Consider the following 1,153,433-nt stretch of genomic DNA (forward strand, 5'->3'; position numbering starts at 1 on the left):
CCTACTTTTATCAGTTTAAAATTTATCTCTATTATTTACATTAATATTACTCAAACGAAAATATTTTACAAATTGCTTAATTGGCAATAACGAAGATAATAATGAATAATAATATCAAGATAAATGTTTTTAGCAATACAATAACAAAAAAAAACTATTAGTATTCCAACTGAAAACTTTATTAAATTTCAAATGAAGCGCAATCGTAACTTTTTGGAGTGGGGATATAACTTTTACGTGCCATTCTGGCGAAAACTCGCTTGCGTTCCTCCCCACTTCTTTCCATTTTAAAACACTAACCATAAAAAAATTACAGGGAAACAGTTGCCTTATTAACCTGTGTGTAAGTGGTACGTACCTGGTTCGTAATTAATACCTTTTTTTTTTTGGTTATGAGTTTCTGCAATCATCTCTAGCAGCAGGTACATATTTTTGTTTTTGTTTAACTTCCGTTTTTCCCTTGTAAGAGGAATTTTATGATCTATCTAGTTTTCGAAATTTGAGTGTTCAAGGAAATTAAGGAAATAATATTCCTTGGATTTTTGAAAAAAAGTATTCAGGTAGTGGATTTCTGCTTTCTTGAAATTTGAAACCTTTTTCTATGAAACTTCATTTTAAGGCATTTTAAAAAGAGAAAGAAGTGGTTCTGTTTCCCTCTAAAAAGCAAAAGGTGCGCAGATTTATTCTGAGGGCATTTATTTTAGTGATTTGCATAATAATTAGTGAGAAAATAGTTGGAATTTCCAAGGAAAATACGAAAAATTTTCAGTCCTGCTTTTAGTCTGCTCGGAGTCTGACTATAGTACTAATATGAAGAAATTTCAAAGACAGCAGAAAGAATGCCTTGATAACTGCAACTGAATCTCCACGACATACTAAAGTCAACTCCCCTTCATGAGATATCTTCCATAAACCCCATACGCTATAATATCCAAATCCGACCACTGAAATAACTACCTATAATCCTTCGAATTCTTATAGACCACAAGAATTTAACATATCACTCTTAAGATTCTTAACGAGTTGCAAAATTTACTTCTTTTTTTCTCTGCACATAATATCTTTGCCCTATCCCAGTGATTCTCGAACCACTATGCCGCAAAAGTTTTTGAAGTGTGCCGCCCAAATTTTAGGAATGCATACAATAAAAATTATAATATTAAATGTAGAAGACGATATGAGAGTAGCATTATCATTTGTAAGACCAAATATAAACTGTAATTATCAAAAAAACATCAAGCTCAAATTTCTCATTAAAATAAGGAAATAATAACTAATAATATTAGTTAATATTATTAACTTGTAATTAACCTTAATAAACATATATTGTTTTTCTAGTATTTCATATTATTTTATTTTATATTGAAAATAAACAAACTATTTTACACAGTGTATTATGGGATAAGTAAAATACTTTACTTTTAAACTTATTCTATTATTAGAGTACCGCCAAATTTTGAAATTGTTAAAAGTGTGCCGCGACAAAAAAAAAATGAGAGCATCACTGTCCTATCCTAAGCGGCTCTAAACTATGTGAGAAGGTTATAAGTATGGAAGAAGGGTTTAAGTGTAAGTAGAAGGTTATTGTCAAAATAAAATAAATGAATACTTAAAAATGAAACTTTAAATAGTACGGTACACATGTTCGTATATTCATTTTTTTGTTTGTTTGTTTGTTGAACTGAATAAATGTAAAAAATGACTTCGAAGAAAATTTATGTCTTGAAATTAAGGCTTTTTCTGAGGCCTCAAAAGAAAAAAAGTTTGCGGTTAAAAGATGATGCTCTTTCTGTGTACCTTCAACGTAGTTAATGAACTTTGATGGGATAGCCTCTAGTTGGTTACCAATGGATAACCTGTCACATCTGAGTTTTATTTAGTACAGTTGTATTGTGTCCATGCTCTTCTAGCCGAAATACACAGAAGGAAAAGAAGGAAGTTCTTTTGAAATATGATAATGCAAGACCGCACATCTCTTATCAGACCAAGTTAATGTCTTATGCTTTAATACTCATTTAAACTGAAAAGGCCAAAAAAAAGCAAAGACTCGTTTATGACAAACCTGCAAGTGTGAATGTGACATAATAGCTTCATTGCATTCTCCATTCCTTGACAATAATTCAAATTATTGACATTATTGCGATAAGTAAAATGATAAATGATAACACAATATCAGAATATTTGAGTTGAGAAGACAACTCATTCTGATATTGATAATGACATTCCATTATCTTGTACACTTACTGCTATCTTGATTAGATTAGATCGCGACTACCTTCTCTTCAATCTCCTTGGAGGATTAGCGGTATCAGATTGAAGGTGTTAGATTATAAGATTAGGATGAACTGTTTTAGAGGAATCAAATTTGAGAAAATGAGTTTTAGCAAGATCAATGACGAAAGGGATTTTGAAGCCATTATGGCTTGGTGAGGTTAGTTACGAAAAAATGGAGCATTAAGAATCTTCCGAAGTGGTTTTTTTGACCGCAATGGCTGGATCCGTGGAACGTTTAGTCGATCCTCGTAGATCGATACCGCATGACTAAATAGGTTGGAGTAACAGTACGTCTTTTGTTATTTAACTTTAGCTTTTGAGGGTGTATCGATCAGCCTTGCGAGACAGGTTTAGTTTAAAAAAAATAAAAAATAAGGTTGGAAATTTTTATAAACAGTTTTCCTTGTTCAACTCATTATTCTTAGAGTGATAATCTGAATGCAACAAAACGTCCTAAAAATCAACCTAAACATCCCCTTTCCCCCCCAGAAAGGGTACTTCTTTCACTAAAGATACCCAGATAACTACTCTCGACTTTTGAAGAAGACAAATGTACTCCCCAAGCCTGAGTTACTCAGCTTTTGGCTGCTACCTTCAGAACGTGATCCTCAGTGCTTCAGAGGCTCCATTTTCGAACCTCCTGGTTCGCAATGACATGAGCTTGAAAATTTATGGCACAACGTGGGGGTAGCAAGTACTGGAAAGAAGGGAGTAGAGCACCAGTCAGGGATACCTCCTTCGCTACATGCCCTTCTTTACCGCTTCTCCCCAGTATCTTTGCCAGATGTTCTCTTCTCTCAGCAAGATGTAATGATGTGCGATTGAGAATACTACTCTAGAAACAGTTTCCCGGAGTGCACAAAGCAGGTTGTTTTTAGTCCTTCCATAGACTTTAGGTACATTAATGGAGTATCGCTTTTTTTGAAGCTTTTTCTCCCAAGTATTTATTTTTTTAAATGCAGACGACGGACCGACAGACAAACTAATTTATAGCAACCATTTTTTTTTTTGCGTTCAAAAGCTATACTTCCAATTGAAATCAAAAACCTCCACTGATTAAAATGCTTCCCTACCTGTGATAAGAGAATATTAAAACATAACTCTTGATTTTTATATTTTTTTCTCTAATTACTTCCAGGTGTTCTTATAATTTATTATCAAAAAGTAAAGATGGACGCCAATAATATTCAGGTAAGGTTCTTTTTTTTTTTTTTTTTAACCACATTTTACAATTTATATACAAATTATCATTTGATGAAAGAGAAACAGATAATAAATATTTATCTAACCTTGGCATCTCGATTATTTGAGATTCAAATGACATTGTTATTTGATTTAGGTGTGTGATTTGCAAAATTTTGGTTTAATCAGGTGGTGGTGTGCGTGTGTTTAAAAGAATTGTTCGAATGTGAGTGAATATGAATGTACAATAAGTCACAGGAAGCTTATATATATTTTTTAAAACAAGAACCGGCGGAGGACCTGGGTTCGAATCTAGGCAGTGGATTTTCGAATTTCTATTTTTTTTTTGTGAGTGCCTCTTACAGCCTGATTAATTGTTGTCTTTACAGTCACCGGAAGTGAGCATTGCCTTAAGATGGATCCTGGTGACAATAACGATAAAACACAGAATACAGGAAATACAAAATATTGAAAAGTATTCCTGCAGAATGTATTTTTTTATGAGGATCCATAGAGAGTACTTTTAAAGTTGGCCTTTTTTTTTTGAGACATCTCTTAGCTAGCGTTGAGAAAAGATTTTCAGCCACTCAAGGCTTTTGAGCGAGCCATGCTGGGACTTTTCACTTAAACTAAAATTTGTCAATATCTGTGAGTTTTGTACTTGTAGAACATTCTAGCGGTAGACTTCTGAACTAATCAGCTCTCTTTAAATTCTACTCTATTGCTGCTATTATTACCAAAAAACTTAAAGAAAGAATGTAAGAGAAGTCCCAATGGCCGTGGGGCATATTTTACCTAGATCATTGTCTGCTCTTAGGTGGGACATATCTGCCGCTCTATATCCAGTGAGAGTGGGTATCCGAACTAGCATTCTTCGTCTATATAAGGCCACCCATATTGCCATCGATTATTAGCTTAAGACTTTAAAAGATATTGCTGGCAGATTCCTTGCATTACTGGACTTTCCAGAAATGAAAGAGGGTATCTAAAGAGAGCAATACAATCAGACCAGGATATGAATGGTAGTACAACAGTGGATGCCGGGCAACTGTGAGATCTTTGGGACTAGAATACTTCTCCCCCCCCTAAATCAAGACAAAGAAGTGAGTGGATAAAACCTACAAGCCCGGAATGAGAGAATTTCTGTGACTCTCTTGCGTTCGGTTGGTGCCCCTGTTTCTGAATGTCAGCTGACTATAACCGGCTGCAGAAGTACTAGCACCGTATAGAAATTGCGCCCAATTCCTGTTGTCCGTTATCCAGAAGGCATGACAGGTGAGCATTTACCTCTCGGTCTCGAATTGTCAGTGCGAAGTAGTTAGCAATTTTTTGAGCGAAGGCTAAATTTAGATTCGGCTGTTAAGAGAAAACTAGATATTGTTCTTTCATTGTTGAAAGAGCTTCTTTACTGATTTTTCAGTCAACCGGGCGTACAACTTAGTAACTGTTCATAGAAAAGCCTACTTAACCTGACCACTTTCCATTTCACTGTAATGTACGGTTCTCTGTAACTTTCTAGGCAGAGCCTTAGGGTTTCACCTTAAACTTAGGCTGTGCTTTAAAACTTTTTCTCAGGAAATACTTATTTTTGTGCTGACAGCTGTGACGTCGTGCTTCCTTAAGCTTCATGTTATTAGAGTGAACACAAATAATCTTGAATGACAACTTTTTTTTTCTGTGCAAACTCCAAGTATAAAGAAATTAAATTACATTTATTTTAGTCAAGAAAATCCGTAAACCAGATTTTTATTTTATTAAAATTTTATTTATTTTTTACAGCATACAGATGAAGTTAATTACAACATACCACTGAATGATTTCGAAACAAGTGTAGAAAACGTACATAATAGTGAAATTCCACAATTATTAAAGAATGATCAGGAACCGAAGACATACTACCTTGAGCCAGTGAGTATTACGTAATTCGATTACTTTGAAGGCGAGTAGACAGCTAATTTTGATGGATGGTTTTGTAGGATTCATTAAACTGATAAAAGTTTTCATTTAATTACTTTTCATCTATTTTCTTTATCTATGGAAAGTTATTGCAATCGTTTTCAACTTTTCAACCTTCTTTGGTTCAAAAAACTTTTTACAAAGACGACTGTTCAGTAGAGTGTTGTTCATACCTTTTTTTAAAAAACATAAGGTGACTGATTCATTAATCCAATAGGAAGAAAGAATATTGTCCATTTTAATCGTAATTTTGTAATTTGTATTAAGGCCAAGCTTTCCCACCTACGGGCTGGGCCATTTTCATGGTTTTGGGAAATATTTAGATAAACCGAATTAATTGTTCACTGTAATCCATGGCTGTGAACGAAATGGAAAGCATTACTTTATAAATTATTATTATTCATTCACTGTGGAGGGAAACCTTTACGCTGTCCAAAGTCTTTTAGGGTCCATGTTTTTTAGGGATCCGCCCCTTCAAAAAAAAAACACCATCATCGATAGTACCTAGGATGAAAATCCAGTCCCAAATCTGAATCACTGATCAACACTATCATTGAACGGTAAAAAAAAGAAAGCTCCCCTATTGCCGTCAACCTATTGCGACCAATGATCCTAAGCCAGGGATGGCGAATCTTTTTGAGACGTGGGTTAAATTTTGTTCATTTTTTTTTTTTTTTAGTACTAACTCTTGGGTCACTAATGCCCATTTGCACTAGAGTTAAGTTTAAACAATTTTAAACTGAATATTCTTTAATAAAATTCAGTTGGCTCTAGGCTTTAATAAAATTCAGTTGACTTAAAGGGTAAAACGGGACCAAACAAGTGCAATGGAAGTCTCTTTTTAACAAACATAACTGAACAAAACCTTACAAAAGTGTGTTTTATCTGTAGAAAAATCTAAATATGGTTATTTGCTTTGGGTTGTCGATTTTTTTTGACAAACCAAATATGAGTAAAATTATACATTTTATTTTGATATTTTGTAAACACTTTTGCTTTATTTCAAATACTAAAAAAGCATTTGTCGTCATTTGCGTTTTAGAACTGTAATGATCAAACTAAAGGTTATAGATAGCATTTAAATTGCTTTTGTGTCAATGCGTGATTGAAAAAAAATACAGATAGAATATAAATTATCCACACAATTAGAAAATCCAAATCAACCCGCGTAAACAAACAAATGGTTGCCTAGCAATTGTGGGTCAGTGAAAAACCTTGCGCGGGTCATAGGTTCGCCATCACTATCCTAAACCATAACCTCCACAGACCCTAAACCATCCAATCATAAAACGGATGCGAGTTAAACTCGTCCGTCTTATAAACTGTAAATAAAGAAATAAAAGTTCGGGCATGAGCCTTTAAATTTTGAGTGTCCAAATTGGAAATGAAACAAGTGTCTGACAGAGGTCTTTAAAATTCCCGAAAAACTCAATAAAAGGATTAATCATAATCAAATATCCTTAAAAATGATCTCTTACAAAAGCTATTACATTATTCGTAAGTGCAGTTTGCAAATTATGCATTGGACAATAGTTGCATTTTTGTTTGCAGAAAAATAATTCTAAGAACTAATAAAAGTAAATAACTTTACTTTTTCAAAACATAGAATAGATGTGCTCGGCCTTGGAAGCCTAATTAGGATGCTGTAAATCCTGAAACCAAATGAAATTTTAAAAAACTGGTTATTGGTGAAAGGCGCTAGTTTAGATACATATATATAGTTACCCGCTCAATTTTATAATTTAAACGGGAAAATCCCACTATAAGGAAAGAATTGCTTAATTTAAATAAATTTCTTCTTGATTTCAGTGTGGTGGAATATTAGGCAATTTAATGCTAGCATTTTGGAAGTTTATTGGTGATTTACGTGTGAGGCATAAAAACATAATAAATTTATCGTTAAAATCAATAATAATGTTACTTGTGATTGCCTATATTGGTTATGTTATCAAAGTATTCATAGATAAAGGTGAGTTGTAATTGGTACTTTAGTTTTCTTTGGTTTTTAATTAACATTTTAGGTGATTAATTTAAAAATAATAAAAATTGCAAAGATTTCTCAGAAAATTTTAAGATAGTATTCAGAGAAACGTTGATTGTTTGGATGGCACTTGTAGCGTGAAAAGCTCCCATTTATCTTAAGAGTTAATTTTTTATTTTAATAAAAACAAAATTATTTTTCGTCTAGAATAGTTTTAGGCGAATTACCTGTTGCGTTTAAACTACAATTCTAATTTACTCATAGGCTTCAACTAGTTCTTCGTACTTGTTTCAAAGAGAGATGTGTCTGCAGGGTATTTTGTTCCCAATAACCTTGAATATCATTCATTCTTTTAACTCATCTTCATCTTGTAGGTGGGTCACTCTCTTATCAGCCAACTCGTTTCCCAGAAGCTGAAAATTTAAATAACTGTCCTCCGCCATAACACTTAACGATTTAGTAGAGTGTTTAACCTATTTACTCGGAAAGATGTAGCCCAAGTGAGCTTAAATGGAGTCTTAAATTGAAGTAAGCTTGAGTAGGGAAACTCTATTTGTACCGCCAAATTGTAAGTTGTGAAAATACGATAACCATTTTCAGGAAAATTTTCCTTTTGGTTCCCAAAGCATTCTGCCACAATTGTTTATTCTATCCCTGATCAGGTTAAAAATTGAAGGAACAGACCATTACTACTCTTTCTCCAACAGCGATCAACTGAAGTGAAATGAAGAATGTAGTGACATCTCAACTGCTGAGTTGTGTCAATTTGCACGAAATGCCCACCTCCAATAGGTCTAATTTAAAAAAACTATAATGTTGACTTTTCAACAGTTGAATGAATTGACTATTGTTAAACGTTCTTTGCAATATGTGTATGAAAACAAAACTTCATTGATGGCAACGTTATCTCTATGTAAGACCTTGAACTTTTTACTTTGCCACAATATATGAACAAGAATTCACGCCCATTCTCGATTTATTGGTTCCATGCTGGTTTGGAGATGCATTGCTGTTTAAAGGCTTTGATTTAGAATTGTCTTCTTTTTCTTTTATTTAGGACTCTGAAAGTTTTCCACAATTAAAAAATTATGTCAACAATGTACACAATAATCACACGAAAAATTAGTCTGGCGAGGAATAATGGCTTATAATTAAAACGACGTTTAAAGAATAAATAGAACAATTTACTTGGAATTTTCCTATCTGAAAACATTCTAAGTGGCCCACAAAATAGTTTTCGTTATCAATAATAAAAATAGTTTTAAACACTAACCAAAAAAGGTATTGAAATTAATCACTAATTTATTTTTAAACAAGTTGGTATTTTGTAAGGTATTGTGGAATAGGAAGTGATACGGCGGTGTATACAATAGTGTTCTTTATTTACAAACTAGTATTCTTTTGTTTATTTACTAATCATATTTTAATTTTTTGTATTGTTTAATATTTTTCAATATTTCTAATAAAATATATATGTATAACATTCTATCTATTTTCTTTTACTCTGCTAAAAGAAGTTATGGTAATCGTGCAGTTTGTCGATTTTAGGTTTTTATCGGAAATATCCCTTAACCTAAAAAGGCGGTCTTTACAAATTTGTTTGTATTTGTGAGTGTTTAATGTATCCATGGTAACCCAAAAATGGAGAAGTTCGAATTTCAAAATTTAGCCTAGAATAAAGTGACCAATTTTCATTGAGACAAAGCGGGACAAATGGGATGAAATGAGAATTACAATTTAGTTATATATATTTTATAGTATACATTCATATACTTGTACTAAAATGTATTTATTATTAATTATTGGTAACTATGTATAAAAATATTTGTAAAAAATAATAATTGGAACATCATGATTTTTAATCAAATTAAATTTTTTATTTAAAAAAAATTATGATTTTCTTTCAAGGTCGCATTTTTGATCCGTGTGAATACTTTGCAATAGATTCGGATCTTTATTTCACATGAATTGGTCAAATTATATTTTTTTCACTTAATATAGATTTTAAATTTTTAATGTTCAACTGCGTTTTTTCAGTTGTCCATATTTTATTGATACTAGAAAAAACACGTTCTGTTGCTGCATTTGTTCCTGGAAGGGAGAGCGCGAACTCTTCAATTTTCAAAATATTTTGATAAGGAATATTATTCTGTTTAAAATGAAGGCATAACTCGGTCCATTTTTTGTCTGTTTCCACATTTGCAGACAACCAACATTTAATTTTTTCATCTGTAACATATCTTTTTACCAATGACACCTCATCAAAAAGATCATTTTCGCAAATATTATTTTTCGGAAAATTGTTTACTAATATATTCAAAAGATTTTTCCACATATTTCCATAAAATCTCCTTTTTTTATGTCACCCAATTAGACGATCTCAATGTACGAGACGTAACGACAATGATCGAACATCACCGAGTAAATCTAACTCGGTACATTGCCTAATTTAGTTTACTCTGCATGCATTTTATGTGCTTTTTTAATTGTATCTTTTATTTCTTTATATTCACCATAATACTAAATAAGTAATAGGTAATATATTTTTACAGTACATTTAAAATAAGAAATGCAGATATTTTCTAAAAAGCGGGACATTTTTAAAAATTAGGCGGGACGCGGGACAGTCCACCAAAAAGCGGGACTGTCCCGCCAAAATCGGGACGTGTGGTCACTTTAGCCTAGAAGCTAAGAAAAAGGTTCACATGAGACTTTTTCTTTGCATATATTTGTAATCGACTGTTTTTTTTTGCGTTTCATCACCCAAAATCCATTGTGCTAAACTTATTAGACCCTTATTACATAACAATTACTACAAAAAAATTTTAACTTTTTTTTTCAGGCTCACCAGTAGATTGGTGTTATGGTTATGGTATGGCTTTCATAATTCTAATATTAACTTTATGGTGTATAATTTATTATAAAGCAATCAAGATCAGTTGTAAGTTGATGTCACCATATTTTGTTAGAAATTTTGGAAAAACTATAAGAAATATCAAAAGTCGTCTTAAGTAAGTTAATACAATAATTAATTTTTTTTTTAATTAACCTAAAAAGGTCTTTACAAATTGGTATGCATTTGTGAGTGTTTAATGTATCCATGGTAACTAAAAAATGGAGAAGTTCGAATTTCGAATTTGGCTAAGAATCTAAGAAAGAATGCAACTCACATGAGACTTTTTTTTGCATATATTTGTAATCGACTGTTTTTTTTTTTTTGCGTTTTCTTTAACAAATAGTAGTAATCCAAATTGTTATTTAAGAAAGGCTAATTCCAATTTAAGTAAAATAACAATAGATTCATTGATTACATACATTTTCTGTAATTGTGAATGGTAAATAAATATAAAATTAGAAACAATTTTTTATTAAATTCAAAATATTGAAAAATAATTTAATTCTCGCCAATCCTTGTTTGAAGAAGGGATAAATTAAGTTATATGATGTTTATTTTATTTAGGTTAATGCTATTGTTCTTGTCCATTAAATTGAGGAATTCTATTTTACTCGAATTTATTATATTTGTTTTACTAAAATTAAAAATTCAAATAATTTTTTAAAAGGAAAAAAGTTAAATTTCATTAAAGGGCAATCAAATATAATTTCCCTTACGACCGCCTTGTACATATTTCCAAGCGGAGGCGCTGTTTACTAAACATTATGTGCTTCCATAACTTATTTACGTTTCACCGTACCTGATAAGAATTAAATGTCCCTCAAATGTTTGAAATTTTTAAGTTAAAACTTTGGGAATACCTAACAGGAAAACATCGTGTCAATATTCGTTCACATCATGTTATTAATAATTTATTATTGTAAAAACAGAACTTCTTAATTAGGCTATTCCTTTTGCTTTTCAGAACATTCAAGATTACATTAGCTGTAATTTTTATAGTAGCATTTTGTGCGTTCGTTATTTATGACACAAGATCTGATCCTAGAAGACTGATTTCACTTTTTGGCATAGTCTTCTTCATATTAGTTGGATTAATTTTTTCCAAACATCCTAATTATGTAAGTAATTTATGAATTGTTATTTTTCTTTGTCACAGAAAGTCATGTTTTAAAGAAAAGTGAATTGAAAAGAAAATAAATTTCCCCACTAGTGCATTCATTCATAACAGAGTTAGGCAAAAATTTAATCAATTAAAAAACAATTGAATTAAACCGAAATTTAATTTTAATCATGATTAAAATTAAAAAATTTAATCCGCCAAAATTAGTTGAATAAATTAAATTCACTTTTAATTTAATCGCAATTTAATCAATTAAAATTTTTAATAATAACTAAAAATTAAGATTAAAATTAAAATTAAATAATCAGTATTTTAATTGATTGAATTAAATTCCAAATTTAGTTTTAATCACTTTGGACGATTAAATTTTTTAATTTAATCAAAATTTCAGAGATTAAAATTTAAAACCAAACATTGCCAATGGTTAAACCAGATTCGGACCAATGCATCTTTATTCCGCCTAGCTGGTGCCTCTTGTCTATCAATATTATCACTTTTCCCAAACTTGGCATCATCATTCTACCAGTCTGGTGTCTCACCTGTACTATGTTGGTGACTCTAAAGACTTATATAAGACCACCTTACACTCACATTTAACCATGTTTACCACTCACCAGACTTAGATAGGACCACCTTACACTCACATTTCACCATGTTTACCACTCACCAGACTTAGATAGGACCACCTTACACTCACATTTCACCATATTTACCACTCACCAGACTTAGATAGGACCACCTTACACTCACATTTAACTATGTTTACCACTCATTAGACTTAGATAGGACCACCTTACACACATTTCACCATGTTTACCACTCACTAGACTTTATATCTTCTAAAATTATAGATCTGTGCACAAAATAACTATAGTTTTTAATTGAGAAAAACAAAGTGTATAATAGAAAAAAATTCCATACCAATACGTGCTTCACAGTGGGAGATATAGAACGGCCATAATTTTACTGAATTTCATGACCCAAAAAATTTTCAACCCTTTATATCTGCTACATTTATAGATCTGTGCACAAAATAACTATAGTTTTTAATTGAGAAAAACAAAGTGTATAATAGAAAAAAATTCCATATCAATACGTGCTTCACAGTGGGAGATATAGAATGGCCATAATTTTACAGAATTTCATGACCCAAAAAATTTTCAACCCTTTATATCTGCTACATTTATAGATCTGTGCACAAAATAACTATAGTTTTTAATTGAGAAAAACAAAGTGTATAATAGAAAAAAATTCCATATCAATACGTGGTTCACAGTGGGAGATATAAAACGGCCATAATTTTACAGAATTTCATGACCCAAAAAATGTTCAACCCTTTATATCTGCAACATTTATAGATCTGTGCACAAAATAACTATAGTTTTTAATTGAGAAAAACAAAGTGTATAAGAGAAATAAATTCCATATCAATACGTGGTTCACAGTGGGAGATATAAAACGGCCATAATTTTACAGAATTTCATGACCCAAAAAATTTTCAACCCTTCATATCTGCTACATTTATAGATCTGTGCACAAAATAACTATAGTTTTTAATTGAGAAAAACAAAGTGTATAATAGAAAAAAATTCCATACCAATACGTGCTTCACAGTGGGAGATATAGAATGGCCATAATTTTACAGAATTTCATGACCCAAAAAATTTGCAGCCCTTTATATCTGCTACATTTATAGATCTGTGCACAAAATAACTATAGTTTTTAATTGAGAAAAACAAAGTGTATAATAGAAAAAATTCCATATCAATACGTGCTTCACAGTGGGAGATATAGAATGGCCATAATTTTACAGAATTTCATGACCCAAAAAATTTTCAACCCTTTATATCTGCTACATTTATAGATCTGTGCACAAAATAACTATAGTTTTTAATTGAGAAAAACAAAGTGTATAATAGAAAAAATTCCATATCAATACGTGCTTCACAGTGGGAGATATAGAATGGCCATAATTTTACAGAATTTCATGACCCAAAAAATTTTCAACCCTTTATATCTGCTACATTTATAGATCTGTGCACAAAATAACTATAGTTTTTAATTGAGAAAAACAAAGTGTATAATAGAAAAAATTCCAAATCAATACGTGCTTCACAGTGGGAGATATAGAATGGCCATAATTTTACAGAATTTCATGACCCAAAAAATTTTCAACCCTTTATATCTGCTACATTTATAGATCTGTGCACAAAATAACTATAGTTTTTAATTGAGAAAAACAAAGTGTATAATAGAAAAAATTCCATATCAATACGTGCTTCACAGTGGGAGATATAGAATGGCCATAATTTTACAGAATTTCATGACCCAAAAAATTTTCAACCCTTTATATCTGCTACATTTATAGATCTGTGCACAAAATAACTATAGTTTTTAATTGAGAAAAACAAAGTGTATAATAGAAAAAATTCCATATCAATACGTGCTTCACAGTGGGAGATATAGAATGGCCATAATTTTACAGAATTTCATGACCCAAAAAATTTTCAACCCTTTATATCTGCTACATTTATAGATCTGTGCACAAAATAACTATAGTTTATAATTGAGAAAAACAAAGTGTATAATAGAAAAAAATTCCATACCAATACGTGCTTCACAGTGGGAGATATAGAACGGCCATAATTTTACTGAATTTCATGACCCAAAAAATTTTCAACCCTTTATATCTGCTACATTTATAGATCTGTGCAAAAAATAACTATAGTTTTTAATTGAGAAAAACAAAGTGTATAATAGAAACAAATTCCATATCAATACGTGGTTCACAGTGGGAGATATAGAATGGCCATAATTTTACAGAATTTCATGACCCAAAAAATTTTCAACCCTTTATATCTGCTACATTTATAGATCTGTGCACAAAATAACTATAGTTTTTAATTGAGAAAAACAAAGTGTATAATAGAAAAAAATTCCATATCAATACGTGGTTCACAGTGGGAGATATAAAACGACCATAATTTTACAGAATTTCATGACCCAAAAAATGTTCAACCCTTTACATCTGCTACATTTATAGATCTGTGCACAAAATAACTATAGTTTTTAATTGAGAAAAACAAAGTGTATAAGAGAAATAAATTCCATATCAATACGTGGTTCACAGTGGGAGATATAAAAGGGCCATAATTTTACAGAATTTCATGACCCAAAAAATTTTCAACCCTTTATATCTGCTACATTTATAGATCTGTGCACAAAATAACTATAGTTTTTAATTGAGAAAAACAAAGTGTATAATAGAAAAAAATTCCATACCAATACGTGCTTCACAGTGGGAGATATAGAATGGCCATAATTTTACAGAATTTCATGACCCAAAAAATTTGCAGCCCTTTATATCTGCTACATTTATAGATCTGTGCACAAAATAACTATAGTTTTTAATTGAGAAAAACAAAGTGTATAATAGAAAAAATTCCATATCAATACGTGCTTCACAGTGGGAGATATAGAATGGCCATAATTTTACAGAATTTCATGACCCAAAAAATTTTCAACCCTTTATATCTGCTACATTTATAGATCTGTGCACAAAATAACTATAGTTTTTAATTGAGAAAAACAAAGTGTATAATAGAAAAAAATTCCATATCAATACGTGGTTCACAGTGGGAGATATAGAACGGACATAATTTTACAGAATTTCATGACCCAAAAAATTTTCAACCCTTTATATCTGCTACATTTATAGATCTGTGCACAAAATAACTATAGCTTTTAATTGAGAAAAACGAAGTATATAAGAGAAAAGAAATCCATATCAATACGTGCTTCACAGTGGGAGATATAAAACGGCCATAATTTTACAGAATTTCATGACCCAAAAAATTTTCAACCCTTTATATCTGCTACATGTATAGATCTGTGCACAAAATAACTATAGTTTTTAATTGAGAAAAACAAAGTGTATAAAAGAAGAAAATTCCATATCAATACGTGGTTCACAGTGGGAGATATAGAACGGCCATAATTTTACAGAATTTCATGACCCAAAAAATTTTCAACCCTTTATATCTGCTACATTTATAGATCTGTGCACAAAATAACTATAGTTTTTAATTGAGAAAAACAAAGTGTATAATAGAAAAAAATTCCATATCAATACGTGCTTCACAGTGGGAGATATAGAACGGCCATAATTTTACAGAATTTCATGACCCAAAAAATTTTCAACCCTTTATATCTGCTACATTTATAGATCTGTGCACAAAATAACTATAGTTTTTAATTGAGAAAAACAAAGTGTATAATAGAAAAAAATTCCATATCAATACGTGCTTCACAGTGGGAGATATAGAACGGCCATAATTTTACTGAATTTCATGACCCAAAAAATTTTCAACCCTTTATATCTGCTACATTTATAGATCTGTGCACAAAATAACTATAGTTTTTAATTGAGAAAAACAAAGTGTATAAGAGAAATAAATTCCATATCAATACGTGGTTCACAGTGGGAGATATAAAACGGCCATAATTTTACAGAATTTCATGACCCAAAAAAATTTCAACCCCTTATATCTGCTACATTTATAGATCTGTGCACAAAATAACTATAGTTTTTAATTAAGAAAAACAAAGTGTATAAGTGAAAATAATTCCATATCAATACGTGGTTCACAGTGAGAGATATAAAACGGCCATAATTTTACAGAATTTCATGACCCAAAAAATTTTCAACCCTTTATATCTGCTACATTTATAGATCTTTGCACAAAATAACTATAGTTTTTAATTGAGAAAAACAAAGTGTATAATAGAAAAAAAATCCATATCAATACGTGGTTCACAGTAGGAGATATAGAACGTCCATAATTTTACAGAATTTCATGACCCAAAAAATTTTCAACCCTTTATATCTGCTACATTTATAGATCTGTGCACAAAATAACTATAGTTTTTAATTGAGAAAAACAAAGTGTATAAGAGAAATAAATTCCATATCAATACGTGGTTCACAGTGGGAGATATAAAACGGCCATAATTTTACAGAATTTCATGACCCAAAAAATTTTCAACCCTTTATATCTGCTACATTTATAGATCTGTGCACAAAATTACTATAGTTTTTAATTGAGAAAAACAAAGTGTATAATAGAAAAAAATTCCATACCAATACGTGCTTCACAGTGGGAGATATAGAATAGCCATAATTTTACAGAATTTCATGACCAAAAAAATTTTCAACCCTTTATATCTGCTACTTTTATAGATCTGTGCACAAAATAACTATAGTTTTTAATTGAGAAAAACAAAGTGTATAAGAGAAGAAAATTCCATATCAATACGTGGTTCACAGTGGGAGATATAAAACGGCCATAATTTTACAGAATTTCATGACCCAAAAAATTTTCAACCCTTTATATCTGCTACATTTATAGATCTGTGCACAAAATAACTAGAGTTTTTAATTGGGAAAAACAAAGTGTATAATAGAAAAAAAATCCATATCAATACGTGGTTCACAGTAGGAGATATAGAACGTCCATAATTTTACAGAATTTCATGACCCAAAAAATTTTCAACCCTTTATATCTGCTACATTTATAGATCTGTGCACAAAATAACTATAGTTTTTAATTGAGAAAAACAAAGTGTATAAGAGAAATAAATTCCATATCAATACGTTGTTCACAGTGGGAGATATAAAACGGCCATAATTTTACAGAATTTCATGACCCAAAAAATTTTCAACCCTTTATATCTGCTACATTTATAGATCTGTGCACAAAATTACTATAGTTTTTAATTGAGAAAAACAAAGTGTATAATAGAAAAAAATTCCATACCAATACGTGCTTCACAGTGGGAGATATAGAATCGCCATAATTTTACAGTATTTCATGACCCAAAAAATTTTCATCCCTTTATATCTGCTACATTTATAGATCTTTGCACAAAATAACTATAGTTTTTAATTGAGAAAAACAAAGTTTATAATAGAAAAAAATTCCATATCAATACGTGCTTCACAGTGGGAGATATAGAATGGCCATAATTTTACAGAATTTCATGACCCAAAAAATTTTCAACCCTTTATATCTGCTACATTTATAGATCTGTGCACAAAATAACTATAGTTTTTAATTGAGAAAAACAAAGTGTATAAGAGAAATAAATTCCATATCAATACGTGGTTCACAGTGGGAGATATAAAACGGCCATAATTTTACAGAATTTAATGACCCAAAAAATTTTCAACCCTTTATATCTGCTACATTTATAGATCTGTGCACAAAATTACTATAGTTTTTAATTGAGAAAAACAAAGTGTATAATAGAAAAAAATTCCATATCAATACGTGCTTCACAGTGGGAGATATAGAATCGCCATAATTTTACAGAATTTCATGACCCAAAAAATTTTCCACCCTTTATATCTGCTACATTTATAGATCTGTGCACAAAATAACTATAGTTTTTAATTGAGAAAAACAAAGTGTATAAGAGAAATAAATTCCATATCAATACGTGGTTCACAGTGGGAGATATAAAACGGCCATAATTTTACAGAATTTAATGACCCAAAAAATTTTCAACCCTTTATATCTGCTACATTTATAGATCTGTGCACAAAATTACTATAGTTTTTAATTGAGAAAAACAAAGTGTATAATAGAAAAAAATTCCATATCAATACGTGCTTCACAGTGGGAGATATAGAATCGCCATAATTTTACAGAATTTCATGACCCAAAAAATTTTCCACCCTTTATATCTGCTACATTTATAGATCTGTGCACAAAATAACTATAGTTTTTAATTGAGAAAAACAAAGTGTATAAGAGAAATAAATTCCATATCAATACGTGGTTCACAGTGGGAGATATAAAACGGCCATAATTTTACAGAATTTCATGACCCAAAAAATTTTCAACCCTTTATATCTGCTACATTTATAGATCTGTGCACAAAATTACTATAGTTTTTAATTGAGAAAAACAAAGTGTATAATAGAAAAAAATTCCATACCAATACGTGCTTCACAGTGGGAGATATAGAATCGCCATAATTTTACAGAATTTCATGACCCAAAAAATTTTCATCCCTTTATATCTGCTACATTTATAGATCTGTGCACAAAATAACTATAGTTTTTAATTGAGAAAAACAAAGTGTATAAGAGAAAAAAATTCCATATCAATACGTGCTTCACAGTGGGAGATATAGAACGGCCATAATTTTACAGAATTTCATGACCCAAAAAATTTTCAACCCTTTATATCTGCTACATTTATAGATCTGTGCACAAAATAACTATAGTTTTTAATTGAGAAAAACAAAGTGTATAAGAGAAGAAAATTCCATATCAATACGTGGTTCACAGTGGGAGATATAAAACGGTCATAATTTTACAGAATTTCATGACCCAAAAAATTTTCAACACTTTATCTCTGCTGCATTTATAGATCTGTGCACAAAATAACTATAGGTTTTAATTGAGAAAAACAAAGTGTATAAGAGAAAAGAAATCCATATCAATACGTGGTTCACAGTGGGAGATATAGAACGGCCATAATTTTACAGAATTTCATGACCCAAAAAATTTTCAACCCTTTATATCTGCTACATTTATAGATCTGTGCACAAAATAACAATAGTTTTTAATTGAGAAAAACAAAGTGTATAAGAGAAAAAAATTCCATATCAATACGTGGTTCACAGTGGGAGATATAGAACGGCCATAATTTTACAGAATTTCATGACCCAAAAAATTTTCAACCCTTTATATCTGCTACATTTATAGATCTGTGCACAAAATAACAATAGTTTTTAATTGAGAAAAACAAAGTGTATAATAGAAAAAAATTCCATACCAATACGTGCTTCACAGTGGGAGATATAGAATCGCCATAATTTTACAGTATTTCATGACCCAAAAAATTTTCATCCCTTTATATCTGCTACATTTATAGATCTTTGCACAAAATAACTATAGTTTTTAATTGAGAAAAACAAAGTTTATAATAGAAAAAAATTCCATATCAATACGTGCTTCACAGTGGGAGATATAGAATGGCCATAATTTTACAGAATTTCATGACCCAAAAAATTTTCAACCCTTTATATCTGCTACATTTATAGATCTGTGCACAAAATAACTATAGTTTTTAATTGAGAAAAACAAAGTGTATAAGAGAAATAAATTCCATATCAATACGTGGTTCACAGTGGGAGATATAAAACGGCCATAATTTTACAGAATTTAATGACCCAAAAAATTTTCAACCCTTTATATCTGCTACATTTATAGATCTGTGCACAAAATTACTATAGTTTTTAATTGAGAAAAACAAAGTGTATAATAGAAAAAAATTCCATATCAATACGTGCTTCACAGTGGGAGATATAGAATCGCCATAATTTTACAGAATTTCATGACCCAAAAAATTTTCCACCCTTTATATCTGCTACATTTATAGATCTGTGCACAAAATAACTAGTTTTTAATTGAGAAAAACAAAGTGTATAAGAGAAATAAATTCCATATCAATACGTGGTTCACAGTGGGAGATATAAAACGGCCATAATTTTACAGAATTTAATGACCCAAAAAATTTTCAACCCTTTATATCTGCTACATTTATAGATCTGTGCACAAAATTACTATAGTTTTTAATTGAGAAAAACAAAGTGTATAATAGAAAAAAATTCCATATCAATACGTGCTTCACAGTGGGAGATATAGAATCGCCATAATTTTACAGAATTTCATGACCCAAAAAATTTTCCACCCTTTATATCTGCTACATTTATAGATCTGTGCACAAAATAACTATAGTTTTTAATTGAGAAAAACAAAGTGTATAAGAGAAATAAATTCCATATCAATACGTGCTTCACAGTGGGAGATATAGAATCGCCATAATTTTACAGAATTTCATGACCCAAAAAATTTTCCACCCTTTATATCTGCTACATTTATAGATCTGTGCACAAAATAACTATAGTTTTTAATTGAGAAAAACAAAGTGTATAAGAGAAATAAATTCCATATCAATACGTGGTTCACAGTGGGAGATATAAAACGGCCATAATTTTACAGAATTTAATGACCCAAAAAATTTTCAACCCTTTATATCTGCTACATTTATAGATCTGTGCACAAAATTACTATAGTTTTTAATTGAGAAAAACAAAGTGTATAATAGAAAAAAATTCCATATCAATACGTGCTTCACAGTGGGAGATATAGAATCGCCATAATTTTACAGAATTTCATGACCCAAAAAATTTTCCACCCTTTATATCTGCTACATTTATAGATCTGTGCACAAAATAACTATAGTTTTTAATTGAGAAAAACAAAGTGTATAAGAGAAATAAATTCCATATCAATACGTGGTTCACAGTGGGAGATATAAAACGGCCATAATTTTACAGAATTTCATGACCCAAAAAATTTTCAACCCTTTATATCTGCTACATTTATAGATCTGTGCACAAAATTACTATAGTTTTTAATTGAGAAAAACAAAGTGTATAATAGAAAAAAATTCCATACCAATACGTGCTTCACAGTGGGAGATATAGAATCGCCATAATTTTACAGAATTTCATGACCCAAAAAATTTTCATCCCTTTATATCTGCTACATTTATAGATCTGTGCACAAAATAACTATAGTTTTTAATTGAGAAAAACAAAGTGTATAAGAGAAAAAAATTCCATATCAATACGTGCTTCACAGTGGGAGATATAGAACGGCCATAATTTTACAGAATTTCATGACCCAAAAAATTTTCAACCCTTTATATCTGCTACATTTATAGATCTGTGCACAAAATAACTATAGTTTTTAATTGAGAAAAACAAAGTGTATAATAGAAAAAAATTCCATACCAATACGTGCTTCACAGTGGGAGATATAGAATGGCCATAATTTTACAGAATTTCATGACCCAAAAAATTTGCAGCCCTTTATATCTGCTACATTTATAGATCTGTGCACAAAATAACTATAGTTTTTAATTGAGAAAAACAAAGTGTATAATAGAAAAAATTCCATATCAATACGTGCTTCACAGTGGGAGATATAGAATGGCCATAATTTTACAGAATTTCATGACCCAAAAAATTTTCAACCCTTTATATCTGCTACATTTATAGATCTGTGCACAAAATAACTATAGTTTTTAATTGAGAAAAACAAAGTGTATAATAGAAAAAAATTCCATATCAATACGTGGTTCACAGTGGGAGATATAGAACGGACATAATTTTACAGAATTTCATGACCCAAAAAATTTTCAACCCTTTATATCTGCTACATTTATAGATCTGTGCACAAAATAACTATAGCTTTTAATTGAGAAAAACGAAGTATATAAGAGAAAAGAAATCCATATCAATACGTGCTTCACAGTGGGAGATATAAAACGGCCATAATTTTACAGAATTTCATGACCCAAAAAATTTTCAACCCTTTATATCTGCTACATGTATAGATCTGTGCACAAAATAACTATAGTTTTTAATTGAGAAAAACAAAGTGTATAAAAGAAGAAAATTCCATATCAATACGTGGTTCACAGTGGGAGATATAGAACGGCCATAATTTTACAGAATTTCATGACCCAAAAAATTTTCAACCCTTTATATCTGCTACATTTATAGATCTGTGCACAAAATAACTATAGTTTTTAATTGAGAAAAACAAAGTGTATAATAGAAAAAAATTCCATATCAATACGTGCTTCACAGTGGGAGATATAGAACGGCCATAATTTTACAGAATTTCATGACCCAAAAAATTTTCAACCCTTTATATCTGCTACATTTATAGATCTGTGCACAAAATAACTATAGTTTTTAATTGAGAAAAACAAAGTGTATAATAGAAAAAAATTCCATATCAATACGTGCTTCACAGTGGGAGATATAGAACGGCCATAATTTTACTGAATTTCATGACCCAAAAAATTTTCAACCCTTTATATCTGCTACATTTATAGATCTGTGCACAAAATAACTATAGTTTTTAATTGAGAAAAACAAAGTGTATAAGAGAAATAAATTCCATATCAATACGTGGTTCACAGTGGGAGATATAAAACGGCCATAATTTTACAGAATTTCATGACCCAAAAAAATTTCAACCCCTTATATCTGCTACATTTATAGATCTGTGCACAAAATAACTATAGTTTTTAATTAAGAAAAACAAAGTGTATAAGTGAAAATAATTCCATATCAATACGTGGTTCACAGTGAGAGATATAAAACGGCCATAATTTTACAGAATTTCATGACCCAAAAAATTTTCAACCCTTTATATCTGCTACATTTATAGATCTTTGCACAAAATAACTATAGTTTTTAATTGAGAAAAACAAAGTGTATAATAGAAAAAAAATCCATATCAATACGTGGTTCACAGTAGGAGATATAGAACGTCCATAATTTTACAGAATTTCATGACCCAAAAAATTTTCAACCCTTTATATCTGCTACATTTATAGATCTGTGCACAAAATAACTATAGTTTTTAATTGAGAAAAACAAAGTGTATAAGAGAAATAAATTCCATATCAATACGTGGTTCACAGTGGGAGATATAAAACGGCCATAATTTTACAGAATTTCATGACCCAAAAAATTTTCAACCCTTTATATCTGCTACATTTATAGATCTGTGCGCAAAATTACTATAGTTTTTAATTGAGAAAAACAAAGTGTATAATAGAAAAAAATTCCATACCAATACGTGCTTCACAGTGGGAGATATAGAATAGCCATAATTTTACAGAATTTCATGACCAAAAAAATTTTCAACCCTTTATATCTGCTACTTTTATAGATCTGTGCACAAAATAACTATAGTTTTTAATTGAGAAAAACAAAGTGTATAAGAGAAGAAAATTCCATATCAATACGTGGTTCACAGTGGGAGATATAAAACGGCCATAATTTTACAGAATTTCATGACCCAAAAAATTTTCAACCCTTTATATCTGCTACATTTATAGATCTGTGCACAAAATAACTAGAGTTTTTAATTGGGAAAAACAAAGTGTATAATAGAAAAAAAATCCATATCAATACGTGGTTCACAGTAGGAGATATAGAACGTCCATAATTTTACAGAATTTCATGACCCAAAAAATTTTCAACCCTTTATATCTGCTACATTTATAGATCTGTGCACAAAATAACTATAGTTTTTAATTGAGAAAAACAAAGTGTATAAGAGAAATAAATTCCATATCAATACGTGGTTCACAGTGGGAGATATAAAACGGCCATAATTTTACAGAATTTCATGACCCAAAAAATTTTCAACCCTTTATATCTGCTACATTTATAGATCTGTGCACAAAATTACTATAGTTTTTAATTGAGAAAAACAAAGTGTATAATAGAAAAAAATTCCATACCAATACGTGCTTCACAGTGGGAGATATAGAATCGCCATAATTTTACAGTATTTCATGACCCAAAAAATTTTCATCCCTTTATATCTGCTACATTTATAGATCTTTGCACAAAATAACTATAGTTTTTAATTGAGAAAAACAAAGTTTATAATAGAAAAAAATTCCATATCAATACGTGCTTCACAGTGGGAGATATAGAATGGCCATAATTTTACAGAATTTCATGACCCAAAAAATTTTCAACCCTTTATATCTGCTACATTTATAGATCTGTGCACAAAATAACTATAGTTTTTAATTGAGAAAAACAAAGTGTATAAGAGAAATAAATTCCATATCAATACGTGGTTCACAGTGGGAGATATAAAACGGCCATAATTTTACAGAATTTAATGACCCAAAAAATTTTCAACCCTTTATATCTGCTACATTTATAGATCTGTGCACAAAATTACTATAGTTTTTAATTGAGAAAAACAAAGTGTATAATAGAAAAAAATTCCATATCAATACGTGCTTCACAGTGGGAGATATAGAATCGCCATAATTTTACAGAATTTCATGACCCAAAAAATTTTCCACCCTTTATATCTGCTACATTTATAGATCTGTGCACAAAATAACTATAGTTTTTAATTGAGAAAAACAAAGTGTATAAGAGAAATAAATTCCATATCAATACGTGGTTCACAGTGGGAGATATAAAACGGCCATAATTTTACAGAATTTAATGACCCAAAAAATTTTCAACCCTTTATATCTGCTACATTTATAGATCTGTGCACAAAATTACTATAGTTTTTAATTGAGAAAAACAAAGTGTATAATAGAAAAAAATTCCATATCAATACGTGCTTCACAGTGGGAGATATAGAATCGCCATAATTTTACAGAATTTCATGACCCAAAAAATTTTCCACCCTTTATATCTGCTACATTTATAGATCTGTGCACAAAATAACTATAGTTTTTAATTGAGAAAAACAAAGTGTATAAGAGAAATAAATTCCATATCAATACGTGGTTCACAGTGGGAGATATAAAACGGCCATAATTTTACAGAATTTCATGACCCAAAAAATTTTCAACCCTTTATATCTGCTACATTTATAGATCTGTGCACAAAATTACTATAGTTTTTAATTGAGAAAAACAAAGTGTATAATAGAAAAAAATTCCATACCAATACGTGCTTCACAGTGGGAGATATAGAATCGCCATAATTTTACAGAATTTCATGACCCAAAAAATTTTCATCCCTTTATATCTGCTACATTTATAGATCTGTGCACAAAATAACTATAGTTTTTAATTGAGAAAAACAAAGTGTATAAGAGAAAAAAATTCCATATCAATAAGTGCTTCACAGTGGGAGATATAGAACGGCCATAATTTTACAGAATTTCATGACCCAAAAAATTTTCAACCCTTTATATCTGCTACATTTATAGATCTGTGCACAAAATAACTATAGTTTTTAATTGAGAAAAACAAAGTGTATAAGAGAAGAAAATTCCATATCAATACGTGGTTCACAGTGGGAGATATAAAACGGTCATAATTTTACAGAATTTCATGACCCAAAAAATTTTCAACACTTTATCTCTGCTGCATTTATAGATCTGTGCACAAAATAACTATAGGTTTTAATTGAGAAAAACAAAGTGTATAAGAGAAAAGAAATCCATATCAATACGTGGTTCACAGTGGGAGATATAGAACGGCCATAATTTTACAGAATTTCATGACCCAAAAAATTTTCAACCCTTTATATCTGCTACATTTATAGATCTGTGCACAAAATAACAATAGTTTTTAATTGAGAAAAACAAAGTGTATAAGAGAAAAAAATTCCATATCAATACGTGGTTCACAGTGGGAGATATAGAACGGCCATAATTTTACAGAATTTCATGACCCAAAAAATTTTCAACCCTTTATATCTGCTACATTTATAGATCTGTGCACAAAATAACAATAGTTTTTAATTGAGAAAAACAAAGTGTATAATAGAAAAAAATTCCATACCAATACGTGCTTCACAGTGGGAGATATAGAATCGCCATAATTTTACAGTATTTCATGACCCAAAAAATTTTCATCCCTTTATATCTGCTACATTTATAGATCTTTGCACAAAATAACTATAGTTTTTAATTGAGAAAAACAAAGTTTATAATAGAAAAAAATTCCATATCAATACGTGCTTCACAGTGGGAGATATAGAATGGCCATAATTTTACAGAATTTCATGACCCAAAAAATTTTCAACCCTTTATATCTGCTACATTTATAGATCTGTGCACAAAATAACTATAGTTTTTAATTGAGAAAAACAAAGTGTATAAGAGAAATAAATTCCATATCAATACGTGGTTCACAGTGGGAGATATAAAACGGCCATAATTTTACAGAATTTAATGACCCAAAAAATTTTCAACCCTTTATATCTGCTACATTTATAGATCTGTGCACAAAATTACTATAGTTTTTAATTGAGAAAAACAAAGTGTATAATAGAAAAAAATTCCATATCAATACGTGCTTCACAGTGGGAGATATAGAATCGCCATAATTTTACAGAATTTCATGACCCAAAAAATTTTCCACCCTTTATATCTGCTACATTTATAGATCTGTGCACAAAATAACTATAGTTTTTAATTGAGAAAAACAAAGTGTATAAGAGAAATAAATTCCATATCAATACGTGGTTCACAGTGGGAGATATAAAACGGCCATAATTTTACAGAATTTAATGACCCAAAAAATTTTCAACCCTTTATATCTGCTACATTTATAGATCTGTGCACAAAATTACTATAGTTTTTAATTGAGAAAAACAAAGTGTATAATAGAAAAAAATTCCATATCAATACGTGCTTCACAGTGGGAGATATAGAATCGCCATAATTTTACAGAATTTCATGACCCAAAAAATTTTCCACCCTTTATATCTGCTACATTTATAGATCTGTGCACAAAATAACTATAGTTTTTAATTGAGAAAAACAAAGTGTATAAGAGAAATAAATTCCATATCAATACGTGCTTCACAGTGGGAGATATAGAATCGCCATAATTTTACAGAATTTCATGACCCAAAAAATTTTCCACCCTTTATATCTGCTACATTTATAGATCTGTGCACAAAATAACTATAGTTTTTAATTGAGAAAAACAAAGTGTATAAGAGAAATAAATTCCATATCAATACGTGGTTCACAGTGGGAGATATAAAACGGCCATAATTTTACAGAATTTAATGACCCAAAAAATTTTCAACCCTTTATATCTGCTACATTTATAGATCTGTGCACAAAATTACTATAGTTTTTAATTGAGAAAAACAAAGTGTATAATAGAAAAAAATTCCATATCAATACGTGCTTCACAGTGGGAGATATAGAATCGCCATAATTTTACAGAATTTCATGACCCAAAAAATTTTCCACCCTTTATATCTGCTACATTTATAGATCTGTGCACAAAATAACTATAGTTTTTAATTGAGAAAAACAAAGTGTATAAGAGAAATAAATTCCATATCAATACGTGGTTCACAGTGGGAGATATAAAACGGCCATAATTTTACAGAATTTCATGACCCAAAAAATTTTCAACCCTTTATATCTGCTACATTTATAGATCTGTGCACAAAATTACTATAGTTTTTAATTGAGAAAAACAAAGTGTATAATAGAAAAAAATTCCATACCAATACGTGCTTCACAGTGGGAGATATAGAATCGCCATAATTTTACAGAATTTCATGACCCAAAAAATTTTCATCCCTTTATATCTGCTACATTTATAGATCTGTGCACAAAATAACTATAGTTTTTAATTGAGAAAAACAAAGTGTATAAGAGAAAAAAATTCCATATCAATACGTGCTTCACAGTGGGAGATATAGAACGGCCATAATTTTACAGAATTTCATGACCCAAAAAATTTTCAACCCTTTATATCTGCTACATTTATAGATCTGTGCACAAAATAACTATAGTTTTTAATTGAGAAAAACAAAGTGTATAAGAGAAGAAAATTCCATATCAATACGTGGTTCACAGTGGGAGATATAAAACGGTCATAATTTTACAGAATTTCATGACCCAAAAAATTTTCAACACTTTATCTCTGCTGCATTTATAGATCTGTGCACAAAATAACTATAGGTTTTAATTGAGAAAAACAAAGTGTATAAGAGAAAAGAAATCCATATCATTACGTGGTTCACAGTGGGAGATATAGAACGGCCATAATTTTACAGAATTTCATGACCCAAAAAATTTTCAACCCTTTATATCTGCTACATTTATAGATCTGTGCACAAAATAACAATAGTTTTTAATTGAGAAAAACAAAGTGTATAAGAGAAAAAAATTCCATATCAATACGTGGTTCACAGTGGGAGATATAGAACGGCCATAATTTTACAGAATTTCATGACCCAAAAAATTTTCAACCCTTTATATCTGCTACATTTATAGATTTGTGCACAAAATAACAATAGTTTTTAATTGAGAAAAACAATGTGTATAAGAGAAAAAAAATCCATATCAATACGTGGTTCACAGTGGTAGATATAAAACGGTCATAATTTTACAGAATTTCATGACCCAAAAAATTTTCAACCCTTTATATCTGCTACATTTATAGATCTGTGCACAAAATAACTATAGTTTTTAATTGAGAAAAACAAAGTGTATAAGAGAAATAAATTCCATATCAATACGTGGTTCACAGTGGGAGATATAAAACGGCCATAATTTTACAGAATTTCATGACCCAAAAAATTTTCAACCCTTTATATCTGCTACATTTATAGATCTGTGCACAAAATTACTATAGTTTTTAATTGAGAAAAACAAAGTGTATAATAGAAAAAAATTCCATACCAATACGTGCTTCACAGTGGGAGATATAGAATAGCCATAATTTTACAGAATTTCATGACCCAAAAAATTTTCAACCCTTTATATCTGCTACATTTATAGATCTGTGCACAAAATAACTATAGTTTTTAATTGAGAAAAACAAAGTGTATAATAGAAAAAAATTCCATACCAATACGTGCTTCACAGTGGGAGATATAGAATGGCCATAATTTTACAGAATTTCATGACCCAAAAAATTTTCAACCCTTTATATCTGCTACATTTATAGATCTGTGCACAAAATAACTATAGTTTTTAATTGAGAAAAACAAAGTGTATAAGAGAAGAAAATTCCATATCAATACGTGGTTCACAGTGGGAGATATAAAACGGCCATAATTTTACAGAATTTCATGACCCAAAAAATTTTCAACCCTTTATATCTGCTACATTTATAGATCTGTGAACAAAATAACTAGAGTTTTTAATTGGGAAAAACAAAGTGTATAATAGAAAAAAAATCCATATCAATACGTGGTTCACAGTAGGAGATATAGAACGTCCATAATTTTACAGAATTTCATGACCCAAAAAATTTTCAACCCTTTATATCTGCTACATTTATAGATCTGTGCACAAAATAACTATAGTTTTTAATTGAGAAAAACAAAGTGTATAAGAGAAATAAATTCCATATCAATACGTGGTTCACAGTGGGAGATATAAAACGGCCATAATTTTACAGAATTTCATGACCCAAAAAATTTTCAACCCTTTATATCTGCTACATTTATAGATCTGTGCAAAAAATAACTATAGTTTTTAATTGAGAAAAACAAAGTGTATAATAGAAACAAATTCCATATCAATACGTGGTTCACAGTGGGAGATATAGAATGGCCATAATTTTACAGAATTTCATGACCCAAAAAATTTTCAACCCTTTATATCTGCTACATTTATAGATCTGTGCACAAAATAACTATAGTTTTTAATTGAGAAAAACAAAGTGTATAATAGAAAAAAATTCCATACCAATACGTGCTTCACAGTGGGAGATATAGAATGGCCATAATTTTACAGAATTTCATGACCCAAAAAATTTTCAACCCTTTATATCTGCTACATTTATAGATCTGTGCACAAAATAACTATAGTTTTTAATTGAGAAAAACAAAGTGTATAAGAGAAGAAAATTCCATATCAATACGTGGTTCACAGTGGGAGATATAAAACGGCCATAATTTTACAGAATTTCATGACCCAAAAAATTTTCAACCCTTTATATCTGCTACATTTATAGATCTGTGAACAAAATAACTAGAGTTTTTAATTGGGAAAAACAAAGTGTATAATAGAAAAAAAATCCATATCAATACGTGGTTCACAGTGGGAGATATAAAACGGCCATAATTTTACAGAATTTAATGACCCAAAAAATTTTCAACCCTTTATATCTGCTACATTTATAGATCTGTGCACAAAATAACTATAGTTTTTAATTGAGAAAAACAAAGTGTATAATAGAAAAAAATTCCATACCAATACGTGCTTCACAGTGGGAGATATAGAACGGCCATAATTTTACAGAATTTCATGACCCAAAAAATTTTCAACCCTTTATATCTGCTACATTTATAGATCTGTGCACAAAATTACTATAGTTTTTAATTGAGAAAAACAAAGTGTATAATAGAAAAAAATTCCATATCAATACGTGCTTCACAGTGGGAGATATAGAATCGCCATAATTTTACAGAATTTCATGACCCAAAAAATTTTCCACCCTTTATATCTGCTACATTTATAGATCTGTGCACAAAATAACTATAGTTTTTAATTGAGAAAAACAAAGTGTATAAGAGAAATAAATTCCATATCAATACGTGCTTCACAGTGGGAGATATAGAATCGCCATAATTTTACAGAATTTCATGACCCAAAAAATTTTCCACCCTTTATATCTGCTACATTTATAGATCTGTGCACAAAATAACTATAGTTTTTAATTGAGAAAAACAAAGTGTATAAGAGAAATAAATTCCATATCAATACGTGGTTCACAGTGGGAGATATAAAACGGCCATAATTTTACAGAATTTAATGACCCAAAAAATTTTCAACCCTTTATATCTGCTACATTTATAGATCTGTGCACAAAATTACTATAGTTTTTAATTGAGAAAAACAAAGTGTATAATAGAAAAAAATTCCATATCAATACGTGCTTCACAGTGGGAGATATAGAATCGCCATAATTTTACAGAATTTCATGACCCAAAAAATTTTCCACCCTTTATATCTGCTACATTTATAGATCTGTGCACAAAATAACTATAGTTTTTAATTGAGAAAAACAAAGTGTATAAGAGAAATAAATTCCATATCAATACGTGGTTCACAGTGGGGGATATAAAACGGCCATAATTTTACAGAATTTCATGACCCAAAAAATTTTCAACCCTTTATATCTGCTACATTTATAGATCTGTGCACAAAATAACTATAGTTTTTAATTGAGAAAAACAAAGTGTATAAGAGAAGAAAATTCCATACCAATACGTGGTTCACAGTGAGAGATATAAAACGGCCATAATTTTACAGAATTTCATGACCCAAAAAATTTTCAACCCTTTATATCTGCTACATTTATAGATCTGTGCACAAAATAACTAAAGTTTTTAATTGAGAAAAACAAAGTGTATAAGAGAAAAAAAATCCATATCAATACGTGGTTCACAGTGGGAGATATAAAACGGCCATAATTTTACAGAATTTCATGAACCAAAAAATTTTTAATCCTTTATATCTGCTACATTTATAGATCTGTGCACAAAATAACTATAGTTTTTAATTGAGAAAAACAAAGTGTATAAGAGAAAAAAAATCCATATCAATACTTGGTTCACAGTGGGAGATATAGAACGGACATAATTTTACAGAATTTCATGACCCAAAAAATTTTCAACCCTTTATATCTGCTACATTTATAGATCTGTGCACAAAATAACTATAGCTTTTAATTGAGAAAAACGAAGTATATAAGAGAAAAGAAATCCATATCAATACGTGCTTCACAGTGGGAGATATAAAACGGCCATAATTTTACAGAATTTCATGACCCAAAAAATTTTCAACCCTTTATATCTGCTACATGTATAGATCTGTGCACAAAATAACTATAGTTTTTAATTGAGAAAAACAAAGTGTATAAAAGAAGAAAATTCCATATCAATACGTGGTTCACAGTGGGAGATATAGAACGGCCATAATTTTACAGAATTTCATGACCCAAAAAATTTTCAACCCTTTATATCTGCTACATTTATAGATCTGTGCACAAAATAACTATAGTTTTTAATTGAGAAAAACAAAGTGTATAATAGAAAAAAATTCCATATCAATACGTGCTTCACAGTGGGAGATATAGAACGGCCATAATTTTACAGAATTTCATGACCCAAAAAATTTTCAACCCTTTATATCTGCTACATTTATAGATCTGTGCACAAAATAACTATAGTTTTTAATTGAGAAAAACAAAGTGTATAATAGAAAAAAATTCCATATCAATACGTGCTTCACAGTGGGAGATATAGAACGGCCATAATTTTACTGAATTTCATGACCCAAAAAATTTTCAACCCTTTATATCTGCTACATTTATAGATCTGTGCACAAAATAACTATAGTTTTTAATTGAGAAAAACAAAGTGTATAAGAGAAATAAATTCCATATCAATACGTGGTTCACAGTGGGAGATATAAAACGGCCATAATTTTACAGAATTTCATGACCCAAAAAAATTTCAACCCCTTATATCTGCTACATTTATAGATCTGTGCACAAAATAACTATAGTTTTTAATTAAGAAAAACAAAGTGTATAAGTGAAAATAATTCCATATCAATACGTGGTTCACAGTGAGAGATATAAAACGGCCATAATTTTACAGAATTTCATGACCCAAAAAATTTTCAACCCTTTATATCTGCTACATTTATAGATCTTTGCACAAAATAACTATAGTTTTTAATTGAGAAAAACAAAGTGTATAATAGAAAAAAAATCCATATCAATACGTGGTTCACAGTAGGAGATATAGAACGTCCATAATTTTACAGAATTTCATGACCCAAAAAATTTTCAACCCTTTATATCTGCTACATTTATAGATCTGTGCACAAAATAACTATAGTTTTTAATTGAGAAAAACAAAGTGTATAAGAGAAATAAATTCCATATCAATACGTGGTTCACAGTGGGAGATATAAAACGGCCATAATTTTACAGAATTTCATGACCCAAAAAATTTTCAACCCTTTATATCTGCTACATTTATAGATCTGTGCACAAAATTACTATAGTTTTTAATTGAGAAAAACAAAGTGTATAATAGAAAAAAATTCCATACCAATACGTGCTTCACAGTGGGAGATATAGAATAGCCATAATTTTACAGAATTTCATGACCCAAAAAATTTTCAACCCTTTATATCTGCTACATTTATAGATCTGTGCACAAAATAACTATAGTTTTTAATTGAGAAAAACAAAGTGTATAATAGAAAAAAAATCCATATCAATACGTGGTTCACAGTAGGAGACATAGAACGTCCATAATTTTACAGAATTTCATGACCCAAAAAATTTTCAACCCTTTATATCTGCTACATTTATAGATCTGTGCACAAAATAACTATAGTTTTTAATTGAGAAAAACAAAGTGTATAATAGAAAAAAATTCCATATCAATACGTGCTTCACAGTGGGAGATATAGAACGGCCATAATTTTACTGAATTTCATGACCCAAAAAATTTTCAACCCTTTATATCTGCTACATTTATAGATCTGTGCACAAAATAACTATAGTTTTTAATTGAGAAAAACAAAGTGTATAAGTGAAATAAATTCCATATCAATACGTGGTTCACAGTGGGAGATATAAAACGGCCATAATTTTACAGAATTTCATGACCCAAAAAATTTTCAACCCTTTATATCTGCTACATTTATAGATCTGTGCACAAAATAACTATAGTTTTTAATTAAGAAAAACAAAGTGTATAAGTGAAAATAATTCCATATCAATACGTGGTTCACAGTGAGAGATATAAAACGGCCATAATTTTACAGAATTTCATTACCCAAAAAATTTTCAACCCTTTATATCTGCTACATTTATAGATCTTTGCACAAAATAACTATAGTTTTTAATTGAGAAAAACAAAGTGTATAATAGAAAAAAAATCCATATCAATACGTGGTTCACAGTAGGAGATATAGAACGTCCATAATTTTACAGAATTTCATGACCCAAAAAATTTTCAACCCTTTATATCTGCTACATTTATAGATCTGTGCACAAAATAACTATAGTTTTTAATTGAGAAAAACAAAGTGTATAAGAGAAATAAATTCCATATCAATACGTGGTTCACAGTGGGAGATATAAAACGGCCATAATTTTACAGAATTTCATGACCCAAAAAATTTTCAACCCTTTATATCTGCTACATTTATAGATCTGTGCACAAAATTACTATAGTTTTTAATTGAGAAAAACAAAGTGTATAATAGAAAAAAATTCCATACCAATACGTGCTTCACAGTGGGAGATATAGAATAGCCATAATTTTACAGAATTTCATGACCAAAAAAATTTTCAACCCTTTATATCTGCTACATTTATAGATCTGTGCACAAAATAACTATAGTTTTTAATTGAGAAAAACAAAGTGTATAAGAGAAGAAAATTCCATATCAATACGTGGTTCACAGTGGGAGATATAAAACGGCCATAATTTTACAGAATTTCATGACCCAAAAAATTTTCAACCCTTTATATCTGCTACATTTATAGATCTGTGCACAAAATAACAAGAGTTTTTAATTGGGAAAAACAAAGTGTATAATAGAAAAAAAATCCATATCAATACGTGGTTCACAGTAGGAGATATAGAACGTCCATAATTTTACAGAATTTCATGACCCAAAAAATTTTCAACCCTTTATATCTGCTACATTTATAGATCTGTGCACAAAATAACTATAGTTTTTAATTGAGAAAAACAAAGTGTATAAGAGAAATAAATTCCATATCAATACGTGGTTCACAGTGGGAGATATAAAACGGCCATAATTTTACAGAATTTCATGACCCAAAAAATTTTCAACCCTTTATATCTGCTACATTTATAGATCTGTGCACAAAATTACTATAGTTTTTAATTGAGAAAAACAAAGTGTATAATAGAAAAAAATTCCATACCAATACGTGCTTCACAGTGGGAGATATAGAATCGCCATAATTTTACAGTATTTCATGACCCAAAAAATTTTCATCCCTTTATATCTGCTACATTTATAGATCTTTGCACAAAATAACTATAGTTTTTAATTGAGAAAAACAAAGTGTATAAGAGAAATAAATTCCATATCAATACGTGGTTCACAGTGGGAGATATAAAACGGCCATAATTTTACAGAATTTAATGACCCAAAAAATTTTCAACCCTTTATATCTGCTACATTTATAGATCTGTGCACAAAATAACTATAGTTTTTAATTGAGAAAAACAAAGTGTATAATAGAAAAAAATTCCATACCAATACGTGCTTCACAGTGGGAGATATAGAACGGCCATAATTTTACAGAATTTCATGACCCAAAAAATTTTCAACCCTTTATATCTGCTACATTTATAGATCTGTGCACAAAATTACTATAGTTTTTAATTGAGAAAAACAAAGTGTATAATAGAAAAAAATTCCATATCAATACGTGCTTCACAGTGGGAGATATAGAATCGCCATAATTTTACAGAATTTCATGACCCAAAAAATTTTCCACCCTTTATATCTGCTACATTTATAGATCTGTGCACAAAATAACTATAGTTTTTAATTGAGAAAAACAAAGTGTATAAGAGAAATAAATTCCATATCAATACGTGGTTCACAGTGGGAGATATAAAACGGCCATAATTTTACAGAATTTCATGACCCAAAAAATTTTCAACCCTTTATATCTGCTACATTTATAGATCTGTGCACAAAATTACTATAGTTTTTAATTGAGAAAAACAAAGTGTATAATAGAAAAAAATTCCATATCAATACGTGCTTCACAGTGGGAGATATAGAATCGCCATAATTTTACAGAATTTCATGACCCAAAAAATTTTCCACCCTTTATATCTGCTACATTTATAGATCTGTGCACAAAATAACTATAGTTTTTAATTGAGAAAAACAAAGTGTATAAGAGAAATAAATTCCATATCAATACGTGGTTCACAGTGGGAGATATAAAACGGCCATAATTTTACAGAATTTCATGACCCAAAAAATTTTCAACCCTTTATATCTGCTACATTTATAGATCTGTGCACAAAATTACTATAGTTTTTAATTGAGAAAAACAAAGTGTATAATAGAAAAAAATTCCATACCAATACGTGCTTCACAGTGGGAGATATAGAATCGCCATAATTTTACAGAATTTCATGACCCAAAAAATTTTCATCCCTTTATATCTGCTACATTTATAGATCTGTGCACAAAATAACTATAGTTTTTAATTGAGAAAAACAAAGTGTATAAGAGAAAAAAATTCCATATCAATACGTGCTTCACAGTGGGAGATATAGAACGGCCATAATTTTACAGAATTTCATGACCCAAAAAATTTTCAACCCTTTATATCTGCTACATTTATAGATCTGTGCACAAAATAACTATAGTTTTTAATTGAGAAAAACAAAGTGTATAAGAGAAGAAAATTCCATATCAATACGTGGTTCACAGTGGGAGATATAAAACGGTCATAATTTTACAGAATTTCATGACCCAAAAAATTTTCAACACTTTATCTCTGCTGCATTTATAGATCTGTGCACAAAATAACTATAGGTTTTAATTGAGAAAAACAAAGTGTATAAGAGAAAAGAAATCCATATCAATACGTGGTTCACAGTGGGAGATATAGAACGGCCATAATTTTACAGAATTTCATGACCCAAAAAATTTTCAACCCTTTATATCTGCTACATTTATAGATCTGTGCACAAAATAACAATAGTTTTTAATTGAGAAAAACAAAGTGTATAAGAGAAAAAAATTCCATATCAATACGTGGTTCACAGTGGGAGATATAGAACGGCCATAATTTTACAGAATTTCATGACCCAAAAAATTTTCAACCCTTTATATCTGCTACATTTATAGATCTGTGCACAAAATAACAATAGTTTTTAATTGAGAAAAACAATGTGTATAAGAGAAAAAAAATCCATATCAATACGTGGTTCACAGTGGTAGATATAAAACGGTCATAATTTTACAGAATTTCATGACCCAAAAAATTTTCAACCCTTTATATCTGCTACATTTATAGATCTGTGCACAAAATAACTATAGTTTTTAATTGAGAAAAACAAAGTGTATAAGAGAAATAAATTCCATATCAATACGTGGTTCACAGTGGGAGATATAAAACGGCCATAATTTTACAGAATTTCATGACCCAAAAAATTTTCAACCCTTTATATCTGCTACATTTATAGATCTGTGCACAAAATTACTATAGTTTTTAATTGAGAAAAACAAAGTGTATAATAGAAAAAAATTCCATACCAATACGTGCTTCACAGTGGGAGATATAGAATAGCCATAATTTTACAGAATTTCATGACCCAAAAAATTTTCAACCCTTTATATCTGCTACATTTATAGATCTGTGCACAAAATAACTATAGTTTTTAATTGAGAAAAACAAAGTGTATAATAGAAAAAAATTCCATACCAATACGTGCTTCACAGTGGGAGATATAGAATGGCCATAATTTTACAGAATTTCATGACCCAAAAAATTTTCAACCCTTTATATCTGCTACATTTATAGATCTGTGCACAAAATAACTATAGTTTTTAATTGAGAAAAACAAAGTGTATAAGAGAAGAAAATTCCATATCAATACGTGGTTCACAGTGGGAGATATAAAACGGCCATAATTTTACAGAATTTCATGACCCAAAAAATTTTCAACCCTTTATATCTGCTACATTTATAGATCTGTGCACAAAATAACTAGAGTTTTTAATTGGGAAAAACAAAGTGTATAATAGAAAAAAAATCCATATCAATACGTGGTTCACAGTAGGAGATATAGAACGTCCATAAATTTACAGAATTTCATGACCCAAAAAATTTTCAACCCTTTATATCTGCTACATTTATAGATCTGTGCACAAAATAACTATAGTTTTTAATTGAGAAAAACAAAGTGTATAAGAGAAATAAATTCCATATCAATACGTGGTTCACAGTGGGAGATATAAAACGGCCATAATTTTACAGAATTTCATGACCCAAAAAATTTTCAACCCTTTATATCTGCTACATTTATAGATCTGTGCACAAAATAACAATAGTTTTTAATTGAGAAAAACAAAGTGTATAAGAGAAAAAAATTCCATATCAATACGTGGTTCACAGTGGGAGATATAGAACGGCCATAATTTTACAGAATTTCATGACCCAAAAAATTTTCAACCCTTTATATCTGCTACATTTATAGATCTGTGCACAAAATAACAATAGTTTTTAATTGAGAAAAACAATGTGTATAAGAGAAAAAAAATCCATATCAATACGTGGTTCACAGTGGTAGATATAAAACGGTCATAATTTTACAGAATTTCATGACCCAAAAAATTTTCAACCCTTTATATCTGCTACATTTATAGATCTGTGCACAAAATAACTATAGTTTTTAATTGAGAAAAACAAAGTGTATAAGAGAAATAAATTCCATATCAATACGTGGTTCACAGTGGGAGATATAAAACGGCCATAATTTTACAGAATTTCATGACCCAAAAAATTTTCAACCCTTTATATCTGCTACATTTATAGATCTGTGCACAAAATTACTATAGTTTTTAATTGAGAAAAACAAAGTGTATAATAGAAAAAAATTCCATACCAATACGTGCTTCACAGTGGGAGATATAGAATAGCCATAATTTTACAGAATTTCATGACCCAAAAAATTTTCAACCCTTTATATCTGCTACATTTATAGATCTGTGCACAAAATAACTATAGTTTTTAATTGAGAAAAACAAAGTGTATAATAGAAAAAAATTCCATACCAATACGTGCTTCACAGTGGGAGATATAGAATGGCCATAATTTTACAGAATTTCATGACCCAAAAAATTTTCAACCCTTTATATCTGCTACATTTATAGATCTGTGCACAAAATAACTATAGTTTTTAATTGAGAAAAACAAAGTGTATAAGAGAAGAAAATTCCATATCAATACGTGGTTCACAGTGGGAGATATAAAACGGCCATAATTTTACAGAATTTCATGACCCAAAAAATTTTCAACCCTTTATATCTGCTACATTTATAGATCTGTGCACAAAATAACTAGAGTTTTTAATTGGGAAAAACAAAGTGTATAATAGAAAAAAAATCCATATCAATACGTGGTTCACAGTAGGAGATATAGAACGTCCATAATTTTACAGAATTTCATGACCCAAAAAATTTTCAACCCTTTATATCTGCTACATTTATAGATCTGTGCACAAAATAACTATAGTTTTTAATTGAGAAAAACAAAGTGTATAAGAGAAATAAATTCCATATCAATACGTGGTTCACAGTGGGAGATATAAAACGGCCATAATTTTACAGAATTTCATGACCCAAAAAATTTTCAACCCTTTATATCTGCTACATTTATAGATCTGTGCACAAAATTACTATAGTTTTTAATTGAGAAAAACAAAGTGTATAATAGAAAAAAATTCCATACCAATACGTGCTTCACAGTGGGAGATATAGAATCGCCATAATTTTACAGTATTTCATGACCCAAAAAATTTTCATCCCTTTATATCTGCTACATTTATAGATCTTTGCACAAAATAACTATAGTTTTTAATTGAGAAAAACAAAGTTTATAATAGAAAAAAATTCCATATCAATACGTGCTTCACAGTGGGAGATATAGAATGGCCATAATTTTACAGAATTTCATGACCCAAAAAATTTTCAACCCTTTATATCTGCTACATTTATAGATCTGTGCACAAAATAACTATAGTTTTTAATTGAGAAAAACAAAGTGTATAAGAGAAATAAATTCCATATCAATACGTGGTTCACAGTGGGAGATATAAAACGGCCATAATTTTACAGAATTTAATGACCCAAAAAATTTTCAACCCTTTATATCTGCTACATTTATAGATCTGTGCACAAAATTACTATAGTTTTTAATTGAGAAAAACAAAGTGTATAATAGAAAAAAATTCCATACCAATACGTGCTTCACAGTGGGAGATATAGAACGGCCATAATTTTACAGAATTTCATGACTCAAAAAATTTTCAACCCTTTATATCTGCTACATTTATAGATCTGTGCACAAAATTACTATAGTTTTTAATTGAGAAAAACAAAGTGTATAATAGAAAAAAATTCCATATCAATACGTGCTTCACAGTGGGAGATATAGAATCGCCATAATTTTACAGAATTTCATGACCCAAAAAATTTTCCACCCTTTATATCTGCTACATTTATAGATCTGTGCACAAAATAACTATAGTTTTTAATTGAGAAAAACAAAGTGTATAAGAGAAATAAATTCCATATCAATACGTGGTTCACAGTGGGAGATATAAAACGGCCATAATTTTACAGAATTTAATGACCCAAAAAATTTTCAACCCTTTATATCTGCTACATTTATAGATCTGTGCACAAAATTACTATAGTTTTTAATTGAGAAAAACAAAGTGTATAATAGAAAAAAATTCCATATCAATACGTGCTTCACAGTGGGAGATATAGAATCGCCATAATTTTACAGAATTTCATGACCCAAAAAATTTTCCACCCTTCATATCTGCTACATTTATAGATCTGTGCACAAAATAACTATAGTTTTTAATTGAGAAAAACAAAGTGTATAAGAGAAATAAATTCCATATCAATACCTGGTTCACAGTGGGAGATATAAAACGGCCATAATTTTACAGAATTTCATGACCCAAAAAATTTTCAACCCTTTATATCTGCTACATTTATAGATCTGTGCACAAAATTACTATAGTTTTTAATTGAGAAAAACAAAGTGTATAATAGAAAAAAATTCCATACCAATACGTGCTTCACAGTGGGAGATATAGAATCGCCATAATTTTACAGAATTTCATGACCCAAAAAATTTTCATCCCTTTATATCTGCTACATTTATAGATCTGTGCACAAAATAACTATAGTTTTTAATTGAGAAAAACAAAGTGTATAAGAGAAAAAAATTCCATATCAATACGTGCTTCACAGTGGGAGATATAGAACGGCCATAATTTTACAGAATTTCATGACCCAAAAAATTTTCAACCCTTTATATCTGCTACATTTATAGATCTGTGCACAAAATAACTATAGTTTTTAATTGAGAAAAACAAAGTGTATAAGAGAAGAAAATTCCATATCAATACGTGGTTCACAGTGGGAGATATAAAACGGTCATAATTTTACAGAATTTCATGACCCAAAAAATTTTCAACACTTTATCTCTGCTGCATTTATAGATCTGTGCACAAAATAACTATAGGTTTTAATTGAGAAAAACAAAGTGTATAAGAGAAAAGAAATCCATATCAATACGTGGTTCACAGTGGGAGATATAGAACGGCCATAATTTTACAGAATTTCATGACCCAAAAAATTTTCAACCCTTTATATCTGCTACATTTATAGATCTGTGCACAAAATAACAATAGTTTTTAATTGAGAAAAACAAAGTGTATAAGAGAAAAAAATTCCATATCAATACGTGGTTCACAGTGGGAGATATAGAACGGCCATAATTTTACAGAATTTCATGACCCAAAAAATTTTCAACCCTTTATATCTGCTACATTTATAGATCTGTGCACAAAATAACAATAGTTTTTAATTGAGAAAAACAATGTGTATAAGAGAAAAAAAATCCATATCAATACGTGGTTCACAGTGGTAGATATAAAACGGTCATAATTTTACAGAATTTCATGACCCAAAAAATTTTCAACCCTTTATATCTGCTACATTTATAGATCTGTGCACAAAATAACTATAGTTTTTAATTGAGAAAAACAAAGTGTATAAGAGAAAAAAATTCCATATCAATACGTGGTTCACAGTGGGAGATATAGAACGGCCATAATTATACAGTATTTCATGACGCAAAAAATTTTCAACCCTTTATATCTGCTACATTTATAGATCTGTGCACAAAATAACAATAGTTTTTAATTGAGAAAAACAATGTGTATAAGAGAAAAAAAATCCATATCAATACGTGGTTCACAGTGGGAGATATAAAACGGTCATAATTTTACAGAATTTCATGACCCAAAAAATTTTCAACCCTTTATATCTGCTACATTTATAGATCTGTGCACAAAATAACTATAGCTTTTAATTGAGAAAAACGAAGTATATAAGAGAAAAGAAATCCATATCAATACGTGGTTCACAGTGGGAGATATAAAACGGTCATAATTTTACAGAATTTCATGACCCAAAAAATTTTCAACCCTTTATCTCTGCTACATTTATAGATCTGTGCACAAAATAACTATAGCTTTTAATTTAGAAAAACGAAGTATATAAGAGAAAAGAAATCCTTATCAATACGTGGTTCACAGTGGGAGCTATAGAACGGCCATAATTTTACAGAATTTCATGACCCAAAAAATTTTCAACCCTTTATATCATACCTTCATATCTCTTTTGCTATTCATGACAATTCAGTGATTTCTTGATCTAATTGTAGAGAAAAGAAAGCTCTAAAACCGGTATAAGTGGCATTGTTTTAGTGATGACAGTTAATGAGATATGAAACGTTAAATTTTACGGGTTTTCAATCTGCTTCAATTTTCTAACCTTCATATCTCTTTTGCTATTCATAAGAATACAATGATTTCTTTACCTAATTGTAGAGAAAAGAAAGCTCTAAAACTAGTATATGTGGCATGGTTTTAGTGATAGTAGTGAATGAGATATGAAACGTTAAATTTTATGGGTTTTCAATCTGCTTCAAATTTCAAACCATTATATCTCTCTTCCTATTGATCAGAATTCAATAATTTCTTTACCCAATTGTAGACAGAAGTTTCCTCAGTTCAAAGGTGCAGGTTTGAAATCTATGAAACATTTAATGGGATCTCATAAGATTAATGAATATGCTTGCTAAATGTAATTGAATAATTTATTTGCTAGAACGTTTGATTGTATTTCATACAGTTAAAGATTTTCAAAATAAATAATTTAAGATATGTTTTGTATTTTAGATTAGATGGGATACTGTCGTTACTGGAGTCAGTTTGCATTTATTAATTGGCTTTTTGACAATGAAAGTAGAAGCTGGTCGAAATATTTTTCAATGTGTCGGCTTAACTATCGTCAGATTTCTGGAATACGGATATAATGGTGCTGAATTTATATTTGGTGATTTTTTAGTTAATAAGCAACATGTTTTTGCATTTCAAGTAAGTACATATTATTATTATTTTTTTTCGAATTATTTACCTAATTTTTACTCACTTAATTTTGTTATTTCAATTAAGTAAGTTGAAATGAAATAGAAATTACCTAGAGCTTTATGTACTGGCCAATATGTCTATCCCACGACAAACCAAGGGATCTGTTGTGGCTCTATTGAGTTAGAGCTACTTTCCAGATTGATCACAAATGGTTCTAAAGGGAAACTCATAAGAAGATCTTGATGGCTGGAGTTTTTCTTCTCCTAAGCGCCGAATCATCAACAACACGCACCCTTCATACACTGCGAAATATTTTATTAATCTAGTACCTTCCATCTTTCAGTCAACCTCCATAGAGTTCTGTTCTCTATCAGGTTAATGCGTTTGTATGTGTTTATCCAGTTGCCGTAGCTGTTTTAAGCAGACTATGGTCGTCCAGACATGGTTGGCGTGATATACTAAATTAACAGGATTGACTAAAATTTGCACCACTACCATGACTAATTCTGCGGCCGCGCTTTGTTGACTATTGCACTTTGACTATACACGCTATGTTTGTAGCAGCTATGCAGCTATTTTATTAATTACATCTTCATTTATAAATATTTCAATCAATGAACATTTACTTTCAGTCTCTATCAGTTCTGTTCTTCCTTTCGATGGTAATGCAAATCTTATTTCATCTTGGATGGATTCAAGTTTTTTGCTTCAAGTTGGGTGGATTTTTACAACGCCTTCTTGGAACTACAGTCATTGAAAGTGTTAATGCTGTTTCAACAATTTTTTTGGGAATGGTAATTTATATTTTCTTACATATTTTTAGTTTTTTTTACTTTCTCGATTATTTCTTCCATTACATTCGCAATTTTAGAGATTTTGTTGATTTTTAACGAGAAAAATAATGGTAATAATGGCATTTACATTTTTTAAATAATACCTTTTTATCTTTCAATGGAAAGAAACGAGTCGAATTCTTTTCGTTCTCAAGTTATTTTGTTCTGTTAATAAAGGAAAAGTTTTGTTTGAAAAACAAAAATGACACTTTTTGTTTGAATTATTCCAGTTCTACTTGTAGATGCAGATTCATTTTATTCAATTTTTAAATAAGCTATATAATTTTTTTTTTTAAATCAAATCGGTTTAAAAGGCTTCTAAGGTTTACTAAGCTCTCTAGCCTTGAATCATACAGAAAAGTAAAATCGCTTAGAACGGCACTTTTTGATAACCAACTTCAGCATAAAGCAACCATCGATTGAATTCAGTCATGTATCGAAAATGCTTCAAATTCTTGATTGCTTTAGAGACATATTGTCATGATCTGTACTGGCGTTTACTAAGATTAAATCTGAGTCGTTTCATCGTTCCCAAGAATGCGATATCGCCTACTTCACAAACCTATGATTCATTTACATATTTAGTTCGTTTCAAGTTTGAATTGCCGCCAAAGTTCTTGTGATTGAACTAAGAATATTTATATACCCATAATAACATGTAAATAGATGATTTGCATTTCTTTTCCTTCTTTTTCTGTTAAAAATTACAGCCGGCTTTTAGAGAATTATAAATTAAAGTTAACATGAAAATTAAAAGCGTTGTTCAAAGTCCATATGGTTGATCCATACCACCATGAGTAACCTTTTGTTTATAGTGTAACCACTAGACTCCAAAAAAAAAAAGCGCAGTGGTACAGTGTTCGTTAAGTATGTCGTTTATGCTAGAAACATTTATTACTGAAGTGTATTCAAGGCCTGCACTATGGAAAGAAGATGATGTAAATTTCAAGAAAAAAGATGTTCAAAAGAAATTATGGGATGAAGTTGGGATAAAATGTGGTTTACCAAGTGGTAAGTTGAATGTAAATTTTTTTATTTTGGTTGTCGTTTCGATGAATACTTGTGAACGAGTAACTTATATTTAAATAAAGAATATTCAATCTTGCATTAAATAAGTTTTTTAGGTTCTCTTTAAAAGAGATTCACAGTCAGTGATAATTTTCAGATTAATCAGTGTTTTATTCAAATAATTTCGATTTTCAAAGAAAAGAAAAGATAAATTTCAACTTTAAAAACTTTTCCGGATCAGTGTTGCCCTCACTGGTTTTGTTGTTAACAATTCCTTCTCTTTCTAGTGGAGTAAGAGAAAGTAAAAGTAATCAAACTTTCTACTTAAATAGTAAATCATCCTAGGAAACGACTTTGAAGTTTTACCAAAAAAACCTAACATTTATGTAATATTTATGAAATAAATTCCATTAATGTTCTTCACAACTGATTGTTTCAAGTCACGGTTTTTCTTACTTTGTTTCCAATTAGGATAACTGCTTGTTCTTAAAATAGATCGTGGTTTTTTTTTTTTTTTTTTTTTTTTTTTTTTTTTTTTTTTTTTTTTTTTTTTTTTTTTTTTTTTTTTTTTTTTTTTTTTTTTTTATCTGTCGGCTTTGATTATGCACCTGGGAGTGGTCATCTGTAATGGAATCATAACCCAATCTTACCTGGGAATTGCCTTATGTGCCTGGATGGTTACCAGATTTTTTAGAGAATATTCCCAGCCTAGAATCCTTTGTCTTAATTTGGAGGAAGTTTCCACGGAGTATTTATACAAGGTTATCCTCAACTTCTTGCTCCTTCTGGAGAATCTTGGTTACATCCAGTGGGTGTCATCGGAACTAGCTATGTCACATCGCCTCCGCTCAATAGAACTGTTGGTTTTCAGTGCTGCAGAATACCACGTCTATTCTTAAAAAAACTTTTACTTTCTTATTCATCAAATTTATTTACTTTTTTCTTGAATGCCATTATAGAGTAGCTTCATCCTGATCATAGACCGTTGTAGCACCTAGCAGATTGCAAAATTACTTTTTTTAAAAAAAAGAAGTTTACATATTAAATAAGTCATTACATACAGTTTATCGAAATTTACTGATGTTTACGTATTTTATTTTCAGGTGATGTTGCTAAAGCAAAGTGGAAAAGCTTAAAAGATCAATATAGAAAAGAATTGCAAAAAATTTCACATTTTAGTTATTTAAGTGCACCAGGTTATACACCAAAATGGAAATATTTTCATTTATTAGAATTTATGAAAGATTATTTATCACCAGTTACAAGGATGATGCAAGGAAATTTGCAGACAAACGATGAAGAAGATAGTTTACAATCCTTAGTGAGTACAGTACTTGAAGAGCCGGACGATGATGCATTATTATCACAACAAGTGGTAAAAAGAGGTCGCCGTAATGTTATCGGCCAGCATTTAATAAATTTAGAAAAAGAAAAACTTCAATTATTAGAAGAATCCATGGAATTTGATAAAACTATGGAAGAATCAAGAATTGAAAATGCTGATTTGAATTTTTTTAAAAGTCTTTTACCTTATATGGAAGAGTTTTCCACTTTGGAGAAATTAGAATTAAGACAAGATATACAGAGATTGATAATTGATAAGTACAAAAAGAAAATTAAAGAAAATACTTGTGATAATTTAAAGGAAAATCATTCAAAAATTAAATTAAGTGACTTGATATAGTAACTTGAAAGTGCAACTCTGAAGATTTTACTGCTTGAGCAGCTAAGTGTAGATTCAACAAATAAAAAATAGATCTTTAGCTGCATAAGTTATGCTATTGATTTAAATTTCTATTATCTACAATAAGACTATTTACAAATAAGTCATTTCGGAAATTGTACTCCATTTTGTTAATAGTGTTCTAAAATATACTTTATTAATTTTATAGATGAGACGCTGTAACAAGTGTTATACATTTCACACATATCCAGTTTTCTATTTTAAATACGATAAGACAATTTTGATAATTCCATTCTCAAGATCTCGTGATCAAAATTAATTTCATAATTAAATGTATGGATGTGTATTGTGTTGTGATTAATGAATAGCCCTAGTTTTTATCAAATGTATACTATTCTCTTTTATTTACAGTCTGAAGCGCCTCTGTTGTATCGTCCATATGTAAAAGATTTGACACCATCGGAAATACATTGTGTAATGACTGCTGGTTTTGCTACTGTTGCAGGTAAATAAAAAAAAGATACATTATTTTTATACCTTTGTGTTTATTCGTATTTTTAAAATTAACTGTTTGAATGGGTATTTTTTTTTTTTTCGGCCTTTAATGACCAACTTCTGAGGTTATTAGCAACCCTAATCATTTTTGTCTTTTCTCTTGCTGTGCCCCCCCCCCCATCCAAGAGCTGGAAAGACACAGTAACCTTCTGGTTCCACAAACAATACTTTGTCCAGCAAGGAATGGAGTGGCCTTACCATTGTTGTAAGCTTTTCCACCCATTTGAATGGATAATTATTTAACAAGTTAAGACTTTTTAATCGGTTGGTAATTTACTTTGAGTCAGTAAGTTGAAATTGAATTATATCTAATGAAGCTGGCCTTCTCTAGGCTTTTTTTTTTTTGCTGACAGTGATTCTTGCTCTGCGATCTACTGTATGCCAGGTGATACCATTTAACCTTCAGCATCCCTGGTGACAAACCACACACCCAGAGCTACTCCTAGGAAAGTTCCAGGAATTCTACTCTATCCTAACGACTCCTCTAAGATGCCTTCTTTGCCCACCTCTCTCAACCACAAGGTGAAAATGTGCTATGAGATTAAGGATTCCTGGATTGGAATTCCGGCCGTGTTAAGAAGACTTACGCCATCTTAGCTTTTAGGCTGGTGATAAAAAAACAGTTCTCCAGTGAAGCACAAAAAAAATAGGTGTAGTTCGAATTTGGCGCTCCTTCCGAAGCCTTAGTAACCATTTTTTGACAATAACATAGTTTCGTTTTTAATTTTTTTTCCACTTTACCAAAGAGATGCAAAATTCCCAGCAGTTTCCGCAATGTCCTCCCTCCCGCCAACCAAACAGTGAATAAAATGAAACAGTTATTGTAACAATAACAATAATAAAAATATATATTAAAATTTTTTAGGCACATTATTAGCTGCATACACAAATTTAGGTGTAGATCCAAAAAATGTAGTCACAGCTTCGGCTTTGGCTGCACCATCATCTTTGATGTTTGCCAAACTTTTCTATCCAGAAAATCAAGTATCAAAAACATCATCAGATAGTATAGCAATATACAAGAGGTAATTTTTTTTTTTTTTTTGTAACTTCCCGTTTCATTATTTCCTCTTATTGCTTACCAGAAGTACTGCCAGTTACTGAACTGATTTTTCATGTTCTTTTTCAATACTTTTTTTTACCCAAAACGAATCCTACGATTTTTTATAAACTTTTTGGGCCCATTCCACTCATGTAGATCTATTATCTTTTATTTGATTTTTGTTTTGTTAGTTCTTTCTAAAATATTATTTATGTATAATGTACGTGTTCATTTCATGAATAATATTAATTGAAATTCAATTTGGAATTAAAATACCAAATTTAAAAAAAAAAATATCGGTTGAGAGGAATGAAAATCGGTTTTACTGAATAAATTTTAAGAATTTATTCTTATAAAATAGTTTTAAGGGAAATTTATTTAACTAAATTTTAATAAGAGAAAGAATTGTGTTTGGGTCATATTTTCTTTTATTAAAAAATGCCAAAATAATACTACATTTTTTTATTTAAAATTCAGTTCTGATATAAGCGTCATGGACGCTGCTTGTAAAGGTGCATTTGCTGCCATTGAACTTATAAATGCTATAATTGCATGCGTGGCTGCCTCAGTTTCAATGGTATACTTTGTGAATGGCATCTCTTTATGGCTGGGCTCTTTAGCTGGTGTTGAAGGTTTAACTATTGAGGTAACTATTTTTTTTTAAGATTTCATCCTATTTTAAAACTTTTTAAGTAATCCATAAGTAAAAAAAAAACTAATGCCAAAATTAATTTTTTATTGTTTAAAATCTGTTTTAGTATTTATTGGGTAAAATATTCATACCTTTAGCTTGGGTAATGGGCGTCAGATTGGAACAATGTCAAGATGTCGCCTCATTGATTGGTTTAAAGACGTTCGCCAATGAATTTGTAGCTTATGAAAAGCTTGGAAAACTGAAGGCTGCCGGAAAATTATCGGTAATAATAATAATAATGTGGTAACATAAGAATTTTTTTAAAAACATTTTTATTTGGTTCTATTTTGTTGATTCCTTATTGATTTAGAAGAGCTAGTTATTCTTGTAATAGTCATACGAAAGAAAGAGTTAAGTTGAAAGAGATTGGTATGAATATAAGAGGTAGTGGAGTATTTGGCCGTCCTCTTAGAGGCCCCCAAGTGCATTCAGCTTTGAGGCGTTCCACATTATTACTGTGTGGCTTAACCATCACACGTTGACTGGACATGCGAATTTAGCGTATCATTTTTTCAAATGCGACCTTATCCAGTCTCGCCAATTTGCGCTGGTTGTGGTGAGTCCAATAGAGACTGTGCGGCACTTCGTTGAGGTGTGTCCAGTTTATTCTAAAACTAGGATTCCTCGTCTTCGGTAGGGTAAATGTTTCCCTACCGGAGATTGTGGCATCGGGTAATCTTTACCAGAACTTTCTAGGTTTATTCAGGGGACTGAGCGATTGAGTCGCCATGCTCCCTAGTGTCCTGTTACTATACTTCATTAGTTTATTATATTAGCATCTGGCAATTTTTAGCCGGATTTGTTTTTTAAACCCCGGTATCTCATGAGATGAGGGGTGGGCGGGGAACAATGGGACATTTGGGATTGCCTGCGTTCCTTCCCCTTTTTGGTGGAACCGCCCTTTTACGATAATACAATCTAATCTAATCTAACCGCCGTCACACCACACTCGATTTGGTGATGATTCAACCATATGCCCCAAAAAATGACAAAAACGATATACCTCCAAACCGAAGTAGTAAAATATTCAAATCGTTGGTTAAGAATAGTTAAAATTGATAAGAATTTAAGATCCTCACTGTAATCTGTAGGCAGGCGTGGCAAACAGAAGTTACATTGGACGCAAATCTTCAAAACAACGATGCCCAACTTTAATTTACATAGTGTATACCAGACTTTTATTTTTTTGTAAAGTTTTTGAAAATTATTCCTTCGATTAGTTTTATTTCTATCAGTGTTCCAGAAACTTCATTTTAGGACTTTCCAAGAAAAGTTGGGTGTGATTACCCTTTTTCTATTTAAACTATTCTTTACTGTATTGTCTGGATCCATCATGTTTATAATATCGAAGAATAAATGATTTCTGAAGTTCTATTCTTTTTTTACTTTTTGTTAGTAAATTTTTTTTTTAGAAAATTCATTGTTTATGAGGAGTTTTCCTTTTATGAAGTTTAAAGAAGTCAGTTCACGGATTGTACCCTTATCCCCAATTATTTAAAGATTATTGAGATTTCAATTTGTTACTAAATTCAATGTATGAAGTTCATTTGACCGGACGTTTAAAAATATGTTGAACAATTTTTAGCTGTTTACGCCGAAGAACAAAAGCTTCCATGTAATGTTCCTGTTTAAAGAGGATTTCTGAAAGGATTCGTTTCCCTCAAAAGTTGCTCTTATTACACAGTGAACTGCAATTAAGCTTACTCATTCACATTTAATGAAAATTTAAAGTTGACCAAAAACTTTGTGTTTTGTATTAATAGAGAAAGCGCTGCTAATAATTGTATTGTGGTTATTGGAGATTATTTAATGGTTATTATAAGAAATTCATTGTAAAGTAAGCTTCCGTCCGCGACAACTAATTGGGTAATTAGACGTAAAGGTCGCTTAAATTATTTTTAGTTTCACCAAAATTTAATTTTTCAAAAGCAGAAAATTCATTTTAATATGTATAAAAAAAAAAGTCATTATTTTTTAAAGGTACGTTCCGAAGCAATTGCCACTTTTGCCCTGTGCGGTTTTGCTAATCCAGGTGCTTTGGCTACTCTAATCGCTTTGTTATCCAGCATATGCCCATTACAGAGATCCATTGCGACCAAAGTAGCTTTTCGAGCCCTCGCAGCCGGTAGTATTACTAGTTTTACATCAGCTTGCATAGCAGGTAAGTAAATGAAAAAACAGTGCAATTAATGTACACTTCAAAGAATATGACAAGAAAGCTTTTGTTCCAAATCTTTTTTATTATTAATTTGTTTACTGATCATAAATTTTAATAATTTACTTTTTACTTTTTTATAGGTGTACTGACCCCAGAAAATGGGTTTGGTTCTTAATTTAATTAAAAAAAAATATTTTAAAATTTGACGACGCATACTTCAGAATGCTGAAGAATTTTAAAACTAGATTTCGTGTGCATATTTAAAAAAAGAAATTAATTTCAATGTTTATGTATAGATTGATGTAAAATATTGATATTCAAATTTTTTAATGTGATGAAATGTCGTAGAAGTTATTGATTGTAATTTTTTGTAAATAATTCCTGTATATATAATAGGATTATTCCCTTTTTTTTTTGTTACAATAAATGTTTATACAGGCTCGTGTGAATTTATTATCGTTATTTGAAAAAAACAATAGAAATGCCTTCTCAGATACAGAAAGATATGTTCCAAATTCGCATATCAAGTTCAGCGATCTTTTTTTGAAGTCTTAGTTTTTTTTTTAATCTTTCACTGAATCTAGGCTGTATAAATATAAATATAACTGAATTAGTCTGTGTAACTTTTAAACAAAACATCTTATCTAATACGATCAAAAACTAATATGTGCTGCAGAGATTTCAAATTCACACAATAATTCAAGTCAAAGCTTTTCAAAATTGGATAAATTGGACTTCCTAAGTCCCTTCCCTTCATGGTTATAATATAACGAAGTGTTTATTGTAAATGCTGTAGAAAAAAATGTACTAATTCTAGAAAATTAGGAGGTTTTTTTTCTCAAGTTTTCTGCTCTCTGAGAATTTTCAAAACTTAAAAGCTGCCACAGAAGGAAAAGTGTTTAGGTTTTTGACTTAGCATGCCCATTTATGAATGATTTCACAATAAAATCTATACCCGGTAATCACCTAGGTTGTTTAAGGAAATGCCCATTGATGTGGACAACCAACAATTAGAAATAACCACTTCGTAGAGCCAGAATTCCTTATCCAATGCCACAGGGAATCTGATTCACTAGGGAGACCCAGATAAAACAACGAAATAATCCCTAGAGCCTATCCCTTAATGTAAAAGAAAAAGAAATTTCCTTTTATAACAAAGTAAAATAATCTTTCTAACCCCGAAAAACTAGAAGGGATCCAGCCAACAGATTACTTTTTTTTAAATTTTGTCATCGTCTTTAAACCATCCAACCAGCGAAATTTACTTACCTGTAAATTTTAAATGAAAGGATCCTTAGGTTATATGTATAGCGAGATCTAAATTCTAAATACTTACTTTTTAGTACGTCGTTTTTAGTACGTTGCTGGTTATACCGTGTTTAAGAACATTGTATTTATTAGCAAATTCAACCATGGAATAAAGAACCTTAAGGTTGCCCAGAGAAGATGTAATATTCTTGATGTTGAACAAATGTAACAATTTATAGTAATTTATGATAGTTTTTAACAAGAACTAAATAGGAAACATAAAATTACAAAAAAACATTTATTGGAATTTTTATTTATATTCAAATCCATTCAAAGCACAATTGCTAATAATTGCCATAATTATTTTACAAACGATAATCGTGCAATAATATTGCTAATTAAAAAATTTAATCACAAAAGATTTACTTATCTTAAATTTAATTTTTGATTTGGCCTTTAAAATTACAACCATTAAGTGTTTTTAGAGACAGTAATCAAAATCCATTCAATTAATTTGCTACTTTTTGTTTTATTGTCGTTAAATTATGAACACTTCGGAAATATATCTATTTACCAATATAATAAAATTTAAAAAAAAATCTATACTTGAAATAATGTATCATAAAATTTAAAATTAATATAAATATATCACAAAATTTCATTGGAATTAATTTAATTAATTATTAACGGAAATAATTGTAAAATTTACTTTACTGCAAATATGGAAATTAATTGCTGCTACTCACTCGATTTGTTAATTTTTTTTAAAAAAAAATGCATCTGGAAATTTCATTTGTGGTACAGAAATTAAAAAAAAAGAAAAAAGAAACTTAAGGCAACGTCTATTGGAGGTGCTTATGGTGGGCAGAACTTTGGATCAATGGTAATTTCCACTGGGTTGTCTTTGATGGAGAAGTTCAATAGACCAAGATTTGTAGATGATGATGGATGGATGGATGAACTAGGGGGGGGGGGGGTGTGACGCTGAATCTTTTCCCACAGGTTAAATGAGGATTAATTTGAAATGAAAGAAGGCTGAAAACCCAGAGTAAGATCTTCTAGTGAAATGGGATTATCGACTTCTTATTCTTCAAAAAAAAAAAAAAAAGAAAAAAAAAGGGGGTCTACTCAACAATAGTTCTTGCCTGATGCGATGCGGCAGAAACAATGCTTTAACAGATTTCTCCTACTCTGCTGCTTCCAGACTAGCATTTTGAGCATGGTTAGAGGGCCAGAGATAAATGGCGTACGAAACACGTATGATGGGTATGTTGCGAGAGAGTCGCTTAATAGCCTAGTCTGAAAAACATGCGAGATTATAGAAACCGGATAGACAAATAAATAGAAGGAAATGGAAGCAAGAAAGTATTCCTTTATATCATTAGTGGATATACGAATCGAAGATCTATCTAATACTTAGAAGTATTGAAATAAACATTGTAATGTTCCAGCAATGTTATGTGGATAAGCTGTTCTTTTTTTTCTGAATTTTTAATTCTTAATTTGAAGAAATTGCGAAAGAAAACAGGATCTGAAACCTTTTCCGTAAAAGTGTCATTATAAAAGCTTGTATATGTTTTGTCAAAACATGCAATATGATAAAATTTACTTCCAATTTTTCACGATCCTTTCAACTTTTTATTTACGGACCCATGCACAAAGAGGTCACAACTTACCAGCCTTAACGTCCAGCAATGGGAAATGATAGCCTGTGGGCAACCCGATCTAAGGTCGCTTTTGGATAGCGTCTAGATCTTGTACTTCCATTACAGACGTCTAGGAGGGTCATCGATACAATGTTTCAAGTGAGAATTCGCAATCACAAAGCTGAACTTAAAGAAAGTGGGCTGCAAGTAATCATGCCCAATCTGAAGAAACCTTTTTTGTATCAATTCGAGATGGAAGGGAGGCCTTGCTTTCAGCTTTTTCCTGAGCTCTGCAGAGTGTATTTTTAATACTTCTTTTTTTTTTTTTTTTTTGCTCCAGAGCTTAAGACACAGCCCCCTTTTTAAAACTTTCCAGATCCTAGGACTTTTATGGAAATAGGCTTCGGAAGGATTCTAAAAAAATAATCATCTTAGGCATGGAACCTTAAATTTTGGTCGCGTCCCACTGCATATCTTATAAGATATAGGAAAATATGAATATTTATAGATCATCGAATGTTATAATTTTAGTTCGGTGAAGACTGGTCATAAAGAAATTAATTTTTTTTCTCCCTCTTTCTATTTTTAATGTCTTTTTAACAGCTTGATATTAATTCAGGACATTATTAGGACATAATATGTCGGGGTAGAAATTTAAAGATTTTGAAGGCATATTTAAATTTCCATTACATTCTAAAGAAAATATTAAAATTATAAGCTGATTTAATTTTATTTTAAAAAAAATTTAGGGACCTAATTTAGAAGACATTTTGATAAAATTTACCCTATAGAACTTACATATAAAAAAAAAAGCACAGCCTTTGCAATAAGTGTAGTCGGTGCATCGAATAATGTATAAGGGCAAAGTAATTTATATGTAATAATTTTAGGTACTCTTCATTGCTTGTATAATAACGTCTGTTCGACCTTTGACTTTTTTTAAACAGAAAATTTTGAGTTTCACGTAAGCTTCAGTTATGATTTCCATTCATACGTGTTGGGATGGAAGGATAATCTCCCATTCCAAAGTTAATGAAGTTGAAATGATATCCAGCACTGGACGTTCCCTCGTTTTTTTCCCATAGACCTACTAAAGGTTGTCAAAAAGGCGACTTTTAGTTGCAAAGAGGAAGCAGCACCCTCCCCTTTTTTTAATCAAAAGCGTTACATTCGACTGTAGTTCCTTATTCACAATTAGCCAATCGCTAATCAGACTTAGTAAACCATACATTTAAATTCTTTTTTGTTGGGTACAGGTCTTGAAATACCATTTTTAAACTCTTGCCAAATTTCGGCACAGATGAAAGCGCCTGCTTCAAGAGTCTGTGTTTGGATACGCACGAATTCTTATACGTATATGGAGCTTCACTCAGAAGCTTTTGATTTAACAACGTCAAAACTGATGGCCTTCATCAGTTTTTGTCTGTCACTTCTGTCCTTCTGGGCTGCTCTCCAGTTATCAAAAAGCCCCTGTCATCACTCCACCTTCATTTTCAGATTTTCCAACGTTTGCGTCTTTCTTAAAGCTAGTTCCGTCTCTCTCTCTCTCTCTCTCTAGCCCCGTTTAGGGATACTTCAACAGGATTCAACACCTTAATATAAAAATGCTGATTCCTGAAATGAAGAAATTATTGGCAATTTGTTTTGTAATTATTTAGCCAGATGCAATTCAATCTAAAGCATGCAGTACTGCTTTTTTGGAATTCTGTCAACGCAAGAGTGAACATTTACTTTTATATTCATAAAAATTTTGTTTAACATTTTATTAATAATGTAATTTTGAGATTTACAACTGATTCAATTTTGAAATTTGTTTTGTTCGCTCTAGGAAAGGAATTGTAATTCCCAATATTTACCCTATTCTATTAGAATGTAAACTCCACGAGAAAACAAAAAAGCGGAGGGACTTTGAGATAAATACAACCTTGACAACGGGAATCGCGAGCTCTGACAAAAGATGCAGCTTATGTTCTGGAGAGATAACACAATTGGAACTGTGCTTTTTTCCTAACGTTTTTTGGTGACAGTTCAGTTTCAGCTTTATATCATACTCAATAAAAGGATTAAATTCTTAATTCTTGAGACTAAATTGGTCTCAGTCGAATTTCGAGTAAGATTTAAACTTTAATCATAATTCTATGATTATTAAATAATTTACAGCTTTGTTTACAATACAGTTTATAGGCTAAAAATAAATCCTTAGATTTGGTGTTAAAAAAAAAAAAAAAATCTAAAAAGCGGAATTCTGACGTTAAGTAGAAATGGCGTAAATGCAGTAAATCAGGGGCGCACACCAAGATTTTTTGTGCGGGAGGCTGAGAAGGTAAATGCATTAATTACCTGTTCAATTTAAAGCTATTCTTACATTTAGGGTACACTTACACAATCATTCTCCTAAAATAATGTTGTTTCTGAGAATGAGTTACAAACAAAATAATTAAGGAAGCATGATCTCCTAAAGCTACAAAAATTAAATTAATAATTAAGTAATTACTAGCCGTCTCTGAGAAATTCTCCAAGATTGAAGAAGGGGAAGAAAACTGGTGTGTTTCCAATCAGTCAAGTTATCCGAGGAATAATATTTAATGCTATCAAGTCCTACGCAGTTAATTCACAGAGTATGAGACTTCTTAGTGGGGACAGTCTTGGTTCAATAATGGTTCAAATTGTCTCGGGTACCAGGACATTCAGATCAAAGGATGCTTGAAGGTTGCCTGATTGGCCCGGGTGGGTTCCCATCGATTCCTCAAAAGACCTAAGCAATTTACAGGTAGTAGCAATGAGGATAAACAAAAAGAAGAAGCCAGATCAGTCACAGGAGAGAAAGATCTTAAATAGCCACTTGTGTTACTTTACTAAGGCATTACATAACCCCAACGGTGCCGAAAGGCTATTAGAATGACGTCAGGTTTCTGAGTAATAATAACCATCACGTGACCACGGATAGTCTGTTTAGATTTGGCAGAAAGAAGCAGAAACTACTCTAGACTTCATACTGATATCATCGTGAAGAGGATTTATGTCTGAGATTACAGCAATTTAGAGAAGAAAAACTTACGATATGTATACAAGCTTGGTGGGTCCCTCTCCAAATCTTTTTTTTTTTTTTTTCTTTCTTTAGAAGGAAGGCACTCTGTATTTAAATTACTCCCTAAGACAAAAATAATACTATAACAAAAACAAAAAGTACCCTTAAAAAACATGAATGAAATTTTCTATTAAGCTGATGATTATAAATAAACTGTGGTGGTAATTCATCAACCGGGAATATTAATAATAATAAGTAATAAAAAAAAAAAACTAATTCTCGCAATGAGCTGGGTTGCTGGTAATACCTTTACAGAATATACAATCTTCTTCGTAACTTCCCATATCGTTCGCACTCTGCTCAAGCTAGTTCCAATAAATTGTGTGCTTTCAAAGTATTATAAGTTCTAGCATGGACTCGGTTAGCAGCTTCTACAACTTCTGGCAGATATTGTAACATACAATCTTGTGTATCACCGAGTACCTGAAATCGAAAAATATCTATATAATCCTACATTAATTAATGATTAAATAAATTAGTTAATTATATTTACTTCACCTCGTCCCACGGTAATGGGATAGAACAGATTTACGATTTCGAATACAATTAGCTATGTCACAACTTTTCTATAGAGATCAAAATTTTGCAAAAAGTTGCATTTTTTTTCTAATGATGTCCGCTTTAAAGTTTATGTAATAATGAATACGAGTTTATCCATGCAAAAACTTCTTTTTTTCTCATCATAATGATGCTTTATGGAGAGTGAAAAAGTTTAGTAAAGCATTTTCTTGCTTTGCTGATATTTCTCTTCAAAGCGGAATTACAGTGGCCGCTAAATCAGCCTTGGAAATTATTTTAAACATTTTTAGTTAAGGTTATCCCTAAGTGTAGAAATTTCTACTTGTAAACACTAGATGTTTAATCAAGAGCGGGTAGATACAACTTCAAGCTCCGTGACCTTGCCGTAAGCTGAGCGGCGTCCATTGTCCAACGAAGCCCAAAATTATTGAACATGTCTTGTATGAATTCATACCCACTTTCTCAATAATGAATAAAACTATTATAGAGTTATACTTTCTAGGCTTCAATTTTGATTTTCTTCAGAAATTTTACATAATAAACTTACGTAATTAAGTAGATTTTGTTTTGAAGGCATAGTAATCATGGCCAATCTAGCTCCAGCCCTTACATACCAAACATGATGATGTGCCAATGTTTCTTCATAGGACTGCTTACCAACTGAGGCGGTACCTTCGTTTGGATTCAATTTTGAAATACGTTGTAAGAATGTTTTCAAAAAATCTATACAGAAAATGAATTATTTATATAGAAAAACTATAATACATTAAACAAAGTGCATCTCCAATTTCTGATTCGATCACTTGACAGAAAAAAAATAGTGCAAAACTAATCCATTACTCACCTAAGCCACGATTAAGTAACAACAAAGTTCTGCAACCAGAAATATAATTAATATTTTTTAAAACACCTTGGTCCTTTTCATGTTTTATCATATTTTTCATGGTTACAAAATTTCCACATTCATCTTCTTTTCTAAATTGCTCTAAAATGCCAGTTTTACTTTCTATTTCTGAGGCTACAAAGCCAAAAACACTTCCCATTAAATGGCAAAACCTAGAATGGCAGCAACATTATTGTTTTCTCAACAACAAAGATAACATTTATATTTTAATGTAAAATATATGATTTTAGGTCGCACTTGAATTGGCTTATAGCCACCTCCCTTTAGAACTACTCGCTACCAAGTCGTAAGAAATATGCTCTCAAGGCTAGTTTACGATCGCTTGGAAATCCTGATGAGAAATGATAGCCGAAATAGACTTTTTCGCTTCTGGGTACCCGGAAATTCGGGATATACCCACGACCATGAGACAGCGCGGTTCTACGGAGCTTTTATAAGAAAGATCCACCTAAGGCAGCTGGAACATATGGGTCAAAGGATTGCTGAGAGATATTTAAAAAAAAAAAAAAAATGCCTGAGGAAGTCTTGAAGGAGCGGAAGAAATACCCTGGTTTGTGGAGCAGGTCATGATAGTATAAAGTATGGAGAATAACTAACGGTTTCTAAATTCTCCTGTGCTAAACATAATGAAAGCTAGCCTAAAATCTGAAATTAACCCTTGGATATTCCCTTATGCTGACCATCTATTTTGCTTGGAATTTTAGAAAGCTTAGCCACTTGAAGGGACCGTGCTATGTGCACAAACATCAGTTGTGAAAACTGCATCTATGCAAAAATTACGAATTTATATCTGAGCTTTGAAATTTTGCGTTTGGAAAAACCAATGAAGTAAAAAAAACAGCATAACATTCCATGGGACTAATGTTACCATTTTTTAATGTCTGTCCCCTCAAAATTTTTATGCTACCACTAATTCCGATTGGTATGTTACAAATTTCATAAACAAAACTTACTTTTTCAATTCTTTATAGGAGTCCAAATAATGTCCAAGATGGATATCATCTCCATCTAATAAACAAGAATTCAAACTATTCGACAGAAATCTTAAATTACAATATTTAGAATCACTATGTTCGTTATCTAGATTATTTACTTCCATCTTTTGATCACAGTTATAAGTTTGCTGTCTGCTTTGCGCTAGGCATTAAACGAACAAGTTAAAATAAAACAGTTTTCTTTATCTAGTCTTTGAAGAGATACCGAGTAACCTTGAATTCAAGATGAACACATGCATTATTTATTTTTCCTTAAATGCAAATATATAATAAGTTACAGTTGACGTGGTAGGTTCGCTTAACTTCAACTTCCAACTGAAACAGGTTATTGCACTTTTACCTCTACAAATCTCTATTAAAACTATGTCTAAGTCATAAACGTTAAAAACGTCCAAATTGGTGAAAATTATTTATTCTTATTCTATATTAATTATTTATTTGAATTGACTTCTTTTAAAAGAATTTAAATTCAGTTTTTACCTTTACTTAATCAAGTAGGCTTGGACTGCATTCACTTGGACACCATCCATTTAAAATAAAAGTTTCTAATCCTTCATGCATGTAACTTGGTGTATTTTAAAAATGTATTAGCAATTATAAATTTTTTAATTTCAAAGATTTATATCGTGCTCTTGATTGTGGATGATAATTTAAATAGTACGAGCCTTTCCACTTCCATTTAAATAAGAGTATTAGAAGGTAAACTTTTAATCATATATCGTAATTTGTTTTGTTTTTTCTTTTACAATTAAAACATATGTTCAGAAAAAAAAAGAATGAAGGCAAATATAATAAATATGTTCTCTTTTAAAACATCTGTAGAATTAGTTAAATAAATCAGCCAAAATTAATTATTTTTTAAATAAATAATCTGTGTCGCCTGTGAATCAATGTGAAGAAAATAATATTAAGATTTGCTTCATAAAGTGACTCACTAATAATAGAAATATTCTAATAGATTTTTGTGTACATATGTACATAATGATTATTTCTTGTTCGTTGATGAAGTAGTAGAACATCTTTCTCAGCTTCTCTCTTACCTTACCCTGAAATCTTATCTTAAGCGGCCCAAGTTGTCAATAAGGAAAGTACCCACAAAAGTTATACAAAAAGTATAACTTTTTGGGCTTGCACCACCAGTGTAGGGCATAATTATGCCAAGAAATTAAAAGACATTTTTTATGCCAAGGTTGTACTTATAAGCGAAGTTTTTAGGTAATATGAGTACTCCATAATATGAGATAGATAGATAGAAAGAATTCAACGCTTCTCTTCTTTTTTCTATAGTCGGGAAGTTGCTGTTTACGCCTTTCTAGCTTAATTATCCAATTAGGATGTATTAATAATTTTATCCGTCCTAGAATGTTTCAGATTTCAAACGCCCTCTCCCAAAATGTGCAAAACTTAAATCAGGAATGGTAGAGAAGTTGGACATCTACAAATGATGTTTTCACCACGTTGTTTGAGGTGCTTCTAACGATGAGGAAATTTTGCCTTGATAAAGACTATAAAATTATGAAATGGTAAAAATTAATATATTTAATAATGTTTGCAATCAATTAATAAGTATCATTAAAATGGTAATATTTTAGTGTGCTACAAGCCCCCTATACAAAAAATTCAATATCGATATAAGTTTCATCGATTCGTTGAAGAATAACCATACCAGGTTGTCTAAGTAACCTACCGCTACTGATATAAGGTATTAGGTTGATTTGTGGCAAATAGATTTGAAAGTGAATAGTTCTTGGTGTCGATTTGTAGTGAATATTTTTATATATTTTTAGCAGTGACTATGGCAGACAATAATGGAAACTGTGATAATGACGACTCTGAAGATACATGCATTGGACCAATGCCTTCTTTACCACCACCACATAAAAAAAGAAAAGTTTTAGTCCATGAAAAACTGTTTTTAGACAATCTCCCATCAGCAGAGTGTTATGAGAAAAGTTTTATGCACAGAGATGTTATTAATCATGTTTTATTTACAAAAACTGAATTCATTATTACAGCTAGCGTTGATGGGCACATCAAATTTTGGAAAAAAATGGAAAGGGGTATTGAATTTGTTAAACATTTTAAAACTCATCTGGCGCCAGTGATTAGTATAGCTGCAAACTATAATGGTTCATTGTTAGCATCCGCTGGTTTGGATTCTGCAGTAAAGATTTTTGATGTAGTCAACTTTGATATGATCAACATAATCAATTTGGAATATACACCAGCAGTTATTGAATGGGTGCATAAAGGTAACGATTTATTTGCTTATTTAGCGGTGGCCGATTTAAATTCAACCAAAATTTCAATATACGATGGTCGAGGTTCTGCTGAACCACATCATGTGTTACAGAAAATCCATCCACAACCTGTGAAAATTATTAGTTATAATGTTGATTTTGATATTACAGTTTCTGTAGATTTAGCGGGAATTGTAGAATATTGGACTGGTTCAAAGTATAATTTTACATTTCCAAAAACTGTGAAATTTGAGTCAAAATTGGATACAGATTTGTACGAATTTGCTAAGAATAAAACATATCCAACTGGTTTGACATTTTCACCAAATGGCAAGAAATTTGCTACAATTTCACCAGATAGAAAGGTTAGAGTTTTCCATTTTCTTACAGGAAAATTAAGTACAGTGATTGATGAGACATTATTAACTTTGAGTAAACTACAACAGGAACAACAATTAGTATCTAATATGGAGTTTGGTAGAAGAATGGCTTTAGAAAGAGAGCTGGAAAAAGCGGATGGCCTGTTAAACTGTAATATTCTGTTTGATGAGAGTGGACATTTACTAATTTACAGCACGATGTTGGGAATTAAAGTGATAAATCTGGTCACAAGTCGTTGTAATCGTATTATTGGTAAAACGGAAAATTTTCGACCACTTCAGTTAGCTTTATTCCAAGGTAAAGTCAAACTTTCCAACGCGGGAACAACCCTAGAAAGAGAAGGTTCAAACAATCCCACCTTGGAATCTGTAACTTCAGATCCTACATTAATCTGTACTGGTTTTAAGAAGAACAGATTCTATTTGTTCACTTCTATAGAGCCCAATAGTATTGAAGGTGATTCAGATAGAGATGTATTCAATGAAAGGCCAACCAAAGAAGATGTACTATCAGCTACAGAACCATCAGGTTCAAATCAAAATTACGAGCAAGCTATTATTCATTCCTCACTTGGTGATATACACATAAAATTGTTTACCGAATGCGTTAGAACTGTAGAAAATTTCTGTGTTCATAGTAAAAATGGTTATTATAATGGACATATATTTCATCGTGTTATCAAAGGATTTATGATACAAACTGGTGATCCAACGGGTAATGGTACTGGCGGTGAAAGTATTTGGGGTGGTGAATTTGAAGATGAATTTAAACCTAACTTAAAACATGATCGTCCTTATACGGTAAGCATGGCCAATGCTGGCCCCAATACTAATGGTAGCCAGTTCTTTATCACGTTGGGCCCTACACCTTGGCTTGACAATAAGCATACAGTTTTTGGACGCGTATTCAAAGGTATGGAAGTCGTACACAACATAAGTACTGTAAAAACTAATCCTAAAACTGATAAACCATATGACGACATCACCATTATCAATATAACTATTAAATAAGGAAACCATTAAACTGTATTGGTTAAAATACATGAAACCTTGTAAATATATTTGTAAAGAACTTAAACAATAAAAAAATGTAATTTTATGTTATTTATGAAAGTTGTGATACTTTTTTTTTAAAAACAAAATCTCTACAGAACTCAATTTTTCGCACATTCCCATCTGAAAGAATATTTTTAGTTTGGACCTTAGGAATCAACTGGTGTTTCATCAGTATTTTATTATTATTTTTCTAGAGTTGTTGATCTTATCTCAGTGACAGATTGAGGAATAAATTTTACCAATGTGGTATCAATATTCTCTTTTAGATGATAAATGAAACAATTACATTTAAGCGTTCTCCTTGACACTTGACATACTATGAACTATTTCTGGCTTGAAACTATTACTTGAAATCATTTTTGGTAATATTCTAAACCCAATTGATCATCTAGCTTTCTAGAGCTTCAGATTCTACAACCAATTAAGTTTTCTAAGACATAACATCTTTGATTTTTTTTATACGACGCGTCGTAGCTCGCATGTTTATTTTATCCCAGTCCGGTTTCAGATTTATTCATCGATTAATTAAAGAATATAGATTAATCAGTTTAGCGTAGAGAATTCGACTTAATTTTCCGTAAGCAAGTGTAGTATTTTTGGAGTTCGGAGCTCCTGACCGAATCCAACGCCGAATGACTAGGCCCGCAATATTATTAGAAACACCAATATATATTGTATAAAAAATACACACAGTGTGACTAAGATGGGCTGGTTTTTATATCCAAAATAATGGTTTCCAAACGTAGAATGTTGGCATAGATAATACCTCACTGAATTGTCGTTGATCAGGAACTATTAATCAAAATTAATAATCTATTTTTACTAAATATATTTATTTAATAATAATATAAATATATTAAAATTACATTATATATATAATCAGTCTTTTCATTAAGGTACATAAAAATCTAAAAAAAAGTTTTTATTATAATTAATCTTTTCTTTTAATTTTTTTCTCATGAAAAAGCCTAATTCTGTATGATCTGATTACTTTCTTACTTTAAACTCACAAAAATAAATTATTTGAAATTATTATAACATCTAAATAAAAAACAACATTATTCTAGTAACTTTAAAATGTACATATTTGTTAATTATCCTCAAATATAAACCCTTCATCTAACTTGAATTCCCCCGCTTGAAAATGGAGCAGTACAAAAATTCCTCCTTCCTTTTTTTTTCTAAGTAGATTTTTAGGAATTTCAATTTAAAGTTTGTTATTTTCTAGTAATCTCCATCTTTGTTAAAAAATGTTATCAAAGCATAAACTTATCATTTTGAACTTATTAAAACGCAACTAATGATTTCTTATTATGGAGAAGAAATTAGGCAATTTTTTTCTCATCTAGCCTAGATATTCTACTTCTAGATTTTCGATTTGTTCGTGTAATTTTATTGACATCCATTATAAATACAGCTAGACACGCTACCAATACTATACATCCTATTAGGAATAGCATGCCAGATGGTGGGTTAACCTGTAACAATGTTACCATCCCGTAGATCATTTGGATGATCAATAGCGCTACAGCGCTGTATACAGATATTGCCAACAATACTCCGTGAAACTGTGAACAGAAAAGAAAAGAATGTGGTAAGGAAATTAAAATCTTTATGGGAATTAATGATCGCTAAAAGTATTATCTCTCATTTACTAAGTCTAAAGTGGTTTGTATCACAATTCCTCTGTACTACTATTGATTCAGAACTCTGTGGCTAACCCAAACTAACAATTATTACTAAAATAGTTGAAGGTCTTTATAGTTAAATGATGTGTGGCTGCCTGCTCCGCTTTGAGTACCCTCAAGTAGTTCGTCCCCACAAAATAACACACACATATTGCAACTCTAAGGCAGAGTTCTGCAAAAGATGTGCCGTAATTTTTTTTTATAATCGATAATTTATTTATTTTTTAATAATTTCCAGTATACGAAAGTAGCAGAATTCTCTATCATCCCATGTGACCTTTCGATAATGATCGATCTTTATAGGTCTTAGGCTGTAACTTAGCGAAAGAGGCCAAGTACAAAGTATTAGCTCTTCGTCTAAATTCACTAAGATATTGCTTCCATTCGGGCGTTCCTAGGTCTACTGAGGATCCACTGCATACTGAAAGTACATGCATACAAAAACCAACCGGTGGGAAATTGTTTGGGCAGAAAAAAAAAAAAATGAATCAGTATCATTGGTTGGAATAGGTTTTCTTTAAGGCTGGATTTTTCCTTAACAGTTGTTTTCGGCTTGTTTTTAACTGTTTTGATTTTGAAGTGGATTAAGTATTGTGGCTGGACTAATGTTTTTGATTCCCTTTATAGTTGGCTATCTTTCTTTGAGTGGCTTTAGGAGCCCTTAATAGGCTTTCAAACTGTATTAAATTTATAGTAACGTAAGACATGGTAACTTCCTACGGACGAATAATAAAAACTAGAATATCTTTTTTTTTTTCTTAAAATTAAAAACAAAAAAAAAATAATGGTACCTGTCTTGATAAAAGTTTTAAATATGAGGATAATTTAATTTTCGATGTAGATAACCATTCAGCAATTTCGGCTGAACTTTGTCGGCAAAAGTAGGTTGGAAATTGTCGTAAACGATCAAAAGAGGTGGTCCTCATTAGTAGATATTTGTTGTTGAGGTGATTAGTCTTTGGATCTTCTACTGTCTTTGCTGTAATACAATAAAAGAAAACAATTAAAGGATAGTTTTTGTCTCTCTCAAAATTAAACTTAGTTTGAGGAAGCAATGATTCCTTTCTTTAATTTTGGACAATTTTTGGGTTTTTGCTGGATTGTCCAGAGCCTGATTTCCATAAAGCTTAAAGAAGATTATATTCTGAATAAGCAAACTTTTTCTTTTGTGCACTAAGATCAATTGGTCTATGGATAGGATTTGAATGCTGTCCCCTTCAGTACCAGTATTTCCCTAATGAGTTTATAGGATCTGTAAAGCTTTTGGAGAGGATGGGGGCACTTCGGTGTATTAATGCTTCCTGAAGAAAACATATCGGAAGCTTGGTTAGTCTCTTAGTCCCCCCCCCAAAAAAAAAACTGGGTTCATCACAAAAGAAGGTTTGTAGATCAGGATGGCAGCCATTTCTCATTACTTGTGATAGATGCTAGCAAGCAAAGGAAATCCGAAAAAGGTCAACTTTTTAAATATTATTTTTAATTTAAACGCATCAACATCCTGAGCTGGAAGCCTTTTTTTTTTTTCAATCTCCGGCAGGATTTTAAAGAACACCTTGCATCTCTAAGGTGGTCTGAGATGCTCATGTTGTACATCTTATTGTAAACTCTGTTTTTGTTGTGTGTAGAAAAGGCTGGACATACAAAAAAATTATATAATTTTGGCAATGATTTGTGCCTTTTTCAGCGGCTTCATTATGGTAAGGAGGATGTACTATGTATAGAGGTTATTTACACACAATATATACTAAGCTTAGTTTGATTAATAAAGGAGCCCTTAAGTAAGGTATGCATCCGGGGTGGGAACATTTAACGTTTAGCAATATCTAAATCAAGATTTTTCAAGATTTAGTAACTGAGTTCAAGATTTAAAAGAGGAAAAAAGAAAAGATCTACACAGAGCAATACGTACTACATTAATATCAAAGGCATATCAATATCTAGAGGTTTTTCAGTGCAATTTCAGTCTCACGAGTAGTAGTCTCCCGTGAAATTGCACCCTGCTCACAATTAGCGTACTTCCATCTAGGAAAAGAAAAAAGAAATCTAAGGACATCATTGCCTTGTCTATCGCTGAGTCTACGGTTTTCCTTGCAGCCTTATGTAACAAGTGGAAAAGTTTTGAGTATAGCTGTGTGTGGCCCCCGAGAGAGTAGAGGTTATTAATTCTTTTTATTTGACCCAGGAAATCTACCTCATATCTTATTTTTATTTTTTTATTTTAAGGAAAGATAATTGAAGATTAAGAGCATTTACAGCCTCCTGAATGTGTTCTTTTATCAAATAGTTATCTATTATCTATCTAGGGTCCGGCAGCTTTAACAGCTCCTGCCGGCAAGCCGGGAACTAACCTGGAGGAATCTCCCTACTTTTTGCTCTACCAATAACATCCTTTTTTTTTTAAAAAAAAAAAAAAAAAAATACTGTTATTCGTAATATTAAAAATGTTTTTACTAATAGACAAAACATCCAATACCTTTTAAAACAGAAGTAGATTCTAATGGCCTAAGCCTGTCTTCCACAACAACAGTCTCCACAATGGTCGAAGTCATTTCCTTTCTGGAACATTTCATTAAAATATTAGGATCGGTATAGTTAATTCTAAACAGCCAGTAAAAAGAAAATTGATGACTCAAAAATATTGGAGTGGAAAAATAAAAAATGGCTGGTCATTAAAAAAAATAAATAAATAAATATGATCTGCACTTGGAAAATTATTAATAAAGTTCTGTTTATCTTTAAAAATTCAATTTATTTACACTAATTACTTACAGTTATTAATTAAATTAATCCAAATAAAGTTTAAATTTTTTTTCAGCGTTATTTTAAAATCAAAGCGATCTCACACTTTTATAGCACATCATACACAAAGTTTATTTTTTAAGTTTTAAACTTTTTGAGTTCTAAAATTTAAGAAATTTCCCTTCACAAAATTAAAAAAACAATAATAACGATCTAAACAGCTATAAGTTTAGAATTATACTGAATGTAAATGCTCTTCAATTCTATTTATCTATGTAGGGTCCATGGTGATAACAAGACTTTCATAGAGTAGTGGGGACTAAGTGAAAGACTAATAATTCTAGAACATATATTACTAACAGAGATATTAAGAATTATGATAAAGACAATTTTAGAAGATAGTAATATTTTATTTAAATATTTCTCTCACAATTTCTCACTGAATCACACTAATATCACTTATCTTCTTTTTTTTTTGCATCTTCATGCATTTTGAGTGTGTTTAGGGAATGGGCGCGTGTGACTGTATGTTATTTTTCTAATCAAATTATTCTCCCAAAAGTGAGGTCAGATTTAAATTTAAAAAAAAAAAAAATTATTTGTTTTAATCTTGACATTCAATAGTCATTGTATTTTTGTAAGATACTGGGTGTGTACTGAATTTTATTGGGTTTCTTTTTGTTTGCATAACTCTTTCTAGAATAGGCAATAAAGAGGAAGTATTGAGATCGTGATTTGAAATTTTCTTTATCGAGTTTTTGTCAGAAATATCCGGTCAAAAGAAGTTCTTTTATTTTTATTTTCAACTTGAGCTGAATCTCACAAACACACACAGAGGATTCATTTGTATAAATATATGCGTTTTTGTCAGCATGTCTTTGGAAAAAGAAATATTGCTGGATGTTCAAAATTTGGATATCTGGTTAAGGTGACGATTTTTCGAGATTTTATTAAAAAAAAAAACAGCTCCTACAACAATACAGCTGTATGTATAAAATGTGAATCAAAAGTCTTCTTCTTCTTCTTAATCATTCCTCGTTTACCTTTCAGTGTCGAGGTGCCTTCACAAAAACTTTCCAACTATCCCCCTTATCCTCAGTCAAATCCTCTACTTCTTCTCCAATCCAAGTTCCTCTTTCTGGAAATCCTCTCTCACTATCCCATCCCCATGTTGTGCGCGGTCTGCCCCTGCGCCTCTTTGATCCTAGCATCTTAGCCTCATAATAACAAGAGTCTTGCTATAAGTAAGGTGACCATTCGTACTGTTTTTGGCAGGACAGTACTGTTTTTTAAGACGCTGTCCTTTGTTTTTTTTAAGCATAAATGTCCTGTTTTTTATTTATTTGTACTGTTTTTCAATGAAATTTAAATTATACTCAAATTTAATTTTTGAATGCAAAAATATAGTATAAATGTATAATAATTAAGTTCGCAAATAATCGTTTAGAAAAAAATGTTCTGTGTACATTAACTTTGGACGAACCTTTAGCGTAAAACACAACCTGTTTTACCGATAGGGTAGACTAGTCGACTAGTGCTAAGCGTCATGTAAAAACTAATAACTAAACTAACCTATACTATGACCATTGTTTTGTAATAACCGATCTCGTGTTAATAAACGTATTAATATTTTTTATAGGTTTTTTTTTTTTGCTCCTTGTCCTGTTTTTTGATACAAAAATAATGGTCACCATAGAGCTATACGGCTTGTGTCTATCCTCATCATGTGCCCACAAACCATCTTAGCCTGGTGTTCTTTTAGCAGCTCTTCCACCGGCCTGACATCGAGATTAGACCTTAAAGTAGAATTTCTTATTCTATCTCTCCTCGTCTTTCCCTCTTTTTTTTTTTTCGGAGGAAACGCAAAGTATTGGAATCAAAAGTATTGGATTCAATTTCAATTAAATTGCAAAAAAAAATCATCACTTGCTCGAATCATATTCTTCAAAGTTGGAATTTTTACTTACATATCTAATTCTTATTAATGTTAAAAAAGATGATGCTTCCATACAGTACACTGAACTGGTACCTCAAAGGGAAACCAGTTCCGTTCCTTATCCCAAAAATTGTCCATTTTTCTGGGAATATATTTCATATAAAAAATATGCAATTAGTTTTATCAGGTTCTTTTTCCCGATAAGTCCATCAAAGTACTACGATGGTACGAATACAACATGTTTCAAAATTCTGTACAATTGCAGTACCTTCCTTTACGAGCAAAAAATAAAAATAAAATCTTTCTGATTGACTGTAATATATTTTTTTTTCTCAAGTCATCAAATTAGTTACCAGCCCAGACATAAAATATCTCGTACAGGAAAAAAATGTATGTAATTATTTTGCAATGATAAAAAGTCACCTTCGGTCAGTTGTTTTTAATTATTGTGAACAATTAACAAACTTGATGGTGACCCTTGTTGCAAAATTATATATATATTTTTTTTTCTTTTATAAATTACAGAAGTAGAGTTGGATTTGATAACCTTTGCGGTTGTTTGCCAAAACATTAATTGTATATCTACTCTTCAATATGTAAATCATCTCGGTACAGATAATTCTTACTGTAATAAATTATCTTTATTTATTTATTTATTTTGTTTCTAGAATAAATTAGCGATAATATAGAATGTGAACTATTTGCTAATCATTATGTTTAAAAAAGATTCAATTGATAATTTGCTACTACTTGTTGCTAGCTGAATATTGGAACTTCGAAACAAAAAAAAACCTATTCCATAAACCGTTGCCAAAATGGACGCTGCAGTTTAAACGAGTTGAATCACTAAAATAGATGTGGGCTTAAGCCCAATGTCTAGGGCCTCAACCCAAAATTCAGGTTTGAAAGCTCTTTTCAGGTAACTTTGAGACTGAGTACTGACTGGGATACAGCAGACTGAGCCATTCACAGAACAAAGAAATCCATCTGGTGGTTCCAAGATGGCTTGCGGCCTTCGGGGGCGAGATCTTTGAGGTGAATCTTCTTTGGCAGTTATTCCACAGTTTTCCAAGCTGAAATTCATGCCATTAAGACTTGCAATGAGGAAATCCTTAGAAAGGTCCTTTATAGGCAGGAAGATTCTCATTTTCTCCGATAGCAAGGTGCGTTTGAAGTGCTCGCAACTTGTAAAGTTATCTCATTCCTTGTTTGGGAGTCAGGGAGTATCTGAGGTATATTTTCAAGCATGACAGGTTGCTGATCAGCTGACCCCAGAAATAGAGCAACTACACCGTTAATTGGTGAAGAATCTGCCCTTGGAATTACCAAACGCACCTTGCGTGTTAGCTCTAATAGAAATGAATTTAGAGAGAGCAAGACAAATCCTGGAAGGCTGTTCAAGAAATAGAACATGGGATAAGACACAGGATTGAACAGTGCAAAAATAAGACTAAGAAAGACCCTGATGTTGGAACTAGATTATTCTGGTGCCTTAGAGGTAGGTTCAGAAAACACTCCACCGGTTAGGGTTACTTAACCCGGATCCTGTGAAACTTATGCCTTTGCGAGGTATGAGATATATTTTTACACTACTACCAGATTTAATTACAACAAAATCTAACCTAATTCTAACAAGAAAAAACTGAAGAGTAAAATCCTGGACACAGAAGAATGGGAAGGGATATAGCTACTCTAGATTACCTAGGGGGAGGTAAAATAAGCCTCTCTGGCTGCGGAGCCATGGCAACAGAACCCATCTCTTGTCCCAATCACCATAATATTAAGTTCTAAGAGAACCTACCACCAACTCTGGATGTTTGATCTATTTAGCCAGATTAATAATTTTTGTCTAACGTAGAATTTCAATTTCTGCTTCAGGATCTTCTTAAAAAAGCAGCATTCCTGGTTTTTTCTATTTGGCTGGCGCATAACCAGGTGTAACACTGGTATATAAAATTTTCTCTACGCTTGTAGCAAACGTTACGTATGCTTAGCCTTAGCATTTGAAAGATTTTCTCTAGGAAAATTGTTTTTATGAGGCAGTCTTGGAAGAAGAAGGGTTGAGGGCTTCGCTTTAAAGACACAATTCAGTGTGATATCCCTTACAATCTGAATAATGTTAGCTATAAGTGTACACACTCCGAACAAGTTATAACCTGGAGAATAGAAGTAGTGGAAATACGTGCGGAGTATTTAGAACAAATTTTTCATTTCGTAAATCACTCTTAACGATATTTTATAAAACTTTTGAAATGCTTCTTCCTTAATAATAAATCAAATTTTCCCATTTTCCATTCACAGTAGATAAAATCTCGTTAATTAGTTCTTAATAAAATTGGCCGTCTATATTCTAAGATTTAGATGTTAATGTCCATGAACTTTGGCCAGTCTAATTTGTTAAGGACGAATACAATTGCCAATATGGCATAATGTCAACACTTATCTACCCACTGATTGCCTTATTAATGACAATTCAAGTTATTTTTTTAATAACATTATAAGGAAGTTTTTTTTTTTATAAGACCAATTTTAAAATTAATTTAAGACTTCCAGTTAATTTGCCAGAATAGCGGAAGACGTCTTTTCAGGAAAAACTACCAAAATTCCACTTTAATGATCTCTGCAACTTCTATTTTTGTTTTTACACATTTTAACATCAATGACAACATGGTGTGTCTTCTGTTCTGATTGTGTTTAGGTTTACTGAACCAAAATTCGGCCACCAAAAACGATGAACAATATTTCTATGGTAATAACTAGGGAACGGATTCGTATGTATTTACTTATTTTTTTCTAGGCAATTTACAGACGTTTTTCAACTAGAAGTATTCATACTGACACTTTTTAAGCCGTTTGAGTCTACTTTTATTTCACATATTTCCACATATTTGGATGTTATCGCATATTTATACATATTTGATTAAAATAAATAAATATTTCTACATATTTAATCAAAATATGTACATATTTTTTCATATTTTTCATTTTGGGCATATTTTCATAATTGGGAGGTGGTTGACAGGAACTGTGAACCACAGACTGTAGGGCTGTGAATCACAGTGGGTACAATGGTTATTGTAATTTACACAGAATGCTGCTAAACAGTGACGGGCACTTGTTAGTTCTTTGAAGTTGTCTGATGTTGTCTGTTCTTTCAGCTCTTGCATTCATTTCTGACAATTGCGTATTTCTTGCACAAGCCATTACCCAACTTGAGTCCCAAAATGTTCAACTGACAGAAAACGTGTCCAACGTTAAAAAAGTCATCGAAAAGGTGGAAGGAATACCTGGGAGTAAGGGAGATCTGATCAGATCAAAACTGGTAGAAGTACTGAGCAAGAACAAAGGGTGGGAGACCATCTGCCAGATTTCTGATATTATCAGTGGAACAGAAGTCACCTCAGAACATCGTGTACCCTTTACAACCAACGAGATAACTTCTTTCAGCAAGGCACCTATAACATCTGTAGATGTTGAACGATCTTTTAGTCGTTACAAGTCCATCTTACGCCCAGATCGTCGTCACTTTACGTTCCAACATTTGAAATTTCATGTGGTTGCAAACAATTTCGAAGAGTGAAGTTTTCAAAATTGAAAATTGAACACATCTTTTTATAAATAGTAAAAATGTTCTTTGTTGTATAAATCATTATAACTTGTAAAAACAAATTATTTTGTTCCTAATAAATTATTATAAATTGTAAAAATGTTCTTTTCTTGTATAAATAATTATAACTTGCCCCCCCCCAAAAAAATTCCATTTTCATAAAAAAAAAATGTCCATTTTACTTAAATATTCCAGAAAATATTTTAAGAAAATCACATATTTTCCACATAATTGACGAAAATAAATGCATATTTTAATTAAATATTTGGCATTTTTAAATACATAAAAATCCGTTCCTTAGTAATAACACACTTTTCCACTGAAGTTAACAACAACGCTCACTGAGCATATCGACTAAATGGAAATCGATTATCTTTTAGTTTTTAATTTTCGGCCATACATCAAATTCCTATGGCTGTTATACAGGTTATAAGGAAAGTAAATTCTATTGAAAACATGACACTTTAGAGACAAGCTTAAACATTCTTTCTTCCATAGAAATATGCTTTTTATGGAATTTTTCTAAAAGAATGTTGTAGGTGATCTATGAATAATCAACATTTAAATAAAAATTATTAGCGGCCATTTTGGATGAAACCTCAAAATATTAGAAAAAATCTTTTTAGTGTGGGGGGGGTCTCCATTTTGATGGTAATCAGTTCCGGCCTAAATTTTATTAATTTTACCTCTAGTGTTAGTTAAGCTAAAATCAAATTTTAAGTTCTACTTGTTTCTTTTATACTTAAGCCGACTTAAGACTTAACAAATACAATTTAAAATCAAAAATCTGCAAAATTTGAATAGTTTCTCCAACTCTTGGACAAGAGATAATGAAACAGTGCCTATATACATACTATAACAACAAAGTTTTTATTGTCATATTGTTTCTTTTTATTTAACCAATTATTTAAAACAATTGAGGTCAAAACGATATACAATATGGCTGAACAATCGTAATGTATTTATTTTTTAGCAAAGCTTGCTCTTTTTATGCCATTTTTAACCATGTACTGTAAAAATAAATGAAAACGAGAAATTAATCTATAAACTAGAAAAACAGATACTACTAGTAGATTACTTCGCAGTTTATAACTAGCCTAGATTTATTTGACTAACAATAATAGTAGCAAATTAAAAATTTCCCTAATGATATTATTAAAATGAAAATTATCATTTATCAGCTTGTGTAGTAATCGATAATAGTTGATTTTATAATGGTATTTATCGAAAGTTTAGCATCTCTGAAAAACCATGATACACATATTGAAAATAGAATCTGTAAAGGATAAGATAAGTAATAATAAATAAACGGACCAGTTCAATGGGCAGAAGTGAAAGTGAAAATTAAAGACTAGAAGAAATATTCTGTAGTAGAAGCAACGTAGGAGACGTAGAAGATGAAAATAAATTAGTCAAGGAAATGTATAACACTGATGGTTGTAGATTTAATTCATGCAAATCTCACGAATTATCCGAGTCAGAATCCAGTTTTAGCAAAACATTGAGCAAATAATGCCTTTGTTTCCCCGTGCTTGCACAATTTTATCTGGAAAAATTCCATTAAAAGGTCTTCTGAAGACGGAGGGAGGATCTTTCTCTTAAGTGACATGTCTTCTGGTCCATGGATTTTATCGCCTACAAAATGTGAATAAGGAATAAGTATTTTATTAGTCGATTGATTTTTTAGAGAAAAGATTGTTGTTTTTTTTCAAGCTTGTACATGCCGCAAAAAAAGGGCAATTTCCGAACTACAGTACAACCTTGATTAACCTCCGGGTTGACCTCCACCCCGGAAAACTGAAATCCGGGTTAAACCGAATACACAGTATTACATAGTACATTTGTACCTATGTACAATGTACGGGTGCATAGGTAGACTCATCAGTAAGATGCCTATGTGAAAATATTGTATGTAAATTAAAAAGCCGTTTTTGTCCCAGAGATCAACTCCTATCTTAGACGGCAATACTCTTTTTTATTTAATGACCCTTCAAGAAAATCAGGTATAAAAGTGTTGCTGCCTCGCCTACAATTATGTTACATCGGAAGACAAAAAATTTTCCTGACAGCCACCGAAAATTAACTTTTGTTTCGGCGCCGATCCAGGCGTTCTTATGATGACTCAACATGATCCCGGTTAATCGAGGGCCGGTTAACCGAGGTTGTACTGTACATACTATTACAAGAAGAAAGAGACAAAATTTAACTAGATTGTCCAAGTGGAATTATAAAAATCCTACCTAACTATTCAACGAGAGAAAGTAAGTACGAGTTTGGAAAAACCTGGTCATTGATTACCTTTTGGTAATGGTCAGCTGTCCTTATTAATTTTCTCTTTAGCCGTAAATATTATTCATAAATACCTAACTGTACCAAAAATTGACAGTACATTTCTATAAAATGAAAGTATACAGAAATGGAATGTTTTGCCACAAAAAATTTTTTTTTATAAAAGGTCAGGGCATTAACCTTGGGACAGTAGTATAGCTTCCAGGGAAGTGATTGTCAGTCCTGCTAAACATTCAACTTTTTCTTCTTTTTTTTTGGTTCCCCTTTTAGGAAGAGGAAGCATTGATGGATCCAGAATTACCGTTTTTTTTGGTGAGGCGAATTAATTAGGATAGCGGATCGCTGTGCGGAAAAACATAAACGGTCAATATTATTCCCAATAAAATTGGCATTGAGAATAATCTTAAAGTGAAAGCATTGGGATGAAATTAACAGCACTGTTGATACAATATTGCCGAATGGAACCTGATGCAATATTGGCAATAAGTTGGATCTTGTAGGATATAACAGGAATAAAGTTGATCCCAATTAAGGCGCAATAAAGGGAGAGAATAAAGCTGCTTATTTTCTCTTGCACCAAGGAAGAGATATTATGCATTTTTTATTTCCATTTTGAGGTCTCCATAGTCGGAAGAAGAGATTCTTAGTAATTATTTTGGGTGTAAGTACGGAAGAATGCTCCAAACATTGTAGGGAAATCCTTTTTCTTTAATGTGGATCCTACCATGGGTAGCTGGCAGGAAACCAGGATCCAGCGATTTCCTTTGAACATGGTACCCACTTTGGTACGCCTGAAGGTTTTTATTTTTAGATCTTTGTTATTAAGAAGTAAATATGTTCCTTATAAGATAGAATCTTGAAAGAAAATTGTAAGAGAAAGACGTGGTATGCGGCTGCATCCTACATTTTGTTTAAATTACAATTGAGAAATGAATAATTATCGTTGAATAATTGATTTATTAAACTGTGTGTTATTTGTGCTCACGAATACTTCTTTAAGACGAATTCAAGATGCTAATTTTTTCTTAACTCCGTGATTAAAATTTCAGCAGTAATCAACTCTAAATTTGTCTTTTTCTACTTTAACGTGCATACATGTGTGATTACTCAGAAAAAAAGGTCATAATAAAGATAAATCCAAAGAATAATTTGGAATAGACAGAAAATAAAGTACCTAATTTAATTATGAAGATGTAATATATGTATATTTTATCATTATTATAACAAAATATTATTATGAATGAACTGACCAGCATAAGGGTCTGTTACATCTGATAAATTCTAAAAAATATTAATGAACATTAATGCAGTAAAATTACTTAAATAATATCAATGAAGTATTAATGAAATGATGGGTACTTGCTGATTTGTGTACATTTTGGCGTTTAATCAACCCTTATACCCTTAAACTTTTTAAACTGTAAGTTTTTGTTAAGGAGATTTTATAACAATTTGTGTGTACGTTGATAGAGAGTGTCAGTCTTTAGAGTGCGCAGTTTTCACAACTTACTGACTTAGCTCACAGTAAGTTCAAATTTGAAATTGATTTTTAGCGACCACTTTTGTAAAAATCAACCAAACGTTAATAACACTTTTTTTTAAATCGATTTTACAGTTAATTCTAGGTTGCTTAAAACACTGCACATCAATCATTTAAAATTAAAGGGATCTCTAAAACGGATATATTCGATTAAAGCTAAATTTTACCGAAAATCAAAGCATCACAATTCCGGTAAACAGTATTTTGACTGAAAAACTTTAATAAATGTTGTTCACATGTACGCACACATTTAAGCATTTTTTGAAATTATTTTGAACTCACAATAAGTGCAACTAAGTTATTCCTAGTCTAAAAGCCACAAAATATTGCTGGATATTTTATTAAAAATAGTTTCCAGGTGACCTGCAAGAAAGTTGGAGTAGAAAACAGTAAGTGAAGTAAGTCTTTTGGATGCTTACCTGATTCTATTCAGGAAGGCAGTATTCTAAGATGGTTCAGCAATGCAGGTAAGTCGACTTGCTGAAGTTGTAAACACAACTGATCACTTTTCTAGTTCCGCTTGTATATAGCCCTAGGTATGCACTTACCCTGGCATAATTCTAACAAGTTACCCCCACTTACAATACATTTGACCATCACTTCAAAATAAAAACAATAGCTGACGTAGTAAATGGCTAATGTTGTGTTCTCAGACAAACAGGGTATTTTGTTTTGGCGGGGGGGAAATTATTACTTTCTTTTAATTTCCCTGTTGGTAACACTGATCGCTTCTAATTTCCCATAAAAACACCAGATATTTTTGTGGATATTCTTGAGTTCGGAGAAAATAAATTATGGTGTGATACAAATTTGTCCACTTTTGTACCAACTTTGAAATTTTACTAAGTTTTGGTTGACTTCAGTACATTATTAAACATTCAGTGAGGAATTTAAAGAAATTTGGTAACTAGTTTGGAAGTCAATTTACTTTAAAAGAAAATTATACAAACTTGTTTCCTACTTAAATGAATTACAGAATTGCATCAGATTAAAGTTTTAACATTTAGCTATACCAATAAAAAACAAAATAGAAGCCCTTCAATAATTTTTTTTTTTGTTTTTTTACAAAAAGAACGCAGTACTCTCTTACCAACAATAAATTAGCATTAGTGATTGCATCTGCGGACGATGATATTGTGATAATTCATGGTTACTGCTATGGTAATGATCTTCATCCAACCAAGAGAATATTATCGAAGCTTTGCGATTGCACTTAATCCTACAGGATTCACAAGACAGAGACTCAACATCAACTGTTGTATGTATTAATGATTGCTATTAACGGGAAGGTAATGTTCATAATTAAGAAAATGTAATGAACATAGTTTTGGACAATTCTCATTAGTAAATAAATTAGTGGTACAACATTTTGCTATCATTGTAGTTCGTCTGGATGCACATAACAAACTAACAGAATTGGCATCTCTTTTAATGGCCAACGTTTAGAAATATGCACCTGGGTGCCTAAGGAATGTTAAAACAATTTTTGGTACTTTTCCGTTAGCCGGGCGCAAGCGAATAACAGAATTGGGTAAAACTGTTTTCTTTACAATTTGTTTATAGTTGAACTTGTTTTGCTTACTATTAATTAATATTTGTTTATAGTTGAACGTTTTCGACTTTTTTCCGTTGACTTGGCTCGCGTTTGGTTCACAATTGGCGACATTTGCGCCCGGCTAACGGAAAAGTACCCAATTTTTCTATAACTATCATTTCTGAACACTAAATAGTGTCATTTTAGGGCCAACTTTAGCATCGCTTTTGTAGTAAAACATTGTAATTTTGACGCAGATTATAAAACTGGCTAAAACTCCAAGGGTTTTGAAGAAAATGGCATGATCACAAGTTACCATTTTAATATGAATGTAGATTTCATTTCGGTGAGGTTACCTCTAAATTAACTTTGTTTAATGCATGCACATAGCTTTGTAAATATAATCTAATTTATTTATCTTCAAAATTTGTTAAAAATACAGTTCTAGGTTGAAATAGAGGTACAGGCTTCTTTCGCAATTGTCATTTCACAGTACAGCTTTACAATCATTGGGAGGGCTGAAGCAAGTCTAAAAGTGGAAAACCCTTGTAAATTGTTGACTGAAGGATATCATCTGGCAGTTCACACATGACTTTTGGGAGGAAGGAGTACGTGTATGCTCGCATCCATCCAGAATTCCCTTAAAGATGTAACCAAAACTGACTTCTGAGATCTGAAACGTAATTGTTGTGCTCACCCTAGTGGGCTGATCTTCACACGTCATCAAAGTTGGCATATGTTCTTTAATCTATTTAAAAATGATCTATGTTAAAATAATATTAGTGGCGTGATAAAAAATTGTAACGTGGAGAGGGGGCAGTATTAAATTAAGTTCTCTGTGTGTATTCTTAACAGGTGATTAAAGTAAACAAATTGATTTCATTGCGTGGGCGGGCTCTCCATGCATTCATTTCATGGGCACAACCATTCCCAATAATCGAGAAGGTAATTCTTTCACAGAAGGTTATCAAAAATATTGACAACAATTGCGTACATTCATATACACAAGTTTTAATGCTCCTAATGTTCTGATACTGGTAGTGCACATGCTGCACTAAGGACAGATCACGTGACTCACCATACATCCACATCGTGACCGTGATACTGCTGCTGCTAGACACAACAAGAATCCTCTCTACATGTCTGCTGCATTCACATTTAGATTATGTAAATAATCATTTTATTGCACTACTACTGTAGTAAGCAAAATGACTTGTTTTGCTGTTCTCTGAATACGGAACCGTGGTTTTAACAAATAAATCTGTATGTTGGTATATGTATTTATTTGGGGAATCCTACCAGGATCTTGAGCCTTTTTACAACTTTACTGTCGTAAAGCTCGCGGTGCTTCGTTGAGTCCCGGAAAAAAGAAATTAGATTAACTCAAAAACAAAAAAAAAGTAGCGTTAGGGACAGAATTCAAATTTTACTTAGAGACAATAGTCACTTCCGGTACGGGTCTTTTTCCATAAGCTTTGTTCTTTTTTATGTTACTCAATTTTTTAGGCGCATTATTTTGAAGTGCAGTAATTATAATATCTTATCTTTTCCTTAAGTACTCCGCTGAAGTACATGAAAAGATACGATTTGTTTTTGGCTAAGAGATAGGTAAAGATTAAATTTACGTGGAATTGATCACTAGTACAGAATAACGCCGGAAGTATGTGCTTGCACCGATCAGCGTGCACCTAATTATTGCTAACCACTCCTAATTCTATGAATACTGAAGGTGGCGATTTTTCGTGGCACGTCTCAATATTGCCGGCCGCCTTCTTATCTGAGTACATTTGATGACTCGGCACTCTTCATTGTTGCTGAACCCGCTCTCTCGCTAAATGCTGATCAAATCGGCTCACTTAATATTAAAAATCATGGAAGACAGATAATAATTATTATTATTGGTCAGCTCTTTTCTATGGGTTTTGTTATTTTAGGCATTCATTGAAATAGGCCAATTCTGGCCTACTGTACCTCCTATTGCTCCTGTATAACAATCAAATAAGAATCATATGTGCCAACTTATATTATTAAATTGGGAAACTGCCTCTAGGATTTTGTGTAAACTTCCGGCATACGGTTACATTCGTACAGATTTCCAGCTTTTTTTACTTTAATCAGCGTTTTAGAAAAATTTGTTTGTAGGGCAGTTTTTTGGGTAATATTATTTTTTAATTTAAAGCTGGTCGACATCTAAGATCATTGGAGCCCAAAGCTTCATTTAGTTCTTCTAGCCAGTGTTATCTGTTCTCTCGTTACAGATAACACTACCCACTATTCATCTTTTTTTTTTTCTTTTACTTTATAAAGATGCTAAGAATGTAAAATTAATGTATCACTTTACAGACATTTATGTACATAATTATCTATTTGTCAATTGATTTTCAAGTGTTTACGTCTGAGCTGGAGTTGTCTATTAGAGCTCTAATTTAATATTTAGTAAACAATTCTCTCAAAGTAGATGAGAAAGTTACACGTATGTAACTACTTACTGCCTAGGACAGTGATTCTCGACCACAGCACGCAAAAGAGCCGCGAAAGTTTTTGAAGTGTGCCGCCAAATTTTAGAAAAGGCAGACAATAAAAATGATATATATTAAGTGTAGAAGACGATATGAGAGTAGCATTATCATTTATAAGACCAAATATAAACTGTAATTATCAAAAAAACATCAAGCTCAAATTTCTCATTAAAAGTATTCTTATTATTAACTTGTAATTAATCCCTTAATCAGAACATATCCTGTTGTTTTTGTAGTACATATTATTTTATTTTATATTGAAAATAGACATACAACCATTTTACACAGTGTATTATGGGATAAGTAAAATACTTTTAAACTTATTGTTAGTGTGCCGCCGCCAAATTTTGAAATTGTTAAAATTGTGTGCCGCGACCAGAAAACAGGTTGAGAATCATTGGTCTAGGACAGTGTTTTGGCTCACCGTACCACTTGGTAGTACATCATGCTTCAGTGGTGTACCACTTCGTAAAAATGATTGTATTTCGTGAAATTTGTTATTCCTGAGTGTGTTACTTTATTATTATTATCATCATCTTTATTTGTATAGAGATACAATGTATCTGTTACAAAGGAGTTCAAGTTCATCTTCACTTTGTTAAGTGTAAGATCTTAGTTTTAAAAATTTTTTTAATTAATTAAAAATTGCGTAATTTTTTTCTGTTCAAGATTATTGTACTAAAAATAAATCTATTAAATTTTCCTTATGTATTATCGATAATGATGTAGCTTTTACTAAATTTTCTTTATAGAAGGGGTTTGAAATCCAATTATCATTTGTATTTTCGGGTTTTGGAAAGACAATTTTAATCCTGTTGAATGTGCTATTATATTTTCTCTTATATCTTGAGACAGACTAACCTTGTCTGAACATATTAACAACTTTACTGTATAATATTATTAATTAAAATAATTTTTACGTTTTAGAAGAAAAAACCTTACTGATATTTTTATGCTTTATTTTTTTTTTTTAAATTTTTTATGTCCGCCATTATTGATAATTTTTCGCGCACCACCAACCAGCAACTCGCGTACCACAGGTTGGAAAACGTTGCTCTAGGACAGTGGTGAGCAAACTTTTTTAATGGGGGGGCCACAAAGTTTAAGAAATTCTAGAGGAGGGCCAGAATTATAGAAAAAATGCATTTTGTGTTAAAGCTTTTAATCATAATATTATAAAAACATTACAGCATTACACACTTGTGTAACTACGCGGCTAGTTTAGCTTCACCTATAGGTTATGCATCTATTATTCTACTAAATAGAATCTACTTTATGCTTCTCGACCGTCAAAACGTAATTATAGCGGGCCATATACTATCCATGTCGATGGATCCTCGGCAGGCCGGATTAAATACTTTCGCGGGCCGGAGTTGGCCCGCGGGCCGTACTTTGCCCATCACTGCTCTAGGACGTATACAGGGTGACCAAAGTTATATGCTCCATCCACTTTTTTTTTTAACGGCGGGAAATTTCGAAAAAATAAAAAACACGTACTTTAATCATTTTTAGTCTAGTTTATTTTCAGTAATTGACCCATTTTTTTAAACCCCCTGTATCTCGAGATACAGCATTCAACTTTTGTTTTTCAAATGGAACGTTATATTTTTTGTTGCATATTTTTGTAGTATTTGAGCTCCTAAAAACAACAAAAAAATTTTTTTTGAAATCGGTTAGGTTTTTCAAAAGTTATGGTAATTAAAAATATGAAAAACAAATTTCAGTTTACTGTCAAAATTACGTTATTTTTTTTAATGAATCTGTTCAAACTGGGCACAACCAACGGATAAGCAAGCCAAAACTCTGGACTCCCACGCTTTGCATGTAGCAGCACTTATGGTAGCGAAGTCAAGATCTAGGCAGGCTAGAGTAATTCGACGTTTCAGATCATCGACTGAAGCCACGGGATTAAGGATACTTTACACTTTATTTTTTTAGGTATCCCCACCAAACATAGTCCATTTGGGTCAAGTCCGGAGATCGAGGTGGCCATTGGATGGGACAATGAGTCCTTACGCACTTTTAATGGAAATTTCTGCCCAGCTAACCTCGAACCACTCTCGCCGGGCAACCATCTTGTTGAAAATACATATCTATCCGACGTTGTAGATGAACATCTTCAAGCGGAACTGGCAAAATGTCTCTTAAAAAAAAGTTGGATATCTTTCACCAGTTAAGTTCTCTCTAGAAGTATGGGCCGATTAGTTGATTTCATATAACTCCACACCAAACGTTTGTAGGAAAAACAACCTGAATGTCGAATAACTGTAGCCTGCCTAGATCTTGACTTCGCCACGATAAGTGCTGCTACAAGCAAAGCGTGGGAGTCCAGAGTTTTGGCTTGCCTATCCGTTGGTTGTGCTCAGTTTGAATAGATTCTTTAAAAAAAAATAACGTAATTTTGACAGTAAACTGAAATTTGTTTTTCATATTTTAAATACCCATAACTTTTGAAAAACCTAACCGATTTCAAAAAAAAAAATTTTTGTTGTTTTTAGGAGATCAAATACTATAAAAATATGCAACAAAAAATATAACGTTCCATTTGAAAAACAAAAATTGGATGCTGTATCTCGAGATACAAGGGTTTAAAAAAATGGGTCCATCACTGAAAATAAACTAGACTAGAAATGATTAAATACGTGTTTTTTATTTTTTCGAAATTTCCCGCCGTTAAAAAAAAAGTGGGTGGAGCATATAACTTTGGTCACCCTGTATATTACAGGAGATACAAGTTGCAAGTTATCTCATCTTAATTCTTTAACGAACTCCAACATTTTATAACCTAATTAATATTAAGCATTCTACAGTCTAGGATTGCATAAAATTCGGCCCAAATGTAGAACTCATCTACAAAAATAAATATGAGCATAATATCAGTAATTACTGTGCTATAGTATACGTCTAGGTGATTTTAGTAATAGGGCTATTGATAAGCTAACTAATTATCAACAATTATCATTATATAAGGTGAAAATAGAGCTATAAGTAGTTTTTCTGGAAAGTGTTTGTTCATTATAAAGAAAAATAGAAGCGTTAATGACGTGGTAAACAGTGACCACTATTTAATCGTTTGGTACTTTGTACTACAAACGAGGACAAAACAAAAATTCAGACCCGTCTATATTTAGACATTTTTTTTTCTTAAATGGAGTACTCTTCCATTGACCATACAAAAATATTAATGTCAACTATTTAAAAGCGTTGACAAGGGGTTGGCCTGGATGGTGGGGTCTTGTTGAAAAATACGAGATGAGGCTGCTTGTCCCGTGTGCGTACGTGACAATTGTAGCGTGGATTCCAATTGGGCCTCGAGATTGGTTTGTTTGTGAACGATGAACTGTCTGTGATGACGTCTGACTTCTTCTGTCTAAGGCGGCCCTTCATAATTGTGACGTACACAGACTGGTACCCTTGCCCTTAATTCTTATCTCTCGACTATCCCCCCCACCACCAGTTTGATAGCGTCGCCGCGTCTTGCTACCTACCATTACAGGATGTAAACACATTGTTATTTAATCTGTTATTAAATATTTATTACCCACATCGTGCGCGCAAAATCCTGCACTTCTCGGCCTTTTAAGTAATTTACAAGCTCTTTAAATCAATTAAACAAAATAATATTTGAAGTCTGCACGGAAAAAAAGGGTCAAGTCCAATTTTGACGAAAATGAGTTTTTGGCATCATTATGTAGTTCAGGGGTGAGCAACCTTTTTAATCAATGGGCCAATTTAAATTTAAATTTTTTTTTGCGGGCCGCACATAGATTAACTCTTACTAATAATTTACGAAACGTCCGTATTGCATGTTTGAACAAGTCACCGACAAGTGTGTATCTCGTCACAAAAAAATCGCGCAGACGCGGCGCGTTCGTATTGCATGTTTAAAAACGTCGTCGACAAGTAACTCGCCATAAAAAAATATTTCGGTTTAGTATGTACTACCATTTTATTATAATTAATTTTATAACAATATATTGATGGGAGAAAGTCGATAAAATAAATTCAATTTTAGAAATGCTTGGCGGGCCGCGTGTTGCTCATCCCTGATGTAGTTCATCACACAAACTTTCAGATGGATCAACTTAGTTTTGAATGTAATGGTTTTAGTCTCGAGAGTTATAGCCATGGTATTTACGAAGAAAAACGAGTGAAGTCCCATCCAAAACACGGGACAGAAAGAGTGGAAGACCTGCAGGTGTGGATTTTCTAAGCTGTATTAATTTTTTTTGTCTGATTTTATGACCGTTATTTATGAAAGGTATATACGAGTATTATAATTTACATAAGTTCATTCAAAATACAAACAGAAAATTTGTAAACAATATTATTATTTTCTGAAACTCAATTAGTCATGAACACCTCAATCATGATAGACGGACTAGACTTACAGATGAATAGAAATTTTGTCGTGGGAGTTGCAGGGAGTTTATATAGTGAAATATGATCTCTATATTCTTATTTCCACAATCTGATTCGAAGGGTTATACTAAGAAAGTGGAAACTAGACATACATACAAATAGACACTGAGGCCCCTCCATTTTTAAGAATATTTGTTTGATACTTTTAAGGAATACTAAAGAATGGTCATTCAGTGCACTGTATAAATTACAAAAGCATATTTAGTGAAACTGCAAACGTTTCAAACTTTAATGTTGCTCTACTGAAAAAAAAAATCTAAAAAATGGACGTAACCCTTTCTTCCCTAGTCTAGTGTAGTCTTCAAATATATAATTTGGAATGATAGTGGAATGGCAGTCGAGGGGAAAAGGCTTCCATGTATTGCTACTCCCCGAAAGCTCAATCCCCAAGGATCAGTTTACACGGGGATTCATGTTTCATCATAAAATGCCGATCTTCACAGATCTGTAGTGGCGCTCCTTCTGGCGTTCAAAGAAATTACTCAATTTCAGACAATGGAAGAGCACCTACTCGACTTTTGCAATACTTTAGAGCTCTTCTTACTCTTGAGAACTGTACATTACAAAGATTACAAACTTTAGAGGAAAGAATACCCACCCCTCTCTCACATTCTCTTTCTCTCTAAGAAGGTGCCCTCAATTGAACTTTCTTAGCAAAATATTTCCAGTAAAAACTTGTGGACAAATCTTAAGCGGCAAATACAATGTGTAAAAAGTTTGAATAAAAATCTTGGGAGTAATTTTCTATAAAAGCTCTAAAAAGAGGCAAAAACCTATTTGTAATACATCCGGTAGTGGTTCTCCTTAGTTTCAGCTTCCTGCATTTCTTTTTATAGTTTTTCAGATTCTTTTAACCGCATTTTCCGGGTGAAAACTTCATCGCAATACCCCCTTTTCCAATAATAATAATAATAAAAGGAAACTACAAACTCTCAAGAAAGAAAACTCAAGGACAATGAATGGTGAGACTTTGTAAGATGGTAATGAAAATCACAAAGATACAAACAGGGAAACCTTCAAAATGAGAGAAACTGATGGTAAATTTTGATACATAAATATTTTTAGAATATATTGTGCAGATACTGGGTATGTTTGGGAAATATTTTTACCTTCGGACAGGAAATAACCTTGTCGAAGCAGCGTGGGACCAAGGAGTTCTTCCTAATCACTATTTCTTCTTCTACTTATGTTTCAAGTACACGAGGAATGAAATATTGTTTACTAGGTAGAGAATCTATTTATTATAATATAATGCAGTAATTATTGATGAGAGCATTTTTATGTATAGATCTTATCTGCGAAGTTTGTCTGTAGTTTTTTTTTCCGGAAGTTAAGCGAAAACAAAGTCTGGTATACTCCCAACACTATCTTTAAACGCAATATACCTACATATGTATGTTAGAAAAGTTTCTTGAAAACATAATCGATAAAAATCACTTTACCGCTCATCGATTTTCTGCAAATATCGAGTATTAATTGCATGTAGAACCTCTAACCTATATCCTGAAATGGTTTTGAGAAATATTTTCATTTAACTTGTTTTATTTATTCCAAATGTTTTCCAGAGTAAATTCGATTAAGGGCAATTCTGGACAAGGGCTTTCCTTTAAAGGGTGATTCCGATGTAATGTACTTTCACAAAGTGGTAGGGCTATATCGCTTTTACGAAAATTAAGGGTAACAATTAACAACAAGTTCGCAGAAGACACGATTTCCTAGCCGACAGAAGCAAGGACCGCAAAACATATGAAGTGTTGTGGTATTGAGTTCGATTCCTAGTCTGTACGCCTTGGACTTTATCGTGTGATTGTTGTCAAGGAAACAGTTCGAGTTTCTATAATTGTGTCTAGACGGTGGCTAAGGGTATGTATTATTATTATTATTTTAATTTAGTTATTTATTACGTCAGAAGATCATCACTTTCTCAGGAATCCCGGATTTTATAGGGGAAATGTGAAAGCTCGGAAGTCTTGCTTGCTGTAAGAAGATTATCATGTAAGAATAGTGATGGTGAATTTGAATATTTGCAGACAAATTTCAAGTTTCCGGAAGACTAGGTGAGTTTTCCCTTCAGCTTTTCCATGACTAGAAGGAAAAAGCAGAACAAATTTGAAGCTGCTTGCTGAATGAATTCAATCAAACACTTCTTGAAAAAAAAAAGAAAAGAAAAAAAAAGTAGAAAAGTAGTTGGAGAATTAAACAAAGAACCCCAAACATTGGTAGAACGCAAAACGGTCTTCATGCTATTAACTGATTTTATAGCGATAAAATGAAAGTAAAAAATGCGTTAAGCAATTTTATTTCTTTTAATTATGTTTTTTATTTAAAAACTGTTTGCGAGGTTACTTCTGATAAGGACAAGTTGATAAATAACAACCTGGGTTATCAGTATTTTCTGACTGATAACCTTTCTAGTGGGGATGATAGCGAAAGACGATCCCATTCTGCGCGGAACACACCCTTTGTAAATCTAGGCAGTTCAGGTTAAGGCGCCATGCTAGCCGAACGGTTAAACGCCGGGCCTGCAAAGCTAAGATGAACTAGTATGTTACTGGGTTCGATTCCCGATCAAAGCCTTAGATTTTATTAAATGGTTAATATAAGAAATTTGTTGTAATTTGGACGTTCTGTCCATGATCTACCAAGTTAAATAAAACATTTGATCTTGGTCTAACAACAGCCTCAGAAAATCAAGAATGCGAGAATTGAGGTGAGAGATCTGTTCCTCTCAGACTTGCTCCCATTCCTGGGATATTGACGGCGATCTGATTAAAGTTCATTCTTGTTACTATTCTGTTAACTTCAGCAGAAATACCTGTTAGTTTGCATCATTTTGTAAAAAAGTACAGGACTGAAGATCTTGAAAAGCCTTCACTTTTATCCTATTCCTAATTCATTCCTAATATTTCCTAGGATCGCTTTACTGCAGCAAGGTGGACGTTTCTACTGAACTGATGACAAACTCAGAATCTCAATCCAAGACGGGCCGCAGAGTTTCCACTTTTACCAACTATCAACCTCTTCTTTTCAACTTCCTAACGTCTATTTTATATTCTCATAAGCTGCAATAGAAGCTACCTTAATTGGGTTAAGCCTAGAACTAGGAAGGAATGGTTAGCAATGAGTCTGTCCTGATAATTACTTCATACGGGATGGAGCCAGAATCGGAAGTAAGGTCCATATTGAGACTGGGAGAGCTCTGGTGATTGGACATCTATCTCCCACGCTGAGCTCTACGCTATTCTCTGTAGTATTTCGGATGAGCGGGCACTAAAGGGATATTAGTACCTGCTCGTAAAGCCCTAAATTCTTGGTTGTTTTCATCGAGATTGATGTTGGTATGTTGTTTCCAGGAGGCTGAAAGAAATATATCTTCTACCAAGAGATCTACAGAGTAGAGACGCACTTCCACATTTAACTTGGGAGTTTTGGTAAGCGATTTCATAGTGATAGAAATTATGCAGTAAGTACACTTAAGTGCAAAACTTAACTTCCGCTTTCCAAGAACCCTACATAAATTGTTTCCTAGTAAAATGCTTCAAACAATTTTATTAGATCTACTAGATGGAATACACAATGCGTGCAACGTTGGAAAAGTAATTACTTCAAACGAGTTTCGCAAAAATGGCCAAAAATAAGAACTGGAAAAAAAGATGAATTTAAGGGGCATTTCCGGTCGTTTGATTTTGACCAAACCTCACTTCAATGTATCCCCACATATGTAATCGTAATTTTTAAATTTGGGCTACATGCGATTTTTTCAGTAATATAAATTATTCTGACACAGACAGGCGTACTAATCTTTTTGTAAAAATAAACTTTTCAAATTCAAGGGACCTCTTACCGTGTATTTCCGGTAAAAAATTGCATATACTTCCTCACGATAGACCCCTTGAAGAAAGATGAACGCTTATCGTAAAAATATGATTTTGAACGTACGCACGATTTTCTGGACCAGTAATTACTCCGTTGATGGAGAGTATTGTATGGTAACAAGAGAGAGGGAGCACTGTCCGGAAGCTGGCAGTGCCTTGTGAAAAGCACCGGATGCTACATTTATTTCTGGGGACTTTACAAGGGTCCGGGTACCCTATCTTACCGGAAGGAACTTCTCTTGAACTTTGAAAGAGTGCAAGGTTTAAATTTTCCACTTCCAAGTGATTATTTATCCAGAGATTAGTAAACCCTAATTAATCTTTTGTGATATTAGACCCGGGGTTATTCCAATCAAGTTGATTGGAAAGATTTCTTGACGAGGTCACCTTCTTTAAAAGTCCTGAGAGATTATTTCCATATATTACGAAATTATGGCAATTAAGACAATGTTATCCATAAGTGAATTTATAATTTTTAATAAAAATGATATTTTTAATTTAATTTGATAAAATATAGGGAAAGTTTAAGATATAACTTTTTTTTTTTATTACATACTAATTATTCAAAAATGAGTTTTAGTTATCCAATTAAATAATAAAATACATTGGGAGGTTATCATTCAGCATCCAACTCTGAGATCATTAATTCTGACTGATTAGAATTATCAGTTAGAATTAGTAATGATTTGTATCAAAGTACAGAATGCCTAATTTTACTTTCTCTGACATCTCGTGTGTATAGTTTTGGAATCAGGTAGCTTTGTGATTTCGAGCTTTGCTATTCGTTCACATGAGTCTACATTTGGTGCTGAACATCTGCACTATCACAAGGCTAACTAATAGTTTTCCGAAATGAAAATAAACTGAAACAGCATTAATAGTTACCAGTTAATTGAAAAAGAAAAGAAAAGAAAAATCTAGAAACGAGAGTGTTTGCCACAAAAGGAAGTGGACTGTGGACACGTTCGGTCCTTGAACTCCACGGGTACTGCTTAGTAACCAACTGGGAGAACTGGAAACCATTCGTAGTTATCAAAGTACCGAGAGTGTATAATGAAAGAACTAAAACTCGTAGAGAAATTTATGGATATCCACAAATCTGGTCGGAACATTCTTCGACTTTTTTTCTGATTCAAATTCTCAAATCTAATTCTAATTATATATCTAAAACTTAGTTCTAAATTTTACGAGATGTGATTAGCTGCTATCTGGTATTTAGAGTAATTGGTTAAATTAAAAAAAACAACTGAAAAATCGCTTCAGTAAAGACGTAGTTCCGGTTGCAGCATTTCTTCCAAAACGTCACCACCTGAAGCGATAAAACGGAGTACGAAGCTGGAATTATAAGCGATATACCCTGTTTCGTATATTACATTAAATGTTCAGAGGATCTTTTATAACAGGTGTTTCCGGGGAAAAAAGCAATTCCGGAAATCTGATACGATCGTAATTACTTTTTTCCACACCAGAAATAAGAAAATGCAAACACTCAACTAATAAAAGGAAAAAAAATAATCGCCATTGTTAAACTAAAGAGTAACTAAACAGAGATAGGACAGATGACAAACTAACCTTTACTTTTAAAGTTGTAAAAACAAATTTCACTTGCAAAGCTGATACAAAAAAAAAAAAAATTAAAACTGAAATGGGAAATATTCTTTCTTCCCTTTGTATTAAAGAATCAATCACCAAAAGATGAACAATCTTGAGTTTAGCTGCACTTCTTTATTGAAAACAAATCTTCTCCGATGACCTCCAAGAGAGAGAGCCAAAAAAAAACTGTTTTGACTAAAGTCTACATGAATGATTAGATCAAAGATTGTAAGCAACAATAATAATTCATTCTACTGACTCAATATTTTTTCTTTAAATTTATTTATTTATTTGTAACAATAATGTTTGATTATAAATTTGATTAGTTATCACAAATATATTGTTTTTAACTTCTATTGTCTGTCTGCTGTTTTATTCTACTACTGTTTGTGTGAAAATATTACCTAATAATTGTTTGCTAATAATGTTGAGTTTGTGTGTAAATCTGCATTCTATTTTAGGATGTTTCACTTTTTGCTGGACAGTATTTAATGAACATTTGTTTCTGAAAAACAAACAAAACTATATTTATTTTCTATGTAAATTTATTTTAAGTTGTGTGATCATGACTAAAAAGTTCGATCTGTTTGCAGCTCCTGAATTGTGCACCTTAGATCTTCATACAAACAAGTCTGCTAGTAATGTATATACAAAAATGGATTCACTTTTAAGCAAAATAAGCACGTGTTTAGGGGCCATCAAAATGGAAATTTCCTAAAACTGAATTTACAATGGAGGTATAGCTGAAATGTAGGATCCGTAAGTGGGGGGCCCCCCATCAAAAGAAAAAAATAAATAAATTTTGGGATAAACGCCAAAATCCTAGAGTACTCTAAGTGAGTATATTAAAGGGATTCGATTCAACATTCTTAAATTCAATTAAATAGTTAAACTGCCCTACAAAAAATATTTGTTTAAAAGTGCATATCTGTAACGGTTCAGAATATATGACGGTCTGAGAATTATTTGAACGTTGGCACTTCTGCAGGATTCTTCCACTTCTAACTAGATGTTACCTTGCTTTACATAAACTTTGAAACTCTTAAGAAGAAGTATTTCAATTTGGACGTATACGTGTTGATTTGATTCAGACAGAAAACCATATGATAGTGACTTTCCAATGGGCTTCCAATACTGGCTTTCGTTAATTTTTTTAACATCAGAGGTCACAAAATCTGAACTAAGTGTTTAGTTTCTTCGTTGACATTTATTTAAAGGCCCACATAAACAACTCTGTGGCAGAATAAATGCCTTATAAGTGTAGAAGCAGGTAAATTACTTAAGGTAAGTTAAAGAAAATCTGATCAATTCTTTATTAAAAATAAAAAAAAAAATAGGAGAAAACTATTCAGTCACAAATGAAGTGGAAATACAACATATGAGAAAATAATAAGCATGATTTTGTCTAATTTCTATAAATTAAATTTTATGTTTCAAGAAAATCGTTGAAACTATATTTGTGAAAATCTCAAAAATGTGAAAAATCAATTTGATAAATTATTCTATTTTTTGATCACTAAGTCGTGTGAGAGATCCTGGTGAGATCAATATAAAGTTTCAGCTTTTCTATAATTTTTCCTTTTTTTAAAAATATTTGAAACATACTCACTTACGAACCAACAATTTTCGAGAAATCCCATTTTTCTGACTCAGAAGACCTAAAAGCAGAAAATTGCTTGTTTCTATTGCAAACTCAATTTCCTAGACTTTGGCATGATCGCAAAACTTTCCTTAAACGGTAGTAGGGGAAAGGTAAAAATTGATTTGGAATTTAACCTTAAGTTATTTATAAACAATAAGTAATATTTATATAAACAATGTATTGTAAAGGGAGAGCATTTAATTTGTAAATAATAATTGAATAATTAGTAGGAAAAAATGCAATTGTTAAGTTAAACTGCTGACGGCACGGCTGGTAGCGGCCGAGAGCAATGTACCGCGTGAGAGAGAGAGAGAGAATAGCGAGCGCGTGGTGTATAGTGTATAGACACCGGCAGAGTTAGTTAGAGTGTGTGAGAGGAAACAAGTGTTATGCGTTTGATGGGATTGTTTTGCTGTGAGTATTGAACATAAATTTTTACGCATTGCTTCCGGCCGAGGCTAACTGTTGCCGTAGTGAGGGAGGAGTACATTTGCTAGAGTGTAAATTAACAAAAGATAACCGATAGTATTAATAATAATAATAATAATAATAACAGTAATAATAATGGAATGTTTGAGAATAAGGGCCCAACCTTGTTGATTTAATTTGTAATTTGCCTATTTAATCTTACTTTATGTTATCTTATAGTTTCTTCAGTTTCGTTTATATTTCTATTGTTAATTATGTTTTTGGAAGTATTAGTTTGGTTTTGTATTAATGAGCTCAACTCTTTGTATGCGATTTTCTAATTGGTGTATTGGGACCAACAATAAATCAGTGTATTCATAGCCTGACGAGTTATTTGTACCCCCTGCTGAGCGAGCGAAATTCCCCTTGCCCTGATCGCCCTTAACGGCCCTCGGTCACAATTCTGGTGTCAGAAGTGGGATCTCTATGCCACTAACGGACCCTACCATGGAGGCTCTGAGGAGGGAGGTGGAGGAATTACGCCGAGCCAATCGTGAGTTACAGACCCTAGATGAGGAACGTTTACGCATGGAGGGGGAGTTAACCACGTTGAGGACAATGGTAGGCACGGATGGCCCTTCCTTAGCGAGCGAGCGTGAATCGACTGGTCATTCCGGGCGGAGGGAGATGGGCTTACAAGCCTTGATCAAGCCATGGTCGGGGGAAACCGGGGCGCCCCCAGCGAAGGACTTCCTGAACGAGATAGAGATGGTGGCGGAGAGTGGTGCCTGGACAGACCACGATAAGAGGCTGATCTGTAAGCTAAAGACGACAGGCGCAGCTGCTGTGTTTGTGTCGAGCCACCCTATATTTTCCGCTGCGGTGTCCTCCTTTGAGGACTACAAGAGAGCCATCCTGGAAAGATTCCAGGACCACCGTACCCCTGAGCAAAACTTACTCGCGCTCAACTCAGTGTCCCAGCGTCGTGGGGAGGGTGTCCGAGAGTTTGCGGATCGCTGTAGGCAATTGGGGGAGTTTGCTACTTCTCACTCGGGGAGCGGGGAGCAGAATCAGTGGGAGCGCAATTTCATGGAGCGAGTGGTCCTCGCTGCGTTCATCCAGGGCCTCGCGGGTGAGCCGGGACGCCAGTTACGCTTTCATCCCCCCACAGGCTTGGCGGAAGCTGTGAAGCGAGCGCATCTGGTTGAAGAGGCGGAAAGCGGGCCCGGCATTGCTAGATTCACCCTGGAGAGGGGGATATATGCCATAGCAAGAAACGCGGATAGTAGCTATGGGCGCCAGGGGAGATGTTTCAACTGTACACAAGAGGGGCATTTTGCGCGGGAGTGCCCCCGCCCCTACCAGTCGCCCCCTCGTGAGTGGAAAAGCTCGAGTATTAGGGATAGGGTGAGAGAACCACGGGCGAGGGGCGTGAAATGTTATACCTGCGGGGAATTGGGGCACATCTGTAGGATGTGCCCGAAGAGAGCTACACCTGGATCCGTGAGACCAGACTATGCTGTTAGGGAATCCAACTATTTGGAGGCTGCCCCAAAATCCCTCCTCCTGCAGTCAGCCCCACCTGCGGGAGGGATGCCACCACGGGGCCAAGATACAGGATTATAAACGTTGCCACTCCCAGCTCCAGATTCATCAGGATCCCGGTGAAGCTCTCAGGAGAGACCAGGACCTTGCTCGTGGATACGGGGGCGGGTGTTTCCATCTTGCGGCAACCAGTACCGGGGGTTCCGTTGTTAGAGAGTGGGGTGGTAGCGCGGGGTGTGACGGGTAGCCCCGTTGGAATCAAGGGAGTACAGCGGTTAGACTTGATGTGGCGGGGTCAAACCATCGCCCAGGAGTTTTTAATAGCGGAGATAGATGTTGAGGGAGATGGCATTCTGGGGATCGATGGTATGGCTGCTTTGAAGATGAGATTGGATATGCGGACGCTTGAATTCGAAGGAGATGAGGGGAAAGGGGCCTTGGATGGTCGGGAGAATGTGTTACTTGTAGGGAAGGCTGAACCTCAATCCAGATTTGAGAGAAACGAGTTCCCAGAGGTCGAGGCAGAGAGAGATGAGTCGGGAGACATATACCTAGTTGCGGCGGAGAAGATAACTATCCCGCCCCGTTGCGAAGTGTTGGTGCGTGGTAGGGCCTCTGGCTGGCGCTCAGGCGCCACCGTGCTGGTAGAACCCTACCCAACAGAGACCAATCGGGATTGGTGCGTAGGCAGAGGGATAAGCCAAGTAGTTGATGGCGCCGTGTGGGTGCGGATGGTAAATGTATCGCAAACGGAAGTGATGGTAGGGAAATCTGAGAGGCTAGGGTGGGTGACGGAAATAGAAACTCAGGGAAGCGAGTGGGTCGGCGTTTGCCAAGAGAGTGGCGGGGTTCCCAGAGCCCGTGAAGGATTGGGAAAGCTCCTTGGGGACAAGCTAGGCCATTTACGGGGGGAGGAACGAGACCTCTTGGCTACTGTTCTATCCCAGTACGAGGATGTTTTTCAGGACCCGGACACATCCTCGCTAGGGTGTACTTCCCAAATCAAACACACCATTAATACGGGAAATGCGACCCCTATTGCGAAGCGCCCTTACCGGGTGCCATACCACCAACGTGAAACTATGAAGGAGCTGGTTGACGACATGCTGACGAAAGGCGTAATTGAACCGTCTGACAGTCCATGGTCGGCACCAGTGGTGTTGGTACGGAAAAAGACCTCCGATGGATCGGTGAAGTACCGGTTTTGTACCGATTTCCGGGCGTTGAACGCTGTAACGAAGGTTCCGGTTTATCCGCTACCAAATATCAATGAGACGCTAGAAAGTCTGGGAAGGAGCCGCTATTTCAGCACCTTGGATCTGGCCTCGGGCTATCACCAGATCGAAATAGCTACGGAGGACCAGGCAAAAACCGGATTTTCCACACCCGAGGGGCATTATCAGTACCGTCGGATGGCTTTCGGCCTGGCGGGGGCTCCTGCTACGTTCCAGTTACTGATGGACCGGCTATTAGCGGACCTTAAAGGAGTAACATGCTTTGTATATCTGGATGATGTGATCATCCATAGCGCGACGATCGAAGAACATGCCGAGAGACTAAGTGGGGTGTTGAGCAAACTGAGAGAAGCGCACCTAGTGGTTAACCTCGCCAAGTGCCAATTCGCTACGGAAAGGGTTTGCTACTTAGGGCACGTTGTGAGTCGGAGGGGAGTTCAAGTGGATCCTGAGAAAGTAACTGCTGTGAAGGACTTTCCCCCTCCTGGCAATGTTAGAGAGCTACGCTCGTTTCTAGGGCTAGTAGGTTACTACCGGAGGTATATCTCAGGGTTTGCGGAAAAAGCCCGACCCCTAACTTATCTGACACGCCTAGACCAGCGGTTCCAGTGGGGAGAGGCAGAGGAACAAGCCTTTCAGGGCCTAAAGGATGAGCTATGCAGCGATTCGGTGTTAGCATATCCAGATTTCTCACTACCCTTCATTTTAGCTACTGACGCTTCAGGAGTTGCCCTCGGGGCGGTACTGTCTCAGCTACAAGACGGGGCGGAACGGCCCATTGCTTATGCAAGTCGCCAACTGAATAAGGCAGAACAAAATTATAGTACGACCGAACGGGAAATGCTAGCGGTCGTCTGGGCCACGAAACACTTTAGGTGTTATTTATACGGCCGGCCCTTCAACCTGATCACGGACCATGCAGCGCTGCGGTGGCTTCTCACAGTGAAAGACCCATCATCGCGTCTAACTCGATGGCAGCTCCGCCTAGCGGAATTTCAGTATGAAGTGTTTCATAAGCCTGGGCGTAAAAACTCCAACGCCGATGCGCTGAGTCGACGGGTGGCCACGATAAACGGGGAAGCGGATTCGGGGAGAGGGACGATCCGGGCGCTGCAATTAGCCGACGCGGACTGTGTGCACTTTAAGAACACCAACACAGCTCAATGCGTCATGGATCTGGACGGACTATTATATAGATTTGCGGGGGGAAACGAGCCGTACCAACTGATGGTACCAGAGCCAATGCGGGAGACCATTTTGCAGAAGTGCCATGACTCCCCTTTCGCGGGACACCCCGGACTAGAGAGGACCCTGGCTCTGTTGAGGCAAGGTTATTATTGGCCGACTATGTCTCAAGACGCTAAGAGGCATATAGAGAAGTGCCGGAGTTGCCTGGAACGGAAGACGCCCCAGCAGTTACGAGTACCACTGCAGGTACCATACGCGGCCGGGCGCCCCTTTGAGCAGGTGTCCATGGACATAGTGGGACCCCTACCACGAACAAGGGAGGGTAACATGTACCTCCTTACGATGATCGACCATTTAACGCGCTACGCCGAAGCAGTACCGCTAAAAAGCCAAACAGCCCAAGAGACGGCCCAAAAATTTGTGAACCACTTGGTAGTCCGACATGGAGCTCCTAGTCGGCTACTAACTGATCAGGGAAGAAATTTCACCTCGGCCTTGGTAAGGGACGCCTGCGATACGCTTGGAATAAAGAAGTTGTTCACGACCGCTTACCATCCCCAGAGTAACGGAAGAGTGGAGAGGTTCCACCGCACGTTGGTAGATGCGTTATCGCATTTTGTGCGCCGCGATGGGGAAGACTGGGACAGATGGGTGCCCTACGTATTGATGGCATATAATAGTACGCCACATTCTGCGACGGGATTCACCCCGAATTATCTCCTTTACGGCCGAGAGCTACCGCGCCCTAGCGCACTCGACCCTAGGCCTCGTCAAGAGGTAGATCAAGAAACGAGTTATGCAGAGGCATTACGTGGGAGGTTAAGGGAAGCACACCGGATAGCCGCTGAGACGACCGAGCGGGCCTTCGAGGCACAAGCGGCTCAGTATAATAAAAAGGCGCGGGTACGGAGCTTGGTGGAAGGGCAATGGGTTTACCTACACAACCCCGCTGGACGCCGAGGAGAAGCGCAGAAGTTCCGCAGGCCGTGGGAGGGGCCTTTCCGCGTACAGCGGAGTATCACAGATGTGACATTTGAGATTGCGATGGGCGACGGAAGCACTCGGATGGTGCATATAAATCGCTTGAAACCGGTGATGGTGGAGGGAATCCCCCAAGAAACCACGGAGGAAGATGTCCCTACCCCCTTAAGCCAGAACCTAGGCGCGGAGGACACGCACGACTTGTTCTACGAAGGGTTGTCACTCGAAGGGGCGCCGGGGATCGTGGGAGAAGTTGCAGGGGACGGCGAAAGGAACGCCGAGTCTGGACAAACTGCAGAATCCATCGAAGAGGAGCAGATTGAAATTAACACCTCAGGAGGTGACGATCTTTATGCAGGGGTCAACTTGAGGCCGCGGGGTTACCAGCGGGCTGATGACAGAACGGAGACGACAGAACTAGCCACTGAGCTGAACGTGGGAGAGCTCTCCCCGTCGGCGTACTCACCCCCAGATGACACGATACGAGACCCTACATACACCCCAGTCGGTACACCTAGGCTACCCTGCACTCACTCGTCCTACGCGTTGCGTTCCCAAAGGAGCCGAGAGGACTGATGAAGTAATCCGGTTTAGGAAACTATTGGGCGGTGGTCGGATGAATTTGGTTGAGCAGCGGAGCTGAGTCCCCGAACGAGGGACGAGTGCTGCTGACCCGGGACCAATGACAAAATTAGCCCAACTAGCCTTTACAACCACGATGAGAGGCACCCGCACAGCCATTAGGGAATTAAGGGTAACCACCTCTAACCTCATGCACCTCCTCTTCCTCACTTCCTTCGGAATCTTGAGATCAATACCTTGGAGGCGAAGGTGGAATTGCGGTCGCTCGAGGGTGCCCTCAGCACCCTAGCCAGGAGAAAGTTAGCAGGCTATTGGCCCCAAGTGAACTGTGTAGGATAGTGTATAAAGACAGTCAGATATTATCCGAGAGACTATGGTTCGTGTCGGGAACCGCTGCCGGCGGATATGTACCATTACTACGACATCGCTGAGATAGACGCTGCCTCCACACATGACGACATTCACATCTTGGTGGACATACCCTCGGTGACCAAAGGAAGATATATTTTGACAGCTACCGGGTGGACCAATACCCGTGAAGGATCCGATAACTGGACTATACCTGCTGCTACAACCTAAGGCCGACTTCACACTGGTGGGAGTAGACTGAGAGAGCTTCGTGTTTCTGAAAACGGAGGACCTCAGGCACTGTTGGGGAAGGAGTCCACTAATCTGCCCAGCACGATTTCCGGTCTTCTCCCTCCATAGACCGTCTCGCCATACACTACTGTTCAAGGAACTATAAGAGAAGGCGAACCCCTTGTGAGCGTGGCGGATGCTGGTAACGAGATTCAAGCTTACGTAGAGCTGGAGGGAGGAGTCGAACGAGTGGTTATGCAGTTTGCTCGAGCCAGTCAAGCTGAATTGCACCGCCGTGGCATGAGGGCACCCACCGACACAGAGAGACCCTGGAGACAACCAACCAGCGAATGCAGGGGCACCATTTGTTCCCTATCGTCCGCCGAGCGTGAAGACGCGAAGCTCCGGAGAGCCCGGTGGAGAGTTGGGAAGTGACAAGCGAGTGGTGGGTCCTCCGCAAGGCGGTAGAACCCACTTTAACGGGGGGGTAAGTGTAAAGGGAGAGCATTTAATTTGTAAATAATAATTGAATAATTAGTAGGAAAAAATGCAATTGTTAAGTTAAACTGCTGACGGCACGGCTGGTAGCGGCCGAGAGCAATGTACCGCGTGAGAGAGAGAGAGAGAATAGCGAGCGCGTGGTGTATAGTGTATAGACACCGGCAGAGTTAGTTAGAGTGTGTGAGAGGAAACAAGTGTTATGCGTTTGATGGGATTGTTTTGCTGTGAGTATTGAACATAAATTTTTACGCATTGCTTCCGGCCGAGGCTAACTGTTGCCGTAGTGAGGGAGGAGTACATTTGCTAGAGTGTAAATTAACAAAAGATAACCGATAGTATTAATAATAATAATAATAATAATAACAGTAATAATAATGGAATGTTTGAGAATAAGGGCCCAACCTTGTTGATTTAATTTGTAATTTGCCTATTTAATCTTACTTTATGTTATCTTATAGTTTCTTCAGTTTCGTTTATATTTCTATTGTTAATTATGTTTTTGGAAGTATTAGTTTGGTTTTGTATTAATGAGCTCAACTCTTTGTATGCGATTTTCTAATTGGTGTATTGGGACCAACAATAAATCAGTGTATTCATAGCCTGACGAGTTATTTGTACCCCCTGCTGAGCGAGCGAAATTCCCCTTGCCCTGATCGCCCTTAACGGCCTCGGATTTTATTTTTAGAAAATAAGAAGTGATAAATGTTGCCTAAAAAAGACATATGCAGGTCAGACAAAGGTTTCTAAACTATTCGCCATAACAAACACGCTAGATAGGGTAACCAAAAAAATAATCATAAACATAAAATATATTTACAATTGTTTTTTGGAAAATCTACAAGGCTGATTGGTTTAAGAAGTGTATATTCTCGACGAAAATTCAAGAAATATTAAAATCAAAATAACATAAACTGAAAAGAATTAAGATTATTTCACTGTATGACTAACAGCTAATAAGCTTTTTTCTCTTTTAATTAATGATTCAGCTACCAAAAAACGATGAACAATACTCTACATAAATAAACTGATCAAAAAAGTTTAGTTCTGAACAGAATCATCATGAGTGGAAAGCAGATTCTCTCAATCGACCTATGTCCATCCGAGTTCGGTCAGTAATAAGGAAAACAAACATTCGTGCTATTACGAATGAAAAACGAAAGAAACTTTACGTACCCTCAATCCGTAGAATAATTTCTTAAACATTGTATCTAATCACAAATTTAGCACATGATTATTACCGGGGTACACTAAAAACTATCTCTTGTATAGACTAGGGGGTGGGTGTTTTAGCTGACCTTATCAAACATCGTATAAGAGTCACTGTAATGATAGTTGGCCCTTGTTACGCTAACACTATTCGAACAGATAGATAAATATATCTAGGACGGAATGGTCAACTATGTACTTGTAAAAAAAACATACGCCAATCTTGATCCAAGTAATTTTGTATGTTCATGCCAATAGAAAATTCTACTGGGTTGTATAATTGCGTAATAACCTTCCCACATGACATTAACCTTTTAAATGGTACGCATAATGATGGCAAAGCTATTGTAACGCTGAACACTCAAGTAGTTAGGTTATTCTAGCTTATTTGATTGACTAAATATAAGATCATTGTTCCCCGGGAACCTTTAGGAATAGCGTCAGCATTCTTTTAGGCTAAACCGACTTTGGAAACTTACTCTGATCAATCCACAGAATCTGGGAGTGTATGCAACAGTTTTGGGCGAGAAGACAACAAAGAGACTGCCAGTTGTTTACTGAAGATGGCGTAGCAAAGTCTCACCTGCATTTGGCCCATCTCCTGCACAGTGTAGAATGTGGAATTCACTTGTAATCATCCATATTGTTGAATATAGGCTTTTACTGAGTTTCATTTTTATTTATCTTTCTAGATAATAATTAAGTTGGCTCGACCATTAAAAAAAAAAAAAGCATAAGCAATAATTTACAAAGAACAAATTAATAATGATTAAATAATTATTCGTAAAAGTTCAAAAGTCGGGGTTATCTGAATAATAAATTGGTTATTTCCTGCAAAATTGATAAGATATGTAATATTAAGTTTTCAAAGTGATCTTTGTAAAATTATCTACAGAAAAGTAGGTTAGGATCTTTAAATTAAATTATTTAGATTATTAATTCAATTATGTAATTATTATTTAAGCAAAATGAGAGATAAGGACCATAGCGGATCTAAGAGAAAAATCTTAGAGCTCGTTGCTTAACAATTCTGTTTTATTACATTTCTTTACTTTTGAAAGTTATACTTTAATTGAATAGAGTTTTAATTCAAATTCAGTCACTCTAAATTGTATTTATTTTTATACTTATATTTATTCAAACATTCAGAACTTCTTATCTTTTCAATTTTGAGTAGTTTATCACATTGTATTTCAAACTTATTGCTAAGGTTTAGAAAATTCTTAGATTCTCTGCGGAATTGAAAGATGGTGCAGTGCAAGAAGATGAAGATTTTTTTCTAAAATATGGACAAGAATTTTCAGCTAAACATTTCTGTTTATCAAGTCAAAAGGCAACCAAATACGAAGATGTACATATGTATATCGATCGTGCTTATCGGAGTACACTCTCATTGGTATGTTTCCTATCTAGAAAATTGCATTATTGAATGAAGGTGGTCGGTCACTGGACCAATAGCGCTGTAGTGGTAGATGATAATGTGAATTACCAGAGAATTCGCGTGGTTGAGACGGCTGGAGAGAAATATTCTGTATCGAATGGTTACCAGTTGGAAAAAACTAAAGGATATTGATTGGTAAGGTTGGAAACTTAAACAGGAGTGTCTTAGATTCGATGGAGATTTTGGATCGGGACGTCTGTATGCGACGGGAATTGGAAGGCTCGGTTAATCCCCTTATTCAGCTCCGTAAGTCCAGAGAAGTGTAGCCAAGAGTCTAAGTAAGAATTACTTTAATTTGATTTCTTTTTTTATCACTAATTCATGACTGAAAATATATTTTAAAAGAAATAGTCATGTATTCAGATTGTTGCGCATTCTGTCGATTTTGAAAGTAAACCATTCACCTCACTCGTATATTTTGCTCTCTGTCGGTAGGTTGCCTAATTAAAATAAAAAATGTACAAATTTCCACTTGCAATATTTTAGGATAAAATAATAATGATCACAAAATAATTTAAACCATTGTATATTTTGTGTGTAATAAATATACAATTATTTTAAAGGAAAACAGCAAATTCCATAATTTGTTTAGCTTAATTAATTTTCAAAATTAAATTCAATTCAGTTTCAGCCAGAAAAATGCTCTTTTGTTAAAAATTACAAATATTTTACCCATGATTAAAATTTTTTAATTCATTCTGTAACTTCCAATGGTTGGTTCTCATGTATGTAAAATGTTAATTTTCACAATGTTCATTTATTGGGGTTTCTTTGGTTAATGTGAATTGATTAACCTATTCTTCGATTTCAGCATCATTTTCTGTATTTATTTACTTTGTACTGGCAGCTTTTACATTCAGTGATGAAAGTGATGCTTAGCTTTTTAAATTTAATTATCAGACTAGAAAGAAGACTAAAATAAAGTTAAAGCTTGCTAAAATAATTAAACTTAATAATATATAAACTTAACTTTATAGCAATTCATGAACTTATACCATTGTACCATAATACCATTGTATTAATACTTTGTATGGAAATTTTGAATATAAAAACAATTTTACCTAAAACAAAAGTATTTTGATCTTAAATTTATCTAAATGTATTTTAATTGGTGGAAACGGTTTTCTTTTCATAGTCACTGTGTGGAAATGCTGGAATTGCTGGAGTATGCTTTCCACAGAATTGGACTTATAGGGTGGTAATGAGTGGTTACTTTCTAGAATTGGGAATATTTTGAAATTGAAATTGAAATTTATTTATTGCTTTTAAAATACAATTTTACAGCAAGAGTTCAGTTATTATACAGTAATAAAAAATAAAAATAAAAATAAAATAAACGAATAAGAATTAATAATATGCGTTTCTTTTCCTTTTTTTTTGATAAAACAAAGTTATTTATCCATCATAAATATACATAAATACATTTATTTAAACTAAATTTTCCTTCTTTTTTTTCGTAGTTTAACTTAAGAACAGAAATATTTCATAACATTGTTGATATTATAGATAAATAGATTACATATTAGATAGACAACAGTTCGAAGTGCGGACAGAAATCACTTTTAAAGAAAAAAATAAATTCCAACTTATTACCCACATAAACACATAAAACTAGAATTGGACTTATAGGGTGGTAATGAGTGGTTACTTTCTAGAATTGGGAATATGAAATAAGGTTTTGTTTTTTTTCTTCGTTCTTCGGAGAAAGCTTTGGTGAAGCTACTGCTGGAACTTTGTGATTTTTCCTAGCAGAATGGTTGGGAGAGAAAAAAGTAATGTCTAGTTTTGCAGGCGAGTTTAATGTCCTACCATTGAACAGGTGTTATGGATGGAGGCGACTAGCAAACATACTTTACTATACATAAATATCAAATATTAATTCATTAAATAAAATCCAAGGCCTAAACCGAAAATCGAACCCACGACACCACAATACATCTTAGCTTTGCGGAACTGCCTCTAATCGCTCGGGTACCGTATATACAATATATAAGCTACCGTCACTCTTCACGCTGTTGTTGAGTTATGATTCTTAGAACCTATTACAGGATTGTTATGCAGGTTAAACGTTTCTAAATGTAAATTGCTTTTTTAATCAATCGCACCGATTCCCTCCGACTTGACACATTTATTTTTTTTGGAGAGAGAGACAATTTTTGATCGATCTTGAATGAGTCCTTTGCTGTACTGATTCGGATTTAGCTTCCTTCCAGCTCGTGATATTCCAGATTTATTGAGCCCTCTCTTCATGATTACATGGAATATATTCAGCATTTTGTACATTTTTTCTAATCTGTGGTATCAACAAAGAATCCGGAATGTTCTTGTTATTTCTGGTGAATAGCGACACTAATAATCCTACAATTATGCTGACAATTAAGCCTAGGATAACTAGTTGACTGAATGATATTCTATATAGATATGGCACCTCATCGGCAAATATTGCTGGAGTACTGTAGTCCAATGAACCGTAGGTTGTGACTCTGTAACAATCAATAAAGATTATGTGATTAGTTATAATTGTCATTGTTGGGTGTTACGCTTTTTCGTGCAGTTTTTGACGATCAACCTTTACACAATTGTCCTACCGGACAGTTTTAATTATTTGCATAATGTATTTATTTAAAAAAATTAATATTATCAGAAAAGAGGATGGATAAAATACTGGATAACAAAGTCGACAGTACAATGTACGGTCCATGTGCAAGTGCAATTCTTTGAAGAGTAAAAGAGAAGGGTGATATATCTCTATGCAAATTACTGGCAGTAAGGGAATCGATATGTATGATGATTCTTCTAACCTATAATATAAACTCTATGTTTATCTCTTACATAATTCAAGTTTGTCGCCTCGCTTTAGTTTTAACTATTAGCCAAACGTCCATGCTCGTAACATTTTTTTCTACAATTCTAAAACTATTTTACTCACCCTAAAGTTTGCGATAAATTATTAGGACATCCTTCAATGCTGACTATTTTAGGCAGATATTTTATCTGACCAGTTGCCGTAGCATTTTGGTTCCCTATGCCAATCCAAACGGTTGTAATCACTCCGACAATTGCACCAGCTAAAGTTGCCTAAAAGATTTGGAATTTTTTAAAATGTTTATTATTTTCATTTTTTCTTTGCATATTAAATGATAATTGTACCTTTGAGTTAGACTTTCTCCAAAATAATCCAAATGCAAACACGAATACAGTAAATCCGGAAGTAAGACTTGTAAATGTAGTAAATAACTGTTAACATAATTTTTATTTAAAAAAAAATAAAATAAGGAAAAATTTAATGCTTAACATGGAGCAAGCAATATTTATTTTATAAAAACAAATGTAATATCAAATAGAGAAAAGACTAGCTAGTCTCACTGAAAAGACTAGTAAGTGCACTGAATTCTTTTCCAAAGAGCTTCTTACAGTTCACCGTCTGGCGAACTGTAGTTGATAGTATCATGTGTAATGAGATTATACTGTCCGAAGATTGGCAGTGTACCGAAAAAAGGCCCGCGAGCCAATAAAATCAGCTGTTCACGCATCTTGAATTAAAAATAAACTAACTGTCTTACTTGAAATCCTCCGGTAGATTTTTTCAATGTAAACATTCCAGCAGTAATTATTAATCCAGAGATGATTACTATGGCCTTAATACAAAGATTACTATGGTTGTTGGTCCATTTGATAGGTATCAACGGTTTAGCAAGATCTCCGTACACAACGCCAGCCAATGTGTTCAGTGATGTTGATAAAGAACTGTGAGTGTATTTAATATTAAAATTACTTTAATATGGCGCTAGTGATCATAGCAGTCAATGTGCATAAAAATAAAAATATTAAAATAACTTTAATAAATAGTTATTGAATTGAATACCTGAGTGCAGCTGACAGAATCCCTGCTAAAAATATTCCCGTCAATCCAGGGATTTGATTCTTAAGTTTCATTACGTGATAGGGCACTAATTGATCTGTATGTTCTATGCTCTAGAAATTGATCAAAATACGTTATGATATTTTTCCAGTTTTAACAATAATTAATTGTTTTGTAAATCAATATTCGGTTTATTCATTTTAATTTGTTGACACTTGGTGGCTTGACTCAACTAGATGGTAAACACTTTAGATTAAAAGGGTAAACACGATTACCCACGAACTTGAATGGTAGCTTTTCTTAAATTACCCAAGCAGTTTTTCTAAAACTGTTTCTGCTCAAATTCCAGGTGCTCTTTATGAATTGTCAATTAATAAAAGACTGAGAAATGAATTAAGTTATCGTGCAGTAAAGATTTGCCATAAAGCAGTTCTGGAACTTGACTTTTAAGAATTTTAGAGACAAACAACATGTACAAAACAACAAGACAAACCAATGATCTGAATCAATAAGAAATTACTGAATATTAAACCAGAAATACTTACCTTACTTAGAATTGGATCACAATCATGATAGGATGCATAAATAACTATGCCGAATATTACTGCCCCTGATTTTAATACCGCAATAACAATACCACTGGCTAGTGCCGCTCTAAAATGTTAAATTTATTGAAATTTTAATCGAAATTAATCACAGCTTTCAAGCAGAAATAACAACTTGTAAAACAACTGTAATGTTGAAAATGTAGTTAGGATCCACATTGATGGTTTATTATTTATTATTTAATAATAATAATATTTAAATTTTAGGACAAAATTAATTTAAACAAAAAATCTACAGTGAACAGCAGTTCATTGTGAGAGAAAGAATTTGAGATTCTTTTTTTTTTAGCTAATCCTAATTTTATTAAAATTTTTCTTAATAATAAGGAGAATAAAAATTAATTTACCTTCTAGCTGAGTTATATTTTGAAAGCGCCAGATGTCGTTGTATAATTGCAGGATTTGCACAAACTTTGAATACAGAAAAAAATGTTGTATATAGTAAAAGAGACATGATAGAATATCTTGAAAATGGACTTGGATCGAAACTGAAATGAAATGAAATCTTTATTGCTTATAGAGATTACAGATCTCGTAGCATTGGGTTGTCCTTACTAATTTATAGATACAAAATTTATTATACATAGTTTTATTACAACATTAATTAATTAGAATATATTAGTAAAATTAAGTAAAGAAAAAGTATTGAGTTACATTTAACTAAGTAAAGAGAGAAATAATCTTGATCATAAGTAAGAATAAAATTAGAATAAGATATAGAAGGATAAATCATAACTAAAGACAATCAACTGAATGGTTCATTGCAGTGACGAAATTAGTCTACTTAAAATAAAACAGCAATAGGAATTTTGGCTAAAATGAGTTCTTTTTGTTTATTTTTTATTTATTTAAATTATTATTGTGGCTACATTTTACAATTTAGAAATGGTATAATAAGTTAAGGTGAGCAAAAAAGTTTCATTGAAGAGCTATTTTGCTAAATTTGAGACTGTTAGTGAAAAATGGAAAAATATTATTTACTTTCTCATTATCTTGATCAACTATAGTCAACAGATCGGTAATTTGATTACTATTATCACTAACAGGGTGGTAAAAGAAATACTTAGTGATGTATTTGTTTCTATAATGATTGAGTACTGGACATGTTAGGAGTAGAAGATGTAAAATGTCATCTATTGAATCATCATTACAAAGCGGACAGAGTTAAGACAGAATTTGACACGAGTAATTTTGATAATTTTTAAACGGTTTGTGTACTTTCCAGAGTGACGTAATTGGGAAATAATTCTCAATTTATTTATTCGCTTTTAAATAGCCTTCACAATCACCTAGCAAGTTCTATAGGTAGTGTTAAAAAAGCTAGAGAAAAGTTTACTTGGATCGAATTTTTGGGAAAAATAAATTTAATAAATAATATTTTTCAAGGATATTTACAAGAAGAATAAAATCACTTACTTGAATGCATCAAATCTACCTCCCTTATGGGCAATATCAATCACTGTACTTACACCGCCAACATTGTAAATAGTAACTGTTGTTATGGTAAATATACAAATGTACATGAACACTGCTTGTATAGTATCGGACCAGATGACACCGCGTAATCCGCCCTAAAGTAATGACAATTAGAAATGTTAGATCAAGAGTAAAAAAATTAGAAGCCTCAAGTGGCGGCGAATCGTGCTTAGAAAAGCACTGTTGCCATTCCAATTAAAGATTATTGCAATTGTAATGTTATATACATCGTAATAGTATTCTAAACACTAAAAATGGATTTCATGTAAGTGCTCATCTTTATTTAAGAAACATTCGGATAAAAAAAAAACAGAAAAAAATATGAATTTTGAATTGTGGCGCGACAGCACTCCGTGTCTAGTTGCAGAACTAGGTTTACAAAACAAATGTAAAATAACCAATTCTTTTCAAAACTTATTTATTTTTCATTAAAGTAGCCAAGCTTACAACCCCAAAATTCCAGCTGCAACCAACGATATAGGCGTCAGTGGGCTTTGGAGATTCGGTAAACACAAAAAATTCTGTTTGATTTCGTAATGAAGTAACATGAAATTCAGCCAAATTACTTTCCTATATGACGAAAAAAGGATACAAGCGAAGTCTATTTGGATTAATAATTGGATTATTACTTACTATTACTGAATGAAGTAAGTATTTTTTCTGTGAACTTTCACTAGTCTATTTCGTATTCCAAATTAGAATTTGATAATTTCTTAAGAATATAATAAAGATATTCATTCATTTATTCTCAAATATCAGGTTAAAACAGAATTAATTCTGGTTGGTGTTGGCTTATTTTGGACATCAGAGTAGGTTAGAAACAATATTTCCTTAGGGTTTTGGTTTACTTTCAAAGTTAATGAATTTGTTGAAGATGTGGTTAGTTCAGAAGTGCTGGATCTTGGATTTTATCCTTCGTAGCACGCATTTTTATAAATCTCTGACCGGTATCTGACTCATCCATCATTAGAGTTCTCACATTATCATCATCTACCACTGATGATGAATTAAAGTCAGAATCCAGTCAAGTATACAATAAAACTTGCCCTCTATGTCGGATAATGTGTAAGATTGGGTAGCGAATTTAATTATGCCGGGTTTTTATGACTTTAGGATATCATTTCTGTTGGAAAACTTCGACTCAGACTTGATACTTCAAGCTTCATTTCAATATTAAAAAAAAAAAAAACACATTTTTAAACACCAACCGTCACTGCCAAAAGCAAAAGTCAAAACTTTATAAATACTTACCAGAGCTGTATAAAGTGCACTGAGTATACACAAACTACTGCTAAGTACGTAAAATGGTATTGGAATTGCTAAAATAAATATTCATTAGTGATTACTACAGAAAATTAAATTGAAATAATGATAAGTTTTTTAAATTTAAAAACGTCAAATAATAATCATTATAATGAATTAAACTACTTTTATTTATTTACTTTTTTAATATAAATTTTTGTTTGTTCCAAGGATTCCGTTAGTTATTGTTCAAAACAAACCGATTTGCAACCGAAATTGAACTAAATTACCCCGTTTTTCAAACCATAATTAAATCATCTTTCCACCAATTTATATCGTGTTTTTTAACTAATTAAAATAGTCTCTCTACCAATTTATATTGATTTTGTAACCAATTAAATAGTCTTTCCACAGATTTATAATTACATTGAAGTATTTACCTTTGATTATTGCAACACAGCATGAGTGCATAATAACTAGTGAATACAATATCTGTAATAAAGAATATAGTTTCTTTTTAATAAACTAATTATAATTTATAGGAATAATCAATTATTAATTGATTTTTGTATAATCAATTATTAATTAAATAATTAATAATAATTATTAAAAAGAAAAGAGAAAAACCTGTGAAATAGTGAAAACTGCCGAAGACAAAAATCGGGTGGTTTTATCGAAACGTTGTTCCAAATACTGAAAAAATTAATTTTTAGTAATGTTGTTGTTCTTTATTGAAATATTGAAGTTATTATTATGGTCAGAGAAATGTTGGAGGTTGATTTACTCAGACTTAGACTATAATAAGCACAAATTGATACTTGTAAACGATATAGGATATGAGGAGAATTTCGAATCCTCTAGAAGTGAAACGTTTTCCTCTTAAAAAAAAGAAAAAAAGAATTGAGGTCATATCACGACTCATAATAATTCCATCGGAAGTAATGCTTATAAGGTTGTGCAGTAATCCTTGTTTGGTCGTTGTTTCTCCTGTCGATCAGGTGCAAAGTTGTTGAACGTTCTAATATCACAAGAAATTCTCTTGGAGTAACACATTGTCCTGCAGTATTCTTCCAGTAAAAAGTAAACTTTCTCATAAGACCATTCTTTTAATGAGCCTACAGGATTGCCCCTCTGGGGTTCGGGATAAGTAGGACTTACTCTGATATACACGTGAAAGAGGCACGCCTTCAATGTTGAATTCGTTTGGCAATTACAAAATATAAACAATTTTTTAAGGTTAATTCTATTAACGCTTAGTTTTATGCATCACACAATGTAATTGCTTACTTACCTCAAAAAGTGATGTGAATTTCATAAAATAGAATACTGGTAAAAAGAAATAGTACAATAGTAAATAACCAAGAAAATCTCCAACACTTGTAAACAGTAATTGAGCTCCATAATAGTAGGATTCTGACGGTATTAAAACTATCATAACACTTGATAGAGTACTGCAAATCAAAAATAGATTAATCTATTTTAATAAGTAAGTAATTATAGTTCAACTATAAGATCTAGGTCAAATATAAAGAAAATCATTGCAGTTGTAGTCGAGAAAAACGAATACATATAGATAGATAAAGTTTTGCTGGAATTTCCATATTTTCTGTTCCTAACATTGTACTTTATGGCCAAGCATGTGTTATACACATTAGGTCGACTGGTTTTGGATGTAAAGATTTAGAAAAAAAAGGGAAAATATCAAATCTTTCTTAGTTTTGCTAAAATTTCCATAATTGTACTTTAATGCTACTCCTTGCGCACTATCTTAAGATCGGTTGATTTTATGCAAAAATTGCATAGAATCAAATTTGTAGAGAATTTTATGCTCTAATATTTTTTTAATAACTATAAATGTAATTTAAAGCATAGGAAACAAATTATTTACGAAAACCAGATTTTCGTGACCTTTGATCACTGATTTCCAGTGACATGTGCACGATATTCTATGAGACTGTTGAGTCAACCTATAAGATGCTAAAACAAAGATTTGTACAAGTTTATAGCTTATTATCTTCCATTTCGAGATTTACCCCTCTTTTTTTTACCTAATTTGAGTCGACAATGTTGGATAGCATGAAAATAATTTGAACTGATTTTGTACGCTGTTTTTTTTTTAAAATGATACTTCCCGTGTAACGTCAAAATCGTTAAAAAAGAGCTACACAACCACAGTACTTTCTCTCATTTAGATAAGACAAAATGAAAGTACAAATGTGTATCTTACCTGGCCATATTAGACAGAACCACTGGTATTATTGGCACATTGCCACTGCCAAACAGATATTCCTCTATAGTGTTCGATCTGTTACTTTTTATACCCTTGTAAAGTCCGATACCAGTTGACAATATTAACATGAGTACAAGTATGGTGTAGTCAACCCAATCAACAGTTAATATTTCGGTCATTTCTGACACTAAAAGTGAAAAAAAAAAACAAAAAATTAGAACTAACATTTTTTATAAAACTAAATGTTAGTTATTTTTTTAAAAAATGAAAAAAAAAATCATTTATCCGCGTTAAATAATAATTTACTCTTCCTTTTTGTTTCCGGTTATGTTATACTGTAAGTTTTCCTAAAGAACATTGAATACCAATAATTAATTCATTTTTTTCCTCTTTATTCAGAATTATACTAAATGTAAATCGTGATGGGGGGGGTCCATGTTAGATTTCTTAGATTATGAATTTTCTTCTTTTGTTGGGATAGCTCCCTTAAAACGGGAGTTGCAGATGGAACCATGCAGTTGTCATTAGTTTGTTTAAAGTAAAAGTTTCATTTCTATGAGGTAGATCTTTGTAGGTTTATACATGAAGTACAGATTAATTAAAACTAAGTTCAAGTTAAGAAATTGAAGTGAGAAATATTTAAGTTTTACCTTTTATTCTTTTGTCATTTAAATGAAGTAGAGTCGTTACATAACTTATTGGTTGCGTGACCGCGTTATAGCGATATTAAAAGTAAATGGTTCAGGAAAAAAAAATGTATTGATTGAAGAAATGATAATGGAGCTGGCTGGATCAACTTAATAAATTATTGTAAAGAGACTTACGAACTTAGAGGGAAGTTGTTAAATGTATAATACAATTATTAGTTTAATAAAATATAGTGATTAAGTCAGTATACGATTGTTTGAGAGTTTAGTTTAGATTTATTTTGGATAACCTCTTTAATAGATTGATTTGTTAATTACAAAGGAATAAGTTACTTATTTATATTATATTATTTTAGGTAAAAATTAAGATATTTTTAATATGGCCTCCAGGACCTAGGTATTATTAATATTATCACTTTGTATCATTATTATTATTTACGTTTGCTTAAAGTACAGTAAGTGAATAAATTTGAAGATTAAATTTAATTTATATGTAAGTGGCAATGGTCCCGACCTTGGCGACGCTTGCAAGCAGTTGTATCTTCTGGTTTTTGTTGTTAGATATTGAGAAAATATGTTTTAGTTTATATTAAGATTTTGTATGAAAATGGCGATTACTTTATATGGTAGATCTTTGTTGGTTTATACATGAAGTACAGATTAATTAAAGCTAAGTTCAAGTTAAGAAATTGAAGTGAGAAATATTTAAGTTTTACCTTTTATTCTTTTCTTCGTTCCACTAGCCCAGCTGGGTACTTACTGTTGCAAGAATTTTTAGAGACATTAATTTTACTGTCGTTATTATTTTAACACTTAAAACTTAATAACCATTATAATATATTACGATGTTACTTGGCTATTGTGTAACAGTCTAACTAAACTGCTGCACTTAAAAAGTTTGAACAAACATTAGATTGCGCAAAAAATGGTGTACCTGTCATTTACTTAAAAACACACACAAACCATATAAAACACACAATTAATGGCAGATAATTTTATCAACAAACTATTAAAAGTTTCTAACTATTTTTAAACATGTAAATATTGAATAAATTTAGACATAAAAATAGTTTATATCTAACTAGTGCTTATAAAAAACTGTTTACCGTCTTAATGGGTCGCAAAACATTTTTACCATAAGGAAATATGCTCACAAAAACAAAGATAATAATAAATTAAATAAAATAACAAAAAAATTAACTAAAAAAGATGAACACATTCACACACTCTGTCTTGACCAATTATTGTTTATGTGTAGCTGTGATTATGAGTTCGGCCCTCTGCGTGGTTGGTGAAGACGAAACTTTAGCTCTGCGTTCGTGAAAGAAACGTAGAGGTTGCATAAACAAAATAAATAGGATGAAAAAAACAAATTCCACTTACATTCATGATATATTTTTATTATGCCGAGCTTTCTAATCGAGGGACTAATTTGCAATCTTCTGGGCTAATTTACAATGTACTATTTTACATCATTAACTAAACAATTTAGACATAAAAATAGTTTATCCCTAACTAGTGTTCATAAAAACTATTATGGGTTGGTGGATCTTCTCTCTTGTCAGTTCATGAACTGAGTGTGATGGACACTTAATCTTAATTCTTAATCGCACTTACAAATTTTTAAAAAGTCTTATAAATAAAAGTATAAAATTAATAATTAAAACAAGTCTTAAAAAGTCTTCTGCTGTACTGATTCAGATTTAGCTTTCTTCCAGCTCGTGATATTCCACATTTATTGAGCCCTCTCTTCATGATTACATGGAATATATTCAGCATTTTGAACATTTCTTCTAATCTGTGGTATCAACAAAGAATCCGGAATGTTCTTGTCATTTCGGGTGAATAGCGACACTAATAATCCTACAATTATGCTGACAATTAAGCCTAGGATAACTAGTTGACTGAATGATATTCTATATAGATATGGCACATCATCGGCAAATATAACTGGAGTCCAGTAGTCCAATGAACCGTAGGTTGTGACACTGTAACAATAAATATTATGGTGATTAGTTATAATTGTCAAAGTTGGGTGTTTTTCAACGTTACGCTTTTTCGTGCAGTTTTTGACGATCAACCTTTATGCAACCATCCTACCGGACAGTTTTAATTAGGGGAGAGGGGGGCACATTTGAACAGAATTTACATTTTGTGTTACAGAGTGCACAGAATCGTATTATTGAAACTTTTTATTTTGTTTTCTACAACTTTCAAGTCTTCTTAACAGATCTATATCAATAAACAGTTGGTACATATCTATATTTATTCATTTTAAAAATATTGTGTCAAATGTTAATATCTGCCCCACTGGTGGAGGCTATCTTTGAACACAATATAAAATAGAAAGAAATGATATTACTTTACACTGAATCTATCTTCTATCAGTTATTTCTCTCACTACTACATTACTTTCTCTTTTAAACCACTGAAATCTAGTTCAAAAATCAAGAATGATTCAGTTCGGGATGTTGTCGGGATGTGCCCGAAATGATGGGTTTAGGAAGTTTGATCAAAATATTCAGTTTGTTGCGCTTCTTAATGTAGTAGGTTCGGACCACTTTCCCCTTCTCTGCGATTAAACAGAAAAAAAGTCACAAACTTGCAGGTCGATAGGGCACATTTTAACTGTGATGTTGAAATGTGCCTCCCTCTCCTTCCATAAAAGTAAATATAATATCCAACACTTTTTTTTGCAAGCAAATAGGCTTTTGTAAATACTAGATTTAAAAATACGAATTCGAAAATGTTAATATGGGGACTAACAATACTAACACACCTTGTCCACTACAATCTTCACAATACACTTCCCAAAGCTGCAACAAAAATTTTTACTTCCACCTTACAAAATATAACATTCCTCAATTCTGGACTTTACAAACAATGAAAACGGAAGGGAAACTCTGTCAATTGTACATACAACAGGTCTACCACAAAAATATGGAGAAAATTACCAATAATAAATGTTTTAAATATTTGGCGAGAAATTAAAACTGTTCATAGGTGCCCCCTCTCTCTTATTTGCCTATTTATTTTAAAAATAAGCATATATTCTCAGAAGAGAGGATGGTGAATAAGGAAAACTGGATTCGTCTTGTTAGAAAACAATGACAAGAGAACAATGTAAGGTGCATGTGCAAGTGCAATGCTTTAAAGAGTAACAGAGAAGGATGATATATCTCTATGCAAATTACTGGCAGTAAGGGAATCAATATGTACGACGATTTTTTTAACCTATAATATAAACTCTATGTTTATCTCTTACATATGTTAAGTTTGTCGCCTCGCTTTAGTTTTAACGACTAGCTAAACCTCAAGATATAACGCCATGATTGTAACATTTTTTTTTACAATTCTAAAACTATTTTACTCACCCTAAAGTTTGCGATAAATTATTAGGACATCCTTCAATGCTGACTATTTTAGGCAGATATTCTATCTGACCAGTTTCTGTAGCAATTTGGTTCCCTATGCCAATCCAAACGGTTGTAATCACTCCGACAATTGCACCAGCTAAAGTTGCCTAAAAAAATTTGGATTTTTTTTTTAATTGCTTATTATTTTCATCTTTTCTTTTCATATTAAATAATAATTATACCTTTGAGTTAGACTTTCTCCAGAATAATCCAAATGCAAACACGAATACAATAAATCCGGAAGTAAGGCTTGTAAATGTAGTAAATAACTGTTAACATAATATTTTATTAATGCTTAATATGGAGCAAACAATATTTATTGTATTAAAACAAATACAATATTAAATAGAGAATGGACTAGCTGGTCTCACTAAGTGCTTCTAACAGCCCACCGTCCGTTGATTGAAAGTATCATGTGTAATGAGATTATACTGTCCGAAGGTTGAATAACTCACTTACTTGAAATCCTCCGGTAGATTTGTCCAAAATGAACATTCCAGCGGTAATTATTAATCCAGAGATGACTACTATTGCCTTAATACAAAGATTGTTCTGATTGTTGGTCCATTTGATAGGTATGAACGGTTTAGCAAGATCTCCGAACACAATGCCAGCCAATGTGTTGAGTGATGTCGATAAAGAGCTGTGAGTGTATTTAATATTAAAATAACTTTAATATGGCGCTAGTGATCATAGCAGTCAATATGCAAAAATAACGAGTAAATATTGAAATAACTTTAAAACTAGTTACTGAATAGAATACCTGAGTGCAGCTGACAGAATCCCTGCTAAAAATATTCCCGTCAATCCAGGGATTTGGTTCTTAAGTTTCATTACGTGATAGGACACTAATTGATCTATATGTTCAATGCTCTAGAAATTGATCAATATACGTTATGATATTTTGCCAAAAGTTTTACCAGTGGGTTAATAGTGTTTTTCATCAATATTCAGTTAATTATTTAGTTTTAATTTTTGACACTTGGTGGCTTGACACCTGAAGTGCAAAGTAATTAATTGAATAGATAGAACAATAAGAGTGAGGTAAGCTTGCTGTATAAAGGCGGTGCTAAAGCAACATTCATTTCTGTTGTATTGACCAAATATGCATCATTGTTGAGGCATAAGGAATTAGAAACAACTACACCCTAAGAAGAGAAATGTAATGGGCGTAAGGGCGTAATAAAGACAAGAATTTTGCGACATCATAAGGGATAATAAATTAAATAAAAAGCTGTAAATAAGAACTTTAAACTTAATTAATAAGCAGAGATTTGAGTGGCGGCTTTGGAAGCTGCCCATTAAGCGCCAAGGTTCAGAGCACACAACAAATGTTTTGGTAAAATGAAATAGCTTGTATTAATTTTTACCTATTTTTCAGATAATAAAATGCTGCCTTAACTAGAGTCAAATTCATCTTAATTTCTACACTTTTGTTACTTAGAATGGGATAAACAGAAATAACAAATTTAGAAATAACAAATACAATATTAACTAGGGAAAGGACTAGCCCCCCAGTGTCCTGGACTCACACTAGGAGATGCCGGGTTCTGATCTAGCTGCCAGACCTTAGATTTTCTGTTTCTAGGAGCTACTTACTCGTACAGCTCACTCTCCGGTGATCGAAGTGTTATCTACTTCTACGAATATTCATGAGCAACAACGAAAGACGCATTCTTTCTCTGCACACGGAAATCCAGCTGACTTAACAAGATGCTAAACATTTTAGATTAAAAGAGAAAACACGATTATCCACGATCTTGAATGGTAGCTTTTCATAAATTACCCAAGCAGTTTTTCTAAAATTATTTCTCCTCAATTCCAGGAGCTCAATTTCAAGATTTTACAATTAATTAATAATAATAAACAAAGACTGAGAAATGAATTCAGTTATCGTGCAGTGAAGATTTGCCATAAAGCAGTTCTGGAAATTGACTTTTAAGAATTTAAGAGACAAACAACATTTACAAAACAACAAGTCAAACCAATGATCTGAATCACTGGAAAAATTACTGAATATTAAACCAGAAATACTTACCTTACTTAAAATTGGATCACAATCATGATAGGATGCATAAATAACTATGCCGAATATTACTGCTCCTGTCTTTATTACTGCAATAACAATACCACTGACCAGTGCCACTCTAAAATGGTAGATTTGTTGACATTTTAATCGAAAATAATCTATCTTATATAACGCTATCTTTCAAGCAAAAATAACAACTTGTAAAACTAATAACAACTTCTATAATGTTGAAAATGTGGTCAGGACCAAATTGATGCTAGATAACATCTTTGATTTTTATCCGTTGTTGATTGCATTTTTTAACTGGACCCCTGACCGGTTTCGAAGTTTCATTCACCATCAGAAGAAGATGATAATAATGAGTTCACTGATAATAGATAAACGTCTGAAACCGTTCAGAGATTCAATAAACATGCGTTCTACTACGAATAAAATCTATCTTTTATAATATTTAATTTTTAGAATAAAATTAAACTAATCAAAAAAATCTACAGTGAACACACATTAAACGATTTATAGTGACAGAAAGAATTTGGGTCAGTATTTTTTTAACTAATCCAAATTTTCTTAATAATAAGAGAATTACAATTTGTTTACCTTCTAGCTGTTTGATATTTTGAAAGCGCCAGATGACGTTGTATAATTCCAGGGTTTGCACAAACTTTGAATATAGAAAAAAACGTTGTATATAGTAAGAGAGACATGATTGAATATCTAGAAAATGGACTTGGATCGAAACTGTAAAATTGTAAATTTTTTTTTTTAGTGAAAAATAAATTTAATAAATAACATTTTTCAAGCTTATTTACAAAAAAAAAATGAAATCACTTACTTGAATACGTCAAATCTACCACCCTTATTGGCAATATCAATCACTGTACTTACGCCGCCAACATTGTAAATAGTAACTATTGTTATGGTAAATATACAAATGTACATGAACACTGCTTGTATAGTGTCAGACCAGACGACACCGCGTAATCCGCCCTAAAGTAATGACAATTAGAAATGTTAGATCAAGAGTAAAAAAATTAGAAGCCTCAAGTGGCGGCGAATCGTGCTTAGAAAAGCACTGTTGCCATTCCAATTAAAGATTATTGCAATTGTAATGTTATATACATCATAATAGTATTCTAAACACTTAAAATGGATTTCATGTAAGTGCTCATCTTTGTTTAAGAAACATTCGGATAAAAAAAAAAAAAACTTAAAAAAAAATATGAATTTTGAATTGTGGCGCGACAGCACTCCGTGTCTAGTTGCAGAACTAGGTTTACAAAACAAATGTAAAATAACCAATTCTTTTCCAAACTTATTTATTTTTCATTAAAGTTGCCAAGCTTACAACCCCAAAATTCCAGCTGCAACCAACGATATAGGCGTCAGTGGGCTTTGGAGATTCGGTAAACACAAAAAATTCTGTTTGATTTCGTAATGAATTACAGCCAAATTAATTTCCTATTTGACGAAAAAGAGATACAAGCAGGGCCGGATTTAGATGAAAAGAGGCCCTAGGCTACCCCACATTTCACCTCCTATTTTTAAGTTTGTAAATGACATGAGAAATAATAAAAAAAATCACTACTGTGATATATATCAATATGTTAAATGTTAAGATATAATATGTTATGTTTTTAAAATAGAGTAATTTTAATTTTGTAAAAAATTTGAATGTAGGCCCCTCTTGATCTTGAGGCCCTAGGCTGAAGCCTAGTTAGCCTATAGGAAACTCCGGCCCGGCCTGAAACTATTCATAATAGACAAAATGCAATTTATGTCGGATATAGAGAAAACGTTTCTCTATCATTCGGTAAAGAATTCATTGAAATCGGATTGATATAAAAAAGAGAGATATAAAGGTTTGAAATTTGAACCCATTTGAAAACCTCTAAAATTTACCCTTCAATATCTCTGTAACTATTCTTACTAAAAAAAATGCAATTTACGATGCTAATAGAGAAAACATATCTCTGTTATTCGGCAAAGAAATCATTAAAATTAGACAAATACAAAGAGAGATATGAAAGTAAGAAATTTGACAAAACCAAAATTTAACTCTAAATATCTCTTTCACTACGCGACTATTTACGAAATTTTATACAATAATAGACAAAAGCTGCCTTCATATACAAGTGAAATATAAACAAAATCCATCGAGCAGTGTTTGAGATATTTGAAGTTAAAGATTTCACTGTTTCAAACGAAACGAAAATTTAACTCTAAATATCTCGTTTCGTTCTCGACAGATTTTTACGAAATTTTATACAATAATAGACAAAAGCTGCCTTCATGTACAAGTGAAATATAAACAAAATCCATCGAGCAGTGTTTGAGATATTTAAAAGTTAAAGATTTCACTGTTTCAAACGAAACGAAAATTTAACTCTAAATATCTCGTTTCGTTCTCGACAGATTTTTACGAAATTTCATACAATTATAGACAAAAGTTGCCTCCATATACAAGTGAAATATAAACAAAATCCATCGAGCAGTGTTTGAGATATTTGAAGTTAAAGATTTCACTGTTTCAAACGAAACGAAAATTTAACTCTAAATATCTCGTTTCCTTTTTGACAGATTTTTACGAAATTTCATACAATTATAGACAAAAGTTGTCTCCATATACAAGTGAAATATAAACAAAATCCATCGAGTAGTTTTTGAGATATTTGAAGTTTAAGATTTCACTGTTTTAAAAGAAACGAAAATTTAACTCTAAATATCTCGTTTCCTTCTCGACAGATTTTTACGAAATTTTATACATTTATAGACAAAAGTTGTCTTCATATACAGGTGAAATATAATCAAAGTCCATCAAGGAGTTTTTGAGATAATTGAAGTTAAAGATTTCACTGTTTCAAACGAAATGAAAATTTAACTCTAAATATCTCGTTAACTACTCGACAGATTTTTACGAAATTTCATACAATTATAGACAAAAGTTGTCTCCATATACAAGTGAAATATAAACAAAATCCATCGAGTAGTTTTTGAGATATTTGAAGTTTAAGATTTCACTGTTTTAAAAGAAACGAAAATTTAACTCTAAATATCTCGTTTCCTTCTCGACAGATTTTTACGAAATTTTATACATTTATAGACAAAAGTTGTCTTCATATACAGGTGAAATATAATCAAAGTCCATCAAGGAGTTTTTGAGATAATTGAAGTTAAAGATTTCACTGTTTCAAACGAAATGAAAATTTAACTCTAAATATCTCGTTAACTACTCGACAGATTTTTACGAAATTTCATACAATTATAGACAAAAGTTGTCTCCATATACAAGTGAAATATAAACAAAATCCATCGAGTAGTTTTTGAGATATTTGAAGTTTAAGATTTCACTGTTTTAAAAGAAACGAAAATTTAACTCTAAATATCTCGTTTCCTTTTTGACAGATTTTTACGAAATTTTATACATTTATAGACAAAAGTTGTCTTCATATACAGGTGAAATATAATCAAAGTCCATCAAGGAGTTTTTGAGATAATTGAAGTTAAAGATTTCACTGTTTCAAACGAAATGAAAATTTAACTCTAAATATCTCGTTAACTACTCGACAGATTTTTACGAAATTTCATACAATTATAGACAAAAGTTGTCTCCATATACAAGTGAAATATAAACAAAATCCATCGAGTAGTTTTTGAGATATTTGAAGTTTAAGATTTCACTGTTTTAAAAGAAACGAAAATTTAACTCTAAATATCTCGTTTCCTTTTTGACAGATTTTTACGAAATTTCATACAATTATAGACAAAAGTTGTCTCCATATACAAGTGAAATATAAACAAAATCCATCGAGTAGTTTTTGAGATATTTGAAGTTAAAGATTTCACTGTTTCAAAAGAAACGAAAATTTAACTCTAAATATCTCGTTTCCTTTTTGACAGATTTTTATGGGCTGAAGTCACAATTTTAAACACCAGCTGCCACTACTAAAAGCAAAAGTCAAAAGTTTATAAATACTTACCAGAGCTGTATAAAGTGCACTGAGTATACACAAAGTACTGCTAAGTGCGTAAAATGATATTGGAATTGCTAAAATAAATATTTACTATTAATTAATACAGAAAATTAAATTGATATTAGAAATAGTTTTTTTAATTTATAAACGTCAAATAGTAATCATATTAATCAAATAAACGAGTTTTAATTATTTATTTTTAATTTTAATTTTTGTTTCAAGAATAGTCTTTCTTCCAATTTATATCTTTTTATATGTATTTAGCAACCAATTAAATAGTTTATCCAACAATTTATATATCTTGTTTTGCAACTAATGTAATAGTCTGACCTCCAATTTATATCTAATTTAGCAACCAATTAAATAGTCTTTCTACCAATTTCTATCGCGTTTTGCAACTAATCAATAATCTTTCTAACAATTTGTATAGTATTTCTGTTTGTAACAAAACAAAATAAGTCTATTTTTTGAACAAATCAGTTTTTCAAACAAAATGAAATCTTTTACAATGGAATTGAACGTTTTTCTTTTTTCTTTTAATCAATTGCATAACTTTTTAATAAAATTAAGTAGATTTTCATTTAATTAAACTAGATAAAACCGATTTTCCACCGATTTAGATAACTTTACTTAAACAGTTTCTTAACTAATTAGTATTTTATTTAAATTGTTCTTTTATCTACTAAGCGAAGTCTTAATTACTAACTAACAAATGTTATAAATAATGAGTCTTATTAACTGTACAATTGTTGAAGACCCTACTAAATAAAAGAAACCTAACATAGAAGAGACATTAAATGCAATAAAAACTGTCACCAAGAAATTTGTATAGAAATATTAACTTGTCAAGAAATTCCGTAATAATTATTTACTGCAAATAATTAACAGTTACATTGAAGTATTTACCTTGGATTATTGCAACACAGGACGAGTGCATAACAACTATTGCATACAATATCTGTAATAAAGAATATAGTTTCTTTTTTAATAAATTAATTTTAAATTATGGTAATTTCTTAATTATTAATTAAATAATTATTAAATAAGATTTTAGAAAAAACCTGTGTAATGATGAAAACAGCAGAGGTCAAAAATCGGGTGGTTTTATCGAAACGTTGTTCCAAATACTGAAAAAAATTAAGTTTTAGTAATGTTGTTGTTCTTTATTGAAATATTGAAGTTACATTATTCTAGCCAGAGGCTGAGCAATGTTGGAGGTTGATTTACTCAGACTTACGACTATAATAAGCACAAATTGATATTTGTAAACTGAGTCAGAATTTTGAACCCTTTAAAAGTGAAAAGTAGAAGAATTTCTCATTAAAAAAAACAAAGAAAATACTTCCGTCCACAACGATTTTAGTTTTGGTAGTATAATCCCTTGGATTGACTAATCAGTTTGATGTAGAGAATTTTATTTCAAACTACACACTAAACTAACCGACTCTAATTTTGTAATTTTTTTACTTACCTCAAAAAGTGATGTGAATTTCATAAAATAGAATACTGGTAAAAAGAAGTAGTACAATAGTAAATAACCAAGAAACTCTCCAATACTTGTAAACACTAATTGAGCTCCATAATAGTAGGATTCTGATGGAATTAAAACTATCAAAATGCTTGATAGAGTACTGGAAATCAAAAAGTAGATTAATCTATATTAATAAGTAAGTTCCTAAACTATAAGATCTAAAATCAAATTTAAAGAAGATCATTGCAGTTATAGTCGAGAAAAACGAATACATACGAGGGTCGTTTGAAAAGTCCGTGCAAAGTTAGAGATAGCACCACTGGCGCGTATCGAGGTTATGTTTAGTTAGTAGCATCTCTTGGAAGAACGCACGCCAAGTTTCAGCCAGATCGGTCTATTTCTCTGTGTTTGGCAATCGTTTGAATCGAGGAAGTCGAGTGATTTTCAAAAAATGGACGAAAAAGAATTTCGTGTGTTGATTAAACACTATTTTATGAAAGGCAAAACGCCTCAGGAGACTAAAGAGAAGCTTGATAAACATTATGGTGACTCTGCACCTTCGATTAGAACAGTTTATAAGTGGTTTCAAAATTTTCGGAGTGGCCATATGGGCACAAGTGACGCTGAACGTTCTGGACGCCCTGTTGAGGTTACTACTCCAGAAATCATTGATAAAATCCATGATATGGTGATGGATGACAGAAGAGTGAAGGTGCGTGAGATTGCTAGTGCTGTGGGAATCTCGAATGAACGGGTACATAATATTTTGCATCAACATTTGGACATGACAAAGCTATCCGCAAGATGGGTGCCGCGATTGCTCACGCTTGACCAAAAACGAAATCGTGTGAAGTGTTGCAAGGACGGTTTGCAGCTGTTCCAGAAGAATCCGCAGGACTTTAAGCGTCGTTTCGTTACTGTGGATGAAACATGGATACATCACTACACTCCTGAGACCAAAGAACAATCTAAACAATGGGTTACCAAGGGGGAATCTGCGCCAAAAAAGGCGAAGACCGTTCCTTCGGCCGGAAAGATTATGGCGACTGTCTTTTGGGATTCGCAAGGAATAATCCTCATCGACTACCTGGAAAAGGTTGATTGTGATTGCAGAAACGAATGGCTATTTTTCAGACTTGGACAAATCCTATTATTCGGAAGGGATCAACAAACTAGAGCAGCGTTGGACGAAGTGTATAAGCCTAAAAGGAGACTATGTTGAAAAATAAAAAAGGTTTACCCCAAAAAATTAAGTAGTTTTTATTTTTGCACTGACTTTTCAAACGACCCTCGTATATACATCCATACCGATTCGTGAAAAACTTAAAGTTATATTCGGGCAAGTGGGATTTTCAGTGGCTGGAATCTTAATTAAGGAAAGGATAATAATTGTACAAGTATTAAGTTTGAGCTGTCTATCCTGAGATGGGAAAGAATCTTCCCCTATGCACGTCCTGTATGTATAGGCTAATTTAGTCACGTTTGCCTGATACGTGGGTGGGACATTAATACGTTAGAGCAGGGATGGCGAACCTTTTTGAGACGTGGGTGAAATTTTGTTCATTTTTTTTTTTTAGTACTAGCTCTTGGGTCACTAATGCCCATTTGCACAAGAGTTAAACAGTTTAAAAATTTTAAACTGAATATTTTCAAAACTAAACATCTTTAAAATTCAGTTGGCTTAACTGGGGTAAAACGGGACGAAACAAGTGCTATGGAAGTCTCTTTTTACAAACATAACTAAAAAAATCTTACAATAGTGTGTTTAATCTGAAGAAACATCTAAATATGGTTATTTTCTTTGGGTTATCGATTTTTTTAACAAACAAAATATGTGTAAAATTATACATTTTATTTGATATTTTGTAAACACTTTTGCTTTATTTCAAATACTACAAAAGCATTTGTCGTCATTTGCGCTTTAGAACTGTAATGATCAAACTAAAGGTTATACGTAGATAGCACTTAAATTGCTTTTGTGTCAATGCGTGATTGAAAAAAATACAGCTGGAACATAAATTATCCACAACAATTAGAAAATCTAAATCAACCCGCGTAAACAAACAAATGGTTGCCTAGCAATTATGGGTCAGTGAAAAAGCTTGCGCGGGTCAGTGTCTGACCCGCGGGACATTGGTTCGCCATCACTGTGTTAGAGGATGGCCTTATGACGTCGTGACGAGGCAATCCGGTTTCAGAATGTCAGGTTTCTTGTTGATATCCACGAAAAAAGACCGCAACAGAATATTAACTTATTTAAACTTACATTTTCGGTGATCTAGTTTGTGTTATGTTGGTATAATAATGACTATCTTAATGTTCTAACTGATTTTGTACGCTGCTTATTTTTTTTTTTTTTTTTTTTTAAGTGATACTCCCCGTGTAAAGTCAAAATCTTTTAAAAAAAGGCTACACAACCACAATACTTCTTCTTACTTAGATAAGACAAAATGAAAGTACAAATGTGTATCTTACCTGGCCATATTCGACATAACCACTGGTATTATTGGCACGTTGCCACTGCCAAACAGATATTCCTCTATAGTGTTCGATCTGTTACTTTTTATACCCTTGTAAAGTCCGATACCAGTTGACAATATTAACATGAACACAAGTATGGTGTAGTCGACCCAATCAATAGTTAATAATTCAGTCATTTTTGACACTAAATGTGAAAAATAATTTAGTCAGAACTAAAATTTTATCAGAATTAAATGTTAGTTATTTAAAAAAAAAAAAAATCTGCGTTAAATAATAATTTACTCTTCCTTTTTGTTTCCGGGTATATTAGAGCTTAATAACGGAGTGCGAGTTGGACTGTGGTACACTGCACATCGTGTGTTTAATGTCTGTAATTTTTTTTTAAAAAAAAGTGTGGTTTTAAGTGTTGGTTTAAATTAAAAAATTTGCAGAAACCGAGTTTTAAGTGCCTTTGATTGTTTTGCGAATTTTCAACAATTTTCATCGAGCCATTTTTGTTTAATTAATTAAAATAACTTTATATAAAGGTGGAATAGGAATACAAGTACAGGTATTTTCAAGTGACGTAAATTACTAATCAGAAAGTGGGGCGAAGGGGAAGATTATTGTGCAGTTTGGAGGTAATTCAGTTTCAAAGGAAAGAGAAGAGACAGGGGCCCCTCTCACAGTCATTACTATTCGTCACTAAGTTCAAAGACTGATCTGCTTGGTATTATTTACTGATTATTGAACTATTCTGCGTTATATAGATCAAGGTCACTTCTTTTTCTCCAGTCAATAATAAAAATAATTTTAAGTACTACGTTCACTCTTTATTAAAACAGTGAAAGAATTTGTCAACAAAAAGTCTACGACCAGCCCAGTGTCCACCGAATGATCGTTTTTCAATTTTGAGATTGAAATTTTGATTTTAGGTCTTTATACTCAGTAGTAATAAGTTTTCAACTTCTGGTTCTGAAGGATTGGGTGATTCTGGACGTACTTGTGAAAAAATGCCAGACTATGGGGAAGTGGGCATGAGTAGCCCTCGGTTAATTTCAGTGATGGAGGAGGTGCTGTCTAATTTGTTAGACGCGAAATTGGCTCCTCTTGCTACCAAAGAAGATTTTGTATCGCTTAAAAATGAAATAAGTTTGCTTAAAGATGAAAATGCCGCCCTAAAGGTAGAAATAGAAGCTTTGAAATCAGTTCACGATAAGGCTGAGTCTAAGTTAGAGGACTTGGAGATTGCGGCCCGTCGAAATAACTTAATATTTAAAGGAATTAATTATTCCCCTCAAGTGGACCTGAAATTGGCGGTCAACGAATTTTGTCATGACATTTTGAAGGTTGAAGTTTCATGTGAGCATTTTAATGTCCTTCCTCTTGGTCACTTGAGCAATGCTAATACGCCTTTGTTGGTGTCGTTCACTCGCCCTCAAGACAAATTTAAAATTCTTAATTCAACGAAGATATTGCGAGGCACGGGCTTTATTATTCACCAAGATCTTCCTGAGGTCACCAGAAAGAAACGGAGTAAACTTATCTTAATTCAAAGAGAAATTCTGAGACTCAACTGTCATCTTAATGTAAAACTTCGTTCAAGCTATTTGTTGGTGGAAAATTTGAAATTCAGTTGGTGTAATCGTATGGGTTTGCGTTGCTCTGATGAAGATGGTAGGAGGATTTCTTCAAGCTTGTTGAATCCTTTGAGTTGGATGCAGCTAGGAATGTTATTGTTTTGGGAGATTTTAATGTACGGATTGGTGACTCTCAGCTTCTCTCAGAGGATTTATTTCCTAATAATCCTCAATGTTCACTCTCCAGAATTTCTAAAGATGAGGTAATTAATAAAAATGGCATTAAATTTATTGATTTTTGTAACGATAATGACTTTGTAATACTGAACGGCCGCCTTCCAGGTGATTGTCGTGGTGAATTCACCTTTGTGGGTCCCATGGGTTGTTCGGTAAACGACCTTTGTTGTGTGCCCTTTGATTTTTTACCTTTTATTGAGCATTTCGCTATTCTCAATGAAACTTTCTCAGATCATTTTCCGCTTTCCCTTACTATTAAACTCCACGTTGAATCAAATACTACCTCATTACCTCTAATTCCTCAACTGGTTTGGAAAGATTGTAATAAAGATGTGTACTGTAATAATCTGGATTCGGCCCTTGGTTCATTAAATCATATTCCTTTTAATCAAGTTTATGCAGATACACTTACTGATTGTATTAGACAGGCTTGCCCCTCCCCACCTCCTGTTCACTCTATAATTAAGTCTTTTCAAAAAAAACCCTGGTTTAATTACCGTTGTCTGGTAGCAAGGAAAAAGTCATTCAGATGCCTTAATCTATTTCGGAAAACTGATTCTTTGATTGCAAAAGTAGCTTATATGAAAGCCAAAAAAGAGTATGTTACAGTCTGTGACACACAGAAAAAAGAATATTTTTCGTCATTTTTAGAACTTTTTAAAGCTGCAACGGACTCCAAACAGTTTTGGAATTTAGTAAACCGCTTTCGTAGAAAAAGCTACGTGCTCGGAGGTGATATATCCATCGATCAACTAGTAGGCCATTTTAAATCTCTTCTCAACCCTCCAGTTCTTTCACTTTCTCTCTACGCAGAACCTTTAATTTTTTCTCCTACCTTGGACTGCCCTTTCTCGTTTGATGAGCTTTCTTTATCTATATCTAATCTTAAGCGCAATAGAGCTCCCGGACCTGATCGCATTCCCTATGAATTCTACATGTTTGCTTCTTCTGCGTTTATGGAGAGACTTTTAGCTTTCTTTAATTATATTTTAGATCAAGGAGATGTTCCTCCGTCGTTCGGTAGATCAATTATTTTCCCGCTTTATAAGCATGGCGATGTCAATGATGTTGTTAATTATAGGGGAATTTCCTGTTTGAACTCCATGGCTAAAATATTCACCTCCCTCTTGCTCCGCCGTTTGGAACAATTTGTGGTACAAAATGATCTTTTAACTGAATTCCAAGCGGGTTTTAGAAGGGGATATTCCGCAATTGATAATATTTTTGTCTTAACAAACTTAATTAACCTTAAGCTTTTAGAAAAAGGGTCTAAGGTCTACTGCTTCTTTGTTGATCTAAAGGCGGCATTTGATACGGTAGAACATACTTCTTTATTTCTTAAATTATTTAATTTGGGCGTTTCTTCAAGGTTCGTGGGCATTTTGAAGAAGTTATACTCCTTTGCTGCCTGTTCCGTCCGCGACGCATCTTCGATTTCGGAATTCTTTGGGGTGGGTTCTGGGGTGAGACAGGGTTGTTTGCTGAGCCCAATTTTATTTTCCCTGTTTGTTGATGATCTTCCGTCGCTTTTGGAGGGAGGTGTGTTGGTCGGAAATAAGAAGATAAACATCTTGCTTTACGCGGATGATCTTGTTTTGTTAACTGACAATCCACATACCCTTCAAAGAAATATAAGAATTCTAGAAGCATATTGTGATCAATGGAATTTGACGGTTAATCTATCGAAGTCAAAAGTTATGGTTTTCCGGAAAGGCGGGAGATTTGCCTCTGCGGAAAAATGGTATTTTAAAGGTCAGAAAATTGATATTGTAAACAGATATAAATACCTCTGTGTTATTCTTACGCCCCGCCTAGCCTTTGGGTCTCACCTTGAGGGAAAAGTCTCTTGAGGCAAAACAGGGTTTAAATAGAATTTGGAACAACTTTATTATAAGTGGAAATGTACCATTGCAGGCTAAGTTCCAGGCTTTCAGAGCTGTCTCTCGAGCTATTGTGTGTTATGGCGCTCAGGTCTGGGGGTTTCGTGCGTTTGAGGTACTGGAAAAGTTTCAAAGATATTTTATAAAGAAATTATTTGCTTTACCGTCCGCTACCCCAAACTACCTTCTGTCCATAGAGTTTTGTTTGGAACCGCTGGAAGTATATACATTCAATCTCCATGTAAAGTATTGCCTTAAGGTATTATCTCTTCCTGCACACAGACTTCCTAGAATAGTTGCTCTTAAAATAATTGAAAAGAAAACCTATTGGTACAAGCATTGGCTTACTCTCTTCCAATCAAATAACCTCAGTTTTGAAGGCTCTTTGGATTCCTTGCATGGTTGGCGTGCCCAGCTGGATTTGTTGTCCAGAAGTATTAAGGAGTCTCATCTGGAGGAATGTGTGAACCGTGCGGTTCAATCGGAGCGTTTTGTTCTGTACAGATACTTAATCGCAGAATACAGACATTGCACCACGGCAGAGTTTTCTGAAAGTTTAACATTCCTGGAATTGCGCTGGTTTCTTAAGCTGAGGGGAGAACTTCTCTACTTAAATTATAGGCCTTGGATAGGCAGAGACCCTGATTTGGAAAAGTGTTCTCTGTGTAACTGTGGTACGCGAGAGGAGGTGTATCACTTTCTTGGAGAGTGTCCTTTGTTAAGAGAATTTCGCCTTGTTTATTTCCGTAAGAGTACACTCTCCAGAGAGGATATTATTTCTTCTTTAACTGGCCAATCAGATCCTCGTCCAATTATCCGTTACGCTCGCCATGCTTGGAAGGCAAGGTACTCCTGGATTTCCGATATGTAATTCTGTTCATTTTGTTTTTTCCCACTCTTTATTTTGCGTTTGATTGAATTTGATTTAATATAAAATTGTTCTTTATATCTCAGTGGAATGCAAAGAAATTATTAATTTAGTTCATTTTATTTTAATTTTATATTAATTTACTTTATTTTATTTAAATTTTATATTAATTTACTTTATTTTATTTAAATTTTATATTAATTTACTTTATTTTATTTAAATTTTATATTAATTTACTTTATTTTATTTAAATTTTATATTAATTTACTTTATTTATGTTATAGAATATTTCGTATTTTTTAATTTATATGTAAGCAGTGCACTCAAGCAGACGGCTTTGCCATTGCTTTATTTATTTTTTAAATCTACTTTGCCTATGTATATATATGATTTCTCAATAAAATAATAATAATAATAATAGAGCTTAATAACTGTTATATTAGAGCTTAATACTGTTATATTACAGCTTAATACCGTTATTGTTGTGACTCAATGCTTTTGTTATTAACACAAAATTATTGTGATAGCGATATGAAGGTGATAAATTTAAAGTCACACAATGCATGTCATCATGACATTTATGATGACATGCGCTAAGATTAAGTGAAAGTCATATAAATTTTCCTTAAGAATGTTTTGTTGCGTTTTCACCTGAAACTTCCGTTTTCAGATTCCCTGTGGTCGGAAAAATTCTTTTTTTTGGAAAATGGCCAATGTCTCTGTGCTTGAATATAAACTAAAGCGACTAAAATAAGAGCAAACTTAAAACTTGATATTTCGATTGCGCCCCACCCAGCAGACTGCAGATTAACATCCCTTAAGCGGAAGTACCCCTTCAATTTTCAACTCTTTTATGATTTACCAGAAAATGACTCCACGGATTTTAATTAAACTATGCCTACTTTTAACTGAAACATTTTACCAGGAAGATTGGAATTAGGGTACCTATAATAGATAGATAGATAGAGTGAGAGAGATAATCAGAGCTGGACGACCGAACCAATATAGGGTAATTATTACTCTTAGAACAAATGGAGATATAATTCTAGGGGCGGGTGTTGGTCTAGTGGTTAAGAGTGTGGCTTTGTGTCTTGGAGGTCGCCAATTCGAATCCCGCCCATGACTACTTTTTATTTGTTACAAAAAATTGTTTATAATAAAGTATGAGCTTCCGCCCCCCGTCCACGACACCTAATTGGTAGTTGGCAATTGTTTAGGTTGCCAATTTATTTATACGCCTTCGGCCTTCCTATATCTGGAAACTCATTTAATGCCCTTGTGGTTATGCGTAAAATAAGAACCACAAATATGTATCTTTAACGATGTATTTCTCGTAACTTCGTACATACAATCTATTTTTACTTCTTAACAGCTCCTGGTGTTTTATGAAAACTTACATGTGTCTTATTGACAAAAAAACATGTGTATAATATTTAAATGAATAAAAATAGAAATAAATCAACTAAAACACATTTTCGCCTCGGAGGAGCCCGAGGCCGTCTCGTGCCAACAGTGGGTCGCCACACCCTTATACACACTTATACCCTTAGATTACATCATAATTATATCTGTAGAGTTTTCCAGGTACCAGACGACCGGCTTACTAAAAAACTGGCAATAAATATTATTGAAAATAACCTATCGTGGTTCAATGAAAATAATAACACGATTAATAATTTAAATATGGGCAAGATGCTATCTATGGAGAATATGCATGAGTGGGGAATTGTATTTTTTTGGAAATACGCAAAAATTTAAGAAAAAAGTTTAAGGAAAAACTTGTTTTGGATCTAAATAATTTAGAGTTCTATGATCATTGTGGAGCCTGCAATTTGATTTGGGTACTAAGAGCTATTTAAATAGTAGCCTCCCCTTTAGAAAGTGTAAGGCAGCTTTTAAATTAAATACAAATAATTTATGCTCCTTTTGTCGTTTAAATGAAATAGAGTCGTTACATCACTTCTTGGTTGCGTGTCCGCGTTGTAGCGATACTAAAAGAAAAATGGTTCAAGAAAAAAAAAATGTATTGATTGAAGAAATGATAGATCTTCTTAAAGGAGCTGGCTGGATCAGCTTGATAAATTATTGTAAAGTGACTTACGAACTTAGAGGGAAGTTGTTAAATGTATAATACAATTATTAGTTTAATAAAATATAGTGATTAAGTCAGTATACGATTATGTTTGAGAGTTTAGTTTAGATTTATTTTGGATGTCCTGTTTTAATAGATTGATTTGTTAATTACAAAGGAATAAGTGACTTATTTATGTTATGATTTTTGGTGAATATCGAGGTGCGGTCTTGAATAAAAACAACTTTTTTGCTTTATACCAACGTTTCGGTAATTTTTACTTTCTTCTTCAGGGTCTGTACAAAAGGAATATTACACTGATATAGATAAAATGAAAACCAATTGTGTCTGTCCTAAAGTTGATGGATTTTTGTTGTTTTTTAATGTGTATCATTTCTAATATGTTCCGTTTGTTGCTGTTGGTGTTGGTTGCAAGTAAGGAAGTGTTGTCAAAGTCAAATTCGTGTTGAAAGTAGATGGTGTTTAGTTAGAGCAGATAAGGTATCATTAGGGTTTTTTTAGTTTTGCAATCGTGTTGGTGTTGGTAACTAAAAACCTTAATTGTTTAGTTTAAATTTAATCTTCAAAAATCATCTATCAACAACGGTCGAAAAAAACCAAAACCATTATTTATATTATATTATTTTAGGTAAAAATTAAGATATTTTTAATATGGCCTCCAGGACCTAGGTATTATTAATATTATCATATTAATCAGTATTATTATTTACTTTTGCTTAAAGTACAGTAAGTGAATAAATTTGAAGATTAAATTTAATTTATAATTAAAACTGTCCGGTAGGACAGTTGTATAAGGGTTGACCATCAAAAACTGCACGAAAAAGCGTAACGTTGAAAAACACCCAACTTTGACAATTTTTTTCTCTTTTCCTATAAAAGATAAAATTCCCAAATTTTCTTTATAATATAGGGCAAATCCTCCTTTATAACTGCAATTTTTTTGCAACCACCCAGATCTAATAGGTTTCGAGAAAAAAGTTGCCGAAAATGAGCAAAAACGGCTTTTTCAAAAAATGTTCTTGGTCTTGTTCTTCTTCTTCTTCTTCTTCTTGTTCTTGTTACCTTTTTTGTAAACAACGTAGCGCCTAAACGCGTGAACCGATTTTCATGAATGAGGTGTCATTCGATTCGGAATTTTATGTAGATGTGCCTTTTGGGGGTCTCGGCCCTGTACATTGAATGGGAGAGGAGTTAGCCCCCTTTATGTAAGGCCCCCTCCAAAATTATTATTACTAATTACTCTGTAAATCTTGGCCCGATTTTGATAAAATTTGGTAGGATGATAGGGTTAGGGCTCCCCTACCTAACAATAAAGCGACGATCTGCTCTTACACTTGTTAAGGGGAAGTATAGCAATCGTTTCAAATTATCGACACGTGAACCGATTTTCATGAATGAAGTGTCATTCGAATCGAAATTTTGTACAGATTTGTACTTTAAAAGTCTCGACGCTATGCCTCATAAGGAGGGGAGTTCGCCCCACCCAAATAAGGCCCTTTCTAAAACTATTATTACCAATATTTCTACAAAGCTTAGTCCGATTTTGATAAAATTTAGCACGAAGAAGTGATTAAAGCTCCTCTATGTGGCTGTGAAGTGCCATCATGCTCTTACACCTACTAAGAGGAAGTACTGCAATCGTTAAAATTATCAATGAGTGAACCGATTTACATCAATGAATTGTCGTTCGATTCAAAATCTTTGCCTTTTAGGGAGAAGTACTGTAATCGCAGTTTATTTTTCTTGCTCCTCTTAAAAGGAAGTACTGAAATCGCAGTTTAATTTTGCTATTTACGTACAAATACCTTCCTATTAAAACTGTCCGGTAGGACAGTTGTATAAGGGTTGACCATCAAAAACTGCACGAAAAAGTGTAACGTTGAAAAACACCCAACTTTGACAATTTTTTTCTATTTTTCTATAAAAGATAAAATTCCCAAATTTTCTTTATAATATAGGGCAAATCCTCCTTTATAACTGTAATTTTTTTGCAACCACCCAGATCTAATAGGTTTCGAGAAAAAAGTTGCCGAAAATGAGCAAAAACGGCTTTTTCAAAAAATGTTCTTGTTCTTGTTCTTCTTCTTCTTCTTCTTCTTCTTCTTGTTGTTCTTGTTGTTACCTTTTTTGTAAACAACGTAGCGCCTAAACGCGTGAACCGATTTTCATGAATGAGGTGTCATTCGATTCGGAATTTTATGTAGATGTGCCTTTTGGGGGTCTCGACGCTGTACATTAAACAAGAGAGGAGTTAGCCCCCTTAATGTAAGGCCCCCTCGAAAATTATTATTACTAATTACTCTGTAAATCTTGGCCCGATTTTGATAAAATTTGGTAGGATGATAGGGTTAGGGCTCCCCTACGTAACATTAAAGCGGCGATCAGCTCTTCCACTTGTTGAGGGGAAGTATAGCGATCGTTGCAAATTATCGACACGTGAACCGATTTTCATGAATGAAGTGTCATTCGAATCGAAATTTTGTACAGATTTGCACTTTAAAAGTCTCGACGCCGTGCCTCATAAGGAGGGGAGTTTGCCCCACCCAAATAAGGCCCTTTCTAAAACTATTATTACCAATATTTCTATAACGCTAAATCCGATTTTGATAAAATTCAGCTCGAATAAGTGGTTAAAGCTCCTCTACGTTGCTGATGCTCTTGCACCTACTAAGAGGAAGTACTGCAATCGTTTAAATTATCAATGAGTGAACCAATTTAAATCAATGAATTGTCGTTCGATTAAAAAATCTTTGCCTCTTTGCCTTTTAGGGAGAAGTACTGCAATCGTAGTTTATTTTTCTTACTCCTCTTAAAAGGAAGTACTGAAATCGCAGTTTAATTTTGCTATTTACGTATAAATACCTTCCTATGTTATTCAAAACGCTTTTTCAAAAAAATTGTTATTGAGGATGGTTTGGGGGAACGCAACTATAATCATTCTTTAAAAAGATCTCTCCAGTGGTAGTTACGGTTCCGACTTAACACCTTATCAGATTATAATGATAGAATTGCTTATTCCAAATTTTAAAAAAATCTGTAAAGAAGATATGTAACTTTGTAAAATAGACAAAAAGGAAAATCTATCCAAAAGGTACAAAAATCTCCTTAACAAAAACTTACAGTTTCAAATGTTAAGTATAAGGGTTGATTAAACACCAAAAGGTACACAAATCAGCGAGTACCCAACATTTCATTAATACTTCATTAATAGTCAAGTAATTCTACTGCATTAATTTTCATTAATAAGTTATTTTTTAGAATTTATTAGATGTCACAGACCCTTATGCTGGCCACTTCATTTATAATATTTTTTGTTATAATTATGATAAATCACATATATATGTACATGCATGTTAAAGTAGAACAAGACAAAGTTAGAGTAGGCTACTGTCTTGAATTCGTCTTACCGAAATATTCGTGAGCACAAATAACACACAGTTAATAACAAGTAGATTATTCAACAACAATTATTCATTTCTCAATTGTAATTTAATTTAGTCCCCCTAATTTTACTTATAGTAAAATGCTGGAATAATTAGCTGTCCTAAAAATATGCATATCTACATATATATGAACAAGCATGTTAAAGTAGAAAAATACAAAGTTAGAGTAGGCTACTGTCTTGAATTCGTCTTACCGATATTACATATATACAACATTGTGGGAAGAACACCTAGATTGAGAATGTAATTGAAGAAAACTATATTATTTGCGATAAAGCCAGATAATTATTACCTATTATTATAAACGTTTGACTACTACATAAAATAACAATTACTTTAATCGAAGAATGAACTTAAACCGACGATTTTTATTTAAAAATAAAAATAAATAAATGAAATAAAATCATTAATGTAAGTTTTTTATAAAAAAAAGTTTTGAATTTTTTAGCCTCATATTTTTTTTTTTATTTTTTGTAACGTTTTTCTTTTTAACCTGTAATTAATAGTTTGATTATTATAAATAACTAGATATTACAGTCAATCTACAGGGCTACTTGAACATATTATATTTTGTAGACGAAAATGGCCAGCATAAGGGTCTGTGACATCTAATAAATTCTAAAAAATAACTTATTAATGAAAATTAATGCAGTAGAATTACTTGACTATTAATGAAGTATTAATGAAATGTTGGGTACACGCTGATTTGTGTACCTTTTGGTGTTTAATCAACCCTTATACTTAACATTTGAAACTGTAAGTTTTTGTTAAGGATTTTATTCAAAACGCTTTCTCAAAAAAATGGTTATTGAGGATGGTTTGGGGACCGCAACTATAATCATTCTTTAAAAAGATCTCTCCAGTGGTAGTTAACACCTTATCAGGTTATAATGATAGAATAGCTTATTCCAAATTTTAAAAAATCTGTAAAGCAGACGTAACTTTGCAAATAGACAAAAAGGAAAATCTATCCAAAAGGTACAAAAATCTCCTTAACAAAAACTTACAGTTTTAAAAGTTAAGTATAATGGTTGATTAAACGCCAAAAGGTACACAAATCAGCAGTTCCCAACATTTCATTAATACTTCATTGATATAATTTAAGTAATTTTACTGCATTAACTTTTCCTTCACATTTTTTAGAATTTATTAGATGTCACAGACCCTTATGCTGGCCAGTTCATTCATAATATTTTCTTATTATAATTATGATAAAATGAGTGATGAATTATTCTGAGTAGTCACATATACATGCATGTTAAAGTAGATAAAAACAAAGTTAGAGTCGGCCACTTTTTAAATTTCAATCACGGAGGATTCAAAACAATATTTCAGTCTTAAATTCGTCTTACCGAAATATTCGTGAGCACAAATAACATACATTTAATAACAAGTAGATTATTCAACAATATTTACTCATTTCTCAATTGTAATTTAATTTAGTCCCCCTAATTTTACTTATGGTAAAATACTGGAATAATTAGCTGTCCTAAAAATATGCATATCTTTATTTTCTTTATTTTATATTACATATATATAACATTGTGGGAAGAACACCTAGATTGAGAATGTAATTGAAGAAAACTATATTATTTGCGATAAAGCCAGATAATTATTACCTATTATTACAAACGTTTGACTACAACATAAAATAACAATTACTTTAATCGAAGAATGAACTTAAACCAATGATTTTTATTTAAAAATAAAAATAAATGCATAAAATCATTGATGTAAAAAAAGTTTATGAATTTTTTAGCCTCTTATTTTTTTTATATTTTTTATAACGTTTTCTTTTTCACCTGTGATTAATAGTTTGATTATTATAGATAAATAGATATTACAGTCAATCTAAGTTAAATGGTGTGCTACTTGAGTAAATATTTTGTAGACGAAAATGGCCAGCATAAGGGTCTGTGACATCTAATAAATTCTAAAAAATGTGAAGGAAAAGTTAATGCAGTAAAATTACTTAAATTATATCAATGAAGTATTAATGAAATGTTGGGAACTGCTGATTTGTGTACCTTTTGGCGTTTAATCAACCCTTATACTTAACTTTTAAAACTGTAAGTTTTTGTTAAGGATTATATGTAAGTGGCAATGGTCCCGACCTTGGCGACGCTTGCAAGCAGTTGTATCTTCTGGTTTTGTTGTTCGATATTAAGAAAATATGTTTTAGTTTATATTGTATATTGTATGAAGACGAAATAAATTCAAATAATTGGTAGTTGGCCGTTAGGCCCCGCCTGGAAAAATAAAATGGCGATTACTTTATATGGTAGATCTTTGTAGGTTTATCCATGAAGTACAGATTAATTTAAGCTAAGTTCAAGTTAAGAAATTGAAGTGAGAAATATTTAAGTTTTACCTTTTATTCTTTTTCTTCGTTCCACTAGCCCAGTTGGGTACTTACTGTTGCATCAATTTTTAGAGACATTAATTTTACTGTCGTTATTATTTTAACACTAAAACTTAATAACCATTACAATACATTACGATGTTACTTGGCTATTGTGTAACAGTCTAAGTAAACAATTATCTAACTAAACTTCACTCTAATTGTGAACTAACATTAGAGTGCTAAAAAAAAGGGTATACCCTAATGCCTTTTGTATTAAAAATAAAACACCAAAACACACAAACAATATAAAACACTCAATTAATGTCAGATAGTTTTATCAACAGTCATATTTTTAATTTTTTTTAAACATATATATATATGTATTCAATAAATTTAGACATAAAAATAGTTTATATCTAACTAGTGTTCATAAAATACTTTAACTTTTTTCCTCCTTATGGGCCGCAACAATTTTTACCATAAGGAAATATGCTCACAAAAACAAAGATAATAATAAATTAAATAAAATAACAAAAAAATTAACTAAAAAAGATAAAAACATTCACACATTGTCTTGACCAATTATTGTTTATGTGTAGGTAATTATGAGTTCGGCCCTCTGCGCAGTTGGTGAAGACGATACTTTAGATCTGCGTTCGAGAAAGAATAAATGCCAGTTTCAGTCATGATACATTTTTATAATTGCCGAGCTTTCGACCTAGGGACTAGGGTCATCTTCAGGGCTAATTTACATCATTAGAGGGTTAGTGTGTCTTCTGTCTTGTCTATTCATTTTTGTTAAGTGAGGTAGAAGACACACTAACCCTCTAATGATGTAAATTAGCCCTGAAGATGACCCTAGTCCCTAGGTCGAAAGCTCGGCAATAATAAAAATGTATCATGACAGAAACTGGCATTTATTTTTTGATCCTATTGAAACTATGAATCAGTCAACAAAGATAATGAACAGCAAAGAAATAAAGTTGTTATGGAAAATAAAAAATGGTACAGTGAAAATGCTGTGCGATGGATCTTCTGGTAATAGCCGGAAATGTAAAACGGCCTAAAGCCACAGGTCCTCCACCTCTTCGTCGTACTTTGAATCTTCTAAAGGAAATCTGCTGTGTACTGATTAGATTGAATAGGGCTTGCGTTGTAGAGAAAATGGTGTATAAGAATCTAGACCCTGGATTTGAGGTGGATGAGACCAGCTAACTCGATAAGTGACTGGTCTGGATAAAGATTTCCTATCTCTCATTAGCAAAACGAACTTTTTTTACAAGGATTCGTTGGGGTGGGGGTGGGGGAGGAAATTATGCCCATATTTTATTTTTTTATTTTTCCTAAAACTGTTCGCCATCATTTGTTCGAGAACAATTTATGGATTTTATTTATTCCTTAATAGCCCAGTCAAATTAGGTAAAAAAAGGGATAAATCTCTGGATGGAAGATAATAAGCTATGAACTTGTATAAATCTTGGTTTTAGCATCTTATAAGTTGGCTCTAAAGTCTCATAGAATCTCGTGTTCAGTGGTCAAAGGTTACGAAACACCTATTTTTTGTGTGTAAATATCTTGGTTTCCTGTGCTCTAAATGATATTTAAAGTTATTACAAAAGTTGTAGAGCATCAAATTCCCTACTTTTATTCTATGAAATTTTTTAAACAATCAACCGTTCTTGAGATAGAGCACGAATAGTGGGAAGCGCTGTGTCTATAGTAAGTAATTCAGTACATAGTACGTTTTATAAAATTACAAAATATTATAATTCTCCAGAAACCTTAATTACTAACTTATTAATAGATAATAATAAGTAATATTTATAAATCTGTACCTCGGAGGGAAAAGGCACCATGTCACAAAAAGTAAATTTTACAGGGGAGCCAAATAAAGATATTTTTCCAAATTCATTTTTTGTTCCACTTTTCCGGTTATACTCTTTCCTGTACTTCTCACCGTAATTATTACATTAGGTATGGCCACTTTAACTCCCATATTTTAAAATATTTTATTTTGATCTCCATTGTGAAAAAAATTTATGCCCATGTAGTGCCTTTTACCCTTAAGTAATGAAGTATCATAGCGCTTTTTAAATATACATAAATCGCTTAATAGTAAATATAGGACATAGTGCTTTACACCTGTAGAAAGAGCAACAAAAAATTTGTAAAATGATGCCAAAATCTGAAAATCGAAAAAAATGGACATGGTGCCTTTTCTCTCCGAGGTACAGAAATATTATTCATAAATAAAATATTCGTTAAAATAATATTTAGTAAAATTATATTAAAAACTAGCTGTACCCGGGGCCACGCTTAGTTGTGGCTCAGTGTGGTTAAATGGAACTATTCTGAACGACGTAAGAGCTAAGGCAGTCATTTTTGGATCGAACGGCTGCCAGAATCAATCTAATTAGGATTATATGAAAAACTGCATAGAACTAAATTTGTAGAGAATTTTATGCTCTACAACTTTTGTAATAACTTTAAAGATCATTTAGAGCACTGGAAACAAGATATTTACAAAAAAATAAAAAATAAAAAGATTTTCGTGACCTTTGACCACTAATTTCTGGTGACACGTACACGAGATTCTATGAGACTTTTAAGACAACCTATAAAAATGCCAAAACAAAGATTTATACAAAGTTTACAGCTTATTATCTTCCATTCTATGGTAAATCCTAATTTGACTTAGGTTGTATTAGTAATAATTAATTTCTTTCAGTGTTTTCAGTGCATAATTATGTTAGTATGGTCTAATCTAATTAGTAAAAAGATATAAACCTAAGAGGAAAATAGAACTTTAGCTGACGAACTTCAACTTTAAAAAGAAAATCAATTTAAGAAAATATGTCTGTTAAATTTTAATAATTTTCTAGTTTTTCATTCTCCCCCCTCCTGCAAAAAATAGAAAGAAAGGAAATAGAAGCACATAATATTAATAGCTTTTTCAAATCTGTAATAAAATTAAATACATTACATAATTTAAAAAAATTAATATTTACAAGCTTTTAGTTTTCATATTTATGAATATATGTTTTGTTTTTGGTTTTTTATTCTCTTTTTCACTTGTATTCTTTTTTTGTTTAAATTTTTAATAAAATGTTTGCATACATATATTATTTTAATACATATTTTTTAAAAGTCTTTATCTTTATGTTATGGACATTTTTTATGTACCTACTTTCATAAAGATTTTATTTTGATTTCTTTATTTTTTTAAATCATTTTATTTTTTTCCTTTAATTTCCATTTTGAAATTTTCTGTACAAACATAAAATTATATTTACAATCACCCTGCTTTTGGAATAATGTCATTTTTTTTTTGTAAAATTATAAAATATAATACAAGAAGCAATTATTGAAAAAGTGTAAATAGGAAAATAGAAGAAAAAGAAATAGCGATTATAAAATTAAACCAAGAAATATTAAAATATGATTGAATATTGAGCTGTAAAGCCTCAAAGAGCAGCAACAATATAGGTGCTTACCCCGTCATCAAGATCAGGAATATAATGAATGTGAGTTATTGATAGTTACAATAGAGATACCCGGGCACCAGGATCTTTCTGGCAATTTTTAAGACCGATTATAAGGGCAAAAAAAAAGAGGTATAATTTCATTAGCCATCTTTTATAGGCCCACCGCTAGACTTATTGAGCCACCTTATTCGTAGCCCTTCGTAAAATAATCGTATCAGCTGATAAGGGGGGGGGGGAAATCTATAAATCCCCGGTAAACAAGGAATTTAGTTCTAATCTGAGTTGAACTATTCCTCTACAAAGTGATGAATTAGTTTTCATTAGATTCACCACACAAACAGTACAAATTTTGATGATTTTAAGATAAGGGCCTTAAGACAGTAAAAAACGGCCTACTCAAACATCTGGACTAACTGACAGACGCGTAACCTGCTAAAATTAAGCAAGGTTATCCTGCCAGGCTAAGAAACCTCACTGGCCTGACTTCTGGTCAGCTTGAGACTTTCACAGCGCTTATGTTAATTAATAAGTAGTGTGTGATTGGATTACTTGTAAGTTTTTCATGATGTTCAGCCTAAGCTAGCGGAATTTGGTAAGAGTTTGATTATAATCTGAAGGAGGTAAGTACAATTTGTTTTTTTTTTGTTTCAAATCAGATTTTAAATATTTCTTGATTTATATTATATAATCTTAAATTTTTTTAAAAAAACTTTTCATTTTCCATTTTCGAAACTTAAACAAAAAAAAAGCCAATTAAATCTAAAAATAAAAAAAAAGTAAAATTTTTAGTTTACAATACTCATTATATTTTATAGTAAAATTACTTTAGTTTTGCAAACTATAAAATCTTTTTGTAACTGTGTCTCCATCGAATTTTATCAATGTTATGAAAATAGTTTATAGACAATGCCCAAGTCTTTTTACACATATACATATATTTCTTCTGTTTTTTTTAAGACACCTTTTATTTTATTATAATTTTAATTTTTATTTCATTTTAATGCTGAAGCACCATTCACAATCTAATAATTAGTTATGAAAAAAAGAATAAAAATGAAGACAGAATTGTGAATTAATTGAAAATGTATATTGAAAACAGCAATATTGGCTATTTATTAATTTTAATTCAACGCTTATATTACAAGTGAAGTTTTGTTTTTTATGATTGAATTTCAATGATTTATTTCTATTAAATTTATTTTTTTCACTTTATTTAATTTCATTCAATTTTCAAAATGCTCAATGTGTTTCTATGAGTTTTTCTTTTCTTGTACAAAATGATTAAAAATGAAATTAATACTTGCATTTTAATTTAAATTTTTAATCGTTTTATTTTCCATCAATTAAAATTTGTTCGCATTAATGCAGCAGGTTATGGTTTATTTAATTTATGGTATTTATTATTTTGAACAAATATAATTTTTGAACCTGATAATTTAACACAAATTTTAGAAACGTATTGCAATATTTGTTTTCAATATTACAATTTTTTGGGCATCCAAGGTTGTTGTATGATCTTGGAGTAGTGGAAAACTTTTGTCAGAGATAAATTTTCCTATGTAATTTTCTTTTAGTTTCACATTTCTGTTTTCTGGTCAATTCCCAATTGAATTCTAAATAACACCACTTAAAATCGCCCGTACAACTAGCAAATATTTCCACATTTTCCTATTTTTGTTTGTTTTTGAAGTGAAATTATTTTACTGGGCACCACTTACTGAGCCGGAAAAGCTTGGCTACAATTAGCGATCAGATAATACAGAAAATACATTTTATATGAACGTTCTTCCACATTCTGGAAGTCGTCTATAGGAAATAGTGGATTAAACGCTTTTTCAGGAAATTTTGTCATTCTGGTTGGAATTTTTGTTTAACCACACTCACTAACGATATGGGAGGGCATTTGAGGGTATAGTCCTAGAGAATTAAAATCTCTAACTGCTGGCTCCTATCGCCTCCCATCCTCTAGAACTTGTCGAATAAATCTGGGTAAGTTTTCTATCACCTGGTGGTGGTTGAATGGTCTCACCATGTACCGTATGAAGCACAATAGATCTTTGGTTGCAGGGCAGAATTCCTCTAGATTGAAAAAAAAAAAGGGGAAACGTACTTCCCTGTTATCAGAGGTGTTGGGGTAGGGATTTTTTTTTAACCTTTGATAGCGAAATCAGGTTAAAGTTGGCCAATGGAAAAGGAGAATTTTTGTTCTATAGATAGCCAGGTCAAGTAGGACTTCTGGAAGATGTCAAGGCGGAATTATAGTTGCCTTTTCCTTCCATTCCATACGGATCCAGACAAATCGAACACACTGTTGTGCCCCAGTTTGGACTTTCTTTTTGTTGGGAGAGAAACAACCTAAGTTTCCGTTGAAGATAACCCATCACCTTCAAGAAAACGCTAACAAAGTTCTCTCGATGCTCCACAGCCAAGGGTTTAATGTTACAATCATTTATCTCTTTCCTTCTGCGAGAGTTCCGTTCATTTCCATTTTTACAAATTTCTGTATACTTAAAACAGCATTTCGATGCTGAGTACCATCTATCTGCAAAAAAGGCGATTGTAATCGTAGGCAAGATCAGTCTCGTATCCTCTTGTTTTTTTTTTTTTTGAAAATGTTCGTTCGGTCAGCTGATTTTTGCATCAGAAGTGGGTTAATAAGTTTGAAAAAGAGAATTTGACTGTAACTGTTTCCAACTCATACTTGGCTATGTTTTTTCCTTGGTTTTTTACAAGACACTGCTTCTTATTAGATTCCCTCACATGTGCTATATAACTTCTTCATCGGCGAAAATACGAATTGAACTTCAGCAAAATGCTGTTCTAATTATACATCCAATTACGTTGCCCACCGTATTATTGTTCCCATTTCATGTAGCACCAGCTGGAAACTGCATGCTGATGTCGGATCTTTTACGCAAAGATTGGGTTAGTTATTTGTTTACTTCGACCCTCTGCTCTTTTATGCAAACTCCTAATTGTTCTTCAATCATCTTAGCATCAGCCAAAACTGTCACTAATAGCTTCAATTTGAATAGAAATCACGAACAGATCACATCTTCTACATCTTTAATGATGGAAAACTGGGTCATAGCAAGTATCTTTCTGTTCTGCAGACTAATAGCTAACTCTTCAGCAGTGTTTAGGTGCTTTAGTTTTTCATGTTCTAAAATTGAAACTTTCTAAAATACATGATTCCCAATAAAAGAGAATAGGAAAAAAAAGTTTTAAGTATTCTCTTTAAATCGAATGTTTATATCGATTGTTTCTTTTGAAATTATTTTTTAAAAATATGGACCATGAAGTTTAGGTTTTAAAGAAATTTTTTAGCTCTGCTACTGGTTTCCAACTCTGGACGCTTTCCAGTAATAATAATAATCATTGAACATGAAAATTGAAGAAGAAACATATATAAATATTGTATTCTATTTCATTTGCAAAATATTTTGGTTTATTCTTTCCTCAAAATTATTTTAAGCAGAAAAAAACACATAGTTTTATTTTAAAATTTGTAATTATTAAATAGGAAACCGTTTTGCTTTTATTCAAATTAATAAATATTACTAAAGACATTATTCGTTGATTAATTTTAATTTCATAAATTTATTTATTTATTTTTTCCCTTTTAATGAGCAAATAATCATGAATGTTGTTTTTGTTTTTAATAAAATTACATACATTACAATTAATTTTCTTTTTTTATGATGAACATTGATCTTTTTATGGAAATAATTTTTCCCATTGGAAAAAGTGGGGGAATAGACATTTTTTAAGTGCATAAAGTACTTATTTCATTTTAAATTATTATTGAAAATTATTTCTTTATTTAAAAATTGGGCAAGTGAAAAAATTAATTTTATTGCGTAAATTAATTTATCTCAATAATAATGAGCTATTAATAATTAATTACATATATATATTTATTTATTTTTTTTCCATAAAATTTATCAAAACACCAAGCATATTTTAAAGAATCTAGTGCGCTCTAAATGATTTTGTTTTTTCTGTTTAATTTTTTTTCCTTCGTATTTCCAATTTTTGAATTTGTTTTTTCTTTTATTATTTTCTACTTAGAAAAAGTATAGTAAAATAAAATAACTATACAAACAAAAAAAAGAAAAAAGATATCTATCTTAACTAGGGAATCCAAAGTGGGAAAAATCGAAACTTTAATAAGAATGAAATCTTCAATTTAAAAAGAAAACAAATAAATGCTAGGAGATCTGGTTTCATAACACTGGGAACGACGAATGATGCTGGTGGGAATGGCCCCACGGATTTTCATCATCCACCTACTTTTACAAACTGGCCATCCAGGAAGCTGGGTTACTAGTGAAATTGGAAACTGGCTTTTATAAGATTTGATTGACTGAAGCTAAAAAAAAAAATGTTCTTAGAAGTCTTTTTGACGTTTTTGGCCAAATTTTATATGTCCCCAAAGGCAGTAAACGACATAAGGAGGTGCATATAAAAACACCTTGTTCAGTAGATACTCTCGCTACCCGCTTTTTCCCGGGACCCTATTCCTAATCCTGTTAATGTCACAAGGGCTTTTCCTCAACCAAATGCTCTTCAGTTGATTACAGGCTGGAAAAATCTTTTCTCCCCGTCTTCAGCAACTGAAATCCTATACTCCTTGTGCAGAAATTAAGTTATCTTGGATTGTACATGGGATAGATGGTTAAAAATGCATCCACATATCAGAATTGAAAAGTAATCGGCGCTACGTTTTGGCGAGACTCTTAAAAAAAAAACAAACTTTTACATGTTCTTATTACAGTATAGCCAAGGGAACTTTGGTCTCAAGTAATTGGTTCGTATTCGGTTTCTTTCGTAAATTAATGGCCCAACGCCTAAGCTTTGATTTACATCAAATTTATTAATTTTTCTTTTAATGTGATGTACTTTAACTCCTAAAATTGACCACATTCGGCAGACTTTTCAACGTTTTTTTTGACGTACAATACTTCTTTAAAAACTGAAATGGAAGGAGTATGAGGGTGTTCTTAATTGTGGGTTAAGGATTGAAAGAACCCTATGAAAGGTAGCATTCTCGAAATGGAGCTCGTACTTTTTAATTAGCACTTCAGGTTACAAATATCTCATCGTTATTACCGTTTTGATTTTGAAGTTAAATTCCTTTTTTTGTTTTTTACGTCCACGAATTTTACGTCATTACCGTAAACGGCAGGAAGTATTTTGTCAGCTGCCTGTTTTCAAGTTTTTTCATTTAAACTGTTGGCCGATTTAGTGAGTGTAAACGCAAAAGAAAAACGGTGGATTTTATTTAATTTACTACTGATTGATGGAAACATTGTCCGTGAATAAGCTTTCTTTTCACAAGCGATACGAGTTCAATGCGACGACAAAATTAAGTTATACTGTGCGCGCCGTTTTACATAGATAAACTCCTATTTGTACCAAGTGAGTTTTTAGAACTAAGGGCGAATGAATCTTCATTGCTACCTGATTTCTCTCAGGAAATGTAAAATTCCTTACATAAAGTAGGAGACATTCTTATCTTTTAAGCACTGATGGATGAATCAATGGCCTGAAACTGTTCAGCTGTTTTGAAAAACGAAAAAAAGAAAAGAAAATACAAACAGGGCACAAAAAAAGGAAGAAGTATTTCCCAGCTGGACCCAATTCATCAATTAACATCCACCATGACTCGTTTGATATCCCAAAATAATTATGAAACAGAATCTTCCTCCGCCCCTTTTTATTGGGGGGGGGGGGCAAACAAAAAGAAGGCTTCAGGTATTTTATTAAAACAAATTTTTAAATAAATTTTGAACTAGCCTATTTTTTTTTATAATAAAAAGAAAAATAAATAAATAATATAAACAACATTAGAATTACGTAAATTGCCATGTTCATTATTTTCTTGTTTTTACTTTTTTATTTTCAAAAATTTTAATTTAATCACGACAAGCTAAAAACTAGAAATTTTTCTTTTGTTCTGCCATTTTTCTTAATATCTAGACAATTAAAAATTCACAAAATATGCTCTGTCATTATTTTTCAATTACAAATTGTCGCATTAATTATTTTTTTTACCTTTTTATTTTTATTTAAATTTAATTTAGCTTATAGTACATTGTAAAGGTTTTTTTAATTTTATCGTAATACAAAAAATAATAATACAATTTTTTGTTTTTTTCATTTGTATTTGCCAAAAAAGTGCACAATGAGATTTCTTTTTTTTTTTTTTGTATTTTGCTTTTTTTATTAAAATCTAAAAAATTTACAAATAGCAAATAGCTTCACATAATTTTTATTATATTTATATACACTGCCGCTCAAAAGTTTAAGACCACCTGATTACTAAAACCCTAATTACACTTACGGTAGGCATACGTACAATGGCGGTGCTTCAAAAGACGTGTATAAGATTGTAACAGGCGACGAATCATGGATATATGCTGTATGAGCCGGAAACTAGACAGCTGTCGACTCTGTATGGGTGTTTCAAAATGAACCAAAACCAACAAAAGTTTTTTCGCGCTCGAAGCACTTCGAAACAAATGGTCGCCTGTTTTTTTTTGTTTTTTTTTTCCCCGGAAAAACTGGTCATGTGGCGCAACAGTGCCTTTAGAGCAGCAGTTCTCAACCTGTCAGTCGCGACCCCGACCAATGAGAAGAGCGAGAACCACCACTTTAGAGGGAACGTAGTAAGGTCAATTCTGTATGGTACACAACCATTTGTTTGCTTTGATGAAATAAGTAAAAACAAACAAGCCGTCGTCGGATCATTCTTCATCAAGACAATGCCAGCTGTCACACACATCTCGTCTAACAATTAACTATTTGAGCACTCAAAAAAAAAAAAAAAAAAAAAAATCGAATTAATGGGCCGGTACAGTCCTGATTTGGCACCAAATGACTTCTATTTATTTCCGAACGTCAAGAATAAATTACGTGCACAACGATTTTTTTCTGTCGGCAGCAGAAGAAGCCCGTTGATGCATTCAAAAACCATAGGTTTTGGAGGTGTCTCAAGCGGATTGGGGGGGGGGGGGAAATGCTTTGAAAAGTGGTTCGAACGCATGATTATGAGTATATCCTCATAAAGGAGAATATTTTGAAAAACAATAAAGTCATTTTCAATGACAAATTACTGTTTTTTTTTTTTATTATTAGGCTCAAAATATAAATAGTGCCCCTCGTATATTGAACTGTGTACTTCTGTTAACATATATTAAAGCTTCATTGTTGAAAAACAATGTTAGTTTGTGTTATTTATTCCAAAATATATCGAATATTCTCAAAAAATTGAGGTGGTCCTAAACTTTTGACCGGCAGTGTATATCTCGAGCAGTTCTTTTTTTTTTTTTTTTCAATTTTTTTTATTACAATTAATTAATTCCAAGTTTTAATTTATTCTTATCAAAGCATATTGTAATAATTTGTAATATATAAAAAAAGTTCTTTTATTTTTAAGTTTTACATTTTATAAATACAAATAATTGATTTTTTAAAAAAAAAAAAAAAAAATAATAAAATAACTAAAACAATAAAAATCCTATGGTTTTCTTTTTTCAATTCACAAAGTGCATGCACTCAGTTGCATATTCATTAATTGTGTTTCCAATGACATTTTACCACACAAAAAATGCATCACAAGACCTTTTTTTTTTTTTCCACTTCTTTATAGGAAACCTGTTTCTTTCCAAAAGATTTATCAAGAATATATTCTACAGATAAAATTCTAAGAAAATAAAGTAATATATTTTTGTTTAAAAAAAAAAAAGCTTGGCAATATTTTTAGCTAGCAAAAAAAAAAAAAAAGAAGACGTAAATCTACATAATCTTTCAATTTTATAAACTTTTATACTCTGGGTATATTTATTAAAAAAAATCAAATAATTAAAAACTATTTGTGGAAAATAATATTTTAATAAATTATAAGTCTTGAAATTTCATTTCTCGTGTAAGCAAAACATTATGGGACTCATATTAACTTCATACACTTACATGTGTGTGTATATATTATATATATTACTATTTAATACATGATAAATTTTTTTTTCTTACACATTTTATATTGTAAAATATTATTCTCTTCTTTAGCTTTTATATATATATAAAAAAAAGAAAGAAATTTTTAAAGAAAAGATTAAACTATTTAAGAAAAATGAAGAAAACGTATTAAAAAAACGATATAAATAGGCACTGCATTTGATTTTTACCTAGTTTTTTTTTGTTTTTTAATTATTATTAATAAATTAAATTTCTTTTCAATTTCATATATCTTTATTTTATTTTACAAATCTCTTTTCTTAATATTATCATTATTTTCATTTTTTTTTTTTCATTGTAAAACATATACGCGCGAGCAAAAATTAAATTAATTTTAATTATTATTTATTAATTTTTTTCAATTATTTTACTTATAAATCAAATTGATGTCATTTTTAGTGTCCTATATTATAAATTTTTTTTTGTATTGAAAAAATTTATCACAAAAATTAAAAAATATACATATCAGAGTTTACTTTTCTTTTTATACACATGTGAATTTTTTTTCTCCCCATTTTATTATTTTTATTTCTTTAATTTTTTCTAAAATTTTTTTTTTGTATACAATATAAATTTTGTGTTTGCTTTGTTTTTTGCTATCAGTTTTATGTACATTAAAAAAAATATGATAAAAATGAAAAAAAAAAATTGATATGCATAAAATAAAATAATCAGTAATTTAAAAACAGAAATGGGTTTTATTTAAAAAAAAATTAAATGAAATAAAAAAAAATAATTTTAACTTTTCAATAAAAAAAATACAACAAAAACAGGAAAAAAAAAATTACAATATTAACCTAATTTTAGGATGATAAAAAGGTAACATATAAAGGAACTAATACAATGAGATCATAATGGTTTGGTTGTTGTATGTTCTAACTATACTTGCGAGGATTTTGCGTCACCTTGTTGATGGAGATCTGTTATACTCGATCTTGAGGATATTAACGCTGATTCCTGGTGAAAAAAAAAAAAGAGGAAAAATTGATTAGAATTTCCAATCACTTACTAAAACTTTCCGTTTTGGGGTGCGGGAATTTCCCTCCCCTTTTTTTTTTCGGGAATCCCTTACCCGACGTGACATCGAACCTTGAAATATCATTTGAACTCTTTTCTCTCTTTTTTTTTTGCACATATTCAAACTTACCATTTCCTGAAGGGAATCCAGCCGTGCTATAGGAGCTTGAGGTGTTGGCAGATCTACATCATCAGTACTGGTAACACACCTGGTGGTTGTCAACAGTTGTCTTCGCCTTCCAAGTTCTGAGGCACCTCCTCGCCAACCATCACTACTGCTTCCATCGCTGCCATAATTATACAATAAGAATTATTTAAATACATATTTGCTTCTAAATAGCAATTTATTATAAATTTACGGTGCGTACCTCCTATCGTGCGCGTACGTAGGTGACAGTATAGTTTCTTCGTTACTCCTTTGATGAACTATTGGAGGCTGGAAATAAGATACAAAATTTTAGGTTTAATTAATTAGTTGACATTATATCAAATTTCTTCCTGTAAATTTTTTTCAGGAAAACAATAGGGCGGGATGGCGTACTGATTTAGATCAGTGATTAGATTAGATTCCATGAGGGTTGGCCAGCTAAATCTATGCAAAATCTAGGAAGCTGAATTGACTGAAACTGTTGAATCCTGTTTCTAGCGTCAAAGAACAAGGAAGAAGATGTTTCAATGTTGCAATAAATCAAATCATTTTTGCTGATCGTGGTCGTTAAAAAAGCAGATCTTTCGTAACTCTACAAAAGTCTTTAAAAACCCTCTTCTACTAAAACACGAATCTAATATCTGAGATTTACTTACATGAGATAAATCTACAGGTTGAGATTGACTTCTCCTTGGTACGATTACCCCTGGCTGTTGTCGTAATGGTGACGGATAAGGCAATCGTGATGCCTCCTGTCCCCTACAAGAGAGAATATGCACACATTTTATATAGATATCTATTTAGGTTTAGCGTTTAATTGTTGTTTTTTTCTATAAACGGGAGGAATGAGGAGTTATTTCTAGTCAGAATAGAGGGAATCCTCAATCTTATGCTTCTTCGGTTTTTAGAGGTGGTCAAACGGAGGAATCCTCAGGATTTCTATATGAATCTGTTGGGAACCGGGCGTCCATCGACGGCAGGGGAGTGGTTATTCCTGACTGCCGGGCCCTCCGAGAGATCAATTATATCCGCAAAAAAAAGAAACTTGATAAACGTCTTGGACTGAGTAAAAAATCTAAACAAGTTATTACCATCTTGTAGGACGTTTGAAGACGCTACGCATGGAACCTGATGGGTTCATGCAGATTCTGTGGGTTACAGATACAGACAATGTTGGGGGAGAGTATATAAATGATTTCTCAGGTATCTTAATTTGGAGAGAATGAGAAGTCTACATCTGGCACTGCAGGGGGCACCACTGAACTATATTGGGTTTTACATTACTCGTCCCATAAATATAGTTTTTTAAATAGCTAATTTACTTACCTAGGTTGAGCTTGCAATGCTGCATCATTCTGAGGTACACTAGAACTCCTTCGAACTGGAGACGGTCTTGAACGACTATCTACCCAGGACTGTTGCTGTAAATTGTCAAAAAAAGAAAAAAGTTTAAACATAGTTTATGAACTTGAAGAAACAATCTTTATACCAAAACGTAAGAGAATATATTTACCTCTCTATCAACAGAATCAATATTCTTCCCACCCGAAGCTTGATGTCTTAATATGGAAAGGATATGCCTGACATCTCCTGCTACTGATTGTTCTAGAGCCTCTAACTGTCTGTAATTACAAAAAAAATAATTTGATATCTTTACATTATCACATAAATATGAGAATTTCTGTCATCAGGTTAATGTTACTGTTGCTAGAATATGGCTGTTTCCAAAATTTTTCCGTCAGAATGTGCACACAGCTTTCAAGAAATTTTGAATGAAAAGTAATCTGCAGTGTGTGTGTCAATGAGGGCTTCATTCATTCATCTCATCCTAAGTAGTTAATTATTTCAATACAGCAAGGGCATGCCATCAATTAAAAAATATTTGTATTCTTTCTACTACAACTTCATGGTTAACAATAAATCCTAGAAACATGTTAGGATATGCTTCAAATGAGGTGATGATATCTGTTCTCTTGGGTATATCATCCCAGGCTTGTTGAAGATAAGTAAATAATACTTTTGATTGTTGAGGAAAACATCGTAGCCAAGACAAAATTTCTTTAAAAGTTCTTTTTATAGAAAGATTATGACAAACTTTTGCAAGGCTGAGATCAGAACATTCTCTACCTGCAAGATGGTAACCAGCATGATTATTCTGCAAGGGAAAGATAATACCAATCCCTATGTTTATCCCACACCATAATATCCAGCCCATATGACCTCAAATCAGCTTCAATCATATAGTCTCAATCTTCGTCCACATATATCGGCACAGACTAAAACAGAACTCGACCCTTAAGATTATGAAGTTTTATTGGTTGACCCCACTGATGTATTTCTTCATCCTCTTGGCTGACTTATTTCGACCTGACCGGGTCAGAAGAAGACCGAACGACGTTACACCTCTCTCTGTACTACGAGTATTTTAAACAGATTAAAACTTTTTACCAGATAAAATTCAATAAACAAATACTATCTACAGAACTCCAGAAGTTACTAATCTTCCACACTGTACTTCTTCAGCTTAAACTACTGCTATCTGATGTACAATGACCTTACTGGCGAACTGAACACTAAACTAAAAAGAGTTCTAAAATTCATGAATACATTTTATTTTCCATCTGTAGAAAAAAAAATTCTCATTTTAAGTCTTTTCACAAGTTGAATTGTTGTGAAAATAGAAGAAAATATTTGTTACGACATAATGCACTTCTCACTTCATGTCAGCTTTTCGACTCTCTTACAAACCTATTGTTACGAAACGGATAACTAATCTACACTTGCAATTAACTATTTCATAGATTAGACTTTACCAGATTGGCCACTTATTTTTTTTGTTTTTGTTTTATTTTACTTTATATTTAATTTTTTTTTGGAGGGGCATCGACTTCTAGGTTATTAAGGAGCATTTTTATTGAACTCCATCTAAATATTTTACCTGCTAATCCTATCTATCCTAAAATGTATATCACTATCACCACGAGCCTTGGACGTACAGCCACAATGCGAACATTTCTGTTCACCGTGGCTTGGGTATGCTATCACAGATGGCCCTGCAATAAAAAAAATATTATCTGTTATTTATTTCTTAAAACAATGAATATTATAATAATCTAAGGATAAATTAGTAGTTAACACTGACAGAGTGTTTAGTCTTGTAATTCGTTCTGTCAGTAGTTTTGGTTGTTTAATAGATGTCAGTTTGTTTTCTGTCCGAGTCGATCCAGTATATCTGGTTCTAGTAATCAATGCGCTGTCTTGGTCTATAAAGTACGTTCCGTAGGTACCAAACGGCTCTTAAAGCGGTATGATCACACTTAATTATGAAACTCATGCAATGTAGCATTAGTAGCTGCGCATAAATTATCAGCATTGATATGTACAAGAAATTATTGCAGTTTCAGTAGCGTAATTAAGGGATAGAGCTGTCTGAGAGTATAGTCTTTTTCACTTTTAATGTGTGTCGCCCACAATAGTCTTTTATCTCCTTCTACGCTACGATAATTTAAGTTTTCGTCAGTTTTTTGCTCCCCACCGGGAGTTAGTTGTTCATTTTTGAAGCAAGCATGGATTCAGTTTACTTAGAGAAATCATTTCAGCCTGTATCTTCTGTATGTTTTTATCTAGATTCAGCTAGTAGAACCCCTAGTATTTTGTTTTAATTGTGAGAATGCCATGAGTGTAGATTTATCCCCAATTCCTTTTTTTTCTCCCTCCTATTCACGATTTCACCCAGACTGAACGTTCCTAGTTGGCTATTTCAGAGTACACATTGTGCTTCTTAGTTCTTATTCTCAATTCTATGTAGTTTTTATTTTCATAATTCAATTAAATAAATACTCACCCTGTTGATGGGGTTTTAACATGGTGTTGGAATGTAGGGGACTGACAGATCCCGGAGTAGTATAATGGGAAGTGCTGCTTAAATGGCACTCCTCATTGGTCTGTTCGGGGGGCAGACCCTCTGAAACTTAAAAATAAATAAATAAAAATTGATAAATGTTGATTTTCTCTAACTACTGTTATAAATTTTCTAACAAAGAGACAGTTGCTTTTCAGTCACCAGAGGAAAAGGATTCGAAATTTTGGTTTTTAAAAATAGAGTTTTCTTTCATTCCCAGATTTGTAAACAATAAATTTTTTTTTCTCAAAATCGGTCAGGGAAAATAATTACTTTTTCAGATTTTCCTATACTCTCTCAAGAGGAAAAATTAAGAAAAATTTTATCAACCGAATGTGCCATAATAAACTCATTCCTCCCCCAGTTTATTTCGAAAACTTTTTCTCGAAAACGGTTACATCAATTTTCTTTAAACCAAAATTTATCAAGTTCTCAGGTGTGTTCTACCTTTATAGCTGGGATTTTCCTCTTTTTCCGTACCTAGTTCAACTTATTCTTGCTTTACTTGGGAAAGAGGATAAAGTTTTCGTGAAAATAGTCTATTTTGGGTTTTCACCTGTTTTTTGAGAAGATACATACACACACAAAAGGAAACTGCACAAGCTCAATTGATTGTGTCATGCATTTTTTTTTTTTTTTTTGAGGGGGCCATCTTTTTTTTTATAAAAATGCTAATCATCTCATCTGAAGCAAACATGTCCAGCTTTTCAGATATTACTACAGCATTTTTCACTTAGGTGACCCCAGTACCAAAGCATACAAACAGAAGACAATAGAACTGTTTTAGTCGCTCAAAATTAGTTGAAGAAAATTGAAGACTTATTATCACTTATAATAAACGCACTAAGTGAAAGTCGTCTTGAATGTTTTATATCTGATTTTAAAACTTAAAAGTAATTTTAAAAAAACTTACTGGGTGCTTGATGATCTAAAAGCGGCTGTGTTTCCCTAGAGGAATCCGAGGTCGCCGCCGAGGAACCTCTTAAATCCTGGCGCCGAACGTTTTGCGAACTCCCTGAATGTTTCATCCTACCCTCAGTCCGGACGCCAGCTAATTAGAAAGAATAACATTTGTAAACAATAACGGTAATAATAAAATGTATAATAAATAAAAATAAAATTAATGTATGCATAGATTCGGTCAATATAATTAAAAGAAATTCACAATTAACCACAAATGAAAGCAATTTAAACAAATAAGCCACATTAAAGCAATACACGAGAATGAAACTGTTATAAAATTTAATTAGTAGATACAAAAGTTGCAACATTTATTTTAATTAAAGGTAAAAAAAATAGGTTAGGTTGGTAATTAGCAAATATACTGCTCATTTAACTACATTTTGCAAAAGTAATTTTTTTTTTAAATGGACAATGGACTATTTTACGATGTAATGGTTTCCAAAAGGTTAAAAACTCAAGGGTTTACTCTCTTGATAAAACTTCCAAAAGATCTCGGCACATCACACTGCGTGCGCTTCGCGTTCAGGACTGTCACTAGTTTTAATAAAATCTTTGAAGGTAACTAAGGAGTTATGGTTACATCCAAGCGACATTACTTTTGCATTAAGGCAAAAGATAAGAAATGCAACATAAATTACAGCCTGGACAGAATAATTACCAAAATGGTAAGCACAAATTTTAATTACTTTAATGGTTTATAGTGATTGTAACAAACATTATATTTCGCATAAAGATATATATTACGTGCTAACATATAAAGCAATAAATTATATAAATATGGGTATTTAATTAAACAATAACAATATAAAATGAACAACCAATCCCAAGTTAGTAAAATAAATTAAATTTGTTACCTTTATAAAATATCTTCTGTCTATTCATTTTAACTAACTACCTGTTATAGTAGGGCTTCTTCTTTAATTGTGTTTTAATGTTCTCAATTAAAAATGAGTATTTTTTGGGGGCGTGTTTTAGGCCATTTCAAAAGTGAACAAATATTTGGAAAAGTTCCCTTTTTCGTATTTTTAGAAAAGCATTTTAAGAGTTGCCCCTCTCAGATAAAACCTTTTAACAGATCCGGTGATCTATCTGTTGCGACGAAAGCAACATTCGCGGCCAGCGAATTCATAGCAAATCTGATTTCTAAATCTATCTCCAGATCATAAGCTCAAAACCAAAGATAGTATCATCCAGGGTGTACTAAAAACTTTCTCTGAACGTTTCCATTTCTCTATGATGTTCCCAAAATATCATCAACTTTTCTTATTTTTTCCTTTCTCTCTCTGTTTCTCTCGTTAAACGTTTCGTATTGACTAAATTTTCTTAACCATAGAAATTTTTCTCCACCATCAATTTATGTATGTCTGGGTTCGTGGCGATTTGAAATTGTTGATACGAAATTTTTCTACTCATTCCTGCATTTCTGAAGATTCTTCGAAAGTTTGATGAACCTTTTGTATTATTTTTATGTTCTCATTGAATAAATATTATTTATTTAAAAAATAAAAAAATAATAATTTAAACTAACCATGCCACTCTAAATCTAGAAGATCTAAAAGAATTCAGAACTTTCTAATACTCTAATTCTATAAAAAAAAAACTAAAATTTTCCTTCTTCTTGTTATTTATCTAAAACCTAAAAAAAAAAATTAGGTAATGCTAAACTATATTCTCATGCGGTGCATTTTTTCTTATTTCTCTTTCTCTTACCCTAACACTAACGGATAACTTCGCGATTTCTATGGACTTTGAATTATATTGTCATGTTTAATAGTAATGAATTTTGTGCATCAATATTCTTTTTCAAATGATATGATGGAAAAAGTCAGGAGATTCCAGAGGTCATAATGGAGAAAGAAGTTGAAGATGATTACCGTTAAGGCCGAGTAAATGGCTGAGGGATCCTCGGACAAAGAAAGATCTGAAGAAAGAATTTAGAAGAATATTGTGGATCGTGCATTTAACTCTTTATGGCAGTGATTCTCAACCTGTTTTCTGGTCGCGGCGGCACACTTTTAACAATTTCAACATTTGGCGGTACACTAACAATAAGATAAGTTTAAAAGTATTTCACTTATCCCCATAATACACTGTGTAAAATAGTTTATGTTTATTTTCAATATAAAATAAAATAATATTGTACTGCAAAAAACAACAGTAAATGTTTATTAAGGGATTAATTACAAGTTAATAATGAGAATACTTTTAATGAGAAATTTGAGCTTGATCTTTTTTGATAATTACAGTTTATATTTGGTCTTATAGATGATAATGCTGCACTTGTTTAACGTGTATAACTTTATTACTAACGCAATGAGATTTCGTAGTACTTTGTTACAAGAGTAATGTCCAAACTGTGCCCAATAGAACTATTGTGTAACGTTATTTCGGTCAGTAATGCGAAGGATAATTTACGATTTTGTACCGCCTAGATTCCTATTTACTAACAGTTTATGTACTATTGAGTGTCAATTTCTTTTTTCTTTTTAAGTTCACCTGCAGTTGTATTACGTTTAAAGTTCTGTATAAGTTTGTTTATTTCAATTATGTTTAATTCTTAATTCTAATAGTACAATAAAAGGTTAACTCCTTCTGTAACATGCAACTTTTTATAAGTACAGAAATAAATAAAAAATAAATGATAATGCTACTCTCACATCGTCTTCTATATTTAATATATAATTTTTACTGTATGCATTTCTAGAAATTGGGCGGCACAGTGGTTGAGAATCACTGCTTTCTGGATTATCTCCACTTTGCTATGTAAGATCGTTGCTCTATCTTCGGAATGATTAGAGTTTCTTTACGCCCTTGTAAGTTTTGCAAAAAAGTTTAGAAAATTAAGCTGAAAAACGTTGAAATGGATCTGTGAGGTAAACAAAATAAGATAAAATGAAGCATGAGCTTAAAGTTATGTTACGGTAAGGAAGGAAGCATAATAAGGAATGGTAAGGGGGGGGGCACCTTTAGGCAGGATGGACCAGAAATGCAATAAATTGCACATTTAACATTAATTTTTTTTTTAAGGCTAAGTCAAAGGCCTCCTAAGGTAGAGTCCGGTATGCCTTAGAGAAATGAGACAATTTCAGATTTAACTTCTTTTTTATCGTTCAACTATCTGACTGATTTTTATAACCGTCAAGGGAGGAGAAGTTTATCCTGTTTGGGGGTACTTAGAAGTATCTTGGGTTTGAGGGACTCAAAGAGTTCGATGACCTTGTAAAAGTCGGGGGGAGTGGGGTAAGAGAAAGTTACTACTTGTAAAATAAAAAACAAAATCACTGATCCTAATTTGTGCCTAGTTAAACTACCAGGTGATTATTTTTTGTGTCCATTTTGGTGATTAAAACAGAATTAAAGGGATAACTTAAAAGGTTGGCTAAGAGTGGCTAAAATATAGTGTCGTCAAGAAGAAGAAGAAGAAGAAAATGAAAGAAAAGTAGAGCACATACCGGTGGTGAATTCTTCCTTGAGAGGCTGTTTACTGTTGAGGCCATGCAGGCGCAGATCTGTCAGGCTACGCTTCAGGTGACCGAACATGCCTACACCACACACATACACACGCCATCACACGCACACTAATCTCTCCTCTAGTAACAACTACTCATAAGAAAGAGTAACATGCTTCTCTTCTTAAGAATTTCAAAGGACTTTAGTCTTTTGAAATTTAAAATAAACAAATAAATAAATATAATGCCATTTTTCTTTTTTTGTTCTTCTGTATTTAAGGCAACCAATTTTTTGTTTTTAGCGACTATCGTCTTTGTAGAACACTTTCAAAGTCTGCCAAACTACATCGCCACCAAGGTTCTAATTCTTATCGTACTTATATGCTAATTGCCTGTTCTTAGATTTTTAATAAAACAAAGTCAAGCTTTATGTTAAAAATATTTGGCCGCTTATGAGCCCTATTTAAACAAAAAAAAGTTCAATTCATTGATAATGAGCTCAACGTTTCTGTGTACAAATCTAAGAAAAACATCAGGTACAAACTGTAGTTTAAGAACAGAACGGTTGTCATTTGAAAATGTGAGTATTTACAATTTCCTCCATAGCCCACTTCTTCAGGAAACTTGGCGTCCCTGCGAGTATCCCAACCTAACGACATATTACAGAGGGCCCCCCCCAATGCATTTCTAACAACGTTACACATAGGGCATTAAGAGATAGTTTTGTTTGTACATCATCTTCACTCCAGCTTTGCATTACACAGTATAAACCTGGATTAACCGGGCTGAGCTCCGGCTATATCCACCCCGGAAAACTGAAATCCCGGTTAAACCGAATACACAGTAATACACAGTAATACACAGTAATACACAGTAATACACAGTAATACACAGTAATACATGACTGTATCGATGTGGATTTTCTCTTCGATAGATAAACGAATACGTTTACGTTTAGCACCAGTTTTCTTAACGGATTCCATTGCGTAAGTGAAATACAAATTCGACCGAAAGGGCAAACGAAACATGTTTTCTGTAGGACGAACTGATTAACACTGAAGACTAGCTTGAGATTAGGCTGCTCTCTGGAAAGATTAAAATAATGCCGGTAATTATTCATAAAAATATTACACACGAACCGTGAAGTTGAAAATCAACCATTTACGACACCTTAAATCCCATGATCTTTTGTAAGACCGTGGTAAATCCCAAGAAATTCATTACTAATTGCACCATATTTTGGGTTTTTACATACATACATACATGACCCTTCAAGAAAATCAGGTATAAAAGAGTTGCTGCCACGCCTACAATTATGTTACATCGGAAGACAAAAAATTTTCCTGTCGCCATCGAAAATTAACTTTTGTTTCGGCGCCGATCCAGGTGTTCTTATGATGATTCAACATGATCCCGGTTAAACGAGGGCCAGTTAATCAGAGGTTGTACTGTATTACGTAGAAGTCTCTAGGATCCTGAACGAATTAGCGCTTAGCTTCTCAAGACATTTGACCGAAAAAGATTTGAACCGAAACAAAAAATGAATAAAACGATCTTTGTTTATAAGATCTTTCAAAAATAATATGTATCTATCTCCTTAAGGGATACCTAGTCACTACATATGTAGTAGAACCTAGACACCCATGGTTCGGGGCTGAGTAAATATTAAATTATGTCAAAAAACAGACTGTCTTGTCTGCAGGGCATACTTACATAAAATCAATGTCCATAGCAACTTCAAACTGTAGTATGTGCATGCAATACTGAAGAAGTTTTCAGACACATCACAATGGTATGCCGAAAATTCAATTACCAAAAAAAAATAGTAAAGATGTTTAGTTCAAAATACTTGGAGAGCTCTTTTACGTTATGAAGGATATATTTTCTAATAACCCTTGTGTGTTGATCGGGGGCTGGTCAGAACCTGACCGCCGAGCAGTATGGTTGTGGGATGTCTGCAAGTATATGAAAGATGAACGAATGAGTTAGGTTCAAGGGTTCCAGGTAAGAGGTTGGAATATCGAGTGCATCATCCCATATTTTGTAACATATTTACTTTATATCCTTCTGTAAATATCTTTTGGGTTTATTTTTCAGGTTAAAGTACCCAGGAATGTATGGTGAATGGTGAACGATGTGCGGCGAATGTTCGTGTGCTAGTCTGGTTGGTCGCGTTAGGTTTTCGTATTTATTTGTAGGAGTCCGCTAGGTTAGATTCGTGAATAAAAGAACAAGTGGCAAAAAAACAACAACAATGTAGCAGATATTAGCAAAAATTCAGATAAGATTAAAATCCTTGGTGAAGAATAGTTAGAAGACCTTCGATGTTCGATGGTGATACCAAATCTTCAGGATGAGAGTTTTGTTTAAGTTAAAAATCGAAGCTTTTCCGAAATCATTAAAAATATCATCACTGAAAACTTAATATAATCCAAGTATTCTACAATAAAAACAAAAAAATCTTTCAAATTCAAATAAAATTGAAACCAAAAATAGAAATTATATCCATTTTAGCCAGAGAAATATTCCAAGATTCAAAAAAATAAATCTCTTAAAGATGCATTAAAAAGAAAAAGAAATAAAGATAAGTGAATTTTTTTAAGCAACTCAGTAGACAATGCCAACAGACTCCTGGGTCACAGTCTGTGTTCCCACCCACATGCCAAGTCTGCACAAAGCTACTGAGCAGTTTACTCACCAAATACTTCTCCATCTAAAATTGAATTTATTTTAAATACCAAAATAAATTCAGGAACTATTTTTTTTTGGCTTTCAATTTTTTTTTTTTTTTTTTTTTTTTTTACATTTGAATGAAAAATCTACAATACTCTACTTCGTTATTTATTTATCTGCGACAATTTTTTTTTTTTGAGTTGTTATTAAAACATTTTGTTAGCATTTGATTTCATTCAAATGTTATTTGATTGGAAACGTTTTAAAGGTTATTGCATCATCCTTAGATTGCAGAACTTAACAAAGACGCTTTATTTTTTTTTGAAGTGATTTCTATTTGTTACTTTCGATTAATCGAAAAGAGTTAAGAGAAAGATCAGACGACAGACAGGTATGTGCAAGGGGTAGCCAGGAAATACAATCTGCAGAAGAGGACAGTCTGTAGGATTTGCTTGGCTGACCTTGTCCTTTTGGTGGTTCTGAATAGGACGAGATAAAAGTGATTGTTGAAACCCTAGCAACAAGATGGGTCTACCTTTTGAACTAATTGCATGAAACCATCCATGGCCTTGGATAGCTCGAATAGAATGTACCCAAATTCTAGACTTGAGACATGTTAATAAGGCTGGTAAAGTGCTTATTGATTTTTCACGAGTTATTAAATGTATTAATGAAAATATAACTTAATTCTGGGACTTAGGCTCCTTAAGAATGAAAAAAAAAAAAAAAAAAAAACAAGAGCTAAAATAATAGTCTTCAGAGGACCTCAACAGGATTATTCCCAGTAAACACGTGCAATCTAAAATATATATTTAACGTTTCCTTCTAAATCACGTCAGTAAGTGTTTTATTTCTGATTTTTCATAAATAAAGCAATGGATTATTCATTATAGTTACTGTTCTGCGATCTAAGGATGAGCTCTAGGATCGTGAAGAATTGAAAGATCAAGATAACATCTACAACACATTCAAAAAATTTATGGAAAGATTAAGAGGAGGGAAAAAATAAAGTATTATTTCAAAAGTAATAGAAGAAATTAAAGTTATAAAATACATAGATTACAGATTTATTGGGAACAACTGGGAATTTAGATAGAAATAATTGAATGTGGGGGGAGCCACACAAATATAAAAAGAACGTGCACTGTTAAGGCGAGAAATATGTTATATATACGTGTATAAAGGGGAGGACTTTTAGTCCTGTTGGATGTGAGAGGGACTAGGCCATTCTAACAAAAATAAATACATGCATAATGTAACTGCATTTTCGCATCATTTTCTCAATTATTATTTTAAAGTTAACTGCAAGTGATGCACTTTCTTTTTTATTTCATTTGGAAAATGCGTTTATACTTTTTCTTCTGCGATCAATTATGTTTTCCCTTTAGTAGTAAGTTAGCTAAGTTCAGAATATGTTTTATGAAGGTTATAAATGATGGTAAAATGAATTACAAGCATTATAATTTAATCGTACAGTTCTGAACGGCTGGAAAATTCGCTTTCAGCGTTCTCTGTTCAAAATAACTGTACTAATTCTTGCTTTATTTTCAATCAAATTTCAGTGGCTTATTTTTAAACCATCAATAATCTTTTCTTTTATAGAAAAGATTACTTTTCTTCTACTTAGTTAAGTCCAGTTTATTGTTTTCTGGATGTTTTAAAGTTTAAATAGTTTAATTAATTTTTTTGGTATCAGGTTTTGGGACCAGTAAGTTGCTTTGATTTTAAATTCATGATTCCTTTTTTTCAATGTTATTAGAAATATGAAGAATAAATGAAATTTAGGGACTAAATGATCAAAATTTTGATAATTTAGACAAATTTATCCTAAATTTTAAAAATGGAGATGCTTTCCAGTTACAGAGGTCTAGGTGAAGATGACTCTTAAGCTTAGCTTGAGTAAATGACAATATTAAACTTGAAGGAAAAGTAAGTACACGTAAATTTGCTTCCTAATTATCATTAAAATCACATCATTGCAGGAAAACCTTTAATTCCCAGTGAGCTGCTTGCTCAATATTTAGGGAAATTGTTGCAAACTTGTTCTTGTTTCCTATTTTTCTATATATCTTTCTATTCTTCGTATTATCGAATTTCGTACTTTTCCTAGATCAATTAGGGAGGTCTATCGGGCTGTAATGAAGTTTACTTCGAATCCTGCCCACTTATTTCGGGATTGTACAGCTGTTGTGCAAATCCAAAACGTTTTAAATAAGTATCCCTCCAAAAAATAAAAAAATAAATGAAATCAAAACTACAGTAAAACAAAAAATAAACGCATTTTTCAAATTTCCAAAATGATATTTATTTAAAATTAAAATATAAATAGAATCTCACCTTAATTTTTGCAGGTAGAATTTAAAAGTTCTTGTTATTTGAATTAAATGGAATTAAAATGGACAAAAAATTTGTAGGGTAAGGGTTTTTTTTTCTATTTTTAGAGGGGGTGCTAATTTAAAAAAAGTAATTAATAATAATAATAAACATTTTAAGTAGTGGCATATTAATTTTAGACTAAAATGGGGGTAATTTATTAAATGTGTTCATTTTACTTTTATTTTTACAATGTGCTAATAAAAAAGATAAATGGGAAATGTTTAAAATTCCTTTAAATAAGTAGTAAATATTAAGTGCACCTCATGCTCTAAGATTTCTTTGATTTCTTTAAATAAAAACCTAATTATATAAACTATAAATAATTTATTTAAATAAATCGATTAATTATTGAAAAAAAAAAATATTTATTTTACTTCAATTTGTGATAATTACAGAATAATTTGTTTACCAGTAATTGAATTGATCGTATGCGATCGATGATTGGTTTCATTGAATTGTAGATTTAATGGGGTTACATCTTGGCCAGCTTTATCCGTACTAAATTCTAAGATACCATGACCCATACATCGATCACTGGAAATAGGAAAAAAAAGAAGAAAAAATTATTAGCAAGTAAAAGAATCGATTTTAACACCATCATAGAATGCATATTAATTGTAGCCCTGATCGTTTCAGACTTACAGATCCATAAACAGAGATTGACTTAATCAATTTGGTGCAGAGATTTTGACTTCACTTATGTTACCATCTGGCAAAATAAACTTTTAACTGAGAAATACGTCTTGCACTACACCAAATTGATTTATCTACCGTGCCATAAACTCTCACAAAGTCTTCTCCACCCCCGCATATGAGATAGACCCCGCTAATGGGGGTCTAATAGAACGGCCCTTAAGGCTTACGCCTTTGTGACCCCCTTTGGATCTATTATGGGGGTCACTAATGTCCCTTTTTCTTGCCAACTTACCAACCAGTTCCTCACACAACAAATTCTCTCTACTCTCAATTCATTCTCCCCAAAGAGCTTACATGAAAATCATATTTTTTAGAAATCTTTAAACACAAAATTTGGAAGGCAAACAAAAAAAATCAACTTTTTCTGGCGAACTTACTGATCCCCGTTCTCTTCAAACGATGTACCTCGTTCCACGCTAGTTCTTAACGAAGGCCTATAATAATTCCTCCTAAAATCCATATCAAAATTTCCCCCACCGCCCACTTCTCCTGTGCCAAGATCTTGTGAATTAGTTCTGGAAGCCACTTTCCTAGTTTGTCGACTAGCCCACGGATCTACTCCGCCTTGTTCCTCCTAGGAAACGAAATTGATTTTTTTTTAGTTTATGGGGGATTTCATGGATGAATTTATTTATTAAACTGTTCCAAACTTAAATATTTTTGTTTTACTTACATCACGTAGATAAAAAGTAATTTCCAGATTATTTGTAAACGAAGAATAAAATTCTGGATATAATTCTAAAACGTCCAATAAATCGTCTCGATGTATTTTGTGCAGATCACAATAGGTTAAAGCTCTTACATTGCATTTAGATTTACCAATAGTTGTATGCGCGCACGGATTTTCACCAAATATATCATCTTTACCTGAAAATTAATGAAAAAAATAATAAATGATAATGTTTATTAATTTCTGAGAACAAATTTGGTTTAGCTTTTGAAATCTCTGAACAGTAAAACAAAACTGTGCAAGATGTTTTCCACAATGGAATTAAGTCTTTGTTTTCCCCAAATAAATCCGAAATTTATCCCTAAATTTGATTCTTCTACATTCGTGACAAGACAGTGCAATTTAGTGTCCATTTTAAAGACAGATAACTGTTGGGGGAATAAAAAGTCACAGATGCACGTCTAGTTAGGGTTGCCAACTGCCTTTTTTTTTTTTTTTTTTTTTTAAAGACAGTCCTTTTTCAACACCTGGTTGTCCTTGTCCTTTCTTAAATTAGGAAAGTACGCTTTTTGTCCTTTTTTTGCAGATATTGTTCACACAAATCAAATTTCTTTTATTGTATTTTTTATTTAAGTTCTGACTTCCGAGACATCTGGTGTACAGATTTGTAACTATTCGTATTTTTTGACAGAATTGAATTCAGTTAATTTGGACTTAGGTTAGAATTTAACATAAAAAACAGAAAAAAGTGAAAAATTTAGGGCAGGATCAGATCAGTATTTAATATAAACTGACTAATTTATTAAAAAAGGTATGTATTACGATTTCAATAATCGCATTTCTACAAATTGCTTGCACGTTGCACCTAAACATCAAATTTAGTAATTTATAGGATATATTTTTATTTTATATCTGTTTTGCATATGTATACAGATTGTTAAATCATTTAGATTATTTCTGTTAAAATTCATGCTTTATGGAAAACAAGTTCAAAGAACCAATTAACTTAAACTGGTGGTTAGCTGTAGGTAGTTGATTAGATGGCGTTTTTAAACCAAAGGTACATAATACAATACTGATATTTTTAACAGAAGTTACTTAATTACAGCTTTTTTAACGCAAATATTAAATTTGTCTTAATAGATTATTATTTTCATTATTTGATAAATAAAAACCTAAAAATACTTACTCAAAATAGCCATAACTATATCATCCCTGAGAATTTCTATGGATCCTCTTGAAATGAAGTATAACGAAGTGAGCACATCACCCTTATGCACTAGTGTATCACCAGGAGGCGCATGGGTCGTCTTAAACTTCAATGACAAGGCTCTGAAATGTATTATATATTTTATTAAGGTATTTATTTTTAAATTTTATTGTAAAGCATTGTAATTATCATTTTATTTTTGTCTTGTTCTTTAGTATAAATCAAATTTTGGGAAGAGAGAATGTGTTCATTGTTGCGTCTCCGCTTTGCCAGTGATTCGTTGGTAATTTTTTTTTTTGTTTTCCAGAATCTGGAATGGGTGAAAATTGCTACGACTAATACAGTCTTTCTATTCTATAATCCAAATCACAAGCCGAATAACGTTTTAAAGAGTGGCCTGTATACATATGCGAGAGGAGCTGTCATTTTATGATAGATCCTCCCCTCTATATGTGGCATAAGCTACAGGCTCCTCCAAGAGAAGCTGAAGAAAGAGGAAGAAATCAGGATCAGAATGACCTCCCAGAAATGGGAGCCTTTGTTGAGGTAAAAAGAGCAAAAATAATAATGTGTCTTGAAACGTGATAGCTCCTACAGATTCTGGGTGAAATTTTGGAAGATTCCAATACACCACCTGAAGGACTGTTGGGTGATCTGTTGTTTAAAGAGGATTTGCATTCCAGGACAACAGCAATTCATTCGCAAGGATTCATCTATGTCAAACGATAATACAAGGATACCTGACACAGTTAGGGATGGCTGCTCACTGGCATGACTTATCTCCAGCAGGGTTACAAGGCATTTCTACGATTTCCTGACGGTAGCTTTACACGATCAAAGATAAAGTGATGAGTAATTACTTAAACCACTCAATTTAAAAAAAAAACTACTTAAAATACCGTGAAAAACAAACAATAGACAAACTTTTTCATTTTCTGTGACAATTCAGAGAAATCGGACTGTCATACTTTTGGAAGAATTTGTGCTAATGTGTTAGTTTTGTTTTTTTGTTTTTTTTTGGCGAGCAAATCTAACCTGAGACATCCTGGCGAGGCGCCATCAAAAGCTGTGCAACTTGTCAATAAGTTTCTGTTGAGATGTAGACAGATATCCGCTTGCAGGCACTCTGGAAATCCTTTTAAGACGCTGTTCATATCTATTCCATTAGTGTATGTCCATGCATGCTATACACATACACACACACTCACATTACACAACAATATTTTCATTAAACTAGTTTTTCTTTTACTTTTTCTTTAAAAAAACAAAAAAAAATAAATAAATAAAAATAAATATATCCAGTTTTTCCTACAAAACTACGCTTTTCTTCTAGACATTATTAATTACTTTTCTTTTTTTAAAGAAAATTAGCAAGCAAGAAATTATTCATTTTATTAGAATACAAAAGTATATTGAATTCAAATTATCTATTTAAAGTAAATATAAGTTTCACAATTTTGAAGGGAATATTTATTTTCTTGCTCTGATCCCACGTTAAGTTTTTTATATTTTTATTTTTTGCTGTTTCCTGTTTCCTACAAATTAGCAGGAAGCCTATTCCGTAGAGTCCCAGAAGTTCCTTGTGGTATCTTTTACTTGGAGAAACTCTTTTAATCTTGTGAGGTTACTTTGATTTAGAAGTCCGGTATTTAGAGAGTCATGGGCAAATGAATGAATTTCCCATTTTAAGAGTGTCGACCTTTAAACCATATAAGAGCCTTTGAGGCAATAATGTGCACCAGGTTATCAGGAGGCCTATGGTTTACTCTATGGCTATCCAGCCTCACTGGCAAAAGTAAATTTAGGCGAACTTTTCCTGCCATCTATTCTAACGACTAGCTGTACGTACATTCTTTGATGAATGCAGTTATCACGCATTTTAAAATGCACAAAAGGTTACAGGTTTCCGTGAAAACCATCCCAGGAGCTCTCTTTGGGCAAGTGATTAATTTCTAATATTACCAGATTTTATTTTTATTATGTTATCCTTGGTCTTTGTCTAAGGATCCCAGGATGCTGTTAAGGGTCCTGTCTATTTCAGTAAGAGATTACATTCCATTACATCTAGAAGCATGAAAATGTTCCAACTTTTCAGAAAGCCTGGGTACACACTTGAACAGACTTAATTGAATAAACCCTCTAGGTGGGTATGCCGTGGGTTTTCTAACTTGGAACAGAGTATTAGCAAACGCAATCTAGTTTTGCGGCAGATTTTTTTTTTTTTTAGATTTGCTCAAAATTTAGCCCTGATTCAGGATTCAGGATTCAGGGTGAAAATGATTCTGTCCTGGATTCTATAGGATTACTGGTTCTGGCAGATTGTAGATAATGAATTCCCTCTGTCGTTCCAGGGGTTTGAAAACAAAATTAGGAACCGTCAGTAACATTTGGAACTTGCACCCTCATCAATATGGACGGACTTGCTCAAGTTTTTTAAAGGTAAGAGGTTAGAGTCCTCTTTTGCATTACTTAATTAATTAAGTATACATTTTTTGTGGTATTACTTAATTGCAAAAATAAGTATAACTACTCACAAGACTTTCTCATTCCAGGTACTCGATGTTTTAACTTATAGATCATTTTAAACCCTAAATTTAAAATATAATTAATTTCCCCTCCCTAAAAATGCCTAAAATATCCCTGGATTTTTTTTTTAGAACATTCCAAACTATCGTTTAGTTTTTTAAATATTATTTTGGGAGAGCAAAAGGCATGTAAGATTACCACTTATTTTTTTTCTGTTATAAGCCATTCTAATATATTTCTAAAAACTGTTAATTCACAGTCAAAATATTGTCTAAAACTAGAAATAGATAATTTCAATTAAACTTTATATCGAACTGAACTAACATCAAAAGTACATAAATACTTTAATTACACATAAATACTTTTACATTCCCCAATTTATTTATTTAACGGGAATTTAAGGAATAAATAGTATTTATTTTTTTTTAATAACAAGGATTGTTAATTGAAAATTGGGTACAGTGGAAGTTTTATATTTTTATCCAGAAAAGGTTTGATACGTTTTGGGGGATAAAAAGGTTTTCTTGGTGATGATTTGGAGTTTCTTAGAGTTGCAGCATCCAATGAAAAAAACTTCTATAGGGGATTTTTTGGAGTGAATACGAGCCAATGAGTCCAACACATCCCAGTTATGCTGGGCTAAGATTCTTTTTTTTTTTTTTTACAGCCAAGAAAGAGTTAAGGGTGTGCCTTCTTTCGTAGACCCACTTCCCAGAGAAGAAACGGAAGCAGCTATAGAGCTGTTTTAGGAGGATAACTTCCTTCTGAAAATAAAAGGATCAGCCTAACTTATGTTGCCTCTAATGTTAATAAGCATTTTTGAAAGTGGCAGGTGTTGGTATAGTAGTTATGAATCTAGGATTTCTAAAGCAGCGGATATCCGGTGTAGCAAATAATATAATTAAAAAAAATAAAAAAAAATGAGGAATTCGTTAAATAACCAGCATATAAACATGAAGATGTCAGGATTTCTTGAGGAAAAGATGGGCAAAAATAAGACTGAAATTTGTAAATATTTCTCTACCCCCCCCAAGAGAGATCTAATTTCTCCACACAAACCTGATTTATTCAATCTCTAAAGATGGACGAAAGTCTCGAAGAGCAGGGGGCCAGCTGTATGGGGAAGAGATCAGTGATATCCAATCGTGAGTTTAAAAAACTGAAAATATTATAGGAGTTCAGAGCAAATAAATGTGTCCATTTTAATTAGGCGTTAAAACTCCTGATAAAGAAAGGCCTATCAATCCTCTTTAATGGGTTTAGAACCCTTCTTAAAGGCGGAAAAACCCTTTGAAAGTCTTTGCAGAATTGCAGTGCAGGACCCAATACTTGTCTTAGTCACTCTACAGGCTTAAAGAGGAGCTGAAAAAGGTGAGAATGTTGACACCTAAAGCCTGGCTATTTCCCAGATATTCTAGGACGAGGTATTCTATCTAAAAGCTTCTTAGCTTCTTACGATTCCCCAGGGCATTTGAACCAGTGGTGGAAATTTTCTAAAAGATTATACTCTGATCATTTAAGAGCGTTTAAAAGATTTTGGAAAACTTCCACTGGAGCCCCCCCCCCGCAACGTCCTGAATATATTCGTAGGTAAATATGTGTAAATATCTAGCCTCTAAAACAATCACCACCTACAATTTTACTTACCTTTACTAACAATCTAAATAATTATTTACATTAAAACAATTACGTAAAATAATCAATATTAAAAAATGAACTGGTAAAAATCGTTTTGTAAAACGAAGAGCAAAATATTTAATAAAAATATTTAGAACAAGTAAACTACTTCCTACAACCATAAATAATCAATTATTTATTTATTTATTATTTATTTATTTATTTTATTTTTTTAATTTGACAATTACAGATTTTGTCTACTTACTTGAAAATATTCTTCCAGTCGTTGCCTTAATGGATTTGGAATCTGATGAAAGCGTATAAATTCTCTAACTCTTAACATCTGGGTATGATACCTGGCCGTACCAGAATACAGTCTTTGAATGATGGCCGAAACGTTACCGAATATACTTGCATACATCAGAGCTGGAAAATGGAAAATGAATTAGCAATTTGTTTTTTTGGTAAATAGAGCAGGTAAGGAGTATCATCCTTTATTATTCAGGGAAGAATAATATGGTTTACGGTTTTGGGAAGTCCAGATTTTCCGAAATTAAGAAGTTGTAGAAGGTCTGAAAAGTTTTATTTGTGATAATTGTTGATTTTTTGTTTTTTTAATCGATTATTTATTGATTCTACATTTGGAGATGGGTTTCATTGTAACTGAAAGCTCAAATTTTGGTTAGATCTTGACAAGGGAACTTCGCCGGAAACTCTATACAATATTATCTGCATAGAGATGAAAACATCGATTACTTCATTGCCCAACGGCACACGTTTAGACAGGCCTGAGTAAGTAAGATGATATTGCAAAAATAACTGACTGCTGAATGAGAACATCCCATCTACAATACAACAGCATACATTAATAATCAACAATCAAGTAAAAAAAAAAATATATATATACACTTACATCCAACCAACATAACGCATATTGTGAATATTTTTTCAGCATCCGTATTTGGTGCTACATTTCCAAAGCCGACAGAAGTTAATGAGCTGAACGTGAAGTATAATGCTGTCACATATCTTGACTAAAAAAATAAAGCATCATATTAAAAAGTATTAATTAATGTTCCGTAAATTTGTGTTTTCGGTTTTTGGAAAAATACTCCATGAAAGACAATTTTAATCCCGTTAAATGCGCTATTATATTTTCTCGTATATCTTGAGGCAGACTAACGAGACTGTAGATACAGTCGACTCTCGATAAATCGAAATCCAAGGGACTACAAGAAAAATTCGAATTATCGAGACTTCGAATTATCAAGAAGGGGGAAAAAAAATCGAATTATTAAGAGTTTTTATTATGTATATATGTATGTAGATACGTACATTAAAAATACGTATGAGCTTACCTAAGTTTTAGACATATATAGCCTGAAGTAAAAAAGTAAAAATAATGAAAACGACAAAAAAGAACAAAAAATTACATATGTATTACCATTTCAATAAATAATAATATACATATGTACCTAATTAAAAAAAATGAAGAACAGTTATTTGTTTCAATGTGGCTTGACTTAGTCAAGTGACTTAGAATTGTAAAAAGCGTTGATGGTGGAATATTGAAAGTTTTGGCGATATCTTCTTTTTTTCGAACCACTTTCCACGGCCGCGATACTGTTTTCTTTGTGGGACACAGTAAGGGAGACGTAAGGAGGGAAACATTACGCAGGAAATGAACAATAAGCGGAAAATGAGAAGTAAACATTACTAGGGAAAATTCGAATTATAAAGAGGGGAAGGTGGCCTCGTTCGAATTATAGAGCCTTCTCTCCCCCTGTTGTTAAGAAAAGGATTTCGAGTTATCGAGCGCATCTAAATACACTGCATTTTTTCGATTTACCGAAGTTAGCAGCTGTAGAGTTCGAATTATCGAAAAATTCGAATTATCGAGAGTCGACTGTATTAACAATTTTACTGTATAATAATTAATTAAAATAATTTTTATGAATCATAGGAAAAAATGTATCTGATATTTTTATAATTTATATTTTTTATGCCCGCCATTATTGATTACTTTTCGCGTACCAACCAACCAGCAACTCGCGTACCACAGGTTGGGTAACGTTGGACTAGACCAGGGGCCGGCAACCCGCGGCTCTTTTATCCAAATTGTGTGGCTCTTCAGCCTGCCCCAAAATAAATTGTATATTTCAATTTTATTGAAATAAATGAAAATTTCATTTATTACAGTAAAGATATTTTCTCAAAAAGAATTTTAAATGTGATAGATTTGAAATTTAATTATTATATTAAAATACAGTACGTAATTAGACTGCCGCCATTTTCATTCAAATACAGATTTAGTTATTATTTATTCGTTTATTTACTTTGCAATATGTGAAAATAATTATATAAAATTATCAAAGTTGGGTGTTTTTCGTGCACTTTTTGACGATCAACCCTTTTACTACTGTCCTAGCGGACAGTTTTAAAACATTTAAATGTTATTGAATATCATAAAATAATAAATTGTTAATACAAATGATCTACAGAGTTTCTTACATTATCATCCTTGCGGCTCTTGGTAAGATTTATTTAAATTATTTAAGGAAAAATGGCTCTCTCTTAAAATAGGTTGCCGACCCCTGGGCTCTAACCAATAGACCCAAATTTGGAACGTCCCCTACCTCCGGACTACATAAAAATACAGGAATAAACATGCAAAATTAATAAGCACCTTGATAGATGGTCCTCCAGTATCGTTCACATAAAACTGATGCGTATCATTGGCTAATATATCTAACCAACCCACTTTGCTAGTCAGATGGGGTCTTTCTGCATTACCAATGGCATACCTGTAAATAAAAACGATATACACACATAAATTACCCTTAAAAAAACAACAAAAAACTGAATTTAACCAATCAGATTACCTACCATATACAAGCCAACCAATGAGCAATAAGGGCAAAAGTAGCCATCAATAAGAGTAGAACAGCAGCACCATACTCTGAGTATCTGTCAATTTTTCTAGCAACACGAACCAGTCTTAATAACCTTGCTGTTTTTAACAGTCCTATCAGTGTGGTAGTCTGAAAAAAACAGTTTCAAAGGAAAACAAAATTTAAAGAAAAAGAAAATAATATATTTTCTTAAAAATTATTTCAAAACACTTTATTGATAAGCGGATTACTGCAAATAAAATGAAGTTTCAAGAAATAAATATCGTTCATATCTAAATTTATTTACACTATTTAAATTTATTAAATAAATAATATCGAGTATCACCAATCTTATTTTAATAAAATAAAATTCCAATCATTGCTGCATCGCAACTAATAATTTTATTATTCTACTGATTGTATGCTAACCAAAATCAAATAAACTAAATTCAAAGAAAAAAAATCTAAAGCAAATAAACATTAAAAAAAAGAAAAGTTATTTACAAATAAAAGATTTCATTCTAAAAAATCATTTTTCAATGATTACAAATCAATCAAATTTTGTATTTCTTCTTTTTCTTATCTACAAGTAAAATTGGGAAGTATTGATTTTGTGGCAAATCATGTTAGATTCGCGATTATATTTATTGTCGATTGTTCACCGGTTATTACGAGGTGTGCAGCTACAGAAGAACTATGCATGTGCCAAATCCTAAAGACCTAACAGCTGTGCAGCGTAAAGCCTTCTCTTTCGAAACAGCAGCGTCTCACGTGTTTGTAGAGAAATCTGTCTGACCGAAAACCGTCGTTTTGTGTAAGAGGTGTTAAGTTTTAGTTTTGCCGAAAACATCGATACTACATACGTAGTAGAGCAACGAATTGTCTGTCGGTGAAATTTCACATCAAAACTTGGTTAAAACCGCTACTGAAACTTCATCTTTTATTAAAAAGAAGTTTATGGCGATGAATGTTGTATATCACGTGCGCAAGTTTTCTGAGTGGTTCAAGCGTTTCCAAGATGGCCGCCGAGAAGATGTCGGAGATGATGGCCGCCCGGGTAACGTCCTTCCACGTCCATAAAACGGATGAAAATATCGATTATAATTAATGAACATTACTACCGGTGAGGTGCTTGCTTAACTCCGTGTTAAGAGTAAGGAAAAAAAACTGGCATTGTCTGTCAAGGCGACGTTTCTAGCCAAGTACAACATCCTAGCCTTATTCGCCTTGACCTGGCCCCCCATGTGACTTTAGATCTATTCCCTAAAGTCAAATCTGCATTAAAAAGGAACACGATTTCAGTCCGCTGTGAAGCTGTGAAAGAAAAAGCGGCACGCGTCATGCAGGAGGAGCTTATAGAAAAAGACTTCCAGCAATGTTTCGAACAATGGTAAATTCGCATGGAGCGTTGCAGGGATAGGGGAGGGGTGTATATTGAAGGTGATAATAACTAAATAGGTATACATTTTGAAATAAAATGTTTTACAGCAATAGTCTCGTTATTTAATAGCCACACCTCGCACATGTTTTAAATCATACTATATAAAAAGAAAGACATACCTGGACTGGCTGTATATGAATGAACAGGTATGTTTTACTGTTACAATAACAATATATTTCTAGAATAAAAAAGTTGAATTAAGATTTCAACTTATTATCGATTTCGAAACTAAATTTTAGGCAGAAATTTCATTAGCTTTGCTCACAGGATTTTGCTTAAACTTTGAAAAACTATTTGTCCAGCTGACTATCCAGCTTTTAATTGAATAATTTTTTTTTTAATTCAGGAAAGTTGAGTTATACTGCGAATTTACAGGAAACAACTGTATCAAGCTTACTGTGTCCCTCACTGGAAAACAAACCCTACTGTTTTCCTGCTAGTTAGTTGGGATACCTAGTTTTAGAAAAATTAATTAACCGTGAGTGTACAAAAAAGAAAAAAAAAGAAAAATATTTATATTTTATAAAATTTCGCCCTTTGTATTCGTAAAACAAGTAAAAGGTAACATAAAGGATTAAGGCGACATAAAAAAAATAAATTATATTTTGCCTTCTAAACCATAAAAGGTAGCAGCCCTTTTGTCTCGCATAAGGGTTATTAAGTTTAATTTTCATACATTATTATTTTTTTTCCTAATGTGCAAAATATTAATTTAAATAATAATTTAAAAAAACAAACATCAAAAATACAAAAAGAAATAAAACAAAATAAAAATAAAACCAAGAAATAATACAATGGAATGAAAAAAATTAATGCCTAACAAATGAAAACTCGAAACTCATGATTACGTCATGATTTACGTCACGATTATTATTAATTATTTTATTTAATTTATTTATTTTTAAATAATTTAAGGCACGCCTACATATGGATGTTCATACGTGCTCAAAGCCCCGTTTTATCCGCAGTGCACTGGATGACCCACCCACCCGGACAATGTTCTTTCCTTTACAAGACGAACACTGTCCATTGCAAGAACAGTGAAGCTTTAAGAAAGTATTCTAGAGGAGAGAAAAACTAAGGGGTCACAGCCCAGGGCCGGATTTAGATGAAAAAAGGCCCCTAGGCCAGTGATGGCGAACCTATGACCCGCGCAAGCTTTTTCACTGACCCACACAATTGCTAGGCAACCACTTGTTTGTTTCAGCGGGTTGATTTAGATTTTCTAATTGTGTGCGATAATTTATATTCTATCTGTATTTTTTTTTTTCAATCACGCATTGACGCGAAAAGCAATTTAAATTGCTATCTATAACTTTTGGTTTGATCATTACAGTTCTAAAAAAGGCAAATGACGACAAATGCTTTTGTAGTATTTGAAATAGAGCAAAAAAGTGTTTACAAAATATAAAATGTTTAATATTTTCTTTGTTAAAAAAAATCGACAACCCGAAGCCAAATAACCATATTTAGATTTTTCTTCAGATAAAACACACTTTTGTTCAGGTTTTGTACAGTTATTTCTGTAAAAAAGAGACTTCCATAGCACTTGTTTCGTCCCGTTTTACCCCGTTAAGCCAACTGAATTTTAAAGATGTTTAGTTTTGAAAATATTCAGTTTAAAATTGTTTAAACTTAACTCTTGTGAAAATGGGGGCATTAGTGACCCAAGAGCTAGTACTAAAAAAAAAAAAAATGAACAAAATTTGACCCACGTCTCAAAAAAGGTTCGCCATCCCTGCCCTAGGCTATTCCACTTATGAGGCCCTTTCGCCTCCCATTTTTAAGTTTGTAAATTACTTGAGAGATAGAAAATTACATCACTACTGTGATGTATATCAATATGTTATGTTTTTTAGAATAGTGTAATTTTAATTTTGCTAACAATTTGAATGTAGGGGGCCCCCCCGATCTTGATCTTGAGGCCCTAGGCTGAAGCCTAGGAAAAATCCGGCCCTGGGGTCACAGCAGCTGGATTTGAATCTTGGTGATCTACGTGTTGGGGGATCCAGTACATATAGGGTTAACCAAATGCAGCTAAAATCTCTGCCCTTACTTTGAACACTGACGTTGCGAACTTGGACTATAACAGTTCATCTTTATGGTTACAAAATATTGGCTTTCAGTTCACCAAAAAAATATCCTGGCCAAATACAGCTGTAGAATGGCTAAACCGTCAGGTTGTGCTTAGAAATAAACCTAAATTCATATTGCCTCTTTTGAAAGCACTTGTTTTTTTGGCTGATAGCAGTCTCTGGTATTGTGATATCTAACGTCTTGCTTCTATCAATAGATTATACTACAAGTCCCTAAAACATGTGTTTACGAGGGTCGTTTGAAAAGTCCGTGCAAAGTCAGAGAGATAGCACTACTGGCGCGTATCGAGGTTATGTTTAGTTAGTAGCATCTCTTGGAAGAACACACACCAAGTTTCAGCCAGATCGGTCTATTTCTTTGTGTTTGGCATTCGTTTGAATCGAGGAAGTCGAGTGATTTTCAAAAAATGGACGAAAAAGAATTTCGTGTGTTGATTAAACACTATTTTATGAAAGGCAAAACGCCTCAGGAGACTAAAGAGAAGCTTGATAAACATTATGGTGACTCTGCACCTTCGATTAGAACAGTTTATAAGTGGTTTCAAAATTTTCGAAGTGGCCATATGGGCACAAGTGACGCTGAACGTTCTGGACGCCCTGATGAGGTTACTACTCCAGAAATCATTGATAAAATCCATGATATGGTGATGGATGACAGAAGAGTGAAGGTGCGTGAGATTGCTAGTGCTGTGGGCATCTCGAATGAACGGGTACATAATATTTTGCATCAACATTTGGACATGACAAAGCTATCCGCAAGATGGGTGCCGCGATTGCTCACGCTAGACCAAAAACGAAATCGTGTGAAGTGTTGCAAGGACGGTTTGCAGCTGTTCCAGAAGAATCCGCAGGACTTTAAGCGTCGTTTCGTCACTGTGGATGAAACATGGATACATCACTACACTCCTGAGACCAAAGAAAAATCTAAACAATGGGTTACCAAGGGGGAATCTGCGCCAAAAAAGGCGAAGACCGTTCCTTTGGCCTGAAAGATTATGGCGACTGTCTTTTGGGATTCGCAAGGAATAATCCTCATCGACTATCTGGAAAAGGGTAAAACTATTACAGGTGCATATTATTCATCGTTATTGGACCGTTTGAAAACCGAACTGCAAGTAAAACGCCCACGATTGGCCCACAAAAAAGTCATTTTCCATCACGACAACGCACCAGCTCACACCTCAGCAGTTGTGGTCGCAAAATTAATGGAAATAGGGTTCCAACTCGTTTCACATCCCCCCCTATTCTCCAGACTTGGCTTCCTCGGTCTACTATTTGTTCCTCAATATGAAGAAATCGCTGGCGGGAAAAAGATTTTATTCAAACGAGGAGGTGATTGCAGAAACGAATGGCTAGTTTTCAGACTTGGACAAATCCTATTATTCGGAAGGGATCAACAAACTAGAGCAGCGTTGGACGAAGTGTATAAGCCTAAAAGGAGACTATGTTGAAAAATAAAAAAGGTTTACCCCAAAAAATTAAGTAGTTTTTATTTTTGCACGGACTTTTCAAACGACCCTCGTACAAGTAACAAAACTTTCAAGTCCAAACATGAACGAATCACCAAATAATAATTTAAGGTGATACATAATTTGTCGATTTTGGGGGGGGTGCCCATTTTTAATCTTAGTATAATTTACTCTTTCTTTAAATTGATATTTTTTTTTTTTTTAATAAAAAAAAAGGGAATTTAGAGAAAGAAATTTCACGATATTTTATGTTACAGAGATATTTTAATTACAATTTAAGTAAATTTCGATGGTTAACAAAAAAATACAACAGAATATCTTAGTAGTGACGACCTTTAATCAAAATTGGTCCATACACAGGCTGACTCAATTTCAGTTAAAGAAAGATCCAATCAGTAAAAACAATTAAAAATTAAAGTTCGATTTCTAAATCTATATAAGTTCTTGCAATTCACAATTTTTATTTTTTTAATTTAAAAGAAAAAATAATTAAAATTTAAATTAAAAAGTATTGGTAATACTCTTAGTTGAAAAACAATAACATTTATTCATAGTTGAAGTAAGGATTAATTAATTTTTGTTAAACATTATTTTTAATAAAAATGGAATGAATAAACATTCCATATTCTGGATTTCATAATATTAATATAGAATGTACTTCACCAAATTCATTATCCTAGAATTTATGATTAAAACTATATAAAAAGAAATATATATTCCTAATTTTTGTATAAATAATAAATAGAAAATAATTATAAAAATAGATTCTAGAAAAATGTGTTTTCTTAATTTGTGATCAAACCACTTTTCATTATTGGCTGATAGGTTTTTTTTTGAAAAATAAAGTAATAAGTTAATTTTTTTTTCAAATAGAAAATTAAAAAAAAAAAAAAAAACAGATGGATGTGAAAGGGTGTGTTTTTATAATCATTGTGGTTGGTGGTGAAAGGTGGTGGATTTATTTTTAGTGGCTGAAATAATAAATTAAATAAAAAAAATAATAAATGATAAAGTAAAAAACAAAAAATTAATAAAGAAGAAGAAACAAAACAAAATCCAAGTCTAAAATTTTTTAGATTGCATCGTGCATGCATCAAAAACTTTTGTTTTTCGAATAATTTTTAAAAAAAAAAAAAATTCATTGAATTAAGTGATAATAAGAAAAATTTATTCACAAAGTGCACAAACTATTGCAGCAATAAAGCAGCACTAATTGTCAAGTCAAAACCATAATTACAATAATTATTGACAATACAAAAAAAAAAAAAAAAAATGTAATAAAAATAAGCAGCACAGCCTCAATCAATCAATCAATCTTATAAGGCAAATAAAATCTAATATTTGAATATTTATATGTCATGCTAATCACATAATTTTTTTTTTTTTTTTTTTTTAAGCAGCTGGAATCGAACCCATGACTTTCGCGTTGGAAACCAGATTCGCTAACCACTCAGCTAATCCGTTAAACTTCAGGACGACAATATTTTTGGTACTGTAATTATTGACGTATTTTATTCATTTAATTTTTTATTATTTGTAACCAAAGAAAGTAATTATAAAAACCAGATAACAGTATAGTATAGATAACAGTTCAGACATAAAAAAGGAGAAGAATTTAATACAATTTTTTATATTTAAGTGAATTATTAGGCATTGAATTTCATTTATATGTCTAAATTACAATTCAAGTACCATTAATGTCTTGCCGAATTTTGGTTATGGAGAAAAAAAAAATATTCACAAAATTTAAATAATTTCAGCTAGAAAAAGTTAAGGGAGTTCATTATTATTATTATTTTTTTTTTTTATGATTTAAGGCGCGTCAACATCTAAGGTTATTGGCGCCCGGAGCTTTTTCCAGTGCACTGCCGGCCTCCGGACAGTGTTCTCTCGTTACAGACAACACTGTCCATCACTGGGACAGTGGAGCTGTAAGAAGCTCCTAGGTAGAGAAAATCTAAGGGTCAGCAGCTGTATTCGAACCCGGGACCCGAGTTCATTATTATTATTATTATTATATATTTTTGTCTGTCGGTAGGGGGGGGAAAGGTTAATTGTGAACAAACAATGAATAAAAAATACATGAAACCTAAACATTTATTCCATTATTTTTATTGTTACAATTTATTGTGGGTTTATCTTTTTCTCTTTTTATCCCCAAGTTAACTCTGATCTATCCAATTGGATTGTTTAGTCGGAGGCGAAAAAATAAATTTTCTTTCACTTTATATGAAAATTATTTAATTACAATTTTTCCTTTTCAAAGTGTTACTAGTTTTTCCAATGCTTTTTTTAGTTTATTTTTATTTATTTATTGCTATTTTCCCTTTTGTTGATATTCGCCAACCATTTTAACAATTTATGTACAAAAGATAATTAATTCAATGTATTTTTCTTCTATGTATTTTTAGTCGGACTATACATTTTGTTTTTAAACATATGTTGAAAATATAATACAATGTCTAGTTTTCAGGTTGGTTGATCAATAAAAGATATTTATTTTTATTGATTTTTTTTTTTTAAAACATATTCTTTGTGGGTTCGGCAAAGAAGTGGTAATAAAAACATTTATTTTACTGGTGTTAGGAACTGGTGGTTAGAAATGATAAAAATATATCTTATAAGAGGTTGTAGTGCAGGATCTAATCTCCAGTAAAAACGGTTGCCAGATCTCTGCCAGATGTATACTGCTCTAAGAGTTACAACCATTCCAATGAATATTTCAGAAACTTTTTTTTACGACATATCCAGCCAAAGACTGGAATGTTCTAAAAAAAAACCTAACTGGGCGCATCTATCCTGTAATCATGGATAGGAACAAGAAGATTTTAACAGCATCTCCTTTAATTTGGTCCCTTGTTTTTTTTACAGGAGCCTTCAGTGGTGATGCTGGAAGTGGGGTGAAATAGGAGATCTCAGTTTCCAGTTTTGGATAAAGGTGTCCATCTTAGTAGACTCGATAAGGTGTATTTGTTCTGTACAGCACTAATGGATCTGTGGTTCATGTTTGGGTTTTGCTCTGTTACTCTAAATGGTATAGACTAAATCCACCTGTCTCCCCCAAATAACTATATGGGAGGCTTCGCCACTGATATCCGGTAAGAACTATGGAGAGATCTTGCAGTAGGTTTTTTTTTTTTTTTTTTTAATCTACGCCACCCGTAAGTCACGGCAGTTCTGCCATCCGACGTCGGGCTTCCCAGTACACTGTAGATATCGTCCGATAAGATAAGACTTCTTATGTCCTCGATAGAAGGACACACGTCAAGGTGTTCAGAGGATATGTCTTCTCTTCCACACAGAGTGCAGGTCGGATCCACCGCCAACCTAATGCGATATAAGTGGGCCTGCAAATAATCATGACCCGTGATCCGTCTGAAGCAGGCCACGCCGTCACTTCTTGTCAGATTAGGTGGAACTCGTCCACCTGGTTCAACCAATACTTGCCACCGTTTTCCATCCGCTTTTGCTTTTTGTCTGCACTTCACTTCTGATCGAAGACAGGCAGCAGTTATCCTTTTAAAAGCGTGCATTTGCGCACCTCTTTTTTTTGCCAATTCATCGGCTTTCTCGTTTCCAAGCTGGCCACAGTGTCCTGGGATCCATTGGAGCGCTATAGTCTTATTGCTTTTATTGGCAGCCTCAATCGCTGCTCAGCATTTCGCTATGACTGTTGACTCTGCATAGCTCGCTCCAGCTATAGCTAGAATCGCCGCACGCGAGTCAACAAAGACCACAATACGGCTCCAACGACCCCACTTCACTTTATCAAGTATTCCGGCAAGCTCGCCATCATAATTAGTGGATACTTTCCCCCACAGGTGCTGATATTTGAAAGAAGTGAAGCAGCCAGTCGACAAAAGCCAGGCTTTCTTGTGGGGGGTATCCAAGCCCAACAATACGTTTAACACTTATTAACCTAAATATTAACATCTGGCAACCTTTAGCCGAATTTGTTGTTCTGGAAGCCCCGGTATCTCTCCGGAGATGAGGGGTAGGCGGGGGAACAATGGGAACCATTTTGGATTCGCCTGCGTTCCTTCCCCTTTTTGGTGGAACCGCCCTTCTAATACAATCTAATCTAAATATCCCATACAAAAGGATTGAAGGCAAATTCTAGCCCATTGCAAAAGGGCTCATCCACAATATTTGTAAAAAGATGCAAGGGGATTCTTGTCGCATGTAGCATGTGGCCATTTATGGTCTAAGTGAAACGTCAAAGGGTCTAGAACAGAATGAGGCACCTTTAAAGACAGTTAGAGGCAACGGTTAAGCATCGTTACACAACAAACATTAGTAAAGTACAGAATTTAAGTAATAGCCCCTTTTTTCCCCCTCAGGCGGGGGGCTTAACCCCCCCAAAATACGATGAGAGCGGAAGCACTTAAGCTATTTACAGTACATATTGAGGACTACTTAATTTTGGAAAAAAATATTTTTTTAGATCTTTTAAACTGTACAAAATGAATCCTCCTTGAATTTAGAAACTAATTTCTCTAAAATAAAAATTCATTTTTTATTTTTTAGGAATTTTAAACCAAATATAATTAAATAATCAGTTTAGACAGAATTTTAAACATTTTATCATATTTTTAAATGTACATAAATAAAAAAATAATAAATCTAGTGCCAAGCTTTAGCGTGTTTAATTATAATAAATAATTACAAATAAAATAATGAATAAAGCCATTAAAATTATATATATATATATTTATATAAATTGTAATAATCTCTTTTAAAGGAAAATAAATTTAAAAATAAGAAAAATTTGATTCCTCACAAAACTTCAAGAACCAACTGACCTCGTCGGTGTCCAAGCCCAACTGAAAATATTTCAAAAACAGTTTTTTGACTAATAGGTGTCTTTTTTTGGGGGGGTCTTTTTATTGTGTGTGTGTGTGTGTTGGGGGGGGGAGAATTTTAGGGTTTATTTTTGGTTTTAGAATTTGTTTTATTTAATTTTTTGGGGTTTTCTTTTCTTTTTTTTAAATGAAGTTCTTTTTAATTATTATCAGTACTAGAGCTTGATAATTAGAATGAATGAAACCTTAAATTTTGTCTTTGAAATGATTAGTTTTGGATAAACTGTGTTTTTTTTTTTACTGAATATGGAGCTTATCAATCACTGATAAGCATTAACTGAAACTTTTAAGATTAGAGAGTGAATTTTTTTTATAAATCTTAATGGCGTAGAAAAAAGCATCGGAAATGATACGATAGATTTGGGCACCTTCAGAGGATGGAAAACGATTAGTATGTGAAAAAATGAGAATTTTAAAAGAGAACTAGACGAGGTGTGATCTCAACAGGAACTCCTAGATCAGATGCTAGAAGGACGGTAGGAAGGATGATTTATGATTGAGATAAAAAGATGTTGACTGCAGCCACCACAGATTTTAGGAAGACAAAAGGTTAGTTCCATCTGTTTGATTAAATTCAGTGAAGAAGAAGACTTGAAAGAGCTAGTTCTGAAGAAGACTTGAAAGATCAAGTTCTGAAGAAGAAGACTTGAAAGACCTAGTTTTGAAGAAGAAGACTTGAATGACCTAGTTTTGAAGAAGACTTGGAAAACCTAGTTCTGAAGGAGACTAGAAAGACCTAGTTCTGAAGAAGACTAGAAAGACCTAGTTCTGAAGAAGAAGACTTGAATGACCTAGTTCTGAAGAATACTTGGAAGACCTAGTTCTGAAGAAGACTAGAAAGACCTAGTTCTGAAGAAGACTATAAAGACCTAGTTCTGAAGAAAACTTGAGTGACCTAGTTCTGAAAAAGACTTGGAAGACCTAGTTCTGAAGAAGACTAGAAAGACCTAGTTCTGAAGAAAACTTGAGTGACCTAGTTCTGAAAAAGACTTGGAAGACCTAGTTCTGAAGAAGACTAGAAAGACCTAGTTCTGAAGAAGACTATAAAGACCTAGTTCTGAAGAAGACTTGAGTGACCTAGTTCTGGAAAAGGCTTGGAAGACCTAGTTCTGAAGAAGACTAGAAAGACCTAGTTCTGAAGAAGACTATAAAGACCTAGTTCTGAAGAAGACTTGAATGACCTAGTTCTGAAGAAGAAGACTTGAATGACCTAGTTCTGAAGAAGACTATAAAGACCTAGTTCTGAAGAAGAAGAATGACCTAGTTCTGAAGAAGACTTGGAAGACCTAGTTCTGAAGAAGACTAGAAAGACCTAGTTCTGAAGAAGACTAAAGACCTAGTTCTGAAGAAGACTTGAATGACCTAGTTCTGAAGAAGAAGACTTGAAAGACCTATTTCTGAAGAAGAAGACTTGAATGACCTAGATCTGAAGATAGTTCAGCGATTTTGGTGTCTCTGCTGGTTATTCCAGCCTAACCAACAAATATCACTCCAATACCTTTACAATATCTTTAGATCCTGTAGAGTTAGACTGACGTGTGGAATTATTTGGATTTAACAAACCCACAGGAACTCCTCTTATTATCATCATTACTCATTCACATACACAGGAGCACTTTCAGCAAGCCTTCACTGGATATTAACCATTCTATTTTTAACTTACAATCTTATCAGTTTTGCAGTTCATCCAGGAGACATACTTATTGTTTAAACACTTCCACAGCCTCTTCAAAGGATATTAACCATTCTCTTCTCGAACTACAATCTACCAGTTTTGGAGTTCACCCAAAACAGCTGAACAAGAGACAGACAACGAGACCCAAAAAAGTCTTCATACATTCAAACAATTCCAGAAGATGTGGGTGGCACTAGAGCTGGAGAAAAAATTTAGATGTAAATCTTTATATTAAAACAGTTTATCCAATCTAGATTTTTTAAGGTCATTTGAATCACCAAAATTTTTATTATATTTATAGCGTAATAAATTTAAAATTTATATTTAATTACTAAATTGAAATTAATATTGTTTCATTCAATTCCAATATCTGCAATGGTACTAACATTGATTCATTAATTCTTTGTTCATTTTCTACGAATTCAGAATCTTTATCTACATAAAATACATCTAATTTGCTGAAGTTTTAACTTCATCAGGAAATTAGAAACTTAAGATAAATATATATATTCAAAAATTTAAATATTCTTAAAAAAAAGAAAAAGAAAAAAAAAGATTCTTAAAAAATTAAAACAGGAAATAATATGTAGAAAACATCAACAATTAAAAAAAAGACAATCGAACAGACAAACAATCAGAGTACACTGAAGCATCAACCATCTTAAGTTCTTCATGATTATTTAGTTATTCATAAAATATGTAGTGGGTAAATTGTGATTATTAATCAAAGAAATAGTTTTACCTTAATTCACCTATTTACCTTTTTTTTGATGGTTCTCTCCAAAATTGTGTTTAAATTTTTGTTGGAAGAGGATTTTCAGCATAGATAGTACATATGCTGAGGTTGTTCCTAGAAATACGTGAACATGGGTTTGTAAGTAAATCTTGTCGATTGTTCGGAGGAGGCCAAGTCTGTGCTTTCGTAAGGCGTTGACTCACACGTAAAACCACTGTGGAATCTACGTCCAAATAAATAATATAATACTTCTTGTATGTTGGTTCCGTTTATATTATATAACCTTAAAGAGTAGTCGGGTCACCTTTTGTAATGGAGATTGGCTTGGAAAATGGAGAGTCGATTGAAGTCGAAAATCCAAAATGCATGCTGATTTTTGTTTTTTCAATATCCACGGAATCGTCCACAAAAAAAGTTTCTACCTCAAGGTCAAACGGTCAATCAAGGTCACACTTTTGAAAAGACTTCTAAAAAAGGAGGGTCATTCGTGTGTGTGTGTGAGACCAAACATCAAGAACAAGTGTGCAGTTGCATCACCGATAATGCTCCTTATCACACACATTCAATTTCAATAAACCAGAGTTTTTTGGCCAGTAAAAACATTCCTGTGGCTCCTCACCGCCTCCTTATTCGCCTGACTTGAGTCCTTGTGACACTTTTTTCTCTTCCCGAAGTTGAAAAATCACCTCAAAGGAACTCATTTTGGGACAGTCCCAAAAACATTCAATCGGCTGTAACCGAGACCAGCTGAAGGCTATTTCAGTATCGGAGTTCGAGCACTGCTATGAGGAGTGGAAGGAAACGTCTCCAGCGCTGTGTGGCTTCAGAAGGAAGTTATTTTGAAGGTGACAATATAGAATTGTAATTCTTTTTGAATAAAAAAAATTAAAAAAATGTCTCATTACTTAATTTACAGACCTCGTAACCTTGGGCGGTAAGTTCTTCCGCCCAAATAGGACAGTCTTTTCTCTTAGCTCGTGTAAGATAACCACTAATTGCCGTATTTTTCTCTCTGACTTCTCAGGCGATGATGTAAATCATCAGTGAATAATTTATATTGATGAAATGCATGGAATTATGCCAAAATGGTTAAATAATGTAATTTATTCTGAACTAAAGAAAATATTTAACTTACCCACTACATAATATAAAACAAAACGTACATATATATATTTTACAGATTACATTCTGTAATAAAACATATCTGTATTGTAATATATATGTATATATTTATTTATGTATTTATAGACAATATATATAAAGAATTATGTATAAATAGATTTTAATAAAATAAAAAAATACACTACAACAACAATGAGGAAGGAGAACATACTTTGAGGAACGCAATAATATATTGGGAAATTAATTTTTCTTCATGGCGGGAAAACTCCAATAAAATCAGGAAGTATGCATTTCTAGAACAATTAATAAATAATAATCAAAACGGAAATAAAAAATTAATGAAATTGAAAAAAAAAAATCAACATCAAAAAAAGGATCAATCATTTTTTGTTTCTCTTTTTTGCTTTAGTTTTGGTTTTTTGGAAAGTTGGGAGGAGACGGGGGTGGGGGTGGGGGAGGAACAGACTTGCTGGAACATGCAAGAGTGTGTTGAGAAAGTAGGTGTGCGCATGTGTTGAAAGGTGGTGGGGAGTTAGCTCGTGAAATGGTTATTAAAGTCTTTGGAAAACATGTAAGTATGGAGCTTATTTCAGCATTATTGACGGCCGTAGTAAGCATTCTATTAGCGAAGGCCCAAGAGCTGTGGGGGGGGGGTTACGGTAGATCCAAGGACGTGCCGCCTGCTGGCCTACTATCTTACTTTTCGGCAAAAGATCAAACAGTTTCCTGAAGAACAAATCTTCCTTAAGAATTGGAAGCATTATCCTCAGGGTAGGGGGAGCCGGTTGGTCTAGTGGTCAAGAGTGTGGCTTTATAAGTGGGAGGTCCCCTTAACCCAGGGTAAGGGAAGGATAGATCTATCTTAATACTCCGTTTTAGATCATCATCAAAAAAAAAAAACCTGCTTCTATAAGCATGACAATATCCTGGTAGGCAACACGAAACTTTTGTCGTGCGTTGCCATGACGTTAAAAAAAAAAAAAATTCCAGGTGATGGTGAATATTCGGGATCTTCACCGCTAGAGTTAATTAGTGGCTGTTTCCAGCTTCAGCTGAGATTCACCCAAAAAATCACCAAAATAAGCTATCACCTGAACAATCATTCAGTTCTACCTCCTCCAAATGGAGTTTCCGTGTGGTGTCCGGATTAGAACAGCACCACGGTATCCCCCTCCCAGCGACAGAAAAGAATACCTACTGCATCTAGAATGGCATAGTAAGTACCAGCTGGTGCCAGGAGGATGTGGTAAAGCACCACCACAGTTCGTGTAAACATATTGACATAGGGTAACACTGTACCAATTCTTCTTCTTCCAAACTAATCCTCCCTACAAGCTGGTCGATATCATGTTCATAAACAATGTCGAACAGATTCGCCTGATACACCTATAAAGCTTTAAACCCATAATTGATCTTGAACTATCTTGAGATCATCTCTTAAATGGAGCAGTACCATTCCTTATACTTTCAGCCCAGGAAAAATTATCAGTGACACCCTTGAATAGTCTTGAACAAAGAGGCCATCTTTATTTCTAGTTCCTTCCAAGTGCCCATTATTAGTTAGGATTAGCCATGGCTTGCCGCTTTCCAATCCGACAATACGTGGTAATGCTGAATATACTTATGGCCCAGTCAAATTAGGATTTAAGCACTGAATGGAAGATGATAAGCTACAAAACTTTGTACAAATCTTTGTCTTGGCATTTTTATAGGTTGGCACAAAAGTGTCCTAGAATCTCGCGACACCGGAAATCAATGATCAATAGTCAAGAAAATCTTTTTCTTTTTTGTAAATATCTTGTTGCTGATCTTAGTTTTACTGGAATTTCCTCAATTTCTGTTTTGAACTTTGTACTTTAATGCTACTCTTTGCGCTCTATCTTAAGATCGGTTGATTTTATGCAAAAATTGCATAGAACCAAATTTGTAGAGAATTTTATGCTCTACATCTTTTAAGATAACTTTAAATATCATTTAGAGCACAGGAAACAAGATATTTTTTTTAAAAAAAAAAATTAGTGACCTTTGACCCACTAATTCACGTACACGAGTTTGTATGAGACTTTTGATCGAACTTATAAAATGCCAAAACCAAGATTTATACAAAGTTTTTAGCTTATAATCTTCCATTCCGAGCTTAAATCCTAATTCGACTGGGTTATTTCGACTTTCTTATTAAAACCATTTCAATTAGCCTTGTGTAAAGCAATTTTAATTTGTGTTTTTACATCATAAATACGAGTAATTTAAAATTCTGCAATCATATTTATAATGGATATATTATACATTTTTTTATTCACCACAACTAATAAATTTAATTGTATTATAACAATTATTTATTCAATCATGCGTGCAAAGTGTGAGAGTAGAAAGCGAACAAAGAAAAAAGTTGAACAAAAACAAAATAAAATTGAACAATATTAATAATTTAAACCACAATTGCTTCCTCTGTCTACGACATCATTCATATGAATAAAGATAATATTTAAAAAAGAAAAAAATATTAAGAACATAAATTGAAACATTGAATGAGTCAAACAATTAATAAAATTATGATCAATTTTGTCCCAGACGAAAAAAAATTAATTTAAAAAAATTAATCAAAAATTAACAAAATGAAAATTAAACAATAAATAAATAAAAACATTCATAATGACCAGCAATGAAATAAAAATTTTAACATGAAAACGGAAAAATAAATTATAACAAAAGGAAAAGAAAAAAAAACACAGGACAAGGACTTATCCTCTTTTTAAAATCAATTTTAAGGATTTAAAGCTATATTTTGACTAATCCATTTTTGGGATTTAAAGCTATATTTTGTCAAATCCATTTTTAGGATTTAAAGCTATATTTTGTCTAATCCATTTTTAGGATTTAAAGGTATATTTTGTCTAATCTATTTTCAGGATTTAAAGCTATATTTTGTCAAATCCATTTTAAGAATTTAAAGCTATATTTTGACTAATCCATTTTAAGAATTTAAAGCTATATTTTGACTAATCCATTTTTAGGATTTAAAGCTATATTTTGACTAATCCATTTTTAGGATTTAAAGATATATTTTGTTTAATCCATTTTAAGGATTTAAAGCTATATTTTGACTAATTCATTTTTAGGATTTAAAGCTATATTTTGACTCATCCATTTTAAGGATTTAAAGCTATATTTTGACTCATCCATTTTTAGGATTTAAAGCAATATTTTGACTAACACATTTTTAGGATTTTAAGCTATATTTTGTCTAATCCATTTTAAGAATTTAAAGCTATATTTTGACTAATCCATTTTTGGGATTTAAAGCTATATTTTGTCAAATCCATTTTTAGGATTTAAAGCTATTTTTTGTCTAATTCATTTTAAGGATTTAAAGCAATATTTTGTTTAATCCATTTTTAGGATTTAAAGCTATATTTTTGTCTAATGTTCCCCCCCCCTTTATTAAAGGATAATACATTTTAAAACTAGATTATGAATGTAAACTTTCCTCTGTTTTCAACAATTTTAGGGAGGGGCTACAGAATATTTTATGATTTAGTAAATGCTAGTTCGATTCTTCACTGTCCGTCCGTCTAAAAAATACGATTCTCTAGAGAGACGTCAAAAAAAAAAAAAGGAAGAAGTCTTAAAATAGTGATGAAGAGAGAAAAGAATTAAAAAAAATAAAAAAAAATGTCAATTTCAATTTCTGAATGGAGAAGATCCGATATGAATAATGCAAAATATTAAGCAAAATAGAAATGAATGCAAATAAAAAGAATAGGTGTAAAAGAGAGAATGATTTGTGAGTGGTTGGAGGGGGTAAATGTGGCCTAAATGGTGCCCCTCTTAAAGGTCATGCCCCTCACCAAAGAATGGAAGAAGATCAACTTTAGTAAAGATGCTTATTTGGAATGGGCAGCATCAATAATACATCATCTATTATTATTTTTACCCAAAGGATTCTAGATTGGCGAGGAATCGGTCCAAATAAAAAACTCGTCTTTTTGCCACCGTTTCGACAAATATACTTGGTCTTCTTCAGGGCGTGGACTATGCGGGTTGGATGAGTTACAGATTACAGGGTTTTGAAACGTTGGCAAAACGACGAGTTGTTTTTTATTTGACCGATTCCTCACCAATTTTTGAATCCTTAATTGAATAATTTACGGCCACGAAACCTATACAGGGTGAACCAGTAAGTATTGTCCATAGGCCTACTGAGTGTAGTACATCTAAAGTGGAGTTCAATGACGTATTTGGCCAACTTCATATTTTCAACTGTTCTTGAGTGACGTCACTTTAATTTTTTCCCCCTAAAATCATTACTTTTTTTTCCAATAAAAAATGTTTATTACTCAGAAAGTTTTGGTCCAAATTCGATTCTGATAACACGGTTACAGAAAGACAGATAAATTTTCTAAAAATTGACACCATTTCGAAGTTATAAGTTATTCTCCCAAACAGCCTCAATCTTTCTCCTGGATACTGGAAAAATAAAAGTAATCGAAATTTTTAAGAAAACTCATTTGGCTCTTACGTGATCATTATTAGACCTAGGTGCCAGGCACTTTTTAGTAAAAGTTTCCTCGCTTTCAAATATTGAACTCCACTTCAAAGTAACATACTTACACACAGTAGGCGTATGGACATTACTTACTGGTTCATCCTGTATATTAATATTATTTTTACCTTCCTCCAAATGATTCCTCAAAACATATTAAGAGAGAGAGAGATTCTCAGCAGTTCAGCATCCCTTTTAGTTCTGTTTTAGCCCCTGGACCCCCACCCCAAACAAATGTTCGGACTATCTTTGACCCTGATGATCTAAATGGCTGCTGGTTGTTGGTGGATTTTGAATTCCCCCTCTAAATGAGGGAGGGGGTCTCCAAAGTAGATTTGATGTTGAATCTTTATGCAAAGGAAATTCAAGAAAAAGAGTGGAAAGGGAAAGAAGAAAAGGAAAAGCTATGAGGGTACATAAATGACGCTTAAATAGCCGGAAAACTTGGGAGTTTTGATTACGTTGATGGAAAGACGATTATCTCCTTTTTGTTCTTACCTTCAAATGATTCGCCTAAAACTGTTTTAATGGAGTTGGCAACAAGGGAATAGATGCTTGCTACAATTTTTATTTGGATCCATTTAAAGACATGTAAATATATTTTTAAAAAAACAATCCATACAATAATTATACAACAAATAATAAAATCCATACCTCATCTGTATCAGAGCCAAAGAGTAGTAGATCGAATGGAATGGCCGCAACTAAATCTATGAGGAACCAGCCTCGAAGATAATGGACAGCAATTTTGCCCGGATGTGAGACGACTTCATCATTTTGATTGACGTAAGTTGTACGGAAGTTTATCAGGATGTCAACGATGAAGGTAACATCAACTGTGTGGAGGTGTTTTTTTATTATTTTCATTAACATAGAACAGAACAGACAAGAGTTCATTATTAAAAGTGGGCGTTCCCACAAAGAAAGAGACAGAAAATAAAATCTTGTAAACTAACCAATAAGATCGACAATAACCAGCGGATCGTCGCCATATTTCTTAGTTTTTCGATTAGTATAATCAGGTTCATTGAGTAAAAATGCGGCCACGTAAGGTGTAAATATGGCCGTGTACATGACCAACAACAGTATGATCCAATCCCAGACGGCTTTGAACGGGCTATAATGTAATACCGTCCATTTGTGTATCCTAGGTGATTGTAATTTATATTCTGGTAATACATCCGCTCCCAAGGAGAGAACCTGTAACAAAATTAAAGAAAATAATTAAAATGAATTTTTTTGGAAATGATGTTTAGGATAAAATCAATGATATTAGTTGATTTGAGAGGGACATGGTCCATGGAAACGATATTACTCGGGTTTTGTCTTAGAAGCAGCAACTACTGCATGGGATTTTCATTTAGGAATGCCACCCAACATGATTACCGCAGGGAACGCATTACCGTATACTGGATTCCAATGCTTAGATCCTGGGTTCGATACCAGCTGCTAGCCCATAGATTTTTTTTTTCCTCTTTCCAGCAGCAGCTTCTTATAGCTCTCTGTCCGGTAATGGACAGTGTTCTATCGTTAAAGATATCACAGTCAATAGATCCATAAATGCAAATTTATATTTGCTTCGTTCAGCAAAACGTTTAAAGGGCTGGGGCCCTCTGTAGAGTGAGGGGTTTACAAAATTTTTTCTCATGGTCTCCATTTTATAATCAAGGTTCAGGTAAATCCCATATAAGCGGGAGATTTTTGTTTAAAATCACTCTACTCAGGTAAAATAACCACGCTATGGTTGCTGGGTATAACTGTCTAACTTATGCTGCAGTTTATGGTTTTTGTCATGTATATTCGTTGGACGCCAAGGCTGACTGCAGAATTAATCCGTCATGGCCCACGTGGGGCTATAAGGATAATTGTAGGCCTATTAACTGGGCCACTGCAGGCTTAGAAAACACATGCATCGCTTGGGCACCTGGCAGATGACACAGCCTCTGTAGGTTCTGTCAGGAAGAGGAGGAGGAAACGGCACTGCACGTGTTGTGTCAGTGTGAGGGGCTTGTCTGGCTAAGGATGTTACTTCTCGGGGAAGAAAAACCAAGGCCTGTGAGCTTTACCCAAGAGTCGCGCTCTCCAGAATTAAGAGTCTGATTAAACGGACGGGTCTGGAGGGCGAGCTCTAGAGAAGGGAAGCCACAATAGATCCAAAGGGGTCGCAGTGGCGTAGGCCTTGAGAACTGCCCTTAATTTAATCTATTCTATATTCGTTGGACTTTATATAGAGCAATGATAACATTAAATATTTTAATGAATTTGGAATTTATTTTAGAAAAACGGGTGGAATTCCTCCTGAAGGATAGAATGAATGGTATGGTTAGATGGTGGCCTCAAATTCCCTGGCTTCCTGTTCCTTAGGGTAGCTAAGAGCAAGGTTTTCCCAAGAAGAAGGAGATAAGAAAAGCTGCCCAAAGACAAAAGTTTAATTACTTCAGTGTGAGAGCTAATGGTGCCCGAATAAGGATCAAATTTGGAGTATCCTGGAATTGTTCCTGCTAGGGAGTTGCTGAGACTTAGGGATGAGAAATGAAATTCCCAACTTTCAGCTAGATAGATAGATAAATGTTCTGTATTTAGTGTTTAAATATACACATTTCAGGGGTTCTATGCTATAATTTTCCAATACAATGAAATAAAAATCAATATAAACTGCGTGCAATACGTAAACTTAATTAAACTAATTTATATATATGTACAAGTATATTAAACTGAAATATTAACTAAAATTTAATAACAGAAAATAATACCTATTCGTTAAGGCAAAATGATCTTATCTTTAATGCTTCTATTGTAAACAAATATATTCTATTTAGATGGTCCTTATTTTCAATACATAGAAATTTATTAAGAGCATTTCCGTTGACAAACTCTGATAGATGGTGGCGCCTAATTGGTTGATAAATGGGGCATTCTATTAGAAGGTGTTCTAGAGTTTCGTACTTATTCAAATTGCATATTGTGCAGACCGATTGGGTATCTATAGAGTGGTAGCCTCCACTTTTAAACCAGACTTTTATACTTTTATCGCTTGCTACTCGTAGCTGGCTCACAACCCTAATTTTATCGATCGTACAATTGAATTTAACGTACTCCTCTATCATACCTAGCCCACTAATATGCCTGTAAACCGAACTATAGCTTGAGTTAATCGCTCTTTGAATATCCATAGACCTCACATGATTTGTCCACTTCTCTATAAGATCCGGAATATTTTTCTTAATTATGTCGACTTCTGTTTCAAAAATAACATTTGGCTCTCCGATAACAGTTAGCCATCGCCGCAACTGACTGAACCAATTCCTGTCTGCTCCTCCTGTACCTACTGTTTCTAACTGTTTGAGTTTGTTAAAACACAATTTTGGCAACCTACTCTCTTCCATTGCCAGAACCCTAGTCCAATAGGACAACATTTTCTTAAAAACGGTGACGCTTAACGGTACCCTTCCAGTTTCTAACCGAACTATATAATCGGGGGTACATTTGGGCCAACAAAGGAGCTGTTTGAAAAACCTCACTTGCCCTCTTTCTACCGTGTGTAAATTCTGTGAAGCCCAAAATTCGGAACTGTATAGCAATGTGGAGGAGACAATCGCGTCAAATAATTTCAGCCTGGCTTCCCAACTATTACACTTGGATTTGCATAATATACTTATAACTTTGCCTATTTGAGGAACGGATTTGTCTAAGAAGTACTGGGCTGCTGTTTTGAATTTTGAGTTTGAAGAGAATGGTACTCCGAGGTATACATATTGCTTATCAATTTTTAGTGCCTCACCTTGCCAAAAAACGGTTTTTTATATTTCTTAAACGGTTCCCAACTTTCAGCTACAAAAGAATATGGTTAGGAAAAACTAAACGCATATTTGATCCGGCAATTCATCTCTCTGTCTCTCCAACGGAAGACAGCGCAACACAAACCCCACGGGACCCATTTAGAGAAGGGTCTCCTGTAATGTGAATGGTAAAAAAAAAAAAATTAAAAATTAATCATTCTAATATCGCCGATTCCAGGGGAATCCTAGATCGTTCTAATTCTAAGGAAGTTCTCTTAACGCAGATCATCATTCCGGAACATTCTTGAAGCGTTTCTTTATTTCCGGTTTTTTTTTTTTCAGAATAAATTTGTTATAAGAAAATCCAAGAATTTCGTTCTCACTTGGTACTCATTTCCTGTTTAAATTCAATTAAACAAGATCGCTACAATTCTTGATGAATTACCAGAAAATAGGAAGGAAATGGGATCGACCTATTATAACATAAATACGAGGTGTGTTCAAAAAGTAACGGGAATTTTCGTTTTTTGAAAAAAAAATATTTATTCATCTACATTAATATTGTCGCCTTCAAAGTAGTCCCCTTCGCATACAATACACTTGTGCCAGCGCTTTTTCCAATCCTCGAAATACTTCTGAAACTCGATCTTTGTGATAGCTTTCAGCTCTTTCAGCGATTCGCTTTTAATGTCATCTATGCTTGTAAAACGACGGCCTTTTAATGTTCTCTTTATGTTTGGAAATAGAAAAAAGTCACATGGAGCCATGTCTGGCGAATATGGAGGCTGGGGCATCGTTAAAGTTTTGTTTTTGGCCAAAAATTCACGAACAAGCAATGAAGTGTGAGCAGGTGCATTATCGTGGTGCAAAATCCATGAATTGTTTTGCCACAAATCCGGGCGTTTTTTTTCGGATTGCTTCACGCAAACGGCGTTGAACTTGTAGGTAGTACTCCTTATTGATTGTTTGACCTTGTGGCAAGAATTCATGATGCACTATGCCATTAAAATCGAAGAACACAGTGAGCATAACCTTCACATTCGACCGCACTTGTCGAGCCTTTTTCGGTCTTGGCGATCCAGAATGCCTCCACTGGGAGGATTGAGCCTTAGTTTCGACATCATATACGTTAACCCATGTTTCGTCACCTGTTATAACACGTTTCAGTAGATCCGCATCGTTGTCGACTTCATTGAGTGACTCTTGAGCAACTTCCATTCTCCGCTGTTTTTGTTCGAAATTCAACAATTTTGGAACAAATTTTGCTGCCACACGTTTCATACCCAAAACATCCGAAAAAATTTCATGGCATGAGCCAATTGATATGGCAACATCATCAGCGACTTCTCTGATTGTGATTCGGCGATCGTTCATAATCATTTCTTTCACTTTTTTCACGTTTTCATCGGTTGTTGATGTGCTTGGACGTCCAGGTCGTTCGTCATCTTCAACGTTTTCGCGGCCATCTTGGAAACGCTTATACCACTCGTAAATCCTTGTTTTACTCATAGCAGACTCACCCCATATGCCTTTATTAACATTTCACACAAAATTTAATACAAATTCTTTGATTCATTTTTTTTAACAAACAAAAATCGCCAAGCTCGAAAAACACGTCTAACCTTAACGGCTGCCACTTAAGAAGTAAACAATGAATATTACTGAAAATTTTATCGTACTTCAGGGGCATGTGTACCAACATAATAAAAAAAAAAATTTTACAATCAGACTCTCCAAACCCGCGAAATTTAAAAATTCCCGTTACTTTTTGAACACACCTCGTATACTTGTTTTCTAGTTGACTTATCTAACACATATGCTAATGAAATGTTATTTACTAAAAGCCTGAATTGTGATTGACAGCATTTTCTCTACGTTAATCAAAAATAAACAAAATCTTAAGGTTTTCTGAGCGTACAGCTGTGTGTTCTTTACGCAAATATAGAATCTATCAAATAAGTTAAGTTGCTTAGTTATTTATGTCTGTCTATACGTCAAGGAAGGAGGTTTTTTTGGATAAACATTCAGACATTAAAGTGGGAGATTTAAGAAAAAAAATGATACGCTGGAAGTGTTCACTTATCTAGAAAGGTTTTTAAAGATTCAGGAAGATTCTAAAGCTGTTTATTTTCAATGTGATGGGCATTAATCAAGTTAGAGAAGCTAAAAACAAACTTTCCCATTGAACTTCCGCTTTTCATGCCCAACTCTTCTGAGATCGTGTTAGTAAATCAACTCTTTGAATATCAGACACTCGAAACCCGATTTCCGGTTATAATTTTGCAGCATCTCTTCATTAAAAAAAAAAAAATTAAGACGATAAGAGAGCTTTGAAGAAAAGCGATTGGCTGTCTTTTTTTGGAGGACCTTTTAAAAAGAGCGAGCACAAAAAGAGGAAGTCATTAAGAGATTATTTTTTTTTTACTTCCGATAAGACAAGTTTTTCAAAATTAGAATTACAAGAAACTTATCTCATTTTTACCAAGACCACGTAGTTGGTAATATAACACACGGAATCTTAAGAAGGAAATCTACATTATCCATTTCCTCCAATTGAACTTTCCTGGACTAAGTTTAAAGGAAATCCTTTGCAGTCATTGCTGAGAAAAAGGAAATACCAATCAATAGACTGGTACTTCCGTTTTAAAGATTTTATCCTTTACTTCCTGTCGTATACTGCAATTTCCTGCGATTATTTTTTTTAAAGCAAGAGTGTTTATTCACTGCACACATAATTGGGTTCAGGTAACCTAAAACTTAAACTTCCTTCCGGTGAAGGAAAGTAAAAAAATCAGTTCGAGTCATTCTAAGTAAATTTTGTATTTACTCTGCGAGATTCAGATTACTCAGTAAATGCTACAGCCTCTTCAATATGGAAGACCAATTTTTTGGTTCGATGAATAAAAATATGGCATCCCTTCCACGTCAAAAATACATCTGACGATGTCCTACGATATCCAATAGAAACTTTCTCGGCTTGATAGCAAGTGAGAGCTTTATATCTCGATCTTATAACCCAACTCCCTTGAAACCTCCCTTTCTTAATAGCGAATCAATTTGGTCTCCTGTGCTTGGCTTCAAAATTTCTTCAATGGCAACTTCCGGTAGACAAGTGATTTTATTTTTTAAATCGTTGAATTCTATCCCCAATGCAAAGAGACACCAACTTCCCCAGTCCCGCGTAATCCGCATTATCCTCAAATTTGCGGATTTTTTGAACTATCTGGAAGCAAATGAATGTCCATACTTTTGAAGGATTGTTTTTAGTTGAATATTAATGGTATTACGGAGGGGGAGATTAGATCAGTGGTTAGGCAATGGACTTCTAAAGGAGAGATCTCAGCAGATTGAATTCAACTGCTTCCCCCTTAGAAAAGTTCTCTTTCTAGGGAGCTTCTTAAAAGCACCATTACCCAGTGATTCGGAGTCTGGTAACGAGAGAACACTTCCCAGTGGCTGGCAGTTGATGACGAGTCTTAATTAATAATAATAAAGTGACTTCTTATTCTCTCTGCGATATATTTGAATGTTTAATAGAATAGATTAAATTAGGGCGGCCTCAAGGCCTACGCCACCGCGACTCCTTTGGATCTATTGTGGCTCCCCTCACTTTAGAGCTCACTCTCCAGACCTGTCCTTTTGAGACAGACTCTTGATGCTGGAGAGCGACTCTTGGGTAAAGCTCCTCAGGCCTTGATTTTTCACTCCCCGAGAAGTAATATCCTTAGCCCATACAAGCCCCTCACACTAACACAACACGTGCAGTGCCGTAATTGAATGTTTAATCTCTTTTGATTTTATCCGTCTTAGCACGCAATTTAATTGTATCTTTGTCTGATTTTGGGCTTCCATTCATCATCAGGGGGTTTAGAGACTTTGACTTCAGTTGTTTCTATATTAGTTTTAGCAACCACCATGAGACTTTGCAGGTAAACTTTTGAACCAAATCAATGAAGTCAAATTCTTCACCACCAAACTGATGAATGAATTCACCCACTCATGATGGATGAAAGTCCAAAAAAACCGGACAGGTATAAACATGCATAATATTGCGAATAAAATCAAAATTATCCAGCACAATGTGGGTGGATCTTCTAGCCAAATTTTCAGTGTTTATTCCTTGTTTAGAATAGTTGCACAACACAGTTCCCTTAAGAGATAGAACCATGTGGTCAAGGTGTGCCAACTTTAGAATAAATATAAAAGGTTCCTACTATCTATAGAAATAGGTTGGCTGCACTTACAATTCCAGTTTTTATTTTAGATCAATTCGCACACTGATCCATATATACAAACCAATCTCTATAGTTTAAACTCTGCTACTGAGATAAAGTTTTGCGATTCAGTCACGTTTCTGAAACTTAAGTTTTTTATTTTTATCTCATTTAAGTACATTTTGAGGCTTCCATAATTTCACCAAAAAAATGATTTATGGAATTGAACTGAAAACAAAAATATCATAGAAATCATTAAATTTGTTAGCGACAGAGAACTTGAGGAGATTTCCTTTTTAATTAAGTCCTTCGTATTCCCTAATTTTGTTTTCCTCAGAGACAAAGTAGGTTTTAAAGGGGAAGAGTTGTTAATCAGAGAGTAAGCTGCGATGATCTGGCACAGTAGGCTGGCTGAGGAGGAGGAGGAGAAGGAGAAGGAGGGTTGCAAAGCAAATCTTTCCTTACAGAGATAGTCCTTATTGAAATGTAGGTGGCCATAATCCTGTTGGAGAGTATTCCTTTTTTGAATCCAGGACAAAAAGAAAAAAAGGTCCAAGAAAAGATGAAACAGGATAAAAAGACAGAATGAAAGAACATGATAACGTCTGCGTCTTTCTTAAAGTCTTCCTTAATATATATTATTTATATTTTTTTGAAATTAATTTATTTATTATATTTTAAGCTTCTCTCTGACAGTGCTCTCTCGTTACTCTTCCCGTGAATTCTAAGGAGGATGCCCAAAGAAAAATTTAAGCTAGTTTCAAATCCGGCTAGTCTACGGTGGAAATCCCAGTGCGCTAATCACTGGACCTAATACCTTCCTTAAAACGTGGTAATTCAATTCTTCATTGAACATTTATTCGCTACAAATTAGTTAAACTGTACATCTTACTGAAACAACACATTAGAGCAGGGGTCCCCAGACTACGGCCACCTGAGGACATTTATCCGGGCCCCCCTGCTGCACTTCTGGAAGGGGCATCTCTTTCATTGGTGGGTCAGTGAGAGGAGCACTATATGTGCGGCGGTCGCTCCATGTATAGTACAACTTCCGATGACGCGCGGGATGCACGCGTCACGGCTCCGTAAACAGTGTAAAATAACAGCGAGAAGTAGGAAGAAAGACACTACTATAACTAAACCGGACATTGGACCATCTCATTAGCCAAAAGCAGGCCCATAATTCCCACAGAAGTACTGGGCAGTTTGTTGATTTAAATTTACTTGTTCTTTATTTGAAATATTCTATTTGTTCCCGTTTTTTACTTTAAAATAGTTTGTTTTATAGTCCGGCCCTCCAACGGTCTGAGGGACAGTGAACTCTGGCCCCCTGTGTAAAAAGTTTGGGGACCCCTGTATTAGAGTTGTGAGTTCTGGACTGCCCTAATGCTGCTTTCTCTGGTCCTGTAGGACCAGGGCTGGATTTAGATGAAAAGAGGCCCTAGGCCATTCCACTTATGAGGCCCTTTCACCTCCAATTTTTAAGTTTGTAAATTACCTGAGAGATAATAAAATACATCACTACTGTTATATATATCAATATGTTAAATGTTAATATATAATACGTTATGTTTTTAGAATAGTGTAATTTTAAATTTGCTAACAATTTGAATGTAGGCCCCCCTCTTGATCTTGAGGCCCTAGGCTGAAGCCTAGTTAGCCCATAGGAAAATCCGGCCCTGGGTAGGGCAGTTGTAAAAAAAGGGCTGATCGTCAAAAAAAGTGCTGGAAAAAGTGTAACTGACGATTTTTTTTTGTCTCTTTTTTCTATAAAAGATAAAAATTCCCAAATTTCCTTTAAAATACAGTGGTACCTCGGTTCTCGACCACAATTCATTCCGGAAGTACAGTCGAGAACCAATTTGGCCGAGAACCGAAACAATTTATCCCATAAGAAATAAAGTTAAACTATTATTTCGTTTCTAAGCCCCAGAAATATGCCGTTTTACTGGCCTAATTTTTATGTTTTATGTAAAAGAAGGTATCTAAACAAGAAATAAGATCTAAAAGTGTTAATATAAAACACAACTCGGCTAATCTCGGATGTTAGAGTTCCTCCAAATGTTTGTTCGGATTTCAGGACAATACTTTCTCGAATTTCTTGGTCGAATATCGATTTGTTCAAAAGTCAAGTGGTTCGAAAACCGAGGTACCACTGTATAGGGTAAATCCCCCTTTATAACTGTATTTTTTTAGCAACAACCCAGATCCAATAGGTTATAAAGTTGGTAGCTATGGTAATATCGTACATCCATCCCATTCCAGTATCTTTAGACCATTTCTTGGGACCATTGTAGTATCTTACTAAATGTAAAATGCTGAACAATACGTAATACATACAAACCCACCTGCTCACGCACTGAAAGCAACTTATTTTGGAACAGGAAACTCCTAAAACGGATGTACGAATGAATAGTTGAGAGTACGTGAAAACACAAAAAAGAAAACAAGTCACTTACCATAACCACATTTGTCACCCATACTGATTTCTCATTTAATCCTTTCTTAATAACAGCAGGCATTTCCGGCTTCCTTAACGCGTAATATTTATTTCCGTATAATTTTAATTAATTGGAACTCTTGAATTTTCTTGATTTACCTTGTCTGTTCCGGTCTTACATGTGTAATTTAAAACATTTTCTTTGTATTTGTATTTATCTTTAAAGCGAAAGCTTCTCTAAGTGAAATCGGAGTCGTTTCGTCATTAAACAAATCTAATTAAAAAGACATTTGAATAGCTTTTTATAAACACGTGTTTTACTCGGGAATATTATCTCTGTTTCCTCTCATCAAAAAGAGGGAAGCTATTTCCTTTTATTAGTTTAAAATTGATCCTATTATTTTAGATTTTCTTCCAGTTTAAGGAAAAAAAATTATCCAGCATTATTAATTACGTCAAATATTAAGAAAAATGATCACGTGATATTTTCTTTGATTTAAAAATCCATTTCCGGTTTAATGAACGTCAAATAAAATATGATTATAAAGTCCATTTTTTTAACCCTAATAATACAACACAACTAATACACTGAAAATTAGTTTCAAGACAAGCTTCTTAAAAACAACCGAAGTCCATACGTTTAAGCATCGCGCGCGTCTCAACTACTAACGGCCACTTCACTTCCTCCGATGTGTTTGGGGGATTTTAGATTAGAGTGGGGGGAGCAAACTTTTATGCATTTATTTACAATTATCTTTAACTCTGATTGGCTGTTTCACTTTCTATTAATTCGGCTTAGTATTGGGCTAAAGTATTTGTAAACAAGATTTACCATTTTTAAGTTTAACCAGAAGTATATAAATACAATATATATTTGGGTTCCCTGAATACGTGAAGGTGAATATTAAAAATTGGTCTGTGTTGATGTATGTGTAAAAAAAGCCATAAAAAAAATAATAAATCAAGAATTTTGGCCCATAAGGAATTGTCGGACAAACGAGGAATAATCGTCATAAATCACAAAAATTTTACGATAGCCGAGTCCCATAGATAGATAGATAGATTCTAATAGGGCGGCCTCAAGGGCTACGCCACTGCGACCCCTTTGGATCTATTGTGGCTCCCCTCACTCTAAAGCTCGCCCCCCTCCAGATCTGTACTTTTAAGACAGAATCTTGATGCTGGAGAGCGGCTCTTGGGTAAAGCTCACTGGACTTGGTTTTTCACTCCCCGAGAAGTAACATCCTCGCCGAGTCCTATAAGTCATCATATTTAAAAATTTTTTTTTTTTGAAAATTCTCAGGAAATTCAATGTCCAGAGGGTAGAAGGGTATTAAATACCCTTTATTTTGCTCCCAAGAACCTGTTCTTGGAAAATGTGTGTGTTACGCGAAAATGTGTGTAACTGCTTGCGTTTTTTTTTTTTGCGAACCGACAGACAAACTTGTTTTTTTCCCCCCCTCAATCTCTTTATAACAGTACTTACTTTACAAACTTAAATGTCCAAAAAAAAAGTTGGCCACTTTAGAAATTCACTCACTGAGTGTCCTGATTCAGTGAGTAAAAATCACGGAGGCCCTGAATTTTGTCCATACAAATCTTTCTCACTGTACATTTAAATAGCATGCTAGATATTGATAGCATATTGTACGGTTGGCTGGTAGGTCGGTCTGCCAGCGAGCTCTCAGTGGAATACCCCTACCCCTACTGCAGTATCACGAATATGCTATTTTTAGTGACACTAACTAGTTGGTATCCAGCCGGCTCTGGAATATTCCACAATCCAGCGCAATAGTTATTGTGCTGGAATAAGTTGCTCGTTACATTTCGTCCATATTTTTTTTTTTTGCCTAATTAGAAGAAACCACTTTTCTAGATTTCCGTTTGTGTATTTTCCAGGTTACATCCGGTCTGAGTATCGCTGAGCACGTAAAATAAGTTTTCTTTTTTTGAGCTAATTTTTCTCTGAGTGTCTGTGAGAAGCTAAAAAACGAAAACTAACAAGAAACTACAAATTTTGCAACAAAAAGATATTTAGGGTAGGGATTAGCTATGCGGTTAGCGTACTGGACTCCAACGCGGAGGTTCCTGGGTTCGAATCCAGCTGCTGACCCTTAGATTTTCTCTTCCTAGGAGCTTCTTACAGCACACTGTTACTGGTGATGTCACAGTGTTGTCTGTAACGAGAGAATACTGTCCGAAGGCAGGGCAGTGCACTGAAAAAAGCTCCGGGCGCCAATAACCTTAGGATGTTGACGCGTCTTAAATCATAAAAAAAAGAAAAATAAAAGATATTAATCAACGCAGACTAACAGGAAATAGAATGAATATGATTTTTCTTTAAATCCTGGTGCACCAGCTGCAAAAGTTTATTACTTTTATTAAAACACGTTTTCCTTTGGAAAATTCGTTGTAGGGCACTTCCGGGAGGACATGCTTCTAAGGTACTATTTTTGCGCAATGTACGGCAGTCCATTAAGATTTATAGTATTTGTTGCTAAAATATTTAGTTCTCTGAGGAGAAATCTCAGAAACGGAAATGCCATTAACCAGAATGTTTTTTTTCTCTCGTCAGTTTGAGGTTCTCTAGAAAATAACTCCTGTGACTTCCGCTAATCTTTTTGGTTATTAAGAGGCTCTACAGCTTTATCATAATTTTATCTAGAAAATTTAGCATTAGGATAGCCCTACTAGATTCATTTCTATAATGATGTATAAGGTTTTACCAAAAAACTGTACTGTGCGAATGTTGGGAAGAATTTAATTAAAATATATTTTTTTTAAGCAAGTGATTAGCGTACTGGGATTTCCGGGTTCAAAAATTCAGCTATCTGTTCTAAGATGTACTGTTTCTAGAAGCCCCTTTTTCAGCTAGCCTAGCACACTGTAGTCCAGAGGTCGCCAAAGTGGTCTATTCAGTTCATTACAGTTTAATTCAGTTCATTACAGTTTAATTCAGTTCATTGCAGTTTAATTCAGTTCATTGCATAAATTACTTTATTATTAATTATTGGCTATAAAAGGTTATATATTTTGCTAGCAAAGGAGTCGTCTTGAATAATACGATGTAAATAATCATAATAATATGAATTAAAAGAATAATACAAAACCATTATGAGCATCGTCAAGTATTCATCGTTTTTATTAACTGATTCCTTAATCCGGAAGGAAGAAAGAACATTTAGGATTGAAATAGCGACGAGGATTGGATCAAATCCTCTGTGGGTGAGATCTGCAGAAAGGATGCTTCAATGCTTACAAATTGTGGAAGCTTACTGCTCGCGAAGTAACTGAACTTAAAGCGGATGCTTCCGGTGCATTCCCCCCTCCACGTGGATTATGCTTCTATCATAACTAACCCATATGGCATGAAGAATGTCAGCTAATGTGAGGTAACTGCCAGTTATGGTCCTAGTGATTCCATTCAAAGACCCGCATATTTAATGGAATAAATTCCAGGTAATAGCTTTGTACCGCTTCTTATTTGTTACCTTTTTGAGGGGGATTTACATAAAATGGTGATAACTACTTTACTATAAGGCAGAGATCGCCAAAGTGGTCTACACAGACCCCCAAGGGTCTATTTAACAAAAGTAGGGGGTCGATCTGAGCCAGGGGGTCGAAGGAAAAACAATTTCGAACCCAATATAGCGGAACCTTGCAAAGAAACACCATTGCACACCCATCTCCATTAATTAAGAAGCAATACTGTAGTTACTTTTACTTATTATTTAATATAATATTAAGGTATTGAAATTTCAACAGTAAACGCTCCTTTCTACGTCACCAATCAAATCATTCACACAGACTTGAACATTCCTTTTGTGCAACACAAGTGGCTGAAAACACGATACAGAAAATTCCATCTTAACATTCAAACACATCACAATCCCTCACTGGTGCCAACATCTATCTTCAAGAACATTTCCAGACGTCTTTAAAGACAGTGGCCTCGCGATCTCCTCTCTGATGAAGAGAGTCACTAGAATTTAGAATGTTATTGGAGTGATACCGCTGGGTAACTTCTCCACTCTGATATGTGTGATATGTTGCTTATTGTTACCATTGTTGCTTATAACCCAATGCGTTGATTGTAACTAAATAAATGATTAAAAAAATCAACATTAACATGTTTTTCATAAAACTATTGGTTACACAATGTAAAATTACTTTAAAATAAATGATTAAAATCATAAAATAAATTGTACAAAACACGGTACCTAAATAGATAGTTTTATTTTTAATTAACTGAAAATTACTTTTATGGGTGGTCGATGGAGATTTCGAAAAATTATATAGGGGGTACCCATGATCAAAAAAAAGTTTGGCGACCCCCTGCGTAGCCCAAGACAAAAAAATGATGTCACTAAGGAGAGAACACTGTTGTATCCATGAGCTTAGATATTGTCATGTGCTTTAAATTAAAACAAATAGTGTTTCAGTAAGTTGAACTTTTGAACTTAAAAGTTTTAAGTAAGAATATTTTTTTGTTAAATTTATATACCAGATATTTTGTTCTAGTTTTGCTCATGCAATGGTACTTATTATCTGCATTGATTTGTTTGATCAATGATTGTGGAATATAATAAATATGCATGCGCATGTTTACATTTTTCTTCATGTCCATTGTTTGGTCCAGCGTTTTGTTGCTGTTACTGCTGTTATCGATTTATCTGTTCTCTATTGAAAGATTTAATAACTTCACTGACAGCTGTTGGCACACTGATTTGTAACAGAAAAAATAAAAAGTTTTCTGTGGTGTTTATTGTTTTTAAAATTATCAAATGGTGCTTCTATTGATCTGTTATTGGACCAACTGTTAACAGAAAGGCTCCGAGTAGAGATAGAATACGTATATACTGGCGCTCTCCTAAAGTTCAATATGGTATTGAACGAAAACCTATCTATTGTCTACAGTATTTACACAATATGGACTATAATTTTTTTGTATTCCCCCTCCTCCATTTAAGATTATAAGAGGAATAATAGGCATGCCTCCTGTATAATTATCCAGGGATCACCTATGAGACTAAATTTCCAAATTTTTGATGAAAAATCGGGATTACAAACACAATTTCAATCTGTAAAAAATCTTCTTTTCTAAGCCATTGTTAACCAGGGAAATACGATTTAGGGTATTTCTGAGAAGGAACTAGGGTTTCCATCCCTCTCAAGTGATGAGATTTAAATAATTGATTAAAGAGTTGCATAGTTTCGAGAATTCGAAACTTGAGAATAGCAATACGAGGTGTGGCTATTAAATAACGAGACTATTGCTATAAAATATTTTATTTTAAATTTATACATATTTAGTTATTATCACCTTCAATATACACCACTCCCCTATCCCTACAACGCTCCACAGCGAATTTACCATTGTTCAGAAACAGTGCTGGAAGTCTTTTTCTGTCAGCTCCTGCATGGCCGCGTGCCGCTTTTTCTTTCACAGCTTCACAGCAGACTGAAATCGTGTTCCTTTTAAAATGCAGATTTGACTTTGCGGAACAGATCTAATGTCACATGGGGCCAGGTCAGGCGAATAAGGCTAGGATGGCCTAAAACTGGGATATTGTACTTGGCTAGAAATGTCATCTTGTGACAGACAATGCAGTGTGAGCCGGCGTGTTGTCTTGATGGAGAACCCCGTGGGCTTGTTCTTCCACAAAAATCGGATCGTTTTTTTCCTTACTCTTAACACGGAGTTGAGCAAGCACCTCACCGGTAGTAATGTTGAATAATTATAATCGATATTTTCATCCGTTTTGAATTTTGGAAGTGCGACCCGGGCGATCATCATCTCCGACGTCTTCTCTCGGCCATCTTGGAAACGCTTGAACCACTCAGAAAACTTGCGCACGTGATTAACATTCTTTTAATAAAAGATGAAGTTTCAGTAGCGGTTTTACCCAAGTTTTGATGTGAAATTTCACGACAATTCGTTGCTCTACTACATGTGTAGTATCAAAATTTTCGGCAAAACGAAACTAACACCTCTTACCTCAAATGACGGTTCCGGTCAGACAGATTTCTCTACAAAAACACGTGAGGCGCTGCAATCGAAAGTGAAGGCTTTACGCTGCACAGCTGTCTGTCGGTCGTTAGGATTTGGCACATACGTACATAGTTTTTCTGTAGCAGCATCAGTCTCGTTATTTAATAGCCACACCTCCTATTAACAAATTTTTGGGAAAGCCGTAAACACCGTTTTGTTTGGGTATAAAACAAAAATTACAACCCAGAAAAATGTCAATATGGTTGTCTTAGCTTGTTGTAGCAGTGTCTTTTTGCTCATAATCACAGGGCATCTGAAAAACAAGAATTTTTGATGGAAAAGAATAAAAAACCTCAAGTTCAAATCGTAAAACACCCTCTTCAACGAGAATTACATAGAATTCTTTTATGAACAGACAAACTCTGAGATGGACAGTTAATTAGGTAAAAAATAAAAAGAAGTTAAAATGTTAGCTTCATTCCCTGAGGTCCATTTAGCGGTAGAAGCGTGCAAAGTGGATGTACAGGAGCATGAACGTAATTCTCCCGACTGTCGCTTACTTTATAATTCACGAGTTGGCCTTAATGCTCTTCCCGCACTCTAGAAGTGGAACTAGGAAACAGGCTCGATACCATGGGCGCCTGATCGATAGCTCTTCTCCTCTTTTATTTCCGGTTGTGGGGTTCCCCTATGGTGTGTGAGGTAAGGTGTATTTATTCAGTCTCTAGTTTAAACATAGTTCTGAACTTTAGCCCCTCCATTTGCTTCAGCTGCTGAATTTTCTTTTGTTAAAAGCAGTTTCTTTGTTTGTGTATGAGGTTTCGTTGTGCCGAAAACATGATACTACGCATGTAGTAGAGCTACGAATTGTCGTGAGATTTCACATCAACACTTGGTAAAACCGCTACTGAAACTTCATCTTTTATTAAAAGAAGTTTATGGCGATGTATGTTAATCACGTGCGCGCGTTTTTGAATGGTTCAAGCGTTTACAAGATGGCCGAGAAGACGTCGGAGATGATGACCGCCCGAGTCCAAAACATGATGAAAATATCGATTATAATTGATCAACATTACTACCCGTGAGGTGCTTGCTCAACTCCGTGTTAAGAATAAGAAAAAAAAAAAAAACGACCCGAGATTTGTGGAAGAACAAGTCACGGAGTTGTCCATCAAGACAACCGGTGCCGGTTCACACTGCATTGTCTGTCCAAGACGACGTTTCTAGCCAAGTACAACATCCCAGTTTTAGGCTAGAAATAGATTTTTTTTGGGGGGGGAGGTGGAAATCCTCTGCTGATCCGATTGGCTATTTAATTAGGATAAACCCTCTCTCCCCACCTTTAGGAGTTTTACGAACATATTTTTTGCTAAATCCTCTTTAAATTCAGGGTAAGTTAGGATTGGATTAATTTAAGACCTGAGGGTCGCAAGTGAAAAGAAAGTTAACCAAAACTTCTTAGGCTGGAAACATAGTGGAGCGGCGGGCAAAGCGGCGATGATAGCGAAGAGCAAAGCGGCGAAATCAAACACAGGTAAACATATGGGACCGCGCATAGTGGAAAGCAAAGCGAAGATAGAGCAACGCTATCTCTAGAGAGTAGAGCAAAGCGTTATGACATGTTTGATTTCTTCGCTCTCATCGCGCTCAATTTGTAAAGGTTATTTTTCAAAGGTTATGGATATTGATACATTTATTGGTTTAGTTTGTTTAAAGAAACCTCTGTGGGGCCATAGTATTTGCGAAGCTACAATAGTTTTTAATAATTAATAGTTTAAATTAATTAACAATTAGTAGTTAATGAAGAATTCAGGTAATTTTTGCTACATTTAATTTGGTTCTCAATCCCTTAATGCTAACTTTCATCTAAATACTAGGCAAAATTAAATTACATTTTCACGTCCTACTACTTCTGATCAGGACGAATTCTCCAATCCTTCTTCTGTAGCGTCGTACTACTCCAGTTTTTCAGATGAACAACATTAATTTACGACAAATCATGGAGTAGTGATTTAATAAAATTATTGTGTTTTTTTAATTGACTAATTTCTTTTTATCTGCATATATTTCTATTTTATTTTTATTTATTTTGATTTTCTTATCTTAAAGTAACTGCTAGGATTAATGGGGTTACACAGATTTGTATTTAGTTATTAACCTACATAGTTAATTTTTCTATATTGTGCCTAACTCATGTTATGAGCTGTATTACTCAAAAACAATAAAATTTGATTTTGATTAATGGGGTTACACTGGGCTAGTATGTAATCAAATGTTGATAAGACATTCGAAAATACGAATGAAACTTGCCAGGATGTTCCCGAAGTTGTTGGTACAAGTGATGAAATTTACCAAGTTCATTTCTAGACTTATTTATGTCATGAACACTGCAGCTCCTACTACTAAGCTGCTGCAAATACCAAAGTTTCAACGAAGAATTTTCATATAAAAATAGTTCCTTCATCTTGTTTTGTCAAAAGGAGAACGCGACTAAACTCGTCACTATGTGCATGCGAATCTTTGCTCGCTGCTCGTCACTCTCTTTGATTTGAAGCAGCTATCATCGCCGCTTTGCTCGCCGCTCCACTATGTTTCCAGCCTTAGGGTACGTTTACAACGGAGCTGTGAGCATAGATGATAGCGGAGATGATAGCAGTGATGCATCAGCGCTTATAGAATAACCTAGTACATTCTTATGTGAGCGTGCACAACGAAGCTTCGACTAGTGACTCATACTCGCTGGTATAAACGAGCATAGATGATAGAATTGAATTTTTCATTTTTCTGCTAGCTGAACTCCAGTATCGGAGCTTCAAAATGGAGGTAGAAAAATTAATTAGTGCTGTCTTTACTCATTATTTTTGGTTATTATTTTATTATTTACTTTTAAACAATATTTTGTTTTTTAAATCGTGCTTACATTTATTTTTATGTGTATTTATTTGTTTTTCCTCAATATAACCTTACCTCAGAGTTATCACTAGTTTTTCTTCTATAGTTATAGGATTTCCATGACAATTTTTCCTACGTTTTCTTAATTTTGACCTTATTTTTTCTAAAATTTAGTCAAATGTGGTTGGACCCATCCTCACATATTCAAAAAAACGATCCGGATAATTTCTAAGTTCCTTATATAAATAGTGAAATTCGCCCAAAGTACTTCGTTTTTCTATTTATGGTATGTACATGATATTTTCTACATCTTTTTTTTTTTTAAATATACCATTTGGTTGCTGGTGAACATAAAAACTCTTCTTCACTACTCGACATGTTGCATGTATCACAGCTCCGTTGTGCACACTAATCAGCGATTATATTTAACTCTATCAGTTATCATCTCTGCAATCATCTATACTCACAGCTCCGTTGTAAACGTACCCTTAGGCTGGAAACTTGAGTGGAGCGGCGAGCAAAGCGGCGATGATAGCGAAGAGCAAAGCGGCGAAAACAAACACTCTCTATAGATAGCGTTGCTCTATCTTCGCTTTGCTCGCCACTATGCGCGGTCCCATATGTTAACTTGTGATTGTTTTCGCCGCTTTGCTCTTCGATAATCATCGCCGCTTCGCTCGCCGCTCCACTATGTTTCCAGCCTCCACCATCAACGTACACTCGTCCTGGCAACTTACCCTATAAATCCAATAAGAAACAATGGTCAACAACTTCTTCGCCACCATGATTTTTATTGCATGTTGTTAACGTTGAAGGACAAACAAGCAGAGTTGGTGTAGATTGGTAGCCTCTGGAAGTAATTCAGTTATAAAGTTGACCCCTTTTTCCGGTATAGAAGATACTAGAGGAAGAGATTGTTGCATAAAACAACTACAAATCTTCATACTGTAGAGGTGAGCAACAAAGACGCCTAACTTAGGCGCACATACAATAAATAGATTTTTCTAGCGGCTTGAATCTACTTCTAGGAATGGGGGGGCCGTGTTCCAGTGAAGAACTAGGGAATAGAGTGCGCTAGTGATGGTGGTTATGGCAGCACCCAGGAGTGTAGAGAGTGTGTGTAGAGCTTGCTTATCGACTGTTGGATAAGGTTGTTCAGTGTTTCACAGTGGCTGTGATTGCCTCCCGCCAGTAAAATGTCTGTGTGTGTGTCCATGTTTGGGTTAAAGTTATAATTCTGGTGGATGGGCACCCATCGTTGTGGGCGCCATAGTACATACTGATGTCGCCTTGCGTGTCGATAAACTCGAACAAACAACTCTTGTGTGTGTCCACAAAACGTTGGCCATTTTTTTTCTGTTCTTTTTGTTCTTTCTGTTTTATTGCTCTATTTCTAGCGTCACAAATTTTATCTTCTGTTTTATCGCCATACAATAAGAGTTGAGTATTTGTTTGGTGGAACAAAACTATAAAAAAAGGACACCAAAGTTTGGGTTCAATAGATAATTAAACCAAATTAGTTTTTAAGAAGATCCAAGAAGCCAAAAAGCGGGATCGATTGTTCTGTGCTCCTTCAGACTGCCCAGGAATGTTTGGCTGGCATTGGATTTTATTTTCAGCTATTTCCGACTAATTCCTCGAACTATGCAAGGAATGCCCTCTTTGCGATAATTTTCCCCATCGAATGGAAGAAATTTTTTTTAAAAAAAGGCTGGGAAAAATACTAATTCTGTGGATAAATTTGGATCGAAAGAAAGGACTTCTTAGGACTAGGGTAAAATATTATCTGAAACTGCAATGCCCTGGTTAGTAATAATCAATTAGGGGATCTCATCCCCCCCCCCCAAAGAAGTACAGTGGATAATGGGGTGGTACAGGACTAAACTGAGGACAGCTTGAAACACTGGTAACATGTGTTATATGCGAGTATCGAAGGGGTCTTATAAGAGGGTGCAAACAACATGGGAATCTAATGTTTAAGCCTGCAGGGATGGTTACAAACTGTTTGGATTTAGCTAACCTTCTGGGTTCTTTAAAAATGTTTATTGCTGTACTTTAAGCATAAGCATCTTTGTGGCATTCCAGTGGCTTTGTTCGGCTTCATTGGACTGGCACTATTCCCCATTTACTTTCAACATCTCCTCATCCCTGCTCCAGATAAAATACAGCTCCGGCTTAACTTCACTATTATCAATGAAATGTTGAAGTGAAGTTAAATCTTTTTTTTTTCTTTCTTAGGATGACCAGAGATAGAAATGGAATCAATGGATTTAAGTGCTTTTAAGAAGACTATAAGCTGTCTACTTTATAGTTGGAAGCGTTGGAACACACTATAGAATACAAGGATGTTCTGGAATAGGATGGCGGATGGAAGGGATGCTAGAAACGATTGAGAGAGTGTGAATAAGTGACAGCTTACTCAGTGAAGGATTATGAAGCTGGTTAGAGGCATGGAAGCCACACAGGCTTGCGCACTTCATGCAGCTTGTAACCCCCCATGCAGCATATAACCCCAGACTAGTAGCCAATCTCTCCTCCCACGGCTGCTTTCCTACAATGGGTGAAAATTAGCAACATGTTTTCCTTATAAGTTTTCTAGCCGTGAGGGATGAGCAATCTTTAATATGTTGGAATTTAGAATATTTTTGAGCTAGTTATGCATTCTGAAATTACCATATCTAAGATTATATCTCGTAAGGTTATTTTCATTTATTTACAGAACTCAGTTCAAGATATTTATGCTTATCAAATTTTAATACGTTTTAAATTGTACTACATCTACTTTCCCAAGTTTTGGGTACGTATGTTTTAGTTTCCTTCTGGTGACGTCAACGGAAGTGAGTTTTTGTTGAAATTAACTTATATCACGTTTATTTCTAAAACTATTCCAACTAATACAGTGGTCCCCAACCTTCTTTATGACCAGGGACCATTTTAATATTTTTGTTGTTTAGCATAGACCACAAGGTTCAATATCACAATAAACTAGTTTTAGATTTTGAAAATAAACTTCAATTACAATTGTGATTATGTTTTCAGTTGTTATATTAATGTGCTTTTTGAGCTAGCATTTTCTTAACAAGATGGGGTAATCCTGGGATTGATGTGATTGCTGAAAGCGTCACGCACCATCATCATTTGCTGCTTTTAGTCGACTCCTGGGAACTTGTTTTTAGGCGCTCTAAGCTCGCTCGACGTCCCTCTTACCGCGCCGCATGTCAAATAAATACATTATAATTTTAAAAATGTTCGAGTGTTTCGCGGACCACAGGTTGGGGAAACCACTGAACTAATTTTTTTGCTTCTACTATCCTGAAAACCAATGTGGACTTACTGACTAGAGCTGTAAGGTTCAATCAAGCCTACAAACTTAGGGAATGAACTGGACATTTCCGTCAAAACACCTCCAACAGATAGCTGACGCTCCTTTCTCACTCTTCATGAAGACCTTCACAACATTCCATTCGACCAACTCTGGTCGCCAAGATGAAATATCTAAAGTTCCTCTCTCTGATCTCTCTCTGCTTGCTCTAATCCTTTTTCTAGAATCTCTCCCCTCTACTGTGTCATTACTGACAATCCCCCCCAACGCCTGCTGAATCATCAATGACCTCTCAGAGACTTCCTTGAGGTCACAAAGATCATCATCATTACATCGATTTTCTGACGAGAGTGCTACCGCTGGGTAGTTTCTCTCATCCTCCTGCTCTTCACGCACCAACATATATCTCATCCACCTTCTAATTTACTTAATGTATGTTATATATTTATACAGATTGTAAATAACTAAATAAATAAATAAAACAAAAAAAACTGTAACAATATTATGGAAACTAACACTAAAACTGTGAATAAAGATAAATCACGGAAACTGACACATACAGATCGATTTGTAAAATCACTTTTTTTAGGGTGGACTCAGGGGGCTCAATAACGACACTTCCGGTCAAAATTCGAAATCTAATATTTGACAAGATCGTAACACTTCCTGTGATGTAAGAAATAGTAACAAATCAAATAATATAACATCAATAAATCACAATGCATTGTGGCATATCATAAATCTGGACCCCATCTTGAAGTTATTTTAGAATTACAGTTAAATTGGATTTAATTGGCCATGCATTGACACGTGTTATTTTAATGCCCCACATTAGAGGGCTTAAAATAAAAGTAATTGGCTGGCTACAAAAGCAAGTATAAAAGAAAATTCTAAGTTTGTTTGAATTTACTGAGATATATTTATGTCTTTTGATTGCGAAATGAATTCAAAGAGATGCATCGCATAATTTGCATTTATGGTGAATGGCGCCCCTGTTAATATTAACGACAGTTTGGTATAGCTATCCAATAATGTGACTATTATCAGATATCAAAAGTTGTGGAGTAAAGTTGAACTTTTTATAACACGTGAGATAAAGTAGAAAAGCCATTAATGTTTCTCTCTCATGCTTTTTTTTTTTACGATTTCAAAATAAAGCATAATTGATGCTTCTGTGCTTAATCTTTTTACTAGAATATGGTAAAAGATGATGGAGATCTAAAACTGTTCAGTCGTAAAAAAAAAGCCTTCCATTGGCGGCCCTTTTTTAAGTTTTCCCGCCATGCTGTTTCCCGCCACTTCTGGTTCCCGCCAAATGCCTGTAGCCTCGCATCTGTGTTCTCATTTCTGTTCTTTCCAGGCTACCTCGTTCATCGGCAAGAAGAAGGAGCAACCTTCTTCCAGGAGTATCCTTTTACATATTCATCTCTTCAACATCAGTTTTCTTTCCATCTTCAAGCCGCAGGGTTATCTCGGTGTCTTTTGTTTGCCCTCTTTATGACCCCTGGCCCTTCCCGGCCTTGACCCCACTTGGTGTCCAACCTTGTCGAGGTGGTCGGGGCTTACGCACTAAGAGCACTAGAGACTAACCCTCTCTAAAACTCTCGCGTTTTCCGCTTCTGGGTGTAGGCGCTCTAGATCCACTTTGCTTTACAGCAACTTTCTACTTGCTGCAAATTTTAAGCTCATTCCCACAGAAAACTAAACACAAGATCAACACTTCGAGCAATACTTTAAAAAATTCAATTCAATGAAGTGAATTAAATTGCAATGAAATGAATTAAACTGCAATGAACTGAATTAAACTGCAATGAACTGATTTGAACTGCAATGAACTGAATTAAACTGCAATGAACTGAATTATACTGCAATGAACTGAATTAAATTGCAATGAAATGAATTAAACTGCAACGAACTGAATTAAACTGCAATGAACTGATTTGAACTGCAATGAACTGAATTAAACTGCAATGAACTGAATTAAACTGCAATGAACTGAATTATACTGCAATGAACTGAATTAAATTGCAATGAAATGAATTAAACTGCAATGAACTGAATTAAACTGCAATGAACTGAACTATACTGCAATGAACTGAATTAAGAAGGCAAGTGACAAGAGATCGTCATTGCACAATCACCTGATTGTAACCACAACAATGCACTATAACCACACCCACCCTGCACTCCTTCGTGTCACTGCAGAGCCACTGGGTGGTGGAGAGGGAACCAAAAACAAGATAAAACAGCAAAGGGTGATAAGCGCGTTTCCAATTGGTTGGCAGCAATACTGGCAACGGGTAGATGCTTATCACTGCAGCAGCTGGCTTGAGTTTGGGGACACCATGTTCCTCCAAGTGTGAATGCCTAAAAATAGATCTCCATCATCTTTTACCACATTCTAGTAAAGTGTAAGCATAGAAGCATCAATTATGCTTTATTTTGAAATCGTAAAAAATCGTGAGAGAGAAACATTAATGGCTCTTCTACTTTATCTCACGTGTTATAAAAAGTTCAACTTTACTCCGCAACTTTTTGTTCTGATAATGGTCACATTATTGGATAGCTACACCAAAAAAAAAAAGAAAAAAGTTTTATCTTTTGGAAGCCAAGATTAATGGGGGGGACTCATCCAAAGAGTCCCTCATTCCAGGATTTCCACTAGGACCCAAGTCTTTAAACTTTAGGGACAAGCTTTCAAGTAAGTATCCATCTTTATCCCAAGGTGAAAGGTTTCCAAATAACTGATAAGAGTTCGTGAGAATGGCAGGTGTCAATTTTTTCATTTTTTAATTTTATTTAATTTTTTTTAAGACATGTTGAAACATGAAAAATGAATGAACATGAAAACCTCTTTAGATACATGGTTCTGACAGCTTTCGAGATAAAATTATCTCTTTTGTAAGTCCTTTTTTTTTTATTTGTGTGTGTGATCTGTAGGTCCCAATTATTGATTTTTAAAGATTTATCGCGATTACCCTAATACGGGCAGCAAGCTAATTTGGGTGACGTCATAACACACGAACCAATCAGTTATTCTGATCCGGATAGTTGGGTAAACGTGGCAAAAAAAGGAAGTAATTTCGGAAAACACCCAATCTTGACCATTTTTCCCCAAATTTTCTTTGAAATAGAGGGCATAACATCAAGTGTACGAGTATATTAGTTGCAACAACGTAGATTAAATAGATTTTAAGAAAAATGTTACCAAAAAAAAATTGACTAAAACGGAGTTCACAGTTCTTGTTGTTTTTTTTGTCGTTTTATTCTTGTCGTTATTGAAATTAAAGTTAAATGAATTAAACTGCAATGAAGTGAATTAAACTGCAATGAAGTGAATTAAACTGCAATGAACTGAATTAAACTACAATGAAGTGAATTAAACTGCAATGAAATGAATTAAACTGCAATGAACTGAATTAAACTGCAATGAACTGAACTATACTGCAATGAACTGAATTAAACTGCAGTGAACTAAATTAAACCGAATTTTGGAACGTTCTAAACCTTTATCAAACAAAATTAAGTTTGTAGCTAATTATTTCTAAAAAATAATTACTTTATTTATATTTTCTTAAAATCAATAATTGACGAGAGATGCTGATTCTCAATACAAGAAAAGAAAAAGAACTGACTGAGTACATCTCACAATCATAAAGTTCATTCAATGAATGAATTAATAGAAATATATAAGTTATAATTAATAAAGTTTTGAAATTACCAGCAGTTCATTGAAAAATACAGATGAGTTTTAATTATTTAAAGCTAATAAGATACAAAAGTTATTGAAAAGCTTTCATAACTTATTGACAATACTAAAAGAATAGTCTGTGACGTATAAATAGTCTATTTATATTCGACAATAAACTTATACAAAGTAACTTGTGAAAGAAAGTTAAGATATTAAAGTAGAAAATGGAAAATGAAATAAATGGCTCAATAAAAAGTAGATTAGATTTCGTAGAAATGAATTTTTCTAATATTTTCCGCCTAGGGGCAATTTTCCACCCAAGTTCTAGGTCAATTGGAAAGAAACAATGTCAACTGATACAGTTCAGAATAATTTTCATTTAAATTAAAATATTTATTTATTTAGCAATCGTAATAGTTTTGGTGTCTTGCAAATTTCAAACTGCTGTATCTGCTGTTCTATTATAGTAAATCTAGCGGAAATGTATACAATTATAGAACTCATTTAGCTCTACAATCGTGTGCAATCCCAACGTTTTAGCAGTATTTGTAAAGAAGATATAAGGTGTAGAAGTTTCGGTGTCTTCTATATGGTTCAAATTTCAAATTGCTGTATCTGCTGTTCTATTAAGGTAAATCTAGCGGAAATGTATACAATTATAGAACTCATTTAGCTCTACAATCGTGTGCAATCCCAACGTTTTAGCAGTATTTGTAAAGCAGATATAAGGTGTAAAAGTTTCGGTGTCTTCTATTTGGTTCAAATTTCAAATTGCTGTATCTGCTGTTCTATTAAGGTAAATCTAGCGGAAATGTATACAATTATAGAACTCATTTAGCTCTACAATCGTGTGCAATCCCAACGTTATAGCAGTATTTTTAAAGAAGATATAAGGTGTAGAAGTTTCGGTGTCTTCTATTTGGTTCAAATTTCAAATTGCTGTATCTGCTGTTCTATTAAGGTAAATCTAGCGGAAATGTATACAATTATAGAACTCATTTAGCTCTACAATCGTGTGCAATCCCAACGTTTTAGCAGTATTTGTAAAGCAGATATAAGGTGTAAAAGTTTCGGTGTCTTCTATTTGGTTCAAATTTCAAACTGCTGTATCTGCTGTTCTATCAAGGTAAATCTAGCAGAAATGTAAACAATTATAGAACTCATTTAGCTCCCCAATCATGTACAATCCCAACGTTTTAGCAGTATTTGTAAAGGAGATATAAGGTGTAGAAGTTTCGGTGTCTTCTATTTGGTTCAAATTTCAAACTGCTGTAGCTGCTGTTCTATCAAGGTAAATCTAGCGGAAATGTATACAATTATAGAACTCATTTAGCTCTACAATCGTGTGCAATCCCAACGTTTTAGCAGTATTTTTAAAGAAGATATAAGGTGTAGAAGTTTCGGTGTCTTCTATTTGGTTCAAATTTCAAACTGCCGTATCTGCTGTTCTATTATAGTAAATCTAGCGGAAGTGTATACAATTATAGAACTCATTTAGCTCTACAATCGTGTGCAATCCCAACGTTTTAGCAGTATTTTTAAAGAAGATATAAGGTGTAGAAGTTTCGGTGTCTTCTATTTGGTTCAAATTTCAAACTGCTGTATCTGCTGTTCTATTATAGTAAATCTAGCGGAAGTGTATACAATTATAGGACTCATTTAGCTCTACAATTGTGTGCAATCCCAACGTTTTAGCAGTATTTTTAAAGAAGATATAAGGTGTAGAAGTTTCGGTGTCTTCTATTTGGTTCAAATTTCAAATTGCTGTATCTGCTGTTCTATTAAGGTAAATCTAGCGGAAATGTATACAATTATAGAACTCATTTAGCTCTACAATCGTGTGCAATCCCAACGTTTTAGCAGTATTTGTAAAGGAGATATAAGGTGTAGAAGTTTCGGTGTCTTCTATTTGGTTCAAATTTCAAACTGCTGTATCTGCTGTTCTATCAAGGTAAATCTAGCAGAAATATAAACAATTATAGAACTCATTTAGCTCCCCAATCATGTACAATCCCAACGTTTTAGCAGTATTTTTAAAAAAGATATAAGGTGTAGAAGTTTCGGTGTCTTCTATTTGGTTCAAATTTCAAACTGCTGTATCTGCTGTTCTATCAAGGTAAATCTAGCGGAAATGTATACAATTATAGAACTCATTTAGCTCCCCAATCATGTACAATCCCAACGTTTTAGCAGTATTTGTAAAGGGGATATAAAGTGTAGAAGTTTCGGTGTCTTCTATTTGGTTCAAATTTCAAACTGCTGTATCTGCTGTTCTATCAAGGTAAATCTAGCGGAAATGTATACAATTATAGAACTCATATAGCTCTACAATCGTGTACAATCCCAACGTTTTAGCAGTATTTGTAAAGGAGATATAAGGTGTAGAAGTTTCGGTGTCTTCTATTTGGTTCAAATTTCAAACTGCTGTATCTGCTGTTCTATCAAGGTAAATCTAGCGGAAATGTATACAATTATAGAACTCATTTAGCTCTACAATCGTCTGCAATCCCAACGTTTTAGCAGTATTTGTAAAGGAGATATAAGGTGTAGAAATTTCGGTGTCTTCTATTTGGTTCAAATTTCAAACTGCTGTATCTGCTGTTCTATCAAGGTAAATCTAGCGGAAATGTAAACAATTATAGAACTCATTTAGCTCTACAATCGTGTACAATCCCAACGTTTTAGCAGTATTTGTAAAGGAGATATAAGGTGTAGAAGTTTCGGTGTCTTCTATTTGGTTCAAATTTCAAACTGCTGTATCTGCTGTTCTATCAAAATAAATCTAGCGGAAATGTAAACAATTATAGAACTCATTTAGCTCTACAATCGTGTACAATCCCAACGTTTTAGCAGTATTTGTAAAGGAGATATAAGGTGTAGAAGTTTCGGTGTCTTCTATTTGGTTCAAATTTCAAACTGCTGTATCTGCTGTTCTATCAAAATAAATCTAGCGGAAATGTAAACAATTATAGAACTCATTTAGCTCTACAATCGTGTGCAATCCCAACGTTTTAGCAGTATTTGTAAAGGACATATAAGGTGTAGAAGTTTCGGTGTCTTCTATTTCGTTGAAATTTCAAACTGCTGTATCTGCTGTTCTATCAAGGTAAATCTAGCGGAAATGTATACAATTATAGAACTCATTTAGCTCTACAATCGTGTACAATCCCAACGTTTTAGCAGTATTTGTAAAGGAGATATAAGGTGTAGAAGTTTCGGTGTCTTCTATTTGGTTCAAATTTCAAACTGCTGTATCTGCTGTTCTATCAAGGTAATTCTAGCAGAAATGTAAACAATTATAGAACTCATTTAGCTCTACAATCGTGTACAATCCCAACGTTTTAGCAGTATTTGTAAAGGAGATATAAGGTGTAGAAGTTTCGGTGTCTTCTGTTTGGTTCAAATTTCAAACTGCTATATCTGCTGTTCTATAAAGGTAAATCTAGCGGAAATGTAAACAATTATGGAACTCATTTTGCTCTACAATCGTGTACAATCCCAACGTTTTAGCAGTATTTTTAAAGAAGATATAAGGTGTAGAATTTTCGGTGTCTTCTATTTGGTTCAAATTTAAAACTGCTGTATCTGCTGTTCTATCAAGGTAAATCTAGCGGAAATGTATACAATTATAGAACTCATTTAGCTCTACAATCGTGTACAATCCCAACGTTTTAGCAGTATTTGTAAAGGAGATATAAGGTGTAGAAGTTTCGGTGTCTTCTATTTGGTTCAAATTTCAAACTGCTGTATCTGCTGTTCTATCAAGGTAAATCTAGCGGAAATGTAAACAATTATAGAACTCATTTAGCTCTACAATCGTGTACAATCCCAACGTTTTAGCAGTATTTTTAAAGAAGATATAAGGTGTAGAAGTTTCGGTGTCTTCTATTTGGTTCAAATTTCAAACTGCTGTATCTGCTGTTCTATCAAGGTAAATCTAGCGGAAATGTATACAATTATAGAACTCATTTAGCTCTACAATCATGTACAATCCCAACGTTTTAGCAGTATTTTTAAAGAAGATATAAGGTGTTGAAGTTTCGGTATCTTGTATTTTGTTCAAATTTGAAACTGCTGTATCTGCTGTTCTATCAAGGTAAATCTAGCGGAAATGTATACAATTATAGAACTCATTTAGCTCTACAATCATGTACAATCCCAACGTTTTAGCAGTATTTTTAAAGAAGATATAAGGTGCTGAAGTTTCGGTATCTTGTATTTTGTTCAAATTTCAAACTGCTGTATCTGCTGTTCTATCAAGGTAAATCTAGCGGAAATGTATACAATTATAGAACTCATTTAGCTCTACAATCGTGTACAATCCCAACGTTTTAGCAGTATTTGTAAAGGAGATATAAGGTGTAGAAGTTTCGGTGTCTTCTATTTGGTTCAAATTTCAAATTGCTGCATCTGCTGTTCTATCAAGGTAAATCTAGCGCAAATGTAAACAATTATAGAACTCATTTAGCTCCACAATCGTGTGCAATCCCAACGTTTTAGCAGTATTTGTAAAGGAGATATAAGGTGTAGAAGTTTCGGTGTCTTCTATTTCGTTCAAATTTCAAACTGCTGTATCTGCTGTTCTATCAAGGTAAATCTAGAGGAAATGTAAGGAATTATAGAACTCATTTAGCTCTACAATCGTGTACAATCCCAACGTTTTAGCAGTATTTGTAAAGGAGATATAAGGTGTAGAAGTTTCGGTGTCTTCTATTTGGTTCAAATTTCAAACTGCTGTATCTGCTGTTCTATCAAGGTAAATCTAGCGGAAATGTAAACAATTATAGAACTCATTTAGCTCTACAATCGTGTACAATCCCAACGTTTTAGCAGTATTTGTAAAGGAGATATAAGGTGTAGAAGTTTCGGTGTCTTCTGTTTGGTTCAAATTTCAAACTGCTATATCTGCTGTTCTATCAAGGTAAATCTAGCGGAAATGTAAACAATTATGGAACTCATTTTGCTCTACAATCGTGTACAATCCCAACGTTTTAGCAGTATTTTTAAAGAAGATATAAGGTGTAGAATTTTCGGTGTCTTCTATTTGGTTCAAATTTCAAACTGCTGTATCTGCTGTTCTATCAAGGTAAATCTAGCGGAAATGTATACAATTATAGAACTCATTTAGCTCTACAATCGTGTACAATCCCAACGTTTTAGCAGTATTTGTAAAGGAGATATAAGGTGTAGAAGTTTCGGTGTCTTCTATTTGGTTCAAATTTCAAACTGCTGTATCTGCTGTTTTATCAAGGTAAATCTAGCGGAAATGTAAACAATTATAGAACTCATTTAGCTCTACAATCGTGTACAATCCCAACGTTTTAGCAGTATTTTTAAAGAAGATATAAGGTGTAGAAGTTTCGGTGTCTTCTATTTGGTTCAAATTTCAAACTGCTGTATCTGCTGTTCTATCAAGGTAAATCTAGCGGAAATGTAAACAATTATAGAACTCATTTAGCTCTACAATCGTGTACAATCCCAACGTTTTAGCAGTATTTTTAAAGAAGATATAAGGTGTAGAAGTTTCGATGTCTTCTATTTGGTTCAAATTTCAAACTGCTGTATCTGCTGTTCTATCAAGGTAAATGTAGCGGAAATGTATACAATTATAGAACTCATTTAGCTCTACAATCATGTACAATCCCAACGTTTTAGCAGTATTTTTAAAGAAGATATAAGGTGTTGAAGTTTCGGTATCTTGTATTTTGTTCAAATTTCAAACTGCTGTATCTGCTGTTCTATCAAGGTAAATTTAGCGGAAATGTATACAATTATAGAACTCATTTAGCTCTACAATCGTGTACAATCCCAACGTTTTAGCAGTATTTGTAAAGGAGATATAAGGTGTAGAAGTTACGGTGTCTTCTATTTGGTTCAAATTTCAAATTGCTGCATCTGCTGTTCTATCAAGGTAAATCTAGCGGAAATGTATACAATTATAGAACTCATTTAGCTCTACAATCGTGTACAATCCCAACGTTTTAGCAGTATTTGTAAAGGAGATATAAGGTGTAGAAGTTTCGGTGTCTTCTATTTGGTTCAAATTTCAAACTGCTGTATCTGCTGTTCTATCAAGGTAAATCTAGCGGAAATGTAAACAATTATAGAACTCATTTAGCTCTACAATCGTGTACAATCCCAACGTTTTAGCACTATTTGTAAAGGAGATATAAGGTGTAGAAGTTTCGGTGTCTTCTATTTGGTTCAAATTTCAAATTGCTGTATCTGCTGTTCTATCAAGGTAAATCTAGCGGAAATGTAAACAATTATAGAACTCATTTAGCTCTACAATCGTGTACAATCCCAACGTTCTAGCAGTATTTGTAAAGGAGATATAAGGTGTAGAAGTTTCGGTGTCTTCTATTTGGTTCAAATTTCAAACTGCTGTATCTGCTGTTCTATCAAGGTAAATCTAGCGGAAATGTATACAATTATAAAACTCATTTAGCTCTACAATCATGTACAATCCCAACGTTTTAGCAGTATTTTTAAAGAAGATATAAGGGGTTGAAGTTTCGGTATCTTGTAATTTGTTCAAATTTCAAACTGCTGTATCTGCTGTTCTATCAAGGTAAATCTAGCGGAAATGTATACAATTATAGAACTCATTTAGCTCTACAATCGTGTACAATCCCAACGTTTTAGCAGTATTTGTAAAGGAGATATAAGGTGTAGAAGTTTCGGTGTCTTCTATTTGGTTCAAATTTCAAACTGCTGTATCTGCTGTTCTATCAAGGTAAATCTAGCGGAAATGTAAACAATTATAGAACTCATTTAGCTCTACAATCGTGTACAATCCCATCGTTTTAGCAGTATTTTTAAAGAAGATATAAGGTGTAGAAGTTTCGGTGTCTTCTATTTGGTTCAAATTTCAAACTGCTGTATCTGCTGTTCTATCAAGGTAAATCTAGAGGAAATGTAAACAATTATAGAACTCATTTAGCTCTACAATCGTGTACAATCCCAACGTTTTAGCAGTATTTGTAAAGGAGATATAAGGTGTAGAAGTTTCGGTATCTTCTATTTGGTTCAAATTTCAAATTGCTGTATCTGCTGTTCTATCAAGGTAAATCTAGCGGAAATGTATACAATTATAGAACTCATTTAGCTCTACAATCGTGTGCAATCCCAACGTTTTAGCAGTATTTGTAAAGGAGATATAAGGTGTAGAAGTTTCGGTGTCTTCTATTTGGTTCAAATTTCAAACTGCTGTATCTGCTGTTCTATCAAGGTAAATCTAGCAGAAATATAAACAATTATAGAACTCATTTAGCTCCCCAATCATGTACAATCCCAACGTTTTAGCAGTATTTTTAAAAAAGATATAAGGTGTAGAAGTTTCGGTGTCTTCTATTTGGTTCAAATTTCAAACTGCTGTATCTGCTGTTCTATCAAGGTAAATCTAGCGGAAATGTATACAATTATAGAACTCATTTAGCTCCCCAATCATGTACAATCCCAACGTTTTAGCAGTATTTGTAAAGGGGATATAAAGTGTAGAAGTTTCGGTGTCTTCTATTTGGTTCAAATTTCAAACTGCTGTATCTGCTGTTCTATCAAGGTAAATCTAGCGGAAATGTATACAATTATAGAACTCATATAGCTCTACAATCGTGTACAATCCCAACGTTTTAGCAGTATTTGTAAAGGAGATATAAGGTGTAGAAGTTTCGGTGTCTTCTATTTGGTTCAAATTTCAAACTGCTGTATCTGCTGTTCTATCAAGGTAAATCTAGCGGAAATGTATACAATTATAGAACTCATTTAGCTCTACAATCGTCTGCAATCCCAACGTTTTAGCAGTATTTGTAAAGGAGATATAAGGTGTAGAAATTTCGGTGTCTTCTATTTGGTTCAAATTTCAAACTGCTGTATCTGCTGTTCTATCAAGGTAAATCTAGCGGAAATGTAAACAATTATAGAACTCATTTAGCTCTACAATCGTGTACAATCCCAACGTTTTAGCAGTATTTGTAAAGGAGATATAAGGTGTAGAAGTTTCGGTGTCTTCTATTTGGTTCAAATTTCAAACTGCTGTATCTGCTGTTCTATCAAAATAAATCTAGCGGAAATGTAAACAATTATAGAACTCATTTAGCTCTACAATCGTGTACAATCCCAACGTTTTAGCAGTATTTGTAAAGGAGATATAAGGTGTAGAAGTTTCGGTGTCTTCTATTTGGTTCAAATTTCAAACTGCTGTATCTGCTGTTCTATCAAAATAAATCTAGCGGAAATGTAAACAATTATAGAACTCATTTAGCTCTACAATCGTGTGCAATCCCAACGTTTTAGCAGTATTTGTAAAGGACATATAAGGTGTAGAAGTTTCGGTGTCTTCTATTTCGTTGAAATTTCAAACTGCTGTATCTGCTGTTCTATCAAGGTAAATCTAGCGGAAATGTATACAATTATAGAACTCATTTAGCTCTACAATCGTGTACAATCCCAACGTTTTAGCAGTATTTGTAAAGGAGATATAAGGTGTAGAAGTTTCGGTGTCTTCTATTTGGTTCAAATTTCAAACTGCTGTATCTGCTGTTCTATCAAGGTAATTCTAGCAGAAATGTAAACAATTATAGAACTCATTTAGCTCTACAATCGTGTACAATCCCAACGTTTTAGCAGTATTTGTAAAGGAGATATAAGGTGTAGAAGTTTCGGTGTCTTCTGTTTGGTTCAAATTTCAAACTGCTATATCTGCTGTTCTATAAAGGTAAATCTAGCGGAAATGTAAACAATTATGGAACTCATTTTGCTCTACAATCGTGTACAATCCCAACGTTTTAGCAGTATTTTTAAAGAAGATATAAGGTGTAGAATTTTCGGTGTCTTCTATTTGGTTCAAATTTAAAACTGCTGTATCTGCTGTTCTATCAAGGTAAATCTAGCGGAAATGTATACAATTATAGAACTCATTTAGCTCTACAATCGTGTACAATCCCAACGTTTTAGCAGTATTTGTAAAGGAGATATAAGGTGTAGAAGTTTCGGTGTCTTCTATTTGGTTCAAATTTCAAACTGCTGTATCTGCTGTTCTATCAAGGTAAATCTAGCGGAAATGTAAACAATTATAGAACTCATTTAGCTCTACAATCGTGTACAATCCCAACGTTTTAGCAGTATTTTTAAAGAAGATATAAGGTGTAGAAGTTTCGGTGTCTTCTATTTGGTTCAAATTTCAAACTGCTGTATCTGCTGTTCTATCAAGGTAAATCTAGCGGAAATGTATACAATTATAGAACTCATTTAGCTCTACAATCATGTACAATCCCAACGTTTTAGCAGTATTTTTAAAGAAGATATAAGGTGTTGAAGTTTCGGTATCTTGTATTTTGTTCAAATTTGAAACTGCTGTATCTGCTGTTCTATCAAGGTAAATCTAGCGGAAATGTATACAATTATAGAACTCATTTAGCTCTACAATCATGTACAATCCCAACGTTTTAGCAGTATTTTTAAAGAAGATATAAGGTGCTGAAGTTTCGGTATCTTGTATTTTGTTCAAATTTCAAACTGCTGTATCTGCTGTTCTATCAAGGTAAATCTAGCGGAAATGTATACAATTATAGAACTCATTTAGCTCTACAATCGTGTACAATCCCAACGTTTTAGCAGTATTTGTAAAGGAGATATAAGGTGTAGAAGTTTCGGTGTCTTCTATTTGGTTCAAATTTCAAATTGCTGCATCTGCTGTTCTATCAAGGTAAATCTAGCGCAAATGTAAACAATTATAGAACTCATTTAGCTCCACAATCGTGTGCAATCCCAACGTTTTAGCAGTATTTGTAAAGGAGATATAAGGTGTAGAAGTTTCGGTGTCTTCTATTTCGTTCAAATTTCAAACTGCTGTATCTGCTGTTCTATCAAGGTAAATCTAGAGGAAATGTAAGGAATTATAGAACTCATTTAGCTCTACAATCATGTACAATCCCAACGTTTTAGCAGTATTTTTAAAGAAGATATAAGGTGTTGAAGTTTCGGTATCTTGTATTTTGTTCAAATTTGAAACTGCTGTATCTGCTGTTCTATCAAGGTAAATCTAGCGGAAATGTATACAATTATAGAACTCATTTAGCTCTACAATCATGTACAATCCCAACGTTTTAGCAGTATTTTTAAAGAAGATATAAGGTGCTGAAGTTTCGGTATCTTGTATTTTGTTCAAATTTCAAACTGCTGTATCTGCTGTTCTATCAAGGTAAATCTAGCGGAAATGTATACAATTATAGAACTCATTTAGCTCTACAATCGTGTACAATCCCAACGTTTTAGCAGTATTTGTAAAGGAGATATAAGGTGTAGAAGTTTCGGTGTCTTCTATTTGGTTCAAATTTCAAATTGCTGCATCTGCTGTTCTATCAAGGTAAATCTAGCGCAAATGTAAACAATTATAGAACTCATTTAGCTCCACAATCGTGTGCAATCCCAACGTTTTAGCAGTATTTGTAAAGGAGATATAAGGTGTAGAAGTTTCGGTGTCTTCTATTTCGTTCAAATTTCAAACTGCTGTATCTGCTGTTCTATCAAGGTAAATCTAGAGGAAATGTAAGGAATTATAGAACTCATTTAGCTCTACAATCGTGTACAATCCCAACGTTTTAGCAGTATTTGTAAAGGAGATATAAGGTGTAGAAGTTTCGGTGTCTTCTATTTGGTTCAAATTTCAAACTGCTGTATCTGCTGTTCTATCAAGGTAAATCTAGCGGAAATGTAAACAATTATAGAACTCATTTAGCTCTACAATCGTGTACAATCCCAACGTTTTAGCAGTATTTGTAAAGGAGATATAAGGTGTAGAAGTTTCGGTGTCTTCTGTTTGGTTCAAATTTCAAACTGCTATATCTGCTGTTCTATCAAGGTAAATCTAGCGGAAATGTAAACAATTATGGAACTCATTTTGCTCTACAATCGTGTACAATCCCAACGTTTTAGCAGTATTTTTAAAGAAGATATAAGGTGTAGAATTTTCGGTGTCTTCTATTTGGTTCAAATTTCAAACTGCTGTATCTGCTGTTCTATCAAGGTAAATCTAGCGGAAATGTATACAATTATAGAACTCATTTAGCTCTACAATCGTGTACAATCCCAACGTTTTAGCAGTATTTGTAAAGGAGATATAAGGTGTAGAAGTTTCGGTGTCTTCTATTTGGTTCAAATTTCAAACTGCTGTATCTGCTGTTTTATCAAGGTAAATCTAGCGGAAATGTAAACAATTATAGAACTCATTTAGCTCTACAATCGTGTACAATCCCAACGTTTTAGCAGTATTTTTAAAGAAGATATAAGGTGTAGAAGTTTCGGTGTCTTCTATTTGGTTCAAATTTCAAACTGCTGTATCTGCTGTTCTATCAAGGTAAATCTAGCGGAAATGTAAACAATTATAGAACTCATTTAGCTCTACAATCGTGTACAATCCCAACGTTTTAGCAGTATTTTTAAAGAAGATATAAGGTGTAGAAGTTTCGATGTCTTCTATTTGGTTCAAATTTCAAACTGCTGTATCTGCTGTTCTATCAAGGTAAATGTAGCGGAAATGTATACAATTATAGAACTCATTTAGCTCTACAATCATGTACAATCCCAACGTTTTAGCAGTATTTTTAAAGAAGATATAAGGTGTTGAAGTTTCGGTATCTTGTATTTTGTTCAAATTTCAAACTGCTGTATCTGCTGTTCTATCAAGGTAAATTTAGCGGAAATGTATACAATTATAGAACTCATTTAGCTCTACAATCGTGTACAATCCCAACGTTTTAGCAGTATTTGTAAAGGAGATATAAGGTGTAGAAGTTACGGTGTCTTCTATTTGGTTCAAATTTCAAATTGCTGCATCTGCTGTTCTATCAAGGTAAATCTAGCGGAAATGTATACAATTATAGAACTCATTTAGCTCTACAATCGTGTACAATCCCAACGTTTTAGCAGTATTTGTAAAGGAGATATAAGGTGTAGAAGTTTCGGTGTCTTCTGTTTGGTTCAAATTTCAAACTGCTATATCTGCTGTTCTATCAAGGTAAATCTAGCGGAAATGTAAACAATTATGGAACTCATTTTGCTCTACAATCGTGTACAATCCCAACGTTTTAGCAGTATTTTTAAAGAAGATATAAGGTGTAGAATTTTCGGTGTCTTCTATTTGGTTCAAATTTCAAACTGCTGTATCTGCTGTTCTATCAAGGTAAATCTAGCGGAAATGTATACAATTATAGAACTCATTTAGCTCTACAATCGTGTACAATCCCAACGTTTTAGCAGTATTTGTAAAGGAGATATAAGGTGTAGAAGTTTCGGTGTCTTCTATTTGGTTCAAATTTCAAACTGCTGTATCTGCTGTTTTATCAAGGTAAATCTAGCGGAAATGTAAACAATTATAGAACTCATTTAGCTCTACAATCGTGTACAATCCCAACGTTTTAGCAGTATTTTTAAAGAAGATATAAGGTGTAGAAGTTTCGGTGTCTTCTATTTGGTTCAAATTTCAAACTGCTGTATCTGCTGTTCTATCAAGGTAAATCTAGCGGAAATGTAAACAATTATAGAACTCATTTAGCTCTACAATCGTGTACAATCCCAACGTTTTAGCAGTATTTTTAAAGAAGATATAAGGTGTAGAAGTTTCGATGTCTTCTATTTGGTTCAAATTTCAAACTGCTGTATCTGCTGTTCTATCAAGGTAAATGTAGCGGAAATGTATACAATTATAGAACTCATTTAGCTCTACAATCATGTACAATCCCAACGTTTTAGCAGTATTTTTAAAGAAGATATAAGGTGTTGAAGTTTCGGTATCTTGTATTTTGTTCAAATTTCAAACTGCTGTATCTGCTGTTCTATCAAGGTAAATTTAGCGGAAATGTATACAATTATAGAACTCATTTAGCTCTACAATCGTGTACAATCCCAACGTTTTAGCAGTATTTGTAAAGGAGATATAAGGTGTAGAAGTTACGGTGTCTTCTATTTGGTTCAAATTTCAAATTGCTGCATCTGCTGTTCTATCAAGGTAAATCTAGCGGAAATGTATACAATTATAGAACTCATTTAGCTCTACAATCGTGTACAATCCCAACGTTTTAGCAGTATTTGTAAAGGAGATATAAGGTGTAGAAGTTTCGGTGTCTTCTATTTGGTTCAAATTTCAAACTGCTGTATCTGCTGTTCTATCAAGGTAAATCTAGCGGAAATGTAAACAATTATAGAACTCATTTAGCTCTACAATCGTGTACAATCCCAACGTTTTAGCACTATTTGTAAAGGAGATATAAGGTGTAGAAGTTTCGGTGTCTTCTATTTGGTTCAAATTTCAAATTGCTGTATCTGCTGTTCTATCAAGGTAAATCTAGCGGAAATGTAAACAATTATAGAACTCATTTAGCTCTACAATCGTGTACAATCCCAACGTTCTAGCAGTATTTGTAAAGGAGATATAAGGTGTAGAAGTTTCGGTGTCTTCTATTTGGTTCAAATTTCAAACTGCTGTATCTGCTGTTCTATCAAGGTAAATCTAGCGGAAATGTATACAATTATAAAACTCATTTAGCTCTACAATCATGTACAATCCCAACGTTTTAGCAGTATTTTTAAAGAAGATATAAGGGGTTGAAGTTTCGGTATCTTGTAATTTGTTCAAATTTCAAACTGCTGTATCTGCTGTTCTATCAAGGTAAATCTAGCGGAAATGTATACAATTATAGAACTCATTTAGCTCTACAATCGTGTACAATCCCAACGTTTTAGCAGTATTTGTAAAGGAGATATAAGGTGTAGAAGTTTCGGTGTCTTCTATTTGGTTCAAATTTCAAACTGCTGTATCTGCTGTTCTATCAAGGTAAATCTAGCGGAAATGTAAACAATTATAGAACTCATTTAGCTCTACAATCGTGTACAATCCCATCGTTTTAGCAGTATTTTTAAAGAAGATATAAGGTGTAGAAGTTTCGGTGTCTTCTATTTGGTTCAAATTTCAAACTGCTGTATCTGCTGTTCTATCAAGGTAAATCTAGAGGAAATGTAAACAATTATAGAACTCATTTAGCTCTACAATCGTGTACAATCCCAACGTTTTAGCAGTATTTGTAAAGGAGATATAAGGTGTAGAAGTTTCGGTATCTTCTATTTGGTTCAAATTTCAAATTGCTGTATCTGCTGTTCTATCAAGGTAAATCTAGCGGAAATGTATACAATTATAGAACTCATTTAGCTCTACAATCGTGTGCAATCCCAACGTTTTAGCAGTATTTGTAAAGGAGATATAAGGTGTAGAAGTTTCGGTGTCTTCTATTTGGTTCAAATTTCAAACTGCTGTATCTGCTGTTCTATCAAGGTAAATCTAGCAGAAATATAAACAATTATAGAACTCATTTAGCTCCCCAATCATGTACAATCCCAACGTTTTAGCAGTATTTTTAAAAAAGATATAAGGTGTAGAAGTTTCGGTGTCTTCTATTTGGTTCAAATTTCAAACTGCTGTATCTGCTGTTCTATCAAGGTAAATCTAGCGGAAATGTATACAATTATAGAACTCATTTAGCTCCCCAATCATGTACAATCCCAACGTTTTAGCAGTATTTGTAAAGGGGATATAAAGTGTAGAAGTTTCGGTGTCTTCTATTTGGTTCAAATTTCAAACTGCTGTATCTGCTGTTCTATCAAGGTAAATCTAGCGGAAATGTATACAATTATAGAACTCATATAGCTCTACAATCGTGTACAATCCCAACGTTTTAGCAGTATTTGTAAAGGAGATATAAGGTGTAGAAGTTTCGGTGTCTTCTATTTGGTTCAAATTTCAAACTGCTGTATCTGCTGTTCTATCAAGGTAAATCTAGCGGAAATGTATACAATTATAGAACTCATTTAGCTCTACAATCGTCTGCAATCCCAACGTTTTAGCAGTATTTGTAAAGGAGATATAAGGTGTAGAAATTTCGGTGTCTTCTATTTGGTTCAAATTTCAAACTGCTGTATCTGCTGTTCTATCAAGGTAAATCTAGCGGAAATGTAAACAATTATAGAACTCATTTAGCTCTACAATCGTGTACAATCCCAACGTTTTAGCAGTATTTGTAAAGGAGATATAAGGTGTAGAAGTTTCGGTGTCTTCTATTTGGTTCAAATTTCAAACTGCTGTATCTGCTGTTCTATCAAAATAAATCTAGCGGAAATGTAAACAATTATAGAACTCATTTAGCTCTACAATCGTGTACAATCCCAACGTTTTAGCAGTATTTGTAAAGGAGATATAAGGTGTAGAAGTTTCGGTGTCTTCTATTTGGTTCAAATTTCAAACTGCTGTATCTGCTGTTCTATCAAAATAAATCTAGCGGAAATGTAAACAATTATAGAACTCATTTAGCTCTACAATCGTGTGCAATCCCAACGTTTTAGCAGTATTTGTAAAGGACATATAAGGTGTAGAAGTTTCGGTGTCTTCTATTTCGTTGAAATTTCAAACTGCTGTATCTGCTGTTCTATCAAGGTAAATCTAGCGGAAATGTATACAATTATAGAACTCATTTAGCTCTACAATCGTGTACAATCCCAACGTTTTAGCAGTATTTGTAAAGGAGATATAAGGTGTAGAAGTTTCGGTGTCTTCTATTTGGTTCAAATTTCAAACTGCTGTATCTGCTGTTCTATCAAGGTAATTCTAGCAGAAATGTAAACAATTATAGAACTCATTTAGCTCTACAATCGTGTACAATCCCAACGTTTTAGCAGTATTTGTAAAGGAGATATAAGGTGTAGAAGTTTCGGTGTCTTCTGTTTGGTTCAAATTTCAAACTGCTATATCTGCTGTTCTATAAAGGTAAATCTAGCGGAAATGTAAACAATTATGGAACTCATTTTGCTCTACAATCGTGTACAATCCCAACGTTTTAGCAGTATTTTTAAAGAAGATATAAGGTGTAGAATTTTCGGTGTCTTCTATTTGGTTCAAATTTAAAACTGCTGTATCTGCTGTTCTATCAAGGTAAATCTAGCGGAAATGTATACAATTGTAGAACTCATTTAGCTCTACAATCGTGTACAATCCCAACGTTTTAGCAGTATTTGTAAAGGAGATATAAGGTGTAGAAGTTTCGGTGTCTTCTATTTGGTTCAAATTTCAAACTGCTGTATCTGCTGTTCTATCAAGGTAAATCTAGCGGAAATGTAAACAATTATAGAACTCATTTAGCTCTACAATCGTGTACAATCCCAACGTTTTAGCAGTATTTTTAAAGAAGATATAAGGTGTAGAAGTTTCGGTGTCTTCTATTTGGTTCAAATTTCAAACTGCTGTATCTGCTGTTCTATCAAGGTAAATCTAGCGGAAATGTATACAATTATAGAACTCATTTAGCTCTACAATCATGTACAATCCCAACGTTTTAGCAGTATTTTTAAAGAAGATATAAGGTGTTGAAGTTTCGGTATCTTGTATTTTGTTCAAATTTGAAACTGCTGTATCTGCTGTTCTATCAAGGTAAATCTAGCGGAAATGTATACAATTATAGAACTCATTTAGCTCTACAATCATGTACAATCCCAACGTTTTAGCAGTATTTTTAAAGAAGATATAAGGTGCTGAAGTTTCGGTATCTTGTATTTTGTTCAAATTTCAAACTGCTGTATCTGCTGTTCTATCAAGGTAAATCTAGCGGAAATGTATACAATTATAGAACTCATTTAGCTCTACAATCGTGTACAATCCCAACGTTTTAGCAGTATTTGTAAAGGAGATATAAGGTGTAGAAGTTTCGGTGTCTTCTATTTGGTTCAAATTTCAAATTGCTGCATCTGCTGTTCTATCAAGGTAAATCTAGCGCAAATGTAAACAATTATAGAACTCATTTAGCTCCACAATCGTGTGCAATCCCAACGTTTTAGCAGTATTTGTAAAGGAGATATAAGGTGTAGAAGTTTCGGTGTCTTCTATTTCGTTCAAATTTCAAACTGCTGTATCTGCTGTTCTATCAAGGTAAATCTAGAGGAAATGTAAGGAATTATAGAACTCATTTAGCTCTACAATCGTGTACAATCCCAACGTTTTAGCAGTATTTGTAAAGGAGATATAAGGTGTAGAAGTTTCGGTGTCTTCTATTTGGTTCAAATTTCAAACTGCTGTATCTGCTGTTCTATCAAGGTAAATCTAGCGGAAATGTAAACAATTATAGAACTCATTTAGCTCTACAATCGTGTACAATCCCAACGTTTTAGCAGTATTTGTAAAGGAGATATAAGGTGTAGAAGTTTCGGTGTCTTCTGTTTGGTTCAAATTTCAAACTGCTATATCTGCTGTTCTATCAAGGTAAATCTAGCGGAAATGTAAACAATTATGGAACTCATTTTGCTCTACAATCGTGTACAATCCCAACGTTTTAGCAGTATTTTTAAAGAAGATATAAGGTGTAGAATTTTCGGTGTCTTCTATTTGGTTCAAATTTCAAACTGCTGTATCTGCTGTTCTATCAAGGTAAATCTAGCGGAAATGTATACAATTATAGAACTCATTTAGCTCTACAATCGTGTACAATCCCAACGTTTTAGCAGTATTTGTAAAGGAGATATAAGGTGTAGAAGTTTCGGTGTCTTCTATTTGGTTCAAATTTCAAACTGCTGTATCTGCTGTTTTATCAAGGTAAATCTAGCGGAAATGTAAACAATTATAGAACTCATTTAGCTCTACAATCGTGTACAATCCCAACGTTTTAGCAGTATTTTTAAAGAAGATATAAGGTGTAGAAGTTTCGGTGTCTTCTATTTGGTTCAAATTTCAAACTGCTGTATCTGCTGTTCTATCAAGGTAAATCTAGCGGAAATGTAAACAATTATAGAACTCATTTAGCTCTACAATCGTGTACAATCCCAACGTTTTAGCAGTATTTTTAAAGAAGATATAAGGTGTAGAAGTTTCGATGTCTTCTATTTGGTTCAAATTTCAAACTGCTGTATCTGCTGTTCTATCAAGGTAAATGTAGCGGAAATGTATACAATTATAGAACTCATTTAGCTCTACAATCATGTACAATCCCAACGTTTTAGCAGTATTTTTAAAGAAGATATAAGGTGTTGAAGTTTCGGTATCTTGTATTTTGTTCAAATTTCAAACTGCTGTATCTGCTGTTCTATCAAGGTAAATTTAGCGGAAATGTATACAATTATAGAACTCATTTAGCTCTACAATCGTGTACAATCCCAACGTTTTAGCAGTATTTGTAAAGGAGATATAAGGTGTAGAAGTTACGGTGTCTTCTATTTGGTTCAAATTTCAAATTGCTGCATCTGCTGTTCTATCAAGGTAAATCTAGCGGAAATGTATACAATTATAGAACTCATTTAGCTCTACAATCGTGTACAATCCCAACGTTTTAGCAGTATTTGTAAAGGAGATATAAGGTGTAGAAGTTTCGGTGTCTTCTATTTGGTTCAAATTTCAAACTGCTGTATCTGCTGTTCTATCAAGGTAAATCTAGCGGAAATGTAAACAATTATAGAACTCATTTAGCTCTACAATCGTGTACAATCCCAACGTTTTAGCACTATTTGTAAAGGAGATATAAGGTGTAGAAGTTTCGGTGTCTTCTATTTGGTTCAAATTTCAAATTGCTGTATCTGCTGTTCTATCAAGGTAAATCTAGCGGAAATGTAAACAATTATAGAACTCATTTAGCTCTACAATCGTGTACAATCCCAACGTTCTAGCAGTATTTGTAAAGGAGATATAAGGTGTAGAAGTTTCGGTGTCTTCTATTTGGTTCAAATTTCAAACTGCTGTATCTGCTGTTCTATCAAGGTAAATCTAGCGGAAATGTATACAATTATAAAACTCATTTAGCTCTACAATCATGTACAATCCCAACGTTTTAGCAGTATTTTTAAAGAAGATATAAGGGGTTGAAGTTTCGGTATCTTGTAATTTGTTCAAATTTCAAACTGCTGTATCTGCTGTTCTATCAAGGTAAATCTAGCGGAAATGTATACAATTATAGAACTCATTTAGCTCTACAATCGTGTACAATCCCAACGTTTTAGCAGTATTTGTAAAGGAGATATAAGGTGTAGAAGTTTCGGTGTCTTCTATTTGGTTCAAATTTCAAACTGCTGTATCTGCTGTTCTATCAAGGTAAATCTAGCGGAAATGTAAACAATTATAGAACTCATTTAGCTCTACAATCGTGTACAATCCCATCGTTTTAGCAGTATTTTTAAAGAAGATATAAGGTGTAGAAGTTTCGGTGTCTTCTATTTGGTTCAAATTTCAAACTGCTGTATCTGCTGTTCTATCAAGGTAAATCTAGAGGAAATGTAAACAATTATAGAACTCATTTAGCTCTACAATCGTGTACAATCCCAACGTTTTAGCAGTATTTGTAAAGGAGATATAAGGTGTAGAAGTTTCGGTATCTTCTATTTGGTTCAAATTTCAAATTGCTGTATCTGCTGTTCTATCAAGGTAAATCTAGCGGAAATGTATACAATTATAGAACTCATTTAGCTCTACAATCGTGTACAATCCCAACGTTTTAGCAGTATTTTTAAAGAAGGTATAAGGTGTAGAAGTTTCGGTGTCTTCTATTTGGTTCAAATTTCAAATTGCTGTATCTGCTGTTCTATCAAGGTAAATCTAGCGGAAATGTATACAATTATAGAACTCATTTAGCTCTACAATCGTGTACAATCCCAACGTTTTAGCAGTATTTTTAAAGAAGGTATAAGGTGTAGAAGTTTCGGTGTCTTCTATTTGGTTCAAATTTCAAACTGCTGTATCTGCTGTTCTATCAAGGTAAATCTAGCGGAAATGTAAACAATTATAGAACTCATTTAGCTCTACAATCGTGTACAATCCCATCGTTTTAGCAGTATTTGTATAGGAGATATAAGGTGTAGAAGTTTCGGTGTCTTCTACTTGGTTCAAATTTCAAACTGCTGTATCTGCTGTTCTATCAAGGTAAATCTAGCGGAAATGTATACAATTATAGAACTCATTTAGCTCTACAATCATGCACAATCCCAACGTTTTAGCAGTATTTTTAAAGAAGATATAAGGTGTTGAAGTTTCGGTATCTTGTATTTTGTTCAAATTTCAAACTGCTGTATCTTCTGTTCTATTAAGGTAAATCTAGCGGAAATGTATACAAATATAGAATGTATTTTAATTAATAATCTCTATGACAGTTCAGACATTAAGTACACTATGTCTTTCCATTTACTTCTGTGTCAAAGATTCTGAATTGACAAGGCCGTCCATGAAATGAGCTTGCAGTACAGGGTTGGCTGCGATCCAACTGATCTATTTATTGGATAAATGGGCCCTAATTTACATAGTACCATTTAATTGAACTCGTATTTATTTAGGATGTAAATAAGATCTGTTCTCGTATTGCTATTTTTTATGAGCTGATTTGAAATGGTTCAATCTTCTTTTATTTCTTTCTGCGTAGGAGAGAAGGTTACATATTGGAAGGTTATTTCAAAGTCGTCTGTTTTTAAATTTTCACTCTCTTCGTCTAAATGAACTCGTCTGATTTGTCTAGTACATTTTACCTTTTTTTACAGTCAATTGAACGAGCCAGCTGTTCCAGATGGTTTTCATCCGCCTTTTTTAAAGTGGCTGTATGTGTGTACGCGCGTGCGCGGAGCTCACGATAATACGGCCTCACTCAGGAAGTGCTCGAGGCTATGTGCCCCTCTCGTCGCCCCAAACAGATCACGTAATAACCTTTCAATATCCTCTCCATAAAAAAAAGAAGTCATCTTTACAATTTTTTCCAATAACTATTATCATCAAATCATCTTCCTTCAAGAATTTATCACATCATTTTCTTTACGATTAGCTATATAAATGCAAATTATTTTAAATATAAAGTTGAATTTTAATAAAATTATATAGAATATTAATTTTCCCATTTTATTGCGTTAAAAAAGAGGAAGGTTGCAATTCAGGGGAACGGGTCTCATGAAGTCTATTTTACACTTCACTGGCCTGGGGCGGAAATCACTAAAAAAGCCAATTTAGCGATAAAATTCCATATAATTTTAAATAAGAATTAATCTAAAATATTAGAATCATCTTCAGGGCGCCCCATTAGCTGAGCGGTTATAGGCTAGACCAGCAAAGCTAAGATGTATTGTTGGTTAGTGGGTTCGATTTCTAATCTAAACCTTGGATTTTATTTAATGGTTTTAATCTTGTAAGGCGCCCCATTAGCTGAGCGGTTTGGGCTAGACCCGTAAAGCTAAGATGTATTGTTGGTTAGTGGATTCGATTCCCCAGTGGGGAATACCTTGGATTTTATTTAAAGGTTAATAAAAGAAATTTACAGTAAAGTATGTTTGCTAGTCGTCTTCGTCCACGGCACCTAATTTGGTTGTAGGACGTTAAGCCCCGCCTGAAAAAATAGGCGATTACTACTTACTTTTTACTTTACTATAGAATTATCTTTTTAAATGGATTTATATCACTGCTGAAAATGAGGCTTTTCAAGCTCACAGTGTTAATTGATTTCCTTTGACCGTTTTGGTTAATCAGTTTGGTTTAAAAAAAAAGGCGGCTTCAACAAAAATGTCCCTGGCTCACATTACATTCGCTGATCGTGTGACAGAGTGTGGTTCGCTCGATAAACCACTTTTTATGTCAGCTGTACCCATCCATATGCTTGCCTAAATTCTCTCACCAAATCAGCTGGTCTAATGTCTAATTTGAAGGAGAGTACGTGTACATCTAAAAACTGATTATTTCCGTTCCCGTCCAATTTGATGTTTTTTTGAACTTTTTACAATTTCCCCGGGGGCCAAAATAGGTCAGCCGTAAATCATAGCTCTTTTAATTATCTCTCTCTTTGTGATAGAAAATATTCCAGTTGAATGGTTGAAACAAATTTGATTCCCAGTTTTTATCGAATGGTAAACGTTTTTGAGAAGTCTCTCCTCTGTATAAGGATTACGTATTTTCACAATCTGGTCTGTATGTACATACTCGTACGTGGTTAGCATTGCTCAAATATTTCTTTAAATAAATAAATAAAAAGAGTATAAATAGCAGAAATTTTAATTTATATAATATTGGCTAAGCTTTTGGACAAGATAAGCGAACCGGAAATGCCACTTTTAAACGGATTTCCTCCAAAATGGTTCCTTCGATTCTCTTTAACCTTACGGTGCTTCAATATTTCGATCTGTAACCTTTGGAAAATTTTCCAATTAGTAGTAGACGTGGTTAAACTTTCGCCTTAAGTGACATGTGAATTGTAGAAGAAGAGAAGTGTTTAATTTTAATTGCTTAATCAAGCAGCCACTTCAAAAAAACCATAGAACTGTAAGGTGGTATGGATGGAGCTTTAAAACCTATAATGGTACCATCAAGAGCTTCCTCCACCAGACTGGCCAGTACGTGCGACTTCCGCAACCCAGCTGGAAATGAGGGCGAGCAGAGAACAGGCTGCCAGTTACCATGGCGACAGTTCCTACGGCGCCGACAGTGGGGGGGGGAGTCGATATAGCTTTAAAGCTCGTCGCTGCTCGCTCGCTCACTGGGCGCGGTCTGCGATCAGTGTACTCTTCTTCCACATGCAGCACGTTCGCTTCGCCATGCATTAAGACAAGCGCTTCTTGCTAACTACATGTATATTGTATGTCCCATAGCCAGCTAGCCGACTTAAGTAGCCGACTAAACGTCTTTACATTACAGATGTATACAGTATATAACTGTAATGGATTCACAGAAATTATGCATAAAATACTGCATGAATCATGCATGAGTTATGGAACTAATCTCGTTAGATTCTCTTTGTTTTTTTTCCCATCTAATTCAATGTTAACTAAATTAAAATTTAATACTGGTATGCACTGAATGTTAGGCCACACTAGTTCCGTCTTGAAATCAACAATCAAAAAGTTTCTCAGGTTTCCGGTTATTGTGGATAGAACAAATTTTTTCAGGTTTGAAAGGACTTATAAGAAATTAGGTACACGTACAAGAAACGGAATCCCTCGGACTTCTTCCTCATCTTTAAGCAAATTGTAGTTTATGTTAAGACTATGCAAACGTGGTACTTAATTTATTGCTCTGACATGACTTTGAAGCTCTGCTTCAGTCTGCTTCAAATAAAAAGCTTATAAAATATTGGTATGCATAGAAGGTCTTTGAAAATGGTGGCCACTCTTGTCGCGTAGGCTTTATTGGTGCGTCTCTTGTATATTAACCAACTGGTAGGCTAAGTCTTTTTAAATCGGTCTTATTTCAACACAATGATAAATGATATAAGTTGCTAACAGCATCATTAACGCTAGAAAATAATATAGTCTAAAATCGCTAAAGTAATGAGCCAATCATTATTCTAGATTTAGTAAGGGAAGTTGAAATCCATAGAACCGACCTAAATTTCAATCGCTATTGGTGCGCTATTTTCGGCCACTTGTTATTCTTTAAAAAAAGGAAGTATCAAATTATTGAAATCGTGTTTTCATTGGACAAATCCGTTTTGAGCCCCCCCCCCCGAATCCGAAAACTGGTCTGTACCTCTCTCTCTCTGCTTTCCGCACACGCTGTCACTGTATCTGTCCGTAGATTGTGCGTACAGCGTAGCTCCAAAAACGGGGGAGAAAAACTCACCGGAAATTCCGATTTTAGTATCTACTTGCAAGAACACTTGCAAAAAAATAAAATTTTTGGAGAAAAATCAGGCAACCGGAAATGAATCACTTGACTGAATCGAGTTTTTGTTTTTTGTTTTTTTTTTCCCCTTTGTGATTTCCATTAAAGTGAGTATTCTTATGACGCACTTACGAGGGTCGTTTGAAAAGTCCGTGCAAAAATAAAAACTACTTAATTTTTTGGGGTAAACCTTTTTTATTTTTCAACATAGTCTCCTTTTAGGCTTATACACTTCGTCCAACGCTGCTCTAGTTTGTTGATCCCTTCCGAATAATAGGATTTGTCCAAGTCTGAAAAATAGCCATTCGTTTCTGCAATCACCTCCTCGTTTGAATAAAATCTTTTTCCCGCCAGCCATTTCTTCATATTGGGGAACAAATAGTAGTCCGAGGGAGCCAAGTCTGGAGAATGAATAGGGGGAATGTGAAACGAGTTGGAACCCTATTTCCATTAATTTTGCGACCACAACTGCTGAGGTGTGAGCTGGTGCGTTGTCGTGATGGAAAAGGACTTTTTTTGTGGGCCAATCGTGGGCGTTTTTCTTGCAGCTCGGTTTCCAAACGGTCCAATAACGATGAATAATATGCACCTGTAATAGTTTTACCCTTTTCCAGATAGTCGATGAGGATTATTCATTGCGAATCCTAAAAGACAGTCGCCATAATCTTTCCGGCCGAAGGAACGGTCTTTGCCTTTTTTGGCGCAGATTCCCCCTTGGTAACCTAATGTTTAGATTGTTCTTTGGTCTCAGGAGTGTAGTGATGTATCCATGTTTCATCCACAGTGACGAAATGACGTTTAAAGTCCTGCGGATTCTTCTGGAACAGCTGCAAACCGTCCTTGCAACACTTCACACGATTTCGTTTTTGGTCAAGCGTGAGCAATCGCGGCACCCATCTTGCGGATAGCTTTGTCATGTCCAAATGTTGATGCAAAATATTATGTACCCGTTCATTCGAGATGCCCACAGCACTAGCAATCTCACGCACCTTCACTCTTCTGTCATCCATCACCATATCATGGATTTTATCAATGATTTCTGGAGTAGTAACCTCAACAGGGCGTCCAGAACGTTCAGCGTCACTTGTGCCCATATGGCCACTCCGAAAATTTTGAAACCACTTATAAACTGTTCTAATCGAAGGTGCAGAGTCACCATAATGTTTATCAAGCTTCTCTTTAGTCTCCTGAGGCGTTTTGCCCTTCATAAAGTAGTGTTTAATCAACACACGAAATTCTTTTTCGTCCATTTTTTTTGAAAAATCACTCGTCTTCCTCGATTCAAACGAATGCCAAACACAAAGAAATAGACCGATCTGGCTGAAACTTGGTGTGTGTTCTTCCAAGAGATGCTACTAACTAAACATAACCTCGATACGCGCCAGTGGTGCTATCTCTCTGACTTTGCACGGACTTTTCAAACGACCCTCGTACACAGTCAGCAAAGTGTGGTGCGTGCCGGAAACATGTGGAAGTCGTAATCTCAAAACACCAAACTGATTCTATCTATCTCTGATGATGGATGAAAATTCGAAACTGAACACGATACAGGGGGGGGGGACTGCCTCTGATTTAGTAGAGTAACAGAAAGTAAAAATAATAGTACAAAAGTTCTTCCGTTTTCCCAACCGATCGATACTTCTATCGATATGACCTCGAATTATTATAAATGTTTATTGCATTCACTTCATTGAATATGCACATAAAATAAAATGAAAATGCAATAAACAACTTTGGAAAATTCTCTGTTCCTTATTTCTGTAGAAGGTAAACTTTTCAACGACATATAAAACTAAAAGTTGTGACAGACGGTGGGTGGTAGTATCATGTAGCGGTCGTTATTATTATTTTTTATTTGGAATAATATTTTATGTATCCACCTGACTGCATTTGCATTTTTATTACCCTATCTAAAGTGTCTGTCAGTCGGTATATCTGGATAATCCACTAGTACAAAGATGTCTCCTCCCCTATCTTGATACAATTTTACGTACATTTTCTTGGTGGTATTGCGTGCTTGCACAAATTCATTTTCCTACCTTAGTTTTCCAGAAGTCTGGAAAAGTGGTTTTTCCAGAAAATGATCTGTGCAAACACTTTCAGCAGGAAGCTGTAATCTTATATCAATTTTGGGACACTCTTATGGGGGTTCCGATAGAAAACTAAGAGGGGCTATCTTTTAGGAAAGCTAAAAGAGAAAAAAAATCCCTTCAGCGAAGTAGTGCTCCTAGTAGAAGGACTTACAGGTCGCTAAGTTCAGTTCAGAGGCTCCCCTCCCCAGGTGGGGACTGATCTATGCATAGATCTACGCACAGTTCCTAACATGTTGACTCAGCATACATCACAATCTTCTTGTTTAGTCTCCAAACTGATTTTTCCAATGAAAAACAAGGAAATCGCAAAATGTGATATAATACTTACTCTCTATCCAAAGGAAGTGCAAAATATTAACATTATTCAACACTTAAATTAAGGATTCAAAATTGGCAAGGAATCGGTCCAAATAAAAAGAACAACTCGTCTTTTTGGTATTTGGTTCTTATGGTATTTAGTTCATAAGGGTTTTTGGTTTTTCCGGCTTTTTTTGTATTAAAAGAAATTTTCCCAATATCTATTTTACTCTTTTGTCAAAATTGCACATTGTAATTAGTCTATTGTATCTGTCTCATTGTTCATTACCAAAATTCCCGTTTAAGTCCCGTCATATCCTGTATATATGGCTTGGTGCAAGAAGTGCCAATGTCAAAAAAAGGATTACGAGTGTACGTCTTCTTTGGTTTACCTGGAGGGGGGGAATATTGATGCTAAATCTTGACATTGGCACCAGTAAGTTTTAGTAACTCAGTTACTATTTTGAAATTGACTTCGGCACTGCTTGTAAGAAAAATTCTGATGGTTAATATATCAAAACAGATTTTTTTTACTCATTTTTACCAAAATCTGACATTGGCACTTCTTGCACCAAGCCACAGAATATACCTGTTCTCCAGTTCTGGCTCTTAGTTTTTCTGTAACTCAATCAACCCGCATAGCCACGTAAGTTTCAATAATTATAAAGAATTTATTGTATTTTATTTATAATACTAATTTTTTTACTGATTTTTTTATATTACTGATTCTCTAAATTGTTTGTATTTGTAATATACAGGCCCCTGAAGAAGACAATATATTTGTCGAAACGTGGCCATAAAGACGAGTAGTTTTTTATTTGGACCGATTCCTCGCCAATTTTGAATCCTTAATTTAATATTTTTGCGATCATGAAACCAATATACTCGTATATTCATTTTATTCAAAACTAAAATTTACTATTATTATGGATATATTATTTAATAATCTATTTTTGATTGAAATTTGTAACTGCAACGATTGATGCAACAAGCAAATATGATGCAATATAATGTCGAAAATAAAGATAGGAGAAGGCACCCAGTGGCGACACTCTATTAACGCGAACAGATGCACTATACTGCTCTTATGAGGAGAGTAGATCGCGCGGGGCCATCTTCTCTTCCAATCTCCTTGGAGGATTACCTGGTAATGTGGAAGAAGATAGGTGAGTTCAATTAAAGGATTAGGATGAGCTGCTCTAAAGGAATGAAATTTTAAGAGATGAGTTTTAGTAAGGTCGTTGATGAAAGGGTGATTTTGAGATCATTATGAATGGTGAGGTTACAAATATAGAACATATACTAGAAGATTTCCTAGTATTTTAGGCTGTGAAATCTGGATGCGTAGAGAGTTGGAACGTTTAGTCGATTCCCCCATACTTCGATACCGTATGACCAAATAATCTATTTAAATTTGTTTCCCATTATTTATAAAAATTTTATATTTATTTATTATATTAATTTATTTATAGAATTGATATTGGTTTTATCAGTTTTTAGTTATCATAGTAATGCCGGTATACTGTAACTAATAGTTTAAGTTGTAATTAGTTAGAACAGTTAGAATATAAACAAGTTATAATATAATAAGACCCTCTCACATGTATATTTATACTATTTTTATAGAATTTGATTACGGTTAGTATGTTTGATATATTACTTATCTCTGGAAGAGGGAATTTCCAATGGCATTTTTATATTACATAATAAATTCCTTACAAATACATAAATAAATTTTTCCTTATAAAATAAATATTATTATTTATCCAGAAGGAAGATAGAAGAATAATGCCAATTTCCGTCATTATTTTTTCTACTACTCGTATTACGTCGAGCTTCCGGACCTCGGGACTAGGTCATCTTCTGGGCTGAGGAACATATATTACAAAAAACAATGAACAATATTATTATTAATATTGTTAATGGAAATGGGAGCTATTTTACTTGTCCACTCCTAACAAGGGATTCAAATTTATTATAGGGTCATTACTGTTTATTAAGCGACTACGAGCTGGGAGATTAGCCCACATCTATGGAGCTAAGTATACATATATTACGCTTATCCCTTCTCAATCCCCATTTATTTATGGGAGACCATGTTGTCCACGCGTAATTATCTACATTTAATTACTAATCATCTAATTTGCACCCAATAATTATCGTTTTTTTTTTTAATATAAATTTGATATTTCGATCGTTAATAAGTGACGTAATATCCGGACTTGTTCTAATGCTTATTTTGTTATATGAGTTATTTTGCTCTTACAAATGTGCACTTAAAATCAGGCACAAAGGAGGACTTTCAAATTGAAACTTTCTTGTTAAAATCAGTTTAAAGCAACTGCAATACTTAATGTTATCAGCGAAGAAGAAAGATGAACACCTGACTTGGGGCGATGCATTCACTCCCTATTCTAAAATGTAAGTAAATGCCTATTTTTTCAGGCAGGCTTTACGTCTAACTACCAATTAGGTGTCGTGAACGGAGACGACTAACAAACATACTTTACTAGTAAATTTCTTTTATTAACCATTAAATAAAATCCAAGGCCAAGATCAGGGAATCGAACCCACTAACCAACAATACATCTTAGCATTGCGGGTCTAGCCTATAACCGCCCAGCTAATGGGGCGCCTTACAATATTAAAACCATTAAATAAAATCCAAGGTTTAGACTAGAAATCGAATCCACTAACCAACAATACATCTTAGCTTTGCGGGTCTAGCCTATAACCGCTCGGCTAATGGGGCGCCTTACAAGATTAAAACCATTAAATAAAATCTAAAGGTCTACACCAGGGGAATCGAATCCACTAACCAACAATACATCTTAGCTTTACGGGTCTAGCCTATAACCGCTCGGCTAATGGGGCGCCTTACAAGATTAAAACCATTAAATAAAATCTAAAGGTCGACACCAGGGGAATCGAATCCACTAACCAACAATACATCTTAGCTTTACGGGTCTAGCCTATAACCACTCGGCTAATGGGGCGCCTTACAAGATTAAAACCATTAAATAAAATCCAAGGTTTAGACTAGAAATCGAACCCACTAACCAACAATACATCTTAGCTTTGCGGGTCTAGCCTATAACCGCTCGGCTAATGGGGCGCCTTACAAGATTAAAACCATTAAATAAAATCTAAAGGTCTACACCAGGGGAATCGAATCCACTAACCAACAATACATCTTAGCTTTGCGGGTCTAGCCTATAACCGCTCAGCTAATGGGGCGCCTTACAATATTAAAACCATTAAATAAAATCCAAGGTTTAGACTAGAAATCGAATCCACTAACCAACAATACATCTTAGCTTTGCGGGTCTAGCCTATAACCGCTCGGCTTCCGTGGCGCCTTAATCTAAAATTTACACCTGAACCTACCTTTGATTATTAAGCATTAATTACAGGTACAACATGAAGGAGTAACCATCCAAATCATGACCTTTCCTCATTAATTTGACAATTATCAATTTAAGGAGATCTCAATACAACTGGCAGTTCAACTATGTCTTGGATTGTGTGGGCTAGTTTTGCTGCAAGATGAGAGGATTTCTGTAAATAAGACTGGATCATCGATCTAGGGAATATTCCCCAGGTTTGTAAGGAGCGTTAAATTGGATATATACCAGGGTACTTGTGTGATTTTTTTCAGGCCATTTCAGACTGTACAAGAGACTGGATCCTTTTGGAATTGCAGCGCTCTGGCTTAGCACCAAACACCAGAAAGATCTCATATCAGTATTCTGTTAAGTATCGACAGTTTGAATTGTCCATTCCAGAAGTCTTTAGAGAAGTTTTGGTTTCGATTGTTAGTTTCTCGTCTGGTTTTTTTGTAGCCTAAAATAGGGATTCCAGGTCAGTCTTTTGTCCCAGCAGATTCCTAACGGCATAAGCATGGCAAGGGACTTAACACGCGAAGTAAGTTGAGCGTAACATTGGTGCTTTTCCACCGTCGAAAACGTTATCCTAACTTATAAAAAAGAATAATAATAAAAATTTTATCACTCTCATATAAAAGGAAGCGATAAACATGAAAATAAACGATAAGAAGAATAATTGAAGCAATAATTAATATTCGGAAATTAATGGTGAAACCATTAAAACGGAAATAAAACCAGAGTGATGTTTCAAAACAAAAGAATTACTCTAAATGATTTATCGCTTTCATTAATTTCAATTTTAGTTAACGTTAGCGATTAAGGAAGGCCAAATCGGGGGGAAAAATAAATAATTGTGATAAAAAAGTGTTAACATAAGTTGGTGTTGTAAATTTAGTGTAATACTTTTTTATACATTAATACATTGTACGTGTGTACGTGTGTATAAATCCTCACACATTCATTAGCAGCAGCTTACATAAAAAAGTATCGATTACCCAATTACTTGTTACTTGTTTTTTACCTATTTTTACCTATTTTTTATTGCATTTTTTGAACTAATTGGAATTTTTTTTGGTTTCAAATAGGGGGGGCCATTAAAAATAATCTGCCAAAAATTGATTTAAAAATGTTTTTAATTTGCATTTTAAAAAACTAATTCATCATAAGGGTAATTCTTATTTAAAAAAAAAAAATTATTTAAGGCTCGTCTACGTCTAAGGTTATTAGCGCCCGGAGCTTTTTCCAGTGCACTGCCGGCCTCCGGACTGTGTTCTCTCGTTTCAGACAACACTGTCCATCACCGGACTGTAAGTGAGATGTAAGAAGCTCCTAGGAAGAGAAAATCTAAGGGTCAGCAGCTGGATTCGAAACCGGGACCTCCGCGTGGGAATCTAATTCGCTAACCGCATAGCTAATCCCTTCCCAAGGTAATTCTTAAGGAAACTTAAGGAGGGGAAGTAGCCCTTCATCTTAGGAACGTCTCTGGAGTTATACCGCCCCCGGTCAAACAACACAAACTTCCATCAACAGTCAAACGATCTGCGTGGCAATGTAAGCGAGTACAACTATTTGTGGTTAAGCGAATACACTGGCAAACAACTCCAGCTCATTACCATGTACACAGTGACAACACACTCCAGCCACAATCAATAGACACTTTAGGGGAGTCAGGAATAGGGTGCTTTTAGATAGCAATGGGTTTGGCCCTAGACTCGTTCACTATTAGAATCTAATCTAAGAAACCCAATTTCCACTTCTTTGGGAAAATAATTATGTAATATGTAGACGCCACGGCTGTCGAGCGGTTATAGGCTAGACCCGCAAAGCTAAGATGTATTGTTAGTTAATAGATTCGATTTCTAGTCTAAACCTCGGATTGTATTAAATGGTTTTAATCTTGTAAGGCGCCCCATTAGCTGAGCGGTTATAGGCTAGACCTACAAAGCTAAGATGTATTGTTGGTTTAGTAGGTTCGATTTCTAGTCTAAACCTTGGATTTTATTTAATGGTTTTAATCTTGTAAGGCGCCCCATTAGCCGAGCGGTTTAGAGGCTAGACCCGCAAAGCTAAGATGTATTGTTGGATTAGTAGGTTCGATTTCTAGTCTAAACCTTGGATTTTATTTAATGGTTTTAATCTTGTAAGGCGCTCCATTAGCCGAGCGGTTTAGAGGCTAGACCCGCAAAGCTAAGATGTATTGTATTGTTGGTTTAGTGGATTCGATTTCTAGTCTAAACCTTGGATTTTATTTAATGGTTAATAAAAGAAATTTACAGTAAAGTATGTCTGCTAGTCGCCTCCGTCCACAGCACCTAATTGGTAGTTGGACGTAAAAGTCCGCCTGAAAAAATGGGCAATAAATAATATGTTTGCAACTGGAAAAATTGAAAATATTGGATTTCCTGTTCAAACAGGTTAATGTCCTGGAAATGGACTGGAAGGGTTCTAAATTCATTTGCAGCTGGAAAATAGTGCGTGAAAAACTATTTTTGAGAAAGCGGCTATTTTACGCTGCAAGTTTCAAAATGCTATTTCCATTAAAATAGCCCTAAATAGGGATAGGGCTGTAAAACAATTTCTTACAATCTGCCACTAGTAGACGGTACCCAATATATCGTAAGAAAAATTATGGACTTTTGAGTGAATAAAGTTTGGAGAATTGCTACTTTAGACCTCAATAATAAGATGTCCTTTACTGACTTTAATGGACTTATTACAAGTAATTACTCAAATTCAATATATGTACTTTGGATTTGTGTAACTCAATTAAATATACATTGTGTTGTGAGATACATATGTACAATGGTTAGAGAAATAGGATCTATTACAAGGCAGCTACTGAAGATCGATGGAAACCCAAGATTAGCACCGTATTATGGGGCTAGGATCAACACGACCAACAACAGAGGCAGGGTTATTAACTGTACCATTTAGAACTATGATTCTACAGCTTCCATACATACTTAATGTAGTATCTACATTTTTTAACATAGGATACAAGTACATGAGGATTTGATGGATCAAAATTCTTCTGAATTTTGCAGACATTTGATTTTTCTTTTTAATTTTCTTTATCAAGATTTTTGTATACTGTGTTTTTCAACAGTTGGCATAAATGCTTGGTTTAGAAAGAGACTCTCTATTCCCCTTAGAAGATCTCTACTACGAACGATCCATACAGCGGATCGCGACCGGATGTGACAAGTAAAGGAGGGTTTTCTTGGTCTTGTAGAAGAAAGCAATTTCACAAGAGAAGCGAACTCCACTTACTTGTGGCATGAAATGTCTTTTTAGAATATCGAATCAATGAGTAATTCTCCATGGTAATTCTCGAACTAGGTTAATAAATCCCTGTCAGAGATTAATTACATAGTTAGTTGAATGGGTGCTGATTTTAATTAAGGCAGAATGCTTCTTCTCTGTCTCACACACACAGATACCTACGGAGAGAGAGGGCAACAATGAACATGTCTGAGAGAACAATGCTGAGCAATGAAGTGTTTTCACACTCCCCGTATCATGTTGATATCGCACTGTAATTATGTGCAGCATTAAAATGATCTACTTGTCTGATGGAGATCAAATAATGCTCATCACTCTGATCTCTGCAGAACTGTAGAAATACCTACACGTGTGTGTGCTTGGTAGTGGTGAAGTTCCACTATGGACCAACTTCCGGTAGATTTGCAACGGAATTAGAATCGGATGTAAAGTCAGAGGTAGAGCTTCTCTTCTTAACAGCGGTTAGGTTTTTACCTACGGAAACGGAGTGGTCGCTTACAGAGTTGGCTTGCTACGGGATTTTTACATTTCCAAGAGGCAAAAGACTTTATTATTATTTTTTTAATGATTTAAGGCGCGTCAACATCTCAGATTATTGGCGCCCGGAGCTTTTTTTCAGTGCACTGCCGGCCTCCGGACAGTGTTCTCTCGTTTCAGACTACACTGTCCATCACCGGACAGTGAGCTGTAAGAAGCTCCTAGGAAGAGAAAATCTAAGGGTCAGCAGCTGGATTCGAACCCGGGACCTCCGCGTGGGAGTCCAGTATGCTAACCTCATAGCTAATCCCTTCCCTACTATTTTTTTTTTTTTTTTTTTTTTTTTTTTTTTTTTTTTTTTTTTTTTTTGGCGCATCAACATCTGAGGTTATTAGCGCCCGGAGCTTTTTCCAGTGCACTGCCGGCCTCCGGACAGTGTTCTCTCGTTACAGACAACACTGTCCATCACCGGACAGTGAGCTGTAAGAAGCTCCTAGGAAGAGAAAATCTAAGGGTCAGCTGCTGGATTCGAACCCGGGACCTCCGCGTGGGAGTCCAGTATGCTAACCTCATAGCTAATCCCTTCCCTACTATTATTATTATTATTACTATTATTATTATTAGGGAAGGGATTTTCTGAGTGGGCCGGAAGAAAGCATGGCGAGGTCGACTTCTACCTCACCCAGTTTCTTACAGGTCACGGGTGTTTCACCTCGTACCTGTGTAGGATGGGGAAAGTTAGAGACCCGTCATGTATCTTCGGAGACTCTGACCACGATGACGCCCATCACAGATTTTTTTTGTGTGATAGATGGGTGCCGGAGATGGAGAGGTTGGAGCAAGAGATCGGGTGAATCGCGCCCGAGAACATAGTTGGGATTATGCTCTCTCACAGGGACTGCTGGGACCGGGTGGCTCCCTTTGTCGAGGTAATATTAAAAAGAAAGAAGCAGGAGTTGAACTTCCGTCTTTAATTTAATTAATTAATTTAATTAATCGATTTTCGACAGTTGTAGAGGTGGAACCTTCAAAACAATTAATTAACCTGCAACAGTTACTGAAAACAGTAGGCGAAAACAGTAAGAAAAACCATTGGAGCCCAATTGAAAAACTCGCGCGATTATATTGCACTTCCGGTTAATGAAGTTCCATTCAAAAACTTAGAAACAGGAGCGATAAAACGGAAAAACAAGTTTGTACTTTTTTTTTTGAATTCTTTCTTTTAAGACGTAATTCTGTTAAAGACTCATAAATGTATTTCCGGGAAAATAATATTTATTAAAATTTTACTCGATTGCCATATAACGCGAATAAAAGAATTTATATATAAAAAAAATCGATAAATTTTGCGATGTTTACGATTTCATTATTATTATTATTGGATACAAACACATGGCGGAAGTTCACTTAAGAAGTTAATGATCTGTCAACAGTTAAGCGAAGTTGTACAAATTTTCAAAAGTGTTTCTTTACTTCATTAACTTACTACTGATTACCAGAAACTACAAATACAGAACAAATTATCCTTTTGCCAGACATAGTACCTTGGCTAAGTGTAGCACCTGGATCTTTTAGTTATTACGTAGTAGTGCCGGCAATAATTCTCTTAACTCCTGGTAACACACAGTATAGACTAATTAATACAGAATTCAAGACACATATGTAATGCTGGTGTAGTATAACTGTCTAAAATGGGAGGCGTCTAATATTGATGGATCAATTGCATGTAATGTATCATGTTAACTGATGTACGATAAATTTATCATTATTTCTACATTCAATTTGCGTTTACAATATTTTTGTTTTTTTAAATCTAGGAATTTTTACTAAAACGCACTTTGGGGGACTTGAATTTCTAGGATGTTGCACAAGTTTGCGCATTTTCCTCATACAAAAAAAAAAAAAAAAATGGAAGGGTTTTTCTCAGTAGTTAGCAGGCTGGGTTTCGAATCCAACAGCTGACCATTAAATTTTCCCTTCCTTGGCAGCTTTTTAGCAGCTTGATGATCGGTGATGTGTTCCCGGAAGCTGACAGTGCTCTGCAAAAAAAAACTCCGTAGGTGCCAAAGACTTTTAACACTCCCACGACTTGTTTTTTTTTTTTTTTTTCTTTTATGATTTAAGGCGCGTCAACATCTAAGGTTATTGGCGCCCGGAGGTTTTTTCAGTGCACTGCCGGCCACCGGACAGTGTTCTCTCGTTACAGACAACACTATCCATCACCGGACCAGTGAGCTGTAAGAAGCTCCTAGGAAGAGAAAATCTAAGGGTCAGCAGCTGGATTGAAACCCGGGACGCTAACTGCATAGCTAATCCCTTCCCTAGGACTTGTTCTTATTGCTAGAAAACTGGGTATTTCAGCATCATATTCATGTCTCAGTAAATCCAGAAAAATGACCTAGAAGTTAGGGAAAAAAACCCCATTAGCCCTATCATTTCATGAGAAAATTTTGTGGAAATCAAAGTATAGTGATAGAATTGTACTAAGTTGTAAGAAAAATTTTTATCGGAGCCATTTTTGGGAAAATCGTTGTAGTAAAGACTGAATTGCCGACTTTCGGCCGAAGCTAGTACTATCATACATCTCACCAATATCAGAACGGAAGTCTAAGTTTGCACTTTCTGCCGTTTCTAGATTTGAGATATACTACGTCAGAATTATGACATGATATCTAAACATACTTCAATACATATACATAGAAAATATTGTATATACTTTTTTCTGATATCTTACTTTTGGACTCATGCGACAGGTCTTTTTTTGGGATTCAAAGAACTCAAGACATCTACTTCCGGTGAATTTTTAATAAAACACGTGACGCGAATGCAATCGTTTTTCCTACGAAAGGGAAATTGATAGATTATTTTTAATCACTTTTTTTAAATACATTTCTGGAAATATAAACCATTTTATATATATTTTGTAACATTTCTGTGAGGCAGGCGAACCTACTTAATTTGATTTCTCAGGAAATTTCGCGTGTGGAAGTCTTATGCTATATTAGAAGGAGTTTCCAAAAAGGGCACTTTTTTTCGCCATACCTCGACTGTGAACTAGATTTCTGAGACAGGAAGAGACCTCGAATATGATCGGAAACTACTTAAAGCGCAGTGATACCCTTTTATTTAAACAATCCGGCACAGCTTCGGACACCATTTTTTCTTTTCCTCTCGCGTTATAAGATTAGAATTTTCCAAAGCTAAGTACAAACATGTTGACAAGGATAGGCGACAGAAAGAAGGAAAATTTTGTAAGAAGAAAACGTGCGCAGGAAGAGAAAAAAGTCTTAAGATCTGTAGTGTCAACACCAGTAGAAAGTGTTGTTTACCAGGGCAACATGTAACTGGAGCTAGCAGTGTTGTTCAGTGGAAGTGGGTGGAAGCGCAACTATCATTAGAAACATCGTAAAAAAAATGTGCGAAGTAACAGGATGAGGTTGTCAAGACCAACTTTGAATTATAGGGGCTAACGTCAAAAAAGATACAACAAGTAAAATTCTTTTGGGAACATAACAGGCGAGCAGAATATCTGAGTATACTCACACACACACAGCTGGAGTGGTGTGTAAAGTTGTGAGTTTGTGAAGGTACTGTGGCTGGCTGGTTGGCAAGACAACCAGGAACAAGCAGCACCACACAGCGTCCGCCCTACCAGGAATTGTAGATGAATGAAGCTGGGCGCAAGAAGACGCGCATGCGGATTGTATCGATTTTGAGTACAGGACGACCAAAAGCTCCTACCCATTTAAACGGGCAGTACAGTTATCCTTTAGCTGGTTAGTAAGACGCTGTCACCGCTCCTCAACTGGAGATTGAATCACTCTTCCGTTTTTACTCACGAGTTCAAAGTTTTCACACGATACATTAATATTGTAGGCTATCTTTCGTACTATTATAGTACCTACTGCTATAGCAGCAACCTTACCGTTGCACTACACTCTTTCAGGAACAGGGTGCCCTATTCGCCTACAGGTAGTCCATCCTAAATTGCCCACATGGTTTACAGGATTCAGTACATAAACAGTATGGAAGAATTCCAATCCAAGCAACTGAGCTGATTTATTTTCAACTACTAAAACTATTAATTCTGGTTAGGATATTCTTAAACTATCCAAATTCCCGCCCAACTCCAAAGTAATGCCAGACAAGTCTGCTTTTCCTGTACTTCAAAGAACTTTGACGGAGTGGCGCTCAGGATCATTAAGGAAAACTATCCATCTTCTCGACTACAGGAAAATACAACACCAAACACTTCAGACGTCAGACTGAAAATTAATGAGAAAAACTAATGAGCTGAAGATTAAATTTTCTTCCTCAAACTGTTTACATCTCAGGAACTCGCAGTTTCCGTCCTCATGGACCATTCTCTCTTACTATAAACCAAGTATGAGGAAGTATTGCCAAACGTGTCCAATTTTCAATGTAGAGTTTCCTTTACAGGAAATTTTCCTTTTTGAGGAAAATAATAAGCTATAAACTTTGTATAAATCTTTGTGATTTGGCGTTTTATTAGTTGGCTCTAAAGTCTCATAGAATCTCGTGAACACGTCAAAGGGCACGAAAATGGGTTATTTGTAAATATCTTGTTTCCTGTGCTGTAATTGACATTTAAAGTTATAACAAAAGTTGTAGAGCATAAAATTCTCTACAAATTTGGTTCTATGCAATTTTTGCATACAATCAACCGTTCTTGATATAGAGCACGAAGAGTGGGAGGCGCTTAGCCGTATCTATAGTAACGTTAGGTCAACTGTGTAATTCAGTACAGAGTACGTTTTATTAAGTTACAACTATATTATAATTATTAAGATAACTCTGTTACTAACTAATTAATATACATATCTATCCCAATCAAGATGCATGCTTCTTTCTCATATAAGCAAAGTACAAAGCAAAGTCTTCATTAGTTTTACAGAAATGCCCTTGATTTCTATTTTGATTCGTATTTTTATGCCAAGAGAGTATAATCTATACATTACATAGGTCGGCTGGTTTTGGATTTAGTAAACAATAATGAGGTGGCGTCACGGTAGCCGAGCGGTTATAGGTTATAGACCCGCAATGCTAAGATGTATTGTTGGTTAGTGGGTTCGATTCCCCAGTCTAAACCTTGGATTATATTTAATGGTTTTAATCTTGTAAGGCGCCCCATTAGCTGAGCGGTTGTAGGCTAGACCCGCAATGCTAAGAAGTATTGTTGGTTAGTGGGTTCGATTCCCCAGTCAAAACCTTGGATTTTATTTAATGGTTTTAATCTTGTAAGGCGCTCCATTAGCCGAGCGGTTATAGGCTAGACCCGCAATGCTAAGATGTATTGTTGGTTAGTGGGTTCGATTTCTAGTCTAAACCTTGGATTTTATTTAATAGTTTTAATCTTGTAAGACGCTCCATTAGCTGAGCGTATAGGCTAGACCCGCAAAGCTAAGATGTATTGTTGGTTTAGTGGATTCGATTCCTAGTCTATACCTTGGATTTTATTTAATGGTTTTAATCTTGTAAGGCGCTCCATTAGCTGAGCGTATAGGCTAGACCCGCAAAGCTAAGATGTATTGTTGGTTTAGTGGATTCGATTCCTAGTCTATACCTTGGATTTTATTTAATGGTTAATAAAAGAAATTTACAGTAAAGAGTTTGCTAGTCTCCTCCGTCCACGACACCTAATTTGGTGGTTGGACGAAAAGCCCCGCCTGAAAAAATAGGCAATTACTTTACTTTTCTCTACCTATATTAAGAGCGGAAGTTTCCCTTTCGTGCAAAATTGTCAATTTGGGGCTTCCACCGGAAGTAACCGTTTTATGAGACCCTCTAAAATCACAATAAGCTTTGGTCCAAAAACCAAATCAAGTACGTGCATTGTTTGCAATCATATTGACCGCCTGCTCTTCTTCATCTCCAACAGAGTTATGTATAGGAGAAATAGGAAATAGCACGTGGCTGAAGAAATTTTCCATCGCGTGCACAAAGAAAATTCCAATATGAGCTTGGATTTCACAGCTCAATATCTACAACGAAGCGATGATAATGATTGAAAATTAGTGCTTAGGAATTATCACGATTACAAAGTTCTCTATAAATCGGGAATGCCAAAAGCAGAATCTATCTGCTACTACTTCATTCGATGTAGAATTGCGTCGTGAAACAAATTGCAACAGAGTTGTATGTGCCCTAAGGCATTTACGATCAAATAATGTAAAGTACCAACAACGAGGTTGGAGAAATCTTCTCCTTAGATGCGCCAAAAGAAATGGTTCCCAATTAGATTGATTCTGGCAGCAATTCGATACCAAAATAACATAGCCTTAGCTCTTGCGTAGTACGGAATAGTTCCGTTTAACCAGACTGAGCCACAGCAACGCGTGTCTCAGTGGAAGGTAATTTTACTGGATAGATTTTCTTGTAAAGTAAAGTAATGCATATTTTTTCAGGCAGGCTTTACGTCCAACTACCAAATTAGGTGTCGTGGACGGAGGCGACTAGCAAACATACTTTACTGCAAATTTCTTTTATTAACCATTAAATAAAATCCAAGGTCTAGACCAGGGCATCGAACCCACTAACTAACAATACATCTTAGCATTGCGGGTCTAGCCTATAACCGAACAGCTCATGGGGCGCCTTACAAGATTAAAACCATTAAAAAAAAATCCAAGGTTTAGATTAGAAATTGAATCTACTAAACCAACAATACATCTTAGCATTGCGGGTCTGGTCTAGCCTATAACCGAACAGCTCATGGGGCGCCTTACAAGATTAAAACCATTAAAAAAAAATCCAAGGCCTAGACCGAAGGCCTAGGGAATCGAACCCACTAACCAACAACACATCTTAGCATTGCGGGCCTAGCCTATAACCGCTCGGCTAAAGGGGAATTTTTTTGAAGTTTTCAGTGGTTATTTGTGAACTTCAAGAAAAATTTAGTGGGTTTTACTTTAAAATACAAACTGGTGCCTTATTCTTTAAAATTCAGTGAAATACTCAAAACTTCCAATATATTACCTTTACTCGGCTTACTTTATCTAACTTACAACTCTTTTTTTGCAATTTTATTAGGGCTGTAGGATAGCGTGATGAATCATAATTGTATCACAAGGGTTTTTAAAGGTTACATGTTCGCCCTAACTAGAAGAAATGACCATACAATAATACAGACAATAGGAAGGTAGAATGAAAAAGCTATAATCGATAGAGATCGATACTGATGACTAACGCTATGTGCACCAGTACTGTAGTGAGCCCAGCTCGCTCGTTCTCTCCCATAATAATGGGGTGAATTATTGATGGGGACTCAGCTACTGATAGCGAGATGAGTAACTAATTATTCATTATTTTCCTTTAAATTGGTTTTCTTCGTACGAACACACACATACTCACCAAAATACCATAAACCAATTTTCTTGTTTAAAGCCATAAAATTTATTTAATAATGTTCACTTCCGCTTTACATTTGCTTCTTTTTTTTCCAACCTTGCAAAGAAACACCGTTGCACACCCATCTCATTAGTTAAGAAGTAATACTTTGCTTAATATAGTTACTTTACTTTTTTTGTAATTACTTATTATTTAATAAATATTAAATTTTTTCACTTTATTAGCCACATTTACAACTGCAACAAATGTTGCATCAAGTAAATTTGATGAAACTGCTTTTAAGTTCTCATGAATGTCAAGTAAGAGCAACCACCCATTGATGGAACTCTTTCTCAGTGGATATTACACTCACATCAGTAGGGACCCCTAGGCCATTTCCGCTTAAAGCGACGAGGAGGATTGTCTGGAAGGTGAGGAGAGGAGAATTTTTTGTACCAGCGGATTTGGATGGAGGCTGTGAAAGTTGCGGTAGCGAGACTTTATTAGATCGGTGACAAAAGGGATGTGAAGGCCAGTGTGAATGGTAAAGTATGTAGTAAGGAGCATTCAGGATTTTCCTTAGGATTTTAGAATGTAGTCTAAATTTCAACATTAAGATACTTTTTCTAGTTACACAATGTAAAATAACTTTAATAAATGTTTAAAATCATAAAATAAATGTACAAAAACACAGTACCTAATACGAGGGTCGTTTGAAAAGTCCGTGCAAAGTCAGAGAGATAGCACTACTGGCGCGTATCGAGGTTACGTTTAGTTAGTAGCATCTCTTGGAAGAACACACACCAAGTTTCAGCCGGATCGGTCTATTTCTTTGTGTTTGGCATTCGTTTGAATCGAAGAAGTCGAGTGATTTTCAAAAAATGGATGAAAAAGAATTTCGTGTGTTGATTAAACACTACTTTATGAAAGGCAAAACGCCTCAAGAGACTAAAGAGAAGCTTGATAAACATTATGGTGACTCTGCACCCTCGATTAGAACAGTTTATAAGTGGTTTCAAAATTTTCGGAGTGGCCATATGGGCTCAAGTGACGCTGAACGTTCTGGACGCCCTATTGAGGTTACTACTCCAGAAATCATTGATAAAATTCCATGATATGGTGATGGATGACAGAAGAGTGAAGGTGCGTGAGATTGCTAGTGCTGTGGGCATCTCGAATAAACGGGTACATAATATTTTGCATCAACATTTGGACATGACAAAGCTATCCGCAAGATGGGTGCCGCGATTGCTCACGCTTGTCCAAAAACGAAATCGTGTGAAGTGTTGCAAGGACGGTTTGCAGCTGTTCCAGAAGAATCCGCAGGACTTTAAGCGTCGTTTCGTCACTGTGGATGAAACATGGATACATCACTACACTCCTGAGACCAAAGAACAATCTAAACAGTGGGATACCAAGGGGGAATCTGCGCCAAAAAAGGCGAAGACCGTTCCTTCGGCCGGAAAGATTATGGCGACTGTCTTTTGGGATTCGATAACTTTATTTTAATTAACTGAAAATTACTTTAATGAGGGATCGATGATGGAGATTTCTGAAAAATTATATAGGGGAGGTCCTTGATCAAAAAAGTTAGGCGGCCCCTGCTCTAAATCCTAAATTCACAAGCTTCAATGTTCTTTAATTTCATAATATGACCAAATTCTTATTAATCAATAAATTTTTTCATTTAAATCATGATTGCTAAAAGTCCCTTTTAATAGAAATTCATAATAACATCGCCCTTTGTACTTTTTAATTAAATTCTGTAACAAATATTTTGGGAGAGTTTCATCCTACAAAATGTCCGTGCCCTTTTAAGTTCACAAAAAAAATTACAAAACATTGCCACCTTGATATTCTTTAATATTTTATTTACAATTAAAGGAGAACTTAGTAATACAATGTTGTCTGTCCTCCCCACAGAGAGAGAGAATACACGATTGTCCTGAATAGAAAATGATCGATAAATCATTGACCGGAAATGTTACCTCTAATAGCCCCGAATGATCGTGTCACAGAGATGATCAGAATTAAAAAGATATGACGAAAAAAATAAATATAATTTTAGGAGTCTGACTGTGTCACAAAAAAAAAAGATATCAAGATGATCGACTTCCTCAAGATGCTAACTTTTACTAAAAGAAAACTTTATATCGCAAGCGTTTCCACCACCGGAAGTGCCCTTAAACGAATTTTCCTGAGAAATTGTTTTATTTAAATGAATATGATTGGCACGTGCATATTGTTTTATTTAAATGTTTAAAGAAAATTGTTAGAGAGTTTTTCGTGGTAAAATGTGAAAATCAGACCATCATTTGAAGTGCTACTTCCGGTAAAGGGATTTCGATGGATACAGCAGCTTCCGGGTCTCCTTGATAGGATTCATTCAGCAAGTTTCCGTTTCCTGCTAGTTTCAGATATTTTGAGACGTACAGAGATCATTTTCGGAGAACCAATTTTTACGGCTTCAGAAGACCTCCAAAGGGGACCGGAAATGAGGGAAATTCGATTTTATAACTGCAATTTCCATCCAGAGCGTATTAAAAAGAAAAAACCTGCGATGAATTCAGCTGAAAATAGAAATATCTTAAGAGTACTTAAGTATGCTGTGACATAGAAATTTCTCCAAACTCAATAACCATTCTAACATCTCAGACTTTTAATCTTTCAAGAATACAGAAGAACGGTGGAATACTACATTTTAGTGATTTGAATAGATTATTAGAAAATGGAAAGTTCGTGTACCCAAAGCAAACCGGAAATCCGTGGAGTTGAACTGGGGAAATGTGGGCTGAATGATTGAATCTGCTCTCTTCTGTTGGTTATCAAAAATTTAAGAGTAGTCTTTCCCCCCTTTTATCTTGAAAAGAAAACCGTGTTCAGAGGTGGAATAATATACACGTGAGATACTTTCGAGAGATGCTGTTACGCCTGTCAACTGTCATCTGCACTGGTTCTCCCGGTCCCCACTGTAAACCCGGAACCTTCTCAACGTTGGTGAAGGAAAAAAAACACAGAACATCAACTTCTTAAATATTGATTCCAGCACAAGCATCAGTAAAAGTCAATAAAACAAAGGCATTGTTGTTCTTGCAGCGATTGATTCTCCGATCAAGCCCTTTTAAGGATACCTTCCTGTTCCAGATTCTAACTTATCCCTAAACATATTTCTTACTGTTGGTAAATCCATAAATTAGGTTAAAATGGTAATCTGCTGCGAAGCTTTGCTCCTCAACCACTCCAACACCAACTCCTAATAATCAATCAATTACTAAAAAGAAAAGCTGTAGATCAACGTATATAACTCACTAAGAAAATCCCAAATTTAGCCGCGAATTTTCAATAGAATTTCCAAAAAAGTGAAAATTCCAATTAAGGAATTTTCTTCAAAAGCGTTTTTCCAAAAAAACTTAGTTGCGCATAAGCAGTATGACCGTCCGTACATTACTACTGTTTTGGAACATTAGGAGAGAAGCCTACTCTCCTTTCACACCATTCTTGAAAACGGATTGCCGTGGAAAATGATTAAAATCATTTTTTACGTCACAGGAAGTGGAAGATTATTAGGAAAGGTCTCATCACTTCCTACAGAGGAAAATGACCATATTTCCTGTACAAACCCCTTCATGAAGAAAAGCTTCCATTCTTGTAAATCTTTGGGCGTGGCTAGGCTATGAAAATGTTTTTAAATCTTTGTACCTTGATCTACAGTAATCGCTTCCGGCTTCCAAGGTCAATTACCGTACTGAACGACGTCCACAAGTCTAATTACTATCCATTGTAATTTATATCCTAAATCTGGCTGAATCAACGTGATACGTGTACTTTATTTATTTTATTTTTTTTCCTTCCACATCAATAGATTCTGCTAATGAGAAGTTTTCCAGATAAGATGTGCACGGTATCCACCACCGGAAGTAGTGAAACTGCACCGATCTGTAGTTGTCAGTTCCGACTTTCAGCAATTAGTGACTGTCAAGTTCCGCAGTCATTTTCATTATTTTACTCAGGCAGTTTTTTATTTTAAGATTAACGCAAAATAAAAATTAATTTGATGAGCAGATCTGAGTAAAGTTTGAGTTTGAGTTTGAAAAGTTTATTTACAATTTATAAAAAGTTATACAAAAGGAGGTTTCAGGCTGCTGTGCCTATATACTCTCCACAACCATGATTTTTACTTTGATAAATAGTCCAGACTTAATATAAGGCAAAAAACCCTTACAACTCAGTAAAGTAAATACAACCCCACCTGAAAAAACTCCTCTCCTAAAATAAAACTGGATTTTAAAGCCATTAATCCTAGACTATTCTGGCTTTGGATTAAAAAGAAATAATAACTGCTCCTCATCTAGCATCCAGGACTTCATTTTGGGTAGTAAAGTTGAGGGTAAACTCTTATCAATAATTTTTTTCCCCGTAGAGGAGGAGAGGATTAGCCACTTCTTCAAAAGTCTTGGCATCCCTGCGGGCACCTCAGCCTAACAAGAACAACACACAATTATTCTGGCCTAATAAAAGTGTACAGACACCATTTTACAACTAGCGACTACACTACTCAAAGCTGACGGGAGGGACTTGCAGCTGCCCCGATATATCCGATCTATGATGATTATTGATTTATAGGGAGCGCCCAACAGGAGCTTACTCAGGGCTCCTCTCTATGGCGTTATAAAAGGGTTGAGGGAGAGGATTGTCTATGTCAGCGTTTCCAACCTTTTTGTGGCTCACCGTACCACTTGGTAGTACACCATGCTAATTTGTACCACTTAGTAAAAATGATTGTATTTCGTGAAATGTGTTATTCCCGAGTGTGTTACTTTATTATTATTATCATCTTTATTTTGTACAGAGATACCAATGTATCTGTTACAAAGGAGTTCAAGTTCATGTTCACTTTATAAACCTTGCAAAGTGTAAGATCTTAGTTTTAATACTTTTTTTTAAACAATTAAAAATTGCGTACATATTTTTCTCTTCAAAATTATTAATTAACTTACAAAGTTCTTCTTTAGGATTATTATATTTGTGCGCCCAAATCTTCTAAATTAATTCCTTTTAAGCATTCCAACTACCTGTAAGTACCAATTAAATTTAATGTTGCTTGGATAGAGCTTACTCATTACAATCCAGTCTCTTTAAGCAGATCTTTGCATAGTTATCATTTAAGTTCTGTCACATGATAATTCTATTAAATTTTCTTTATCTTTTATTGATAATGATGTAGTTTTTCCTAAATTTTCTTTATAGAAGGGGTTTGAAATCCAATTTTCATTTGCGATTTCGGGTTTTGGGGGAAAATACTCCATGAAAGGCAAATTTAATCCTGTTAAATGTGCTATTATATTTTCTCGTATATCTTGAGACAGACTAACCTTATTATTGTGCATATTAACAACTTTACTGTATAATATTATTATTATAAAAGGATATTTTTATGCTTTGATTTTTTAAAATAAAATTTATGTCCGCCATTATTGATTATTTGTCCCGTACCACCAACCAGCTGGTTTAAATCACTGACGGCTACCATCTAAAGTTTAACAGGTTAACATGCTCTTGGGATTCCCGACATGACCCGAAACGTCAGGGGAACAAAAAGAAATTCAAAATATTTTCCAGAGATATTATTAATTAATGGTCCAGTAATTTTTTAAAATAGAAAAATATGCCAACAAAATTAAATACCTATTCTTTGCTCCAATACGAGACTAGTATTTAATTGACAATTTTTTTTTTCTCTGCCAATTACATTCCTTGCGTAGGAGATATTGGATTGGTCATTACTGGGGACACTGCGTGCTTGCGGGGGGTTTCCCCCCTTATGGAACAACGTTTGGCCCCTGACAGAACCTCCCCGTCCATTTGAACAATTCGCCTGGTTGGGGGGGGTTGTAGAGCTAATTATCTGCACTAGTCCTTCCTTTTAACGAACTACAGCAAACCTTAACTTCACTACCCAAAAGGAAGCCCTGGATGATAGATAGGGAGCAGTTATTATTCCTTTTTAATCCAAAGCCAGAATAGTCTAGGATTAAAGAACTCTAAAAGCTCCAGTTCCAAAGATTGCTAAGGTTGTGGATGAATTGGCGTTATACGAGTATTCCTTGCTTCCAAGGATATCGTTAGCATTTCAACGCATTTGACTAGGTTTAAATTTCTACGCTGGCAATATTTAGGAGCCTTTTGTTTTGTTATAAAAGCTAGTCTAAATAGTTTCGAAACCTTTCAAAATCAATAGATAAGATTTCAATGACGCCTAGGCTTAATCCGAGGAAATAATCCAGCTTCATTTTTCGACTCGAGGTTTCAAAACGGCTGAATCTTTATGAGCTAGGGTAGTTGGCCATTAGTCCTTCAATTTGAATGTTCAGGATATCCGGTCACTGAATCTGAGGACTAGGCAGAAATCTTACACGGTTGTACCTGCTGTAAATGTGCATCAGTTTGCATCATTAAAGCATCTTACAACATTCCGAGCTCCATTTAGTAATCTTGTAAGACTTTATTAGCTTCTGTATAAATCTTTTCGATTGGGCGCAAGAGTTATGTTGGCACCATCTCATATCCCTGGATCCTAGCAGCCCAATAGCAAAGAGGATATCACATCCCTAGATCCTAGCGGGCCAATAACAGAGAGGATATCACATCCCTGGATACTAGAAGCCAATAGCAGAGAGGATATCACATCCCTGGATCCTAGCAGGCCAATAGCACAGAGGATATCACATCCCTGGATACTAGAAGCCAATAGCAGAGAGGATATCACATCCCTGGATCCTAAACAGGCCAATAGCACAGAGGATATCACATCCCTGGATCCTAGCAGGCCAATAGCACAGAGGATATCACATCCCTGGATCCTAAACAGGCCAATAGCAGAGAGGATATCACATCCCTGGATACTAGAAGCCAATAGCACAGAGGATATCACATCCCTGGATCCTATTCAGGCCAATAGCAGAGAGGATATCACATCCCTGGATCCTAAACAGGCCAATAGCAGAGAGGATATCACATCCCTGGATACTAGCGGGCCAATAACAGAGAGGATATCACATCCCTGGATCCTAGCAGGCCAATAGCAGAGAGGATATCACATCCCTGGATCCTAGCAGGCCAATAGCAGAGAGGATATCACATCCCTGGATCCTAGCTGTCCAACAGCAGAGAGGATATCACATCCCTGGATCCTATACAGGCCAATAGCAGAGAGGATATCACATCCCTGGATACTAGCAGCCCCAACAGTAGAGAGGATATCCCATCTATATTCTGCGATCCATTCAAAGAGCCGTTCGAATTGAACGAACAGCAATCATCCAAGTGAATATAATGATAATTTAGAGAAAATGATAAAATACATTCGAAAATTAAAAAAAATCTATTTGACAGCTGAAAGGAAATACGATAAAATTATTGAGTGACGTACTGAAATGGTTGGATGCATTTTAAAAGGAAAACTGAGAACATTATGTACACAGCAAAGTGTGATCTGTTTTTCCAATTTTTTTTTTACTTTATCAATTTACCTTCTGGAGGTTTCTTTTTAGAATATCAACTGAGGCAGAAAACTTAAATAATTTTTTGTACAACCTGTCTTGACAGGAAATATGATTCATCCCTGGTGAGGGTTCCGGTATAATGGGGAAGTAGGAGCATACAGCCTCTCCTCAACAATCGCTGAGGGGAGAAAAAAATAACGATTAGAAGATGCTGAGGGTATGAGAGCAGACGATAGAATAGATCAGTTGAGAGAATCTAATTTTATCAAACAATAGGGCAATTAGGATAACAAAGCTTTTCTATAATGATGACGTGATCGTTCGGGAACGGTCCACGTGAGTCTCAGTCGTCTCTGCACGTGACAGTAGCTTTGCTAAAGCGCGAAAATAAACTTGTTCATTTTTTGTACATTCTCGAGTAATTTAATTGCCTCTTTTTATTCAAATATTTTATTCAAAAAAAAAAAATTGTTAACTTAAAAATTGTTGCTTAACTTTATCTTACAGCTCACTTAAGTTAGAGTAAGCAGAAAGAGAAAGATAAGTTTCTGTTCTATTCCTGGGCTTTGTAAAACATGGTATTTCCAAAGTACAGTAAAGACAAATGGTAAATTTGTAAAATCTAAGAAATCAACAATTATCTCTTATTTCTACTTACACTTCTTTGTAAATCTGATTTCTGTCATCTTCGTACTCACCTGGAACAGACACGTAAAGAGTAAATTAGCATGATCAATAAGAAAATAATATTATTAATGATAATGATAATATTGCCAATCAGGCGCCCCAATAGCTGAGCGGTTATAAGCTAGACCCGCAATGCTAAGATGTATTGTTGGTTTAGTGGATTCGATTCCCAGTCTAAACCTTGGATTTTATTTAATTGTTTTAATCTTGTAAGGCGCTCCATTAGCTGAGCGGTTATAGACTAGACCCGCAATGCTAAGATGTATTGTTGGTTAGTGGATTCGATTCCCAGTCTAAACCTTGGATTTTATTTAATTGTTTTAATCTTGTAAGGCGCCCCATTAGCTGAGCGGTTATAGGCTAGACCCGCAATGCTAAGATGTATTGTTGGTTTAGTGGGTTCGATTCCCAGTCTAAACCTTGGATTTTATTTAATTGTTTTAATCTTGTAAGGCGCCCCATTAGCCGAGCGGTTATAGACTAGACCCGCAAAGCTAAGATGTATTGTTGGTTAGTGGGTTCGATTCCTAGTCTAAACCTTGGATTTTATTTAATGGTTTTAATCTTGTAAGGCGCCCCAATAGCTGAGCGGTTATAGGCTAGACCCGCAAAGCTAAGATGTATTGTTGGTTTAGTGGATTCGATTCCCAGTCTAAACCTTGGATTTTATTTAATTGTTTTAATCTTGTAAGGCGCTCCATTAGCTGAGCGGTTATAGGCTAGACCCGCAAAGCTAAGATGTATTGCTGGTTAGTGTATACGATTTCTAGTCTAAACCTTGGATTTTATTTAATGGTTTTAATCTTGTAAGGCGCCCCATTAGCCGGGCGGTTAGAGGCTAGACCCGCAAAGTTAAGGTGTATTGTTGGTTTAGTGGGTTCGATTTCTAGTCTAAACCTTGGATTTTATTTAATGGTTAATAAAATAATTTTACAGTAAAGTATGTTTGCTAGTCCCCTCCGTACATGACACCTAATTTGGTAGTTGGACGTAAAACCCGCCCGAAAAAATATGCGATTACCTTTACTTTTCTTATAGATAACTCTGTTTAAGCCTACTACTAGAGAGCCAATATCTGGTGGAGATTGGCCTAAGTTAGGAACCATATGAATTTATATTAGCTTTTAGTGACCGTAAAAAGATTATATTAAGGATTCAAATTGGCGAGGAATCGGTCCAAAAAAAATCAACAACTCCGTCTTTTTGCCAACAGTTTCGATAAATATATTGCCTTCTTCAGCCATAGTTAATAGCAAAAAACAAGTATTTTCTATCGAGTAAAATTTTCGATTTAAAGATTTTTTTTGCACCGGAAATACCCGGTTTGAGGTCGTCCTCTGAGTTCGAGTTTTTAAATTATCTCTTTAAGTACTTTAGGTGTGAACAAAATAACTTGAAAACTACTTCATTCTAAAGTAAGTACCATTTGTATGATGTACCATGATGTACGTTTTTTTGTGTACTACATATTGTAAATTCGTGGCTAAAATTGCAAATGTTCGATAAGAATTCCATAACCGGAAGTACCCCACTTCGCTTATTTAGATTTTCTTAAAGATAGTTCCGACGATTTTTCTTTAAAGTTTTCATCCTCATTGCGCTAGTGTTGGTCCTACAACTTCAAGGTGTTTTTCCAAAACCTTTCGCTTAAATAGATTCTTGGAAGGGTATGATCTCCCCTCCAAAGCACCAGTTTTAGTCTAATTATTAAGAAGAGGGGGTTAAACGTCTTGATTATTTATTCATTTCTTACCGGAAACCTGCACTAAGTTATTTAGTAGTACTTATAGAAGACAATCAGTAACGGGTGAATGAAATATTAGTTACAAATATTACTCTTATTTGCCAACAGTTATGGCAGTAGCCCACCGAACTGGACAGTGAAGAGGTAATCAATAACAACACGAGACCCTGGGTGACAGGTTTGGGTGGGGAGGGGCCAAATTCAGGAACAGGTTTTTCTGCAAACGGAAATAATTACAAGTAATCAATGGTTATCTGAATATAAACTGATCACTTCAATCACTTTACAGCATCACGCCACAATACATACACGTGCACAAATTTTCCGCACTTCTGAGAGTCTGGGATCACAGTAATTACCAAACCTGATAATTGAGTTGATTATTTGACTTGATCACTGGGAATTCTCTACTGCACATCTTGATGATCAAGTTAGCGCTGTATTGGTTGGTGGAGATTGTTCCTTTCTATAGGTGTGGTTCTAATTCAGCAGTTGTATTCACATACTCATCCTGATTGGTCCTTGTCACTAACGAAAAGTTTCCCACAGCTGATTTGCAGCTTTCATTGGGCCTAGTTTTTATTTTCCAAGTTTAAACTTAATGTAAAGTTTAAGCTTTCTGCGTTTTTTTTTTTTTAGCTCTTGAGGTATTTATGTTTACAGACACATACAAGCACAGGCAATTTCCTATTAACCACTTTGGAGCGGGGGAAATTCAGAGACTTCAAAACTTATACTTGCAAAAATAAAGAAAACTTATTTGGGTGGACTATAACGAAATGTTGATCAAAGAGTAGGGGGAGAAAGCCAGGAAGCAACTCCTAATTGCACAGGTTGCAGGAAGGACGATGTGAGATGAATTGGATTAAACCAGTTAAGCAAGAGCAGAACCACTTCCTTTTCTAACCTTATTCAAAATCTTCCCAGCAAAACAGAGAATTCCTAATTTCATTTCAGGCCACCTTAACTTCCCCGCATTCCAGGATTGTCGCTTCAGGACTCTATTAGTTATTATTGTGTCTATTTTATATCAAACAATTGCCGCGAGCAAAATCAAGATAAGATAAACAACACTTTGTACACAGGAAACCATTCTACGAGGTGTGGCTATTAAATAACGAGACTATTGCTGTAAAAAACATTTTATTTTAAATTCATACATATTTAGTTATTATCACCTTCAATATACACCCCTCCCCTATCCTTAAAACGCTCCATGCGAATTTACCATTGTTCGAAACAGTGCTGGCAAGTCTTTTTCTTCTGTGAGCTCCTGCATGACGCGTGCCGCTTTTTCTTTCACAGCCTCACAGCGGACTGCTGAAATCGTGTTCCTTTTTAAAGCAGATTTGACTTTGGGGGAACAGATAAAAGTCACATGGTGTCAGGTCAGGACGAATAAGGCTAGGATGGCCTAAAACCGGGATGTTGTACTTGGCTAGAAACGTCGTCTTCACAGACAGATGCAGTGTGAGCCGGCGCCGGTTGTCTTGATGGAGAACCCCGTGACTTGTTCTTCCATAAATCTCGGGTCGTTTTTTTTACTTACACTTTTACGGAGTTGAGCAAGCACCTCAAGGTAGTAATGTTGATTTGATTATAATCGATATTTTCAGCCGTTTTGGACGGACCCGGGCGGTCATCATCTCCGACATCTTCTCAGCCATCTTGGAAACGCTTGAACCACTCGAAAAACTCGCGCATCTGATTAACATTCATCGCCATAAAGTTCTTTTAATAAAAGATGCAGTTTCAGCAGCGGTTTCACCAAGTTTCGATGTGAAATTTCACGACAATTCGTTGCTCTACTTCATGTGTAGATATCATGTTTTCGGCAAAAAACGAAACGTAACACCTCTTACACAAACAACGGTTCCGGTCAGACAGATATCTCTACAAACACGTGAGACGCTGCAATCTAAAGAGAGAAGGCTTTACGCTGCACAGCTGTCGGTCGTTAGGATGTGGCGCATGCATAGTTTCTTCTGTAGCAGCATCAATCTCGTTATTTACTAGCCTCGCCTCCGTATAAAGGAAACCATGTTTTTTTTTGGCCAATGAATGAACTAAATAAGAAATGTTCCACCCAATGAATAATTCACTTCCAAGACATTCTGAATGAGTCTGTCAGTCTAATTCCTAATCTTCTTCAACCAATCACATTCATTCCAAACGATTCAATCGTTCATTCACGCACCCCCTCACTTTCTGTAATGTTAACATTTATATTATTGGATTTCCGTCAAAATGAAAAAGGACAACTTCCACATAAAAGGGCAAATTAGGCTAGAATATCCTAAAATTGGAGTAATTTTGTAGCCCTTGTACTAAACAAAGTTCGAACTACTTGGATGATAAACTTGCACGCATCATTGAATAGCACCGCAATTTACTGAATATTTAAGCGAGAAGATTACACTTTTTCTCTTCAACTTCCTGTAATGATGAAAAGGTACTCTGTAATTGGTTTTTCATTATTTTTCTTTACGAGGAAATGGTATTTCAGGTTCCTAAAAAAACCAATTAAAAGTAAAACTCATCATCCGCCTAGTTTGGACCCAATCACAGTTATATCAACTTCCAGGCGATTATTCTCTAATATTTTATCCACACTAAAACACGTACACAGATCGTTTCCTAAAACCACTTTATTTTTCAGGAATCAGGGATCATCAATAAGGTTATCACTTCTGGTGAGCGCTGAATTTTTGAGATCATCGCTTATTGAGAGAAATAATTTTCAGTTTCTCACGAGAGTAATTATAAACTATGAATTTTTACTAAAAGTTTGTGCTGATATTAATTACTGTTCATTATTTTTTGGTGACTGAATCATAGTTTCAATAGGATGAAAACAAATAACTCCCTGTTTCAGTCATTATAAACTTTATTATGCCGCGAGCTTTCCGACCTAGGGACTACATAGGTCATCTTCAGGGCTGTGGAACATGTTTACAGTGTGTTAACAATTATATCACCAATTAATTATATTACAATGAATATGTATAATGTAACGAAAATTTACAAAAATATTTACCTAATTTACAATATACTGTTTTACATCATTAGAGAGGTTGGTGTGCCTTCTGTCTTGTCTCTGCTCAAGGACTCTGTTCATGGTCCATGAACACACAAGACAAAAGACACACCACCAACCCTCTAATGATGTAAAATAGTACATTGTACATTAGCCCTGAAGATGACCTAGATCCCTAGGTCGAAAGCTCGGCATAATAAAAATATATCATGACTGAAACTGGCAGTTATTTTTTCATCCTATTGTTGATATTAATAACTATGCTGATTCACCATGAAAGGGCTCGAGTAACTGTCTCATGTTCTAGTCTCCCACTCCGCCAGAATACCCCCACCTCTTCATAAAAGCAACGTTAGCTACTAAAAGTTTCGAAACAGTGCGCGTTCAGTTACAGTAAGTAATCATACTCAATAGAGCAGTGTAATTAATAAACCGTACCTCACAAAGATGCCACGTGACCTCTTGAGTTAATCGAGCGAAGGGGGGATTCAGGTCGTTAAGCTAGGATAAACAGAAAACAAACTAAAACGTAAACTTGTTGCTAGTTCGCTCCCTCTAGGCTGGATAGTTAGAGTTCGTTCACTCCCGGTAGATTACTACTGTGGTAGTCAATATTATATTATTTGCTTAGATTTATTTATTTTATTTTTGTAATTAAAACATTTATGGGAGCCAACAATTAAAAGAATTAAAAGCAATATGTAACACAGAAAACTGTAGTTTACGACACAAGGATTTTGTTGTAGCCTAGCTGAGACCGAAGCTATCCCTAAAAGAACCTTGGATTTTATTTAATGGTTTTAATCTTGTAAGGCGCTCCATTAACTGAGAGGTTATAGACTAGACCCGCAATGCTAAGATGTATTGTTGGTTTAGTGGGTTCGATTCCTAGTCTAAACCTTGGATTTTATTTAATGGTTTTAATCTTGTAAGGCGCTCCATTAGCTGAGCGGTTGTAGGTTAGACCCTCAAAGCTAAGATGTATTGTTGGTTAGTGGATTCGATTCCTGGTCTAAACCTTGGATTTTATTTAATGGTTTTAATCTTGTAAGGCGCTCCATTAGCTGAGCGGTTGTAGGCTAGACCCTCAAAGCTAAGATGCATTGTTGGTTAGTGGATTCGATTCCTGGTCTAAACCTTGGATTTTATTTAATGGTTTTTTGTAAGGCGCTCCAGTAACTGAGCGGTTATAGACTAGACCCGCAATGCTAAGATGTATTGTTGGTTTAGTGGGTTCGATTCCTAGTCTAAACCTTGGATTTTATTTAATGGTTTTTTGTAAGGCGCTCCAGTAACTGAGCGGTTATAGACTAGACCCGCAATGCTAAGATGTATTGTTGGTTTAGTGGGTTCGATTCCTAGTCTAAACCTTGGATTTTATTTAATGGTTTTAATCTTGTAAGGCGCTCCATTAACTGAGAGGTTATAGGCTAGACCCGCAAAGCTAAGATGTATTGTTGGCTTAGTGTTTTCGATTCCTAGTCTAAACCTTGGATTTTATTTAATGGTTTTAATCTTGTAAGGCGCCCCATTAGTTGAGCGGTTATAGGCTAGACCCGCAAAGCTAAGATGTATTGTTGGCTTAGTGGTTTCGATTCCTAGTCTAAACCTTGGATTTTATTTAATGGTTTTAATCTTGTAAGGCGCCCCATTAGCCGAGCGGTTATAGGCTAGACCCGCAAAGATAAGATGTATTGTTGGTTTAGTGGATTCGATTCCTAGTCTAAACCTTGGATTTTATTTAATACAAAGAATTTTACAGTAAAGTGTGTTTGCTAGTCGCCTCCGTCCACGGCATCTAATTGGTAGTTGGACGTTAAGCCCACCTGACAAAAATAGGCTTTTTAATAATAATAACGTTATGAAAGAGTCATAATGAGTCCGTTCTGTAACCAGGTTCTTTAAGATTGCACAGATCAAGAGTGTGGGGGCCATAATTCACAATTACATAATTCCGGTAACGTAAGCAAATTATTTCTAAAATGGCGCCGAACGTTTTTATTTTATTCTTTCCACAATCATTTCATTAACCTCTTTGTTTCGTTCTATTTTTATTTTTTTAATTAAAAAATAAGTTTACAATTGTTGCCATGGAAATTTCGTTCTTTGTTAATTAAAAAAATTAATACATTTTTTGTTTTAAGTTCTCTTTCGCTAGAAATTAATTTTGTCTCAATGAGCATTTCTGATTGAGAAGCTGGTGGGGGTGTAGTTACAAATTAGATAATAATTGAATGAGGCGGAACTTACTTCTGCACCAATTAGGTGACGTGGACGGGAGCGGAAGCATATACTTTGCTATTACTTCCGCCAACACGGTTAAGTGTTGCTTAATAGTATATTTTATAGAGCCGTCGAAGTGGCCACCCTCTACTACCAAAAAAAAAAACAGGAAGTCAAAACCTCCAGAGACGCTTCACCGGAAATCAGTGGTTAAAGGTCATATATTGTACACATTAGGGTCGGCTGGTTTTAGATGTAGAGATTCAGAAAAAAAGAAGGAAAAATACAAAATGCAAAAGTTGATTACAAATCTGCAGGGGGAGTCTTCCCCTCGGCCCTGCCCGGTTAAAGTCATTGATTGTGGTAAGCTCCTTTAGGTAGAGACCAAAATCTTCTATTTCCTTTTTGACAAATCTGCATACATTCATAATAGCCAAGATGTATAAGCTGTTTAGCGAACAGCGACTTAACTTAATCTCCAGCAGCATCTCTTTTTTTTTTTTTGAAAGAGATGAGAAAATGAAGACGCGTACAGTACATGAAGGAAAATAAATTTATAAAATCAGACAAGTAGACGAAATCTTCAAAAAGAAAATTGAAACGCTACTGTTGACGTAGAAACAATGACGTCATACAAGGCTGCCCTAAAGCTAAAAAATAAAGATGAACAGAATAGCAAATTCTTGAAAATTTAAAGAATAATAAAGGTATTTATAATATATTTAGAAATAAAAGATACTTTATATACTAAGTGCATGCCATTTATATTAGCAATGCTAGTATTCATCAAATTGGACCAAATATACTCCTTAACATCCTGCACATTACAGTTACCTTTTCTGGACTTAAGGATTACTTCAACGTCTAGCTATTCTAGTGACATATTCTGTTAAGTAGGAGATGACATCCACAGAAAGTATTAGGACGTCAGACCGGATATAAGTGAATAGTAATGAAGGATTCTCTGGAATATTTCCAGCGGGGGCTTAGTGTAGCTCTACCTAAATAGTGACGTCACTTCCTCTTTCTGTACAATATTTTGTTGTCCTACTCTTTGCAATGTCTTGCTTAAGCCAATCTGATGGGTATGAACAAATTTTAAATTAGTTTTTATCATCAGTATTACCATTTTGTTGTCCTACTCTTTGCAATGTCTTGCTTAAGCCAATCTGATGGGTATGAACAAATTTTAAATTAGTTTTTATCATCAGTATTACGATTTTGTTGTCCTACTCTTTGCAATGTCTTGCTTAAGCCAATCTGATGGGTATGAACAAATTTTAAATTAGTTTTATCATCAATATTACCATTTTGTTGTCCTACTCTTTGCAATGTCTTGCTTAAGCCAATCTGATGGGTATGAACAAATTTTAAATTAGTTTTTATCATCAGTATTACCATTTTGTTGTCCTACTCTTTGCAATGTCTTGCTTAAGCCAATCTGATGGGTATGAACAAATTTTAAATTAGTTTTTATCATCAGTATTACCATTTTGTTGTCCTACTCTTTGCAATGTCTTGCTTAAGCCAATCTGATGGGTATGAACAAATTTTAAATTAGTTTTTATCATCAGTATTACCATTTTGTTGTCCTACTCTTTGCAATGTCTTGCTTAAGCCAATCTGATGGGTATGAACAAATTTTAAATTAGTTTTTATCATCAGTATTACCATTTTGTTGTCCTACTCTTTGCAATGTCTTGCTTAAGCCAATCTGATGGGTATGGACAAATTTTAAATTAGTTTTTATCATCAATATTACCATTTTGTTGTCCTACTCTTTGCAATGTCTTGCTTAAGCCAATCTGATGGGTATGAACAAATTTTAAATTAGTTTTTATCATCAGTATTACCATTTTGTTGTCCTACTCTTTGCAATGTCTTGCTTAAGCCAATCTGATGGGTATGAACAAATTTTAAATTAGTTTTTATCATCAGTATTACCATTTTGTTGTCCTACTCTTTGCAATGTCTTGCTTAAGCCAATCTGATGGGTATGGACAAATTTTAAATTAGTTTTTATCATCAATATTACCATTTTGTTGTCCTACTCTTTGCAATGTCTTGCTTAAGCCAATCTGATGGGTATGAACAAATTTTAAATTAGTTTTTATCATCAATATTACCATTTTGTTGTCCTACTCTTTGCAATGTCTTGCTTAAGCCAATCTGATGGGTATGAACAAATTTTAAATTAGTTTTTATCATCAGTATTACCATTTTGTTGTCCTATTCTTTGCAATGTCTTGCTTAAGCCAATCTGATGGGTATGAACAAATTTTAAATTAGTTTTTATCATCAATATTACCATTTTGTTGTCCTACTCTTTGCAATGTCTTGCTTAAGCCAATCTGATGGGTATGAACAAATTTTAAATTAGTTTTTATCATCAGTATTACCATTTTGTTGTCCTACTCTTTGCAATGTCTTGCTTAAGCCAATCTGATGGGTATGAACAAATTTTAAATTAGTTTTTATCATCAATATTACCATTTTGTTGTCCTACTCTTTGCAATGTCTTGCTTAAGCCAATCTGATGGGTATGGACAAATTTTAAATTAGTTTTTATCATCAGTATTACCATTTTGTTGTCCTACTCTTTGCAATGTCTTGCTTAAGCCAATCTGATGGGTATGAACAAATTTTAAATTAGTTTTTATCATCAATATTACCATTTTGTTGTCCTACTCTTTGCAATGTCTTGCTTAAGCCAATCTGATGGGTATGAACAAATTTTAAATTAGTTCTTATCATCAGTATTACCATTTTGTTGTCCTACTCTTTGCAATGTCTTGCTTAAGCCAATCTGATGGGTATGAACAAATTTTAAATTAGTTTTTATCATCAGTATTACCATTTTGTTGTCTTCATCTTCAAGAATAACGTTTTGTGTGCCATGTTTATGTTACTCATATAAATTATTAACTTAGTGGTTTAAAATTAGTTCTTTCTCCTACATCTGATTTGTTCTGCAGATGACCGAATAAAAAAACACAATGCCTTCGCTAGAGTCATTATCCAATTCACTCTGGGGTTCTACCAGAAAAAAAAAGTTCTAGAAAGATCGATGATCTCCTGCAGTTAGGGATATGTACCACTTTCCCTTCCAACACTTGTAGGCTCTCTGGAAATTTCCAGGAAGAGAACGAAGCTGACTGACTGGGATTGGACACTGCCTGAGTCTACAATTCAACCATTCCTACAATCCAACCCCGAAACAAACAATTCCTGCTTCTTTTTAGGCAGACTAACCCAAATTTTGCAGGTTTTTTCCTCTTTTTATCCTGCATCCTGTATCCTTCAAAGCTTCCCTATACCATTCTTATGAAGGTTATAATGTATTGCACATTTGCACTTCATGTCTGTATTTATTGTACATATTTATAATAAAGATTTATTATCGATCTATCTAACTAACCCAAAAATAAAGATTCTAGCTTCTTTGGAAAGGTTTTGGACAGAGAGGGAAATCGCTAGTCCGGGATAACGATCACCCTGGTGTACCGCTAACCCTTGCCCTTAACCCTTAGCAGGGGAACGAAAACATTTAGGGAAAAATCACTAGCTAGACAATACTTGAACAAAATGATACTCAACCTCGAATGCAGTAGAAATAAAATCGTAATTTGTAATTTGTAGTCGAATTTGACCTAAAAAGAAGGAGGAAGAGGAAGTAAAAGATGGCCGAAGTAGCGATCCACAGAAGTAATTACTTTAGACCGTAGTGACTCAGAATAGAACCTGGTTCACTGGAAAAACCTTATCACTGAATTTAGTGGAAAAGAGAGTGGAGCGGAAGGTTATTAAGGAGACCGGATGTCTCACCTAGCGACCAGTTTTACTGTCCAGGATGTGATAATGTCCCAAGGTGTGTTTTTTAGAAAAAAGGACATAAATATATTCCCTGGAATAGGGTGAGTTCCCACAATGCTTTCCAGACAATGGAAACATCTAAACAAGTGTTTCCTGTTATTAAAGACGCTGAAATAGGGAAATAAAATTAATTTTAAAAATCTGATATGAAATACTCATGTTCATTTCCTTCCCTTTAATGAGGTTGTAAGAAGGAAGTGTGACGTCACAGCTTCTCCAGAACACGACTGTAATCAATAATCCCTTACAAAATAGTTTCAAACCGAAGTGAAAGGCCAAACTGTGATTACAGGTCGAAGTTCAGCGGAAAAAGCCGTTCTGTTTAGATATCGTACTTCCCGGTTAACTGACATTCTTGCTAACACTAACTTCCGTTGTCTTTTCATTCGAAGAGTGTGGGGGATAGATAGTACGCTATACGGAAATGGCACTTTAATTTAACTTCAAACTAAGTAAGAAACCGACATAGGGTGGATACAAGACGACCATTTTGTGAAAATATATTTTAGGAAAATTGTTTTATAAACCCACACACAAAGAAAATGACTAAGAAAAAGAAAAACCTGTGGCTGCGTCATGGACCCGGCCGTGCGTTGTACGTGAATACGTTCACGTAACGGGTTATATTTTTTATATAAAATATTTTTATTTATGTATTTAGGATGAAATCAAATTTGTCATTATTAAAATAATTATCGACGTTGATGAAATTAAACTCATTGAGCCGCGATTTAGAACCCAACAGTGGTGCGATACAGTCCGTTGTCGATGTGGAAGTGATTTCATCATCCACTTGCATAATTTCAACCGCCCCAGCAGCTGCAGATGTACTGGACACCGTCGTTCCATCCGCTCGGCCGCATTCATTCTTTTACGTGTTTTATTATTACCATTCGATTGTTCTTGAGCAGCCCTTTCCAAACCGTATGCGATCTCTGTATTTGGTTTTGGCTTTTCGACGCGTATAGGCCGACATTATATATTTTTGATAATATTTTTGTTTATTCTAACACCTTATTATATTCACTGTCACTATTTTACACCAATGGTTTATATACAATCGATAGATTGTGACGACAGCTGACGATTAAAACTTAAACGAACATCGTAGCTTCTCCGAGTCAACAATTATAATAATTGCAAATCTCGATACGCAGCAAAATGATCTCAAAATGGCGGCGCTTCCCCCTCCACCGCGCGCGATGCGTCACCATCCACGCTTACCGTAATGAATTCTTTGATCCTTCAGCTATCCAGTGGTCTAATTTAATTTTAGATGTAGACGATAGATTCGAAACTATAATGCCAAACTGTATCCCCCGATTTTGTTATCATTAGGTTTTTTGGATTGCCTCCATATGATAGCAAATTTAAAGACGTGTTCACGTCAAAAATTGTAACATTTTTTGGGAAAATGTCAGCACGAATACAACCAAGAGTCGTTCAAAGAGTTGGTAATATTTCATGTCCAAATTTTCTTTTTTTTAAATTCGGAGCAATATTATTACGTAGTTGGTAATATCGTACAATTCAGTGAAATGGCTTTGGCTTTAGAACAAAGTCAACGACGTTACTTTCCTCTTTAATTTGGATCAAGTAAAGAATTAATTTGTAGGCCCTGTAATTTGAGGCTCATAATTAATATACATAATGTAGGCTGTGGTTAATTACCATAAAAAGGATTAGAATAATAAACTCCCATATTTAATGAAGGAGTTGTAATAAATTTCGGAGGGAAGCCCATTAAATGGAATTTATAACGCGACATAATTTACACCGGAAGTTGGTTTCTGTTTTAATGGTAATTAAGGTGACTATTTTATGTTCATTAAGTGGATACGTCCCAGCACAAATAGGCAGGAGGTTCTTTGTTAAGGGTAACAATAAATAATATTGGAAAAGTGATTGCGCAGTCACTGCAGGTCATAAGGTGAAAAGTTCTCGACCTTGCACAAAGATTGGAAATGGAAATCATTATTTTGTTTAATTTTTTTTTCACGTAATTGCAGTAATTTATGTCAAATAGATTTGTCGATTTTTTTGTTAGGCTTTGACATATCGTTCTTCGCTAACCGGAAATTCATTCTAAAGCTTTTCCTTTACAGTTTTAAGAGTGAAGAAAATGGGTAGAATGAATTAAAATTTGTTCATAAAAATCTCCAGAGGATATTCTACCGTGAAGTATAGTATTAAACTGCAACCGGAGAAGAAAAATAACAAGGAGATGCGCATTGTTTCGAAGGATATTGGGCAATTAAGATCAATGAAACAGGTGACACCACGGTTACTGGTAAATTCTAAACCAGAATTAAATATTACTTTGTACAACATTGAGTCCCGTATTTGTAAAAAATTGTGTCACAAAAATTATAATAGTAAGTAAAGTTTAGGGCGTTTTTTGGGCCTTTATATAAATAAAATACAACTCATTTTTCTGCACCGATATCCATTCGATAAAAGTCGATTACAACTACACGTTAGCAACAAAAAAGCAATTAAAACTACGAATAAAGCGAAGTCCATAAATAAAATAAATAATGATAGAAGTTTTGGGAGGGGATAGAAGTTAAAAAGGATTTTATGGATAAGCAAAACTCAGGGCGATTGCTGGAGCAAAACATTCCTGAGAAAAGGATGGGCCAATAATATTCAATTAAATAAATGTTGAGAAAAAATGCAACGAACACATAACAATATAAATCCTTCAAATTTCAAACCTTTATATCTCTCTTCCTGTTGATCAGAATTCAATGATTTCTTTAACCAATTGTAGAGAACAGTTAGCTTTATAACTGATATAAGTGGCATTGTTTTAGTGATAATAGTTAATGAGACATGAAAGCTTAATTATGGTGGTTTTCAATTTGCTTCAAATTTCAAACCTTTATATCCCTCTGTCTGTTGATCAGAATTCAATGATTTCTTTATCAAATTGTAGACCAAAGTTAGCTCTATAACTGGTATAAGTGGCATTGTTTTAGTGATAATAATTAATGAGATATGGAAGGTTAAACTTTGGTGGTTTTCGATTTCCTTCAAACTTCAAACCTTTATATCTCTCTTTCTATTGATCAGAATTCAATTATTTCTTTATCAAATTGTAAAGAGACGTTAGCTCTATAAGTGATATAAGTGGCATTGTTTTAGTGATAACAGATAATGAGATATAGAAGGTTAAATTTTGGTGGTTTTCAATTTGCATCAAATTTCAAACCATTATATCTCTCTTTCTGTTGATCAGAATTCAATGATTTCTTTACCCAATTGTAGAGAATAGTTAGCTTTATAACTGGTATAAGTGGCATTGTTTTAGTGATAATAGTTACCGAGATATGAAAGGTTAATTTTTAGTGGTTTTCAATTTACTTCAAATTGCAAACCTTTATATCTCTCTTTCTATTGATCAGAATTCAATGATTTCTTTATCAAATTGTAGACAAAAGATAGCTCTATAAATGGTATTAGTGGCATTGTTTTAGTGATAACAGTCAATGAGATATGAAAGGTTAATTTTTAGTGGTTTTCAATTTACTTCAAATTGCAAACCTTTATATCTCTCTTTCTATTGATCAGAATTCAATGATTTCTTTACCCAATTGTAGAGAAAAGATAGCTCTAAAACTGGTATTAGTAACATTGTTTTAGTGATAACAGGTAATGAGATATGGAAGGTTAAATTTTGGTGGTTTTCAATTTGCATCAAATTTTAAACCATTATATCTCTCTTTCTATTGATCAGAATTCAATGATTTCTTTATTAAATTGTAGACAAAAGTTAGCTCTATAAATGATATAAGTGGCATTGTTTTAGTGATAACAGGTAATGAGATATGGAAGGTTAAATTTTGGTAGTTTTCCATTTGCTTGAAATTTCAATCGTTTATATCTCTCTTTCTGTTTATCAGAATTCAATGATTTCTTTATCAAATTCTAGACAAAAGATAGCTCTATAAATGGTATTAGTGGCATTGTTTTAGTGATCACAGATAATGAGATATAGAAGGTTAAATTTTGGTGGTTTTCAATTTGCATCAAATTTCAAACCATTATATCTCTCTTTCTGTTGATCAGAATTCAATGATTTCTTTGCCCAATTGTAGAGAATAGTTAGCTTTATAACTGATATAAGTGGCATTGTTTTAGTGATAATAGTTACCGAGATATGGAAAGTTAATTTTGGTGATTTTCAATTTGCTTCAAATTTCTAACCGTTATATCTCTCTTTCTATTGATCAGAATTCAATGATTTCTTTATCAAATTGTAGAGAAAAGATAGCTCTATAAATGGTATTAGTTGCATTGTTTTAGTGATAACAGTCAATGAGATATGAAAGGTTAATTTTTAGTGGTTTTCAATTTACTTCAAATTGCAAACCTTTATATCTCTCTTTCTATTGATCAGAATTCAATGATTTCTTTACCCAATTGTAGAGAAAAGATAGCTCTAAAACTGGAATTAGTAACATTGTTTTAGTGATAACAGGTAATGAGATATGGAAGGTTAAATTTTGGTGGTTTTCAATTTGCATCAAATTTTAAACCATTATATCTCTCTTTCTGTTGATCAGAATTCAATGATTTCTTTAACCAATTGTAGAGAATAGTTAGCTTTATAACTGATATAAGTGGCATTGTTTTAGTGATAATAGTTAATGAGACATGAAAGCTTAATTATGGTGGTTTTCAATTTGCTTCAAATTTCAAACCTTTATATCCCTCTGTCTGATGATCAGAATTCAATGATTTCTTTATCAAATTGTAGACCAAAGTTAGCTCTATAACTGGTATAAGTGGCATTGTTTTAGTGATAATAATTAATGAGATATGGAAGGTTAAACTTTGGTGGTTTTCAATTTCCTTCAAACTTCAAACCTTTATATCTCTCTTTCTATTGATCAGAATTCAATTATTTCTTTATCAAATTGTAAAGAGACGTTAGCTCTATAAGTGATATAAGTGGCATTGTTTTAGTGATAACAGATAATGAAATATAGAAGGTTAAATTTTGGTGGTTTTCAATTTGCATCAAATTTCAAACCATTATATCTCTCTTTCTGTTGATCAGAATTCAATGATTTCTTTACCCAATTGTAGAGAATAGTTAGCTTTATAACTGGTATAAGTGGCATTGTTTTAGTGATAATAGTTACCGAGATATGAAAGGTTAATTTTTAGTGGTTTTCAATTTACTTCAAATTGCAAACCTTTATATCTCTCTTTCTATTGATCAGAATTCAATGATTTCTTTATCAAATTGTAGACAAAAGATAGCTCTATAAATGGTATTAGTGGCATTGTTTTAGTGATAACAGTCAATGAGATATGAAAGGTTAATTTTTAGTGGTTTTCAATTTACTTCAAATTGCAAACCTTTATATCTCTCTTTCTATTGATCAGAATTCAATGATTTCTTTACCCAATTGTAGAGAAAAGATAGCTCTAAAACTGGTATTAGTAACATTGTTTTAGTGATAACAGGTAATGAGATATGGAAGGTTAAATTTTGGTGGTTTTCAATTTGCATCAAATTTTAAACCATTATATCTCTCTTTCTATTGATCAGAATTCAATGATTTCTTTATTAAATTGTAGACAAAAGTTAGCTCTATAAATGATATAAGTGGCATTGTTTTAGTGATAACAGGTAATGAGATATGGAAGGTTAAATTTTGGTAGTTTTCCATTTGCTTGAAATTTCAATCGTTTATATCTCTCTTTCTGTTTATCAGAATTCAATGATTTCTTTATCAAATTCTAGACAAAAGATAGCTCTATAAATGGTATTAGTGGCATTGTTTTAGTGATCACAGATAATGAGATATAGAAGGTTAAATTTTGGTGGTTTTCAATTTGCATCAAATTTCAAACCATTATATCTCTCTTTCTGTTGATCAGAATTCAATGATTTCTTTGCCCAATTGTAGAGAATAGTTAGCTTTATAACTGATATAAGTGGCATTGTTTTAGTGATAATAGTTACCGAGATATGGAAAGTTAATTTTGGTGATTTTCAATTTGCTTCAAATTTCTAACCGTTATATCTCTCTTTCTATTGATCAGAATTCAATGATTTCTTTATCAAATTGTAGAGAAAAGATAGCTCTATAAATGGTATTAGTTGCATTGTTTTAGTGATAACAGTCAATGAGATATGAAAGGTTAATTTTTAGTGGTTTTCAATTTACTTCAAATTGCAAACCTTTATATCTCTCTTTCTATTGATCAGAATTCAATGATTTCTTTACCCAATTGTAGAGAAAAGATAGCTCTAAAACTGGAATTAGTAACATTGTTTTAGTGATAACAGGTAATGAGATATGGAAGGTTAAATTTTGGTGGTTTTCAATTTGCATCAAATTTTAAACCATTATATCTCTCTTTCTGTTGATCAGAATTCAATGATTTCTTTAACCAATTGTAGAGAATAGTTAGCTTTATAACTGATATAAGTGGCATTGTTTTAGTGATAATAGTTAATGAGACATGAAAGCTTAATTATGGTGGTTTTCAATTTGCTTCAAATTTCAAACCTTTATATCCCTCTGTCTGTTGATCAGAATTCAATGATTTCTTTATCAAATTGTAGACCAAAGTTAGCTCTATAACTGGTATAAGTGGCATTGTTTTAGTGATAATAATTAATGAGATATGGAAGGTTAAACTTTGGTGGTTTTCAATTTCCTTCAAACTTCAAACCTTTATATCTCTCTTTCTATTGATCAGAATTCAATTATTTCTTTATCAAATTGTAAAGAGACGTTAGCTCTATAAGTGATATAAGTGGCATTGTTTTAGTGATAACAGATAATGAGATATAGAAGGTTAAATTTTGGTGGTTTTCAATTTGCATCAAATTTCAAACCATTATATCTCTCTTTCTGTTGATCAGAATTCAATGATTTCTTTACCCAATTGTAGAGAATAGTTAGCTTTATAACTGGTATAAGTGGCATTGTTTTAGTGATAATAGTTACCGAGATATGAAAGGTTAATTTTTAGTGGTTTTCAATTTACTTCAAATTGCAAACCTTTATATCTCTCTTTCTATTGATCAGAATTCAATGATTTCTTTATCAAATTGTAGACAAAAGATAGCTCTATAAATGGTATTAGTGGCATTGTTTTAGTGATAACAGTCAATGAGATATGAAAGGTTAATTTTTAGTGGTTTTCAATTTACTTCAAATTGCAAACCTTTATATCTCTCTTTCTATTGATCAGAATTCAATGATTTCTTTACCCAATTGTAGAGAAAAGATAGCTCTAAAACTGGTATTAGTAACATTGTTTTAGTGATAAGAGTCAAGGAGATATGAAAGGTTAAATTTAAGTAGTTTTCCATTTCGTTCAAATTTCAAACCTTTATATCTCTCTTTCTATTGATCAGAATTCAATGATTTCTTTATTAAATTGTAGACAAAAGTTAGCTCTATAAATGATATAAGTGGCATTGTTTTAGTGATAACAGGTAATGAGATATGGAAGGTTAAATTTTGGTAGTTTTCCATTTGCTTGAAATTTCAATCGTTTATATCTCTCTTTCTGTTTATCAGAATTCAATGATTTCTTTATCAAATTGTAGACAAAAGATAGCTCTATAAATGGTATTAGTGGCATTGTTTTAGTGATCACAGATAATGAGATATAGAAGGTTAAATTTTGGTGGTTTTCAATTTGCATCAAATTTCAAACCATTATATCTCTCTTTCTGTTGATCAGAATTCAATGATTTCTTTGCCCAATTGTAGAGAATAGTTAGCTTTATAATTGATATAAGTGGCATTGTTTTAGTGATAATAGTTACCGAGATATGGAAAGTTAATTTTGGTGGTTTTCAATTTGCTTCAAATTTCTAACCGTTATATCTCTCTTTCTATTGATCAGAATTCAATGATTTCTTTATCAAATTGTAAAGAGACGTTAGCTCTATAAGTGATATAAGTGGCATTGTTTTAGTGATAACAGATAATGAGATATAGAAGGTTAAATTTTGGTGGTTTTCAATTTGCATCAAATTTCAAACCATTATATCTCTCTTTCTGTTGATCAGAATTCAATGATTTCTTTACCCAATTGTAGAGAATAGTTAGCTTTATAACTGGTATAAGTGGCATTGTTTTAGTGATAATAGTTACCGAGATATGAAAGGTTAATTTTTAGTGGTTTTCAATTTACTTCAAATTGCAAACCTTTATATCTCTCTTTCTATTGATCAGAATTCAATGATTTCTTTATCAAATTGTAGACAAAAGATAGCTCTATAAATGGTATTAGTGGCATTGTTTTAGTGATAACAGTCAATGAGATATGAAAGGTTAATTTTTAGTGGTTTTCAATTTACTTCAAATTGCAAACCTTTATATCTCTCTTTCTATTGATCAGAATTCAATGATTTCTTTACCCAATTGTAGAGAAAAGATAGCTCTAAAACTGGTATTAGTAACATTGTTTTAGTGATAAGAGTCAAGGAGATATGAAAGGTTAAATTTAAGTAGTTTTCCATTTCGTTCAAATTTCAAACCTTTATATCTCTCTTTCTATTGATCAGAATTCAATGATTTCTTTATTAAATTGTAGACAAAAGTTAGCTCTATAAATGATATAAGTGGCATTGTTTTAGTGATAACAGGTAATGAGATATGGAAGGTTAAATTTTGGTAGTTTTCCATTTGCTTGAAATTTCAATCGTTTATATCTCTCTTTCTGTTTATCAGAATTCAATGATTTCTTTATCAAATTGTAGACAAAAGATAGCTCTATAAATGGTATTAGTGGCATTGTTTTAGTGATCACAGATAATGAGATATAGAAGGTTAAATTTTGGTGGTTTTCAATTTGCATCAAATTTCAAACCATTATATCTCTCTTTCTGTTGATCAGAATTCAATGATTTCTTTGCCCAATTGTAGAGAATAGTTAGCTTTATAATTGATATAAGTGGCATTGTTTTAGTGATAATAGTTACCGAGATATGGAAAGTTAATTTTGGTGGTTTTCAATTTGCTTCAAATTTCTAACCGTTATATCTCTCTTTCTATTGATCAGAATTCAATGATTTCTTTATCAAATTGTAGACAAAAGATAGCTCTATAAATGGTATTAGTAGCATTGTTTTAGTGATAACAGTCAATGAGATATGAAAGGTTAATTTTTAGTGGTTTTCAATTTACTTCAAATTGCAAACCTTTATATCTCTCTTTCTATTGATCAGAATTCAATGATTTCTTTACCCAATTGTAGAGAAAAGATAGCTCTAAAACTGGTATTAGTAACATTGTTTTAGTGATAAGAGTCAAGGAGATATGAAAGGTTAAATTTAAGTGGTTTTCCATTTCCTTCAAATTTCAAACCTTTATACCTCTCTTTCTATTGAACAGAATTCAATGATTCCTTTATTAAATTGTAGACATAAGTTAGCTCTATAACTGATATAAGTGGCATTGTTTTAGTGATAACAGTCAATGAGATATGGAAAGTTAATTTTGGTGGTTTTCAATTTGCTTCAAATTTCTAACCGTTATATCTCTCTTTCTATTGATCAGAATTCAATGATTTCTTTATCAAATTGTAGACAAAAGATAGCTCTATAAATGGTATTAGTTGCATTGTTTTAGTGATAACAGTCAATGAGATATGAAAGGTTAATTTTTAGTGGTTTTCAATTTACTTCAAATTGCAAACCATTATATCTCTCTTTCTATTGATCAGAATTCAATGATTTCTTTACCCAATTGTAGAGAAAAGATAGCTCTAAAACTGGTATTAGTAACATTGTTTTAGTGATAAGAGTCAAGGAGATATGAAAGGTTAAATTTAAGTGGTTTTCCATTTCCTTCAAATTTCAAACCTTTATACCTCTCTTTCTATTGAACAGAATTCAATGATTCCTTTATTAAATTGTAGACATAAGTTAGCTCTATAACTGATATAAGTGGCATTGTTTTAGTAATAACAGGTAATGAGATATGGAAGGTTAAATTTTGGTGGTTTTCAATTTGCATCAAATTTCAAACCATTATATCTCTCTTTCTGTTGATCAGATATCAATGATTTTTTTACCCAATTGTAGAGAATAGTTAGCATTATAACTGATATAAGTGGCATTGTTTTAGTGATAATAGTTACCGAGATATGGAAGGTTAATTTTGGTGGTTTTCAATTTGCTTCAAATTTCTAACCGTTATATCTCTCTTTCTGTTGATCTGAATTCAATGATTTCTTTATTAAATTGTAGAGAATAGCTAGCTTTATAACTGATATAAGTGGCATTGTTTTAGTGATAACAGGTAATGAGATATGGAAGGTTAAATTTTGGTAGTTTTCCATTTGCCTGAAATTTCAATCGTTTATATCTCACTTTCTGTTTATCAGAATTCAATGATTTCTTTACCCAATTGTAGAGAATAGTTAGCTCTATAGCTGGCATAAGTGGCATTGTTTTAGCGATAATAATTAATGAGATATGGCAGGTTAAACTTTGGTGGTTTTCAATTTCCTTCAAAATTCAAACCATTATATCTCTCTTTCTGTTGATCAGAATTTAATGATTTATTTATTAAATTGTAGACAAAAGTTAGCTCTATAAATGATATAAGTGGCATTGTTTTAGTGATAACAGGTAATGAGATATGGAAGGTTAAATTTTGGTAGTTTTCCATTTGCTTGAAATTTCAATCGTTTATATCTCTCTTTCTGTTTATCAGAATTCAATGATTTCTTTATCAAATTGTAGACAAAAGATAGCTCTATAAATGGTATTAGTGGCATTGTTTTAGTGATCACAGATAATGAGATATAGAAGGTTAAATTTTGGTGGTTTTCAATTTGCATCAAATTTCAAACCATTATATCTCTCTTTCTGTTGATCAGAATTCAATGATTTCTTTGCCCAATTGTAGAGAATAGTTAGCTTTATAACTGATATAAGTGGCATTGTTTTAGTGATAATAGTTACCGAGATATGGAAAGTTAATTTTGGTGGTTTTCAATTTGCTTCAAATTTCTAACCGTTATATCTCTCTTTCTATTGATCAGAATTCAATGATTTCTTTATCAAATTGTAGACAAAAGATAGCTTTATAAATGGTATTAGTAGCATTGTTTTAGTGATAACAGTCAATGAGATATGAAAGGTTAATTTTTAGTGGTTTTCAATTTACTTCAAATTGCAAACCTTTATATCTCTCTTTCTATTGATCAGAATTCAATGATTTCTTTACCCAATTGTAGAGAAAAGATAGCTCTAAAACTGGTATTAGTAACATTGTTTTTGTGATAAGAGTCAAGGAGATATGAAAGGTTAAATTTAAGTGGTTTTCCATTTCCTTCAAATTTCAAACCTTTATACCTCTCTTTCTATTGAACAGAATTCAATGATTCCTTTATTAAATTGTAGACATAAGTTAGCTCTATAACTGATATAAGTGGCATTGTTTTAGTGATAACAGTCAATGAGATATGGAAAGTTAATTTTGGTGGTTTTCAATTTGCTTCAAATTTCTAACCGTTATATCTCTCTTTCTATTGATCAGAATTCAATGATTTCTTTATCAAATTGTAGACAAAAGATAGCTCTATAAATGGTATTAGTTGCATTGTTTTAGTGATAACAGTCAATGAGATATGAAAGGTTAATTTTTAGTGGTTTTCAATTTATTTCAAATTGCAAACCATTATATCTCTCTTTCTATTGATCAGAATTCAATGATTTCTTTACCCAATTGTAGAGAAAAGATAGCTCTAAAACTGGTATTAGTAACATTGTTTTAGTGATAAGAGTCAAGGAGATATGAAAGGTTAAATTTAAGTGGTTTTCCATTTCCTTCAAATTTCAAACCTTTATACCTCTCTTTCTATTGAACAGAATTCAATGATTCCTTTATTAAATTGTAGACATAAGTTAGCTCTATAACTGATATAAGTGGCATTGTTTTAGTGATAATAGTTATTGAGATATGGAAGGTTAAATTTTGGTGGTTTTCAATTTGCTTCAAATTTCTAACCGTTATATCTCTCTTTCTATTGATCAGAATTCAATGATTTCTTTATCAAATTGTAGACAAAAGATAGCTCTATAAATGGTATTAGTTGCATTGTTTTAGTGATAACAGTCAATGAGATATGAAAGGTTAATTTTTAGTGGTTTTCAATTTACTACAAATTGCAAACCATTATATCTCTCTTTCTATTGATCAGAATTCAATGATTTTTTTTCCCAATTGTAGAGAATAGTTAGCATTATAACTGATATAAGTGGCATTGTTTTAGTGATAATAGTTACCGAGATATGGAAGGTTAATTTTGGTGGTTTTCAATTTGCTTCAAATTTCTAACCGTTATATCTCTCTTTCTGTTTATCAGAATTCAATGATTTCTTTACCCAATTGTAGAGAATAGTTAGCTCTATAACTGGCATAAGTGGCATTGTTTTAGCGATAATAATTAATGAGATATGGCAGGTTAAACTTTGGTGGTTTTCAATTTCCTTCAAAATTCAAACCTTTATATCTCTCTTTCTATTGATCAGAATTCAATGATTTCTTTATTAAATTGTAGACAAAAGTTAGCTCTATAACTGATATAAGTGGCATTGTTTTAGTGATAACAGGTAAAGAGATATGGAAGGTTAAATTCTGGTGGTTTTCAATTTGCATCAAATTTCAAACCATTATATCTCTCTTTCTGTTGATCAGAATTCAATGATTTCTTTACCCAATTGTAGAGAATAGTTAGCTTTATAACTGATATAAGTGGCATTGTTTTAGTGATAATAGTAACCGAGATATGGAAGGTTAATTTTGGTGGTTTTCAATTTGCTTCAAATTTCTAACCGTTATATCTCTCTTTCTGTTGATCTGAATTCAATGATTTCTTTACCCAATTGTAGAGAATAGTTAGCTTTATAACTGATATAAGTGGCATTGTTTTAGTGATAACAGGTAATGAGATATGGAAGGTTAAATTTTGGTGATTTTCAATTTGCTTCAAATTTCTAACCGTTATATCTCTCTTTCTGTTGATCAGAATTTAATGATTTCTTTACCCAATTGTAGAGAATAGTTAGCTTTATAACTGATATAAGTAGCATTGTTTTAGTGATAATAGTTACCGAGATATGGAAGGTTAATTTTGGTGGTTTTCAATTTGCTTCAAATTTCAAACCTTTATATCTCTCTTTCTATTGATCAGAATTCAATGATTTCTTTATTAAATTGTAGACAAAAGTTAGCTCTATAACTGATGTAAGTGGCATTGTTTTAGTGATAACAGGTAATGAGATATGGAAGGTTAAATTTAAGTGGTTTTCCATTTCCTTCAAATTTCAAACCTTTATACCTCTCTTTCTATTGAACAGAATTCAATGATTCCTTTATTAAATTGTAGACATAAGTTAGCTCTATAACTGATATAAGTGGCATTGTTTTAGTGATAACAGTCAATGAGATATGGAAAGTTAATTTTGGTGGTTTTCAATTTGCTTCAAATTTCTAACCGTTATATCTCTCTTTCTATTGATCAGAATTCAATGATTTCTTTATCAAATTGTAGACAAAAGATAGCTCTATAAATGGTATTAGTTGCATTGTTTTAGTGATAACAGTCAATGAGATATGAAAGGTTAATTTTTAGTGGTTTTCAATTTACTTCAAATTGCAAACCATTATATCTCTCTTTCTATTGATCAGAATTCAATGATTTCTTTACCCAATTGTAGAGAAAAGATAGCTCTAAAACTGGTATTAGTAACATTGTTTTAGTGATAAGAGTCAAGGAGATATGAAAGGTTAAATTTAAGTGGTTTTCCATTTCCTTCAAATTTCAAACCTTTATACCTCTCTTTCTATTGAACAGAATTCAATGATTCCTTTATTAAATTGTAGACATAAGTTAGCTCTATAACTGATATAAGTGGCATTGTTTTAGTAATAACAGGTAATGAGATATGGAAGGTTAAATTTTGGTGGTTTTCAATTTGCATCAAATTTCAAACCATTATATCTCTCTTTCTGTTGATCAGAATTCAATGATTTTTTTACCCAATTGTAGAGAATAGTTAGCATTATAACTGATATAAGTGGCATTGTTTTAGTGATAATAGTTACCGAGATATGGAAGGTTAATTTTGGTGGTTTTCAATTTGCTTCAAATTTCTAACCGTTATATCTCTCTTTCTGTTGATCTGAATTCAATGATTTCTTTATTAAATTGTAGAGAATAGCTAGCTTTATAACTGATATAAGTGGCATTGTTTTAGTGATAACAGGTAATGAGATATGGAAGGTTAAATTTTGGTGGTTTTCAATTTCCATCAAATTTCAAACCATTATATCTCTCTTTCTGTTGATCAGAATTCAATGATTTCTTTACCCAATTGTAGAGAATAGTTAGCTCTATAACTGATATAAGTGGCATTGTTTTAGTGATAACAGGTAATGAGATATGGAAGGTTAAATTTTGGTAGTTTTCCATTTGCCTGAAATTTCAATCGTTTATATCTCACTTTCTGTTTATCAGAATTCAATGATTTCTTTACCCAATTGTAGAGAATAGTTAGCATTATAACTGATAAAAGTGGCATTGTTTTAGTGATAATAGTTACCGAGATATGGAAGGTTAATTTTGGTGGTTTTCAATTTGCTTCAAATTTCTAACCGTTATATCTCTCTTTCTGTTGATCTGAATTCAATGATTTCTTTATTAAATTGTAGAGAATAGCTAGCTTTATAACTGATATAAGTGGCATTGTTTTAGTGATAACAGGTAATGAGATATGGAAGGTTAAATTTTGGTGGTTTTCAATTTCCATCAAATTTCAAACCATTATATCTCTCTTTCTGTTGATCAGAATTCAATGATTTCTTTACCCAATTGTAGAGAATAGTTAGCTTTATAACTGATATAAGTGGCATTGTTTTAGTGATAACAGGTAATGAGATATGGAAGGTTAAATTTTGGTATTTTTCCATTTGCCTGAAATTTCAATCGTTTATATCTCACTTTCTGTTTATCAGAATTCAATGATTTCTTTACCCAATTGTAGAGAATAGTTAGCTCTATAACTGGCATAAGTGGCATTGTTTTAGCGATAATAATTAATGAGATATGGCAGGTTAAACTTTGGTGGTTTTCAATTTCCTTCAAAATTCAAACCTTTATATCTCTCTTTCTATTGATCAGAATTCAATGATTTCTTTATTAAATTGTAGACAAAAGTTAGCTCTATAACTGATATAAGTGGCATTGTTTTAGTGATAACAGGTAAAGAGATATGGAAGGTTAAATTCTGGTGGTTTTCAATTTGCATCAAATTTCAAACCATTATATCTCTCTTTCTGTTGATCAGAATTCAATGATTTCTTTACCCAATTGTAGAGAATAGTTAGCTTTATAACTGATATAAGTGGCATTGTTTTAGTGATAATAGTAACCGAGATATGGAAGGTTAATTTTGGTGGTTTTCAATTTGCTTCAAATTTCTAACCGTTATATCTCTCTTTCTGCTGATCTGAATTCAATGATTTCTTTACCCAATTGTAGAGAATAGTTAGCTTTATAACTGATATAAGTGGCATTGTTTTAGTGATAACAGGTAATGAGATATGGAAGGTTAAATTTTGGTGATTTTCAATTTGCATCAAATTTCAAACCATTATATCTCTCTTTCTGTTGATCAGAATTTAATGATTTCTTTACCCAATTGTAGAGAATAGTTAGCTTTATAACTGATATAAGTAGCATTGTTTTAGTGATAATAGTTACCGAGATATGGAAGGTTAATTTTGGTGGTTTTCAATTTGCTTCAAATTTCTAACCTTTATATCTCTCTTTCTATTGATCAGAATTCAATGATTTCTTTATTAAATTGTAGACAAAAGTTAGCTCTATAACTGATGTAAGTGGCATTGTTTTAGTGATAACAGGTAATGAGATATGGAAGGTTAAATTCTGGTGGTTTTCAATTTGCATCAAATTTCAAACCATTATATCTCTCTTTCTGTTGATCAGAATTTAATGATTTCTTTACCCAATTGTAGAGAATAGTTAGCTTTATAACTGATATAAGTGGCATTGTTTTAGTGATAATAGTAACCGAGATATGGAACGTTAATTTTGGTGGTTTTCAATTTGCTTCAAACTTCTAACCGTTATATCTCTCTTTCTGTTGATCTGAATTCAATGATTTCTTTACCCAATTGTAGAGAATAGTTAGCTTTATAACTGATATAAGTGGCATTGTTTTAGTGATAACAGGTAATGAGATATGGAAGGTTAAATTTTGGTGATTTTCAATTTGCATCAAATTTCAAACCATTATATCTCTCTTTCTGTTGATCAGAATTTAATGATTTCTTTACCCAATTGTAGAGAATAGTTAGCTTTATAACTGATATAAGTGGCATTGTTTTAGTGATAATAGTTACCGAGATATGGAAGGTTAATTTTGGTGGTTTTCAATTTGCTTCAAATTTTTAACCTTTATATCTCTCTGTCTGTTGATCAGAATTCAGTGATTTCTTTATCAAATTGTAGACCCAAGATAGCTCTATAACTAGCCTAATAAGCATTGTTTTAGTGATAATAATTAATGAGATATGGAAGGTTAAATTTTGGTGGTTTTCAATTTGCTTCAAATTGCAAATTTTTATATCTCTCTTCATATTCATTAGAATTCAATGATTTCTTTACCCTATTGTAGAGAATAGTTAGCTCTATAACTGGTATAAGTGACATTGTTTTAGTGATAATAGTTATTGAGATATAGAAGGTTAAATTTTGGTGCATTTTAAAATCGTTCAAATTTCAAACCTTTATGTCTCTCTTCGTATTCATTAGAATTCAATGATTTTTTTACCCAATTGTAGAGAATAGTTAGCTCTATAACTGGTATAAGTGACATTGTTTTAGTGATAATAGTTATTGAGATATGGAAGGTTAAATTTTGGTGGTTTTCAATTTGCATTAAATTTCAAACCATTATATCTTTCTTTCTGTTGATCAGAATTCAATGATTTCTTTACCCAATTGTAGAGAATAGTAGCTCTATAACTGGCATAAGTGGCATTGTTTTAGCGATAATAATTAATGAGATATGGAAGGTTAAACTTTGGTGGTTTTCAATTTCCTTCAAACTACAAACCTTTATATCTCTCTTTCTATTGATCAGAATTCAATGATTTCTTTATTAAATTGTAGACAAAAGTTAGCTCTATAACTGATATAAGTGGCATTGTTTTAGTGATAACAGGTAATGAGATATGGAAGGTTAAATTTTGGTGGTTTTCAATTTGCATCAAATTTCAAACTATTATATCTCTCTTTCTGTTGATCAGAATTCAATGATTTCTTTACCCAATTGTAGAGAATAGTTAGCTTTATAACTGATATAAGTGGCATTGTTTTAGCGATAATAATTAATGAGATATGGAAGGTTAAACTTTGGTGGTTTTCAATTTCCTTCAAACTACAAACCTTTATATCTCTCTTTCTATTGATCAGAATTCAATGATTTCTTTATTAAATTGTAGACAAAAGTTAGCTCTATAACTGATATAAGTGGCATTGTTTTAGTGATAACAGGTAATGAGATATGGAAGGTTAAATTTTGGTGGTTTTCAATTTGCATCAAATTTCAAACTATTATATCTCTCTTTCTGTTGATCAGAATTCAATGATTTCTTTACCCAATTGTAGAGAATAGTTAGCTTTATAACTGATATAAGTGGCATTGTTTTAGTGATAATAGTTACCGAGATATGGAAGGTTAATTTTGGTGGTTTTCAATTTGCTTCAAATTTCAAACCATTATATCTCTCTTTCTGTTGATCAGAATTTAATGATTTCTTTACCCAATTGTAGAGAATAGTTAGCTTTATAACTGATATAAGTGGCATTGTTTTAGTGATAATAGTAACCGAGATATGGAAGGTTAATTTTGGTGGTTTTCAATTTGCTTCAAATTTCTAACCGTTATATCTCTCTTTCTGTTGATCTGAATTCAATGATTTCTTTACCCAATTGTAGAGAATAGTTAGCTTTATAACTGATATAAGTGGCATTGTTTTAGTGATAACAGGTAATGAGATATGGAAGGTTAAATTTTGGTGATTTTCAATTTGCATCAAATTTCAAACCATTATATCTCTCTTTCTGTTGATCAGAATTTAATGATTTCTTTACCCAATTGTAGAGAATAGTTAGCTTTATAACTGATATAAGTAGCATTGTTTTAGTGATAATAGTTACCGAGATATGGAAGGTTAATTTTGGTGGTTTTCAATTTGCTTCAAATTTCTAACCTTTATATCTCTCTTTCTATTGATCAGAATTCAATGATTTCTTTATTAAATTGTAGACAAAAGTTAGCTCTATAACTGATGTAAGTGGCATTGTTTTAGTGATAACAGGTAATGAGATATGGAAGGTTAAATTCTGGTGGTTTTCAATTTGCATCAAATTTCAAACCATTATATCTCTCTTTCTGTTGATCAGAATTCAATGATTTCTTTACACAATTGTAGAGAATAGTTAGCTATATAACTGATATAAGGGGTATTGTTTTAGTGATAACAGGTAATGAGATATGGAAGGTTAAATTTTGGTGGTTTTCAATTTGCTTCAAATTTCTAACCTTTATATCTCTCTTTCTATTGATCAGAATTCAATGATTTCTTTATTAAATTGTAGACAAAAGTTAGCTCTATAACTGATGTAAGTGGCATTGTTTTAGTGATAACAGGTAATGAGATATGGAAGGTTAAATTCTGGTGGTTTTCAATTTGCATCAAATTTCTAACCGTTATATCTCTCTTTCTGTTGATCTGAATTCAATGATTTCTTTACCCAATTGTAGAGAATAGTTAGCTTTATAACTGATATAAGTGGCATTGTTTTAGTGATAACAGGTAATGAGATATGGAAGGTTAAATTTTGTGATTTTCAATTTGCATCAAATTTCAAACCATTATATCTCTCTTTCTGTTGATCAGAATTTAATGATTTCTTTACCCAATTGTAGAGAATAGTTAGCTTTATAACTGATATAAGTAGCATTGTTTTAGTGATAATAGTTACCGAGATATGGAAGGTTAATTTTGGTGGTTTTCAATTTGCTTCAAATTTCTAACCTTTATATCTCTCTTTCTATTGATCAGAATTCAATGATTTCTTTATTAAATTGTAGACAAAAGTTAGCTCTATAACTGATGTAAGTGGCATTGTTTTAGTGATAACAGGTAATGAGATATGGAAGGTTAAATTCTGGTGGTTTTCAATTTGCTTCAAATTTCTAACCGTTATATCTCTCTTTCTGTTGATCAGAATTCAATGATTTCTTTACACAATTGTAGAGAATAGTTAGCTATATAACTGATATAAGGGGTATTGTTTTAGTGATAACAGGTAATGAGATATGGAAGGTTAAATTTTGGTGGTTTTCAATTTGCATCAAATTTCAAACCATTATATCTCTCTTTCTGTTGATCAGAATTCAATGATTTCATTACCCAATTGTAGAGAATAGTTAGCTTTATAACTGATATAAGTGGCATTGTTTTAGTAATAATAGCTATTGAGATATAGAAGGTTAAATTTTGGTGGGTTTTAAAATCGTTCAAATTTCAAACCTTTATGTCTCTCTTCGTATTCATTAGAATTCAATGATTTTTTTGCCCAATTGTGGAGCATAGTTAGCTCTATAACTGGCATAAGTGGCATTGTTTTTGCGATAATAGTTAATGAGATATGGAAGGTTAAATTTTGGTGGTTTTCAATTTGCTTCAAATTTCAAACCTTTATATCTCTCGTTCTGTCAATCAGAATTCAATGATTTCTTAATAAAAATTGTAGACAAAAGTTAGCTCTATAACTGGTATAAGTGGCATTGTTTTAGTGATAATAGTTAATGAGATATGGAAGGTTAAATTTTCGTAGTTTTCCATTTGCTTCAAATTTCAATCGTTTATATCTCTCTTTCTGTTTATCAGAATTCAATGATTTCTTTAACCAATTATAGAGAATAGTTAGCTCTATAACTGATATAAGTGGCATTGTTTTAGTGATAATAGTTAATGAGATATGGAAGGTTAAATTTTTGTGGTTTTCAATTTGCTTCAAATTTCAAACCTTTATATCTCTCTTCGTATTCATTAGAATTCAATGATTTCTTTATCAAATTGTAAAGAAACGTTAGCTGTATAACTGGTATTAGTCGCATTGCTTTAGTGATGATAGGTAATGAGATACGAAAGGTTAAATTTTGGGGGTTTTCAATTTGCTTCAAATTTCAAACGTTTATATCTCTCGTTCTGTCAATCAGAATTCAATGATTTCTTTATCAAATTGTAGACAAAGGTTATATATATAACTGATATAAGTGGCATTGTTTTAGTAATAATAGTTATTGAGATATAGAAGGTTAAATTTTGGTGGATTTTAAAATCGTTCAAATTTCAAACCTTTATGTCTCTCTTCGTATTCATTAGAATTCAATGATTTTTTTGCCCAATTGTGGAGCATAGTTAGCTCTATAACTGGTATAAGTGGCATTGTTTTAGTGATAATAGTTAATGAGATATGGAAGGTTAAATTTTGGTAGTTTTCCATTAGCTTCAAATTTCAATCGTTTATATCTCTCTTCGTATTCATTAGAATTCAATGATTTCTTTACCTAATTGTAGAGAATAGTTAGCTCTATAACTGGTATAAGTGGCATTGTTTTAGTGATAATAGTTAATGAGATATGGAAGGTTAAATTTTGGTAGTTTTCCATTAGCTTCAAATTTCAATCGTTTATATCTCTCTTCGTATTCATTAGAATTCAATGATTTCTTTACCTAATTGTAGAGAATAGTTAGCTCTATAACTGGTATAAGTGGCATTGTTTTAGTGATAATAGTTAATGAGATATGGAAGGTTAAATTTTGGTGATTTTCAATTTGCTTCAAATTTCAAACCTTTATATCTCTTTTTCTGTTGATCTGAATTCAATGATTTCTTTATCAAATTGTGAAGAGAAGTTAGCGGTATAACTGGTATTAGTGGTATTGTTTTAGTGATGATAGGTAATGAGATACGGAAGGTTAAATTTTGGGGGTTTTCAATTTGCTTCAAATTTCAAACGTTTATATCTCTCGTTCTGTCAATCAGAATTCAATGATTTCTTAATAAAAATTGTAGACAAAAGTTAGCTCTATAACTGATATGAGTGGCATTGTTTTAGTGATAATAGTTATTGAGATATAGGAGGTACAATGTTGGTGGATTTTAAAATCGTTCAAATTTCAAACCTTTATGTCTCTCTTCGTATTCATTAGAATTCAATGATTTTTTTATCCAATTGTAGAGAATAGTTAGCTCTATAACTGGTATAGGTGGCATTGTTTTAGTGAAAATAGTTAATGAGATATGGAAGGTTATATTTTGGTAGTTTTCAATTTGCTTCAAATTTCAAACATTCATATCTCTCTTACTGTCGATCAGCATTCAATGATTTCTTTATCAAATTGTAGACAATAGTTAGCAGTATAACTGGTATAAGTGGTATTGTTTTAGTGATAATAGTTAATGAGATATGGAAGGTTAAATTTTCGTAGTTTTCCATTTGCTTCAAATTTCAATCGTTTATATCTCTCTTTCTGTTTATCAGAATTCAATGATTTCTTTAACCAATTATAGAGAATAGTTAGCTCTATAACTGATATAAGTGGCATTGTTTTAGTGATAATAGTTAATGAGATATGGAAGGTTAAATTTTGGTGGTTTTCAATTTGCTTCAAATTTCAAACCTTTATATCTCTCTTCGTATTCATTAGAATTCAATGAATTCTTTACCCAATTGTAGAGAATAGTTAGATCTATAACTGGCATAAGTGGCATTGTTTTAGTGATAATAGTTAATGCGATATGGAAGGTTAAATTTTGGTGGTTTTCAATTTGCTTGAAATTTCAAACCTTTATATCTCTCTTTCTGTTGATAAGAATTCAATGATTTCTTTATCAAATTGTAAAGAGACGTTAGCTGTATAACTGGTATTAGTGGCATTGTTTTAGTGATGATAGGTAATGAGATATGGAAGGTTAAATTTTGGTGGTTTTCAATTTGCTTCAAATTTCAAACCTTTATATCTCTCTTTCTGTTGATAAGAATTCAATGATTTCTTTATCAAATTGTAAAGGGACGTTAGCTGTATAACTGGTATTAGTGGCATTGTTTTAGTGATGATAGGTAATGAGATATAGAAGGTTAAATTTTGGGGGTTTTCAATTTGCTTCAAATTTCAAACATTCATATCTCTCTTACTGTCGATCAGCATTCAATGATTTCTTTATCAAATTGTAGACAATAGTTAGCTCTATAACTGATATAAGTGACATTGTTTTAGTGATAATAGTTATTGAGATATAGAAGGTTAAATTTTGGTGGATTTTAAAATCGTTCAAATTTCAAACCTTTGTCTCTCTTCGTATTCATTAGAATTCAATGATTTCTTTACCCAATTGTAGAGAATAGTTAGCTCTATAACTGGTATAAGTGGCATTGTTTTAGTGAGAATAGTTATTGAGATATAGAAGGTTAAATTTTGGTGGATTTTAAAATCGTTCAAATTTCAAACCTTTATGTCTCTCTTCGTATTCATTAGAATTCAATGATTTCTTTATCAAATTGTAAAGTGAAGTTAGCTGTATAACTGGTATAAGTGGCATTGTTTTAGTTATGATTGGTAATGAGATACGGAAGGTTAAATTTTGGGGGTTTTCAATTTGATTCAAATTTCAATCCTTGATATCTCTCTTCAAAATGTTCCGATTTTAAAGAATTCTTTACTGAATTAGTTATTTGGAGCGTTAGGATTGCTGAAATTCAGAATCTTTTTTTTTTTTGCACAAAGCCATTACGTGCTAAGAGCATGCAACAGCACGGTTAAGAACCTCAATTGCTGGCAAATAGAGCGTGCCCTACACTAAGTGCTTTGTAGCAAGAAAATCCTCGTTTTATTCTTCTAAATTCAACGAAAAGCTGTGCTGGAACGGGAGTGGTGGAAATCGCACGTACTTCAGTCAATACTAAAAATCCGTACTCTATAATACGTACCTTGCTTGCTGTAGTCGAAACTAGTATGCTAGAACCGTAAAGGCTTTTTGGCGGTTTCTGGCAAAATCCATTGCAACCTGGAATACCTAGAATTGGTTCCAATAAATGGCTATGATTGTTTGCAGTATTGTAGACGTATGTAATCGTCTATGCACTGCGCAATTGTTTGTATGTGTGATGTTGTGCGAGTCTAACCTAAAATTGTGCACATCAAATTCCTGACTCAGGTTGGTCATTCTTGCCAGGTATGTTGGACTGGAAATCAAGCAACTAAGGGATCCCTTAAAGAATATGGTAGTTCCCGCTTACTCCCTGCTACTCTTTTTATAACTTAAGGATAATTTCTTCCTGGTTTCCCTAGTTTGTCCTTGTGACTTTGGTTAACCACAGGAGTGTTCCATCTCCAATTTAAGCTTAGCCTTACTGCGAATTGCCTGCAGGAACAGATATCTACTTAGTGCCTCCACTGGGCAACTAGGAGCACGCTATTGAAGCATGAGTGTTTGTCGTGCAACCAGGATTGGATAAAAAAACTCAATTTTATGGACCTCTTCAACTTTATGGCGGTTAGAGGGAGCCACTTACAGATTAACTGGATTTTCATGGGACTTCTGGAACTAGAAGGTTTATTAACCCTGACTGTCCCTTTAGTGGAATTATGCAGAGTAAAAAAAAAGTAAAGTTATCGCAAACTAGCAAATTTACTTTACTATTTCTCATTTAACCATTAAATAAAATCCAAGGTTTAGACTAGAAATTGAATCCACTAAACCAACAATACATCTTAGCTTTGAGGGCCTAGCCTATAACCACTCAGCTATTAGGGCACCTTACAAGATTAAAACCATTAAATAAAATCCAAGGTTTAGACTAGAAATTGAATCCACTAAACCAACAATACATCTTAGCTTTGAGGGTCTAGCCTGTAACCGCTCGGCTAATGGAGTGCCTTACAAGATTAAAACCATTAAATAAAATCCAAGGTTTAGACTAGAAATTGAATCCACTAAACCAACAATACATCTTAGCTTTGAGGGTCTAGCCTGTAACCGCTCGGCTAATGGAGCGCCTTACAAGATTAAAAACCATTAAATAAAATCCAAGGTTTAGACTAGAAATCGAATCCACTAAACCAACAATTCATCTTAGCTTTGCGGGTCTAGCCTATAACCGCTCAGCTAATGGGGCGCCTTACAAGTTATAAACCATTAAATAAAATGCAAGGTTTAGACTAGAAATTGAATCCACTAAACCAACAATACATCTTAGCTTTGAGGGTCTAGCCTGTAACCGCTCGGCTAATGGAGCGCCTTACAAGATTAAAAACTATTAAATAAAATCCAAGGTTTAGACTAGAAAAATCTAATCCACTAAACCAACAATTCATCTTAGCTTTGTGGGTCTAGCCTATAACCGCTCAGCTAATGGGGCGCCTTTCAATATTAAAACCATTAAATAAAATCCAAGGTTTAGACTAGAAATCTAATCCACTAACCAACAATACATCTTAGCTTTGCGGGTCTAGCCGATAACCGCTCGGCTACGGTGGCGCCTCGTTCCAACCCTTTAATATGTACACTATGCTAGGGACATTATCGTTGATTTTATGCGTCTTAGTTTCCGTCTTTCTGTCTTTATATTCTTCCGGGTAACCTCCCTTATTCTGAATTGTTTCTGGGTATCGTAATTTGGAGGTAATAATGTAGGGCTGGTAGGCTATACTTCCCATTTTAGAATTCGTTGGCTACTGCATTTATGAAAACAATTTATTCGTTACTCACCTAAGATCTATTTTTTTTTGTTTTTCAGAAAAGAAAACAGAGAAATAACCATTCTTATGGAAAAAGCTGTCATCGCCAGTATTATTGGATTTAATAATTGTTTTGATATTTTCAATGACCAGAAATGAGGAGAAAAATATAAATAAGGAAAATCGAAATTTATTTTTATCAATGAAAAGCGTAGACATAAAAAAACTAAATTTCTACCCATTTTCCAACAGAGTGAGAGCTTTGCCTGACTGCAGTTTTCATTGATTTTCTCTCAATAATTTCCCACTAGTAGATATGAGATAAATTTTTTTACACCTTCACGGGGAATTTCCCGAAATATTTTTTAAATCCTCTTTTTTTTTTTTTGATGGTTCTAAAGAAAAATCGAAGACTTGCACGAATTTCTTTTACCGCTTTTTTGCGTAATGAAATTTTGAATATGTAACTTTGAAAATGTGAGCGGAAAAATTAAATTTCCATCAATAAAATTTATTCTAGTTTTTCTTTCAATTTTAAAATCTACAAAAATATGTTTTAAGTCATGTTCTATTCAACAGCAGCAACTTCCTGTATAATGTCATTTTCACGATAAAAAAAAAATAACGGAAGTATAAAATAAATCTAATGCGTGAGTGTTTTTGTGAACCCTTTTGAAGAAATTAAGACCCCCTTTTTCCTTGATTAATTTGTAAAGGGCGCCACTATTCATCCCTTTAGTATTCAATTAATTAGCACAGACGTCACTTTTATATTTAGTTCATCATGGCCGGAAGTTCGGTCATTTAGTGAAGCCGTAGGCACGTTTCTGTGTTTCGTCTAAACCTTGCTTTGTCTTATATGATGAAAATACAGAGCGGCTTTTTTAATGATTTTTAGAAAAAGATAAAAAAAGTTATTAAAAAATTAATTAATTAGGGCAGCCTCCTTAAGTTCTACTTCCGGGAGAAATTCCGATTCGTGGTTACTCCTACACAGGAAATGTTCAGAGCTACGGGAGTTTCCACCAGCCCGAAGGAAGCGCCTAGCATGATCCGCACCGTCAACTTCGCTGGATCAATATAGAACTCTTGAAAGAAACTCCTCATCATTGGTATTGGTCCCCCTTTTCTTGCTTTCAATATCAAGACGGTATACGGAAAACTTCCCACAAATTTTGCTCCTTAAAAAGTTTTCCTTTTTAGAACAGAAAATTTTCTTGGTTGACTTTTTTTTTTTGTGTTTGTACTCCACTTCAACTTTTTTTATAAACTGTCCGCAATCATGGGGATTGGTGTGATTATTATTATTTTTTTTTTTTATTTATTTAAGGCGCGTCAACATCTAAGGTTATTGGCGCCCGGAGCTTTTTTCAGTGCACTGCCGGCCTCCGGACAGTGTTCTCTCGTTACAGACAACACTGTCCATCACCGGACAGTGAGCTGTAAGAAGCTCCTAGCAAGAGAAAATCTTAGGGTCAGCAGCTGGATTCGAACCCGGGACCTCCGCGTGGGAATCCAGTACGCTAACCTCATAGCTAATCCCTTTTCTTATTATTATTATTATTTTTTTTTTTTTTGGCGCATCAACAGCTGAGGTCATTAGCGCCCGGAGCTTTTTCCAGTGCACTGCCGGCCTCCGGACAGTGTTCTCTCGTTACAGACAACACTGTCCATCACCGGACAGTGAGCTGTAAGAAGCTCCTAGGAAGAGAAAATCTAAGGGTCAGCTGCTGGATTCGAACCCGGGACCTCCGTGTGGGAGTCCAGTATGCTAACCACATAGCTAATCCCTTCCCTTCTTATTATTATTATTATTATTAGAGGTGGGTGTACCACACTAAGGCTGAGTCCTGGACCGATAATCTAGCCGACAGAAATCCCTAACTGGCACAATGCAATCCCCAACAAGCTATAGTTACATTATTTACTAAAATCCTTCAAAGACAAGGTCCTATCTCTCTCTGTATTACCAACCATTTCCAAATCCCCTGAATCTGTATTTGTACAAAGCGAGATCATCCCATTAGAAGATTAAGGATTAAGGATTAAAACTGATCTCCCTACGTTAAAGGTGATAATATCTTGAGCGAATCTTTTGGGAAATTATTATTTTAATGTGGGCTTTACACATGTGATGGTGGCGACACAAGAAACACAAATGCCCAAGAAAACAGAGTCTAGAGTTCCAGATTTGATGGCCGAGGGGGTCCTACATCTTCCGATTGCTGGACAAGATGTGGGTCCGAGCAGTACTTGTGTCTTTGTCTTCGTGTGTTATATTATAGTTCATCACATTATAGAACCAGCTGATTATTACAACCATGTTTAAGATATAAAGGTTACTTCGTTAACTTCAGATGTACTGTAAAGAGTAGCGTAGAATTAGAATAGAATTAGAAAAGGGACGGGACCTTATGCCCCATGGCACCACAGCCACAAGAGACTTATTGTGCCTTCCTCTTTTTTTGGATTTAGTAGACGAAAACTCCCCTACCAAAAAGGTTGAGGGCTTTCCATACAAGTTCTTTTTGCGCTACTATCTCCTTTGGTCTCAAAGAGCTAAAGGTTTCATAGCGCAATCGAATAGCAAGTGAGAGGCCGTTTCCTCCTCTTCCTGACACAATCTGCACCACGAGCTAATAAGCCCCACCTTCTACTGACGCTTCCTGAACCTACCATGCCCTGTGAATAGAACTGTGATCACAGAAACCTTTAGGACTTGAGAAATAAGGAATAAAATATCGTGGGCAGGACCTGTGCCCCATGGCATCGCAGCCACAAGAGACTTATTGTGCCTCCTCCCGTTTTTTGGATCTAGTAGACGAAACCTCCCACTACTAAAGAGGTTGAGGACTTTCCGCTTCTAGCTCTTTTTGTGCTACTATTTATTTTGGTCTCAAAGATCCAAAGGTTTCATAGCGCAACCGAACAACAAGTGTGAGGCTGTTTGATCCTCCTCTTCTGACCACAATCTGCACAACGGTTCCAAGCTAATAAGCCCCCACCTTATACTGATGAAGAATAGCATAAATAACTTTTAATATTTGTAAGACGGTTTTCAAAACAGATTTTATTATTCTGTAAAGAATATAACTTTATAAATAAATTAATACAAAACATTAATACATGCATACAATAAATAATTAAAGCAATAAAATATCTGTAAATAATAATTAAATTACTAGTTATATTTCACCGTCGTTAAACACTATAACGTAAACACTCTAAAATGACGCTAAACCTTCCTAGACTATAACCTAACATTCAGGCTGTGTGGCGTTGTCGGCAGCCCCCTCTGTTAGCACTTTTACATATTATTCACAAGTGAGGATGGAAACCCTAAACGGCCCGAAAACCCTTCAAGGTTCTCCCCCCAAAGAAAACCCCACAGCAAGAGACCTAGAATAGAAATCGTGTTTCATCCAGAACCAGAAAACGATTCCCATTATATCGAAGATAATAAAACGATCTTCCAAAGCTATCGTTTTTTTTGAAGAGTAACCTTTTTTTTTCTCCTCCTCCTCCACGTCTTACAGCACGTCCGCTGAGCATGTCTGAACTTGTTCGCTCTTAAATTACTGGTGAAATGCATATTTTTATAAGAGTATAAAAATGGCATTTATATCAGCCGCATACATAGTAACTTTTCATATTCAATCACTTCTTATATGGAAATTTTATGTAACCCTATCCCTGTTTACCATCCAGAAACAGTGGCTAACAATGAACTCCCTTTTGTCTCTCCCTAACTCCAGCCAGACGGCCATAAAAGAAAAACCCTCCCATCCTTACAACTTTCATTGCTATCCCAAACCCGCTTCTAAAGCGAACAACACTTTTTATGTCCTGGAGAATATGTCGCTTTTGGAAGAGAGAGAGAGAGAGAGAGAGAGAGAGAGAGAGAGAGATTTACTGGAGAATTCCAATTACTAGTATCACTTATTCAAAACAATGTGGGGAGCTTTTGCTCCTTATTAACTGGGTTTTACTCAGCCAGTAACACTGGGATAACTGGAATTGAAATTGGCTTATTTTAACACAGGACATTTCAATTATTTCTCTTTCTGTTTTTTTCCCGCCCATTCTGTTCATTACAGTGTCAACATTCTTCTTAAATCTAACCGGAAGTAATGAGAAAACTGTTGTTGTGAACACTCATATGACTTTTTCTTACAAACATTTTCTCATTTCAAATTTTTTTAATTTTTTTTCCCCCCAAACTTACCTAATTATTGAACAAAAGAACTAGTAGGGAAAGTCTTCCAACCTCTTTAGGAGGGTAGGGTTCGCCTACTAGAACCAAGAAGGGGCTGGCACAATAAGTCCTGTGTGCTGCGGTGCCGTGGGGCCGTAGGTCCCGTCCCATCTATTACGAGTATCTATCTATCTATCTATTGAACATAATTTCTCTTGCTAAAAGATTAAATAGTTCTTTAAATATTAAAAAGGCGTTTCTTAGTTTAAAAAGAAAAAAAACCTGCTATTTCCAACGTAATCGAAGTAATCTCATAATCGGAAGTCGCACAGAAAACAAGCAAGATAGAATTCATGGAATCAACAAGTGGACTAAGGAGCTCGAAACAATAAGACTCACGACGAAATCAAGAGACCAAATTAAAAAAAAATACATATACGTACATAGCATTTACATGAGTTACCGGAAATAGGCAACAAATCATTTGGTAGCTCGTAAAACCGCCGCAGCACAAAAAAACACTCAAAGCAAGACTTCCGTCACGCGCTGAAGACGAAATCTTTGCACCAAACTCTGATGATGGAAGAAATTCCAACACCGGTCCGGGGTTACAATAGAAATATGCTCACTACGACGGATCAAAATCAAAGATATTTTCTTCTGGGACTAAATTCATTGTGTTCACGTCATGGTTACTACGAAATGATATTGTCTCTCATACGAGTATATCTCAAGAGGTTTAGTTGTATACATCATTAATGATGTGATATAAACTGATTAATTAGGTTTAACCTTGAAACTATCAATATTGAATCAAGTTAGCCATGGCAAATCTGCTCGTCGTAGAATCAGTTCATTTACATACATGGAATGTTGATGACTATGGTGGTGTCTTCCTCAGTGTACTTCCGGGACTAAACCGGGCAATTTGCTGCAATGGCAATGAAATGAATTTCGTCCTATTCTAGTTATTGCTTTAGAACAGCGTTTCCCAACCTTTTTGTGGCTCACCGTACCACTTGGTAGTACATCGTGCTAAATTCTACCACTTCGTGAAAATGATTGTATTTCGGGAAATTTGTTATTCCGAGTGCGTTATTTTATTATTATTATTATCATCTTTATTTGTATAGAGATACAATGTATCTGTTACAAAGGAGTTCAAGTTCATGTTCACTTTATAAACTTTGTAAAGTGTAAGATCTTAGTTTTAAAACTTTTTTTAAATAATTAAACGTTGCGTACATATTTTTCTCTTCCAAATTATTAATTAATTTACAAAATTCTTCTTTAGGATTATTATATTTGTGCCCAAATCTTCTAAATTAATTTCTTTTAAGCATTCAACTACCTCTGTAAGTACCAATTAAATTTAATGTTGCTTGGATAGAGCTTACTCATTACAATCCAGTCTCCTCTTTAAGCAGATCTTTACATAGTTATCATTTAAGTTCTGTCACATGATAATTCTATTAAATTTTCCTTATCTTTTATCGATAATGATGTAGCTTTTCCTAAATTTTCTTTATAGAAGGTGGTTTGAAATCCAATTATCATTTGTGTTTTCGGGTTTTGGGAAAATACTCCATGAAAGACAATTTTAATCCTGTTAAATGTGCTATTGTATTTTCTCGTATATTTTGAGACAGACTAATCTTTATTACTGTACATATTAACAACTTTACTGTATTTAAACTGCCGCGGTAGGACACAGTTGTATAAGGGTTGATCGTCAAAAAACTGCACGAAAATAGTGTAACGTTGAAAAACACCCAACTTTGACAATTTTTTCCCCTTTTTCTATAAAAGATAAAATTCCCAAATTTTCTTTAAAATATAGGGCAAATCCTCCAAGATTTTTGCAACTATATAGATTAAATAGATTTCTAGAAAAAAGTTGCTGAAAAAAAGCAAAAACGGGTTTTTCAAAAATTGGTCTTGTTCTTGTTCTTCTTGTTGGTGTTACCTTTTTTTTAGTAAACTGCGAAGCGCCTATAATATTATTATAGCGCCTATAATTTTTATGAATTATAGGAGAAAACGTTTCTGTGATATTTTTATGATTTAATTTTTTATGTCCGCCATTATTGATTATTTTTCGTGTACCATCCAACCAGCAACTCGCGTACCACCAGGTTGGGAAACGCTGCTTTAGAATACTGCCAGGAACAAAAGAATTACTTTTCAATTTATAGTAACTTCCTTTTTTTTTCTTTTTTTTTTAAAAAAATAATAATAATAATTTTTTCGTCACTTTATCTAAAAGCGGAAATCACCTGCTTCACCATGAGTAGACGAACATTAAAAGACAGTTCTGATCCAAGAAGCTGATTGGTGGCCAAGATGGAAATTAGTTTCTACACTCTTTACATACTTTATAATGCAGGAAATGTCTAAAGAGTATTCTGTGTTGGACCAATAAGATTTCACCGGAAGTTTAGGCCTATCCTGTTTCGATTTTCTTTTCTAGAGTTTCCCAGGCAGTGGCCAAAAGAATTTTCCTTTTAGATTAGGGCACCATTGTATTACGGGGCTAGTGATTTTGAGAAGAACATTTTTCAACAGTGAGTATCGATTTTAGTGACACTCTAGAGGAGATATGACGTCACTTTAAAAAATATCACTTTTTCACAAACTTGTATATAAAAACATTAAAGTTAACGTTTTAAAGTAAAGATTCCGAGTTTTTTTAAAAAAAATAATGAAGGTTAATAGCGGCCCAATCCAGATTATTTTGTATTACAGTTTTAGAAAGCCTTAGTAATTGTAAAATTAAATGAAGCTATTCTTCCCAGAATAATTGAATATAATCTTTAATTAACTTTTCTTCATTGACCTAAAAGAAAGAGTCTTCGACTAAAAAACAATTGTCCTTAGCCAGAGTTAATAAACTGGACCAATTTATCTTAATCAGTGTCACCTTTTCTGACAAAAAACAAATTAAGTAAAATTATTTTTTATAAATTACAATTTTCATTCATAATTAACTATATATTCAGTTGAAATTCAATGAATGGAAATTGTATTTAACTATATATGACCTAATTAGCAAAGTATATAATTATTTTAGATGTTTTATGTATTTAATGAATAAGCTTTTGACTAACTTTGACTTTAAAAAAAACTGTGTTACTTTTAATTGCAGACCATTTATTAATGCTTTATATAAATATTTATTTCGTATTTACTAAAAACTTTTCAAAATAGACTGTTTTTTCATTGATATAGTCAATGTAAGTAAGTCTAATTCTATTTGTTGATTGATAAGCCAATTATAATCAAGTTTTGATAGGTCTAAAGATTGGTTGATACTGTGGAGTTCAGTTTCCGCTAGCGGATATGGCAAAAATAAAGCGTCTGTCAGAGCAATAAGAAAACTGGGTCAAACTATCGTCAGTCTGCCGGAATTGGACCCCGCAAAGCTGTAAAGAATGTTTCAATATTTTTGGCTGAAGGAACTTCCATTGGCTGAAGTTGTCATGAGGAACAAAACTTGGATTGGTCCAAAAAAAAAGAAATATATCTAAACACCAATCGTTCAAGAACGCATGTAGTGCCCAAAGTGGAAGTCGTAATTCTTTACAACAAACCTTGAAGATCAACCTCTGTGAAGCTGAAAACCAATAGAGCATAAAATCAACGATATTGCCCCTAGCACAGTGCACGTATTAATGGGCTGGAACGAGGCGCCACGGTAGCCGAGCGGTTAGAGGCTAGACCCGCAAAGCTAAGATGTATTGTTGGTTAGTGGATTCGATTTTCAGTTTAAACCTTGGATTTTATTTAATGGTTTTAATCTTGTAAGGCGCTCCATTAGCTGAGCGGTTATAGGCTAGACCCGCAATGCTAAGATGTATTGTTGGTTAGTTGGTTCGATTTCTAGTCTAAACCTTGGATTTTATTTAATGGTTTTAATCTTGTAAGGCGTCCCCATTAGCTGAGCGGTTATAGGCTAGACCCGCAAAGCTAAGATGTATTGTTGGTTAGTGGAATCGATTTCTAGTCTAAACCTTGGATTTTATTTAATGGTTTTAATCTTGTAAGGCGCCCCTTTAGCTGAGCGGTATAGACTAGACCCGCAATGCTAAGATATATTGTTGGTTTAGTGGGTTCGATTCGCCGGTCTAGGCCTTGGATTTTATTCAATAAAAGAGATTTACAGTAAAGAATGTTTGCTAGTCGCCTCCGTACACGACACCTAATTGGTAGTTGGACGTTAAGCCTGCCTAAAAAAAATAGGCGATTACTTTCACTTTACTTACTTACTTTAAAGGGCTGGTACTCCTGGCGAGGGAAGAGGCCAAGAAACTGAAGAAAGAGCCCTTTTACAGGCCTAGAAATCTTCCAAAGAAGAAGAAACTGCCCTTCGAAGATCTTAAGAGGTGGCTTCTCCTGACACTGAGAGAGAGAGAGAGGTGACTCAGACAACCTCCCTTTATTTCTGGTTCTGTCCATTACATTCCCAAAAAAATTGGAGCCGTTCAACATGGAGGAAAAATAAGATTAGGATGATAATTGCCATTGTTGTACAGAGCTCAGCCTCCTTGGCAAACATCTATTAAGTATGGAGATCTCCTAGAAAAATCCCATTCTGTGCGAATTAAGACCTTGATGGCCTATCCATCCTATTTGCTTTGGACCCCTGTATTTTCTTTGCGGAAGAGATTTAAGAACATCACTGACTTTAGTTCTTTAGTTTTGTAGATGTACCAGCTGGAAAAAAAGGGGGTACGCTTCTAATTTTTCAATCACAAGAGGACTAAAAAATTGGAAAAAAAATCCCAGCTTACCTCTTTAGTTGTAGAAGTTTTCTGACTCCAAGAAGCTGACCTAGCCAGCTGACTTGGCGACACTTCTGAAGCTTGAGGCGATGTGACATTCTTTACAATACCACCATTCACATTAGACGGTTTTCTAGCCAATCTTACGCTGGACCATTTTACCGTTCTCGATGAATCACCATCTTTGACGGCCACTAAAGAACAACGATGACTTTGACTGGTACGTAGTTCAGAATATTTTTTACGACTAATACTACGTTTACGTGTTGCTTCGTCAACGCTTTCATCACCACTATCGGCTCTTATAATTGGTACATCCATTTCAATGGTGGCTGCACGACCAGTTGATGTAGTTGGTCTTGAGTTTGTTGTTGTTGTTGTTGCTGAAGATGTATGTCTAAGTGGACTAGGAAAAACGGCTACCAAACTGTCACCATCTCCAGTCCTGGAGCGGCACAGTCCAGGCGTGTAGAAAAACAGGACGGGTTTTTGGACGGGACTTTTTTGGGGGAAAAATTCTTTTGATTTTCTTTGTTTTTACTTAGGTTAACGTAGTTATCTTTTTATTAATTCATTTTCAGTTTCATTGTTATCTTTTTTCTGAGCTTCTTGTTTTTAAAAACAAAATACAAAAAAATGTTTCAATCAAACTAGACCGAAAAAATATGCAAAAATAAATAAATAAATAAAATAAAGCAAAAAAAATAAATAAAATGCCCTCTCACTTCAAAACAATGAAACGCAAATCAAATTACAATTTCCGTTAACATAAACACATTCTAAGAACTAATCATTTTTAAATTTAAAATTTAACGTTAACACGTTTTAGTCACATTGTGCTTCCTTTTTTTCTGCACCGTATTCTTGGAAAAAATATTTTAAAAATGGCGAAAAATAATGAAAATAATAAAAAAAATACAAAATTATGTTTTTAACATTTTTAAGAATTTTTTCATTGATAAAAAATTAATTGGGGGGCTCCCGTGCGATGGGGAAACACGCGAAAATTTAGTTTTACAAGACTGGGGGGCTGTTGAGCGAATTGTTTTTTTTTTGGGCTTTCATGGATGGAAGAGGCTGAAGCTGAAAGGAAGTTAGAAAAAAACGAGAGAGCGCGCACGTTGCCGTTTTGCTGCTTAGTTTTCAGGCCGCTGCGCCCAGGCCAACTGTCGTTTTCCGTTGTACGCTCTTGGTGAGGTGGCCAAGACATCCCTTGATACCACCCTCGAGGTTCAGCGCATGCGCCATTCTCTGTGTTGAATCCTTCACACCTACACATTTATTATACATATTACGATATGTATAGTAACCGGCCGGTAAAAATGGGTGGTGTAGATACCTGTCGCTAAGACAACTAGACCATACTGGTCATACTGGATGAACACAAAAAACTTGTTCATTCCCGAACAAGTTTGTGAGGTATATGCGGGGACCTCTCCCCACAAATGATACCAAACCCAACTTCAAATAACTATATCCTAATAATCCCAAACATTCTGACCTTATTTATGGCAAACACATCCTTTAAACTTTAAACTTTACCTACCTAGAATAGTACGAATTGAATAAATCTTTATTACACTAAATATGTACAAACAAAAATAAATATTCGAAATACCTATGTACCAAACATTGTAATCTTCATAACAATAGAATTGGGGAAAGCTTAAGATGTGAAGGAGATACAGAATGCAGCGGAAAAAGGAAGAAAAACCTGCAGCTAGGTGTAGAAAGTTAGAGAAGGATGTGTTATGTCTTTTGCTTCTATAGCGAATAGAAGGATCTGTAGGAGGTTATGTCGCGGCAGAGTGGATTGGGATTGCAGTCTAGGATGGAAAGGTGTTTCAGATTTTGGATATAGGAGTTTACAGGGGGATAATGGATGCAGTCTCCGTGGAGTCTGACGAACTTTGTTCTTGTGTTGTCCTGGAGTTTCTAGATGTTGCCACTAACTACAAGTCCAGGCTCCAGCCTGGAGCAAGCTTAGAGTACCATCAGCCTAATGACCCCTTTATAAACAAGAGGTTTGTTGGGTCACAGTCATTTTGGAGAAACGACTTTAACCTAACTAAGGAGAAATTATGGGGATTGCGCAATTTTCTATATATTGAATTTGCAACGTACTTTTTGAGGGGGCCCAGAAAAAAAAGAAGTTTATGGTAGGTTTAAACAGAGTTATCTATAAGAAAAGTAAAGTAGTGCCTGTTTTTTCAGGCGGGCTTTATGGCCGACTTACCACATTAGGTGTCCTGGACGGAGGCGACTAGCAAACATACTTTACTGTAAACTTTTTTTATTAACCATTAAATAAAATCCAAGGTCTAGACTAGAAATCGAATCCACTAAACCAACTATACATCTTAGCTTTGCTGGTCTAGCCTATAACCGCTCAGCTGATGGGGCGCCTTACAAGATTAAAACCATTAAATAAAATCCAAGGTTTAGACTAGAAATAAAATCCACTAACCAACAATACATCTTAGCTTTGCGGGTCTAGCCTATAACTCTCGGCTAATGGGGCGCCTTAAAAGATTAAAACCATTAAATAAAATCCAAGGTTTAGACTAGAAATCGAATCCACTAACCAACAATACATCTTAGCTTTGCGGGTCTAGCCTATAACCGCTCAGTTAATGGGGCGCCTTACAAGATGAAAAACCATTAAATAAAATCCAAGGTTTAGACTAGAAATCGAACCCACTAACCAACAATACATCTTAGCTTTGCGGGTCTAGCCTATAACCGCTCGGCTAATAGGGCGCCTTACAATATTAAAACCATTAAATAAAATCAAGGTTTAGACTAGAAATCGAATCCACTAACCAACATAATCTTAGCTTTGCGGGTCTAATAGATAATGTATGTGCAAGGTAAACCTCTTCAAATCAGGATACCTTAGGATCCTAAGGTCACTGAGGAGGGAAAACTGGTCCTTACAAATTAAGACGGTATGTATTCTGTTCACGTGTATAGTCAGCGTAATTAAAAAAAAGTTAGATTATTTATAATAAATGAATAGTGATAAAGCATGAACTTACTTAACTTAATACAATAAAATGGTAGTGGAAAACATTGAGAATAAATAGAGCAATTAATAAAGAAAGTATTTACATATATACACTTTTATATAAATACTATTATTTATACTTAATAATTAATAATAATAATAATAATAAAGGGAGTTAATGACATTAAATTAAAACAAAATGTGGAATTTACAGGGTGTCCCAAGCTATATGGATAACGACTTTTTCTTGGAAACTAAGATAGCTAGAAAAAAACTAAAAAATACGTGTTCCCTTAGTTTTTTGTTAGAAATCCAAATTTAATTTGTAAATTTTTTTCGGTGCTTCCAGAAGCGAGATACAGGCACCAACTTCATTTTTTCAAATGGGAAGGTGCGGTTTTTATTTAAGAAATAGATTCCTCTATTTTTTTTATAGAAAAATTTACTTGAACGGTTTTTTTCTGTGAGCGATATTTTAGAAGTTATGAATGAAAACATGATTCTTATAAGAAATGTCAAAATGATAATATTATAACGGTTTTTGGATTGAATAAGAAGAAAAGTACTATTTTATTATAAATTTTACTCCTCATTAATATTACAGATCATGCTCGAAATGGCCTCCACCATTAGAGATGCATAGACATGCACTTTCCTGCCAATTGTCCCTTACTGCCAATTATGAATAATCACTTAGTTTTTCAGGTATCCCCAAAGGAAATAGTCCATAGGTGGTCACTGAATTCCCCCCCCGTGTCAATATAACATGCCCATCAAATTGCCTACCGAGATATCTCTTTATATGCCTGATGGTGTTATATCGACACGGGGGGGAATTCAGTGACCACCTCGTTCACCGGATATGACACCTATGGACTATTTCCTTTGGAGATACCTGAAAAACAAGGTGATTATTCATAACTTTTTTCTTTCTTTCCTAGATTTCTAAATCTAGGTGCATCAGAATCAAGCCGGGTTGGCATCTGTAGATGAACAAAAGCAGAGAATAATAGATACGTGTAAGTCGGTTAAAGCCGAATCTATTTCTTTGGCAGTAAGGGACAATTGGCAGGAACCATAACTGTTATTTGAAACATCTTTCTTTTCCGACAAATCTTTTTAGAAGCATTTCTGGAGAGTTGGGTACTTAGAATATGGATATACCGGAAGTAGCAATGAGTTCCTATTTTTTTGGGTAAAATTTTTGGGTAAAGTTTTGGAAATTCATCAGGTTTCTTTCACTTGAAAAACCAGAGTAGAAGAAAAAGTAGGCCTTAAATGTCTTAAGGATACGACCAACTCCCTAGCCAAGACCATGTTTATCTGGAAGAAGAGTTATAGCTCCCAGTTGGCTGGAACTCCCTACTTACCATTATCAAGTTCTAGAGTTCCAAACATCTACTCCCCCCAGCATCATACTCTGGAGCAAACATAAATCTTAACCTCATTCTCCCCTTTTTAGCTAATTCCTGTTTTTCCCATATTTTTTGTTTGTTTTTTTAATTTAATTAATTTTTGAACTTTTTCCCAAAGATTGGACGCTCATACTTTAAATATGAAATCCAATAGTTCCACTTTTAATTTTACAAGAAAGTAGCTACTCTTAGTAGATTTAGAACCTCAGTTATAAGTAAATAACTTCAATTAGGGTTCGTAATGTACGTATTTCCATGAAATTTAGGCAATGTCTACCTCCACCTTTGTGGATGATCTTAGTTACTAGAAAACCCATGAAGGGTAAAAACAAATTACCCTAATACGGAGGTGTGGCTATTAAATTACGAGGACTGATGCTGCTACAGAAGAACTATGCATGCGCCAAATCCTAACGACCGACAGCTTGCAGCGTAAAGCCCCCTCTTTCGATTGCAACGTCTCATGTGTTTTTGTAGAGAAATCTGTCTGACCGGAACCGTCGTTTGTGTAAGAGGTGTTAGTTTCGTTTTGCCGAAAACATGATACTACACATGTAGTAGAGCAACGAATTGTCGGTGAAATTTCACATCAAAACTTGATAAAACCGCTACTGAAACTTATCTTTTATTAAAAGAACTTTATGGATGAATGTTTATCACGTGCGCAAATTTTTGAGTGGTTCAAGCGTTTCCAAGATGGCCGCGAGAAGACGTCGAAGGATGACCCCGCCCGGGTCGTCCTTCCACGTCCAAAACGGATGAAAATATCGATTATAATTAATCAACATTACTACCGTGAGGTGCTTGCTCAACTCCGTGTTAAGAGTAAGGAAAAACCGATTTGTGGAAGAACCAGTCATGGGTTCTCCATCAAGACAACGCGCCGGCTCACACTGCATTGTCTGACAAGACGTTTCTAGCCAAGTACAACATCCCAGTTTTAGGCCATCCTAGCCTTATTCACCTCACCTGGCCCCATGTGACTTTTTTCTGTTCCTCAAAGTCAAATCTGCATTAAAAGGAATACGATTTCAGTCCGCTGTGAAGCTGTGAAAGAAAAAGCGGCACGCGTCTTACAGGAGCTCACAGAAGAAAAAGACTTCCAGCACTGTTTCTCGAACAATGGTAAATTCGCTGTGGAGCGTTGTAGGGATAGGGGAAGGGTGTATATTGAAGGTGATAATAACTAAATATGTATAAATTTAAAATAAAATGTTTTACAGCAATAGTCTCGTTATTTAATAGCCATACCTCGTACTATGTTCGTTGATGTCAGAAATGACCAAAAGGTTTTGAAGGTCTATGGAATTCAAAATCATTATTTGTGTGTTGTAATAAATTATATATTATTATTTCATATTTTGTTACAATATTGGAGTATTTTTCATAATATTTCTATAAATCATTTCTGGTTCTGGAAAATGGTGTACCGGATTTCCTTTATTGATATCATACAGCGCAAATATTGAAAGAAAGACGGAAGTGTAACAACAAACAAAGGTCAAGTAGAGTGAGAGAGCAGTGTACTGGCCGCAAGGCAAGTTGGTCTATGGTAGTCGTGAGGAAATAACCAGGTCATCATCAGGGCTCTTAAGATAAAAAAAGGAAGGCAATGCCTTTGTGCAGAGAGGGAGCGACCATATCTTCAGCTGGGAAATTCAGGACATGAAATTAATTTCCTCTTCTTTTAGCCTTCTTGAACAAACTGTTTCCTTATTTGCAGGGGCCGTGTTTTTTTTTCTTTGTTCTTCCGGCGGAAAGAGCAACATCGATGGTGTGTCATGCTTAGTTTATTTGATATAGCATTTTATAGAGCAATATTTCATTGTTTTACCTTTAAATATTTACTCAGAACAATGTAAAACAGAATAACGTAAGAGATAGTGCCTTTTTGATAATGTACTCGTATCTCGGGTAGCCTTTATGAGCAGATTGTATGCACGGCAGCCCAGTACGCCTTTGAGATTCTGACAGTGCGGATTCAGCCCTTCAAGGCTCTTCAAGAGTAAAAGAAGCTGGGCAAATCTCTCTCTCTCTCAATTCTCCTTTAAGCCTATTCACAACGAGTTGTTTCGAGACTGAATCCGAGCCACAGCATTCATCTAAGCAAGAGACCACCCTTTTCCCCCAAATGCTGCTCTTCCACAGTTTGGTACAACCAATGTCAGATAGTCGAGAACTGAAAAATCATCAGCTCTTCTCTCCTGAAATCCATGCGCTTTGCAAAGATGTTGGTGGAATGCTGCAAATGATTTCCCTATTTCCAATATACGAGGGTCGTTTGAAAAGTCCGTGCAAAGTCAGAGAGATAGCACCACTGGCGCGTATCGAGGTTATGTTTAGTTAGTAGCATCTCTTGGAAGAACACACACCAAGTTTCAGCCAGATCGGTCTATTTCTTTGTGTTTGGCATTCGTTTGAATCGAGGAAGTCGAGTGATTTTCAAAAAATGGACGAAAAAGAATTTCGTGTGTTGATTAAACACTACTTTATGAAAGGCAAAACGCCTCAGGAGACTAAAGAGAAGCTTGATAAACATTATGGTGACTCTGCACCTTCAATTAGAACAGTTTATAAGTGGTTTCAAAATTTTCGGAGTGGCCATATGGGCACAAGTGACGCTGAACGTTCTGGACGCCCTGTTGAGGTTACTACTCCAGAAATCATTGATAAACTCCATGATATGGTGATGGTTGACAGAAGAGTGAAGGTGCGTGAGATTGCTAGTGCTGTGGGCATCTCGAATGAACGGGTACATAATATTTTGCATCAACATTTGGACATGACAAAGCTATCCGCAAGATGGGTGCCGCGATTGCTCACGCTTGACCAAAAACGAAATCGTGTGAAGTGTTGCAAAGACGGTTTGCAGCTGTTCCAGAAGAATCCGCAGGACTTTAAGCGTCGTTTCGTCACTGTGGATGAAACATGGATACATCACTACACTCCTGAGACCAAAGAACAATCTAAACAATGGGTTACCAAGGGGGAATCTGCGCCAAAAAAGGCGAAGACCGTTCCTTCGGCCGGAAAGATTATGGCGACTGTCTTTTGGGATTCGCAAGGAATAATCCTCATCGACTATCTGGAAAAGGGTAAAACTATTACAGGTGCATATTATTCATCGTTATTGGACCATTTGAAAACCGAGCTGCAAGAAAAACGCCTACGATTGGCCCACAAAAAAGTCCTTTTCCATCACGACAACGCACCAGCTCACACCTCAGCAGTTGTGGTCGCAAAATTAATGGAAATAGGGTTCCAACTCGTTTCACATCCCCCCCTATTCTCCAGACTTGGCTCCCTCGGACTACTATTTGTTCCCCAATATGAAGAAATGGCTGGCGGGAAAAAGATTTTATTCAAACGAGGAGGTGATTGCAGAAACGAATGGCTATTTTCCAGACTTGGACAAATCCTAATATTCGGAAGGGATCAACAAACTAGAGCAGCGTTGGACGAAGTGTATAAGCCTAAAAGGGGACTATGTTGAAAAAGAAATAAGGTTTACCCCCCAAAATTAAGTAGTTTTTATTTTTGCACGGACTTTTCAAACGACCCTCGTATACTAGGTGTGGCTATTAAATAACGAGATTATTGCTGTAAAACATTTTATTTTAAATTTAAGCATATTTAGTTATTACCACCTTCAATATACACCCCTCCCCTATCCCTACAACGCTCCATGCGAATTTACCATTGTTCGAGAAACAGTGCTGGAAGTCTTTTTCTTCTGTGAGCTCCTGTAAGACGCGTGCCGCTTTTTCTTTCACAGCTTCACAGCGGACTGAAATCGTATTCCTTTTAATGCAGATTTGACTTTGAGGAACAGATAAAAGTCACATGGGGCCAGGTCAGGTGAATAAGGCTAGGATGGCCTAAAACTGGGATGTTGTACTTGGCTAGAAACGTCGTCTTGACAGACAATGTAGTGTGAGCCGGCGCGTTGTCTTGATGGAGAACCCCGTGACTTGTTCTTCCACAAATCTCGAGTCGTTTTCCCTTACTCTTAACACGGAGTTGAGCAAGCACCTCACGGTAGTAATGTTGATTAATTATAATCGATATTTTCATCCGTTTTGGATGTGGAACATTCATCGCCATAAACTTCTTTTAATAAAAGATAAGTTTCAGTAGCGGTTTTACCAAGTTTGTTGCTCTACTACGTTGTGTAGTACCATGTTTTCGGCAAAACGAAACTAACACCTCTTACACAAACGATGGTTCCGGTCAGACAGATTTCTCTACAAAAACACGTGAGACGCTGCAATCGAAAGAGAAGGCTTTACGCTGCACAGCTGTCGGTCGTTAGGATTTGGCGCTAGCATAGTTTTTCTGTAGCAGCATCAGTCTCGTTATTTAATAGCCACACCTCGAATCTCAATTTTGTCTAAGCATGCGATCGCAACTCCTCCTAAGTTGTTTTCTGATGGAGAGAAATACTTTAAGCGCTCCCCTTAACCCATTCATTTTCTACTCATTCCAGAAGATTTGGGCTAAGGCATAAAAAAGGAGCGCCAAATAAGGTCAAGCATGCCCTTCTAGACAAGATCTTTATCACTTTCTAGTTCCAAGGACCTCCTTAACAATAAAGGTGAAGGGCCAAGAAATTTCTTCTCTGAATAATTAATTTCTTAAGCACAAAAACTCAAACTTAAACTAGAATTAGTCAATGTGTGCGAGCATTACCGCAATTAAGTTTTTCTGTCGGTACTTTAAAACAGTACAATCTTTAGATGCGTTTTCACTCTACAAAGATATGTAGCGTTTTTTTAAGGATTTTTTTTTGGCTTCATACTTCCTTTCTTGAGGACTCAACTTTAAAAAAAAAAAGCATCGCAGCTTTTGTGAACCAACTCAAAAAATAGAACATTTTATTGAATCTAAGTAGAGTTTGATATCACATATTGCTTCTAGTTAACTTACTTCCGTTGCCATGCATTTTTCTTTCATAATTACTGGTAATTTAAATTTCCAACAATTGTGAAAGCAATTGGCTCAATCTTTGAGAACAACCTCCAAATATAAAATAATTTATTAATTATATTTATCACCTTACATTTGAATTAATATCTTCATTTGTAGTAGTAAAAAAAAGTAAGTAGTAAAAAAAAGTAAGTAGTAATTGCCTATTTTTTCAGGCGGGGCTTAACGTCCAACTACTAAATTAGGTATCGTGGACGGAGGCGACTAGCAAACTTACTTTACTGTAAATTTCTTTTATTAACCATTAAATAAAATCCAAGGCCTAGAGACCGGGAATCGAACCCACTAAACCAACAATACATCTCGGCATTGCGGGTCTAGCCTATAACCGCTCAGCTAATAGAGCGCCTTATAATATTAAAACCATTAAATAAAATCCAAGATTTAGACTAGAAATCGACTCCACTAACCAACAATATATCTTAGCATTGCGGGTCCTGCCTATAACCGCTCAGCTAATGGGGCGCCTTATAAGATTAAAACCATTAAATAAAATCCAAGATTTAGACTAGAAATCGACTCCACTAACCAACAATATATCTTAGCATTGCGGGTCCTGCCTATAACCGCTCAGCTAATGGGGCGCCTTATAAGATTAAAACCATTAAATAATAAATAAATTAAAACCTAACGAAAACTGTTCTTCTACAGGGGGGGAGTTATAAAAACCCCTAGAATTCTTAAAAAGAAGAAAATGTAGTTAAGTTGGCAGTACTGGGATAATATAACATTGACTTTATCTGTCGAAGCACTGTATGTTTTGTGGTAACCCTGACCGGTTACGGATTATGAATCCAGCATCCGAGGTAAGATCAATCACTTAGGTATATAGATTTCAAGTATGATTTACGGTAACGCGAAAGTGAAGTCGAAATCTCTGCAGAAAACTGATTAATATACCTCTGATTATGGATGAATAGATGACACCATTCAGCGATACAGTAAACATGCGCGCTACGACACGGATAAAATAAATTAAAATAATACATAGTTCATGGCCACATGTGTGGTGGTAGAACGTCGCATTATATCTGCCTACTGGTAACAACACGTCAAAGGCCCTAATTTGGTAGCTATCAACAATAATTCTTAGATAATTAAGAGCGTTGTTAACTAAATACCTAGAACTGAATACCTAGAATAAAGCTGGCGTGCCTTATAATTCACAAAGCGCATAAATCTCAGCTAATATCCTTATACTCCTAGACTTCTCCAAAGCCTTTGATACCGTTGACCATCATATCCTGCTATCTAAACTACAATCCCTCTCTTTTTCCAATAGCACCCTCCGTTGGTTCCAATCCTTCCTGTCTAATCGTTCCCAATTCGTTGTCACTCCCGATAGTAATCCTTCTTCACTTCTTTCTTTGTCACGCGGTGTACCTCAAGGTTCTTCCCTATCTCCCACCCTCTTCTCAATTTACATCAATGACCTTCCTCTTTCCATCTCTCATTCCCAGTATCACCTCTATGCTGATGATTTTCAGATTTACATATCCTTTTCCCCGTCGGATTTGTTTGAAGCTGTATTTAAACTTCAAGAAGACCTCAATAACATCTCAGCATGGGCCACGAACAATAAGCTTACCCTGAATGTAGAAAAGACCAAAGCTATAGTTATTGGCTCCAACCCACTCCTTAAATCATTGGCTCCTCTTCCTAATCTTTTCCTTTACAATACCCCAATAAAATATTGTTCCTCTGTGAAAAACCTTGGTATCACTTTCGATCAAAACCTATCCTGGAAAAACCATGTTTCCCAAATCTCTCGTCATTCCATCCATATCCTTAAGCAGTTTAATAGTTCCCGTCACCTTTTTCCAATTAAGACCCGGCAACTCCTAGTTTCCTCTCTTATATTCCCCCATTTCGACTATGGTTGTTTAGTGTATGGCGGTCTATCTGGTGATATTGAAGCTAAGCTTAAGCGCCTCATGAACTGCTTCATAAGATTTATTTTCAGCATTTCCAGAGACTCTCGCATTTCGCACTGCTACGATGAGTTGAAGTGGCTTTTTCCTGTCTATCGCCGCCAATATTTTTTGGCTTCTTTCCTTTTTCAAGTCATCCAGTCTCAAAGGCCTTCCTATATTTTTCAACTCCTTAAGTTTAAATCCTCCATCCATTCCCGTAACACTAGATCTCGCTCATCTGATCTTTATATTCCCTCTCACCGTACCTCATCCTTTGACAAGTCCTTCCTCATACGTGCTACCTCTCTATGGAACTCCTTGCCTTCATCTGTCCGCCATGCTCCTACCCTATCCATCTTTAAATCCCGTCTATTCAGTTATCTCCTTTCTATTCAGCTTCCTCCGAAATTCTAATTGTTTTAATTTATTTCCTTAATTTCTGCTGTTTTATTATTTTATTTTTACTTTCATTTTCACTTATTATATTTTCACTTTTGTAAATATTTATTTATTTATTTAATTTCTCTATAATCACAGGCCAAACTATTAAGGCCTCTATTTGTACCTGTATTTATTCTTAGGGGACAATTGTCCCAGAATAATAAATTTCTTTTCTATTTCTATTTCTAATGATGAGATCAGCTGGGAGATGGAATTACACTAATGAGCTACATAGAATATACTGACGTATCCCTAATATTATGTGGGAAGACATTTCATGATCTGATTAAAAAAAAAGCCCCTTTTCTGGAGAAAATAATTAATTAAAACATCTTTACTGTGAAGGGTTCATTAAAACTAATAACATGATTATGTGGAGGATGGTTATGAGAAAAGATTTCCATGAACTTTTTTTTTGATGCAATAAGAATAAATGGGGGCGCGGTAGAAATCCAGATTGGTGAAGTAGGTTAGTGTGGGACGGGGCGTAGAGAAGCGGAAGGTTAAGGACTGGGAAGTTGTCTGGAAGTAGAGAGAGACACACGGTGCCAATGATGAAACTCGATAAAGGAGTTGCTATCGATTCAGGACGGGGATTTCCGGCCTGGCAAGTTTATTTCATCGGCACTTTAATGTGGTTTGCATTTGTCGAGAGTTTTTTTTTTTTACATAAAAGTTGCCTTACACAAAGTGGTTGCCTTCTAATAATACCACTCAGGAGGCTAAGATTCAACATCCTTTGATTAGCAATCTAATTAAAATGGAAATTGGCTCGCAACTACGATTCAATCACCATTGTATTCTGCAATCTGTGAAGCTTAGTCTTTTTTTGGGGGGGTTAATTTATTGATCAAAGAGAGGATCTATTCCTTTGGGTCAAATTTTCAATCACAGTATTCACAGGTTTCCTTTAAGGTAGAAAAATCTGTTGAGAGAAATTCACTCGCATTTCTTCTTAAATCAATACTTACAACCTTCAATCGAAAAGCGAGCCCTAAAGAATCAGTACTCTACATACAATGTCACAGTTCTACCCGGGCCTGACTTTGCTTTAAGGGCTGCCCTTGGAAGGAGCCTTAATACCTAGCCAACGATTAGTACTCAAGATCACCAACGAGGACTAACATTGAAAAGACTTGATAGGTCGAAGATCAGGTCATTGGCCAACAAACTACACTCCGTTGGGGAAAGTGGGTAAGTGGCCATATAAATAAACAAGGGTAGTCTGATGTGTGCAACTATTTGGGTCTAGCAAACCCCCCCACAGGCTAACTCTAGCTCATCACCATACACACTCATACTCGACACAGTAAACAGTATACAGATGCCAATTTTTCTCTTTTATAGAAAAAAGAGAAACACAAAAAATTGTGAAATAGCTTTTTCAACGTTAAGCTTTGAACGCGCACTTTTGTGACGATCAACCTACCCGAACAGTTTTAAAATTTGACACATAATTGATCTTTTAGATTGCAGATAACCTAACATTAAATCAAGATATCGGTTATTAAAAGAAGTAGGAAATCTATGAATATATTCAAAATTTATACGTAAAAAAAAGTAAAGTAATGCCTGTTATGACAGGCGGACTAGCAAACATACTTTGCTGTAAATTTCTTTTATTAACCATTAAATAAAATCCAAGGTTTAGACCAGGGAATCGAATCCACTAACCAACAATACATCTTAGCTTTGCGGGTCTAGCCTATAACCGCTCAGCTAATGGGGTGCCTTACAAGATTAAAACCATTAAATAAAATCCAATTTCTAGACTATAAATCGAATCCACTAAACCAACAATACATCTTAGCTTTGCGGGTCTAGGCTATAACCGCTCAGCTAATGGGGCGCCTTACAAGATTAAAACCATTAAATAAAATACAATATCTAGACTATAAATCGAATCCACTAAACCAACAATACATCTTAGCTTTGCGGGTCTAGGCTATAACCGCTCAGCTAATGGGGTGCCTTACAAGATTAAAACCATTAAATAAAATCCAATATCTAGACTATAAATCGAATCCACTAAACCAACAATACATCTTAGCTTTGCGGGTCTAGGCTATAACCGCTCAGCTAATGGGGCGCCTTACAAGATTAAAACCATTAAATAAAATACAATATCTAGACTATAAATCGAATCCACTAAACCAACAATACATCTTAGCTTTGCGGGTCTAGCCTCCTAACCGCTCAGCTAATGGGGCGCCTTACAAGAGTAAAACCATTAAATAAAATCCAAGGTTTAGACTAGAAATCGAATCCACTAAACAAACAATACATCTTAGCATTGCGGGTCTAGCCTATAACCGCTCGGCTAATGGAGCGCCTTACCAGATTAAAACCATTAAATAAAATCCAAGGTTTATACTAGAAATCGAATCCACTAAACCAACAATACATCTTAGCTTTGCGGGTCTAGCCTATAACCGCTCAGCTAATGGAGTGCCTAACAAGATTAAAACCATTAAATAAAATCCAACGCCTAAGACCGGGAATTGAACCCACTAACCAACAATACATCTTAGCATTGCGGGTCTAGCCTATAACCGCTCAGCTAATGGAGCGCCTTACAAGATTAAAACCATTAAATAAAATCGAAGACTTAGGCTGGGGGAATCGAAATTAAGTTCGATTGATCGTAGACAGATTTCAGTCCTTTTTTCAAAATCTAGTTCAATCCAGCTCATAACAGAGGTCACAGAGTCACGTTACAATATAATCACAATGGAGTCATTGCTACAATGTTCGCCCTAATTTATTATGCAAAATGGTAGCTTTTAGTAAGTAGAATATTCCAGTAAGGGTTTTGTACCGCAAATAACCATCTGGCCAAGAAGAGTCGCGGGGTAACCCTTAAATACCCCAGTTTGCCTGAAGTTGGTAGACCCAGAGAGGTCATCTACTATTTTATAAAATCAAAACTGAGTTCCATTAGTCCACGAAAGCAAATCTTCCTGGTACAATTTTTCAATTTAAGTCCAATGCTTCGCCAATCTCCTCCATCATCCCCTCGCTGAACATTTCTATCATAAAAATTGTTCCTTGATAGCGGCCAAAACCAAAATGCGTGAACACAAGTAAAATTCATTGACAATTAATTCATTTCAAAAATTCAATAAAATTTCATAAAACTATTTCTTTTACTGATTGATAATTTGAATTTTCATTCATATTTTATACTAAAAATTGAATGGGGTCAAAGAAATGCTGAAGATAAAAATAGAAGAAATTTTATTTTATTAAAAATAAGTTTGATCGATGAAATTATATAAAATTGATTCGTTGAAAATTATTTCAAATACAGTATGTTGAAATCAATCCATTTATTAGACTTTGTATTGAATTATTTTCATCTTTTCTCTTCCAAGTCAAGTAGTACTTAATTAATTTTCATTAATATTATAGACGCACAATATTAATAAAAAGTTTAGTCAATAACACTTTGGTAAGTAGGAAAATTGATAATATTCTGAACGGAAAAATGAAAAATATATATTTTAAAAAAAAAAAGAAAAAAGTTGGTTCTTTAGAAAGTTTCTTAATATGGCTTTCCCACCATTTGCAAATTGGAAAAACACTCATAAAAGAGTTATATCAAAGTGTTTGATGAAGAATACTACTAATACAATGTACTTTCAATAACAATAAGAACATTGTCTCGCAAACTTTTCTTATTAAGTTCAATCAATTATTAAAAATTTAAAAATAAGATTTCTGGATTATATTGTATTACTTAAGAATCTAATTTATACGAATAAGTACTGCTCTTAAGTAACTGCATTTTTTTTCTCAACAACTTGGCTCAAAGACTTCAATATAGTTCCCCCTAAAGGGATGAGATGTTTGGTGTTCATAGTTATTGTTCATCATTTTTGGTGACAGAATCATCGATCCAAAAAAAAAAAACACGTGAGCGCCTTGAGTTACCCTACGATACAAACTGAAAGGTAAATCTCCAGTCAACAGGTGAACAGTACTCACCTCTGAGAAAGAAGAAGGTTTTTAGTTTTATGAATTAAAAAATTCTTCAATTCTTCAATCAAATCAAAATTAGGCACATAATAATTGAAATAGAACATAATCTGCAATCATTCATAACCGTAGTTGATGGTTTACCGTAATATAAATGTTCAAAATAATTTATTTTTCTTTTTGCATAATTTCATTCTTTATTGAATACCTATGGGGGGAAAAATAGTGAAAAAATTCTAAACTACATTTTTCATACGAATATAAGGCCTAAAAAGTCATAATGGTGGATCGTAGAAGTAGTAGGTGGGCGTGTAATCGTGTGTGCTTGACCCCCACCTACCTACAGTTCTATTGGCCAGTATACACGCCCACTGTACACTTGTTCGATCCGCCATTAGAACTTCTAACGCTATTTTACTCTATTAAAACAATAGTTTAGATTTTTTTTACTATTTTTTCCTACGTAGGTATTTCATAAAGAATCAATTTATGCAATAAAAAGTTTAATTTAAAAAAATTATTTTATTTTGAACTTAACTGTTCTATTTCGATCAAATACTTCAATCAAACCAAAATTAGGCACATAATAATTGAAATAGAACATAATCTGCAATCTTTCATAAACCGTAGTTGATGGTGTGACGTAAAATAAATCTTCAAAATAATTTATTTTTCTTTTTGCATAATTTCATTCTTTATTAAATACCTATGGGGGGAAAAATAGTGAAAAAATTCTAAACTACATTTTTCATACGAATATAAGGCCTAAAAAGTCATAATGGTGGATCGTAGAATTGGTAGGTGGGCGTGTAATTGTGTGTGCTTGACCCCCACCTACCTACAGTTCTATTGGCCAGTATACACGCCCACTGTACACTTGTTCGATCCGCCATTAGAACTTTTAACGCTATTTTAATCAATTAAAACAATAGTTTAGATTTTTTTTACTATTTTTTCCTCCGTAGGTATTTCATAAAGAATCAATTTATGCAATAAAAAGTTTAATTTAAAAAAATTATTTTATTTTGAACTTATCTGTTCTATTTCGATCAAATACTTCAATCAAACCAAAATTAGGCACATAATAATTGAAATAGAACATAATCTGCAATCTTTCATAAACCGTAGTTGATGGTGTGACGTAAAATAAATCTTCAAAATAATTTATTTTTCTTTTTGCATAATTTCATTCTTTATTGAATACCTATGGGGGGAAAAATAGTGAAAAAATTCTAAACTACATTTTTCATACGAATATAAGGCCTAAAAAGTCATAATGGTGGAACGTAGAATTGGTAGGTGGGCGTGTAATTGTGTGTGCTTGACCCCCACCTACCTACAGCTCTATTGGCCAGTATACACGCCCACTGTACACTTGTTCGATCCGCCATTAGAACTTCTAACGCTATTTTAATCTATTAAAACAATAGTTTAGATTTTTTTTACTATTTTTCCCTCCGTAGGTATTTCATAAAGAATCAACTTATGCAATAAAAATATGTACTTCAAAAATTAATGTAATTCTTAACTTATCTGTTTTATTCCGATCAAATACTTCAATCAAACCAAAATTAGGCACATAATAATTGAAATAGAACATAATCTGCAATCTTTCATAAACCGTAGTTGATGGTGTGACGTAAAATAAATCTTCAAAATAATTTATTTTTCTTTTTGCATAATTTCATTCTTTATTAAATACCTATGGGGGGAAAAATAGTGAAAAAATTCTAAACTACATTTTTCATACGAATATAAGGCCTAAAAAGTCATAATGGTGGATCGTAGAATTGGTAGGTGGGCGTGTAATTGTGTGTGCTTGACCCCCACCTACCTACAGTTCTATTGGCCAGTATACACGCCCACTGTACACTTGTTCGATCCGCCATTAGAACTTTTAACGCTATTTTAATCAATTAAAACAATAGTTTAGATTTTTTTTACTATTTTTTCCTCCGTAGGTATTTCATAAAGAATCAATTTATGCAATAAAAAGTTTAATTTAAAAAAATTATTTTATTTTGAACTTAACTGTTCTATTTCGATCAAATACTTCAATCAAATCAAAATTAGGCCCATAATAATTGAAATAGAACATAATCTGCAATCTTTCATAAACCGTAGTTGATGGTGTGACGTAAAATAAATCTTCAAAATAATTTATTTTTCTTTTTGCATAATTTCATTCTTTATTGAATACCTATGGGGGGAAAAATAGTGAAAAAATTCTAAACTACATTTTTCATACGAATATAAGGCCTAAAAAGTCATAATGGTGGAACGTAGAATTGGTAGGTGGGCGTGTAATTGTGTGTGCTTGACCCCCACCTACCTACAGTTCTATTGGCCAGTATACACGCCCACTGTACACTTGTTCGATCCGCCATTAGAACTTTTAACGCTATTTTAATCAATTAAAACAATAGTTTAGATTTTTTTTACTATTTTTTCCTCCGTAGGTATTTCATAAAGAATCAATTTATGCAATAAAAAGTTTAATTTAAAACAATTATTTTATTTTGAACTTATCTGTTCTATTTCGATCAAATACTTCAATCAAACCAAAATTAGGCACATAATAATTGAAATAGAACATAATCTGCAATCTTTCATAAACCGTAGTTGATGGTGTGACGTAAAATAAATCTTCAAAATAATTTATTTTTCTTTTTGCATAATTTCATTCTTTATTGAATACCTATGGGGGGAAAAATAGTGAAAAAATTCTAAACTACATTTTTCATACGAATATAAGGCCTAAAAAGTCATAATGGTGGAACGTAGAATTGGTAGGTGGGCGTGTAATTGTGTGTGCTTGACCCCCACCTACCTACAGTTCTATTGGCCAGTATACACGCCCACTGTACACTTGTTCGATCCGCCATTAGAACTTTTAACGCTATTTTAATCAATTAAAACAATAGTTTAGATTTTTTTTACTATTTTTTCCTCCGTAGGTATTTCATAAAGAATCAATTTATGCAATAAAAAGTTTAATTTAAAAAAATTATTTTATTTTGAACTTATCTGTTCTATTTCGATCAAATACTTCAATCAAACCAAAATTAGGCACATAATAATTGAAATAGAACATAATCTGCAATCTTTCATAAACCGTAGTTGATGGTGTGACGTAAAATAAATCTTCAAAATAATTTATTTTTCTTTTTGCATAATTTCATTCTTTATTGAATACCTATGGGGGGAAAAATAGTGAAAAAATTCTAAACTACATTTTTCATACGAATATAAGGCCTAAAAAGTCATAATGGTGGAACGTAGAATTGGTAGGTGGGCGTGTAATTGTGTGTGCTTGACCCCCACCTACCTACAGTTCTATTGGCCAGTATACACGCCCACTGTACACTTGTTCGATCCGCCATTAGAACTTTTAACGCTATTTTAATCAATTAAAACAATAGTTTAGATTTTTTTTACTATTTTTTCCTCCGTAGGTATTTCATAAAGAATCAATTTATGCAATAAAAAGTTTAATTTAAAAAAATTATTTTATTTTGAACTTATCTGTTCTATTTCGATCAAATACTTCAATCAAACCAAAATTAGGCACATAATAATTGAAATAGAACATAATCTGCAATCTTTCATAAACCGTAGTTGATGGTGTGACGTAAAATAAATCTTCAAAATAATTTATTTTTCTTTTTGCATAATTTCATTCTTTATTGAATACCTATGGGGGGAAAAATAGTGAAAAAATTCTAAACTACATTTTTCATACGAATATAAGGCCTAAAAAGTCATAATGGTGGATCGTAGAATTGGTAGGTGGGCGTGTAATTGTGTGTGCTTGACCCCCACCTACCTACAGTTCTATTGGCCAGTATACACGCCCACTGTACACTTGTTCGATCCGCCATTAGAACTTTTAACGCTATTTTAATCAATTAAAACAATAGTTTAGATTTTTTTTACTATTTTTTCCTCCGTAGGTATTTCATAAAGAATCAATTTATGCAATAAAAAGTTTAATTTAAAAAAATAATTTTATTTTGAACTTAACTGTTCTATTTCGATCAAATACTTCAATCAAATCAAAATTAGGCACATAATAATTGAAATAGAACATAATCTGCAATCTTTTATAAACCGTAGTTGATGGTGAAACGTAAAATAAATCTTCAAAATAATTTATTTTTCTTTTTGCATAATTTCATTCTTTATTGAATACCTATGGGGGGAAAAATAGTGAAAAAACTCTAAACTACATTTTTCATACGAATATAAGGCCTAAAAAGTCATAATGGCGGATCGTAGAATTGGTAGGTGGGCGAGTAATTGTGTGTGCTTGACCCCCACCTACCTACAGTTCTATTGGCCAGTATACACGCCCACTGTACACTTGTTCGATCCGCCATTAGAACGTTTAACGCTATTTTAATCAATTAAAACAATAGTTTAGATTTTTTTTACTATTTTTTCCTCCGTAGGTATTTCATAAAGAATCAATTTATGCAATAAAAAGTTTAATTTAAAAAATAATTTTATTTTGAACTTAACTGTTCTATTTCGATCAAATTCTTCAATCAAATCAAAATTAGGCACATAATAATTGAAATAAAACATAATCTGCAATCTTTCATAAACCGTAGTTGATGGTGAACCGTAATATAAATCTTCAAAATAATTTATTTTTGTTTTTGCATAATTTCATTCTTAATTGAATACCTATGGGGGAAAAAATAGTGAAAAAGTTCTAAACTACATTTTTCATACGAATATAAGGCCCAAAAAGTCATAATGGTGGATCGTAGAATTGGTAGGTGGGCGTGTAATTGTGTGTGCTTGACCCCCACCTACCTACAGTTCTATTGGCCAGTATACACGCCCACTGTACACTTGTACGATCCGCCATTAAGATTTTTAAAGCTATTTATTTCTAATTAAACAATAGTTTAGATTTTTTTTACTATTTTTTCCTCCGTAGGTATTTCATAAAGAATCAACTTATGCAATAAAAATATGTTCTTCAAAAAATAATGTAATTCTTAACATAACCGTTCTATTCCGAACAAATTCTTCAATCAAATCAAAATTAGGCGCGTAATAGTTGAAATAAAACATATTCAGCAATCATTCATAAACCGTAGTTGATGGTGTGACATAAAATAATTGTGCACTATTCTTTCTTCCTTCCGCATAAATGGTTCTTCTTTAGTATATTATAAAGTTGGCAAAGTTCATAAGATAAACTAAACTAGAATTATGTCGCGCTAAGCTAGAATAAAATAATATAAAAACGTTATTTCCAAACTAACTAGGGAAAATTAAGTAATTACGTAACCAAAATAAAAGAAACTTACGTAAAATATTTATAAAAGGAAATGAAGTACCGGAACTAATGAACTTGGGTACGAAATTCATTTTCGCATTTCCGGCCCCCTCCCGTATATTCAGCACTTCCACGAAGTTTTCTGGGATTTGAATCGGGATTAAAAAATGTACCATACATTGCCACCTGATATGTCTACAGAATCAGCTGTTTGTTATCAGCTTATAGCCCAATACCTTATTGTGCATCCTGTTCTTCGTAGAATCGTGGTGGGTGGGGGTGGGGGTGGCAGTTTTGTTCTGTTCAACACATGGATCAAGAGTAGTAGGTCAAAGTTTAAATTTTGCCGTCCATTTCTTCACTGTTGGGATCAGAATCCTTATTCACTAATTTTGGGTGAATTTCTGCTGGCGATATATCCTCAAATATGGGGATTTTTTCGTGCCGGAATCCCAGTTTATCCATTTACATGTAACACATCCTTAAAAAAAGTACTTTTAAAGAAAACTACGTAAATTAAGTACAATTATTGACGTACCATTATCTTGACTATCAATTACGTACATTAAATTTCCATCAGAACGCGATCTTTGTGATCTCCGGCCGAATACTGTTCATTTGACTTATAGTACTACATTATTTATCAGATTAATAATGTAGCCGAAGAAATCCGACTTAACTGCGAGCCTGCTAAACAATTGCTAACAAAAGTTCACCTGTTCAACAAAGTACAATACCATTATTGTAAAGCGGATTGGTAGACTGGCAGTATAGAAGTGCCAAGTGCCTTGACATTTATAGTTTAGGTCAAAAGGTCACGCAGAAAGGATACCCCACTGGTTAACAGGTTTGCCATTATATCCAGGTGCTAGGTTGGGAGATGGGGATGAACTGGGTGAGGAACTGGGATGAAGTGGATGGTTTTGAATTGGTAAAGTGTTTTCAAGATTTGAATATGATGTTAATCAGAGGGATAGCATTCGATGTTGACTTGATCAGAGTAATCAGGGGTCTTAATTCCGTCGAAATCGGAAGTTGAACTTTCGCAGCTAAAAAAACGAAGCTTGCATTCGTTTCAGATTTTCAAAGATTAAACTTGAAAAGCTTTGTACGATACGAAGTAAGACTGACTCTAACTCGGCTTTTTTTTTTTTAAGTAAGTTTTTCTCCAAAATGTTTCCAGCGATTATCTTGACATCCGGTAGTCTAATTGTACACAGGAGCATCCAGAATTTTCACTGGGAACATTTTCCCAAGGAAATTTATTTTTGGGCACTTTTGGGAAATGGTGCAGCCAGGTGCTTTCAACTGCAATTCACCCTACATTGCACTTCATTGTAATCTAGCGCAAGAGTTTAATATTATTAGGAGTAAATCTGTGGCTTGGTGCAAGAAGTGCCAATGTCAAAAAAAGGATTACCAGTGTACCTCCTCTTTGGTTTACCTGGAGGGGGGGGGGAATATTGATGCTAAATTTTGACATTGGCACTAGTAAGTTTTAGTATAACTCAGTTACTACTTTGAAATCAACTTCGGCACTCCTTGCAAGAAAAATTCTGATGGTTAATATATCAAAACAGATTTTTTACTCACTTTTACCAAAATCTGACATTGGCACTTCTTGCACCAAGCCGCAGAAATATTTCAAATAAAACTCCAAATTTTCAAAGGTTTCTTAAGGCAAGCAAATATGATATTTTGGAGCCTTATTTTTGGACAACCAGGCTGCCTCACACCTTATGACAAGGGTCCCCAAAAATACGGCCCGCTGTCCACATGCGGCCCCTTGAGGCCACTTATCCGGCCCCGCCACACTTACCCGGAAGGGTACCTCTTTCATTGGTGATATGTGGCGGCATCGCTCACGTACAATACTACTTCCGGTGACTTTGGTACGCACGCGTCACGGCTCCGGAAGAAGTGTGAAATAACAGCAGAAGTAGGAAAAGAAAGACAAAGCACTATAACTAAACCGGACATTGACCATCTCTTTAGCCAAAAGCAGGTCCATAATTCCTACAGAAATACTGGGCAGTTTGGTTATTTAAATTTACTTGTTCTTCATTTTAAATATTCTATTTGTTCCCGTTTTGTTATTTTACTTTAAAATAAGATATGTTCAGTGTTCATAGTTTTTTTTTTTTTTATAGTCCGGCCCTCCAACAGACAGTGAACAGGCCCCCTGTTTAAAACGTTTGGGGACCCCTGCCTTATGAAGTCCTATGAAATTTACTCAAGGCTATAGTGGGGAACTGCTCGGAGATCCTCACGCAAACTGGTAGCCCAAAATAATGGCTTTGAGCGCTGTGATTCACGTAATGAGGATAAATGAAGCAGCGATCGCTTAGAACATCTGGGTCTTGAGTGAGCCCCTGAATCAAGCCCGTAAATAATGAACGAATCAAGAGACAATTGTAACTTCAAAAAAACAGAAGTGGTGTAACAGAAACAGGAAGCTAGAAGCTGGCACGAATTTGTTTACCATTCCTACCAACCTAAATTTATTCCAACAAAAACCATGCGATCTTTCTCACAGCAGCCCTGAGGGAACACATGCATTGCGCCTGCACTTGACAGCGGATGGTACAGACTTGGGTTTTCATAAAGGATCAAAGGAAACAGAGGGTGTCAGTACGAACGGCTTTCATAAAGGCTCTTTATAGAAGATCAAATGTCTTTTCTTAATTAAGCGGAAGTGGTGGGGAGGTCTAACTTGTGGGTGTTATAATTGACCCTTTTGGTTGCGCTTTCTGGGACAATACTAATGAAATACCTCGCTTCAAAGTTCCTTTACTCTTATCATGAAAGGAAATCGCTTTAATTTCGATGTTTTGAAAAATCGATTTTTTTTTATATTTCATTTCCGCAAGTAGACGCCCCGTTGACTGGCCTTAAAAATGCAATAATTAAAAAACTATTGTTTTCATATTAAATACCTGTTAACTAAATTTCTATTAAAATAATAAATCATTGAAAATTACAGCAATGTAACGTCTAACAAGAATGTAGAGAATGTGGAATGCAGTGTCGCACTCTACACGTTGCAATGGTGAACAGGCCATGAAGTCTGCCGGGAAAAATCGATCTGTGAACAGCAAAGAGAGAGTATGGGCTTGTATGTATATGGTACGAGAGCGCTGGGGTGCTAACAATTGGCACTGTATGGTACTTGGTACGTGTGACGTTCCTTTAGTAATACTTCCTCTCTGAACAGCATCTGACGTACTGGTTGTGAGGTAAGAAATAAACCGTTTTTTTTTTTTGGTCCGAATAAATGTTCAACACATTAGTCGATTAAAATCGACAGTAAATGCGATTTTTTTGTTGTTTAAATCCCCACTCCTGTTTACAAAGTTTTTATGTTTTACCTCCTACCATCAACAAAAACAATCGATCCTGTCCAACAACCGCCCAGTCAACCCTATCTAACGGCAGTGGCCTTAACTAACCAACTAGGACGATACTAGCTAGTCTGGTGCTGCACTCTATGCGGCCTACAAATCATCTAGAGCGAAGATGATTTTCATATTTACCGCCTTCACCGTGCCATGCTGTACCAACTACCAGCTTGGTTGTGTACGCACTGATAGTGCACGCAATGCGTAGGACATACTCACAATCAATAATAAACAAAAAAGAAAAATAAATGGCGTAGAACTATTCTAAAACGTAGTATCTAATTTAACTTTTTTTCCCTTTGCATAGAAATAAGTTTGTAAATATTTTAAAGCAAATTTTATCAAAAATTTCTATTGGTTATTCTTTTAAATCATGTTTATTCTGACGGAAGTGCAAGCATACATCACGAAAACTAATATTCAGAAGCTCCTTCTACAATGAACTTTGGGATTAGAGGGAGCAAAAGATGTGCATAAATGGTAAAGGCAGTTTTTCTGGTCCAGATTGCTGAGATCAGTGCGATACACCGCGATTTTCAACATTTATAAATAATTCTATTTATTTTTTTTGAGGCGTGAATATCGTCTTAAATCTGTATTGTCTGTACTACGTTTGTTCGTTAAATCATGTTGTATGTAGGGGTTATTAGTCTTAAGGAAATCGATCATCATTTCTATTTGGCTGGAGTTATCGAGTTTAAAGCTGCTCGAATCAAGTTCTAAGTAAGTCGAAAGTAAGACAGTCAATAAGAATGTATTTAATTGGTAAGTGTAACGATTGGACAGTTGGTGGCGGTTCACTTGTCCTTGGATCAGTCTACTGATTTGTTCTCTTTGGAGGCGGCAGAGTCTCACTTCTCAACGCTTAGGTCGGAAAGAGGAGCTTGATCTATTGAAATCGCTCTTAATTACCCCTTAACTTATTGTCACAGTGATGGCTAGCAGTATCTGGTGGCAATGTTGCCCATCCTCTAGGGGGTGTATTCAGCCAATGGGTTATCCAGGTTGGCCATTCCTGATCGCTTCCCTTTCCCCAACCTGATCCTACCCCTCCCCCACTCACAGGGTTGCCTACAAATTTTCCTGGTTTACTACACTTCAGTGCTTCAGGCAATGAACAGAAAAAAAAACTGTGGATAACTTGCTATCATTTACTGAACTCAAGAACTGAGCTTCAGTTTCAAGTCCAATTGTAACTGCCAGAATGCCCAACGATTGTGATTATGCCTTGAAGGAGAGGAGATCCGCGATATAAATTAAATCCTGAAGCCTACAGCTGCCTGTAGTACATTTTCTAATTGTGCACGATTAGGGAGTGTCTTCCATAATTTCTGGAAATATATACATAAGTGGCATGAACACTTCACTCGCTGGTTGTTCGTATTGCAATCTGCCCTTAAATGGGAGTAGCGTCCTGATGGTGCAGGCCTTACGCATCAACCAAGACGGTGTCTTTCTTGTACTTTTGATCCCTACACTTGCTGGAATAACCCTGCATATGGAATAGGATTCAGAGGAAAAGAATGTCAGAGATGACATCGCATGCTGACTCCAAATCTCCTTCGCTATTATCTAAGAAAAGATGTGTTCCTCAAAAATTCGGATCTCGAAGAACATTCCCCTAAACGGAAGTACAAATATTTATGGTTGATTTTTTTTTCACTTTATGGAGTTTTTCATCAAAAATTCCAAGATCTTCTCTAACCTTCGTGAAAATATTTGTAAACAGATAGAGCTATAGCTTTTACTCCAATGATTTTTCTAAGGAAAATTTGTTAAGGGAGAAGAAGTAGGCTACCCTCTTAAATGCCATTTTCCTGCAATGAACAGGTTTCGGAAAATTGCGGGATGTTAAATATTCAGTAAGAGAAACTCTTGTAAGTGAACACAACCGAATTTTCTCTTTCTTGAAGAAAAATTATTTTTTAAAAAAGAAAAAAAAGAAAATGAATAACTTTGATGTAATAAAATTTAATTTTATAGCTCCAGACGTTATCACAAAAGAAAAGCAAGTTAAATCCAGTGGAAGTAGAAAGGGTTTTTGTGATAGAGCGCAAAATTTAGCCCTTAAATACTGTAAAAGGACAGTTTTCCTTCACAAAGGGATAAGCTCCTAGATACTTTAACAAAATTTACGACTTACGAACACGAAAGTGATTGAATGTGCGCGTTAGAAAGAGAGAGTGAGATGGAGTCAAGGGACAGTTAAGCCCTTTGTTCTCCCATGTCCTGTGAGAAGAAGAGACTTGAAGGAAAACTTGCAAAGAGATAGATTTTCAATTTTGTAGATCCTGAAGGATGGCAGTTTCCTGTTCCTTCCTCAGGGAAATTCACATTTTTATTTTCAATTTTCTTGTTCACGGGTGTGTGTGTGTGTTTTTTGCGCTTTGAGTGATATCACGAGTGATGATGTATTATTTGTTGTGATTCTGTTTAGGCATCACCCTTAAATCCCAATGGTGCCAACTAACACTCTGGAAAAGGACACCACCGGAAGTAAGCCTTTTTTCCGCTTTCAACATATCTTTTCTTGTTCACTTTTAGTGAAGAAATACTGTTGCTGTTGAACTCGATGACACACACAAAGCTTCTTCTATCGGACGGAACAGATCGGAACGAAGTAAGGTAAAGGCTTTAAAGAGGATGAGTCAGGGGAGTTCGAACCCATGAGGTGCCGTATGAGGTCATGCGTTGTCTTGACAAAAGGAAGCAAGCCTTTCCTCGGCCACCCTAGGCATTTCCTCGTCAGAGCGGGACTTGTTGATATTTGTTCTCTCCATCATGTCTGAGCAGTATAATGACAATGAGAAAATCAGACCAATTATACTCCAAAGAAGGTCTGAAAAAGCATGTGAAGCTAAAACCGAGTGTTGGAGGAGAATCTATCCTGCACAGAACCCTCCCAGATTCTGAGATGATTGGTACAGAGCTCTAGATCAGCGGTTCCCAATCTTTTTTCATTAGTGTACCCCTTTACCTGATTGTTTCCTCAGTGTGTACCCCTAACGTATATATTATACGTAAAATAAATAATCGTATTCTTGATTTTACGTATTGTAACTTTAAATTAACAGCAAAACAATCTGAATATAATGTGTCTTGTAAAGAACATATACATATGATGTTCCTATTAAAAAAATCATCTATGAATAGGTAAACATTTCAAACCAATAACTATTGCAGGGATCATAAATTGAAACAGCAAAGCGTTAATAAAGGAGAAGTAAATTATATGCGGGCCATGTGTAATATTAGTCCAAAACTAAAGCGACATTTTTTCGAATTTTTACATTTCCCGCCATAATAACTTTTTTTTTGCGTACCCCAGGTTGGGAACCGCTGCTCTAGAGTATCCAAGCTGTAGTAATTATTGGAGATAGTGAATCCATGAAAGTCGTACTGCATTATCCTGGTGTTCACAACGGATATTACGTCATAACACTTATTTCAGGTGAAAATTCACTATAGAAAATCTGTCACTGACGCAACACTTCCTCTTAATCGTTATAAAGTCAGAACTACTCATAATTCAGCTGCCAAAGTGAAATCAATTAGCTATTATTACTTTCCACTTAAACGGGAAGTGAAGTTGGAATTCTAAAATACTCCACGACGAGTTCAATAAACCTTTTAGTATTATGCCAGCGAAGAAAGAAATGGGAAAACGGATATCCGACTAAGTGACTAATGGAATATAAACTAAGTAACCTGAAACCGTGGACAATACGATTAGCTTTCGCTGAAAATCTAATTTAAACGTTACCTCACCTTCCCACTTTTAGTCATAATCACAATTTATTTGGCGAATTATAGGTGAACTCAGAAATTTATGGAATTACGTGTTACTGGGATACCCACAGGGGACGCCAAGATCTCTGAAGAAGGGGGAAAAAAACAAACCAAAAACAAATTATTACAGATATTTCTAAGAAAAGCGGAACTATTTTCAAGAAAATCTCTTTAAAAAAGTGAAAACTCCATTCAGTAAAGATTGTTTAGTTCCGGTTTTAGGATTCTGATCGCTAAGTTATAGCCGGAACTCTTGTTGATACCCAATCGAACTATGGGATTCAATTTTCTGCGCAGATTATTTCATTTTGTACCACTTTTTCGTACTCAAAGTAGACATTTCCACTGCAAACTAGTCGTCGAAAATTTCGACCCAATCGCAATACCAACTCTTCTATTTAAAAAAAATAATGATGTTCAACGGATGGAAAGATTGAATCTCTGAAATTCGAGAAGGTTTTATTCATAACTTAATTAAAAACTATAAGAATAGTTTATAAATCTGAATGATCTAGACGTCCTAAATGAGGAATACGTGAACTAAAATTAATAGGAAATTAAACCCCTCCCTCTTGCCCGAGATAATTTTCCGCCAGATTTAATTTCCTTGGAGAATTTTCCTCCTATGAATTGGAAAGTTATATCAATATGATTATCTCTGTGTAGACGGCCACCATGTCTAGAAACATTTTTGAAACTCCAGGGAACTCAAAAAAAATTTTCCCTGATCAAAATTTTTCATTTTTCTTTTTTCTTTTTTTAATTAACATGATCTCTAAATATTTCCAATTACGTCACTAGTGAGGAAAAAGAAAAGATAAATTAATATTTAAAATTTATCAACAACCATAAATTCTGATAAGTTCAAATGAATACGTCACAAAACTATGGATAACCTTTAAAATCTAAGGAACCTTCCTCCCCTCTCTCTCTATCAGTACAATGCTAGTGATAATGTCAAGTGAAGAGAACCGGAACTTGTGGAGGGGGGTGAAGAGGAGTTCACTGGGGTCACATCATTCTTATGGGTGACCTCTATATGGTCTGTGGGACTTCTCAGGACGAATTCGGGGCCCGTTGTGTTCAATGTTAGATATGAGGAACTTCAAGGAGAGCGTGACTTACAAGATATTTCAAGAAAAAGACAATAATAATAATTACCTTCCTTGGAACCACCCATACTAGACTTAAAAGAACAGAACTAAACAGACGCTATCGACTACTTAAAACGATAGACGATACTTTTAGAGGATAGATCTAAACTCTCTCTAGACAACAAAAGACTGATTTATACTCCTATTTTGAAACCCTATCTGGGCGTATGGAATAGAGTTGTGGGGTTCAACCAAACGCTCCAATCTCCAAAGCATTCAATCTTTTCAATCTAAAATACTTCGAACTATTGTAAAACGCTCCATTTTATGTCTCCAACCTGGACTATACACACTGACCTTAACATTCCTTTTGCCACACAAGTCGCCCAAAACACGATACAGAAAACTCCACTTCAAATCCTGCAAATCCTCGTAGCTCAAAATCTCTGCTTCTAGTACTCTTCCTGATAAACCCAACAAGACTTCTTAAGAGACAGTCTGGCCTCGTGATCTCCTCTCAAGTGAAGAGAGTGGGACTAATAGTAGACTAATAAGAGTTTTGAGTTCCGAAGTTGAAATAATAATCTTATAACTTCCGTCTCATTCTTTTATCTTTCTACGCGATGAAGAAAGTAATTGGTTGTTGTTAACAGGTTTACAGCCTGCATTAGAATCACAGTGATTATTGCAGCTTGCAGCTTGGCAAGTTCAATGTGCAACCATCGATCGCGGCCAACCCCCTAACGTAGTAGCCAGCCATTCCTTAACGGGCCACAAGCGTTTGTTTATTACAATTTCAATTTGGAAGTTAGAAGCCATGTATTTAGCTTCGCTAAATACTTTCATTATCTTTCAAATTTAATTTAATGAGATAAATGAAAAATTACATGACGATGTATACTCAAAATTATCCGTGAACCATCAACCAAAACAAATGTAACGAATTCAACGTTTAACATACGAATTGTGAGACGCCATGATAGCCGAGCGGGTTAAGGCGCTAATCCCAAAGCTAAAAGTTTATGTGGTGGTAACAGTGGTGGGTTCGATTCCCGGGGTCTCAGGTTTTTAGATTTTTATTTAATATTTATAATATGAGAAATTCGGGTAAAATATGCTGTGTTTATTTGCCTACATTGGACAAACAGCTGACTTTAAATAAAAGGCGTTACTTTATTACTTCTTTTTCATTAAATAGAGGTGTCACCTCAAGATACAGGGCATTCACCTTTACTTGTTTAATTGCTACTTAAACCTGTCTGACATTCTGTCTACCTGTCTGACAACTATAGCCACCTGTAATTGCAATTAGTTAACATTCCTGATTCTGTAGTCCTTTTTACAAAGGCTACGTTTATTCATTAGAAGCTCGTGGGTGCCTTCAAGATAAATTAAAGCTGTTCCTAAATTAACTTGGTCTAATGGGCAGAAAGATTGATTAATTTAACTGGACCTTAACTACACCTTTTAAGGTATGAAAGGTACTGCAGTTCAGGTACTTAGCTGATTGCATGGGGAGAGAGAGGCAATCAATTATGATTATGGAAACCATGGCTTGAAAACTGGAACAAATAAAGTATCACTTTTCTTAGTCAAATGAACAACTTTTTGGGAAATTAGCCAAATTTAAAAAAAAGAAAAAAAACTTCCTAAGACAAGTTTTATTTTGGAAGAAGTAAGACGGTCCGGAAAGAGTATCCCGTAGTACCAATAATTAACGAAAGGTAGCACTGCTAGATCACCCAAATTCCACGTAGGCCACCACCAATTCTGGCAAAACTTCAAACATCACTGTAGCTATAAACTTATATAAATCTTTGTTTTGGCACTTTTATTAGTTGGCTCAAATGTCTCAGAGAATCTCGTGTACGCGTCACCGGACATCATTGCTCAAAGGTTACGAAAATCAGTTATTTGTAAATATGTATCTTGTTTCCTTGGCCCTAAATGATATTTAAAGTTGTTACAAAAGTTGTAGAGCATAAAATTCTCTACAAATTTGGTTCTATGCAATTTTTGCATACAATCAACCGTTCTTGAGATAGAGCGCGTATTTAATGGTTTTAATCTTGTAAGGCGCCCCATTAGCTGGGTGGTTTTAGGGTAGACCAGCAAAGCTAAGATGTATTGTTGGTTAGTGGATTCGATTTCTAGTCTAAACCTTGGATTTTATTTAGTGTTTTTATTCTTGTAAGGCGCCCCATTAACTGGGTGGTTTTAGGCTAGACCAGCAAAGCTAAGATGTATTGTTGGTTAGTGGGTTAGATTTCTAGTCTAAACCTTGGATTTTATTTAATGGTTTTAATCTTGTAAGGCGCCCCATTAGCTGGGTGGTTTTAGGCTAGACCAGCAAAGCTAAGATGTATTGTTGGTTAGTGGGTTAGATTTCTAGTCTAAACCTTGGATTTTATTTAATGGTTTTAATCTTGTAAGGCGCCCCATTAGCTGGGTGGTTTTAGGCTAGACCAGCAAAGCTAAGATGTATTGTTGGTTAGTGGATTCGATTTCTAGTCTAAACCTTGGATTTTATTTAATGGTTTTAATCTTGTAAGGCGCCCCATTAGCTGAACGGTTATTGGCTAGACCTGCAAAGGTAAGATGTATTGTTGGTTAGTGGGTTCGATTCCCTGATCTAGGCCTTGGATTTTATTTAATTGTTTATTAAAAGGAATTTATAGTTAAGTATGTTTGCTAGTCGCTTCTGTTCACTCCTAATTTGGTGGTTAGACATAAAGCCCGACTGGAAAAAAGTAGGCCCTTACCTATTTTGATTATATACAATTTTCTGATTGGGGTTTTCATACATTTTATGGGCAACCGCCCAAAAAAAAAACGTGAAGAGATAAGTTTTTAGTAGGTAATCTCAATGCGGGTCCTGTTCCAAAAAGCTTATCATACCATCCCCTAGGATTATTTATTAGGTGAATCCTCCCCTTCTTCCATACGTTCCAGGCTCTTTGTAACATGAATGCTGACAAAGAAATACTTCTTAGTACACTTCTGCTACCAAGATTTCATACAAAGGATCTGGTTTTAAAACTGATCGTTTCTAGTTTTTGGTGAGAAATCTTACGACGGTTAAATGTCTACACTTAAGATGATGTGAAAATTTCATAGAAATATTTTGAATCGTTGCAAAAAAAATCTATTCAGCTTTATATTGATTTCAAATAATTTATGGTGATTGAGGCCTCCTTTAAAAAAAAAAAGCGCATGCAAAGAGTATCCAAGACCGTGGAAGTAGACTAGAAAGATGGAATAAGGAGCACCGTATGAAATTGAGAAAGAAATGAAAATAAAAGTAAAGCTAAAGCCAGTAAATATTCCCTGGGAATAGATCCTGGACTTAGTGCTCTTTCAAATGTAGCTCTAGCAGAGAGATGGAGTGCGAGAGAGAGGGTGCGAGGAGGAGTTTGGAAAGCAAGGCAAGCGAATACGTCACTCGGCTAAGGTTTTCCTCACAAACACACAGCCCCAGAGCATTTTCCCTTTTTGCAGGAAAAGAGGAACCCATCCTTGCCTTCCTTACCACCGTCCCTTCAGTGGTAGGAGGGGTGATTTATTAAGGCCGGGTTCTCATTGGAAGTCTAAATTTTCCATTCAACCCTCGGAGCTATTACCATTCTCATTAAGCACACAATAAGTTTTAGCACTTGATTAAAACTTATTGTTGTCCCCAGAGTTCGAAAAAACAAAGTCTAATATTCAAATCAATTTGTTTGATTCCAAGAAATAAAAAAAGCATAGCAACAAAAAAAATCCACTCCTCATGAAAAACAGTCTGCAGCTGATTTGCATTTTTTTTCACCATAATATTGCATGCTTATACTTAGAAATGAAGTTAATGCCTTTTGCATTTTAATGTTGTACGCGTCGTCCAGTTGGCCAAAGAGATCAAATCTAGGACTTTGAACTTTGTTTTAAAGCACGCAACTTATTTTTTTTTTTTCTCGCGTCAATTATTATTAGTTTCAGTGCAAAAGTGAAAGGTACGTGAAATTTTCAAAATATTGGTAAAAGTGTGGCCTATGATTGGTGGAATAAGATTTGTAGATGATGTGGATTTTGAATGATTTACAGCCATGTGAAAAATCTTAACGCCTCCTCTCTAAAGATCAACCAATCTCAGTGCCAAAAATTTTAAAACCAGTCAAATTAATTGAACGAAGGCATCACGATAGCCGAGCGGTTATAGGCTAGACCCGCAAAGCTAAGATGTATTGTTGGTTTAGTGGATTCAATTTCCTGGTCTAGAGACCTTGGATTTTATTTAATGGTTTTAATCTTGTAAGGCACTCCATTAGCTGAGCGGTTATAGGCTAGACCCGCAAAGCTAAGATGTATTGTTGGTTTAGTGGATTCAATTCCCTGGTCTAGAGACCTTGGATTTTATTTAATGGTTTTAATCTTGTAAGGCACTCCATTAGCTGAGTGGTTATAGGCTAGACCCGCAAAGCTAAGATGTATTGTTGGTTTAGTGGATTCAATTCCCTGGTCTAGAGACCTTGGATTTTATTTAATGGTTTTAATCTTGTAAGCCGTCACGATAGCCGAGCGGTTATAGGCTAGACCCGCAAAGCTAAGATGTATTGTTGATTTAGTGGATTCGATTTCTAGTCTAAACATTGGATTTTATTTAATGGTTAATAAAAGAAATTTACAGTAAAGTATGTTTGCAAGTCGCCTCCGTCCACGACACCTAATTGGTAGTTGGACGTTTAAGCCCCGCCTGAAAAAATGGGCAATTACTTAATTGAATAAAACTTAATTGCAAATTAATAAAAAGAAATTAAAGTTTATTGAATCATTAATAAATTTGAATAATTAATTCCACGTTTAATGAATGAGCAGACAACCGGAAATGATAATTAGACTTTGTAATCAAGGTGGTGGGTGGGGGGTGGTGGTAGATAACTAATCAAAGAGTTGGGCAGAATAAGAAGAGGTGAGTAGTTGTGTTGAGTAGAACAACTTTGATAACAAAGTTATTGGAGCGTTAAAGTGTCACTTTTATGAAAACTGTTAATATATTTCCGGGATGCCTCCCCTTAATCCTGGGCATGACCCCTTCCTGTCCCCAGGGGGGAGGGGGTATGCAATTTATGGCCCCGTCAAGGAGGAAAATGAAATAAAGAATAAAAAAAAAAATTGATAATGAAATGATTTCCCTTCGGAAAATTTTAAAACGCTTTTCTTGGATATTAACAAAAAAAGAAAAAGGAGAAGGGGTAAGGAAAACTTGGTAGGTGTTCCTCTCCAATAAGATGAAGATTTTAATCTAATTTCACTTAAATTATAAAACATTTTTAGTGAAGAGAAAAAAAAGTGAAAAATTATGCTAAACATGTTGAAAAAAAAAAATTAATGGAGCACTTAGCTGTAAGCCAATAAAAATGAGAGCCATTGTGATTGGATTAAAAAAAAAACGAGTTAAAATGGCCGACTTTTCTTCTTTTTGTTTGTTTGTTAAAAGATTATGGAAGCCTGATAAATGATTCTTAACTAATTGTGTTTAACTTTTGTACAACCAAATAACGGTGAATCTATAACTGACTAATTGTGTCTAATTTTTTATTTATTTAAGACGAATCAACATCTGACGTCATAGGTGTCCAGAGCTATTTCCAGTGCACTACCAGCCTCCTCGAAGTGTTCTCTCGTTAGGGACAACACTGTCCCATCTTCTGGGCCAGTGAAACTCCTGTGGGGAAGTGAAACTCTAGTCTCACTTGACAGGATGATGAATCTATGGTCAGCAATGGGGTGTCCATAATTACAAGCATGGCTTACTGTTATGGGACAGGTTGTTCTTTTAATACGAACAGACTGGTGTTGTGCAAGAGAATACAAATCAACCCTGTTGAAGAGCTGTTGAAGAAATCTTGAACGACAAAGTAACGTTCTTCTTGTCGACAAAGCAGTAAAAAGCGAAGGAGTGGTTATCTAGATTGTTGATTAACTGATAAAAACTTTACCACCAGCGACCAGCCAAAACAAGTCTTTGAAGTCAGACTCTGAAAGCATCGTTCCAAGAGCCAAACTTTACATCATGTTTTAGAGTAACATACATGATGCAATTAATTGGTAGGAGTGTGTTCTTCTAATAGATTTCGTAACTTTCAACATGATCAAAAAGATCTTTTCTCTCGCCTACGTTATTAAATTATAACACTGACAGTACTTGACGTCGTCATGATACATACGCTCTGACCTATTTCTAGTCATTTCCGCTTCTACATCATGCACTGCACGCGGGCTTATCAATTTCTAAACCAATAAAATTTATAGCTTTTTCAATGACAGATACAAATTGAATGCTATAAGATGAGAGATTAGGGGAAACCCAGAGATTGCCGCCAATCTGCACGAAACCAATTGGATTGTATAGCCTTCATTCTGTAGAGTACGACATGTTGTGACCTGTTCACTTAAAGGAAATTTTAAACAGAATACTGTGAGAGTGATTTATTGATTTAGATGATTTTAAGAATCCTGTATTGAGTTGTTAATCTTTTGCTGTAGTTGGGAATCAATCATAAAATGAAAAATAGTCAGTCACTTAGTTTCTTATCGATTAAGAGTTGATTGCGATAAGTGATTTTAGATTATGGAGTAACGTCATCAGAAATGGAATAAATCACTTCTTCAGATATTTTGGGATCCCCCGACTGTGCACCCTTATAAAATCCAACAAAATTTGTAAACGTGATGTGGCCCACGTGAATCTTGCCTGTAACACCAATTGGCCCATTTAAATTGAGTTTCAACACTCCTGAGCTACAGTAAAGACTCGTGATTGCAACTCGAGCTATTGTTTGTCCTTAATTAAGTTTCATTTCAATTTAAGTTAGCATCATCCCAATAGAAGATTAGTGTGAGACGAAAATATAAGTGGCAAACTCTGAATCTCTGCATCAAACTAATCAATCTAACTCTAATAATGCATGCAAGTTCGAAACCGGTCAGGAATACAATAAACATCGTGCTTAAGATCGATAAAATCGAAAGATATTATCAAGCACATGTGGAGCTAGACCAATTATTAACACGTACATAATACACTAGATATCAGCACATTACTGGCTCCTTTATTAATGGAAATGCCTGTTGCGTTTTTCATTAATTATTATTTATTTATTTTCACAAAAAAAGCGCCATTATTATCCAATAAATCTGATCGGGAAACTGTAAATATTGAAACTTAATTAAAATGAAGTCTGATGACGTATTTCAATCAGCAAGCTTTCGTTCGTATTATTTCCCTCCAATTAATATTCTAATTAAATTTTACATTTATTTTATGAATGAATATTTGGTCCCAGTTATTGTACATTTATTTATTTAGCAATACAAAAGTTGATTGCTATACATTATGGAGAAATATTATTTGGCTCCAGTTATGCCAACATTTCCTGACAATATACTCGTATATTGGGATACGCCCAGCTGGAGAATTTTTGAAAATTTATAGCCGAATCGGTTGCCAAAATTTTTTTGTTGACATTTCACTATTTAGACTATATAAGATTTGTATATGAATTTTACTTTTCTTATTCCTTAAAACGTGTAACTAAAACGGAAGTGCAGAGAACTGAAACAGAGTTTTGAATTATTAAAAAAAAAAAAAATACGACATGAGTTACTTAACTTTAAAAATATTTTTATACTTTTTGTTTTTGACTAAGCTAAACCTCTGCTTAAGTTCAAGTTTAAGTTGTACTTTTAGGAAATAACTGCTGAATAAAGTAAAGTAAAGTAAAGTAATCGCCTATTTTTCCAGGCGGGGCTTTACGTCCAACAACCAAATTAGGTGACGTGGACGGAGGCGACTAGCAAACATACTTTACTGTAAATTTTTTTTATTAACCATTAAATAAAATACAAGGTTTAGACTAGAAATCGAACCAACTAACCAACAATACATCTTAGCATTGCGGGTCTAGCCTATAACCGCTCGGCTAATGGAGCGCCTTACAAGATTAAAACCATTAAATAAAATCCAAAGTTTAGACTAGAAATCGAATCCACTAACCAACAATACATCTTAGTTTTGCGGGTCTAGCCTATAACCGCTCGGCTAAAGGAGCACCCTCAACTGCTGAATATTGTTCGTCCAAAAGGAAGAAAGATTATTGCCAATTTCAGTCATAAGTTTTTATTATTTTTTGCCAAGCTTTCGATCTGGGGACTAGGCACATATTCAGGGCTAATGCTTGTCGGGAGTTACAATATTTTTTACATTTTCAATATTAAAGATTGATGTGCGTCTTCTGCCTTGGCTGTTTTAGGTGTTTAAAAATAAATAAATATTATAATTTTATATGAGTTGAAAGTAAATAATTTTTATAAGCTGTGTTATTTTATTTTATTATTTTTTTATCATCAGATTAATGTACATCGTAATCTGGGCTCTACAGCCCTGAAGATGGTCGAAAGCTTGGCAAAAAATATGATCAAAATTAGCAATATTCTTTCTTCCTTTTTAAAATTATAATATAGTAGGCCTCACATAAATGGGGCTAACTCCTTTCCCATTCAATATACAGCATCGTGACCCCCAAAAGACACATCTACATGAAATTCCGAATCGAATGATACCTCATTCATGAAAATCGGTTCACGCGTTTTGGCGCTACGTTGATTACAAAAAAGATAACAAGAAGAAGAACAAGAACATTTTCTGAAAAATGGCGTTTTTGCTCATTTTCAGCGAAGTATTTGTCAAAATAAAAATTAGTTATAAAGGAGGATTTGTTCTATATTTTAAAGAAAATTTGGGAATTTTACCTTTTATAGAAAAAGAGAAAAAAAATTGTCAAAGTTGGGTGTTTTTCAACGTTACAGCTTTTTCGTGCAGTTTTTGATGATCATCCCTTATACGAGTCCTACCGGACAATTTTAATTTTATTAACCACTAATACAGAGTCCAGCAGAGAGTGATTTCATTAAATTAGGTTGGGTATAAAACAATGCCCTAGTCAACAGGTGTTGGTAACGGATGCTGACCATTTTGGTGTAAGATTTCTTTAATGGAGATCATCTAAGGTTTACTTAAGACGGATAAACGCTATTATGAGAGACTCTTTCACAATCCATTAGCCCAGAAATTCAATGTTGATGTCATCTTTATAAGGCAAAACTCTCTGCCAGATCCTGATGTCCCTAGTGGCTGTTTCTTGTGACAAGGCACACTATAATGACAACGTTAAGACAGATTCAAGAAGAAGAAGAACAAGAAACAAAACATACTTGATATTCACTCACCTGGCTAACATTGTTGTTAGACTTTTCATGGGTAAACTGTGATCCTGGTGTATTACCACTTCCGGTACCCGGCCCGGCGGCGGCAGCTGCTGCAGGAAGTCCACCGTTGTTGGGCTGGTGGTTGTAAAGCGGAGGTGGAGAATCTTCTGGCGAAAGTTTGAGCGGAGTTGGGGGCTGGTCATCATCTCTGGGAGCGGGCCCGCCCGCATCGCCGACAAGTTCGCCACCCCCGAGGCCCCCCACTGACGAGGACAGAGGAGCCGTCCTCGAACGGCTATCTATCGTGTATAGTATTTCCCAATCAAAGTTAGCAAGCTTTTTTTTGTTTTTATTTTAATTATTTTAAAGGTAACTTTTTATTTAATAATCTTATAATTATACTGTCAGTAAATATTCCTACTCTATCAAAGTTATATTGGTGGCTCTAAAGCAGGGGTCCCCAAACTACGGCCTCCTGAGGCCATTTATCCGGCCCCCGCCGCACTTCCACAGAAGAGGCACCTTTTTCATTGGTGGTCAGTGAGAGAAGCACACCAGCATCCTGTGCTCGTGGAGTACTGTGGAGTACAGTACCACTTCCGGTGACGCGGGACGCACACGTCACGGCTCCAGAAACAGTGTGAAATAACAGCAGAAGTAGGAAGAAAGACAAAGCACTACTATAACTAAACCGGACATTGATCATCTCATTAGCCAAAAGCAGGTCCATAATTCCCACAGAAATACTGGGCAGTTTGTTGATTTAAATTTACTTGTTCTTTATTTGAAATATTACATTTGTTCCCGTTTTGTTAATTTACTTTAAAATAAGATAAGTGCAGTGTTCATAGTTTTTTTTTTACAGTCCGGCCCTCCAACGGTCTGAGGGGGACGGTAAACTGGCTCCCTGTGTAAAAAGTTTGGGGGACCCCTGCTCTAAAGAAATTCTTTGCAAAGTATTAAGAACTCAAATGTTTGAGGTACATTTGTGAGTTCAAATTATCGAGAATAGTAGTAAGGGAAGATTGAGTAAATGTTCACAGCTGATTATGTATTATATATTAAAGAAGAGTGTATTATATTCTCCCTTATTGAGGAGCCGGTATGAGGAACCAAGAACCTACCTAAACTTCCCCCCCCCCAAATAAGGCTAAGGAAATTCTGAAAATTTTAAAAATAGAAATTTTACATACCTAAACTAGATGCGTAAAGTAGAAACATTATCCTCCTAGAGTCCTACAGGAATAGGGTGTAAATGATGGAATTAATTTAAAATGGGAAGTTATTTAAGATTTAAGAAGTTGGGAAAAACTTATTAAATGCGACCTCCATTTAAGCAACCCTGTTTTGGGAAAACTTAAATGGAAAAACTAAACTACACGATCACTGGGTAATTTCAAAGAAAATGATCTTGGTGTAGTAGTCTTGGGTACGCAGTACTGTGGGTAAGGGAGGTGGGTATCATAGACGCATAGTCAGGCATCATCATAGTCGTCATGTTCACTACTAGAATTCTAGGCAGGGAGTAAGGGGAAAGGGGGGGAAAAAAAAGAAAAAAACAAGAGGTCCTGGTTAATAAGAAATGTGCACGTTACTACATGCGCGTGTTTTGTGTGAACGACTACGTTGACTCCACTGTACGCAGGGTGGCTAAAAAGAGAAGTAAAAAGGCGGCATAACCGTTCTCTATCCGCCAATAGCGCTTTTTAGCCAGACTGACTGGCGCCAGAAACTCCAGCATAACTGCACAACAACACTCCAGCCAGCCAGCCAAGACCCTGGGCTGCTGACTTTCTCTTAAAATTCTCCCTTTTGTTCGTCAAACACTTCCAGCGGCTCAACTTTCTGAACAATCCATTTATTTTTTCCTTTCTCTCCAAATAAAAGAAAGCATTAGGATCGTGTTTAATTTCTGGTATTGAGTTTAAACCGGAAGAACACTTTTAGAGTTCCCTAAGGAAACACGAAAAAAGACTGGAAGCGCTAACTGTATTTTACCAGCATTAAGAGTCTGATTAAAAGGACAGGTCTGGAGGGGGAGCTTTAGAGTGAGGGGAGCCATAATAAATCCAAAGGGATCGCAGTGGCGTACGCCTTGAGGGCCGCCCTATTTTAATTGTTAAGAAAATATTCTAAATACGCATTTTTAACTTATCTTAGAGTAAGTCCTGAAGGTTACTCTGGTCACAGGCCTATTCACCAGGGCATTAGGTTCAGGAAGCATCAGTACAAGGCGGGGCTTATTAGCTGGTGGTCAGCAAGAGGAGTAAACGGCCTCTCACTAGCGGCCTCATTGCGCTATGAAGCCTTTGGCTCTTTTAAGACCGAAGGAGATAGTAGCGCAAAAAGAACTAGTAGGGGAAAGTCCCCAACCTTTTTAGTAGTGGGAGGTTTCGTCTACTAGATCCAAAAAAGGGGAAGGTACATACAATAAGCTTCTTTTGGCTGCGATGCCATGGAGCACAGGTCCTGTCCCCGCTATTATATTCCTCATTCCTTAAGTCCTGAAGGTTTCTCAGATTACAGGCCTATTCACAGGGCATGGTAGGTTCAGGAAGCTGTTCTGTACAAGGTGGGGGCTTATTAGCTTGGAACCGTTGTGCGGATTGTGGTCAGGAAGAGGAGGATGAAACGGCCTCTCACTTGTTTCTCGACTGCGCTATGAAACCTTTTGGCTCTTTTAAGACCAAAGGAGATTGTAGCGCAAAAAGAACTAGTAGGGGAAAGTCCTCAACCTCTTTAGTAGGGAAGGTTTCGTCTTCAGATCCAAAAAAAAAGGGGAAGGCACAATAAGTCTCTTGTGGCTGCGATGCCATGGGGCACAGGTCCTGCCCCCGCTATTTTATTCCTGATTCCTTAAAGCCCTGAAGGTTGGGGGCAGATTAATTTTCACCTTAGATAATTTCCAGGAAAATAATTATTTGGGAATTCAGGGAAACTCAAAACGAATACTTCCGGTTTAATTCGGATTTTTGATCTTATTATGGAACCTCCTTATTAAAAAAAAAAATCAATATATCTCCAAATTTTCTTAATTTCCCATTTTGAGGAAGTATAAGAGAATGTACTATACAAAAAATAAATGACAGTATAATTATAATGAATTTATTTTACATAAAAGAAACCTTTAAATGAAAGCTAAAAAAATTTTCTCGGAAAATTGGTAGACAATATCTTTGATTTTATCCGTCGTAGCCACGCATGATGACTTCCGGTTTCGGGAATTCATCCATCATCAGAGCTATAGATTAAACAGTTTGCTAAAAAGATTTCGACTTCACTTTATATTTCTCGAAATCACCAACCTGATTAATATACTTCCGGAACAGGTTAGGAATAAAGAAATTCGACGGATAAAATCAAAGAAAATTTCTTTGTCCTCCCCCCTCCCCCCCAAAAAAAAAGAAAAAGAAAATGAAATTGCTCTACCTTGATTGGTTGTATAGTTGGACAGTTGAAAACTCTGAGCGGGAATGTTTATACTGGACATTTACGTCATATCATCACACATGGTGACGTATTGTTCCCATCACTAACACTTGTTGATCTATCTTATGAAATTCTTTTGTATTGGTAATTATCTTATTCTATTGGTTATTTTGTTATCACAAAAAGAAAAAGGAAAAACTAAACCCAACACACACTGAGACACTGACGTTAACAAAACTTTTCTCTAATTCCTTTATTATCTTTGAAATTTTTTTTATCTGAACCAGATTTCCACAGCAACCATTTCACAGTTCATTCCAGTTCTCTTCTATTTGCACAAATAACCTTCAAAAGATGAATATACAATCTAACAAATATGGTTAAAAAAAAGAAGATGATGCATTAACTGAGGAGGCTATAAATCTTGAAGTTTTAATAACAACGAGACGTAAAACTGCAGTGTTGTCATTAATTCATATTCTTTGTAGGTGTCTTTTTAATGTTCATCGTTTTTCGGACACCTTTTACCCTGTTGCCCATAAATCAGTTCCTGAAGAAGGGCACCAGATGTGCCTGAAACGTCGAACATTACAGACAAATTTATTGTTTGTTAATTTCAATAACAATAGTAAAAACACGCAACCAATCAGTCCAAGTCTATATTCTGTTAAATAATTTCAATATGTACATCTTGCACATCCAAGAACTGCGTAAATTGCATGAGATATTCGACGAGAAAGAGTCAGGGAAAGATAAAATTAAGAGAGTAAGTAGTTCCAATAATTATACATAACTGGCTCAATCAATACTAATTTTACTATTATTATTATTTTAATGATTTAAGGCGCGTCAACATCCTAAGGTTATTGGCGCCCGGAGATTTTTTCCAGTGCACTGCCGGCCTCCGGACAGTGTGCTCTCGATACAGACAACACTGTGTCCATCACCGGACAGTGAGCTGTAAGAAACTCATAGGAAGAGAAAATCTAAGGGTCAGCAGCTGGATTCGAACCCGGGGACCTCCGTGTGGGAGTCCAGTACGCTAACCGTATAGCTAATCCCTTCCCTTATTACTATTATTTAACTTAGGATTCAAGATTGGCGAGGAATCGGTCAAATAAAAAACCAACTCGTCTTTTTTCCGACGTTTCGACAAATATATCGACCGATTCCTCGCCAATCTTGAATCCTAAGTTGAACAATTTACAGTCACGAAACTTATATATTCATTACTATTATTATTATTACTATTATTAATAATATTATTTCTATTATTATTATTAATAATTACTGTTCATTACTTTTGGTGATTGAATCATAGTTTCAATAGGATGAAAAATTAATGCCAGTTTCAGTCATTATAAACTTTATTCTGCCGAGCTTTCGACCTAGAGGACTAGATCATCTTCAGGGCTAATTTACAATATATTATACCATGAACAGAGAAGACAGAAGGCACACCAACCAATGATGTAAAACATTGTAAACTTTGTAAATTGAAGATGATCTAGTCCAGTGGTGGGCAAACTTTTTTAATGGGGGGGGGGGCCCACAAAGTTTAAGAAATTCTAGAGGAGGGCCAGAATTATAGAAAAAATGCATTTTGTGTTAAAACTTTTAATCATAATATTATAAAAACATTACAGCATTACACACTTGTGTAACTACGCGGCTAGTTTAGCTTCACCTATAGGTTATGCATCTATTATTCTACTAAGTAGAATCTACTTTATACTTCTCGACCGTCAAAACGTAATTATAGCGGGCCATATACTATCCATGTCGATGGACCGGATTAAATACTTTCGCGGGCCGGAGTTGGCCCGCGGGCCGTACTTTTCCCATCACTGATCTAGTCCATAGGTCGAAAGCTCGGCATAATAAAGTTTATAATGACTGAAACTGGCATTAATTTATTTTCATCCTATTATTAATAATATTATTATTTTAATGATTTAAGACGTGTTAACATCTAAGGTCATATTGAGCTTTGTTTTTCAATGCACTACCGGTATCTTTATAGACAACACTGTCCATCGCATACATCCAGCGGTTTAGTTCTGTTCTTTTTAAGTCTAGTGTGAGTCTTCTAAGAAAGTTTTGTGTCCTAAGTAAAGCCCAAAGTAGCGGACGTCGTTCACTACTGGTAGAGGTTATTAGTTTATAGAAGACCGGAAACGTGGCATTTCAAGACTTCCGCTCCACCTTCATTAATCTCAATAGCCCCATTACTCGAACCTCTCTGTTCTAATTTGGAGAGATGCGATTGCTTAATTATAGAAGTTGTTTTTACTTAAAACTATTGGTTACAATTTTATTCGATTCAAGATGAAAATTGTGAATAAAATTTAATATTATAATGGACCCTACATTTAGTAATTTAAAATAAACATTTACGCTCATATTTCTGTAAAATCCTAGGGGAATCAAAACTGATACTGTGCAGGATTTCAGTTACTAGACAACACTACGCTCTACTACTCTGGTATTACGTAGTATAATGATGTTCCCGCGGAACCAACAGCAGGAAATGGTCTAATACCCGGCAAATCCGCTTTAACAGCAGTAAATTATCTTATAACAGGAAAATTTAATAACGAGTTTTATGCGCTTCCGTCTGATTAAATAAAATCTCTCGTTTCATAGAAAGATTGTGCAGAAGTTTCGCCCGAAATCTAAAACACCGGAAAAGAGATTCTGGTTATTTAATTTAATCTTCCTGCCAAAAAAAAAAACTTTTTTGGGGGAGGTTTTCCAAGGATAGCATCCTGTACTTTCATATATTGAGCACATCTCTAAAGTACCTCTTCAGTACACAGGAACGTAATGTATGTTTTAGCTACATAAGCTTTTTTTTTAATTAGTATTAGGCGCGTCAAAATATCGAGATCATTGGCGCCCGGGACTTTCTTCAGAGCAATGTCGGCCTTAGGATAGTGTTTTCTCGTTAAAGACAACACTGTAACCTGTAAGAAGTTCCCTAGGAAGAGAAAAACGAAGGACCCACAGTAGCTGGTTTCGAACCCGTGATCTCCAGCGTTGAAATCCACCGCTCGCTAACCACTCAGCTAATCCCTTCCCTTAGATAAGAATACATAGTAAAGGCCACTTTGGAATTTTTCATGTTTGAAGAAAATCCATTTTCCAAGATCCTCTCGAAACAGGTCCATTTCCTTTGCGTTGGAAATTCTTTTAAGGAAAAAAAGTCGAAAAGTGTCACATTTAGGAAAATCTATAGTTCAGACCCACAATAATACTGAGATACTGTGAAAACTGAGACAATATTCGGTACTAAGCGAAGATTAGTATTGCACAGGAAGTGGGAGCTCAAGGTACAAGCTGATCTTCACTGTCGGACAGTCTCTCTTCTTCAGCAACTCTAAACTCCAGCAAGTTCTCGCTCTAAAAGTTGGGCGGTAGGCCTCCCCTTCAGAATAAGTTTCTACGGCTAATCATAGATTCGCCGCCCGTTTATACTAGGACATCTAAATGAGAAGCGCAGTGTGGATAAACTTGAGAGCCACGACTGAAAAATAGGCCCAACTACCGAATTAGGTGTCGAGGACGGGAGGCGACTAGCAAACATACTTTACTATAAAGTTCTCATATTAACCATTAAATAAAATCTAAGTCCTAGACTAGTACCGCAATACATCTTAGCATTGCGGGTCTAGCCTATAACCGCTCAGCTAATGGAGCGCCTTACAAGATTAAAAACCATTAAATAAAATCCAAGGTTTAGACTAGAAATCGAATCCACTAACCAACAATACATCTTAGCATTGCGGGTCTAGCCTATAACCGCTCAGCTAATGGAGCGCCTTACAAGATTAAAAACCATTAAATAAAATCCAAGGTTTAGACTAGAAATCGAATCCACTAACCAACAATACATCTTAGCATTGCGGGTCTAGCCTATAACCGCTCAGCTAATGGAGCGCCTTACAAGATTAAAAACCATTAAATAAAATTCAAGGTTTAGACTAGAAATCGAATCCACTAACCAACAATACATCTTAGCATTGCGGGTCTAGCCTATAACCGCTCAGCTAATGGAGCGCCTTACAAGATTAAAAACCATTAAATAAAATTCAAGGTTTAGACTAGAAATCGAATCCACTAACCAACAATACATCTTAGCATTGCGGGTCTAGCCTATAACCGCTCAGCTAATGGAGCGCCTTACAAGATTAAAAACCATTAAATAAAATCCAAGGTTTAGACTAGAAATCGAATCCACTAACCAACAATACATCTTAGCATTGCGGGTCTAGCCTATAACCGCTCAGCTAATGGAGCGCCTTACAAGATTAAAAACCATTAAATAAAATTCAAGGTTTAGACTAGAAATCGAATCCACTAACCAACAATACATCTTAGCATTGCGGGTCTAGCCTATAACCGCTCAGCTAATGGAGCGCCTTACAAGATTAAAAACCATGAAATAAAATTCAAGGCCTATAGACTGGGAATCGAACCCAGTACGACAATACACATTAACTTCGCAGGTCTCGCCTCCAACCGCTCGGCTACCGTGGCGCCTAACTGGTAATTATAAAAATGTATTGAAGAAAATTTACAAACTACAGCCTTTAAAAGTAATAGAATCTTGCCTTGGGCGTATTTCTCACAAGACTAATTTTTCTCGTCTCTAAAAATACGCCTCCTTTGGACATTAGTTTTTCAAATTCTGAGAATAAAAATTTCAAAAAAAAAATCTAATTAAAATGAAATAACTTTGTTATTATGTTGTTTGTAATGGTTAACAAAAAAGTTTTGGAAAATGAAAGTGAAAAATTAATTACTGTTTTTCATTTTCCGTTCTAAGAAAGGCGAAGCGGAAAAAAAGAGAGAAGAATTCTCCAGTAAGACACTAATTACTGTAGCTGTATTTCCCGTTGGAAAGGACACGGCCTGCAAAGCGAGGAGCCTGCTCGCTGGTAGCAGAACAGCTTCAGGGGCTTCTTAGGAATGAAGTACAAGATAAATCTCCTAATAGTCAAGCCGTTTTTACTGGAATGTCCTCCTTTAAGCAGCTTCTGAGAGACTTATTGGAGATTAGTACTCTAAACAAAATACGCTGAATGTCAATTTGGTTTACTTCTGATCATTATTTTTCAATTTTGTGCAGACTCACAAATTAATGGAATGATACGTCATTATTCACAAATTCTAATTCATATTTCTACTGCGCTTGGCCTAAGAATTGAATCAATTTCTTTTGATTGAAAATGTTTAAGATTTCATCTAAAAATAATTAAGATTAAGCCTCTTTGTGATTACAATATCCTGGCTCATTGTCACACTGCTTAGGCTTCATTTAATGAAAAAAGAAATAAATTTCTGTTCATTATTTTTGGTGACAGTCCATGAACAGACAAGACAGAAGACACACCAACCCTCTAATGATGTAAAACCAGTACATTGTAAATTAGCCCTGAAGATGTGACCTAGTCCCTAGGTCGAAAGCTCGCGGCATAATAAAGTTTATAATGACTGAAACTGGCATTTATTCTTTCATCCAAAGGAAATTTCTATAATTTTGTTAGTTACTTATTATCAGTGCTACTCCAATATACGTAGTTATTTGTAAATTTATTTTCTGCCCACACAAGAAAACCTCAATCTAGTATTTCCGGTCAAAGTTTGGCCACGAATCCTCAGTAACTTCCGCCACAACCAGCAGAAAGGAATAAAACTCCCAGAAATGTATACTAACAAAACGAGCTACGCCTTTGAACATGAAGTCAACAACAAGACATTGAAATGTGCAGAACAGTTTTTCCCCAATTTCCTTAGCTGACTTCAAAAAAAACTCATTTTCATTTCCCCTCAAACCTCCACCACCACTCCTCACGTTTCCCTCCAAAAAAAGTCAAATAAGTCGTACTTCATTGTTGAAGATGTCTCTGAAAAATAAACTTCTTTTTTTCACCAAAAAAAAGGGATGTTATATTTCTTTTCTCCTACGCCCCTCTCTCTCACTTTGTCGTCATTGTGGGAACTTAATAAAACATACAGGGATACCAAATTAAAGGAAAATCCAGCTTGCGGACGCCATTCATTCGGTCATTTTCATTGGGTAAATTACAAATAAACAGATCAAGATTTTCAAGATTTTTTTGTTTTATGCACTAAGTTTTTTTTTCACTGTCTTGAACTCTAATTGCAGGAAACTGGATCTTGGAAAACTGTTTTCTCAAGGAGCACGATCCTAAGAGAAAATACGATCAAGATGATGTTTTATTTTGAGATTTCCCGACATATATCCGTTTTGAGAGCTCCTGAATACGAAGAAAAGGAAGTGTGTGTGTGTATGTCCATCGTCAACTCAAAAGCGAAAAAAAAAGATCACGTAATAAGTTTAACTTTGATAACCGCAGAGTAACCGGAAATTGCATTTAACTGACAGGGGATCTCTCGTAGTTATGCTTTACGATTTGTTTTAATGTTAGTGTACGCTAGAGTTCCGCGCATCTGTGTAGATCTAGATCAGCGCTTCCCAACCTTTTTTGGCTCGCTTAGACCACTTGGTAGAACATCATGCTAAACTGTACCACACCATAAAAATGATTGTATTTCATGGAAATTGTTATTCCCGAGTTTGTTATTTTATTATTATTACCTTTATTAAAACTGTCCGGTAGGACAGTTGTATAAGGGTTGATCGTCAAAAACTGCACGAAAAAGCGTAACGTTGAAAAACACCCAACTTTGACAATTTTTTTCTCTTTTTCTACAAAAGATAAAATTCCCAAATTTTCTTTAAAATATGGGGCAAACCCTCCTTTATAGCTGTAATTTTTTTGCAACAACCCACATCTAATAGGTATCGAGAAAAAAGTTGCCAAAAATGAGCAAAAACGGCATTTTCAGAAAATGTTCTTGTTCTTGTTCTTCTTGTTGTTGTTCTTCTTGTTGTTCTTCTTGTTGTTACCTTTTTTGTAAACAACGTAGCGCCTAAACGCGTGAACCGATTTTCATGAATGAGGTGTCATTCGATTCGGAATTTTATGTAGATGTGCAATTTGGGGGTCTCGACGCTGTACATCGAATGGGAGAGGAGTTAGCCCCCTTAATGTAAGGCCCCCTCCAAAATTATTATTACTAATTACTCTGTAAATCTTGGCCCGATTTTGATAAAATTTGGTAGGATGATAGGGTTAGAGCTGCCCTACGTAACATTAAAGCGGCGATCAGCTCTTACACTTGTTAAGGGGAAGTATAGCAATCGTTTCAAATTATCGACACGTGAACCGATTTTCATGAATGAACTGTCATTCGAATTGAAATTTTGTACAGATTTACACTTTAAAAGTCTCGACGCAGTGTCTCATAAGGAGGGGAGTTCGCCCCACCCAAATAAGGCCCTTTCTAAAACTATTATTACCAATATTTCTATAACGCTTAGCCCGATTTTGATAAAATTCAGCTCGAATAAGTGGTTAAAGCTCCTCTACGTTGCTGTGAAGTGCTATCATGCTCTTGCATCTACTAAGAGGAAGTACTGCAATCGTTTAAATTATCAATGAGTGAACCGATTTAAATCAATGAATTGTCGATTAAAAAATCTTTGCCTCTTTGCCTTTTAGGGAGAAGTACTGCAATCGCAATTTATTTTTCTTACTCCTCTTAAAAGGAAGTACTGAAATCGCAGTTTAATTTTGCTATTTACGTACAAATACCTTCCTATATTATTCAAAACGCTTTTTCAAAAAAATTGTTATTGAGGATGGTTTGGGGCACCGCAACTATAATCAATCTTTAAAAAGATCTCTCCAGTGGTAGTTACGGTTCCGACTTAACACCTTATCAGGTTATAATGATAGAATTGCTTATTCCAAATTTTAAAAAAATCTGTAAAGCAGATATGTGACATTTCAAATAGACAAAAAGGAAAATCTATCCAAAAGGTACAAAAATCTCCTTAACAAAAACTTACAGTTTAAAATGTTAAGTATAAGGGTTGATTAAACGCCAAAAGGTACACAAACCAGCGAGTACCCAACATTTCATTAATATTTAAGTAATTCTACTGCATTAATTTTCATTAATAAGTTATTTTTTAGAATTTATTAGATGTCACAGACCCTTATGCTGGCCATTTTCGTCTACAAAATATATGTTCAAGTAGCACTGTAGATTGACTGTAATATCTAACTAGAAATAAATATTTATTTATAAATAACTAATAAATAACTATTTATAATAATCAAACTACTAATTACAGGTTTAAAAGAAAAACGTTATAAAAAATATAAAAAAAAATATGAGGCTAAAAAATTCAAAACCTTTTTTAGAAAATGCTTACACCAACATACATCAATGATTTTGTTTATTTTATTTATTTATTTTTATTTTTAAATAAAAATCGTCGGTTTAAGTTCATTCTTCGATTAAAGTAATTGTTATTTTATGAAGTAGTCAAACGTTTATAATAATAGGTAATAATTATCTGGCTTTATCGCAAATAATATAGTTTTCTTCAATTACATACTCAATATAGGTATTCATCCCACAATGTTGTAATATGTGTAATATAAAGTAAATAAGATATGCATATTTTTAGGACAGCTAATTATTCCAGTATTTTACTATAAGTAAAATTAGGGGGACTAAATTAAATTACAATTGAGAAATCAATAATTGTTGTTGAATAATCTACTTGTTATAACTATGTTATTTGTGCTCTCGAATATTTCGGTAAAACGAATTCAAGACAGTAGCCTACTCTAACTTTGTCTTTTTCTACTTTAACATGCATGTACGTATATGTGATTTATCATAATTATAACAAAAAAATATTATGAATGAAGTGGCCAGCATAAGGGTCTGTGACATCTAATAAATTCTAAAAAATAACTTATTAATGAAAATTAATGCAGTAGAATTACTTAAATATTAATGAAATGTTGGGTACTCGCTGATTTGTGTACCTTTTGGCGTTTAATCAACCCTTATACTTAAAATTTTAAACTGTAAGTTTTTGTTAAGGATTTCTACAGAGATACAATGTGTCTGTTACCAAAGGAGTTCCAAGTTCATGTTCACTTTATAAACTTTGTAAAGTCTAAGATCTTAGTGTTTTAAACTTTTTTTTAAATAATTATAATTTTGAACAATTTTTTCTCTCCAAAATTATTAATTAATTTACAAAGTTCTTCTTTAGGAGTATTATATTTGTTTATATGGAGTGGGATTCTAAAACTTTCATAGACTGGACCAGGGTGATAAACAATCAATGTTTCCGGCTCATTCTTATTACACATTAAACAATGTGATCTTTCGGTTTGATTGTACAAAATTACATTATTGATTAAGGGCCACCAAATCTTATTTCAGAAACAATTCTTATAAACTTGAAAAGAAAGGAATTTATCTTAAATAATGTTGGCCAACATTTTGTAATAAATTATGAAAATTCCAAAATATATTAAACATTTTGTGTTTTTGGGAAAATTTTTTGTATGTCCGCCAATATTGATTATTTTTCGCGTACCACCAACCAGCAACTCGCGTACCACCAGTGGTTGGGAAACGCTGATCTATATATTTTATTTGAAACATTTTCTTAGGAAAATTCGACTTAGGGCATTTCCGGAAGAGCCAGTGATGGTCACCACTTTTTAAAGTCCACCTTTTGAACTCAACGGAAATTAATTAAAATTTAATTACGTAAACTGAACGGAAATAGAACGTAGTGTCCACGCCAGATTTTGTTGTTTCTCTCTCTCTCTCTTTTAGGGTAGACCTTAAAAAGAAATAAAGCGGAATTGGGGCTAGAACAGGAACAATACACGTTAAATATTCAAGGGGTTCAAACAGCAAATGGTGTCGTCTCCTTTTACCACACTGCTGCAAAACACTTTGGCCAACCAGCCATACTTTCGGCCACAGTCGAATATTTTCGTACCTAGTTCGGCTACAGTGGCTGCATCAACTTGGCTATTTCCAGGTAATTCCTATTTCAAACACACCAGCCCCGCCGCCGTCTCCAACGTTTTGCCGCCTCTCAACACGTTCACTGTATCTAGTTTTTTCCCCTCACACCCAACTGGGATGTACACGTGTCCGGGAGTGGCAATAGCTCCCAGCTGGGTGGGTGGGGATTCTAGCCTTACTTCTCCATTCACCTTTGTATCTCCCCAGTGCTGGCTAGGCTAAGTCTGTTATTGCAATTTTTTTAAAAAAAGTAGATAAACTAATAGCAACCATCAGGCAGTTATCGGGTCGTTAGGATAATTGTTCCCCTTCTTCCTTTATTTTTACATTCTCTCCGGAAATTGGGTATTCCCAGGGAAATGTGAGGTATGTAAAAAGCCGTCTTAGTGTTGAGAGAAATGGTTCCCATTATTCGCTAAGTTTGCGTGTAACCAGTCACTAAATACAACTTAGATCCCAGCAACTCTCCGAGAGAAAATCGGCTACAATGTTTTTTTTTTTTTCCAGAGAAGCACCAAAAAACTGGAGAATCCCTTCTGGAATCAAAAACATTCAACAATTTTAACACGTTCTCAATTCTTACTGGTCCTTGGTTTGGAAGCTGTTCAGTATAACATCCAGGTTTAAAGGATATATCTAATCAATTTTAGTAGACCACGGTAAGGGAAGGCAAGGCTAGAGTCCCGTTTTTCCTAAAATTAATTTTTATTATCAAGTATTAAATTTTATTAGGCACCCCATTAGCCGAGCGGTTACAGGCTAGACCCGCAAAGCTAAGATGTATTGTTGGTTAGTGCATTCGATTCCCCAGTCTAAACCTTGGATTTTATTTAATGGTTTTTAATCTTGTAAGGCACCCCATTAGCCGAGCGGTTATAGGCTAGACCCGCAAAGCTAAGATGTATTGTTGGTTAGTGCATTCGATTCCCCAGTCTAAACCTTGGATTTTATTTAATGGTTTTTAATCTTGTAAAGCACCCCATTAGCCGAGCGGTTATAGGCTAGACCCGCAAAGCTAAGATGTATTGTTGGATAGTGGATTCGATTTCTAGCCTAGACCTTGGATTTTATTTAATGGTTTTAATCTTGTAAGGCACCCCATTAGCCGAGCGGTTGAAGGCTAGACCCACAATGCTATGATGTATTGTTGGTTTAGTGGGTGCGATTCCCCAGTCTAAACCTTGGATTTTATTTAATGGTTTTAATCTTGTAAGGCGCCCCGTTAGCCGAGCGGTTATAGGCTAGACCCGCAAAGCTAAGATGTATTGTTGGTTAGTGGATTCGATTTCTGTTCTTAACCTTGGATTTTATTTAATGGTTAGTAAATTGAATTTTATAGTAAAGTATGTTTCCTAGTCGTCTACGTCTACGACACCTAATTTGGTAGTTGGATGTAAAGCCTGCCTGATTTTAATTCTTTACTGTATTATATTTTATTGAAATTTCATTTAAATTGAAGGAGCTGGTGGCAAATTTTTAGGATCTAGAATATTTTACTTTAAATTAATTAAAACTCTCTCCTTTTCTCCTTCTCTCCCTCACTCTCTGTGTGTGTGAGAGAGAGAGGGTTTGAGTTGGAGGGGTGAGGCAGGGAGAGGGAAAAGAACTCTGCAAGAGCGATAAAAAAAAAGTTAAACCTCCAAAGTGGCTAATAAATTATGTTGTTTTATGGTGGATGTAGCCTCCCAGAGTGGTTGGTTGGTTACAGATGGATGACGGGAAAATGTGAATTTGAGCGGAAAAAAAGAGAGAGAGAGGTGATTGGTTGCAGCGGCCTTGAAAGCTTCGCCTTTTTTTTTTATTTTTGTAGGCTACTCGACAGCAACAACTCATGTGGAAACCCTACCAGATTCGACTCAACAGCCACGAGTTTTAGTTCTGGAGGTCAAATAGGCCCACATACTGGCGCACATATCTATAACTGCATGTGCTGCTGCTGCTGCTGCTCTCTGTTAGCGACACTAACACACCAGTACAGGAAGCTAAACCAATTAAGAATTGTTCCTGCAGGTTAGTTAACTATATATAACTTCCTGTCTAATCTGCTAGCCACAGTCCAATATGGCGAGCAAAGCTTTTTTTTAAATATCGTGTGCTTGTCAAGAGTAAAATTAATTTAAGCTCTTTTTTTAATTTTATGCTTTTTTCTGTTCCTAAAAAAAAGAAGTGGAAGTATTAATGTTCACTGATAAAGTATTTCCTCAACAAAGAGAGCAGAACTTGATCTCAATTGGGGAATGGCTCCTGGGAGCAGCAGAAACTGAATGAGAACTTCCCCTGTCCGGGATTAAGACAATCTTACTCAGGATGACACAGTAGTAGAGTGTTGGACTAAGGAATCATCCAACTTTCAAGTCCTGTAAGCACTTCTTTCATCAAACGGGCGTTTTGTATCATTGACTCATCAAAGTGGTTTTCAGAAGTGAACAGAACGTCTCAAAGAAGATAACAGGAAGTTCAAACGGATATTCTCTTATCTGAGCCCACAAATCTAGCTAAGAAATATATGTAGCCGGAAATACTTAGCCAAACTAAGATTTAGTAAACATTCAACGTTTTAAGAAACTGTTCAGGTTAGAACCTTAAGGTTTACGATAAAAGAATGACCTGTAGCGGTTAAAACCAGATTACCCCCTCATCTTTTTCAAACATCCACGAAATAGCGCTGCGATAAAGTTATTTACAATTTATGTTCTATTTCCAAATACTCTAGTGGATATTGCGAGCATACGAGTATAGTGTACACATCTCCTACAGGATGTTAAAACTGTCTCCAGGCAAGATATAGGTGAATATTTAAACATTAGAGGGTTAATATCACTGAGAAGGGGAGATAAGCAGCTAGGAATAATCGACGAAGTAGAACCTGAGTTAAGTCATAGTGCTGCTATCTACCGGGAGCATGCTGCAAAATGCTATTACGTCCCTAAAGAGAGTACACGTGCTGTTGCATGAATTAACCATGAGCATGATCTTTGCGGTAGAAGATGTAATTTTAATGTTTCCTTTATGACCTAACAGACAAAATAATTGCAATTCATATAAATAATCAACCTAGAAATAATCAAAATAGCAAACCAATGTTTCCTACTTATAGTAAAATCTGATATCCAGCCAGACAATCAGTAAAATTACTCAACTGCATCGCTCACAATCAAAATAATCGTGAACAAACAATAAGCTTATTGAACAAAATCAATCAATTACATCGCTCACAATCGAAATAATCGTGAACAAAACAATAAGCTTATGGACAAAATCAATCAACTGCATCGCTCACAATCGTGAAGAAACAATAAGCTTATGAACAAAATTAATCAACTACGAACCAAACAATAAGCTTATGGACCAAATCAATCAACTACATCGCTCGCAATAGAAATAATCGTGAACAAAACAATAAGGTTATGAACAAAATCTATCAACTGCATCACTCACAATCGAAACAATTGTGAACAAACAATAAGGTTATGGACCAAATCAATCCAACTACATCGCTCGCAATAGAAATAATCGTGAACAAAACAATAAGGTTATGAACAAAATCTATCAACTGCATCACTCACAATCGAAACAATTGTGAACAAACAATAAGCTTATGGACCAAATCAATCAACTACGAACCAAACATAAGCTTATGGACGAAATCAATCAACTGGAAGTACTTTACTGAATTGATATTTCTGTCTAATTGTTTGGTCTTTATTTGATAATTTCCAGAATGGATTCTTTAATCTTCTTGTGACTGTTTGCTCTTATCGTTTATCAGATTCTTTATCCTGAACTATTTTATCCAGAAAAACCTGATTAAAGGCACTTCTTAGGGGCAGAGGGGTGGTTGGGTTCCCCCTTAAGTTCAGAGTTGTCTGTCTATATAACACAAATAAGAATTAAATAAGGTAACCAAAATGTTAAATTCAAGGAAAATCAGCTGTCCGGAAGTCCCAGTGCTTCTTCATAAAAAGAAGAGATTATTCTAGTTTTTAGCGGTTTTGTTGAAGATAGCACCATTCTATGTAAACACGAGTAATGATAAATCTACAATTTTTGGTATAAATGCCACGTTTAAGAAAATTTATCTGTGTAAGAGAGAGTATTACTGTATTCACGCTAGTTTTTTATTTTATTACAAAAAGAATTATGAGTTTTATTTTAGGTATAACACAGCGCGATTGTTGTAGGTGTTCCTTTAGTTACTCCATTGTTAATTCTTTCTTTTATTTTTACTGGACTGAATTTATTTCCATCCTCCTTGCGGAGCAGAAGAACGTTACATTCCCTCCAGGCGATAAAGGGTGAGAGAATAAAGGGAATGCAGAATAGCTGGTGGAATAGTAAGGGCCCCGAGCAATACCTAAAAGGCCCTAATACTAAGGAGGTTTAATACCTACACATTATAAGGGTCCAACAAAAGACCTGGGTGTATTGTTTACTCAAGCACTGTACTCGTACTTCTACGGAAACCATTCTACATTTAGCATCACAAAATAGCAATAAAACAGCAATAAAGATATATATAATTAAGCTGCTGTGATTTTCAAACCTTACGCTGGCTTATTTTGTAGAAAATTATTCCCTTTGATTTAGGGGGTACTTTGGTGCTGTATCTTTGACCTGGAAAGTATCATATGTGGGTCAATTTTTTTTTTTTTTTTTTGGACAACAGTTTTTCCAGAAACACAAGCTTTAAGCTCACTGGAAAACTTTCCATGAGTACAGTATTTATTTAATTGTGAGCAGAGACTAAACTGGAAGGAACGATAAGCGGCAAGAAGTTTCATGTGTAAAACCTTTAATGAAACAATAAAAAACCATGAGTTGGTAAAAGGTGATGAAGCAAGAAGTTTCATGTGTAAAACCTTTAATGAAACAATAAAACCATGACTTGGTAAAAGGTGATGAAGCAAGAAGTTTCATGTGTAAAACCTTTAATGAAACAATAAAAAACCATGAGTTAGTAAAAGGTGATGAAGCAAGAAGTTTCATGTGTAAAACCTTTAATGAAACAATAAAACCATGACTTGGTAAAAGGTGATGAAGCAAGAAGTTTCATGTGTAAAACCTTTAATGAAACAATAAAAAACCATGAGTTAGTAAAAAGGTGATGAAGCAAGAAGTTTCATGTGTAAAACCTTTAATGAAACAATAAAACCATGACTTGGTAAAAGGTGATGAAGCAAGAAGTTTCATGTGTAAAACCTTTAATGAAACAATAAAACCATGACTTGGTAAAAGGTGATGAAGCAAGAAGTTTCATGTGTAAAACCTTTAATGAAACAATAAAAAACCATGAGTTAGTAAAAGGTGATGAAGCAAGAAGTTTCATGTGTAAAACCTTTAATGAAACAATAAAACCATGACTTGGTAAAAGGTGATGAAGCAAGAAGTTTCATGTGTAAAACCTTTAATGAAACAATAAAAAACCATGAGTTAGTAAAAGGTGATGAAGCAAGAAGTTTCATGTGTAAAACCTTTAATGAAACAATAAAAAACCATGAGTTAGTAAAAGGTGATGAAGCAAGAAGTTTCATGTGTAAAACCTTTAATGAAACAATAAAAAACCATGAGTTAGTAAAAGGTGATGAAGCAAGAAGTTTCATGTGTAAAACCTTTAATGAAACAATAAAAAACCATGAGTTAGTAAAAAGTGATATTTTATCTGCAATAGAACACATACGTGTATCCCTTTCCGGTTTCGATGCATCATCAGAGGTAGATAAATGAGCTTGGCGTAGTGATTTTGGACTTCACTTCCGTTAGCGCCTTGCACTATACATGCTGTCTAACTAATTGTTATTTTAGATGATTTCAAAGTAGTTTTATTATAACTGAAGTATTGAGGGAAGTGAATCAGCTGATGTAGCGCGAAACGGAAATATAAGTGAAGTCCAAAATCTCTACACTAAATCGATAATCTCTACACTGTTGATAATCCGGAACCGGTCAGCGATGTAATAAGCATGTGTGCTAAGCCAGATGAAATCAAAGATTGGTAAGTAATAATAAAAAAATAATAATGCTTTGTTAGTGAAGCTTACAGACCAGGACGAGGGAGTAAGCTCACCAAAAAAAAGGGAAGGCTGGTTGAGAGATGAGGAAAGCATACGAAGATTTTCTGGAAGCAGAAAAAAGCCAGAGAAAGCAGCAGAGGAAAACCAGGAGAGGTTTGGAAATGAAGGGTAGTATGGAACAAGCCAGTATACTTGTGGGGTACTTTACGCGAGTATACAGTTGCGGCGTCACACATGAGCCACACTTTCTCACCCTCCGTGTGGGTGAATGATGTGGGTCGTTGGCTCCCACATGTCAGGTGAAATGAGTTTTTTTTTTGCAGTACCATGGTTACGCTGCTGTATGCAGCATTAGTAGCGGTTATCCAGGAAAATTAAGAACTATTTATTAACCGCTTCCGCTGACCATTCGCTTTCGCTCTGCTCTGTCTACTTGCACGATACACAGTAATAAGAAGCTGTTGTCACGTGATTATAATCATTTTTTTACTACCACTTCCCTCACCATTACAAGGGGAGATTATTGTAACCGTGCGGATATTAGATTATGCGCTTACCGGAAATATCCGGTCTGAGGTCCCTTGAGTCCAAAAAGGAGATTTTTACAAATTGATGTGAGGGTAAGCATATATATATATACACAAAGTAAAGTAAAGCCTATTTTTTCAGGCAGGTTTTACGTCCAACTACCAATTAGGTGTCGTGGACGGAGGCGACTAGCAAACATACTTTACTGTAAATTTCTTTTATTAACCATTAAATAAAATCCAAGGTTTAGACTAGGGAATCGAATCCACTAACCAACAATACATCTTAGCTTTGCGGGTCTAGCTTATAACCGCTCAGCTACCGTGGCGCCTTATATATACGACATATGTATAATAGAACAAAGAACAAAGTTACATGAGTGTAGATGGAATTGTTATTTCCTTTTACCTAAAACTAAAGCCGACTAAATTTTCCTACATTTTCCATCAATATATTAGTTTAGTTCGCCATCTTTAGTATTTCCTGTAATTCGTTTAAAATCTTATTAATTGTTAAAGTATACTTTAAGTGATTCAGAAAGTTTTATTGAATTCAGCCCCATCAGTCACGCAAAGCTGGCGGGATATTAATAAACTAGAGAGAAAAGCCCACCAATAGAATTCTTTCCACTTTTCACAATCACGTTAGTTACTAAGTTTAGAATGTTTAGAATGCAGGAGGATAGGTCTCAGAGTAGGTAACGAAGACACAATTAGATTCTCTACCAACCTAGAACTGAGTGGGAAACGATAAGCTAGACTTCTTGTATCTCTTCGTGTTCCGCAAAGTAGGATACTTCTCAGGAAGTGAAAAGTTGGTTACTATTGGCCAAGGCTACTACCCAAGGTCTAAGCAAGCATTTTAAGGGCAAACTATTAACAAGAGGCACTGAATTTTTGTTCCATCTTAGACATTTTGGACCATCTTGAAGGCTGTTTTTTTTTTCCAAAAGAAATCTGCTACGTAAAATGCACCAAGAGCAAGAATATGCAACGTCAAAGAAAAATAAAAAATGAAGAAACCCTCCATTGCATCTTGGATTAAGATGAGCAGACTGAGATTGGCCGACCTTGGATGGATGGACACTCAAAGATACCTCTTCAGTCTTCTATGAGAGACAGCAAAAAAATTGAAGACAGAACGGAGTAGGGGCAAGAATAGGCAAATGGAGTGCCAACAGAATCGCAACTTGGCGACGCAGCAAATGAAGACAGCTGACAGAAATATCTAAAAGGTTGCCAAAACTTCCGCATCACTGAGATGTAGCGCTAGGATGTAGAAGAAGCAGGAGGAGGAGGAGAAAGGGAATTTTTTACGTCATACTTAGAGGAACAATCTAAATCTTACTTATTCAAGTACAGAAGTTAAGTTACAGTTTGCAAGTTTGCAGCTCATGGCAAGCACACTTTGCTGGAACTGGTACAAGAAAAGACAAGAGACAGACTAGTCCTGAGTAGCCTTTGTGGAAGTTCTACTAAGTTACCTGGACATCATCCTGTAAAAATGTTCCAAAAAGAAAGTTTAAGATCCACGTAATAACAATTAAGCTCACCTTGTTTAAAGAAAATCAAAGAAGCCGTTTTTGCGAGAAAATCTTAAAAAACGATAAAAAGTTGTACTTCCGCTTGATCAATTTTGACCATAACCTTATTGTGGCTTCCTCTGCTGAATCCTAAGTTAAATACCAAATTTGAACTTATTGAGATTCTCGGTTTCTGAGATATGGTGGATACAAACTGACAGATGGACAGACCAATTTCTAAAAATCACTTTTCTCTTACTGCTCAAGAGAAAGTGACCAAGTTTAATGCGCAATTAAAAAGAGAAAAGAGAAATCTAAATGAAGTTTAGATAAGAAAATAAAATAAACATTGGAGAAATGAAGTTTGCGAAGAAGATGAAGAGAACTTAAAACAGAATAGAATAGATTCCTTATTGCCAAGGAATTGTGGAGAAAGAGTTCTTCAATTCTCTCTCTCACAATATCTCTTCCCCGAAGACTTCCAATAAACGTTATCGTTGGCAGGAAGCGTAGTTGGGAGAGGTTTTTTTTTTATTTGTTTAGAATCCCTTCAGGAAAAGAACTAGAGCAAGGAACGTAAGGTTTGAACAGCTGGAAAGAAATAGAGTTCAGAATATTTGAACCGTAACTATTATTGAACAGTAACCTTGAACACGAAATAGAAATGCAAGACAAGTCAGCTTAAATCTATTTGCTGGGCTAAAAGTACATTCAGCCCCGTATATGCTTGTACATAGTTTCGAGAATCGATTCAAACCTTTCGAGAACAAACTCTAAATAGATAAATAGTAACAACCCTAGAACAAGGTAATGCATTTTAATGAACTCCTATTATCCACATATTTAAAGCTCATAAAACACATTAATCGTTCTTTTAAAGTGCATTACATGCACTGCATACTGCATGACTAATCTCCATCCATTAGGACAAACTGCTACTAGAACAATATGCAACTTTTATAGTTCATATCTACTTGGGACAATTTTATAATAATTACTACAAATATTATGGCAAGGTTAATGTTTCAGTTTTCTGGTCTTTTACTGGGTATTACAGGAATTATTTTGCTGATAAGGCACCTGAAGGAGTTGGTCACAAAATGACTCTTCAATAACAGGGATAACTCCCTTGATTCCGATCAGTACTGTAGATGGAAGGTGAAGCAGTGGATCCTAAATGACTCTTCAATCATAACTGGGATAACTCCCTTGATTCCGATCAGTACTGTAGATTGAAGGTGAAGCAGTGGATCCTAAATGACTCTTCAATCATAACACGGATAACTCCCTTGTTTCCAATCAGTACTGTAGGCTGAAGATGGAGCTGTGAATCCTAAATGACTCTTCAATCATAACACGGATAACTCCCTTGTTTCCAATCAGTACTGTAGGCTGAAGATGGAGCTGTGAATCCTAAATGACTTTTCAATCATAAGAACGATAACCCCCTGTTTCCGATCAGTACTGTAGACTGAAGGTGGACCAGTGGATTCTAATAATAAACCGGAAGTGGTGGAGGCGCTCAAGCCAAGGAGGCGTTATCTATGATGAGCATAATGAAACTAACGAGCCATGAGGATTTAGCGCCTAATATTGAACCGGATTTCCTATCTACGGGAATGCTCTTTCAGAGATTGTTCCTGCCAGTAAGTTGAACGAACCCTTTCAATTTAATAAAAGCCTTCTGGGATGCTCTGGTCCGTTATGTCTCTGTCATAAAAGATGCGGTGGTGTTTTACGATCATCATCGGCTGGAAGATTCTTCCTGACGCTCCCAGAACGAGAACGGGAATCAAGAAGACATTCATTGCCTACGTTTCCTTCATGAGCACCTTATTGTGCAATCTAATGTAACAGTAAAGGTAAAAAAAAATATCTCGACTTAATACTGAAAACTGCATTTAGTACAAAAAAAGTGCATTAAATTTTCTATATTTACACATTTCTGCGCTTTACAATGGTCTCTCCAAAGATTAATGGACTCCATCTTTCAAGTAAGATTCTGGAATGAATGGGAAATAGCCAATAGAATGATTTGGGACTAGGAGCAATTCATCTGGGTGCAAAATATTGGGAATCCTGTAGCTTTCCCGTAGTTGTACATTCTCGAATTGATTCAGAAATGTTGCCTAGGTCTTCGTCAACTATGGCTTTACACTTTTAGATTATCAGTAAAAATAATAAATCTTGGAGGGGTGTCCCCCCCCCTGAAATTGATGTAAAATAAAATCAACCTTTTTTTTTTATGCAGAGTATCCGTCTTTCACCCCCATTACTTTGATGGATGTTAGTTTTGGGGATGCTGTAATGGGCCACATATCTCGTCCACAGTAATCAGTCGACTTTTTCCCCCTCATAACAGTCCAAAACATTGCTGAGCACTCAAAGTGTGTGTGTGTGTGGGGGGGGGGGTTTGAATTTATGTTCACCCTTACAGAAAAAACAAAAATATTTGCAGAGAGAATTTAAATCTGTTCTCCAACACTACCAGTTGATCGCGACAATAAGGTTTTCGTCAAATCAGGCAACCGGAAGTGAATAATTTTACTGGTTTTTCGAAAAAAAAAAGAACTCGAAGAATTGTCTTTAAACTTAGCACTTTAATTCTTCTACATTCGTAGATCTATGCATTCTATTTGTATTTGAATCCAGCAAAAAACTCGATTCAGAGCACTTCCGGAAGAGGGGGCCCCTTTACCACTTCCCTTTAAAGCGCTATTACTGCTTATTGCCACCGACTTGCCACAGCTGTGCAATTCTATCACAAACAACTCCCTACATTTTAATTCAACTTTGTGATAAAAGATTGCGAACACATAAATCTACAACTTTTTTTTCCCCTCATCTCCTCACCGGAAATTCGTTTAAAGGAACTTCTAAAGTGATAAGAATTCAATACGACTTAGAAACTAAGTTCAAGATTAAGTTCTAGTAGTTACAGATTGTGCTCACCGTCAGATATTTTGGACATGACATTATTAAGAGTATGACTGAAGATATATTTTAAGCCCAAACTATTTTGACCTGTATGGTATGTAAGTACTACGTCACTAATATAACTATGTAGTTTGCAACGTCATCAGAGATTTATATATATATATTTTTTTTTTAAAGATGGCGTCCAGCGACAGAAGTGATGGCGGCCACCAAGGAAATCATAACCTCAGTGCCAAATAAACATCTCCCCCCTCTACTCTTGCTCCATGATGATGATGATGGTGATTCATAATTAAATTGCAACTAAACTTGGATGGATATATATTTATACTAACAGTATAAATAAACAAACATGGGTTCTCGTTAATAAAATATTCCAATTGGTTTTTAAGTGAAGTCATCTGATTGGCTAACATCAATCTGTAGACCATTTTAAAATCAATTAACGAGCCCTATTAGTGGGGTATTTGAAGTTTTTAAAACTATCTTGGACCGATAAATCCATATATTGCTGAAATATGGATATACAGCTCTCTCTCTCTCTCTCCTAATCCCATTAGAATCTTTAAATAGATTCAATCCATTGATTGAAGTTAATAGAAAATTAATGAAATGTGAAAATTTCATACGCTTCCTCTTAATGCAATTTCCATTTCCGTTTTCATGAAATTAAAATTGTTAATTGAAACTTGAAAATTGAACATCGTAAATATAGATTGGGATAGATGGTGTTATTACAACTTCTTGGTTAAAGTTGACGATGCTCCTCAAGAAAAATCTATTGGACTTCCCAATTTTTAGTCACTTCCGGTTACAGGTACCCAGATTCTCTTGTCGTAGTACTGGGCGACACTCGCTTCCTTCCTATTCTGCTCCTAGAGAGATCTGTTACCATTAAAAAAGGTTTAGGGCCCCTTAAGATGAGATTTGGGAACCTTTTTTTTTGCTTTGTGCGAGCTAATATTCTGCCATTTCCTGGCACCTAGTATAACTATTTCCTGTTTACCCCTAGCTTAGGCGCGGACAGAAGCTGTCCAAAATAATTTTCCACCTAATTCAGGAAAAAATTTCAGCACTTTAATGGGCAGCCTGGTTATCGGAAATCGTTTATGATACTTCCTGTCCAGTTTGTGTACTAGATGAGTCTTTCCATCACGTGATCTTCCGCAAGATGTTAGGAAATTTAACTAACTTCCCTGAACTTAGTTTGACTTTAGTTGTAAGTTTTGCCCAACAAAGTTCTTTTTTAAAGTTCCAATGATACCCAAAAAGTTCATTTAGTTGTAATATAAAAAACTAAAAGCACCAATAATTTTTTAAAATAATTTATTATTATTTTTTAGGAATAATTTTAAAAAATACTTTACGGAAGTAAGAAAAGCTCAGTGACACAACCAGGATGACGGGGATGAGAGAAACCAGCCCGCGCTGGAACTCTCTAGGAACTCTCTCCAAGGTGTAGGAGGCAATGAGGTCACGTGGCCAGCGCCGTTTTAAGCGATTGTCAGGATGGGACGATGTGGATAGCAGATTGAGCCAGAGGATTTAGGAGATCACAGAGAGTTTGCTGTGGAAATTTCAGGAATCCGGGTGTGGATTAATTCATTTACATAGGAAATATTGAGATCATGATGGAGGGTGCGGTTGGAGACACATAGAATGGTGCGTTAACAATTCGGCGGAGGACTTTAGACTGGAAAGATTGGATAGGTTGGATGTTGGATGGTTTGGCGGAGCCTCACAATTCTGCTCTACATGTCCATATTGGTCGTAATAGTGAGTTTGTAAAGTGTAAGTTTGTTTTGTACGTTCATGGAGGATTTCGGCCCAAGAAGTCTCCTTAGTAGTACGTAACGTCTGCGTCAGTTCTTGTCTTTTAAGAGTCTTATGTGAGGGTTCCCAGACTAGACGGCTGTCTAGGTAGAGTCCTAGATAACGAACCTGTGTGGAAGTTAGGTGTCGTGAGTTACAGATGCCTTTCCCAGGAGATAAACACCTGCGGAGATAAGCTACCGCAAATAATATATATACTCCAGCAATCAAGAGCGGAGAGACACACCTATTACGTACTTCGTTCAATAGACATTATACTGTTTGTTTTTGCCAAAGTGTTGTAATCTTTCTCAGTGTCTGTATTCCCTTCTAATAAAGTTTTTTGCTTTTAAAAACTTTACTTCTTCATCCATTTATATAACTGTGGACGGAGGCGGTAGCTCATACTTTACTTTAAACAATTTTTTCTAACAGATAAAAAATTGTAGTCGTACGCGGGGTTCGAATTGGGGATCGCCCACTTACAAAGCCACGCTCCTGACCACTAGTCCAACACTTACCCCTTTATACTTTACTTGACGATAAAGTGGGAAATAAGTTACAATATTTTTTTATTTTTTCCAGATTTCATTAGTACTCTATACAGGCTCCCTGTATTAACATCAAAATCCCATATTTTTCCTGAATACTTATTCCGAACAGCTGGACTAAAAATCTCCAAAAATAAAAACCCATTCCCCAGCTGGAGAGAATATAAATCATAAAAACAATTCTTACAAGACTGGTATTTTATAAAGATGCTAAGAAGAAACAATTCATTACAATTTATATTCAAATGAAGTAAGGTACTTGAAAAATCACCCACTCTAAAATCGAGTTAGCCAATCACTGTTGCCGCACCCTGTACTGTAAGTAATCTAATCCTGTAACAGACAAATTTCTAACACTTAATTCTGGATTAAATTACTTACAATAACCAGGTGACTTTCTTTAAAATTAATTTGACCGGGTTACTAGAGCATGGAAACTGTGCAGACGTTCATCAAGTTGATCACCTGACCAGCTTCCCAATTTATATTCTCCGGTGCTTTAAAAAAAAAAAATCTTTTGCAAAAGGAAATTCCTGCTATTTTGAATCTTCTGCGATACAGTTAACACCGGGACATACTTAGAGCACTTTAAGGCAAGATTTGAGTTGCTTAGTCTCATTAGCCTTAAAGTGACGACTTCGGAGTTGTGAATAGTGATGTCCCGAACAGTTATTAAGAATTACTTTTAGTTACTTAAAAGAAACTAAAAGTATTGAATTTATGTAAAAATCTTTTTTCGAATAATTATACCCACGAATAGAAAAACATGGAACATGTGATGAAGACAACATAGGAGGGACGCAGAGTGGAGGTAAGAAAACAGAATCAATTTCTGCACGAAAGATGTCGTGCCTGATTGCGCCAGTCCTTTATCTAAACTGGGTAAGATAAACGCTCTCTGAGTTATTAGGGAATACTGACTATTCATTCTTTTTTTTGAATTTATTAACTATTTTTCTGGTATGATTGCCTAAGAAATTTTTTCAAAGTTATGAATAATTAAAGAAGCTGTATTTAAAAAAAAAAAATATTAAGAAAAATATACAGTTTTTGAAAGATTTCTATTTATTAAACAAGCTGACTATCTGGCGAACCAAATGTAATCACTTTACTGCCTAATTTGTAGACACTGTTCACTCGTTTCCCTTTCCTTTAAATCCTTTCTCTCTCCCTGGATCCCCCTATCTGTAAGCCCTATCCCAGCGTTTCCCAACCTTTTTTTGGCTCACCGTACCACTTGGTAGTATTCTAAATTGTACCACTTCGTAAAAATGATTGTATTTCGTGAAATTTGTTATTCCCGAGTGTGTTACTTTATTATTATTATCATCTTTATTTTGTACAGAGATACCAATGTATCTGCTACAAAGGAGTTCAAGTTCACTTTATAAACTTTATCAAGTGTAAGATCTTAGTTTCAAAACTTTTTTAAAATAATGCAAAATTGCGTACATATTTTCTCTTCAAAATTATTAATTAATTTACAAAGTTCTATTTTAGGATTATTATATTTGTGCCCAAATCTTATAAATTAAGATCTTTTAAGCATTCCAACTCACCTGTAAGTACCAATTAAATTTAATGTTGCTTGGATAGAGCTTACTCATCAGTCTCTTTAAGCAGATTTTATCTTTTATTGGATAATGATGTAGTTTTTCCTAAATTTTTCTTTGTAGAAGGGGTTTGAAATCCAATTATTATTTGGTGTTTTCGGGTTTTGGAAAATACTCCATGAAAGACAATTTTAATCCTGTTAAATGTGCTATTTTATTTTCTTGTATATCTTGAGACAAACTAACCTTATTACTGTACAAATTAACAACTTTACTGTATAATATTATTAATTAAAATAATTTTTATGAATTATGGAAAACAACGTTTCCATGATATTTTTATGATTTAATTTTTTATGTCCGCCATTATTGATTATTTTTCGCGTACCACCAACCAGCAACTGGCCTACCACCGGTTGGGAAACGCTGCTCTATCCTATTATAAACTACATAGGAAATCCATCCTTCCCTATTATTAGATGCCATCACTACTATTTCACAGCACACAAGTTTAGATTTACATAAAACATAAAGAGTGGCTAAGTGTGGGTAAAACACGCTGGTTAATATGTATATATATATATATATACATGTTTATGGAGAATGTATTTGTGTCACTTTGTGAGTGAAAGCATTGTATAAATATATACAGTCTAACAGAGGATTGATTTGTTGTTAGAGTATACACACTTTCAGTGGCATGTGATCACATTAGGCATACAGTGATCCTCTAATGGAATGACAAAGAGACAGGTTAAACACGCTCACCGTTCCAGCTGAATGTCAGTACTACCAACATAACAGTAAGGGAAACAAAATCCCTGAAGGCAGGCTTACAGGTAAACAATACTGTGGTGATTCACCAATAGAAACATCCAAACTACTATCAAACATTATACTTGCCTTTAAACAAAGCCTATAGCTTGAGCCTCATTGTCTATTTATATATATATGTATGCTGTGCACCGGTGTCGCATTTTCATTCACCATCAGAGGTTAAATTGAATCACAGTTTGGTGATGATGGAGATTGACTCGAAATGTAACTTGCAAATCACATATACAATATACCTTCACCCTACTTCCCTAAATCATTTAGCCTTACGAGAATTTAGGGCAAATTCATACCCATTATTCTGGGTAAAATTCCTACCTCCCCCCCAAGTTGCGACAAAAGATTGAAAACAAAGTACCTGTCATAAAAAAATGTGTGACGTAATCGATATGACGTGGAAAAAAAGAGAGAAAATAACATATACTGACCCAGTTAACCAGTCAACAGATAAAATTATTATTGTTTTACTTGGGATTCGTCCAGATATTTTAGAGTGATAAAATAGACTCATCAGAAATACATAAACTTTGCTCCAGCTAGAGATATATATAATAATATATATATATATATATATATATACATGTTTATGGAGAATGTATTTGTGTCACTTTGTGAGTGAAAGCATTGTATAAATATATACAGTCTAACAGAGGATTGATTTGTTGTTAGAGTATACACACTTTCAGTGGCATGTGATCACATTAGGCATACAGTGATTCTCTAATGGAATGACAAAGAGACAGGTTAAACACGCTCACCGTTCCAGCTGAATGTCAGTACTACCAACATAACAGTAAGGGAAACAAAATCCCTGAAGGCAGGCTTACAGGTAAACAATACTGTGGTGATTCACCAATAGAAACATCCAAACTACTATCAAACATTATACTTGCCTTTAAACAAAGCCTATAGCTTGAGCCTCATTGTCTATTTATATATATATGTATGCTGTGCACCGGTGTCGCATTTTCATTCACCATCAGAGGTTAAATTGAATCACAGTTTGGTGATGATGGAGATTGACTCGAAATGTAACTTGCAAATCACATATACAATATACCTTCACCCTACTTCCCTAAATCATTTAGCCTTACGAGAATTTAGGGCAAATTCATACCCATTATTCTGGGTAAAATTCCTACCTCCCCCCCAAGTTGCGACAAAAGATTGAAAACAAAGTACCTGTCATAAAAAAATGTGTGACGTAATCGATATGACGTGGAAAAAAAGAGAGAAAATAACATATACTGACCCAGTTAACCAGTCAACAGATAAAATTATTATTGTTTTACTTGGGATTCGTCCAGATATTTTAGAGTGATAAAATAGACTCATCAGAAATACATAAACTTTGCTCCAGCTAGAGATATATATAATAAATTTGTGTATGTAATGTTTCGTAGAGAGAATATCTACTATTTACACAATAACACCATTCAAGAAGAACAATGTTATTCGCGGAATTTGTAGTTAAGTCAAATATTCTGAATATCTCCTTATTAACTCCCTAATTAAACATGTTCTTCATTAAACGGATTAAAACAATAAATATGTGCGTGGCATTTATTGTTGTCAGAATAACCGCATATTTGTTACGATTTAACACGCAATCAGCCATTCATAAAAAAAGATATTCATTTTTGTCAATAAACAATAAATACTTATCTTTTACCAGAAATTCAAAGGTAAATACATAAATCATTTCCTCTAACAAAAAACATTTTCAATCCCCAAGTTTTCCATAAAGCTATAAACGGAAAATAAGTAATCGATAGCAAAGAAAAGTATCTAAAAATATCGGCCAGAAAATCGATTTCTTTGAAAAAATAATAATGCATTACGAAATCTCTAAAACCTTATTTTAAATCGGAATTTAACTAATTTATTTAATCCGCACAAATAATAATTTTAAATAATTTAAACCCAACTTTTCCACCAAAAATGATATCCAATAATTTCAACCGTAATCGATAAATCCAGAATTTGCCTCTTTCGCATAACAGTACGTACGCGAATTGGAAATCAAGATATTAAGACTCGATTCTATTGCATCTAATTGAGCGAAAGAACATAGAATTCCGTGCAGTAGAAATCGAGATATTAGTACTTAAAGTTTAGGGGAAACGAAAACCTACTAAACTTTAACTCTCTATATTTCGTATTCTATTGCATCTACAAACACCTGATTACTCTCAATTCTAGAGATAGTTAAAGACTATAATTGAGCAAAATTACATAGAATTCCGTGCAGTAGAAATCGAGATATTAGTACTTAAAGTTTAGGAGAAACGAAAACCTACTAAACTTTAACTCTCTATATTTCGTATTCTATTGCATCTACAAACACCTCAATACTCTCAATTCTAGAGATAGTTAAAGACTATAATTGAGCAAAATTACATAGAATTCCGTGTAGTAGAAATCGAGATATTAGTACTTAAAGTTTAAGGGAAACGAAAACCTACTAAACATTAACTCTCTATATTTCGTATTCTATTGCATCTACAAACACCTGATTACTCTCAATTCTAGAGATAGATAAAGATTATAATTGAGCAAAAGTACCCAGAATTCCGTGCAGTAGAAATCGAGATATTGACCCTTAAAGTTTAGGAGAAACGAAAACCTACTAAACTTTAACTCTCTATATTTCGTATTCTATTGCATCTACAAACACCTCAATTCTCTCAATTCTAGAGATAGATAAAGACTATAATTGAGCAAAATTACATAGAATTCCGTGTAGTAGAAATCGAGATATTAGTACTTAAAGTTTAGGGGAAACGAAAACCTACTAAACTTTAACTCTCTATATTTCGTATTCTATTGCATCTACAAACACCTGATTACTCTCAATTCTAGAGATAGTTAAAGACTATAATTGAGCAAAATTACATAGAATTCCGTGCAGTAGAAATCGAGATATTAGTACTTAAAGTTTAGGAGAAACGAAAACCTACTAAACTTTAACTCTCTATATTTCGTATTCTATTGCATCTACAAACACCTCAATACTCTCAATTCTAGAGATAGTTAAAGACTATAATTGAGCAAAATTACATAGAATTCCGTGTAGTAGAAATCGAGATATTAGTACTTAAAGTTTAAGGGAAACGAAAACCTACTAAACATTAACTCTCTATATTTCGTATTCTATTGCATCTACAAACACCTGATTACTCTCAATTCTAGAGATAGATAAAGATTATAATTGAGCAAAAGTACCCAGAATTCCGTGCAGTAGAAATCGAGATATTGACCCTTAAAGTTTAGGAGAAACGAAAACCTACTAAACTTTAACTCTCTATATTTCGTATTCTATTGCATCTACAAACACCTCAATACTCTCAATTCTAGAGATAGTTAAAGACTATAATTGAGCAAAATTACATAGAATTCCGTGTAGTAGAAATCGAGATATTAGTACTTAAAGTTTAAGGGAAACGAAAACCTACTAAACATTAACTCTCTATATTTCGTATTCTATTGCATCTACAAACACCTGATTACTCTCAATTCTAGAGATAGATAAAGATTATAATTGAGCAAAAGTACCCAGAATTCCGTGCAGTAGAAATCGAGATATTGACCCTTAAAGTTTAGGAGAAACGAAAACCTACTAAACTTTAACTCTCTATATTTCGTATTCTATTGCATCTACAAACACCTCAATTCTCTCAATTCTAGAGATAGATAAAGACTATAATTGAGCAAAATTACATAGAATTCTGTGCAGTAGAAATCGAGATATTGAGACATAAATTTTAGGAGAAACGAAAATCTACTAAACTTTAACTACCAATATCTCGTATTCTATTGCATCTACAAACACCTCAATTCTCTCAATTCAATAGATCGATAAAGATTATAATTGAGCAAAAGTACCCAGAATTCCGTGCAGTAGAAATCGAGATATTGACCCTTAAAGTTTAGGAGAAACGAAAACCTACTAAACTTTAACTCTCTATATTTCGTATTCTATTGCATCTACCAACACCTCAATTCTCTCAATTCTAGAGATAGATAAAGACTATAATTGAGCAAAATTACATAGAATTCTGTGCAGTAGAAATCGAGATATTGAGACATAAATTTTAGGAGAAACGAAAATCTACTAAACTTTAACTACCAATATCTCGTATTCTATTGCATCTACAAACACCTCAATTCTCTCAATTCAATAGATCGATAAAGATTATAATTGAGCAAAATTACATAGAATTCCGTGCTGTAGAAATCGAGATATTAGTACTTAAAGTTTAAGGGAAACGAAAACCTACTAAACTTTAAGTCTTTATATTTCGTATTCTATTGCATCTACAAACACCTGATTACTCTCAATTCTAGAGATACATTAAGACTATAATTGAACAAAAGTACATAGAATTCCGTGCAGTAGAAATCGAAATATTAGTACTTAAAGTTTAGGGGAAACGAAAACTTACTAAACTTTAACTCCCTATATTTCGTATTCTATTGCATCTACAAACACCTGATTACTCTCAATTCTAATGATAGATTAAGACTATAATTGAGCAAAAGTACACAGAATTCCGTGCAGCAGAAATCGAGATATTAGTACTTAAAGTTTAGGGGAAACGAAAACCTACTAAACTTTAACTCTCTATATTTCGTATTCTATTGCATCTACAAACACCTGATTACTCTCAATTCTAGAGATAGTTAAAGACTATAATTGAGGAAAATTACATAGAATTCCGTGTAGTAGAAATCGAGATATTAGTACTTAAAGTTTAAGGGAAACGAAAACCTACTAAACATTAACTCCCTATATTTCGTATTCTATTGCATCTACAAACACCTGATTACTCTCAGTTCTAGAGATAGATAAAGATTATAATTGAGCAAAAGTACCCAGAATTCCGTGCAGTAGAAATCGAGATATTGACCCTTAAAGTTTAGGAGAAACGAAAACCTACTAAACTTTAACTCTCTATATTTCGTATTCTATTGCATCTACAAACACCTCAATTCTCTCAATTCTAGAGATAGATAAAGACTATAATTGAGCAAAATTACATAGAATTCTGTGCAGTAGAAATCGAGATATTGAGACATAAATTTTAGGAGAAACGAAAATCTACTAAACTTTAACTACCAATATCTCGTATTCTATTGCATCTACAAACACCTCAATTCTCTCAATTCAATAGATCGATAAAGATTATAATTGAGCAAAATTACATAGAATTCCGTGCAGTAGAAATCGAGATATTAGTACTTAAAGTTTAAGGGAAACGAAAACCTACTAAACTTTAAGTCTTTATATTTCGTATTCTATTGCATCTACAAACACCTGATTACTCTCAATTCTAGAGATAGATTAAGACTATAATTGAACAAAAGTACATAGAATTCCGTGCAGTAGAAATCGAGATATTAGTACTTAAAGTTTAGGGGAAACGAAAACTTACTAAACTTTAACTCCCTATATTTCATATTCTATTGCATCTACAAACACCTGATTACTCTCAATTCTAATGATAGATTAAGACTATAATTGAGCAAAAGTACACAGAATTCCGTGCAGTAGAAATCGAGATATTAGTACTTAAAGTTTAGGGGAAACGAAAACCTACTAAACTTTAACTCTCTATATTTCGTATTCTATTGCATCTACAAACACCTGATTACTCTCAATTCTAGAGATAGTTAAAGACTATAATTGAGCAAAATTACATAGAATTCCGTGCAGTAGAAATCGAGATATTAGTACTTAAAGTTTAGGGGAAACGAAAACCTACTAAACTTTAACTCTCTATATTTCGTATTCTATTGCATCTACAAACACCTGATGACTCTCAATTCTAGAGATAGTTAAAGACTATAATTGAGCAAAATTACATAGAATTCCGTGCAGTAGAAATCGAGATATTAGTACTTAAAGTTTAAGGGAAACGAAAACCTACTAAACTTTAACTCTCTATATTTCGTATTCTATTGCATCTACGAACACCTGATTACTCTCAATTCTAGAGATAGATAAAGATTATAATTGAGCAAAAGTACCCAGAATTCCGTGCAGTAGAAATCGAGATATTGACCCTCAAAGTTTAGGAGAAACGAAAACCTACTAAACTTTAACTCTCTATATTTCGTATTCTATTGCATCTACAAACACCTCAATTCTCTCAATTCTAGAGATAGATAAAGACTATAATTGAGCAAAATTACATAGAATTCTGTGCAGTAGAAATCGAGATATTGAGACATAAATTTTAGGAGAAACGAAAATCTACTAAACTTTAACTACCGATATCTCGTATTCTATTGCATCTACAAACACCTCAATTCTCTCAATTCAATAGATCGATAAAGATTATAATTGAGCAAAATTACATAGAATTCCGTGCAGTAGAAATCGAGATATTAGTACTTAAAGTTTAAGGGAAACGAAAACCTACTAAACTTTAAGTCTTTATATTTCGTATTCTATTGCATCTACAAACACCTGATTACTCTCAATTCTAGAGATAGATTAAGACTATAATTGAACAAAAGTACATAGAATTCCGTGCAGTAGAAATCGAGATATTAGTACTTAAAGTTTAGGGGAAACGAAAACTTACTAAACTTTAACTCCCTATATTTCATATTCTATTGCATCTACAAACACCTGATTACTCTCAATTCTAATGATAGATTAAGACTATAATTGAGCAAAAGTACACAGAATTCCGTGCAGTAGAAATCGAGATATTAGTACTTAAAGTTTAGGGGAAACGAAAACCTACTAAACTTTAACTCTCTATATTTCGTATTCTATTGCATCTACAAACACCTGATTACTCTCAATTCTAGAGATAGTTAAAGACTATAATTGAGCAAAATTACATAGAATTCCGTGCAGTAGAAATCGAGATATTAGTACTTAAAGTTTAGGGGAAACGAAAACCTACTAAACTTTAACTCTCTATATTTCGTATTCTATTGCATCTACAAACACCTGATGACTCTCAATTCTAGAGATAGTTAAAGACTATAATTGAGCAAAATTACATAGAATTCCGTGCAGTAGAAATCGAGATATTAGTACTTAAAGTTTAAGGGAAACGAAAACCTACTAAACTTTAACTCTCTATATTTCGTATTCTATTGCATCTACGAACACCTGATTACTCTCAATTCTAGAGATAGATAAAGATTATAATTGAGCAAAAGTACCCAGAATTCCGTGCAGTAGAAATCGAGATATTGACCCTCAAAGTTTAGGAGAAACGAAAACCTACTAAACTTTAACTCTCTATATTTCGTATTCTATTGCATCTACAAACACCTCAATTCTCTCAATTCTAGAGATAGATAAAGACTATAATTGAGCAAAATTACATAGAATTCTGTGCAGTAGAAATCGAGATATTGAGACATAAATTTTAGGAGAAACGAAAATCTACTAAACTTTAACTACCGATATCTCGTATTCTATTGCATCTACAAACACCTCAATTCTCTCAATTCAATAGATCGATAAAGATTATAATTGAGCAAAATTACATAGAATTCCGTGCAGTAGAAATCGAGATATTAGTACTTAAAGTTTAAGGGAAACGAAAACCTACTAAACTTTAAGTCTTTATATTTCGTATTCTATTGCATCTACAAACACCTGATTACTCTCAATTCTAGAGATAGATTAAGACTATAATTGAACAAAAGTACATAGAATTCCGTGCAGTAGAAATCGAGATATTACTACTTAAAGTTTAGGGGAAACGAAAACTTACTAAACTTTAACTCTCTATATTTCGTATTCTATTGCATCTACAAACACCTGATTACTCTCAATTCTAATGATAGATTAAGACTATAATTGAGCAAAAGTACACAGAATTTCGTGCAGTAGAAATCGAGATATTAGTACTTAAAGTTTAGGGGAAACGAAAACCTACTAAACTTTAACTCTCTATATTTCGTATTCTATTACATCTACGAACACCTGATTACTCTCAATTCTAGAGATAGATAAAGATTATAATTGAGCAAAATTACATAGAATTCAGTGCAGTAGAAATCGAGATATTAGTACTTAAAGTATAGGGGAAACGAAAACCTACTAGAATTTAACTCTCTATATTTCGTATTCTATTGCATCTACAAACACCTGATTACTCTCAATTCTAGAGATAGATTAAGACTATAATTGAACAAAAGTACACATAATTCCGTGCAGTAGAAATCGAGATATTAGTACTTAAAGTTTAGGGGAAACGAAAACCTACTAAACTTTAACTCTCTATATTTCGTATTCTATTGCATCTAATAACACCTGATTACTCTCAATTCTAGAGATAGTTAAAGACTATAATTGAGCAATATTACATAGAATTCCGTGCAGTAGAAATCGAGATATTAGTACTTAAAGTTTAAGGGAAACGAAAACCTACTAAACTTTAACTCTCTATATTTCGTATTCTATTGCATCTACGAACACCTGATTACTCTCAATTCTAGAGATAGATATAGATTATAATTGAGCAAAAGTACACAGAATTCCGTGCAGTAGAAATCGAGATATTGACCCTTAAAGTTTAGGAGAAACGAAAACCTACTAAACTTTAACTCTCTATATTTCGTATTCTATTGCATCTACAAACACCTGATTACTCTCAATTCTAGTGATTGATTAAGACTATAATTGAGCAAAAGTACACAGAATTCCGTGCAGTAGAAATCGAGATATTAGTACTTAAAGTTTAGGGGAAACGAAAACCTACTAAACTTTAACTCTCCATATTTCGTATTCTATTGCATCTACAAACACCTCAATACTCTCAATTCTAGAGATAGTTAAAGACTATAATTGAGCAAAAGTACATAAAATTCAGGGCAGAAGAAATCGAGATATTGAGACTTTAAGTTTAGGGGAAACGAAAACCTACTAAACTTTAACTCTCTATATTTCGTATTCTATTGCATCTACAAACACCTGATTACTCTCAATTCTAGAGATAGATAAAGATTATAATTGAGCAAAAGTACCCAGAATTCCGTGCAGTAGAAATCGAGATATTGACCCTTAAAGTTTAGGAGAAACGAAAACCTACTAAACTTTAACTCTCTATATTTCGTATTCTATTTCATCTACAAATACCTCAATTCTCTCAATTCTAGAGATAGATAAAGACTATAATTGAGCAAAATTACATAGAATTCTGTGCAGTAGAAATCGAGATATTGAGACATAAATTTTAGGAGAAACGAAAATCTACTAAACTTTAACTACCAATATCTCGTATTCTATTGCATCTACAAACACCTCAATTCTCTCAATTCAATAGATCGATAAAGATTATAATTGAGCAAAATTACATAGAATTCCGTGCAGTAGAAATCGAGATATTGAGACTTAAAGTTTAGGGGAAACGAAAACCTACTAAACTTTAACTCCCTATATTTCGTATTCTATTGCATCTACAAACACCTGATTACTCTCAATTCTAGAGATAGATAAAGATTATAATTGAGCAAAAGTACCCAGAATTCCGTGCAGTAGAAATCGAGATATTGACCCTTAAAGTTTAGGAGAAACGAAAACCTACTTAACTTTAACTCTCTATATTTCGTATTCTATTGCATCTAAAAACACCTGATTCCTCTCAATTCTTCAGATAGATAAAGATTATAATTGAGCAAAATTAGATAGAATTCCGTGCAGTAGAAATCGAGATATTAGTACTTAAAGTTTAAGGGAAACGAAAACCTACTAAACTTTAACTCTCTATATTTCGTATTCTATTGCATCTAAAAACAACTGATTACTCTCAATTCTAGAGATAGATTAAGACTATAATTGAGCAAAAGTACACAGAATTCCGTGCAGTAGTAATCGAGATATTATTACTTAATGTTTAGGGGAAACGAAAACCTACTAAAGTTTAACTCTCTATATTTCGTATTAAAGACTTTAATTGTATATTAAAGACTTTAATTGAGCATAAGTACATAAAAATTAGAATCTCATTAATGCATCTATTTCATCTATAACAATCACACAATTTAGAAAGATCCTCCAATTATTTGATCCCCTTTTCAGGAAGGAAATAGAAGGGAGGCAGAGCTCGTAGTCTACCGAAATTACGTCAGCATTTAATCGTCTTATTGCCTAACCATCAGTGTACTAAAAAATATTAAGAGGATAGAATAATAATCGGATTTTATTGTAATGAAGTTGTAAATAGTCAGGTAGCAATGCAAATAGAGATACTGCATTGGAAGGGTTAGCTCTTACCTTTCATTAAATTAAGATAGAGGACGACACATGAGAATTTTCGCAGGTGTAAATTTTATTATGACGAAGTAGCTGAGCTCTGCACTTTGTACTACAGCTACTTTGTTCTCCCTTTTTGTTCTATACTTTTACTAACTTGTTCCTTCTATCCACATTTTCCTTTTTCTATCATTGAAATTGAAGTAGATTTTTTCCTGAAGCTCCTGTTTTTAAATTTTACATGTAAAGTCATTAACAAGGTTGTCCAATATTCATAGGGACATGCTAAAGCCTTTTTTTTCCTACGGCTTAACAAACCAAGCTCATGGTTCGTTGTTGAGAAGACGTCTTCTCTGTCAGATTCTGGTCATTCTGGCGCATAGCTTGGCAAATCTCGAGTGGTTTCAAGTCATTTTTGTCTAGTGGATCTAATTCTTCAATTAAGTTCTTCGCTCAAATGAGTGGCAAACTGAGAAGGTGGAGGTTTTCAAAACTGTTTTATCCAGGTGCCAGTCCCAGCATCTCTGTTTCCTGATGCCTGTTGTGTAAGATGATTTCTGGAAATGATCGAGTTGTGGCTATGCTGCACTACTAGTGATCTATTAATTTGTGTGTAGATCTATTTAGTCGAAAATTCGGGTTCATTATATTTTCTTGTGGGTTTAGATAAAGGTTTCTCCCTTCCCCTTGAGGAAAATCCTCATTTTCTTCCAATTCCATTAGTGAGCTTGAATGTGAGCAATGAAAATCATCACGCAATGATGGTGTTAATAAGTAGTGTGGCTCTCAATAATCGAAGCTCGGCTGTATCTTAGTGATGATAAATCGATTTATGCGGTTTCTGTTGGTGGTCGGCTTGGGCAGGTAAACGCCACCACCCCAAACTTAATTTCCGAAAGTTCACACCAATGGGTGTTGTTGCAAGGTGTGGTGAGGTGGTCGCCGCTTACCTCCTCCTTTCAAACCCATTCTCCCGGACTCTACTAGTACCCCTGGTCAGGGGGATACCTGAAAGAGAAGTTTTAGCTCCTCCACTGTAACCCAAGGATAGTGGTGTGAAAATGGAGTGGTTCCGCCTCCGCCGCCTCCCACCGAGGTAGGCTCCTTTGTTCCCAACCTAGTACCCTATAAAGGGAGAACACTCCCCATGAGCATAAGCTAGAGAGGATAATTAGTGTCTTCCTTAGAGCCCTTATTTCCTCCAGTAATGGTGTATTTCTTGGCAATTATTAAACCTCTTAACAGTAACTTTACTTCTAGCATGCTTACTGCTTTCACTTTTCTCCCGGAAATACACGTTTAACATCCTCTATTTCCGTTAAAAGTTTTTTTTTGACAAATTGGTCCGTCTATTAATGGACCTGTTTGTTAATATTACTTAAAAACCAACAAATTTTAAGAGTTTTTGAAATTTTACATCTTCTTCTGCAGCATAAAAATAAGCTTTTCCACAAAGTCCGCTTAGAGGAAGTGTCACTTAGCAGGAAGCATTATTTCAGTTTTTTGAAACTTTTTCCCCAACTTTTGCTCTGAGACTTTGCTTTTTAAGCTTAATAGAACATTGGCCTGCTTGTCTATAACTATCAATGGAAATTACTGATCAATTTCCACATTCTGTCCATGAACAGACAAGCCAGAAGACACACCAATCCTCTAATGATGTAAAACAGTATATATTGTAAATTAGCCCTGAAGATGATCTAGTCCCTAGGGTCGAAAGGTCGGCATAATAAAGTTTAGATAATGACTGAAACTGGCATTAACTTTTTCATCTTATAAATGAAAACATTTTCCATTTAAGGCAGTTCTAGGAGAGTGCTGGGAACAAGTTTTCCCTTTAAAGTTCCATTTTAGTTTAATACACGTCTGCCTAATACTATTAGGAAATCTTTATGAACATGAAATTCCCGACTTTAAGAAACTGGAACCAGCGGAAGTGCTGCCACCTTTCTGAATAATGTTTGTTGAGTTTTTTAGCCATTTTTCCAGTCACAATTGGTGATAGGAAATTTCTTTTCGCATATAAAAGCTTGACCGTAAATAAATGTAGTTTTTGCTTTTGACCTTTGATTTTATTTAATGGTTTTAATCTTGGAAGGCGCCCCATTAGCAGAGCGGTCATAGGCTAGACCCGCAATGCTAAGATGTATTGTTGGTTTAGTGGATTCGATTTCTAGTCTAAACCTTGGATTTTATTTAATGGTTTTAATCTTGTAAGGCGCTCCATTAGCCGAGCGGTTAGAGGCTAGACCCGCAAAGCTAAGATATAATGTTGGTTAGTGGATTCGATTCCCCAGTCTAAACCTTGGATTTTATTTAATGGTTTTAATCTTGTAAGGCGCCCCATTAGCTGAGCGGTTATAGGCTAGACCCGCAATGCTAAGATGTATTGTTGGTGGTTAGTGGATTCGATTCCCCAGTCTAAACCTTGGATTTTATTTAATGGTTTTAATCTTGTAAGGCGCCCCATTAGCTGAGCGGTTATAGGCTAGACCCGCAAAGCTAAGATGTATTGTCGGTTAGTGGGTTCGATTTCTAGTCTAAACCTTGGATTTTATTTAATGGTTTTAATCTTGTAAGGCGCCCCATTGGCTGAGCGGTTATAGGCTAGACCCGCAAAGCTAAGATGTATTGTCGGTTAGTGGATTCGATTTCTAGTCTAAACCATGGATTTTATTTAATGGTTTTAATCTTGTAAGGCGCTCCATTAGCTGAGCGGTTATAGGCTAAACCCGCAAAGTTAAGGTGTATTGTTGGTTTAGTGGGTTCGATTTCTAGTCTAAACCTTGGATTTTATTTTATGGTTAATAAAAGAAATTTACAGTAAAGTATGTTTGCTAGTCGCCTCCGTCCACGACACATAATTGGTAGTTGGACGTAAAGCCCCGCCTGAAAAAAATAGGCGATTACTTTACTTTACTTGTGAATGAATTTTATTTCCATAAACCTGTAGCTCATTGCAGCCATTAGCGAATAATTTTCTGCATAATTTTATATTTACAACCAGAGAACTCTCATTTTATTTATCTTGTTCCCTGAAAAGAGATTAATGATCCCGCTGGAGGAACTGGTTTACCACACTCTGCTTTCATGGAATTTTTCTCCAACTTCTCTTTTAGAATTACAAAAAGGAAAAAGGGCCAAGAGGAAAAGTCAGATAATTATGATGGTATAAAGTTTTCCTCAGTTAGTAACTAAAAGCATTGCATATTCAAAACAACCTGCCTACTTGAAAACCAAACACACAGTACTCGACCTAATTACACCTGACTGATTCTAAAGAGGCTTAGTTAGAATTGAAAAGTGCTGACATTATAAATAACTTGCGGTTCATCAATATAGAATTATTTCTAATTAGTTTTTTGGTTATTTATTTGTGAGAAAAAGTATCGTAATTGAGTCAGAATCTTTTCTCGAACTTTGAGGAATCACTTCGTACTTCGAGACTTGCCAATAAGAAGAACCTCTTTCTTTGTCGCCTCGTTTATTGAATGTTTCGAAGTGGCTACCACCGCGTACGTAAAGGTTACACACCCTTCTCAATTTGTGGTGGTGCAGGGTTCATACAGGGCCGGAAATGGCCGCTGCAAGAATTGGAGGAGCCGATTTGTGGGGTGGGGGAGACTTTTGAGCGGCCATCAAACACAAAGCTCTGGTGCTTGGACTTGAACTCGTACTGAATTCGGCTTTAACTTAAAGAGTCCACCCTTTTTTATAAACAATAGGCTCAAGGGAAATTAGCGGTTAGATTGCTTCAAAGCAGGGAAAATGGTATTTATTTGATTAGATTTTCTTTTATTTTGTGTGTGTGCGTGTGTGTATATATATATATTCTTGAAGGAAAACTCTCTTTTCTCCAAGAAAGAATCTTGTCTAAAAGTTTAGTAAAGGAAATATATCATAAGAGAGAGAAACGTAGCTAAACTTTATTAGAAGTAAAAATAAAAAAGATGAACACTCTTTCCGCTGTTGGTGTAAAACTCGGACGGTCTGCTAGTTCCGCACATTACGTCACTCGTACAGCTCCGTGTAACCACAACTACCCATCCAATGTTATCCACGAAATTCCCTGTCTCCGCGTTCGTGGCCACACTGACTGGGTTTTACTTTCTTTTTGTAACAGGCTAACAGAGAATGTTTTTTTTTCTTTTTTTATACTTGACATTAAGCACAAAATTTATATCCCCACTTTTTTGTGTTCCCTCAAGAATAATTTAAGGATTATACTATCTGTTTAATGGGTTTCTTTTTAATTACTTTCTGTCTTAATTCAGATAAGCACCTTTCTTTCTTTTTTTATAACTATTTTTATCTCGAAACGATATTTTAAAGCAGTGGTCTTCGTAAGCATATTTAAGTTACGTACTCAAAAATATTATACTGGTGAAATAAATTCTATTAAAACGCAATAGAAAACGCTTCGAAACAGTTATCCACTAAAATAAACTCACTTCTTTGATTTCCTCTTTGATAGCAAAGAATTCTTGATAATATTGATTGAAAGAAATGAGTCATGAATCTGATGGTAACAGAAAAGGGATTCTTTCAAATATTTGATCCCAATGCTGTTAATATCTAGAATATTTGCGCTGGCACTAAAGAAGATTTACGTCTCCTAAGCCGGAAGCTGATTGGCCATGACTTAACTACTGCCAGTTACGAACTGTTTTTACGCCAATAGATTCACTTTTCATCAAATTTCCATGGATTTTCAAGTCGCTGACTGCAAGTTTGTTTACGCCAAGCTAGTTAAAAGCTGGGAAAAAATCAGCTATATGATTAGTTAAGTCTAACTAGCAATTAGGTATCGTGCTTTACCATTTCTCATATTTTTTTTTTTTTTTTTTTTTTTTGGCGCATCGACGACTATGGTCATTAGCGCTCCTAGAGCTGTGTTCTTTTCTCGGACTAGGATGGCACATGTCTCTCCACCCGATTAGCGTCCAACCAATGTCTCATCCAGTGAGGCATGGCGGAGCCCCGGGTAATCCGACCTAGGTCCACACTTCCCTTCTTAAGTTATCGGCCCAGCCGACAAGAGGGAGTGCGGGTACCCAGTAGTGTCATCCTCTTCTTACCCAACCCAATCGTCTCATCTCAGTTTTATTCACCACCTAAAGGCTATTTGCATCTATTATTCTTTCCCAAACTATTCTAGCTATCATTTTTGAACTTTAGGGTGTAGTACTCCATTTCTCATATTGACTACCAAATAAAATCCAAAGAATAGACAAGGAATCGAACCCACTAACCAACAATACATCTTAGCATTGCGGGCCTTGCCTATAACCGCTCAGCTAATGGGGCGCCTTACAAGATTAAAACCATTAAATAAAATCCAAGGTTTAGACTAGAAATCGAATCCACTAACCAACAATACATCTTAGCTTTGCGGGTCTAGCCTCTAACCGCTCGACTAATGGACTCTAACGCCTTACAAGATTAAAACCATCAAATAAAATCGAAGGTTTAGACTAGAAATCGAATACACTAATCAACAATACATCTTAGCTTTGCAGGTCTAGCCTATAACCGTTCCCTGATTAAAACCATTAAATAAACTACAAGGTTTAGACTAGAAATCGAATCCACTAACCAGCAATACATCTTAGCTTGACGGGCCTCTAACCACACGGTTATCGTGGAGCCTATGATAATAAGCAAGATAGAATTATAATATTGATTATAAAGAGGTTGGTCGAGAAGACTGAGCTCACTGGCGGAAAGGGGGAGACCAGAAAGACACAGCGCTCCCTGGGGAGCAATACTGGTGAATGTTTTACAACAATCTAACTTTACCAAACTTTAATACAAACTTCTCAACTTATTTTACACACCTGCACTTCCTGCTTAGAATCACCTGATTACATGGCAACTTTGACACCAAGTTACTCAGCTTTTCCAGTCCGGAAAACTCCAGGTTGACGTCTTGCTTTTTAATCGATTAGAATCATTCTGGTTAAATTCACTCGCATGACTTTTACTTACCAAAAAAAATAGTAGTCTAGTGATTTGAGTTTTTTGCGAGACATAACTCGAAAAACTGAAAGTTTAAACTAGTTATTTGATTTAAGAGCCACCCTCGGGGCCCTAAAATAGGCTTTTGGACCAAAATACCCTACCGAAAGACCAGGGTTTTTTTAATGGTATTTTATTACTTCTCGAAAATGACTTCTATAACTTGTCTTTAACTTTGGTTAGCTAATTGAAATAGAGCATCGTCCAAGCGCTACTTTAATTGACTCAATGGACCAACTATTTGCTGTACATTTAAAGACATTATTTACTGCTCAACTTGACAACGCGACACATCAGAAAGCGCAGGCAGTCCATCTGAAAAGACTATCTATATATATGTTCAGACTATCTGAACTCTAACACCAACTTTCATCCCTTACCATGCAGCAAATTCCATAAAAACAATATCCCGTAAAAAAAATTTCCGGGCTTTGATCTTATTGTGATAATTACCATCTCAAATCTTTGTTCAGCAACTCGTGTTCATGTCCCTTCAACTCGTCCCGTCATCTGCAAAAGATTCTCGTCAACCTACGATCTGTTAACATCCTTCCGTTTGCAATATTTATCCTCATTTCCGGCTTACTGGCCTCGTTACGAAATTAACTCACTTCTTTGATTGCCCTTTGATAGGACGATTAAATAACGCGAAGCGTCATCAATCAGAATGAGTAGAAAAGTCGCAAGTTTAACAACAACTGACGTAATAGCTCTCTAGTTCAGACAACAACGATACCATTAACAACGAACTACTCACGCCCCCTCTGAAAAGCACTAAATGAAAACCACGCCGTAGAAAGTGTTACAAACCTCCATTCGATAAGCATTTGTAAACGATCGCTCTTCCGACCAGACAATGGTAGATAACGAACGAAAATAGTACCAACGATGACTGTTAGCGGAACTATACGAACCCACAGCAGGGGTGACAACATTCAACAACACTAGTGAAGTCATTCTAAAGTTGTCACAACTGATCTGAAAGTTGACCCAATAATGACGCAATTCCTCTTCTGGAAATCACTGATTTAAAAGTTGGGAAAAAAAAAGAATTCGCAATTTCCTAGAAAATTTATGGAAAAATATTTTTCACAGTATTTATGTCGCTTGATGTGACTTCCACGAGGGTAAGACCCCCCCCCCCCCACTTGTGGGATGTGAAAACAAAGTCGCAGAGCCACACGACATGACATATGGGATCCCATGTGGGGACACCTATATACCACAATCTTCGTAAATCTTCTTCAAGAAAAATTCCTTCTTTTTACTAACATTTAGATCCTTCTTGTCTAGAAAAGGAGAGCTGAAAGGTAGGATTTGTAATGTCCACCTAGAAATACAAAATATAACACGCAGTTTTACCCGGATTGTGGTTTAACAAAAACTGGTGTAAAAAAAACCAGATTATTTCTGCTAATTGTTCATTTGTAAGACTTAAATTCATAAATGATTTATAAACTAAGAAAAGTGCCTATTTTTTCAGGCGGGGCTTTACGTCCAACTACCAAATTAGGTGCCATGGGCGGAGGCGACTAGCAAACATACTTTACTGTAAAATTATTTTATTAACCATTAAATAAAATCCAAGGCCTCTAGACCGGGGAATCGAACCCACTAAACCAACAATACATCTTAGCATTGCGGGTCTAGCCTAACCGCCCAGCTAATAAGGCGCCTTACAAGATTAAAACCATTAAATAAAATTCAAGCTTTAGAACTGAGGAATCGAACCCACTAACCAACAATACATCTTAGCTTTGCGGGTCTAGCCTATAACCGCTCAGCTAATGGAGCCAGATTATATCAGTTAAGTTCAACATAACTTGAATCACAGAAAACGTCACCACCAGAAAGAAAAAAAAAATAAAATAAAATTTTGAATGACTGGGTTAAGAAAATGTCGTCTCGCGTTTTTTTTAGGGAGCAAAATTAGCTGAGTTCATAATCCAAGGATTAATCCGAGCTCCATTCAAAAAGTATAAACATGTTAAAAATAAACTTGGCAAATAAACCGCTGTGGAATTTTTATCCAATCGTACTTCGCTAACTAGGCTGGCGCACTACGCGGCCAGCGCGATGAATAAAGTCACACGAGGATAAATGAAATTAAACTAAATATATAATGGCAAAAAAAGATAGTAAACAATCCTCCATTGTTGGCGTTCTCTTAGTGGAGGAAAAAAGAGTAGAAACGAATAGAATGATGTCATCAAGAGTAAACAGCTGATTAGTGACGTAAATGACGGTGTTTACTATGATTTTTTTTTTTTCATTTTCACTATTTCGTTATCGGTTCATCATTATTACGTTTTAAAGTAAAAAACACCCGGTATGACGACTCACAGGACTTTCTCTCACTACCACTCTCGAAGTTCGAACTCATTAATAGTCCCCGAACTCGGAATATATGATCCCCCCCAAATTAATTCTTATCACTTTGTAAGAAGGAATCTGCCTACCCCTTCCCTTAATCGAATATCTGGGGGGGGGAAATGTTTCCAATTAAAAATTGTAGATTTATCTGTTCGTAATTACTGTACAAAGTTTAAATTAAATCTTGGGAGTCGTTTTCTGAAAGAAATAAATCTTTAAAAACGATAAATTGTATTCGATAAATGTACACTACCGGTTCAGAAAATTTTGTAGTAATTAGGTTCCTTATTTGATTCTTATTAATATTGACAGTACAATGAAAAGCTTCGAAACTCTCTCTCACTTATTAAGTTGGATATACCGAAAATTATTGTGAATGATAGCATTGCAATACCTTATGTGAAGTCTGCTAGATGTTTAGGAGTGACCATTTCAAATACACTGTCCTGGAATAATCATGTCAGTAATATTTCAAACAGTATTTACAAGTCACTCTGTACCAGCTAAGACTCCACAAAGACTTGCTACCTGTACCGCTCCGTAGACAGCTGGTCAGTACACTGATATTCCCTTATTTAGATTATTGCTGCCTAGTGTATGCTGATTTGACTGTGGCACTCAACTTAAGGCTAAAACGATCACTAAACTCATGTGTCCGTTTTATATTAAATGTGCGAAAAGATGAACAAATAACAGCACATTACCATGAGTTGGGGTGGCTTAATGTTGAAAGTTCCGCAGGAAATATTTTAAGAGCAATTTTCTGTACCGGTTGTTTAGGACGCAGACTGCACGATATCTGTTTGACACATGTTTACTGCTAAGGGTGTACTGGACTTACGGACTACAAGGACTGTTCACACCAGACTATACATACCAACTTACAGGACTGCTACCTATCAGAATTCTTTTTTCGTCACTTCCTGGTAGACTGTGGAACGACCTACCAACGGACCAACTAGGAAAACAATTTCTAATTTCAGATTTTTATTTTATGACTACTTATTACAGGAATCTAGTAGGAAATAGTTATTTATTTATTTTTTTTTTAATTTTATTTCATTTATGTTGTTGTTTTCTAGTTGTGAAGGTATTTATTGTAAATAATTTTTTTCTGCAACCATGTAGGAATGTTCTCATTACTCAATTAAAATCAGCTGTGTAATGCCAGACTTTACCTCACTAGTGGGGAAAAATTCCCATTAGTGTCACTTTCCTCACTATTGAGTGGAAAAACTTTATTGTGCTTCCTTGATATAAGAAGTTTTGTTATTAAATATTTTCTGTAAAACTTTAATAAGCTTATTTAACGTAACTAAATAATTAAAAAACGAATATTAAAAAAATAAAATAATAATTGAAAGGAATATAGAAATAAAAATAATATTTTAATAAATAATTAGATATTTTTAATTATAACAGTTAAAAAGGTTATAGTGTTACCTTATAGAAATTTAAAATGGATTCTAGTGATTCCTGTTTAGTTTTTTTTTTTTAGTTAATAACCCTAATGGTTGCAGAAAAAATATAATATTTAACTCGAGTGTAAAGTATTTTCCTCACATTCGGCAATTTGCACTTGCTCTCGCCTCGCTTCGCTCGCTCGTGCGTGCAAACCCTGCCTCGCGTGAGGAAAAGTACTACTTTCCGCACTTGTTAAATAAATAACTATTTGTGAACAGCTGTATAGATTTTATTTTATATTTTATTATTTTAACCGAGAGTTTTTTTGTGTTTATTATGTAAATTTTATTTATTTTTGTAGCCCTTAAGGGACATTAGTCCTAGGTCCCAGGGCATAATAAACGTATCTTTTCTTCTTTCTTTCTTCTTCTCTCCAAGAAAAGTCCTTTTAATCAAATTTTTGGAGGAAAATGGTTTCAAAGAAATGATACAGATCTAGAAACATGCAACTAGGACACACAAAGCTAGAAGAAACTCACTGCAGCTGATTTCAAGAAAATACTAAAAAGCAGAAAAAAAAAACTGATTCAGTCTCGTCTTTGGTACATCCTGTGGACCAATTTAGACAAAACCAGGTTATGGCAACCTCTATTAGCCCCCCCCCTGTAAGGTGAATATCTGAATTTGAAATTTCTATCAATTTTTATTCATTTTTGAGATGCGTTGGAGTCACTGACGTACACGACAGATCCTACAGGCCAATCAATTGTAAAAATACCACTTCTTTTTTTTCGGACTCATGGGTATTGAAAAAATAGATATTTCTGGCGGAAAGTCAAATTTAAAAACCCAGTCTAGATTATAAAAGTACCTTCTTTTACTTTGTCGAGAGTAAAAGAAACTAACAAGATGGATCTGCCAATAACAAGCTCCGCTTCCTTAGAACTAAAGTGAAGGTAGGTAACCTTCTGCATCTGTCCGCCAATAATGAAAGGAAGTAAGTCCTGGCCAAGATCAAGAAAAAAGACCCACACAATTGCCAGGAGAAAGAGAAAGAGAGAGAAAATAATTGGGAAAAGAGAAACTTACAGTGGGAACAAGAAGAAGAAGGTTAAAAGGTAATGCAAGGAGCCTCTGTGCGGCCAACATGGAAATACTGCCCACTTTTGCCCAAGGAAGAATCACTTGGGGGTGGGGCGGAAGGAAAGAAGAATTGAAAAGGTGCAGATGGAAAAACTTGCTTTCCTTGTACAGTGAAAACTGCACTTTCAGGAAAAACCCAGAATCTCTCTCCAATGGTGAAAAAAACTTTGGTTGCAGATTTCCACCGATGCCAAAATCAGCTCAAAAACAGGACCTTTTTCTTACTTCAATTGATGTCATTAAATTTTCTCGAAACTGAAAGATAATAAAGTGATACCCTCTAAGAAAATGTAACGTCACAGCTCACCCCAGAATGCGATTGAAATTATTACTTCCTGATAAGTGGTTTCAAAACTAAATTAAAACTAAAACTAACATTATTTCAAGGGATTTCAAATGAAATAGTGCGGCAATAAACTCGGAAAAAAGCGGATCTACAGAGAACACTTAATCCGTTTTGATGGATTTTTTCAAAAATCTTGAAACTATTAATATTTATAAATGCGCCGCCATGGTCGAGCGGTTATAGGCTAGACCCGCAATGCTAAGATGTATTGTTGGTTAGTGGGTTCGATTTCTAGTCTAAACCTTGGATTTTATTTAATGGTTTTAATCTTGTAAGGCGCTCCATTAGCCGAGCGGTTATAGGCTAGACCCGCAAAGCTAAGATGTATTGTTGGTCTAGTGGGTTCGATTTCTAGTCTAAACCTTGGATTTTATTTAATGGTTAATATGAGAAATTTACGAGTACAGTAAAGTACGTTTGCCAGTCGCCTCCATAGTTGGACGTTAAGCCCGCCTGAAAAAATAGGCAAATACTTTACTTTATTTATAAATAAAATTGTAGGAGTTGTAACCGTTACAATATACTGAAATGACACTTCAGGATGCTGAAGCAAACAAAAGGACTCTGCTGAAATAAAGATTCCTGGAAGAACGTTTCAAATTAAAAACAATTCACCTACACATACGTAATGGTGGCAACAAATTTCCACAAATTTTCCGGAAACCACCGGAACTTTAATATAAAAAAAAATCGCTTAAAAAATAAATGAAAAATCTATGGACTAAAGTAGTTAGCCGATTTTCTTCATTTTTTTGTTAATGATTTAAATATAATGAAAAACAAATTAATATGAAGCAGAAGCGTACATTAATATTTAAGGCAAAAGAGCCTATATGTGTTACCCATAGATCTACTTAATAAAGTGGAAAATCTATTCTGTAAAGAGACTACTTCTGGTTGGGTAACTTTTTCGAAAAACTGGTTTTGCTGCCCCCCCCCCCATGAACACACCACCGATTAGTTGGTAAAAACCTATTTTTTTGAGGGATCTTATAAGCGGACATTAACTCTGAAAAATCATAATTGAGAATCTTCCCGATTAAAGAAGTTTCTCTTCCCAGTTTAGTAAGAGAAAGTACGGCTTTCTCAAGAGAAATATAAAGTATAAAAACAACTACAACGAAGCCATTAATAGTTTAATGTACGATTATTACTACCTACCCAAATAAAAATATTAGTTTGGGCCGCTTTAAAAATTTAAAATTTGGCCTTTCAATGATCCCTCTGTTTATATGTAAATTATAAATAGTATTTATCTAGGCGTATATATATGTATGTAACATTCAGACAAATGGAGTGCTAGCCACTTTATTTTCTGTCGCCTCTCTGAGAGTGATCTTTCAAAACTATTTTGACAAACAAATGTTACATTAATAGAGACGAGTTAGCCATCTGTGAATTTTTTGGCAACTTTATGTTGAACATTAGCTGAAATAGTGGTGGAGGGGATTATAGCTGAGTGGTTAGCTTCTGGATTAGAACGTGGAGGTCCCCTTGCGTTTGAATCCAGCTGTGGCTGACCCCTTCAGATTTTCTGCTTCTAGAAAGGGTTTTATACAGCCCATTTTTCGGGACAGTATTGTCTTTAAGGAGATAATGGCTTTTCAGGGAAATAATCAACCAACCAGGCGCCACGATAGCCGATCTGTTAGAAGCGAGACCTGCAAAGCTAATATGCATTGTGATACTGGGTTCCCGGTCTCTAGGCCTTGGATTTTATTTAATGGCTAATATGAGAAATTTACAGTAAAGTATGTTTGCTAGTCGCCTCCGTCCATGACACCTAATTGGTAGTTGGACTTTCACCCCGCCTGAAAAAATAGGCAATTACTTTACTTTTTTTTTAATCAACCAACCGGAAATGACCCTTTACTGAGTCACATTTCTCCACGATTTTCTTTAAACTAGGCACAACTAATTGCGTATAAATTGTTCTAAAATTTTTCATATACCCGGAAAACTTGGGAAATATTGGGCGTGGGGAATGCTGGGAGAATTGGCTATCTTCTAAAGTGGAATTCCAGAACAATGTACGGATTTATCACTTATTAAATATTTATAAGGATTATTAATATGTATCCCCAAAATCCCAAAATTTTTTTTATAGAAAATTTGCTGACTTAAAAAATGTCATTTCTCCAAAAAGATTTTTCCAGATTTCCTCCTCCCCCTCAGTCAAAAAATGGTACCTTTAATGTGAACACTTATAATATTGATGTCAAACTATTTTGTAGTACGAATTATTGAATTTCAATATTTTTTTTGGCGTTTATTTTTGCTACAATCAGCGCGTTAGCGCTATAAGTAACAGTGATAACAGAGTAACTAATGATAAGGTAACGAGTGGAGAAGTTACCAAGTGGTAATACTCCTAAATATTTGATGATTAGTCACTCTCTTCACCGGAGAGGAGATCACGAGGCCCACTGTCTTTTAAGACGTCTTGTTCGGGTTATCAGGAAGAGTTCTAGAAGCAGAGATTTTGAGCTAGAGAATTTATATGAGATCATATCTACACAGGATCAACAAAAGGTCCTCTCCTCTTTGCGTAGATTGCAATGAGGAGGAGGATTTCAAACATATAATGATATGTCCAAGTTATGTGGTAGAAAGGAAACGAATGTTTGACGTCATATACAGGTATTTAGACGCACCATTTCGCTACGAAGACATAATATTCTACACCCACATCTTTGTGCTTAAATCTATAGCAGAGCTAACAATGAAATATCAATGTATTTAAAAGTTATAGAATGAAGAAGAAAACGATTGGAGAAGGATTACGTGATTTTAATTTCGGTTAAGCTATAAGGATGGCAGGAGCACAGAGTGCTGCTCCATCCATTAGCAGTAGTTTATGTAAATAGTTGTATATAGTAGAGGGATGAATGAGTGAAGTGAATGTATTTATAAGTAAGAATGGAGAGTGAGTGATATTCTAGTGATAAGCACCTAGACGATGATGCTGGCTGTATGGCGAAAGCCAATGCCAAAAAAAGAAAGAAAACGAAAAAAAAAAATTTATATGAGATTGCAGGCTGAAATGGAGTTTTCTGTATCTTTGTTTTTTAGCAACTTCTGTGATAAAAGGAATGTTAAGGTCACAGTGTGTATAGTCCAGGTGGGGAGACATAAAATGGAGCGTTTACTTATAGTTCGAAGTATTTTAGATTGAAGAGATTAAATCCTTTGGAGATTGGAGCGTTAATAAAATTTAATTATATTTAATTGCCATAATAGTTATTTACTTAACAAGTGTGGAAAATACTTTACATTCGAGTTAAATATTATATTTTTTCTGCAACCATTGTGGTTATTAACTAAAAAAAAAAAACTAAACAGGAATCACTAGAATCCATTTTAAATTTCTATAAGGTAACACTATAACCTTTTTAACTGTTATAATTAAAAATATCTAATTATTTATTAAAGTATTATTTTTATTTCTATATTCCTTTCAATTTTTATTTTATTTTTTAATATTCGTTTTTTAATTATTTAGTTACGTTAAATAAGCTTATTAAAGTTTTACAGAAAATATTTATGTTAATAACAAAACTTCTTATATCAAGGAAGCACAATAAAGTTTTTTCACTCACTAGTGAGGAAAGTGACACTAATGGGAATTTTTCCCCACTAGTGAGGTAAAGTTGGGCATTACACAGCTGATTTTAATTGAATAATGAGAACATTATGCTATGGTTGCAGAAAAAAGTCTTGGGAATATTCATACAAGATAATTTAATAGATAACTTATTCTCTACGGCTCTGAAGATGTCCCATGATCGAAATCTTGACCAAAAACAATTAATAAAAATAAATTACGATTTAATTTGGCAATAATCTTTCTTCTTTTGGTATTTATGAATCGTCACCAAAAAGCAAGATATTAAAAGATAATAATAATTATTTTATTATTGCTACAAAATTAACAGAATAATGCGAGAATAAATAATATTAAAAGCAGAATAAAAAAAATAAATAAGCAAACAAACAGATAGACACAAGATGCTAAGAAGTTCCAAACCTGAGCATAATATTTAGCGTTTCTATTTCTATCCACGGAGCAGTTCGTTTCCATCTAAATATGTCACCGGCTGCTGCTTTTTGCGTGAATAAACATCAACGATAAATCAAATAAATGTATCTAAATAAATAAAATGAATAAATTAAACTCGTACACAGCAAAACTGAGGAAGTGAGAGAAAAACACTCGAAGCAAATTGAACCACCAACGAGTAAAAATACAGAGAAATTTTTGTTTTGTTTCAAATTTCTACAAATATTTGAGTTAAATAAATAAAAATTATTGGGCAAACCAGCGCCATCTTTTTGCACTGAACGGTTTTTTTAAAAAGAATATTCTGTCGATCTGAGATTGGGGGATATACCAGTAAGAATTGCGAATGAACGTGAACTGTAGTGGAGGAGAGAGACTACAACCATTCTGCCTTTTTTAAATATACCTGTAATGAAACACCTGTGTTAGTTAAAAAAATTGTTTTTTTGTCTCTCTCTATCTTTAAAAGAGACGTATAACTGCCATGTTGTATAAAAAAAAACAGACACACAACTCGATATACATGAAGCGTTCCAAGATTCTTGGTACGCAAGTGTGCGAGCGAATGTGTATATATATAGCTAAAACTACACTGTACTTGTGTTTTAAATATTGTAAAATATATCGATCTATTTCTAACCTGCTTATCGATTTGACCGATACCCCAATGTTAAAATATTTATACACAATACATAAATATATATTGTGTATTTTAGTTTTAATATTTAATGAACGTGTGTATAATAACAACGTACAGGATGGTTGATTTACAAGTTTTACCCCACCGGAAATAACATTTTTCAGGTTCCTCATTTAAATGAAATTATTATTTTTCTACAACCATGTAGGAATGTTCTCATTACTCAATTAAAATCAGCTGTGTAGTGCCCAACTTTACCTCACTAGTGGGGAAAAATTCCCATTAGTGTCACTTTCCTCACTAGTGAGTGGAAAAACTTTATTGTGCTTCCTTGATATAAGAAGTTTTGTTATTAAATATTTTCTGTAAAACTTTAATACGCTTATTTAACGTAACTAAATAATTAAAAAACGAATATTAAAAAATAAAATAAAAATTGAAAGGAATATAGAAATAAAAATAATATTTTAATAAATAATTAGATATTTTTAATTATAACAGTTAAAAAGGTTATAGTGTTACCTTATAGAAATTTAAAATGGATTCTAGTGATTCCTGTTTATTTTTTTTTTTTTTAGTTAATAACCCTAATGGTTGCAGAAAAAATATAATATTTAACTCGAGTGTAAAGTATTTTCCTCACACTCGGCAATTTGCACTTGCACTCGCCTCGCTTCACTCGCTCGTGCGTGCAAACCCTGCCTCGTGTGAGGAAAAGTACTACTTTCCACACTTGTTAAATAAATAACTATTATTATTGAGGAAAATGATTTCTTCCTCCTTTCTTGGGCAGGACAGCCCCAAGGGAAGATCCTAGTAGCCAGAATTTGCCAATGAAGGTTTCGGAGAAGTATAAAGGTTTTGCCGAGCAAGAACTTTCGGGCAAGATCTTCAGATACAGATACCCCCATTGGCAACGCTCTCGCAGAAGTTGGTGGAGACAAGATTCTGTATCATAAGATTTGAGCATAGAAAAGGAACTTTGAAATTTTTTAGATATTTAGTTTGAGGAGCTTCAGTAAAATATGGAATTTAGAGATTATTACGAAGAGTACAATTTAAGTCATAGGATGAAGCATCTGTAATTTGACGAAGTAAACAATAACAATTTAAAGTATCTCATCAACTTAAAATGAGTAAGGCATAAAAATTAAACTTAATAAGACAGGAAACAACTTAATACTCAGTCCAAACATACTTAATTGTTGAAGTTGTAATAATTAACAGCAGTTAAGGTTAACTAAGGGTGCTTATATATCTACTATATGTATAATATAGTATAAGTATACATATATATAAAATGTTTACAAAAATTTAAAAAAAAAATTAAGTAGTAAAATTTTGAGAAAATGTTTCAGAAAACCAAAACCTACTTTGAGTAAAATTATCTTCCGGTATGACGTATTTTAAAGAACCCCTGATTTACATACGTAAAATATTAAATTTACTCTTTCTGTAGAACTTCCGTTTTGTAGCCCTCCAACAAAGTTAGGAACATCCAAACAAACAGCTTTGTTAAAAAAACAAACAAAAAAAAACTTGTTTATAAAAGTAAAGTAATTGCCTATTTTTTCAGGCGGGGCTTTACGTCCAACTACCAAATTAGGTGTCGTGGACGGAGGCGACTAGCTATCGTACTTTAATGTAAATTTCTTTTATTAACCATTAAATAAAATACAAGGTTTAGACTAGAAATCGAACTCAGTACCACAACACACATTAGCTTTGCAGGTCTCGTAAAAACTTTTCAATATTTTAGGTTCTTCAAAATATACCTACTTCCGGTGGAAACGCAAAAAAAAAATATTGATTTAAAAAAAACATCTGAACGATCGCACACTTCCTGTAACGAGTACAAGAACGATAAAATATAATTAAAAGAAATTAGATTTAACACTTTTATTGCTAATAATTATACTAGTTATAAGTACAATTAAAATCGATAAAAATATTATTTAAGCAAAAATAAAATTCAAACTCATTTCAAATTTTCGTTTACAAAATTCGATTTCTAGTCTAAATCTTGGATTTTATTTAATGGTTTTAATCTTGTAAGGCGCCCCATTAGCCGAGCGGTTATAGGCTAGACCCGCAATGCTAAGATGTATTGTTGGTTTAGTGGATTCGATTCCCAGTCTAAACCTTGGATTTTATTTAATGGTTTTAATCTTGTAAGGCGCTCCATTAGCTGAGCGGTTATAGACTAGACCCGCAATGCTAAGATGTATTGTTGGTTTAGTGGGTTCGATTCTCAGTCTAAACCTTGGATTTTATTTAATAGTTTTAATCTTGTAAGGCGCTCCAATAACTGAGCGGTTATAGGCTATACCCGCAAAGCTAAGATGTATTGTTGGTTAGTGGATTCGATTTCTAATCTAAACCTTGGATTTTATTTAATGGTTTTAATCTTGTAAGGCGCTCCATTAGCTGAGCGGTTATAGGCTAGACCCGCAAAGCTAAGATGTATTGTTGGTTAGTGGATTCGATTTCTAGTCTAAACCTTGGATTTTATTTAATGGTTTTAATCTTGTAAGGCGCTCCAATAACTGAGCGGTTATAGGCTATACCCGCAAAGCTAAGATGTATTGTTGGTTAGTGGATTCGATTTCTAATCTAAACCTTGGATTTTATTTAATGGTTTTTATCTTGTAAGGCGCTCCATTAGCTGAGCGGTTATAGGCTAGACCCGCAAAGCTAAGATGTATTGTTGGTTAGTGGGTTCGATTTCTAGTCTAAACCTTGGATTTTATTTAATGGTTTTAATATTGTAAGGCGCCCTGTTAGCTGGGCGGTTATAGGCTAGACCCGCAAAGCTAAGATGTATTGTTGGTTTAGTGGGTTCGTTTTCTAGTCTAAACCTTGGATTTTATTTAATGGTTTTAATCTTGTAAGGCGCCCTGTTAGCTGGGCGGTTATAGGCTAGACCCGCAAAGCTAAGATGTATTGTTGGTTTAGTGGATTCGATTCCCAGTCTAAACCTTGGATTTTATTTAATGGTTTTAATCTTGTAAGGCGCTCCATTAGCTGAGCGGTTACAGGCTAGACCCGCAAAGCTAAGATGTATTGTTGGTTAGTGGGTTCGATTTCTAGTCTAAACCTTGGATTTTATTTAATGGTTTTAATATTGTAAGGCGCCCTGTTAGCTGGGCGGTTATAGGCTAGACCCGCAAAGCTAAGATGTATTGTTGGTTTAGTGGGTTCGTTTTCTAGTCTAAACCTTGGATTTTATTTAATGGTTTTAATCTTGTAAGGCGCCCTGTTAGCTGGGCGGTTATAGGCTAGACCCGCAAAGCTAAGATGTATTGTTGGTTTAGTGGATTCGATTCCCAGTCTAAACCTTGGATTTTATTTAATGGTTTTAATATTGTTAGGCGCCCTGTTAGCTGGGCGGTTATAGGCTAGATCCGCAAAGCTAAGATGTATTGTTGGTTTAGTGGATTCGATTCCCAATCTAAACCTTGGATTTTATTTAATGGTTTTAATCTTGTAAGGCGCCCTGTTAGCTGGGCGGTTATAGGCTAGACCCGCAAAGCTAAGATGTATTGTTGGTTTAGTGGATTCGTTTTCTAGTCTAAACCTTGGATTTTATTTAATGGTTAATAAAAGAAATTTACAGTAAAGTATGTAGTTTGCAAGTCGCCTCCGTCCACGACACCTAATCGGTAGTTGGACGTAAAGCTCGCATGAAAAAATAGGCGATTACTTTACTTTTCTTTACTTTTACTAATAATAATAACAGATTTGCATTTCATGAAAGAAGTAGTAGAGATCTTAATGTTACTGTGAACACTTTCTTTCTTCGCCAATTACGTCATTTAGATTATATTTGGTACTTAAAATCTCCAGTAGAAAGTAGTTCTCTTTGAAGGCGTAATTTCCGAAATTAAAAAAAAAAAAATTGCTAAAAGCTTCAAACAACTACCAATTGAAGTAGGCACTTCCGGTTAGCCAGTTTTACGTCTAATTTGGAATTTGGAATTTTTGTTACACATTTGTTGGGTCCATAAATTCACTTAAATGACACTTTCAAAAAAAGAAAAAGAAAAAACCTAATCACCCTCAAGGCCCGGAAGTACCATCACTTGAATTTTTCCGGGAAAAACGCTTCAAATGAATAATTGTCGAACTGACTTATGCACAATGAGAGAATACCAAGTTTTAGATAGCCTTCTCATCAAAGAGAATCTCAAAAGGAAAACTACCCTAGAGAAGAAGACACGAACAGAAATGCACACATACACGAACAAATTTGTGATAGAAATCACTTTTCTGTGGCGGTGAGGGGAGAGCTGAAAACAGAGATTTGCAATGAAAACCTAGAAATAGCAAATATATCGATGCAATCGAAATCGAATAAAGTAAGAGAAAGTTCTAATCATAAATATTGAATTCAAATAAATTAATACAAATAGGATGAAAAAATGAATGCCTTTTTTCAGTCGTGATACATTTATTATGCCGCGAGCTTTCGACCTAGGGACCTAGGTCATCTAGAAATGATATATATATCTAAGACAGAAAACAGTTTAAATTTCAAAACAGGCACGAACAATTTAAACAACAAATACGCAAACTTACTACCAAATACTTGACAATTGGCAACACTGACTTCCACACAACCTAACACATACCACTCACAGACCGATCACACTCAGTCTCCATGAACAGACAAGACAGAAGACACACCAACCCTCTAATGATGTAAAAATATGACTTTGTAAACTAGGTAAATAATTTTTGTAAATTTTCGTTACATTATACATATTCATTTTAATAGAATCATTGTTAACCATCTGTAAACATGTTCCACAGCCCTGAAGATGGACCTAGTCCCTTGGTTGAAAGCTCGCGGCATAATAAATGTATCACGACTGAAAAAAGGCAATTAATTTTTCATCCTATTGAAACTATGATTCAGTCACCAAAAAATAATGAACAGCTATTAATACAAATAATTTATTAAAACATTATATTAATCACGTGATCACTGTGGCTACACGTGATCCTGCACGCTTCAAGATTACGTTAAATACCTCATTTAGCACTTTATTTTTTATTTTTGTATTATAGCCTCCTCATAATTTATTTTTTCGTAAAAAATTAACCATTATTTTGTTAATATACAAAAATTGATAAATTTAAAGAACGCTATTGGATTACCATTTCCAATATAAAGAGATTTTTTAAATATACATATATATTTGTTACAGGATATGATTACTCTTTTTTTTAAACTCACAATTTTGTTGTTTTATCACTCAGTGCTTAGGGAAATTTTTTTTCCCCTAAAACATACAAAACATACAAACAAAAACACTGCACGTATTTCCGGCTTATTTTTTTTTTCCTGACAGCACGCGACTTGTGGTCTACGAACAACTGAACTGATAGTATTTAGTAAGGTAGAGTTCCGCGTGAGGGCAGACCAGGCGCCACCGTTGTAGAGGGTGGTCGTTCTACTAGGAGGGGGGAGATTGCAAGAGTAAGAGGGGGTTGGGAATGACAAACTCAGAGGGATGTGTGCATAGAGGGTGCGGTATGGCCGTGAAGGGGGGAAGATTCTTGCCCTCTCCTTTGGGATACTGCTCTCAGCAGAGTATCCCCTCGGCTGGTTTTTGGGCCATTCTTCTGGGATAGGGTTTGGCGTTCCCTACCTACCCCAGTCAAGCCAGTGTGAATGATCCTCTTTCTCAGTTACCTCTCTCTCTCTGCCGCCTCATTCTCAAGGTTTATACACAACACTCTCAATGGAATTACAAGAACGATAAAGCTGGATAAGAGGAATTGAGCTCCTCCTTCTGGTTGTGAGATATGTTTATGGTATCTCAAGTGGCGCCTTCTCATCCCCCCCCCCGCTAAGCCAATGAAACATTTTCCCTTCGTACAATAATATTTTACCCAATTTTTTTTTGCCTCTCTCTCATTCCATCTCTGTCTTATCTCGGAGATATAATTCCTCCATTACAATAAACAAATACAACACACAAATCCATGGCATCGAACAAATGCACCAATTCCAGAGTTAAAAATAGGAAATCCCTTAAGTATTTCTACCCACTTTGTTCCCGTAATCGCTATCACTGCTACTTTGTACAAATATTGTGCTAAATAAATTCCGGCACACTTTTTTTCCTGTTATTAATATAAATACATTATTTAAAAAGTATTTTCCGAACAAATAAATACAGTAATGGTGGGGGTAGAATTGAGATAGGGGTTTGAATAATGAAAAGGATAAATATGTAAATAAATAAATTGCGATTAAGTTACTCGTAGTTGTTGAACAGAATTCAAAGCTAACTATACTTGGAACAACACATTAGACACAATCGTGTTATACTAAACCAGCAACACAGAGCAATGTTTCATTGTGCATAACTTGAGCGCCTCACAGACCTGAATAGACTCTCTTAAACACACCACCTTTGTTCCTCACAGCATCCGTATCTTTTCTAATTCTTCTTCTTCACACCACTTTTGTTCCTCACAGCATCCATATCTTTTTCTAATTCTCCTTCTTCTTTCTTACCATTTCATGCTATGAAGGGTCCTAGCCTCCTCAAGTTTCCAATTGAGCTTTCGAGACGTATTTAGGTTTTGCTCGGTAGAATTGTCGGCAAACCTCAGATACAATGGGAGCACCTCATATTTTAAAGGATTTTACCTCCATTTGCCGCAGCTATCACCGCGGGAGGATAGCCCTTTGTTGTGTACTATACGTTTAGGTGAATGCAGTGTAAGTGTAATGTTATGTAATGCAGTGTAAGTGTAATGCTATCGTTTAGTGTAAGTGCAATGTATAGTACTCTGCTAGGAACCCGTGGGATTGCAACACGCAGGAAGCTGTGCATCCCTGCGGGATTTACTGCGGGATTAGAAATAGTAGTATTAGTATTATTACTGTTATTATTACTATTATTATTATTTGTATTTTAGGTGCGTCAACATCTGTGGTGGCACTCGGAGCTTTTTCCAATGCAATGCCTGCCGCCGGACAGTGTTCTCTCGTTACATACCACACTTAAGAAGGTTCTAAAGAAAAGAACATCTAAGGACCAATAGCTTAATTCGAAATCGATATCTACGCATGGGAATCCAGTTCGCTAACTACTGAGCTAATCATAATTATTTAAATTAGTTTTCTTTTTTTTTTAGAGTGGGGGTTTTCTTAAAGATTTACTTAAATGATCTGAAATTATGAATAACTTGATGACGTAATTACCAGAACACAAAGAGAAAACACACAACAGCCTATGGAGTAAGTCAGTGATTGAATTGATGAGGTCGTTAATATTTAATCAAGTGATAATGAAGGTTCACTCTATATATACAGGAAGCACATTACACTGGGATTCATTGGGACGAACATGTGGGTACAACTGTTTCCCGAACCTGATAAGAGGATAAATGGGGTAAATTATCGGCAATGTGAATTAAATATGAAGGTCTGATTACAGGGGTGGGGGTGCAGAGAGAGAGGGAGAACAGCTCGCTATCTATCTCTCTGCCAAATAGATTTCAAATTCATGACCTGATCAGTCTCAGATGCTTAACAGGTCTTAACCTTTGACTTTCTGTGCTAGATTATTGGGTGTAAAACCGATCTGAGGAGTAGCTGACTTCAGAAGGCTGTAAGGGATGCTGGTAGTGAATTTCGACCTGTAGTTCTCAACTTTAAAACTGCATTTATTCGCTCAAGTAGTGGACTTTCTTTCCCCCACGAAGAATTCCTGGAATTCTGGAAAACCTAAGCTAAGCTGAAGAACAGCTGACGAGACTACGCTCGCCCTGTTTCTCGTGATATTCTTCCCTCACTTAACTTATTAATAGGAAACAGCACATCAACGCGAGTCTGTCTACGTCACAGCTTCTTCCGTCTTCCAACAGCTGCACGTGTAGATCCAAGTTAGTTCATATTAATCCTCCGATTTCGGCACTGTTCCAATTAATCTGGGGTAGCAGACTCCTAACGACCATCACTAACTTTGGACGGATTTACGTTAGCGATAAATCGTCCATTGAGAAGAATTTTAATGGCGACATGAAATAACATGTCTATACAATACGAGGTGTGGCTATTAAATAACGAGACTATTGCTGTAAAACATTTTATTTTAAATTTATACATATTTAGTTATTATCACCTTCAATATACACCCCTACCCTATCTCTAAAACGCTCCATGCGAATTTACCATTGTTCGAAACCGTGCTGGAAGTCTTTTTCTTCTGTGAGCTCCTGCATGACGCATGCCGCTTTTTCTTTCACAGCTTCAACTGGGACTGAAATCGTGTTCCTTTTTAATGTAGATTTGACTTTAGGGAACAGACAAAAGTCATATGGGGCCAGGTCAGGCGAATAAGGCTAGGATGGCCTAAAACTGGGATGTTGTACTTGGCTAGAAACGTCGTCTTGACAGAAAATGCAGTGTGAGCCGGCGCCGGTTGTCTTGATGGAGAACCCCGTGACTTGTTCTTCCACAAATCGGGTCGTTTTTTCCTAACTCTTTCACGGAGTTGAGCAAGCACCTCACGGTAGTAATGTTCATTAATTATAACAGATATTTTCATCCGTTTTTGGACGTGGAAGGACGACCCGGGCGGTCGTCATCTCCGACGTCTTCTCTCGGCCATCTTGGAAACGCTTGAACCACTCAGAAAACTTGCGCACGTGAATAACATTCATCGCCATAAACTTCTTTTAATAAAAGATGAAGTTTCAGTAGCGGTTTTACCAAGTTTTGATGTGAAATTTCACGACAATTCGTTGCTCTATTACATGTGTAGGTATCATGTTTTCGGCAAAACGAAACTAACACCTCTTACACAAACGACGGTCCCGGTCAGACAGATTTCTGTACAAACACGTGAGACGCTGCTATCGAAAGAGAAGGCTGCTTTAGGGTCTTTAAGATTTGGCGCATGCGTAGTTCTTCTGTAGCAGCATCAGTCTCGTTATTTAATAGCCACACCTCGTACCTCACGACTACTTCTAACTTAAAAGAAATTTTCATTACGTGAACTGCGACAAAGAGGAAGTCTTTTAATTTACACCAGATTTGCCGTAACCCATGAAGTGGTGAAAGTAAATCAAGATTCTGTCGGGTTAATACATACGCGCTCGTACACACGTTTAAACACACACACTGCGAGACAGAAATTAGGCTACGTCAATATCTACTACAACTCCACACAGAGTTCCTGATTAGATTTCCCAACATAGAGGCGGCCGGTTTTTCGCTGATTAATGCTAAAACTGTCGTGACTAAAAGATAACTCATGGGTAGAAACGCTGGCTGGGTGTGGGTTGGCTTGGTTTGGCGTGATAGACGTAACCTTCAGGAGGTCAGCGCGACCTGACACTGTATCCTACTCTTCCCCTTCGGCATGTCCATCTCCTACGCTAAAAGTGAGTGGGAAGGTCTTCTTTACTGATAGCCACTCCTCTCGATAAACCCAGACGCCAGACATTCTAGCCTTGGTCTTCCAACATTTCTTGCTCCATTGCTAACAATGTTTCAAATATCCTCAGATTCAAGACTGACCACTCAGATTAATAATTCCAATTGGGATATTCATCAAGATTTGGACAACATTTAGCCAGTTTCTATTTTTAGTAGTTGATCTTGTGCATGATTAAATATTTTCCCTATCACTTAACCGCGGTATACACGTCAAACCAAAACTCTATTACGGTGCGTTCGACGTGTATACTCGTGAAAAATATGAAATTGCCATTAACTATAAAAACTCTAAATTTTAATAAAATACAATAAGAATACTATTTGGTGGGATGTTTCCTTTATCTAACCAATAGAACTGCGGTGGGAGTCAGCCAAATGACCAAGTGGTTGGTACATGTTTGGTCTCCGCATTAGAGATTGGGGAATTGTGCACACAAATAGAAGCTCTCAACCCTTGTGCAATGTCCTTTTTTACCTTTTAGATACAGATTCAGATCTCATTTTGCACAGAATTCAAAGCTCTTTTCTTCCTCGTAAAAGCTCTTGCGTCTCTAGTTAACTAGAGCAATGCATACGTGAAGCGGTGTAAGATTTTGAATGATCACAGAATGCTCTGTAATCTCAAGCCCCAGAAAATGCAGAAAAAGTGCTAGCAGTGATTTATTATGACGTTGTACAACTTTTGGTTGTTTTGCCCTGCGTTCGACGTGTATGTACGACGTCATTGTCTGATTTTAATTCCCCACACTGTGGCGGTTTGTTTTAACTGAATTCCACGCTTAACTGGTTAATAATTAGTAGGAACTGTTGCGTTCGAACGGAAGTTACACGGGAAATATTCTTCTCGTAAAGTATTCCGGAACATAAAAAGTGATTTTTTATTTAAGAAATGTTCAAGAGGTTTTTGAACACTTTAGATCAAAAAACGTCATATTACAGGAAGCTACAATCGTTTTAGTACCCACATAAGACCAGACAGGAACTCAGCAAAGAAAGTTCTTCAACCGGAAATAATTTTTTTAAACATCATTTGAGATTTTTCCAAAAACTACGAGCATGACTTACTTCTATCTTGGTTTCTAAATTTTATTCTAATCTTTTTAAGGAAAATGCGACCAAGAACAGTTTTTAGAGGCAGCGGTAATTTTAGTAACGTTACGTAAACTGCTGTTACTTACCAATTTTTAGCACGGCACCTTCCGGTTATAATGGGTGACATAGTTATCCGGTTGTGCTAAGCGTAGTAGATGCCAATCCACAGTACTGTACCGCATTCTCAGTAGTATTAAAAGAATTTAAACGGTTAAAAGTTCTGAGTTTGAATAAAATCGATCTACCGAAAGTTTGAAAACATAGACGATATATCGAGTCTACTGGGTGCTCTACCCTTCCACCAGTATTATTTTAGAAATTATTTTTGAGGCCAATTTGATTTTCGGGAATGGTTCCCCAAAGTCATGCTTCCCTAATTTTTTTTTTTTTTGTATATTACACTTAATACTACGACAAACTAACATTCAGTAAAGAGTCGGTCATCTGTATCAGATTTTTTTTAAAACCTATAACCTGTGCTGCATTCTTCAGGCAAATGTAAGAACTAAATCCAAATGAGACACATCAAAATCAGGAGCTCTACTTAAAACCAAACACAACTTGGGCGTTTGGCCAGTCACTGCTGCTTTCTGATGGCCAAACTGAGAACTAACATGGTTGGCATGGTGACCGATAAACAGTAAACAAAAGAGAGAAAGAATACAGGACACTGTGTGGTGGGCAAGGCACCGGACCGTGTGACAAACACTACAATGCAGCTAAGAGGGGGTGCGAGTGAGAGGGCCGATATAAGTGCTTTACCAATTCTGCAATTGTTTCATCGATTACCCAGTTATATTCTATTGCTTCATTTAACATTATTTCATTCACTATAAACGTAAAATGGTATATTTTTATTCTAATTTAAAATTGCTGTGAAATTTCGTTGTAATTAATTATTTTCATTAAATTCTCTTAAAGCAACCAACAAGGGGAAGTACGTAATCAAGTCTAATTTTCTATTTACATTTTTAATAGCCCCCCGAGTAAAAAAAAAAATTATAATAATTTAACCAAATAGACGCTAAGCGAGTAAAACATATCTGAAAACTCACCAGACACTCAAAATCAATATTACTCTAAGCTACTGAGAGAACACACGACCAACCATAAACCAAAAGAAGAAAACCATCAGAAAACCACCCGGTTTAAAAACCATTTTTCGCGCAAAAAACAAAATCTTTTATTGCATACACAAAGAGCAATGAATATAATTCCCTAGAATTTTGTATAACATTATCTTCAAAACTAAGGCACCCTTTTGAGCGATGTAAACACTTAAAGAGAGAGAAGCAGGGATTATAAATCTATGATATATGGTAATATTATGATAATTACGAAAAGAGATAATGACCCTACAGGGATGATAGAAGTGTCGAAACTTTAACATTCATTTTCTTCAAAACTAATGCATACTTCTGGAGTGATAATCAATAAAATTGCATAGATTGGGTATACTCGATAATCGTGTAAAATTTGGTGACGATATGATAATTACGAAACAGAGATATTGAGCCCTAAATTTACAAGATATGAGATATACAGAGTTTGAAGATTTTTTTTTATCTATGGTAAGTAAATACATCGTTTCAAGTGATATTTAGTGCATACTTACGTGATACAATTGTCTATACAGGGTGATCCATTTAAAACGCACCAAATCGCTAATAACTTTTTAGGAAAGCGGAATTTCGAAAAAACCCACGAAGTAAACTATATGTTTTTTTGGGTCTACTTTTCAAATTTTTCATCCCCGACGCTGTATCTTTATTTTTGGCGGAGTTACGGCTAAAAACCTGATTCGGGTTTCATAAGGACCACTGGTTTTGACAATGATTATGAAAACTACATAAAAAAACTGTGATAAATGATGTTAATCCCGTTTCGATATCCCTAATATTGGTCGAGATATTTAAGAACAAAGTTACAATTTTATCTATTCGTGAACGGTTCTCAATATTAATTTTCCACCAGAAATACACGTTTTGGGAGGTCCTCTGACTGCGAAAAATATTATTTGAGACTCAAAGAACAAAAATAATAAGAATTGAAGATTTTAAAACATGTAGTGTAATATAATGGTTATGGGTGGGACATAATAAATTTGTATTATCATTAAATGAAAGCTACCATAACATCATGATAATGTATCCTGTATGCAAGACTTCTTGTCCTATGATTACGGTGCCAGGGAGGGGCGGATGTTGGTCTAGTGGTCAAGAGCGTGGTCTTGTAAGTGGGAGACCCCCAGTTCGAATCCCGTGTATAACTACACTTTATTAAAAAAAAGTATTATGATTCTTTAAGTAATAAGAATGACTGCATACGCAGGATTCGAACTGGGGATCTCCCACTTACAAAGCCACGCTCTTGACCACTAGACCAACACCCTGGAAAGATATTCTTACCGTAATCATAGGTCAAGAAGTCTTGCATACTGGGTGCTTTAAAATGTTATTACTCAGAAAGTTTTAGTCCCAATTCGATTCTGATGACACGGTTAGAAAGACAGATAAATTTTCTAAAAATTGATACCATTTCGAAGCATAAGTTATTCTACAAACAGCCTCAATCTTCCTCCGGATGTTGAAAAAATAAAATCCATCCACTTTAGATGGACTACACACAGTAGGCCTATGGACAATACTTACTGCTTCACCCTGTATATTATTGATAATCTTCAAATTGATTTTAAGTTCACAGAACTTTTCTGGTGAGAACTTAATTTTTTTGGAGGGGGGAAAAAAAAGCTTATTGCTTTTTGATAAAAGTTCCGAGTTTTGCCGTTTTCACGTAAGCACACTTTGCTCTCACGTTGCTAACACGTACTGACCTACTCACGTGATAACCCTTGCCCCCAATAGGCCGATTGACCTAATTTACTACTTGTCACTCTAAACTTATATAAAATTATAATATCTCCCCAGTATCTTTTATACTAAATTAGATTTTAAATTTACATATCACTGAACTTTACACTCTAGTTTAGAAGTTGGGTTTTGCTACTTTAATATTCTTTTTAATGTACTTAGTTCTAGGTGGTTTATGAGAATAATCTGCTCATAATTATACATGCTTACAATTATATATATTTATTAATTAGTATATATTTTAATGTTAATTTGCTAAAAGCTTTTATTAAAGTGAATGAGCTTGTCAGACAATTGGAACAGTTCCGTTCTAAAAGTTTTGCTTTATGTAACTAACTTAGAGCTTGCCTTCAATATCTAATCTTGAATCGATTGTAACAAAACTTGGGTGAGCAATTTAAATTTATCTCTAATTCAAGTTAAATTTTATTAATGAATATCTGATAAGTATATTGTAATCGATAGGTACGTTTTTCTTTTTGCGGTGATATAGTAGATTGTATTAAAAGGGCGGTTCCACCAAAAAGGGAAAGGAACGCAGGCGAATCCAAAATGGTTCCCATTGTTGCCCGCCCACCCATCATCTCATAAGAGATACCGGGGCTTCAAAACAACAAATCCGGCTAAAAATTGCCAGATGCTAATAAAATAAACTAATGAAGTATAGTAACAGGACACTAGGGAGCATGGCTACTTGAATCGCCCAGTGCATTGAATAAACCTAGAAAGTTCTGGTGAAGATTACTAGATGCTACAATATCCGGTAGGGAGACATTTGGCCTTCCGAAGACAAGGAATCCTAGTTTTAGAATAAACGGGGACACACCACTACAAAGTGCCGCACAGTCTCATTGGGGACTCACCACAGCCAGCGCAGATTGGCGAGACTGGATAAGGCCGCATTTGAAAAGATGATACGCTAAATTCGCACCTCCACTCAACAACACCTGAACCAACTGGCCGAGATCCGGGACCTGCTAAAACCAACTATAGCCGTTTTTGACAGGCCATGCTTTGATATAGTAGATTCAGTATTAAAGTTACATTGGAAGCATCAACAATATAACTAATATAAGAGTATCTATTGTATTAGTTATTGTTGAAGTTATAACAAAGACTTTTTATTCATCGGTCAATCAATTTATTAAAGTGAACTTGAGCAATATTAAAGTCAAGGGTTACTTTAGTTTACAGGAAATTTAATGAGGTCAACTGCGGTCAGAGAAAGTCAAACCGGATATACTGTTTTGTTGCGATTATTCTAAACTTTGAAATCAAATTCTAAATTTAAGCTTCAATAAACTAAGTTTCAATCAAATCATTTTTTTGTATTATTATTATTACACGATTAATTTATTTTATTCCCAATGAAAATAATATGAAAAATAAATATAATATTTATTCAAATTCAAATTATAAACCACTAAGCTGTCATTCAAACATACTCGTACATTATTTTGAATAAATTGTAGCCAAATGGGCTACAATTATTTAATGGAAGTCAATGAAGAACAAATTAAATTACTGATTAATGAGCAGATAAGAAATTTCTGCAAAATTATCAAAGTCACTGATGAGGATACACATCTTTTGAAGAAAAGCCTTGTTATTAATATAAAAAAAAAAATGTTGTTTTCTTTATTTTATAGGTTGATATTAAGAGTGGTTTATGATCGTCTTAAGAATGAGGCTGAGTCCATCCTCAGTTTCTCCATATTAGTAAACTAAGTATAAAGAGATTTTATTAATTTTATTACAATAATAAATATATCCTTATAGATATTGAGGATGAATTCTGCATGACCTAAATCGCCTTAATGAATAAACACTTTTATCCTGATAATGGCTCCCCACATAGTTTCATAAAAACTACGAGCTCCAAGCACAAAAAGAGCTCAAAAAATTAGACCCTCCCTAAGCAGTTTTATCCTGATAATGGCTTCCCACATAGTTTCATAAAAACTAGGAGCTCCAAGCACAAAGAGAGCTCAAAAAAAAACCTTCCCTAAGCAGTTTTATCCTGATAATGGCTCCCCACATAGTTTCATAAAAACTAGGAGCTCCAAGCACAAAAAGAGCTCAAAAAATTAGACCCTCCCTAAGCAGTTTTATCCTGATAATGGCTTACCACATAGTTTCATAAAAACTAGGAGCTCCAAGCATAAAAAAAGTAGTCCCCCCCTACCTAAAGCGCCGCCATTACAGTAAACCTCCTTCAGGTGACTGTCCCAAGAAATCATCATCAAATCGCAGCCAATTCTAATATCCATTCAACTCGGTAAGAATAACCACTCTTATTGGGTAAGTGAACCGGAAGTTTCATTCAAAATTTCCGTGGGAATAATAACCTTATCAGGATCTAGAGTGCAGTTGTACACTGCATCGGCTGGGGGTTTAAGTGAATTTGAGAGATGCTGTCTCTAATTGGGATGATGTTGATGTTGGGATGTACAGTATGACGTCATACGGTAACCCCTATTTACCTGGGTAACATCCCTAAGGAGAATACATTATATTATTACAGCCCTATGTAAACGGAACACAATCTAAACTGTAATAAATTACGGCAGTGCCATAGTTTAATTCACACAGTAAACACAGTGGAGTGAACATTTACACAATTTTCTCGTGTCTAAATTTAAATAAAAACATTTTCTTGAAACATGGAACTTTTATGGAAAAACAACAACCAAATAAAATTCATTTAGCTAAGCGTCATTTCCGTTTTTTTTTTTTTTTCAGATTTGAAATCTTATTTACTTCCGAAGTTATATTATTATTATTATTAAATAATATTTGTCCTTCTCTTTGTAGCCATCTTTGTTGAATACAAAAAAAAATATAAGCATATTTCAATTTTTGTGTACATAAGTCGCGCAACATCTGAAGGTTACTGGCGCCCAGAGATGTTTTTTCAGTACACTGCCAGCCTCCGGACAGTGTTCTCTAGTTACAGACACACGGAATAGTGAGCCGAAAGAAACTTCTAATAAGAAGAAAAATCTAAGAGCCAGCAGCCTGGATTCGATCCTGTGATCTTCGTATTGGAAAGCAGTATTCGCTAACCACTCAGCTAATCCGTCCTCTCAATAAAAGTATATTAAAATTCTGATAACAACGCTTTTGGAAGTCTATTTGTAAGATTAAACTCAACGATATTAGTAATCAAAAGGTTTTTGGAAATTGCTAATAAAAAAAATGTTAATTTTAATTATTAATGACACTTTTTCATTGTAAATTAATGAGATAAATAAAAACAGGCAATTTTTTCAAGTTAATTAAGTAATATAAAAGTATCTAACGTTTGTAATCAGTACAGCTTCATGAATTATCTCTTTTTTAAAACTCTAAATTTATTATCAAAATTCCATAAACTAGAATAGCAAATGGTGTGCCGCCATTTTGTAATAAATTCCTTATCGTGTGTTTTTGTAAGTCTAGAGTTACAATAAAGAAATTATGTTATCGATAAAATAAATCATAATGGCCAACCGATTTATTCAGAAAATACAAACTGATAAGCGTAATAAATATTAAGTTGTAAGAAAACAATAGAAATATCGATAAATAAATAATGAAAAGAAAAATTATTAGAAAAATTTTAAACTTACCTGAGCAACTTTTTCACCCATATTTGGGGTATGCAGGGCGCCTTGGAAGAATTTGGCCGAGCCATTGTCTTGTATAGAATACTGGAATCAAATAATGCAGTCTTTTTTTAAAAAAAATATCGAGCTGAATTGCAAACTGATATCGAAAACTGATCTTATGATTCTGACCTTGTGCTTTAAACTGTCCGAAGCGAGATTGGACAGCGAGGCCGTTGGATCCCAAAGGGCTGAAGTACGATACCTTTGTAAATCCGATTCCGAACTTGTTATAGGAAAACATTTCGACACGTGATTCCGAGTTGCTGTAACAAAAATTTGTTTGTTTTCTTTTTAATGTAATATAAAGAAAAATTAACTAATTTAGAAGGAAATTGGAAAAGTTTGATTGAAAATAAATAAAATTAAACGTCAGCTTTACGTCCACAAAAGTTGCGGAAATGTGGCTTTGAACTCCATCTAGCTTGGGTTAGGCGAGAAAAAGCTTCACCTGCAGAACTGCACCATCAGGAGCGTCTTAAGAGCTTTAGACAATTTGATGAAACATTCTGGCGTACAGGTCTGACAATTTCTCCAGGCAATGCAGATTTTGTTAATCTGGCTGAAGGCCTACGCCACCGCGACCCCTATGGATCTATTGTGGCTTCCCGACTTTAGAGCTCACCCTCCAGACCCGTCCGCTTAATCAGACTCTTGATGTTGGAGAGCGACTCTTGGGTAAAGCTCACAGGCCTTGGTTTTTCCTCCCCAAGAAGTAACATCCTTAGCCAGACAAGCCCCTCACACTGACACAACACTTACAGTGCCGGTTCCTCCTCTTCCTGACAGAACCTACAAAGGCTATCTATCATCTGCCCTATGCGATGCATGTGTTTTCTGAGCCTGCAGTGGCCAGTTAATAGGCCTACAATTATCCTTATAGTCCTATGCGGTCCTTGACGGGTTAATTCTGCTGCGGTCAGCCTCGGCGAATAGCCTCTGATGAACTCTTTCGCCTGGCTCTCTGCCCAGTGGTGGCAAGTCACCACTCCTGAGACCTACTCTGCACCCATAAGTTAAGCTTTAAGCTTTGGCCTTAAAAGCTTTAACAAGAGGAGTCTCACTTTGGGCGCTGGAGTCCAAGACTAAATAATTTTATACTTGGGACAGGGCTAATCTTAAGAGCCAAAATTTTGTTTATAAGAAATGAATCTTGCTTTAACTTAGCTGCTTTCTTTAAAGATTCTGCATCTTTAAATGGATCTCGCACTGGGAGGGAAAAAAAATATCAAATTACAAAGAAAATGAAATAATTTCATTTTTCCTTAATAGCAATTCAAAATAATCCCAAGGAACAAAAAGACTATCTCATACTTTACTCCTCTAATACCTCCCCATCCCTAGGATTTCAATTAAGCCTCTTATACTGGAAGGAGCGGAGCTTGCAGTTGGACACACAGCGCTGGCACAATCTGGACCACAATGCTGTTTTAACAGCGGCGCCATTTATTTGATTAAATTCTTCCTAATTAAACTAATAATAGAACCCTTTTGGAAATACGATCTCCGAGGGGGGTGTAAATTAATTCAACCACACACACACACATTCTCATCCATATGATGAGAGAGGGGAGAGAGAGAAATAAGAAGACAGGTGTAATCTGGTCTAGACAGGTTCATACATGAAATTAACAAATATTGTATGTCAGACAAAAACTAATTGATTTGAATAAACTCATTTCATTGGTTTGCAATAGGCTGATGCATAATTTCCTGCCTTTCAATTCCAAGAATATTTTTCTTGGACAGAACAGTATCGACACACTACTGCATACACATCGGTTCAATAAGTCCCTGGAATGAATATTGTGCTAAGAGAATCAAGTGGCGAATCTCTCGGCCAAATGTGGAACCACATCAGCTTCCTCTAATAACTTTTTATTTTTGTTTCCTGTACTCGTGATCTACGTCACTGATTGGCATATGTGACACAATCAAGTTTTGTTTTAATAGTTGACCATCCTGAAGAGGAAATTAATTCATTGGGAATTCTCAACACTGTAACACTGGGGCCTTTCTACGGTGACGGGGGGATTCCTCAAAGCAGCTGCACGCGAGAGTTTGTCGTGACACTGTTCTTGTGCGCCAGTTTTTGGTCAACAGAGAAGGCTAGAGTCCTTGAACATAGCCCGCTATATTAGCCCGATTTAACACCACACGAACACTTCATGCACTTCCCCTAACTCAAATGTGGCCTCAAAGGGGAAGCGTTTTGAGGAAGTGGCATTGATTGAAGCGAAAAAGAATGTTAGCGGCTCAGATATTGCTGATCTCCATGGAAAGAAAAGTAAAGTAAAACTGGTAAAATTTTAGACGGGGCTTAACGTCCAACTACCAATTAGGTGTCGTGGACGGAGGCGACTAGCAAACGTACTTTACTATAAATTTCTTTTATTACCCTTTAAATAAAATACAAGGTTTTGACTAGAAATCGAACCCACTAAACCAACAATACATCTTAGCATTGCAGATCTAGCCTATAACCGCTCAGCTAATGGGGCGCCTTACAAGATTAAAACCATTAAATAAAATCCAAGGTTTTGACTAGAAATCGAACCCACTAAACCAACAATACATCTTAGCATTGCAGATCTAGCCTATAACCGCTCAGCTAATGGGGCGCCTTACAAGATTAAAACCATTAAATAAAATCCAAGGTTTAGACTGGGGAATCGAACCCACTAAACCAACAATACATCTTAGCATTTCAGGTCTAGCCTATAACCGCTCAGCTAATGGGGCGCCTTACAAGATTAAAACCATTAAATAAAATCCAATGGTTTAGACTAGAAATCGAACCCACTAACCAACAATAAATCTTAGCTTTGGCGGTCTCTAGCCTATAACCGCTCGGCTAGCGTGGCGCCGTCAAAAACTTCATGACAACTAGGCGATTTCTTAGTGAATTAAGAATGAGCCGAGTCCATAAATGTCCAAACAATCAACTAGTAGTTGTAACTAACATCTTTAAAGTTTGCTGGAGAACAATAATGTGTACTGGATTTCTCCAGAAGAGGGATTTTGATAGCCGTGGATTTTCTCAATTGTTGACGCAAAGCTGAGTGGACATCTCTTTATGATCTTTTTTTTTGTTTAATGAATCAATTTTTCTTATTAAAAAAAAAAGAACACTAATTTATTTGTTATCAATAATTAACTACCAATAAAACCTTTAAATGAAACTAAAAACTGAAAAAATATTAGTAACTAATCAAAAAATAGGTACAAATTATATTATCATAGAATTTATTAAAAAAATAACATTACTTCTCGATTAATCTACCACTGAACAACAAAATATTTTTTTTAAAAAGTGGGAGAAAACAAAGAAAAACAAATCTAATTAATAATTTAATATACTTCACACTTTCCAAAATAAGGAATGTAAACAGAGAGACAGTGACAGATGATTGGCGGAACTATGAAATCAATCTGTCATCTATTGACAGTTACCTACACCGTCCACTTCCGCCGTTCTTATAAGAGTTGATTAAAAAAGAGAAAAGAGAAAATATCTAGACTGAATTAAAATAAAAATAAAAAAATTATAAAAGTTCAATTTTAATCAGCTGTGTACCAATTGCCATTAACAGCATCAACATTTTGTCGTTTCTGCGTACAGTCTCTTCATCAATTAGCAAGCGTCTGTAGTATTAAAAAAATTTAGCTGCATATTCTAATTGATCGACCATTAATAGCTCATACTTGTATCATGAAGAAGTACTGAGATCTTGACCAAGTTTTGAAACTGTTTGTCACCCCCCCCCCAACGGACAAAAATTGTCTTTGTTTTGAGCTAGTTTCGGAAAAAAAATTAATCGAAAAGAAAAATTTGTGGGAAAAAAAATAATAATCCGAGTATTCTCGCTTTTGATATTTAAAAAAACAAAAATCCGAGCAATGGCAGTGGGCCGTCAATTAAACTTCCGGTAGTAATTTTACAGCTTGAAAGACTAGAGAGTGACTATTTGAATTAAGCAGATTTCTTTCACATCTAGAGCGAAAAATATGGGCATAATACACAATACCATTTGGCATGTTTCAGCCTGTCTGTTCATGTCCATTCTTGCACACAATTAGTTGAACAGCACGTAATTATACCCAAGCTTTACAGTTGTAAAGCTAATTTGGCTTCCTCAATGATTCAGAACATTATCGCTAGCTCAATTTCTGGGCTAGTTTTACCAAATAATTATTATACACGGAGGAGTGGACGAAATTTCGGGAGCTGGATTCAACAGCTCAAATGCAACAAAAAATATTCTATTCATTTTGACCTGATTCTCAATAGTGTCCAAGATATTTGCATTCTTAACTATTCCGTCGATATTTGCGTTTTTTCGCCCATAAAAACGGCCGTAACTTTTCTATCCTTTAGCCTACAACAAATCTGCTTATTCCAAACTAAAGAGCATTAAATTTCCTACAAATTTGCTCAATATAGAGCCTAAAAACCTTTCTTATAAACCAAGAAATTTTTTAACTTGAATGTCTAAAAAATTTGTTCTCGACGATTTTGGTTAAACTTTTTATCTGTATTTTTTTTTCGATGAATAATGAATCAAGGAGTCACCCAATTGCAGGAAAAGTTGTGCATTTATTGAGCATCAAGACCATATGAATTTCTTTGCTTTTTAATAAAACCCTACCCCCAACAGAGGGTTGTAAATGCAGAAAACTGGGATGTTGCGTAACCGACTTTTCACTATCAAATTATTAATTTACTCGTACATATTAAGAATTATTTTTTAATAAAACGGAAATAGTGCTTGTAGGTCAGTTTGAGCACATTTTATAGTTGTGCTTATAGAGTTTGAGCACATTTTATAGCAGAGCTTGCAGGTGAGTTTGAGCACATTTTATATTAGAGCTTGTAGGTCAGTTTGAGCATAATTTCAGCCTCCAGACTCCAACATCAGAAAATCTTTCAGTCTTGATGATTTCTTTCTCTCTTTTTCTTTTTATCAACCCTTATCAACGTCGATATTATAATCAACTAATCACTATAATAATCGCTACAAACTATTCTCGTGAAAAATTACGTTTCTTTTCAGACACTATTATAGGTACGAGTTTATTTTCTTTACGTGCACTAAGTCTTTACTTAATTTGTTTAACGACTTATACTTAAAAATAATTAGCAAAATCATTATCTTTTGTAGATTTAAATATTTTTCTCTATAAAATTATTCTTATAAGTAACAATATACTTATAAGTTATACTCAAGTATAACTAGAACAAAAATAAAGTATAACCATGCATCTGATAATCAAATCTTTGTGATGATAAAAATATTTTTAAAACTAAATAGTTTCATTGTTAATATTTATTTTATGTAAATTAATTGTTGCTGTAAAAGTGCCATGTTTCATTAAAATGCAATAAAACAGTAGTAAGGTAGGTGATTTATTTATATACAAGTGTAATAAACAGTAACAAGTGCCGTGAGTTCCTTTTTTGCTGCAACCGTCTGGTAATGTGGCAATTATTAGACGTAAAGTTATTTTAGAGCTATACTTTAGTCACTACTGACTGAAGGTAAAAGAGCTACAGTCACTACTTTATGTTATTCAATTTTAGGCAGGTGGACTATACTCTTTTTCCCTTTTATCTGGCGCCCTTCGAGACTATATTTAGATTAGGTGAGGTGGGTGACTTGAAGAAGGGTGTGAATCCTTCCTGAGCAAGCGCATTGTACACAAAGAAACTGCACAACTTCGGTCCGGAAACCAAACTTTCCTACGGGAACAAAATGCAGCTCATGTTTTGCCCCTGTATAGAAGAGTCTCGCTGTTCGCGGGGGAAACTGCAATGAGATCACTGCACCGTCCTTATCACTGCACTTCCACTCAGTCTTACAGTGTAGCATTGTGCAAAAATTTGTGAGATTTTTTTTTCGATAAATCATTTGAATCAGGTCCATTGGGTCAGAAAACTTCTAAGCAATATCAGCCAGGTTAATAATGGAAAAATGTCTAAGGATGTTACTCTTCGGCGGAGGAAAAAAACCAAGGCCAAAGGAGCTTTACCTTGGGAGTAAAGTAAAGTAATCGCCTATTTTTTCAGGCGGGGCTTATCGTCCAACTACCAATTAGGTGTCGTGGACGGAGACGAATAGCAAACATACTTTACTGTAAATTTCTCATATTAACCATTAAATAAAATCCAAGGTTTAGACTAGAAATCGAATCCACTAAACCAACAATACATCTTAGCATTGCGGGTCTAGCCTATAACCGCTCGGCTAATGGAGCGCCTTACAAGATTAAAACCATTAAATAAAATCTAAGGTTTGACTAGAAATCGAATCCACTAACCAACAATACATCTCAACTTTGCGGGTCTAGGCCTATAACCGCTTACCATTTAACCATTAAATAAAATCCAAGGCCTAAAGACCGGGAATCGAACCCGGTACCACACAATACATATTAGCTTTGCAGGTCGGTCTCGCCTCTTAACCCGCTCGGCTACCGTGGCGCCTACCCTGGGGAGTCGCTCTCTAGAATTAAGAGTCTGATTAAAAGGACGGATCTGGAAGGTGAGCTCCAGAAGTTGGGGATCCAAAGGGGTCACAGTGGCGTAGACCTATTAGAATCAGAATCTGAATCTAACAATGGATTTAGTAGTGTGTAGTTCCAAGCACCATAGGACTAGAAGTTGCTAAAAGAGGACCATCTCTCTCCCTCTCTCACGTGCAGCTACTTGTACAACCTTCAAGGCCCTAACCCTTGCATCTCCCAAAAAGCCACTAACTCTTACGCTAAGGGCAACAAATTCAAAAAGGCTTTTTCTCCAGTCTCATCAAAGCAGACTTCTGGTTCGCGTACTTTGCAGTACTTTTTTTAAAAACTGAATTTACGATAATTAGAAATTGTCAGTATTGGTACCATTTAGTTTAGAAACCAATTCATTGCAGTTGCAGGAAAAAAAAAAAAAGTTAACAAGTGAGTAAAATTTTTATTACTTTTCTACACTCGACATCCTTGATGACGTTACTTTATACTTCTCCACGACCCCTGAGCGCTCGTTTAGTAATTTAAAAAAAAAAAAAAAAATCGAGTGTAAAAAAGTACACAATATCACTCACTTTACAAATAAATAACCATTTTTAATTACGTGTAAGTTACAAAGCAAGTGTACTCATCGGTAGCCCCTAGAATCAGCTGGTGAAATTATTGTGATTCTTTTGGAAAGATTACGTATATATATATATATATATATATATTATTTTGGTGAGCGAAGTGTAAAGTGTTCTTTTTTTAAATTCTTACACAGGGTTTTTCCACAAGTGCAAAAAAGAAGCGGTTAGTATTATTTTTGTATGCAGTCTGCTGTTCTAATTATGTACAAAATAAATAATTTGTCAACAATATATTTTTTATATCAAATTTAATTACAAAATAAAATTAAAATAGAAAGCTCTGAGGATTATTAAGAAAGCAAGCTGATTTCTTTTTTGTTATAAAATTTAAATAAAATTTAAATATTTATTTATTTTTTATATTATCAGTCCTCTTCTGTCTATATTCTTGAAAACAAATGGTAAAAAAATAGTAAATTGTTAATAATATTATAGACCAGAGGTCGCCAAAGTGGCCTATATAGATAGACCAGGGGTCTATTTAACAAAAGTAGGGGGGTCGATCTGATCCAGAAGGTCGAAGGAGAAAAAACAATTTCGAACCCAATATAGCGGAACCTTGCAAAGAAACACCAGACACATACCCATCTCATTAATTAAGAAGCAATACTGTAGTTACTTTACTTATTTATAATTACTTATTATTTAATAAAATATTAAGGTATTTAAATTTCAACATTTAAGATATTTTTCATGAAAACTATTTGTTACACAATGTAAAAATTACTTTGTATAAATTACTAACCAACAATACATCTTAGCTTTGCGGGTTTAGCCTATAACCGCTCGGCTAATGGGGAGCCTTACAATATTAAGACCATTAAATAAAATCCAAGGTTTAGACTGGGAAATCGAATCCAACAACCAACAATACATCTTAGCTTTGCGGGTTTAGCCTACAACCGCTCGGCTAATGGGGCGCCTTACAAGATTAAAACCATTAAATAAAATCAAAGGTTTAGACTGGGAAATCGAATCGACTAACCAACTATACATCTTAGCTTTGCGGGTCTAGCCTATAACCGCTCAGCTAATGGGGCGCCTTACAAGATTAAAACCATTAAATAAAATCCAAGGCCTAGACCAGGAAATAGAACCCACTAACCACCAATACATCTTAGCATTGCGGGTCTAGCTTATAACCGCCCGGCTAATGGGGTGCCTTACTTAAAATATTAAAACCATTAAATAAAATCCAAGGTTCAGACCAGGGAATTGAATCCACTAAACCAACAATACATCTTAGCTTTGCGGGTCTAGCCTCTTAACCGCTCAGCTTCCGTGGCGCCTTAATTAAGAAGACTTTTAATAAGTCTTGAAATTTAAAGGGGCATTTTCTTCTCTAGGTTTTCTCCAGTTTCTAGAGGGAAAGAGAGAGATGAAAATAGTCCAGAAAAAACCAAGAAACAAATCAGCAAGAAGAACAAATAGCCATGTTTATATTTAGGGGCACTATAACCTAAATTTGCTACCACTAACACAAACCAAACTATTACAAATCACTACCTACCTACTGGTTATACTGAATGAATGAAAGAAAATTTAAAAAAAAAAAAAAAACCTACTATGTTAGCCAACGAGTAAACAACCCAAACTAAACGGCCACCAATGAAGCCACTCATCTGGCAAAACAATCAAACAGGAACCACTCGCCCGATCCCGGCCAATCGCACAGGAAGTTACAACAGTTTTTTTTTTTGTAAATTTAAACAAACAAATTATCACGTACTTTATTTTACTTTTCTTTTATAGACAGTTAATGGTTAATGTTAAATAAAGATCTTGTACAAACATCTTTAATTCTCGTTTTCTACAAGCTTAAACGTGTTCGACTTTTTTCTTTTTTTTTTTTTAATTCTTTTTAAGAGAAATGACAATTATAGGTAAGGATTAGAATCCTTAAAAAAGCACGTGACATCCGATCCTTCACCCAATCATAAATCGTTATCAAATAGGGTCAACACTTGTCTGGTAATTGTATTAAATCTGGATTGTAACCAGGCTTATGTTGCTAATCCTTCTTGAACTGCCACTTAATACATTTGAACCGCATAATTTAAAAGAAAAAATCATATGGGCTGGCCCGTATCTTTTGAGACTCTTTTCCAATTACTTTTGAAGACGTAATTCCTGAGCTTTTCCCAAAAATCCAAATTAGCTTACTGCTATTCGACGAAAAAACAAAAGTCCTGTCCTAGAATCTGAACTGAACACCTAATTATTCCGTAAACTGAACAAATAATTTTTACGTAAAATGTAACACATCTCATGAAGTGGTAAATTACAATGTTAATATTACTGGGGATTATGCAAGGTAAGATTATTTAGTATTAAAGGATTATCTATTATATTATTCTGTATTATAGGGCAGGGATTAGGAGATTCTGATGAATATGTAAATGTTTTGTAATTTGGTAACAGGCATATATATATGTATATGTAGAATAACATATGTGGTTTATACTTGTACATAAGGCGAAATTCAGAATTACGTATCTAAATTTTACTCACTTCTGTGGAAGTCCATTAAAAATGAAAACTTAGAAAGATTTTAAGGAAATTAGCTAATTGGGCTTTTCCTTCAGTTTTCCAATTAAATTTAATTAATTCAAAAATTTAAATAGTTATGACTTTTTAAAAAACAATAAACTTAATAAAAAAATATTGGCAACTTTATTTTTAATGAGATGACATAACCTCTAAATTTTATTCTGAGAAAATTGCCGTCAAAAAAGGCGTTTCCCTTGTTAGTAACTTAAATAATACTCGTTAGAAAATTCTTTGAAATGTTTTCATCAAAAGAAAAGAAAAAAGAAAACTGCTTAAAGTTGTACTTAATTTAACTGTAAACACGATTACAGTTACTGCATGTTTTGTAATCGGCCAGGGCAGCTATAAACAAAATAATCTGCCTTTTAAGGTTAATGCTTCGTTCAAAGATGAAGAACTTAACATCATTTCAATACGTTCGTGTATCCTGCTTGGCTAGCTATTTCAGAATACTCATAAAAGAAGTCCAAATCGGACCAATAATCAGAATGTCAAAATTTTTCTGACATCACTGATGATGGACGAAAGTTAAATATGGATTATAATCAAATCAACATTACTACCGTGTGGTGCTTGCTCAACTCTGTGTTAAGAGTAAAGGAAAAAAAACGACCCGAGATTTGTGGAAGAACAAGTCACGGGGTTCTCCATCAAGACAACGCGCAGGCTCACACTGCATTGTATGTTACAAGACGACGTTTCTAGCCAAGTACAACATCCCAGTTTTAAAAAGCTTTAAACCCACTTAGCCTCCCGCTTCTCCCAAAGCTCACAGCTAAAACTTATCTTTTATTAAAAGAAGTTTATGGCGATGAATATTAATCACGTGCGCGAGTATTTGAGTGGTTCAAGCGTTTCCAAGATGGCCGAGAAGATGTCGGAGATGATGACCTCCCAGGACGACCTTTCACATCCAAAAACGGATGAAAATATCGATTATAATCAAATCAACATTACTACCGTGAGGTGCTTGCTCAACTCCGTAAAAGAGTAAGTAAAAGCTCACAGCTAAAAAGCTCACAGAAGCACACTTATTTAGCCAAACTTCTAGCGCATATGCAAATAATAATTTGCCTAATCTAGTTCATCAATTAATGGGTTATTTATTTTTAGTTGATACTCCAATAATTTCGGTTAAGCTCTGTAGTAATATTAACCATAATTCAGGCACCTTAACTTAGAATCTCATCCCGATTTATTAGAAAAAACCTTTCTTCCAGAACATTTTTCGGTAACATTTCTGGACATCTTTAAAAGAAAAAGACTGGTGTTCCGTTATCGTTGTTACCTTCTAAAGATCCAATAAAGCCCTATCCCGTGTGTGACCATGAAATAGCCAGTGAGCGCCCTATTCCTAAAAAAATAATAAACTTAACTAATCAAGATGGAGAGATTTGATTGGAAGTGTCTATAAAGCCGGAGACTATGGCTACCTAAGAGCTCTATTGCGCTTCGCTTCAAATGGTAGTGTTTGTAAAGTAGTATGGGAGTGATGGGAAACAGTGTGTGTGTGTGTGTGTGTGATGTGAGCTCGAGTTTGCCTGTGTGAGTCCCACTAAACCCAAATAGTATGAACCACCTCTGCAGCCCCTCCTAATATGTCTCTTTAGCTGGAATTTTGTGGTGACAATGTTGTTTCAACACATCTGAGATCACACTGGCGTCCAGAGCTTTTCTTTTTTTTTTTCCAGTGCACTCTGGGACAGTATCCTGTTGTTCCAGACAATACCTGTCCAACAGCAGGACAGCGAGCTGTTAAGTAAGAAGAGAAAAATCTAAAGGCCAGTTGCTGAACCCGAGATCTGCGCGTTGTACGAGATGAAGGCTATTAAATAACGAGACTCGTTGCTGCTACAGAAGAACTATGCACGCGCCAAATCCTAACTACCTAACAGCTGTGCAGCGTAAAGCCTTCTCTTTCGATTGCAGCGTCTCACGTGTTTGTAGAAAAATGTGTGTCTGACCGGAACCGTCGTTTGTTGTTAAGAGGTGTTAGTTTCGTTTTGCCGAAAACATGATACTACACATGTAGTAGAGCAACGAATTGTCGGTGAAATTTCACATGAAACTGGGTAAAACCGCTACTGAAACTTATCTTTTATTAAAAAGAAGTTTATGGCGAACAAGTGCGCAAGTTTTCTGAGTGGTTCAAGCGTTTCCAAGATGGCCGAGAAGATGTCGGAGATGATGACCGCCCGGGTACGCCCTTCCACGTCCAAAACGGATGAAAATATCGATTATAATTAATCAACATTACTACCGTGAGGTGCTTGCTCAACTCCGTGAAAGAGTATGGGGGAAAAAAACGACCCGGGATTTGTGGAAGAACAAGCCATGGGTTCTCTCCATGAAGAACAACCGGCGCCGGCTCACACAGCACTGTCTGTCACAAGACGACGTTTCTAGCCAAGAACCACACATCCCAGTTTTAGGCCATTCGCCTGACCTGGCCACCCCCATGTGACTTTTATCTGTTCCCCCCAAAGTCGAATCTGCATTTTAAAAGGAACACGATTTCACTGCGCTGTGAAGCTGTGAAAGAAAAAGCTGCACGTGCCATGCAGGAGCTCACAGAAGAAAAAGACTTCCAGCACTGTTTCGGAACAATGGTAAATTCGCTGTGGAGCGTTGTAGGGTTAGGGGAGGGGTGTATATAAAAGGTGATAATAACTAAATATGTATAAATTTAAAATAAAATGTTTTATAGCAATAGTCTCGTCATTTAATAGCCACACCTCGTAATCCAGCTAATACCTTCCGTTGAATGTAAGCGTTGTTCCGCGTTGGTTAGTCTGGGTTACCCGCAGCGATGCCAAGATCCCTGAAGAAGTGGCTAGTCCTACGGGGGAACCGACAAACCGAACTTTAATAGTACATCATTACTCAATATTTTTTTTTCTAAGATCAAAACAATTATAACAATTAGTTAAATGAACAGAATGGACTGATTATTTTTAAATTTAAATTAATAAATTCTAAAAAATAAAAATAAAATAAATTAATTAATAAAGCAGAGACGCCATAAGCAAAAAATTAAAACTTAAAAGAATCTCGTAGTTTAAAAAAGTCAAGTCTCATTGGTTTTCTTTAGAGAAAAAGAAGATTAATCAATTTAAGACTTCAATTTTCCTAATCTGTTATCGTTTGAAAAAGCAAAATGAAGTTTAAATTTAAATTAATCTTGATCTATTCTTTTTAGTTTTTTACCTTCGGAAAAATTATCTAGAGTGTGAGGTCTGGGTCTTGTTGGAATGCCTTCGGGCGGTTTCGAACTGGGAACTGAACACATCAGACACAACATAAAAGCTTTCTCAACATTCCGCACTTATCTTTAGCTTGATTATTTTCTTTGTGGTTTTTCTTATTTTGATTTAAGTTATATTGAATTATTGATCTTTTTTTTAAAAATCAATCTCATCATTCAAACTATTCATCAAGGATCTTTACTACTTCCTAAAAGTTAAAGGGAAGAGATACATAGAGGATGACTACTCTCTTCAGCGACTGCCTCCAGAACCTTCTCTAGTTATTATTTTGGCCACAAGATAGCACAAGATCCCGATGTTACTTCCCTCGGGGGGAGGAAAAAAACCAAGGACTGAGTCTGATTAAAAGGACGGGTCTGGAGGGCGAGCTTTAGAGTGTGAGGAGCCACAAAAGATCCAAAGAGGTTGCAGTGGCGTAGGCCTTGGGGGGCCGCCCTAGTTTAATCTAATCTAATCTAACGCAAGATCCTAACTCAATGTAATCACCCAAAACTATCAATGAACTTTAAGCGACCTCTTAATATCTGGTGGGGGGGGGGGCCGGCCAGTGCCCAAACATCCTAAGACCAACAATCCGCTATGTGATGTGAAGGTTGGGGTCCGAAAAAAATGATATCCAGTCTCCAGAAGAAATTTGGTCTTCCTTGCCGATTGGTTTGCAGCTACACCAGTCACAAACAAATAGCACGCCCTAGTTATTACCGCAACAGAACTCTTTTGAATGCCTTTTTACCCCCAGATTTAGGGCAAGTAGCCTATAATGTCTGGATTAACTCTTGGACTGTTCGACAGCCTCTTCAATTCTACCCCCCCCCCCAATCATCACTTCCTGACGATCCTGTATTTTTTGAGATTACCAGAGCAGCTTTCGTGAGGTAAACCCCTTTCTTGCAATTTTTTTTTAAGGCGGGGCTTAACGCCCAACTACCAATTAGAGGTCGTGGACGGAGGCGACTAAGAAACATACTTTACTGTAAATTTCTTATATTAATCATTAAATAAAATCCAAGACCTAGACTAGAAATCGAATCCACTAACCAACAATACATCTTAGCATTGCGGGTCTAGCCTATAACCGCTCAGCTAATGGAGCGCCTTACAAGATTAAAACCATTAAATAAAATCCAAGGTTTGACTAGAAATCGAACCCACTAACCAACAATACATCTTAGCATTGCGGGTCTAGCCTATAACCGCTCAGCTAATGGAGCGCCTTACAAGATTAAAACCATTAAATAAAATCCAAGGTTTGACTAGAAATCGAACCCACTAACCAACAATACATCTTAGCATTGCGGGTCTAGCCTATAACTGCTCAGCTAATGGAGCGCCTTACAAGATTAAAACCATTAAATAAAATCCAAGGTTTGACTAGAAATCGAACCCACTAACCAACAATACATCTTAGCATTGCAGGTCTAGCCTATAAACGCTCGGCTACCGTGGCGCCTAAATAACTTCAACTAAACTCCCACATTTCCTTACTAGTTCTTTCTCCAGCCTTGTCCTATATGCATGCCTTCAAAAACATGGTGAGGAACTATTGGCAATGTACCAAACCCTTATATCCACACAAGCCCTTCGTGCTGAAGTAACATTTCTTTTACATCACCCTTGAAGACTTATCTTAATTGACCCCGATCATCAGCTCGGCCCTTGTTAGTATGAAATCATGTGGTAAATTTAGGCGAATTTTCAATTAAGAAAATGCAATAGATAGAAAATATTGATTCACATAGAAAAATACTCCTTGATGAACAGTTTGAATATTGAAATTACCATAATAATACACAAAAAACATAAAAACACATATAGCAACATTTATGTAAACATAAAAGTTGGTAAACATGCAACACACATTAATTATATAGTAATTAACCATAATTAAACACAATTACCCATCAACACTCAAAAACATAAATAATACATATGTGCGTACATATATTTTATTTTTTCGACTTCGTTTTAATGTAACATTCCCAAGAACATTATGGTTATGTTATTAACTTACATTTATGCATAATATATAATATATTATATAGTTGATCGTAAATTTATTTACTTTTGAATTAGTAAAATGAAAAACTTTAAAAAAAAACTATATTCCATTTATTGTTTTAAGTTTTTTTTAATAGGACTATTTTGTTTAGTAATCTTCCTCAACAAATCAATTTGATTGTTGACGAAGTACGTAATGACACTCGTTTTAGTAGACGAACAGATTTTCAATTTTTGAAATATAGCCGGAAAAATCCATTTTGAGGTCCGCTTGATCTGGAAAAAAAAACGTTTTCCCAACTCAGTTACTCAAATCTTTTGAGTATCTATCCGTCTGTATAATAAATAATTTATCCCAACAGGTCCTCTATCTGAATGTAATAAATAATGATAAAGGTTAGGCATCGTGATTGGCGGAGGACCCCCCCAGTGTAGTTCGCCATTCCAATTTGGTAAAGATCCAAAAACAGCAATTGATCTCCGCCAATAGGCAGAAGAGACCGTGTTTTATACTTTGCCATAATACCCTCTGCCCACAAGTAAGATAGTGGCCCATGTGGTGAGTGGGTGGATGAACTCTGGCTGAAGATTCTATCCATTTTATCCATTATGTTAATTAGAAGAACCATTATATTGAAAGCAGTTTGAAGATTTATTGCTGGGAACAATTGGCGCAATAGTGGGACCTACCAGCGTCTTACTAAATTGCATCCGTAGTACGGAGAGAATTACGTAACATCATTGTAAAATTGAGGAAATAAGTTACACACTAGTTATACTACCTTTATGAAAAAGAAGTTTAAAGGAAACCGCTAAAATTCGTGGAAAACATCGCGGAATACTGCTCGGCTAATTCGCACTTCCGGTAATGTCGTTAACTTTAAAACTCGCAATTTTTAGTAACTCATTTAATGGCAGTCCCAATTTAGTGCCCTTTATTGAATTTCCATGGGTCTGAAAGACAAACTGCAGAGATTTTCCAGGGCCTAATGGACAAAGTTCAAAGAAAATAGGATGAGCCGTTTACTAGGAAAACTGAAAAGCGGAAGGCGGAAAACGTTCTGTATTTTTCGTTTTTGTTGTTGTTTTTTTTCTTTTTTTTAATTTTATGCGCATCAACATCTATGGTTATTGACGCTCGGAGCATTTTTCAGTGCACTGCCGAGGGCTCCGGACAATGTCCTCTCGTTAACAATGACCATCATCGGACCAGTAAATTGTAAACAAGCCCCTGGAGCCTTATAAATAGGGGGATAGAGCTATTGCTCCTGTTGGCTTCCGGGAACAGAATCCGCCCCTTTCCCCAAATCCTGCTTGTCAAAAGAGTAAAAATTCCATGTTGGCAAAAATTTAAAAAAAAAAAAAAATTCGACGAGCTGAGTTGTTACAGGAAGTCGTGAGAGTTGTTGATCTCGCCATTTATCAAAATGACGTAGTTTTTTCATTGCGTAAACAATTACGTAAATTATTCAGTTTTTTTTGAATTGATCCAAAAATCAAGCCGTGAACTTCAAATTTAATTCAAAATTTGTTTAAGAAATGGACCACCATCAAAGTTAAGGGAAACAAGAAATTAGCGTTGAACACGAAAGCGGAAGTATTTTGAATAAAATGTTTTTATTTAGACAATATTTCTGTATTAACTTTTTTTGTTTGAAGTAGAGAGATAAAGAGATGGATAACTTACGGACGGAGCAAGTGGCGCTACGAGCGGGCGGCCTGGTCGGTTCCGGCGATCTGGACACGGCGCTCCTTCTAGTCGTGGAGATGCCGTCCAACGAACTGGCGTGGGGCACTGCATCTGCCGCCGCCGGAGGTGGTTCGCCTCCCCACAGCGGGCCGGATACCTTTAATCATCAAATGTAACCTAGGGTAATTAAAAAAAAAAAAATTCTCTCCTTACAAGTTAATAATGATAATAAAAAAAAGTATTTAGGGTGCCAATAACCAAAAAAGTCATCATCGGACTATGAGCTGCCGAGAGGTTACTGGGAAGATAAAGCTGTAGACTTAGATCCGCCGAGATTGTCGGATAAGGAATAACTAATTCTAATTTCGTAATTTTCTCGGACAGCCAGGCGGCTCTGCGAGCTATTGCTTCATACCAGGTCAATTCTCAAGGCTAGTATGGGACTTTCTGGGTGCCCTGAAGGAAATTAGTCACCATAATAAGGTCTTTCTGGTTTGGGTACCTGGTCATCCAGGACACAAGGGAATTTATAGGCTCGGGAAGGCTCTGCGGGACACTTCGTTGGCCCGGAGCCCTGTTTTGGGGTTTCCAAGTGTCTTAAAACTGCGGCCATTAAACTATGGATGCAGACTAGTTCTCAGGAGTGGTGGCTTGAGACCATAGGGCAGTGACAGGCGAAGGAGTTCATAACGGGCTATTCGGCCAAGGCTGACTGCAGAATTAATCCGTCAAGACCGAGTGGGGCTATAAGGATAATTGTAGGCCACTGCAGGCCCCAGAAAACACATGCATCGCATGGGCCTGGCAGATGGCTAGCCTCTGTAGGTTCTGCCAGTAAGAAGAGGAAACTGCACTGCACGTGTTGTGTCAGTGTGAGGGGCTTGTCTGGGCTAAGGATGTTACTTCCTCAGGGGAGGAAAAACCAAGGCCTATGATGAGCTTTACCCAGGAGTCGCTCTCCAGAATTTAGAGTCTGATTAAACGGACAGATCTGGAGGGTGAGCTTTAGAGTAAGGGGGGGCCACAAAAGATCCAAAGGGGTCGCATTGGCGTAGGCCTTAAGGGCCGCCCTATTAGAATCTAATCTAAATCCAACCTAAATCCGGATAACTTAAGAACATAAATCCGAAAGCTTGCAGGACTCCCCAAATTCATTTTTTTTTTGTTTACATAGAGAGCTTTTGAAAAGAAACATTGCAAACAGGAAGTGCCCTTGGCTTTTGCGCTTCAGAATTCCAAGTAAATGGTTCTATCGAGATTTTTGGTCCCAGTTATGGACTCTCATATTGAACTATTCCTTTTGGAGCGGAAGTTGAGCAGTCTCTTTTATCTGAAGGGCCATTTGAGCACATTGGGACTGTTGCATACAACAAAAAGGTGAATTAAATGAGTTGCTAGGGAAAGGATTAGCGTATTGTTGGATTCCCACGCGGAGGTCCCGGGTTCAAATCCAGCTGCTGATCCTTAGATATTCTCTTCCTATGAGCTTCTTAAAGCTCACTGGTCCGGTGATGGTCAATGTAATCTGCAACGAGAGAACACTGTCCGGACGCAGGGCAGTGCACTGAAAAAAGCTCCGGGCGCCAATAACCTTAGATGTTGACGCGCCTTAAATAAAAAAAAAAAAAAGTTTCTAAAATTTCGAGTAATTTTTGTACCACTACCGGAAATACCTTTAAACACTGATTAAATTTGTTCACACTTCCGCAAATGCGTCTCACGATTTTTATTAAAACTTCGTACACTATTTAAAAGTTTCTATTTGAATAAAATATTTCGACGTTTCATCAAACGGTAAGAAGAAGGTGTCCTCTATTTAGTTAGGAATTCAGGGATTAAAAGCAAGAGCACCACCCCGTTGGTTGTTCCAGCATCTCTTGTATGTTAACAGCCTCCAATTAATTAATTCTGTTTTTATTTTATTTCTCACCGGAATTAGATTTCTCACAAGAAATGCAATAAGCGGAAATAGTATCCCACACAGAGGATATGGCGAATAACCCCCTAAACTCTAAGAAAATATCCCTTGAAAAGAGGAAGGCGGAAACGAGTTTTCGATTTTCAAGTATCCAACCTGCTTTAAGAAAGTGGTTAATTTAGTTAAAAAAAAAAAAAAAACAGCCCTAAGGGTTAGTTAAAGTTAACCAACTCCCCCCATCCGCTATTATGATGCAAAACAGTAGAAAAAAGGGACGGAAGCTAGCGAATAAAATGGCTAGTATAGGGCCAATCGAAAAGTTTCTGCAGCCCTAAGAGTGAGGCTATTGGAGGCGAGTGGCTATACTAACTTCTTATACCCTTTGAATTAAATAAGATTGTGAAGGGTTAGGGGATGTTGAAGGCAGTACTTCCTGTGGTAAGGTTTTTATATTACAAATAATGCTTATTAAATAATTAACTTCCATCCGGTAACATCTTTTGGTTTGGTTTCTTACAAAGTTAGATTAATATTCTTTAATTAAGTTATCTAAAGCGTAAAATTATATTTCATTTCGGTGCCAGCTGTTCTAATTGGTTAGATGCCGCATGAGTATGTGTGTAGCGAGGTAGGAGCGAGTATACACATCTATTCACATAGTTTCCGGTAATAGGGTATATAAAGAGCAGAGAACCCTCACTTCTAGTTGGGTTCCCCGTAGTTATAATCCCTTTGTATGTGATGTCACTAAAAAGGCAGGTTTCTGGGGGTCAATGCTGAAATAATGTGTAGCTTTCAATTTAGGCACGCATAAATAGATATAAAAAGGTCTTAGGTCGGTGGAAGGTAGCTGAAAAAAGTTTTCTAAGGGAGCTAAGATCCTACTGGTGAGAGAATACGAAAGATAAGGGAATCAGAAGATGGCGTTCCAAGATTGAAGTCTGAGACGATGTAATAAACTTATTGAGGTCCAGTTATGGCAATAGAAATTGAGCTCTTCAATTATTAGGCCAGAAAAGATCGTTATTTTAAATTCTAAACTAAAGTAAACATGCAGTAAGTTAGATATTGGTAAAATTCTTTAAAGTTTTTATGCGTATATTTCATTAAATAACCATGTTTAAAGACAACAAGCAGGCTTTACGACGTCCAACTACCAAATTAGATGTCGTGGACGGAGGCGACTAGCAAACATACTTTACTGAAAAAATTTCTCACATTAAAACCATTAAAGAAAATCCAAGGTTTAGACTATGGAATCGAATCCACTAACCAACAATACATCTTAGCAATGCGGGTCTAGCCTATAACGCTCATCTAATGGGGCGCCTTACAAGATTAAAACCATTAAATAAAGTCCAAGGTTTAGTCTAGGAATCGAAGCCACTAAACCAACAATACATCACAACTTTGCGGGTCTAGCCTATAACGCTCATCTAATGGGGCGCCTTACAAGATTAAAACCATTAAATAAAATCCAAGGTTTAGACTAGGAATCGAATCCACTAACCAACAATACATCTTAGCTTTGCGGGTCAAGCCTATAACCGCTCAGCTAATGGGGCGCCTTACAAGATTAAAACCATTAAATAAAATCCAAGGTTTAGACTAGGAATCGAATCCACTAACCAACAATACATCTTAGCTTTGCGGGTCTAGGCTATAACCGCTCAGCTAATGGGGCGCCTTACAAGATTAAAACCATTAAATAAAATCCAAGGTTTAGACTAGAAATCGTGGTCTAGCTATCGTGGAGCCTTAATTTCATTATTTTTTAATGTTACAGGTATTTTATATTACTGCATTACAATATTTTATAATATTACAACCGTTGCCGGCTTAACTTACTGCCAAACTTGACGAAAAGAACAGGCTTTTTTTTTTACACAATGTTATTATTTATTACAAATCGAAAACTCAAAACCCTTGCGGCCTCTAGGGTGTTTGATATCATTTTGTTGCCAAAGATAGGTGATGACGTAATAAATAAAAAAAGAAGAGATTTGACTGGATTCTCCAGCGGTAGTACCATAATATGGATAATTTTTAAAAAAATAATAACCATATAAATGACACTCACCTGTTCTGGGGAAGCGATTGGGGCTGTCTGGGATGAGGCACTTATTCGGTGTGCAGCTGCTAAACCCGTCTCGCTCAGTCTATCAGTTTCATATGTCGTTGTCTGATCGGTACTCAGTCTTCTGCAAAGAAAATATTCACTCGTTATGGTAACTATTCGGTCGTTCAATGATTAAGACTGAACACTAAATGCCGGGCCTCTAAATGCTATTGAGTAGAAATACCACATTTAAACATTCTTGGATTTTCCAATTTTTTAGATACTCCAGCCTACACACACAAACTTTGAAAACCAATTTACGGACACACAGAATCTTAATCATTCCGGTAAAAAAAAAGAAGTCAAAAATCTACACCTTAACCATAACTTGCCTTAACACATTTTATCTCCTTTAAAAACCACGCTAAAAAGTTGGGATTGTGCACGAATGTAGAGTTAAACGAGTACTATAACTGTATCCATTTCCGCTAAATTTACCTAAAGAAAAGAGGAGATACAGCACTTTGAAATTTGAACAAAAAGCAACACACCAAAATTTTATCACCTTATATCTCATTTAAAAGCAACGCTAAAACGTTGGGATTGTGCACGATTGCAGAGATAAACGAGTACTATAACTGTATGCCTTTCCGCTAAATTTACCTTAAGAAAACAGGAGATACAGCACATTGAAATCTGAACCAATTGCAACACACCAAAACTTTATCACCTTATATCTCCTTTAAAAACAACGCTAAAAAGTTGGGATTGTGCACGAATGTAGAGATAAACGAGTACTATAATTGTATCCATTTCCGCTAAATTTACCTTAAGAAAACAGGAGATACAGCACTTTGTAATTTGAACAAAAAGCAATACAACAAAATTTTATCACCTTATATCTCCTTTAAAAGTAACGCTAAACCGTTGGGATTGTGCACGATTGCAGAGATAAACGAGTACTATAATTGTATGCCTTTCCGCTAAATTTACCTTAAGAAAACAGGAGATACAGCACTTTGAAATTTGAACCAAATGCAACACACCAAAATTTTATCACCTTATATCTCCTTTAAAAACAACGCTAAAAAGTTGGGATTGTGCACGAATGTAGAGATAAACGAGTACTATAATTGTATCCATTTCCGCTAAATTTACCTTAAGAAAACAGGAGATACAGCACTTTGTAATTTGAACAAAAAGCAATACAACAAAATTTTATCACCTTATATCTCCTTTAAAAGTAACGCTAAACCGTTGGGATTGTGCACGATTGCAGAGATAAACGAGTACTATAACTGTATGCCTTTCCGCTAAATTTACCTTAAGAAAACAGGAGATACAGCACTTTGAAATTTGAACAAAAAGCAACACACCAAAATTTTATCACCTTATATCTCATTTAAAAACAACGCTAAAAAGTTGGGATTGTGCACGAATGTAGAGATAAACGAGAACTATAATTGTATCCATTTCCGCTAAATTTACCTTAAGAAAACAGGAGATACAGCATTTTGAAATTTGAAAAAAAAGCAATACAACAAAATTTTATCACCTTATATCTCCTTTAAAAGTAACGCTAAAACGTTGGGATTGTGCACGATTGCAGAGATAAACGAGTACTATAACTGTATGCCATTCCGCTAAATTTACCTTAAGAAAACAGGAGATACAGCACTTTGAAATTTGAACAAAAAGCAACACACCAAAATTTTATCACCTTATATCTCATTTAAAAACAACGCTAAAAAGTTGGGATTTTGCACGAATGTAGAGATAAACGAGAACTATAATTGTATCCATTTCCGCTAAATTTACCTTAAGAAAAGAGGAGATACAGCATTTTGAAATTTGAAAAAAAAGCAATACACCATAATTTTATCACCTTATATCTCCTTTAAAAGTAACGCTAAAACGTTGGGATTGTGCACGATTGCCGAGATAAACGAGTACTATAACTGTATGCCATTCCGCTAAATTTACCTTAAGAAAACAGGAGATACAGCACTTTGAAATTTGAACAAAAAGCAACACACCAAAATTTTATCACCTTATATCTCATTTAAAAACAACGCTAAAAAGTTGGGATTGTGCACGAATGTAGAGATAAACGAGAACTATAATTGTATCCATTTCCGCTAAATTTACCTTAAGAAAAGAGGAGATACAGCATTTTGAAATTTGAAAAAAAAGCAATACACCATAATTTTATCACCTTATATCTCCTTTAAAAACAACGATAAAAAGTTGGGATTGTGCACGATTGCAGAGATAAACGAGTACTATAACTGTATGCCTTTCCGCTAAATTTACCTTAAGAAAACAGGAGATACAGCACATTGAAATCTGAACCAATTGCAACACACCAAAACTTTATCACCTTATATCTCCTTTAAAAACAACGCTAAAAAGTTGGGATTGTGCACGAATGTAGAGATAAACGAAAACTATAATTGTATCCATTTCCGCTAAATTTACCTTAAGAAAACAGGAGATACAGCACTTTGAAATTTGAACAAAAAGCAACACACCAAAATTTTATCACCTTATATCTCATTTAAAAACAACGCTAAAAAGTTGGGATTGTGCACGAATGTAGAGATAAACGAGTACTATAATTGTATCCATTTCCGCTAAATTTACCTTAAGAAAACAGGAGATACAGCACTTTGAAATTTGAACAAAAAGCAACACACCAAAATTTTATCACCTTATATCTCATTTAAAAACAACGCTAAAAAGTTGGGATTGTGCACGATTGCAGAGAAAAAAGAGTATTTTAATTGTGCGCTTTTTTGCTAGATTTACCTTAAGAAAACAGGAGATACAGCACTTTGAAATTTGAACAAAAAGCAACACACCAAAACTTTATCACCTTATATCTCCTTTAAAAACAACGCTAAAAAGTTGGGATTGTGCACGAATATAGAGATAAACGAGTACTAACTATAATTGTATCCATTTCCGCTAAATTTACCTTAAGAAAACAGGAGATACAGCACTTTGAAATCTGAACCAATTGCAACACACCAAAACTTTATCACCTTATATCTCATTTAAAAACAACGCTAAAAAGTTGGGATTGTGCACGAATGTAGAGATAAACGAGTACTATAATTGTATCCATTTCCGCTAAATTTACCTTAAGAAAACAGGAGATACAGCACTTTGTAATTTGAACAAAAAGCAATACAACAAAATATTATCACCTTATATCTCCTTTAAAACTAACGCTAAACCGTTGGGATTGTGCACGATTGCAGAGATAAACGAGTACTATAACTGTATGCCTTTCCGCTAAATTTACCTTAAGAAAACAGGAGATACAGCACTTTGAAATTTGAACAAAAAGCAACACACCAAAATTTTATCACCTTATATCTCATTTAAAAACAACGCTAAAAAGTTGGGATTGAGCACGAATGTAGAGATAAACGAGAACTATAATTGTATCCATTTCCGCTAAATTTACCTTAAGAAAACAGGAGATACAGCATTTTGAAATTTGAAAAAAAAAGCAATACACCATAATTTTATCACCTTATATCTCCTTTAAAAACAACGATAAAAAGTTGGGATTGTGCACGAATGTAGAGATAAACGAGAACTATAATTGTATCCATTTCCGCTAAATTTACCTTAAGAAAACAGGAGATACAGCATTTTGAAATTTGAAAAAAAAAGCAATACACCATAATTTTATCACCTTATATCTCCTTTAAAAACAACGATAAAAAGTTGGGATTGTGCACGATTGCAGAGATAAACGAGTACTATAACTGTATGCCTTTCCGCTAAATTTACCTTAAGAAAACAGGAGATACAGCACATTGAAATCTGAACCAATTGCAACACACCAAAACTTTATCACCTTATATCTCCTTTAAAAACAACGCTAAAAAGTTGGGATTGTGCACGAATGTAGAGATAAACGAAAACTATAATTGTATCCATTTCCGCTAAATTTACCTTAAGAAAACAGGAGATACAGCACTTTGAAATTTGAACAAAAAGCAACACACCAAAATTTTATCACCTTATATCTCATTTAAAAACAACGCTAAAAAGTTGGGATTGTGCACGAATGTAGAGATAAACGAGTACTATAATTGTATCCATTTCCGCTAAATTTACCTTAAGAAAACAGGAGATACAGCACTTTGAAATTTGAACAAAAAGCAACACACCAAAATTTTATCACCTTATATCTCATTTAAAAACAACGCTAAAAAGTTGGGATTGTGCACGATTGCAGAGAAAAAAGAGTATTTTAATTGTGCGCTTTTTTGCTAGATTTACCTTAAGAAAACAGGAGATACAGCACTTTGAAATTTGAACAAAAAGCAACACACCAAAACTTTATCACCTTATATCTCCTTTAAAAACAACGCTAAAAAGTTGGGATTGTGCACGAATATAGAGATAAACGAGTACTAACTATAATTGTATCCATTTCCGCTAAATTTACCTTAAGAAAACAGGAGATACAGCACTTTGAAATCTGAACCAATTGCAACACACCAAAACTTTATCACCTTATATCTCATTTAAAAACAACGCTAAAAAGTTGGGATTGTGCACGAATGTAGAGATAAACGAGTACTATAATTGTATCCATTTCCGCTAAATTTACCTTAAGAAAACAGGAGATACAGCACTTTGAAATCTGAACCAAATGCAACACACCAAAACTTTATCACCTTATATCTCATTTAAAAACAACGCTAAAAAGTTGGGATTGTGCACGAATGTAGAGATAAACGAGTACTATAATTGTATCCATTTCCGCTAAATTTACCTTAAGAAAACAGGAGATACAGCACTTTGAAATCTGAACCAAATGCAACACACCAAAACTTTATCACCTTATATCTCATTTAAAAACAACGCTAAAAAGTTGGGATTGTGCACGAATGTAGAGATAAACGAGTACTATAATTGTATCCATTTCCGCTAAATTTACCTTAAGAAAACAGGAGATACAGCACTTTGAAATCTGAACCAAATGCAACACACCAAAACTTTATCACCTTATATCTCATTTAAAAACAACGCTAAAAAGTTGGGATTGTGCACGAATATAGAGATAAACGAGTACTAACTATAATTGTATCCATTTCCGCTAAATTTACCTTAAGAAAACAGGAGATACAGCACTTTGAAATCTGAACCAATTGCAACACACCAAAACTTTATCACCTTATATCTCATTTAAAAACAACGCTAAAAAGTTGGGATTGTGCACGAATGTAGAGATAAACGAGTACTATAATTGTATCCATTTCCGCTAAATTTACCTTAAGAAAACAGGAGATACAGCACTTTGTAATTTGAACAAAAAGCAATACAACAAAATATTATCACCTTATATCTCCTTTAAAACTAACGCTAAACCGTTGGGATTGTGCACGATTGCAGAGATAAACGAGTACTATAACTGTATGCCTTTCCGCTAAATTTACCTTAAGAAAACAGGAGATACAGCACTTTGAAATTTGAACAAAAAGCAACACACCAAAATTTTATCACCTTATATCTCATTTAAAAACAACGCTAAAAAGTTGGGATTGAGCACGAATGTAGAGATAAACGAGAACTATAATTGTATCCATTTCCGCTAAATTTACCTTAAGAAAACAGGAGATACAGCATTTTGAAATTTGAAAAAAAAAGCAATACACCATAATTTTATCACCTTATATCTCCTTTAAAAACAACGATAAAAAGTTGGGATTGTGCACGAATGTAGAGATAAACGAGAACTATAATTGTATCCATTTCCGCTAAATTTACCTTAAGAAAACAGGAGATACAGCATTTTGAAATTTGAAAAAAAAGCAATACAACAAAATTTTATCACCTTATATCTCCTTTAAAAGTAACGCTAAAACGTTGGGATTGTGCACGATTGCAGAGATAAACGAGTACTATAACTGTATGCCATTCCGCTAAATTTACCTTAAGAAAACAGGAGATACAGCACTTTGAAATTTGAACAAAAAGCAACACACCAAAATTTTATCACCTTATATCTCATTTAAAAACAACGCTAAAAAGTTGGGATTTTGCACGAATGTAGAGATAAACGAGAACTATAATTGTATCCATTTCCGCTAAATTTACCTTAAGAAAAGAGGAGATACAGCATTTTGAAATTTGAAAAAAAAGCAATACACCATAATTTTATCACCTTATATCTCCTTTAAAAACAACGATAAAAAGTTGGGATTGTGCACGAATGTAGAGATAAACGAGAACTATAATTGTATCCATTTCCGCTAAATTTACCTTAAGAAAACAGGAGATACAGCATTTTGAAATTTGAAAAAAAAGCAATACAACAAAATTTTATCACCTTATATCTCCTTTAAAAGTAACGCTAAAACGTTGGGATTGTGCACGATTGCCGAGATAAACGAGTACTATAACTGTATGCCATTCCGCTAAATTTACCTTAAGAAAACAGGAGATACAGCACTTTGAAATTTGAACAAAAAGCAACACACCAAAATTTTATCACCTTATATCTCATTTAAAAAAAACGCTAAAACGTTGGGATTGTGCACGATTGCAGAGATAAACGAGTACTATAACTGTATGCCTTTCCGCTAAATTTACCTTAAGAAAAGAGGAGATACAGCACTTTGAAATTTAAACCAAATGCAACACACCAAAATTTTATCACCTTATATCTCATTTAAAAACAACGCTAAAAAGTTGGGATTGTGCACGAATGTAGAGATAAACGAGTACTATAATTGTATCCATTTCCGCTAAATTTACCTTAAGAAAACAGGAGATACAGCACTTTGAAATTTGAACAAAAAGCAACACACCAAAATTTTATCACCTTATATCTCATTTAAAAAAAACGCTAAAACGTTGGGATTGTGCACGATTGCAGAGATAAACGAGTACTATAACTGTATGCCTTTCCGCTAAATTTACCTTAAGAAAACAGGAGATACAGCACTTTGAAATTTGAACAAAAAGCAACACACCAAAATTTTATCACCTTATATCTCATTTAAAAACAACGCTAAAAAGTTGGGATTGTGCACGAATGTAGAGATAAACGAGTACTATAATTGTATCCATTTCCGCTAAATTTACCTTAAGAAAACAGGAGATACAGCACTTTGAAATTTGAACAAAAAGCAACACACCAAAATTTTATCACCTTATATCTCATTTAAAAAAAACGCTAAAACGTTGGGATTGTGCACGATTGCAGAGATAAACGAGTACTATAACTGTATGCCTTTCCGCTAAATTTACCTTAAGAAAAGAGGAGATACAGCACTTTGAAATTTGAACCAAATGCAACACACCAAAATTTTATCACCTTATATCTCATTTAAAAACAACGCTAAAAAGTTGGGATTGTGCACGAATGTAGAGATAAACGAGAACTATAATTGTATCCATTTCCGCTAAATTTACCTTAAGAAAAGAGGAGATACAGCACTTTGAAATTTGAACAAAAAGCAACACACCAAAATTTTATCACCTTATATCTCATTTAAAAACAACGCTAAAAAGTTGGGATTGTGCACGATTGCAGAGAAAAAAGAGTATTTTAATTGTGCGCTTTTTTGCTAGATTTACCTTAAGAAAACAGGAGATACAGCACTTTGAAATTTGAACAAAAAGCAACACACCAAAATTTTATCACCTTATATCTCATTTAAAAAAAACGCTAAAACGTTGGGATTGTGCACGATTGCAGAGATAAACGAGAACTATAATTGTATCCATTTCCGCTAAATTTACCTTAAGAAAAGAGGAGATACAGCACTTTGAAATTTGAACAAAAAGCAACACACCAAAATTTTATCACCTTATATCTCATTTAAAAACAACGCTAAAAAGTTGGGATTGTGCACGAATGTAGAGATAAACGAGTACTATAATTGTATCCATTTCCGCTAGATTTACCTTAAGAAAACAGGAGATACAGCACTTTGAAATTTGAACAAAAAGCAACACACCAAAATTTTATCACCTTATATCTCATTTAAAAAAAACGCTAAAACGTTGGGATTGTGCACGATTGCAGAGATAAACGAGTACTATAACTGTATGCCTTTCCGCTAAATTTACCTTAAGAAAAGAGGAGATACAGCACTTTGAAATTTGAACCAAATGCAACACACCAAAATTTTATCACCTTATATCTCATTTAAAAACAACGCTAAAAAGTTGGGATTGTGCACGAATGTAGAGATAAACGAGAACTATAATTGTATCCATTTCCGCTAAATTTACCTTAAGAAAAGAGGAGATACAGCACTTTGAAATTTGAACAAAAAGCAACACACCAAAATTTTATCACCTTATATCTCATTTAAAAACAACGCTAAAAAGTTGGGATTGTGCACGAATGTAGAGATAAACGAGTACTATAATTGTATCCATTTCCGCTAAATTTACCTTAAGAAAAGAGGAGATACAGCACTTTGAAATCTGAACCAAATGCAACAAACCAAAACTTTATCACCTTATATCTCCTTTAAAAACAACGCTAAAAAGTTGGGATTGTGCACGAATATAGAGATAAACGAGTACTAACTATAATTGTATCCATTTCCGCTAAATTTACCTTAAGAAAACAGGAGATACAGCACTTTGAAATCTGAACCAATTGCAACACACCAAAACTTTATCACCTTATATCTCCTTTAAAAACAACGCTAAAAAGTTGGGATTGTGCACGAATGTAGAGATAAACGAGTACTATAATTGTATCCATTTCCGCTAAATTTACCTTAAGAAAACAGGAGATACAGCACTTTGTAATTTGAACAAAAAGCAATACATCAAAATTTTATCACCTTATATCTCCTTTAAAACTAACGCTAAACCGTTGGGATTGTGCACGATTGCAGAGATAAACGAGTACTATAACTGTATGCCTTTCCGCTAAATTTACCTTAAGAAAACAGGAGATACAGCACTTTGAAATTTGAACAAAAAGCAACACACCAAAATTTTATCACCTTATATCTCATTTAAAAACAACGCTAAAAAGTTGGGATTGAGCACGAATGTAGAGATAAACGAGAACTATAATTGTATCCATTTCCGCTAAATTTACCTTAAGAAAACAGGAGATACAGCATTTTGAAATTTGAAAAAAAAAGCAATACACCATAATTTTATCACCTTATATCTCCTTTAAAAACAACGATAAAAAGTTGGGATTGTGCACGAATGTAGAGATAAACGAGAACTATAATTGTATCCATTTCCGCTAAATTTACCTTAAGAAAACAGGAGATACAGCATTTTGAAATTTGAAAAAAAAGCAATACAACAAAATTTTATCACCTTATATCTCCTTTAAAAGTAACGCTAAAACGTTGGGATTGTGCACGATTGCAGAGATAAACGAGTACTATAACTGTATGCCATTCCGCTAAATTTACCTTAAGAAAACAGGAGATACAGCACTTTGAAATTTGAACAAAAAGCAACACACCAAAATTTTATCACCTTATATCTCATTTAAAAACAACGCTAAAAAGTTGGGATTGTGCACGAATGTAGAGATAAACGAGTACTATAATTGTATCCATTTCCGCTAAATTTACCTTAAGAAAACAGGAGATACAGCACTTTGAAATTTGAACAAAAAGCAACACACCAAAATTTTATCACCTTATATCTCATTTAAAAACAACGCTAAAAAGTTGGGATTGTGCACGAATGTAGAGATAAACGAGTACTATAATTGTATCCATTTCCGCTAAATTTACCTTAAGAAAAGAGGAGATACAGCACTTTGAAATTTGAACCAAATGCAACACACCAAAATTTTATCACCTTATATCTCATTTAAAAACAACGCTAAAAAGTTGGGATTGTGCACGATTGCAGAGAAAAAAGAGTATTTTAATTGTGCGCTTTTTTGCTAGATTTACCTTAAGAAAACAGGAGATACAGCACTTTGAAATTTGAACAAAAAGCAACACACCAAAATTTTATCACCTTATATCTCATTTAAAAACAACGCTAAAAAGTTGGGATTGTGCACGAATGTAGAGATAAACGAGTACTATAATTGTATCCATTTCCGCTAAATTTACCTTAAGAAAACAGGAGATACAGCACTTTGAAATTTGAACAAAAAGCAACACACCAAAATTTTATCACCTTATATCTCATTTAAAAACAACGCTAAAAAGTTGGGATTGTGCACGAATGTAGAGATAAACGAGTACTATAATTGTATCCATTTCCGCTAAATTTACCTTAAGAAAAGAGGAGATACAGCACTTTGAAATTTGAACCAAATGCAACACACCAAAATTTTATCACCTTATATCTCATTTAAAAACAACGCTAAAAAGTTGGGATTGTGCACGATTGCAGAGAAAAAAGAGTATTTTAATTGTGCGCTTTTTTGCTAGATTTACCTTAAGAAAACAGGAGATACAGCACTTTGAAATTTGAACAAAAAGCAACACACCAAAATTTTATCACCTTATATCTCATTTAAAAACAACGCTAAAAAGTTGGGATTGTGCACGAATGTAGAGATAAACGAGTACTATAATTGTATCCATTTCCGCTAAATTTACCTTAAGAAAACAGGAGATACAGCACTTTGAAATTTGAACAAAAAGCAACACACCAAAATTTTATCACCTTATATCTCATTTAAAAACAACGCTAAAAAGTTGGGATTGTGCACGAATGTAGAGATAAACGAGTACTATAATTGTATCCATTTCCGCTAAATTTACCTTAAGAAAAGAGGAGATACAGCACTTTGAAATTTGAACCAAATGCAACACACCAAAATTTTATCACCTTATATCTCATTTAAAAACAACGCTAAAAAGTTGGGATTGTGCACGAATGTAGAGATAAACGAGTACTATAATTGTATCCATTTCCGCTAAATTTACCTTAAGAAAAGAGGAGATACAGCACTTTGAAATTTGAACAAAAAGCAACACACCAAAATTTTATCACCTTATATCTCATTTAAAAACAACGCTAAAAAGTTGGGATTGTGCACGAATGTAGAGATAAACGAGTACTATAATTGTATCCATTTCCGCTAAATTTACCTTAAGAAAACAGGAGATACAGCACTTTGAAATTTGAACAAAAAGCAACACACCAAAATTTTATCACCTTATATCTCATTTAAAAACAACGCTAAAAAGTTGGGATTGTGCACGAATGTAGAGATAAACGAGTACTATAATTGTATCCATTTCCGCTAAATTTACCTTAAGAAAAGAGGAGATACAGCACTTTGAAATCTGAACCAAATGCAACACACCAAAACTTTATCACCTTATATCTCCTTTAAAAACAACGCTAAAAAGTTGGGATTGTGCACGAATATAGAGATAAACGAGTACTAACTATAATTGTATCCATTTCCGCTAAATTTACCTTAAGAAAACAGGAGATACAGCACTTTGAAATTTGAACAAAAAGCAATACAACAAAATTTTATCACCTTATATCTCCTTTAAAAGTAACGCTAAAACGTTGGGATTGTGCACGATTGCAGAGATAAACGAGTACTATAACTGTATGCCATTCCGCTAAATTTACCTTAAGAAAACAGGAGATACAGCACTTTGAAATTTGAACTAAATGCAACACACCAAAAATTTATCACCTTATATCTCCTTTAAAAACAACGCTAAAAAGTTGGGATTGTGCACGAATGTAGAGATAATCGAGTACTATAACTGTATGCCTTTCCCCTAAATTTAACTTAAGAAAAGAGGAGATACAGCACTTTGAAATCTGAACCAAATGCAACACACCAAAACTTTATCACCTTATATCTCCTTTAAAAACAACGCTAAAAAGTTGGGATTGTGCACGAATGTAGAGATAAACGAGTACTATAATTGTATCCATTTCCGCTAAATTTACCTTAAGAAAACAGGAGATACAGCATTTTGAAATTTGAAGAAAAAGCAATACACCATAATTTTATCACCTTATATCTCCTTTAAAAGTAACGCTAAAACGTTGGGATTGTGCACGATTGCAGAGATAAACGAGTACTATAACTGTATGCCATTCCGCTAAATTTACCTTAAGAAAACAGGAGATACAGCACTTTGAAATTTGAACTAAATGCAACACACCAAAAATTTATCACCTTATATCTCCTTTAAAAACAACGCTAAAAAGTTGGGATTGTGCACGAATGTAGAGATAATCGAGTACTATAACTGTATGCCTTTCCCCTAAATTTAACTTAAGAAAAGAGGAGATACAGCACTTTGAAATCTGAACCAAATGCAACACACCAAAACTTTATCACCTTATATCTCCTTTAAAAACAACGCTAAAAAGTTGGGATTGTGCACGAATGTAGAGATAAACGAGTACTATAATTGTATCCATTTCCGCTAAATTTACCTTAAGAAAACAGGAGATACAGCACTTTGAAATTTGAACAAAAAGCAATACAACAAAATTTTATCACCTTATATCTCCTTTAAAAGTAACGCTAAAACGATGGGATTGTGCACGATTGCAGAGATAAACGAGTACTATAAATGTATGCTTTTCCGCTAAATTTACCTTAAGAAAACAGGAGATACAGCACTTTGAAATTTGAACCAAATGCAAAACACCCTAACTTTATCACCTTATATCTCCTTTATAAACAACGCTAAAACGTTGGGATTGTGCACGCTTGTAGAGATAAACGAGTACTATAATTGTATCCATTTCCGCTAAATTTACCTTAAGAAAACAGGAGATACAGCATTTTGAAATTTGAAGAAAAAGCAATACACCATAATTTTATCACCTTATATCTCCTTTAAAAACAACGATAAAAAGTTGGGATTGTGCACGCTTGTAGAGATAAACGAGTACTATAATTGTATCCATTTCCGCTAAATTTACCTTAAGAAAACAGGAGATACAGCATTTTGAAATTTGAAGAAAAAGCAATACACCATAATTTTATCACCTTATATCTCCTTTAAAAGTAACGCTAAAACGTTGGGATTGTGCACGATTGCAGAGATAAACGAGTACTATAACTGTATGCCATTCCGCTAAATTTACCTTAAGAAAACAGGAGATACAGCACTTTGAAATTTGAACTAAATGCAACACACCAAAAATTTATCACCTTATATCTCCTTTAAAAACAACGCTAAAAAGTTGGGATTGTGCACGAATGTAGAGATAATCGAGTACTATAACTGTATGCCTTTCCCCTAAATTTAACTTAAGAAAAGAGGAGATACAGCACTTTGAAATCTGAACCAAATGCAACACACCAAAACTTTATCACCTTATATCTCCTTTAAAAACAACGCTAAAAAGTTGGGATTGTGCACGAATGTAGAGATAAACGAGTACTATAATTGTATCCATTTCCGCTAAATTTACCTTAAGAAAACAGGAGATACAGCACTTTGAAATTTGAACAAAAAGCAATACAACAAAATTTTATCACCTTATATCTCCTTTAAAAGTAACGCTAAAACGATGGGATTGTGCACGATTGCAGAGATAAACGAGTACTATAAATGTATGCTTTTCCGCTAAATTTACCTTAAGAAAACAGGAGATACAGCACTTTGAAATTTGAACCAAATGCAAAACACCCTAACTTTATCACCTTATATCTCCTTTATAAACAACGCTAAAACGTTGGGATTGTGCACGCTTGTAGAGATAAACGAGTACTATAATTGTATCCATTTCCGCTAAATTTACCTTAAGAAAACAGGAGATACAGCATTTTGAAATTTGAAGAAAAAGCAATACACCATAATTTTATCACCTTATATCTCCTTTAAAAACAACGATAAAAAGTTGGGATTGTGCACGCTTGTAGAGATAAACGAGTACTATAATTGTATCCATTTCCGCTAAATTTACCTTAAGAAAACAGGAGATACAGCATTTTGAAATTTGAAGAAAAAGCAATACACCATAATTTTATCACCTTATATCTCCTTTAAAAGTAACGCTAAAACGTTGGGATTGTGCACGATTGCAGAGATAAACGAGTACTATAACTGTATGCCATTCCGCTAAATTTACCTTAAGAAAACAGGAGATACAGCACTTTGAAATTTGAACTAAATGCAACACACCAAAAATTTATCACCTTATATCTCCTTTAAAAACAACGCTAAAAAGTTGGGATTGTGCACGAATGTAGAGATAATCGAGTACTATAACTGTATGCCTTTCCCCTAAATTTAACTTAAGAAAAGAGGAGATACAGCACTTTGAAATCTGAACCAAATGCAACACACCAAAACTTTATCACCTTATATCTCCTTTAAAAACAACGCTAAAAAGTTGGGATTGTGCACGAATGTAGAGATAAACGAGTACTATAATTGTATCCATTTCCGCTAAATTTACCTTAAGAAAACAGGAGATACAGCACTTTGAAATTTGAACAAAAAGCAATACAACAAAATTTTATCACCTTATATCTCCTTTAAAAGTAACGCTAAAACGATGGGATTGTGCACGATTGCAGAGATAAACGAGTACTATAAATGTATGCTTTTCCGCTAAATTTACCTTAAGAAAACAGGAGATACAGCACTTTGAAATTTGAACCAAATGCAAAACACCCTAACTTTATCACCTTATATCTCCTTTATAAACAACGCTAAAACGTTGGGATTGTGCACGCTTGTAGAGATAAACGAGTACTATAATTGTATCCATTTCCGCTAAATTTACCTTAAGAAAACAGGAGATACAGCATTTTGAAATTTGAAGAAAAAGCAATACACCATAATTTTATCACCTTATATCTCCTTTAAAAACAACGATAAAAAGTTGGGATTGTGCACGATGTAGAGATAATCGAGTACTATAATTGTATGCTTTTCCGCTAAATTTAACTTAAGAAAAGAGGAGATACAGCACTTTGAAATTTGAACAAAAAGCAATACAACAAAATTTTATCACCTTATATCTCCTTTAAAAGTAACGCTAAAACGTTGGGATTGTGCACGATTGCAGAGATAAACGAGTACTATAATTGTGTGCTTTTCCGCTAGATTTATCTTAAGAAAACAGGAGATACAGCACTTTGAAATTTGAACCAAATGCAATACACCAAAACTTTATCACGTTATATGTCCTTATTACTTTGTAATTCAATCTGTTTGTTTTGGAGATAATAAAGAAATTTGGGAAATTTATTGAATTTCGCGGGGCATAAATTTTTTCAAGGCGTTTCTCATGCGGATTTTGGAGCCGCGGGTTGTGCACTCCTGCTCCTATGTAATAGCATCCATATTTGTTCCCTAGTAGCCGTACATAAACTATGATTTATCTGCAATTTAGCCTAATCGAGAGGTTCTGCGTTACAGTTCTCTCGTTTATAATGTCTTACTATTTTAGTTATCTACGCGATGATTCTAATGTATTGCCTAATATAATAATGGCTATTGCTATAATGGGTATACTTCATTTGTCGTACTCAAAAGCGTATTAGGTTTATGTGTGTTCAAATGTAAAACTGATATGGGTCGATTATCCTTAAATTCTTGCCTAAATTTTAAGGCAATGTTTAGCTTTATGTACATGTTTTAGCTAATGTTCAGAATAAGCTTAGTTTGTGCGTGCTTTGCTTATGTATAGCAACGTGACATTAATTGGAGAGGTTTTCGATGGTGATGGTTCCACGATTTGGATTTTGAAAAAGAAAATTACGATTTGGAGTCTTTAAAGAACAGTTGAAATAAAAATTTTGTGGATATTGAGACCAGTTTATTTTCATTAAAATTGTCCGTTTTCTAGTGAACGCTAAGAGATGTTTGAACAGAGGGTTGCACCTTGACCTTGTCACCCTTTTAAGGGCAGGTTAACGGTTATGTCAGCTTTTAAAAATAACCTTCATTTAACCCGAGTGCAGAATTACTCTTTTTTTTTGTTTTTACGTATTTGTGGTTTTCCTCGTCTTTTAACCGGATTTCCTAATTTGATTTTATTTAAATTAAAGTTGCATTCCTTTGTTTTCGGCCGGTTTTCCTGTAAGGCATTTATCATTTCCTTTTCCGCCCACATATAGAACCACATATTTTTATTTCATTATTATTATAGTTTTACTGATATCAACAGAAAAAATCTGGAAGCCATAATGGGGATGTTACTGCGGCCAGATTCGCCGCATATATTCCTCAGTAGAAATAAGATAGTTTGTCACGTGATAAAAGAAAAAAAATGGAACTAATTTGCATATAAATGGAAGTGAAGATCAAACTGTCAGTTGTATGAACGCGAATTTAATTTCTAACTTCACCAAACTTTTACGGTTATCGCTTTTGAACATAGGGTTGACAATTATGTGTGATTTGGTGATACAAATTGTGACTTGTTTGTTCGTCGATGAGGTGAAAAATCTGGTCAGGCACTCTACATACAACCACATAGGATGGCCGCCCCATTTCGGGCTAGCTGTGAGTCTGCATATGGGCATGCTTGGTCCCCGTCCCCCACACAGTGGCCCAATTTCAACTATCGATGATGGTAGATGCTGTAAATGTGATTAGGTTGGCTCAACTGGATTAAAACTGTCCGGTAGGACAGTTGTATAAGGGTTGACCATCAAAAACTGCACGAAAAAGCGTAACGTTGAAAAACACCCAACTTTGACAATTTTTTTCTCTTTTTCTATAAAAGATAAAATTCCCAAATTTTCTTTAAATCTTACTCCAAACCCTCCTTTATAACTGTAATTTTTTTGAACCACCCAGATCTAATAGGTTTCGAGAAAAAAGTTGCCGAAAATGAGCAAAAACGGCTTTTTCAAAAAATGTTCTTGTTCTTGTTCTTCTTGTTGTTGTTGTTGTTGTTCTTGTTGTTACCTTTTTTGTAAACAACGTAGCGCCTAAACGCGTGAACCGATTTTCATGAATGAGATGTCATTCGATTCAATATTTTATGTAGATGTGCCTTTTGGGGGTCCCGACGCTGTACATCGAATGGGAGAGGAGTTAGCCTCCTTTATGTAAGGCCCCCTCCAAAATTATTATTACTAATTACTCTGTAAATCTTGGCCCGATTTTGATAAAATTTGGTAGGATGATAGGGTTAGGGCTCCCCTACGTAACATTAAAGCGGCGATCAGCTCTTACACTTGTTAAGGGGAAGTATAGCAATCGTTTTAAATTATCGACACGTGAACCGATTTTTATGAATGAAGTGTCATTCGAATCGAAATTTTATACAGATTTGCACTTCAAAAGTCTCGGCACCGTGCCTCATAAGGAGGGGAGTTTGCCCCACCCAAATAAGGCCCTTTCTAAAACTATTATTACCAATATTTCTATAACGCTTAGTCCGATTTTGATAAAATTCAGCTCGAATAAGTGGTTGAAGCTCCTCTACGTTGCTGATTCTCTTGCTCCTACTAAGAGGAATTACTGCAATCGTTTAAATTATCAATGAGTGAACCGATTTAAATCAATGAATTGTTCGATTAAAAAATCTTTGCCTCTTTGCCTTTTAGGGAGAAGTACTGCAATCGTAGTTTATTTTTCTTACTCCTCTTAAAAGGAAGTACTGAAATCGCAGTTTAATTTTGCTATTTACGTACAAATACCTTCCTATGTTATTCAAAACGCTTTCTCAAAAAAAATTGTTATTGAGGATGGTTTGGGAGCCGCAACTACAATCATTTTTTAAAAAGATCTCTCCAGTAGTAGTTAACACCTTATCAGGTTATAATGATAGAATTGCTCATTCCAAATTTAAAAAAATCTGTAAAGCGGATATGTAACTTTGTAAAATAGACAAAAAGGAAAATCTATCCAAAAGGTACAAAAATCTCTTTAACAAAAACTTACAGTTTAAAATGTTAAGTATAAGGGTTGATTAAACGCCAAAAGGTACACAAATCAGCAAGCACCCAACATTTCATTAATTCTTCATTAATATTTAAGTAATTTTACTGCATTAATATTCATTAATATTTTTTAGAATTTATTAGATGTCACAGACCCTTATGCTGGCCACTTCATTTATAATATTTTTTGTTATAATTATGATAAATCACACATATGCACATGCATGTTAAAGTAGAAAAAGACAAAGTTAGAGTAGGCTACTGTCTTGAATTCGTCTTACCGAAATATTCGTGAGCATAAATATCACACAGTTATATCAAGTAGATTATTCATTTCTCAATTGTAATTTAATTTAGTCCCCCTAATTTTACTTATAGTAAAATACTGGAATTATTAGCTGTCCTAAAAATATGCATATCTTATTTACTTTATATTACATATTACATTTTTTTTTAAAAAAAAAAAGTTTTGAATTTTTTAGCCTCATAATTTTTTTTTATTTTTTATAACGTTTTTCTTTTTAACCTGTATTTAATAGTTTGATTATTATAAATAACTAGATATTACAGTCAATCTACAGTGCTACTTGAACAAATATTTTGTAGACGAAAATGGCCAGCATGAGGGTCTGTGATATCTAATAAATTCTAAAAAATATTAATGAATATTAATGCAGTAAAATTACTTAAATATTAATGAAGAATTAATGAAATGTTGGGTGCTTGCTGATTTGTGTACCTTTTGGCGTTTAATCAACCCTTATACTTAACATTTTAAACTGTAAGTTTTTGTTAAAGAGTTTTATCTTTGATTTTATCTGTCGCAGTGCGCATGTTTATTGTATATCCCTGACTGGTTTCAGACTTACATCCATTATCAGATGTAGATTAATTAGTTTGTTGTAAAGGCTTCGAATTTACTTATGGTTTTCGACACTTCCTTGAATCAGCACACTCTAATCATCACTAATCAATCGTTACCTGAATCACAGCGGGGAACAAAACCAAGAGTAATATTGCTCTTCTTCCCACCATATTCGAGCTGGACAAGTCTCCTTGACTAAATATTCAGGTAAGCTCCAAAGGCATACCTAGGGATGATCGACACTTTCTCTTTTGATTCTGTGCCCTAAATGACTTGAATTCACCAACTTCACTAATCTTTTCATCCACTTCCTTAGGGTAGGATCACGATATAAAAGACAGTGGAAGAGCAAATAAAAATAAATTTCACTAATAATAAAATGAAAGACTGACCGTTGCTGCGAGGGGCTAGGCGTGAGCGGTGACTGGTCGGCTGTGGTCGACGGAGGCGGACTGAGGTATCCTGTACCACTGCCTGAAGAAGACGTCCTGGCCTGCCTCCTCAGTGGTCCCATCCTCAATGACTGTCTGAACGACTGTCGCGCACGGTCAACTAAAAAACAATCCAACAACAATAACAACAGATGAATCAAAGAATCAACTAAAAGGTGAATACCAATTAAATAGTTATTTGATTAAGAGAAAATTGAAAATCAATCCACAAAAGTTTTCCACAGAGCTTGCCTACAGACTTCAACTAAATTTTCCCAGATGTGTAAAGTCATCAGCATGACTGGTCATTAATAAGCCTTTTTGATGAATGTATGTGGATGCCATGATTGTAAAGAGCTACACTTAGCTATTCATTAGATGTCTTTGATACTTTGATCAAGGACACCATGTTCATTAAGAGCTCTACATCAGGACACTCGCTGGATAATGTAGATGACATTATCAGAATTCAGGTGTCTTTTCGATGATTGTATGTGGATGCCATGATTGCAAAGAGCTACACTCAGCTAGTCATTAGATGTCTTTAATACCTTGATCAAGAATACCTGAACGACTGTCGCGCACGGTCAACTAAAAACAATCCAACAACAATAACAACAGATCAATCAATGAATCAACTAAAACTGAATTCCAATTAAGAGAAAATTGAAAATTAATCCACAAAACTTTTCCACAGAGCTTGCCTACAGACTTCAACTAAATTTTCCGAGATGTGTAAAGTCTTCAGCATGACTGGTCCATCAGTTGTCTTTTTGAAAATTGTATGTGGCCATATTGTGAAGAGCTCAGCTATTCATTAGATGTCTTTGATACTTTGATCAAGGACACCATCTCCATTAAGAGCTCTACATCAGGACACTCGCTGGATAATGTAGACGACATTATCAGAATTCAGGTGTCTTCTTGATGATTGTATGTGGATGCCATGATTGTAAAGAGCTACACTCTGCTAGTCATTAGATGTCTTTGATACCTTGATCGAGGATACCATGTCCATTAAGAGCTCTACATCAGGACACTAGCTGGATAATGTAAGATGACATTATCAGAATTTTGAGAGGATCTAAACCTAATCTTAAAACAAACTGCCATTGGTAGGCTGAAGCCCGAAAAATTCTGAAATGTTCCGACATTTTGGACACTTTTTCAGAAATTGGTTGGTGAAGTTACGATATAACCGACCTAGATAGATGATTATTTTTGTATAGTGATTACAAGCAGACAAATCTACCCTTTTACTGGAAAAATTCTTCCCAGAAATACGAATAAGGAAACTTCAGTGAAAGGAGGGTGGGTAGATTTTTTTTCTAAAGTGATGAGAATGTGTCCTGAAGAAGGAGCCCTAAAGTGTCCGAAATGTCGAGCAGTTAAGACTTTTTTTTTAATCACAGTGAGGAGTTTCAGTGTAGTAGAAAGGGCCAAACATTTAATTTAATTTGATCTTCAGTGTAATCTTTAAATAATTTGACGGCCAACCAATTACTTAAAACCAATTACCAGCCAAATTTCTTTTAACCAATTAATATTGCTCAAATTTAACAAACCAAAACTACGTATCTCTAAAAAAGATAAAATCAGGAAAAAAATAGGTGTCAGATAGAAAAAAAAAGATGCAGAATCTGAGTGGGGGGGGCAGCAATAATATTGTAAACAGGAAATCAATAAAGTGCATAATATTTCTAACATTTACTGAGCCTATGGTTTGGTGCGGTCACATCCAGGGGGCTCTGCGGTGACGTCAGATCCTCAAAATTGATGATGTAAAGGCATATGTCGTCGACCTCACTTTTCACCGGCGCTATCACCTCCGAACATAGAAATTTTGTACCTGTAACAGTAACAAATAGTCACGGATTAGATTGATTGATTATTTATTTGAAATAATATTGTGTGATATAGTCGCCCACGGTAGCCGAGCGGTTATAGACAAAGCAAAGCTAAGATGTATTGTTGGTTTAGTGGGTTCGCTTCCTAGTCCAAACCTTGGATTTTATTTAATGGCTTTAATCTTGTAAGGCGCCCCATTAGCTGAGCGGTTATAGGCTAGACCCTCAAAGCTAAGAGGTATTGCTGGTTAGTGGGTTCGCTTCCTAGTCCAAACCTTGGATTTTATTTAATGGCTTTAATCTTGTAAGGCGCCCCATTAGCTGAGCGGTTATAGGCTAGGCCAGCAAAGCTAAGATGTATTGCTGGTTAGTGGTCTCGATTTCTAGTCTAAACCTTGGATTTTATTTAATGGCTTTAATCTTGTAAGGCGCTCCATTAGCTGGGCGGTTATAGGCTAGACCCGCAAAACTAAGATGTATTGCTGGTTAGTGGGTTCGCTTCATAGTCCAAACCTTGGATTTTATTTAATGGCTTTAATCTTGTAAGGCGCCCCATTAGCTGAGCGGTTATAGGCTAGGCCAGCAAAGCTAAGATGTATTGTTGGTTAGTGGTCTCGATTTCTAGTCTAAACCTTGGATTTTATTTAATGGCTTTAATCTTGTAAGGCGCCCCATTAGCTGAGCGGTTATAGGCTAGGCCAGCAAAGCTAAGATGTATTGTTGGTTAGTGGATTCGATTCCCCTGGTCTAGGTCTTGGATTTTATTTAATGGTAAATAAAAGAAATTTACAGTAAAGTAAGTTTGCTAGTCGCCTTCGTCTAATTTGGTAGTTGGACGTAAAGCTCGCCTGAAAAAATACTTTAATTTAAAAATGACTTTACTTTTTATTGTGTGATATAGGTTTGATGAAGGAGTTTAACTTTGGACTTTGGCATATGTGGAAGAGGTCTGCAATCAGCAAGAATTGGAGGCGTATCCCCTGGTCTGCATTTTGTCCAATAAGCTTAGATCTGGGCGCAGAGAATTTGGAACACAATTTTTGTTAACCCTGACAGTGTCGTCCCTAGAGTTAGGAAATTAAATAGACAGAAAAAGTGGCTGCGGAAGGGTTTAAAGGGTTAAAACCCAGGTAGGGCTCAGAACATCGGGAGCTGCCCCAAGCATCAGAGTATGTAAGTATGCCAGACCACCCCTCGGGACACTCAATCGCATTCAGAGCACTGCATTCATTGCACTGAGGATTCATTTTTACACTCTCTTCACGACCTTACTCTACTCCGTCATTCAGTTCAGCCAATTCTATTAAACTCGTTCCTGAGTTTGGAGTTTATTGGAATTTTATAATTCTGTGAGACTAATCAACTCTAACCGAAGAGTTCAAGATACCCAACTCTCAAAGGCAATCTAGGATCTTCAACAATCTGAATTAGAGCAAAATCACAAGATATTTTGATCACCAATCGACTTCAACCAATTTATGCATTATCACGTCACATTTACAGTAATCGTAAATCGTAATCATGAATTATTAAAATTTATGAAAATAGTTGGAAGGTTACTTCAACATAAAACCTTTGAACTGTTTTATTACTTCCTGTAAAAACATATTCTGTCGTAGTTTGGTATCTCATACATTTTGACGTAGAAGATGCCCCTATAGATGAGGCAAAAGCGAAGAAGTTTTAGAATGTTTATAACACAATATTAAATTCCTTGCAGGCTTGTAAAATTTTGAAAACATTCAGATCACGTTAGTTTAAAACATTTTATAGCACCATAAAATATCACACACATTATAAGAACATAAAGTATAATTATGCTATTTAATTTGCATATTTAAGAAATATATGATAATGCTCAAACTAAGAAACTATACTAAGGAGAAAACTTTTTAATTAGATTTTAAATTCAACCTTATTTGTGGATAGTTAATAATTTAAATTCTACTTAATTAATTCTTTAAAAAAAAAAAAAAAAATACGGAGGGTTTGTTACGTGTACAGAGATGAGTCAAGGTTATACTCTGTTATAATTACAGGTTATAGTAATGCCGACCATAGTTTCTAGATTGAGTTTTGGTTATGTACGAGGGTCGTTTGAAAAGACCGTGCAAAAATAAAAACTACTTAATTTTTTGGGGAAACCTTTTTTATTTTTCAACATAGTCTCCTTTTAGGCTTATACACTTCGTCCAACGCTGCTCTAGTTTGTTGATCCCTTCCGAATAATAGGATTTGTCCAAGTCTGAAAAATAGCCATTCGTTTCTGCAATCACCTCCTCGTTTGAATAAAATCTTTTTCCCGCCAGCCATTTCTTCATATTGGGGAACAAATAGTAGTCCGAGGGAGCCAAGTCTGGAGAATAGGGGGGGATGTGAAACGAGTTGGAACCCTATTTCCATTAATTTTGCGACCACAACTGCTGAGGTGTGAGCTGGTGCGTTGTCGTGATGGAAAAGGACTTTTTTGTGGGCCAATCGTGGGCGTTTTTCTTGCAGCTCGGTTTTCAAACGGTCCAATAACGATGAATAATATGCACCTGTAATAGTTTTACCCTTTTCCAGATAGACGAATCCCAAAAGACAGTCGCCATAATCTTTCCGGCCGAAGGAACGGTCTTCGCCTTTTTTGGCGCAGATTCCCCCTTGGTAACCCATTGTTTAGATTGTTCTTTGGTCTCAGGAGTGTAGTGATGTATCCATGTTACATCCACAGTGACGAAACGACGCTTAAAGTCCTGCGGATTCTTCTAGAACAGCTGCAAACCGTCCTTGCAACACTTCACACGATTTCGTTTTTGGTCAAGCGTGAGCAATCGCGGCACTCATCTTGCGGATAGCTTTGTCATGTCCAAATGTTGATGCAAAATATTATGTACCCGTTCATTCGAGATGCCCACAGCACTAGCAATCTCACGCACCTTCACTCTTCTGTCATCCATCACCATATCATGGATTTTATCAATGATTTCTGGAGTAGTAACCTCGAACAGGGCGTCCAGAACGTTCAGCGTCACTTGTGCCCATATGGCCACTCCGAAAATTTTGAAACCACTTATAAACTGTTCTAATCGAAGGTGCAGTGTCACCATAATGTTTATCAAGCTTCTCTTTAGTCTCCTGAGGCGTTTTGCCTTTCATAAAGTAGTGTTTAATCAACACACGAAATTCTTTTTCGTCCATTTTTTTTAAAATCACTCGACTTCCTCGATTCAAACGAATGCCAAACACAAAGAAATAGACCGATCTGGCTGAAACTTGGTGTGTGTTCTTCCAAGAGATGCTACTAACTAAACAACCTCGATACGCGCCAGTAGTGCTATCTCTCTGACTTTGCACGGACTTTTCAAACGACCCTCGTAGTTACATATTTTGGATTTATTACATTATTTGAGTCAGCTCTGTAATTAATTGAGTTTAAAATCTTTTCGCCAGTGGCCCCGCGACTTCCTTGTAGGCTGAAGACCTAAATTATTACTCTTCTCTCTCCTCCTCACATTCTCCTCTCTCCTATAGAGAGTGCTACCGCTGGGTAGTTTCTCTCCTCCTGCTATCCTCCCGCACCAGTTCATCGCTCTCTCCATATTTACTTATTGTATACAATGTATAAAGATTGTAAATTACAAAATAAATTAAAAAAAAAAAATTATTTGATTTTTGTATCATCTCAGACAGACATTCTTTCCATTTAATCTCAGGGTGTAAAACGTAAGTTGATTTTCGTCACTGTCTGCCCAAGAAGGAACTGGAAAATGAGTCCTTCTGGAGATATTTTCTTTGCCCAAGATATCCTATGAACCAATTAAGGATACTTAGCCTGGCCTGGAAGTGTACGACAAACTGGTAGTAAAAAGTAAAGTAATCGCCTATTTCTTCAGGCGGGGCTCAACTAGCGATTTTAGATTTCGTTGACGGGGGCGATACTTTACTATCAACATTTTCTTTTTTCTCAAAACAAATGAAAAGTACCTACTCAAAATATTTTGGGAACTGGGAATCTTCCACGTTTTACCGGCCCCAGATAGACTTGCATGTCACCAGCTCAGAATCTCCAAGGGCTGTAGACGGCTGGTGGTATTCCCCCCCCCCCACGAACAGCTTTCGAATCTTCGCCAATGAAACAGAAATAAGCATAGTTCTGGGTGGCTAACGATAAAGCCAGAGGCCGTGTATACGAGTATATCGCTCGAATTAAAACGCATCCTCTAGTCTACGAACTCCCTTTAACTCCCTTTAAACCCTTTTTCGGGGGCGATGAAACCCTTTCATTGTCACTAAGGATGAAATCTGGACCTATGTTATAGAAGGATACTTCTTCCTACTCTTCGTTGTTACTAATAACAATGAAGAGCTCTAGAGCTGTACATTGTGATGCTGGACACTCCAGGTATTCCGCTTATGTACTTCTTCTTTCAGGACTCTCTGGAAAATTTTCCCAATAAGAGAAATCGATTTATAAGAAGTTTCAAGAAAAATTTTTAGAACTACATTGCGGAAAATCGTGCGGGAAAAAAGGAAGCTTTCCGCGAGAAGTAAAGCACACTATGTGATGCTCTCCAAGTTCCGGAAAACCAAAAAAAAAAAAAAACCATTGCGGAATATTGACTAGAGATCCGGAATTAATCAATCTTGCAGACAAGCCTCATCACTAGTAAGTCCTAGCGGTAGCCGCCAGACGATCTGCACTCAATGATGAAGTTAGTGTCACTTAGTGACAAGGAAGATAAGTAAAAGGGGGCTTCACGTAGCCTCCATCAAGTCTCCTCCCCCATCCACTTCACTAAAATCATCCTGCCTCTCCCGCCATGCCCCTCACCCAAACATGAGCTCCACTCGTATACGTTATACGAGTACTGCCAACATTACTACTTCAATGCTCTCTTAATAGCTTTATACCACAAGCATTAGCTTATCCGTAAAGCATAAATTTACAGTTTGGCAACACTGAGCCACTGGAGTGGGAATGTGTTCGTGAGGGGGGGGTGGAAGGGGCGGAAGACTACCTCTGGAAAGCCATTATCTCCACAGGCCATTTCCCTTCTGCATGATGTAGCCAACCAACTTTTCTTCTAGTAATCTACTTTTTCAAACAACACTACCCCCACTCAACCCCTTCCGTATCAGTGTGTAGTAATATGGTGAAACGGGTTTTTAACCAAGTTGTGCTTACGATAAGCAATGATTAATCATTTACTAAGTAACCCCCAAGAAGACATCTTACTTTAATCAATTAAACCAAAACTTTTAACCACGTAGAAAGAAGTAAATGATGTATGTACTGGAAGCGTTGCTAATAACCAAACATATGATTGGTCCTGTTGATGAAGGGGGGGGGGTGGAAAACTCCTGAATTTAATTTTCCTGCAATCGCCCAATAATAGAAAGAAAGAAAGAAAATAAATTTATTTTCCTGGGGCTATTGTTCCCTAAGAATAAAAACATGTTTTGCCTATATTTTAGATATCTATTTACGAAAAATAAGCAAGTATTTACAAAAATAAGAATTAAAATTAAGTAAATAAATGAAATTCAATTATTATTCCGGAGGAAGCTGGATAGAAAGGAGATAATTGAACAGAAGGGATTCAAAGATGGAAAGGGTAGGAGCATGCCGGACAGATGATGGTAAGGAGTTCTAAAAAGAATTAGGAAGGATTTGTCAAAGGATGAAGTACGGCATGCGGGAATACAGAGATCAGGAAGAACGAGATCTAGTAGTATAATAGCCCCTGTTATTTATAATAAATCTTTCTATCACTTTATTTAAGTTTGTGTTTTTTTTCTTTTTTACATTTTCACATTTATTATAAATTTATTATGAAACTCAGATTAATAAATACAGTATCCTGTGATTTATCCCTACCTCAGGATGCTGCAGGGACTCGCCTGGCCCCTGCTGATTAGAGGGGTACCCCAAATCTAGTTTTTTACCGACCGAGATTATTTTTTGAGGAAAGAATAATTATTGCTGTTGTACTCGAAGAAGATTTTATTTTGAAAATTTGGTATTAAGTTGGCACACTGCTGGATAATATCGTTGATTTTATCCTGTTTTTTAGCACGCATGTTTTGTCGTATCCTTGACTAGTGTCGGACTTTGGATACATCATCAGAGGTAGATAATTCGGTTCAGTGTAGATTCCAACATAGTAGATGAAATAATAGTCCCCCTCCTTATAAAATACGAGTACAACCCCAACTTTGCTAATACACAAGCACTAGACCAGTGATTCTCAACCACTGTGCCGGCGGCACTTTTGTGTGCTGCGAAAGTTTTTGAAGTTTGCCGCTAAATTTTAGAAAAGGCATACAATAAAAATGATATATATTAAGTGTAGAAGACGATATGAGAGTAGCATTATCATTTATACGACCAAATATTTATGAAATTATCAAAAAACCTCAAGCTCAAATTTCTCATTAAAAGTATTCTTATTGCTGTTCATTATTTTTGGTGACTGAATCATAGTTTCAATAGGATGAAAAATTAATACCAGTTTCAGTCATGATACAATTATTCTGCCGAGCTTTCGACCTAGGACTAGGTCATCTTCAGGGCTGGTTTAGAAAGTAATACTGTTCAGTCGAACTCATCTTTTCGCGGCGCCCCCATCCTTTTAAATTTTCGCGCCATGCTTTTCCCGCGTTTTGGTTCCCGCCAAACTTCTGTAGCCTCGCATCTTGTAACCTTCATAGTGTTTTCACTTCTCTTCTTTCAGGCTACAGTGCATCTCGTCATCGGCAAGAAGAAGGAGCAACAACCGCCTTCCTGTATCCTTTACATCACACTTCTCTTCAGCATCAGTTCTTCTCAATCTACATCTGCAGGGTTATCTCGGTGTCTTTTATTTGCCCTCTTTATGGCCCTGGCCTTTCAGGCCTTGACCCCACTTGGTGTCCAACCTTGTCGAGGTGGTGGGGCTTACGTACTAAGGGCACTAGAGATTAACCCTCTCTAAAACTATCGCGTTTTCCGCTTCTGGGTGTAGGCGTCTTCGCGCGCCTACAAATACTTTTACATTACAAGGTTGGTGTGTCTTCTGTCTTGTCTGTTCATGGACTTATTCTTATTATTAACTTGTAAGTAATCCCTTAATAAACATATACTGTTGTTTTTTTGTAGTACATATTATTTTATTTTAAATTGAAAATAAAATATAAACTATTTTACACAGTGTATTATGGATAAGTAAAATACTTTTCTTTTTGATAGTGTACCGCCCCAAATTTTGAAATTGTTAAAAGTGTGCCGCCGCGACCAAAAAAAAAACAGGTTGAGAATCACTGCACAAGACGTACAGAACTCTTAAACTATTACTAGATTTCATTAACTTTATTTTACTGTTCATTAACATCTTAAATAACACACAAAACACATGTCCCACCTTTCACATACAGTCAACAAGTGGGGGTGACGGAAATGTAAAGTTATAGTCGAAATCTCTGATGACAGAAAAACTGATTATAATACCTGATGATGGAACAATGTCTGAATATGATGGGCTGTAATGTTAATGATATCCCTGATTAACACCCTAAACACTGATTCTTCACTAACACTAAATTCGAACTGTGTAAACAAAATGCAGTAAGATGCAGTCGTAAGAAATCACAGAATTTCAGTCTAATAAAAACAATAAATAGTGATAGAAATAGACAGCGCTTAATATAGAATTAAATTGTTACAAGATGTGTGTGTCTTTCAGCGAAGGAAGAGAGACCCAAAGACAAATGAAGGGAAAAAAGACCAAAATGGTGGCAGAAGAACTAGATATTAAAATGTAAACATCCAAGGGCTAAATGGGAAAAGTTGGTATACCATGTTCACTTCTTTAGACACAGAAAGAGGAAATGAATTAAAGGGTAGATAAACATCCCTTGTTAAGTTTCCTGTCCAGAGAGGATCCTCCCCACCAGATGCTGCTACCTGGTTGGAGTTGAATTTGATTATGGCTGGCTGCAGATGCGAGGAACAGGAGCAGGAGAAGAGCACATTGCCGCCAAAAGAACAGGATACAGAAGGTACACTCCAGGAGGCGGCTATCCTCCTGGACACGCCGCATAACAATCGAATAGGCCAACTGTTGCTTCCATTCCAGACCTGCCGGGATAGCCAAACTTCACATGCGCACCTAATCCGGTGTGTATATTTTGTGCTGCTGTTTAATTCAGCGACCACTGCTGGTTATTTATGGCTATAATAATTGACCTCGGCAACCATTTTTTTTGTTTTTATTCTAGATATGTTGGTAGCACTGTTAATACTAAATTAATTACTTCCCATAAACCAAAATATAGAATCTACTGTGTGGACACTCTCACGACCATAGCAGTCAACGTAATTAACTTTTCCTGAAAATTAGGATTTTTATTGATAAAATGGACACAGCTCCGCCAGAATCCCACTAAGATCGACGAAGTCTCTGAGCCAAAAGAAAGACCAAACTGAAGTGACAGGTAAGGGGCTAACTCACGTAAGGCCAAATGAAACTACGAGTAGTTACAGATCCATGAATGAGCAATTAATATGCCAAGCTTAAAGAAAAACCAGTTTTTTTTTTCGAGAAAATCGTGAAAAAGTGGAAAATCTAATCAGTGTAGAGGGGTACTTCCGGTTTACTGATTGTAACCAAAACCTTATTGTAACCTTCTTGTTGAAAAGTAACAGAAATATCAAATATGACATCCTCATATTATATAGGGTGCGTTCCACTATTAAATAGACCGCGGTCATACTGATCGTGGCGAAAACGTCACTAATGACGTCATTATTCACGCGAAGCTCACAACGCCCACCCACCTTAAGGTGCTGGGTCGAAATGGGCGTTCAGAAATTTGGCGCCATTTTAAAAAAGCAAAGATGGCGACCGAAAAACTTATATCAGGTAAATGAAAGTATTTTATCTCATGTAAATAATTGAATGTGTTTCTTGAAAGTCTAAAAAAAAATAATAAAATGAAAAATTACTTATCCCTTTACATACTAAATCACTGAATAACGACCAATTACACTTTGATAGTTAATAATACGTGGCCTAAGTTTTCGCTTTTCACCATTGAGATTTTGTAAAATTGCATTCCACTTTTCATCGGAACTAGATGAAGAACTTTCTAAAGCATTATTACGTTGCATTAATAAATATCCAACTGTTGCCACAAAAGACATTTTTATTTTATAAATACTCCCCTAAAATGTAACATAAAAAATTGAATTATATATATATATATATTTTTAATATAAGTCAACTTTACCAATAATTAATAAAGTTTATAATTATAACTGTTTGTAAACGGGGTTAAAATTAAAAAAAAACCTCTTCAAGCTTCTGACTTATTTTCGAGGTCGCCATTTTTCAATGTTTACATGAACGGTTAAAACACCCCATAGTCCACATTCCGTTTTCGGATTGTAACGTTCGCAAGCAAGTGGTACGGGCAAAACCGCGCGGTCGTGAGCGTGATCGTTGTTCAACGCTTAGTGGAACGCACCCATAGATAATCCAATCATGCATGATCTTCGTAACAAATGAAATACTTCCGGATCTATATAAAATACGAAAGGGGATTTCATTAAATAAAAAACAAGGTCAAAGTAAGCTGCTAAACGGAAGGAAGAAGCGGGAGAAGGAGAAGGAGGAAGAATTCTGGCAAAATACCAACTGTTTTTAACCTCTAATGACTTTTAAAGAAAGATAAGAATAAACCCCCCCCAAAAAAAAATCTGTGAAAAATTAATAGAATTTAGGAGCTAAAATCGGAAGTAAAAATGTTAATTCCTGGATTTCATTTCCTTTCCTGGGAGGGGGGGGGGAATGCGAGCTCGCGTTGAAATTACAACGTCAAAGCAAAGCATTTTTTTTGAAATAAATTTAACACTCTTCTCACCTATGCTGACGATACTGCCATCTTATCTACTAACAAAGATCCAATAATAGCTCATAGAAACCTTCAGTCTCACCTCACCTCCTTAGAAAAATGGGGCTATCAAACTGAACAAAACAAAATCTCAAAACATTACTTTCACTCTTCGACGCATCAATCTTCCTCCTGTCTTTTACAATTTATAATTCCTTTACCAGTAGTCAACCAGTAGTCCGCTAGCTTGGGCTTTACCCTTTGACAGAAGACTTACATGGAATCCTCATACTCGACTTAAGAAGCAACAGAACTCAACAGACGCTTCCAACAACTTGAAAGACTACTCGACAACAGATCAAAACTCACTCTGGACAACAAAAGACTTACATACGTATAAAGGTTTGAAATTTGGAAGCAGTTAAAAACCACTAAACTTTAACCTTCCATATTTCATTAACTATTATCACTAAAACATTGCTATTAATGTCAGTTATAAAGCTATCTATTCTCTACAATTTAGTAAAGAAATCATTGAATTCTAATGAATACGAAGAGAGATACTCGTAAGTATATTAAAGCCAGTCTGGGGCTTATGGCATCGAACTGTGGGAGGTTCAACCAAACGCTCAAATCTGCATAGGATCCAGAATCCTTGCAATCTAAAATTCTTCTGCTCTATAGTAAACGCCACCTTTTTACGTCACCCAATCAAACCATTCACACAGACTTTCGTGCAACACAAGTGGCTGAAAACACGATACAGAAAATTCCATCTTAACATTCAATCACATCACAATCCCTCACTGGTACCAACATCTATCTTCCAGAATATTTCCAGGTAACACTTCCAGGACAGTCTTAAAAGACAGTGTGGCCTCGCTATCTCCTCTCTGATGAAGAGAGTCCGTAGAATGTAGAATGTTTTGTGGAGTGTTACCTCTGGGTAACTTCTCCACTCAGATATGTGTGTGAATGTTGCTTATTGTTATCATTGTTGCTTATTGTTATCATTGTTGCTTATTGTTATCATTGTTGCTTATTGTTTCATTGTTGCTTATTGTTATCATTGTTGCTTATTGTTATCATTGTTGCTTATTGTTATCATTGTTGCTTATTGTTATCATTGTTGCTTATTGTTATCATTGTTGCTTATTGTTATCATTGTTGCTTATTGTTATCATTGTTGCTTATTGTTATCATTGTTGCTTATTGTTATCATTGTTGCTTATTGTTATCATTGTTGCTTATTGTTATCATTGTTGCTTATTGTTATCATTGTTGCTTATTGTTATCATTGTTGCTTATTGTTATCATTGTTGCTTATTGTTATCATTGTTGCTTATTGTTATCATTGTTGCTTATTGTTATCATTGTTGCTTATTGTTATCATTGTTGCTTATTGTTATCATTGTTGCTTATTGTTATCATTGTTGCTTATTGTTATCATTGTTGCTTATTGTTATCATTGTTGCTTATAACGCAAAACGCGTCGATTGTAACTAAATAAATGATTAAATAATAATAATAAATAAATAAATTGAACAAATCAAAAGTTAAAAAACCTCGTTGAACTGATTAACTTGATATTTCATGCAAAATTTATGAGTAATTGCACGTGCTATTAATTTATTACAAACAAAAAGGGAAAGATACACGATTCAAATCATTTGACTAACTCAACAACAACAATTCTCATATCGTGCAAGCCAAAGGTTGGTAGACTTGGCGGTTTAAACCTTTAAGCGATTTATAATACTTGTGCACGCCACTGATTCAGGCATCAGCTGATTTGACCTGAATTTCTTGTATAGCAGAATTTTTGGTGTGGAGGTTATAATCAAACAGGTTAGCTTACTTTTTTTCACTTTATTTACCATATTTACAACTACAACAAATGTTTGCATCAAGTGTACCCAACCAGTCTGCAGGAATGAATCATATTATCGCAGATATTGGTAGAAATTATTGCCATTTTTAAGGAGAAGGGAGTCTGCATTAATTTTTTGTGGGTAAGAGGTCATTGTGGTATAAAAGAGAATGAAATTGTTAATAAACTTGCAAAGGAAGCCCACCAATAGTGGGGAAATGGCTAATTATAAATTACCACACACCGATATCAAGGGTATAATTGCAAAAGCAGCACTACAAAAATGGCAGACAGATTACAGTAATGGTAATAAAGGGAGATTCTATAAAACTATGTGTAGATCAGTTACCTAGACAATCAAGGTTTAAGGGAACTGTCACTAATAAATGGGTTGTTACGACAACCGACAACAGGCTGAGATCTTATCTTTACAGGATCAACAAAATGTCCTCTCCTCTTTGCGTAGATTGCAATGAGGAGGAGGATTTCAAACATACAATAATGATATGTCCACGTTATGTGGTAGAAAGGAAACGAATGTTTGACGTCATATACAGGTTTTCAGACGCACCATTTCGCTACGAAGACATAATATTCTCCACCCACATCTATGTGCTTAAATCTATAGCAGAGCTAGCAAAGAAATATGAATGTATTTAAAAGTTATAGCCGAATTAGAATGAATGGAAGAAAATGATTAGTGAAGGATTACGGTGATTTTAATTTCGGTTAAGCTATAAGGATGGCAGGAATATAGAGTACTGATCCATCCATTAGTTGTAAGGTTTATGTAAATAGTTGTATATAGTAGAGGGATGAATGAGTGAAGCGAATGTATTTATAAGTAAGAATGGAGAGTGAGTGATATTCTAGTGATAAGCACCTAGACGATGATGGCTGTATGGCGGAAGCCAATGCCAAAAAAAAGGCAAAAAACAAAAAGTAAATTTGATGAAACTGGTTTTAAGTTCTCATGAATGTCATGTAAGAGCAACCACCCATTGATGGAACTCTTTCTCAGTGGATATTACACTCACATCAGTAGGTCCCTAGGCCACTTCCGCTTCAAGCGACGAGGAGGATTGTCTGGAAGGTGAGGAGAGGAGAGTTGTTGTACAAGAGGCTTAGGATGGAGAGCTAGGAGGCTGTGAAAGTTGCAGTAGCGAGACTTTATTAGATCAATAACAAAAGGGATGTGAAGGTCCAGTGTGGTATGGTAAGGTTAGAGATGTAGTTTGGAGCATTCAGGATTTTCCGTAGGATTTTAGACTGTAGTGTCTGCAGGCGTTTTGGAGTTAGAGGGTTTGGTTGAGCCCCACACTTCTGCTCCGTATGTCCGTATGGGTCTTAACAGTGTCTTGTAAATTGTCAGTTTGTGATTCAAGTTAAGTTTGGATCTTTGTCTTACTTAAGAGTTTTCTTCTTTTTTTGAACAGAAAAATTATTTTAATTTGTACAAGATTCCTTTAAGTGTCAGTTGAGGAGATTATACTGGGGTAACCGATCACCGGTTTCAAATTCCGAGATCGCCAATAACATCAGCTGTTGGGACGAGTGTTGGCGTAGTGATCAGCGTGGATTTGTAAGTGGGAGATCGTTGGTTCGAATTCTGGGTTTAGCTATTTTTTTTTTTTTGTTAGAAAAAAATTGTTAACAGTAAAGTAACCAGACTTAATTTGGGTTAAAGCTAAGCTATTATCCTCCTCAATAACAGTTTGTATTGTTAGGCAGAGGCAGGAACGGCAGAACGGGAAGGTCCCTTAAGTTCTTAAGGGAGAGGTGTCCAATATTCCTTCAGCAAAAGTGTTTTTAAAAAAAATGATGTTTTATTGAATAATATAAACCCTCCTTTTTTGTTGTATTCAATTTAGTCATGACGGAATACATTAAACTGAAAATAAAGCGATAGTAAATAAATTAAAAGAGAAATCCTGCCAAAGAAATGCATAAATGTATTTTTAAGCAGATTAGGAAAAGCTGCAAAGAAGATATTTTCTTTGAGATAATTAAATAATTGCTGGCAGGAGAGTGAAAATGGAAAACTTGCTTTTTCACTGCTCTACCCCACTCTATCTATCCCCACTGTATTATATAGTTCATCATCCTTCATCCTGAGGCCAGCAGCATCACTGAGCATCACTGACCACCTCCTCCCACACACTATATACTATATACTCTATCTAGGGCTGGCACACTAATAAATTTCTCATCTCTTCAACAGGTGTGTGTATATATATATATAACTTTACCTGCAGAGTTCAAATTCTTACGGTCCAAGGCCAGTTCGCTGTTACGGTCCAAGGCCAGTTCGCTGTTACGGACCAAGGCCAGTTCGCTGTTACGGTCCAAGGCCTGTTCGCTGTTACGGAACAAGGCCAGTTCGCTGTTACGGTCCAAGGCCTGTTCGCTGTTACGGACCAAGGCCAGTTCGCTGTTACGGTCCAAGGCCTGTTCGCTGTTACGGACCAAGGCCAGTTCGCTGTTACGGTCCAAGGCCTGTTCGCTGTTACGGACCAAGGCCAGTTCGCTGTTACGGTCCAAGGCCTGTTCGCTGTTACGGACCAAGGCCAGTTCGCTGCTAATTTGCTCTTTTTTTTTTAAAATTTATACGTAATTTATTATTATTATTATTATTTATTTATTGCTTTTAAATTTTGTACAATTCATAGCAAGGGTTGGTCTCGGTTACACATTATTATATATCTATATACAACACACAATTAAATAACTATGAGAGAGAGTATACAAATCAAAAGAAAGAAAAAGTAAACAAATCTGCGTTTAAAAAACAAACAAATACGAAATATCAAGCCACAAGTATAGCTCTTAGCCTTAATGCATTATAAACATAAAAATATATACTTTTTAATTTACTCAAGTTATCAACAAAAAGGAGATCTTCCACTTGGTCTTGAAAATTTACATTCGATCGCACATAACTTCTTAAATAAGTGTCCCTAAAGAAAGATAATACAGTACACTCTAACAAAAAATGTGCAAATTCATCTTTAGAACATTTACATAAAGAACAAACATTGTCAGGATTGAAGCTATGCACAGTTCCCTTTAGATAAATTCTAGGTTTGATTTTGCTCATTAGGCGGATTTGTGACAAAGTCCGAATAAATTTAGGATCACATCTGAAGTAGATGTATGGTTCAGGCAAACCAAGAAGGCTTATGCTTCTAAAATAGTTATTAAAGGAAGCATGAGTCACAGAAAGTACATCCTTACTCAACAAATTATTATTAAAACTTTCTGTCAAGGAGTTTTTCCTCTTTCTAAATTCCTCCGAACTTTGCGCTAGCCACACATCGTCGCCACCTATAGAAAATAAGAGTCTTCTAAATTCCATTACCCAGTTATAAGGCAATTGAATAGTATCTGACTGTTCAAACAAACCATTATAGCAGACTCTTGGTAGACTATCATGAGGTAGATTTAAGATTTTTGACCAGAATCCCAACATTCGTTTAAAAATTAGAGCTTTAATATGCAGCCGATTACTTTCCAAACGGACAAAAGCGTCAGGCGTATTGCGAGAAAGATGCAGTAACGATTTTAGGAATTTTAAATGCACTCTTTCCAGAAGGTCGAAATAATTAGGGCTCCAAATTTCCGAAGCATAGAGTAAAACACTCGAAACCATACTGTCAAAGATGTACATCTTATCCCTCCAAGAGTTGCACCCGGATCTGGCTATGAGACTCAACACGGAAGCCATAGCGACAGAACTTTTTTTTACAAAGTGCTTGGCCGCTAAGATAAACTTGGCGGAGGCGGAAAAAGGGACCCCCAAGTACGAAACGCTGTTTACTAAACTTAGCTTACTTCCTTCATATAAAAAATCCCTTACTTTCTTCGTTCTACCTCCTTTGTGACAGTGTAGCACTACCGTTTTTTGTGGGTTCACTTTAATTTGATTAATTTCACAGTAATCCGACAGCAATTTCAATTTATTTTGTGCATCATACCAAGAATAAGAGGTTATTGCCACGTCATCTGCATACATTAAGATCGTGACATCCTTACCACCCTTAAGGTGAATACCCTCCACACCTCTTTCCCTAAAAAAACCTACAAAATCACTCAGGTAAAAATTAAAAAGCAGCGGACTGAGCTTTTCCCCCTGCAGAACCCCCTGCGACACTTCTATTTCATTAGAAAGACGGTAGTCTTCCTCTATTAGCAACGTGGCTTTATCATAAATCTGTTTAATTACCCGGATAAATTTCGGGCTAACCCCTATATTAAATAACTTTTCCCATAAATGATTATGCGGTATAGAGTCAAAAGCTCGTCTAAAGTCAACAAAAATTACAAAAATATTTCTTTTTGTAAGACGTAACTGATAATTAATTGCTGACGATAAAGTAAAAATAGCATCCGTGCAACTTTTATTTTTCCTGAAGCCGAACTGTTCTTCGGGAATGATATTGTTACATTCCGACCAATTAGTTAGTCTCACACTAAGCATTTGTGTGAACAATTTAGTGACAATGCTAAGCAAGGCAATACCCCGGTAATTATGATGATCCATTGGGTCACCTTTCTTGTAAAGCATTTTCATTTTCACTTTGGACCAGGAACGTGGGATAGATTCTTCATGCCAGATCTTATTGAATAGGTTCAACAGATAATGGAGCCAAGAGTCTGGTAATAATTTCATACTCTCGTTTAGAATACAATCTAAACCAGGGGCTTTTCCATTTTTGCTAATCCTAATAGCATTTATGATTTCCTCTAAAGTAAAACTGGTATCTAAAATAGGATCATGCACCCCAAAAAAAGAAATATCTGTTAATATACGTTGCGGGTAGACTGTCCTAAAAAATATCTCCCAATTTTCCACATCAATATTGCTATGATGAAAATACGATTTTTGAAATAACCGGATAACACCCCAGAACTCTTTTGTGTCTCTGGCTTCCCCAAGTTTTTCTTTAATAAAATTATAATAAGCCTTCTTTGTTTGCCTAATGAGTAAAGTATGCTCCTTTTTGGCATTGACAAAACTAGTTAAGCAGTCTTGAGTCTTACATTTTCTATACTGCCTATATAAACGGTTTAATTTATTCTTAGATAATTTACATTCTTTAGAGTACCAACTATTAGAAAAATGCACATTGAAATTCCCCCTGCCATGACTATACCAGGTTGTAATAATCCCCGCTCCAGATAATGCTAGAGAAATCGTATTCAAAAAATTATCATATAAATCCTCCACATCTTCACTACAATAATAAATATTTTGAGAACATTCAAGTTCTGCTCTATATTTTATCCATTTCTGCGTGTCATTTCTGGAAATAACTGTTCGTTTACAAACATGATTATTAATAAGAGGACATTTTAATGATAAATAGCAAAGCGCGTGGTCTGATGAGCCAAATAATGGGGAAACCACAAAATCATCACAGGAGTACAGAGTTACTTGATTAATCCAGACCAAATCTATCACACTGCATCCATTAGGGCTGAGAAAGGTGTGCTGAGCAGGATAATCGCATTTCGATCTGCCATTAACTACAAACAGACCATAAGATTGCATAACACTTACAAGCAATTGGCCTCTTTTGTCTAGCTTCTTATCCAAAGAGATTCTCTCATGTTTGAAAGGAGTACCAAGGAACTGATTAACATCTAAGCAATTAAGTTCAGCGATTCTGGCGTTAAAATCACCTCCCACCACTAAATGATAGGAACTGTAATTAGAAATAATGACATCCATCTGGTCTTGAAATAAATCAATCATTGTCTGGTCGGTTATGCTTGGGTTCCAGTAATTAGCCCATAGAATTAAAGGGGTTGGCTGAATATCAATCAACAATGCAATCCAAAAATGGCAGATGTGTAAAACAGAGACTTTACCCACTAACTTATTGCTGCAAAAAACCAACATTCCCCCACTATTTCTCCCTCTCAAACCACTCCTTACAGCTAAACTATAAAAATAGAAATAATTCGATAAAAAAGAGGGTGTATTAAATTTTTCTTTACAAATCCATGTCTCTGATAAACAAATAATATCATTAAGTAGAAGATCATTAATATCTTTCGTTTCCATATGAAATAACGTATTGAACCCTCTAACATTCCAAAAACAAATTCTATTTAAATCAAAGTCAAAAGAAAATTCACTGTTTACCTTATAATTAACAATATTTACGTTATTCTCCTCTGAGACAGTTGTCAGCTTCTCCGCATCCTCTATTTCGGCGCCTCTATCGCGGTAGACTTTTTCCTCAAAAAAGGTTTCAGCGATCCCGCATCTAGGTTCTTAGCAGACTTAATTTTCCTTTTCTTAGAAGTAATGGAAGTAGATGACCTGATGGAGGTATCCGTTTCATCACCAACAGACTCAGCTTCGTAAAAATCAGCCTCATTTTTAATTAGACCCAAGAGATCACCAGAAGATTGAATATAAACGGGTGTAGCGTTTTCCGCTTTTCTAACCATCACTTTTCCATTCCTAGTCCAAGTCCGAAACAGTTTTCCTTCCTTTACAAAGTTTCTTGATTGCTTTAATAACCCATAATTAATGGGTGATAAGTATTCATTAATAAAAATTGGCGAACGAACAACACCCATAAATTCAGTATTTAGTTTACTTTTATTTATTTTTGCTTTAATAAGAAAATTAGTTTTTTCTGAGTGTTTCATAAATTTAATGAATACAGATGGAGGGAGATTATTTTTGGTAATACGACGGCGGTAAATACTATCAATTAAATCGGCATTAAATGTAAAGTCAATTTCATTCGCTAACGCCGTAATAAGTAGAAGTAAATCTTCATTTTCCCTCACAGGAATATTATCTACCTTAATTACATTTTGAAAAGGAAAACTAGAAAACTCAGCAAAAGCACGATTTAATTCTTCAATTTTAGAATTTAAATTTTTATTTTCAGTTAGTAAATACTCAATGCTTTTATTCGTATTTTTAATTCTTTTATCCAAATTCACAGATAATTTATTAATTTCATTTTTAATATCGATTATAGCAGACGAAGTACCTTGATTGTCCACTTTTAGTGTAGATAGATCTTTTTGAATAGTATTTAGATCGTTATTAATTGTTTCAAGCTTGGAGAGAATGACAGTGAGCGCATCCCCTCCACTAGCAAGACTACAGCTAGCCGTATTACTCATAGTCACTGCCAAGTTTGGACTTTAACACTTAGCACAAAGTAAATATGCAATGGCACTACAAAATAATCAACTAATCACAAGTTTTTGCATAAATTATTGTTTCAAACAGCAGAAAGCAAAAAATAAAAGTTATACCACTGTATTTAGCGGAATTTTCTGAAACAGTTGATATAAAAATCACTATACAAAACTAATAATAAACCGACCAAAATTAATAAAACACGAGACAAATACAGAGACGTCCGTACACTATCACGGCTCGAGGCCAACCTATACGTAATTTACGGCGGAATTTCTAGTAAAAACTCGTGTATCTCATGCGAGGTCCATGAAAGAAGATTACATTGCAGACATTTAGGAGATGTTACAGGAGTCTCCGCTATTTATCCAGCAGGTGCCAACAATCTATAGTACCAACTACTTCACGTGCTTACTGTGTCAGTAATGCTGCCTCCACAGTAAGGAAAACCACATTATTGCCAAACCATTTCCGTACTAAAGACTCGACAGCCCTCCTATAATGGTGTCCTAGCTGGCGGGCGGACGTCAGGGTGTACATAACCTGATTCTGACATTTCAACCCCGTGTATTTCCAGTTCCAGATTTCAGAGACTGCACGCAGATCAGGCGGATTGCTCATCCCGATTTTTGAGCACGAAAAAGGCTCAGAAAGCTACCCCAATTTCCCTTTTAAAAATTCAACACTTAAAAAAATCAATTTTTCAATTTGAAAAATCAACACAATCGTAAAATATTGCCTCTAAGTTGGAGAGCAAAAGATGGTACTAGTATATACTATCGATATTTATCACATCGATCATCGGAATTTAATTGAATTATGGACAAATTATAAAGAGATTTAAATTAAAATACTGAAGAATTTTCAAACAATAAACGAAAAAGAAAAGTTAATCTTTAAATTTTCCAACTCCCAAAGCTTCTGTGTTTTTCTATCCTCGTCTTTGTCTGAAATTAAGAAAGAGTGGGTGTATGCAAGAATATATATATTTTTTAAATTCATTTTCCTTTCGGAGCCCCCTTTTTTCACGTCATATTTCTTGTTCTTTCTTCTTAATTGTTAAAAGCAACCATTTTTCCAAGCCTTTGGTTTGTTTCCTACGTCTGACGTAATTCGCTACTAACACTCACAGCGGGAAAAGCGAGAAAGAAGAGGAAATGGCATTGGAAAAAAAAGAAAAGTTTTTGTATTTTAATTAACTTCAAGAGGAAGTTATAATCCATCAAAATATTACTTCCCGTTAGTAGACAGCTGTTTTGTAATTAATCTTAACACGAGGATTCATTTAAATTAAATAATAATAGAGATGAATAATCCGTAGGAAAAATTGGGGTTAAATTTTTCGTTTTTCTACAAATTAAAAGAGCTTTTCCTTCCTGTTCCGTTCGTTTCGTTGAAATGCCACACACATACACACACTGCTGGAATACCGCGAAACTCGTATCGTAATAAAACTGCTCGTCCTGGAACGATTTATTGACAAAAGCTGGAAATTCATCTAAAATTAACGAAGTTTAAGATTTGGAAGGAAGTAGAGCAAAAGGCGGCTGAATTCAAACCGGGATTATCCTTCCCTAGAACAGGAAGTACGGACCGGAAATCGATGTGGAAATTTCTTATCTCAATCGGCTTTTCTCTCTCTCTCCCTCGTCGATTTCTTTTTTTGTTTTATTAGTCACTTATAAAAGTAAAGTAAAGTAATCGCCAATTTTTTCAGGCGGGGCTTAACGTCCAACTACCATTTACTAGGTGCCGTGGACGGAGGCAACTAGCAAACATACTTTACTGTGAATTTCTAAGGTTTATACAGGGGAATCGAACCCACTAACCAACAATACATCCTAGCTTTGCGGGTCTAGCCTGTAACCGCTCGGCTAACGGGGCGTCTTACAAGATTAAAACCATTAAATAAAATTCAAGGTCTAAGACCGGGAATCGAATCTACTAAACCAACAATACATCTTAGCTTAGCGGACCTAGCCTATTAACCGCTCAGCTACCGTGGCGCCTAGTCACTTATAACATTTTCTTTATATTTCATAATCCATTTTTACGATAGAAACGTAAGACATCATTAAAAACATATTAGCCTAATTACACGCCCTTTCTTCTAATTAGCCCAACACGGGGCCCCTATAAAAAAAATTAATAAATAAAAATAATATAAAACAATAGAGGCTACTCTCCTGTAAAAAAATTCTTTCCTAAATTTTACTCAATTTATTTTAGATTGAAAAGGGGAAAATCAGGCAGGCTCGAAACCAGCAAAATAAAGTACGAAAATAATGGAAAACATAATTGAAAATAATTAAGGAACAGAACTGATATGTTAGGTAAATACAAGTTATTTGCCTGGTTTTAAGTTCTGCTTTAGACCCAGGATGTTATTTACTCATTTGAACTGGTTTTTTTTCAGACTTCTATCCATCATCAGGGGAGTTTGTTGCAGAGATTTCAAGTTCATTTCGAATTTGCGATCGACTTCACAATTTGAGACACTAATCTTAATTCTTTTTTCTCGAATCTTTTTTTTTTTTCGTTTTTCTGTCGAATTCACACTTGCACAAACACTTTGAGAATATTTTATTTATATAAAACCATATCGTAAAAGACTTGGGGGCGGAAAACAAAAAAGAAAGTTGTTAAGAAATAGAATAGACGATAAAATCGGACCTCACAATCGATTATACTATATTCAATAAAAGAAAGTCGATTTTCAGCGACTGATTGAGTAAGAATAAAGAAGAATGATTAGGTTTAAGACCCGGGGGGGTGTATCATTGTCTACTCTATAGTGTGGGGGGGCAGACAAGTCGGGAGCCGGGAACCCCGCCTCCCCTACTTCGCAGGCTTCCCTCTATCGATCTAGTTGATTGGTAGGGGACATACGGTCCGCTAGAGACTCTAAAATAATTGGCCTCCATAGTCAGAATTCATCTAATGAGAAATGTATGTAAGTGTGTCTGTACGTAACGCATAGATTAGAGGAGGAATTGGTACCCATTGCAGTTAAACCTCGACGCGACCTACATTTACGACTTAGCCACTATCTAATTCTGAGTTTAGCACATCCCAACCTTACCCACGGGAAACCCCAATTAATATAATAAATTATTTTTTTTTTTTAAATTTGTTATGAACCCTCACAAGACTATTTTATGACCGCAATTAGCGTAATTACATTTTCCTAGACCTAACATGTACTTAAAAAAGATTGACCCAGATAACTGCAAAGTAGAAAGAGTTTCATTGAAGGAATCTTGAATTTGCAGTTCCCTAAAGTTCACTAACATCGATAATTGTGGTACTGGGTTCGATTCCCGGTCTTGGCCTTGGATTTTATTTAATGGTTAAATGAGAAATAGTAAAGTATGTCTGCTAGTTGGCTCCATCCACGACACCTAGTAAATGGTAGTTGGACGTTAAGCCACGCCTAAAAAAAATAGGCGATTACTTTACTTACATCGACAATACCAGAAAAAACAGTTCCAAACCAAAGTCTGCACTTAAATTCATGTAAAATTGAACATTAATAAAATTTGTCTAAATCAGTGTTTCTCAACTTTTTTGTTGCGGCGGCACAATTTTAACAATTTCAAAATTTGGCGGTACACTAACAATAAGATAAGTTTAAAAGTATTTTACTTATCCCATAATACACTGTGTAAAATAGTTTATGTTTATTTTCAATATAAAATAAAATAATATTTACTACAAAAACAACAGGATATGTGTTTATTAAGGGATTAATTACAAGTTAATAATAAGAATACTTTTAATGAGAAATTTGAGCTTGATCTTTTTTGATAATTACAGTTTATTTTTGGTGGTATAAATGATAATGCTACTCTCATATCGTCTTCTACACTTAATATATAATTGTTATTCAACAGCTGAGGTTATTAGCGCCCGGAGCTTTTTCCAGTGCACTGCCGGCCTTCGGACAGTGTTCTCTCGTTACAGACAACACTGTCCATCACCGGACAGTGAGCTGTAAGAAGCTCCTAGGAAGAGAAAATCTAAGGGTCAGCTGGTCAGCTGCTGGATTCGAACCCGGGACCTCCGCGTGGGAGTCCAGTATGCCAACCTCATAGCTAATCCCTACCCTATTATAATTGTTATTGTATGCATTTCTAAAATTTGGCGGCACACTTCAAAACTTTCGCGGCACAGTGGTTGAGAATCACTTGTCTAACCAAGGGGTCGGCAACCCGCATGCGGCTCTTTTATCCAAATTTTGTGGCTCTTCAGCCTGCCCCGAAATAAATTGTATATTTCAATTTTATTGAAATAAATGAAAATTTCATTTATTAAAGTAAAGATATTTTCTCAAAAAGAATTTTAAATGTGATAGGTTTGAAATTGAACAGAATTATATTAAAATACAGTACGTAATATATAGGACTGCCGCCATTTTCATTCAAATACAGGTTTAGTTATTATTTATTTGTTTATTTACTTTGCAATATGTGAAAATAAATATATAAAATTGTCAAAGTTGGGTGTTTTTCAACGTTACGCTTTTTCGTGCACTTTTTGACGATCAACCCTTTTACCACTGTTTTAAAACATTTAAATGTTATTGAATATCATAAAATAATAATTTGTTAATACAAATGATCTACAGAGGTGTTTTACTCTACCATCCTTGCGGCTCTTGGTAAGATTTATTAAAATTATTTAAGGAGAAATGGCTCTCTACTTGAAATAGGTTGCCGACCCCAATCTTAATCCCCAATAAACAATCTTCTGGCCTTCTTTTTGTAGTTATATGTTCCTAAACTCTACAGAGTAAGAAACCTTTCACGCAACAAGAATAACTCTGCATCTCATCAGAGCCACTGAACAGGGCACACACCATTCGCCGAATCATTGAAAAGAGAATTTTTTTTTTTTTCCAAACTACCACAATTCAAACAGGGAAGAAAATATATTAAATTAATTTTGTTTTTCATTCAGATTTTCATTAAAATTTTCTTTACAAGTACTCTCCTGAAAAATGGGGGGGGGCGGGAAATTGTTGAAATGTGTGACCTTTTTAATTATTTTAAATTTCGACCTAGATATATTTAATTTTGTATTCTTTCTGAAAAGACCTTTAAAAAAGAAAAGAAAATCGATTCAACTCCGGGAAAACGAATCTATAAACTTTTAATAATATATAGAGCACGAAGTATAACATATTCTGTAGGTTAGTTTTTTTTTTTTTTTTATAATCGATGAAAATATCGACAAAAACATATATCGTCAACAATTCTGATAGAATTTTGATCTTGAAAGACTAACCTGTGGTAAGCGGACAAGGTCGAATAATGATATCTTTGGGGGGGGGGAATCATTTTTGAGTTTTTTCGACTTTTGGGACCAATATGATTCTAATATTACTATTGGCTGTGGATATGGCTGATTAGAAAGATGTTTACCCCCCTCAAATCCCCCAGAGTGGCACTAAAAAAAATGTATTCTGCATCATATTGCTATTTTCCGGCGAGAAAAGGCCCCCCCCAAAAAAAATCAAACTTCCGGTCTGGCTGTTTCTTTTAAGCCACCCAGGAAGTTCTCGCAAAAACCACTTATCATTGTCTTTTTTTCTAAAAAATCACTTTTCCAGGACCTTGGGTTTTTCCAAACGTTTAATGTCAGTGAAAATAATGACATTGAATGGTTTTTCCGGATTGTTATACTTCCTCTGTACAGGATAAAGACAAAATTAAGATACAAAATAATGATCAACGAATGGTAATTCAGAATTCAGCTTTTCTACGAAAGAAAGTGGATAAGATGGAAAACTGAGAAAAAGGAAATTCAATAAAAAAACTACAGTGAGTTTCCCGATAAATATGAAGTGAAATAGGAACAAAAGAGCCAGTGAGAGAGAGGGAAGGGGCCGCCTGATTTATCGCCAAAGTATTGCTGCAGCCAATGGCGGCGCCGTTAGAGCTGCTAAGGATGGAATAATTCATTGGCCGACTAGGGGTATAATCCTTTACTAAGAATATTGCCAAATCAACATTCCCAGAAATACGTCATAGATAAATTCAGTGACGTTGAGCCCCCTACCTCCGCCACTTTTCGTAAAAACGTTGTTTTAAAAATTCAGAAAAGTTAACAACCATTCTGAGTTGTTTCTCTTAGCCAGTCGTCCGCCCCAGGGCAAAAACTTATATCCCAAGGGAGCTGTCAAGAGGGCTCTCCGCACATTTTAACCTTCGGCACGGGTCGCCAATAGCTTGAAGTGGAAGTCTAAAGCAGAAGCCAAAAACAGATGTACCAACCAACCATCTCTGAAGGCCCTAAATATAAGTAAAGTAAAGTAATCGCCCATTTTTTCAGGCGGGGCTTAACGTCCAACTACCAATTAGGGTGTCGTGGACGGAGGCGACTAGCAAACATACTCTACTGTAAATTTCTTGTATTAACCATTAAATAAAATCCAAGGTTTAGACTAGAAATTGAACCCACTAACCAACAATACATCTTAGCATTGCGGGTCTAGCCTATAACCGCTCAGCTAATAGAGCGCCTTACAAGATTAAAACCATTAAATAAAATCCAAGGCCTAAGACCGGGAATCAAACCCAGTACCACAATGCATATTAGCTTTGCAGGTCGGCCCTAAATATATTTGAAGACTACATGGGGATAAAAAGGGGGTTAAGTCCAATTTTGACGAAAATGAGTTCATTATGGCATCGTTATTAAGTAGTTCATCACACAAACTTTCACATGGATCAACTTAATTTTGAATGTAATGTTTGAGTTATAGCCATAGTATTTACAGAGAAAAACTGATGAAGTCCCATCCAAAATACGGGACAGAAAGAGTGGAAGTCCGTAGGAGTGGATTTCCAAGCTGTATTTATTTTTTTGTCTGGTTTTATGAAAGGTATATATTATAATTTAATACTGTTCATTATTTTTGGTGACTGAATCATAGTTTCAATAGGATGAAAAATTAATACCAGTTTCAGTCATGACATACTTTATTATGCCGCGAGCTTTCGACCTAGGGACTAGATCATCTTCAGGGCTAATTTACAAAGTTTACAATGTTTACTTCATTGGTTGATGTGTCTTCTGTCTTGTCTGTTCATGGACACACCAACTAATGATGTACGAGTAAAACATTGTAGCTGGACTATTTCTAGTCGTATTTACAGATTCAATCAAAGAAAGAAACCAGTGCTCCTCTCTGCTGAAGACAAACCCACTAATTATTCATCTTAACCAAAACTTCGCAACATTAATAGCACCATGAAAAGAACAACTTTTTAACCACTTTAAGAGTCATGGGCTGAGAAAGGCTAACCGCTAAGAAGCAGTAAATCTTTTACACGAACAGGTATAAAAGTTCTTTAAATTATAATCAATTCCAAAGGTAGGCACCGTAGGAGGAATCCCCCAAAGATCAGTTTGGCCATCTAGCTTTTGATTGCCTCACACTCAGGATTCTCTTTTCTCACTTGTTGGATAATTTACGCACAACCATAACCTGCACTCAGTAACCTCCCCTTCTTCTAGATACTTTTAACAACTGTTTCAGTTTACCCTGAACTTTTTCTCACTCTACTACTGCGGAAGAAGTCAATGATTTTGATTGTATAATTCGCTGAGATGCTACAATAAGATTTATGTCAAAAAGGTTCAACCGGAAATACGACTTTACCTAATCGATTTTCGATCGAAGCGGTTTTTTTTCGATTATAAATCTACAAAACTTTAAGTTGACACAATTCCCAGAATTTCTGTTCGGGGCACTTCTACGTTTGCTTCTAAGAGCGAGCTGAATCGATTCTCTGTAGAGTGTCGTATTTGTTTAATGTACGGTCCTATTTCTTGCACTGTTAAGGACGGTTATTTGTGTTATTAAAAATTCCAAAATCGGAAGTACGCACTTTGTTGAGTGTTTCACGAAAATGACTCCTAGGAATTCCGGCAAACTTATTAGATTCTCTATTTTGCAAAATCGGAAGTATGTTTCCACTTTATGGATTGTTAACTTTGTTGTGTGTTTCTCGAAAATGATTCCTAGGATTTCCTGTAAACTACGTAGATTCCCTGTATTCCGCAACCGGAAATACGTCTCTTCACTCCATGGATTGTTCACTTTGTTGCGTTTCTTCTCGATAATGACTCCTAGGATTTCCTGCAAACTTCGTAAATTCCCTGTATTCCACAACCGGAAGTACGTCTCTTCACTCCATGGATTGTTCACTTTGTTGCATTTCTTCTCGATAATGACTCCTAGGATTTCCTGCAATCTTCGTAGATTCCCTACATTACGCAACCGGAAGTACGTCTTCACTCCATGGATTGTTCCCTTTGTTGCGTGTTTCTCGAAAATGATTCCTGTACACTTTATTCTATTTGGTAACAAAGACATAAATATTCATTAATTGGGATGGAAAATTGTTACGATAGATTCTTGAGGGGTAAAGAAAATCTTGTAAATAGATCTATTAAACGCCTTTTTCTACTCATTTAGTCATAATATATATTTATTTCGAGGCGGGTGCTGGTCAAGTGGTCAAGAGCGTGGCCTTGTAAGTGGGCGGTCCCCAGTTCGAATCCCCGCGTATGACTACTTTTTATTTGTTAGAAAAAAATTGTTTATAGTAAAGTATAAGCTTACGCCCACGTTCAAGGCACCTAGTAGATGAACGTTAAGCCCCGCCTGAAAAAAATAGGCTATTACTTTACTTTGTACTTTTAAATTTATTCCTGAAATGGATATAGTAAATGGGTTCTGATTTCTTAGTGAAACTATTCCAGAATAATGGCCCGACATAAGACTGGCAGAACGAATACATAGAAAGGATGGCGCCTTGCTGTCGGAGTGAGAGCGGAAGGCGGTTTATCGCGTGTCAAACTTCCGCCGACCGCACTGCGAATAATTATCAAACCATTTCCGCCGGTAGCTAAATGAACTTAGCTTTACACTATACAGCCTTAGTTTTTTTCTGAAGTTTATAATATAATATAATCACATAATTTTATATCTGATTATGTAGCTGATAAGAATATTATTTATCTGTTTTTAATTATAAAAATTAATATTTAATTTTTTTAATTGTAATTTGTTAGCACATGTACGGCCAGTCGCGCAGAACGTTAACAACAAAAAATTACTCCAGTACCTAAACATTTTGCCCTCTTAATAATTTTCCACTTTGAACTCAGGGATATTTAAGGATCGTCCCAGCACTATTCCCGCAAAGCAGTCCCTTTATGCAAGCACAGGAATTCTTTTACTCGAAGAGGAAGTCTGTATTGACCAACTGTAGGCAAGCATCCGGGTTTGGATATAATGCCTGCATCCTTAGTACGCTACTACATACCTAAAGCATGACGTGAGGCCTGAGGACTTGCCATCTACTAATTTCTTGGACCTTCGCCTGAATGGCAGAGAAGCAGTAACCGAGATGCAACCCTGCAACGGTAAAGGAATAGAATAGAATCTGGAGAACCAGTGGCTGATTGCATTCTCTAGAGCAGGGGTGGGCAACCTTTTTCTGTAAAGGGCCACATGAGGTTATTGGTTTATTATCGAGGGCCGCAAAAGGTTATTGGTTTATTACCGAGGGCCGCAAAAGGTTATTGGTTTATTATCGAGGGCCGCAAAAGGTTATTGGTTTATTACCGAGGGCCGCAGTATATACATTTCTTTTTTTTAATGAATTAATTTATATTTATTTTGGGTTCTTTTTTATTAATTGTTTTTATTTATTCATAATACAAATTATTAATTAATTAAAATGAAATTTATTAACAAATCAACAAAAAAACGGCATTAGTGACTTCTATGAAATTGCTTCATATCTTCCTTCATAATTTTTTCTATTAATCATCTGTCAAAGTCATGTGATACTAATTGTAACGCTGAGGCTGTAATTATACTAGCGAAAATTACCAAAATTTAATAACATCAAATTCGACCAATTTTATTTTTTAAATTTTTATTATTTGCTGTTTTGTGTCGGGGGGCCGCTCGCTGCCCACTCCTGCTCTAGAGGATGGGCGAAGGTGTCGCCATATACCTAGGCCGTCAGGACCACCACAGTCAGTAGCTAAGACACCAATCTTTGTTGTGGTTAACTCGCACAACAATGTATAACATATTACAGATGTCCATAAGTAGAAGATAAACATGCTGACTTCCTCCGTCGTAGCCCAGACAGGACTTCATTCATCATCTGAAATAGATTAATCTGATTGGTGTAGAGAATTCGACTTCAATTCTGTTTTCATCTCGCCCTTTCAAGTTGAAAGTCGAATCCTCTACACTAAACTGATAAATCAATCTCTGATGGAGGGGATGAAAGCTCCAAAAGCTCGCCAGCCTTGAACACATCCAGCCACATGTTCTTTGCGTAACCAGGTCACTCCCATTATTTATGTAACACTGGCCCAGTAGAGAGCAAGAGGAACTTAAACTTGCTCTCCTATTGTGTCTGTGAGTATCTGAATGAGAGACGCCCTCTACTTACAAATCTCTAGCCCATATTCCCTACAGACTGCTTCAAACCTGGCCTCTACAAATAGATCTAGTAAAACTGGAGTCCCAGGAGGTAGAAAGGTAGTATTAAAGGTTTTATAACACACTCCCTGTACTTCGGGAGTAAACTACAACCAAGGTTTCTGCCATAGTGAATACAGAATACAAACATCATTTATCTTTTACACGAAGACAAGTTTTTTGCACTAATACGATATATCTGTGATACCTAGTCAGAGACATCTTGGATGTTGGACAAGTTTTATTGCTAATTGCTTGCTTCTGTCACACTTAAACAAAGGCATTTTAAAAAAGATAATAGTTGTCGTTGGTTTTTTTCTTTAACGTGAGTAAAATACAACTTTTTACTCTCGAGATCGTATTCATGCGCAGTCCTCATTTCTAATAATAAACGGAAAATTCTGCACCCACCCAACTCTCAAAAAATTGTCAGATTTTCTTTAAACTAGGAATTTTTCCAACCATATTTAATTTTTTCGCAACATGCACAGTTTGCTAAACAATTCATTATTCAGAAATGACATTCTGCAGTAGGAGGAAAACCAGTAGAGCCACCGCTTTTCTGCCCCCCCCCAACACACACAGAACTGCCCTAAATTGAATTTTCCTAGTAAAGCGATTCCAAGAAAAGGAATGAACAAAGAAAATTTACCATTCCATTTTCCAAAGAAAATATTAGATAAACACTCAGAGAAGGGATTAGTTCAGCGGTCAGCGAAGTGGAGATCCCAGGATCGGATCCAGCTGCTGGCTATTTGATTTTCTAATTTTTATTTGCCTGTAGCGAGAGAACACAGTCCTAAGTTGGGTAGGAAAAACGTGAACAACTCACACGACTTTTTCTTACTATTATTTTCAAAGTACCAGATTTTCTTGTAACTTTCCCTTCCTCTCCTTAGAATTAGCCTTAATTTCCGGGAAATCCCCCCCCTCTCGCAAAAGTATGTGTTTTAATCAGTACGGGAAAGTGGCGAAAGTAGAACACCCAGCGTCCTTAAACTAGGAATAAGTCAGACATCGCCCCAACTATCTGACGACATTACAAAACGTCATCTTCAGCTAGAGTCGTGAAAATCTACGTGATCTTCATTTGTTTAGTGGTTGTTGTTCTCTATCCGGATGCCGCAAGGAGTGTTTTCTCGGAAGGTCTATTTACTAATGTGCGCTACTTTCCGGTTGGCCCAATCTTCACCGAAACCTTGTTTTGGCATGCTTACTGTTGGGCTCAAATATTAAAATTTGATTTTTTTTTCTGCAATGTCTCGGTGGATAGATACGAGGGTCGTTTGAAAAGTCCGTGCAAAAATAAAAACTACTTAATTTTTTTGGGGTAAACCTTTTTTATTTTTCAACATAGTCTCCTTTTAGGCTTATACACTTCGTCCAACGCTGCTCTAGTTTGTTGATCCCTTCCGAATAATAGGATTTGTCCAAGTCTGAAAAATAGTCATTCGTTTCTGCAATCACCTCCTCGTTTGAATAAAATCTTTTTCCCACCAGCCATTTCTTCATATTGGGGAACAAATAGTAGTCCGAGGGAGCCAAGTCTGGAGAATAGGGGGGGGATGTGAAACGAGTTGGAACCCTATTTCCATTAAATTTGCGACCACAACTGCTGAGGTGTAAGCTGGTGCGTTGTCGTGATGGAAAAGGACTTTTTTGTGGGCCAATCGTGGGCGTTTTTCTTGCAGCTCGGTTTTCAAACGGTCCAATAACAATGATTAATATGCACCTGTAATAGTTTTACCCTTTTCCAGATAGTCGATGAGGATTATTCCTTGCGAATCCCAAAAGACAGTCGCCATAATCTTTCCGGCCGAAGGAACGGTCTTCGCCTTTTTTTGGCGCAGATTCCCCCTTGGTAACCCATTGTTTAGATTGTTCTTTGGTCTCAGGATGTATCCATGTTTCATCCACAGTGACGAAACGACGCTTAAAGTCCTGTGGATTCTTCTGGAACAGCTGCAAACCGTCCTTGCAACACTTCACACGATTTCGTTTTTGGTCAAGCGTGAGCAATCGCGGCACCCATCTTGCGGATAGCTTTGTCATGTCCAAATGTTGATGCAAAATATTATGTTCACCCGTTCATTCGAGATGCCCACAGCACTAGCAATCTCACGCACCTTCACTCTTCTGTCATCCATCACCATATCATGGATTTTATCAATGATTTCTGGAGTAGTAACCTCAACAGGGCGTCCAGAACGTTCAGCGTCACTTGTGCCCATATGGCCACTCCGAAAATTTTGAAACCACTCATAAACTGTTCTAATCGAAGGTGCAGAGTCACCATAATGTTTATCAAGTTTCTCTTTAGTCTCCTCAGACGTTTTGCCTTTCATAAAGTAGTGTTTAATCAACACACGAAATTCTTTTTCGTCCATTTTTTGAAAATTACTCGACTTCCTCGATTCAAACGAATGCCAAACACAAAGAAATAGACCGATCTGGCTGAAACTTGGTGTGTGTTCTTCCAAGAGATGCTACTAACTAAACATAACCTCGATACGCGCCAGTGGTGCTATCTCTCTGACTTTGCACGGACTTTTCAAACGACCCTCGTAGTTATACACAAGGACACATTGACAAACACACAGAAAAGCCATCTACGAACCGTAGATACAAAGCGTCCATGTCAGTGAGTGTTGATCAAATCATCAGAAACCACAGCTGATGATCACAAAGAAGATAAAACCACGCAAGCTACACATACTACATGACGTAACAGAGCTAGCACAGCTTCTTCTTAATGTGTTCCTTCCGCTTCCCATTTGCATCTTGGCTACAGGTTTACTTTAGCCGCAGCGGCTCCAAATAAAGATTAAGCGCTGCAATGAAACCAAATCGCGAAGATTCCTTAACCTAGAATGACGTCTATCTTCCGGCTCTACGTCTTCCTTGTGTTTTTTATCTTGCACAATCAGCTGCAACAATTCGTACTTTTCCTCCTCTCTCCTAGAGTGTCCAAAGTACTGCACCTTTCTTTCCTTTATTGTACTTAATACATCTGCTTTCTTCTGCATACTTCTTCATCTGTCACTTTATCAAATAAAAAGATCCAAGAAACAAGTGATAAATTCTGATCCTTTGACCTTATTGGCCAAAATAATAATAAGGAGAAATCAGTTAAACTTCTCCCACGAAATCTTGGAAGAAGGGTACTTAATGACCAGAAAAACGGTACTTCACCCAAAATAATGGACAGAATACTTCGGCCCTGGCCACTTCAGCTTAAGCAGCTAGGTCAATACGCACACGGGCGTAGGACATCACACCACACAGTCTATATTGATTCGTGTGCATGAACAACACTGAACAAAGTGCCGAATTATGTAGCTGCATGTTCTACCATATTCTCATGCATCATATTGTGCATGCTTAAACCACTGAACGCATTAACATATTATTATTATTATTTTTTAAAGTTATACAACGTTTTCCTAATATTATTCAGGAAAACCGTACAATAGATCGATTAACCCGAGTAATATTTCTAATTTTTAGCAGTATACCCTTAACTCCGTTATACTGGTATAAAAAATCCCATAATTTTATACGTCCATCTTTAAATTCTGTTTATTCACCGGCACTCCTCAACCACAATACCAAGGAAACGGAAACACCTTTAGCCTCACTACCATTTTCCTTAAAAGGACAACTCCAAACCAATAAGATTTAGTGGAGTTGCTCCCCACATGTTTTCGAAATACACCCATAATTCACGAACTGACGAACGAAAAATGTATTTCCGGTTTATCTCTCTCTCTCTCTCTCTCTCTGTCTGTTTATGTCAACGATATTGATGTGAGTTCTATTTCAAAAATAACAATAGATCAGGCTTCTATTCCTTATGTAGATTCTGCTAAATGTTTGGGTGTCACTATTACTAGTACTCTATCATGGAATAATCATGTTGGTGACATATCTAACAAAATTTCTAAAACTTTGTGCCAGCTTAAATACAATAGGAATATTCTGCCTATTTCGCTAAGAAAACAGCTGATTACTACACTTATATTTCCGCATTTAGATTACTGTTCGCTAGTGTACAATGATTTAACAGCTGAATTGAACATAAAATTACAAAGGTCAATAAATTCCTGTGTTCGTTTTATTCTAAATGTAAGAAGAGATGAGCATATCACTCCTCATTTTATTTTTCTTAATTGGTTGAATGTCAAGTATAGAAGGAAGTATTTATTGGGAAGGTTTCTGTTTATGCTTCTAAAAAATAAACGTCCTGAATATTTATTTAATCGGTTTATTAGGAAGGCCCAATTAGATTTAAAAAATACCAGAACTGCTAATTTCAAATTTTATATTTCTCCATATCGAACAGTTACCTATAAAAATTCATTTCTTGTGCAATCTTCTCTTTTCTGGAATTCTTTACCTCTTACATTAATTCATAAAAGTACAATAGCTTCATTTAAAAATGCATTGTATGATTTCTTAATGCGGTCCTTCATAGTAGACGCTTCTCATTAGAGAATTTATTATTTAGTTTTATATCTATAAATTAAGTGCATTTCAATGTAATTTTTGTTATAATAATTTTACTTTTATATTATAGAGAACTTATTGTAATTAATTTTGTAATTTAAATTTTGTTTGTTGTCCTTAAGGGATATTGTCCCAGGACAAAATAAAAGTTTCTTTCTTTCTTTCTTTCTTTCTCTCTCTCTCTCTCTCTCTCTCTCTCTCTCGTTTATTTGTGCTCCAATCAGCGCATTGGCCCTGTGAGTAACAATAATAATCAGCTGTGAACGAGTGGAGAAGTTACCCATTGGGTAACATGTCTACACTGAACAATATGTCTAATCTCTTCACTAGAGAGGAAATCACGAGGCCGCTATTGTATCTAAAGTATATTATAAAGGAGGATTTGCCCTATATTATAAAGAAAATTTGGGCATTTCATCTTTTATAGAACAAGAGAAAAATTGTCAAAGTTGGGTGTTTTTCAACGTTACAGCTTTTTCGTGCAGTTTTTGACGATCAACCCTTATACAACTGTCCTACCGGGGCAGTTTTAATTACGTTGAAATTAATCCTTCCTGATTGAAGAAGTGGAATGAAGAAAAGTTGGATCTTGTACGGATGTTGTTTATAATCTGAGGCAAGTTGAGGGACAGTTATTTGAATCTTGCTTTCTTGATCTCTTCAAAAGTTTATTGCGAAGTTTATTACGTCGAAATTAAATTCTCCCAGACTGAAGAAGTAGACTTGAGAAAAGTTGGATCTTGTACGGATGTTGTTTGTAATCTGAGGCAAGTTGAGGAACAGTTATTTGAATCTTTTGCTTTCTTGATCTCTTCAAAAGTTTATTGCGAAGTTTATTACGTCGAAATTAATCATTCCTGACTGAAGAAGTAGACTTGAGAAAAGTTGGATCTTGTACGGATGTTGTTTATAATTTGAGGCAAGTTGAGGAACAGTTATTTGAATCTTTTCCTTTCTTGATCTCTTCAAAAGTTTATTGTGAAGTTTATTACGTCGAAATCAATTCTCCCAGACTGAAGAAGTAGACTTGAGAAAAGTTGGATCTTGTACAATGGGGGGGGGGGGGTTATGACCTGGGGCAAGTTGAGGAACAGTTATTTGAATCTTTTGCTTTCTTGATCTCTTCAAAAATTGGTAAGGAAGATTATCGCTACAAAATAAATGTTCTCTTAGGGAGAAAGTAGCCTTCAATGGATCTTTCTTGATCGGATGATGTTAATTTGTTGAGCCACGGTGCGGATAATCTTTTGTTAGCTGTCTTTTAAGACGACCTTGTTGGATTATCAAGGAAGAGTTCTAGAGAAGTAGAGATTTTGAGCTAGAGGATTAGCTTGTGATTTGCAAGTTGATGGGGAGTTTCCTGTATCGTGTTTTAGCCACTTGGGTGACGCAGTTACCCAGTGGTAACACTCCAAAACAGTGAACAATTTGTCTACTCTCTTCACATAGGAAGAGATCACGAGGCCACTGTCTTTTTAAGACTATCTTGTTGGATTGTCAAGGAAGAGTTCTAGAGAAGTAGAGATTTTAAGCTAGAGGATTAGCTTGTGGTTAGCAAGTTGAAGGGAGTTTCCTGTATCGAGTTTTTTGGTGACTTGGAGGTGGTAAAAGGAATCAATTCAAGAACTGCGTTAAGATCTACAAAATAGTCCGGTGAGAGTATTAATTTATCTATTACTTTGAAAGGAATAAACGTCATGCTGACCCTTAGATTTTCTCTTCCTAGGAGCTTCTTACAGCTCACTGCCCTGTGATGGACAGTGTTGTCTGTAACGAGAGAACATTGTTCGCAGGCCAGCAGTGCACTGAAAATAGCTCTGGGCGACAATAACCTTAGATGTTGACACGCCTTAAATCATTAAAAATAATAATAATAATAATAATCGTCACATTATTAAAGCGGTTATAAAATAATTGAAAACAGGAAGGTTAAAAATTGATAACATGCTTGAAACCTCAAGGAGATTCAAAAAAAAGGGAGAGCATTTATGGAGGCACGTGTAGTGTAGCAAGCTACAACCCTGTTTGAGGTGAAAGGTTACTCACAGTGACGTCATTACAAGAGAAGAATAGGAGAGAAAGGGTGTTAGCGGCCTGATGACGTCATTCAGCCAGTGTGTTGGGAGAGCATTCTGGTACACATCGGCAGTAGGATCGATACCCAGTACCAGACGCTTTAGACCCTGCTGCTGCCGCCGCGGTGCTCATGTTTTTGCTAGTCTATGTATGTATTTTGGTGGGGGGGGGGGGGGTATTCTCTTTCTGATGGGTCGTCGTCTATCGTCGTTCCACAGGAAATCGTACCTTTTCACGTAGTCTTAGAATGTGCAGGTCTTGACCTCATCGAACTTTCGCTAAATATTGCACTAAACTGCAAGCGGACACATTAACACCCAAAACCTTGCTCACTCTTCGTAGCATACAACCTTCTACGCATACAACAATAAACCAGAAATGCAATATACAGGGTGAACCAGTAAGTATTGTCCATAGGCCTACAGTGTGTAGTACATCTAAAGTGGAGTTCAATGACGTATTGGACAACTTCATATTTTCCACTGTTCTTGAGTGACGTCACTTTAAATTTTTTTTTCTAAAATCATTACTTTTTTCCAATAAAAATTGTTATTACTCAGAAAGTTTTAGTCCGAATTCGATTCTGATGACACGGTTAGAAAGACGGATAAATTTTCTAAAAATTGATACCATTTCGAAGCATAAGTTATTCTCCAAACAGCCTCAATATTCCTCCTGGATACTGGAAAAATAAAAGTAATCGAAATTTTTAAGAAAACTCATTAGGCCCTTACGTGATTATTATCAGACCTAGGTGCTGGCACTTTTTATAAAAGTTTCCTTGCCTAATGTGGGCTTTCTAACGGTATATCATTTTCCAGGATTCCTTTTATCTTCGTATGAGAAATTACATTTGTTTTACAAGAAAACGTGTTCACGAGCACGCAAACAGTGTTAGTTATCAAGTTGTTTAATTCATTGAAAACTCTTTAAGATGGACCAGTAGTCAATTTTTAAAGTAGATTGTCTTAAAATAAGGAAGTCAAAGGTTACAAATTGCACTTTAAAAAAAAAAAAAAGGTTAAGGTTAGTCAGATTGTTTTCTTTTTCAACAGGTAGTTGTGTGTGAAATTGTAATTTGGAGTAAGTACATATGAATTTTTGTTTATAAAACTTGTTTAAAATATTTCCTAACATTTTCTCAAATATTTCAGAGAGATCGGATTTTTTTTTTTTTTTAAGTGCAATTTGTAACCTTTGACTTCCTTATTTTAAGACAATCTACTTTAAAAATTGACTACTGGTCCCCATCTAAAAGAGTTTTCAATGAATTAAACAACTTGATAAACTAACACTCTTGAGTGCTCGTGAACACGTTTTCTTGCGAAACAAACGTAATTTCTCATACGAAGATAAAAAGAATCCTGGAAAATGATATACCGCGTTAGAAAGCCCATTAAACAAGGAAACTTTTACTAAAAAATGCCAGCACCTAGGTCTGATAATGATCACATATAAGGGCCTAATGAGTTTTCTTAAAAATTTCGATTACTTTTATTTTTCCAGTATCCAGGAGGAATATTGAGGCTGTTTGGAGAATAATTTACGCTTCGAAATGGTATCAATTTTTAGAAAATTTATCTGTCTTTCTAACCGTGTCATCAGAATCGAATTCGGACTAAAACTTTCTGAGTAATAACATTTTTATTGGAAAAAAGTAATGATTTTAGAAAAAAAAAATTAAAGTGACGTCACTCAAGAACAGTGGAAAATATGAAGTTGGCCAATACGTCATTGAACTCCACTTTAGATGTACTACACACAGTAGGCCTATGGACATACTTACTGGTTCTCCCTGTATAGCCGTGGGCCAAGTTCCGCATAAACATTATACTAATGTCTCTAACTAATATTCTCAAATCTCTAAAACTAAATTTATTCCTACAGCGAACTTACAAGTTAACAGCATCACCCAACACTGTGGATCTAACCACGCAGCTCATCCTGGAAACTGCACTAAAACGAATTTTGCAAAAGAAAAGTGGAAATTCCGAAGTAATAAATCAAGTTAGGAATGTATAAACGAAGTTTTTTTACCCTAGGAGAGAATTTCGGCGAAAGTGAGCCCACTCTGACGATGCCAGAATGTATACTAATGAATGAAATATTATATGTTAACAGGTTTCTCATGTCAAAATGTTTATTCAGTGTTAACGCCAATGTGTTAACCAAAGTCAGTGTTTGTTGAATAATGTTGTGAGAGCCCCGATGTAGACACTGGTGTGTTGCTGGCACTACTGTGTTACAACAACAGCGCCAGTACACTGTGGACATGTTGTAACTCTACAAGTCTCTGACCATTTTACACAATTTACATTATCTTCTAGTTTGTTTTAGTTTAGATTTATTGTCAGAATGGGGGGGGGGTCCGTCCAATGGCGGCTATTTCCGCAACTATTAATGGAGAAAGATTACAACCGGAAGTCGAAATTTTTGAGTAAATGCAAGTACGTAATTGGGACAACTATTCTAAAACTGGTCATTAGCTGGAAACAGTCAATTTATGTACTTATAAACTTAAGGACAAGACATGCTTACATGTAACAGACTCATACTGCACCGTTATTATTTACGGAGTTTCAGAAGCTAGAAGAGACTTTACCATTAATCCCCGACTTGTTGATGTAGATAGTGGAAGGCACGAATGTATTCCACTCTCCCTCTCGTCGACTAGATCGATCGTCGCAAGCACGAAAATTCCGCGTGCCGGAGCGACTCGAGAGGCCCAAAAGAACAGAGGAGCACAAAATGAGTAGAGGTGCTAATGATCTCGGCAGTCGTGATAGAATGAATGCAAGAAAATGATTACAGAAGGATTACGTGATTTTAATTTCGGTTAAGCTATAAGGATGGCAGGAATATAGAGTACAGATCCATCCATTAGCTGTAGTTTATGTAAATAGTTGTATTAATGCGTGAAGCGAATGTATAAAATTTATAAGTAAGAATGGAGAGTGAGTGATATTCTAGTGATAAGCACCTAGACGATGCTGGCTGTATGGCGGAAGTCAATGCCAAGAAAAAAGCAAAAAAAAAATCCAATGCGTCAAAAGAAAAAAAAATCTCTGACTGCCTGGGATGTGAGAGAATCAGAAGATTCAAAGTCTCTGAACAGATCATTGTTTACAAGAACTAGGGCGTTACCCCTAAATTGGGTTACAACCAGGAATCAGTTCAGTATTCCTTAGGTTAGATGTTATCCATCAGCATTCAACTAGCAACATGTTTATTCAATAATGATTTTTGGGAAATATTGATCAATTATCAACAGTTATGATGATGTAGCTAAAAACATTAAACTCCACAAATTTTTACAATACCCTGAAAGAAGGTAATAATATATTTACCGAAACGTTGATATGAAGAAACAAAATTTGTGTTTGAATTTATTGATTGACCGCAGGGCGCCAGCAGGTAGCCGAGCGGTTATAGGCTAGACCCGCAATGCTAAGATGTATTGTTGGTTAGTGCATTCGATTTCTAGTCTAAACCTTAGATTTTATTTAATGGTTCGAATATTGTAAGGCGCCCCTTTAGCTGAGCGGTTATAGGCTAGACCCGCAAAGCTAAGATGTATTGTTGGTTAGTGGGTTCGATTTCTAGACTAAACCTTAGATTTTATTTAATGGTTTGAATATTGTAAGGCGCCCCTTTAGCTGAGCGGTTATAGGCTAGACCCGCAAAGCTAAGATGTATTGTTGGTTAGTGGATTCGATTTCTAGTCAAAACCTTAGATTTTATTTAATGGTTTGAATATTGTAAGGCGCCCCTTTAGCTGAGCGGTTATAGGCTAGACCCGCAATGCTAAGATGTATTGTTGGTTAGTGGGTTCGATTCCCCAGTCTAGACCTTGGATTTTATTTAATGGTTAATAAAAGAAATTTACAGTGAAGTATGTTTGCTAGTCGCCTCCGTCCACGACATCTAATTTGGTAGTTGGACGTAAAGCCCCGCCTGAAAAAATAGGCGATTACTTTACTTTCCTTTAACTTTCTATTGATTGACCGCATCTCAATATTCCCCAAAAACCATCACTTAACAATGGTCGAAAACCAAAACTATCATTACTCAATAATGCTCGGAAATACTGGTATTTAAGCTAGTTCTATCAGTTTAATGAATGAGTTGGAAAATAGAAATGAATAAATAAAATGATTCCAGTTTATGGGACAACAGAATGAATGCTTTAATTCAGGATTGAGTGAACGGGAGCGATCCTTATTGGAGGGGAAAACTAAGAATGAAACCATGTCAGGAGAAGAATAATGAGTTGAGAAGGAATGCTATCCATCACTCCAGTTAGAGGAATTTGGTGGCTGACAGGATGAATGGATCTAGCATAATACCGGACAGTACTAGTTGAAGTCGAGCAGATTAAGACCGGATATTGCACAAGACCGCCCAGTTGAATGACAAAGCCCTTAAGTTTGGGGAAGAGTTATGTTTCTGTATTATAAATATCATACACAGGATAAGTTTTAAACAATATTATATTAGACTAAGCTTAGTGTTGGGGGATCACGTTAAGCTACTGGAAGTGAGCTTTAAGGGCCTGTCAAACTCCACAATCTACAATCTTAGGGGCCTCCACCAGCATTGGGGCTGCTGTGAAGCTAATATGACGTAACACGGCGCCTTATTATTTACGCAGCATACTATCATCGTCTTTGGTATTAACCGAGAGAGCATCACACCACCTCTAGTACTCGCCAAAACTAGGTTATTTATGCATACAATGGTTAATGGTTAGCCTGCTCGTATAACGCAGTAACGTAATTATATACTGTTCCGAGTTACAGGGATGGTCGTTATTATCGGCCTAGTTTTACAGGAAATGCATTGCCAGCTAATAAAACATGCAACACTGTTCGAAACTTCTTCACTATGTTCCAGAATGTTGGCAGACATGTCATTCTCACTTCCCTCGCTATCATTGGCCAGATCATTTGATAATACAGGAATTCCCATTGCATTATTATTATATTCTAAATATAATACTAGATTTTCTTCGCAAAGTTTATTATGTACGCCAATTATTTTGTTGGAAAACTTTTTCTGATCATAATCCCGGATTTTTTCGCTTTGTTTTTAAATTCTGGAATTATCATAATCATCCTAGATAATGTAATAATTACTATTTACGACATAAACTTGACTATGCAGCGATCTCATAGTTCAGAGAACATTGGATTCCCACGCGATCATCCTTTAGGGTCCAAATTCAGCTGCTGGCCCTTTGATTTTCTCTCACTAGAAGAGCTTCTTACAGCTCACGGTGTCCAGTGGTGGACAGTATGGTCTTTAACGAGAGAACACTGTCCGGAGACCGGCAGTACACTAAGCTCCGGGCTCGCAATGACCTCAGATGTTGATGCGCCTTAAATTAAAAATAAATAAATAAATAGAAATAATAAAGTGACCTCAATGATTCGCATCTCTTACGTAGTCAGCAAGAGCAGACTTGTCGCTACCATTATTGACGTCAAGACGTCAGCTGTGAACAACCCCAAGTTGAGCTTTTGTAATAAATGAAAGACACAAAGTTCGCACCAACTTTGTTTTTAATCCAGAAAAAGTTAAAAAAAGTAAAGTAATCGCCTATTATTATTTCTGGCAGGCTTTACGTCCAACTAACAATAAGGTGCCGTGGACGGAGGCGACTAGCAAACATACTTTACTATAAATTCCTTTTACTAACCTTTAAATAAAATCCAAGGCCTAAAGACCGGGAATCGAACCCACTAACCAACAACACATCTTAGCATTACGGGTCTAGCCTATAACCGCTCGGCTAATGGGGCGCCTTACAAGATTAAAACCATTAAATAAAATCCAAAGTTTAGACTAGAAATCGAACCCACTAACCAACAATACATCTTAGCTTTGCGGGTCTAGCCTATTACCGCTCGGCTAATGGGGCGCCTTACAAGATTAAAACCATTAAATAAAATCCAAAGTTTAGACTAGAAATCTAATACACTAACCAACAACACACCTTAGCTTTGCGGGTCTAGCCTATTACCGCTCGGCTACCGTGGCGCCTTGTTTTTAATCCAGAATACGTCAACACTAGAGCGGTGACATCATCTCTAATAAACTAAATAAAAATAAGCCGTTACGCTTATAATAAAATTAAATAAAAATATTTAGTTTTAAATTAAAACCAAGAATTTAAATATAGCCGTTCTAATATTAGAGTCAAACTATATCTATTCTAATTTCTTTCTAGTTTAATGGAAATTATTACCACTTTTTTTGACTTCTTTCCCATTACTATGAGTGTAAGTGACATAAAAATTGTCGAGCTAAAAATATAGATGTACAGAATAAAGTGAAACAGATAATATATTCGACTAGTTCTCCTTATTTTTTTTTCAAATAGTTTGTTTATTAAAGAGAATTGAAAGTAAAAATAGTTCCTGATATGTTTTATAAATAGATCCAACCTTAGAGACGCCACTTCCTGAATGAGCATATGTGTGAGTGCGTTTCAATATAAAGGACATAGGTCAGCACTAACTTGGGTAAACTGATCGTACAAAATGGAGGAATGCTTTTTAGTTTCCTGTTATAAATATCAGAAGGAAGGAGAGGGGGAAGGAAAGAAAACAATGTTTCCGGTATGAAAGAGGAGAATGGTGTTCGTGATTATGAGAAAGAATTCGGTTATCCCTTAAATCATTTCAGGATGCGTTCATTATCAGGGATAGAGGAATCCCAATTAGTTTATACAGTGGACAGATTCTACACCAATTAGAATCAAGAATTTATAAAAAAAAAACTTGAAAGCGACAAAACACAGCTTGGGGACTTCATGCTACAATGAACTCCAGTAATTCTAGCATGGCGATCAAAGGGAACAATAAAACCACATCTGTGATGACATCCGATCCTCAGACAAAGATCCTACTTTAATTAGTAAACGGACAGAAACCGGTAACTTGAACCAATTACAGCCGACCACAAAATTAAAACCCAATTAGAGGGCAGCGGGTTTTCATTACATCTACGTGACCGTGACCACGACTAAGTAATATATGAAAGCATCTGATGAAGATACATGTCCATTTCAAAATGTTGTGTAACTACAGAGGGGTAAAATCTTAATAGTAAGTAAAGTAAAGCCAATTCTTCAGGATACTTGGCGTCCCTGCGGGTATCCCAGCCTAACAACATGAACATGAGCAACATATACTGTAACACCCCAATACATTTACTTAGTACACTTAAGGCACAGTCATCTGTACAAAGTGAAGGACTTATTAGCTTGGAACCATTGTATGCAGATTGGGTCAGGATGAGAAGGAAACAGCCTCTCACTGGCTGTTCGATTGCGTTACAATCGAGTGATTGCGCTATGAAACCTTTGGATCTTTTGAGTCCAAAGGAGATAGTAGCGCAAAAAGAACTAGTATAGGGAAAGTCCTCAACCTCTTTTAGTAGGGGAGGTTTCGTCTACTAGATCTAAAGGGAATGGCACAATAAGCCTCTTCTAGCTGCGGTGCCGTGGGGCATAGGTCCCACCCCGATAATCTAATCTAATCTTATTACGTCAATAGTTTAACAGGAAGAACTTCTATTATATTTCTTCCAAAATGGCTTTTAAGAAAAGAATTTAGAATAAAGTAAATATTTTTTAGAAATAATTTAAAACATTCTGAAAGTGATTCTTTGATTCCCAATTTTAAAGACATCCTGTGATTTTATTTTATTTTAATGATTTAAGGCGCATCAAAATCTAAGGTTATTGGTGTCTGGAGATTATTTTCAGTGCACTGTCCATAACCGGGACCATGAGCTGTAAGAAGCTCCCTAAGAAGACAAAAACTAAGTGGTCAGCAACTGGATTCAAACCCCCAGGACCTACGCGTGGGAATCCAATATGCTAACTGCTAATCCCTTCTCACAATCCTGTTAATTCTTCAATTTTTTAGGAAGCGGCGATAAGATGGCGCTTAACTGTGGTTTCTTCCGCTCTGCAGGTAAAAAAAAGATCTGATGTACCCTAACGGTAACGGGTGAGAGACCACGCCCACAGTACCCTCTCCAGCTTCTTTAAAGCGATTGTTGAAAGAAAAAGCGGAAGCCAGATAATTAGAGGTAATCATTTCACCTTTACCTTTACACCCAAAATGGCCTCCAAGATGTTCCTGAACAAAGCACAAATTTAAAGATCTAAAAAAATAATCTGAAATCTTGCACAATTTGATTAGCTATTCATATTATAATTATATCTTAGAAGAACAATCGCTTTGTTACACAATAAACAAAAAAATGACATCATAAATTATAAATACGAGAACCGATACGTAGACATTGATTGCGTCATATATCACACATGTAAGTGTTTCATGTACGTGAACTAGGCCGGAACTAAAGCTCTAAGTGGAACTATTGAAGTTTTAGTTCGGTTTGTAAAGTAAACCTAATATTAAAACAAGAAATACACGCATATTAAAGTCTGTTTGTCTGTAAATATTTCTTTAATTGTTTGCAAACTGTTTACTTCATGTTTAAAAATTGCTACCGACATTTACTACAGTATTACAAACTTGCTAATAACTTTACACTTGCCACAGGCAAAAAGTTATTTTTAAAAGTGTAACTTTGGCCTAGGAAGTTAGAATCTTAGCTTCCATTTTTAGCCTGTTTTAAAAGCCTTTATTCCCTTCACTGGGATCTGGAGCAGCTGCTTTAGGCAATTCCTCAGTGTTTCGAGATATTTTAGACACACACACACACACACAGAAAGACCGTTTTTATAAAAAAAATCTCCATTTTCTGACTCAGGGGACCACCTCAAAACGTTATATTTCTGGTGAACAGACAAGATTGTAACTTCCACGAATCGTAATACTTTCCTTGAAAAATCAAACAATTTTGAGATGGCACCACTGTTTTGGAAATAAAACTGGAGAACCGGTTCCTGTAGTCTGGGATATCTAAAATTTAGGCTGATGTTGGTTGAACCATTAAATAAAATCCAAGGTCTAGACTGGGGAATCGAACCCACTAAACTAACAATGCATCTTAGCATTGCGGGTCTAGCCTATAACCGCTCAGCTAATGGGGCGCCTTACAATATTAAAACAATTAAATAAAATCAAAGGTTTAGACTAGAAATCGAACCCACTAACCAACAATACATCTTAGCTTTGCGGGTCTAGCCTATAACCGCTCGGCTAATGGGGCGCCTTACAATATTAAAACAATTAAATAAAATCAAAGGTTTAGACTATAAATCGAACCCACTAACCAACAATACATCTTAGCTTTGCGGGTCTAGCCTATAACCGCTCAGCTAATGGGGCGTCTTACAAGATTAAAACCATTAAATAAAATCCAAGGTTTAGACTAGAAATCGAATCCACTAAACCAACAATACATCTTAGCTTTACAGGTCTCGCCTCTAACCGTGACGCCTGATAAACAAAGTATATAAAGCATAATGGGGCATTTATAGAGTCTATATATGCAGCTAGTTCAGCCGCAGACTTCAAAAGAGAATAATTCACCCCCCCTCTTACAGTTTGGCAGGCGTCCAAAGATCATTCCCCCTCCACGCAAAAAAAAAACACTTCCAACTTTTTGGACATGCTCAGTATAAGTCAGCGGGGGGGGGGATATCCAGAACGAGACGTATTGCAGGGGCAGGGGGGTGATGAGGATACAGGTGCAGGAGGAAATGGCACCGTCCAAGAATAGCACAATCATACTAGCACGTTATAATCATGACGTCATAGTTGAGCGTACGCACCCAGCCACAGAGAACGCACCACCGCAGGAGTCCAAGAGTTTGTAACCTGTTTGAACTCGCCTGATGTCATTTCCTCTCATTCTAACCAGCAGCTAGCCCCCTCTCCTACTCTGCAGTACCCCTCACCACACCCCACCTTGCAGGAGAAATGAAACAAAAAACTAAACAGTTCAAAGCTATTTTATTATCCAAGCAACTTCTTTTTCTGGCATCGCATCTCGCGGCTACACTATTTCAAGGACGTCTGTGTCTTTTGTCTGACAGTTGCCAGATTCTGTTGAGTAACCATTTACATTTTTTTTATATAGTGTATACAATTCCAAAGAGAATAATAGTTTTGATTGCAGTAATGATGTAACACTGCTTTCTTACGTTTTGCTACAATAAAATAACAGAAATCGTGTTTATGATCACCCACACGATTCTCCCACTCATCGTTTATCTTTCTTTGAAACTCTGACTTTGTACTAAAGAAGTCAGTTGGATACAATGTGGTCTATCCAGTGAATTGTTTCTGTTGAAGGAAACGAGACATCGCAGCTACCCAAAAGAATCATTTCTAGAACCTTAATCCTCGTTCATAATTTCAACCCAAAGCGAAAAAGACCTAATCCAAAATAAGGTTTAAATTCAACTGAAACCCTTTGGCGACTCTCCAGACAACTATAGAACAATCGAAATGATCACTGCGCACTTCAGATGAACACGGATATCCTTCCAGAACACATAACTACATACTCGTATTTAAACAGGAAAGATTAATTTCTCCCGATCATAAAATTGCCGCTTAAATCTATTTTCCTGGGAAATTTTTCAGGAAGTTATTGCGGCACGTCATTAAAGGAAAACCTTAGTAGCGATAAGCTGGAAAATCGATTCAAACATAAGTGGTGTTTCCGTTTTGCGGTCCTGCATCCCATGGTGGCACTGCAGCAATGTGTATTCACCTTATATATCCTGTGAAAAGTCAAAACAGGAGCGGTTAGATGAAAAGCAATACTTCCTCTTATAATGGGAAAGAGTAACTAAAACAAAACTATTTCTTTTGTGGGCTTCCATAGCAAAAGGGACGAAGCTAGGTAACTTTTTTGCAAGAGTTACCGTGCCGAACTTTAGCTCAGCCACTTCCGGAAGTTCGTGAGATATAAAGGAGACTTCTGTACATATTAGTATTACAATTTTCAGAAACAAATAGAACGGAAATCTTAACTCCAGGAATGACAATAATCTTAAGTCTTTTACGTTAAGCTCTCGAACTAAATTGAGCTCTTACAACACGTGCGTGTACTTGATGACAAGATATTGAACATCCTGAAGCATATGAAAGTTGTTTCGAACCAACAACAGCTGGAGTAATTAGGTACCTGATTACTGAGTGGCATTAACCAACCCGATGGAAAACATTCACCTCCTACAGTTTTAGGCGAACTTTTCAGATAATCTTTTCTCTTTCCTCTTAGGGTATGGAGAAACTTTTCAGCAACCCAATGAAGTACTGAAGAAGACACCACTAGTCTTCCTCAAGACTTGGCACTCCCAATCAATTACCCAGCATCAAAATTTTAGTTCAGTTTAGTCAGAAAAAAAAGACAAAAAAAAAGACAAAGCACAATTTTCTTAACTGATCTAATTCATGAGTTTAAGAATAGATTAACCTGAATCTTGGATCGATCTCAACTGGCCTAGATTTGACACTCCCCAGCTTGTGGCCAACCAACACAACTAGGTCTATAACCTGTAGAAAGGGAAAGTGGAATTATTTTCCTGACCTTCTATCAGAAGTACAAAGAGGAGGAAGTACTGCGTGATCATTGATCTTAAGAGGAAGTGACAATAATACATATATCTTGCCGGAAGTCGCCGAGTTTGAAAGAAATGCTAGTTAATTCCGATTTTTTTTTTTGCTGAGTGCGCTAGTTTTGCCTGTGGTTTTGAGCAAAATATCTGCTTTTCGCTCGTTTTGCTTTCCGGTATTCCGCTAGAGTGCCAATAGTGGGATCGCGCTCAAAATCGGTTTTCCGGAAGTACCTCTTCACTCCCAATGGATTGTTCACTTTCCCGGAAATGGAATCATTTTCAATTTATATCATTTTGTTTTTCCAAAGAAAAATTGAGGCAGTACTCGGAGAGGTTTCCTGTCAGGTCACATTTCAGTATAATGTACGCTTTTACAAACAGAATCAGCTCTGGTAAGAATGAAATATTACTTCAAATGTTTAGGCATTTTTTTGTTTTTTTTTAGCCATTCTTTCGAGATTATTTGTGATACAAAAATAAAAAGATCTAGTTGAGATCATATTGCAGCAGCCTGATGAGAGGTACACAGCAAACCGAAGTGTTTTATTACAATACAGAGGACACAGATCCATTGATGAGGGCACTGAAGGTGGGACTGAAACGTACGTTTAGGTTGAAGTAAAGAATAAGTTACCAAATAAAAAGTGTGACACTCCAGAGTAGGAGGGCATGGGCTACATCCAACCATAGCGCCGCAGTCTTAGATTAGATTAGACTAGGGCGGCCTCAAGGCCTACGCCACTGCGACCCCTTAGGATCTATTGTGGCTCCCCTAACTTCAAAGCTCACCCGCCAGACCTGTCCTTTTAATCAGACTCTTAATGAGAGAAGCTCTTGGGTAAAGCTCTCAGGCCTGGGTTAACATCCTTAGCCAGACTCAGCCCCTCATACTGACACAACCGTTTCCTCCTCCTCTTCCTGACAGAACCTACAAGAGGCTATCATCTGCCAGGCCCATGCGATGCATGTGTTTTCTGGGGCCTGCAGTGGCCCAGTTAATAGGCCTACAATCATCTTTATAGCCACACGCGGGCCTTGACGGATTAATTCTGAAGTCAGCCTCGGCGAATAGCCTCTGATGAACTCCTTCGCCTGTCTCTACCCAGTGGTGGCAAGCCACCACTCCTGAGACCTACACTGCATCCATAAGTTAATGGACGCAGTCTTAACACACTTCGGAACCCCAAAACACGGCTCCGGGCCAACGAAGTGTCCCGCAGAGCCTTCCCCTGGCCAATAAATCTGCCGCTTCGTTTCCCCTTATGTCCTGAATGACCAGGTACCCAGACCAGAAAGACCTTATTCTGGTCACTAATTTCCTTCAGGGCACCCAGACAGTCCCAAACCAGTTTTGAGTTAACCTGATAGGAACTAATTGCCCGTAGAACAGCCTGACTATCCGAGAAAATTACGACCTTAGAATTCATAATTCCTCGCCGCAGTCTTGCTGTTGTAAGGATAAAAAAAACCAGAGCAAGAAGTCTGATGTCACAGAATGGATGCAAAGCTCGAAACCACATCTCAAACTCCGACATCAAGTACCCAAATCGATGCAATCATCCCAAATTACTATGCCACACAGTATAATTCTTTATCCTTTTATCATTTATGTTTAGTTATAATAAGGTTTCAAAACCTTCGATTTTATGAAAAATAAATCGCCGAAAGCACCCTAACTTTGCAACGATCTCAATGTCTTCATTCTCAAGAAAAAAAGAAGAAGACGTAATTACGTGATCTGAGAGTTATTGTGTTCAAAATTAGATAGTTATAATTTGGCTCTAGAGAGAGAGAGAGAAGAGAGACAGAGAGAGGAACTGCCTGGTAACGCGATTGAATAATTTAATTCTGCCTCTCTTTCATGAATGTTAAAAAAAGGAAAGAAAGAGAACAAAATAAAAATAAGAAATGCGAATATCAGAAAGAGAGAATCCGACCTAAATCTGTCCATTATCTATTGTGAGAAAGAAATAGACTTTGACGAGAATAAGAAATAATGACGTCATCAAGCCGGCCCAGAACTGGCAAGCTCCAAAATAATACTATTCAGGGCGACCTGCCCGAGATGCTAGCGCCGGTACCAGTACGGCATACAGCGGAAACAATCTCTTTCTTTAATCATCTATTCAAAAAGCCTGGTGCGTAAAAAAATAAAGAACTTTACGCACCATTTAACCAAAAATAATAATATAAATTGAAACCACCTGTTCATCATCAATTCATGAAATGATCAGCTGTTTTGGCATGCTCGCCATTTTGGCAAAAAGAATTTATGGGCTGTATATCAGTTTTGAGTTTGAGTTTGACAAAGTTTATTTGCAATTTAAAACAGTTAAACGTAAATATATACAGATATATACAAAAGGAGGTTTCAGGCTGCAGTGCCTGTATACTCTCAACAACCTTAATATTTAGATTGATAAATGGTCCAAACTTAATATAAGGCAAAAAACCTTACTATATACAGTTAATTAAAGCAAGATATACTTTAGCCTTTTGTGCTAATATTTTTTTTATCTAAGAGAACTTAAGTTATAGTCTACAATACTCTTTGCATGGGGCGCCACGGTTAGTATGTATTGTGGTACTGGGTTCAATTCCCGGTCTAGGCCTTGGATTTTATTTAATGGTTTTAATCTTGTAAGGCGCCCCGTTGGCTGAGCGGTTATAGGGTAAACCCGCAATGCTAAAATGTATTGTTGGTTTAGTGGGTTCGATTTCCAGTCTAAACCTTGGATTTTATTTAATGGTTAATAAAAGAAATTTACAGTAATGTTTGCTAGTCGCCTCCGTCCACGACACATAATTGGTAGTTGGACGTAAAGCCCCGCCTGAAAAAAATAGGCGATTACTTTACTTTACTTTACTTTTACTCTTTACATGAGGGTAAGGACTATGTACACAGGAAGTTACAAAGTTTTCCGTGGCGCTGTAGATAAATGTAGACACGCTGGCAACATCAAGTGCTACATGTATGTAGTCCATGGGTGTCCATCGGGGATATACATTTGTTTTGAACTCTTTGTAACTTCCCGTAATTGGTGCAACAAGTATTGGGACCACACAGAGGCTGTATATAAGAGTACTGGACGGATATAAAGATAATATATTAGTTTTTTTTATTAAGAAAATCTATGCTAGAGTTGCGGTTCAAGAGAGGAAATAGACTGAGTTTATGTGTTTGGTGCAAGTTAATTTGGAGTCCAACACCAACCCGAGGTATTTAACTTCCTTATTCCACGGAAGGGAGTCGCCGTTAATTTGAACAAAACTATTCACTACCGGCCTACGGCGTGTAAACAATACAACTTATGGGCTGAATATCAAACTTTCTTGACTAGTAACGGTGCAAGAAGTATTAAAAACAGGGACTGTTCCAATCTTGTTTGGCACTGATTCATTAATCCCAAAGGAAGGAAAGATTAATACTCATTTTAGGTCATGAACAGGGGTGAAACCATGCTAGCCAAAGACTCTTGGACCAATAAGATTTAAAAAAAAAACTGCAAGGAGAGCCCCCAAGATTGGGGGGTATCATAACAAAAAATCTGGTGTGGGAACACGCCCACGGACATTCTCTCAGGGTACCCAAATTTTGGGATTTTTTTACAAAATATTGGGACTCACTGAAATGGTGCATTAGAGGGGAAGAATAACCATCCCCTCTCCCAAGAATCCCTAGTTCTGGACCTATTTCCCAAAAAGAGAAAGTCCTAGTCCTAGGGATGGCGAACCTTTTTGAGACGTGGGTCAAATTTTGTTCATTTTTTTTTTTTTTTTTTAGCACTAGCTCTTGGGTCACTAATGTCCATTTGCACAAGAGTTAAGTTTAAACAATTTTAAACTGAATATTTTCAAAACTAAACATCTTTAAAATTCAGTTGGCTTAACGGGAGTAAAACGGGACCGAAACAAGGTGCTATGGAAGTCACTTTTTTACAAAAATTACTGAACAAAATCCTTACAAAAGTGTGTTTTATCTGAAGAAAAATCTAAATATGGTTATTTGCTTTGGGTTGTCGATTTTTTTAACAAACAGAATATGTGTAAAATTATACATTTTATTTGATATTTTGTAAACACTTTTGCTTCATTTCAAATACTACAAAAGCATTTGCCGTCATTTTCGTTTTAGAACTGTAATGATCAAACTAAAGGTTATAGATAGCATTTAGATTGCTCCTTTGTCAATGCGTGATTGACAAAAAATACAGATAGAATATAAATTATCCACACAATTAGAAAATCTAAATCAACCCGCGTAAACAAACAAATGGTTGTCTAGCAATTGTGGGTCAGTGAAAAAGCTTGCGCGAGTCATAGGTTCGCCATAATTGTTCTAGACCAGTGGTTCTTAATCGGTGTTCCGCGAAATTTCAATTTTAAATGTATTGAAATTTAGAAACTTAAGAAAGATACGAAAACAAAAAATTGTTCCTTTTTTTTTAATTTGAATTTAATTTTAAGTTCTTGCTAAATACCGAATTTCAAATTATTTAATGTTAGTATTCCGCGAGAAAAATATATACATATAATTGTGTCCCGCGTAAATGAAAAGGTTAAGAACCATTAATATAAAAGGTTGAAAATTTTTTGGGTCATGAAATTCTGTAAAATTATGGCCGTTCTACATCTACCACTGTAAACCACGTATTCGTATAGAATTTTGTTCTCTTGTACTCTTTGTTTTTCTCAATTATAAACTATAGTTATTTTGTGCACAGATCTAAAAAGGTAGAAGATATATTGGGTTGAAAATTTTTTGGGTCATGAAATTCTGTAAAATTATGGCCGTTCTATATCTCCCACTGTGAACCACGTATTCGTATAGAATTTTGTTCTCTTGTACACTTTGTTTTTCTCAATTATAAACTATAGTTTTTTTGTGCACAGATCTGAAAAGGTAGAAGATATAAAGGGTTGAAAATTTTTTGGGTCATGAAATTCTGTAAAATTATGGCCGTTCTATATCTACCACTGTGAACCACTTATTGGTATGAAATTTTGTTCTCTTGTACATTTTGTTTTTCTCAATTATAAACTATAATTATTTTGTGCACAGATCTAAAAAGGTAGAAGATATAAAGGGTTGAAAATTTTTTGGGTCATGAAATTCTGTAAAATTATGGCTGTTCTATATCTCCCACTGTGAACCACGTATTCGTATAGAATTTTGTTCCCTTGTACACTTTGTTTTTCTCAATTATAAACTATAGTTATTTTGTGCACAGATCTAAAAAGGTAGAAGATATAAAGGGTTGAAAATTTTTTGGGTCATGAAATTCTGTAAAATTATGGCCGTTCTATATCTCCCACTGTAAACCACGTATTGGTATGGAATTTTGTTCTCTTGTACACTTTGTTTTTCTCAATTATAAACTATAGTTATTTTGTGCACAGCTCTGAAAAGGTAGAAGATATAAAGGGTTGAAAATTTTTTGGGTCATGAAATTCTGTAAAATTATGGCCGTTCTACATCTCCCACTTCAAACCACGTATTCGTATAGAATTTTGTTCTCTTGTACACTTTGTTTTTCTCAATTATAAACTATAGTTATTTTGTGCACAGATCTAAAAAGGTAGAAGATATAAAGGGTTGAAAATTTTTTGGGTCATGAAATTCTGTAAAATTATGGCCGTTCTACATCTCCCACTGTAAACCACGTATTGGTATAGAATTTTGTTCTCTTGTACACTTTGTTTTTCTGAATTATAAACTATAGTTATTTTGTGCACAGATCTCAAAAGGTAGAAGATATAAAGGGTTGAAAATTTTATGGGTCATGAAATTCTGTAAAATTATGGCCGTTCTACATCTCCCACTGTAAACCACGTATTGGTATAGAATTTTGTTCTCTTGTACACTTTGTTTTTCCCAATTATAAACTATAGTTATTTTGTGCACAGATCTAAAAAGGTAGAAGATATAAAGGGTTGAAAATTTTTTGGGTCATGAAATTCTGTAAAATTATGGCCGTTCTATATCTCCCACTGCAAACCACGTATTCGTATAGAATTTTGTTCTCTTGTACACTTTGTTTTTCTCAATTATAAACTATAGTTATTTTGTGCACAGATCTCAAAAGGTAGAAGATATAAAGGATTGAAAATTTTTTGGGTCATGAAATTCTGTAAAATTATGGCCGTTCTACATCCCCCACTGTAAACCACGTATTGGTATAGAATTTTGTGCTCTTCTACACTTTGTTTTCCTCAATTATAAACTATAGTTATTTTGTGCACAGATCTCAAAAGGTAGAAGATATAAAGGGTTGAAAATTTTTTGGGTCATGAAATTCTGTAAAATTATGGCCGTTCTATATCTCCCACTGCAAACCACGTATTCGTATAGAATTTTGTTCTCTTGTACACTTTGTTTTTCTCAATTATAAACTATAGTTATTTTGTGCACAGATCTATAAATGTAGAAGATATAAAGGGTTGAAAATTTTTTGGATCATGAAATTCTGTAAAATTATGGCCGTATTATATCTCCCACTGTAAACCACGTATTGGTATGGAATTTTGTTCTCTTGTACACTTTGTTTTTCTCAATTATAAACTATAGTTATTTTATGCACAGATCTCAAAAGGTAGAAGATATAAAGGGTTGAAAATTTTTTGGGTCATGAAATTCTGTAAAATTATGGCCGTTCTATATCTCCCACTGTGAACCACGTATTGGTATGGAATTTTGTTCACTTGTACACTTTGTTTTTCTCAATTATAAACTATAGTTATTTTGTGCACAGATCTAAAAAGGTAGAAGATATAAAGGGTTGAAAATTTTTTGGGTCATGAAATTCTGTAAAATTATGGCCGTTCTACATCTCCCACTGTAAACCACGTATTGGTATAGAATTTTGTTCTCTTGTACACATTGTTTTTCTCAATTATAAACTATAGTTATTTTGTGCACAGAACTGAAAAAGTAGAAGATATAAAGGGTTGAAAATTTTTTGGGTCATGAAATTCTGTAAAATTATGGCCGTTCTACATCTCCCACTGTAAACCACGTATTGGTATGGAATTTTGTTCTCTTGTAAACTTTGTTTTTTTCAATTATAAACTATAGTTATTTTGTGCACAGATCTAAAAACGTAGAAGAAATAAAGGGTTGATAATTTTTTGGGTCATCAAATTCTGTAAAATTTCGGCCGTTCTACATCTCCCACTGTAAACCACGTATTGGCATAGAATTTTGTTCTCTTGTACATTTTGTTTTTCTCAATTATAAACTATAGTTATTTTGTGCACAGATCTAAAAAGGTAGAAGATATAAAGGGTTGAAAATTTTTTGGGTCATGAAATTCTGTAAAATTATGGCCGTTCGATATCTCCCACTGTAAACCACGTATTGGTATGGAATTTTGTTCTCTTGTACACTTTGTTTTTCTCAATTATAAACTATAGTTATTTTGTGCACAGATCTGAAAAGGTAGAAGATATAAAGGGTTGAAAATTTTTTGGGTCATGAAATTCTGTAAAATTATGGCCGTTCTATATCTACCACTGTGAACCACTTATTGGTATGAAATTTTGTTCTCTTGTACATTTTGTTTTTCTCAATTATAAACTATAGTTATTTTGTGCACAGATCTAAAAAGGTAGAAGATATAAAGGGTTGAAAATTTTTTGGGTCATGAAATTCTGTAAAATTATGGCTGTTCTATATCTCCCACTGTGAACCACGTATTCGTATAGAATTTTGTTCCCTTGTACACTTTGTTTTTCTCAATTATAAACTATAGTTATTTTGTGCACAGATCTAAAAAGGTAGAAGATATAAAGGGTTGAAAATTTTTTGGGTCATGAAATTCTGTAAAATTATGGCCGTTCTATATCTCCCACTGTAAACCACGTATTGGTATGGAATTTTGTTCTCTTGTACACTTTGTTTTTCTCAATTATAAACTATAGTTATTTTGTGCACAGCTCTGAAAAGGTAGAAGATATAAAGGGTTGAAAATTTTTTGGGTCATGAAATTCTGTAAAATTATGGCCGTTCTACATCTCCCACTTCAAACCACGTATTCGTATAGAATTTTGTTCTCTTGTACACTTTGTTTTTCTCAATTATAAACTATAGTTATTTTGTGCACAGATCTAAAAAGGTAGAAGATATAAAGGGTTGAAAATTTTTTGGGTCATGAAATTCTGTAAAATTATGGCCGTTCTACATCTCCCACTGTAAACCACGTATTGGTATAGAATTTTGTTCTCTTGTACACTTTGTTTTTCTGAATTATAAACTATAGTTATTTTGTGCACAGATCTCAAAAGGTAGAAGATATAAAGGGTTGAAAATTTTATGGGTCATGAAATTCTGTAAAATTATGGCCGTTCTACATCTCCCACTGTAAACCACGTATTGGTATAGAATTTTGTTCTCTTGTACACTTTGTTTTTCTCAATTATAAACTATAGTTATTTTGTGCACAGATCTAAAAAGGTAGAAGATATAAAGGGTTGAAAATTTTTTGGGTCATGAAATTCTGTAAAATTATGGCCGTTCTATATCTCCCACTGCAAACCACGTATTCGTATAGAATTTTGTTCTCTTGTACACTCCGTTTTTCTCAATTATAAACTATAGTTATTTTGTGCACAGATCTCAAAAGGTAGAAGATATAAAGGATTGAAAATTTTTTGGGTCATGAAATTCTGTAAAATTATGGCCGTTCTACATCCCCCACTGTAAACCACGTATTGGTATAGAATTTTGTGCTCTTCTACACTTTGTTTTTCTCAATTATAAACTATAGTTATTTTTTGCACAGATCTCAAAAGGTAGAAGATATAAAGGGTTGAAAATTTTTTGGGTCATGAAATTCTGTAAAATTATGGCCGTTCTATATCTCCCACTGCAAACCACGTATTCGTATAGAATTTTGTTCTCTTGTACACTTTGTTTTTCTCAATTATAAACTATAGTTATTTTGTGCACAGATCTATAAATGTAGAAGATATAAAGGGTTGAAAATTTTTTGGATCATGAAATTCTGTAAAATTATGGCCGTTCTATATCTCCCACTGTAAACCACGTATTGGTATGGAATTTTGTTCTCTTGTACACTTTGTTTTTCTCAATTATAAACTATAGTTATTTTATGCACAGATCTCAAAAGGTAGAAGATATAAAGGGTTGAAAATTTTTTGGGTCATGAAATTCTGTAAAATTATGGCCGTTCTATATCTCCCACTGTGAACCACGTATTGGTATGGAATTTTGTTCACTTGTACACTTTGTTTTTCTCAATTATAAACTATAGTTATTTTGTGCACAGATCTAAAAAGGTAGAAGATATAAAGGGTTGAAAATTTTTTGGGTCATGAAATTCTGTAAAATTATGGCCGTTCTACATCTCCCACTGTAAACCACGTATTGGTATAGAATTTTGTTCTCTTGTACACTTTGTTTTTCTCAATTATAAACTATAGTTATTTTGTGCACAGATCTGAAAAGGTAGAAGATATAAAGGGTTGAAAATTTTTTGGGTCATGAAATTCTGTAAAATTATGGCCGTTCTATATCTACCACTGTGAACCACTTATTGGTATGAAATTTTGTTCTCTTGTACATTTTGTTTTTCTCAATTATAAACTATAGTTATTTTGTGCACAGATCTAAAAAGGTAGAAGATATAAAGGGTTGAAAATTTTTTGGGTCATGAAATTCTGTAAAATTATGGCTGTTCTATATCTCCCACTGTGAACCACGTATTCGTATAGAATTTTGTTCCCTTGTACACTTTGTTTTTCTCAATTATAAACTATAGTTATTTTGTGCACAGATCTAAAAAGGTAGAAGATATAAAGGGTTGAAAATTTTTTGGGTCATGAAATTCTGTAAAATTATGGCCGTTCTATATCTCCCACTGTAAACCACGTATTGGTATGGAATTTTGTTCTCTTGTACACTTTGTTTTTCTCAATTATAAACTATAGTTATTTTGTGCACAGCTCTGAAAAGGTAGAAGATATAAAGGGTTGAAAATTTTTTGGGTCATGAAATTCTGTAAAATTATGGCCGTTCTACATCTCCCACTTCAAACCACGTATTCGTATAGAATTTTGTTCTCTTGTACACTTTGTTTTTCTCAATTATAAACTATAGTTATTTTGTGCACAGATCTAAAAAGGTAGAAGATATAAAGGGTTGAAAATTTTTTGGGTCATGAAATTCTGTAAAATTATGGCCGTTCTACACCTCCCACTGTAAACCACGTATTGGTATAGAATTTTGTTCTCTTGTACACTTTGTTTTTCTGAATTATAAACTATAGTTATTTTGTGCACAGATCTCAAAAGGTAGAAGATATAAAGGGTTGAAAATTTTATGGGTCATGAAATTCTGTAAAATTATGGCCGTTCTACATCTCCCACTGTAAACCACGTATTGGTATAGAATTTTGTTCTCTTGTACACTTTGTTTTTCTCAATTATAAACTATAGTTATTTTGTGCACAGATCTAAAAAGGTAGAAGATATAAAGGGTTGAAAATTTTTTGGGTCATGAAATTCTGTAAAATTATGGCCGTTCTATATCTCCCACTGCAAACCACGTATTCGTATAGAATTTTGTTCTCTTGTACACTCCGTTTTTCTCAATTATAAACTATAGTTATTTTGTGCACAGATCTCAAAAGGTAGAAGATATAAAGGATTGAAAATTTTTTGGGTCATGAAATTCTGTAAAATTATGGCCGTTCTACATCCCCCACTGTAAACCACGTATTGGTATAGAATTTTGTGCTCTTCTACACTTTGTTTTTCTCAATTATAAACTATAGTTATTTTTTGCACAGATCTCAAAAGGTAGAAGATATAAAGGGTTGAAAATTTTTTGGGTCATGAAATTCTGTAAAATTATGGCCGTTCTATATCTCCCACTGCAAACCACGTATTCGTATAGAATTTTGTTCTCTTGTACACTTTGTTTTTCTCAATTATAAACTATAGTTATTTTGTGCACAGATCTATAAATGTAGAAGATATAAAGGGTTGAAAATTTTTTGGATCATGAAATTCTGTAAAATTATGGCCGTTCTATATCTCCCACTGTAAACCACGTATTGGTATGGAATTTTGTTCTCTTGTACACTTTGTTTTTCTCAATTATAAACTATAGTTATTTTATGCACAGATCTCAAAAGGTAGAAGATATAAAGGGTTGAAAATTTTTTGGGTCATGAAATTCTGTAAAATTATGGCCGTTCTATATCTCCCACTGTGAACCACGTATTGGTATGGAATTTTGTTCACTTGTACACTTTGTTTTTCTCAATTATAAACTATAGTTATTTTGTGCACAGATCTAAAAAGGTAGAAGATATAAAGGGTTGAAAATTTTTTGGGTCATGAAATTCTGTAAAATTATGGCCGTTCTACATCTCCCACTGTAAACCACGTATTGGTATAGAATTTTGTTCTCTTGTACACATTGTTTTTCTCAATTATAAACTATAGTTATTTTGTGCACAGATCTAAAAAGGTAGAAGATATAAAGGGTTGAAAATTTTTTGGGTCATGAAATTCTGTAAAATTATGGCCGTTCGATATCTCCCACTGTAAACCACGTATTGGTATGGAATTTTGTTCTCTTGTACACTTTGTTTTTCTCAATTATAAACTATAGTTATTTTGTGCACAGATCTGAAAAGGTAGAAGATATAAAGGGTTGAAAATTTTTTGGGTCATGAAATTCTGTAAAATTATGGCCGTTCTATATCTACCACTGTGAACCACTTATTGGTATGAAATTTTGTTCTCTTGTACATTTTGTTTTTCTCAATTATAAACTATAGTTATTTTGTGCACAGATCTAAAAAGGTAGAAGATATAAAGGGTTGAAAATTTTTTGGGTCATGAAATTCTGTAAAATTATGGCTGTTCTATATCTCCCACTGTGAACCACGTATTCGTATAGAATTTTGTTCCCTTGTACACTTTGTTTTTCTCAATTATAAACTATAGTTATTTTGTGCACAGATCTAAAAAGGTAGAAGATATAAAGGGTTGAAAATTTTTTGGGTCATGAAATTCTGTAAAATTATGGCCGTTCTATATCTCCCACTGTAAACCACGTATTGGTATGGAATTTTGTTCTCTTGTACACTTTGTTTTTCTCAATTATAAACTATAGTTATTTTGTGCACAGCTCTGAAAAGGTAGAAGATATAAAGGGTTGAAAATTTTTTGGGTCATGAAATTCTGTAAAATTATGGCCGTTCTACATCTCCCACTTCAAACCACGTATTCGTATAGAATTTTGTTCTCTTGTACACTTTGTTTTTCTCAATTATAAACTATAGTTATTTTGTGCACAGATCTAAAAAGGTAGAAGATATAAAGGGTTGAAAATTTTTTGGGTCATGAAATTCTGTAAAATTATGGCCGTTCTACATCTCCCACTGTAAACCACGTATTGGTATAGAATTTTGTTCTCTTGTACACTTTGTTTTTCTGAATTATAAACTATAGTTATTTTGTGCACAGATCTCAAAAGGTAGAAGATATAAAGGGTTGAAAATTTTATGGGTCATGAAATTCTGTAAAATTATGGCCGTTCTACATCTCCCACTGTAAACCACGTATTGGTATAGAATTTTGTTCTCTTGTACACTTTGTTTTTCTCAATTATAAACTATAGTTATTTTGTGCACAGATCTAAAAAGGTAGAAGATATAAAGGGTTGAAAATTTTTTGGGTCATGAAATTCTGTAAAATTATGGCCGTTCTATATCTCCCACTGCAAACCACGTATTCGTATAGAATTTTGTTCTCTTGTACACTTTGTTTTTCTCAATTATAAACTATAGTTATTTTGTGCACAGATCTCAAAAGGTAGAAGATATAAAGGATTGAAAATTTTTTGGGTCATGAAATTCTGTAAAATTATGGCCGTTCTACATCCCCCACTGTAAACCACGTATTGGTATAGAATTTTGTGCTCTTCTACACTTTGTTTTTCTCAATTATAAACTATAGTTATTTTGTGCACAGATCTCAAAAGGTAGAAGATATAAAGGGTTGAAAATTTTTTGGGTCATGAAATTCTGTAAAATTATGGCCGTTCTATATCTCCCACTGTAAACCACGTATTGGTATGGAATTTTGTTCTCTTGTACACTTTGTTTTTCTCAATTATAAACTATAGTTATTTTGTGCACAGATCTCAAAAGGTAGAAGATATAAAGGGTTGAAAATTTTTTGGGTCATGAAATTCTGTAAAATTATGGCCGTTCTATATCTCCCACTGTGAACCACGTATTGGTATGGAATTTTGTTCACTTGTACACTTTGTTTTTCTCAATTATAAACTATAGTTATTTTGTGCACAGATCTAAAAAGGTAGAAGATATAAAGGGTTGAAAATTTTTTGGGTCATGAAATTCTGTAAAATTATGGCCGTTCTACATCTCCCACTGTAAACCACGTATTGGTATAGAATTTTGTTCTCTTGTACACATTGTTTTTCTCAATTATAAACTATAGTTATTTTGTGCACAGAACTGAAAAAGTAGAAGATATAAAGGGTTGAAAATTTTTTGGGTCATGAAATTCTGTAAAATTATGGCCGTTCTACATCTCCCACTGTAAACCACGTATTGGTATGGAATTTTGTTCTCTTGTAAACTTTGTTTTTTTCAATTATAAACTATAGTTATTTTGTGCACAGATCTAAAAACGTAGAAGAAATAAAGGGTTGATAATTTTTTGGGTCATCAAATTCTGTAAAATTATGGCCGTTCTACATCTCCCACTGTAAACCACGTATTGGTATGGAATTTTGTTCTCTTGTACACTTTGTTTTTCTCAATTATAAACTATAGTTATTTTGTGCACAGATCTGAAAAGGTAGAAGATATAAAGGGTTGAAAATTTTTTGGGTCATGAAATTCTGTAAAATTATGGCCGTTCTATATCTACCACTGTGAACCACTTATTGGTATGAAATTTTGTTCTCTTGTACATTTTGTTTTTCTCAATTATAAACTATAGTTATTTTGTGCACAGATCTAAAAAGGTAGAAGATATAAAGGGTTGAAAATTTTTTGGGTCATGAATTTCTGTAAAATTATGGCTGTACTATATCTCCCACTGTGAACCACGTATTCGTATAGAATTTTGTTCCCTTGTACACTTTGTTTTTCTCAATTATAAACTATAGTTATTTTGTGCACAGATCTAAAAAGGTAGAAGATATAAAGGGTTGAAAATTTTTTGGGTCATGAAATTCTGTAAAATTATGGCCGTTCTATATCTCCCACTGTAAACCACGTATTGGTATGGAATTTTGTTCTCTTGTACACTTTGTTTTTCTCAATTATAAACTATAGTTATTTTGTGCACAGCTCTGAAAAGGTAGAAGATATAAAGGGTTGAAAATTTTTTGGGTCATGAAATTCTGTAAAATTATGGCCGTTCTACATCTCCCACTTCAAACCACGTATTCGTATAGAATTTTGTTCTCTTGTACACTTTGTTTTTCTCAATTATAAACTATAGTTATTTTGTGCACAGATCTAAAAAGGTAGAAGATATAAAGGGTTGAAAATTTTTTGGGTCATGAAATTCTGTAAAATTATGGCCGTTCTACATCTCCCACTGTAAACCACGTATTGGTATAGAATTTTGTTCTCTTGTACACTTTGTTTTTCTGAATTATAAACTATAGTTATTTTGTGCACAGATCTCAAAAGGTAGAAGATATAAAGGGTTGAAAATTTTATGGGTCATGAAATTCTGTAAAATTATGGCCGTTCTACATCTCCCACTGTAAACCACGTATTGGTATAGAATTTTGTTCTCTTGTACACTTTGTTTTTCTCAATTATAAACTATAGTTATTTTGTGCACAGATCTAAAAAGGTAGAAGATATAAAGGGTTGAAAATTTTTTGGGTCATGAAATTCTGTAAAATTATGGCCGTTCTATATCTCCCACTGCAAACCACGTATTCGTATAGAATTTTGTTCTCTTGTACACTTTGTTTTTCTCAATTATAAACTATAGTTATTTTGTGCACAGATCTCAAAAGGTAGAAGATATAAAGGGTTGAAAATTTTTTGGGTCATGAAATTCTGTAAAATTATGGCCGTTCTATATCTCCCACTGCAAACCACGTATTCGTATAGAATTTTGTTCTCTTGTACACTTTGTTTTTCTCAATTATAAACTATAGTTATTTTGTGCACAGATCTATAAATGTAGAAGATATAAAGGGTTGAAAATTTTTTGGATCATGAAATTCTGTAAATTTATGGCCGTTCTATATCTCCCACTGTAAACCACGTATTGGTATGGAATTTTGTTCTCTTGTACACTTTGTTTTTCTCAATTATAAACTATAGTTATTTTGTGCACAGATCTCAAAAGGTAGAAGATATAAAGGGTTGAAAATTTTTTGGGTCATGAAATTCTGTAAAATTATGGCCGTTCTATATCTCCCACTGTGAACCACGTATTGGTATGGAATTTTGTTCACTTGTACACTTTGTTTTTCTCAATTATAAACTATAGTTATTTTGTGCACAGATCTAAAAAGGTAGAAGATATAAAGGGTTGAAAATTTTTTGGGTCATGAAATTCTGTAAAATTATGGCCGTTCTACATCTCCCACTGTAAACCACGTATTGGTATAGAATTTTGTTCTCTTGTACACATTGTTTTTCTCAATTATAAACTATAGTTATTTTGTGCACAGAACTGAAAAAGTAGAAGATATAAAGGGTTGAAAATTTTTTGGGTCATGAAATTCTGTAAAATTATGGCCGTTCTACATCTCCCACTGTAAACCACGTATTGGTATGGAATTTTGTTCTCTTGTAAACTTTGTTTTTTTCAATTATAAACTATAGTTATTTTGTGCACAGATCTAAAAACGTAGAAGAAATAAAGGGTTGATAATTTTTTGGGTCATGAAATTCTGTAAAATTATGGCCGTTCTACATCTCCCACTGTAAACCACGTATTGGTATAGAATTTTGTTCTCTTGTACATTTTGTTTTTCTCAATTATAAACTATAGTTATTTTGTGCACAGATCTAAAAAGGTAGAAGATATAAAGGGTTGAAAATTTTTTGGGTCATGAAATTCTGTAAAATTATGGCCGTTCTACATCTCCCACTGTAAACCACGTATTGGTATGGAATTTTGTTCTCTTGTACACTTTGTTTTTCTCAATTATAAACTATAGTTATTTTGTGCACAGATCTGAAAAAGGAGAAGATATAAAGGGTTGAAAATTTTTTGGGTCATGAAATTCTGTAAAATTATGGCCGTTCTACATCTCCCACTGTAAACCACGTATTGGTATAGAATTTTGTTCTCTTGTACACTTCGTTTTTCTCAATTATAAACTATAGTTATTTTGTGCACTGATCTAAAAAGGTAGAAGATATAAAGGGTTGAAAATTTTTTGGGTCATGAAATTCTGTAAAATTATGGCCGTTCTACATCTCCCACTGTAAACCACGTATTGGTATAGAATTTTGTTCTCTTGTACATTTTGTTTTTCTCAATTATAAACTATAGATATTTTGTGCACAGATCTAAAAAGGTAGAAGATATAAAGGGTTGAAAATTTTTTGGGTCATGAAATTCTGTAAAATCATGGCCGTTCTACATCTCCCACTGTAAACCACGTATTGGTATGGAATTTTGTTCTCTTGTACACTTCGTTTTTCTCAATTATAAACTATAGTTATTTTGTGCACTGATCTAAAAAGGTAGAAGATATAAAGGGTTGAAAATTTTTTGGGTCATGAAATTCTGTAAAATTATGGCCGTTCTACATCTCCCACTGTAAACCACGTATTGGTATGGAATTTTGTTCTCTTGTACACTTTGTTTTTCTCAATTATAAACTATAGTTATTTTGTGCACAGATCTCAAATGGTAGAAGATATAAAGGGTTGAAAATTTTTTGGGTCATGAAATTCTGTAAAATTATGGCCGTTCTACATCTCCCACTGTAAACCACGTATTGGTATAGAATTTTGTTCTCTTGTACACTTTGTTTTTCTCAATTATAAACTATAGTTATTTTTTGCACAGATCTAAAAAGGTAGAAGATATAAAGGGTTGAAAATTTTTTGGGTCATGAAATTCTGTAAAATTATGGCCGTTCTATATCTCCCACTGTGAACCACGTATTGGTATGGAATTTTGTTCACTTGTACACTTTGTTTTTCTCAATTATAAACTATAGTTATTTTGCGCACAGATCTCAAAAGGTAGAAGATATAAAGGGTTGAAAATTTTTTGGGTCATGAAATTCTGTAAAATTATGGCCGTTCTACATCTCCCACTGTAAACCACGTATTGGTATAGAATTTTGTTCTCTGGTACACTTTGTTTTTCTCAATTATAAACTATAGTTATTTTGTGCACAGATCTGAAAAAGGAGAAGATATAAAGGGTTGAAAATTTTTTGGGTCATGAAATGCTGTAAAATTATGGCCGTTCTACATCTCCACTGTAAACCTCGTATTGGTATAGAATTTTGTTCTCTTGTACATTTTGTTTTTCTTAATTATAAACTATAGTTATTTTGTGCACAGATCTAAAAAGGTAGAAGATATAAAGGGTTGAAAATTTTTTGGGTCATGAAATTCTGTAAAATTATGGCCGTTCTACATCTCCCACTGTAAACCACGTATTGGTATGGAATTTTGTTCTCTCGTACACTTTGTTTTTCTCAATTATAAACTATAGTTATTTTGTGCACAGATCTGAAAAAGGAGAAGATATAAAGGGTTGCAAATTTTTTGGGTCATGAAATTCTGTAAAATTATGGCCGTTCTACATCTCCCACTGTAAACCACGTATTGGTATAGAATTTTGTTCTCTTGTACACTTTGTTTTTCTCAATTATAAACTATAGTTATTTTATGCACAGATCTGAAATAGGAGAAGATATAAAGGGTTGAAAATTTTTTGGGTCATGAAATTCTGTAAAATTATGGCCGTTCTACATCTCCCACTGTAAACCACGTATTGGTATAGAATTTTGTTCTCTTGTACACTTCGTTTTTCTCAATTATAAACTATAGTTATTTTGTGCACAGATCTGAAAAAGGAGAAGATATAAAGGGTTGAAAATTTTTTGGGTCATGAAATTCTGTAAAATTATGGCCGTTCTACATCTCCCACTGTAAACCACGTATTGGTATAGAATTTTGTTCTCTTGTACACTTTGTTTTTCTCAATTATAAACTATAGTTATTTTATGCACAGATCTGAAATAGGACAAGATATAAAGGGTTGAAAATTTTTTGGGTCATGAAATTCTGTAAAATTATGGCCGTTCTACATCTCCCACTGTAAACCACGTATTGGTATAGAATTTTGTTCTCTTGTACACTTCGTTTTTCTCAATTATAAACTATAGTTATTTTGTGCACAGATCTAGAAAGGTAGAAGATATAAAGTGTTGAAAATTTTTTGGGTCATGAAATTCTGTAAAATTATGGCCGTTCTACATCTCCCACTGTAAACCACGTATTGGTATGGAATTTTGTTCTCTTGTACACTTTGTTTTTCTCAATTATAAACTATAGTTATTTTGTGCACAGATCTAAAAAGGTAGAAGATATAAAGGGTTGAAAATTTTTTGGGTCATGAAATTCTGTAAAATTATGGCCGTTCTACATCTCCCACTGTAAACCACGTATTGGTATGGAATTTTGTTCTCTTGTACACTTAGTTTTTCTCAATTATAAACTATAGTTATTTTGTGCACAGATCTAAAAAGGTAGAAGATATAAAGGGTTGAATATTTTTTGGGTCATGAAATTCTGTAAAATTATGGCCGTTCTACATCTCCCACTGTAAACCACGTATTGGTATAGAATTTTGTTCTCTCGTACACTTTGTTTTTCTCAATTATAAACTATAGTTATTTTGTGCACAGAACTGAAAAAGTAGAAGATATAAAGGGTTGAAAATTTTTTGGGTCATGAAATTCTGTAAAATTATGGCCGTTCTACATCTCCCACTGTAAACCACGTATTGGTATAGAATTTTGTTCTCCTTACACTTTGTTTTTCTCAATGATAAACTATAGTTATTTTGTGCACAAATCTATAAATGTAGAAGATATAAAGGGTTGAAAACTTTTTGGGTCATGAAATTCTGTAAAATTATGGCCGTTCTACATCTCCCACTGTAAACCACGTATTGGTATAGAATTTTGTTCTCTTGTACACTTTGTTTTTCTCAATTATAAACTATAGTTATTTTGTGCACAGAACTGAAAAAGTAGAAGATATAATTGAAGTTTATAATTGAGAAAAACGAAGTGTACAAGAGAACAAAATTCTATACCAATACGTGGTTTACAGTGGGAGATGTAGAACGGCCATAATTTTACAGAATTTCATGACCCAAAAAGTTTTCAACCCTTTATATCTTCTACATTTATAGATTTGTGCACAAAATAACTATAGTTTATAATTGAGAAAAACAAAGTGTAAGGAGAACAAAATTTCATACGAATAAGTGGTTCACAGTGGGAGATATAAAACGGCCGAAATTTTACAGAATTTGATAACGGGTTGAAAATTTTTTGGGTCATGAAATTCTGTAAAATTATGGCCGTTCTACATCTCCCACTGTAAACCACGTATTGGTATAGAATTTTGTTCTCTTGTACACTTTGTTTTTCTCAATTATAAACTATAGTTATTTTGTGCACAGATCTATAAATGTAGAAGATATAAAGGGTTGAAAATTTTTTGGGTCATGAAATTCTGTAAAATTATGGCCGTTCTACATCTCCCACTGTAAACCACGTATTGGTATAGAATTTTGTTCTCTTGTACACTTTGTTTTTCTCAATTATAAACTATAGTTATTTTGTGCACAGATCTAAAAAGGTAGAAGATATAAAGGGTTGAAACTTTTTTGGGTCATGAAATTCTGTAAAATTATGGCCGATCTACATCTCCCACTGTAAACCACGTATTGGTATAGAATTTTGTTCTCTTGTACACTTTGTTTTTCTCAATTATAAACTATAGTTATTTTGTGCACAGATCTGAAAAGGTAGAAGATATAAAGGGTTGAAAATTTTTTGGGTCATGAAATTCTGTAAAATCATGGCCGTTCTACATCTCCCACTGTAAACCACGTATTGGTATGGAATTTTGTTCTCTTGTACACTTTGTTTTTTTCAATTATAAACTATAGTTATTTTGTGCACAGATCTAAAAACGTAGAAGAAATAAAGGGTTGATAATTTTTTGGGTCATCAAATTCTGTAAAATTTCGGCCGTTTTATATCTCCCACTGTGAACCACTTATTCGTATGAAATTTTGTTCTCCTTACACTTTGTTTTTCTCAATTATAAACTATAGTTATTTTGTGCACAGATCTATAAATGTAGAAGATATAAAGGGTTGAAAATTTTTTGGGTCATGAAATTCTGTAAAATTATGGCCGTTCTACATCTCCCACTGTAAACCACGTATTGGTATAGAATTTTGTTCTCTTGTACACTTTGTTTTTCTCAATTATAAACTATAGTTATTTTGTGCACAGAACTGAAAAAGTAGAAGATATAAAGGGTTGAAAATTTTTTGGGTCATGAAATTCTGTAAAATTATGGCCGTTCTACATCTCCCACTGTAAACCACGTATTGGTATAGAATTTTGTTCTCTTGTACACTTTGTTTTTCTCAATCATAAACTATAGTTATTTTGTGCACAGATCTGAAAAGGTAGAAGATATAAAGGGTTGAAAATTTTTTGGGTCATGAAATTCTGTAAAATCATGGCCGTTCTACATCTCCCACTGTAAACCACGTATTGGTATGGAATTTTGTTCTCTTGTACACTTTGTTTTTTTCAATTATAAACTATAGTTATTTTGTGTATAGATCTAAAAACGTAGAAGAAATAAAGGGTTGATAATTTTTTGGGTCATCAAATTCTGTAAAATTTCGGCCGTTTTATATCTCCTACTGTGAACCACTTATTCGTATGAAATTTTGTTCTCCTTACACTTTGTTTTTCTCAATTATAAACTATAGTTATTTTGTGCACAGATCTATAAATGTAGAAGATATAAAGGGTTGATAATTTTTTGGGTCATCAAATTCTGTAAAATTTCGGCCGTTTTATATCTCCCACTGTGAACCACTTATTCGTATGAAATTTTGTTCTCTTGTACATTTTGTTTTTCTCAATTATAAGCTATAGTTATTTTCTGCACAGATCTATAATTTTTGATGATATAAAGCAGTGGTTCTTTACCGGTGTTCCGCGAATATGGTCCAAGTGTTCCGCGAAATTTCAATTTTAAATGTATTGAAATTTAGAAACTTAGGAAAGATACGAAAACAAAAAATTGTTCCTTTTTTTTTAATTTGAATTTAATTTTAATTTCTTGCTAAATACCGAATTTCAAATTATTTAATGTTAATAGTGTTCCGCGTGAAAAATATATTCATATACGTAATTGTGTTCCCCGTCTATGAAAAGGTTAAGAACCACTGTTCTAGACCAACATCAGGACAAAAAAAACAATGCATTCCACAAACTGAAGGCGCTTTGGGTACGAGAAAAATGTGTTCTTTGAAGTAGCATTTTTCGAACAGCCAACCTTCCACTAGGATTTGGCATAGCTACTGTTGTTTTTGGCTCCTACTTTGTCCTCAAGTCTAAAGAGGTGTTTTTGCAGCCATTGATGGGATTTCGCAGAACTTCCCAGAACTGGACATCCAGGATAGAATCTATCCATTGGGGGGACAAAAACAGCAAGACAATGTGCTCCAATCATAGAAAAACAAATACATTTCCCAACTAGAAAAGTTTTAGCCTTTCATTGGCCAGGCAGACAATTTTTTCACCTTCACCTTGACCAACATATAAACATAGCGAACATATGTTAATATTCCTTTATATTTTAAGCACATGCGCAGTACGTACTGGCGAAAATGTTAGCAAACTACTCGCTATATTTATAGTTGAGTCGGCGCAATGAGTTTCTACTCATTTTTCTCGCTTCCATATTTGTCATATTTTGTTTACGAATCTGAACTTAACCCTCACAAGACTTCCTCCAGCTATAATTCTTACAGATTCCAAGCTTCTAAGTTTTGGTTCCCCACAAATAAACAGACAATGTGAGGGGGGAACTCTAGAAAAATCTCTTGCAGGAAAAAAAAAATGGTGAAAGATCTAACAGTACAGCATCCTAGATCTTTCCTCATTGATCACAGATTCCTTGCAACATCAGAGATCCTTTAGTACTGTCAATCCGTTTTAATGGGAAAACTCTTCAAACCAAAGGCAGCTTGGTAAGCAAATAGATAAATAATAGATGTAGCCTTAATGAATCATCCCAAAAATACTGTACGTAAAGTCGTATTTCCGGTTACCAAATTGTTCCTTTAAATTTGGAAATCTAGTTATGTTTTTAGTGTTCATTAAAATTTAAAGAAATCAAATAATAGATTGTACTGAGGCGCTTACTGTAGAGTAAAAAAAGGGTAAAGTAATTGCCTATTTTTTCAGGCCGGCTTTACGTCCAACTACCAATTAGGTGTCGTGGACGGAGGCGACTAGCAAACATATTTTACTGTAAATTTCTTTTTATTAACCATTAAATAAAATCCAAGGTTTAGACCAGGAATCGAATCCACTAACCAACAATACATCTTAGCTTTGCGGGTCTAGCCTATAACCGCTCAGCTAATGGGGCGCCTTACAAGATTAAAACCATTAAATAAAATCCAAGGTTTAGACTAGAAATCGAATCCACTAACCAAAAATACATCTTAGCTTTGCGGGTCTAGCCTACACCGCTCGGTTACCGTGGGTAGGAGTAGTAATTGCAACTAGTAATTTGGATGAGAATTGAGAGCAATTTAAGCTCGTATTTTACAGCCTAATTATATCGCCCAAGTGCATACCAGGAAAATCAACAAGTATGCTCCAGTTGCCATTCGGCGATGATCTTTCAAGATAACGACCAAGATTTTACGCAATTTTTCCGCTTTCTAGAGCTCAGGGTAGTATATTTATTAACAAATTTAGTCAGGAGTGACTAAAATTTTGTCTCTACATAGTTTCTACTAAATTTTGTGGAACTTAATTTTTAGGTAGCTAATGATTGGATTATTTCTGATATCTAATTTCTACGTATTTTTCATTGCCGCAAAAGTGAAATCACGTGGCGAGGCAGAATCTAGCGGCAATACGCACCAGATGTTTCTTCTTCGTTTCTCTTTCTCTTTCTTTTTTAAAAAAGATTTATAACATTTTGTCACGAACATATCATTAATAAAGTAGACCAAACGGAGTGTTGGGAGTGAATGGAGGGTAATCTACGGTCTATTGGAGGGGGGAGAGAAAAGCGCGGGTGATGGTGGCGCCAAATTGGTGGAGTAATCCCACCACTTGGTGAGGAGGCAGCGTGTGTGTGGGTGCCACTGTCCGATAAGAATGTCCTAGTCGGGGGGGTAAAATTTTTTATAGTTCTCCAGGAAAAGAAGTTGGCAAAACTGTTTTCACATTATTTTGAGGGGGCGGCTTTTCCTCCTCTTCTCACTTGTTTTTTTACTTTGCACCGCGCCCCCCACAATGAAAAAGAGGAAGTCATGCATTTGTGGGGAAATTTAAGAAATTTAGTTTATTGAACGGAAATACTTTGTTTTATCTTCTCTGTTATTAACTAGGTAAGGAAACTATTCGTGATGGTTTCAAATCTTCTTTGAGAATTGGAGCCGAATTCCCAGATAAAAGGACCAGTATTGTTAAAATTATTTTCTCAAAAAGTTAATATTGATTGGGGTAAGGATCCGCTCAAAAATTCCTTTATTACAGTGAAGTTATTCTAAAGCGAACAAACCTTTAGTAAGAATTCCATGTTAAAAGTAAAAAAAAAAACTAATCAAAAAGTAAGCAGAGGAGTAGGTATTGATTACGTAGGAAGTGGCTAAAAGAGCCGAAAACCAACACGGTCTAAAAGATCAATTGTGGCGCCCTAATGTTACAGTGTTATTCATTTATTTATTTTTAATGATTTAAAGCGAGTCAACATCTCAGGTTATTGGCGCCCGGAGCTTTCTTCAGTGCACTGCCGGCCTCCGGACTGTGTTCTCTCGTTACAGACAACACTGTCCATCACCAGCGACAGTGAGCTGTAAGAAGCTTCTAGGATGAGAAAATCTAAGAGGGCAGTAGCTGGATTCGAACCCGGGACTTCCGCGTGGGAATCCAGTACGCTAACCGCATAGCTAATCTCTCTTCCCTTTGTTAAGTGTTATTATGTGGAGTTTTGTAAACTGTTTGTGTGTGATGTAGAGCTAGAGTTTTTGAACCCTGTGGCTTCGCTAAAAACCCAAAATGGTTGAACACATATGAACTACCACTGCAGGGTCATTAGTCTGTATTATGAGAGTGTTTAAAGGTGTCAGAGTAAGTGTTGGTTAGACAGGGGTACCAAAACAGGGACGCCAAAATCCCTGAAGAAGTGGCTAGCCCACTTCTCCCTAAACAGACAGGAGTAAAATTCTATAAAACAGGAAGAAGATAAATTCCCCAATTTAAGAGTCTTCAACAGAAAAAGAAGGGGTTAGATGGCCACCCAGCCTTTGTGAGGATAAACAATTACTTGCGGCCCATCCTACACGATGACCCCATTGAAACAAATCCCTGCCTAATCCCTGACAATCCCAAAGTAAATAAGTGAAATAATTAATATCCACCCATTTAAATAAGATTAAATAAATATTAAACCCGGGAAGATTGTATAAACAATACAGGTGTGTAACAGGGCTGGACTTACAAGACTCCCTCTTTAAACAGATCTCATTAAGCAACTGTTTGCTTTACTACTTCCACCAACTTGGTCTCTTATCTGAACACTCGACATGGCCGCCCTGTCTTCCTATCCAGAATAAATACTCTTGGACAAGAATTAACGGAATGTTAAACAAAGCTGTTTATTCTAAATGCAACGACTAAATCTGATAAGCATACTCTCACGACTTCCTTCTACTAAAAATTGTCGCTAAAGAATTCCTCTAAACCAGGATTTCCTTCACAAAACTAATCTTGGATTAACCTTTCTTTTTCCCGCAAGACACTCTACGATATCCATTCAGCTAGGGCCTAAAAAGTAGCAAATAAATCTCGGCCTTAAAGGCGTCGATTATTACGGAAGTGGGCTTATAAGTCTTATTTTGTTACCTTTCAGAAGAACCAAAAAGTTATTCATTTCGGAAGTTAATACAGGTGCAGAAACCACGATTGGCATGTTGGAGGCAAGCCTAATACCCCCCATCCCCTGGGAACCCTTCAAAAATAAATTTCCAGTAGATAAAGTTCCTAGCAAAATTGATACCTTTTATTACAAAACTTTGCCAAAGTAATTAATAACAGTTTAATTGGTAAACTTTCAAAGACAACCCCTCCCTCCCACCGGCTGGTTTAGTTGTTTTGCCAAAAGAGAACAATCAACATCTCAAGAACAGGTGAGGACCTTGGGTATAGTCTACGCACACCAAGTAGGAGCTAGTGGGTAGGTAATGCTTTAATGGCGTGTGCTGTAATCTTCGCTAGGAATGATCCTGCGTACTGTCTTCACACCGATCTACGTGAACACAGTGTATCGGAAAAGGGGCTGAGAAACGAATCTGGAAGTAGTTGCCAAAGCTGCCGTCCGTTTAGGAAAAACTAGCAGGAGCTATTTTCAAGGAAATCTCCTACAATTATTTTTCCGGATTCAGAAGACCAGTTTGTTGTTTTCCATGGAATCGCAATACTTTCTGTAATCGTCAAGAGAAAGTAAAAATCGTCCATCTCTTACGTCATTCACAATTAGCACAGTCCATCTCTTACGTCATTCACAATTAGCACAAAGTACGTATTTAAAGATTCCGGACTTTAAAACTTAAAAAAAAAATATTTTTATAAACAATACGTTTTTAAATTAGGTGTTTAAGCCAATAATGACTTGTAATTTTTATAGTTTATTTACAAAGTGTTCCCTGTTGTTTTCTTACGATTTACAACACAAGTTGTTGTGTTCTAAGTGTAGACTTGGATTTTTGCCAAAACTCTTACAAACAAGTTTTTAAAGTATTATTGTTAAAACAGAGCAGTTAATTGTTGTAGATTGTTGTGCGTGGGAGGGAGAGAGATAAAAAATAATAATAAAACAATTTAATTATTAAAAAAAAAATAAAAATAAAAATGTTGGAGACAGTCAGCGCCACCTGTCGCTAAGTTTATTAATAGTGGACCGTATTTCATCATACTGCTGCATAGACACATTGTTTCTATTGTGACCAAGATGGTTTTTTTTTTTGTTTCTAATATTGTCTGCCAAATAGCGGGTTAAAATGGTTTTTATTTAATGGATTCATTTATTTTACTGATATATTTTTACTGTCTCAAGTAGAGGAAGAAGGTATTGCATCGATTAATATCGATTTTCACCGGAAATACTATTTTTGATAGGCGGGTTTTGATGAAGTGGTTATGAACTTTTTATTTGTTCAAAAAATGATTGTTAGTTGTAAAGAATGTGTTTCCGCCTCTGTCCAAGATGCGTAATAGGTCATTCGACGTTAAGGTAAGCCTGAAAAAAAAGGGGCATTACTTTACTCACTCTTCTCATATCAATCGCCATTTTGGAGTTTAGTAATACACCGGAAATTGTTCCTACAAATGGTGTTTGTGAGCACTGTACTCACAACCGGGTATGGCCCCAGTGCTTAGATATAACATTACTGACTCCCCATCATTACATCTGCTTTACAAAGTAAGTAAAGTCAAAATCTCTGCAAACAAAACTTGAAACTAAACTACCTCTGTATATGGATGAAAATCCGAAAAAAACTGATGACGGTTCAGAAAAACAGATATTATCCCAGTACTGCGAATCCAATCACATTTTAACATAATCAAAACGATACCCCCAAAAGGCCCATCTACATAAAATTCCGAATCGAATGATACCTCATTCATGAAAATCGGTTCACGCGTTTAGGCGCTACGTTGTTTACAAAAAAAGGTAACAACAACAACAACAACATTTTCTGAAAATGCCGTTTTTGCCCATTTTCAGCATCTTTTTTCTCAAAATCTATCAGATCTATGTTGCAAAAAAATTACAGTTATAAAGGAGGATTTGCCCTATATTATAAAGGAAATATGGGAATTTTATCTTTTATGTAAGCATTTTTTTAAAAAAGTTTTTGAATTTTTTAGCCTCATAATTATAGATAAATAGATATTAAAGTCAATCTACAGTGCTACTTGAACAAATATTTTATAGATGAAAATGGGTCTGTGACATCTAATAAATTCTAAAAAATGTGAAGGAAAAGTTAATGCAGCAAAATTACTTAAATTATATGAACTAAGCATGAATGAAATGTGGGTACTAGCTGATTTGTGTACCTTTTGGCGTTTAATCAACCCTTATACTTAACATTTTAAACTGTAAGTTTTTGTTAAGGAGTCTTTTATAGAAAAAGAGAAAAAAATTGTCAAAGTTGGGTGTTTTTTAACGTTACGCTTTTACGTGCAGTTTTTGACGATCAACCCTTATATAACTGTCCTACCAGAAACAGTATTAATTACTGCCCACTAAAGCTAAATTTTCAACAGCTTAAATATAGCTTAAGTTTGCCCAAATTTCATGGAGAAAGTTCCAATTAAAATGGTGGAAGAGGCCAAAGGTCAAATCAAATATGGACGAATTAAGTTTATCGATCAAATGGACGAATAGCCCACCTAGGAAATTGCCAACTAAGGAGGATTTTGGAAAGTCCCAAGAAACAAGATGTCCGGCCATTTATTGTACCGGAAGAGGTTAGATGGAAAATTAACTAAAACTCGAACACCTGATTAGCTCGGCGAGTTAACTGTTAATTAACCCCCTCCTCCCTAAAAAGGGCAAACTGTATTTCATGGATATACAAAAAAATAAACTTGGTATTACACCTGATCTAAATCGTAGTAGCTCTCCGGTTTGTTGTGGCACACATATCCAGGGTGTCCCATTTAAACGGGGCCACTCTTGAAATAACCCTTAAACGACGGGAGATAGCAAAAACAAAAAGGGACATAAAGTTAGTTGAAGTATTTTCTCTCTAGTTTGTGATGGTGTTAGAATAGAATAGATTAAATTAGGGCGGCCTCAAGGCCTACGCCACTGCGACCTCCTTGGATCTATTGTGGCTCCCCGAATTTAGAGCTCGTCCTCCAGACCCGTCCGTTTAATCAGACTCTTAATTCTGTGGAGAGTGGCTCCTGTGTAAAGCTCTCGGACCTTGGTTTTTCCTCCCCAAGAAGTAACATCCTTAGCCCCTCACACTGACACAACACAGAACAGAGTGCTGTTTCCTCCTCCTCCTCCTGACAAAACCTACAAAGGCTATGTCATCTGCCAGGTGCCCATGCGATGCATGTGTTTTCTGAGCCTGCAGTGGCCCAGTTAATAGGCCTACAATTATCCTTATAGCCCCACTGCCTTGACGGATTAATTTCGCAGTCAGCCTCGGCGAATAGCCTCTAATGAACTCCTTCGCCTGTCTCTGCCCAGTGTGGGCCACCACTCCTGAGTCCTACTCAGCACCCACAAGTTAATGGCCGCAGACTTGACACATTTCGAAACCCCAAAACAGGGCTCCAGGCCAACCAAGTGTCCCGCAGAGCCTTACCGGGCCAATAAATCTGCCGCTTCGTTTCCCTTATATCCTGAATGACCAGGCACCCACACCAGAAAGACCTTATTCTGGTCACTAATTTCCTTCAGGGCACCCAGCCAGTCCCAAACCAGCCTTGAGTTGACCTGGTAGGAAAATCCGAGAAAATTACGACCTTAGAATGAATAATTCCTCGCCCTTTAATTTCGGTAGCGCAGAACCTAATTGCAGCTGGCTCAGTCTGAAAACAGTTTTCCTAGGCTAACCGCAAACCCACATTTCGGTTTCGCCCCGTACACTCCCGCTCCCACACCCTCCTCCGCCTTGGTGTTAGTGTTTTTTGATTTTATTGCTGTATTACCCCCTGAATCGGGGGCTAGAAAGTGGCGATTTCCTTTTTACCCCCACTTTTTACTTCTGTATTTAAAATTATTTTAAAAAATGAAGAAAAATGCTGTTAATTTCCCTTCAGTTTTTCAAACCACAAGAAATGGTGAACACAAGAAACAGTGTTTCGGAACTACAGGAGAAGGAGTCTTTAATGGGCAGTTACATTTTTTTTTTTAGAGAAAGGCATTGGAGTAGAATTGAAAATGTGGATTGGTCCAGAATGCTGGGCAATATCCTGTGATTGTATCCGCTGTAACACCCATGTTCGTTGTATTGAGGATTTTTTTTCAGGTTGCGAGGTTCACCATTATTGATTTGGGAAACATCTAACTTTAGAAAGATGCTGAACTGATATACCATCTTCTGACCAACGTCGGCCCCTTATACGACGCAAATACCCCAAAGATTCTTCCACAGAACAAAAGATAACCATTAAACAATAGATTTCCGTCTTACTATGAAATCCACAGATTATCTTCTATTGTGGCCACAAATGAGTAGAACAATCACATCAATGAACTTACAAATAGTTTGTGCGTCAGTGTTTAGCTTGCCAGTAACTCACAATTAAAGTGTAGCCCTGCTTCAACTCACAGCCAAAGGGGGCGGGACTCCCTAACTGTCACAGGAAGTGGGTGATGGCTCCCCCTCCCGCCATCCCAAACTATTACAATTGGTAACGCTACTGAGAACCGCCATTCTAGCCGCAACCACTTCCTCTTCTTACTACGCAACAACTTACGTCAGTTCCTGGAAAACAGATTGCCATTACAAATCCTTTCACAATTTGAGGGCGACAGAAATTGTAGCCGTGTCAGGTTTACCAACATGTAAAACCAACATTGTAGGGAATCACTTTTACAAGCTATTAAGGAAAGGTTATTTACTGCTGCAAGTTAAGATTACATAACCTTGAAATCATTTTCTTTGTTTTCTCTAACGTAGAGTTGCTTTCAATTTTTTTTTGTATTAAGTTCTAAACAGGAAATGCTAAGTGTTTGAAGTGTGAGTAAGAAAGAAGTGTTCTTTAATTGTGTGTGGGTGTGACAGGAGGAGAGGGAGTGAGGGAGAATTCTTGGTCAAAACATCAGGAAGTCCAACTATTCCGTTAGAAGACTCCTGCGGGTTCAGACAGAATTCCTTCAAATTGGATTTTCAGCAACACCTTATCGGTATACAAGAAATACGACCGAACATTTTACTAAAATGGCACCTTTAGAAGGCACTAACGAACCTACGGACAGTACAGACATTTCAGTCGAAACTACTGCCGACAGATAGCTGACGCACCGTTTCAATGTGACTAACCTCTTCACAACGACCTCAACATCCCATACGTACAACCAACTCGCCAAGACTAAATATCACAAGTTCCATACTGTTCTCTCTCAAATTGCTCTAATCCTCTCGTATTGTCTCTCGCCTCCTCTGACATTCCTAATAAACCCCCTTGCCGAATTGAATCGCCAGTGGCCCCGCGACTTCCTTGCAGCCTGAAGACTTAAACATCATTATTCTACTATAGAGAGTGCTACCACTATTTTAATAGTTCCCGTCACCTTTTTCCAATTACCTGGCAACTCCTAGTTTCCTCTCTTATTTTTCCCACATCTCGATTATGGTTGTTTAGTGTATGGCCCGGTCTTTCTGGTGAAATTGAAGCTAAGCTCAAGCGCCTCCATGAACTGCTTCATAAGATTTATTTTCAGCATTCCACAGAGACTCCCGCATTTCGCACTGCTACGATGAGTTGAAATGGTTTTTTTCCTGTATATCGCCGCCAATATCTTTTGGCTTCATTCCTTTTTCAAATCATCCAGTCTCAAAGGCCTTCCTATATTTTTCAACTCCTTAAGTTTAAATCCTCCATCCATTCCCGTAATACTAGATCTCGCTCATCTGATCTCTGTATTCCCTCTCACCGTACCTCATCCTTTGACAAGTACTTCCTAATATGTGCTACCTCTCTCTGGAACTCCTTGCCATCATCTGTCCGCCATGAGCCTGCCCTATCTATCTTTAAATCCCGTCTATTCAGTTATCTCCTTTCTATTCAGCTTCCTCCGAAATTCTAATTGTTTTAATTTATTTCCTTAATTTCTGCTGTTATTTTTATTTTCACTTTTTGTAAATACTTATTTATTTATTTATTTTCTGTTTAATCACAGGCCAAACTGTTAAGGTTGTTCCCGGTATTTATTCTTAGGGGCCAATTGTCCCAGAATAATAAATTTCTTTTCTATTCTATTCTACCACTGGGTAGTTCTCTCCTCCTGCTCTTCCAGCATCAGTTCATCATATTTATCATATTTACTCATTTTATACACTTATACAGATTGTAAATTACTAAATAAATAAATTTAAAAAAAAAAAATAATATAAAGCAAACTTGATCGATTTTTTTGGATAAATTTAAAGCCAAATTTATATGTTTATACGTGTAGAGCGAGACCGACACATAATTTCCTACACCAAACTGATTAATCAACCTCTGATGATCGATGAAAGTCCGAAATCGATTAAAATCGATTAAGTCGAAATCGAGTGATTAAAAAAAACATCCAAGCTGTACCGGATAAAATCAGCGATTGTGTCTTATCATTTAATAATCGTTAAAAAAAAAAGAAAAGAAAAACCAAAAACTAGACCATTCGTTAAGCCCAATTACTAATCTGCTAAGTAATTTTATAAGTTATCACACCGTCAAGGCTTTCGATATCTCGATTAAAAAAATAAGTGGCTCTCATAGAATGTTACTCTCCCCGTCAGTATATGTTTACAAATCTATTTATAAATTCTGTAGAAATGTGTGCTAGGAAAAATATTTGGCAAGCACGACGAGCTTTCAAAAGTAAGGTTGGCGTGGTTGAGGAGACGAAGGGAAATGTAAGCAAAAGTTATTATCGAAAGTTTGAATCGATTAATCAGAAAAAATTAATTAAATTCTCTAGTCGTAAATTTAGAATATTGATATGGCACCAGCTGTTTAATTAAGTGAATACTATGAAACCACTAAATACTACGTAATTTCAAATATGCTAAACAAATAGCAGCTTTTTTGTATTGTACAGCCAGTTCAACTCTATACCGGAAAGACTAGGATGGACCAAATTTCAGCCTTAAAACAAATACTTCCGGTAAAAAGTACAAAATGGAAGCTTAGCGAGAATACAATGCCTCCGCTAGGGTTTTATTTTAGGTTTTTTATCGTCAATGGCCGGAGAGATTCTACTCAGGAGACCAATTTCTTGATTATACAATCAAGGGGTACATTTGAACAGGGGGGGCACCTTTGAACAGTTTTAATTTCCGCCCAAATATTTTTAAAACATTTATGATTGGTAATTGGTAATTACGGTTGGTAGACCTGTTGTGTATAATTGACACGAGTTTCCCTTCCGTTTTCATTGTTTGGTAAAGTCCAGAATTGAGAAATGCTATATTTTGTAAGGTGGAAGTAAAAATTTTTGTTGCAGCTTTGGGAAGTGTATTGTGAAGATTGTAGTGGACAAGGTGTGAAGTACGAGGGTCGTTTGAAAAGTCCGTGCAAAAATAAAAACTACTTAATTTTTTGGGGTAAACCTTTTTTATTTTTCAACATAGTCTCCTTTTAGGCTTATACACTTCGTCCAACGCTGCTCTAGTTTGTTGATCCCTTCCGAATAATAGGATTTGTCCCAGCTCTGAAAAATAGCCATTCGTTTCTGCAATCACCTCCTCGTTTGAATAAAATCTTTTTCCCGCCAGCCATTTCTTCATATTGGGGAACAAATAGTAGTCCGAGGGAGCCAAGTCTGGAGAATAGGGGGGGGGATGTGAAACGAGTTGGAACCCTATTTCCATTAATTTTGCGACCACAACTGCTGAGGTGTGAGCTGGTGCGTTGTCGTGATGGAAAAGGACTTTTTTGTGGGCCAATCGTGGGCGTTTTTCTTGCAGCTCGGTTTTCAAACGGTCCAATAACGATGAATAATATGTATCTGTAATAGTTTTACGTACCCTTTTCCAGATAGTCGATGAGGATTATTCCTTGCGAATCCTAAAAGACAGTCGCCATAATCTTTCCGGCCGAAGGAACGGTCTTCGCCTTTTTTGGCGCAGATTTCCCCTTGGTAACCTATTGTTTAGATTGTTCTTTGGTCTCAGGAGTGTAGTGATGTATCCATGTTTCATCCACAGTGACGAAACGACGCTTAAAGTCCTGCGGATTCTTCTGGAACAGCTGCAAACCGTCCTTGCAACACTTCACACGATTTCGTTTTTGGTCAAGCGTGAGCAATCGCGGCACCCATCTTGCGGATAGCTTTGTCATGTCCAAATGTTCATGCAAAATATTATGTACCCGTTCATTCGAGATGCCCACAGCACTAGCAATCTCACGCACCTTCACTCTTCTGTCATCCATCACCATATCATGGATTTTATCAATGATTTCTGGAGTAGTAACCTCGAACGGGGCGTCCAGAACGTTCAGCGTCACTTGTGCCCATATGGCCACTCTGAAAATTTTGAAACCACTTATAAACTGTTCTAATCGAAGGTGCAGAGTCACCATAATGTTTATCAAGCTTCTCTTTAGTCTCCTGAGGCGTTTTGCCTTTCATAAAGTAGTGTTTAATCAACATACGAAATTCTTTTTCGTCCATTTTTTGAAAAATCACTCGACTTCCTCGATTCAAACGAATGCCAAACACAAAGAAATAGACCGATCTGGCTGAAACTTGGTGTGTGTTCTTCCAAGAGATGCTACTAACTAAACATAACCTCGATACGCGCCAGTGGTGCTATCTCTCTGACTTTGCACGGACTTTTCAAACGACCCTCGTATTGTTAGTCCCCATATTAACATTTTGGAATTCGTATTTTTAAATCTAGTATTTACAAAAGTCTATTTGCTTGCACAAAAGTGTTGGATATTATATTTTCTTTTATGGAAGGAGAGGGGGCACACATTTCAATATCACCATTAAAATGTGCCGCCCCACCGACCTGCAAGTTTTGGGACTTTTTTTTTGTTTAATCGCAGAGAAGGGGAAAGTGGTCCGAACTTACTACATTAAGAAGCACAACAAACCCGAATATTTTGTTCAAACTTTCCAAACCCATCATCACTTCGGGTACAACATCCCCGAACTGAGTCATTCTTGTTTTTTGAACTAGATTTCAGTGGTTTAAAAGAGAAAGTAATTGTAGTAGTCGAGAGAAATAACTGATAGAAGATAGATTCAGAGTAAAGTAATATCATTTCTTTCTATTTTATATTGTGTTCAAATCTACCCCCACCAGTGGGGCAGATATTAACATTTGACACAATATTCTTAAAATGAAAAAATATAGATGTGTACGTAAAGTACCAACTGTTTTTTGATACAGATCTGTTAAGAAGACTTGAAAGTTGTAAGAAGACAGAATAAAAAGGTTCAATAATACAGATTCTGTGCACGCTCTGTAACAGAAAATGTAAATTCTGTTCAAAAGTGTCCCCGTTCTCCCCAATCTGATATGTGTCCGGGTTATCATTGGTATCCATCATCAAGAACTACTTTAAAAGTAGGGATATGTGTTTCTTGTACTCTAGGAACTGATTCTTGAACGGCTACTGCCCATAGAAACCTGCTCATTATCTTTGTTGTTTCAGGTCTGATGAGCCACTAATTTAAATACCACTGACTATAACCCGGGCTACAGCAGCTGCAGCAACAGTAATAAACAATCTGAAATGACAGGAATAAGTAGCAGAGAAGTAGGGAACAGTTTCCAATACTCCCAAGTATATAATGACGACTGGAAAAGCCAGTGGGGAGGAAAAACTTTACCAATTGAAAAAGAAAATATTACTAAAGGTAAGTTTTTCCACCATCTGACAGTTTATAGTTTGTGTGGTCTTGGAAAACTCCACCGGGGTATTTTCCAGCCGATCAATATTATACTCCAGATACAGACAAATATACTGGAATACATACACACACGCACGCATGCGCTCCAAGTAGCTTGGTGGAAATTTAAAATTTATTTCAGTTTTCATTGGCTTTTCTACTTTTAGTTTATTGGATACCACTTTTCTTTTGCTTTATTAGGCTCCTTATAGTGTTTTTTTAAAAAATAAAATGTCCTAGTTTTGTTATCCATGGAATAGTTTTTGTAGGAGATGGGGGTACAAGATATTATTTAGGAGGATGCCCAAGGGGTGGGGCGAGGAATGTTCAGGAAAGGGGCAGAACTATCGGCCCAGACATCATCACTATTATGGATAGTTTTACAGCGTTCAATAACTTTTGAGACACTTTTTACTACTTCCAGCAATAAACAAGGTCAATTTTTAGATAGTCTGAATTAAATTTGTGAGATCCATTTAGACCGGATACTAGCCATTTATTTATTATGAAAAAGGAAGATTGCTTTTCAAAATTACATTGAGCCCAAACGAGTTTACGAGACACATTTCCGGTGAGTGCATTATTTTTCAAAACAATGGCCATACGCAGTTTCTTAATCTCGTAAGAGAACGGAAACAAAATAATTGCTCTAAACTTTACATTGCGAAGTTTTGAGTCGGATTACGAAGAAAATTGGATTTCCTCAGCAAAAATAATGAATTGGAAAAATTAAAGTTGAGAAAATCACAGGAAACTTTTTAAAAAAATCGCAGCATCTAAGTCAAATTGCGATTTTTTTGGGGGGCGTCTACAGTATAATGTACAGATCATGCGCGAGGAACACCTGAAGTAATAAGCAATAAGACAAAATGAAAAAGATAGTTGCATTGTTTTGAGATGCGTTATTGAGTTGTTTTATGGACCAGGGATGCTGATCTCTACGAGTGTAATAAACTAAACCTAGCTCCACTATAACTCTCCTCTCTAAACATTGCCTGCTACCTAAATCTTTATTTCTATACAAACTCTTTATCTCTCTTAATATATATTTTTTTGTATCCTCCTCTCCATTATTTACAACCGGTCTCAAAACGGAAACTTGGGTCACCTCAATATTTTCCCCTTTAAAAAAAAAAATTGGGTGTGAATGGACGTTCACGACTTCCTTTTAATGTTGAACTTTATTGTATCCTTCCTTTTTAACAAAAAAAAATTTCTGATCTCAAAGTTGAAAGTTTCTTAGCTCAAATTTGATGTACTTATAAGCTCCATCATCGTTTCATGTACTCAAGAAAGAGCAACCTACATTTGAAAACTCCTATTATCGTTTCATGTACTCAAGACAGGGTAACTTAAATTTAAAAACTCCAATTATCGTTTCATGTACTCAAGACAAGGACAACTTAAATTTAAAAACTCCCACATGTACTCAAGACAAGGACAACTTAAATTAAAAAACTCCCATTATCGTTTCATGTACTCAAGACAAGGACAACTTAAATTTAAAAACTCCCATTATCGTTTCATGTACTCAAGACAAGGCAACTTAAATTTGAAATATTGTTTGTTAGATTTATGCCTATTTTCTAGAGCTCAATAAATAGCTTATTTATTTATTTATTGTTATAAATGTTAAATTGAAGACAAAGTGATAATATTATAACATACAACAAAAGCTGGCCAGATAAAAGCGCTGTTAGGATGCCAAACTAACAGACGTAATCGGCTAATCTGCCCTGATAAGATAGCCAATAAATTTTCACCTCTGACCTATACCGCTGGATATTATTGGATCTAATTTATACTCAGGTGTAAAACGGTTAATGCTAATCCGGTTAATGTGTTTAAGGTATTTACTTTTTGATTTTTCCTAAAATACACTTGCCCTGTAAAGTTCGATTATCGCCCGTACAAGATGTTCGATATGTTGTTGTGCCTTTATATTCTTTTCATCGTATGTGAATTTTTAAATTGGTTTAATCGATACATCAGGATAATTTTCTTAGTGAAAAACAAAAACAAATTAGCATCTTTAATTGATTAAATTATTATAAACAAGTTTCTCCTTTGATGTCGCCAGTTAACAAGGTTATGGCTCTAACTAAATTTTTAAGAATACAATAAATGAATTTGATAGACAGAAGAATGTAAAAAAAAACTTACCATCTTTCCTATAGTAAAGTATTTCGAAGTGCTTCTCAACACCGGCTGCTAACGCTTCCTTGACCACAGTGACGGCCTGCTGAGATGTTAGCGGGCCGTGCAGGAAATCACAGACGGCAGGCCTTTGCATAACTTCCGCCCGGCTGAATCCGGTCAACCGGCAGAACCCGTCAGAACAATAAATAATATGACAGGAATTCTGTTGGGCGTTCGCCACCACAAAGCTTCGATCTGGAATTCAAAAAGAAAAACAAAACAATAAATTAGTTTATTTATTTATTTTTTTAAATGTTATTTTTATTTAAGGATGATCAACAATTAAAGTCATTGGCAGGCGCCACGGTAGGCACCGAGCGGTTATAGGCTAGACCCGCAATGCTGAGGTGTATTGCTGGTTTAGTGGATTCGATTTCCTGGTCTAAACCTTTGGATTTTATTTAATGGTTTTAATCTTGTAAGGCGTCCCGTTAGCTGAGCGGTTATAGGCTAGACCCGCAATGCTAAGATGTATTGTTGGTTAGTGGATTCGATTTCTAGTCTAAGCCTTGGATTTTATTTAATGGTTAATAAAAGAACTTTACAGTAAAGTATGTTTGCTAGTCGCCACAGTCCACGTCATCTAATTGGTAGTTGGGCTTAAAGCCCGCCTGAAAAAATAGAAAATTTACTTTACTTTACTAAAGTCATTGGCACCCGAAGCATTTTTTTAATGTACTGCCGGACTCTCTAGCTGTAGACCATTACCGGACAATAAGAAGAACCAGGAAAATGCTAACTAAAAGCGTCCTTCAAACTTTTGTTTAAAGAACTATCGATTGCACACCACTATCGATTACCCACTTCTATCGAAACTAATCTTTCCAACTTGCCAGAGCTTAAAAGTTAAGAAAAGATATAAAAGTTGACGACAATCTTGTATGTGACTAGTGCAATGAAAAGGAAATGTGAGCGTGCACGGCCTGGAGAATCGAGCAGAGAAAGAGAGGGAGAGAGAGGGGGCTCTCTAAAATGGAGTGAACCAAAAGGAGAAAACTTGTTTCAAGTTGTTTTCCACAACTTTCTCGACTAGAGTATGTGACTTAGTTCAGAAAGAAAACTACTGCAACAGCGATGGAAATGTAACCGAACAAGGTATAGTTTTGTCTTTAGGAGGGCCTAAGAACAATAGCAACCTGTGGAGAACTGTTGGGCGCGGTTATGCAGCACGGATTTGTGGGTCCAGCCTCGGGGCATCTATCTCCTGTTTGATTGCGTAGAAATCGGAAAGGTTGCGTTATGATGGCTTTTTGGTACTTGCCGAACAGAGGAGATTCTACTTACTTTTTTTTCTTTTTAAAATTGGGTATCCTTCGACAATTTGCCTCTAGTCTCTCCATATCATCCTGCCAATCCCATCCCCACCTTTTAAACCTCTTTCGTCCTCCATCTCTTCCTCCTAACAACTTGCTGGCCATCCCCTCCTTCGTCTATCTACAGAGATCTACACTCTCTTAGGCCACTTCTCTCGTAGGACACTCTTTCAAGCCCTTCTTCCCACAAGCCGCTGCTACAGGTGAAAGTAAAGAAGGAAACTGGCCAAGTTCTACACCCGAATCATGCCCAAGTTATCTAAACTATTCCCACTTTCTGCCAACATCCTTTCTTACTTCTGTTTTCTCTCATAATTTCCTTTTTTTCCCCTAAATCCTCTCTTGTTCTCCTCCTCTCTCCTCTCTCCATTTTCATACGATTTTAACTTTCGACATTAATTATTTTTGGAGGTTGCCCAGTATTCCGAACCATCCTGTAGAATGTCTTCTGCTACTGAATGGAAAATCCTTCCGCTTCCCCATGGAGTTACTCTGGTATTCCGTAATAAGAGATGGAACATCCTGACTGCGTTCGTTCCATGTGCGCATCCTTCTTCGTCGTTTAAAAATCGAGATCAGGTAATAACAAGTTTTTTTTAGCTTCATTCTCATTAACTTCAAGGGCCTCTTACGCCGATTTTTAAGAAGTTGAAGTTGATTAGAGCAGATAATGCCCCCAAAAAAATCGTTGGACCCTGCAAAGAAAGAGAGGTTATCTCCAAGGGCTATAGGGCTGAATGCCATACCTGGCGGAAACTTGCTCTTTAGCGGAAAAGAGTGACCACTTCCTTCCTGCAGACGTGCAGTTAAAATGAAGTCTCCACCGGAAATGTTCGAAACAAAAGCAATAAATGACGATTTCCATGAATACTGTTCAGGAGTCCAGTTTGGGAAAACTACGTTATCTAAAGAGAAAATTGGTTCTATCAGAAAAAACTATTCGCCGTAATTCCATTGTGGAAAATTGTAATGGATTTTTCTTTTTAATTAATATTTTCCACGAACACACAATCCAAGCTCACAGGAAACTGGTGCTTTCCAATAAACGTTGACGTTAATTACCCAGATATTTATAGAGTGCGCCATAGTAGTTGATTCTAGAGATTCTTCCTCACCCCTCAAATATAGATACGCAATATAGTGCCGTGCCAACTAGCGAAATATTTATTAGATAGTTTGGCTATCATAAAAATAGGAAATCTTCCGAGATATTGTTTAGTTTTCATTTCAACCAATAGTAAACATTAAAAATAGCATGTAATTATCCAATAATCTGCCGTGAATTCACCACTCTACCCCTCCCCTTACTGTACAATTCTCAAGGAATATTTTAGAAGAAAATTTTGAGAGGCATTTCCCCCCCCCCCAAAAAAAAAAATCTTAAAAAATTGGAAAAACCATTTTCCAAAATGGTGCTCAAGATTAAGACATTTAACTGACCCCACCGTTTTATAATTTAAAATACACAGAACCGTACATGTTACTATAAAGGTAGGTTTGGAGGAAGAATACTTGTACCCTCATTCAAGAATTCCTTTAATCAAAATGGAATGGAAATCTCTGGGAGCCATGTTTTTGGGAAAAATCTCTGAGAAGAAGAGGGAATAATGCTTTCAGTTTCCCGGAAGAGAAACTTTCGGTTGTGGATTTTCCATTAATCCTGGGATTCAATCAACATGTTTAATCCTGCTTTATAATTTGGTGTATTGAGGGCGATCTAAGGACCAGAGTGTGCCAAGATGGAGTCTGGAGGTGCCGAAAAAAACGCGGAGTTAAGAGATTGGTACCGTGGAAGAGGATTTAGTATCCGTCGTCAAGCAGGGAAGGTTGCGTTAAGTGAGAGAGCACCACGAAAAGCGGTGGAGGGGTCACCCAGGAGGCAGTAGACTGAGGGGGAGACCTAGGCTGCGTTGGATGCGCGATGTGGAAGAGGATCTCCGGGAACTAAATCTAAGACAGTGGAGAAGAAAAGCTCTAGATAGAGATGCTTTGGGAATCAGGTACTGGCGGAGACCAAGGTCCTAAATGGGCCGTAGTGTATTTTAACAGTTGAGTTGAGTTCGAGTTATAATTTGCAGGACATTATACTATCAAATCCTACACTACACTCCAATCAGGGAAAAAGCCTTACAAACCATCCCCTCCCGCAGAAATACCCTGATATAGTTGTCCCGGAAAAATCTTTCAAAATTAAAGTTCTTGACCATCATGAGTACAATGCGTTAAGAAAAAAGAAAATCGAGGAGCCACTTCCGAGAAAATCTAAAAAACCGAAAATACGCGATACTTGTGATGGCTAACAGGACATTGCAGGAAGTAATCTAAATATAAAGTTTCAGGTTCCTGCAATTTTTTTGTAGTTGAAATCATTTCTTTTTTTATCACACAAAAATAACCTTCAAAAAACCCACTTTTTCGAACTCAGGGGACGTCAAAAAAAAAAAAAAAAAAATGCTGTGGAAACTCTAAATCGTAAATTTGTCACGATCTCTGTACTACCATTAACAAGAGAAAGAGAAAGAAAACACGTAACTTTAACAATAATAACCACGTTAACAATCAAAAAAGTTTAGTTAAATATAATTAGGCTTACAAAGCCGGTGGGGTACTAGTATTTAGGTAGCACATCCGCGACATTGGATGACATTTAAGATTAATTAATGCGGCAATTAATGCTTTAAAAGGGCGAGCTACTTTCAGCGGGGAAAAGTTTTCTATTTTTAAAACATTAATAGTGTTAAAAAACAGAATAAACTGTTACAGAATATTTATTCCTCAAAAAAATAATTTGGTAGTTGGATGTAAAGCCCGCCTGGAAAAATAGGCAATTACTATACTAGAGACTGGAAGTGACTAAACTTAATACATACAGTATCATCGATACTGTACACAATCGATCTCAAAACTACCTCCAGTAAACAAAATCTTAAAATTGCTCCATTCACACCTTTACCGCGCACAAAACACGACTCGGCTTCACTAAAGACGATTAGTGCTGAAGATTGTCTCAGTAAGACAGTATGTTAGCACTACTGGAGCCCACTTCCTCATGGAATGATGACAACGAGACTTCGCTGTTTATACATCCTATGTCCACAAGTCAGTTTTGTTCCATCCTCCATAACAGAAGCTGTAAGGCGAAACAAACTTTTGTAAACTCTTTAGTCAGAGAGGCTAGGGGTGTCCACGAGTTGATGATATGCACTTCCAGCAGAGCAAAAAGATGCTGGATGTCTTCTTCAAACCAGTATCTATACAATTGAAGCAAATAAGAACATTTTTTTATTTGACTATAAGACGCACGATTTCTCGGAAGCGGACATTTGTAATTTACATTATATGTATACCAAGCAGCGAGTCGATAACTGGGATTTGATATTCTCTCCAAAAACTTACGTAATCGATTGAGAATCCTGTATCAAACATATGACTTCATCACAGCTAAGTTAGGCAGCGCCCTGATATAATAGGTAATTATAAATGATAGTGGTGATTACCTTTGTCCGAACAATGAATGTTTACAAGACCAGATCTGCATCTACACTGTAAACGGACGGGCTAATTTAAATGCACCTACACACCCAGAGCTTCTGAGATAGAAAGCTTCAACAAGAAAGACACTAATTAGTATGTAAATCAATACCTTAATTTAATGCAACAATTGGAATAGAAGATTTGGCTGAAGCTAGAAAGAGATTCTAAATCCGTTTCTTTTTTAAGTTTACTTAATATTGTAAAAGTAATCTTTAATTTATCCCGATATATCCCTTTGTATTCCCTCACACTCCCACAAGTAAACTAAGATTGCTAGCCCAAGTACGTGTAGCTAATAAAAACGTTCTGGCATTTACCTGGATAGAAATAAATTTCAGTTCGACTCTAGCCACTCCTGTAAGCTGTGTACTTTAAATGAACCTGACGATTTAGCTCATAGCATTTTAATTTGTCCAACTTTTAACATCATTAAAAAAAATATATATATTTATACAAATATATTACAAACGTACGATGGAGCAATGAATGTATTTACTGAGTTTTTTAGAGCCAGGACATATAGAATAAGCTGAATGATTTCTTTTTCCTATTTTTTTTGTGAATCTTCTTAAAGTAAGGATATTGTTTATTTAATAGTAATTGTTTAGGCGCCCCATTAGCTGAGCGGTTATAGGCTAGACCCGCAATGCTAAGATGTATTGTTGGTTAGTGGGTTCGATTTCTAGCCTAAACCTTGGATTTTATTTAATGGTTTTAATATTGTAAGGCGCCACGATAGCCGTGCAGTTATAGGCTAGACCCGCAATGCTAAGATGTATTGTTGGTTTAGTGGATTCGATTTCTAGCCTAAACCTTGGATTTTATTTAATGGTTAGTATAAGATCTTTACAGTAAAGTATGTTTGTTAGTCGCCTCCGTTCACGGCTCCTAATTTGGTAGATGGACTTAAAGCCTGCCTGAAAAAATAGGCATTTTTTTTTACTTTTATGCTAATTTGAATTTTCCAAGTTTTCTATTTATTTTCTTGGTAATTAACCATTATTTGTGTAGATATTTTTATTATTATTATGAAGCCCTCACTTATTAACATGTTTTAGTTGTAGGTAGTATTTTTAGTTAGTTATTTTGTACATACATTTAGTTATATTTTCTTGTATATAAAAATAAAAAATATCTTTTTTATCAATCAATTAGTCTAAGTTACATCCATTAGAATTTCCTTAGATTGGAATAACGTAAAGTGAGTTAAGATGAAGTTGATTAAGCACCCACATGAAGCTTTTTATGGGTAATACTTGGAAGTTCACAAACTTAAATGTAATAGAATTTAAGCAGAATGTAATGCACAGAAAAATGAGCTTAGAGCGAATGAATATCTGTTGGCCCAGTTTTAGTTCATATCTGGAAGGTTAGTGTTCCATCCACTAGGGTTATAAACGTCGCTGAGTATGGGTTGTTTATTGTCGATCTTCTTCTTGGTGGCTACTACTCGGGTGAGACCAGAGTAGTAATAGTGAGCAGTATTGAGGCCATCTGGGTTTGGGCGGGTGGAGAGAGAGAATGTGGTACTTAAGATGCTAAAGCTCGTTGAGAACTCACACCCTATTATGGTGTTCCCCTTAGCTTACACTTTAGTCTCCACTGTAACCCAATCGGAATGCATACACTCTAACTGAGAGACACACCCTCTTCGGGTGGGGGTGGGGTTTATGCTCCAATTTGCTGCTCTAGTCTTCGCCCTCAACCTTCCTATCAAGCGGGACTGGATCTAGCAAAAAGGACGCTAGGCTAGGAAAAACCTAATTCCATTTAGACTAGTGAAGAAAGGAGTCGTGCATCCCTTTGGCAGTAACCATCCTCTTGGACCGCCATCTTCTGCCCCCCACCAAATCTTCCCCTACACATTCATATCCGGTCTTGTTCAAACATCAAACTATCATGGTGATTAAAGTTTCACGTAATCCAGGAAATTTGGTTTTAGTCCATGCGAAAAAAGCAAACATTTAAAGCACACGATCTTAAATAATTTTGTCTTTTGGGAAATGTGGTTAGGAGCACTACTGAATAATAACCATGAGTTCATCGTAGAACTTCATGTTTTTCATAATTCTGACCGATTAAACTACACTACTACTCTTGATGACCGAGTACAGTACGTCAGCAACATATGTAGTTCAACTCGAATTCTGAACACAAAGCTGATGAATCAGCTTTTGATAATGAATGAAAATCCAAAATAAGAGTCAAAAATAGAAAAAACATGGCAAAAATCAGGAAAATCTTGGATTTCTTTTACACGCATAATTTAAGTGAAAAACTATCACTTCAATCTAAAAGATTTTACCGTAGGGATTTCCACGTTACTTTAGTTTTTCTAGTAAATTAAAGTATTTGCCTACTTTTTCAGGCGGGCTTTACGTCCAACTATCGAATAAGATATCGTGGACGGAGGCGACTAACAAACATACTTTACTGTAAATTTCTTTTATTAACCATTAAATAAAATACAAGGTTTGGACTAGAAATCAAATCAACTAACCAACAATACATCTTAGCTTTGCGGGTCTAGCCTATAGCCTCTCAGCTAATGGAGGCGCCTTACAAGATTAAAACCATTAAATAAAATCCAAGGCCTAGTCCGGAGAAATCGAATCCACTAACCAACAATACATCTTAGCATTGCGGGTCTAGCCTATAACCGCTCAGCTAATGGAGCGCCTTACAAGATTAAAACCAATAAATAAAATCCAAGGTTTAGACTAGAAATCGAACCCACTAACCAACAATACATCTTAGCTTTGTGGGTCTAGCCTATAACCGCCCAACTATTGGGGCGCCTTACAAGATTAAAACCAATAAATAAAATCCAAGGTTTGGACTAGGAATCTAATCCACTAACCAACAATACATCTTATAGGTCTAGCCTATAACCGCTCGGCTACCGTGGCGCCCTGGTAAATAACTATTATGATTTGCCTCAAACTTAGTAACCACATTGTACTTATGTAGCCCCATAGCCCCTTGATTTGTTATCTCTTTTCCAAGACTAAAGCTTCTTTTCTAAGGAAATTCCATTTTCTTGAAAAAAAAAAATGAATGAAATTTTAATTCCACATGAAATCTAGTTGAGTCTTTCACAATTAGTAACTTTCTTAATGAAGTTAATGAAAAGTTTTCAAAAAATATTTAACCAAAATCAAAATTTTAGAAATACATAATCAGTATGAGCAGACGACAGTGCGCCGAGAACAAAGGAAGTCTTCACCATCAATTTGAGAAGTGATGCGATAATAATTAGCAGAATATAGCTAATTTTCCGCTTCCGCGACACTGGACCGACATTGTGGTTGTCTGGCTGGCATTATACTAATATTTTCCGGCCATTAAGCAGCCGCCATCATTCGGCTCTCATGTTGCGTAACACTGCAAGAAGAAGTAGCCGATGAATTCGTGTCCAAATTGTGGTTTGTACTTTTGTTCTCTTAACGACCTTTTTTTTTTTTTGCTTCCGTTATAATATTTTGAATTCTGTTTCGAAATTAAAATATTTTCATTTTTATGAATATTTTGACTTCTCTTAATTCTCTCTACACTAAACTGTTTAATCTTCCCTCTGATGATGGATGTAATTTCGGTACCTGTCAGGGGTTCAGTTGGCATAAGTGCTAATCAAAGATTAGCATCATTTTTAAAGAAAATTCTGGAGCCGTTTTCGAGGAAAATTCCAAATCGTAATGAAAAGTTACTTGAGTAAAGCTGAACTTTCGACTAGTCAAATTCAAAACAAAGGCTTATTGTCGTCTATTCTTCATATCGGACTTAATCGAATATTATCGACTTTCAACTTTCCACATTATTCCGTTGTTGAGTGTGCTAACCATTTTGCTTCCTGTACTCACATCCACACACACGCACCGAACTGAGAGCAATCACCTACAAACAGACATTTCCGGGGAAAAACCAAAAATAGAAAATTTGCACGATCGCAGTAACTTATCTTGCACAGGAAGAGAATTTTAAAGAAAGTAAAGGGTCCTTTAAGAAAAACCAAGGAGGCTTTTTTTTTGTAAGGTTACTTTTCAGTGCGTCGAGTTGATAAGAATAATTAAACTTAATTCTTACTTTGGGAGTTAGTGGACTAGTTTTTTGTTTATTTCATTAAGAAAAATAGTTTTATTTTCATTTATAGTAAACTCTGGCATACAGCTGTAGCCATGCCATTCTTATTTTTTTAAAAAGATGTAGGTAGTTACTTTTTTAAGTAAAGTACTGTTATTATTGTATTATTATTATTATTATTATTATTTTTACTAGTATTATTATAGGCGCCACGATAGCCGAGCGTATTTACACCAAAAGTTTCGTAATTTTAAATTAGATAAATTTATTTTTAATTAAAAAGATGCCAGCCATAAATAAAATATTAAGCTAAAAGTAACTTAAATGACGGCTAATAAACCGCGTAAAAAACTTAGGTAAGATATTTATTAAATTAGCAATGTTTTGACCTTGGACAAGATCACATCTGTTAGTTTAGTAATTTATCTAAAATATATAGATATAACGGGTGGGGCGCCAGTAGTGATTATGGTGAAGGTGGACCAGTAAGGAGGGCCGCCGGCCAATAAGCTGGCAGCAGGACAGGTGGTTGAGGACAAGATATAAAATCAACAGAGTTCATCTTTCCTTAGTGTCAATCGATATATATATATCGATAGCAACCCCACAAACCACTAATCGCTATGTTGGTAACATTGGAAGGGCACAGGATCCACACCCCCACTTCCTATTCCCGCCGCTTGGCCAATACCCAATATCCTTTCAATTTACAGCAGACAATGCCACTTTAATCAGGTTTTTTCCCCTCCCCGCGCGATCCTTTTTTTTTTTTTTAAATAGCTCTAGTTCTAGGCTGAAAGCAGGGAAAGGACCAACAAGGGCAAGGAAATCCTGTGCAAGAAAGAGACTAGGCACTCCTGCTGTCTCTCTGGAGAGCTATTTTTAGGTAATTGGTTATTATCACTACAGAGGATTAAATAAAATTGCTAAAAGTTTGTAACCGGAAGGAAATTCCTCTAAGAGACGTAAAACTTAAACTGGATAGATTTTTCACTTTTTGAGAATTTTTGAGATTTGAATTTACGCTACGATTATCCCTTTATTTCAATATACATGCGATATCAATACGTCACTGACAGTGAAAACATGAACACTTCCGCTAACGGGGCAATGAGAGAGAGAAACAGAAATTGGTAATGACTGCAAAAGAAAAAAGGAAGAAGAAGTAGAAGAAAATGATCAACAACAAGAACATTAGAATAAACACGTAATCTATAAGCACCAGAAATATTACAAAATGGCGGCGCAAGTAGAAGTAATGAAGGAGTCTGGCGCATGGGGAAAGGCATAAAAAGTAGCACAGATAGTGGAAGTTAGCTTTGGTCACATTGTGTAAATAGTTTACTATAAATAAAATCATACAAAAGAAGCAAACAAAATGTTAATATATATTTGAATAAATAAATATATTTAAAGTAAACAGATGAATCTTGGAACTAGCTGATGCAACGTCATCTCTAGATAGAACAGGTGTGTGGGACTTACTTATATATATATGTATATCGCCAAGTTTTTATAGTAAAGTACCTCTTCTAGGGTGGTGATGGGGGGTGGGGTTACCCTAAGCCACCGATACATCAAGTAAACACCAAACCCGACAGAAGTAAATAAGGACTCCGTATTTCAGGATATATTTTGTACGATCAAATATGTCCCCGAGGCAGCCATTTTGTTTTGTACATACAAGCGTAACGAGTACTTTTTCAATAACAGATACCACATTCTCATTAGACTTATATTTTTCATGAAACAGGCTACTCTTTAGAGATATTTATTGCCATTAAGTCTTCTGATGATGCCCACAAATACAAGAAGATTATTATTCTACTATCTTCTCTTCAACCTCCTAAATGATAACAATGGGATCTAAAACTCCTCCCAGTTTATGCAGCTACGTATCACTTCCTACCCTGAACGTCCTATCATTATTCACTAACGTACCACTAGACCAGCGGTTCCCAACCTTTTTATGACCAGGGACCAATTTAATAATTTGTTGTTAGCAGCAGGGACCAAAAGGTTCAATATCACAGTAAACTACTTTTAAGATTTTAAAAATAAACTACATCGTAACATTGTGATTATGTTTTCAGTTATATTAATGTGCTTTTTGAGCTTGCATTTTCTAAACAAGATGGGGTAGTAATCCTGGGATTGATGAGATCGCTCAAAGCGACACGCACCATCATCATTTGCTGCTTTTAGTCGACTCCTGGGAACTTGTTTTTAGGCGCTCTACGCTCGATCGACGACGTCCCCATTCACCGCGTCGTCGCCGCACACGTAGTCGCATGTCAAATAAATATTATTATTATTTTAAAAAGCTTAAGTATTTCGCGGACCATATTTTAGTTCTTGCGGACCTCTGGTGGTCCGCGGACCACTGGTTTGGGTACCACTGCACTAGACTAAACAAAAGAGATCGATTAAAAGACAACTTCTTTTTTTTTTGACCACCCACTTCCGGATGCTATTCTCCATTCCCTAAATTCAGTTACTTTTCATTGAAACAGTAGTTTCCAGTCAAACTGGGTGGACTTAGAAATGGGCAATGAATTATCGTCAATGATTGCAAAACGTAATGACCAGAGGAGGTTGGTGGGGACGTTGCCCTTTATAGTATTATTTCAGTCCTGCGTTTTATACATAAGGGTCTTATATAGAGAGGGTTTAAATTGGTAGCTTAAATTTAAAAGCTTATCCGGAAATCCGGAAGTACTAGTTTTCATTATTCTATTTTCTTTCAACTTCATGTACACTCTCATGACGTCTACAACGTTTATTCGAAGCATTTAATCAGGGAAAAATTTAGTTAAGGGCTCTTGAGGGTGAGGTAGTTTTCTCTTTTCTTTTCTTTATGCGGATAAAAAATTATTACACAAGAGGAATTTCCGCCCAAAAAACAATTAATCTTTTGTCACGGCACCTCGCATTCTCTTTTTAAAGTTTAAAGAGTACGGAGAATAAACAGGTCACTTCCAGATGGTTTATTCGGTAGAGAGGTCGCCCCCAGGAGTGAATCGCTTCCTCTCTCACAGGATGTGACAAGGGTTATGAAATATGAAACAAAAGGAATTACTCAGAAGTTTGAAAACAAAACAAAATACGACAAAATTTATTGATAAAAGAGGAAGAATGAGTCAGCGAGAGAAAAGCCAAATGTACAATGGCGCAGGGGAGCAGCACGCAAAATAAATATAACTATCAGTAAATCATGCAATGGCGTGTTAAACGCCACATTTACTCCCCTTTTTTGGCGCAGTTCTTTCGAGGAAATAGTGTCGCTCTTTCACTCGCCACTTAAACTCACTGGCTTTGGTTAAGTGAGAAAAATATTTCTTGGGTAAATACTACTTATAACAGGTTCCATTATATCCGTCTGAGGCCAAGCTTTTGTTTTCTCTGTTTCTGTCCAGTTTCAGGTTTTGATACTTCCGTTCTATTTTATACACTATACTAAATAATAGTAGGCCTTAGGGCCATTGCAGTCGAACAAATCTAATGCATCTAAGGGCCTTATAACAATTGTAGGCCATTGTAGGTTTGGTCAAGGAAAAGGAGGGGAAACGTGCGAGGTTGTTCACAGGAATGCTATACGGCCTGGAGTTCTGGGCTCTTTGAGGACCTAACTGTTGGACTTAGTTTTTGAAAAGTGGCCCAGAACCGTACAACCATATTAAATGATTTGGACTTAGTTTATGAAAAGTGAACCCGAACGTACAACTTCCTACTACTCATGCAAAAGTGACCCAGAACGTACAACTTCCTACTACTCATGCCTTCACATATTTTTCTAGGAGCTTTCACCAAGTGTCTTAATTCCTAATCTAATGGTGATGATGTTTCAACCATAAGGTGCCAAATAGAGCTTGTAAAACATGATTTTATATTATATAGGATGGTTTTTTGTATTCATTAAATTCCAAGTTCACGTATAAAATCCCCAAAATGCCGTAAGTATCAACTTACTCAATGGATTTTGTATTTTTATCATATTCCCCCCCCCCCCAAAAAAAAACAATTTTTTCGAGACAAATTTGTTGGTGTGCATTTAGAGTTGGAATAAATGTTTCCTAAAAGTGAACAACTCAGGGATAGCAAGGGAAATCTATCAGAGAATTATCTCTAAATTATATTTTTTTTTTAGACATATTTTTAATTACGAAATCATGGTAAAACACAACAGGAAATAATGGCTTTCTTCGCTTTTTTGGTGTTGTTTGTTTCTATGCATATATTGCATTTCATGTTCAGAGCCTGTCATTGGTGAAGTGTTCGAGAGAGATAGTAGATAGCTTTAACGTTAGTTTCAAAAGCGTACACATCAACGTTGTTGTTAATAGAACACAATGGTAATTCAATTGCCGATGGCTACGTCATACACTAGATATTTTTAAAATTTAACCACTTAAAAGCTAAAAGTAAATAACTTCGAATGTGTATATATTTATATACAGGGTGTTCATTTTAAGACGGCTCAAATGCATTTCATGGTTAAACGGTTGATCTGAGCAAAAAATGGTAGAGGAAAAATTTTTTACCCGTCACCTCTAGTTTCAGAATATGTGACTTGATTCTTAGATCCCTGCCCGCATACGCGGCTGACGCTCGACCAAAAGTGAGTGTTCGCAGTTGACCCCCATTTTCATATACACAGTTACAAAGAGTATACAAAGTTATGAAAAAAAAACCGGAAACCGCAATTCGATATCTTCAAAATTAAAGGTGCTAGGCCATTTCAAAATCTGGTATTTATTAATCATATTTCAATTTGTTAACTTGTTATCAAAAAGAAAGAAGAGCACGCGATAGGTCAATTTTATGTATTTTTTCATCTCCTTTCTACTAAAAATATTGCCAAGGCATGAGCCGTCTTAAAATGAACACCCTGTATATACTAGATTAATCCAACATGGTCTGTGCATGATAGGCAAATAGCATCCATCAGCAGCAGAGGAAAAGCATTATTGCTAAATTTTCCAAAAATCCATTTACGGCCTTTACAGGTAATAAAGGGAGAGTGAGAGAGAGAGAGAGATAAGCTTCCGTGTATAAAGTTCCGTTTTTAGCGAAATTTACGGTTGCTCGAGGATATCCGCTCGAGGCTGGTTTGAAAATATGGTTAGGTCCGCTGTAATGGATAAAATAAGATTGTACACGTATTTATTGTACTTTAATTAGGTTTCGGACTTTCAGCCATCATCAGAGGTAGATTTCAAACCTCTGATGATGGCTGAAAATCCGAAACAAGGGCAGTGATACAATAAACATACGTACTATGATGAATACAATCAATGATGCTGCATTACTCTGTTTGTACGCTAGATAACTAATTATAAAAAAGAACTAAAATTAATAACTAAGCAAACACTGCGGTATCAGAGTACAAAACTGCGATTGAACATTTTGCAATTACTAGCGACTGAAAATTTGAACATTTCTTCGCTAAATTTAGCATAATAATGCTAAATATAATTTCTGAATACTCTTACTTTATTTAACGATTAAAGAAAAACACTATTAATCTATATTCATTCATTTATTATCCACTCAAAATAGAGCTAACGGGAGTTCAATGAGAAGAAGTCAATAAGAGTTTCAACAGCCAACAAGGACTGGTCCTTGGAATCTAATCAGCAGTTATCTCTCCTGTCTTGACTTCCAACTCAAGATTGGTTTCTTTGCTAAAGACCTAGCCAGTCTTGCGTTCGATTTTAATTGAAATTTAAAAGTCTTGTTGCAAACTGGGCATACCGCACTACCTGAGCACAAAGAAACTGTCGCAAGATTATTATCTTCAATCGGTACTGGTGTTGATGTGGTAACATTATTGTTGACAATTTTTGATCTTCTGTTAGTCTTTTTGCGAAATTTTCTTGTTGTTGTCTTAATTTGTTCACCACAACTTGGAGTTGATGCATGACATTCAGTTACAGAATTATCAACCGTTGCTGTTGTTAGAAAATTAAATAGTCTTTTATTAATTTTATATTTATTTTTTTTATTATTTTCAAATAGATTTTTTATTGATTTATCTATGCTAATCAAATCACGTGTATTTCTTTTTAAATTATTATGATTATCTTCTGTAAAATTCAACCAATGGAAATTCCACCTTCGATTACTTAGTACACATTCATCTTCAAAAGTGAAAACTGATTTTGCAGTTACTTCACGATCTTTTCTATAATCACCTGATTTGACATGATTTTTTTTATTTTTATAGATCGTACCTGGTTTGGTAGTTTGTTGGTCAATTTTGTTGTGATCTATTCTATATGTTCTTGCTGGACTTGCTGTTGTCGTTGTCGTTGAATTATGCGCCAAATTTTCTAGTGTAGATTTAGTGAATACTTCGTATAGTTTATCATAAACATGTGTTGTTGTTGTTGTTGTTATAGCAGGGGAGACATTTGGTAGGAAGATATATTGAACACCGTTTTCATTGATTCGATGTCGAGCTATTTGCTTATCGTCAATCTTATTGTGGTTATCAATATCGTTGTTATGATTAAAGTCTCCAGTGGTCTTTATGCCCATATTTTGTAATATTAACAATAATGAGTTTAACATACTTTTCAACAATAAATTTTCTTGTTTATCTTTTTTCTCAGCTTTAAATAAATATTGCCATTGATCTAAAGTATTGTCAAAATTATCTTTAATATTTGAAGAACTATAAGTATTTTTTAAAGCACCCACAATTGAAATTAGTACATTATTTTCATTTTCATAATTTTCATTATTACGATTACCTGGCTGAAGACTGGAAAAGAGTTTTCTCAAATCATCTGCTGAATCCAGAACTTGATTATCTAAATTATTAGATGATTCTAAATTTTCACCAAACGCGCTTAGTGAATTCAATTTTTTCCGTTTAACAGTTTCATTGTCGTTATTCAATTTTTCTTTTGGTGCATAATTTATGTAAATATTATTCATATCTACGTACATGTATGTATGATTCTCATTTCTATCATTTAGAAAATTCCATTGCATAGGAATTTTCACTTGTTTATTACGCATTTTATCAAATCCTTTTTTCCTATTTTTTGGGGTGAAAAATAATTTTTTCTTTTTATTTTTCCTCTCCACTTTTAGACGATTATTAATCATGTCTTCTAAAATCGGTTCTTTAACTGTTTTCCTTTCTGGAATAATCAGTGTCAATTGTTTTGAATATTCCATAGGAAATAATATCTGTGGTTGTTGAGTGGTCTGTTTTGGTTTAGATTTTCCCCAATTAAAGCTTATAGCATAGACATGATATTCATGGCTGGAAAATAAATTAATACATTTTTTTTTTTTAGAAAAAGAATAAGAAGAAGAAAAATAAAAACATCGATTTTTCGGAGAATGAGGAAGTATTGAAAAATGTTTAGTTTCGATCTCAATGAATCAGGGAACAATAAAGAAACTTATCTACTTTTACAGAATTCATTTATTCCCTAGTGTTCTTAAAATTAATGTTTCCTGCCAAAAAAAAAAATTGAGCTAATGTCGAAAGTCCAGACATGACCAGGGCCAGACAGAAACGCCTAGATTGTTTCTGTAAGTTTCTGGTGAACTCTAGAACGTTCCATTACTGTATAAAAAAAAAAAAGCAAGTGAGCGCTCCCAGTTGAACAGTTTATTTTTTCAGAGTTAGTTAGCCAGCCAGTTGGGCAGTTGGTCAGTTAGTGAGCTTTGTTAGTGCGCAGTCGAGTCTAGTGCAATCCAGTGCAGTGCGGACCAGTAGTTTCAGTCGCTGAACAGTTTTTGTTGTGTAGTAATTTATGTAGTAAGTGTGTAACAGTAAACTGTAATGACTGTAGGGAATAGTAAATGTAATGTTCTTTGGTCTCAGGAGTGTAGTAATGTATCCATGTTTCATCCACAGTGACGAAATGACGCTTTAAAGTCCTGCGGATTCTTCTGGAACAGCTGCAAACCGTCCTTGCAACACTTCACACGATTTCGTTTTTGGTCAAGCGTGAGCAATCGCGGCACCCATCTTGCGGATAGCTTTGTCATGTCCAAATGTTCATGCAAAATATTATGTACCCGTTCATTCGAGATGCCCACAGCACTAGCAATCTCAAGCACCTTCACTCTTCTGTCATCCATCACCATATCATGGATTTTATCAATGATTTCTGGAGTAGTAACCTCAACAGGGCGTCCAGAACGTTTAGCGTCACTTGTGCCCATATGGCCACTCCGAAAATTTTGAAACCACTTATAAACTGTTCTAATCGAAGGTGCAGAGTCACCATAATGTTTATCAAGCTTCTCTTTAGTCTCTTTGAGGCGTTTTGCCTTTCATAAAGTAGTGTTTAATCATCACACGAAATTCTTTTTCGTCCATTTTTTGAAAAATCACTCGACTTCCTCGATTCAAACGAATGCCAAACACAAAGAAATAGACCGATCTGGCTGAAACTTGGTATGTGTTCTTCCAAGAGATGCTACTAACTAAACATAACCTCGATACGCGCCAGTAGTGCTATCTCTCTGACTTTGCACGGACTTTTCAAACGACCCTCGTAGTAAATGTAGTGAATAGTAATAGTTGCTAGTACGTAAATGTTTGTAAGTAACGTTACTGTGTGCTAATAAATAAGGTTTGTTATACGTTTAGCGAGTTTTATTCTTTACGAACCCACTTTTATTAATAACTAGCAGCAGTCACTAGTTGTAGTTGCAGTTTTTCAAATAGAAAAGGAAAAATCTTTACAATAAGTTTTATAATAAATTTGAATGCAAAAAAAAAATCTAATCATGCATATTATTTGATTTAGGGCCACAGCATCCCAAAGCCGTTTATGGAAACCTACAGTACACAGCCTGCTCGAGAATACAGAGTATGCCTTTGAATAAGGGCAGCAACCACTACAGACCAAAATTTTTAAAAAAAAACAATCTTAAAACCACCCTTTGTCTTTTCCTAGAAAATTTCATCCCAAAATTGAGACAGCTAAATAAATAACTTTTCTTGATTACAAAGTAAATAAGAAAAATAAAATACCTACATTAATAAACAGTTTGTAAGCAATAACAAAAATGCAGCTTGCATAACTTCAGGTACATCTTTTTGTGTGTGGGGGGGGGCTGTATCACAATCTCAGCAATCAAAAATTACCCAATGATTTCCACTGTTTCATTACTATTTAAGTTACAATAACTAACTATTCAATTAATTGATTTTAATTACTGATTAAAAACTTGTATCGTAAAAATGCTAAGATGCATTTCTTGCTAATTTTATTTAAATCATATATTACCATAGTAAAGGATTGAAATGTCTATCATATTTTTTTAAATTTTTTTTTTAAAGAAAATGCATTTAGGAGGCAATGGGTTTCCCTTAAAGCGATCAATTATTCCTTTAATCCTCTATGGATTTGTTTTTATCCTTATTTCACTATCCGTGTGCAGGAAGTCTGACAAACAGCTATATACAGCTAAAGCCACCACCTTCTTAAAGACTTTATTAACCTCTTGCGCTATAATTAACCGTCAAAAATGTGTGCCCATCCCACTGGATAAAAAAAAGAAGCAAAATATGCTTTCAATATAGCATTGGACTACTTCGTAACAGTGTAACATTTTTGTCCCATAACTTCACAAGCGTTGATTTCTCTATATCGTAAATTCTCGAGAAATGCCATACTCTATTATTATTTGGTTCATTTTTTCCACACCCAAACAATTCCATCTTCTTCGTCTGAAATTCTAGATTTTTTTTTACCGGTAATGAACAAACAATGACGCTGGATTCACTATCCAGTCTCCTCCATCCTCGCTTATCATTGCTCGCTCTCTTTTTGAGAGTGGTCGAATAAGGATAATACAGTCGAGCCTCCCACAAAAGGACACTCTCACTAGCGACCACCTCCATTTACGGACCAGTTTTTGGATTTCCCCGTTTTACCCCTATAACACTTTCTGTATAAAAGAAACCTCCGTCTAACTCCTCACTCTACATAGCGACCGCGGACATTGATTTTGGGGAACGGATTAAATGTTTCACCTCCCACCAACGACCACCTTATTATCATAAAAGTTCGTTTGACGCGGTGAACAAAATAATTATCCCCTCTTAAGTTTTTCTTTTTTTTCTGGTTTTTCCTAAAGTTTCCCTATATAAGCTCCATACATCTTGTACAGCTTTTAATCATTTTTCAATATAACTTTGAGGACGAACAATATTATTTTTTCCCGCTATGTCTCTCAAACGAAAGTGGTTAACTCTAGAAGAGAAAATAAATGTGTTGGAAGATTTTGTAAAAACCGAATCGAGCCATCGTCAACTTGGTCCGAAAGGTTTGTTCTATTTTTCTAATAGTAGATGATAGTATGATGATAATTTTACCATAAATTACTATTGTTACGAATAAATGTGATGATTATTATAAAAATTGTTATAAAAATTATTAATTAAGTCAATAATATGCAGTTTTTTGATAAATTTTTATGGATAATTAAGAAAAACTTGACGCATATCATATGGCTGCAATAATTATGCAATTATGTACGTTTTTAAATCTATTAACAATTATAATAGAAATATTGGCAATAATAGTTTTAGAAAGGGCCTTACATGGGTGGGGCAAACTCCCCTCCTTATGAGGAGAGTTTTGCAGAAAGTGCAAATCTGTACAAAATTTCGATTCGAATGACACTTCATTCATGAAAATCGATTCACGTGTCGATAATTTGAAACGATTGCTATACTTCCCCTTAAAACAATTTTTAAATAGATGTTTGGAAAAAAAAAAACCCATATCTTTTCATCAAGAAACTTGCCTACCTCCTTCTAACGACCACCTCCAAATAGTGGCCATTTTGCTTTCCCCCACCAGTGTCCGTTATTGAGAGGTTCGACTGTACTTACTAAAAATAACAATGAAACTATTATTTGTACTGACCAGGTTTTAATTTATTATACCGTTATAAATCTAATATATACGACTAAATAAAAAAAGGCAGTTCTCGTGTAATTGCACTAATTTCACATTTGAATAAGAGGTGTTTAGTTAAGAGTTAAGTACAGTATTACCAACCCGAAAAATAGAAAAATGTAGCAAGTAGTACACAGTATCTCAGAAAATTTAGTAGACTTGGGAAGCACGTTATTTTCAGTATAGGAGAAAATTATCAAAGACGTATACATTGCTCGCCAAAATAGCGCAAAAGGTTAAGGCGCATCAACAGCTTTTTCCACTGCAATGCCGAACAGACCACACTGTGTCAATCACCGGTCAATGAGCTGTAAGAAGCTCCTAAGAAAAGAGAATCTAAGGGGCCAGCAGCTGGATTCGAACCCGGGACCTCCGCGTGGTAATCCAGTATATGCTAACATCCCTTTCTGGGTTAGACTTCCTCAACATCTAATTCGTTAGCTGGTCATTAAAAACCCCTACGGAAAATAGAAAAACAATAAGTTACAATTATTTCTAGATCCACAAAAGCTATGGTCAAAAACACAAATCAACTGTCACCCAAGCCCACCACCAAGTTGACGTAGAATATAATATTCGACGACACCCTCTGTCATATCTGAACAGTGATTTGATTGGTGTAGTACGGTGGAAATAACTGTGACTCTACACATCATGGTCGATATACGTTATGGGTTGAATTGACATCCGTTTTTTTACCTCTCTACTCATACTTTTTCGCAGTGATTTGTAGAAGTGTGATTCGTTTAAATAAAGGTTCGTTTATGTGGTGTGTTTATTCTTGCCTCTGTTTTAAGTACGATATAACATCGTATGATATAACAACCATGCAGAATGGATAAAGGTCAGCGTCTGGGCGCAAGTAAGGATGGAGATGGTTTACTTCGACAGGAGTTGAAGAAAGAAAACGATCTTAAGAAGTCTGCTGAGACCAAACTCCCTTTGAGATACGTAGGTGAAGATCTATTTGGGCAATTACAACCGGATGAGAACTGTAGCCTTGCTGACAGGTTCCCTCACGATGTATTGGTCAGCTCCAGAGGGAAACCCAAAGAAGCTGGGAATGCAGTAGGCACCTGCAGATTCAGTGAGAAGATGGAGCCGCCCCGTTAGCTGAGCGGTTATATAGGCTAGACCCGCAAAGCTAAGATGTATTGTTGGTTTAGTGGGTTCGATTTCTAGACTAAATCTTGGATTTTATTTAATGGTTTTGATCTTGTAAGGCGCCCCATTAGCTGTGCGGTTATAGGCTAGACCCGCGATGCTAAGATGTATTGTTGGTTAGTGGATTCGATTTCTAGTCTAAACCTTGGATTTTATTTAATGGTTTTAATCTTGTAAGGCGCCCGATTAGCTGTGCGGTTATAGGCTAGACCCGCAAAGCTAAGATGTATTGTTGGTTTAGTGGGTTCGATTTCTAGACTAAATCTTGGATTTTATTTAATGGTTTTGATCTTGTAAGGCGCCCCATTAGCTGTGCGGTTATAGGCTAGACCCGCGATGCTAAGATGTATTGTTGGTTTAGTGGATTCGATTCCCAGTCTAAACCTTGGATTTTATTTAATGGTTTTAATATTGTAAGGCGCTCCATTAGCTGAGCGGTTAGGCAAGACCCGCAATGCTAAGATGTATTGTTGGTTTAGTAGGTTCGATCCCCCCTGTCTAGGCCTTGGATTTTATTTAATGGTTAATATGAAAAATTTTACAGTAAAGTATGTTTGCTATTCCCCTCCGTCCAAGAAACCTAATTGGTAGTTTGGACGTAAAGCCCGCCTGAAAAAATATGCAATTATTTTTCTTTACTTACTTTACAGTGGGGAGATGGGAACAGATCTCAATAAACTAACTGCGACGCTATTATCCAAGAAAGATACAGTCACCAGGGGGAACTACCGGGGACTAGAAAGAAGTCTTGGGGTTTCTTAGAAATCTGGCCCTGGAAGAAATGCTAAAAGAGACTTGCCTGACAAGAATAAAGGGCCGTCCAATGGATCTGCAAGGTTATAGCACATCGTCATAAACCGGAAATAGATAGATATATAACCCACATCCGGCAAGCACACTCACATGACTTTCTCTTACAAAAGCTTCTCGTAATTCACAAAATTTGCTTCATTAGAAGTGAATTTGAACATTAGAAATTATGCTTATTAAATCAATATCTCAAATTCGATTGTTTCTAGAACAGTGTCTCAAATTTACGATATTTTTCTAATCATTATAAAAATTTTAAAATAAAATCATAGGAACCATTTTGTAGAAAATAGCAGAAAACTAAGAATCGCCGGAAGCTGAGAAACTTTACTACAGGAACTGGCAGCAATGTAGCCACCGGAAGTTATCCCCTTTACTAAGCGGATTATTCACTTTTCTGAGATTCTCAAAACAAAAAAAATCGATCCGCCGAGTACACTACATTGAACTCCCATTTATTTCATAACATTTCGCCAAGACGATTCGATTTAATGACGAGAGACACCTCTGGAGATATTAGTAGGTAGGTTTTCCTCTAAAGTACTATTTCAGTACAAAGTACAGTCCTGAGTTCTGTATGTAGTTAAAGGAGTGTTGCTGAAATTTAATGATCGAAGGCCATTCTAATGAATACCTAATTCTTTCTCTTAAAGATTTCCTTTTTTTCCCCCCACTCTGAACATTCTTTTCCACAACGTAAATTTTCCAGGAACAAATGATTGAGGGCACTTCCTTTTTCCTTTCTTTCATGCAGACAAAAATTATTACTCCCCGTGGGATTTACGCCAAAACAGTTACTTCTTCAACACGGCTCCTTGAATTCTGTTTAAAATTGGGAGCAAGGATGGGAGAAAAGATATACTGTTTTTTTATCCCGGAATGAACACACGTCCCTTGCAGACTGTTTACTGAGGCCCAGCTGGTATCACCCAAAACTGGTATTTCAAAAAATCCATGTAACTCCCTAAACTATTGTTACAAACTTCTAAGAATGTTTATTATAATTTGATTTACGTAGTGCGATATTAATTTTAATCGAACATCGCTAAATAATAATATCGAATATTTAATAATTATGAAAATTCAAAATAATGCTTATCTCTAGGGTTGGTGAAAATGTTCCCTTTTATGGCGAGAAAGGGCTCAATTAATGAACTGTTCGGCAAGGGCCTTTACTGTGTGTAACGCTGCACTATAATAATTCAGTGGCAGACCTACAGGCAAATATTTAATTATATTCTCGTCATCACTCTTCCGCTTCTATTGTACTTCCTTCTCCTGTTCTAAGATTTTATTACTACTAGTAATAACTTTAATTAAAATAGAAGGATTTACTTAATTTTATTGCTGCATTAATGAAAGAGTAATTATTTCTTTAATTTTAGAAGGGGGGCCGAAAAAAAAAGTTCAATGATGTAATTTAAATGAATGAGGTGGGATTATTAGGACGGAAGTCTTCATTGCATACATTGACGTCATGCTCATGTATAGGTTAGGTTAATTTTGAAGTTCAAGTTCAAGGTCGCGTAAACATACCACTTCCTTTTCTGCGTACTCGGAGGATATCAATACGCTGTCGTATTAGGCGTAAGAGGACTGAGTTTCTTACTAATTCTAGTAGCTCACAACAATTACTTCTTAGTAACTCTGGGAAGAGGTCACCGAGGGTCCGTATCCCTAGAACTAGCGACATTCTTTTCCACAAAACCACAGCACCACCCCCAACGAACTGGGCTCTGCTACAAGAAGGGGCGGCAGTATCGGGACAAAAACCATCCGCTACACTTGCCGACAAATTCATCAATAAATATCACAGCCACCATAATAAATCAGCGAAAGATTCGGCCAGTATTTGTGGGTTTTTTGAATATATAATTAATCGAATCTCCACAGGAAGTTAACGTATTCAAAATTTCATTAATCAACTGCTTTGCTGTTTACCTGTTTTTTAAAACTGTATATTTCCATTGCGTCGATTTTTATCCATCGTAGTATGCATCTCTGACCGGTTTCGAACTTCACTCATTATCCGGTTTCATCCATTATCAGAGGTTGTCTAATGAGTTTGGTGTAGAAAATTCTTAACTTCAATTACGTTACCGCCTCGCACAACACTTGTTTACTGAGTGAGACAGGTTACATGGTGGTTATCTGTGTTATTTTAAATCTTAAAGAATCGTTTGACATTTTTTTTTAGGAATAGAGGAACAAAAATTAATGAACCCTAGTATTAGTTTTAGGGTTCTGTAGGTTTAGTGGAATTGTAAGGTTTTTGGAATTAGTGAAGTTGCGAGTTGTATTTCGGGGCAGTTGTATTCAAGCAGAAAACTCGAAGATATGTATACCTAGTTCCTTTATACTGGGAAATAATTATTGTTAAATAAGATATTGATAAATGTGATCCTAATCACATAGTAAAAATGCTTAAATATATAAAATCTTACATAGTACAGATCACGGGCGCCACGGTAGTTGTGCGGTTATAGCCTGGACCCGCAAAGCTAAGATGTATTGTTGGTTTAGTGGGTTCGATCCCCCTGGTCTAGGCATTGGATTTTATTTAATGGTTTTAATATTGTAAGGCGCCCCGTTAGCTGAGCGGTTATAGGCTAGACCCGCAAAGCTAAGATGTATTGTTGGTTTAGTGGGTTCGATTCCCGGTCTCTAGGCCTTGGATTTTATTTAATGGTTAATAAAAGAACTTTACAGTAAAGTATGTTTGCTAGTCGCCTCCGTCCACGACACCTAATTGGTAGTTGGACGTTAAGCCCCGCCTGAAAAAATAGGCGATTACTTTACTTTTACTTTACTTAGTACAGATCACGCACTTTTGTGTTTATTATACTGTAGTGTTTTGATTGAGTTTTGTTACTAAGCTGTGTTTGTGTTATGGAATGACTTTAAAGAGTGTCTCAGAGTTATAGGTTAATTTGGTCATTCATAATGTTTTGGCGAATTGGCTTTCTGTTTGTACATTTGTACTCTTTCTAAGATGTCCATACGTGTTCTCTCCTTCCTGTATGTAATAGCGCCATTGTGTTTTTGATAATGTCCGGTTGGTGTCTATCTTTTGATGAGGTGGTTTGCGTAGTGTCTGTTCTGTAACTTCATACTTCTTGTATCGAACGCTATAAGCGTGTACTCAAAACCATTAGTACAATAGCCAAAAACCACGTTTTTTTTTATACTTAAACAACATGGACCACTTTTTAAAGTTCAGGATATTTCCGGTGTAATGGCCGAATCGAAAATCTGCACGATTACAATACTTCCGCTTAGTAATGAAGAGAGAAAGTAAAAAGTAATAACTACGTGAATGGAGTCAAAGATTCGGCCAGCTGACTCATAAATAAATATTGATCAGAGAGCGAGTGGCTGATTGTGGCGTGCAGTGCAGACAGTCTGACGGGGAATGTGGAGTCGGCTATCCCCCCTCCCAGAGTGTGGCGTGGGCGTGAAGAACACCCCATAATTGTTTACAATGCTGCTGGTGTTTATTTCTCTTCTCCATCCATCAGCTGAACACCACATTTCCAATACTCGCGCTTTTTTTTTCTCTTGCCCAATGAATGGCCGCCTTCAAGGTCACTTAGTCTTTTTTTTTTCTTGGATATCCTTTGTAGAGGAGCCTTATTGTTTGGCTGACAAACGTTCAGTAAGGTTTATTTTTTATTTTTCCTTAGTTGGGTAATTTCTATCAAAATTTGGCAAAAGTACCTAGAGGCAACCGCCATTATTTCTCATGGAAGGTTTTCTTTAAGCTCAAATTTTCTTCTCTTCAATTAGGATTTCCCCCTCCAGAAAAAAATGAATTACGTAAGAAACTGAACGATAAAAAATCCTCCTTAAAATTTTTTTTTCATAAATTTGCACAATTACAATATTTCCACAAACTACCTCAAAGTAAAAAACGGTGATAAATAGTTTCCTATTTTAAATAAACAATTACTATTATAATAATAAATCACAATATCATGATGAGTGCGGTTAGTTTGAGTCCAAAACCTCTCCTCTATTTCTTTATTACCTTGACATTATTCCCTGGCAAAGGTTCAACTAAATAATAACCAACCTAGAGAATATTTGGAAATGCATAGATGTGTTTTGGATGACTTTGTAAAGATTAAAGTAAAGTAATCGCCTATTTTTTCAGGCAGGCTTTACGTCCAACGACCAATTAGGTGTCGTGGACGGAGGCGACTAGCAAACATACTTTACTGTAAATTTCTTTTATTAACTATTAAATAAAATCCAAGGTCTACACCAGGGGAATCGAACCCACTAACCAACAATGCATCTTAGCATTGCTGGTCTAGCCTATAACCGCCTAACATACTTTACTGTAAATTTCTCAAATTAACCATTAAATAAAATCCAAGGTTTAGACTAAAAATCGAATCCACTAACCAACAATACATCGTAGCACTGAGGGTCTAGCCGCCCATAACCGCTCTGCTAATAGAGCGCCTTACAAGATTAAAACCATTTAATAAAATCCAAGGTTTAGACTAAAAATCGAATCCACTAACCAACAATACATCTTAGCATTGCGGGTCTAGCCTATAACCGCTCGGCTACCGTAGCGCCTTACAAGATTAAAACCATTTAATAAAATCCAAGGTTTAGACTAAAAATCGAATCCACTAACCAACAATAAATCTTAGCTTTGCGGGTCTAGCCTATAACCGCTCAGCTAATGGGGCGCCTTACAAGATTAAATAAAATCCAAGGTTTAGACTAAAAATCGAATCCACTAACCAACAATACATCTTAGCTTTGCGGGTCTAGCCTATAACCGCTCAGCTAATGGGGCGCCTTACAAGATTAAAACCATTAAATAAAATCTAAGGTTTAGACTCGGGAATCGAACCCACTAAACCAAAAATACATCTTAGCTTAACAGGTCTCGCCTCTAACTGCTCGGCTACCGTGGCGCCTTTGTAAAGATTGTTTCAAATTTAGGGGGAGATGTCACGAGTTGCCCCCTCAAATAAAAATTTTGATAATAAAGCGCTTTAAGAATAATTTTAAACGAACAACCTACGTATTAAGTGAGTAGAAATTGTACTGAATTTTTTAAAAAACTAAAAATGTCAAACAAGCGTAACCGGTAGCACATATAAGAATCCCTACATATTACCTATCAAAACAACCCTAAAGTAAATGCTGAGTAACCAAGGGATACCAAGTATATTCAGAACAATACGTTTAATAAAAAAAAGTAAATGACATCTAAACAGCTGTTTTTATTAATTTTACAGGCCTGCCAACTCACTTCTGCAAATACATAAACGAGACCCTTTTTCTTTTTTTTTCTTATTTTTTACGACACATAAAACCTACTAGAAGAGGATTTTCATATCTTCCTGAGAATATTTAATGATACACAGGCCGGACCTACTTTATGTGAAATCGGAACTATTGAAAAGCTACCATAAAAGAAAAATTATATTTTCTTCTTTATTTTCTACTTTAACATTGCAACATTATACGAGACTCCAGAATCACATTGAACGAAGTAAAAAACTATGTAAGATATTGAGTAAAAGGATATTAAATTCAAAATACACCATATGAAACAAAAAACAATAATAAATTCATTAACTTTAGCAAACCACAACAGTTAATGAATGAATAAGAGAATAAACAATAACAAAAAAACTGCGGGAAAACATCGACACCCACTTTAAATATTCTATTTTTTCAAAGGGCTCTAATAAAAGGAAACAATAAAAACCGACACGTAAAAAAGTCCAATCTAACCAACTGGAATTTGAATTTTAAATCAACAAACACACACACAAACAGAGTGAACACAAGCACAACTTTCACTGTTTCTACAATTCTCGAGGTATTAACTACGAATATAGGAGCCAAACATTATTACGTGGTGAGATATTCCGTTTTCAAATTCAGTGTTCTGTAAAGTGTCAAAATTTTCAACTCCTTATATCTCCATTCTTATTTCAGCTACGGACTTGATATTTCTATCTGTTTTAGACATAGTTGTTGCCCACATTTGTGTAAAATATTATTGAATACTGTACGCTTCAAATTGAGATATTCCGTTTTCAAATTTCGGTGTTTTGTAAAGTGTCAAAATTTCAACTCCTTATATCTCCATTCTTATTTCAGCTACGGACTTGATATTTCTATCTGTTTTAGACATAGTTGTTGCCCACATTTGTGTAAAATATTATTGAATTCTGTACGCTACAAATTGAGATATTCCGTTTTCAAATTTCGGGTGTTTTGTAAAGTGTAAAAATTTCAACTCCTTATATCTGCTTTTGTATTTCAACTACGGACTTGATATTTCTATCAGTTTTAGAGACAGTTGTTGTCTACATTTGTCTAAAATATTATTGAATACTGTACGCTACAAATTGAGATATTCCGTTTTCAAATTTAGGGTGTTTTGTAAAGTGTCAAAATTTCAACTCCTTATATCTCCATTCTTATTTCAGCTACGGACTTGATATTTTTATCAGTTTTAGAGACAGTTGTTGTCTACATTTGTGTAAAATATTATTGAATACTGTACGCTACAAATTGAGATATTCCGTTTTCAAATTTCGGTGTTTTGTAAAGTGTCAAAATTTCAACTCCTTATATCTCTTTTTGTATTTCAACTACGGACTTGATATTTTTATCAGTTTTAGAGACAGTTGTTGTTTACATTTGTGTAAAATATTATTGAATACTGTACGCTTCAAATTGAGATATTCCGTTTTCAAATTTCGGTGTTTTGTAAAGTGTCAAAATTTCAACTCCTTATATCTCCATTCTTATTTCAGCTACGGACTTGATGTTTTTATCAGTTTTAGAGACAGTTGTTGTCTACATTTGTCTAAAATATTATTGAATTCTGTACGCTACAAATTGAGATATTCCGTTTTCAAATTTAGGGTGTTTTGTAAAGTGTCAAAATTTCAACTCCTTATATCTCCATTCTTATTTCAGCTACGGACTTGATATTTTTATCAGTTTTAGAGACAGTTGTTGTCTACATTTGTGTAAAATATTATTGAATACTGTACGCTACAAATTGAGATATTCCGTTTTCAAATTTCGGTGTTTTGTAAAGTGTCAAAATTTCAACTCCTTATATCTCTTTTTGTATTTCAACTACGGACTTGATATTTTTATCAGTTTTAGAGACAGTTGTTGTTTACATTTGTGTAAAATATTATTGAATACTGTACGCTTCAAATTGAGATATTCCGTTTTCAAATTTCGGTGTTTTGTAAAGTGTCAAAATTTCAACTCCTTATATCTCCATTCTTATTTCAGCTACGGACTTGATATTTCTATCTGTTTTAGACATAGTTGTTGCCCACATTTGTGTAAAATATTATTGAATTCTGTACGCTACAAATTGAGATATTCCGTTTTCAAATTTCGGTGTTTTGTAAAGTGTAAAAATTTCAACTCCTTATATCTCTTTTTGTATTTCAGCTACGGACTTGATATTTTTATCAGTTTTAGAGACAGTTGTTGTCTACATTTGTCTAAAATATTATTGAATTCTGTACGCTATAAATTGAGATATTCCGTTTTCAAATTTCGGGTGTTTTGTAAAGTGTCAAAATTTCAACTCCTTATATCTCTTTTTGTATTTCAGCTACGGACTTGATATTTTTATCAGTTTTTGACATAGTTGTTTTCTACATATGTGTAAAATATTATTGAATTCTTTACGCTACAAATTGAGATATTCCGTTTTCAAATTTCGGTGTTTTGTAAAGTGTCAAAATTTCAACTCCTTATATCTCTTTTTGTATTTCAACTACGGACTTGATATTTTTATCAGTTTTAGAGACAGTTGTTGTTTACATTTGTGTAAAATATTATTGAATACTGTACGCTACAAATTGAGATATTCCGTTTTCAAATTTCGGTGTTTTGTAAAGTGTCAAAATTTCAACTCCTTATATCTCTTTTTGTATTTCAGCTACGGACTTGATATTTTTATCAGTTTTAGACATAGTTGTTGTCTACATTTGTGTAAAATATTATTGAATTCTGTACGCTACAAATTGAGATATTCCGTTTTCAAATTTCGGTGTTTTGTAAAGTGTAAAAATTTCAACTCCTTATATCTCTTTTTGTATTTCAGCTACGGACTTGATATTTTTATCAGTTTTAGACATAGTTGTTGTCTACATTTGTGTAAAATATTATTGAATTCTGTACGCTATAAATTGAGATATTCCGTTTTCAAATTTCGGGTGTTTTGTAAAGTGTCAAAATTTCAACTCCTTATATCTCTTTTTGTATTTCAGCTACGGACTTGATATTTTTATCAGTTTTAGACATAGTTGTTTTCTACATATGTGTAAAATATTATTGAATTCTTTACGCTACAAATTGAGATATTCCGTTTTCAAATTTCGGTGTTTTGTAAAGTGTCAAAATTTCAACTCCTTATATCTCTTTTTGTATTTCAGCTACGGACTTGATATTTTTATCAGTTTTAGACATAGTTGTTGTCTACATTTGTGTAAAACATTATTGAATTCTTTGCGCCACCAAGTGAAATACTTTCAATTATTGGAGTTCTGTTGTGGGCGAAACCTTAAAACACATTCTTTTTTTAAGTACAATTTGTTCGGATTTATGATGTTCAGCCGGATGGTATTTCTTTTTTTACCAATTAAGAGTAATTAAGAAGCTTTTTGGAACAGACATGGTGTATTTTTACTACTAATTACGTATTGCTTTTTTTAGATTTCTTGACCAGGAATTCTTACTATAAGTGACGTTGAATTCAATATAATTACGTAATAATTAGTACGAGTTTAGATCGGAGTAGTTTCAACATTAAGAAAAAGTAAACAAAATTGCGAAAAAGTTTGGTGTGATAATAAAAATAAATATCACAGCCTTCATAATCACCATTTTTATTTATCTACAGATATTTTTGTCGAACAGCTGTCCTAACATCTTCCAAAAATAGCTGAGAAAGAGTAATCGTTGACGATGTTTGTCAAATAGTGGTGATTCAGTATCTAAGTCTAGTTATACCTTAGGTTTAAGTTATTCCAGTTAGATACTATTTAAATTTTGTCTAGAAGGAAATCTTTTACTGTTTTTTGCCGGAAGTATCTGTTTTGAAGTCTTTCGAGTCTGAATTTGAGTCTAATATGGAAACTTATAAGTGGCTACGATTCTCTAAATTCTAACTTTCAACTTCTCCTTTAGATGAAGTATCCTAGACCAAATTAGACCAAAAAGTCTTAAACGTCTAATATTAGAGGAATTCTTTGCAGGAAAAAAGAAAAGGTAACCCTGAAAAGTGGAAAGGTTCTGTAAAGTGATATTTCCTGTTATTATTAATTACGAAAAACTGAAATGGTTTTCTTAAAGAGAAAATAATGAAAACTCATCACATTAAACCCAGAAGTTTTTTCTTTCTTGGAAAAATCTTTACAAAAATGAAAATTACCCCGATCTACAACAACACAACTAGGCACACAAAATTGCAAAAGGAAATCGCCAAAAAACCATTTTCGTAAAAAAAAAAAATCTTACAAAAAAAGTGTAAAATCAATTTAAAATTTAGGTAGTAGTTCCGGTTGACCTATTCTAACCCCAAAATCCTATTGCGTCATCTTCCGGTAGTGCTTAAGTGAACTATTTCCTTTCAACGTTTTTTTTTTTTTTCATTTTTTACGGTTTAAAACAGGAAGATGTACACGCACACACACGTACTCACGATGACCTCAAAAAAAAAATCGATATTTACGTTGAAACCTCAAAAATCGATTAGCAACATGATTACAATAATTTCTATTATTACCACAGCCACCTTTATTCCATTTACCAAACCCGGAAAAACTCGTTCTAATTCACCGTGAAAATTCTCCTCCCACTCTACCTCCTCCACTAAAGTTTTTCTATTTGAAAATTTAATTAATTCTACTCTCTCTCTCTCTCTCTCCTTTGTAATTAATATTCTCATTCCGGTTGGTTAATTAAAAAAAACAAAAAAATCATTTGCATCTATAATAATCTTGGTTAAGGTCGGCTTAACCATTGGTTGTGTTTTCCGGTAACATAGGTATTTTTACTCTTTTTCATTAAAATTAAACCTTAGTTTTCTAACTTCATACTCATGAGTAACAGCTGGTACCGGAAGTAAGATGATTTTCAAAATTCCATTCGTGTTTACCTGCTGCAAATGGGATAAGGTGATCATTTTCCCCCAAAAATGGGAAAATTCATAAAAGAAAATGCTCTTAATAATTAACCAGAATAATAATGCAGTGTATATTGGAAGGAGATAGAAGAGTTTAGGTAAACATTCATCTGGTCCAATTATACACGTGTGTGCTTAGTTTATATTGGATCCTGACCAAATCTAAACTAAAAAGGGTTTGGATTTATTTTTTCTTTGATATTACCGTTACTGATGCTGTAATTAATCTGTTTTAAGTAGATAATAAAGAGATATATATATTAGGAAAGTAATTAAACACAACAAAGAGATCTACATTTTAGCAGAATTTGAAAATTAAAATTACTGTGTAGCGTCGCTTGTTTAAAGCGTTTTGGACAGCGTCCGGTTCAACGGTTGATTGTAAGTTTTCCCTTAATGGAAATGCTGGAAAATGCAAGGGAATATAAAGCGCCCAAGCAATATTAGTATAGTGTGAACAGTAATCATCGGACGGGATTTTAAAATAACAAATAAATTATGATAAAAAGCAATCAACGCGTATGGCTTCCGGTTTGAATTTATTAATGAAATTAAGTCTAACTTTGTCTTAAGTTTAAAAAAAGAAGAAATATATTTAGACATTTTTTGCTCTTCAAGTATTCTTAGAGATGATTATAAAAGAAAATTTGGCCAGATGTTTAGCAAAAATAGGGAAATAGAGGAAAATCGTATAAAAGATGAAATCAGAGGGAAATGAACAGGAAACCTAGCGTGAAACAGGATCATTTTCACAGAAAATTATTAATAAAGTTGTTTTATATTATTAATTTATTTATCTCTCTAAGGCTACTAAGAAAAGATATAGTCATCGTGCGGATTTTCTAGACTGAGTTTGCACCGGAAATAACCCGGTTTCCCAAATAGTGGAAAAACTTTCTTTCTTTGTACGTAAAAAAAAAAGCAAAATCATCAGCAGAAACTTCAAATTAGATATTTTGGATAGAAATCAACCAGAGAAAGCCGACAATAAGGTATTTGTTCGTAATCGGTCGAACAGGAAGTGGGCCTCTTTCTTAAAATCAATCCTCAGTTCTTTCAGATTATTACGTATTATTTTTTTCTTTTTTCAGAAACTAGCGCATTTTCCGCATAAAATTTAAGATTTATAACTTACGTAAGAAAATGTAATTAAGGCCTTTTCTGGGAGGGTAGAGAGTGGAAGTCAGCCATTACTGTTAATTATACAGTCTTGCCAACTGTACAATGTTAATTAAAACAAAAAATCAAATTGAGCGACTGAAATTCCGAACTTACAAGAAAAACAATCAGTCACTCCGGAAGTGGGCCACTTTTCCACCACAATATTCTTGATGGTGATTACAAACATTTAAATGGAAAAGCTTTTATTGGGGGGGGGGGGAAATTCTAATAAAGGCGCCATATTTCCAAACCCTTTACCCTTCTTGTCTCATTCCAATTCAGGCTCAAGCCAGCCCCCAGATACTCTGCAGGCAGCCAACCAAGTCACATATTGTTAAACAGATGAACCCAAGCCACTGCACTAAACTCGAAACAATTCAATCTTTGCTAGGAAGAAGGAGTGGGAAGTAAATATCCAAGTCAAACAGTGTTGTAAACAAGACAAAACAAAAATAGCAAAGTTCTGTAAGGGAAGTCATCGTAAACAGGAGGTGCTCCGTATACTGTATACATATGGCGGTGTACGATGTGGCCTAGAAGGGCATAATACGTACAAACTGATGTCAACAAAGAGGATGGAGATCATTCATAATCCAAGAAGACCATCCTAGCCCAGGATGGTCTTCTTAGATTGGAGATTTCAACACTTGCCGCCCAACAAATAACACGCACCTATGTTTTTTGGGGGGTAAACAATAACAGACTGAGGTACAGTATTGTTATTTGTCTTTCTGACGTCGGATTTAGCAAGCAATATGGGTGGTTGGCAATAAGTTGGGAGTTGTTGTTTGTTAGTACAGATTTTAGGTGTAAAAACAGGACAAAACAAGTTGGTACTATTTCGCAGGCATTCCCTGTCTGGATTAGATTTTGAGCCTAAGCTAACTTCCCAGGTCCTTGCAGACCTGAAAAGAGGCTGATTCTTCTGATCTCCTGGTATTCTAGACGTAGAAACCGCATTTTTCTGCAAAGTACCAGAAATTTATTTTAAACCGGAAGTATTCGTTTTCTCCAAAATGACTCCAATGAGTTTTTTGTTTTAAAGTGAATAACCATTATCACCATATTTGTCTACCACATTTATTTGAAGCATTTATCCAGTAAAAGTAAAGTAAAGTAATTGCCTATTTTTTCAGGTGGGCTTTACGTTATTAATTAGGTGTCGTGGACGGGAGTGACCAGCAAACAAACTTTACTATAAATTTCTCATATTAAACATTAAATGAATTCCAAGGTCTAGACTAGAAATCGAACCCACTAAACCAACAATACATCTTAGCATTGCGGGTTTAGCCTATAACCGCTCAGCTAATGGAGCGCCTTACAAGATTAAAACCATTAAATAAAATCCAAGGTTTAGACTAGAAATCGAATCCACTAACCAACAATACATCTTAGCATTGCGGGTCTAGCTTATAACCGCTCAGCTACGGTGGCGCCTTTTTCTAACAAATAAAAAAGTAGTCAAACGCGGGATTCGAACTGAGGATCTCCCCCACTTACAAAGCCACGCTCTTGACCACTACAACCAACACCCACCCCCAAATTTACCCAGTAAAATTCTATTAAGGAAACTTCCTGGAAAAAGGGACGAATGAAGGCTATTCTCTATTAACTACCAAAAATTTAGTATAAAGTAAGTCCTGCATAATAAGGTGGGTTAATTAACTTGCCAAAGCTTTTCCCGGTTTGGGGAGAGGGAAATTACGCAACCGGAAATACCACTTCTTGAATGAATTTTCCAGGTTTTTTTTTTTGGGTGGGAGATTTTCTAAGAACTGGTCCCTAATGATTTTCACTTAATTACGTCATACAGATTACCTTTTCACTTCATCTATAACTTTTCTTCCATTAATTCAAGGAAATTCTTTTTTTCTGAAAATTCTGGACGATAATTGGGGATTTGTTTTCATCTACGTAAAGAGCCATTTCAAGTGAGATTTTCTTAACCTGTTCACTTTAGCAAAAATTAGAGTAATATAATTAGATCCGACTGGATGGCAAATCAAACTGCCATTTTCAGAAATTTAAAGCAAATTCAAACTATTTAATGCCATATATTGCAGGAAACGAACTTGGTGACGTAACAAGTTTATCGGAAGTTGGAGAGGTATACCTTTTTTCCTTTTATTTAGTTATTTTTCTTTTTTCTTTTTTTTTAGGGGAAAATTCCAGCCATTTTGTCACACAATACCAGGAGAAAAGTTGGCAACCTAATGAAAAGTTCACTGAGATGGCTTTCCCAGATCTAGTGTCTTTTGTCCCGTTTTCCTTCCTTTTTTTACCCCAACTATCTGCCTTGCAGAGTGACAATTCAACTGGACCATATTTCAGCCACTCTCTCTTTTTTTTACTCTTTTTCGCCAAAAGAATTTTCTTTTTCCTCTATTTCCACATTCAAACTTTCTCACACTTGCTTGATTCTCTACATGAGTGAACAATTTCCCCCCTCCCTTTTCCACTGAGAAATCACATTTCTATCTTGACTCACACGACTTTCTGTTACTGCACATTCTTCTACTTCTTAACTTCAGCTAAGTTTGCTCCAATCAACTTCTACTTAATTTTTGAAGCATCTACATATAGTAGTGCTACATACGAGGGTTAAGCATAAATTTCAAACTAACAAACAAATTAGTGTGCTTACAGGTTGCCGAGACATCCCTGGACTTTTTTTTGCCTTTTTTTTTGCATTGGCCTTCGCCATACAGCCAGCATCGTCTAGGATCAGGGATCGGCAACTCGCGGCTCTTTTATCCAAATTTTGTGGCTCTTCAGCCTGTCCGAAATAAATTGTATATTTCAATTTTATTGAAACAAATGAAAATTTCATTTATTAAAGTAAAGATATTTTCTCAAAAAGAATTTTAAATGTGATTGGTTAGAAACTGGATAGAATTATATTAAAATACAGTACGTAATTATATAGTACTGCCGCCATTTTCATTCAAACACAGGTTTAGTTATTATTTATTTGTTTATTTACTTTGTAATATGTGAAAATAAATATATAAAACATTTAAATGTTACTGAATATCATAAAATAATAATTTGTGAATCCATATGTTCTACAGAGTTTGTTTACAATATTATCCTTGCGGCTCTTGGTAAGAATTATTAAAATTATTTAAGGAGAAATGGCTCTCTACTTAAAATAGGTTGCCGACCCCTGGTCTAGGTGCTTATCACTAGAATATCACTCACTCTCCATTCTTACTTATAAATACATTCGCTTCACACATTCATCCCTCTACTATATACAACTATTTACATAAACTAATGGATGGATCAGTACTCCTATATTCCTGCCATCCTTATAGCTTAACCTAAACTAAAATCACGAAATCCTTCTCTTATCATTTTCTTGCATTCATTCTAATCGGCTATAACTTTTAAATACATTCACATTTCTTTGCCACCTCTGCTACAGATTTAAGCACAAAGATGTTGCTGTCTTCGTAGCGGAATGGAGCATCTAAATAAGTCGTCAAACATTCATTTCCTTTCTACTACATAACGTGGACATATCCATTATTATATGTTTTAAATCCTCCTCCTCATCGCAATCTACGCAAAGAGGAGTGGACCTCTCCCTGGACTTTCCGATTTTGGTTATTCCCCCCCCCCCCACTCGATTATTACAAATCTTTGCAGGATTAAAGCATGACCCCTTCCTCCTTCCAAATTCATCCACCAATTACATTTTCAGGCGAATAAATACCAACCATCATGCTCATAAAATACATTCATTACTATTATAAGGGCGTCTGAACACCTTAGCCCTTTAGCGCCCTTGAGCTTTTTTGGTCCTTGGACTTCTTGCAAAACGCTCTGCCAGCCACCGCACAGTGTTCTCTTGTTACACTGTCCACAGTAAAATGTTACTACCATCGGTTACCAATGATTTCAACAACTAAAAACAGCAACATTCGCTAACCACCTTAATCAGAGACGACATCTTACCACCAAATTCACGCACCCACATCTATTCCTTTAAAATATTCATTTGCTCAGTCACTTATGGTACGTACATCTTAAGGCCTCTTTTGGCTGCGGTCACCATGGAGCACAGGTCCCGCCCTGTCCCTTCCTTAATCCTTAATCCTTAATGATACATCTTTGCGCAACCTATCAGTGAACTGGATTCAAATTTTCACACCTTACTTCCTTCCTTATCGAATCTTTAAGCAAAGCCGCCGGATATTCAGACAATTTAAGTAAACAAAAAGAAAGATTAATTATGTGCTTAACAAACGACCAATCAAACAAAGTCAATTTACCAAATTAGTGAATTTAGGTTACAGTATCTCCTAAATTGTTTACAACTTTTTTTTTTTGTTGATTTAATTATAAACATACTGCGTTGATGAAAGCGGTACTCCAGTTAATTAGATAGTATTGATTAACGTAGCGCTGGATGCTGTGCATCATAATGAACGTCCAGAAATAACCGCTAGCAATATTTGGGTACGGTTATAGTATTATTTAGGTTGAATATAATATAAAACAATACAAATTTACACACCTTATCGCCTTAATTCTCAAATTTCGTATTTTTTTTTACTAAAAATTTTGAATAGCATTAAGTTTGAGGTTGATTCTATGGAGGGTCATTGAATAGGCAAGCAGGGAAACCAATTCTGTGAAGGTGATGCTTAATGCTGCAGGGAATTTGAAACTTTTATAGGTGTTAGTTGGCAACCTTGCGAAGAGTGTCACGTCAGCTGTTTGATTAATATTTACGCAAACATAACCTTTAAAGTCTTAGTTAAGATGGCGTATCTGCTGGAAGGGAAGTACTTTCTTTAGATGGACATCGTTCTCTGGTTCCGATTTTTTACTTTCGGGAAGTGTACAACCATCACGAAATATTCTCTAGGATAGAACAAACAATAAGCGGGCAGTAGTTTTTACGCGTGGGTGTGTTAGGAGTATGATTTTTGTCTTTTTGGAAGAGTGACGCACTATCAACAGTCTATAGTACTGAGTGTAAGATTAAGAACAAAGACAAACCGGCGCTGATAAGGAAATATCCGAGATGTCAGAGAAAAGAGGGGTGCTTCTTCTTGAAGACATCGCTTAATCTCAAACGACACAACTCTGACCCAGGGAACTATTGGCAAAATGGGGATCGGAAGAGCTCCAAACTCATCCACTTTCAAAACTTCAAAGCCCTGAACTTGCTCTTCGGATGTTTATCTATTTCGTTCGATGAAAAAAAAAAGCTTTGCGTGGCATCCAGTTCAACGACAAAGAAGAGGTGCAGAAAAAAAAGTACAGAACTGGTTTCGAGATCAAGGTGAAAACTTCTTCTCGGTGAAGGGATAAGAAGATGAGGCAAGTTTATTCTTTTTTAGTTATTCAATGGACTAATGATGATAGCTTTAAGGATGATGAGACGATGAATTATTGATGAATAATGTCTTCTTCTCTTTTTAAGAAACGTCATTTATCCCCCGTTAACGCAAGCTATAAGACCATATGGTCCCACTAAAATGAAGAGAAAATAAAACCCTAACCTGGTATCCCACTAATTCTTAATAGAAATAAAAATGGGAACAACAATTTAGATGCTTGATGGAGGCCAAATCTTAAGGCCACAGATTAGGCTATTTGGGCTACAGAGAAACGCCACAAAAGCAAGATCAGACAAGGTCATCTATCCGAAGATTGGGCCAATAATGGAGAAGAGTCCACGCCAATATGGTTAAAGGCCTAAGCCAGGGGCCCCCCAAACTTTTTACACAGGGAGCCAGTTCACTGTCCCTCAGAACGTAGGAGGGTCGGACTATAAAAAAAAACTGTGAACTAATCCCTATGCGCACTGCACATACCTTATTTTAAAGTAAAAGAACAAAATGGGAACAAATAGAATATTTCAAATAAAGAACATGTTAATTTAAATCAACAAATTGCCCAGTAACTCCGTTATGCGAAAAGTTTAAGGAGGAAGAAAATTTTAAAGATGTCGTCATGGAATGTCCACTCTATAAGAAAGAAAGAGATGAGCTGTTCATCTCGCTGTACAAAAATTTGATTGCGCCATTTAGATACGAAGACATCATCTTTTCCAGTGATGTCTATGCCCTGAAACCTGTTGAAGATTTGATTAACAAATATACTTGTGGATAGGAAGTTACATAGTTAAGATCAAATATCCTGGGAAGGCTTGAAGATGCTGAAAAGCCAATGCCAGAAAAAAAAAAAACTCAATGGGAACGATGGGCCTACTTTTGACTAGTGAGATAGTCAATATCCGGTTTAGCTAGTGCTTTGCCTTTCTTTCTACTTCTGCTGTTATTTCTCACTACTTCCGGAGCCGTGACGCGTGCGTACCAAATTCACCGGAAGTAGTACTGTACGTGAGCGGCGCCGCCAAATACCACCAATGAGAAAGAGGTACCCTTCCGGGTAACTGTGGCAGGGGCAGGATAAGTGGTCTCATGTGGTCCGCGGGCCGTAGTCTGGGGACCCTCTGACCTCTAAGCTATCTAAAACTCGACTCTGAAAGGCATAAGAGCTAAGGACAAGGAAGAAGAAGAAGAAGAAGAAATAGGAAATAAACATACAGTCACTTGAATTTTGGAATCCATTTTCGGGAAATATCTCTAACGAATACCACCATCAGAGAAGTGGGTATTTCCGGTCGAGAGATTTTCCTCCGTTAATATGGTTGGTATACCACCAAGGTGGTTTCCAACTTCCTATTGTTGTTGCAAACATTTTTTTGGAAAAACCACTTTTTCATATCCGGCAAAACACTAAGCAGTTATTTCCGGTTAAAAATTCATTCTTGAAAGTATGAAATGATCTACTTCCTTTAGACACTAGACGTTAGAAAAGGAAATGAAAATAAGAATTTTTAGTGTGATTTATTTCTCTCACAAACTGAGTTCGAGTACACAGCAGTCTATTTATTTTTTTCCCCCATCAGAAGGCAGAAGAATAAACGTATAGATTTGTTAAAGAATATATTGTTATCAATTAGGCTAAAAGGCCACCACCGGAATCACTAACATTTATTGTGAACTCAATATAGATTCTCACTAAGTTGGTCACGCGAAACTCAGAAAAACTAAATGAAAATTCCCACTCATTCTTGGAATAATATAGTAAAGCTTTTCTCTTTTCTTATCAATTCCGGTCCGGAAAATGGTGCAAATTAAATCGATAGATTTTTTTCTAAGAATAGACAACAAATAGAACTGTCAATCCAGTGTTGGGGCAATACCAAGATTTAGATTGAGGCTGTTGGGGAAACCTGCATTGTCAACCTAGTAAAGAGTGGAGACGTTGCGTACAGGCTGTTGAGAATGCTGACGGACATAAAATGCTCAATAAGTAAATAAGTAAATACGTAATTATACTGACTGTAAATTAGGTCTTTTATTAATCAATTTAAGGGTCGTCAATCAGCATTACCATTGGCACTTGGAGGTTTTTTTTTAAGGGCACTTCCGGCCTACGGACACACTGCTCACTATCTAGAACAGTGATGGCGAACCTTTTGAGCTCAAAATTTTGGAAAACCCTATCTAACCTCTGGTGCCGCAGTCAATATAGAAATACTTCATAATTTGTTGATATTTGCAATCACAGTAAAAACAATAAAGATTTATTAAATGGCCCACTTTATGGTGGTAATTGATCTGAGGAAAGATTGCCAAGATCCTTATTCTCAATTATTAGCGTAATTTCTTCAAAGTACTCGCTAAATTATTTAAAATTATATAATAATTTTTTGTCGATGCGTTTCACCTAAAATGAGATCGCGTGTCATAGGTTCGCCAACACTGATCTAGAAGCTTCACTTACTTACTTATGGCGCTACCACTCCCGGTGAGTCCTGGCCTCCCTAATGAGCATCCTGCTCCATCTTGTGCGGCTGCTTTCCAGTTGGAAATTCCTAAAACGTTTTGCGTCAGCAGCCACTCAGCCTCGGCCTTTCCCCAGCCTTTCTAGTTCGGTGAACAGTCTCTTCAAACATTGGGATCTCAGATTCCTCCATTCTATAGCTAGGTGGCTAGCCCAGCTCAGCCTTCCTGTCTTGATAACTTTTACGAATATCCGCTTCGCGGCGTACAGATCGTACAGCTCCCTATTCTTTCGTATTCTCCAGACTTCTCCTCTCTTTTACTGGGGCCAAAAAATTTATCCGAAGGATCTTCCTCTTGAAAATGAGCAAATCCTTCTCATCTGTCTTGGGTCCAAGTCTGGGAAGCATATACAGAGTGTTCATTTTAAGACGGATCAAATGCCTTTTTCATGCTTAGACGGTTGATATGAGCAAAAAAATTGGTAGAGGAAAAATTTGTTGGCCGTCACCTCTAGTTTCAGAATATGTGACTTGATTTTAGATTCCTGCGCGTCCAAAAGTGAGGGTTCGCAGTTGACCCCCATTTTCATATACACAGCTTTTAAAGAGTATACAAAGTTATGAAAGAAACCGGAAACCGCATTAAAGGTGCTAGGCCATTTTAAAATCTGATATTTATTAATAATATTTCAATTTTTCAACTTATTTCTAACCTGCGTATCTAAAAAAAATCAAGTCCCATATTCTGAAACTAGAGGTGACGGCCAACAAAATGTTTCCTCTACCATTTTTTTGCTCATATCAACCGCTTAAGCATGAAATGCATTTGAGCCGTCTTAAAATGAACGCTCTGTTTAAGTACTGGCCGGATAAGGGTTTTGTACGGAGTGTATTTGGATTGCCTAGAAAGGAGAGCCTTCTTTTCGTGTACTTCATCAATCCAAAATAAATTCTTGAAGCTTCAAGGAAGAAAAAAAAAATCAAAGATCCGGTAGCTGGATTCGAACCGGGGAACTCCGCGTGGGAAAACCAACACGCTAACCACTTAATCCCCACCAGTTCTTTATATTTACCCACAACAGCAAATAATTCATCTAAAAGCGCGACAAAGGAGATATTCGATTCGTAGCAACTCGCGGTAGTCGATTGTGACACCAAGTCGAATACTATTTTATGAGTCGATTTTATTTATACAGGCACACGCTTGATTAAAGTTTCCTTTTCCGGTTTCAGACCTTCATCCATCATCAGAGGCTGTTTAATCAGTTTGGTGTAGAGGTTTCGAATTCACTACACTCGCTGCATGTTGCTGTGTGTAAGAGAGAAACATAAGTGAATTCGAAACCACTACACCAAACGGATTAAACTACTTCCGTTGATAGACGAAAGCCAGAAACTGGTCAGAGATACGATAAAAAAGCGCGCTGCAATGTGTAATCCTCCATACTTCCGCTTTAGAGCGGCAAAAAAAAAAGTTAATAATGTCACAGCTGATGTTAAAACTTTATATTTTTGATGACAGAATGGAAAATAAGAAAATTATTACCACAGCCTCCTCTTTGTTTAATACAAAAAAAAAAAAAAATTAAAAGTTTTGACCTAAATATTTTGAACCGGAAACCCCAGCCAAAAATGCTTTATTATACAAGAGAAATGAGAATCGTAAGAAGAAGAAGAAGAAGAGGAAGAGGAAGTAACAAAAGGGTCACTATAGTGAATAAAAGAAGGAAATTTTAAAAACATTCTTCTGTCGCCGGAGAAAGACAGAGAAAGAGAGCATCATTGTAGCGAAATAAGTGAAGACATCTGTACAGCTGGGTTGTGTTTTCAGCTGTGGTCCAGAGAGTGTAGTAGAGGTGGAGGCTGAATATAGTCGTCGTCACTGAGGCGCTGGTGAGTCTGGCCAGAGTGACCGAGGCAAATGACCTCGCGCACTAACCTACATTTCCCATTATCAAAACTTTACGTCAATAAACTTTATTGTCACTTTATTTAAGTACTTCTAAAAGTTTAATTTCTGGAAAATCCCAGTGGCTTTTCCGGGCTCATCAATGGAAACAGAGGGGAAAAAACGTTAAAATCTTGTAGCAATCAAGAGATTGTGTCAGACACGATCATTTCTTCATTTCTATCTTCGTACACATTGCGATCTTGTCCAACTTCCGGAATTAAAAACAATTATTTTTACTAGAAGTGAGAGAACGTATAATACATTCCGTCAGCCAGCACTAAGCGGAAATGTGAAATCAACAGAAAGCAATTGAAGAAATGGATCGATCTTGTTGAACTGACGAGCATTATCCTAGCGACTCGTTCAAGATTAATTTCTTTGATTAGAAGTTTATAGCTTGTGGTTATCAAATGGAATTAGATCTTCTAAGAAAACTGGAGGAATATAAAATGACTATTCAAAGACCAACCGACAACTTTTTACAAAAAAAAAAGAGCATAATTTTGTCGTTTACACTACCATAGGTGATTGAGTACTGTCCCTGTATTAATGTTGGAAATAAAGAGACATATCCTCTGGATAATTTGGGCATAAGATGCGAGTTGTCAGCTAGTTCTTCCTTCAAGGATTTTATCCAGCATGAGTTGGAGTAACAAATACACTTCCTCTGGGAAAGGAGAAGGGTGTTTAAAAGGCGAGGAATCGGTCAAATAAAAAACAAACTCATCTTCTTGCCAACGTTTCGACAAATATATTGTCTTCTTCAGGGCCTGGATAATTATTGCTGTGTTTTTTTAAATTTACTTCTAATCATTTGGTTCTTATGTTATTTAGTTCATAAGGGTTTTTGGTTTTTCCGGCTTTTTGTATTAAAAGAAATTTTCCCAATATCTATTTTATTGTCAAAATTGAACATTGTAATTAGTCTATTGAATCTGTCCCATTGTCATTACCAAAATTCCCGTGTAAGTCCCGCTATACCGATTCCTCGCCAATCTTCCATCCTAAGTTTAAAAATTTACGGTCACGAAACCTATATATTCGGTGTTTAAAAGGATTTATACCCACATTTTGTCAGCTCCCTTTCTTCCTGGAGCTTTCCTAGATGGTTAAAATGGGATACATCCTCTTGGAAGGCATTTTGTGAGGGGGGGAAGGATGTGTCTAGGAAGAAGTGTTTTCCGATTTTCAGCTCATCCTTAACAAATAAGGTCGACCCTGGGCAGGTAATAGGCATGGCTGAGGACAGTATCTGTCCTAGATACAGTTTCCAGGCTCCATTTCAGATCGAGGACTGAATGGAGGATGAACTGGACTGTGAACAGTGCCCGCAGGGAGTCACGTGCTTCACGGATGGCCTGTGGGACCGGCGCTGGAGTTTATGAGTGTTAAACCTAAGATGCTCATTGAGAGAGCTCTTGGGAGATAAGCCACCGTTTTTTCAGGTCTTTGCCATTAAAACTTGTGCTGAGGAAAATCTGCGAATGGATCTTTGGAATAGGGAGATTTGCATTTTTTTTTTTTGTTTCGGACAGACAAGCTGCACTGAAGGCCCTTCACCATCTCTTTCCTGGTTTGGGAATGTAGAAAGGCCCAGAAACAACTGGCTCGGCATAATAAAGTTCGGCTGGAATGGGCAAGAGTATTATGTTCTTACTGTGTAAACAAAGAACTGAAGAGACTCTGGGCCAGGGGTTGAAATCAGATTACTCTCTGATTACAGGCCTATTCACTGGGTATGGTAGGTTCAGGAAGCAGTTCTATACAAGGTGGGGCTTTATTAGCTTGGAATCGTTGTGCAGATTGTGTCAGGAAGAAGAGGATGAAACGGCCTCTCAGCTGCTGTTCGAGCGGTTGCGCTATGAAACCTTTGGATCTTTTAAGACCAAAGGAGATAGTAGCGCAAAAAGAACCAGTATAGGGAAAGTCCTCAACCTCTTTTAGTAGAGGAGGTTTCGACTACTAGATCCAAAAAAAAAAAAAGGGAAGGCCCAATAAGTCTCTTGTGGCTGCAGTGACGTGGAGCACAGGTCCTGCCCTCGCTATTTTATTCTCTATTCCTCAAGTCCTAAAGGTTTCTGTGATCACAGTCCTATCCACAGGGCATGGTAGGTTCAGGAAGTATCAGTATAAGGTGGGGGCTTATTTGTGCAAATTGTGTCAGGAAGAGGAGCACGAAACGGCCTTTCATTTGTTGTTCGGTTGCGCTATGAAACCTTAGGGAACTTTGAGACCAAAGGAGATAGTAAAGCAAAAAGAACTAGTATAGTGGGAAAGTCCTGAACCTCTTTAGTAGGGGAAGGTTTCGTCTACTAGATACAAAAAAAGGGGAAGGCACAATAAGCCACTTGTGGCTGCATTTCCGTAGGGTGTAGGTACCGTCCCGCTTTTAAGGGAAATTAAGGGTACCATCTTTAAACAGTGTGAGGAGCACACTGGACACCAGGATGTGTTTATCCCCTGATCACTGTTACTCCCTCTCATCCAGCAATTCCCCGGTTGAAATGGTTCAATTTAATTTGAGGTTTGTTGAAACTGGCTCTGGATAGGGGAACGTGAGTTGCAACAGGAAGAGGTCTTTGTTGATGAAAGGTCGAACGAAACCGGTCAGGAATAATAAAAATAGATAAATAACATGTGTATTACGACGAAATACAGTCAGCGATAGAAATATATATATATATTTTTACTAAATCGTGGAAGTCACCCAAAAGCGGCATGTTGCAGAAAAGCAGAGAGGGGGAGGAGAGAAAAGAAACGAAAGAGAACTAAATAAATGGACCAACTTATGACATTGTTCTACAACAGTTGGTCCTTTTGTTCTTGTTTAAGATTTTAACAAGAAAAGCTACAGCAGCAGCATCAGGAGCAGGAGGATGAGGGGACAAAAAAGAAAAGAAAAAGGAGGATGCTGAAGACTGCAGAAGACGGGCCGGCTGGCCACACTCTCGTCGCAGCATCTCCTCTTCTCTGGAGCAAACATAATGAATGAAAACTTTCCTACAAGATTTACCGACGCCCCTCTATCAAGCCCCGCTCTAACCCGGTGTTCTAGTTTGCTAGAAGAAAGTTGTTTGCTTTTCTTTTGGTACTTCCTTTTTTTTTATCCTTCCTCCCTTCCTTCCGGCCGCCCTCGTCATCTAAGAGGAAGTTCTTTTTTTAGTTTCATTTTGTTTTCCTTTTTCCCTTCAAACTAAAGATTTATACATTTTTATAAAGAGAATAATAAGGTAAGCCTTAAAAATATTAATCTAATATAGAAATAAAAATTTGAAGTGACCACTCACACGACTTTACAGTTAAGTACAGTTAACGTACTTGTGAAACGTTTTGCGGAGTTTTCTTTTTCTTCTGTATTACTTGAATATCGTCGGCCTCTATTATATCATCATAAAACAACTTTCTTGAGTTGACAATAACATAATTATAACGCAGTTTAATGTTCACAGCTGCGATAGCAGCTGTCAGACAAATTTTGATAAGCATAAAATGTACCCCCTGGGATGCAAAAATGTTTCTATATAATAATATTGTAAAAAATACTCTGTTATATGGGAGTGAAATTTGGTCACTTAGGTATTTTGATCATATAGAGAAAACACAAGTAAAATTTCTTAAACAACTTTTAGGTGTTCCTTTAACTACTCCAGGGTATATGGTGCGTAGAGAATGTAATGTACTAAAACTTGGTAGTAGCGTATTTAAAAGAGCCATTGATTGGTGGTACAGTTTATTGTTAATGCCCAGTTACAGAGTAGAAAAACGATGTTATCGGGGACTATTGGTTATAGATTCTTCTTGTAATAATGATGTTAATTATAATTGGGTCAGTCAATTTAAGAAAATCATGTATGATTCAGGATTCGAGCAGGTGTGGCTGGAACAATGCCCTCAAAAACTTAAAGAGTCCCGGAAAGAGCTAATAGAAAAATTTAATAAAAAAATTTGGCAGGATGATTGGGATAGAATACAATCTTCGACCTATAACACGCTATTTCAAAGCATTATCTGTGACTTAAACGCTACCAGCAATTATTTACTGTTGAATGATGTACCTTTTACAAAGTTAACAATAATTAGCCAACTGAGAATGTGTAACGAAAAAAGAATAAATATATATTATAAAAGTAATAGATATATATGGGGTACTGAAGACATATGCACAATGTGTAACACCATGGAGGAGGAGAGTTTAGAGCACTACCTGTGCCACTGTCCACTCTATACAGCTCTGAGAAATAAGTACATTCACAAATACATAGGTGACGTAGTAAAAGAGTCCAGACTTGAACAACTAATTGCAATTAAATGTAGACAGCAAATTGACGATATATTTTATTACTGTACGGGTGCGCTTAAACTAAGAGCGTTTGTCATTAACCAATAGGAAAGGAAAAGAAATAAAACAGAAAAAACAAATGAATTATATGAAATAAAATAAATAAATAAATAAATAAAATAATAAGTTTGTACATATTACAATATAATCAAAGTTAGCAATATGTAGTAATAAATATATAAAATGAAATTAGGAAATATATAAAAATAGTGAAAAGTTCGGTTCTGTTCGCTCGGTTTGTGCAAACACATTTATTATGTTTATTTTTGTTTACATAGTCTATTTTTGTTTGTATGTAAGTTTTGTTGATTTCATAGTTCGAAGTATTATGTATTGATTTAGTTAGCTTATTTTGTAGGCTAGTGCACGCATAATTGTGGCTCATTTTTGTATGTAATTTGTCAGCTGTATATTAATTTAGGAGTAACCATTTATTGTAAATCTGTGCAACTCCCACTGTGTACCTTATGGTTATAACAGTTGTAAAATATAAATATAAAAATATAAATATATACAGTTAACGTACTTAAATTTTCTTGCATCTTAGTTCGTACTTACTGCTTCATCATTCTCTCAAAAAAGATAAGACAATAAAATGGCGATCCTTAAAAACAATAAAGTGAAAAACTTTCATAAACTACGTGTTTTTCCCAATTGGAAAAATGTTTACTGTATTTCGTCGTAGTGCACATGTCATTGAGATGAACACATCCTGGTGTCCAATGGGCTCCTCACATTGTTTAAAGATGGCACCCTTAATTTCCTTAAGAAAAACCTATGTGAGCAGAATAGAAAAAGCGGGACGCACCGTAGCCTAGAGAGGGGGATCTAGTAGATGAAACCTCCCCCTACTGAGAAGGTTGAGGACTTTCCCTATACTAGTTCTTTTTGCGCTACTATCTCCTTCGGTCTCAAAGAGCCTAAGGTTTCACAGCAACGCAATCGAACAACAACTGAGAGGCCGTTTCGCTGCTGTTTTCATATCGCCACTAGGCTGGCCCATTCTTTGGAGGATTTTAATTGGGTTTGGGATTTATTTCCCACAAATCCCACATTCACACACGGACCAATCAGTAAAAACTATTTTTTTGGACTCATCGTAGTTGTATAAGGGTTCATCATCAAAAAGGTGCATACGAAAAAGTGCAACGTTGAAAAACACTCAACTTTGACATCTTAAAAACAGATATTTCCAATGAAAGATAAAAAATATGAAATCTGCACGATATTACAGCGCATTCTCCTTTCTACAGTGAGAGAAAAAGGAAGTGAAAAATTCATGTTGTTGACCACGATGAGTGCACGAAGACATTTTTCTAAGAAAACGTGAAAAATTGTGGAAAACCTTTCCAGTAACATGGTACCCCTGGAAGGGATGGATATTGATCGCTAAGTTACTGTCGGGTCACCTGCAGGAATCCATTTCCAACAAGTCGCGTACTGAACCTTTTTTGGGTACTGTTATAAAAAAAGGAAAGTAAAAGTAAAGTAATCGCCTATTTTTTCAGGCGGGGCTTAACCTCCAACTACCAAATTAAGTGTAGTGCACGGAGGCGACTAGCAAACATACTTTACTATAAATTTCTTTTATTAACCATTAAATAAAATCCAAGGTTTAGACACTGGGAATCGAATCCAATAACCAACAATACATCATAGCTTTGCGGGTCTAGCCTATAACCGCTCGGCTAATGGAGCGCCTTACAAGATTAAAACCATTAAATGAAATCCAAGGTTTAGACACTGGGAATCGAATCCAATAACCAACAATACATCTTAGCTTTGCGGGTCTAGCCTATAACCGCTCGGCTAATGGAGCGCCTTACAAGATTAAAACCATTAAATAAAATCCAAGGTTTAGACTGGGGAATCGTATCCACTAACCAACAATACATATTAGCATTGCGGGTCTAGCCTATAACCGCTCAACTAATGGGGCGCCTTAAAAGATTAAAACCATTAAATAAAATCTAAAGGTCTACACCAGGGGAATCGAATCCACTAACCAACAATACATATTAGCATTGCGGATCTAGCCTAACATACTTTACTATAAATTTCTTTTATTAACCATTAAATAAAATCGAAGGCCTAAAGACCGGGAATCGAACCCAGTACCATAATTCATATTAGCTTTGCAGGTCTGGGTACTGTTATAATGAGCACGTCAATCAGATGGCGGCTAAATTATCCATCAGAGAAGATGTTCAAATGAAATATTTTAAATGAAGTTCACAGGGAGTGAACAAAAGATTTGGCCCAAACTAAACAGTGCAAGCAGACGCCCCTCTACTTGGGAGCACCCCCATTTCCAAACTGCCACCAGCATCAGTTAGTAGCGGGGGGGGGGAGATGAAATCGGTTGATTGTAAAAACTCCTTTCTGGACATGTGCGACTCTTACTAGGAGCAGCCGGGGGAGAAAGAACTGACTGTAGATCGTCCCAGTTTTTCCCAGTTAGAGGACTGGGGGCGTCAGCTAGCTCTTTGCAAGAGCAATAGAAGAAGGACCAGGGGCACTCCCTCCAACACATAGAAGAGCCCTTTTACTAGCTCTACTAGTCCTACGAGACTAGTAGAGCTATGAATTTTTCAAATGGCAATTCTCTCGGTCACACACTTCTGTTCAACTAAAAGAGGAAACTCCCTCATACTACCTTTGGACGGTTAGAACCATCCGCTTCGGGGAGGGATGAGGTTACTATCTATCCTAGTTTAACTCCTAAAAGGAGAGTGCGTATGTGTGGGTGGGTGTGTACTGCAGAAGATGACGAAGAAGACCAGAGGTCGGCGCAAGTATGTAGACATACTCTCCAAGCCCCCTCCGTCTCGGGCACTCTCAGCATCCTAGCCACTCGATCTGACTCTCCCTCTATAGCAGGCCCACGCTGACTCCCTGCTCTTCTCACATGAGCGCCTCTCTTTGAAGCCTCCTTTGTGAAAGCTCCTTGTCCCCTAGCCTTTTCCTTGGCTTCTCTTTATAGAGGCCTGTTGAATTACAGATGCATTCATTTGGAAATGAGCAAGACTTCTCTCCCGGCTTACCTTCCCGCCAAATGCGACGACAACACTTGGCGCCGATTTCACTCGATTTGTCTGCATTCTTGGCTGTCCCAGCAAGAAGAAGCATTGCGAGTTCCTTCAGATATTCTATTCTGAGTTTCAACCGTAAGTACACGATTTGAATAATCAAGAATGAAAAATAGTGATTTTCTGATTTTTATTTCCGTTTTACTGAACAGATGTTCTTTTACAGATCACGTATAACGCCAAAAAAACATTATTTTTTCTGTATAACTTCGATATTTTTTTTTTTTAACTATTTACAAAATCTGACGTAAGAGGAAGTCCTGATTGTTTTTCACAAAAATTTTTCATTAAGGCCAAAACCACGGAGGAAAAGCAGCTGGATCCCTAAAATTCCTTAGGGAGCCTTCAGGAAAAGTATAAAATATGCAGCAAATACCGGAAAAGATTGTTTCATCTATTATTAAGTTTTATGTTTGCTAAAGTGTGCTTTCTGGAAAATTAGACGAATAGAAAATTAAGAAAGAAAACTAGTTTTTTTTAAAGAAAACTGGATAGATAATTAGCCCTGAGACGGAAATAACGGTTTTTACAAATTTGTGTGTCTGTAAGTGGGTATACGAGGGTCGTTTGAAAAGTCCGTGCAAAGTCAGAGAGATAGCACTACTGGCGCGTATCGAGGTTATGTTTAGTTAGTAGCATCTCTTGGAAGAACACACACCAAGTTTCAGCCAGATCGGCCTATTTCTTTGTGTTTGGCATTCGTTTGAATCGAGGAAGTCGAGTGATTTTCAAAAAATGGACGAAAAAGAATTTCGTGTGTTGATTAAACACTACTTTATGAAAGGCAAAACGCCTCAGGAGACTAAAGAGAAGCTTGATAAACATTATGGTGACTCTGCATCTTCGATTTCATAAGTGCATAAGTGGTTTCAAAATTTTCGGAGTGGCCATATGGGCACAAGTGACGCTGATCGTTCTGGACGCCCTGTTGAGGTTACTACTCCAGAAATCATTGATAAAATCCATGATATGGTGATGGATGACAGAAGAGTGAAGGTGCGTGAGATTGCTAGTGCTGTGGGCATCTCGAATGAACGGGTACATAATATTTTGCATCAACATTTGGACTTGACAAAGCTATCCGCAAGATGGGGGTGCCGCGATTGCTCACGCTTGACCAAAAACGAAATCGTGTGAAGTGTTGCAAGGACGGTTTGCAGCTGTTCCAGAAGAATCCGCAGGACTTTAAGCGTCGTTTCGTCACTGTGGATGAATCATGGATACATCACTACACTCCTGAGACCAAAGAACAATCTAAACAATGTGTTACCAAGGGGGAATCTGCGCCAAAAAAGGCGAAGACCGTTCCTTCGGCCGGAAAGATTATGGCGACTGTCTTTTGGGATTCGCAAGGAATAATCCTCATCGACTATCTGGAAAAGGGTAAAACTATTACAGGTGCATATTATTCATCGTTATTGGACCGTTTGAAAACCGAGCTGCAAGAAAAACGCCCACGATTGGCCCACAAAAAAGTCCTTTTCCGTCATGACAACGCACCAGCTCACACCTCAGCAGTTGTGGTCGCAAAATTAATGGAAATAGGGTTCCAACTCGTTTCACATCCCCCCTATTCTCCAGACTTGGCTCCCTCGGACTACTATTTGTTCCCCAATATGAAGAAATGGCTGGTGGAAAAAAGATTTTATTCAAACAAGGAGGTGATTGCAGAAACGAATGGCTATTTTTCAGACTTGGACAAATCCTATTATTCGGAAGGGATCAACAAACTAGAGCAGCGTTGGACGAAGTGTATAAGCCTAAAAAGAGACTATGTTGAAAAATAAAAAAGGTTTACCCCAAATAATTAAGTAGTTTTTATTTTTGCACGGACTTTTCAAACGACCCTCGTATATACCTACCATATCACTCGAAAAGGAAAATCGCAGAAAGTAGAAACCAGATATTTCGGGTACAAGCCAATAGCGGAAGCACTTTAATCTAAATTGATCAACCGGAAGTACGCTTTTACTGAACTAATTTTTCAGTTTTTCCCGAGTTTTTTTTTTTTTTTTTTTAAACAACTCAAATACGAAAGTACTGTGGTTAGTAGACAAGATAATCGAAATATTTCAATCGATATTTTAGTTTGATTTGTTAAAAATAGATGAGAGGAGGAAAGGCTATTGGAAGGTGGCGATAACACGGTCAGCAGTTAGATAACGGGTGCAGCCGAGATAAAATTTCTATTCACACACACAAAGTGAAATGTTTGTCTGAATGTTCGTTCACAATTCCATTTGGAACGATGGCTCGAACTGCGAAAACTGCACATTAACGAAAAAAGGTAATGATTGCAGTAAAAGTTGTAAATTTATCTATTTGTAATCACAAATCAAAGTTGAAGATAAACTCTTAGCGGTCGTGAATCTTAATTTTTTTTTTTTTTTTATTGTATATATTTATTTATTTACAACCTGAATACATATAACATACATCCAGTTCATCATTTTGTTAGGCACAGATTGTAGGCTGAATCCGAGGATCCAGCGCCACAATCGGGAAGGCATGCTGAGAGAGGGCCCAGCCAATGCTAGAACTCTCTAGAGGTTGGAAGGAAGTTTAGGAAATAGGTAAAAGGTCACGGGGCCAACGTCGTTTCAGGCGTCGTGGAGGAAATCTTAAAATAAGGAAAATTCAGGCTTTACGCCCAACTACCAATTAGGTGTCGTGGACGGAGGCGATTAACAAACATACTTTACTGTAAATTTCTTTTATCAACCATTAAATAAAATCCAAGGTTTAGACTAGGAATCGAATCCACTAACCAACAATACATCTTAGCATTGCGGGTCTAGCCTATAACCGTTCGGCTAATGGAGCGCCTTACAAGATTAAAACCATTAAATAAAATCCAAGGTTTAGACTAGAAATCGAATCCACTAACCAGCAATACATCTTAGTATTGCGGGTCTAGTCTATAACCGCCCAGTTAATGGGGCGCCTTACAAGATTAAAACCATTAAATAAAATCCATGGCCCTAGACCAAGGGAATCGAACCTACTAACCAACAATGCATCTTAGCTTTGCGGGTCTAGCCTATAACCGCTCGACTACCGTGGCGTAAGTGATGTCAGTGTAAGTGTGGTTCGTGATGCTAGGTTTGGATACCCGCTGGGACGCCAAGATCTCTAAGGAAGTGGCTAATCCATTTCCTCCCTACGGGGGAAATATATTTATAACAGGCTTTTTTTTTTCTGGATAGATTCTAGGAGAAGTAAACCTCTAAGCTGCGAATTTAATAATATGTACCATCTGGATCTACAAGATCTATGATACTAAATCACATTAAAATTATTGAAGGAATAACCCAGTTTATTTATAACTCGATTTGTTTTCCTCAGTTTTCAACATCCTAAAGAAATCAACACCTTTTAATCATTAATTTAAAAGAAAAAGAAAAGTAGATTTGTTATTCTACACCAAGACGTTTACATGATGCATTTAATTTTAGAATACACATTACGAAGAACCAGCCATTCAAAGAACTAAAGCCCCAAACAGCTGATCTAATTAGAATAAACCCATCTGTTAGAAAAGTGATTGAGGTCAGTTACCTTTTTTTTGTGGCCGTGTTAGTGGGGGGCAGCTAAGCCAATAAGTTTTATAATTAAGCATTGTAAAAGTGTGAAGGATGTACAATATCGTTTGGCCATCTATCCTACACGATACTGAGGATAACATATGCTTTGAAAGGTTGCCAATCTCGTACTACCAACACAACAACACTCTGGCAAACAAGATGCTGTCCTAAGTATTTAGTGGAAACAGCCTAAATCTATTTAACAGATTTTCTGTTATCTCTATTGGCAGACTGGGCGTTTGGTTAATCTCACATTATTATGTATGAATTATAAAAAAATTAACATTGTTATTATTGTAAACGTTATATAAAGCAACTTGTTCAAGATGTTTTACAGCGATGATTAACTGTTCGAGTTATATAACAGAATTTGTTAACTTCTGGAGCGGACTGATATAGATAATTATTTTTCCCAATTTCTGGAAATCGTAACAAAATGTACCATTCACGTTTTCACCAGAAATGGTCGCTTTGTGACTTCCTGAGCTCAAAAGTTAGTGTGACTGGAGCGTGGGGTCACTCAAAAACTAATACATTGCAGGAACTTGAAATGTGATACGGATATGGAGCTTATGGTTCAATGCCAAACAGAAAATGCCATTTTTTATAGGATCTTTTTTATTTTTAGTCTCTTGAGATTATCTAGCTAATGAAAGACTACCGGGACCTCTGGACAATGTACTCTCATTGCAGACAACATGTGCAATCACTAGAAAATGTTCTTCTTCAATTGCAGACAACACTATTAAACACTGGACAATGTTCTCTCATTGCAGGCAACACTACCAGTCACTGGACAATGTTCTCTCATTGCAGACAATACTATCAAACACTGGACAATGTTCTCTCATTGCAGACAACACTATTAAACACTGGACAATGTTCTCTCATCGCAGACAACACTTCCAGTCACTGGACAATGTTCTCTCATCGCGGAAACACTATCAAACACTGGATAATGTTCTCTCATTGCAGACAACATGAGCAATCACTAGTCAATGTTCTTCTTCCATTGCAGACAACACTATCAAACACTCGACAATGTTCTCTCATTGCAGGCAACACTACCAGTCACTGGACAATGTTCTCTCATTGCAGACAATACTATCAAACACTGGACAATGTTCTCTCATTGCAGACAACACTATTAAACACTGGACAATGTTCTCTCATCGCAGACAACACTTCCAGTCACTGGACAATGTTCTCTCATCGCGGAAACACTATCAAACACTGGATAATGTTCTCTCATTGCAGACAACATGAGCAATCACTAGTCAATGTTCTTCTTCCATTGCAGACAACAACTACCAATCTCACTGGACAATAAGAAGCTGGGAAAAAAGAAACCCTAAGAACCGGCCAGCCTGGATTCGAACCCCAGGAATCTCCATCGCCATTTTTGAATCCACTGTTTACAAAAATTTCGCGCATACTTTACTTTGTGGTCCCCAGGGATCTCTTCTTGGAGAAAGGATAGTTACAGTTCCTCTAAAGGGCGATTTCTGAATATTCTGCCAGCTGAAGTATCTTCTGAAGAGATCATTTAGGGATTTTCTTTAAGACTAAGAAAATACTACTTGCATATACAGTCCTGTGAAAAAGTATAAACTCACTAGATAAAACTGAAATATTTTTAAATCTGTACAACAATTCTATAATTTAAACTGTATTTCATATTAATACTATGTCAGAAAGCACTCAAAGGTCCATTATTCCAGTTGCTAATCTAACAATAAGAAAACCGTATCATGTAAACATATCTTATGCACGCTGAAGCTGTGAATAAATATAAACTCAAGGTTTTGATCAAGGATTATTTTTAACTTAATTTTATATTTTTGAAAGAATATCAATTCAGTTCACCTTTTTAAATAAAAGAGTAAATATTCGTGTTGATTTTCTTAATTTAAAATATGCCGGGCGGGATTCAATTATGTGAAACTGAGCAACAAAGAATAATCGACTTAAAAAGAGTCGGCATGACACAAAGGCAAATCGCTAGTGATCTAAACCGCTCTCAAGGTGTGATTAAAAACTTTTTAAAGTTAGGCCAAGAAAATTATGGAAAAAATAAAAGAGCTGGAAGGCCTCCAAGATTTTCCAGTTATGTGAAACGCGCCGTTTTAAGAGAAATTTCAAAAACTGGTGCTTCTTCTGCTCCAATTGTGAAGCGATTCAACCTAGGGTGCGATGCCAGCTTAATACGGAAGTGGATAGCTTAAACCAGGTATTTAAAATATCGTAAAATTACAAGAAAACTGCAGCTCAAAAAACATCATTTACAACGGCGCTTGCACTTTGCTGAAAAACACATCCAGGAAAGCGAAATTTGGTACAGGGTGATTTTCAATGACGAAAAAATGTTTAATCTTGATGGCCACGACGGTTTCAACTATTACTGGCACGACATAAGGAAGGAGAAAAAAAAATTCTCTCGAAGGTCACATTGGGGTGGTGGAGTGATGGTTTGGGCTGCTTTCAATGAAAAGGGCAAGTCTCAAATTGTATTCATCACTAGCAAAATGAATGCAGTAAGTTATAAAAAAGTGTTGGAAGAATTGCTTTTGCCTTTTATTACATTACTAGAAGGAGAAGAGATAATTTTCCATCAAGAAAATGCACCGATTCACAAAGCAAGGTCCACAAAACAGTGGTTTGAGGATTTCGGGCCCAATGTTTTGGATTGGCCAGCTATTAGTCCAGATCTTAACCCTACTGAAAATTTGTGAGGGCTCATGGCAAGGGAGATCTATGACTTTCAGAAGCCAGAGATCCAAAATGTCAAAGAACTCAAAGAAAGGCTCACAAAAGCTTGGGAAAACATCCCAGAGGACATTTTGATAAAGTTAGTAATAAGTGTTCCCAGAAGGCTGTTGGAGGTAATTAAAAAACGTGGGGAAAGATCTAATTATTAAAAGGTATTCTCACTTAAAACATTTTGAGTTTATAATTTTTCACATCTGTTTTTACTATTTTGTTACATTTTCTAGCTAATCCAGGATATGTATTCTGACTAACAATAAAATTGTCACAAATCATGCAAACTATATTTCAAGGTATTATATTTTGTTAAATACATTCAGAATAGAAGCTTAAAAACAGTTTGAGAAGATTTCTTCATCTTGAGTTTATACTTTTTCACAGGACTGTATGTAGATGTTTAAGCTGTGTTACTAGTATAATGAGCGAAGTGAGCCTGTAATGCTTGGCCCGTTCCGCCATGTCCTTATTACGTTGCCAATGTCAGAGAAAGACGAGTTTTCTAAGACCAACACCCATCAGACTAGATTTCCAACATTAAAGCTAGAAATATAGAAGATCATCAAGCAACGAATTATGCAAAACCCTCTGCGCCAGAACTAGCCAATTACGCCGGTAAAAGAAAAAAAAAAAAAGACCATAATTCACTGTTACTTCCGTTTAAAATGCGCATTATTTCAACTTGAGCGATGGCAATCCGTCTCTATAAAAGGTATTTATCGTTATTTACGACCTGAATAAACTTACTGGCTTACTTTATAGAAATTTATTATAACCTAAATCTTTTTCCCGCTCATTTCAAAACTTATAAAACAAACTTCATTAGCTTAAACTTCCAACCTTTCATTTAACTCCACTTAGTTTGAAACTTTACATTTCAGAGCTTTCTCTGAAAAAGAGGAAAACATTTTAGGGTATAGCCTTTTCACTTTTCAATAAATTCTAGTTTTCAAATTCATACTTCAGTATGGAAACCAAATTGAAATATGTTTTAGAATAATATGGTGATAATATTAAATAATACCTTTTTCTACAAATATTTAATGTTCAATTTATTTTATTAATTAATTAATTTATTTATTTCTATGTAATACAAAGTAGCATGTTACAGAAAGAGTTAGCCTTTTACTGTATTATAAGAATTAAGATACACAAATAATTGAAATAAACAAACACTGTAATTAAACATAACACATAAAACTGCGAATGAATTTAAAACGAAAAAGGAAAATGTCACTCAATAATAAGTATACTGTTCTTTTCTTTTGCTCATATTCGAAAGGAAACAAAATAAGAGGTAGTTCAGGGAGGAAACAACATCAACATATAATAATAAACAGGAAACCTGCAAAGCTAATATGTATTATTGGTTAGTGGCTTCGATTTCTAGTCTAAACCTTGGATTTTATTTAATGGTTTTAATCTTGTAAGGCGCCCCATTAGTTGAGCGGTATAGGCTAGACCCGCAAAGCTAAGATGTATTGTTGGTTAGTGAATTCGATTCCCAGTCTAGGCCTTGGATTTTATTTAATGGTTTTAATCTTGTAAGGCGCCCCATTAACTGAACGGTATAGGCTAGACCCGCAATGCTAAGATGTATTGTTGGTTAGTGGATTCGATTCCCAGTCTAAACCTTGGATTTTATTTAATGGTGTTAATGTTGTAAGGGAACGGCTATAGGCTAGACCCGCAAAGCTAATATGTATTGTTGGTTAGTGGGTTTGATTTCTAGTCTAAACCTTGGATTTTATTTAATGGTTTTAATATTGTAAGGGAACAATAGGCTAGACCCTCAAAGCTAAGATGTATTGTTGGTTAGTAGATTCGATTTCTAGTCTAAACCTTGGATTTTATTTAATGGTTTTAATCTTGTAAGGCGCCCGATTAGCTGAGCGGTATAGGCTAGACCCGCAAAGCTAAGATGTGTTGTTGGTTAGTAGATTCGATTTCTAGTCTAGGCCTTGGATTTTATTTAATGGTTTTTATAAAAGAAATTTACAGTAACGTATGTATGCTAGACGCTTCCGTCCTCGATACCTAATTGGTAAAACGTTGGCAACAAAACGTAGTTGTTGTTTTTATTTGGACCGATTTCTCGCCAATTTTGAATCCTTACTTTACCAATTTCTTTGAGTGAGATGAACGAGTAAAAGGATGTATCAAAAATCATACGATACAATGCTGGTCGTACGCAAAAATTTGGCCAATATCATAAGATCAATATCATCCGCTTCAGAAACATCAGTTTCTTAAAGAAAAAAAAACCGCATCGAAAGCCAAAGAATTTTGGACTGCGGATCAATGAAGATTAGGACAACGCAGAATCTCGAGTAAGCTGTAGAGAATCGAAGACATGAATGAGGATAATCAAAATTCTTAAAAGGATAACCTAAGAGCCAAACGGTGATAACCGGAGTAACACTGCGGCCGGAAATTAATATGTAGCTCCGTTGTGGATAAAGCTCTGAAATCACCAAATGAACAATAAATGTCTCCCGACCAATAGCATTCCAACAAAAAGAATTAATTCCTCCAATTGAACAATTTTATCCAAAAAGCTTACTCCCTAGATAAACTCTTTTTCACACAGCTTCCGTCACTTCCGTTGACGCATTCTTTAAAATGGCTTTTCCGTTTTATTTGACTTTAATTAATGAAACGAATGACCACCTCCATTCTAACAGCAGTTTCCTTTAAAAGTTTTCCTTTAAAGAAAGTTTTTAAATTAGGTTTTCCAGACAAATGAAAATCCTGTTTTCCCCAACACTAACGTTACTTCCATTAACTATATACTTAATTCTCCAGGTACTAACTCATAAATTAAATTTAGCTTCAGAATTTAGATAACTAGTTTACCTCTAAAATGGTAAACAGCGAGGTTGGGATTCCCTCTCAACCGGAACTGTCCCAAAAATGGAATTTAGATAAAACTTTAGATCTATGTTTAAACAAAAATGGTGGGAGCTAGTTCAGAGGAAATCTAAAAAAAATAAAAGGGAAAACCGCTTTCTTCCGGTGGTATTTCAACATTTACAACTCAGGATTTCAGCATCTGATCCCATTATTTGTAAGGATGAAAATGTGGTTAGGTTCGCAGCGGTTGGATAATGGATAACCGTCTTGTAACGTAAGTTAAGTCAACATCTCTACACCAAACTGGTTATCCTACCATTAAATAAAATCCAAGGTTTATGCCAGGAATCGAATCCACTAACCAACAATACATCTTAGCTTTGCGGGTCTAGCCTATAACCGCTCAGCTAACGGGGCGCCTTACAAGATTAAATCCATTAAATAATATCCAAAATTTAGACTGGGCAATCGAATCCACTAACCAACAATACATCTTAGCTTTGCGGGTCTAGCCTATAACCGTTCAGCTAACGGGGCGCCTTACAAGATTAAATCCATTAAATAATATCCAAGGTTTAGACTGGGCAATCGAATCCACTAAACCAACAATACATCTTAGCTTTGCGGGTCTAGCCTATAACAGCTTGGCTACCATCAAAGTGAGTTGATGGCACCAAAACCAAAATTTCAAATTTAAGGCCTCCACACTCTATATTAATAACACACTCTAAAAGAGACACACCAATTTGCTGAAATCACTGTTTCACGTTCAGCAGCCCCCCCCTCCAATACACCGAATCCAAAAATTTGCCCGACCGGAACAAGAAATGTGAAAATAAAAAGGAATCCAATTAAAGATTCGAAACAGTTTAATACGTACTTAACAAGAATTTGGCATAGAATAAAAGATAATAAACGCAACAGGCAAAATTACACTGAATTAAAATTCAGAGTATATATATTTTAGTTTATTTATTTATTAAACGGAAACCGCGCGTCTGTCTGTGTCTGTTTGTGGAGCATACATTAATGAATTCTATTTCCGTACAGAGAGCACTCACATACACGTTACAACACTTCAGCTGTAAGCTCTGAAAAACTGGTTAGCACAGATTTTTTTTGTATTGAACAGCTGACAAATAACATATGGCTTTCGTTTGTTATAACCTTTTATTTTTTTTTTTTTTTTGTTTTTAAACTTATAATTTAAATTTCTATATTTAAAAACCATTCGGACGGCAAATTTGGATCATTTAACGTTGGAAGTAACTGAGTATTGGCAACATTTACAATTACACTACTTTCAAAATCTTTCGGCACGGATGTTTGTAGACCTTCAAAAAAAGTGGCTTGATATCAGTTATGTGAAGGTTACACTATGTATTGGTTACAATCAGCTGACTATAACTGCGGTAGTACCCACTGCCTTCTTGATTGATTATGTGGTTATAGGCGACTACCCAAACGGTCAGCCTGCTGCACAAACTCATTATGTGCGTACCCATGCCTTTTATCACTTCATCTCAATCAAAATTCCACCACAGTGATGCTGTTCGAATAACTAGTGAACTCAGATGAATTGATTTCTTTATTACAAAATTAATTATCCCCCCCCGTCCAACAAATGTAGTAGTACAGATAAATGCTTCAACCAACACAGTAGACACAATGGCTTGTTTTGCCTTAGGGTTCTAACAATTAAACCTAGGATCAGTTCCACAAGCCAAGCTTTCAAAGTACCTATAAGCTTTTTGCATGTTCATTTTACATTCTGGTGACCCCAAAAATTGTATTTCAAATATTTGAAACAACGGCAGAACCTCCTCGAACTAGGGTCGAATAAGTGACACCAAAAGTTAATCAATAAAAACCAATTCAGTTTTTATTAATGCCCCCTCCATAGAATATTATATTCTAGCGGAAATCAATACATTTTCTTGGTAAACAGAATGTTTGTAAAACTGAAATCCAATATTGAACATAAATATAACGCCCTAGGGTCTTATATTAGGTTAATTCTAAATCTTTATGACACCAGTGTACCTTTCTTCCTATTTCTGAGGGAATGGAATTACTGATTCATGGAATTCCTCCACCTTCTTGGAACTTGCCAGGTGTGCTCCAGTAATCGGAAGGTATCTTCCTAGTATAATGCTCGACAATATTTTACAAAAGATGGGACAGCAAAAATATCCCGGGGATATCTCGTATTACAGCGGCGTAACCTGGTAATGTACATAAATCTTAATAAAACTACAATTGTTACTCTCACAGCATTGCCAGACGGATTTGCTCACAAGAAAACTGTTCCACTTACCGGAAACAAGAGAGAAATAGCGTTAATATGCATACTTCCGTTTTGAAAAAATGGTGTGGAATTACTGTGAGGAATCAAAACTGTAGTGGACACTCTCATGACTTCCTTTTCCGACTCTGTTGGGTTTCTTCTAACTTGGAAATCCTACCAAGTGTTAGTTGATTACTCCTTGAGGAGAAAGTAATTCAGTGCACTCTCTCAGAGACTCTAAATGCGGGACGGTTGCCCAAGTAAGTACTAAAAAATAATTTACTTATTCTTTGGTCAAGTAACTCACACATCAACCAGCACGTTGACTAGCATAGGCTCGTATTTAGCCTTGATTGGATTCAACAAGAGTTGGGGCCAGAAAGCCTATGCCATAGAATCCACAGCAATGTTGGCTCAAGGAAGTGTGCCTATAAGTGTGGTGATGTGCTAGAGTTTGCTCTTGGGAGTGCTGAGGGACTCAGAGTAAGGATTTAAGCTGGTAAATGAAGCAGCTCCATGGGATTCTTACCCCAGAGATCTAGGATTTGAATTCAGCTGTTTATTCTTATCTTTTTACAGTGTCTTAAGATGGATAGCCTTGATAAAGAGAAAACACTGTCAAGGAGGCAGGCAATGTGCTGCAAAATGGCCGGAAGTGTCTGCAAAAACCCACACATGACTTCCTCTTCAGCAAAGAAATTGTCTTGAAACTATTTTCTGCGGAAAAAAATCAGTGTTACCAATGGCGCGTTGGGCCATTGATCGGAAAGCACGGTGTGTGGCTGACAGCACTGTGTCCCTACAAAAAAGCAACAAGTCAGTGTGGGGGTTATGGGCATTGATAGCTAAAACATAGTCAATGTCTCGTACTTTTATAGATTGTAGACTGCAGTAGAAAAGAGAGTTGTTGTAAAAAAAAATCGATGTTACTAGGCAAACGATGTTTTCCCTAATGAAGTATCAATTTTTTTGAAAACATCGATTAGGTGTCGTGGACGGAGGCAACTAGCAAACATACTTTACAGTAAATTTCTCATATTAACCATTAAATAAAATACAAGGTTTAGACTGGGGAATCGAACCCAATAAACCAGCAATACATCATAGCTTTGCGGGTCTAGCCTATAACCGCACGGCTACCGTGGCGCCTTACAATATTAAAACCATTAAATAAAATCTAAAGTTTAGACTTGAATTCGAACCCACTAACCAGCAATACATCTTAGCATTGCGGGTTTAGCCTATAACCGCACAGCTAATGGGGCGCCTTACAATATTAAAACCATTAAATAAAATCCAAGGTTTAGACTAGAAATCTAACCCACTAACCAACAATATATCTTAGCTTTGCGGGTGTAGTCTATAACCGCTGGGCTACCGTGGCGCCTAGTTCTGAGGACTTAATAAATATCCTTCCCGTAAATAATACTTATTTAAGTCCTATTTTTTAAAGCCGAGTTCAAACACCACATTTGAACTACTAACAATTTCCAGTTTAGTGTTAACACCGAACCAACACTCACACACACAAAAAAAAGGATGAAAGTGAGAGAGAAAACGGATACTACCAGTGAACAACAGGTAATCCAAAATCACGATTCCAAAAAAATATATCTGCTAACGAGAAACAAGAGAAGGTGATAAAGTAGAAGCAATGTGAAGAAATAAATTAAAATAGGTAAAATAAAATTCATAAAATGGACTGGATCTTGCCCCTCCACAGTTACAGGTGTTGCTTTAGTGTAATACTGCAGTAATTCTGCTACGTTACAGTGTGACGGGGAGACATGCAACCAGCTTGGCTCAATTCGGCTAGCCGAGTAGCTTTGGGATAAAAAAAATTATTTCTTATTCATTTTTTTGCATTATTTTCTTTTAAAATGTGCATGCAAAGAAAAAAAAAATTTTAATAAAGCATAATAGATAATAGAAGAAAAATAGATAACTTATTATTTAAAGTACCTATTCGACGATGTTTAAAATGAATGAATCCCATTTTAGATAGGAACTGCAAAATCCTTGGAGGCGACACTGTGGCTGCTTACATCAGAACGGGTTTTCGGGATGAGAAATTGGACGTTCCTTGAGGAGAGTTAGAGAAAGAGCACACTATTGTTCCTCAGGCGGAAATTATTGATAAAAGAGGAATTACGCGAGGAAAATATTTATTTAAATTAAAGGGGAAATAAAAGAAGGGGCAGTTTTTTTGCAGAAGTGTGGAGCTGTTAACAGGAGAAGAAAGGTGACGAAACTCTCAGCGTAGCAGGTGGTGGATAAAACGCTACGAAGAAGGAGGGGAAAGAGACAGAGAAGGGAGGGAGCAATTAGAATGGAAGGTTATACTGCAAAATGTTTGCAAAAAGGGATTGGATCAGTGTATAAGCTAGCGCCCTCTTTCGTGTTATTCACCAATACACCGGGAGGGAGGATAAAACAAAAAGTAGGGGAATTGCGGGGGGGTTTCCTTTTAAAAAATTTTTTGGAAATACTTGAAGGTGGGGGGCAATTTCCCCTATATTAGGAGGGGTGGGTGAGAGTAAATACAAACTAGTGTCATACAACTAACAGAGATAGAGAGAGAAACCTTGGCCCTGCACACAGTACTAGACAGAACGCGCTGGCGCAACGCTGTTCGTGTTCTTAGCCGGTCATGGTTGCCAAGCGACCGCGTACTATATACTAATAAACAGTGTAGCAAACAAAAAAAAGAAAAATTTCCCTCAGCAACAACAAAAAAAAAAAAAAAAAAAATGTATACCCTCACACACACACACTCACACTAAACAGCTTGCTGTGTGTAAAATGTGTTAGTCTACACGTTTCTGTGTGTGTGTGTGTGAGAGAGAGTGCAGTGGTTAGAGTAGGGGGAGCGAGGGATGGAGGAGATTGCCGCAGCTAAAGTTAGCTTGGGTCATGGCCTACCAAATATTCAATCCACGAATTTGTTTTTTGGTAAAAGAGGCTCTTTTTTGCAAATATGCAGTTCATTGATCATCTACATATTCATATCAGCAGATTAAAATAATTGACTATTTTTTCTGGCAGGCTTTACGAACAACTACCAAATTAGGGTGTCGTGGACGGAGGCGACTAGCAAACATACTTTATTGTAAATTTCTCATATTAACCATTAAATAAAATCTAAGGTTTAGACTAGAAATCGAATCCACTAAACCAACAATACATCTTAGCTTTGCGGGTCTAGCCTATAACCGCTCAGCTAATGGGGCGCCTTACAAGATTAACACCATTAAATAAAATCCAAGGTTTAGACTAGGAATCGAACCCACTAAACCAACAATACATCTTAGTATTGCGGGTTTAGCCTATAACCGCTCGGCTACCGTGGCGAAATCTGCAGATTAATTCCCTTTTACTACTATTTATTTGCTAAATTCCAACCAACATTCTTCAATTAGCATCCAAAGATTGCAGAAAATTGTAGAAGCCATCTTTGTGTGGGGGGGGGGGAAACGTGGTACTTGCAGTGACTGATTTTGGACTTTTCGCAGTTTAGTGTTTCGCCATGAAGAGATCGAGTCATTTTAGAATGGGGTCGTTTAGGCTGTTGAGATTTATGTGAAAAATCATGGGTAATTGCAACATCGTAAATTTAAAACTTTGGAACCAAGTTCAATATACTCAATTACATCTCATTCGATTCGCCTCAATGGATGTATAATCTATCGCCGGTGAAAAGGTCAAATTTGAAATAATTAACACGATTTATACTTCCTCTTTGTACAGGTAAGAGGTTTTCTGCAAGCGGATATTCTCAATTCACGATTTCAATAAGATTTAACCTACAACAACCAGCAGTGAGACGATGCGTCTGACAAATAGTTGCAACAGTTAAATGGAGCACTAAGATCTATAATGGTGGGTTTATTTGTGCACATGAGGGCTTTATAGACGATGACGTAAATAAGGGCAACGGGTGTACTTACCCCCGCTTTCAACAATGCCTTAAGTGGGTTCACTAAACCCCAGCTTGTTTGGAAACACTCTTCTACAACCCACTGGGGTAGTCCTGAGTGTTCATAGAGAGTTGGAGAGCAGCATTTTCAAGAACCTGTTCAGCACGTCTCTGCTTTCTGAAGAATCTTCTCTTCTCTTAGATCATTGGCAGAAAAATAAAGCACCAACAGACATGTTTACATCTACTAGGGATGTACCCACTCTAGTAGAATTGAGGAAAGAGGTAATAGGGCATATTTATCCTTCGCGCCTCGCCTGGGATTACCCTAGAGGTAACCAGAAAGTTGCTAGATTTAGGGATACTGCCAACATCTTAAAAAACATTTATGGGCTGGTTTTGTGGAAAAGCGAACGAATTGCGCCAAGGCGTGGTTACCCCAAACTAGCACTCCCCTCTTTTCTTAGAACATCCCCAGTAAATGGAGCTGCCCTTAATTTTGGGAGCCTCCTCAAAACATATGAGGAACATGTGGAGCTGGATGGTTGTTCTATCACCCCGGGTGTGCTGCTGGATGAGAGGTCTCATCTGGCCTCACCAGGAGTGGTGCATTAGACCTTTTTGTCCGCAGTGCAGATCAAATAATACCTAATCAAATATCAAATTCAGAACGTTCTTCGATTTCCCGTTTTTAAGTTAAACATACGAGTATATAGTCAAATTAGAAGAACCAAGTTTTCGAATTAACAGGACCTAGTATTTCCAGTAAATCTTCCAGTTGCCTAACTACAAGATTACAGTACTTCCTTTTATGAGGTGGTAAGCGGAAGTAGGACAAGTTAGTAACTTAATAAAGCGTTTTCTTGGACAACTATCATTCATCAGACATTAGCCAGCAGTCCCACCCAAGCACTACGGCAAGATTAGATCGATACAATCAATTCGACTAAAACAAAGTTGAATTCTTTGACAAGAGCTGCCGTCTCGTGGCACTTTCTCAAACTAACCAATATAACATCAACACGGGCTACATTCTGTTTGAAATTGCAAGTGTAATTGATACATATAGAATGTAACGTTTTTATCCTTGAAATAAATACAGGTGGCAGTGAAGAAATGTGTACATTATTGTCCATCACTGGCAAAACTACATAAAAAAATATAAATATGTCCCAGTCCCAGAAAACTGGCACTGCAACTAATTCACTGTTGACCCAGAACTCCCATAAATATCCTACTTTTGGAACCATTTCGAAATAGGAAGTTTTTTTTTTTTTAATGATTTAAGGCGCATCAACATCTAAGGTTATTGGCGCCCAGAGCTTTTTTCAGTGCACTGCCGGCCTCCGGACAGTGTTCTCTCGTTACAGACAACTGTCTATCACCGGACAGTGAGCTGTAAGAAGCTCCTAGGAAGAGAAAATCTAAGGGTCAGCAGCTGGATTCGAACCCGGGACCTCCGCGTGGGAGTCCAGTATGCTAACCTCATAGCTAATCCCTTCCCTAATAGGAAGTTCCTGTAGGGATAGGGACAGTTTTCTTTCGTTTTTTTACTTTTTATGGGGAAATTCTATTAAGGGGCTGGACTATTCTCTGAAGTCTCCAATCAGCAGCTTGTATGGACCCGAATCTTTATTAAAATAGGAAGTACGAGATTGTAGCACAGTAAGTATAGTGTGAGACGGAAGCATAGTTGAAGCAAAATTCTCTACATCAACCTCTGACGATGGATGAAGTTCAGAAGCACGCTACGCCGGATAATACCAGCGATATCACCCAACACAACAACAACTGACCTGCCTACAATCGGGAATAAAAGTTTATTTAATTAATAACCGTCGTGCGAGTGTGCCTGTACTTTTATTTTCTAATATTATTAACAAAAAAAAAACATTATCCATCAAACAGGAAGTGGATAGCGTGCAGGAAATAAAGACGCCCATTCCGCGCAACCAACCAGCAGCAAGCTCAGTGAGCCGCTCTAAAAAAAACATCGATTCAGTTAAATTTAAAGCTCGATTAAAGCCCGCCCAGCTGTCAGCTTTTGAGGTCAAATGGTTATTCAAAAATAATTCGTTTAACTTCTACCAAAAAGTTCATCTGTTTTATTCTATATTAGCTGTTCTGGATAGCGATGGCTACTGTAATCGTGCAGGTTTTTGATTTAGTCTACTCACCGGAAGTATTCACTATCGAGTTCGATCGCTTGCTTTGGTCTGTGTGTGTATTACTAACTGTTACTCAAAAAAAAAAAATATTGTGCATTATTGCAATTTAATATTTCGATTTTTTTACTTTCCAGGCGTTTAATGTTTTGCTCAAATCGGATAATCGATAGTTCATTTTAATGATCGACTTTTCAGTTTGGGGGGGGGGGGGTAATTGGGTTAAAGGCACTTCTAAGCAAGGGAGGCTACGCTGCCGGAAATAAGACCAAAGTGTGGCATTGAAAAAGCCAAATAAGCTGTCCGAGTGTAGTCCGGTAAGTTATTAGATCCGAGAGGAATTATAAATAAGTCTGAGTGGTATTTCAGTAAATTGGTCCAGAACCCCCAAACTTTCAGTTTCGAAACTGTGACCAGGAAAAATGTATGCGAATTCTTAAAAAAACTAGAGACTGACGGAATAACTTCCTGCAACATGGTCACATTACCACTAAAAGTGCCTCCGAAAACCAGTCGGTGGCGTGTTTTAGCAAAGCCACTGACCTGAATCGTTGGGGTTGGTTAGCCACCTCTCAGGAAGTGGTGCTACGACTGGCCACCACATACTGGAGGCACTTCTACATGCTTACCAACTGCCACCGGACAAGTTATTTATTTATTTTTTTAATTTATTCGACTTCACATAAGATTGACCACCGTCGAATGGCATTGTTATTAATTGACTAAAAATTATAATAAAATTTGAATTTTAAATTAATAATCCCACCAGCCGACCATGTGCGGTACCTTGGAATGTACCTAGATAAGAGACTTACCTGGAACCCCCATACGAGACTTAAACGTACCGAACTAAACAAACGATACAAACTTCTAGCCAGACTACTCGACAAACGCTCAAAACTCTCACTACAGAACAAACGACGACTCTATACAGCTCTTCTCACCACCAATATGGGACTTACGGACTCGCAACTTTACGGAACAGCTAAAAAAATCCAACATCAATAGACTTCAAACTCTCAAATCTAAAATACTCCGCCGCGTAGTAGACGCTCCATTCTATGTTAGCAACCACACAATTCATACAGATCTCCAAATTCCACTCATCTCCGAACTTGCCAAAATCCGATATAAACATTTTCCACAGAAAACTCTCACTTCATCCCAACCCTCTAGCTGCAAACTTATCTACAACTACGCTACCCTCCAATCCTCGAAGACGGCTGAGGCGCCGTTGGCCCCGTGTCCAACTGGGTGTACTAATGGCGGCCATCACTGGAGGACCGTCATTCACGTTATTTATTCACGTCGGCCACGTTATTTATTTATACACTTATCGCATTTACCTATTGTACCACCCTGTAGGTACAGGTGTAAATCTCATTAAAAGGATAAATAAATAATAAAAAAAAATTAATAATACCCCACACTAGACTTACGAGGGTCGTTTGAAAAGTCCGTGCAAAAATAAAAACTACTTAATTTTTTGGGGTAAACATTTTTTATTTTTCAACATAGTCTCCTTTTAGGCTTATACACTTCGTCCAACGCTGCTCTAGTTTGTTGATCCCTTCCGAATAATAGGATTTGTCCAAGTCTGAAAAATAGCCATTCGTTTCTGCAATCACCTCCTCGTTTGAATAAAATCTTTTTCCCGCCAGCCATTTCTTCATATTGGGGAACAAACAGTAGTCCGAGGGAGCCAAGTCTGGAGAATAGGGGGGATGTGAAACGAGTTGGAACCCTATTTCCATTAATTTTGCGACCACAACTGCTGAGGTGTGAGCTGGTGTGTTGTCGTGATGGAAAAGGACTTTTTTGCGGGCCAATCGCGGGCGTTTTTCTTGCAGCTCGGTTTTCAAACGGTCCAATAACGATGAATAATATGCACCTGTAATAGTTTTACCCTTTTCCAGATAGTCGATGAGGATTATTCCTTGCGAATCCCAAAAGACATTCGCCATAATCTTTCCGGCCGAAGGAACGGTCTTCGCCTTTTTTGGCGCAGATTCCCCCTTGGTAACCCATTGTTTAGATTGTTCTTTGGTCTCAAAAGTGTAGTGATGTATCCATGTTTCATCCACAGTGACGAAACGACGCTTAAAGTCCTGCGGATTCTTCTGGAACAGCTGCAAACCGTCCTTGCAACACTTTACACGATTTCGTTTTTGGTCAAGCGTGAGCAATCGCGGCACCCCCATCTTGCGGATAGCTTTGTCATGTCCAAATGTTGATGCAAAATATTATGTACCCGTTCATTCGAGATGCCCACAGCACTAGCAATCTCACGCACCTTCACTTTTCTGTCATCCATCACCATATCATGGATTTTATCAATGATTTCTGGAGTAGTAACCTCAACAGGGCGTCCAGAACGTTCAGCGTCACTTGTGCCCTTATGGCCACTCCGAAAATTTTGAAACCACTTATAAACTGTTCTAATCGAAGGTACAGAGTCACCATAATGTTTATCAAGCTTCTCTTTAGTCTCCTCAGGCGTTTTGCCTTTCATAAAGTAGTGTTTAATCAACACACGAAATTCTTTTTCGTCCAATTTTTGAAAATCACTCGACTTCCTCGGTTCAAACGAATGCCAAACACAAAGAAATAGACCGATCTGGCTGAAACTTGGTGTGTGTTCTTCCAAGAGATGCTACTAACTAAACATAACCTCGATACGCGCCAGTGGTGCTATCTCTCTGACTTTGCACGGACTTTTCAAACGACCCTCGTAAAAGAACAGAACTAAACAGAAGCTGCCGACTAGGTAAAAGACTCGATAGATCTAAACTGTCTCTAGACAACAATTTACTACTATTATACAATACTTTTATTTTGAAACCCATCTGGGCGTATGGAATAGAGCTGTGGGGTTCAACTAAACGCTCCAATCTCCAAAGGATTCAATCTCTTTAATCTGAAATACTTCGAACTATTGTACACACTCCATTTTATGTCTCCAACCTGGACTGTACAAACTGTGACCTTAACATTCCTTTTGTCACCCAAGTTGCTGAAAACAGGGAAATTCCTCCACTTCAGCCTTCAATCTCATATAAATCCTCTAGCTCAACAACTTTCTACAAGAACTCTTTCCTGATAACCCGCACAAGACGTCTTAAGAGACAGTGGTGGCCTCGTGATCTCCTATCTAGTGAAGAGAGTGACTAATAGCCTAATGTTTTGGAGTGTTACCTAGTCGTTTGCTCCATTTATTACTCTGTTATCATTGTTACTTATAGCGCTGACGCGCTGATTGCAGCACAAGTAAACATAAAAAAAAAAATAATTCTTACTGTAAATTATTTGTTCTTAAATATTATCTTTTTCATTACTTCACCTTCCAGGAATGAAGTGTAACACAAAGCTCACGGAAATCCGGTTTGGGAAGTCTCCAGAAATTCGAAAATTACTATTTATTTTTATGCATGACCACGCCCACAAAATATTACATTACCAACTTTAACGAAATGTTCAAGTTGAGGCTTCCCGCGGTTTCTAGGGAAGAGTGTTTGCCCTCTCTCAGGCCCTCTCTGTCTTACATACTCACAGAGGAGGGAGGGAAAAAAAGGGATTCCGAGGATCAAAGATGGCTGTTGTACTTATATTACCTGTAAAAACTGTATTCTCGAATTTGCAAACTCGTTAATGTCTTTATATCCACCACCAAAATCTAAATAAGAAGTACAGTCTGGAAGAGATATTGTCGCCTGGTCAAAAATAAAGTTGAGGCAACGATTGATTATTTTAAAGCCAAGAAAGGATATTTGCAGTAGTCGTAGCTGGGATAGATTCTGCACACAGTTGGAGGCGGCAACTTTCTCCCCAAAGGGTAGAAACACCATAGGGAGGCGGTTAATTGCTACTCACTAGCGTGTCTGTAGGTCTGTAGCAAGTTGCCTCTACCGCCTCCGCAGGGAGCTGGCCCAGTACGTGAGCTGACTATGTGATGTCAGGTATTTACCTTAACCGCCCCTCCCCACACACACACATACACACACACCTTGCCCCAAACAGCCATCCAAAATAAGGATTACCCAGGTATATGTTCTGCACATCCATTGCAGGAAGTATACGTAACACTGCCAGAGTCATTTGGTCTAAAACAGCTGGGATTATGGATTTACTATTGTCCAAAGACATGGTGTAGAATATTTTTTAGCAGATTATACTAATGTCGTGAATACTACAGGAAACATGGAATACCTTGGGGAATGCTCCCCCCTAGAGCAGCGTTTCCCAACCTGTGGTACGCGAAAAATAATCAGTAATGGCGGACATGAAAAAATTTAAAAACAATTATATCATAAAAGTATCACAGAAACGTTTTTTTCTTATAATTCTTTAAAAAAAAAAATTAATTAATAATATTATACAGTAAAAGGGAAGGGATTAGCTATGAGGTTAGCATCCTGGACTCCCACGCGGAGGTCCCGGGTTCGAATCCAGCAGCTGACCCTTAGATTTTCTCTTCCTAGGAGCTTCTTACAGCTCACCGTCCGGTGATGTACAGTGTTGTCTGTAACGAGAGAACACTGTCCGGAGGCCGGCAGTGCACTGAAAAAAGCTCCGGGCGCCAATAACCTAAGATGTTGACGCGCCCTAAATCATAAAAAAAAATTATACAGTAAAGTTGTTGTACAGTAATAAGGTTGGTCTGTCTCAAGATATACGAGAAAATATACAATAGCACATTTAACAGGATTAAAATTGTCTTTCATGGTGTATTTTCCAAAACCCAAAAACACTAATGATAATTTGATTTCAAAAACCCCTTCTATAAAGAAAATTTAGGAAAAGCTACATCATTATCGATAATAGATAAAAAAAATTTAATAGAATCATCATGTGACAGAGCTTAAATGAATACTATGTAAAGATCTGCTTAAAGAGACTGATTGTAATGGAGTAAGCTCTATCCAAGCAACATTAAATTTAATTGGTACTTTGAATGCTTAATAGTTATTTATTTAACAAGTGTGGAAAGTAGTACTTTTCCTCACGCGAGGCAGGGTTTGCACGCACGAGCGAGCGAAGCAAGGCGAGTGCAAGTGCAAATTGCCGAGTGTGAGGAAAATACTTTACACTAGAGTTAAATATTATATTTTTTCTGCAACCATTTATTAACTAATAAAATTAAAAATTTCATTTTTACAGTCTACAAAAAGTAATTTATTTATTATAAACATTTATTGTTATATTACAATTATTTACATTACTTACGTATTTACATTACTTATTACATTTTCTGCTGTTTCTTTTATTGATGGAGGAGTGTTTTCTAAACAGGCATCACTAGAATCCATTTTAAATTTCTATAAGGTAACACTATAACCTTTTTAACTGTTATAATTAAAAATATCTAATTATTTATTAAAGTATTATTTTTATGTCTATATTCCTTTCAATTTTTATTTTATTTTTTTAATATTCGTTTTTTAATTATTTAGTTACGTTAAATAAGCTTATTAAAGTTTTACAGAAAATATTTATGTTAATAACAAAACTTCTTATATCAAGGAAGCACAATAAAGTTTTTCCACTCACTTGTGCGGAAAGTGACACTAATGGAAATTTCCCCCCACTAGTGTGGGAAGTTGGGCATTACACAGCTGATTTTAATTGAGTAATGAGAATTTCCCTATATGGTTGCAGAAAAAAGAAATTAATTTAGAAGATTTGGGCACAAATATAATAATCCTAAAGTAGAACTTTGTAAATTAATTAATAATTTTAAAGAGAAAAATATGTACGCAAGTTTTAATTATTTAAAAAAAGTTTTAAAACTAAGATCTTACACTTTACAAAGTTTATAAAGTGAACTTGAACTCCTTTGAAAACAGATACATAAAATAACACATTCGGAATAACAAATTTCACGAAATACCATCATTTTTAAGAAATGGTAGAATTTAGCATGATACCACTACCAAGAGGTACGGTGAGCCACAAAAAAAGGTTGGGAAACGCTGCCCTAGAGTAAAAGCAGTCATGCTTATTTTCGATTTTTAAAATATTTACCGATAATTTTGTTCATATTTTTGTTACCGATAGTTATTCACGGAAAAAAAGTGTTGTGAGCTTGAAGATTCGCTAACTTCATAGAACATTTTCCGCTGAAATTCGAAATCGCAAATCTGACCCGATCGTAACATTTTCCTTTATAAGAGAAAGTAACCTTCAGAGGGAGGAAAAGAAAACTTGAGGAAAATGGAAGAAAAGAAGAGCCAGACGAAGAATAACCAGTCATTTAGAAAGTTCCCCTAAACAGGAAGTCGTGGTGAGGGCGACAGAGTAGTTCCGGCTAAAATAGTGTGCAGGAAACAAGTTGCGACAAAGTTCTGGAACTCCCCAGTTTGTGGCCGGACGCTAGTTTAGAAAAAAAACTCCCCCTTTTAACGCAGGATTGCGGAGAATTCGGTGTCATGTTGGCCACCCACTATTCCGCCACTTCCGCTACTAGAGATATCTCAACCGTTTCATTATAATCTCATTCTCCGTCTGTCCAAGTTCTGGAAGTATTACCGCGTCATTTCTATTTCGCATTATGTGCGTGGCCCTCAGCCAACCCAACCATCTGATCCACTGCGGTTGATCTTTTCCAACTAATTCCGCAATTTTTCTTCCTCTTTCCTATATTTTTACTCTTTCTTGTCACTGGCGCAAGATGAAAAGTGCTAGGTCGTGTAATCAATGAAATTCTGTTTCCGTCATGTAGGAACATTTATCGCTTTAACGTACGCCGATAATATCTTGATCTGTGTGAAACAATTTCCTTTACACCACCTTTTTCCCATCCCTCATCATCACTAAGAAAAGCGTATTGCGTTTAAATCAAGATGTCACCGGAAATACCCGCTGTTATAAGATAGCCTGAGTCCGAAGTGAGCAAACTTCAAATTGCTTATTGCTACGATTTTCCGGTTTTTGAGTTACGCTAAACAAATACGCCACTTTTTTTTAAGGTAAAATAAAGGATTTCCGGTGTATATTAAAAAACAAATCAGCACGAACGCTGACTAGCGGTAAAAAAAAAATGAAATAAAGATTATTTTATTTCTGTGATTAAATCGGGTAAAGAATACTGATAGAAAAAGTTAGATAAGTACCATGAGTGGAATACATAATAAAGTTGGGACTTCCTTTCCCTTTTTTTTTGTTTTTTTGTACTTCGCGAGAAAATGTGTGAATTTCCACTAACTTTTCCCCAGAATATTAGAAAGAAAATTCTATATAGGCGCCTCCCCCGCCACAAAAGTTAAATAAACTGATAGGAGAAGGAACACAATGAGGTGGGATTACTCTAGAGAGTTTTTCCAGGAAAATGGAGAATGATGCTGTGTCTGTTGTCCTGGATAAGAGACGTTAGAGGATCATTGAAGAAGACCACAACACCTTCTTCGGCGTCCCGGTCATAGCAGCCATAAAAATAACTATCTTCATAGAGCGTTATTTCCTTCCAGGGAATTCACTTCGTTACCTCTCATCCTTCCGCCTTCTTCCTTAATCTTGTTAGCGTTTACCGGTAATTGCGAATGGAGAACACTTTTTGGTTGTTAGTTAATTAAGTTAAGGTACTTTTGTTGATGGATATTGGCCAACTAATGGCCCAATTGTCCAAAAACTACTTCTTCGTAATCCAAAAAAAGGTGTACTTGAATGAAAACTTGAAATCTGCCCAATTACAAATCTTACAACTACATCATGTTGCTAAACTACAGCCCAAAAGGAGGAGTTTAACAGACAAGGAACTTCTTCAGGTGAGAAAAACGAATTTCCCTTTCAGAGAGTTCATTAATACGTCACTGAGAAGCGTTCAGAAAACTAAAAACTTCTCTATCGAAGTTTCAGTCAAATTATTATTTTAAATTATTTAAGGCGCGTCAACATCTAGAGGTTATTAGCGCCCCGGAGCTTTTTCTAGTGCACTGCCGGCCTCCGGACAGTGTTCTCTTGTTACAGACAACACTGTACATCACCGGACCGTGAGCTGCAAGAAGGTCCTAGGAAGAGAAAATCTAAGGGTCAGCTGCTGGATTCGAACCCGGGACCTCCGCGTGGGAGTCCAGTATGCTAACCTCATAGCTAATCCCTTCCCTTTATTTTTTTTTTTTTGGCGCATCAACAGTTGAGGTCATTAGCGCCCGGAGCTTTTTCCAGTGCACTGCCGGCCTCCGGACAGTGTTCTCTCGTTACAGACAACACTGTCCATCACCGGACAGTGAGCTGTAAGAAGCTCCTAGGAAGAGAAAATCTAAGGGTCAGCTGCTGGATTCGAACCCGGGACCTCCGCGTGGGAGTCCAGTATGCTAACCTCATAGCTAATCCCTTCCCTCCTTCCCTTTATTATTATTATTATTATTATTATTATTAGTTCAACAAACAAAAAGTAAACACCAATAGTAAGCAAGCACTGTCTTGTTCTTCAACTAACTTTTTTGTTCATGTGATGGGGCGCATAAACTATTATTATTTTTTGTGTCCTAAATAAATTCTACATTTTTAGCCTTTGCAACACTAAACATGTTGACAGTTTGATAAACACGTTCTAACCTGCACAAAACAGAAAAAAAAAGGCGCCACCAAAATAAATAGAACATTAAAGCTGTTTCAGAGGTTGAACTTTATGGGCGCCCTGTATTATAAAGGACTCTACTAACTATAAATCTAGAATCCATCAATTAAATAGGTACTTATAACGGAAATATATTGACTGTTACTGTTATATGTTAATTTCAGATTGCGCTACAGGCTCGAATTTCTTGGAGGGATTTACTTTATGATCTCTCAGCTGGTTGACATCCCTTAAATTTGAAAAGAAAAAAGTGAATAAAACTACAAAATAAACATTAACAAAGATCATTGATGAACTTAGTTGCGCAGCGAATGACCTTTGTGGCTAGCATAATGGCTGTTGGCCCAATTATCAATGGAAACACCAACGACGGCTATAAGGCTAGGGGGAGGTTTTTTGTTAACCTTATGCGAAGCTGAAAATGTTATTTAATCTGCACTAAATTTATACAGTACGCACTGTCTAGAATAACTTTTCCATCATTTCCTGTTTTTATCCAATAATTATTCATTAAGAAGAAAAAGGGAAACATTGGTTTGTTTGTTTTTCATCAAGTGATGGCGCATAAACCTTTTGTGTCCTAAATAAATTCTATATTTTTAGCCTTTTGCAAAACTGAACATGTCGACAGATTGTTAAACACGTTCTAACCTGCACAAAACGGAAAAACAAAAAAAAAGAAGCGCTATCAATACCAGCATTGGCTGGTATTAAATTGGAACTTGGGTCTAGTGCAGTGATGGCGAACCTTTTGAGCTCGTTGTGTCTCAAAATTTTCGAAAAATTGAAACATAATTTTTGTGGCGTGTCATCACACATCTCAAAAGTAAAGACTAAAAAAAATTAGAAATATTTATAATTATTTGTTTAATGCCATTTAAAATGCAAAAACCAAAATTGTGAAACCAATAATTTACATTTAGAGACTTACATTAATATTATTATTAATAACCAACTCTGAAAGATAAATATTGAATTATGAAATTTTTTATCTTTGAAGATGCGTGTCACCAAAAATGTGAAGTGCTGACACGCGTGTCATAGGTTCGCCATCACTGGTCTAGTGGTTATGAAGCATGGTTTTGGGGTAAGTAGGAGATCACCAGTTCGAATCCTGCTTTTTATTAGTTAGTATGTACTTCCGGTCTCATCTACGATACCTAACTGGTATTTAAACGATACTCTCGAACCTGGAACTAGTGCTGCACGAGAAACGAGACCGAGAAGAGACTTGAGCAACCGAGACCGAGACCGAGATCGAGACATGATATATATCTCGTCGAGAAATCTCGGTCTCGTCTCGGTTTTTCAAATATTAATTTTTAGCTACAAAATTATAAAATTGTGTTCTTTATTAATAAATAATCATTACGGGTATTGAATTAATTATTAAAAGATACGATTTTATTATATATGCTCAATATTACTACATCTATTTGACTTCGAATTACATAAGTAAAGTAAGCAAAGTAAAGTAATCGCCTATTTTTTCAGGCGGGGCTTTACGTCCAACTACCAATTAGGTGTCGCGGACGGAGGCGACTAGCAAACATACTTTACTGTAAATTTCTCATATTAACCATTAAATAAAATCCAAGGCCTAAGACCGGGAATCGAACCCAGTACCACAATACACATTAGCTTCGCAGGTCTCGCACCGCTCGGCTACCGTGGCGGCCCCCTTCGAATTACATAATTTTTACATAAATTCACTAAATTTCACTATTCATATCATTCATTCATTCAATTTCATAAATTTCACTATTAATAAGCTAATACTTTGAACTTTGATATTATTTGAATTATATTTTAGAATTTTGGAATTAGTGAATTTGAAAAAAAAGACTATCTATGCACCTAAAAAATATTGCCACAAATTTTCGTTTTTAAGATACACTTTGCCCAAGCATTGATACATAAAAGAGCTTTTACTGAGTCAGAAGTTAGAGAAGATCTTCTATTGGTCATTATCATCTTTCCGATGGCACTGAAGTTGCACAGATACTAAAAATATCTTTTGCCATTCTAGACAAATTTTTGAAGGAATTCTCAAGTGTTTTCCACCATTCTAAAATGTCAACGTCTACTGGTGCTTGGTCTAATTTGGTGTAATTAATTATTTCTGTCTTCCATGCTTCGGTGATATTTGCTGATTTTTGAGCAAATGGTGCAAAAATATTGATGCAGTCGTCGTCGTCGTCAAAAGGTGAATCATCAGATTCTTTATCTTCACCAACAGCCATAACTAATGGAGCGGGAAGTTTGTTGGGAGGTGTATTTTTTATTTCACAAATCGACTTGTTATAGGAGGCAGATATGTTATTTGGGTCTTTCATTTGGCGCGTTTTCAACACCTATTTGAAATTATATAAAGATATATAACAGTAATAGTAACATATGATGCATTGAAGTGTAAGTAGTTGTCTTCTTTTACACACATTTTCATTACCAATATATAAATTAAAATAATTATTAGAAAATAATAGAATTTTTTGAATAGATTATTAATAGCAAACCGCTTTTAATACTTAAACAAAAATTCAAAAAACCGAGACTGAGACCGAGATATCTCGACTGAGACCGAGACTTGAGCGACCGAGACCGAGACCGAGATCGAGACTGCATAAAGTCTCGCCTCGTCTCGGTCTCGTGCAGCACTACCTGGAACTTATAACAGACCTTGTTTATTTTTAGAATTTTTGAGATGTAGCAGGAAACACCCCATTGTACTTATAACGTGTAATGAAATCAAGGCGGACCTTTCGAGACCTTAAAATGGGATAATTCCGATCTAGAAAGTCCGGATGTAGAAAGTTTCTCGATCTAGAAAGTCTGCACCATTGCAATACCTTTTACTTACTTACCGTACAAACAGCCACTTTTTTTATATTTTCACCAAAACGATTGGTAATGCTTTAATGTTAGCATGGATTGCATGCTAGAATGCTAAAAGAGAAACTAGAACTGAGAGTATGAATTTTTTAATGGGTTCTCCTTTTGATGAGGCATTCCACTATCATGTTGCCAATGTATTCCACGAACTCTTTTCAAGAAGATCGATAACAGATAAAGAAAGAAAAAGAGTAGGGGAACTTCAGAGGCCCGGTATAAAGCTAAAGAAATATTTAAAAAAATAAATATGAGGGCAACAGTGCCAATAAATCATCACAGAAATATTTATCGATAATAATCGATTATAATTTTGTTGTCATATTCTCGATTCAGAAATTTCAATATTAGGTGTTTTTTTTTTAATTAATTATTTTGTAGAATTTACGCTTTAGTGATTGTTTATTTTACTGACTTTTAGTACTTCTTCCTTGTGATTGCGAAAAATTTGATTATCCACCGGATATGACTTCGTTTCCGATATCTCCTGGATACGGATAGATTTAGATCCTCTAACTGCTGTGGAGTTACGTCCCCGTTCAATCGGACACTATGTTTAGACACGGTCCTTGTGATTGCGAAAAATTTGATTATGCACCGGATATGACTTCGTTTCCGATATCTCCTGGATACGGTAGATTTAGATCTTCTAACTGCTGTGGAGTTACGTCCCCGTTCAATCGGACACTATGTTTAGACACGGTCCTTGTGATTGCGAAAAATTTGATTATGCACCCGAAATGACTTCGTTTCCGATATCTCCTGGATACGGATAGATATAATTGGTTGGCAAATAAGTTCGTTCGGTTTTTGAGGTTGGAATAAATAACAATTTTTTTTGAAACTTTTTGGATTAAAAGAGCCCAAATAATTTTTTATCGCATTGCAGGGCTTAGTAATCCAAAAAGTTTCATTAAATGAATTTGAATTGGAAAATTTCAGTTTTTCCAGTGTATAAATATTGTATTTTGCAGTAAATTTTCTCATTTTTGAAAAGTCCCATTCCCTTCCACAAAAAAAAACGATGATTTATTTGTTAAGTAAGCTTTGAAATGCGAGAAACACCTTGTTTTTGCCTTAGTTTGCTCAAAAATGTCTTTTTTATTGATTTTGAATGTCGAAATTTCATTTTTATCATTTATAAAATACTTCAATCTGTCGGAAATTCCCTCAGCTTCAAAATGCATGCATTGGTTTTGCAAAAAAAACTGTATTGTTTTTCCATTTATTAGGCTTAACAATGCAAAAAAAAAGCCGTTTTTTGACCTGAAAAATAAAAAAAATAAAAAAATCCACAACGTAAACCGATTTGGTTTTGCAGTGGATTTTGGTTAGTTTTGATCCAAATCATAAGGAGAAAGACAAATTTTCCATGTTGGTGAACTTATCAATTAAAATCGTTCTAGGCGAACCCGTGATACTCGTATACAGGGTGTCCCAAGCTATATGGATAACGACTTTTTCTCGGAAACTAAGATAGCTAGAAAAAAACTAAAAAATACGTGTTCCCTTGGTTTTTTGTTAGGAATCCAAATTTACTTTGTAAATTTTTTTCGCTGGTTCCAGAAGCGAGATACAGGCACCAACTTCATTTTTTCAAATGGGAAGGTGCGGTTTTTATTTCAGAAATAGATTCCTCTATTTTTTTAAAGAAAAATTTACTGGAACGGTTTTTTTCTGTGAGCGATATTTTAGAAGTTATGAATGAAAACATGATTCTTATAAGAAATGTCAAAATGATAATATTATAACGGTTTTTTGATTGAATAAGAAGAAAAGAAACACGCCCATCAAATTGCCTACCGAGATATCTCTTTATATGCCTGGTGGTGTTATATCGACTCGGGCGGCGATTCAGTGGCCACCTCGTTCTCCGGATTTGTCAACTACGGACTATTTCCTTTGGGGATACCTGAAAAACAAGGAGATTATTCATAACTTTTTTCTTTCTTTCCTTATTTCTGCTTACCTAAAAGCATTTCTAAATCTAGGTGTATCAGAATCAAGCCGGGTTGGCATCTGTAGATGAACAAAAGCAGAGAATAGATACGTGTAAGTCGGTTAAAGCCGAATCTATTTCTTTGGCAAAAAGGGGCGATTGGTAGGAAAGTGCATGTCTAGGTATCTCTAATGGTGGAGGCCATTTCGAGCATGATCTGCAATATTAATGAGGAGTAAAATTTATGATAAAATAGTACTTTTCTTCTTATTCAATCAAAAAACTGTTATAATATTATCATTTTGAAATTTCTTATAAGAATCATGTTTTCATTCATAACTTCTAAAATATCGCTCACAGAAAAAAACCGTTCGAGTAAATTTTTCTTTAAAAAAAATAGAGCAATCTATTTCTTAAATAAAAACCGCACCTTCCCATTTGAAAAAATGAAGTTGGTGCCTGTATCTCGCTTCTGGAAGCACCGAAAAAAATTTACAAATTAAATTTGGATTTCTAACAAAAAACTAAGGGAACACGTATTTTTTAGTTTTTTTCTAGCTATCTTAGTTTCCGAGAAAAAGTCGTTATCCATATAGCTTGGGACACCCTGTATATTGACCATTCTTATTGATAACTTCTTGCCATCTTTCCACCAACTTCATTATACCACGTTCGTAGAACGTGTCTGTAGCTTATCGTCGATAAAACCAATCAAGATGTTTTTCGACAGTCTTCTCGTTATCGAAAGTTTTTCCATTCATGCAGTTCTGCAACTATCAGAATGAATGATAATCAGAAGGTGCCAGGCTCGGTGAATACGGAGGATGAGGCAAAACTTTCTAGCAGTGTATTCCGATTGGTGACTGCAGTAGAGTTACGTTCCCTGTTCAATCGGACACGATGTTACGGATACGCATTGCACCATAAGATCATCTATCGTGGACCTAAACGTATCTTATCTTGCCTAAATTGTGGGTTGTGCGCCCCAGCCCTAAAACGCCACATTTTTCCCCACTAATCTCCGCGTTTAGACGGGTCTGGGAGGGTGGTACTGTATGTTATATGGAAGAAGAGACATGGGTAAACGGGAAAGCCAAATGGAGTCACGAGGAGCCAATCACGCAACACACACACTTTAGGACACGATCTTCCTGCAGGATTGTAAATTTGTAAAAAAGGACACACCCTGTCCTGCGCTCAATACATGCATCGTATTGGCCGCATTTAGTCTGAAAAGTTATTTGCACTTCCCTCATCTTCGCCTAATTAATATGCTTTACATTGAGACCGCTGTGGACCTGTTGGAGGTATTTACTTTGAAACTCCATTTTAAATATATTTTAAGAGTCTTAGATCTCCCCCAGTGCCGCTTACCGAGAATCTTAGCGTTGGAGATTATCAATAAAAAGATTTTCTGGTTTCGACATTGGATAGACTTGGCTCAGAAGTATTCCTGCGATTTTGTGGCCTCTGTAGAAAATATACCTGCGTGGAAGGATCAATTAGCCTCCCTGTTGATTAAGATGAAAGCAGCTCATCGTCGGGGGTTTCTGGACCGCGTCTCTCTTTCGTCCCGCTTCCTTTTATACAGAGAACTTGACCACTCATTTAGCCTTTGTCACTTGAATGAGGATAATTCCTTGGGTCTAACTCTAACTGAACTCCGCTGGATCTTTAAGTTAAGATGTGAGCTTGTCTACCTGAATCATACGCCATGGCTGCCTAGGGAGATTGAACTTTGTTCTCTGTGTAATTCAAGGTGCATTGAGGACGTGGTTCACTTTCTTGGTGACTGCTCAATTCTTTCTGAGATCCGGAGACTCTATCTCGGACGTTCAGTACTTACGAGAGAACAATTGATTTCTTTCCTAAATGGAACGCGAAATTGTCAACCTCTTGTTAAATATGCTCGCCATGCCTGGTCTTATCGGTATCAGCTGGTTCAGGAGTTTAATTATTAATTTATAATTCTGTTATATATTGGTTATTTTGTTTTATTTTTATTTCTAGGTCAGTCATATTTTTTGTTTATTATTACTATTATTATTTTTTGGTTTATTTGTTTTTCCTTTCTCTTTGTATTATAGTAACATCGACTCCGGCTGACGGATTTTTCAAGCCGTACAATATTTTCATTTTGTAATTTGTAAATATTTCATATGTAAAATAAATATTATTATTATTATTATTATTAGTCTGAAAAGTTGAACAGCTTAACAGGCTTGCTGTTTTCTTGGAGGCTATAGGCCCTTAAGGGACCTGGTCAAACCCCGGATGGTGTAATGCTTTCAGTCTCTCCTTAAACCCTAATAACAACGATTTTCTGGGGAATATCGAGGTGCGGTCATCATCAATAAATACAACTTTTTTGCTTTAGGTATACCAACGTTTCAGTAATTTTAACTAACTTCTTCAGGGTATTATAATAAAGTTTGTAAAGTTTAACGAATCATCATAACAGTTATGTTGATATAGCTCTACATTAAACTTCGCTAACTTTTTTATAATACCCTGAAGAAGGTAGTTAAAATTACCGAAACGTTGGTATAAAGCAAAAAAGTTGTATTTATTGATGATGACCGCACCACGATATTCCCTAAAAATCATCTATCAAAAACGGTCGAAAAAAAAAACGAAAACCTAATAACAATATTGAAAAACTTTTTTGAAAAAAAATTAAGAGGTTATAAAACCCATCGTAAAGAATATCGCTTAGCCGGAAATACGTCATTTCAGGCAATAATTTTCCATACAAAGTCCAGCATTTAAACCAAAAAACTAAACTTAATGTTGAAATTTTTTAAAGTTTATTTTTGATCGATAAAAAAATAAAGCTTAGATTAGATCTATCGCTCGCTGAAGTCAGAGATCAAAGATCTCTCCCAAGATTTAAGAGCGACATAATGATCGATATATTTTCACCCTGGACAACAACAACATAAAAAGTTGCAACACTAGGCCAGCGACAAACAAACAGTTTGGATTGGTTTTTATCTATAAAATATCAGAACAGCTGGGCAATCTATTCATTTTGTTGTCAACTAACATAGTCTGCTTCCTTTTTGTGCGTCTTTGGCGACAATAAGCACCTCTGAGTGCCAAGTACCAGTAACAATAAGCTCTGCTAATAAATATCAGTTTATATCCGCTTTAAGGAGGCTAAATAAAAAAAACAAGCAATTCTTTTGTAGTCTAAGGGTGACGTCATTTAATTACCAACAGGAAATGCCAAACCTTTCTGGTGACTTTCAATAAAATTGGGTGATTCCATTTTTTTTAAAACTTTTTCTAAGGTATTTCAATCGAACACTATTATGCATTTTCACCGTCCTAGGAGATCTAGTGTTTTCTTTCCACTAGATACTCGGACTGTCAGTATGTAGCCACCTTAATTCTGAAAACGAAAAATTGCAAAAAAGTTCGCAAAATTTTGAGAATTCACAGCTAGGTGCCAACAGGAAATGACGCAATAAGGTTTTGATCAAAATCGGGCCCACCCGGAAATACCATCTTATTGAATCAAATTTTACAATTAGACAGGATTTCCTCTAGAAAACTCAGCACTGTTAATAATAGTACTGTGCCTTGCCACCTAGTGTAGGACTGTTAGAAGCTCCTAGAAAGAGAAAAAAATCTAAGAGCCGGGGCAGCTGGATTCGAACCCATGATCTCCTCGTGAGAATACAATACGCTAACTGCATAGCTAATCGCTTCCCTAAGAGCGTACGTATTATAATAGTTGGTAAGTCTATTTTATTTTTGCAACAAATTTTATGTTTGTGTCACTTCCGTTCAGGCGATTTTTATCCCATATTAAAAAAAAACAAAAAAAAAACGAAAAAATTGGCCAAAACAGGAAGTGTCACTTTTTCGGAAAAAAAAATTCTCCAGCAATTTTAAGATTTCGTCAAAAATGACGTACCATAATTTCATTGAAGCACCGTATAGGGGGGGGGATTACAAACATAAAGTTTGTTGCAAAAACAAATAGACTTACGAACAATTATAATACGCTCTTAGGGAAGGGATTAGCTATGCAGTTAGCGTAATGGATTCTCCAAGATCATGGGTTCGAACCCAGCTGCTGAACATTGGATTTTTTTTTCTCTTTCTTGGAGCTTCTTACAGCACACTATCCAGTGATTGATAGTGTTGTCTGTAACGAGAAAACACCGGAGGCCACCAGAGCACTGAAAAAAAGCTCTGGGCGCTAATAACCTCAGATGTTGACGCGCCTTAAATCTTCTTTTTTTAATTATTATTATTTATTTGGTTGAGACCGCGGTCTATACAAAGAGGTTTGTACATAAAAAGAAGTACAAAATAAATAAAGCACTTAATAGCAAATAATTAAGAAATTATAATGAGTCTAGTAATTTGAACTGGAAAAAGATTCTTAACGGAAATATAATATATTCTAGGTTCTAAATATAACTAAACAAAAATTATTATTTTTTCTTTTATATACGAGGGTCGTTTGAAAAGTCCGTGCAAAGTCAGAGAGATAGCACTACTGGCGCGTATCGAGGTTATGTTTAGTTAGTAGCATCTCTTGGAAGAACACCCACCAAGTTTCAGCCAGATCGGTCTATTTCTTTGTGTTTGGCATTCGTTTGAACCGAGGAAGTCGAGTGATTTTCAAAAAATGGACGAAAAAGAATTTCGTGTGTTGATTAAGCACTACTTTATGAAAGGCAAAACGCCTCAGGAGACTAAAGAGAAGCTTGATAAACATTATGGTGACTCTGCACCTTCGATTAGAACAGTTTATAAGTGGTTTCACAATTTTCGGAGTGGCTATATGGGCACAAGTGACGCTGAACGTTCTGGACGCCCTGTTGAGGTTACTACTCCAGAAATCACTGATAAAATCCATGATATAGTGATGGATGACAGAAGAGTGAAGGTGCGTGAGATTGCTAGTGCTGTGGGCATCTCGAATGAACGGGTATATAATATTTTGCATCAACATTTGGACATGACAAAGCTAACCGCAAGATGGGTGCCGCGATTGCTCACGCTTGACCAAAAACGAAATCGTGTGAAGTGTTGCAAGGACGGTTTGCAGCTGTTCCAGAAGAATCCGCAGGACTTTAAGCGTCGTTTCGTCACTGTGGATGAAACCTGGATACATCACTACACTCCTGAGACCAAAGAACAATCTAAACAATGGGTTACCAAGGGGGAATCTGCGCCAAAAAAGGCGAAGACCGTTCCTTTGGCCGGAAAGATTATGGCGACTGTCTTTTGGGATTCGCAAGGAATAATCCTCATCGACTATCTGGAAAAGGGTAAAACTATTACAGGTGCATATTATTCATCGTTATTGGACCGTTTGAAAACCGAGCTGCAAGAAAAACGCCCACGATTGGCCCACAAAAAAGTCCTTTTCCATCACGACAACGCACCAGCTCACACCTCAGCAGTTGTGGTCGCAAAATTAATGGAAATAGGGTTCCAACTCGTTTCACATCCCCCCCTATTCTCCAGACTTGGCTCCCTCGGACTACTATTTGTTCCCCAATATGAAGAAATGGCTGGCGGGAAAAAGATTTTATTCAAACGAGGAGGTGATTGCAGAAACGAATGGCTATTTTTCAGACTTGGACAAATCCTATTATTCGGAAGGGATCAACAAACTAGAGCAGCGTTGGACGAAGTGTATAAGCCTAAAAGGAGACTATGTTGAAAAATAAAAAAGGTTTACCCCAAAAAATTAAGTAGTTTTTATTTTTGCACGGACTTTTCAAACGACCCTCGTATATTGTTAGTTTTAACTAAAATTGCGAAATTAACTGCCGATGGTGACTACTGTAAAACGCATGACGAACATACGTGCATACACAAAGATGAGGGGAAAAATCCCCCCTTCTAAAGACACCATTTTGGAGTCTGGTGAAAACACCAATCCAAGAGAATCTGCACTAACATCTCCTTCTTACGATGACAAACGAGTACCACAAAGATATTCTCCATCTCCATAAACCTCTAAATCTATTACTATAATGTTTAAATAGATAACTCACCAATATCTCCCTGATGTGATTGTATATTGTTTGAAATATATTGTAACTTACAATAAAATGAAATTGATAAAAGATTAAACTTCTTATCGTTTCCGTTGCAAAGAAGGATGAGACTAAAAGGTAGTTAAGGATGTTGGGGGGAGGTTTCATCGACCCTAACCTTCCTTCCCGCTGTCAGAGCTTCCGGTTAACCTCGATTGTTATATCGATAGATGCCCCCATCTTAAATACTTCTTATAGATTACTAGTTTTGTACTTTTTTTTTATATTTCCACTATCTGTGCATCTAATGGAAAACAGATTTATATCTAAAATAAAAGAAAATAAAAAGTAGTTTCCGTTTATAAGAAATGATTTTTCCATAAAGACTTTCAAACATTTCCTACCAGATTCTAGCACATCCATGACCTATAAAGGGACATGTGTACTTTGTGGTATAAAAATATAATACAGAAAATAATGTCGAAACTTCGGAAAGAAATACCGAAAACCAATCATCTACCAACAACCAGTTATTACTGATAACCATAGAAACAGCATGGACCCCAAAATGAAGAAAAAGCAAATCAAAGATTGCTGGCTGCAGACGGGAAGGGACTCTCCTCTGACCTGAATCCGGGATTCTGATAAAAATGATGATACTATAGGAGAACAGCAGTAATTTTGCTGCAGAAACAAAAAAAAAGTATCCAAAACTTAGGGTAAATGGATTTAAGTAGATGATTATCAAACAAGCTCAAGACATTTTGGATATAAGAGCTTCCGGGGGGAAAACAAACAAGACTTCCGAGGCGGAAGAACTATTTATCAAACAAGCTCAAGACATTTTGGATATAAGAGCTTCCGGGGGGGAAAAAAACAAGACTTCCGAGGCGGAACAACTATTTACGCAACACCATTGCTTTCAGAAAGGAAATTAGAAAGCCTACATTTCCGGAGCACCTGTTATTTTCCAAAATTGGTTATAAATTGGCTTGGAGTCTTCACTAGCCGAAAAGGAAATCTTAAGAGAATATCCATAAGGGCTCGAAGACGTGATATCTGCCCTTTTAGAAAGTCCATTATCTTCCCAAGATATGTCACCATGTATGGAGCTAGATTCACTGTGTACCTAGTTAGGAGACTATGTTCAAACTATGATTAATAAAATCATGTTTCACACTTATCAATGGTACTTTTAAAACAAAGTACCAACTGGGAAAAACCCATTCCCTCCCCCCCAATAAAAAGCTCTTGAAATTTCATTTTCCGGGGAAAATGTTACAAATAAAAACTATATTTATGCAATTAATTTTCCAAGTTGAACCAGAAAAAAATGGTCCATCCGGTAGAGTTTTCAGCGTACAATTCTTGCTGAAGATATTTCCTTCGCAGGTACACTTCAAAGGACTATAAAACCTTACATTTCCGGTAAATAGAAACTTTGATACGATTACAATTCAGCTCCTTACTTGGATAATATTATTATTAACTTCCGTTATTTCTGACAACTTAATCTAATTCAGTCTGTTAGTTTAAGGAAACCCCCTGCACACAAGCTGCAGAAGAAGAAGAAGAAAAACTTGTCATGACAATGATGGATGGGCGGAGTTTCTGATATTATCGAGTCGGCTGTGGCACTTCCGGCCATGGATCTATGACCATCAAGGGAGACTTGCTGTATTGAAAGAAGATTAGCAGAAGTAACCACAAGCTGTTAACCGTCCATCACTTCCTGTTCACAACAAAGCGCCCTCAACCGCAAGTTAATGTTGGCCATACTGATGTGGTTGGTGATCGTTTAAAGGGATGGGGGAGAAAGAAAAGCCAGGGGTGCCAAATATAACTGAAAGTGAGGGGAAATTTCCCCATATATATTCGTAACTATTGGCTCTTAAACTTAACCACTGTCAACACTGTCTCTAATACGTAACAGATGGACGGATTACGTTACTAAAAGGATATCGGGAAAGATTCGTAACACACAATAAATCGATATAAATAAAGATAAATGGGGCTTGGAGAGAAGAAATAAATTTGTTGGAAAAATAAATAATAAAAAAGGAAAAATACTGAAAACTTAAACAGGAAATCCGGTGACTCTATCGACTTTCAATTCTCAAGGTTTACCCAATTTTTTCTAATTTTGAGGTTTAAAGCAATTAAATTTTTTACTATACACTATCCAGATAGTAGAACAGCACATTACAACCATAATGGTACGTTAGAGGTACATTAGATCCTCCTCAGTACACTAATTCAAACGTGCCAATTAAATAAGGATTCAAAATTGGCAAGGAATCGGTCCTGAAATAAAAAACAAACAACTCCGTCTTTTTGCCAACGTTTCGATAGATATACTTGTCTTCTTCAGGGCGAGGCAAACCCGCATAGGTTGAGTTACAGAAAAACGAGTTGTTGTTTTTTATTTCTGGACCGATTTCTCGCCAATTTGAATCCTTTAGATAATATTTTACGGTCACTGAAACCAATATATATTCATGTTTCTATTAAATTTCAGCTTCCCACGGGATCTATCCCAGATACTTCACTCAGGCCGCGTAACCGTGGAGGCTATCTCGGGTTCCATCTATTTCTTCTCTCTCCTCGGGCTGGACCTTGCCCTCCTCTAAAAGCCACCATGTCCTCTAGCATGTCCTTACTTCCCAGATTTTTAATATCTTCTTCTACACCATTCACAGCCACCTAATCCTCGGTCTTCCTCTTTTTCTCGCCTGCCCCCCACTCTGGGTGCCCATTCATTATTTTCCTGGGAAATCTGGAATCTTCCATCCTCACTAAATGCCCTAGCCATCTCAGTATTCCCTTCTTAATCCATTCTCTATTTCCTAAGAGTATTTATTTATTTAGGGAATGGGTATTTATCCATTATCTCGGCTATGGGACCCAGTCCTCCCGACAAGACACCGTTTTCATCATACCAGGGATAAATTTAAAAGGATGGAATGAGGGGTTATGAAGGAGGCTAAGAAAAGGGGAAACCTTAAGCCCACAGTCCGGGACACTCAGGGTCTCAGTCTTTTAGTCCCCTCTTACGACAAGCAGAGGATGCTGTGGATGTATTCTTAGACCCCAACCCCGCAGAGATGCAAAATATATAAATAAATTTTAACTTTGTTAAACCAAGTAAGGGAAAGTAAAATAGAAAGTTGTGAGGTAACAGTAGAGGCAGCCTTATATGACCAACTTTCAGAACAAACGATCTAAATTCTGATGAAATCCCTTCACAGGAAGATAACTCCACCCACCCCCCGTCCAACTAACGGAAGGAGAAGTTCTTTTTTTCAATTAAATGACGTAAAGAATGTTATAACAAACTTCGTGAAGAAAAAAAAACACTTGTTTTGACGTAAATTTTGATAATCTAACTTTAATACGCACTGAGAGGTTTCTGTGGGTTATAAGTTAGGTTACTATGTTCTAATCTGTCTATTCGGAGTTTTGACCGGAAATAGTTGTTTTAAGGGCTCCAAGAATGGTCCGGAAAGAAGTGGTGCTCTTGATGATTATTTCTCTGTGCGTAAACAAAATATCTTTAAGAAATGGAGGGGGGGAAATCGTATGGGGGCTGAAACTTTATAGATCGATTGAAAGACTATCGAAAGTACCTTTGCGATCACATTTCCCCCCCCCCCGGAAGTTCCGTTTTATGGATTTTTCACTTTTTTCTTTTTTTTTAAAGATTTTCTCGCTAATGTCTCCAATTCTGGGTGCCGGACAAGGAAATGGGGGTGGTTGACGCCCTGCGTAGTCATGTTTGTTTTTACAACTCCAGTCAGCGTTAACTTTTAAAAAATAAAGCAGCAAGCATTATACACATGTACTTCTGATCGAGAAAATAAACTTACTCTTAATTTTTAACTACCTCTCCCCACCAATTACGATTTTTTTTTTGTTTTTCCCCCCTACTCAAGTAACTTGGGGAAGTTACAAACCGGAAACTTTATCTCTACAAGTCACGGCCATTTAGAGTCCATTTTGTAGTGAGCCTATGCCATTAATAACTCGTTTTTTCCAGAAAAAGTTATTTTTTGAATGGTTTCTGGTTCTGGAAAATTTTTTTCCACGAAGACATAATATTCTCCAGCAACATCTATGTGCTTAAATCTTTAGCAGAGCTAGGAATGAAATATGAAGTGTATTTAAAAGTTATAGCCGATTAGAATGAATGGAAGAAAATGATTAGAGAAGGATTACGTGATTTTAATTTCGGTATATAGTAGAGGGATGAATGTGTGAAGCGAATGTATTTATAAGTAAGAATGGAGAGTGAGTGATATTCTAGAGATGAGCACCTAGACGATGCTGGCTGTTTACCGGAAGTCAATGCCCCAAAAAAAAGGCAAAAAAAACAACAAAAAACAAATTTTTTTTAAAAGCGATTTAGGCAAAGTTGATCACCCCACTATCAGAATGCACGGTACATAAGGCTGACCCTATAAAGCACATGGAGCAGCAAAGACCCATCTAAGTTATTTGGGGAAACTAACCTAAATGTATTCAAGTATTTACTTGTGAATACTAGAGAGAGAAAAAAAAAAATGCTACCAACATAAAGTTGATCAACAAGTACGATAGTTAATGGAACAATCGATATATCGATAGCATTCCAGTGTCGTTTGGAAAAAAATAAAATGTTTTCTTCACGTTTGGAGCCTCACCAATTACACAGAACGGATACGTTCTCTCATTTCCTGTCCATGTTTCAGCAACATGACGACAGGCTGCGTTCATCTACGATCACAGAAGTCACATTTATTTCACTACTTTATCACTATGGGGGGGTTTTCCCGCTTCTAAAAGTCAATATTTCCACACACTGAGTATCCACAGATTTTTCTTTCTTGCCTCTTTTCTACGAAACATTTCTTCAGACTTGGATCCTTTACTACCTTATGAGCTATCCTTTACTACCTTATGAGCTATCCTTTACTACCCTATGAGCTATCCTTTACTACCTTATGAGCTATCCTTTACTACCCTATGAGCTATCCTTTACTACCTTATGAGCTATCCTTTACTACCCTATGAGCTATCCTTTACTACCTTATGAGCTATCCTTTACTACCCTATGAGCTATCCTTTACTACCCTATGAGCTATCCTTTACAACCTTATGAGCTATCCTTTACTACCCTATGAGCTATCCTTTACTACCTTATGAGCTATCCTTTACTGCCCTATGAGCTATCCTTTACTACCCTATGAGCTATCCTTTACTACCTTATGAGCTATCCTTTACTACCCAATGAGCTATCCTTTACTACCTTATGAGCTATCCTTTACTACCCTATGAGCTATCCTTTACTGCCCTATGAGCTATCCTTTACTACCCTATGAGCTATCCTTTACTACCTTATGAGCTATCCTTTACTACCCTATGAGCTATCCTTTACTACCTTATGAGCTATCCTTTACTGCCCTATGAGCTATCCTTTACTACCCTATGAGCTATCCTTTACTACCTTATGAGCTATCCTTTACTACCCTATGAGCTATCCTTTACTACCCTATGAGCTATCCTTTACAACCTTATGAGCTATCCTTTACTACCCTATGAGCTATCCTTTACTACCCTATGAGCTATCCTTTACTGCCCTATGAGCTATCCTTTACTACCCTATGAGCTATCCTTTACTACCCTATGAGCTATCCTTTACTACCTTATGAGCTATCCTTTACTACCTTATGAGCTATCCTTTACTACCCTATGAGCTATCCTTTACTACCTTATGAGCTATCCTTTACTACCCTATGAGCTATCCTTTACTGCCCTATGAGCTATCCTTTACTACCCTATGAGCTATCCTTTACTACCTTATGAGCTATCCTTTACTACTTTATGAGCTATCCTTTACTACTGGCTAACCCACTTCTTCTCCTCAAACTTTTCTAGTGTACTAGGCTGAGTTAGGGAGGGTGCTGTAGTATCCGGGTGGTCAGTGGCAGGGCCTCAGAATACCTCTCATCCAAAAAACAAAAAAATGTGTGGAAAATCCTGCTTCTCCAACCACGACTCCAGCTGGGCAAGAGAGGGAAATGACGGCCGCTTTGGTGTGTTCAATTTCCGCACCTAGGACTTCACGTCAACAACTTGGGAACAACTCTTTAGGAAATCTTGGTCTATCTGCGGCTAAACAACTTTGCGCACTCCGGATATCTTGAACGTACATTACCCGGTTAGTAATTCCATTTTGATAATTTTGACACGATCTAAATACTCTTAGTAAGAACAAGAGGAAATGAGAAAATAGAGAAAATGCAGATAAAATTACGAAAATAATCCGGTAGCCAAATAATAAATAGAAATATATTTTATATTTAAAATAAATTCCCTAAATCTTTGAAGATTTTTTTTTTTTTTTTTTTTTTTTTACAAAAGAGGCGATGTAGTAATATTTTAGAAGAAGATTATGCAGAGAAGTGTAGGGCGGCTGAATGCTGGACCACATCTGTACAGCTGGCTGCGTAAAATAAACCCAGACCAACTCTCTCGCTTCTTTTGTCCGCCGCGGAAAATGAAAACTCTTTAACTACTCAACAAACAAAAGACTTTCCCGGCTCTATCCTATTTTATTTCAGTTTTTCTTTTTTTCTTTCTATCTAAGTTGCTTTTCTATTTTGCAACCTCGGATGGCCTTTTTTTTAGACGCATTTTATTTATTTATTTATTACGCTCACAATGACTTCGTTTGCTCATAAAGAATTTATTATATATACATATACTTTCTAGAACGCCTGAATTCCTGATGTGAAAGATTCACTTAACTTTCTATTACTGCAGTTCGCAAGGTTTATAACGTCAGACGGGCGGACATCTTCTATATCCTCTAAATTCAAGGAAACATATCATCAAGTTATTCTTACTAATGACGTCACACAGTTTTTATTTAAAAAAAAAACTACTTTAATACACCAAGGTGACATTTTAGAGGAGGAAGGGTCCCCTAAAGTGGTCAAGCGTTTGGGGATAGATGAGGGGGAAAAAGAATCAGTAATTAAAAATTCAATGGCCGCTGACAAGAGCAGCTTCATTGGTGTTTACATCATAATTTATATAGAAATACTGGAAGAAAGATTCTTGCCAATTTCTGCAATAATGTTTTGCTTTCTTTAATTAATTTTGCCAAGATTTCAACTTAGCTACTAGTTCATCTTCAAGGTTTATATGTACGTAATGTATCAGGGACTATTTAGTAGATGGAATAGCATAATACTACCACCTTTTTTAAAGAAAATTCTAGAAAGCAAAATTTGTTGGAAAGTCGATGATACCTTGGGTTATGTTAAACTCGATAGGTATGCACTAGGGAAAAAATTGTTAGGCTTAAAAACTGAAGATGGACAAAAATCTCTTCTTGATTCCTTTGACCGTTACAGAATTGCCTGCTGGTGTTGTTTTGAAGACGAGATAAGAGCTATTTTTGAAGAATTTAAATTAACATTAGGTAGTAAACCAGTAGAGAGTTTGGTTAAGGGATGTGATAAAGGGGCTTTATATATTAGGGTGTTTCAAAAAATGATGACTTTTAAAGTTTAAAGAGCGCCGGACGGAAAATCAAAGTTCATTTAAAAACCAAAAGTTTCGTTCGAAATAGAGCGAAATCGATTAATTTTTAGAGGTCGATACCATTGATCAAAAAAATTTTTTTTTGCTTTTTTTTTTATATAAAAGATCTTAATTATATGTTTTTGTATCTTTTCAAATTATTAGCAGAACATGTAATTGCGCAAAGTTTATTTAAATATAATTTGCTATAAAGACAATGCAGTTGGAATCATTTTGATGGCCAATTTCTTTTTCGAAGTTATGAATAATTAAAGAAGCTCTATTTTGTTTAAAAAAAATATTAAGAAAAATATACATTTTTGAAAAATTTCTATTAATAACCGTTAAAATCATTTCATTTTTTAAGTGTTTCATGCAGAATTGAAAAAAATAATAATTTTTATTACTGAAACGTCTAAATTAGGGAATATAATGCATTTATTGTTATAATTTGAAATTAATTTAATATCAATCAATCAATTTCAAATTAAAGGGCTACATTAAATTAAAGTTTGAAAATAAATGAATTATAATTACAAGTGTCATTTATTTGTCATTAACTATGTAATTTGTGCTCACTTAAGACGAATTTAAGTGTAAAATTTCCTTTTAACACTGTAATTAAAATTAAAGCAAAAAAGACCAACTCTAACTTCCCTTTTTCTTTTTAATATACAAGTGAATGTGATGATTATTCAGAATAAAGATAAATCAAAAGAATAATTTGGAACAGGGTTAAAACGTAGTGCCCTTTTAATACTAATACTAACTTATTCATACTCGTACTTTTTATTCTAACAGAAATATAAACCAAATCACTGTTTTCACTGTTTCAAACTGAACCAAACATTAACACAAAATATCTCGTATTCTGCTCGATAGATTTTTACTAAATTTTACACAATTATAAACAATAGTAGCTTCCATATACTGGTAAAATATAATCAAAATCTATCGAGTAGTTTACGAGATATTTGAAATTAAAGTTTTCAATGTTTCAAACCAAACCAAAGTTTAACTCTAAATATCTCGTATTCTGCTCGATAGATTTTTACTAAATTTTACACAATTATAGACAATAGTAGCCTCCATATACAGGTAAAATATAATCAAAATCTATCAAGTAGTTTACGAGATTTTTGAAGTTAAAGTTTTCACTGTTTCAAACAAAACCAAAGTTTTACTCTAAATATCTCGTATTCTGCTCAATAGATTTTTACTAAATTTTACACAATTATAGACAATAGTAGCCTCCATATACAGGTAAAATATAATCCAAATCTATCGAGTAGTTTACGAGATATTTGAAGTTAAAATTTTCACTGTTTCAAACTGAACCAAACTTTAACACAAAATATCTCGTATTCTGCTCGATAGATTTTTATTAAATTTTACACAATTATAGACAATAGTAGCCTCCATATACAGGTAAAATATAATCCAAATCTTTGGAGTAGTTTACGAGATATTTGAAGTTAAAATTTTCATTGTTTCAAACTGAACCAAACTTTAACACAAAATATCTCGTATCCTGCTCGATAGATTTTTACTAAATTTTAAACAATTACAGACAATAGTAGCTTCCATATACAGGAAAAATATAATCAAAATCTATCGAGTAGTTTACGAGATATTTGAAGTTAAAGTTTTCACTGTTTCAAACAAAACCAAAGTTTTACTCTAAATATCTCGTATTCTGCTCAATAGATTTTTACTAAATTTTACACAATTATAGACAATAGTAGCCTCCATATACAGGTAAAATATAATCCAAATCTATCGAGTAGTTTACGAGATATTTGAAGTTAAAATTTTCACTGTTTCAAACTGAACCAAACTTTAACACAAAATATCTCGTATTCTGCTCGATAGATTTTTATTAATTTTTACACAATTATAGACAATAGTAGCCTCCATATACAGGTAAAATATAATCCAAATCTTTGGAGTAGTTTACGAGATATTTGAAGTTAAAATTTTCATTGTTTCAAACTGAACCAAACTTTAACACAAAATATCTCGTATCCTGCTCGATAGATTTTTACTAAATTTTAAACAATCATAGACAACAGTAGCTTCCATATACTGGTAAAATATGATCCAAATCTATCGAGTAGTTTACGAGATATTTGAAGTTAAAGTTTTAACTGTTTCAAACAAAACCAAAGTTTAACACCAAATATCTCGTATTCTGCTCGATAGCTTTTTACTAAATTTTACACAATTATAGACAATAGTAGCCTCCATATACAGGTAAAATATAATCAAAATCTATCGAGTAGTTTACGAGATATTTGAAGTTAAAATTTTCACTGTTTCAAACTGAACCAAACTTTAACACAAAATATCTCGTATTCTGCTCGATAGATTTTTACTAAATTTTACACAATTATAGACAATAGTAGTCTCCATATACAGGTAAAATATAATCCAAATCTATCGAGTAGTTTACGAGATATTTGAAGTTAAAATTTTCACTGTTTCAAACTGAACCAAACTTTAACACAAAATATCTCGTATTCTGCTCGATAGATTTTTACTAAATTTTACACAATTATAGACAATAGTAGCCTTCATATACAGGTAAAATATAATCCAAATCTATGGAGTAGTTTACGAGATATTTGAAGTTAAAATTTTCACTGTTTCAAACTGAACCAAACTTTAACACAAAATATCTCGTATTCTGCTCGATAGATTTTTACTAAATTTTAAACAATTACAGACAATAGTAGCTTCCATATACAGGTAAAATATAATCAAAATCTATCGAGTAGTTTACGAGATATTTGAAGTTAAAGTTTTCACTGATTCAAACAAAACCAAAGTTTAACTCTAAATATCTCGTATTCTGCTAGATAGATTTTTACAAAATTTTACACAATCATAGACAACAGTAGCTTCCATATACTGGTAAAATATAATCCAAATCTATCGAGTAGTTTACGAGATATTTGATGTTTAAGTTTTCACTGTTTCAAACAGAACCAAAGTTTTACTCTAAATATCTCGTATTCTGCTCAATAGATTTTTACTAAATTTTACACAATTATAGACAATAGTAGCCTCCATATACAGGTAAAATATAATCCAAATCTATCGAGTAGTTTACGAGATATTTGAAGGTTAAATTTTCACTGTTTCAAACAGAACCAAACTTTAACACAAAATATCTCGTATTCTGCTCGATAGATTTTTATTAATTTTTACACAATTATAGACAATAGTAGCCTCCATATACAGGTAAAATATAATCCAAATCTTTGGAGTAGTTTACGAGATATTTGAAGTTAAAGTTTTCACTGTTTCAAACAAAACCAAAGTTTAACACCAAATATCTCGTATTCTGCTCGATAGCTTTTTACTAAATTTTACACAATTATAGACAATAGTAGCCTCCATATACAGGTAAAATATAATCAAAATCTATCGAGTAGTTTACGAGATATTTGAAGTTAAAGTTTTCACTGTTTCAAACAAAACCAAAGTTTTACTCTAAATATCTCGTATTCTGCTCAATAGATTTTTAATAAATTTTACACAATTATAGACAATAGTAGCCTCCATATACAGGTAAAATATAATCAAAATCTATCGAGTAGTTTACGAGATATTTGAAGTTAAAATTTTCACTGTTTCAAACTGAACCAAACTTTAACACAAAATATCTCGTATTCTGCTCGATAGATTTTTACTAAATTTTACACAATTATAGACAATAGTAGTCTCCATATACAGGTAAAATATAATCCAAATCTATCGAGTAGTTTACGAGATATTTGAAGTTAAAATTTTCACTGTTTCAAACTGAACCAAACTTTAACACAAAATATCTCGTATTCTGCTCGATAGATTTTTACTAAATTTTACACAATTATAGACAATAGTAGCCTTCATATACAGGTAAAATATAATCCAAATCTATGGAGTAGTTTACGAGATATTTGAAGTTAAAATTTTCACTGTTTCAAACTGAACCAAACTTTAACACAAAATATCTCGTATTCTGCTCGATAGATTTTTACTAAATTTTAAACAATTACAGACAATAGTAGCTTCCATATACAGGTAAAATATTATAAAAATCTATCGAGTAGTTTACGAGATATTTGAAGTTAAAGTTTTCACTGATTCAAACAAAACCAAAGTTTAACTCTAAATATCTCGTATTCTGCTAGATAGATTTTTACAAAATTTTACACAATCATAGACAACAGTAGCTTCCATATACTGGTAAAATATAATCCAAATCTATCGAGTAGTTTACGAGATATTTGATGTTTAAGTTTTCACTGTTTCAAACAGAACCAAACTTTAACTCTAAATATCTCGTATTCTGCTCGATAGATTTTTACTAAATTTTACACAATAATAGACAACAGTAGCTTCCATAAACAGGTAAAGTATAATCAAAATCTATCGAGCAGTTTACGAGATATTTGAAGTTAAAGTCTTCACTGTTTCAGACAAAACCAAAGTTTAACTCTAAATATCTCGTTTTCTGCTCGATAGATTTTTACTAAATTTTACACAATTATAGACAACAGTAGCTTCCACATACTGGTAAAACATAATCAAAATCTATCGAGTAGTTTACGAGATATTTGAAGTTAAAGTTTTCACTGTTTCAAACAAAACCAAAGTTTAACTCTAAATATCTCGTATTCTGCTCGATAGATTTTTACAAAATTTTACACAATCATAGACAACAGTAGCTTCCATATACTGGTAAAATATAATCCAAATCTATCGAGTGGTTTGCGACATATTTGATGTTTAAGTTTTCACTGTTTCAAACAGAACCAAATTTTAACTCTAAATATCTCGTATTCTGCTCGATAGATTTTTACTAAATATTCCACAATTATAGACAACAGTAGCTTCCATATACTGGTAAAATATAATCCAAATCTATGGAGTAGTTTACGAGATATTTGAAGTTAAAGTTTTCACTGTTCCAAACAAAACCAAATTTTAACTCTAAATATGTCGTATTCTGCTAGATAGATTTTTACTAAATTTTACACAATTATAGACAATAGTAGCCTCCATATACAGGTAAAATATAATCCAAATCTATCGAGTAGTTTACGAGATATTTGAAGTTAAAATTTTCACTGTTTCAAACTGAACCAAACTATAACACAAAATATCTCGTATCCTGCTCGATAGATTTTTACTAAATTTTAAACAATTACAGACAATAGTAGCTTCCATATACAGGTAAAATATAATCAAAATCTATCGAGTAGTTTACGAGATATTTGAAGTTAAAGTTTTCACTGTTTCAATCAAAACCAAAGTTTAACTCTAAATATCTCGTATTCTGCTCGATAGCTTTTTACTAAATTTTACACAATTATAGACAATAGTAGCCTCCATATACAGGTAAAATATAATCAAAATCTATCGAGTAGTTTACGAGATATTTGAAGTTAAAGTTTTCACTGTTTCAAACAAAACCAAAGTTTTACTCTAAATATCTCGTATTCTGCTCAATAGATTTTTACTAAATTTTACACAATTATAGACAATAGTAGCCTCCATATACAGGTAAAATATAATCAAAATCTATCGAGTAGTTTACGAGATATTTGAAGTTAAAATTTTCACTGTTTCAAACTGAACCAAACTTTAACACAAAATATGTCGTATTCTGCTCGATAGATTTTTACTAAATTTTACACAATTATAGACAATAGTAGCCTCCATATACAGGTAAAATATAATCCAAATCTATCGAGTAGTTTACGAGATATTTGAAGTTAAAATTTTCACTGTTTCAAACTGAACCAAACTTTAACACAAAATATCTCGTATTCCGCTCGATAGATTTTTACTAAATTTTACACAATTATAGACAATAGTAGCCTCCATATACAGGTAAAATATAATCCAAATCTATGAAGTAGTTTACGAGATATTTGAAGTTAAAATTTTCACTGTTTCAAACTGAACCAAACTTTAACACAAAATATCTCGTATTCTGCTCGATAGATTTTTACTAAATTTTAAACAATTACAGACAATAGTAGCTTCCATATACAGGTAAAATATAATCAAAATCTATCGAGTAGTTTACGAGATATTTGAAGTTAAAATTTTCACTGTTTCAAACAAAACCAAAGTTTAACTCTAAATATCTCGTATTCTGCTCGATAGATTTTTACAAAATTTTACACAATCATAGACAACAGTAGCTTCCATATACTGGTAAAATATAAACAAAATCTATCGAGTAGATTACGAGATATTTGAAGTTAACGTTTTCACTGTTTCAAACAGAACCAAAGTTTAACTCTAAATATCTCGTATTCTGCTCGATATATTTTTACAAAATTTTACACAATCATAGACAATAGTAGCCTCCATATACAGGTAAAATATAATCAAAATCTATCGAGTAGTTTACGAGATATTTGAAGTTAAAGTTTTCACTGTTTCAAACAAAACAAAAGTTTAACTCTAAATATCTCGTATTCTGCTCGATAGATTTTTACAAAATTTTACACAATAATAGACAACTGTAGCTTCCATATACTGGTTAAGTATAATCAAAATCTATCGAGTAGTTTACGAGATATTTGAAGTTAAAGTTTTCACTGTTTCAAACAAAACCAAAGTTTAACTCTAAATATCTCGTATTCTGCTCGATAGATTTTTACTAAATATTCCACAATTATAGACAACAGTAGCTTCCATATACTAGTAAAATATAATCCAAATCTATGGAGTAGTTTACGAGATATTTGAAGTTAAAGTTTTCACTGTTTCAAACAAAACCAAATTTTAACTCTAAATATGTCGTATTCTGCTAGATAGATTTTTACTAAATTTTACACAATTATAGACAATAGTAGCCTCCATATACAGGTAAAATATAATCCAAGTCTATCGAGTAGTTTACGAGATATTTGAAGTTAAAATTTTCACTGTTTCAAACTGAACCAAACTATAACACAAAATATCTCGTATTCTGCTCGATAGATTTTTACTAAATTTTAAACAATTACAGACAATAGTAGGTTCCATATACAGGTAAAATATAATCAAAATCTATCGAGTAGTTTACGAGATATTTGAATTTAAAGTTTTCACTGTTTCAAACAAAACCAAAGTTTAACTCTAAATATCTTGTATTCTGCTCGATAGATTTTTACTAAATATTACACAATTATAGACAACAGTAGCTTCTATATACTGGTAAAATATAATCCAAATCTATGGAGTAGTTTACGAGATATTTGAAGTTAAAGTTTTCACTGTTTCAAACAAAACCAAATTTTAACTCTAAATATCTCGTATTCTGCTAGATAGATTTTTACTAAATTTTACACAATTATAGACAATAGTAGCCTTCATATTCAGGTAAAATATAATCAAAATCTATCGAGTAGTTTACGAGATATTTGAAGTTAAAGTTTTCACTGTTTCAAACAAAACCAAAGTTTAACTCTAAATATCTCGTATTCTGCTCGATAGATTTTTACTAAATTTTACACAATTATAGACAATAGTAGCCTCCATATACAGGTAAAATATAATCCAAATCCATCGAGTAGTTTACGAGATATTTGAAGTTAAAATTTTCACTGTTTCCAACTGAACCAAAATTTAACTCTAAATATGTCGTATTCTGCTAGATAGATTTTTACTAAATTTTACACAATTATGGACAATAGTAGCCTCCATATACAGGTAAAATATAATCCAAGTCTATCGAGTAGTTTACGAGATATTTGAAGTTAAAATTTTCACTGTTTCAAACTGAACCAAACTATAACACAAAATATCTCGTATTCTGCTCAATAGATTTTTACTAAATTTTAAACAATTACAGACAATAGTAGGTTCCATATACAGGTAAAATATAATCAAAATCTATGGAGTAGTTTACGAGATATTTGAATTTAAAGTTTTCACTGTTTCAGACAAAACCAAAGTTTAACTCTAAGTATCTTGTATTCTGCTCGATAGATTTTTACTAAATATTACACAATTATAGACAACAGTAGCTTCTATATACTGGTAAAATATAATCCAAATTTATGGAGTAGTTTACGAGATATTTGAAGTTAAAGTTTTCACTGTTTCAAACAAAACCAAATTTTAACTCTAAATATCTCGTATTCTGCTAGATAGATTTTTACTAAATTTTACACAATTATAGACAATAGTAGCCTCCATATTCAGGTAAAATATAATCAAAATCTATCAAGTAGTTTACGAGATATTTGAAGTTAAAGTTTTCACTGTTTCAAACAAAACCAAAGTTTAACTCTAAATATCTCGTATTCTGCTCAATAGATTTTTACTAAATTTTACACAATTATAGACAATAGTAGCCTCCATATACAGGTAAAATATAATCCAAATCCATCGAGTAGTTTACGAGATATTTGAAGTTAAAATTTTCACTGTTTCCAACTGAACCAAAATTAACATAAAATATCTCGTATTCTGCTCGATAGATTTTTACTAAATTTTACACAATTATGGACAATAGTAGCTTCCATATAGAGGCAAAATATAATCAAAATCTATCGAGTAGTTTACGAGATATTTGAAGTTAAAGTTTTCACTGTTTCAAACAAAACCAAAGTTTAACTCTAAATATCTCGTATTCTGCTCGATAGATTTTTACAAAATTTTACACAATCAAAGACAACAGTAGCTTTCATATACTGGTAAAATATAAACAAAATCTATCGAGTAGATTACGAGATATTTGAAGTTAACGTTTTTACTGTTTCAAACAAAACCAAAGTAGTTTACGAGATATTTGAAGTTAAAATTTTCACTGTTTCAAACTGAACCAAACTTTAACACAAAATATCTCGTATTCTGCTCGATAGATTTTTACTAAATTTGACACAATTATAGACAATAGTAGCCTCCATATACAGGTAAAATATTATCCAAATCTATCGAGTAGTTTACGAGATATTTGAAGTTAAAGTTTTCACTGTTTCAAACTGAACCAAACTTTAACACAAAATATCTCGTATTCTGCTCGATAGATTTTTACTAAATTTTAAATAATTACAGACAATAGTAGCTTCCATATACAGGTAAAATATAATCAAAATCTATCGAGTAGTTTACGAGATATTTGAAGTTAAAATTTTCAATGTTTCAAACAAAACCAAAGTTTAACTCTAAATATCTCGTATTCTGCTCGATAGATTTTTACAAAATTTTACACAATCATAGACAACAGTAGCTTCCATATACTGGTAAAATATAAACAAAATCTATCGAGTAGATTACGAGATATTTGAAGTTAACGTTTTCACTGTTTCAAACAGAACCAAAGTTTAACTCTAAATATCTCGTATTCTGCTCGATATATTTTTACAAAATTTTACACAATCATAGACAATAGTAGCCTCCATATACAGGTAAAATATAATCAAAATCTATCGAGTAGTTTACGAGATATTTGAAGTTAAAGTTTTCACTGTTTCAAACAAAACAAAAGTTTAACTCTAAATATCTCGTATTCTGCTCGATAGATTTTTACAAAATTTTACACAATAATAGACAACTGTAGCTTCCATATACTGGTTAAGTATAATCAAAATCTATCGAGTAGTTTACGAGATATTTGAAGTTAAAGTTTTCACTGTTTCAAACAAAACCAAAGTTTAACTCTAAATATCTCGTATTCTGCTCGATAGATTTTTACTAAATTTTACACAATTATAGACAATAGTAGCCTCCATATACAGGTAAAATATAATCCAAATCCATCGAGTAGTTTACGAGATATTTGAAGTTAAAATTTTCACTGTTTCCAACTGAACCAAAATTTAACTCTAAATATGTCGTATTCTGCTAGATAGATTTTTACTAAATTTTACACAATTATGGACAATAGTAGCCTCCATATACAGGTAAAATATAATCCAAGTCTATCGAGTAGTTTACGAGATATTTGAAGTTAAAATTTTCACTGTTTCAAACTGAACCAAACTATAACACAAAATATCTCGTATTCTGCTCGATAGATTTTTACTAAATTTTAAACAATTACAGACAATAGTAGGTTCCATATACAGGTAAAATATAATCAAAATCTATCGAGTAGTTTACGAGATATTTGAATTTAAAGTTTTCACTGTTTCAAACAAAACCAAAGTTTAACTCTAAATATCTTGTATTCTGCTCGATAGATTTTTACTAAATATTACACAATTATAGACAACAGTAGCTTCTATATACTGGTAAAATATAATCCAAATTTATGGAGTAGTTTACGAGATATTTGAAGTTAAAGTTTTCACTGTTTCAAACAAAACCAAATTTTAACTCTAAATATCTCGTATTCTGCTAGATAGATTTTTACTAAATTTTACACAATTATAGACAATAGTAGCCTCCATATTCAGGTAAAATATAATCAAAATCTATCGAGTAGTTTACGAGATATTTGAAGTTAAAGTTTTCACTGTTTCAAACAAAACCAAAGTTTAACTCTAAATATCTCGTATTCTGCTCAATAGATTTTTACTAAATTTTACACAATTATAGACAATAGTAGCCTCCATATACAGGTAAAATATAATCCAAATCCATCGAGTAGTTTACGAGATATTTGAAGTTAAAATTTTCACTGTTTCCAACTGAACCAAAATTAACATAAAATATCTCGTATTCTGCTCGATAGATTTTTACTAAATTTTACACAATTATGGACAATAGTAGCTTCCATATAGAGGCAAAATATAATCAAAATCTATCGAGTAGTTTACGAGATATTTGAAGTTAAAGTTTTCACTGTTTCAAACAAAACCAAAGTTTAACTCTAAATATCTCGTATTCTGCTCGATAGATTTTTACAAAATTTTACACAATCAAAGACAACAGTAGCTTTCATATACTGGTAAAATATAAACAAAATCTATCGAGTAGATTACGAGATATTTGAAGTTAACGTTTTTACTGTTTCAAACAAAACCAAAGTAGTTTACGAGATATTTGAAGTTAAAATTTTCACTGTTTCAAACTGAACCAAACTTTAACACAAAATATCTCGTATTCTGCTCGATAGATTTTTACTAAATTTGACACAATTATAGACAATAGTAGCCTCCATATACAGGTAAAATATTATCCAAATCTATCGAGTAGTTTACGAGATATTTGAAGTTAAAGTTTTCACTGTTTCAAACTGAACCAAACTTTAACACAAAATATCTCGTATTCTGCTGGATGGATTTTTACTAAATTTTACACAATTATAGACAATAGTAGCTTCCATATACAGGTAAAATATTATCCAAATGTATCGAGTAGTTTACGAGATATTTGAAGTTAAAGTTTTCACTGTTTCAAACTGAACCAAACTTTAACACAAAATATCTCGTATTCTGCTGGATAGATTTTTATTAAATTTTACACAATTATAGACAATAGTAGCTTCCATATACAGGTAAAATATAATCCAGATCTATCGAGAAGTTTACGAGATATTTGATGTTTAAGTTTTCACTGTTTCAAACAGAACCAAACTTTATGTTTTATTTGTAAAATTTAGTAAAAATCTATCACGCAGAATATGAGATATTTACCCTATGAGCTATCCTTTGCTACCCTATGAAGCTATCTTTTACTACCCTATGAGCTATCCTTTGCTATCCTATGAGCTATCCTTAACTACCCTATGAGCTATCCTTTACTACCCTATATGCTATGCTTTGCTACCCTGTGAGCAATCCTTTGCTACCCTATGAGCTATTCTTTGCTACCCTATGAAGCTATCTTTTACTACCCTATGAGCTATCCTTTGCTATCCTATGAGCTATCCTTAACTACCCTATGAGCTATCCTTTACTACCCTATATGCTATGCTTTGCTACCCTGTGAGCAATCCTTTGCTACCCTATGAGCTATTCTTTGCTACCCTATGAGCTATCATTTGCTACCCTATGAGCTATCCTTTACTACCCTATGAACTATCCTTTACTACCCTATGAACTATCCTTTGCTACCCTATGAGCTATCCTTTACTACCCTATGAGATTGAGAAGAATGAGAGGTGGTAACTGGCAGGATAGAGAATTCGTGGAATTTAGCACTGACCTGAAGGGCAATCCAAAAACTGGGAAATCACCGAATAAGAGAGCAAGATATATATAAACCCTAAAGATGACCTAATCCCTAGATTAAAAGCTTGGCAAAAATAAAATAAATGATGAATGAAATTGGCGAAATACTTTGTTCCTTTTTGGAGGAAAGGAATCATCCACCAAAGAAGACGAACAGGAGCTAGAAATATATTTATGAATGGAAGGTTTGCCAGAAAGTCCTGGAAGTCCTAGAATCCAGAGAAAGTACAAAAAAAAAACCAGTCTTTAAAAGCGACTAAGATATCTGCCCGGGAAGAAGATTAATCTCAATGAAAGACGGGATGCTGACAGAGGGCTTCTCTATCTCATGAAGGATTGCTTCTTCATCATTAAAAATAGATTGTAAAGATTTATTGAATTCCCAAAGAAAAAACTTGCCGTGAATTAGTAGCTAATTTTAGGTTAATAGTTACTTCCTTTGGGAACATTAACTTATCCAGGTGGTGGGGGGGAAAGGCAGAAAAAAAAAGAAAAAATGTAATTTTTCCTACAGATTTTTTTCCATTTGATAATGAGCTAAATGGGAGGGGTCCAATTTATCACGATCCTCCAATCGCTGCCCTGCCCTTCTCAGTTTATTCAATTTCTTCAATTCATTAATCATTCACCCACCAATCATTAGGCGGAATTCTAGTGGGATCACTCACGGCTTCCGGTTTCCTCAGTTCGCGTGATTAAATTTACATTTCTTTTGTAAAGATAGTTGAGTTTAGAAACATTCATGTTCATTATAGTAAATTATAAATGGTACACAACAGTTAATGTCGTCGTCAGTTCTCCACCTAAAGCCAATCAAAATCAACATTGTTACCTAAGTAAAGAGAATAGCCTCGTTGACGTAAACGCCAAGTCCAGAAGAAACCCATTTTGAGACTGTCTAGAAAACTACACAAAACTTGAGAACGCTGTACAGAGTCACACATACCCGGTTAAATTATATTTTTCCATTTCAGAATTATGGTAATATTATTCACTCAGTCAAAACCACTATTTTGGACTTACACCCATCATTAGGGGTTGAATAATCAGTTCTATATAGTGTATATTTGAGTATATTTCTATATGTTTCTGTCTCACACAATTATCAATATCTTATTTAACAATAATTATTTCTCAGTATAAAGGAACTAGGTATATCTCCAAGTCTTCTGCTTGAATTCAAGTGCCTCCGAAATACAATTCTAGTTTTACTAATTCTAAAACCTTACACATTGCACCAAACCTACAGAACCCTAAAACTAATATTAGGGTTCATTAATTTTTGTTCTTTTATTCCTAGAAAAACATGTTTAACGATTCATTAAGCTTTAAAATAACACAGATAACCACCATGTAACCTCCCTCACTCAGTAAACAAGTGTAGTGCGAGACGGAGACGTAGTTGAAGTTAAGTATTCTCTAAAATCAATTGATTAATCAAAACGCTGATGATGGTTGAAGAGACTGAAACCGGAAAAGGATACAATGAACATGGCTACGTCAAATAAAATCTAAGATATTATCCTTTACATCGGATCTAACTACATTTTCAACATTACTGTACATGTGTTAGAATCGTACATTATATTAAAACTGCACTTTAGAGTTGAAATTTTCTTCACTAAGAACCATGCTTAAACCAAGTCTTCTGCAAAATGTTGTAGCCGAGCGGTTATAGGCGAGACCCGCAATGCTAAGATGTATTGTTGGTTAGTGGATTCGATTCTCCAATCTAAACCTTGGATTTTATTTAATGGTTTTAATCTTTTAAGGCGCTACATTAGCTGAGCGGTTATAGGCTAGAACCGCAAAGCTAAGATGTATTGTTGGTTAGTGGATTCGATTCTCCAATCTAAACCTTGGATTTTATTTAATGGTTTTAATCTTTTAAGGCGCCCCATTAGCTGAGCGGTTATAGGCTAGATCCGCAATGCTAAGATGTATTGTTGGTTTAGTGGATTCGATTTCTAGTCTAAACCTTGGATTTTATTTAATGATTAATATGAGAAATTAATAGTAAAGAGTGTTTGCTAGTCGCCTCCGTCCTCGCGACACCTAATTCGGGCAGTTGGACGTAAAGCCTGTGGGTAAAAAAAAGGTAGGTTATGGCGAGATGTTAGGGGTTAACGTTCGAAAAACTACAAAGTATTGTGTTACTGTGATTTTGTATGGGTTATCCCCACCCCTAACTACACATTACGGTATGGTACGTGTTAATAAATCAGTTGTTAACACTCTCAGTCTAGCGAAATACGTCACAAGCCATTACATGGCGCCGTCGGCAAGACCCACTCAAGATCGTCTTCATTAACGGATGGCATCGTCAGCCACCTCTAAAAAGCCTTTTTTTACCACCACCCCCCCCCCCCCACTGCCACCGCCACTAAAATCTATAATGGCTCAACAAAGTATTACCCAGATGTTAGTATCTCCGGCGGAAGAGAGCAATTCATTGTGTGTATGAAAAGTTAAGTGTTTCGCGAAAGAGTTGCTATTTTAAATCTAGTCTAGCCTTAGTTATACACAGTCCAATCAGTTGGCAGTAAATAAGGAAGGCAAAAAATGTACGGGAACAAAAAGCTTGCTAGATCTGCAATGATGTTTAATGCGTCAGCATTGAAAGACCACCAACTGGCGACATGCGATCTTCTTTTGATCTGCTGATGTCTAGAAGACTAAACTTATCTGTGCATTCAGGTTAATTAAAAACCTAGAGTAATATCACCTATCAGTGACACAATTTAAAATATAGGAAAACACTTAAAACAAGGTATTACGACAAAGGCGACCACAACTGTAGAATAAACAAACAGTGATGGTACGAAGATGCCAGGAATATAAACAAAAAAAAAATCAAAGCATGAAACTCCAAGAACAATCAAGAATAAAGAATGTTGCTATAGAAACATGAAGACTCTTCTAAGAGACACTGCGCATTTTATAAGAAGACAGCAATTCTTAGTGGCTAACAAGCGAAGAAAGTGAAGAGAGGATAAAATAGGGGAAGACCACAGGACATTAGATGAAACACAGCGACACTCAGTGACCCTGGAGAGCCTGGCCATCCATTCTCACAGGAGAGACGATAATTGCACAGGGGTAGTGTAGAGTAGCAGTCGTTCCAAAAAGAAGTGTTACTTTTCAGATCATTGCAACTCAAAACAGGTGTATATCCATAATTTTGAAGCCTCACTCGACTTTTCCTTACAAGGATTCTCAAAGTTGTAACTTACAGGTTTCCTTTATACTTCGAACATTAAAGGAAATCTGCTCACCCTACCTGACAAAGCAACCAATCGGGTTTAAAGAAAGATGGATCCACTTAAAGTTGTACATCAATGTGATTATGATCACAATAAACAAAAAATAAAAATGGACAAATCATAAGAGCCGTTTGTGAGTTCAATCTCAAAATATGGAAAAATTCTATTGGGTAAAGTGAAACTTCCGCTTCACTGAATTTCCACTAGAAACCTGATTGTGACTTCTTCTCTTGGGTGCCTAATATCAAATTGGAACTCGGCAAATTTTTTTTTCCAGCTCAATTTGTAGAAAAGCACTTTTTTCTGCCTCAGAGGATCTCAAATCGGAGATATTTCCGGTAAAAAAAAAAGGGGAGAAAATCCACACAATCACAATACCATCTCTTACTATAGTAGAGTAACAGGAAGTAGTGATAAAGAAAGGGTTAACCCCTCCACCCGGATATACTCTACGTAATAAGAGTACACCGAATTTCGTCGAAGCCGTGGGGCTAAAAAGGATAATTGTAGGCCTATTAAACTGGCCACTGCAGGCCCCCAGAAAACACATCGCATCGCATGGGCACCTGGCAGATGACACAGCCTTTGTAGGTTCTGTCAGGAGGAGGATACGGCACTCTGTTCTGTGTTGTGTCAGTGTGAGGGGCTAAGGATGTTACTCCCTCAGGGGGGAGAGCTTTACCCAGAATTAAGATTCTGATTAAACGGACGGGTCTGGGGTGGGTGGGGGGGGTGGGGGGTGGCAAGCTCCAGAAGTTGGAGGGAGCCACAATAGATCTCCCAAAGGGGTCGCAGTGGCGTAGGCCTTAAAAGGCCACCCTATTAGAATCTTATCTTACACAGAAAATTTGCAATAATTTTACTAATAATTTCGCACCACCTGTCCATGGACATGTCCAAGCTTTAAGAGAAATCGCCACAGAATCAGCTGGCGATTCCATCTCCCACAGGCCCACCCACTTCCTATCAAAAGTCCCACAAAAAACGTGGTACTACCGGTACGTGAGATTAAAGAAGAACACACGCACACACACACAGAGAGAGAGAGAGAGAGAGAGAGTGAGAGAACTTCCCTTGAACAATATAATGAAAGAAAGCAAATAAATATAATTGGTATTTTGATTAAAAGTGCATTCTTGCATTAACACTGTAATGCAGGTAAATTGATTTACCACACAAACGCAAAAAAAAAAAAAAATGCATCAATATACACAATATAACAATCTTTCCTGTTTTTTGGTTTACTTACTATGCGTGTCGAACTTCCTGATAATAGTCTCGATGATGGTGGTGCGAGGTGCCACGTGACCTCTGCGGACCGGCATTGTTGATCCAAAAAAGAAATTTAAAAACTAAAAAATGAAACCAAAAAAACTAAGCTAACTAGCTTAACACTTATTTTAATCATTAAACTAAAAGAAAAACAAACTTGGGAACTTTTGCAAAAGACCAACACTTTTCTTTCTTTTTTCCAAGAAAGGGCTTAACTATAATTTTTCTTCCAGCACTGCCACTTCTTTTTTTTAAAAACAATAATAATAATAAAAAAAATAAAAACACTGTCTTTTAAAACAAAAAACAAATGGAACTCCAAAAAAAAAAAATTGTTTATAAAAAATAACTTAAACACAATAAAAATATTTATCCAAAAAAATCAATAAAAAAAAAACTAAAAGCAGAACAATAAAAAAAAAAAAAAACACTTTCAATCTTCTGAATATTGATTTCTCCTTTTTAAAAAATTCGTTACGCTTCCCTTTGTTTTATGGTCGATTTGGATTTTTGCCAAAAAAAAATTTTTTGTTTTTTGTTTTTTTCAGTCGAAAAAAATCTTCTTTCTTCCATTAAAACAATAAAAAAAAAACAAAAATATTTTAAAAACCAAAATGGTGGACCCACACTTTCTTGATAAACTTTTTATGATTTTTTTTTTTTTTTTTTTTGAACTTCCTCTTTTTGTGGATGTTGGTTTATTTGTTCGGCACTCGCGGTTATTATTTGTTTTCTTACATTTTGTTTGTTTCAACCATAAGTTTTTTTTTTGTTTTAAATATATTTATATATTAATTATATTATATTTATATACATATATTTTTAAAGTATATAATAATTAATGTATTGAAAAAAGTGTGATGCTTAAAAAGTTTTTCCCCAGTGAATCGATATTAATTAAGGAATCATAAAAATTCTGAGTTCAATTTTTTTTTAAATTTAGTGCAAGAAATATAGGCAGATAAGTATTTATTTTTTTTTTAAATCTTTATTTGTGAGATTGTAAAATAAATTATTAATAATTTTAATTTTATTTTATTTTTGACTAACAAAATACACGATTGTTGGAGGCACACGCTTTTTTGAGGCACTCTCTGGTTATTGCATTACTTAATATATAATGAATATATTATATATATATATATATATATATATATATATTTACAAATCATCTACGCCAAAAAAAAAAGAAAAAGAAAGAAAAATGAAGAAAAACTTGGAAATTTAAAAAAATAAATAAATAATATTTAAAAATAAATATAAAAAATCCTATTTGGTCCTATAATTTTGTGTGAGCACATAATTTAAAGAAATCAAAAAAAAAAAAAGAACCCAAATTTTTTAAAAAATGGAACCAAAAAAAGTTGGATCACATAATTTTAGTTCAAAAATACTTTTTCTCAGTATTTTTTTTTTTTTTTTTTGAGGCAGGCCCGGAAAACGCGTAGTTTTTCCCCCCCAAAAAATAACGATTAATATACGTCCAATAGTTTAAAGAAAAACAAAAAACAAAAAATTAATAATATAATAATATTTTGTAATTAATAATAATAATAATAATAAAAAATTCTTTATTTTGGTGTGTCAGTGTGTGTATGTATGTGTGTGGGGGTCGCTCGAGGCTCCCGCTGGTCGCGACGCCGTCGACCGAGGTACTGAAGACCCCAAGCTGTGAGCGTATCCCCACTTCTGCGCCACAAAATATCCCTTCCACAACAGGCGCGTTCAAAACTACCACCACAATATTGTTGTGTATGCTACCCCCCCCCCCTTCCAGCTTGCGTCCCCACCCCCCCTCTATGTAGTTCCCATTGCTCTGGGTTTCCCCCCGCCCCTTTAACTAACCTATTCTTGCAGCTCTTTTTTTTTTTTAAAGTTTTGGAATTGGACTAGTTTACTTTTAGTTCACTCAATTGCTCACGTTGAGCGCACAACCGCTGGGGGTTCAAAAAAAACAAAAAAACTTTAAGGTGGATTGCGATCGTGATATTTTAGATTTTGATTTTTTTGAGTAATTAATTAATTAATCAAGATTTTTGCAAATTATTGATTAATACTTAAGAATATTGCACAGGATGTTCAAATCCCTCAAATCCTAAGTCCATTTCCTTTTGAGGTATCACTCAAGCGAAGACGCCCACGAAAGTTTTCACCTCACCCCTACTTCTTGCTCACCCCCTATAGGGGCGTTACAGACGAAATCTGGACTTACTGGCAAAGAACGATCATCATCTGATCTGTAATCTTCCAACATATCGATGGAATTCAATACAATAATTTCTTGGATTCATTGGGACGGATCTGGTTCCTCAAGGCAGTGGCAGTCTGACAAGTTTATTGTATAAAACCCCCCAAAATCATAGGTCTATATGGACCCCCAGGGGTCGATCTGAGCCAGGGGGTTCGAAGGAAAAACAATTTCGAACCCAATGTAGCGGAACCTTGCAAAGAAACACCCAGGCACACACCCATCTCATTAATTAAGAAGCAATACTGTCGTTACTTTACTTATTATTTAATAAATATTAAGGTATTTAAATTTCAACATCAAGATATTTTTCATAAAACTATTTGTTACACAATATAAAATTACTTTAATAAATGTTTAAAATCATAAAATAAATGTACAAAAACACAGTACCTAATAGTTTTATTTTTAATTAACTGAGAATTACTTTTATGATGGGGGTCGATGGAGATTTCGAAAAATTATATAGGGGGGTCCATGATCAAAAAAGTTTGGCGACTCCTGGCCTAAATGGTCTAACAGGTGATTTCCTTCCTTTTATAACTCTTACATAAATCTGTTTAGCTCATCCTGAAAATCCATATCCCAGGAACGGAGAAAAAAAGAGGTAGTAGAAGACTGAAACGGGAGGTGAGCGATTTTTTCAAGCGGGGGCTTAACGTCCAACTACCGAATTAGGTGTCGTGGACGGAAGCGACTAGCAAACATACTTTACTGTAAATTTCTTTTATTAACCATTAAATAAAATCCAAGGCCTACAGACCGGGAATCAAACCCAGTACCACAATACATATTAGCTTCGCAGGTCTCGCCTCTAACCGCTCGGCTACCGTGGCGCCTGACGATTTGTTTGTTAGTTAGAACCTTGCGAGTAAATGGAAGTCGATTGAGGTTCAAAACAATTTCTTTGTTTTTGTTTTTAAAGCCAAGGCTCCAAAAAATTTAAATCAAAACAGACATTTAGCGATATCGCCAAGAAACAAGCTTTCTGTAGCGCGATCTCACGACGCTTTGAGCGGAAATCCATTACACTTGGCTTGACTTACAAAAATATTCCAAATAAACTTAAACTACCTAAACTTGTAACACATTTAGTGTTACTAAAATTCAGTTATCTTGGGAAATTCTCGAACTAGAGAAGTCACCCAATAAGGCAACAAAAAAAATCGATCTGAAGCCAGATCATCATCGATTACGCTAGAAGTTCCCCCATTGTTTACATAAGATTACACGAGAGTATGCAATGATGCACAAGACAAAACACCGTTACGACTGGGAGCCTATTAATATACTGTCTCCTTTATAAATTGATTTTTACACCCCCTCTCCCCTTCGCCCACGATTATAAATAGTGCTGACCTCTACTGGGAGCGGACAGTAATGGTGTCAAAGAATAATTCCACATGTCAATAGGCCATTAAGCCTAATAAAAACATAATTTACTTTTCCTATATTCTGACAAAACTTTAATACCTACTCCATAATAGCGGGTTATTTTATATAGTTATTTACAATTCTTCGTGACTATTAAATAATTATTATTATTAATAAAAAAATTATTAAACAAATACTTAATTAAAAAATAACATTTTCATTTCTATAAAATTTGGAAGTACATTTAAAGAAATTAAGACAAATGACAAAAAAGAATATCACAACAAAATGAGAAGTCGTAAATAAACAAACTGCCGACACTTTAGTTCCGGTTTTAACCGAAATTTCTTGTAAATTTACGCAATTTTTAATTTTGGTTAACTTTTCTTTCAAAAATGTTACAATTTAGTTTTAAAAAAACATTACTAACTGCATGAACGAGGTGTGGCTATTAAATAACCAGACTGATGCTGTAAAACATTTTATTTTAAATATTTAAACATATTTAGTTATTACCACCTTCAATATACACCCCTCCCCTATCCCTACAACGCTCCATGCGAATTTACCATTGTTCGAAACAGTGCTGGAAGTCTTTTTCTTCTGTCAGCTCCTGTACTCGTATGACGCGTGCCGCTTTTTTTTCCACAATTTCAACGTTCTGAAATCGTGTTCCTTTTAAAATGCAGATTTGACTTTGGGGAACAGATCTAAAGTCACATGGGGCCAGTTCAAGGCAAATAAGGCTAGGGATGGCCTAAAACTGGGATTTTGTACTAGGCTAGAAACGTCGTCTTGTGACAGACAATGCAGTGTGAGCCGGCGCGTTTTCTTGATGGAGAACCTCGGTGACTTGTTCTTCCACAAATCTCGGGTCGCTTTTTTTCCCTTAATCTTTCACGGAGTTGAGCAAGCACCTAACGGTAGTATAATGTTGATTAATTATAATTGATATTTTCATCCGTTTTGGACGTGTGGAAGGGCGACCAGGACGGTCATCATCTCCGACGTCTTCTCGGCCATCTTGGAAACGCTTGATCCACTCAAAAACTTGCGCTCGTGATAAACATTCATCGCCATAAACTTCTTTTAATAAAAGATAAGTTTCAGGAGCGGTTTTACCCAAGTTTTGATGTGAAATTTCACGACAATTCGTTGCTCTACTACATGTGTAGTATCATGTTTTCGGCAAAACGATAGATTTCTCTACAAACACGTGAGACGCTGCAATCGAAAGAGAAGGCTTTACGCTGCACAGCTGTCGGTCATTAGGATTTGGCGCATGCATAGTTCTACTGTAGCAGCATCAGTCTCGTTATTTAATAGCCACACCTCGTATGTAGTTCTATAACTTTCATTTGCAACAATTTACTCCCCGGAAAATGCTAAGGTAACTTTTAGGAAAAAGCGTTGGTGATTTTTCCCTGTTCAATACCATTTTAGGGTTTCCAATAAAAAAAATGAGGTTGTAAGACACCCTAAGTACAACGTACGGACAAAGTTTTAACGGAAATCGTCGCGAGCTGTTTTCGAGAAAAGCTATAGGAAAAGTGGAAAATCTCTTCTATAAAGGGATACTTCCGGTTGAGCGGAATCTGACCCCTGAGTTTCAGGCGGATCCCTTGGTGAGACGAGAACTGAAATGTAAAGTTTCATCTTTCTGCAATATTTTTCCTTTCAAAACTTAAAACGGGTATTTCCCAGGGGAAAACCAGAAAAAGAAAATTCGATATGATCATATTTTCCTGTCCTATTAAGTACAAAGAACAGGTTAAACTTTGGACTCTTTAAAACGGGTAGGTCTTTATCTACTAAGCGATTGCAGGGTACGCCTTTTTTTGGCCCGCAAGAGCAGGTCACTCAATAACAATAGAATCACTTTAAAGCATGCCGCCACAGAGAAACCCCCTCCCATTGGATCAAGAGAGACAGAACAGCATTTTGTAAATGACAGTTGAAAGAAGTTGTTGACCAACTACCAACAACTTACGGCAGGAGCACAACTACGTCATTAAACTTTGTCTTCTCATCACTTATTTAGAAAAAGTATTGATTAGCTCATCAATGTCGTATTACCCAACCCCTCTTTTTTATAAATCCAAATGTGCGCAACCGAATTAATTCTTTACTAAAATTAAGGTCACAGCTGTTTTTCCCCCTATTTTTCGATTTAAATATTCCATTTATTAAAAATATGGGGTAAATTGTTACTGACAAAGAGGCGATAAAGAGGATTATTAACTCTTTTTAATTTAGGGTATAAGTTATAAAACTTAAATGACGTAACACACAACATAATGATCGACCCAGAAAAGTAACCATAATAACAAAAAAAAAATCGACCTAACCTCGTAATATTTAGGTCGACCTCACGAACTGCACTAAATCTGGTTAAGTTTATAGCAGGTAATAAGCCATTTTTATCAGCCAAATGATATCTTTGTTTTTTTTTATACAAACTTATGTTACAAAGATTTTTTAAACCTACTTCCTGACTTTTTATCATTTATTACCAGTATTACTCGGAAACGTAACAAAATTTCCGGTTAGAGTTCTACAGACTGTCAGCTAAATCCATCTTTAATATCCACAAAATGGAGCTTTCTAGAAACAACTTTCTCTAACTACTATTCTTTAAAGTTACAACTCGCTAGTTTGCTCCAAATAATGGAACTTGAAACATAGCTTAAACTTTATGAAGTTTGTAAAACATTACAAGGAACTGAAATGTTACAGGGAATCTACGTAGTTTACATAGGAAATCGTAGGAATCATTTTTCGAGAAACACGCAACAAAGTCTTAGAACAATCCATGGAGTGAAGAGACGTACTTCCGGTTGCGTAATACAGGGAATCTACGAAGATTGCAGGAAATCCTAGGAGTCATTTTGCGAGAAACACTAAACAAAGTGAAAGTACATAAGTAGCGAAATAAGCATATCAGGTTTTTGCTGCAGAACTGGCATAATGAGTGGCTAACAAAATTTTAATAGGTAAGCAACAATTACGCATCAATCTAATAAATAATGATTGGCTAAGTATGAAGGCCTTATTATTTATAAAACGCACGAAATATTCTCCATGAACTTAAACCAAAGTTCAAAAGTTTCATTACAAATTATATAATGAATTTAACTGAATTTCTTATTTATATTTACTTTTTTTTTTTTTTTTTTTTTTTTTTTTTAAATTTATTTAGCCATTTACAATCTGTATAATACACTATACAATAAGTAAATAAGGAGATAGAAGTATAGAGGCGTGAAAGGCAGGAGGAAAGAAACTGCCCAGCGGCAGCACTTTCTGCAGGATATTTATTTTAGGCCTTCAGACTGCGAGGAAGTCGCGGGGATTTATATTTACTAAAATTTAAAATCATAAAATGAAGATTTATTATACTTATTAGAAATTACTGTATGAAGGCCTGAAAAAAGATCCAATAAGCCACCAGTTATCTCTCAATCAGTTACTACCTTGAACCCCAAAAAGATAAAATTGTAAAATAATTTGGCATACTCTAAGAAAAACGATCAACAATCACGTACCATCAACAAGACGAATTAAAATCTCTTCTATTCCCAATCATCAATCGAAAGTACCAATCACAATAAAAACCAAATGAAACTAGTCATGTATGAAGCTATTTACAGACCTCCTTGCTTACAAATGAAAACTATTACAAGAATTACAAAAAGAGAAAAGAAATCTCAAGAATTGCAGTGAAAGCACCATGTTTCAGCCATGCTAAATAAGGATCTAGGGATGTCAACAATTCGGCATCACATTAGCACACAATTTAAAATTTACCATGCCAAACTATTCCACGTTGATAGAACAATAAAATAATGACAATATTTAAAAAACTTCTATTAAAAAACCTTGAATAAACTAAAATATTTTGGGCTTAAAATTAATTTTTATTTGCACTTTACATTTTCATATTTTAACTGTAAAATTGTGGTTATAAGTTACCTTAGTTATAGTAAAAAGGGGATACTATTTTTAGAAACTCAACTTCCAAAATAATTTTGGTTTCTTACTTCAAACTACAATGCAGAACATCTTGCAATATGTCTGGTAAATAAAAAATAATTAGTGGTTCTAATTATAAGTAAAATTTACCAATAATTAATGGTTATTTACTACCATAACGCTATTCGTATCTCAATAGTCGCTCGACTCTACTACGAGGGTCGTTTGAAAAGTCCGTGCAAAGTCAGAGAGATAGCACTACTGGCGCGTATCGAGGTTATGTTTAGTTAGTTGCATCTCTTGGTAGAACGCACACCAAGTTTCAGCCAGATCGGTCTATTTCTTAGTGTTTGGCATTCGTTTGAATCGAGGAAGTCGAGTGATTTTCAAAAAATGGACGAAAAGAATTTCGTGTGTTGATTAAACACTACTTTATGAAAGGCAAAACGCCTCAGGAGACTAAAGAGAAGCTAGATAAACATGATGGTGACTCTGCACCTTTGATTAGAACAGTTTATGAGTGGTTTCAAAATTTTCGGAGTGGCCATATGGGCACAAGTGACGCTGAACGTTCTGGACGCCCTGTTGAGGTTACTACTCCAGAAATCATTGATAAAATCCATGATATGGTGATGGATGACAGAAGAGTGAAGGTGCGTGAGATTGCTAGTGCTGTGGGCTTCTCGAATGAACGGGTACATAATATTTTGCATCAACATTTGGACATGACAAAGCTATCCGCAAGATGGGTGCCGCGATTGCTCACGCTTGACCTAAAACGAAATCGTGTGAAGTGTTGCAAGGACGGTTTGCAGCTGTTCCAGAAGAATCCGCAGGACTTTAAGCGTCGTTTCGTCACTGTGGATGAAACATGAATACATCACTACACTCCTGAGACCAAAGAACAATCTAAACAATGGGTTACCAAGGGGGAATCTGCGCCAAAAAAGGCGAAGACCGTTCCTTCGGCCGGAAAGATTATGGCGACTGTCTTTTGGGATTCGCAAGGAATAATCCTCATCCACTATCTGGAAAACTATTATATTATTCATATTATTCATCGTTATTGGACCGTTTGAAAACCGAGCTGCAAGAAAAACGCCCACGATTGGCCCACAAAAAAGTCCTTTTCCATCACGACAACGCACCAGCTCACACCTCAGCAGTTGTGGTCGCAAAATTAATGGAAATAGGATTCCAACTTGTTTCACATTCCCCCCTATTCTCCAGACTTGGCTCCCTCGGACTACTATTTGTTCCCCAATATGAAGAAATGGCTGGCGGGAAAAAGATTTTATTCAAACGAGGAGGTGATTACAGAAACGAATGGCTATTTTTCAGACTTGGACAAATCCTATTATTCGGAAGGGATCAACAAACTAGAGCAGCGTTGGACGAAGTGTATAAGTCTAAAAGGAGACTATGTTGAAAAATAAAAAAGGTTTACCCAAAAAAATTAAGTAGTTTTTATTTTTGCACGGACTTTTCAAACGACCCTCGTATTAACCACCGTATTACATCAAATAATGAAAACTCATCTTTCTTTTATTTAAAAAGAAAGGAAATCTAAAACCCTTAATAGTATTTATACTTTTAAATTTAAATATTTAAAAAGCTGAATGACAACGGACTGAATTCAAATTTCTCTTCGCAAACTTGATAGTTTATTCAATCTCTGCAGATGATTAAAAAATCCAAATTGGTTTAGAATTACAAAAACCTAGGCAACACTAATGGATAAATTGAATGGACGAATTACTTCGAATTATAACTGATTCATTTCGTTCTAAATAAGGAACAAAATTGATTACAAAATTTTCGCTCCCAAAAGTTTTAAAGTTTGTCTGAAAAGGTACCAAATTCCTGATTTTGTAATACATTAAAAGCAAATGGGTAAAATTGTAAAATTTTAAGCTGGTAAAAATTCAAAAATTACAATAGTAATTTCAAACACTGGTGTTTGTTAGGTCGTTTGAAAACAATCGTGTTTACTACAAAAGAATCAGAAAAAGTTAGGCACTTATAATTTCAAATCACGATCATGCTAAGCCAAAACATAGCGCACCTAGCGGTAACTCAGCAAAGATGTAACGTTATCAAAGAGAACAAAGATTCAATTTAAAAAAATAAGTGAATATAAATCGCACTAATTATGAAATTATTAATCAACAGTAGTATTTGATAGCTACAATAGAATGCATTGGAAATTCAGTTAACTGTTAATTCAAATGGATTCAAGCAATGCAATCATAACTCATTCAGTTCATTTAAAACAAATACTGATTCGATTTATAAAAAAAAAACTGGGAAACTCAGTATCATTTATTAAAGTAATTAAAAATATACACAAAGTCTTACCTTGTTTAAAATTGTAATTCTCCTCTTAATGATGATTGCCTTAACTTGAGCCCAGGTCATCCGTTAATCACTTACTTTTACACAAATTTAATACAAATCACAACTTAACATAAGATAACGGTGATATTCACGAGTTCCGAATTACTTACACTAAATAATTTAAACACTATCTCCACTTATAATATAGTGACAAATCTTAAAATTATGTGAAATTAAAATAGCGATAACGTTCTAATGCAAACACGGATGCCGCGATAACCGCTAACTGACTATAAACAGCTGATCATTATAAGGCTATAATTTATTATTTTCTTTGGACCTTGCTCTGAGCAAATAAGTTTATGGAAGAAAAAAAAAATGCAATACACATTTAGTTTTGCTAATAGTTTTTATTTCCTGTTTTTCATAATAGATTGGCATCTTCAATCCAGCATTGTTCTTAATATTAACTTTCGAATGCAGAAACAGCTTTCACGGCAGCATTGCCGCGAAATTAAGTGGAAAGATTCATGTATTCCCGATGGTTTTTACTGTTCAGTAAAATGATGGGTATCAATTAAAGCCCTTTTTTTAAAAAATAAAAAATAAAAGGCTGAAAAATTCAACGCAAATCACCAATAATTCTTAACTTTTTAACTGTAACTTTTTGTGAAGGAGATATTATGTGAATGTCAGGAGGTGACAGTAAATGTTGTTCATGTTGTTAGGCTGGGATATCAGCAGGAACGCCAAGATCCCTGAAGAAGTGGACTTCTAAATACGGTATTGTGCAGACTGTAAGTTTTATTGTTAGTCTAATTTGTGAAATGGATAAATTTAAGAAGTTTAGATAATTTAAATTTTCTCTTACGGCTATGTCAGTGTCTATTGCTAATGGGCGCAATATATTTCTAGAAATACTCACAAGAAATAATCTTAAGGGAGAGATGAAGTTAGACTCACCTTTGTAGTAATTGTTTCATATTTTTGTACGATTCTGACATCTGTAAATTAACTCATATTTATAGGTATCAAATGTACTTCTGAAGTTCTTAGTTGGAATAATAACCCAAGTTCTCTGGCTTTCATGTTCGCAAGATTACGTAGCATCTCCATCTACAATATCTCGTTTGAATGTTTTCCTTGACTTCCTAATTCTTCGTGGTGATTAAATTTTAAAGACAGTTCAAGCTTACCTTACTTCCAAACCGCATGATACTCATCTCGACTTTGCACACAATTACAGCTTTTAACAATGAAATACTGCAGCTAATTTAATGCAATCTCCCCAATACTGCACCCATTTGGGGAAAAGCAAAGTATAGTAAGGTTTAACTACAGACATACTACAGTCAAGACTCTTGAGTATTGAAGCTTTTACAGATGACGCTCGGTTAATTAGAAGGTTACAGGCAGCTTGAGTTTGATTTGATTTCAATAGTGGTGCGTTGATCTTGTTTTTGGGTTTAAGACTAAAGTAAAATTATTGGAAACAGGCTGCAATTAAGGCTATAAAGCGTAGGAGGTATTACTTCACTGTAGTGAAAAAAACTCTAAGTTCAGTGGGTTGGTCTTCCACTTCAGTATGGTATGAATACAATGGTATTGTGTACTAACTAAAAAGAGTTTCAATTCTTTGTAAAAATTCTGAGTTTGCCCCCAAAAAAACCTCTCTACCGGAAGGAAGTAACACTTTACTGAATGGTTTACTTACTTCTTTTAGATTTCCTTAAAAATAGCTTTAACTATTCTATTTAAATTTTCTCTTCTCGCAGATTGTTCTAGGTCGATTGTCGAAATTGAGGGTCTCTAAGGCAGTGATGGCGAACCTATGACCCGCGGGTCAGACACTGACCCGCGGAAGCTTTTTCACTGACCCACAATTGCTAGGCAACTAGGTTTGTTTACGCGGGTTGATTTAGATTTTCTAATTGTATGGATAATTTACAATAGGCAAAAAAAGTATTTGCACACCCTGTTATTTCAAGGTTTCATATAAAAAAAAATCGCTTTTTTTCCCAAATTACGTTTATTTAACTTCTTAAATCAAGCACTATAAGATGATAAATAAAAATATGCAAAAGAGTCAAATAAATTAAGTATAAAGAACATAATGTTATTTTATACTGCAAAAAAAGTATTTGTACAGCTGTAATTTGGGATCTCTTGACATGTAAATAAAACAAATGCCCTAACAAAAGAGGATTAACGTCACCTTTGGTACTGTCTATACTCCCTTTACTAGATTCATTAGTTTTAATTGTGTTTTCAACTAGTGCATTGAGATGGCTCCAAAATCTAGAAAAATTCCTGTGAGTGTGAAACAGGAAGTGCTTATATTACATCGTGCTGGAAACAGTAATAGAGAAATCGGAAATAAAGTAAATTTATCGTTTTTAACAGTGAGGTATATCATTAAAAGAGGAACAACAGAAAATAAACAGCGAACAGGTCGACCAAGAGCCTTAAATGAACGGGAGAGGAGGAAGGTCGTCAAAGACACGCTGAGGAAACCAACTCACAGCGCTCAAAAACTTGCGCATGACCTGGCGTCTTGTTCAGGAAAGACGGTTACACCTCAAACAATAAGAAACGTCCTTCACAATAAAGGCATACGAGGCAGGCGACCCTTAAAAAAGCCATATATTAGTGAGGTTAATAGGAAAAAACGTCTTGAGTTCGCCAAAGAATTTGTTAAAAAACCTGTTGAATTTCGGGAAAAAATTATTTTTTTCTGATGGAAGCAAGATTGAGGTTTTTAAACCACAAAATATAATAACAATCTGGAGAAGAAATAAAACTGGTTTGAATACAAAAAATATATTAAAAACTGTTAAGCATGGAGGAGGATATATCTTGGTTTGGGGCTGTATGGCTTACTCTGGGGTGGGTAATTTAGAAGTTATTGAGGGCATAATAACAGCTCGGTCTTATTTGGAGGTGTTGCGAGGCAACTTGAAGGCAAGTGCTGTAAAATTATGTTTGGAGAACGATTTTCATTTCCAGCAGGATAACCATCCAGAACATACGGCCAACATTACAAAAGAATGGCTCCTTTATAATGCCCCAAGAAGATTACTGAACCCACCTCAATCACCAGACCTGAACCCAATTGAAAATCTGTGGCATATTTTGGACAGGAAAGTCCGCCAGACCTCTATTACAAGTAAGGAGCACTTAAGACAAGTGTCAGTTAATTCCTGGAACAATTTATCAGATGAGGTGACAAGAAATTTAGTTGAATCAATGCCAAGGCGTTACAAGCCGTAATTGAAGCTAAAGGGATGCACACTAAATATTAAGGACAATGTTATGATTGGTTATGGGTCAACCAAATTATTTTTTGAAATGTTTAACTAGGTGTGCAAATACTTTTTTTGCAGTATAAAATAACATTATGTTCTTTATACTTAATTTATTTGACTCTTTTGCATATTTATATTTATCATCTCATAGGGCTTGATTTAAGAAGTTAAATAAATGTAATTTGAGAAAAAAAGCGATTTTTTTTTATATGAAACCTTAAAATAACAGGGTGTGCAAATACTTTTTTTGCCTATTGTATATTCTATCTGTATTTTTTTCAATCACGCATTGACATAAAAGCAATTTAAATGCTATCTATAACCTTTAGTTTGATCATTACAGTTCTAAAACGCAAATGACGACAAATGCTTTTGTAGTATTTGAAATAAAGCAAAAGTATTTACAAAATAAAATGTATAATTTTATTCATATTTTGTTTGTTAAGAAAATCGATAACCCAAAGCAAATAACCATATTTAAGATTTTTCTTCAGATAAAACACACTTTTGTAAGGTTTTGTTCAGTTACGTTTGTCCCGTTTTACCCAGTTAAGCCAACTGAATTTTAAAGATGTTTAGTTTTGAAAATATTCAGTTTAAAATTTTTAAACTTAACTCTTGTGTAAATTAGTGACCCAAGAGCTAGTACTAAACAAAAAAAATGGAACAAAATTTGACCCGTGTCAAAAAGGTTCGGCCATCCCTGGCCTAAGGTAACATTTCAGCATGTTTGACTCTTGCGTGTATTTAAGAACGGATAAATGCCTCAATTAACTTTCATTTCGTACAGAATTACAAAACCGGCCACATTGGATTTTTCACTTTCCTAAGTATTATTTGGAGAAAATTCGATTTTCGACACTTTTTAGTGTACATTTTTTTCCAGTTCCTTGATATCAACTCCAGATTGCGCCATGAGAGAGTCATGTGAGTGTCCAATTTTGTTTCTAAAGCGTCTTAGGCTGGAAACATAGTGGAGCGGCGAGCAAAGCGGCGATGATAGCGAAGAGCAAAGCGGCAAAAACAAAAACTAGAAATAGATAGAGTTGCTCTATCTTCGCTTTGCTCGCCACTATGCGCGGTCCCATATGGTAACTTGTGTTTGATTTCGCCGCTTCGCTCTTCGCTATCAGCGCCGCTTTGCTCGCCGCTCCACTATGTTTCCATAGTTCCTTAGGCTGGAAACATAGTGGAGCGGCGAGCAAAGCGGCGATGATAGCTGCTTCAAATCAAAGAGAGTGACGAGCAGCGAGCAAAGATTCGCATGCACATAGTGACGAGTTTAGTCGCGTTCTCCTTTTGACAAAACAAGATGGAGGAACTATTTTTATATGAAAATTCTTCGTTGAAACTTTGGTATTTGCAGCAGCTTAGTAGTAGGAGCTGCAGTGTTCATGACATAAATAAGTCTAGAAATGAACTTGGTAAATTTCATCACTTGTACCAACAACTTCGGGAACATCCTGGCAAGTTTCATTCGTATTTTCGAATGTCTTATCAACATTTGATTACATACTAGCCCAGTGTAACCCCATTAATCAAAATCAAATTTTATTGTTTTTGAGTAATACAGCTCATAACATGAGTTAGGCTCAATATAGAAAAATTAACTATGTAGGTTATTTACTAAATACAAATCTGTGTAACCCCATTAATCCTAGCAGTTACTTTAAGATAATAAAATCAAAATAAATAAAAATAAAATAGAAATATATGCAGATAAAAAGAAATTAGTCAATTAAAAAAACACAATAATTTTATTAAATCACTACTCCATGATTTGTCGTAAATTAATGTTGTTCATCTGAAAAACTGGAGTAGTAGGACGCTACAGAAGAAGGATTGGAGAATTCGTCCTGATCAGAAGTAGTAGGACGTGAAAATGTAATTTAATTTTGCCTAGTATTTAGATGAAAGTTAGCATTAAGGGATTGAGAACCAAATTAAATGTAGCAAAAATTACCTGAATTCTCCATTAACAACTAATTGTTAATTAATTTAAACTATTAATTATTAAAAACTATTGTAGCTTCACAAATACTATGGCCCCACAGAGGTTTCTTTAAACAAACTAAACCAATAATGTAACAATATCCATAACCTTTACAAATTGAGCGCGATGAGAGCGAAGAAATCAAACATGTCATAACGCTTCGCTCTACTCTCTAGAGATAGCGTTGCTCTATCTTCGCTTTGCTCGCCACTATGCGCGGTCCCATATGTTTACCTGTGTTTGATTTCGCCGCTTTGCTCTTCGCTATCATCGCCGCTTTGCTCGCCGCTCCACTATGTTTCCAGCCTTATGCTTCTTGATTCTTATGTACACCACTTAATGGATGTAATAATCCATAACAGAGATATGGAAGGTATATTGGGGATATGGTTTTTTGGTTGGGGCTTATTCTGGAATCAGTTCCAAGGGTCAAAAGGAGAATCAAAACGCTCTTTGAACAGATCTACTCAAGAAATAAAAAAAAAGAATCCAAAAATTTATTTAAAAAATAAAAAGAAAAATCGAGTATATTTGAACTTAAATAAGAAAAGAGAAGATTACACATACAAAATTAAAAGACGATCTACAATCTAAACTAACATCTTTTTTTCTTTTCTTTTTTCTTTTTAACAATTTAAAAAAATATATGAAACAGCGCTACAAATTGCATAATACTTATTTTGTTTCAAAAGTCATAGGAATTTATTTACTTATATATATGTATATAACTATATTATATACTTTTAAATAAAGAAGAAATCTTCATCGGCAACAATCCAGATTTATGTGCAAATTAAGGTAACAATAAGTTAAGGCCTTCCTTTAAGTTTTAATTACGGATTATCTTATCCAATAGATAAATCTTTCAAAATTGTAATTTTCATAAAAAATATCTTCACTTTCATTAATTAATAATAATCATAAAAAAATAACAAGATTTATCGGGAGAAAAATTTTAAAATGAGAATATACACATATGCAATGGTGAGCAACATTGGCGATAGTTAATTCAGTCTTAAGAAAGGATGACTGAATAAAACTAAATTACTTACTGCGGTTTGCTTTGAATATATTCCTGCAGTAACTTTATCTATTAAGCTGAACTTTTAAAAATATGTAATTGTTGAAATATTCAATCCGGGGAGGAGAAAGTTAGGTTTTACTGTTTAGGATTTTTTTTTAAAATACATCGGTAAAGAGATTAGAAGATACGATGGTAGAAATGGCCAAAAGGGTGAGCTCCTAAACTATATTACAGAAATGGCTAACAGAAGAAAATACTGTTTTGCAAAGAATTTTTGTAGGGCGAAATTTCCTTGACAAAGAGCTAGGATTGCGGAGAGGACAAACGTCAAAACAGAATTTAAAAAAAAAAAATGAAAGAAGGGTGTTCTTCTTCCTGGAAGCTGGCAAGGCACACATTAATCCTCTTTTTTTTTATCTACAGTGCGCCTGAGGGAATACAAAAATCAACCTACGGTTTAATCGTACAAAAATATGAACTAAAACAGCTATATTTCATAGCATACGCTCGACCCCAGTGGCCCTGGACAGGTCGTATCCTCTTCCACAGGATAAAGTGATCGATTTTTTGGGGAATGCGAGTATTTTTTTTTTACCTCCAGGATATTTTGTAAAGTTAGAATTTATTTGAAACTTGACCTAATTTCACCTTCATTAAACTGCTTATGGATTTCCTGTCCTTCTCAGAGTGGAAATCAGGGAGGACTGAGCGTTATAATGGACAGCAAATGATCGCCCTACAGTAATGAGCACTGAGAAAGCTTTGTCGTAGTTCTGAATGCAGTAAAACACCATCATTAAGCTGCATAAGGATTTCCTGCCCTTCCCAGAGTGGAAATCAGGAGGACTGAGCGTTATAAAGGACAAGTGATCGCCCTACAGCAGTGATGGCGAACCTATGACACGCGCACTCATTTTGGGTGACACGCATTGTATATATATTATTGTATACCTTATTATATTACATATAATTAAGTAGATAAATTAAGTACAACAAAAAAAAATATATAGTTAACAGATTTAGTTTTTATAAAATCATTAAGTAATTAAAAACTGTATAATTTAATTGTACAGGGACAAAAAAATTATTATATAATTTTAAATAATTTAGCGAGTACTTTGAAGAAATTACGGTAATAATTGAGAATAAGGATCTTGGCAATCTTTCCTCAGATCAATTACCACCATAAATTGGGCCATTTAATAAATCTTTTTTTGTTTTTACTATGATTGTAAATATCAAAAAATTATGAAGTATTTCTATATTGACTGCGGCACCAGAGGTTAGATAGGGTTTTCCAAAATTTTGTCACGCCGGAGCTTAACAAAAAAGGTTCGCCATCACTGTTCTTACAGTAATAATGAACACTGAGAAAGCTTTGTAGAAGTTGTATAAATACAGTTGAAGGGAAAACGCCCAAAATATTATCTGATATATATATATATATACTCACAATTACACGAATCACCCACTGCATTTTATTACATATAATTAAGTAGATAAATTAAGTACAACAAAAAAAGAAAAAAGTTAACAGATTTAGTTTTTATAAAATCATTAAGTAATTAAAAAACTGTATAATTTAATTTGAACAGTATACTTTGTAAAATTTCACAAACCTTTTTTTGTTTAATAACATTTTAATAATAGGAATCATATAAAATAAATAAATAAAAGTACATAGTTTTTATAAATACTTGTAAAAAAAGGAAAAAAAAAATTGAGTAATATCTTACATAAAAATTATTGAAATAGATTTTAGAAAAAGAGTTTCAGTAAAAACAAGGAATGGACCACAATTACAATGAAAAACTATTTCATTTACAGAAGGAAAAAACCATCAATCAAGAAAATCACTTAATTTCCTTTAAGTACACTAAATTCCCTTTTATATAAGTACTTTTCTAAAAATTTTAGGTATCTCATTTTCATTCATATTGACAAAAGTACTTGCTTCCCTAATAATTAATTTATTTATTAATTTTAATAAAAGAAGGCAACTCCATTAATGTGATTAATCAATGGATTCTGTGATGTATCTATGATTATAAAAAAGAAGAAGAAAGTATATTTAAAAAAAAAAGTATTTAAAGCTCTCATTTCTCCATATTCTCTAAATTTTTCTTACTATCATCATTTCTTTTCTTTTATTTTTAAATTAATCCAGCATCTCTAGCCATTAAATAGAACAATGAGGTTGCATCACTTAATAGAGTGTTTGGTGAGTCGAATTCCACAATTTCTCCCTTGTCCAGGACGAGTACCCTGGAAAAAAAAAAATTGTACAAGAATATGCATGTAATTGAAAACTACTTAGAAAAAAAAAAGTAGTTTGAACATTTAATGGAGAAAATAGAATCAATTTTCCTGGAAAACTGGCAAGGCACATTAATACTCTTTTTATCTACAGTGCGCCTGAGGGAATACAAAAATCAATCTATGGTTTAATCGTACAAAAATATGAACTAAAACAGCTATGTAATGTGTGGTGCTTCCGTTTTTTTTTGGGGGGGGGGGATTCTTTAAAGGTTTCTAAATCAAAAAATTTGAACTTGGAACGATTTTCAGATACAGGATGAATTTGTTAAGGATAAGAGAGAGACTGTGAACATTGTGCACGAAACACAGTCGAACATAACTCTCTCACTGGATGTTGCTAATGTTACAAACAAGATTCTGAATTGAGATATTCATTGGACTGAGACAGATGGAATAGGTTAAGATTCTGGGGGAAGATTGGCCACAGGTTTTTTTTGGGGGGCGTGGCTTCTTATTCTGAAAAGCCCTAAGCCATACAGGCTCTTCGAACTCATAGTATTCGAAAAGAAGAATCCTCTTCATGGCAAGACGGTTTCCATTTGTTTTTCGCACTTTGTTTGAAAGAAAAATTGGTATGCATCAGTCCATTAAGATGTGCATCCTTGACATGCAAAGTATGAACTGACATGAAAGAAAATAGTTGCGATTCATTTGTTGAGGAAAATTGAGGAAAAATAACCTCAGCTCGCCTGGGTTTTACAAGGTTTTCCAAGTCATTCTTCTGTTCCGCGCATACAAACACTTTCAACTAACCGGAAGTCTCAGAATTTACCTGTCAGAATCCATAATCGTATTTATACGATGAGCAATAGTAAGTACAGTACAATCTGCGAATTCTGTTCTAATTGTCGACTGAATAAGATCGTCTGTCTCTAGATCAACGGCTGCTGTGGCTTCGTCCAACACCAGAATCTTGGTCTTCCGTAACAAAGCTCTGGCCAGACATACCAATTGACGCTGCCCTACGCTCAGATTGTCTCCGCCTTCGCTTACCTGTACACAAAAATGGGTGAGTAGATTAAAGATTCATAAAAATAGGATTCCCAGTAGCATTTGATTCCTTGAAGACTGGGGGTAGGATAACATGTTAGACCATGTTAAAACACAAATCCAGTCTACTTAAAAACACAAACCTGATGTTGAAGTCCTGCTGGCAATGTTTTGACGTATGCCTTTAGATGGGCCAACTCCAACGAACGCCATATCTGATCATCAGAGTATTTCTCAAATGGATCCAAATTGATACGCAAGGTTCCAGAGAATAATACAGGGTCCTAAAAAAAAAAAAAAACAAGCAACAGTATTTTTAATAATCATAAACTAAATCTGGTGGAAATGCTCCCATGACTAGTCTGTTTTAGTTTTAAACTTAAAATTGTGGCTTAAAATTTGGAAAAAGCTTCCGTAAAAGTCAGTTTTCATGAAAATAATTTCAATCTTTAAATTTTGGCAAGACTGAAGTGGTTCCTTTCCCGGAACCTCACTAAATTAATTTTTACCCGAAAATTTTCAACTGAAGTAGTTTTGGAGTTCTTTTGGTGAAGGAGATCTCTTTATATGTGCAATGAGTTTAAGAAGTCTGATTAAAAGTCGATTATATGGGCAATTTTCGAGGCAACTGAAAAATCGAATCAGTAAAGTCGTATTTTCCGATCACATAATTTGAATCTCTAAGTACCAAACCGAATTACCTCTATCAAAGCAAGATAGAGTGGTTAAATATATAGGACCCAATTACTATACAAACAACTACCTGAGGTATAATAGTTATTCTTGATCTGAGCGCATGCAGTCCCAAAGTGGAAATGTCTGTACCATCAATGTAAATACTTCCGCCAGCAGCTTCCACGATTCTGAACAGTCCCAGTGTTAGCGACGATTTACCAGCACCGGTTCTACCAACGATACCAACCTGAAATGAGGGCAGATAGATATGAATATAGGATGCACTTTATTTCAATAATAAAATAAATAATTAAAAAAAAAAAAATTCAAAACAATTAAATATAATGAAATAACAATTAAATATAATGAAATAACAATTAAATAAAAAACCCTGGTAAGCTCTTAGTTTAAGAGTGTGTAATGTAAACAGTGCAGGGGGAAAAAGATTTTAGCTTTTTTTTTTGTCTTTTCATTAAATTTTTAAAATAAGTTCACTTCCAAAGATATCATTTGATGATAACAATAATAATAATACCAGTAATTATAATAATAAAATCTCCTTAACAAAAACTTACAGCTTAAAATGTTATGTATAAGGGTTGATTAAACTACCTTTTTGCGTTTTACGAAAATCTGTCTAGTAGAAAACGAGATATTTAAAGTTAAATTTTGGTTTCGTTTGAAAAAGAGAAATCATTAACTCTAAATATCTCGTTTCCTACTGGACAGATTTTGACGAAATCTTATACAATTATAGACAAAAGTAGTCTCCATATTCAGATGAAATATAAACAAAATCTATCGAGTAGTTTTCGAGAGATTTGAAGTTAAAGATTTCACTGTTTTTAAACGAAACCAAAATTTACCTCTAAATATCTCGTTTCCTACTCGACAGATTTTGACGAAATCTTATACAATTATAGACAAAAGTAGTCTCCATATTCAGATGAAATATAAACAAAATCTATCGAGTAGTTTTCGAGAGATTTGAAGTTAAAGATTTCACTGTTTTTAAACGAAACCAAAATTTACCTCTAAATATCTCGTTTCCTACTCGACAGATTTTGACGAAATCTTATACAATTATAGACAAAAGTAGTCTCCATTTTCAGATGAAATATAAACAAAATCTATCGAGTAGTTTTCCAGATATTTGAAGTTAAAGATTTTACTGTTTCAAACGAAACCAAAGTGTAACTCTAAATATCTCGTTTCCTACTGGACAGATTTTCGTAAAACGCAAAAAGGTAGTTTAATCAACCCTTATACTTAACATTTTAAGCTGTAAGTTTTTGTTAAAGAGATTTTTGTACCTTAAGGGATTTTAGCTTTTATAGAAAAAAAGAAAAAAATTGTCAAAGTTGAGTGTTTTTCAACGTTACACTTTTTCGGACACTTTTTGACGATCAACCCTTATACGCATACGCAACTGTCCTACCGGGCAGTTATAATATCAAAATTTATATTTTCTTCTCTTACTTTATTAATAAAAAAAAATTAAATAACTGCTTCTTCTAAAAACATTCGACATTTATACTTTGTTTATATGAACCTCTTTGTCACACATAAGCTACCTGATTCATTTTTTTCCCCTATGATATTACTGTTAATTGAATATAATGTTATCCTAGTAATAATATCAGGGATAATGTATTATTATTAATAATAATGATAACCTACCTTTTCTCCACCATCTATTTCGAAGGTTATTCCCTTCAGAACTAGTTCCAGACCTTCTCGATATCTAATCTGTAACTTTTTGAATTCAACGTTTCCTTTCTCTGGCCAACTCTCGTTAACAACGTTTGGAGTGATTTCCCAAGCGGCTTCCTGTAAGCAATTAAGAGCACGGTAGATGCCACAGAAAAAGTTATTTATATTAAGAGAATATCAGAAGGTTTGCAAAGAGACTTTGTAATGGCGCTTTGAGGTTAGTGGTTAAGATTCCTTCTGTAGTAAACTGGAAGGAAGGATGGGGTAACTGCTATTCTTTGTTTGCCCAAATGTTTTCTTGTCTGTGGTTTGGGATAGGCTAGATTTTTAAGGGTCTAGTTTGGGGGATACCATCTGCCAAATTTGGGCCAATTTAAAGGGAGCCCGATAGATGGTGATTGGACATGATGTACGCAATCTTCTAGCTGCATCAAAAAAAAAAAAAGAAAAAGAAAGTATATCAGCTGTTGAGCAGAAGAAGTAGTTACACAGAAACAGCTTACTTTAAGTTATAAATAAATATAATATAAAATTATAGCTAAAACAGATGGAAAAATCATACCTGCGGAGTTTCCCCATATTCCTTGATCCTCTCCACAGCCACAATATTGGTTTCCACTTCTGCGGTCATTCTAACCAACCAGTTCAACGTTTGGGTAATCTGCAAATGAATAAAATTATAAATATAATAAACTTAAGGAGAACTTATTTTGCCCGATGATTGACCCTGGCAACCAGAGAACACTACTCCGGAGGCTGGCAGAGCGTTTAGATGGATGCGTATACTCCAAGAAGGATACTAATATGTTATATCTGTGGCTTGGTGCAAGAAGTGCCAATGTCAAAAAAAGGATTACGAGGGTACGTCCTCTTTGGTTTACCTGGAGGGGGAGGAAATATTGACGCTAAATTTTGATATTGGCACTAGTAAGTTTTAGTAACTCAGTTACTACTTTGAAATTGACTTCGGCACTCCTTGCAAGAAAAATTCTGATGGTTAATATATCAAAACAGATTTTTTTTACTCACTTTTACCAAAATCTGACATTGGCACTTCTTGCACCAAGCCGCAGAAAAATATATAACGATGAAAGACATCAAAACTATTACATTATCAATCATACCTGTAGAGCATAACTGACGGACAGACCAACTAGACCTGCATTCATCCTATTCCTGCCGATTACTGAGAATAGAGCTGAGAAGAATATAATCAAATTGCCGACCATCTCTAAACGTACAGCTAGCCATCTGGAAACAAAAAAAAAGTATCCCATTTTTTATATGGCCTGTAATAATAAATATTTGGAGAAAACTTATTCTATTCAAAACAGCCACGGTTTAAAAAAAAATTAACAATAAAGAATAAAAAAACTAACCTGTTGGCAATGATGCTCGGGTAGGTACACACCTGGTTGTAATCTACTTTCTGTTCTGATTCTTTCACAAACCTGGACTGCACATTGTAGGCACGAATGGTCATTGATCCTAAAAGATAAAATTATTTATCTAAATATAGTATAAACACTTAAATTCATTGTTTTTTCTAGAAAATATAATTGTAAATCAATTCTTGGAGAAGGATTGGGGGTAGGCTCCCCTAATAAGTTACAGTTCAATGTAATGTGCAGTTTTACAAACTATAACGTTGGTGAGTGTTAATATGGGTCAAATAAGGGGAGTTTGGGGGAATATTACTGAGTTCGAACCTTGAGAATAGCACTAACAGAAAGTCATGTGGGTTTTACACCTTTTTTTTTTTGCTTTTTGCTCCCCCCTCCAAATGTTAAATAAAATCACCTGTAACACTCTCTCCAAAATGTGAATAAATTGGCGACCTGGTTACAGACTCCAAACGCTTCAGCTGTCTAGATGTGGCTACGTAGTACCTCTGTACAACAATTTAAAAAAAGCAAATAAAACGATCCAGCTGGTCTTGAGGCTTTTTTTCATTGCATTTGTATTTCAAAATATAAGCTTAGAAAATTAATTATATACAGTAATAAATAAATTAGGTATATACCTGTATAAAATAGTAGACAACACCAATGGGAATGATGACGGCAATAAATATCGGAGTGGTATAACTTATCACCACCAGAGTTGCAACGACCTGTTAAATTACAAAGAAAGAAAACAAATCAAAAGCGTCTTATTTGAATCTTAAAAGTAAAATTATTAGAAATTGATTTGATTTCCAAAATTAATGAATTTTAAAGTATTCACAGGGTGTAGATCCTGTGAAAGAAGATCCAGTAGTTAGCTGAGAGCCTAGTAAAGCGCAACCCTAATAAGAGAGCTTTTGGTAAAACTATAGTAATCCCACGGGAACATACTTGACGATCTACTGCCTTCTTGTTTTCTTCCCGGAATGTTGCGATAACCTCCTGTAAAATTACCACTTTCAGGGAATAAATCAAAATCACCTCCATAGTTCTTCCACCCAAGTTGTTACCCCGGAGATGCTTCATGTAAACAACTCTTTCTATTATTGGCACTATAAAAGTTCTAATCTTCTTCTACAAAAAAAAAGTTTGATGAGAAATGTGACAATTGTAATAGTGCAACTCTCTATAACTTCATCCTAAATTTTATGCAAAGATTTCGTGAAGTTGTTTCATGATGGCGGCTACGAAGCTGGTTAATTTCTGAATATATAACTATCACATGCTGTATGGTGTTCTTCAATATTGAAAATGCGAGTGCTGTACTGTGTACTGGAGAGGCGAGTTGAGGAAATATTTCGTGGTGGTCGAGGTATTGCAATGATGATGGGTTGAGTCCCCCACGATCTATTGCGTGGAAAGAGGATGGTTGGTTTGCCTTCGGGAATAGTTGCGCCACCTTCTAAGTCTCCACAAGAAAATGTACTGGTGAGGGCTGCTTGTGTTAGGTCTTTTTTTTTTTTTGCTGGTGGCTAAAAATCGTAACAGTCGCATAAAGCCGTTCCTCAAAGCTAATTGGGTTTGATATATGCGTCATTTCTCTGTGATACAGAAGTTCACCACATCTTCATGGTTAAAGAATTTTGGAAGGTATCCATCACGTAACCTCAAAAAGCTTTCAAAGCTTCGAACCTCCACTGCCGGTTCTTGCAGGAAACTTGGAAGACAAACGTTTACAATGATTTTCATCCATAGCTACAGACGCACAAAATTTTATACATTTTTTTTTTTTTTTTTAAATCGATTATGTAGTTCAATAATATATTTTACGTCCATTAAAGGAATACAAAAAAAGTTTATACAATAAAATATCTTTGTCAAATAAGAATATATAGGGGCTTCGTGACCGTAAATTATTAAACTAAGGATTCAAGATTGGCAAGGAATCGGTCCACAAATGGAAAACAACAACTCGTCTTTTTTGGCCAACGTTTCGACAGATATACTTGTCTTCTTCAGGGGCGTGGCTATGCGGGTTGCAGTTGAGTTACATAAACTGTTTCTGCAAAAAGACGGAGTTGTTGTTGTTTTTATTTCTGGACCGATTCCTCGCCAATCTTGAATCCTTAGTTTGTCAAATAACTCGTATGCTGGCCTAAATATATTCCTTGAAACATAACTCCGTAACACTAAATGAAATGAAACTGTAAACTTCTTCGTTGCAGAAGACAAAAAGATGATGCAAATATTTTCCTTTTTTTTTCATCCTTATTTTTGCATTTAGAGAAACCGATTGCGCAGGTAAATTCAAGGACGATAGGTAAATTCCGATAACCGACAACGTTACCTGGAAGAAATACAAAATTGAGAGTTTATTTTTATTTTTGATTCTTCAGATATTCTTTCTTATTCTCCCCCTTCCAAAAAAAAAAAAAAAGATTTATTTTTGGCTGCAAAAGGAGTATTTCAGGGAACATCAAGAATTCATTCAACAGCTGGATCATCACGCACTAACAAGATGACATCAGGCCTAGTTTTGCTTTGATAGCAAATGTTTAACAGCACGTCAAATCTGTGGCAATCCATGTCCATTAACAATGAAAATGCGGATTATTTCAACAGAATGCAAACATAACGAAAATTAAAATAATCCGCAATATTTCACCTGAGAAATAATAAAAGGTTTAGAAAATAAAATTTAGCAGTCGCTTAAAAGCTTATTAAAAAACTAAAAATAATAAATTCATATTTACCAATTTTAAGAAATAAATCACAAAAAAATAAATAAAAATAAATAGTTATAATCAAGAAAACAATAAATAAAGATCTTTCTTAATTACCGTTTCTTTTTATTCATTTGTGTTTCTTAGGAATTTATTAATTTAGGTTTTGTTTGTTTTTTTAATTGACGTACATCGAAAATATAATAGAAAATATCTGAGAAGCCCTTTGGCAACACATTGTCCAGTACATCGGTATCCTTGGAGAAACGGGCCAGGATGCGCCCTAAGGGTGTTGTATCGGTGAAGGATAAGGGAGCTCTCAGGATTCCCGCCAGCAACATGTTGTGGAATTTGAAAGCGGCTGACAGACTAGCTATCAATGGCACAGCATCCGATATGTAGACAAATATACCTGGCATTAAGGTGAGAGAAATTGGGAATCAACTAAATTACTTTTTTTAAAATAAATAAATAAGATTAATAAAATCAAAATTGGCAGAAAAAATGATTAAATTAAATATCTGTCTTCTGAAATCCATTAATATTAACAATTAACTTGAAAATTGAATTTATAGTTAAGATATTTGCAACTATTCCTGATAACAGGGTGAGTCAAAAAAAGTCTTCCAAGTTTAAATTTATTTTATAATATGATTGCGGAAGTGTTAGTAAAAGGGAAACCGAAGCAATCAGGGAAGTAATGAAGTAATAGGGGAATATTTACTGAATGATCTGCGCTGCTCAACGCGGGTAACAAAGATCCTAAAGAGTAGTGACTCCAGCATGAATTGAAAGTCACAATTAGAGATCTTCGGATACACTAACCTGTAGGAGTCTGGCAATCCCACACGAATTGACACCAGCGCTAAACAGCGGCCTAAATTTGAAAATAAAACTGGGTTGAGCGTTTCATCCATGGAATTGTTCCGTTTGGGGATAATTTATACAGCAGTGAAGCAATCAAAGAGAAAACTCAGTTTCCCCAATTTAAATACAAACAAATCAATAACATGAAATTGGATTAGAGAGCCGAAAAAAAAACAACTATCAATACTCTTTGGATAAAATTACGCATGAACATCCGGAGTCTCACCGTCAAGGCCGTGGGGCTATAAGGATAATTGTAGGCCTATTAACCAGGCCACTGCAGGCTCAGAAAACCGTATGGGCCTAGCAGATGGCACAGTCTTTGTAGGTTCTGTCAGGGAGAGGAGGAGGAAACGGCACTCTGCACGTGTTGTGGTCAGTGTGAGGGGCTTGTCTGGGCTAAGGATGTTACTTCCTCGGGGGGAAGGAAAAACCAAGGCCTGATGAGCTTTACACAAGAGTCACTCTCCGGAATTAAGTCTGATCTAAAGAACGGGTCTGGAGGGGGAGCTTCAGAAGTTGGGAAGCCACAATAGAGGTCGCAGTGGCGGAGGCCTTGAGGCCGCACCTAGTCTAATCTAACCTAATCTATTCCGGAGTCTTAAGAGGGTGCAAGGTTCAAGGGCAGATTCCGATTGTTGGGCAACGCCTAGACACGTCATACCAGCGTCAGTACGCATGTAATCGCCGGTTAGCAGCTTAGTTACTACAGAGATGAACTATTCTAGCGGATTCAGTTCAATGGAAGTAACTAAGAAGTCTGATTTCAGATTCAAGACTTGGTTACTTATTGAACATCGACTCTATTCCCGACGGTCATCTTTTTTCCACCCGTTATGAATTACTGCAAAAAAAATTGTCCATTACTGTAAAAATCATTGATTCCCACCTCAGCGTAACTTGTGTGCACAGCTTCGGCAGCAGCTGACTTTTGGAAAAATGAATCTAGATTGTCAACTAACCCATCAAGAACTCATTTGCTTCCAAGCCACCACGATGCCACAATTTAGGGGAAGCCACGGGTGTAGTACAGAAATGTCTAAACTGTAATCGAAAAAAAGAAATGGAATCGAACTACTCGTTGAGAAATGGGTTACTGCATCATAACTAGGAGACTACATCTACGATTATTTCCAATAACTTAATTAATTTAATTTTATGTTTTAGGAAAACTCTTTCTTTGACTCACCCTATCTCTGTGAAAAGTCATAATTTTCTCTCAGCGCTGGAAAAAACTAAAGTATCTACAATCCAGCTAAATAAAACAAAAATCCGTAACTGGAAGAAAATTTTGGCACAAACGAAAAAAAGATCCCAAAAGCAAAGGAAAATCTGATAGAGAAATATTTAACAAGAGCAAGTGAAACTTTATAAATGGAGTTCAATTGATTACCGTGTTTAAGAAGGTATTCTCTACAGATTAAAGAAAGCCATTTTTTCTTTTTACGTGACTCTAACATTTTAACTGATAGAAAAATAAGAGATTGCATTGTGGCTGGAATTTATGTTTCTTGAGAGCAAGGAAGGACTTGGAAATGATCAGGCACATTAGTTGGGTCTTAGGATAAGTCGTGGCTAACACTTGCCATACCTGAGAGAACCTGAAGCGACAACTTCCTGAAATGAGGTTGTTACAAGTATGCCAATCATATCCTATACTGGGTTGCCTGAAACTGGCACCGGAGACAAGTGGATGGGTGAATGATGGAGCTGCCAAGAGTCAGAAATCCTTCTTTTGCCAAGAAATCAGTATTGATTGAAGTCTAGAGCGTTAAAATTGAGTTTGACGCGATATATCACAAAAGACAAGAGGAAATAGTTCGTCTTAAAAGATAACAGCATAACTGTTCACCTAGAGCCTAAATGACTCTTAAGAATATTCACAGTGTCAGCTTACTCCCTGATCATCTATGTCTATGGCAGTAGAAAGATCATCATTGTTTCAGACAGCTGTAAATCTAAGGTAGAAAGTTCCTCAGGTTGGAAGATTGGCCAAGTTGGAACTATTCACAAAGAATACCTTAAAGAGTGACTTTTCTTAAGAAGACTTCGACACACAAATTCAAAATTTAAAATCCCAAAATTTAAAATGAAACCTGAAAGAGTACTTCAGAGAAGTCATTCGAAGCAACAAAAGTTACATCTTAACAGAAAGCAGAACCAAGCTAGACACATAGATGTTCTCCCAAATTTACAAAAAACACAAATGCCAGCACAGTTGGCCAGTTGCCGCTCAAATTCACCATACTAAGTAACATAAGAGAGATCTCAAAGATGTCAGTTTCCAGTACAGGAAACATATCTTTGTTAAAATATGGCGGAATTCCCTTATGTTTGCTAAGATTATATTCACAAGAGAACTTGTATTTAGCATACTGTTCATAGGTAACTCCCTCCGCAGACCAAAACACCATAAATACTCAATAACTAGGTAAATTCAATCAACTTGAACACTTCTTTGGGTTTCCTTGTAGACGTTTGGTTTAAAAGCAGAGTAAGTATTTTGTTGTGAATACACGCTCCATTATGGAGAGTAGACAGGAGAATGGAGATATTTGTTTGTTTTTATTATTTTTATTGGTAAATACTGTTTTTATTACTACTATGAAAACAGTCCTCAGTCTATGAAGACGAGTCCGACTTAAGAACCTGCTGCATTTTGAAAAGATCGACCACATTTTGGATTTCTAAAGAACAGAAAAGAGAAACAGAAACTATGTAAGCCGTAGTTTGAAAGGATATCCGTGATGGGAACTCCATAAAGAGTTTTCTCAACGAAACTACTGAATGTCTTATTGAGAAAGAGCGAAGCAATGAGAGTCCTCTCCAACTTGGATGAATCGTGGATTCTGAAAGGTAGGCCATGGAAAGTATTCCACAAGGTCAATCACGATACATGGTTTCGGAAGATTTGGCATTATCCAAACGCCAATGAAAGTATCTAAAGTTTATCCGTTGGATAATAGCGTGGGATGCCAAACGCACCACAATGTTTATGCCTTGGATTATATAGCTACGACTAATTTGAGACTGGATGTTCTTGAATGGAGAAGATTAAGATGTAGGAAGTCAAAAGGCCTCCGATAAACAGCAGTATAATTATGCTAACGATTTTACTTCACCAAAGCAAATCAGGGAAGCACCAGCTCAGGGTTTCGAAGTAAAAGTCACTTCAGATTCTGGAGACTCCATGGCTTAATGATGAGGAAATATTCTCCTTCCTAGAATTCCCAAGTATTTCTCAGGGGATTGACCAGATGCGGTGCTTACGCAGCTATCCCCACAACTTGGACCTCCTTTTGGTAGCAGTGCAGTGAACATCCCCAAAAAATAGCATTCTTGTTATTATAAGTTAAAACTAACGTCTACATTAACTGTATTTTAATTATGTTAACGCTTGCGCACTAGTGTCCACTTCATACATTAGGTTTAAGAAAAATGAAAAAGTGTATTGAGAAATTTAAAAAAGAAAAAAAAAAAGCATACGTCAAATCCACAGTAAACAGCATCGGAGATGACCATTGGCAGAGTAGAGTCCAAAGTGTCAACACCCTTAGCAAACCTGGATAGTATACGACCAGAAGGGGTAACATCGGTGAATGTGAGCGGTGCACGCAAAATGCCACGAAGAAGCGAATTATGTAGCGAGCATGCTGCTAGCCAGCAGCCCAAACGAGGCGCTAGGTCAGAGAAGAAGATGGCAATACCTGGCCACAGCAAGGAAAACAATGGCGATTACAAGTTACAATAAGAGATTAGCCAAGAAAAAGAGAAAAGATTAATTTCTTGAGAGGTAGGCACATGTATATTATTTCCACGCGATAACATCGGTGATTCCAGACCGCTTTGACCCTCAATAGTCGAACACTACCAACGGCTGAGGTCGTTAGGAGTTGGGAGTAGGTCCCACATCACTAGCACATCCTTCAACAGAAATACGCACCAAATGAGAAGATCTTATAAGTCCCATCCAAACCACGCCACCATCTATTCCGGGCGGCTTTAAGTATCCGCAGAGTTTTTGTTACCCAACATCTCTGCCCACGTGTGGGGATTTCTACATAGATTTATGTTTTTCCAGCAAATGTTTTAAAAGAGAAAATCAGAAGCCGAAAGATGCAGACTACTTTCTTTTTCCACAATTCTGAAGGTATTCTATAAACTTCAAATTATCTTTCTCCTGATGGTTGACTAATTTGAGAAATTTATGTATACATATAAGTTGCTTTTTCAGTTCAAAGCTTCCTGCAATTAAAGTCCAAAACGAAACATTTTTGTTTATGTTCATCCTCTCAGTCTATAAAACAGAGATTTACAAACTTAATTTATACAAGAGGCAGCTTATTTTTTGTTAGGTTACGAACTCAAAATCATGCGCTAGCTGCTCCTTAGGTGGACACTGTAAAGTTCCGAGAACGGAAAATCACGGTCTTAAAACTACTTCAATTGAATCCTTGCGCTTTCCTTCAAATTCGCGAGTTTCATCAATAGATTTAATCCTCACTAATATTAGATAGGTGGTAAAACAGTGCAATAATTTCGCGTCTTTTGATAGCATATAAAACAACATAATTTTAACTTTGTACTGATTTCCATTTGAGATATACAAACACGACTCTTTTCCGGATTGCTTAGAAGACCTCAAAACCTGAATGAATTTCCTCTGAAAACCCACTATTGAAAATTAGCAATATTACGAGAAAGTAAAAACACTTCAATTTGCTTTCTGCATTTTTAAACTGATTTTCCTATTTTTTTCCTCGCAACTACTCAGGCAGTATAAACTTTTTATTTAGAAATATAAAATATAAAAGGTATTTATACAAAGACGTACTTATAGTAATGCGCTAAGTGAAGTGGAACCAACCTCCAACAGATGAAAAGTATTCAAAACAAATGCAAAATTACCAATCAAATCCTTCATCAAATATTAACAACTCACAGAACGATCTGTTTTATACACGAAATAAGTAATCAGAACATTTTATGCCAAGCTATCCCTGCAGTAATTTGCACAAAATGAAAAAATAGCTTTTGAAATCAATCAAGTACTATCACTGAGACAATAAAAGGGAAAAAATGTAAACATGCTTAAGTAAAAAACCGAATCCATTAAAAAAATAAATAAAAACATATCTGGTACCTACCTCTCACTGAAATGAATTGAGATTAATCGAAAAAAAATAGTTATTTTTTACATATTAGTTAATTATTACTAACATTTTAAAAACTTATTCTTGGATTAGGTTAACCGAAAACAAGAAATAGAACTAATTAAATGTAATTTTAGATTTATCCAGGCATAAATCCGACAGAGGTTTAATGTGACAGGTTACTGGATAAGCTGCCGTGTTATCTTTTTTGAATTCATCAGATCAGTATCGATAAGCTCTAATCGACAAGTGTTGGATTTTTTTCTGCGACTTTTTTTGTTTTGTTTTATTTACAATCGATTAGTAATCTGCCAATATTTTTGACTAAGTAATCATAATTATGTTACCCTTATTATGTTTTCTCTTTTTGCCTAAAAGATCAGGTATTAAAAAGTAAAAAAAAAAAATGATTAAATTATAAAGCGTCTAAAAGCCACTATCATCAAAGGTTCTAAAGAATAATAAATTATCAAACGATATGTGCTATTGAATGTTTCGAATTGTAGCCTAAAGTGCAATTCTTTCCGTCAAGTGATCATCCGATTCATAATCTAAGAATAAGAATAAAATCGCCTAGTAATGCCACTAAAGTAGTTGTTTTAAATCAAGCCAAGCACGATGCAATTCAAACGGATCTTACCACAAGCTGTAATCAAAAATATGCGAAACTAACTGTGCTTCAAACGATGCAATTTCAATTCTTCTGCGGTTCGTAAAAAAAAAAAAAAGCTATTGCGGCATAATGATACTTCATTTACAAATGCGACTAAGACTTAAAAATGTATTAGATAAAAACCAGCGCTACGTAGTAAAGAAGCTAGCATCAGTATGAAAAAAAAAAACTACACCAGCATTTTAGCAGTAAAATTTAAGGTAAGGAATTATTATTTCAGTAAAAGACATGGAATTTAAGAAAAGTGAAGGAGAGTAACCGCAAATACTGATCTGATGAAGAACTGCTAATTAATGATTTTTATTTAATCGTAAAGTACCAATATTTTCAAGTACTTCTCTCATTAATATTATTATCAAAATAACTGGCCTTTTAAATTGGTCAAAGTGAAAATATTTAAAGTGTTAAAGATTATGCTAATTATTTTTCCTTTTAAATCCAAGTAGCTATCAACTAACTAATAAGCAGGTTACAGTGTACGTATTTACAGTGGAGCGGTTTAAATATTTGATTGCTTATTTATAATAAATTTCAATAGTGCTGTACAGAAAGTAAAACTAACTTTCGTTTTTTTTTTAAAGAAACTAAATGCTTTGCAGCTTACAGTGTTTATAAGCTTTTTAAAATAATGCTTGTATCTAGCGGAAGAAAGAAAAGCGAATGTTTTAAGTAAGTTCATAAGCACCATTTTAGACCAATTTATATACAAACTTATTATACAATAGTTATTAAAATGATTAATACAAAGAAAAGTCTTAGAAACTAAATTTAGTTTTATTTCCGTGCAATAAAAATTATATGTAAAAAAAAAAAAAGATACGTCGTTTTAGCAATAAAATTGGTAGAATAATCAGAATACAATTGGAGAAGTAAGTCATCATTTGAAGACATGGACACCGGGAGCCCACCTAGTCTGGTTCATTTTCTCGCGTTAGAGAGGGAGGCAGTTCTAAGAAATGTCATAATCGGTAGGAACAACAACCCAAGGAAGGCAGCTAGTTCCGCGCTGCGCGGCCTGAGCCCTTCTGAATTCACTCCTAATGAGGTTTCTCTTCCTTTATTATTTATTTAGGATGTAACAAACTAAGTGAACGTAACCATTGGATGGAAGGATTTTTGTATTTTATTTTAATGCTTCCTTTAAAGAAAGAAGTTTCTGTTTAAAAACAAAAAAATTCTATGCCATTATAATGGAAGTGACGTCCTTCCTTTACGAACAACTCATCAATAAAAAAAAAAAGTCTGATAACTGATGAGTTAAAAAAAAAAATGTCCGCCTTAATGATCATGTTTGAACCGGTCTAAAATTAAGCACCTATCAAAAGCTTACTGTGATTTTGGAGCTCCAATGTTTGCTCTGATTATACTACAACTGCTTGGCCAAACTCACTTTTGCCAAATTCATGTAAATAGTGAAAAGTAAGTATGGAGGCGACTGACCATTAAATAAAATCAAAGGCCCTGGACCGGGAATCGAACTCATTACCACAATACATCTTTTTAGCTTTGCGGGCCCCACTAAACGCTCGGGTAACGTGCGTCTAAATTTGATAGCTGAACGTAAAAGCCCGCATGAAAGATGACCGTTATACTGAAAATATGATCCTGAAATTGTCTTACAAATTTACCCAAACACAAATCAAAAGTGATTAAAAATAGCATGATGGTCAGTTTTTAAAAAATTCGTGCTTTTTTTTATATATATATTTGTACTTAAGTTTGTCTAAACACATCTTGGAATTGATACAGAAAAACAAAAATTAAAATAATTTTACAACATGATATCTGTAACAATTTTAAATAAAATGAAAGTCTCAGGGTTCAATAAGTAAGCTCAACGAGGAAAATGGGGGAACTTGCAAGTCGAACAACCAAGGAAATACACCATGAAACTGTTTATTAGCCAAAAATCGCAGGATCTTCATCCTTACACTAGAACTAGCGAAGAGATCCGAACAGATCTGTAATCTTGCAGTGAATAAAGATTTCCCCACCAAAAGTACTACCATAGTTTGAAAAAATTGTGTTCAATTTTTATATCAATAGAAACAAAAAGATCATAATACATAATCATAAATTTCATATTATTACTAAAATTTGTAGCTGAAAATAAGGAAGTTCTGGAATTTTAAAATATTATACTTTTTGCATAATATCAAATAAATAATTTTTCATTCATACCTTATCAGTTTTTCTAAGTGATTTTTTAGCGCTAAGTTTTTAAAACGCTTTTGTGTGCCCTTAACTTAACTTTAGATTTTTTCCCTCCCATGTCAGAAACTGGTTCTAATTAAATTTAAATCTGAATACTTTTTTTTTTTTTGTAACTGTATACCACTCTTGTTTGGAAATCAAAGAAATCTATATAAAATTGATATTTCAGATTCTGACGATGAGAGACAAATCTGAAACTGTTTTAGATTTTTAGACACGTTTAGACACGTCCGAATGTAAAAAAAAAGAGGAATAACTTCTAGCAGAAAACTAGTATAAACGATATGGAAGGGTAAAAAGATGTGAAAGGCAATCTCTGATGGATATTGATATGAAGCAGCCCCCTAATTTGAGAAGTAGCCCTTATTTTCAAGGCTAAGGTCGAATAGTCTAAGAAGGGGTTACTGTGAAGTCTAAAGCAATCCAAAATGGAAGGCGATGGAAAATACACACGAGGCTGTTCAGGCTTTCTCTGGAAGAGAGGAGCACAAGATGGATTATAGTGCAGTGATCCTTAAAAACAGGTAGCGGATAAGATTTTTTAAATCAAGGATTCAGGTAACAAAGTGTCTTGACCACGCGCACTAGTGAACGAAACAAAGGTGTTCCGTAAGTTTTAGGAATTAGATCAGAAGTCCAAGGCAGGTGAAAAAGTTTCATTAATCGTTCGAGTTCATTCCAGAATTAGTCCAAAATTCTCAATTGGCGGAGTTAAAGCGTAGTGTAGGATATCCTCACGAGAGTGCGCAAAACAATGTTTAATAAATTTATTTCATTACTTCTGTAATAAACAATATTTTGTCTAAACCAACATAACCTTATAAAATAACAGCATAGCTAAGGAAACCTCTCTCTCATAAACACGCTCACAAACCCACCAACACAAGTACACACACTTATCTATTAACAAATAATATTTACAGGTGCACACCTACCCCAAAAAAGCACATGGCCCAACCGCGTAGCGTTATTGGTAGAACACTATCCAATATGTCCACATCCTTAGCGAAACGGTTGAGCACTCTGCCTAACGGTGTGACGTCAAAGAAGGCGATCGGCACTCGCAAGATCGTATGTAAGAGTACGTTGTGCAGTAAGAATGCAGCTTTCAATGCACCCACGTATGTCGTAAGCGCGGCGAACAATATGAACACCACTGCGGTGCAACAAGGACAATAGTAAGTAAAAATAAAAAAAAGAAAAGAAGAAATAAAAGACCCCTCTCATAACCACACATAAAAGCAAGCACCCCCAAAATGTATGCATTATAAATAAACATATATATATATATATATATATATATATATATATATATGTATTCTTTGTTCAATGTATGTACAAAATGTAGGTACAGCAATTCAAATAACTTGCCCAATTTTTGAACGCGTTCAATTTATCATTATGTGACCAAATTCTGCTGCTTCATTGGTACAACAAAAAGTGTATTTTGAGCTATTTGGATTTTCATTTTTGTGGACTAGCAATAGCAAACAAATTACAATTCTACACTTTGCATCTTATCGAAGAATTCGTTGCATCCTTCAAGGCGTTATTGTGTGAATTTAGTCAGTTACTGTTGCACATTCTTCTTAATATCTACCACTTCATTGCATACAACTGCCCACTGCAGTACCACTGAAGGGTAAGCTACGGCCACCTCAAAGCCTAGCAGATATTAAAGACTATGCGAGGTACTGAAGAAGGTGGGCCCGGTTTTTTTCCACACTTCTCTGCGAAAAGCTAGCTCCAAATACAGCTTTGCCGACAACTCTATGCTCTACAACAAAAGGGTAGAGAAGTTTGCCATAGCCTGGTGGCTCTGTGCGGTTCATGGAGCCTCAGGAGTGGGAGATGGATTTACTGGCTAATCAGAGTCTTTCAGGAAGAGCTACTTGCAAAATAGCTTTGTGCTGCTGCGATCAGTAATAATTCAAAAGTTGTCATTAGCAAGCACTTGTGTCTCACAAAGAAAACTTGGGTGGAAAAACTGAAAAAGAAGTCCAACGACCTACATGGAAATCTATTACCAATTTCCATAAAAAATTAACAGGCCTTATAAGCATCAAGTATATACCGAGAAAATTGCCAAAACTTTTAAGAAACCCTTCCTTTTACACCAATTTTGCTCAAATTTCAAAAATCATTAAATACATTTTAATGCTAAGAATGGTTCAAAACAAAATTTTTCTAAGAAATAGGTCGCCCTCACGTTCATAAGAAATTTCAAATATGATGAAAATAAGATATATGATACTCCAATGAAGAGAAATTTTGGTCGCACAATAAAACTTCAAGAAGTTCAAGAGTTGCTGCAAGTTATCTTGAATTACCTATTCTACTTAAATAAAAGCAAACATTAAAATTATGGAATCGTCTTTCGTCATTATTATTATTATAAATTTTGTTCACTTTACTCCATGTTAGCAAAGAGAGAGACGTTCAAAGGGAAGGAAGACATAAATGATTGGAAGTGAGTATCGTTTCAACAATGGACGAACTTGAGTCAACGGCGCAGGAAGTTGGCACCGTCATAACTCTATTTCTCAGAAAACAATTTCGAGTAACTGCTAAAACATTTTAACATATGTTTTTAGGTTGTGAAATGGAAAAAAAGAGGTTATTCAGATGAGACTACTTGTTTTATTATTATTTTAACTAAAGTCAGTCTAAGGCTGGAAACATAGTGGAGCGGCGGGCAAAGCGGCGATGATAGCTGCTTCAGATCAAAGAGAGCGACGAGCAGCGAGCAAAGATTCGCATGCACATAGTGACGAGCTTAGTCGCGTTCTCCTTTTGACAAAACAAGATGGAGGAACTATTTTTATATGAAAATTCTTCGTTGAAACTTTGGTATTTGCAGCAGCTTAGTAGTAGGAGCTGCAGTGTACATGACATAAATAAGTCTAGAAATGAACTTGGTGAATTTCATCACTTGTACCAACAACTTCGGGAGCATCCTGGCAAGTTTCATGCGTATTTTCGAATGTCTATTTCAACATTTGATTACATACTAGCCCAGTGTAACACCATTAATCAAAATCAAATTTTATTTTTTTTGAGTAATACAGCTCATAACATGAGTTAGGCACAATATAGAAAAATTAACTATTTAGGTTATTTACTAAATACAAATCTGTGTAACCCCATTAATCCTAGCAGTTACTTTAAGATAAGAAAATCAAAATAAATAGAAATATATACAGATAAAAAGAAATTAGTCAATTAAAAAAACACAATAATTTTATTAAATCACTACACCATGATTTGTCGTAAATTAATGTTGTTCATCTGAAAAACTGGAGTAGTACGACGCTACAGAAGAAGGATTGGAGAATTCGTCCTGATCAGAAGTAGTAGGAAGTGAAAATGTAATTTAATTTTGCCTAGTATTTAGATGAAAGTTAGCATTAAGGGATTGAGAACCAAATTAAATGTAGCAAAAATTACCTGAATTCTCCATTAACTACTAATTGTTAATTAATTTAAACTATTAATTATTAAAAACTATTGTAGCTTCACAAATACTATGGCCCCACAGAGGTTTCTTTAAACAAACTAAACCAATAATGTATCAATATCCATAACCTTTACAAATTGAGCGCGATGAGAGCGAAGAAATCAAACATGTCATAACGCTTCGCTCTACTCTCTAGAGATAGCGTTGCTCTATCTTCGCTTTGCTCTCCACTATGCGCGGTCCCATATGTTTACTTGTGTTTGATTTCGCCGCTTTGCTCTTCGCTATCATCGCCGCTTTGCCCGCCGCTCCACTATGTTTCCAGCCTAACTCGACTTTTCCTATTCAATCTTTTCTTATTTCCCTTTTACAAGACATTTGTGTCATATTAAGCCGAAAAGATCGTTCAGGCTAAGTAAAAAATCAAAATCACAATTAAACGGATTGTTTTTCCAGCGCTTCAACGAAGAAGACAATTCTCTTTATCCAACAAAAAAAATGTAATGGCCTCGAAATAATGTATTTTTAGGATGTGTACTCTCTACGCGGACAGTGCCCCTGAGTTCGAAACAAATCTGAGATCGGATGGACAAAAAAATCTAATAATTAAAGGAACGTTTATTGAGTAACACATAGAAAAGTTTATGGCGCTTATAACCAAAATGTTGGTTCTGTGTACGTAAGACCGAATCATTTACTACAGGGATGTGTATCAGGGAAAAAGAAGAATCGCCAACTGCAAGAGTAATCATGAAGAACAGAATGGAAAAGCTATTTTTGCTTGAAGACTCTTCAAGAGATTAAAAGAATTGAAATTTCATAAAAAATTGACTGAAAAAAAAAACAAAAAAAAAACTGAAAATTACAATTATAAACTACTTCTAATTAACCTATACTAACAGGTGACATGGTGAACAAAATTCATGCACCATGATGCATGCAGTGCTTAGTTAAGAGTGTTAGTAAAAATGCATAAATAAATTGAAAAAATGGATATGATCTTACAAAATTTTCACAAACATCCCTCTTCAGCAAAAAAAAATATATTCAATTGAAAATTAGAACTCGTTAAACACTAGTAAAAAAAGACGATTCCAAAAAATAAAAATAAATAGTGAAAAGTAAAACAATAAACAAGCAATAAAAACAAAGTAAATAACAATGACAAAGTAAACAGGACATGTAAAAATAAAAGAGAGAGAAAAGTTAAAACACATTTTACAAAGTTTAAACTTCCTTTTCTCATTTATAAAAACCTCATTAAAGCGAAATTGTTAATATAAATTCAACGTTGATTTAGATCTCTAAAAGTGAAACCACAAATGAAACATAAATACAATAATTCTGAAAACAGTAAAACCACTCTGGCAGTTTTTACACTAAAAACTAAATAAATAATTCAAATAAATTAATAAACAAGTAAAAAAAAAGCAACAAGTAAAAATTAACAAATTTTTAGGTTAGACTGTACAAAATATTATGCAATATCATGTAAATGTAATGAATGCTTGTGTCAATTATGTAGAAATTTTTTTCAATGAAATCGTAAAAGTCCAAAGAAACTTTTATGAATGATTTGTGAAAAAAAGGAAAGCTTTTGAAAATTGATGAATGAAGATTAACCTAAAAAAAAATCATACTTCGAGCGTAAAATGTTTTTGATCCTCCAAAAAAAATGTTGACAAGTAAAAATAAATATATTTTCTAACATGCAAAAAAACAAAAATCGCAACATTAAATGGTTGTATGTAAAATAATCAGATGCAAACAAAGACATGCAAGAATATTATTATGATTTTTCCAAAAATTTTTTTACTCATTCATTAGAGACTGAGCTAAATATTAATAATAATTTATTTATTTATCAATGAATCCACCAAAACTTTCTGATATAAAGAAGGACATGCTTTTTTACGTTAAAGATAAGAAACTTCACAGGAAACAGGGGACCGAGAAGCATCTTCTGTCTCTCCTATTCTATTTTAGAATTTAAGAACAATGATGAATAATGATATATATATATATACAGGATGATCCATTTAAAACGCACCAATCGCTAATAACTTTTTAGGAAAGCGGAATTTCGAAAAAACCCACGAAGTAAAATATATATGTTTTTTTTTGGTCTAGTTTTCAAATTTTCCACCCCCGATACTGTACGAGGGTCGTTTGAAAAGTCCGTGCAAAGTCAGAGAGATAGCATCACTGGCGAGTATCGAGGTTATGTTTAGTTAGTAGCATCTCTTGGAAGAACGCACACCAAGTTTCAGCCAGATCGGTCTATTTCTTTGTGTTTGGCATTCGTTTGAATCGAGGAAGTCGAGTGATTTTCAAAAAAATGGACGAAAAAGAATTTCGTGTGTTGATTAAACACTACTTTATGAGAGGCAAAACGCCTCAGGAGACTAAAGAGAAGCTTGATAAACATTATGGTGACTCTGCACCTTCGATTAGAACAGTTTATAAGTGGTTTCAAAATTTTTGGAGTGGCCATATGGGCACTAGTGAAGCTGAACGTTCTGGACGCCCTGTTCGAGGTTACTACTCCAGAAATCATTGATAAAATCCATGATATGGTGATGGATGACAGAAGGGTGAAGGTGCGTGAGATTGCTAGTGCTGTGGGCATCTCGAATGAACGGGTACATAATATTTTGCATCAACATTTGGACATGACAAAGCTATCCGCAAGATGGGTGCCGCGATTGCTCACGCTTGACCAAAAACGAAATCGTGTGAAGTGTTGCAAGGACGGTTTGCAGCTGTTCCAGAAGAATCCGCAGGACTTTAAGCGTCGTTTCGTCACTGTGGATGAAACATGGATACATCACTACACTCCTGAGACCAAAGAACAATCTAAACAATGGGTTACCAAGGGGGGAATCTGCGCCAAAAAAGGCGAAGACCGTTCCTTCGGCCGGAAAGATTATGGCGACTGTCTTTTGGGATTCGCAAGGAATAATCCTCATCGACTATCTGGAAAAGGGTAAAACTATTACAGGTGCATATTATTCATCGTTATTGGACCGTTTGAAAACCGAGCTGCAAGAAAAACGCCCACGATTGGCCCACAAAAAAGTCCTTTTCCATCACGACAACGCACCAGCTCACACCTCAGCAGTTGTGGTCGCAAAATTAATGGAAATAGGGTTCCAACTCGTTTCACATCCCCCCCTATTCTCCAGACTTGGCTCCCTCGGACTACTATTTGTTCCCCAATATGAAGAAATGGCTGGCGGGAAAAAGATTTTATTCAAACGAGGAGGTGATTGCAGAAACGAATGGCTATTTTTCAGACTTGGACAAATCCTATTATTCGGAAGGGATCAACAAACTAGAGCAGCGTTGGACGAAGTGTATAAGCCTAAAAGGAGACTATGTTGAAAAATAAAAAAGGTTTACCCAAAAAAATTAAGTAGTTTTTATTTTTGCACGGACTTTTCAAACGACCCTCGTATCTTCATTTTTGGCGGAGTTACGGCTATAAAACCCGATTAGGGTTTCGTAAGGACCACTGGTTTTGACTATGATTATGAAAACTACATAAAAAAAACTGTGAAAAATGACGTTAACCCCGTTTAAATATGCCTAATATTTCTTGAGATATTTTAAGATCAAAGTTACAATTTTATCTATTCGTTAACGGTTTTCGATATTAATTTTCCACCAGAAATACAAGTTTTGGGAGGTCCTCTGACTGCAAAAAAAGGTTATTTTGTGAAGCAATAAACAAAAATAATAATAATTGAAGATTTTAAAAAATGTAGGGTAATGTAATGGTTGTGGGTGAATCAGGATAGACTTGTTTTATCATCAAATAAAAGCAATCATCACATCATTTTAATGTATCCGGAATGCAAAACTTCTTGACCTATGATTACTGTAAGAATATCTTGCCAGTGATGGGCGGGTGTTGGTCTAGTGGTCAAGAGCGTGGCTTTATAAGTGGAAGATCCTCAGGACGAACCCCGCGTATGACTACATTTTACTTAAAAAAGTATTATGATGTACTAACTATTATGAATGATTGCTCCCGCGGGATTCGAATTGGGGATCTCCCACTTACAAAGCCACGTTCTTGACCGCTAGACCAACACCCGCCCATCCCTGGCAAGATATTCTTACCGTAATCATAGGCCAAGAAGTCTTGCATACTGGGTGCATTAAAATGATGTGATGATTGCTTTTATTTGATGATAAAACAAGTCTATCCTGATTCACCCACAACCATTACATTACCCTACATTTTTTAAAATCTTCAATTATTATTATTTTTGTTTATTGCGTCACAAATAACATTTTTCGCAGTCAGAGGACCTCCCAAAACTTGTATTTCTGGTGGAAAATTAATATCGAAAACCGTTAACGAATAGATAAAATTGTAACTTTGATCTTAAATATCTCAAGAAATATTAGGCATATTTAAACGGGGTTAACGTCATTTTTCACAGTTTTTTTTATGTAGTTTTCATAATCATAGTCAAAACCAGTGGTCCTTACGAAACTTCAATCAGGTTTTTACCCGTAACTCGGCCAAAAATGAAGATACAGCATCGGTGGTGGAAAATTTGAAAACTTGACCAAAACAAAACATATAGTTTACTTCGTGGTTTTTTTTGAAATTCCGCTTTCCTAAAAAGTTATTAGCGATTGGTGCGTTTTAAATGGATCACCCTGTATATATGAGAAAACTCCAAATTTAGGAAAGAACAGTGCAGAAAATTTCTTAAATTCTAACCAATTTGTATGTACAGCTAATCCATCTTCACAGATTGATTTGTAAGGTTATTGGAATACGTAAGAGCCATTGTGAAATAAAATAAACTATATCTCCTCCAAAGGCACAGCCATTTCTCTCTTAACCTCGCTAGAGTCTTGGTTCCAAGAAGGGGAAGAGTGGGAAATGTAACTCACAGCTTATAAGAGGCGTTGAAACAAAAAAAAAAAAAAAAAAGATGAAGAAAATGTCTCGGGAAGATAAAGATATACTGATCAATGAATGCAGGAAGAAACTGCTGGTAAGTTCATCATGAAGGGAAAAAGTGTCATGAAGCTCCACAACTGAAACACGTTAAGGGTGACTGCCATCAAAGATAACATAAGGAAAAGAGAGGTCTAAGCAAATTTAGCAGACGTACAGCTGTGTTCTAATATTTTGAATTTACAAAACATTATTTTTTTCAATATATTTCTGAGAAACTTTTCTTTTTTTTCTCAGAGAGGAAAATGCCTCAAGTAAAAAATTATTGATTTAGATTGCCTAGAATGGGTTTAAATTAAATCACTGAGGTCATTTACAGCTGGTTGATCGATTTTGTTGTTATCTCCAGGTGGCTTCAAATCACAGACATGTTGTACTAACAGTATTTTTCCCTACTTAAGATGGACTTCACAATAAGTTATGTTCTAGGGGAAATTCAAAATAAAAAAAATCTGCGAGGCTGACATAACTTCCTCTTCCGGCCAGTATGAGTAAACAAAATACAAATACTTTAAGAATCACAATAATCTTTTAAAATAAAAATAAATAAAATAAATAAGTTTTTTGGTTTTTCTAAAGCAACAAATCAAAACATTACCATGAACAGGCAAACAACTAATGAACGAAGTAAAGAAAGCAGCACATTGTCCATAACGTCTACATCTTTGGAGAATCTGTTGACAATCCGGCCAATAGGAGTGGTGTCGAAGAACTGCAAGGGTGCATGCAGTGTATGATGTAGAAGATAGTTGTGCAGTGCCAAAGCGGCCTTGATACAACCAATCGAGAGTGTCAGCGTTCCGAGGAATGTTGTAAGTACTATTGGAAGAATCAACAAAAGATTTATTTTGATGATGTTTGTTTTTTATGCATTTTTAAAATTCTCTCAGCCTTCCAAAGAAGTAAAACAATGAAAAATATTAAGATTATTTATTAAAACCAAAAAGATCTGATCTGAAATGGCGATCTTTCTCTTACTGCAACTTCTCCCACATTCGTAAGAAACAAAGTTTCTTGGAAATTGAATTCTTACTGTGCTTAGTATCATAAAATAAACAGGAAGTAAATTAAAGCGTAAACAGCATCTCTATTGTTCCGGTTTCGAACTTTCATTTAGTACTTGTACTAGAAAGGGTGATTAATGAGATTTGTGTAGAGATTTTGACTTTACTTAGGTTACTGTCTCGCACTACACTTGCTGACTAGTTGCAGCACGACACGGAAATAAACGAGATCTGTTCAAAAAGTATCGCGAATTTTGTGTTTTTTCAAAAATTATTCATGAATTTATTTATTCATGAATATCTATTTTGTCCCCTTCAAAGTAATCCCTTATACACTTGTGCCAACGTTTTTTTCCAATCCTCGAAGCACTTCAAAAAATCATTTTTTGTGATCTTGTTCAGCTCCTCCTTCGAAGCCGTCTTTATCTCCTCACTCGTCCTTTCATGGGCCTCTTCAGTTTCGGGAACAAGAAAAAGTCATAGGGGGGCCAGATCTGGGGAATACGGTGGCTGCGGCATCATTAGTGTGTTGTTTTTTGGCCAAAAATAGAGCGTCGAAATTGAGCAATTTCGGTACGAATTTCGCGGCGCCCCGTCTCATGCCCATTGGTAAAAAATCGTATGGCACGGGCCAATCGATATGTTTAGGTCCTCAGCAACTTCTCTCAACGATGATTCGACGATTGGCCAATTCTATTTTCTTCACTTCATCAATGTTTTCTTCTGTTGTTGACGTGCTCAGAGCGTCCGGCACGCTCTTCGTCGTTCACATCTTCTCGGCCCTCTGGAGAACATTTTGTACCACCGATAAACGTTGCTTCGGTCCCAAGGTAGCTTCACCATATATGTCACAGTCAACATTCGGAATGCGTCCGCGCCCTTAATTTTGTTTTTCCACACAAAAGATTCTTAGATCCATTTTTTGGAATAGGCAAAAATCGAAGACGCATAACACGCGCAAGCAAAGCAGTTGTCAAAAATAAACTGAACATTCAAAATGACCGAACTTGTCGGCCACATAAGTGAGAGACATGAGTACCAACTTAACGCCACAAAAAAAAAAATCGAAAATCGAATACACGTAATCCGCGGAAATTCAAAATCGTGATACTTCTTTAAACAGACTTCGTAAATGAAGTCCAAAACCACTAAGCCACACTGATTCCTCTACCTCTGACGATGGATGAAAAATCAGAAGCCGGTCCAGGCGTGCTTCGACCAATAAAAGCAAAGATATTATCCAGCACGGCGAATCTAACCACAAGTTTCAATAGCATTTGATAGTTTGATCAAGGAGCTTATTTATAAATACCCAAAAAAAAACCTTGATAAATTTGAACACTCAACATGACTTTTCTTTTCATTCTCAAGATTCTATAACTGATGATTTTCCCTCAAACTTGGAATTATTACCTTATTTTTGTTCTATATCCTCTATAAATAAGTTTAAATTACAAATCGGTAGCTTTAAACTAATATTTTTCTTCATTATTTTTGATTTGCGATCTTCAGAGACGTTTTTCTGAAGCCCACTTTCTTTCCGATCTACCCGGAAAGGAAACCAACTCTCAAAAACTCGTATTTTCAGTAAAAATTCCATTTCTAAAACTAAACTTTTTAGCAGTAAGAGAAAGTTAAAAAAAAAAAAAATGATATTGAACTCTAAGTGAAATGATTCGAAATGATCATGTAGTTATGTATTCTGAATATTGTTAAACCCTTTTATTTGTAATATTCATTTAAAGTGTTCTATTAATAACACAGAAAACACCTATTTTTAAACTCCTAACCAATTAGAATTGATAATTTTTCAGTTCTACATTAAAACTGCATTTTTGTTTCCAAATATCCTTTCATTTACACAAACAAATAGTAAGACATCTCCAGAATTACAACGTAGATTTTTAACAAACAATAAATACGTAGCCAAACATTACAGTAACATCAATGAACATATAGAACACAACAAGACAATTTCATCCCTAAAAACACCACCCTAAAAATCCCTAAATTGTAAAATAAAATAATAATTCCAGGAAAAAAAAAATAGGATTTATCTGATATTCAAGTAGAGTGACTAAGGAATAAGACTGAATTTACAAAAAAATGAGCTACTTCTACATAAGGCTAGTTTTTTAATTGGTAATGTTTTTCCGTCGCAGTCTCGGAAAATGCTACAAACAAACAAGAAACTCATGAACTTTGGGAAAATCGAATTTCATCAATTCTCGCATTTCGGCTACAAAATTCATTGATTAACATTTAGAAAAAAAAAGGTAAGAAGATTTACATTACACGAGACCGAACGGGCTCACTAATTTATTGCAAAATTATGGTTGAAACAAATAAATCTTTAAAAAACGGTTTTATTACTCAAGAAGATCTTAAAACTGCACAATTTCTGTAAAAACTTGGAAAAAATCGACACGATTGTTGTACTTCTCCTTAAAAATAGTATACGCTTAAAAAATTAATTCTAGAAAGCATCCCATAACGTAAAAGGGACCAAAAACTCATTTTGAAAACCACTTGCTTCGATGGAATGGCTAATTATTGAATATTCATTATTTATTTATTTATTTTTTATAAATAAATGTCACGGTTAAACTTCATTATTTTTATTAAATCTTCTATTATTTATCAAACTCTGGAAGACCTCGTCGACTTTTAACGATCCCAATAAATGGTGTAAAGTAAAATTAATCTATGTTGTTGGCTAAGAAGTAACAATATGTTTAGAAGATAAGAAAATGAACGCGAATGCAGCACATGTACTAATGATTTTGGCAAAGTGAGCGACCTTTTATTAGTAAAAAATAAATAGCAAAATATTATAAAACTACATTAAATTTTTAATTAAAAATTTTATTCTAAAGGAGTTTTTACTTTATTAAAATAAAATGTAAAAGACTTTTTAAAAAAAAAAAAAACTAAAAAGGTTATCATTACACAATATTCATTTTAACAATTCATTCAACACTAACTCTTTGACTAATATTAAACCAATAACACATAAAATTCAACAAAAATTGAACTAAGATACGAAAATATTGAACAATACACTTGGGTGCAAAAAAGAAAAGAAAAGGAGATCGTTTTGTTTTCTTTGAAATATTGGTCTAATACACTTCTCTCAAGTACTATGAACTAGGACTCTTGGAAGTTGTCGAATTGATTTCTTTCTAGAAAACTGTTCACATTAGTTTATATGATTTCTTTGTTATTGACTAAAGACTGTTATTTCTTTGTTTTCTTTGAGTTCAAGTATTCTGGAAACACAAGAATTGTGCCCAAGCGGGGAATTACGAGGGTCGTTTGAAAAGTCCGTGCAAAGTTAGAGAGATAGCACCACTGGCGCGTATCGAGGTTATGTTTAGTTAGTAGCATCTCTTGGAAGAACATACACCAAGTTTCAGCCAGATCGGTCTGTTTCTTTGTGTTTGGCATTCGTTTGAATCGAGGAAGTCGAGTGATTTTCAAAAAATGGAGGAAAAAGAATTTCGTGTGTTGATTAAACACTACTTTATGAAAGGCAAAACGCCTGAGGAGACTAAAGAGAAGCTTGATAAACATTATGGTGACTCTGCACCTTCGATTAGAACAGTTTATAAGTGGTTTCAAAATTTTCGGAGTGGCCATATGGGCACAAGTGACGCTGAACGTTCTGGACGCCCTGTTGAGGTAGTACTACTCCAGAAATCATTGATAAAATCCATGATATGGTGATGGATGACAGAAGAGTGAAGGTGCCTGAGATTGCTAGTGCTGTGGGCATCTCGAATCAACGGGTACATAATATTTTGCATCAACATTTGGACATGACAAAGCTATCCGCAAGATGGGTGCCGCGATTGCTCACGCTTGACCAAAAACGAAATCGTGTGAAGTGTTGCAAGGACGGTTTGCAGCTGTTCCAGAAGAATCCGCAGGACTTTAAGCGTCGTTTCGTCACTGTGGATGAAACATGGATACATCACTACACTCCTGAGACCAAAGAACAATCTAAACAATGGGTTACCAAGGGGGAATCTGCGCCAAAAAAGGCGAAGACCGAAGAAAAAGTTTATGGCGACTGTCTTTTGGGATTCGCAAGGAATAATCCTCATCGACTATCTGGAAAAGGGTAAAACTATTACAGGTGCATATTATTCATCGTTATTGGACCGTTTGAAAACCGAGCTGCAAGAAAAACGCCCGCGATTGGCCCGCAAAAAAGTCCTTTTCCATCACGACAACACACCAGCTCACACCTCAGCAGTTGTGGTCGCAAAATTAATGGAAATAGGGTTCCAACTCGTTTCACATCCCCCCTATTCTCCAGACTACTGTTTGTTCCCCAATATGAAGAAATGGCTGGCGGGAAAAAGATTTTATTCAAACGAGGAGGTGATTGCAGAAACGAATGGCTATTTTTCAGACTTGGACAAATCCTATTATTCGGAAGGGATCAACAAACTAGAGCAGCGTTGGACGAAGTGTATAAGCCTAAAAGGAGACTATGTTGAAAAATAAAAAAGGTTTACCCCAAAAAATTAAGTAGTTTTTATTTTTGCACGGACTTTTCAAACGACCCTCGTATTTATGGAAAGAAGATATAAGTTATCCTGTATATTGGACAGAGGAGAAAAACAGAAGGAAAACAGTGGCATTTCCTAGAATAAATCTCGACAGAAGATATAATAAGAATACAGTGATTGGGGGAAGATGATGGTGACTCATCTAAGGACATGACATCTTTGTATCTCCCATTGATGTTGTGGTATTTAAAGAGTGGTGATGCCCCCGTGTTGTATGTGAAGTTCAGGGTCAGTTAAAGATCTGTCTGAGCTTAAAGCTGCTCCTGTTTACTCAGGAGTATGTATGGGTTTACATTAATTTAATAATGGGCTCGTAAGCTTCCGTAAATACTGAACCAAGATACGATCTTAAACCTCATTTTTTATTCTATCTATATTTGTACAGTGTTCTTGCATCACTTAACAATTATTAAAGCAAAACGTGTACTGAAATAGTATAAAAGTACAATAAATCGATAACTAATGCTTTCACATCAATAATACCCACTACTTGGGCATCGTCTTCTCAGAAGGTTTTAAACCAAATCGATAACTAATGCTTTCACATCAATAATACCCACTACTTGGGCATCGTCTTCTCAGAAGGTTTTTAAACCCAATCGATAACTAATGCTTTCACATCAATAATACCCACTACTTGGGCATCGTCTTCTCAGAAGGTTTTTAAACCCAATCGATAACTAATGCCTTCACATCAATAATACCCACTACTTGGGCATCGTCTTCTCAGAAGGTTTTTAAACCCAATCGATAACTAATGCCTTCACATCAATAATACCCACTACTTGGGCATCGTCTTCTCAGAAGGTTTTTAAACCAAATCGATAACTAATGCCTTCACATCAATAATACCCTCTACTTGGGCATCGTCTTCTCAGAAGGTTTTTAAACCCAATCGATAACTAATGCCTTCACATCAATAATACCCCACTACTTGGGCATCATCTTTTCAGAAGGTTTTAAACCCAATATAACAAACTCAAAATGAGTTAAAGAGATGAAGGCCAAATAACGTATCAGATGTCTAATTTAGCGAATTCTTTAAAGGAAACTTTCCTTAATCCGGGAAAAAAAAATATCAAAACAGTTACTAGCCCCCGGAAGCGCTTTTAACAAAGTTATTAAACCAACAACAACTCACAATAATTAAGTTGATCCCAATTTATTTATTTATTTATTTATTTTGTACCTGATTGACGTAGAACTTATTATTATTATTTTTTTAAATAATTTACATGAAAATAAAGCACATTACAAAAAACAATTCAACACAAGTTTTTTGCTGACAGACAAAAATAATTCAACAATGAACATCAATTTTTTTGGCGAAACGTTCAAGGCTTGCGGAACAGAAAAACATTCCTCTACCAAGCTACACGAAATAAAACCCAATCAAATGAAACTTTCATTACAGATATCAACAAACAAACAAACAGAACAAAACACCTTAACAATGCGTGAAAATAATTACGAAAAAGCTTCAAATAAATCAACAAAGACTGAAAATTAAAACACTACGCCATAAAATAAAGCAAATAAATTAACTAAAATGAGCTAATTCAAGAAACATTAACAAAGCATTAATTTTTCCTTGTGCTATGAAGGATTTTGAAACCATGCAATTAAAAAAAAAAACCGTCTCATGTTAACTAAAAATTAAAAAACTACCAATTGAAAAGAAACCAGTTGATTTAAATAACAAAAACAGAAAAAAAAAATCGAAATTAAAAAAAATAATCTAAATATCTTAAAATATAAGAAATTAAAAGAATATCAAACTATAAATTTTGGAGGCTGAAATGTTAAAAATTAATTAAAACCATGAGGCAATTAATTAGAAATTATAGTTCAATTAATTTAATTGACTACATTTATGTACTTTACTTGAAATTTTGTTAATTCAATATTAGCTAGAAGCAATTAAAGTAATGAGGTTAGCTATGAAGAGGATGTTCATTCCAAAATAGATCGCTGTGATCTAAATGTTTCATACATCCTGTCTTTATAAACAACCTCGTGGTCTTACAATCAAAGCGCTTATAATTTGACTGAATTCTTACCAATATAAATATATTGGTCTATATTATACATAAATATACATAATTTTGTTCAATTAAAAATATGTACAAAAGTAAATGCGGAAATAGCTCTTTTTAAGAGTGGGGCGAAACACTCATATAACTTCCCTTTTATTTCAATTACTAGGATTTCAACTCATAAACTCAAGATTTATGTATAAACGGTTGTATACCAGAAAAAAATTTAGATGACCACAGATTAAGGTTACAAATTCCAGGCTGGTTAATGATTGGGACCAGATATAGTGATCCCTTGGAAAAAGAAAAATAAAATCACTTCCTTTTCAAAGGTGGGAAATGAAGGAGACCGATACCCTCCAAGACAAAAGAGGATGCTGCAAACTCTGAAATGTGGTCAGAACCCAATTGGAACAAAATAGACAAACATATATAATGATATGTCCACGTTATGTAGTAGAAAGGAAACGAATGTTTGACATAATATTCTCCACCAACATCTATAGCAGAGCTAGCAATGAAATATGAATGTATTTAAAAGTTATAGCCGAATTAGAATGAATAGAAGAAAATGATTAGAGAAGGAGTACGTGATTTTAATTTCGGTTAAGCTATAAGGATGGCAGGAATATAGAGTACTGCTCCATCCATTAGTTGTAAGTTTGTAGGTAAATAGTTGTATATAGTAGAGGGATGAATGAGTGAAGCGAATGTATTTATAAGTAAGAATGGAGAGTGAGTGATATTCTAGTGATAAGCTCCTAGACGATGCTGGCTTTATGGCGAAAGCCATTGCCAAAAAAAAAAGCCCCCCCCCCCAAAAAAAACAAAATAGACAACAATTCTATGCATAAACAGCTCAATAAGGAGCCAAACTTTGGTGAAAAACTCATAGAAATAAAGACAGATTTAGATTTTTCTTTTCTTGGTAATTGTAACAAGGAAGGATCATAAGTAATTTTGGTCAGAGTAAGGAAAAGATTTGATATTCTTGAAAGAGTTCCTCAAGGAGCATTATCTAGAGAAAGTAGGGGAGCTGCAAGAAGAACCAAAAACCTACCTCGAATCTTCCCAATTTTTAGATTCTCCCAATTTAGCTCCCCCCCTGGGGGAGCCTGCCTGGCCGTATTTATTGCTCTGTATTTCAAATTCAATCAAAACTTAAACCAAACATTTTTCCAAAGAAAAAATATTGATCAAACGACAATAATTATTCAATTACATTTTGTTACTATTAATAAAGTTGGGCCAGAATTAATAAAGCCTTACGAAAACAAAATTATAGGTTTTTTCCCCCTCGATGTCATTGTTAATAATTCGATTAAAATACGAATAAAAGATAAAGGGCTAGCAAGGGAAGTTAGTTTGTCCAACTAACAATGTTCACCGAACCCATTTATAAGCTATGGGTTCATAACCATTCGCACGCATACACACACACCAATAACACTTAAGCTAATATCCGCATTTACTTTTGCTAAAAATCATAGCAATGAAGCATAATCAATATAACTAAATACAATAATTTGGAGCCTGACTCACTCTGTCCAAGACCCAACGCTCCATATACTTCCAAGTATAGGTCACGCTTACTCGTGTCCTGGTCCTGAGTACCATTCACCATAGTTGAATTGTCGCTGGACCATACGGACAGCCAGAGATTTGATCCGATCGCAAAACCTTGGAAGATCACATTCAAAACAATAGTGGCCACCGTTAAAAATGTTCCTATACTGCGTAGATAGTGTGCATAGACTTCCCATTTAACCTATGAAAATGGAGACAGAAAACAAGGTTTTTCATTGGACTGGAATTTTAGAACATATTTAAGTCATTTAAGAAAGTAAAGGTGGTAAAACCTGTAGCATTAATAGAAATAGCACATTAAAATGAAACCTAAATATTCTTCTCGTCTGTAGACCCTCCTATTCAAATAATTTTTCAGGAATAACTGTATTTACGTGAATATTCACGCAGATTATGCAGTTCAGCTGGATTGGGAAATTGGCGCCTTACCATCTTTTTCAAAATTGGAATTTCATCAGCTGACTAATTTTTCAAAAAGTAGTATGTTCAAACTTATTACTAAAATGGTACTTCAGAGGTAAAGTGTTAGCACCCCTCCCACATGAATACCCTTAATCCAAATAAGCGTTGGAGATCTACGTGTGGGAAATAATTTTAAAGAAAATCTTTGAAGCCATTATTAAGAAAATCTCATGAAAATGGTTTTGAACACTAACTTTTTACTTTGGAATTTTCAAAAAAAGAAATCATTTTGGTACTCAAAACAAGTGTGTACCTAGTGAATGTTCATGGTTCGCAATATTTTCTCTTACTTTTCTACGAGAGATAATGAGAAATTAAAACCGCTACATAGTACTTGGGAGTTTGAAGATTCTTTTCAAAAATGAGTAAAAAAATTGTTCCACAACACACAGATTTGACTAATGCAAACATTTCGTTCCAGCAAGACAACACTCGGTTTCTTTGATGGCATTACATTAAATGTCTCAATACTTCCAAGACTTTACAACTCTAGCCTTATTATTTGATTTAGATTATATTTATTTAATTTATTCCCCTAAATTTGTACCAAATCTCCAGAAAATTAAACTTACCCCACCAATTTCAGCTCTTTCTTCTTCTATCAGCTTCTCAATCCCACCAGATGGTTTGAATTCATCAGGTCCATGACTACTACTTCCAGATGATCTGCGCCTAAATGGACAGAAATATTAAATAAAAAAATTCTTATTCTTTATAACAACTGGTCATTTTTTAGAAAACTGTTTAAAAGTTTAGGTCGACTTTTTTCTTTCATTTTTTTCCTGTATTTTGGATGGCTGTTAACTTCCAATGGTAATTTTAGTTCTTCAAAACATGATTTATTTATTTTTATTTTATTTAGTGGGCTGAACATAATACCCTCGTCATTACTTTGAGTAGAAGAAAGCAATTGAACCTTCTAACCTGGTTAACGATGACATTGAGCTTGCATCACTGTTCACCGATTTCTGACGGCTCATTTGGTGTTGAAGTTCTGGATTAGTATCAATCAACTGCTTCTTCAGTTGGTCATCCAAATCTGTTGAAATATAAATAGCGATTACCTCATCGTAAAGTCCATTTAAAAGAAATTACATATAAATATGGAAATAAGAATTTCTTGAAGGTTTTTTTTTTTTCAGTTTTCTGCAATTAACTTGGTGGGGACTATTCTACAGATACAGACGGCCATAACCTTATTTAGTGTGTTGACTTTAGGCTTATCTCTAATGTGTCATTTCAGCGAATTATACCCTTATTTTGTTAGAATTTGGAGTTTTGAAGTAATTCTCTACCAGCGGTATTGTGTTTTGTTTTCATAAATCATCACTATTTAAAGAGAAGTACCTTTCGTTCTTGTACGAAACTGTTTTACTAAACTATAATTTAAATAGTTGTAAAGTTAAAAACTGGAGCTTTACTTGGACTTCATTCTTTCCTAAAGAACCATTTCTTGTAGATTCATTGTAGAAGATTGAGAAGGTTATGGCTTTTGTAGCTTCATATTGGAGCCAATTAGCCCAATTTTGAGAAAAATTTACAAGTTAGATTATTGGTAATTACAGTAAAAATGGAATTGCATAACTTTACCATCAAGTTCAGCATTGTCGACCTCTTGCAGATGAGTGGTTAGAAATTCAGAGAAAGCTCCTTTTTTATCCAGTAATTCTTTGTACGTGCCCATTTCAGAGATTTCTCCATCTTTTAACACTACTATTAAATCTACTTCTGGAAGATACGTGATGCTGTGAGTTACAAGTATTCGTGTCTGTTGAATAAAAGAAGAAGGAAAAAAATTAAGTTAATGTATGTTATGGAGTTAAAGTATAATTAAGGTGATGGTTGAATTAAAATTCAGTATTAACTGATGGTGAAAATGTTCCAGAAAAGGAAAAAAATCCCCCATTTGCAATTCTGGAAACCATTCAATCACTACACAACTCAATGATTGTAGGGGAAGACTTCATTTAACAAGGCTAAAGAGTCGCTCAGAACTGCAGAGAAAAGCAGTAGGCTATACAAAAGGCAAGAAGTGCAATTGCATTGGTTGAATTAATCACCCAAAACAAGAACAAGTTCAAGATATTAAATCATTCGTCAAGGCCGAAAGCTAAAAGGGTGTACAACGATATAAACCCTTTTAGAAATGAGAATTTGTCCACTGCAAGCAATAATTCCAAAGAAAACATGGTTTTGGTGGTACAATGCTTCAAAATGAGAATTTGTCCACTGCAAGCAATAATTCCAAAGAAAACATGGTTTTGGTGGTACAATGCTTCAAAATGAGAATTTGTCCACTGCAAGCAATAATTCCAAAGAAAACATGGTTTTGGTGGTACAATGCTTCAAAATGAGAATTTGTCCACTGCAAGCAATAATTCCAAAGAAAACATGGTTTTGGTGGTACAATGCTTCAAAATGAGAATTTGTCCACTGCAAGCAATAATTCCAAAGAAAACATGGTTTTGGTGGTACAATGCTTCAAAATGAGAATTTTTACAGTAAAATATTATTTGATCATAATTATTCTCCATATCATCTGGCCAGCATTGGCATCGTTCCAAAATACTAACTGTATTTGTGAAAGAAACTCAATAGTAGTGCAAACCATATTAAACTGCAAAAAGATTAGAAGGAAGCTGCAATGAAGGTAGACATCAAAGTAGAATGCCCCCTCTCTACCTTCCCAATCTACGCACTCTTCTTGCTCAAGATTATACTCAAGCTCTACTTGAAGTTATGCAGCTAGATATAAAAAGCCACCATAGATCAGAAACTTGGACTCATGACTATGATGAGATAAGCTAAGGTAGAACTGCTGGAAAAGAGGTTTTCTGCGATCCATTTATGGCTCAAGATTTACATGCGGAAAGAGACCTAAAAGGCGGCAAAGGTGGGCGGTTCGGTGACACAATAAGAGGCGGATTAATTGACGCTAGACGACAGGAAAAAGAAAGCCACGGAGGACAGAGATGGCTGGGAGCCATCTTCTAGTAGAGAATAAGGTCCTTTTTAGACTAAAGGACAAAGAGGAAGAAGTTAGAGCAACCGGATTAACAAATGAGATTGTCAAAACTGCAATGTTATTGCGATTACAGTAATCGATATGCCTAAGAAGAAGCCTCAAAAAGATATATATATATATGCATGAATTTATACGTAAATTTTTTTACCTTTCTTCTCAAAATCCCCTTTGGTCCGATGACGTTTTCAAATATATGCTTTCCAACATGGCTGTCCACTGCTGAAAGCGGATCATCCAGGAAGTAAACATCAGAATTGTAATACACAGCACGGGCCAAACTAACTCTCTGTTTTTGACCACCGCTTAAATTTATACCCTAATTAAAATGAATTATTATGAATAAATGATTTCAGTAAAAACAATTTTTAGTATCAGAGTAGAGTTAAAGAGAATTTAAACCAACCTTTTCCCCAATCTCCGTCTGATCACCACCAGGTAACATATCTAAGTCTGGTTTCAAGGCACAGGATTCCACAACTTTCTGATATTGCTTATTATCTAAAGGTTTACCGAACAATATGTTATCCTGAAGGGTGCAATTCTGTATCCAAGCTACCTGAGGAACATACGCTACAGTACCCCTGGTGTTAACTCGTCCAGATAACTATAAAACAGAAGAAAACAAAACATACGATGTAAAACGATTAGACGACTTTATCTACTCACAGAAACTTCTTCGAATTTAAAATTAACAGTAAAAAAACCTTCTCTCTGTTTACATGCATACATACATTCAGAAAAATACTACTTTTTTCGTTCGAAGAAGACCACAAAAAAATGTTTATTTAAAAGCAAAACGCATACCTTGTCCATTTCTCCAAGAAAAGCGGCCAATAATGATGACTTGCCAGCTCCTACCGCTCCCACAACACCAACCAAAGAACCGGGCTTAATTCTTAAAGAGATATTTCTAAGTACGGGAACATCATCTTCAAAAGCCCATTTGAATGTACAATTTTCCATAACTAATGAATCAGCTGAAAACAATGCATATTGAGGAAGATTATAGTAGTTTTTTTTTAATTTGCATTCAAAATTCACCTAAATATTTATTAGATTCCAAAATTCCAACATTAAATTCAAATGATTGAAATCAATTAAATTTAATGAACTCGTTATCAATGATTTGATTCGATCGGAATACTTCCTCTAAAAGGTAGAAAATTAAATTGATTTATACTATGCTGAAAATCACCTTCATTTTCTTCGTGAGAAACTGTACTTGGATCCAACTCGTCGCTGTTCATGAACTTGTTGATACGCTTTACGGATACGCTAGTCTAAAACGTAAATTAACATTTAAAACCACTGTCATTAAAAAAAAATACCAAAAATTATTTGAAAACAAACATAATAATAAAATTATATACATGTTTAGATTTAAAGAGATGTTAAGAAATATTATAGACATTTTAATCAGAAATAGATGGAGGTAAAAAGAATAGATCGTGACATGCTTTATAGCTGTGCAAATTAAGCAGAAGGCAAATTTTAGGCATTCGATCAGCGAAATCAATATGAGAAAAGATTGCGATACACTTTAAACACTATGTAGGGAAAAACTTAACAGCAAACTTTCTAAATAGGTTGGTCTGATTGGCAATAAGTGTCCGGCAGGACAGTTCTATAAAGGTTTGACTCATTAATTCATTCAAAATTTGGGTTTTTCAAAATGAAAATGCTTAAGGAAACGCAATTTTTTTTTTTTTTCATTAATCAACAATAAGTCATAACTAAAGGGACAACCAACTTAAAAACTAAAGGTTATCTAGAGCTGAGTTATAGAAAATGTATACGTATTCTATCTATAAACTTGCTACGATATATACACACACCAGTTCAAATAATTTTAGTAGCATTTAACACTCGATCAAGGTTTTACCTTTCGTAAGCCAGTAAAGATGGAGAAAGATATTAATTTTTTTTTAATTTCCTAGAAGACTCACTAATGGTTTTCAAATAAAAGATTTGTTAAATATACTGGGAAGTTAAACAATTTTTAACTATAAATTTTAGAATGTTATGTTGCTTTTTTTATGTACAATAGCTAATCCATCGTTAGGAGTAACAAAAAATTCTGGAAGTTAATTATAAACGCCGTATACACTACGTATTTTTAGATAGAGGGTACAAAATAAAGAAAAAGCTGAGACTGTTTTTATTTTGTATTATTATTTAAATCTTCCTCAATTTTATGGTTTTGTATTATTTAAATAAAAGTGAACAACCCTTTGTCAATAATTTTTACAAAACCATTAGAGGTTAAACTACTATAATATTAGATCTAAAACAAGTTTAATTTCCGTTTAAAACTTCATTTTAAGTTGTGAATTAATATCTAAAAGATTTCGTTTATGTAAGAAAAATAAAACTGAAACAAGATATTGCTACAGATTATTTACTCACTTGAATAGCACTTGTGATCATCATAGGTAGCATAGAGAGTGGAAATCTAAGTAAATTGAAAAGGGACAAAGAAACAAACGCTGTCTTGGCATCCAATACATGGTCTTCGCTTGATAATACATACACGGCGAATGTAACTAAAGAAACCTGCAACAAATAACCTTCCACCATGTAAAACCTATGTATGTACTTGAAAGCAATGTATTATAATTATTGTCAGGTTGAGTGCATTAACTGATATTATTTATTGTCTAAGTAATATAAGTGAAAACCTATATTTAATGAGCTTACACTGAAAATTATTGTTTGACCCTTATTTTGGGAATTAGCCCAAGAATTACTATTTCTATTAAAATAACATTAGCAAATCTAACTTCACAATTATTGTGGGTTTTCGCAGAGTGACTTACAGAAATCTATTTTTCATTCAGTCACAGCTTAAAATTCATGTCCGGCTTTGTCCTCAGTTGGGGAAAGAACCCGCAGAGACTATGTTTGATATAACGTGTTTAAGGAAGTTTTCTTCAGAGTATCTGGGAAATATCAATAGAGGGATAGATGAAGTGCATGATTGGAGTAGTTATTTTCTAACAGCAGCCGCTCCTACAGCTCTACCTAGAACTTACCAAAACAAGTAAGTTACTTCAATCACCTGGGAATGCGGTGGTCCCCACCTTTGGAGGGCATAATAGTTCTATTTGGTTGCAGTGCGTTGCCGTTAAAAAAAAATTATAAGTTTTCCATTTCGGATGGTTAGGCTCTCTCCAACGCTTTGGAAAAAATTAAATTCAATCTTCAAAACAGAAGGTGAATTTTCATTAATGTCAATAACCCTATAAATATAAATTAATCTTCAGATGAAGACAAGGTCTTGGGCAAAGAATTTAGATTTCGACAACCATTGCTTTACAAGGTTACACCAACTGTGAAGAACTATGTTCAATAACTTAGGAAATTACTTTGTGAAATCTGGCAAAATAATTTTAGCTCGGAAATAGCGGTGATGCTCATCATCATCCAACGGCGCTACAGATGCTAAAATTTGTCATTTTCAATTTTACTGGCATTTAACGTATTATTAAACTGTAATGAATTGCCTATAAATCTGTTTCAAATTGACCATCTGCCGCAACAATAGATTGTTTGATAAAAGAATGACGAAGAATGAACACGGATTTCATGCTTGGGGGAAAAAAAAGCTGCTCGAAAAAATAGCACTCAAACCACCAAATTCCTTTAGAAAATAATAATAATAATACTAGTAATTCGTGCATAAGTGAACCAAAGCTTCATGATGATAATAATGTTAGAATAGTAAGATGGATCTTCAAATTCTTCGCACTAAGTAAAACAAAATGCTAAGCCAAAGTGCCCTCCTCCACGGCAGTGATAGAAAAATAGATGTATTTGGCTTCGGGGATGTACACTATCTCACCTCTATTACACCTACGATCATAATTGGTAAAAGGGAGAGCGGCATCCTCATGATGTTGAACAATGCTAGAGCGACGAATGCTGTTTTCACATCTAAGATATTATTCTCGTCTGATAGTAAGTACGTGGTGAATGTCACTACTGAAACCTTAACAATTCAGCAAATATATGAATTACACATGTCATCCATAGTTCAATCCAACAGATCAAATACACTTACGATTTGAATACTTTTCATTTCTTTCAAAATCTCGTCTTTTACCTTCAATAATACAAAAGAAACCAACGGGTTGAAATATTTAATTTTTTTTTTTTGATAAACATGAAATAATAACAAAACCAAGAAAGATTTTAATTATGTTCCGGAACTTTCAAATATGAACATAACATATAAATAACAATTATAAAAGGCTAAAAAATAATTAATCATCACTGTTGATCTCCTTTTCATTAGTAATCTCATTGGTGAAAATAATAATAATATGACAAAGTAACTTACCAAAAACGGAGCACAAGTCCAAATAAAAGAGGTCATAGCGTTAAAATAAGCTGATTGTTTTAAAACTTTAACCTCTTTTTCACGAATTCGAAGCACCTGCTGTTCAAAACTTGGCTCCCATGCGTACAGTTTCAAAACCTGAAACAATATTATAAATGAGGAGCTGAACAATATTATAAATATATATATATATCCTTGCTGCTGGTCCTTAGATTTTTCTCTTCCTAGGAGCTTACTGTCTAGTGATTGACCGTAATCTGTAACGCGAGTACATGAGGCCGACAGTGCAATGAAAATATAAAGAAAAGATGTAAAATTTGGAAGGTAAACACGACTATATTTCCTTTCTTTTACCGGCTGAAAGAGGAAACATTTTGATTTGGAACGTTTACAGGAAATATTCGTATTGAATCGGGAAAAATGTCTTACTACGATCTTTTCGTATCGATGTATCGATGATGCTTTTCTATGGTACCAAGCATGTTAGTTTTTCTATTTGTGTTTCGGTATATCATCTATCATCGATGCTTTATTCTTCAGTTTCGTGATGAAAAATTTGACTAATTGAGAAGTTACATGGTGTTGAATATATATTTAGTTCCTCAGTGTTGGATATCTTTGATTCTGTTTGTTGTATGATGAATGTTTATTGTATTCCTCATCAGAGATCGATGTATCAGTTTAGTGTGGAGACTTCCGAGTTCAGTTACGTCACCGTCTCTCACAAATTTGTTTTTTCCCGATTTTTTTTTTGTTTCTCACAAATTCCACGTTTAATGAAAACTTACTAAGTCAAGTGCAAAAAAAGAGAAAATCTTGGTTATTTATGGAAAATATATTTTGAATAATTTACCTTAATTCCTGAGAGGATTTCATTCATCATTTTGACACGCTCATCCTTGTTCTTCATTTGTTTAATCTGAAGTTTCTTGACCTGATTAGCGATGAAGCCATTAACAGGAATCAGGATAACCATTACAGCAAGTCCTGCCAAAACTGAAGGACCTGGAAGAGAACAAAAAAAAAAAAAATTTACCAAACTCTCACATAACTTCCCGCACAGTCATTATGAGTTATAGTAGTCAAAAATGGCATAGTTCATTTTAAGGATTCCTTACAATACAAACATGTTTTTTTGCCTATCGTAAGGGTAAGAAATACAAAAGAAATGATTGAATTAGTTATAATAATAAAAATAAATACCTAATGTTTGCCATAAAAAGTACAAAGCTAACGCGATCTGTAATGGGGCTGACCAGATCATATTTATATAAGTGGTGAGATCCATAAATCTCTGGGCATCTACTGACATCAAATTTACTATTTCACCAACTGTTGATTCCTTACGAGCTGCATTAGACAGTTTTAAAGCCTAAAATTAAAGCAAATCAGCATTGAAATGATTTCTGAGGCAAATTTTTGTTAAAAACAAAAAAATTATGAATATTAAAGATTCGTTTACCTTTCTATAAATAGCTGACACTAGTACTGTTCTAATACGAAGACCTATTAACATCATTTTGTTAAAATATTGAGCTAAAGTTAACGTCTGAATAGTCGCAACAAGTAGAAGAAGCGTAGCGTACAAATAGCCTCGCCAGTGTGGCTCATCACCGGATACGAATTCGATTAATAGCCTGGGGAAGAACATAACATTTGTAAGTGTTTTTGAAATTAAATATGATTCAAGTGAGAAAAAGTCTGATGTGAATACTCAAGGCAATCTCAAAAATTCTCTTCTAACTTTAGAAATTCACAATTTATTTTTACTCCCCCCCCGCAACACATACACACGTCAGAGAGAGAGAGAGAGAGAGAGAAAGAAAAAGACTTTAGTAAAAAATACTTCTGCGATCTCAAGTGACCTCTAAAACTTAACGTCCTACTACCAAAACTCTCCTCCACTAATTTTTCCTTCCAAAAGACTTGCGAAGTATTCGTCAATTAGGTTTTTTTCTTTTTCAAGGAAATCAATAAAAACAGAGTGCCTCTTGTTAGTGGAACCACACATCGCAGAAACAAGTCGGCGCACTGAATCACTTGGATTCTTCTTAAAATAATTCAAAGGTTGCTATAATATTCTTTTTTGCATTTTTTTGTTGCTCCAAATATAAAAACGCGGAACCCTGCTTGCCATAAATTTCAAATTTAATTCTTGATAAAATTTACCGTCTGATTCTTCTAATATGACTACAGTTTGATATCCCAAGCAATCTCTGTTACAAGTCGAAGAATAATTTCGCTTTGTCTTAGTATCTCTCTCCCATTCTGTCAGTATTAACAGGAATATTTTTCGAAAACCGTGAATGGTCTTACGAAAAATTTATCGTAACCTTACATACGTCTGACTAGAAAAAACAAAGTACTGCCTCCTGTGAAATCGAAAAGATGCCCTTATTCAATTTTTCAACTGTTTTCAAAATTTAATAGCGATGACTTTAGAATTACTGAAGAGAATCGTAATACTACTTTCGCTTTTATCATTTAATTTCGACCAATAAAAAGATCTGAAAGATTCAGCCCATGGATAAAACGTTTATCTTCCGTTCAACTTCAAACATAATAATCATTTAAAAATACTTACTTTAAAAGTTGCGGCGATATAAAAGCTAATAAATCATTAATAAGTTTAAGAATAGCTCCAAATAGAAAAGTAGGTCCAAATGAAAAACAAATTGCCGGCAATATTGACGATGTTTTCTGCTTTACATTTCCGGCCTTGTCCGTACCAGCAAAATCAATACTACCAGTACTTTTGTACATCACAGGTTTGGCAACACCATTCCTAAAAATTTTTAAAAAAAATGCATACCATGTTTAATCATCTCTAAAGTACGCAGTAACTTTTTTAAAAAAAAGACTCAATCATAAAAGCATGGCCATTCAGAGAAAATGTGAGTCCCAGGGAGAGAGGGCGCAGATTTGTTGAGGCCCTTCAAAATTTGCTAAGTTTTTAAGATTCAATTTTAATTTCTATTAATGAATTAAAAAGTCAGCTAACAATTTCTTGACACTTGATAAAAATGACCTAAGCATGTATCTAGTAAAAGAATTCAGTTTTTTTTTATAAAAAAAAAAAAAAAAAAAAAGTTACTTACATAGCCAACGTAGTAGCATTATTTTTTCTTACTGTCTTATTCCAGTAATGATCAAATATTGGAATAATCTCGGAGGCCATATCTTCATAATTCATATGCCAGAGATCTGAATTGACTAAAGGTTTTCTATAGCCAAGGAATGCCATACTATCAAACCACGAAAACGTGATGCGAGAAGGAAACGAAGCTCCACCCTCCGGACAAGGATTCTAAATGTTAAAAAACTAAATAATTTATTTTTCTTTGCATACATTATTCTATATATTACACAGTATTAAATATGACTTACATCTACACGAGGATATTTGGTATCCTGAGGCTCCAAATCTGCTAAGAAGTTTAACAATAGTACAAATATACCCAGTATAAAATAGATAACATAGGTGTAAGTATAAAGGTCAGCTTTTTCCTGAAAAGATCCCAATAAACAATTAGATTAAATTTAGAAAAGAAGAGCTTTTTGATTGATGATATCCTCTATAAGAAAATATTGTAATAAATCAATCGACATAGCAATTACTTACTATCAGAACAATGTCAACAAGGTATTTTTTTTTCTTTTTTATAACGTACGTTATATTGGTTAATATAGTATGTTGTTTGTTTGTTTTTTGTGAAATTTACATTAGTTTTGTTTTGCCAGTTAGCCACTGCATTTTAACGATACGAATTTTAAACTAACGACATAGAAGCAACTATAAGTTGTTCTAGCAAACCTTAGTTGCTTTAGTTAAACATTGGTGTTTAACTTTAATGTAAACTTTAAAGCAAAAGCAAAGATACTTAGAGCTTCATTGCAATAAAAGATTTATTCTGACGAAAAAAAAATAGTCTGCTACACAGAATCCTCTTTACTAAAAATGTATGTACCACTTGTCCATTGCAGATTATCTAAAAATTATTGGTCATTGATTCATTTTTTTTTTTTAAAGAAGTAGATTTTCGAAAATTCGCTGTTGCAGCTAGTTCTTACGATCTGCTTGATGTTTCCAAGCAAGTACCACGAAGTACTCTCGGAAAATTAACCATTATACGTGGAGCTAATGAATGACTTTGAGACTATGAAAAAAAAATTAAAACCCAAATTCAACCAGCTCTACAAGAGAACTGTTTTTGTGGTTTCTATCTTCGTAATTAGCTTTATGGCTGTAAATGATTGTACTAGAGAAGAAAATACAGTCGAATCGATATTCTTTAGATGAGAACTCAATTGATACGTAATGTAAAATCTGTTTATATTTCAGCACAAGGATCCCATTACCTTTAGTCTAATTGATATGAGCTCAAAGTATTCTTATTTGTAGGTGATTTATTGTATAATTTAAGCAAATGATCGAACAGCAGCAACGGGAGTAGTGCAACCATATCATGATGAGCCTTTTTAGGCTATTCCTCCCCGAAATCATGAACGCTGAATAATTAAGGACTTAGGGATTTAAAAAAAAGCGAGGAGGCAGCAAAAAAAGAAACTAATGAACTACTACAAAATATTCCCCTAGCTAGAGAATTGTCACTTGAGCTTGGAGACGTGTAATCTCTCAATAAAATACGAACAGTATTCTGAATTCCCAATTCAGCCCCGTTAACCTCAAGAGAAAAAAAATAATGGTAGAGCTAATTTTTGAGTGACTTCTAGCAAGATAAAAATTTCTCTTTTATTATTCAGATTTACATGTAGTGAAATTAAATTAATTATTTTCTGTAGGTTCTCACCACCTTCGGCTGTACCGGCACTACTTGGAAGCATTATGTTAGGCTACGAGGGGGAAAAAAATTGTCGAAGGGCCAAATCTGATGTTTGATACAAAACTATCGTTATAAAATAAAAGCATTTTCGTTTATATTGTTTAGAAGTATTGTTATTCGATTTTGAAAAACTAATAGTTAATCTTTACTAAAATGCATTGTTGAAAGTTTAGAACAAACTTATCTCATTTTTACAGCAAATAAATATAAGATATTTACCTGAGATAAATGTAGTCTGATGACTGTGGTGAATTGAGCTATTCCCATTATAACTAGTAAGAACCAGAAAAGAAAGACAAGGCCCGAAGACCTTATTCCTTTCCTTCTGTGACAGATTACCAGGCCTATGTATGTTGCCTAGGCAAAGAACAGAATAATGCTGAAATTTATGAAGATGATAATTAGAGAAATTGATTTATAGCTAAATGATTATTGCTTACAATTGCTGCTATTCTGATTAAAGGTGTAAAAATGTCCACAACTCTTGTCTCTCCAAATATTACTAACGAATAAACTAAGTCTATACAACATATTAACACCATTAAAAGTGATATCACCTGCAACAAATGACACCATTTTTAGCCATTAATGCACTCTTTTAACAGGATGAAGTTAATTAACCTAGTGCCTTTTGTGCGATATGTGGTAACAGTTCCTGCCTTCAGCAACCTTGTTAGCCTTATTATTGAGAAAAATACTGCGACATTACTTTTAAATCAAATAAAATACCGAACAAATAAACATTAAATCATTTCAACATGATAAATGTAATCAATTCTCTGGAAATAACTGTGCCTCTTGAGCTGGCTTATTTCTCTTTCTAGTCTCTTTAAATATTCACACAAAAAAAAACTCAACAAATTACAAATTTGGGCCCAATAATGGTTTCATGTATCTCGATAGCGTTAAAAGACGAAAACAAAAAATTAATAAAATCAACTCAAATAACGCAAGTTGTATTTTTTTTTTTTTTTTTTGCTCCTTAGGCTGATTAAAACTGTACCAAAAATTATGAGGATTAGTGAAAATAATAATTTAAAACAAATTACTACTTACCAATTTCAGTATATTTCTCCAATTCCATGGTATATTTTTGTTTTTACTTTTGTAAATATAATAAATATCAAATGGTAAGAAAACCCACAGGAATAAGCAAGGTATCCAAACGAGGACGGTTTTTTCAAAGCAAGGTGTCAACAATGGAAAATCGGTATTCCAAGTTAGATCAGTATCCTGAAAAATATACAATTATGTTTTTACTTACTCAATGATTTCTGAAAAGTCAAAGTTCTAAAAAAAAAGAAAAAAATCACACTTTTTGACAACCATGTCATAATTTTTAGTACTTTTATTTAGATGGCTGAAAATCCAATCGAGAAAAATAGAATCATCTTCATTTTATTACAGAATCACCTCCATAATTTGAAGATACAAATACTATAACCACATCCCTTAACCTAATTTCAATAAATGTGAAAAATATACATAATTGTTTAACACATTCACTTATTTACGAGCACTCCGAAAATTAGTGCACTTAAACACTATGAATAAATTATATTAAACAAATATATTTAATTACCCAAAAAGGTGAATCACAAAAGCGATCCAGAGAAGGATTTTCCATGACCCCTCGCTAGGGCTTCTTAGTTAGACTAAAAACACTGTGGCAGGTTATCGAGCCTTATATCCTTGAACGAATCTCTGCAATTTATAACAATTAAAATTTGAATTATTTTTTGTTGTTCATAGAGAGAAAATGTTATACTATGTATCAAACAACGCAAACAAAGTGATTAATTATTTGAGAATGACTTTTAACTTTTTTTTAATCCAGTAATATGATGACGGCACTTGAGAATGAACGAGTTTATTTCAAATTGATTTAAAAATGTTACGCTAAATTGTGTAGACATTTACAAAATATCAATGAATTTGAATTATAAGAAATTCGACTATAAAGAATTCAATTTTAACTTTAAAAAAGGTAATCGAATGTAATTTGAAATAAAATTAATACTTTAGTTATTTCTATGAACTTACTAGTTGATTGTTTTTAATAATAATAGTTATTAGAAATATATTTTAATAAACTAGATAATGCTTTTCCACCTTCAACTATCTGGAATTTATGTAAAATATCAGTACTAAAACTCAATCAATGTTAAAGAAAAGAAAAGGATGTTCGAAATCCATGCGAATAATGGGAGTGCCCCTCCCTAAAAATGCGTAAATCTTTTAGCCTTTAGTTAAGGAAATAATTTTTCCGTTAATTGGAGTAGACTACCTACTTCTTTTGGGATCTTTATCTTGAAGTGCCTAACAACGCGAATAACATGGACACAACATATCAACGCTCACACTACAATTGGCAGAAAAAGGTATTCAGTGTCTATGTTCGCCACAGATAAGCTTGACCTAACTCTTTGTTAAAAGGAATTCGGTATGATAAAGACAAATTGGTTTCAAGTGAAAGGAGTAGACTAGGGATAAAACAGTTCTTGGTGATACTTTGTTTTCTCTTTCAAAGAGAAATTCAGAAAGCGGTTTGGAAGAAGGGTGTTCAGAATAATCCGGATTGTTTTTTTTTTAGGGGCATTATCCGGAAATAGGCTAACTTTTGTTCTTCAGGAAATGTGCATCGTTCCGAAGAATCTGTCCAACTAACCAAGGACATTCCTTGCTGTACATTTTATTCAATATCAGATTGTAAGCTACAATCGGTGTTCTTATGTCTTAAATTAATGAAAGGGACCCCGATTTAATGGCGATTTTCTCCAAATTGACTGATTTTTGTCAATACCCTGAGTGCGATCGATACATCTGGACTTAACTAAATCTTTTCAGTAGAAACATTAATTCATCTTCCAGGTCAAGTGATTCTCTTCCAACTATTATGATGAATATTATTCTTAACTCCTTTTGTATTCGTTAATATTATATATCAGTCCATTAGATTATACAATACATTTTACTTGAAATGTTACTTTGGAGAAAAGCATCATCCTTGAATCTCTCTCCCTGAATTGTCATTAAATTAATTTTGTTGGAGGAATGTTACAAGCGGAAGTTGTAGAGTTGTAAGAGAGTTAAAGATAGACATAACAAAAAAAAAAATTGTAATGAGACAAGTTTTCGTAGAATGAAGAGAATTAACTTTAAAATAATTGATAGTAACCAATTATTGGAGAAATAACTTGAAACAAAATCGCTTTTATCTATAAAAATACCCAAATGCACATTGAGTAAAAGGAATTGACAAAACAAATTCTGCAAGTATTAATAATTACAGTAATCAGTTATGTAATGCTGACCCACTTACACTGTTTTGTTAGTCATTTTTTTAAAATACGAGTACTCTTGTTCTATCTTTGCTCGATTTCTTTCACTTCATTACAGATTATTTAAAAATTAATGCTACGACCGTTTCGCTACCGAAATCGGTTTATTTCTGATGAAAACAAACTAACAAATCTTCACGATTACAGTATTTGTTGAAACCCACTCTGTCTATTTTACCATCCTCCATTGTATAAACAAAATTACAGACTGGCAGCTAGGTGTTCAGATTATTTTTGTTCTTACGCAGATAGTTACTGGTCTAGGAAGCGAATAGTAATACTGTGTCAGGGTTCAAGTTGCCGAACTTGGATAGCTTATATTTTAAGGTGTCAGACTAGGGGGCACCAGATTAAAAAATAAATAAATAAGATGAAAACTGAACGATACTTTATACAATATGTTTATTGCCAAATGTTTGGAGATAATGACAATAAAATGATAAATGTAAATAATGAAATAGAAGTTCATTTTAGCCATCTGTTACAATTTTTTAAAAATATGACTTTATTTATTTTTAATTTAATTTAAGGTGCGTCCAACATCTGTGGCCATTTAGTGCCCATTTGTAATTGCACAGCCGGGATCCAGACAGTGTATTCTCGTTACAGAAAATATGGTGGTCCATCATCGGAAAGTATTTTTATTGGAGTATTTCCAATAGTTTTTATTATATTTTATGTAGAAAAGATTTCTAAGATCTGGGCGAAAAACGAAGAAATCCTACAGTTAATTGGTAATCTGTTTTTAAATTCTTGGAGTGGTAGTTTGTTCAAAATTGGTGGCCAGCATAACTCAAAGACGGAAAATCTTAGAAACTTCAAATTTTTGATTATTTAGTTTAGGTTTCCCAATCAAACTCGACACTAAGCTTTCCCGACAAAATCAGTCAAATAAAGTGAATCTATATTTTCCAGTTAAAAGAAAGTTTTCTCGACACTAATTCCAGCGATTTTCATTCAACTTGGAAGACTAATTGTGGATTGGTAGCTCCACGACTTTGTTTGGGACATTTTCTCATGGAAATTCCATTAAAGCCTCTTTTTGATGACAAGTCTTTGGAGTAAAATGTCATTAAATGTAATCACCGGCCTCATCACCTGAGTTAATAAGAATGAAATATATAAACGAAGTTCTGAATATGTATTTTTAATCGGCTTAACGGAAATGTCTTTTTTTAAAGCGATTTTTTTCGTGCGACATAGTTACCGAGAAAAATTACGCAAGTTGCGGCCAAGAGAGAGACCACTCAATACTTCCCTCTCTCTCTTTCACAACTAGAGGTTCTTCACAGACTCATTAGTAGTGATTGTAATTATCGTTTGGTGCAATTCTAAGCACATTTAATTTCCTCCCAGCTTCATTTAGAGATGAAACCATAGGAGCAAACTGAAATAGCGTGGGTGGGATTAAGTCATCGCTTTCCCACAATTCTATAAAATCTAATTTTAATAGAAAATCTCTTAGAAATGTTTAAGATAAAAGTGGAAATTTAAAGTTTTTAAAACAAAATATGTATCGAAGATTCAGACGATACTGAACGAACACTTTTAACCACATTCTCCGGTGGGTCTTAAAACTGCAAATGAGCTGGCTTCTGTACAGGTAAACCATCCACAGTAAAGAGACTCCCGAAACGATCCCATATCACTCTCCAAAACAATTAATTTTCATGAAAAGAATTACAACCCAAAAATGGTACTTTCTTCTGATTTCAGATCACGGTTTTTGATTTCTCTTAATTGAATTTCACATTTCTGCTCAAGCAGTTTTCTTTAAAAATCGACATTTTTAGGAAAAATATTTTATTCTTCCCACAAACAATAACATACATACATTGTAAAGAGCGTACAATTCAGGAAAATTACACAAGAAACACGCTGACTTCCGCCTCAACACAGTACTACCCCCAAAATGAACTTTCACGGCCAGGTAAAAGGTTACATCTTTCCATTAAATTCAAAGAAAATACCTGAAATTGTTTTCGTGTTAATCGTGGAAAACAATAATTGGAGAATACTCCGGCTTCGCTGGTTCAAGTTCAGAATGTATGGCCAGAAGCTACTCTAAAATAGCTCTTTAGAGGGAGGCGTAACCAAACCACAGCTTTTCAAGAAGTTTTCTGTATTTTCCTTACAAAAATAATTTATAATAAATTCATTATAACTACCGGTAATTAACCTAAATATTTACTGTAACTATAAAACAATTACTGCACAATCGTTTCATTAAAGTAAAAAATTTTTCGGTTAATTATGACCTAAATTTTACTGTCATGTTAACTGACAACATTAACAGAAATATCAAATTTAAACTAATTACAATTTAAAATAGACCGATGGTTTAACTCATCGTAGAATTTCTAAAAACACTTTCCTGGCTAATATATAAAAAGGAAATTCTCTTCGACTACATTACTTCCACTTAGAAAAGGTAAGGGAAGGTTACAAATTCTGGCGTGAACACTCACATGACTTTCTTTTGCCACCCTCCCCACATTTACAATTAAATTTAAATTTTCTTAAATTTCAAAATTTGTCCTGAAACGACAGCTAACTTCTAATGTTAAACATGTTCTCTATAAAATCAAATACTAAATGAGATGTCTCAGAAATGTCTCCCACGTCTAAATACTTGGGTATACTCTGAAAAGAAATAGTTCCAAAGTAGATAAACGATCATAAAATAAAAATTGTCGAGAACTCAAAACAGCTTCTTTATCAGTAATTTAGTAAAACGGCACATTAAACTGAAGCTTAACTTTAACTTTCCCTGAAAAAATCCTGCTTAGATAAAAGCTCCCGGATAAAGGAATAAACTTACGATGTAATGCATCTGCAAGGTTTAAAGTATACGAAATTTGAAGTATTTAGGGGTTAAAATCGATGCGTTTACGGTGCGACACTTTGGTTGATCGATTATAACCAAAAATCTTGTTATTGGGGTCCCCCCAACGACTCCTAAACGAACAATAAAATGTTAACAACAATTTTACACATACCTACAGAATAACACATAATAGAAAATAATTTTTTAAAAAAAATCTTTTGCCTGTTTAAGTAAACCACAAAATCGAAATTCATATTTCCGATATTTAATTTCAAAATCATGAATTGGCTTGATTGCATGCTTTATCTAATGAACACTTGGACAAGACAAAAAAAAAAAGAGTATGAAATTAGCTTGAGATAAGTTGAAATACCTGATTAGTAGACACATTTATAGAGTCTGCACACTGCACTACAGATTGTTCACAACTAATTAATACTTATTGCTGTGTGTTGGTTCATACTTCTGCTTTGCCCATAGCTAAGATAACGAATACAGTGGCGAAGGTAATATAACAAATCGCAATTACACATTATCTCAAGTTGTTTTTGTTGCTTTTATGTTTTATATTGTCCAAACTGTCCCCGTCTACTTTAACCCAGTCTACCCCACTCTATTTTATTTTATTCTTATCAGACAAAAACTTTTACTCATTATAAATAAAAATGACAGTGCAAAATGAAAATACGAATGATGATCGATGGGTACATACGAAAAATCAGAACATCACATGAGTGGAGAAAAAATTTATTTATGTTAATTATTTAAAATAAAAAATAAAATTGACTTGAACACTCACAAGACTTCCTCATTTTAAAGGTTGTAATTATAAATTGTCTTCAAACTTCGAACTTTAAAACTTATCTGATTCTTCTTACAAACATTAAAACTGTCCGGTAGGACAGTTGTATAAGGGTTGATCGTCAAAAACTGCACGAAAAAGCGTAACGCTGAAAAACACCCAACTTTGACAATTTTTTTCTCTTTTTCTATAAAAGATAAAATTCCCAAATTTTCTTTAAAATGTAGGGCAAATACTCCTTTACAACTGTAATTTTTTTGCAACAACATAGATATAATAGATTTCGAGAAAAAAGTTGCTGAAAATGAGCAAAAACGGCATTTTCAAAAATGGTTGTTGTTCTTGTTGTTGTTGTTGTTGTTACCTTTTTTGTAAACTGCGTAGCGCCTAAACGCGTGAACCGATTTTCATGAATGAAGTGTCATTCGATTCGGAATTTTATGTAGATGTGCCTTTTGGGGGTCTCGACGCTGTACATGGAATGGGAGAGGAGTTAGCCCTCTTTATGTAAGGCCCCCTTTCAAAATTATTATTTCTAATTTCTCTGTAAATCTTGGCCCGATTTTGATAAAATTTGGTAGGATCATAGGGTTATGGCTTCCCTACGTAACATTAAAACGACATTCTGCTCTTACACTTGTTAAGAGGAAGTATAGCAATCGTTTCAAATTATCGAGACGTGAACCGATTTTCATGAATGAAGTGTCATTCGAATCGAAATTTTGTTCAGACTTGTACTTTAAAAGTCACGACGCTATGCCTCATAAGGAGGGGAGTTTGCCCCACCCAAATAATTTTATTTATTTATTTATTTCATACTGCTTTTGGGGCTTATCCCCTTAGCATGGAGTTTGACATTGATACATAAATACAATAAATCGATACAATGATACATAAATGGTAGATATAAATACGCAAAAAAATAAATTTAAATTCGTAAAAACAAAATTATATGAACATCCCAAGAGCTTTTCTTTTCCTTTCTGTCTTAAATCAGACCTTAACTTTCAATAGCTTTCTTAGCTTTTTAAGAAGTTACCACTCATTAAGTAAAAAGCTTCTTATTTGTAAAGATAATTTAACGTAATCACATATAGCATTGATTTGATTTACAGAGTTAATGGAAAATAGGTTTACATAGTTTTCTGGTTCAGGTAAAGCTGTTGCAATATAGTTATTTAATTTATGTGTTCGGAATGACTGAAAGACCTGGCAGGAGAAAAGGAAGTGGAGCAAGGTGTCTGAAACGTTATTTTTACATAGAGTACATATATTGGAGCTATCAAAGACATAAGTACAAGAGTTGAAATAGATTTTTGTTTTATTGAGGTTAGCTAATCTAAGCTGGGATAATAAGCGAATTTTTTTAATGGAAATAAGCCAAGATAGATGCAGTTCATTGCTGCCCAGACTACTTATGTGACGGTACAAAATATTATACTTACACCGGTCAATTACATAGGCGATATCTCTACTTAAACAGTCATTCCAAAGTTGTTTTTCTAAATTTTTAATTTGAGATTTAAGAATAACGGGATCTCCCTGCATGAAATCTAAAGCCCCTATGGAACTTAAAATTGATTTAAACTGGGTGACCCAGTTGTATTGAATTTTATTAAACGGAAGAGTTTCCCTAGCGAGAAGAGCGTCAAAGCAGATACGAGGCAATCGTGTTGGGGGCATCCCAAGTATATTTACTGCAAGGGTAACCATACTTTTAAATATTCTAACTTTTAAAGGGACAAGTCCATATTCCAGACGCACAATACTATTTGGCGTAAATTTACTGACATTATAAATTTGTTTAATAAATTTCAGCTGTACTTTCTCAATTTCATCAAAGTAGTTAAATGCCCACAATTCTCCGGCATATAACAAAGTAGACCTAATTAAAGCGTGCAATAATTTATCTCTAACTTTTGTGTCTGGGATACGGGATTTTATCAAAAGTTTGTGTACACGGGTTATTGCCAAGTTACCTTTTGCGGTGAAATACTTACAAGCTTGAAAAAACTTACCCGTTGCACTTAATGGCAATCCCAAGTAATTCACTGAATTTACTATCTCTATCGGTTCACCAGCGAGAAACACTCCCCGAAACTTCTTCGGGCGGGTACTTTTAGAGAAATAGACAATTTTAGTTTTAGAAGAATTAACATAAAGGGAATTTTCATTACAATATTTTTCTAGAATTGAGAGTTTTTCAATTACATCTGGTAAGGCACTCGCGAATAACACGATATCGTCCGCATAAGACAGAAGGAGCAAGCGATTATTTTTATTAATTGGGAAAAAAGAGGCATCATGAGATCCACCCAAATAATAGACAAAAAGAAAAATCTATCCAAAAGGTACAAAAATCTCCTTAACAAAAACTTACAGTTTAAAATGTTAAGTATAAGGGTTGATTAAACGCCAAAAGATACACAAATCAGCAAGTATCCATCATTTCCTTTATACTTCATTGATATTATTTAAGTAATTTTGCTGCATTAACTTTTCCTTCACATTTTTAGAATTTATTAGATGTCACAGACCCTTATGCTGGCCATTTTCATCTACAAAATATTTGTTCAAGACTGTAGACCGACTCTAACTTTGTTTTTTTCTACTTTAACATGCATGTATATGTGACTACTCAGAATAATTCATCACTCATTTTATCATAATTATAATAAAAAAATATTATGAATGAACTGGCCAGCATAAGGGTCTGTGACATCTAATAAATTCTAAAAATGTGAAGGAAAAGTTAATGCAGCAAAATTACTTAAATAATATCAATGAAGTATAAATGAAATGATGGATACTTGCTGATTTGTGTATCTTTTAGCGTTTAATCAACCCTTATACTTAACATTTTAAACTGTAAGTTTTTGTTAAGGAGATTATAATATAAATTATACTGAAATGGTCATTTAAATGGAAGTCTATAGCCTCTCTAGTCCTCCAAAACTGTCCTAAAACCTGAATTTCTTGGTGGGGGAGGGCCAGAAATTCAAAGAAAAGTGCGTGTAGTACATTAGAAGTTGAGTGGAAAACTTAGGTATGAAAAAATTGACAAGAAAATGCCAAATACTTGGAAAATCCACTCGGAAACTTGGTCATTCCAGTTAAATAATATTGATCGCTAGATACAGTAAGCCAGTAGAAGCTAATCGATTATCCAGGTAAAGATCGATTATCCTCTCGTTTTTGAGATACCTTTACACATCATATTCTAAAAATCCAATTTTAGGAGCAGAAAATTAGTAATAAGATGTTCTACCAACAGCAGAGTTTACTGGTAAGTGTAACATTTAGAAAAAAACCACATTAAAACGGCTTCCAAGTTAATACTTGTGTTGATGGTGTTACTGAACACTTATTAAGTGGCACATTTTGAGAGTTACTAAATGTTGCAATACATTGAGAAACTCGGAGAATGCTTGGGAAAAGCTTTCAAAGTGACGGACAGTTGATGGAAATTCTGAGAAAATGAAAAATGTCTCTAATGGAAATTTATGGGAAACAAAATGATAATTCTTTCTACTTCTTTTTTTTTTATGAATGAATAACCCTTTTTTTTTTTCAACAGCTACACATGCGTTGATTGTCAAAAATTTTATGACAATTGTCCAACTATAGAACAATCTGGTCTTCTATCTCTAATTTTGATTAGATAAAATAGATAACAATACAAGGCTTTATTTACTTCATTTTTTATTATTTTGCTCGTGAGTAAACACTTGTTATTCCTCCCAGTTGCCTTGTTTAAAGCTTAACGTTTGTCAATAAAAATGTATTGATATGAATTTTATAAATCATAATAATGAAATATAATTGAAGAAGTTTACCAAGCGGTCTGGAACATATGTTTTTTTAAAAAAACATTTCTAATATTACATTTTTAAAGTGTTTACAGACCAAAGATTATTTCCTAATGTTTTGTGTTAAGCGCCAATGAACAGAATCAATGATAAATTGAAGCTGTACAAAGAATGTTTATTTGGTTTTACTTTTACGAAGAGACAACAGCATAGACTGATGTCTAGAAATGGCTGTAAAACACTTGATACTAGACGATTCTGGCACTAACCTGCTATCTATCTATCTATCCAGTTGTGACACTCAATCTCGGAGAAATCTCTTATTCTCTTGTACTCAATATACACCACCATCATCAAGCAATCCCACCAAAACTAAAGTTAGCTTGGCTTACTTAGACTAATGGACCAACACAAACCGATTACAACCAATATGTCAATATTACAAGCCTTATATGTCCCATTAAGAAATAAAGTATTAAAAAATCAATTAGATTTCTAAATATTTTAAATAAATTGTTTCATATCGAAGTTCTTTCTGTTGAGAGATTCGCTGTTTTCTATACGAACAGCTGATAAGTATCTTATTTTATTTTGTTTATTACTGTACCACAGTTAACATTTTATTCCTTGTTTATATATATGTTTATAATTGTTTCATTCAAATTATGTTTTATGTATTCAAATATTTTTGTTTTCATTGTAACTGGATATTGCCCGTTAATATAAATAAATAAATAATTTGTCATTGGAAATGAGTTAAGTACGTACAACCTTGTAATTCTAGAAGCTATACTTTTTGCTGACCAAAATGGTGATAAATCGAGTACAACGCTAACAGAAGTTTTCTACAGAGGTCTTAGGACAACCCCTATTCGTCTTTTCACAAAAGAAAAAAAAGACCATTCTCAAGAGTTCTAATAAACAAACGACAACTTTGGTCGCTGCTGGGAAGACTTTTCTACAGCAGAATCATGACTAAGTAGACACTCCGATAATTGTTTAGATACAGCAGGGAGAACCAATTGATAATGAAAGGAAACATAAATCACTGGAACTCGTTACTTTTTTCACTGAAGCGTAGCAGTTATAGTACTACTAACTGTAACTTTGGAAAGTAAATAAAATTATAGTCTACACTGGAATACTGTGCAAGAAGCTAAGTAGCATGTTATCTGATTAGATATTGATACGAGGGTCGTTTGAAAAGTCCGTGCAAAGTCAGAGAGATAGCACTACTAGCGCGTATCGAGGTTATGTTTAGTTAGTAGCATCTCTTGGAAGAACACACACCAAGTTTCAGCCAGATCGGTCTATTTCTTTGTGTTTGGCATTCGTTTGAATCGAGGAAGTCGAGTGATTTTCAAAAAATGGACGAAAAAGAATTTCGTGTGTTGATTAAACACTACTTTATGAAAGGCAAAACGCCTCTGGAGACTAAAGAGAAGCTTGATAAACATTATGGTGACTCTGCACCTTCGATTAGAACAGTTTATAAGTGGTTTCAAAATTTTCGGAGTGGCCATATGGGCACAAGTGACGCTGAACGTTCTAGACGCCCTGTTGAGGTTACTACTCCAGAAATCATTGATAAAATCCATGATATGGTGATGGATGACAGAAGAGTGAAGGTGCGTGAGATTGCTAGTGCTGTGGGCATCTCGAATGAACGGGTACATAATATTTTGCATCAACATTTGGACATGACAAAGCTATCCGCAAGATGGGTGCCGCGATTGCTCACGCTTGACAAAAAACGAAATCGTGTGAAGTGTTGCAAGGACGGTTTGCAGCTGTTCCAGAAGAATCCGCAGGACTTTAAGCGTCGTTTCGTCACTGTGGATGAAACACGGATACATCACTACACTCGTGAGTCCAAAGAACAATCTAAACAATGGGTTACCAAGGGGGAATCTGCGCCAAAAAAGGCGAAGACCGTTCCTTCGGCCGGAATGATTATGGCGACTGTCTTTTGGGATTCGCAAGGAATAACCCTCATCGACTATCTGGAAAAGGGTAAAACTATTACAGGTGCATATTATTCATCGTTATTGGACCGTTTGAAAACCGAGCTGCAAGAAAAACGCCCACGATTGGCCCACAAAAGTCCTTTTCCATCACGACAACACACCAGCTCACACCTCAGCAGTTGTGGTCGCAAAATTAATGGAAATAGGGTTCCAACTCGTTTCACATCCCCCCTATTCTCCAGACTTGGCTCCCTCGGACTACTATTTGTTCCCCAATATGAAGAAATGGCTGGCGGGAAAAAGATTTTATTCAAACGAGGAGGTGATTGCAGAAACGAATGGCTATTTTTCAGACTTGGACAAATCCTATTATGCGGAAGGGATCAACAAACTAGAGCAGCGTTGGACGAAGTGTATAAGCCTAAATGGAGACTATGTTGAAAAATAAAAAAGGTTTACCCCAAAAAATTAAGTAGTTTTTATTTTTGCACGGACTTTTCAAACGACCCACGTATACAGCAGTCTACTTCACGCTGTTCCATTGACCAAAAGCGGTCTGACAGTGAAGAGAAGTGCATCTAAGGTTACTAGTGAAGGTTATAATTTTGTGCGTGTGTGGATCTTCCCTGCATTGCGATCAAAATAGATTTAGTGTTCCCTTAACTGGTGCCTGATGCTACATCCTGGGATGTGAAACCTATCATCCAGCATCTCAAGGGAAGCTGGCAGAATGGGATGATAACCACCCCTAAACTTGGATGTAGGACAAGTCCTTGTATCGTCTCAATTTTTCCTGTGAATACGTAATTCCCCCTTTCACTATTTAAAAAAAAAAGAATCTTCTAGCAAGAAAAAGAATAATTCTCTAGCTTACACCTCTGAAAAGGCACAATCGATGACCTGATTGGTCCACAGTAACTGATTTCCAGGATATAGTAACAATATAAGAGAATCGATGGCATAAATCGAGATAGCGAATTCCTTCAAAAAAATAAATGAATGTTCATTTTCATATTTGAGAGTTAATTTGTTAAAAAAAAAATAACATAAAATATTTATTTCCCTTTACCAAATGATTTAGTAAGTTATTGTTACTGAATCACGACTCTTATCGATTTCCTTCCTCAGATTGAATCAAATTTTAACAAACAACAGAATGATAATTCTTTTTGTTATCAAATTCAGGAAAACTGAATGAGCTGCCAATTCCTTTTTTTTTTGTTCCTGTTATTCCCACCACTCACAGCCTAATCTTGGACAGAATAAATGGTCATTCTGATTAATTTAAGATGGTCAAAAGAAAGAGGAATACATTGGAATGAGGAAGCTACTTTCTGCGAGACTAAATGAAGATCTTTACAGAAAGTAAAATTGGGAAATTCCCAGAAGTAAACGTCAGCAGATTTTTTTTTGTTAAAAGAAAGGGAATTCTAGGAACAAATATTTAAACTTTTGTTCGATATAAAGCTACTAATACAGAACTAAGGGGAGCGCCCTTATCATGCCAGTCTTGACAAAATTAATTTGCTCGTCAGTACTACTACAGCGGACGAACAATGTGATATTTTCGATAGAGTTCCCGAATGAATGAATAGAAATAAAAAGTTACAAGATATTTAAAAAAAAAAAAAAAAAACAGTTGAAGGCTTATAAAATAGTTTTAAAAAACTACTTTTATAATATTTCAAGTGAAATATTAAAATAGAAAAAGTTTCATACTAAAAAAAAATACACTTGGTTGTCCTTGCGATAGCGTGTCTATTAACTGCTCTGCAAAATTATCGCTTAACCTTTAAATAGTAATAATAAAATAACTCAAGCTACATGAAACTTAACTCACATTGCTGAACGATTCACAGATACCTGACAAACTAAACCAACTTATCTGTACTGAACAATCACACTATTCACCACCATAACCTAATAATGCCTATGTCCATGACATAACCCAAATCCCCTTAACACCAAATTTCATTCCAAACTGACCCAAAACTATAACCTGCACTTAGGCAACCTGTCCTAGACTATATTTACTACGAATTCTTCCCGGTTGATCTACTGATCATCTGATCTACTGAGAGAAATGAGCATCCTTCATCGGTATCCTGTGCTAGATGACTCATAATGGATAGGCGGACATGGCGGTGCCTAGTGTAGAAAAACATGCTTTTTTCAAGAGCTAAGAGAGTTACGACAATATCATCTGGCTAAGTAGCGATGATTACCACCTCTGATTGGTCTGATCTCCAAAAACTACGGTGAAAGCGATAGAAGAGGTTGGTTGGTCTCACGAGTCCAGGCAGCTGCATTCTTGGGGGACTCCTTAATATCCTGATTTAATGTATTTGAAATTGTCAAAAAACTTCTACGCCTCATAGGTGATTGTGCGTTTGCTCCTCACCAAGTGTGATTTTAAACAAAGATGGTATTATGGATTCTCTTCAAAAGTTTATTTTTCTCGAAAAGCGGTTATGTCCTTTTCATTGTTGGTGGCATGGCAGTACTAAGTTGCCATTACAAATTCATTAAACCCTAGTGACAACTTTATTTAAACTGGTCTTACGCTTGCAAGAGCGGTCTTAAGTTCAGTTGCAATGTTAGCACTCAGCTTTACGGGTTGCCCGGTATTAGACTGTCAGTTCAGTGCAGCGTAAACAGCATAGTGTTGAAAGGATCCTAGCCAATTCGCCTTAAGAATTAAGAACATGATTTCTTAATATTCGCTTCATAATTCGTTTTGCTGTTCATACCTTCAGCCTGCTGATGAATAGAAAAAAAGAAAGAGGCTGGGGGACAAGGAACTTAAAAGGGAAAGCGTAAGGAAATAGGAGAGAAATGTGGAAAATAAAGAGGAAAGGTTAGGGAGACCCTTAGACTCTGGCAGTGAGGGTCTCTTACGTCAGGCAGAGATACCGTGGGTCTTTTCTCGCCCGAGCCCTCAACGGGTATGAAAATTATTTTATATTTTCTAGATTAGAGGAGTACTAGTAAGTTTGGACAGCAGTTTGTAAACAATCATCTGAAGAAACGTAAGGCAGCAATAGATGAACAACTCTTCAATTGTTGAAAGGCAACAAAAAAATAATCTTCAAGGTGAGCAACAGTCTAAAAATGGACGAAAACTATGAGAAAGATGATGTATGAAGGATCCTGATTAAAAATAAATAAAATAAAAAAAAAAAATTATTTTAAAGCACTTTAAACGCTTATTGCAAAATAGTTTCATAGTATTAATGATCATCTTCTATGCAAATTGCATTTGATGAGGCAAACAATGCCTTCCACAGACCGCAAAATATTGATAGTGTTAGTTAGCCAGAAAGTTTGTAAATACTTTAATGCTTTTTGATAGTGATATTTCCATACTTGTGCAACATTTCAACTATTGCAAATGATAATGTAACATTGAGAAGAGGGATGACAATTAAGCGAGTCTCTATTTACGCATACAAATTTTATCAGTAAGTTACGTAACCTTGCATCAGTGTCCAAATACAAAGGGTTGCTGCAAAAGGCTTTAAAGTAATCACTTCGCAGAAATGGTCCACTTGTGGGCCGCTATTAATATCTCGATTAGTCACTTCTCAAGATGATTATAAACAAAAATCTCTATAAAAAAAAAACTTCCACTCGAATTACCCTTTTACTCTTAAAGTTCACTTTTCACTTGGCAGCTTTACTAAATATTAAAAAGCTTCAATGTAATAAAAGTTATTTATCTTCACGGCAGGATTACCTAGTACAAGGAAAGCGTCTTATCCAGCAACCTCATGATGAAATAATTTTTGCTTTTTTTAAAAAAAAGGAGATCTATCTTTTAACTGCTGTAAGGGCATCAAACAAAAAAGTCGTTCGATAATTTTTCCAGGAGCAGAAAAGGCAACCCTTCTTAAAGTCCTGATTGGCCTTGTGCAACTTGAGCTGCACCGAAGAGATGCTGGGAAAACTTTTTAAGACCTCGCCAAAACGCAAAGGTTTCTTATAAAAAAAAAGGATGACATCATAAGTCTCTTTCTGCTGCCATGGGTGCAGAGGATCCTCCTTAAAAGTTTAGTCTTATCTAAAAGCAATAAAATTGCACAGAATTGACCATAAAGTCATAATATTAAAAGGAATCTCTCTCTCTCTCTCTCTCACACAGAAAAAGATTTATGACATATCGCCCATTAATAAGACCATTTGATCAGGATGTCAAGGATATACAAATAGAATTGGACAAGTGTATCTCAATGCCAAAACATGTTAACTTTATATATTGCGGCATAAAAACTATATGTATTTAATGAAGATAGTTCTAGTTTATGTTAGATGAATTATGTATGATTTAAGGCGCGTCAACATCTAAGGTTATTGGCGCCCGGAGCTTTTTCAGTGCACTGCCGGCCTCCGGACAGTGTTCTCTCGTTACAGACAACACTGTCCATCACCGGACAGTGAGCTGTAAGAAGCTCCTAGGAAGAGAAAATCTAAGGGTCAGCTGCTGGATTCGAACCCGGGACCTCCGCGTGGGAGTCCAGTATGCTAATCCCTTCCCTTTTAGATGAATTAGTACTTCATATTTATGTAAATATACACTGTTTTTTTTTAATTTGTCAATTGTTATTTTTGAGGTAATGTACGAGTACAGTGCAATACTGATTTAATATATTTTTAAAAAAATCGCTATTTTTGTATCGTTATTATAAATCAAATCCAAGAAATGGCACCTTTGATCAGTTACTTACTTAATCTTTACTAATATTTAATAAAGTGATAAGCCCATAAATTAAACTGAAATGGGAGCTTAGAGAAAAGCCCATCTTGCCTAGAAGTACTTTAAAGCAGAGATATAAAACTCGCATTGGCTGTGATTTTTCATTTTTGTGTAACTTTGGATAGACACTCAACACACATACAGAGAGAGAAAAAGAGACCAAACTATGTAGATTTAACAAGAGATTTGAACATCCGACAAGCATTATCGTTGATAACACCATTATTATCATTATTGTTGTAGTCCAAGGTTGAACGTCTCAGTTTCTCAGACTTGTACTTGGATATATTCTCATTTCAAGTAGAAATCTTAAAGAGGTTGTTTTGAAATCTTACAAGTTCTATTTTTCATCCAAGGGTTCAAAAAAAAAGAAAAAAAAAAAAGATCAAGATGATTCTGAGAAGATTTCAATCGAACTTCTTTTGTGATTTTTTCGGGCGTTACATTTTGCAGTTTTTTTTTGGACGACGCTCAACTACCGCCACCAAGGTGATCTATTGAATGCTATAGATGAGAAAGATAATGAATAAATATCAGTACCTCGGAGGTATAATACACTAAGTCAATTTTTTTCAAAATTTCTTTTTTTACTGTTTCTAATACAAAATTATTATTTTTTTTATTACACAACCATCTGTTAACGAGCATTACTTATTATCGACCAGAGATTTAAGTAAAATAACTGCCGTAGGCTTATAAGTAAGAGAAAAACCGCGATAAAACTCTTTCATCTGCTCTCCTGTAAAAAATTAAAAAAATTTGACATAATTTTGTATACCTCCGTGGTACTGATTTAAAAACAGGGCCTATCACTAACGTGCCACAATATATATTACAAACTGAAACCGGTTCTAGAACCATAGAGTTTAAGAAGACGCTAAGTTGCTCCTAGAAACACAATCGTATAATACCTCCATCTTAATCATTCTTAATCATTACTGATTAAGCAAAAAACAGTCAAATGTATTTTATTATTCTAAATGCATTGCACTTACCCATGATTAAAATGTTTTTTTTTCTGTTCAATTGATGTCGATTAACTCTGTGGGTAAAACAATGAAGAGACGATAGTCTGTAGTAGTTAAAAAACAATTCCTTCTATAAGACACACACACAATCACGAAGGTTGTAGCTAACAAAATGTAAGAATGTAAATATACTAGCGATATTATAAAACACGAAATAGAGAATACTGTTGGGTCTTTATTTTTCAGTGAAGCGCCCTACCACTCACCGATTCTGTGTATACTATTTGGTTATTATTTATTTTTGTTTTCTGTTTTTCTGTTTTATTCTGTTTCCTTACAGACAAACACAAACTCCTCCTCATCAACAAACTTGCATTATGTAACCTGCAGCAATCATCATCATAACCTGTAATCACCTTTTTTCCCGCTAGTGACCTTCACCTTTTTTTTTCTATTTTATTTTATCTCATTCTAATTTAACAAATGTGCTAATATTTTACACACAAAACTATTTCAGGCCCTTTATAAAAACATTCATTATGCACAGTTTATCCTTAAATATAATATTAATTTCGAGGGTCGTTTGAAAAGTCCGTGCAAAAATAAAAACTACTTAATTTTTTGGGGTAAACCTTTTTTATTTTTCAACATAGTCTCCTTTTAGGCTTATACACTTCGTCCAACGCTGCTCTAGTTTGTTGATCCCTTCCGAATAATAGGATTTGTCCAAGTCTGAAAAATAGCCATTCGTTTCTGCAATCACCCGCCTCGTTTGAATAAAACCTTTTTCCCGCCAGCCATTTCTTCATATTGGGGAACAAATAGTAGTCCGAGGGAGCCAAGTCTGGAGAATAGGGGGGATGTGAAACGAGTTGGAACCCTATTTCCATTAATTTTGCGACCACAACTGCTGAGGTGTGAGCTGGTGTGTTGTCGTGATGGAAAAGGACTTTTTTGTGGGCCAATCGTAGGCGTTTTTCTTGCAGCTCGGTTTTCAAACCGTCCAATAACGATGAATAATATGCACCTGTAATAGTTTTACCCTATTCCACATAGTCGATGAGGATTATTCCTTGCGATTCCCAAAAGACAGTCGCCATAATCTTTCCAGCCGAAGGAACGGTCTTCGCCTTTTTTGGCGCAGAGTCCCCCTTGGTAACTTATTGTTTAGATTGTTCTTTGGTCTCTGGAGAGTAGTGATGTATCCATGTTTCATCCACAGTGACGAAACGACGCTTATAGTCCTGCGGATTCTTCTGGAACAGCTGCAAACCGTCCTTGCAACACTTCACACGATTTCGTTTTTGGTCAAGCGTGGAGCAATCGCGGCACCCATCTTGCGGATAGCTTTGTCATGTCCAAATGTTGATGCAAAATATTATGTACCCGTTCATTCGAGATGCCCACAGCACTAACAATCTCACGCACCTTCACTCTTCTGTCATCCATCACCATCTCATGGATTTTATCAATGATTTCTGGAGTAGTAACCTCAACAGGGCGTCCAGAACGTTCAGCGTCACTTGTGCCCATATGGCCACTCCGAAAATTTTGAAACCACTTATAAACTGTTCTAATCGAAGGTGCAGAGTCACCATAATGTTTATCAAGCTTCTCTTTAGTCTCCTGAGGCGTTTTGCCTTTCATAAAGTAGTGTTTAATCAACACACGAAATTCTTTTTCGTCCATTTTTTGAAAATCAATCGACTTCTTCGATTCAAACGAATGCCAAACACAAAGAAATAGACCGATCTGGCTGAAACTTGGTGTGTGTTCTTCCAAGAGATGCTACTAACTAACCTCGATACGCGCCAGTGGTACTATCTCTCTGACTTTGCACGGACTTTTCAAACGACCCTCGTAAAACGATAAAAAACAAAGAAAACATGGGGTAAGTTCCATTTTTATAGTGAAGAATTCAGAAAAAATAAACGCTTGTCATTGCAGCCAACCGAATGCTGCTGATTCGGATTTACTACACTTAAAAAGTAGAATTTGTCAGATAGTTCGAAAAAAAAAAAACAGAAGTAATTATTGCCTATAAAAACCAAAATACCATGCCAGTGAAAATGATTTTGCCTATCAAAAATAAATACTTTTGAAATAAATTTAGGAGAAAATTTTTGATATCATTATCGAAATCATTGGGGGGGGGGGGGGAGAAAAATTCAGAAACTTGAAAAAAATCGATTTAGTAATGTGGTACTTCCGATGGCGGTATTCTGATCGTTTAGTTGGCGGTCAGGTCCTGTAGTGAGGTCTAGCTTCCGGAGCTTTTTCTTGTAAAATATTCCCTTTTTTTTTAGTGATAAGGAGATTTCAAAACAGATGTTTGCGATCTACCCTCTTTTTTTTCACTTTATTAGCAACATTTACAACTGCAACAAATATTGCATCAAGTAAATTTGATGAAAGTGGTTAAGTTCTCATGAATGTGATGTAAGAGCAACCACCCATTGATGGAACTCTTTCTCAGTGGATATTACACTCACATCAGTAGGGTCACCCCTAGGCCACTTCCGCTTCAAGCGACGAGGAGAATTGTCTGGAAGGTGAGGAGTGGAGAGTTGTTGCACAAGTGGATTAGGATGGAGGCTGTAAAAGTTGTGGTAGCGAGACTTTATTAGGCCGGTGACAAAAGGGATGTGAAGGTCCAGTGTGTATGATAAGGTTAGAAAATGGTAGTATGGCAATGGTAGCATTAAGGATTTTTCTTATGATTTTAGACTGTAGTGTCGGCAGGCGTTTGGAGTTAACAAGGGTTTGGTTCAGCCCCACACTTCTGCTCCGTTATGTCCATATGGGTCTTAAAACAGTGTCTTGTAAATAGTCAGTTTGTGATTTAAGTCGAGTTTGGATCTGCGGTCAAGTAGAAGTAAGTAGCTTGTAGCGTCTGTTCACGTCTTGTCGTTTCAGTCGAGTATCTGAGTTCCACGTTGAGTCTCTTGTCAATGTACAGTCCTGGAGGAATCGTTACACCGTTCAGTTGAACTGGTCGATCTATACTCGAAATCGAAAATTGTTTACTTAAGCAATACTTTCTGTACCTAGTTAATGCACTTAAAAAACTAGCTTCGTAAGTTCGTGGCGTGTTTCATTTGTTTCAATAAAAATGCACTGCATTTTGTTGTTTTCGTTAAAATAAATGCTTTTTACTTAATAAAATTATTAGATATATATATATTTGATTTTATTTTGATATAATGATTATTAAAGAAAAAGATAATTCTATCAATAAACACTCAAGTCAAACATTACCCATTGTTATCTATAAATTAATTTTATTTCTTAAAACAATAATAATAAAAAGATAAATCAGCTCGGCTTGTTATGGTAAAATTGTCTAGATAAACTAATTATTTAATAAAAAAATAAAATAAAATAAGACAATGCATTTATTTTTAAGTTATGCAAGCAACTTAGTTTATTAAGTTCAACTCAGACTAGTCCAGTAAGTGCTGCTACCATACAACAGGTTTATGAACTTATTCGCTCAGTTTTATTCACTATTTTTCATTTTCACTGTCAAAATTTACCTTCAATTATTTATCTTTAACTTACCTTTAAAGAGTGTATTGTGATTGAATTAAAATTTTTCCAGATTCATCTGGATAAGAGCTTCTATTCAGACGTTCCGATTTGAATCGCTGAATAGAGTAGTTATACATTTTTAACCGTTCAATTCTTTTACAGAATGTTATGAATATTTTCTTCCACCGGTAAAACAATTAATAATAATAATAATAATAATAATAATTTTTTTTTATTGAGGGGTAAAATGCATTATGCATCGTCGTGGAGAAATTCCTACGGTATGTGGGACACTGAACCACTAAAAAACCCACCTCCCCTAGAGGCAGAGAAACCCACCCTGGAACCACTTACGCATTACTTCAGGGTGGTGCCTCACAATAGCTTATACGAGCTCCTGCCGGCCTTTATACGATCCTCTATTACGACAGGAGCAGACGGAAGTCCAGCTCCTGTTTCTTTCTTTTTAATATCACCTTGGCAAAGGTAGCCACCCGGTCCCGGCAGTCTCTGTGAGAGAACATTATCTCTACTACATTTTCGGGCGTGATTCTCCCCGATCTCTTGCTCCGAGCTCTCCCTCTCTCCAGCACCCATCTATCGCACAGAAAGAATGTGTGATGGGCGTCATCGAGGTCAGAGTCTCCGAAGATGCATCACGGGTCTCCCAACTTTCCCCATCCTATTCTAAGTACGAGGTGAAACATCCGTGCCCTGTAAGAAACTGGGTGAGGTAGTAGTCGACCTCTTGCCTTGCTCTCTTCCGGCCCACACAGAAGGGTTGCCAATGAGCAGCCGTGCAGCCCGATCTGCCTCGGGTGTCCGTCCGCCGCCTCTCATACCAGGACCGAATTGAGTGATCCCTGGCCACCACTTTCGCCTCTGGATCTTCCAAGGACTTCCCTTAAAACGTAAGCCATCTTACGTTCCTGGGGCCATCAAATCGATGCGGATCACTCCCAGCCACCCACCACCAGTGCCGCAGGCTCCGAGACCGTTCGATAGGAAGAGGCGATCCTTAACGCTTCTCTTCTTTGAATCGAAGCCATCTGCTTTCGGTAATTTTCCTTTTTAAGAGCGTCAGCCCAAACTTCACACCCATAAAGAAGTATGACGTTCGTTACCGACATCAGAAGTCGCCGTTTACTAGACGTCACCGATGTCACCTTCGCAGCTTTCTCCGAAGAATGCCTGATCTGCTCCCAAAACGAGAGTTTAGTGTCCAGGCGAACCCCCAGATACTTGACCGCGTTACTAGCGACGATCCTAGTTCTTTCTTGGTAGGATATAATAATAATAATAATAATAATAATAATAATAATAATAATAATAATAATAATAATAAGGGAAGGGATTAGCTATGAGGTTAGCATACTGGACTCCCACGCGGAGGTCCCGGGTTCGAATCCAGCAGCTGACCCTTAGATTTTCTCTTCCTAGGAGCTTCTGTCCGGTGATGGACAGTGTTGTCTGTAACGAGAGAACACTGTCCGGAGGCCGGCAGTGCACTGGAAAAAGCTCCGGGCGCTAATGACCTCAGCTGTTGATGCGCCAAAAAAAAAAAAAAAAAAAAAAAAAAATGTTTGGTTGGGTCGGCAAGATCTATGGTACAAAAAATAATTTTGTTTACTCTTGTATTATGAAGACTCGAAATATTTTGACGTGCCTTTTGTATTTTTATATAAATAAAATAAAAGGCAATAAATAAATAAATAAAAAATAAATAAAATAAATACGCACACACATAGACAGACCACAAACGAATATTTCTGGTATAAAGAGTTAGCTTGATATTTATATCGCCGTTTTTCACTAATTGGAAGGTTTTCTTTACTAATACAATTTATCATACACTCATAACAATTATTCCAAATATATTTCTTGTCTGTGTAACTGTAAATTAATAGTATTCATGGTCACTGGTCCAGTATTTAATTAATTTTTTAATCTTATTTTTTGTATTTTTAATATTACATAAAAATTCAGTACATTATTTACAATTTCGTTTTAAATTTTTATAATAATTAAACAATATGAAATCATTTTCTGGAATTTTATACATAATTTTTTTTTCCAGTCAACATTCAATAATTACACAATAAGAACAAGAGAACAATTTCTTAAAATTAAAAATGTATAACTATATCTTGTTTTCAACATACCTTTTTTTTTAAAAATTAATTTTTATGTATATTTTAAAATCCATATTTCAACTTGATTTAAATTTTTTTGGTTTTAATGAAAATATTTTTCAACAGCAATAAAATTTATTAAATAATAGTTTAATATTTAATAAAATGAAAGCATTTTGTTTTTAAAATTTCAATTTAATCAGAGTGGTGCTCTGAGCTTTTTTTTTTTTAGTGCACTACCGGCTTTCGGACAGTGTTCTCTCGTTAATGACAACACTGTCCTTCTCGGGTTCAGTGAGAAGGGTTGCTGGGAAACGTCTTTAAAAAGCATCATAATAATTAATCAAAGCAATGGAGGGTGGGCCTTCAAGAACATGTAGGAGTACCATGTATTGCCAAGACTATCCACTGGACAGTGAGCTGAAAGGAGCTGCTAGGAAAAGAAAATCTAAGGGTACGTTTACAACGGAGCTGTGAGTATAGATGATAGCAGAGATGATAACTGATAGAGTAAAATATAATCGCTGATTAGTGTGCACAACAGAGCTGTGATACATGCAACATGTCCGAGAAGTGAAGAAGAGTTTTTATGTTCAGCAGCAACGAAATGGTATATTTTAAAGAAAAAACGCTTTAGAAAATATCATGTACATCCCATAAATAAAAAACGAAGTACTTTGGGCGAATTTCACCATTTATATAAGGAACTTAGAAATTATCCGGATCGTTTTTTTTTGAATATGTGAGGATGGGTCCACCCACATTCGACTATATTTTAGAAAAAATAAGGTCAAAATTAAGAAAACTTTGGAAAAATTGTCATGGAAATCCTATAACCATAGAAGAAAAACTAGTGATTACTCTTAGGTAAGTAATGATTTTATTGAAAAACAAACAAATAAATACACATGAAAATAAATGTAAGCACGATTTAAAAAACAAAATATTGTTTAAAAGTAAATAATAAAATAATAACCAAAAATAATGAGTAAAGACAGCACTAAATAATTTTTCGACGTCCATTTTGAAGCTCCGATACTGGAGTTCAGCTAGCAGAAAAATGAAAAATTCAATTCTATCATCTAAGCTCGTTTATAGCAGCGAGTATGAGTCACTAGTCGAAGCTTCGTTGTGCACGCTCACATAAGAATGTACTAGGTTATTCTATAAGCGCTGATGCATCACTGCTATCATCTCCGCTATCATCATCTATGCTCACAGCTCCGTTGTGAACGTACCCTAAGGCTGGAAACATAGGTGGAGTGGCGAGCAAAGCGGCGAAAACAAACACTGTATAGATTAGAGTTGCTCTATCTTCGCTTTGCTCGCCACTATGCGCTGTCCCATATGCTAACTTGTGTTTGTTTTTGCCGCTTTGCTCTTGCCGCTCCACTATGTTTCCAGCCTAAGGGGCCAGCGGCTGAATTCGAACAACCCGGGGATCTCTGCGTGGTGATCCCAGTATTCGCTCAACACTCAGCCAATCCCTTCCCTAACAGAGCATATTGTTAGTTACATATTTGTACTGTTTTTGGGGCAATAACGCCGTAGTAAATCTCCCAATTTTTTGCTTCCCCTAGAAAGGAAAAGGGTTACACGGATAGATCTGCAGGTACTTTTTTTTGGGGGGGGGGGGTGAGTGAAGAAAATCAGAGGGTGGGAGGAAGGACCTCTAATAAAGTAAGAAACCAGTGATTGTCTGGAACTGATGAACACACATTTTGTGACTCGACACTGCACTGTAAACAGAACAATTAAACTTGATAATTTCCAGTTCAGAAATTATGAAAGCCTAAGCCTTTGGACCCTCAATACATTCAAGGAGCAATAAAAAAAAAAAAAAAACTGAGAAAAACAAAGTGCATAAATGCAGTTTTGCTGATTAGGTTAAGTCCCCAAAAACATCTAAATTACAGTTAAAAAAATGCTTGTACGGAAGGATATTTGTAATTTTAACTTTTAAAAATACTGAAAAAAAAAACTAGCATAATTTATGCGCACCATTTAATTTTATTGCATAAAAGATTGTTTGATAATAACTGCTGCAGGGCCAAAAAATGCTTCTCTCTATTTAAACTTCAGCTTCTAAATTTACATCACAATAAAAAGAAGGTGTTTGAAATGTCAAAGTTCTGTCAACGAATTGTCTCAACACAGTGTCTGCCAGAGTATTTAGCAAAATTAAGTTTACTTTCTGAATTAAAGTTTCTTAAATATGATTATAATTGTTCTACTACTTGGGAATTTCATTTATGACTTAATAACTTAATTTACTTAAATAACAATTTGAAATGAATTCATTTATAAGTTAATCTAATGATCAATAATAATATTAAATTTTAGAACATTTTGTCTCTTTTATATTAAATTAACATGATTTTGAAACATTCACTTTCCATTGCTTTCTATATCTGATTTAGTACAAAAAAATAATTTATCGGAAGCATTGTCAGTTCCAAGAATATCTTTGCGACCTCGTATACGGACTAAGATTTTTTTTGAATATACAGCGAAAATCATTTTGGAAATTGTAGACAGGAAATCTATGTACGAAATTGGCCTAAATTTGAGGATGATCATTAGGGGACTTTGAACCTCGCAGCAGTATGTTAGGATACTCTAACAAATCCATTTCTCGAAGAACAAGAATCAAGGATGAATTTCAAAGCCAAAAGCTGCAAAGCTGCCCTTGAAAAAACCCATTCTTTAAAAATTCCATACAGTGATGGGGCTTCTTTTTTTTTTTTTTTTGATAGGAAGGCGCCAAAAACTTGACTTTTACTTTTGGTTTCATTTTCAATTTCCAAACCAATGGAACAAGATACAGACTCTGATTTCACCAATTTAAATAGATCCAGTCAAATGAGCGCACAATTCGAAAAGCTCAATCATCACGTGAGACTAAATTTCACATCCCCGCCACTCTATCTATTCTATTTTTGCCTATTTTTCCAGGCGGGGCTTTACGTCCATCTACCAAATTAGGTGTCGTGAACGGAGGCGACTAGCAAACATATTTTACTGTACATTTCTTGTATTAACAATTAAATAAAATCCAAGGTCTAGACAAGAAATCGAATCCACTAAACCAACAATACATCTTAGCTTTGCGGGTCTAGCCTATAACCGCTCGGCTAATGGAGCGCCTTACAAGATTAAAACTATTAAATAAAATCCAAGGTTTAGACTGTGGAAACGAATCCACTAACCAACAATACATCTTAGCATTGCGGGTCTAGCCTATAACCGCTCAGCTAATGGAGCGCCTTACAAGATTAAAACCATTAAATAAAATCCAAGGTTTAGACTAGAAATCGAATCCACTAACCAACAATACATCTTAGCATTGCGGGTCTAGCCTATATCCGCTCGGCTAATGGGGCGCCTACATTCCCCGCGACCCAATGAGTCCCAAATATTCAATAAAAGGCCCTCCCTAAATGCCATTGTTAGCCTTTGACCCCACGGATTCCTTTAGCCCAGGATCCATCAAACTCTCTTTAATCTCTTCAAGTTCTAGGTCCTTCCCAAGGATCCTAGAACTCCTTCCTTTCCTTGAGCTGACTTCTTGATAAACTTTTCAGCAGTATTCTTTTTTCAAGGTAGTCTCGCCACAACATTCATTATACTGAGTACGATTCTTTAAAAAAAGAAAAGAAATTTCTTGCATTTTGGACATACCTGCTTGGCAAAGACAAAAATCCAGCACAGTTTGACTTTTACTTTACTACACTTTTGCATCTCCAGGATAATGGGAGACCTTTTTTTTTTGAACCCGAGGTATTCTGGAACTGTTTACAATTTTTTTGGACCTCCAATGCTCGACTAGTTTAGATCCAAATTTTTTAAAGCTAATTTCTCATTGCTCCAAATTTTGGATGCTTCTTTTTCTTCTTTTTTTTTTCAACCATTTTTCTTTTGTTCTGAAATATATTTTGAAGATGATTGGTAGAAGGAAAGATAACCTTTTTGAAAAAAACCTTTGATGACTAAGAAACAGATCAATTTTTTTTAATAGTGTCTTATATAAATTTATTGAAAAAATGCTAAATGCGAAATATTCAGAATTTAGATTCTAGATTCATAAAACAATACAACAACTGGAATCGACACATTTCATTGTGACAATCCCATAATTTATTAAGAATTAATTTTTTGTTTTGAACTTTAGCCTAATTAAAGATAGTTCAGATTAAAGCATTTAACTTGAATTTTTACACAGTACAATGGACTGGGTACACTGTCGTCCAGTCATTAAATAATCCCTCATCAACTTCAAGGAACAACCCCCCCCAACTTACATTAAAAATTCAATAGAATTATTTATTTACAGTGAGATCTCCCCACGAGAATTGATTCGACGATTGAACACAGAATAAATCGATTTTATTTATTTTTAAATTGTGCAGATTTTTATTTGGGCGGAGGATCAGATTTGTTATATTTTTACTTATATTTAAAATTTTCCTTTTTACAGTAAAAAAATTGTAGAATCAGATTTTCTTTTTCTTTGAAGTTAAGAATAAGATGGCTAGCGAGTTCTTAAAGCTAAAAGAAGTATACTTAATAATCCGATTAAGTAGCTGGGGATACTCGGATGGTTGGAGATGGAAGAACTGGCATCTCTTGTCCGGAAGAAATGCTCTTCACTGTAAATGGAGAGTCCGGCTGGATTTCTGGTCGCCACTCTGTAGATATATTCCGTGTTTTCTGTTAAATTTATTATTACAAACGGTTGGCCATCTCCTGGGAATAAAATAGAAATTTTAGAAAATTGGCTATGTTCATTTGTACGATCATTTGGGGAAAAATAAAGAAAAAGTAAATCCATAATAACATGCGAGGGAGAAACTTATCCCGAACTTCTCTTACTGTCCGCACCTGCCAGAAGTTTCCAGTTCTGGGAGCCGACAAGGCCCTTTAACACGAACAGGAACCTAGAGTATATTTACCGCACAATCAAGGGCGAGAAAAGACTAAGTAGAAAAGTAAGGAACTGCAATCAGGACAGTAAGAGAAAATCGGCCAAGTTTCCCAACCACATTTTGGCTCCTCCTTTAGCTATGGGAGGAGGAAGAAGGCTCTAAAAAAAAGTTTGATCACTTACTGACGAACACATCCTGGTAGTCGCCATTGTTTATCGACATCGATGGTATATTCTTGACAAACTGTATCCTATAGCCCACCAATTGCTCTTTAGGAGGTCCAAAGATTTTCAATTGCGCCGATTGTACGCCAACAGCGTGCAAATGTATACGCGTGGGCGGACGAGGTCTCGAGCCTTCTCGCAATGTTATCACCTGCACATGAAAAAAAAAAAACAATAAGTCGCATCTTTTATTGTGCACAATTATAATTGTCTGGATCGTTAATCCAAGAGAAGAAGAATTCTCTCCATGTTATTAGAACTTATTGTGACTGATTATAAGATTTGTTTAAAGCAAATTTCTTCCATCCTAATCCATCTTCGAAGATATCTAGTGAGAGATAACAAACTGTAAGGTTGCTGAGCTAGGTAAAGTTAGGCTAGACAGCAATCCGCATGTTGCGGCTAACTATGTCATCCCAGAGTTATGGACTTAACTTATGGGATCCAAGACTTTTGTATTCTTTTTCGTAGGCAAAAAAAATTATTTATACTTAGGGTGAAACTGAGCTTTAGTAACTCACCTTAGTCGCACTTCCTAAACCATTTCTGGCCACGCAGGTGTACTCTCCCAGAACACTGTCGTTTATCATCTTCACCTGCAATGAGAGTTTGCAATTACTGAACAAAACCATCACATCAACCCCACCCTATTCCCATAAACAGAAACAGCAGAGGGAAAAAACATAAATTAGCCCCCGGTTAGTACCCCAATAAAATGATAGAGGGCGTTTGCTAGAAAATCTCAAAAATACTGAAAAATTATTCCAAAAAAAAAAAAATAACGTCTCTGATTGGCTCATTTTCTTTAAATTTCAAAATTTATTTCTTCCAAATTCGATTCTTAGATTAGATTAGATTAAATTAGGGCGGCCTCAAGGCCCTACGCCACCGCGACCCCTATAGATCTATTGCGGCTCCCCAGCTTTAGAGCTCACCCTCCAGACCCATCCGCTTAATCAGACACTTAATTCTGGAGAAAGGCTCCTGGGTTCAAGCTCTCAGGCCTTGGTTTTTCCTACCCGAGAAGTAACATCCTTAGCCACACGAGCCCCTCACACTGACACAACACGTGCAGTGCCGTTTCCTTCTCCTCTTCCTGACAGAACCTACAAAGGCTATCATCCGCCAGGTCGAATGCAATGCATGTATTTTCTGAACCTGCAGTGGCCCAGTTAATAGGCCTACAATTATCCTTATAGCCCCACGCGGGCCTTGACGGATTAACGGATTCTGCGGTCAGCCTCTGATGAACTCCTTCGCCTGTCTCAGCCTAATGGTGGCCAAGTCCACCACTCCTGAGCCCTACTCTGCACTCATAAGTCAATGGCCGCAGACTTAACACATTTCGAAACCCCCCAAAGCAGGGCTCCGGGCCTACGAAGTGTCCCGCAGAGCCTTTCCGGGCCAATAAATCTGCCAATTCGATTCTTACATGTGACAATATGGCAAAATATAGAAAAATGGGCACTTTGGAAGGAAAAACCCAACTAGTCCGGTCTTCTTAATCGAATTTGCAGTGTCTTCTGTCTCCATGAAGACACACCAACCCTCTGATATGATGTAAAATTAGCCCTGATGATTGACCTAATCCCTTGGTCGAAAGCTTGGCATAATAAAAATATATCATGACTGAAACTGGCAGTTATTTTTCCATCCTATTGTTATAGATCTATATATTCAATTAGTTTAGAGATAATCATAGAGGCCATTTTTAGAAATATTAAAAGTTGGAAAACATTTCAATAAAGGAGTATCCGGTTGACCAATTTTGACCAAAACCTTATTGTGGCATCCTCTGTTGGCAGCTAAGCGAAATAATCCAATTCGGACTTCCTGCGAATATTTCGTTTCCCTTTTAAGAGGATACCAACACAAACATACATACACAAAAAAGTTATTTCCGATGGAATCACAAAATAGAATGAACTACACAACGTATCTTCTGTTACTAATACAGACAGGAATAATTTTTGCAACTACTTATTACCTGTAACACGGACTTTTCTTCGTAAGTGACCACACTGGTGGTAACCGGGTCCAACGACTGGTTGAAACGAGACCAACTGTACTCTGGAAAAGGTTTGCCAAGCGCCAGGCATGTGATGTTGGCAACGCCACCTTTATAACCATAACTTATGTCTCCTTCAGATCGGTTACTCTCTGGCCATTTTGGTTTACCTAGAATTAAGTGAAAAATAACTTAATTTTTATTGGTTATTGTTTTAGAAAGTGCTTCAGTGGTTCATGATGAGACCAGATGGAGCCTGTATTTGTTAAGTTACACTATATTTTTTTGTATTAACGAATTACTCTGTACTGTACGACCTTAAATTTGACCTATTGTGCCCTCTACTGATGGAGATCCTGCCAACGCTTCCAGGTGATGAAACAACTGGCCGAGATTACTCTTAAAGAAGTTCTGTATGAGAAGGGATAACTACTTCCTGGAGCCGATTCACTAAGTTCCCCTGGAAACTGTAGGACTGTAGAAAGGGGAGTTGGAAACCAACTGGTACTCTCTTAGGGATATTCCAGGAAAAGAGAATCTGTTGGACATGATCAACACAAGACAGTAGTGGCATGTGTAGACAAACATGATTGGTTGCAGTTATTGTAAATTTGCACAATAAGTTAATACCAAAATTATGCATTTAAATGCATCTCATTTTTCTTCGAAACTTCTAGGGCGGAAATTCGAAATATTAATTTATATTACGTAATAATTTGAAGAAAAAAACAAAAATTAGATGTACTTACGCAGGACGAACAGTCGAATATTTTGCGACTTAAAATTGCTAGTCTTGGAAGTCACTTGGTAAGCTGTACACGTATAAATGCCTTCGTCTTCTTGGGTAATGTTTTCTATGTACAACCCACCAGGTTGAGTCATATATCGATTGCCTACGGAAAAAAATAAATAATTTTTTTTTTTTTAAGAAAAGATTTGAGGATCAATCCTCTAGCGCAGTCTGTGGAACTTTTCTGTAACTTCGCTTCCCCTGCTGCCTTTGCATTTCCTAGTAAATTCACTAAAGATGTCTATCAGTACGCACACTCATTAGACCCTTGTTCAATCCGCCATTGGGATTTTTATTGCCAATTATTTATAATAAAACAAAAGTTTAGAATTTTTTTACTATTTTTCCCTCCGTAGATATTTCATAAAGAATCACCTTATGCAATAAAAATATGTACTTCAAAAAATAATGTAATTCTCAACTTATCTGTTCTATTCCGATCAAATACTTCAATCAAATCAAAATTAGGCACATAATAATTGAAATAAAACATAATCTGCAATCATTCATAAACCGTAGTTGATGGTTTACCGTAATATAAATCTTCACAATAATTTATTTTTCTTTTTGCATAATTTCATTCTTTATTGAATACCTATGGAGGGAAAAATAGTGGAAAAATTCTAGAGTACATTTTTTGACTAGAAAAATAGCTTAAAAAGTCTTAATGGTGGACGATAGAAGTGGTATGTGGGCGTGTAACTGAGCTTGCTCTATCCCCACCTACCTACGGTTCTATTGGCCAGTACACACTCCCACTGTAAACTTGTTCGATCCGCCATTAAGATTTTTAATTCAATTTTACTCTATTAAAACAAAAGTTTAGAATTTTTTTACTATTTTTTCCTCCGTAGGTATTTCAAAAAGAATCAACTTATGCAATAAAAATAAGTACTTCAAAAATTAATGTAACTCCTAACTTATCTGTTCTATTCCGATCAAATTCTTCAATCAAATCAAAATTAGGCGCATAATAATTGAAATAAAACATAATCTGCAATCATTCATAAACCGTAGTTGATGGTGAAACGTAAAATAAATCTTCAAAATAATTTATTTTTCTTTTTGCATAATTTCATCCTTTATTGAATACCTATGGAGGGAAAAATAGTGGAAAAATTCTAGAGTACATTTTTTGACTAGAAAAATAGCTTAAAAAGTCTTAATGGTGGACGATAGAAGTGTTAAGTGGGCGTGTAACTGAGCTTGCTCTATCCCCACCTACCTACGGTTCTATTGGCCAGTACACACTCCCACTGTAAACTTGTTCGATCCGCCATTAAGATTTTTAATGCAATTTTACACTATTAAAACAAAAGTTTAGAATTTTTTTACTATTTTTCCCTCCGTAGGTTTTTCAAAAAGAATCAACTTATGCAATAAAATAAGTACTTCAAAAATTAATGTAACTCCTAACTTATCTGTTCTATTCCGATCAAATTCTTCAATCAAATCTAAATTAGGCACATAATAATTGAAATAAAACATAATCTGCAATCATTCATAAACCGTAGTTGATGGTTTACCGTAATATAAATCTTCACAATAATTTATTTTTCTTTTTGCATAATTTCATTCTTTATTGAATACCTATGGAGGGAAAAATAGTGGAAAAATCCTAGAATACATTTTATGACTAGAAAAATAGCTTAAAATGTCTTAATGGTGGACGATAGAAGTGGTATGTGGGCGTGTAACTGAGCTTGCTCTATCCCCACCTACCTACGGTTCTATTGGCCAGTACACACTCCCACTGTAAACTTGTTCGATCCGCCATTAAGATTTTTAATGCAATTTTACTCTATTAAAACAAAAGTTTAGAATTTTTTTACTATTTTTTCCTCCGTAGGTATTTCATAAAGAATCACCTTATGCAATAAAAATATGTACTTCAAAAATTAATGTAATTCTTAACTTATCTGTTCTTTTCCGATCAAATTCTTCAATCAAATCAAAATTAGGCACATAATAATTAAAATAAAACATAATCTGCAATCATTCATAAACCGTAGTTGATGGTTTACCGTAATATAAATCTTCACAATAATTTATTTTTCTTTTTGCATAATTTCATTCTTTATTGAATACCTATGGAGGGAAAAAGAGTGGAAAAATTCTAGAGTACATTTTTTGACTAGAAAAATAGCTTAAAAAGTCTTAATGGTGGACGATAGAAGTGGTATGTGGGCGTGTAACTGAGCTTGCTCTATCCCCACCTACCTACGGTTCTATTGGCCAGTACACACTCCCACTGTAAACTTGTTCGATCCGCCATTAAGATTTTTAATGCAATTTTACTCTATTAAAACAAAAGTTTAGAATTTTTTTACTATTTTTCCCTCCGTAGGTATTTCAAAAAGAATCAACTTATGCAATAAAAATAAGTACTTCAAAAATTAATGTAACTCCTAACTTATCTGTTCTATTCCGATCAAATTCTTCAATCAAATCAAAATTAGGCACATAATAATTGAAATAAAACATAATCTGCAATTATTCATAAACCGTAGTTGATGGTTTACCGTAATATAAATCTTCACAATAATTTATTTTTCTTTTTGCATAATTTCATTCTTTATTGAATACCTATGGAGGGAAAAATAGTGGAAAAATTCTAGAGTACATTTTTTGACTAGAAAAAAAGCTTAAAAATTCTTAATGGTGGACGATAGAAGTGGTATGTGGGCGTGTAACTGAGCTTGCTCTATCCCCACCTACCTACGGTTCTATTGGCCAGTACACACTCCCACTGTAAACTTGTTCGATCCGCCATTAAGATTTTTAATGCAATTTTACTCTATTAAAACAAAAGTTTAGAATTTTTTTACTATTTTTCCCTCCGTAGGTATTTCAAAAAGAATCAACTTATGCAATAAAAGTAAGTACTTCAAAAATTAATGTAATTCTTAACTTATCTGTTCTATTCCGATCAAATTCTTCAATCAAATCAAAATTAGGCACATAATAATTGAAATAAAACATAATCTGCAATCATTCATAAACCGTAGTTGATGGTTTATTGTAATATAAATCTTCAAAATAATTTATTTTTCTTTTTGCATAATTTCATTCTTTATTGAATACCTATGGAGGGAAAAATAGTGGAAAAATTCTAGAGTACATTTTTTGACTAGAAAAATAGCTTAAAAAGTCTTAATGGTGGACGATAGAAGTGGTATGTGGGCGTGTAACTGAGCTTGCTCTATCCCCACCTACCTACGGTTCTATTGGCCAGTACACACTCCCACTGTAAACTTGTTCGATCCGCCATTAGAACTTTTAATGCAATTTTACTCTATTAAAACAAAAGTTTAGAATTTTTTTACTATTTTTTCCTCCGTAGGTATTTCATAAAGAATCACCTTATGCAATAAAAATAAGTACTTCAAAAATTAATGTAATTCTTAACTTATCTGTTCTATTCCGATCAAATTCTTCAATCAAATCAAAATTAGGCGCATAATAATTGAAATAAAACATAATCTGCAAACATTCATAAACCGTAGTTGATGGTGAAACGTAAAATAAATCTTCAAAATAATTTATTTTTCTTTTTGCATAATTTCATTCTTTATTGAATACCTATGGAGGGAAAAATAGTGGAAAAATTCTAGAGTACATTTTTTGACTAGAAAAATAGCTTAAAAAGTCTTAATGGTGGACGATAGAAGTGTTAAGTGGGCGTGTAACTGAGCTTGCTCTATCCCCACCTACCTACGGTTCTATTGGCCAGTACACACTCCCACTGTAAACTTGTTCGATCCGCCATTAAGATTTTTAATGCAATTTTACTCTATTAAAACAAAAGTTTAGAATTTTTTTACTATTTTTCCCTCTGTAGGTATTTCATAAAGAATCAACTTATGCAATAAAAATAAGTACTTCAAAAATTAATGTAATTCTTAACTTATCTGTTCTATTCCGATCAAATTCTTCAATCAAATCAAAATTAGGCACATAATAATTGAAATAAAACATAATCTGCAATCATTCATAAACCGTAGTTGATGGTTTACCGTAATATAAATCTTCACAATAATTTATTTTTCTTTTTTCATAATTTCATTCTTTATTGAATACCTATGGAGGGAAAAATAGTGGAAAAATTCTAGAGTACATTTTTTGACTAGAAAAATAGCTTAAAAAGTCTTAATGGTGGACGATAGAAGTGGTATGTGGGCGTGTAACTGAGCTTGCTCTATCCCCACCTACCTACGGTTCTATTGGCCAGTACACACTCCCACTGTAAACTTGTTCGATCCGCCATTAAGATTTTTAATGCAATTTTACTCTATTAAAACAAAAGTTTAGAATTTTTTTACTATTTTTCCCTCTGTAGGTATTTCATAAAGAATCAACTTATGCAATAAAAATAAGTACTTCAAAAATTAATGTAATTCTTAACTTATCTGTTCTATTCCGATCAAATTCTTCAATCAAATCAAAATTAGGCACATAATAATTGAAATAAAACATAATCTGCAATCATTCATAAACCGTAGTTGATGGTTTACCGTAATATAAATCTTCACAATAATTTATTTTTCTTTTTGCATAATTTCATTCTTTATTGAATACCTATGGAGGGAAAAATAGTGGAAAAATTCTAGAGTACATTTTTTGACTAGAAAAATAGCTTAAAAAGTGTTAATGGTGGACGATAGAAGTGGTATGTGGGCGTGTAACTGAACTTGCTCTATCCCCACCTACCTACGGTTCTATTGGCCAGTAGACACTCCCACTGTACACTTGTTCGATCCGCCATTAAGATTTTTAATGCAATTTTACTCTATTAAAACAAAAGTTTAGAATTTTTTTACTATTTTTCCCTCCGTAGGTATTTCATAAAGAATCAACTTATGCAATAAAAGTAAGTACTTCAAAAATTAATGTAATTCTTAACTTATCTGTTCTATTCCGATCAAATTCTTCAATCAAATCAAAATTAGGCACATAATAATTGAAATAAAACATAATCTGCAATCATTCATAAACCGTAGTTGATGGTTTACCGTAATATAAATCTTCACAATAATTTATTTTTCTTTTTGCATAATTTCATTCTTTATTGAATACCTATGGAGGGAAAAATAGTGAAAAAATTCTAGAGTACATTTTTTGACTAGAAAAATAGCTTAAAAAGTGTTAATGGTGGACGATAGAAGTGGTATGTGGGCGTGTAACTGAACTTGCTCTATCCCCACCTACCTACGGTTCTATTGGCCAGTAGACACTCCCACTGTACACTTGTTCGATCCGCCATTAAGATTTTTAATGCAATTTTACTCTATTAAAACAAAAGTTTAGAATTTTTTTACTATTTTTCCCTCCGTAGGTATTTCAAAAAGAATCAACTTATGCAATAAAAATAAATACTTCAAAAATTAATGTAATTCTCAACTTATCTGTTCTATTCCGATCAAATTCTTCAATCAAATCAAAATTAGGCACATAATAATTGAAATAAAACATAATCTGCAATCATTCATAAACCGTAGTTGATGGTTTACCGTAATATAAATCTTCACAATAATTTATTTTTCTTTTTGCATAATTTCATTCTTTATTGAATACCTATGGAGGGAAAAATAGTGAAAAAATTCTAGAGTACATTTTTTGACTAGAAAAATAGCTTAAAAAGTCTTAATGGTGGACGATAGAAGTGGTATGTGGGCGTGTAACTGAGCTTGCTCTATCCCCACCTACCTACGGTTCTATTGGCCAGTACACACTCCCACTGTAAACTTGTTCGATCCGCCATTAGAACTTTTAATGCAATTTTACTCTATTAAAACAAAAGTTTAGAATTTTTTTACTATTTTTTCCTCCGTAGGTATTTCATAAAGAATCACCTTATGCAATAAAAATAAGTACTTCAAAAATTAATGTAATTCTTAACTTATCTGTTCTATTCCGATCAAATTCTTCAATCAAATCAAAATTAGGCGCATAATAATTGAAATAAAACATAATCTGCAAACATTCATAAACCGTAGTTGATGGTGAAACGTAAAATAAATCTTCAAAATAATTTATTTTTCTTTTTGCATAATTTCATTCTTTATTGAATACCTATGGAGGGAAAAATAGTGGAAAAATTCTAGAGTACATTTTTTGACTAGAAAAATAGCTTAAAAAGTCTTAATGGTGGACGATAGAAGTGTTAAGTGGGCGTGTAACTGAGCTTGCTCTATCCCCACCTACCTACGGTTCTATTGGCCAGTACACACTCCCACTGTAAACTTGTTCGATCCGCCATTAAGATTTTTAATGCAATTTTACTCTATTAAAACAAAAGTTTAGAATTTTTTTACTATTTTTCCCTCTGTAGGTATTTCATAAAGAATCAACTTATGCAATAAAAATAAGTACTTCAAAAATTAATGTAATTCTTAACTTATCTGTTCTATTCCGATCAAATTCTTCAATCAAATCAAAATTAGGCACATAATAATTGAAATAAAACATAATCTGCAATCATTCATAAACCGTAGTTGATGGTTTACCGTAATATAAATCTTCACAATAATTTATTTTTCTTTTTGCATAATTTCATTCTTTATTGAATACCTATGGAGGGAAAAATAGTGGAAAAATTCTAGAGTACATTTTTTGACTAGAAAAATAGCTTAAAAAGTCTTAATGGTGGACGATAGAAGTGGTATGTGGGCGTGTAACTGAGCTTGCTCTATCCCCACCTACCTACGGTTCTATTGGCCAGTACACACTCCCACTGTAAACTTGTTCGATCCGCCATTAAGATTTTTAATGCAATTTTACTCTATTAAAACAAAAGTTTAGAATTTTTTTACTATTTTTCCCTCTGTAGGTATTTCATAAAGAATCAACTTATGCAATAAAAATAAGTACTTCAAAAATTAATGTAATTCTTAACTTATCTGTTCTATTCCGATCAAATTCTTCAATCAAATCAAAATTAGGCACATAATAATTGAAATAAAACATAATCTGCAATCATTCATAAACCGTAGTTGATGGTTTACCGTAATATAAATCTTCACAATAATTTATTTTTCTTTTTGCATAATTTCATTCTTTATTGAATACCTATGGAGGGAAAAATAGTGGAAAAATTCTAGAGTACATTTTTTGACTAGAAAAATAGCTTAAAAAGTGTTAATGGTGGACGATAGAAGTGGTATGTGGGCGTGTAACTGAACTTGCTCTATCCCCACCTACCTACGGTTCTATTGGCCAGTAGACACTCCCACTGTACACTTGTTCGATCCGCCATTAAGATTTTTAATGCAATTTTACTCTATTAAAACAAAAGTTTAGAATTTTTTTACTATTTTTCCCTCCGTAGGTATTTCATAAAGAATCAACTTATGCAATAAAAGTAAGTACTTCAAAAATTAATGTAATTCTTAACTTATCTGTTCTATTCCGATCAAATTCTTCAATCAAATCAAAATTAGGCACATAATAATTGAAATAAAACATAATCTGCAATCATTCATAAACCGTAGTTGATGGTTTACCGTAATATAAATCTTCACAATAATTTATTTTTCTTTTTGCATAATTTCATTCTTTATTGAATACCTATGGAGGGAAAAATAGTGAAAAAATTCTAGAGTACATTTTTTGACTAGAAAAATAGCTTAAAAAGTGTTAATGGTGGACGATAGAAGTGGTATGTGGGCGTGTAACTGAACTTGCTCTATCCCCACCTACCTACGGTTCTATTGGCCAGTAGACACTCCCACTGTACACTTGTTCGATCCGCCATTAAGATTTTTAATGCAATTTTACTCTATTAAAACAAAAGTTTAGAATTTTTTTACTATTTTTCCCTCCGTAGGTATTTCAAAAAGAATCAACTTATGCAATAAAAATAAATACTTCAAAAATTAATGTAATTCTCAACTTATCTGTTCTATTCCGATCAAATTCTTCAATCAAATCAAAATTAGGCACATAATAATTGAAATAAAACATAATCTGCAATCATTCATAAACCGTAGTTGATGGTTTACCGTAATATAAATCTTCACAATAATTTATTTTTCTTTTTGCATAATTTCATTCTTTATTGAATACCTATGGAGGGAAAAATAGTGAAAAAATTCTAGAGTACATTTTTTGACTAGAAAAATAGCTTAAAAAGTCTTAATGGTGGACGATAGAAGTGGTATGTGGGCGTGTAACTGAACTTGCTCTATCCCCACCTACCTACGGTTCTATTGGCCAGTAGACACTCCCACTGTACACTTGTTCGATCCGCCATTAAGATTTTTAATGCAATTTTACTCTATTAAAACAAAAGTTTAGAATTTTTTTACTATTTTTCCCTCCGTAGGTATTTCAAAAAGAATCAACTTATGCAATAAAAATAAATACTTCAAAAATTAATGTAATTCTCAACTTATCTGTTCTATTCCGATCAAATTCTTCAATCAAATCAAAATTAGGCACATAATAATTGAAATAAAACATAATCTGCAATCATTCATAAACCGTAGTTGATGGTTTACCGTAATATAAATCTTCACAATAATTTATTTTTCTTTTTGCATAATTTCATTCTTTATTGAATACCTATGGAGGGAAAAATAGTGGAAAAATTCTAGAGTATATTTTTTGACTAGAAAAATAGCTTAAAAAGTGTTAATGGTGGACGATAGAAGTGGTATGTGGGCGTGTAACTGAGCTTGCTCTATCCCCACCTACCTACGGTTCTATTGGCCAGTACACACTCCCACTGTAAACTTGTTCGATCCGCCATTAGAACTTTTAATGCAATTTTACTCTATTAAAACAAAAGTTTAGAATTTTTTTACTATTTTTCCCTCCGTAGGTATTTCATAAAGAATCAACTTATGCAATAAAAATATGTACTTCAAAAATTAATGTAATTCTTAACTTATCTGTTCTATTCCGATCAAATTCTTCAATCAAATCAAAATTAGGCACATAATAATTGAAATAAAACATAATCTGCAATCATTCATAAACCGTAGTTGATGGATTACCGTAATATAAATCTTCACAATAATTTATTTTTCTTTTTGCATAATTTCATTCTTTATTGAATACCTATGGAGGGAAAAATTGTGGAAAAATTCTAGAGTACATTTTTTGACTAGAAAAATAGCTTAAAAAGTCTTAATGGTGGACGATAGAAGTGATAAGTGGGCGTGTAACTGAGCTTGCTCTATCCCTACCTACCTACGGTTCTATTGGCCAGTACACACTCCCACTGTAAACTTGTTCGATCCGCCATTAAGATTTTTAATGCAATTTTACTCTATTAAAACAAAAGTTTAGAATTTTTTTTACTATTTTTCCCTCCGTAGGTATTTCAAAAAGAATCAACTTATGCAATAAAAATAAGTACTTCAAAAATTAATGTAATTCTTAACTTATCTGTTCTATTCCGATCAAATTCTTCAATCAAATCAAAATTAGGCACATAATAATTGAAATAAAACATAATCTGCAATCATTCATAAACCGTAGTTGATGGATTACCGTAATATAAATCTTCACAATAATTTATTTTTCTTTTTGCATAATTTCATTCTTTATTGAATACCTATGGAGGGAAAAATTGTGGAAAAATTCTAGAGTACATTTTTTGACTAGAAAAATAGCTTAAAAAGTCTTAATGGTGGACGATAGAAGTGATAAGTGGGCGTGTAACTGAGCTTGCTCTATCCCTACCTACCTACGGTTCTATTGGCCAGTACACACTCCCACTGTAAACTTGTTCGATCCGCCATTAAGATTTTTAATGCAATTTTACTCTATTAAAACAAAAGTTTAGAATTTTTTTTACTATTTTTCCCTCCGTAGGTATTTCAAAAAGAATCAACTTATGCAATAAAAATAAGTACTTCAAAAATTAATGTAATTCTTAACTTATCTGTTCTATTCCGATCAAATTCTTCAATCAAATCAAAATTAGGCACATAATAATTGAAATAAAACATAATCTGCAATCATTCATAAACCGTAGTTGATGGTTTACCGTAATATAAATCTTCACAATAATTTTTTTTTTTTTTTTGCATAATTTCATTCTTTATTGAATACCTATGGAGGGAAAAATAGTGGAAAAATTCTAGAGTACATTTTTTGACTAGAAAAATAGCTTATAATGTCTTAATGGTGGACGATAGAAGTGGTATGTGGGCGTGTAACTGAGCTTGCTCTATCCCCACCTACCTACGGTTCTATTGGCCAGTACACACTCCCACTGTAAACTTGTTCGATCCGCCATTAGAACTTTTAATGCAATTTTACTCTATTAAAACAAAAGTTTAGAATTTTTTTACTATTTTTCCCTCCGTAGGAATTTCATAAAGAATCAACTTATGCAATAAAAATATGTACTTCAAAAATTAATGTAATTCTTAACTTATCTGTTCTATTCCGATCAAATTCTTCAATCAAATCAAAATTAGGCACATAATAATTGAAATAAAACATAATCTGCAATCATTCATAAACCGTAGTTGATGGATTACCGTAATATAAATCTTCACAATAATTTATTTTTCTTTTTGCATAATTTCATTCTTTATTGAATACCTATGGAGGGAAAAATAGTGGAAAAATTCTAGAGTACATTTTTTGACTAGAAAAATAGCTTAAAAAGTCTTAATGGTGGACGATAGAAGTGATAAGTGGGCGTGTAACTGAGCTTGCTCTAACCCCACCTACCTACGGTTCTATTGGCCAGTACACACTCCCACTGTAAACTTGTTCGATCCGCCATTAAGATTTTTAATGCAATTTTACTCTATTAAAACAAAAGTTTAGAATTTTTTTTACTATTTTTCCCTCCGTAGGTATTTCAAAAAGAATCAACTTATGCAATAAAAATAAGTACTTCAAAAATTAATGTAATTCTTAACTTATCTGTTCTATTCCGATCAAATTCTTCAATCAAATCAAAATTAGGCACATAATAATTGAAATAAAACATAATCTGCAATCATTCATAAACCGTAGTTGGTGGTTTACCGTAATATAAATCTTCACAATAATTTATTTTTCTTTTTCCATAATTTCATTCTTTATTGAATACCTATGGAGGGAAAAATAGTGGAAAAATTCTAGAGTACATTTTTTGACTAGAAAAATAGCTTAAAAAGTCTTAATGGTGGACGATAGAAGTGGTATGTGGGCGTGTAACTGAGCTTGCTCTATCCCCACCTACCTACGGTTCTATTGGCCAGTACACACTCCCACTGTAAACTTGTTCGATCCGCCCTTAGAACTTTTAATGCAATTTTACTCTATTAAAACAAAAGTTTAGAATTTTTTTACTATTTTTTCCTCCGTAGGTATTTCATAAAGAATCACCTTATGCAATAAAAATATGTACTTCAAAAATTAATGTAATTCTTAACTTATCTGTTCTATTCCGATCAAATTCTTCAATCAAATCAAAATTAGGCGCATAATAATTGAAATAAAACATAATCTGCAAACATTCATAAACCGTAGTTGATGGTGAAACGTAAAATAAATCTTCAAAATAATTTATTTTTCTTTTTGCATAATTTCATTCTTTATTGAATACCTATGGAGGGAAAAATAGTGGAAAAATTCTAGAGTACATTTTTTGACTAGAAAAATAGCTTAAAAAGTCTTAATGGTGGACGATAGAAGTGGTATGTGGGTGTGTAACTGAACTTGCTCTATCCCGACCTACCTACGGTTCTATTGGCCAGTAGACACTCCCACTGTACACTTGTTCGATCCGCCATTAAGATTTTTAATGCAATTTTACTCTATTAAAACAAAAGTTTAGAATTTTTTTACTATTTTTCCCTCCGTAGGTATTTCAAAAAGAATCAACTTATGCAATAAAAATAAATACTTCAAAAATTAATGTAATTCTCAACTTATCTGTTCTATTCCGATCAAATTCTTCAATCAAATCAAAATTAGGCACATAATAATTGAAATAAAACATAATCTGCAATCATTCATAAACCGTAGTTGATGGTTTACCGTAATATAAATCTTCACAATAATTTATTTTTCTTTTTGCATAATTTCATTCTTTATTGAATACCTATGGAGGGAAAAATAGTGGAAAAATTCTAGAGTATATTTTTTGACTAGAAAAATAGCTTAAAAAGTGTTAATGGTGGACGATAGAAGTGGTATGTGGGCGTGTAACTGAGCTTGCTCTATCCCCACCTACCTACGGTTCTATTGGCCAGTACACACTCCCACTGTAAACTTGTTCGATCCGCCATTAGAACTTTTAATGCAATTTTACTCTATTAAAACAAAAATTTAGAATTTTGTTACTATTTCTCCCTCCGTAGGTATTTTATAAAGAAACAACTTATGCAATAAAAATAAGTACTTCAAAAATTAATGTAATTCTTAACTTATCTGTTCTATTCCGATCAAATTCTTCAATCAAATCAAAATTAGGCACATAATAATTGAAATAAAACATAATCTGCAATCATTCAGAAACCGTAGTTGATGGTGAAACGTAAAATATATCTTCAAAATAATTTATTTTTCTTTTTGCATAATTTCATTCTTTATTGAATACCTATGGAGGGAAAAATTGTGGAAAAATTCTAGAGTACATTTTTTGACTAGAAATATAGCTTAAAAAGTCTTAATGGTGGACGATAGAAGTGTTAAGTGGGCGTGTAACTGAGCTTGCTCTATCCCGACCTACCTACGGTTCTATTGGCCAGTACACACTCCCACTGTACACTTGTTCGATCCGCCATTAAGATTTTTAATGCAATTTTACTCTATTAAAACAAAAGTTTAGAATTTTTTTACTATTTTTCCCTCCGTAGGTATTTCAAAAAGAATCAACTTATGCAATAAAAATAAATACTTCAAAAATTAATGTAATTCTTAACTTATCTGTTCTATTCCGATCAAATTCTTCAATCAAATCAAAATTAGGCACATAATAATTGAAATAAAACATAATCTGCAATCATTCATAAACCGTAGTTGATGGTTTACCGTAATATAAATCTTCACAATAATTTATTTTTTTTTTTTGCATAATTTCATTCTTTATTGAATACCTATGGAGGGAAAAATAGTGGAAAAATTCTAGAGTACATTTTTTGACTAGAAAAATAGCTTATAATGTCTTAATGGTGGACGATAGAAGTGGTATGTGGGCGTGTAACTGAGCTTGGTCTATCCCCACCTACCTACGGTTCTATTGGCCAGTACACACTCCCACTGTAAACTTGTTCGATCCGCCATTAGAACTTTTAATGCAATTTTACTCTATTAAAACAAAAGTTTAGAATTTTTTTACTATTTTTTCCTCCGTAGGTATTTCATAAAGAATCACCTTATGCAATAAAAATATGTACTTCAAAAATTAATGTAATTCTTAACTTATCTGTTCTATTCCGATCAAATTCTTCAATCAAATCAAAATTAGGCGCATAATAATTGAAATAAAACATAATCTGCAAACATTCATAAACCGTAGTTGATGGTGAAACGTAAAATAAATCTTCAAAATAATTTATTTTTCTTTTTGCATAATTTCATTCTTTATTGAATACCTATGGAGGGAAAAATAGTGGAAAAATTCTAGAGTACATTTTTTGACTAGAAAAATAGCTTAAAAAGTCTTAATGGTCGACGATAGAAGTGTTAAGTGGGCGTGTAACTGAGCTTGCTCTATCCCCACCTACCTACGGTTCTATTGGCCAGTACACACTCCCACTGCAAACTTGTTCGATCCGCCATTAAGATTTTTAATGCAATTTTACTCTATTAAAACAAAAGTTTAGAATTTTTTTACTATTTTTCCCTCTTTAGGTATTTCATAAAGAATCAACTTATGCAATAAAAATAAGTACTTCAAAAATTAATGTAATTCTTAACTTATCTGTTCTATTCCGATCAAATTCTTCAATCAAATCAAAATTAGGCACATAATAATTGAAATAAAACATAATCTGCAATCTTTTATAAACCGTAGTTGATGGTTTACCGTAATATAAATCTTCACAATAATTTATTTTTCTTTTTGCATAATTTCATTCTTTATTGAATACCTATGGAGGGAAAAATAGTGGAAAAATTCTAGAGTATATTTTTTGACTAGAAAAATAGCTTAAAAAGTCTTAATGGTGGACGATAGAAGTGGTATGTGGGCGTGTAACTGAGCTTGCTCTATCCCCACCTACCCACGGTTCTATTGGCCAGTACACACTCCCACTGTAAACTTGTTCGATCCGCCATTAGAACTTTTAATGCAATTTTACTCTATTAAAACAAAAATTTAGAATTTTGTTACTATTTTTCCCTCCGTAGGTATTTTATAAAGAATCAACTTATGCAATAAAAATAAGTACTTCAAAAATTAATGTAATTCTTAACTTATCTGTTCTATTCCGATCAAATTCTTCAATCAAATCAAAATTAGGCACATAATAATTGAAATAAAACATAATCTGCAATCATTCAGAAACCGTAGTTGATGGTGAAACGTAAAATATATCTTCAAAATAATTTATTTTTCTTTTTGCATAATTTCATTCTTTATTGAATACCTATGGAGGGAAAAATTGTGGAAAAATTCTAGAGTACATTTTTTGACTAGAAATATAGCTTAAAAAGTCTTAATGGTGGACGATAGAAGTGTTAAGTGGGCGTGTAACTGAGCTTGCTCTATCCCGACCTACCTACGGTTCTATTGGCCAGTACACACTCCCACTGTACACTTGTTCGATCCGCCATTAAGATTTTTAATGCAATTTTACTCTATTAAAACAAAAGTTTAGAATTTTTTTACTATTTTTCCCTCCGTAGGTATTTCAAAAAGAATCAACTTATGCAATAAAAATAAATACTTCAAAAATTAATGTAATTCTTAACTTATCTGTTCTATTCCGATCAAATTCTTCAATCAAATCAAAATTAGGCACATAATAATTGAAATAAAACATAATCTGCAATCATTCATAAACCGTAGTTGATGGTTTACCGTAATATAAATCTTCACAATAATTTTTTTTTTTTTTTTTGCATAATTTCATTCTTTATTGAATACCTATGGAGGGAAAAATAGTGGAAAAATTCTAGAGTACATTTTTTGACTAGAAAAATAGCTTAAAAAGTCTTAATGGTGGACGATAGAATTGGTATGTGGGCGTGTAATTGAGTGTGGTCTACCCACACAGAAAAATAAAAAAATAAAAAAATGTTACAACGATTCAAGGAAACAAATTTGCTAATAAACTTACTTATAACTTTTTAGGCTTAAGCCTAACAAAATTTCGATTAGTATATTTTTACGCTAACAAGATAAGTACCAAAAAAAATTACCACCTTTTGGATGTTTATTATTAATCTGCCAGACTATGGCCGGTGTTGGGTCGCCTGAGACCTCGCAGCGGACCTTCTGATTAGTGTTCTCTGTCACATACTGTTCCGAAAATGAGCCCTCGAATGATATTGGTTCTGAAATCAAAAAGTTAAGTTGTGGTTTACGCTTGTTATGTTATTGGAATATATTTCAAAATAAGACAGTCCATTTCAGTTGAAATTAAACGTTTTGTGCATTTTTTTTTGGTTTATGTAAAATGTGCTAAAATTTCTAATTTATCAATAACTTTCACTTGAAGTAAGTAACTCGTTTCATCTAACTCAAGTGATAAAGTACCAAGTAAAAATAAATAAAAAAAAACTTATCTCTAGTTTAAGTTTTGACTTAAGCACATGATAAAGTAACGTCAGTGAGAAGAGGAACAAAAGTACTCACTTATTAAAGTTCCTTAACTTGAGCTGCATGCAAATCTTAAAAGATATATCCTTTGATACGGTAAAATATTCACGTAACTATAAAAAGGAAGAAGTGGAGACTCCTCCCAGGGGAAGTTGGTTAATATAGTGGAAATTACTAAACTTGGGAGTTTACTATAAGGTGGAAAATGGAATTAGCAGAAGGAACAAGATGTTGAGGAGATACGACATTAATTCCAGTGTACAGCCAGCCAGCTGGAGAGAACGTGTATGCTTTTATTCCATACTGAGAAAGCTGGAAAGCGTTAGGTAAGGAATTAAGCATGCTCTCGCAATTTATACTTCACTTCTTACTTCTTCTGGTCCATTTCTTGATTCTCCTTTTCCCTTTTAATACATTTTGACTGAAAAGCCTTTACACAAGAATTCTTTAATCTACTTGGAAACAATTTCGACCCTAACAAAAATATCTTCTTGAAATAACCATCTTACTTACAATTATAGAAACACTATCAACCCACTATCTTTTTTTAAATTAATTTATCAAAAGATAAATTTGAATTAGAGGAACTTTGTGCCAGAAAAAGTATATTTTAGAAGAAGAAACAACTTTATTATGTATTACTTCAAACACTATAATGTTACCAGCTGATTATCAGGTTGGCCAATACAAAAAAGTAAAATATAAAATAACAACTGCAAACTGAAGTCACAATTAATATTCCTCAGGTTAATTCTAATTAAACTAGAAATATTACAACGGAATTCAGGCTCTGCTGACATTCTGTTTATAGGAGACTCCACTTCAGGACAATTGGAACATCAAGAAGTTAACTGTGAAAGATTAGAGTAAAGGTTTGATGCTAAAATAGATTACTTTTTGCTAATTCACTGGGTGAAAAATAAATGCTTTTTTTTGGGGGGGGGACCTTTTTACCCCCCACAGTCGGTAAAATCCCAAAACTAAAAGAAATTAGGCCCAATAATGTTCAATAACATCACAAAGTCACGCCCCCCTCCAAAAATACGAGGTGTGCCTTTTTAAATAACGAGACTGATGCTGCTACAGAAAAACTATGCATGCGCCAAATTCTAACGACCAACAGCTGTGCAGCGTAAAGCCTTCTCTTTCGATTGCAGCGTCTCACGTGTTTTTGTAAAGAAATCTGTCTGACCGGAACCGTCGGTTGTTGTGTAAGACGTGTTAGTTTCGTTTTGCCAAAAACATGAATACTACACATGTAGTAGAGCAACGAATTGTCGGTGAAATTTCACATCAAAACTTGATAAAACCGCTACTGAAACTTATCTTTTATTAAATAAAAGAAGTTTATGGGCGATGAATGTTAATCACGTGCGCAAGTTTTTGAGTGGTTCAAGCGTTTCCAAGATAGCCGAGAAGACGTCGAAGATGATGACCGCCCGGGTCGCCCTTCCACGTCCATGAAACGGATGAAAATACCGTGAGGTGCTTGCTCAACTCCGTGAAAGAGTAAGGAAAAAAACGACCCGAGATTTGTGGAAGAACAACAAGTCACGGGGTTCTCCATCAAGACAACCGGAGCCGGCTCACACTGCATTGTCTGTCAAGAAGACGTTTCTAGCCAAGTACAACATCCCAGTTTTAGGCCATCCTAGCCTTATTCACCTGACCTGGCGGCCCCATGTGACTTTTATCTGTTCCCCAAAGTCAAATCTGCATTAAAAGGAACATGATTTCACGGTCCGTTGAAGCTATGAAAGAAAAAGCGGCACGCGATCATGCAGGAGCTCACAGAAAAAGACTTCCAGCACTGTTTCGTACAATGGAGCGTTGTATGGATAGGGGAGGGGTGTATATTGAAGGTGATTGTAACTAAATATGTATAAATTTAAAATAAAATGTTTTACAATAGTCTCGTTATTTAATAGCCACACCTCGTATTCCATTACCGAGTTTAGCGCTACAAGTAGCAAGATAGAGCAATTCAAGGTACGACAGCGATACAAAGTATGAGTACTTAGTAATTCTTCAGCTTTATATTAGACATCTTATGGTAATTTTTAAGAATGTTGGTAGTTTTGTACAGTGATATGAACTTTTGAATGGTGAAAGGGAGGAGTTTAATAATTTGCTGAAAGAGAATGACGTGCGACGGTGTCGCTGCTAGTATTTTTGTTTTGCAACAATTTGCATCGTTCGGGTTGACTTTTGTCGAAGCTTGCAGTTGCTTTTTCTTTTAATTAAATACACACCTAAATATATGTATATATTTGTAGTTAGTTAAATTTAGGATCGCGTGTTCTAATTTACTCTTCTATCGTTGTTATTATCCTTAACTATTGCGTGACGTCAACTACCACTAAGCACAAACTACTGAACTCTGTGGTTGTTTTATTGTCTTTTGGAGTGTGCTGATCACTATTAGTTAGAGTTTAAGTTAGTTTTATTAGCTAACAAATGAGTTGGCGGATAGGAACTGTTCTACCATCACTAAGGTAGAAGTTATAATGATTAGTGTAATGTTCTTTTGATAAGAATTGCAGCGATGTTTTTTTTTACCTCACTGTTCTATTTATGTAGCCACTTTATTAATGATATCCTGCTCATTTAGTAACAATTCTTACTTTAAAGAAACTTGATCACTTGTAATTATTTTGAAGCTGCAAGAGTTGTTTCTTTTTACTTCACCTACTGGAATTAGAGAAGACCTTAAAGCTGGACAACGAAGTTGTTTACAAGTAGATCCAATTCCTGAGAGTCTGGGAGCAAGGCTGGAGTAGTGGAACAACTGGTTGGTGGAACAAGTTCAAGTCTGTTTTTGCTCGATGTTGTTACACAAGAAGAGAGCATTTACCGCAGAAGGATAAGCAGAAACACCAAAAAGTCCCGTTCTAAGTCCCGTACCAAGTTCGTATCTTAACATAATAAATTAGATAGATATGTAAATACTTAGTAAGAAATACTTACTCCTTACTATTAATTGAAAGGTAACTCTAACGACACCTCCATTAATGATCGAAGTACAGGTGTAGTTTCCTCGATCGGCTCTAATGATACTTTCAAATATTAACGACAGACTGTTACTGCTTCCGTCTTTTCTGTCTTCTACATGTTTCCTGCAATCAAAAGAAAACAACAGAAGTTTAGAATAAAACTATTATTGGAGTAATTTATCTAAAAAATAATATGAACAACCAAAAAAACACATCAACAGTCCTTTGAGGTTAACCAAATAATGAACCAAGATTTACAATTGTATCACATATGTAAATTGATTATTGACACTCTGTTTGTATAAAACTTAGGCCTTAATGACAAATAAATAATAATAATAATAATCCAAGATTTACAATTGTATCACATATGTAAATTGATTATTGACACTCTGTTTGTATAAAACTTAGGCCTTAATGACAAATAAATAATAATAATAATAATAATATTTTTTTAAAATAGGGGTGAAATGCAACTTACGCACATTGTGCACGACTCCCTCGCGGCCTACCGACTAAAACACCCCCCCCCCTACTACCAGGCCTAGTCTGGATTCGCTGTGATGTCAGCATTACATCAGGCTAGGCCTCAATCCTGCCCCTACTCAGGGGACCCTACTCAAATGGTGTTCCATGTTTAAAAGACGTTTATGGTGATTAATGTTTATCACGGGCGCGTGAGTGGTTCAAGCGTTTCCAAGATGGCCAAGAAGACGTCGGAGATGATGACCGCCCGGGTCGCCCTTCCACGTCCGTGAAACGGATGGAAATATCGATTATAATTAATCAACATTACTACCGTGAGGTGCTTGCTCAACTCCGTGAAAGAGTAAGGAAAAAACGACCCGAGATTTTTTGGAGGAACAAGTCACGGAGGTTCTCCATCAAGACAACGAGAGAAGAGTACTTCTCTTGCAAAACCAGCCTCTAGCGTCCAATTAGCCCTGCAAGAGAGCATCGCGTCCACCAACCTCTCAGGAGTCAACCTCCCGATTATCAACTCCAAATTTCTTCTGTCGCGACCCCCCCACCATTCACACACAAAAAAGGTGTGGTAGGCGTCATCTGTCACTCCTGGACAATATAAGCAATCTTCTTGAGCTTCCGTACCCATACTCTTGAGGTATGCTCTGGAAATGCCATGCCCACTCTAGAGTTGGGTAAGGTAGAAGTCTACTTCTCCGAAAGACCGCCTTATCCAGATACTTATATCTTTGATAATAATAATAATAATAATAATAATAATAGTAGTAGTAAGTATAGGGAAGGGATTAGCTATGAGGTTAGCATACTGGACTCCCACGCGGAGGTCCCGAGTTCGAATCCAGCAGCTGACCCTTAGATTTTCTCTTCCTAGGAGCTTCTTACAGCTCACTGTCCGGTGATGGACAGTGTTGTCTGTAACGAGAGAACACTGTCCGGAGGCCGGCAGTGCACTGGAAAAAGCTCCGGGCGCTAATGACCTCAGCTGTTGATGCGCCAAAAAAAAAAAAAAAGTAGTAGTAAGTAAATTTAAGCACTAAAGATATTCTTAGTCCTTGGTTGAAAGCTCAGCATATTGAATAATAACTGTATCTGGAGATGAGGGTGAAACGTGTATGATATGAAAGACAAGAGAACACTGTCCGGAGGCCGGCAGAGCACTAAAAACAAAACAAAATTAACGAGTGCTATTTACTTTTGATGTGCTTTATGTACAATAATATATACTACATATATAAAGGATCCAAAAGTCCTTATACATCTAGGGACAAAGTCGTACGTCAGTGTTTAGGAACAGTGGATAAACCGCAATCTCTTGGAAATTGATCAGGTGAATCACATTCTGGGATTATTCCTTCCTCTCAGGGACCGGAGGAGATGCTGCAACAACATGGGATGAAAGATCTTTGAGATTGCAGTTGCAACCCCCCCCCCCAAAAAAAAACCTATAGCCTAATCCGGATTCACTTCTTCTAAAGATGACTTTACTTAAAAATAATGTGCATCATTAAAGAAGACCAATGCTCTTTTTTTAAAAGATTGTATTCCTTAAGGATGTGTTTAATTATAAAGGGCAAAAGAGATCTTTTGTGAGAAGGGAGAATGAAGTTCCTTTCATAAAGCGAACTGGCTGTAGGGACAAAGGGAAAGCGCCTACACTAGACTTGAGGCAAAGGATTTACAAACTCCACTGGTAACAAGTAATGCTTAATTTTCCAAACTGAAAGTGAGACATTGTGTGTGTGTGTGAGAGAGAGAGAGAGAGAGAGAGCATACAAGAAGCTGGTTGTTGCAGGCGCGCGGAGGGTCCAAGTGACGGGCGAGACTTCTCAGATGTGCCTCAAGCAAATGGCTAAAGTACTCCAAACCTCCCCCCCCCTTATAAGGGCTAAGAGTTGTCCGCCGGGTTCTCATCTAGTTAATAATTTAGCAAGGAAGGACAATACAAGATGATGAACTCCCTAACGAGCCTTGTGGGAGGTTTTTGGATGGCTGGGCGAGGTAGGAAGGAAAGCCGAGTAAAAGGACCGCCAGTCGGCCATTGTACCCTCTAATGATGTCTGAAACTTCAAACGGAAAATCTCCAGGATTACTTAAATAGCCAAAACGGTTTTGTCTATTTAAATTTCTTTGTGTGAACTTTTTATTTCGCTTACGCTACTGACAAAAATAATTGCGATTGCGTCAAATTTTGCTATATCGGAAATTGGCACACCCAACCTAACTTCCTATAAAACTGGCCAGAAAGTGGAAAATATAAAAGAAAATAGAAAACCCAAAATTGATCTAAAATGGAAAAGCTCACGCCCAATTGATTTAATCATTTCTGTGAAGTTCACAAGCTGTAGATTACTGCAAGGGGGAGTATCCGGAGAATGGCGGTAATTAAAGAAAGGGTGAATAAAGATCAAGGTAAATTGAAAGCCGACATACATTAAACGGAAGTACATAAAGAAAACGAATTATGAATGATTACAGTTGCCTTTGATGTTGAAACCAATTTATTTCTTTTGATATACATTTTTTTTTTTCTTCTTCCACTTTTTTTAAAGTAAACGGAACTCATAAAAAGGGGAAAAAGTAATTCCACTGCTTTCATTTCAAGATTTGTAGACAGGAAATAAATACGTAATTAGAATAAATAAGTCTCTGCTCTTTCGAGATAGTAAAACTTCCAAGTTTCCATTAGCCACTATTTACTAAGCAAGATGAGTTGAATATATTTACTTCCTCTTACAAGACTTCGTACAAAGGAAGTACAGCACATTGCTTTGAGTTAAAGAATGGAAATATAATGGAAAAATCTATCGAGTAGTTTTAGACATATTGGAAGTTTAAGTTTTCGCTGTTTCAAACTGAACCAAACTTTAACTCAGAAAATCTCGTTTTCTGCTCGATAGATTTTTACTACATTTTACACATATATAGACAATAGTTGTTTCTATGTAAAGGTAAAATATAAACAAAATCTATCGAGTAGTTTTCGAGTTATTTGAAGGTAAATATTTCACCGTTTCAAACTGAACCAAACTTTTACTCAAAAAATATCGTTTTCTACCCGATAGAGTTTTACTAAATTTTACACAATTATAGACAATAGTTGTCTCCATATACAGATAAAATATAAACAAAATCTATCGAGTAGTTTTAGAGATATTTGACGTTTATGTTTTCGCTGTGTCAAACTGATCCAAATTTTAACTCGAAAAATCTCGATTTCTGCTCGATAGATCTTTACTAAATTTTACACATATATAGACAATAGTTGTCTCTATATAGAGGTAAACTGTAAACAAAATCTATCGAGTAGTTTTTCCAGATATTTGAAGTTTAAGTATTCGCTGTTTTAAACTAAACTAAACTTTAACTCGAAAAATCTCGTTTTCTGCTCGATAGATTTTTACTAAATTTTACACATATATAGACAATAGTTGTCTCTATATAGAGGTAAAATGTAAACAAAATCTATCGAGTAGTTTTAGACATATTGGAAGTTAAAGATTTCACTGTTTTTAAACGAAACCAAAATTTACCTCTACATATCTCGTTTCCTACTCGACAGATTTTGACGAAATCTTATACAATTATAGACAAAAGTAGTCTCCATATTCAGATGAAATATAAACAAAATCTATCGAGTAGTTTTTCCAGATATTTGAAGTTAAAGATTGTTTCAAACGAAACCAAAATTTAACTCTATATATCTCGTTTTCTACTCGCCAGATTTTCGTAAAACGCCAAAGGGTAGTTTAATTTACCCTTATACTTAATAATTTTAAACTGTAAGTTTTTTTTATAAGGAGATATTGTATAAAATGGTATTGAATATAAGCGGGGATTTGGTAGAATATTCTAATTACTGCAGTATATGATTAACTTATAATAATTACATGGTCTGTGACGTCATTGAATTACTAAATCATAATTAGTGATTATTATTACGTTATTGTTCCTGCACAATAGGGGATTTTTTTTTTGTGGTTAAACAATCTATTTCCGCTTTCGTAAAACTGCTCGCTAAAGTGATACTTCCGGTTGAGAGATTTCCATCCCCCTAGAAAAAGGGGGGGTTGAAGTACAAGTTGGCAATACTGTGGGTAAACATATACCCAATTGTAACATCAACCAATCGCAATGAAGGAAAACAACAACCAACAAATAAAGGCAACCACAACACTAGAGAAAACCATTCACAATTCATAACCAACAAAAAGTATCAACAAGTGTTTTTACCATAACACACTAATAAAAAGAAAAACTTGGTCTGTACACTGTAAACATCGGCCAGCTGTTATCTGTATGCATTCACAGAGCGGAAGTTACCCTTTCAATATAGTTTCGGCTGGTAAAAATATTTTTATCAATATCGCAGGTTTTTCTCAAATTTTTTTGTTATTTCCATTAAGCGCCGAAAATAGGATGGCCCCCCCCAAAAAAAATAAATAGAAAAAGGTTTTGGTGAAAATTCGGCAACCGAATGTGCGATATTTACTGAGAAGTTTTTCATTTATTATTTATTTATTTTTAATGATTTAAGGCGCATCAACATCTAAGGTTATTGGCGCCCGGAGCTTTTTTCAGTGCACTGCCCTGCCTCCGGACAGTGTTCTCTCGTTACAGACAACACTGTCCATCACCTGACAGTGTAGCTTCTAGGAAGAGAAAATCTAAGGGTTAGCAGCTGGAATTGAATCCAATACGCTAAGCGCATAGCTAATCCCTTCTCTTTTCCATTTATTTAAATTTCCCTTTATCCCAAAATGGATCCTATGATTTCCTGTAGCCTAGGGCGTCAGATTTTTTATTTGAAACATTTTTTTCCAGGAAAATGCAATTAAGGATACTTCTAAAGAGGGGGTGTGTTACGCTCCAGGCTCTTCTCTAAAGTGCCTAGTACTGCTTATTGTACTGACTTACCACCTACATAATAATAATAATAATAATAATATGGGTTAGGGAAGGGATTAGCTATGCTGTTGCGTACAGGACTCCCACGCGGAGGTCCCGGGTTCGAATCCAGCTGCTGACTCTTAGATTTTCTCTTCCTAGGAGCTTCTTACAGCTCACTGTCCGGTGACGGTACAGTGTTGTCTGTAACGAGAGAACACTGTCCGGAGGCCGGCAGTGCACTGAAAAAAGCTCCGGGCGCCAATAACCTTAGATGTTGACGCGCCTTAAATCATTAAAAAAAAATTATAATAATAATATGCGTTACATATGGAACTAAATTTTGCAAATTTAAAGAAACCCGGCCTCCTGAGCGGAAGTGCCCCCCCCCTACTTTACTTACAGAGAGAGATTTGTTCATCTTTGGTTTGAGGATCTCAGGTGGCTCGATTATGGAGATGCAGGCGAGGGCACCACTTTGCAGAAAGCTTGAGAACATTGAAAAAAGAGGAACGAGGTACCACGCATAACTCGAATTGGGGGATGTCTCGCGCTCTCTTTAATAAGTTCACATTAAGGGGAGCTTGTTTCCGGCGGAAGGGGTTCCGGGAGAGCAGTGACGCCACACTTCCTTAAACAGCGGCCTCACTTTAGCCAAGTGTTCTTGTGTTTAGCATACTTTATTGACAGTAAAAATTCTTAAAGATTTAAGAAAATGTTGATTACCAGCCAGATGTAGCCGCGTACATAACTGTAGCAAAATGCCTGAGATAGTTCTGCAGTCCAATCCGAGAGAATGTTGTCGGCTACTTAATTAAAAATAATTAATTTTCAACAAAGGATTATTTCCTGGAATGCGCGGCCAAAAGAGGAGCCAGCCAGAATGTGGAGAAAAGGAGGGTGCTAGCACCTCCCCTGCAAGTTCTAATTAAATATCACCCTCAGGAGGACAAACCAATCCTGGGCCAATGGTGACAACGTCAGCTATATAGTATATATATTCTATCTAACTTCCGCCACCACCCTTTACAAATCTAGTTAATTAAAGATAAAGGTATCCAGCCGACAGGAAACAGAGCGACAAAGAAAAGCTGGCGGGGTTGGGTGACAACGGTTCGTTGCTAGCAGGAAGTCAGGAGAAGATGTGTGTGTGTGTGTGTATCAGACTCCCAGTACACTGGACCGAGACCAAGTGCTATTTGAATGGGTTTCTCAAGTAGACAATAACTACGACGGCGATGGTGACCAAAGGTATTTCAGACGGCTGTCTATCTCGCTTATCTGATTCAACAACTTCATAGTCTGTAATGATTTCTTGGTGGTGAAGTGGCCGTTGGGAAAGTGGGGGCGGAGAGGGGAGAGAGAGAGAAATAGGTCAAAACGGATGATCTAAATTAAGATTTTACCATGTCAAATGAAACGCATCTAACTCGTAGATGTTTCCACCAAAGTAGAATCGAAGGAGTGGACACAGAATTAATCAATTTATAAGTATAACCCTGATTGGTAGAAGCTGATGACCTAGTGGGAGGCCTAGAATGCCCTTTTTGATGAAAAAAAAGAAGATAAAATATGCTGGGCACTCTCACATGGCTTCCTCAAGAACCTCTCATACAATTTTCTTCTCTAAAACATGGAATTTTTAAACCTATATAATTTTTACTAACTTTATCTAGCACAATACCCGGAAATGACACTTCTAGGAGACCTATTTCCCCCCCTATTCGTCCTCAGAGTGCCTCTCCAAAAAAAGTTGTGCCACTTCAAATTATTCAAATAAAAGTTATTTATCTACATGGTGTATCTACATAGTTTTAAAGACGATCCTAAATTTTTCGGTAAAATGACTTCATGGACAAACGCCTAACCTGGAATCCGCAAACTAGATTTAAACAGACGATTCAAACCTCTCTAGACTTCTTTGACAAACGTTCTAAACTTTCACCCCTTCCCCCCAAATTGCTCTGTTCATTGCCAAAATTGGGTTTGCTAAATTTTCCAAATGATGGTACTTAGTAGGTTTTTAATTTAAGTTTGGAGCTACGAGGTGTGGCTATTAAATAACGAGACTGATGCTGCTACAGAAGAACTATGCATGCGCCAAATTCTAACGACCGACAGCTGTGCAGCAGCGTAAAGCCTTCTCTTTCGATTGCAGCGTCTCACACGTGTTTGTAGAGAAATCTGTCTGACCGGAACCGTCGTTCGGGTAAGAGGTGTTAGTTTCGTTTTGCCGAAAGCATGATTCTACGCATGTAGTAGAGCAACGAATTGTCGTGAAATTTCACATGAAACTGGGTAAAACCGCTACTGAAACTTATCTTTTATTAAAAGAAGTTTATGGTAATGAATGTTGTATCACGTGCGCGCGTTTCTGAGTGGTTCAAGCGTTTCCAAGATGGCCGAAAAGACGTCGGAGATGATGACCGCCCGGGTCGCCCTTCCACGTCCATGAAACGGATGAAAATATCGATTATAATTAATCAACATTACTACCTTGAGGTGCTTGCTCAACTCCGTGAAAGAGTAAGGAAAAAAACGACCCGAGATTTTTTGGAGGAACAAGTCACGGAGGTTCTCCATCAAGACAACCGGCGCCGGCTCACACTGCATTGTCTGTCAAGACGACGTTTCTAGGCCAAGTACAACATCCCAGTTTTAGGCCATCCTAGCCTTATTCGCCTGACCTGGCGCCCCATGTGACTTTTACCTGTTCCCCAAAGTCAAATCTGCATTAATAGGAACACGATTTCACGGTACGTTGAAGCTGTGAAAGAAAAAGCGGCACGCGATCATGCAGGAGCTCACAGAAAAAGACTTCCAGCACTGTTTCGTACAATGGAGCGTTGTAGTGATAGTGGAGGGGTGTATATTGAAGGTGATAATAAATAAATATGTATAAATTTAAAATAAAATGTTTTACAGCAATAGTCTCGTTATTTAACAGCCACAACTCGTATACTGTCGATCTTCCACTGGTTTTTAGGGGAAAAAATGAAAATTCTACTGCATTCTTAGTTTTCTCACACTATACCTTGTGATGAAAACTAGTTTTTCCTTTTCGTGTTCACCTCAAAATATGTATTTCCAATGAAAATTGGATACGATCGCAGTACTACCTCTCTCTACAAGGATGAGAAAGAAAAACAAACCAAATTATCTGGAAAAGATACAGTTTTCTTTTTCTTTTTTAATTTAAATTTTTGTTAGAGTATCCGGAAAACCAGTTTTCTAGCATGAGGTTTATAAATTTAATTTTCTGCTCTTCTGAGTTTTCCAAATGAAAGCTGTCACGCTAAGGAAAAGCCATCAATCACTAGGCAAAATCAAGGCGATTTTATTGATGATAAAACTGGTTAATATCATTTAAATGATTGATTCTTTTAACTTTCTATTTCTCTCTCACTTTAAAATTAAAACAAAAACCTGCTATTACAGACACTCACACGACTTTTTGTAGTAATTAAAGTAATTACAATTTTTTTGGGGAAACTTGGAATTCGTAGTAAAAAAAAGAAGCTTTTTGTGATTTCATGATTATGGTCACTTAAATAAAACTGATATTGTTGAAGGAAGTGTGACGTCATTGCTCCTTTAAACCCCCACCCCAAGACTAAATTCCAAATGAGGAAGTTTCAACTCGAAGTGTAAGCTAGGATACTTCCGTTAGTAGCGACGATATGTACAGATTTACAGGAAATAGTTTTGCCAACTTTTAGAAAATTATTACAAAAAAGAGATGAAAAATTTATTAATATAAAATTTGTAAGAGCTTAAATTTTCACTACTTAAGTCTTAGAACAATAGTACTTCCGGTAAACTATCTTTTTCTTTTTTTTAACTCGGCATTTTTTTTACCATCACATACTCGTAACCCTTTCGCGCCTAACAGGACACATACGTCCCAAGCAAATTCCAAAAAATTCTTTTGGGACAGAAACGCTGGCACTACCGTACATAATGCAATTCCCGCATTTTTGAAGTGTTGTAGAAGCTCTACTGACCGAACGTAAATAGTTTAGTTTTGGAAAAATACCGCCTATTTTCGATGAAATTTTAATTCATTCATAAATCTAAGGCCAGATAAATTACTCACGAAGCGGAATACCGGAAAACGGAAGAACAATCGCTCAGCAGCACCTAAGTCGTACGTATATCTAATTTTAACTTCCTGCTTTTTTGTTTGTTTGTGTGTGTATGTTCTATACATATACAAAATAACGAATAATTTCTAAAAAAAAAAAAACACTTTTTCAAACTCCAGGACCCTACCCTCAACAGCCACTGAGAGAACTTCAAATCCAAAATCAGCACGATCTCAAAACCTTTCCTTTACAGGAAGTAAAAGATAGCGATGAGCATAGTTTACTGTGAGGCCTCTGTGTTTTTTTTGGCGGAAATAAAAAAAAAAAATGTAAATAAAGTCGCAGTCACATTTCCGGTTTTAGAATTTGGTCCGTAAATGCCTGAAGCAGAACTTTTATAATCTATTAAACGGAATACCAACAAAAATGAAACTTTTAAATTACCTTCCTCTGGTTTCCCTGATTGGTTTACCATTAGGTCCCGTCCAGGTACTGTTCACAGCATCCTCTCCTTTGCACGTAACTACGTATGTATCACCTTCATATCGTTCAGTCTCGTTCATACTTGGAATTAACTCTAGCCTTCCGCCCAGTACTGCACCTGTAACAAACATATGGAGTTTTAGCGCTTAGTTTATACTGTAAAGATAGTTAAGAAATTTATTTGTAAGATGAAACAGATGCGGCCGTAGAGTGAGCTGAAACTGGCCCTAAAACTGAAAGGGTAGAAGAAAACCAATCCCCCACCCTGCCCAGCAACTTTATGGGACGCTTCAGAGAGTGGCTTGTTGATATCCAAGCTGAGGATACTTGGTTGTAATTTGGATGAACGACCCTTAATCCTCTTTAAAAAAAATATGTTAGCATTGGTTCGTCTAGTTAGGATTACACAGGAGAGGAGGATTGGCCTCAAAGGGCAAAAAAAAAAAAAAATAGTTAAGATAAGGGAACCATCCCAAAAAACCCTCTATGTAACCCTAGCCAAATCAGGAAGGCTATCCCCTTCACGAAAGGCTGCATAGATGTAGCAAGCAAACTCATTACTTCCTTAAGTCTACTACTTAAATCTCTAGCAATCAAACAATCGAAATCACCTCCTCCTCCACGGAAGACTGCATAGATGTAGCAAGCAAACTAAAACACTTTACGTCATTAAATCAACTATTTAAATCTCTAGCAATCAAACAATCGAAATCACCTTCTCCTCCATGGAAGACTGCATAGATGTACCAAGCAAACTAAAACACTTTACGTCATTAAATCAACTATTTAAATCTCTAACAATCAAACAGTCGAAATCACCTTCTCCTCCATGGAAGACTGCATAGATGTACCAAGCAAACTAAAACACTTTACGTCATTAAATCAACTATTTAAATCTCTAACAATCAAACAGTCGAAATCACCTCCTCCTCCATGGAAGACTGCATAGATGTAGAAAGTAAACTAAAACACTTTACGTCATTAAATCAACTATTTAAATCTCTAGCAATCAAACAATCAAAATCACCTCCTCCACGGAAGACTGCATACATAGATGTAGAAAGCAAACTAAAACACTTTACGTCATTAAATCAACTATTTAAATCTCTAGCAATCAAACAATCGAAATCACCACTAAGACCTTCTTCTTCTTCCAGTTTATAATTGGAAATGTCTTAAACAGAAAGGGAGGGGGTTTGAAGACAATTTGGTGAGTTCAAACCTGGAGAATAGCAGTAAGAGGAAGTCGTGTGAGTGTGCTCACCAGAATCGTAAGAAACGATTAAAACATCGATTTAAAAAAAAATTGATAGTAGTATTGACATTTATACGATAGTTTATCTTTATAAAGAAAAAAATGTCAATAATTTATTGAAGGAAAGTGTTCAACACCCAATTTCCTAGTTTAGGACAAGGGACCACCCAGAAGGATGAAAAGAGATAGGTATAAAGTGAGAGAGAGTCTGAGAAAATAAACTAAACTAAACGTATTTCCAAACTAGAAAAGTTATTGTTGGAGAACTAAAAGGGCGGGGTTCCCTCTTGGTCATCGTCCAATAGAAAATATAGCTCTCTCTCTTCAGACTGGCTTCCTGGGGATTTATGAGTTATAAGGGGGAAACTGTTCCAACACATTTCCACCATTATGGTGGTGGCCTTTTTCCTCAGCTTTCCAACCGCTCCTCCAATATAAGTACATATTGAGTTTTATTAAACCCAAAAATAACTCACCTCAATTCAAGCACAATTCTAATAAAATTTCATGAATTAATTAAAATTAAACATCTAAACAAAACTCTTTCAGCAATTGCTGGGCAATTCTAATTCAATTTCATTATTTAATTAAAATTAAACACCTAAACAAAACTCTTTCAGCAATCGCTGGGCAATGCTAATCCAATTTCAATAATTAATTAAAATTAAGCACCAAAACAAAACTCTTTCAGCAATCGCTGGGCAATGCTAATCCAATTTCATTAATTAATTAAAATTAAAGACCTAAACAAAACTCTTTCAGCAATCGCTGGGCAATTAATGCACAATTCTTATTCAATTTCATTAATTCAAATTAAACACCTAAACAAAACTCTTTCAGCAATAGCTGGGCAATTCTAATTCAATTTCATTTCATAAATTAAAATTAAACACCTAAACAAAACTCTTTCAGCAATGGCTGGGCAATTCTAATCCAATTTCATTAATTAATTAAAACGAAACACCTAAACAAAACTGTTACAACAATTGCTGCACAATTCTAATTCAATTTAATTATTTAATTAAAATTAAACGCCTAAACAAAACTCTTTCAGCAATAGCTGGGCAATTCTAATTCAATTTCATTTCATAAATTAAAATTAAACACCTAAACAAAACTCTTTCAGCAATGGCTGGGCAATTCTAATCCAATTTCATTAATTAATTAAAACGAAACACCTAAACAAAACTGTTACAACAATTGCTGCACAATTCTAATTCAATTTAATTATTTAATTAAAATTAAACACCTAAACAAAACTCTTTCAGCAATAGCTGGGCAATTCTAATTCAATTTCATTTCATAAATTAAAATTAAACACCTAAACAAAACTCTTTCAGCAATGGCTGGGCAATTCTAATCCAATTTCATTAATTAATTAAAACGAAACACCTAAACAAAACTGTTACAACAATTGCTGCACAATTCTAATTCAAGTTAATTATTTAATTAAAATTAAACGCCTAAACAAAACTCTTTCAGCAATCGCTGGGCAATTACTTCTCAATTCTAATTCAATTTCATTAACAAAACTCTCCTAAACAAAACTCTTTCAGCAATCGCTGGGTAATTCTCATTACAATTTCATTAATTAATTAAAATTAAAGAACTAAACAAAACTCTTTCAGCAATTGCTGGACAATTACTGCACAATTCTAAATAAATTTCATTAATTAATTAAAATTAAACACCTAAACAAAACTCTTGAAACAATTTTAAGCTCTTTAGCAAACTAATGCTATGTATTGCATCAAAAGCGCCGCGCTCCATCCGGAATGAACAAACACCACATCCACTATAGAAAAACGGAAGGATCTAAAAGCAGCACGTTGGAAAAATAAGAGTAAAAAAGAAACAACCGACAAGGGAAATGAATATAACACGCCAAATGTAAATGAATAAACAAACAGTACAGTTAGTGAGAAAAATTGGGGAAACTACATAGAAAAGCGGCGTGAACAAACAGAATGACGTGATTAATACACTGACCTTGGTAGAGTAGAGAAAATAGCGTGTAGTAAGAAGAAGGTTATCTTAATGCTTTGCCAATCTCTCACACTAGGGGCGCTGTAGGAAATATTTCATTGTGCGCGCGCCCCCTCCACTATAAAATAGCAAATGTTTTTTATTTTTCTTTCCATTTTGAACAGCGCTCTCTTTGGCGGCTCGCTATGGTTCTTGTTCATATAAAAGAACAACAATAAATCATAAATGTAAAATTTAATAATGATAATAATAAAAAAAAAATAACACTGATATTTTCACGCAATAATCTTTCAAACAAAATTTAGCAATCTACATCACCAACATTACAAAAATCGTATATACATTTTTTTGTTAGTAAAAATCTAAAAAAATCGATAATCCCTACGATCTAAAACCCTCCCTTCCCGCTAGATGAAACAGAAAGTATCTGGAAAAACAATTTTATATAAATATTCGCATATTTATTTATAAAGAATAAAGAAAAGCAAATAAATGAGATTTATGAATGTGGGGGGGTGGGAAAGTGTATTCATTCTCTGGCGATGGAAAATCCATTATTCATTGAAGTTAGGGTTAAAGTATAGTAAATAAAATAAAGGAAAATCTCTTCTCGAACTTTGTGCTGGGAATTTTTTTTATTTATTTATTTATTTATTATTTATTTTATTGGAATAACTTTATTCTCAAAAACACTTTTTAAAGTTTATTGTATGCTTTTTTATTTTTATTGAGGAACTTTTGTAAATAATACAGTTATTCTCACTCACTATTGAATTTATCAAAAGTTATTCTTAACTTTTTAAAAACAAAATGTACGCATTGTGTAGGTGCGCGAATACGTCTACACCCAGATGTGGGGGGCCTCGTAAATACGAGCGGTAGGTGCCCAAGGGCCGCTGCAAGAAATAGTAAAGTAATTGCCTATTTTGTCAGGCGGCGCTTTACGTCCAACTACCGAATTAGGTGTCGTGGACGAAGGCGACTAGCAAACATACTTTACTATAAATTTCTTTTATTAACCATCAAATAAAATCCAAGGTTTAGACTAGAAATCGAACCCACTAACCAACAATACATCTTAGCTTTGCGGGTCTAGCCTATAACCACCCAGCTAATGGGGCGCCTTACAAGATTAAAACCATTAAATAAAATCCAAGGTTTAGACTAGAAATCGAACCCACTAACCAACAATACATCTTAGCTTTGCGGGTCTAGCCTATAACCGCTCAGCTAATGGGGTGCCTTACAATATTAAAACCATTAAATAAAATCCAAGGTTTAGACTAGAAATCGAACCCACTAACCAACAATACATCTTAGCTTTGCGGGTCTAGCCTATAACCGCTCAGCTAATGGGGTGCCTTACAATATTAAAACCATTTAATAAAATCCAAACAATACTTTACTGTACATTTCTTTTATTAACAATTAAATAAAATCCAAGGCCTAAGACCGAGAATCGAACCCAGTACCACAATTACAGGTCTCGGCAAGAAATAGAATATTAACAAGGAAAATGAAAGAATGAATGAGTGTAGAGACGAAAAAGGGGAAGGTACTTACCCTTTGGTGCAAAGAGCGATGTGCGTGGGGTGTGTTGACAAGACGCGGGAAACGAAGTTGTGGAGCGGAAGCACTTGTGTGTGTGTGTAGTTGAACTCCGAGAAAGGTAGGAAATATTTGGGCTTAGGCCCAAAGTGGTGGATCAGAATTAGGTAAGCGGGGTAAGCGGAAGAGTGAAGGGAAATAGTGCGATAAGTGCACTAGATGCGGATGAAGGAAAGATAATAGTGCAAATAGATGCACTAGAAGCGGATGAATATGCGTGAAGCAGTAATTTGGAGATGCGTTTAGATGCGGATGATGCAAACTGCTAACTGTCAGCGGAAGTGCTGAGTAGCAAGCTTAGATGCGTTAAGAAGAACACCAAAAGCAGACAGCAGAAACTGTATGATGTAATGCCCCACAGAGAACTTCTAGGTGTCAGCAGAATTGATGCGTAGCAGGCTGAGATGCGGAAAGACTGCTAAAGCGTGATTAGCAGAGATGCTTCTGGTGCAATGCCTAGCAGCGAACTGTACTGACAGGAAGAGTGACCTCATGGTCCAAAAGGAAGTAGTGGGGCAAAGGGTTCTAGAATATGGACACACAAACAACGGTGAAAGTCCAAACAAACGGAAGAGCGAAGTAGTAACTTAGTTATAAGCGATAAGAAATAGAAAAAGGAGATTAAAGCGGATGCGGGCGAAGGGCTGTCCCGCGCGAAGCGGAAACTAGCCAAACTAGCCGAGGGTCCCCGGCTACGACCGGAATACACTGTTTAAACTCCTCCAAATACAACAAAATAAACACAAATGTTCTAATCTCTGACCAATAATGACATCCTTCACGCCGAAATCATGAGCTTGAGTAGTGAATGGACACAGTTATTCTTCAGGGGGCGCCCCTTGACATAGTTATTCTACCACGTCGCTCACCCCCACCCTTCTTCTGAGTGAAATCACCTTACCACAGTCCCAACTGCTGAAGACTGAACTTCCGGTTCTATTGAACTCGCGACAGATAACCACACAACCAACATGGCATGCTGCAAAGAATAAAATGTTTAACTGCTCCAGCAGCGGCGCAGAATTTCCAGGATTTCCCAATTTTCTCAAAACAGCGCTCTTAAGTTTCACACCTCCCATTAACTGCGTCACGTTAACTTGGCACACATGTGTGCCAACTTCCGGATAAACTGGCCGGCGAAAATAAACAAAAGTTAAGAAAGAGTTTTTTATTTTTCTACCATCATCATAATATAAAGAAGTTTTGTTAAGTCCTAGATATAGGTAGACAAAGTATAGGTGTGCTTCATATAGTCTTTATATACACGTGTTACCCCCCACAAGTAATACATGGAATACATTAAATGTAATATTATGTATGAAGAAGTTTTCTGTATGGATGATAGGAAACCACATTATGTTAAACTAGCTAGCAGAGATTGTTTTAGAAAATTTATAAATTCTCAAAGAAAACTAAATGATAATACAACTTGAGTTAGAAAATTGAAAATTCTTGCTTATTTCCCATTTTCATATTAACTGAAGGTGAATTAGTAAATAATTTTCTTTTTCTTTTTTAGATTATTTACTGATTTTAAACTTTTGGTAAAATTTTGTTTAAAAAAAACAAACCAAATAACAAAAAGAAAAAACAAAATTTTGGTTGCACTTATTTGCTCACAACATTGACATGACAATAGGCTCTTGGTAGGAATCAATCAAACCGAAGTATGCTTTACTAATATATGTTTTGAAACCAGTTAGTTGTAGAGTTTCAAACTTCATTGTCAGCCAACTAAACGTTCCGTTAAGGATGTTAAAAACACTCCATAAAGGTGGGCAATAGGCGCCACGATAGCCGAGCGGTTGTAGGCTAGACCCGCAAAGCTAAGATGTATTGTTGGTTAGTGGATTCGATTCTACAGTCTAAACCTTGGATTTTATTTAATGGTTTTAATCTTGTAAGGCGCCCCATTAGCTGTGCGGTTATAGGCTAGACCCGCAATACTAAGATGTATTGTTGGTTTAGTGGATTCGATTTCTAGTCTAAGCCTTGGATTTTATTTAATGGTTTTATTCTTGTAAGCCGCCCCCATTAGCTGAGCGGTTACGAGCTAGACCCGCAATACTAAGATGTATTATTGTTGGTTAGTGGATTCGATTTCTAGTCTAAACCTTGGATTTTATTTAATGGTTTTAATCTTGTAAGGCGCTCCATTAGCTGAGCTGTTATAGGCTTGCCGCTGCTTACTTGATTCACTAATACAATTTTTTCTATTGCTCTTATTTAAGCATTGCTTCTATCTAAAGTACCATTTCACACTATTGTACGATAATAAATCTATTGTTGAAAGTTGAAATTAAAAATTTTTAAAGCAAAAAAGCTGGGAAATGTGAATATTTTAATGGGTTTGTTTTTAAATTCAAAGACCGTTCCTTGATATTAAAACTTTTCCACTTTTTCTAATTATTTTTCGCTAGTTATTGAAGAGCTTTTCTCAAAATTCTTTTCTGGTTGTGTTGTAAGTGAAAGTCTTTTAGGTACAAAATTTATCCACAACACGGAAGTTCCAAATAAACGGAAATTCCTTTAAATATTCGCCTGGAAAGTTAATTAAAAGAGACGTATAAATGTGGGAGGGGGTTAGAAGGCTGACGGCATCTGATTGGTTGGTCATGAATGGAGATTTTGTAATTGGACACCAACGAACGTCACTACAGATCAATTACCTTGCCTGTAATTGGTTGTTTATTGGCTTCCCACTGGATTGCCAAAAAGCCAATTTCGGATTAGCAAATAAATACAGATCCCTAATTCTGTGTTTGTTTGTTTTTTTGGTAATTACACTTAAATATTTACCCAACACTTGTAGATATGGGCTAAACAGTCAGGCTGGCCTTTCACTGTAGGCAATGAAAAATAGGGAGAATCGAAAGGGACAAATATTTTGTATGTGTGGAGGGGGGTGAATGTTGGTAATACTGGCAAAAGCACTCTGGTCATCGTGGAAAGGTCGCTTTACAAAACTTTACTGAGCTCTTGTGAAGGGCTTTTTACTCCCTAACAAGGGCTCCTGTTCGGCATGTTTTCCTAGGCCTCCTGTGCTTTCCAAACTTTCTACCACGTCGCTCCTTCTTCTTCACAATAAATGACACACGCACCCTTCATTATTTAACAATTTTATTTTACATAAACGCCATTATTAACATATATATTATAATAATTTTATGAATCAATATTCTATTTTATATTTTTTTTCCCGCTACTTTGGGTTTTACTTAGACCGAAGACTTTCTTGGAACTCCCCACACTAGACTTAGAAAGATAGATCAAAACTCTCTCTGGACAACAAAAGACTGACTTACGTATACTACTATTTTGAAACCCATCTGGGCGTATGGAATAGAGCTGTGGGGTTCAACCAAACGCTCCAATCTCCAAAGGATTCAATCTCTTCAACCTAAAATAGTTCGAACTCTTGTAAACGCTCCATTTTATGTCTCCAACCTGGGCTATACACACTGACCTTAACATTCCTTTTATCGCACACGATACAGAAAACTCCACTTCAGCCTGCAATCTCATATAAATCCTCTAGCTCCAGAATCTTTCTTCAAGAACTCTTCCTGATAACCCGGACAAGACATCTTAAAAGACAGTGCGGCCTCGTGATCTCTTCTCAAGTGAAGAGAGTGACTAACCATATGTTTTGGAGTGTTACCACTGGGTAACTTCTCCATTCGTTACCTTATCATTTATTACTCTATTGTATCATTGTTTCTTATAGCGCTAACGCGCTGATTAAAAAATGTGTTTGGTTCGATTCCAGTCTAGGCTCTGAATTTTATTTAATGGTTTTAATCTTGTAAGGCGCCCCATTAGCCGATCGGTTATAGGCTAGACCCGCAAAGCTACGATGTATTGTTGGTTAGTGGATTCGATTCCCTAGTCTAAACCTTGGATTTTATTTAATGGTTTTAATATTGTAAGGCGCCCCATTAGCTGAGCGGTTATAGGCTAGACCCACAAAGCTAAGATGTATTGCTGGTTTAGTGGATTCGATTTCTAGTCTAAACCTTGGATTTTATTTAATGGTTTTAATCAAAGCTAAGATGTATTGTTTTGTTTGTTAAGATGTAAAGTTCCATTTCAATGTAATGTACGGTTTTACAAAATTGTAAACTGTAATGTTGGTGAGCAATTAATATGGATCAAATATTCTGGATTTTTAAGGAAATGGACGAGTTAGAGCTTTTGGAGCAAGGCAGTAACAGGAAGTGTTGTGTGAGTGAACATACCAGCTTCATTTATCTGTCTTATTAAAACTGTTTCCGGTAGGACAGTTGTATAAGGGTTGATCGTCCAAAAAGTGCAAGAAAAAGCATAACGTTGAAAAAACACCCAACTTTGACAATTTTTTTTCTCTTTTTCTATAAAAGATAGAATTCCCAAATTTTCTTTAAAATAAAGGGCAAATCGTCCTTTTGTAACTGTAATTTTTTTTGCAACAACCCAGAACTATTAGATTTCGAGAGAATCTATTATGTTTTAAACAAAGTTTTTTCTCCGCAAATCCTTGATTTTATGACCTTCAAGGATTCCGACTTTATTGTTAGAAAAGTCCAGTCTAATAAAAAATCAACGCTCACAAAATATTATAGGAGGAGGGGGGAGAGAAATTTTAATGGCCGTCACCTAAATTCCCGCTCAAATGAAAAAGAAGAAAGAAAAATAAAATTACAGTCAGTAAAGAGAAAGTAATTATTCTCAGCAAGAACGAGGAGCTTTAATTTTCTCTCTCCCTCTCCTCTCTCTTCTCTCTCTTGGAGTGAAGAGAAAATCTAATATGGCTGTCAATCTCGATTATTTCCTTCTTCAATCACCTGCTAATACAATTCCCCTTGATTAAGCACGATCGATTCCTTTTTCTTTCGATCTAAACTCCATTGATATAAACAATTTATGTACAGGAATTGTATTCAATTACTTCCCCCCCTCTTTCTCCTACCATGTTACGAGTATAAATAAATATTTAATCCTAAATTCAGCCATCTTGGGAAAAAAGTGTTAAATTACAACTTTTCGCCGGAAATATCTGTTTTGAAATTTAATAATAATAATAATAGTGTTTTGTTGAATCAAAAAGAACATATTTACAATACGAACAGATTACAAACACTTAGGCATGGACTCCAGAGTCCGTCCGGCTGTTTGAAATTTTTTGGTTTACAAATTGGTCTGTCCGTGTTGGGTCTTATTGTGGGTCTTTTGTGGGTCAGCAAACTCAAAAGTGGGTGAAAAAAATATCACAGTTTAGTCCAAATTTAATACGTACGTAATATAGAAGCCACCAGACAATAAGCTATTGGATAGAACCAACCAAACCGGAAATGCCTATTTACTGGAATAGATTCAGCAGTTTTTCGTGATTTTCCCCCGCCAAAATAAACAAATTGACGATTTTTTTAAAAAACTTGGAATTATTATGGAGCTTACGTAATTCTGGCACTTTTATTGGAAACAAAAGTTCGAATAAAAGGGACATTTCCGGGCTAGAGGGTGCCATTTTACTGAATGTTTGACCGGAAATGCTATTCCACTTAATAATGTTTCGAAGTTTTCGGCGATTAATTTTTTTTTTCCTCGAAATACTCCTGTTAAGTGCACCGTACTTAATATTGAAGTGCAACACTTTTTAGAGCTAACTGTAAGTAAAATTTAAGTCCATGAATTGCTGTAAGAGTAAGTCGCGTGAGTTCAAACCAGACTTTTATTTATTTATTTTGTAAATTTTAAATTTATTATCTTACACCAGTAAAAGGAAGTATTGGATCTTGGTAAAGTCTTAAAAATGGCGTATTCAACCGGAAATATTTTAAGAAAGTGGTTTCTACAGTTCAGCCTATTTGTGAATGGTGGCATGATTTAAACATGGCGTTTAATCACGCAATTTTAGTGAGTTAACACGTCAAGAAAATATGTTATATATATTTTTTAATTTATTTATTTAGTTTCACCAGCGCTAGATACACTATATTAGTAACAATGATAATAACTGACACCACTACAAACTCCACTAACTGAGGGGAGAAGTTCCCTCAGTGATAACACTCCCTAAGTCGTCTCCGTGGATTAGCTACTCTCTCTTCAGAAGAGAGAAAATCGCGAGGTCGTTTTAATCGTCTGGGAGGATGATCTGGATGGTGATGAGATGATTAATGGCAGCGGACAAGAAGATTGGAATGAAACAGTGCAAGTTCTGACGAAAGTTTCTATAGCTGGTTCTAGCTACCTGGACCTACATACGGAATTTCCAAGTCTGCGGTGGATAGTTAGATTTTAAACGTAAAATGGAGCCGTTTAACGATAGTGCGGAGAATTTTAAGACTGAAGCGATTGAATTCGTTGAAGATTGGAGCGTTTCGTTGAACCCTACAGTTCAATACCTTAAGTTCAGGCGGGTAAGAAAATAATTAGAAGAAAAAAAAAAAATGGCCTTCAATTCGCCTGGTGAAGGTTCTGCTACTTCATGAAGAAGCTCCAGTAGATAAATCACCACCACGTTTTTTTTACGATTACCATTGTTCGTTCTAGGAGAATCCTATCTTAGAGGTTATCGCCGTTCTTTCCCTTTAAATATAAGCGAGCATATTAACGCTATGTTCGTTTTAACCTTCTGTAACCGAAGTGTTGATAAAACCCACTTTCGGGTTTTCTAAAAGACATTGATGAAAGAGGTGGGATAAATGGTGACACAAGCTGACGGATGACTTGATTGGTTTCCCTTTTTTTTTTTATCAATTTCACAGAACGGCGATGTTAACTCTGGATTGACATCGTTTCTATCGATTTTTATAAATAATAATTATCGCGGGGGGGAAAAATTGATGTTTTTATCTAGAACAAAAGCTGTTGGAAAGCTTTGCGCCACAGTGACAGCTGATAAATTTCTTCTTTTCTTTGACATGTTGGAAAATTTTAACATAAAAGGAGATGAAAAGAAAAATTTGAATGAAGGGAAATTGTAAAAATAAAAGAGTGAGCGGTGATGATTAGAGTAGGAGTGGATGAAAAGAAAAATATTTCCCAAGTTTTCTGGCAAATCTTCTTTTAAAGGAAGATTTTCCCCCCTCCTCGCACTTTTCTTTAAATCTAACCAGGGAGGAAAACACCAAATCCAAGTGGGAAATTCGTGGGAGGGGGAACAGGACATCCGGGATCCTCATTTTGTGTAAGTTTTGGAATGTGAGCTTTATTTTCTTTGCTTAAGGTCCTTAAGGTGACTGGGAAAGAATAAGGTATTGTGCCTCCACGGGTCTACTGGAAGAAGTTTTCCCCAGTCTGTCTGTCTCACCTTCTTATTTCCTTCTAAACTTTGTTTGTCAGTTTGTGTGTGCGTGTGTGTGTGTGTGTGTGTGTGTGTGTGTGCCGGAAGCATTGTTAAAGAGTTGTTGGTGAGTAAATGGTGAGTATGGTCTTCCATCTTGGCGGGGGGGGGCAGGACCATAAGAGAGGTGTTCCCAAGTGTGTTTGTTTGTGTGAACTCACCAAGGAGGGCTCTGTTTTTATCGAATACCTCGAAACTATAGCGCAGCATCCCTGGTCTCCACGGATCACCACATACTTTTTCTTAATTCCATTTTTCAACCTGTGGGAGTGGAAGATCTAACAAACTCTGGTGAATGAAACGCGCCAGTTTTTCCAACTCAATTCCCATTTTTACCAGTGAGATGATGAAAAAATCAAATGTCCCCATACTGGATTGCTTTGAAATCAGGTGAAAGAAAAAACATGCACCCTACGATATTTAATCCAAAAAGCTGTCCCACCCATCCTTAAGGAAATGTCCTTAATCAAGCATTCCCTAAAAAAATGAGGTTAGCGCTTTGATTTTATCTTTTATGAAATAGACTTTTAAAGGTTTGAAATTTTCCGGAAACAGCATCGATTATTTTAAGTTTTATTTTTTTAAATAGATAACTAAATGAATAGCTTGAGGGGAGAATTCACCCCATTGGTGAAACTCCCAAAGAAGAACATTTCACTATCGTTCACTTACTTCATTTAGAAGATCGCGTGGCCACCTGCGATTCAGCCGTCTTGGAGTATTTCCCGGTAGAGTAGTAAGTTGGGATACTAGAGGATTGGGATGTGAGGAAATTGAAGTATGGAATTTAATGTAACTGGGATCTTACAGCTTCTGAAACATTAGGGGAACAAGGAAATCTCGGTGCAGGGTAGAGTTGGAGACAAAGTAAGGGGAGCAATAGCGATTAAAAATTCGAGTGTTTTTGACTGGAACGATTGAATTTCTGTAGATATTGGGATGCTTTGGCTGCAAAGTTCCATTCCCGTAAGTCCAGGCAGGTTTCAGTATCATGGTGTAGATAAGTCGTTTAGATCGCTTAGTGTTGCTGTAGTGAGAGTTTAGATCGTTTGTCGAGAAGTCTAGAGAGAAGTTTGAATCGTCTGTTTCTGTTCTTTCCCCGTTTAAGTCTAGTATGTGGAATTCCAGGTTAGGCGTTTGTCCATGTAGAGTCCTAGGTACTTAACACCAATCTGTTGTGGGAAGAGGAGTGAGGTTTAGGTAAACGGGTGGAAGGATAGTTCGCCTTCGGGAGAATGTAATGTTATTACATTTGTTTTCATTAATTTTTTTTTAAAATTTATTTTGTAATTTACAATTTATATACAATAAGTAAATAGGAGGTGAATGAGATGAACTGGTGCGGGAAGAGCAGGAGGAGAGAACTCTATAGGAGAGAGGAGAATGTGAAGAGGAGAATACGAGGATAGTGTGAGGAGGAGAATATGAGTAAGAGAGAGGAGAGATAGCAGAATAATGGTGTTTAGTTCTTCAGACTGTAAGGAAGTCGCGGGGCCACTGGGCGATTCAGTCGGCGAGTAGGATTGTTAGGGATGTCAGAGGAGGCGAGAGACAGTGCAAGGGGATTAGAGCTAGTCGAGAGAGCAGTATAGTACTGGCGATTCAGTCGGCGAGGAGTATTAAGGATGTCAGAGGAAGCGAGAGACAGTACAAGTGGATTAGAGCTAGTCGAGAGAGTAGTATGGAATTTTTGGTATTTAGTCTTGGCGAGTTGGTCTATGAAGGGAATGTTGAGGTCGTTGTGAAGAGTGAGGTTAGTCACCGTAGAAAGGAGCGTCAGCTATCTGACGGAGGAGTTTTGACTGAAATGTCCTGTACTGTCCGTATGTTTGTAGATTTGGCTGAACCCCACAGTTCATTAATTTTAATTTTAATTCTCCATTTCTTTAGCCAAGGCTCAAGAGAGTCTATATGGGATTGAAGGGAGCGATAGGCCAAGGAGCGGAGTCTTTATGAGGAGAGAGGATTGCCGTATCATCGGCATAAGTAATAAGGAAGGTGGTGAGGATTGGTAGGAATATCAGCAGTGTATTTGGTATAGAGTACAGGCCCAAGGACACTTCCCTGGGGAACACCTGCACGAACTGGGGTAACAAGGAGAGTAGGAATTTCCACAGACGACCCAAAAAAAAAAGCGTCCAGAAAGATAAGATTGAAGGATGAGAAAATATGTAGTTGACAGGATGCCCGTTGAGTTTAGCAAGCAATCCCCAGCACCGGAAGCGATCGAAAGCCTGAGCAACGTCGAGAAAGTTTAAATGATAAATTAAAATGTCAACTTGACACATGAGCTACTTCGAACGTTTCTAAATGGCTGAAATTAAGAGCGGAAGTAAGAATGAAACGTTGGGTACCAGCTGATTTGTGTACCTTTAGACGTTTAATCAAACCCTTATACTTAACTTTTTTAAAATGTAAGTTCTTGTTAAGGAGATATATACATGTGTGTGCGTGCACGGAGGGTAAGCATGACCTCAGTAAGCGTTGTAACAACCCAAGTTCCTAAAGGAATACTGCAGTTCCTGCTACCTACAGTAAGCAGAATTTGCAGAATTTACATTTACCTAATGTTGACGCAATTTGCACTGTTTACTATATAAGCATGCTTGCTGAGTATGCAGTAGGGAGTAAAAAAAAAAGGGGAAGACGCTCTGACTGGGATAGGGAGGGCTGGAGGGAGGGTGGCACTCAGGGAAATTCCCGGGTGGGAAAAGCGGCGGGAGAAAGACGGCAACAAATAGGGAAAAACCACTCACACACACACACACACACACACACACACTTAAACATGTAGAAAACTCGTTTTCCCTAAGGTTTGGTTGAAATCAGAAGCATGTTTACACTCAGCAGGAATGCTCTGTTCAGAAATAAACATTTCTTTGGCCAGGAAGAAAAATTATTGCATGCTCTACGACGGAAATAGAGTTTTCCAATATTTCTCTCTTTTTTTCTGAGCTGTTTAGATCATAATTTTTCCTTTTTCATATCTAGTAAATTTATATGTAAAATATAATTTAATTTCTTTGTGGGAATTTGATTCTGAAGAACTGGGACAAATGTTCCATATAAAGAATTTATCGGGTTGAAAGTGCAGTTTAGCTGGGAAAAATTGATATTTTTTTGGAGTCGCAGAGAAAATTAACAGAGGGATTTCTATCAGCTGGAGGAAGTGTTGGTCCATGAAGCACATTGGAGGCGGGAGTTTGAAGTTGGTTACGAAACGTGGTTTTGTAACTGTGAGATCAGAAGTTCGAATCCTGCGTTTAGTTATTTTTTCTTTGATTCTTTGTAGGAAAACAAAGAAACAAATTATTAATAACGCTTCCGCCCCCAATCCACAACACCTGATTCGGTAGTTAAGCCCCGCCTCAACCAAATACGCAATCACCTTGCTTTCTTTGAACTACAACCGTAAAATGTTCGAGCTAGAGTGATCTAGAACATTCAGACGAGAGGTTAAAAGTAGCACCTAGGGGAGATCTAGTCTCGATAAAGCTGATAATGAAGTGATAGAATTTTAGAGTATTCGTTCAGTTAAATTTTAAATGCGTTTTCAAATTTCTGGTGTTGGATAAATAAGTTTTATTTTAAAACTGTCCAGTCGAATTGATCTGTAATGGTTGATCGATAAAAACTGCACGAACAAGCAACGTTCAAAGACATTCAACTATGTTAATTTTTTCTCTTTTTTCCCCCGTCAAAAGATAAATTTCAATTTTCTTTAACATTCAGGACATAACCTCGAATATTTATTTATTTTTTTGCAACTGATCGAATAGATTTTCGAGAAAAAGTAGTAAAAAAGGGATAAAAAACAGCATTTTCAGATATAGTTCTTGTTCATTAAAAAATAAGTTAAAATAAGAAAACCTATTTTTTTAGGGTGGGTCTTAAATATCTCTGCCAAATTATATAGGTCGAGAACGGAGGCGACTAACAAACATACTTTACTATAAAGTTCTGACATTACCACATTAAATAAAATCCAAGGTTTATACTGGGGAATCGAATCCACTAACCAACAATACATCTTAGCATTGCGGGTCTAGCCTATAACCGCTCAGCTAACGGAGCGCCTTACAAGATTAAAACCATTAAATAAAATCCAAGATTTAGACTAGAAATCGAACTCACTAACCAACAATACATCTTAGCTTTGCGGGTTTAGCCTATAACCGCTCAGCTAATGGAGCGCCTTACAAAGTTAAAACCTCTAAATAAAATCCAAGGTTTAAACTGAGAAATCGAACCCACTAAACCAACAATACATCTTAGCTTTGCGGGTCTAGCCTATAACCGCTTTGCTAAGGGGCGCCTTACAAGATTAAAACCTCTAAATAAAATCCAAGGTTTAGACTAGAAATCGAATCCACTAACAAACAATACATCTTAGCTTTGCTGGTCTAGCCTATAACCGCTCAGCTAATGGAGCGCCTTACAAGATTAAAACCATTAAATAAAATCCAAGGTTTAGACTAGAAATCGAATCCACTAACCAACAATACATCTTAGCTTTGCGGGTTTAGCCTATAACCGCTCGGCTAATGGGGCGCCTTACAAAGTTAAAACCTCTAAATAAAATCCAAGGTTTAAACTGAGAAATCGAACCCACTAAACCAACAATACATCTTAGCTTTGCGGGTCTAGCCTATAACCGCTTTGCTAAGGGGCGCCTTACAAGATTAAAACCTCTAAATAAAATCCAAGGTTTAGACTAGAAATCGAATCCACTAACAAACAATACATCTTAGCTTTGCTGGTCTAGCCTATAACCGCTCAGCTAATGGAGCGCCTTACAAGATTAAAACCATTAAATAAAATCCAAGGTTTAGACTAGAAATCGAATCCACTAACCAACAATACATCTTAGCTTTGCGGGTTTAGCCTATAACCGCTCGGCTAATGGGGCGCCTTACAAAGTTAAAACCTCTAAATAAAATCCAAGGTTTAAACTGAGAAATCGAACCCACTAAACCAACAATACATCTTAGCTTTGCGGGTCTAGCCTATAACCGCTTTGCTAAGGGGCGCCTTACAAGATTAAAACCTCTAAATAAAATCCAAGGTTTAGACTAGAAATCGAATCCACTAACAAACAATACATCTTAGCTTTGCTGGTCTAGCCTATAACCGCTCAGCTAATGGAGCGCCTTACAAGATTAAAACCATTAAATAAAATCCAAGGTTTAGACTAGAAATCGAATCCACTAACCAACAATACATCTTAGCTTTGCGGGTTTAGCCTATAACCGCTCGGCTAATGGGGCGCCTTACAAAGTTAAAACCTCTAAATAAAATCCAAGGTTTAAACTGAGAAATCGAACCCACTAAACCAACAATACATCTTAGCTTTGCGGGTCTAGCCTATAACCGCTTTGCTAAGGGGCGCCTTACAAGATTAAAACCTCTAAATAAAATCCAAGGTTTAGACTAGAAATCGAATCCACTAACAAACAATACATCTTAGCTTTGCTGGTCTAGCCTATAACCACTCAGCTAATGGGGCGCCTTACAAGATTAAAACCATTTAATAAAGTCCAAAGCCAATAGACTGGGGAATCGAACCAAACACATTTTTTACCTACCGGTTACAGTATGTTTGGCAATTCGAAGTAGTAAGAAAGAAAGCAGAGAATTGTTGAAAGAAGAAGTCATGAGAGTGTTCGGTGCCGACTATTTCCTTTATTTGATGAGAGCCGGATCACGCGTGGGAATTTATCAAGCAGTATATTGGCCAAAAATAGATCCAAGAAGGTTAATTTATTCTTCTTTTTTTTAAAGGAACGAATGTGATTGTGTACGTATGTTAGGCACGTATGTTTGGATGTGTAGCGCAGCTTCCGTTTGGTTGTAGAAGATGTATCGGCGAGTAAGCATGATGAAATATCTAGCCTTAGACATTTGTTACCCCACCTCGACTGGGAGCATGGTAAATCGAATACTATCTAAACTCTAACTCACCCACCCATTTGCACCCACCTATCCTCCTGTATTAAACCATTCTGCTCTCAATTTCCCTGCTTTATACCATTCCGATAAAAAAAAAGAAGAAGGATTCTCGGAAAAGAAGGAGTACTTCAGTTCCGGAACCTACTCGATCCAACAGCTTGGCTAGTTGTGCCGCTTGCTCTTCTTTTTCTACCATCTCGCCTGTGCCCCTTCGGAAACTCGCCAAGAACCAGTTTCATTCCTTCACAGTGCTTCTTGGAGGTGAGGGTTATGGAAAACAGAATGTCTCTTCGTCCCGACGACCTATGACACTCCCATCCACTTCATCCCAGTTACATTCTCACCATTTTCACCAAATAAAATATTGCCACAAATTTTTCCACCTTCTTGCTTTTCCTTTTTTGTGTTTTTTTCACATCTTTGATTAACTCCCGTTCTTTATTTTCTCTAACAAGTGGGTGTGATGATTGTAGGGCCACCATGTTAAGTTTCTAAAGGCTTTCCAGGCAAAACGGACTTCTGGGTAATCTACAACTACGTAATCCGTGTAAATAAGACTAAGTTTATAAGAGACAATATCCACCTATTGCACTAATATGAACACCCTAGACCAGGGGTCAGCAACCCGCGGCTCGCGAGCCGCATGCGGCTCTTTTATCCAAATTGTGCGGCTCTTCAGCCTCTCCAAAATAAATTGTATATTCAATTTTATTGAAACAAATGAAAATTTCATTTATTAAAGTAAAGATATTTTTTTCAAAAAGAATTTTAAATTGAGATTTGGTTTGAAATTGAATAGAATTATATTAAAATACAGTACGTAATATTTAGGACTGCCGCCATTTTCATTCAAATACAGGTTTATTTATTATTTATTTGTTTATTTACTTTGCAATATGTGAAAATAAATATATAAAACATTTAAATGTTATTGAATATCATAAAATAATAAATTGTGAGTACAAATGATCTACAGAATTTTGTACATTATCATCCTTGCTGCTCAAAGGTAAGATTTATTAAAATTATTTAAGGAAAAATGGATCTCTAACTTAAAATAGATTGCCGACCCCTGCCTAGACAATAATAAAGCAAAACTACCCAATCACCCTTTAATTGTTCTAGAAGGAATTGTTTCAGCTTTTTCTAGAACATTTCAAATAAAACTGATAGATCTGCGAGGATTCAATTTAATGTAGCGCCTCCCTAAAAAAAAAAGCTCACCACTAGCAACCTACTGGCAGACCAAGAAAAGGAAGGCCCAGTGTGTAGTTGGCTCGCGCAGTTAACAGAAATCATGATAGCGCGAGATCAATGCGAAAGCGACGTTCAGAATAGGGGAGGATGGATGCTTGGCGCATGGAATCCTGGTTAGGGAAATACCTTGGAAGAAGAAGAAGAAGAAGAAGAAGAAATTGGTAGTAACAGGATCGGGTTGACTAGACTGGCGAAAGGAATATCAAGGTTCCCGATTGGAAGCATCAACTATTGCTCACAGGATTTTGGATTGAAGAGATTGCATTCTCTGGAGGTTGGAACGGATTGGTTGAACCCCAATGATCGATTCAGTAAGTCCAGGTAGGTTTTATAATGGAAGTGATATAAGTTGTTGTTTGTTAAGAGACTGGATTTGTGATCCAAGTCTTTTTAATAGTTGGTGACGTCTGGTGAGTTCAGTTCTTTTTGTTTAGTCTCGGGTTCCAATCCAATAGTTTGGGATTTGTTTTCGTTAAAACTGAATTCTGCATCTACTTTTGAATTATAAAGATCGATTAATGAACAATATATGTACAGCCCTATTTATTTAGTTAAACTCAAAGAAGCACACATTGTGTTCTCCCTATATAAACTCATAACAATAGAAATTCTGCAAGAATACATCGATAATACTTCTTATTAAAGATACAAGAGATAGTAAATTCTAAACATACTTGGTTTCATGTAATGTTTTATAAACGTATGTTGTGGTATTTATTTAGATATGAATGTGGTATAATACGTACATGTAGTGTATATATTGTGTGAGAGTATTTGGGTTTTGTGGTGGGGTTGATGTATGTTGTAAATTAGTGGAGGTAATGAGGATATTCTAGAGGAGAATATTCGCTTAATCTGTCAGTGTAAATCTTGTTTCAAGTAAGAGGTTAGAAGATATACAAGTGATGACGTAATGTCATAAAGTAGCAGGAATAGGGCGGTTCTGGTACAGGGTGAGGTTGATATCTCTTCTCTCACTCTCTCTATCTGAGTAAAGCTCTAGCTGACATTAATTTGTCTCACAACTTGCTTTTAATAACGCACCCACACACACACACACACAAATACCACAGAAGAGTGACTCTTCACTTGGGAGACTAACACACTGAAGTACTAGCTTAGAACTGTCACTTGTATAAGTATATACGTACGAACATTTGTACAAAGCACAAGCTACGCCTGAAAATTCATATAATAAGTGTCTCTACTGAAAGTTTCATCGCTAGTAATGAAATATTCAAATGGGAAAATGTTTCTTGGGCAAGTGAGAGAGGGAATGTGGGTGTAGTGCATTGTGAGGGGCTGCTGTCATCATTATGAGGATCTTATCCTGGTGCATCCTCAAATTTTTGTAGGAAATTTGATTATTTTAAGGGGTGCTACTCAGTAAAACCTTAAAAGGCACCCTGGTCCCCCAAACCTCCTCAAGTCAACCTTGCCTTGTACGCTGATGACGTAGCCTTATACACGTCATCTTGGAGAATGGACACCATCACCACCAGACTTACTCTTGCAGCAATAGACAGACTCACAAAATTCTACAACAAATGTAAAATTAAAATTAACCTTGACAAGACAAACGCTATACTCTTCACCAAACGCAGACCCACTCTTAACCGACAAATCAGACATAATAACACACTCATTCCGTGGTGATACCCACGTGAAGTACTTAGGGCTAACTTTAGGACAACAAACTGACTTTCACTACACCACGTATAGGAGACAAAGTAAACTCAGGCAAACTGGACTACAACGACTATTATTTCCTCTACTCCAAAAAAGACTGTGAACCCTGTAACACCACTGATAGTAGTGTTGACCAGCAAGGAACCAGATCACAATCACAATAGCCAGGTTAACAATAACGAGGCATTTAGTTTGAACAATCATATTGACCAAAACAAAAAAAGGAAAATAATACAAAAGAAATACAAAACAGAAGGATCCTTCACCTAATGGTCTTATGATAAACAATAACTCAAAATACTTCTTAAAACATACAAAACAATATTAACTAATTGTCTTCCCATTCGGGTTACGAATTAACTCAAGCTTGTTAGTCACTCCCGACAGCTCCTGCTAGGTTAGTGGGGGAACTTTATACCACAAGAGTACCTGGGGGCGGTGCGGTACGACCACCTACTTCCGCCGATGGGTCTCCGGGTTCGTAGTTCGGTTGCTCGGTTGCTCAGGCTTCTGTACCGTTTTTCGTTAGAACCACAGAGGCGGGTCGGGCAGTAAAAAGTAGGTCGCTCGGTCTAAGTTCTTTATCTCACTTGTCACCAGGCGCTCTGTCTCCAATACTGGTCCGTTCGGCTCCCCTCTCTCTCACTGCCTCTTTGTTAATTTATTTTCTGTCCGGTGGCCGCAGCACCTTACAGCCCTTCGAGCTCGTAGTTTCCCCCGCTATTACTTGACGCAACGTCACAACCCAACAAACTACTCCTTTACAAAGGTGGTCATTAGGCCGATGTTGCTCAACGCCTGCTCCGACTAGAGCCTGGACTTGTAGTAGCAACATCAAGAAACTCCAGGACAACGCAAAACAAATTTCTTAGACTCGCAACAGGCTCTCTCCACGACGCACTAGAATTGACTCACTCCACGGAGACTGCATCCATCATCCCCCGTACACTCCTATATCCAAAATCATCTGCTCAAACTCCTTTCCACCCTAGACAGTCCATCCCAATCCATTATGCCGCGACATAGCCTCCTATAGATCCTTCTACCACATACAGACACAGAAGACTAAAACATATCCTACTCTAACTCTCCACAGTAGCTGCAGGTTTTTCCTCTCCTTTTTTCCCTGCATTCCAATCCTCCTCACCTAACTTTTCTCTTACTTCACTTAATTGAGAAGGTTGAAATGTTTTTATACATTTATACTTCTATATTTATTTTATGAATTGTATATATTTATTATAATAAATATTTATATTCTATATTATTCTATTATAAACATAAAAGAGTCAATGGGTTTCATTTAAATTGGAATTAGCGATATTGTGTTGAAAGAAAAAGAAGAAAAGTTAAAGAAAAATGAAGAAAATCTTATTGATAGGCGCGAACGGTGATGATGAAGGAGGAAAACCTCAAGAAAAAGAAAAAAAAATATGGGAAGTAGTGGGCCATAAATCAAAGACCCTCTCTCACTGGCAATAATGAAGACTCGATGCTCGATCATTTGTACTGGAGAGTATCTGGCCGGCTAGATCTAAGTGGGTCATGTGCGGTAGCCGCCTCCTCCTCCTCCATAGCCGTCATTCCGCCGGTTTCCATCTATCATCTAACCTAGAGGCGGCGACCTCTATCTCGGCCACAAAGTTACCTGAGCCATAACATGGTCTTCTCTGGGTTAATAACATTGCCTCCTACTTTTTTTCTTTACACCGGCCAAAGTGTCATCATATTTTTCTACTGGAGATCACCCATATTTCTTTGCATGCTTTAGGGCTTCCAACTTCATTTCCTACTTAATGAGAGCTCATTGAGATAAAAATGATGGTGGTTAGCTCGAAGCTTTAGGGAATATGACCATGGATTTTTACAGGCTCAGCTCAAAAGTATGTAGGGGCCCCACCCGCAAGAGTCACTTAATAAAAATCATAATAAAAAATAATAAAATTTACATATGATTAAATATGGAGATTGTTAAACACTTTATTGTATAGAATCAGTCGAGTGCTGAGTGCGTTACGAGACCAGATGTAAATGAGAAAAATAAAAAATAGTGATCTGTGGAAAAAATAGAGACGACCACAAAAAAATATAATAAGTGTTATTTATGTATTATTATTAAATAAAACATAGACTAGAGACTTTTCCCCAAAAAGTATATATATCGTATGTTGATGACAATTAATATTAGCAATTCAATTCCAGTTACTGTGCTGGGTAGTTCGATGCCTTTGGAGGCCACCACCTGCTTTATAGCCAATACTACAGCAAAGGTATACGATGTGTGGCTATTAAATAACGAGAATATTGCTGTAAAACATTTAATTTTAAATTTATACATAATTAGTTATTATCACCTGCAATATACACCCACCCCTCCCCTAACCCTACAACGCTCCATGCGAAATCTACCATTGTACGAAACAGTGCTGGAAGTCTTTTTCTGTCAGCTCCTGCATGACGCGTACCACTTTTTGTTTGACAGCTTCAACGGACTGAAATCGTGTTCCTTTTAACGCAGATTTGACTTTCAGGAACAGATAAAAGTCAGGTTTGGGGGCCACAGGACAGGTGAATATGGCGGATGGCCTAAAATTGGGACATTGTACTTGGCTAGAAACGTTGTCTTTACAGACAATGCAGTGTCTTGATGGAGAGAACCCCGTGACTTGTTCTTCCACAAATCTCGGGTCGTTTTTTTTTTCCTTACTCTTAACACGGAGTTGAGCAAGCACCTCACCGGTAGTAATGTTGATTAATTATAATCGATATTTTCATCGGTTTTGGACGCGGGAAGGGCGACTTTGGGCGGTCATCATCTCCGACGTCTTCAAGGCCATCTTGGAAACGGTCGAACCACGTGATACAACATTCATCGCCATAAACTTCTTTTAATAGAAGATAAGTTTCAGTAGCGGTTTTACCCAAGTTTTGAAGTGAAATTTCACCGACAATTCGTTACTCTACTACATGTGTAGTATCGATGTTTTCGGCAAAACGAAACTAACACCTCTTACACAAACACGTCCGGTTCCGGTCAGACAAATTTCTCTACAAACACGTGAGACGCTGCAATCGAAAGAGAGAAGGCTTTACGCTGCTGCACAGCTGACCGTCGTTATGATTTGGTGCATGCATAGTTCTTCTGTAGCAGCATCAGTCTCGTTATTTAATAGCCACACCTCGTATTACCCAACTTCGAACATTAATTAAACAGGAAGTGACATACTATTAATATTAGCATTAATTGCCAATTTTATAATTTAAATTTCCATTACGTTTTTTGATCTCAATATCCTTTTCGTTAAAAGATCTTGCGAAAACTCGTTTTCCCAAAATTTCATTCCCCTACAGCAGCTCATCCTAATCCTTTAATCGAACAACTATCTTCTTCTTCAATAACCAGGTGATCCACCAAGAAAATTGAAGAGAAGATGGCCTCGCGATCTATTGTCAAGGAAGGGATTTTCTCGAAAACTGCATTTAAGTTCCTTAACTTCGTATGCACATTTCAGGTGGAGCTTTATCTATTATTGCAAAACTTAAGCTTACAACGTAGACACGGGGGGAGGAAGAGAGGGCAAAAACATTTTATTTTAATTTTCTCTTATGGAATAGAGCTGTGGGGTTCAACCCAAACGCTCCAATCTCCAAAGGATTCAATCACTTCAATCTAAAATACTTCGAACTATTGTAAACGCTCCATTTTATGTCTCCAACCTGACTGTACACACTAACCTCAACATTCACAGAAGTTGCTGAAAACACGATACAGAAAACTCCACTACAACCAGCAATCTCATATATAGTAGATCCTCTAGCTCAAAATCTCTGCTTCTAGAACTCTTCCCTACAAACCGACACGACGTCTTAGGAGACAGTGGCCTCGTGATCTCCTCTCCAGTGAAGAGAGTGACTAACCATATAATGTTTTGGAGTATTACCACTGGGTAACCTCTCCACTCGTTACCTTATCATTTGTTACTCTGTTATCATTGTAACTTTGTAACTTATAGCGCTAACGCGCTGATTGTAGCATAAATAAACGCAAAAAAAAAAAAAATTATATTGTATATTTGAATAAAATTCAAGGCCTAAACCGGAAATTGAATCCAGAACCACAATATATTTAAATATAGCATTTCGACCGAAATTAACTCGTAAATCTGTTGTGCTCCGTAAATCTATCGTTATAACGTAGGGAACGGATTCGTATGTATTTACATATTTTTTTCTAGGCAATTTACAGACGTTTTTCAACTAGAAGTATTCATACTGACACTTTTTAAGCCGTTTGAGTCTACTTTTATTTCACAAATTTCCACATATTTGGATGTTATCGCATATTTATACATATTTGATTAAAATAAATAAATATTTCTACATATTTAATCAAAATATGTACATATTTTTTCATATTTTTCATTTTGGGCATATTTTCATAATTGGGAGGTGGTTGACAGGAAATGTGAACCACAGACTGCAGGGCTGTGAATCACAGTGCGTACAATGGTTATTGTAATTTACACAGAATGCTGCTAAACAGTGACGGGCACTTGTTAGTTCTTTGAAGTTGTCTGAAGTTGTCTGTTCTTTCAGCTCGTTCGTTGAAGTGTCCAATTCATTTCGTTCGGTCACTTAGTGTATTCTTTTTTTTGGGTGAAATGCCACGAACATCGGCCTCAAACAAACAACTGGTTGCTAAATATCTTCGCGAGTTTCTAGCAGAACTTTTTCGAAGTGATGGAGACATTTTGTACTGCACAGCTTGTGACAAGCGCGTTTCTTGCTCTCAACGTTTCCAAGTCACCCAACATATTGCCACCGGATCGCACATAGAGAATAAAAACAGAAAGAAAGAGAGGACGTCCTATCAAGCCTTCCTTACATCTCGCATCATCAAATAAGTCTACTCTGAGTACAAATCTGTGTCGGGCTTTGGTTAGAGCAGATATCCCTTTCCACAAACTTATTTATAATTGTAAAAATGTTCTTTTCTTGTATAAATAATTATAACTTACCCCCCCCCAAAAAAAATCCATTTTCATAAAAAAAAAGTCCATTTGACTTAAATATTCCAGAAAATATTTTAAGAAAATCACATATTTTCCACATAATTGACGAAAATAAATGCATATTTTAATTAAATATTTGGCATTTTTAAATACATAAAAATCCGTTCCTTAGTTATAAGCATCACACACAATAGCAGGAAGCTTTTCAAAGAAGACGCCTGAAGAATAAACAATTTCCGCCTACATTGTAAGTCCAGTTTGGAAACAAATTTTTCAGACTTCTTTTCTTTTTTTTTTGGTAAACATGTAATTTAAATTGTACTTCCGAAATATTTTAGTTTGGTCAAACCAAACCGGAACAAGACCCAGACTGGAGTACACACACACACACACACACACTACCACAAGACGTGATGATTGTTCTAAAAAAAAAAAAAAAAACCTACTAAAAGATAACGGTTATGGTCGTGGCCTTATTCCACGTTACAGTCCCTAATCGTGTCAAAATTTACATTTTTTTTGTAATTAACACGTAAAACTATCTTCTAAGTTATTTAAAAAAAAAAAAAAATTTAAGACGCTCTGTTTTTTTTAAATAATTAAATATCAGAAAAACCCTCGGGCTCATCCAACCTGATAATCCTGTCCAAACCATTTATTGGTCAGAGTTGAGAATTGAAATAGTCCATAAATATTAAACAACAATGTACCCCCTATTGTAATACAATCAGAAACAAATGGTTCTTGTTTTCCTGTAATATGTAATTTAGGGATATTGGGATAGAATGAAAATAATATGAAGAACACAGTTATCCAGCCAAATGCAGGCTATAGAACAATTTGTAAATGTCAGATACAGCATCCCAGAGTGTGAAATGTTGTAAATAAATTTACAATATATGGAATTTGAATTTTTTTTTTCAAGAATCGTCCTTTTTCAAGAATCATCCTCTTTCAAGAATCATCCTTTTTCAAGAATCATCCTTTTTCAAGAATCATCCTTTTTCAAGAATCATCCTTTTTCAAGAATCATCCTTTTTCAAGAATCATCCTTTAAAATTGATTAATATTTGACAAAATTTAATTTAGTGTTAATTTTAGTAGAAAACGTAGAATTGATCAAAATTTCCTTGAGCCTGTGAATTAAAGGGGACCAAGCCAGTAAGGAGGCTAGGGGCGCTCCTTCAGGATACTGTGCTTTTCGGGGGAGGGGTGGAAACTAGATATTTAACGTGATCAATATTTCAATCCATTAGCGGAAGTAAGGAAAAAAACAGGAAGCGAGAGACTACTTAAACGAAGAGGAATTCTAGTGAGTTTTCCCAACCTGAATTTTCAAAACAAATTGAGCATTTCCGGTAAAAATTAAACATTTCCAAAATTTGGCGCACATACACGCTCACTACTTTCAATAGTAAGAGAAAGTTTTTTTTTATTTAAGGTGCGTCAACAGCTGAGGTTATTGGCGCCCGGAGCTTTTTTCAGTGCACTGCCGGCCTCCGGACAGACAACACTGTCCATCACCGGACAGTGAGCTGTAAGAAGCTCCTAGGAAGAGAACATCTAAGGGTCAGCAGCTGGATTCGAACCCGGGACCTCCGCGTGGGAGTCCAGTATGTTAACCTCATAGCTAATCCCTTCCCTGAGAAAGTTATTAATAAAAAAAAAGCAGAGAAAAGAGAAAAAACAGTCGACTTCAGGATTACCTTTCCTAATGGGATTTATTAGAGTTTTTACCCATGAGTGAAAGAGCAGTGCTCATGGTTAGTGCACAGTTAGGAAGGGCTTAAATTAAAGTGAAGAAGAAGAAGTCCTGGAAAAAGGGTCTTACCTTCTCTGCTGGCATCCTAGAGACCCAATTCAAGTGGGGGTATACTTCCAAGAAGTGGAAATATGAAGGCAACACTCTCCCCACTCTAGTTGCTTCCAATTTACCCCCACCCCCACAATGAAGTCAGCACAGGAGTATTGGATATCCGGCACCTTTATGCAAGAAAGAAGCTCAACCACTTCCAGCCCATCCGTCCCGATTTGTGCACCACAAATTCCCTAAGGACTCTTTACCCTGTCCTTTATAAACCCCTCCAAACTGAATGAGATGACTTTTTTTTTTTTCTACCCAATTCACTTCTTGTGCACTTCTTTCTCCATCTTTCCCGATCATCCTACCAAATGGAAATAATCTTCTAACCGCTAGGTAAAGTAGTCATCTAAAACCAATCTGGGAGCTATCTCAAGAAAGATATCTTTTACATATGGAGAGACTTAGGCGAGAATACGAAAGGGAATAACTCAATCTGATTGGTGCTAATATCCTTTTTCTAAACCAACCATGTTGGTTGTAATATTAACCTCACTTGTTAATTCAGGTCCGTATATCTTATACAGACGGGTTAATTAAATAATATATTTTAGAAAAAAATAATAATTTCTAATACATTTTAGTTCCTTTAAATCTAGGCGCCCCATTAGCCGAGCAGTTATAGGCTAGACCCGTAAAGCTAAGATGTATTGTTGGTTAGTGGATTCGATTTCTAGTCTAAACCTTGGACTTTATTTAATGGTTTTAATTTTGTAAGGCGCCCCATTAGCTGAGCGGTATAGGCTAGACCCGCAATGCTAAGATGTATTGTTGGTTAGTGGGTTCAATTCCTATTCCAGACCTTGGATTTTATAAAAGAAATTTACAGTAAAGTATGTTTGCTAGTCGCCTCCATCCACGTCACCTAATTGGTGGTAGTTGGACGTTAAGCCCCGCCTAAAAAAAAATAGGCGATTACTTTACTTCACTTTATATACTTTAAATCTGGAGGAGTTATCCCTAGAACATCTAGGGAGCACTGTGAGGGAGGGGGCTGCCGTGGTGAAGGAGAGCCGTGGGTGAGGAGACCGGTTTTTGTAATATCTGCATTCTGAGCTTTCATTTCAACAGAAATGATCTTGCTGGGATGAAAATTGGGATATTTGATGCTGGAATCCAGCATCAAAACAACCAAAATAAATCTAATATTTGACGCGTTTAAGTGACTTCCTCGAAGTACTTACTAGGAAAAGTTACCAGGTGCAAAACTGAAAATTTATTTCCGTTTCTTCGGACCCAATGAGCTCCTATAAACGGCCAGTAATAAATGGACTGAGAGATCTACTGGGAAATAATGAAGTTCACCAAATTAGAGCCGGAAATCTGTTAGCAAAAGAAAAAAAAAAGTAGAGATAGATGGGAAATTCAAAGGAAAACATGACTTTAAGCGAGAAGTGAGGAAAAACTAGCACTCTGAATTGTGGGGAATTCACAGTGAGTGGGTTTTAAGTCGATTTTCCTTGAGCGCTAAGAAAATTAATTGCTACTGGTTTTGGTTGGAGAGAGAATGAGAGGATGAGTTTAAACTGTGAGCAGGATCGCCTGAGGGAGGGTCCCAGCAATGGTACCACCGACCACCGCCCCATACTCTCCTAGCTTTCTTCATATAGCCCCAAGTGATACCCCACTTTGAAATACACAGTTACTCTCCGATAGGGTAACAACAAGAAGGGAGACAGAGTGGGCAGCACGAAGGCAGCAGGTTTGAGGTTTTTCCCAACTGCAGCTTTCCCTGCCTCGAGGGAGGTTGACCCATGTTTCCCAAAGTTTTCCACCATCTCTAGGCTATACGGCCTTGTTTTTTGGGGTTGACGCTACAAACCCCAATTCTCATGCTCTCTGGCCTGCTTGGAAAACCCGTCCATTCTTTCATCATTCCCCCCCCCCCATCATTTAAAATAGCCCTAGCCCATGGAACATTGGGTTCGCAGAGTAAGTGAGTTGGGTTACGAGTAGTGGAAAGATGTAAAAAGGAAAAACTTTGCATTTTTCTTTCTTTTTTTGGTGTATATATATATATATACACATTTTCTTGCTATAATTTTATTTTCCCAAGTGGGATGGGTGCACTTAGTATCAACAAAGCCCTTCTCTGGTATATTACTTGCCTCATCCCTTCGTCGTCCATCTTTATTTACAGATTTTTTGTTTTCTTTCTCATGCTCGAGGCGCAAGCCTGTTTAGGGCAAAGTCTTGGTTGGGCAAACTTCAAACAGTTTCCCAAAACATCCACATCATCACCAGAACAACTCTATTTCTAAACTCTTTAGCTTCTCCAACTTACTTCCAGCATCACTCGCCACAAAATTAATAATCTTCGGGGAGTTTAACCGTTCTTTATAACCTGGTTTTCCTTGAATTGAAAAAAAGTAGAATCTGGTGTGAAAACATTCAAGAATTTCCCTTTCCGCTCAGTATATTTATAACGAAAAGGAAGGAAGTTGGAAGACGTAAACGTAAACACTAAGTAACTTCACTGGAAGAAGCATGAATTCCAAACTTAGCCAGAAGGTGCTATGCAATCACAGTTCTATGACAGAATTTCAAATTAAAGTGCTAGTTAAGTGCTAGAATCCGGTAGATTTATATTTCTCGCACCCGCACTTCTGGCTGCTCATTAAAGGGGTTATTTCAACTTTAGGATTCGAGAAAAGTACTATTTTTGGAAATGACGGACATTTTCTTATCCTTAAAGATTTTTTATTTTCAGGAGTAGATCTTCCGGTTTAAATTTTTCTTACTTCCTCTGAACTTACGTAAGTAAAGAAACTTGAAGGTTACATGTATTAAAGTCACTCACTGAGACGTTCACAAATAACATAATAAGTTTGCTTTTTTTCGAAACATTGGGGCCTAAAGGAAGCCTAGGCTTGAAATGCTTGAAGATCGCTTCTGCCTATTTTTTTTTTCCTAAATTTAAGGTGCATTAACATCTGTGATTATTTTTTTTATTTAGTTATTTATACAGGGTGATCCATTTAAAACGCACCAATCGCTAATAACTTTTTAGGAAAGCGGAATTTCGAAAAAACCCACGAAGTAAACTATATGTTTTGTTTTGGTTTAGTTTTCAAATTTTCCACCACCGATGCTGTATCTTCATTTTTGGCGGAGTTACGGCCAAAAACCCGATTGGGGTTTCATGAGGACCACTGGTTTTGACAATGATTATGAAAACTACATGAAAAACTGTGAAAAATGACGTTAACCCCGTTTCGATATCCCTAATATTTGTTGAGATATTTAAGATCAAAGTTACTATTTTATCTATTCGAGAACGGTTTTCAGTATTAATTTTCCACCAGAAATACACGTTTTGGGAGGTCCTCTGGCTGTGAAAAATGTTATTTGTGACGCAATAAACAAAAATAATAATAATTGAACATTTTAAAGAATGTAGAGAATGTAATGGTTGTGAGTGAATCAGGATAGACTTGTTTTATCATCAAATAAAAACAATCATCACATCATTTTAATGTACCCCGTACGCAAACTTCTTGACCTATGATTACGGTAAGAATATCTTGCCAGGGTCTAGTGATCAAGAGCGTGGCTTTGTAAGTGGGAGATCCCCAGTTCGAATCCCACGTATGACTATACTTTATTATAAAAAGTATTATGATTCTTTAAGTAATAAGAATGACTGCATACGCGGGATTCGAACTGGGGATCTTACACTTTCAAAGCCACGCTCTTGACCACTAGACCAACACCCAGGCAAGATATTCTTACCGTAATCATAGGTCAAGGAGTCTTGCATACTGGGTGCATTAAAATGATGTGATGATTGCTTTTATTTGATGATAATACAAATTTATTCTGACTCACCCATAACCATTAAATTACACTACACTTTTTAAAATCTTCAATTCTTATTATTTTTGTTCTTTGCGTCACAAATAACATTTTTCGCAGCCAGAGGACCTCCCAAAACGTGTATTTCTGGTGGAAAATTAATATTGAAAACCGTTCTCGAATAGATAAAATTGTAACTTTGATCTTAATTATCTCAACTAATATTAGGGATATCAAAACGGGGTTAACGTCATTTTTCACAGCTTTTTATATAGTTTTCATAATCATTGTCAAAACCAGTGGTCCTTATGAAGCCCCAATCGGGTTTTTGGCCGTAACTCCGCAAAAAGTGAAGGTTCTGCATCGGGGTGAAAAAATTGAAAACTAAACCAAAAAAAACATATAGTTTACTTCGTGGGTTTTTTCGAAATTCTGCTTTTCTAAAAAGTTATTAGCGATTGGTGCGTTTTAAATGGATCACCCTGTATACATCGCCAAATTTTCATTAAAATGTATAGCCTTGGTCATCGGCCGTCAGGCGAATTACCAAATTTAATACAAAAACAATAGAATAATAATGAATGACAATAAGGTTGAATAAAAATAAACAAATAAAATTACAATTTTGACATTACACAAACAGAAACAGTAAATAAAAATATTAATACAATTATAAAATAATCTCTTTAATAATGCTCGAGCGACGGTGATACGCATCCCGAACATAGGCAGCAAGAGCCGACCAATCCCTACCATTCATTACCTCCAAACAGTCAGAGGTAAGAAGCTGCATACTGCCAAAATACCCGAAAAAGACGCAAGTCATTATACTTGGGGCACACAGTCATGAAGTGATGCAAGGTCCTCAATACATTCCATACCACATAAGGGACAGTCTGGGGATCCCTCTAAGTTCCAGAATTTGTAGGTTAAGTGAGGCATTTCATGATCAATTTTTTGAATACTTCACGCAGTGTTCTCTCGTTACAGAAAAACACTGAACTAGTTTGAGGAATATCTGCTTAAGACCAATAACAAATTTTTATTGCAAAAACCCCGTTACTACAACAATTTAAAAAAAAAAACTTTCAAGAAAAAATGAAAATTCAAAGGATGAACAAAAACCTCATTTTCGTCAGGAGACTTCCCCTGCGTCCGAGATAGAGACGAAGAAGAGTATAAAGGAGGAGGAAGAAGAAGAGCCCTTAATGGAGGAAAGTATACACTGAGTGTAAGGGAAAGAATTTACCTCTATCGAGTTAAAGGCTTGAATGAAAATGTAATTTAAGGGCTTTCCTATAAATCGCAGAGAATTTATAAGGGCTAACCTGTGTGTTGGGCGGGGCATGGCCCTTGTACTAATGGTCCGCACATGAAAGGCTATTTATTCTGGAAATTGTTCCTTGTCATATTATCCTTTAGTTCTATTAAATAAATTATTCTTCCCAAGGGTTTTCTTTTAAAAATGGTTATTCTGGAAAATATTTATTTAATAGGGACAATTTTTATTCCGATTTACTTCAAATCATTTACTTTTGAATTCCTTACTTCCGGCTAAGTAGGAAGCATTGTGATCGTGCTTTATATCGAAAGGAAATTTAAACGTTTGGATGATTTTATTGGAGATTCACACTTAGGTGCATTGCAGAGGGTGTTTTTAACAAGAGGAAGAAAATTTATAGTAAAAGGACATTACGGGATATAATGAGCTGTAATATCCAGACCAAAATAAAATTGAAAAAAAAAAGTAAAGATTAAGCGAGAAAGATGATGGGAGGTTAACCCTTTAGCGCTGTTGTCAAAGGGCAAAAGATGGTACTATTTGTTTTATATTTTTAATTCCACTACTCTAAGGGACAAAGTTATAAATCTTATTAAATAATTTATGATGATACCTAATTAGGTTTAGACTGGGAATTCGAATCCACTAACCAACAATACATCTTAGCTTTGCGGGTCTAGCCTATAACCGTTCGGCTAATGGGGCGCCTTACAAGATTAAAACCATTAAATAAAATCCAAGGTTTAGACTAGAAATCGAATCCACTAACCAACAATACATCTTAGCTTTGCGGGTCTAGCCTATAACCGCTCAGCTAATGGAGCGCCTTACAAGATTAAAACCATTAAATAAAATCCAAGGTTTAGACTAGAAATCGAATCCACTAACCAACAATACATCTTAGCTTTGCGGGTCTAGCCTATAACCGCTCAGCTAATGGAGCGCCTTACAAGATTAAAACCATTAAATAAAATCCAAGGTTTAGACTAGAAATCGAATCCACTAACCAACAATACATCTTAGCTTTGCGGGTCTAGTCTATAACCGTTCGGCTAATGGGGTGCCTTACAAGATTAAAACCATTAAATAAAATCCAAGGTTAGAACTAGAAATCGAATCCACTAACCAACAATACATCTTAGCTTTGCGGGTCTAGTCTATAACCGCTCGGCTATAGAGCGACTTCTATTTACCGGAGATTCTACAACGTTAAGTACAAATATTTGTGGGTGTTGAACTAAAAGGACAATAGAACATTCTGGTCCTCTTTACCTGCAACCCTACCAACATAATATACCCCCACTATCTCTCGCAAATAAACGTTTTCAAATTTATTAATAATTTAAATTTCCTTATAAAAATAAAATGTGTAAGTGACCGCACCAGATTATAACTATTCAGGCGGCAAAACAGATTTTCCCGGTGAAAACTGAAAATCTAAACATGCACCAATCGAATACTTTCTCTCATGAGGGGGAAAAAGGAAAGAAAAACTTGTTAACCAATGGAGATTATCCCAAGTATTAGAATCTAAAGAACAGAGAATCCAAATCAATAAAGTGCGAGAATGGAGTAAAGGAACAACAACCTGACAAAAAGAATAACGATTTTCACCAGAGAATTTTCATGAATTTAAAAAACAAAAACAAAAAAAAAGACTGAGGTTAGATTTTGTTGGCAGTGGTTTAAGTAGCTTAAAATTTATTTGTTTCCTCCGTAACTAGATTTATTTATATACAAAAATCTAGCATTTCTAGGCTAAATCTGGATTATTGGAGAAGTGGTGTTAGCCTGGAATAAAATAAACTAATTTCTGTACAGCAGAAGTGGGGGAACATTCGCTTAGTATGTTGTAGGAGTTTTCAGCGCCTGGAAAACCCCAGTTTGGCAGGAAGTAGGGCGGAATGTACTACACCCTTCCTAGTGTACGCGGCTATTTTAATGGAAAATTATTACCACAAGCAAAAAGACCTCGCTTTTCCCGTCGCTTTTCCTCCATGGAAACATTTTATACATGGTGGGGAGGAATAATGAAAAAAATCTTCATTCGTATTCTAAATCCTGGAAATGTGTTCGCTCGCTGCTGAACACGTGATTCTGTATTCTCTCTTTGAGAAGTTCACCTTATTATTTTCTCTTATCTTACCTTCTAAGGTATTGATTAATGTCGCGTTTGTGTGTCCGCACACTTGGAATTGCCGCTGTAGAACGATAACCAACATCACGATCACTGTACAACAACTTTCTTGCCCTCCCACCCACTGTGGGCAATGTATGACTATAATTCCGACAAAAAAAAAAAAAAATGGCAGAAGACGAGATGGGGCCGGGCACTTAGAAAAATTGCCTTTCATACAAATAGGACTGGACGTAATATGTATCCTGATCTCTGCCGGCAATAATAATAACTGGTTATTTGAAAAATCTAGGTGAATTTCTCTGGAAATGAGCAGAAATGTCCTCAATATTACAATTTTTCCAAGACCTAGACCGGGAATCGAATCCACTAAACCAACAATACATCTTAGCTTTGCGGGTCTAGCCTATAACCGCTCAGCTAATGGAGCGCCTTACAAGATTAAAACCATTAAATAAAATCCAAGGTTTAGACTGGAAATCGAATCCACTAACCAACAATACATCTTAGCTTTGCGGGTCTAGCCTATAACCGCTCAGCTAATGGAGCGCCTTACAAGATTAAAACCATTAAATAAAATCCAAGGTTTAGACTAGAAATCGAATCCACTAACCAACAATACATCTTAGCTTTGCGGGTCTAGCCTATAACCGCTCAGCTAATAAGGCGCCTTACAAGATTGAAACTATTAAATAAAATCCAAGGGTTAGAACAGAGGAATCGAATCCACTAAACCAACAATACATCTTAGCTTTGCGGGTCTAGCCTATAACCGCTCATCTAATGGAGCGCCTTACAATATTAAAACCATTAAATAAAATCCAAGGTTTAGACTGGAAATCGAATCCACTAACCAACAATACATCTTAGCTTTGCGGGTCTAGCCTATAACCGCTCAGCTAATGGAGCGCCTTACAAGATTAAAACCATTAAATAAAATCCAAGGTTTAGACTAGAAATCGAATCCACTAACCAACAATACATCTTAGCTTTGCGGGTCTAGCCTATAACCGCTCAGCTAATGGAGCGCCTTACAAGATTAAAACCATTAAATAAAATCCAAGGTTTAGACTAGAAATCGAATCCACTAACCAACAATACATCTTAGCTTTGCGGGTCTAGCCTATAACCGCTCAGCTAATGGAGCGCCTTACAAGATTAAAACCATTAAATAAAATCCAAGGTTTAGACTAGAAATCGAATCCGCTAACCAACAATACATCTTAGCTTTGCGGGTTAAGCAAACTGAAATTGACTTTAAATTTGCCAAAAAAACTGCATGCGTACCTTGTATATGCTTCAAATTTTCCTCACATACCTGCAACAAACAGAAATACAAATGTTATTAACAAATCTCTTTATAAATAATATCTACTTTCTAAATATAAAACTGTTCTACTGGACAGTTTTACCGTGAACATGGATTAGGGGAGTTAGGCGAATCTTTGCCGTACAAGGAGCTGCACGGACTTTTTGAAGGTCTATTCCAGCTTTTGGATGCCGTATGCCTTTTTCCAAAGCTCTTAGTAACCTGCAGCTCTGCACCTAAATTGCACTTTGAACTACCATGAAGTGGTTCTACTCATAGGCAGTCAGTCCGATGGTTCTCATCGTCAATACGTAGAGCGGGCTAATACATTTCAGATCTATCTCCAGCTCGTAAGTATTCCACAATCATGCCTTCACAAGCTCCACCAAAAGTTTTGCTCTTCTATTATCATCGCAATTTAAAAAAAAAAAAATGCTTATATTTTTAACTTCTCTCATTTACCCACTGCGACAGACAATAAATGCACGACAGCGAATTTAAAAAAAAAATGTAATTCTTTATTAATTTTCCAGTCTGTCTGCCAGAAAGTTTACTTTGACCAATTTATGAATTACACAGCCAGTTACTGTCCATAAAAGTTAGGCTTGCTTTTAAAAGTAATTAACTACGAGCTACTGAATGGGGACAAGCACGATTCCCTTTTAAAAGCTAAATTAAATATTTTTTTTATAATTCAATATTACGAATTGTTCTTCATTATACTAAATGTAGTAACTCTTAATTTTTATTATATTTAACATAAACGTAATTAATTAAATAAATGAAAATGCTTTGGTCTCATTTATTAGTAATAAAAAACGGAATAAATGCTTTTTGTTTGGTGTGAAAAATTTGAGAGCCACTGATTTCGACTAAAACTTTAACATGGTGTCCTCCAATAAATTGATCGAATATACATTTCAACTTACTACGTGTTTTGGTTTAAGATACACACCTAATTACACCCCACACTAACACACTGGGTAGAAAATCAACTTCCCTGGTCGAACACACAGACAAATTTATGGAAAAAAAAACTAAACTTTTTCAAGACTCACAAAGAAAAATCGACTTAAACGACTATGGGACAAACAAACATTTCTTTACCAACGACTAATAAAAATAGCACGTCATTACAGAGAAACGTCAATCCGCCAAAACTTGACATCAATTGGCAAACATGTCAAATAGCTTGATGGCCAGCACGTCAATACACTCATCACTGGTGATTGGCGGCCATTCACTTTACAAATCATAACCAAAAAATGTTAATTGTTTGGGGATTGATTGTTGTTTAGTTCGTTCAAAAGTTCGCATCACTACAAAAATGACAAGGTGTTTACTCGTATTTATGGACTGTTATTAGTTATATTCACACAACATAAAGCTGTTAAACATCACCACCTATTGATGACATTTACTTAAAAACATTTCAAAATACTTACAGTTAACTGGTCGGCCGCACACCGCTCAAGCGATTCCTTAAAAAGTTGGAATATTACCTTACTTCCATTAAAAATAATGGTAAAATGTTGTAATTGTGACCGATTGTAGAGCTAAATGAGTACTATAATTGTTTGCTTTTTCGCTAGATTTACCTCAATAGAACAGGAGATACAGCACATTGAAATTTGAACCAAATACAAGACACCGAAATTTCAACACCTTATATCTCCTTTAAAAATATAGCTAAAACGTTGTAATTGTGCACGATTGTAGAGCTAAATGAGTACTATAATTGTTTGCTTTTTCGCTAGATTTACCTTGATAGAACAGCAGATACAGCACTTTGAAATTTGAACCAAATACAAGACACCGAAATTGCAACACCTTATATCTCCTTTAAAAATATAGCTATACAAGACACCGAAATTTCGCCACCTTATATCTGCTTTAAAAATATAGCTAAAACGTTGTAATTGTGCACGATTGTAGAGCTAAATGAGTACTATAATTGTTTGCTTTTTCGCTAGATTTACCTTGATAGAACAGCAGATACAGCACTTTGAAATTTGAACCAAATACAAGACACCGAAATTGCAACACCTTATATCTCCTTTAAAAATATAGCTATACAAGACACCGAAATTTCAACACCTTATATCTCCTTTAAAAATATAGCTAAAACGTTGTAATTGTGCACGATTGTAGAGCTAAATGAGTACTATAATTGTTTGCTTTTTCGCTAGATTTACCTCAATAGAACAGGGGATACAGCACTTTGAAATTTGAACCAAATACAAGACACCGAAATTGCAACACCTTATATCTCCTTTAAAAATATAGCTATACAAGACACCGAAATTTCAACACCTTATATCTCCTTTAAAAATATAGCTAAAACGTTGTAATTGTGCACGATTGTAGAGCTAAATGAGTACTATAATTGTTTGCTTTTTCGCTAGATTTACCTTGATAGAACAGCAGATACAGCACTTTGAAATTTGAACCAAATACAAGACACCGAAATTGCAACACCTTATATCTCCTTTAAAAATATAGCTATACAAGACACCGAAATTTCAACACCTTATATCTCCTTTAAAAATATAGCTAAAACGTTGTAATTGTGCACGATTGTAGAGCTAAATGAGTACTATAATTGTTTGCTTTTTCGCTAGATTTACCTTGATAGAACAGCAGATACAGCACTTTGAAATTTGAACCAAATACAAGACACCGAAATTGCAACACCTTATATCTCCTTTAAAAATATAGCTATACAAGACACCGAAATTTCAACACCTTATATCTCCTTTAAAAATATAGCTAAAACGTTGTAATTGTGCACGATTGTAGAGCTAAATGAGTACTATAATTGTTTGCTTTTTCGCTAGATTTACCTCAATAGAACAGGGGATACAGCACTTTGAAATTTGAACCAAATACAAGACACCGAAATTGCAACACCTTATATCTCCTTTAAAAATATAGCTATACAAGACACCGAAATTTCGCCACCTTATATCTGCTTTAAAAATATAGTTAAAACGTTGTAATTGTGGGCGACTGTAAAGCTAAATGTGTACTATAATTGTATGCTTTTTCGCTAGATTTACCTCAATAGAACAGGAGATACAGCACATTGAATTTTGAACCAAATAGAAGACACCGAAATTTCTACACCTTATATCTCCTTTGAAAATACTGCTAAAACGTTGTATTTGTGCGCGATTGTAGAGGTAAATGAGAACTATAATTGTATGCTTTTTCGCTAGATTTACCTCAATAGAACAGGAGATACAGCACATTGAAATTTGAACCAAATAGAAGACACCGTAATTTCACCACCTTATATCTCCTTTAAAAATATAGCTAAAACGTTGTAATTGTGCACGATTGTAGAGCTAAATGTGTACTATAATTGTATGCTTTTTCGCTAGATTTACCTCAATAGAACAGGAGATACAGCACTTTGAAATCTGAACCAAATAGAAGACACCGAAATTTCAACACTTTATATCTCCTTTGAAAATACTGGTAAAAAGTTGGGATTGTCCACGATTTATACAGATAAATCTTAACCTTAACAGGACAGAAAAAGTAGTTTCCATTTTCCTAGGATTTGATATTTTATTGATTGAAAGTTAGTCGTATTTTTATTTAGTGTTGGAGTATGTATACTCGTATGCTTTAGAAAATTACAATTTATTATCACTAATTACACTTACAATAGGGATGCCAACGCTTTTGAGTTTAGAATTGTAATTATTGTTGTAAAGCATGTATTATTCAAGGGATATTATACGTAATATTATTATAATTGTTCAAAATAGATTATCACAATCCTATTTATTATTCCCCTTTAAATATTATAATGACATTATAGAGAACATTGTCGTTTGTATGTCTCACAAGAGTTTCTTTTACTACAATTACATGGTTAAAATAAATATATAAAACCTTTAAATGTAATTGAATATCATGAAATAATATTTTTTTTTTTTATGATTTAAGGCGCGTCAACATCTAAGGTTATTGGCGCCCGGTGCTTTTTCCAGTGCACTGCCGGCCTCCGGACAGTGTTCTCTCGTTACAGACAACACTGTCCATCACCGGACAGTGAGCTGTAAGAAGCTCCTAGGAAGAGAAAATCTAAGGGTCAGCTGCTGGATTCGAACCCGGGACTTCCGCGTGGGAGTCCAGTATGCTCACCTCATAGCTAATCCCTTCCCTCATAAAATAATAATTTGTGAATACAAATTATCTACAGATTTTTTTTACACACTATCATCCTTGCGGCTCTTGGTAAGATCGATTAAAAATTATTTAAGGAGAAATGGCTCTCGACTGAAAATAGGTTGCCTACCCCTAAGTTAGAGCCATTCCTCTCTTTTTCTATAAAACTCTATTAAAAGCGGAAATATCTAATCAATAATGGGGGCACTTCTGGTAGACTGATTTTATGGCACTAAAACTTATAGTTAGATCCCATTATTGGGAGATATTTGGCATTCTGCATCCGGAGGAGATCATATCAGAAAATAGTTGGGTGTAGGATCCTGGGCTTTACTACTTCTTACTAGAAGCGAAGGATTTACTCTCCTAGATTATCTAGAGGAAGATACAATAAGCCTCTTGGCTGTTTTGGGGAAGAAGACCCGCTTATTGTCTAACTAGTAAGCAGGATCCTGGACCTACTAGATTACAAGTACTTCCGGTGATACCTCAAAATAGAAATTCTACATCCGCTTTCACCAATAAAGGAAATAAATACGCTTAAATCATTACATCTCCCTTAAGAGAGGGAAGAAGGTCTCTGGGGCGGTGGTGGCGGTGGTAATTCCGTCGGTCAGTGTGTTTGTAATTCAGAGTATAAACTCTCCCCCCCTAATTTGTATAACAGCCTAGTCTGAAATTATTCCACATAAATCGGATTGTACTTAAGCTATTATCAGTGCCACAGCCTAGCGTTGCTATCTGCTATACAGCTCCTAAAATTGCCATATTAATAACTCAACTTAGAGCTCAGGTGGTTTCCCTTTTTCGGGCCCACTAAATCTGGACAAAGCAAAATCGATATAAATTATGATGATCACAAATTTCGCAGAAAAAAAAAAACTGTGGCTGCGTCATGGACCCGGCCGTGTGTTGTACGTGAATACGTTTACGTAACGGGTTATATTTTTTATATAAAATATTTTTAGGATGAAATCAAATTTGTCATTATTTATCGACGTTGATGAAATTAAACTCATTGAGCCGCGATTTAGAACCAAACAGCAGTGCGATACAGTCCGTTGTCGATGTAGAAGCGATTTCATCAGCCCACTTGCATAATTTCATCGCCCCAGCTGCAGATGTACTGGACACCGTCGTTGATCCGCTGGGCCGCATTCATTCTTTTACGTTCTTAGGCACAGCTTGACTCGGTCATATGGTGTTTTATTATTATTACCATTCGATTGTTCTTGAGAAGCTCTTTCCAACCGTATATGATCTCTGTATTTGGTTTTGGCTTTTCGACGCGAATAGACCGACATTATATATTTTTTTATTCTAACACCTTATTATATTCACTGTCACTATTTTACACTAATGTTTTATATACAATCGATAGATTGTGACGACATCTGACGATTAGAACTTAAACGGACATCATAGCTTCTTCGAGTCAAAAGTTATACTAATTGCAAATCTCGATACGCAGCAAAATGATCTCAAAATGGCGGCGCTTCCTCCTCCACCGCACGCGATACGTCACAGAATGAATTCCTTGATCCTTTAGCTATCCAGTGGTCTAATTTAATTTTGGATGTAGACGATAGATTCGAAACAATAATGCCAAACTGTATCCCCCGATTTTGTTATCATTAGGTTTTTTGGATTGCCTCCATATGATAGCAAATTTAAAGGCGTATTCACGTCAAAACGACAAAAATGTGAATAGTGAAATGGTATTTCCGGGCAGTCAATTATTTTCAAATTTAGAGTTTTTGTTTACGTATTTCATCACCAAGGTGATGTACAAAGTTGAAAGCTAGTTAGGTTGGCAGTACTGGATAGTATCTTTCGATTTTAACCGTCGTAGCACGCACATTTCCGGTTTCGGACTTTCATCCATCATCAGAGGCAGATTAAATCGGTTTGATGCAGAGATTTCGTCATCACTTATATTTCCATCCTTATACACTAACAGAAACATAGTTGAAGTCTAATTCTCCACGCCAAACTTATTAATCTACACTCTGATGATGGTTAAATGTTCGATAATGTGCAGAAATACAATAAACCTGCGTTCTATGACTTATAAAATCAACAAAGCACAAAGACAACATTGATTGGGTGGCACACCCGACGAAAACACCCAACCACCTGATTCTAATTTTCGGTCAAATGATGGATCACAGCCTAGTATTTCCGGTTCTAAACCTGATATAAAAGAATTTGTCACAAGACTTCCTCCTTCTTCGTAGTTTTGGTTGAGAGAAATAAAAATTGAGAAACAAAAAACTACAAAAACCAAAATTGTTTTGTGGAATTGGTTTTCCAGAATCGGAGATTAGCGATTGTTTACAATAAGGGAAGTTAAGGGAATGATGCGTCAGGCTATTCCTTAGTTAGAGGAGAGGGAATAAGTTCCAATTAATTCCATTCAACAACCTTACACTGCATATACAGCAACACGCTCCTGACAACTTGTTTCCAAACACATACAGCTTGTAAGCACGTGTTTACCACACGTGAAGACGGAGGATGAAACAATGTCATGTGAATAAACACGTTGGTGGCCTGCAATAAATGGAAACCACCTAACTTTTTGCAAACTTTGTGGGTCATTAATTTAAATTACGGTTAAATATGCGGTAGATACACAGATGTGAGTAACCGTAGATGACGCTTTTTACTGGAAAGCGCCATTTCCTTCCGCTTCCCTGAGAAGCTCACTTAGATAAAGCGGCCTGGGGAAAGTATTACTAATACTAATCGTAATAGGCTATCATAGACCGTAGTGTGCTTAACAAGTTAACTGTTTATGACGAAGATATTCGTCATGAACAAAAAAGTGTAAAATTTTGTGTTATGACGAAATATATTCGTCATGCGTTTTCAGTAGTGACCATCGGCAGGCAGTTAATTTTGCAATTTTAATTAAAACTAACAATATATTCGTAAACTGCAAGAAGTTTGGAATATTTTGAGGCCTTCTCGAAATAAAAAGAACTAATAGATACGATATAATATGGACTAGTCTTCGTAAATGTATCCTTGTCTTTTATTAGTCATCACTGAATCACAATAACGAATTCATATATTGTGATAGGCTAGACTATGCAGTAAGTGGCGCGCCTGGTAATAAAAAACGGGATGAGGATCCTTTTATTCCCCATTTACCTGTGTATACAAGAAGCGGAGCTTTTGGCTCATGTGCGGTGTTCAAGATTTAGCGATCATCCAAAATGCTGAGTCTTGGGCTACTAACCTGCCAAGATATTTCCCTGCATAATTGTTTGTATTTTATCATCTGGTCAGAGGGATTCATTTGAGCAAAATACCAGGTCTGTAATGTTACGACCTGCTCGGGATAATTGCAGCAACCCAATTTCACATATCAAACATACTCTGGGTTTTGACGAATATGACTTGTCATCGCTTAATTTTTACTTTCGCATGTAGGGGCGCACATTTTCCAACATGGTCGAACTGGTTAAGGACGTTTTTAAGGAAATTTCAGAAAAATCGCTGAAAACCTTTTTTTACTCTAGATTAGAAATAACGTGACAATACCACTTGAAATGGCACTTAGAAGACAGTACTCACATCTTCTCCTGAAACTTGCGCACTTTTGAACTTTGCTGGAAATGTATTTGATTAAGAGACAAGTCACAGACGTACTTACAAACACCAAGTTTGGGGAAACTCGTTAAAGCAGTTTTTAAGATGTACTCAAAAAAAAAAAAAAATGAAGTGATAGCCTCCCCATTTTAGTTGAAGAATACAGGTATTGGACAGGATCTATTCTAAGACTAAAAGGATGTCCTTTTTTAGAAATGTATTCCCTAAAAGTGGGGATATAAGGATAAAGAAAGAAAACAAAGAAGAGTAATGCTGCAGAGACTACAACAACCTTCCGATAATTATCGATTTATAAATTCGATATGAATAGGTACGATAAAAGAAAACCAGCATCATGCGACGCAAAAGGAAGTCGATTGGGTGTGTTTAGTTTTAAATCTATGAGAGGCACACGTGGTACTTCCATTCTTTCATACACGTGTATCCACAAGCATATTAAATGCGGTTATTAAATGTACGCCCTAAGGAAAGTCTACTTGGAAGGAAACATGTACAGGCCATGTACGGGACGAACAAAGACTGGGGATTTGTGTGGTGGCCCAATACTTTGGGTACGCGATGGTTTTTTTTTTCTTTTTTTGAGGTGGATTGTCTGCAGGTGGTATTATTGGGGATTGGCTGTGGTACCCATCAGTTTCTGTCTTGAGTCTCTCTCTCACTATAACCAAGGTAACTCTCTCTCCTATTTACTGTGGGAGAAAAGCCAAGAGAGAGAGGAAGAGAGCCATATAGAAAGCATGAGAGGAGACACTTTAGCGCTATAAAAAGAAAAAGCGAAGGAAAGAAGCGAAGCTATAAAAACGGGACACCGGGCGAGCTTTTGCCTAGCTAATAGAAGGATCAAAACATAACCAGGCGCTTGCTACTATATTTATATTGTAAAGTACCGCACACGTGTAAGTACACAGCACACGTGTGTCCTGTAAGCTAAGCATTTAAGTCCTCCCACATTTTTCAGCCCCTCAACAACCAACATGAGAAGGGGGTCATAGTAGTTCTTGGATCATTCGCTTTCCATGGTACTCACTTTATATGCAAGTACCATTAGTAGAACTAGATATCGCTGATATCGGATTAGCTTTTATCTCTTTGCAGCACCAATATCCTGTCGTACCCATAAATATGACGAGCAGATCAGTTAAGGAGATACAATACTTTTAACAGAAAATTGACTTGTTTCGTCACATGTGCGTAACTACACACAACTTCAGAAAAAAAAAATATCTTAATGTTCTCACCTCGGTAGCCGAGCGGTTAAAGGCGTGGCCCTCAAAGCTGAAGTACGAGTAACAAAGGTTTGGATTCCCGGTCTAGGCAGCTTGGATTTTTAAGGCGCCACGGTAGCCGAGCGATTATAGGCTAGACCCGCAATGCTAAGATGTATTGTTGGTTTAGTGGGTTCAATTCCTAGTCCAAACCTTGGATTTTATTTAATGGTTTTAATCTTGTAAGGCGCCCCATTAGTTGAGAGGTTATAGGCTAGACCCGCAAAGCTAAGATGTATTGTTGGTTAGTGCGTTCGATTTCTAGTCTAAACCTTGGATTTTATTTAATGGTTTTAATCTTGTAAGGCGCCCCATTAGTTGAGAGGTTATAGGCTAGACTCGCAAAGCTAAGATGTATTGTTGGTTAGTGGGTTCAATTCCTAGTCCAAACCTTGGATTTTATTTAATGGTTTTAATATTGTAAGGCGCCAAATTAGCTGAGCGGTTATAGGCTAGACCTGCAATGCTAAGATGTATTGTTGGTTTAGTGGGTTCGATTTCTAGTCTAAACCTTGGATTTTATTTAATGGTTTTAATGTTGTAAGGCGCCCCATTAGCTGAGCGGTTAGAGGCTAAACCCGCAATGCTAAGATGTATTGTTGGTTAGTGGATTCAATTCCTATTCCAGACCTTGGATTTTATAAAAGAAATTTACAGTAAAGTATGTTTGCTAGTCGCCTCCATCCACGTCACCTAATTGGTACTAGTTGGACGTTAAGCCCCGCCTAAAAAAAAAAATAGGCGATTACTTTACTTTACACACAACTTCATACAGTTTCGATGAAAATTGTGACCATGTTAAAATGTTTTGAAAATGAGTTTTCATTTATTTGGAAAAAAAGAAAAGTCGGCGAAAAGTATATCCAGTATTCATCAAGTCCGCTAATGTGTTTGTGGACATTTGAACTCGAAAACAGAAATTCAAAAAAACACTCCTGAAATTCGAAATATCTCCTATACCACCATAGTGGTACCACTGTACCACCATAGAATTGAATACTATAAGATTTCAGTCAAAATCAGCTAAACCGGAAGAACCACGTCACAGCATCGAGTTTTTCCAGTTATTTAAGATTTTTCTGGTTATAAAAAAAATAATAATAATCCAAAAAAAAACAAGGGGGAAAAAAACCGCCATTTGCTGTAATAAAAATTAATATTAATAAAATTAAGACGATGTGGATGCAGCAATAAATTTCACTTAGTGAATAATTTGTGCCAGTTTTAGCGGGAATCTTGCAGATGCAGTGGAGGGGGGTTTATGGCATCATTTCAGTAATATACAGCAGCTGAACTGTGCAGCAGCAGTTTACAGCGCCACAGTTATGTTTAACAATGAATAAGATATTTTGCCGAGTGTTTTCCGGAGCCGGAAATGGTGTGAGAATAACGGCGGGGAAAGAGCTGTTATATGTATACACCAGCACTATATTGCTCTATATATTTTAAGAGTGGGGGGGTACGAGAAGTTTCCAGCAGAATTAGGGGGGGACAGGCAGAAAAATGGGGCTACGCCCAGAGAAAATCTAGGGGTTTTTCTTTATTTTTCTTTCTTGTTTTTTCGTGTTCAAGCTTTCCCTTTAGTCGTGTTCAGAATTGTTTCAGTATATACAATATATGTCACACACTAGGTGGTAAATCTGTACATTGGTCTTATTGTTATCGAAACTTACACTCACCAGCCCCTGGGAATGACGATTAGAGGAAAATGTACAGTGATTTCCCTCTCATATAAATCGAATTATGGAGCTAAACCAGTGATTCCCAAAGAGTGCGCCGCGGCTCCCCGGAGCGCCGCGGTGCTGTCATAAGGGCGCCGCGAAATATTCAATTAAACAATTCGGCAATTTTCTTGGAATTTCCAATTCTCGAATTTTTGCGCCAACAATCGTGTATTCTGACAAAATTCCAAGAATTTAGCTTTGTCTTGCGATAATACTTAAAATAAGTTAAAATTTGGTAGCATGGAACTTTCTGATTTTTTGGATATCAGTAAAAATGGAATATCCACTGGTTAGTGGTAAGGCTCTACGAATATTAATTCCATTTGCAACATCCTATTGGCGCGAAGCTGGGTTTTCGGCGGTCGCGGTAATAAAAAATAAATATCGCTCGAAAATTAAAGTTGAACAAGAAATGAGGGTCGCCATATCTATTCCGAGATTAGAGAAGCTGTGTAGTGAACAACAAGCCCATCCATCCCATTGATAATTTTAATAATGTTAATCATCAATGGACGTTCAATAAATTGTCTGTGAATTTAAAATTCGCGTTTAATTTATTGTTCCAACTAGCCTAACCACAGGGTGGTGGTCCTGCCTCGATATGGATATTACCGGAACAGTTGGAATTAGATATTTTATATTATCCCAAGGTTCTGTTTTTAATTTTTCGCTGTTAAATCGCTTTTGAAAAGGAAACGTTTTCCAATTTTTCAAGAAAGTCAAAAATTTAGAAAAAAATCTCATGTATCTAAAGGGCGCCGCGGAAAATATCCGATTATTTAGGGAACCGCAAACCGAAAAAGATTGGGAACCTCTGAGCTATATCATTATATTTTAGCAAATTTCGCAACTCAACATCGTGCTGATGCCTCGATACGCATATCCATCATCAACAAAACAAAATTAAAACAGCCGAGCTTTATAAGGGGGGGGGGGTTGATCGTTATAAACTGCACCGAAAAAAGCCTAATGTTCAGTATGTATATACGTACATATTATGACGTCCTCAATTCATATATCTGGAAGGCATAAATTTATCGTTGGAACAGATTAGTTATTACGACTTAACAAAAACAAAAAAACCAACAAATAAAAGCATCACACAAAGATATGAAAACAATTATTTGCCAAGTATCGATGTATCGATATATTCTTAGGGCCTTTTGTTTCAGAATTTATTGCCGACCGTTATAGAGGCTACCCGCCCCAATTATCGTTTAGAATGGCGATACATTCAATGGCCAACACAATAAGCCTTCATACGACACTCAATATTTCTATTCTTAGTGTTTCTTTTTATATCCAAACTTATTTATTATTTAGTTGTAAATCTTTTACACAAATTTCTTCACCATAGAATAATAAAAATTTATGATTATTGATTTTTTTTTTACTTCATTTTTTATTCCTGGTTAAGTAAAATGTTGTGATCATTTCAAAAATTTTAAAATTGAGCTGCGACCGGCAGTTTTAGCAAATGTTCTGTACGTATCCTTGGCATGTGCTTTGACCAGAATATCACCAACAAAAACAAGAAATTACTAATAACTGAAACTTGAAGTTACGTTACTTAGGAAGGTATCCCTAGGTTGTGTACAATTTGTGGTCTTAGAGTAGTGAGTGTGTGTATTGTGTTTGCATGTTGTACAGTGCTGTGGGTCGCTGCATGCAACAGACACTCCTTGCGGGAAGTGTATAGAATATACAAAATGTAAAATTCCTAATTAAATAAAAAACGTACCCGCATAGCTAAGATGTATTGCTGGTTAGTGGATTCGATTTCTAGTCTAAACCTTGCATTTTATTTAATGGTTTTAATCTTGTAAGGCGCTTCATTAGCCGAGCGGTTATAGGCTAGACCCGCAAAGCTAAGATGTATTGTTGGTTAGTGGGTTCGATTTCTAGTCTAAACCTTGCATTTTATTTAATGGTCTTAATCTTGTAAGGCGTCCCATTAGCCGAACGGTTATAGTCTAGACCCGCAAAGCTAAGATGTATTGTTGGTTAGTGGGTTCGATTTCTAGTCTAAACCTTGGATTTTATTTAATGGTCTTAATCTTGTAAGGCGTCCCATTAGCCGAACGGTTATAGGCTAGACCCGCAAAGCTAAGATGTATTGTTGGTTAGTGGGTTCGATTTCTAGTCTAAACCTTGCATTTTATTTAATGGTCTTAATCTTGTAAGGCGTCCCATTAGCCGAACGGTTATAGTCTAGACCCGCAAAGCTAAGATGTGTTGCGGTACTAGGCTATATTCCAAATGGATTAATATGAGAAATATACGTTAAAATATGTTTGCTAGTCGCCTCCGTCCAAGACACCTAATTTGGTAGTTGGACTTGAAGACTGGCTGAAAAAATAGGCATTACTTTACTAATTTTTTTTTTTTAATAAAATGGTGATTACTTCCCAAATAAAAAATTCCCTCCACCCAAATTGTAAGATTTAGACGTTCTATCTAGAATTGAGAGGGTTCGCTCGGTATATCCAGTCAAGGCGTTTGTGCAAAAACTCACGTTCTGCAAAGTTACATAAAAAATTAAAAAATAAAAAACTACCCCGACAAACTAACAAGTTTTTAAATATGTTTACGTAAAAATAAAGTTAGTTAAACAGAAAAACTGACAACAGACCACGGCTCACTCAATTCTGTTTTGCTGTTGAGTTAGTGTGTGTTGTTGAAAACTGTCTCTTCCCTCAGCGACAGCCTAGAGGGAGTGAAAGAAAAACGAACATATAGAAATAAAAATTGAGTATGACAAGTGCAGACTATTCGTACGAGGTTTTAGGCTGGAAGAATCAGCGGGGGCGGCCGGAGGGGGTGTTCAAAAGTTTGCTAGACAACAGCACGCTCTGTTGGTGAGGGGTGACATGAAAGTTGTTGAAAACTTTTACAGCAAACTGTTGTCACAATCAACTCGAAACAGGAAATAAACCCGCTCAAAGTAGGCTGCTAAATTTAGAAAACTCAAGATAAACCTTGATAAAAACAGTTTTCCCTCACAGTTAATTCTAGAAATGAAAAATATTATACCAGAGTCATAGTTTCAAAAAAAAAATTGAGTTTTCATAGTTTCAAGGTCATCTGAATACGATATTTATGCTTTTAGCACATGCTCTGCAGTAAGAAGTGCAAATGAAGTTCAATCGAACCAGTTCCTTCCTTTGGTTGACTAATTCCAACCATTAGAGGAAGGGAACTTATCCTGAATATGAAGATGGTTAGGTAAAAAAAATTCAAATTGATTTTGTGAATACAGACAGAAAGGCTGAGCGGTTATAGGCTAGACCAGCAATGCTAGGATGTATTGTTGGTTTAGTAGGTTCTATTTCTAGTCTAAACTTTGAATTTTATTTAATGGTTTTAATCTTGTAAGGCGCTCCATTAGATGAGCGGTTATAGGCTAGACCCGCAAATGTAAGATGTATTGCTGGTTTAGTGGATTCGATTCCTAGTCTAAACCTTGGATTTTATTTAATGGTTTTAATCTTGTAAGGCGCTCCATTAGATGAGCGGTTATAGGCTAGACCCGCAAAGCTAAGATGTATTGCTGGTTTAGTGGATTCGATTCCTAGTCTAAACCTTGGATTTTATTTAATGGTTTTAATCTTGTAAGGCGCTCCATTAGATGAGCGGTTATAGGCTAGACCCGCAAAGCTAAGATGTATTGCTGGTTTAGTCGATTCGATTCCTAGTCTAAACCTTGGATTTTATTTAATGGTTTTAATCTTGTAAGGCGCTCCATTAGATGAGCGGTTATAGGCTAGACCCGCAAAGCTAAGATGTATTGCTGGTTTAGTGGATTCGATTCCTAGTCTAAACCTTGGATTTTATTTAATGGTTTTAATCTTGTAAGGCGCTCCATTAGATGAGCGGTTATAGGCTAGACCCGCAAAGCTAAGATGTATTGCTGGTTTAGTGGATTCGATTTCTAGTCTAAACCTTGGATTTTATTTAATGGTTTTAATCTTGTAAGGCGCTCCATTAGATGAGCGGTTATAGGCTAGACCAGCAATGCTAGGATGTATTGTTGGTTTAGTAGGTTCTATTTCTAGTCTAAACTTTGAATTTTATTTAATGGTTTTAATCTTGTAAGGCGCTCCATTAGATGAGCGGTTATAGGCTAGACCCGCAAAGCTAAGATGTATTGCTGGTTTAGTGGATTCGATTCCTAGTCAAAACCTTGGATTTTATTTAATGGTTTTAATCTTGTAAGGCGCTCCATTAGATGAGCGGTTATAGGCTAGACCCGCAAAGCTAAGATGTATTGCTGGTTTAGTGGATTCGATTCCTAGTCTAAACCTTGGATTTTATTTAATGGTTTTAATCTTGTAAGGCGCTCCATTAGATGAGCGGTTATAGGCTAGACCCGCAAAGCTAAGATGTATTGCTGGTTTAGTGGATTCGATTCCTAGTCTAAACCTTGGATTTTATTTAATGGTTTTAATCTTGTAAGGCGCTCCATTAGATGAGCGGTTATAGGCTAGACCCGCAAAGCTAAGATGTATTGCTGGTTTAGTGGATTCGATTTCTAGTCTAAACCTTGGATTTTATTTAATGGTTTTAATCTTGTAAGGCGCTCCATTAGATGAGCGGTTATAGGCTAGACCCGCAAAGCTAAGATGTATTGCTGGTTAAGTGGATTCGATTTCTAGTCTAAACCTTGGATTTTATTTAATGGTTTTAATCTTGTAAGGCGCTCCATTAGATGAGCGGTTATAGGCTAGACCCGCAAAGCTAAGATGTATTGCTAGTTTAGTGGATTCGATTTCTAGTCTAAACCTTGGATTTTATTTAATGGTTTTAATCTTGTAAGGCGCTCCATTAGATGAGCGGTTATAGGCTAGACCCGCAAAGCTAAGATGTATTGCTGGTTTAGTGGATTCGATTCCTAGTCTAAACCTTGGATTTTATTTAATGGTTTTAATCTTGTAAGGCGCTCCATTAGATGAGCGGTTATAGGCTAGACCCGCAAAGCTAAGATGTATTGCTGGTTTAGTGGATTCGATTCCTAGTCTAAACCTTGGATTTTATTTAATGGTTTTAATCTTGTAAGGCGCTCCATTAGATGAGCGGTTATAGGCTAGACCCGCAAAGCTAAGATGTATTGCTGGTTTAGTGGATTCGATTTCTAGTCTAAACCTTGGATTTTATTTAATGGTTTTAATCTTGTAAGGCGCTCCATTAGATGAGCGGTTATAGGCTAGACCCGCAAAGCTAAGATGTATTGCTGGTTTAGTGGATTCGATTTCTAGTCTAAACCTTGGATTTTATTTAATGGTTTTAATCTTGTAAGGCGCTCCATTAGATGAGCGGTTATAGGCTAGACCCGCAAAGCTAAGATGTATTGCTAGTTTAGTGGATTCGATTTCTAGTCTAAACCTTGGATTTTATTTAATGGTTTTAATCTTGTAAGGCGCTCCATTAGATGAGCGGTTATAGGCTAGACCCGCAAAGCTAAGATGTATTGCTAGTTTAGTGGATTCGATTTCTAGTCTAAACCTTGGATTTTATTTAATGGTTTTAATCTTGTAAGGCGCTCCATTAGATGAGCGGTTATAGGCTAGACCCGCAAAGCTAAGATGTATTGCTGGTTTAGTGGATTCGATTTCTAGTCTAAACCTTGGATTTTATTTAATGGTTTTAATCTTGTAAGGCGCTCCATTAGATGAGCGGTTATAGGCTAGACCCGCAAAGCTAAGATGTATTGCTAGTTTAGTGGATTCGATTCCTAGTCTAAACCTTGGATTTTATTTAATGGTTTTAATCTTGTAAGGCGCTCCATTAGCCGAGCGGTTATAGGCTAGACCCGCAAAGCTTAGATGTATTGCTGGTTTAGTGGATTCGATTCCTAGTCTAAACCTTGGATTTTATTTAATGGTTTTAATCTTGTAAGGCGCTCCATTAGATGAGCGGTTATAGGCTAGACCCGCAAAGCTAAGATGTATTGCTGGTTTAGTGGATTCGATTTCTAGTCTAAACCTTGGATTTTATTTAATGGTTTTAATCTTGTAAGGCGCTCCATTAGATGAGCGGTTATAGGCTAGACCCGCAAAGCTAAGATGTATTGCTGGTTTAGTGGATTCGATTTCTAGTCTAAACCTTGGATTTTATTTAATGGTTTTAATCTTGTAAGGCGCTCCATTAGATGAGCGGTTATAGGCTGGACCCGCAAAGCTAAGATTTATTGTTGGTTAGTGGATTCGATTTCTAGTCTAAACCTTGGATTTTATTTAATGGTTTTAATGTTGTAAGGCGCTCCATTAGATGAGCGGTTATAGGCTAGACCCGCAAAGCTAAGATGTATTGTAGGTTTAGTGGATTCGATTTCTAGTCTAAACCTTGGATTTTATTTAATGGTTTTAATCTTGTAAGGCGCCCCATTAGCTGAGCGGTTATAGGCTAGACCCGCAAAGCTAAGATGTATTGTAGGTTTAGTGGATTCGATTTCTAGTCTAAACCTTGGATTTTATTTAATGGTTTTAATCTTGTAAGGCGCTCCATTAGATGAGCGGTTATAGGCTAGACCCGCAAAGCTAAGATGTATTGCTAGTTTAGTGGATTCGATTCCTAGTCTAAACCTTGGATTTTATTTAATGGTTTTAATCTTGTAAGGCGCTCCATTAGCCGAGCGGTTATAGGCTAGACCCGCAAAGCTTAGATGTATTGCTGGTTTAGTGGATTCGATTCCTAGTCTAAACCTTGGATTTTATTTAATGGTTTTAATCTTGTAAGGCGCTCCATTAGATGAGCGGTTATAGGCTAGACCCGCAAAGCTAAGATGTATTGCTGGTTTAGTGGATTCGATTTCTAGTCTAAACCTTGGATTTTATTTAATGGTTTTAATCTTGTAAGGCGCTCCATTAGATGAGCGGTTATAGGCTAGACCCGCAAAGCTAAGATGTATTGCTGGTTTAGTGGATTCGATTTCTAGTCTAAACCTTGGATTTTATTTAATGGTTTTAATCTTGTAAGGCGCTCCATTAGATGAGCGGTTATAGGCTGGACCCGCAAAGCTAAGATTTATTGTTGGTTAGTGGATTCGATTTCTAGTCTAAACCTTGGATTTTATTTAATGGTTTTAATGTTGTAAGGCGCTCCATTAGATGAGCGGTTATAGGCTAGACCCGCAAAGCTAAGATGTATTGTAGGTTTAGTGGATTCGATTTCTAGTCTAAACCTTGGATTTTATTTAATGGTTTTAATCTTGTAAGGCGCCCCATTAGCTGAGCGGTTATAGGCTAGACCCGCAAAGCTAAGATGTATTGTAGGTTTAGTGGATTCGATTTCTAGTCTAAACCTTGGATTTTATTTAATGGTTTTAATCTTGTAAGGCGCTCCATTAGATGAGCGGTTATAGGCTAGACCCGCAAAGCTAAGATTTATTGTTGGTTAGTGGATTCGATTTCTAGTCTAAACCTTGGATTTTATTTAATGGTTTTAATGTTGTAAGGCGCTCCATTAGATGAGCGGTTATAGGCTAGACCCGCAAAGCTAAGATGTATTGTAGGTTTAGTGGATTCGATTTCTAGTCTAAACCTTGGATTTTATTTAATGGTTTTAATCTTGTAAGGCGCCCCATTAGCTGAGCGGTTATAGGCTAGACCCGCAAAGCTAAGATGTATTGTAGGTTTAGTGGATTCGATTTCTAGTCTAAACCTTGGATTTTATTTAATGGTTTTAATCTTGTAAGGCGCCCCATTAGCTGAGCGGTTATAGGCTAGACCCGCAAAGCTAAGATGTATTGTAGGTTTAGTGGATTCGATTTCTAGTCTAAACCTTGGATTTTATTTAATGGTTTTAATCTTGTAAGGCGCCCCATTAGCTGAGCGGTTATAGGCTAGACCCGCAAAGCTAAGATGTATTGTAGGTTTAGTGGATTCGATTTCTAGTCTAAACCTTGGATTTTATTTAATGGTTTTAATCTTGTAAGGCGCCCCATTAGCTGAGCGGTTATAGGCTAGACCCGCAAAGCTAAGATGTATTGTTGGTTAGTGGATTCGATTCCCGGTGTCTAGGTCTTAAAAATAAAAATAATTACTCATACGACTTTTTCTTACAATTCTCACAGTTCTAACTTTTACAAATGTCAAACTGTTCATTACTCTAAAACGACGACATCTTACTGGAAAACCAACAGCGCTCCTTATCCGAGAAATGCTCTGAAATGAATTTCTATGGAGAAAAAATTATCCAAAAAAAGGTTCGAGATCAGTGAATGAGAAACTGAGCACGTAATCTGGAGATGATTTCATTTCCAAACTCCTTTCTCATTGATCGCCCTTTTGTTCCAGCTACCAATACAGGTGACACGGGGGCGGCGGAAGTTCAAGTAAACTTGTACAGTAAACATGCTTAGATCCATGAAAATCGTTGGGGTCATTTTTAAGAAAATCCCATAAAAGGGAAGAAGAAAAAAAACATTCGGTGAAGTGGAACTTCCGGTCGAGTGATATTGATCGCTAAGTTACACTGGGGTCCTCTGGTGGCATTAAATCGAACTACACACCAACTTCATGACAATCCATTTCCTGAAAATTACTTTTTACCTCAAAAAAGAGACTTCCGGTAACAAAAAACCATATTTTTTGCCACGATGGCAAGATCTTTTCGCTCCGACCTAGTATGGGAATGGTGTAGCTAAGTTAGGCTTAATAATAGGCTTCATGTCCTATTTAAAAATAACTTTGCAAAGGAAAATTGCCTTTTATCTCCTTCCAGCCAATGAAAAGCACAGATTCAAGTTTCTAATTAAGCTCAAATTCATTAAGTATATTTTATAAATACAACTTCGCTCATATTCAATCTTCCTAAATTCATATAAATGCAGGTAATCTAATTAAGTAATTACATTTCCTTTAATTTTCTAGGTAATGAAGGAAAATTAACCAGTATTTTCCGGTTGTATAATTTTCCTCTTCAACAAGGCCAATTGTACACTAATTTTAATTAATTTTCTTTTATCTATTTTTAATAAAATGGCTGAATTTATTTTCTTAAAAAAAAAAAAAAAATTAATGTACCCATTTTTGAAGGAAATAAGCCAGGTTGCCAATACTGGAAAATAAGTGATTTCGGCCAATCTTAGCAAGCCTGTTTGGTTTACTTCCTCTTACTAGAGGAAGAGGAAGCGGTGCGATCGTGATTGTTTATTCAGTTTTCACCGTTATGAGGTCATCTGAATATAAAAAAAAATAGGTTTTTTACAAATTGGCCTGAATTAGTGGGTCTATCTGTCTGTAGAGGGCGTGAACCAGAATTTCAAATTTGATGGCGATTTGCACCTGAAGTGCTACTTCACAGAAATGTTTTCGATTTTCCCAAAATTTAATTTAACTTAATGTAATTATTTTGTACCTAGTGGCGGATGAGTAGAGCTCAAAAACAGAAATTATATTTTTTAAATATGTTTAATTCAAATGAAAATTTAGGCTGGATTACCAATCTCCATTTAACCCACTTTGATGCTGGATTAAACGTTCGCTTTCACTTTTAACAAATATGTTGAAAGTTAACATTTATTTATTATTCACACTTCTAACTAGAGCTTATACAAAGAAATGTTGCGGTTACAGGCTAGACCCGCAAAGCTAAGATTTATTGTTGGTTAGTGGATTCGATTTCTAGTCTAAACCTTGGATTTTATTTAATGGTTTTAATCTTGTAAGGGGCTCCATTAGATGAGCGGTTATAGGCTAGACCCGCAAAGCTAAGATGTATTGTAGGTTTAGTGGATTCGATTTCTAGTCTAAACCTTGGATTTTATTTAATGGTTTTAATCTTGTAAGGCGCCCCATTAGCTGAGCGGTTATAGGCTAGACCCGCAAAGCTAAGATGTATTGTAGGTTTAGTGGATTCGATTTCTAGTCTAAACCTTGGATTTTATTTAATGGTTTTAATCTTGTAAGGCGCCCCATTAGCTGAGCGGTTATAGGCTAGACCCGCAAAGCTAAGATGTATTGTAGGTTTAGTGGATTCGATTTCTAGTCCAAACCTTGGATTTTATTTAATGGTTTTAATCTTGTAAGGCGCCCCATTAGCTGAGCGGTTATAGGCTAGACCCGCAAAGCTAAGATGTATTGTAGGTTTAGTGGATTCGATTTCTAGTCTAAACCTTGGATTTTATTTAATGGTTTTAATCTTGTAAGGCGCCCCATTAGCTGAGCGGTTATAGGCTAGACCCGCAAAGCTAAGATGTATTGTTGGTTAGTGGATTCGATTTCTAGTCTAAACCTTGGATTTTATTTAATGGTTTTAATCTTGTAAGGCACCCCATTAGCCGAGTGGTTATAGGCTAGACCCGCAAAGCTAAGATGTATTGTTGGTTTAGTGGATTCGATTTCTAGTCTAAACCTTGGATTTTATTTAATGGTTAATATGAGAAATTTATAGTAAAAAATGCTTGTTAGTCACCTCCGTCTGTCTTTTATAGAGTAAAACAAGAGCCAGAGAATTTCAGCGAGAAAAATTTTAAAGTTAAATTGATTGATTAGCTAGATTCCTAAATTGAAAACTGATTCGCCAATAATTTTATGCTTTGATATAACCTACAGATGTGAAATATCCTTATTTATTAAGAAGGGATATTTGGCTTTTTCCTTTGTACTACTGCACATGAATTTATTCTTCTCTAAACATAATGTAACATTTGCCCCCAGGTCTGTCCTCTATTTGCAGAACATAAATTTCCCTTGCCATGAAAATTCGTGCGAGAAATTCGTATCCGGGTTTAGTTTTCTGTAATTTGATCTTTAATTTTTATGAACAATATTCATTAATAGAATGAGTAATTGCTGACTAAGTCGGCCAAGCTGCAGAGCGACTCCCTGCTGGCCATTAGAGCAGTTTCCATGGGAACTACAGTGAACAACACTAGCCCACTCTCAGCTGGGACCAGCTGTGGGGGGGAGAGAGTGCGTTCGGCCGTATTCGATTTCTTACTTCATTATTTTCGTCATTTTGGGTTTTTTTTTTATTATCATCATGGATTTCAATTTAAAAGATCAATTAATACAGTAAAATAGACATTTCTATTTCAATAAAATTAAACTCACAATTTCAGCAAGATATTAATTTCCAATTACAGTGATAATAGGATCCGTAAAAAACGCTTATTTTCTGCAGTAAGAGGGGGGGGTCTTCTCTGGAGGGAAGAATGACCCCAAAATATGCAAAGCTTAAAGCTGTTCAAAGTAAATTCCTTCAAAAACTTGGAAAATCAGCTCTCATTAAACTTTGGATCTCAAATTTTGGTCAAAATCAAGTCCAGATATCAAACTTTTACTATTTTTCTGCTTTTGAGTCACAGTAAACCGAACTTATCGATCCAGAGGCTAACATATAGCCAATTTATAAGAACCACTTTTTCTTCCACAAAGAACCTAACAACCAAAAATGTGCACGATTACGGTAGTTCTCCTCTTAAGAGGTTAAGGAGCGTAAAAAGAAAAAAACAACAATACAAAATGGGTTAGAATTTAGATCGTTCAGACTGCTGCCAAGAGCTCCCCTTCCCACCAGAAGTTCAAAGCAGAATTCTGTGGGTTTTCTTGTTCTCTATTTTATTTCACAGAACCATTGAGGTTTTTCTTTTATCTTCTTCTACTTCTGGTTCTTCTTCTATTTCAAGAGAATAAGTTGGTTAGGATCGTGTTACCACTGGATTTATACGATCCAAGGTATCATGTAGGTACGTCTAGTAACAATTCACCAACATTACACAAAACACACAGCTTCAATATTTTCCCCTCCGCCCCCGCCAAACCCCCCCCCCCCCCACCACCAATGTGACTATAACACTTAAATACTGGCTACCACAAGCGTACAGAACATATCTCCTGTTTTTACACGTTACATGTTGGTGAATTGATGCTTTTAAAAGGATCGTAAATGTTAAGGGTGTATACTTTTATAGCAGAAGCTGCATCGAAATCCCTCCCCCCCCCCCACACACACACACACAAAAGAGAAAAGGCCTTTTCATTAGAAAATATAGTAACACTCTTGGAAGGGAATATTGTGCTAGCTCACACCTTTTACTTCTACTTCACAAACTTACTTTATGATTTCACCGCATAACGTTACTACAAAACCAAAAAAACGTAACAAGCTTAGATGGTTATCGTTTCTTTTACGATATATCTTACACATAAACATGTCTTATACGTATATAAAATTATTATTTATGTTATATATATACATATATACTATACACCAACTCCTGCAATAGTTAATAAATAAATAAAAACAGTTTTAATGGCTTCTTTTTATTATTTTTCAACATTTATTCCCATAAAAACTATATAATAAAAGACTGTCAAGTTGGATAATGTTTGTAAAAAATGATAATAATAATTATGTCGTCGAAGGAGAATGGCTGAGATGTGGGGGAGCTCTTTCCAGTAAACTGAAGATTCACTAATATCCATTCAAGACAAAGAACTACATGAAGCAAACGATTAAAGGACTTAAATGGCAAAGATGAAATTTACTCTCGTTACTAGTGGTGTAAGCATCTCTGCAGCTATGTTCTGCGCAAAAATTGGTTAAAAGCTCCAAATGGAGCTTAAAATTAACCAGAAAGGGAAGAATCCATCAGGAAAAAAGTTTTCCGGCCGGAAAGAAAAATGTTAATAATTTTGCTTGAGATTGCAACCTACGTCATTCATAACAGCTGAAAAGGAAAATCCAAATTAAACTGCAAACTAAAGTTCAGCATTCGTGTCTGCAAGAGATAAATCACGTCGCCTGGAGGGAGGTAATGATTTTTTTTTCTTTTATTTTTTTCTTTATCTGTTACATTTATTAGAATTCTTTTTTATTCTTATTTTTTTAAAGGTCAGCCCTAAGTATACTTGTCTATTGATTAAATAAGTAAAGTACCGTTTTATGATGAAGCATGCCATAATGTTGATACGAGGTGTGGATATGAGACTATAGTTGTAAAACATTTTATTTTAAATTTAAACATATTTAGTTACTATCACCTTCAATATACACCCCTCCCCTATAACGCTCCATGCGGATTTACCATTGTTCAGAAACAGTGCTGGAAGTCTTTTTCTGTCAGCTCCTGCATGGCCGCATGCCGCTTTTTTTCCCACAGCTTCACAGCGGACTGAAATCATGTTCCTTTTAATGCAGATTTGACTTTGGGGAACAGATCTAAAGTCACATGGGGCCAGGTCAGGCGAATAAGGCTAGGATGGCCTAAAACTGGGATATTGTACTTGGCTAGAAACGTCTTCTTGACAGACAATGCAGTGTGAGCCGGGCTCGTTGTCTTGATGGAGAACCCCGTGACTTGTTCTTCCACAAATCTCAGGTCGTTTTTTTTTTCCTTACTCTTAACACGGAGTTGAGCAAGCACCTCACCGGTAGTAAAGTTTGATTAATTATAATAGATATTTTCATCCTTTTTGGACGTGGAAGGGCAACGCCTGGGCGGACGTCATCTCCGACGTCTTCTCGGCCATCTTGGAAACGCTTGAACAACTCAAAAACTTGCGCACTTGTTCGCCATAAACTTCTTTTTAATAAAAGATAAGTTTCAGTAGCGGTTTTACCAAGTATCAAGTGAAATTTCACCGACAATTCGTTGCTCTACTACATGTGTAGTATGGATGTTTTCGGCAAAACGAAACTAACACCTCTAACTAACAAACGACGGTTCCGGTCAGACGGATTTCTGTACAAGTACTTGAGACGCTACAATCAAAAGAGAAGGCTTTACGCTGCACAGCTGTCGGTCGTCAGGATTTGGCACATGCATAGTTCTACTGTAGCAGCATCAGTCTCGTTATTTACTAGCCACACCTCGTATCTCCAAACTTAAATTAAAAAACCTCCTAAGTACCATCATTTAGAAAATTTAGCAAACCCAATTTTCACAATGAACAGAGCAATTTGGGGCCAATATTATGTTGTAAATTTTCTTTATTTTTAAAGAGTTTTTACTTGAATTTCCTGGTAATGAACAATTTCTCAGCCTTGCCTTTTATTCTAAGCTTAAAGGTTCCGGTTTCCACTTTGTTCTCGTGACTGCTATGTTGTCAAAGGAGGTTCTATTGTATACTCATTAAATGCTTGGCTAATTTGAAAGAGCAGAGTACACAGGAAAATTAATTTTGAGATGGAACCATATTAGAGGGTAGGCAGAGGGACATTTAATTAAATTTCAAAATTATTACCTTCTAAGAATGTCTTTACGTGGAAACATTATACCAAAATTTGGAAACTTAAAACCGAACAATGTTTGATTGTAATACTTCTGATTGACTAAAGACAAAATTGACTCGACTGAAAATTGCCAATCAAAAAGTTTGGAAATGTGACGTTTAATTAGCCCAATGTCAATGGGCTTACATCTTTAAGCTTCAAGACTAAGCTTACCCAAAATAATGTTCAGATGGAGGAGGGATTAACTATGTCCGAATCCAGCTGCTGACCCTTAGATTTTCTCTTCCAAGGAGCTTCTTACAGCTCACTGTCCGGGTGATGGACAGTGTTGTCTGTAACGAGAGAACACTGTCCGGAGGCCGGCAGTGCACTGAAAAAAGTTTTTTTTTTGCCTTTTTTTTGCCATTGGCTTTCGCCATACAGCCAGCATCGTCAAGGTGCTTATCACTAGAATATCACTCACTCTCCATTCTTACTTATAAATACATTCGCTTCACACATTCATCCCTCTAATACAGTGCTTCCCAAACCTATGCACACAACTGTGCCAAGGCTACGGTAGAAGTGTGCCGTGGCAAAAAATTATAAAGGGGTTGCATTAAAATTAATTATAAGTTAAAATAGTATAACCTCATATTCCTATAATGAAATAAAACCCAAAATGATGCGGACATACCATTAGTTTCTACACAAAACAAACCTCACTTCATCAGTTCTGATTGGTGGTGGTGGCGTCCCATAACAGTATCAACAGTGATGGGCAGAACGAGTCTGGAGTCGTTGGAATTGAATCAGTTCCAGGGTTGGAATCGTTCACTGATTCCAGTCTCTGTACTTACCCACAATGCATTAGTACAAAATGTCACGCAATTTATTAAAATATACACATTAAAAGTTAGCTTTCCCAGTTAATAGCAAAACTATATTTCTTTAACACACATTAAGTACTATCCCTAATTTCCAATTGCTCTGATAAATATAAAATTAACAACAAATATTAACCCAAAACTAGCAGTAAAGCAATGTAGTTTTGTCATTATCTAGCTTGACCACTAGAAGACTGGAGTTAACTTGCTTCAAGAGGATTCAAGATGGAGAATTAGTAAAATATGTCATAGCTTTCTTCGTTCTTTTTTATTGACTATTTAGTTTTTGGTAACTTTAATCTCATTTAGAGGTGCTTTTAATCACTTTCTTTGTAGTTACGGATGAATTACAGGCACTTCTTGATGGCATCAATAATGGGCATTAAAATAAAGAATTTCTTCGTCATAAGATTCATTGCTATTATATAAGATGTAGTTAATCGTTTTGACATAGAACGGTGAATGATTGGGTTTGTTATTAATGTTACAGCCTGCCACGAAAACTTGTATTTTTGTGGGATTTTAATAGTGTTGTTATTGTACAGCACTAGTTGAGCCATAATACGTCATTTTAAAATGAAATGAGAGCATTTCAGTTCCGGTATGCCGTTTACTGTTTGGTATCTGACTAATGAGCCTTGGACCTGAAAAAGGTTGGGAAGCACTGCTCTCTCGTATACAACTATTTACCTGCAAACTTACAACTAATGGATGGATCAGTACTCCTATATTCCGGCCATCCTTATAGCTTAACCTTCTCTAATCATTTTCTTCCATTCATTCTAATCGGCTATAACTTTTATAATACATTCCTATTTCATTGCTAGCTCTGCTACAGATTTAAGATGTTGCTGGAGAATATTATGTCTTAATAGCTCCAGATGTTGACACGCATTAAATCAAAAGTTATGAACACCAAAAAAATTGACGAAGTAAGTTCAACAATTACAAGAAAGGCTGCGCTTTTAGCAACTTCCTGCTTTTTTTACGCAGTAAATTTATGTCCCATACTAAAAAAAAAAAACGTATTTCCTGTGACGTCGTTGCATTGTACAATTTTTGTACAAAAATTTCAACGGGCATCACTAACAATGTAGCGCTTAGTTATCTTGTCTGCGCCCCCCTCCAACGCCTGTCTAGTAAGGTAATTGCTCTTTATTGTCCGTCTAATAAATACATTGAAAAATTCTCGATTGATTCTTTCCCAATTTCATCGACAGAACATAAAAACTAGATGAAAAATTAATTGGTAAAAAATAAAAAACTAGAAATCAACAAGTTAATTAAATCGTCCATTGAACGATTCAATAATCAAATCCCTTTAATATTGATTAAAAGAAATATGATTGCATATTTTGCGATTGAAATGAGTTAGATCAATTGGAATCAATTATTTGACCTCCAATAAACTGTAATTAGTACTGTATTCGTGGGCCGTTATACAGTTTCAATGTAAAAGGCATTTGTTCTGTTGATTCTGTAGAGTGGAGGGGATAGGGGAGATGAATGAGAAAAAAATTTCTTTTTTTAACATTTTCCTCAGCTGGAACAATATGAACACAAATCAATAGAACAATAATTCCATCAACAGAGAATAGATGACGTAGAATAGAAAATTGGTTGGAAAATCTAGCATGTGGGCGTTACAAAAACATCTAAAACATGAAACAAAAAAAAACCAGAAGATCATTCAAACTTTCTGCTTTTCTCACATGAGAAAGGAGAGTTATTGTTATCGTGCTGAATTTAACAGGAAATACACCTTCTACGGTCTCTGGCAGCGCAATAAAAACAGGAGTTTTTACTAATAAGTGTGTGTTGGGATCCAGGCTTTTCCACAGGATCACATGTCTGGAATCGAGTTTTCCAATTCCAGGATTTTTATCAGAAAACAATATACTAACGATTTTCTTCAAAATTGGAAAAAAAAAGATCTTAAAAGTAGTTCTAAAAGTTTTCCGTTTAAGACACTTTCCTAGAAAAACTATACTTAAAGGTAAATTTTGGGAGGAAAAAAGGAAGATTTGATCCCTTGTGTGATTTCGAATTATTTAAAAAGAATACCAAATTTGAAGACTAACGGTAGACCAGAAGGGACCCTTTTCTTATTTATTTTGAAGCCCTACACCTGTTAAAACTCAAGGAAATTCCCTAGTAAAACAAAAAAATCATTAAGCAGTACTCTATCCTGATGAAATCCTCTGATACACTACTGGAGACTGCATATCAACCCGAAACTTCATCAACCATAAACTCAACTGAAACTGTTATATCCAATCAATTAACAAAAACACATCGCTATAAAACAACTCCTGGGCACTGATGTACTGCTCTACAAGACACGCCCCTTAGACCTCTTTTTAACATAACAGAGGAGGCGCCTAGTCTGGAGTGCAGTGACGATAAGACTATAGACTCTTCAAAGTAGAGTACTTACGTATTGCACTAGAACGCCCCCCATGGTTTACTCAGAGAACCCAGAAATACTCAAGAGAACTGGACATTACATGGATACGGTAGCCGAGCAGTTATAGGCTAGACCAGTAAAGCTAAAATGTATTGTTGGTTGGTGGATTCGATTCCTAGTCCAAACCTTGGATTTTATGTAATGGTTTTAATCTTGTAAGGCACTCCATTAGCTGAGCGGTTATAAGCTAGACCCGCAAAGCTAAGATGTATTGTTGGTTAGTGGATTCGATTTCTAGTCTAAACCTTGGATTTTATGTAATGGTTTTAATCTTGTAAGGCGCTCCATTAGCTGAGCGGTTATAGGCTAGACCCGCAAAGCTAAAATGAATTGTTGGTTAGTGGATTCGATTCCTAGTCCAAACCTTGGATTTTATGTAATGGTTTTAATCTTGTAAGTTAAAAACCAACTAGTTAAAAATACAATTCCGGTTGATCGCTTTAAACCGGATATCTATTACCAAGACAAATTTGAACGTTCTGAGAATTTCCGGATTTTTTAATTAATGCCACAAACTGACAGATACACAAGTTTCCAGTGAATGTACAAAAACAAGTTAAAATACAATTACTTCGTGAAAACAGTAAAAGATTACTTAATCTAAATAGTTAAGTAAAGCAAAGGAAAACAGTTGGTAAAATCCGAGAGAAAAACGGGAATTAGTAGGAAAAGGAGAAATGCATGTGTAAGACAGAGAGAGAGAGAGAGAGAGAGAGAGAGAGAGAGAGAGAGAGAGAGAGAGAGAGAGAGAGAGAGAATGTGGGAAAGGCGGGTTTGCAAGAATGCAAGACAAAGAAAAAGGATTGCTTTAAGTCTTAACTGGAATGTTAGTGGTGCGGAACACGTAAATAATGCTGGAGTTGCTTGGCTACGGCATCCGGTTTCACAAATACAATGCTCTTAAATCGGCACTCACTAGACGCACTAAACTTTCTCCCACAACTGTTGGCGATTTATAAGATTTCCTTCGCCAAGATAATGCGATAACAGGATTAATGAAATGAAGAATAGATTCTATAGAACTCAGGGAATGTTATTTTATTGGATGGTAAAAAATCGCCAAGGCAGATCAAAGCGATCTTGTACTCGTCGTTACAATCTCACAATCGAGGCTCCCTAATGGTACGATAAATGTTTCAAAACTCTTACACCAGCTGAAACTGCCAAAGCCTACTTTTGGGCAAATATATATTGGGATGAGATATGAATTCAATTGTTGAAGAAACTTTTGTTTTCAGTCTAGTATGGACGAAAAGATGAAAAACCGCACAGATGGTATTTAGTTGATCCAAATTTGGAAGTTGGGAGTGTACTTAGAATAGATCCCCCACCAAGTTTGATCTAGGATGATCCCTGGAATCATAGAGCGTATTCTTCATCTATATGTAGCATATCCGGTTTTCCGAACTTGCCAATCACTTTTGCGAACGCCTCTCTATTCTCCGCTACTGTACTAATGACAGCCATTAGACTCAGAGATAACCTGACGAATTTACAACTGAGAATCGTTAATAGAAAGTAATTGCTTATTTTTTCAGGCCGGCTTTAGGCCCAAAGACTCAATTAGGTGCCGTGGATGCAGGCGACTATAAAGTTCTCGTGTTAAGCATTAAATAAAATCCAAGGCCTACACCCGGAAATCGAACCCACTAAACCAACAATACATCTTAGCATTGCAGGTCTAGCCTATAACCGCTCAGCTAACGGGGCGCCTTACAAGATTAAAACCATTAAATAAAATCCAAGGTTTAGACTAGAAATCGAATCCACTAACCAACAATACATCTTAGCTTTGCGGGTCTAGCCTATAACCGCTCATCTAATGGAGCGCCTTACAAGATTAAAACCATTAAATAAAATCCAAGGTTTAGACTAGGAATCGAATCCACTAACCAACAATACATCTTAGCTTTGCGGGTCTAGCCTATAACCGCTAAGCTAACGGGACGCCTTACAATATTAAAACCATTAAGTAAAATCCAAAGGTTTAGACTAGGAATCGAATCCACTAACCAACAATACATCTTAGCTTTGCGGGTCTAGCCTATAACCGCTCGGCTAACGGGACGCCTTACAATATTAAAACCATTAAATAAAATCCAAAGGTTTAGACTAGGAATCGAATCCACTAACCAACAATACATCTTAGCTTTGCGGGTCTAGCCTATAACCGCTCGGCTATCGTGGCGCCTCAATGTTTCAGTATTTACCATCAATTTTTTTTTTCTTTTTAAATTTGTTTACAAGAAACAAACAAACAAAACAAGAAATTTGTTTGTTTTATGAACTATTTAACCACAACAAATTAAATCAAACAGAAGAAATTAATAATAAACAAATTTTACACTAATAAAACCATCAAATTTTCCACCCATAATACGGAAATTTTAAATTCAAATTTTGATATCATTATTTTAGGTTGACTAAATAGTAAGTACACCAAGTGTATAAGTGTATGTGTGTGTATTGTAATTAAAACGAACAGTTTGTGAAGTGTAGTTATGCAAATAGCGGTTGGTGTGGTGGGGGTTGGCAGAGAGAGAGCGAGAGGGAGGGAGTCTTTACTCTGAATTCACGCGAACTTTATTAAAATATTATGCCAGAATTACCATTTACTTTGCTTGAGTTGATCAAATATGTAAATATTATTCACTTAGTATAAACAAATATATCAGGTAACCAGGTTTCCAGAGTTGTTCCCAGTTACCTTGATGAGATAGTGTTTAAATTTTATCTTTAGTCCCGTATATACTTAATTGGGCAATTGTTATGCAACATTTTTTTGACATATCTATTATATCAATTACCTATTATATCGATTACCTGTTATATCGATTACCTATTATATCGATTATCTATTATATTGATAACTAATCGATTACGATCATCTATTATAATTTTTTTTTCTCTCCAATGGTAATTAAATAGACAAAATATTATCTATCTGTAAGATTAAGCAGAAAATTTGGGTGAAAATTGCAAGTGAGGGGGCACCAGAAAGGGTTCAACAATAATTGGTTTTGGTCCTCCAGCTGTTATAGCATTTAGTTTGCCCCCAAATTTTTCTGCAAAGCCGCCATTTCCCCATCCCCCCCCAAAAACCACGTGTTTTCTTTGTTGGAAAAATCTCCTTATTCCTCCGCCCCGCCACTTATAACTATAATTTTATGTAAATGATTTTATCCTAAGAGAATTTTTTTTTGTGGGGGGGTAATTCTGGGAAAGCGGAAATGGACGGCTAGCATTTTACGTGTGTTTTTCCAGTGTAATTAACGAGTTTACAAGACTGTTTATTGTTAGTATTAAATTATGGTTTTTTTTATCTGAATTGAGGTACGTATTTTTGAAGAATATGTTTTAAGTTTAAGCCCTAAAAATTATACTTATTAGTTTAAGTGAAAGTCGAGTGAACAATTAAACGGTAGTTTTTTAACATAATTAAAATAAAGGGCCCCCCTCACAATATGCTTACCTGAATTTTTTTTTTATTTCCCTTGAGAGATAGGTTTTTTTTTTTTCTTTTTAAAGGGCGGTGATGCAGCCTCGAGAGGGCACGCTGTTGAGCTACATAAATCTCATCCTACTCCAAAAGGACTAAGGGCACTTTCCATTGTGTACGGGCGCGAGTGAATATTTTCCTTTAGAGGTGGGTTGGGGGGGATAAAGGAAGATCGAGTTTTCTCAAGCTAAAAACCATTTTTCTTTCACCCACCTCCTATTACTCATTGTTGTACCTAAACTCTGCGGCTATTAATAATTTACCAAAGTTTAATTTTAACTCTCGAGCCAAGCAAAATAAAGACGCGGCTCCCCCCCCCCAATGACGGAGGGGTGGGGGTCTGACCGTCTGAGCTTGTAAAATAGAGTTCTTGGATTGCACTTGGCTCTACGAAGAAAGAATAAAAGATCTGGACCAATACCTTCACCATTTTTTAACGAACATATAAATGTACATTAAATAACAAGAGCCCTTGATTAGTAAACCAGGCCTAAACCTCTCTCTGTCGAAGGAAATTCAACGTATCGATTTCTTGATTTCTGAATTGGGTTTTATTTAGTGCTGATGTAAACAATTACAGGTTAAGTAAGATTTGGAATTACTGATCACTATTTTTGGTGACTGATTCATAGTTTCAATAGGACAAAATAACTGCCAGTTTCATTCATGATATATTTTTATTACGCCGAGCTTTCGACCTTAGGGACTAGGTCATCTTCAGGGCTAATTTACAAAGTAATATTTTACTACATTACAGGATTGGTGTATCTTCTGTCTTGTCTCTGCTCATGGACTGCCCTTTAATGGTGTAAAATATTAACTTGGTACAATAATCTACAATACAATACAATAAATATATACATAAAATAAATACAGAAGTGTAAATGTACTTTACATTTCAACCTTCTTATCTAGTGAAGTAAGAGAAAAGTTAGATGAGGAGGAATGGAATGCAGGGAAAAAAGGAGAGGAAAAACCTGCAGATATTAACATTGTAAATTAGCCCTGAAGATGGCCCTAGTCCCTAAGTCGAAAGCTCGGCATAATAAGAATATATCATGACTGAAACTGGCAGTTATTTTCAGTTAGGATGCTATTTAGATTTGGAACTTAGGTTTTTCTTTACTAAGAACGGAATTTTCTTTCTTTGCTTGTATTTAGACAGAAATTTAAAGTCAACGTCGGAATCTCCGGTTGGTGTAAATAGATTGAAGGAAGACGAAAGTGATTCCGTTGCAAGGGTAAAAGCTAGAGGCATTGGAGAATATATAGATTCAGGGAGGAGAATTACTTTAAAGACCTGTGAAAAATTCTGTTTTTGTTTTTAAGGTGGCTCTACTTACCACTTACATCTTGGTAGGCTCTGAAATATAACAGGAGTGAGAATCTCTTTATCGTACTTAGTGGGACTTGAAGTGTGTACCTGCGGTGAATTATATTTTAGGATAGCCAAATTGAGACATTATGATTTCTTTAGCACCTCGTAAATATTGATTATTTCTTGGACTATGCTGATGAACCCAACGGAAAAGAAAGATTGGACAACGGTTGTCCATTAGAGAAAGAAGAATTGGGAATAGACTACTTCTGCTTATCGAATCTTAAGTGGGTTCGAGTCTCCTTAGCTCCGCTACAAGAGATTTTACCTGTGTAAAGCTCAAGAGACTAGAATTAGTATTTCTCACTGCTACTCATATCCAATTCTCTATCCTGGAAAGCTACTTTCTCCCAGAAAAAGAGAGAGTGGGGAGGAAAAACAGTTACTACTGGAGGATTGTGCACTCCCTGGAAAATAAGTTGTTCCGTCTCCAAGTCTCTCCCAGCCACCAGCAACCGACGAAAAAGAGGAATTAAGTTGAAATGAGTTAATTTGGCTACTCCACTTTAGCACTGTGGAAGAACTTAATTTCAGTTAAGTTTAGGCCGACCCAACTTGCGATGGTTTCAGCGGGAAAAAAGGGTGAAATAAAGAGGAGGAAACGGAAGCGCCTCCGCCGAGAAGAAGGAATCTTACACTCCCCCTTTTTAATTATTTAATTATTTCTAATTTCCTCCAGTTTTATAAAAGTTACTTCCGGTCTCGTATACTCTACCCACTTACTCTTTATAGTACAGTTTTAATTTGCACTAAATTAAAATAGGAATATAAAAAAAAAAATACCAATGAAAAACTTTTACAGTTGATGATATCCAGAAGGCAGGAAATTGTAGTTAACTTTTCACGCTACAGAAAACTCAAAGTGTCCTTCCAGGCAAAAAAATCATTTTGGAAAATTTAGCACGATCACAACACTTTTCCTGTACTAAGGAAAAACAGGTTCCAGGCGCAAACATTGCCACGAGTTTTCTTTACCACAATTCTTACGTGAGAGAATTGTCACAAAAATTTGCACAGTACTTCCGGTCCACCCAAATTTTTCTCGAATCAATTTTGAATTTTACTTTATAATGAATTTTCATTATTATCTCACAATGCGAGGATGAAAATTACACAAATCGCATTTTAAAGTGAAACCGGAACCCATCGTGGCCATTCTGGAATTCTATCATTTCCACCCATCTTATCCAAGTGTAAACCAATTACGGAAGTATATAATTACGAAAATTCTGTTCAAATTCAAATTCCACACACATCAACCACTTACAGGACTGGCTTTTCAAATGTAGAATCAAAACCAACGTTACGAAATCAAAATTTATAGCATTTACTCTCAGACGGAAAATCCTACCTCCCATCATCTTGAACCAAACTCCTACACCAACTGTATTACAAAGTACGCTAACTTGGACTGCACCTGGACAAGAGGTTGGACATGGAATCCCCATACTAGGTCTGAAAAGACAAGAAACTAACCAACGCTACAAAACTTCTCGCCAGACTACTTGACAAACGTTCGAAACTTAACGTACATGACAAAAGACACTTATATCTACTGTTACTGCGACCCAATTGGTCATACGGCATCGAAGTATGGGGGATCGACTAAGCGTTCCAACTCACTAAGCCTCCAGACATTACAGTCAAAAATACTTCAGAAAACTTCTTAACTCTCCGTTCTATGTATCTAACCTCACTATCCATAATGACCTCAAAATCCCTTTCATTACAGGTTCTTGCTAACACTCATTTTCTTAAAATTTCAATCCACTCTACAGCAGTTCATCCCTAACCCTCTCATAGAACACCTATCTTCCTCCACATTACCAGGTAATCCTCTAAGGAGATTGAAGAGAAGATGGCCTCGTGATCTTCTCTTATCGTGAGAGCAAAGCACGTTACTGGAATGGCACCACTGGGTGCCTTCTCCAATCATGATTTCCAGTTATTTCTTTTCTCTTTCACCATATTTGCTTGTTGCAACAACTGTTGCAGTGGTAAATTACAATAAAAGATTTAAAAAAAAAAAAAAACTTGAAATTTACTAAAAGAAATTGTTTTAATTAAAGGAAGAAATCTGGCGGATGTATTGAATGATTCAAGAGCGCTATGTATCTTAAGAAAGAGACACTTTTGCAGACAATACCAAGAGAGTAAAGATAAGAGTGCTTGATAAACGAACAGAGAGAAACAATTGTTGATGTTATATTAAGGATTCAGGAAATAATGGATATAGTGCGATATATTCTCAAGAGGCGTGCAAAAACAGAATTGAAAAGGTAGTGGATGGTTGGGGGTAGGGGGCGTTTGGGATGGGAGAAGCTTTCCCATCGAGAGACCGGAAGTTGATGGCGAAGGAGCTCCTTCAGAGACAGGTGTGTAAGAGAGGTAGTAGAAGTAGTAGAAAGTATATATATTTTGTATTTTGCTAGAGTCACCCCACCCGTTTCCTTAGTCTTTATCTCAGGCTCTCCTCTCCTTTTAGCGACTCTCATGTTACTCCAGACAGGCACACACATGTATTCCTGTTTCTCTTTAACTCCCTCCACCCACGGACGGCTGTTCCCTTATGTTATGGGAACAACTCGTGCGTTACTGTAACGAGTAACAAAGAAAGGCTCAGAAGAAAAGAGACAGCTAGAGGCAAGCGAGATAGAATGAGGCTCCTCCACCCCCACCCCCCTAAAAAAAAAACGTCTAGTTTTGGTCCAGAAGAAAATGGGGTCCATGAAGAAGTCCTACAGCTCCATGCTTACCTCACAAGCTTAACAAGGGCTGTCCTAGCAGATCATGTACACGAAGTCCCTTTAACCAAAACTATTGTTACGCTCGCTAGCAGCTCTTTCCGGTGGCAACCAATGGAACTTACGCACACACACACACACATACTACCACCACTGGAATACTGGAAGACCATGCCCTGCTCACTCCAGTTCCAAGCTCCAGGACAACAACACTCTCATCTTCTCTGTTTCGAAAATCTTGACCGCAACCAATCCTCCTAACTAAACTGAAAATTCAGATAAATTGAAGGAAATATTAAATACGAGTATAACTGTAGCAAGGTTCGCTTCCAGGAATAGGGAGAAATCTATTGAACGGGCCACAAAAACCACTTATCACAGTCTGTACCGTCATTTGAATTATAATATTAATTACCTGAATTCAACTTTAAAAACTAAAGGATATTAGAATTGTAATGAAGCTGTAGGGGCGATCTACTAAATTTGAATTGTAAGCTATATATGGTAAATAAAGAATATCGTTGCTCTCTGTGTAATTTAAACCAGAATGAAGATACGTTCCATTTCATAGCAAGCTGCCCGGTGTTGAATGAATTTAGGAAATCCGCCTTCAATAAGACTAGTTAATAAGACTCAAGAAGAATTTATTCAAATTTTAAATGGAATAGATTGGCAAAAATTGTGTCTATTTGTAAAAATGGCGGGCAAATATAGACAATTTTTAGTAAGCCATTTTATTAAGATATTTCCGTTTTGTTTTTCCTTATCTGTTTTTTTTTAATTGGTTTTTCCTTATCTTTAGAGAGTATAAGTTTGTTTTTTATTAATAACAGTGGTGCATTTATTCATTTTATATTTTATTTTTTCCCAATTTATTAATTTATTTGTTAATTAATGCCAGATACAGACTCACTTACATAAAATAGAATCCTGGGCCAAGAAGTGGTGGATTAAAATGAACCCACAGAAATGCCAGCATGCCACGTTTACTCTCCGGCGGGGCGCCTGTCCACCTGTCCTCTTCAACACAGCAATCCTCTTCCTTGTACAGATCTGGTGCGCCGACCTTGGGCTCTACATAGACAAACGACTCACGTGGAACCCATATACTAGACTTAAAAGACGAGCAATGACAAAACGTGCTAAACTGCTCTACAGACTACTTGGGACGACGCTCCAAATTACCCATTGAACTCAAACGATTAATGTACAGTACTATCCTCAAACCTATGTGGACTTACAGGACTAGAGCTGTGGGGTTTAGCCAAACCTACAAACATACGGACTGTACAGGATATTTCAGTCAGAACTCCTTCGACAAATAGCTGGACGCTCCTTTCTACGGTGACTAATCTCACTCCTCACAACGACCTCAACATCCCTTTCACAGGATCAACTCTCCAAGACTAAATACCAATTAAATTCCAAACTGCTCTCTCTACTTGCTCAAATCCTCTTGTACAGTCTCTCGCCTCCTCTGACATCCCTAATACTCCTCGCCGACTGAATCGCCAGTGGCCCCGAGACTTCCTTACAGTCTGAAGAACTAAATCTCTCCTCTCTCCTCCTCGTATCTCCTCCTCACATTCTCCTCTCTCCTATAGAAAGTGCTACCGCTGGGTAGTTTCTCTCCTCCTGCTCTTACTGCTCCAGTTCATCTCATCTTTTTTTTACATCCTATTTACTTTTATATACTTATACAGATTGTAAATTACAAAATAAATAAAAAAAAAAAAAATAATGCCAGAAATGTAATTTTATTTGTTAATAACAGCTCCTGACAGACGGATAAGTCCATGTCAGTAAAATGCTTAATTTATGTATTGCAATTTTTATAGTGTTTTTAAAAATAAAGCAATCTATCTATCTATCTATCTATCTATCTATCTATCTATCTATCTATCTATCTATCTATCTATCTATCTATCTATCTATCTATCTATCCATCTATCTATCTATCTATCTATCTATCTATCTATCTATCTATCTATCTATCTATCTATCTACCAACTGAAAATTCTATGTACCATCATTTTAAGAGTTCTAAGAAAAATTTAATCGTAGAAAATGTGGTTTTAGGGAAAAAAAAATCTTTTCTATTCTTCGCCGCAGCATCATCACGGTTTTAGACTTTAGACACATCATCAGAAATAGATATAAATCAGTTTGATTGTAGAAGATTTCAACTTTTATATTTTCATCTCAATGTGATTAATCTAGATCTCTGATGATGGGTGAATATCGGAAATCTTTCAGGGACATAATACCATATGCGGGGAAGTCAGGAAAATTTAATTACGTTAAAGGAAAATCCTCTGGGAAGCATGCACACAGACTCATCTGTGCGTATTCAGCAGACAAAAAAGGATATTTATGTTAGCGATTCCATATTATATAATAAAAGAAAAACTCAAGGGAAAGTATAAAAAAAAAAAAAATGGAGCTTTTCATGAAAAATCCCTGCAGAGTAGGGATATTAATAATAATACGTAATAATGGTGATGGGCAAAACAAAATGTAGTACCTCATAGTAAACACTAAGTGAGACAAAATGATTTTAACGTATACATTCTCGTTTTGGTTAGGGAAAAAAGGGGTTAGAGGATGTTCTCACGTACACTAGGGAGAAGAACAACGGGGGGGCAGGGAGAGTTAGTTGCCGCCTCCAAGTTGGAGGCGGCACAAAAGTAGATATAAAACGTCCGGAGTACGTCCTGTATAATTTTATTAAAGTTGTATGTGCTAGAGGAATGGGCGGGAACGTGACAAACCAGCTGGAGTAGAGGGTAAAGAATAATGAAGTTGACGATACCTGTTGACTTGGCCAGAAGCCCAACCCATTGGACTGTGCACGTGTGTGGCGTTACAGGCATAGAAAGAGACAGGTGGCGTACGGACACACAATGAACCCACCAGGGAACATGGAATAAAGATATATATATATATCTCTCTGCATTCCCAACGAGAACAAATAATGTTGTTCCATAGGAATAGCCAGGAGTAAAACAAAAAAAACAAACAATGGGTTTGAAGATCACAGGAGAAAGGTATAAAAGAGGAACAGCAGAAAGCTTGATGGGTTTCATGTAGGGTAGGAGCTCACGAGTGAAAATTAGAGCAGACCAAGTTTAATGAGGTCATTTCTCTTCTATTTCCCTCCACCTCCACTTCCCAGAGTGTACTGCAGAGTTAGAGCAAATAAATGAATGAGATAAAAATTCAGTACCTAGGTAATTTTAACAAAAGCAAACTCATGGGTTTATTTTTTTCTTTTTGTAACTAGTGAGCTTAGAGCTTAGAGCCAATGCAACATGAACTCAGTGGACACGCATTAGTTACAACCAAAACCCACCACACCATCAGAGGTGACACCCCACATGTTATCCGCCATAAATTCAAGGTTAATTTATTGGGGTTACTTCACCAAAAAAAAAGAAGAATAAATTATAACCTGCCTTTTCCCCCCATTAAACCCCCCCAAAAAAGAGAAAGGTAGCCCCAATTCAACTAGAACTAGGTCATGCTTAATAACCCAGAAACAGAACTGATTCCCTGCTACCAGGGGGGTTCAAAAAAAAAATCACTCACATGACTTCCTGCTGGTGCTATTCTCATCAAGGTTCTAAACCCATTAATATTCTTTGAACTTGGAATATTTGATACCTTTAATAATGACCATGACCAATTGATAGTGGCGTTGTCCAGAAAATAATACAGGAGGCGCCACGGTAGCTGAGCGGTTATAGGCTAGACCCGCAAAGCTAAGATGTATTGTTGGTTAGTGGATTCGATTACCCAGGTCTAGGCCTTGGATTTTATTTAATGTTTAATATGAGAAATTTACAGTAAAGTATGTTTGTTAGTCGCCTCCGTCCACGACACCTAATTGGTAGTTGGACGTTAAGCCCCGCCTGAAAAAATAGGCAATTACTATACTTTTCAAATGCAGGATTTTTTCCTTTTTAAACATGGTGGGGCTTCATTTTGTCGTGAAGCTTCTTGAATCCTGGCCGAAACCATCATTGCCGAATCGTAAAGGTACACCAAATTGACGTAATGCATCAAGAAATTGGCAATAATGAAGCCATCTTTAGTCAATCAAAAGGGGGCCCATTCTGTTGCATGACAATAGGTGCCACGGTAGCCGAGCGGTTATAGTATAAATCCGCAAAGCTAAGATGTATTGCTGGTTAGTGGATTCGATTTCTAGTCTAAACCTTGGATTTTATTAAATGGTTTTAATATTGTAAGGCGCTCCATTAGCTGAGCGGTTATAGACTAGACCCGCAAAGCTAAGATGTATTGTTGGTTTAGTGGGTTCGATTCCTGGTGTCTAGATTTTGGATTTTATTTAATGGTTAATAAAAGAAATTTACATTAAAGTACGATAGCTAGTCGCCTCCGTCCACGACACCTAATTTAAGTAGTTGGACGTTAAGCCCCGCCTGAAAAAATAGGCAATTACTTTACTTTACTGTTGCATGACAACGCTCGGCCACATATCTCACGTTTGACTTCCCGAAAATTGTTGGAGCTTGGCTATGAGACTCTGCCACACCCGCCCTACTCACCGGACCTCTCGCCTACTGATTACCTTTTTTTTCAGACACCTGGACCTGGCTATTTACAAAATAAAAAATTTTAAGAAAATTAGAAAATGCGTTTTCTAAATTTATAAATTCTCAAGGATTCCAAATTCTATACAGAGGGTATGGAAAAGTTACCCACACGTTGGCAGAAATGTATAGAAAGTAATGGAGACTATTTTGATTAATAAAAACAGTTATAAATCATTAATTTTCTTTTAAAACCATAATCCTGTATTATTTTTCGGACAACCCAATACATTTCACTGCCATCTTACAGAGAAGTCTACCTTAACGAATAAAAAATTTAAAGAGAGTACTCCAAGAACCATTTCCCGGAACTTTTCCGCTCTACATTTAGCTCTACCAATAGTGGGCAAAAGATTGTTTTTAAAGGGGTCAGTAAATTACCGTTTAAGAGTTCCGGTCAATTTATAGGGCAGTAGAGATGCGATTGTATTAGTCTGTATATGTGTGTTCAACCATTCATGTCCTGTTAAATAACAGGGGAAGGTTAAATTTGTATTATTAGTAATGTTGGCCCACTGGTCCAGGAGGGTCTCTGTTGCAATAGAATTACTAGAGGAGAGAACCTAGTGCTGCCTCCACACACTCCTGGCGGACAGAACTGTATTGTCACAAAACTCCTCTACATGATAGAGAAAAGGATGTAATTACGTATAGTGCGCCAGAAACTTCAATTATTACCTACTAACACTTAGGGAGGAAGGAACGTAATAACGTGAAATGTGGTACAAGGGTATTTCGTATAAGGGAGTTTGGTAAAATGTTTTTGTGGGAGGGGGGCCAGCAGCAGCAATTTTATCCAGTGTGATAGCCTTGGACAGACAGACAAATTCACGTAGGACCAACTCCAGCTGTGTACACCTGCCGCCTGTCGACAGTAAAGTCAAAAATTAACTTTTAACAAGTTCTCCTCTTTATTATTTCTATCCACAAAATTCTTCTTCTGGGCGAAGTCCTCCTTCCAGGGAGGCCAAACTGCATACTTCATGCTTGAGCTACATACATACTTCATGTTAGTCATGCTCCCCCATAGATATGAGGATTTTCAAAATTGAGAAAAACTGCAAAAAAAAAACACCACTTCCAGTTCCAGTGGCAGCCGAAAATCTAAGCAGGAAGTGGATACAGTAGCATTAAGGTGGACATTGTAGGCCTGACAGGAAGTAAAAAAAAATGTGTCATCCAGATATATTATAATTTTAGGAAGAGGTCAAAAGAAATCATGTAAATCATCCGTAAAGGCTAGAATATACCAGGATCACAGACATTTATTGAAGCAATTTAGAATGAACTTTCCACACACACACACACACACACACGCACCACGCGCGGTTGTCAAACATATGGGTGTGAATTCATCAGAATGACAGATATACATTCATATAGACCAGGATACTATGATATATACACCAGGATACCATGATATAGTGCATATAAAACATTTTATACAGCTCCTAGTCAAACATATGGGTGTGAATTCATCAGGATGACAGATATACAAATACGAGACCAGGATACCATGATATAGTGTATATAAAACATTTTATATACAGCTCCATAGATCGTGGTTCACATAACTGATAGTGTCCACGAAAATGGAACAAAAAAAATACTGACATCCATTTACAAGAAATTCTATCGATACTGCTGACTTCGATTTCCATCTGTGAGTATGTTCGGGGAAAGCTGACCAACCAGTCAGCACTGTGTATAACCAGAGTTGGCTGTTTACACCTATGTATTACACACACAGTCGATTTGTCATTTTTAACCAGCATCCTGGATGCTGGACTACAATCGATGATCTGACAAGTAAACAATGAACTTAAAAAGAAACGGGTGGAACACCACTATTATGTAAGGCAATTCTCGAATAAAATTAGATGAAGAATTATTAGCGTTCTTAAGGTTTTTGTGTGTGTGGGAGGGAGGAGGGGGGTTGTAACGTCAGTTTCTGTGTCAGCCATATCTTTTTATATACGAGGGTCGTTTGAAAAGTCCGTGCAAAAATAAAAACTACTTAATTTTTTGGGGTAAACCTTTTTTATTTTTCAACATAGTCTCCTTTTAGGCTTATACACTTCGTCCAACGCTGCTCTAGTTTGTTGATCCCTTCCGAATAATAGGATTTGTCCAAGTCTGAAAAATAGCCATTCGTTTCTGCAATCACCTCCTCGTTTGAATAAAATCTTTTTCCCGCCAGCCATTTCTTCATATTGGGGAACAAATAGTAGTCCGAGGGAGCCAAGTCTGGAGAATAGGGGGGATGTGAAACGAGTTGGAACCCTATTTCCCATTAATTTTGCGACCACAACTGCTGAGGTGTGAGCTGGTGCGTTGTCGTGATGGAAAAGGACTTTTTTGTGGGCCAATCGTGGGCGTTTTTCTTGCAGCTCGGTTTTCAAACGGTCCAATAACGATGAATAATATGCACCTGTAATAGTTTTACCCTTTTCCAGATAGTCGATGAGGATTATTCCTTGCGAATCCCAAAAGACAGTCGCCATAATCTTTCCGGCCGAAGGAACGGTCTTCGCCTTTTTTGGCGCAGATTCCCCCCTTGGTAACCCATTGTTTAGATTGTTCTTTGGTCTCAGGAGTGTAGTGATGTATCCATGTTTCATCCACAGTGACGAAACGACGCTTAAAGTCCTGCGGATTCTTCTGGAACAGCTGCAAACCGTCCTTGCAACACTTCACACGATTTCGTTTTTGGTCAAGCGTGAGCAATCGCGGCACCCATCTTGCGGATAGCTTTGTCATGTCCAAATGTTGATGCAAAATATTATGTACCCGTTCATTCGAGATGCCCACAGCACTAGCAATCTCACGCACCTTCACTCTTCTGTCATCCATCACCATATCATGGATTTTATCAATGATTTCTGGAGTAGTAACCTCAACAGGGAGTCCAGAACGTTCAGCGTCACTTGTGCCCATATGGCCACTCCGAAAATTTTGAAACCACTTATAAACTGTTCTAATCGAAGGTGCAGTCACCATAATGTTTATCAAGCTTCTCTTTAGTCTCCTCAGGCGTTTTGCCTTTCATAAAGTAGTGTTTAATCCACACACGAAATTCTTTTTCGTCCATTTTTTGAAAATCACTCGACTTCCTCGATTCAAACGAATGCCAAACACAAAGAAATTGACCGTTCTGGCTGTAACTTGGTGAGTGTTCTTCCAAGAGATGCTACTAACTAAACATAACCTCGATACGCGCCAGTAGTGCTATCTCTCTGACTTTGCACGGACTTTTCAAACGACCCTCGTAAGTAAGTAAGAACCCCGGTAAGTATGTAAAGGCAGCCATATTGTTTTAGTACGAATTCCAAGTTTAAAAGAAAATTTAATTTCGTAAACTGGGGTGTATGGTGGGGGGTGGGGTGGAGGGTAAGCGTGACGTCACACACTTCTTCTCTCACAGTCCTTTATAACGAGTTTAAAATTAATGACGCAAGCTGGCATTAATATCTTTTTAAATAGATTCTAATTAGTTTGGTAAAACTATTTACCTTAATTTAAATTTAATCTAGCTTTTAACCAAATTAGGATAAAATATGTTTTTTTAGCTGCGTAATGGTTAGTGCTACGGAAAACATGTTCGTGAAAAAAATAGAACAAAAACCAAAACGGAGAGGAAACAACAAACCTCCATTAATATTAACATTATGTCGTGGTCACCACACACATACGCACAAAAAAGGAAGTTGTAGAACATAAACATGAAATGTGAATATTTACTTCGTATCACACATAAGTTTAGTGCCTGCGTGAGCGTGTGCTTACATATCACACCACGCTGGAAGTGAAATAGTGTGAACTGGAACAAAACAAAACAAAACAAAAAAAAACACGTTCACCAGGGAACAAAACAAGAACGACGGATATGGTGCGCACATATTTTGGGTAAAATGAAAAGTGGAGTTAGGGCGGCGGAGAGAGACAGAGAACATCAGCTGATAGTAGTTGGTAGTTGTTAGAATTGGGTGGGGGAAGAGGCGATAGTGGTGGGGAGTAGAAGAAGCAATGGTAGGGAGGCCCCCCAGTGATGGTGGTGGGGATAACTTGCTGATTTAATTAAACAAGTTTGTATGGCAAACTGTCATGGATAGGAGGACACTGTCATCCATATACATACGTGTACATAAACTGGGTGGAACATACATACATGCCACCACATGTTAGTAACCTAGCAAACAGAAGAACAGAGCACAGTAAATACTGTACAACCAGCGAGGAGGGAGGCCTCTGTCATTTTAACCCCCCAGGAACCATGTTGTGTATTATAATTTAGTGAATGAGGATGTGACAGGAGATGAAGAAGAAGAAGAAGAAGAAGAAGGAAATACTCTATAGCATTCGCCTGAAGGATGACGGGACTTTCTGATATGTCGGGCATTCAGTGTGCTTTTGCTATTGCTAAAGCAGAGTGTGTGGAAGAGGTAAATATGAGCATTAACTTTAGTATAAGATGGAAATGAAGAGAATCGAAGAAGAGTAGTAGGAAGTTGTACGTTCTGAGTCACTTTTCAAAAACTAAGGGAATCGGGAGGCATTAGTTAAAGCATTTAGAGTGAGATACCACAGCCAGAGACGCTTATTGTACCATCCCCCTAGGCAATCTAGTCGATGAATCCACTTCTTCTCACTAGGTTCAAGATCTTGAATCACTAGTAAAACAAGGAGACTGCCCTGTACCCCAAGACACCGCAGCCTTGAGGCTTATTGTACCATTCCCTAGTTAATCTACTAGGTGAATCCACCTCTTCTCACTAGGTTCAAGATCTTGAATCACCAGTAAAACAAGGGGCATGCCCAGTTCCCCAAGACACCGCAGTTTTGAGGCTTATTGTACCATCCCCTAGGTAATCTAGCAGATGAATCCACCCCTTCTCACTAGGTCCAAGATCTAACTCACCAGTAAAACAGGAGGAATGCCCTGTTCCTCAAGACACCGCAGCCTTGAGGCTTACTGCACCATCCCCTAGGTAATCTAGTAGGTGAATCCTCCTCTTCTTACTGCGTCCAGGATCTTACTAGTTTTTGTTGTGATATAATCTCCTCTGGCTACGCAATCAGACAGGATATAAGAAACCGTTTTCTCCTCTTCCCAACGTAGTCTACACAGAGGTTCTGGATTAAATAATTCCACCATGTGAAGACATTTTCTGAACTTAACATACACTTTTATCCAAGTTACCAGAGTAATTCGATTCCTACCCAGGATATTCAAGGACTCTTCGGTTCTGATTTTACACATACAGGGCAAAACACTTTTACCACGTTTAATAACTTGAATTTTTCGTGTTCTCTCTAAAACAGCTGTACGCACGGTGACCTTGGTAATACCTACCAAGAGCAGGTTCTGGACTCCATTTCTAGCCAACTATCCGCAACTTCATCACCTCTGAAGCCAGAATGAGCTAGCACTTTCGGAGAGCATTAAGAGTTCGTCTCATATTATTATGGCATACTGAGGCGAAGAGAAAGAAGACCTGGAAGAAGACTAAAGAAGCACAGTCTTTAGCAGCTAGTTTCAAATAGGAATTCTTGGGGGATGCAAGAAAGATCGAAATACCTTGGGTAACGGCTCCTCAGCTTCGAGAAGCTGAAAGGAAAAGTTCAAAGAATTCCCTCTGTCAACAAGCGCTTTGACAGTTCCACGATGTAGCTTTAATTACAAAACGAGCTTTACAATTCATATGTCAGTGTTCTCTTTGTAAAAAGCATTATTCCCAAATCGGCTTTAACTTTTAAGACCTAATTATCAAGTATAATTATAATAATTAATACCAATAACAAGCAGAACCTGACTGTCTAGACTAGCACTTTCTGGCGACATTATTCCTAGAAAAGAATCAGCCTTGAAGCTTGAGGAAAGCAACATTCTTAGAAAGGAAGAGGAAGTAATGAATTATGGAGGAACTGGCTGGCTAGAAGCAGAAGTTGATGGAAATTCTTCAAATGAAAGCACATAGAAAATTGGGGGAAAAAGACGACTAAATATTGGCTTTAAGCTTAAGAAGAAAACTTTTGAAATTAGTTTAAGCATCTGAATTGACAGGATAACTGGAGAGATATGGGAACCAACAGAGAAGCCAGTCACCTTTTGAAACCCATCAGGAAGAAGAAAAGGATCTCTAAGGAATTAGCTGGTAAAAAGGAAAAAGGGAAAAATACCAATCTAATGAGCTGTCTAGTCGGGAGAGAATTTCAAGAGCTCTTCTTATTGGGGGATGCTTGGGGGAACATGAACTCTGGAGCAACGTATGTGTGTGTGTGTGTGTGTGTGTGAAGTGGGTAAAAAGCTGGTTAATGAGGAACACAATTGTGCTCAGTTAATATGAGGCTTATCTGCCATAATTCTCTGGTAATGAGAAAGTTTACCTTACAGGATGGGAAACTCGCAAAGCATTTCCACGTTGCTAACACAATATGGGTACCCAAAATGTGATTCAACCGCAAAACTATGTAATGTTGGTAATATAGTTCGAATTTTTCCAAAGTTGGAATTTTTGATAATATTAATAAGAGAGATTGTGAAAGAAAACTGCCATAACAGCTTTTCAAGGAGGGAAAAACTTTTTATAAACTTTCCACCAATTTCTAGCAAACTTTTCCCCAAATTCAATTAATATTATCCTTGAGATGTACGTGTTTACTACACTTCCCTTGCGATGAGTGCAAAGGGAAAATCAAGGATTATTCTGGTTCAAAAGATCACTTATCTCAACCCTGGGTTGATTTTTTTTTTTTGCCTTTTCTTTTTTGGCATTGGCTTCCGCCATACAGCCAGCATCGTCTAGGTCAGGGGTCGGCAACCCACGGCTCGCGAGCCGCATGCGGCTCTTTTAACCAAATTTTGTGGCTCTTCAGCCTGTCTAAAATATACGTATTGTATATTTCAATTTTATCGAAACAAATGAAAATTTCATTTATTAAAATAAAGATATTTTTTCAAAAAGAATTTTAAATGTGATAGGTTTGAAATTGAATAGAATTATATTAAAATACAGTACGTAATTATATAGTACTCCCGCCATTTTCATTCAAACACAGGTTTAGTTATTATTTATTTGTTAATTTACTTTGCAATATGTGAAAATAAATCTGTACCTCGGAGGGAAAAGGCACCATGTCACAAAAAGTAAATTTTACAGGGGAGCCAAATGAAGATATTTTTCCAAATTCATTTTTTGTTCCACTTTTCCGGTTATACTCTTTCCTGTACTTCTCACCGTAATTATTATAGTTGGTATGGCCACTTTAACTCCCATATTTTAAAATATTTTACTTTCATCTCCATTGTGAAAAAATTTATGCCCATGTAGTGCCTTTTACCCTTAAGCAATGAAGTATCATAGCGCTTTTTAAAAATACATAAATCGCTTAATAGTAAACATAGGACATAGTGCTTTACACCTGTAGAAAGAGCAACAAAAAATTTGTAAAATGATGCCAAAATCTGAAAATCGAAAAAAATGGGCATGGTGCCTTTTCCCTCCGAGGTACAGAAATAAATAAAACATTTAAACGTTACTGAATATCATAAAATAATAATTTGTGAATACAAATGATCTACTACAACTTTTTACACTATCATCCTTGCGGCTCTTGGTAAGATTAATTAAAATTATTTAAGAAGAAATGGCTCTCTACTTGAAATAGGTTGCCGACCCCTGGTCTAGGTGCTTATCACTAGAATATCACTCACTCTCCATTCTTACTTATAGATACATTCGCTTCACTCATTCATCTCCCTCTACTATATACAACTATTTACATACAAACTTACAACTAATGGATGGATCAGTACCCTATATTCCTGCCATCCTTATAGCTTAACCTAAATTAAAATCACGTAATCCTTCTCTAATCACATTTTCTTTCATTCATTCTAATCGGTTACAACTTTTAAATACATTCATATTTCTTTGCTAGCTCTGCTACAGATTTAAGCACATAGATGTTGGTGGAGAATATTATATCTTCGTAGCGAAATGGGGCATCTAAATACCTGTCTAAGTTGTCAAACATTCGTTTCCTTTCTACTACATAACGTGGGCATATCATTATTATATTGTCCTGAAATCCTCCTCCTCATTGCAAGAGAAGAGAGTACCTTTTTGTTGATCCTGTGAAGATCAACGATCCGCACACAGCGTGGTTCGCTCTCTCAGCCTGTTTATTGTATCGTAACAACCCATACAATAAAATTGGTTGATACCAGAAAAATTAGGTTTGGTGAGAGGTGTTTCCGTTAGTTTTGTCGGTCGTACAAGAAAAATAAACTCACAAGACTTCCTGTTCCTACTATACCCAAAGTTTGAACTCACCTAATTCCTTTTCAGAACGCTGAAAGTTTGAGTAATACTTTAGAAGGTACCACTACCACCACCCACCACCATTCCTCCTCAACGGAAGTTACCCTTAATCGAATTTACTGGGGGAAATTTACTTATTTCCGGTAAAAGTTTTGAAAGAATCGTAGGCAATTTTTATTTTGTGAGAAAATCTGGAAATTTGGAAAAATTCTGTACGGAAAAAAAGGTGGCACTTCCGGTTTTAGCGATTTTTTTCACCAAATTTGGAACTTCCTTCTCACATTTCATTCTTAAAAAAAAAGTATTACGAGCAGTAATGTTATACTTCAGAGGTACCCCAAAAGTACGCTTTTCCACATTGTACTGGCTTTCCACAAAATAAAAAATAAAAGGCGAAACTAAATTTTCCAAATTTGAGGGGAAAAGCACAGCTGGCGGAAAGGTGACGTCACTTTCAATGTGAACAGATTTTCCAAATTTGAAGGAAAAAGCACAGCTGGCGGAAAGGTGACGTCACTTTCAATGTGAACAGATTTTCCAAATTTGAAGGAAAAAGCACAGCTGGCGGAAAGGTGACGTCACTTTCAATGTGAACAGATTTTCCAAATTTGAAGGAAAAAGCACAGCTGGCGGAAAGGTGACGTCACTTTCAATGTGAACAGATTTTCCAAATTTGAAGGAAAAAGCACAGCTGGCGGAAAGGTGACGTCACTTTCAATGTGAACAGATTTTCCAAATTTGAAGGAAAAAGCACAGCTGGCGGAAAGGTGACGTCACTTTCAATGTGAACAGATTTTCCAAATTTGAAGGAAAAAGCACAGCTGGCGGAAAGGTGACGTCACTTTCAATGTGAACAGATTTTCCAAATTTGAAGGAAAAAGCACAGCTGGCGGAAAGGTGACGTCACTTTCAATGTGAACAGATTTTCCAAATTTGAAGGAAAAAGCACAGCTGGCGGAAAGGTGACGTCACTTTCAATGTGAACAGATTTTCCAAATTTGAAGGAAAAAGCACAGCTGGCGGAAAGGTGACGTCACTTTCAATGTGAACAGATTTTCCAAATTTGAAGGAAAAAGCACAGCTGGCGGAAAGGTGACGTCACTTTCAATGTGAACAGATTTTCCAAATTTGAAGGAAAAAGCACAGCTGGCGGAAAGGTGACGTCACTTTCAATGTGAACAGATTTTCCAAATTTGAAGGAAAAAGCACAGCTGGCGGAAAGGTGACGTCACTTTCAATGTGAACAGATTTTCCAAATTTGAAGGAAAAAGCACAGCTGGCGGAAAGGTGACGTCACTTTCAATGTGAACAGATTTTCCAAATTTGAAGGAAAAAGCACAGCTGGCGGAAAGGTGACGTCACTTTCAATGTGAACAGATTTTCCAGTATTTTTCCAGATTTCAAAGATTTTCTCCAAAATGGCTGCTGTGATTTTCTTTTAAAAAGTTGGGCATGCTAATTTTGTATACACGCAGAATTGTATACATATGTATATTTTGCAGGAAATACCGATTTTATGGGTAGATTTCTAGGAAAAGTGTGTGTATGTGTGTGTGTGGATAGATTTCCCTCTAAAGTGACAGATTTTTCCACGGTGATAATGTCCAACACTGACAACGAGAAAAACCTTTATTTTTTCCCCTCTGATGGGCATACATTCATCAATTTTATTCGATGTACGTACGTACCGGCTAAAACTAAAATACAAACTTTTCGACAATGTTAATAATCTACGTTCGATAGAATTTAGTTTTTAAAATGGTTTGGATGTGGAAAATAAATAAATAAATAAATAAATAAAAAAACAGGTTTGCCAACATCACTCTAACAAACCCGGAGGAAGTTTCATCAATTCGACAGAATCGAGTTGACACTAAAACCACACGCAGAGGGAAGCGTATATACAGGCATATATTCTAGACTATTTTTGGTTGGTTATATTGGAGCATTTTACTGTTATTTGCTAAAGTTTTGGTTACGTCATTCATAGAGCGGTTCATACGTACGTACGTACGGACGGAACATTTGTGTAGTAACTATTAGAACCACCGCTAGGGTGTGCATGAGTGAATGCTAGGGAAAACCCACTTCTACCACTCACCAGTGTTCTGTTACATTGTTACTCCTTACCAGGACTACACTTCTGGGAAGGGGGGGTTGGAGAGCCATCCCCAGCCTGCTGCCTCTCTAGTATCCTCCAGTAACCCCCAGAATTGTGGGGGTTAGTTTCCACACACACCCTTCAACTGTACAGAGTTTCTCCTCCATCGTTATCACACAACTTTCACACAATAACATTTGGACTTGGCCTCCTCCACATACATACTGACTCTGACTTCACAACAAATAACATACTGTAGTTCGCTCGCACTCTAACGCTATCTCTATCCTTTTACTATTTGCTGCTATGAAGTGGGGGTGGGGGGGGACGTTCTTTCAAAACAATTGTTTCACACGCTTATCCGACGAGTTTGTTAAAACTTTATCAAAGTTTATTTTCTACTATGCACACATAAACTTTTAAACGTACAGTACAGTATATGCTATGTATTTACAGTATTTTCACCAAAAAACAGATGTTAATGCAAAGCAGTTTCTAAAAAACTGTATTAAACTGAAAAAAGAACCATAAAGAAGCCAAAAATTCTATTATTCTAGTTGAATGCACATGTTTCACCTTTTATCACTTATCTATTAGGTACTTTGTTTTTGTACATTTATTAAAGTAATTTTACATTGTGTAACAATAGTTTTTATGAAAAATATCTTAATGTTGAAATTCAAATACCTTAATATTATATTAAATAATAAGTAATTATAAATAAGTAAAGTAACAACAGTATTGCTTCTTAATTAATGAGATGGGTGTGTGCCTGGGTGTTTCTTTGCAAGGTTCCGCTATATTGGGTTCGAAATTGTTTTTTCTCCTTCGACCCCCTAGCTCAGATCTACCCCCTCCCCCTACTTTTGTTAAATAGACCCCTGGGGGTCTCTATATAGACCACTTTGGCGACCTCTGTAGTTCACTAATCCACATATAATAGACTAAACCTCTACAGTAATTCAGAAAATACGACCCGCACAAACTTGCGACCATCTAATTTGAAGACTGGCCTGCAAAGTTATACGACATAGAAGAATCTGGATACAATAGTTAACCGACTAGTGGACTTTGATCTGAAAAACTGCTACTTAATCCAATTTATTAATAATTGATTAATAATAATTAATACATTTATTTCAAAATGGAAATTTAAATATTTGAATCGATTAATTTTTGTTTGTTATAACTAGAATGCAGGAAACGGAAATAAAATCTAGAAACCTCAAACTACAAACCGGTTATAAATGCGATTTATGAAAATTTGACCCGATCGCTCTATTTGCGGTTACTGGTAATCCACTCCGTACAGATGAGGGTTCAACATTTTGCGCAGTTAGCATCTTAATTTCAAACAGCAGTGTTGCCAAAGTTACAAGATAATTTAATATCAAGAAATAGCCCAATTTTTTCCCTTTTTTACCGGAGAAAAAAGAGGAAGACCGCATTACCTCTAGGTATTTCCCTGGTTACATCTGAAGGTAGTTTTCTCTCCCCCGCCACTTCACTAAGTCTTGTCTTCGAACAGCCAACTGGCAAGCATTAGGGGGTACTTTACTTTCCCTTAGAGCATTATTCCACATTATTATTCCAAAGGGAACCTAAACTGCCACCCTCTAGTAAGTACTCACTGTGGTACAGTGTCTAACCTCAAAATGGACCCTTTTTTCCACGTTTCTGTATGCTCATCCTGCAGCATCTCACTCTGGTTCCATCTCTCTAGTTTTCTTAACGGCTTCCTTCCCATTCGCTGCTTATTTTATTTTTTTCCTTTTATTTTCATTTCCATTCTAGGAAAATTGGTAAGATGACCCGGTTTTTCTTTTTTCTTTATATTCAAAATTATTATGGTAAAAGTGTTTTATTATTTTTCCTTCGTAAGTGTTGTATACCAGTCAAAAAAGAAATAGAGAAAAGGAAAATCTAAATTCGCAGCGGAAGTATTAAGGGTTTGAAGACAATGTTAGAATTTGCTGAAGAATATGGAAATCTTGTAGGATCCGTAAAAACGGAGCAATTGGACCTATTTAGAGAACGGGACTTTTTTTTTTTTGTATAAATCCTGGACTCTTACATAGAAACGAACAGCAAAGTAAGACTTAGGAACGAGTTTGAGGATGATGACCAGGGTGGCATGCGATTGGTTGCAGATTCTGCAAGTTTGCCAGCAACGGATTGGGATTAGGCTATGATAGAGCAAAGCAGAATCTTGCTTGAAAGATGCTTCGGACATCTTGGGAAAGAGTTTTGGAAAGAAGCAAGACAGTAGAGCTACTTCAAACAGTTTGAATACATCACGAAAGATTTGATGAACCGCACGAATTTCTACAAAGAAAGATCTTCGGGCAAGGTGACTCATTCTGTCTGCAAAGATCCTTAAATGCTGTACGCGTAAGAAGTATTTCTAAACTCTAATCAGAAAAGAATTGGAAAATGGTTTAGTGGATTGAAATTTTCCGGACGATGAAGTGTTTTGACAGGAAAAGGAAGATGCGTTGGCGGTCACAAGAAAGGAAACAAAGGCTAATAATTGGCACATCTAATCAAAAGTTTTGAGATCTGGTTAGCAGTGTTTCAGGTCTTGTAAAACTATGTTGTCTCATTTACTCACTTACTAAACCTGTCCTAATTAGTGAGTGAGGTAGTAACGGAGTTAGGCTACATCATCGTGGTGGTTATAGTCTGTTGCGGTTACAATAATAGGTTGATTATAAAAACGGCTCTTGCCGCAGCCATCATCTTAATTGGGTTTTGAATATATGGGTTGTATATCTGATTTAAGCGTTACTTGTATTTATTCTGTAGTATGTACACCGAGATAGGATCTTAAGACAATGTGTATTGTCTCTAATTTGTTTATTCTGAAGTTGTCGAAGTTTGTTGGACGCCAAGGTATGGAAGAGACAATATTTATCTTTCTGATATCAATTCTCTCCTCTCCCATATTGTTCCATTCTCACATCTATGTACTTGCTGTTGTTGATAATAATCTTCTACATTTAATGTATTTATTTGTGTGGAAGCACTTTGTCTTTAATTTACATGTATATGTGGTCTTCATCATGTAATCCTGCAAATTTCGTGTTTCGACAGGCTCAAAATGGTTTGTTCACAGTTTTTTTTTTTTTTTTTTTTGCAAAACATTTTTATCTAAGTGATAGACAAGTGTGTGTGTAGCTTCTAGTCGTCAGCACAACTTCAAGCATACCACTGTCTTATAGCAGCCACTGATGAGGATACAGATTCATGCCCAATCATTTGGTAAATAGAAAAGAAAAAAAGGAAGAGTTTTCCAGAGGTTGTGCGGAAATCAGTCTTTACTTCAAGGTTAGGGTTTGGGAAATTGGAAAGCACTTTTCTATGAAATCAAAATTCCTTTTATTTCATGTTTAAACTTGTACTATAAGTTATATTCATTCAGTTCTATTTAGTTCATGTCGAGAGCACTGACGGAAGTAACTGACGGAAGTAAATGACGGAAGTAACTGACGGAAGTAACTGACGGAAGTAACTGACGGAAGTAACTGACGGAAGTAAATGACGGAAGTAACTGACGGAAGTAAATGACGGAAGTAACTGACAGAAGAAGGACGGAAGTAACTGACGGAAGACTGACGGAAGTAAATGACGGAAGCAACTGACGGAAGTAACTGACGGAAGTAACTGAAGGAAGTAACTGACGGAAGTAACTGACGGAAGTAACTGACGGAAGTAACTGACAGAAGAAGGACGGAAGTAACTGACGGAAGACTGACGGAAGTAAATGACGGAAGTAACTGACGCAGGTAACTGAGGGAAAAAAATGACGGAAGTAACTGACAGAAGACTGACGGAAGACTGACGTAAGATGATAAAAATTTAATTCAATTCGACTAATTTAATTTCATAGAAATATAAACAAAAATTGAGTTTTAATTAATTTATTTAGTAAAAAAAAAAGCAAAGTAACGTTTAATGGTTAAACTAACCTTTTTTTTTTTTTAGCGCACCAACAGCTGAGGTTATTAGCGCTTGGAGCTTTTTCAGAGCACTGCCGGCCTCCGGACAGTTTTCTCTCGTTACAGACAACACTGTACATCACCGGACAGTGAGCTGTAAGAAGCTCCTAGGAAGAGAAAATCTAAGGGATAGCAGCTGGATTCGAACCCGGGACCTCCGCGTGGGAATCGGTACGCTAACCACATAGCTAATCCCTTCCCTTTATTATTATTATTACAATTATTATTACTATTATTATTATTATTATTATTATTATTATTTATTTATTTATTTATTTATTTATTTATTTATTTTTATTTTTATTTTTTTTGCGCATCAACAGCTGAGGTTATTAGCACCTGGAGCTTTTTTTCAGTGCACTGCCGGCCTCCGGACAGTGTTCTCTTGTTACAGACAACACTGTCCATCACCGGACAGTGAGCTGTAAGAAGCTCCTAGGAAGAGAAAATCTAAAGGTCAGCTGGTGGATTCGAACCCGGGACCTCCGCGTGGGAGTCCAGTAAGCTAACCTCATAGCTAATCCATTCCCTTATTATTATTATTATTATTATTATTATTAATTAAAAATTGAGTAATTTTAAGCGTTAATATTTAGAAGTGAATAGAATTCTGATTGATTAAGTTTAATTGTTAAGTTTTTTTTAAGTAGAAGAGATATTTAAATTTGAAAGTATCGCTTAGTTATTGGATATATTGATAAGTGTTACCATGGGAGATATTGTGAAAGAATCATTTACCACACTCGTCACATAAAGGACAATTTTCACGACCTACAAACCAACCGAACAAATCTCAAAGCACAAAGAAAGTCAAATAAGCAGCCCCCCTCCAACACATCTAAAAGCAATCATTTTCGCTTGCTAATTTGATTGTGAAGGTTATTGTGTTAGACCTCCATTGCTGCAACTATTAATCAGGCTAAAATTTAGCGTACTAAAAGGGAGGAAAAAAAAAAAAACGGGATTATCCCTTTTGGCAGAAGAGATAATGGCCCGTCCATAACCCGGTTAGTGGGACGCTTGAATACCGGAAGGGATCGACTGCCACATCTCGAATATCCCCGCCGGTTGTAATAGTTACACATCCCAATCTCAGGTCACGTTAGCTCGTTGCTGCTGAATGGTGCGCTAATTTTTACTTTATCTCTCTCTATTTCCTGCCCCCTCCCTGCTCTGTGCAGGAAGTGTTTCAATCCTATGCTCATCAACTACGGGCTCATCTAACTTCTAACAGGGAATGTATGATATGCTTTATCTGTCCACTACTATTGATACGGCTTCAGAATACAGAATAATAAACTGGCCAGTGCCTGTAGGATCAATGTTTACAATAGGGTGCCCATCCTAAGTTCACTTATTTTTACGGCCGTGACGTGACAAACCGCTCGCCGCCATTTATGTATTGTAAAAAAATATAAAGATTTTCTTTGGTTTTTAAATTGTTAAACCATCATTTGTAATCAATGTAAATAACTCTGGATAGCACTGATATAGACTGTTCCAGAACAGTCCCAAGCGCTAAACTCGATTGATGGCATGGTTCTACCCGATCAAGGAGGAGACACCTTGAGCAACACTCTTTTCTCTAGGATGACCCGAGAAGAGGAAGGATCTGTTTAAGGAGCAGTTTTCTGCAAGGAAAAAGATAAAAGTCAGAAAAGGAAGAAAAACAAATTTGGAGGCACTACTCCCACGACTTCCTTTTTTTTTTTACTGCATTGCTCACAGTCCTAACTTCATTTCCTCAAACTTGAATTTCGGTTGAGCCCAACCCGGGGCTTTCGTATTTGTCGAAATCTTGAACTAGGAAATGAACAATGAAGCATCTTTCGCACCACCGGAAAGGAAAATTACTCAGCGCCTCCCAGGTACGTACTAATGGATTCCTCATTCCGGAAATGACGTATGATTACAATACTTTGTGACGTCAGTAATAATGTAAAAAAAAAAATCGGATAAAAATCAGGTCACAACTTTCTATATCTTCTGTGCAGATAGTTGCGCGAGAGATAGTTATAGTGTAGATTGATACTAAATTTGAAGCTGGCCCAGGGGTGGGGGGAAGCCAGCAGGTAAAGATCCGCCCCCATCTTCGTGAAATTGGGGGGGGGATCAAAACAATATTTTTTCCAGATGTACGATCCACTAGGGAAATTACACAACGGTAATGCTCGGCCAATAAATCAAACTTTCCAATACCCAGGAGTACCCCCCCCCCACCACAACTGAGCAAAAATTCTTAACGTATTGTGTGTCCCTCTGGTATCTCCCACCCAGAGCACTAATAATTCGGCTATTTTTATTATAAGGGTATTTCTTTTCTAAATCTGGAAGGCACACACACTCCACAGTATCTAACTGCAGTTATAACGACATAATCGAACAATATGGGAAATACCAGCTCAGCAAACAGGAAGTACTGATGCGTCAGGCCCACAGTAACGCAGGACACCGGAAGTCATGAGCTTTATAAAGTCAAATGGTAGTAAAAGCTTTGTTTTACTGCCTTTCAATTACAAATTTTTTCTACATTTTTTTTTTCAGCTTCCCTCGCAAACGGTTTCTACGTTTAAATTCACAACATCGATTTTATCAATTACAAACAGATAATAGGTACGACTTCAATTTAATACGCTTTCACTTAAAAATTCGATCAAAGGGAACTTGGTGACAGGGATGGTGAATAGATTCACTCCAATGAGCCCTTTTTTTTTTTTTGGATAATGTACGGTCTTATCACTTGCAATATTTTTTTTGCATTATTTATCACTTGCAAAAATGTTACTACAATCAAATTAGAAGAAGATTCCACTACCGGAAGTACCCTGCTACTAAAAATAGATTGCTCCGGATTTTAGAGATTTTCTCGGAAAGTGGCACCTAAGATTTTCTGTAAACTTCCGTTTTACGAGTATTAAAGATATAAATATAGATTTACTGTTTTCATTTTTATTATCTTTCTTCAATGATATTGGTTCTGGGACCAGTTTAGGGAGAGGTCTAGGGCTGAGCTTCAGTATAAGAAAAGCATTTACGGTATATTATTGGTGAAAAGAATTGATTGTTTTAAATTTTCAGTGTTTGAAGAAAATTGATGAAAATAGAAGTAAGAAAAATGTCGTGTGAGTGTCACACCAGATTTTCCGAACCTTAAAATGTAAAGAGTACAGTAAAGTAATCTTCTATTTTTTTCAGGCGGGGCTTAATGTCCAACTACCAATTAGGTGCCGTGGACGGAGGCGACTAGCAAACATACTTTACTGTAAATTTCTCATATTAACCATTAAATAAAATCTAAAGCCTAAGACCGGGAATAGAACCCACTAAACCAACAATACATCTTAGCTTTGCGGGTCTAGCCTATAACCGCTCGGCTAAAAGGACGCCTTACAACATTAAAACCATTAAATAAAATCCAAGGTTTAGACTAGAAATCGAACCCACTAACCAACAATACATCTTAGCTTTGCGGGTCTAGCCTATAACCGCTCAGCTAATGGGGCGCCTTACAACATTAAAACCATTTAATAAAATCCAAGGTTTAGACTAGAAATAGAATCCACTAAACCAACAATACATCTTAGCTTTGCGGGTCTAGCCTATAACCGCTCAGCTAATTGGGGCGCCTTACAACATTAAAACCATTAAATAAAATCCAAGGTTTAGCCTAGAAATCGAATCCACTAAACCAACAATACATCTTAGCTTTGCGGGTCTAGCATATAACCGCTTGGCTAAGGGGACGCCTTACAATATTAAAACCATTAAATCAAATCCAAGGTTTAGACTAGAAATCGAATCCACTAAACCAACAATACATCTTAGCTTTGCGGGTCTAGCCTATACCGCTCAGCTAATGGGGCGCCTTACAACATTAAAACCATTAAATAAAATCCAAGGTTTAGACTAGAAATAGAATCCACTAAACCAACAATACATCTTAGCTTTGCGGGTCTAGCCTATAACCGCTCAGCTAATTGGGGCGCCTTACAACATTAAAACCATTAAATAAAATCCAAGGTTTAGCCTAGAAATCGAACCCACTAAACCAACAATACATCTTAGCTTTGCGGGTCTAGCCTATAACCACTCAGCTAATGGGGCGCCTTACAATATTAAAACCATTAAATAAAATCCAAGGTTTAGACTAGAAATCGAACCCACTAAACCAACAATACATCTTAGCTTTGCGGGTCTAGCCTATACCGCTCAGCTAATGGGGCGCCTTACAACATTAAAACCATTAAATAAAATCCAAGGTTTAGACTAGAAATCGAACCCACTAAACCAACAATACATCTTAGCTTTGCGGGTCTAGCCTATAACCACTCAGCTAATGGGGCGCCTTACAACATTAAAACCATTAAATAAAATCCAAGGTTTAGCCTAGAAATCGAACCCACTAAACCAACAATACATCTTAGCTTTGCGGGTCTAGCCTATAACCACTCAGCTAATGGGGCGCCTTACAATATTAAAACCATTAAATAAAATCCAAGGTTTAGCCTAGAAATCGAACCCACTAAACCAACAATACATCTTAGCTTTGCGGGTCTAGCCTATAACCACTCAGCTAATGGGGCGCCTTACAATATTAAAACCATTAAATAAAATCCAAGGTTTAGACTAGAAATCGAACCCACTAAACCAACAATACATCTTAGCTTTGCGGGTCTAGCCTATACCGCTCAGCTAATGGGGCGCCTTACAACATTAAAACCATTAAATAAAATCCAAGGTTTAGACTAGAAATAGAATCCACTAAACCAACAATACATCTTAGCTTTGCGGGTCTAGCCTATACCGCTCAGCTAATTGGGCGCTTTACAAGATTAAAAACCATTAAATAAAATCCAAGGTTTAGACTAGAAATCGAACCCACTAACCAACAATACATCTTAGTATTGCGGGTCTAGCCTATAACTGCTCGGCTAGCGTGGCACCTCCCTTAAAATGTTTTTATAACTTTTCCAAGTACAACTTACACTTAAGTTCTATGAATTTTTCATTTGAATAATGGAAAATTTAGAAGGAAAATTCTTTCAGAGCACTCTGAGATGGAATGGAAACTGATTAAAAGTGTGGTTACATCTTAGCTAGCAGTTTTACTATCTGCACGTTGTCAGCTAAAATTAAACATGTTTTTAAAAATTCTGTGTTAGATAAAATGTTGCCTATCTAGTATTTATGTAAGTATGATGGAAAACTTTGGGAAAATTCCACCAGCTAAAGATAATAAGATGATAATTAGGCACGGTGAACAGCATATTTAAATAGGTGGTTCTTTGTGGGTGATACTGGCAGGCCAAAACTTTAGGTACATACACTGTGCGGTAAGCTTCGCGAGGAAATTAAGTGAAGCAACTGGGAGAAGGTTGGTTATCTCTGTCTCTCACTTGGCCTCCACATCGCACGCTCTCTGTCTCTCCCAGAGTGCATGTATAGGTGTACCCCTCTTTCAGCCAGACTGTCAGACAGAAAGGGAATTATGTCAGGATGCTGTGTGTATACTATAAAGTACACTAGTGTGGCGGCTAAGTTTGGTAATAGTATTATGAGTATCAAAGATGTGGCTGGGGTTCACTCTACAGCATCTCAACCATGGAGATCTGGAGAGCCAACCTCACTTTCCCTTCTTCTTGGGCCTCTGATATAAATAGCCTAGTACAACTAGCAAAGTTTCCTCGTTGGGTCCCCAGTTACCTCCTAAGGGCTGTGGAAGAGAAACGGCTATAGGCTGAACTTCTTCGATACCCGGGGGCCGCCAACATCCTTTTCTGATGATGGAAGCTCTTTAGAGAGAGAAAGGGGAAAGACTCTTGCGGTATCCCGCCCACATTGTTCAACTTGAATAAAGAGCGAGAGAGAGGCAATGACGGTTCAAAGTTAAAAAGGTTTCACCGCGCCCAAAATGTTACATTTTCCTAGGTTAGAGCCATGGACCGATAGTGTGGTAAACCGGAAAGGCGTGGGTTTTCGAAGCGAACTGTACCCACCGCTTTACGCACTGCTGAGAAGTATTTCCGGAAGTTTGTTTCAGTGGAGTTTTAATGAGTAACTTTGTGAACTTCACTTTGAAAACTTCTTCCCTTTAAAAAGTAACTAGTTTAAATATAAGCTCAGTGTATATAGATATTGATTGAATAAAGTCAAAATATTTAATGATGTGAAAGCAATATGGATGTAATAAAACTTTCCATTAATATAAGAGTTTCCAAACTCCTGAAGGGCTTGCTTCCAGTCAGAGCATACTGGATGAAAATGAGAAAATAGAATTCCTGGTGCAAAGACTCGCGTGCCTTTTCTCTTAAGTATCTGAAGCCAGCCAAAAAAAAAATGCGTCCACAATCTGAATAAAGAAGTACAAAAAACGACTGGAGCGGTACCAAAAACTGGGTCGTTCATGGAGAAAATCTATTTGCAATGTGCCATCAGATGATATTTCGATCCATCACTTTAATTTTTGAAACAGCTTCTTCCACAAAACTCCTCCCCACCCTCCAAAAATTAGGAAATCGTTCAAGAAGATCATAGAGCAGGGGTTCCCCAACCTGGGGGTGCTGCGAGACGATATTCCAGGGGGTGCAAGAAAAGTCCTGGTAAATAATTGGATGTTTATTATAATTCAAATATTTTTCATTGTTATACTGCACATATTTCAAGGATTTATTCATCTATTTATTTTGCAACTGTGATAGATACAACATGCATGTGCGCCAAGAGGCGTGAGTTGAGTGAACGACGACCATCCAGTGATGGGAGCCGTTAGTTCGCCAGATTGGCAAGCTTACACAGCAACCATCCTAGGAGGTCGCCGTTAAATGTTGAGATGATCACGTGGCCACGCCGCTTCAGTCTGCGCTATGGATTTGAAGGAAGTGTTGTAGTAGACATGTTGTGGATCAGATGGTTGTAATTATTGTTTAGATTTGAGTGGAGTTTTGTGTATTGAGATTAGGCTATTTCCAGAGACGAGAGGAATATTTAGATCAGAGTGTATAGTATGATTGGAGACGTAGAAGGGAGCGTTAACTATTGTTCTTAGAATTTGAGACTGTAAGGTTTGAAGTCGGTTGATGTTCGATTATTATTTTTTTGTAAAGTATACTTTCTTTGTTAAATACTTCATGTGTTTGATTTTTTTTTAATTTTAAATTTCAGGGGTTGTGAGGTTCGAGTGAAATTTCTTTAGAGGTTCAGGAAGAAAGAAAGGTTGGGAACCACTGCCAGAGAATATATGTTTCTGGCGGATCTCCCACTTACAAATCAACGCTTCATAACCACTACACCTAATGCAAAGCTAACAACAGCAAACTAATTCCTGAACTGTTTAAACTTTGCATTCAATTTGAGAAATAATGTTTGCTAGCTTTTGATGAATTCTTCTTCTTCTCCAATGTTGGAAATCTTCAGCAAACAGAAGATGGTCCGCAAATTACAGAATTCGACCCCAGGTAACTTAACACTTCACCACCCTAACGTCCAGACAAAAAGAAAAGGGAAAGAAAGTGCCCAACAAGGTCGTATAAAGTTTAGGGCTATGTATCTTTCACACCTGCCAGGTAGACCTCCCGCCACCTCTCTCTCTCTCTCTCTTGGATCCCTAGTAAATATTCATGTTCCTACCAAGACACAGACAGAGAAAAATAACCAGAGTAGATGGGAAAGGCTGGGAAATTTCTACACGCTTTTCCAGTAGACAGGTGAAAATGCTTGAAGGCTTTACTAAAATATATATATACATAACCCTTAATATACCTCAATACAGAAACTACTACCACTATTCTATTCATACAACCCCCAGAATTCCTGAAGATGCATGAAGAATGGAAGATAAAGGCAAGTCCTAACTGCTGTTAAAAAAAAAAAGAACCCATGTACAACAATTTGTTCTGCTAGTACCTTTTTTTTTACTGTCAAGTCATAAATATTCTTATATTTTCCAGCAGGAAATGGAATTTAAAAAAATGAAAATATATTTTGTATTTTCTATTTATTACTTCCTTTTTACTTGTCCTAAAAAACCAGCGTCATCAAACCACCCGCAAGGGAGTAAACAAAGAAGTTTATGAATTTTATAGTGGAGAGCCGTATGAAAAACATAAGATTTATTACATGAAAAATCGATTGCTACAATTGAGAGAGTGATTAACTAGATTCTCTTCCCTAAAATGATGAGAATTAAATACGATTCCTCCCCTTAAAGTGATGAGAATTAAATACGATTCCCTCTCTTAAAGTGATGAGAATTAAATACGATTCCCTCCCTAAAATGATGAGAATTAAATACCATTCCCCCTCTTAAAGTGATGAGAATTAAATATGATTCCCCCCCTTAAAGTGATGAGAATTAAATACGATTCCCCTCTTAAAGTGATGAGAATTAAATACGATTCCCCCCCTTAAAGTGATGAGAATTAAATACGATTCCCTCCCTAAAATGATGAGAATTAAATACGATTCCCCCCCTTAAAGTGATGAGAATTAAATACGATTCCCCCCCTTAAAGTGATGAGAATTAAATACGATTCCCTCCCTAAAGTGATGAGAATTAAATACGATTCCCCCTCTTAAAGTGATGAGAATTAAATACGATTCCCCCCTTAAAGTGATGAGAATTAAATACGATTCCCCCCCTTAAAGTGATGAGAATTAAATACGATTCCCCCTCTTAAAGTGATGAGAATTAAATACGATTCCCTCCCTAAAATGATGAGAATTAAATACGATTCCCCCCCTTAAAGTGATGAGAATTAAATGCAATTCAATCGTTAGGAGTTCGAGGTCAATTTGGTGAGTTCGAACCTTCAAGAAAGTCGTGAGAGTGTGCAGACCAGATGTAGTTTTTCTGCATCAGTGCTTACTTAATATAAAGTTTTTAATTACTTAATTATGCTATGTACTCAATTTCATTTTCGCATGATTGAGGAAACGATGGATGAAGTTGAGGAAAAGTTTAGAACAATCATTGCAACAAAAATAAAATTTTATTTTCCGCGCAAGAAAACTTTTTATACATATATATGTATAAACGCGAAAAAAGCACTGATGAAAAACAAATATCAGTACCGTATTATTATTTTTATTTTTTGGTTCTATTTCCTTCCGTTTGTTCGTGTTTTTATAACAGCAGAATATAGAAGGCAGAGGGGGGGAACTCCAGGTTGCTGGAGGCTGCGCAGTTATCATAGTAGACGCCGTTAACCATCATAAGGGAAGGGTAGATGACGGCAGCACGATTGTCCCGAATGATAAACAATAATGGCTGCCGGAGGTTGTGTTTTTTGGGAGGGGGCAGGGGTTTGATTGGATCAGCCGTAAATAAAGAGTATTTGGGGCTATTGGGGGTATTGGGCTTGTATGTGTGGGTTTAACTGTACACGTGCACGCCTGAACATGTTTGTGTGGTGGTAGGTCAGTGTACAGAAATGTGGTACAGAAAGGAGTACCAAATAGGGTGAGGGAGTTGACCAGCCAGGCTGGTGCCAGGATACAGGGGCATCCCAACATACGTCACAATATACACGAAGTACATCTTTGTGTTGGCTGTCTGGCTGCATTCAATAGAACCAAAGCAAAGAGAACTCACTAGGACACATTACAAAACTACAACCTGTACATATCAAGCACTGCTTCTAGAACAATGTTATTTGATTTAGAAGCCCCAGGGCCTTTAATTTTTTTTAGTAATCTTCAGTGATGCTGTGTGAATGTGAAAAACGAGATGAAAGTGAGTTTGTGTGAGTATGTGTGGGGTGCTTGCTGGTTGGAGACCCACACATCTCTTCCTGTTCCAGCCTCTTCCCCTTCCTTCTGGAAGGAAGAGAGCCGGTTACTCTCTGGAGTAAAGGGGGGGATTGTTATCATTATCAATGTTCATCCAGCATCCCAATTCCAAGCACGATATCGCACCCGACGGGTTTACCTTTTATCTCACCATCACATTATGCTCCCAGATTAATTACAACAATATAAGTGACATTATAACAGCATTAACAGATTACCACAAATAATCATTTATAACAGCATTAACAGATTACCACAAATAATAATCATTCCATTTTTAATCCGATAATCCTTGATTAAAGCGCTAATTAGAAATATTTAACAATCAACGTTAAATTAATATTTGTTTTATATAATCCCCTTCCTTCCGCCTATTTTTCCCCATTCAACCAACTAAGAGATGTCCTGTAATCGTTTAAACTCTAGAAGTGGAATGCCTGAATCCAAAAAAGTTCAACTTATTTACTCAGCAAATATTTAATATTTTAGAGAGTTATACAAAAAAAAAAAATTGTCCCCTAACACATACACATTGTATTTAAGTAGACACACAAACACGACCACATTCAGGGCCTAAATAGTGAGGGCAGAAGGTCACAACAACCTTTAGATGCTATGGACAAAAATATTATTATTTTTATAAGACTAGATAATTAGACCTAGCGTTGGTCTAGTGGTCGAGAGAGTGGCTTCGTATGTGGAAGATCACCGGATCGAATCCCGCGTATGGCTACTTTATATTTGTTGTAAAAAAAATGTTTATAGTAAAGTAAGAGCTTCCGGTCCCCATCTGCGACACCTAATTTGGTAGATTGACCTGAAAAAATAGGCGTTTACTTTACTGTACTTTATTTAATAAGCCCTAGATGTCCCTAGTCCATAGGACGAAAGCTTAGCAAAAAAATAATATAAAAATTATGACTGAAGTGAGTAATAAAATTTGCCTTCCTTTGGGATCAATGAATCAGTCTCCAAAAAAAAAAAGATTAACAATACTCTTACATGTATTAAAGGGACTCATGCGATGGACTCACGTTCCTCCAATTAAGTACAGTTAAATATAAGTACGGCCGAAACGGAAACTCGTCAACGGAAAAACAGTATTTCATTAAATTGAATTTTTTTCATTTTCAATTATCTCGAAACTGGATTCAAGAATTTTCTACGTGGTGTTTTTTACTTTTCTGGGGTGTGGTTGGGGTTGGATTAGAGAGGGTATGCTTGCCTCTAAAGTGTTCTTGCAGTGCAATGAACGGTCTTAGTCCTGTGATAATATTTTCTTTTCTCTTTTTTTTCTTCTTTTTTTTTGTCTCGTCAAAATCTGAGGTGAAAAGTTGCTCGAAGCTTTTTCTCGTACACAACCAACCTCAGGACGATGTTCTCTCGTTACAGGCAACATTTTATCCATCACCGGATAGTGAGATATTAAGAAACTTCTAGGAAGAAAAAAAATAAAAATAAAAATCTAAGGGGTCAGCAGCTGGATTCGAACCCAGGAAATGCTATACGGAATCAAGCGTGTGTTGACTAAATTTCAAGTTTCAAAACAAAAGAACTTCGGTGGCCCCCGGAAGTGCTGGGGAAAGTAGCTTCCGGGCAGGCGATCTCTACCCAACAGTAACGGCCCCAAAACTCACTTCTCACTTCCTGTCTATATTTTATTCTAATTTTTTTTTTTTAGAGCAAATACCTCAATGTTGTTTTTACCCATCAAGGTGTAGCAAGTGAAAATTTTGTACAGAGAAAAGACGAATACTCGCAACACAAAACGTGAATTTTTCCAATTTAATTAAAATTTCAAAATAACATCAAGAACATTGGGTTTTTAGCTGGGAAGTTTGGCTCGGCATTAATAACAAATGATCGTTATAAAACCAATTTGCCCTCAAGGAACCAATAGCAGTTTCCGTTTAGAAAGGCACAATGTACGCGTAGTAGTTAGGTCTACCACATATTCTGGGGTTCGTTCCACGGGAAAACACACACAGAATAACAGAACAAAATTTTACCTAACGATAAACTGTTAAATATTAAATTTGGAATAGATTGTTTTTAAAGTTAAAAATTCCAATTGGATAACGTTGTACCTGATATTGAGAGCTCACATTTAATTTATAAATGACGTTTTTAATTTTGGGAGCTGAATTATGTCTCCACAGAATCATCTTAAATATGTACATATACTATACAGGGTGAACCAGTAAATATTGTCCAAAGGCTTACTGTGAGTAGTACATCTAAAGTGGAGTTCAATGACGTATTGGACAACTTCATATTTTCCACTGTTCTTGAGTGACGTCACTTTAATTTTTTTTTCTAAAATCATTCCTTTTTTTCCAATAAAAATGTTATTACTCAGAAAGTTTTAGTCCGAATTCGATTCTGATGACACGGTTAGAAAGACAGATAAATTTTCTAAAAATTGACACCATTTCGAAGCATAAATCATTCTCCAAACAGACTCAATCTTCCTCCGGGATACCTGGAAAAATAAAAGTAATCGAAAATTTTTGAAGAAAACTCATTAGGCCCTTATGTGATCATTATCAGACCTAGGTGCCAGCCACTTTTTATGTAAAAGTTTCCTTGCCTAATGGGCTTTCAAACGCGGTATATTATTTGCCCAGGATTCCTTTTTTACCTTCGTAAAAGAGAAATTACGTTTGTTTTTGCAAGAAAACGTGTTCACGAGCATTCAAACATTGTTAGTTTATAATGTTGTTTGATTTCAGTGAAAACTCTTTAAGATGGACCAATAGTCAATTTTTAAAGTAGATTGTCTTAAAATAAGGAAGTCAAAGGTTACAAATTGCACTTTTTTTAAAAAAAGAAAAGGTTAAGGTTAGTCAGATTGTTTTCTTTTTCAACAGGTAGTTGTGTGTGAAATTGTAATTTGGAGTAAGTACATATGAATTTTTGTTTATAAAAATAGTGCTTGTTTAAAATATTTCAGAGAGATCAGATTTTTTTTTTTTTTTTTTTTTTTAAGTGCAAATTGTAACCTTTGACTTCTTTATTTTAAGACAATCTACTTTAAAAATTGACTACTGGTCCATCTAAAAGAGTTTTCAATGAATTAAACAGCTTGATAAACTAACACTGTTGAGTGCTCGTGAACACGTTATCTTGTAAAACAAACGTAATTTCTTGTACAAAGATAAAAGGAATCCTGGAAAATGATATACCGCGTTAGAAAGCCCATTGAACAAGGAAACTTTCATAAGAAAAGTGGCCAGCACCTAGGTCTGATAATGATCACACATAAGGGCCTAATGAGTTTTCTTCAAAAATTTTCGATTACTTTTATTTTTCCAGCATCCGGAGGAAGATTGAGGCTGTTTGGAGAATAACTTATGCTTGAAAATGGTATTAATTTTTAGAAAATTTATCTGTCTTTCTAATCGTGTCATCAGAATCGGATTCAGACTAAAACTTTTTGAGTAATAACATTTTTATTGGAAAAAAAGTAATGATTTTAGAAAAAATAAATAAAGTGACGTCACTCAAGAACAGTGGAAAATATGAAGTTGGCTAGTACGTCATTGAACTCCCCTTTAGATGTACTACACACAGTACGCCTATGGACAATACTTACTGGTTTACCCTGTATACATTTTTTTAAAGAAAAATGTATAAAAATGTATGCAAATCAACACGATTGTATTAGCAAGCCCCAAACAAATTTAAATGTACAGTATTTTTTTTTTTGTAAATTTCGGGCTTGTAGGAGCCATTATCGAGAAATTGAACTATTCGAATAAATATGTACTTCCGTTTAAAAAAATTTAAACAGTACTTCCGGCTGTTCGATTTAGAGTCTCGAAACCTTTTGAGGGGATTTACGGATTTTAAATAGGCTGACTGCGCACAAACTGACCAATTTCACGGAGTATTTCCGGTGAACACGCAAAACGGAAGTTCTGCTCAAAAACTGCAAAATACTTCCTGTACAAAGGAAGGGAGCTGAGTAAAAATGTAATAAAAATTACATTAAGTGTAATTGTACCAGCTGTAATTACAATAAACATTATGTAATTAGGACGCTGAAGCCCTTTAATTGCTATACGCAGGACTGCTCGCAGCCATTACATGATTATCAATTCATTAAACAAGTTTGCATGGTATAAGTTTGGTGCGTCAGTATATATACATAGTTACAAGATTTGGGGCCCACAGTTGTTGGGGTAACTTAGCCACCAAAAGGGAGACCGAGGTTTATTGGGCCGCTTAATGGTTAAATTGGGCCCATCAACAGCCCTAACAACTTGCTAATCCCCTTCCTCAAGGATAGTATGAACTCTCCCAAAACCTTACCGCTCCCCCACCCACCCAAACTATAACCTCCTTTTGCCCTTTCCCCTATTAAAGTTTTACTAATTGCTCAAATCTTATTTTCCAAAAGTTATAATCCATTCATTGTGTTAGGGAGGATGCAAGGATTACGATGATGCTCCCGTTGGGAGTGTGGCTGAAGCTCCCTAATAGTTCTCCCCTCCAGGGAACTCAATGTGTCCCTCTTAATCGCTTTCTCTTGCTGAACTTTCGATTTTTTTTTACACTTTTGACGTGGATACGTCTTTAAATTTGAATCATATGGTGGCAATCCAAAAAACCTAATAAAATCGGGGGATACAGTTTGGCATTATAGTTTCGAATCTATCGTCTACATCTAAAATTAAATTAGACCACTGGATAGCTAAAGGATCAAAGAATTCATTACGATAAGCGAGGACTGTGACACATCGCGCGCGGTGGAGGGGGAAGCGCCGCCATTTTGAGATCATTTTGCTACGTATCGAGATTTGCAATTAGTATAACTTTTGACACGGAGAAGCTACGATGTTCGTTTAAGTTTTTAATCGTCAGCTGTTGTCACAATCTATCGATTGTATATAAAACATTAGTGTAAAATAGTGACAGTGAATATAATAGGGGGTTAGAATAAAAAAAATATTATCAAAAATATATAATGTCGGCCTATACGGGTCGAAAAGCCAAAACCAAATACAGAGATCGTATACGGTTGGAAAGGGCTTCTCAAGAACAATCGAATGGTAATAATAAAACAACATATGATCGAGTCAAGCTGTGCCGGGAACGTAAAAGAATGAATGCGGCCGAGCGGATCAACGACGGTGTCAGTACATCTGCAGCTGGGGCCGGTTGAAATTATGCAAGTGGATGATGAAATCGCTTCTACATCGACAACGGACTGTATCGCACCATTGTTGGGTTCTAAATCGCGACTCAATGAGTTTTAATTTCATCAACATCGATAAATAATGACAAATTTGATTTCATCCTAAATACATAAATAAAAATATTTTATATAAAAAATATAACCCGTTACGTAAACGTATTCACGTACAACACACGGCCGTGACCATGACACAGCCTCAGTTTTTTTTTTTATTTTTTTCTTACTATTTAGTACTAGGCAGGAAGCTTTGATCGCCTCAAATAGTTTTGGAACAAAACGGAAATGCCCACTTAACTAAATCGATTTTCAACTAAACTAAAGTCAATGAATGTTTACAGTTAACGCTACAAAAAAACCTGTGTGATATTTATTTCAATTAGTTGACGTCAAGTTTCCCTCCATTATCTATTCCACTACTCTTTAAATCCATATTGTTCTCTCCAGCTAGACTCCGCCCCTACAACAACAACAACAACAACACACACACTGAAGTATTAATTAATAAACATTTCTATCTCTTTCAACTCCATTATCAATTCCGTTCTACCCTAGACTAAATAATCCCCCTTTACAAATACCTCACCACAGACATTTTCAGAATATACAGACAGAGTTGTCATCTACACCGTCATCTCTAGATATCAACCCTCCAATATGTGTATGTAAACGGTGTTTTGTATGTATGTAAACAGAGGATAACTGCCTCATTTGAAAACACAGAGAAAAAGAAAACACATGCGTACACTTTTTAGCGGATAAGTAACAACAATAACTGCAACAGGTTGTATTGTAGAAAACGAAAATGACCCATTTCTACGGTTATTTCCGGATAGAATCTAAAACCAACCGGATGTGAACATTCACACGTCTTTTTCTTACTAAAATTCTCACGATTGTAACTTACAAAATTTTCTTCTACACTGAATATTAAAACACATATAATTATTATTGAAGAAGAGGATAGACCCGCAATGGCTAAGATGTATTGTTGGTTTAGTGGGTTCGATTTCTAGTCTAAACCTTGGATTTTATTTAATGGTTTTAATCTTGTAAGGCGCTCCATTAGCTGAGCGGTTATAGGCTAGACCCGCAATGCTAAGATGTATTGTTGGTTAGTGGGTTCGATTCCCTAGTCTAAACCTTGGATTTTATTTAATGGTTTTAATCTTGTAAGGCGCTCCGTTAGCTGAGCGGTTATAGGCTAGACCCGCAATGCTAAGATGTATTGTTGGTTTAGTGGGTTCGATTTTATTTAATGGTTTTAATCTTGTAAGGCGCCCCATTAGCTGAGCGGTTATAGGCTAGACCCGCAAAGCTAAGATGTATTGTTGGTTTAGTGGGTTCGATTTCTAGTCTAAACCTTGGATTTTATTTTATGGTTTTAATATTGTAAGGGACCGGCTATAGGCTGAACCCGCAATGCTAAGATGTATTGTTGGTTTAGATTCCCCAGTCTAGGCCTTGGATTTTATTTAATGGTTAATAAAAGAGATTTACAGTAAAGTATGTTTGCTAGTCGCCTCCGTCCACGTCACCTAATTGGTAGTTGGATGTAAAGCCCGCCTGAAAAAATGGGCTATTACTTTACTTTTCTTTACTATTATTGAAGAAGACCTCGTGACCTTTATATACAGAAAGGTCGTCTGGTTACGTCGTGTGGAGAAGGATAGACTGCCAAAAAGGCTACTCTATGATCGATCCGGTGGAGTTACTACTCTCACAGAGGTGTTTGCCAAAATTGAGAATCTTTCTAGACCCACAGAACACTCTTTAGCAGACACGTGAGAGGAAGGAAGTCGATCAAAGCATACGATTAGAAAAAAAAAAAAAAAAAAAAAAAAAAAAAATGCCTCCCCCACAAAAAAAAGTGAAATCTATATCCACAATCACATGATCTACCCTACACCACCCCCTTGGGGGCGGGGAGTTTCATTTAAAAAGCTAAAGCACCCACACAATGGATGGACCAGGCGCTACTTAATGGGTTTACTATGACATCACGTTTAAACCGATATTGAAATGATGCCGAGAGAGAGTGTGCATCAATTGGTATGGTCATACTAATGCTACCGCAGAAGGTTTACATGCTGGCCACTTCCGGGATCACCCGCGGGTGGTCTCTTTACATCTCTCCCAATAAAAAAAAAAAAACCACCTCTCCTCTCTACACCTCTTCTTTACCGCAGCCTACAAAAAACTGGGAAAACAGATCCAATGTAGTATATTTAATCTTCAGCTACCAATACTGTAAAGCTCCTCTGCCAATAAACCCTAAACAAAACCCCCATTTTGTGATCGCCCCTTCCCATATACACGTTTCAAAAAAAAAAAAACGTGCTCTCAATTCATTTACAAATTCAATAGCCACCAAATTTCAATCAATACTCTAAACTTAGTGTTATTTAAATTCGTTTTTCATTTCGATATAAATCACTCTTTTTCTTTTTCCTTTTTTTTTTTTTTTTAAATTTTCCGAACCCTAGAATTTCCCAACAAAGCACAATTCAATTGGAAAGCTTTAGAAAAAGAGACAGAGAAAAAATGGTGTTTTTTTTTTTTATTTTCTGAAAAAAAGAACTACATCCTGCTACAACTTGCTACAAAAAAGGAAGTGTATTCATTTACGTTGTCCTCTTTCAATCTTGATTAATGGCGTTCCAATATTCTATTGGCTAATCAATATTTATACTTCTATTCAAATTAAAAGTAACTCTTTCCTCTCTGTTCTCCTTTCAAATGAAAATAAAGAAAAAGATCATCCCCAATTTCAGAATGTAAAAATTTGTTTTATTTTTTGCGAAGTTTACGAACCTAGGGACAAAAAAAGTAAAAAATAAAAATTATATTTACCAAATGGTTGCCGACAATAAAACATTTTTAACATTCTCCAACATCAAAGGATGGCGTGCGTATTTTTTTGTCCAGGACTGTTTGTGGTCGAGTTTAAAAAAAAAAAATAAAAAAAATAATTCTGGTTAGTGAATCAGGAGGAAAACGAAGTGTTGCCCAACTTGTCGGAATGTTGATTTGTAAAATTAAGTTATGGGGGGGGCCGTAAATGTTATTTCAGATTAGATGGTATCTGGAGTTTGAAAATTTAAACTGTTCAAATTATTTAACTGTCTTAGAGCCCTAGATCGAAAAAAGGCTCGGCATAATACTAATAATTACAAAAAAATGACTGAAGTTGGCAACATTGTTTCCATCCTTTTTCGGAAGGAAGGGGTCTTTTTCTTAAGACTCGGAAGCAAAAAGGTGGGGTCATTGATTTTATTCGCGGTAGTAATCAAGTTATTATTATTATTTTTAAACTATTTCTGATCGGTTTCAAATTTCCATGCATAATCAGAGGTTGATTCATTATTTGAAGAAAAATGACGATGTATAAAATTTAAAAAAAAAATAAAATGGTTTCATCTGCGGATGGAAAATTTAAAAAAAAAATAAAAAAAACAAAAAAAACTACGAAATGACTAGCCCAGTTGCACATCTAAGAGTATGTCGAAGAAGTTTATGGCAAAGGAAATGCAGCATTAGGACACATTCGTAGATAATAACAGCCTGGGCGGAAGGAAACATACCAAACTTCCAGGAGTACAGAGAATTAACAATTCAATAAATCCTGGAGATAAGCGATTAAAATGGTTTAACTGTATTCTGTAGGGACAAATCGTGGTGGTTAGCCCCACAGCTGGTGCACTCTAAGAGGGGGGTCGCTTCTAAAGCTCTACTCTGTATATTTACTATTTCAATAAGCAAGTTCAGACCTTAAAGTTTGCAAAGTCCAAGTTCCAAGGCTATTGATAATATAATTTTGCTGAGTTTTGTTTCAGTCTGGTGCCTACAAAGGCTCTGTGCTGCCCATAATTTTTAGGCCTAGTATTGCGGCAACTATTTAAGTAGAAAAAAAAAAGAACTTCTAAACTTATTGAAAAGTAAGTGTTGTAACGCCTATTTTTTAAGCCAGTGACAAATTAGGTGCCCTGGTCGGAGACGACTACTAAATATGCTTTAAACTGTAAATTACTCATATTAACCATTAACAAAACACTACCTGAAAAAACAAAACACTATCAGAAAAAACAAAACACTATCAGAAAAAACAAAACACTATCTAAAAAAACAAAACACTATCTAAAAAAACAAAACACTATCTGAAAAAACAAAACACTATCTGAAAAACAAAACACTATCTGAAAAAACAAAAAACTATCCAAAAAAAAAACACTATCTGAAAAAACAAAACACTATCAGAAAAAAAAAACACTATCTGAAAAAACAAAACACTATCAGAAAAAACAAAATACTATCTGAAAAAACAAAACACTATCTAAAAAAACAAAACACTAACTGAAAAAACAAAACACTATCTGAAAAAACAAAACACTATCAGAAAAAACAAAACACTATCTGAAAAAACAAAAAACTATCCAAAAAAACAAAACACTATCTGAAAAAACAAAACACTATCAGAAAAAACAAAACATTATCTGAAAAAACAAAACACTATCAGAAAAAAAAAATACTATCTGAAAAAACAAAACACTATCTAAAAAAACTAAAAGATTTTTACTAAATTTTATACTATTATAGACAATAGTTGCCTCTATATACTGGTAAAATATAATCAAAATCTATCGAGTAGTTTACGAGATTTTTGAAGTTAAAGTTTTCACTGTTTCAAACTGAACCAAACTTTAACTCAAAATATCTCGTATTCTGCTCGATAGATTTTTACTAAATTCTATACAATCATAGACAATAGTAGCCTCCATATACAAGTAAAATATAAACAAAATCTATGGAGTAGTTTATGAGATATTTGAAGTTAGAATTTTCACTCTGTAAAACGAAAGCAAACCTTAACCTCAAATATCTCGTTTTCTGCTTGATAGATTTTTACTAAATATTATACAATTATAGACAATAGTTTGCCTCTATATACAGGTAAAATATAAACAAAATCTATCCTGTAGTTTACGAGATATTTGAAGTTAAAGTTTTCAGTGTTTCAAACTGAACCAAACTACAACACTAAATATCTCGTATTCTGATTGATAGATTTTTACTAAATTTTATACAATTATAGACAATAGTTTGCCACTATATACAGGTAAAATATAAACAAAATCTATCGTGTAGTTTACGAGATATTTGAAGTTAAAGTTTTCACCGTTTCAAACTAAACCAAAGTTTAACTCAAAATATCTCGTATTCGGCTCGATAGAGATTTACTAAATGTTATACAATTATAGACAATAGTTGCCTCTATATACAGGTAAAATATAAACAAAATCTATCGTGTAGTTTACGAGATATTTGAAGGTAAAATTTTCACTGTTTCAAACAGAACCAAAATTTAACTCTAAATATCTCGTATTCTGCTCGATAGATTTTTACTAAATTTTACACAATTATAGACAATAGTTGTCTCCATATACAGGTAAAATATAATCAAAATCTATAGAGTAGTTTACGAGATATTTGAAGTTAAAGTTTTCACTGTTTCAAACGAAAGCAAACTTTAACCTCAAATATCCCGTTTTCTGCTTGATAGATTATTACTAAATTTTATACAATTATAGACAATAGTTGGCTCTATATACAGGTAAAATATAAACAAAATCTATCGTGTAGTTTACGAGATATTTGAATGTAAAATTTTCACTGTTTCTAACAGAACCAAAATTTAACTCTAAATATCTCGTATTCTGCTCGATAGATTTTTACTAAATTTTACACAATTATAGACAATAGTTATCTCCATATACAGGTAAAATATAATCAAAATCTATAGAGTAGTTTACGAGATATTTGAAGTTAAAGTTTTCACTGTTTCAAACGAAACCAAAGATTAACTCTAAATATCTCGTATTCTGCTCAATAGATTTTTACTAAATTTTACACAATTATAGACAATAGTTGCCTCCATATACAGGTAAAATATAATCATAATCTATCGAGTAGTTTACGAGATTTTTGAATTAAATTTATCACTGTTTCTAACTGAATTAAACTTTAACTCAAAATATCTCGTATTCTGCTCGATAGATTTTTACTAAATATTACACAATTATAGACAATAATTGCCTCCATATACAGGTAAAATATAATCAAAATCTATAGAGTAGTTTACGAGATATTTGAAGTTAAAGTTTTCACTGTTTCAAACGAAACCAAAGTTTAACTCTAAATATCTCGTATTCTGCTCGATAGATTTTTACTAAATTTTACACAATTATAGACAATAGTTGCCTCGATATACAGGGAAAATATAATCAAAATCTATGGAGTAGTTTATGAGATATTTGAATGTAAAATTTTCACTGTTTCAAACAGAACCAAAGTTTAACTCTAAATATCTCGTATTCTGCTTGATAGATTTTTACTAAACTTTACACAATTATAGACAATAGTTGGCTCCATATACCAGTAAAATATAATCAAATTCTATAGAGTAGTTTACGAGATATTTGAAGTTAAAGTTTTCACTGTTTCAAACGAAGCCAAAGTTCAACTCTAAATATCTCGTATTCTGCTCGATAGATTTTTACTAAATTTTATACAATTATAGACAATAGTTGGCTCTATATACAGGTAAAATATAATCAAAATCTATAGAGTAGTTTACGAGATATTTGAAGTTAAAATTTTCACTGTTTCAAACGAAACCAAAGTTTAACTCTAAGTATCTCGTATTCTGCTCGATAGATTTTTACTAAATTTTACACAATTATAGACAATAGTTGGCTCCATATACAAGTAAAATATAATCAAATTCTATAGAGTAGTTTACGAGATATTTGAAGTTTAAGTTTTCACTGTTTCAAACGAAGCCAAAGTTTAACTCTAAATATCTCGTATTCTGCTCGATAGATTTTTACTAAATTTTACACAATTATAGACAATAGTTGCCTCCATATACAGGTAAAATATAAACAAAATCTATGGAGTAGTTTATGAGATATTTGAAGGTAAAATTTTCACTGTTTCAAACAGAACCAAAATTCAACTCTAAATATCTCGTATTCTGCTCGATAGATTTTTACTAAATTTTACACAATTATAGACAATAGTTGTTTCCATATACAAGTAAAATATAATCATAATCTATCGAGTAGTTTACGAGATTTTTGAATTAAATTTATCACTGTTTCTAACTGAATTAAACTTTAACTCAAAATATCTCGTATTCTGCTCGATAGATTTTTACTAAATATTACACAATTATAGACAATAATTGCCTCCATATACAGGTAAAATATAATCAAAATCTATAGAGTAGTTTACGAGATATTTGAAGTTAAAGTTTTCACTGTTTCAAACGAAACCAAAGTTTAACTCTAAATATCTCGTATTCTGCTCGATAGATTTTTACTAAATTTTACACAATTATAGACAATAGTTGCCTCCATATACAGGGAAAATATAATCAAAATCTATGGAGTAGTTTACGAGATATTTGAAGTTTAAGTTTTCACTGTTTCAAACGAAGCCAAAGTTTAACTCTAAATATCTCGTATTCTGCTCGATAGATTTTTACTAAATTTTACACAATTATAGACAATAGTTGCCTCTATATACAGGTAAAATATAAACAAAATCTATCGTGTAATTTACGAGATATTTGAAGGTAAAATTTTCACTGTTTCAAACAGAACCAAAATTTAACTCTAAATATCTCGTATTCTGCTCGATAGATTTTTACTAAATTTTACACAATTATAGACAATAGTTGTCTCCATATACAGGTAAAATATAATCAAAATCTATAGAGTAGTGTACGAGATATTTGAAGTTAAAGTTTTCACTGTTTCAAACGAAAGCAAACTTTAACCTCAAATATCCCGTTTTCTGCTTGATAGATTATTACTAAATTTTATACAATTATAGACAATAGTTGGCTCTATATACAGGTAAAATATAAACAAAATCTATCGTGTAGTTTACGAGATATTTGAATGTAAAATTTTCACTGTTTCTAACAGAACCAAAATTTAACTCTAAATATCTCGTATTCTGCTCGATAGATTTTTACTAAATTTTACACAATTATAGACAATAGTTATCTCCATATACAGGTAAAATATAATCAAAATCTATAGAGTAGTTTACGAGATATTTGAAGTTAAAGTTTTCACTGTTTCAAACGAAACCAAAGATTAACTCTAAATATCTCGTATTCTGCTCAATAGATTTTTACTAAATTTTACACAATTATAGACAATAGTTGCCTCCATATACAGGTAAAATATAATCATAATCTATCGAGTAGTTTACGAGATTTTTGAATTAAATTTATCACTGTTTCTAACTGAATTAAACTTTAACTCAAAATATCTCGTATTCTGCTCGATAGATTTTTACTAAATATTACACAATTATAGACAATAATTGCCTCCATATACAGGTAAAATATAATCAAAATCTATAGAGTAGTTTACGAGATATTTGAAGTTAAAGTTTTCACTGTTTCAAACGAAACCAAAGTTTAACTCTAAATATCTCGTATTCTGCTCGATAGATTTTTACTAAATTTTACACAATTATAGACAATAGTTGCCTCCATATACAGGGAAAATATAATCAAAATCTATGGAGTAGTTTATGAGATATTTGAATGTAAAATTTTCACTGTTTCAAACAGAACCAAAGTTTAACTTTAAATATCTCGTATTCTGCTTGATAGATTTTTACTAAACTTTACACAATTATAGACAATAGTTGGCTCCATATACCAGTAAAATATAATCAAATTCTATAGAGTAGTTTACGAGATATTTGAAGTTAAAGTTTTCACTGTTTCAAACGAAGCCAAAGTTCAACTCTAAATATCTCGTATTCTGCTTGATAGATTTTTACTAAATTTTATACAATTATAGACAATAGTTGGCTCTATATACAGGTAAAATATAATCAAAATCTATAGAGTAGTTTACGAGATATTTGAAGTTAAAATTTTCACTGTTTCAAACGAAACCAAAGTTTAACTCTAAGTATCTCGTATTCTGCTCGATAGATTTTTACTAAATTTTACACAATTATAGACAATAGTTGGCTCCATATACAAGTAAAATATAATCAAATTCTATAGAGTAGTTTACGAGATATTTGAAGTTTAAGTTTTCACTGTTTCAAACGAAGCCAAAGTTTAACTCTAAATATCTCGTATTCTGCTCGATAGATTTTTACTAAATTTTACACAATTATAGACAATAGTTGCCTCCATATACAGGTAAAATATAAACAAAATCTATGGAGTAGTTTATGAGATATTTGAAGTTAAAATTTTCACTCTGTAAAACGAAGCAAACATTAACCTCAAATATCTCGTTTTCTGCTTGATAGATTTTTAGTAAATATTATACTATTATAGACAATAGTTTGCCTCTATATACAGGTAAAATATAAACAAAATCTATCCTGTAGTTTACGAGATATTTGTAGTTAAAGTTTTCACTGTTTCAAACGAAACCAAAGTTTAACTCTAAATATCTCGTATTCTGCTCGATAGATTTTTACTAAATATTACACAATTATAGACAATAGTTGCCTCCATATACAGGTAAAATATAATCAAAATCTATAGAGTAGTTTACGAGATATTTGAAGTTAAAATTTTCACTGTTTCAAACGAAACCAAAGTTTAACTCTAAATATCTCGTATTCTGCTCGATAGATTTTTACTAAATTTTACACAATTATAGACAATAGTTGTTTCCATATACAAGTAAAATATAATCAAATTCTATTGAGTAGTTTACGAGATATTTGAAGTTAAAGTTTTCACTGTTTCAAACGAAACCAAAGTTTAACTCTAAATATCTCGTATTCTGCTCGATTGATTTTTACTACATTTTACACAATTATAGACAATAGTTGCCTCCATATACAGGTAAAATATAATCATAATCTATCAAGTAGTTTACGAGATTTTTGAAGTTAAATTTATCACTGTTTCTAACTGAACCAAACTTTAACTCAAAATATCTCGTATTCTGCTCGATAGATTTTTACTAAATTTTACACAATTATAGACAATAGTTGCCTCCATATACAGGTAAAATATAATCAAAATCTATGGAGTAGTTTTCGAGATATTTGAAGTTAAAGTTTTCACTGTTTCAAACGAAACCAAAGTTTAACTCTAAATATCTCGTATTCTGCTGGATAGATTTTTACTAAATTTTACACAATTATAGACAATAGTTTGCCACTATATACAGGTAAAATATAAACAAAATCTATCGTGTAGTTTACGAGATATTTGAAGTTAAAGTTTTCACCGTTTCAAACGAAACCAAAGTTTAACTCAAAATATCTCGTATTCGGCTCGATAGAGATTTACTAAATGTTATACAATTATAGACAATAGTTGCCTCTATATACAGGTAAAATATAAACAAAATCTATCGTGTAGTTTACGAGATATTTGAAGGTAAAATTTTCACTGTTTCAAACAGAACCAAAATTTAACTCTAAATATCTCGTATTCTGCTCGATAGATTTTTACTAAATTTTACACAATTATAGACAATAGTTGTCTCCATATACAGGTAAAATATAATCAAAATCTATAGAGTAGTTTACGAGATATTTGAAGTTAAAGTTTTCACTGTTTCAAACGAAAGCAAACTTTAACCTCAAATATCCCGTTTTCTGCTTGATAGATTATTACTAAATTTTATACAATTATAGACAATAGTTGGCTCTATATACAGGTAAAATATAAACAAAATCTATAGAGTAGTTTACGAGATATTTGAAGTTAAAAATTTTCACTGTTTCAAACGAAACCAAAGATTAACTCTAAATATCTCGTATTCTGCTCAATAGATTTTTACTAAATTTTACACAATTATAGACAATAGTTGCCTCCATATACAGGTAAAATACAATCATAATCTATCGAGTAGTTTACGAGATTTTTGAAGTTAAATTTATCACTGTTTCTAACTGAATTAAACTTTAACTCAAAATATCTCGTATTCTGCTCGATAGATTTTTACTAAATTCTATACAATCATAGACAATAGTAGCCTCCATATACAAGTAAAATATAAACAAAATCTATGGAGTAGTTTATGAGATATTTGAAGTTAGAATTTTCACTCTGTAAAACGAAAGCAAACCTTAACCTCAAATATCTCGTTTTCTGCTTGATAGATTTTTACTAAATATTATACAATTATAGACAATAGTTTGCCTCTATATACAGGTAAAATATAAACAAAATCTATCCTGTAGTTTACGAGATATTTGAAGTTAAAGTTTTCAGTGTTTCAAACTGAACCAAACTACAACACTAAATATCTCGTATTCTGATTGATAGATTTTTACTAAATTTTATACAATTATAGACAATAGTTTGCCACTATATACAGGTAAAATATAAAAAAAATCTATCGTGTAGTTTACGAGATATTTGAAGTTAAAGTTTTCACCGTTTCAAACTAAACCAAAGTTTAACTCAAAATATCTCGTATTCGGCTCGATAGAGATTTACTAAATGTTATACAATTATAGACAATAGTTGCCTCTATATACAGGTAAAATATAAACAAAATCTATCGTGTAGTTTACGAGATATTTGAAGGTAAAATTTTCACTGTTTCAAACAGAACCAAAATTTAACTCTAAATATCTCGTATTCTGCTCGATAGATTTTTACTAAATTTTACACAATTATAGACAATAGTTGTCTCCATATACAGGTAAAATATAATCTAAATCTATAGAGTAGTTTACGAGATATTTGAAGTTAAAGTTTTCACTGTTTCAAACGAAAGCAAACTTTAACCTCAAATATCCCGTTTTCTGCTTGATAGATTATTACTAAATTTTATACAATTATAGACAATAGTTGGCTCTATATACAGGTAAAATATAAACAAAATCTATCGTGTAGTTTACGAGATATTTGAATGTAAAATTTTCACTGTTTCTAACAGAACCAAAATTTAACTCTAAATATCTCGTATTCTGCTCGATAGATTTTTACTAAATTTTACACAATTATAGACAATAGTTTGCCTCTATATACAGGTAAAATATAAACAAAATCTATCCTGTAGTTTACGAGATATTTGTAGTTAAAGTTTTCACTGTTTCAAACGAAACCAAAGTTTAACTCTAAATATCTCGTATTCTGCTCGATAGATTTTTACTAAATATTACACAATTATAGACAATAGTTGCCTCCATATACAGGTAAAATATAATCAAAATCTATAGAGTAGTTTACGAGATATTTGAAGTTAAAATTTTCACTGTTTCAAACGAAACCAAAGTTTAACTCTAAATATCTCGTATTCTGCTCGATAGATTTTTACTAAATTTTACACAATTATAGACAATAGTTGTTTCCATATACAAGTAAAATATAATCAAATTCTATTGAGTAGTTTACGAGATATTTGAAGTTAAAGTTTTCACTGTTTCAAACGAAACCAAAGTTTAACTCTAAATATCTCGTATTCTGCTCGATTGATTTTTACTACATTTTACACAATTATAGACAATAGTTGCCTCCATATACAGGTAAAATATAATCATAATCTATCAAGTAGTTTACGAGATTTTTGAAGTTAAATTTATCACTGTTTCTAACTGAACCAAACTTTAACTCAAAATATCTCGTATTCTGCTCGATAGATTTTTACTAAATTTTACACAATTATAGACAATAGTTGCCTCCATATACAGGTAAAATATAATCAAAATCTATGGAGTAGTTTTCGAGATATTTGAAGTTAAAGTTTTCACTGTTTCAAACGAAACCAAAGTTTAACTCTAAATATCTCGTATTCTGCTGGATAGATTTTTACTAAATTTTACACAATTATAGACAATAGTTTGCCACTATATACAGGTAAAATATAAACAAAATCTATCGTGTAGTTTACGAGATATTTGAAGTTAAAGTTTTCACCGTTTCAAACGAAACCAAAGTTTAACTCAAAATATCTCGTATTCGGCTCGATAGAGATTTACTAAATGTTATACAATTATAGACAATAGTTGCCTCTATATACAGGTAAAATATAAACAAAATCTATCGTGTAGTTTACGAGATATTTGAAGGTAAAATTTTCACTGTTTCAAACAGAACCAAAATTTAACTCTAAATATCTCGTATTCTGCTCGATAGATTTTTACTAAATTTTACACAATTATAGACAATAGTTGTCTCCATATACAGGTAAAATATAATCAAAATCTATAGAGTAGTTTACGAGATATTTGAAGTTAAAGTTTTCACTGTTTCAAACGAAAGCAAACTTTAACCTCAAATATCCCGTTTTCTGCTTGATAGATTATTACTAAATTTTATACAATTATAGACAATAGTTGGCTCTATATACAGGTAAAATATAAACAAAATCTATAGTGTAGTTTACGAGATATTTGAAGTTAAAGTTTTCACTGTTTCAAACGAAACCAAAGATTAACTCTAAATATCTCGTATTCTGCTCAATAGATTTTTACTAAATTTTACACAATTATAGACAATAGTTGCCTCCATATACAGGTAAAATACAATCATAATCTATCGAGTAGTTTACGAGATTTTTGAAGTTAAATTTATCACTGTTTCTAACTGAATTAAACTTTAACTCAAAATATCTCGTATTCTGCTCGATAGATTTTTACTAAATTCTATACAATCATAGACAATAGTAGCCTCCATATACAAGTAAAATATAAACAAAATCTATGGAGTAGTTTATGAGATATTTGAAGTTAGAATTTTCACTCTGTAAAACGAAAGCAAACCTTAACCTCAAATATCTCGTTTTCTGCTTGATAGATTTTTACTAAATATTATACAATTATAGACAATAGTTTGCCTCTACATACAGGTAAAATATAAACAAAATCTATCCTGTAGTTTACGAGATATTTGAAGTTAAAGTTTTCAGTGTTTCAAACTGAACCAAACTACAACACTAAATATCTCGTATTCTGATTGATAGATTTTTACTAAATTTTATACAATTATAGACAATAGTTTGCCACTATATACAGGTAAAATATAAAAAAAATCTATCGTGTAGTTTACGAGATATTTGAAGTTAAAGTTTTCACCGTTTCAAACTAAACCAAAGTTTAACTCAAAATATCTCGTATTCGGCTCGATAGAGATTTACTAAATGTTATACAATTATAGACAATAGTTGCCTCTATATACAGGTAAAATATAAACAAAATCTATCGTGTAGTTTACGAGATATTTGAAGGTAAAATTTTCACTGTTTCAAACAGAACCAAAATTTAACTCTAAATATCTCGTATTCTGCTCGATAGATTTTTACTAAATTTTACACAATTATAGACAATAGTTGTCTCCATATACAGGTAAAATATAATCAAAATCTATAGAGTAGTTTACGAGATATTTGAAGTTAAAGTTTTCACTGTTTCAAACGAAAGCAAACTTTAACCTCAAATATCCCGTTTTCTGCTTGATAGATTATTACTAAATTTTATACAATTATAGACAATAGTTGGCTCTATATACAGGTAAAATATAAACAAAATCTATCGTGTAGTTTACGAGATATTTGAATGTAAAATTTTCACTGTTTCTAACAGAACCAAAATTTAACTCTAAATATCTCGTATTCTGCTCGATAGATTTTTACTAAATTTTACACAATTATAGACAATAGTTATCTCCATATACAGGTAAAATATAATCAAAATCTATAGAGTAGTTTACGAGATATTTGAAGTTAAAGTTTTCACTGTTTCAAACGAAACCAAAGATTAACTCTAAATATCTCGTATTCTGCTCAATAGATTTTTACTAAATTTTACACAATTATAGACAATAGTTGCCTCCATATACAGGTAAAATATAATCATAATCTATCGAGTAGTTTACGAGATTTTTGAATTAAATTTATCACTGTTTCTAACTGAATTAAACTTTAACTCAAAATATCTCGTATTCTGCTCGATAGATTTTTACTAAATATTACACAATTATAGACAATAATTGCCTCCATATACAGGTAAAATATAATCAAAATCTATAGAGTAGTTTACGAGATATTTGAAGTTAAAGTTTTCACTGTTTCAAACGAAACCAAAGTTTAACTCTAAATATCTCGTATTCTGCTCGATAGATTTTTACTAAATTTTACACAATTATAGACAATAGTTGCCTCCATATACAGGGAAAATATAATCAAAATCTATGGAGTAGTTTATGAGATATTTGAATGTAAAATTTTCACTGTTTCAAACAGAACCAAAGTTTAACTCTAAATATCTCGTATTCTGCTTGATAGATTTTTACTAAACTTTACACAATTATAGACAATAGTTGGCTCCATATACCAGTAAAATATAATCAAATTCTATAGAGTAGTTTACGAGATATTTGAAGTTAAAGTTTTCACTGTTTCAAACGAAGCCAAAGTTCAACTCTAAATATCTCGTATTCTGCTCGATAGATTTTTACTAAATTTTATACAATTATAGACAATAGTTGGCTCTATATACAGGTAAAATATAATCAAAATCTATAGAGTAGTTTACGAGATATTTGAAGTTAAAATTTTCACTGTTTCAAACGAAACCAAAGTTTAACTCTAAGTATCTCGTATTCTGCTCGATAGATTTTTACTAAATTTTACACAATTATAGACAATAGTTGGCTCCATATACAAGTAAAATATAATCAAATTCTATAGAGTAGTTTACGAGATATTTGAAGTTTAAGTTTTCACTGTTTCAAACGAAGCCAAAGTTTAACTCTAAATATCTCGTATTCTGCTCGATAGATTTTTACTAAATTTTACACAATTATAGACAATAGTTGCCTCCATATACAGGTAAAATATAAACAAAATCTATGGAGTAGTTTATGAGATATTTGAAGTTAAAATTTTCACTCTGTAAAACGAAGCAAACATTAACCTCAAATATCTCGTTTTCTGCTTGATAGATTTTTAGTAAATATTATACTATTATAGACAATAGTTTGCCTCTATATACAGGTAAAATATAAACAAAATCTATCCTGTAGTTTACGAGATATTTGTAGTTAAAGTTTTCACTGTTTCAAACGAAACCAAAGTTTAACTCTAAATATCTCGTATTCTGCTCGATAGATTTTTACTAAATATTACACAATTATAGACAATAGTTGCCTCCATATACAGGTAAAATATAATCAAAATCTATAGAGTAGTTTACGAGATATTTGAAGTTAAAATTTTCACTGTTTCAAACGAAACCAAAGTTTAACTCTAAATATCTCGTATTCTGCTCGATAGATTTTTACTAAATTTTACACAATTATAGACAATAGTTGTTTCCATATACAAGTAAAATATAATCAAATTCTATTGAGTAGTTTACGAGATATTTGAAGTTAAAGTTTTCACTGTTTCAAACGAAACCAAAGTTTAACTCTAAATATCTCGTATTCTGCTCGATTGATTTTTACTACATTTTACACAATTATAGACAATAGTTGCCTCCATATACAGGTAAAATATAATCATAATCTATCAAGTAGTTTACGAGATTTTTGAAGTTAAATTTATCACTGTTTCTAACTGAACCAAACTTTAACTCAAAATATCTCGTATTCTGCTCGATAGATTTTTACTAAATTTTACACAATTATAGACAATAGCTGCCTCCATATACAGGTAAAATATAATCAAAATCTATGGAGTAGTTTTCGAGATATTTGAAGTTAAAGTTTTCACTGTTTCAAACGAAACCAAAGTTTAACTCTAAATATCTCGTATTCTGCTGGATAGATTTTTACTAAATTTTACACAATTATAGACAATAGTTTGCCACTATATACAGGTAAAATATAAACAAAATCTATCGTGTAGTTTACGAGATATTTGAAGTTAAAGTTTTCACCGTTTCAAACGAAACCAAAGTTTAACTCAAAATATCTCGTATTCGGCTCGATAGAGATTTACTAAATGTTATACAATTATAGACAATAGTTGCCTCTATATACAGGTAAAATATAAACAAAATCTATCGTGTAGTTTACGAGATATTTGAAGGTAAAATTTTCACTGTTTCAAACAGAACCAAAATTTAACTCTAAATATCTCGTATTCTGCTCGATAGATTTTTACTAAATTTTACACAATTATAGACAATAGTTGTCTCCATATACAGGTAAAATATAATCAAAATCTATAGAGTAGTTTACGAGATATTTGAAGTTAAAGTTTTCACTCTGTAAAACGAAGCAAACATTAACCTCAAATATCTCGTTTTCTGCTTGATAGATTTTTAGTAAATATTATACTATTATAGACAATAGATTGCCTCTATATACAGGTAAAATATAAACAAAATCTATCCTGTAGTTTACGAGATATTTGTAGTTAAAGTTTTCACTGTTTCAAACGAAACCAAAGTTTAACTCTAAATATCTCGTATTCTGCTCGATAGATTTTTACTAAATATTACACAATTATAGACAATAGTTGCCTCCATATACAGGTAAAATATAATCAAAATCTATAGAGTAGTTTACGAGATATTTGAAGTTAAAATTTTCACTGTTTCAAACGAAACCAAAGTTTAACTCTAAATATTTCGTATTCTGCTCGATAGATGTTTACTAAATTTTACACAATTATAGACAATAGTTGGCTCCATATACAAGTAAAATATAATCAAATTCTATAGAGTAGTTTACGAGATATTTGAAGTTTAAGTTTTCACTGTTTCAAACGAAGCCAAAGTTTAACTCTAAATATCTCGTATTCTGCTCGATAGATTTTTACTAAATTTTACACAATTATAGACAATAGTCGCCTCCATATACAGGTAAAATATAAACAAAATCTATGGAGTAGTTTATGAGATATTTGAAGTTAAAATTTTCACTCTGTAAAACGAAGCAAACATTAACCTCAAATATCTCGTTTTCTGCTTGATAGATTTTTAGTAAATATTATACTATTATAGACAATAGTTTGCCTCTATATACAGGTAAAATATAAACAAAATCTATCCTGTAGTTTACGAGATATTTGTAGTTAAAGTTTTCACTGTTTCAAACGAAACCAAAGTTTAACTCTAAATATCTCGTATTCTGCTCGATAGATTTTTACAAAATATTACACAATTATAGACAATAGTTGCCTCCATATACAGGTAAAATATAATCAAAATCTATAGAGTAGTTTACGAGATATTTGAAGTTAAAATTTTCACTGTTTCAAACGAAACCAAAGTTTAACTCTAAATATCTCGTATTCTGCTCGATAGATTTTTACTAAATTTTACACAATTATAGACAATAGTTGTTTCCATATACAAGTAAAATATAATCAAATTCTATTGAGTAGTTTACGAGATATTTGAAGTTAAAGTTTTCACTGTTTCAAACGAAACCAAAGTTTAACTCTAAATATCTCGTATTCTGCTCGATTGATTTTTACTACATTTTACACAATTATAGACAATAGTTGCCTCCATATACAGGTAAAATATAATCATAATCTATCAAGTAGTTTACGAGATTTTTGAAGTTAAATTTATCACTGTTTCTAACTGAACCAAACTTTAACTCAAAATATCTCGTATTCTGCTCGATAGATTTTTACTAAATTTTACACAATTATAGACAATAGTTGCCTCCATATACAGGTAAAATATAATCAAAATCTATGGAGTAGTTTTCGAGATATTTGAAGTTAAAGTTTTCACTGTTTCAAACGAAACCAAAGTTTAACTCTAAATATCTCGTATTCTGCTCGATAGATTTTTACTAAATTTTACACAATTATAGACAATAGTTTGCCACTATATACAGGTAAAATATAAACAAAATCTATCGTGTAGTTTACGAGATATTTGAAGTTAAAGTTTTCACCGTTTCAAACGAAACCAAAGTTTAACTCAAAATATCTCGTATTCGGCTCGATAGAGATTTACTAAATGTTATACAATTATAGACAATAGTTGCCTCTATATACAGGTAAAATATAAACAAAATCTATCGTGTAGTTTACGAGATATTTGAAGGTAAAATTTTCACTGTTTCAAACAGAACCAAAATTTAACTCTAAATATCTCGTATTCTGCTCGATAGATTTTTACTAAATTTTACACAATTATAGACAATAGTTGTCTCCATATACAGGTAAAATATAATCAAAATCTATAGAGTAGTTTACGAGATATTTGAAGTTAAAGTTTTCACTGTTTCAAACGAAAGCAAACTTTAACCTCAAATATCCCGTTTTCTGCTTGATAGATTATTACTAAATTTTATACAATTATAGACAATAGTTGGCTCTATATACAGGTAAAATATAAACAAAATCTATAGAGTATTTTACGAGATATTTGAAGTTAAAGTTTTCACTGTTTCAAACGAAACCAAAGATTAACTCTAAATATCTCGTATTCTGCTCAATAGATTTTTACTAAATTTTACACAATTATAGACAATAGTTGCCTCCATATACAGGTAAAATACAATCATAATCTATCGAGTAGTTTACGAGATTTTTGAAGTTAAATTTATCACTGTTTCTAACTGAATTAAACTTTAACTCAAAATATCTCGTATTCTGCTCGATAGATTTTTACTAAATTTTACACAATTATAGACAATAGTTGCCTCCATATAAAGGTAAAATATAATCAAAATCTATGGAGTAGTTTATGAGATATTTGAAGTTAAAATTTTCACTCTGTAAAACGAAAGCAAACTTTAACCTCAAATATCCCGTTTTCTGCTTGATAGATTTTTACTAAATTTTATACAATTATAGACAATAGTTGGCTCTATATACAGGTAAAATATAAACAAAATCTATAGTGTAGTTTACGAGATATTTGAAGTTAAAGTTTTCACTGTTTCAAACGAAACCAAAGATTAACTCTAAATATCTCGTATTCTGCTCAATAGATTTTTACTAAATTTTACACAATTATAGACAATAGTTGCCTCCATATACAGGTAAAATACAATCATAATCTATCGAGTAGTTTACGAGATTTTTGAAGTTAAATTTATCACTGTTTCTAACTGAATTAAACTTTAACTCAAAATATCTCGTATTCTGCTCGATAGATTTTTACTAAATTCTATACAATCATAGACAATAGTAGCCTCCATATACAAGTAAAATATAAACAAAATCTATGGAGTAGTTTATGAGATATTTGAAGTTAGAATTTTCACTCTGTAAAACGAAAGCAAACCTTAACCTCAAATATCTCGTTTTCTGCTTGATAGATTTTTACTAAATATTATACAATTATAGACAATAGTTTGCCTCTATATACAGGTAAAATATAAACAAAATCTATCCTGTAGTTTACGAGATATTTGAAGTTAAAGTTTTCAGTGTTTCAAACTGAACCAAACTACAACACTAAATATCTCGTATTCTGATTGATAGATTTTTACTAAATTTTATACAATTATAGACAATAGTTTGCCACTATATACAGGTAAAATATAAACAAAATCTATCGTGTAGTTTACGAGATATTTGAAGTTAAAGTTTTCACCGTTTCAAACTAAACCAAAGTTTAACTCAAAATATCTCGTATTCGGCTCGATAGAGATTTACTAAATGTTATACAATTATAGACAATAGTTGCCTCTATATACAGGTAAAATATAAACAAAATCTATCGTGTAGTTTACGAGATATTTGAAGGTAAAATTTTCACTGTTTCAAACAGAACCAAAATTTAACTCTAAATATCTCGTATTCTGCTCGATAGATTTTTACTAAATTTTACACAATTATAGACAATAGTTGTCTCCATATACAGGTAAAATATAATCAAAATCTATAGAGTAGTTTACGAGATATTTGAAGTTAAAGTTTTCACTGTTTCAAACGAAAGCAAACTTTAACCTCAAATATCCCGTTTTCTGCTTGATAGATTATTACTAAATTTTATACAATTATAGACAATAGTTGGCTCTATATACAGGTAAAATATAAACAAAATCTATCGTGTAGTTTACGAGATATTTGAATGTAAAATTTTCACTGTTTCTAACAGAACCAAAATTTAACTCTAAATATCTCGTATTCTGCTCGATAGATTTTTACTAAATTTTACACAATTATAGACAATAGTTATCTCCATATACAGGTAAAATATAATCAAAATCTATAGAGTAGTTTACGAGATATTTGAAGTTAAAGTTTTCACTGTTTCAAACGAAACCAAAGATTAACTCTAAATATCTCGTATTCTGCTCAATAGATTTTTACTAAATTTTACACAATTATAGACAATAGTTGCCTCCATATACAGGTAAAATATAATCATAATCTATCGAGTAGTTTACGAGATTTTTGAATTAAATTTATCACTGTTTCTAACTGAATTAAACTTTAACTCAAAATATCTCGTATTCTGCTCGATAGATTTTTACTAAATATTACACAATTATAGACAATAATTGCCTCCATATACAGGTAAAATATAATCAAAATCTATAGAGTAGTTTACGAGATATTTGAAGTTAAAGTTTTCACTGTTTCAAACGAAACCAAAGTTTAACTCTAAATATCTCGTATTCTGCTCGATAGATTTTTACTAAATTTTACACAATTATAGACAATAGTTGCCTCCATATACAGGGAAAATATAATCAAAATCTATGGAGTAGTTTATGAGATATTTGAATGTAAAATTTTCACTGTTTCAAACAGAACCAAAGTTTAACTCTAAATATCTCGTATTCTGCTTGATAGATTTTTACTAAACTTTACACAATTATAGACAATAGTTGGCTCCATATACCAGTAAAATATAATCAAATTCTATAGAGTAGTTTACGAGATATTTGAAGTTAAAGTTTTCACTGTTTCAAACGAAGCCAAAGTTCAACTCTAAATATCTCGTATTCTGCTCGATAGATTTTTACTAAATTTTATACAATTATAGACAATAGTTGGCTCTATATACAGGTAAAATATAATCAAAATCTATAGAGTAGTTTACGAGATATTTGAAGTTAAAATTTTCACTGTTTCAAACGAAACCAAAGTTTAACTCTAAGTATCTCGTATTCTGCTCGATAGATTTTTACTAAATTTTACACAATTATAGACAATAGTTGCCTCCATATACAAGTAAAATATAATCAAATTCTATAGAGTAGTTTACGAGATATTTGAAGTTTAAGTTTTCACTGTTTCAAACGAAGCCAAAGTTTAACTCTAAATATCTCGTATTCTGCTCGATAGATTTTTACTAAATTTTACACAATTATAGACAATAGTTGCCTCCATATACAGGTAAAATATAAACAAAATCTATGGAGTAGTTTATGAGATATTTGAAGTTAAAATTTTCACTCTGTAAAACGAAGCAAACATTAACCTCAAATATCTCGTTTTCTGCTTGATAGATTTTTAGTAAATATTATACTATTATAGACAATAGTTTGCCTCTATATACAGGTAAAATATAAACAAAATCTATCCTGTAGTTTACGAGATATTTGTAGTTAAAGTTTTCACTGTTTCAAACGAAACCAAAGTTTAACTCTAAATATCTCGTATTCTGCTCGATAGATTTTTACTAAATATTACACAATTATAGACAATAGTTGCCTCCATATACAGGTAAAATATAATCAAAATCTATAGAGTAGTTTACGAGATATTTGAAGTTAAAATTTTCACTGTTTCAAACGAAACCAAAGTTTAACTCTAAATATCTCGTATTCTGCTCGATAGATTTTTACTAAATTTTACACAATTATAGACAATAGTTGTTTCCATATACAAGTAAAATATAATCAAATTCTATTGAGTAGTTTACGAGATATTTGAAGTTAAAGTTTTCACTGTTTCAAACGAAACCAAAGTTTAACTCTAAATATCTCGTATTCTGCTCGATTGATTTTTACTACATTTTACACAATTATAGACAATAGTTGCCTCCATATACAGGTAAAATATAATCATAATCTATCAAGTAGTTTACGAGATTTTTGAAGTTAAATTTATCACTGTTTCTAACTGAACCAAACTTTAACTCAAAATATCTCGTATTCTGCTCGATAGATTTTTACTAAATTTTACACAATTATAGACAATAGCTGCCTCCATATACAGGTAAAATATAATCAAAATCTATGGAGTAGTTTTCGAGATATTTGAAGTTAAAGTTTTCACTGTTTCAAACGAAACCAAAGTTTAACTCTAAATATCTCGTATTCTGCTGGATAGATTTTTACTAAATTTTACACAATTATAGACAATAGTTTGCCACTATATACAGGTAAAATATAAACAAAATCTATCGTGTAGTTTACGAGATATTTGAAGTTAAAGTTTTCACCGTTTCAAACGAAACCAAAGTTTAACTCAAAATATCTCGTATTCGGCTCGATAGAGATTTACTAAATGTTATACAATTATAGACAATAGTTGCCTCTATATACAGGTAAAATATAAACAAAATCTATCGTGTAGTTTACGAGATATTTGAAGGTAAAATTTTCACTGTTTCAAACAGAACCAAAATTTAACTCTAAATATCTCGTATTCTGCTCGATAGATTTTTACTAAATTTTACACAATTATAGACAATAGTTGTCTCCATATACAGGTAAAATATAATCAAAATCTATAGAGTAGTTTACGAGATATTTGAAGTTAAAGTTTTCACTCTGTAAAACGAAGCAAACATTAACCTCAAATATCTCGTTTTCTGCTTGATAGATTTTTAGTAAATATTATACTATTATAGACAATAGATTGCCTCTATATACAGGTAAAATATAAACAAAATCTATCCTGTAGTTTACGAGATATTTGTAGTTAAAGTTTTCACTGTTTCAAACGAAACCAAAGTTTAACTCTAAATATCTCGTATTCTGCTCGATAGATTTTTACTAAATATTACACAATTATAGACAATAGTTGCCTCCATATACAGGTAAAATATAATCAAAATCTATAGAGTAGTTTACGAGATATTTGAAGTTAAAATTTTCACTGTTTCAAACGAAACCAAAGTTTAACTCTAAATATTTCGTATTCTGCTCGATAGATGTTTACTAAATTTTACACAATTATAGACAATAGTTGGCTCCATATACAAGTAAAATATAATCAAATTCTATAGAGTAGTTTACGAGATATTTGAAGTTTAAGTTTTCACTGTTTCAAACGAAGCCAAAGTTTAACTCTAAATATCTCGTATTCTGCTCGATAGATTTTTACTAAATTTTACACAATTATAGACAATAGTCGCCTCCATATACAGGTAAAATATAAACAAAATCTATGGAGTAGTTTATGAGATATTTGAAGTTAAAATTTTCACTCTGTAAAACGAAGCAAACATTAACCTCAAATATCTCGTTTTCTGCTTGATAGATTTTTAGTAAATATTATACTATTATAGACAATAGTTTGCCTCTATATACAGGTAAAATATAAACAAAATCTATCCTGTAGTTTACGAGATATTTGTAGTTAAAGTTTTCACTGTTTCAAACGAAACCAAAGTTTAACTCTAAATATCTCGTATTCTGCTCGATAGATTTTTACAAAATATTACACAATTATAGACAATAGTTGCCTCCATATACAGGTAAAATATAATCAAAATCTATAGAGTAGTTTACGAGATATTTGAAGTTAAAATTTTCACTGTTTCAAACGAAACCAAAGTTTAACTCTAAATATCTCGTATTCTGCTCGATAGATTTTTACTAAATTTTACACAATTATAGACAATAGTTGTTTCCATATACAAGTAAAATATAATCAAATTCTATTGAGTAGTTTACGAGATATTTGAAGTTAAAGTTTTCACTGTTTCAAACGAAACCAAAGTTTAACTCTAAATATCTCGTATTCTGCTCGATTGATTTTTACTACATTTTACACAATTATAGACAATAGTTGCCTCCATATACAGGTAAAATATAATCATAATCTATCAAGTAGTTTACGAGATTTTTGAAGTTAAATTTATCACTGTTTCTAACTGAACCAAACTTTAACTCAAAATATCTCGTATTCTGCTCGATAGATTTTTACTAAATTTTACACAATTATAGACAATAGTTGCCTCCATATACAGGTAAAATATAATCAAAATCTATGGAGTAGTTTTCGAGATATTTGAAGTTAAAGTTTTCACTGTTTCAAACGAAACCAAAGTTTAACTCTAAATATCTCGTATTCTGCTCGATAGATTTTTACTAAATTTTACACAATTATAGACAATAGTTTGCCACTATATACAGGTAAAATATAAACAAAATCTATCGTGTAGTTTACGAGATATTTGAAGTTAAAGTTTTCACCGTTTCAAACGAAACCAAAGTTTAACTCAAAATATCTCGTATTCGGCTCGATAGAGATTTACTAAATGTTATACAATTATAGACAATAGTTGCCTCTATATACAGGTAAAATATAAACAAAATCTATCGTGTAGTTTACGAGATATTTGAAGGTAAAATTTTCACTGTTTCAAACAGAACCAAAATTTAACTCTAAATATCTCGTATTCTGCTCGATAGATTTTTACTAAATTTTACACAATTATAGACAATAGTTGTCTCCATATACAGGTAAAATATAATCAAAATCTATAGAGTAGTTTACGAGATATTTGAAGTTAAAGTTTTCACTGTTTCAAACGAAAGCAAACTTTAACCTCAAATATCCCGTTTTCTGCTTGATAGATTATTACTAAATTTTATACAATTATAGACAATAGTTGGCTCTATATACAGGTAAAATATAAACAAAATCTATAGAGTATTTTACGAGATATTTGAAGTTAAAGTTTTCACTGTTTCAAACGAAACCAAAGATTAACTCTAAATATCTCGTATTCTGCTCAATAGATTTTTACTAAATTTTACACAATTATAGACAATAGTTGCCTCCATATACAGGTAAAATACAATCATAATCTATCGAGTAGTTTACGAGATTTTTGAAGTTAAATTTATCACTGTTTCTAACTGAATTAAACTTTAACTCAAAATATCTCGTATTCTGCTCGATAGATTTTTACTAAATTTTACACAATTATAGACAATAGTTGCCTCCATATAAAGGTAAAATATAATCAAAATCTATGGAGTAGTTTATGAGATATTTGAAGTTAAAATTTTCACTCTGTAAAACGAAAGCAAACTTTAACCTCAAATATCCCGTTTTCTGCTTGATAGATTTTTACTAAATTTTATACAATTATAGACAATAGTTGGCTCTATATACAGGTAAAATATAAACAAAATCTATCCTGTAGTTTACGAAATATTTGAATGTAAATTTTTCACTGTTTCAAACAGAACCAAAATTTAACTCTAAATATCTCGTATTCTGCTCGATAGATTTTTACTAAACTTTACACAATTATAGACAATAGTTGGCTCCATATACCAGTAAAATATAATCAAAATCTATCGAGTAGTTTACGAGATATTTGAAGTTAAAGTTTTCACTGTTTCAAACGAAACCAAAGATTAACTCTAAATATCTCGTATTCTGCTCAATAGATTTTTACTAAATTTTACACAATTATAGACAATAGTTGCCTCCATATACAGGTAAAATATAATCATAATCTATCGAGTAGTTTACGAGATTTTTCAATTAAATTTATCACTGTTTCTAACTGAATTAAACTTTAACTCAAAATATCTCGTATTCTGCTCGATAGATTTTTACTAAATATTACACAATTATAGACAATAATTGCCTCCATATACAGGTAAAATATAATCAAAATCTATAGAGTAGTTTACGAGATATTTGAAGTTAAAGTTTTCACTGTTTCAAACGAAGCCAAAGTTTAACTCTAAATATCTCGTATTCTGCTCGATAGATTTTTACTAAATTTTATACAATTATAGACAATAGTTGGCTCTATATACTGGTAAAATATAAACAAAATCTATCGTGTAGTTTACGAGATATTTGAATGTAAAATTTTCACTGTTTCAAACAGAACCAAAGTTTAACTCTAAATATCTCGTATTCTGCTTGATAGATTTTTACTAAACTTTACACAATTATAGACAATAGTTGGCTCCATATACCAGTAAAATATAATCAAATTCTATAGAGTAGTTTACGAGATATTTGAAGTTAAAGTTTTCACTGTTTCAAACGAAGCCAAAGTTTAACTCTAAATATCTCGTATTCTGCTCGATAGATTTTTACTAAATTTTATACAATTATAGACAATAGTTGGCTCTATATACAGGTAAAATATAATCAAAATCTATAGAGTAGTTTACGAGATATTTGAAGTTAAAATTTTCACTGTTTCTAACTGAACCAAACTTTAACTCAAAATATCTCGTATTCTGCTCGATAGATTTTTACTAAATTTTACACAATTATAGACAATAGTTGCCTCCATATACAGGTAAAATATAATCAAAATCTATCCTGTAGTTTACGAGATATTTGTAGTTAAAGTTTTCACTGTTTCAAACGAAACCAAAGTTTAACTCTAAATATCTCGTATTCTGCTCGATAGATTTTTACTAAATATTACACAATTATAGACAATAGTTGCCTCCATATACAGGTAAAATATAATCAAAATCTATAGAGTAGTTTACGAGATATTTGAAGTTAAAATTTTCACTGTTTCAAACGAAACCAAAGTTTAACTCAAAATATCTCGTATTCTGCTCGATAGATTTTTACTAAATATTACACAATTATAGACAATAATTGCCTCCATATACAGGTAAAATATAATCAAAATCTATAGAGTAGTTTACGAGATATTTGAAGTTAAAGTTTTCACTGTTTCAAACGAAACCAAAGTTTAACTCTAAATATCTCGTATTCTGCTCGATAGATTTTTACTAAATATTACACAATTATAGACAATAATTGCCTCCATATACAGGTAAAATATAATCAAAATCTATAGAGTAGTTTACGAGATATTTGAAGTTAAAGTTTTCACTGTTTCAAACGAAACCAAAGTTTAACTCTAAATATCTCGTATTCTGCTCGATAGATTTTTACTAAATATTACACAATTATAGACAATAATTGCCTCCATATACAGGTAAAATATAATCAAAATCTATAGAGTAGTTTACGAGATATTTGAAGTTAAAGTTTTCACTGTTTCAAACGAAACCAAAGTTTAACTCAAAATATCTCGTATTCTGCTCGATAGATTTTTACTAAATATTACACAATTATAGACAATAATTGCCTCCATATACAGGTAAAATATAATCAAAATCTATAGAGTAGTTTACGAGATATTTGAAGTTAAAGTTTTCACTGTTTCAAACGAAACCAAAGTTTAACTCTAAATATCTCGTATTCTGCTCGATAGATTTTTACTAAATTTTACACAATTATAGACAATAGTTGCCTCCATATACAGGTAAAATATAATCAAATTCTATTGAGTAGTTTACGAGATATTTGAAGTTAAAGTTTTCACTGTTTCAAACGAAACCAAAGTTTAACTCTAAATATCTCGTTTTCTGCTCGATAGATTTTTATGAATTTTTATACAATTATATGCATGAAAATGGCTATTACGGAAAATGGCTTAAGGTCTGTGACATCTAATACATTCTAAAAAAATATGATACTAGAAGTTTGAATGAAATGTTAGGTACTTGGTGATTTGTGTACCTTTTACCGTTTAATCAACCCTTATACTTAACTTTTTAAACTGGTAAGTTTTTGTTAAGGAGATATATGTAGATATTACTAGACTAGAAGCGTGCACTCTAACAGATTGACTCCAGGAAAAGCTACGAGTAAAATAAATATTCCCATCCGATTTTCTGACATTAATGTCGATCCCTGCCTTTTCCCATTACGTTTTACTTTTCTTTACAACCACATTTCGGCAATAAGCCTTGGCATCGTATAGCTACCCCAATGTTGGCTATATCTGCCTTAAATTGGCCAGCAATTGGGTGTCCACATGAAGAAATGACCTTTTTGGGTAGTTCAGAAGAAGTTATGTATTTACATGGAACTCAAATCCAGGAATACATCCTTGAATGCTCTACATTTCCCTGCGGACTTACAGGCCAAAACAGGAGAAAGAACTATAATTGAAAGTTCCGGCAAGGTAGTGCGTCAGATTAAATTACAAGTTGGGCAAAGAAGACGATCTCAGGCGAGGGAAGTTTTGTTTAAAGAGGTTAACCACTTAGTTTTCCACCTTTTTTCCGCTTCAAACTTTTTCTTTTTACCATTTCCCTGCTTTCCTCATTTTCCACTTTTACCTTTGAGCTTATTGAAGTAGAAGAAAATCTCTCTAAGAAAGGATAAAAGTGGGATAGAAACGGGCCCAAAAAAGAAAAATACAGGGAAAAGGTTTAAACGAGAGCCCGCCCTCTGGCGGTATACACAACTTTTGAAATTATACTCCTGTCTAGAGTATCGGAGTAACTAAAAATAAATTTCATTAACTACACACAGAAGACCCCCCTCCCACCTCTTTTCGCTCTGTTTATGTAATTAAAGTTCCTTGAAACTTGGAGTTTATACTAGAAAAAAAAAATTGTCTTTAATATTACGTAGCTCCCCAATACACTTATTAAAGACATTATTTTCCTCGTAAAACGAAGGTTCAAACCAAAGTGGTAAGCCTGTAAATTTGATAGAGGGCGAGATGTACTGGTTTAAGAGACAAAAATACGAGGTGAGGCTATTAAATAACCAGACTGATGCTGTAAAACATTTTATTTTAAATATTTAAACATATTTAGTTATTATCACCTTCAATATACACCACTCCCCTATCCCTACAACGCTCCATGCAACTTTACCATTGTTCCAAACAGTGCTGGAAGTCTTTTTCTTCTGTGAGTTCCTGTAAGACGCGTGCCGCTATTTCTTTCACAGCTTCACAGCGGACTGAAATCGTGTTCCTTTTAATGCAGATTTGACTTTCAGGAACAGATAAAAGTCACATGGGGCGGCCAGGACAGGCGAATAAGGCTAGGATGGCCTAAAACTGGGATGTTTGTACTTGGCTAGAAACGTCGTCTTGACAGACAATGCAGTGTGAGCCGGCGCTCAAGATCTACTCGGCTACACAAAGGTTTGAGGAAAATCGTGCAAATAGTTTTCGCGAAAATCGTTAAACAAAAAGTGAAAAATATCTGTTTCGTATAGCTATACTTCCGGTATTGAGCGGAACCTTATTCAAACATCCTCTGTTGGAACCTAAAGCTACAGTTTAGATTTAAACTTTCTACAAGTTTCCGTTTTGAAAGCACTTTTTCGAACTCAGGGGACCCCACAAAATGAATAATACCATAATTGAAAATCTGTTTTATAACACCTTGCTCATATTATTTACAGTCGAGAAAAAGAAAATAATTTTCAATAAAAAAATTATGGATTATGATTTAAAAACTTAAGAATTAGATAAGGAAGTGGAAGCCTTCGATGAACAGGAAATAGATAAAAGGAGGAAGTCTAAGCGAGGGTGGAATAGAGAGGTTTGGGGACAGGAGCTGACGGAAACCCCATAGAGCGGAAATACGCATTTAAGTTACTTAAAAAAACCAAACAAACAAATTAAAATAGGAGCACCACCAATAAAAAATAATGATAATCACAATTGGTCCATTAACCGTCCAATGGAAGGAATAGAAGAAAAGTTTCGGGCCAATGAAATGGGTCTCAAAATATTGGACTGGAAATGAGAGGTTTTAAATTGTTTAAATTCAATTATGGTTAAGCTTTTTTCATTTTGGTGCCTTGTTACCGGAAAACTTACACGTTTTTTGTGGTGGTAGGGAGGAACTTTTACGTTTTTAAAATATGTTTCCAAGTTTAACAAGAAAATTCATTTTCTTTGTCTTTTTTTTCTTCCTACTTTAAAGAATTTTTTTTTTTAAATTTTAAACAAAAGGAAAATTTTTTATAAAAGAAAAATCCTTCATTTTTTCCCCCCTGTAACTTAGGAAAATAGAAGCTTTAAGGTGAAGGGAAAAATAGTAAAGATTTTTTCACTTTAGGTAGTTAAATTCCTTAAGATGCTGCTCTCTTTTTCACCTGGGAGAAAAAAGGGAATGTCTCGGCAAAGAAATGGCTCTTAAGGAAGAAGAAGTAGAAGAAGAAGGTTTATGCATGGTATGAGAAGGTTAGGGCCATTCTGCGAACTATAGGGCGGATATTTCCCTTTACAAAGGGAAATAAGTAACAAAAACATGCAGCCAGCGACGACGACATGCCTCAGACATGTTCAAGCGAGAAAAGAAAAAATTTCTCTTCAAAAAGAAAAAAAGTTTTCCGACTTCTTGTGAATGAGTTTAAACGAGATTGGTGTAAAAAAAGAAAAGGGAAAGATGGGAAATTCCCTGAAAGGAAAATATGATCAACTGTCTGGGTGTGAGGATCGGCATTTAGGGAGCGGGAAGATGATGGAAGAGACAACATTCCTGTTTCAAATACGGGTCTTCAGCAACCACCTTACGTAACCAACCAAAACCAAAAAAAAAATCTGGCCTAGCACACTCACACGACTTCCTTTTTTCGGCTATTTTCAAGATTACCGACTTACCAACACTGTACAGTTGGTAAAACCGCTCATTACACGGAAATGTAACCTTATAGGGAAACCTAACATCATCCCAGCAAATATTCCCCCCCTCAAAAAAAACAAAAATAAATGTTTTTTTTTTTTACGTTTACTTGTGCTGCAATCAGCGCGTCAGCGCTATAAGTAACAATGATACAATAGAGTATTAAATGATAAGGTAACGAGTGGTGAAGTTACCGCAGTGGTAACTTCACCAAAACATTAGACTATTAGTCGCCCTCTTCACTTGAGAGGAGATCACGAGGCCACTGTCTTTTAAGACGTCTTGTCCGGGTTATCAGGAAAGAGTTCTAGAAGCAGAGATTTTGAGCTAGAGGATCTGTATGAGATTGCAGGCTGAAGTGAAGTTTTCTGTATCTTGTTTTAGCAACTTGTGTGACAAAAGGAATGTTAAGGTCAATGTGTATAGTCCAGGTTGGGAGACATAAAATGGAGCGTTTTACAATAGTTCGTAGTATTTTAGATTGAATCCTTTGGAGATTGGAGCGTTTGGTTGGACCCCACAATAAATAAATGTAAACTTACAAAGCGTACAGGAAACCATTTTCCAGAATTGAATAGACAACCCATTGGTCTACAGACGTATTTTCCGAGGTCGAGAAATTTTCTTCAAAATGGATTTTCAGCCACATATTCCCAACGTATGACTACATTTTATTTAAAAAAGTGTTATGATTTATTAAGCATTGTGAATGACTGCACCCACAGGATTCGAACTGGTGATCTCCCACTTACAAAGCCACACTCTTGACCACTAGACCAACACCTGCCCATCCCTGGCAAGATATTCTTACCGTAAGCATAGGTCAAGAAGTCTTGCATACGCGGGGTACATTAAAATGATGTGATGATTGCTTTTATTTGATGATAAAACAAATTTATCCTGATTCACTCACACAACAATTACATTACACTACATTCTTTAAAATCTTCAATTATTATAATTTTTTGTTCTTAGCGTCACAAATAACAATTTTTTTTGCAGCCAGAGGACCCTCCCAAAACGTGTATTTCTGGTGGAAAATTAATATTGAAAAACCGATCACGTATTCTTATTAGATAAAATTGTAACTTTGAAGTTAAATATCTCGACCAATATTAGGGATATCAAAACGGGGTCAACGTCATTTTTCACAGTGTTTTCTGTAGTTTTCATAATCATTGACAAAAACCAGTGGTCCTTATGAAACCTCGATCAGGTTTTAGGCCCGTAACTTCGCCAAAAATGAAAAGATACAACATCGGGGGTGGAAAATTTGTGAAAACTAGACTAAAAAAAAAAAACCATATAGTTTATTTAATGAGGTTTTTTTTTTCGGATTTCCTGTTTTCCTAAAAAGTTATTAGCGATTGGTGCGTTTTAAAATGGATTACCCTGTAATAAACTGTGTTAACAAGATTTTACAATGAGGATGATAGTATTGAGAAACAATCCTTGTTAGGGTGCGTGCGCAGAAGGTTGAGAAATAGATGAGAAAGATAACAGTCTTTTTTCAGGTTCTTTTTTGTAACCTTCCCACAGACCCTATAAACAAAGTAAAAAAAAAACTCAATTTAGATATTTTGATAGTACTGCAATACTCTCCATTGAGAGAGGAAGTTAGAACGAAACGGAAGTGGGGGGAATTACAAGCCTAAAACGTTTCCATATTGCTCTCCACTTCCTTTTTTTCTACGGATTCTCGGTTATATCTGTGAAATTAATATCGCTTGAGCTCTCTCCCATTTCACGGGTCTATATCTTTTTTATTTATTTTTTATTTTTCAAAAACAATTTCACAATTCGTTGGGAGGGGGAAAAATATTAAAAGTGATTTGCTTGAAATGAAATAATATTTTCTTTTTCCGTTTTTTTTAACCTTGTTATCCAAAAAATTTATAATGAAAGGTTGGCTGAAAGGTTTTGGATCATAGGAGTGTACCGTGAGATAATGGACGCAGCCTCCGTGGAGTTAGTCAACGACTAGTGCATCGTGGAGAGAGTCTGTTGCGAATCTCAGAGATTTGTTCTTGTGTTGTCGTCTTAGGAGTTTCTTGATATTGCCACTTACTTACAAGTCCAGGCTCCAAGGCAGAGCCTGGCGTAGAGTAACATCGGCCTTATGACCACTTTGTAAAGTGGAGGAGTTTGTTGGGGGTCACAGTATTTTTTGGAGTCACGTGAGATGTAAAGGCAGTCGTTGTAGTCCAGTTATGCCTGCGTTTATTTTGTCCCTGAACGTGCGTAGTAAAGTCAGTTTGTTGTCTAAAGTTAGGGCTAGCTACTTAATGTGGGTAGACCACGGGATCAGAGAATTATTATATCTAATTTGGTCGCTACTGCGAAAGTCAGAATTAAAGGGGATTACTCTCAAGAGTTTGAGATAAACAGAGGTCTTAGGCAAGGTGACGTCCTCTCCACAATCCTATTTAACCTGTCCTTGGAGAAAGTTGTCACAGATATTGAGACAAACCCAAACGGAACGATATTTAATAGGTCAAGGGCAGTACCTGGCTTATGCAGATGACATAGTACTTTTAGGAAGAACCTTAAGGGCTCTGGAAGAGTGCTATGACCAATTGGAAAACAGTGCCAAGGCTGTGGGTCTGTCCATTAATACTGACAAGACCAAGTATATGCTATGCTCTAGGCACGATAACCGAATCTGCAACGCTCCTTCTGTGATGTTAAGCGGAAGAGCGTTTGAAAATGTACAAGCTTTTAAATACTTGGGTGCCATCTTCACTAGAGAAATGGACGTCAGAAAAGAAATTAAAGAGAGGTTGGCGGCCGGAAGTAGGTGCATGTTTGCTTTAAACAAGATCCTTAAATCCAGAAATGTCTCTCGAAAACATAAAATAAACGTCTACAAGACAGTTATCCGACCGATAGTTCTTTATGCTTCGGAAACTTGGATACTGAATGAGAGTGAAAACAATCAACTTCTTGTGTGGGAAAGGCGTGTGTTACGTAAGATTTACGGGCCAAATCTTATAAATGGCTCGTGGAAGATAAAAAGTAACACGGAGCTGAAAGAATTGTTTCCATCGCCGAAATTGGTTGCCGAGGTAAGGAGCAAAAGATTGGCATGGCTGGGACATTTGGAAAGAATGGACGAGGATCGAGCACTGAAAAAGCTTTTCCGGAATTGGCCAGAAGGAAGGAGGAAAGTGGAAAGACCTAGAAGGAGATGGTTGGAGGATGTGGAAGGAGACCTCAGAAGGCTTGGTGTGAGGAATTGGAGAAGAAAGGCCACAGATAGAGAGAGCTGGAGGCAAATTACTAAGGAGGTCAAGGCCCTTCAAGGGCTGTAGTGCCAAAAAAAAATTGGTCGCTTAAAGGAGAGAGTATAGCGTTAGTCTTATCGTGTGGTTTTATTTTAATTTCACCTTTTAGTGCAGAATTTGGTTAGTCTGTTGGTGATAGTGCACATTCATCAAGATGACGTCTATAAATACCACGTCATCAGAGCCGTATTAAATGGGTAAATAATCAATACTTTATAATTGAAGAGCCCGCTCTCGAGCACCAATTATCGATTGATTGCAATCATTTTTTTTTTTTTTTGATACTTCGATAACTTTACTTCTCTATTCACCTTCATCATCAGTTTCATTAATCCATTTATTACTATTTTGTTTTATATCAATTTATTTGGTGGTTTATTAGGCATCGGATGGAAATATTTCCTGTCCAAGAATCCTAGAGCGATCTCTTTGGCCTTCTTTTTTTTTCCAGGGGACCAATCATATTGGCTCCATTCTCCAGGCAGTTGTGACGTGATGGTGCCCTTAAAAAGCACCATTTTACAGGTTTTGTGTATAGCTAGGGTTACCATATATTTTTTACGCCAAACCGGGACAGTCAGGTAAAAATAAATAAATAGTATATGTTAAGCCGCGTACCGTCCTATCACGGCGGTACCGTTTGACAGTGCTCCAGCTCGCCTTTTTCTATTTCTCTCTCTCTCTCACTCTCTCCTTATTCCAATTCTCGTAGTACGCGTTATTTTTCGTTAATCGTTTCCTTTGTTGTTGCCGCCAATATCTTATTTTTCTGCTATTTTGTAGTTTTGTTTATTTCTCAGTTCCCATGGTTTCAACCTTCCCCTTCTCTATACTCTCTTACCCGTGGGGTTTTTCTGTCTGCTGTAGTTCTCTGTGCATGTTGTAACACTAACATTGAGGAAGTTAGTGTTCCTCAATTCCATACCGCTTCAAGCGAGTCGACGTCTGGCCCTGCTCTGCAACAGATATAGTACGCGTCCGCTGGACCAACGCTTCAAGTACAGCTTTTCGTACTTCCGCAACGCTTCATCATCGGCTGCTTCCGGCCCTACGTCACTCGAGTCTGCCTACTGGTGTACCTTCTTACTGCATCTCAGCCTGCTAAGAGACACTTCCGCTGATATCTAGCACTTCGCTTCATCCGCATCTAGTGCATTGATTGTACTATTACTTCTTCCTCATCCGCACTTGGTGCACTATTACCCTTCCCTCTTCCGCTTACCTCACTTCCAATTCTAATACGCCTCTTTGGGCTTGAACCCCAATATTCCTTACTCTTCTAGGAGCTCAGCTACACATTACACACACACACACATCTTTACACACTTGTTTACTTACCTAAGCTCTTTAATAGTTCCTATTCCCTTCTACTGCTTAATTAGAGATCCTTTACCGCCTGGCGGATGCTGAGTGCGCTCGCTTCCGGTGCGTTAAAGGTAAGTGTTTTCTTGACCATTTTCATTACTAAATATTTTCTTTGTATTTATTTATCCCCCCCCCCCGAACACGTATCGATTTAAATTACGTTTACGTCATCTTCCCCTCTCCGCAACTGGGTGTAAGCCTCACGCGCTTACAGTATAATTTGTTATATTTTTTTCGTTGTTAATAAAGTATAACTTACACTTTTATAAATATTTTGCTATTACAAATTATTAATATTATTGAGTGTCACAAAACTAAACGTATATCGTGAAAAATCACAAAAAATGTAGGTATTAAATATGAAAATATAATAAAATGCACTTACATACTAATAGTAATAATATACGAGGGTCGTTTGAAAAGTCCGTGCAAAAATAAAAACTACTTAATTTTTTGGGGTAAACCTTTTTTATTTTTCAACATAGTCTCCTTTTTGGCTTATACACTTCGTCCAACGCTGCTCTAGTTTGTTGATCCCTTCCGAATAATAGGATTTGTCCAAGTCTGAAAAATAGCCATTCGTTTCTGCAATCACCTCCTCGTTTGAATAAAATCTTTTTCCCGCCAGCCATTTCTTCATATTGGGGAACAAATAGTAGTCCGAGGGAGCCAAGTCTGGAGAATAGGGGGGATGTGAAACGAGTTGGAACCCTATTTTCATTAATTTTGCGACCACAACTGCTGAGGTGTGAGCTGGTGCGTTGTCGTGATGGAAAAGGACTTTTTTGTGGGCCAATCGTGGGCGTTTTTCTTGCAGCTCGGTTTTCAAACGGTCCAATAACGATGAATAATATGCACCTGTAATAGTTTTACCCTTTTCCAGATAGTCGATGAGGATTATTCCTTGCGAATCCCAAAAGACAGTCGCCATAATCTTTCCGGCCGAAGGAACGGTCTTCGCCTTTTTTGGCGCAGATTCCCCCTTGGTAACCCATTGTTTAGATTGTTCTTTGGTCTCAGGAGTGTAGTGATGTATCCATGTTTCATCCACAGTGACGAAACGACGCTTAAAGTCCTGCGGATTCTTCTGGAACAGCTGCAAACCGTCCTTGCAACACTTCACACGATTTCGTTTTTGGTCAAGCGTGAGCAATCGCGGCACCCATCTTGCGGATAGCTTTGTCATGTCCAAATGTTGATGCAAAATATTAAGTGCCCGTTCATTCGAGATGCCCACAGCACTAGCAATCTCACGCACCTTCACTCTTCTGTCATCCATCACCATATCATGGATTTTTATCAATGATTTCTGGAGTAGTAACCTCAACAGGGCGTCCAGAACGTTCAGCGTCACTTGTGCCCATATGGCCACTCCGAAAATTTTGAAACCACTTATAAACTGTTCTAATCGAAGGTGCAGTGTCACCATAATGTTTATCAAGCTTCTCTTTAGTCTCCTGAGGCGTTTTGCCTTTCATAAAGTAGTGTTTAATCAACGCACGAAATTCTTTTTCGTCCATTTTTTGAAAATCACTCGACTTCCTCGATTCAAACGAATGCCAAACACAAAGAAATAGACCGATCTGGCTGAAACTTGGTGTGTGTTCTTCCAAGAGATGCTACTAACTAAACATAACCTCGATACGTGCCAGTGGTGCTATCTCTCTGACTTTGCACGGAATTTTCAAACGACCCTCGTATGTATATTATTTACTTGTACAAGAGAATTTCTCAGAAGATTGTACTTTTTTTAGAAAGTTTTCGTTATTTCTAATTAAATCGTAAAGTTTACTACATTTCCAATTTAGATTAGTTTTACAAAATAATAAGGCGCCAACGTTACACTCGAGCAAACGATTTCTTTATATTTAACCAATATTAAATCTTTTTTTTTTACCTTTAAAAACCGGGACACATTTAACAACCTGCTGGGACAAGTGCTTAAAATCGGGCAGTCCCGGCCAAACCGGGACGTATGGTAACCCTATGTATAGTGCACAGGTATTGTGCACTGAATCACAAACTATTGTCTTAATAAAATTCAAAAAAACAACTGAAGTAGAATAGATAGATAGATAAAAATTTATTTAATATTTGGAAGTATATACGAGGTGTGTTCAAAAAGTAACGGGAATTTTCGTTTTTGGGAAAAAATATTTATTTATTCATCTACATTAATATTGTCGCCTTCAAAGTAGTCCCCTTCGCATACAATACACTTGTGCCAGCGCTTTTTCCAATCCTCGAAACACTTCTGAAACTCGATCTTTGTGATAGCTTTCAGCTCTTTCAGCGATTCGCTTTTAATGTCATCTATGCTTGTAAAACGACGGCCTTTTAATGTTCTCTTTATGTTTGGAAATAGAAAAAAGTCACATGGAGCCATGTCTGGCGAATATGGAGGCTGGGGCATCGTTAAAGTTTTGTTTTTGGCCAAAAATTCACGAACAAGCAATGAAGTGTGAGCAGGTGCATTATCGTGGTGCAAAATCCATGAATTGTTTTGCCACAAATCCGGGCGTTTTTTCGGATTGCTTCACGCAAACGGCGTTGAACTTGTAGGTAGTACTCCTTATTGATTGTTTGACCTTGTGGCAAGAATTCATGATGCACTATGCCATTAAAATCGAAGAACACAGTGAGCATAACCTTCACATTCGACCGCACTTGTCGAGCCTTTTTCGGTCTTGGCGATCCAGAATGCCTCCACTGGGACGATTGAGCCTTAGTTTCGACATCATATCCGTAAACCCATGTTTCGTCACCTGTTATAACACGTTTCAGTAGATCCGCATCGTTGTCGACTTCATGAGTGACTCTTGAGCAACTTCCATTCTCCGCTGTTTTTGTTCGAAATTCAACAATTTTGGAACAAATTTTGCTGCCACACGTTTCATACCCAAAACATCCGAAAAAATTTCATGGCATGAACCAATTGATATGGCAACATCATCAGCGACTTCTCTGATTGTGATTCGGCGATCGTTCATAACCATTTCTTTCACTTTTTTCACGTTTTCATCGGTTGTTGATGTGCTTGGACGTCCAGGTCGTTCGTCATCTTCAACGTTTTCGCGGCCATCTTGGAAACGCTTATACCACTCGTAAATCCTTGTTTTACTCGTAGCAGACTCACCATATGCCTTTATTAACATTTCACACACTTTATTACACTTTATTTCATTTTTTCGCAAAATTTAATACAAATTCTTTGATCCATTTTTTTTAACAAACAAAAATCGCCAAGCTCGAAAAACACGTCTAACCTTAACGGCTGCCACTTAAGAAGTAAACAATGAATATTACTGAAAATTTTATCGTACTTCAGGGGCATGTGTACCAACATAATAAAAAAAAAAAATTTACAATCAGACTCTCCAAACCCGCGAAATTTAAAAATTCCCGTTACTTTTTGAACACACCTCGTACATATGTACATAAGGAGTTCCAGTATAAATACTATAACCTCTAGCTAATTACATAAATTGTTACAGAATATAACAGTAAGTAATGAGGGGAAAAACAATGAAAAACTCAGCCTGTAAGGAAAGTTCTAGCTCAGGGAGTCCTTAACTCTCCTGTGTGCCTGTGCACCGTGTCCAAACTATAGTCCCCTATTCGTCTGCATAGAGTTGGTTGTGACTTGATTCACACTTGCTGAAAAAACCAGTAGCGAGGTACTTGATGTAGTGTTGACTACATAGTCCATGTTGGTGTTGGCGTGTAAGTCTATAATACAGTCTGTAGCCGGGGGGGGGGGGAAGTTGTCACCAGCATGAGGAATTCATTTTGCAGGATCTGCAGCGAGGCGATATTGGATCGATATGTCGAAACTCCAAGAGGGAGACAAGCATAAAGTAACATGGACCTAAACCACTAACTTGTTGTACAGGAGGAGTTTATTCTCTCTGGAGATAGTTTAGAGTCCTTGCAGAACTGCGGGAATAGCAAGAGATCATATGAATGTTCATTACAGATGGTTTTTTGTGGCGGCAACGTTTGCAGGTTTATAACCAGACATTAACCTTTTTAGTTACTGTTACAGTTTCCGGTTTAAGCTCCAAACGTACAGAACTATGATTACTTCTGTTTTTGTTTGTAAAGTTAATGCATTTTTTTTTATGTTTTTAAATAAATAAACAATTTAGTTCTGGGTACTATGGTAACGCCTAATAATAATTGTGCTTCACCTTCCTAAGTGGTGGCTCCAACTGGATAAATACCACCAAAGTTTTGAATTTAAGCATTAAATGTATAACAATACATAAAAAAAAGGATGGGGAAAGCAAAACAATGTACGCGATTGTTTCCTGTATTTACGTAATTCTATTTTGGTTGATTACATTTCCTGTATAGAAAAGTATGGAAGCAAAATTTTCCTCAGGGACCATGTTCATTTAAATTTAAATGATGCTGATTTTATTTGCCTAAATTTTTTCTTTTTTTGCTAATATTTACAATATGCATGAATATTAAAACTGCAGTTCATGGAAATGTGTCCATAAATGAAATCAGAATATTTATTGTATTCGTTTATTGGTAATGGAGAAATTTTCTACCTTAAAATTCATTTAAATGGAGCTTGTCGTCATGGTAACCTGCCTTAATTAAATTAAGTTTTCCTCTTCGTTCAAAATGAACGTATTCATTGGAGAGAACGTAATGAATACGTCACCGTACAAGTTGACAGAAGATTGGTTGCCTGTAATGGCGTAGCCATAGATCGCTGTGCATCATTAACGGATAGAACCGAGTATGCAATGGTTAACCCCTCAATTACCAACCATATAAACAGCTTACTGGTTGAAGTCGCGTAATGTCTAAATTTAATATCTAGCCTAAATTTTGTAATTTGTAAACATTGTGTTGGCAATCGTGCTTAATAATTATACAGTTCCTCCCAGTGCATGACTATCCAACCGTCTGACGTCATTGAATTGAGTCATTGATAATTCAACTACTTGTACGTAATAACCGATTTGATTTTTCGACCACTTTTGTGACGGTATGAAATTCTTCTTTATGGATTTTCTAAGTATCAAAAAAAAATTGATTGCAATCAATCGATGATTGGTACTCGAGAGTGGGCTCTTCAATTATAAAGTATTGATTATTTACACATTTATTACGACTCTGATGATGTACACGTACGTCATCTTGGAGAATGGACACCATAACCAACATACTAACCGACAGACTAACCAAATTCTGCACTAAGTGGAGAATTTAAAAAAAAAAAACACGATAAGACTAACGCTATACTCTTCAACCCAACGTAGACCCTCCTTTAATCGACCAAATTAAGGCATAATAATACTCTGATCCCGTGGTATGCCCACATTAAGTAGCTAGCCCTAACTTTGGACAACAAACTGATTTTCACTACTTTATGTTCAGGACAAAGTAAACTCAGGCAAACTGGACTACAACGACTATTATTTCCTCTACTTCTCATGTGACTCCAAAAAAGACTGTGACCCCAACAAACTCCTCCACTTTACAAAGTGGTCATCAGACCGATGTTCCTCTACGCCTGCTCTGCCTGGAACCTGGACTTGTAAGTAAAGTAAAAGTAAGTAAAGTAATTGCCTATTTTTTCAGGCGGGGCCTAAAGTCCAACTACGTATCAATTAGGTGTCGTGGACGGAAGCGACTAGCAAACATACTTTACTGTAAATTTCTTTTATTAACCATTTTAAATAAAATTCATGGCCTAAGACTGGGGAATCGAAACCTGTACCACATTACATATTAGCTTCACAAGTCTTGCCTCTAACCGCTCGGGGCTACCGTGGACTTGTAATTAAGTGGCAACATCAAGAAACTCCAAAGACAAATTTCGTCAGACTTGCGACTGACTAAAATTGACTCACTACCGCAGAGACTGCATCCATTATCCCCTGTACACTCCTGTATAATCCAAAATCAGTCTGCTGAAACTCCTTTCCATCCTAGGACTGCCATCCTAATCCACTCTGCCGTGACATAGCCTCCTACAGATCCTTCTATTACCTACAGGACACAAAAGACTATAACACATCCTTCTCTACGTAAACTTTCTACACCTAGCTCCAGGTTTTTCCTTCCTTTTTTCGCTGCATTCTGCATCCTTAACATCTTAAGCTTTCCCAATTCTATTGTTATGAAGGTTATAATGTATTGTTCATTGGCACTTCATGTTTGTATTTATTGTACATATTTATAATAAAGATTTTTTTATCTATCCAAAACGGCACAAATCGTTAGGCGTACAAAGAACAAAGATCCACGGTCAGACGATCTATTTCTTTGAGCTAGAATAATGATTTCTCCTTCTACCTTCTAGTAGCTCAGTAAGTCTTGGAAAAATACAAAGTTACGGCTAACTCAGAAACTAATATTACTTTACTTTGCTTCAAAGATAAAGAATAAGAACTAATCTTATAAGTAATGTCTCTTTGTTTTTTTTCTCATGAAAAACTTTTCTCATGTCTTCAACAATCTGGTTGAAAAGAAGAGAAACAAAACAAAAACAAAAAATTCAAGAAACATGTGTTAAGAAAAAGCAATGCCATCGAAACTTGGTCTTTTATTACTTTAGATCACAAAAAAAAAAGATGAAAAAGAAATCTAGTGTGAACATTCACGTCACTTCCGTAATCTCTCATGACGTAGGTAATAAAATATTTGTTTCTCCCCCCCCCCAAACTTAAAAGAATACTGAAGCTACTATACCGAATATGTTCACTTTAATAATATGATTTTTTGTTAATTTGTTTTTGAGATGTACTGATACAGACAGAAAGAGATGCTGAGACCAAAATCACTTTTTCGAACTTGAGGGACCTCAAATGAATGCTCATTAGAGAGGTAAGAGAGAGAGAGAGAGAGAGAGAAATACTTCTCGAGGATAACAATCTATTTACAATTTCAATTTAATAAATTGAAGTTTTCCTTTAAGCAATAACTGGCGGGGATTCCGGAAAAAGGAAAATGGAAAGATAGGGTGCGGAGGGTAAAAACCAATCCATTAAAATGGAGAGGTTGAGAGGTTCAGCGCATGATGGTGGCAAAGTTAGTTGGATTTGAACGAGCTACTGATAGTAGTGCATGAAACTATTATTAGAGGAGCGGATGAAGTGGGGGGGGAGTCATATACGAGGAGCACTTGCAAACCGGAAGCTGCCAGGCCAGGGTCTTGTTTAGGTTTAGCTGGCAATTGTTCTGAGTGGAGATACTCCTTTCCCAAGATCCCAAGTGTGACGAGATAGAAGGAGAAAGAACCGTCCCAGGGCGGGAAGGTGGTGACGACGTTAAGCCCTAACCTTCATTACACTTTGGCATACTGCCACAATTCCCCCTACCCTACCACCCGGAGCTTTGTACTTGCCCTCCAGCTTGCGAGGAAAACTATGAAAAGCTGTGCTTACAAGCCATAGGAGGAGTTAAAACTGGGAAGAAGGGCGCGTACAAGGCTGATAGAAGACGCCCTTGCTGTCCCCTAGCGTGTCTTCCCACCACTAGTTCCGGTGTAGCAGCACTAGTATCAGTTTGTCTGTTCATCTGTGCGTGCGTGGGTTGCTGCGCTGAAAACGATCAACTTACAGACTCCACTCACTAAACCACTCCATCTTCAGTTATCTCATCACTACTTCACTTCATCATCCTATCTCCAAGTGATCATCTCTTTCTAGCTCTAGCTCCGTTTGGTCAGACCCTCTCTATCGGGCGTGGAGTGCTAACCAGACCGTGTAATTGACCCACTACGCCATACCACCCTCACTTAAGTATACCTTCTAAGATCACATTTAGCTGGAGGAAATACAGCATTATATAAAATGGACCCTTTAGACATTAATAACACAAAAACCCAACACAACAATGTCAAAACAAATGATTATAATTTATACTTTCTTGTACTAACAGTAAACGGAAGTATTACGATTTATCAAACTTCCGCAGGAAATGGAGGTAGGTTTCTTTTTCCCCCCACAAATACGGAATTGGTTTCAAAACATTGAACATCAATGAATGCAACCTGATTACACACTTAAACCGTATATTCATGACCATGAATGTTTAATTCAAAATTGCATGTTTGAAGACGCATCGATAGTACAACTGGAGTACTCCAAATCAAAACACTCAGCGAAGTTACAATCAAAGATACCATTGCGTTATTTCCTAGAATGGCAATAAATCTGCATATAGCGCTCAATTTATCTTAGAATAAGAAGAAAGAAGTAGAAAGAAAGGAAGTCCATTCTTATCTCGTAGAAGTCATGGAGAAGAAGGAATTGGAAGAGAATCACACTTCTCATCTTGGAAGTGACGAAGAAGAAAGCAGTAGACAGAAGCCACATTAATCTCATGGAAACCACGAAGAAGAAAAACCACTCTTATCTCTAGCAAGTCATAAAGAAAAAGGAAAAAGATATGGCTGCCAAGAAACTATTCTTTTAAAATAAATGAAGGTTCGAAAAGATAAAGCTGGTAAATTGTGGCAATAGAAGTCAACAGTTGGTTCTGAATACCAATACATTAGTAAATTGAGGCATTAGAAGCCAACAGAAGCTCTGAATACCAAAATATATTGGTAAATTGAGGCATTAGAAGCCAACAGTAGCCTGAATACCAATATATATTGGTAAATTGAGGCATTAGAAGCCAACAGTAGCTCTGAATACCAATATATATCGGTAAATTGAGGTATTAGAGCCAACAGTAGCTCTGAATACCAATATGTTGCTTCTTTCTAGTCCACGAAAACAATAAATGGTTTATGAGGCAATTAAGACCCAAAATACTAAAAAATAAATTAAATGTTTGGAGAAAAACATTTAAGGAAAACTTATTGTGAGGAGTTTCCTACAGGCATTTATTGATTGCTTTTCCAACTTAATTCCAATAAATTTATTTTCTAAATGGTATCAAATTTATTTTCTCATTTTCATATTATTAAGTATTTTCTTACCAGTTATTTATAACCATATTTAATTAATAATATATTGTAAACGATTAACATTGCACCGAGGGAAGAAAAATGGGGAAAAGCGTTAGTAAAATGTAATAGCTCATTAATTAACAGGCGCAACCTCATTACATTGTGGCTCGTTTTCTATGTGTATTCATTTAATAAATGATTTCAATTTTTAGGAAAACTTTCTTTCTCTTATTCTATTTTAGTGAGAGGAAGCATTATAATCGATTATACTTTCGATTTTTAAAGAAAGTATTGTAATCGATTATACTTTCGATTTTTAAAGAAAGTATTGTAATCGATTATACTTTCGATTTTTAAAGAAAGTATTGTAATCGATTAGACTTTCGATTTTTAAAGAAAGTATTGTAATCGATTAGACTTTCGATTTTTAGAGAAATTATTGTAATCGATTAAATTTTAATTTTAAAATACAAATTCCGAAAAATTTAATATGATCGTAATATTTCCAGAGAGAAAATGAAATTTATATTTATTTATTTATTTACTTTAAAAGGTCCTAAAATAAATATATAAGTTGATTATATATTTTATTCTCTTTAAAGGTGATCCAGTTTTACAGTTCAGCTAACATTAAAGAATCGTCAAACATGTACGAAAAAAGAAATAATAAATAATAAAATAAATAAAAGGGAAGATATGGGAGCTTTTGATTGGTTTATTTTTCAAATTATATTTTATATCACTTTTTTTTTCTAAATTTTATTACTTTACAAATCAATTTCATCTATTTCCTTTATGACCGCGGAAAATATTAAAATTTCACAAATAACAGCCGACAATCTAAACCTCCATACCTCCATTGTGGAAAATTCCGTTTTGGAGGCGCTGTAATTTCTTAAAAAATTCCTTAATGTTGCGTGGACCTGTGAAGGTATCAAAGAAACCGTCTTAGTGACCCAGTGAGTAATGTCCATAGGCCCAGAGTGTGTAGTACATCTAAAGTGGAGTTCAAAGAAGTATTGGCCAACTTCATATTTTCCACTGTTCTTGAGTGACGTCACTTTAAAGTTTTTTTTCTAAAATCATTACTTTTTTCCAATAAAAATGTTATTACTCAGAAAGTTTTAGTCCGAATTCGATTCTGATGACATGGTTAGAAAGACAGATAAATTTTCTAAAAATTGGCACCATTTCGAAGCATAAGTTATTCTCCAAACCGCCTCAATCTTCCTCCTGGATACTGGAAAAATAAAAGTAATCGAAAATTTTTGAAGAAAACTCATTAGGCCCTTATGTGTGATCATTATCCGACCTAGGTGCCAGCCACTTTTCTAATAAAAGTTCCCTTGTCTAATGTGGACTTTCTAACGCTGTATATCATTTTCCAGGATTCCTTTTTATCTTCGTATGAGAAATTACGTTTTATTTTACAAGAAAACGAGTTCACGAGCAAGACACAACAGTGTTAGTTTATCAAGTTGTTTGATTTCATTGAAAACACTTTCAGATGGACCAGTAGTCAATTTTTTAAAGTAGGCTGTCTTAAAATAAGGAAGTCAAAGTGCACTTTAAAAAAAATTACTTCTGATCTCTATGAAATATTTTAGAAAATGTTAGGAAATATTTTAGTAAAGTAGTGAAGTAATCGCCTATTTTTTAAGGCGGGGCTTAACGTCCAACTACCAATTAGGTGTCGTGGACGGAGGTGACTATAGCAAACATACTTTACTGAAAATTTCTTTTATTAACCATTAAATAAAATCCAAGGTTTAGACTAGGAATCGAACCCACTAACCAACAATACATCTTAGCTTTGCGGGTCTAGCCTATAATGGAGCGCCTTACAAGATTAAAACCATTAAATAAAATCGAATCCACTAACCAACAATACATCTTAGCTTTGCGGGTCTAGCCAATAACCGCTCAGCTAATGGAGCGCCTTACAAGATTAAAACCATTAAATAAAATCCAAGGTTTAGACTAGAAATCGAATCCACTAACCAACATCTTAGCTTTGCGGGTCTAGCCTATAACCGCTCGGCTACCGTGGCTCCAGAAATATTTTAAACAAACCATCAGAGTAGATGCTGAAAACTTGAAATTCGGTGATCTGCACGATTACAATACCTCCTCTTATTTGTGTAAGAGAAAGTAAGAAAAATAAGCACAAAGCAGGAGTGGGGGGGGGGATAAAACTCTAAAATACACAATATGTTTGTTTTCTTGAGTTTAAAAAAATAATAATAATGTTCATTGTTTCCTGTGCATTCTAAAATGTAAACAGCTGATCTGAAAATAAACAACCGGTATTAAATAAACAGGGATGATTGTCAGTAGGAAGGTAAACAGTGTTACCTGTGTACCAGGTGTACATAAATTGATCGCATGTATAAAGTATTATTCTGCATGAACAACCATGGGGAATATAATATTCTATGGGGAATTTTTTTCAGGTCTTAGTTTTTTATACCTCTTTGTTATATTTTCCTCTTTCTGTCAGGACGTCTTCCTGTCTTTGCTTACTGTGCATGGTGGATTCCCTGTTGAGGCGAAACTCAAAGGTCCCTTTCTATGAATACTAAATAGATTGTAGGGAAATTTCCTTAGAGTAAGAGAGAGAGAGAGAGAGAGAAATAAGCAACCTTTCACTATAATGGAGTTGATCAAACTCCAGCAAGCTTTCCTACTTTAAATTAAGGGAACTAATGCAAAGTTTACCGTTCTCCAACATTTATAGTTAGGTATTAACTTGATCGCCTGGCTACATTATGTCCATATCTATTGGTTAAAGGGAACGGAAAATTCGATTAAATGGGCCGTTCTAAGCGAGAAAGGTGATTGAACATTCATAGAAGGGCTGAAGGGAGCGTTTAATGGAATTATGGACTTATCATCTGTTAAATAATAATTAGAATCGATTACCAAAAAAAAACAAAACAGGATTTCAAATTCAAAGAAAATCACCCAATCGTAAGTGTTACTTTTTTCTGAGAAAACTTCTTAGATTGTTTCGAGAATAACAAATTAACAAATCCTTTAAATAAAATTTTGAGTTTCAAGAAAATTTAGTTCCATAACCTGCGATAAGAGCAAAGTGTGATGATCAGTTTTGTGTGCCTTCAATAAATGTTGGGAAGGCAGGGATTATTATAAGCACAGTGGTTTGTGTATCCCTGTTGGCCGTATTACAGCACACTGTGTTGTCTGTGACGAGAGAACACTGTCCACAGTAGTGTTGTTCAAGAGCTGAGCTGTAAAGGCTATAAGATTCGAGCCTTGAGCGCTGGAGCTCTCAGGGCTCAGCGGGTGGTTCGAGTCAGAGAGCTCGAGCTGAAGCCTCACAGAGAGCTCGGTGAGCCTCCAAGGCTCGGCTCAAAAGGCTGGAGCTTTCTTTTTTTTATATAAAGCATTCTATTTGTACTAATTGATAAATTCATTTCTTAAAATAAAATCAAGTTATAGCAGCTGATGAATTTTTCAAACATATTTTTGTATAAATTAATACAATAAATTTTAAAATGTTCGTTGTTCATTGATTACTCGTCATTCCTTAAGAATTTTAAAAGGCTCGCACTTTATGAGCCTTCAACTTGAGCTTCACGGCTCCAGCTTCGAGCTCTGAAGGCTCAACCGAGTCGAAGCTCGACTCGTTGAGCCTTCAGCTCGGACCTCAAACTGAACAACACTAGTCTGGAGGCCGGCTGTGCAGCTCTGAAAAAAAGCTCTGGGCGCCGATGACCAAAGATGTAAGATGCGCCTTAAAAAAAATAATTTAATAAAAAAATAAAAATGTAAGTAATTACACTTAGTGGCATGGTGGAGGGAAGAAGTCAATTATCTTCTAGGGTAGTCAGAGGCGAAGTAACGTTCTAGCTCGACATATTGAGACAAGTTGTTTTATTCAAGTGCAGGCCGGAAATTGATTTATTACCTTGGGAATTTCACTTCCCCCGTCTCCTCTACTGAAAGACGTCACCCCCCCTCCACGCTTTTATACCTTAGAAATTTTCATATCAGGGAGAGGGAGAAACTGTAATGAATTTTGCTTCTAAGAAAAGGTGTCTGTCTGACTGTTCGCTTTCCAAAATTTATTAAAATATTTTGATATTTTAATGAATTTTCGTCTTGCTTTCCAAAATATTTATTACGATGGAAATTAGTTAGTCTGCAAAGATTAAAGTTTAATGTTGATGATAGTTTTAGAATCATCTCCAAAAGGATAATAGGTACACAATTTAAAAAAAAACTTCTTCCAGTTCTTCCAGAAGAATGAATACTGTAAGGGCTACACTGAGCCGGAAACTGTGTTTAGGATCTCCTGTACAGGGGAGCAGTATGGCTCCCACTTTTGGCTAACCAGTCCCCCCATATTACCCCGCACATAGAACAGGAAGAACTTCTATAACTTCTCGTTTAGAAATGGTATGTGAAGCGCCTTTAAAGTCCAAACAGATGCAAAACCCACAATAAATTGACACACTTCAAGGATCTATCCCCCCCCCCCCACCAAAACGTCATTAAAAATCAAACCCAGGTGGTGAAAACGTTTTTGCCGTTCAAATAGAAAATTTAACATATTTAATTCTTCCTTATAACATAGGGACACAAAACCGTAGATTATGACTAAATTGGTAAGGCGCCACGGTAGCCGAGAGGTTATAGGCTAGACCCGCAATGCTGAGATGTATTGTTGGTTTAGTGGGTTCGATTTCTAGTCTAAACCTTGGATTTTATTTAATGGTTTTAATCTTGTAAGGCGCTCCATTAGCTGAGCGGTTAAAGGCTAGACCCGCAATGCTAAGATGTATTGTTGGTTTAGTGGGTTCGATTTCTAGTCTAAACCTTGGATTTTATTTAATGGTTTTAATCTTGTAAGGCGCTCCATTAGCTGAGCGGTTAAAGACTAGACCCGCAATGCCAAGATGTATTGTTGGTTAGTGGATTCGATTTCTAGTTTAAACCTTGGATTTTATTTAATGGTTTTAATTTTGTAAGACGCCCCATTAGCTGAGCGGTTATAGGCTAGACCCGCAATACTAAGATGTATTGTTGGTTTAGTGGGTTCGATTCCCATAGTCTAAACCTTGGATTTTATTTAATGGTTAATATAAGAACTTTACAATAAAGTATATTTACTAGTCGCCTCCGTTCACGGCGCCTAATTTGGTAGTTGGACGTAAAGCCCGCCTGAAAAAAAAGGCGATTACTTTACTACTTCTTCATAAATAGGTAATTTTGGGTGAAGCTAACTTACCCTCAAAGCCTGGAAGTGGCCTCAATCGAATTTCCCGCAGGGAAAACGTTTCAAATCAAAGTTGTGGAACAACATCTTGGGGAAATAAGCACAATTTTCAGAGAATCGCAGGAACTGTTTTTAGGGAAAGTGAGAAATAGATTCAGTAAGTCCTTTAATTGTCTTTTAATCCTTTAGCTTGTTTCCTGCAGGATTTCAGCCAAAAGCTGATTGTAAGGGCCAATAGTGGCACAATAAAACAAATTTGGAATTTTTTTGCAACTTTTTCTTTTTTGAATTACGCTGGCCACACACTCCTCCACTGTCTGAGAGCAAACAGACATACTGGCAAGAACTAAAACCATTCTTTGGACTCTTCTTCCGGTGTCCTCAGGACGAATGTTTCCGGTAAAAACCTCAGATCGTAAAATCCGCAGGAAAACAATATCTACTCTTACTTAGAGTAAAGAAAAAGTAAAAGCTAATAGTTAAAACTCGAATTTTGGGGAGCAAATTTAGAGGAGTTGTGAGGGAATGTCCAAAAATGTTGACCAATAAACAAATCTCCTCTCTCTCTTCTTTGACTACATGCGCGTTACGTTTATAATGAAATTCATGGTTATTGTATGGAATACAATTGGCTGGAAGCGCTGGAACCAGAGTTTGAATATCCGGGCCCAAATAGACGACCAGTAACGTATAACTCCAGCTGGACAAACTCCATGAACATCAGCGTATACTAGAAAACAATACGTACTTTACAACAAAACAACCTCCATTAATTAATGGCTCAATCTCGTGCATAACATTTTTTTATTTAATTTTGCTAATTGATTTAGTAAACATGGAGCTTTTAAACAGTAAGGTTAGAATGGGAAACACAAAGTAACCTCTCTCCCTTACACATCCGCCATTGCCTCCCACCACTACTGTTAAAACGTTATTAATTACTTTTCATTCTGACGAAAATTAATTAGGAGAGGCAACTTCATAATTTTGATAACACCCAATTAATCAGGAGGCCGCACCCCAGTTAATTAGATTATATGAAGTTGCAACATTGGGTACCATTTCCAGAGGGGGCAGTGTGTGTCCGGGCCAATATTGGCTTAATTAGCCCGCAGCAACAATAACTGCAGCCGATACTGTTGTTGCAACATCAAAGATGTTGCTAAAATATTGCAGCGATTATAATTACTAAGGATACTAAGGATAGATTAGTTCAGACTATTCCGTGAGCGCTGCAGAGTCCCTAGTCCTTTCCTTTGGCCTGCGGTTAGTTCTTCAGTTGGTCAGCTGTATTCTTGTTTTTTTTTTTGTTTTTTTTGAGGATCTGGAGAAAATTCTCACCAGACTTTCTGTTACCACTGTTCTCAAGGTTCTAACTCACAAACTTACAGGGAACCCAACACCGGCCTCAGATGTGCTCAAAAAAACTAATTTTTCAAGAAAAGTGGTAATAAAAGACGATGCTCTAATTTTATGTGTGGTACTTAGAAGTTTAAAGAATAGCCTTCCAGGACAAATTAAAAAGTACTTCCTTCTGGTTAAGGAATTGTCTTCAAATAGATTTTGGTAACGAATTTAACACAAAAATAGGGACTTATATATTCAATAAGTCGAGCGGTTATAAGCTAGACCCGCAAAGCTAAGATGTATTGTTGGTTAGTGGATTCGATTCCTAGTCTAAACCTTGGATTTTATTTAATGGTTTCAATATTGTAAGGCGCCCAATTAGTTGAGCGGTTATAGGCTAGACCCGCAATGCTAAGATGTATTGTTGGTTAGTGGATTCGACTTCTAGTCTAAACCTTGGATTTTATTTAATGGTTAATAAAAGAAATTTATAATCAAGTATGTTTGCTAGTCGCCTCCGCCCACGACACCTAATTTGGCAGTTGGACGTAATGCTCAACACAATATGAAATTAAAAATAACAATAGACATGCATGCATACCTTGGAATTTTCTGATAATTATCTTCTTACCTGAAACAAACAAATAATTTAGAATTATTATTAATAAAGCTAATAATGTGATTGAAGAAGTAAATAGGAAACCCACTGTTTCCACATGAACACTGCTTTCCAGATAATTAGAAAACTTCTTGCAACTCTCAATGTGATTGTGTTATTTATCTAAAATAAATCGCCGAGATAGAAATAGAAATCCCCCATTAGAGTGCTTCCGTAACTAAAGATTTGTATTACTGCATGAGATGGTCTGTTCAAACGATGCCTCAAGTTTTCCGGAGGAGTGATAGCTGTTGATGACGACACTAGAGGAGCGGCATGTGTGCTAACTGGAGTGGAATTTTATAATAATTTAGATGTAAACAAAGCGGAAACGAAAGGGTTATTCAGGTCATTACGGATGGTAAGGTAGAAGGTCTGAAATTCGGCAAAGGATTTCGAATTGGGATGACTGGATGCGACGGGAATTGAAAGGCTTGTTCAACCCCATAGTTCAAAAATACATAATTTACCAATTGTGATAATACCTGAGTTGTAATATATTAGGATCTTAATTGTTGCACATTGTTTGGAACAGAAGTAGTGTAATCCCGTGGATCTTGAAAGGTATGTCACCAAACTGAAAGAGAGTGAGAAAGAGAGCAAAGAAAGAGTGGAAAGTAAGAAAGCAAGGAAAGAGTGCAAAGAAAGGGAGTAAAAAAGAAAACAGAGAAAGAGAGCAAGAAAAGAAAGCAAAGAAAGAGAGCAAAAAAGAAAGCAAAGAAAGAGAGCAAGAAAAGAAAGCAAAAGAAAGAAAACAAGAAAAGAAAGCAAAGAAAGAGAGCAATAAAAAAGAGCAAAGAAAGAGAGCAAGAAAATAAAAAAGGAAAGCACAGAAAGGGTGCAAGAAAAGAAAACAAAGAAAGAGTGCAAGAAAAGAAAGCAAAAGAAAGAAAACAAGAAAAGAAAGCAAAGAAAGAGAGCAATAAAAAAGAGCAAAGAAAGAGAGCAAGAAAATAAAATAAAAAAGGAAAGCACAGAAAGGGTGCAAGAAAAGAAAACAAAGAAAGAGTGCAAGAAAAGAAAGCAAAGAAAGAGTGCAAGAAAAGAAAGCAAAGAAAGAGAGCAAGAAAAGAAAGCAAAAAAAGAGAGCATGAAAATAAAGCAAAGAAAGAGAGCAAGAAAAGAAAGCAAAGAAAGAGTGCAAGAAAAGAAAGTAAAGAAGGAAAGCAAAGAAAGAGAGCAAGAAAAGAAAGCAAAGAAAGAGAGCAAGAAAAGAAAGCAAAGAAAGAGAGCAATAAAAAGAGCAAAGAAAGAGAGCAAGAAAATAAAATAAAAAAGGAAATCACAGAAAGGGTGCAAGAAAAGAAAACAAAGAAAGAGAGCAAGAAAAGAAAGCAAAAGAAAGAAAACAAGAAAAGAAAGCAAAGAAAGAGAGCAATAAAAAAGAGCAAAGAAAGAGAGCAAGAAAATAAAGCAAAGAAAGAGAGCAAGAAAAGAAAGCAAAGAAAGAGAGCAAAAAAGAAAGCAAAGAAAGAGAGCAAGAAAAGAAAGCAAAAGAAAGAAAACAAGAAAAGAAAGCAAAGAAAGAGTGCAAGAAAAGAAAGCAAAGAAAGAGAGCAAGAAAAGAAAGCAAAAAAAGAGAGCATGAAAATAAAGCAAAGAAAGAGAGCAAGAAAAGAAAGCAAAGAAAGAGTGCAAGAAAAGAAAGTAAAGAAGGAAAGCAAAGAAAGAGAGCATGAAAATAAAGCAAAGAAAGAGAGCAAGAAAAGAAAGCAAAGAAAGAGTGCAAGAAAAGAAAGTAAAGAAGGAAAGCAAAGAAAGAGTGCAAGAAAAGAAAGCAAAGAAAGAGAGCAAGAAAAGAAAGCAAAGAAAGAGAGCAAGAAAAGAAAGCAAAGAAAGAGAGCAAGAAAAGAAAGCAAAGAAAGAGAGCAAGAATAGAAAGCAAAGAAAGAGAGCAATAAAAGAAAGCAAAGAAAGAGAGCAAGAAAAGAAAGTAAAGAAAGAAAGCAAAGAAAGAGTGCAAGAAAAGAAAGCAAAGAAAGAGAGCATGTAAATAAAGCAAAGAAAGAGAGCATGAAAAGAAAGCAAAGAAAGAGAGCAATAAAAGAAAGCAAAGAAAGAGAGCAAAGAGAAAGTAAAGAAAGAGAGAAAGAAGGACAAAAACTATATTTTTTTGTTAAAGAATTATCACTCATATCAAATATCATCTTTAAAAATTCCCCACAATAATGCTGAAATAGATAAACTTTACTTACATAAAATATACACATAACGATATACATAAAACATACTCTGAAGTAGCATGTATCAGATGTATTGTAACATTAGGTCCTCCTTAGGGATGTTTAAGGAAGGTTCAGATTACATGCAGGGCAAAGGGAGCGAACACAGAAGCTTTCTTTAGGACATTAAGTGAAGAGTTTTCATGTTTGTAGGGCACTGTTTCAAACCTTCATCCCTTTCTCCGCATTATCGTACCCTTCTCTACTTTTTAGATTAATTTGGTGTAAATACAATGCTTTCATTATTTTGACAAAATAACTGTCCTCTTAGTGGACACTCAATGTTGCAATGATGACGCAAATGCAGTACTGCCAATAATTAAAGTATTTTCTATCACACTAATTGGTGATTGGACTAAATGTCAGCTTCACAACTAAGTAATTAAACAAAGTGTTAATTACAATCATGTGTCAGATTAATTGATTCTCAAATAATGATTTAGTAAATCTTTAATTATTTCCCAAACATCATGGTTATTAACGTTTCTATTTGTTGTCTGATCAGTGTCCAAACGTTGATAGAAATAGAATTCCCAGTAGTATTTAGAGTTGGTTGAAATTTCTATGTAACAGCTCCATAGAGATTGTACGCTTATCCTGCCACGATTAACACAGGATGTACTGCTTATGGATGCTACAGAGATGCTAGAAGCAACACCTGTGCAAGCACGCCTACGCCCCGGTATGTTGCCATAATTCTAACATAATCCAGTTCGACATAACTAGCACTGCGTTCCAATATCAGCTGTTCAGTACTATCCGGCCTACTTTAGTTACTCCCAGCAACCGCTTCCAGCATCTCCCACAAGACCCCATTAGTTAGGACTTCCTTGGTAATTTCCAAAGGCCATCTATCATCAGAGGTTACCTAGGAGCAAGAACTAGGAGTGTGGGACCGACCGGAGGGACCAGTGGTTTACAGATATATTATGCTTTGGATTCTGTTTACTAAATCCCGGTATTCCCGCTCAAACCTGATTGCACGGTTTAGGGAAGGTAAAGTAGGAACTTGTCCATAAATCTTGGAGTTATTCTATTTTAACTATTATTTTGATTTCTTGATTCAAAATATATTCGACTGTAATCTATAAAAACTCATTATGAAAATGAAAATTATTCCAATTTTATCGTGTTTTACAAATTTAGCTAATTTAAAATTCATGTTTACAGAAAACTTTTTAATCTTGTAAGGCGCCCCATTAGCTGAGCGGTTATAGACTAGACCCGCAATGCTAAGATGTATTGTTGGTTAGTAGATTCGATTCCTAGTCTAAACCTTAAAAAAATATATTTACACAATTTAAAAAATTATCACCATAAAATACCATTAAAATTAATCAGAATAATTTATTAAATTATTACTTTTCTTGTCAAGTGTTGAAATAAGAATGCCCGATCGATAGATGATATCGATGTGTGTAGGCGGCGCGAGTACAAGGAAATTGTATACGCTAATAATCTAGTTACAGAAGCATATCGATATTTACGTGGGCAAGTAACATGTAAAACAGTTTATCAATAGTATAAATATTGACACAAAGAGAAGTACTAAAGGGCTTGCCGACAGGAGGTTGTACCTGCCCTTTCCATACAGCAAGACCCTTACTTCTCGCCTTCATCATTCCCTCAGCCCTTTATCTCTCTCTCTTCTCCACCTTGTTCGATCATCTTTTCCTCACTTACAGCGGCAGTTTTTTTTGTTTATTTATTTTTATTTCCATCCTAACTTCCTTTGATAAAAATATTGCGTGGGCATAAAGTTAATAAACAAAGATGACATGAAACAGCATGAAAAGATACATTGTGTTAGCATTACGTCCAACTGCTAAATTAGGTGTCGTGGGCGAAGGCGAGCAGTAAACATACTTTACTATAAAGTTCTCATATTAGAACCATTAAATAAAATCCAAGGCCTAGACGGGAATCGAACCCACTAAACCAACAATACATCTTAGCTTTGCGGGTCTATCCTATAACCGCTCAGCTAATGGAGCGCCTTACAAGATTAAAAACATTAAATAAAATCCAAGGTTTAGACTAGAAATTGAATCTACTAAACCAACAATACATCTTAGCTTTGCGGGTCTAGCCTATAACCGCTCAGCTAATGGAGCACCTTACAAGATTAAAACCATTAAATAAAATCCAAGGTTTAGATTAGAAATCGAACCCACTAACCAACAATACATCTTAGCATTGCGGGTCTAGCCTATAACCGCTCGGCTACTTAGAATTTTTGTTGACAAATTTCCTACGCCTGAACGTTGTTCTTGTTAGAACAGTTCAATATCCTGGAACCACAATTTATTGGAGCACTGAACTTCACCTCACCCCATCTAAACCACGAGCTTAAACACAATTACCTGGAAAATTATCTCAAATAAAGTAGAATAGCCTCTTAGAGTGTTCTCCAATTGTTTAAAGAAACTCAATAGAACGATTTTTGGTTCAGATCAATAGATCCAAGGAAAATAGACCCAGACCTATTTTAGTAAAACTATGTTTTCATACAATGGAAATCTCAAAAATGTATTTTTGGGTGAAAATTCCAGTATCTGGAAAATCTGCTCAATTGTGACCTCCTCCCAAGCGGAAAAATGGAGAAAGTGAAAAAAAAGGATAAAAATGATGTCCTATTTTTCCTGCATATTAATAAGGAAAGAGAGGAAACTTCCTAAATTAATAACTGTAAAAGGAAAAACCTAATAATAAATTATTTCTGACGTCACAATTTGTCTCCTGTAACTCCTAACTTTTTCCCCCTTTATATTATTATTTAATAAAGGTATTGCGTCAAATATACTAAAGGATAATTTCTCCTCCTCACCCCTCTCTCCTCTTTCTGACTTTTCTTATTCAATAAATTGTATTAAATTCAGATGTTAGACAGTTTCTTAACTTCTTGGTGAGTTTTCCACCGTTGTGGAAAAACCTAACTTGTACTTTCTAGACCACTAAATGACAATTTTGTTAACTGACAACTATAATTGATATCAAGACCTTCTTTTATCATTCCCTTTTTGCTGATGTAGTATTTAGTTCAAAGCATCCCTAACACAGAACCCAGAACATGAAAACTTTTATCACAGATCTGGCGGATGCCTATTCTACTTACAGTACAGTGATCGTCATTTAACTTCCTCAAAAGCAATTAAAAATAATTAAAATAAAAAGCCTAGAGTGTTAAGTAATATTAGATTTCAGGGAATAAAATTGGAATTCCCCCGCCCACATCTAAATCGATTTGTATTTTTTTTTTTTTTTTTTTTTAGATAATAAAATAAAGGAAATAAGATATTGGATGACCAATATGGCCGACTTTTACTCCATTCCACAGGAATAAAACGAAATGAAATACTGGATCCACGGTTAGCTAACAGCCTGTATTCGGGGAATTTGTGATCTATTTTTGTGCAAATACAATGACATTCAATATCTACTACACAAATACAATGCTAACTTAGTCTAGAGTGTGTGTTTTATACACATACTCGTAATACTCGTATATACATGGCGGATATGACGCAGTTTGCACTCAACTTCACCACTCCTACGTGATTCTCTTTTTCTTTCTCTTTTTTATTCACTTATTGGGAGCTTCCTGTTTTTCGTACACGTCACTGTTCAGGAAAACACTGCCATTTGGATGTACTTTTCTTCAAAAAACATACTGTAAATATTATGTTTACTTTTCCCTTACTTGTATATACTGGAAAATGGCTTGAAATTTATTAAATTTGGGGGATGCCCCGAAAGAAAATGAAATTAAGAATTAAAGAAGGAAAGCTCTCTCTCTCTCTCTCTCTCTCTCTCGGAAAAGAGATTTTCTTTTCTTTGAGCCACTTGTTGCGCTTATTTGTTTTTCCAAATTATACTTTTATGTGAATTTTTCTTTGTTTATTCCAGTTTATGTTGAGTAATTTTCTTTCCCATTTCTGGACTCCTGTAGCACTCACCCCTCTTATTCGACTTCTTATTAAGGAGCTTTCCCTTATAATGGGGGCCACTGTAGATAAAGAAAATAATAAAAGAATTGTATTTACTAGCTCCTGCTCCTAGGTAGGAGATGGTATATTGTAAATCTCCTGAGGGAGAGGGTTCCCACTAAATTGCCGCCATTACCACGCATGTTCTTCCACCTACTCAAGAAAGGGAAGTTCAGCGATTGTGTCCAATTTTCTATTTTATCTTCCTTACCGGAAATATCCCTTTAAGTGGTCCCTTCAATTATATTTTTTGTTTTTCCAAATACGTGTGTGACTATGTTAGTGTGTCCCTTTCCCTAATCTTTCAACAGCGATTACAAACACATAGAAATCTATTTCAATCCTTTTTCCAGAATTATTTCCTTTTTAGGGCAGCAAGTTTAAGCATGCGCACGCACGTACATACTGGACCATTAGCTAATAACATTTTTGACGTATACTGGAACCCTGGAAAATTTCATTTCCTGATTTCTGTGTACCTTTTGGTCGTTTACGAGTAATCAAGCCTTATATTTTACTTTTTAGACGGCAGGTTTTTGTTAAGGATATATACATATTTTGTGATATTCATTAATTTTTTATGTAGTAAGTATACAAGTTTTTTGAAATAAATAAAGTCGAAGTCAAGTTAAAATGAATGAACTAAATAAGACTCGATTAAATACAAAATAATAATAATCATTATTAGGCGCCACCGTGGTTAAGATACTAGACCCGCAAACTGTCCTACCGGGAACAGTTTTAATACATGGAATAGGTGGGCTTGCAAGCTTCTTAACTTCCTGTTCCTCGTGTCTCCTCTCCTTTACTGAGCTTTACATTTTAATACTAAATTTCTTATTTATTTAAATTTTTAAATTTAAATACATTATTCTTGGAAATTCAAGCAGATCCAAATATATATAGAGTGAGACTGAGAGAGCTAGATTAAGAGAGGAGTAACAAGAAATAAGAGCCGACCAAGGAACACATTAACCCTTATCTTCTTCGGTGTGACTCAGCTCCTAGCCGCCCTTATAGATAAGAAAACCTTCCCTGGCAAGCGCCGACAGTTAACCAACCGATACAAATGCTTTTCAAATCCTCCGGCTTTCTTGTACATGTCTAAACTTGCCTGCTACCAAACCCCGTACTTTACCCGCACCGAAAATGAGGTCACTATATCTTTCTTTGGATTTAAAGGGGAAAAAGACCGGGTTAGTGTGGGAAGGATGGATGAAGTGAATAAGACAGGACACTTCTGAAAAGTGGTTTTAGAGGCACAAAAAAGAAAAAGAAAAAAAAGTTACGACTGTGAGATTGCTAAGCCTGGATAGATGGGGGTGAGGAGAAGCCCTTAACTTGATATTCCTGGTACAAGCGTTCCCACACAGAGGCGAGAAGTGGGACTAATTGAGCCGCCGATTAACTACAGATTAGCTGCCCTTGATTAAGGACCAATTTATCCCACTGTAAACTTTCTGCCGGGAGATGCTTTTTTTTTTGGCAGGATGAATTACATTTGTGGGTATTTCCGTAGTCCAGGAATAGAGAAATCCTACCAGATCTTTCCAGGAGTGCTTACCTGGCAAGGAGATGCCTCCATTAAAATAATAATCTGCAGCGTGCAATACATCTTAGCTTTGCGGGTCTAGCCTATAACCGCTCAGCTAAAGGGGCGCCTTGCAATATTAAAACCAGTAAATAAAATCCAAGGTTTAGACTAAAAATCGAATCCACTAAACCAACAATACATCTTAGCTTTGCGGGTCTAGCCTATAACCGCTCAGCTAAAGGGGCGCCTTGCAATATTAAAACCAGTAAATAAAATCCAAGGTTTAGACTAAAAATCGAATCCACTAAACCAACAATACATCTTAGCTTTGCGGGTCTAGCCTATAACCGCTCAGCTAAAGGGGCGCCTTGCTATATTAAAACCAGTAAATAAAATCCAAGGTTTAGACTAGAAATCGAATCCACTAAACCAACAATACATCTTAGCTTTGCGGGTCTAGCCAATAACCGCTCAGCTAATGGCCTTACAATATTAAATTTTTAACCTTTTCCTTTAAGTTTTATTTAAACAAAATAAAAGGTTATGCGGAAATATTTCTTTACAGGAAAACTGGGCTAGTTTCTCATCCTGAGTGCCCAAGAAGATAAAAAAAAAGTTACCTGGAAAAATGGGTCAAATTAAAGGCTCTAGACCAGGGGATCCCAAACTTTTTACACAGGGGGCCAGTTCACCGTCCCTCAGACCGCTGGAGGGCCAGAATATAAGAAAAAAACTATTTTAATGTAAAAAAAAACAAAAAAAAAACTGGAACAAATAAAATATTTAAAACAAAGAACAAGTAAATTTAAATCACAAAAACTGCCCAGTATTTCTGTGGGAACTATGGACCTGTTTTTGGCTAATGAGATGGTCCAATGTCCGTTTAGTTATAAAACATGGGCTGAAAAGTGCCGGGCCTAACAAAGAAAACACGTTTTTTTTTCGTTCAAAATTAGCTTTATTCATCAACGTAATTTCCATCAAGAACAACGCAATCATTCCAGCGCCGCTCTAACATTTCAATACCACTTTTGTAGAACGATTTATCTTTTGCCTCAAAATAGGCCTCAGTTTCAGCGATAACCTCTTCATTTGAGCGAAATTTCTTACCGGCAAGCATTTTTTTTTAGGTTATTTTACACTGTTTCCCGCATCCCGCGTCATCGGAAGTAGTACTGTACATGAGCGACGCAGCGCTTTGCGGCACCGCCACATATAGTGCTCCTCCTCTCACTGACCACCAATGAAAGAGATGCCCCTTCCGGAAGTGCGGCGGGGGTCGAATAAATGTTCTCAGGAGGCCGAATGTGACCCGCGGGCCGTAGTTTGGGGATCCCTGCTCTAGACGAATACAATGTGGGATAGCAGCTTTCAAGGGACCATTTAGAGCTTTTTTTGGGGGAAATCCTTTGATGAAAATGATTTATCTGAACTTTGACCAATTATTTAATTCTCTTTTATTATTAAATACATAAAAACAAGGCACCTTTGTGGGAACAGGCGAATCTTGGGATTTCATGGTGAGGAGGAAGTCACGATAAATGTTCGCAAAAGAATTTTTTTTTTTTTTTCACTTTTCCAGTTATAGATTGGCAAGCCTGATGGTTTGTCCGGGCAAAAAGAGAAGTAGTATTTCCTTTGTCTTTTCTCTCTCTCTCTCCGTTACAGAAGGAAAAACCCCCCGGAGTAAAAATGTTTTCATTTAATATTTGTTTTCCCGACAGGCACTCTTTACTAAGTCCGCACAATTTTCCCATTTCCACACCGGCCGCGGGTTGAATTTTATTTTTCTTTAAATTAACCCCCCCTCTCCATCCCAGAGCTTTCTCTCGCATCATTTATTCTTTTTACAGTTGGAGCCCTTCCGCCTCTCTCTGCCTTTTCTTCTTACCTTATAAGGGCTTTTAATATTTTATAAACCAACATTATGTACAACATAATTTAACTTTTAACTGAATTTTTATATATTATATATTGCTGTACTTTTTTTCTCCCTCGAGCGGTGTACCTCCACTTCGTCAATTCTCTTATAAACTCTCCATCGTGCTTGTATTATATATTTTTCTTTCCATGATTTATTTGTGTTTTTATTTATTATTTATCAATTATACGGTTTGAGCATTATAAAGTTGAAAAATATCAAAAGTAAATTTTTTTTCCCTTTTTTTAAAAAATATAATGAGATCCCTTGAGTCCCAAAAAGTGCCTTTTTTCAATTTGTGTGTATGTGTATGTATGTGTTTGTAAAGTGTGACGTCAGCATAAAACATTAAAGAAAAGTCCCAGAAACTTAGAAGGGGGGTGAATTAAGTACTCTCCTCTGAAGAGCCAATTTAGACATTTACGGTTCTAAAACCTGTACAATGTATACATAGTATCTCTTTAACAAAAACTTACAGTTTAAAATGTTAAGTATAAGGGTTGATTAAACGCCAAAAGGTACACAAATCAGCAAGTACCCAACATTTCATTAATACTTCATTGATATTATTTTAAGTAATTTTACTACATTAATTTTCATTAATATTTTTTTGAATTTATTAGATGTCACAGACCCTTATGCTGGCTATTTTAATCTACAAAATATTTGTTCAAGTAGAACACCATTTAACTTAGATTGACTGTAATAAGATAAATAAGATATGCATATTTTTAGGACAGCTAATTATTCCAGTATTTTACTATAAGTAAAATTAGAGGGACTACATTAAATTACAATTGAGAAATGAATAATTATTGTTGAATAATTTACTTGATATTACCTACGCGTTATTTGTGCTCACAAATACTTCGGAAAGACGAATTCTAGACTGAAATATTATTTTAAATCCGTGATTCAAATTTAAATAGAAGCCGACTCTGCCTTTGTCTTTTTTTACTTTAACGTGCATGTACATACATACGATATATGTGACTATTCAGAATAAAGAGCATAATAAAGATAAATCAGAAGAATAATTTGGAATAAAGCTAAAATAAAGTACCTATTTAATTACGAAAATATAATGTACATTTTATCATAATTATAACAAAAAAATAAAATATTATGAATGAACAAAGGGAAGGGATTAGCTATGCGGTTAGCATATTGGATTCCCACGTGGAGGTTCCGGGTTCGAATCCAGCTGCTGACCCTTAGATTTTCTCTTTCTAAGAGCTTCTTACAGCTCACTGTCCGGGTGATGGACAGAGTTGTCTGTAACGAGAGAACACTGTCCGGAGGCCGGCAGTGCACTGAAAAAAGCTCCGGGCGCCAATAACCTTGATGTTGACGCGACTTAAATCATAAAAGAAAAAGAAAATGAATGAACTGGCCAGCATAAGGGTCTGTGACATCTAATAAATTCAAAAAAATATTAATGAAAATTAATGTAGTAAAATTACTTAAAATAATATCAATGAAGTATTAATGAAATGTTGGGTACTTGCTGATTTGTGTACCTTTTGGCGTTTAATCAACCCTTATACTTAACATTTTAAACTGTAAGTTTTTGTTAAAGAGATTTTTGTACCTTTTGGATAGATTTTCTTATTTGTATGTTTTGCAAAGTTACATATCTGCTTTTCAGATTTTTTTAAAATTGGGAATAATAAATTTAATTTTATCATTATATCCTGAAAAGGTGTTAAGTCGGAGTTACTACCACTGGACAGATCTTTTTAAAGAATGATTATAGTTGCGGTCCCCAAACCATCCTCAATAACAATTTTTTTGAGAAAGCGTTTTGAATAAAATAGGAAGGTAATTTGTACGTAAATAGCAAAATTAAACTGCGATTACAGTACTTCTCCCTAAAAGGCAAAGAGGCAAAGATTTTGAATCGAACTACAATTCATTGATGAAAATCGGTTCACTCATTGAAAATTTTAACGATTGCAATACTTCCTCTTAGTAGGTGTAAGAGCATGATGGCACTTCACAGCCACGTAGAGGAGCTTTAACCACTTCTTCTTACTAAATTTTATCAAAATCGGACTAACCGTTATAGAAATATTGGTAATAATAGTTTTAGAAAGGGCCTTACTTGGGTGGGGCAAACTCCCCTCCTTATGAGGCACAGCGTCGAGACTTTTAAAGTGCAAATCTGTACAAAATTTCGATTCGAATGACACTTTATTCATGACAATCGGTTTACTTTTCGATAATTTGAAACGATTGCTATACTTCCCCTTAACAAGTGTAAGAGCAGATCGTCGCTTTAATGTTACGTAGGGGAGCCCTAACCCTGTCATCCTACCAAATTTTATCAAAATCGGGCTAAGATTTACAGAGTAATTAATGATAATAATTTTGGAGGGGGCCTTACATAAAAGGGGCTAACTCCTCTCCCATTCCATGTACAGCGTCGCGACCCCCAAAAGGCACATCTACATAAAATTCCAAATCGAATGACATCTCATTCATGAAAATCGGTTCACGCGTTTAGGCGCTACGTTGTTTACAAAAAAGGTAACAACAACAACAACAACAAGAAGAACAAGAAGAACAAGAAGAACAAGAACAAGAACATTTTTTGAAAATGCCGTTTTTGCTCATTTTGAGCATCTTTTTTCTCAATATCTATCAAATCTAGGTTGTTGCAAAAAAATTACAGTTATAAAGGAGGATTTGCCCTATATTTTAAAGAAAATTTGGGAATTTTATCTTTTATAGAAAAAGAGAAAAAAATTGTCAAAGTTGGGTGTTTTTCAACGTTACGCTTTTTCGTGCAGTTTTTGATGATCAACCCTTATACAACTGTCCTACCGGACAGTTTTAATATATGGCGGGCTTTACGTCCAACTACCCAATTAGGTGTCGTGGACGGAGGCGACTAGCCAACATACTTTAATACAAATTTCTCATATTAACCCATTAAATAAAATCCAAGGCTTAGACCGAGAATCGAATCCACTAACCAACAATACATCTTAGCATTGCGGGTCTAGCCTATAACCGCTCAGCTAATGGAGCGCCTTACAATATTAAAACCATTAAATAAAATCCAAGGGTTAGACTCCACTAAACCAACAATACATCTTAGCATTGCGGGTCTAGCCCTTTCTCAACAATCATTGTGTGATTCTCAGGGAAGCTGTGACTTCGTATTTCCTCCAATAGTTATAGTTTATCACAGGGAACTATTTTTTATTTCAACAAAACATCCTAGTTTCAAGGAAAATTTTATTACGTTAATTTGTGGTGAGCAAGTCGTGTGAGTGTTAAAACCAGATTAATAAATGAACTGACGCAAAAGAATACCGGAAATATATAAAATTTTCACGAAAAAAGAAAAACCAAGGCTACGGTATACATTAATAGAAGTTGATTATCAAATTAGCAGCAGAGAATTAGTTTTAGGGTTCTTCTCGGGAAGGGGCCATCAGGCGCCCTTTTAAGGATACCCTTTTGAAGAACTTTTCCCAGTTTAGAATCTTGAGTACATAATTTTTTTTTTTTTTTTCATAACCATCAACTGAGATCATTGTCGCTTCTAGCTTCTTTTCCTTGCACTGCCGGTCCTTACAGAATACACCGCCCACCCTCGGAAAGTGTAAGAAGCTCCTTAAGGAGGAGAAAATCTAAGACCCATCAGCTGGATTCCGATCCAGGATTACCGCGTGGCAGTAAAGCCGTACAAGATACTCGTGTGAGTGTTTCACACTGGATGTTCCAATTCTATTGGCGGAAAAGAAATAACCTGTTCTACAAATTGATGCTGCAACAAAATTCGTTACAACATAAGACTACAAGATGGTAGCTACAAGTTTTTAGTAGAAAAACAATTTTATGAAGGTCAATTTCATTTTATTAGAGAAGTTCTAAATGTAATAAAACTTAATTGACCTAAATGGCGCGAGAAAGCGCCCGTGTAGAACGTAACAATAACAAATAACAAGAAAATACCAAAGGAAAATAATGTAACAATTTAATGTAACCTTTACTGTAATAGAAAATGTAACAATTTAACCATACCATGTTACAAATAAATACATGGTTACCTAAGGCCCAACTCTCAAAACTTGACTTTTATCTTAGAATTTTCAGTTGATGTAACCAACCTAGGAACCAATTCTACTAACACATTTAAGAACGTTTAATTTTCATTCAGTAAATTTACCTTGAATTTCCTTTCAGACTTTTCCAGATTTCTTTTCCAGGAAGTGAGGAAGATGAGAGTTTTTCCACTTTCTCTTATTTAGTAAGAAAATTATTGTGATGGTGTAAAATTTTAGTTTTCACCGGAATAATCCATTTTAAGATGCTTTGAGTATTAACCATTAAATAAAATCCAAGGCCTAGACCTGGAATCGAATCCACTAACCAACAATACACCTTATCTTTGCGGGTCTAGCCTATAACCGCTCGGCTAATGGGGCGCCTTACAAGATTAAAACCATTAAATAAAGTCCAAGGTCTAGACCGGGAATCGAATCCACTAACCAACAATACACCTTAGCTTTGCGGGTCTAGCCTATAACCGCTCGACTAAGGCACCTAACCTTTAAACATTATTAAGAAGGATAAAATGTTTGAAATTCCAGCTTCGGAATTGAGAGGAGAAAATGTGTTTAAAAATTCATAGTTCAAAAAAATGAACGCTACTACGTCAGCAATTATAGTGAAAAGGAAATCGCATGAGACTTTTCCACCCAATAGAATATTAATGAAATATTAGATTATAACGACTCCCAATCACATTTAAGAACTAAGGGAATGCATTATATATTTTACCATAAAGTTAAAATAAATAACTCAATTTTTTTTTATTTTTTTTTTGTATTTACCAAGACTATTTCCGTTTTAAGTGTTGTTTGAAAGAAAAGAAACAGAGAACGCCAGACCGAACAAAGAGGATTGTAAATCACAATTGTTTCTCTACCAAAGAACAAAGAAAAGATTTTAATCTTTGTATATCTATTCAAATAGAGCGGAGAATTTATTTGAAAACGTCTTCAGGCTATAAGAGTTTTTCTCTTTCTCAAAAGAAGGAACAATTCATCGATTTCCCCCAACCACTGTACTTGTTTTTTCTTTTTGTAAATTTATACGTAATTTTATTCAAATTTATACAGAGCTATCTTTTATTTATTATAATTTTTTTTATTATTTATTTACATTCCTTTAAGAGCTAATTAAATATTGAAGATCTTTTAAAGATTGCAGCGCTTGGATTTATAATTAAAAAGGGAGGTCGCGAGGAAATCTGACGTACACATCCTCACGAATTTCCACAAGTTACTTTAAAAATGAAAAATTTAAATTATGATTTAGTTTATTTTTTTATTTATACAGTCTTTATTTATTAAAATAAAAATAAAAATAAAATACATTCCTGGGTGTACAAAATAAATTATAAAGACATCTGCCATGGTCAATGACCGTCGGCGGAGTGGTTAATACAATTTTTTTTTCTTTTTATTATTATTATTATTATTATTATTATTATTATTATTATATATGATGCATTTAATACGAGGCACCACCCTGAAGTAATGCTTATGGCGGTTCCGGGGTGGACGTTATGCCTGAAGAGGAGGGGGTTTTTTAGTGGGTAGAACCCCACACACCCAGACTTCATCTGGAAGGTGCCTGTGGCATTTTCCCCCCTCGGAAAAAAAAAAAAAAAAAATTGTTAATATTATTATTGTTAATATTATTAAAGAAACCAGAGAGTTAAAAAAAAAAATTTGGTAAGTAAAAGTATTCAAAAAATCCTTTGCGAATAATTAATAATAACCTTTTGCAGAAAGTAATGGATTACCCTATAAATCTAACATTTATTTCTATTATGTAATTTAACCAATACTAGAACCGTATACGAGGGTCGTTTGTAAAGTCCGTGCAAAGTCAGAGAGATAGCACTACTGGCGCGTATCGAGGTTATGTTTAGTTAGTAGCATCTCTTGGAAGAACACACACCAAGTTTCAGCCAGATCGGTCTATTTCTTTGTGTTTGGCATTCGTTTGAATCGAGGAAGTCGAGTGATTTTCAAAAAAATAGACGAAAAAGAATTTCGTGTGTTGATTAAACACTACTTTATGAAAGGCAAAACGCCTCAGGAGACTAAAAAGAAGCTTGATAAACATTATGGTGACTCTGCACCTTCGATTAGAACAGTTTATAAGTGGTTTCAAAATTTTCGGAGTGACGCTGAACGTTCTGGACGCCCTGTTCGAGGTTACTACTCCAGAAATCATTGATAAAATCCAAGATATGGTGATGGATGACAGAAGAGTAGAAAGTGCGTGAGATTGCTAGTGCTGTGGGCTTCTCGAATGAACGGGTACATAATATTTTGCATCAACATTTGGACATGACAAAGCTATCCGCAAGATGAGGGTGCCGCGATTGCTCACGCTTGACCAAAAACGAAATCGTGTGAAGTGTTGCAAGGACGATTTGCAGCTGTTCCAGAAGAATCCGCAGGACTTTATAAGCGTCGTTTCGTCACTGTGAATGAAACATGGATACATCACTACACTCCTGAGACCAAAGAACAATCTAAACAATGGGTTACCAAGGGGGAATCTGCGCCAAAAAAGGCGAAGACCGTTCCTTCGGCCGGAAAGATTATGGCGACTGTCTTTTGGGATTCGCAAGGAATAATCCTCATCGACTATCTGGAAAACGGTAAAACTATTACAGGTGCATATTATTCATCGTTATTGGACCGTTTGAAAAACCGAGCTGCAAGAAAAACGCCCACGATTGGCCCACAAAAAAAGTCCTTTTCCATCACGACAACGCACCAGCTCACAGCTCAGCAGTTGTGGTCGCAAAATTAATGGAAATAGGGTTCCAACTCGTTTCACATCCCCCCTATTCTCCAGACTTGGCTCCCTCGGACTACTATTTGTTCCCCAATATGAAGAAATGGCTGGCGGGAAAAAGATTTTATTTAAACGAGGAGGTGATTGCAGAAACGAATGGCTATTTTTCAGACTTGGACAAATCCTATTATTCGGAAGGGATCAACAAACTAGAGCAGCGTTGGACGAAGTGTATAAGCCTAAAAGGAGACTATGTTGAAAAATAAAAAAGGTTTACCCCAAAAAATTAAGTAGTTTTTATTTTTGCACGGACTTTTCAAACGACCCTCGTATACTTATTGCTTTACAATATTGTGCTAACCGAGGCCAATCAGAACCATTTAATATTTCTAATATTTCCACATTTGTTATAGAAATATTCCTAAAATATTTTAGTCTGACCTCACTCAGTCTAGAACAAACTACCAATATATGGTACATTCGATCAAGCATTAGATCATTACATAAGAGACAAACTTCTTCGGTATTATCATGGTGGTATGGCGGAGAACTACCTAAATACAATAAACCAGCTCGAGCCTTAATTATCCACCTGACTTGCCCCAATGATAAACTACAATTGAAGTAATGTTTGTTACCTAAGGTAAATTTAAGCTCTTTATAAATGTTATAGGAATCGAGTTCCAAAACTTTCTGCATAAATTCCTCTTTAAATTGTAGTTGGACACATTTTACTAATTTATTAAAAATATTGTTCCATGAGGCTATATTGTTAGTATTGCATTCAAAGTTTACATGATATTTTTTTTAAATGGTTGATGATTTCTAGAAACCAAAAAAGCTTCTTAGAAACAATTTGGGTCGCAACTACTTTTGGTAACCTGTTGTCACTCATAGCAAAAACTTTAACAATGTAATTTAATTGTAATTTGAGGGTGTGAGTATAAATTGGAAGGTAACCAGTTTCACAATAAATAAAGGCAGATGGGACAAATAATGGCAGTTTAAACACTTTTTTAATAAAGAAACGGTATAGCTTTTCTAGATCTTCATATTGGTCTCCTCCCCAAACCTGGGCCCCATAGCAAGCCATAGAGCGACTTACACTGTTAAATAATTTTAGTTTCGAATGATAGTTTATACTATTATTTTCTATAAGTCGACTCCATAACGTGTTCAGCCCTTGTTTAGCTTTAGACACATTACTTTTAATATGCTTGTACTTGTAATTATAATGTACTTGTACTCATTTACCGTTTCTACAACTTCATTATGGCAGAACCTAACCTAACCTAACCTAACCTAACCTAACCTAACCTAACCTAACCTCACCTCACCTAACCTAACCTAACCTAACCTAACCTAACATTTCTCTCGTTTTGCAGGCCTTCCTCCATTCCTAAAAACAATAATCTTAGATTTCTTCATGTTTATTTTCAAGTTCCATAACTGCGTGTAGTTACAAAGAGAGTTAATAATTCTTTGCAGCGTTTGGGGCTCGGAGGCAAGAAGCACTATATCGTCAGCAAATGCTAACAACTTTACTCTTTTGGAGCCAACAAGCACACCACCCCCGTCCAGACACTCCTCAATATCATTGATGAATAAAGAGAAAAGAAGGGGGCTAAGCACACAACCCTGCTTAACTCCCATTTCCATATTGAACTCAGAGCCTCTTCCCTCCGGATTTAGTTTCGCTACAGAATCTTCACAAAAAACCTCTCCTAACTTCAATTTTTATGGAAAGTATTTCAAATATAGGCCATAGTTCTTGATTTTTAATCCCCTTAATAGTGAGCATGTTTTGGACTATTTTTTGACTAGTTACAAACATTCATCCATCCTCAGAAGTTAGTTATAAAGTTTGACTTCAATTAAAAGAAAAGCTTTTATCACCATTGTACACGCGAGCTGTAATTGAATAAAATCGTTGGACATCCACATTTACGGACATTAGTAATTTCTCTAAAGGAGTATATTTTTTATATAGTACTCCTGATTACAGGCCTATTTACGAGGCAGGGCAGGTTCAGGAAGCTGTTCTGTACAAGGAGGGGGCTTATTACCTCGGAACCGTTGTGCAGACTGTGTCAGGAAGCTCACCTCTATTCGATTGCGTGGCAATCGAGTGGCTGCGCTACAGATATCTTTGGAACTTTCGAGACCAGGGGAGATTCTAGGGCAGAAGGAACTGGTAGGGAAGTCATCAACCTTTTTAAAAGGGGAGGTTTCATCTACTAGATCCAAAAAGGGGAAGGCACAATAAGCCTCTTGTGTGTAGGGCATGGGTCCCGTCCCGCTACTAAATTCTAATCTAATCTACTGAAGAATTCGAATAGAAAAAAATTTGTACAATTTCCTGTTTAGCGATGTTTTATTGTAATTCTACAAAGGTGTTTAATACTGTACATTTCCGTTAAATGAGACTTAAGAGGGAATCCTAACCAATCTAAAACCTTAACTGTAGTTATTACCACCATCAACCTTTTTTTTTTTTTCAATGGGCTGCCGGCCTTCAGATAGTGTTCACTCGTAACTACTGCTCAGGTTATAAGAGGCTCTTAGAAAGAGAAAAAAATCTAAATTGCAAGACGTGAAAACGGTGAAAAAGAAAAAGAATTAATCTCTCGAAGTTTACTTTTGATTTTCTTCAAATTTTACTTCGTCTATAATCCTAGGATTTTTGGGGTTGATCCGTAGTATTTCAGCCTTGTGAAATGAATATATTTTTTTGTATTCCCCCTCCAAATGTCGTACGTAGTTTGGGCAGCCATTACAGTTCCATCTTATGCTCGTATCACCCCCATTAGTCATCTCAAGAATATAAAAAGTAAAAAAGGAAAAGTAATCGCCTATTTTTTCAGGCGGGGCTTAACGTCCAACTACTAAATTAGGTGTCGTGGACGGAGGCGACTATCAAACATACTTTACTGTAAATTTCTTTTAATAACAATTAAATAAAATCCAAGGTTTAGACTAGAAATCGAATCCACTAAACCAACAATACATCTTAGCTTTGCGGGTCTAGCCTATAACAGCTCAGCTAATGGAGCGCCTTACAATATTAAAACCATTAAATAAAATCCAAGGTTTAGACTAGAAATCGAATCCACTAAACCAACAATACATCTTAGCTTTGCGGGTCTAGCCTCTTAACCGCTCAGCTAATGGGGCGCCTTACAATATTAAAACCATTAAATAAAATCCAAGGTTTAGACTAGAAATCGAACCCACTAAACCAATAATACATCTTAGCATTGCGGGTCTCGCCTCTAACCGCTCGGCTACCGTGGCGCCTTCTAGAATATAACAGTTCCAGTTCGAAATCTTTTTTTAAGAACCTTGTAGTAAGAAAAAATAAAATTTCTCTAAGAATAATCCTATTAGATAAAGTTTTTCACAAGCCATTGTTATCTTTTACATTTTCTTTTTATACCTAATACAATAATGTAAGAAAATTGTGATTTCCATTTCTTTATGTATTACTTTATTTGCCTTTATTCTTTACTCTTTATTCTGTGTGTGGAAATTGTGCAAAGCGAAATAAATAAATCAATCAATATCAAAACACTTTGGCTGAATACATTAACGTGAGATAGATAGAAATGGCGGATAAAGAGTGGGAGCAGGGGGTAAAGAACCCTTTTTTTACATGGCGGCAGATAGGGGAACGGAAGTTAAATGGAGCTGAAATGGGAAATTATTGAATTTCCTTTTTATTTACGCAAACATACATAAACTGAATATATTTCTTAACAAATATGTATTCAGTATAAAATATATAAAACAAACTTTTAAATTACAAATTATTTTTTATAAAATGGTAACAACCGAAGACAAAAGAAAGCTATTTTATAGAGTCAATATTTGTGATTGAGTTCAATTTTTTTGCAAAAAGAAAATGGTAATTTCCTCTGTAGATATAATCTTAGATTCGAATTTAATGTTTCAGATGGGATAACATGTAGTCTCTGTGTAATAGGACATTTCTTGCCGTCTTACCCGAGTTCCTGTTCTCAGTACTTGGGGGGTTCTTTAAGGACTGTACCCATCCATTCGGATATAGTAGTCCCCCTGTTGCAAGAAGCACAGGGTAGTTTTACAAGAGAAAAATATCACCTCCACGGTGAGGCTGTTGCGCCAAGTCCTTATCGTGGCAGAAGTACCAATCCAGGCACTCCCCCCTCGCTTGGTCCCCAAGTGGGGCGGGTTGAGATCACACGCTCAAATAGGGACATTTCTTCCCGTCTTACCCGAGTTCCTGTCCCAGTACTTGAGGGGGGATTCTTTAAGGACAGTTCCTATCCATTCTTCATCAGATTTGAGCCCGCCGAAGCAGGGCAAGCAACGACTCCACACTTGGATTTTCCGAGAGAATTCCTGTAGCAGCACTTGAATGGGAGTGGGAATGAATTGAATGCCTCAAAAGTGCCATTTGTGTTCAAATGTCTACGTCTATCTTTTGTGTATTGTTAAGAATGTGTGTTCCACTGTATAGTGTAGTAACAATTACTACTAATACATCTTCTGTGAAAGTAGTAGTAGTAACGACGCATTGTAACCTTTTCTTTTGTGTTATAACCATAAAGAGCCTTCTTTCATTGAAGAAGGAAATAAACATCCAAAATTCAAGAATTGCAAATCCATCAATATGCAAAGAAGGTATAAATATTTTCCAGTTCAGTAAGCTGAAGACCAAATTGTTAGCACTACCGGTGTAAACTACGTTATAACCAAAGACTGTCCTCAAACTCTGCTCACCTTTCTAGTGTTTGGTGAACTCCCTACAGGAGTTTAGAACAGATGATGAACAAGGTGGATTGGATCTACCAAGAAAACGAGAGTTTTCGTTTTCTTCACCAGTGATGGTTAATAAATTTTTTATACCCCCCCCCCGTCCGTCGAGTCAAGATCAGAAGGGTCTTTCTTGGTTTATGGTCGAGCCCTTCTTTTACGTCCCTATTTTTATGTTTCACACTACAAGAACTACATTGTTTGGCAAGTAATAAAATTGATATCAATTGCTCACGATACTCTAGTACTTACTTTAACCCTTTTCTTTTTTTAGGGCCTGCTCTACAAGATTTAGGGCTGTAATTCAAGAGATAACGAGATGGCTATCAATGATCTGAAGGCGGTGCTGGAGGACATTCCGTGCAGGCTTTAAGTACTTACTTTAAGTAAGAATTAAAATAAGCAAAGAAAAGGAAGGTGAAGTAATTGCCTACTTATTTCCCGTCTTGTGATCATCCCAAACAAAAAGCAACTACACGCGGGATTCGAACTGGCGATCACCTACTAACAAAATTCATACTTCATAATCACCAACACCGTTCTAAGTGAGCAAGAATGACCAAAATGCATTAGTAAGAACTTTAAGCTGCACTCAAATTTTAGTTAAAAAATCAAAGCAGCGCCAACATTTCAGATAAAGTAATGAATTTCAAAGTAAAGCGAGAGTACTTTATCTGTAAAGGTGACATGTTTAAGCAAAAAAAAAAAAGAAATCGGTCAAGAGAACCACACTTCCGGTCAAGAGACTTCCACTTCCGGTCAAGAGACTTCCACTTCCGGTCTAGAGACCCACACTTCCGGTCAAGAGACTCACACTTCCGGTCTAGAAACTTCCACTTCCAGTCAAGAACCCACACTTCCGGTCAAGAGACCCACACTTCCGGACAAGAGACACTTTCGGTCAAGAGACCCACACTTCAGGTCAAGAAACGTACATTTCCGTTCAAGAGACCCACACTTCCGTTCAAGAGACCTACACTTCCGTTCAAGAGACCCACACTTCCGGCCAAGAGATTCGCACTTCCGGTCAAGAGACCCACACTTCCGGCCAAGAGATCCGCACTTCCGGAAAAGAGACTCGCACTTCCGATCAAGAGACACACTTCATTAGCACCCGGGAGCTTTTTTTCAGTGCACTGCCAGCTTTCGTACAGTGTTCTCTCGATACAGAGAAAAGAAAAATTACTGTGATTCGACACCAACAGCTGAATTCGTACCTGGAAATCCATTTAACGGTGAATTTTAATTTATACTGAACTTTTTCCATAGTGAATTGTAAAAATGAAAGGTTATTACAACTTAATTAACCCTAGTTATCCAGGATCCTGATTTGGGAAAGGAGAGCTTGTTATCGAAAGCAGGATAGACTAGATTTCCAGATCTTCGTCAATGATCCCTGAGTGAATAGAATCACCCACCCTAGATGACCATCTACCGTCTAAACCAGTGACTTCCTCCCATATCGTTCCAAATTTTTTTTTTTGGTGGCAAGCATTTCCGAAACTATTAGAAACCTAACCCTAAAGACCCACCTCCGCTTCCGTCAATCAAGTAACCAGCACTTCCTGCCACCACATTTCCATTGCCACCAATGATGGTGAGAATCCACAAGTGGTTAGACTGTATTTAGTGTTCTTTCAAATATTCTTCTTCATTGAAGAACAATTCTTTGTCAAAAGTTACAAAACAATTGGTTACAATGTAGTATGTAATTTTAGGTATTGGTCTATTCATCTGGCCGTCTTTGTTGGTTTAACTTGGAAAGTCTAACTTTTGTAATACCAACAATAATTAGGAGCCCATTTCATCAAGTGCACAATGTGTATATTTGTTGTATACTTCATACTAAATAAGTACAAATCACATTTTTTTTATTACAATTAACACAAGCCAATCGCTTGGCTAGAAACTAAAGAATTTAATAAGTTGCCAAATATTATTTGTAATGTACCAAACAGATCATTATTTTAATTTTAATTTATTAACAAAATAAAAGTCATGGTCACGATTTTTAAAAAGTTCATTTATTTAGAACTGTAATTAAAGTGAAACAAAAGCTAGTCTACAGGTGTAATAAAAGTTTATTACAGCTGCAATAAACCTTAAAACTAAATTTATCTTATTTTGGTTCGTAATAAATTTCTTTAATGTATTCAACTGTTTTAATGGCGGATCAAAGTGATGCCGAGTTTGTAATTCTGTTGTAATTACTGCTCCATCGCGTAATGAAAAGTATTTACTACGGCTATGCCCAATTTTCCAGATTAAGTTTTTCTTGGGAATACCCATTTTGGGACACTCCCCTTAAGTCCGAGATTGTGATTTTTCATCTTCATTTTTAGTCAAACTAGAAAACTCAAACTAAAAAAACCCCCCTCAACCGGAAGTAAAAGAAAATTATTGAATAAATTTTCCACTTTCTTCAAAACTTTTTGAAGTTTGGTGAAAGAAAATCACTTTACCTGAAGTGACAGTCTCTCGACCGAAAATGGGAGTCTCTTGACCGGAAGTGTGTCTTTTGACCGGAAATATGTCTCTTGGCCGGAAGTGTGAGTCTTTTGACCGAAAATGGGAGTCTTTTGACCGGATGTGTGAATCTCTTGACCGGAAATGTCTCTTGGCCAGAAGTGTGAATCTTTTGACCGAAAGTGTGTCTCTTCACCGAAAATGTGAGTCTCTCGACCGGAAGTGTGAGTCTCTTGACAGAAAATGGGAGTCTCTCGACGAAGTGTGAGTCTCTTGACCGTAAGTGTGTATTTGACCAGAAGTGAGTCTCTTCACCGAAAATGTGAGTCTCTCGACCGGAAGTGTGAGTCTCTTGACAGAAAATGGGAGTCTCTTGACCGAAAATGGGAGTCTTTTGACCGATGTGTGAATCTCTTGACCGGAAATATGTCTCTTGGCCGGACGTGTGAGTCTTTTGACCGGAAGTGTGAGTCTCTTGACCGATTTCTTTTTTTTTTTTGACTTCAGTCACCTGCACAGATTAAAGTCCTCTCGCTTTGGTTTGAAATTCTTTCTTGGAAACTGATTTGATTTGATAAAGAAGTGTTCTCGGAGACGACACTGCGTCCCCAAAAATGACCAGTTCATCATAGCCAAAACTAAATTGAGTTCAACTAACATTCAGTAAAAATGCTTAGTTTGAAGAAAACTTGGAAAATTTTTGGAAGAGAAAGTCTTGTGACTATTTCATCCTAAAATTCCTCTTGAAATTTTAAATTTTAATTCAATTTACATTTTTAAAAATATGATTTATGAAAAAAAAAAAAGTAATAAATATATAAGTTCCGTCTTCTCTTTGGATATTCATGAATTTTTGAAGCAGCAGTAGAGAAATGAATTTATATACGAGCGAGTAAGTTGCAATATTAAGCCGAGGTAATTTCAAATTGAAATTCTAGTAGGGTAAAAGCCCTAAACTGTTTTGCCGATGGCAAGGGTTGGTAATCCTGGATGCTTGTACGCACGCTTTCCCCATTTTCCCGTCCGAAACTGAGCCCACCAGCTAGTAGTAAATCACTTCCGTTTCTACCCCTCTCAATCACCGGAAGTAGTTTAAGATTCAAACGCTAATTACTATAAACATCATAGCTGTTCACAAATTATTGTGGCTAACTCAAAAAATGAAAGTTAGAAAAGATGTCGGTACACTATTTCTTTTTTAAAAAAATGATAGAATTCATTAAATCCCAAACTAGATTCATTCAGTAGAGAGAGCACTTCCGGTAGGCTGATTCTAGCGTCCTCTGTTGGTACTAATAGCAAAGTTCAACTTCCGGCGCTTATTGTTGAGTTATGGTGGTATGGTGGACAAACTCGCTGACATGCCGCGCACAAAGTTGTTAAAAATAACTCTTTTCAGAACTCAGAGGAGCTCAAAATCGAAAATCTGCGTGATTACAAAACCTACTCATCTACAGTGAAAGAGGAAGCAAAAAAAAAGAAGAACGTTCAGTAAAAATAAAAATAAAAAATAACTAGGCGAGGAATTTCGATTTTGGTTTTTTTTCCTTTCCTTTTGGGTGAAGAAAATGGGCAATGATCTTATTGGATGCTGGCCAAATGTCCACCAATAGAAACTTAGTTGTACGCTTGGCTATCTCTCGGACTCCACTACCACTCTCCGCCCATTTTTATCTCGCTCTATTTTTATTTGTTTTATTTTGGTTTATTTTCTATACTTCCACTTCTTTGTTTCAAGTTGTGTGTGTGCGTTTACAAAATGGTGGTAATAAATATCGGGCATTTTGTACCCGTTCAAAAGGAAAATAAAATTTAGCACTGAGACTTGTAACCCTATTTTTATACGGTTCAACAGTTCGAACAATGGGATTTTGGAAACATATTCAATTCCCCATAACATTAGATACAGTTAGTTTGCGGAACAGCACATTTCATCCCGAATAAGCAATTTAGGGGTCCCGTTCCTCTCTATCCTATCCCAAAATGTAATATGTAGAAGGAGGTAAAGGCATAACAAAATAATTCATTTTTTACCGCTAATTATGATCGTCCTGACGCTAAATACTCTTTTTTTGTCATCCGTTTGTGAGGGAGTATTTATATAATTTCTTGTGCGAGTGTACTGCTCTTAGCGCTCATTTAGCTGAGCAGTTATAGGCTAGACCCGCAAAGCTAAGATGTATTGTTGGTTAGTGGATTCGATTTCTAGTCTAAACCTTGGATTTTATTTAATGGTTTTAATCTTGTAAGGCGCTCCAATAGCTGAGCGGTTATAGGCTAGACCCGCAAAGCTAAGATGTATTGTTGGTTAGTGGATTCGATTTCTAGTCTAAACCTTGGATTTTATTTAATGGTTTTAATCTTGTAAGGCGCTCCAATAACTGAGCGGTTATAGGCTAGACCCGCAAAGCTAGGATGTATTGTTGGTTAGTGGATTCGATTTCTAATCTAAACCTTGGATTTTATTTAATGGTTTTAATCTTGTAAGGCGCCCCATTAGCCGAGCGGTTAAAGGCTAGACCCGCAAAGCTAAGATGTATTGTTGGTTAGTTGGTTCGATTTCTAGTCTAAACCTTGGATTTTATTTAATGGTTTTAATCTTGTAAGGCGCTCCAATAACTGAGCGGTTATAGGCTAGACCCGCAAAGCTAAGATGTATTGTTGGTTAGTGGATTCGATTTCTAATCTAAACCTTGGATTTTATTTAATGGTTTTAATCTTGTAAGGCGCCCCATTAGCCGAGCGGTTAAAGGCTAGACCCGCAAAGCTAAGATGTATTGTTGGTTAGTTGGTTCGATTCCTAGTCTAAACCTTGGATTTTATTTAATGGTTTTAATCTTGTAAGGCGCTCCAATAGCTGAGCGGTTATAGGCTGTACCCGCGAAGCTAAGATGTATTGTTGGTTTAGTGGATTCGATTCCCCCGGACTTCAGGCCTTGCATTTTATTTAATGGTTAATGCGAGAAATTTATAGTAAAGTATGTTTGCTAGTCGCCTAGTTTGGTAGTTGGATCTAATGCCCGCCTGAAAATACAAGCCTTACTTTACCGCCCTTAGCGAACTGCGGGTGCGGTACCTTGGCTTTAACCCTTTCTTTGCTTAGATTTTTTGTTGTTTCTAGTTATTTATTTAATTTTTTTTAACACTTAAAGTGAACAATTGTAAATATTAAAGTGATCTACAATTCAGTACAAAATTTTTAACGTTCAAAAAAAGTTTAATGACGTAAATCAGATCAGTAAAAGTTGTGTGAGTGTTCACACCAAATTTGGTTGCACTTGCATATTATATGCATTTATTATTTGCATGAAGAATAACGTGGGTTTTTTATGTATTTCTTTTTTTTTTTTAAGACGTATTTCTTGTGCATATGAATGAAATCTAGTAATATAGAATGTGTTTGCCCGTAAGGGATTTATGGCCCGTAAAGTTTACTATAGTAAAATCATTTTCCCAACCAAGAGTCCCTGACTGTCAGCGTGCAGAATTTATTTTTATTCAACTCCTTCCCACACACCCCCAGACGATTGTAAAGAGTGATAACGGTGCTGGAAATGTATTTCTATCGTAATAACCGGACTGGACATTGTGCACAATATAGAAATACTGTATCCATCCTAGAATATGTAAATTGGGTAGTAAATTATTTCCTGTCCATAAAATTTGATGGGGATTTTTTGTTTAGTGATCCTGTTTTCCTGGAAAAAAGGAATAAAAGGAATTCTTGTCCATCGAATGGTTTTCATCGTAACGAAGGGAGGCCAAATCATGTCTCCAGGATCAGGTCTTCCTCGGGAATAGCCACAACGTTTTCTCGCTCAGAGGAGGCTGATATTTAGCTCAATTCAGCTCAGTGGAATCCCCTAAGTAAGTATTCAGGTCAACAACTTTAATATAAACAGTTTTAGTCGATAACATCCGGCTGGGTGTGAGCCAAAAGTGGGTTTTTTACACACAGAGAGAGAGAGAGAGAGAGAAAGAGAGAGAGAACGCAGCAGATTCTCGTTGTGGTTGTAACGCATTATGAAGCCAACGCTCATATTTAACACCAGTTGGGGGTCAGAAATAAAGGAACAAGGGAGATGCTGCCGATTTAAGAGGAAATGATGAACCCACAGCGAAAACTCCTGAACTAGTTGTGATCAGAGAAACTCCAGACAACCGCAGAACTTCAAGACTTTGTGACTCAGTCTGCAAAAAAATTTCTCTCTCTGTAAACTAGCATATGTCTGGTTGAGGAATATTTTGATCGATATGTGCGACTAATCGAGTTTTTTTTTTTTTAGGATTATAATCGAAATTTCTAGTTTCTGCTTACTATAACTTTTTTAAAGTAATTGCTGTTCATTATTATTGGAGACTGATTCAAAGTTTCAATAGGATGAACAAAATAAATGCCAGTTTTCAGTCGTGATACATTTATTCTGCCGAGCTTTCGAGCTTTAGGGACTAGGTCTTCTTCAGGGCTAGTTTACAAAGTAATATTTGTAAATACATCAATCCATGAAAAGACAAGACAGAAGACACACCAACCCTGTAATGCAAAAATATTACTTTGTAAACTAGCCCTGAAGAAGATCTAGTCCCTAGGTCGAAAGCTCGGCAGAATAAATGTACGTATCACGACTAAAAACTGGCATATATTTTTGCATCCTATTCTTTAAAGTATGTAATGTAAAATACTCATAATCGCCTATTTTTTCAGGCGGTCTTTACGTCCAACTACCAAATTATGTGCCGTGGACGGAGGCGACTAGCGAACATACTTTACTTTAAAAATTCTTGTATTAATACTCTAATTTTTCATTTTTTGGGTATTTTTTTCTCGCCAGATATTTTCTGGGGGGGAACACCTTTATCGGACTCAAAACCGGTATTCCCGGTGGCAACACGTAATTGTGAAACTTTGTGTGTGTGGGGTGGGGGAACGTTTATCAGTTAGCGGAAGTGTACAAAAAACTGTGGCTGTGTCATGGTCACGGCCGTGTGTTTTACTTGAATACGTTTGCGTAACGGGTTATATTTTTTATATAAAATATTTTTATTTATGTATTTAGGATGAAATCAAGGAAACAAATCGACGATCGAACACAATCTATGTCTATACAGTCCGTTGTCCATGTAGAAGCGATTTCGTCATCCACTTGCATAATTTCAACCGCCCCAGCTGCAGATGTACTGACACCGTCGTTGATCCGCTCGGCCGCATTCATTCTTTTACGTACTCGGCACAGCTTGACTCGGTCATATGGTGTTTTATTATTACCATTCGATTGTTCTTGAGAAGCCCTTTCCAACCGTATACGATCTCTGTGTTTGGTTTTGGCTTTTCGATGCGTATAGGCCGACATTATATTTTTATTCTAACACCTTATTATATTCACTGTCACTATTTTACACTAATGTTTTATATACAATCGATAGATTGTGACGACAGCTGACGATTAAAACTTAAACGGACATCATAGCTTCTTCGAGTCAAAAGTTATACTAATTGCAAATCTCGATATGCAGCAAAATGATCTCAAAATGGCGGCGCTTCCCCCTCCACCGCGCGCGATGCGTCACAGTCCTCGCTTATCGTAATGAATTCTTTGATCCTTTAGCTATCCAGTGGTCTAATTTAATTTTGGATGTAGACGATAGATTCGAAACTAAAAATGCCAAACTGTATCCCCCGATTTTGTTATCATTAGGTTTTTTGGATTGCCTCCATATGATGGCAAATTTAAAGACGTATTCACGTCAAAATATCTAAAAGTAATTACGTAATAAAACATCAAAACTAAGGAGTGTGGTGGTCAAACTGCGAAATAAATATTTATTTGGGTCGCCGTGGTACAGCTGGAGTGGGTGGGGGTGGAATTATTAGAAAATAAATTATATTTTGTGGCTTAGTGACCATATTGGTGCATATTTATGTAGTTGTGAGTGTGTGTGTGTAGAGCTGTGTGTGATGTGTTGGGGGTGGTTACGCTCTTGGACTCAACAATCATGTGTGTATTTCTGTCGGAGGGGGGGAGGCGAGAGCCAGCCACAGCCTCCTCTAGTTGGCCGGCGGTCACACGTGATATAACGTTTGGTCACGTGCCCATAAAGGCTCAGCTGGTCACGTGATCACCCTCATGAATATCATGCTACGACTAGTTTAGCCCGTCAGTCCTTCTGAACACCCGACCCTACACCCGCAACATGTCCTCCCCCCTTACACCCGCAACATGTCTTCGTCCATCTTCAGGAGCTTCTTTTTTTTTTATTTGCTGCGATCTCATCACTTTCCTTCTACATTTCTCCAAGAACAACAAAACTATTGTCTTTTTTGGTCTTCTCCTTATCCTTCATAACATACATTCTTAAAATGGAGAATACGACCTTTCTATGTTCTACCTCTTTCATTGTGAAAACAAAGTGACGAAGAACTGAGACGGAAGTATTGCAAAACTTGTGGTGGCTGTGAACGTTCAAAATTTACTTCTAGGAATGCGTACGTCGATCTCATCTATTGGTCACACCATCCTCCTGCACGGAAGGATGCAAATTCTTGCCTTGCCAGGTAGTTAGCCTCCTCAAGATCTAGCGCCAAAACAACATGACGTTATTTCCTTCCGAACTCTTTACCACATGAACCCACCGCTTTGATGGCAACCCAAATCCCTGTACATCATCCTGTCATAGTTAAGCCGCCCGCATCTTTCTACAGCACGGATTACCGCCTGGATTGCTCCAGTGGCTCCTCAAATCCCAATCTTTGGAAAACAATCCAACCCCTGTCCTCTCAGGAGTCCTTGATCGCATGCACTGCACGATCTCTTGTACTGGGAACGATTGGATTCTTATTTCCCTTAAAATTAACTAACTACTCAATAAAGTTAATGATAAAGATGTAGTCTCTTTATTTTTTTATTTTTTGTGTTGTAAGCTGTACTGATGTCAACATCTAGAGGTTATTGGCGCCCTGAGCTTTTTTCAGTGCACTGCCGGCCTCCGGACAGTGTTCTTTCATTACAAACAACACTGTCCATCACCGGACAGTAAGCTTCAGTAAGAGAAAATCTAAGGGTCAGCAGCTGGGTTCGAACCCGGGACCTCCGTTTGGGAGTCCAGTAAGCTAACCGCATAGCTAATCCCTTCCCTTAGATGTTGATGGTGGTAAAATAACGCCACGTAAAGGTGATTTAAGTAGCTACTAATTTATAGGTACCAGCAGAATATTGTGATTTGATTAGGAAGGCTGAAGAGCTGAAATAGAATAAAGGATAATATTACTGGCTAAGAGTAGAAAGGCTAGCATTAACACTAACTTAGCAACGAGCATAGTTTACAATAACTAACTAGAGTAATAGGATGAAAAAATAACTGCCAGTTTCAGTCATGATACATTTTTATTCTGCCGAGTTTTCGACCTAGGGATTAGGTCATCTTCAGGGCTAATTTACAAAGTTTACAATGTTTTACATCATTGGCTGGTGTGTCTTCTGTCTTGTCTGTTCATGACAATATATAATATATTGTAAATTAGCCCTGAAGATGACCTAGTCTCTAGGTAGAAAGCTCGGCATAATAAAAATGTATCATGACTGAAACTGGCAGTTATTTTTTCATCCTATTGAAACTATGATTCAGTCACCAAAAATAATGAACAATAATAACTAGAGTAAGGCGCCACGGTAGCCGAGCGGGTTAAGAGGCGAGACCTGCAAAGCTAATATGCATTGTGGTACTGGGTTCGATTCCTGGTCTTGGCCTTAGATTTTATTTAATGGTTAAATGAGAAATAGTAAAGTACGTTTGCTATTCGCCTCCGTCCACGACACCTAGTAAATGGTAGTTGGACGTTAAGCCCCGCCTGAAAAAATAGGCGATTACTTTACTTTACTAATAACTAGAGTAAACTAAATATAAACTATTCCTAAAAGAATTGGCTAAGCTGAATGACGGAGTAGAGTAAGGTCGTGAAGAGAGTGTAAGAATGAATCCTCAGCGAGTGAATGTAATGCCTTAATGCGATTGAGTGTCCTTATATACTCTTGGGAAGCTTCTATTGTTCTGAGCCATACCTGGCTTAAACCCTTCTAAAAGAATTGGTTGAACTGAATGACGGAGTAGAGTAAGGTCGTGAAGAGAGTGTAAAAATGAACCTCAGGGAATGAATGAAATGTCTGAATGCGCTTCAGTGTCCCGAGTGGTGGTCTGGTGTCCTTAAATACTCTGAAGCTTGGGGCAGCTCCCATTGTTTTGAGCACTATCTGGGCTTTAACCCTTTAAACCCTTCCACAGCCTCTAATTACAACTTTTGAATTTCCTAATTCTGGGACACTGTTTCATTCATAAAAATAACTTCCATGGAGGTATTCTAGAACGTCATTTCTGTCCTTAAAAGCCATTTAATATGAGTGAAACCATACTAAAGTGAACTAATATGTTGCAGTAAAAACGGAAGTGGCAGCAATGCTTACAGAATACGGGAGCCCCCTGAGTCACGAGAACGTGAGCTTTATTTTTGTAAATTCTGTTTATTGGAATTATTCATTTTTGGAAAAGATCATAATAGGAACCATTTTCTTTTTTTGGTGGGGGAAAACCAACGCAATAAATAAAGTAAATATCAGTGAGTGAATGGCCTTCGGAGCTCCTCTCTCCGGAAATATTATACATAAAACAGGTTTCTCTTCTTTATCCTTTCATACACACACGGGAAGAGCTATGTGGGTGAATGGGATAGATCCTTAACTCTTATTTCATCGTTCAACGCAAACAGGGCTTAACTGGATGACATTTTCTACCTGTTTACCTCACCCACACATGAACCTAAGTTATAAATCCATCCAGGGTGGATTTATTTAATGTAGCCATTTTTATACGTATATAAAGGTGTTTCTAGCCAAGTAAGAGGGATTTCCCTTGTTCCTCAGGCATTAGGAAAGAGAGTTCTTCACCTTTCTTCTTACGTCAGGATGAAGTTTCTCCACTCCAGCGGAAGTATTATTAGATAAATGAAGAAAGAAGTAGACGGAAAACCGAATTTCTGGGATTACCATTGAATTCGGTGGGAGTAAATACCCACATTACTAGTTTATTTTTTTTTTTTAAAAAAAAAAACTTCCTAAAAGAGGACCGAAAATCTGATCTTAACATCTCAAAGACGTCTTCATCTTAAGCAATTATGCCGATAATAACTAGAAATATTTCTTAAGAACAGATCTCTCAAAGATTAGCTTAGATAAGAGCGGTGGCACTGTAGACAATGGAGGCTTATTTTGCCGCCCCCTGGTGGCTGTAATGGGGGGAGGTATCTATCCAGAGTGTTGCCGCTTTTACATTCTCTTACTCCACTAGTAATCGGGAACATCCGCTTTGAAGGCTCTTCAGTGCGGGGGGAAAAAACCCGCAAGAAGCTGGAGAAAATAACACCGTATTTTGAGAAATATTTATACTAGATTGAGAAAATTGTCCAGAACTTGCTTTCTCTTGCGAAATAATAAGATGAATACAAGCGAAAATGAGGCGCCCCATTAGCTGAGCGGTTATAGGCTAGACCCGCAAAGCTAAGATGTATTGTTGGTTTAGTGGATTCAATTTCTAGTCTAAACTTTGGATTTTATTTAATGGTTTTAATCTTGTAAGGCGCCCCATTAGCTGAGCGGTTATAGGCTAGACCCGCAAAGCTGAGATGTATTGTTGGTTAGTGGGTTCGATTTTTAGTCTAAACCTTGGATTTTATTTAATGGTTTATAAAAGAAATTTACAGTAAAGTAAAATATGTTTGCCTACACCTAATTGGTAGTTGGACGTAAAACCTGCCTTAAAAAAAAGTTTGCAATTACTTTACTTTTACTTTACTTTCCAAGGAAAAATGAAACAAATCTTTATAGAAATAAAAATCATTCCCTGGAGTGAATTTTCCATTCAAGAGAGCTGAATCTAATTATGTAATCTACATTTAATATTCATCTTGAGCTATATTTAGAAAGGGAATGAATAAAACCTTAGTAAGTCTATTCACATTTCCCTTCAGCGTCCCATATTCAAAGTAAATACTCTTAAATGCAATGAATAGTAAATCTAAAGTTTTATCTGCGTGTTATGAATGAGATTGGAATCCTACTGGAATGATCCACTGAACTCTTACAGAGAATTAAGTTCCTCCCTGGAATGATGTTAGCGGTTTTCCATTAACTCCCTAACGTGTGTAAAAATGACTAAAGAAAATCTCAAAATAAATAAATAAATACATAAAAAATAAATCAAATTACGGTGCCACTTTATCCTAAAGCTTATTGTAAGTGGCACCAAATTCTAAAATCAAATTTGATGCACCAAGTTGTTTTTCAATTAGTTATTACAGTAAAAGCAATTAATGGTACAAGACATTAAAAATGAATTTTACAATAACTAATAAATAATGCTAATAACTTCACTTTCATTTGGTAAAATAAAAATAAAAAGTTTAATTAAAAACAAGATTACAAAGAGCTTAATAAAAGCTTACTAATTAAAGCTTAGATTTATTAAACTCATTCGATATCAAATGACCCTAAAATATAATTTTTATTTAACCCATAAAACCCTATTAAGATATTTTATTTTCTTCTAATAAAACAATGTTCAAGAGAATTAATTAGTAATTAAAAAACTCAGCTGTTCATTGCTTTTAATTACAAACAATTAATTATTTACAAATCACCATAAATTAGGGCTGTATCTTAACCCTTTTTTATCTTTAAACGAACAGCATAAAATTACTTTTTCTACTTTTCAAACTAAAGATAAAAAAAAACTTAAAACTTCTGCAGTAGTACTAGAATATGTTTTCAAAGGTAACTAAGCGTTTGGAGAAAAAACAAAACAAAAATAGTTAAATTTTCAAGCTAAGAAGGATTTCTTTAAGTAATCTCTAAGTAATGGATCACACTCAGAACTGTAGGCACCACTGTAGCCGAGCGGTTAAGAGACGAGACCTGCAAAGCTAATATGCATTGTGTGGTACTGGGTTCGATTCCCGGTCTCTAGGCCTTGGATTTTTATTTAATGGTTAATAAAAAAAAATATATACAGTTAAGTAGGTATGTTTGCCAGTCGCATTTCATCGTACCAATTTTTATCAAAATCGGGGCTAGATTCACAGAGTAACTAGTAATAATAATTTTTGAAGGGGGCCTTATATACATAGGGCTAACTCCTCTCCCATTCGATGTACAGCGTCGAGACTCACAAAAGGTACATCTACATAAAATTCTGAATCGAATGATACCTCATTCATGAAAATCGGTTCACGCGTTTAGGCGCTACGTTGTTTACAATAAAGGTAACAACAAGAACAATTTCTGAAAATGCCGTTTTTGCTCATTTTCGACAACTTTTTCCTCGAAATCTATTTCACCTATGTTGTTGGAAAAAAATTACAGTTACAAAGGAGGATTTTCCTCTATATTTTAAAGAAAATTTGGGAATATAATCTTTTATAGTAAAAGAGAAAAAAATTATCAAAGTTAGGTGTTTTTCAACGTTACGCTTTTTCGTGCAGTTTTTAACGATCAACCCTTATACAACTGTCCTACCGGAATTAGTTTTAATTAATACCCTTAAAATGAATGCTTTTTCCCTTTACTCACTTCTAATATTGTTATCCATAATATCTGAGCAAATACAAATTCCAAATCAGAAAAACACAAACAGAAGTTATAATCAACAAATTCTTCACGTTAACATTTTTGTATTGTAATTCCACCACAAAGCAAATAATGCAACACAAATTCCTGGTCTTGGAGATGAGACAAATAACACTAATCTAACCCTAGTTTTGTTGGTTATATTAGTGTTATAGTTGGTGGTAAAGGTTATTAAGTTGGTCGTAAGTGTGCCATCTATGAGCTAGCTTCGTAACTTCTTTCAAAATTCAAAATCTACAGCATCCAAGGACTAAATTTTTAATGATTCTAATCAATTTTTTGCTGGTATTACTTTGATTTCGTTTTATAAAATATTCTCAGTTGGAAAAAGGTTAAATATTTATTTTCTCACGCACATTTTATACGAATGAATTACTATCGTGTTATGTCATAATCATCAGTTTAAATTTCTTTACAAATTCATTTTATTTATTTAAATGTAATAGATATTAAGCTTTCAACTTTTTTTTTTTGTAACAATTTTAAGGAAAGTACGTAACAAAGCAGAGTTAATTAGCAATTAATTTAGCACTTGGTCCTTCCTCAAAATATCTTAGTTTAATTTAAACGACACGGCGACAAGAATATTGCATTTCCATCCATTCGCTGAATGAAATACATAAAATCTGAACACTCCTAAAACTGTTGTAAAATATTTAAATCTAAACAGTAAGATTGGGCCCATTGTTAAGCAATTGTGATTGTGGTACCATTATTGTTGGCAATACCCATTGATTCCTCCCGGTCAAATGGTCAACATACCCTGAATTGATTTCATCCACGTTTAGATTAGGTCATGCACATACACATTTGTGTTATGTTGTACTATGGTTTGCAATCAAAATTACCCTTTTAGCCTTGGCAATCAATAAAGGCACCAAAACAAAGCTGGAATTTTCTTACAAATTACCTGTATTTTCTTATTCATGAGTTCCATTTTCATGAGTAAATTAATTTTCCAATTTTTTTTTTCTTTTAAAGTGGCTAATTAGGACTCTCCAAATGGGAAATCAAAAGAAAATTCTGTAGTTACAGTAATTACTGTGTACAAAGAGGTTTTCATGATTGTAAAAAAATGATGTAAAAATAAGTATAGTCCATTTTTTTAAATTCATTTTCAACATTTAAGTTCACGCTTCGTTAATTAGATATAATAATAATAATTCTGTATTTTTACAATATTACATATTACAGGGAGTCGTCAGCTTCGTACATTTTTTGTTTTGCATTTCCATTACAAATAAATAAAATTGAAAATAAATTAATAAATTTACACTCCTTTTGAAAACAAATTATTGAATGATAAGCGAGTAAATATATAAATAACTTCAAATAAATAAAGTAAAATTAAATAAAATCTCTCAAAATAAATTTGCCTCTTTCTATTAATTACAACCAACATATAAAATGCTATAGATTTTAATTTATTCAAATCGAAGATTATTAAATAATTAATTATTATTAATAAATTCGTTAATTAATGTATTGTGGTACTGGATTCGATTTCTAGTCTAAACCTTGGATTTTATTTAATGGTTTTAATCTTGTAAGGCACCCCATTAGCCGAGCAGTTATAGGCTAGACCCGCAATGCTAAGATGTATTGTTGGTTAGTGGGTTCGATTTCTAGTCTAAACCTTGGATTTTATTTAATGGTTTTAATCTTGTAAGGCACCCCATTAGCCGAGCAGTTATAGGCTAGACCCGCAAAGCTAAGATGTATAGTTGGTTTAGTGGGTTCGATTTCTAGTCTAAACCTTGGATTTTATTTAAAGGTTTTAATCTTGTAAGGCGCCCCATTAGCCGAGAGGTTATAGGCTAGACCCGCAAAGCTAAGATGTATTGTTGGTTTAGCGGGTTCGATTTCTAGTCTAAACCTTGGATTTTATTTAATGGTTTTAATCTTGTAAGGCACCCCATTAGCCGAGCAGTTATAGGCTAGACCCGCAAAGCTAAGATGTATTGCTGGTTAGTGTGTTCGATTTCTAGTCTCAACCTTGGATTTTATTTAATGGTTTTGATAAAAGAAATTTACAGTCGCCTCCGTCCACGACACCTAATTGGTAGTTGGACGTTAAGCCCCGCCTGAAAAATAAATTCGTTAATTAGATTTTTCCCCCAATTCCCTGTGTCCTGTTTTTCTTGCTGTTCCCTACAATTCCCCCTTTCTTGATCACACCTTTCGGGTTTCTGTTATCTACATATAAGAACACGAGTCGGTGAATTTAAATTGAATTTTAGGGCTTGCCGAAAAAACATCTCAGCAAAGTGGCGTTTGGTTTACTGATATGAATCAAAAACTTTATTAGCCAAAGGCTTAGTTTTTCTTTAGAAGAAAATAAGGGAAATTCTCAATGAAAACTACATGTTGGATGTAAGTGTTTCTTTGAATTATTTAGCTAGCTCCAGAATTTATTGACTAAAGTCAATCAAATAGTTGATAATATTTTCTTGATGAAAAATTAAATTTCTTGATTCAACTTCTTTTGGGGGGGCTTTCGTTGAATAATTTCACTTGTAGATTTACTTCGCCCTTAAATTATTAATTTAAACATAGAAATTGTAAATTAATTTTGCATTTAATTTCAAAATTGAAACTAGACAGTAATAAAGTTATAACTGATTTCAATTGCATCCATCATTACGATCGATATAAGGGATTCTAGTCATCCTTTGCATGGAATTAAATTCATATCCAGAATGATCTGCATTGGAGCAGCTGGAGTTGATGGTTTCCAGTAAACATTTGGTTATATTGAATCCCAGCGCCATAATCTGGTCTATTGGAAATTTACTAAGAATTGTCTGGTGAGACATCTAGTAATTGTGGGATACACTCTCCCCCAAGTCTTTAAAGATGGTAAGTCTTTAATCTGGTGGGGGCCCTTTCAATTCTTGTATTTTTTTTTAAGCGCCTTCAGGACCTCTTACCGTTTAACAGTTTCGCCTAGATGTCTAATGCCTCTAGATAATGTTCTCCAGTTAATTTCTTATATTTTTTTTTCTTTCCTCTATCCACTTGTGTGGGAGGATAGCGACAAAGATAATTAATCATCCAAACGGAAGTGACATGAAATCAATTCTTCACATTTTTGTTTTTCTTTATTTCGAAAATAGCTTCAATTATTTTTTTAAAAAAAACGTGGCATATTTATTGCACACATGTAGCGTTTTTCTGAAACATTTTTACAGGAGAATTCATTTGAGGGCATTTGAGGGGGGGGGGTAAGAATGGGAGATGGGCTTTCCTCTGGGGGAAAAAAGCAGGGCCTCAGCAAATTGGTTATCCAAAGTGCTATTGAGTACCTTAAGTAGTTTTTCGAAAACAATTTCAATTATTTAATGAACTTTTACATCTATTTGAAGTGCTTTTTTTCTTTTTTATCTCAAACACTTAAAATCATTGTAGTACGCAGCTTTTTACAGGGCACTATCCATAATCAGACTGTGAGGCTGAAAGGCTGGATTCGAACCCCGTGATCTCTGGTGGGAATCCAGCACCCTTACCACATAGCTACTACCTTCCCTTGAAACATTTTTCTAGGATTCCTTTCTTTAAGCATGGTTTTTTCTTTCTTCTTTTTGGCATTGACTTCCGGTATACAGCCAGCATCGTCTAGGTGCTTATCACTAGAATATCACTCACTCTCCATTCTTACTTATAAATACATTCGCTTCACACATTCATCCCTCTACTATATACAACTATTTACATACAAACTTACAGCTAATGGATGGATCAGTACTCCTATATTCCTGCCATCCTTGTAGCTTAACCTGAATTAAAAATAAGCATGGTTTCTTCAAAGAATAATGAAGTTAGAAACCCTCATTTTAAGAACTCCCGGATTTTCTAATTGGTTTTCTTTAATCTTCTGTGTCCACCATTGCGCTCTTGGTTGTCTACGATTAGTTGTACGTTTTTCCTGGAAAATTTTGATTAAGGGCTTTTCTAAGAGAGAGCGGGGGATGATTTTTACTTTTGTAGATTTCCCTTTACAGTAACATTTCAGCAGAACGTCTCGTCCTGGGTCTCTATGTAAAGGAGGGTTGAATGAGTTGCTCTAATGCAGAGTTTAGAAGGAAGTTTTACAACCGGAAGTCGCCCTTAGTTTCTTTCTATTCTCCCTTTTCTGATTCTTCCCCACAGTGTCTCCATTATGAAGATGGAATCCAGTATCCTTACCAATGAGTTAATTCCCTCCCTGATGGTTATTATTATTCTGAAATCAGGTCAGCATGATATGGTTCTATTATTGTTCTATTTTCATAATTTATTATTAAGAGCATTTATTTGATTTATGCAATATAATATTATCATGAAGTGAGAGCACGAAACAGCGGAACTTGCGTCTGCAGTATCCAAAGAGCGGTGGAGGATGGATTCCGGGCGCTAGTCAACTCTAACTACTATATTTCATGTCCAGAACAAGAAGCGAACCCTCCTCCATCCGAACAGTAGAACGTTCACATCCTATTTTGATGTTGATTTTGAATGCGGAACTTTGGGAGTGAATATCATAATAAATCACTGGAAAAGGATTCCCAGTATGTGTAGCCGCTTGCATCTCCCAGTACTATTCCACAACACATCTCTAGCTCTGAGGGGAGGGGGTTCTTCCTTAGACGAGCACTACCATACAGCTGTAACCCGAGATATGCTGTTTTGGATTTAATGTCGACGATGCTTGGAATCGAGTAAATGCAAAGGTTCTACTAAAATTTGGATTTTAGATATTTACCCTAAATATATGTTGTCAAGTGTATCTGGAGATGATTGTGGATAGGCAGGATGTTGCCTTAGGCTTTAATTAAGTTTAGCATTACGTCATCCTTTAAGGGTATTATTTGATCTGGCTATTAATTGATAATCCATCGTTGGTTAGATCTCACATTTAATTTAACTCGTACAGTTGCGCACGACTTTCTTGTACTGCAAATCTTGAGGAATTAACAATTAACATTTTTCTCAAAGTGTGATTTTTTTTTTGCGTTTATTGCGCTACAATCAGCGCGTTAGCGCTATAAGTAACAATGATAACAGTGAACAGTAGAAGTAAATGAGTGGAGAAGTTACCCAGTGGTAACACTCCAAAACATTATATGGTTAGTCACTCTCTTCACTGGAGAGGAGATCACGAGGCCACTGTCGTTTAAGACGTCTTGTCGGGTTGTCAGGAAGAGTTCTAGAAGCAGAGATTCTGGAGCTAGAGGATTTATATGAGGATTGCAGGCTGAAGTGGAGTTTTCTGTATCGTGTTTTCAGCGACTTGTGTGACTGAAAGGAATGTTAAGATCAGTGTGTATAGTCCAGGTTGGGAGACATAAAATGGAGCGTTTACAATAGTTCGTAGTATTTTAGATTGAAGGGACTGAATCCTTACGGAGATTGGAGCATTTGGTTGAACCCCACAGCTCTATTCCATAAGCCCAGATAGGGTTTCAAAATAGAAGTGGTATAAATTAGTCTTTTGATGTCCAGAGAGAGTTTAGATCTATCGTCTAAGAGTCTTTTAAGTAGTCGATAGCTTCTGTTTAGTTCTGTTCTTTTAAGTCTAGTGAGTTTTTTTTTTTAAATATTCAATTCTTATCAATATTTGTTCAGATTGTAAAACTGTTCCTAACACTGCAATGACACGTTAGATGGAGCCTACCCCTGTCCGTTCTCGTAGTGCACTATAAGTACAGTGACCATTCGTACTGTTTTTGGCAGGACAGTACTGTTTTTTAAGACGCTGTCCTTTTATTTTTAAGCATAAATGTCCTGATTTTTATTTATTTGTACTGTTTTTCAATGAAATTTAAATTATACTCAAATTTAATTTTTGAAATGGAAAAATATAGTATAAATGTATAATAATTAAGTTCGCAAATAATGGTTTAGAAACAATTTTTCTATGTACATTAACTTTGGACGAACCTTTAGCGTAAAACACAACCTGTTTTACCGATAGAGTAGACTAGTCGACTAGTGTAAACATCGATCGCTAAACGTTACAAGAGTTACTATTTACATTTTGTTACTAATTAATAAGTGTACAGTTCAAGTAGTCGCTCAGTTTCGGCTGAATATGGACCATTGTTTTGTAATAGCCGACCTCGTGTTAATAAACGTATTATTTTTTATAGGTTTTTTTTTTGCTCCTTGTCCTGTTTTTTGATACAAAAATAATGGTCACCGTAAATATAAGGAATTTTCTTTAAAACAAAGAAAAATGCTCAAATACTCGTTCAGCCTCTTTCGGGAAAAAATAAAACAGGAAATTGAAAATAAAAAGCTTCCGATAGGGAAACTTTGATCGCGAAGTGACGTAGTGGGGGGTATAAATACATTCTCAACTTCCTGCCATTTTGTGACCGAATCATTAATCCCAGGGGAAGAGAGATTATTGCCAGTTTTGGTAATAATTTTTTATGTATACATATCGTAATATACACGTAGGTTAGATGCACATTATGCTCCTGAGGGCCAAATGAGGGCTGCCCATCTATTTTGTCCAGACTAGGCCCTAAAAAAAAGGGATTAGACAAAGTTAAAAAAGAGAAAAAGTACCATGCCCAAATCTAGGACAACATTATAAAAGTCTGTTGAAGGTTTTTAAATCCCAAATTGCTCCACTGAGTATAATTTAATGGAGGAGGTAATTTATGTGACTTGAAGTTTGGGGGGGCAACAACAACATCACAAAACTTGTATTTTTGGGACACGTACGATTCATGAATTAACTTTTTCATTTTTGTATAAGGATTTTTTTTTTTTTTTTTAATAAGGTTGCTTGAAAAGTCCTGCAGGATCTTGTATTCAGTGGAGTAAATTCGTATATTTGTTGTGTTCTTTCATATGAGCGGGCGGGTATTAGGGTCTAGTGGTCAAGAGCGTGGCTTTGCAAGTGGAAGGTCCTTATTTCGGTAAAAATTGCATGCTTAAATTGGTACATGATAAAGTCATGTGAGTGTTTGTACATGATTTCTAAAAAAAAAATCTTATACATTACAAGTTGCAAGTAAAGGTATTAATCGAATCATTAAATCAGACAAGAGTTATCGATTGGAAAGGTTATTATTAAATAAATTGCGTAATATAGGAAAGCTGTATGACTATATGTGCACTGTTTTGTGATATTCATGTAAATTGCGTCCCTGTTTTTGGAAGAGAAAATCTCTTAGGGACGGACAAATATATATTCCCGAGTATAAGGCCCCCCCCCCAAAAAAATACATCCGTACTGCGGTGCGTAGTAACATGGAGGTGACAGAACAGAGGGGGGGGCGAGCGGGCTTTGCAGGCCAACAGCGGATACAATTGCTATATTAATATTTAAAACTAATCCGGTCAGAGTACCAGGGCCCCCTCCCGCCAAAAGTTGGACCCTAGGGAATCCCGGACTTTGGACGGGGGTTTTGGGGGCGGCCGCCCCACCCCCAGATGAGAGGACCGTCCCAAAACAAGCTCCTCTAATATATTCACTTCTTGTAGCTTGCCAAAGCTACTACGTACCTAACTCGTTCACTCTGCTTGAGCATACACACAGTTCAGCAGGATGTAAACGATTTTATGCATGAAAGTCCACACTGCGTAAAGTTTCAATTACTATCTATTATTGTTCCGAGCTTTGTGCTTGTTCTAAGCATAAAACATTTTAACAAACGCCACACCCATATTCCATTTCGTTCTCCATCTTCGGCTTTGTTTTTGGTAAATAATTTACTAACAATCCATTTTGTTTGAAGTTTCCTGTATGAATAATAAATCCATGGTTTCCGTCCTTGTTTTGTTGGCCATTAGTCCATTACTTCCTTCTCTTATTTAGGTAAGGGAAGCCATTACTTTTCGATTTTGTTTTTTTTCCCACCAGAAATACCCCGATTACCGTTGATTTCCTGGGAACCGCAGAATCCAAAAAATCCTTACTTTTTTCGGCCTAATTCATTAGGCCTGCTTCCTTTACCTAGTTTTAATGAACACTCTAGTCTTTCCTGAAGCAGCCTGACTGCCTGAGATAATTCTTAGTCGATAACCTATTGTAAAGTAAAAAAGTAATTGCCTATTTTTTCAGGCGGTATCTAACGTCTAACTACCATTTACTAGTTGTCGTGGACAGAGACGACTAGCAAACGTACTTTACTATTTCTCATTTAACCATTAAATAAAATCCAAGGTCAAGACCGGGAATCGAACCCAGTACCACAAAACATATTAGCTTTGCAAGTCTCGCCTCTTAACCGCTCGGCTACCGTGGCGCCTGATAACCTGTTGTTCTCTCGTTCAGCGTTTCCCAACTTTTTTTGGCTCACCGTACCACTTGGTAGTACATCATGCTGAATTTTACCACTTCGTAAAAATGATTTGTATTTCGTGAAATTTTTTACTCCCGAGTGTGTTATTTTATTATTATTATCATCTGTTACAAAGGAGTTCTGGGTTCAAGTTCACTTTATAAACTTTGCAAAGTGTAAGATCTTAGTTTTAAAACTTGTTTTTAAATAATTAAAAATTGCGTACATATTTTTCTCTTCAAAATTATTAATTAATTTACAAAGTTCTTCTTTAGGATTATTATATTTGTGCCCAAATCTTCTAAATTAATTTCTTTTAAGCATTCAACTACCTCTGTAAGTACCAATTAAATTTAATGTTGCTTGGATAGAGCTTACTCATTACAATCCAGTCTCTTTAAGCAGATCTTTACATAGTTATCATTTAAGTTCTGTCACATGATAATTCTATTAAATTTTCTTTATCTTTTATCGATAATGATGTAGCTTTTCCTAAATTTTCTTTATAGAGGGGGGTTTGAAATCCAGTTATCATTTGTGTTTTTGGGTTTTGGGAAAATAGGCCATGAAAGACAATTTTAATTCTGTTAAATGTGCTATTATATTTTCTCGGATATCTTGAGACAGACTAACTTTATTTACTATACATATTAACAACTTTACTATATAATATTATTAAAAGTAAAAAAAAATATAGTAAAGTAATTGCCTATTTTTTCAGGCAGGCTTTACGTCCAACTACCAATTAGGTGTCGTGGACGGAGGCGACTAGCAAACATACTTTACTGTAAATTTCTTTTATTAACTATTAAATAAAATGCAAGGTTTAGACTAGAAATCGAACCCACTAACCAACAATACATCTTAGCTTTGCGGTTCTAGCCTATAACCGCTCAGCTAATGGGGCGCCTTACAAGATTAAAACCATTAAATAAAATCCAAGGTTTACACTAGAAATCGAATCCACTAACCAACAATACATATTAGCTTTACAGGTCTCGCCTCTAACCGCTCAGCTACCGTGGCGCCTGTATAATATTATTAATTAAAATAATTTTTATGAATTATAGGGGAAAAAACGTTTCTATGATATTTTTATGATTTAATTTTTCATGCCCGCCATTATTGATGATTTTTCGTGTACCACCAACCAGCAACTCGCGTACCACCAGGTTGGGATACGCAGCTCTCGATTGAAAAGTTTGAAGGAAATCCTCATAGGCGAGGAAAAACGCTGTTTTTTTTTTATGGGAAAATGTATTTTAAAGAAAACTACAACGCAAATATTTTTTCCAATTACATGGAAAAAATTACTGCACCATGATTAACGAAATGAAAAGCGTTAACTACCAAGGAAAAATTAGCCTAATTTCTCTATAACTGGAGGAGATTCCTTTAGGGTTTTGACAAACCCTGTTTTTCCTGCATTGCTGGGAAACCTCCACTCAAAGGTCAATCACTGCAGGCCAAACCTTTTTGGATTGTCAGAGAGAGAAAGAAAAAAAACTCCAGCGATTCTGGAGCCTCCACTAACTATGGAGGCTACCATTCCAGCTGCGACATCATTAACTAATAAAACAGGGTCACCAGAGGTCGGCTTCTCAATTATAAGTAGAGAGCTTCCGTCTACGTCATCAATTTAATTCCGGCTCTCTATTCCAGAAAGAGCAGCTGGATTTCTTTTCTCTTTTTTTTCCTCCATTTGAACAGCACCACTTAATAAAATGCCCATTTCTCCTTATTTCCTTTCTTTTTTACGGCCATCTTGTTCGTTTAATTTACATTATTTCTTGGGAATGGTCGGCCATTTTGATTTCTTTTTATTTCTTTCTTTTTTGCATCACTTTTCTTTAATTACATTACAAAATATAAAAGAGAGGTTAAATTTATTTTAGGTTTCGTCCCCTTTTTTAACTCTGGACAATTTTTTTTGAGTAATCACCCAATGGTAAATCATTTATCATCTAATTAGAAACCAATCAACGTAACTTATTGTATCGTTACTTTCCCATTTTCCGTTTTGCTTTTGTTATTTCGAGCAATTCAGTGCAATAAGAAATTTATAAAAGAAAAACCTTTTCCATTTTCTTTTTTTTTCCCTGGCAGGCTTTTCCTTTTTAATTAATCGACAGAGGCGCATTACTGACTTTTACTGTATATTTTTATAATATTTCATTCATTAAAAAATTCTAATGCTGAGACCTGGAATCGAACCCAGAATCACAATACTACTTAGCTTTAGGAGACGCGCCTTAAACCGCTCGGCTACCATGACGCCTGCAAAATATTGTGTTTTTAACATTAGTCAAGTTTTGAACAATGTTAATTTGTGTTCAAAAGAAAATTTCCATTCCTAAGTTATACTGAACACTTGATTTTGATTTTAAAAAAACAACCTTTTCTGAACCCTTTTCAGCTCGATGATGCCATATGGCATTACTAATTTAAAATGTATTATTTCATGCTTAATTTTGGCTAAATGATACAATTGGCATCATTTTAGTTTTCTTTTTATGTCTGTTGAGGCAGCACAAATCGTGAATTTTACATTTTTGACGGCATTTTTTCTGTGTAATAATTCGGTCCGGAAAGGGTTAAAATTCAAGCACCTCAATGTACAAGTTTTCCCGATGGAAGCCCAAAATCCAAAAATCTTCTGGAAGTATGTATGTCCAATCTATTCCTGTTAAGTATGTTAAAAGGTGAACCTAAGTGAAAAAACTCGGCCGATTACTTATGTACAAAGGGACCATTGTTACTTACCGTTAATTAAGGCAGACAAAAATTCTATTTGTACCATGTTTCGAACAGATTTCTGCGATTTACTCCTGTGACGTCACAAGATTAAGTTCACTTTTATTTATACCATGTTTCGAACAGATTCCTGCGATTTACTCCTGTGACGTCACAAGATTAAGTTCACTTTTATTTATACCATGTTTCGAACAGATTCCTGCGATTTACTCCTGTGACGTCACAAGATTAAGTTCACTTTTATTTATACCATGTTTCGAACAGATTCCTGCGATTTACTCCTGTGACGTCACAAGATTAAGTTCACTTTTATTTATACCATGTTTCGAACAGATTCCTGCGATTTACTCCTGTGACGTCACAAGATTACGTTCACTTTTATTTATACCATGTTTCGAACAGATTCCTGCGATTTACTCCTGTGACGTCATAAGATTAAGTTCACTTTTATTTATACCATGTTTCGAACACATTCCTGCGATTTACTCCTGTGACGTCACAAGATTAAGTTCACTTTTATTTATACAATGTTTCGAACAGATTCCTGCGATTTACTCCTGTGACGTCATAAGATTAAGTTCACTTTTATTTATACCATGTTTCGAACACATTCCTGCGATTTACTCCTGCGACGTCACAAGATTAAGTTCACTTTTATTTATACCATGTTTCGAACAGATTCCTGCGATTTACTCCTGTGACGTCATAAGATTAAGTTCACTTTTATTTATACCATGTTTCGAACACATTCCTGCGATTTACTCCTGCGACGTCACAAGATTAAGTTCACTTTTATTTATACCATGTTTCGAACAGATTCCTGCGATTTACTCCTGTGACGTCACAAGATTAAGTTCACTTTTATTTATACCATGTTTTGAACACATTCCTGCGATTTATTCCTGTGACGTCACAAGATTGAGTTCACTTTTATTTATACCATGTTTCGAACAGATTCCTGCGATTTATTCCTGTGACGTCACAAGATTGAGTTCACTTTTATTTATACCATGTTTCGAACAGATTCCTGCGATTTATTCCTGTGACGTTACAAGATTAAGTTCACTTTTATTTATACCATGTTTCGAACAGATTCCTGCGATTTATTCAGAGTGCCGTCAAGAAATTTCTCTGCCAAATGATGGAAATAAAAGTTACAAATTTTTTAGATTGGGTGCTTTTTTGGGAAGAACGAATATTAATGGAGATACTAAATAATACTCGTAAATTAATTCTAATAATTATGCAAATTTTCTAATTAAACGTGTATATAATTGGCTGATAATGTTAATTGCTTTTAGGTGATTACATCTAATTAGTAATTACATATTTAATTACTTATACATAAACGTCATAATTTACTGTAATTATTACAGGAACATTTAGCTTTAGGTTTTTTTTAAATTAAATATCTGGAAATTCGATAGTAATATTGTTGAAGAATATGATTGAATGCACATCCCCTAGAGGCTGTGTATCTCTTAGCAAAGAAGATCACTCTTGCAGACATTATAAGTCTTGGAGATTACCTCTGAATTTATATTCTCCCTCTCTCCTCTCCCTCTGGCTTGTACAGGTAGCTTAGGTTGATCTACCTTGCAGCTCGCGTAGTAGATAATGACCTTCCGCCATACCTCTTTAGTTGGTTACCGTTCTTGAATAATATGAGTTACACCTAGGCTACCTGTCCCCCAATCCTAGGTACCTTGCCTATCCTAGGTTACCCCATCTTATCGTCTTATATCCTTAATAATACTCGCCTTAACTGGGATATCCAATTAATTACGCCTCACATGCTAGCTCACTCCACATATACACTGTTATATACATATTACCAAGCTGCAGATCTAAATTTACTATCCGTTATACATACACCCGGTATACATACATATATATTGTATTAAACAATGCAAGATATTCCCACTAAATTTTCCGGAACTCCATGTTACGTAATAAATTACACAAACGCAGTGAGAGCTCAAGGTTACCCGGAATTACACCCTAATACTGGAATGTCAAGACAGTTTATCAAACAGTTCTCATTTACTTAGAAAATTAACCCCATCTTAATTTCCAAAATTAGTTTTAAAAAGTAAAAGGGAAATTTTCCAGATAACAAAATGAGTTTACTGGGAACAGTAGTTGGTTTTTCCGTTTTGTTCGTTAAATAGTTTTTCTTTCAACAAGATTTCTCAAATTTTCATAATTACATGTAATGAAAGTTCCGTGAATAGGGCATGTCTCCTGGAAGTAAAGGGAAAATGGCTATCCTGGGAAATGCCAGCATGTGAAGGGAGCCGGAAGTTAGGGATAGCCATTTCCTGTTGGGCCAACACTCACTCATTCACACTACGCTCTCTTCAGATGTTCCAAAAAGTGGCACCCCCAGGTATTTTTGGGTGTATATATATGTATATTCTTGCAATCCCGATAACCATTACATACTCTGGGAGCCAATCATTCCCAATTTGAGTTCTAAATTCCCTAAATTCTGTTTTAGGAGAATATATATCGTCACAAATTTAGGGCACTTCGGGGAACACCCAGAAAGAGATGGGGCCTCTGGTTTAGCGGAAACTCTATTCTCTGGAGTCTGCACACTCATTGCCTGCCAATAGAATGATATTCTATTCTACTACCGGAACTTCGCAAGCTTATTGTCGGGTAAGAATGTCCTCCAGGGTACGCTTTAGACCGGAAAAGGCTACTTATTCGAATTAGGTATCTGGAAGGTTGGAGAAATCAACGCAGTTACCCATTCAGATGACCCGTTCAGATGACATCCCTACAGCTTCAGCAATCTCTCGCACTTTCAGTCGACGATCCTCCCTGACCTTTTTATGCACTTTTGCGATAAATTCTGGGGTAACGTAGCACTTTTTGGCCGTCCACTACGCGGATCATCATCTAAGCTCTCCCGACCAAATTTAAACTCGCTGGTCCACTTGGCAACAGTTGAATATGAAGGAGCAGAGTCCCCCAGTGCGTTCTGAAAGTCGGCATGAATTTCCTTTGCTTTCATACCTATCTTTACAAAGCACTTAATCACTGCTCGAATCTCAGTTTTTTTTCCATTGTCACAAATCACTACGCGGGAACAACAACAAAGAGTCGTCACTTCCACTCTCCTGCAGCAAGAGCACTGACGCACCACGTGTTCACTCACAAAGGATGTGTGATTATTGCGCGGGAACCTTGTTGCTCTAGCACTGACATCTAGCGGTGATTCCGAGAACTTTTCAAACCACCCTCGTATTATCCCTTTCATCAGCAGCTTTTGAGCTTTTGATTGATCTGGGCTTGTCCTGATAATTCACTAAGCTCAATTAGTTTAGCCCAGATCTACCACTCACTTCGGCGCTTGGTTTGTGGGTTAAGAAGTAGAGTATCATTATAGTTGGTTATTTGTAGGGGATTGTCTGTTTTAAGACGCCAGGATCTTTAAAGAAATGACAATTTCTTCTTTCCTCTGTAGACTCCACTGTTTCTTGTCTTACTGGGCTTTTCTAAAATGAGAAGGTAACCTCCTTTTGTTCCATTCCACTTCAGGGGCCATTCAGACTAGAAAGTAAGAAAGAAAATGATTAAACTTGGACTTAGTTGAGTGTTTGGATAGATGGCCAAAGTATTTGACGAGTGTTAGTGCTTCTTCTTTTTTCCCAGCGAAGTTAGAAGCAAAAGTGTAGACGAGTACTTAACCCAAACAAAATGTTTTGTTTTTTTTCTAAGTCCATCGACATAACAGGATAGGTAATCCTGAGTGAATGTTATTTTGTCTGGTAGAGAGAGCCTATAGGGAGAACTTTTCAATATAGCGAGACGGGAAATCCTACTGAAAATGGAAATATACTCCAGGGAACTATGAGCGTTAGAATGTTCTGTTTTTTATTTGTAGCTCGACTGGAGTGCATGTGCTGTTAGCAATCGACTCGGTCATCATCGATTGCTACACATTTAGTTGGATTACAGTGTAGAATTTACTCTTAGGCTGGGTGGGTGGTGGAGAGGGGAAAGAGAAAAAACAGTTTGGTTATTTTCCTGCGAGAAAGGGAAAGTGTTGGATAAAAAGTTTTATTTGCACAGGTATCAGATACACCGGAAACAACTAAACAACCCCTCAGGAAAATGTGTGCCAGCGCTATCTATAGAATTAAGTATACACTTCTTCCTCTTCCTTCCCGCTTTTTTTTTATATTTAGTTTTTCCATGTTTTATTTGTCATTGAGTTTTCCCCCTTTCAAGTTTTCTTCTTCTTTTTTTTGCCCATGAAACTCTTTATTTTCTTCAGGCGCTTTCCACTAAACAGAAACAAATTTCTCTAAGTTCTTTTTATTGTATCGAGAAAAAAGTTTTTCCCCTCTTTTCATTGTAATGGTATTGTTCCTTTGAGCTTTTTTTAAAAAGCTCCCGTATTTTTATTTTTTTTCATTTAAGTAGTAATAACGGTAATTGTTGAACATTTCCTTTATTGTAACTTTACGTTGTTCCTGTCTCTCTCTTTGTGTTCAAAGTCGTAAATAAAATGAACAAAAAAAAAAAAATTGTTCCTGTTTACCTATTTATGAGATCTTGATTAAACTTTTTATTTTCCTCAACGATTAGGAGGAGACAATAAACATGTCTGATCGTGTCTGAACATGTCTGATCGTGTCTGAACATGTCTGATCGTGTCTGAACATATCTGACCGTGTCTGAACTTGTTTGAGCGTCCTGATCGATTTGGATATAGACTGTATTCAAAATCTTGGTCCGGCGAAGATGTTGTTCATTTTCTGGTATAGAATGCTCAATCCTTACAGTGATTCTTACAAATGGATTAAGCATGCTCGTCATGAGTGATGTCAGGTATCCCCTGCGACGAATTTCGGTCTTTCATCCATCATCAGTGGTAGCATTAATCAAATTTTTTTCCTGTTTTTTTTTCATGTTTCCATCTCCATAACTATAACTGGCCGATTCATTTGTCTCTCTCTCTCTCTACACAAATCCAAGGAAATTTAATCGCGTAAAAATAGAATGGTTCGTCACCAGTAAATCTCACCAGAATTTTGTATTTTATGTTGAAATTTCTTCCAAGCTAGCCTTCCCCCCCTCTCAAATTCACTAAGTTCTCTGGAACTTTGATAGAGTGTTGTTGGAAAAACGAGCCTGATTCATTGTTGGGTGGGAGGAGAGCAAGATGAAAATAAATCCAGCGTTACTACTTCATCGTCGCGGAAGACCACCAGTATTACCAACAAAACTTTGGCCAGTATTAGATAATTTCCCCCAAAAAGTTTCTTTTCCCCTCTTCCCCCACTACTTTATAGTCCATACATTTCCCCTCACCAATATCATTCTTACTGTGGCATTAATGTTTTCCTTGACTTTTCTTTTTTTTTTATACCAACACCTGCTTTACTTATTTTACTCTTAAGATTCAGGGGGGGGAAAACTTCTTTATATCCTAGGGTTTTCCACGAATTTTCTTTCCTTCACCAATTGCTGATTTTTCATTTTTATATTTTTTATCTAGTTGGAAATAATATTTCTTTATTTATCTCCATTTTTAATTTACAGCTGCAACATTTACATAAACAGAATTGAATCTAACGATGGCCATCATAAATCGCCTGATCCAGGTTACCGATGAAGTGAATTCGTTGCATGCCCTTCTCTATCGTACCCTCAGTTTACGTGTAGGATTCTAGGGAGGGTATTTTTGGGACAGGTTACGAATGAACGAATTGAAGGACTCGTAAAGTTTCTTCTAAGACTTTTTCTCTTGGCAAATCGCATACGGCCAATTTTGGCTTCATTAGTTGAGAATTACTCGGATGGGAGAATCAGTTGAAGAACACAGATCTAAGCTCTATTTTTCAAATTTAATATTTGAGAAAAGTCGAGTGAAACATACAAATGCCTCTCTGTCTCTCTCACCACCATTTCCCATTTTCCACTCTACAAATTATGTTCAACCTCGCTACATTTTCCACGCCACATTTTCACTCGAGTTGATATTAAAGTTTAACCAGGTGAAATATTCATTTCTCTGAAATGATCTTACACAATAACACATAACATTCTACCTGCAGGTAGTATTGCTAATCGTAAGAATTTTCCAATTTTCTTATAGTTTCTTGCTTAAAGGATGAACAGGAAGTAATATTCCTATCGTGGCTCCCATTCTAGAAAATAGTTTTTCATGAAATTTTCGCTTCTAATTTAAATCCATTTTCCCTAAAAACCAAAATTGTATCCACTCTTTTAATCCTCTTTAAGCGAGAGGGGTCTCATAAATTACCCCAAAAAAATCACGTTTTAGTGGGGAACATTATCTCACTTATTCCTATTTAAAAGAAGATCCTTCTGAGAATTTTTGGCCCCAGTAAAAGAGGAAGAAGTCTGGAGAATAGGGAGCTGTACGACTTGTACGCCGAAGCGGATATTGTTAAAGTTGTCAAGACAGGAAAGCTGACCTGGGCTGACCACCTAGCCTAGAATGGAGGCATCTGAGATCCCAAGGAAAGTGTTAGAAGAGACTGTTCACCGAACAAAAAGGGCTGGGGAAGGCCGAGGCTGAGGTGGGCTAGATGGAGTGGCTGCTAACGCAAAACGTTTTGGGAATTTCCAACTGGAAAGCAGCCGCACAGGATAGAGCAGGATGCTCATTAGGGAGGCCAGGACTCGCCGCGAGTTCGTAGCGCCGTAAGTATTCTTACTTAAAAAGTAACATCACAAATAGTACAGTGGCATTCCCGCTAAGAAATATTCAGCTCCTATTGGTCCGCCTGGAAACGTAGCGAACACTCACCACATACTTTGGGAGGAAAAACCCCAACCATTTCTGACTCACCCTAAACTCAGATCATGTACTTCTTGTGGAAACTCAATTTGGAAAATATAACACGATTATAATGCTTCCTTTTTTCCGGTAGAAAATTGACGACTCATCTTAAATAAAAAGATAATATTATTAGATAATGTACAACGGAAGTAAAATTAATGAAAGTCCTCTCACTGTGTAAACTGAAAATACCGACACTTTGACATCCTAAAACAGTAACACTGTATTCCTGCTCGCGGGGGGGGGGTATCCTGCTTCCGGCCACCCCCCAACACCGGGTCAGTTAATTAAAAGAGGGAAAAACGTGACCAAAATTTATAAATACAAAAATAATCTCATATAAGATCGATAAGTTATCTGCAGTGTTAGCGTAGATTAGCCGCTTCTATACACTCTAAGAGCAAGGCTGTATCAGAGTATTTGGACTGGACCATATTCCTCCTCCGGATGTTCTTGTTGGTACTATCTACGTTTGGGATAAATCCCTTTGGCCAATCTTGGGCTATCTGCAGGATCTCTCTCTAATTTAATCCCTTTTGGCGTTGGCTAGAGTTTCGCCAAAACCGTTCTTCCTGCTTATCCATATCTATCCTAGATCTTGGTGGCAAAACTGAACCCTTCTCTCGACCTATTCCTGTTTTAATAATTAAGGACGTTACGTCCCTTAATAAAAGGTTTTCTTTCCCCACAAGAATTTAGATATTTAATTAAAAAAAAAAGAAAAAAGGTAACCATACTGACTCAATTCCCAGTAATTTGATTTTTGCTTTCTTTTGAGTACAGCATTGTGTTCGTAGCAAATTTTGGATATTGAAAAAAACCGCAAGTAGTTCCAACTTCATATGTTTCGAGCGTTTAAAATTGATAAACAAATCTGGAGTAGACACGCACATGACTTTCTTAAAGTTCGAACTCAACTAAAATTGTCTTCAAACTCCAAAACGGAAAGGCAGACCAATTTGTAACAATCACATTTTTCAGGCTCCAAAGACATTAAGCCGGATATTTCCGGTAAAAAGTTGAAATTCTGCACGATTACAATACCTTCGCTAAAACTCCTTGGAAGGGGCGTCCCCTCCCACCAAAAAAATGCCTTAAAAACCAATAAGAACGAACAGAAAACTGTGTCCATTATGTTTGACTGTCAGACATCCTTTTTAAAACGATATTACCCACCTTTCACCACCGCTTCCGGTGGTAGCGGAAAATGAGAAAGAGATACTTCTTTTTTTGGGGGGGCGAAGCGGGTTAATATGGAACAGAAATGGTGGCAATAAAGGGTGTTAAAGTAGTTTCCGATATTGGTAATATGCCAACATTGTAAGTTTTTTTTTTTTTTTAGTTTGTATAAGTTGGTAGCACTGTGTTGCCTAACTTTCATATATTAAGCAGCTGGAAGAGTTTTACTTTTTCTTTTATTTCCTGTGCCTCTTCACGGTCTTCTTCACCATGTTCGCCGGAAGAAGGGAAAAGAACATTCTTCTTGTTATCTTGTCACACACACAGCCCCTCCTCCTCCGTCACCCACTATCTTCTGTTGAATGTAGCCAAGCTAGTTCTTCAAGGGTTAGACAGAGAAGGGAGGGGAACTGTCTTAAACCCCCCACCACTTGATCCGCTTTGGGAGAAGCCAAGAACTGTGAAAATTTATCTTTTCTAACTGAAGTGAATTAATGGTAGCCCTACTAGCACCATCTAGTTATCCAGGGATAACGGAACGTTCGACTAAATTCAATGATGAATGAAAATTTGACAACTAAATTGTAATTAATTTAGTAAATTGGAAGTCGTGAGAGTGTTGCACCAGATTTTTCTTGCCAATTTTGATGCCTATCATTAACAGAGGTATTTAGGGCTGGTGTTAGTTGTGTGGATTTGTAAGTTCGGAATAACCAGTTCGAATCCCGCGTCTAGCTGGAAGTACGTGCTTCCGCCCCTGTCCACGTTACCTAAACTGGAAGTAAAGCCTTGCCTTGAAAAAAAGGCATTACTTTATATTATTAGCTATTTAGGACCACAACCTGTTTAAAGAACAAAACAGTGTCCTCTATAAGTCGTGAAGTTTGGCCATCCCTGTGGACAGAGCTTTTTTTAGTTAGGCTTTGCCTGAAATACCTTTTCAGTTCAATGTATAATCACTGCTTCTTGGTAAATATGTCGATCATTCCTGTAAATATGCCCTGTTCACTAGTACCGGGTCTTTCACATCCGCAGAGGAAACTTTCGAAAACCGTTTACGGACTAGGATGGTATAAAGAGATCCCTGGCGCCACGGTAGCCGAGCGGTTAAGAGGCGAGTCCTGTAAAGATACGATGTATTGTTGGTTTAGTGGGTTCGATTTCTAGTCTAAACCTTGGATTTTATTTAATGGTTTTAATCTTGTAAGGCGCTCCATTAGCTGAGCGGTTATAGTCTAGACCCGCAAAGCTAAGATGTATTGTTGGTTAGTGGATTCGATTTCTAGTCTATACCTTGGATTTTATTTAATGGTTTTAATGTTGTAAGGCGCTCCATTAGCTGAGCCGGTATAGGCTAGACCCGCAATGCTAAGATGTATTGTTGGTTAGTGGATTCGATTTCTAGTCTAAACCTTGGATTTTATTTAATGTTTAATAAAAGAAATTTACAGTAAAGTATGTTTGCTAGTCGCCTCCGTCCACGACATCTAATTGTTAGTTGGACGTAAAGCCCGCCTGAAAAAATAGGTGATTACTTTACTTTACTTATAAGGAGATCCCGGAATAAGGGAAGGATCAGAAAATTATTTGTCAATCATAAATCACTGGCCATTTACATAGAGCAAAAGAGCCCCAGGATAGACCATGTAGCTGTCACACACTATCCTGAGGGACACCCAGATTGTTACCGACTGCAGGATCTGCTCTCTCTTTTTGCTTTTAAAATCCTTCACTGCTCGTGCCTGAATTTCTGTTATCTTAATGCCCCTAATTTTTTTGCTTGGCTTCCCCAATGCAAACAATGACTTCCTTCATTCCCTTGACTGTGATAGTTTCACGAAATGGGACAGAGATTCGGGTACAGTGTGGGCACAAATTCGGGGCAACTCGAGTAAAGTAAGGGTGGATATTTTCCAAGGAAGATGAGCACCTTTACTGGAATAAAAGTACTCGTAATACTAAATTAGTTGTTACCCAAAGATCGATTCCGTGCAAAAAAAAAAAGATTCCCTTTTTCTGTTTGGGACAGATTAAAAAAAGAAAAAGAAATTGTTGATGTACAGATAAACAGGCGACAAAAAGGAATACATGAAAGGAAAACTTGTCAAAGGCCTGGGAAAGCTATTTAACTGGAAAATATAATACCATTGTGGTTCCTTCCATTTAGCTTTCGCTAACAAAATGGGCAATTCCTGTGACAAGCCGTTGATAGATTTTAGTAGAATTCTATTGGATAGAGATTCTCCAGCGGGCAGAGATACGGCCAAATAAGTCGTGAGCTCCATAAAAGAAGCATTCTGCTTGTTCGTCTGCTTTTATGTCGATCTAAGCGCTTTTTATTCTTCTCTTTTTTTAAATGTTTGGTTCCTTCATTATTTTAATTTCGTATTTTTTTTTTTCTAGGATTAGGAGAAATTAATAGCGATCGCATCAAGATTTTAAAATTGGGTTTTTTTACCGGAAATACGTCAGTAGAGGAGTATGTATTCCGTTAGAAGTAACTTCACTGCCTCATAATTTCAAAATACGCGCAATCCAACTGATTCAATATGCACCTTTTTTTTAAAAAAAAGAAAAAAGAAAAAAACCAACACTGAACTCTTAAAAATAAATCTCCTTAACAAAAACTTAAAGTTTAAAAAGTTAAGTATAAGTGTTGATTAAACGCCAAAAGGTACACAAATCAGCAAGTACCCAACATTTCATTTATACTTCATTGATATGATTTAAGTAATTTTACTGCATTAACTTTTCCTTCACATTTTTAGAATTTATTAGATGTCACAGACCCTTATGCTGGCCATTTTCATCTACAAAATATTTGTTCTAGACTGTAGATTGTAATATCTATTTATCTATAATAAACAAACTATTAATTACAGGTTAAAAAGAAAAAAAAAATTAGGCTAAAGATTTCAAAAACTTTTTTTAAAAAAATGCTTACACCAACATACATTAATGATTTCATTTTATTTATTTTTATTTTTAAATAAAAATCGTCGGTTTAAGTTCATTCTTCGATTAAAGTAATTGTTATTTTATGAAGTAGTCAAACGTTTATAATAATAGGTAATAATTAATCTGGCTTTAGCGCAAATAATATAGTTTTCTTCAATTACATTCTCAATCTAGGTATTCATCCCACAATGTTGTATATATGTAATATAAAATAAATAAGATATGCATATTTTTAGGACAGCTAATTATTCCAGTATTTTACTATAAGTAAAATTAGGGGGACTAAATTAAATTACAATTGAGAAATGAATAATTATTGTTGAATAATCTACTTGTTATTAATAATAATAATAATAATAATTTTATTTGCTTTTGAAGATACATCTTCTTTGCAGAGGAGTCTGACAATATACACATAGTTGTACAAAATAAATGATTATCCTTGTGAAATTACAGAAATAATAATAAAATAGAAAAAGAAAAATAAAGTAATAAGTAACTTAAAATACAAGATCTTTATATATAAAAAAAAAAAAAAAAAAGGAAAGAAAGAACGCATAAACAAGAATAGGAGACTATTCACGAAATAATGAAACGACGATTCTAGTTTAATAATATTGTGGAGATGTAGAGTAAAAGTTGAACGGTTGGACTAATGGTAATGAGTGACTAAGAGCAATTTAAAAATCGGTAGTAGTGGTATCAAAAAATAACACATTTATGAAATGTCTTACAAACACTGTTCAGTTAATGTTTATTAAATCAAACACTGTTCAGTTAATGTTTATTAAATCAAATGTTCAGTCAGCTTGACCTAAAACTATCTGAATTGCTTTGGTTTTTTTCTCAATAGCCTTTAGCGAAAAATGGTAGATATCGTTAATTTGTTCAATAGTTTTGATAGTTAATAGAGATTCCAGGGGACTGGTATCATTCAAATATTTACTGATAAGTTTTTCCCGAATTGAGTTAAAAAACGGACAATTAACAATAAAATGTGATAGACTATCTGAGCTGTTAGTGAAACAGGTATTACAACACTTTTCAGGATAAAATTTACATTTGTTTCCTTTAATAGACAATGTAGGGAACTTGCAGCTAGCCAGGCGAATTTGAGCAATCAGTCTTAATTTATTGATGTGAACTTTAAAAAGTAGGTAATTTTCACCGATATTAAAAGTGCTAATATTTCTAAAATAACTGTTAAAATTAGAATGAATAGCGGCATTCACATCTTTGCTTAAACAATGGTTTTTAAACTGTTCTTTTAAGTTGAGCATATTTTCTTTTAGAGTAAAACTGGATTGTGAGAACCAGACATCCTGAGCTCCAATGGTAACTAGCTGGTCTCTAAGCGAGCGTACCCAATTAAAACTTGTTATTAACTGTGTGTTATTTGTGCTCACGAATATTTCGGTAAGACGAATTCAAGACTGAAATATTGTTTTAAATCCTTCGTGATTCAAATTTAAACAGTGCTGACTCTGACTTTGTCTTTTTCTACTTTAACATGCATGTATATGTGACTACTCAGAATAATTCAGAACTCATTTTATCATAATTATAACAAAAAAATATTATGAATGAACTGGCCAGCATAAGGGTCTGTGACATCTAATAAATTCTAAAAATGTGAAGGAAAAGTTAATGCAGTAAAATTACTTAAATCATATCAATGAAGTATAAATGAAATGATGGGTACTTGCTGATTTGTGTACCTTTTGGCGTTTAATCAACACTTATACTTAACTTTTTAAACTGTAAGTTTTTGTTAAGGAGATTTTTGTACCTTTTGGATAGATTTTTCTTTTTGTCTATTTTGCAAAGTTACATATCTGCTTTACAGATTTTTTTAAAATTTGGTATAAGCAATTCTATCATTATAACCTGATAAGGCGTTAAGTCGGAACCGTAACTACTGGAGAGATCTTTTTAAAGAATGATTATAATTGCGGTCCCCAAACCATCCTCAATAACAATTTTTTTGAGAAAGCGTTTTGAATAAAATAGGAAGGTATTTGTACGTAAATAGCAAAATTAAACTGCGATTTCAGTACTTCCTTTTAAGAGGAGCAAGAAAAATAAACTGCGATTACTGTACTTCTCCCTAAAAGGCAAAGATTTTGAATCGAACGACAATTCATTGATGTAAATCGATTCTCATTGATAATTTTAACGATTGCAGTACTTCCTGTTGGTAGGCGTAAGAGCATGATGGCACTTCACAGCCACGTAGAGGAGCTTTAATCACTTCTTCGTGCTAAATTTTATCAAAATCGGACTAAGCTTTATAGAAATATTGGTAATAATAGTTTTAGAAAGGGCCTTATTTGGGTGGGGCAAACTCCCCTCCTTATGAGGCATGGCGTCGAGACTTTTAAAGTACAAATCTGTACAAAATTTTGATTCGAATGACACTTTATTCAAGAAAATCGGTTCACGTCTCGATAATTTGAAAGATTGTTATACTTCCTCTTAACAAGTGTAAGAGCAGATCTTCGCTTTAATGGTACATAGGGAAGCCCTAACCCTATCATCCTACCAAATTTTATCAAAATCGGGCCAAGATTTACAGAGAAATTAGAAATTACAATTTTGGAGGGGGCCTTACATAAAGGGGGCTAACTCCTCTCCCATTCGATGTACAGCGTCGAGACCCCCAAAAGGCACATCTACAAAAAATTCCGAATCGAATGACACCTCATTCATGAAAATCGGTTCACGCGTTTAGGCGGTACGCGGTTTACAAAAAAGGTAACAACAACAACAAGAAGAAGAAGAAGAAGAAGAAGAACAACAACAATTTTTGAAAATGTTGTTTTTGCGCATTTTTCGCATCGCTTTTCTCGAAATCTATTAGATCTGGGTGGTTGCAAAAAAATTACAGTTATAAAGGAGGATTTGCCCTTTATTTTAAAGAAAATTTGGGAATTTTATCTTTTATAGAAAAAGAGAAAAAAATTGTCAAAGTTGGGTGTTTTTTAACGTTACGCTTTTTCGTGCACTTTTTGACGATCAACCCTTATACAACTGTCCTACCGGACAGTTTTAATATAGCTCTATAATCTTTTAACGTAAACTGTTCAATTCGCGAAACGCCACAAAAAAAAACATTCGTAACCTAGCAACCGTAAAAAAACAAACCCGTAACCTAGCAACCGTAAAAAAAACAAACATTCGTAACCTAGCAACCTTAAAAAAAACAAACTCCTGTGTACTACTTAAAGCAAAAGAGCGTCTTTAACTGGTTCAACTTGATAACAACTGCCAAACTTAAACGAATTTCTCACTTTAACCATCCTTTTCTTCCTTCCCTTCTTCTCCTATCCCAGTCTTCCCTTTCCCCTTTTTCCACATACATGCAATGGGGTCCCCTGAATACAAATTTATATGAACAATTTTTAGCTCATAGTTTGTGGGAGTGTCTTTTCTTTAAAAAAAGAGTATCTCAAAAAAAAAGATAAGTTGCAGGAAGCTCTAACTTTGTTTCCTGTTGCTTCACATTCTAAGGATTGGGTTTAAATCCAACAATCGGAAGTGCAACTTTATTAATTCGATTTTTTTTTTTTTTAAACAATAATCTTGGAAATAGCTTCAACCAATTTCCCTTAGCTTAATTAAGATGGAAAGACTGATGAGAAAATAGCCGAAGAAAATTGCGTTAAAATGATTGCGGAACAGTACTTTGAGAAAGCGGAAATGAGTTTCTACAGTCGTCACTAATTTGTAAACGTGTAAACAGAGCACTTTGTTAAGAAGTCCAGTTTTTGCCGCGATCAAAAGAATGAGTAGTTCCTGTTTACACTCAAAACAGTGAATTTGCGAAAAGATTCCAGTTAATAAATTTAAGAGCTATCTGTTGGTATAGCTGTTAATTAAGGAGCTGCTGTCCCTGAGTTGTCTGTTGCTTCTAGGAGTCTCCCCCCCCCCCTTCGCGGGTTTCACCGCTCTCCTTCATCGCTCATTTGTTACTGCCAAGTGAATCAGTGTTGCCAAACCACTCTTGTAAACACCAAAAAAAAAAAAAAAAAAAAAATCCCACAAATGCCAGAGTACGGAAAAATTACTAATTGTTACGTTCCTGAGTAGGAGCAAAAGATCCCTTGGTTTTCATCTCCTATCCGAGTAATTAATCTTTATTTTTCTCTTGGGTTTTTCCCTTTTTCTCTATTTTCTTCCAAATCCCTCAGCCTTTTTTTTTGTTAAGAGAAAGTGATTAACTAAGAGCTAAAAGAGAAACAAGATCTGCCGAGGTTTTAGGCTCATTTATTAGGAGATAGAATAAATACAGTATATGATTGGATAAAAAGAACGGAATCTGAGCTTCTCATGAACTTTGATTTTTCAGAATATTAAGTTCACACATCATTTAGAGAAAACTTTACTGAGGGAAATCAAGTAGTAATTGGTGTCCTCCATCATCCTGCGAATTGTACGTTTAGGGAAATTCACTAGTGGAAAATACGATAATTAAGTTGCAGCAGGAAAAGAAAAAGGTGGTATAAGTGGCCTGTACTAGATTTTTCATTCCAGTTAATCCAAACCTTTAATTTAAAAGGAAAACTACGGGAAAAATAGGTACAATAAATTTCCTAGGATTACCTAATTGAGGTTTTTTTTTTTTTTTTATTGCAGAATGGACTGAAGGGCGCAGCACTGAGTGTGGAAATCTGTGCCAGTGCTATTTTCCCCGGATAAACACAGAATTTCCATTACATTAATGCCCTTTTTAAAAGCTTTTCACGTGCCCTATTGCATTCTATCTCAAAATGGTATGAATTGAATCGATAAAAGTATACTTGAATTCATACAGTTTTTATGTTACTTCCTCTCTAACTGAATATAAACGGAAGTTGATGTTGAATTGCCAAAAATTGATCTTTAAATTAATGGTAAAGTCGAATTCTCAACCACTAAATGGATAAATCAACCTCTGATGGGCTAATAAAAAGTATGAAATAGGTCAGAAATTGGGAAAAGTGACCTTGCTACGGACTGACAAACTCGCAAGATATTGTCCATCACTTAGGATTCATACACGTTTTCAATAAAACCATAATCCGTGTTTTAAAACTAATTTGCTACGAACTGAAAGAAAAACATAATATTACCAAAATAGGCCTTCCGGTGGAGAGATGGTTTTTTTCAATGGATGAACTTCACCTTTTAACCTTTAAGAGTGCAGTATCTGGCAAAATAAATATATGAATGGGGTGAATGACAAAGTGGCCAAAATAACGAAATTGCTGGAAATCCAAGACAAAGATCAGGCGAATAATATCTATTTGTACGAGTACATAGTAGGGTCGCTCAAATTGAGAGTATTTATAAGAAATGAATAGTTTTAATCATAGTAATCTATATTATTATATATCTATATTTTTTTTTTTTTGCCGGCGCATCGACGTCTATGGCCATTAGCGCCCACCACACATTTTCTCTTTTCTCATAAAAAGGCCACTAGAGCTGGGATGGTACCTATTGGCCTATCGGACTGCCACATACATATCTTGCATAGCAAGGCAAGGTGGAGCCTAGGCTATCGGATATCGGACCGCGCTCCCCTCTTACATCATCGAACTGGTCGACGAGAGGGAATGCGGTTTCGCCGATGGTACATCCCTTAATTCATTACTCATATTTTGCAAAACTCACATTTTGTCAAGGATCAATCAATTAAAGTATTATATTTGGGTTTAGCTTCATTTAAACATATGTACAATCATGATGACTTATCCGCTTCAAGTATATAGTCTATCCTAAGGAGGCTATTTCCGTAGAATCTAACTCAAGTGTGCAGTACTTTTAACAAATATTCCTGCACACTCTAAAAGTGCCCTAATCCTAAATGAATTTAAACCTAAGGAGGGGTTGAAATACTTTTATAAATTTCTTTCAACCCCGGATTAAAAGCCTAAATCTAACATTCGTACCATCATTCTCGCAATAAATACACGTACACTGATAAAATAATTCATACCAATAAATACATTCACGCCAATAAATACATTCACGCCAATAAATACACGCTAATAAATACTTTCTTGCCAATAAATACACTCACGCTATTAAACACAACATACTACTCAGTCATTATGTACAAAGTACTCGATATTCCTTTCCCCTTTAAAAGAACTAAACTAAGCTAACCTAATCTATACCTAAATTTTATTATAATAATTTATATTTTTCAAGAAATCAAATAGCCTCCTTACATAAGGAGAACCCTCTCGAAGAATTGCGCGTTTGTCATGTGGCAGGCCTGCTGATTCTCTCTGTGTTCGCAGTGCCTGACACCCTTCCAACACGTGCGACACTGTCAGCCTTTCTCGGCATCGGGGGCACCTCGGCCCAATTATTATTATTATTATTATTATTATTATTATTATTATTATTATTATTAGTTTTTATGTTATGTATGAGAGATAATAAAATACATCACTACAACTGTGTTTTGTGTCCACTGTTTTTAGAATAGTGTAATTTTAATTTTGCTGACAATTAGAATGTAGGCCCCTCTTGATCTTGAGGCCCTAGGCTGAAGCCTAGTTAGCCTATAAGAAAATCCGGCCCTGCTTACGATAGTACAAAAAGTATTCAGATTTTTGGCCTCAAAAATATATTTTCCAATGAAAACTAAAATGCTAAAAATCTCCACGATGAAAATATATATGCTATACTGGAGATAATAAAATTTAATTTTGCAATCAATCAATAAAATTTAATTATTACCACAATATGGAAATGAGATATATTGTCGACAAGTGTAAGAAGTTGAGAAGTCGTCTCTTTATCGATTTAATTACTGTAGATATATATAGTTACTTCCGAGAGAAACGTCTTTCAGAGTAAAAGGATTGGCGTTTTGAATATGGATGAGAGAACCCGACGGGTGGGGGTACTTCCGTTAGTGCTGCTCTCTATTGTATAAAATGTGAACGTTCAGCAGAGAGCTTTCCTTTTAAAAATCTTGAGATACCACCACCTCTTGGGCTTTCCTTTTGAATTTCTACATTTAAAGCTCTACTTCAACAATTTCTTTATTTATTTATGTAAATATTATTTTTTACGCTCCTTAATTAAAACAAACAAATAAATATTTATGATTTGCAAACATTCTCGCGATTTATTACAAATTTTCACAGAGTGGAAAATATTTAGAGGTCTTAGTTTTCCTGCACACACAAGGGATTTTAGCATCGTATTTAAAACTAAGAGAAACCATTGTAGTAGTGCAGATTGGAGTTTTTCATCGTTTTAAGGTCTTCTGAATCCGAAGAAGAAGTTTTTGCGAGCACATTGGTCTTTAAAATATATTATTTATTGTTTAAATATATTATTACTGCTTCCTGTATAAAAAAAAAATACATAAACATCAGGCAAAGTGTGAACAGAGTAAACTACCAATATATGGATGCTAAAGCGGCCCAGCATAGCCGACGCTTGACGATGCAACCGTAGGACGACACAGTAAGGAAGAGATCAGCCAGTGCTGACACTCTCGGAAACTTTATCTAGGATAGTAGATCACGTCGGGGCCATGAGATAGTTTTTACAACATCACGTCGTGGACGGATTATCAGGATGGGGTTAATGAGGAAAAGAGTTCGGAGCCGTTTGAGTAATTGGTGATGTGGCAGGATATAGGCTTCTGTGTGGGGGAATTGAGGAATACATGAATGGATTCCGTTTCAGTGACTAAAGGGGAGATATTTTTAGGGTCTTTGTGAGGGATGAGGTTATTAGACATAATAGAGAGCAGTGAAAGTAAAGTAAAGTAATCGCCTATTTTATCAGGCGTGCTTTACGTCCAATTAGTACCAATTAGGTGTCATGGACGGAGGCGACTAGCAAACATACTTTACTGATAAATTTCTCGTATTAAACCATTAAATAAAATCCAAGGTTTAGACTAGAAATCGAACCCACTAACCAACAATACATCTTAGCATTGCGGGTCTAGCCTATAACCGCTCAGCTAATGAGGCGCCTTACAAGATTAAAACCATTAAATAAAATCCAAGGTTTAGACTAGAAATCGAACCCACTAACCAACAATACATCTTAGCATTGCGGGTCTAGCCTATAACCGCTCAGCTAATGGGGCGCCTTACAAGATTAAAAACCTTTAAATAAAATCCAAGGTTTAGACTAGAAATCGAACCTTCATTTTTGGACTACCACTGAGCCCAACATCTCTCCTAACAACACTTACAAACTTTATTAAGGCACTTTACAAGATGCTACAGAATGCATATTTCTCCCTAGCAGGAGATAAAAAGTGTAGCTATGTTAAGTCTCAAACATAGTAAGTAAAGTAAAAGTAAAGTAATTGCCTATTTTTTCAGGCGGGCTTAACGTCCAACTACCAATTAGGTGCCGTGTACGGAGGCGACTAGCAAACATACTTTACTGTAAATTTCTCATATTTCCCAATTAAATAAAATCCAAGGTTTAGACTAGAAATCGAACCCACTAAACCAACAATACATCTTAGCTTTACGGGTCTAGCCTATAACCGCTCAGCTAATGGGGCGCCTTACAAGATTAAAACCATTAAATAAAATCTAAGCTCTAGAACTGAGGAATCGAAGCCACTGACCAACAATACATCTTAACATTGCGGGTCTCGCCTCTAACCGCTCGGCTACCGTGGTGCCCAATACGGAGCAGTAACGGTGGAGGAGTTGTGATTGGAAGGATTGGATGCGAGGGAGATATTGGAGGGTTTAGTTGAGCCCCCACCAGCTCTGATACGTAAGTCCAGTTGGGTTTAAAGTAATGTCTTATAGAGAGTTACTTTGTTTAGGTGTGCTTAGATTTGAGTTAGGTCCAATCATGCGACTCAGCTGTTGAAATAATTTAAACTAAACACAGCTGAAATCATTTTTTCGAATATCTTTTACTGTTAACTGACAAATGTATGTGTTTACAATCAATTGTAACTTAAAACTAAAATAAAAGTCGTATATCGTAGGAGTTCGAGATTTATCTTAGATAGTACAGAAAAAAGAAAAGAAAAAGTTTTGGTCCAAATCGATTAGTTTTTCCCGTTTTTTTTTAACGAAGATTTTCCGGGAAAATAGCTTTAACGATTTTCTGGGGATTAAGTTTAAGCTTAAATGTGGGGGAGAGAGGGAGGACAATCCTTCATTTTCTGACTCAGACGGCGTGCTTGAAAACGCCAATTACCAGCGTTTTTTAAATCAATTTTGTTAAATGTCATATAATTGCGATTCTCTCATCAAAAGAAGTGTAAAGTCAAAAGCAAACTTTTTGATGCAGGACTTTTTTAAAGGGGTACTTTTTTTCCCTATTTATAAAATGATTTATGGGACTTACCAACTATGTATAAAAGTAAAACTTTTTAAACTTACATTTTCTTTCTTACTGAAAGTTTCATTCTACGCTAATATTTTACGCCAAGTGCTTTATACTATAACCTACCTGGGGGAAGGTTATCAAACCTTCTTAAGCATAGTCCTTCCTTCCTTCGCTTGAATAATGGTTTCAATGGAGCCGCCTCAGAGACATCAGTAGAATGATGGAAGTAGCTCGAGTTTGGGAATATTAATCTTGGGATAAGATTAATCCCATCCATTAAGGAGGGGCCCACAACATTTTGAGGTCATTGGCGTCCAGAGATTTTTTTTTCCGGCCACCGGAACAGTGTTCACTCGTTACAGGAAGTGAGGCTGTAAGATACTCCAAGGATTCGGCCAGCTGGTGGATCCGAATCCTTACGCTGCTAACTTTATCGCTTTCCAAATTTCAGTAATATGTACAATCCAGTGTCAAAGGAATTCCACACTCTAATGAAATTTGCACGCTCATGTGGGTTATTTTAAACATTTTTCAAGGTCAATTACATATATTTGGCATTTCTAGAAGATGGCTGCTGTATAATTTGGATCATTTCTGCGCATCGTGTTCTAGGTTCTTTTAAATAGTAACTAGATTAGATTAGATTAAATTAGGGCGGCCTCAAGGCACCCCTTTGGATCTATTGTGGCTCCCCAGCTTTAGAGCTCGCCCTCCAGACCATTTAATCAGACTCTTAATTCTGGAGAGCAACTCTTGGGTAAAGCTCATCACAGGCCTTGGTTTTTTCTCCCCGAGAAGTAGCATCCTTAGCCATACAAGCCCCTCGCGCTGACACAACACGTGCAGTGCCGTTTCCTCTTCTTCCTGACAGAACCTATAAAGGCTATCATCTGTCAGGCCCATGCGATGCATGTGTTTTCTGGGGCCTGCAGTGGCCATTTAATAGGCCTATAATTATCCTTATAGCCCCACGCGGCCTTGACGGATTATTTCCGCAGTTAGCCTTGGCGAATAGCCCCTAATAAACTCCTTCGCCTGTCTCTGCCCAGTGGTGTTGAGCCATCACTAAAAAGTAACTATGTAAATATGTAAAAAAAAGGAAAAATATTGAAACTCGAACTTTGAGAATAGTAGTTAGATGAAGTCATGAGAGTGGTTCAAAGCACAGCTTTGAACTCAGTGGATCTCAGGTCGTCCATTACCGTCGGAAACTCACGATGAAACCCTTCTTCTTGCCGTAATCCCCAACATTGGGCACCTGGGCACATCTTTCTCTGGGCCCCAGACTGCTCAATTCCGGCCCCTTCTTTTCACATTGCCATATTTTACGATCTATTTAATGGCTAAAAACTAAGTTGTAAATATGCCACAAAGTTGTTCCAAAAAAGAAAAACCCCTTTCCCATACTTTTCCAGAAATCTTTTTAAATAAATTTTCCTTCGAGAAAATGTTCGAAGTAAAAAATAAAGTTATACCCCCTATAAAATCAGGGAAAAACAAGGACCAAGTATTTTAATATGTACATAGTAAAGTTCTGTAAGTTCCTACTGTACTGTTTTGGTTTTCCTTTTTCTTTTTTTTTTTTAAATAGATTTTCTTGACGAGTGGTGAAAATTCATCTTTTAAACTAAAATAAAATCTGGGGGAAAAACAAGTTCTTAAATTATTCTGGGAATTTTCTGGGTGTTATGCTATGAACTTACTGCCAAAAGGGCTCGTAATATTGGGGTATTGCTCTAAGGGTTGTCGGTGAGTGAAACGAAAAATAAAAAAATAATATATACGTATAATAAGGGCGCCACCCGAGAGGTTATAAGCTAGACCCGCAAAGCTAAGATGTATTGTTGGTTTAGTGGTTTCGATTTCTAGTCTAAACCTTGGATTTTATTTAATAGTTTTAATCTTGTAAGGCGCCCCGTTAGCTGAGCGGTTATAGGCTAGACCCGCAAAGCTAAGATGTATTGTTGGTTAGTGGATTTGATTTCTAGTCTAAACCTTGGATTTTATTTAATGGTTTTAATCTTGTAAGGCGCCCCATTAGCCGAGCGGTTATAGGCTAGACCCGCAAAGCTAAGATGTATTGTTGGTTAGTGGATTCGATTCCTAATATAAACCTTGGATTTTATTTAATGGTTTTAATCTTGTAAGGCGCCCCATTAGCTGAGCGGTTATAGGCTAGACCCGTAAAGCTAAGATGTATTGTTGGTTTAGTGGGTTCGATTTCTAGTCTAAACCTTGGATTTTATTTAAGTGGTTAATATGAGAAATTTACAGTAAAGTATGTTTGCTAGTCGCCTCCGTCCACGACACCTAAATTGGTAGTTGGACGTTAAGTCCCGGCTGAAAAAATAGGCGATTACTTTACTTTACTTTATACGTATAATAAGGGAACGGATTAGGTAAGTGGTTAGCGAATGGTTTAGTAATTAACGCCGGAGATCGTGGGTTCGAATCCAGATGCTGGCTCACAGATTGTTTTTCTCTTCGTTACAGGTCACTGTTCGGACGATGATCAGTGTGGCCCTGCATTAGACGGTTTTACCGTCTCTTACCTATTTAAGCGATTTGAGAAGACAATTTCTTTCCATGCATAAAGGCCTACAAAACCAGATAATTTAAAATAAGAATTTTTTCACGTGTACAGGATTTCCTCGAACGAGAGAGGGGCAGGAAGGAAAGCAAAAAGAGATATACTCGAGCTCTTGGCCAAAACAAAAAAAAAGGAGAAGGAATAACTTAAGTCTATAAAATAATTATAAAAGAGATTGCGAACCCACAAACCCATGAGACAATGGGTTTTAGCGGCGGAAAGGGTGTGGCCGGTAATAAGTGTTTTTCTTTCTCTCTCTTGCTCACCCCTCTCCGAACCCCAAAATGGGTCGCAGAGAACGGCCACCAGGGCCTTGCTTGTAATAGACCTCATTTCTTACTTCCTTCCCACACACCGCCAACTTCCTGTCTGTGCGTGCGTGCGCGCGTCAGTGCTTACTTCCTCTGCTCCAGACTTCCCGCAGCTTTAATAAGCTGACTGTACAGATTTTTCATTCATGCTTGCTTCTCCCCTCTATATTACTTAATTTCCCTTTTTTCGCCCCCACCTTACGGCCGCGCGGCCACTCAATTATTCGAATTACGTGGGAAACTCTAGTCGGTGGAAATGTACCCAGCATTCCATAAAATTTTATTTAGATCTATCTTGAACATATTAAGTTTTTTTATACTATTATTATTATTATTATGGGTATTGAGATCGTGGTAAATTGCTCTGTTTAAACCGGAAATTACACCATTTTTGGACTACCACTGAGCCCAACATCTCGCCTAACAACACTTACAAACTTTATTAAGGCACTTTACAAGATGCTACAGAATGCATATTTCTCCCTAGCAGGAGATAAAAAGTGTAGCTATGTTAAGTCTCAAACATAGTAAGTAAAGTAAAAGTAAAGTAATTGCCTATTTTTTCAGGCAGGCTTAACGTCCAACTACCAATTAGGTGCCGTGTACGGAGGCGACTAACAAACATACTTTACTGTAAATTTCTTATATTACCCAATTAAATAAAATCTAAGGTTTAGAATAGAATCGAATCCACTAACCAACAATACATCTTAGCATTGCGGGTCTAGCCTATAATCGCTCAGCTAACGGGACGCCTTACAAGATTAAAACCATTAAATAAAATCCAAGGTTTAGACTAGAAATCGAATCCACTAACCAACAATACATCTTAGCTTTGCGGGTCTAGCCTATAATCGCTCGGCTAATGGGGCGCCTTACAAGATTAAAACCATTAAATAAAATCCAAGGTTTAGACTAGAAATCGAATCCACTAACCAACAATACATCTTAGCTTTGCGGGTCTAGCCTATAATCGCTCGGCTAATGGGGCGCCTTACAAGATTAAAACCATTAAATAAAATCCAAGGTTTAGACTAGAAATCGAATCCACTAACCAACAATACATCTTAGCTTTGCGGGTCTAGCCTATAATCGCTCAGCTAACGGGACGCCTTACAAGATTAAAACCATTAAATAAAATCCAAGGTTTAGAATAGAATCGAATCCACTAACCAACAATACATCTTAGCATTGCGGGTCTAGCCTATAATCGCTCAGCTAATGGGGCGCCTTACAAGATTAAAACCATTAAATAAAATCCAAGGTTTAGACTAGAAATCGAATCCACTAACCAACAATACATCTTAGCTTTGCGGGTCTAGCCTATAACCGCTCGGCTACCGTTGCGCCCAAATCTCAAACATAACTAGTTGTAGTCCAAAATTCTCTAACCACTAATGTAATGTTAAAAAAAAAATACTTCTACGAAGCTTAAAACCAGCAATACCATAATGGAGCTCATAATACCAAAATAAGAACTCATAAACCATAATTAGACAAAAATAATTACAACAACCAAATTGTTTTTTTTATTACTATCGAGCCATAAAATTTATGATTTTTTTTAAAAAAAATTAAATCTTCATTAAAATTGAGGCTAATAAAATTTTGCTTGACTATAATAATTTAACTGATTACAGTTACCATTTTTGACTTTAATTGCCCATTAAAGTAGCGTTTTTGTGCTCCCCCACTCTGTTGATTTTTCTCAGGATTATTCCGTCTTAATATTCACTTATATTAAACTATAAAAAAAAAGGAAGGAAATTCCGGACAGCTGGGAAAATGGTTTTAGAATTTTCCAACCTAATTCTTTTGCATTTTCTTTTATTACCATTTCTATTTCTATTTTTAGAAATAATTTATGGGGGGTGAATTTGATTTAGAAATTATGATTTCTAATTTTTCATTTATTATAACAGTAGAAAGGAAGGAGATTAGCTTAGTGGTTAATACACTCTGAGGCTCTCAATGGTAAGCCCGGTTTCGAATCCAGCCACCGGTCATTAGATTTTCTTATCCAAGAAGCTGCTTTCTGTCTGGGATAAGAGAACACTCACCAGAGACTAGTAGCAAAAACTAAGTAAGCTTCGAAACCTTACTGTTCTCAGATTTTGATGCGGCTTAATTTAAAACCCAAAAAAAGCAAAAACTAATTAGCTATGAACACTCCTACGACTTCCCCTTCTTGGTGGTTCAAACCTCTTCCTCTTTGTACACTCTAGAGAGGTTTTTTTTTAAAAAAAAAAAAAAACAATGAATTCTTACGTTTTAGAGAAAATGGAATTTTCCGGTGATGGAATTTTATTTATTTCCGTTCTAAACTCAAAAGCGGAAATGAGTATGGTCGTGGAGTAGGAGAAAATTAAAATGATGCGTCTTTACTTTTTCCCCAATTTTCCAACAGTTTTCACGACCAGTTTTCAGCGCCAATGAACGGTACAAAGAAAAGAAAAAAACATTTTGTAATATTTCCTTCACATTTACTTTCATCTTCAGTAATTGGATTATTTGCTGTTTCTCTCTCTTATTTATCTTCGGCCGGCGCACATCACAAAGTTATTCGGTATTTCTGCCACGTAGAATCTCACTTACTCTTGTATGACGGATCTGGAACGGCCGAACTCCCCGGGTAATCTTGGACTCCTCTCCCTCTCTCCACACGCACACAGTTCCTCTCTACATCACTCTAAACTTCCACTTTTCTTTTCAACTTTCTTTTTTCCACGTTTGTTGAAAATCAAAGATTCAGGTAGACGTAAATAACAATGCCAAAACAGAAATTATCTTGGTTAACGTACTGGATTTCCTGCAAATGGGATTTTTTTCATTTAAATAGTAGTAGTAGTAATTGCCTATTTTTTCAGGCAGGCTTTACGTCCAACTACCAATTAGGTCTCGTGGACGGAGGCGACTAGCAAATATACTTTACTGTAAATTTCTATTATTAACCATTAAATAAAATCCAAGGTTTAGACTAGAAATCGAATCCACTAACCAACAATACATATTAGCTTTGCGGGTCTAGCCTATACCGCTCAGCTAATGGGGCGCCTTACAAGATTAAAACCATTAAATAAAATCCAAGGTTTAGACTAGAAATCGAATCCACTAACCAACAATACATCTTAGCTTTGCGGGTTTAGCCTATAACCGCTCGTCTAATGGGGCACCTTACAAGATTAAAACCATTAAATAAAATCCAAGGTTTAGACTAGAAATCGAATCCACTAACCAACAATACATCTTAGCTTTGCGGGACTCGCCTCTAACCGCTCGGCTACCGTGGCGCCTTCTTTTACTTAAATATCTGTTTTTCAAATAATAATTTACCGGAAATGAGGCCGTAAATTTAAATTACTCTGACCACAGACTCTAGAACTCATGTTGACCGATACAATTTTGTTCATCACTTCACCAAAAAGAGAGAGAAAGAAACAAGCCCCCCCTCCGACTATTACTAATTTTAAATCAATCACAATAACTAATTTTTTTAAACAGTGAGGGGCGTACAATTAAAAAAACTAAATTGCACTTTTAAATTGACAATTACTAAAAGCAGCTAAGCAGATAAAGACAATTGCAGTTTTAATTATATTTAGAAATTGTTTAACTAAAAAACATATTAATTGATGCACTTTGCCAATCAATCAGGGATCAATGCCAATTAGTACTGCAAAGCGTAAAGTACAATCAGTCTGACGTCCCAATTCAAGCTCAGGGAAAATTTATTGCACTATTCTGTGTGCCTCTTCTGGTTTTTCCTGATGCTCATTTCTCTTTAATTTCCTTTTTTATCCTTAATTATTATTGATTACTAAAACATTCGGCGAGAAAAATTAAAAATTAGTTTCAATTAATAGACTTAAATTAAAACGCTTGTCCAATTAGTGCATTTTAATACGCTACACGAAAATAGTGATGGGAAATTTGTAAACAGGGGAAATGAGAGAAAATCAGTACATTGAAAATGTAACTTTTCCTTCATTGGAAAAGCGACCACCCACTTTTCTGAGCACCTCAAAAAAGAAATTGGTTTTCCTTTGGATGGGTGTAAAGAAACTCCTGCTAAATAGTTTAATAGGAATTGCAGGAGCTGTTTGGGTGGGATCTTGGAAAATTGAAAATTTCCGTTCAGTGATGTGGTATTCCGGTTGACCTTATTGTGAACCAATCCTTACTGCAGCATACTCTGATAGCAGTTAAGCGAAATGACGAACCGAAACTTTAGGTTTTTAAGTGACCAAAAAAAAAAAAAAATTACGGTCTCAGGAAACCTCAAAAAAAGTGACATTTCCGGTGCAGACTGAAAGCCGGAAGTCTGCACAATTCAGGAGAGCTAGCAGAGAAAGTTTGTAAGTGAGAGAAAAAAAAGAAAACTACATAATAGAGTTGTTTTTTTAAAGGAAATATTCAAATATAAAGTTTGCCATCTCTAGCGGATATCCGTAACCTATTTAAATAGAAATCTGATAAGTGACGGATGCTGTCCTGTAGCAGGTGTGTCACATACGTCACGTAACCCTTCTCTTATGCACACTTACACTCACGAAATTCACTTCTCAATTCTCTTTCTGTTTCTTCTTCTTTACCTTCAGCATTCTTCGTCTCAGTGAATCCAATAAACTATGAAAATCACCAAGAACCATCTTCGGTCCCTCCAGATCAGATATGTATGTTATACAATTGATCTTCTATTAGAATGTTACCGGAAGTACACATTCGCTTCCTGTTTTTATTATTTAATTTATTACATTCTCTTATGCCTAGAAACCGGAAATATTGTTTATCTTTTCATGTTTTTTATTCTGTCCTCTCAAGAAGCTAGAAAAATTCTTGTTTTTCCGTTTCCTCATGTGTCCTGTCTGGGGTGACTCTTTGGGAAGATGTTTGAGAGAAGATGGGGCGCTTTACAAGATTAAAACCATAAAATAAAATCCAAGGTTTAGACTAGAAATCAAACCCACTAAACCAACAATACATCTTAGCTTTGCGGGTCTTGCCTGTAACCGCTCAGTTAATGGGGCGCCTTACAAGATTAAAACCATTAAATAAAATCCAAGGTTTAGACTGGAAATCGAATCCACTAACCAACAATACATATTAGCTTCACGGGTCTTGCCTATAACCGCTCAGTTAATGGGGCGCCTTACAAGATTAAAACCATTAAATAAAATCCAAGGTTTAGACTGGAAATCGAATCCACTAACCAACAATACATATTAGCTTCACGGGTCTTGCCTATAACCGCTCAGTTAATGGGGCGCCTTACAAGATTAAAACCATTAAATAAAATCCAAGGTTTAGACTAGAAATCGAACCCACTAAACCAACAATACATCTTAGCTTTGCGGGTCTTGCCTATAACCGCTCAGTTACTGGGGCGCCTTACAAGATTAAAACCATTAAATAAATAAAATCTATGGTCTAGACTGGGTAATCGAACCCACAAAACCAACAATACATCTTAGCATTGCAGGTTTTGCCTATAACCGCACGGCTACCTTGGCGCCTCAAAACGTGATAATATAATTAAATATAATATATAATTATATATATAATATATAATAATTATATATATAATATATAATAATTATATATATAATATATAATAATTATATATATAATATATAATAATTATATATATAATATATAATAATTATATATATAATATATAATAATTATATATATAATATATAATAATTATATATATAATATATAATATATATAAATAATATATAATTAAAAATATAATCTAATAAAAATTTAAAATAAAATTAAAATTTTTAGTATATTATGCACATTGTAGAACTGCATATTATGCTGAAATTACGCTGTTATCCACTTTTATCCATTCACAGAACTTCCATAATTGCAATTATTTAGGAAACATATCCAAATAAAAGTTATTGACCAATACATACCTAAATATATATGATAAAATCTCCTTAAACCCCTTTTATTCAACACAGCAGACCGTACATTATACTGAATTGAAACTTAAGATGGAACTTTACTTATCCTCTTGTTCAGAAATGCTCCTTAATCTTAATTTTGAAACAAAAATCTGGACCATGAGAACTACAGAGTGACAAAATCATCGTAGGAGCCGTTTCAGTGTGGAAATGCCCAATCAGCGTTTATGGTATTTTCGGTTACGAGATTTTTATTGCTAAGTTTAAAGGCAGATCCTCTGGTCTTACTAAATATTTGACTTCCTGTTTTCATTTTTGGAAATATTTTATCGACAAAACAAGTGGACTACTTTTTAAAAACAAATTTTCCTATCTCCAGGGGTGGGGGCCCATTTTTTTTAGTGAAAAAAAATTAATTTCATTACCATGATTAAGAAATAAAATAAATTCTCCTTATCATCAGTGAGAGAAAGTAATTATTATAACACTCACAAAGAAAAAGATAAATTCCACTAATTTGTATATGGTTAAAGTTTGTACCACATGTACCTTGTGCTACAACATCCTTTATTTACATTAAAATACGGTGTTACTAAAGTGTAACAAAGTAGTTTGTTACAGTTTACAAGCGGTTTGCCTTATTCCATGAGACGTTTGTGTGCACATTTAATGTTGTTACATTAATTCTGTAAACGCGTGCACACAAATGAGAACATAATATTTATTTATTACTAACACAATTACATTAAACATACAAAACACACATTAAAAACATACACACACACTACATATGTTACATACAAATATGTACTTGTGTGAGTGCCTACATTAAAGAAAATTAACACAATAATGGTTAATAGCAAAATCTATGAATTTACTGTAGCTGTAATGTCGGTCTAACATTCTAAACTTCCGTTTTTCTCCAAAATTTTCCAGAGTTTTTTCCTTTTTTTTTCTCACACAATCTTATTATAAATGAATGGAAGGTGTCAAGAACGGAGGCGGCTAGCAAACATACTTTACTGTAAATTTCCAAGTAATGGTTAATAAGTATTAACCATTAAAATAAAATCCAAGGTTTAGACTAGAAATCGAATCCACTAACCAACAATACATCTTAGCTTTGCGGGTCTAGCCTATAACCGCTCAGCTATTAGAGGCGCCTTACAAGATTAAAGCCATTAAATAAAATCCAAGGTTTAGACTAGAAATCGAATCCACTAACCAACAATACATCTTAGCTTTGCGGGTCTAGCCTATAACCGCTCAGCTATTAAGGCGCCTTACAAGATTAAAACCATTAAATAAAATCCAAGGTTTAGAGTAGAAATCGAATCCACTAAACAACAATACATCTTAGCTTTGCGGGTCTAGCCTATAACCGCTCGGCTAATGGGGCGCCTTACAAGATTAAAACCATTAAATAAATAAAATCTATGGTCTAGACTGGGTAATCGAACCCACAAAACCAACAATACATCTTAGCATTGCAGGATTTGCCTATAACCGCACGGCTACCTTGGCGCCTCAAAACGTGATAATAGGTTGGATGTTTGTCATAATCGGTTATCATAATCTATTTAAAACTGAATACTCACTTTGAGTCATCTCAGTCATCTGGATAAGCTGAGTTGAATTTAGAGCAGTAGAAATTATGCTCAACTATGTCGAGGTCATAAAGTGCAGATAATGGACTGACCTACTTCCGTGAGGTGAAAGCTTACTTCCGCTTCAGCAATTTAATCACTCTTTGCTGATTTCTTTAAAAATTGGTTAACAATAAATGCTATAACATTTTTTTGGATCCCAAATTTCGGAAAATGCGAAGAAAAATTTCTCATTTAACATAAAATTATGAGATTATAAGTGAAAATTGTGTAAATGATTTTTCCATTTTTCCTTAATGATGCTTTTTATAATTTTGAGGTTAATTTTTCTCCCAAACATTGTGAGCTTATAACTAGTTGATTTATAAAATCATTGATTTAATTAACATGAAAGGCCAATATCAACATATGTTAATGTTAAATTCATCTGGCTGACGATCAGGGTGGCATGTTAGTGGAATTTAACGTCAGTTCCATACAGGCACATTATACATTTAAACCATATAATCACACCCAAGTACAAAATACATACATAAATTACAGTCGACAACCGGATCTCATATACATGCATACACATGGTATTTGCTTAACTTTGCATACTCTAAACTACTGAATTACAAATTTTATTATTAATTAAAATTACGAAAACTATATTTACATTATTGTTTCAATTATTGTATTATTATTATATTATTGCATTATTATAGTATTATTGTTTCTATTGTAATGAACACATATTACGATTTAAAACGATTTAAAAATTTTTTTGACTAAGAAAAAAAGTGGGTGGAGCATATAACTCTGGTCACCATATGTTCGTTTACTTAGTGTATACCTTGACAAGCGACTCACGTGGAATCCACAGACTAGATTCAAACGACTTGAACTAAACCAGAGATATCGAATGCTCAAAAGACTACTCGACAAACGATCAAAACTGACTCTTACAAACAAGTAACGGCTATACTCAGCCCTTAATTGCTCCTATCTGGACTTACGGACTTGAACTGTACGGTACAGCTAAGCGTTCGAACCAAAGCCATCACTGACGCACCCTTCTACCCTGAGCAACCAGACCAAGCACACAGACCTGTGAATCCCATTTGTTCAAGACCTTGCCCAATCCCGCTACATCGTAATCCATAATCCCTTAATCAGCAACTTGTCCTACACTAACCTCCCATCAAATCCTTCTCGCAGACTGTGGCTTCACAGTCTCGACGGGATCCTCAATCGGCGGAAGCCATTTTAAATACTCACAAACAAAAGTAAGTACGATCGAATGTTTCCTTAACAGCGTCTGGTTTCTTTCTGACAGTTGTAGGTACTCAGCACGCATGCGCCAAATGCCGACCGCAGCACTGCAGCGGCCGAATTCCAAAACGGTACTTACTTAAAAAAAAACATGCCTCGTACTAAAGCGGCAAGCGTTTAACTTCGCAGCTTCTTAAATTGAGTTCAAAAATGGAATAATTTAAGGCTGCAGTGCCCAGCTTCGTTTCCCAATTTAGCTTTCCAAATGTAGTAGATATTATTTATTAAGAGATTTGTTAATAACTTTTTTTTGGAACCATGTAGGGAAGTTCTCATTACTCAATTAAAATCAGCTGTGTAATGCCCAACTTCCCACACTAGTGGGGAAAAATTCCCATTAGTGTCACTTTCCGCACTAGTGAGTGGAAAAACTTTATTGTGCTTCCTTGATATAAGAAGTTTTGTTATTAAATATTTTCTGTAAAACTCTAATAAGCTTATTTAAATTTATTTTATTTAAATAATTAAAAAACGAATATTAAAAAATAAAATAAAAATTGAAAGGAATATAGAAATAAAAATAATACTTTAATAAATAATTAGATATTTTTAATTATAACAGTTAAAAAGGTTATAGTGTTACCTTATAGAAATTTAAAATGGATTCTAGTGATTCCTGTTTAGAAAACACTCCTCCATCAATAAAAGAAACAGCAGAAAATGTAATAAGTAATGTAAATACGTAAGTAATGTAAATAATTGTAATATAACGATAAATGTTTATAATAAATAAATTACTTTTTGTAGACTGTAAAAATGAAATTTTTAATTTTATTAGTTAATAAATGGTTGCAGAAAAAATATAATATTTAACTCTAGTGTAAAGTATTTTCCTCACACTCGGCAATTTGCACTTGCACTCGCCTCGCTTCGCTCGCTCGTGCGTGCAAACCCTGCCTCGCGTGAGGAAAAGTACTACTTTCCACACTTGTTAAATAAATAACTATTGCATTTCTGTTTGTTGCAGATAAATAAGGAAATTTGAATCTTTTTACAAGGTCAATTTAAATTTAAATATTTCTTTTTATTTTTATTTTTGGCCCGTTTTATGACGTATTGAGAACATTTCTGATCCTTGTCAAAATATCCTAATTACTTAAGTAAATCTAAAATTTTTTTACTTTGCCGGATATCATAATCTTTGGCGGAAGATATTAGTTTTGATATTTCTTTAAGCCTTATTTACATCGAGATGTAAAATGAATGCTCTTTGAAAATTGATTTTATTCGTACTAACATTGTGACCAACTTTTCGTAACTTATTTCAGTAGTTGTTATTCGAAAGTAATAAATAAATAAATACAAATTTAAATAAATATTTGTTTAATTAATTATTATTGGTGTCTATCCAAAATTAGATGGGGGGAAATCTAATTATAAAATTATTTATGGTTGGAATATCTGCAACCATAAATTTTAATGAGTAATAATAACTGTCGTGAATTTTATTATCATCCATTTTACCAAATTTGTTTCACATTTTAACACATTACTCACAAGCAGGTACATTATTGTGTATGTACAAACTGAAACCGCAAAGCGCAATTATAAGCCTATGGAGCGTGCTTAAATTAGGTCAGGGCTGCTGATTTGTGGTTTATCTGGTTGTCCAATCAGCTGCAGCCTTTGATACTCTGAAGAATTTATTTTACTCTGTATCAAAATCTATAGGTAAATTGGTGCCTGGAGCCATTTTCCAGGTGCTCTGCCGGGCCTCTGGATAGTGTTCTTCCCATTATAGAATTCACTCTCCATCCATCACCAGACATTAAACTGTAAAAAGTATCTGGAAAAAGAAAAAAAAGTCTCAAGGATCAGCAGCTGGATTTGAAAGCAGGATCTCCAGCGTTGGACTCCAGCATAATCCAGCTTAATCACTGAGCATATCCCATTCCTTGTTTGCAACTAAGGAAATCCTTGGCCTGTCAAAAACGGATATGGTTGGTTTTAGCAGGTCCCGGGATCAGCCAGTTGATTCAGGTGTTGTTGAGTGGACATGCGAATTTAGCGTATTCATCTTTTCAAATGCGGCCTTATCCAGTCTCGTCAAATTGTGCTGAGTCCGATGAAACTGTGCGGCACTTCGTTGAGGTGTGTCCAGTTTATTCTAAAACTAGGATTCCTCGTCTTCAGGGGGGTTAAATATTTCCCTACCGGAGATTGTGGTATCAGGTAATCTTTACCAGAACTTTCTAGGTTTATTCCAGTGCACTGTGGCGATTGAGTCGCCATGCTCCCTAGTGTCCTGTTACTATTTTATTAGTTTATTGTATTGGCATCTAGCAACCTTTAGCCGGATTTGTTGTTTTAAAGCCCAGGTATCTCTTATTAGATGAGGGATGGGCGGGGAACAATGAGCATTTTGGATTGCCTGCGTTCCTTCCCCTTTCTGGCGGAGCCGCCCGTCTAAAGTAATCTAAAAATAGAAAAAATACCACCAGCTCGCCACATCATCGTCTGTCTATTCCAGGAGGTTTCCCAGCAAGTTGAGTGTACACCATTTTTAAGCTCATCCTACAGACTAATGGCATCCTGTGAATCTATGAAAATTGTGACAACTTCCGTCCACTTCCTTTGAGCTAAGCCTTTTTATGGCCGGAAGGACCGCTTTGACCTTGCCAATTAAAATTAAGGGCAGCTTTTTTTCTTGCGTTCAGGAGCAGAAATCTTTTCTTATATTGAACATTTTATTGTTATCTTTGATTTGGTCCATCGCAGCGTGCGTGTTTATTGTTTCCCTGACCAGATTCCGGACTTCATCCATCATCAGGGATGAATTAATCAGTTGCGTCATAAACAGTGAGATGTTACAATCAAACATTAGGAAACATTGGAGAATTTATGTAAGAGAAAGACTTGATGCTGTTCATGGACCAGTTTTTTCCCTTAAGTGTAGCTGATGAATTCTCTTTCAGCTTAGTGGATGGCAAAGCTTCCTCCTACTTACTTTACATCAAATAATCTCATTATTAAATAATCAACAATCATTCCTGTCTGAAGGCGGCGAATGGAAATATCCTCTTTGGCAGCTAAGAAGAAAGGGTCCGCCCCTACGCCCTTTCCCTTTTGTTAAATATACTAAAAGGGAATTAATTAGCAAGGGCGCGCTGAAAAGAACTTGAAGGGAGAAAGATTTACTGCGCTAATGAAATGGTTAGGGAACGCCTCCCTCTTGCACAAGCCAGGTGAGAAGAAGGGCTGTCGCTGTTGACTGAAGACGATGGAAGGGAGTCTATTTTAGGCGGTAGACTAAGTTTTTAAGTGCACGTGGGAGGGAAGAAGGAAAAAAAAAAGCAGAAGTGGGAAATCCCTTCCAAGCTCTGGAGCCGTGCTTAGTTTCCCCTTATACTGAAAAAAAAAAACAATGAAGAGCGACTTTTAACTGCTAAATTCAAGTGTTAAGCTTAAATCTGGCTTCCGGTATTTATCGTTTAAATAACACTGTATAATACGGTTGGTTATTTAACTATTTCAGTTTTAATTTTTCTGTATTTTTTTTTTTTTTTTTGCCAAGCTTTTGATCTAAGGACTAGAGCAGGGATCGGCAACCCGCGGCTCATTTATCCAAATTTAGTGGCTCTTCAGCCTGCCCAAAGTACATTGTATATTTTAATTTTTATTGAAACAAATGAAAATTCCATTTATTAAAGTAAAGATATTTTTTTCAAAAAGAATTTTAAATGTGACAGATTTGAAATTGAATAGAATTATATTAAAATACAGTACGTAATATATAGGCTGCCGACATTTTCATTCAAACACAGGTTTAGTTATTATTTATTTGTTTATTTACTTTGCAATATGTGAAAATAAATATATAAAACATTTATATGCTATTGAATATCATAAACTAATAATTTGTGAATACATATGATCTTCAGAGTTTTTTACTTTATCAACCTTGCGGCTCTTAGTAAGATTTATTAAAATTATTTAAGAAGAAATGGCTCTCTACTTAAAATAGATTGCCCACCCCTGTGATTAGGTCATCTTCAGGGCTTATACTTGCGCCTAATTAAGGTTGAACAATTGGATTTACTACATGTGTGAGGGGCCACAAGATGTCATAGAGGAACTATAATTAATTTATTCCTGTTATATGGTTATGTTATTGGTTCGGATGTAGTTGTACAGTTCTAAGTAGATGTTGTCTGTATGGTGTGTCAGTATAGTGTGTAAATCGGCCGGTAGAGGATAGTCTGTCTTCAGTACTGCCTTCCACAGCTGATCCGTGCCGCTGGTATATTTGTCACAGGCTAAGATTAGATGATTGGCTTATACTTATTTTACAATTGTAATATTTCTTTTTTTGCATTTTTTTAACATCAAAGGTTAGTGTGTCTTCTGTCCTGATTAGTTCGGAAAGTCCGTAGGTCTTCGCCAAAGCTTCGACAAGTTTATTGTCTTCTTCAGGGCGAGGATGTCCGGGTTGATTGAGTTAGAGACGAACTGTCTTTGCATTCAAGCACTTAGTTTCTTCAGCGATATCTAATTGCTACGAAAAAGGTGACCCTATTTTTTCAGGCGGGGCTTAACGTCTCAACTACCAATTAGGTGTCGTGGACGGAGGTGACTAGCAAACATACTTTACTGTAAACTTCTTTTATGAATCTTTAAATAAAATCCAAGGCCTAAGACCGGGGAATCGAACCCACTAACCAACAATACATCTTAGCTTTGCGGGCCTAGCCTATAACCGGTCAGCTAATGGGGCGCCTTACAAGATTAAGACCATTAAATAAAATCCAAGGCCTATGACTGGGAATCGAATCCACTAAACCAACAATACATCTTAGCTTTGCGGGTCTAGCCTATAACCGCTCAGCTAATGGGGCGCCTTACAAGATTAAAACCATTAAATAAAATCCAAGCCTAAGACTGGGAATCGAACCCAGTACCACAATACATATTAGCTTCGCAGGTATTGAAAAAGGTGACCCATTTCCGGTAAAGTTACGTTAAAATAGTATATAAAGTATATTATGTTAGTAAGAATTAAATAAAAACCCAAATGTTTTTCGTGAATGTGCAGTAGAATTGCATGTTTCGACAGGTCCGCTCTAGGTCTCTGAACACACTGTGAGCGCCATGTAAGCTAGAGCAATAAATCGATTTTCTAATTAAATTAAACAACACAGCTGATCATTAATATGGGAAAACTTGTTACCAACAGGCGTGAAATAACATTGGCTAGCCAAAATATGTTTAACCTCTGGCTTCCCTTCTTCACCTCTACCAGTTTAGTGGGGGTGGGTGAAGCGGTAAAGTTACGAGAAACTTTCAGAGAGAGCTAACTGATCCCTGCCTCGGCTCACTTGATACTTCCAGCCTCTGGAATGCTTAGCAGAGAGAGAGAGAGGAGAGAAAGACCTCCACCTCTGGATTGCCACAGTTTCCATCACACAGCCAACAAAGTCCCTGCTATGCCCTGCTGCATACTTGTGGCAACCGCTGCTTACTTAAGGCACTATTCAATACCAAAGATCATTATCATTAATCCTTTGACCACTTTATTCATACTTAAGTAATAGTTTAATGTCACCCTGAGTAATTCCTCTATCCTTACTTAGCTTATTTTCGCCTTTACTTTCCCTCTCCTTTGGTTTCGAGCTCTCACCAAAACAATAACCCCTTCCAGTCCCAGAAAACTAATAAATTCCAGAATCTGAGAGCACATTTTCCTCCTCCAGGACATGGCAATTACCCATGTATTTTGAATCTTCCTAGAATAATGGCGATTTAGGAGGTATACATTAGAGTTTCCTTCTATCTCCTCCAAGAACTACAAAAACCATGGCGTTCTAGACCCACTTCTTCTAGAAAGTGCCCTCTGAGTCCGACAATGCCTCGTGAAGTAATCTCCGAAGCAGCAGAAAATCGGCACTTTCGATTTTGCCTGATTTTGTCCTAAAGCTTATTTCCGGGACCGATAATAGAACTTAAAACAAAATATTAAATTTGAAATTACTACAAATACTACAAAATTCGTATTTTAAGTTATGCTGGTAAGACTTTTAGACTTAATAGTTCTCAACTGAGTCTTGACAACTCTAAAGACTAATTTAAAACTTATTTTTTATTTTCTTTCAATTTTTTTGTACGAAATAGATCCTGTGGTAGTATTCAACTTAAAGCACCAATCTCCCAAAGAATTCTATCCCTGCGATCTGAAATACTTCGATCCAGAGTGAACGCTACATTTTAGTCTCTAACCGGATATACATGCAGATCTTTAATCATTACTTTTATCACCTCCAAGGCACCTAAAAACTTGATTCAGGAAACTCCCCTTCAACCTGCAGTCACAAGCTAGTCTTCTAGCTCAAAATCTCTGCTTCTAGAACTCTTACTTGACAATCCAACAAGATGGTCTTAAAAAGACAGTGTCCTCGTGATCTCCTCTCTAGTGAAGAGATTGGACAAATTGTTAAGTGTTACCATTGGGTAACTGCGTCACCCAAGTGGATAAAACACGATACAGGAAACTCCACTTCAACCTGCAATCATACGCTAATCCCCTAACACAAAATCTCTGCTTCTAGAACTCTTACTTGACAATCCAAGACAGTGGGCCTCGTGATCTCCTATCTAGTGAAGAGATTGGACAAATTGTTCAGTGTTACCACTGGGTAACTGCGTCACCCAAGTGGATAAAACACGATACAGGAAACTCCACTTCAACCTGCAATCACACGCTAATCCCCTAGCACAAAATCTCTGCTTCTAGAACTCTTACTTGACAATCCAAGACAGTGGGCCTTGTGATCTCCTATCTAGTGAAAAGAGTGGACAAATTGTTCAGTGTTTTGGAGTGTTGTACCCATTGGGTCACTGGCTCTAGTCGTTTGTATCTGTTGTTCAGTGTTACCATTGTTACTTATACCGACAACGCATTCATTGTAGACCACAAAGAACAAAACAAAAATTCCTGCTGATCATATACAGCAAATACTGGCCAAATTTTTGTAATTTTTTTTTTTCCGCCACTTAAGGTAGGGTAATTTCCGGTAAAACTTGACTCTCCCACTCTTGGAGTAAGCGGAAGTAAACAAAAAAAAAACCGGATTTACATAAATGATTACAAGTATGTTACACTCTGAAATAAAATGAAGTTACATCCTGGTACAACGTTTGGCATATTATTTAAATGAGAAACAAGGGTGGAATTCTGAATTATTTACAGTAAATGTAGGCTGCACAATGCTTACAGTGTTGTTTTATTCAGCCTGAACAACAAACGGAATATGGAAACAAAAAGCCCTGGGTGGTTTGGGCGGGAAGGCTCCACATGGGCGTAAACTAAGTTTTCCCTCCTCTACAGACAAGGAAATGGCGGGAAACTGGTTTCGTACACACACACCAGAGTGTTTTATCAATTAAATTTTCTTTCAACAAGTTTATTCAAAAACTTAATAGAAATTCATTTCATTAATTACTGTATTTGTATTTTTTGTGCCCATTAACTAACGAAATAACATGTGTCTGTCTGTCTGTATTATATACCACCTTAATTCTTATCCGTTCGATCGGCATTTCCAAATATAGGATGGATTTTTCGGAGCATTGCATTTTGTTTTATGGCTTCCTTAGGAGAAGATGGGGGGAACCATTTCTCCCTTTTAGGATGATGCGATGTTTATTGTACATTGGCCAACTTTTTATATTCAATCAAACCCCTAGACAACCATGGTTTAAGGGAACTGTCACTGAATAAATGGGTTGTTAGGACAATAAGCAGGCTGAGAGGAACGAACCCTGCTGAGTGCGGATCGTATCTTCACAGGATCAACAAAAAAAGTCCTCTCTCCTCTTAGCGTAGATTGCAGGACAATATAATAATGATATGTCCACGTTATGTAGTATAGAAAGGAAACAAATGTTTGACGACATATACAGGTATTTAGATGCACCATTTCCGCTACGAAGACATAATATTCTCCAGCAACATCTATGTGCTTAAATCTGTAGCAGAGCTAGCACAGAAATATGAATGTATTTAAAAGTTATAGCCGATTAGAATGAATGCAAGAAAATGATTAGAGAAGGATTACGGTGATTTTAATTTCGGTTAAACTATAAGGATGGCAGGAATATAGAGTACTGATCCATCTATTAGTTGTGTAAATAGTTGTATATAGTGGAGGGATGAATGTGTGAAGCGAATGTATTTATAAGTAAGAATGGAGAGTGAGTGATATTCTAGTGATAAGCACCTAGACGATGCTGGCTGTATGGCGGAAGCCAATACCCAAAAAAAGGCAAAAACAAAAAAATATTTGTGGCATTATAGTTAGTAACGATAAATGCAATAGTCAATATTAAAGATTACTATTTAGAAAAATCAGTAAGCTCAAATTGTAGGTTTCGAAAAAATTTAATTACCTAAACTACGTTAATAGATAAGTCTTCGAATTTTCGTAATAAAAAAAAAAGAATTTTTTTTTTTTAGAAGTTCTAAATCGATCCATTGAAAATGTCACTTTGCTGAATCGATTTTTGCATGCCCCCTCCCGTTCCAACGAATTTGTTTAAAATTAGAAACTGATTTATGCATGTTGAACTATTATTGGACAATTTTTTTTTACCAGAAACTTCAATTTAGGGCACTTGAAGGTCAAGGGTTTTGGCTACACGCTTCCCTCATAGAAATGTCAATCTAATTTAATTTATGAAAACTATGACGTATTAAATGGCTCTCTACAATTTAAAGTGCAGTGAATTATTATTTTAAAAAAATCGTGTGCTTCTTGGACACGCTAGATTTTCATCTACCAACTTAATTACAAAATTAAGTCCCTTTTACAAAAAGGTCAACTTAAGGACCTACGTATATAATTCCGATAATATTTTTCTAAAGATCATTAGTTGTGACCCATATGGGGCTATAGTTGTAAATTCTGACTAGCACTGTTGCGATATCAGTAACACTCAGATTGAGGGCGTAAGAGGAAAAGATGCTGTTGTTGGAGCCAGATAAGTCAGGCTGGATACATCTACAGATTATCCCCACAAACAATGGAACAAGTTTAAGCGTTTGGAGCTGATATCAGAAACAGATAACACATCGATTAATTATACTGTCACGCGAAGTACGTATATCGATATAGTAGTGAATGTTGGAAATGCTTGTATAATTTATTGCTTGCATCCGGCAAAACTTATCTTTTGTAAACTAATGTGTATAATTTCTCTTATACTTTGTAGGAGGTAGTATTGTAATCGTGAGGATTTCTTTTTAGTTTACACTGGAAGTACTGTTTTCTTTCCGGCAACCTGAGCGCCGGAAGTGTTGTGTGTGTGCACAGAATAACTCATCGTGCTTGTTTCAGCAGTGGACATGGTGATTCAGGGGAAATCTCGAGCCTGGAAGAGCCCCTTAATCAAATTTCCCGCAGGGGAAACGTTTCGAATCAAAGTTGTGGAACTACATCTTGGGAAATCAGCACAGTTTAAAGAAAAATCATAGGAGCTGTTTTAAGGGAAAGTGAGAAATCGATTCAGTAAAGTGGCACTTCCGGTATGCTGATCTAGTGCAAAACCTTATTGGCTCAGGTTGACCACAAACAGACATACACACATACAGAACAGATCATAAAACAAAAATATTCCTCTTTTTTGGGCGGGGGGACTTCCGGAGACTTCGGAAACGTTATTTCTGGAAGGCCAACCTGTGAAAATGGAATCACAATACTTCCGCTTATCTAGTACAGTAATGCCTATTTTTTCAGACGGGCTTTACGTCCAACTACCAATTAGGTGACAGTGGCGACTAGCAAACATACTTTACTGTTAAATTTCTCATGTTAACCATTAAATAAAATCCAAGGTTTAGACTAGGAATCGAATCCACTAAACCAACAATACATTTTATCATTGCAGGTCTAGCCTATAACCGCTCAGCTAATGGGGCGCCTTACAAGATTAAAACCATTAAATAAAATCCAAGGTTTAGACTAGAAATCGAATCCACTAACCAACAATACATCTTAGCTTTGCGGGTCTAGTCTATAACCGCTCAGCTACCGTGGCGCCTCGCTTATCTAGTACACAGTAAGGGAAAAACAGCTGTGGTTTGTGGAAAAACATGAGAGAGAGAGAGAAATTCCAATTACATGATTTTACAGGAATAAAGTACAAGTGAAGATCTCATTGGCTGTTAAGTAGGCCACCCCAGAGTGGTTTGCTGTGGTGGCTATAGAGCTCCAGAGTGGCTATAGTTGCCTGTTCCCTTCACGCAAGTTTTTTTTGTTGTTCCCGCGCCACTTGAATTCTATTTTTACTTGCTGCCACCATTCATGGAGCCCAGAGCAAAGCAAACCATTTGTGTTCCGCTCTGATGTATTTTAATTAACTCATTGCAAAAAAAAAAAGATGAAAATAAAAATAAATAAAAGAGGGAACCCAACAGATTTCTATTGCTCCTGGTTCTATTCCCGCCGGGAAACTCTGTACTCCCCCCTCAGTTCTGGTTTATATCTATGTAAATGGCATAGGTTACGCTGTTTTGCCCAGGTGGTCAGCGGTTATCCTTCTTTTTTACTCCTTCCACCTCGCAGAACTGGATTCCTTCGATTTTATCCTTTGTAGTGCGCATGCTCGTTGTATCCATGATCAGTTTCGGACTTTCAGCCATCTTCAGGTTAATCAGTTTGAGGTGTAGAGTTTTCTACTTCATTTCCGTTTCCGTCTCGTACTACACTATTCATACTCATTTTGCCTGAATACAATGATTTATATCATTTTTGGATGTAACAACAGACTGAGGAAAGAAATTTCTTCTCAGAAAGACAGCACACATCTTTTGGTGACGCTCATGGATTTCTCCGAAGGATGTGCGCATGTGGACGTAACCTTTCCGGCTTTTTGGGACACAGAGATGAACTTTTACCGGCTCCTAGTATGAAAAAAAATTCTTGCGTAGTGCATGGGAAATGCTTCATTAAGTGAACATCATAAAAATCTATTTGGAAAAGTTTGAAACATAAAGAGAAAATTTTATTCTCCACCTCGCTTGAATTTTAAACAAGAAAATGAAAATATTTTGTGTTATAATTGTGGTGGTGGTCAGCCCATTGCAAAAGGTTCGAGACTTGCTTTGCATGCAAAGCACCTAAAAGAAAAATTTCCATATCTAGGGTAGCGTTGTAAAAAAAAAAATGTTTTTCATTAAAATTTGAATATAATTTTCTTTCTTCAAGAAAAATTTTGCATGCTATCTCTGTATTTCAAGGGAAATTCCAGTTATCTTTGTTTTTAACAAAAAGAAAGCTCTGAGATCGTGTAAATTTTTGAACAATTCTGCAGAGCGGAACAAGGAAAAGAAGAAAAACTGGGTTTTCAATTAAAGAAAAAGCTTTTGTTCAACTTCCTGTTTTACACATGGCGTGAGTGGAAAATACTTTTCCGGATTTCCAGCAAAATCCGTCAATTAAGCAACTTCTTAGTAAAAGCATACGGCTGGTAAAATTAAACTATACGATTTCCCTATAGGGGTGCTCTTCCGAAAAACTTGATAAAATAAAATTTTCTCACGGAAACCATAGGAAAACAATCGCGGAAAATGGAAAAAATGAAAATTAAGAATTTGTGGAAATTCGTACTTTTAGAAAATTTAATATTATTTTCAATTTAGAAATTTGATTGATCCTTTATATTCCTTCCGCTAATGCTACATTATTGTGTTAGCTAAAACGGGGAACTTTAAGGAAAAACCCAACATCTGTTTTTCCTCAGAAATTTCCCTTTTAATGGAATTTTCTGAGAAACATTTTTTAAAAATAAAAGTGGTAGATCGAGTTAAAAGAGTATTTTGATTTTATTCTACGTAGCGCTCGTGTTTATTGTATTTCCGGCTAGTTTCGGATTTTCAGACATCATCAGAGGTTTTACAAAATGTTGACTTCACTTATGTTTCCATTACGCACTTCACTTCTAGTGTAGTTCTATATGCTAACTCCCATACATACGCCCATCTACTTGTAGAAACCATTTTTTCGTTCTCAAACCGAATATTGGGAAATCAGCGCTATTACAATACCCCCACTTACTAGTGTAAGAGAAAGTGGAATCAAAAAAGAAAAAGTTAATTTCAGAGCTGACCCTTGCCGGATGTCCTATTAGCCAACAGGCGTATAGCCAACAGTCTTTCTTAACCTAAGATTCATAATAACCTTAACTTGACCAATCCCTTGCCAGATGTCAGATGAACAGAATGACGGAAACAACTCGTACTCAGAACAGTCTGATGGAAACAACTCGTACTCAAAACGGACGGACGGAAACAACTCGTATTCAGAACAGACTGATGGAAACAACTCGTACTCAGAACAGAATGACGGAAACAACTCGTACTCAGAACAGACTGATGGAAACAACTCGTACTCAGAACAGAATGACGGAAACAACTCGTACTCAGAACAGACTGATGGAAACAACTCGTACTCAGAACCGAATGACGGAAACAACTCGTACTCAGAACAGACTGATGGAAACAACTCGTACTCAGAACCGAATGACGGAAACAACTCGTACTCAGAACCTGACCAGTCCCTTGCCAGATGTTCTATTAGCCAACAGACTTTACCCTAAGATTCATAAGGTCCAAGTTAACCCAAATCCAAGACCGAGAATCGAACTCAGCACATAAATTCATTTCAGCTTTGCTGAAACTGGAAATAAATAGACTTCACGATCGTAGTTTTCCTATTAAGAGCGAAAATGAGAAGTTAAAATGGTGGACAGGCAGATGGGTAAAACTCGGAATCAGCGAATAGACTTACATTTACCTCGATTTTCCTTTATTAAGTTAAAAAGAAATGTTAATGAAAAATAAGGAAACTAATTAGACAGTTGGACCTCCTAAACTGAGTGTATTTGTCAGATTTAGAAGTAGAAGTACAAGTCATGAAGGCAGTGATGGTAAAGAGAAACTTCAACAAAAATTGAATTGCGTAGAACAGTAATATAGTTAGATTGCCCTTCAATTATCCCTAAAGGGCGTAGTGGTGTGTCTGTTACGAACAGCTGTTCGCGTTGTAGGGCTAGGGCCATATCTGTAGGTGAAGAAATGGAAGTAATTCCATTTCAACCCTCCAGGGCGCAGGTCTAAATCTAAACTATTTATTATGGGCACTGAATTTACACACTCATTAATTTGAAAGTGCATTTCAATTAAAACTAAACAGTTTTACCAACTATTCTGTAACTATTAATTGCTTAGTAAAACTTCCATGTAAAACAGGAAATTTTGTCCATAAAACTTTTATCTAGAGATTGTAGTGAGAAAAACTATAAGGAAATGGATTTCTTTTGTTTTTAATGTTAGAGTAAAAGTACTGTTTGTCAGTTTTACGATCATCTTCAGACCTGACAATATACTTTTGGTAAAATCAGCTGATCCGGAAGTGCCACGTGGCTGAATTTATTTTTCAATCTTGTGGCATCATCTTTAAACTTCACTTATTGCGCATGAGTAGTTCAACACCCATTATTTAAAAGCTTTTCTTGAGGAAATTCGATGAAGGGTAGTTCTGGGCCGGAAGGATGGTTAGGCCCTTCCTCTAGGTACTACCATTAATGACTCCAAGTATGAACATCACCTTTTAAAATATTAATAAGGGTTAAATAAGCCCTACCATCTACATAAAAATGCAGATTTTTTCCCCCTTTTCTTGTGCAGAGATTGCAGGTTCGAATCCAGCTGCTGACCTCTTAGATTTTCTCTTTCTAGCAGCTTCTTTTAGCTTTTTGTCCAATGATGGATACTAAGCTGTAAAGAGAGAACACTGTACTGACAGTGCACTGAAAAAAGCTTTGGAGCGCGAATACGTTGACGCGCTTTAAATAAAAAAAATAAATAAAATATAAAGGTTTTCTCCAATTCTATTTAAATCTACGTGTTTGGAAAAAATTACACTTGTAAACAAGAAGATTTCCTATACTGTAAAGAAAATTTGGGAATTTTTATCTTTTATAGGAAAAGAGGGAAAAAATTGTCAAAGTTGGGTGTTTTTCAACGTTACGCTTTTGCCGAACAGTTTCTGACTGATTAGCCCTTATACAACTGTCCTATTGGATAGTTTTAATAAGAATCTAACGTAAAAATAAATGAGATGTGGTGGCACAAATCCAATCTCAGAATAGATAGATGGAAACAACTCGTACTCAGAACAGAATGACGGAAACAACTCGTATTCAGAATAGAATGACGAAAACAACTCGTACTCAGAACAGAATGACGGAAACAACTCGTATTCAGAATAGAATGACGAAAACAACTCGTACTCAGAACAGACTGATGGATACAACTCGTATTCAGAATAGAATGACGGAAACAACTCGTACTCAGAACAGAATGACGGAAACAACTCGTATTCAGAATAGAATGACGAAAACAACTCGTACTCAGAACAGAATGACGGAAACAACTCGTATTCAGAATAGAATGACGAAACAACTCGTACTCAGAACAGAATGATGGAAACAACTGGTATTCAGAATAGAATGACGGAAACAACTCGTACTCAGAACAGACTGATGGATACAACTCGTACTCAGAACAGAATGACGGAAACAACTCGTACTCAGAACAGACTGATGGAAACAACTCGTACTCAAAACAGACTGATGGAGACAACTCGTTCTCAGAACAATTTGTAATTATTATTTTCTCATGTTCATAATTTTTTTTTTTTTTTTTTTTTTTTAATAAACTAAAAGAGGAAAATCTGCTTTAATGGAAAGAAAAACCTTTTCTTACTCAATGGATTAAGAAAAAGTGAAAAACATCGAGCGCAAAATAAATTTAAAAGAAAATAAAGATAACTCTATATTTACAAGATTAAGGAAGATCCTTTTCCCAAACGATATCCTGTTTTTCAGCAACTATTCCCAGAGTGTTCTATTGGAATTATGAGTTACCATGTTGTTGTTGTTGTTCACCTCATCTGTTCCACACTTCCTGAACACTTGGCTGAACACTTTTATAGTTGACAGTTGACTCTCACAGACCCTTGTATACAATAGTTTTTTCTTTTTATGCTTTCTGGATAAATCTGGAGTCGTGAGAAAACTTTCTCACAGAGGATTAGCTAGATGAGAAAATATTGTTTTTTTTTGTCATTCTTTAGCCTGAAAGATAAACAAAACGTTGTTGTATTTTAACTTTTAACAAACATTTATGAAACTTGAAAAAATAGTAAAAAAGTCGGTGCATTTTAATGGCTGAAAAAATAAAATACAGCATCGTTTGTTCATCTTTCTCTAACTGTTGTAAGAGAAAATCTTGGTGAGAAATACACTTTTTTTTTTGTCTCAACGGGGTTTTCTGATGAAGAAGACCTTAAGCAGTCTCGTTAATGGAATAGCCCGCTCAGATATTCTAGGGAAGTTTCAAAAAGGAAACGTGGGGATCAGGAATGCGAAAAATATACTACTTCCGGGTATCAATTCACCTTCCCCCTAATGTCTTCCCGAAATGTTCTGCTGGAGCTGGCTCCCAGGGGATCCTGGCTAACATACATTTTCTCATAACAATCAAGGTTTTCCGTCAGAAAACTACGCTTTCAAGTCATTTGGGTTACCCCATCCTTCGGCACGTCGTTTTGAATTGTGGTAGGGATGTGTTGAAAAATTAGGAAAGCTGCAGTCTGGGATATCTGGCTCACTTAGTGACGTATGCTCCCTTTTATCCCCTTTTCTAAGGCTGGAAACATAGTGGAGCGGCGGGCAAAGCGGCGATGATAGCGAAGAGCAAAGCGGCAAAAACAAAAACTAGAAATAGATAGAGTTGCTCTATCTTCGCTTTGCTCGCCACTATGCGCGGTCCCATATGTTAACTTGTGTTTGATTTCGCCGCTTCGCTCTTCGCTATCAGCGCCGCTTTGCTCGCCGCTCCACTATGTTTCCAGCCTAAATGTCCTGAGGATGTTTCCCCCTGCTACCCATCATTCAGTAGTTTAGGCCTTTAACATTGTGGATTAACTCAATTCCCCACCTACCCGACTGTAGGACAAATCTTTACAGCATCTCCTGGTTTGCCTATACTTTCAGCAACAGTGTCTAGCAGTCACTACCTCCTCCTATGTTGCTCTCTCATTTACATAATTACGTTAAGAAATTCCTCAAGACAAGCACATAGGCGGAAGTGCCTAATCAAACTAAGACGATGATTTGGGTACGCCACTTCCGTTCATCGTAGCGATGAATGAACATCAATCAACACCCAACCCTAACTTGTTCGCAACCAATCATTATGTTTTTTTAAAAAAGGGAGTACCTAATTAAACTTTACCTTTAATTACATTATGTTATTGTCATATATACAATATTATTGTTATTCAATTATATACTATATAAATACGCTATGTAATTAATGTGATAAAAGCAAAAAGGAATATATAAAGTTAATGATGATATTACTGTAAAATGTTATCATACATGCATGTATTAGCCAAATGACGCGCGAAACGCCCACCGTGGGTGAAGTGAGGAAGAGGGCTAATGGCCTGCCGTTCTACTCTAGAGATTAAACCTCTTAATCTAATATCCAATGAAATCATTGCTAAAAATTAATGATTTGCCCACTTTATAGATTATTAAATTGCCATTATGAATAGTAATAAAGAGAAATGCTTATTGGTTATTATTAAGCAAAAGCTGTATGGCACCGCAAATAGTTAAACTAATCCCATTATTTATAGAAATCTAGGCAACATTTATTTATTTATTTATTTATTTATTTATTTATTTATTTATTTTTGGTTTCGAAATTCATTTTTTGTCGCAGAAGTTGCTCAAATCGGTTACAGAAAATTCCATCTTAATTTATATTCCATTGGTATAACATCATTCTTCTGGACGACTTAAAAGACGATGGCCTAGCGAGTTCCTCTTTGAAGATGGCAGCCAATAGATGGTGGAATGCTGTAGAGTTTTCCAAATATGTTTCCCCCCCCCCCCAACTTGTTGAATGAATAGAATCAATGTCGTGGCCCTTATAGTGCAGAACTTTGTGAACTCTAAGGGCCACAACATTGTGCACAAAAGTTTCGAAGTCACATAAAATTTCCTGGCAGTGAATTCAAGGAAAGATTTTGGTCAGTACGGCTGCGATGAATTACGGAGACTATTGTGTTATTCTAGAATTAGATCGTGGTCGAAGACAGTGTCAGGTCTGTGTAGATTATGTTGTTACTGGCGTAGTAAAGAGGATCGACTAGATCAGAGGTCGGCAACCTATTTTAAGTAGAGAGCCATTTTTCCTTAAATAATTTTAATAAATCTTACCAAGAGCCACAAGGATGATAGTGTAAACAAACTCTGTAGATCATTTGTATTCGCAAATTATTATTTTATGATATTCAATAACATTTAGGGTGAAGGGACCAGTAATTGACTGCTTAAGAAAAAATTCGAGTTTAAGATAGAATAACTTCCGTTATTTTGGCTCCAGGTGTAGGTTGTAAAATTGTACCGCTCCAGTAGGATGTATTTTATTTTATTAATATTTTAAAAGCAGTAAATTCGATCTTTATGTCAACCAAAAATGATTTTTTTTGGAAGTATGTCAATGACCCAGTAATTGACATACCGAATTTTCGGTGGAACCAGTGTTTGACATGGGGTGGCACCAGTAATTGACATACAAATACATTCATGAAACGACATAAGGTATGCATTCAAAATCACTTTTAAATCTAAATAAATCACTTAAATCACCTAAATCACTTTTTCAATTGGATTTATAACAAAAATTAGTCTTATTCATAATTAATTACAATCAGTTTTTAAATAGGCAAACCTAAATAATCTAATATTTTTTCAACCTTACCCTTTTTTATGCAGCTTTTGACGATCAACCCTTACACAACTGTACTACCGGTAACATCACAAACATCACAAAGTCACCAACTCTCCACGTATGTTTGATTTCGCACCTGGTACTTCTCTTGAGGGAGCTTCATTTTTCCTCTGGCCGTTTTCTTTGCTGGAATTCTATGGTTTAGCCATTTCCTCCCTTTCTTCTTTGTCTTGTGGCTAGGACCCAAAACTGAGGGAGAATGAGAGATTTTCCAACTCCGATAAGTGGGCGTCGTTTTTATCAGTCACGTTGGCCTCGTGAAACTGTTCGGCGATCTCGACTATTCCAGTTTGTTGTTCATACATTGTTGGTTCTCTACAGAATAATCATTCTGCATGCCCTCTTGAAATAAGGCGTACATTTGCTAATTCATTAATTTAAACATATTTTGTTGGAAGTTTTACTATTTATTTTATGTTGCCGATTTTTATCAGTGATTTTATTTTACAATGTATTGAATTTTTAATTATAATAAAATTTACCAACCTATCTTATCATTTTCCCAGGAAGTCAATCACTGGTCTCAAACAAAAAAGCTGTAGGACTAGTAATTGACATACATGTCAATTACTGGGCAGATTGCCGTTTCAAGGACCAGTGATTGACAGCCCCATTTTAATCCTCAATGCTTCTTATAATTAAAAAAAAAACTACATAAATTAAAGCTACAAGTAATACTAATTATAACAGAACATTGATAACCACACGAAGATATGAACAAATAAACGAAAAATAAGAGAAAAGAAAAATTATTTTCTTATCAATCCTCCTTAGCAACGGCTTGTTTTTTCCTTAATTTTGAACTTTTAACACAAATAACCTTCCACTGATACCAAGGAACCTTCCAATAATTAATATTTTTCTGGAACTGCTGCCCAAAGGCTTCTCAATAACGAAATTGAAAGAATCACCACTAAAAACGGCTCATATCCCTTATAATACCAGTTTATTTCTGGTATGTCAATTACTGGTGCCCAGTCAATTACTGGTCCCTTCACCCTAAATGTTTTATATATTTATTTTCACATACTGCAAAGTAAATAAACAAATAAATAATAACTAAACAAATAAATAAATAACTAACAAATAAATAATAATAGTGTTTGAATGAAAATGACGGCAGACCTACATATTACATACACTGTATTTTAATATAATTCTGTTCAATTTCAAACCTATCACATTTAAAATTCTTTTTGAAAAAAATATCTTTAATTTAATAAATGAAATTTTCATTTGTTTCAATAAAATTGAAATATACACTTTATTTTGGACAGGCTGAAGAGCCACACAATTTGGTTTAGTGGGTTCGATTCCTAGTCTAAACCTTGGATTTTATTTAATGGTTTTAATATTGTAAGGCGCCCCATTAGCCGAGCGGTTATAGGCTAGACCCGCAATGCTAAGATGTATTGTTGGTTTAGTGGGTTCGATTCCTAGTCTAAACCTTGGATTTTATTTAATGGTTTTAATATTGTAAGGCGCCCCATTAGCCGAGCGGTTATAGGCTAGACCCGCAATGCTAAGATGTATTGTTGGTTTAGTGGGTTCGATTCCTAGTCTAAACCTTGGATTTTATTTAATGGTTTTAATATTGTAAGGCGCCCCATTATCCGTGCGGTTATAGGCTAGACCCGCAATGCCAGTGGTCTCGGCGATTTTCTCTCTTCTGAAGAGAGTAGCTAATCTTAGAGACGACTTAAGGAGTAGCGGTAACTTCTCCCCCATCAATTAGTAGAGTTTGTAGTGGTGTCAGTTATTGTCATTGTTACTAATAGTGTGTCTAGCGCTGGTGTAAATTAATAAATAAATTAAAAAAAAAAAATATTTTAATAGTTTCTTGAATGGCCGGAATTGGCAGAATTTGTTTATTTTTGTTATAAATGCATTAAAGTATAGAAAAGCTTTAATTGACGAATTTAATTTTTAGTTAATTTTTTTATGATTTTTGGTGAATATCGAGGTGGGTCTTAAATAAAAACAACTTTTTTGCTTTATACCAACGTTTCGGTAATTTTTACTTTCTTCTTCAGGGGCACAACAGTTATGATGATATACTCGTAGCTCTACATTAAACTTCACAAACTTTTTTTTATAATAGCCTGAAGAAGGTAGTAAACATTACCGAAACGTTGGTATAAAGCAAAGAAAGTGGTTTTTATTTAAGACCGCACCTCGATATTCACCAAAAATCATCCATCAACAACGGGTCGAATTAAACCAAAACCATCATTAATTTTTTTATGTTTTAAATAAATAGAAGGCATTTTATTATTTTACATGATAATAAGGGTTATGTTTTGTTAGAAGTTACATTCTCTTGTTTGTTTTGTATATAATGTATATACAATTTTGTATATAAATTTTTTCAAAATATATAGAAAGTTAATTTTTTTGTTTTTGGGTTTAAGTTTAATCAGAGTATTCTTTTTGTTAAAACAATTCTGCAGACAGGACACATGGCCATGTAGATGTGTTTGTAATATAATGTGAATTTGTAAATATTTATTAGTTATTTTTTAAATAACGCAATTATTATTATTAAATGTGTTCCTGCAGAAAAATATGCAATATATTTTTTTTTTAAACTTGGTATTCTAATTAAATATTAAAATACCTGAAATCGTTATAATAATAAAATACATCCAATTTTGGAGAGGACCCTCAAAAACTTTTGTAATAGAAGGGCTTTTATATTGGTGGCAAAGTTTGGTCTAAAGGGTTCGAAGGGTACTCTACACATAGAACTGCAAATAGCCCTAACAACCATACCTACATATCCTCGCTCAATACGTCTACACAAACAAACACACGTGTAATCATCTCACACACACACTTGAAAACACATTAATTTTGGGGAACTAAATCCAGAGAAATTGAGTTTGTCGAGCTGCAACAATATGTGGCAGCTCTCCAGGGATATAGTGTGGTATTTAACACACTGTTTAACGGTTTAACGGAAGGAAGCATTTTTTGTTGGACTATTTACCGGAAGTGACCGCCTCAAAAAAAACAAAAACAAAAAAACTGCGTACTAAGTTTTAGCTTTTCTTTTTTTGGTCTTCAAGTTTTTTTGGATAGTCTCACAAACACACGAACTGTGGTTTCCTGTTTGAAAGAGTTTTTACAGGAAAAATTAAAAATACGATTGCAATAATTCCGGTTACTGAAGTAAGAGGAAGCAAACATCCGGGGGTGTGACGAGACACTTGATTTTCTCTTACACAAGAGCTGTAAGAACAGTTGAAAGCACAATTTTGGTTTACGTATTATCTAAAACTTACTAATGTAATTTCCGGTAAAATTATGGAGATGATCCGGTCATTTAGGTATCAATTTTCATTAAAGAATTTGCAATCAGATATTCACAGCCATTTTTCGAATGGAGAGAACACATACAGAGTTTAGCTCCATCGATTTTGAGAAAATTGCGGATAACTTCCGGTTTTTATTTTTGTCAAATTTGAAATTTTACCATTTCCCTCTCTCTCAGGACCGGCTTTTTTTTTAGTTTAAACTTTTCTTTTCTTTTTTATTTAGGTGCGACAATTGTTGCAACAAGTAAATGTGGTGCATGTTAAGACAATATCAGGAAAACTGAACGAACAACGCACCCAGTGGTGTCACACCATTATCGTGAATGCTCTCATACTGCTCTCATGATGAGACTAGATCGCGAGGCCATCTTCTCTTCATTCTCCTTGGAGGATTACCTGGCGTAATTTGGAGGAAGATAGGTGTTCTATGAGTGGGTTAGGATGAGCTGCTGTAGAGGAAGGAAATCAAGACAGATTTACGATGAATTTTCCTATTTTGAAGTTATTGACCTACGAGGTAAGTACCAAGTTTAAGAAAAATATTTAGTACCATTACCAAGAAAAACCTTATTTTAGGTCCCAAATTATCTGACCTCGAAATTTATATTTCTGGTGTGTAAAAAGATTTTACGATTGCAATACTTCCTCCTTAGTAGGAGTAAGAGATAGTAAAGAAAGGATCTAGTTCCCTTTTCTAGATATATAATATATTTCCCGTAGGTGAAATTAGTGTACCTGGTAGCATAAGGAGCAAAGAATGTGAATTATGTTAAGTTGGTAGCGCTGGGCATATGTCTCTCTCACTCTGTTGCGTCTTCTCCAGGTCACTGAGGACAGAGCGTTCACAGAGGTTGGTTGGTAACCCTGCATAAACAATACCATGGCTTCCTGTGTGTATGCACTTAATTTATGGTATGTGAATATTTCTACTCATCACACCTTTGTGGACATTCACGTACCCCACCACATCTATTTGTGAATACCAGAACTGCTTAACATTATTTAATTCAACCAGAAAATTATAGAAATGCTTATTGTAAGCACTTAGACTATTTTATAATTAAAATCATTTGAAGTGAAACTAGTGGTTTCACGTTCCAGGTCGTTAAAATCAGAGGTGGGCACTAATTAAAAATACAATTTAATCGATAAAATTTTTTAATTAATTACATTTTTTTTTTTAATTTAATCAGAATTTAATCGGCGAAATTAATCGAACTTTAAATCATATGACAATCAATTAGTGAACTAAATTCTAAATTTAAACGTTAATCGAACTAAAAATAATACGATTAATTCTGAGAATTTTTATCGAACATTAATTTTAATCACCAGATTTCTTCTGACTTCGACTTCACTAGCATTACGATTCACTAAACCAAAGTAGGTCCACCCTTAATCTTTCGAATGCGAATCGAATTTGAATACGACCAAATTTTAATCTCGAATAACTCACGAACTATTATCACTAGAACATTGCCATTTATACCACCTCTACAGTTTACTTTTCTCTACATTTTGGTAAAGAAATCATTGAAATTTGATAAATACGAAAAGAGATAGAAACGTTTGAAATTTGAACGAATTCGAAAACCTCAAAAATTTACCCTACACTATCTCTCAAATTATTATACCTAAAACATTGCCATTTATACCAGATATACAGCTAAATTTTCTCGAAAATTCGATAAAGAAATCATTGAATTCTTATATTTCAAAAAATATTATATATCAACCTAATATTTGAAGTTAAGGATTTCACTGTTCCAAACGAAACCAAAATTTAACTCCAAATATCTCGTTTTCTTCTCGAAAAATTTTCACTAAATAATACGCAATTATAGACAAAATACGTCTCCATACACCAGTAAAATATAAACAAAATCTATCGAGTAGTTTTCGAGATATTTGAAGTTAAAGATTTCAATGTTTCAAATGGAAAACAACTTTAACTCAAAATATCTCGTTTCCCACTCGACAGATTTCTACTAAATTTTACGCAATTATAGACACTATACGTCTCCATATACCAGTAAAATATAAACAAAATCTATCGAGTAGTTTTCGAGATATTTGAAGTTAAAGATTTCACTGTTTCAAACGGATACAAACTTTAACTCAAAATATCTCGTTTCCCACTCGACAGATGTCTACTAAATTATACGCAATTAAAGAAAATATACGTCTCCATATACCAGTAAAATATAAACAAAATCTATCGAGTAGTTTTCGAGATATTTGAAGTTAAATATTTCACTGTTTCAAATGGAAACCAACTTTAACTCAAAATATCTCGTTTCCCACTCGACAGATTTCTACTAACTTTTACGCAATTAAAGACAATATACGTCTCCATATACCACTAAAATATAAACAAAATCTATCGAGTAGTTTTCGAGATATTTGAAGTTAAAGATTTCACTGTTTCAAATGGAAACCAACTTTAACTCAAAATATCTCGTTTCCCACTCGACAGATGACTACTAAATTTTTCGCAATTAAAGACAATATACGTCTCCATACACCAGTAAAATATAAACAAAATCTATCAAGTATTTTTCGACATATTTGAAGTTAAAAATTTCACTGTTTCAAATGGAAACCAACTTTAACTCAAAATATCTCGTTTCCCACTCGACAGATGTCTACTAAATTATACGCAATTAAAGAAAATATACGTCTCCATATACCAGTAAAATATAAACAAAATCTATCGAGTAGTTTTCGAGATATTTGAAGTTAAAGATTTCACTGTTTCAAATGGAAACCAACTTTAACTCAAAATATCTCGTGTTAAAGATTTCACTGTTTCAAATGGAACCCAACTTTAACTCAAAATACCTCGTTTCCCACTCGACAGATTTCTACTAAATTTTACGCAATTAAAGACAATATACGTCTCCATATACCAGTAAAATATAAACAAAATCTATCGAGTAGTTTTCGAGATATTTGAAGTTAAAGATTTCACTGTTTCAAATGGAAACCAACTTTAACTCAAAATATCTCGTTTCCAACTCGACAGATTTCTACTAAATTTTACGCAATTATAGACACTATACGTCTCCATATACCAGTAAACAAAATCTATCGAGTAGTTTTCGAGATATTTGAAGTTAAAGATTTCACTGTTTCAAATGGAAACCAACTTTAACTCAAAATATCTCGTTTCCCACTCGACAGATTTCTACTAAATTTTACGCAATTATAGACACTATACGTCTCCATATACCAGTAAACAAAATCTATCGAGTAGTTTTCGAGATATTTGAAGTTAAAGATTTCACTATTTCAAACGGAAACAAACTTTAACTCAAAATATCAGGAAAACTACTAGATAAATTTATACTAAATTTTATACAATTATAGACAATAGTAGTCTCCATATATAAGTAAAATATAAACGAAATCTATCGAGTAGTTTTCGAGATATTTGAAGTTAAAGATTTCACTGTTTCAAACGGAAACAAACTTTAACTTAAAATATCTCGTTTCCCACTCGACAGATTTCTACTAAATTTTACGCAATTAAAGACAATATAGGTCTCCATATACCAGTAAAATATAAACAAAATCTATCGAGTAGTTTTCGAGATATTTGAAGTTAAAGATTTCACTGTTTCAAATGGAAACCAACTTTAACTCAAAATATCTCGTTTCCCACTCGACAGATTTCTACTAAATTTTACGCAATTATAGACACTATACGTCTCCATATACCAGTAAAATATAAACAAAATCTATCGAGTAGTTTTCGAGATATTTGAAGTTAAAGATTTCACTGTTTCAAATGGAAACCAACTTTAACTCAAAATATCTCGTTTCCCACTCAAAAGATTTCTACTAAATTTTACGCAATTATAGACAATAGATGACTCCATATACAAGTCAAATATAAACAAAATCTATCGAGTACTTTACGAGATATTTGAAGTTAAAGATTTCACTATTTCAAACGGAAACAAACTTTAACTCAAAATATCTGTCCACTCGACAGATTTCTACTAAATTTTACGCAATTAAAGACAATATACGTCTCCATATACCAGTAAAATATAAACAAAATCTATCGAGTAGTTTTCGAGATATTTGAAGTTAAAGATTTCACTGTTTCAAATGGAAACCAACTTTAACTCAAAATATCTCGTTTCCCACTCGACAGATTTCTACTAAATTTTACGCAATTATAGACACTATACGTCTCCATATACCAGTAAAATATAAACGAAATCTATCAGGGGTAGTTTTCGAGATATTTGAAGTTAAAGATTTCACTGTTTCAAACGGAAACAAACTTTAACTTAAAAAATCTCGTTTCCTACTCGGCAAATGTTTACTAAACTTTACGTAATTATAGACAATAGATGTCTCCATATACAAGTAAAATATAAACGAAATTCATCAAGTAGTTTTCGAGATATTTGAAGTTAAAAATGTCATTGTTTCAAACGGAGACAAACTTTAACTCAAAATATCTCGTTTCCTACTTGATAGATTTTTACTAAATTTTACGCAATTATAGACAATAGATGTCTCCATATACAAGTAAAATATAAACAAAATCTATCGAGTACTTTACGAGATATTTGAAGTTAAAGATTTCACTGTTTCAAACGGAAACAAACTTTAACTCAAAATATCTGGAAAACTACTAGATAAATTTATACTAAATTTTATACAATTATAGACAATAGTAGTCTCCATATATAAGTAAAATATAAACGAAATCTATCGAGTAGTTTTCGAGATATTTGAAGTTAAAGATTTCACTGTTTCAAACGGAAACAAATTTTAACTTAAAATATCTCGTTTCCCACTCGACAGATGACTACTAAATTTTACACAATTATAGACAATATACGTCTCCATACACCAGTAAAATATAAACAAAATCTATCGAGTATTTTTCGAGATATTTGAAGTTAAAAATTTCACTGTTTCAAATGGAAACCAACTTTAACTCAAAATATCTCGTTTCCCACTCAACAGATGCCTACTAAATTTTACGCAATTAAAGACAATATACGTCTCCATATACCAGTAAAATATAAACAAAATCTATCGAGTAGTTTTCGAGATATTTGAAGTTAAAGATTTCACTGTTTCAAATGGAAACCAACTTTAACTCAAAATATCTCGTGTTAAAGATTTCACTGTTTCAAATGGAACCCAACTTTAACTCAAAATACCTCGTTTCCCACTCGACAGATTTCTACTAAATTTTACGCAATTAAAGACAATATACGTCTCCATATACCAGTAAAATATAAACAAAATCTATCGAGTAGTTTTCGAGATATTTGAAGTTAAAGATTTCACTGTTTCAAATGGAAACCAACTTTAACTCAAAATATCTCGTTTCCCACTCGACAGATTTCTACTAAATTTTACGCAATTATAGACACTATACGTCTCCATATACCAGTAAACAAAATCTATCGAGTAGTTTTCGAGATATTTGAAGTTAAAGATTTCACTGTTTCAAATGGAAACCAACTTTAACTCAAAATATCTCGTTTCCCACTCGACAGATTTCTACTAAATTTTACGCAATTATAGACACTATACGTCTCCATATACCAGTAAACAAAATCTATCGAGTAGTTTTCGAGATATTTGAAGTTAAAGATTTCACTATTTCAAACGGAAACAAACTTTAACTCAAAATATCAGGAAAACTACTAGATAAATTTATACTAAATTTTATACAATTATAGACAATAGTAGTCTCCATATATAAGTAAAATATAAACGAAATCTATCGAGTAGTTTTCGAGATATTTGAAGTTAAAGATTTCACTGTTTCAAACGGAAACAAACTTTAACTTAAAATATCTCGTTTCCCACTCGACAGATTTCTACTAAATTTTACGCAATTAAAGACAATATACGTCTCCATACACCAGTAAAATATAAACAAAATCTATCAAGTATTTTTCGACATATTTGAAGTTAAAAATTTCACTGTTTCAAATGGAAACCAACTTTAACTCAAAATATCTCGTTTCCCACTCGACAGATGTCTACTAAATTATACGCAATTAAAGAAAATATACGTCTCCATATACCAGTAAAATATAAACAAAATCTATCGAGTAGTTTTCGAGATATTTGAAGTTAAAGATTTCACTGTTTCAAATGGAAACCAACTTTAACTCAAAATATCTCGTGTTAAAGATTTCACTGTTTCAAATGGAACCCAACTTTAACTCAAAATACCTCGTTTCCCACTCGACAGATTTCTACTAAATTTTACGCAATTAAAGACAATATACGTCTCCATATACCAGTAAAATATAAACAAAATCTATCGAGTAGTTTTCGAGATATTTGAAGTTAAAGATTTCACTGTTTCAAATGGAAACCAACTTTAACTCAAAATATCTCGTTTCCCACTCGACAGATTTCTACTAAATTTTACGCAATTATAGACACTATACGTCTCCATATACCAGTAAACAAAATCTATCGAGTAGTTTTCGAGATATTTGAAGTTAAAGATTTCACTGTTTCAAATGGAAACCAAATTTAACTCAAAATATCTCGTTTCCCACTCGACAGATTTCTACTAAATTTTACGCAATTATAGACACTATACGTCTCCATATACCAGTAAACAAAATCTATCGAGTAGTTTTCGAGATATTTGAAGTTAAAGATTTCACTATTTCAAACGGAAACAAACTTTAACTCAAAATATCAGGAAAACTACTAGATAAATTTATACTAAATTTTATACAATTATAGACAATAGTAGTCTCCATATATAAGTAAAATATAAACGAAATCTATCGAGTAGTTTTCGAGATATTTGAAGTTAAAGATTTCACTGTTTCAAACGGAAACAAACTTTAACTTAAAATATCTCGTTTCCCACTCGACAGATTTCTACTAAATTTTACGCAATTAAAGACAATATACGTCTCCATATACCAGTAAAATATAAACAAAATCTATCGAGTAGTTTTCGAGATATTTGAAGTTAAATATTTCACTGTTTCAAATGGAAACCAACTTTAACTCAAAATATCTCGTTTCCCACTCGACAGATTTCTACTAAATTTTACGCAATTATAGACACTATACGTCTCCATATACCAGTAAAATATAAACAAAATCTATCGAGTAGTTTTCGAGATATTTGAAGTTAAAGATTTCACTGTTTCAAATGGAAACCAACTTTAACTCAAAATATCTCGTTTCCCACTCAAAAGATTTCTACTAAATTTTACGCAATTATAGACAATAGATGACTCCATATACAAGTCAAATATAAACAAAATCTATCGAGTACTTTACGAGATATTTGAAGTTAAAGATTTCACTATTACAAACGGAAACAAACTTTAACTCAAAATATCTGTCCACTCGACAGATTTCTACTAAATTTTACGCAATTAAAGACAATATACGTCTCCATATACCAGTAAAATATAAACAAAATCTATCGAGTAGTTTTCGAGATATTTGAAGTTAAAGATTTCACTGTTTCAAATGGAAACCAACTTTAACTCAAAATATCTCGTTTCCCACTCGACAGATTTCTACTAAATTTTACGCAATTATAGACACTATACGTCTCCATATACCAGTAAAATATAAACGAAATCTATCGAGTAGTTTTCGAGATATTTGAAGTTAAAGATTTCACTGTTTCAAACGGAAACAAACTTTAACTTAAAAAATCTCGTTTCCTACTCGGCAAATGTTTACTAAACTTTACGTAATTATAGACAATAGATGTCTCCATATACAAGTAAAATATAAACGAAATTCATCAAGTAGTTTTCGAGATATTTGAAGTTAAAAATGTCATTGTTTCAAACGGAAACAAACTTTAACTCAAAATATCTCGTTTCCTACTTGATAGATTTTTACTAAATTTTACGCAATTATAGACAATAGATGTCTCCATATACAAGTAAAATATAAACAAAATCTATCGAGTACTTTACGAGATATTTGAAGTTAAAGATTTCACTGTTTCAAACGGAAACAAACTTTAACTCAAAATATCTGGAAAACTACTAGATAAATTTATACTAAATTTTATACAATTATAGACAATAGTAGTCTCCATATATAAGTAAAATATAAACGAAATCTATCGAGTAGTTTTCGAGATATTTGAAGTTAAAGATTTCACTGTTTCAAACGGAAACAAATTTTAACTTAAAATATCTCGTTTCCCACTCGACAGATTTCTACTAAATTTTACGCAATTAAAGACAATATACGTCTCCATATACCAGTAAAATATAAACAAAATCTATCGAGTAGTTTTCGAGATATTTGAAGTTAAAGATTTCACTGTTTCAAACGGATACAAACTTTAACGCAAAATATCTCGTTTTCTACTCAATAGATTTTTACTAAATTTTACGCAATTATAGACAATAGATTACTCCATAAACAAGTAAAATATAAACAAAATCTATCGAGTAGTTTTCGAGATATTTGAAGTTAAAGATTTCACTGTTTCAAACGGATACAAACTTTAACTCAAAATATCTCGTTTCCCACTCGACAGATTTCTACTAAATTTTACGCAATTATAGACACTATACGTCTCCATATACCAGTAAACAAAATCTATCGAGTAGTTTACGAGATATTTGAAGTTAAAGATTTCACTGTTTCAAACGGAAACAAACTTTAACTCAAAATATCTCGTTTCCTACTTGATAGATTTTTACTAAATTTGACGCAATTATAGACAATAGATGACTCCATATACAAGTAAAATATAAACAAAATCTATCGAGTACTTTACGAGATATTTGAAGTTAAAGATTTCACTGTTTCAAACGGAAACAAACTTTAACTTAAAATATCTCGTTTCCTACTCGGCAAATGTTTACTAAACTTTACGTAATTATAGACAATAGATGTCTCCATATACAAGTAAAATATAAACGAAATTCATTAAGTAGTTTTCGAGATATTTGAAGTTTAAAATGTCATTGTTTCAAACGGAAACAAACTTTAACTCAAAATATCTCGTTTCCTACTTGATAGATTTATACTAAATTTTACGCAATTATAGACAATAGATGACTCCATATACAAGTAAAATATAAACAAAATCTATCGAGTACTTTACGAGATATTTGAAGTTAAAGATTTCACTATTTCAAACGGAAACAAAATTTAACTCAAAATATCTGGAAAACTACTAGATAAATTTATACTAAATTTTATACAATTATAGACAATAGTAGTCTCCATATATAAGTAAAATATAAACGAAATCTATCGAGTAGTTTTCGAGATATTTGAAGTTAAAGATTTCACTGTTTCAAACGGAAACAAATTTTAACTTAAAATATCTCGTTTCCCACTCGACAGATTTCTACTAAATTTTACGCAATTAAAGACAATATACGTCTCCATATACCAGTAAAATATAAACAAAATCTATCGAGTAGTTTTCGAGATATTTGAAGTTAAAGATTTCACTGTTTCAAACGGATATAAACTTTAACGCAAAATATCTCGTTTTCTACTCGATAGATTTTTACTAAATTTTACGCAATTATAGACAATAGATTACTCCATAAACAAGTAAAATATAAACAAAATCTATCGAGTAGTTTTCGAGATATTTGAAGTTAAAGATTTCACTGTTTCAAACGGATACAAACTTTAACTCAAAATATCTCGTTTTCCACTCGACAGATTTCTACTAAATTTTACGCAATTATAGACACTATACGTCTCCATATACCAGTAAAATATAAACAAAATCTATCGAGTAGTTTTCGAGATATTTGAAGTTAAAGATTTCACTGTTTCAAACGGATACAAACTTTAACTCAAAATATCTCGTTTCCCACTCGACAGATTTCTACTAAATTTTACGCAATTATAGACACTATACGTCTCCATATACCAGTAAACAAAATCTATCGAGTAGTTTTCGAGATATTTGAAGTTAAAGATTTCACTGTTTCAAACGGATACAAACTTTAACTCAAAATATCTCGTTTCCTACTCGATAGATTTTTGCTAAATTTTCCGCAATTATAGACAATAGATTACTCCATAAACAAGTAAAATATAAACAAAATCTATCGAGTAATTTTCGAGATATTTAAGTTATTTATTTCACTGTTTCAAACGGAAACAAACTTTAACTCAAAATATCTCGTTTCCTACTTGATAGATTTTTACTAAATTTTACGCAATTATAGACAATAGATGACTCCATATACAAGTAAAATATAAACAAAATCTATCGAGTACTTTACGAGATATTTGAAGTTAAAGATTTCACTATTTCAAACGGAAACAAACTTTAACTCAAAATATCAGGAAAACTACTAGATAAATTTATACTAAATTTTATACAATTATAGACAATAGTAGTCTCCATATATAAGTAAAATATAAACGAAATCTATCGAGTAGTTTTCGAGATATTTGAAGTTAAAGATTTCACTGTTTCAAACGGAAACAAACTTTAACTTAAAATATCTCGTTTCCCACTCGACAGATTTCTACTAAATTTTACGCAATTAAAGACAATATACGTCTCCATATACCAGTAAAATATAAACAAAATCTATCGAGTAGTTTTCGAGATATTTGAAGTTAAAGATTTCACTGTTTCAAATGGAAACCAACTTTAACTCAAAATATCTCGTTTCCCAGTCGACAGATTTCTACTAAATTTTACGCAATTATAGACACTATACGTCTCCATATACCAGTAAAATATAAACAAAATCTATCGAGTAGTTTTCGAGATATTTGAAGTTAAAGATTTTACTGTTTCAAACGGATACAAACTTTAACTCAAAATATCTCGTTTCCTACTCGATAGATTTTTACTAAATTTTACGCAATTATAGACAATAGATTACTCCATAAACAAGTAAAATATAAACAAAATCTATCGAGTAATTTTCGAGATATTTGAAGTTAATGATTTCACTGTTTCAAACGGAAACAAACTTTAACTCAAAATATCTCGTTTCCTACTTGATAGATTTTTACTAAATTTTACGCAATTATAGACAATAGATGACTCCATATATAAGTAAAATATAAACGAAATCTATCGAGTAGTTTTCGAGATATTTGAAGTTAAAGATTTCACTGTTTCAAACGGAAACAAACTTTAACTTAAAATATCTCGTTTCCTACTCGGCAAATGTTTACTAAACTTTACGTAATTATAGACAATAGATGTCTCCATATACAAGTAAAATATAAACGAAATTCATCAAGTAGTTTTCGAGATATTTGAAGTTAAAAATGTCATTGTTTCAAACGGAAACAAACTTTAACTCAAAATATCTCGTTTCCTACTTGATAGATTTTTACTAAATTTTACGCAATTATAGACAATAGATGACTCCATATACAAGTAAAATATAAACAAAATCTATCGAGTACTTTACGAGATATTTGAAGTTAAAGATTTCACTATTTCAAACGGAAACAAAATTTAACTCAAAATATCTCGTTTTCTACTCGATAGATTTTTACTAAATTTTACGCAATTATAGACAATAGATTACTCCATAAACAAGTAAAATATAAACAAAATCTATCGAGTAATTTTCGAGATATTTGAAGTTAATGATTTCACTGTTTCAAACGGATACAAACTTTAACTCAAAATATCTCGTTTCCCACTCGACAGATTTCTACTAAATTTTACGCAATTATAGACACTATACGTCTCCATATACCAGTAAAATATAAACAAAATCTATCGAGTAGTTTTCGAGATATTTGAAGTTAAAGATTTTACTGTTTCAAACGGATACAAACTTTAACTCAAAATATCTCGTTTCCTACTCGATAGATTTTTACTAAATTTTACGCAATTATAGACAATAGATTACTCCATAAACAAGTAAAATATAAACAAAATCTATCGAGTAATTTTCGAGATATTTGAAGTTAATGATTTCACTGTTTCAAACGGAAACAAACTTTAACTCAAAATATCTCGTTTCCTACTTGATAGATTTTTACTAAATTTTACGCAATTATAGACAATAGATGACTCCATATATAAGTAAAATATAAACGAAATCTATCGAGTAGTTTTCGAGATATTTGAAGTTAAAGATTTCACTGTTTCAAACGGAAACAAACTTTAACTTAAAATATCTCGTTTCCTACTCGGCAAATGTTTACTAAACTTTACGTAATTATAGACAATAGATGTCTCCATATACAAGTAAAATATAAACGAAATTCATCAAGTAGTTTTCGAGATATTTGAAGTTAAAAATGTCATTGTTTCAAACGGAAACAAACTTTAACTCAAAATATCTCGTTTCCTACTTGATAGATTTTTACTAAATTTTACGCAATTATAGACAATAGATGACTCCATATACAAGTAAAATATAAACAAAATCTATCGAGTACTTTACGAGATATTTGAAGTTAAAGATTTCACTATTTCAAACGGAAACAAAATTTAACTCAAAATATCTCGTTTTCTACTCGATAGATTTTTACTAAATTTTACGCAATTATAGACAATAGATTACTCCATAAACAAGTAAAATATAAACAAAATCTATCGAGTAATTTTCGAGATATTTGAAGTTAATGATTTCACTGTTTCAAACGGATACAAACTTTAACTCAAAATATCTCGTTTTCCACTTGACCGATTTCTACTAAATTTTACGCAATTATAGACAATAGATGACTCCATATATAAGTAAAATATAAACGAAATCTATCGAGTAGTTTTCGAGATATTTGAAGTTAAAGATTTCACTGTTTCGAACGGAAACAAACTTTAACTTAAAATATCTCGTTTCCTACTCGGCAAATGTTTACTAAACTTTACGTAATTATAGACAATAGATGTCTCCATATACAAGTAAAATATAAACGAAATTCATCAAGTAGTTTTCGAGATATTTGAAGTTAAAAATGTCATTGTTTCAAACGGAAACAAACTTTAACTCAAAATATCTCGTTTCCTACTTGATAGATTTTTACTAAATTTTACGCAATTATAGACAATAGATGACTCCATATACAAGTAAAATATAAACAAAATCTATCGAGTACTTTACGAGATATTTGAAGTTAAAGATTTCACTATTTCAAACGGAAACAAAATTTAACTCAAAATATCTCGTTTTCTACTCGATAGATTTTTACTAAATTTTACGCAATTATAGACAATAGATTACTCCATAAACAAGTAAAATATAAACAAAATCTATCGAGTAATTTTCGAGATATTTGAAGTTAATGATTTCACTGTTTCAAACGGATACAAACTTTAACTCAAAATATCTCGTTTTCCACTTGACCGATTTCTACTAAATTTTACGCAATTATAGACACTATACGTCTCCATATACCAGTAAAATATAAACAAAATCTATCGAGTAGTTTTCCGAGATATTTGAAGTTAAAGATTTTACTGTTTCAAACGGAAACAAATTTTAACTTAAAATATCTCGTTTCCCACTCGACAGATTTCTACTAAATTTTACGTAATTATAGACAATAGATGTCTCCATATACAAGTAAAATATAAACGAAATTCATCAAGTAGTTTTCGAGATATTTGAAGTTAAAAATGTCATTGTTTCAAACGGAGACAAACTTTAACTCAAAATATCTCGTTTCCTACTTGATAGATTTTTACTAAATTTTACGCAATTATAGACAATAGATGTCTCCATATACAAGTAAAATATAAACAAAATCTATCGAGTACTTTACGAGATATTTGAAGTTAAAGATTTCACTGTTTCAAACGGAAACAAACTTTAACTCAAAATATCTGGAAAACTACTAGATAAATTTATACTAAATTTTATACAATTATAGACAATAGTAGTCTCCATATATAAGTAAAATATAAACGAAATCTATCGAGTAGTTTTCGAGATATTTGAAGTTAAAGATTTCACTGTTTCAAACGGAAACAAATTTTAACTTAAAATATCTCGTTTCCCACTCGACAGATGACTACTAAATTTTACACAATTATAGACAATATACGTCTCCATACACCAGTAAAATATAAACAAAATCTATCGAGTATTTTTCGAGATATTTGAAGTTAAAAATTTCACTGTTTCAAATGGAAACCAACTTTAACTCAAAATATCTCGTTTCCCACTCAACAGATGCCTACTAAATTTTACGCAATTAAAGACAATATACGTCTCCATATACCAGTAAAATATAAACAAAATCTATCGAGTAGTTTTCGAGATATTTGAAGTTAAAGATTTCACTGTTTCAAATGGAAACCAACTTTAACTCAAAATATCTCGTGTTAAAGATTTCACTGTTTCAAATGGAACCCAACTTTAACTCAAAATACCTCGTTTCCCACTCGACAGATTTCTACTAAATTTTACGCAATTAAAGACAATATACGTCTCCATATACCAGTAAAATATAAACAAAATCTATCGAGTAGTTTTCGAGATATTTGAAGTTAAAGATTTCACTGTTTCAAATGGAAACCAACTTTAACTCAAAATATCTCGTTTCCCACTCGACAGATTTCTACAAAATTTTACGCAATTATAGACACTATACGTCTCCATATACCAGTAAACAAAATCTATCGAGTAGTTTTCGAGATATTTGAAGTTAAAGATTTCACTGTTTCAAATGGAAACCAACTTTAACTCAAAATATCTCGTTTCCCACTCGACAGATTTCTACTAAATTTTACGCAATTATAGACACTATACGTCTCCATATACCAGTAAACAAAATCTATCGAGTAGTTTTCGAGATATTTGAAGTTAAAGATTTCACTATTTCAAACGGAAACAAACTTTAACTCAAAATATCAGGAAAACTACTAGATAAATTTATACTAAATTTTATACAATTATAGACAATAGTAGTCTCCATATATAAGTAAAATATAAACGAAATCTATCGAGTAGTTTTCGAGATATTTGAAGTTAAAGATTTCACTGTTTCAAACGGAAACAAACTTTAACTTAAAATATCTCGTTTCCCACTCGACAGATTTCTACTAAATTTTACGCAATTAAAGACAATATACGTCTCCATACACCAGTAAAATATAAACAAAATCTATCAAGTATTTTTCGACATATTTGAAGTTAAAAATTTCACTGTTTCAAATGGAAACCAACTTTAACTCAAAATATCTCGTTTCCCACTCGACAGATGTCTACTAAATTATACGCAATTAAAGAAAATATACGTCTCCATATACCAGTAAAATATAAACAAAATCTATCGAGTAGTTTTCGAGATATTTGAAGTTAAAGATTTCACTGTTTCAAATGGAAACCAACTTTAACTCAAAATATCTCGTGTTAAAGATTTCACTGTTTCAAATGGAACCCAACTTTAACTCAAAATACCTCGTTTCCCACTCGACAGATTTCTACTAAATTTTACGCAATTAAAGACAATATACGTCTCCATATACCAGTAAAATATAAACAAAATCTATCGAGTAGTTTTCGAGATATTTGAAGTTAAAGATTTCACTGTTTCAAATGGAAACCAACTTTAACTCAAAATATCTCGTTTCCCACTCGACAGATTTCTACTAAATTTTACGCAATTATAGACACTATACGTCTCCATATACCAGTAAACAAAATCTATCGAGTAGTTTTCGAGATATTTGAAGTTAAAGATTTCACTGTTTCAAATGGAAACCAAATTTAACTCAAAATATCTCGTTTCCCACTCGACAGATTTCTACTAAATTTTACGCAATTATAGACACTATACGTCTCCATATACCAGTAAACAAAATCTATCGAGTAGTTTTCGAGATATTTGAAGTTAAAGATTTCACTATTTCAAACGGAAACAAACTTTAACTCAAAATATCAGGAAAACTACTAGATAAATTTATACTAAATTTTATACAATTATAGACAATAGTAGTCTCCATATATAAGTAAAATATAAACGAAATCTATCGAGTAGTTTTCGAGATATTTGAAGTTAAAGATTTCACTGTTTCAAACGGAAACAAACTTTAACTTAAAATATCTCGTTTCCCACTCGACAGATTTCTACTAAATTTTACGCAATTAAAGACAATATACGTCTCCATATACCAGTAAAATATAAACAAAATCTATCGAGTAGTTTTCGAGATATTTGAAGTTAAATATTTCACTGTTTCAAATGGAAACCAACTTTAACTCAAAATATCTCGTTTCCCACTCGACAGATTTCTACTAAATTTTACGCAATTATAGACACTATACGTCTCCATATACCAGTAAAATATAAACAAAATCTATCGAGTAGTTTTCGAGATATTTGAAGTTAAAGATTTCACTGTTTCAAATGGAAACCAACTTTAACTCAAAATATCTCGTTTCCCACTCAAAAGATTTCTACTAAATTTTACGCAATTATAGACAATAGATGACTCCATATACAAGTCAAATATAAACAAAATCTATCGAGTACTTTACGAGATATTTGAAGTTAAAGATTTCACTATTACAAACGGAAACAAACTTTAACTCAAAATATCTGTCCACTCGACAGATTTCTACTAAATTTTACGCAATTAAAGACAATATACGTCTCCATATACCAGTAAAATATAAACAAAATCTATCGAGTAGTTTTCGAGATATTTGAAGTTAAAGATTTCACTGTTTCAAATGGAAACCAACTTTAACTCAAAATATCTCGTTTCCCACTCGACAGATTTCTACTAAATTTTACGCAATTATAGACACTATACGTCTCCATATACCAGTAAAATATAAACGAAATCTATCGAGTAGTTTTCGAGATATTTGAAGTTAAAGATTTCACTGTTTCAAACGGAAACAAACTTTAACTTAAAAAATCTCGTTTCCTACTCGGCAAATGTTTACTAAACTTTACGTAATTATAGACAATAGATGTCTCCATATACAAGTAAAATATAAACGAAATTCATCAAGTAGTTTTCGAGATATTTGAAGTTAAAAATGTCATTGTTTCAAACGGAAACAAACTTTAACTCAAAATATCTCGTTTCCTACTTGATAGATTTTTACTAAATTTTACGCAATTATAGACAATAGATGTCTCCATATACAAGTAAAATATAAACAAAATCTATCGAGTACTTTACGAGATATTTGAAGTTAAAGATTTCACTGTTTCAAACGGAAACAAACTTTAACTCAAAATATCTGGAAAACTACTAGATAAATTTATACTAAATTTTATACAATTATAGACAATAGTAGTCTCCATATATAAGTAAAATATAAACGAAATCTATCGAGTAGTTTTCGAGATATTTGAAGTTAAAGATTTCACTGTTTCAAACGGAAACAAATTTTAACTTAAAATATCTCGTTTCCCACTCGACAGATTTCTACTAAATTTTACGCAATTAAAGACAATATACGTCTCCATATACCAGTAAAATATAAACAAAATCTATCGAGTAGTTTTCGAGATATTTGAAGTTAAAGATTTCACTGTTTCAAACGGATACAAACTTTAACGCAAAATATCTCGTTTTCTACTCAATAGATTTTTACTAAATTTTACGCAATTATAGACAATAGATTACTCCATAAACAAGTAAAATATAAACAAAATCTATCGAGTAGTTTTCGAGATATTTGAAGTTAAAGATTTCACTGTTTCAAACGGATACAAACTTTAACTCAAAATATCTCGTTTCCCACTCGACAGATTTCTACTAAATTTTACGCAATTATAGACACTATACGTCTCCATATACCAGTAAACAAAATCTATCGAGTAGTTTACGAGATATTTGAAGTTAAAGATTTCACTGTTTCAAACGGAAACAAACTTTAACTCAAAATATCTCGTTTCCTACTTGATAGATTTTTACTAAATTTGACGCAATTATAGACAATAGATGACTCCATATACAAGTAAAATATAAACAAAATCTATCGAGTACTTTACGAGATATTTGAAGTTAAAGATTTCACTGTTTCAAACGGAAACAAACTTTAACTTAAAATATCTCGTTTCCTACTCGGCAAATGTTTACTAAACTTTACGTAATTATAGACAATAGATGTCTCCATATACAAGTAAAATATAAACGAAATTCATTAAGTAGTTTTCGAGATATTTGAAGTTTAAAATGTCATTGTTTCAAACGGAAACAAACTTTAACTCAAAATATCTCGTTTCCTACTTGATAGATTTATACTAAATTTTACGCAATTATAGACAATAGATGACTCCATATACAAGTAAAATATAAACAAAATCTATCGAGTACTTTACCAGATATTTGAAGTTAAAGATTTCACTATTTCAAACGGAAACAAAATTTAACTCAAAATATCTGGAAAACTACTAGATAAATTTATACTAAATTTTATACAATTATAGACAATAGTAGTCTCCATATATAAGTAAAATATAAACGAAATCTATCGAGTAGTTTACGAGATATTTGAAGTTAAAGATTTCACTGTTTCAAACGGAAACAAATTTTAACTTAAAATATCTCGTTTCCCACTCGACAGATTTCTACTAAATTTTACGCAATTAAAGACAATATACGTCTCCATATACCAGTAAAATATAAACAAAATCTATCGAGTAGTTTTCGAGATATTTGAAGTTAAAGATTTCACTGTTTCAAACGGATATAAACTTTAACGCAAAATATCTCGTTTTCTACTCGATAGATTTTTACTAAATTTTACGCAATTATAGACAATAGATTACTCCATAAACAAGTAAAATATAAACAAAATCTATCGAGTAGTTTTCGAGATATTTGAAGTTAAAGATTTCACTGTTTCAAACGGATACAAACTTTAACTCAAAATATCTCGTTTTCCACTCGACAGATTTCTACTAAATTTTACGCAATTATAGACACTATACGTCTCCATATACCAGTAAAATATAAACAAAATCTATCGAGTAGTTTTCGAGATATTTGAAGTTAAAGATTTCACTGTTTCAAACGGATACAAACTTTAACTCAAAATATCTCGTTTCCCACTCGACAGATTTCTACTAAATTTTACGCAATTATAGACACTATACGTCTCCATATACCAGTAAACAAAATCTATCGAGTAGTTTTCGAGATATTTGAAGTTAAAGATTTCACTGTTTCAAACGGATACAAACTTTAACTCAAAATATCTCGTTTCCTACTCGATAGATTTTTGCTAAATTTTCCGCAATTATAGACAATAGATTACTCCATAAACAAGTAAAATATAAACAAAATCTATCGAGTAATTTTCGAGATATTTAAGTTATTTATTTCACTGTTTCAAACGGAAACAAACTTTAACTCAAAATATCTCGTTTCCTACTTGATAGATTTTTACTAAATTTTACGCAATTATAGACAATAGATGACTCCATATACAAGTAAAATATAAACAAAATCTATCGAGTACTTTACGAGATATTTGAAGTTAAAGATTTCACTATTTCAAACGGAAACAAACTTTAACTCAAAATATCAGGAAAACTACTAGATAAATTTATACTAAATTTTATACAATTATAGACAATAGTAGTCTCCATATATAAGTAAAATATAAACGAAATCTATCGAGTAGTTTTCGAGATATTTGAAGTTAAAGATTTCACTGTTTCAAACGGAAACAAACTTTAACTTAAAATATCTCGTTTCCCACTCGACAGATTTCTACTAAATTTTACGCAATTAAAGACAATATACGTCTCCATATACCAGTAAAATATAAACAAAATCTATCGAGTAGTTTTCGAGATATTTGAAGTTAAAGATTTCACTGTTTCAAATGGAAACCAACTTTAACTCAAAATATCTCGTTTCCCAGTCGACAGATTTCTACTAAATTTTACGCAATTATAGACACTATACGTCTCCATATACCAGTAAAATATAAACAAAATCTATCGAGTAGTTTTCGAGATATTTGAAGTTAAAGATTTTACTGTTTCAAACGGATACAAACTTTAACTCAAAATATCTCGTTTCCTACTCGATAGATTTTTACTAAATTTTACGCAATTATAGACAATAGATTACTCCATAAACAAGTAAAATATAAACAAAATCTATCGAGTAATTTTCGAGATATTTGAAGTTAATGATTTCACTGTTTCAAACGGAAACAAACTTTAACTCAAAATATCTCGTTTCCTACTTGATAGATTTTTACTAAATTTTACGCAATTATAGACAATAGATGACTCCATATACAAGTAAAATATAAACAAAATCTATCGAGTACTTTACGAGATATTTGAAGTTAAAGATTTCACTATTTCAAACGGAAACAAACATTAACTCAAAATATCTGGAAAACTACTAGATAAATTTATACTAAATTTTATACAATTATAGACAATAGTAGTCTCCATATATAAGTAAAATATAAACGAAATCTATCGAGTAGTTTTCGAGATATTTGAAGTTAAAGATTTCACTGTTTCAAACGGAAACAAACTTTAACTTAAAATATCTCGTTTCCTACTCGGCAAATGTTTACTAAACTTTACGTAATTATAGACAATAGATGTCTCCATATACAAGTAAAATATAAACGAAATTCATCAAGTAGTTTTCGAGATATTTGAAGTTAAAAATGTCATTGTTTCAAACGGAAACAAACTTTAACTTAAAATATCTCGTTTCCCACTCGACAGATTTCTACTAAATTTTACGCAATTAAAGACAATATACGTCTCCATATACCAGTAAAATATAAACAAAATCTATCGAGTAGTTTTCGAGATATTTGAAGTTAAAGATTTCACTGTTTCAAATGGAAACCAACTTTAACTCAAAATATCTCGTTTCCCACTCGACAGATTTCTACTAAATTTTACGCAATTATAGACACTATACGTCTCCATATACCAGTAAAATATAAACAAAATCTATCGAGTAGTTTTCGAGATATTTGAAGTTAAAGATTTTACTGTTTCAAACGGATACAAACTTTAACTCAAAATATCTCGTTTCCTACTCGATAGATTTTTACTAAATTTTACGCAATTATAGACAATAGATTACTCCATAAACAAGTAAAATATAAACAAAATCTATCGAGTAATTTTCGAGATATTTGAAGTTAATGATTTCACTGTTTCAAACGGAAACAAACTTTAACTCAAAATATCTCGTTTCCTACTTGATAGATTTTTACTAAATTTTACGCAATTATAGACAATAGATGACTCCATATATAAGTAAAATATAAACGAAATCTATCGAGTAGTTTTCGAGATATTTGAAGTTAAAGATTTCACTGTTTCAAACGGAAACAAACTTTAACTTAAAATATCTCGTTTCCTACTCGGCAAATGTTTACTAAACTTTACGTAATTATAGACAATAGATGTCTCCATATACAAGTAAAATATAAACGAAATTCATCAAGTAGTTTTCGAGATATTTGAAGTTAAAAATGTCATTGTTTCAAACGGAAACAAACTTTAACTCAAAATATCTCGTTTCCTACTTGATAGATTTTTACTAAATTTTACGCAATTATAGACAATAGATGACTCCATATACAAGTAAAATATAAACAAAATCTATCGAGTACTTTACGAGATATTTGAAGTTAAAGATTTCACTATTTCAAACGGAAACAAAATTTAACTCAAAATATCTCGTTTTCTACTCGATAGATTTTTACTAAATTTTACGCAATTATAGACAATAGATTACTCCATAAACAAGTAAAATATAAACAAAATCTATCGAGTAATTTTCGAGATATTTGAAGTTAATGATTTCACTGTTTCAAACGGATACAAACTTTAACTCAAAATATCTCGTTTTCCACTTGACCGATTTCTACTAAATTTTACGCAATTATAGACAATAGATGACTCCATATATAAGTAAAATATAAACGAAATCTATCGAGTAGTTTTCGAGATATTTGAAGTTAATGATTTGACTGTTTCAAACGGAAACAAACTTTAACTCAAAATATCTCGTTTCCTACTTGATAGATTTTTACTAAATTTTACGCAATTATAGACAATAGATGACTCCATATACAAGTAAAATATAAACAAAATCTATTGAGTACTTTACGAGATATTTGAAGTTAAAGATTTCACTATTTCAAACGGAAACAAACTTTAACTCAAAATATCTGGAAAACTACTAGATAAATTTATACTAAATTTTATACAATTATAGACAATAGTAGTCTCCATATATAAGTAAAATATAAACGAAATCTATCGAGTAGTTTTCGAGATATTTGAAGTTAAAGATTTCACTGTTTCAAACGGAAACAAAATTTAACTCAAAATATCTCGTTTTCTACTCGATAGATTTTTACTAAATTTTACGCAATTATAGACAATAGATTACTCCATAAACAAGTAAAATATAAACAAAATCTATCGAGTAATTTTCGAGATATTTGAAGTTAATGATTTCACTGTTTCAAACGGATACAAACTTTAACTCAAAATATCTCGTTTTCCACTTGACCGATTTCTACTAAATTTTACGCAATTATAGACACTATACGTCTCCATATACCAGTAAAATATAAACAAAATCTATCGAGTAGTTTTCCGAGATATTTGAAGTTAAAGATTTTACTGTTTCAAACGGAAACAAATTTTAACTTAAAATATCTCGTTTCCCACTCGACAGATTTCTACTAAATTTTACGCAATTAAAGACAATATACGTCTCCATATACCAGTAAAATATAAACAAAATCTATCGAGTAGATTCGAGATATTTGAAGTTAAAGATTTCACTGTTTCAAACGGAAACAAATTTTAACTTAAAATATCTCGTTTCCCACTCGACAGATTTCTACTAAATTTTACGCAATTAAAGACAATATACGTCTCCATATACCAGTAAAATATAAACAAAATCTATCGAGTAGTTTTCGAGATATTTGAAGTTAAAGATTTCACTGTTTCAAATGGAAACCAACTTTAACTCAAAATATCTCGTTTCCTACTTGATAGATTTTTACTAAATTTTACGCAATTATAGACAATAGATGACTCCATATACAAGTAAAATATAAACAAAATCTATTGAGTACTTTACGAGATATTTGAAGTTAAAGATTTCACTATTTCAAACGGAAACAAACTTTAACTCAAAATATCTGGAAAACTACTAGATAAATTTATACTAAATTTTATACAATTATAGACAATAGTAGTCTCCATATATAAGTAAAATATAAACGAAATCTATCGAGTAGTTTTCGAGATATTTGAAGTTAAAGATTTCACTGTTTCAAACGGAAACAAAATTTAACTCAAAATATCTCGTTTTCTACTCGATAGATTTTTACTAAATTTTACGCAATTATAGACAATAGATTACTCCATAAACAAGTAAAATATAAACAAAATCTATCGAGTAATTTTCGAGATATTTGAAGTTAATGATTTCACTGTTTCAAACGGATACAAACTTTAACTCAAAATATCTCGTTTTCCACTTGACCGATTTCTACTAAATTTTACGCAATTATAGACACTATACGTCTCCATATACCAGTAAAATATAAACAAAATCTATCGAGTAGTTTTCCGAGATATTTGAAGTTAAAGATTTTACTGTTTCAAACGGAAACAAATTTTAACTTAAAATATCTCGTTTCCCACTCGACAGATTTCTACTAAATTTTACGCAATTAAAGACAATATACGTCTCCATATACCAGTAAAATATAAACAAAATCTATCGAGTAGATTCGAGATATTTGAAGTTAAAGATTTCACTGTTTCAAACGGAAACAAATTTTAACTTAAAATATCTCGTTTCCCACTCGACAGATTTCTACTAAATTTTACGCAATTAAAGACAATATACGTCTCCATATACCAGTAAAATATAAACAAAATCTATCGAGTAGTTTTCGAGATATTTGAAGTTAAAGATTTCACTGTTTCAAATGGAAACCAACTTTAACTCAAAATATCTCGTTTCCCACTCGACAGATTTCTACTAAATTTTACGCAATTATAGACACTATACGTCTCCATATACCAGTAAAATATAAACAAAATCTATCGAGTAGTTTTCGAGATATTTGAAGTTAAAGATTTTACTGTTTCAAACGGATACAAACTTTAACTCAAAATATCTCGTTTCCTACTCGATAGATTTTTACTAAATTTTACGCAATTATAGACAATAGATTACTCCATAAACAAGTAAAATATAAACAAAATCTATCGAGTAGTTTTCGAGATATTTGAAGTTAATGATTTCACTGTTTCAAACGGAAACAAACTTTAACTCAAAATATCTCGTTTCCTACTTGATAGATTTTTACTAAATTTTACGCAATTATAGACAATAGATGACTCCATATACAAGTAAAATATAAACAAAATCTATCGAGTACTTTACGAGATATTTGAAGTTAAAGATTTCACTATTTCAAACGGAAACAAACTTTAACTCAAAATATCTGGAAAACTACTAGATAAATTTATACTAAATTTTATACAATTATAGACAATAGTAGTCTCCATATATAAGTAAAATATAAACGAAATCTATCGAGTAGTTTTCGAGATATTTGAAGTTAAAGATTTCACTGTTTCAAACGGAAACAAACTTTAACTTAAAATATCTCGTTTCCTACTCGGCAAATGTTTACTAAACTTTACGTAATTATAGACAATAGATGTCTCCATATACAAGTAAAATATAAACGAAATTCATCCAGTAGTTTTCGAGATATTTGAAGTTAAAAATGTCATTGTTTCAAACGGAAACAAACTTTAACTCAAAATATCTCGTTTCCTACTCGATAGATTTTTACTAAATTTTACGCAATTATAGACAATAGATTACTCCATAAACAAGTAAAATATAAACAAAATCTATCGAGTAATTTTCGAGATATTTGAAGTTAATGATTTCACTGTTTCAAACGGAAACAAACTTTAACTCAAAATATCTCGTTTCCTACTTGATAGATTTTTACTAAATTTTACGCAATTATAGACAATAGATGACTCCATATATAAGTAAAATATAAACGAAATCTATCGAGTAGTTTTCGAGATATTTGAAGTTAAAGATTTCACTGTTTCAAACGGAAACAAACTTTAACTTAAAATATCTCGTTTCCTACTCGGCAAATGTTTACTAAACTTTACGTAATTATAGACAATAGATGTCTCCATATACAAGTAAAATATAAACGAAATTCATCAAGTAGTTTTCGAGATATTTGAAGTTAAAAATGTCATTGTTTCAAACGGAAACAAACTTTAACTCAAAATATCTCGTTTCCTACTTGATAGATTTTTACTAAATTTTACGCAATTATAGACAATAGATGACTCCATATACAAGTAAAATATAAACAAAATCTATCGAGTACTTTACGAGATATTTGAAGTTAAAGATTTCACTATTTCAAACGGAAACAAAATTTAACTCAAAATATCTCGTTTTCTACTCGATAGATTTTTACTAAATTTTACGCAATTATAGACAATAGATTACTCCATAAACAAGTAAAATATAAACAAAATCTATCGAGTAATTTTCGAGATATTTGAAGTTAATGATTTCACTGTTTCAAACGGATACAAACTTTAACTCAAAATATCTCGTTTTCCACTTGACCGATTTCTACTAAATTTTACGCAATTATAGACAATAGATGACTCCATATATAAGTAAAATATAAACGAAATCTATCGAGTAGTTTTCGAGATATTTGAAGTTAAAGATTTCACTGTTTCAAACGGAAACAAACTTTAACTTAAAATATCTCGTTTCCTACTCGGCAAATGTTTACTAAACTTTACGTAATTATAGACAATAGATGTCTCCATATACAAGTAAAATATAAACGAAATTCATCAAGTAGTTTTCGAGATATTTGAAGTTAAAAATGTCATTGTTTCAAACGGAAACAAACTTTAACTCAAAATATCTCGTTTCCTACTTGATAGATTTTTACTAAATTTTACGCAATTATAGACAATAGATGACTCCATATACAAGTAAAATATAAACAAAATCTATCGAGTACTTTACGAGATATTTGAAGTTAAAGATTTCACTATTTCAAACGGAAACAAAATTTAACTCAAAATATCTCGTTTTCTACTCGATAGATTTTTACTAAATTTTACGCAATTATAGACAATAGATTACTCCATAAACAAGTAAAATATAAACAAAATCTATCGAGTAATTTTCGAGATATTTGAAGTTAATGATTTCACTGTTTCAAACGGATACAAACTTTAACTCAAAATATCTCGTTTTCCACTTGACCGATTTCTACTAAATTTTACGCAATTATAGACACTATACGTCTCCATATACCAGTAAAATATAAACAAAATCTATCGAGTAGTTTTCCGAGATATCTGAAGTTAAAGATTTTACTGTTTCAAACGGAAACAAATTTTAACTTAAAATATCTCGTTTCCCACTCGACAGATTTCTACTAAATTTTACGCAATTAAAGACAATATACGTCTCCATATACCAGTAAAATATAAACAAAATCTATCGAGTAGTTTTCGAGATATTTGAAGTTAAAGATTTCACTGTTTCAAACGGAAACAAATTTTAACTTAAAATATCTCGTTTCCCACTCGACAGATTTCTACTAAATTTTACGCAATTAAAGACAATATACGTCTCCATATACCAGTAAAATATAAACAAAATCTATCGAGTAGTTTTCGAGATATTTGAAGTTAAAGATTTCACTGTTTCAAATGGAAACCAACTTTAACTCAAAATATCTCGTTTCCCACTCGACAGATTTCTACTAAATTTTACGCAATTATAGACACTATACGTCTCCATATACCAGTAAAATATAAACAAAATCTATCGAGTAGTTTTCGAGATATTTGAAGTTAAAGATTTTACTGTTTCAAACGGATACAAAATTTAACTCAAAATATCTCGTTTCCTACTCGATAGATTTTTACTAAATTTTACGCAATTATAGACAATAGATTACTCCATAAACAAGTAAAATATAAACAAAATCTATCGAGTAGTTTTCGAGATATTTGAAGTTAATGATTTCACTGTTTCAAACGGAAACAAACTTTAACTCAAAATATCTCGTTTCCTACTTGATAGATTTTTACTAAATTTTACGCAATTATAGACAATAGATGACTCCATATACAAGTAAAATATAAACAAAATCTATCGAGTACTTTACGAGATATTTGAAGTTAAAGATTTCACTATTTCAAACGGAAACAAACTTTAACTCAAAATATCTGGAAAACTACTAGATAAATTTATACTAAATTTTATACAATTATAGACAATAGTAGTCTCCATATATAAGTAAAATATAAACGAAATCTATCGAGTAGTTTTCGAGATATTTGAAGTTAAAGATTTCACTGTTTCAAACGGAAACAAACTTTAACTTAAAATATCTCGTTTCCTACTCGGCAAATGTTTACTAAACTTTACGTAATTATAGACAATAGATGTCTCCATATACAAGTAAAATATAAACGAAATTCATCAAGTAGTTTTCGAGATATTTGAAGTTAAAAATGTCATTGTTTCAAACGGAAACAAACTTTAACTTAAAATATCTCGTTTCCCACTCGACAGATTTCTACTAAATTTTACGCAATTAAAGACAATATACGTCTCCATATACCAGTAAAATATAAACAAAATCTATCGAGTAGTTTTCGAGATATTTGAAGTTAAAGATTTCACTGTTTCAAATGGAAACCAACTTTAACTCAAAATATCTCGTTTCCCACTCGACAGATTTCTACTAAATTTTACGCAATTATAGACACTATACGTCTCCATATACCAGTAAAATATAAACAAAATCTATCGAGTAGTTTTCGAGATATTTGAAGTTAAAGATTTTACTGTTTCAAACGGATACAAACTTTAACTCAAAATATCTCGTTTCCTACTCGATAGATTTTTACTAAATTTTACGCAATTATAGACAATAGATTACTCCATAAACAAGTAAAATATAAACAAAATCTATCGAGTAATTTTCGAGATATTTGAAGTTAATGATTTCACTGTTTCAAACGGAAACAAACTTTAACTCAAAATATCTCGTTTCCTACTTGATAGATTTTTACTAAATTTTACGCAATTATAGACAATAGATGACTCCATATATAAGTAAAATATAAACGAAATCTATCGAGTAGTTTTCGAGATATTTGAAGTTAAAGATTTCACTGTTTCAAACGGAAACAAACTTTAACTTAAAATATCTCGTTTCCTACTCGGCAAATGTTTACTAAACTTTACGTAATTATAGACAATAGATGTCTCCATATACAAGTAAAATATAAACGAAATTCATCAAGTAGTTTTCGAGATATTTGAAGTTAAAAATGTCATTGTTTCAAACGGAAACAAACTTTAACTTAAAATATCTCGTTTCCTACTTGATAGATTTCTACTAAATTTTACGCAATTAAAGACAATATACGTCTCCATATACCAGTAAAATATAAACAAAATCTATCGAGTAGTTTTCGAGATATTTGAAGTTAAAGATTTCACTGTTTCAAATGGAAACCAACTTTAACTCAAAATATCTCGTTTCCCACTCGACAGATTTCTACTAAATTTTACGCAATTATAGACACTATACGTCTCCATATACCAGTAAAATATAAACAAAATCTATCGAGTAGTTTTCCGAGATATTTGAAGTTAAAGATTTCACTGTTTCAAACGGATACAAACTTTAACGCAAAATATCTCGTTTTCTACTCGATAGATTTTTACTAAATTTTACGCAATTATAGACACTATACGTCTCCATATACCAGTAAAATATAAACAAAATCTATCGAGTAGTTTTCGAGATATTTGAAGTTAATGATTTCACTGTTTCAAACGGATACAAAATTTAACTCAAAATATCTCGTTTTCCACTTGACCGATTTCTACTAAATTTTACGCAATTAAAGACAATATACGTCTCCATATACCAGTAAAATATAAACAAAATCTATCGAGTAGTTTTCGAGATATTTGAAGTTAAAGATTTCACTGTTTCAAATGGAAACCAACTTTAACTCAAAATATCTCGTTTCCCACTCGACAGATTTCTACTAAATTTTACGCAATTATAGACACTATACGTCTCCATATACCAGTAAAATATAAACAAAATCTATCGAGTAGTTTTCCGAGATATTTGAAGTTAAAGATTTCACTGTTTCAAACGGATACAAACTTTAACGCAAAATATCTCGTTTTCTACTCGATAGATTTTTACTAAATTTTACGCAATTATAGACACTATACGTCTCCATATACCAGTAAAATATAAACAAAATCTATCGAGTAGTTTTCGAGATATTTGAAGTTAATGATTTCACTGTTTCAAACGGATACAAAATTTAACTCAAAATATCTCGTTTTCCACTTGACCGATTTCTACTAAATTTTACGCAATTATAGACACTATACGTCTCCATATACAAGTAAAATATAAACAAAATCTATCGAGTAGTTTTCCGAGATATTTGAAGTTAAAGATTTCACTGTTTCAAACGGAAACAAATTTTAACTTAAAATATCTCGTTTCCCACTCGACAGATTTCTACTAAATTTTACGCAATTAAAGACAATATACGTCTCCATATACCAGTAAAATATAAACAAAATCTATCGAGTAGTTTTCGAGATATTTGAAGTTAAAGATTTCACTGTTTCAAATGGAAACCAACTTTAACTCAAAATATCTCGTTTCCCACTCGACAGATTTCTACTAAATTTTACGCAATTATAGACACTATACGTCTCCATATACCAGTAAAATATAAACAAAATCTATCGAGTAGTTTTCGAGATATTTGAAGTTAAAGATTTTACTGTTTCAAACGGATACAAACTTTAACTCAAAATATCTCGTTTCCTACTCGATAGATTTTTACTAAATTTTACGCAATTATAGACAATAGATTACTCCATAAACAAGTAAAATATAAACAAAATCTATCGAGTAATTTTCGAGATATTTGAAGTTAATGATTTCACTGTTTCAAACGGAAACAAACTTTAACTCAAAATATCTCGTTTCCTACTTGATAGATTTTTACTAAATTTTACGCAATTATAGACAATAGATGACTCCATATATAAGTAAAATATAAACGAAATCTATCGAGTAGTTTTCGAGATATTTGAAGTTAAAGATTTCACTGTTTCAAACGGAAACAAACTTTAACTTAAAATATCTCGTTTCCTACTCGGCAAATGTTTACTAAACTTTACGTAATTATAGACAATAGATGTCTCCATATACAAGTAAAATATAAACGAAATTCATCAAGTAGTTTTCGAGATATTTGAAGTTAAAAATGTCATTGTTTCAAACGGAAACAAACTTTAACTCAAAATATCTCGTTTCCTACTTGATAGATTTTTACTAAATTTTACGCAATTATAGACAATAGATGACTCCATATACAAGTAAAATATAAACAAAATCTATCGAGTACTTTACGAGATATTTGAAGTTAAAGATTTCACTATTTCAAACGGAAACAAAATTTAACTCAAAATATCTCGTTTTCTACTCGATAGATTTTTACTAAATTTTACGCAATTATAGACAATAGATTACTCCATAAACAAGTAAAATATAAACAAAATCTATCGAGTAATTTTCGAGATATTTGAAGTTAATGATTTCACTGTTTCAAACGGATACAAACTTTAACTCAAAATATCTCGTTTTCCACTTGACCGATTTCTACTAAATTTTACGCAATTATAGACAATAGATGACTCCATATATAAGTAAAATATAAACGAAATCTATCGAGTAGTTTTCGAGATATTTGAAGTTAAAGATTTCACTGTTTCAAACGGAAACAAACTTTAACTTAAAATATCTCGTTTCCTACTCGGCAAATGTTTACTAAACTTTACGTAATTATAGACAATAGATGTCTCCATATACAAGTAAAATATAAACGAAATTCATCAAGTAGTTTTCGAGATATTTGAAGTTAAAAATGTCATTGTTTCAAACGGAAACAAACTTTAACTCAAAATATCTCGTTTCCTACTTGATAGATTTTTACTAAATTTTACGCAATTATAGACAATAGATGACTCCATATACAAGTAAAATATAAACAAAATCTATCGAGTACTTTACGAGATATTTGAAGTTAAAGATTTCACTATTTCAAACGGAAACAAAATTTAACTCAAAATATCTCGTTTTCTACTCGATAGATTTTTACTAAATTTTACGCAATTATAGACAATAGATTACTCCATAAACAAGTAAAATATAAACAAAATCTATCGAGTAATTTTCGAGATATTTGAAGTTAATGATTTCACTGTTTCAAACGGATACAAACTTTAACTCAAAATATCTCGTTTTCCACTTGACCGATTTCTACTAAATTTTACGCAATTATAGACACTATACGTCTCCATATACCAGTAAAATATAAACAAAATCTATCGAGTAGTTTTCCGAGATATCTGAAGTTAAAGATTTTACTGTTCCAAACGGAAACAAATTTTAACTTAAAATATCTCGTTTCCCACTCGACAGATTTCTACTAAATTTTACGCAATTAAAGACAATATACGTCTCCATATACCAGTAAAATATAAACAAAATCTATCGAGTAGTTTTCGAGATATTTGAAGTTAAAGATTTCACTGTTTCAAACGGAAACAAATTTTAACTTAAAATATCTCGTTTCCCACTCGACAGATTTCTACTAAATTTTACGCAATTAAAGACAATATACGTCTCCATATACCAGTAAAATATAAACAAAATCTATCGAGTAGTTTTCGAGATATTTGAAGTTAAAGATTTCACTGTTTCAAATGGAAACCAACTTTAACTCAAAATATCTCGTTTCCCACTCGACAGATTTCTACTAAATTTTACGCAATTATAGACACTATACGTCTCCATATACCAGTAAAATATAAACAAAATCTATCGAGTAGTTTTCGAGATATTTGAAGTTAAAGATTTTACTGTTTCAAACGGATACAAAATTTAACTCAAAATATCTCGTTTCCTACTCGATAGATTTTTACTAAATTTTACGCAATTATAGACAATAGATTACTCCATAAACAAGTAAAATATAAACAAAATCTATCGAGTAGTTTTCGAGATATTTGAAGTTAATGATTTCACTGTTTCAAACGGAAACAAACTTTAACTCAAAATATCTCGTTTCCTACTTGATAGATTTTTACTAAATTTTACGCAATTATAGACAATAGATGACTCCATATACAAGTAAAATATAAACAAAATCTATCGAGTACTTTACGAGATATTTGAAGTTAAAGATTTCACTATTTCAAACGGAAACAAACTTTAACTCAAAATATCTGGAAAACTACTAGATAAATTTATACTAAATTTTATACAATTATAGACAATAGTAGTCTCCATATATAAGTAAAATATAAACGAAATCTATCGAGTAGTTTTCGAGATATTTGAAGTTAAAGATTTCACTGTTTCAAACGGAAACAAACTTTAACTTAAAATATCTCGTTTCCTACTCGGCAAATGTTTACTAAACTTTACGTAATTATAGACAATAGATGTCTCCATATACAAGTAAAATATAAACGAAATTCATCAAGTAGTTTTCGAGATATTTGAAGTTAAAAATGTCATTGTTTCAAACGGAAACAAACTTTAACTTAAAATATCTCGTTTCCCACTCGACAGATTTCTACTAAATTTTACGCAATTAAAGACAATATACGTCTCCATATACCAGTAAAATATAAACAAAATCTATCGAGTAGTTTTCGAGATATTTGAAGTTAAAGATTTCACTGTTTCAAATGGAAACCAACTTTAACTCAAAATATCTCGTTTCCCACTCGACAGATTTCTACTAAATTTTACGCAATTATAGACACTATACGTCTCCATATACCAGTAAAATATAAACAAAATCTATCGAGTAGTTTTCGAGATATTTGAAGTTAAAGATTTTACTGTTTCAAACGGATACAAACTTTAACTCAAAATATCTCGTTTCCTACTCGATAGATTTTTACTAAATTTTACGCAATTATAGACAATAGATTACTCCATAAACAAGTAAAATATAAACAAAATCTATCGAGTAATTTTCGAGATATTTGAAGTTAATGATTTCACTGTTTCAAACGGAAACAAACTTTAACTCAAAATATCTCGTTTCCTACTTGATAGATTTTTACTAAATTTTACGCAATTATAGACAATAGATGACTCCATATATAAGTAAAATATAAACGAAATCTATCGAGTAGTTTTCGAGATATTTGAAGTTAAAGATTTCACTGTTTCAAACGGAAACAAACTTTAACTTAAAATATCTCGTTTCCTACTCGGCAAATGTTTACTAAACTTTACGTAATTATAGACAATAGATGTCTCCATATACAAGTAAAATATAAACGAAATTCATCAAGTAGTTTTCGAGATATTTGAAGTTAAAAATGTCATTGTTTCAAACGGAAACAAACTTTAACTTAAAATATCTCGTTTCCTACTTGATAGATTTCTACTAAATTTTACGCAATTAAAGACAATATACGTCTCCATATACCAGTAAAATATAAACAAAATCTATCGAGTAGTTTTCGAGATATTTGAAGTTAAAGATTTCACTGTTTCAAATGGAAACCAACTTTAACTCAAAATATCTCGTTTCCCACTCGACAGATTTCTACTAAATTTTACGCAATTATAGACACTATACGTCTCCATATACCAGTAAAATATAAACAAAATCTATCGAGTAGTTTTCCGAGATATTTGAAGTTAAAGATTTCACTGTTTCAAACGGATACAAACTTTAACGCAAAATATCTCGTTTTCTACTCGATAGATTTTTACTAAATTTTACGCAATTATAGACAATAGATTACTCCATAAACAAGTAAAATATAAACAAAATCTATCGAGTAATTTTCGAGATATTTGAAGTTAATGATTTCACTGTTTCAAACGGATACAAACTTTAACTCAAAATATCTCGTTTTCCACTTGACCGATTTCTACTAAATTTTACGCAATTATAGACACTATACGTCTCCATATACCAGTAAAATATAAACAAAATCTATCGAGTAGTTTTCCGAGATATTTGAAGTTAAAGATTTCACTGTTTCAAACGGAAACAAATTTTAACTTAAAATATCTCGTTTCCCACTCGACAGATTTCTACTAAATTTTACGCAATTAAAGACAATATACGTCTCCATATACCAGTAAAATATAAACAAAATCTATCGAGTAGTTTTCGAGATATTTGAAGTTAAAGATTTCACTGTTTCAAATGGAAACCAACTTTAACTCAAAATATCTCGTTTCCCACTCGACAGATTTCTACTAAATTTTACGCAATTATAGACACTATACGTCTCCATATACCAGTAAAATATAAACAAAATCTATCGAGTAGTTTTCGAGATATTTGAAGTTAAAGATTTTACTGTTTCAAACGGATACAAAATTTAACTCAAAATATCTCGTTTCCTACTCGATAGATTTTTACTAAATTTTACGCAATTATAGACAATAGATTACTCCATAAACAAGTAAAATATAAACAAAATCTATCGAGTAATTTTCGAGATATTTGAAGTTAATGATTTCACTGTTTCAAACGGAAACAAACTTTAACTCAAAATATCTCGTTTCCTACTTGATAGATTTTTACTAAATTTTACGCAATTATAGACAATAGATGACTCCATATATAAGTAAAATATAAACGAAATCTATCGAGTAGTTTTCGAGATATTTGAAGTTAAAGATTTCACTGTTTCAAACGGAAACAAACTTTAACTTAAAATATCTCGTTTCCTACTCGGCAAATGTTTACTAAACTTTACGTAATTATAGACAATAGATGTCTCCATATACAAGTAAAATATAAACGAAATTCATCAAGTAGTTTTCGAGATATTTGAAGTTAAAAATGTCATTGTTTCAAACGGAAACAAACTTTAACTCAAAATATCTCGTTTCCTACTTGATAGATTTTTACTAAATTTTACGCAATTATAGACAATAGATGACTCCATATACAAGTAAAATATAAACAAAATCTATCGAGTACTTTACGAGATATTTGTAGTTAAAGATTTCACTATTTCAAACGGAAACAAAATTTAACTCAAAATATCTGGAAAACTACTAGATAAATTTATACTAAATTTTATACAATTATAGACAATAGTAGTCTCCATATATAAGTAAAATATAAACGAAATCTATCGAGTAGTTTTCGAGATATTTGAAGTTAAAGATTTCACTGTTTCAAACGGAAACAAACTTTAACTTAAAATATCTCGTTTCCCACTCGACAGATTTCTACTAAATTTTACGCAATTAAAGACAATATACGTCTCCATATACCAGTAAAATATAAACAAAATCTATCGAGTAGTTTTCGAGATATTTGAAGTTAAAGATTTCACTGTTTCAAATGGAAACCAACTTTAACTCAAAATATCTCGTTTCCCACTCGACAGATTTTTACTAAATTTTACGCAATTATAGACAATAGATTACTCCATAAACAAGTAAAATATAAACAAAATCTATCGAGTAGTTTTCGAGATATTTGAAGTTAAAGATTTCACTGTTTCAAACGGATACAAACTTTAACTCAAAATATCTCGTTTTCCACTTGACCGATTTCTACTAAATTTTACGCAATTATAGACACTATACGTCTCCATATACCAGTAAAATATAAACAAAATCTATCGAGTAGTTTTCCGAGATATTTGAAGTTAAAGATTTCACTGTTTCAAACGGAAACAAATTTTAACTTAAAATATCTCGTTTCCCACTCGACAGATTTCTACTAAATTTTACGCAATTAAAGACAATATACGTCTCCATATACCAGTAAAATATAAACAAAATCTATCGAGTAGTTTTCGAGATATTTGAAGTTAAAGATTTCACTGTTTCAAACGGATACAAACTTTAACGCAAAATATCTCGTTTTCTACTCGATAGATTTTTACTAAATTTTACGCAATTATAGACAATAGATTACTCCATAAACAAGTAAAATATAAACAAAATCTATCGAGTAGTTTTCGAGATATTTGAAGTTAAAGATTTCACTGTTTCAAACGGATACAAACTTTAACTCAAAATATCTCGTTTTCCACTTGACCGATTTCTACTAAATTTTACGCAATTATAGACACTATACGTCTCCATATACCAGTAAAATATAAACAAAATCTATCGAGTAGTTTTCGAGATATTTGAAGTTAAAGATTTCACTGTTTCAAACGGATACAAACTTTAACGCAAAATATCTCGTTTTCTACTCGATAGATTTTTACTAAATTTTACGCAATTATAGACAATAGATTACTCCATAAACAAGTAAAATATAAACAAAATCTATCGAGTAATTTTCGAGATATTTGAAGTTAATGATTTCACTGTTTCAAACGGATACAAACTTTGACGCAAAATATCTCGTTTCCTACTCGATAGATTTTTACTAAATTTTACGCAATTATAGACAATAGATTACTCCATAAACAAGTAAAATATAAACAAAATCTATCGAGTAATTTTCGAGATATTTGAAGTTAATGATTTGACTGTTTCAAACGGAAACAAACTTTAACTCAAAATATCTCGTTTCCTACTTGATAGATTTTTACTAAATTTTACGCAATTATAGACAATAGATGACTCCATATACAAGTAAAATATAAACAAAATCTATTGAGTACTTTACGAGATATTTGAAGTTAAAGATTTCACTATTTCAAACGGAAACAAACTTTAACTCAAAATATCTGGAAAACTACTAGATAAATTTATACTAAATTTTATACAATTATAGACAATAGTAGTCTCCATATATAAGTAAAATATAAACGAAATCTATCGAGTAGTTTTCGAGATATTTGAAGTTAAAGATTTCACTGTTTCAAACGGAAACAAACTTTAACTTAAAATATCTCGTTTCCTACTCGGCAAATGTTTACTAAATTTTACGTGATTATAGACAATAGATGTCTCCATATACAAGTAAAATATAAACGAAATTCATCAAGTAGTTTTCGAGATATTTGAAGTTAAAAATGTCATTGTTTCAAACGGAAACAAACTTTAACTTAAAATATCTCGTTTCCTACTCGGCAAATGTTTACTAAATTTTACACAATTGTAGACAATAGATGTCTCCATATACAAGTAAAATATAAACGAAATTCATCAAGTAGTTTTCGAGATATTTGTAGTTAAAAATGTCACTGTTTCAAACGGAAACAAACTTTGCCTCAAAATATCTCGTTTCCTTCTCAGCAAATGTTTACTAAATTTTACGTAATTATAGACAATAGATGTCTCCATATACAAGTAAAATATAAACGAAATTCATCAAGTAGTTTTTGAGATATTTGAAGTTAAAGATTTCACTGTTTCAAACGGAAACAAACTTTAACTTAAAATATCTCGTTTCCTACTCGGCAAATGTTTACTAAATTTTACACAATTGTAGACAATAGATGTCTCCATATACAAGTAAAATATAAACGAAATTCATCAAGTAGTTTTCGAGATATTTGAAGTTAAAAATGTCACTGTTTCAAACGGAAACAAACTTTGCCTCAAAATATCTCGTTTCCTTCTCAGCAAATGTTTACTAAATTTTGCGCAATTATAGACAATAATAGTCTCCACAAACAAGTAAATTGTAAACAAAATCTATCGAGTAGTTTTCGTGATATTTGAAGTTAAAGATTTCACTGTTTCAAACGAAAGCAAAATTTAACTCTAAATATCTCGTTTTCTGCTCGACAGAGTTTTACTAAATTTTACACAACTTTAGACAATATACGTCTCCATATACAAGTAAAATATAAACAAAATCTATCGAGTAGTTTTCGAGATATTTTAAGTTAAGTTTTTTTTTTTTATTATTATTATGCAATTCTAAATTACAAGATAATTCAATTATATGAAAAAGTCATATGGGTGTTCTTGCGAGTTTCTTTTCATGTGAAAATAAAATTAAACTGTGGCATAGTATTCGAAAACGATCTTAACTTAATCTAAGCTTTCTTGAAAATTGGGAATTTCATTTTTGAATATTTTGTCGGCGTTTTTTTTAAATATCTACCTATGATTAATATTATTTCTATAATAACATTAAAAAAAGAATGAATAATAATAAAATATGAGAAAATAATAAAAGATTTAGAAGAATAAGTGGAAGGTATTGAAACACCATTGTTAAATACGCTTTGACCAGCTAATTCGTTCCCATTGGACGAGGGCGTGACTATAACTAGAGGTGGGCGTGACCCACCCACATCCTGCCACCCTACTACATTGTGATTGGCCACTACTTTGAACGTAATTATATCAATGAAATAAGTAATTTAAAAAACTTTGTCCAACATTTCTCCCATAGGTATTTGATAAACTTTCGAATTAAGCAAGAAAAAAAAAATCCCTTTATAAATACGATAAATTATATTTCTTTTGGTATAATACTTCATGTTTTTCCCAATTATCGTTTTATAGAAACAAAAAAGTTGAGAATTCATATTGATTAATCGTAAAATAGATAAAATAGGAATGGGCATATTGTAGATTAGTAAGCCGCCATTAAATAGGCTGTAACCTTCTTTATACTCCACCCTGTGAAGAACTCTGGTGGTCATTTCTGTAAACATAAACTCAGTTTCTATATTCACACTTGGCAAACATGCCTCACTAGACTTATATAGGACTATCTTACACTCATATTTAACCGTGTTTACGACTCACTAGACTTATATAGGACTATCTTACACTCATATTTAACTATGTTGAGAGTCATTAGTATCATATAGTACTATCTTACACTCATATTTAACCATGTTGACGACTCACTAGTCTTATAAAATACTATCCTACACTCATAATTAACCGTGTTTACGACTCACTAGCATTATATAGGACTATCTTACACTCATATTTAACCGTGTTTACGACTCACTAGACTTATATAGGACTATCTTACACTCATATTTAACCGTGTTTACGACTCACTAGACTTATATAGGACTATCTTACACTCATATTTAACCGTGTTTACGACTCACTAGACTTATATAGGACTATCTTACACTCATATTTAACTATGTTGAGAGTCATTAGTATCATATAGTACTATCTTACACTCATATTTAACCATGTTGACGACTCACTAGTCTTATAAAATACTATCTTACACTCATAATTAACCGTGTTTACGACTCACTAGCATTATATAGGACTATCTTACACTCATATTTAACCGTGTTTACGACTCACTAGACTTATATAGGACTATCTTACACTCATATTTAACCGTGTTTACGACTCACTAGACTTATATAGGACTATCTTACACTCATATTTAACTATGTTGAGAGTCATTAGTATCATATAGTACTATCTTACACTCATATTTAACCATGTTGACGACTCACTAGTCTTATAAAATACTATCTTACACTCATAATTAACCATGTTGACGATTGACTACACTTTTATTAGTCCACCTTATTTAATCATTTTGACGACTCACTAGACTTATATAGGACTATCTTACACTCAAATTTAACTTATTTTACATGTAACCTATTCATTTATTGGTTTATCATTTTGTCAATTTATCTACTAAACATCTCCATGTTAGTGAAGTAAGTATTTTTGAGCTACTTCTTTGCTACACCTTTGCTGTTCCACTCTGGAGGAACCTCGTTTGGTAGGACGTTCCTGGATTAGCAAAATCTCACGTAAGGCTACATTGCTCAGTTAATTTGTGAGTAATTGTTTTAGTCTTATGTAAAGATTACAGTAATTTTCATTTTATGTTACATTGAACCAACCCTGGATTTACTTGCTACATATAAAGTAGGCGAATACTACTTTAATGTAACCTTCTTATTCAACTTTTTGAACCGACTTGGTTATTCAATACGGTAGTTGTTGTAGTGTAATACATGTGTGGGTAAAGTATATCTATATTACTATGTGCATACATCATTTAGTAAATACATGGAATTATATACAACTACAGTTAGTGATGGAGGTTTTCTTGATACTTGTTATTATTAGAACATGAAAATGGGTAGATTATTGTTGTAGAATATAGTCTACCGTGTTTGCAGTGGATGATACACCCAGATCAGAGAATCGGTGACACTAATTAGCATGGCTGTTTACAGTAAGCACGGTAGGCATCCTGGACAGGATGGCATGAACGTTAGAGCTCTGTAAACAGTCACAATGTAGTATGTATGTGTCACAAGCGAACTGACAGACAGATGGACTTGCTACGCACATGCCAACCGGCCTCCTACACTAATTTGCTATCCTAGTACCAAGGGAGTGTGGGTTTATAACCAAACATGCTTTTCATAACCTCACGTACACACACTGATCTTACACATAATACCATTGAAAATTATCTGTAGTTTGTTGATTATTACAGACTTAACTATTACCAAAAAGAAAGTGCTCGTCTATGCGTGGCGCTGCTATCACCGAAATTTTGTTTTTCATATCTTGGCACCAGTAACATAACGAAGTACATCAACTATCATTTCGATCTATCAAATAAATTGGTTGGCTCTTGTAACGGGTTTGACGTGTTTTTCAAAAAAATAAAATCCCAGTTTTTCGAACGTTCGTAATATTTTCACAGTCACAGTACTTGAGCGAAGACCTTTATACGTAGCTTAATATTTTATTTGACTGGCACTGGTTACTTACTTCTTTTCGTAAACTTTAAAGTGAACCACTTATTAAAACTTTTTGCCTTATTACTAGTGACTTTTAATACTCATTTATAGCCTAAATTAGCCTAAATAATAATCGCACTAAAAAAGTTAAAAATGATGACCTGATGTGTAAAGTGATAGCTTACGCTCCCTACAAAAAAAATATATATTATATATATATATATATATATATATATTTACCAACTCTCTGGTTAAGTCCAGTAGCACTTTGAAATATCTATATTTATTATAGGAGCTATTGGAATGAGTAAAGTTTCTAGATTTCCAGGAAGTAAGAGTATGCGAGTTATGTGTCTGTCTGTATATATGTATGTGCAAAGTATGACTTTTATGTATTATGCGAAGCACGTTCACATAACCTCAAAGTATCTTTCAAGTTTCTGTACTTAGTTTTAGCATCATATACAGAGAACTTACTGGACAGGAAATTCTATCCATGTAGATGTACCAAGTTTTACTTATATCTTATTAAAGGTATTTTATACCTCTAGTGTTATAATAATATTAATAACAACTGGGAAAGAATTAACTGAGTTTGTTAGCGTATACTGGATTCCGGGTTCGAATCCAGCTGCTATTTCTTAGAATTTTTCTCTTCCTAGGTACTTCTTACAGCTCCTAGGAAATCTACAATGTTGTTTGTAACAGGAGTAACACTGCCCGGTAGGAATGATGCTAATTATATCAGCTGTTGGAGTCGCCTTAAATAAAAATAATAATAACAGTAATAAATCCAATTGTTTCATTGGCTTTAATTTTATAAAAATCAAATGTGATTGGATGAGATAATATTGACATTTAAGATTGGCACGATATATTATATTTGGGCGTTATGGTTGGTCCACGCCCAACGTTATCATCTGACCGCAGAAGAAACTAATTTGGAGCGTCATCGTATATATAATTCAATTCTGTCTTCATATTATCACTTTTATTATTTACTTTTATTTTATATACGTATTTGGACGTATTGAGTCCATGCATTGCGTACTCTCTTATTTCCAATTTCAGAAGTAAAATTGGAATTTTACTGAAAATTACTGAGAAGTTATTTTTACTTTTAGACGATTTTCCTTTTTGTACGGCTACATGTCTACATTTTTTTCATTTGAAACAAGAAAATAGGATAACCCGAATTTTCTTTTTGTCTCTATCTAAACAACCGTTTCAATATAATTGCAGATTTTGTTCCAATTCCAATCAGCTCTCAAATTCTTACCTTTGTTTTGGGAGAGAGCGGAATGTATCCTGTTCCACAGTTAATGCAATGGTTCAAGAAACAATTCCTTATCCTACAGTCATAAAGAAACTTCAGCCTTATCCTGGATCTTCGCCGCTATCGGGGGCTAAGTGAGCCCGACTTTTACTTGAAGGCCTACTGACTGTTATAGCCTTCAGTTAGCTCGGACAAGTCAGTGTATGTATATAAATGGCACCATCAATGTGTTAATTACAATACTAACATCAGCAGATAAGCTTACATGTTACTCTGTGCGAATGTGTGTACATTGTAAGATTTTGTGTCTGTATGCTGGTAAACATTAAGATTACGAAAGGTTGAAATCATTAAGGTAATATGTACGCCCTAGTTATACTATTGTGTGTCTGTAGGTATGAATGTATTATTAGCACAAAGGCACTTATTACCCTTTTACATACAATGTATGTATATACGTACACTTTCATATTCATGTGCTGGCAATATCGTTCCATCTAAAACCACAATTACATACAAGACCACACTTATATCTACACACCTAATTTGGGCACATGCGCAATATATAACACCTACAAATATTCATGGCTGCCCTTAGAGTATTGTGATGCAGCAAACACTCTGTGTAATTGTGTCACCGTGTCAAGCATTCCCTCTCGCCCAACAGGATAATCCTCATTAAAGACAAACCTAGCTAGAACTTAGCTGTAATAATTTTTATTACAGCAGTTAATCTTGCTAATTTTATTAATGCACCAATAAAACTATGTAAATTTACTTTATAACAACAATTACTAGTAAAACACTAGCCCAAGTTCAGTTTTGTTGAACATAAAGTTAGTAATTACAATTGAGTAATTGTTCTCCAGGCTAAAATTACTGAATTAGATTAGTAAATTATTTCTATGCGTAAATTTAGATCATTTTAAGTGAGACTCAAGCGAGACGCAACACTATTTGCGACTTCCGTTTCCGGTCGTGTAGTTTATCGCGTAGAACTTCCTGCTTCATGAACCTTACTCACAAATTATGTTGCGTAAAAAACAAAATTCTTATTACGTATGCCATAATACCTTCCCTAGTTGTAGGTAAATCAATTACTGTTATTAATACTTATTAATTTAAGGCAACATCCACATCTGAGGTCACCGAAACAACTTCGGCGCCCGGAACCTTCCACCTTATTGCACTGTCCGTCTCCGTGCAGCGTTCGCATTTTTGTATAATCTAACCGAGGTGTACAATTCGGAAAAAGAGTTACATCTTTAATTCGATCGCCATTATCAACAATTTCGTCATCTAGGAACTCCTTCCTCTTCTGAATCGATATCGCAATCTCCTCTGAGCAATGAACTCTTTTTTTTCTTCACCGTCTGGAAAAATCAAAGAAAATTAAGAGAAGAGGAAAAATAATAATGTTCTAATGAAATTTGAAAAGCTTATAAGTTTTTTCCCTAAACAAGAAGAATAATATGACAAGTCTAGCACTTTAAAATAATAATACTTTAATCAAGAAAGCAGTGGTAACAGCCGCCATTACAGTCACCGGATTGTAACAACAGCTGAGCGTAACCTTCTCACGGATTATTATATCGCTCAAGTAGCACATCTCTCTAACATAGCCATTGGTAAAGGCGAATACCCTTAGAAGAAACGTCTGGAAAAATGATTCGAGTTATCAATAAATATACCCAGAATCTAGAAGTTTAAAATATTTTTTCTGACGTTAAAAACATTTTACTTAAAACTTAAAACATTACTTCTTTTTTATCACTTCGTGTTAGGGCTAAATCTATATGATTTCTTTTAAAATGATAATTTCTTTCAAAATCCACTAATTAAAAACACTGAAATTCAATATTTACAATTATTGCACATTCATTTAGTAGTTAGAACCTAAATTTAAATTCAATATTAATTAAATTTAAGTTAGTTAAATTGAATAACCAACTTGCATAAATATCCAGACATCTTAAGATAATCTGGGGATGTTTTAAAGGAAAGTTCCACGGTTTGACTAACTTCTTGAGTGCTTTCTGATGTGAGATATGTCGGAGCGTTAAAATGGGGGAAACTTCATTTCGTCATACGACATTCATATTACAAACAGGATAAGGAAGTCGCAAAACTTATGCACTACTAATAACTTACTATTGTGTGACACACGTACGTGTAATGTGATAAACTTTAATACTAGATTTGATAAGACCTTTTAACTACAAAGTTTAATTTATGTTAATTTCGTTATCACCAAATCACAGGTTATGTGCTGATGATGTACTTTGAATGAACGAAATCACAAAAAAAAATGTGATGTCACTCTCCTGATTATGGGACAGAACGGGAAATCAGCAATTACCAGAGCTTGTTTAAACAAGATAGAGTTAATAACTTTCTGCCAGAATCATCTCCTGGAAAAGGGAAGGAACATCTCCTCTTCATCGATTTCAAATCGGCGTACGATCCTGTTGACCAGAAAAAGTTATATAAACAACCGTTAAACTTAGTCCTTTTATGAAGAAGTATAAGGATGTGGCGAACGCGATGAGGTTTACCTCCTGATCCAGTCCAAAAAGGCTGAATGGAGAGCTCTAACTTGCATTTGTTACGATTCGGCTCTAGCCAAAAGCATTGGGAGATTCAGGTAGTTTATACGTACATAGGTATTTCTTCTGAAAACTCTAGCCTAGACAATGACTACTGGAAACCAAATCGAATCTTAAAACCAATTTTTGGAAATCGGCTCTTATAATAATAATAATAATAAGGGAAGGGATTAGCTATGCGGTTAGCGTACTGGACTCCTACGCGGAGGTCCCGGGTTCGAATCCAACTGCTGACCCTTAGATTTTCTCTTCCTAGGAGCTTCTTACAGCTCACTGTCCGGTGATGGACAGTATTGTCTGTAACGAGAGAACACTGTCCAGAGGCCGGCAGTGCACTGAAAAAAGCTCCGGGCGCCAATAACCTTAGAAGTTGACGCGCCTTAAATCATAAATAATAATAATCATCATCATCATAATCATAATTGAGAAAAACGTAAAATCAAGGAAATTTTAAAAATTTAAGTTCATAAAAGAAGTAAATTAAGTTAAACAAGAAATTTGGCCGAGAAAAGCGAGTCGCGTTAGTAAGGCTTAGAAAGATTTATTACATCTTAGGGTAAATTTTAATCTTAGGATAGTACAGATGAAGTGTATGGTGGGTAACTCTATATTGGAATGGAGGATTCAGGAGATGGTGGAAATTTTAGGATTGTTCAATATCCTGTAGACCACCAGTGGGCTGTTCTACTGAGGAGAGCCGTGAAAATGTTGAACAGGATGCTGTTGGATGTGGGTGGGGAAAAGGGGAAAGTAAAGATCAATTTTGACCAAGAAATGGAAAGAGAAAAGAATTGAGATGGAGCATCTTCTTCTCAAAGAAAAACAAAAAGAAGGGATTACGCCTTTTAAAGAAGTACAGGAATATGGAAGAGTAGAGAAATAACTTAGCACGACCACTACTAAGTAGCAGTAGTGGAGGCTAATTTAGTTAATTAAAACTTTTAGTAAAGTCTGGTTATAGTACGAGGAGGGATGAAATAGGAACGGTGCAACTGAGAAAGGGATACAGTTTTCTTGGAGAAGGAGCCAGTCCTTTAGTAAGTGCCGAGGACGGAAGGATTAGGATAGAGCAAGAGCAGCGTGAAAAAGGGGCGGAGTTTGTTGAACAAGTGAGACACTAGTAGAGATGATTTCCTGCTAAGAGTGAGTGCTGGTAGACCTGGCCGACTGGAGAGGATGAAGGGTGATTTCCTGGTTTGAGTTAGGTGGAAAACCAACTGCTTCTCTCCCCTTTTTTTAAAAAAGGAAACTCCCAAAAGCTTGGCCGGGGATGCTGAAAAACAGAAGGAAAAACCAGGCTGGCTGACAGGCACTTGAAATAATAACAAGCATCTAGAACTTCACAAGCTTTTCTTCAACTTCCCTTTCCCCCTGCCGCCTTTTCGCACTGTTGCTTCCTACATTTATCCCTGACTGGCGATGCCTGCAAAAAAAAAGGAAAAGTTTTAGTCGAAAAAAGCGGGGGGAAATATATCGCTGGCGGCACTTTGGCCTCGTCTTAGAAAGAAACCCTTTAAAGACCGTTAGAGATGTTGATGAATACAACCAAGTCTTGTACTTAGTTACTTAGTCTTTTACTTTGATTTAAGCATTTATACCCAACCCACCAAACGGAGTGGAGACAACGGTTCAGATAACTTCATAAATCTCTTCCATCTAAACATGGTGGACTTTTTTAAAGTATTTCCTCTGTCTTTTCTTTTCTTATCAACTTGGAAACAAAACTAAGTCTGTTGTCTTCACTTAATTTTAATAGCTAAGCGTACCATGTCCATTCTTTGCAAGTAAGAATAAAGTCCGAATTTTCGAAAATGATTTGAGTTAAGTCCGAAGTGCTGAATAATAGCCAGCTATTTATATAATTTTCCAGGATTCTCATTCAGTCTAAATTCAATACAGAGGAAAAATGAGCTGTGAATGATTTAAAGCACAGGAGGCCAGCAGGTATATTTGTAAGATAATTTGTTTATTTCCTAATGGAACCATCTGACTTACAATGTAAAAGTAAAGTAAAGTAATCGACCATTTTTTCAGGCGGGGCGTCAATTAGGTGTCGCGGACGGAGACGACTAGCAAACATACTTTACTGTAAATTTCTCATATTAACCATTAAATAAAATCTAAGGCCTAAAGACCGGGAATCGAACCCATTACCACAATGCATATTAGCTTTACTGGTCTCGCCTCTAACCGCTCGGCTACCGTGGCGTCTGACTTACAATGTATTAATAATGAACTAAAACACATTTTTGAAACATCAGAATCAAAAATATATTCTTATAACACTTACGTAACAAGAGTGAAATGTTTCTAATTTGGGAAATCTGTCACAATTGTTGATAACGCTTTTCCATCTACATTCACCTGCAAGCCGTTTTATTCAAAAATGAAATCTACTATTCTTTGATTATACTTGAACTTAGCGGTTGAAAATCTGTATCATTGTGTTGTTCAAATTACGCGCATTGCGATCGTTCTGTAAAATATAATTGAAAGTGTTGAAAAACAAATACGAGTATCTCACTAATTGAATAAATTAAATATTATTCAATCATCTCATAATTGTTATTCTATTATCTCTGTAAATATGTATGATTCAATAACCAAAACAATAATAATAATTAATTATTATTTGACTTTTCACTGCTAAACGTTTTTGAAGTCTGCCCAAGCTAATAGATATACATATAATTTTATAAGCGGCCCGTAGGCTTATAATGAATTCCCCAAGTGGCTCCCAAGATCATTTGGGTCAGCTCAGGACGATAGAACCTATGCAACCATCAGAGTTCAAAAGGTCGCCAAACCACTGCTCTCTCTCTGGCTTACTCTGTATGGATGACGATTCATGTAGAAATAGTTTATAGTTTCAGTTTACACTATTTAGTAATTATAGTTTAATTATCCTAATCAAATCTATCCGCTGGTGCCTATTAATTTACTAGCCCACTTTTATCTGGTTCTACGTGTCTATGCTCATCAACATGAAAGAACCACTTTCAGTCGAATGATTTTGTCCACAACTGTATTAGACACATTCTGCTATACATCATTTTTGGAGTTACAGGCATCACAAATCTTTAGAACACAAAATTTTGTTTAGCAGAACAAGACATTCTTTTTTCCAAATTCTGCTTGTTCTTCCAAACCCTTATGAGATCATTATTTCCATCATTTAATCATTCTCTTGGTAATCATGATTGATGCAAGTTAGAAGGGAGTGAGAATCAGTCCATCATTCAAGGGGTGAGCTCACCCACTACACTATCCCAACTTGTACCTCCTTCATGTAATAATATCTCACACATATCATTGTGGTTTTCATTTTATACAAACTTTTATTTCTCTTAAAGGAACCCTATGTTTTATTACATTTTTTCTTTTCCTCATTTTCTTGGCATTTTATACTTCGTTCTTGTCTTGGAGGTTGTACCATATATTTTAATGAAGTATTTGTTATTTTTTTTAAAAAACACCCATGTTGGTGCAGAATGACCAACCAGAATTCTAAAAAGATTTTTTAAAAAAAACTTTGAATCACTTTTTTAGAAATCACTTCAAGCAACCGGGCTTTCGCGGGGAGGCCCAAGAGAGTCCTTCCTTCTCCGATTATTGTTTGATTTAAAATCATATTTTTTCTTGACCATTACTTTGAATTCCGCTCTCATTTTTATTATTATTATTTATGATTTAAGGCGCGTCAACATCTCAGGTTATTGGCGCCCGGAGCTTTTTTCAGTGCACTGCCGGCCTCTGGACAGTGTTCTCTCGTTACAGACAACACTGTCCATCAAGGGACAGTGAGCTGTAAGAAGCTCCTAGGAAGAGAAAATCTAAGGGTCAGCAGCTGGATTCGAGCCCGGGACCTCCGCGTGGGAGTCCAGTACGCTAACCGCATAGCTAATCCCTTCCCATTTTATTATTATTATTATTTTTTTTTTTTAATTGAAGGCGTCACAACATCTGAGATTATTGGAGATTTTTTCAGTCTGTACATTGCGCTGACTACTGATCCATCTAAAAAAAGTTTTCAATGAATTAAACAACTTGATAAACTAACACTGTTGTGTGCTCATGAACACGTTTTCTTGTAAAACAAACGTAATTTCTCATACGAAGATAAAAAAGGAATCCTGGAAAATGATATACCGCGTTAGAAAGCCCACATTAGACAAGGAAACTTTTACATAAAAAGTGCCTGGCACCTAGGTCTGATAATGATCACAAATAAGGGCCTAATGAGTTTTCTTCAAAAATTTTCGATTACTTTTATTTTTCCCAGGTATTCCGGAGGAAGATTGAGGCTGTATGGAGAAAAAGTTATGCTTCAAAATGGTGTCAATTTTTAGAAAATGTATCTGTCTTTCTGTAACCGTGTCATCAGAATCGAATTCGGACTAAAACATTCTGAGTAATAACATTTTTATTGGAAAAAAATTAAAGTGGCGTCACTCAAGAACAGTGGAATATATGAAGTTGGCCAATACGTCATTGAACTCCACTTTAGATGTACTACACACTGTAGGCCTATGGACAATACTTACTGCTTCACCCTGTATACATACGATTACGATTGAAGCATTAAATAAAACCATCTAGGTGGAGCCATGCAAAGCTTATTTCCATGGCAACATTGATAAATCTGTAAAAATCTAAAAATATTGCAGAAAAATAAAAATACTTAAATTTCGAATAAAACAATGCTTTCATACGGGTCATGTTCGATTAACTTGAATAAATCCAGCTAGAGAAGCGTGCACAAACATGCACAAAAAAAGATTATGATTGAGAGAGAAATAGCGATTGAAGGAGAGAGAGAGAGATAGATAGGGAGGAGAAAGGGAAACGCTTTTCATTGGCAGAGGGAGTTTTCCAGACGATCGCATACACAACCAACACAAATAACAGTTTTTCTAAAATGAAAAAATAAAAAACAAGTTCTTTATGTGGCTTCAGAGCTCTCGCTAATCCTCTGGTGTTAGTACTTGCGGTAACACCGCCCTAATTACCCCACTTTATTGTTCGCCGGGCTTTGTAAAACCCTTTATTAATGTGAAATTTGTTAAGGCTTACGGTTGGAATAAAAACAAAAAACTGGTCTATGGAGGGGAATTCTACATGGGCAATTTTACCACAGATTTTCTGGAATTTTATTAAAAATATTTAATTTTCAGTAAATCTATGCAGGTGTGGTAAAAATGTGGATTATACAGAAATAACACTTTAGTGGCAAGCTCATTTATTACAAGACTTTTAAAAAAAATAAAATAAAAATAAGAGGCGTCAACAACTAAGGTCATTGGCCCCCCCCCAGAGTTTTTTTTTCAAAGCACTGCCGGCCTCCGGACAGTGTTCTCTTTTTTCACTGAGACAACACTGTTTGATGCAGTAAAGTAGAACTTAAAATGAAGTTAGAACTTGTACTGGTTTCTGGACTTACAAATTTTGCTCCGAGTTCACACACGGATGCAGAGAGGAATGTTCTGACAAGTAAAGTAAGTAATAGGATGAAAAATTCTTGCCAGTTTCAGTCATTATAAACTATGCCGAGCTTTCGACCCTAGGGACTAGGGTCATCTTCGGGGCTAATTTACAATATACTGTTTTACATCATTAGAGGGTTGGTGTGTCTTCTGTCTTGTCTGTTCATGGACACTGATTCGATTGGCTTTCGTCTTGTTCATTATTTTTGGTGACTGAATCATAGTTTCAATAGGATGAAAAATTAATACCAGTTTCAGTCATTATAAACTTTATTATGCCGGAGCTTTCGACCTAGGGACTAGGTCATCTTCAGGGCTAATTTACAATATACTGTTTTACATCATTAGAGGGTTGGTGTGTCTTCTGTCTTGTCTGTTCATGGACACTGATTCGATTGGCTTTCGTCTTGTTCATTATTTTTGGTGACTGAATCATAGTTTCAATAGGATGAAAAATTAATACCAGTTTCAGTCATTATAAACTTTATTATGCCGGAGCTTTCGACCTAGGGACTAGGGTCATCTTCAGGGCTAATTTACAATATACTGTTTTACATCATTAGAGGGTTGGTGTGTCTTCTGTCTTGTCTGTTCATGGACACTGATTCGATTGGCTTTCGTCTTGTTCATTATTTTTGGTGACTGAATCATAGTTTCAATAGGATGAAAAATTAATACCAGTTTCAGTCATTATAAACTTTATTATGCCGGAGCTTTCGACCTAGGGACTAGGGTCATCTTCAGGGCTAATTTACAATATACTGTTTTACATCATTAGAGGGTTGGTGTGTCTTCTGTCTTGTCTGTTCATGGACACTGATTCGATTGGCTTTCGTCTTGTTCATTATTTTTGGTGACTGAATCATAGTTTCAATAGGATGAAAAATTAATACCAGTTTCAGTCATTATAAACTTTATTATGCCGGAGCTTTCGACCTAGGGACTAGGGTCATCTTCAGGGCTAATTTACAATATACTGTTTTACATCATTAGAGGGTTGGTGTGTCTTCTGTCTTGTCTGTTCATGGACACTGATTCGATTGGCTTTCGTCTTGTTCATTATTTTTGGTGACTGAATCATAGTTTCAATAGGATGAAAAATTAATACCAGTTTCAGTCATTATAAACTTTATTATGCCGGAGCTTTCGACCTAGGGACTAGGGTCATCTTCGGGGCTAATTTACAATATACTGTTTTACATCATTAGAGGGTTGGTGTGTCTTCTGTCTTGTCTGTTCATGGACACTGATTCGATTGGCTTTCGTCTTGTTCATTATTTTTGGTGACTGAATCATAGTTTCAATAGGATGAAAAATTAATACCAGTTTCAGTCATTATAAACTTTATTATGCCGGAGCTTTCGACCTAGGGACTAGGTCATCTTCAGGGCTAATTTACAATATACTGTTTTACATCATTAGAGGGTTGGTGTGTCTTCTGTCTTGTCTGTTCATGGACACTGATTCGATTGGCTTTCGTCTTGTTCATTATTTTTGGTGACTGAATCATAGTTTCAATAGGATGAAAAATTAATACCAGTTTCAGTCATTATAAACTTTATTATGCCGGAGCTTTCGACCCTAGGGACTAGGGTCATCTTCGGGGCTAATTTACAATATACTGTTTTACATCATTAGAGGGTTGGTGTGTCTTCTGTCTTGTCTGTTCATGGACACTGATTCGATTGGCTTTCGTCTTGTTCATTATTTTTGGTGACTGAATCATAGTTTCAATAGGATGAAAAATTAATACCAGTTTCAGTCATTATAAACTTTATTATGCCGGAGCTTTCGACCTAGGGACTAGGTCATCTTCAGGGCTAATTTACAATATACTGTTTTACATCATTAGAGGGTTGGTGTGTCTTCTGTCTTGTCTGTTCATGGACACTGATTCGATTGGCTTTCGTCTTGTTCATTATTTTTGGTGACTGAATCATAGTTTCAATAGGATGAAAAATTAATACCAGTTTCAGTCATTATAAACTTTATTATGCCGGAGCTTTCGACCCTAGGGACTAGGGTCATCTTCGGGGCTAATTTACAATATACTGTTTTACATCATTAGAGGGTTGGTGTGTCTTCTGTCTTGTCTGTTCATGGACACTGATTCGATTGGCTTTCGTCTTGTTCATTATTTTTGGTGACTGAATCATAGTTTCAATAGGATGAAAAATTAATACCAGTTTCAGTCATTATAAACTTTATTATGCCGGAGCTTTCGACCTAGGGACTAGGTCATCTTCAGGGCTAATTTACAATATACTGTTTTACATCATTAGAGGGTTGGTGTGTCTTCTGTCTTGTCTGTTCATGGACACTGATTCGATTGGCTTTCGTCTTGTTCATTATTTTTGGTGACTGAATCATAGTTTCAATAGGATGAAAAATTAATACCAGTTTCAGTCATTATAAACTTTATTATGCCGGAGCTTTCGACCTAGGGACTAGGTCATCTTCAGGGCTAATTTACAATATACTGTTTTACATCATTAGAGGGTTGGTGTGTCTTCTGTCTTGTCTGTTCATGGACACTGATTCGATTGGCTTTCGTCTTGTTCATTATTTTTGGTGACTGAATCATAGTTTCAATAGGATGAAAAATTAATACCAGTTTCAGTCATTATAAACTTTATTATGCCGGAGCTTTCGACCTAGGGACTAGGGTCATCTTCGGGGCTAATTTACAATATACTGTTTTACATCATTAGAGGGTTGGTGTGTCTTCTGTCTTGTCTGTTCATGGACACTGATTCGATTGGCTTTCGTCTTGTTCATTATTTTTGGTGACTGAATCATAGTTTCAATAGGATGAAAAATTAATACCAGTTTCAGTCATTATAAACTTTATTATGCCGGAGCTTTCGACCTAGGGACTAGGTCATCTTCAGGGCTAATTTACAATATACTGTTTTACATCATTAGAGGGTTGGTGTGTCTTCTGTCTTGTCTGTTCATGGACACTGATTCGATTGGCTTTCGTCTTGTTCATTATTTTTGGTGACTGAATCATAGTTTCAATAGGATGAAAAATTAATACCAGTTTCAGTTATTATAAACTTTATTATGCCGGAGCTTTCGACCTAGGGACTAGGTCATCTTCAGGGCTAATTTACAATATACTGTTTTACATCATTAGAGGGTTGGTGTGTCTTCTGTCTTGTCTGTTCATGGACACTGATTCGATTGGCTTTCGTCTTGTTCATTATTTTTGGTGACTGAATCATAGTTTCAATAGGATGAAAAATTAATACCAGTTTCAGTCATTATAAACTTTATTATGCCGGAGCTTTCGACCTAGGGACTAGGTCATCTTCAGGGCTAATTTACAATATACTGTTTTACATCATTAGAGGGTTGGTGTGTCTTCTGTCTTGTCTGTTCATGGACACTGATTCGATTGGCTTTCGTCTTGTTCATTATTTTTGGTGACTGAATCATAGTTTCAATAGGATGAAAAATTAATACCAGTTTCAGTCATTATAAACTTTATTATGCCGGAGCTTTCGACCTAGGGACTAGGTCATCTTCAGGGCTAATTTACAATATACTGTTTTACATCATTAGAGGGTTGGTGTGTCTTCTGTCTTGTCTGTTCATGGACACTGATTCGATTGGCTTTCGTCTTGTTCATTATTTTTGGTGACTGAATCATAGTTTCAATAGGATGAAAAATTAATACCAGTTTCAGTCATTATAAACTTTATTATGCCGGAGCTTTCGACCTAGGGACTAGGTCATCTTCAGGGCTAATTTACAATATACTGTTTTACATCATTAGAGGGTTGGTGTGTCTTCTGTCTTGTCTGTTCATGGACACTGATTCGATTGGCTTTCGTCTTGTTCATTATTTTTGGTGACTGAATCATAGTTTCAATAGGATGAAAAATTAATACCAGTTTCAGTCATTATAAACTTTATTATGCCGGAGCTTTCGACCTAGGGACTAGGTCATCTTCAGGGCTAATTTACAATGTATCGTAATATTTTACATCATTAGAGGGTTGGTGTGTCTTCTGTCTTGTCTGTTCATAGACTGAATGTGATCAGTTTGTGTGTGATATGTGTTTGGTTGTAAGGAAGTCAGTGTTGCCAATTGCCAAGTATTTTGCAGTAAGTTGGCCGTGTATGCTGTTTAAATTGTAGAAATGATATACTCGTACATATCTAAGACAGAAAACAGTCTAAACTTCAAAACTGACACCAATATAACACAGTGTAAATATGTTCCACAGCCCTGAAGATGACCTAGACTAGGGGTGGGCAACGTGCGGCCCGCGGTCCGCTAGCGGCCCTTTTAACATTTTCCTGCGGCCCGCGGCACAAAACGGCAAATAATAAACATTTAAATCATCAAATATTTCAAGTTTTATGTTAATAAAGTTTGGTAATTTTGTCTAGTACAAGTATTGTCTCAGGGTTCAAATCTTATACGATTTCGTATTATGATTCGTATTAGTAATCCGCGCTCTTTCTTTGTATGATCACCCGACTTTTAGTACGCCATTTTTACACCGACACAAAGCGTATTGTCGCCGACGAAGCTGCGGATTTTCGCTTCTTCTCTAGTTATTTATTTCATGGTGATATATAAATATGAATGCAATTGCATTATTTTTATTTCGTCTGGCTTTTAATAGAAAAAATGATGAAGGAAGATATGAAGCAATTTCATAGAAGTAACTAATGCCGTTTTTTTGTTGATTTGTTAATAAATTTCATTTTCATTAATTAATAATATTAGTATTATGAATAAATAAAAACAATTAATAAAAAAGAACCCAAAATAAATATAAATTAATTCATTAAAAAAAGAAATGTATATACTGCGGCCCTCGGTAATAAACCAATAACCTTTTGCGGCCCTCGATAATAAACCAATAACCTCATGTGGCCCTTTACAGAAAAAGATTGCCCACCCTGACCTAGCCCCTCTAGGTCGAAAGCTCGGTATAATAAAGTTTATAATGACTGAAAATGGCATTGATTTTTCATCCTATTGTAGATTTAATAGTTACTGAGAAAAACTTTACCAAAGAATTGTCCTTGTTGTTGTTAATTGTGGCGCCTAAACCCATGAACCGATTTTTATGAATGAAGGGGTTACAGTCTAGCAAATTAAAGTAAGAATTAAGAAGGGGTTTCAAAATTTGGAGTTTGAAGACAATTTGTGGGTTCGAACTCTGAGAACAGCATTAAGAGATAGTCTGCCCAGCGAATTCTCTTATTGTTTCTCTGACTAACAATTACAATTATACTTGAAATAGCAATTTACTTAGCTAGACTTTATTTGTAATAATCCTTGTAAATTAAGCATTTATTATTTTTTTTAGGGGTTTTAGGGGTGCAGAGGGAAATCGCCAGAGAAGGAGGGATTCTAGCTTAGCGTTTGAGAATGGGTTTGGAAGTTTAATACAGCATCTGCGCTAAATGGTTATAGCCTAAAGTGGGGTTGGCGGCAGTCTTGAGGTCTGTTTAGCGGGAGTTAGAGAGGAAAACGGGCAGTTAGTGTTTCGCAAGGGGTACCGGCTATGGTGCGGCCGGCTCTTCCAATCCAGGCTTAGCCCTGGCCTCTCATGGTCTCCATAGATACGGTGTATAAGAGCGGTGCCGCTGTAAGATGATTCACAGCGGCTTATTGTTTCCCAGAGATAATATTAAAGCCCCGATTGACGGGTAAAGAATCTAAATGGTTCATTGATTCCCAGAATGTTTGCGTCGCTGGCTAAGGTACTCTATACAGGACGCTAATCCAAGATATACTCCAGGGCAACACACTTCTAGTCTCAAGATTTAATTTCACGTTTCATTAACTAATTGCTAGGTAAAGGATACCGATATCTTAACTTTCCAAAGACCTAGCTGCGACTCTAATCTTATCTTCAGTTTCCCAGTCAAATATGTCATTTAGATTAAAAAAAAAAAAAAGGAAGTCAAAAGGTTTTAAAAATTGATTTGTCTTTAGATAAAATGTGCGGTATGCATAATTCAATTTTTGATTTCGAATCGAAAATGGCTCCTAAGATTCATTGTATATGAGTAGTTCTAAAATTTCCATTCGAAATTGTTTTCCTTGGGAAAACCGCTTGGGAAAGTCAAAGATATTGAAGTCACTTACTATTCCATTCTAATTTAAAAGTAAGAAAAATACCATGAGCGTGTTCTTACCAGGTTCTCTTCCCCCAAAAACCTCTTTGGGAAATCGGAAAAATTCAATATTAACTTTTTTTCCAGTTCTGTATCCAAACATCAACAGCCGTCATCCCACTTTCCACTGAAAAATTTCTAAAAAGTTACTAAATTTAATTATTTTTCCCGCAAACCAAGAGCGAAATATTTCCTCTTTTTCTCTTCCTGTCAAATGAATCCATTTAATCCAGGATATATTTTTATCAACAAGATAAACTCTTGTCCGATAGATTTGATGAGATTAATGTTTATTTTACTTAACCCAGATGGATTTTATTTTAAAATAAAATAACACAACAGAAAAAGCATGTAAAACCACTTAAAAGTTTTAAAACAAGTAAAAGTGCATTTAAATGAAAATTGTCAAATAAATCTAATCTTGGTTTTACAGTTTAATAAATGCATTTATTGTAGACTACTTACGCACTATCTTCTTTGGAAATTCATTAAATCAAAGTGAAGTAAGAGTATTGCCCATTTCACTTATAATGTTATTTTAATGCATTAATGGCCAGTTTTCTACCTGGGACTAGGTCATCTTCTGGGGTGTAGAACATACCTAACAGAAGTAGATTACACTGTACACTGTAATTCGGAGATATAAAAAATAGTTTATACAAATCATTTACCTTATACTTATTAATAATTGTAACTTGTTTCCTAATGTTGGTTATTAACCTTAAATGTTAGCATGCCTTTGGTCATGACATGACTGTTTCAAATACTGAATGGTAGGTTTCAAAATGTTCTTGTTTGTGACAAGTCAGTGTTGCCAAGTGTTTCAAAAAAACGGTTTATTTTGAATTATTTTTTTGGTTATTGGGCGTTTATGTTTTTAGATAGTTAGATTTGTTTATTTCCTCTTAGTGTGTGATGGTTTTCCGTGCTATGTAAGGAAAGTGCTGTAGTGTTCTTTTTTATTTTTGTATCATACTAGCGTTGGCAACAGTTTTTTTATTTTTAAATACTGGGTTGATTCTTTGCCTTTTCCAGAAAAAAGTCTCGAGACACACAGGCAGAGCAAGGAAAGTATTAGAAATCATTTACATAACTAAGACTGGAAAACAATTTAAATTCAAAAACAGATGCGAACAATCTAAACAACATTTAAGCCAGCTTACTAAAAAAATACACAAAAATCTTTTACTCTTCAACAATCTCTTTGACATTGGGCAACACTGACTTGTCACAAACAAGAACATTTTTAGATCGACCACTCAGTTCTTAAGCAGACAGGACTAAAGACACATCAACCTTTAAGACTATGTAAATCAACCCATTATGTAAATCAATGTTACCATTATTAATAAATATAATAATTGTTGAAAACTATTTCTTACATCACTGTAATCAGAGTTGGGCAAAAATTTAATCAATTAAAAAACAATTGAATTAAACCGAAATTTAACTTTAATCATGATTAAAATTAAAAAATTTAATCGGCCAAATTTAGTTGATTAAAATTAAATTCACTTTTAATTTAATCGGAATTTAATCAATTAAAATTTTTAATCATAACTAAAAATTAAGATTAAAATTAAAATTAAATAATCATAATTTTAATTGATTGAATTAAATTCCAAATTTAGTTTTAATCACTTTGGACGATTAAATTTTTTAATTTAATCAAAATTTGAGAGATTAAATTTTTAAAACTAAACATTGCCAATGGTTAAACCAGAATCGGACCAATGCATCTTTATTCCGCCTAGCTGGTGCCTCTTCACTATCAATATTATCACTTTTCCCAAACTTGGCACCTTCATTCTACCAGTCTGGTGACTCATCAATACCATGTTAGTGACTCTCAAGACTTATATAGGACCACCTTACACTCACATTTCACCATGTTTACCACTCACTAGACTTAGATAGGACCACCTTACACCCACATTTCACCACGTTTACCACTCACTAGACTTAGATAGGACCACCTTACAATCACATTTCACCATGCTTACCACTCACTAGACTTAGATAGGACCACCTGACACACACATTTAACTATCTTAACCATTCACTAGACTTAGATAGGACCACCTTACACTCACATTCCACCATGTTTACCACTCACTAGACTTTATATCTTCTAAAATTATAGATCTGCGCACAAAATAACTGTAGTTTGTAATTGAGAAAAACAAAGTGTATAAGAGAAAAAAATTCCATACCAATACGTGGTTCACAGTGGGAGATATAGAACGGCCATAATTTTACAGAATTTCATGACCCAAAAAATTTTCAATCCTTTATATCTTCTACCTTTTTAGATCAGTGCACAAAATAACTATAGTTTATAATTGAGAAAAACAAAGTGTATAAGAGAAAAAAATTCCATACCAATACGCGGTTCACAGTGGGAGATATAGAACGGACATAATTTTACAGAATTTCATGACCCAAAAAATTTTCAACCCTTTATTTCTTCTACCTTTTTAGATCTGTGCACAAAATAACTATAGTTTATAATTGAGAAAAACAAAGTGTACAAGAGAACAAAATTCCATATCAATACGTGGTACACAGTGGGAGATATAAAACGGCCATAATTTTACAGAATTTCATGACCCAAAAAATTTTCTACCCTTTATATCTTGTACCTTTTTAGATCTGTGCACAAAACAACTATAGTTTTTAATTGAGAAAAACAAAGTGTATAAGAGAAAAAAATTCCATACCAATACGTGGTTCACAATGGGAGATATAGAACGGCCATAATTTTACAGAATTTCATGACCCAAAAAATTTTCAACCCTTTATATCTTCTACCATTTTAGATCTGTGCACAAAATAACTATAGTTTATAATTGAGAAAAACAAAGTGTACAAAAGAACAAAATTCCATATCAATACGTGGTACACAGTGGGAGATATAGAACGACCATAATTTTACAGAATTTCATGACCCAAAAATTTTTTAACCCTTTATATCGTCTACCATTTTAGATCTGTGCACAAAATAACTATTGTTTTTAATTGAGAAAAACAAAGTGTACAAGAGCACAAAATTCCATACCAATACGTGGTTCACAGTGGGAGATATAGAACGGCCATAATTTTACAGAATTTCATGACCCAAAAAATTTTCAATCCTTTATATCTTCTACATTTTTAGATCAGTGCACAAAATAACTATAGTTTATAATTGAGAAAAACAAAGTGTACAAGAGAACAAGATTCCATATCAATACGTGGTACACAATGGGACATATAGAACGGCCATAATTTTACAGAATTTCATGACCCAAAAAATTTTCAACTCTTTATAACTTCTACCATTTTAGAACTGAGAACAAAATAACTATAGTTTTTAATTGAGAAAAACAAAGTGTACAAGAGAACAAAATTCCATATCAATACGTGGTACACAGTGGGAGATATAAAACGGCCATAATTTTACAGAATTTCATGACCCAAAAAATTTTCAACTCTTTATATCTTGTACCTTTTTAGATCTGTGCACAAAACAACTATAGGTTTTAATTGAGAAAAACAAAGTGTATAAGAGAAAAAAATTCCATACCACTACGTGGTTCACAATGGGAGATATAGAACGGCCATAATTTTACAGAATTTCATGACCCAAAAAATTTTCAACCCTTTATATCTTCTACCATTTTAGATCTGTGCACAAAATAACTATAGTTTATAATTGAGAAAAACAAAGTGTACAAAAGAACAAAATTCCATATCAATACGTGGTACACAGTGGGAGATATAGAACGACCATAATTTTACAGAATTTCATGACCCAAAAATTTTTTAACCCTTTATATCGTCTACCATTTTAGATCTGTGCACCAAATAACTATTGTTTTTAATTGAGAAAAACAAAGTGTACAAGAGCACAAAATTCCATACCAATACGTGGTTCACAGTGGGAGATATAGAACGGCCATAATTTTACAGAATTTCATGACCCAAAAAATTTTCAACCCTTTATATCTTCTACCTTTTTAGATCTGTGCACAAAATAACTATAGTTTATAATTGAGAAAAACAAAGTGTACAAGAGAACAAAATTCCATATCAATACGTGGTACACAGTGGGAGATATAGAACAACCATAATTTTACAGAATTTCATGACCCAAAAAATTTTCAACCCTTTATATCTTCTACCTTTTTAGATCTGTGCACAAAATAACTATATTTTATAATTGAGAAAAACAAAGGGTATAAGAGAAAAAAATTCCATACCAATACGTGGTTCACAGTGGGGGATATAGAATGGATATAATTTTACAGAATTTCATGACCCAAAAAATTTTCAACCCTTTATTTCTTCTACCTTTTTAGATCTGTGCACAAAATAACTATAGTTTATAATTGAGAAAAACAAAGTGTACAAGAGAACAAAATTCCATATCAATACGTGGTACACAGTGGGAGATATAGAACGACCATAATTTTACAGAATTTCATGACCCAAAAAATTTTTAACCCTTTATATCGTCTACCATTTTAGATCTGTGCACCAAATAACTATTGTTTTTAATTGAGAAAAATAAAGTGTACAAGAGCACAAAATTCCATACCAATACGTGGTTCACAGTGGGAGATATAGAACGGCCATAATTTTACAGAATTTCATGACCCAAAAAATTTTCAACCCTTTATATCTTCTACCTTTTTAGATCTGTGCACCAAATAACTATTGTTTTTAATTGAGAAAAACAAAGTGTACAAGAGCACAAAATTCCATACCAATACGTGGTTCACAGTGGGAGATATAGAACGGCCATAATTTTACAGAATTTCATGACCCAAAAAATTTTCAACCCTTTATATCTTCTACCTTTTTAGATCTGTGCACAAAATAACTATAGTTTATAATTGAGAAAAACAAAGTGTACAAGAGAACAAAATTCCATACCAATACGTGGTTCACAGTGGGAGATATAGTTCGGCCATAATTTTACAGAATTTCATGACCCAAAAAATTTCCAACCCTTTATATCTTCTACCTTTTTAGATCTGTGCACAAAATAACTATAGTTTATAATTGAGAAAAACAAAGTGTACAAGAGAACAAAATTCCATACCAATACGTGGTTCACAGTGGGAGATATAGTTCGGCCATAATTTTACAGAATTTCATGACCCAAAAAATTTTCAACCCTTTATATCTTCTACCTTTTTAGATCTGTGCACAAAATAACTATAGTTTATAATTGAGAAAAACAAAGTGTACAAGAGAACAAAATTCCATATCAATACGTGGTACACAGTGGGAGATATAGAACGGCCATAATTTTACAGAATTTCATGACCCAAAAAATTTTCAACCCTTTATATCTTCTACATTTATAGATCTGTGCACAAAATAACTATAGTTTTTAATTGAGAAAAACAAAGTGTACAAGAGAACAAAATTCCATACCAATACGTGGTTCACAGTGGGAGATATAGTTCGGCCATAATTTTACAGAATTTCATGACCCAAACAATTTTCAACCCTTTATATCTTCTACCTTTTTAGATCTGTGCACAAAATAACTATAGTTTATAATTGAGAAAAACAAAGTGTACAAGAGAACAAAATTCCATACCAATACGTGGTTCACAGTGGGAGATATAGTTCGGCCATAATTTTACAGAATTTCATGACCCAAAAAATTTTCAACCTTTTATATCTTCTACCTTTTTAGATCTGTGCACAAAATAACTATAGTTTATAATTGAGAAAAACAAAGTGTACAAGAGAACAAAATTCCATATCAATACGTGGTACACAGTGGGAGATATAGAACGGCCATAATTTTACAGAATTTCATGACCCAAAAAATTTTCAACCCTTTATATCTTCTACCTTTTTAGATCAGTGCACAAAATAACTATAGTTTATAATTGAGAAAAACAAAGTGTACAAGAGAACAAGATTCCATATCAATACGTGGTACACAGTGAGAGATATAGAACGGCCATAATTTTACAGAATTTTATGACCCAAAAAATTTTCAACCCTTTATTTCTTCTACCTTTTTAGATCTGTGCACAAAATAACTATAGTTTATAATTGAGAAAAACAAAGTGTACAAGAGAACAAAATTCCATATCAATACGTGGTACACAGTGGGAGATATAAAACGGCCATAATTTTACAGAATTTCATGACCCAAAAAATTTTCTACCCTTTATATCTTGTACCTTTTTAGATCTGTGCACAAAACAACTATAGTTTTTAATTGAGAAAAACAAAGTGTATAAGAGAAAAAAATTCCATACCAATACGTGGTTCACAATGGGAGATATAGAACGGCCATAATTTTACAGAATTTCATGACCCAAAAAATTTTCAACCCTTTATATCTTCTACCATTTTAGATCTGTGCACAAAATAACTATAGTTTATAATTGAGAAAAACAAAGTGTACAAAAGAACAAAATTCCATATCAATACGTGGTACACAGTGGGTGATATAGAACGACCATAATTTTACAGAATTTCATGACCCAAAAAATTTTCAACACTTTATATCTTCTACCTTTTAAAATTTGTGCACAAAATAACTATAGTTTTTAATTGAGAAAAACAAAGTGTACAAGATAACAAAATTCCATATCAATACGTGGTACACAGTGGGAGATATAGAAGGACCATAATTTTACAGAATTTATGACCCAAAAAATTTTTAACCCTTTATATCGTCTACCATTTTAGATCTGTGCACAAAATAACTATAGTTTATAATTGAGAAAAACAAAGTGTACAAGAGCACAAAATTCCATACCAATACGTGGTACACAGTGGGAGATATAGAACGGCCATAATTTTACAGAATTTTATGACCCAAAAAATTTTCAACCTTTTATATCAGTGGTTCTTAACCTTTTCATAGACGCGGAACACAATTATATGGATCGTATATTTCTCGCGGAACACTAACATTAAATAATTTGAAATTCGGTATTTAGCAAGAACTTAAAATTAAATTCAAATTAAAAAAAAAGGAACAATTTTTTGTTTTCGTATCTTTCCTAAGTTTCTAAATTTCAATACATTTAAAATTGAAATTTCGCGGAACACTTGGACCATATTCGCGGAACACCGGTTAAGAACCGCTGGTCTAGAGACTCGTGAAGAAGTCCAAGTCTACAAAAATTAACCGAAAAGTATTTATTGAAGACGCTTAGAAAAATGGCTTCGCCAAAACGTGTTTCGAACCACTGGTTGAAAAGCCATAAAAGTGGATGATTAAATTAGTTTGATTAACGATTGGAATTGAACTAATTCGGTGATTAAAATTAAAGTTCAATTTAATTCTCAGATTTAATCATAATTTTTTTAGTTTGATTAAATTAGTTTGATTAACGATTAAATCTGAAATTTAATTGATTAAATAATTGTCATATGATTAAAATTACGATTCAATTCTGATTAAAATTAAAAATAAATTTAATCAATTTAAAAATTTAATCAATTGAATTTAGAATTTAATTTTTTTTTTAATCAGTGCCCAACTCTGACTGTAATGTGTTTCAGTACAATTTGATCCCAGATGGCCTAGCTAGCTAGCTCCTACTAGTCTAGTTCCATTACTGATTGACTAGTTCCATTATTACAAATAACAAAATTATGACTGAAATTGGTAATAATCTTTCTTCCTCTTAAATTCATTTATTCTTTATTCATAAAAATTTCAAAATTATTGTGTTTACTCACTTTCAAAATTATAAACCAAGTTTTAGTATTTTCAAAATTTTATTGTTCACAAACACAAATTTCGAGCTAATGGTGGAACTCAAGTATTTCCGGTGACGTCTCACATTCCAAAACTTGAAATACTCGTGCTACTTCCTTTCACCAGGTACATAAAACTAGAAAAAGGAGATTCTTGTTTGTGTAAGTTAATTTTCAATACAGAAATTGAGATTTCAGCGCGTATTTTATGCGGAAATACTAGAGAATGAATGCTGTTTGTCGGTTGGTAAATTATTTGTGTGAACTACGAATCCAAACTGTGCGTATATGTGATCAATTCATTGTTAAGGATGAATGAGCCAACTGTTTGTTATCTGTACGCGCTGGTTTACCCGGAGTATTGACCTGAACGTGGACAATACGCTGCATAATAAAGTTGCAACTTCGATTTTTGCCCTCTGCCTCTCCCGCACATGCTCTCTCACTTATAGATCGATGTCTGACAGAAAATAAATCCATCGCATTAAGCAGGACGACTTAAACTGCCGAAGTTCCTGTTATACTAGTATAGTAGCGTTTGCAGGTCGAAATCTTTACACCAAATCGATCTCTGATGATGGGTGAAGATTTACAGGCCAGACTTACCATCAAAATGCGTGCTACGATGGATAACACCAAAATTATTATCCAACCCAGCTGACCTAACCACATTTTGGTACAGGAATCCGTTCGTGTAAAAACATGTATGCAGGTATTCCTTTTTAGATGTTAAATTTAATTTTTTTTTTTTCAAACTATAGTCTTAATCTATGTTCGATCCTCGAAAGGATGTGCGCGGCCCCCCCTGCCTAGAATTTTTAGCGCATCATTTCCCAGTTGGCAGTACTGGAAAAAAGGAAGTAGAGGGTGCTTCAGCTTGTGCTGGAACCATGAGCCAGTTGCCCTTGGGCTTCTCAATGGGGTCGTATATGTATATGTATATCACGTAAGGAACGGATTTTTATGTATTTAAAAATGCCAAATATTTAATTAAAATATGCATTTATTTTCGTCAATTATGTGGAAAATATGTGATTTTCTTAAAATATTTCCTGGAATATTTAAGTAAAATGGACATTTTTTTTTTATGAAAATGGAATTTTTGGGTGGGGGGGCAAGTTATAATTATTTATACAACAAAGAACATTTTTACTATTTATAAAAAGATGTGTTAAATTTTCAATTTTGAAAACTTCACTCTTCGAAATTGTTGGCAACCACATGAAATCTTTATAGATATCTTCCAGGTAGTTTTTCCGCAGAGTGCTCTCGTCAGGCATTTTTTTCCCAATATAGGTCTCTAAGAATCCTTTGAAATGAGGATTTTTAAGTTTGTGGAAAGGGATATCTGCTCTAACCAAAGCCCGACACAGATCTGTACTCAGAGTAGGCTTACTTGATGATGGAGATGTAAGGAAGGCTTGATAGGACGTCCTCTCTTTCTTTCTGTTTTTATTCTCTATGTGCGATCCGATGGCAATATGTTGGGTGACTTGGGAACGTTGAGAGCAAGAAACGCGCTTTTCACTAGCTGTGCAGTACAAAATGTCTCCATCACTTCGAAAAATTTCTGCTGGAAACTCGCGAAGATATTTAGCAATCAGTTGTTTGTTTGAGGCCGATGTTTGTGGCATTTCACCCAAAAAAGAATACACTAAGTGACCGAACGAAATGAATTGGACACTTCAACGAACGAGCTGAAAGAACAGACAACGTCAGACAATTTCAAAGAACTAACAAGTGCCCGTCACTGTTTAGCAGCATTCTGTGTAAATTACAATAATCATTGTACCCACTGTGATTCACAGTTCCTGTCAACCACCTCCCAATTATGAAAATATGCCCAAAATGAAAAATATGTACATATTTTGATTAAATATGTAGAAATATTTATTTATTTTAATCAAATATGTATAAATATGCGATAACATCCAAATATGTGGAAATATGTGAAATAAAAGTAGACTCAAACGGCTTAAAAAGTGTCAGTATGAATACTTCTAGTTGAAAAACGTCTGTAAATTGCCTAGAAAAATATATGTAAATACATACGAATCCGTTCCCTATATATCAGTCTTGTCTGCAGTTCAGCCATCTTTGGTCTTCTGGCGCGTCGGCAGGCGCATGTGTCCAGTGAGATATTGTGCCCGCTAAAGTCTACTCTGGTCATAAAATATATTATTTAAAATCTAGGACGTTATATCATTTGTAACTTACTTGGTAAATATAAAATTGTATGATTTTTGGTTTTAATTCGACCCGTTGTTGATAGATGATTTTTGGGGAATATCGAGGTGCGGTCTTAAATAAAAACAACTTTGTTTGCTTTATACCAACGTTTCGGTAATTTTTACTACCTTCTTCAGGCTAATATTATACATAATATCTATTTGTAGAAATCTGTATTTTTGGGCTTAATAATTGAAATTTAGTATTCAGTGTTATTATTTATTAAATTAGACGGATACTTAGAGGGTAAATTCCTCTATTACATATACCCTTGACCCTTCACAATATCCCCAGGCGATATCTGAGGAATGTATAATTTGTGGCCATCGAATATGGTCGGCTGGTAAGTCGGATGGCTATTATTTGGACCCATTATTACTACAATTTCATATATCGTCTATGATTTATTAGGTGGAATGTCCTTCAACAATTGACCATAATTCTTTTTTAGTTTACGATGTATTTGATATAGTTCTAGATCCATTTTGATATCCAGTGGCGTATGAAGAAACATCTGTAGCCAGAATTTTATTTTTTTTAGCGGATGAAACTCCAAACTTATAATAATTCTGTCAAATAAAGTTAACGGAAATAAGGATTCAAAGTTTTTTTGTTTCAATAATTTGGAAAAAGTTCTTTTATCTTTTGTGTTTTGTTTTTTTGCCTCTTCATCACCGCGTTTTTTAAATCCTCTTAAATCTAGGCCTTCATTATCGTTAATACCATTAGCATTAGTTACTCATGTCCACCAACATTAATTTGGTCCTCTCTGATGATGAATATAAAAATAGCAAAAGGGATAATTAGATTTTTTTTTTTTTTTTTTAACTAAAATCCAACTGTGATGATGACTGAGTTAGCTTAACTCAGCTTGATGATGTATTTTTCTTTGATTCAGTTTTAGTCCCTCATGTGGGAGGGTGGGAGAAGATTATCCACTTCTGATGGGACTTAGCGTCCCTGCGGGTATTCCAGGCTGGCTTTGTCTCCAACCACATTTGTTCACGGGATATAGTGCCCAGAATAGGAGTGCAACTATTATTGGTTTGATCTCGATCTGTCCTGTTCTTATTTTAGGATTTTTCTTTGCAGTATTGATGGTGCGGATGAATTATTTTATACGGAAATATTGTCTTTTTAATTAACTTTATGCTACTACAATATTTTAAAACCCTAGCTGGGCGTAGGGAATAGAGCTATGCGGGGTTCAACAAAACGCACCAATCTCCAAAAGGATTGCAGCTTCTGCAATTTAAAATACTTCGATCCAGAGTGAACGCTCCATTTTAGCCTCTAACCAAATATACATACAAATCTTAACATTCCTTTCATCACCTCCAAGTCACCCAAAACGTGATACAGGAAACTCCACTTTATCTGCAATCACACGCTAACCCTCTAGCTCAAAATCTCTGCTTCTAGAACTCTTCCTTGATAATCCAACAAGAAAGGTCTTAAAAAGACAGTGGGCCTCGTGATCTCCTCTCTAGTGGAAAGAGTGGACAAATTGTTCAGTGTTTTGGAGTGTTACCGATTGGGTAACTGCGTCACCCAAGTGGCTAAAACGCGATACAGGAAACTCCACTTCAACCTGCAATCACACGCTAATCCTCTAGCTCAAAATCTCTGCTTCTAGAACTCTTCTTGACAATCCAAGACAGTGGCCTCATGATTTCCTCTCTAATGAAAAGAGTGGACAAATTGTTCAGTGTTTTGGAGTGTTACCGATTGGGTAACGCAGTGGCTAAAACGCGATACAGGAAACTCCCCTTCATCCTGCAATCACACGCTAATCCTCTGAAGAGCTCAAAATCTCTGCTTCTAGAACTCTTCCTTGATAATCCAACAAGATGGTCTTAAAAAGACAGTGGCCTCATGATCTCCACTCTGGTGAAAAGAGTGAATAACAGTTCAATTACATTAATTTGAGTAAAAGTAAAATCGATCTGTAGGCCCAAAAGTAGTTTTGTCAAGAAGAACTAGAGTTCCCGTATCTTTCAAAAACACTTGTCCAACAGGATATCCTCAAACGTAAAGGCTGTTGGGAGAAATCGGTGCAGTGTATAGGAGGTGGGCTCTTGCTCCGAGTACAGCCGGACAAGGGGGCTTGACCGTTTTGGAAGGAGGATAATTTTGACGTCATACGCAGGAAGCTTGGCCAGGGCTACTCGGGCCGGAAGTTTGTGAATCAAAAGATCCTTTAACCAGAATTTCCTCTATTTTGAGAGTTCTTTCATTAAATGGCACTAACATGCTTCAAAGCCTTGGAAGTCGAAAGTCAAAATAATCAGAAGCCTATTTTTCAGGATCTCAGGTGAACTCAATTCCAGTTCTCGGGACAAAAGTCATTCTTGAAAATATCCCTCCCGATTACAATCAGAAATACTGAACCGCTAAACAGCTGTATCCTTTGGGAACTGGGAAACCTCTTTACTGGAAGTATAATTCTGGAACGAACTTTTGTTTTTTGTTTGTTTTAGGGGGCCCCCCTCATTTTGGAAAGCACCTATTTTATTAAAATAGTTTTCTTGATAATTTTTTTTTGTAAGAATTGATAGGTTGGTAAGACTGGATTCTGGAACGGCTTGTTTTGCACAAAAGTTCTTTAATTAAAGTACCCTGTTATATGAACCAGCAAATAACTTAATATTAAGTTTTTATTTAGTAGAAAAACTTGTAAATTGTAGCGAGGAAAAAAGATCCATCATTATTGTTTTTAATTAACATATCCCTTGTGTATTATATTTTAACTGGCTGAACTCAAAACCTTTTCGCTTCCTCTCTAGATCACACACTCGATTATTGGTTGGCTCACTCTGCCCCCAATTGCCAGCAAAGCTAATGGACTTGCCCCCAGGAGTTGGGCGCCAATCCAAAACACTTTACAGATATTACAACTGACTGAGCCATTAAGAGGAGCTTATGTTGCCCATTCCACCATACTTTCTCTTGGCTATATCATTATGGGATTGGCTCCCGCTTATCAGTAGTCTAGGACCCCGCCCACTGATAAAGTTGCTCTTTTTTGAAGGGTGAGTTGGAGAACCTTAACATTACTAATTTCTCTGCTCCAACTATACGAGGTGTGTTCAAAAAGTAACGGGAATTTTCGTTTTTTGAAAAAAATATTTATTTATTCATCTACATTAATATTGTCGCCTTCAAAGTAGTCCCCTTCGCACACAATACACTTGTGCCAGCGCTTTTTCCAATCCTCGAAACACTTCTGAAACTCGATCTTTGTGATAGCTTTCAGCTCTTTCAGCGATTCGCTTTTAATGTTCTCTTTATGTTTGGAAATAGAAAAAAGTCACATGGAGCCATCTCTGGCGAATATGGAGGCTGGGGCATCGTTAAAGTTTTGTTTTTGGCCAAAAATTCACGAACAAGCAATGAAGTGTGAGCAGGTGCATTATCGTGGTGCAAAATCCATGAATTGTTTTGCCACAAATCCGGGCGTTTTTTCGGATTGCTTCGCGCAAACGGCGTTGAACTTGTAGGTAGTACTCCTTATTGATTGTTTGACCTTGTGGCAAGAATTCATGATGCACTATGCCATTAAAATCGAAGAACACAGTGAGCATAACCTTCACATTCGACCGCACTTGTCGAGCCTTTTTCGGTCTTGGCGATCCAGAATGCCTCCACTGGGACGATTGAGCCTTAGTTTCGACATCATATCTGTAAACCCATGTTTCGTCACCTGTTATAACACGTTTCAGTAGATCCGCATCGTTGTCGACTTCATTGAGTGACTCTTGAGCAACTTCCATTCTCCGCTGTTTTTGTTCGAAATTCAACAATTTTGGAACAAATTTTGCTGCCACACGTTTCATACCCAAAACATCCGAAAAAATTTCATGGCATGAGCCAATTGATATGGCAACATCATCAGCGACTTCTCTGATTGTGATTCGGCGATCGTTCATAACCATTTCTTTCACTTTTTTCACGTTTTCATCGGTTGTTGATGTGCTTGGACGTCCAGGTCGTTCGTCATCTTCAACGTTTTCGCGGCCATCATGGAAACGCTTATACCACTCGTAAATCCTTGTTTTACTCATAGCAGACTCACCATATGCCTTTATTAACATTTCACACACTTTATTTCATTTTTTACGCAAAATTTAATACAAATTCTTTGATCCATTTTTTTTAACAAACAAAAATCGCCAAGCTCGAAAAACACGTCTAACCTTAACGGCTGCCACTTAAGAAGTAAACAATGAATATTACTGAAAATTTTATCGTACTTCAGGGGCATGTGTACCAACATAATAAAAAAAAAAAATTTACAATCAGACTCTCCAAACCCGCGAAATTCAAAAATTCCCGTTACTTTTTGAACACACCTCGTATATGTACGTATATATTCCATTATATTCAATAAATAAATATAAATCCCATTTATCTACTATCTATTTAGTTACATGTTTTTTTTTGTTTTTTTTATTTTTGCCCGAACTAGACATTATTAGGTTTTCTCAAACAGAAAAAGGTAGGTTTGTATTCGCCTATATGTCCGAGGTGTGGCTATTAAATAACTAGTCTGATGCTGCTATAGAAGAACTATGCATGCGCCAAATCCTACCGACCGACAGCTGTGCAGCGTAAAGCCTTCTCTTTCGAAACAGCAGCGTCTCACGTGTTTGATTAGAAATCTGCCTGACCGGAACCACCGTTTGTGTAAGAGGTGTTAGTTTCGTTTGGCCGAAAAAACATGATACTACACATATAGTAGAGCAACGAATTCTCGTGAAATTTCACTTTTATTCAAAGAAGTTTATGGCGATGAATGTTAATGCGTTTTTGAGTGGTTCAAGCGTTTCCAAGATGGCCAAGAGAAGACGTCGGAGATGATGACCGCCCGGGTAGCCCTTCCACGTCCAAAACGGATGAAAATATCCGATTATAATTAATCAATATTACTACCGTGAAGTGCTTGCTCAACTCCGTGAAAGAGTAAGGAAAAAAACGACCCGAGATTTGTGGAAGAACAAGTCACGGGGTTCTCCATCTAGGCAACCGGCGCCTGCTCACACTGCATTGTCTGTCAAGACGACGTTTCTAGCCAAGTACAGCATCCCAGTTTTAGGCCATCCTAGCCTTATTCGCCTGACCTGGCCGCCCCATATGACTTTTATCTATTCCTCAAAGTCAAATCTGCATTAAAAAGGAACACGATTTCAGTCCGCTGTGAAGCTGTGAAAGAAAAAGCGGCACGCGTCATGCAGGAGCTCACAGAAGAAAAAGACTTCCAGCACGGCTTCGAACAATGGTAAATTCGCATGGAGCGTTGTAGGGATAGGGGAGGGATATACAGGGTGTTCCAAGCTATATGGATAACGACTTTTTCTCGGAAACTAAGATAGCTAGAAAAAAACTAAAAAATACGTGTTCCCTTAGTTTTTTGTTAGAAATCCAAATTTAATTTGTAAATTTTTTTCGGTGCTTCCAGAAGCGAGATACAGGCACCAACTTCATTTTTTCAAATGAGAAGGTGCGGTTTTTATTTCAGAAATAGATTCCTCTATTTTTTTAAAGAAAAATTTACTTGAACGGCTTTAACCGACTTACAGGTATCTATTATTCTCTGCTTTAGTTCATCTACAGATGCCATCCCGACTTGATTCTGATACACCTAGATTTAGAAATGCTTTTAGGTAACCAGAAATAAGGAAAGAAAGAAAAAAGTTATGAATAATCACCTTGTTTTTCAGGTATCCCCAGAGGAAATAGTCCATAGGTGTCAAATCCGGTGAACGAGGTGGTCACTGAATCGCCTCCCGTGTCGATATAACACCATCAGGCATGTAAAGAGATATCTCGATAGGCAATTTGATGGGCGTGTTATATGGCGATTCAGTAGCCACCTCTCTTACCGGGCTTGACACCTATGGACTATTTCCTTTGGGGATACCTGAAAAACAAGGTGATTATTCATAACTTTTTTCTTTCTTTCTTTATTTCTGCTTACCTAAAAGCATTTCTAAATTTGGTGTATCAGAATCAAGTCGGGATGGCATCTGTAGATGAACTAAAGCAGAGAATAATAGATACCTGTAAGTCGGTTAAAGCCGAATCTATTTCTTTGGCAGTAAGGGACAATTGGCAGGAAAGAGCATGTCTATGCATCTCTAATGGTGGAGGCCATTTCGAGCATGAATTTGTAATATTAATGAGGAGTAAAATTTATAATAAAATAGTACTTTTCTTCTTATTCTATCAAAAAACCATTATAATATTATCATTTTGACATTTCTTATAAGAATCATGTTTTCATTCATAACTTCTAAAATATCGCTCACAGAAAAAAACCGTTCAAGTAAATTTTTCTTTAAAAAAATAGAGGAATCTATTTCTGAAATAAAAACCGCACCTTCTCATTTGAAAAAATGAAGTTGGTGCCTGTATCTCGCTTCTGGAAGCACCGAAAAAAATTTACAAATTAAATTTGGATTTCTAACAAAAAACTAAGGGAACACGTATTTTTTAGTTTTTTTCTAGCTATCTTAGTTTCCGAGAAAAAGTCGTTATCCATATAGCTTGGGACACCCTGTATATTGAAGGTGGTAATAACTAAATATGTGTAAATTTAAAATAAAATGTTTTACAGCAATAGTCTCGTTATTTAATAGCCACACTTCGTATAGGAAGTAAAATAAAGGAAGATACAGTTAAACAAAAAAAAATATTGTAATAACTGCTTCCTTCCGTGCAGCAATAAAATGCAATAAAAATATCGTGAGAATGAAATTATTTTCGAAAATGTTTTACGAAAATTACGTGACTTTACGCGGATATTGAAGTGAACATTTCTTTCGTAAATTTTGTTCAACAAATTATTACTGTATTTCCGGTAAAAAACAATGTAGAAAAGTTGGCAAAACTGCAACACTTCCTGCTACTAGGAGCTCGGAAAATGTAAAAAAAAAAATCTAATCAAATATGGCGGGCGATGTCATGTCTATGACTGGATCAGATTTCAGTGTCGAAGGTCAAATCTAATAGCTTTTGAGATGGGAACGTAATTATCTAATAATAGGTAAAGGCAACTCCGTCTTCGATGTCTGTCGTGGTATTATGATTGATCTGATCGGAAATATTGTTTTATTAGAACGGATCTTGCTACCTTGAAATTTATCCAGCACTTAGCTTGATTAAAGTTGTGTCTCGCCCAATTTTACTGGATCGTTGGTCCAGTGGCCTCTACTCTAGAAAATGAGGAAAGATCGCAAGCTCTTATTCTTATTCTCTTATCTGTTCCTTTTTAAAGTGTGAGGATTCTGGCGCCCGAGTTTGGGAGGAGGAAACGTGAAAGAACTAGACTAACTAGACTGTGTGGTTAGTCCCGAAGGAAATCTCAGAACCACTCCTGGTTTAGTCGGCCAGGGGAATGGCAGGAGAGGAGAGGTATTATTAAATGAGCGCTGTATGATGTATAGGTATTATTAAATGAGCGCTGTATGATGTATCATAATTAAGCTTTATGACGTAGAAATGAGCATCAACTCTATCTGTGAAACGTTAGTAGGGTTCGTTTGTTTGTCGGCCTCTTCCTCTCTGTGAAACGTTAGTAGGGTTCGTATGTTTGTCGGCCTCTTCCTCTCTGTGAAACGTTAGTAGGGTTCGTATGTTTGTCGGCCTCTTTCTCTCTGTGAAACGTTAGTAGGGTTCGTATGTTTGTCGGCCTCTTTCTCTCTGTGAAACGTTAGTAGGGTACGTATGTTTGTCGGCCTCTTTCTCTCTGTGAAACGTTAGTAGGGTTCGTATGTTTGTCGGCCTATTCCTCTCTGTGAAACGTTAGTAGGGTTCGTATGTTTGTCGGCCTCTTAAACACACTGCCAACCAAATAATTCCTGTTTTTTTATTTAATCAATTCTGCAGTGACCTTTGCACCCCACTTCCTTTTTTTATTTATATTGACAAGCGTTGCTAGCTCCGTTTGGGGAGGAACACCATCTGAATCACCATGAACAGAGATAACTGACAATCTAAATTAAACTTTTATACTTTTCACTATCATTAAACCACACTAGTTTTGGGAGAAATGCGATTGCAGAAACATTATTTACCACTTTAGTGAGCAGTTTAATATTTTAAGACTATTGGACAGTGATCTGAGAGAACTTCCGGAATAACGGCAAACGGAGGCCCAGGAGGAAATGAAACTAAAGTTTCCCTCGCTGTCCACCCTCCACCCTGCCATTCGAAAACCACGAGGTCATTACTATCGCGATAATAATGCGATTCTATAGTACCGTAGAATATGTCTGTAATTTGGTATGAAGCTGAATTTTGGGTCTATAATTCACAAAGATGACTAAGGTGGCTGAGATGTAGCGCGTAGGAGGCCATGTGTCATGTCGGGATTTAGGTCATTCAGGGATGTCCCTAGATGTGACCAGGATTTCTGCTTCCCGTATGCATTATTTATACATAAATTTTGTAACATTTTCTTTTAACAGTTTTCTACACAAAAATTAAGGCGCCACGATAGCCGAGCTGATATAGGCTAGACCCGCATAGCTAAGATTTATCGTTGGTTTAGTGGGTTTGATTCCCCGGTCTTAGGCCTTGGATTTTATTTAATGGATTTAATCTTGTCAGGCGCTCCATTAGCTGAGCGGTTATAGGCTAGACCCGCAAAGCTAAGATGTATTGTTGGTTAGTGGATTCGATTTCTAGTCTAAACCTTGGATTTTATTTAATGGTTTTAATCTTGTAAGGCGCCCCATTAGCTGAGCGGTTACAGGCTAGACCCGCAAAGCTAAGATGTATTGTTGGTTAGTGGATTCGATTTCTAGTCTAAACCTTGGATTTTATTTAATGGTTAATATGAGGAATTTACAGTAAAGTATGTTTGATAGTCGCCTCCGTCCACGACACCTAATTGGTAGTTGGACGTAAATCCCGCCTGAGAAATATAGGCGATTACTTCACTTTACAGAAATTAGTTTTAGGGCAGTTTTCAAAGGGAGGGGGGAAGATTAGGTATGAAACTTTACCGAGAAGCCTCATTATTTCAGGGTAATTTACTGTAAAAACTGGGTAATTTTAATAGAAATTAAATTTTCGGAAACAAATTCATGAGAGCACGTTGAGATAGTAGGAACAGGAAGTCATGTGAGTGTTTCTTTACAAAAGTCCGGAAACTGTTTTTCGTTTCAATAAATTAGAATTCGAAAACTTATTTCAAAAAATAGGAAGAGGAAGTTAGTTTTCTGAATAAATCGTGCTCACTAAAGCACTTCCTCAATTCAAATTAGTACTTACCAACATCTTCGAATCCCCACAAAAAAATATATTGAGCTAAAGCTTGAATACTCAGTAAGTAATACAGTTCGAGATAGGTATGCCAAATGGACTGTAGAACTGTAAGGAAACCCAACAAGCTTACCGTAGAAATAAGTAGAACCACATCAAGGTTTTTCCAGATTAACCAGTTGAAAAATGTTACTTTAATAGCCTAAGCTCATCCCCAGTGATGCTAGCTCCAGGAAGCGAGCAGCAGTAGGAGGAAGTGGAGAAAGAAGACTTCCCTTCTTGGTATTTCCCTTCTTTCCGGTCTTTCCTTTTCCTGCTCCCCTTCCCCCTACCATAGACTTCGTTGCCCAGCATTAACCAACTTTAAATTGAATTGATTAAAGTGGAATTTGTAAAAGAGTTTCCCCAAGTTTGTTTAGGGGTTTTTCTTCCCCCTATAAACTATTATTGGGAATTGTGGGTTATCCTAGAACCAGTTTAAAAGAGGGTCAGATATAGGCGTAATTGGTTGATTAGAAGGAAGAGATCTAAAAATAAATATATTTATTTAACTATTGGTATAAACCGGGTTTAAATAAACAGTAAATGTTATTTAGGAAAATGATTTTCAAAAACCATTTCGTGTGGACACCATTTTTTGCAGTGGTACAGGAAGTGCTCTCTATAAAAGTCAATTCTGACGTATTCTTTTAGAAAAGTTTCCGATATTACCCGTAACATATTAAGTTAGATTATAATTTGTACCTTGTGCTCATTTATAAAGAAGATGTAAACGTGTTGCCGGAAGTACCTACTTCACGTAGTGAAACTTCCGGTCTCTACTTTCCGGTGGGAGGCAACTAATAGTATGCTTCCGGTCAATATACGGGTGAACCAGTAAGAAATGTCCATAGGCCTACTGAGTGAAGTACATCTAAAGTGGAGTTCAATGACGTATTGGCCAACTTCATATTTTCCACTGGTTCTTGAGTGACGTCACTTTAATTTTTTTTTCTAAAATCATTACTTTTTTCCAATAAAAATGTTATTACTCAGAAAGTTTTAGTCCGAGAGTCGATTCTGATGACACGGTTAGATAGACAGATAAATTTTCTAAAAATTAACACTATTTCAAAGCATAAGCTATTCTCCAAACAGCTTCCAGATACCTGGAAAAATAAAATAAAATATTTAAGAAAACTCATTAGGCCCTTATGTGATCATTATCAGACCTAGGTGCCAGCCACTTTTCTAATAAAAGTTTCCTCGTCTAATGTGGACTTTCTAATGCGGTATATCATTTTCCAGGATTCCTTTTTATCTTCATACGAGAAATTACATTTTGTTTTGCAAGAAAACGTGTTCACGAGCACACAACAGTGTTAGTTTATCAAATTCATTGAAAACTCTTTTAGATGGACCAATAGTCAATTTCTAAAGTAGGCCGTCTTAAAATAAGGAAGTCAAAGGTTACAAATTGCACTTTAAACATTTACTTTTTGATCTCTCTGAAATATTTGAGAAAATGTTTGGAAATTAAAAAAAAATTTATATATATATATACACTTATATTTGCCTAAAAAATTCATGTTTGTACAAACATGTTTAAACATGTACAAATTTGTTTAAATTATTTATTTCAAAATGTAATAGATTTTCTGAATAAATTAAATTATTAATAAATAATAAAAGATATAATTAAAACTATTGTTAATAATTAAATTATGGATTACTAATTAATGATTTGTTTGTTTTATTGTTGCTTTCTGTTTAACTTAGCCTAAACAAAGAAACAATTGAAAGTAAGGGGTTTGAACAAACAACTAATTAATTGTTATAGTAAAAGTATAATTAACTTTTAATAATTAGCAAATATTATGTTTTGTTTTATTGTTTCATTAAGTTGCCTCAATTAATTTGAGTTTAAATGCTTACAGAGTTGTTTGTACAAAAAAAAAAGAAAAGAAAAAAAGAGATTTTTAAAAGTTTTCATGTCATGACATGTTTAATTTCATGACATGTTTAATTTCACGACATGTTTAATTTCTTTATTTTAATTATTCACCAGAAGTTTATGACTAAATAATAACGTTATTCAACCGAAAAATCAAGCTTTAAAGATGATTTTCAAAATGCCTTAAATAAACTTTTTTTCCAGAAAAATGTTTTACTGTTTAAAAAACGTCGATCTAATTACTTAGTTCAGAGACAATCAGCTGTTCTAGAAAAAAACAACTCAGAAATATGTTACTTCTGGTTTTGAAATTTTCTACAAATTACGTATTTTACTGAAACAATTAACTCTTTTATAATAAAATGCAGAAAAATGTAGAAATGCCCAGCTTCTTGCTCCCAACAATCTCTGTAAACATACTTTACTATAAATTTCTTTTATTATCCACTAAATAAAATCCAAGGATTAGACTAGAAATCGAATCCACTAACCAACAATACATCATAGCATTGCGGGTCTAGCCTATAACCGCTTAGCTAATGGGGCGCCTTACAATGTTAAAACCATTAAATAAAATCCAAGGTTTAGACTAGAAATCGAACCCACTAAACCAACAATACATCTTAGCTTTGCGGGTCTAGCCTATAACCACTCGGCTACCGTGGCGCCTGTTTTTGCAGTGGTACAGGAAATGCTTTCTATTAAAGTCAATTTTGAAATATTCTATTAGAAAGTGTTTCCGTATAATTTTGATTACAAAATATATAGTTTCAAAACTTGTAGAAAAAGACATCATTTTGAAAAGTTAAATTAGAAAAAATTGCGGATTTTTCATTTTTCAGAAAAAAAATTCATTTTAGAGTGTAGTCCTCAGGTGTGAGGCAGAGGATTTCCTTTAAGGTTACATTTTAGGGTCTCAAATTGTATAATGTTAGAAAGTACTAAATATGGCTCAAATTTTGCAAGTTTGAAGACAATTTGATGAATTCGAACTTTGAGAATGTAGCATTTAAGAGGAAGTCTTGTGTGAGGTTACAATGTAATGTTTGGACTACAATTGCGGAAGAACTGGTAACCGGAAAGAATCTGGATTTGACTTTTTAAATTGGCGAGATGCTTGAAACTCAGCCTTGCGTTGTTGACTTAACTCTTTTTCCCAGTTCCAGGAGATTTATGAACTTCCGCCAAAACGGAGGAGAGTAAGCGTCTTAGATTTCGGATACGACACGCATCAACATCATCAGCACCAAGCACGCAGCGTCCCATACGAATCTTGTCGAACTGCCTAAAATAAATTCCAAGAGCACTCAAAATCCACACCAAAAAAATCACACCTTTAAACTGTCTATTGAATTTAAAAATTTTGAAAATCTTACCAAACAAATGAGTTTTTTTTTCTTTTCATATTTACAACTTCCGACATCTGACAGATAAAAGACACCTCCTTTTCATCTTCATCTTGCTGGGTAAAGGATAAAGGATATTTTCCTGAACAAAAGGGAGATATGTTACAATAGATCTTTTGTGCTTAGCCTAGAGCCATCCTACGCCTAAGACTCCATTATCTAGTCCTTTAGCGAGTTTGTCAGATGGATTCTATTTCAGTTCCGCTTCCTGTATACTCTGGTTACTAAGCAAACTATTCTTAACAGAGTGTCCATTGTATAATAAATTTAATTAAGGCAATGGAATTCAATTTTGTTTACTGCTTATAAGTTTTGGAAACTTTTTTGCTGGAAATTCCAGAATAATTTCTCCAGTTTTTTACTTTTAATGGTGTGTGTGTGTTATTAGGAAGTAGTAGTAGTAAAGGAAGTTCAAACTTGGCAGCAGCGATTTTGAAGCCGACAGGAAATGAAATTATCTGTTCGAGTTTTTAAATTTAGGTTTTTCTTAATTTTCTCGGAAATATTATCGACGATTATCATCCAATTATTCCCTGTACACATTCTCCAATGGATGAACATTGGATGAAAAAAATAAATGCCAGTTTTCAGTCGTGATACATTTATTATGCCGCGAGCTTTCGACCTAGGGACTAGGTCCATCTTCAGGGCTAGTTTAGAAAGTAATATTTTTACATTATATTACAGGGTTGGTCTGTCTTCTGTCTTGTCTGTTCATGGACTGAGTGTGATCGGTCTGTGTGTGATATGTGTTTGGTTGTGTGGAAGTCAGTGTTGCCAATTGTCCAAGTATTTTGTAGTAAGTTGGGGCGTATAAGTTGTTTAAATTGTTGGTGACAGTTTTTTGAAATTTAAACTGTTTTCTGTCTTAGATATGTATATCATTTCTAGCACTTTCCTTTTTTGTGTGTTGGTTTCTGATTTATAAGTATCTTTGTGTTTGGGGAAATCGAAAATGTGATGATTTTCTGTACTGTGTAAGGAAAGTGCTGTGGTGTTCTTTTTTAGTTTTGTGTCGTAAGAGTGTTGGTACAGTCTTTTTCTTTTAAGTACTGTGATGTTTCGCCTATATATTTTTTGTGACAGTCTTTACATTCTATTTCGTATATAACACAAACCGATCACACCCAGTCCATGAACAGGTAAGACAGAAGACACACCAACCCTGAAATGTAAAAATATTACTTTCTAAACTAGGTAAATAATTTTTGTAAATTTCGTTACATTATACATATTCATTTTAATAGAATCATTGTTAACAATCTGTAAATATATTCCACATCCCTGAAGATGGATCTAGTCCCTATGTCGAAAGTTCCGGCATAGTAAATGTATCACGATACTGAAATGGCAATTATTTTTCATCCTATTGAAACTATGAATTAATCACCAAAAATAATGAACAGCAATTCTCTATATACTTATTTCGAACTTAAGGGACCACAAAACAAGGATAATTTTAGTAAAAAAAACCTAAACATTTGACATGATCGTTTAATTTGTGTTTAGTTTAGAGAAAATGAAGGAGTAAAGATCAATAAGTAAACAATCCTGCACTCCCTCTTGTCGGCTGGACCGACCTATGAAGAAGAGAGTGTGAACCTGGGTCGGCTTGCCCGCAGCTCTGGTTGAGATATTGGTTTGGACGCTAATCGGGTAGAAAGAGACATTGTGCCATCATAGTCCGAGAAAAGAATATAGCTCTAGGGGTGCTAATGGCACGTAATCGTCGAGGCGCCAAAAAAAAAAAAATAATAATAATAAAGGAAGGGTTTAGCTATGCGGTTAGCGTACTGGACTCCCACGCGGAGGTCCCGGGTTCGAATCCAGCTGCTGACCCTTAGAATTTCTCTACCTAGGAGCTTCTTACAGACAACACTGTCCATCACCCGGACAGAGTGAGCTATAAGAAGCTCCTAGGAAGAGAAAATCTAAGGGTCAGCAGCCGGATTCGAACCAATGGAAACTGAAATAATATTAAGACAAGAATTTGTTCTTAAAGTCCTTCAGGTGGTATTTTCATCCTCTGTGTGTGTGTGTGGGGGGATAGCTTACATCTCTTGTATCCAGTATTTAGTCCTTCCTTACTCTCTTATTCCACTAAGAATCGGGATATCTCTCCTTCTATCTCTTTTTAATTAACTTCTCTCCAAAAAGGAATTACATTGCAAATGGCATTGTCTTGGACATGGAACACAGATAAAATGTTAACTACTTGGAGTTGGCTGAAGGTTATTTATATTATAATGTGTTTGTGTGGGTGGATGTTGTGCTAGAGACAGACAGACAGAGAGAGAGACAGAGATAGATAGAGAGAGAGAGAGAGTGGAAGAGAGAGAGAGGCAGCAAATTGAACAGCTTTGCTGAATTAATTAATGGATTAAGAATTAACAAAGGTGTGTAGAGTGGTGGGGGGGAAACCATCTGACTTGGAGGGAGGTTATAACTTTAAAACTTAACCTGCTCCTAATATAACCATTTTGTTCCTAATGCCTTTTCCACTATGGCCAGTATACATTTAGGTAAAATTCACGCAAAGTTACAAAATAACAGCAGCAATTGCCTCCCCTACCCTCCCCTCCCTTACCCCCTCCATTCTAAGGGGAATAAAAACTTTATTAAAATTTAATTAATATTCCCCAAGTGACGTGGTACTCAATTTAGTCGGGGGGTAGATATAAATGAAATGAATCCCCAATTGGGGGCGGTCACTCTTGCACCCCCCACCTCTCCCATCCCTCTTTACCAGAAGTTTTTCAATTATTTTGTTTGCTTTTTATTATCTCTGCCATTTTGTTTACATACTCCAGCTGCTAGTTACAGAATCTGTTTATAATCCTGCAGATTTTCGATTTTTAAATTTTTACTAGAAATATCCTCTTTGGCTTGGGTGGAGGGTCCCTTGGGTATAGGGATCATTTTTTTTTTTTTTTTTTTTTTTAGTGTCTGTTTCCAGCATGACTAGATTTTTAGATTTTGAAAAGGCGGGATGGGACCCATGCCCCAAAGCACTACAGATTGTGTCTTCCCCTTTTTTGGATCTAATAGATGAAACCTCACCTTCTAAGAAGGTTGGTGACTTTCCCTACCAGTTTCTTCTGCGCTACGAATCTCCTTTGGCCTCAAAAGATCCAAAGATATCGTAGCGCAGCCGCTCGATTGCAACACAATCAAACAACAGGTGAGAGGCCACGTCTCCTCCTCTTCCGGACCCAGTCTGCCCAACAGTTCCAAGCTAATAAGCCCCCACCTTGTACAGAACTGCTTCCTGAACAGTGCCATGCCCTGTAAATAGGTCTGTGATCAGAGAAACCTTCAGGACTTGAGGAATAAGGAATAAAATAGATGGGGGCAGGACCTGTGCTCCATGGCATCGCAGCTACAAGGGACTTAGTATTGTGCCATCCCCTTTTTTGGATCTAGTAGACAAAACCTACCCTATTAAAGAGGTTGAGGACTTTCACCTACTAGTTCTTTTTGCGCTACTATCTCCTTTGGTCTTAAAAGAGCCAAAGGTTTCATAGCGCAATCGAACAACAAATCATCCCCTTCCTGACACAATCTGCCCAACGGTTCCGAGCTAATAAGCCCCCCACCTTGTGTTCAGAACTGCTTCCTAAACAGTGCCATGCCCTGTGAATAGGCCTGTAACCAGGGTAATCTGATTTCTGCCTACAGCATGACTAAAACATCTTTAGATTTGTTTCCTCTAACAATAATAATACACTAATAGGGAAGGAATTAGCTATGCGGTTAGCGTACTGGACTCCCACGCGGAGGTCCCGGGTTCTAATCTAGCTGCTGACCCTTAGATTTTTCTCTTCCTAGGAGCTTCTTACAGTTCATTGTCCGGTGATGGACAGAGAATTCTGTCCGGAGGCCGGGGCAGTGCACTGAAAAAAGCTCCGGGCGCCAATAACCTTAGGATGTTGACGCGCCTCAAATCAAAAAAACGAAAAAACAATAATTTACCTCACAGACCCAAACCAAAAAATTAATTTCCTTAAAAGTAAATCACGATTACGATCAAAAAACATCCCATCTTTGTATTAAAACTCTCCTGTAGAAGAGTTGTATAAAGGGTTGATCGCCGACAACTGCAACGAAGAAGCGTAACGTTGAAAAACACCCCAACTTTGATAATTTTTTTTTCTCTTTTCCAATAAAAGATTTAAATTCCCAAATTTTCTTTGCCATATAGGGCAAATCCTCCTTTATAACTGCAATTTTTTGGAATGATTATTCCAAAATAAAGGGCATAAAAATATATAAATCACAATAATAATTTGGATTAGAGTGCCTTTTTATGTTTTTCACATTTTATTATTCAAACAAAAGAAATTATTAAGAATGAAAATGGCCAGCACAAGGGTCTGTGACATCTAATAAATTCTAAATAATATTAATGAAAATTTAATGCAGTAAAATTATTTAAAATGATTCTAAATTCCTGTAAGGCGCTCCTTGAAGGTTCCCTGTTCTTCAAAGGCACTTTTTCCTACTTCCTAGTTCCCCAGCAATGGACATTTCCTTTTCCTTTCTCCCAACAATCTTGGCCATGATGACTTCCATTGCTCGCAACCCAGCCAGGTGGAGAATGGATATACTAAAGATTGCTTTTGATCCCGGCTATGAGAGAAGCCCTCGAATCGTTTCTATTGGGCTACTGTCCTAAGAGCAAGTAGTACGGAGAGGATACCCACAAGAAGATGAAGATTGTAAAAATAAGTACTGAAATCTCTTATTTCAGTCGGACCTCTATTTACGTCCAGCTACCTAAATAGTTGTCGTGTCTGGAACATAATGTACTGTGAATTTCTTATATTAATCGTTAAATAAAATTCAAGGCCTAGAGTCTAGTATTTTTTTTCAATCACGCATTGACACAAAAACAATTTAAATGCTATCCGTATAAACCTTTAGTTTGATCATTACAGTTCTAAAACGCAAATGACGACAAATGCTTTTGTAGTATTTGAAATGAAGCAAAAGTGTTTACAAAATAAAATGTATAATTTTACTCATATTTTGTTTGTTACAAAAATTTACAACCCAAAGGAAATAACCATATTTAGATTTTTCTTCTGATAAAACACACTTTTGTAAGGTTTTGTTCAGTTATGTTTGTAAAAAAGAGACTTCCATAGCCACTTGTTTCGTCCCGTTTTACCCAGTTAAGCCAACTGAATTTTTAAAGATGTTTAGTTTTGAAAATATTCAGTTTAAAATTGTTTAAACTTAACTCTTGTGCAAATGGGCATTAGTGACCCAAGAGCTAGTGCTAAAAAAAAAATGAACAAAATTTGACCCACGTCTCAAAAAGGTTCGCCATCCCTGGCCTAGACTAACAGTCGAACTCGCTGTATATCTTAGCTAGGTGAAGAGATGCATCTTTAGAATTAAAATTAAAAAATTTAATATAATTTGGCATTAAAAAGAGCTACTTCTACAAAGTATTTATTTCACTATCTCCTTATACAAATACGCGAATAGTAAAATGAAGCGTCATTTCCGGTAAGGGAAAATTGGTATCTAAAGAAATGTAGGTTACAACTTTTTGTAATTTTCCTTTTTAACCAATTTCCGGTCCAAACCACATTAACTAATAAAAACATTTATTCCAACTAAAATAGAAAGAAAAATAATTTCCGGTTAACAATTTTCCAAAGTTTCCTGTAAATTGAAGTTAAAATTATCGTATTTTAAACAATTTTGAAAAGTGATTAAAAAGTTTGATAAAATTATATACGTATAATAATGGTTTAAATCAATACTAGTGGCAGAGATGGGAGGCAAATAACATCTTTGGTGAATTTCTAACAAACTGACATTAAATTCCATGAGGTAGTTAAAACTTCTAAATTAGGCCAAATAAAAGATTAATGGTCGATATTCATCGTAAAACTATCCAACATCCTAAACGAGCGTAATTAATGATTGGATTGGTCATTAAATAAAAAAATAATAATCATTACAAATTAACTAATCTAAAACTTTATTATCTAATTAAATGGTAAAATATTCTGATGAGATACACGTCACGTCCTGTTTTATTAACGCAATTTATGACGTAATTCAATTTTCTCGGAGCTCAGAATTATTAAACAAATAAATTAATTAATAATATTAACTTCAACATTTTAAATATTCACTTTAAAAAAAGAATCATTTCCGCTAAAAACAAAAATCTATTCATTGAAATACATTTCCGGTCAATTTTCTTTCAACTTAGAAATTCGATTGCATATTTTTCGATATTTCATAATCCATCGTAGCAGGCATTCCGGACCAATTTGGACTTCAGAGGTAGAATAATCAGTCTGGTGTGGAAATTTCGATTCAGTCTCCAGCTAGTTACATCTCATTATTACGATCGATTAATCTAAAAAAAAAGAAAAGATTAACCTGAAAACTAATTCATCTACCCCTGACAAAGGATGATAGTCCGAAACCATTCAGGGATACAATAAACATGGCTGCAATCAAATCAATGATAACTTATTTTATCCTTATTATTATTTAATAGATCATGAAGTCTATACGTAGGCGCCCCACTAGCTGAGCGGTTATAGGCTAGACCCACAATACTAACATGTATTGTTGCTTTAGTGGGTTCGATTTGTAGTCTAAACCTTGGATTTTATTTAATGGTTCTAATCTTGTAAGGCGCTCCATTAGCTGAGCGGTTATAGGCCAGACCCGCAAAGCTAAGATGTATTGTTGGTTTAGTGGGTTCGATTTCTAGTCTAGTCCTTGAATTTTATTTAATGGTTTTAATCTTGTAAGGCGCTCCATTAGCTGAGCGGTTATAGGCTAGACCCGCAAAGCTAAGATGTATTGTTGGTTTAGTGGGTTTGATTTCTAGTCTAAACCTTGGATTTTATTTAATGGTTTTAATATTGTAAGGCGCCCCATTAGCCGAGTGATTATAGGCTAGACCCGCAAAGCTAAGATGTATTGTGGGTTTAGTGGGTTCGATTTCTAGTCTAAACCTTGCATTTTATTTAATGGTTTTAATCTTGTAAGGTGCTCCATTAGCTGAGCGGTTATAGGCCAGACCCGCAAAGCTAAGATGTATTGTTGGTTTAGTGGGTTCGATTTCTAGTCTAGTCCTTGGATTTTATTTAATGGTTTTAATCTTGTAAGGCACTCCATTAGCTGAGCGGTTATAGGCTAGACCCGCAAAGCTAAGATGTATTGTTGGTTTAGTGGGTTTGATTTCTAGTCTAAACCTTGGATTTTATTTAATGGTTTTAATCTTGTAAGGCACTCCATTAGCTGAGCGGTTATAGGCTAGACCCGCAATGCTACGATGTATTGTTGGTTTAGTGGGTTTGATTTTTAGTCTAAACCTTGGATTTTATTTAATGGTTTTAATATTGTAAGGCGCCCCATTAGCCGAGTGATTATAGGCTAGACCCGCAAAGCTAAGATGTATTGTTGGTTTAGTGGGTTCGATTTCTAGTCTAAACCTTGGATTTTATTTAATGGTTTTAAACTTGTAAGGCGCCCCATTAGCCGAGCGGTTATAGGCTAGACCCGCAAAGCTAAGATGTATTGTTGGTTTAGTGGGTTCGATTTCTAGTCTAAACCTTGGATTTTATTTAATGGTTAATGCGAGAAATTTATAGTAAAGAATGTTCGCTAGTCACCTCTGGCCAAAACACCTAATTTGGTGGTTGAACGTTGAAAGCCTAGCTCAAAATAGAAAATCCATAACTTAGGTCAAGAAAGCACCTCTCTCGCCTAGGAGAGCCCAAAATGGATGTTTCCGAAAAAACTGTACCACTACTAGCGTGCAACAAGTATTCTTAAATAAATACTTTTTTTTTTTTTTTTTTTTTTCACTTTATTTGTGTATTTACAACTGCAACAATTGTTGCACCAAGTAAACATGATCTTACTGGTTCAGTTCACTTGTTATGACATGATTAGAGCAATCACCCACTGGTGAAACTCTTTCGCAATGATTTAGTCACAACAGATCTCTAGGCCATTTTCGCTTCAAGCGTCGAGGAGGATTGTCGGGAAGGTGAGGAGAGGAGAGTTGTTGGACAAGAGGATTAGGACGGAGAGCTAGGAGGCTGTGAAAGTTGCGGTAGCGAGACTTTATTAGGTTAGTGACAAAAGGGATGTGTAGGTCAGTGTGTATGGTAAGGTTAGAAATGTAATAAGGAGCATTCAGGATTTTCCTTAGGATTTTGGATTGTAATGTCTGTAGGCGTTTGGAGTTAGAGGGTTTGGTTGAGCCCCACACTTCTGCTCCGTATGTCCATATGGGTCTTAACAGGGTCTTGTAAATAGTCAGTTTGTGATTCACGTCAAGTTTGGATCTGCGAAATAAATACTTAAAGTATAAATATACAAGTATGCTTAAATCTTAAATGACTGAAAAAAAAATTGATCTAGTAAGATAACCGTTCCGTTTGGCTCTTACCTCAGGAGGAGATTTGGTGTGGCACACTCACACGACTTTCTCTCGCTACAATTCGCGGAGTTTATATTTCGCAAACTCAAAACTTTAAAACACTGTTAATTTTTACTAACATTATGCACACTGTGCATACCTCCGCCTCACACCGAAATCACATTTTTTTTGTGGGGGGAGGGACCTATCTCCCCGACCGTTGGTGCCCAGCTTCCTGAGAATTTCATCACACACAGTCCAACACTTTCTTCAGACCCCCAATGTAGCTCAAAATGGATGTGTCCATTATAAACTAGAAATCTAAAATCTGCTTCTCACTGCATTAGCGTGGAAGGAAGTATAGTAATATTTCGAAAATTCAATGGTTTTATTTTAAAGTTTTTTATAGTAACCTAAAATTTAATATTGCACTACTTTTAAAGATGCATTTTGAATAAAATCTCATCGTGGTAACTCGTGCTGACAGCTAGCCGAAATACGACGGAACTTTCTGCGGTTCTACGTTTTTAAGTCATGCTGGGATGAGGCCAATTCCTCAAAAACCTCGAATGAATAAATGACTCAAGAGCTTTTGAACTCAAAGAACCTCAAAAGTAATATTGAGTGTTCTCTTCCCAATCTTAAAATAGAATCACCCGCAGGTTTTCTGATACCAAAATCGCAGCCAAATAGTTGGGATTCTTAAGAAAAACTGCGGGTAAAAAATCAAGCATGCTTTCAGTCAGCATTTAAGGGGAAAAACCCCACAGCTCATCAGTCACACGAACAGGCTTTCTCGTCCTTGAAATGTCTGCTCACCGCTGGTACGATCGAACTGGCTACAGACTGGTGGAATGCTTCAACAAAGTCAATCAACAAAGAATGAGCATCCGAATAGTTACGAATAGTATAGAGTGGAAACAGCAGCTTGGTGATAAAAGTTCATCGGTAACAATTCTGGTGTCCCCTTAAGGGTACGTTCACAACGGAGCTGCGAGTATAGATGATAGCAGAGATGATAACTGATAGAGTAAAATATAATCGCTGATTAGTGTGCACAACAGAGCTGTGATACATGCAACATGTCCGAGAAGTGAAGAAGAGTTTTTATGTGCAGCAGCCACGAAATGGTATATTTTAAAGAAAAAACGCTTTAGAAAATATCATGTACATCCCATAAATAAAAAACGAAGTACTTTGGGCGAATTTCACTATTTATATAAGGAACTTAGAAATTATCCGGATCGTTTTTTTGAATATGTGAGGATGGGTCCACCCACATTCGACTATATTTTAGAAAAAATAAGGTCAAAATTAAGAAAACTTTGGAAAAATTGTCATGGAAATCCTATAACCATAGAAGAAAAACTAGTGATTACTCTTAGGTTAGTAATGGTTTTATTGAGAAAAAACAAATAAATACACATAAAAATAAATGTGAGCACGATTTAAAAAACAAAATATTGTTTAAAAGTAAATAATAAAAAATAATGAGTAAATACAGCACTAATTAATTTTTCTAGGTCCATTTTGAAGCTCCGATACTGGAGTTCAGCTAGCAGAAAAATGGAATATTTAATTCTATCATCTATGCTCGTTTATAGCAGCGTGTATGAGTCACTAGTCGCAGCTTCGTTGTGCACGCTCACATTTGAATGTATTATGTTTTTCCTATAAGCGCTGATGCATCACTGCTATCATCTCCGCTATCATCTATGCTCACAGCTCCGTTGTGAACGTACCCTAAGACGCCTTGGATGGACCCCCATGCACATTGATGGAAGGCATGGGCAGCTAAATATTCGTCTGAAGTGAGAGAAAGAGAAACTGATGCCCTTAAGCTTTACATAGAGCCCTTTTTTTAGGCGCCAAAGTGTGGAAAATACAAGCGGAAGGATCCCTCTCACCCCCCACTTCCTCAAGATCTCTTCCGCTGACCCTACTACCTTCCCCTTTTCTTATTATTATTATTATCGGAGATTATTCGTCATAAAAAAAAAACAAATGGAATAAAAAGGATAATATAAGCTTACATACCTGTAGTAATTGATAGAAATGCTGCTACAAGTAAAATTACCATTTTTGGTTATTTACTATTTAAGAGATGATTTTTTTTAATTTTCTTAAAATAAAAAATGAAAATGTTTCTAAATTTTTGGAAAAAATATATGACGCACTAACTTAAAGTTAATTTTTTAAACATTTTTTTTTCTATCACCAAAAAATAAAGTAATAAAATAATATGAATATAAATAAAGCACCATATTTGTTTCACTCCACATAACTATTAGATATTTTTCCGTTCGTTCTTGATTGTGATTATTTTGTTTTGTTTTGTTTTATCTCGCTGTTCGTATTCAAGATATGCTATTTACAAATAGATGGTTGGTAGCACTACCTAAGTCCGGCACGGTCTGAAGTCCGACCGTCTACTGAGAGCGCGTATAGGCTAGTCCCTCGTCTGACGATCTACCACCCACTGGAGGTATTACATGTGCACCCGCCACGAACATTCTCTGGGAGCGTTGTTAGTGCCGCCAGTGTATATATTCGAACTTGACAAACCTGTGAAAGGGTAGCCACGATGTGTACGCTTAGTAGTGGCCCAAACTAGTGATGCTGATATATTAGTTTCAAAACTTTAAAAAATAAAGTTTATATCTTTATTTTCTAGCTTTCTTTTTTTTTTAATCTGTGTGACTACTCCCACGACATCCTGTGCAACACATCCTGAGCAACATCCTGTGCAACACATCCATACTACCTAGATGGTAGGCACTTTGTAGCAAGCATTCCACCAGTCTGTAGTCAGTACAATCATACAAGCGGTGAAAGAGGCAATTTCAAGGACTAGAAAGCCTGTTCGAGTGGCTGATGTGCTGTGTGCGGTTTTTCCCCTTAAATGCTGACTGAAAGCATGCTTGATTTTTTACCCGCAGTTGTTTTTTTTTTTAGGAATCCCAACTATTTGGCTGCGATTTTGGTTTTTGAAAATCTGCGGGTGAATTTTTATATTAAGGTTGGTAAGAGAACTGACAATATTAGTTTTCTTTGAGTTCAAAAGTTCTTGAGTCATTTATTCTTTTGAGGTCTTTTGAGGAATTGGCCTAAGGGTGTTAGTGTCTGGGCAAGCATACCTTCCAATCTAGGTGTACTTCGGGGGAAACGTGATGCGCCGCTTATAGATAACTTGCTAATGCACCTTAGGCAACCCACAGCATACTCCAACCCACTCACTAACTCTCTAGGGAAGCCCCCAACAAAAAAATGGGATAACCATTCTCTGGGGCCAAAAGTATCCCTGATACCCCTTCAAGCACACACAATCCTGATCAGTTTTCAGCCTCTTCAGGAGAACTTCTCAACGCTCTTCCCAGTCTGCCATATTTAGATAAGGCTTGTTACTCCTGAAGAAATCAGGCTTGAATCAATTCTGTATGCAGTGTAAGCCTGTTCCTGGGTTTAATGTAAGCTGCTTATGTTGTTCGTATGTCTAGAGTCGCCATTCACCCTGAAGAGCACCTTAACCTTCCTTCACTCGCAAGAAGAAGAAAGGAATTCATGATACAGATTGAAAGAAGGGAAAGAAGAAAGTGATCTAGGAATAAGAGAAGGAATGGGAATAGAGATACCTGACCACTCCATGGTGAAAGCTTGAGAGGACTTCAGCATGTACTAGAACTCAGGGATGTACAGGGTCTAATCACGCATCTGGATAGAAAACAATAATTAATTTGACTAAACGAGGGAAACATCATTTAAACCACGATCACAGCAGTGCCTAGCGTCGTGCATGACAATCGCCTCACTGCGTTAGCCTGCATGATTACCTGACAATTACTGTGTTATGCTTGATTAGGACGTAACAGATCAACACGTGGCAAGGTAATAGAACTATTTAAGGTCCAATTATTGAAACTGCAATGCGCCATTCTTTAATTTATTTTAATCAAAGATTTCGATTGATGGTCTTCAGCTGTGGGTCAGCTAGTAGTAATTGTAATTTTAATTTAGGCATTAAAACTATTGCATTTCTATGAGTGGGTCTAATAGTTTGTCTGCTTAAAGTTATTTTAACAAAAAATAATTTGTCTACAAGAAAAGCATTTCAATAGAAGCGAACAGAAAAACCATAGTTCAACACAAAAATAGAAAATACCTAGAGAAAAAATCTCGGAATTTTATTGGCTACAACTTGAAAGTTTTCCAAGTTCAATTTTTCACATATCTTTGGTGAAACTTATTTCCCACCACTCATTTGGTGAAATCTAGAACAGATTTCTTTTTTCATTATTGAGTAATACACAAACGTACAGACTAATTTGTGAAAACCACATTTTTTGGCTCATCATAGGCTCAGGGTAGCTGAAAACGGACATTTCCCGGTGAGAATTTCCACTGAGAAAATTGGGCACGATTGTGATTAGTAATAAAAGTATTAGGTGTCGTGAACGCTGGCCACTAACAATAATATATTATTACAAAATTCTCATATTAAATAAAATCCAAGATCTTGATACCGGGATTCGAACCTATAAACCACAGTACTTCTCAGCTTTATAGGCTGCGCCTCTAACCGCTCGGCTACCGTGACATCCGCTGAATGACATATCAAATTCAGCACATGTGTTCAAGATCTGACGTCCTTAAAACGTGGATTTCTGATTGTAATAATTTTGAAAAAAAAAAAAAAAAAAAAAAAGATTGTAATGCTTTCTGTTGTCAGGAGTTACAGGAGGTAATTAATTTAGAATTTGTTTGTAGTTTTTCTAATTTAACTATTTTATTTTTCTGCAATAGTTATTATATATTATAGTTTAAAACAAAACAAAACGCGAGTAGCCATAATGGATCACGTAATGAAAGTTGAAACATGCAACATGCTTAGGTGCATAGTAGGACCTTGTTTTTGAGAGGTCAGTTAAATCGTTGCAACTCTTTAGTGCATTAATGAAACGAAGTGCCCTGTTAAGTAACATCATTTACGTGTTTGCCCATTATTAGAATGTTACCCTGGAAGAAATCTAATAAAATCTTTAATTCTTCAACTATTTATGGCAAAAAGAATAATATCTTAATTACAGAGATGAAATTTATGATCAGATTTAGTAAATTGTTCGGCCTATATCCGTACAGTGATGAATTGCAGTTAACACTGCCATCAATACTGTTCACTGGTTTGATGCGCATATTAGAAATTATCAGCTGTTCGCTGTATTTGTTCGTAAGAGATGCAAACCAGACAAGTGGAGACACCAAACATCTGATCTTAGAATTACTAATTCACTTGCAAATCTTAACATTAATACCAATAAATCTCTGCCATATTTACGTCCATTTTAAGCATAATCATTTATGGAGGATATTAATTAACTATATCGACGTAAATATAAAAATTATTTCAACGAAAATGTTTATTTTATTTATATTTTTGTTTATTTTTTTGAAAATGGTGTGTTTCATATGTGCTGGTCGTTTCGATTCATTATCGATAGGAAAACATTTTCTTTATGTCTATCGAGATTTAATTCTAATAATTATTTCATCGCAAATTTTCCTATTATTAGAATGCTACACTAAACTTTCACAACAATTAGTGGAAAAATTAACTGTTGACAAATATCGCAAAATGAGTTACATAAAATTAAATGATTGTGTACAATTACAAGATCATATTCTGTGCAACGCTAAGATAATTAACAATACTTTTGGTAAACTGATACTTTCGCTGTGCACATTCGCTGTGTTCGCATTCATCAATCTCACTTATGATATTATATGCGATTACAAAAATCAAGCATTGTCCTCTACATTGATGAAATTGATTTCTAGTTTTCAAATGTTATCGATTATCATCTCTTTTAGTTATTTTGGTGAACAGTTTATGGAAAAGGTTAGTTTAATGTTTTTTATTTTGTTTCACAGGTAACCGGAAGTGTTTTCGATCATTATCAAAATTTCCGCATCAAGTTTTCACCGAAAATAGCCGTTTTGAGCCAGTAAATATGGAAAAGCCAAAGTTCCGGTTCGGCCGTTTCGCTTAGATGCCTGCCGTAAGGCTTGGGTCACAATAAGCTCTACTGGAAGTACCTTATTTTTCTGTAACAATTTTCCAGTTTTCTAAGATTTTCTAAAAAAAAAAAAAAAGGCTTTAACAATTTTCTTAAAACATGGCGCACTGATTACATAGATATCGATAACTTATTAAAAAAAAAACTACGAGGTCTGTAAATTAAGTAATGAGACTGATTTTTTTAAATTTTTTTATTCAAAAAGAATTACAATTCTATATTGTCACCTTCAAAATAACTTCCTCCTTCTGAAGCCACACAGTGCTGGAGACGTTTCTTCCACTCGAGCAGTGCTCGAACTCCGACACTAGAATAGCCTTCAGCCTGGTCGGTTACAGCCGTTTGAATGTTTTTTGACTGTTCCCAAAATGAGTTCCCTTGAGGTGATTTCAGCAACTTCGGGAAGAGAAAAAAAGTCACAAGGACTCAGGTCAGGCGAATAAGGAGGCTGAGGACCCACAGGAAAGTTTTTACTGGACAAAAAACTCTTTTATTGAAATTGCTGTGTGTGACAAGGAGCATTATCGTGATGCAACACCTACTTGTTCTTTGATGTTTGGTCTCTCACGAATGACCCTTTTTCGAAGTTTTTCAAACGGTCAATCAACACTTTTACCGAGAGGTTCTTGAAAAACTTCGAAAAAGGAGGGTCATTCGTGTGTGAGACCAAACATCAAGAACAACGTGGGTGTTGCATCACGATAATGCTCCTTGTCACACACACAGCAATTTCAATAAACGAGTTTTTTTGGCCAGTAAAAACATTCCTGTGGCTCCTCCTTATTCGCCTGACTTGAGTCCTTGTGTATTTCGTATTTCCCAGGAAAATTGGTGTTTCTAGAAGAGGGGGGGTTAGATTTAATGGAAAGAGCCTTTTTCTGTGTGTGTAATGTACAGGGCCTGTTGTGTGTTAATACTGTGCCCATAATATGCCAAGTTTGGACTAAATATTTCTCCCGGAAGTATCTATTTGCTTTTTGGATTGTTCACTTTTATGGATTTCCTGGAAACTTCGTAAGTTCATTACAATCAAATAGATAATCAACAGTTTTCCATTTCAGGGCTGTTTTTTGAAAGACTTCCTTCTGTAAGTTGTTTTTCCAGTATGATGTACCGGTTTTACGGTGTAAAATTTTGATAAAAAAAACGCGATCGAAGGCTAGAACCTGGAGCATCGTAGCTAGAGATGGTATCTTGGCGTTCTGGCAGGCGGAATATAGCCAAATAGCATGCAGAATTATTTGTTAGATAATTATTATTGAACAACCGCATTGCGCGACCTAAATTCATTTATTTATTTATTTTATTTTTTAAGGTGACCTTTTTAACCAACACCGACATTGTTGGATCATTTCAGTTGGTTGCCAGCTGTTCTGCCAGCTTCTATTTCTTCCTCCACTTTGTTCTTCCCCTCCAAAAGACCAAGATGGTGCGGTTTCTTAGTAGTTTTAATAGTTTACACAATATCTGCAGATTTTATGGTCTATTACCATTGAATAATAATTTCCAACTATCCAAACTATTTCTAACGGTGACCCTGTTGGATAGACTGTTAGAAATGATAGTTTCCATTTTGTTTATATATTTAAGAACTTCAACGGCACAACCCCATGGCTTGGAATTCATTGCTAAAGAATTCACTTTATATGCCCGTGTGATTTTCATTCTTCCAGCAAACTTTCTGCACATTTATTCTTTGTTAAAGAATAGAAAATATTTGCAAAAAATACAAGAACATATTGGCCACAATGTGGATGTATCCAAAGTGAAATTATTCATATATTTATGGTTATTATTGGTTGGCATAAAAGTTAGTGCAGTATTCTACACAAAATTTGGATATTTATCCAAATTTGTACGTAGAGTAATATATACTTACTATGACATCAGTTTAATGCTATTAATAGCACAATTCTTCATCCAGGTAGAACGATTAACCATACTATTGACTCGATTAGACCAACAATTGAAATCGATAATTCTATTCGATTCTAGAATAAATATAAAAAAATTGTTTTCTTTGACAATAAAACATCAGAAATTAATCTATTTTGCATATTTAATTGATTCTATATATTCTAAAGTGTTACTATTTATTTGTACCTACTGCTTTATCACCTTTGTTATGGTTACTTATAATTTGATTTGTACCTTCCACGGAGTAGATATTACTTTTCTAGTACAGAAATCTGTTTCTATAATTATGGTATTGTTGGCTATAGTTTCTGCTGCACATTTCTGTGAAATGTTTGTTAAAAAGGTAAGTTATTAGATATTATCATGTGAACCATAGATCATATATTCTTACCTCAGCCTCCTGAAGGCGGTGCAAAGCCGTCCGAGATCGGATTTAAAAGCGCTTTATCCTTGTAACTCATAACCAAATGGTTACTTCACAGACCATTCGAGAGTCGAGCTTGAAATTAATTTGTTTCCTAAAAGTTCAGTTATTAAAACCCTTACAATACTGCAGCAGTTAACATAAGCTGTTCTAATCGTAGAGATTTTTAACTTTTAGTTTTTGATTCACTGAAATGGCACTTCTGGGAACCTAATTTATGCCAAAATTCGTAATTTTAGTTTCTTATATAGGGTGGGGCAAAAGGTATGAACCGGTTTTAAAGGGATGTCAAACAAAAACAATTCAACTTACAGAAATTATGTTTATATTGTTTAATTCAGTACAGAATCTAGTTTTTTTTACATTAAGTATGAAAGATGATATCACGTAGGTGGCGGCCGTCAGCCGCGATGCACTCTTGAAGGCGAATTCTGAAGTTTTCAACCGCTCTTCTGCACATTTCGATGGGTATTGCCGTAACTTCCTCTCTGATTCTATCCTTAAGTTCTTCCTGGGTATGTGGACGATGTTTAAAAACTTTCTGGAAGACATCTGGTTCCAACAGGACGGGGCTAGATCCCCCACACTGCTAGGATTTCAATGGCGAGATTGAGACAAGTGTTCCCCCAGCGCCTCGTCGTGGAGTGGCCTGCGCGCTCACCAGATTTGAGCATTTGTGATTTTTTTTTTCTTTGGGGGGTACATAGAGGAAAAAGTTTTTTAACATCGTCCACATACCCGGGAAGAACTTAAGGACAGAATCAGAGAGGAAGTTACGGCAATAGCCATCAAAATGTGCAGAAGAGCGGTTGAAAACCTCAGAATTCGCCTTCAAGAGTGCATCGCGGCTGACGGCCGCCACCTACGTGATATCATCTTTCATACTTACTGTAAAAAAAACTAGATTCTGTACTGAATTAAACAATATAAACATAATTCCTGTAAGTTGAATTGTTTTTGTTTTACATCCCTTTAAAACCGGTTCATCCCTTTTGCCCCACCCTATATATTTAATTCTTACAATTATTTAATAGGTACAAAGTCCTTTAAATTAAAATTGAAATGGCATTGAAAACCAGAAGTGAGGTTAGAACTGCGCATGATCAATAAGCAATTCCAAGTTAGAGCTACTTTTGAAAAAAATCTATTTAGAAAAGTGACATTTTTGGTTGGCTGATTTTGACACTATCGGAACTGATGATGTCAGCAAAACCAGAAATGAAATTCGAACTTTAGTCATTCTGTGCCCACATTCCAAATAAGGCATTCCCACCAATTCCTGAAATCACTATCACACATCAAAACGGAAATTTCCAGTAAAAATGTGAAACGGAAATAGGGCCTCGATCGCAATACGTCCTCTTTACCCAGGTATGGTCAGCCCAAGTATAAAGATTTATTTATTTAATTTAAATTAATTTATTTTTTTCAGGCTGAGAATTTCAATTTAAATTTGTATAAATTGCTGGAAGCAGATGGAAATTTAGATATATATGTTAGTGTGAATATGTAAATTTTACTCGTTGAATGTTTTGAAAACTGTTTTTCTGAGTTTTCCATCCTTTTTCCTGATCTCAGCTTTTTAGATTTTGCTATTCAAATTATTATTTTGTTGTTACTGTGCTTTGCTCTTTGAAGAATGATTGTTTGATGACACTCTAAGCTTACATCTGCACTCTAGCTGTGATTGATTCAGCACCGTGAATCTCCCAGCATCTTCACCAAGTTAGCTTTATAAAAAAAAAAAAAAAACACCCACATACAGATTTTCCCTTCTTTTATGTTGGAAAGTTTGTTTTGCGGAAGGTGGAAATGGTTGCTTGCAGTTTGTTATTTAGGAACGGCCGTATTACAGGGTTGAATGTTTTCTCTTGTAATTTGTATTACACGATCTCAGATAATTAAATATTTCGATCATTGCTTAAAAGTTATTTTGGTCGATCATCACAGACTAGTAAGTACTATTGAGCTGCTCTCAAATTGTCCTCTGTGCTGGAAGAGCATCCCAGTTTGACCCTTCTACTCGCTAAAGGAGCATCTTCCGCCTTGTCCTTGCCTCCCTTTTTGATTTAACCACAAGTTTTGAAGTGTAATTTAATATTTTGACGAGGGTTACTTATTTAAATAATTAATTATTTTAATTCTTGTAGTCTTCATCAACTTGGGTTTCGTGTAGCTTAATTTGCGCCTACACTGCGGACAGGAGAAGGAATGTGAATCTCAAACTGTAATAATTTGTGTCAATTATTAACTTGATAATTTCAAAGCTGAAGGCTACGTATCATACGGAGCAGAGTACTGGCTCCTCTCGGATTTATAATTTACTAAACTTAGATAGCTTGCTTACCCTCGGACAGCTTTACTGGCTTTTCCAATGACACAAGCTGATCTCCATTCGGGCAGCACAGCTCCTCCTTCTAACAGTACATAATTTTGATCTCATATTCCTACGGTGCAGTCAACAAGTTGTTTCAGCTCAACGATAGGCTAAGGATTCTGTCCTTACAGAACTAACAATGTCATCATTTTATACCAATCTTCAGAAATTCCAATAATTTACTAAGATAAATTTTTAAATTCATTATTCTTTGCGAAGATTTGATACAATAAAAGAATTGAGAACCAGAAAAAGTGCAGAAAGACCATCTAACAATCTGGTGATGGGTAGTGTTGTCTGTAGCGAGAGAACACTGTCCGGAGGCTGGCAGTGCACAGGTAAAAAGCGCCGGGCAGTGTTGACCTCAATGTTGACACGCCTTAAACAAAAACAAAAAATCACATTTAATAAAAAGTTATGTTTTTTCTGGCTTTCAGTGACACACACACAATTAAAAGTAGACTTTCATTTAATAATTGTCACATTATTTAATGGCTTTCATGAAAAATGTTTTTTTTTTTTTTAATTTAATTAAAAATTTGTTTCCCATTTCAGGGAAATCTACGGTTTTATTGTTTGATGAAGCAAAACGTCCAATTCTCGGCCTGTGGTTTTTTTAACATCGGATATCCTTTAATAACCTCGGTTAGTTATGCCAATAGTCAATTATTTTCTGTATTCCAATAAGTATGTCTTAACATTATTTGTGCTTTTTTTGATTATTTCCTTGCAATCTGCACCTTGACTTGTCTATATATGTAGATTATAATAATACCTATTTTAATGACCAAAATGGTTTTTACCAGATACACCTTAGTCTTCAAACTGCCCCAACTGGGTTTCAAAACTGTAGCCAGGTAAAAAGAGAAATTTTACCATTTCTCTAAAGAATTGAGGCTATTTTCACTTGCCAGTTCTTTGTCAATTCTGCTCAGTTCTTATTTATAATTATAATTTATGACCTCAGGCTCTTTTTAGCCAACCAATAATGTGGTTTCACTTAATTTCTTGAGTTTATCATCTTGATTTGGATTTTTTACCTTGACTATGTTCTATGGTTATGCTTTAATAAAAATGTAATACGTACTTCCACTTATATCTAATTCCTCTAAATTTTTTATTTATTACTACTCTTACCTCATATAATTCATTCAAATGATGTTTAAAGTGCCCCAATAGCCGAGCGGTTTGAGGCGAGGCCCGCAAAACTAATATGTACATGTATATGTTGTTGGTTCTCGGTTCGAATCCCAGTGCCAGGTCTTGGATTTCATTTAGTGATCTATATGAGAAATTCAAAGTAAAGTATGTTTGCTAGTCGCCCCAGTCCAGAACACCTGTTTGGAAAACCAGGCAAAAGTAGGACTTATTCTTACTTTAATTGATGTTCAAAAGTGTTAATGTATCTGAAAGTAACACCAAATAAATATAATAAAATTACAAAAATAAAAAAAAATCACACATCGATTTCTTTTCACGAATATGAATTTGAAATTCATCACAAATAATACTTTATACCAAAACAATCACATTTTTAATTCTCGATCAGGTTAAGTTCTTGCAGGTTATAATGCCGCTCGACAGCACCAGCTTGTATTGCGCTTCTTGTCTTATTTTCGGGCCCCCCCTGTCATGGATTTTGTTTACAGTCGGACTATAGTTGGGTAACTGAAATTTGTTTTGATATTTAATGAATTCTTAACTTTCTGTAAGCTTCCTACAATCTCAAACAAAAAAAAAAAACGCCTTAAGTATTCTTGATAAAAATCTTGGATTTTTTGCAAATTTGGCTATTTGATTTTGTGTACAATAAATCAATAAAAAATAGGGCTAATTGTTACATTACTTAACCTAATAATTATCCTCTTTGTAATTTCTTTCTGTTGCATGTTTGACTGAGAACAGACGATTGGTGTGGCTACAACATATTTAGTAATTGCTGTTCAACTAACTACATGATTATTACTGTATTTTGTAAATCGTTTCTAATTGTAGATTTAATATTTTTTGTGTTGAATTATTCAAAAGAAATTGTTCATTTTATTTTTATGGATATTAATATGTTATTTATCAAAAGTTTTTGTGAATGGAATGTGTACTTAATCCAATATTGTTGATAGACTATCTTACAGCAAATTTTCTGAATATATTAAAGAACGCTTCATTACAAATACAGATTTGTTTTATTTTAGGTAACAAATTTAGTTATTCCACTGCAGTAATACTAACTAATTTTTGTTCTTATTTTTTGATACTCAATTATTATTGAGAGTGTAACTATCTTTTCATTTTTTTTTTTGAAGTTTACAACTGCAACAATTGTTGCAACAAGCTAATGTGGTGCATGTTAAGAAAATATCAGGAAAATTGAGTGAACAAGGCAGCCAGTGGTGTCACCCCATTGTCGTGAATATATGCTATACTGCTCTCTTGATAAGAGTAGATCGCGAGGCCATCTTCTCTTCAATCTTCTTGGAGGATTACCTGGTAAAGTGGAAGAGGATAGGTGTGTGTGATTAGAGGATTAAGATCAAAAAAGATGTTTTTACATACGTATAGGTATAACTAAGCTGTAGGCGCCATTTCAGCTGATAGATAGGTTTAGAATCAAATGACCCATACAAATGTATGGCAAGTGAATTTGTTAAGATATGTTAGGTTATAAATATTTTTTCAAAATAATTTTTTTATTTCAGAAATCAATGATTTTATTTATTCCAGATTTTACGTACATAATAATATACATAATGTATGCATTTAATTAAAGTAATTTTATCTTCCTTTGGGCGAGATTTATTGATATTGACTGTTATTGATTGTTAACTAATGATTAGTCAATAGTCATTGGTTTATGGTCCTGGTCTACAAAGAAAAACATTTTCATGTAATACCATCCGGGGTAAAGTTCGGTGTCAAGTTTATTTTTTACAGATTTTACAAAAGTTTGTGGTTTTGTTAGACACGGCGTTTTCTCCATATCACCCATTGGTTTTAATTCACTAAAAACAGATGTTAGAAAATCTGGAGCTGTTGGTAACTTAGGACCATCTACTTCAAATAGACGAGTCTTGTTGGGTTGAAGTAGGGGTTGTATTAATTTTAGAGGTTGCGAAGGCTTTTTTAATAAACTTAGTTTCAATCCATGGTGTTCAGGATGTGATATGAGTTGAGGAGTATGATTTGTAGTTGCTGGTGCTAGTATTACTGTCACATTCTTAGTTGATTGCGAATCACCGACGTGACCGGCATTCTTAGTTTCAGGTATTTTAGCTCTCTCTGTTTCATTTTTAAATGGACGAGTCTTGTTCTGGGGTTGTTGTAGGGGTTGTGTTAATTTTAGAGGTTGCGAAAGCTTTTTTGGTTTCAATCCGTGGTGTTCAGGATGTGATATGTGTTGAGGAGTATGATTTGTAGTTGCTGGTGCTACTGTTACTGTCACATTCTTAGTTGATTGCGACTCACCGACGTGACCGGCATTCTTAGTTTCAGGTATTTTAGCACTGTCTGTTTCATTTTTAAATGGACGAGTCTTGTTCTGGGGTTGTTGTAGGGGTTGTGTTAATTTTAGAGGTTGCGAAAGCTTTTTTGGTTTCAATCCGTGGTGTTCAGGATGTGATATGTGTTGAGGAGTATGATTTGTAGTTGCTGGTGCTACTGTTACTGTCACATTCTTAGTTGATTGCGACTCACCGACGTGACCGGCATTCTTAGTTTCAGGTATTTTAGCACTGTCTGTTTCATTTTTAAATGGACGAGTCTTGTTCTGGGGTTGTTGTAGGGGTTGTGTTAATTTTAGAGGTTGCGAAAGCTTTTTTGGTTTCAATCCGTGGTGTTCAGGATGTGATATGTGTTGAGGAGTATGATTTGTAGTTGCTGGTGCTACTGTTACTGTCACATTCTTAGTTGATTGCGACTCACCGACGTGACCGGCATTCTTAGTTTCAGGTATTTTAGCACTGTCTGTTTCATTTTTAAATGGACGAGTTTTGTTCTGGGGTTGTTGTAGGGGTTGTGTTAATTTTAGAGGTTGCGAAAGCTTTTTTGGTTTCAATCCGTGGTGTTCAGGATGTGATATGTGTTGAGGAGTATGATTTGTAGTTGCTGGTGCTACTGTTACTGTCACATTCTTAGTTGATTGCGACTCACCGACGTGACCGGCATTCTTAGTTTCAGGTATTTTAGCACTGTCTGTTTCATTTTTAAATGGACGAGTCTTGTTCTGGGGTTGTTGTAGAGGTTGTGTTAATTTTAGAGGTTGCGAAAGCTTTTTAGGTTTTGATCCGTGGTATATAGTATGTGATATGATTTGAAGAGTATGTTTGGTAGTTACTGGTGCTACTGTTACTGTCACATTCTTAGTTGATTGCGAATCACCGACGTGACCGGCATTCTTAGTTTCAGGTATTTTAGCACTCTCTTTTTCATGTTTAAATGGACGAGTCTTGTTGTTGGGTTGTTGTAGGGGTTGTGTTAATTTTAGAGGTTGCGAAAGCTTTTTTGGTTTTAATCCGTGGTGTTCAGGATGTGATATGAGTTCAGGAGTATGTTTGATAGTTACTGGTGCTACTGTTACTGTCACATTCTTAGTTGATTGCGAATCACCGACGTGACCGGCATTCTTAGTTTCAGGTATTTTAGCTCTCTCTGTTTCATTTTTAAATGGACGAGTCTTGTTGTTGGGTTGTTGTAGGGGTTGTGTTAATTTTAGAGGTTGCGAAAGCTTTTTTAGTTTCGATCCGTGGTGTATAGTATGTGATATGATTTGAAGAGTATGTTTGGTAGTTACTGGTGCTGCTGTTACTGTCACATTCTTAGTTGATTGCGAATCACTGACGTGACCGGCATTCTTAGTTTCAGGTATTTTAGCACTCTCTGTTTCATTTTTAAATAGACGAGTCTTGTTCTGGGGTTGTTGTAGGGGTTGTGTTAATTTTAGAGGTTGCGTAAGCTTTTTTGATAAACTTGGTTTCAATCCGTGGTATAAAGGATGTGATATGAGTTGTGGAGTATGTTTTGTAGTTACTGGTGTTACTATCTCTGGCACATTCTTAGTTGATTGCGAATCTGTTTCACTTTCAAATGGACCAGTCTTATTTAGATCCATATGAGCTGTTTCATTGTCGCTCTCCATAAATTTAGCAACCTTTAAATTGTCTGCATGGACCTTCTCCTTTAATTGATGAAAAGTTGGGGTTATCACTATGGTTGGCAAAATTTCCACTAAGTACTCCCATTTTCCAGTGGTTGGATTAAAATGTTTTACTAATTTTTTTTTAATTCCTTCGTCACTGTTATTTACAGTTTTGGATTTTAAAATAAGGTCAGGTCTGTACGCTGTTTTAGTTGTTCCCTGTTTAATACATTCTCCTTCATGGGCCAGTTTCATTCCTGGAAAAAATAAGAAAGTACATTCTCAAGCTAATAATTATTACATTTTCCTTAAAAGGAAGCTTTTCACCAATTGCCTCTACAAATAAAAATTCCTATATTTTCGAGACTATAGCCACACACCATGCAGCCTCCCTCACTCAGGCAGGAAGTATAGTGCGAGACGGTAACGCACGATAGAAGCCAGCATCCGGTCAGGGACACAATCATGCTAGGAGTAATAAGATCAAAGATGCTATCTAGCGTTGCGAAGCTAGATGGATTACTTTTTTAGTAGTGTTATAGTGGCCATTTCCTAAAAAGAAAACTTGAAATCTTGTCACAATCAAAACAATTCCATTTGATTGGATTAAGAGAAAGAATGAACCCGAATATCCTGGGATTCAGGAGCCCAGCAGCTGGCCCCTTAGATTTCCTCTTTCTAGGAGCTTATTGCAGATGAAACTGTCCGGTGATGGACAGTGTTCTCTGTAACGTGAGAACTCTGTCCGTAGGCCGGCAGTGCACTGAAAGGAGCTCCGGATGTCAATAATCTTAGCCTTAAATGAAAATTTAATAAAATCAATAATCACCTGCTTCTTCCAACGCACAGCTATTTGCGTAAGTTTTACCATCCGAGCCGCAAACCTTTTTATCTGTTGCGCATTTTTCCTAAAAAAAAAGACCTAAATCAATCGAAAGAGCAAATAAGAGAATAATTTCCTCAAAGAAAAGGCTGTCAGAGATTTGATTGGTTTCGGTCCGTTGTTCTGTGAATATTCCCACCGCTTTATCTCAACAAGCTGAAGATGGGCCATTGTAGACCACGAAATAAAGCTAGGTTTCCAGCTGACGATCCCAGCAGCATAGTCCTGCGGATTGCGGATCGCAACCAACAAGAATATATATAGGTATATATATTTTTTTTTTGCACGTCATTGGTGGGAATGGTTTCATTTATTGTTTTGTCATTTTTAATATTGAATTCAACAGTGAAACTTCAACAAAAAATAAACTGATTTTTATCCCTGATGATGGATAAAAATTCGAAAACGGTCAGAATGTTCTAGAAAAAAAAAAAGTCCTGTCAAGGATGAAATCTGTGCTGCAAATACAAAGTTATTGTTAATTTCCTTACCTTATCTGTTTTGTTGACCTTAGACTCTGTTCTACTGCTGTTGATAAGGCTAACTACACCCAAGGAGATGAACAATATCCTGGTGAAATACATGCTGCAAATGGATAGAACAAACTTATTTGAAAATATAAATAAATTAGTGTACTTTAGAATTTATCTTTAAAATATTTTTTTCAGTAATGATTAAAATTTTCAGGCATTTTAAGCTGGCATATTTTGAAAACATTGTGTTTCAAATTTGTGTGCTTTGTTTCTAGTCTTGTCCAGGAATTACTTATTTAGGAATTTCATTCTAAAACTTGGGTACAATAGTACAAATTGATGCGCGTGTACAAAATGGATGTGCGAACGCTTAAGACCAGCAGCCTTCGCAGGATCTAGTTGGTCGCTCCTGAAAAAAAAAACCGTGGAGGGTTCTTGTGTGGTATGGGGTTTAGCAGGATAGGATTGGAATGAATGGGCTGTTTGGTATAGGAGAATTTCAGGTCGCGGAATTCTGCCTTAAATGGGAGCGTTCACTCTCCCCTACGTAGGTTTTGGATTTGTAAGGATTAAATGTGATAGTGATTTGACAGCCTGAAGAGTCCCAAGTCCAGAAGTCCATATGGCCGGAAGTTACGTAGTTGTACAGTTTTTGGGGCTTTTTGTCAGTTTAGTTTCTGTATCAGTGAATTTGTTCAATTCGTTTGAGTGAAAAGTGAAGGTTCCAAGTCAAGGTGTCTTCCAAGGTGGAGCCCTATATAGCGGATTTTAATAACCACTGGGAAGGAAGTGAGATGATTGAAATATACGAGTATGATAGGAAAGATTTTATGGAATGTGCTTGGATTTTTTTTTTTACTCCACTTCCGGAGCCAGGGTTCCAGGATGGTTGAACTTGATGGAATTATTACTCGAGGGGAGAATGAAAGATGGTGCTGGAACGTAATGGGAAATCTGATGTTATCTTTATCTAAATTTAAATTTAAATATTTCAACGTTCTCTAAATGCCTAAAAGGATCAGATTTCAAACGGGTACAGCAAATCCGAGTTGGCCATTCTTTTAAATAAACAGATCTTTGATGACCATGAATCCGACTAATATTTTGTATCCAAATAATGATTTATTAATTAACTGCTTCTATTGGCTGGCTAAGATTCAAATTGTCTTTTCTTTACCTTTTATGTTCAAAGTTCAAAAAGAAACGCTTTAAGCGAGTACCTACAAATATACTGCAAACTCTTAAACAGGTTAAAGTTCTGGTTGGCTGATATTCTTAAAGCTCACAATTTCTTTGAGACATTACTAACTGATAAAAATACACATAATGTAAGAACCTTAAGGTGCAACGGCCTTTTTAGAGGGATTTAATAGTTATCCCTAAGGACTAACTCAAATAAAGACCCTGTATTTTACAAACTATAAGATTTTAACAAATTTCAAAATCAAAAATCTGCAATTATCTTTATTAAATGTTTAATTTAGAAAAATTACCTGAAGATGGGTTCCGTACAATTCGGGCCGCCCCTCGAGCTTAATGCAAAATTGATTTCGGTCTAATAAATAAATTTATACAAAGGTAATTTAAAAGTAATAACTTTGCCAATTTTAATTATGCTATTGTTTAAAAGGGTAATAAAACAAAAATGTGCATTAAAATTCTAAACAATCATCCCTCATTATTGAACAAATTAAATTATTAATTGATTTTTATTTTTTTGCCAAGTTTCTAAATTTGGCAACACTGTTAGTATCTTCTTTTTCCACCGTTTTTATGACTAATTCTTCATTTTGCATAATAAATGGTGTACATTTATTTTTATTTTTTTTAACATATATTTTTATATGCATGACTCTTGGACTGTTTGTCTGTAATACGATGCAGGCTCTTTTGCAGACGGACCAGGTAACTCGCAAGAAAAATTGACGAAGCATATTTTGTGTTGGTCAGGTGTGAAGTTACCAAACACGTTAACTATCACAGGTCATACGAAAGTCTGATCGGGAGAAGTGGATAAGCAATAATTCCAGTTGGTTAAAACATTAAATATGAGCAATGCCAACCAACAAGTGTTTTATATTGCGCCAGTCGATGAGGCAGTAGGTCGAGTTGGTCGATAGATTTTTCTAGTTTCCTCTAACGCCAGACCCAGGTAAGTCATGGACAATCAGTCTCCACCTCCTCATAATACCCCAGCTCTTCTGTCAGAACAGGCGCCGCCAGTTGACTCTTCCTCGCGGATCTAATTTGAGGTAACGTAACTCGGCTACAATAACAACAGAGAACATATCGTACTTCCATCATAGATTAAGCGACTGCCTGCGTTCATTGGTAGTGAGGATTTGGCTGACGCATTTCAGTTTATTCCTTGCTGTTCAAGGAATCTGCAAGTCTGCAGCTTCATTCCTAGATAGTCTGCAATGGAGAGGGATTCATTGCATATCTGTTATTTTGCGTTCTATCGAGAAATAGCTCTTGTATTGTACTTCCATAGGACAAGCCTTTCGGACTTTTTTGGACTAAAAATGGCGATAGTAGCTGCTTGTGATTCAACTAATATCAATTACCTGCCATCAAATTAATGTTCAAATACCTTTAACGCTACAGGTATTACCCCAAATGAAAAGAGAGGCTCATTTCCAATAGGATCAATCGTCTGAACTCTTCCGTGTGAACACCTATACCGGCGTTTAAGTTTGCATCTTCAACTGATCCATTGGTATAGATGCGTAACCATTCAAAAGCAAGATATCTCACATTGTTCGTTTCAAAGGTTTTCGTGTTCTAGTCTGGGATTTCACCTTATTTCCACTATTTCCACCAGTTTCAGGCAACGATTGGCTTGTGATCTATTTTCATCATTTACAAATGGATGAACTTTTCATATTCTTTTAAGTCCAAACGCCACTTCTCTGCTATTTCTTTGTCTTGTTTAATAAACGTCTTGCGCGTCCGAGTTACTCCCTTAAAATTAGGTCCAGAATGATAAGCATAGTTCTTCAAATAAGTCACTTCTCTTTGAGTAGACAATGGATAAGCTCGTTTTGGAAAAGCACTGAAGTAATGGGTGCTACTGGGCGAGGTTCTCGCTTAGGTCTTTAGCTTTTACCGTTCCACAAGCTATAGAGATTACTTCTTGCCCAGACTCCATTGGGCACCCACATATGTTCTGTAGGCAAGTTGTAACACAGTTTTACAACCGTAAATGTTAATATTTTTTAGCATTTTTAGATGGACACGTAAAAATTGATTTTGAACAATGCAGTAATAATTCCAAGTTTATTTTTATTTTAACATTTATCGCAGACTTGTCTCATTACGGTTTTATTAGTTTACTGTCATAGTTTTTATGTACTGATCGTTAATAACTAAACTGTTTTTATTTCTTAATTTAATATCAAAAGATATTTAATCTTCTGTATTAATATTTATAATTTTTTTATTAAGTAAACATCCGTAACATTGAAGTTTAACTTTAACACTGTAACTTTTAATAGAAATTGTAAGGTACAGGAAACTGATTTTCGTAGACCGAGGAAACTGTTCGCGATTGCAATGCTTTTCTGCCTTGTAGTTTAAGAAAAAGTAGAATTATTATTATCATTGAAGACGTGTGCCCTCAGGCATAGGGCCTAGGACGTAGGGCCTAGGACGTAGGACCTAGGACGTAGGACCTAAGACGTAGGACCTAGGACGTAGGACCTAGTACGTAGGTCCTAGGACGTAGGACCTAGGACATAGGGCCTAGTTAGATTAGAATAATTGTCTTCCGCAGTTCTCTGGAAGCTGAGGACATCAAGTTTTCTTCAACAGAATCATTTTTCAACAGATTTTTTATTTATTTATTTAGCAATTAACAATCTGCATACAAATATTTTCAATAAGTAAATACGAGTGCATAAGGAGAGAAACTGCACAACGGTAGCACTCTATAGTGATGACGATGATGTTCTCTTGAAGTAAAAGTCTCTGGCGCATTGATTTAGTCGGTGGATTGTCAGGAATGAAGGCAGAGGCGAGAGGTTGTACAAAAAGGGTTAGAGCAATTAGGGAGAGCAGTGTGGAAATTGCGATATTTTGTCTTAGCGAGCTGTAGAACGAATGGGATGTTGAGGTTGTTGTAGTAAAAGTGACTTAGAAAGGAGCGTCAACTATCTGTCGCA

General features: G+C 34.6%; 11 protein-coding genes, 7 long non-coding RNA genes and 1 pseudogene across 69 annotated transcripts; 8 read left to right on the forward strand and 11 right to left on the reverse strand.

Moving 5' to 3' along the window:
• The first annotated feature begins 271 nt into the window (after positions 1-271).
• CNT2 (Concentrative nucleoside transporter 2) lies at positions 272-51,671 on the forward strand. Of its 4 annotated transcripts, XM_074123732.1 has the most exons (14): positions 273-422; positions 3,413-3,465; positions 5,236-5,364; positions 7,222-7,381; positions 10,236-10,404; positions 11,254-11,407; positions 43,066-43,263; positions 43,890-44,051; positions 47,194-47,287; positions 48,203-48,362; positions 48,857-49,025; positions 49,138-49,296; positions 51,054-51,234; positions 51,372-51,671. In XM_074123732.1, exons 2-14 carry the CDS (start codon positions 3,445-3,447, stop codon positions 51,404-51,406), a joined length of 1,791 nt encoding a protein of 596 aa, XP_073979833.1. In that variant the 5' UTR covers positions 273-422; positions 3,413-3,444; the 3' UTR covers positions 51,407-51,671. The 4 variants fall into 4 exon arrangements, with proteins under 4 accessions (XP_073979836.1, XP_073979833.1, XP_073979835.1 ...); XM_074123735.1 differs by lacking the exon at positions 48,203-48,362 and having other exon boundaries at positions 272-422; positions 48,892-49,025; XM_074123734.1 differs by lacking the exons at positions 273-422; positions 3,413-3,465 and adding an exon at positions 4,713-4,731.
• Positions 51,672-52,772: 1,101 nt separating this feature from the next.
• On the reverse strand, positions 52,773-60,252 carry LOC141451919 (ceramide-1-phosphate transfer protein). Of its 5 annotated transcripts, none has more exons than XR_012457182.1 (7): positions 60,112-60,252; positions 59,845-59,946; positions 59,590-59,773; positions 58,577-58,788; positions 58,280-58,455; positions 57,461-57,636; positions 52,773-57,276 (listed from the first exon to the last, which is right to left on the reverse strand). XR_012457182.1 is itself a non-coding variant. In XM_074123742.1 (5 exons), exons 2-5 carry the CDS (start codon positions 59,733-59,735, stop codon positions 57,514-57,516), a joined length of 657 nt encoding a protein of 218 aa, XP_073979843.1. In that variant the 5' UTR covers positions 59,736-59,946; positions 60,112-60,252; the 3' UTR covers positions 57,313-57,513. The 5 variants fall into 5 exon arrangements, 1 of the variants encoding a protein (XP_073979843.1); XR_012457180.1 differs by having other exon boundaries at positions 52,773-55,739; positions 57,184-57,276; positions 59,590-59,946; XR_012457181.1 differs by having other exon boundaries at positions 52,773-55,739; positions 59,590-59,946.
• Positions 60,189-63,364, forward strand: LOC141451915 (peptidylprolyl isomerase domain and WD repeat-containing protein 1). Of its 4 annotated transcripts, XM_074123730.1 has the most exons (4): positions 60,191-60,330; positions 60,993-61,154; positions 61,224-61,333; positions 61,419-63,364. In XM_074123730.1, exon 4 carries the CDS (start codon positions 61,427-61,429, stop codon positions 63,260-63,262), a length of 1,836 nt encoding a protein of 611 aa, XP_073979831.1. In that variant the 5' UTR covers positions 60,191-60,330; positions 60,993-61,154; positions 61,224-61,333; positions 61,419-61,426; the 3' UTR covers positions 63,263-63,364. The 4 variants fall into 4 exon arrangements, with proteins under 4 accessions (XP_073979830.1, XP_073979831.1, XP_073979829.1 ...); XM_074123729.1 differs by having other exon boundaries at positions 60,189-60,330; positions 61,003-61,154; positions 61,224-63,364; XM_074123728.1 differs by having other exon boundaries at positions 61,224-63,364.
• A 757-nt stretch (positions 63,365-64,121) lies between these two features.
• LOC141451920 (uncharacterized) lies at positions 64,122-77,660 on the reverse strand. Of its 2 annotated transcripts, none has more exons than XM_074123745.1 (4): positions 77,526-77,660; positions 67,469-67,551; positions 65,787-65,974; positions 64,122-64,875 (listed from the first exon to the last, which is right to left on the reverse strand). In XM_074123745.1, the coding sequence occupies exons 2-4, from the start codon at positions 67,542-67,544 to the stop codon at positions 64,633-64,635; spliced, it is 507 nt and encodes a 168-aa protein (XP_073979846.1). In that variant the 5' UTR covers positions 67,545-67,551; positions 77,526-77,660; the 3' UTR covers positions 64,122-64,632. The 2 variants fall into 2 exon arrangements, with proteins under 2 accessions (XP_073979846.1, XP_073979845.1); XM_074123744.1 differs by lacking the exon at positions 77,526-77,660 and adding an exon at positions 67,765-68,033.
• A 149-nt stretch (positions 77,661-77,809) lies between these two features.
• Positions 77,810-80,755, forward strand: LOC141451923 (uncharacterized). Its single transcript, XR_012457200.1, has 3 exons — positions 77,810-78,364; positions 78,898-78,986; positions 79,083-80,755. It is a non-coding gene; the product is annotated as an uncharacterized lncRNA (long non-coding RNA).
• Positions 80,756-86,815: 6,060 nt separating this feature from the next.
• Positions 86,816-102,889, forward strand: LOC141451922 (uncharacterized). Of its 2 annotated transcripts, none has more exons than XR_012457198.1 (5): positions 86,816-87,444; positions 87,528-87,638; positions 88,935-89,012; positions 91,643-92,801; positions 100,396-101,405. It is a non-coding gene; the product is annotated as an uncharacterized lncRNA (long non-coding RNA). The 2 variants fall into 2 exon arrangements; XR_012457199.1 differs by lacking the exon at positions 100,396-101,405 and adding an exon at positions 101,412-102,889 and having other exon boundaries at positions 86,824-87,444; positions 91,643-92,333.
• A 699-nt stretch (positions 102,890-103,588) lies between these two features.
• On the reverse strand, positions 103,589-113,310 carry LOC141451918 (sodium/iodide cotransporter-like). 2 transcript variants are annotated; one of them, XM_074123740.1, is made up of 14 exons: positions 113,136-113,305; positions 111,770-111,959; positions 110,834-110,993; positions 110,170-110,235; positions 109,983-110,034; positions 109,552-109,619; positions 108,241-108,395; positions 107,172-107,312; positions 106,765-106,873; positions 106,223-106,332; positions 105,921-106,104; positions 105,508-105,594; positions 105,287-105,435; positions 103,589-104,840 (listed from the first exon to the last, which is right to left on the reverse strand). In XM_074123740.1, exons 2-14 carry the CDS (start codon positions 111,949-111,951, stop codon positions 104,588-104,590), a joined length of 1,716 nt encoding a protein of 571 aa, XP_073979841.1. In that variant the 5' UTR covers positions 111,952-111,959; positions 113,136-113,305; the 3' UTR covers positions 103,589-104,587. The 2 variants fall into 2 exon arrangements, with proteins under 2 accessions (XP_073979841.1, XP_073979842.1); XM_074123741.1 differs by lacking the exon at positions 103,589-104,840 and having other exon boundaries at positions 105,293-105,435; positions 105,913-106,104; positions 113,136-113,310.
• Positions 108,393-183,648, forward strand: LOC141451921 (uncharacterized). Of its 15 annotated transcripts, none has more exons than XR_012457194.1 (7): positions 108,393-108,947; positions 166,806-166,966; positions 167,125-167,669; positions 169,169-169,256; positions 170,011-170,488; positions 171,211-180,346; positions 181,729-183,648. It is a non-coding gene; the product is annotated as an uncharacterized lncRNA (long non-coding RNA). The 15 variants fall into 15 exon arrangements; XR_012457187.1 differs by lacking the exons at positions 108,393-108,947; positions 170,011-170,488 and adding exons at positions 155,831-156,408; positions 157,569-166,418; positions 166,541-166,667 and having other exon boundaries at positions 167,125-169,256; XR_012457184.1 differs by having other exon boundaries at positions 167,125-169,256.
• On the reverse strand, positions 113,799-138,398 carry LOC141451917 (sodium-coupled monocarboxylate transporter 1-like). 3 transcript variants are annotated; one of them, XM_074123739.1, is made up of 14 exons: positions 138,238-138,398; positions 125,782-125,971; positions 123,307-123,466; positions 122,897-122,962; positions 122,742-122,793; positions 121,842-121,909; positions 118,697-118,851; positions 118,462-118,602; positions 117,874-117,982; positions 116,599-116,708; positions 116,295-116,478; positions 116,018-116,104; positions 115,794-115,942; positions 113,799-114,407 (listed from the first exon to the last, which is right to left on the reverse strand). In XM_074123739.1, exons 2-14 carry the CDS (start codon positions 125,961-125,963, stop codon positions 114,155-114,157), a joined length of 1,716 nt encoding a protein of 571 aa, XP_073979840.1. In that variant the 5' UTR covers positions 125,964-125,971; positions 138,238-138,398; the 3' UTR covers positions 113,799-114,154. The 3 variants fall into 3 exon arrangements, with proteins under 3 accessions (XP_073979840.1, XP_073979838.1, XP_073979839.1); XM_074123737.1 differs by lacking the exon at positions 138,238-138,398 and adding an exon at positions 126,070-127,288; XM_074123738.1 differs by lacking the exon at positions 138,238-138,398 and having other exon boundaries at positions 125,782-127,288.
• On the reverse strand, positions 147,889-670,584 carry LOC141451914 (voltage-gated inwardly rectifying potassium channel KCNH6-like). Of its 6 annotated transcripts, none has more exons than XM_074123727.1 (31): positions 670,313-670,584; positions 548,734-548,964; positions 463,944-464,087; positions 462,200-462,359; positions 443,137-443,257; positions 439,136-439,295; positions 435,392-435,463; positions 422,622-422,755; positions 422,454-422,534; positions 192,752-192,995; positions 192,450-192,631; positions 183,660-183,680; positions 173,847-174,001; positions 173,647-173,764; positions 171,874-171,994; positions 171,226-171,386; positions 167,853-168,001; positions 166,797-166,939; positions 165,611-165,804; positions 165,315-165,511; positions 164,651-164,775; positions 159,196-159,285; positions 155,694-155,831; positions 154,724-154,849; positions 153,818-153,932; positions 152,393-152,501; positions 152,206-152,300; positions 151,536-151,638; positions 151,100-151,167; positions 150,862-151,018; positions 147,889-150,671 (listed from the first exon to the last, which is right to left on the reverse strand). In XM_074123727.1, the coding sequence occupies exons 2-31, from the start codon at positions 548,861-548,863 to the stop codon at positions 150,594-150,596; spliced, it is 3,891 nt and encodes a 1,296-aa protein (XP_073979828.1). In that variant the 5' UTR covers positions 548,864-548,964; positions 670,313-670,584; the 3' UTR covers positions 147,889-150,593. The 6 variants fall into 6 exon arrangements, with proteins under 6 accessions (XP_073979828.1, XP_073979822.1, XP_073979824.1 ...); XM_074123721.1 differs by lacking the exon at positions 670,313-670,584 and adding an exon at positions 660,338-662,011; XM_074123723.1 differs by lacking the exon at positions 670,313-670,584 and adding an exon at positions 612,620-612,888.
• Positions 563,223-566,962, reverse strand: LOC141451799 (uncharacterized). The gene is made up of 2 exons (XM_074123470.1): positions 566,708-566,962; positions 563,223-564,972 (listed from the first exon to the last, which is right to left on the reverse strand). Exons 1-2 carry the CDS (start codon positions 566,749-566,751, stop codon positions 563,337-563,339), a joined length of 1,680 nt encoding a protein of 559 aa, XP_073979571.1. The 5' UTR covers positions 566,752-566,962; the 3' UTR covers positions 563,223-563,336.
• LOC141451924 (uncharacterized) lies at positions 665,123-672,100 on the forward strand. The gene is made up of 3 exons (XR_012457201.1): positions 665,123-666,388; positions 666,719-666,975; positions 671,020-672,100. It is a non-coding gene; the product is annotated as an uncharacterized lncRNA (long non-coding RNA).
• A 6,616-nt stretch (positions 672,101-678,716) lies between these two features.
• MRP (Multidrug-Resistance like Protein 1) lies at positions 678,717-744,278 on the reverse strand. 9 transcript variants are annotated; one of them, XM_074123748.1, is made up of 33 exons: positions 732,179-732,342; positions 730,949-731,108; positions 727,220-727,341; positions 726,694-726,870; positions 726,078-726,194; positions 725,857-725,994; positions 724,181-724,300; positions 723,892-724,100; positions 723,378-723,578; positions 722,256-722,430; positions 721,997-722,165; positions 721,647-721,798; positions 720,794-720,931; positions 718,861-719,007; positions 717,650-717,734; positions 717,259-717,431; positions 716,858-717,058; positions 716,603-716,770; positions 715,020-715,197; positions 714,354-714,468; positions 714,002-714,101; positions 712,923-713,148; positions 696,261-696,481; positions 684,334-684,423; positions 684,111-684,201; positions 683,690-683,798; positions 683,435-683,561; positions 682,873-682,971; positions 682,278-682,427; positions 680,686-680,844; positions 680,066-680,206; positions 679,705-679,925; positions 678,717-678,878 (listed from the first exon to the last, which is right to left on the reverse strand). In XM_074123748.1, the coding sequence occupies exons 3-33, from the start codon at positions 727,262-727,264 to the stop codon at positions 678,767-678,769; spliced, it is 4,554 nt and encodes a 1,517-aa protein (XP_073979849.1). In that variant the 5' UTR covers positions 727,265-727,341; positions 730,949-731,108; positions 732,179-732,342; the 3' UTR covers positions 678,717-678,766. The 9 variants fall into 9 exon arrangements, with proteins under 9 accessions (XP_073979849.1, XP_073979850.1, XP_073979855.1 ...); XM_074123749.1 differs by lacking the exons at positions 730,949-731,108; positions 732,179-732,342 and adding an exon at positions 744,132-744,278; XM_074123754.1 differs by lacking the exons at positions 696,261-696,481; positions 730,949-731,108 and adding an exon at positions 686,610-686,830.
• A 7,123-nt stretch (positions 744,279-751,401) lies between these two features.
• On the reverse strand, positions 751,402-1,134,478 carry LOC141451801 (fasciclin-2-like). 6 transcript variants are annotated; one of them, XR_012457108.1, is made up of 11 exons: positions 980,523-980,679; positions 945,097-945,126; positions 786,325-786,481; positions 776,400-776,548; positions 773,036-773,167; positions 757,674-757,817; positions 756,904-757,094; positions 755,438-755,512; positions 754,875-755,067; positions 753,449-754,513; positions 751,402-751,927 (listed from the first exon to the last, which is right to left on the reverse strand). XR_012457108.1 is itself a non-coding variant. In XM_074123474.1 (11 exons), the coding sequence occupies exons 1-11, from the start codon at positions 980,539-980,541 to the stop codon at positions 753,671-753,673; spliced, it is 1,293 nt and encodes a 430-aa protein (XP_073979575.1). In that variant the 5' UTR covers positions 980,542-980,682; the 3' UTR covers positions 751,402-753,670. The 6 variants fall into 6 exon arrangements, 5 of the variants coding, with proteins under 5 accessions (XP_073979575.1, XP_073979572.1, XP_073979573.1 ...); XM_074123474.1 differs by having other exon boundaries at positions 751,402-753,690; positions 754,331-754,513; positions 980,523-980,682; XM_074123471.1 differs by having other exon boundaries at positions 751,402-754,513.
• LOC141451929 (uncharacterized) lies at positions 945,212-948,132 on the forward strand (annotated as a pseudogene).
• On the reverse strand, positions 1,085,840-1,102,355 carry LOC141451800 (uncharacterized). Of its 2 annotated transcripts, XR_012457107.1 has the most exons (7): positions 1,101,699-1,102,355; positions 1,101,493-1,101,628; positions 1,101,049-1,101,154; positions 1,091,688-1,091,873; positions 1,089,347-1,090,820; positions 1,089,151-1,089,256; positions 1,085,840-1,088,164 (listed from the first exon to the last, which is right to left on the reverse strand). It is a non-coding gene; the product is annotated as an uncharacterized lncRNA (long non-coding RNA). The 2 variants fall into 2 exon arrangements; XR_012457106.1 differs by lacking the exon at positions 1,085,840-1,088,164 and having other exon boundaries at positions 1,088,174-1,089,256.
• Positions 1,134,479-1,136,975: 2,497 nt separating the features above from the next.
• On the reverse strand, positions 1,136,976-1,144,442 carry LOC141451809 (uncharacterized). Of its 4 annotated transcripts, none has more exons than XR_012457113.1 (6): positions 1,144,160-1,144,442; positions 1,143,921-1,144,065; positions 1,142,754-1,143,162; positions 1,140,173-1,140,500; positions 1,139,945-1,140,056; positions 1,136,976-1,138,461 (listed from the first exon to the last, which is right to left on the reverse strand). It is a non-coding gene; the product is annotated as an uncharacterized lncRNA (long non-coding RNA). The 4 variants fall into 4 exon arrangements; XR_012457112.1 differs by having other exon boundaries at positions 1,140,169-1,140,500; XR_012457110.1 differs by having other exon boundaries at positions 1,139,945-1,140,500.
• On the forward strand, positions 1,140,217-1,145,373 carry LOC141451811 (uncharacterized). The gene is made up of 3 exons (XR_012457114.1): positions 1,140,217-1,140,325; positions 1,143,339-1,143,428; positions 1,144,689-1,145,373. It is a non-coding gene; the product is annotated as an uncharacterized lncRNA (long non-coding RNA).
• A 102-nt stretch (positions 1,145,374-1,145,475) lies between these two features.
• On the reverse strand, positions 1,145,476-1,150,877 carry LOC141451808 (uncharacterized). Its single transcript, XM_074123491.1, has 4 exons — positions 1,150,764-1,150,877; positions 1,149,289-1,149,382; positions 1,148,744-1,148,822; positions 1,145,476-1,148,171 (listed from the first exon to the last, which is right to left on the reverse strand). Exons 2-4 carry the CDS (start codon positions 1,149,379-1,149,381, stop codon positions 1,145,614-1,145,616), a joined length of 2,730 nt encoding a protein of 909 aa, XP_073979592.1. The 5' UTR covers position 1,149,382; positions 1,150,764-1,150,877; the 3' UTR covers positions 1,145,476-1,145,613.
• Between the last annotated feature and the right edge of the window lie 2,556 nt (positions 1,150,878-1,153,433).

The sequence above is a fragment of the Rhodnius prolixus genome, unplaced genomic scaffold (genome assembly GCF_049639745.1).
Source record: "Rhodnius prolixus isolate KJV_2025 unplaced genomic scaffold, Rpr scaffold_14, whole genome shotgun sequence".
NCBI lineage: Eukaryota > Metazoa > Arthropoda > Insecta > Hemiptera > Reduviidae > Rhodnius > Rhodnius prolixus.

Bases quoted from the DNA above. Each gene is read 5' to 3' on its own strand.
- CNT2 (XM_074123732.1), top strand. From the start codon at position 3,445: ATGGACGCCAATAATATTCAG. The intron at 11,408-43,065 runs GTAAGTAATTTA...TTTGTATTTTAG, and splicing joins TTTCCAAACATCCTAATTAT to ATTAGATGGGATACTGTCGT. The intron at 49,297-51,053 runs GTAATAATAATA...TATTTTTTAAAG, and splicing joins AGGCTGCCGGAAAATTATCG to GTACGTTCCGAAGCAATTGC.
- LOC141451919 (XM_074123742.1), bottom strand. From the start codon at position 59,735: ATGGAAGTAAATAATCTAGATAACGAACATAGTGATTCTAAATATTGT. The intron at 58,789-59,589 runs GTAAGTTTTGTT...CTGCCATTCTAG, and splicing joins TCCTATAAAGAATTGAAAAA to GTTTTGCCATTTAATGGGAA. The intron at 58,456-58,576 runs GTGAGTAATGGA...TTTTCTGTATAG, and splicing joins GTTACTTAATCGTGGCTTAG to ATTTTTTGAAAACATTCTTA.
- LOC141451915 (XM_074123729.1), top strand. From the start codon at position 61,427: ATGGCAGACAATAATGGAAACTGTGATAATGACGACTCTGAAGATACA.
- LOC141451920 (XM_074123745.1), bottom strand. From the start codon at position 67,544: ATGACTTCGACCATTGTGGAGACTGTTGTTGTGGAAGACAGGCTTAGG. The intron at 65,975-67,468 runs GTATTGGATGTT...ATTGTATTACAG, and splicing joins ATCTACTTCTGTTTTAAAAG to CAAAGACAGTAGAAGATCCA. The intron at 64,876-65,786 runs GTACCATTATTT...TTCTGTTCACAG, and splicing joins TAAAACTTTTATCAAGACAG to TTTCACGGAGTATTGTTGGC.
- LOC141451918 (XM_074123740.1), bottom strand. From the start codon at position 111,951: ATGACCGAAATATTAACTGTTGATTGGGTTGACTACACCATACTTGTA. The intron at 110,994-111,769 runs GTAAGATACACA...TTTGATTTGCAG, and splicing joins GTTCTGTCTAATATGGCCAG to TACTCTATCAAGTGTTATGA. The intron at 105,595-105,920 runs GTAAGACAGTTA...TTATGTTAACAG, and splicing joins AATCTACCGGAGGATTTCAA to TTATTTACTACATTTACAAG.
- LOC141451917 (XM_074123737.1), bottom strand. The intron at 116,105-116,294 runs GTAAGTGAGTTA...TTATGTTAACAG, and splicing joins AATCTACCGGAGGATTTCAA to TTATTTACTACATTTACAAG. The intron at 115,943-116,017 runs GTATAATTATTA...AAATTTTTTTAG, and splicing joins GGAGAAAGTCTAACTCAAAG to GCAACTTTAGCTGGTGCAAT.
- LOC141451799 (XM_074123470.1), bottom strand. From the start codon at position 566,751: ATGCAAGCTGCATTTTTGTTATTGCTTACAAACTGTTTATTAAT. The intron at 564,973-566,707 runs GTAGGTATTTTA...TTTATTTTCCAG, and splicing joins CTTACAAACTGTTTATTAAT to CCATGAATATCATGTCTATG.
- LOC141451914 (XM_074123721.1), bottom strand. From the start codon at position 660,413: ATGCCGGTCCGCAGAGGTCACGTGGCACCTCGCACCACCATCATCGAG. The intron at 171,387-171,873 runs GTAAGTGTATAT...TCCATTTTCCAG, and splicing joins ATGCGTTATGTTGGTTGGAT to CTCTGATGTATGCAAGTATA. The intron at 152,502-153,817 runs GTAAAATATTTA...TTGTAATTACAG, and splicing joins AGGATAGATAGGATTAGCAG to ACAGTTAGAGGCTCTAGAAC.
- MRP (XM_074123749.1), bottom strand. From the start codon at position 727,264: ATGGAAAATCCTTCTCTGGATCGCTTTTGTGATTCACCTTTTTGG. The intron at 722,431-723,377 runs GTAAGTATTTTT...GTTCTTCCCCAG, and splicing joins ATATCGCCGCAACTTTTAAA to GCTATTAATCGAATTCGTAT. The intron at 684,202-684,333 runs GTATATACCTAA...ATTGTTGTACAG, and splicing joins TTGTCTACTATTTTATACAG to AGGTACTACGTAGCCACATC.
- LOC141451801 (XM_074123471.1), bottom strand. The intron at 786,482-945,096 runs GTATGCATGCAT...TGTTTGTTACAG, and splicing joins AATTATCAGAAAATTCCAAG to GTGCAGTACTGGGCGGAAGG. The intron at 755,513-756,903 runs GTAATAAGTAGT...CTCTCATTGCAG, and splicing joins AAGAAAAGTCCGTGTTACAG to GTGAAGATGATAAACGACAG.
- LOC141451808 (XM_074123491.1), bottom strand. From the start codon at position 1,149,381: ATGTATTTCACCAGGATATTGTTCATCTCCTTGGGTGTAGTTAGCCTT. The intron at 1,148,823-1,149,288 runs GTAAGGAAATTA...CTTTTTTTTTAG, and splicing joins AGGTCAACAAAACAGATAAG to GAAAAATGCGCAACAGATAA. The intron at 1,148,172-1,148,743 runs GTGATTATTGAT...TATTTTTTCCAG, and splicing joins CTGTGCGTTGGAAGAAGCAG to GAATGAAACTGGCCCATGAA.